The sequence below is a fragment of the Gopherus flavomarginatus genome, chromosome 1, assembly GCF_025201925.1.
Source record: "Gopherus flavomarginatus isolate rGopFla2 chromosome 1, rGopFla2.mat.asm, whole genome shotgun sequence".
Taxonomy (NCBI): domain Eukaryota; kingdom Metazoa; phylum Chordata; order Testudines; family Testudinidae; genus Gopherus; species Gopherus flavomarginatus.
In genome coordinates this window covers 125507531-126547207 of record NC_066617.1, presented here as the reverse complement: position 1 = coordinate 126547207, position 1039677 = coordinate 125507531, and the positions used below count along the sequence as shown (strand labels likewise).

General features: G+C 41.1%; 1 protein-coding gene across 11 annotated transcripts; it reads right to left on the bottom strand.

Moving 5' to 3' along the window:
- Positions 1-64936: 64936 nt before the first annotated feature.
- On the bottom strand, positions 64937-922321 carry SOX5 (SRY-box transcription factor 5). 11 transcript variants are annotated; one of them, XM_050968460.1, is made up of 18 exons: positions 921604-921863; positions 790705-790791; positions 683215-683301; positions 634348-634414; positions 394683-394914; positions 355412-355622; positions 279789-279875; positions 264616-264788; positions 261557-261625; positions 207680-207800; positions 189392-189477; positions 141516-141662; positions 107492-107669; positions 101507-101679; positions 84725-84833; positions 83485-83658; positions 72864-73080; positions 64937-68431 (listed from the first exon to the last, which is right to left on the bottom strand). In XM_050968460.1, the coding sequence occupies exons 5-18, from the start codon at positions 394911-394913 to the stop codon at positions 68128-68130; spliced, it is 2280 nt and encodes a 759-aa protein (XP_050824417.1). In that variant the 5' UTR covers position 394914; positions 634348-634414; positions 683215-683301; positions 790705-790791; positions 921604-921863; the 3' UTR covers positions 64937-68127. The 11 variants fall into 11 exon arrangements, with proteins under 11 accessions (XP_050824417.1, XP_050824433.1, XP_050824425.1 ...); XM_050968476.1 differs by lacking the exons at positions 790705-790791; positions 921604-921863 and adding an exon at positions 922251-922321; XM_050968468.1 differs by lacking the exon at positions 790705-790791.
- Between the last annotated feature and the right edge of the window lie 117356 nt (positions 922322-1039677).

The following is a 1039677-nucleotide window of genomic DNA, read 5'->3' as shown; positions in this document are numbered from 1 at the left end:
GTGACCAGAAGTTCCTGTGTAGGAGGTGTGCAGTGGTGATGATCCTCATCCCAGCCTAAAACAGGGCTGGATTCATGGTTGAACAGAGGTTATAGAGTGGATTTGGTCCTCCTAACCTTAGTATACTTTCCCCGAATAAGGCCTCCGTAATTAATTTGGGCACTGTGTCAGGGTTGACAACTTTCTAATCGCACGCCCCTGCCCTGCCCCGTACCGGAGGCCCCATCCCGGCCCTGCCCCTTCTCCGAGGCCCTGCCCCTGCTTACTCCATCCCCCCCCCCCCTCCGTCACTCGCTCTCCCCTACCCTCATTCACTTTCACCTGTTTGGGGCAGGGGGCTGGAGTGTGGGCAGAGGTGAGGGCTTCAGCTGGGGGTTCAGGCTCTGGGATGGGGCCAGGGATGAGGGGTTTGGGGTGCTGGAGGGGGCTCCAGGCTGGGGCCAAGGAGTTTGGAGTGTGGGAGATGGTGAAGGCTCTGGCTGGGGGTTCAGTCTCTGGGGTGAGGCTAGGGATGAGGAGTTTAGGGTGTAGGAGGAGGCTCAGGGTTGGGGCAGGGGGTGGGGGCTCCGGGGAAGAGTTTGGGTGAGGGAGAGGGCACAGGTCAGGGGGTTGGGGTCAGGAGAAGGTGTGGGGTATGGGCTCCGGGAGGGAGTTTGAGTGTAGGAGGGGGCTCAAGACTGGGGCAGGGGGTTGGGGTGCGGGAGGGAGTGAGGGTTGCTGGCTCTGCCTGTATGACGCTTACCTCAGGTGGCTCCCCAAAGCAGCCAGCATGTCTGGCTCCTAGACAGACGGGCCAGAGGGCTCTGCATGGTTCCCGGCCAGTGGGAGCTGCGGAGTTAGCGCTCGGGCCGGGGAGGCAGCGCATGGAGTTCCCATGGCTGACCCTGCGTGTAGGAGCTGGACATGCCAGCCGCTTCTGGGCGCCATGCAGAGCTGGCAGGGAGCCTCCCTTAGCCCCACTGTGCTGCGGACTGGACTTTTAGCGGCCCGGTCAGCACCTATCAAAAACCGAATGCCTGGCAACCCTACACTGTGGGGAAGGAATGGAGTGAACTTCATCCAATAAAAGGAGAAAGTGAAATTTTACACTGAAAATATTGATGGTGGAAACTTAACATTTGGACGTTAATTGTGGAACTTCTGAGTTCTGAATATTCAGATGTTTATTCCAGGAGTTTAGATGAAGTGCTTATCTCCCTAAATCTGCAAAAATTAGTCTGGGAAATTTTATGAGAACAGATTATCAACCATCCCTCTCCTAGTCACAGCCAACATCTGGAGGTGATAAATGCTTATCCAAATATTTAAGATTCTTCCAAAGGATTAGTTTGAGTTTGGTTACAGAAAGAGGTGAACTTTCAGCTGGAGAAGGGTTTATCTTTTATTAACTGATTCTCCTAATCCCCAGACCGGCATAACCTGTAACCTTCTCTGCTCTTTTCTCGGACAATGCCTAACTGAGAAGCAGAGGCTGAGACTCCCTCTCTGCTTTACCTGGCCTACTGCTTATCACACTCACTCCTCTCTGTCTTCCACTGGCTACTGCTCTGAAAAGCCAGTCTTGAGGGGAAGAGCCATGGAGAGTGGGCACCAAATGAAGAGTCAAAGTCAGCACTGAGCTCACCCCTCCCATGACAAAATCAAGTCTGTGAAGAGGAGAGATAAAAAAGAAGAGACAAAAGCTATAATGAAAGACAGAAACCTAAGTGGGCTCAGGAGAAGAAGGAGCAGACAACATGAGGGGGGAGAGAGAGACATACACACACACAGACACTTAGGAAGAACGCTCTGAATAGAGGGATGGGGAACCTCTGGGGAAGAGAGAGGTCTTTGACCCTCCTGGGTAAAGTCTGAAGATGCCCCTGTAGTCACCTCAGCAGGAAAGCAGGCTTTCCATCAACCTCCTGAAGTATGGAGATTTTAAATGAAAACAAAACTTAATTTCCTGTGAGTTTGCAACAATTGATGCTAATTTTATATAATTATATATAAACTTCATGCATATTTTCCCTCAGGCTTTTCCATGGCCCAATGCAGGCCAGTCTTTCTTCCCTTTTATTTAGCTAATTGGGGACTTTCATTTACTGAGCTATATAAATGGAGTTTCGGTTTATCCAAATTCATTAGGAATTGATTCCACTGTACAATTAATTTTCATTTTACCTATGAGTGAGGAGTGGACAGCGAAATTTTCACCTGAATTGGTCCTATGCCAGTCCAAAAGGCGTAACTACAATGCTTGCAGCAGAGAAACAGCCTGATTCTAGGCTCTCCTGACTTATTTCAATTATTTACCATAGTACAATCCCATCCGTGAACATTTCTGATCTTCAAGGTGTTGCATTTGCAAGAGAATGATAGAGTCAAAAGGAGGTATCTCTGCTTGCCAGATTAAAGAAATTAATTAGACTGCATAAATTTTTTAGTACTTAATAAAACAAGAAGTGGGTGTTAGTTCTGTGTCATGCTATGAAACGTCAACACTGTGACCCCTTTTAATTATTTTCTTGATTCACAGAACTCCCAGATCTACAAGAATTCCTGTGTTTCACACGGACAATGGAAAAGACAAAAGATGACACCACCACTTGCGATTTATAAAGAAAAAGAACTAATGAGATGTAGGCGTTCTTTGAAAAATATAACGTCAGAGGAAGAGTGGAATGAAATTCACTCAGATATAGGGATGAACATGAAGTTTATCCTATTACTTGATAATAGAGCATCAGTTGCAACTGAACCTGGACATGAGCTCTTTCTCTTTCCTTATTCAGAGCCAGTTTCTGAATTAAAATTGAGAGTGGTTGGTTGGCATTTTAGGAGAGAGTTGCCTAAGGCCTCTGTATAGGGTGTCAATAAAATGTAGTAATTCTACTACTACATTAGGGCTAATGTAGTACAAAGCAGAGCTGTTCTGAGGAGAGGTGGGAAGCTCACTGCAGAAGCACTAGTCTCAGGTGACATTAAACCTTTATATTGCCTGCAGGGGGAAGATGTTAAACACACTGGACAGCTGGGCTTGCTATGCTTACAGGTAGTCTCTAAGAAGTTGTAACCAACACTTGCATGGGGGCAGAAAATTGACCTTGGCCTTAAACATTTCTCATAGAGGGACCATGCATGCCTAAGCCAGCATTAACCAGTACCCTCCTATTGAACATCTCAAGGCCCCCCATATAGGACACCAGACAACCATCAGATATTCACCAGGGCTGCCTGGATGGTGGGGAGAGAAAGTGGGGCCCAGGCCCCAGGCCCTGCAGGGGCCCCCACGAGAGTATAGTATAGTATTGCAACTTTTTTTTAAGGAAGGGGCCTCTGAAATTGCTTTGCCCCAGGCCCCTGAATCCTCTGAGAAGCCCTGATATTCACTGTGACTACTAGAAGTAGGCATTAAGACTGCAAACATTTGGGGATATTGAATTTCACAGCTAAGAGCCAGCTGCAAATTTCAGCACCATATCTGGATCCATTTTTGAACTTTCCCAAACTTTGGTTCCCATCACCAATTCACTGAGCTCACCTGTTCCACCAATACATTTTATAAAGGTTGTTTAAAAATGAAGGAAAAAGATTCCTGCTACACTGTGGCCTCAATTTCCTGTTTACATACACTTTAACCAGACAAAATTCCCATTGACCTCAATGACACTTTTGTCTGAGAAAGGACTGCAGGATAGGGCCCTTACATGGGAAGTTCCAACTTACGGTAAAAATTCTAAAACCACTGAAGATTTAGCTTGAACTTAATATTGGAAATGCTGAGGAACCAAAGCTAGAATAAATATTCATTGGGAATGGCCTGAGGGCAAAATTATTCTATTAGTCTACTATTTATAGACCTATTCCTCCACTGGACCACCTATGTACAGTTAAATATAGATACTGAGCTTTAAGTCATATTTAGTGTAATTCAAGGCTCTTTATGTTTCTGCATGACAATCGTTTGATCTACTATACCATATTTCTGCCCAGTACCTTTTTTAAATTTCACTATACCTGAAACAATGGCAATTTGAACTTTCTGGTTTCTAGTTTATTTGTTAAAGTAAACTGACTGCCCCATAATCCAAAAGCTCATTAATTAAAATATTAGTTGGTGGAAAAATCAATGTTTAAAATACTATTTTCCCCTAATTTTTGTCTCCAGCAGGCAGGGAGATTTTCTACTGTAACATTAATTTGTATGGTTAAAAATAGCAAAATTATAGCCTATACTGACATTTACTTTACAATCCTTTCTACTCTCTTTCCTTCTTTTAACAGCTGGTGTTACAATTGTGGGGGAAGAGGGCAAGAGAGACACTTGGGAGTATGCAGTTGGGTATAATAACTACCCAGCTAGAATAAGTAAATGCATTGCACTTTGCTTCATGCATCCCAAGTGTAAATTATTATACAATAACACAGCATATTATGCCCTATTACTTCAGTATAATAAAGTGAATGGGGTGTGATGTGATCACAAAATAAGGCCCCTATCCTGCAAACATTTGTGACGTGAGTTTCTTTTCTTCCACATGGAATTCCATTAAATTCAATAGGAATACTTCCATGAATAAAATTATTCATCGCCCAAACCACAAGATACTTAGCACATGCCTAACTTGAAGTCAGTGGGACCTCTTACATGGCACATGGTTAAGTAACTTGCTGAATCAGAGTTCATGTGTATGGATGCCTGCAGGATCAGCAGAAAAGTCACCAATTGACCTGATACCACTCTGGTGTTGCTGCAGCTCAGCCTTTCTACAGCCAGATGAACAAAGCAACCAGTGCTGTAGATGTGTGTTTATGTATGGCTGCTCTGTAATCATGGTGTGCGATTGCATACATACCCAAGTTAGCTCTAATCTAGCAGTGGATACTGGAGCAGGGAAGCTGTGGCAGCATGGGCTTCAACAAGCATGCCTGGAACCCCCGGTAACTACTTCTGCAGTTAGCCCACGCTGAACCCCCTGCGTCTGTGTCTTCGCTGCTCTGGTACTTGAGCTAGCTCGATTAAAGCTTCGAGTTCATTAAAAGCCATACCAAATGTGCCTCAAGTCACCTGGTGGTACTATTAGTTTCCAGCAGCTGATGTAAAGTATAATATCAGATTCCAGGTAAAGCATCAGATTATAATTACTATACACACACACAAAAAATGATATGCAAATGCAATACATTATTTTTAAACACAGGTTTGCTTTGAACAAGTTGCCACTTAGGCTGTTGCTGGCTGAGGTCCGAGTGTTTCATGGGCCTGGTCCACACTACAGCGTTAAATCGATTTAACAGCATTAAATCGATTTAACGCTCTACCCGTCCACACTACAAGGCACTTTAAATCGATTTTAAGGGCTCTTAAAATCGATTTCTGCACTGCTCCCCAACGAGAGGAGTAACCCTAAAAATCGATATTACTATATCGATTTAGGGTTAGTGTGGACGGAAATCAAAGTTTGGTCTCATTGTTTTACTGAGCTACCCAGAGTGTACCGCTCCGGAAATCGATGGTAGCCTAGGACCATGGATGCACACCACCGAATTAATGTGCCCTAGTGTGGACGCGTAAAATCGATTTTATAAAACCAGTTTTATAGAACTGGTTTTAATAATTTCGATTTTATTCTGTAGTGTAGATGTGGCCAGAGAAAGATAAAGTCATAAAGAAATATGGAAAGGAAAGTTAAATTCTCTATTTATTTATTTTACTTTAGTTGTTGCAATTTTGTTTTTCTTGCTGAGTTTCCCCACGTCATGCTCCCTCCCCCCTGGATTGGGAAGAGGAATGTCGTCGAGTTAACACATCAACTTTGCACCATCTCAGGATTTCTTTTACACAATGTGAATAACAAGTGCAGCAGTTAAGAAGGCTTTCTGGCTGCTTTGTATTGCTATAGTGGCAAAAAGCAGCCAAAGCGTAAGCAAGGATTAAGGTAATAAACATAACAGAGACAGCATGGTCTAGTGAACAGGGCACCAGACTGTGACACAGGACAACTGAATTCTACTTCCAGCTCCTGCCACTGACACACTGTATGATCCTGGTCAAGTCATTTTGTGCCGCCTTTTGTCTGTCTTGTCTATTTATATTGTTAACTTGTCAGGACAGGACCTTTTCATACTTGGAGTGTACATTACCTAGCACAATGGGGCCCCTGTCGTGGCTGAGGAGTTCTTATAATATCAATAATTAATATGACAGATTTCAGATGTTTCAGCATCAGCTCTGCATTTCTCACTTTTCAGTGCTCAAATCTTCAACACTAATGTGGTATCAGTGTTAGTTTTTTGCACAGAATTATTGAATAAGGTTGACTGGCACAGTGAAAGGGATAGTAAAGACACATTTGACAGATGTAAGACTCTTAAAAAAAGTTTCAGTTCATTAAGAATCAAATCTTCTCCCCATTGCAGTGAGCTGCAAAACTTCTGTAGTGCCGGATGAAGCACTATGCTATTTTATGGAAATAATCACACACAAACAAAAACAGAATAAGACTGATGTGGGGGTTGCTGGAAGTACTGAAAGCATCAAGGAAAAACTAAGTGTGTGTATGTGATCCCTATAAAAACACAAATATAAGAGGATAAAAAAAGATGGAAGCAAAGCTTAAAGGATGCCAGGATTAGGCCTGTCAACACTGGTAATAGAAATTATGATAAATCATTCAGAGCAGGGAAGACAATAGGGCCAAAATGTTGAAACTTCAGTACATAAATTAAGACACCTAAATAAATGTTCTGATTTTTTTTCAAAGGGCCGGAGCACCTGACTTGCCCACTGAAGTCAAACAGTAGGCAACCAACTTTGTAAAGTTTGGCCATCAGGGGCCTGGTTTTCAGAAATGCTGAGGACCCACCATTCCAGTTGGAGTCAATGGTACCTGTAAGTTTTTATTACATCTAAAACCAAGCTTAATTCCTCTCAGGCATATTGAAAGGAACGTGGTGACTCAGACATAAGAGAGAGCCGGACAAAGTTCTCTTCGTAATTTCTTATGAGAAATAATATGCCACAATGGAAAGTCTATAGAGAAGACCAGCAGAAAGCTAAAGATTTTAATAATTACATCTGTATTGCACACACACAACTCTACATTAAAAGAACATCATTAATAGTGTAAAGTCAAGTGCTTAAAATTTAGGAAATACCAGAATTAAGGCTGCCTGTGCAACCTTATTGTGGCCCCTTTGTGCATATGCATTATGATATAGTATTTAATCACATACCTCTTTTTTTCACAGACCCCCTGCCTCATTCAGTGCACAGAATGGACTGAATGGGTGAGAAAAAAAAGGGAAAAGGGAGGGACGAGTTCCTGCCCAAACTGAAGTCACTGTCAAAGAGGACGGGTTCATTCTGCTTTTCAGGATTTTACCCTGCAATATTTTTAACTGCTTGTGTGTTGCAGCAGATTTCAGAAGTAGTATTATTTTAAGTGCCAGAGTTTCATTTCCAGGTTGGCTCTTCAGTAGTGACATATCAGGATAATGGGGTATGCCCCATCTGGTATGTTGGGCAGCACTGAAGCAGGTAATAGATAGAATCAGAAGGGAGAAGTTGTAAAAACAAATCCATCTTGTAAAGGGTGAATCTTGTCTGACAAAGCTGGTGGCATTTTTTTTGAAAAAGAGATAATGCAGTGAGCAGACAGGGTGAAATCATGGACATAATCTGTTTGGATTATGAAGATTAAAAGGCATTTGACAGAGTCCTGCATACTGCATAAGGTCAGAAGCACAGGACAGAAAGCACTGCCTTTGAGTGGATGGAAAACTGGGTTAGGTGACCGAAGGCTGACTTCACTGGTTGGAAGTTATGAGTTAATAAAACAAAGAAAGGCAAGGGCTAGAGTACTACATGAATTAGTACTGGGTTGACACTTTTCATTCTACACATAGTTTAAAGGAAGGTACCATGGACATAGCATGCAAATTTGTGAGTGAGCTCCCCAGCCGCTGCAACTAAAAAGAACAACAAATTATCCCGAAGCAAGGGATTAGAGGTAATGGAGTAAGTCAAATGTCTTATGAGTTTCATTCACTTTAGGCAAATAGGTCATATGATATGAAAAAGGAGTTTGAAATATAGAAACAATACATAGTATATAAATACAAATACATTTACAGTAAAGAGAGCAGGGAAAACATCTGGAAATGACAGAAGAAATAATGGGATAAAATTAAGAAAAAGAAAATGGAGTTTGAATATCAGGGAAAATACCCTGGTGATTAGTCTGTGGAACAGCTTTCCAACGGGAACGTTTGAAAGCCCTATTATTTGACTGGACCTTTTTTAAAAGACAGTACAGAAAATAATCCAGCACTGGGCCCCAGGAGATGGACAAGATGACCTTATAGCTCTTTCAGGAATGCACCATATGTTTGTTCCGGGTTTGTATTGTGTCTGACACAATGGGGTCAGGGTCCATGACTGGGGCTCCTAGGTGCTACCGCAATCCAAATAAATAATAATAGGATCCTCTCTATTTTTAATTTCTGTGGAGCACATCTTTAAGTCTTTGTCCAGTTCTTACTCAGCCAAAACTTTCATCACAGCCAATGAGCCTAAGGTATTTAGTCAGGCTTGACTCAGTTTGAGTGGGCAGAGACTGATTTAAAGGCCTAAGGATTTTGCCTCATTGGTGTTACAGATGCTCAACAGTTTCTCAAAAACTGGACCTATCAGAGTTTTGCCCTGTATAAGGGCTAATGTCTAGATCCCTGAAGGTACTTGAGCACCCAACTCCCTCTGAAATCAATGGGAATCAGGCATTAAATACCCTGAGGATCTGGGCCTATGTAAAACAGAATAAGAACTTTAGGACTTGATTCAAGAATTCCAAACAGTAGCATTAAGCCATCAGCACAAGGTATGGCTGCAGTCCAAAAGGCAAAAACATTGGGACAGTGAGGATACATACATAAACCAAGACAAAAAAGGAAATTCTAATAAACATTATTCAAGAACTCTTTAACGAACTTGCAATGAACTACATTTAGAATATGACTAATTTTTTGGTCACTGTGCACTAGAAATGGCAATTGGGTGATTGAAAGGGACCATGGAGTATAAAAAGAGCTAGTGGTGGGAGTGCTAAAATATATGTTAAAAGTAGAAAAACTAGGATTGTGTAGGTTGGGGAATAGAAGCTTATGAGAGGCTATGACAGACACAAGATGTAGAGATATAGTTATGAGAGACGAAATCCTTCTCTCTGTTACACTAGTGCAAGTCCATTGAAGTCAGTTAGTCTACGTGGGCTTGGTCTAAAGAGGTGCTGAGCACTCCCAAATACAACTGAAGTCAATGGAAGCTGCAGGTGCTCAGTCCTGCTGAGAATCAGACCCCAGGGATCTAAATAAGGTAAGAATAATAATTAAGAAAGATTCTTCTTAACTGTAGCTAACCTACATTAATATTTCCTTGCTTCTCTTAAGAGTCTGTACCTTCATGCTTCTCCTCTTTTAGGGAACACATATAAGGCTCAGATTGGGTCTAGAGAAGCTGCAGAACTAAGAGGCTGTAAGAAACACACTTCTCTTAAACTTTTACTCAGGGAGATTGGGTCACCGGAATCCATTCAGCTTTTCTCCTACTGTGTGGGACTCTACATTCTCTTATGGTGAGAAGAGCAGACAAAGTCAGAAGGTGCTCCACAGGGCTGCCCCGTGGATGGAGGGCTACTTGTCTTAGTGGATGGGGGTGACATTAAGGTGACTATTTTCAAAATCAAAATCCACTACAGTTTTCTGGCAACATTTTTTAGGGTTGTTAAATACTTGGGAGCTCTGCATTCTGATTGTTCTATGTCAGACAAGCTCCAAGTGGAGCAACAGAAAAGATGAAAGAAGGCTGACCTCTGCCTCTTTTCCTCACCTCATTCCTCCCTGTAGTTTTGGTGATCTTAGAAAGGAGGGAAGCAAGAGACAGCCACTTCTAGGCAAACACCCCCCTCCTTTCCCAAGCTCTACAAAGGACCAGAGGAGATGGTTGGTGCAAAATATATGCTCACTACACAGTGAGAGTGTACAAAATATTTCATATCGCTACAGCAGAGACGCAAACATTTACTAATTATGAAAAACCAAAATGTTTTGATTAAATGGAACATTTTGGGTGTCCTGAAAGAAGTTCTTTTATGAAAAATCAGGACATATTACTCTTTAGGTAACACACCTTTGATGGTCTAGGTTTATCATAGGGTAAGGTAGCCCAGAGAGGGCTTAGATGTCTCACAGCGAGACGAAGGGAGGGGAAGTGAAAGAGTGTTCCAGTTCAGGGAGTCCCCATCTGAATATTCCCTAGAGTAGAGAATCGTAGCACACCCCATTTTGTGTAGATTTGTTGAGTTAGATGTTCTGCTCCGTAAGCCTAAGGTTCAAAAATGAATGCCAGCTCCCGAGTTAGACAAAAGGGTCTTCAGGGATAGTTAACCAACTATCAGTTACTGACAGGGATCCAAAGGATATCCACTCAAGAAGAGCGCACTCATTTTCTTTGCAAAGTTGTATGACATTGTACATTTATTCAGTACAGGTACTTTATTGAGGGAGGAGGGGTGAGTTTCAAGCATCAGGTATAGGCCATTGCAGGAGGAAGAACAGCAGATTTGGTGGACCACTGGACACACAACAAAGCCTAGAGCCAAGATTTTCAAAAGTGGGTGCTTAAATTTAGGCTCCTAATTGGCCCCTATACCAATATTTTCAAAAACAGGAGGCTAAAGTAAGGCTCCAAAAATCAATATGTAGGCACCTATATAATTTTTCAAAGTACTGAGCACCCAACATCTCCCATTGAGTACAGCCATCTTGTAAATCAGACAAATTATGAGGGACTTAGCACTCTAAATTTAGGCAACCATGTTTTTAAAATCTAGGCCTAGATTTCTATGTTGGGGTGGGTGCATATTTTATCATTTTCCCTTATATCTTTAGCAACAAGAAAAAAAGATTGTTCCAAAATCATCTCAGTGATAACTATATATAGCTCTAAACATTACAAGGGCATGATTCAAAGATCCAACCAACCTTTTGGGTTGAGAATGAACGTTACAAATATATTTTTGCTCTTTTTACAAATAAAAAGAATCTGTGTATATTACACTCCACCTGAGACTTGGGCTGCTGCTGCTGCTGCTTTGCTTTTCATCATGTTCATGCTTATTCTCATTGTTATTGTATTGCTTTCATCTTCAATAAACAGAATATTTTTTTATAAAATAGCTTCTTGTATCTGCAATTCAAGATTCCCTGTGACTTGGCATAATTCAAAGAACTCTCGTCTAAGTTACTGACCTACCTCAGATGTCCTTGCTTTCTGGTTGCTGCTTGCATTTTTCAGTGGTAAGAAAGTGACAGTAATATATATAACCTGGGTTGGCATGTAGCTTTTTCATGCTGCTCTTATAGTTGGACTGCCAAACAGTGAGTGACAGGACGAAAACAAAGCTAAAGAAGACTAGAAGGAAAAATTGCATGACATGAAGAAATAAGAAATGAAAAATGATAAAATTCAGGCAAGAATTTAACCAAAAAAAATCCTAAAAAGAATGGCAGATTTGATTTTGCAGTGCTGGCTTAAAGCGAGGTAATTGTCTGGAGAGGAAACCAACTGAAACAGGCACACCTAAGAGAAGAGAGAGAGAGAAAGAGAGAGAGAGAGAGTGTGAAAAAGGAGGAACCTGAAGAAGATAAAAGGACCCCTCAAGGATGATAGAATTTTGTGCTTTTAACTCCTCAGTCAGACATGTATGTAAAAGAAATGTTTCCATTTCTCTCTTTTGCTTTTAAAAGAAGAGAGCGATGTGCAACAGTATGAGCAGACTAGTGGTTTCAGCACTGATCCATGAGCCAGGAAATTCTGATCCCAGCTCTGCTACAGACTCCTTCTATGGCCTTTTGCGAATCACACAGGGCCTGGCCTTGTAAATCTCTTTCAGGCAAAACTCTCATGGATCTTTTCAGCAGAATGGGCACTGAAATGATTTGGTTTGGTGAAACAGGTCAGGTAAGTGGAAAGGAGCTGTTACTATATTTCCATGATTGAACTTCTTCTTTAAAAATGTTTTTAAAGCACCAGGAGTTAAAAAACTGCCATGTTTTTTAACAGCAGCTAACATATGGTAGTCCTGTGATGAGACAAGAGACTCCTTCATTTTGTTCAATAGAATTCTTCTTCCATAATTCCAGAAGGCTGTATGTCGTAGGTAAAGGTAATCAAATCTGGTATTCCATAGTCAGGGACTCCATCCTCTTCCTGTACTTCAATGGGGATCATTCTTTGTGGATGCACCTAAGCTGCTGAGCAAGCAAGAACTTTCATAACTCACCATGCTTACAACAAATTTTAAGATCAATCCAGCTATTGTGGCTTGTGCCCAGCCCTATTGTAGGCGCACAGTGGGCACAAAAAATCCTCAATCCCTGCATTCACTTAGTGAAAAGAAGTCCACATATCTTTCTTTCAAAAATATATCAGAGCCAAAGAACTCCTACATCTCTGTTCAATTTATATTAAACAATTTTGCTGTCTCAGAAACCATTGCACGAGAATTATGGTTAAATGTTGGCTTTTTAAAGGCTACCACTATATGTATTTTCCCCCATTATTTCCTATAGATTCTATACCATTTATGCATATGGATATAAAAATAAAAGTAATCTTTCTGTTTCTCTTACAGATATCCAAGCAAAGTTGCAAGAAGCCAATTAGCTTTGTATCCTAACCTTTATTGGCAGCAGAAAGCCTGAATCACAAGAACATTTGGTTCTCTGGAATTTGGATCTCATAGGCAAGAACTAATGCCAGCACTAACCAGAGTGACTGCCAGTTGTTCTTCAAAGCTACAGCAGCAGCAATTACAAATTAAGGATCAATATATGATCAGATTCTTATTATGAGAGATACAGACTCAGAGGTGGGTAATGTATCTGATCCTAGGTCAGTAAGGTAGGTGGCTGAGACTAGTCAGCCAATCTCTAAAGACAGAAATAGGACACTTCAAGGAAAACTTGAGAACCTAAAGAGGAAGTGACAACTGAGGGAGCACTTGGGGATGGGGGAATGCCTTGGGAAAGACAGAGTTCCAAGACTTCACCTTAGCTGGAGACTCAAATTCTACAGAAATCATTTCTATGGATTCTGAACTTCCAAATGAATCAGCATGACTAATAAAGTGTCAGTCCCTACAAATCAACCCAGCCAAGTCTGGTTCATGTAATCCTTACTAATTGAACCCTGCAGGGTTTGATCCACTTTGGTGATGTCAAGTATTGCTGTAGAGTGAAGCTGATCCAAATGATCTGATACTTCTGTAACCCTTCTGCCAGGTGGAGCCAGCAGCAACAAGGGCTGGGTTCGGTATCTAGGGATTCCTTTTCAACAATACAACACAAAACCGGCTCAAGCCCCCAGCCAGTGCCTGGGACAATTACACACCTCCCCTGGGCACCTCTAAGAGGCAGTACTTCCCCTCTCACAAGCACAGAGTCTGAGTGTAGCAAAATCTTTTAATAAAAGGAGGGAATTAACTCAGCATTAATTTGGGTAAACACCACAACTAGGGTTCATAAACACAAACCATGAGCAAAAGACCCACCCCCAAATAAGTTGAGCAGCATCCTTTTCCCCTCAGGGCCTTAAGTCCAGCAACCCCAAAGTCCCTTTAACATGCCTGTCCCTTCTCTGTATCCCACTCACAGTTGCTGTCCTTGGCCAGTACAGCCCCAGAGTTCAAAGGTTCATCCACAGAGTTCATCTCCCACCCTGTGTGGAAGGCCGGGGCAGGGGGTAAGGAGGCACCTTACACGCTACACTGCTCGGGCACTTGCTCGTTGCCTCAACGGCCGATTGCCACACCTCTGCAGGGCCCTGCTCTGACCCTCTCTACCAGCTTCTCTGCTGGTCGCGCCTCTCCGCCAACCGCACTGCTAGCTGCTTGCTGCACCTCTCCCCAGCCTCCCTGGGAAAATTGCAGTTTGTATAATTGTTGTACACCTGTTAGAGGATTAGTGCAAGGGGATGAATATTGACCCTAAGAACTGTCTTCTGGTGACAGGGCTATCAGAGGCGGTCAATGAAGGCTCAGTAGAATCTATTTTAAAGGCAGCCACTGAGTGCCCTAGTAAGTACAAAATGTGTAGGCGCATGTTCATGATAGAGGAGGAGGCTTTCGCAGTACTGTGTGAGCTGCCAGTGGCTGTGGACCTTTTATACTTATTTTGAAACAAGAATTAGACCCACCTACAGAGGATGAAACTTCTGAGAATGTTGCAGTACCTGAAACACTGAATAGTTTTAATTGTCAGGACCCCCTCAGAATTACTGTCTGAGTAATACTGAGGTCTCCTAGGGTACAGAAAAGTACTGCATAAGGAAACTTCTTCATGTCCATAAACTTGAAAGGCTAGACTGTGACTAGTTCTCACATGGGTACAAGTGGAACCCAAGAAGCAAAGAGCTTCGTATTCCAACCAGTTCCCTATTCACAAGAGCCAGTCAGAATCACAGTGCCTGTCCTCTGTGCTAGCCACCACAAGGGGATGAATTCTTCCCTTCCTCTTCCCTGCTGCCCCCTGGCAACCTCAAGAGCTGGCCAGATGTGAAGAGGGGAGCACTCTACTGCATTCTAATAGTTGGAGCATCATGTGCACTGCTTGGAGCTCCAACAGGAAGTGTGCCTCACTGAGACACAATCCTTCCCAGAGTTGTCCCCAGAAGTGCCTTCAAGGAATACAAATGAGCAGGGTTCCGTGCAATTTTTGTGTCATCATTATATTCTAAGGACCTTTCATCCTTGGTCCACTGACTCCCTCCATGGCCTTAGGCAACTCATATAACCTCTGTGCCTCATCTATAAAAGGGGGATAATAGCACTGACCCACTCACAGAGATGCTGTGAGGATTCATTAATGAATGTATGTAATGTGCTTTGAAGATGAAAAGCTCCCTAAGTTCTAAGAGTTATTAATCATTTATTATTGTTGTTCCCTCAAATAGCATATATTTCAAAGACACAATGATTTTCTTTTGTCTAATTCCTTCTTCACTAGGCACCACTGAGACTGTCCCGGCAAACAAAAACTGTTTCAGTTTTGCAGATGAATACAGATTTGGGGAGGCTTTGCTTATCCATTCTTTCATGCTGGGTTATCTTGAAATGATTTCCAAGGAGCCCCGGTGCCTCCGCAGAGTGGCTCTCCAAATCTCCAGTCCAACAGAACAGCAAGCCAGGCCACCAGAATGGAACAGAGAGAGGAAGAAGCATTCCATTTCCCAAGTACAGTAATTGATTTAGCAGCAGTTTAAAACAATGTTGAGCATTGTCAAAGATGTTCCTTTGTGGCACTAAATCAAGTTCTGCAAGATGGATTACATGCTAACCACATACTATCTAAAAATCTCAAGGGCTGTTTATTGTTCGGCAATTTATGATAGCCTTGTTAGAGGACTGCATATGAGGCATCTCTGGAGTATGAGAAGAAACAGAGACAAATAGCATACAAACTATATTGAACAATTCATTACATTATATTGTGGAAACCTAAGCGCAGCATGCAGATAACCCTTTTATGTGTGCTGCCTTATTGAACAATAATCACTCTGTAATGTTTCAGATATTTAAATCATATTTATAATAACACATTTTAATGCAACATCCCTCATAAAGTTCTCAAGGTATTTTACAGGATGCATAAAGCATGGAAAAATACAAAATTTTAAAATGCAGATTCACCTACCGCAGGGCCCTTGAGCCAATCTAATGAGGTAGATATACAAAAGTCTAGGCTGACAGTTTAACTATTTAAGTAGTGTATATAATAATTCAAACACATTTTAAGATATCCTTAGTTATAAACCCATTCTTTAACTAAATATTTGGGCTAGGTTGCATAAGTGCTTATTTTCAGTTTACAGTTATGGCCAGAAACAGGGACACTTTTTGGTTCCTTATTTAGAATCTTTCCCTTAAAAGCTTTCAGGGTCCCCAGCTTAAAGATAAATTATTGCTTTTTTTAGCTCCTTTGCAGAATGTGTTCCATAACAATACTTTGGCAATGTGGACCAAGAAACATGGTCCAGTAGATGGGTTACAGGGCTTAGAGCCAGGAGACCTTAGTTCCAACCCTACTAGTGACTCAATATATTGGCCAGGGAGCTTCACTTCTCTATGCCTCAGTTTCACCATTTATAAAAATAGGGATAATTATATCTGTGTACCTTTATATGGTCTTTGATATCTATGGATGGAACATGCTACATTAGTTCCCATTAGTATTATTACTATTGTGAACGCTGGGGAAAACATGGAAGGCTATAGAGCAGAGGTGGGCAGGCCACATCTGGCCCACAGGACTATCCTGCCTGGCCCTTGAGCTCCCAGCCAGGGTGGCTAGCCCCTACCCTTCCCTTGCTGTCCCCCCTCACCTGCAGCCATGCTGGCAGTGCTCTGGGCGGTGGAGCGGCATGCTCCTGCCGAGCAGAGCGGCAGCATGTCTAACTCCTGTCGGGCAGTTCAGCTGCCAGACATGCTGCTCTGAGCAGCATGGTAAGGGGATTGGGGCTGAGGCGTTGGATAAGTGGCGGAGGGTCCCGGGGACAGGCAGGGGACAAGGATCAGGGAGGGTTGGATAAGGGGCAGGGAGCAGAAGACAGTTGGATGGGGTGGAGGTTCGGGGGGGCAGTCAGGGGATGGAGAATGGGAGGTTGGATAGGTGTGGGGTCCTTGGGGGCCTGTCAGGGGTCGGGGGTGTGGATAGGGGTCTGGGCAGTCAGGGGACAGGGAGCAGGAGGGGCTGGATAGGGGGTTAGGTCTCAGGGGGCGGTTGGGGCAGGGGGTCCTGAGAGGGGGCAGTTAGGGGACAAGGAGCAGGGGGGTTGGATGGGCTGGTGATTCTGAGGGGGGCAGTCAGGGCGTGGGAGGAGGTGGATAGGGGGTAGGGGCCAGCTTGTATGGGGAGGCACAGCCTTCCCTACCCGACCCTCCATACAGTTTTGCAACTCCAATGTGGCCCTCGGGCCAAAAAGTTTGCCCACCCTTACTATAAAGATTGGTAATGGGATACAGAACTTTCATTTCTATAAGTGACTGGCTTAACCCAGGGCCTCCATTCTTGAAAGCACTAGCCTAAATCCATCCCTATTCAAGACAGCACTTAAGGATGCCTATCTGAGTCAGGGACCAGATTGGCACCATCTGATCCATGACTCGTGTGAAATGAAATTGTGATCTCATCCCTCTTCACAATGTACTGGTGTCTATAGTTCACTTGGTAGGCTCCTGGTTATGGGCTCCAATCTTTTTTTCTATTTGTCATAGCAGGAAAGGAAAGTGACTGCCATAGGTAAGGTTGAAATGCTGCTGCTGTTACAATCCACCCTCCCTTTTTCATTTGCTAATAACTTTTTTCAAAGGAGCTGACATTTTCCATGCTGGCCTTTCTCTCATAGGTGACTTTTTTTTAATGTTTCAGCTGATTGTGTTCATTTTTTAGTCTTGCAGGTTTTTTATAAGATCATAATTAATACATGGGCCCATATGTTCCAGTCATAAATGGTTTGGGTGCATAAGGCAACAACAGCTGTATGGACTTTTTTCGAGCTTGGCTTGTTTTGTAGATCTGATTAAGTTCTAAGTAGCGATTCAAGCTTGTATTAATTTGGGACTGATTGTTTCTCTAGACAGCTGGCATTCTTTTGCCACCCAATCTTCAGAGATAGGATCCCACATTGAGGGTAGGCTCTTCTGCAGTGGTGCCATGATGAAACCATCATTATGTTGGGGTGAAGATTGAGGTCACATTTGGATTCACAAAACTATGTTGCTGTAACCAGAAAGTGAACCCAACCTTATTCAGGTTTTTTTATACCTGGAAAATTGTAGTTTGTCCCCATTTTCCTTGTTTATTAATAGATGTGATGCTGTAGATGACATTTCCATCGGGTAAAGTATTATACCGACTAGATTTATGTAATATTTAGGGTATATTTAACTTTTATGAAAAAGTATTTTTAGGTATAAAGGATAAAATGTTGACAACTTTACTCTCAGTTTTTACTCAGCTAAAATTCCCTTTAAAAGAATTCAGGATTTGGCTTATTATTTCCTTGAGAGTTTGGCTGAGTGAGAATTGCAGTGTTTGGTCCATGATTAGAATTTCTTGCAGTCATTCCTTACTAATGCAGCTTCAGCTGTTCAGGAATATGAAGCTTTCATTTTATTTCTATAAGGTCCAGAAATGTTTTTGAATATACAATCCTGTATAAAAAGTGTCTGTTTTGGGGTGTAGGACTGTACGAATGTGTGTATATGGGGGTTTTTTTGTGCGTGTGTGAGTACATGTTTTATTTTTATTTTTGATTTCTCCTGCCTCTTGCCCTCTCTCATTTGGTTAATACTTAGATTAAGAAAACAAGGATCATGTGGAAGGGAGTTGGAGGGCATATGTCTGTGCACACGTGTGCGTTTTGCTATTTGAGGATTACAAGAGGGATACCTCAATAATTGAATTCAAGGTAACTAAATGGAAAGAAAGACACATGGGAGCTACAGCCACTGTAGGAATTAGGAAGAAGGATAAAAATGACTATGGAAAAGAGGGGTTATTATCCAACCAATAAAGGTTTGGGGATCCAAGCAAACAAAAGGTTTAGGAATTGGAGAGTTTCAGCTAATTCTTTTTTTACACGGTTTTGTTCTCTTTTGCCAACCATTTTCCCCTTGAGAGGAGATGAAGGAAGCCAAGAAACTCTTGAGAGCTACAGTTTCTGGCTAATGCTTCTGCGGAAGAGCATCCTCTACTGGCTGTTTTCTCAACTGGAGAATCATGGTGAAAGCAGTAGCCAAGAGCTGTGGGTGAGGAGAGCTACTTGTTTTAAGCTTTCAGTATGGATGCACTGAGAAGAAGGTTTTCTTTAAAAAGATGTTTGTGAAGCCTCCATCAAATGCAGGCAACACAGAAAGAGCATAAGAGAGAACAGGCTTTTCTCATACCCATTTCTGGCATGAAGCAATGGATGCCTGTGTCCATGTTGGCTTCTAAGGGTAGCACGAATTTGCCCATGCTTAAGAAACTGGCTGTTTTCATTACACAGTGAATATGCGATGCTGTTTTATAGCCAGAGGTGAATAACAAGACTGCGTTTATGTGTGTGCATGCGTGTGTGTGTCAAATAGAAGGTACAGCTGGAAATAAAATAAAGGGCATCAGTCACGAAGGGAGACAGATTACAAAGACATTCTCAGATGACTTTCCACATCATTTCACTGACACTTCTCCATCTCCAACTGAGTCAAAAAAAATATTACTATTCTGGATACTAACCTATATTTGGCTTCCTCTTACACTTTTTTTTTTTTGCATGATGTTGTTGTCGCTCTTCCTGTCTAGTCATAATTTTCACCAAAAACAACATGTGAGGATGAGTTTTACTTAGTATATACCCTGTGGTTTAAGCACATGGTTCATTATATTGCTGCTAGCAGTCAGAGACTGCCAGCCTTGCCTAATGGAATAACAGATAGAAAGCAAGAATAACAGCTCCCTTGTCTTTTAGTCTATTAATAGTAGAACCATTAATATTGCAAGATGACTGGTAATAAGAATATTTTTAAGGGTGAGAGGGGATCTTAACAATAACTGAACTTTTATGGCTAAAAGGATTGTTACAGCATAAATGAAATGCTTTGGGAAATACTTTGTTTACTGGACAGACATATTGCTAGCCATTGTTGTTTTTATTATTATGCTATTCTTTTTTAATGTTTAGTCACTTTTTTTCCCCTTAGCATCTGTGTCCAAGAAATACATAGGAACTTCTGACCTCAGAATATATTTATATAACATCACAAAGCTTTTCCATGGCAACAGGCCTTGTCAAGCTGTCCCAATCACCGTAATGACAGATTTCCGAGCCGTTCCCAAACAAATATGATTCTAATAGGGAAATGAAATAAAAATAAATGCTTTTCAGAAGTGCCATGTAATTCTGAACACCTGTGCACTTTTCTTTCTACGCTGAGGTAGGGCAGGCATGGAAGAGTTCAGAACTGATCCTGCACAGAAGTCAGTAGTAGTGTCCATTGACTCCGATAGGATTAGGATCAGGGGCAGGGCCCTTATCGTCCCCAAACAATTAAAAACTGGGGCTTGATCTTGCATCCTTTACTCACATGACTAAACCTAGCTCCTCGAAATCAATGGCACCACTCATGTAAGGTTTGCAGGACTGGGCTCTTCTGAAGAGGGAATGGTGGCTGGCTTGCAAGTTTTCATTGGCCCTGGTTGCTGATAATTTGTGCACCCAAATTCCCAAGCAAAGTCAAGGAATGTAGGAACTGGGCACCTTGCTAGGGAATCAACTAACTTGTGGCTAGACCACCTTTGCTCACACAGATGTATACTACTCCCCAGAGTCCCACTGAAGCTGGTGGAACTATCTACGGGAGTAAGGACTATTCATTACTTCTACTGATGTCACCATGTGAAACTTTGGGAAAGATTTTATGTAGAAATCTATGTTTTTGAAGAGTGGAAGATTTCCTCTCTCCTTCCCTCCCTTGTTTTTCTCTTTCATTAAAAGAGGATCTCTCTTTCTTAGGGGTTCTCTAATATATCTGTCTGTCTAGGTTCTTATATGGTCCCCATCACCACAGCACCTGAGTGTCTCATCTACTGAATGCACAGCTGAAGTCAAATGATCTTCTATTTGTCATATCCTAACTGCCAAACACCTAACTGTCATACTCTTTTATCTTTACCTACTATACATCTTTGTTCTTATTTCTTCCTACCTTCCTCCCCACAATCCCTACCTCTTCTTTTTCCACTCTCATTTACATTCCTTTAGTCACGTGGCCCCCTGGTATATTAAACAGTGTCCAGGACTTTGGCATCATGTGTCCTTCTCACTATGGCCTCTCCAAAAACTCTTCTTAAAACACACCTCTTCCAGTAACCTTCTCTCCCTTCTTTTCATCGTTTATAATCCTGTCCCGCTGCTTCTCTTGAAGCATAGTCCAATAACTGGGGGGAGGGAGTGTTGGTTTATTATAAGCAAACCAAGCAGTGCCACCTGTAGTTAAAGTTGCCTAACATTTCCCTTCATGTAAGGGGACTGTTATCCCTTACTAACATTCAGTGGGGGTGTTTTGGTTGCCAGCTCCCAGCACTAAAAGGGGAGGGATCAATGGCAAATCAGGACCCTGAGACTGACAGTCCCTAGGAACAATGGTGAGAGGCCAATGCTCCAGGTCAGCCTGATTGACAGGGCAGGCAGGCTAATCAAAGAGCCAGAAGGCCAGGGTGAGTCCTGTCCTCCGTGTGAGCTGAAGTTGCCTGGGTCAGACAGAGTGGGGCCGAGCTAAGGAGAGAGCAGGGGCCCGAGCTAAGCTGCTAGGAGCAGAGCTGCAGCCCAAAAAGCCAGAGCACAGCCCAGAGAGAGCAGACCTGCCCTGGGAGGGGAGCTGCAACAACCAGAGCCAGAGGGGCCAGACAAGCAGCCCAGGAAGCAGGTGAGAGCTGAGAGAGTCACAGAAGCAGCCTGCAGAGCAGACCTGCCCTGGGAGCGGCGCTGTAGCAACTGGAGCCAGAGAGGCCAAAGAAGCAGCCCAGGGAGCTGAAGGCAGAGCAGCAGCAGGAGCCGTGCTGAGGCAGTGTGGAGCTGCGGCTGGAGCAGTCCGGAGCTGGGTGCGGTGAGCAGCTGGGGAGAGCGAGGGGGACCCTGGGCAGTGGGTCCAGCACAGGGAGACGCCTCAGCCAAGAGGCTCTGCAAGCCAGACTTGGAGGGGGATCATAACCCTGACAGAGCAGGGGTGACACTGGGGAGAAGGGTCCTGCCACCCAGAGCCTGAGAGAGTGTGGCCACCGCCAGAGCAGGTGTCCAACCCGCAGCGTCCCTGCAGCACAGCCAGGGCTTGAGAAGGAGGCCTGGGACTTACAAGAAACAGACTGTGAAATGCCCTGATGTCCAGAGACACTGTTTGTGATGGTCCCTGCCACAGAGCGGGGTGATGTGTTTTCCTTTAACCTTTCCCGTTTTTCCTTATTCTTTTTTAAAATTAATTGTTAATTAAATAACTTGTATTTGCTTTAAATTGTATGATGTGATCAGTGGGTCAGGGAGGTGCACAGTGCAAAGAGAGTACCCCCGAATGGGGACACCCTAGCCCCTGTCCTGGGTGACTACAGCAGGGTTGGGGGTTGAGCCCCTCAGGAATCCTGTGCCCAGCCTTGTTGGGGTTACGAGGACTCTGCCAGACAGGAGAGTGGAAGGGGAGTCCTCAAGGGCAGGGAGGCCTCTGGGTAAAGGAAGTGGAAGCGAAGATTCAGATCCTTTCGCTAACCCACTTCACCGGGGTAGTGCAGAAGCCAGGAAAGTTCCCCACAATAGTGGGACCATTCCCCCGCTTACTTTCATACGATTTTGTTTTCAGTTGCTTATAGCTTATAACTTTGCCAAACTTAAACCATTTGGGCTAAAATTTCCATGGCAGGTGTCTATGGCTGAATTTTTCTGGAAAGATTCTACTAGAATGGTTCAGACATTTTTGAGAATAAGATTACAGAAAAATACCTTGTTTTGCCCATATTAAAAAAATTCTTACAACCATTTTGTTGAAAAGCTCTACCATCTCCATGCTTGAAATCTGGTACTAAGTCCACTGGTGCCTGGGATGTGCCGTCTGCCACCTGTGGTGAAAATTTGCCCAATTCAGGCCAAGTTATAAGCCTCTGAAAAATCTCAGTTTTTAGACGCTCAATAGAGACTTGTTAGAATTTGGCTCTTACATTTTCTAAAGATTTCATCTATACTGAACATGCTTAAGACAAATTGCTCCTTTTAGCAGCTAGAGTCACTGTGGTGCAGGACACTGGAACGGAAAGCAAGTAGACAGTCTTTCCTGTTTTCTCAATATCCCCCTACCACTGCCCAGGCATCAAGGGAGGAGCAATAGTAAGTGACCTGACTGGAATGTGGAAGGGTGAGAAATGAGTTGTGGGAGATAAGGAGAGAGGAAGTTGCAGGTGCTAGAGGATAAAGGAGAGAAATTAAGGTTGCACAGGATGTGATAGAGTGACGGGTTTGTTGGGGTCAATTTGTAAACTTCATTTTGTTTTGTGAACACCATTTTAACTGTAACCTTCATGTAACCTTCACTGTTGTATGAGAGTTGCCCCAAAGATTTATAGGCAAAGACCCTAGTCCTGCAAACACTTACAGTTGTGGACAGTCCTAGTTAATGGAACAACTCACATGAGTTATGCATGTGCAAAACTGTCTGCAGGATTTGGGCCTAAGTTAAGACAAGTTGCAACAAGTGGGTGTAACAAACAAATGGAGGCAGGGATGGAGGGGCAAAGATAACAGCGAAGGGAACATATGGTTACGTGGGCTGCCTAAAATTAAAGATGTCACAGACAGGATTTGAGGATCAGGTGGGGGATCAGGATGCCACTGAGCCTTGAAAGGTGAGTAGCTGATTCCCCTTTATGCAAATGACCCTTTACATTGCTCTGACAGAGTAGAGCAGGGGTGATCAACCTGAACCTGAGAAGGAGCTAGAGTTTACCAATGTACATTGGCAAAGAGCCACGGTAATACATCAGCAGACCCCTATCAGCTCCACCCCCAGCCCCCAGCGCCTCCCTCTCCCCCCTCATGCCTCCTTTTGCATGCACAGGAAGCTCTAGGGGGGTAGGGGGGAGGGCACAGCATGTTCACAGGAAGAGGCAGGAGCGTTGGGGGAAGGAGTGAGGCCAGGGCCTGGAGCAGAGCAGGGGGTTGAGCAGTGAGTACTTCCCAGGACATTGGAAAGCTGGTGTCTGTAGCTCCAGCCCCGAAGTCAGCACCTATGCAAGGAGCCGCATATTAACCTCTGAAGAGCCACAGGTTGGCCACCCCTGGAGTAGAGGGACCTTAAGCAGGATATAACTGACACAGCCAGTGATGAAAGTAATGTGAGAATCAGTCCAACAGCACATTTGGGGGAAAAAAAGTCTTTTGTCAATTAAAAAACCCAGAGAGAAAGAAGATTTCTTTATTTGCACAGAGACAGAGTTTTCTCTAACTAGAAAATTTTTCAAAGTTTTCCATGGGGCACTGGATATGCTGTATGTAGAGTAAAAGAAAACAACAGCTAGTAATGTTTGGTCAGAGAAATAGCCATTTCTGAAGAGAGACAAATTGGTTGCCAAAAACTACTGTGTATACATGGCAGAGGTTAAAATAGCTTGGATGGCTTTTCTTCTGAGGCTGCTCCCTTTTATAACGTGATTTATTAGTCATGTCCTATCCATTTAGCATTTCCCTAAAAGTGAAACAGACATCACCACATTAGGATCTGAGACCAAAAAAGGATAATTAACTAAAACAACTAAAATGCTTCCACAATTATTTTTCAAAGGGCTTATTAAAGGATTTGTGTTTCTTAAAGCACAATCAAAGCCTTTTATTATGAAGTCATTTCTTTTCTTAAAAAACAACACAAAAAGCTTCAATGTGGGTCAGCTTCTCATTCCATTGAGGTCAGCTCTTCATTTTAGAGAGCTCTGTGGAGGGATATATTCTCTGTGCTTGCATCTCTGGACACAAGTGGGGCCAAACAGCTCATTTTGAATTAGGGATAAGTAAGCCTCATGGAGAAAGAGGTTTTGTGAACCTCTGGAACTATTTGCATTCCACAAACCTACTTCAAATTCATAAACCCTGTAACTTTTTTTCTTTTTAAGAGTGCGTCAATTACTAAACAACTACAAAAAAAAACACGTAAGAAATTATTGCAGCATTCTGCATAATTTGCCAATTGCTTGATCGGAATTTTTCTGTCTCCTCAGTTCTTTCCCCCCATCCAACCTATCCTAAACATTATTAGGTTCATATTCTATTTAAGTTTGATTCAGACCTTTGAATCCACAGTGTTCAGATGAATTCCAAATTAGGCAAAATAAGTTCTCCCACCCCTGTGTAAATGGTCGTATGCCTTCCCCTTATCTATCGCTAGGTTATTTTCAGAATAATTAATAATTTTGCACTTGTTTAAACACATTTGACCCAAGGATCTCAAAGTGCTTTCAAACGTATTGATTAACCTCTGAGATACTATAGTAAGCAAAAACATTAACCCCATTTTACAGATGGCAAGGGTTTATGTAACTTGCCCAAGGTCACACAGCAAGTCATAGTCAGCAGCTGTATTAGTTCCTGGGTTTCCTGACTTCTAGGGCTGTTATCCTACCATTACATTATTATTCTGCAGTCTATTCTTAGTTCAAGGTAACTTGCTACTACTGGCAAACACAGATTTTGTTCCTGTGGTCTCCCTCCCAATGAGAATACACAGAACAGCAATCTAATTCTAACTGGGACAATCATCTGTTTGTGCTAGAATACCAAAGTCAGAATAGTTAATCCAAAAGATTGTTTCACAGTGGAATGTTTCAAAAAAAATGTTCTATCTCACACATAAGTCAAAGTTTATGTAACTCCACTGAAGGACCCTTTAGCTGTCGAGTCATGTTTATTGTCACCAGTAGGTTGGCTTCCAAAAGGGACTGGAACACTTTGTGGCATGTTGCATGCATGTCAGTGAATAGAAAAGAATATGACACAACTGATGTCTCATCAACTGAGGTGGCTTGTGCACATCACATACTCCACCTAAGGGGTGGAATATCTTTTCTGCCTGACAGGGCCTTCATTTCAACAAATTTCAAGACAGTCGAAACCATGTTTGCGGTGCTGTGAGCTAAAAATTCTGGGTTTTCACCAGACCAAGCAGTCTTTCGGAGAGCTGTTCATGTAGGACATCATTTCTGTATCCTTATTTGGATCATGGAAGAATCTGGAGAAGCTACATTTCCATGTTTACCTCTGATTTTGCCTTTAGGGAAACAGGGCAGAGTATAGTAGTTCAGGTGCTAAGTCACAGGATGACCCACTCTCTATTATTTTTAATTTTTTTTGCATTGCAGTAGCACATAAGCATCCCAGTCATGGATAAAGGGGCTATGGATAGGCATTGTACAAACACATAACAAAAAGACAGTTCCTTCTACCCTAAAGAGATTACAGTCTAGCTGTACAGCTATCTAGATACCTATTTTGGCCCACCTCCACCATTTCAGAGGCAGAGAGGGATCAGTGACATAGAGAGTTTGTGACAGAGCCAGGCATTGAACCCAGGTTTCTCACCAGAGTCTTAAGAACAAGACTTGCCTTCTTCCCCATCTGTGAAGAGTCTCCCTGTAAGCAGAAAAGATCCTACAATCAAACAAGGTGAATGGGCTTGTAATCCTTGCAGATAAAATCCAAATGTTGCAGTATTTGCTCACAGTGATTTAATAGTGCAATTATTCCCTGTAGGTGTTCTGAACAAGTGTCACAAGATGGAGATAGAGGACACTCATAGATTGTCAGGAGGTCATCTAGTCCAACACCCTGCTCAATGCAGGATCAATCCCCAACTGGCCCCCTTAAGGGTTGCTGGGTTTAGCAGGCCAATGCTCAAACCACAGAGCTATCCTTCCCCCACTGTGCTGTTAGAAGTGACATCAATCAGCTGAGACAGAAAACCAAGGTCCTGACTATCTGGGGTCATTAAAGATCCTATGGCACTTTTTTAATTTTTTTTTTTTGGCAAAGGTAGAGGCAGAATCAGCCCCACTTTGGGTTATTGTGCTCTCCCTACCTAAATTCCCCCCGCAACTTGGTCATATCCCATACTCATTACTCCCTGCCCTAAATTATTGTGCACTACTAAAGTGTCTCCAATAAAAGTCATCCTTTGCCTACAATACAGTTGTGTGTTAGCCAATATACCACAATGATTCTGTTTTCTAAACAGATCGAATTTACACAGCATCCTAGCTACTAGCATAGAAAAACAGGGGATTAAAGTAACAGCACTCTGGTACCTCTCAGCAGGACTGGGAGAGTGCTGCTTCCCCTTCTACTTGGCTGGTGAGATGGCATCTGAAGCGGGAATGAACAGCAGGAGCCAGTGCCTGGCTGAGAAGTGGATTGAGCAGCACAGCACAGCGTCCCAGCGGCACAGGGCCAGTTCTAGAGCAGGACAGGAGGGAGAGGACAGTTCCCTCAATTTTTAGCTTGGGGGAGCCAACAATGTCCCCTTCCTGTATCCCCCAGGTTTGGCCTGGCTAGGATGGTGATTGGTGAGGAGCATTCAGCCAAACCTCCTCCCTCTGCAAGCCTCCCATGGCAGCCTCCTGCCAGCAGTGGCTGCTCTGTCTGGTTGCTGGGCAGGCAGCTGGCTGCAGCTGGGTCTCCCTTCTGCAGCCCCAGCCCCTAGCCTGCCCTGCTGGCCCAAAGGGTCTGAGTTTGAGGGAGGCAGGAACCTGGCAGGGCAAGCAGGTCCCTGAGCCTGTCATAGGCAGCCACTGATCTCTGACCAGCAGCAGCTGCTGCTGCTTCCTCCACCGCTTTGAGAGACAGGTACAGCAGGGGCAGACACTGGGTGACTGAGCAAGCCAGGGGGTGAGGTGGAGTTGGTGAGGTGGGAAGGGAAGGAGTCTTGGGAAGAACAGGGGGGAACTTTGGCCAGTGATTGATCCTATGTGGGGATGGGGTGAGAGGCAACTGCAGGGAGATTGCAGGGGTGGGTACAGTTACTGCTCAGCAAGGGGGGAGCAGGGGTACCGAGGAGCACTTTGGGGCCAGGGATGGAGTGATTGTTTTGGGGGTTCTTTACAAAGGAAGGTGGGACATTTGGGAGGGAGAGATCTGGGGTGCGGGGAAGCTGGGAGAAGACAAAAAGGACGTGGGGTGCATGTAGACGGGGGAGAGCTGCAAAGGGGCATTTCAGGGAGAAAGTGGGGCTCGGGGGAAATGAGGAATATTGCTGGTGGTGGCGAGGCGTTAGGCAGAAATGAGGGGTGTGGAATTTGGAGGATGGAACTTGTGTTGCTGGGAACCTCCTGGATGTTTCATGACACTAAGTGTGGGGGAGATGTTTGTCTCCTTCGCCCACCTTTGGAGATAAAATTGCTTCACTATGTCGCAGTGTGAGACTTTTTGCAGAGATAAGGGCTAAGTGCAAAGTTCCAATCTGGTTCAAAACTCCCAATGTTCAGGGAAGTTCAGACCTGAGCTTTTGTTTCAGCCCAAACTGAGCTTCTGGGCTTGGACAAGAAGAACAAGCTACCACCAGACTCAAAGGGCTTGAGGATCAGAGCTTTGGTCTTAGTACATTTCTACACAACCATGATATTACATACCGCTTCCTGCGCTGACCTTATTATAGAGAACAGTTTATCCCTGCCTTCTTAACGGACCATGTCCTAATCTCATTGAAGTCAATGTGGTTTTTTTGCTAGGGAGTTTGTAAGGAAAGACTATTTGTGTGGAGTGTCTGTCTGTTTTGATTGTGACCTTTCCTTGTGCCGCCCTCTGGCTCTGTGAGTACAGGGGATTCCTTCTGGAATGCTATAACCTGGCAGAGGGTCTCCACTGTTACTGTTATACTTGCATATGCCTGTTGTTGCCTAACCTGGGATGTGCTGTATGTCTGTTTCCCATCTGTCTTCAGTAGGAGCAGGAGCAGGTCCTATAATGTTTCCAAGCATTCACCAAGAGGAGATATACTGCACTGAGATTAAATATAAAATGTATGTCAGCATTGGCAGGAGGAATTACAAAGTAATTTAGTGTGTTGTATATCAAAGGGATATAGGCTGGATATATATTTATATATATGTTTTACTATAGAATTTCCACATATTAGTTCTCTGTATTGACATTTCCATTGCTCGTGCTTCATACAAATGGAAGTGTTCTGTTTTCTTGTTTTGTGTCAGTTTTCTATAAATACAGAAATTGGGTAGTTGTCACTAAAGCTATTTGATAAAATTCAAAAATAGGTAAACAATGAGTAGGAATGCAGTTGGGTTATTAAAATTCAACAAACAAACAAAAATATATCTGCCCATTTATCCTTTTAATGGATCTGGCCTCATGCCTCACAATCTCTACCAATGTCAGCTGGCAGAAGAGGAATGTTTTTGAATACTGCCCAATGTGCACAGCACTGAACTGGAAATGCTAGTCAGTAACAGCCCATCACCATTATCCAGATGAGAAGCAAATTAAGCATGGAAACGCTGTGCTAAAGTAATGTAAAGGTAGAAATGCAAAGCAGCAAAAGCAAGAGAAATTTAAGCTGCCACTCAAATTTTGTGCCTAGGTCTCAAAGCATATCCCTTTTTACTTTACAATCAGAGAACTCATGAAACCTGACAGAGAATGGCGATGCTACTGTGTCCAGGCACAATCAGGTTGAATTAAAAGGGCTAAGATAAGGAGTTCCGTGCTTGCCTTGGCTGATAATTTAAATGATTGTATCTTAAATCTTAGGAATCCATAAGAATCCAAACGTGCTTTACAAATTACGAGTTTAAGGGGAAATTTGCCTCTCTACAGAGGTAGTAAACTTATGTCTTATTTATATCCTAAAAATAGGGTTTAAGTAAGATTTAAATGTTGCATAGGCTTTGTGTGCACCCTCTGCATAAGGATTAATTTTATCCTTAATCATGACCAAGGAGGACCAAAAAGTACATGTAGCTTGAAGGTGAGGTGAATTTTGGCTGAGTATAGTCTTCCAACGGGGGACCAAAATATATGAAATACTTCATTTACCCTTAAAATGGAAGCACCTTAGGACTCTAACATGGCGGACAAGACGCAAACAAACTACCATACAGTTTGGGACAGAAAGTTAAGGAGAATACTTTATTCAACTGAACCGTCACAGGGAATTCAGACAGAATATAGATGTCTAATTTACAGTTAGTTAGGGCACGGGGTTTAATACTCCTACCCTTAAAAAATTGCAAGTGTCGTGAGATTTTTAAAGATGGCAGGGCTGCAAGATCTTGATTTTAATTTGCATCCAAAAGATGGCACCTGCAGACAAAGGAATGGTTTATATCTTAACTTGGATGCTATTTTAATATAATTTTGTAAATTTCATTTGCTTTGTTTTTTAACAGTAATAGTGAAAGATAATGCTGGATATAGAAAAACTGTACATAGAAAGTGAAATATTTCAGTTTATGTAATACATGAATGATATGAAAATAGCATGTTACACTGCAGTGTCAATTGTGAAGCAATTTTTACTTGCTTACTGATAGTATGTATTAGTGATGGATGTGACATAGGGCTTGTGTACATGTACAGCTCTGCATCAGATGTTACTACACCAATGGGAGAACTTCTCCTATCTGCACAGTTAGCTACTGCCTCATGCAGAGGTGGACTATGTCGATGGGAGAAGCCTTCCCAGCGACATAGTGCTGTCTACACCGGAGGTTGGGTCGGTATAAATACGTTGCTTAGGAGTGTGGATTTTCCACACCCTTGGGCTACGTAATTATACCAGTGTAAGTATGTAGTGTAGACCTGGCCTCAGAATGTTCAGCTAGGTGCTTGCTGAGCCTTATTGGAATCTTTTTGAGCATAGCTGGGGTCGGCTTTCTTCTGACAGTTCTGGTGTTTTCCACTTCCAGTGAGAATCAGGAAATGCAGAGGTTCACAAAAATAAAGATAATTGGACTGAGATCAGAATCAGGACCTACGTAAATCAGAATAACTCCAGTGAAATCAATGGTGTTACACAACTGTACTTGTCCCACATTGTTTCTTTCTGTCATTTTGCAATATGGGAAGGGCAGGGTGGTGCAACTTCCTGATACTTGCTTGTTCTCCTCTGTGGATTGCATTGCCCTGTTGAGAACCCTGGAGCTAGACTCTTCACGCTTGGTACATTAAGGGCCCCCAACAAGTAAGATTCCAAATTTCAGAAGTGAGCTTTCAATCATATGTCATTTTTATCTGATATTGGATGTTTCAAGTGCCCTTTTAGGCGCAGCAGGAGTAACAATAGTTATACAAAGAAAAATTGTATCTTCTAATGGCTGGTCAAGTAAGGCATGAGGCCTCCTGTTTAAAGAAATGAAAGTTATTTGAGGTCCTCAGTTCTGTTTGTTGGACTGTGGCCACAAATACTTCTGTAAGTATGTTTATCAGGTGGGTGATTTTAAAAAAATGTCATTGTTTAATGTTGACATCTGTAATAGGCAATAGACCAAATTCTCAGCTGATGTAAATTGGCATAGCCCAATTGAAGTCAATGAGTTCTATTTATACCAGCTGAGGATCTGACCCCATGGATCTTTTCATGAGCAGCTAAATTTTATTGGGCCTTGTTGGATCACAGGCTGACACTAGAATGTTAGCAACAAAATGTTATGAGAAAAGTAGCCACAGCACCTATGCTACCAGTCTAGCATTGCCACCATTTTTACAGAGGCACAGGAAATATATAGGTTCTTGTGACCTATTAATATGCTATGTCTATTATCTTTACAGTGTTTTTAACAGTAGTTAAAATTAGTACATTCCATTTTTTTACCACTTTGAAAAATAAGCGGTTTTACTAAGAGGTTGAATAGCTGAATAAGGAATCAATGATTCACGTAAAAGCATGAAAATCTGCACATCTATGAATAAGCAGTTTTATGCTCTTTAGGTTCTTACACTTTGCCCGTCACCCTGGTATATGAGTCCCTTGATAACTGATTATTCAGTTCAAGCATCATTCTATTGATTGATCACTGGCCAGTCTCTTCAGTTGAAAGAATTAAACTAAATAATATCATAGCCTTTAAAAGTTGATACCTGCCAAAGGCAAATGAGTGCATCACAGTCATTGTCATTGACACTTATGTCCATTCAAAGGGCAGACTATTGTCAGCTAGTCTGCATGCATGTGTGTGTGTGTGTGTGTGTGTGTGTGCGCGCGCGCGCGTGCACGTGTGCATAACTGTGCCTTACAGGCTTGCAAAATTGTCATGAAATAGTTACAAGTCTAAGCACAAAATCTAGTCATCCACCTCTACTGTGATGATTGACGATAATGAAAAAACTAATGATATTCTACTCGCCTATCTTGTCCAGAGATCAGGTGATTGGTATTTTGCAAGGCACATGTTTGTGTGTTAACTTATATTTTTGTTGTGAAAAATTGCAGTAAGAAAGAGGTCCAAATCTTGGTCCCATTAAAGGTAATAGGAGTTTTGCCATTGGCTTTTCAACAGGGTCAGGCTTGTTGAGAATTTTTTTTTTTAAACAACAAAAAACTTCCCAAAGTCAGTAAAAGTTGACTGCTTCAAAACCCAAGAAACTTCCACACAAGGTCAATGTTAGTGGGTTCACCTATGGCAATAAAGGAAGTGTTAATGTGAAGAAATATTAGAATATGCGATAAATCTAAACAAAAAAGACAGACAACATAACAAATGACAGCACATCACGTTGCAAGATGCGAATCAATGCAACTATTTTACATGACAGATTTTCTATTCAGACTAAATATATTCTGTCTAGAGCATATTGTGTATTGCATTGACATCATTTTGCCTTTATTCACATACCGTGGTAATGCCATCAACTGCATATAGACTTCCATTGACAGCATTTTGCCTTTCCTCAAATCATAACATTGTCTACACAGACATCCGTTGACATTGTTTTGCTTCTGTTTGCTCTATAGACTTGCAGTGACGTTGTCTGTCATTTTATGATGTTTTATCTCTGTAGAGTTCTATGGAATTTTAAATTATTTTTTAAAAGTTTTATTCAGTTTCCTAAGTGTATTATCTGCATACACTGATGTGTGTTCTGTACTGAAGAATTGTTTAACTTCAGCCTGTTGGGTTTCCTTAACACATACTTAAATTATAAGTAACCACATACACAGATTCCAATGAGTTTAGAGATCAGTACGAGAGTCCCAGGTCCAGACAATTGTGTCTAGTAGCTCACAGACTGCACTGCTACGTATCTCTGTCATCAGGTGAATTACCATACTTAAGCACAGGTGCATGCTAGGATAATTACTTAAGCACAGTTGCTTGCTTTGGTATTAGTTGCAACAGTGCTGTTAATGTGCCTGACTCCTTTAGCCAACAGGAAAATAGTTGCTCAGTGAGCCCCTGTCTTACAAAGGCATCTGCAATTGAAGAGTCCCTTTGGTTTCATTGTGATTCCATGTGAGAGTAAGAGTCCCTGCTTGTAGAGCCTTTTGTATGTTCAAGGTCCTGGACTCCAGCTTAACCCACATATGCTTGCATACTGAAAACTCCTTAGAAATTGCACTAAAATAATATGGTACAGCACTTATCTAACAATGCTTTTTCCCCATCAGCCAGATCAAACCCACTAAATATTTGTTTTAAATCCTTAGAAAACTAAAAGAATTAAAAATATAAGATTCTTAACGCTACCTGCTGCCTTGGACGAAAATTTTTGTGCAGATCTGCACTAGAGTGCTTTTTGCTGCTATAGCATGCCAGTAAAGTGCTTCTAGACTCATAGGCTTCAAGGTCAGAAGGGACCATTATGATCATCTAGTCTGACCTCCTGCATAATGCAGGCCGCAGAATCTACCCATCCACTTCAATTCAAACCCCTAACCTATGTCTGAGTTATTGAAGTCCTCAGATTGTGGTTTGAAGGCCTCAAGCTGCAGAGAATCCTCCAGCAACTGACCCATGCCCCATGCTGCAGAAGAAGGCGAAAAACCTCCAAGGCCTCTGCCAATCTGCCCTGGAGGAAAATTCCTTCCCGACCCCAAATATGGTGATCAGCTAAACCCTGAGCATGTGGGCAAGCCTCACCAGCTGGCACCCAGGAAAGAATTCTCTGTAGTAACTCAGATCCCATCCCATATAACATCCCATCACAGACCATTGGGCATACTTACCTGCTGATAATCAAAGATCAATTGGCATTCTAGTGGGGATGCAGTGTATACTGACAAAAGAGCAATTTTGCTAGTATAATTATCTATGCTAGGGGCTTTTGTTGGTGCAGCTGCATTGGTCAGGGATTATATCTTTCCCTGCCTGACCTAGCTATCCTGCAAAAATGTGTAGTGTAGATCTGGCCTCCATACATTACTACTACAAAATGCCTAGTCTAGGGAAGGGAATGGGATTGATACTGTTCTCACTTCATTTTCTATTAATATAATATGGTTGACTTCGGTTGTGTTACGTGATGTACAGTGGTGTTAGTGAAATTGGAATTTGTCACTCTGACCTTGAATTTTGAGTAGGATATTCAGCATCCAGGGCTCTGTTACTGTCTTTTACATCTGACTTATTGAATTAGCTTGGGCTGGTCACCTAATCTCACTGTCTTTCTCTCTTGCCATCTCTTAAATGGGCATAATAATACTTTACTGCCTATCTCAAGGAGTGCTGCAAGATATAATGAATGTTTAGCAAAAGCTTTCAGATCATTGGATGAAATTTGCTATTATACTGTAAATGTGAATTGTTATTACTGACCAGGAGATGTTTGTTCTTTGCGAGTCTTGTGTGTCCGTAGGCAAAAAAAGAACTCGAATGGTTTTGTTCTGATAAGTTTTCTAGAATTTTACAGTGCAGACCTGTTAGCCTGTTGAGAATCTGGCCCATTATTTCTGATGTGCAGGACACAAAGTTTGATGGAACACTGCACAGTAGCATACAGTTACAATTCTGTGTTTTTTTAAAAGTTAATCTGAATTCTTTTTTTTAATGTTAGCGAAAACATTTTAAAATGTAAACGTTTCTTAACAACATTGGAACCCCAAATACAAGAGCACTGTCCAGCCACTGCAGGAGTATATGAGAACCAGAAAATGACTACATGCAAAGTAAAATTCTCAGTTCAACCAAGTTTTAAATTCTTCATGCTATTTCTCTATCATCTCATTATCCATTATTTTATTTCATGCTCCTATGTTATGAGACCTTGTCAAAGGCTTTTGAAAATCCTAATAAAGTATGTGCACAGGGTCATCTTTAGCCAGTTTTATTAACCTTTTCAAAGAGGACAGAAAGAGGAAAGCCTTTAAAATAAGCTATTATGCAAGCAGCTAACTTTTTCAGTGTCAGAAAAGCATAGACTTTTGTACTTTGGGTTATTCTTTCTTATCTAAGCATATTTAAAATAAAACGGGAACAGCTTTGAATGCAATCTATGTTTACTAATGTGGGCTAATAAAATCACATAATATTACTTTGTATTGTACTAATGGATATTACATTATACTATATTAATGATACTATATATTATTACAGCATTTGTTGTGCTACACACAGAAAGCTCAGTACTAGACCTTGCGACTGTATTAGATTTAGAAAAGCCATAAAAGCAAAATGATGATAAAAAAGCAAAAGGAATATCTAATAAACTGGTTTGCTGTGTTTAATTTAATCCAGTTTTACATTCATTCAGGTTCAGAATGCAGCGTGAAAGAGGTGCTGTTTGGTGCACTCAGAAAATGAATGAATAAATGTTAATATGGCTTTTATGGGTTTGATCCTCTGGTCCAGCTAAATTGTGCTTCATGTGGGACTGGAAGTAGAGAATGAAGATGACGTTTATGTTTCTCTGATACTGGCCAAGAAGACTGGCCAAGAAATGGTCTTGTATTTTGCAAAAATCAGAGCAGCTTTGGGGCATTTTGACTTATACCCAATTGCTTAGGATCCCAAAAGGCCATTGTGCTAGCCAGGAACTGCTGGGGCATATGAACTAGCCACTGACCCTTTCGCTCGCACACATGTCATTGCACAGGAGGCTGGGAGAGCACAGAAGTCACTGTGGCACCCGGATGCCACCCAGAGATTCCTCAGTGCATGGCTCCTGATCTGTTAGCTTTCCATCACCAGAGAGAGATACATAGCTAGAGCAAGGGTCAGGGTCTGTCTGTCTGTCTGTCTCTCTCTCTATATATATATGGATAGTGACAGATGTAAGATATATTTTAAAATATCAGTATGTTGTTTATCATTTTTGTAGCACAGCAACAAACAGAGGGCCTTACCTTAGCTACGTGAAGTAAAGCCAGCAAGAGCAACTCTGCCTACCAGAGCTATGACACATTCTGAAGTTTGTGGGGTAGTTCCACTCTGAGGCAACTGTTCACAGCTAACATGGCCAAATTGTGTGTCTACCTAGGCTTGGAGTGTGTGACTCCATCCCACTTTACTGCCCCAATACTGCCAAGAGAGTTAATACTGCCAGGAGAGTTGCTGATGCATCACAAAGTTCCCCTAATGTCCCAGCAAGAAGATGTATTCTTTCCTTGAAGAAAGTGGGGAATGGGGAGATCAAGTGAAGTTCTCTGCCAGTAAAGTTCTCTGAAACTGGACTGCAGAGCAGTGACTGTTATTCTGCATTCAGAAAAAAACAAACTGAAAGATGAAAGAACTTGGCTTGGTAAGGAATTATTTCAAGCAGCCATCAGCGTAGACTTCCACCTATCAGAGAAAATTATAATAGTGCAACAGTGATGTCAGGGTTGAAACTCAGCCAGGACAGAATGTACCTGTAAACCTTGTGGCAGGTGTCGAATTTTGCAGAATTCAAGGAAGGAAAGAATAACATCACCATTAATGTACATTCAAGTGTTTCAGAACAGGAATGATCAAGTGGAGGCAAAAGTAGGGTGCAAATTCAGATTTATTTGCCTGACAAGAAAGGTGGAATGGGCCTGAGAGTTGACTCCAAAATGGCATTCACTATGAGGATACTAGTTTATTCTGAGGAAAAGCAGAAAGGATCAATTTTAAGATGTCAGTGGATCTTGCTGAAATAAAACGTCGGAATTTTAAAAAATATCTAGTTCCCAATATAAAATATATAAATATAATTATTGCCACCCCAGAATAGATTAACGATCCAATGTATATATGTGTTTGTGGGGTTTGGGCAGGAGGCAGTCTAGCACCTAGATAGCTCAAGCTCAGCGGAGAATGAGTGACTTAAACCTGCTTTTGAGCCCTCTCCTGAGTTGTGCTGTGTGCATCTTCCTGCAGAAAGGATCTGGGACACTTAGGTTGCAGTTCAGCAGAGCATTTAAGGGTGTACTTAAAGCCCTGTTAAGTGGATGCTTTTGCTGAATCAGGGCCTAAAACTTTCCAAAAAACCTATAATGACAGTGATGTAGATCAACCTATTATTTTAATAATTGTGTGTGTTCTATTATGGACTCAAATCTAGCACCACACACAGGAACAACATGAGTGTTGGTTCAGATGAATAACTTGTTTTTAAGATTAAAGTTTCTTTACAGTTAAAAACACTCACTCCAAAGTTTTCTATATAGAACAAGCCTGCCATCCACCATCCAGTTGTATCTGTGCTTTAGCCGGACAGTTTCCACGTTGCACATGCCTGTCAATTTATTTTAAACTGTATATGAATCACCCATCATATTTGGCACATCTGTATTTAACACTGGCATTTATTTTACCCTCTTGTTCTAATTGCAGTACTTTGGTGTAATGACACCATTCAATTCACAGATGGTACTGGTGGGTTTTAAAAAAACCCAACATAACACACGTAATTTTAATTTGGAACACGAGATTGCTAAATAAATAAAAAAATCCTTCATTGATTAACTTTTCAACTGCTTAGCATCCTAGATGATTCTACCTAAATAAATAAAAGGAACAGATACCCCTGGGGGTGTTCTTGTAGCAGATTATTTAAATCAGTATTTATATTTTGTTTTTTCAGTTCACAACCAAACTCCACTAGTCTTTTATTCTTTAGTTATACTGTACTGTAATAGCACCCGTGGGCTCCAGTCAGGGTCAGGACCTCCTAGTGCCAAACACGGAAAAAAACACAGATTTCTGCCCTAAAGAACTTACAGTGTGAGGCCCAGACCTGCAAACACTTGAGCATGTAGGTAACTTGATGAGACTAGCTGTGTGCTTAATGTTACAAATACGTGTATGAATTGATCAGGATGTGCAGGGAATGAATGATAGGCACAGGGCTGGATTTAAGCAGTAGGCTGCAACTTTATTAATTTAACCCTAGGGATGGGCAATATGTCTCCCCCTAAACCCCCTCTCACATATCAAGCATTTAACTGACTCCACTAGGGAATTACAGGCTTCCACCATATAACCAGTAACTCAGGGTCTAACTCAACAATGCTCCTTGGCTTACCCCTAGGACTCAGATCACTTCTGAATCCTCTCTCCCTCCCCCTGCATGGGAGGGCATAGGGCGCCAAGGGTGGACCTCTGCAAAGCTGTCTACAAAGACTTCAGGTCTCTCCTCCTCTAGGCACAATGTCCACCTGTAAAAAAAAATCCAGGTCTCATTTATTCTGGGAGTTGGCCTTCTTACTCTTTACCTGCACTGAACACCGGCTGCAAGCTGTGATGAGCTAAGCCGTCTTATCTTTCCTGATATTCAGTTTTCAAGTCCTGTTGCTTTTAACCCTACTGTGCCTCGATGCTGTGAGGAAGGTGGAAAAACCTATAGGACCTTGACCAATTTGGCCCAGTAGAAAATCAGTCAGATCTGCGGCATCCTGAAAAGCACACCTCCTGTGGTACACTTAAGGGGAGGGAAGGCAGGGCAGGTGATAGGGGCAAGAGGCTTTTGAAAAGTCCTGGAGAGTTTAAAGAGAGGGAGGGTAATGGGAGGTACATGAGAGCCAACTCGAACTAGTGGGAAGACCAAGTATCTCAGGTGAGGTTGTCCAGTCCCCATCTTTCCAAGCATGTGTTCCCTGCCCTCAGCACTGTACCACATCCCATGGCTTCCTTTTCATTCACTGCTGTCTGGTCAATATCCACTTCCATTGATGTGGGAGAGGGGGCATGTTCAGGGTTAAACTCTAACAAACATAGGCTATCAAGTACACAAGGCAAACATGCACACATCTGCACAAATCCCTACCCCAAAATATCCACTATACAAGTGTAAGTTTTCCTAAAATTCATTCTCTTTTGTTTCTTTTGGCAATAATTACTAAGTGCAGTGGTTCCAATTAATGATTTGGCATCTCCAATGACAAACTATAGCTCTTCTAGTGCAATTCATTTTACGTTGCATGATTTAGAGCAAATGAATTTTGCAGATCCAACGTGGTCTTTAGATGAGAAGCAATAAGGAATGACCGGAATGTTAGATGAAGGAAGTCTCTTCTTAAAACACATGTCCATGATGAAAATTTTTCAGTGATAATTCACCAGAGGGAGAGAGAAAAATATGCACTGTACCTTCAAACCAATGGCTCAGATTTGTCTGAACTACATTGTCAGAATTAAGGGTCTAATCCTCCAGACCCATGTAGGAGTAACTTGCTTGCCTGCATATATGTTTTGAGGATTGGGTCCTTTCATTATAAGTATGTTGGAACAGAGACTTTTGTCTTACTTTTCTGTTGCTACAGGACCAAGCACACTGACTGATAATCATTAAATCAATTGGGATGGCTCTGAACTAAAATCTGAGACCTAAATATGTGGAATCTTAGTAGGTTTGTGCTGTCTATACTGTACCTGTTCTGAATAAGCAGAGGACTTCTAAGGACAAATATGTCTTAGCTTTAACCCAGAGTGAGTCATCTCTAGGGTTGTGGTTGGGGAGATAGTCCAGTCTCCTGGACCAGCCAGTCCTGGGTCTCTGCTGACATTGCCAATGAGGTTGCCATAAAGTGCCAGTGTAGGTTGTGATGTGGATGTCAATCCTTTGGGAACTGATCTGAGATCACCAAACTCATGTCACGTAAATCCCTGATCATCAGATGGGAACAACTTTCCACTTTGGTTATTTTTAATACGCTGTTCGGATTTGGAAAACTTTGGCACATTAAATATTCTCAACATTAGAAAAGGCCCTATGGTTAAATAAGGTAGGAAACTAAATTGTCCTTCATTTTTAGAAATACGAGTGTTGAGGTCCTAGATCAGTTACTACACAGAAACATGGACTCAATTGACTGCAGACAATACATTAAAAAGTTATAATGAGGTCACATCAAGTAATATCTAGTTAGTAGACAGAGGGATTTATGCTGCAGCTGTTGTGCACGTGCAACTCCCATTAATATCAATGGAAGCCACACGTGTGACAACTGCAGGATTGGATCCAGAGACTTCAGGCTCCATTATTACTAGTCCTTTCCAGAGTGTGAACACAAGCATTCTTCCCTCCAAAAGACACATTTTCTGTAGCTGTTTCAATCCTTAGTTCAAGACACACTTTGTTCAGCCTCCTGTCCAGAAAATATTCATTCTAAAGTGTTTTAAAAAATGAAACAGGAGAAGATCTTTTTTTTTGGCTGTTGACCAATAAGAGAAAGTGAGCTAAATTAATTTGAGTAACAAATTGTGTTAAGAGGGGAGCTGATAGATAAGCAGTCATGAGAAATCTATCTAGAGGGAGGACAAACGAGCTCAACTTGACTTTCATGTAACCCTTAATCTATTTATAGGAGGAGGAATCGGGAAATGAAGTTCCTCTCAACAGCAGTTTAAGTCAACAACTAAAATTAATTGCCTTCACTTCCAAAATACAGTACTTGTGCAGACTGCACATGAACAGCCAATCACTCCTAGAAGCTGGCAAAAGGTTGACAAAGCAGCCTTCCCTTGGAAAAGTTATTTTCCTGTGCATTACATCCTTCTATAAGCCACCTATTTAACAGCAAGTAGAAAGGCCTCTTGAATTTTGGAAGACGCTTTCATATTATGAAGTAGTCTGTACAGTCTTGCCTTTGCAACTTGATCACATTAAAGGCACTTACATATCTAATGTTAATGCAATGATATAATTGCATGGCTGAGCACTGAAAAGTCAGGAAATGCCAAAGTAAAGAGCTCAGCCCCCAGTTGCTATGGTGAGGATGGTTACCAGCCGTTCTGTACCATCTGCCGGGAATGACCAGGAGTCATTCCTATTTTTACCCAGGCGCCCCTAGCCAACCTCACCTGAGGCCAGCCAGGAGCACTCACGGGATGATGACGAGGACGGCTACCAGTCCTTCTGCACTGTACTGTCTGCCACAGGGGAAGGGAGTGGAGAGGATGCTGCTGTTCAGTGCCGCAGCACCGCGTCTACCAGCAGCATGCAGTAGACATACGGTGACACGGGGGGAGAGTAGGGAATAAATTGACGAGATATACCCTGGACCACCCCGGACAATGTGTTTGATCCTACAGGCATTGGGAGCTCATCCAAGAATGCAAATGCTTTTTGGAGACTGCGGGGACTGTGGGATACCTGGAGTCCTCGGTACCCCCTCCCTCCCTCCATGAGCATCCATTTGATTCTTTGTCTTTCCGTTACGCTTGTCACACAGCACTGTGCTGTGAACTCTGTATCATAGCCTGGCGATTTTTTTTCAAATGGTTTGGCATTTCGTCTTCTGTAACGGAGCTCTGATAGAACAGATTTGTCTCCCCATACAGTGATCAGATCCAGTATCTCCCGTACGGTCCATGCTGGGGCTCTTTTTGGATTTGGGACTGCATTGCCACCTGTGCTGATCAGAGCTCCATGCTGGCCAAACAAGAAATGAAATTCAAAAGTTCGCGGGGGCTTTTCCTGTATACCTGGCCAGTGCATCTGAGTTCAAATTGCTTTCCAGAGCGGTCACAGTGGTGTACTCTGGGATACTGCCCGGAGGCCAATACCGTCGATTTGCGGCCACTCTAACCCTAATCCGACATGGCAATACCGATTTTAGCGCTACTCCTCTCATCGGGGAGGTGTACAGAAACCAGTTTAAAGAGCCCTTTATATCGATATAAAGGGCCTCATTGTGTGGACGGGTGCAGGGTTAAATCGGTTTAACGCTGTTAAATTCGGTTTAAATGCGTAGTGTAGATCAGACCTTTGACTTTCTGAGATGGCTTAATTGAATTAGAGCAGGGGTCGGCAACCTTTCAGAAGTGGTGTGCTGAATCTTTAGTCATTCACTCTGATTTAAGGTTTCGCGTGCCAGTAATACATTTTAATGTTCTTAGAAGGTCTCTTTCTACAAGTCTATAATATATAACTAAACTATTGTATGTAAAGTAAATTAGGTTTTAAAAATGTTTAAGAAGCTTCATTTAAAATTAAATAAAATGCAGAGCCCCCCCGGACCGGTGGCCAGGACCCAGGCACTGTTAGTGCCACTGAAAATCAGCTCGTGTGCCACCTTCAGCACCCATGCCATAGGTTGCCTACCCCTGAACTAGAGCTTAGTGAGCTATAGGGAAGAATGTAAGGTCTTGTGCTTGATCTTGTAAATTTTATTCATGCTTGTAGTCCCATTATCTTCAACAGACCTAATCTCTTAAATAGGGATTTGCCTCCTTGGGTCCCCATTTATTTGGGTGTCATTTTTGTATATATTGTCATATTTTGAACCGAGTTTGGGGGGAAATTTGATTTTTTTTATTTTTAACTCTTTGTGTGGTTTTATGGAATAACCTTTCTTTAATTCTGTAAATTAACACTTAGTTGCTATAGTAATAGGTATTTTTGTCAGTAAATAACTCCTTTTTAAAAAAAAAAATTCTGCGTGGTCTAGTGTCTTAGCCAAAAGTCTAACAAACAAAAGACCAGAATTCTAATCCTGGTGCTGATACGTAATTGCTGTGTAATCTTGGTTAAGTCGCTTAACTTCTTTGTGCTTCATTTTTTTCTGTCTCGAAAATGAGACTATGGTCCTACTGGTACTGTTCTGACCACTTTGAGCCTAATTCTTCACTGTCTTGTACAATGTGTAGTTATTTACATCTGGGTAAAGTGGGTGCAAAATGCTACCATTCTGACTGCTGTAGCAATTTAACCAAGGTGTAAGGCATTGAGAAAAAGTCTCTAAGTTAGCACTAGCATACCTTAGAACTACGAAGTAACTCTTAAATTCACACTAGATAGTGGGATGTATGTGAATATTTATGTGAAGCTTTGCATTCCATCCAATTGTTTGTAAATATTCTATACAACTCATCTGTTTTTATGTTTTAATTTGTATCTGTTCATTTATTTTTGGTAACAACCTGTTTTATGGAAATATTTTAATAAAAATCTGTGAATATGAGGAAAAGTAGGGCATAATACAGATGTACAAACAAACACTCAATGCGTGCCTCTGAGGAAAAAAGTGTACATAGAATTCACACATCATCTAAATAGAGAAACATATAAAATAGCAACTTTGAATGTATAAAGAATATAAATAAAGGGAAAAACAGAATCTTTAGTTATGGTCCTATTCTTTTTTTCCTTCCTGGCTTTTGGTGATGGTTCTGCCACTGAGGTAGCTGGAGCACTGCTTCATATCATAAAAAAGGAGAAAATAAAATCGAAGTGAAAAAATTGGAAGTTACTTGTATAGTTCTTTCTCTGTAAGGACATCTGCCTGCTCTTGTGCAACAGGCAGTATAGCAAACTTTCCAGCAGAGGGATCCAAATCAGCAAGATGGGTAGAGCCCTGCGCAGATACAAAATTTGTATCTGTTTCCGATCTGAAAACATGATCCATGGATATAAAGCAAATATCTGCAGATTTGCATGGCTTTGAAGATGGGCCTGTAGCCTGTCTGAACAGCCTGGCCACAACAGTACTGGAATGAGGAGCACTTCAAAAGTTCTGTTGGCAGTGTGTCATTTATCAGTCTGGCTATCTGTAAAATGGATGTGACAACACTTTCCAGCTTTGCTCTGATGCAATGGGGCTTCTTTAATCTTTGTAGAGCACTTTGAGATCCTTTATGAAATGTGCTCTGTTCGAGGTATTATTTTTACTTTTATCTAGTCATTTGAAATAGTTAATAATATCCTCTGCTGTTTCACTGATTGATACAGTTACTGAAAACTTAGAGATATTTCATAAGGAGGACATAGATCATCCCTTACCTAGGAAAAACACTTAGAGGACAGGAAAGGGCCAGAATTTCTTGTGGATTATCCTGGTATGTGTGCAGAGGGATTGGAGTAGCGGAGGGAGGAAGACGAGACTGGCTTGCCACAACTCTGGAAATAATTGGAGCTTTGGCCCACAAAATTTGCAGATCCTACGGAATCTACCTGAAGCCAAGGTTGTCCATATAGAAGAGTTTTGCTTCCAAATGGCTCCATTGCAGCATAGCTCCAATGGACTACTCTACTGGAACCTTCCCCGGTCCCTTAAACCTTCTGTTTCAGGCTGTCCCTCATCCTTATGCAGATCCCCAAAGGGGCTCTGGAGAGGTGCAAGACTAGAAGGAGAGATGCCACTGAGGTAACATTTCTCCTTCTTTCCACTGGGGGGGATGTAGGGGGGAAGTTTTGAAGTTCCAGGTTAAGGTTTTTTTAAAATGCAACAATGTTATCAAAGTACAAGTCAGGAATAGTTGCTGAAATGTTGGTTCCTATTATTTTAACATCTCAGATTATGAGCTTCGGTGTGACAGAATTCCACCTGGAATTTAAATAGTTACAGAAGGAAAACGACACACAACCTTGAAGATTAAGGGAAGGAGAGTTTTGGAACACAAGGGCAAACTTTGTGATGAAATGACAAAGCTGTTTACACTTCAGAAAGGATTTTTGACAAAGTTCCGCATTCAAGGTTGTAAATAATGTTTTGGGTGCAGGAGTCATGGAATAAGGAGAAAGTTGGCTCAGGAATTAAAGACAAAGAACAGGAAAACAAAGAAAAGAGTGATACCAGATGGATTATACTATAATAGGAAGAATTGTGAATATGACTAGAAACTAATGCAGCAAGTATCAAGACGGTATCAAGGCTAATAGGTGTCAAAGACAGTGCTGCACACAGCATGAGTCCTTCAGCACGTCTGTATTACACAAGTCAATGTGTGCCTTGAAATATGCAGCATGACAATAAAACAGGGAAGTCAAGAGTACAGGTGGATGAGTGTTGTGTGTAAAATCAATCTATTTGAACCCTAGCCCAGAACTTAGACTGACCACACATGCAACATTTATGAGCTTCAAAAAATTAGGTATACTTTTTATTTCTAGGGTCATCATAGTGATTGAAAAGCAAATAGACTATAGTCATCCATGGCGCAAGAGATGAATGTGGCCCATCATAGGAGAGAGATCCAAAAGAGAGGAAGAAAGTTCCATTGGTTAAGGCACTAGCCTAGGACTCAACCGTGCTCCACCATAGGTTTCTTGTGTGATCTCAGGCAGCTCACGTACTCTCTCTGCGCCTGCGCTTCCCATCTGTAAAATGGGAATAGTAGCATTTCCCTACTTAACAGGGATGTTGGGAAAATAAATACAGCAAAGATTGTGAAGCACTCTGATACTGCTGTGATGGGCTCCATCTAGACAGACAGAATCCTGTGCCAATTAATATATACACACAGAAATCCTCTGCCACATCAGGATGTAGTTCCCCATAAAGGTCAGATCAGATTATTAAATTGATAATACTGCTTAATCTTAGCCAAAAGATTGGGAAGTTTCATCTGCTTCTATACTTTCTGATTTTGGGGCTTTCTAATGACTGCAAATACCATCAGATAAAAAATTAGATGTAAACCTGAACAATATGCACTGAAACTGGCGTGGGATGGATCAGGGAGCAAGCTTGTGCTCTCTGTGTGGAGGGAGAGGGGAGTGAGGTTCATAGGAATGGGGTAGATTCTGAAGCGCATTTGCCCTGCATCTGCACAGATCCAGTGTCAGGATCTAGCCCTTAGGGGTTAATTTAGCAAACATAAAATCCTCAGGTTTGGAAAAGATAAACCTGGAAATAAGGAAAAATGTTAACAATAATAAAGAAGACAGAACTGGGCAGAGAGTTGAAAAAAAACACAGAAATGTGCAGTTTTAAAAAATACAGATCTATGAAGAGATTTTCTTAACAATAAGAAATTCAGATCAAAGTAACAGAAATGTGACACTAGCAACTTTAAAAAAATAACAAAGAGTCCTTGTGGCACCTTAAAGACTAACAAATTTATTTGGGCATAAGCTTTCGTGGGCTAGAACCCACTTCATCAGATGTATGAAGTAAAAGAAACAGGAGCCAGTATAAATACATGAAAGGATGTGGGTTGCTTTACCAAGTGTTAAGTCAGTCTAACGTGATAAATCAATTAACAGCAGGATACCAAGGGAGGAGAAATAACTTTTGAAGTGGTAAGAGAGTGGCCCATTACAGACAGTTGACAAGAAGATGTGAGTAACAGTAGGGAGAAATTAGTATTGGGGAAATTAAGTTTAAGTTTTGTAATGACCCAACCACTCCCAGTCTTTATTCAGGCCTAATCTGATGGTATCTAGTTTGCAAATTAATTTCAGTTCTGCAGCTTCACGTTGGAGTCTGTTTTTGAAGTTTTTTTTGTTGAAGAATTGCCACTTTGAGGTCTGTTATTGAGTGCCCAGAGAGACTGAAGTGGTCTCCTGCTGGTCCCTTTACGCCCCTACTTGACTTGTGCTACACTGTTGAGATCATCATCTGGACCCATGAAGGAGGCCCTTGAGAAATTCCACCAAAATTTCAATGATGTCCATCCTACCATTAACTTCAGCCTGGACCAGTCCACACAAGAGGTCCACTTCCTAGACATTATAGTGCTAATAAGCGATGGCCACATAAACACCACTCTATACCGGAAACCTTCTTACCGCTATACTTACCTACATGCCTCCAGCTTTCATCCAGACCACATTACACAATCCATTGTCTACAGCCAAGCTTTAAGATACAACCGCGTTTTCTCCGATCCCTCAGACAGAGACAAACACCTACAGAATCTCTATCAAGCGTTCTTAAAACTACAATACCCACCTGGTGAAGTGAAGACACAGATTGACAGAGCCAGAAGAGTACTGAGAAGTCACTTACTACAGGACAGGCCCAACAAAGAAAGTAACAGAATGCCACTAGCCGTCACCTACAGCCCCCAACTAAAACCACTCCAGTGCATCAGCAGAGAACTAAAACCTATCCCTCTCTTACCACTTCAGAAGTTATTTCTTCTCTCTTGGTATCCTGCTGTTAATTGATTTATCTCGTTAGACTGACTTAACACTTGGTAAAGCAACCCACATCCTTTCATGTATTTATATCTGCTCCTGCATCTTTTACTTCATGCATGTGATGAAGTGGGTTCTAGCCCACGAAAGCTTATGTCCAAATAAATTTGTTAGTCTCTAAGGTGCCACAAAGACTCCTCGTTTTTTTTGCTGATACAGACTAACATGGCTACCACTGAAACCTAGCAACTTTCAGTTAAGATATAAAGGAGGCCTCTACAGACTGGATTTTCAGGGGTCAGAGCCCAGGTTTGTTTGAGGCAGCACTGACTCCATTTATGCATAGGTTTAGCAGAATTTGCTTTTTAATTTTTTTGCAATTTTGACCATTTATATTGATGTTTATTTTTTTATTTTTGCAGTTACAAGAAATTAAGGGAAGGTTGGGTTGGGCTAGGGTTAGCGTGGTGCTGACATTGAGGCTCCAGGGGGGCTCCTTATGTGGTTGAGGGGCCCAGGACACCACGGTGCTAGGTGAGGAGGAGGAGGCTGCGGTCCTGCCCTGGTGGAGTAGAGACCCCTAGCCAGGCTGTAAGGAGGAGGATGAGCCCTCAGCCACAGGGGAGACCATTTAGCTGCTGAACAGTTCCTGCCCTCACAGTCTCAGCTGATGAGTGAGTGAGTAAGTGAATGGGGCTGTGATAGTGGAGCTGCTGAGGTGGGGCTGGTAACACCGATTCCTGCAGGCACCAGGTGCAGGGAAAGCTGCAGTCCCAGCGGGGCAGAGCAGAGACCCTTGGACAGGACTGCAAGGAATAGGAGGAGGTCGAGACCCCAACTGTGGGGGAGGTCACCCTGCTGCTGACTGGTTCCATCCCTGTGCAGGGGAAGCTTAGCAGCAGAGTTGCCTTTCCCTGTGACCAGGAGCTTATTGTCCTCACAGTCCTGCCTGGGGGGTCTCTGCTCTGCCTTACCAGGACCTCAGCCTTCTCGGCACCTTGGGCCTGCAGGGATCCTGTGTCACTGGCCCCATGGCCATGTGGGAAACCCTCTGCAGCTCTGCTGTCATGGCCCTGTTCACTCACTCATCAGCCCAGAATACAGGGGCCAGCCCCGAGGCAGGAACTGTTCCCTCACTCCTATGCCAGCAGGGCTGCAGAGGGCTCTGCATTGGCTGCAGGGCTAGTGACACCTGATCCCTGCAGGCATGAGGGATGTGGTGAGGCTCCACTCTCACCCATCGTTACCAATGGAGATTTTTTCATCAATTTCAGTATCAGGCAAAATTGACGGTTATTGACGTCTATCGATTTAAATCAAATCCTGCCAAGTATTTTTATTTAGTAGACTAAGACAGCCCTTCCAGTCTGTTTCACAGCATAATAGTGCAGCTACAGTATTACTATAAGGCCGTCTGGCTAGCTGTTTTAAATAATGCTTTACAGTAAGGTATCATTTATATATACGTCGTCATTAATAAAGCATGGCAATTTGTAGCATGCATAAAAATTATTTACGTTCATGTGCTAACCAAGCACATAGATTTAATAATATTGACGTCTTCTAACATGCGTTGTAACAGCTTGTCACAGCATCATCTGTTAAGCATTTCTTACTAATGCATTTCATACCATGCCTTATAATAATTTGTTAAAGGATGCAGCTGCATCTATTAAGCCTTTCATAAATATGAATAGCACATTTTCTAAAATGGCACCATATATTGAATTATTACGGGATATTTTAACTAGAAGCAGAATTTCTTTTTTTAACTTGGACAGAAACCCAGCCTTCACATGATGTACAGTAGGAAGCTGGCTCAGTGCACTACCGTTTACTGTGCTGTTGCACCATGTAATTTGGGCATCTCAAATTAACAGTAGCAGGGGGTGACTTCATTCAGCGGTCAGAGACGGAGGTACAGAAGTGCAGCAGGGCCCAGAACAGAGCTGGATATCTGTGTTAGTATAAGGACGGTTAACCCCATGGGCCTTGATCCTGCAGATTGTAAGGTTCTTGTGGGGATTTCATGAAGGGGAGTGAGCCTGGCTTACTCTTACATGCACATGGAACAGGCCATGGAGCCTGCCCCCCAAACCTTGTGGATCCTAGGCTCTATGTGTTGCAGACTGGGGTCCCATTCCCTTTAGACCACTTTGTGAAGATGCTTATGAAGTGTGAGGCAGCTCTAGCAACTTTCATAATTCACTGCCTCCTGAAAAGCCAGCCAACAGTCAGCCAGCGATGAGGTGTACTTTCCTAACAAGGTTTTCTCTTATGGCTCTCGGGTACCAGGACCTAGGCATTTTGCAATAGCTACTGAGGAGGCAGATGAAATTTTTCTTTACAGAGAAAAAATAATGCAATTAACTAATGAATATATAGTATTTACTTTGTACATAGCATTCTTCCTCTATGGCAGGCACCCTTCTGCTCCCTTTCAGATCATCAGCAAAAACTTCCATTGATTTCAGCAGGAACCAGGCCCTGAGTGCTACATTAGTGCAAGTTACGCTATTTTGCTGCTTCCACCCATGGCCAGATCTAAAAAGGTGTTTTGGTGCTTAAAGATGCAGATAGGCACCTGCTGGGCTTGAGAAAGTGCCTAACTCCCCTTGAATATCAGTGAGTGTTTGGGGCCTAAACTGCTTAGGAGCTGTTTGTAAATCCCACTAGGCATTTAAGTACCTTTGTAAATCTGACTCCCAGAGTATAACCTCCAACATGACATATGTCCCCACTGGGTTAGGGGTAGAGTGAGGTTCCCATGGAACTGACAGCTGCCTACACCAGCTCTGACTTAGGACCCTCTCCTTTAGCCATGATGCAATGGCATTGTGTACTGCACCTACTGTGCACAGACTTACAGCATGAGAGGTTGTGCTTCGTGCCAGTTTCTCTTTTGATTTGCCCCTTAGTTTTGTCAGAGTTCTACCTCTCTACATTTTCCCTTGTGTGAGTTAATCTAAGAAACGTGGCTCCCTACAATGTTGTTGGAGATTAAATTCTTAGTTTTGAATTTCCTTGCTATTGTGAGTTTGCCTCAGATCCTTAACATGTCATTTTATCCTTAACGTGTCATTTTATGTGCATTTCCATGCTATTTTTATTCATTAGTCATGGGCTATCATTTTTTGATATAATTACTGTAATTTCATCAAGTGACATAATTACAGTAAATACTTTGAGTAATTATCAGTCACACAGAAAAAGGTATCTGGAGGTATAATAATGTCATATGATAAAATATTTGTGATGTGAAAGACAAATGATGATGACATATTTAGGGCATGTAATTAATGACATAACAGCATTCCATATTTACAATGGATAAGAATAGTGACATAAAATAATTTGCAGTGACATCATCTGTTGGTAATGATTACAGGAGATTGTACAGTGTGTGTGTGCAGCACCCAGGTATGGCAGTTCAGTGGCTCTGGTCTTCTTTTAAAAATTCTATCTCAAAATTGTAGCAAGAAATATGGCCTGAGCTAATGGCCCATTGAGGTCAATGGAAAGATTCCCACTCACTTAAGTCAGGGGTGGATTGGGCCCATAATCCTTTTTTGTAGAATAAAATATCTGCCACTTATAGTTACAGTGGAGAGAATGTTGTAGACATTAAAAGTGAAAAATAAACATGAACTGAAATGTGCTTTAGAAGGCTGTTATGGAACAGGCCATTGTAGTAGTGGTTCGCAACCTATTTACCATTGTGGGCCACATATGTAGCTCTCCATGTATTATGTGGGCCACATCTACACAATATATATGTATGGCCCTGAGGCTGTCACATAGCTGCAGCTGTGTGCTGATTGGGCCGTGGGGTTGAGAACCACTACATTATAGTCATAATATAATACACATGTGCCTGAGAATGTGATCCACAAAAACTGGCATGCTAGGCAGGGAGTTCCTAAGCTAGCCAATTGGAAAGGCTGACAAGAGGTTCTGTGTCCTAAGCCCCTCCCCTCTGTCAGAGATAGGCATCTAAGGATGGCACCTATCTTTGCTAGCGATTTACCAATGGGAAACCATCTCCTGGATTCAGGCAGCCATTTCTTGTGAGTTAGATTTATAGTCTTTAGCCTTGTGGTTAAGATACTCACTGGGGTATGAGACACCCTGGTTCAGTCCTCCCCCTCGGCCTGATGAGAAGGGATTTTAACAGGGTTTCTCCAGCTTTCGGGCGAGTATCACTTTCTTTTGGCCCAATTAATATTTATTTAATACAAATTGGAACAACTTCAGTAGGCAAGATGGAGAGCCCCCACATCAGAGTATTCCAGTCTAGTCATTAAGGCACTCACCTAAGGGGTGGGAGACCCCTGTTCAAATCTTTTCTCCTTATCAGGCAGAGGGTTTCACACATCCTGGGTGCTTTTATCACCGGGCTAAAGGGATGTCTTCCTTCCTCCTCCTTACCCTCCACCCCTAGCCGTTGTGTGTGGAATCATAGAACTGTAGGCTTAGAAGGGACCAAGATTCAGGATTTGTTGTGTCTAAACCATCCAAGATGGATAGCTATCCAGTCTCTTTTTTGAAAACCTCCAGTGAAGGACAGTCCATGAGATAGGCATGTTCTGAGTCTGCTTACCAGATCAGTCTCCACTGGCAAGATAGGTGCCTATCTCCACCTGATTTGAGGATCACACTGGGGATTAGATGGCTGAGGCAGCAGTGCCCAGAGGAAGGAATTTAAGCACCTAGGGAACTTGTAGAGTAAAAAATTTAGATACTGAGTGTGTTTTTAGGTACCTATAGGGTTAGGTGGCAATCAAGGGAGGATTTTGTGGATCGCAGGTGTGGCTAGATCACCCAGATTTAGGTGCTTAAATACCGTTGTGCATCTGGGTCACAGTGTCTTTATAGGAAATCAATGTAAATCAATGTAATTTCCGTGCAGAAATGTAGAACCACTGTAGGATAGGCAGGACTGTATGCAACCAGGATCGTTACAAGATGACATAAATGTGACTCAGAACATAACCAAACCAATTAGTATTTCGAGAGGAAAGTAATTAATTCCTAGTGAGGCCTAGCACTTATATTTTTGCAGCTCTTGTTCTGCTAAAAACAAGATTAACTCGATGCCATGATATTTGAGATTGTCCAGTGCTAATGTGAAACTCAGAACCTAAACTTGGGTGTTATGAACCAAAAACACTTTTCAGATTGCCTTTAAATTGTAGAGATTTTATAGAAATGTCTGTGTATGTTGATTTTGTCAAGTCCCACATCACCATGGCACCTACCTATGATATTTCCCATAGTCTGTATGTGTGTGGATAAATGAAATCCAGGCCATTATAGTTTTTAGAGAAAGAATCACTGCTTGATTTTAAAAACCATGCAGCTTTGTAGAGGTATTACTAACTTTTAGTGTGAAGTAAACAATGCCAAAGTCCTCACCAGAGCCACTGGCTAAATCTGTTTTCAAAACCTTACACCAAACCATTGGATTTTGCCAGTAAATCCAAAGACGTACAAACCTGCAAATAAGATGCTTAAGGAAGAAGACTTGCCAGTAACATGACACACAGTCAAGCTAATTCAAAGTGATTCAAACGAGAGATGATTTTTTTAGGACATCGCTGACCAGTTCTATATCCTAAGCCTGATTGACATGTAATACTACTAGGCTAAATGAAGACATTTTGCACATATTTTTACTTTAAAGAGCAATTGCTACGGGTAACTCTAGTTCGTTACAATGTGGAGACATGCCAAACTGTTGAAAATTAGATTGGATAGCTCTCTTATGCTTCAAGGTCTGTGGACTTGGTGGGTAATTAAGCATTCCTGACACTTTCACATGGTGCCATAAACTCACGGGTTGGAAAAATTACAAATGTTCAGGTTCTGATCCTGTTTCTCACAAGGTTTTGATTAAACTGGAATTTGAAAAGCAAGGTGCCTCACAAATTCATTAATAGAACTGGTTAGAAAATCTCAAAATGTTTGAAATTTCAGTTGCATAGTTTTCCATAGAAAAGGGTTTTTTGTTTTTCAACCAGTTCTACTAATTGTTCAAAAAATCCTTAAAACCCAATCAGGTGCCATGCCAGCAAGATATACTGATATTTATCACTCTGGAGCTCCTAGAGCAATGGTTCTCCAAATTTGTTCTTTCTGCAAAAACTTCATAAGAGAAGGGTCTTCTCACTCAACAATTGTTATCGTATTGTGAAGACAACAGCAAAGAAATCAGTTTTGGCCAGTGGGAAACCTTCCTGAATCCTACTCATTGTCTAATCTCACTATTTATTTACTCAGCTCTCCAATAAAAGGGCACTCAGCCAAAGCTCTGGGCAGCCTAGATTTTCTTTACAATATTTGGCTAATCAGGCCAGTCAGTCGCCCCCAAATCAAGGACACCAGATACAACAAAGATGTAACCGTATTTAATTATATCCCATCCTCCCACATGCAAAAATCTCACCAGGATCCCTTACACGCTGCTACCCATCACCTGTCTCCTTGCATGCAAGGGAGAAAAAATGCATCAACAGAGCACTCACCTTCACCGGGATCACATGACAATTGAAAAAAAGGAGAGAGAGAGAGAGAAAGAAATAAAAATAACAGGCTTAATCCTATTTTACTTGGGCAAAACTTTCATTGACATCAGAGTATTTTACTTGAGTTAGGACTGCAAGTTCAGGCCTATTATTATAGACTATGTATAGGACTATATCATTTAACTCAAACAGTATTTATGGTATAATATGAAGCCATCTTTTCAACAATGGTTTTTCTGTTGTCATGCTACTGTATTTTAACTGCATGTGCAATTCAAATTTTAACTTTGCCTTTTAAAAATGTTTGTGTGGCTCATTTATATTTGGTCATTCTTTGCAAACCTAGTATCCCTTTCTCTGTTTTCAGTCATGCTAGTGTATATCAGGAGTACCTCTACATATAACTGAGAGCGGAATATGGCCCCTTGTCTCTCAGGAGTTATTTGCTCCAGTGTGCTATATGTCAGTGCATCACAGCTTAATGCAGCAAGTACACTGAATGGCTCGTGATGTGACAACACAAAACATTTGATAGTATAAGTATCTTACAGATACTGCGTATTGTCATAGGAAGTAATTATGGGGGGGTCACAGAATGGGTGACAGGCATGAAATCAGAAACACAGAAATACAATTCAGATGCCTTCTCCACATTATTGCTTACTTGTGCCCACAACATATATATATATTTATAAATGATTCTCCAGTAGGGGGTGGTATGCAGTACCCATTCATTCCCCTAAGACACTTACCAAACGTATAACTTCTTAAATTTATGCAGCCTCTGTTGAGCCAAACGAAAATGTTAGCATTTGTTTCTAGTACACGGTACTAAGCCCTCTAAACCCACAGTCCACAGAATAGCTACTACCATTTTTAAAAAAATAATAATACCATATTTTTGTAGGAATCCTACAGAAATGAAATAATAGATGAACGGCTAAGGAGGCGTACAAAAGAATAGCACAAGCACACCGGGACAAAATCGGAAAGACTAAGGCACCAAATGAGTTAGCAAGGGCCTTAAGAGGCTAAAAGAAGAGGTTATGTTACTATGTTACGAGCAAGAGAAAGACAAAGGACAGTGCAGGTCTTATACTTAAAAGGGAAGGAGAGTGATTAACTGAAGTAATCAAGAAGGCTGAGGTGTTTAATGCCTGTTTTGCTTCAGTCTTCAGTAAAAAGGTTAATAGTGACCAGATACTCAAAGCAATTAATATTAGCAACAAGGGGGAAGGAATGGAAGCCAAAACAGGGAAAGAAGAAGTTAAAGACTATTTAGATGAGTCTAGCAAGGGTCAGCCTGGCCTGATGAAATTCGTGCTAGGATGCTTAAGGCACTAGATGAAGCAATCTCAGAATCATTAGCAACTATCGTTGAGAACTCATGCGTGAGATCCCAAAATACTGGAGAAGGGCAAACATAGCACCTATCTTTAAAAAAGGGGAACAAAGAGAACCAGGGAATTATAGACCAGTCAGCCTAAGTAAGATACCTGGAAAGATGCTGGAACAAATTTATTTAGCAATCAATTTGCAAGTATCTAGCAGATACTAAGGTTATAAGGAATAGGCACCATGGATTGTCAAGAACAAATTGTGCCAAACCAACCGAATTTCCCTCTTTGATCGGGTCACTGGCAAATGGATAGAGGAAAGCAGTAGACGCAATATAGCTTGAGTTTAGTAGGGCTTTTGACACAGTCCCTCATGATATTCTTATAAGTAAACTAGGGAAATGTGGTCTAGATGAAATTACCATAACACGGATGCATAACTGGTCGAAAGACCTTACTCAAAGGGTAGTTTCAATGATTCACTGTCAAACTGGGCAATGATATAAGACAACAATGTGATGCAGTTGTGAAAAAGGCTAATATGATTCTGGGGTTTATTAAAAGTAGTATTGTCAGTAAGACATGGGAGGAAATTGTCCCTCTCTATTCACCACTGGTGAGGCATCAGCTGGAGTCCTGTGACCAGTTCTGGGCACCACACTTTAGGAAAGATGTAGATAAATTGGAGAGAATTCAGAGGAGAGCAACAAAAATGATAAAAGATTTAGAAAAACCTGACCTCTGAGGAAAGGTTAAAAAATGTTTAGTCTTGAGGAATGAAAACTGAGGAGGAGCACTGTTAACACTCTTCAAATATTGTTAAGGGCGGTTATAAAGAGGACTATGATCAATTGTTCTCCATGTCCACTGAAATTATGACAAGAAGCAATGGGCTTAATCTGTATCAAGGGAGATGTAGGCTAGATAGCAGGAAAAACTTGCTAAGTATAAGGGTAGTTAAACTCTGGAATAGGCTTCCAAGGGAGGTTGTGGGACCCCTCCCCCAGCATTGGGTGTTTTTAAGAACAGGTTGAACAAACACCTGTCAGGGATGGTCTAGGCTTAGTTGGTCCTGCCTCAGTATTGGGGGCTTGATCTGATGACCTTTGAGGTCCCTTCCAGCCCTACATTTCTATGATTCTGCGATTACTGAATGCCATCAAAGGCTGAGCTCTGTTTCAATAAGCTTAAAATGGTAATATATTTTTGTAATTTTTTTTCATGGAGCAGTTACTTCAAGACAACATTAACAAAATAAGCTGATTGAAAGAAATTGTATCTATAGACAGGTGGCCTAATCTGTTTTATTGACAAATTGACTTCTTATTTGATCAACTTGAATACAGTCTTCAAGATATATTTCTATTTAAAAAAAAGCAGCAGAAGGAACACAGAGAATAATGTATTTAGTCCATCATCCTACTTCAGCTGTCATTTAAACACTGATATGTCTGTCGGAAAATAAAAGAAAAGTTTTACAGCTGTTGTGATCCTGCTGTCAGAATTGTCTTTATTGTCTGCTGGAGAGTTGCCTGTGTAATTTCCTCCTCCCTGATATGATAATATATTGACCTTCTTTATTCAGTGAGAAGAAAGCAGGTTATGATGGCTCTACCCACCTCCTACATAGAGCTTCACATTCTGTTAGACGAGAAACAAAGCATCTTTGAGAACCCAAATCACTTATACTTCGTGTCCTCAGTGTTCCGTTTCAATGGGTCCTGGAAACGAGGAAAAGTTATAAGGTTTCAGCTCAAAAGTTGGAAACTTTACGAAAAGAAATTAAATTCCTATGTTTGGCTTTGAAATTTGTTTTTTTTTTGAAGGTTTTTTTGGAAGGAGGGAAAGTCCCTAAACTTGAGTTGGGAAGAATTAAGAAAACAGTTGGATAGCAAGGTAAATGTAACGACTTCTCTTTCATTTATGCTTTTAAAGGAGATCAATTTGTGCCCATTTTGGGCTTTTTATGCTGTATGCAGAAGACCTGAATTTTTATTGCTTGTTTTTCACTTTGAATATTCAGGTCTTCTCTTGTCTGGAATACACTTTAACTAGAGAATTCATGCAATGATGACATCACAAGACTGAAGTGAAATTTGAGCAACAGATATGAGAAGGGTTTTATAGTCAGTCTTTAAAAAAAATATTTAGTTGCTTGTTTTTGTTAATGCTTATTTAACTGCAACGGTTAATTAATATTTTGGATAAAGGAAGCCTTTGTTGAAGATTCAACACCTTTATCTCACTATTAACAGGCTCTGAGATCTTCCAGGTCCAAGGAAGACCAGACTTGTCAGGCCTAGTTTTTCATTGCAGATTTTACCCCAGTATAACTGTTTCAGTTAGGCTTATGACGTTAACAAAACATTTACACCACATTTGATGTACAACAGTTCTGCAACCCGTGGAAACATGCACTTCTACTGGTATAGCTTCTTCCCCTCCCCTTAGGGCAATAAGCTATACTGGCATGAGAGCCATTACACCAGTATAATTGTGGAGCACTTAAATACACTAGCAGTTTGTACCTCTTTGTGTGTTGATAAGCCCCAAGAGTTAAATAATAATAATAAAAAAAAACCTTAAAAACCAAACTGAAACCAATTCATACTTTATTCTTATATCACAAAAATACAAAAAAGGGCACAATATGATTTTTTAAAAAGTATTTTGAACTTTGGAACTGAAACTAAAATGAGACATTGAGCAAACCCACCCCTGGTTTTGATTTTTGAAGCCGGGACGTTTAATGCCATGCTTGTCTCAGAGCTTTTTCGTCTAGCTAATACTACTTTGTGCTGCTGTAGTCCCTTTAATCCAAGGATCTCAAAGTAGTTTGCAACCATTAATGAATTAAGTCTCATAACACCCCTTTGAAGTAGGTGGTATTATAGCAGTCTTAGAGAGGAGTTTGAGTACTTTTCATGAAGTCATACATCCTTATAAGTTTAGGCTTTGTCTACATGAGAAAATTTCAGTGCTATAATCTAAATTGTGACATTAAACTGGTGCAAACCTCTGTGTAGATCCTCTTATTTCAGTATGAGTGGCTTTTGGTGGTTTAGTTTAAGTCCTTGCCGCTACACAAAAGCTGTTTGCCCCGAATGTATATTGGTACGAAAGTGCTTTATACCAGTATAGCTAATTCTGTATGGGAAGGGGAAATAGCTATACTGCTATAAGATACCTTTATACTAATAGAACTGTGTGTACATTAGGGATTAAGCCAATAGGCCTTGTAGGCACAAAAACAGACATTATTTTAATTAAAACAAAAGTAGTTGAACTGGTGCAAATGCCTCTGTTTTGAAGCTCTTATTTTGGTTTAAAAGTGGCTTATTTTAGTAAATCTTAAACCTGTTCCCTAATTGGCTTAAGCAAAATAAGCATGAGTGAAATCAAAATAAATATCTACACAGTCTCTTTCACTAGTTTAATATCACACCTTAAAGTAAATTGGTACAGCTCTGCATGAAGACAAGTCCTTAATCAATACATTCTTAATCCCACCCCAAACTGTTTGCTTTGATTCAATTAATGGTTCAGAAACGAACAGCGTTGATGTCAGTTTTTGACTGCCCTAAGACCACACAGTGCTTGTGAGGGAGTAAAAACGGAGTTCACTATTACATTGAGTAGCCACAGGGCTGGTGCAAGGATGTTTTGCACCCTAGGTGAAACTTCCACCTTGCGCCTTCCCCCATCCCCGAGCCCTGCAGTGGCTCCCTGCCCCCCCCCCCCGCGGAAGCTCCCCCTCTCCGCCCAGAGGCGGCCCCCCCCGTGGCAGCTCCCCCCCCCGAGGCACTCCCCACTTGTGGCAGCTCCCCCCCTCCCCGCCCGGGGAGCCGTGTGGCAGCTGCCCACCCCAGCTGACCCCTGCTCCGTCTCCTCCCCGAGCACGCCGTGGCTGCTTCACTTCTCCCTAAGCTGATTGGCGCAGCAAGCCTGGCGGGCGGGAGAAGTGAAGCAGCGACAGTGTGCTCGGGGAGGAGGCGGAGCAGGGGTCAACTGCTTCACTTCTCCCGCCCCCCCAGGCTTGCAGCACCAGTCAGCTTAGGCACCGCAAGCCTGGGAGGCCGGAGAAGTGAAGCGGCCACGGTGTGCTTGGGGAGGAGGCGGGGCAGGGCTGAGCTGGGGCGGGGAGTTCCCCTGCCTGCCGCTCCCCACCTTACTTGCTGCAGGCGGCCCTCCCCACGCTACCCTGCCCCAGTTCCCTCCTCCTAAATGCCAGAGGCAACCAGGGCGGCTTACGATCCGGACGCTGCGGTCACCGCCGAAGAAAGTGCTGCCCTCCCCCTAAATCCTACTGCACTAGGTGACCGCCTAGGTTGCCTAATATGTTGTACCGGCCCTGATTAGCCACATGGTCAGAGATGGAAGCCCACGCTCTGGGTGTCCCTAAGCCTCTGACTGCCAGATGCTGGGAGTGGACGACGGGCTGGATCACTTGCCCCAGTCTGGTCATTCCCTTGGAAGCACCTGGCATTGGCCACTGTCGGAAGACAGGATACTGGGCTAGATGGCCCATTGGTCTGACCCAGTATGACCGTTCTTACTGCAATTATGAGCATTGCGGCAAGCACATAGATTAGGAAGAGAGCAGAGTACTGGGCTGTATCCATAGTCTGTCACCTGTATCCATAGCCTGATACCTGGGTTGAGTTGAACGGGAACATCTTGATGAATGTGAATAAGGTTCAGCTGATTTTCTGAGAAAAATATACAGCTCCACCAAGATGAAAAGTCAAAAAGGGATATTGCCTCACTATGAGGAACCTACAGAGACAAGCCTCAGCACTGTGGCGATTTTAAACACTCATACAAAGAGAGGACTAGAACCAATGAGAATGTGTGTATGTGTTGGTAGTGGGCAATAAACTACAACATAGGCACAGGGTAAGCTGCCTGGACTAATTTACCAGGAAAGAGCACAATCATGCCTGGAAAGTGACTGGAAAAAATGCAAGTGTTCCATGGTTTTTCTCTTGCAATGACTTCCAGCTCAAAGTTTTTAAGTTAATATTTGCACATACACATGTTTTTTGCTCGCTCGCTCTCTCGCTCATACTCACACGAGCATTTTCTAGCTGCCAGGCCTGAAAAGTCAGCATGGAACCTGAAAGTCAAGCTTTCTGCCCTATGAATCTTCAGCAGCCATATTCTGCAGTCAGAAATTAGCCAATGATTTCATTAATGAGACATGAACCAGACTAGAATCCAGGTCAGTAAATTGGGGCTATTAATACGTTCTCCTGTCCCTTTCCTGCCGGATCCCTTCAGATTGTAAGCTCCTTGGGACTGTCTCTGGTTATGCATTGTGTTTAGCACAATGGAGCCCTGGCAATGGTACTGTCATACAAATAGTAACAATAGAAAGTAATGCAACTCTTGAGATCAGCTATCTAAGCCTGTTCATGAACACGCTGGACATAAATCCCCTGAAGCTAGCCCAGGCAAAGGTGAGTGATTCCTACGTCTCTGATTCCTTTGCTTTAGCAAACACACTTCCTTTTCTTATGTTTCTGACATATGCATTCAGTGACTGAGCAGACATCAGTTGCCCTGTGGTTTTCCTGGCTACATTTCTGTAATTTTTCTGGAAGCCCCTTGTTTAAAATCCTAATTACTAGATGATCGCTCAAGTGTTGACACCAAAGTCACAATACTCTGCTTGTTCATCTAGGGTGCTTTCTAGTCGCCCACGTTTTCCGTGGCTCTTTGCACCTTTTGGTGAATGCATACATTGCTCTTAGGAATTATCTGTTCGTCACACTTGTTTTTAGCATAATGTCATAGTTATTCTTAGCTCCTTCCTAAGCAAAAAGGCTTTATAAATATTTTCAGCATCACTCCCCAGTGTGTAGATTAATGAGCTGACCTATATTCCCTGCTTGCTGGGTTAATGTTCATTGCCTTTTGGAAGTGTCCATTCCACTTAGGCTGTTCTATGGACTTATCAAATATCATGTTTGGAGAGGATTGAGCATTGTCATTTTCTTTTCCTCTTATTTATGCGCCACTGGTAAATCCTAAAAAAAGGCTGTTTTCATCTAACACTGAACAAGGGAATTTACTTAGAAAAAAAAATTATCCTTAACAGCTCCTTTTCTTGCTCTCTTAGTGCAGAGCGGCTCCCCAGAACCTTTCTCAGCCCCTCACCTGGGTTCCTGCAACAGATTTTACAAAACACTACACGTGGCCTCACACACACAAAACTCCACCAGCCACGTCTGTTCAATGTGAAAAGGAATGACTTTGCTAGAGACACAAGTCCCTCTACTGAAGTGTGGGCCTAGTCTGAAAAGTGGCACTTTGTGTATATGAAACCAGTCAAATCTGTTTACGTAAGTGACCTAAACAAGCTTTTACTTCTGTTTGCCTGACACAACACTGGACAGCTGAGCGAGATTCCATTCCAGCAACAGCACAATTTAACTAAATTCCATTGTGGGTTCAATTTAGTCCGAACTAAAATTAGGTTCTTAAATCCATATTGAGGCACCTGCTTGATTTTCAAAATTACTGAGCAGCCACCAGCTCCCCTGGCTGCCATTGGGAACTGGTGGATGCGCAGCAGTTTGAAAACATCAGGCAGCTGCATGGGGATGTCCCTTCCAAAAGTCACTTAGATGCTTTTTAAATGTTTATTCTGTGGATTTAGGGCCTTAACTCTAGGTTCCTTTTTTGAAAAGCTTAACCTTAGAGTTTGATTACAGATTGGATATTTCTCGTTCTCAGTTTGTCGTGCTCTCACACACTCCCCCTTTCCAGCCATTCTAGGGCAAAGCTTGGATTTTGCTATACGCCAGCCTATCCATAAACAAGTCATGCCTCTCTGCCCCCCGATAGTTGAGCTGTGAAGGTACAGATGACAAATGCCAGCCTTCTGCTCATTGAGGCGATGGTGTGTGGGGGTGGGATTAGCAGTTGTTGCGCTTGCCATGAGGTTAATAGAATCACCTATGTAACAAGCTAGTTGGGCCTGGAGGCTGGCCATGAAGTAACTTAGGGGCCATGGCACGGAAAAGACAGAGCACAACTAATCTGCAATATTAGCTGTCCATGGTGTCATGTGTTGTGTTAGAGGGGAGTCTTGGGGGACTGCTCTTGGTGTGACTTTTGTGTACTGTACACTTAAGGTGCACTTCTGTGATACAAACTGTGTGACTGATGAATGGGCTACTGTTTGTGTGTGTTGTGACCCTGTGAAGTCCAGTACTTTTCCTGGCAAATAGGCCTCCAACATGTCTTGGTGCACAGACACTGCCTCTTTCTTTGTTGTTTACTGTGTCATGTTGCAAGACGTGTGTTTCTGTTGTCTACTGCTCACAAGAGCTGGCATGGAGACTAGTGTCAGGCAGCCCGGCTTTGTTAAAGCTGTTTGCAGTCCCTCATTCTTACATGCTGTGGGCCCTCACGTCCTAATGAAATTAGTGAGAGTTGAGGGTGCTAAGTTACCCACAGGAAGAGCCTCCCAGCTTGCAAAAATCAGAGCTACATATTGTGGCTGGGATACTGATTCAGCAAGTTCAGGCTCAACCCTACAACTGCTTACTCACACAAGGAGGCCTTTGATGGAGCACCTCACAGGCGTAAGGATTCGCGGGATCACATCCTTGAATGGCTATATGCTACTCCCCATTTTCCCAAGCATCCTGTCTCCCTATTATGAGTGGTTTTTGAATCGTACAGGGGCACATACACACTGCAGCCACCTGAATTTGTACTTTGCCTTTGGCAGTTTTCTTTTGGGGGGAAAATGGAGGTGGTGGGAAGTTTGCACTGATTTTGCCTCACTTTCTGACACATGTTGCTGTGGAAACTGAATAAGTGGTTAGTCAATATGCCTCAAAATCCAGGTTAACTGTGAATAGGGTTATTGATCGAGTACTTATTTATCTTTGTGGATAAACTTCCCTGAATTTGTTTTGAATTCCTGAACCTAACAGCTATACTTATAAATTAGCTAAACTACATCAATGTATTGTTTAGAGCTGGGCTTGAACCAAAACTCTGATCCAAGCAGCCTCACATACACAGCAGCCAGTATCTGGATCCAGATCTGTACTTTGGAAATCGTTCCTGTCTGCATGTGGCCTGAATAAGATCTCTGGGTCCAACTTTTTCTCCTGACATTTCACCGGCATTACACCAGGAAAGATTTTGGCCCCTGGGATTTGTAAAGCTTGAATTTTTGAGTAATTGAAATCTGGATTTAAATTTTTTGTACCCTGTTTTATTTGTCTGATAACGAAACTAAACAGCACCCCTAGGCTGTAAGAAGTGGGAAACAGAAACACAGTATAAGTAAAGAACACATTTGCTGTTTTTATTGGTGCCTTGTAGGGCAATAATACTGAAAAAAGGGGAATGCAAAAAAACCCAGCATGGTGGCAACCCACATCTTATTTTTTTAAAGAGTACATCAACTCCTGGTTTTTTTATTTATTGTGGCATGAATGATAACATAAAACCAAAACATGAAAATATACAACTTATATTACACTATGTGTTATGAACAAAATATAAATCTATAACTCTATGTTATATTTACATAATTATTTATTTTATTAAATTTCAAGTGAGATGGTAGGTTGCACATACTTTGTTTTAAGCTCCAGGCATTTGATTGTCTCTATTTTCTTTTCTATTTTTCTTTTCACTTGTAAAATCCAAAATGTTAGAAGAAGTAAGAAGAGCTTTAGAGCCAATGGAGCTATATAAATACTGTTTCAGCAAACCAGTGACAAAAAACACTGGGGAGTAGAGAAATCAGTCAGTAGAAAAAACAAACTTGACATGTTCTTCAATCTGGGAAACTGACAAGTTAAGATAAACTTGAAGAAAATGTAAATATAAACCAAGCTAAACATCCATCCCATGCCCTGTGAGTTGAGGATACACTTGGATCCACATCTAATGAATTATGGTAAATACATTTCCTTGCAAAACTGAAGATTCTATCAAGAAGTGGGCAGACAAAATATTTCATATTTGATAAACCATGCCCTTAAACGTATGATATATTATGCAGTTGCGATTAATTTTAGCGGTTGAATTCTTGCTAAGTGAGGTCTAAGTTTCCACTGTGTGTAATTATTTTTGATGTTACAAACGTAATGTCAGAGTCTTCTTCAGCGACAATAACAGCTCATCTCTTTGGATTATTAAAGAAAAAGCTTTGAAAATGTGCTGTAAAAAGGTTAAAGACAATTTACTTTCTAAAAAAATGATTTAATTAAAGAGTCTACTGCAGAAACCAACTCTTTGAAATAATGTCTATGCAGAAAGAATTTCTTCCATATGCATTTGTAATAAGAGGATTTGGTTACAAAACTAATTAAATTCTATAATAGTAGCTAGTGTTCTTTTCTGGGGGCCTGATTAATATAGCAGAACGGTTAAATAAAGATGTTAAATGCACTTAAAAATCCTATTTTACTAATATAAGGCATGAATAAATTCAGAAAGAATTATGTGTTATTTCATTGAGCTTACCAGTCAGTCCCTCAGTTTTTTTTCTTTTGACCCTCTTTTCCCCACTGCTGGTATTACTCTCTGAAGTCTGAGTCACATTGGAGTAAGAAGCTGCCCTGATTCCAGAGGAAATGAAACATGCGACCAACACAAAAATTCTAACAAGCCCATCGTTATATAGATTCCCAGGAAAGAGGCGAGCTAGGCCCACATATATGCTAGGCTTTTTGTGCTCATTTAGGTTAATACTATCCTAATCTCTTCTAACCTGGTTTTTCTTGGTGTCATAAGGACACAAAACCCAGGAAAAGAAAGAAACAAGATACGAACTTCTTTTACAGATACCTGATTTTTTTTTGTTTTGTTTTTTTAAAGATCAGTAAAATAGGGTCTTATTTCAAACATGGGTGTTTTAATACTATAGGATATATGGTGCTCTGATCCAGCAAAGTACTTAAGTACATGCTTAAGTGCTGTGTTGGGCTGGATCGGTTTCAGCATCGAAATGCAGGGTCTTTAACAAGCTCCCCAGGTTTGACCCAAGCCCCAGGTCCTACCATAGTCTCTCAAGTACAGGTTGGTTTGCAATAAAGTCAGCATTTTTTTTTCTTTTTTAGCATTCGTTCTGAGTCTCAGGGAAAGACAACACAGAATGTAAAGCCTGGCCCCCTCTCCCACACCTCCCCCAAAAGGAATTCGGTCACATCACCCATTATGAAGACTAGGCCTTAGTCCTGCAGCCCTTACTCACCCACAAGTGCTCCTGGGCCCATTGGCTTAAACAGGGCCTTGAGTATCAAGCTCATAGTTTTTTGGGGTGAAATGCTAGTCCCACTGATGTCTAAGGCAAAACTCCCATTGACTTCAATGAGGCCAGAATTTTACCATGTATATTTAAGATTTGCTCCAACCATGCCTGCCTTGGTGGCACCTACCTGGAGCTAAAACAAAGTATTCTCGTAGCCCGAAGTCATATAATTAAACCAGAGCATCTCTATAACATGGTGGAAATCAAGCAACCAGCAAATGTGAGGTGAATCCACAAGAGTCAGAAATAATTTGTTCACAAAGACAGGGAACAAATTAAAAAAAAAAAGCAAATATCTGTTTTCACATTGTACATAATAATGATATAAAAACAATTGTCTATTTTTTTTTTGCTTCTTATCCAAACAGAGTGCTTAAAAAAATTGGCTCTAGATGACTGGTGTAATTAAATAACTAAAATGAGTGATGAGAGAGCAGAAGTTAATTAAGATTGAAAACAACACTTCCATTAATTCACTCCATCATAATAAACATCAGAAGTTGTCATGACGGGGGTCAAAATTAAAATGAAGAACTAAGAATGGGGTGAGCATGGGAAGAAGTGAGTTTTTTATATGTCTATATAAAAAAGCAGGGTTGGGCAGCAATTTTAAATATCTTAACAGCTTCATTTGCTGCACTGCCAAATCAGAACAGAATAAAATAAGGTAGAAAAAAGGGAAATAAATTATACATAATTTACTAATCTGGGAACAGCTGACCATTATTATTATTATTATAATTACCATTACAACACTAGCAAGAAGAGGCAGTTCAAATGAAAAAAAAATACAGTCATCAAATACAAACAAAACCAAAGAAACCCTCTGACATGGAGGATGTGATCAGCTACTCCAAGCGTAACCCAGAGCAAGTCTTCTGAAAGCGAGAAAAAACTGAAAAGAATTTTTGATGCAGAGGTGGAAATCAAAAAGGGAAACTAAAGAAAAGGGAGGGAGAAAAAAAGATGGCATAGGAGTGAAGCTATCACACATCCAAACCGCTCATTGGAGTATTGTCCTAACTCTTAAATGGCATTTGTTTGTTTGTCATTTGCTTTGCACAAGGTCTTCAGAAGGAGCTTTACACTTCAAGTGGTATGTCTTCAGGCAAAGTAAGGCCATGATCCTGCAATTGGATCTGTGAGGACTGACTGCTCCAGGTCTAAAATTTAACTGGCTTCGGGGTCAGGGCCCTGAATATACTGGTGAGAACTGTGGCCTGGATCCTGCAAATGCTAATGCGTGTAGTCCTTACTCACACAAGGAGTTCCAGTGATGCTGATGATGAGCATCTTCCTGTGAGTAAGGACTTGTGATGTGAGCAAGGATCTACAGGATGGCGCCCTACCTTCACAAACTGTGCCTCAATGGAAAGCTTTTCTCTGTAACATGAGACCGCACTTCCTAGGACAGAGCTGCTGTTGGAAATCAGAGGTATCCTTTTCATGTTAGGGTTAGGTAATGCTGCTGCCTACTGTCTTACCACATGAAACTGGGTGCACTCTTTTTAGAGAAGGATCAGAGTCAGGCACCAAAAATGCTTTGTGTCACTACGTTTTCTTCTTTCTTTGAAACAAAGCAGAATTGTCAGTTAGATCACTGAAAAAACAATGGGCTAAATTCTGCCCAGGGTTCTATGTGTGCAGCTCCACTATCTCAAACGTGCATGCCCATGTGTAAACAGGACACAATTTACAGGTGAGATGACTGAGGCACAGAACCACATTACCAATATCTGTTAGAGCTTGAAGGAATTTATTTATTTTCCTGGTCTCCAACCCTTTTGGAACCTCAAAGGCTCAGGATTTGTGGGCTATACGTCAAATTTTGCTGCCCACTGTGGATGGGGGAATTGCTTCATTGTTATTTTGTTCTTTCCGTGCACAAACATCCCTCTGATGCCTGTTGCTGTTCCAAGTAGGTAGAGAGGGCAGTGTCTCAGCCAAGATCTGCCTTATGGAACAGAGATCAGCACCAGATTCATCCATTTTGGCTCATTCTAGAGGTTAGTACTTCCATTTGCCTGTCCTGTTCTAAACAAGGGTCTGTTCTGGACATTTTTTATGTTGCCATTTGAAGTGTAAATTAAAAGCAAAGACTCCTTACAGACCAAGTTGTTCGGAGGATATGGGATTTCATGCTGAATATGGTTTTTGCTCACAATGGTCCAATATTATTCTTATTAGTACCATAAACACGCACACACAAAAATCCAAGATCATAAAATATTTTTCTCTAAATTTTTTTATGTCTCTCTCACTTTCACCTGAGAACGGCACCTACAGTTTCCTTTAAAAAAAAAAAAAACAAAAGAAAAGAAAAGAAAACAATCTCACCAGCTGCTGGTATATTAGGTTCTTCAAGGGATTGTCTAAGACATAACACTGTCCTAACTTAAGACAGAACAAGAAACAAAAGCAACCAACCGGAAAAATAAAATTGAACTAGTTCAGCGCTTTAGTACAAATTTGGCACTTGCTCAAAGACTCAGTGTGGTGTGCAACTGATGAAGAGAAGTCCTCTCTAGAAAGGAAATAATTGCTTGTTGGGGTTTACAGAAAGAGACTCCCAACTCCCTTCCCCACCATACACACACATGCGTGCCTCCAACCCTAAATATTCAAAGGAGAAGGGAAAAGGAGGAGGAGGAGGCGGCAGAGGGGTAAAAGGAATTGTCTTTTTTTTTTTTCTGTCAGGTGCATTACCAAAAAAAAAAAAAAAATTACTTCTCTTTAAACTGTAGCACAAAACAACAAAACACATTCACAAGCCACTTGTTGGCACTGTGTACCTGAGTGAGAATTTCTAAAACATTGTAGAACAAACAGCCATAAAGTTTATTTGAAAAAAAAATAATAAAAGGTCAACGGGTAAGACTTCAGTGCTTGGTTATAGCAGCTGAATTACTGGCATTATTTTACCCATAGCTTATTTCATTCTTTTGTTGGTGTTATCGACGTTGTTTTCTTTCTTCTGGGCCTTTTTTTTTTTTAAATGCAGGCTGATGTCTATTAGTCAGCTGATGTCCCAACTAGTTAAGACTAACAGTTAAAGTAACAGTCAGTGTATGAGAAAGTTAATGTGCTTGGCCACTGGTAAGGATAAACCAGGTGGGGCTTTTTTTTTTTTTCCTTGAAGTCCTGTAAGGTCACACAATATTTGGACCCTTATCAGTTGGCTTGTCCTGCAATGTGATTTTCACTGTCACTGCCGTAGTCCACATCAGGGTCGTCCTCTTCTTCGTCGTACTCGTCGTAGATTTCTCCATTGATGTCATTGGCCTGCATCTCCTCTTTGATGTGCGGCTCCTCGCCTTTGATGCCGTAAGTGCTCTGGATGACAGGCATCCCGGGCTCCGGGCTGCTGGACACACTCGAGTGCTCTGATGGCAGATGGGGGGAGGGCATTCCTGCCATCGCGATGGCTCCTGGGTAGACTACACCGGCGGTGGCGATAGGAATCTGTGCTTGTTGCCTGTTGTTGAAAAATAAAAGGGCATTTAAATATGAGCAGGAGCAAAGAGAGTTCCTATTCCTATAGCAGGACAGGCTATAAAGTCACAAGGAGTATTATTATTGGGCTTGGTGGAGTGGATTCCTAGATGGTCCACACCAGACACCTCCCACCCATAATCTTCCAAGCTTTGACACTTGATCCTATGACTAATGTTAGGCCTGAACCAAATCACTGATTCAAACACCACCAAACTTTGGAGATGTTTGATCTGTATCTGAACTTTGGGCCTTGCCTAAGGCGCAAGGTTCCTTACTGGGTGAATGGAATGTCTACGAGTACACAGCCAATGACAAACATCCCGCCACCCGTGGTCCAACGATTAAAAAAGACCACCCCCCCCACCAAAAAAAATAAAAATAAAAAGTTGCAGAGTGCAACTAGGGCCAGAAACAAACAGCAAGGTTTTGGTGTCAGGAGAGAGGTGGTGAGTGGAGGGAGTTCCTGAGAGAGTCTATTGGTGGAATAGGGAAAAGGACCAGGCTTCCATTTGAAAGCTTGACATAGGCTAGGAATGTGGAGTTTATTTGGAAACCTGATGGATTGTAGGGACGGGCACAAGCCTTTCTGGGACCCATGTGGGAGTGTGGGTGATCCCCAAGACCTCCATGTAACCCTGGAGGTGGCATAAGCAATGTCCACACAGAGGTGGGTGAGGAGAAGAGGGATCATTGATAGGTATGGACAACACCCTGGAACAGTGAGGGATATTGGTGAAAAGTAGATCCTCTCAGGGATGGCAGATAAAACTAGGAAAAGCCAGACTTAGACATGCATTGTTTTAAAATAAACAGAGCAACATCAGTGTTTGATACAAATCCTCTATAGGACATTTAAGCCTTGGAAACATGTACAAGGTAACGAAAGCAGAATTATGTCAGGCCATCAAAATTCCTTTTTCATGTGGAACACTAGCTGTGTTGTACCAGAGTTTATGTCCCTGAGAAGCTCCAGGGTCCTAACAAGCCTAGAGGTTTAAAATTCATGCTCCTTTTGTTTCCTTGCTGCATGAAGTAATTCCATTGCAGTAATACCCTTCAGTACATGCTGCATATTGTAATGTCATCAGTGGTGTGTCCATCTGTACTGAAAAGCCTTGCCACAGGAGACAGGGTGAAATCTCTTGAGATGAACATTTTAAATTAAGAATGAAACCATCCCCTGTTCCTGAGCCTGACTGTTCACTGACTTCCCAGTAAGCCTTGCACAGCACAGCGATCCCAACAGATTAAGCAGTCCCAAGCAACTGAACATTTATTTGGAATGATTTGCCACATTTTTAATGTACTTGCTTGTTGCTGTCCTAGGGAAGCCTGCTAACCTGCGAGCATCAATTCCTTATTTTCAAAACAATATAGTTGCCTCAACTAAGGGCTTAGCCTGTAAATAGGGAGAACATATTTTGCTTTTATTCTTAATTCAACAGAAACACCTAGCGATAGCATTTCTGCAACTAGCCTTATTCAGTGTTTTTAAATGGCTTTTAATATATAATAATCGGAACACTTTGCACTCAAATGGTGCCGCTCATAGGCCAAACGTTGGTTGAGTTTCACAGTTCTTCTGTAATGTCGCTTGCATTTCATAACTGAAGAATAATATCTGCCACTCCTGTAGTGCCTTCCATCAGAAGATCTCAAGCTCTTTTTAGCCGTTGATGTATTAAGGTTTGTGATGGCTCTGTAAGGTAAGCATTTTTAGCCCCCTTTTAGAGATGACGAGGCTGACAGAGATTAAGGGTCAGATTTTCAAAAGAGCCAAGTCTGGACTATTGTGATGCTTGCGGACAGACTTTCAAAACTCTTGAAAATCTGGCCATTGATTCTGGTGCCTAAATCGTTCAAAAATCTGGTCATAATGACTTGCACCGGGTCCTGCAGTGAATCAGGGGCAAAGCCAGGAACAGAACCTGACTTCCAGGATCAAATACTGATTGAAGTCAATGGGAGTTTTACCACTGACTTCAGTGGAACCTGGATTTCACCCCCACCCTCCCCCAGTCCCTGCTCTAAATTCTAGACAAACTATCTCCAACATGTCTTGTTTTCAGATAGGGTACTTGTCAGATTCATCTGGAAAGTTAAATAATAATATTAAAAATATTGCAAGATTAGTTTAAAAAAATTGTAAAGCCATGCATGTCAGCGAGATAAGTGGTATTTGGGGGGGCTCTGTTGCCACCTATCTTTCTCAGAAAGACCCTCCCTCCTCGTTTTTCTAATCTCTTGATGCCGAATGTTGGCTGACTTTCCTGTGTTTGTTTCAGTGCTTACTAGTGGGATCACCGAACCTGCCAGCACCACAGGGTTAAGCAGCTCAAATTTCTCTGTGGAGCTGCTTATAATAACAATGTACACTGTAGCTGTTCAAAACACTGTCTAAGGACACTTAACAGTAATGGGGCAGCTATTTTCCCCTGTACTGCTATTCATACCCATTAACTAGAGACAGGTGACCCGGTTCTGGTACAATAAACAAAAAGCATTCCTTTTTCACTCCAAAAGGGAAACCGAGCCCAGATTCCAATTTTTCTAAAGCTAGCTGACTATTTTTTTTTAAACAAAAACAATTTTTTTGTGTAGCTCTGTGTTTCCTGGACCAGCTGTGGAAATATCACAAGAACGTCTGTCCTTGCAATACTTCTCACCTATCTGTAGCCAAAACCAAACAGTAGTTGCAGAAAGAACCTTCCAGGCAGGTTTCTAAATTAAAAAGCAGAGAACTAGGTCTTGACTAACATACAAACCTTTGAATGTTTCTCTGAACCAGTCCTCTTGAGATCTGAACCCCTCACTAGCATTCAGCTTACCACAGAGCAAAAGACTCTCTGGCACCGCTAATGCCCTTGGACTGAAGTAATCTCATCACATGTGACTAGCGTGAGTTGGTTGAGGATATTTTACGCCTATATCCTCACTGACTTTACTAGCAAGGCTCAATCTGCCATGGGCATTCAGGTCTTCAATAGCATTGCTGAGCAGTCTTTTAGCCGACGGCTTGCCGAACCCCTTGAATGTGAGCAAGTGTTTCTGGCCTTGGGAGCTATAGACACTATCAATAGATTAATTCATATAGATTCTGTAAAACACCATAATGAGAAATACTTAGCACATATATGGTGCACTTCATCCGAAGATGTGGTCAAGATGAGCAAGTATTATCGCCATATTATAGATGTGGAAACTGAAGCCCAGTTGGCCAAAATTAAATAGCAGAGCATGAACAGATCTCTTGACTTCCAGGTCACAGCTATATGGACCACATAGCCTTTAAAGATGAGCTTCATATTATGTTAGTGTGACGGGTGTATCAGGCCCTTTGAGGCCCCCTGCTGGAGGTCCTGCGATCCTGCCACACCCCGCCCTAGGAAAAGGAGCAGTGAATGTGGGTCCTCCTGGCCTGCCTAGAAATGCTGCAGGGAAGCAGCCAATCAGAGCATAGCAGGCTCAGATAAAAGGAGCTGCAAAGGCTGAGCAGGTCGGGGCTGGCTGGGACCAGAAGGGGGAAGAAGGACTGGAAGGCTCCAAACCTCATTGGTAAAGAGGCCTGCGAGAGACTGTGCTCAAGCAGGGAAAAGACAGAGACCCCTGAGATAAAGGTGAAGAGGAAGGGGTTACATGGGAAGTGGCCCAGGGAATAGCAGCAGCACCAGAGTTAAAGGAAGCAGCACATGGCTGCTATTTGCAGGTCCCTGGGTTGGGACCCAGAGCAGTTGGCGGGTCTAGATTCCCTGGCCACTGGAGAAGTGGCCTAAGCCCCAAGGAGAGAATAAGACTCTGCATTAAAAGCTTAAGAAAGGGGCTGGGGATTTAAATAGGTCCAGCGATGGGCTGAAGACCCTGAAGCAGGCCAACCATATGTTGCACTTTATTTCCCCCAGAAGGGGACTGGAATTAAGGAGTAACCTGGCTGGACAGCTGGGATACCATAGAACCACCAAGAACAGAGTCTCCAAGGAGAAAGGGCTGGGGGCACTGCTCTGTATCAGGCTATGGACAGACTTAAAGCTAGCCCAGAAGGGCCAAGAACTGAGCCCCGAGGGCGGGCCTGCAGCTACCAACCAGAGCATAGTGAAAGACCCTGCTGGAGTTTTGTTACCCCAGAAGGGGTTTGCTTATTCCTTCACATATTGACTGTGTGTGACCTGGCTGCAGGGCTGGGCCACTGAAAACCCACTTGATGAGGTTAACAGCTGACAGGGGGCGCTGGGAGCTGAAATAGCGAGTGACGGTTCACACCCAGCCAACAGGAGGCACTCACAAGAGGTGAGAGTCCTCTGTCATAGTTAGCAACACGTTATTTACCTCATAATAAAATATGTTTACAGCTTTGAAACAAGGACAACCCCAGAAAAATAATTTCTACTGAAATAAAAAATATGACAGGCCCTTACCCAACATTAAAATACTGCCTCATCTCTTGTCGCCTGTTGCGCATGATTGCCTTGTACTCGCCGATCCGCAATTTTTTGCCATCCACAAGACAGGTGCGCTTCGGCCTGGGCTTGTATTTATAGTCTGGGTATTTCTCCAGATGTTGCTTGCTGAGTCGGGCCTGCTCCTCATAGTATGGCTGCTTCTCTAGGTTTGTCATAGCTTTCCAGCGAGATCCTGTCATAAGAAGAATGAGAAATGAGAACCTTGCCCCTTTCCCATTCAGAGAAAGGCAAATAAGCAGGTCATTAAGAACAAGATACCCCCGGTCCTGGGGCTTTGGGCTGTGAAACAGCACTTTTAGATAAGGAGGGTCACAACTAGTTTTTATTTGGCAGGTAAACCTCCAGGGTATGCCCATGTGATGCAGGTAGCTTTGTACGTGGCATTCTTTCTTTTTTGAGTCAATATTTCATGGACACTGCTGCTACACATAGATGAGACATAACCCCAAGGTCCAAACCACAGGAATTATTAAAGCTCTCTGACACTTTTTAAAAGTAGGTTGCGAATCTCAATGGCTTGGGCAAAGTCATATTTGGCTGTTTAGATTCTAGTCTGCCTGTGTTCTTCTGTAGTTTCATTTAAGCATGGTACTCATCTTCACTTCCTGTTCTAATGTTCCTGTGTGCTACGAACTAGCTACTGCATTCCACCCTGGGCTGGATTAAAATATAGGCACGCAGGGGCCTTGGTTCCTAAGATCAGGCTTACATCAAAGTCTAAGCTTTCATTTTTTTAAAACAAGTATCTTTCTAGCTCTCATGGTTATAACAAAATGCTTGAAAACATAAACTGAGCATAACCAATGTGCTGAATTCTGCCTGAGTCTTCAGAGAGCCTGAAACAATAGCTCTGAGAGATATGAATTGTCCAGTGCATCCCAGTGAGGTGTTAACTCCAAAACCCTCTACAGTGGGAAGGACTCTGTATATAGCAGGAGGTGAAGAATGCAGTGGGCCTGGCTCACCCATTACAGAAATAGCTGCGAGAGGGCTCCTCTGCTTTTACCTCTGCCTCTGGGGCCAGAACAAACACCTGCTGCTACTCCTGGGGTGAGGTGGGATGAGTGAGAAGAAAGGGCCATGTCTTTGCCTTTCTTTATCTGGGAAGGAAGTTCCCTGCCATCAACACACCATTTGGGGTCAGGGTTATGATGTGGGGCTGTGGCCTAGGGACCCTCATGTTGTAGTGTGACTAGGGCCCTAGATTGCTCCCATTCAAGCCTGGTGCAACTGCTTCTGAGGTAGAATTTCAGTGACGAGAGGACTAGTTCCCATATAGTCCCATAAAGTACCAAGCTAGAATCTGGTTCTTTGGGATGAAAAATCCTACTTAAGTATAAGGCAGTGGCTCTCAACCTTTCCAGACTACTGTTCCCCTTTCAGGAGTCTGATTTGTCTTCTGTACCCCCAAGTTACACCTCACTTAAAAACTACTTGCTTACACAGTCTGACACAAAAATACAAAAGTGTCACAGCACACATTAAAAAATTGCTTTCTCATTTTCACCATATAATTATAAAATAAATCGATTGGAATATAAATACTGTACTTACAGTTCAGTGTATAGTACACAGAGCAGTGTAAACAAGTCATTGTATGAAATTTTAGTTTGTACTGACTTTGCCAGTGCTTTTTACGTAGCCTGTTGTAAAACTAGGCAAATATCTAGATCAGTTGCTGTACCCCTGGAAGACCTCAGCGTACCCCCAGGGAGAGACATACACTGGGTTGAGAACCACTGGTATAAGGTACTATTAAAAAGAATCCAGAGGAGCAAAAGAGTTGTTCCCATGTGACAAATGAGCAGTTGGAGACAGAGCATTAATATACAATATTTTGATAACTACTGTATAAATTAAAATATTCTTGCTTCACTGGGATGATCATTAACTTTAGCTCTGTGCTGCTGTGTATACGCTGGGTGAATAATAGAAAAATGAGTATTTTATTTAAAAATGTCCCATGAAATTTATAAAGTGAAAAATTAAAAAAATAAAAAAAACCCTCAAATAGATAATGCCTGAAAAAAATGCAGCAAGATACCCTGAATAAAAAATTCTTTGGAAATTATTCAATGAACTGTAGGATTGCTTCAGGACAAGATCCATTCCAGGCAACACTGATGGACCAAACTGTGAAATATATGCCCCAGAAGGAAAAACTGGTTGGAAAATAGTCCATTTTCCTACTGGAAACAAGTCTGCATAATTTCTCAACATAATGGGTTCAGAATGTCATATTTGACTTACAGTACTTTCCTTCGTTGTTACTCATTCTGTACTTAGCTCATGCTATTACTCAGTGGTCTTAGCTCACTGTGCTCCCAAAACTGTCTTTTCAATATAAAAAAGCACAGTTCTCTCTTCCTTATGAAGAAAACAGTCTGATTCTTTCAGGAAAGTGCCCTTGGGAAGACAGAGCCCACTGGCTGATATCAGTTTTCTCGGTGCTCTGCTTTGTTGAAGCTTCATTCCAAATGCCAGTATGGGTTTCTGTAACGAAAGACTAAATGGCTGAGTACAGAATACTGATCCTACCTCACATCTAGTGGTAACTGACCTAAGGGAAAATGTCTAATCTGAATGGAGCAATGAAAAGTCATCTCTTAGTACAATTAGTGTGGAGTCAATCATGTATCCTTTTACTGCCAATACATAAAGGAGCATGGAAAGCAGGTTGGTGGTATCCTGAAGAGAAAAGTCATTTCCTAGTGGTTATAGCCAGGAAAGTGACTGTAAAAACTGACACTGACATTCAATAGCTACCTCTTTCCCACTGACTGCCAAATCCTGATCAGGTTAGCTGACAGTGATAAACAGCTGGGAACTGCCAGAACCTGGTCCACCCATGCAGCTGACCCAGGGGAAGCCTGTGTGGGACTGTAGATGGGGCCTAAAATTGTTGGTGTTACACATTTGAGAGTTAGGGCTAGATCCTGCAAATAGGGTTCTAGGGTGCCAAGATGTGGCTCCATTTTCAGGATTTATCCCTTCTTCAGTATATTGGCTTCTCTAAAGTCTGAGGAAGTCACTAAGTAAGTCACTAAGGCTAAGTGAATCTAGAACCCGCAGGCCATAAACACCATTTTAGCACCTACTGGTTTAAAAATAATAGTTTATGCTGACAAACAGTTTTCATTAATAAATAATAAAGCTGAAAACCTAAAAGACTTTTTTTTCTTAAAGTATGTTAAATATCAGAGAAGAGAAGGCACCACAGGCTATTTCAGACTCTCTGATGAGTGATGTGAAAGCATGTGCGTGTGAGTTTAGTGGTAAATGTGCATATGGAGAGAGAATTGAAGTGGTCAAAGATCAAAAACCATTTTTTAGAAAGGATATGTACAAATCTCACCTACAGCTTGGCATCTGTACATGTCAGATATAAGTGCAAATGATCACATGTAATTACTGGTGATCATTTGCACTTATATCTGATTCCTAATGCTCTACATATGAAATGATGAATGATTATATAGAAGTTCTCCCCCCTCCCATTAAGTATCTTGTATTTACAAAAACAATAAATATGTAAATATACAAGCAGGTATGTAATATATGCGGTATATATCACAAACTAAATTAAGATTCTGAATACTCCGTACTTATCACTGTTAGTTTTGGGAATAAATGGATCATAGAAAAACATAACAGAATAATGAACATAAGCCTTCATCCTGCAAAGACTTATGCATGTGGTTAGCTGTATACACTGAATTCTCCGACAATGCAGGATTGGAGCTATAGTGGTATGTATGTATTTAAACGAATATATCAAATAAAATCAGCCCTGTAAAATTCTGATGAAAATGTTCTGTCCACACACAAAATTTACTTAAACCATCTTTTACTGTGTTGACTGATGCCAGTAGCCCCAGCTCTCCAATCGGATCTGGGAGGGCAGACCTCCATGCATAAAGTTAAGCACATGCATAAATTTGTGTAGGCCCAGGGCCACAGGTACTGACATTTTCATATATATCTCAATTTGTAATATTTACACATAAATGTCATTCATTATTTCCCCCCTTGCAAGCTGCAATCTCAATAGTGCAAAAATCCTGGCAGCTTCACCTCTCTTCCTAGCAAATACTTAATAACTGCCTCCTGCAGTGATACCTCCTATTACTGTGACTTTATTGTTTTTACAAAAAATACTAAAGATCATTTACTAGTGTTTTGAAATATCATAAATAATTAAAACTAAACTATGCTTGTCAAAATAAATAAAAAGCAGATTTTGTGATGAAGTATCCTTGATTTTCTGTTTATCATTTTCATTTGCTTACTTACTAATATGCAAAATTTGGCACGCTGCTGTGGGTCTCAGTATGAACTGTTCATATTCTAGAGTGTATCTATCAAATATAATAGATAAAGAATGAGACCCAAATCTTTATGTAAGACCTCATGAAGTTAATGGGAGTATGTGCAGATTCAGGGGTCAACCATTACAGGTCACATAGCATGATCAAGGCTACTGTCATCAATCAACAAAATAAAGTTAGGTAAGTATATTTTTTCTTGGACAGAATATTTTCATGATAAGTTTTGCAAGGCTGATTTTATTTTATATGTGTATATAAATACCCACACACATTATTGTCAACCCCAAGCAAAAATTCAAAAATCATGAGATTTTTTAAAATCTCTTTATATTTTGGGTGTTTTTTATGTGACTTCTGGTGTTTGTGCCTTTAATGTGTGCTTGGGTCACATTGTCAAGTTTTTCTCTATAACCATGAAGAGCAGAAATTACTTTAAAAAAATGATAGCTAGGCTTCTCACAATCTCATGAATATGGTAGCTAGGGCTCTAAGAAAAAATACTAGCTATCATGAGACTCATTCATGATAAAACTGCAATTGTGAACACTGCATATGGCTCCAGTCCTGCTTTGGGATCTCTGCATGCACATTGCTGCACCCACATGGAACCCTGATGACATCAGTGGTCATCTGCAGAGATCTGCATGCACAGATCACAGTCATAGAATATCAGGGTTGGAAGGGACCTCAGAAGGTCATCTAGTCCAACCCCCTACTCAAAGAAGGACCAATCCCCAGACAGATTTTTTCCCCAGTTCCCTAGATGGCCCCCTCAGGATTGAATGCACAGTTTAGCAGGCTAATGCTCAAACCACTGAGCTATCCCTCCCCCGGCTCAGAGAGTACATCTACAAACACACATATATAGTACAAGTAGAGCTGGTAATACCACATAGAGTTAAGATGCTGTTTTCAGTTGCTTATAACTCTGCAAAACTTTAAACATCCAGGCTGAAATTTTAGATGCTGGGTGTCTGCCTCAGGCTGATTTTTTTTTTTTTTTGGATTAATATAGACCCGTGGTTTTCAACCTTTTTCATTTGCAGACCCCTAAAACATTTCAAATGAAGGTGCCGACCCCTTTGAAACCTTAGAAATAGTCTGCAGACACCAGGTTGAAGACCACTGATACAGACACCTCCATTAGTGGAGCAGAGATTTGGGAGGTAACTTCCTATTTTACCTTTTATAAATCTTCATATGTATATTGTAGATCTATTTCTAAAATTAATTTATATATATTTAAAAACATATCTAAGGAATACATTAACAACATTTAAGGGGGTCCAGCAGACCAGTTTTTTTAACAGATTTCTTAACAATTTAATAAAAAACCTAATCTCCACAACTTCAAGTTGCAATGAACAGATGGATGACAAACGTATGCACAGATGAATTTAGTGACAAATCTGTGTATCTAATTTTTATGCTTAAAACATAATACCATAGTGTCAAACATAATCCCTAGAGAATTCTAGTGCAGCGAAGGGCACTCCTCTCATTTCACTGTAAAAATGACCTCGTCTCAGTGGCAACCCCATCTCAGTGACAGTGCTGCTCTGTGACCCCAGTTTGTAGCCACTCTGCTTAAAACATATAATAATCATGGCTTTTCACAAAGAGACCCAAACACCTGGTTGATCTGTAGGTTTCTAGTTGCTCACCCTTCACCAGAGAGCTCCCTGCTGATTTCAAAAGACTGGCCTTTTGCAATTGAGGAAAGACCTTTGTAACATTTCTGTCAAGAAAAAGGATATCAGGGCATCCCTCTCTATTGCAGAGGAGGAAGGTTAAAAAAAAAATAAATGTGATGCTGGAAAGGAAAAGAAACTACATCTCTTACTGCCTTCAAACATAGTTTCTTCCTCTATCTGGCAGCAACACAATATAGAGTTTGGAGTCAGCTATGTTGTCTGTCACCTCTACAGGATCTGTAATGAATTTGCACATTTTACTCCAACTACTGTATATCTAATCAGAAAAAGATGTCCCCATATCCCCCTGATCTAGCGCCAAACAGTAAAAGGTGATTCCTTATGTTAACAATTTCAGCAGAATGGCTTATTAAAACCAGATTTTAGGGTATTATAAACTGCTTAGAAGCCCTTTAAAATGTCAACCAGAATCCCCAGAGACTGTATAAAATGTCAGCCTAGCTCAAGCGCCTGTTTTAAGCAGAATGAATTAGCAGCGTGCTGTCGGAAGTTGTTATCCAAAACAATCAGTTAAGAGGGGAAACATCAAGCTCACTTTGTACTTTCGATATGAAAAAGGCCATTCAGAATGATCTTTGTAGATTTTTGAAGCTGATTAAAAGGCAGGTTTAATCAGGCCTACTCTAAATTTATAGACAGACCAAAACTGTTACTGCCTCTGGACCCTAGTCTAATCACATCACACACCTGTAACCAGTCTAATCCCTTTTAACCAGTATACATTTATCTTACCACAAATTTAGCCTTCTTGTCCTGTTCCTCTAACTAATCTAATCAGCTCATGCCACCCTTTTAATCAAGGGATAATGTCGTATCAGAAACAATATCAATTTAATCTCATCTTTAATTTCACCCTGCTGCTATCTTATCATAATATCGCTCTAACCAATCTAATCTTATCTTCTAATACCTCTGACCAGTTTAACCTCAGCATAGTCACCACCTCTCTAACTAGTCAAGCCTTTTTAACATTGCCATTATATCCAATTAAATTTCTCATGCCATTCCCAAAACCAGTCAAGCCTTGCTCACGCAAATATTTTCATGCTCACACTTTTAGCCCTCCTCATATATAAAATGTATAACAGCACCACGCCATATCAGTAGAACAGTGTTACATCTTAGATTTACTCACCAATAATTTCTTTTAGAAACATATGAGGGTAATTCATTGGCCTCTGTGAGCTTGATCCACAACAGGACTTAGGCACCTAAATTCCAGAATCAGGCCCCACTTGAATTCACAAAATCCCTGCTCAGCTGTCACCAAAGCTGTAGGTGCCTAAAATCGCTCAGTGATTTTTCATGTATAAGTTGCCTAGGCACCTGTGTTTCTGCCTCTGAGCATGCGTACTGCAGCCCCATGACAGGCAACTGGATGCCTGTGCCCTTGAGTAATTCATGAACTGGGGGAAGATAGGCATTCCTCTGCCTAACTCAGCTGCAGGCCTGATTTGATAAGTGGCCTCAGACCTTGCTTACCAGATTGAGCACCTATAGGCAAGCTTACATAAAATGGCAAGACAGGGAGGACCTTACCTATAGCCTAGTTGTTAGGTACTCAACTGGGACATGGGAGACATGCAGTTCAAGTCTCCCCTCCACCTGAGAGGTAGAAGGGAATTGAGCTGGCAGTTACTACCTCTGAGGTGAATTCCCTAACCACTGGGCTGTGGGGTATTCTGATGTGAGGCTCCCTCAGGTTCAGCTGTTGCACTGTGGATTAGTAATTTTAAAGACTCACTGGAGCAGGGGAACTGGATCCTGAGTCTCCCACCTCCCCGGTAGTACTTTAAGCACAAGGTGACAGAGTTATTCTCCTGCATGCTCATGTTTGTTCTCTCTCTCTAGCACACGGGTAGGCAACCTATGGCATGTGTGCCAAAGGTGGTGCATGAACTGATTTTCAGTAGCACTCACACTGCCCGGGTCCTGGCCACTGGTCCGGGGGGCTCTGCATTTTAATTTAATTTTAAATGAAGCTTCTTAGACATTTTAAAAACCTTATTTACTTTACATACAACAATAGTTTAGTTATACATTATAGACTTATAGAAAGAGACCTTCTAAAAAAATTAAAATGTATGACCGACACGCAAAACATTACATTAGAGTGAATAAATGATGACTTGGCACAGCACTTCTGAAAGATTGCCAACCCCTGCCCTAGCACAATGATTTTTTTATTATGTAGTCACAATGGAACAGCTTCAAGAGGAGAGACTGAGGAAACCCAACCTCAGGCTATCCAGTGGTTACAACAGAGGTGGGCAAACTACGGCCCGCAGTACCCTTCAGCCCAGCTCCTGAGCTCGTGGCCGGGGAGGCTAGCCCCTGGCTCCTCCCCTGCTGTTCCCACTCCCCCGCGGTCTCAGCTCACCCTGCTGCCGGCACAATACTCTGCGTACCTGCAGAGCCGCGGCCTGACTCGGTGCTCTGTGCTGTGCAGTGGTGTGGCTGGCTCCAGCTGGGTGGTGCAGCTGCCTGTCCTGGTGCTCTGGGTGGCATGGCTGTAGTGCCGCCAGCAAATGGTGCTCCAGGCAGCACGGTAAAGGGGCAGGGAGTGGGTTGAATGGGGGCAAGGGTCTCGAAGGGGGCAGTCAGGAAGGAGAGGGAGGGTTGCATGGAGTGGTGGGGGGCAGTCAGGGGCAGAGGTTCTGGGGGTGGTCAGGAAGGGGTGGTTAGATGGGGCAAGGATCCTGGGGGGCAGTCAGGAAGGAGAGGAGGGGTTGGATGGGGTGGTGGGGGACAGTCAGGGGCGGGGCGTTCGGGGGCTGTCAGGGGACAGGGAACGGGGGAGTTGGATGGGGCAGGAGTCCCGGAGGGGCCATCAGGGGGCGAGAAGCAGGAGGGGGTGGACAGGGCCGGCTTTATGACCCGCGGGGACCGATTAGAATACTTGGTGGCGGGGTGTCTGCTCTGGGTTTTCCGCGGCACTGGGTTTTCTGCTGCTGAAATGCCACCGAAGACCCTCAGAGCGGGGCCCCCTTGGGTGCGGGGCCCTCTTCAGCGCGGGGCCCAATTCTGGGGAATTGGGTGAATCAGCTTAAAGCCGGCCCTGGGGAAGGATAGGTAGCAGGGCCGGGCCACACCTGGCTGTTCGGCCTCCTCTAACCGGCCCTCCATACAATTCTGGAAACTGGATGCGGCCCTCAGGCCAAAAAGTTTGCCCGCCCCTGGGTTACAACATGCACGTAAAAGGTGACAGATACTAGTTCTCCCACATTGCAGGTGAGTACCCTAGCTACTGGGCTAAAAATTATGTGGAAGCTCATCCACCTCTGCCACCACCACAGAGGCTAAGAGAGAAGCTGCAGCTAAGAATCTCAAGCAGAGAGGGAGGCAGCCTGGACTTAGACACCTCTCTGAAAAAGGAGCAGGTTTTAGCCTCAATCTCTCAGCTTCACATCTCCCATTGGCTAGTTTATGCAAGTAGCTGCCTAGCCTGCTGACTCTTGTGAATCTCATTCTACGGTGCCCATCTCTCTCCATTCACTGAATAGATAGCCTAGGTCCCTACTCAGGCTTTGAGGATTCCAGTGATTTTCTAGGCATCTAAAAGTTAGGCATGGCAATGCTCAGCCTCCCCATGCCTATGTTCCTTGGTGAATCTAGCCCTATGAGCCAAATTCAGTCCTCAATTATTCCCTTTCTACTCTTCAAAGTGTCCCAAGGGTCTAATGTAGGGCAGAATTTGGCCTAAGTGTTTAAGTAAGTATAGAAAGGTCTGAAGACTGGTGCATGGGATTTACTAGCAGATATCCGTGGCAAATATGTATTATGTGGGATATGGGGAGTGGATGGGGATATACACGTAAGTTCTGATGTTCCTTCTCTGAAGTGAATCTTCTCAGAATATCCTTGGTGTATGGATCATGCATTAGAGAGATGTAATATGACCGAAATATCATACTACCAGTTGCAAAGAATCCTGTGGCACCTTATAGACTAACAGATGTTTTGGAGCATGAGCTTTCATGGGTGAATACTCACTTCATATTTTTACAGATCCAGAGTAACACGGCTACCCCTCTGATACTATACTACCAGTTGTTTTTTTTTTAAAAAGACATATTTTAGAATACAGGACCTTTCATCTTTAGATCATTCATTTGAACACAGCACACTAGGTTATGAACCAGATACTGAGGTGGGCAGCCTTATAAAAAATTAGATAAGTAAGAGTCAGTAAACAAAAGCTATCACCAAAAAGTGTAACAAAAAGTCTTCTTATAATTATTCAGTGGCTTGTGGGAATGAGCTAGAGTTCTTTGTCCAGTTCCTGGTAGGCCAGTGTCTTCATGCCAAAAACACCACCACAACTGGCAAGCTGAATGAGGTCTCCAGATCATGGCTGATGCATACGGTTGGGCAGCATGGTGAACCTTGTATTGCTGTTGTCCTTGCCAAAACTATGATGTGGATAAGCAGAGGGTCTATGAACTATCAGTCAGGCCCTAAAATCTCTAAAATATTCAGTCAAAACCAAGGAGTTCTGCTACAGAAAATACAGTGCTTTGTTAATTTCCTTACCCAGTATCTTGCTAATGTTGGAGTTGTGCATGTCAGGGAAGGCTTGAAGGATCTTCCTTCGCTCATCTTTAGCCCACACCATGAAGGCATTCATTGGACGCTTGATATGGGGTTCATTACTTCCACGCCCTCTGGATTCCCGATAAATTCTAGATTCTGAGACACCTGCACTTCCTAAAAAGAGGAGAGAAAATCATACCTAATTTGTGCTTTCAATAACCTTCATCACATAGGGCACATTCAATAAACATATGTTCAAACTGCATTCACCATGCTTTCTCTTCTCCTTGAATCCTTCAAGTGTATCATATTCTTTTTTCTTGTGTCTAGTTTGTAACTATATTGGATATGGTATAAATCTGATCTGATGAAGAGCCACACTCATTTTTGCAGACGAAAAATGTAAAGCTCTTTTAATGTTCTTAACCTAAAAAAACAACTTTTACGAATGGAGGTTTGTTTGTTTGTTTTCTTATTTACAATATGTTGAATGTATTACATTACCTGTTTCCTGCCTCCTTTGTGATGAGAAGGGTGTTAATATATGGCAACATTAGGTGGTGCTTTTTTAAGCAAGTCTTTAGCAAATGAACGTTTGCACAGCTGCCTTTGCTTGTGCTTACACCTTCACAATACCAAAAGGAATAGCAGAGATAGAAAAAAGCATTAAGCTTGCGTCATCAAATCCAAACAAGCTCCCACAGACCTAGCATATGCATCATCTATAGATGATCAGCTCTATAGTCTGTGTGATCTCAGTTATCCAACATCTACTTATTTTCTTTTCTTAATTTTTACAGTCATAAATGTGTTCTTGGTCCAGCCTTGACAAATGGAGTGCATGACACAGAATGATAAAATTGCCCCTGGACCTAAAACACCACAATATGAATAATTTCTCCTGCCTTGGTTAGTGACCACTCCTCGCTTATCCCAGCCCTTCACTCCCATCCCCTAAAAAGCAGTTTGTGTTCTTCTGCACATACACAGAGCCGACTCCAGGATTTTTGCTGCCCCAAGCGGCGGGAAAAAAAAAAGCCACGATCGCGATTGGTGGCAGCTCCACCACACCGCTTTCTTCTTTGGCGGCAGGTCCTTCCTTCTGAGAGGGACCGAGGGACCCGCCGCCAAATTGCCGCTGAAGAGACATGCTGCCCCAAGCACCTGCTTGCTGAGCTGGTGCCTGGAACCCGCCCTGCACATACATAACTAGAAATAAGGATAAGTAATTCCTACTGACCGTCAGAATCCCCACTCATGTTGAAATCCATCATAGCATGGCTAAATTTCCCGTCTTCATTCTGTTTTACTGCCAGCTGTTGTGTCAGGCTCTCCAGTGTTGTTTTGTCCTGTATGGGGAAGATGACTGGACTTGGATCAGGAAATCCAACTGCAAAGTTCATAGGTAATTTAGAAGCATTGGGAGGGAAGGGGAATAACAAACCTGAAGAATTTATTGGGAAAAGGCTTTAAAAACACACACACCTTTTTTCAGGGATGTATATGATTTAAGAGTCTACTATTCCATTTTAAAATTTGGCTGATTAGGTAGTGATGACTAAACCTTGTAAGGCTGTAAAGTTTGGTTCAGTTAAGCACCCAAAACTTCGGATGCATGACGCATATTTGACCTCTCTACACCCTGCGTCATCAAAACTGGTTTGGAAATCGAGAAGGTGCAGGCTTTCTTGCAGTATATCTGCAGCTCCATTTCTCCTCCCAGACTGAACGAGGGTGACCAGATAGAAAGTGTGAAAAATCAGGACGGGGCTGGGGGGTAATAGGAGCCTATATAAGAAAAAGCCCCAAATATCAGGACTATCCCTATAAAATCAGGACATCTGGTCACCCTAGGCCCTAAACTCAAAATGCAGAGACATGCAACATTTCTCTTAATTGTTTTTATTAGTATTTTTGGAAGCAATCTATGGAAGCAAATACTAAGATTAAACTTTTTCATGTCCCAGGAAAGGTTCAGTGTCAACTCAATCTGAGTTTTGGGCAGTGGTTAGTGTTCTCATCTAGAATGTCTGCTCCATCCCTGTCACAACTATCTATGATATAGAAGAAACAGGGTCCCTGGATTGCAGCAAGACAGTATATTCTGCCAATTAAAGAAACTGGTCAGGCTACACTGCCAGCACTACATCCCAAAGCAAATAATTCCAACATCCTATTCAATACATCCCTTCCTCTTTTTGAATTGTTTAAATCTACCAATACAAAGGAGTTCCATTTTCCATCTATCTGCTGTTTGTACTGAGGTATATTCTGCATAAATATGCTATTTTCTTGGCAATAATCTGTGTAAGAATAAATCTTTCTGGAAAACAATCCCATATTTTCAAAATGTAGACAGTTTTCCTTTTGCGAAGCTAACAAAATGGTATGGTGTCAAATTATAAGTGACTCTGGTTGAAAAAATCCTTTTGAGCTTTCTCCTGAAGGAAAATTTACTGCTCTGTTGATATATGTTCCTTTCTTGATGACTGTCAGATTTCAACAAAACTAAAAAACAACATTAGATCACCTGGCAATCTGGGACCCTAGAATTATATGTAGTCTGATAATTCATCATATTGTAGAAGAAAGCAGGAAAGAAAAAATAAACAAATGGAGAGGTGATTCATAAATTTGATCCTGGGTTCAACCAAAGATTTAAAATCACGTATCTTTTATTTGACAAGGCTTTTCTTAAAATTTAGAAATGAACCTCAAACCACACTTCTGCTTTGAACACCCCAAAGCTTTATGTAATATTGTGTTAACTCCTGTCCCTCCCCAGTGTCTTCCATCTTGGCTCACCTCTGCACTTCTGGTTTCTGGCTGCAACTGGATGCATTACTGCCCAAACAATGCAAGGTAAACTGTTCTTGTGGTATTTCCAATCCAACTAGAAACAGCAGGGCCAGCCTAGCGCAAGCGAGAAAGTGTTTGTGACATTTCCAGCCACACCAGATTCAGTTAGTTTGGAGACACTTCAAATAATCACCCAAGCTTTTCAGGTGTATAACTGAACCAAACTACTTACCCTTCGTAAGTTAGCCCATCACTCCTTTCCAACACAACGTGAAAGTATTCAGAAAGAGTCAGTAATGAGTTTACTTTGTTCCCCCCTGCAATGGTTCTCATATCTATAATACAAATCAATGGTTTTCTCAAGAAACAATTTACCCTCAACTTCCGTAGACCATAATGGTATAGTCCAAACCTATTTAGGACAGAGGCCATTTTAAAATAAAATAATTGTCAACCTAAAGTATCAAAAACTTCCACTGTCTTCTGATATTTGGGTATATGATGGGATTTTTAAAATTCTTTTTTAGACTAAAACATGATTTTTCCTGAATCATGTATAAACCTCGTAGAGAAACAGAGCTGAGAGCGCAAAGGCCACTGGCTTAACAGCTCTTCTTTATGTAGTAAATGCAGCTCTTAAAGTTGGGGGCAGTTACATTCAGAATCACATTCTACCAACATGATTTGATTCAGTCTTAAAATCATGGAATATTGTGTAGTGCCATCTACAAAGCACACGCTGGGTATGCGCTGTTATCAGGGTTTGACTTAACAAATCTACAGGTACTCTGAAGCTGTCCATCTTGCAAAGAGTCTGGCATTTTGAGGTTCAGTCACATTAGATGAAGTGTGAGAGAGGAAAAATGGTCATCGGAGGGTAGAAAAGAACAACAGAAGCATGCGACTTCTTGAGCTGCACTGTTCAGCCACATGGCTTTGAGCTGACTCGCCAGACGGCTCAAATGATCAGAGGGAAGTCCAGACTGCATTTCAGCATCAAGGCAATCCCTAACCTGCTGCTACTAAAACATGCAGTATATAGTTACTAATTGAATTATTTTATTAAAGTGGAAGTTGAGCTAATTCTCACAGGATATCACTCCAAAACAGATGATGTCAAAACAGAACACTGCGCTTTTGTCATGCCCCTTTGTGCCATGACTTACGTTAACCATCAGTCAGTTCAAGAGCAGGGAAAGGGAGAGGATGGCATATGGGGGCTGAGGGGGAGAGAGGGAATGTGTTATTTATCTTTAATTACAATACATCAGAACAGCCTGTAAGTCAAAAAAGGTACAGCTGTTACACTTCAGTGACAACAAGCAGCTACCGAAGTAAGGAAATACGGTTATTTCAAACAAAAATCCAGAAGCACCTAGTATGGGAACAATGGTTATCCAAATAAAGAGGAAAATAATCAATATCTTGGAGACAGGGGCTAAATCCTGCAGTTCTTACACAGGCAAAACATCTACTGGGGCACGACAGAAGGTGGGGAATGAAAGTCACCATGTATGATTAATAATAAGATGTGGTACCTGAATAGCACATTTCACGTGGATGCTCTCAAAGTACATTTGAAATTCTCATTAAAACTCAGTGCTCTGTGTGAAGTGGGCACTATTTTACCCATGTAACAGATGTGTAAATTGGGCACAGAAACTCTCCCTCCCAAGATCATGCAGTAAAAGAGAAAAGTGGTAGATTTGAGGACAGAACACAGGTACTAAGATACTGTGGGGATAGGCACTTTTATAAAATCCTGGGCACAGGGGTCATGTTCTGACTCCCAGTCATGCAGTCTAACCACTACACAAGCTGCAGCAGTTTTCCTCCAAACCTGACATTAAAAAAAATGCGTAAAACAAACACATGTGCAATACAAAATGATGATCAGTAGAACAGAGTGCCAGACATGAAAAGCGCAGATAAGCACAATGATCTCTTATTGTTTTACCGAAGGGGGTTACACTAGGTGGGTAGCAGTATCTCATTAGCTGGAACCCTCTCTCTTACCTTTCTCAGATGATATTTCAATGCAAGTTGAAAATACTAATGGCCACATACGAACAACAATGGAACAAGGGCTCTCCTCCTCCCATAAATTAACTGCAACATGCTGATAATGCCAATCCACCCTCATCTCATAAAATCTATTTAGTGACTCCAAATAGGGATACACAGCGGTTTCAAGTTCACACATAAAAAGGATCCATTAATCATAGTTATCGTAATTTGGTAGCCAGTTACGAGTACTTAAAACTCTCCCGGCTCCCTGTCACCGCAGTAGTTGTGTAAGTACATAATAAACGATACAAAGGTGCTACAAACGATGGGCTCAGTGGCACACAGAGGAGCGCAGTTGTTACTTGCCACTGAAGGTCGGAAAGAAATGAAACTTCAGTGCACTTTGCATTGAGCTAGGCCCTGAACTCGTTTTAGCAATTACATCACAGCTTTTTGGGGGAAGGAGGAGAGTTTCATTCTCATGATGTCTTGAAAGATCCCTCCAGGGCCAAGATTTTTAAAGGAAATAGATTGATATTCCCTAAAATACTTCGAGTAGCAAATATCATCCACGAGACAAGCCAGTGGTTTTCAAACCACCCCTGGGGGTCCACAGCCTATGTCTAAGATTTCCAAAGGGATCGGCACCTCCATCTGAAATTTTTTTTAGGGGTCTGTAAATGAAAAAAAGGTTGAAAACCACTGATATAAGCAGTGAGTGAATGTCATCTGTTACAACCTGGATCAGGGAAAACCAGGTCTGTTGTTGGGAGTTGTAGAACTAGCCCAGACGCACAGACGTGATACAAGGGCTACTTGAAAAAGAATCAGATTTAAAATGAGCATCTAAGCCACATGAAAATATACAGTAGGGAAAAATCCTGCCCTGGCCCAGTGTTGGACTAAGGGCTTGAGCCAGCCCCCACTGAATCTTTCTTTTGACTTCAGTGGAATTTGGATCAGGCCCTAGAGGAGTTAACAGATATTTTTCCATTTGTAACATCTGTGATTCTATGACAAAATTAGGCAGAGATTGAGGGAAACTATCCTAATGGTCAGTTCAATTAGATCGTAGCATAGTCTCACTATGGGAGCAATAAAGCCTCATTGCTTAGGTCATTTAAAAGCATAATAGACAAAGCAGTAGAAAATATATTGTAAGGAGCAATCCTGCAAATGACCCCACTCAAGAGGAACAGAGAACTATAAAAGTGACAGACAAATTCAGAAAAATACACATGAGAGAGTACAGCCAATTAGGAACAGTTAATAGCCACAAACAGATGAGAAGGTTTTTAAGGCATAACCAAAGAAAGTAATCTGTTGGAGAGTTAGTGGCAGGGCTCCAAGCAATGTTCTAATTAGATTTTTAAAAAGAAAGAAAGAAAAGAACACACACACACAGTCCCAGACCAAATAAAATGACTAAGCATCACAAGTCAGACTCAGTTACGTGGTCAGCTGCAGAAGTTACTTGGCTCTCTGTCATGGATAGCTGTCATAACTTAACAAAACACTGATCTAAAAATGACAAGAACTTGATTGCCGTCTCTCTCTCTCATACAAGAAACAAAGCATGAGGAGTCAAAACATCTGTTGAACAGACTGATGACCTTTGCCAGAGCCCCTCCTACTGCTACCCAGATATGAATCAAAACCTTGGAAGGTTTGGAAAATGAAGACACTCTGATATATTCCCGAAGCACCCTTTGCCCTTCCCCCACCTCATTTTAGGCTCCGGTAAGAATGCTGAACATGCATCTGAGATTATGTGCATGCTTCCATTCTTGAGTGACAGCTCCCTCCATTGAGACATTCATTTGGCTGGGGTACTTGGCAAACACTTAAGAGTATGCTGAACTCTGTTAGGGTTGTGCTTTGCCAAAAACCTTTCTCAAATTGCGTAATTCAAGGTTAAACATTTTACTGAAGCTGTCCGCCCTTTTGTATTCAGTTCCCTCTCCACCCTATACCCATTCTCCTTGTCATGAATATTTTCATTCAGGTTTGATATGCATACATTTTCCTGAGCTCATAGGGATGCAGACACTCTAGAGTGTCAGACACAGCTATCAAGTTCTCCTTATTCCAAGTGAACTGACAGGACCAGACTAAGAAAAATCCTTTTGTCCAGCAGCCTGGATGAACCACACACCTGGTCTATATAAATGAAATTTTGATATCGTGCTTGTCAGGTCTTGCACTTAAAAATCCTGATTGCATTGACTGGGCAAGTGGCCCTTAGCCTTAATTTCCTTATATACAGCGTCAAGCAGAAGAAATGGATGGTTTGCATGCCCTGATACTTTGTTAGGTGCCCCTCTGATTCTGATCATCCAGTTGTGCCATGTACTGCACTAAGGGAAGTATGTGACTAATTCCTAAAGGGCAATATAGAGCAAATCTGCTGGACAGCAACATTTACCAGAAAAAAACTGAGGTGAGAGGCTAGTTTTCAAATCAGCCTTTGATTGTAAGACTCCAAGGTAGGGTTCCTGGCACCCTGCAACATTCTGTATAGTGGTGAGCACAGACATTCCACTCAGCAAACCACAGTTATTAATAACTATTCACATATACCACTTAATCAGCGCACACAGGAGTTTTTAAGTGCCGGTCAGATCCGATCAGCCACTAGTCCATGCAAGAGGGCCTTGCAATATAAGTTCCTTTCAGCTTGGCTACAGAAAAACATTCTCTGGCTGGATAACCACATTGGAGATCTTAGTGGTCCTCTGAGAAGCCACCTTAAGATATTTTTTTCTCGCCCATAAAAAGAATGAGAGTCCTATCCCATTATCAGACATAAGTGAGACCTTTTTAAACTAATCTTTTTTCAGTTACAAAATCCCAAGTGAAGATCCTGTGTCCACTGAAGTAATAAGCATCGTAATAATTTGCATTTATACATTGCCTTTCATCCAGAGTTCTTAATGGAATCTTAGCACTCCCCAGTGAGATAGGTGAGTACAAACAACATAAATGAGGGACAGAGAGGCTGAGTGAGTTGGGCCAGGTCTACACCACGACTTACTTCAGTATACCTTATGCTGCTCAGGGGTGTGAATAAGAGCTTCTCCCTCCTCTCGCGGAGGTGGATTTATTATGCTGACAGGAGAGCTCTCGCCCGTCAGAATAGAGTATCTTCACCAGACTTGCTACAGCGGCGCAGCTGCATCAGTGCAACTGTGCTGATGTAGTGCTTCTGGTGTAGACTAGCTCCTAGTTGCCTAAGAACTCACAGAATACAGAAGCAGAGATGGGAATTTGGGAGCTTGTATGCACTGAACTGAAGGATTGGGCCCTTAGTCCAGTATTTTACCTCCTAGATCATGCCAAATACAAATGGATGTTGTTTTTATTTACATCCAGATGAAAGCAGAAGATTTCCCATTTTAAACACTATGTGATAAGCCCACTGGTGACATAATGGAATGCACTTTCATTGACTTTTGCATTCTTACTCCAAGAGTGAATTTGATTCTGTATTTTTGGGAAGCGTTTTTTCTAAGTTGCTTATCATAATATCTCTCACAAATTAATGAGTTCATCCTCACAACACCCCTGTGGAGTAGGGAAGTATTTATATCCCTGTTTTACAGATAAGAGCCCAAGACAGAGAAGTTAAGTGACTTGCCCACGGTCACACAGGAAGTGTCTGGTGGTGCCAGGATTTGTACTGAGATCTCTTAAATCCCAATTCAGTGCCATGACCACAAGTCATACTTCCTCTGTGACTGTGGAACTGGGATTCGTGCTCGTGACATGTGTTATCAGGAAAAGTAAAATAAAATATAATAAGATCAGCTACAGATCAACTGTTACAATGGATCCTGCTTGTAGGGCTATAAAACTCATAAAAGGCACACGCATAAAATGATAAAATAGAGTGAGACTTTCAAATGTTGAGTTAGTAATTGTTAAACCCCTTCTGGCTGCACTATTTTATAGTCTTCTACTGTACTAATGAAAAGGAAAGAAACAACAAAGAAGGGTTTTAACCTTCCAATTATATAAACTCTATGGACCACCAAAGAAGATGAAAGATTATTTATAATGTAACAACAATTTATCAGTTGGGGATTTTGTTGTTGTTGTTGCTGCATCTAAGTTAAATATGAAGAAACAATGTATTCACCACCCCCTCAGCTCTTTCACTCTTATTTATCTGAGATCTCTTTCTTGTCTATGGAATAATAATCCACTCACCAAATCTAAAATCAGAATTAAAAGAAATAAAACAACATTCCTCATTTGAGGGGCCTTTCTGATTTTATGGTACTTGTTTTAAAAAAACTCTTCAATTCCAGTCTCAGTTGGGACTGGATGGCTTGTGAAGTGGGTACAAACCTTTTGACTGTTGGTTGTCTGTTCAAACCCAGTCGTTTGAACTCTTGGTTCAAAAGTGACTGATAGCTGTTTGGTGAGCTACCCTTGGTGGTCTCACTAAACAGGTGTCTTAGCAGCTGTTCTAGTAAAAAGTTGCCCGATTATAAAACAGAGAAGCTCTGAATTGACTGTGCAAAGTCTTAACTACTCTCTTATCCTCAGAGGTGGACTCCAGATTAAACTAATGGGCATTGGTGGAATGGAGTATGCATGTTTACTTCCTGTGCTGTACTTGTTTGTGGACACAGGCCTTCAATTTCCACAGCTGCCAATTCAGCACCTTCCACTAGCACTGAATTCATCCAGTGCCTGACTTAGAGACCCTTGAAGTGAATGGAAAGACTCCCATTGATTTCAATGGCCTCTGGATCAGGCGCCTAATGTATTTATTAGTGTTTCATTCAACAAACTGAAACTTCCTCAACAACTAAGGTGCTGTTTAGAAAACATTTTGCCTAAAACAAACTGTTTTAAAAAATGGTAGAAAGCAGCAAATCTAAAGGAACAGGGAATTATCTTTGCAAAGATGAAGAGGGCTTAGCAGTCCAGTATGTATTCTGGTGGTGAGCTCTGTAAGTTCACAGTCAAGACTTCCAAAAAATGTGGAAGCCCCTTTTCTCGGAGAAGGGGTGGAGGAGAGGTAGAAAAAGCGATGTAGGCAGCTGTTTCTCTCCTGCAAAAGGTTTTGCCATGTTGATTCCAGGACTGATTCTCAACCGAACACAGCAGTTTTCTGCTGAACTGAGAATAGGTTGGGAGTCAGGAACCTGGTTTCTATTCCTGACTTCACAGCTGACATGCTTGGATAAGTCACTCAACCTCTCTGTGCCTCAATTTCCCCATCTGTAAAATGGAGATAAAGATACCCACCTTTGAAAATGCTTTGAGATCTATGGGTGAAAAATGAAATATAAACACAAAGTATTAGTTTTCCTCCCAGCAGGAGAGAAAGTGCCATAACATTTGGTCTATGATGACAATGAAGGGTTAATCAGAGAAAAGGTGTGGGACACACAAAAATGAAGTGAAGTGGAAATCACAGCCCATACAGGATATCCAGGGAGGGCGGGCCTGCATCATTTAACAGAAAGTTAAGAAAGCGGACTCCACTTTGTTGGTAATTGTTTACTAAACAATGAGTGACTTGATTACTTAGAAGCATTACATATGTATAGATCAGTTTCTTTTAATTTTTTTCCTAGCTGTGAAAGCTGCTAAGCCACTGCCTAACATTTCAGCAATGCGCTCTGGCCTAATAAAGAGATTCACACATTTTCCATCTACACTATCTCCTGAGTAGAAAACTGCCAGATTTTCCAAACTGTACTAAAGCCTGATTTGTTTGCTCACCAGGATCAACATCATGCTCATTCCAACAAATAGCAGAGTTCTACACACACACCAGGATGCTAGAGGCTGTTTGTAATTCAAATAAATGAATACATGCATTTTAGCACTGGCAAAAGCCTGACAGTCCAGACTAAATGGACCTGGCCTTCTTCTCACTAACACTAGTTTAATTCCTTTGATTTTAGTGGGTTTATTCCCAATTTACACAATTGAGAGTTAGAGGAGAATGAGGCCCAGGTTCTGCTTACTCCCAGGCCAGATATAAGTGTTGATATTGGCCATGATCTTATTGTCACTCTTGACATACCTGATGTTTTACTTAAAGCTCCAGCTCCTGGTGCTATGATTTTGTGAGAATCTAAGATTTCATTTTAAAAAAACAAAACAAAAAAGGTTTCCAGCCTTCATGGTGGTAGAGCAAAGTTTAAAATTGTGACCCATAGAGGCTCAGAAACTGCAAGGCAAATTAAAAAACATTTAAAAAAAAAAGAAAAAAAACCCCTCATGCTTTCTTTAAGCCATGATTTTGAGACGGGGAAAGGGGATGACTCATGTGTTTTGAATGTTTGGGGTTAGTAATGCTGAGTTTGGTACAGGTAGCTTCAGGGGCAGCTTCCCCAAGCTACACTACAAATGTTGTCCTGAACTCGATTTGGAGGGTGATTACTGCAAGGAGTGAACAGAGAATCCAGGCTACATGCCCATTCAGTCTTTGGCATCACTATGGGACCCAGGGTTCTTCCCTCATATGTTTGTGTGCTATTCCTACTGATCTCAATGGGAGTTGCACACGCACGTCTGTGGGCACAATTCACCCCTCCCTGGTGCGTCGCTCATTTTATTAGCTAACCCTGCCCATGCCTCTCACCATAATGACGTATCCAAAAAAACACATGATTTTCCCGTTATATACATATATGAACTTTTAGCAGAGATGAAGGTCAATCAGAAAAAAGTTTGCTTTAAAATGAAAAAGAGGAATCCACATAAAGCTTGACAAAACCTCATCCCATAATCATTCCCTACCATGCGTGGGCACTCGCTAGCTGAAAGTGGTGGCACTGTGACAAATGTAGCAGAACCAAAAGCAGGCTCTATTAAAGAGAGAGAGAGAGAGAGAGAGAGAAGAAGAAGAAGGAAAAAAGTCTTCCACTGGCCATCTGTGAAAATAAGGCATGTGGCCATTAAATGCAGAGGCTGTAAATATACGCAAACCCCAAGAAGCAAATGGGAAAAAATGAACTAAACTTTAAGCTCAAACAAATCAAAATGTTTAATGCTTAGTTAGCAATGCTGGGCAAAAAAACCACTGATCTCTGCAGTGTGCAATGTATTTAAAATGTATTGTAATTCAATTAAAAAAATAATAAAGATGTTTCAGGGGAAAAGACACTAGATTCAGAAGCTCTCTGAATAAATTGCCCCTTTACTGTGAATGATCCTGTTGAGATTGTTGATTGGACTTATTGAAAGGCTGACGTACAGAGTGATGGATGGGCGATGACATAATACCTGCTTGCCTTGTTGTCATGCTCTTTGAAAACTGTCTGCTCTCTGCTGATAGCATTAACAAAGAGGATTGCAACCCCCTCCACCCTACCCTGCATTCAAGAAATTTCCACTAGCAAAGAATCTCAGTAAAACAGAATTAAGAAGGTTTTACTGGGTGTGCAGGATGGATAGGAAAAACCAGAGACCACATGTTAAGTTCTGTGTTGGAAGGTGATTTGGAGTCTCTAACAGTCAGTTGTCACAAAAAAGCCCTTCGTCCCCACATAGTATAAAAATTATAAACGGACATATCTCTCTGTGAGAACAGAACAAAAATATTATACTATTAATCTTTTCTAGTGTTTTCCAGGCCAATAAGAAATAGAGAGGTCTACAAATTACAGGACCCATATATTACATGTACACAGAGTTTGATGTATAAATGTATATAACGCGTCTGTGCCGTATAGCCTTTGCTAGCCAGCAGAAATGCTACAGTATTTTTCCAGTAAAAGGCAAAAGACTTATACGATCTGAAGACCATTAAAATGAGCAGGGTTTAACTTTTACAGAGCACTTTGGTACAGAATGTAAGCACTGTACCTCTGGATTACTTTCCAGTGGTTTCCTTCTACTTAGAAAACAAGACCAATTTAACTGCCCCCAATTCCTGCCTTCCCTTGCTTTACTATATCCACAGCCTGCTCACTATCGGCCCTATCCAAAGCCCTTTTAAGTCAATGGAAAAACTCTCACTGGCTTCTGTGTGCTTTGGATCTGGCCGCCTTTGGGAACTCCTGCTCCAATTTAGCCTTTAGGAAGAACAATATATTATTTAAGTCAAAAATTCAACTGAAAAAAATTAAAATCCCATTTTATAGCAGCTTTTCCCCATGCCTTCAGTGATGTGAGCTCCAGTTTTCTATTTCTCAAAGAGCAGCATCTGGTAGCTCAGGATTCATCATAATGCACTTCCTCACCTCCCCTTAGGGGAAAGCATAGACTGGATTCACTAGAGCTCAACAGACCACTGCAGTTCCTTAAGAGTTAACTCTGTTGGCTCCATCCATCAGGCAACTGGTGAGGCATCAGGAAAGAATGATGGATGTAAAATTATTACAGGGCTGCCACCCGATACACTTAGTGCCATTTGTAACTAACACTGGAACTGACACACTTTTTTCATTATTAAACATCCACATTAAGTCAACATTGGTCACTGTCATTTCATGTTTGGCACTCTGTTAAAGGGAAGAGAGGGAAGGGGAGGGTGGGAGTGAGGAAGATGATGGGAGATGGGGTGGGTGGAAATGAGAGGAAAGGCATCCTGGACCTAGTGTTCCAAAAGCATGAGTAATAAAACAGGCTTCTGCTTACAATGCTGGAATAAATATTGTTACAAATAGCTCTTTAGTTACAACCCAGCAGACAAGTACATGTCAGAGCCTTTTAGAAGAGGGATGTGCTCTCAGCAATAAGTGAGGGAACTGGTATCATAGGTTAAGAAACACTTACAGTTGGTTGGTGTGTGTGTGCTGCTTGTGTATTTATAGGTGTGCACAACACTCAGATGTTAGTATGTCTATTTGATGGAGCATACCTGAACACATATGCATGTTTATTTGTGGAGCTGTTTCCATGCATGCGTGTGTGTGTGTGTTTACAGATATGTGAGTATGTACATGTGTGTTTACTTGTTTATAGGTTCTGAGTGTATATACAAATTTCTGGCTAGCTTTTTTCTCGTGGAGCATACGCATCTGTTGTATGCACACGTGTTGTGTATTTGTATATGAGTGCATTGTGTGTTTGTATGCATGCACACACATGCCAGTACTTGTGGTTGTGTGCCTTCAATGTGTAGAAGAATGTGCAGTTTTTTGGCTGAATAAGTAGATCACAGTCCACTTTCTGATGCTGCCCACTGCAGCGTTTGCTCTAGATGAAAATCTGCACTCTTTGAGCTTCATGTATAAAAGGTAATATTGTTTATGTAGAGTAAGCATCAAGCTATAATTAACGGTAGATCACATTTATAAATAAAACTATGTTCCTGGGTTTCCAAGAAACCAGAAAAACACACACACACAGAGACACACACTTCTGATTTATCTTGAAGCATTTCCAAGAAAAGAATTTTAAAAATATATTTTATTTCATTCCCAATTAAAATACATTTCAGTAAAATCTACATTCATTATGTACTAAAAGTACTAAAACCCTCTGAAATTAAAGTACTCATAAAGTGTTGGGTGCCCACAAATCAAGGCATCTAAAAATCCTAGTCACTTTTGAATCTTTTTTCTTGCTTATGCCTCCTCTAGCACAATGCCTCTCCAATCCCACACAATTTCTATCTGTCTGACTTCTGCCTTACAGCTGAGAGCACTGCCCATCTACAGAGACCCATCCCAGCTAGGAACATGAAACTAGCCCCTGGGTCACGTGAATATATGGAAAACAGCCTCTGGGACGTTAGGATGCACATTCATAAAAAGGGATTTCCTGCTCCTGTGCCTTTCCAGCCACACCCAGCAGACAGATCCTTAACAGTACTCGTGACTTTGGGCAGTTCAGAAATGCAGACCCAAGCATTGGTGGGTGGGATTACTATTCATGCAATAAAAAGGCTCAACCTGCCCCGAAAATAGCTCCATAACTGTACCAAAAACACTGGGAAAGAAGGGACTCAAACTCTGGAACGCACTATGGCACAGTGTGCCTGGCCCATAAAGATTAGCAACATTCCAGCGAGAATGAAGTGATTCAGGATCGTCTTGCTGTCCAGCACATGGCATAAACAGCTATGTATCAGTACACATGTGTGCAAGCACCATAATCAATCATTAATGCGTTGATTGCAATGCCTTGGTAGCTAGTCTGTTCCCACCAGTTCTGCAGGGAGCGAGGGACAAAAGCAGGAAACCCAAAGACCTGGCAGTTTGGTGTGTTTGACTCTTAAATCACTGGGCTGGCCCTTAAGCTTGTTGATGTAAACCCTTAGAGACCAATCTATAATGTTCTCAGTTTCTCTCTCCCCACTACCTTTCTCTCTTTCTCTTCCATGAAAAAGGAAAGAAAAATTTTAGGAACGTAATTTAACTGACACTGGCAATACTTTCCTTTTTTTTCAAATGCCGGGGGAGGTCTCGATAAAAGCTTTAAGCAAAAACCTAGACCCAAACACCCTCAAACTTTGGAGAAGTTCTGATCCAGTTCAGGATCAGAACTTCCCATCTGGCTATAATTAGATGAGAAGAACCAGAATGTATGGAAAGTTCAGCTAGGTTTCCAAACGTCACAGCCACCTCTCTTTCTTTCTGCTGGATCAATCCAATCCAAACCCCGCCCCCACCACAAATAAATCCTGTCAACTCTGAGCTCCTGCACATCCAAATGAAATTTCACAACTAGCCCCTATCATTATAATGGGTCAAACCAGCAACCCAGATCCAAAACACCATTGCACTTTCGTAGAGTTCTGATTTGGATCTAACCTTTGTGTCTTCTTCAGAATGAAATCCTGAAAAAGTTTGGCAGCTATTGTATCAAAAAAGCTATTGCCACTTTAAAAAAGAAAAACTGAACCCCCCAACTCCACAAATGCTATATCTTCCCCTCATGCACAGCCAAGCCAAACAGGGAACATGAACTAGAGCATGCGGTGAGGGTGAGAAGTGAAAACAGAAGGGCAAGGAGGAGCCTAAGAATAGGAAAGTAACAGAATAAAGCGAATGCAGATGGTTCCACTCCTGTTACTTAATCAAAAGGCTGTGCAAAGTCACTAGAGCCGGCATAAAGTCATGTGTTAGAACAACAGCTGATCTGTGTATTAAAGAAGATTAACTCGCAGTGCCATGGTGGAGGGCCTGGGATTATTTTATGTACTTCCATTGCTGTACAAGCCGTCAGCACAATTACTGCCCTCCGATGTGAATGACTGATCTGTAACCACAGCTAAACAGCATGCTGCTTAGGGGCCTGGGTGCTTCATGAAGATGAATTTCCATACCATCAAAGTGCTTTTAATGGGCTCCCTGATCCAACCACAAGGCCTGCTTTGCAAGTATATAGGACTCAGGATGAAGGCTTCCTGTCCAAAAGGATTTGGTCGGTTGTCACTTGACAATTCCCAGCCAGCACAGGGGAGGAGAGGGGGGAGATAGGTAGAGTTGTCTCTGCTTTGGAGGATTAAAAAAAAAAAGGGTACAGATGCTTTCTGAATGCAACCAACTGCTGTATCCACAGCTGAATTCAATGCGCTTAACAAATAACGGCAATTTAGCTATGCTTGCGAGGAATAGCTTGAGTCACTTTGCATTAGCATCTGGCTGAGTGTTAAAGTCATTTCTACATGGGGAGCACAGAAAAGGAATTTCTGCTCCAAGCATCCTTTCAAGAATGCTTAAATATTTGAATATAAATTCCTTTGTGCTTGTGATCACTTCGCCTCATAGCTGATACTCCACTTTCCTCCCTTCCCTTCTGCTACTCTTCTATGTGAAATGCCATAAACATGCTCTGTCCCTCTCTGTCAATACCCAATACCCTTATTCTTCTAAAAGAGGTTTTATGTACTGCCAGACACCTATTACACTGACCTCTTTTTTCTCCCCCTTCTTCTCAGGAGAGTGCATGAAATTGGAGCCATTTCTACATCATTTACACCCATGCTAGGCTGGTGAAAAAGTACAGTAGTGACGGACTCACATGTACATTTAACATTCATTATCCGGTCTGCTGGCTTCTCACAGATATTGATCAAACTCCATCTAAAAACCAGGGAAACTGGAAAGCTATCCAAATTAGCAATCTGCTCATTCTGGACAATATTGTTTGACTCACAAGCTTCTCAGGATGACTGACTTTCAAGTTATTGCTAAGTAGCTGATCATTTTTATTCTATCTATCTGCCTATCTGAATGAGTCATATGCGGATCTTGGAATGAAAAAGCCAAGAGAACTGGGGGAATCTGATAAAATTTCATTTTCACCAAATGCAATAATATTTCATCTTGATTATTTCATAGCATTAAAGCAGTTTTGTCTGGAGAAATATTTGGGAAAAAAATCCTGGAAAATATATTGTAAAAACATGAATTTGTGGAGCACCCAACAACTTTTGCACATTTCTGTCTTAGGTAGCATAACTGTCTTCATCTCAGTGTAAACATGGCTAGGAAGGGACCAGTGGTCCTAAGCACCCCTTCAGCAAGGGGTAGGGCAGCAGAAAGTAGTCACACGCATTTCCTGAAAAAAGCAGAAAGTTGTGGAACCTGTGACTCTTGTAACCCCCATGACGAAACGACTGTGCTAGATACAATATATACAAGTGTTCCCTAAGAAGAAAATATTACCGATTTTGCTTATTACAGTTTAGCAGGCAAAATTAGAATAATTCAGGGCCCCTCAGTTCTAACGCTTCTAGGTTCTACTGAAAATATCTGGTGCAGTTCGTATTGTCAATTCTCTGTTTTTTCAGTTTTGCTAAGTCATCTAACATGACTTGACAGTGCTATGTTGCAATGGTCACGAAACATCATATATGACAACCTCATAAGGCTAAATACCCAGAAGCTGAGCCCGAGTATCAGCAAAGCTTATGTTCCTAAAGAAGCTTGCATATTTGCAAATCCAGTTCATCTCACAAAAACATGTAAGCATTTCCATAAAGCAAGATTTTCACTCAGACCCAGATATTTCAAAGATCACCTAGTCATAATACATACTGACAGCCTGGAACAGAGAATTAGTGGTCTCCAAAGTTTTCATAAGGACTTTAACTATGTTTTAGGCTCTACTGTCTCCATGTCTGTGTGGGGCTGTTTTTGTTTGTTTTTTGACAGAAGAAGATATTCTAAAAGGAAGGAGGGAGACAGAGCAGGGAAGAGAGGAAGAGATTGTGCGTGTATGTCTGTAATGCCTGAACACGAGGAGAATATGATCACGCAAGTGACTATCAGAAAAGGGAGTCTCAAGAACTGACCTTTTCTGTCCTGCAGTTATTGAGACCCAGACTATTCACAACAGCCACCTTCCCATCAAGCACCTGTTGTTCCCTCCGAAGTTGCTCCTTCATCTGTCGGGCCTCCTGGATTGCCTTGGTAACAGCATCATGGTCATTTAAATAACCTGACGACGTGATAGAAGAAAGAATATCTTAAAAAGAAAGGAAGAAAGAAAGGAAAGTTACGAGAAAACATTTTCGCTTTTGTCAGTGAAACTCATCAATGCTTTCCTTGGGCACTTAATTAAATGAGAAAGAGACAGAGACAATGAACAGACCCATAAACCTGTCTGTGCTTGGAAAATATGCTGCTCATATGATAGAGCCACCTGGGTATAAACCATGAGAAACATTAGTACCGATAGCATCACTCTGATACTTGATTCCATTAGTTTCAATGTTTACCCAACATTATAGAGATTGGCCTTGTGGTTTGTATACAGCAGGATGTAACTTGATAGGGGTCGTGGGAGGCCTTGATCATGCAAGCAATCCAAAACCATTAAAAATAGACCATTTTTTCCTTCTCTTTCTTAAAACTTATGAATACATTAAAATAAACCACAGGTGGCGGTGGTTTGCTATAGATACAAGGCACATAATGGCTGGGAAAAGAAACTTCCGCCATCGAATGCTCCCCACCACCTGTCATTCAGAAATGTATAAGAAACCGCAGCTCCATGGACCTATGTTCCCGCTCTATTCATGTTGCTGATAGCAGGTCGGATGTCTACTCTATTTGGCTGTGAATTCACTGCCTAGGGTTCAGCACTAGTAGTGGCTGAATTATTTCATTTTAAAATGTTACAATCATCACCAGTACAGCTAATGCTATTTAATTTTAAACATGATACTCTATCATTTTTTTCCCTTTAGCATACTGTAGATTATACTTATTATGATCTGCATGTGATTTGTAGGATGGAATACTGATGGAAGACTCCAAGCCCCTGTCTATTTTTCAAACTTTATAGGAGAAGCTAGTATCTCTCATTCCTCCCCACCCACCCCCCTCAACACACACACTTCTTTCTGTCTTTTAACTAGGGCATAAAAATGGCATAAAATGAATCTGTAATATGAAATTGCCCAGAAAAGGGACTTCTGTTTGTGACATGAGGCTAAATCTAACCAGATCCATTGGTGAATTGTGACAGATGGAGGGACTGTGAGACAGAAGGCAAGCACTAATCACACACAAAATGACCGGCTTGCCTCAACATGTTCCATGGATTCCAGCAAACTTTACACCCTAATCCATTTTTAGAACAAAAAACATCTGGGCCATAAATCCTCTAATCTGCCAAAACACGCTATTAAATCCCATGATTTGTTGAAAAACACTAAGATTAAAGAAAGGAAATATAAAATGGCTAACTGCCGTGTTAGGAAAGTGTTATTAATACTCTTTCTTTGTCTCAATTATGAATGTTCTGTTCCTAAAGAGCCTTGTCTAATCATGTCAGATTACACATCCTTGTTGTAGTGCTCGAGTCTTCTATCTGATCCACTGATTGCCAAAAAACGTAGAACATTGTCTTGCTGCTTAAAACATTTCAGTGGAAGAAGCTGATGTCAGATTAGTTCAGTGCTGCAGTGCTGTGCCCTCATTCCACACCCCCCCTCCCCAAATGAACCTGGCATTCTGGTCTCCTTTGGAGAATTGAAAGCAAAAGTTTCTGTACAGTCTGGGTGTAGGGGGACCAGATCAGCAAATACTTTTCAGTTAGGTATCTGAAAACACTGGCAGTTTTACATAAAATTAATTTGATCCACATAACTTATTTTTACCAAATGACTTGGGCTCAGTGATTTCGGGGCAATGACAATGCTAGGAAGGATGTAATCCACACCTCCTAAATGGTATCATAGGGTATTTTTGGGGGGGTGGGGGTGGGGGGGGTTGGTCCCCATCTTAGCAAGTCACTTGGTTCTTTCCCCACCTTGCATCTGTTATTGATCAAGTTTGCATTTGGTCAAAATATATTAAAAAGCAAACAAAGAACCAGTGACATTTAAAAACAGCAGTGCTCTTGATTAGGGTGGGTATAATAGTTACAATCTGTATTATAGCTGAATTTGCCTAAGAAATGGAATTCATGCCCTTCTCCAGACCATTTGTTTTTTTCCTGACTACCACTCTCTTTGAGAAGATTTGGCACATGTCAGTGAATAAAAGCAAGCACTCCTTATGTTTTTCAATAGCTGCCAATATGCCGGTATGCAGAGAAATGATTAATATAGATGCAAGTCGAAAGTAAATTATTTTTGTTTAGGGTACATGGTGAATTATTGACAGAGAGATATTAAATGCACTTAGTTACAGGGATTGCCAAACTAGTATCTAGATGTTGGAGACAACGGGGAGGGAGGAAGGGGGGACTTGTTTTTGTTTTTAATAGGTAGGCATATGCCTGCTTCTGAAAAGAAATGCCTGGATTTAAAGTTGTATGTGAAATCATGAGACATGTGACTCCTCAAGTTATAGATTGATTTACAGGCAGTGTGGATGTATCTAACCAAAGGACCACATACCATGTGTGCCACTAGCTACCTGCTCTACATTATTTCTGATATATAGGTGCATGCTCCCCTTGACCAGATACAATTGAACGATATTGTGAGCACAGTGAAAACAAACAGTCTGAAGGATGGATTTTAAAAGGTGGTTTTAAAGTGAATTTAGTGGTGGGAAAGGTGCCAGCCTATTTGAATTCCAGGGCAGTGGGCCTAAGCCCACCTAGGTCAGAAGGCCCACCGTCTCATGGACAGCCCTAGAGACCAAAGTCCTCTTTTTGTCCTGAGATCAGAGACAGCATGGTTAATGGACTTGCAAGGTTCCCACCAGTGTGCTTCAGCTCTGTGCAGGAGCGACCTACCTCTTAAACTAAGAAGATAGTTCAGTCTACCTAGTCCATTCAGTACTTGGGTCTTTTTGCTTAAAGGGACAACAAGGTTGTCAACTGTGGTGGTTTTAAGTCATGTGCAAACTTCTGCTGCGGGCTTGACTGAGCTCAACAACTCATTTTGTTAAGGTGAACAAAGAGTTTATACATGGTAACGGCTTTTGCTTACTACAACTGTGGCTGGCTGTGAACTAGTTACTTAGCAGTAAAAGGCTCCACATACCATTACCAAGCCTCTGAATCATCCAGTCCTCCATAAAGGACAGATTTTTGATAGGAGCAGACTGTGTCTGTCCAGTTCTTGTGCCACATTTAAAGACAGCTTATCTTGTACAGTACACAAAATGATACTGTTCAGCTAGCAACCTCAAAAAGTCACTTTCTGTATTTGTAGCTAGGAGATATAAAGCAATGAACTCTATGTCATTAACAATAACTTAAGTATGTTATCTTTTGCTCCACAGTTTTCCATGGTTTATTAATGGTATAACACATTAATTCTTCTTACAAGAGTGACCTTTAAAGCTCCACTCATCCTCGCAGCTTTTATCCAATTACATTATCACTCATTACAGGTACAGTGTTTCAAAATCTGCATTTTGTTAAAGGGAGAAAAGTAAATTATAGGGATCTCAAATCTATGGAAAATACCAAGGGTGGAGGAAGAGGAGAACAAGAAGACTGTCTGCCATTGGGAGGCAGGTCAGATTCTTAACTCTATGCTTAGAGCTGCTGTTCACTCTCCTCAGGACAAAGGTTTTAAACTGAAAAGAAAGAAAACTCAGCCCACTGTACACAGAGAGCAGCAGGGCCAAATAGATTAAAGATGCAAATACATTACTAACCCAGCAAGTTAAATAGTGTAGTTCTAATAAGAATAATACATAATAAGACATGAATTAACAATAGGATATTTATGAAACATTTATGGCGTTTTATAGAATGTCATGCTGGATTAAGTAATTTCCCTTTTCACCCTGGCCATAGAAGTATGTTCTCTATTTGGTGCATGTAATCATAACTCCCATCTGTCTGCACACTGGGACCCATCTATAGGGATTTTAAACTTGGGGCATAAGTGTGGGTCTTACTGGTGTATGTACAGCTGGACTATGCTGCACAGTGCCTCAAACAGTCTCACTGTGTTGCAATGGAAAAATCATAGCAACAGCCAAACTGGATCAGACCTGTGGTCTATTCAGTCCAGTATCCTGTCTCCAAAAGTGGCCAGTGCTAGCTGCTTCAGAGGAAGGTGCAAGAAACCCCACAATAAGCAACTGTAGTACACTCCCCCCGGCCCCCAACCAGGAAGGTCTCAACCTAATCCCAAATAGTTAGTGATTAATTTACACCCTGAAATCACAATTCAAGTTACAGTAGAACCTTAGAGTTACAAACACCTCGGGAATAGAGGTTGTTTGTAACTCTGACATGTTCATAGCTCTGCACAGAACGTTATGGTTGTTCTTTCAAAAGCTTACAACTGAACATTGATTTAATATTCTAGTCAACATTGGTGAAGCCTGATGTGGAGTACTGTGTCCAGTTTTGGGCCCCACACTACAGGAAGGATGTGGAGAGGTTGAAGAGAGTCCAGCACGGGGCAGTGAAAGTGATTGGGGGGCTGGAGTCCATGACATATGAAGGGAGGCTGAGGGAACTGGGATAGTTTAGTCTGCAGAAAAGAGGAATGAGGGGGGATTTGATAGCTGCTTTCAACTACCTGAAAGGGGGTTCCAAAGAGGATGGATCTAGACTGTTCTTAGTGGTACCAGATGACAGAACAAGGAGTAATGGTCTCAAGTTGCAGTGGGAAAGGTTTAGGTTGGATATTAGGAAAAACTTTTTCACTAGGAGGGTGGTAAAGCACTGGAATGGGTTACCTAGGGAGGTGGTGGAATCTCCTTCCTTAAAGGGTTTTAAGGTCAGGCTTGACAAAGCCCTGGCTGGGACGGTTTAGTTGGGGATTGGTCCCGTTTTGAGCATGGGGTTGGACTAGATGACCTCCAGAGGTCCCTTCCAACCCTGATATTCTATGATTCTATCATTCTATGAATACTGCTTTGAAATGTTACTATGCAGAAGAAAAATGCTGCTTTCCATTTATTTTTTAGTAGTTTACATTTAACACAGTACTGTACTGTATTTGCTTTTGGGGGGGGAAGTGTCTCTGGTGCTGCTTGATTGTGTACTTCTGGTTCCAAATGAGGCATGTAGTTGACTAGTCGGTTTGTAACTCTGGTGTTCATACTCTGAGGTTCTACTGTATATTCAATCACTTTGTACAGTAGATTGAAAAAGATTATCATTACAATGAGGGGTGTCTGCATGTTATTTATACATATACATTACACATAAGGAGCTGGCACACACGTGGGGGCACACATCCCACCCTCCCTTTTAATATAAAGCACTTGTGAAATACAAAGTGTCAATAACACCAGAACCATTTATTGTTTAAATGGTCGCAAGGGAGGTAGTTTTGGAGGGAGGGAGGAATAATAATATATTACAGAACAATACTAAAAGCAGCTAGCCTGACTGTTTTCAAGATACAATGTAAAGTATGTTTTGAAATGTACCTGGTGACTTTTTAGTTAGCCATTAATACTACTCCTGGTAGATTAAGCTAAAATAATGCCCCACAAAGCTTTTCAGTGGACTATGCATCAGACCTGATAATTTCTAAGGAACTTTATGCACATGTAGACATGCAACTCCTAGGGATTTTTTAAAAGCTTATTCATCAGTTGTTTATACTTTTAAATGGTGAATGTCTGAATCACTGTAATACAGTGGTAGCCACAGAACAATCATTTATTAATTGTTATCATACAGAATTATCTGAAATAACTCAAGTTTTTCCCATGCTGAATGTGAAGAGTTAAGATCCCAGTCATGCACTACTGAGATCATTGAGCGCTTTGCCACTGACTTCAATGAATGCAATATTAGGCCCCACCTTCGTGCCATTGTGTGGCATTGGTTGGCAAATGCTGATTTTTTTTAATGCTGACCTCTGTGCTACATCAACAAAACCAAAAGAAAACAAACATACCTATTGTGTTAACTCTGGCCGAGGGACTGGCTAATGTTGCTGGCACTGAGGATTTGAGTGAACTGGCCCCACTGTTTATTCTCAGAGCTGGCATATGAGGAGAAGTGGGCGATGTCGGAGATTTTCCCTCAGACGTCTTGGGTTTAGCTGAGAGGTTCAGCGGCTGAGCCACTTCATCCTACAACGAGCACAACATAAAGCATGTCATAAAGATGCTGCTGCCACTGCCATAGTTGTACCCAAACACAGATAGTCACGTTCCATTCATGTGAAGTTGCAAATGAGTGATCCTAAAAATGCATCGTGCAACATTTTCTGTGATGCTATCGTGTTATGACAGCAGAGAATCAAAATGTCCCATGAACTAGAGAATTAGAGAACATTCTTTATTTGCACAATGTATGTAAGAATTTCCCCCAAATTTGATACATAGTTATACAATCCAAACAGGAGTACATTGACAATAATATTTTGTGTAATTTTTTAAAACTTGAGATGGATGGAAAAAATAAAAATTAAACACAACTGTCAACTAAAATTCAATCCAAACCCAAACTTATTTGTAGTTCTAAAACTTGGGTAAACTTGTGAGTAAATGTGTTAGTTTTGTATTTCTATTTTTATTTTCCTCTGAACTCCCTGGTTTTCACAAGTATCGAAGTTCCACAAGCAATCTCTTTCATGGGTATTTTTATCCAGTCAGGACCAGAAAGTCTGTTTTTGTGCTAGTTCCAGCTTCCAAATCTCCATCAGAGATTTGCATAATTTAGAATAAGCATCTAAACTTTTGGATGTTTATAGGAAAGTTTAGAGGTTCACTAATAATTACCATGGTTGTATACATTGAAAACATGGGCTAAGTTCATAAAGAGAGTTCAACAAACAGTGAAATCAACAGGAGTTATATTGGCTTTGTTCAGGACTGAATCTGGCATACAGAGAGAGAGAGACAGACAGAGAGCAAGCATGAGCAATAAACAATGCTGAACAATACATTAAAAATCAAAAGTCACATGTTTTGGTTTGACTCTAACGAAAAGCAAAAGAAGGATCAGGGAAGCCCCTTTCTGTCCCTGTAGAGGAGATACAATAGCAAACCCTTTTTAAAAATTACTTTTTAATATCCAGAAATGGTATCTGTGTTTTCAGACCATTCTGCCACATACTTATTTGCAACTTGTGCGTCTTCTACTATCATATCATGCCAAAGCAGGATGTGTTAAAGATATCCTTGCAGAGCTAAACTTTCCTCTGCAACTTGTGAATTAAGAAGCCCATCCTTTAACTGATGGAAATAATATTTTTGCATGGGCTCTATTACAGATATAGTAGAGTTGATTCTGGTCTCCTTTCGTAAGTTTTACATTCAAGAAAGTCCATTTGCTCCTATGAAATTACTCCTGACTGACACCAGTGTGAGATCAGAATCAGGCCCATAATGTAGGATTGGTAAAGGTAGAGCAAACTCCACTGGAATTTTTCCCTGTTACTGTTGGAGTATCTGAAGCTACTGTAATTAGTACTGTAATACTAATTCGGGTCCAAAGAATGCAGTATTCTGCAGAAAGCAAGGAATTTTCCAGTGGTCTATACTGCATATGGAAACATGTTATATAAATATGAATGTCTTCATCATCAAACAACCTACTTGTAATTCTGCAAAGCACTGTTATGCCACCTTTCAATTATCTCAAACAGGCAAGCTTCTGAGTTAAGTGTCTTTATTACATTTGAATGTATTTGATTACTTTTATACTTTTGTAATCATCATAGTTAAAAATGAATTAAAGCAAAATAAACAAAATGATCAGGGAAATAAAGGACAAAAATGTCATTTTTAAAGTGATAGTTAAGTTCGCCTAGATACTTCCTGTGAAGACTTATAAAGCATAATAAAGAACAAAAATTAGTGGGCAAAATTTTCAAAAGTGCCAAAGTGATTTAAGAGCCTAAATCCCATTTTCAACAGTGACCTGGCTCACTTAGGAGCACTCATTGTCTTTCCATGACACTTAGCTCCTTAGAGGCTTCTGGAAATTTTACCCCGTTTAACTGAAATTTTTGGACATGTAAATTTACAGTGTTTAGAACCGATTCCACTTAAGACTAAGAACTATAAATCCAGTCCTGGTACTTGCTTGACTCTTAATGGACATTCAGATCTGAATAAAACACAGCCACTGCGTTGCTAACAGGGATGGGGTTTGTCCTGTTGTACTGTTGTTTTCTATTGAAAGTAGTGGAACAACTGTGGTAGATCAGCAGTGAAACAGTTAAAAAAGTGCAACTTAAGAAAACAAATAAAAAAACGAAAAAAAACCCCAACAAACCCAACCACCCCTGTTGATGAAATGTGCCAGACTAATATCCCTGGAGACCAAAGTCCTCTATTTAGCACAAATCACTAGAAGCAATGCAAACTTCCCCACCAACTTTTATCAGTTCCCTTCCAAAGAGGTCAGTTTCCATGTATATGCAATTCTTGACCTCTATTATAAGTGCCAAAAAAAGGAGTTGATTAGTTCCAGATATGGTGATGAGCTCTGTGAAGAAATGTCTGTCCCTGGAAACCTGACTGAGACCACCACCTCATTTCATATAGGCCACCAAACAGTCATCAGATGGGAATGGCTTTCACTGACCATAAAGATGTAGGCTAAATTCAAACCTACGTTTTAGAGGTGAGGGCTCCATACCCTCTCCCTTTTAATAAATCTTTGGGCTATCCAGTCCCACTGAGCTTCACTTCCTTTCCTTCTTTTCTTCTCTCTTTTGCCTGCCTCCCTCATTCCCATCCCCCCCCTTTTTTTTTCTGGTGTGAAGTGCAAGGCTTTCAGTTAGCTCACTAAGCAATTTTTTTTAAATGTCTCATTTAATGCAAGTTGGAAATGGAGGTGGCAGTCTTTCTGTCTGAGTTACCCCACCATGGAAATGTCTGTGCTGTAACTATTCGTGGTGCTAAGAATGCTCTTCTTCATTCACATCAGCACTGCTTTCTCTGGAGCCAAGAAGTGTAAGGCCTTGTGGAAATAATAGAAGTCGACAGTTCCAGAGCTGATAAATGTCATTCCAAATTGCCCCTTCATTCACTTTCACTGTGTGTTCTGGCTAATGGTAAATTAATTGGAGGTCACACAAGCTTGCTTCTTATACAGGAGAATGAGTGGACTATTTTGAGCTATTACATGTATTTACAACGTTACTTTACCATTCAGAGTTTATAATATTTTACCTCTCTCATTTCAAAAGGCCCTATCAAACCCACATTTGGACTGAAATGCCATTTAAAATCTGGTCTGAGAGTTTAAAAGTTCTGAGTCAGATCCTTAGGATCTGGTATAAAAAAATGTTTTGGGATTTGGTTATAATGTACAATTGTTTTGAACATGAAGATCAACAATAGAACCTTTGCTCAATATGTGATGGAACACTTTATCCTTTCCTTACTTGCAGATATACGTTTAAATTCTCTGGACCAGAGATTCTACTCGCAACTTTCCCAGTTTAAATGACTTCATTATTGATTTACACCTGTGTAACTGATAGGAGAATTTGGCATTTTGCCTTCTTACCATTATTTATAACCAATACAGTTGTAGCTAGTGTGTTGCCATCTTAAAGTCTAGCAGACCTGATTTTCATTTATATCAAGGGCCCTTTACACCACTCTAGCAGTGTACAAGGCCCTACTGTAAATAAAAATCAGATCCAACATGATCAGTCCAGGTAGCCAGTGCCTTTAAGGGAGGACAGAGATTTTTTTAGGTGGATCACAGAATCTAACATTACTTTCCACACTTACTTTTATTAGAGGAAATCCAACATTCATTGGTCCCTGCCTCCTCCCCCTCCCCCCCAACACACACATATGCGGAGTTATTCTAAGATACCAATGATAAGAACAGGCCAATTTTTTTTTCCTGAAGAGTTAACAAAGTCAAACATTTATTTATATAATCAGCCCAAACGATTAATTCTTAAAATAGAAGTCATTAAGACCTAAAAGTCTTGTAATAATATAAACACAGATGTGATGAAAGTGAAATATGATCTCGATTAAAGGTTAGGAAATGTTTCCTTTAAAAGTGGCATATTTGGCTAACAAAACAAAACAAAACATTAAGAAATAAATGTGAAGAGTAAAGCAGAAGCAAAAACATACCCCTAAGGCTGCTAAAAAGAAATATATGCAGCAGAACCAATGCATTGTAATGGAGATTTCAGTCCCTTATGCCATGATAATATCAGCACAGCATTCTTTCAAACAGCTTTAGTGGTTTGCTTTCCTTTGTTGAAAGATCATCATAAACTATACCAGAGATAGACCCAAAACCTCATTAACTTTGGGACTATGGGGAGGTCAGATCCTAGATCTGATCTAAGTTTTTACAGCTGGTTCCTAGTCCTATAATGGACAGAAACAAAATTCCAGATCTGAATCCCCCTGAACTCTTTTTTTTGGAGGGTGGGAGAGTATGGAATTGGGGGGTTAGAGAGAAGGAGGAGGAGGGGGTAGAGGAGATATGGAGAGATCAGAGAATTCAAGATCCAAGATCTGAATTTTATATCTTGGAATGACCTGGATTTGTAGAGCTTTAAGCTTTCTCACTGAAGTATCATGTAAAACAAAGCCTTCTATCTGAGGATTTCTAAGTGTCTTATAAACATAAATATAAACAAGCCAAAACACTCCTGATGGGTTAGGTATGTACTGCACCCATTTTATAGATGTTTGTATTGTTCTTTGTAAATGTAAAGTGCTAAATAAATTCTAAGTGTTAGTAATACAGATAGGGGAAATGAGGCAGACACAGGCTAAGTGATTTTCCCAAGGTCATTCTGTAAATCAGTGGCAGAGCCTGGAGTAAACCCTAGAAAAGACGGTTACTTACCTTTGTAACTGTTGTTCTTCGAGATGTGTTGCTCATATCCATTCCAGTTAGGTGTGCGCGCGCCGCGTGCACGTTCGTCGGAGAAACTTTTACCCTAGCAACCCAGTCGGGTCGGCTGGGCGCCCCCTGGAGTGGCGCCGCCATGGCGCCCAATATATATCCCAGCCGACCCGGCCACCCTTCAGTTCCTTCTTGCCGGCTACTCCGACAGTGGGGAAGGAGGGTGGGTTTGGAATGGATATGAGCAACACATCTCGAAGAACAACAGTTACAAAGGTAAGTAACCGTCTTTTCTTCTTCGAGTGATTGCTCATATGCATTCCAGTTAGGTGATTCCCAAGCCTTACCTAGGCGGTGGGGTCGGAGCGAGATGTGGCGGTATTTAAAACTGCTACGCCAAAGGCCGCATCATCTCTAGATTGTCTGACTAATGCATAGTGATCGGTGAAAGTGTGTACCGATGACCAGGTCGCCGCACGACATATCTCCTGTATAGGCACGTGCGCCAGGAAGGCCGCCGATGTCGCCTGGGCTCTTGTGGAGTGTGCTGTGAGGTGGCCAGAGGGGACACGAGCTAAGTCGTAGCATGCGCGGATGCAAGCAGTTACCCAGGAGGAGATCCTCTGAGAGGATATAGGTTGCCCTCTCATGCGTTCTGCGATCGCCACGAACAGCTGAGGGGACTTCCGAAACCCCTTGGTCCTCTCGATGTAGAAAGCAAGCGCTCTACGTACGTCCAAGGAGTGTAGCTGTTGCTCCCGCCTAGAAGAGTGTGGTTTCGGAAAGAAGACGGGGAGGAAGATGTCCTGGTTTGTATGGAAGGCGGACACCACCTTAGGGAGGAACGTCGGGTGGGGTCGTAGATGTACTTTGTCTTTATGGAAGACGGTGTAGGGTGGGTCCACTGTGAGAGCTTTCAGCTCTGAGACCCGTCTGGCCGATGTTATGGCTACCAGGAAAACCGTCTTCCATGATAGGTGTGTGAGCGAGCACGTCGCCAGTGGCTCGAATGGTGGGAGCATGAGCCTGTTCAGGACTACGTTGAGGTCCCAAGTAGGGGCAGGGCGGCGTACAGGGGGGTATAGTCGCTCCAGTCCTTTAAGAAATCAGGTGACTAAGGGATGAGAGAATATAGAGCGGCCATCTTCGCCTGGTCGGAAGGCTGAAATGGCCGCCAAGTGCACCTTTAAGGAGGAAGTTGCTAGGTCTTGCTGCTTAAGGTACCAGAGGTAGTCGAGGATTATGGAAACTGGGGATTGTGTAGGGTTCACCCCTTGAGAAGCGCACCAGCAAGAGAAACGCTTCCACTTGGCCCTGTACGTAGAGCGAGTGGAGGGCTTCCTGCTGTTAAGAAGTATATGTTGGACCGGTGCAGAGCAGCTGAGCTCCGCCGAGCTCAGCCATGCAGGAGCCACGCCGTGAGATGCAGGGCTCGCAGGTCCGGGTGGTGAAGCGTGCCATGATTCTGGGTAATCAGGTCTGGATGGAGAGGAAGGTGAATTGGGGGGGCCACAGATAGGTCCAGCAAGGCGGTGAACCAGTGCTGTCTGGGCCACGCAGGTGCGATCAGGATCAGGTGCGCCTTGTCTCTGCGCAGCTTCAACAGGACCTTGTGTACCAGGGGGAACGGAGGGAAGGCATACAGGAGATGGCGGGTCCACGGCAGGAGAAAAGCGTCCGTGATCGACCCCGGGGAGAGACCTTGAAAGGAGCAAAACTCCTGGCACTTCCTGTTGGACCTGGTTGCGAAGAGGTCTATGCGGGGAAATCCCCACCTCTGGAAGATGGAATGGATGACGTCCGGTCTGATCGACCATTCGTGGCAGAGGAAGGATCGGCTGAGGTTGTCCGCCAGCATGTTCTTGACCCCTGGGAGAAAGGATGCCACTAAGTCTATCGAGTGGGCTATACAGAAGTCCCAGAGTCGAATGGCCTCTTGGCAAAGGGGAGACGACCGGGTTCCCCCCTGTTTGTTGATATAATACATGGCCGTTGTGTTGTCCGTGAGTACGGAAACACAACGGCCTTGCAGGTGACTGAGAAATGCCCGGCAGGCAAGGCGGACTGCTCTTAGCTCCCGGACATTTATGTGGAGTGTTAGCTCGTGGGACGACCATAGGCCCTGGGTGCGAAGGTTTTCTAAGTGAGCTCCCCACCCCAGGGATGACGCACCGGTTGTTAGAGTTATCGATGGCTGTTGCGGATGGAATGGCATCCCCGCGCATACCAACGATGGGGTCAGCCACCAGTCGAGGGAGCGAAGAGGGTCGGGGGGCACCGTCACTAACACATCCGGGTGGTCTCTGCTCGGTCGGTATACTGAATGAAGCCACGTTTGGAGGGGCCTCATTCTGAGTCTGGCATGCTTTGTCACGTAAGTGCAAGCGGCCATATGACCGAGGAGTGTGAGGCATACTCGAGCAGAGGTGAGAGGGGATGCTTGCAAGCTCCGGATGATCGCACCGATCGCCTGGAAGCGGGGTTGAGGTAAGAAGGCCCTGGCCTGAATCGAGTCCAGGGTCGCACCTATGAAGTCCAACCTCTGTGTTGGAACCAGGCTGGACTTCTCGGTATTGACAAGCAGTCCCAGTCGGGAAAAGAGGTCCGTGGCGGCCTCTACATGTCGTCGTACCTGCGACTGGGAGGAACCTTTCAGGAGCCAGTCGTCTAGGTACGGAAAGACATGGATTTTCCGCCGACGGAGGTAGGCAGCTACGACGGCCATGCACTTGGTGAACACCCTCGGGGCCGTCGAGAGACCGAAGGGTAGAACTGTGAATTGAAAGTGCTGATGTGCGACCGTGAAGCGGAGGTACTTCCTGTGCGGTGGGAAGATGGCAATATGGAAGTACGCGTCTTTCATGTCGAGGGCGGCGTACCAGTCTCCAGGATCCAGGGATGGGATAATGGTTCCCAGGGAGATCATACGGAACTTCAACTTGAGCATCCACTTGTTGAGGCCCCGAAGGTCTAGGATGGGTCTGAGACCTCCCTTGGATTTGGGAATCAGGAAATATCGGGAGTAGAATCCCTTGCCTCTCTCGGCTAGAGGTACTTCCTCTATGGCCCCCGCCGCCAGGAGGGAACGAACCTCCTGTAGGAGGGTTTGCTCGTGAGAGGGGTCCCTGAAGAGGGACTGGGAAGGGGGGCGGGAAGGGGGTGAAGAAGCAAATTGTAGATGGTATCCATGCTTTACTGTGCGTAGTACCCAACGGTCTGACGTTAATTGAGACCACGCCGGGAGGAAGTGGGAGAGGCGGTTGTAGAAGGTAGGGAAAGGATCCTGAATTGAGACTGATAAGCCGTCCCCGGGCGCACCTTCAAAACCCGGACTTGGGGCCCGGTTGTGACTTGGAGGGCCCTTGGTTCTGGCCTCCCTGGGAGCTGGGTTGGCGTCTGCGTCCCCCGCGTCCACGCCGTCTATTGAGGTCTTGCCTCTGACGGGGTGGGAAGTATGGGCGCCGTGTTTGGGGCCTGAAGGGTCTACGCTGGGTGGACGGGGTATGCATCCCCAGAGAGCGAATAATGACCCGATTGTCTTTTAGATTTTGCAATTTTGAGTCCGTCTTCTCCGAGAACAACCCTTTCCCGTCAAAGGGTAGGTCTTGGATAGTGTATTGTAGTTCTGGAGGTAGTGTGGAGGCTTGCAGCCATGAGATGCGCCGCATGGTTATTCCTGACGCAATGGTTCTGGCTGCCGAATCAGCTGCATCGAGGGAGGCCTGGAGGGCAGTCCTGGCCACCTTCTTACCTTCCTCCAGGAATGCGTTGAATTCTGGGCGTGAGTCCTGGGGTAGCAGTTCTGCGAACTTACCCACCTCCACCCATATGTTGTGGTTATAACGTCCTAGAAGGGCCTGCTGGTTGGCCACACGGAGTTGCAAGGCCCCCGCTGAGTAGACCTTGCGACCCATGAGGTCCATGCGCTTAGCCTCCTTGGACTTGGGGGCCGGTGCCTGTTGTCCATGTCGTTCCCTGTCGTTGACCGACTGGGCCACGAGGGAGGAGGGGGGAGGGTGTACATACAGGTACTCGTACCCTCGAGAGGGTACCATGTACTTCCTCTCCACCCCTTTAGCTGTCGGCGGGATGGAGGCTGGTGACTGCCACAGGTTTTCGGTGGTAGACTGAATAGTCCGTATAAACGGTAGAGCTACTCGGGTAGGGGCATCTGCCGATAGGATGCTCACCACCGGGTCCTGAACCTCTCAGACTTCCTCCACGGGAAGGTTGATATTAAGGGCCACCCTACGGAGGAGGTCCTGGTGGGCCCTGAGATCTATTGGTGGAGGACCCGATGTTGAAGTCCCGGCCACTGCCTCGTCCGGCGAGGAGGAGGAGGAGACTCCGGGGATGAGGTCATCCTGTGCGGCGTCTCGTTGTTCCTCTGGTTCCTGCTCGTGACAGCCCGGTGAGTCTGGACGCGGCTGTTTGTCCGACTCAATCACGGGAGGTCGGGAAACAGTGGCCTCTGGCACCCGATGCTCTGCAGTAGTGGGACGTGGCTGAGGTAGGGGGGCACCCTGGGTCTGTTGGTAAGCCCATGGTGTCCAGAAACCCCACTGTTGGGCACTCGTGTCCTGTGTGTGTGGGTCTTGAAACTCTCCCAGCGGTACTTCGGGTTCGTAATAGCTACCAGCATGGGAGGATGCCGACGTGCCTCTTGATGGCCACGGTGGTGCTGCAAAGGTCGGTGCCGAGGTGCCGACCGACCTCACACCTCTGGATACTGGCGACCGGTGCTGGTATCGGTGGGGAGAGCGAGACCGGGACCTGCGACCGGCTCGGTGCCGGGAGGTCGACCGGGATCGCGAGTGCCGTTGTCTGGATCTGCTTCTATAGGCACGGTGCTCCCTGCGGTGCCGTGAGCTGGAGCGGTGCCGGGAGTACAAAGTTGACGCACGTGACGTCGACCGGTGCCGGGAGCCTGACCGGTGCCGGGAGCCTGACCGGTGCCGGGAGCCTGAGCGGTACCGGGGTGATCGGTGCCGAGAGCTCGACCGGTGCCTAGGCGATCGCCGTCGAGGTGATCGGTGCCGGGAGCCCGATCGGTACCGGGATCGGGATCGGGACCGACGCCATGAGCCTGAACGGCGTCTTGAAGCTGAGCGTCTGCCGGACCGCGACCTGGAGCGGTGCCGGTCTGTTACACTGACTGAAGTTGGTCTGGTCAGGGTCGGCTTGCCCATAGAACACAGGACCCGCACCGGCGGTGCCGGGGGTAAGGGCATGGGTGCCTCCGTAATGGCGATCAGCTCTCTCGCCGCGGCAAATGTCTCCGGGGTAGTAGGTGTGGAGAGCTCTACCACTGTGTGCACCGGGGAGCTACCAGGTGCCGGACTCGACGGACCTCGCGGGGCCGGAGTCGACGGTACCGGTTTGGGCGGTGCCGCGGTCGGTATCGGTGCCGGGCAATCCGCCTTCTGCGCAGGGTCTGGCTGCGGGGCGGCTGATGGTGAGACGATTTGTGCCTTCGCCGCCTTCGGTCTCGGGGAGGTGGAGCGGCTCTGGCCCGGTTTCGGTGCCGCCTTCTTGGAGGAGGTACTCGGTGCCGCGGTGCCCTTGCTCACCGGCTTGCTTGCGCTCTGAGCCGAGGGCGAAGGTGTCAAGGCCGCTTCCATTAGGAGCTGTCTTAATCTGATGTCCCGCTCCTTTTTGGTCCTTGGTTTAAAGGACTTGCAGATTGAGCACTTAGCAGTTAAGTGCGACTCCCCTAGGCATTTTAAGCAGGAGTCATGAGGGTCTCCCACAGGCATAGGTTTGTGACAAGCCGAACAGGGCTTGAAACCGGAGGAGCCGGGCATGGGCTCCGGCTCCCCGTGTGGGGGAGGGGGGGGTACCCCGATCCCCTCGCTACCACTAAAAACTAAACTAACAACACTAAATTACTGACTATTGATAACTATAAACTATCTATATACAATAATTAACTATGTACAACGAAAGCTAAATGAGCTGCTAGGGAGTGTGGAGATCAGCGAAGCCGCGCTCCACAGTTCCAACGACCGACACGGGCGGTAAGAAGGAACTGAAGGGTGGCCGGGTCGGCTGGGATATATATTGGGCGCCATGGCGGCGCCACTCCAGGGGGCGCCCAGCCGACCCGACTGGGTTGCTAGGGTAAAAGTTTCTCCGACGAACGTGCACGCGGCGCGCGCACACCTAACTGGAATGCATATGAGCAATCACTCGAAGAAGAATCCTGACTCCCAAGTCACTAATATTGTCCCACCAAATAACTGATTGAAATTATGTTTTCTTTAATGTCTCTATGGGCCAGATCCTGAGATCTCTATTTAGTCCTTACTCAGGCAAAACCCCCATGAAGCCAATGGGATTTTTGCCCGAGTAGGAATTTTAGTGGAGACTGGAATACCTTACCCAGAGTTCCTCTGTCTCAGTTAATAAAAAAATCAATGAAAGAGGGCTGACCCAGATGAGTGGACCAATCTCAGAGAGGGAGGAAAAAAAAAAAGATCAGGTATATCCATTTGGATTTTAATAATCTAGCTTCTTTTCACATATTTTATATATTAATTTACTATTAAAATACAGTTATTGAAACACTGTGTTGTAGTATAAGCCCAAGCACTTCATCCCTCAACAGTACAAACTGAAGATCCAGGTTGCACAGTTTATTACAAAATCATGAACTACACTGTGCATCATCTGACTGGCAATACAAATGTGCTCAAATGATCTGGCATAAGCACAGCCTAGTGTGTTCTACTAAAGAGGCTTTTCATGACCTCTGGGAACACATTCACCACATATTGCTGCCTATCTAAATGACCTTGACGGTACAAATTACAGCCAAATGAGTTAGAAACACGGAGCCAGAAAAGGGGTTTCTCAAAGAATGCATCCCCCATCTCTCCAGAAACAAAACCATGGCCCCACTTCCCCCACCCTCTTTCTCTTTCATGGAGATCTTCATTTCAACAAAAATGCAAAATATGGAGCATTTACTGGTGCGTCTGCAAAGACAATGTTGCTATTGTTGCACACTGAACAATACACCCAGTCACTGGCCTAGTCATCCAGTCATGAGCTTATCCAGAAATGTTTAACCGTAAATATATATCAGTAACAGGGGTGCAATTGCACACACACAAATAAAATCCTCCAATATCATTGTCCCCCGAAGAGTACAGCTGTCCCCACACAGAACGATACTGGCAGTTCTTTTTCTTATTCCATAGTCACTCATGAAATTATCAGTGGTGATAATATGACGATGAGAGCTAAAGGCAGTTGTGAAACGTTGTATAAATGAATCATACTGCTGATATTATCCTCACTGATTAAATAATTGTATTAAATTAAGTAAGGATGTTAAACGACAGGATGGTTGAATTAGATAATGTTCATCTGCAGCTGCACCTCCTCCTGCCACATTTCCAAGTTTTGATTAAGAATAATGCATCCCTTCCTCTAGAAGTGGAAATTTATGTATCTACACAGAGACGCAACAAGACAGGGAGGAAGACAGAGACCGACCTCTGGGTCATAATATGATAAAAACAGAGCAGATTTTTAAAATCTTAGATGTGGAGAATTATTCTTTGGATGCACTGAAATTACTAAATCTTATTGTACATCTGAGTTAACATTTGCAGTACAGAAATTCTGAAGACTGGGCATTGACCAGAGTTGATCAGGAAGCAGAGGGAAAGGCCCTGAGAAGCAGATCCAAGGGAAATATTGGAGTAAGGCTGTCCTCTACCTCTCTGGTGCAGCACAGCGCAGACTTTTGATAATTAAAGTATGGCAGCTACAGGTAAATCTCAGCCTGGATTCTCATTTTCACCTCAAACAGTTTCTGGTTTTGGCTTTAGCTGACCCTTAAATCTAGTGTAAAAACCTGTTTTATTTATTGTATTGCATTCTCAACTGCCTAGTGCATAGCTCCCAGGGCTACACACTGGTGGTTTCAGTCACTGCTGGTATTCCCCAAATGCTCTTCTTACTTTTGGGATTACAGGACACAATGCATTGTTATTCCCATGACTATTGCTTTTAGGACAGCAGTTCCATGATTAGCAGTCATCCAAGATGGTGATGTACACACAGGGGAGTATGTTCTTTTCTCGACATGCTCATGCACAGTTTCCATTTCTGTTGATGGGGGAGCTTCAGTAAGGAGGGCACAAGCTTAAGCAAGATTTTGTCCTAGCATCAGTAGCAGCATTGGTGGGAGCTCAGTCACAAAGCCTGTGGAGGTTCTATATACAGAACTACCTGAAATCACGTAACTAATCCTGAGTGAACAGGACACTGGAATTACACATTCTACAAAATTCTATGTTAACTGGCAAGTTTTGGCTCCTCTTTTCCAAGACTAGCTTTAGGATTTTGGGGGCTCCCAGGGAGGTCTATTCTTTGGGCACTCATCCCCTCACACAATGTTTTTCCTTTCAGCACTAATCCTCTTTCTGGGGTACAAAGGACTTTCACTTTGGCCCATGCGGTGTCTAGGAGAAAGAACTATTGGCTGCACCTTTTCCAGGCCAGGCCAGAACACACCAATCTCTGCTCTCTGCCTAAGATAAGGCAGAACAAGCACAGTGCGGATCAGTGCACTCAGACACCCCCTGAAGAATGCACTGTCTCGCATTAAGTGACAAATTGTGCTCTGTAGCTGTGTAGGGAGGAGGTGAAGGCACAAGAAGACTCACCCATCTTCCTGCATCGCCCAGGGAGCAGGACACTGCAAAGAGTGCAGGGAGGAGAGGGAGTCAAGACCATCTCCATGCATTGGGGAAAGCGCTGGCTGCATGGCAGGGTTAGCATGGGGGGCCCTTTGATGGGTGGAGCAATGAGCGTGACTCCCCTGTATGCCAGGGAGGCTCAGGTTGAATTCTACCAATTCAAGTCATACTCCTCCTGGAGCTTCCCTGGGGCAATGCTCCTCTCCACCATCCTCATCGTATGACTGTCTAAATGGCATAACCGAGGCCTAACTTTCTGACTGTTCCTACAGTTGGGGTTTGGTGGACTGCGGGTTTATTGGGTGTCCAAAAGCCAGCCCTGATCTTTATATGCAGACTTGTTCCTTCTTTGAACCAGATCTTGGTCCTTTTGAAGTCCATGAGCGTTTGGTCAGGGATTTCATTGGGAGCTAAATCAGGCCCTTTGTCCTCTCTTCCGCTTTGCGATAGGATGATGATTTTAAGCCTGCAGATTCTTGGCCAACTTATTAAGCAGCTCTAGGAATTCTTTGTTTGACTACCTGGAAACTGTCAGCTTTTCTCTTGTCTATTCCATATGCTATTTTGCTGTGACAAAGAGCAGCTTTGTTGTTTTCTCTTTGTATTTGATATCCTGATTTCCACATGTATTATATATAATTCCTAAACAGATGAGGAGAATGAATGGGGCTTGTCTAGCAGCTTGCAGGCCAACCCTGCTCTCTACCATCCACAAACATGGAGGGAACAGACTATGGTATCATCAGTGTGCTTGGGTGTCGAGGGGAGTGTAGGATGCCTCAGAACTTTGCTTCATGGAGGCCCTCTGAACAACAGCATACAGGTATAGGGAAGGGCAGGGTGGGGGAAAAGTGAGGGTGAGTCCACAGCTACTCAGGTCCACCAATCAGCCCCCTCAAGGAATAGGGGTTGGACCCATGAGCAATGAGGGTTATTCCAGGCCCAGCACAGCCTGAAGGTAGTGGCAGTGGAGGAAGTTAGATGAATTCTTCTTCTGTTCATGCCAAAGAAGATCCCCAGAGCACAATCTGGTTTTGACCCCATTAATTGCATTGTACGTTTCCCACACCAACATTGCTCCGACTTTGTGTAATGCTATTAATGAAGTTCCTCTCTAAACAGACTCAGGTTAGCAGCTAAACAAGAAAAGAGTGTCTTAGGCACAGATCAGGATCAACAGGCATCAACACAGATACTACAAATATTCAGGAGAAGCCAAGTACCAATTTTTCAGGCTTTTAACAATACAAAATATTTCATACAAAGTAAAAATCATGAAAGAGGATCACAAAATTAGAGGGGGAAATTCCCCTAAAAGGAATATTTCTTCCAAACAGCCCTGCTGAAATATGTGGCAGAGAGGACAAGAAAAATATTTTTCAACAAATCTCTTCACAAATTTGTGAATTTAAAGTTCACAACATCTCAACATCATTATCCTCATTTTATAACAGGAGTGGCCGAGGCACAGCATGGTTAAGTGACTTGCCTAATCTCATATAGCAAGTAAGTAGCAGAGTCAGGAATGAGACCAAAGGGACTGACAGACTGGATCAGACCAGTGCAGGGATCAGCAGCCTTTGGCACGAGGCTCGCCAGGGTAAGCACCCTGGTGGGCCGGGCCAGTTTGTTTACTTGCCACGTCTGCGGGTTTGGCCAATCGTGGCTCCCACTGGCTGCAGTTCGCCGCTCCAGGCTAATGGAGGTTGAGGGAAGTGGAGCAGGTCAAGGGATGTGCTGGCCGCTGCTTCCCGCTGCCCCCACTGGCCTGGAGCGTCGAACCGTGGCCAGTGGGAGCCGCGATCGGCCGAACCTCTGGACGCGACAGGTAAACAAACTGCCCCGGCGGGCCAGGGTCCTTACCTTGGCGAGCCGCATGCCAAAGGTTGCTGACCCCTGGACCAGTGGTTCATTTAGTTCAGTATCCTTTCCCCAAAAGTGGCCAGTACCAGCTTCTTCAGAGGAAGGTGCAAAAACCAGTAGGTAGCTATGGGAAAACCTGTCTCAAGGGAATATACCTCCCAACTCCCATTAATTAGAGATTGGTTTGTGCCCTGAAACATGATTGTTTATATCTCTTCCCAAACATTTAGGTTATTTTTTTTAATCCTTACTATAACAATTACAGATACAGAACCTGGGAGTCCTGACTTTCAGTGTCCTATTCTCTATCTGTATAAAGCATGTTTATAAAATGGAGATAGACTTAATACTGGATTTGGTTTACTGCCTAAATTGAACTCAGTGGCTACTACCTCTCTCTGGCTAATAATGTTCAGGAACTGCTAGGCAAAATCAATAGCGATGAACTAGAAAAGAAGAAACCTCAAAAGCAAGGGAAGGACCTGCGAAGAAATAAAACAAGAACCCACAAAGCCAGAATTACAAACAGGTACATTTTAAATGAACAACAAGACAACAGAAGCCACACTGATCAAAGTCTACCATCTCCTCTCCTTGCTGTAGATGACACGTACGCTGGGAGCACACCACCACCTCAACTCCACACCTACAAAAGGAAATAATTTAAAAAAGACGACAGACCAAAGCACACCATATCAAAACAAATTAGCAACAAACCCTTCATCCTGCCGTGGCCATACAAGAGAGGCAAAAGTGCTGCATAGAACCCAGAATTCAGAAAAACAGCTGTTGAAAACTTTGGAAGAAACAAGTCAAAAAGAGCTTTAAAGAAAAAAATTTCGAACAGCCTGTACAAACTCACAGTGGACTAAAAAATTCCTTCAAAAAAACCATTTGTGTTCCCTCTGACTTTGTATCTCTCTATATAGGCTACATAGATTTTACATCAACATACAGGCAGCTATGTATACAGTACACCTAGTGTGCTATGCATAGATACAGATGGGGTGTTTTTATTTATAGATATGTACAACTGTAGGAAAAGACTGTCTAAATACGTTTTTCTACTGTAGGAATGAACTGATTGACTATTTAATTGTCAAACTCTTAATTGTTTTTAAAATATAAACTGTGAACACAAAACACAGATATAAAAAATAAAATATGCTCACCTGTGTTACTATCACCTTCTATGATCACTAAAACAAAATTGATTTTATTTCTCTCCACTTATACTGCTTATTTAGTTTTTGCATTTCACTCCATTTGGATACTGAATCTAATCAGTTTCACGTCACTTTCTGTATCACATGCATTTCCACAATTTTTTGAGGCATAGAGGAGATCTGCAATACTTCAGGGGAATGTTTCAAACCAACTCAAATTCTATTTTCAATTACATTTAACAAAATGAAATCATGTTGATTTCTATTTTAATGCCCTCACCCCTTTTCCTACATTTTGGGCATAACTAATTTGCAATATCCCTATAACAGGGAGCAGGATTTACCTATCTTCCTACTCTGTTATCAGGTGTTGGAACCACACAGGAGACATTGCTTAATTTCTGGTGACTCACTGGGGCATAGGCTGCTTCTTAGGCCTGGTCTACACTAGGGGGGGTGTCAATGTAAGAAACGCAACTTCAGCTACGGGAATACCAGAGCTGAAGTTGACATATCTTATTCTGATTTACCTCCTGTCCTCACGGCGCAGGATCAACGGTTGCAGCTCCCCTGTTGACTTCGCTACTGCCGCTCGCTCTGGTGGAGTTCCAGAGTCGACAGGGAGCACATTCGGGGATCGATATGTCATGTCTAGACGAGAAGCGATATATCGATCCCCGATAAATCGATCGCTACCCGCCGATATGGCAGGTAGTCTGGATGTACCAGACCCTACTCTACTAAGGGAAACAGCCCTCTGGCAGAGGGACTTAGGGCTTCAGACAGACAAATTTGAGGGAAAAGAAAGAATGGTCTTGTGGTAAAGGCCTGGATGAGGACTCAGAAGACTGGTTTCATTTCTGGATTTATCCACAGACTTCTCGTGTGAGCCTGGATCAGTCATTTAGGGCCTTATTCTTCATTATCTTGCACATTGTAAAGTCACTTACATCAGTGCAAGGTGAGTATTAAATGTTACCAAATTCAAAAAGTAGGACTTTCTATTTCTGTAAATGACTAACAAAGTGTAGAACAATGGAAAAATCAGGTCTTTAATCACTCTGTGCCTTAGTTCTCAAGTTGTAAAATGGGGATAATACAACTTTCTTGCTTTTAACCTAAGGATCTGATTCTCACTTACACTGAAGTGACTCTACAACACTCTGCAAGGATACACCTATTTAGTTGGGTTGGGATTCCACTAGTTTACAGAGTTTTAAGTTTAAGGTATATGCCAATTAATAAACAAACACATTAATATCAAAAGATCCTAACAATACAGACCTTTTAAAAAACTGAAATAAATTGTAGTTCCATTTTTATTCAGAACTGCCAGTGACAGGATAGAAATAGAACAGACAATAGCGAAGAAGTGTTGTGCCAAATTTATCCCTCACACAGTGAGATACAACAGAATACACTCACATCTCACTCTTGATTCTCCACCGGTGAAAATGAAATCACCAACTGCTAGATTCTTTAACAAAACTTATGGTCTGACCCTTGAGACGCTAAGCACTTGCAGTTCCTATTTATGCTGATGCTCAGAACCTCTCAGCATCAGGCCCTTTGAAGCTAAAATGAGCAACTATGTATCAGCATATGTGTTACATTGTAGGAACGCACTATAATTCACTCCAGGAGTTGAGCGAATTATAGAGATGAATTTGAAATCAAATCATGAGAACTACAAGATCTTCCTAGGTCAAATTATGGAGATTTTTGTATTCCATCTCTCTATTAATTATATCAAATATGGGCGCATCCATACACAAATAATTCCATACTATTCCTTGAGCTGAAACCATCGGTTAAAAATGGGTTTTTGAAAGGCTGAAAGAAGGCAACTGCTTAAAAAAATATATATTTCAAATAGCCCCAACATCAACTGTTAAGCTGGCCTATTCTTTTCAGACATACAACAAATGTCTATTTAAGAACACATCCAAACACATTCCCATCTCTCATCCAGAACACATCCACCTCCCAGAAGCTAATAACGTAAGATATGGAAAGAAGGATAAGAGAGACCTTTAGTCCACCTACTGGCTTGACCAAAGGCAATGAATCCAGCCCTAGTTCATTTCAAGTAAGTTCAATTGTGTCAAAGGTTACCCACAAGCTATTTCTTGATGTTTTATAGCTGATGTCTACAGATGTCTAATGATTCTCTTTCTTCACAGCAGTATCCAGGAGGGAAAGGTGATGCCTTTAAAAAAATTCCAGGGGGTTGACTTACTATTTATGTACAGGGCCTTCTATGGGCTACTTTTATATAACATCCTGAAGAAAAAACATATTTTTCCCCACTCACTATATTTAAGATGCTATGTTTTGTGACTTACTCTGGGCACAAATTCTTGAGTGTTGACTCAAAAGATGTATGCTGCCAATTAATTATGATCAAAATAAGATACTTAGATATACTGTAAGCATCAGGTGATTTAATCATTTCAATTATAATGACTTATGTTTACACAGCAGCTTTGCTCCTGTATAAGCCCACAACAGTTTACAAACGGATTTCACAAACTACGTACTGTGACTACAATAGGAATCATTTGATCCAACACTGACATGCAGTCATCTGAGGATGAATCACAACATTGTTTAACAAGAGCACAGGATGAGGAAGTGATACATACTGCAGTGAATTGAAAGTAAAGGGCTAATTTTAATAAAACACCGGCTCTTCTAAACACAGTTTTGAAATCATCCATGTGTTTGAGATCCATTTATATTTTTAAAATTAACCCAAAAGTCTAAGCTTCTATTTGGCATTTTGCCTCTATTGTCCCCTATATGTTTGTGCTTATTTCTGACACAGGATTCATCTTGTAGAGAACATTTCATCCTCATGGCCTAGCTGGGGCCCCCTGCCTCCTCCCCATAAGTATCCCTTCGGATGAAGAACCACGGAGAGGAGACATCACACGCTCTACGGGCGCTAGCATCCAGATGGTGTCTCCCATTCCCTTCCCCATGTGGGCTTGGGAGAAAGCTGCAACAAGGAAGCCTGCCAGAGACTCAAGTCAGCAGGGGCAGAAGCCAACACAGAGACCTTCGGTCCTTTGGAGAGCTTGCTACAGTTTTGACCAGACTTTCTCTGCCCTGTGCTAAATTGGTTGTTTGCTCCAAGTATCCCCCTTCCCTGACAGTCTCTTCACCTCAGCATCACTCTTCTCACTCTCTTATCCACATCTCTGTCCCCCTCAATCCCTTCTTTTCAATGTCCCCTTCTCCCTTCCCTTTAGCTTATCCCCTCCTAACTAAACTCATCATAAATACATACATACATACAATATTCTGGAATGAACACAATGTTTACTATCATCACATCATTCACTCTGCTGTGTTTTTCCACTCTTCTGTCCACCCAGTCAGTCTTGTCTGTTTAGACTGCAAGCTCTTCAGGTAAGGGACTGTCTTTTTGTTCTGTGTTTGTACAGCATCTAGCACAAATGGGGTCCCGGTCTGTAACTGGGGCTTTGAGGGGCTATGGCCACCTGGGGGGGGGGGCAAGGGGGCCAATTTGCCCCAGGCCCCGGGCCCTGCAGGAGCCCCCATGAGAGTTTTTGGGGCCCCTGGAGGGGGTCCTTCACTTGCTCCGGGGGCCCCGGAAAACTCTCACAGGGCCTGGATCCCTGGAGCTTCTTCCGCTCCAGGTCTTCGGCGGCAATTCAGCGGCAGGTCCCAGAGCGGAAGGACCCCCCACCGCCGAATTACTGCCGAAGCAGGGGCCCACCTACCACCGAGGACTCCAGACACCCTGAATCTTCTGGGCGGCCCTGCTATGGTAATACAAATAAATAACACCACCACCACAACAATAATCATGTATGTGGGGCTGTTGAGTTTAAAAGTGCAAATCCAGGCTTTAGCACCATAGTAAGATTAGCAAAAGGTCATGTGACAACATTTTGACCTGGGTATCACAAATGTAATGGCACCTGACAAGATGAGGCAGAACCATCGTCCAGCCAAATGTGAATGTATGTCAAATTTCCCTGTACGAGTAGTACATTGCAAGCACAGTCCAACTGCACCTTGATGTTAAATAAGAAAATGAATATTAGTTAAATCACCACTTAGTTGAAGTTGCTGGCTTTTTATTTTAAACAGCCATCAATAGCCAAATCATGTAACCTTTATTCATGTGACTAATCCCATGAAATAAGACTACCCACATAAGGAAGAGTTTGCAAGAGCAGATCACTCAGGTAACAATGGCAGCTGGTCCTAATATAATATCATAAAACATAGCTTCATGGGCAGAATGATATAGCCAACATTAGACTCTTGGGAGGGATCTCTCCACACTTGGCCCTCCATTTTCTTGTGGGCAGGTGGATGGGTGTGTGTGTCATCAGTGGGTACAAGGATACAGAACTTTGGAGGAGTTGTGTTGGGGCAGGAGTTGTGAGGAGAGGACCAGAGGCAGGGCCAAAGGGATTACTTCCCACTCCCAGACTTGGCGAGTTAATGCAGCCTGTATTGAACCAGAAAGTTTTATGTTTTCACTAAGACAGCCCATGCCAAAGTTCAAAATGTATTAACATACAACCATAAACTACTGTTTATATAGCACTTAACCTGACTAAAGATGAGGTAAACCCTAACTTGGGATGACTGGAGCTCTGAGAACATTACTTGTACAAGGGGAGATATTTATTAGAACCTGAAATAACTAAAATATTCAGCAGTCTCATGATATAAACACATTTTCTCCTGCTTGTACACAATTAAAATTGCTCTAGAGGTAGTATCACCACACTATTTCCTTTTCTTTTACATTACTTCATATTTTTCTCTGAAGCATTCAGGGGAGGGGGGAAAAGCACTCTTTAAACACAACTTTAAGAAGCGTTTGGTGCCACTTTTCCTATGGATATGTCATGTTGGGTCTGTTCGTCACTATGTAATTCCTATCCTGTCATGTTAGCTTGAAATCATGTAACACGATGTGGCTGATTCATGTCGTGGCATGTCACTCTCTGGCATGTAAGGTGAAAGGCTATGCAAATCCATGACTTACATATCTATAAACACACAGCTCTTTAAAGGGTTTTGGGTTTTTTAGCTCTATTTGCTTAGCAGGTGCTGACACATCCATTCAAAAAGTTGAAAAATACTAAAAATTTACAAACCATTTAAGGTTTGTTATTCAAAGAGCTTTTCTGGATGATCCCAGTAAACTGAATATCCAATCCCCAGCATTCCTAAACACAGACAAGGTTTTCTCTCCACACACTCCCAGTGTTGTGAGATACCTGCCCATCTGTAATGGATGTGTTTTCTAAGATCATTAGTCACAATGCTAGTCTATTTTGTACTTAAAATGCAGTAGGAAATGAAAAGCCTAGAAACTAAAGCAGCCCATGAGAACCAAATGTATTAAACACTTGTGTATCGCACAACTAGCACATAAATACACATGACTGTGAACAAAAAATCTATAGCTGGTGTTATATGTGGAGGAGGATCCTCAGAGCCTCTTGCTAAAATCTTACTACATAACTAAATAGCAGGTTGTATCGCTCTCTAGGCCTCTGATTGGAGTTAGCCCTAATCTGGATACTGCTAAAATCTTGCCACGGGGTACTGAGGGTCAGAAATATACTTCTGGAGAGCAAAGTTTATGCATTTGCAGTATTGCCAGTACCAAATGTTCAAAAATCATGAGTCAGGCCCCCCAAAATTGTGAGATTGGCTTAAAAATCAAATCATGAGATTTTATTAAAATAATACATTTTGTGGAGTTTTATTTGTTTTCTGGTTTTTGAGCTTTGGTATACACTTGGGTCCCCTTTACAAGCTTTTCTCTGAAACCATGAGGGCTTGAAACTAACAACAACAAAAAAAGCTGAGATTCTCACATATTCACATGACTCTAGGAGCTGGGGCTTTAAATAAACTAAGAAGTTTCATAAGACTGATGATAAAATTGCAAGAGTTGGCAACACTGCAGCAATGCACCCAAGCTTCTGAGCAGGGTACTAATCTCCATTTTAACAAGATCTACACAGTCTCTTTTTAAGTCTCTCACACAAACATACCTCAATATTTCACATTACACAAACTGAATACTTTAAAAGCAAAGTACTTTGCAATTTTTCTTTATGAAACAAAATATAAATATTTGTAGGAAAATGCATATAATATAATTTGGTGTTGCCTCCATTCTGGGCTGTGGAAAAGTCTCTCTTTTTCAAAACAAAGTAGATTTTCCCCATCTCAGATGCCTTGTCTCTGCAGGGACCCCCAGTTACCTGAGATTCTTCACAGGTTAAGAGGGGAAATATCTGTGAAGCCCTCTGTTAAAATATTAGCAGTATAACAGTGGGATGATCTGAGAGCTATGCGCTGGAGAGGAATGCTTTACATTGTTAATAAAAAACAAAAATCCCCGATTGAAACATTGCAATATTTCCTTAAAAATAAGAGATGGGTACTGATAAATAGGCTTCTTTCAGACTTAATTTAAATTGTTCTGCCTGAACATGGGGTCAGAAAGCCAAATGCAAAGCTGGTACAGAGTGAGCGCATGCAAACTACTTCTCAGCAGACGGAGCAGGCAACTTCTGGAAGCGGGTTAAATGAACAATATTGGTGTCTAATATAATGCCTATTCTAGTTAATACAAAAGCTCTCATTGACTGGAATGGGCAATGGAGCTCTAAATCCCTTGGAAATTCTCTTTCTATGTTTAACAAAAGTTATATGTTTGGTTAAAGGAAAATCCACGTGAGTGCTTTGTGAGTTTTTTATATACAGTGCCCATCACTGGAGAGTCAGCCTAGGGATCTTATCTGCTGTTATAAGTGAACGAAGAAATGAAATAGATGGCCCAATAGAACCTGCCCTTGTGGAGTGGAAGGTTTATTGCCTGAAGCAGAGAGGCATCTAGTTTCTTTCCTGAAGAAACTCTCAGATTCAGCCTCCTATGCTCCATCTCAGCCTGTCTCCTGGATCGTGAGGGGTCAAATGGCTGGAGTACTATTGCTTTATGAGTGGGGCAGTGCATGCTGCTGAAATGAAACATATTCTTTGCTGTAGGACATCTATTAGCTCAGTGGCTACACAAAGTAAACCTCTGTAATAAAGGACCAATGACCTTTGCTTGATAGGAATTTAATACAAAGAAACAAGCCACATGTTAATGCAGGATATCCCAGCATTATACTGGTGCAGGGTATTTTTACTATCTACGTTTAAGCTCAGATTTACTGTGTGGCCCTTAGGATGTGTACAGCCACTCTCAACAATTTGCAGTGGAGACGAGAGAGATCATGCTCACCTGAGTACTTTTATGCTCTCCCTCCCCTCAACATGAACTTCATCCCTCTCTTCACTCCTGGTTCCTCCTCACCAACCAAAACAAGCCCTCCCACATCAGTAGCCTAGCTCTTCTTCCCAATCAAAGCAACCCACTACCTCGTTAGCTTTCCCCTAACACCTATATCACCAACCCCAAGAGCGGGCAACACTCTGATACTCTGCCCTATGAGCTCTGGAAAACACCACACTCCATTGCCAACCTCTCCCATGTTGCTAGCCTCTCCTCCCTGCATGGAGTCACTTTCTGCTCTATCATTGTATGCAGTGTCGTTGTAACCATGTTGGTCCCAGGATATTAGAGACAAGATGGGTGAGGTAATATCTTTTATTGGATTAACTCCTGTTGGTGAGAGAGAAAGAGAAGCTTTCAGGTCCTGAAGAAAGGCTCTGTGTAAGCTCAAAAGCTTGTCTCTCTCACCAATGGAAGTTGGTCCAATAAAAGATATTGCCTCTCCCACCTTGTTCTCTGTGTCAGTTGTTCTCCGCCCCTCGCCTGCCCTTCACTCCTCCTGTTAGTTTTTAGTTGGAAGGTTGGAGGGCCTGGAATTGGTAGCAAGGGAATGTAGTAAACCAAGAAGGCAGGGTGAGGGAGAGGAAAGGTGTTCCCAGGAGCGGACAGCAGGGTAAACCAAGGCTAAGACCAGCCAAGCTGCACACTCACTCCTCACCCAACCACACTTTCCGACACTCTTTCTCCTGCCCTCATGGCTCAGTCAACCTTGAAATTAGATGATCCCCAGGTGACTTCTTAGAGAGTTACCTAGGGGATAAAATACTGGCAAAGGATTGATGAAAACACCATCACAACCACAAAAAGCCAGTCCTTTCTCCATTTCATCATGTTGCCTCAGATTCCATGCTGTCCCCCGGTTATGCTTTAATGAAACTGGTAGGGGTGGATGGCAAGCTGGCCATGTCAGCTCAATTGCTATCCTAGCAGCTGTAAAAAATCATGAGGTTCCTTTTTCATTCCTTTTTTTTATTTCTGTAAAATGCTGCTCTTCCTCTATCAGTTTTATGCACCAAATGGTATTCAGGGGGGTCAGTAATCTGTTATATCACTTCTACGAAAAAAACAGAGAGATTGATCTGAAACAAAACACTGGATCCCAATGCCCCTGAACTCTGGGGAAGTCTGAATCCAGATCTGAACTTCATATTTCTAAAATAGGCCAAACAGAAACTTCAGATCCAAACATGCTCTTGAACTTTGGGCATATTTGGATCTGAATCTGTGGCTTAGGCCAATCGCTAGTAAAAACATAATGTGTCTGATTCATTTCTGTTGTACTCCAGTTTAATGCTAGTGTAACCTTACTCATCTTAGTGGAAATCAGCTTAAATGATGTAACACAATGGTGAGTCAAGCCTGGTATTTTTACAGCTCAGTGTCTCTTTGGTGCAGCAATGTGCTGTTACCTCATTTGAAGACTGGTTACATTCTTTAGCCTAATGCAAGTACAGCTGTTTGCAATAATTTTCTGACCTCTTCATGCTTTGCAGTAACGGAGAGTTTTGGGGAGCTGTTTGACCTCTTTATTAGCCCCTGAAGGCAGTAATACTAGGAATGATGTCATGGTCTCAAGCAATGCTGTCTGGTTAATGCTGTAGGGCCTTTTTCCACAAGGATGGAAACCCAGAAGAAACTCTTCCCTTGCAGGAAAAGAAGGCAAAATGTGGTGGGTCTTTCCTGGTTTGCACAAGCTAAGGAAGGCACTGATTGATATGGTAGGGACCTTAACAGAGTCGTGCACATGGAACTTCTCCCGTCATCCCCACTTTGCTTCACATCCGTGCAATCAGATGCCTAATTTTGAAGCCATATGTTTTAGAAAAGCAGGGCCTCACTTTAATTTTTGTCCCTTTTTTTTTTTTTTTGCAATAGCAGATTTCAAAGGGTTTCTCTCTGTGTGTGTATGTCTGCGTGTTTTGTTTTCTTCTGAGCTTGAATTAGTAAAAGAGCTGACTGCACCTGACAGAGCTGGCTCACTAGTGGCTGTGCTTGAGAGTCAGGCTTCTGCCAAAGAGACATCATGATATTGAGAAACAGAGCTGGGAAGAGTTAACCTGAAAGGGAATCCTATGAGTCCCTCCATCTATTTAATTTATTTTTAGGAGCGGGGGCAGGGAGGGAGAAGGCACTGTGTAACTGCATTTTTGTTGCTGTTCTATAAACTTTTTTTATTGTGCAATGAAGACGTTTTACTTTATAAGAGCATCACAAGTTCTATTCAGATATATAATTTCACTGTGCTTAAAAAATTGTGGTTTAAAATGTCAGTTTCTGTGCCTAGCTGTTTGCGTTTATTGTGTATATTGAGAAAAGGAATCAAGAGGAAAATACTATCAGTCATCCTCAGTTCTTTCCACATATTACATCTAAGCAACATGAGACAGTAAAGGAAAAGGTTTCCAGTTAAATGGACAGGTTGGCTACATTTTATCCATCAACGAATGGACATTGTAGCGAGGTGGTGGGATACCCCACTGCCCTGCTGAGGGACAAACCTCCCCTACCACCACCGTGGGCGGAGCTGCTGGGTCCTGCGCCTGCCCCTCAGAGGTCACGGCGCAGACCCGAAGTATAAAAGCTCGCCTACAGAGCTCAGTCGAGGCCCAGCCACTGCAGGGGCCAGACGTCTGCGGCTGCTGCCAGCTGGAGCTCATACTCAGCCAGCTGAGACTGCCCCGCGCTTGCTACCCCGAGGAGGACTGGCCAAGCCTGTCCCGCGCTCACTACCCCGAGGAGGACTGGCCAGGACCACCCCGCTCCAGCTACCCTGAGGATGGGCCGAGCTTTTCTCTTGCCAGCTACCCCGAGAAGGAGCTGAGCCTACCATCGGATACTTACCCAGAGGAACCGATGGTGTTTGAGACTGCTGGTGATGCTACGGGACTCAGATACCCTACGAGGGGGAGTGTGGAAGTAGCCCAGGGGCAGCCAACCCCAGTCTGGCTGCAACACTGCCAAAGCCAATGTCAGTGTGTTGCGGCCAGGATCCCCACTGACAGCAGCAAGTCTCTGCTGCTGCTAGGGCCCCGGGCTGGGAAGCAGTGGAGTGGGAGGGCCTGCGTCCCCTCCTGCCACCCCACTCTAGGGTGGCAGACTCCCCCTTCCCCTGGCCTGAGGAGGCCGAAGCCTATGAGTACTGCTCAGTCCGGGCTGAGGGCCTGAGCATTTTGACTCAGTGTTTGTTGCCCCGCCCTGACCTAGGGCCTGGGCCGGCTTCGGACTATTGACTCAGCCCCACCCCGGGGTCTAAACCCCTCTAACCGAGTGTGCGTTGTTCCCCACGACAGCAGAGCCACCGGCTGGCGAACTAGAGTGAGGCGGTGGGATACCCCACAGCCCCGCTGAGGGACAAACCGCGGCCGAGCCGCACTACAGACATAAACACCACCTAAGAAGTACAGTTCAGTGTCAAAGCTGGAAAGCAAGTGCCAGTCACTTGCTATGTATATATCACTTAATCTATAACATGAACTATTGTAGTGTATTAATGGTTTTACAGCTGTGTTCTAGCCCTGTTGGGTAGTTTGGGAAGGGCAGTAGGGAATGTGAGCCTTGAACAATTATCCTTTTGAACATGGCTTAAGTTCACTCTGGTTTAACTGTAGTGTGGATGAGGTAAATGCTGTTGCTCATTTTTGACCCAAATGTTTAGTCAAAGTTTGGGACCCTGGAGATGTTCCAGTTGGGGGATGGAAACTGATGATGGAATCTTGTATTTTCTTTAATGTAATCTTGTTTATTTATAAGGACTGTACAAGGTCCTGCTTCTCCAAATGCAGGAGGAACTACAAGCAAAGGAACAGTTTCCTAGCTTACAGTCACAAACTCTTTAACCAACACCAGACCCCAAAAATTCTCTCTCTAGCATTTTCCAGATTTATACACTACTCTCATAGGTCTGCTATTTGACCTGCTTCTTTTTGCCACTGTCTCTCTCACTTTCTATTCTCTATTCGCTCTCTCTCTCACACATGCACACGCACATGCACACAAACACAAACACCTGAGCCAAAATCATTCTCCCTATCCAGTCTAAAACTCCTAGGCAGGTTCATTTAACCCTTTTGTCTTAGGTGGGGGGAGGGGGTTGTGATTAATTTATCCTGACCATTATGTTAACTAAAGTGAGAGGTCACACCCAATCTCAAAGAGGTCTGTGACTCATGCAGTCACCAGTACCTCTCAGCATAACATTATTCTATTCCAGTGCCAAAAATTCCACTGGATTCATTTACAGGGATTTCCAAACTAGTGGAAAGGAAAAGGGTGTGTCCAGTCCAGAAATACATAACAATAAATAAATCCTGCAAACCTTCCAGATAACCATGCTGCAAACACAGATCCAAAATTCTAATAGTAATGGAGTACCTCACATTTATACAGAGCCTTTCATTCCAAAAGATCCCTAATACTGTACATATTCTAAATAGGAATAGTTTCATTCACTGATGAAATAGGCACCTCAGCTGCTGAACACTGACATCAATAAAGAGATGTATAGTTGCCCTTAGTATACTTGCACTAAGGTGTTTAACTCAGTTCTAGTCTCTCTCTTCTAGCACCATGCAGGAAAGGGTTGTTGTGAAGGACAGTTCGTTGTTGTTTCCAAAATGCTTTTAAATAAGGAGGTTAAAAGATGCGATAGACGGGAGAATGTTGATATTCTTCATTTGAATGAGCTGTGTATTCAGCATCTATAGAGTGAAATAAATTCCTTTCCTGTAGCATGTTCAATCATGAAAGCCAACACCATCACAAAACAGGAAAGTCCTATTTTAGGTGCAAAAAACCACTCTTGCCACTCAACAGCTAAACTACTGCAGTAGTTGGTGGTCTGATGGGAGAAGCAATCTAATGCCAAGGTATATGTCTGAGTTAAAACTCTCATGTACAGAACATTAGACATTAAGTTTCTGATTCTCTGCTATGTCTGAGCTGGGGTCAGATGTAGTGGGCAAGAGATGCTACAGCTAGCTGGTTGCGGCTTTCTGATTCAAGCCCATCCAGGCCTTGTGTAAAATGGAGTGGGAGTGGTCCTAATCTAATTTACACTTCTGGCACAAGGTCTCATCCCCTTCATCCCACTTCCTCCTTCCCATTAAGCAGGGCTGAGGATGTGGCTGTGCAGGTCACTGATACACCAGCTCAGTGTCAACAGATATTCTCCCTACATTGGAGAACTGCCCAAGAGGAATCTCCAGACAGTTTAAGGCCCTAAATCTTTTGAAGTTGATAAGAGAATCTGGCCCTAAATCTTTTGACGTTGATTTTGGTTACAGACACCAAGGCAGATTTTTAAGCCATTCTTTATTTTGGTGATCAGAGACCCAGACAATGAGAAAATAAAGTACCATCCTCACTTAAGGATTCACACTGACATTTGTGTGGATATTTGCAGTTGAAGAGAATCTGACTGTGTATATCTAACTGGTTGGCGCTGTTTCTGGATTATCTGAAGCACATTTCCTTTCCTTGTCACAACTCCCAGGTGCCACTGCTGAGCAAATAGTAACATCACTGCCAGAAGTATTTGAAAAGAACAAAAATCATGATTTGGACACTATTCTGTTGTCATTGATGGAGACACAACTCTGACTCGGGTTAGGGTTGGGGTCATAACAAGGTTAAAAGAAAAGCACCCAGGAATTCTCTCTTGTCACATTTCACACTGAATTGCTCTTGTTTTTTCAAGATGCTGCAGACAATGCACCATACTTTGTCGGGTATTAAGAGACATTTAGCTGCATTTACAAGCTACACTGAGCATAGGCACCGACTCCGTGGGTGTTCCGGGGCTGGATCACCTATGGGAAAAAAATAGTGGGTGCTCAGCACCCGCCAGTGGGCCCTGCTGATCAGCTCCTCCCTCTCCCCCATAAGCCACCCAGCACCAAACCTTACTTGTGCCTACCCTCACCCTCCCACTTATGCCATAACCATCTTGAATATCCGACTGAGCAGCATGAAAGTACTTGCAGAATCAGGGCCAAAACGTGCTTAAAACAGAGACTGGAAATCCAGCACAATTTGGCAGATTTAAGAGATAGTTGCCTTTCACAGGGGCTGTGGAGGAGGCCTTGGTAAATTTGAACAGTGTGATTAGCATGCCGGCTGTCACAAAAACTGCTAAAGGAGAAGCTGTGTTAAAATCCATTTCCGCAAGATACACACATTTTCTTTTGGATGTATTCCACCAGCTCTGTTTCTTAAATCAGTTTTTCTGGCAGACAGATTCCATTCTGGAAAAATGCATGACACCAGCTCAGTTTCCTGCTTGAAACTCAACAGAATGCACAGCAGGACATAATGGTGTACGTCCTCCATGGTTTCCTAAAAGTCACAGCACAAGAATCTGAAAAATGAATTTGAACATTTGGGGACACAACAGTCGAAAGGCAAGTGCAACACAGAAGAGGGCAGGTTAGTCTGAACAGTCCATGCTCAAACACTGGTGAGGGCCACTGATAAAAAGGCTTGCCAACATAGGGGTTGCCAAGGTCTTTGAGGGGTCTCAGTGATGTCTTCATGTCTTACTAGATTTAAAGGATGAACCTTGGCAAACTCCCCCTGATGTTTCTCAGCATATCTAGAGCCAGCAATTCCATCTGCTGCTGAGGCCGACTTTGAAGAATCCTTGCAAAGAGCAGTACAGTAACTGTAAATTTCTAGTCAAAGGAAAAACCCACGTCTTTTCAAAAGTGACCCACATGTTTGCCACCACCTTGAAACACTCTCATGTGATGGGGCTGCCTCCTTGTCTATGAATACTTGAGCATATTTCCAAAACTGTGGCAGTGTAAACTGTGGGCTGCAAATGGAGATTCAGCAAACAAAATCTCCTGAAAGCCTGTCCGAGACACTAACTATTCATGTATGGAGACTTTACGTACTGCATCTTCACGAGGCTTTTCCCCCAGAAAGACCACCATGATTCAATTTTATGAACCATGTTTCCTTTAGAAAAATTGGGCTGTGAAACTCAGATAGGTCTTCACTGGTAATAGCTGAAATAATGAGGTAACACAAAGTGAATAGTTTTGTAAATGTTGCTGCAAACAAGGTTTGTAAAACCAAAGGAAGACCCATGCAGATACAAACTAAGGTGTATCACCATGTATACTATACACAGTTTAAACATGTAGGATTCAGTTTCTGGTGCTATCACATATTCAGCACCGTCTTCCTAGCTAAGCCTTTACCCAGCTTTAAAAGGTTCATTCAAAGCTCAGTATAGCACTTGCACAACACCACAGGCAGGTCAGGTGACCTTTCTCCAATTCTCCTCTCCCTGGTGCTGAGGACAGACAAAGTGATATGTCTGTCATACGCCATTACCATTAGAACAGAATCTTGTTCTTTTATTACAACTGAACTCCACCGGATTTCTCAGCAGGAATGCTAAGTGAAATCAATGTCTTAGGTTTCCAGGCTGAGCTTGGAGGTCACAGCCACTCTATCATTTCTCAGCATTATCCTTTCTCTTTCTCTCTGAGCCTCCAACTGGCACACAGCAGATTGAAAACAGCATGCATCAGAAGGCTCATGCTGCACAATTTTACAGCCTTTTGGAGCCCCTCCCCCCTCCTTTTCTAGTGGCCCACTCTTTTTTTTTTTTTTTCCAATTTGCAAATAAGTTGTGTTTGTGTGCTTCCACTGAGTTGTGAGCCAAAGGCACTGGAACACCTATGAATAAGGAAAAGCAATAAAAGACAAAGAAGAACAGAGCTGATTTTGACAGCTGCCTGGAGGATGGTTTTGCCGACATTACCAGGCTGATAGGCCTTATAATTCCATGAGTGCCACAACATAAATACAGTCCCCCATCAGAGCTCATCAGACATTCTGTTTGTGCCGGGTAGATCCAAAAACAACATCGGGATCTTAAGTGCAGTGGAATCTCTTCAACAAGCTGTTGGAGGCATCATACAGAAAACCCTTGTAAAATGCACAAAAATCTCTTGTTAACCATACAAACAACTGTTTGAAAAAAAGCACATTGCTGGGGAGCCAAATGGCTTTAAGATTGACAACTTTCCACTACATAAGAGAGATGTCCTTACGAAAAGAAAAACTTTGAGAAGTCAAGAAGTCTGCATCGAGAAGAGGAGAAAGTAAATGTGTACTTCCAGGTTGATTCTCGGTCCTAAGCATTCCTTTCAATTTTTGACCATGTATCTCATTGAGCTGACAATGGTATTATTTATTTGGCAGGCTACTTTTAATCCGTATAGCTTTACTGTTAGGCTAAAAACTAAGATGCTACTGTCAATTCAAGGAATCTTTTCTGACATGATAAAGGAAGTGGACAGCATGCTAGAGGACACCGAAAGGAAGGAAGGACACATTTCATCAAGTTTTTCCTGTCACTTAAATGGGGATGCTTTTTACTCCTTTTCCTTGGCCAAATCCTTGCTACTTGTTTTACAATAACTAAGGTAGGCAGTGCCACTCCAATATGTGACCAGTTTCCTTAGGCCACCTGAGAAATAAATTGACCACATCTTATTCTGGGCAGTGGATTTAATGAGTTGATCCTTGGTGAGATATAGCATCTCAAAGATTAGATAATTTAGAGATACAAGTAATAATGAGTGGAATTTCCAAAAGCATTTAAGTGATTTAGGAGCATGAATCCCATTTAAAAGCAATGAGACTTGTGCTCTTAAGTCATCTAGGCCCTTTTGAAAATCCCAGCTACTATGTTTTATTATATATCTATTATTTATACCTATCTCTATCTATATGTAGATACAGACACAAATGGTGGCCCTTATTCTGCAACCTGTGGGCTGTACTTATGCAAGTAGTCTCACTCAACATCACTGGAGTAGTTCCATTGAACACAGAAGTTAATCTTGATTCATTAACATGATTGGTTCAGGTTTCCTACCATTCAGCTTAGGGTGGATAGGAGTTGCTGAAACAGGCTCTACAACACATTAAGGCTAACTCAAAGAGAAAAGTAATCAAAAGATAAGGAAGCCATTTTCTTCATGGTCTTATGGTCCACTGTATTGTATGCATATCTGATTTAAATTGATCAAAGTCACAGATGTTGATTTAGCAACAGAAAAAAGATTTCTCTAATTTATTTGGTATGTTCATTTAACCTAGCTAACCTTGTCCAGGCAAAGAATATGGAGGGACAGAGTGATATAGGAGCTTGATGGCAAGGACAAGTATACTCAATTTACTCTGAAAAAATCTCATTTGGACTCTCAGCAACCAAATCCCCCAAAACAACTGCTGAGAAATGACAGAATCTCAAATTAACATCACTTGGCCAATAGTCAAATGAAGTTTCAACGTGTTATGTGGATGTGATGCATTCTCTGCCTTTGTCTTACCTGTAGCCAACTTGCCAAACAAAGCTGATGTTTTGACGATTTGACTACACTTGCTAACCTGACCTTCGAAGAGAGCACAAATCTTCATTCTCCAGCCACCTCCAAATTACTCTGGGTAGACCCCTTCATTATATAAATTAGATTAAAATATGTTCTGTGACACAACGGCCACTAATTGAGCGTCGGCTCTGCCATTGGATATGTACATAGAGTCCCCACTGATTTCAGTGCCTGAGCCCCAAGGCAGAATTTGGCTCTGGATGAGATGCCATACTGCTATCATATTTTGTTGGCTATGGGTTATATGGGTTATATGGCTATGGGTTAAATGTTAGGGGGGAATAGCAGTTGTGTGCTAGAATGGGAGGCATGCAGCTTTAGTCTTTTGCACATTACCAAAGGATGGAAGAAATAATAATTTTGTGGCTCAGGCATTAGATGGGACTCAGGAGAGCTGCATTCACTTCCCAGCTCTGTTACTGGCTTCCTCTGTGATCTTGGGCAAGTCACTTACTGTCACCACGCCTGAATTCTCCATCAGGTAAATGAGGATAAGAGTACTTCTCCTATTTCTAAGGTGTATTGTGAAGATGAATCTGTAACCACCTGGGAGGTGCTCAGATATCATTTTGACAGGGACCATGTAAATACTGAGAAAGAAACAAAAACCTGCTCCTTTAAAATGGCACAGTACCTTGCTTTTGGGTGGAGGACTGTTTGTGCTCTTATCTGTGTGGATACTGGTAGGGGATACAGCCGCACCAAGGTTGCCTTGGGGTATGCCAGGTATCTTGCCTCCTGGAGACACTTGCATTGCAGCAAGCTGGGCAGCATACAACTGCTGTAAAGAAAAGACAGGAGAGAGAGAAAATTAAACACCACCAATAAACAAATTAAAACATTTTTCAAAAATTTCTCCTACTACTGATGCTGTAGTTTTTTCAGCCTTTTTATTTAAGCTAGCACACTGGCATATTTCAAGACAGGAGCTGTCACCTCAACTTTTGAGTCATTCCCCAGGGGAGGAATGACAGACGTCACATGTGAGGTGGCCTAGCTTCAGCGTGCATCCAGAGATTCAAAACAAATAGCAATAGCCCAGCTTCATGCCTTGCTTGAGCCATGTGATCAATTGTTTTGCTTCCTGAAAGGACCTGACCATAAGAGCATCCCATCCCATCAATATTGTGACATTTACCGTCATCATATTGTTCACTCTGCTAGTATGTTACATGCCTCTCCCTTACTGTGTGTGTGGCTTGCCAATTTTGACTGTAAGCTCTTTGGGGCAGGGACTCTTTGCTGCTTCGTGTTTTACAGCACCTAACACAATGAGGCCCTGTTCTCAGATGGTACTACTGTAATAAGCTTTAATAAGAATAAATTATTATTTTGCATTATATTACATTAGCAACTAGAAGCTCCAATCAAGCTTGAGACCTCTTTGTGTTAGGTGCAGCAGAAACATATGGTAGAATAAAAAACAAAATGTTCTAAATATCAGAGGCCCTGAGCCATCGAGGGACTTAATGACATTTTAACTTTAAGCACTGAATACTGACATCGAAATCATGTGTTTAAAGTTAAGCACAAGCTTAACTGCCTTGCTGTACTGGGGCCAAGAACTGAGAGGAAGTAGAGAATATGGCTGTGCATGCAAGCAACCTATACTCACAAAGAAGAGGAGAAAACAAACACCATCAGCAAGAAAAGCAGTGTGTGATACAACACCGACTGATTTATGTATAGAGGAGAACAAAAATGAAGCTGGATAAAAGTCTGGATGGCCCAGGGAATTGTTTACAAGGTACCAGAGTCAGTTTCAATATCAGGTCAGACCAAATCCATGGTGACCCGGCTTGGGGAGGATGTTCCAAGCAGGGCTTGGCAAAACAATGTTTAACAGCCCTCAGTGGTGCAAAGATACTGTCTCTGGGTATGTGCACAAATATCACACAGAGTATATATGTTCTGTAAAGAATATATGATGGTGAGGTCAAATGTGCAGGTTTCTTTGCTGTGAGTTTAGGATGACTTATATGGCTCATGCATAGTGAAGACATGCATAATGAAGACATGAGTGATCTATGCAAGTCATCCCAAACCTTGATATCTCACCACTAGCATGTTTTTTCTTTATAGCTTTTCTGCCTGTACTTCTGTCCAGGCTTGTTCCTTTTATTTTTTAAAAAATCTAAGCTGCTTCTGCTCCTTTAAATTTAACTAACTCTGCCCCAAGTCATTCCTTATTTCCTCTTCTCTCCATTTCTTCTTTGGGGGTATGTCTACATCTACAATTTTGCAGCGCTGGTTGTTACAGCTGTATTAGTACAGCTGTATAGGGCCAGCGCTGCAGAGTGGCCACACTTACAGCAACCAGCGCTGCAAGTGGTGTTAGATGTGGCCACACTGCAGCGCTGTTGGGCGGCTTCAAGGGGGGTTCGGGGAACGCGAGAGCAAACCGGGAAAGGAGACCAGCTTCGCCGCGGTTTGCTCTCGCGTTCCCCGAACCCCCTTGCAAACCGCAGGGAAGGAGACCGGCTTGCTCGGGGGTTCGGGGAACGAGAGAGCAAACCGGGAAAGGAGACCAGCTTCGCCGCGGTTTGCTCTCGCATTCCCCGAACCCCCTTGCAAACCGCAGGGAAGGAGACCTGCTTGCTCGGGGGTTCGGGGAACGAGAGAGCAAACCGGGAAAGGAGACCAGCTTCGCCGCGGTTTGCTCTCGCGTTCCCCGAACCACCCTGCAAACCGCAGGGAAGGAGACCTGCTTGTTCGGGGAACGCGAGAGCAAACCGCGGCGAAGCTGGTCTCCTTTCCCGGTTTGCTCTCGCGTTCCCCGAACCACCCAGCAAACCGCAGGGAAGGAGACCTGCTTGCTCGGGGGTTCGGGGAACGCGAGAGCAAACCGGGGAAGGAGACCAGCTTCGCCGCGGTTTGCTCTCGCGTTCCCTGAACCACCCTGCAAACCGTAGGGAAGGAGACCTGCTTGTTCAGGGAATGCGAGAGCAAACCGGGGAAGGAGACCAGCTTCGCCGCGGTTTGCTCTCGCGTTCCCGGAACCACCCAGCAAACCTCAGGGAAGGAGACCTGCTTGCTCGGGGTTCGGGGAACGCGAGAGCAAGCCGGGGAAGGAGACCTGCTTGATTACCAGAGGCTTCCTCAGGTATGCTGGGATACCTGCTTATTCCACGGAGGTCAAGAAAAGCGCTGGTAAGTGTCTATACTTGATTACCAGCACTGGATCACCAGCGCTGGATCCTCTACACCCGAGACAAAACGGGAGTACGGCCAGCGCTGCAAACAGGGAGTTGCAGCGCTGGTGGTGCCCTGCAGATGTGTACACCTCCTAAGTTGCAGCGCTGTAACTCCCTCACCAGCGCTGCAACTTTGTGATGTAGACAAGCCCTGGTTTAATATTCTTCTCACTTTTGTTTCTTTTAATTTTCTTTTTTTATTTCTTCATTTTTACCTCCGCTTATTCCTCAGCTCTTTCTTTCTTGACATTCATCCCTCTCCTTCTTCCTCCACACTCTCTCCTTCCCATTCATCCATTCTTTAATTCTCTCTCTCCTCTTCCTCACACGCCCATTTATTCATTCATTTGCCCTATCATCCTCACCCAATACCAGCCAACCTCCGACACAGCCACCCAGCCACAAACCACAGTGATAGATGCAAAATAAATGCCTAAACAGACAGATGGCCACGCTCACTCACCCTTTAATGGGTCCTCAAAAAAAGGAGCCACTCTTGCAGCCATGCAAGGAGAAAGGAATGGGGGCTTTGACGCAACAAACAGGAGCTGCTGTGGCTGTAGTGCAAAGAGAACCAGGCTTCTTTCCCCAAAGTAGAACTGGGTGGGGAGGGTGGTAGTTCTTCAGTAGACCAAAGAGGACACTGATGTGCAACAGTGCAATAGAGTCAGGGACAGCTCTAGGTTTTTTGCTGCCCAAGCAAAAAAAAATTTTGGCTGCCCCACCCCAGCCCTGGGCTTCCCTCCGCACTCCCCTGCTGCCCCAGCCCTATGTTCTCCCCCCACACCCCCTGCTGCCCCAGCGCTGGGGTTCCCCCTTTCCCCTCCAACCAATGCCCTCTCCCCATCCCCCTGCCACCCCAGCCCTGGGCTCTCCCCCAAACCTGCACCCTCCTGCTGTCCCAGCCCTGGGTCACTGGTAACTCGCTCCCAGGGCGGGTCATTCAGCAGGAATTTTGGATGTGAACAGAACATAGACAGCACTGGTTCCCATATGGTTACAGAACTGCAGTAAAGTGGAACAATTTTCAGCTTGGAGAATATCTCGATGCATATTATAAGACTGTTCTACATAAATGAGGAAAAGTTGAGGTGCCTTTATTATTCTTTTGTTCCACTCTTTCTATGGGGAATTTGCCAATGCAATATCCCTGTCTTCCTTTTAAACCAATAAAACTTGGGGAAAAAAAGGCAATGGTTGTTGAAAATAGCAATTCCAGTCCTAAAAACCATGGGAAGCATTTCTTGCTCAATTTTATCCTACTTTTTCTACAGCAGGTTTCAGTGGATCAGTATATTTGATTTGGGAGAAATGAAGTAACAGCTGCTCAAATTGAGCTTGAGCACTCCTGAATTTTGAGGTTGTTCAAATCTGGAAGGCAGGTGCTAGATTCCCTTCCAGAATATTAGCTAAATCTGGAAAGGAAAAGTCAATTTCTGCTTCCGTGGGTCAGAAGTGGAAATCCTCCTAAGTGCCTGGTACTGTATCTAAAGCTGCCCAGGTCCAGAGCCTCCCCTCCCTTACTTTTCATTTTAAATTCTAGTAGGATTCATTTACCTCCCTTGCTAGGCTTCAGATAGAGAGGGGAACTGTCCATTTAGTCCACCCAATTCCTTCTTTGGGGGCTGCAAGGTGAGGTTACATCAGTATCCCTAATCCAGTCTGGGGAAGCCTTCTGAAGGGGATATCTGGCCAAAGCCTTCTACTCCTTGGGCACATTTGTTACCTATTCACAGTGCCACCTTTTTCGACTCACAGCAAGCTGCAGCATGGCTCAGATATCTGATGCTCCACCCCTCCCTTTCCTGTTGATAGCTGCCAAGGGATTGCTGGAAAATGTAGCTCTTTCCCTGCTCCAGGGCTGGCTCTACAGGCAGGGAGCTAGGCAAGGAACTACAGCTCCCTTACTTACTCCCATGGGGTCTCAGCTCCCATGCTGGATCCCCAGCTGTTCCATAGCTCCGCTTCTGTAGGGTTGTGAGAGGGGAGGAAGTGAGTTTAAAAATAAATAAATAAATAAATAAATTAAAAAGGATGGCCCAAATGCCTCCCCCTGCAAATGTGCCGCCCCAAGCACCTGCTGATGTCTAGAGCCGGCCCTGAATAGAGTAGCACCCTGGATCAAAGGAGCTGTCCAGACATATACCTGGGTGGAAGCAGACCAATCCCAGTTGAGACAGGGCCAGACCACTAGGTAAATGCCAGTCTGAGTCAGGCAGTAAAAGTAGTTTGACAAAAAGGTATGGAGCTATTTGTGGGAGGAGAGAAGGCTGCAAAAAGGCCAGATGAACTGGAAGACAGTAGGCCTCACAAATGTTAGAGTGATGGGTAAGATATGAAAACACAGATTACACACCAGAGAGGTCAAGACAAGGGTTAACTATATAAGACCTTCAAGGTAATGATGAGATTAATTTGATCTAGATGGGGGCATTTAGTAGGCACTACTGATGCTCCATGACACGGGAAGATTATAAAGTTTTACTAATCAGCTGACAGAGTTGTGACAGAGAAACAATATTCTCCTTCAGAGGCCCCTGGAAATGCTCATGTTCTATTATTCTTTAAGAGTGAACAATCAAACAGGACATTCACCCTGAAAGGAAAGGGAAGCAGCTAACTCAAGTAGGTCTATGACATTAGGCAGAATTTCCAATTTCTCCACCTCCTATCCCTATTCCAAGTACCAGATCATGCTTGCCCGTCTGTATGGGGTGTGTGTATGTCAGAGTGACCGAGAGTTTGTATCACTTTAGAGCTGTGAGTGATCTATGCACAATGGCTTGGAAGCAGTTAATCCTAGGTGAGAGCTGCTTGCAGTATTAACATCCAACTTTCCCGACAGCCTAAAAAGAAAGGCCCAGGATTAAATGGGCATCAGAGGCTGAACTTCCCTAATCACCTCTATGCAGAGGGCAGCAGAAGGCCATATTTTGAGAGGGCAAGTGGAACTTAAGTGTTGCATAGGCCTTGTACTGGTCCTCTGTTCAGGGATAAATTTGGTCCTCAGAGAGATAGTATCTTGAAAAGTGTTGACACATACTGGTGGAGCTTGGAACAGTATGGAAGACAGGGTGGAGGGAAACTTGCAATGCCACTACCCATGCTGAATCTATTCTGTGGATAAATAGATACCTTCAGTCTCCTGGGCTGTCAAGCTGACATTTTTCACCTCTATTCAATCCTTTTCATAATGTAAGAATACAAATTAAAAAAAAGTAAATGAACATATATGAAAGGTTCCAACCTTATTCCAGCAGAAACCAGGTCTTCTCCCTCAAACTACCAATGTATGGGGTATTTTTAATGACAGATTGTCATTGCAGGGTTGCAAGGGCAGAATGTGGCCTCATGTGCATGGTCAGGCACCAAAACCAAAAGGCAGCTGGTTAAGAGCAGTCACTGCCAATAACTATACCAGCTCATGCTGCTATAGACTCTTGCTCCATTTAAAAAATGGTGGAACTGACTTTTTGAGTAAATAAAAAGTTAGTCAAGCTAAATTGTTCCAAACTGTGCAGTGACGATGGGTTGGATTCTTAATTAGCCAGTGAGATTGTTCCCATAGCCCTGCCCATATTGAAAAATGGAATGAAACATGCAATATGCAGGACACTTCTCAGCTTGTTAATATTGTTGCACAACTTTGAGCTCTGACATTATTGAATGTGTCTATTCAAATTTAATCATTTCAGGGGATGATAGCTTATGATAAACAAAAGGATATGATATGGACACATCCCGTGAATTGAGATGGCTAATGGAAAACAAGAAAGAAAGTTTATGGCTATGGTAAATAAAGCAATCAAACTCAAACAAAGGGACAGTTCTACCCTGAGGTCCACAACGGAAAACCTCAAAATCTGGAATAAAATGTATGCATTGGAAAGGCTGCCAGCAGTCTTTATGCTGAATTGTCGAGTCGACACAGTCTGTATCCTGCCGACACCAAAATGTGAGTATTCTATGCATCCTCAGATCTTTCACAGTGATGAAGGTAGCACCTCAAAAATGAAATGGGTGTAATTTACACTACATAATTGCTGGAATAAACCATTCTTGAGCATCCTTAAATGTATGCCCAATAGGGAACTTCCCTACGACTGGAGATTTGTATATGACTTCCAGCTAATTACAGACACAAATGCAATCTCTGGCACTCAGGGGATGTCATGAGCTGTATAAGAACGTCTGGAGAACTCTGAGTCCATAGGCGATTGAGTGGTTTACCTTCACCAACATATTTAGTTGGTGGAAACTGGCAAAGCTCCAATAATTACAATGGAGTTATGTCAATTTATGCAACAGTTTATTTTTGCTATTTATGACAAAAAAGCGATAATATTCCCTATGTAATAGAACAGACAATATTGTTATGAACTTTTTTCTTCTTCAAAAAGGGAAGAATTGGGTCATTCGAAAGCAATTAAATCTTAAATTCTATTATTTATTTATAACCAAATAATCCCCTTTCAGATGCCCTGCTCATATGCAGTATTGTGTACCTGTTTCCTGTCTTCTCATTAACCTATTATGAAAATCTGTGTACATGCAGATTCATCAGAACAAAGAACAATTGGTTACACTTGAAAATGAAAACCAGTTATTTTTATATTATTGAACCTGTCTCTATTCTTAAGTTATTAAGCAGCCCCCTGCCTTCTCTGCAGGTCATCACCTAAAACATTTATAATTCATCCTATACATTAACCAGGAATATTCTGCTGAACTCTCCACTGCTAACGGCACTTGGCTTGATGACTGTGTAGTCCATCAATAGCACAGCTTTAAGGTTAGACTGGCTCTGAAAACTTCCCCCTTGGGCACTGTTATTATATGTTAACAATGCTCATTACTGCTTTGAGGATAAACTAAAAATGAGATCTTGTTCTATTAAGAAGGAAAATAAGAATGGGATTTAACAGCAATTTTAAAAAGATTTGAAAAAATATATCCTAGAAATGATACGTGTTTTTATAACACCACGCTAGTATAAACATAATTTTTATGTGAGGTGTTGAGATTAATATCGTTTCTCAAAAAAAAAAGGGGAAAGAATAAAAGCAAGCAGCATTGGATACTGAATACTGGGCTAAATTTGTCCCTAGTGTAACCTGTGATTTCAATGGAGTTATCACAGGGATGAATTTGGCCCCTGTATATAAATGTTTGGAATTGTGAATTGATCCAACACTTCAAAATCTGTGTCATTCTGAGTCCCATTATTAAAAATATAAACATGAATAGGCCCTGTTCTGACTTCTGACTATGATTTTTTTGCATGATTTGAATGAAGTGGTATAAAATGAGATTCTCTTAATCAAAATACATGAATTCAATCTTCTTCAGTATGAATTTGATGCTTATCTCAGGAAACATATCAGGTGTACCAACGGAAGTGTGTGTGGAAAACTGAGTTGGCTGGGACAAATTCATTGCTCCTTTCCTAAAAGTGGGTGAAGAAATTAGAAAAAAAGGAAGAATTCACCCAAACCAAAAAGTTACATGCAGCCTCCTCTTGAATATTCTTTTTAAATTACTGGTGATATGTAGAAAGCTGCCTCTATCAGCAACATATGGTAAATTTGCTTAGATTTTACATGCACAGAGTTCTTCACCAAAGTCTAATCTATGGGCATGTCTACACTTACCAGGGATTGACACTGCAGTGATCAATGCACCAGAGGTCGATTTAGTGGGTCTAGTGAAGACCTGCTAAATCAACCGCAGATTGCTCTCTCATTGACTCCGGCACTCCACTGAAACAAGAAGCGTAAGGGAAGTCGACAAAAGAGTGTCTCCTGTTGACCCAGTACAGTGTACACACCGCAGTAAATTGACCTAAGCTACATCGACTCCAGCTGTGTTATTCAAGTAGCTAGAGTTATATAACGTAGGTCGACTTACCCCCATAGTGTAGACAAGGCCTATGAAAGGTAAAAATATTAGACGTTTCTTTTGTCACTTTCCATCTCTTTTTCATTCAAAGATTGCTAGATCAAATTTACAAAGGAGCATTTTAATTTGTATCTGCACAAAGTACATCTGCCTCGGAACAGACTTTAGCATTTGACTGCCCAGGTAGCTATTTGCCTGCATAAAAATGGGATTTTGAATACAAAAGGATGCATGCGCACAAATTTAAGAGTTTTTAAAAAAAAAACAACCCAGCCCCCAGAGTCCATTACAAAGCCAATTTTATTCAACTATGATGGCTGAGTTTGCCAGTTCTCAGTTTAATGACAGGATCTTGGTCGGCACTTATACCTTTTTATGTATTTTTTAAGGCTTCAGTGGCCCAAGGTATCAGCCAATAATCATTGTTTTATCTTCAGTGTGCCCTTATCCCAACCAGAGTGTGTTAGTACAATATTAGCAGCAGACAATGTATAAGAGATAGAAGTTTTTCAAGGCCCCAGAAGTGATATCGTTGACAGTATCTACTTGGATGAACCATGTTCAGACAGTTTAATGCTTATTTGCCATGATTCTCAGAAGCTGCTGTGGACATCCATATGCATGCAGACATTGCCTTTTGGTGACAAAAGAAAATTATGTAGACTATACAGACTACAGTGCACGTTAACAAGCCATATTGTTCCTTTTTATGGCCATAATGATCACCTAACTTCCATTTAAATTCCAACTACAGGTTTGTACTATACTTCTTTAGTCTAGAGGAGAAAGGCATAACAAGAATCAATAGCTGGAATTTAAAGCCAGACAAATTCAGATCAGATTACAATTAAGGCACTTTTTTTTTTTTTTTTTTTTTTTTTTAAACAGTGAGGGTGCTTAACCAATAGAACAAACTTCCAGGGGAAGTGATGGATTCTCTCTCTTTTGAAGTCTTCAGATCAAGACTAGGTGATTTAACAGTCTCTTGTGGCTTTAAAAATCTATTAAACTAACTAAGGAAGAGAGCTTAAAAGGAAAAAAAAGGCTTCACTAGTAAATATAATAAGTATTCACAAACAAAGCAAGATTTCACCTGTACATGGTTTGTGCATAAAGTTCCAAGTAGAGCAACCAACATGTATCTACTGTGTTAAAAAAAAATTTTTGAAACAGAAACCAGATTTTTCATTAGCACAACAAGGTCTGGTAATTATGGTAATGAAATCTCTATAGTCTCAGTCCTATAACCTTTAGTCATGAGAATAATTTTCATTTAAGTCTATGTGATTACTCACATGAGTAAGCTTTTTGGGATCAGGAGCTGGGCAAATCCAGTAACATGTTTGGCATCACAAAACCTATAGACCTTATTCTGGTTTTTTTTTTGTTTGGTTTTTTTTTTAGTTTGTGGTTTCATCAAACTTTTGAGCTTTTGATTTTAAACTATTGTTCTCTCATGGAAATTTAATTACTTGTACGTATAACTAAGTGGAAAACAGTGCGATACAGTTAATAAATAACTTTGTTTGAAAGCAACTCTTGCTTTGCTTCTCAGACAAGCCCCCAGTCTTACGTGGCTTCAGCAGCTCCAGTACTTCCAACCATTTCCTAAGGATGGGGGCCCTCCTTGGACCAGGAGTCCTGTCTGTTTGCTGGCTCACAAAGAGGGCCTGCGCCTGTCTAAAAAACAGCCCATTTATCTTAAAATCCTTTTTCTGTCTGTTGGGCTATGGAGACCAGTCTGAACTAGCATATGTACAATTTTCCAGAGGGTGGCTTCACAAGGCTTATAACTGGAAGAATTACACTGCATCCCCCCTGCTCCTAGAGGAGTTACATACAATTTCACAATAATACATACACAACTGCATTTTAATAAAATGGACTCAAAGTTATTAAACTTAATTCAATAAGGTTTAATTTAATTCAGTATAGTTTATCTTAAGTCCATAAGGTTTGTCCAAGTTACTGTCAGTCACACCAGTCACACCTTATTTGGTAAAATGAGGACACTAAATAGCAAAAAGGGAAACAACTCCTTTCTGCTCCATCTTCCCATTAAAATTAAGAATGTTTCTAAGGCTGGAGAGCCACGGAAGTACATCTATTGTCCTTGAAGATGTACATTAATATGTTTCTTGTTCAGCTGATGTGCACAGGTAGTCACTGGCATCTACTCTGCTGGGTCAAAAGTTTAATTCATCCTTTGAGCTAAGTTGTATTACTGGATCTGCATTACTGTTGGTCAAATGACCTGGGTAACAGCAGAGGAGACAGAGGAAGTGACAAAGTCAGAAGCTTACTCCATGGCAAGCATCACTGGACAGAGAATTGCACACTCAGATGCTGCTAACCTCTTCCATTTAGAACAGAGATGAGAGAATGTGACACTTGTGCCTTATAGGGAAGCCAGGAGTACATGAGCGTGCACACATACACAAACTGCACAAAGGAGGAAGCAAGGTTGGAGGAATGAATTACACGAAGGAGAGAGTGGGGTTGGAGGGAAAATATTTGGAGGGGGAGGGAGAAGAGAACGTCTGAGACATAGCAGAAAATTTAAATATTCCCTAAGAACTAGGCTGTAGGACATACTGATTTCTAGAGTGGTTCTAAGGAATTTCCCTCCCCCCTTGCCTTTTGTCTTCATGTGGAATGATAACAGGATGCGACAGCCAGATAATACGGCATCTTTATTCAGCTCAAGAATGTTATTTTCTTTTATTTTCTTTTTGGAGGTGGCTGGAGGAGAGTGAGAGTATTATTTTGGGGGAGGAAAGGAATGTCAGGTCTTTATAACTTAATTTCAGCCTTTTCCTTGAGTTAAATGTGAAACTTTTAGGGCTTTTGTACTGCCGAAAACTTTCACATCCTAGCAGACTTCAAAGGGGATCTGTTCACCTTTCGTGCAGGCTTTTGTTCATAATTATTCATCCTCTTGCATAGAATAACAGAATATCAGGGTTGGAAGGGACCTCAGGAGGTCATCTAGTCCAACCCCCTGCTCAAAGCAGGACCAATCCCCAACTAAATCATCCCAGTCAGAGCTTTGTCAAGCCAGGCCTTAACAACCTCTAAGGAAGGAGATTCCACCACCTCCATAGGTAACCCATTCCAGTGCTTCACCACCCTCCTACTGAAAAAGCTTTTCCTAATATCCAACCTAAACCTCTCCCATTGCCACTTGAGACCATTACTTGTTGCCCTCCACTGGACTCTTTCCAATGTTTCCACAACCTTCTTGCAGTGTGGGGCCCAAAACTGGACACAGTACTCCAGATGAGGCCTCACCAGTGTCGAATAGAGGGGAATGATCATGTCCCTCGATCTGCTGGCAATGCCCCTACTTATACAGCCCCAACTGCTGTAAGCCTTCTTGGCAACAAGGGCACACTGTTGACTCATATTCAGCTTCTGGTCGACTATAACCCTTAGATCCTTTTCTGCAGAACTGCTGCCTAGCCACTCGGTTCCTAGTCTGTAGCAGTGCATGGGATTCTTCTGTCCTAAGTGCAGGACTCTGCACTTCTCCTTGTTGAACCTCATCAGATTTCTTTTGGCCCTATCCTCTAATTTGTCTAGGTCTCTCCTTATTCTATCCCTATCCACTGCTGTATATACCTCTCCTCCCAGTTTAGTGTCATCTGCAAACTTGCTGAGGGTGCAATCCATGCCATCCTCCAGATCATTAATGAAGATACTGAACAAAACTGGCCCCAGGACCGACCCTTGGGGCACTCTGCTTGATACCGGCTGCCAACTAGACATGGAGCCATTGATCACTACCTGTTGAGCCCGATGATCTAGACAGCTTTCTATCCATCTTATAGTCCATATTAACAACCAAAGCCTTCTGGAAAACCCACACAGCCCTTCTTCTTCTCCTATCTGATCTTGTTGTATTGTCAAAATTGAGGCATCAATATCACCTTCTCAGGACCACATTATACCCCTATCCCCTTCCATGAGAAGAGAATGCATGACTAGAGCTGTGGAAAGCCACAGTTTGGGCACACATTTCCTGTGGTTTGAATCCACATGTGTTTTATTCACTTCCGTACCTAAGTTATTTTTTGAGTTTTGGGTATAGATAACTTGCAGCAAAACTCAATCTAATCCACCCCACTTATAGGAAAACTCTGAACCCAACACATTCCTCATGATTTCAGAAACTGGCCAAGGTTTGATCTAAAAGTTTATGAGTCTCAATGAATCTTTTGACACAGCTGGTTTGAGTTTTAAGTTAGTAACCAGTTTAATTTTCCATAGGATCAGTTTCTGTTGCAAATTGTTCACAGTTCTACGAGGCCCCGATTCAGCCAGGTACTTATGCAAATGCCTAACTTTAACCATGTGAGCAGTCCTGTTGACTTTAATGGGACTACTCAGATGCTTAAAATCAGGCACATACTTAAGTACCTTGCTGAACTGGGGCCCTAATAACGACAGGATCAAACAGGAGGAGATTCTGGATTATGAGGGAAAAGACCCTTATTTCAAATAAAAATTGTTGAGGCTAGGTAAAGAAACAGACAAATACTAAATGCATTTTTGTTTTGATGTTTGCCTTATTATCTGAAAGTCCACCTTTAATGAAACAAATAAGTGGAAACACAATTGGATAATTTGTAAAGCCCTTTTTTGTTCTTCAAAAAATGGGTGTGGTCTGTAAACTCTCTCTCTGAAATATAGCTTGCAAAACTCTAGAGAGGTTGAAACCTCTATAAGCTTTGGCAAACATCTCAGGAAATAGCAAAAGAGGCTGCTTTCTGGTTCATCTCATTACTTCCATATTTGCACTGATGTAATGGGAAGAGTAACACTTTTCATATCCCATTAGGACATGTGCAGAAGTTCACTGCTTAGGGACTTGGTTCCCTCAGAAACAATCTCTGCAAAACTTTGAAATCCCTTAGGCCTCAGTTTCTGACTCTCTGTATAATGAAACCACAAACACTATGATCAGAGGACACTACATGGTCTGACTTCAGCCCACACATATAAAATCTGCCTGAAACTCACTCCACCATGGATCTTTTGGCACATATTTTACCAATAGCTTATAAAGTTGTAGGCACAATAAGATGGGCTAAGAATGGATGGAATTAAATTCTTGACTCTTCACTTCCTCCATTTCTAGGGGAGGCTGTTGTTCTCCACCTTAGTGCAAGGAGAGCTTCCCACTCTGAAACCAGAAATAAAGGAACTTGTTGTTTTAATACTTTACAGTCACCTGACAGCAGCATACAAGCCAGAGTCTGCTCTTAGGTATAGTAGGCAGCATATTCATTCTGATCAGCAGCCCAAGTCCTACCTGTGAAGAGTGATCCTCTGAACTCTCCAGCTACACTCAGCACCCTCACAGAACAACAGGAGCTGCTCCACACTGGAGCTAGGTGGAAGACTGATTTATTTAATTTTTTTATTTATGGTTCACTAGTAGTTCCAAAAAAATTTTTTTTCTTTGAGGGGAAAAAAAACAGTTTGACCAAACTGAAACATTTCAGCATTTTTGGAGAATCAAAAATGGTTTTTTTTAATTGTTTAGGGTCAGACGAAAGATTTAGTTTAAAATAAAACATTTAGGTTCTCCCCAGCATTTTTAACCTTTGTATTTATCTATTTATTAAATAAAAGCAAAGGAAACAAAGGGCTAGATTCACATCACAGGTGATGGAGGGGCCATTGCCTTTATGCTCACATAGCCCAATGGTTAGAGCACTAAGCTGGGACACTGGAGCAGTGACTTGAACCAAGATCTCCTTGCTTGCAGGTGAATGGTCAAACTCCTAGACTATGAGGTATTCTGGGGTGGGTCTCTCTCAACATCTCCCGTTGAAGTTGTTTTGCTTTGTGGAAATAAATACAAAGCTCTTGAACCTGGGTCTCCCTCTTCCTAGGTGACCATCCTAACTACCAAGGCCATGGAGTCATTTTCTCTCTCTCTTCCCAGCCTAATAACTATGTGAGTATTTTATACAAAGGGGAATAGCTTCAACAGAACAGTCTGAGAGAGACTCATACCAGAATACCCAATAGCCTGTTTTGTGAATGGCGCCTAAGTCCCCTTGTGAATCTAGTGTCAACATTCTGAAACTATTTGACAAATTCATGTCAGCCTGAAATTGCATTTTTTGGCTAATAAACTTTTCCACTGAAAAATTTTACCTAGCTCTATTCTATACAGGAGATGAAGGAGGGTTAAAATTATATTTCAATGGAATATCTGTTACTGAGTTTGTTTGTTTAAATTAAATGGATATAGTTCTAGTGAGATAATCCAGCTAGCCAGCCTGGAGACTAAAGGCTCTCTAGTCATGTAGCCAAGTATTGAATGGAATGTGGGGTGCTACAAGCTTCTTCATATTTCTCAACACGTATGCTTCAGCCCTGACTACATTAAGAAATAAGAGAGGAATTTTTTCCCCATGATCATTCTCTCCCTTCCTTGATGTGACTGCCAACAAAGATGTCAAATCAGACAGTGGTCCAGATCAGTACAGTTCCATTCAAGTGATTGAGTTCTGTTTTCCACCAATTGAAGATTTGGCTCTTTGATTTTGTTTCTTAGTGATAAGGACACTCATTCAATAGAAACTTGACTGAGATCACCAACTCATTTCATATAGGCCACCAAACAGCCACAGATTCTGGAACCAATGATCTGGGCTATAGTCAAACTAGTGAGCTAGAGGCAATAAGATCTGTAATCCAGTACTATATCTGAGTCGTCTAGGCCTATTTATTTAAAGATTTTTGTAGCTGTTTCGAGACATTGAGCAAAATCTTCAAAAGTCCCTAAGAAACTCAGGAACCCTTAGGTGCTTACATGATTTAGGTGCTTTTGAAAATGTTACCACTTGTGTCTATCCTTAGTATGGTGCTATTACAGCATTAAGGTGGACGTGCTTATCCAGAATCATTGTAAACTGAAATTAATGTGCAAGCTCATGAGACAGTTTTCAACTGTTCATATTACAGGCAGTTATAAAAACAGCCTAATCCACATTTTAAATTAATCACTTGCAAATTTGGATTTAGAAGAAAGACAGCACAATTTCTAAGTTTATGATCCAGAAACTGTAAAAAAAGTATATTTTTCCCACTTCTTTAACTTAAAAGTAGCCAAAATTGATTTCAAAGCAAATTTAAAATTGCTCCTGGCCAAGTACTTGTTTGTAAAGAAGAACGGATGAGTGAACAGAAGGGTTTGCAATGGAAATACTGAGAAACTCTTAACTAGAGTCGCACTAACATGAGCAAATATCATGAGGTAATAATAATATCATGCAGAAACCTTTGCTCATTATGTTATTCCTAATGCAATCTCATTTCACTTTAGTACTTGGGTTTGATGAGGGTGTTAACAAGGGAGGTGGTGTTCGAGTGAGCGTGAATGAGGAACGCTGCTAAAATATAAGCTATTTTAACAGTTTTGTGTTTAATATTATCTAAGGCCATATAATTTTTTGCAGGTAAAATATGCACACATTTGGAGAATGACATTGGCTTTGATATAACACGGATAACATCTAGGCATATTGCTATTGTAGAGTGCATCCTCAAGGAACCAGTGATTCTACCCCCTCTCCCTCCCCAGTACTATATATTAGAGCCTAACACATCAGGAATACTAGTGCTTTGTCTTCCTCAAAAATTTGGATAAAACTCCACTGATAGTTTCTCACTCTCCCCCTTTCCTGAACTTCACAAGCCATCTTCATGTACTGCACAGCAATCCATTTCAATATGTTCCAGCATCTGCCTCCCCATATGATGTACAACATATTTGATTGACCCTTTTTATGCTGCTCCAAGACTGGCTATTCATTACAGTGAGATGAAGAACACTACTCACTGCTTCCTCAGGTCCACAACTAGTACCTACACCTCCATTTCATGAAAGATCAGGGATGCTAGGATTGTCCCCCTTTACATAGCTATGACTGACTCTGTACCTTTACCTCAAAATACATGTAGTATTTCAGTCCAGAGCATGGAAAGTCTCTTGTGGACCCTCACATCTACCAATTAGATATGTAAGTATTTCTGCCAATTAATATTTTCCATGACACAAGCAACAACATTACCCAATATTTGTGATTCCAATGTGGGGAGCATGAATAATGTGAGAAACACCACAGTTCTCTACTACACAGAAAGACACTGTTCTCTGCCAAAGTCAGCAACTGTGAAACTTCTCTTAACTTTTCCAGCTGATATCTTAGCATCACACAGAAGTTTTTGGCCAAAGTGACTGTGAAAGATATGGCAATTTCTTGTAATATCCTTGGGAGACCTTTCTGAGATAACTTTAAGTATTTTTGTAGTCCACTGCATTAATATGCAACCGTTATGTATTAGTATGGGCGTGGATGATCAACGGAATATACTGAACAATGCAGCAGACAAGAAAGCTCTTTTGGGACAAGATGAGTGGATAGGAATTCCTGGGAAATATCTAGGAGAAGATGAATGCAAATTTTTCATGTCTGGTTATGCAAAACCCCAGCCTTTTGAACCTATACCCTGAGGAGAGGGTGATTGTCTGCTGATTACTTGTTCCCAAAGGTTGGAGATCATATGCTCATATGTAAAGAAACAGGCTGATCTGCCCAGGGTTCTCAGATAAGGCAGTTATGAACTTGTAATCACAGAAAAACCTCTTTGTATGGTTTGACAGACTGTCTCCTAGCAGAGTCTTTGTTGGAGCTGGGGGTGATCTTTGATAAGCTTATTAACATGCACGTAGGTTCTTCTATTGTTTTAATATGTTCTTTCTGTAATGCTTTCACATTCAGAATAAATGTGCTTGTTTGGAAATGGCTATGTGGTAACTTATGACTGTGAGCAATTATACTGTTCATAGCCTCTGGAGGGAGGGAGAGAGAGCAAAGCGGAGTTGCTAGTTATTTAGGCAGTCTGGCTTGCTGGGGATATCACAGTGTAGGCAAGGAACTGTGCAGCCTGGAAAAATCCTGGTCAGGAGGGAGGTCTTGACTCTAGAGCGGTGATGGCTGAGGAGTCTGGGGCCTAGAGTGGGTGCCTTTGAGGGACCATGGAAGTATATATTATAATAAGAGGAACACCATAGTAGCCATAAAAGGGCTTCCTAACCATGTTGGCAACTTGGTATATTCCTCACTCTCATCACAAACTACCATTTTTTAACAATACTAAGATTCTTCAAGAATCGATGTTAGTTGTGCACTTGAAGCTACTTGGCAAGAAATGGCACTGTTGTTGGATGGAATATGTTTGAAAACATAGTGCATTAATTACTATCTCACCACTAGGGGTAAGTCCCAGTCCTGAGGCACACTGGTATAGGGAAACTTGCATTATACATGTTCTATGGTTAGAAGACTTCAGTCTCCAGTCATCTCAATCCAGCATCTTTCATAAATTGTAAATCACTATTAAAAAAACCTTTAGAAACTTCAAGCCAGTTAATCTTCAGGCTCATGTCCTACAATACATCAAGGAACTCTTTTCCACCTACCATTTACATCTTGCCCTCCATTACTATTTATATGTGACTAGTATCTAATTAGCTCGAATTATCTGGGCTATCCAGATGAAAAAGGAAATTAGATTACAGTAGAAATGAGACACTAATTTACAGAGTACACAGCAACTGAAAGGATTGTCTACTTTACATAGAACAAGTCTTTTCAATTTTCTACATTTTATGCTAACAACTGAATAATCTTTTCAGCTGAATGCACCCTTGTCCAAGTTTAAGAGAAAAATGTAACTTTTTTTTCAGGTTGCACAAATAACATGGAAGGCAACGTTTTCTTTTTCCAAACTCATTATGATGAATAATGATGCGTAACACTACATATTAAATGCAGTAAGCAAGGAAAAGTAGTACATAACTCCCAACAACAGGAATGTGGGTTGCATGCCATATCATGCACTTCTGGAAATAAAACAAATACATAAAAATTAAGTTTTGATTTAATAGACAGAGGGACTTTTTCCTCAGAGGGTAAATCTTAATTGGAATAATCTTCTTGGAATAATCTGCTTCACTAAAATTTGTGCCAGGATTTAGGAAAAGTAAACAGAACAATTATCTGGACACAGACACCTTGAGGTCAGATTTTCAGAGGAATTTGGACACCTAAAAATTCAGAAAGGTGCCTAGCGGGATTTTCAAAAGTATCTAAGTGAGTTAGGAAGTGAATGGGAGTTAGGCCCCTAACTGACTTAGGCACTTCTGAAAATCCCACTAGACACCTACCTGCATCTTTAGGCACTAAATACCTGGCCCTTGGAATATAAATGCAATTAGTTGATTAAGTATGGTCATTTTTGCTCAGAGGCCCATAGTGAGATTTTACTTTACTTTTTTTTTTTTCATTTTCAACGTAAGAGTTTTCATATTGGGTCACACCATTGGTTCATCATGCCTAGTATCCTGCCTCTGGCAGTGGACAGTTACTGATGCTTCAGAAGGAAGAACACCACTTACAGGACATCATGCCAATCAGGACATGTTGTACATGGAGAAATTCCTTATACCAGTGGTGAGCAGCACATATTTTGCTTTACACCTTTCTCCATTAGGATAAGGAAGGCATATCCCACAATTACCCGTTATTTTAGGGCTGATGGACTTCGGTCCTTAACATTGTCCTTAAACATTTCTTTTTTTAATGCATCCATTTTCCCATGCTACAACAGGCTCCACAAAATCAGACTCTTATTCTCACAAGGAGTTCCATTACACTTAGGATTAGAATAAGGGTCTGCGTGAATGCATCCCTTTGCAGAATCAGGGTCCATGATTGGAAGCCATTAGGCAGCCATCTTTAAAAGCCTGTTCCTGCAGTCCTTAATCAAGCAAAACCCATACAGAAACCAATGGGACTTTTTGCCTATATGACAGACTCTCATTGACTTCAGTGTTCTTGGTCTCTCTCATCATGTTTAAAATGTTTTAACTTTCTCTGTGGTTTATAATTACCCCACTATAATTTGAACTTGAAATCTGTTTCTTCCTGCTGTTCCATCAAACACACTGGTAAGTTATTATAGGGTTGCTTCTGGTTGGTGAGCTGTTGGCACTGATTTCTCTGTAAAACGTTTGACCGTCCCCAGATGAAAAGCATTACATAAACTGCAAAGTATTCTTATTAACAACACTGACAGAAAAAAAGAGTTTGAAGTGTTTAGATGTAGCAAAAGATGTATTTAAAGGACTACAGAGCCTTTGCAAAGAAATATGAGAGAAATAAAAATAGTCACGCTGCTAAGCCCACTAGACTTTAAATGTATTGCCCTACAGCAGAAGCAAGCAACCGCAAACACAGATTCTGACTGGCCTGCAGGAAATCTAAGAAGTTGCCAGTTGTATTATCCTTTGCACTTCCCCTGCCTGCTTCTCTTCCATATTCTGATGACTGTTTATGAGCTCAGCTGTCATTCTTTGCACCAGGAAAAGATAGATGGGACACACCAACCCCAACCTAAGTGACCTTTGGATGTGACAAGATTTTTAGGTCAGTCCTGCTAAATAGAAGCCTTGGTGTATCGAGGCTCGCCTCAGGGTGAAATTTCCAGTGAATTTATTATCTCCCAATGCCCTTTGGACTGCTTCCCACCATCAAACACCATGGCAGCACTCGGAACAGGAAGAAATACATTAACTGGAATCTGATCGTTTTAAAAGGTTACAGCTGCCCAAATATAATTTAATTTCATACTTGCCCTTTGAGGGTTTGGTGTATATTTTCATTTTATGACTGCAAATGATAAAGCTCTTAAGATTCCAGGCAATAAAAAGGGAATGGTGGGGACAGGGGGGAGTATTTTAAGGGTTAGAACTCTATTCAGTTCGTACTACATGAGTAAGGTGGCAAATTTGCTTTTTAAAAAAATCCGTTTCTTTTTCTTTTTTTTTGGTCTACATCCCTCCTTCTTTCACTTGATCAAGAACAATAGCATGTTCCACTGAAATCAGACCTGTAACACAAACCACCACATTGAGATGCCCTTCGGTTTGCAAGCAGACAGTGATGCAGTACCAAAACAGGCCCTGATTTAGGAATGTGTCCCTACTCAGGACAGCACTTAAGCACTAACTTGAAACCAATGGGACTTAGATAGTTGCGTAAAGTTATGCATCTGCCTAAATGTTTTCTGAAATCGAGGTCTCAATCTGCTTTTGTTTTGAAAAAAACTCTTTTCTAGCATTTTTATTTCCAATTTGACATCCTCTCTCACATGCAAGGCAAATTCACTTACCAATGCCCAGACAGGGTGTTAAAAACCTGAGCATCCAAAGCAGCTTATTTGGGGGAGCGGTCAACTCAGTACCCACAGAACCCAATGCCTGAGCAATAACAAATCATCGAATGCCACAACAGGCAGGGAATGCAGCATCCTAGAGAATGAATCTTTATTCTTTCCTTTGTCACTGGTGAGTCAAAGAAAACCACATACACTGAAACCATGAGCTACTGTTCAAATTCAAGTATGGCCAGCTTCTACCTTGATCCTGAGTGGTACTGATCACTCACAACTTCCAATGAAGTAAATAAGAGCTGAGTCATAGGATGCTCAACATCTTTGAATCAAGCTTTCTGATATTTGGAGTAATTGTTCCCTCTCCACAGGGCAAATGATCTTTTGGGTACTGAGAGAAAAGGAAAAGAACTGGGGAGGGGAGGCAGGATTAAAAAATACATAAATATATTCATTTTCAAAGATACCTTAAGGGATTTGGACACCATATTCCCATTAGAAATTAATGGGTGCTGGGCACCCAAACCTCTTCTGGCTGCTTTGAAAATTTCAGCCATACATAATAAATATGTGTATATATACACTTGGTTTGCTGGATGCTTTGCACATCTATCACAAGGATTCCAAGGAACTTTGCAAATATCGATCAATTAAACATTTCAACCCCCTGTGGGAAAGAAAGGGATGTATAGGGATCACTTAACCCATCACTGAAGAGCAACACCACAATATTTAAGTGCTTATCAGCATTTTAATTATGAACTCCCTGGTTTTCAGGGGTTCAGAGTTTAGACGTTAAATCACCATCAAAGATGAGCTATGACAGCAGCCATGCTCTTTTGCCAAATTTAGCTGATCACTTGGCCTCCTTTTACAAATAAATATAATCCTCTGTTCTATGGAAATGGTCCAAATTACTTTAATAACAACTCTATGACAAGCTGTAGTGTTTTGGTGCATTATTATAGAATACTATGTCATCATTTGTAGGGGGTGTTTTTAAGCAAAGCAAAGCAAGTTTCTATCAACTGCAGATAAAAGTAAAACTTGAAGAGTGCATGCTTTAAATTCATAGTGCCAGATGTTAGTCTGCCTGAGCAGATGTGCTAGGAGAAGAGATGGCCCTGTCTCCCCTACAGAGCACCTGTTGAGAGGCACAGAGAATCTCACTTTTTGAGCTCCTTGAGTGCAACATGAAGAGAAGATTTAGCACCACCAAATCCCAAAGGGGGCCGAGCCATGGCCTGATCCCTTGCACACCTAGTAGTGGTCCTAGGCCTGGTTGGGGGAAGCAGTTGCTGTACTTCCACAGCAGACTCTCTTGAGTCCCCAAAGACATTTTGACTATCTTAGGATTCCACAAACAGATTGCCTCTGTAAGCAGCTACTACTGCAGTATACTGTTGGACCCCCAAGTTGGGCCCTAGGGCCAGGCAGCTAGTGCCCCGGCCTCCACCCCCAACGGATTTTTCCCCCAGCCCCCATAGCTGCCACTGATCATGTAGCTGCTTGGAAAGCAGAACTTGTAACAGGAAAAGCAGCCTTGTGGTCGGCCGGTCTGAAGGGACGAAGTTCCCCTCACGACGGTTGCTACCTGGGTAAGGATGTAGGGGCCCGACTGCCTCCCTTGTATGGGCATAAGCCACTCGCGACCCCACAATTGGCTTATCACAAATTATGACGAAAAATTCGCTATATATTCCTGACCCCCTCCTGGGGACGGGGGGAGAGAGAACTCGAATTCCCGTCGAACCGTATCCAGGATTGATCAACCTGGCTCTCTGCTGGCTCACGCATTCCCCAGAGCCTGACTGCTTGCCGGCCGTAATGAAACTTTTGTGGTTTGTATGTGTAAGTATAATTAGTTGTTAAGGATATCTGTGTTGTTAGATAAGAGGCAGAGACTGGTTCCAGCCGCCCCAAGGCTCCTGCTAGGGGAAACCCGTTGACCAGGAAACCTTGAACGCAAGGGGGACCAGTTGAGCCTAGCAATTTGTGTCTACTAAGATTAGTTGCTGCATTTATGAGTACTAACAGCACCAATATCACTTTTATTAACCCCTGGGACGACCTGAATAATTACTGGGACTTAGAAAAATACCAGGGCCAACTTCTATTTGTAATTGTAGTGTTTGTGTTATTTGTTCTAGTATTATATTGTAAGCCCAAGCTGTAACTAATTGTGTTATCCCTTATCCTTATCTGTGACTCCTTTAATAAATCCTTAATTTTTAACACTACGCCTGATTGCTTGCGTTATCCCCGTCACTGCCCTTGGGCACTTGTCACCCCCCCCCGGGGCATCCAGTGATCGAACCTCCGCCCTATTCCAACGCTCATTACCCGGTAGATAACGGGCACCTGGTGGCCATATCGGTGGAGCAAGGGGCGAGAGCAATCTCTAATCAACATGGCGTCACGAACAGGATGCCTTCGGGAGGGTCAGTGCCCGTGGTGTAGTGGGGACCGTGAGCAATCTGAGCTCGAGCAATTTCAACACCTGCAATTTCACCAAGTGGCCAGCAGACAGTCTGCGAAGCCCACCCTAGACTGGGTTTGTATTATAGAGTCAGGGTCAGGGTCAAAAAGCTATACGACCTCATTAACCCTGCCCGCCGTAGGATGTCTCCTCCACTGCCATCCCACCTTTAAATGTCAGCCGGCCGATAGCTCCCTGCAGCCCCAGTGCACGGGGGTTGCGGAGACTAGTCGGACCGAGACACCGTTGGGCATTTGGAAGGAGTGTAGCCGTATCATAAAAAGATCCGGGGCCACCATTTCCAAACTCATACCCCCGCCCCGGGTACAGCCGGGTGATCCTGCCCATGGGTTGCTAGCCCAGTTAGTGCAGGAATTAGAACAGACCAGGCGAACAAAGAAACTTAGACCAGACGAGTATAAGTCAGAGGACGTGTCCACGGTCTTGTTCAGCGCACTGAATAAGGCGCTGGACCTCTGCGCGGTCCTTCATGGAAGCACTATGTTTGCTGCTAAACAAGCCGCTGCTAACAGCACTGACAGCGCAGAATGTGAGATAAGTGAAAAAGAGCAGGAGGACGGGAGTCAGACTAGTAAAAGCCCACCCCCCTATGAAGACCCCCCTTCCCCTTTAATTTACCCCGCACTCCCCTCAGCCCCACCTGCGCCTGAGAAGGAGGGGCAGATAGAGGCAATGCCCGTTGTTCTCACCAAAAGTAAGTTGGATTCTAATACAGGCCAGACGGTTACGACCACCGAGCTTCGAACTCGCACTAAGGCGGAGTTGAAGGAATTCTTAGCAGACACGAGGCGCAGGGAGGGCGAGGCACCCCTAATATGGCTGGGTCGTCTGGCTCTGGATTATGGGGCGGAGGTAGTGGATAAGGAGGAGGCCGCTGTTCTGGCCAAAACGTCTAATTGGTCGTCGGGGTTCCCGGGTCATCACCTCTTAGGAAATGGGGTCTGGCCGCTTACTATACCAGCCGCGGCCGCCCTAACAATGAAGGGAAGTTTTAAGGGCATGTATATTCCCCCTGGCAGCATAAACACCCCCCACGAAGTTATATGGGCCATTGCCGGAGCGTCCATCTTAACGTGGGACCCACAAGCGACGCCGTTAAATTTAAACCCGCAACAGCTCCAGTCGGGCTTCCCCTTTATTTTTGTCGCAGACCCCACTCAAATTCCGGTCAACCGGGACGCAGTGGACATGGCCGTAGAAGGCGCCCCACCGATTGACACAGGGGGGACCCTGCTGCTCCATGGTTGGGTTGGGCAACCCCTTATTACCTTATATGAAGTCATGTCCCGGCTTCGAATGCCACCAGCCTCGAAGGACCCCATTTCAGCCCTTCCAGCTGAGAGCCCTGTTAACAAGGGTCAGTCTAAACACCCTGAACGAACTAAGGCTGAAAGAGCACTTTTTGGGTTCCTGTTACATAAGGGGATCCCCAAGGAGGCACTGCGGAAAATGTCTGATACCCAGCAGCTAGATTTGGGGAGACAGTTAGGATGGAGGGACTGGGACGACTATTTGAGAACAAAAAACGAGTAGAGGCCGGGTGCGCCCCGGCCTCCACAGAGACTTGGGATGATCGACCATATCACACCCTATTGGTAGCCGGTCCCAAACCCCCTTATACCCCTGTATCTTTTTTGTTGGACACCGGAGCTCAAATCTCCGTTATAAAATCCGATGTACCCCATGTACCCACAAGTTCTACTATGTTTATTCAGGGTCTTAACAGTATTGAAGAAAAGCCTGTAGTCACCTTTACTCTGATTCATAAGGGGTATAAGCGAAAAGTTAAGGCTTTGTTGGGGGGAACAAATTTGCTGGGGGTTGGGGATATAAAACGACTGCGATTACAAAAACAAGTCTGTCAGGCTCTGCCTGTCACCCTGTCGCCCGAAGCCCCCCCCCCCCTTATTGCCCCGAGCTTGTTAATGACAGTTCATGGAAATTTTCCCCCATTCCCACGAAGCCTGAAGGCATCCCCCTCATTAAGCAACTGCTCGCCCAGTTATTAAAGGAGGGACGGATATCACAGGCGATCGCGTCAAACTATCTATCTCCCGGCTGGGGTATCCCCAAGCCTGGCAACCCCTCTGAATTTCGATTGGTAATTGATTATAGGCAGGCAAACAGCCGAGTCCGACACCTCCCATTCGCAGGCCCAGCCACCATTCCAGAAATACGGCAACAGCTAAGCGATGCCAGTGGAAGGTGGGCCTGCACCCTAGATTTAAAGGATATGTTCTATCAAATCCCATTGGAGGACAAACCCCAAATCCTAAATTTCACTTTTCAGGGCGCACAGTACCAGTGGAAGGTGTGCCCTCAAGGATTCTGTAATTCCCCCACCTTGGCCACGTCCGCTCTTGCAAAAACCTTAAAGGGGGTAGAAGCCACTGGGGGCACCACCATTTTGGCCTATGTGGACGACATAATTATAATTGGACCCAACGAACACATAGTCCAACACGTAACTAATACCGTGGTAGCCGAACTAAAGGCCAATGGGTGGCGAATTAATGAGGCAAAAAGCCACCTCGTGCCCTCTCAAAGCTTCTCCTTCTTAGGCCAACATTATGACCCTTATAACTGTGGCCAACCCACCTCGGGAATTTTAGACCCTTGGGTTAAAGACCCACCCGAGAATAAAAAGCAACTGCAGAGACTTTTAGGCCTGATTAATTATCACCGACACTTCATCCCAGATAAACACCTTGTAGACCTGGAAACGATCCAGGAACCCCTCTCGTCCAAACGGAAACGGGAAATATGGAGTCCTGAGGCCCAAAAAAGCTTGGAACACATAGCCACCTGGTTTGCCTCCAACCCACGGCTAGCGCGATATAAAAGGGATTCACCTTTTACCATTACCCTTTTCTTTACACAACATCACTATGGGTACTCGGTATCACAAGATGGGCAACCGGTTTATAACTGGGCCCGACGGCTCAAGGGTCCTCAGTATCGATATGGACCCATAGGACTTATGTTACTAGCCGCAGGCGAGGCACGCATTTGGGCCCCGCTATCTAGTAAAGGGACCCTGATAGGCCCCGAGGTACACCTTATTCCTTGGCTCACGCGCCTGCCCCCCCCCAGTTTTCACGGGACCAGCCTAACTTGGCAACAGCTGTGTTATTTGGGGGAAATCACGTGGCGGGAATGGACGCTTAAATCGCTGCCAAACGATGTCCGATTCCCAGCAGCCTCGGAGCCCTTGTGTATAGAAACAAAATATGACCCCTGGATTGTGTCCGACGGGGGCACTTCCCCGACCCCCCGGGCAGGAGTCCTCTGTGCTAAATGCGACCACTTTCAGGTTGATCTCCTTCCCCCGGGTTCATCGGCCCAGCAGAGCGAAGTTCATGGGGTCCTTCTCGCTGCCCAGCATGTTACCCAGGCCCATTCTGTTTCTGATCAGGTTGTATTGGGTATAGACTCACAATTTTGTCTCAGCATCCTCACGGGAGAGGCTAACCCCACAGCGTTTATGCCCCTGTGGGAGACTATTTTTGACCTCATACGTAAGTTCTCCCGGCCCTGGTTTATAACCCATTGCCCATCACATCGTCCTGACTCTAACCCCCTCCACTCTGAATTGGATCACAAAATGAGGGAAATTCAAGCACCCCAAGTGTGCCTGGGGCAGCAGCCCCAGCTTAACACCGACCCATTCCTCCAATGGCTTCATGAGGATTGGGGGCATTTGCCTAGCGGCCGCCTATATAATCAGTTAGCCCTAGGTGCTCAGGGAAAACCTGAGGTACGGCGGCAGGACTGTGAAAGAATCGTGCAGTCCTGCCTTAAGTGTGCACAAATCAAGTCCCAAAACCGCCCACGTTATGAGCGGTGGGCGTACGCTGCGGAGTATTTCCCTCCTGGCGCGGTGTGGCAAATAGATTTAATGGGACCCCTGCCTGGAGCCCGTCGCCACCCAAAGGCTCTGGTAGTGGTAGATTTGGGCTCCCGTCAAACTCACTGTATCCCTTTAAATACCACCACGGCTGCGGCTGTGGCTGGGGCACTGCAACAGGTAGCCGCAGCATGGGGTGTGCCCTCCGAAGTTCAAGCAGATGGAGGACCCCCGTTTACCAGCAAACGTTTTGAAGCATTAGTGCTGGGATGGGGGGCTTCCCTCCATATTCACTTAAAGTATCACCCCGAAAGTAATGGTGTTGTAGAGCGGAAAATCGGGGTTCTGAAAACCATGATTCGTTCAGTTAATCCCAACGCTGACTATAAGGGTTGGAGTGCACTATTACCACAGGTTCTAATTTCTCTCAATGCAAACTATTCTCGTTGGCCTGAAATCAGCCCCAGACCTAGAGGCCCCTGGACACCCGTATATCAGCCTGACCAACTAGTCTGGGTGGCTGAGCCACAGGCCTCAGGTCACCGAGAACCCTACGCTGCACAAATTGTAAGTATAGGTAAATATCCTAATACCTACACGATTGTGGATGCCCGGGGCACCCACACCTTGGTCCATCATAACTGGATAAGCAAGCGTTCCGAGTCAGGAACGAACTAACGGGGGCCAATAAGGCCGCCTTCTGTTTGTCTTGCAGCTCGCAATGGCAGCAGGAAAACGGGACGACAACCAGAAGGGCCCCGATCCGCGGAACCTAGGACAGCCGTATCCTGTAGATGAGAATGCCCATAAGCTTATGTTCGCGGCCTATTGGATCCAAGAAGTCCTGGGAGGAAACATCGACTTATCCTCACTGACACCTGACAACTGTCTTGCATGTTCCAATAGGCTGTCTGTAAATAGGCCTTTGTTTGATTTATTGCCATTAGTGTTTAACTTTAGTAGTATTAATAGTCCCCTTAATTGTTCTTTCTCCTTTGCTCAGTGGCTCCCTATCGTGCAGTGGACAGGTTGTATAAATGATTATTTTAACCCCATCTCCCCCCGTGTCTTTCCTATTTTTAATAAAACTTCGGCACGTTATCTAGGCCCACTCCCCTTGTCACCCGGACAGAGACCCATGGCGTCCCACTGTTGGGTGTTTTATGGTAATAAGGGACGACGAGGCCGGTCAAACTCACCCTACTGGGTAGGCACGTATCCAAACTGTTCCCAAACCCTTATCTATGACAACGTATCCCACGGCAACGCTGTTATGAATCGGGACACCCCCCTGCCGATAACCAATAAAACTGTCGTGGAAATAAATGTCATGGACCCACCCTTTAGTGACTTCTTTAACCCTCTTAGGCACACCTATTTTTATTTTAGTTGGGTTTTAAATAAGTTAAGACCCGGTCACTTTTGGCTATGTGGCGAGACGGCCTTTGCAGCACTCCCCCCCAATCCCAAAGGTATATGTACCATCGGGTCTATCCTAATAAAAGGGGGTGGTCTTTATGTCAAGACCCGGCAGCCCAGTTCGGCCGGGCGGGTTCGACGTTCTTGGGGATGGTGGGAGAGGGCAAAGGGTGCGTTATCCTCTGTAGTATCTTCAGCGGTTTCATTCAACCCCGTGGGATATATGTTATTGCGTGAGCAAGTATTATTCCAATCATTGGCTATTGAAACGCTAGCTAACACCACTGCACGGGGCTTCAGCTTAGTTAATCAGCGGTTAGATGAATTAGCAGAGTATTCTTTTCAAAATCGCTTAATGATACAATTTTTGTTACAATCACGAGATTTTTGTGAAACCCTCATATCTATGTATCCGCAGTTTAAAGATAAGTGCTGTATCTCTCTTTCTTCTATCTCTGGAAACTTAAGTGAAGTGATTGATGACCTTCAGGCCTTGGGAACTGCTGTGCGTGAGTCCAGAGAGACCTTCCGCTTCTGGTCATGGCTGGAGTGGCTGGGCCTTGGTGCCTATAAGGCTTATTTTCAGTCCCTTTTGGTGTCGCTCGTGGTGGGCCTCTGCCTCCTCTGCCTCGGGTGTGCTTTTGTTAAGGCCTGTGTTCGGCGGATGGTGGGAAGTGCCCTTATTGCCTCGGCCACTGAGACGCATCCGCTCGTAGGAGCGGACGCTGACTCGGACACTGAGGTTTAGGTACGTTGGGTGTTGTCGGCCGGAGCATGGGGGCATGTTGGACCCCCAAGTTGGGCCCTAGGGCCAGGCAGCTAGTGCCCCGGCCTCCACCCCCAACGGATTTTTCCCCCAGCCCCCATAGCTGCCACTGATCATGTAGCTGCTTGGAAAGCAGAACTTGTAACAGGAAAAGCAGCCTTGTGGTCGGCCGGTCTGAAGGGACGAAGTTCCCCTCACGACGGTTGCTACCTGGGTAAGGATGTAGGGGCCCGACTGCCTCCCTTGTATGGGCATAAGCCACTCGCGACCCCACAATTGGCTTATCACAAATTATGACGAAAAATTCGCTATATATTCCTGACCCCCTCCTGGGGACGGGGGGAGAGAGAACTCGAATTCCCGTCGAACCGTATCCAGGATTGATCAACCTGGCTCTCTCCTGGCTCACGCATTCCCCAGAGCCTGACTGCTTGCCGGCCGTAATGAAACTTTTGTGGTTTGTATGTGTAAGTATAATTAGTTGTTAAGGATATCTGTGTTGTTAGATAAGAGGCAGAGACTGGTTCCAGCCGCCCCAAGGCTCCTGCTAGGGGAAACCCGTTGACCAGGAAACCTTGAACGCAAGGGGGACCAGTTGAGCCTAGCAATTTGTGTCTACTAAGATTAGTTGCTGCATTTATGAGTACTAACAGCACCAATATCACTTTTATTAACCCCTGGGACGACCTGAATAATTACTGGGACTTAGAAAAATACCAGGGCCAACTTCTATTTGTAATTGTAGTGTTTGTGTTATTTGTTCTAGTATTATATTGTAAGCCCAAGCTGTAACTAATTGTGTTATCCCTTATCCTTATCTGTGACTCCTTTAATAAATCCTTAATTTTTAACACTACGCCTGATTGCTTGCGTTATCCCCGTCACTGCCCTTGGGCACTTGTCACCCCCCCCCCGGGGCATCCAGTGATCGAACCTCCGCCCTATTCCAACGCTCATTACCCGGTAGATAACGGGCACCTGGTGGCCATATCGGTGGAGCAAGGGGCGAGAGCAATCTCTAATCAACATATACTACCATTGCTGTGGCTACTAAACCCTAGTATAGCTCCTAGTGTCAACAGTGGCCTTCTGTAGCACACTTCTTAAATAAAGAGTATAATCATGTAAAACAGACAAGACACTAAAGATGAAGATACACACAGTTACTTCTTTTTATAATGCCCACTTCCATTCATATGAAAGAGTGTAACATTGCTTTCCTATTGCTTGAATAACCTGAAGATTATGAGCAGATGTAATAATTGGCATGATAGGCTAAAAGCTTTAAAGGTTTTCTGGGATTAACTTTGAAATATTCCAGAGACTTTTCAAGTGTTTTTAATTTTTTCTATTTTGAATCTTTTTTTATCTTAAATTTGTTGTAAAAAAAATCTTGTTCAAAAGTAAGGGACCACTTGAATGGCAACTTGCTGAAAGCCTCATTCTCTGCGACACAAGAGCTTGCATGACTCTGAGATGACCCTTCAAATTTTCTGGTGCATGTTGGGCCAAGCAAGTTCTATGCAATGTTTCTGGGATAATGTGGTTATTGTGTTGAGAAATTTTGATCACCTATATTCATTGTGGACTGTTTATAAAGGAAACGAACCAGAAGAGACAAAAAAAGTAATATCCCCCAAAGTGGAAGAGATGCTTAGGAATTCAACTGTAGGTTTCAGATGCAAGTTTGGAGCTCAAACATAGTAACTGGAAGCCCATATAAAAAGGTTACTGGTCTGGCTTAAAAGATAGTCAAAAGGCACCAAGAGCTAAAGGTTTGCTTCTCTCGATGAGATTGAGACCACAAAACATTGAGCACCATCAAATTCCAGTGACTTCAACAAGTGATGAGGACACGAAGCACTTTCTAAAAGGCACTAGCAACTTGCAAGACTGAGGCCACTGTGTCAAAGTATTGCAGCATAAGAAGTTAGTAGTACCACACGTTTTTCTCAGGTACTACTAGATAGCACAATTTGCTGAGTAAGTTTAACATACTGAAAGTTACTTCTCCAAGTATTTTTGTATCTTCCATTTGCATAAAACAGCTGAGTGCAGAATTTAAAAAGAAAACAAACTGAAGCTATCATGTTGGCTTCTGTGACTAAAACTGTGAAATACCCAATTTCTTTAAACTCTAGATTTGTGCATGGAACATATTCTACAAGCAAAATCAAACTGTGCTTAATGTCAGCCTCAGTTTGTAGCTGATGTTCAAATATTCTGACTGGAAATAGTTAGGCTGGAAGGAAACTGGATACAGTAAAGACTAATACGTGATGAGATTAGGAGTTGAAGAACTTCATTGGCCTTTGCTATTCTTATTGTTGGATGCACTCTATATCACTGGCTTATCTCCTCGATTATACATTTGTACCCATATTTCCTTATAGATTTAAAGTGATCTAAAACTTCAGAGACAAAAGAATTGCAGTGAGAGAGCAGTAAGAGGAAGCTACACAGCATCTTTCTAGATAGATGTCATTATAAATATTTATTGAATATATTATACAATACTGTAAATGATACTTATTATTATCTGGGCACCACAAGTATAGGAAGACTTCAGATGAGAAATTTTTTTCTATCGTAATCTTTGGGATGCATAAAATGTTCTGACTGAATTTGTGGACCTAAGGTGGGTCAGCTTTTCTTATTTTGCCAGACAAGTCTTTAACAGTGTACCTGTCAGTGACTTTCAGTTTTCCTGTTTATTTTCGCATGTGGTTTTGGGGATGCATTGTAAATATACACTATTAACAATGTTCAGTGTGAAGAAAATGAATCTGATGGATATCCCCAAAAATGCCCTAGTCTGACTCAAACTTTCATGTTTTGTGGGAAGCCTATACATCTTCAGTTTCTATCTTCACAACGAATCTCCCACTCCCAAGTACCCAAACTCCACTCTGTGGTTTCACATTTCTCCCTCATGCCTTCATCCTCACCAACAGTTTGCTCATGATTATATAATCTTCTTTGCATGATTATATAACCTTCTTTGCAGCAGCAGCATTTCTGTGAAGAACAAACAACATACTAGGAAAACCAATGGTGTAAGCTAGCTAACTCCGAAACCCATTGTCCAAAATATGTGAAGGGCAAATACTTTTTTGTCTGTGTTTCCAGATTCTTTTATGCAGATTTTTAAAGAAAGAATTAATTCAAAGGGAGTGCAAGAAAGCAGCTAAAGCAAATCCAAAGCAATTCAGAAGTTTGGCACTGTTGCCAATATGCAAATTGGTTGTTTCATTCACCTTCATCTGATGTCCTATTCTTAAGGACACCTATTTTCCCTTTACTCCATGAGAACTACTCTGTAGATCTGCAAGGCAATTTTCAGGCCATTTCTCTCTTCTTTGCGTCAAGGAATATACTACCATTAAGTTCTTCAAGCTCCACAAATGTGGTTTTCTGACCTCTTCTCCTATTAAGGTACAGATGGTGTTGGAGAGCTCCCAAAGGGATGCTACAACTGATGGCCAATTTAGATGTGTGAAAGGAAGTCTCTCTGTTTCTAGTAATGACAAAACTGCTGATGCAATGATGGAAAATGGCTGGAAGAAATTTACTGATGTAAGATTCTGTTGGACTGTTCTGAAAATCTGGAGCCTTTTGTGTTTGTGACATTAAAAACAGGATTCCACATTGGGCATAGTTGATCATATAACGTTATAATCATTCCTAATTATAGAAATTCCAGTGATGTGTCTTTATGTTATACCACACAAAACAACAACAAAAGTTTCATTCAATATAGAAGCCTTCTCCTCTCAGTTCAATTTGCTGCTGACACTCTCCTAGACAGGACATCACATAAGACTGTCACATTCCAATCTACAAACAGAGTCTTCTGCTGGCTGCTAGAACTACTTATGATGTCAGGCACTTGAGCAATATTCATCTAAAATTAAAGCCTTATAAATAATCAAGGAGTAATCTGCTTCAGTCTGACAGACTAACCCCAAAAAGAAAAAGTATAACATTTTTACAAGAGAAAAGAAGATAAGGATGGCCTGACCTCTCAAGTATGCTTCCCAGGCAGTTATGCACTCCTGCTTGCATGACCTATTTTCCCCTGCTCATTGCATAGAAAAGTTCCAAACAAATGGCAGGTGATATAAATTGGTTGGAAGATAGGAAGTGCCATCCAAACCATGCCAGTCATTTTGGTACCATCATAGGGTATCAGAACATTTTAACTGAAGTAGTATCTCTTTAAAGTTATAATACAACTCATTTCATGTCCACAAAGGACTATGTTAGATAGGGTCATGTTCTGTGATGTACCTTAAACATATGCACTGTGTATACAGACCTAGAATTTTAAAGTGTGTGTGTGTGTAGTGTGTGTATACATAAGCGTGTGTGTGTATATTAATTGAAACAAGCTGCTACTGAGTAATTACTAAAAGCCAGTGTTTTAAAAGTGTTCATAAATTTTGAGTTCCCATGTTGGGACACGTAGGGCCAGATTTTCAAAGATGCTGGACACTTACAGCTCCCAGTGACTTCCATTTGGCCTTAGGGAACATAATTCTCCTACTACTACAAACAGGTTTGTGTACTAGTTACACCAGATGGCAATCAAATTACCTATGGTCTGAACTATCCTATGACAGGATGTTTAAGGTCAGTAAGACGTAAAGTTGCAGAAATGTTTAAGTTCATCTTTTTTAGCTTGTTTGAGTGTCAAGGAGAAAAAAAAGAGACAGACCAAAGCAGAGGAGGAAAAGGGAAGAAAGGGGGAAAAAAGCAAAGGAAGATGTCAGACGAAACAGAGAGAGGGGAAGAAAAAGAAAATAAAGGATATGTGCATGTGCAAGATAAGAGACAGAATGGGCTCGTTTATACTGAGGCTTCTGCTAGTAGGTAATGAGACTACATGATGAAGCTGAAGGCTGGCAAATGTGAAAATAGCATGAAAATGACATGGGTTGTGCTATTTCCATTGTCCAAATGTCAAACACCTTCTGGGAACCCTAAGGGTGGTAATAGTCATGTAACCATCTCTTAACAAGTTCTTCCTAAAGGGGATTTCTTGAAAACTGCTGGGCTCTGACCCTAGCCCATATGGACTTGGAAAAGTCAGAAAAAATGCTGGCTGCACTTTTTCACGCCTATTTGCATATGTTCTTTAGTATGCAGAATGTCTCTGTACGTAATTGAATTGTTGTTTTTTCCTCTATTAATACATATGCAAATGAGTCACTACTGCAGCTGTGCTGTATTAATCAAATGTGTGCTTCTGTCTGTCTGCCCTGCAGGCTCAGGGTCGGAGGGAGGGGGAAGAGGGAATTCGGGCTCTTTAACCTACAAGAAAACTCACTCATGCAGACAGAGGTCTGCGAGCAAACAGCAGGCCCAGGTTACAACTGAAATGAAGATAGGTTGGTCGTTTTTCACTCTGTACAGATATGGAGGGAATCTGAAAGTTATGCAGAAAAGACTTTAATCTAGATAAAATGAATATGCTGTCACAGCTAATGTTTTCCCCTGGGAAAAAAAAAAAGGGAAAACCTGACATTCCACAAAATAGATCCTTACGCTGTGTATTTACTACCTGTGTATATATCTGTTCACCAGAGACATGTTCAGACACACATGGTGCTCTGGGAAATACAAAGCATTTAACGATCTACTGTCAAAATTATCAACCTCTTTCAAGAATGGCAGGATGCTGATAAAATAACATGGTGGAGTGGTTAATTCATGTCTGCTTTGAAAAAATATATTGGGTTTACCTGTAAAATTGTATAATGTGATATCAAAGGTAAGCATGGGCTACTACAAAGTACACCAACTACAAAGTACGTTTATCCACCATGAACACGATTTATTAGTATTAGATTTATTAATAAGATAATTTGGAGATTTGTTTTTTCAGAAACATATGCTTAATAAAAACTGCAGTTGGCAACTGATTACATGTCCCATAGGGACATAGGCCTCATGGGCACTAAGAACAGTCCCCTGTTATTGCAGGCAACCCTGTCAGATAATCCTATGCATAAATTTATTGAAACCTTATGTGTTTTAATGGATTATTTTTAAATTGCTACTAATAATTTGTTATTAAAAATAAATATCCACATGTAGCAAATTCTAGGGACATTTCTGCCACTCATGGGGCCAGATCCTCATTCGGTTTAAAAGGGTATAGCTCCAGTCACATCAATGGAGTTACATGCATGTATTCCAGCTGAAGGACTGGGCCTTGATCTCTACTAATCTCCTTTAAAATGGACATTTAATGTAGAAGAGGTGATGAGTATCTTGTGGCCAAAACACGCACTTATAAAATCAGAAATAAATGAAGGGCAAGATTGGGAAGTATAGAATCTACATGAATATATCTTTAAAACCTTTTTGATGGGACAGCCAACAAAAATGTATACATATTAATATGTATTATTACTCTTATTATCATCATTATTTGTGATAGCTGTCAAAAACATATATCTTAATATAAATGAATATAGTAAACTAATGGGTGGATGGATGGCTGCCATCTTTTGGTTATGCTAAGGAAAAATGCTACAGTAAATGTACTTAGTTTTTATTGTTTTTTTTTTCCAGCTGTATATGCTCGTGATGGAAACCTAATTTTGCTTTTTATGCTTAAATTGACTGCACCATTTTTATAATATTGTAATTAAACTGGGCATTAATGATTCACTCCCCCATAAATTAATTCTTAGTCCTATTAGTGAGGCCAGGTAAAGCAAAAGAGCAAATGCTGAAGAAACTGTTGGAACTAACCACTGAAAAGACAAAGTTTAAATGGTATTTGAAGCTAAACGCTGTCCACCGAATATAAAGAGTGACCCTGTAATGCTAAGAAATGGCTAATCTTCATGTAGGCAAAGTGTTGAGGACATTAATATCCCAAGGAGGTAATGGATATAGATTGAAGAGCAAATGAATAATGGATAAAGTCAGAGGCGAATTTACAATGAAACACACAGTGCACTGGCATGGGGTCCTCCCAACTACAGGGGGCCCAAGGGCCGGGCAGCCTAGCACCATCCAGCACCCCCTCCAGTGGGGACCACTGTGTGGGCAGAAGCTATGGAGGAGAGCAGGGAGAGAGCCGTTTAAGAGCCATGCTGGAAGCTCAGCGTGTGGTGTGTTTTCCCAGCTGCTGAGCCAGATTCCTGCTGCTAGTTGGTTCTGATAGGCAGGTGAGACAGGAGGTGAGGGGCCAGCTGGGGGCACGCTATAGGGGAGGCTGGCACACTCCCCCGGTGGGGCATCTGCCTGCACCTGTCCTGCTGCCCTGCTCCTCTGGATGCTGGGCAGCGCAGGTGCAGTCCCTGCCGTGCACTGCTGCTGGCGGCCTCTGGAAAAAGGCCAGGGGAAGGGAGCGGCAGGCCAGCGGGTCTCAGCTCTTATGCGCTGCTGCCACCACAGCTCCTTTTGGCAGTGAACAGGAGCAGCGGCAGGGCAGGGATGTGTCCAGCAGCCAGCCAGGTAAGGTAACCCAGAGGCGGCAACTGGGACTGCCCCAGCCTGCCCCCCCCACGGCGCACTGCCCCCTACACCACCCCTAATCCCTGCCCTCACTCCTGCACCCCCTCACAGCCCTATCCATACCTCCTGCCCTGAAACCTGCACCCTCCATTCCCACTCCCACCCTGAGCACAAAACAGGAGCCCCTGAACCCCCCATCCCCACCTGCACCCCTTGCACCAAACGGAAGCTGCCCCAGGTAAGCGCTTCACACCCCAACCCTCTGCCCCAGCCCTGAGCCCCCTTACGCACCCTAACTCCTGGTCAGACCCTGCACCCCAACACCCACCCGCTCCTGCACCTTAAGTCTCTCCCAGACCCCACACCCCAACCCTGAGCCCCCTCCCACATCCTAGCTCCTGGTCAGACCCTGCACCCCAATGGCTTTTTACATTTTTTTTATAAAGCGCTCTTATCCAAAGCACTTTACAATAGTTAGCTAATGGTACAAACAATATTTGGAAAGATCATTAAGTGGTCTGCTGAGTTCCTTAGCAATTTTCAAGTGATCTGTGGAAAAAAACGTTAAGACTACAAAAACAGTCAAGGTACCTCACTTTATTTTCATTTACTTCCTATTACTTATAATGTAGGAGGCGGATGAAGGAAAAAAATGAAAAACAGCAATGGGGGAGATAAGAATGTTCTTTTTCTTGGCTGGGTCCTGAGCGGGGGACCCAAAAATGAAGCTGTGCACAGGGCCCCACTAACTCTAAATCCGGCGCTGGATAAAGTAGTGCCACCTCTTGGCTATATTCTGCAGGAACAATAATAGGCCATATTGACTGATTAATTTCTGACGGGCAGGAATACAAAGGCATTTGTAACCCTGTTACATGTGCTCTTAACACTGAGAGTTTGACTCTATTTGTGTTCAGATGAGTCAATTACAATGGTTAGACAGTTTCTCATGGGCTTCTTGCTGGCTTGTGAGTGCTTGTTATCAAACAGGAAGGTAATTTTTAGGGTGATCAAAAACAGGGATGTAACTACAGGTAAAGGGAAGAAGCTAGGAAAAGAAAAAAACTTTGAAATCTTGAAAAATTCCTGACAGTGAGATATGTGAAACCACGGAACAGTCTCCCAAGGGGAATGGTGGAAGTCCCATCACCTGAGATATTTCGAACTAAACTCAACAAAAACTATATGTGAGAGATACATTCCATATTGGCAAGTGGAGAATGTGGGAGAGATGGAGTAAATAACCAATAATTATAGGTTTTTGCCATTTCTCTCATTTATGTGATGTTGTGAATGCTAAAATGAGGTGATTTAAGGACAGATGAAAAATGTGTTCTCCAACACGGATGGGCAGTCCTTGCCATTTATTTGGATTTCATGTGCATCACGTATTTATATAATAAATCATTGGCAGTTGGAACAGTCTATCTTTTGATTACCATCATTATGAAGACACACAGGGTAGATAGGTTTTTAATCCTTTGTCTGTTCCTGGAAGTACAACGAACATCCAGCTAAGCGGTACTTGTGTGAGATTTAGATACCTTGGCCCATATTTTCAAAAGGAAAACTCAAACAGATCTCAGTACCAATTTAGGCACTTAAATAAAAACCAGATTTTCAGAAGTGTTCAACACTCAATATGCTTAACTCTTCTAAAAATCTGGCCACTTATTTTGGTGCCTAAATGAAAACTGAGCTCTTCTGAAAATCTGGTCCAGACCGCAGATGCTGAGTTCTTTTGAAATTCAGGCCTCAGTATGCATCTTCCCATACCATTTGAAGAAGAGGGTGTGCTAAGAATGGAAACTGGACCTGATTACTAAAGGGGCAAAGTGGAAGAATAAAGACTTGGCAGAATAATATTTTCAAACACAGGTAGGGCCAAGCCCTGTTGATTGTACTCACATGAGTGGTCCAGTTGATTTCAGTGGGATTACTCAAGTAAGTAAAGTAAGCAGGTTTCTGCCTTTAGGGTTGAGAAAACCAGTCAAACTACTTTCATATCTGTGTGTTTTTTAACACAAGCTTTCTCTTATCTGTGTAATAACAGGTTTCGTCACACAGTTGCACACCACCACCAAGAAAGCGCAATGTCCTGTTCCATGCTAGGATGATGAGGAAATAACGTTTGAATGTTGGTGCATGAAGCTTTTGAGTATGTTTTTCTCAAGAGCAGATGTTTGTGGGGAGCGTATATTACATCATACTGTCAAGTTGTTTTGAACAGATGCAAAATGCTCAATACATGAGCAGCTTTCATTATGCATTCATCATCATCTTTCAGTACAGTTTTATGAATATATTGTGTTTGTATTACAGCCAATGAATCATTGTCATTATTAGGTTTAAAAACTAGGTCTGTTTAGTCTTCAGAAAAGAAGACTGAAGGGGGACCTGAAAAATGGTCTTCTAAGATGTTTAGGGCTGTTGCAAAGAGGACTGTGATCAACTGTTCTCCATGTCCACTGAAGGCAGCACAAGAACTAATGGGCTTAATCTGCAGCAAGGGAGATTTAGGTTAGATATTATGAAAAACTTTCTGACTATAAAGGTAGTTAAACTCTGGAATAAGCTGTCAAGTATAATTCCCAATTCTGGACCTGAGCGTCCAAAATATGGGTACTAGCATGAATTCCCCTAAGCTTAATTACCAGCTTAGATCTGATAGGCTGCCACCAATCAGGACTTAGAGTAGAGCGCCTGATAAACTCTGGTCTTCCCCAAAACCCTTCCTTGGGGGTCCCAAGACCCAAATTCCTTGAGTCTCACAACAAAGGGAAATAACCCATTCCCTTCCCCCTCCCTTTTTCCTCCCAGCTCCTTCCTGCCCTGGGAACACTAGGAGATCGCCTGATTCAACTTCTTGAATCACCACACCGAGAGGAGTGTTACCTTCCCCCTCACCCAGAGGCCGTACAGATTCAAGCTGCGTGAATCTAACACAAAGAGAAAATTTATCCTTCCCTTCTCCCCATCAATTCCCTTGAACCTTAACTAGGAGAAAAAAATTAACAGGTCTTACAAGCAAAACTTTTAATAAAAAAGAAAGAAAAAAGTAAAAGGTTTATCTCTGCAATTTAGATGGTAAACAGTTACAGGGTCTTTCAATTATAAACAATAGAAAGAAACTTTCTCCAGCAGAAACACAATTTAAGCTACTTCCAGCAAGTACACATATGCAAATGGAAAAAAAACAAATTAAAAGACTATGACCGCCTTTTCTTACTTACAATCCTGAATAGATAAGAGACTGTAGCAGGGAGATTGGCAGAACCCTGGTTGCACCTCTAGCCCCATCCAGGACCCAGAGAGAACAAAGCCAAACCCAAAACCCACAAAGGCTTCCCTCCACGAGATTTGAAAGTATTTTGTCTCCTGATTGGTCCTCTGGTCAGGTGTTTGCAGGTCGCTGTTTGTTAACCCTTTATAGGTGAAAGAGACATTAACCCTTAGCTATCTGTTTATGACATAAGCTTACAAGGGAGGTTGTGGAATCCCCATCACTGGAAGTTTAAGAATAGGTTAGACAAATACCTGTCAGGGATGGTCTAGTTCAGTGGTTCCCAAACTTCAACAACCCTCGAACCCCTTTCACTAAAATGTCAAATTTTGTGAACCCCATCCTAAAAATGAATATTTCCAGGGATTTTCTCCCTTACCTCAGCATAAATTATAAAAGCAGTGAACTTGGAAATATAAAACCTGTTTTTATGACATGCTTATTACACACTATCTATTAATTATTATTTATCATTGCAGTATTTTTATTACATTATGAAAACGGCAACACTCTTCCAAGATCTCACTTTTGTAGCTTGTATCACTTTTGATTAAGCCTGTTATAAGACAAAGCTCCTATCAGAGGCACCAGTAGAAAAAAAGGGGTGTGGGGGCAAAGCCCCTCATGCACCCCGGGGCACGTGACCCTCATCGCCCCCTGTCCCCTCATTCTGGAGCCTCCGGCTCCTATGGTTCATCAAGGACTATCAGATATGAAACAGCATGAAGATATTTAAGAAGCCAACTCAAAGAGTTCCTCCTCAGGTCTTGAGCAGTCCAGGCAAACAAGGCACATTACAACAAAGCTTAAACTTGTTCTTCATAATAATTTTAAAAACAACACTAGATGCCTATTTAATTTTAAAAACAGCAAAAAATATCCACCTCCCTTTCTATTTCATAAAAGGAGTCCTGAAGTTTAAATCTCCTCAGTGTGATAGATACGCTTGCTTTGATCTGCTTAACCTAGGAAGTCCCCAAGGCTCCGTGCTGCAGGCTCCATGCTGCCTGGAGTCCCTAGGAACAGCTCTGTCCATCTTTAGGGAATTTTCTCCTGAGAACCCTCTGCAACATTTCATGAACCCCAGTTTGGGAACCACTGGTCTAGTTTTACTTGGTCCTGCTTCAGCACAGGGGGCTGGACGTAAAGACCTCTTGAAGTCCCTTCCAGCCCTACATTTCCTTGGTTCTATGACCACTTGATTATCAGACAATCTAGCTGGAAAATCAGAACTATTCTAATTCCCAGTAATACAGAATCTCCTCACAGTCCTTAGACACCCTGACATTAAGACATGGGTTTTGTCATGAACTCAGAAGTCAGATTTGTCAGAAGAGAGAGTAAGAGAACTCATCTCAGACTCAAGTGGCTCAGGCTGTCTAGGAACATTTAGTTCATACTAGGCACACCCAGGTACTTAAAACTGGTATTAATCACTCACCAAGTATGTACCTAGCCTCTCAAGAAGGGTCGGACTTGATGTGGCTAAACCCTTCCACCACTCATGCCACCACAGCTACACTCTATTTTTAGCACACTAGCTTGATCAGAGCTAGTACGTGTATGTCTCCCAGAGCTGGAAACTACATCTCCAGCTCAACGTATAGGCATATCCATAGTCCCAAGACATGACTGATACATATGCTTACAGGTTTGAATGTCCATCTCCAAAGCAGGGGAACCTAAATCCTCAAATTACAGGTCCAGCTGTGAAAAGGCCATCTTCAAACGAGCTAACCACTGTAGAAGGTCTTTGAACTTACCAGCTTTATCAAATATTTTTGAAGGGAATAATCCAAAGTCCCAGACGTCCTGAAGTCTCATTCCTGCTCATTTGAAATAGAACCACCACTCACCATCATCTTCTAGGAATGCAAGCCCTCTTCTCCTCTATACTACTCTTTGGCAAAAGTACTTTGGGGACCATACGTTTTTAACCCAAGTTCTCAATAGGGGAAAACTCACCCACTGCCTTAGACATGCTTTAACAGAACCTATGCTTCCTGATGGAACATTTTACACAGTTTGGGGCTGAATCCCTTTGATGCATCATATCAGTAACAGTGTGAAGCTGACAACTACTTTTTATAAAGTGAAGTTAGTGGGACTGAAACATGCTAGGCTGACAATCCTGAAGACTGGAGTCTCTTTAGCCCAGATCATCTAAGTTAATTTGGCACCTAACTCCAATTAATTTCAAGGATTTGGGCCATACCTCCTAATGGGAGTAGGTACTTATATACTTCTGGGGATCTGGGCCAAAGAAACTGTCAACTCATCATCTTTCACTTCCCCTATGAAATGTCCACCAGAGAGTACATTTTCCTTTAAAGCATGTGTAGGGTAGTGGGTGCAATCATTGGGAGTTAAGTGCCTAAATACCTTTACCCTCAAATCCAGGTTCAGGCCCAGATAGGGTTAATTCCAGTTTTCCAACATGAGCCTATCAATCTAACCTGACCTGGAGGAACCACCTCTATGAATGTGAGGGTAGTCCAGTCTCCATGCTTATTCAGCACTAGCCTCTCTGCTGAAACTGCCACCAACGACAACCAATTAAATAATAATAATAATAATAATAAATAATCATAATTGGAGATATATCTATCTCCTAGAACTGGAAGGGACCTCAAAAGGTCATCGAGTCCAGCCCCCTGCCTTCACTAGCAGGACCAAGTACTGATTTTTGCCCCAGATGCCTAAGTGGCCCCTCAAGGACTGAACTCACAACCCTGGGTTTAGCAGGCCAATGCTCAAACCACTGAGCTATCCCTCAGTTACAGTATCTGGGTCTCACATTGGGGATTTGGAGAGAAGAGGGAAAGGTAGGGCTTCAAATTATTTACCCTCTCAGGCTGGAGTTAGCAGGGGGCTATGTCATCACTTGTCAAAAAAGTGTGTTTTGCCTGTGGGATAATTAATACGTTAGCTATCCCACTGTAAGAACACAGTGGAGACAAGACTCTTCAGTTTTGCTGTGAGATAAACAAGGCCAGGAGAATCAGGAGTGGGAGGTAGAGTGCTGAGCTCACCTAGCTACCTTGTGCTAAACACTACTAGTACTTTGTCTCCAATTAGGATTTTACAGTGAGAAAGCTATCATGTTTGTTATCCTGCTGTTCAAAAAACAAAACAAAACTCCTTGCATTGGAGAAGAAAAAGCCAGAGTGCACTTAAGAGGGACAAACTCTCTTCCTGTTCCTTGTCTTGAGATTGCATCTCTTTCTTTGATCTCCCTAGACCATCACTTGACTAGTCTTAGCACACAAAGCCTGGAAGAGCAGCATAAGAAGAAACACAGGGAAAATACAGAGAGGGGAGAAAGGGAGGTTATAATGTGCCATTCTGGCCCCTCGGGGTTGGCAGACAGGGGGTCAGTGAGACACCATGGGTACATATTATGCAAATGAATTTCTGAAGTGAGATGATCCCCTTCGCCCAATGGACCCACAGACTGTACCCACTGTACACTCTCGTATGACATTTGAAACTGATCTGAGACCAGTAGTTCATTTCACACAGGCCACTGAGGAGACAACCATTACTGACTTAAATGGGATTTGAACTGTTTCCTGGAGGACAAAATGCTTTTTAATTCCATTATCTACACTGTGCCACTGATTCCCACCAAATAAGGTCAAGATAACCTTTCAAATATTTCCCATTCTTGCTAATGCTGGCTCAGCTCCACTGGCATTAGCAAGTTTGGGAGTACATTCTAAACACTGTATTATAAAATACTTCTCAAAATAGGTCTAATTTACACAGTGCTTAAAATGGTGGCAGAAGTCAGTGGCCCATCTACACTATGGCTCCCTATATAGCTGACTTATGGAAATGAATCAGGTTTAGGAATACAGGGATATTTCTCAAAAATCGTTTCCTAGGGTATGTCTTCACTACCGGCTGGATAGGCGGGCATCGATTGATCCAGTAGGGATCTATTTATCGCATCTAATCTAGATGCGATAAATTGATCCCTGAGCACTCTCTCGTTGACTCCTGTACTCCTGCTCGGTGAGCAGCGCAGGCAGAGTCGACGGGGGAGCGTCAGCAATCAACTCACCATAGTGAAGACACCACGGTAAGTAGATCTAAGTACATCGACTTCAGCTACGTTATTCATGTAACTGAAGTTGCGTAACTTAGATCATTTCCTCTCCCACACAATGTAGACCAGGGCCTAGTGTATCCATAGGCTTCTCTGAAAAGCCCAATCTTGATCCAGCTTCTTCCCAATGATGGATTCCCAAACTCTGCTCCACTCCCAGCCCAAATCACAGGTGATCAAGCCAACCAGCAGGGGAGCCTGCTCAGTGCTTTCTCTTTCTTTCATGCTCGCTGGCATAGGGACAAGAGGCCTTTGGTGCTTTACAATCCTTCATCCCCTAAAATCATCAGAAAATTTTAATTAAACCAATAGTATCCAAACAAAATAATATTTTCTATGATGGAACAGCCATCATTATTCTAATCAGAACACTTCAACTTAGTGCTTACTGAGTTACTGTCCAGTCTTGGTCCTGAAATGAAATAGTCAGACTCTTCCAACCCCCTTTATCACTGATTTATTATTTCAGAGCAATTCTAAATCACTGCTAACTAAAGATCTGTAGATATACAGATTTCTGCTTCCTCACACACAAAGTAATGCTGTCATAACATTTCTTCCTAGATCTGGACCTTAGCGTCCAAAATATGGGTGTTAGCATGAAAACCTCCAAGCTTAGTTACCAACTTGGACCTGGTAATTGCTGCCACCAGACAGGAATTATACAGTGCCTAGCTCAATGTGGTCTCCCCAAAACCTTCCCAGGGAACCCCAAGACCCAGATTCCTTGAGTCTCACCAGAAAGGGAAATAACCCACTTCCCTTCTCCCCCTTCCCCTCCAGGTGTTCCCTCCCTGGGTTCCTGGAGAGATATACAGATTCAAGCTCTGTGAATCTAAACAAAGGGATTCCAGCCTCCCTGCTTCAAGTCCTTGAAACACAAGTACCAAGAGATCTAACCTCTCTCCCCCCTCACCCAGAGAGAATGCAAAGTCAGGCTTAGTAAATCTAACACAAAGAGATTTTCCCCCCTCCCTTTGTTTCTTAGCCTTAACCAGTGAAAAACACTCAAACACTCAAAGGTCTTAAAAAGAAAGCTTTATATAAAAAGAATGAAAAAAAGGACATAAAAGGATCTCTGTATCAAGGTGACAATATACAGGGTCAATTGCTTAAAAGAAAAATGAATAAACAGCCTTATCCAAAAAGAATACACTCCAGCAACTACACACATGTAAATACAAAAAAAAACAAAAACAATATAAACCTATTGTCTTACTATCCTTGTACTTACAACTTGGAAACAGAAGATTAGAAAGCCTGGAGATAGAAAAATCACTCTCAGAGCCAAGAGGGCACAGACCCAAAACAAAGAACAACGAACTCATACCCAAAACTTCCCTCCACCCAGATTTGAAAAAGTCTTGTTTCCTGATTGGTCCTCTGGTCAGGTGTTTCAGGGTACTGTTTGTTAACCCTTTTGTAGGTGAAAGAAACATTAACCCTTAGCTATCTGTTTATGACAAATGCACATTGGAAAACTCAATCCCTACTACACATATAACATGAAGGGATATGAATTAGCTGTTACCATTCAAGAAAGAGCTCTTGGGGTCATCACGGATAGTTCTCTGAAAGCATCTGCTCAATGAGCAGTGTCAATCAAAAAAGCTAACACAATGTTACGAACCAAAAGGTAAGGAACTGATAAAACAGAAAATATCATAATGCCACTATATAAATCTATGGTACACCCACATCTTCAATACTGCGCATCGTTCTTGTCACCCATCTCTGAAAAGGTATATTTGAATAGTAAAAAGTACAGAGAAGGGCAACATAACTGATTAAAGGTATAGAACAGCTTCTATATTAGGAGAGATTAAAAAGACTGGGATTTCGCAGCTTGGAAACGAGACAACTAAGAGGGGATATGAGAGATGTCTATAAAATCATGACTGGTGTGGAGAAATTGAATAAGGAAGTGTTATTTATCCCTGCACATAACACAAGACCCAAGGGTCACCCAATGAAATCAATAGGCAGCAGGTTTAAAACAAACATAAGAAAGTACTTCGTCACACATTCCACTGTCAACCCATGGAACTTATTGCCAGAGGATGCTTTTGAACTGGGTTAAAAAAGAATTAGATTAGTACATGGAGGACAGGTCCATCAATGGCAAGGGACACAACCCCTTGTTCTGGGTATCCCTAAATCTCTGACTTCTAGAAGCTGAAACTGAAAGATAGGGGAATGGATCACTCAATAAAGTGCCCTGTTCTGTCCAATCCCTTTAAAGCATCTGGCACTAGTCATTATTGGAAGAGAGAACACTGGGCTAGATGGACTGTCGATCTGACCCAGTATGGTCATTCTTCCATTCATGTATATTCTCATTCCTTACCTAGCTCAATTTTTTCTTTCCTTTCATCTCTCCCTCCTATCTCTCTGTATGTGTGTTTGTGCATGTGTGAGAGAGATGTGAGTATTACAATCATTATCAGAGCTAAAGTTATTTCTCAGAAGATATTCCCAGAGGATGAGATATTTTGTATTACTTTTATGGTCCCCATGACTCCTAAACAGCCCTTGGCATTCGTAGCTCACAGAATCAGAAATTAGCTCACAGAATCAGAAATTAACATACTGTGTATCTTTTCATACAAAGGCTCATGGTAGTGCATGGAATGTATCAGCTTAGACATGGGCAGCCATTTCTGTGAAACTCGGCTGACTAACTTTGTAGGAAAGCCTATCAAATTGTCCCTCATCCTCTCTCCTGCTGTCCAAACTAATTATATGAAGTCCAGTTTGCCCTAGTTCTAATCTAATTTAGTTCTAGACTGTGGTTTCACACCTGTAGTTTATAATGGTTGAGCATCTCCAAGCAGATATAAATGCTGTGCATCCCAAAGTTGCCCAAAGTAAATGGAGAGACAAAGCCTCAGTGGTGATTTTTTCCAAAAAAATTTCAGTCAAGTTTTTGCAAAACTAAAGTTAGTTTGGATTTGGATCCCATTTATGTGAAACAACCACATATGTCTGAACATAAAGTTCAAATTGTGGATCTGGATATCAAACTTCCAAATATACAGTGGGGTTAGATCTGGTGGGTTTGATTTGAAACAGACAGGAAAATATGGAAAATTCTGATTCTGATCCATGATCAGATTTCAAACACCCTCAAATTTAGGATTCTTTGAATCAGACACATCTCTAAACAAATCTGGGGTCCAGACTAACTCTTTAGCATGGCTCAAACAAGATTCTGTAGTGTTTGTAATATAATTTTATAATTGTACAGAGTGTCTAATTAGCATAATTATTAATTACCTGTGTTCTGGCAGCACCTAAAATATGTGGGGTACCTTAACAGAGTCAACGCCCTGAAGAGCTTACAGTCTAAAAAGACATAATCACAGTAAGTGACTTTTAAGCAGTTTAAAGTGCTTGTCAGGACAGGGCTCTTCTGTCTAACCATATGTTTCTTTTTGCTGGTTTACATGTAACCAAACTTTATGACTTGTGTGAGAATGTTGTAACAAAAAAGGAAAACAAATGGTTTTGCCAGTTAAGAGTGAACGTTCAAATCTAAAAATCAAAAAGAATATTGATGTCAAATAAATCTTCCCCACAAGTTTAAAAAAAAACAAACACCCCACCCTCCAAGATGGTTTACATTCATTTTAAGCTTCAATGCACATTTTAAATGAAAAGGATGTGCCAAAAACATTGTTAGTTTTGTTGTTTTCTAAGGGAAAAGAAAACTGTTTTCCATAATTACTTAACCTTTTCCTCTTCTGCATTGTTTCCAGACTTACCTGCAGTTGGAGTGGGCCTAAGCCTGGTGTTGCTGCGGCAGCAGCTGCCATGGTAGTTGGGATCAGCTGAACAGGGTAAGGGTCACCTAAGTAAGAGAATAATAGAGGCGTCAGCACCTTTTATCTACTCTCCACCTGCAAATTAAACTCCTGCATTCACTCTTTCCAAAAGCCTTCTTTTGTGTGCCTTGCTGAGGCCTAATGAAAAGCTCTATTGTGAAGCCTTTTACTAACACTCTTTTCACAATTCTGGCTGAGAGAGGAATGTGAATAAAAGGCACAAGCAATTAAGGCGGAAACCTCATCCTTTTTCATGATGTATTTAAGGAAATGGAAAAAAAAGTACGCACTGATCAGAGGGCTGCACTTCAAAAAATAATAAAAAAAAAAGTAAAAAAAAAAACAACAGAGAAAGAAAAGAAAAGGAGAACAGTATAATCTTGATACGATCACAGCATTAGAAGGGGTCAAATTTATAAACTGGTCCAGAATATGAAATTAACCAAACTGAGATCATTGTTTGTAAGCTGAATAGCACACAGATCAAACTTTAGTATCTATGTGAACAAAAATGGCGCACACTTGAATTCTATATTTTCTTTTTTGGTGGAAGCAATCTTGCTTTACAGATTGAGACCCCAATTCTGCAAAAGGTAAAAGAGTGTGAAGTCAAAGAGACACCGCACAAGTTTCAGGAGCCCCCTCCCAGATCCCTTTGCAGGATTGGTACCTTAATTTAGCTTCTTAGAAAAAATGAAAATAGCTTAGACTCAGCATCCTATTGTGCTAGACATAGTGTAGGAGTAAAATAAAAGATTTTTAAAAAGTGGCAAACACTTTTAATGAAAAATGTTCGTTATCTGAAGGAAAAAAAGGTAGCCCTCTCACCCCAAAACAAACAAAACCAAAGAGGGACATGTTTCACTATAAAAAATAGTCACTTTTGGTTTCCCTTTAAATCTTTTACTTTTAAATGAATTCTATTCTTTTCCATCTACTAATGAAACCAATGGGAAAGCTGGAGCTGCAGGCTTAATAGAAATGTTACATGCATTACACTCCTTGCTCAAATGACAAAATGTTTAAAAGCTTTCCACTCAATTAATAAGGATCATCAGACCATTTGTGCATGGCCCAATGATCTAATAGATATGATCAGCCATCAGAATGAGCCATTTTAAATAAGACCATGACAGACACAGAACATTTTATTAGGTAGGCACTCTACAAGGTTGTAGTACATTTGATTAAGCGGACACAATAAAAGTTTCCCTCCAGGATTATACTTTTCGGGGCAAATTGATAAAAGAACAATTTAAAAGGTCATGCAGAATGCAACATTCCATGATTATCAATTTATTATTATTATTAAATGATATATTTGTGATGACATCAGGTGTAAGTCCCAGGAAACATAAAACGTGGAAAAAGCACTCATATTTTTAAAATACTTTAAATAGGCTGTGTTGTAAAATTTGGTGTATGTGCTTTCAGGAAAGCCACTAATGTTTATGTTGCCCTTTTTCAATGCACTCTACCCATATACAACTTTTCACTGAAAGATCTCAGTAGTTCATAAACACTTAAACACCACAACACCCCTGTGACTTGCATTACTATTAATAAACTAATTTATAGTTGGGTAAACTGTGAGACAGAAAAAATTAAGTCCTGATTCAGCAACTCACTTACGGTATGTCTACGCTACGGGATTATTCCAATTTTACATAAATCGGTTATGTAAAACAGATTGTATAAAGTTGAGTGCACGCGGCCACACTAAGCACATTAATTCGGCGGCGTGCGTCCATGTACCGACGCTAACGTCGATTCCTGGAGCATTGCACTGTGGGTAGCTATCCCGTAGCTATCCCATAGTTCCTGCAGTCTCCCCCGCCCATTGGAATTCTGGGTTGAGATCCCAATGCAAAAACAGTGTCGCAGGTGATTCTGGGTAAATGTCATCACTCAACCCTACCTCCGTGAAAGCAATGGCAGACAATCATTTCCCACTCTTTTTCCCTGGATTGCCCTGGCAGACGCCATAGCATGGCAACCATGGAGCCTGTTTTGCCTTTTGTCATGGTCACCGTATGTGTACTGGATGCTGCTGACAGATGCGGTACTGTAGTGCTACACAGCAGCATTCATTTGCCTTTGCGAGGTAGCAGAGACGGTCACCATCCCTATTGCACCGTTTGCCATTGTAAATTGGCGACGAGATGATGGTTATCAGTCGTTTTGTACCGTCTGCTGCTGTCATGGGTGCTCTTGGCTGGCCTCGCTGAGGTCGACCGGGGGTGCATGGACAAAAATGGGAATGACTCCTCGGGTCATTCCCTTCTGTATGTTTTGTCTAAAAATAGAGTCAGTCCTACCTAGAATATGGGGCAAGTGTACTAGAGAACCAGAGAGCACAGCTGCTCCGTGTCAAAGCCCCAGAGATCCCGCAGAAATGATGAGCTGCATGCTATTCTAGGGGGTGCCCCTGCAACAACCCCACTCGTTGTTTCCCTCATCCCCCAACCCTCCTAGGCTACCATGGCAGTGTCCCCCCATTTGTGTGATGAAGTAATAAAGAATGCAGGAATAAGAAACACTGACTTTTTAGTGAGATAAAATGAGGGGGAGGAAGTCTCCAGCTGCTATGATAGTCCAGGCAGGACATTAAAAGGCGGGGGAGAGGAGCCCAGCCTCCCGCTGCTATGATAGTCCAGGCAGTACAGAATCTTTTCTTTAGACATGAAAGGTGGGGGGCTGATGGAGCTCAGCCTCCAGTTGCAATGATGAAGACCGTTACCGGCCGTTCTGTACCATCTACCAGGAATGACCGGGAGTCATTCCCATTTTTATCCAGGCGCCCCCGGCCGACCTCACCGAGGCCACCCAGGAGAACTTACGGGCTGCTGATGATGATGGATAGCAGTCATATTGTACCCTCTGCCACTGGGAAGGGGATGCTGGTGTTCAGCGCTGCAGCACCCCGTCTACCAGCAGCATGCTGTAGACATAGGGTGACATTGAAAAAAGGCGAGAAACGTTTTTTTTTCCCTTTTCTTTTGGGGGAGAGAAGGGTGTAAATTGACAACATATACCCTGAAACACCCGGGAAAATGTTTTTGACCCTTCAGGCATTGGGTGCTCAGCCAAGAATGCAAATGCTTTTCGGAGACTGCGGGGACTGTGGGATAGCTGGAATCCTCAGTACCCCCTCCCTCCCTCCATAAGCATCCATTTGATTCTTTGGCTTTCCGTTACGCTTGTCACACAGCACTGTGCTGTGGACTCTGTCTATCATAGCCTGGAGATTTTTTCAAATGCTTTGTCATTTCGTCTTCTTCAATGGAGCTCTGATAGAACAGATTTGTCTCCCCATACAGCGATCAGATCCAGTATCTCCTGTATGGTCCATGCTGGAGCTCTTTTTGGATTTGGGACTGCATTGCCACCCATGCTGATCAGAGTTCCACGCTGGGCAAACAGGAAATGAAAATCAAAAGTTTGTGGGGTTTTTCCTGTCTACCTGGCCACTGCATCCGAGTTCAGATTGCTGTCCAGAGCGGTCACAATGGTGCACTGTGGGATACCGCCCGGAGGCCAATACCGTCGATTTGCAGCCACACTAACCCTAATCTGACATGGCAATACCGATTTCAGCGCTACTGCTCTCATCGGGGAGGAGTACAGAAACTGGTTTAAAGAGCCCTTGATATCGACATAAAGGGCCTCGTTGTGTGGACGGGTGCAGGGTTAAATCGGTTTAACGCTGCTAAATTCAGTTTAAACGAGTAGTGTAGACCAGGCCTTAAGCACATACTGATCTTCAATGGGACTTATATGTATGCTTAAAGTTAAGACTGTACTTAAGTGCTTTCCTGAACTGGGGCTGAAGTTATTTTTTCTGGGACACGCAGTCAAGCAGTGTAAAAACCAACATAACCCAGAAATCCTGACTCCTAGATTTCTGCACCAGCCACCAGTCCACACTTCCTTTTCTAACTTGGTTTTGATTTTTAATCAAACGATATTACTGTTCCACATTTTCCAATATCCCCTTGATTTAATTTAGGATTCCATTTCCTGTATAATATCATTGATTGAATGAAGTGATTCTTTGACTTTAAAATTTTCTAATCTAGAACATCACCCAGTGACAGAAGCAGCTAGTCTTAAAGACAGCTAAGAAAAATATCCCAAAAAAGTAACAGACTCAACATTCATAGCTTTATGCTACTCCCAGTGCCACAAGAACCTCAAAGGAAAATCCCAGTTTCATTTTGAATGACTTCTTTCTAGAAATGAGCAGAATGTGCAAGTGCCAGCCACACAAGAAACCAAAATTATTTTTTTCCTCAATTCCAAAGAAAAGAGCAATGAATGCTGATATGCACGGAAGTGTAGTTTTTAAAACACTAAGTTGTGTGGAGCCAGGATCTTGTGTGTTCCACGTTTTCCATGGTCACTATTATTACTGTTGTCATTAATAATTAAAGTATTATTATTATAATTTTGGTTGTTGACACATTTCCAGTGCTCCAAAAATATGTTTAGGAACTATATATATATATATATATATATATATATATATATAAAACAAAAGCTTAAAAGCTTTTGTGACCCTACCATGAAGCTTTTGGAATCCATAATATTTCTGTTACTTCAATATTACTATGTCTTCCTACCATTATGTGCTAGGATTTTAAAATTCCTTTTATTAAGTGAAGTAACCCTTGTCTGCTATAGGCTTTTGTTTCTTCAAACATTTCCCACCATCACAACTCCTGCGGCTAATCTATACTAATACTCCCATGGTTGCAACTGACCCAATGTAAGAATACTGGGAAAGTTTAGGCCAGGTACAGTAATGAGTAGAGGCAGTCTCAGACTTCATTGTTCTAAGCACTGTATACACACATAGCAAGAGATTGTCTCTGTCTCTTAAAAAGACAAAACAAACAAAGAGTGGGAGGGGAAAATAAGAGAGGGGAACTGACTTGCCCAGTGAATGTCACACAGCAGGCCAGAGAAGAGACTAAAACCCAGATCTCCTGACTCCTAACCCAATACCTGCTCCACTGGAGAGCACTGCCTCTCTGAGCTGTCCTTAATATTTCTCCTGAATTGGCATTTACATTGGTCTGAGCAGTTGTATTTAATGCTTAACACATTTTAGGGAAATGCATTTCTTAAGCATTTTATTAATGCTTCTGTAAATGTCTCATTTTTAGATCTAAATGGTCCTTTTCCCAAGTGCTGGGAACTTTTCAGGAATGTAAAACAAGATAGTCAGCTATGAGAAACAGCTATTTCCAAACCAGGCATATGCTTATACTACTCAAACAATCCACTTTCAAACAGTAATATTATACTGAAGCCAATCTACAAAACGCAATCACGACATACTTTTGTATTACAATCAGGAAGGAATTAGTGGCTACCAGTCTCCCTTTATCTTTTAGACAACAGCCAAAACCACAGATTTTGGGAGGCTCCTTTAAGTTCCAAACTATCAGCTACAATTCCTGGACTTTTGCTACAAAAGAAATGTTAAAGTCAGGTATTTGCTGTATTTTTGTTTTTTTTTACAAACCAGAGGGAAGGGTCTGGAATGGAGCAAGGGGCGGAATTCGCATCTTAAGAGAAAAGGTAGAAATGATTTGATTACCTGCTAAATTCCTCTTAATTACAAATATACTTATTTCCCACCTGCACCACTTAGACAGATAATATAACTCAAACATGATAGCGGTGGCAACTCAGAGCAAGAGAGCCAGGCATGAGAGAGAGGGGTATTACATGGGGAGCTCTAGGTGGGATTAAGGTGTGTTTTGGAGATTGTGGAGGGCACAGGATGGAACAGAGATTTGGGAGTCTGGGAGTGGAGATTGTAGGACCATCCCTCACAGGGTGATTTCAGGGTTTGTGGAAAAGAGGGTGAAGAGGGAGGAGAAATTCGGGGGGGGGGGGGGGAATACAAGACCGCAGAGTGACCTGGAAGAAGAAGCAATGCATTTGCAGGGGAGCATGCAGGCGAGGATGGACCTGGTTTGTGGGAGAATGAGGGTGAGGGGGACTTGGGTGGTTAGTGTGGAGCAGAAGGGAGTGTAGGGGGAAGTTGTCTCTGGCTGATGCACAGACACTGTAACAGATCGTCTGATTTGCAAACCGCTGCAGAAGCTGCCTTGGGAGACTACTCAGTGGCCAAAGTGCTGAGATTGGTTCCAGTGTTGTAGAGTATAATTATTTTTCAAAATATGAAGATGGCAGAGGTGAGACCTACGAGAGCATGGAGCCTCTTGGAGGCCTATGGGGAAAAAGGCAACTGAAGAAACTGCAATCTCCTGATGTGAATCCAATGCTTTCTATAAAAACATGTAGGGTAAAATGTTCAAAAGCATCTAAGTGACATAGGAGCCTAAGTCCCCATTCACTTTCAATGGGACAAAAGCCCCTGCACGCCTAAGTCACTTTTGAAAATAAGACAAACACCGAAGTCACATAGGCACTTCTGAAAATTTTACCTGCATAGACCAGGCCTTTTCATCCTTTGTTTCAAGGATGAGCCACTCCTCTCCTTTCCTGCCTATCTATACATTATCACTGGTCTCCTTCTCTGCTGTGTGGACCTGATCTTTGATATTCCCTTCACTCCCGCTTTGTTCTAATGTCCCACAAGCAGCTCGCTCTCTTTGCCTCTTCTCCTGGAATCTTTTCCCTGGTCCTATATGCCCTACAACAGCGATAATCCAACTGAGACTTGCAAGCTGCAAGTGGCTCTTTAATATGTCTCATGCACCTCTTGGCAGCACATAATATTAAAACACTGTGTGATTTAATTATTAACCAATCTAAGTTATTAAGTGAGCAGGATGATTTTACTATGCTATTAACCAATTGTAATTGATAAAATAATAATACTTGGTCAGTCATTTTGTGTAAAATACACACACGCGCACATACATATATACTAAATATTCCCCATCATACTGTTTAAATATTAGTATATAGTACTATAGTACAGGGGTCGGCAACCTTTCAGAAATGGTGTGCCGAGTCTTCATTTATTCACTCTAATTTAAGGTTCACGTGCCAGTAATACATTTTAACGTTTTTAGGTCTCTTTCTATAAGTCTATACATATACAACTAAGCTATTGATGTATGTAAAGTAAATAAGGTTTTTAAAATGCTTAATAAGCTTCATTAAAAATGAAATTAAAATGCAGAGGCCCCAGACTGGTGGCCAGGACCCGCGCAGTGTGAATGCCACTGAAAATCAGCTCGCTTGCCGCCTTCGGCACGTGTGCCATAGGTTGCCTACTCCTGCTATTGTACATGAAACAATGAATTCACACTACTCTTTTGGGTAACGCTGATCAGTAAATTGGCTCCTGAACCACTGAGGTCTGAATGTCACTGCCCTACAACCTTCCCATTCTTAAAACCCACCTTCAGTCACATTCCCTCAAACAACAATCTTCTAAGGCCTTGTCTACATGAGAGAGTTGCACTGGTTTAACTTGTCAGCTTTTAAATAGATTTCAGTTAAACCAGTACAAACCCTTGCATTATACATTCTATTTTCAGTTTAAGAGTGGTTTGTTTTAGTTTAGCTTTAATTGATTCATAAGCAATTTAAGCAAAACTGACTTAAGCCCAGTTAAAACTGAAATATCCTTTTGTACCACAGCCTTTTGCACTGGCTTAACGAAATCAGTTTAAAATCATACCTTAAATAAGCACCAAAGAAACTTATGAACTTAAGTTCCATTTTCAAAAGTAATTTAGGCACTTAGGAATCTAAGGGTATGTCTACACTATGAAATTAGGTCGAATTTATAGAATTGTTTTTATAGAAATCGTCTTTATACAGTTGACTGTGTGTGTCCCCACACAAAATGGTCCAAGTGCATTAAGTTGGCAGACTGCGTCCATAGTACTGAGGCTAGTGTCGACTTCTTGAGCGTTGCACTGTGAGTAGCTATCCCACAGTTCCTGCAGTCTCCGCTGCCCATTGGGATTCTGGGTTGAGATCCCAATGTCTGATGGGGCAAAAACAGTGTCGCGGGTGGTTCTGGGTACATGTCATCAGGCCCCCCCTCTCCCTCCCTCCCTCCATGAAAGCAACGGCAGGCAATGGTTTCGCGCCTTCTTTCCTGGATTACCTGAGCAGATGCCATACCATGGCAAGCATGGAGCCCACTCAGCTCACCGTCGCTGTATGTCTCCTGGGGGCTGGCAGACGTGGGACTGCATTGTTACACAGCAGCAGCTCATTGCCTTTTGGCATCAGACTGTGCACTACGATTGGTAGCCATTGTCGTCATATTCCTGGGTGCTCTTTTAACCGACCTCGGTGAGGTCGGTCACGGGCGCCTGGGCAGACATGGGACTGACTCAGCCAGGTCATTCCCATGTTCTGCTGAGCACCCAGAAGCTGATGATGGCTTGCAGTCGTACTGCACTGTATGCTGCCAGCCTAAGATGTAAAAGATAGATGGATCAAAACAAGAAAATTGACCCGATTTGTTTTGTGAAATCAACGGCCTGTTAAACCCAGGGTTTTGAATTCAATCCTTGAGGGGGCCATTCTGTGTGACAGTTGTTTGTGTTTCTCCTTGATGCAAAGCCACCCCTTTTGTTGATTTTAATTCCCTGTAAGCCATGTCGTCAGTCGCCCCTCCCTCCATCAGAGCAACAGTAGATAACTGTTATGCACAAAACCAGGCGAGGAGGCAATGGCAGCGCGGTGACGAGTGGAACATGATCATAGACTTCTCACAAAGTACGGGCCAGGCAATGTGCCCCGGCAATGTGCACATCATGCTGATGAGCTCTGCATGAGCTCTGCAAACACACTGGCCAAACAGGAAATGAAATTCAAAAGTTTGCAGGCCTTTTCCTGTCTATTTGGCCAGTGCATCTGAGTTGAAAGCGCTCTCCAGAGCAGTCACAATGGAGGACTCTGCAATAGCTCCCGGAGACTAATACCGTCGAATTGCATCCACACTATCCCAAATTCGACCCGGCAAGACCGATTTCAGTGCTAATCCCCTTGTCGGCGGTGGAGTAAAGAAATCGATTTAAAGAGCCCTTTAAGTCGAAAAAAAGGGCTTTGTCATGTGGACGGGTCCAGGATTAAATTGAGGTAACGCTGCTAAATTCAACCTAAAGTTGTAGTGTAGACCAGGCCTGAGTCCTGTTGATTTTCAAAAGAGACTTAGGTCCCTAATTGCATAAGTCACTTTTGAAAATGAGATTTAGGGCCCTAAATTACTTTAAATGCTTTTGAATATTTTATCCAAGATCTAATATTTTGTAAAGAATATATAAAAAAATTCATAATTTAAAAGAAAATCCCTTAGGAATTAACATAGTGTTAAAATCATAACCTGTTTCATTTAATTTCTTCTTCTCTCATGCTGTAATCTCTTCCAGTATCCTGTCTTCTTATAAGCTACAAGCTCTTCAGAGCTACCAGCTCTTTTGTGTTATTCATAAGGCTACGATTTAGCAATTTTTAGTAAAAGTCACAGACAGATCATGGGCAATAAATAAAAATTCACAGCCCATGACCTTTACTATAAATACCTGACTAAATCTTAGCTGGCGGGCCTGGGGTGCCACTGCTCTGGGAGGTCCCCGAGGGGCCTCTGCTCTGGGGGGCCCCCAAGCCCAGCCCCAGCAGCCACTACTCAGGCTGTCTGCAGGGCCAGTGGCTGCTTCCAGGGCCATGGTTCTGGCTACCCCTGGACTGCTGCTCAAGTAGTCCCTGGGGCCAGCCACATTGGGACACTCCAGCAGCGGCCAGTGTGGCTGGCTGTAGGGCTGCTCCACCAGCCACTGCAGAAGTCAAAGAGGTTGTGACTTCCACGACCTCTGTGACAGACACACAGTCTTACTTATTTGCTACATAAATCCAGCTACACCCTAATGTTAAATAATAATGTTTTGACACAGAATATCAGGGTTGGAAGGGACCTCAGGAGGTGATCTAGTCTAACCCCCTGCTCAAAGCACAGTTCCCCAATTTTATTTTATTATTATTATTTTGTCCCAGATCCCTAAATGGCTCCCTCAAGGATTGAGCTCACAACCCTGGGTTTAGCAGATCAATGCTCAAACCACTAAGCTATCCCTCCCCTGTGAGTCTTAGGTTGCACTTCCTTATAGAAACAACCAGAACAGGTTGAAAATTTTTGATGAAATATGTTTTCATTAAATTTGGCCTTTTATCAATTTCATGATTCTTTTCCTACAATTTTTTCCCCAGTTAAATTAGAAAATGGAACATTTAACCTTTTTGGTTGTTAAGTTTATTGTTTTTCCACCCCCTCCCCCTTTTCACTGGCAAAAATGGAAATATGAGAAAGATTGGAGGAAGGAATGAAAACAGAAAAAAATGAAAAAAATCACAAATAAAAAATTTACAAAAACATTGATTAACTGAAGTGTTGCTTCTTTTTAAACCTGTACATTTTCCCCATTTTCGATCAGCTTTAGAAATAGCTCAGTTTAAAAAAATGTTTTTATTACTTAAATATCTTTCTGATGAGTACTCAAAGGAGGTGGGTACAGGCAGCTATGCCACAGCAACACTTCTCACCACTCATTCATACTTGTCCATTTCCACACTTTGGTTCTGATGTGGAAGTAGGGATATTCAAAATACCATGGGAGGACTGGAAATAGATGGGCACTTGGGCACTATTCATAGCTTCTGTCCAGGAGACCGTGGAGGGCTCAGGCCCGACCAGGGAAGAGTGAGGGGTGGGGGGAGAGAAAGAGTGAGCAGGTGCCACTGAGGGACCACATGACAGCACGCATCCTGGTATCCTGACTTCCTTTCAGCATACCTATGCACAGTGCCAGTTGCACAGTTTTTTTTTTTTTAACTGCGGCCACTGGGAGCTGCGGGCACCTGTGCAAATGTAAACAAACTGTCTGGTGGCCCGCCAGTGGATTACCCTGACGGGCCACGTGCAGCCTGCGAACTGGAGGTTGCCCACCAGTGGTGTAGATGTTCCTGCTCAGGTTGGAACCTGGGCTCTGAGACCCTTCCTCCCTTCCCCAGGTTCTAGAGCCTGAGTTCCAGCCTGAGAGGGAATGCCTCCACTGCTATTTTTTGTGCCATAACACGAGCCTGAATTTGTAGACCTGGGCTTCGAGATTTGCTGTCACAGGGATTTTTGCTGTTATTGTTTGTTTGTTTGTTTTTGCAGTGTAGATGTACTTTATTTAGGTGCTCAAATATAGATGTAGGGTATGTCCACACAGTTCGTGGCAGCAAAATCTCTCAGCTCAGGTCAACAGACTCAGGTAAGCAGGGCTCACGCTAGTGCTCTAAAAACAGCCGTGTAGACAGCACTTTGAAGTTGTGGCTCAGGCTGAGGCTCTGGTTCTGGCTCTGAAGCTTGGGGGGTGGGGTAGGGTTCAAAGCTCAAACTCCAATATGAGCCACAACTTCAAAGTACTGTCTAGACAGCTATTGTCAGAGTGCTAGCGCAGCCCCACTAGCCCGCGTCTGTCAAATCAGGCTGGGATGCTCGCTGCTGGGGGCTCGTCCACATTCTCCCAGGGACTCAATTTTAGGCACCAGTTTTGACCCAGCAATTGAATTGAAACCACCAACTTCTTATTACAGAAGTCACTATTTTCTCTGTCTATTTCAGATTTATTAAAGGTACCGTGAGAGCCTCCCCCCTGCACTTCTGATTTGGCAATTTTACTTGTAACTGAAAAACAAATCTCTGGCGGTTGTTCTTCATCAAGATACTTTTAGTTCAGTTTCCAACACTATAGCAGTGACACATTCCTACAGAGCATACTAGGCACATTCTTTACCACAAAGCATCTAAATCTTGCTGTGCCAATCCACAGTTTTAAATTTTTTTTTCTTATTTTGGGGGAGGGGAAGATGAGAGTTTAGTCATATGATCATTCTTTTCCAAGGCGCAAACAGTAGCTCTAAAAGATGATTAACATCCTTACAAAGAAACTACAGTATGTGGTCCTGATAACACAGGATTCCTATTTTTGTCATTCTGATAAAAGCATACCATGTGAATTTTCTTTTCTTGTGATTTGGTGGTTGTCATTGACCTGTATGTCAGCTGATACAGCTGACACAGTTAAATCAGAAATTAGCATGCAGTCTCTTTAGAAGCCAGACACATGGACCCTGCGTACAAGAGAAATTATAAATACAGCCCACATGATAACCCATTAAACAATGAAACATGTGACTAACTAAAAAATAGAGATACATCAGCAAATATGCCCAAGGAAGTTTATGGTATTTAACTCCGAAACATTAATTGTACTGTACTGTACGAGGAACCAATTACCGGAGAGTTTCATTTTTATTAGATGTAGAGAATACTGTTCAGAAAATGGAGGAACAGTAAATTCTGCACATTTTATTAGGCTTGGCTTGTCCACTTTCTCACACATTTATGCCTATTTTAAGGGGCAATTAGATATTTCATCAATAATTTTGTGTGCTTATTTTATTTAGGAAATTTCCAGCCTCAATGAGCTGAAATACAACAAACATACAATATACCTATTGTATATTCACATTTTTTCCCCAACTGGATATGGCTGAAGCCGTGATTAAAGTGCTTTCCAAAAAACCCAAGTGGATGACATCTGACTGGGAACACAATATGATTTGTTACAACAAATTTTCCATAGGGGGGAGGGAGGAAAGGGCAAAGAAAAAGAAAAACAGGTTTTGTTTCCTAAATTTGATATGTTGCCATAAAAATAACATAGGTACCAGCAAGTAAAACACCACCTAGGAGCTGTTCTGAGAACTAGTAAATGATCTAGAAAACATATTTGGTAGCAAATCCCCCTTCAAAACTTTTTGAAGTGTAGTACCAGTAACTACCATTTCTAGAAACAAAACAAAACTGAAAAAAACATGTCACTCAAATGGTCACAGGAATTTCAGCTTAGAACGCTAAATGTGTGTTGACCCACTAAGCAAGCAGCATTTCTCGCACTGGATTGCTTCAATCACAAGGGGGAGCGGGGAGTCCAATGTAAAATGCAACAGTGTCATAGGTTTGTCAACATTTTTATTTTCTTTTGTAAAAGTGTCACCAAACATTTAAAGAAAAAAAAAGACAAAGACGCAATGGGGGAAAACTCTCCTAAATAACGATTTGTATTTATTCAATGCCTGTTATTCTGAAGGATCTCAACATTTTTATCAAAGTATGGGTTATATATTATGCCTGTCAGATCAGCCTACACTAAGAGGTGGTGCAGAACTGCACTACCTAAAAGGGGGCACTAAGAGGCAATCTATCTAAGAACATTCTGCTCCTCAGGTTTGCTGGGGGATTGTACTTTGTTGCTTACTCTTTGCTGCCTCTTTGGCAAGTGGTTCCTCTAGCAACAGCCCCTCTGCTCTCACAAGCACAAGGGTTGGGTTTCTGTGTGGACCTTACCTGTGCCATACAAAAGGGGATGGGGAGGGAATTCCTTACTCCCTTCCCCTCATTATCAGTTACTTACGGTATAGTAACAAGTTAGCTCTCTCTCTCTACAGATCTATGCATGTGCACACACAAGGAAGAGACATTTTGTTCACCATGGAAAAGAAGCCACCTCTGAAGTATAATACAGCAGCTTTTAAATAGCACACTGCAACATTTCACATCCTAACACTTTGCATTTACATAATGTTTTATATTTTCAAAGCACTTTACAAACACTAATTAAATGATCCTCTAAATAAATATCCCATGGCTGCCAGTGTTTTAACTACCATGACATCAAACTTTGCCCAGGTCTACACAATAGGGGGCAAATCCTGGGCCTAATGAAGTCAACAGTAAAAGTCCCTTGACTTCAGTAGGGTCAGGATTTCCCCCGCAGTGGCCGAAATGCTGGAACCATGAGTGCTTCACCCACACAGGAGATCTCACTCTTGCTATCACCAGTGAAACTGAAAGCAACAGTGGATAATTTAGGGTTAAAGAGTACAGTGTAGGGAAAGTCAGAGCATTTAAATTACTTGCTTAAAATCACACAGCACATCAGTGTCAGAGATCAGGAGTTCTGCCGCTATTCTGGAGAAGCAGTAGTCTGGCTCTTATCCCTGTGCCTGGTACACTAGGGCAACATACCTGATTGAAACTATAGGGAGGATGTATTAGAGAAATTTGGTGAAGATGTTGGGATTATCACATCCCAATTTTAGAGGACCAGAACTAGTCACAATCTTCGTTTTATTTCTCATCCTAAATGTACATGGCATTTCATTATTCATCAAAAGCAGGTGTCATGAACAAAACATTTTAGGATTTCAATTTTTTCATAATAAACTCTGAATGTTTAGCAAAGAGATGACCAATAAATAGCCATTATTTTCCCTGCTATTCATGGAGAAATTCATGAACAGTGTATTTCCATCATGGCACACTGGCACTTCTTTTTCTACTAAGAAACAACTGCTTTGGTTATAAATGATTAATATTAAACATTTTAAGCAATTACACTACATTTAGGAAGCAACTAGAACCAGGGATCAAGAACTCTGCTTCGTTTTCCTAATAGAAATCCAATATTAATAGAAGCTTCTAATCCAAGCCCAAGAGCTTTATGCTTCTTTCTGCCAACTTTAACACTACATAATATGCTGCAGAGAAAGGAGAGGAAGTGTCAACTTGTTTAAATGGTCCATTATGAAATATAAACCATCTGTTTAAAAAAATATAACAAAACGAGCCATTCCCAACTAGAATTTGTTAGGAGGAAAAAGCTCCAGGTAGTGCATTGAACTAGAAGTCAGGAAACATGGATTCTATAATCTGCTCTGCCATCTCACCTTGGGCAAATCACTTAATCTTGCTGCCTCAGTTTACCCATCTGTAAAACAGGAATGATCATACTTACATACCTTTGCAAAGCACTGTGAGAGCCGTGGATAAAAACAATCCATTTAAATACGAGTTATTAATTAATTATCATCATATTGTTATTAATATCTCAGCACACCAGAACATAGTACTAATCAGACAGTGAATCTATAGTGGACAAGCTCCTCTTACAACAGCACGTCAGAGCAGCTCTTTAGTGAATTTTAAGAAGTAAATGAAAATTAGAAAATAGCATTTTTCTCACCAAAATAAACCCCAACCCCCCCAAGTGTCCTTTTGGTCCTCTGGGGTATACAATTTGAAGGGTTGGCTGAGGAATTTGACCACATAATTCTCACTGAAGCTAATGGGAGACATATAGATAAAACTCCAGGAAACCAGGCATTAATATTGGCCAGGAGAACCATAAAGGGAAACCAACTACAGAGTGTTTAACTAGATTAGTCTCGCCGTCCAAGTTGAATGAAACAAAGAGTAGTATTGAATAAGATATTCATACGTCTTCCTGTTTCAGTAATCTAAGGTGTTACTTGTAGCACAAAGGATCTTCTTTGCAAGATGTGGGTTTTAACTTTCAAGAAGTGAGTGGTGATTTGAGGTACTTGAGAGTCTTTATGGAGGCCTGACTTTCAGAGAGCAGGGTACAGCACCTTCTGAAAACTGGGCACTTTTCCGGTGTCTCAAATTTGGCAACCAATAATCAAGGCACCCAAAATCACTAATTCCTTTTTGAAAATGTAGGCCATGGTTTTTATCTAGACAAAACTCCTCCCCGCCCAAAGCTATAAATTCTCCATTTGTGGGTAAATGCTAAATACAAAACTTGCTAAAGTGGTTCTTACCTGTTTGTCAGTAAAACGAAGGGTCTCGTGCAGTTTTTCATTTCTAAATGCAAGTTACGAAAGCTAGCAAACAACAGAATTGTCACTTGGGAAGTCTATAAATCAGTCTTGTAAAATTTTCATGAAAATTGTTCAGCCTAGGCTTAAAGAATAAAATTTTCAAAAGTACCTGAATGACTTGGAAACTTAAATCCCTTTTTCTAAAGTATTTAGGCAAAGGCCTTTTAGGTGCCTAAAAATGCAGATAGGAACATAGTGGGATTTTCAAAAGTGCCTAACCAGGTTAGATGCCTAACATGGAAATCAGTGGAAGTTAAGATAACCTGCTTAGGCCCTTTTGAAAATCCCATTTGGCACCTGTCTGCATCTTTATGTGCCCCAAAACAACTTTGAAAATCTGATCAATGAGATCCTAAGTCTATGTGAAAGTCAATAGGACTTAGGCTCCTAAGTGCCTATGTCACTTTTGAAAATAGAATGTAGGTTCCTAAGTCACTTTAAGCTCTTTTGAAAATTTTACCCAAATCTTGTCTGCCGTCTACCACGCCTTCAGCATGACAAATGACAGAAATGGGGGAGAGAAGGGTAGAAGGGGAGAGTTGTTTTAATTGCCTGTCAAAAACCATTACTTGATGGGACCATATTACAGTTTTTTAGGCTGTTATACTTTTCACTGCTACAAGCTTTCTAGTATAACTAAGCCAATCTATGTTATTGTTTACATTAAATTGTGAGCTAAAAGAAAAAAATCCTTTGGACTATTGATCACTTCCCCTCAGCTTCTCTTTCAAACTCAGTCAAACATGCCAGGGAATCAGCAAACAGAAAGCTGTCTTTTTCCACTGGCTTCTGCTCAATCTTAGACCTTGGCATGCTGTTAATTTTAAGCCTTATTGCCAGGAAGAGCAGCAGCATTTTTCAGTTTTTTTCATTTCCAAGTTTACAAAAATGTGTGATGTCATATGAAGTTCATGGATGTGAGGTACTATGTGACCATCCTACTGTTAATTTACTAATAGTTAAAAAAAATCAACCCTCTCTCCAAGTCAGACTGCATTAACACAGAACTAATTTAATCTGCCAGATACGTCTAATGGGGTGTTTTCTTGACCTTTTCCAGGCCTACAGTTATGGTAGCATTCATATTCAATGTGGCTTTCGGTTACACATTCTGCAATGTGAATCACTACTTCTCCCATTTGAGAACAAATGGGTGTGAAATCACTGGAAGAAGTGAATGAGCCCATGCTTTAGCACTGCAGCTGCTGAGTTAGGTGAAGTGTTTTGAATAGTGATTTCTCTGTAGTGGTAATAACCTATAGTACACCAAGATGGGTGATGGCCAAAGCGAAAGGGAACTTTGCTCAAAGAAACCCAATATTGGATCTATAAAGTTAGAAAATAAAAGAATCTAAAACTGCAGGACAAAAAGTATCACCAGATAGTCCCTTTGCATTCAAAATTTAATAAACTGCTCTACTGGTGAGCACTGCGTAATGAGAAACAATTGACAAATTCACGAGTTAGTCAATGATACAGACGGATACACTGATGCGGACATAATAAAGCTAAACAGATGCACTAAAGAGAGAGAACGGTAAAACAAGCAAGTCTTAGATAGCAAGATAGGAAACTGATGTCAGTAGAGTTAGATAAGCACAAATGCATAAAACCAGGTTTATAGAATTTATGCTGTAACTAAATCTATTTGATGAAAGAAAGACATTTGATTTATTTTGAACCTATATTTATTTTTATCTTGTTGACAGGAACAAGAGATCCTATGGGAGGCTTAAATAAAACTGCCAAAAAAAAAAATCAGGATCCTGTAGTGACAATAAAACTTTCAAAGATTAAAAAAAATAGATGTTACACAGTTTTTAGTCTTAGGCTCTTGTAAAACATACTTATGCTTTGTGTTAGTCTATCAAATTGAGAGGCATATGCTATCCTTGATCTTTGTACAGAACTCCCATTGAGATGAATGTGAGTTCTATGTGTAGAAAGAGGGTAGAATAGGCCCTTAGTTAATAAAAAGCAAGCAGGCTGCTAGAGGGAAAAACATATTTCCTTAAAATAGTGTTGAAATTTATTGGGCCATTTCAAACAACTTCCCTTTTAGATTAAGAGAGGAGGATCTGTGCATGACGATGAGCATGTTCCCTTGCTTGTGTTTTGTTTTGTTGCACAGCATAGCCAAAAATTTCAGAAGTAAATAGTGATTGTCAGTGCCCAACCTGACACACTGTAAAGAGATTTTCAGAAAGGGTGGAGCACATGCTATCTGAAAATTAGGCCCTTCAAGTTGGGCACTCACATTCACTAGCCAGTTCTGAAATACTTGGCCATTATATCAATGAACATATTAGTGACCTCTTGGCAAATCTGTCCTCACACTATTCTGTAAATCCTAAATTCAGCATAGTGGGTCTGTCACCTCAAGGCAGTAGACGTGATATTTCTGAAGGTGACTTAGTTCAGCATAACTATTGGACAACCTATTTAAAACTGTGCCCCCTGATCACTTCCAGATGGAAAATCTACAGGACTTACTGCATCCTGCCTTGTAGCTGAAACCAGGAGGAAGGAGGAATCCTTGCTGAGCAGCTGCTGCTAGGGTTCGTTGATCTGGAGGGAACACTGGAATCATCAATGGAGGCAGCTGACCTTGAACCTGCTGAACAGAAGGAGGAAAATCAAACCTGGAAAATCTTCTGGAGAACATGCCTGTGTAGTTGCTTATTTATTTTTTTTAGCCAGGTCAGAGTAGAATATACTCCTGTGTTGTGAGGGGTTCCAACAGCATCAGCAGTTCAGACGTGTGTTAATTACCATATACCCCAGCACTTAATATTAATTACATAAATCAAGGAATACTTATATTTCATTTCACCTTAACAACCACGTCTGCACTTTTATCTGTCTTCTCCATGTGACAGTAAGATATTCCACATCACAATGCTGCCAAATCACAATCATATACATAGAACATTTCCTCTCTAATGATTAATAATAAGAGATATACCTATCTCCTAGAACTGGAAGGAACCTTGAAAGGTCATCAAATCCAGCCCCCTATGTTCACTAGCAGGACTAAGTACTGATTTTTGCCCCAAATCCCTAAGTGGCCCCCTCGAGGATTGAACTCACAAGCCTGGGTTTGGCAGGCCAATGCTCAAACCACTGAGCTATCCCTCCCGCCTCAACACTAAACACTTAGCAAATATTAGACACGTATGTATGTGTTGGGATATATGTGTGTACGTACACACACACACACATGCATGCACAGACACAGACACGTTCTCGGAGATGGCCACAAAACACAGTTGAAACACTTTGCTCACAAGTGAAATACAGCCACATCTGGAGTGTCAGCTGTTTCATGTTGCACAGCAACACTACACAAAAGTGTAGGGCAGGAAATGAAGACTATTACGTTGCAAGTGAAACTGAAGGGGACTTTAGGAAGGGAGAAAGTTGTCATCCAAATTGGAAACTGGCCATAACACAACAGCTAACACTACTACTTTTGCAAAGTTTTATGCATGTTTTTGAATACTACAAATGATCAGGACATTGTTTTTCCATCTCACATAGAAGAAGAGAAAATTGTTTGGTAACTGAAGTCATCAGCAGAATAACTGGTTTTAACAAAAAAAACTACACCAATAAATGAAACTTTGCGTTTCAGGAGATCAATTAGTAAAGGGAAGGAAACACTTACAAGAGAGATCATCAAGATTGACCACAGGATTGTGGAGCAGAGGCATAAGAGATGTAGATAGGCTGTTATAGATAAACATTTGGTTCATGGTGTGATGTATGGAGCCAGAGGCAACACCTGGGGAGGGACACACAGGGTCATGTGCTCCCCCCCAGATTTCCTGCTTGGCTTGTACTGAGCATGCTCAGTAATATCTGCTGAAGCCGCTGTCCCTCCTCCCCCACTGTCGGCAGGTACGGGTCCTCTCTGTATGCAGCATTAAGAATGGCAGTAACTCTGTGTGTGGTTATTGCACCTTTACAGCCTGGGACATCCTGTAAGATGAAGCTCACAAGACGTATTGGTTAGAAATTGCTGCAGTTGGAGATTGAACTCAAGACTGAAGCTATGCTAGATGTAGTGCCAATTACTGTGTTAGCCTGATTGACTTTGGCTGTTACTTTATTCTTCTTGTTGCTATTCTGATCTAGTTAGTTAACAAGGCATATTTGGATTTTGGGAGACATAAAATATAAAATGCTATTTCTTCCTCCTCACATTCAGCCAGTCTGGAAGTGTCCCATTTCTGCCTCGATATATATATATATATATATATTTTTTAAGACAAAGTAACTGTATTCTTTTAGAACAAAAATGAACAGCCGTGTGGAATTTTTGCATAGTACTCTTCTTCGGCAAGAAGCCATGGAACTTTTTTTTAAATGGTTTCCAGGGATGAAAGTGACTTTGCCAAGCAAAGAAGCTTCAAAACAGGACTCAAAAACACTAATAGAAAGACAGATGGTTCTACTAAAAGCTTTGCTGCCAAAAAAAAAAAAAATTTAAAAAAAAAGGCGAAAAAATGGAGTGATGTTATTGAAGCTGACTGCAAAGTTCTCTGATGACTGCAAATACTCTTGTCCCATTGCAAGTGTTAACTCTGCCTCCAGGGCTAACATAACCAAAGCACCACACACACACACACACACACACACACACACACACACACACACACACACACACACACACACACACACACACACACACACACACACACAATTGTCATTGCCAAGCCCACAATGTAGCACAAGTCTGCACTTGATTCCAAGTGACTGCCTGATACGCTAGCAAAACATTGCAGTAAAAAATCCTCCCATTTAGGAAAACGTCTACCAGGAAAATGTCCTTTTTTCTAAAAACTGGCTGTCACATTTTCTTTTTCAAATTCTCCCTCCAAATTACACCCTGTAAGGGGGCCTAAGGATCCTTTGACTTTAATGACACAAACACAGTTGTATAAAGGAGGTAAGAACTGCGGAGAGGTGAGGACGGTTTGCATGGATACAGAAATAACCCAGTCAAAACAATGTAATTTCCATTCCAACCTGGAATATATGTAGCACCACTCTAATACTTGCACTTATTTCCTCCTCAAAATAAGGGCCAACGTTATTTCATTTTAGTCAGATTACTTGATACAATATAAAATGCATATATTATGACTGACCCTTCCTATGTCTCATTCAACTATTGCATTTTAACTTTTATACAACGTATGTTTACTGTTACCTACTGTTGCTAGGACACAACTTTTTGAAGTAGTAGATAATTCAGACCCTCTTTTTTCAGTTTTTCTCTTGAAGGTTTTCTTTATTTTTTTTAAGCTAATGCCTTGTTATTCACATTTGTCTAATAACAACTTGTCAGATAGTTACTGTTCTTTCAAAAAAAACCCTTCTTGATACTAGATTTACAGTTTGAATGCAACTGACCCCAAATCAGGGCTAGTTTCAGACCTTGCCTTTTGCTCTACTAATGTATAAAGATAATGAAAGTAAATACACATATTTATATGTACATAATTTTATACAAGTCTATATACTTGATAGTATCCCTCTCTCTCCCCCATTCACAGGGGACTTCTTAGGTGTAAATTCCTCAGAGAAGGGATTACAGGTTAAATCCTGACCCACTGAAGTCAATGGCAGTGATTTCAATGAGCCAGAATTTCATCCTGATTCTTCATATGCATTTTCTACAGTGCCTAACACAGTTCCAATCCTGAGTGAGACCTCTGGATGTTGTTGCAATATAAATATCGTCACCACATGACTTCTAAATTTATCAAATGGCTCTGCAATCTACCTTATAACAGTACACCACTTTTCAGGTATCCAGAACTACTATTCTATTATATGATAGATTGTACAGGCATGTGATAAATTGAAAAGCCATGTGATAAACTGCAGTTATGCATCTTTTACTGACTCATCTTCACTCTGCCCACTTATTTGTCTGCCCCAAGACTCATTCTAACATTCCAAACCACTAAGTAACTGTAACTAAATACCTAAAAAAAAACCAATAAAACAACCTCAGCAATAAAACTTATTAATTTATTTTCAAAGCTCTTGAATTCCATTAAGAGGCCCCCTACATCCCAAAATAAAATAAAGTAAAATAAAATAAATAATTATTTTTCTTTGTCCCAATACCCTTCTCCCCTCAATGGAACTTAATATGATTATCAAAGGATATGAAATACTTGGAATCTTATTGATGACAGAATGAGAAAATATGGGAATACTGAACTATAACATAAGCAAGTCACTATACAAAAGCATAGATATTTTCATTCATGCACCCCAGCCCGGTAATTTTGGAAGGAAGTTCCATGTTTATGATGAAAGGAGAACACATGCTGCTCAAAAGTTTGGATTATCAAAAGTAGCCCCTGAGAAATGGGCTGTAGACAGAATGTAGGAGAGGCAGGAAGGGTTATCACACGGTTGTGCAACTGAGGACACAGACACTACACCACCATCTATATATTATTATTAGTTCTATTAAAATTGTTCCTAGTGCCCAAACCAAGACCAGGACCCAATTGTATTAGGAACTGTAAATACACAAGGTAAGAGAGAGAGTTCTTGCCCTGAAGAGTTTATAATTTAAATACACAAGATACAATAAGACTAGATGAAAGAAAATATTATTATTCCTACTTTACAGATGGGGAATTGAGGCACAAAGAAACATAGGGCCAGATTTTTAAAGGTATTTACATGAGAAATGTAATTTTCAAAATCCTACTAGGTTTCTATCTGCACCTTTAAGCACCTAAATACCTTTAAATATCTGGCCCTTAGTGATTTGCCCAAGTTTGCACCAGAAGTTTGTTGCAGAGCTGGGAACTGAACTCAGATCTCAAGATTTAGTCCAGTATCTTAATTACAAAATCATATACTTCCTGTCTCTCACATATATAGGAATAAATTCTTCTATAGATGTGTATATGACCACATTGGGCACAATTAAAAACTCAGCATTTAGTCTTTCCTATAGTAATTGTGATACTTTGGTCTCTCCTATCTTAGTTGAGGAAAATACCTTGATTATTGCAGTTACCTGGAGCAATAAATAGTTACTAGGTACTGTTGTGCCTTATATACATTTAGATTGCAAGCTCTTCAAGGCAGGGATTGTGTCTTTTTTTTATGTACCATGAAATGCCGTGCACGCTTTGGGTCACTATATAAATAATTACACACAAAAGCTACATTAAAAGCTACTTTAAGACAGAAAATTTAAGCACTCAGAAGTTAGGAAATACCAGAATTAAGGTTGCTTGTGCAACCTTAATTTGGCCACTTGTGGATATGCGTTATGACACAGTTTTTAATTACATGACCACATACTATTTTTTCCCACAAGACACTTGCCTCATTTAGCCAGCTCATAATATTTCTCAAGTAATATATGACCATACTTCTTTTCTACAAATCTAGATATACATATGTAGCATCTGGTATTATTATTTATTTATTTATTCATTCTTATATACTTACACTAATTTCACAATTGTCCATTAAATTTTTACAGACATAGACTTTTCTTATTTCCAGGGTTTATATTGTATTACATTTCTGGCACTTATATACTTTACATTTTGGGTTTGATTGCTAGTCCAACTCTCATTAAGTAGTATCTCACTTGACAAATAGTCCCAATGATTTCATTAGTATTACCTGTGGAGAAAGTATTACTCAATATGAGTAAGGATGGCAGATTTGGGTCTTAAAGCAGGACTTCACCCTTTACAGATAGATAAAACTCTGAACAGTAGTTCACTACTTTAGTCTCTCACAAGCTGATACTCAGAAAAATACTATTCTGGAAGCCTACAAACATCTTTCTTTAAATTATTTCTTATTTTATTATGTCTTTTTTTATACAGAAGTGTGGCTAACTTGCTTTTTCATGTGACGTAGACATCAAACTGTCTCAAGGAAATCCAAATATTACTTTCCAGAGTACTGGATACACTTAAATTGCCCCTTTAACTTCAGATTGTGTACAGAACCATTTCAAGAGTTAAATGTATTTCTAACTTAATATGAAAACTGAACATTATCATAAAGATGACATAAATATGTAGGTTTGTTTTCAGGAGCTAAGTATTTAATTGTATTAGTACACAATGCTCTAAAACCACTTATGGCAGGTGAACTATTTACTACTGTGAATAGTCCTATTGGCCTATGGGAGCATTCATAGTGGAAAGCACTCCACCTGGTATTTGAATGATTGGTCCTTTAAACAGGAAATATATTGGCCATTCCCCCCTCCCCGTATCTATTTTAAGGAGAAATAAAAATGCATTTCTTCTTCCAACTACAATTGGTAGTCTTTCCTTACAGTTTGGCAATACCTCTAAAATAAGAGAGTGAAATGTTGTTCTCTTGACCTGACCCTATATCATTGCCCACCATCCTCAAATCCACACATGGAAAGGAATCCCCGTATGTGAAAAGCGGACTCTGCTACCTCTGCAGCATCACCCTCACCCTCTTATGGATCCTGAGGAGGTCTCTCCATGGGGTCTGGGTTCCATGCAGGTGTGGAGAATATAAACTATAGAGAAGAGACAAAGGGCTGTGGGGACATGTATGTTGCTGGGATGGGCAACACATGGATTTCATCCTCACCCCCCCGGTATAGATCTCTGGAATTCTGCAAACTCTGTGAATGAGCACCCCTATCTTTTCCACATAGAGGCAAATTCTCCAGTCCCTAGGCAGGATGATGTGGTAGAGCTCTGTAAGAGGATTTTGTGGAGAGACATCTTCTTCCAGATCTAACGAGAGTTCTTCTGCAGGGAATGATGTATGCCCTAAGTAATATTCTTTCCCTTGTGGCATTAGAGACTTATTTAAATACATGCCAGCACTTATTAAAATTCACCCTCCTAATATATCACTAGAGTCATTCAATGCTAAAACCTCACTGTTCACAACTGCTTCCTAGTAATGCTACCGTTCATAGGAAAATATGTTCTTATGTTGCCAGCCTATAAAGACAAATAAATAAGGCCATTTAGGGAGAAAAAATAAACACACCTCTGTAACTCCTCCAGAATACGAGAGCTTTTTGGAGCGATAATGTGGAAAAAATTATTAGCTTGCTGAAAAATAGGAACTATCCCCAACAAGCAATAGCTTGAATGTATGTGCCCTGGCACATAGAAAACATTGCAAACAAACCATCAGAAAGGCAGTGTAAAATGGGTAATGTCGCAAAGATTTACATAAACGCTGACCAGTTAAAAAAAGTGAACTGCATCAACTCTAGAACCCTAGAGCTCTGCACAGTCCTGTGGGAGATCCCTGTTTCGTTCCTCATGTCCATTTCAGCAAGCATTTTGGGGGCTATAAAAGTGAGCACATACTAAGCCCCTTAACTCGGAGGTGGGGTGGGGGATATACCTTGCATTGCTTAATGGCAGCTCCTCTAGCCAGCTACGCAGCAGTGGCATGCTCCAAAATGAGGTGCTGACCCATTACTCACTTTGAAGGATAAGTTGGAGTGGTATGAACAGATGGAGTGAGTCTGGGAAGAATGGAATATGACAGGGACACACAGGACCACCACGAATGGCTCATTGTTTCCTTGAAGGATTCAAGATGAAAGGAAATTTAACATACAAGGAACATTTCTTTGCTGTTCCAAAGGAACAACTGAGGAAGGAGTGAATTTATTTATGTTGGTTTATATCAATGATTCTCAACTAGGGGTCTGGGGCCCCCTGCAGGGCCGGAAGCAGATTTCACGGGGTCTGTCAAGCAGGGCCAGCATCAGACTCACTGGAACCCAGGACAGAAAGCCGAAGCCCCACTGCATGGGGCTGAAGCTCGAGGCCCTGAGCCCTGCTACCTGGGGCTGAAGTTGAAACCTGAGCAGCTTAGCTTCATGGGGCTCCCTGTGGCATGGGACCCCAAGCAATTGCCCTGTTTGCTACCCCCTAATGCCAACCCTAGCTTTTATATGCAGAAAATCAGCTGTTGTGACACAGGTGGGCCGCGGAGTTCTTATAGCATGCTGGGGAAGTGGGGGCAGGGGCTCAGAAAGAAAAAGTTGAGAACCCCTGGTTTATAGAACATTAAAAAAAAAGTGCGGAGCCTCTTCTCCCACTTTTGATGTGGTAAATGGAAAATATGCAGAAGCAGGGAAAACAGTAACACAACTTTATCTCATTTGGGATGATCTATGGCAAGCCATTCACATAATATGACAGTTATCTACACAGACAATTCTTCCACAGGAGCATCTTAGCACTTCCCCACCCAGAAAAAATATGTCCAAAAGCAAAGAAAAACAAATTGGCCTATATTCCAATATGCAGCTGTTTTGAATCAATGGTTCAGATCTTTCACATGAGGCATTCATGCAGGATTAGTTGTTGCAGATTGTCTGGACCTCATTCCAGTGGGTGAGATTCCCAAGGAGGAATACAACTTTCAGGAAGGGCTTCTATAGTCAGATGATAGTCTGGTAGCTATGGCAGAGGACTAAAGTGCACATTCAAAAGAGCCCTTGCTAGTTAAAGGAGATACAGCTCAGGCGTAAGGCTCTTTCTTTCATGTAGGGGAAAGGGATCCATCATCTGGTTGACCGAACCGTTTGGTGAATGGGGGATTGGGCGGGGACAAGATAGGCTCTTTGCAACACCATGTCCAGCGTTTGGTCCAAAATGATTCATTTCATTGAGCTTAAAATTCAAATGAATACTGCTTTTCCAAAGCTATATTCCATTGTTTCCAAGTGGTAGCATGCTCCAGAGCCCCCTAGAGCTGTGCTTATGTTACAATACAGTAACTCCTCACTTAAAGTTGTCCCGGTTAACATTGTTTCGTTGTTACGTTGCTGATCAATTAGGGAACATGCTTGTTTAAAGTTGTGCAATGCTCCCTTATAACATAATTTGGCAGCTGCCTACTTTGTCCACTGCTAGCAGAAAGAGCAGCCTATTGCAGCTAGCTGGTGGGGGCTTGGAACCAGGGTGGACCGGCAGCCCCCCATCAGCTCCCCACTCCTCTAAATTCCCTGTGCTGCAGCTGCCCAACAGGCTAGCAATTGCCGGCATTGAGCTGTCCCTCCCCGCACTGCTGTGTGCTGCTCCTGCCCTCTGCCTTGGAGCTTCTCCCGGGAGCCTCCTGCTTGCTGTGTGGAGGGGAAAGAGAGAGGCTAATGTCTGGGTGTCCCCCTCCCACCTGCTCCTGCCACCCATTTACCCTATTTCCATAGAGCAGGGCAGAGACACGACAGGGTTCAGGACAGAGGGAGCTTGTAGGCAGCAGCTGCTGTCTCAACTTGCTGATCTAAAAAGGCAATGTTCTTAGAGTGGGGTCAGTGTACTTGAAGGGGCAATGAGCATTTCTATCTCTCTCACACACTGGGTGCGTGTCTCTGTCTCTGTCTGTCATGCTGTCTTCCCTCCCTCCATTCGTGCTGCCTTGTAGAGTGTAAGGGTACATTAACAACGTGTTAACCCTTGAGGGTTCAACTGACTGCTAGATCATCATTTAGCAGTAAGGCATTCCCTGGGAAATATCCCACCCTCTTCCACCCTCTGACTCCACCACCTCAACCAAGCTCCACAATCATCATTGCTGTGTACATTATTAAATTGTTTGTTTAAAACTTATACTGTGTATACATACATATAATATAGTCTTTTGTCTGGTGAAAAAATTTTCCATGGAACTTAACCTCCCCATTTACATTAATTCTTATGAGGAAACTGGATTCGCTTAACATCATTTCACTTAAAGTCGCATTTTTCAGGAACATAACTACAATGTTAAGGGAGGACTTACTGTATCTGTCTCAGAAGTACAACTGAGAGTCATCACTTGTTATAGGGTTGCCACAGACTTGTGAATGTCAAAGCTATTATTCCATTATTTAACACTGTGTATCCCTCTCTTTGTGTATACAGTGATAACAGCAACTTGCTCCCAAATGTAGTCATAATATAACAAGAGTTAATGTGTAAAGTCACTCCCTCAGAATTGGAAAATATATGGTCTTTCATTAATAACTGATGATGTCTCACTGCATAGGATGGCACTTTACACAGTTTCCAGATGCTTGTTTAATGTTCTTCCTGATAAACTCTGGACCTATGTTGAGTGCTCTAGCAGTAAGCCACTCAATGAACCATTTGTCAGCGAAAAGAAAACAGGTGTGAGATTTCCTGACGTGTTAGAAAGGACATCATGTAGGATAATTTCTTAAGCTGCAAATGTGGACTATTTTCTATGATTGGCTGATCTATTAAATACTGTTTCAATTATTACAATGATAAAGAAGTTGGTGGAGGGGTTGTAAATGCCTTACAGAATCATTGGAAACATAAAGTAAATTTTCCTCTCTCTTGTTCATACTAGTCTCTTAGAAGTTTGATATGTATTCTTTTTTCCCCTGTTGTTTTTGTCACTTTGTATCTACAAACACTGAAAGCCCTGTGTTTTAAATAAAGCTGAAACTGACATAGCCTCTTTTATTTTAAAATAAATTTTTCAGCCTATATAACGCGTACATATTACCAGATCATAGAAACCATAGAATATCAGGGTTGGAAAGGACCTCAGGAGGTCATCTAGTCCAACCCCCTGCTCAAAGCAGGACTAATCCCCAAACAGATTTTTGCACAATATCTATTTGCATAAAAATATTATGGCTTGATGTCAGTGCAGCTCTGGGAACAGGGTTTATCAAGGTAACTGCTGCCGCATAAGCAGCAGGAGGAGCACATATGATTGCTTTTGTGGGATCTCTGATAAACAGTAAATAGTTTTTTTTTTTCAGTGATAGAGCAATAGATATAAAAACAGAGCTATTTAGACTTTCTGGGATTTTTCTTATCACAATATAACCACTTTAATATGTTCAGAGTTAAGACTCTGACATCCTTCACATTAGTGATTTATGGGTACAGGTAAATCAAGTATGGGATCAGTCATGGCTGGCCCAGAAGTGCAGGGGCTAACAGGAGCTCCTGAAGGTATTGTGCAGTGTGTTATTGGCATGTGGCGGACAAGCTTTGCTAGATACTCCTGGGGGAATTCTGTGCCAAAAAATTAAAAATTCTGCGCACATTTCAGAATTCTGCATATTTTATTTGTCAAAATAACGCAATATAATCACACCAGTTTCAACTATTTTGGTAATTTATTTCAAAATACCTGTCAGCAAGTATGTCTGTAACAATACAGTCAACAAAAACATTTCTCTGAGGAGCAGAGAGTTAAAGAAACCCCTATAACAACCCAGTCCCTATTTCTGTTATGCCCCCACACCCTCTACACCCCCAGAGCCCAGCTGTGGGGCACCCCCCCCAGCCCAGACACCCACACCCCCTACCTCAGAGCCCAGCGGTGGACTGCCACCTGCCCAGACACTTGCACTCCCTACCCCCAGAACTCAATCATGGGGTGCTCCCCAGCCCAGAAACCTGCAACCCCTACCCCCAGAGCCCAGCTGTGGGGCACTCTTCAGCCCTGACACCCCCTCACCCCCCAGAGCCCAGCCATGGGGCGACCCCCAGCCCAGACACCTGTACCCCTTACTCCCCAGAGCACAGATGCAGGATGCCCCCCAGCCCAGACACATGCACCCCCTACTGTCCAGAGCCCAGGCATCCAGAGAGAGAAAAGCCTGATGCTGGATCCTGGGCTTATATGGAGTTTCCCGTATGATGCCTCCTTCCTTCAGGACGTGCTGGGAACCATAGCTGCCTGGAACCCTCCAGCTCCCCTTCCTTCCCTCCCCTCCACCCCCCACCCTACTCCACCCATCAGTGTCTTGTATTTGCCAGCTGGAAAGCTGGGCTCTGCTGGGTCCAGTGGCCCCTAGTGGCAGCCAGCAGCTCTGCAGCACCAATTCTGCAGGGAGGAATGAAATTCTGCACAGAACATTAATTCTGCACAAATTCTGCATTGTGCAGAGGAGCAGAATTCTACCAGGAGTAGCTAGCCAAGAGAGGTAACTCAGCCCTGCTTTCTCTTCAGCCCTTTTGAAGTGGCTTTGGATTCAGGTTAGCACAAGGACTGCAGCTATGACTGGTGCTAATGAAAAGGATGCAAAAAAGGGACAGCTCCTTCCTTGTGGATGTATACAAGGGCTGGCTATAAACATGACTTGGATGACATTTTTACTTTGTCAGTGTATGCTCAGTAATACATTGTGTCTGTATTAATTAAGGGCTCGGTCCCATAAAGATTTATGCATATACAATTTTAAGCACATAAAATAGATCTATTAACTTCAACGAGTCTACTCATGGACTTAAACCTAGGCATGGGTTTAGCTATTTGCAGGATTGCGGAATAAAACTGTATTTAGTGTCACAGAATTCTACTGCTTTCCTTAACAGATTTACAGTGATCAACTAAGCAAAAATCATAGCATTTTACATGAGAGAGAAAGCTGTAGAAAGAGTCACTATCATTAACCAGGACAAAGAAGAGTGGAAGAAAAACACAAAATATATATTTTGGTTATTTCTGTGAAGTCAGACAGAGACTTCTATATTAAAAGTAAAGATTATGGGTTTTTTCCCCTGATGCTATTTTTTCCATATTTACATATTAGCTGAATTTATTAAACCACTCAGTAAATAATAATGTTGATGTAGTTATTGCATAAAATGTACCTGGTCAGCTATTACAAATATGTCTGTCTTCTCTCTGCTCCCTCCCCCACAAACAGGAGGGGATGTGCCAATAGGGAAGACATTGGATTTTAGAATTTCTATAGAAGAAGAGTGCCAGGGTCTTAGGGATTGATGCAGTGGTAAAATCCAGAGTTGAATCCAAAATTCACGAACATACCAATGTTTATGGATAGATCATGAGACAATGATCTGCCTTGAGTACTCAGCTGTTCATGAGGCAGCTCAGGAGGAAGACTGTGGCTCAGACAGTTATAGTCTCCCTCCTCCTGGTTCACCCACTGCTCTGAGAAAGGAGAAAATTGGAATGTAAATGGGAGTAAAATGCGAAGTAGTGCAATGCAAAGTAGTGCATGGGAGCTGAGGGGGAGGAAACAAGGTTCTGTTCATTCCCCTATATAATTCTGCCACCTCCTGCTCACCTGGTGGCAGCAGCAGAGGTTTTTTCCACTTCGGTCCTGCTACCTAACTTACACCCTTATGCCTCTTTCTCCCTTTTATGCCCTCATCTCGCAGTTCTATTCAGACCACAGTTTTGCCTTGTAGTTGAAATCCCAGCCCTTCTTAACACGTAACACAGCTGGCATGCTGATCATCATTTTAGAGTGAAAAGATTCTATAAGTAATTTTGATAGATATACATTTTAATTTAATCAAATAATTTGAAATATTTCTTCTCCCATACATTCTCCCATAGCACCTGATATTAAAAAACGTGTCTACAAAGCCTGGTTCACAGAAGCAGACCATTAAAACTTTGTCTTACAAACTATCATTTCTTTTTTGTATGCCAATACCTTTAATATAATTTCAAATATTGTTATTTTAGTGGAGGACTTATTCTTTCTGCATTTTTGAACACTAATATTGCAATTTGATCTTTCAAATAAAATTCTAAGATTTCAGAATGTGTTTCTCTTTCAGCATCTCTTGACAAGTGGGGTATCATTAAGATAGGCATGTTTGTTTTAATTAAGGGTAGGCGGTGGGCAAGAATTAGAGGTTATTTAATATCATGTAGTGGGCAGCAATTCAAAACCTGTATAGTATCTGAATGCTGTAATGGCATAAACAAACATAAATGTCTAATCAAAGTCAATCACTTGAAATTAAATCTATCTATCTATCTATCTATCGACAATATTTTGGTTTAAGGACACAGAATAAAAGTTAATCTTACACTAAAAGTCTGCATTGTCTCTCGATGTCTTTAAATGGAAAATTCATGGGGAATAGTTGATAAAATGGTGTACAGCCTATCTAACATAGCTGTAAATAAACATTCTTTATGAGCTAATGAGAACTGGGTCTGCTCAGAAAATCTTAAATCCACTGATTATACCCTGCTCTGAATGCTCCCGCCTCCTTTATTTTTAAATCACATACATGTTCCAGTGTATGGTTAGTTTGCAATGAAATCAGTTTCAGAGCTTTAGTTGTTACAGTTGCTTAATGTACTTCTTTCTGAAGATGACTTTATTTTTATTCTTATTTTACACTGAGTTTTAGTGCTTCTGCATGATCTTAAAAACTTTGCTCTTATATATGATGGACAAATGGCTAGGAAACTTAAGACCAAATGTTAGTGGAAATCTCTGTGGAAAACACATTTCTAGTGCAGGATAGCCTCTAATTATCGCCCGGGAAATGCACAATAAAACCTCTTTTCAATCTTTCAGCTGTTGAGGCTTGAGTCTGACTGTCCCCTCCGCCAGTGGGCCTGTTCCTTAATAGAGTTCAGTTTCACCATTGACAACTCAATTTTAAAAGTAAAATAGAATCAAGTTGCAGAAGAAAGACTGAAAATATGTGTCAATTCTACTCATGCCCTTATACTGTTGTTTTCTCTGATATCATAAATCCTTTCATATGATGGTGCTTGTGAGAAGTTATATTTGGTGCCATATTTTTAAATGGCCTCTCTCTACCCAGCTGCTAATTTTGTGCCTACAATTTCTGATAGCAAATAAACTGGAGGCACGATTAATAGCAGATGCAAGTAATAGGGTGTAGATATCCAACTACCTAACTTCTGAGCTCAGTTAGATAGTAAGCCACCCAAATCCTATAATCTGTAGCTGCATTTAATTTCAGGCACAAAATTAGCAACTGTCCTTAAACGTTTTGCCCGTTATTTTTGACTGCCTCCTTCTCTTTTAATATTGGCAGCATGAGGACAAAACGACAGTAGAACAAAAGCACAAAGCAAAAGATTAAAAGTGTTTGTTTCCTTGGCACTTCTAAGTCTGGCCAGCACACTGGAAAAGGAAATTATCTACCTAACAAGAGGGCCTATAATCATAAATCAATTTTTAATTTTACTGGTGGATTACGGCAATCAAATAAACATTTGCTGCTGCCTGCCTCCCTCACATACTTCTCTTTGAATTGGCTCAGTCCAGGATCTAGTTAAGTGTGGGAGTATATCCCACCTTACTTCCAGACAATATCAGATTGGTATGTAGAGGGGGAAAAACACAAGTGCATACACAAAATAAAATAAAATATGCTTATAATATATATGATACAGGATCACACAAGAGGGAAAAGACATAATGAAAACGAATAATTGGGTATTTTCTTCCTGAACTGAAGTAGTTCTTGAATGTACAATCATTTTCCAGTTTGCCTGCCTTTAAATACACACATACTCTACTTTTAGTTCAATTTCTAAACCACTATACGTATTAGAGAACAATTTACATGTGATTTGCATTTTTTTTTTTTGTGCCTGTGGTTTTGGTAAGTCTTCCAAACCTAATGACTGTTCCTTTGGCCAGCAACATAAATGCTGTAATCACACAATTATTGTGCAGGGAACAGTTTAATTCAGCATTTTGTTCTCAACCACAGAACAATTACTCAACAATTTTGGTTAACCATACTACCTCGCTGCCTGGAGAGGAAGCAGAATATTCACAAGATCTAATGTCTTACATAAAGTCAGCCACTAGATTCTTATCTGTTATAACTTTCCAGCATCACTGAGCTGTTTGGTGTACTTACACATACTCCCAGATAATGAAAATGTATTATCAGCAGCTTACTTTATTGGTTTATTCATTTGTGTCTGTTGAATGCTTTTAATTATGTATTTGCATACTAAGGAGAAAGGTGGTTGTGTGTGTGTCTGGAAGAAGTGGGTATTTGAGCACTGTAAAAACTCTCCTGAAAATATTAAATAATGTTATACATCTATTCTAAGCATAAACCAAGGACATTCAGAATTTATACTTAAGCATGAGCTCTGTTTCTCTTAGGTAACAAAAAGGGCTCTCTAAACAGCTGACTTTATCCATAATACTGAATGTACTGAAACATCTTTGGACATAAGGAACATCTTTGGACTTAAGACAAACCTTTAGCCTAAAATCAGAAGTTTCTCAGGGACAGGTGTCTGGTGTAACGGACACTGTTCGGCTCCGGTGTTTATGGTCATTTATGCAAATGAGTGATTTCACTCATGTAAGGAACCCCAATGATGTCTGTAGGACTTCTGATGTGTGGGAGTGTTTACAAGATTGGGCTTAATTTTCTGGGTAATGTAAGCAATAATATTTTTTGGTTTTCATCTTCATCCCATTGACATTAACAGCAGTACTATAATTTCACTTCAATTGCAACAGGACTAGGCCCATTATTTGTTAGTTTTTACTACATTTTAGGCCCCTTAGGGATCTTCTGCTCCAAATTTAAGTTTTAAAAGTATTTTACATGAATGAAATTGCATTTTTTTCCAGTGAAAACAATGTATTTATACTGAAATATTCCTGTGCAGAACTGTGAATCCAGACACCACAACTTTTTGGCAATATTGGTGAACTAGAAAGTGAAACTGATTATAAACAGTAAGTGAAGCTAACTCAGTTTAGTTTCATCATCCAAGGAAACACAAGAAGAAAACAAACAGTAAAAATGGTAAAAAAATAAATCATTAAAAATAATAATTCAATTTGCAAACCTGTGTCAGTTTTTAAGTAATGTTCAACTTAGAAGAGCGACTTCTAAATAACGGCTCTCTATTACTTCACAGATCTGCTCCCTGTATTGAGAGTGAGATCGACTGATTTAGAGACAAAGGTTTACTGTTTTCACTTCTATTTGCTCTGCAGAGCCAACACAGCTAAGAGTGTACTAGGCAGATTCTACGACTTCCTGCGTAGAAGAAGAATTGGTCAGCTGGAATGAAGTTCCATTTAGTTTCATCTGCATGACCCCATAACACTGCACAGCCATCACTAACAATAATGAGATTGCACAGGTGTCACTGAGGACAGAATTTTGCCTTTACAACCTTTGTGTAAAAACCTGGCTCCGCTGAAGTCAATAGGAATTGATACCAGTGGCACTGGGATTTCACACTTCATTTTTATTTCTATTTACTAGTACAGCGGCTCTCAAATATTTTTACTGCTAATCCCTTTCACACAGCAAGCCTCTGAGTGCAACCCTCCTTATAAATTTAAAACATTTTTTTATATATTTAACACCATTATAAATGCTGGAGGCAAAGCAGGATTTGGGTTGGAGGTTGACAGCTCATGACACCCCATGTAATAACCTTGCAACCCCCCCGAGGGGTCCTGACCCCCAATTTGAGAACCCCTGTACTAGTGCATGACAGAAGCAATCCACTTTAATTCTAAGATCTCAAGCTGAGTTTGCAAGACTGGCAGTTTAAAGAAAACATCTTATTTGTAAATTGTGCCACTTAAGAAACAATAACATAGAGCTCCATCATGCCATATTCACTGTGTCAGTTTTCAGAGAAGACCCACACATTAATAAATTTAAGGCATAAAGAGCAACATGGATCATTTAAAAATATAGCTGCATATTTAATACCAACAGTGCCACTTTGGGGGGGGGGGGGGGGAGAAAAGGAAAGGAAAGAAAAAAGGAAAAATGAATGAAAATACATGGGACCTGAAATGGCCTCATCAACCCAATGTTAACATTGTAATATGGGAGGGCAGGGAGGTTACAAAAGTAAAATGTAAGTAACTTTTTGATGCTACTACTGCAAAAGAACTCAGTGATGAAACTGCCTTATCACATACTCATAATAGCTTCCATTTAGACCACTTAATGAATCTATAATCATTTTCATGATGCATGTGTATATTTAGTGTCACCATTCAAATTGAAGATAAACCCCCAAAATGGAATTTTCACTGGGAAAAAAAAGATAATATAGGTTTGCCAAATTTACACTATGCACAAAAGGACTGTTTTACATTTTCTAAGGTGCTTGATTTCAATGGTGTACAGCAATTCTTCTCTCATTATTTATTTGTATTATTTATTTATTTATCCAGTGCTTATCTTTTAAAAATCAGCTAACCATCCATGCATGCTGTGAAGTGGGTGGCAAGATCAAGCCTTGAGAGTACACTGGTTTGTACGTGGACTAAGATCATAACTTAGCCTTTAATTAGCAGCATATCTCAGTATATCAAAGTCTGGGTTATCCAGAAAGTAACATTTCTGAATGCGAATTACAATACCTTAGGAAGGATCTGGTTACGGAATTCTAGTTCTTTTTTTGTCCCAAACTGTTGTTTAGTGGTGGTGTGCCCTGTTAAAAACTGTTGCTCTGCCACAATCCAAACCCAAAGATGGGCTGAACTTCAGTGGTTGGAGAAGCAATTCCTGTATTTGTAAAAATCTGCAATGCACTTTGAAGTCCTCCTCCATAAATAATGATGAGATGCAAATTCAAGAAATTTACTATTAGTTAGCATCAAAGGATTCTGTAGATGAATCCTGTATTGAAACATCTCTTTAGCAGAGAAGAAGGCATGTGTCATAGTGACTGTGCTACTAGCCGGCTCCAGAAAGATATTCATCCCTAGGCTGAGCAATAACTTGCAACCTGAGTTATGGGAGTTGTTGCTGTTGTTTGTCCTTTGGGGTTAGTTTGGGTTTTTTGGTTTACTTTTGTAGAGGAGCTTTTTCTTGATTTATAGAAGGTTGTCTTTACCTTTTACAAACTGACTTAAATTAAAAAAAAAACAAAACCCCACCAGTTCAGAACTGCATCTGCAACCAGAAGTATTTGTACTTATAGCAAATGCTATATTTAATTAAGACTAATGTGCAGTTTACACTTACATACACCCAATCTATAGGAAGCATATGACATAACTGGTTGATATAAAGATTTTATCAGCATGAGCTTGGGATGGTCACAATATTCATGAGTGGCAAAATTACAAGTGAGTTATTCAAGTCACTCCAAACTAATGCCAATAAAACCTTTATACATATTACAATATCATGTATTTTATGTGCCATAAACGTAACACTACTTTAGGAATCTTTTCAAGACTTTTAAAACATGTTTTGGAACTATTTTTTCGGGTCTCCCTACCTGTAAAGCTAGGGGTTGTACTTACCAAAGGCCCAATTCTCATTTGTGTAAAGCGTGTCTTAAACGGTGTCTAAATTACATGATTTTCTATAACAAATCAATGGTTTTTAAATAGGCCCAGTTCTCATATACATTTAGGATCCCTTTACACCACTGACTTGCTATAGAACTTTACACAGTTTCCACCAATTTAAAGGTACCTTTACATTCTGGGTGTGGCTGTCTGAAGCTGATGCGGGATTTAGGATGTTAGAATAAGTCCTAAGGTGATGACTTAATAGGCAAAGGGCAGGTGATGAGCTCAAAGATGAGTGATAAAATATATTTACAATCTTCTAAATAATCACATCATATATTATATTATATACTTAAATATGTATGATATGACCTTGACAGGTGCTGAGCACCCACACCTTCCATTAACGTCAGGGTTCATGATCTCTAGCTGTACGTAATCACTAGACAAATCATAACATTCCACTAAAAGCCAGTAAGTTTTCTCATCTATTCAACTGCCTTATTTTATTTTTTCAACACAGTAAAAACCTCAAAAAGGAAAAAAAACCCTGCCTATTTAAAACAGAAAAAAAGGGAGTAGAAAGTAGACAAATAGAGCCAGATCCTCAGCTGGCATAAATTGAACATAGCTTCACTGATTTCAGTGGAGCTATGCCAGTTTACACCAGCTGAGGATCTGGCCCAAAGTCTTTATCTCCAGATGCTTTTATATTAGAAATGAGTGTTTGGGATCTAGGTAAATGTGGTCCCTGTGGTCAGGTTGTCTTCATAAAATCAGAAGACTATGTTACATCTGAAGTGTTGTGCTACACAAGTCCACAGCACACACAATTTGGCTTCAGGAGCTAAGTGCACCAGCTAGGTGTTCTGAAAAGGATGACTGCATTAAACAATCTTGCAGTTACATTACAGACTCCTAATAATGTTTTTATATTCTTGGCATTCTTGGAAATGAAATAATAGTAATATTACATAACCACAAGTTTTGTGTGTGTGTTTATGGCTATTATTAATGACAAACAACCATTACTTCAGCCAAATAATTTTTAATAAAACAATCAAGGGGCTCTTTGACACCTGAAATGGTATGATTTGTGACATAAATTGCTGACTTACTGAGTGACCTGGAAACCTGTAATGCATACGTGAGCAAATTAGTAATCACAAGTATGTTTAATATGGGGAAGGTAAATGAAAGGCCATCTAAAACCTTTATGTATGACAGCTTTCCCTCAGATAAAAAAGGATTTATTAGCTACTGAAAATCAAAATATTTTTTCAAGAAGTTTATTCATTAGAGTGGGATCCATTTTAAACACATCAGGTCCCTTTAAGACTAAAAGTCAGTGCTGCATGCCCTGAGCCTGTTTATCAAGATAACTCATTCATTCATGGGAAGCATGGGTTGTATGGCTGGCTTATGGTAGCACTCCAAATTAGTACTTACACAATGGAGAGCTTATACAATTGCAGTAGTCCATATCCAGTAAAACTGCCTTAGTGTCTAGAATAATGGGCCTTGCTAAGTCTCTAACTGTTCAGTAAGAACCTCTAAACAGCTGCACACCACACATGACCTGTGCCATCGCTACAATGCCTATTAACCATGAAAGGAAGCTTTGGGAACTATTTCCTCTGCACCGTCATCATTGGACAGCATCAATCCCCTTGCTTTTTACAGAACAAGGGGATTGCCCCCCCCTTTCTTCTTCTTCTCCCCTCCCTCCCTAAATCAGCCCTCCACTGATCATCCTTCACATTTTAGCCTCTGCCCTACAATACTCTGGACAATAGTATTGGTTCCATCTGTGCTCTCCATTAAATCCTGGTAATCCTTCTAAGAACAGCTGGACATTCAAATTCCACACACAGAAACTCTTTCTGTGGATCCATTGAGCTACAATTACGCTGAGGCTGCGCTTATTTCCAGTTCTTGCCTGCAAATGTCTTTTGTAGGGTCCTCTAGGGCTGCAAAGTAGAATGCCCTGACATAACAAATTTAACAATACATTGAGACAGATCCAGTCTCAGATTATAATGCAACAGTTAGTCACCTCCAATGCCAAGCAGCACTTAGTGTTGTTTTTTAGACAAATGACAACTTTAATGACAAGTTTCAAACTACCGCGTCATTAAATAATCATGAAGTAGCATCTACAGTTAATCAAATAGTTTCAATATACTTTGCTACACTGGAAACACTGCAACCTTTACACTTTGCTTATAAGCTTTTTAAAAAGAGCTGTGCACTAGGAGTTTGTCACTCTCATGGCCCAGAATAAATTCAAGGGAAAGCTCTGACAACGTGTATCGACGTAGGAAGTGGCAAAGTGTGAGAGAAGGATCATTAATTCAAATGGACAGATTGGCCTGGCTGCATACCTGGCTGTTCCCCTGGGAATAGCCCATTTCCTTCTTTGCTCAACCTCTGGGGTGGTCCCCCAGAACATTTCCCCTGCTCCCCAGACAAATATTCAGCAAAAATAATACACCCAATTTAAACTATTTGTGTTAGGAATCCAAGATGACAGCTTAAAAAGAAGAACTAATGACCACTAACGGCATCTAATGTTTTAGCCTGTGTATATATACACCTCTTCCTCGATATAACGCTGTCCTTGGGAACCAAAAAATCTTACCGTGTTATAGGTGAAATCATGTTATATTGAACTTGCTTTGATCCACCAGAGTGCACAGCCCCCCAACACCGGAGCACTGTTTACTGCATTATATCCAAATTCGTGGTATATCAAGTGGCGTGATATTGAGGTAGCAGTTTACACATAAAAACACAGAGTACAGACAAACAGAGTACCAAAACAGATACATATATGTGTCTGCATACTTACAAACATGTAACAAACCCCATATCTGATATGATTTCAATGTGAAAATTTAAAACAGCAAACTGCACTTAACATACACTGTTGGCAACTTCACTTGCACATTAATCCATCTCTACTATTCCAAATCTCTGAGCTGCTTCAAACAGTCAATATTTCTTTAAAACAGAATTTGATAAGCCATTTTCTTCCGATCTTTTGCCCCCAAACTACAGTGATTCGAGCTGCAGGGCAGGCACTATTCAGTCTTGAACCAGTGACCGTTATAAGGTTTGCTATTTTGAGACCCATGAGCACTAGAAATAAGAGGTTTTTTAATCAATAGAAATGGAACATTCATAACGTCCAATGTGACACATACACCTGCTTATAGCCCTGAACCATCCCAAGACACTGAACTTCAGTCATAACCGTTATGGAAAAGCTATTCTAGGTAGTTTTCACAAGTTTACTGGACTCGTGTTATTAAGGCAGCATGGCTTTACAAGCAGAGGGACACAAAAAATACACAATTAAAAAAAAAAACACCTCTCCAAACCCTTTCTAAAGCAGATTTTCTGTAAAATATATGGCTTAAACCCAATACATCACAATATAAAGATTTTATTGGAATTAGTTTATGATGCCTTGATTAACACAAGTGACAAATAACGGGGCTGTCCCAAACACGTCAATAAAGCCTTTATATAGCCACACACCTAGGGTTGCCAGGTGTCCAGTTTTTGACCAGAACGCCCAGTCAAAAAGGGACCCTGGCAGCTCTGGTCATCACCACTGACTAGGCTGCTAAAAGTCTGGTCAGCGATGCAGCAAGGCTAAGACAGGCTCCCTGCTTGCCCTGGCTCTGCCCAGCTCCTGGAAGTGGCCAGTATGTCTCACTCCTAGGAGCAGAGGTGGCCACGGGGGTCTGCATACTGCTCCCACCCCAAGCGCTGGCTCCACAGCTCCCATTGGCCAGAAGCTGCAGTCAATGGAGCTGTGGGAGTGGCGGCTACAGGAGCAGGCAGTGCACAGAGTCCTCTAGTCACGCCTCCACGTAGGAGCCAGACATGCCGGCCGCTTCTGGGAGCCACCTGAGGTAAACGTCGCATGGCCAGAGCCTGCTCCCCTTCCTGTACCCTAACTTTCTCCCAGAACCTGCACCCCACGCCCTCTGCCCTGGCCCTGAGCCCCCTCCCACACCCAAACCCCCTCCCAGAGCCCACACCCCCTTCCCCAGTCCTGTGCCCCCTCCTGTACCCAAACTCCCTCCCAGAATCCACACCCTCTCCCACACGCCAACCCCTTTTCCCAACCTTGAGCCCCCTTCTGCACCTCAAAGCCCTCCTCCCCGGCCCCACCTGACAGCCCACATCGCCAGCAGGAGCCCACACCCCCTCCCACAACCCAACCACGTGCCCCAGCCCTGAGCCCCCTCCTGCACTCTGAACCCCTTGGCCCACCTCAGAGCCTCCTTGCCCCATCCCAGAGCCCCCTCCTGTACCCCAAACCCTTCATCCCCGGCCCCACCCCAAAGCCTACACCCCCAGCCAGAGCCCTCACCCCCTCCCACACCCCAACTCCCTGCCACAGCCTGGAGCCACCTCCCACACCCTGAACCTCTCATTTCTGGCCCAACTCCAGAGCTCACACCCCAAGCCAGAGCCCCATTCCCTCCTGCACCCAACCCCTTGACTCAGCCTGGTGAAAGTGAGTGAAGGTGGGGAAAAGTAAGTGACCAAAGAAGGGAGGATGGAGTGAGCAGGGGCAGAGACTTGTTGCAGGGGCGTGGCAGGGGGCAGGGCAAGTGTGTTTGGTTTTGTGCAATTAGAAAGTTCACACCAGTTGAAATTTACTTTCCCTTACAATCCAAAGCATTCAAATATCATGGTGGTGAGGCCAAGAAGGGGATCACTCAAATACTTCATGTGTAGTCTGTTGCCAGAGGACAAATTTTTGTCTGCACTGGAGGGGATTTGGCCAAGTTGTTTTTGCAATATGGGACTTAGAAATAAATAGATGTAATCATAATTTACAAATTCTTCTAATGCTCTTTTTTGCCACATCTTATCTCAAAAGTGGCTTGTCCTAGAAACTTCAAATGAGATTTATTTGAAAGATCTTGGCAAGCTCTAAGGCAAGGTAAGGCATATTTGGAAATTTATTCACAGGTGTACTGAGAATGTCAGAATGGCCCACTGGGTTCCAGTGGACGACAGAGTGCCAAATGACTGATGAAAAACTAAGTTTACATTTTTTTAAAAAATCAGTCTCTAGAGCATTTCACTGTAGAGATTATAAACTGATTGCAAGAGATTTTTGCTGCTGTAACTTTTGGGAAAAATATGAAAATAAAAAAAAAGCAACCAGTCTCTCATCCATCCTCATCAGCTTCACTGCAAGCTGAGACCCTCCAAGCCACCTCCAGACACAACATCTAACTCAATTACCTGCTCCTCAGATATTTCTCTTCTCCCCATACTTCATTTACCAGAGACATCAATGGAATCTTTATTCCCAATGACTGCCCTCAGATATCTGGTCTTGGCTTTGGTGGCTGTGACAGCAATGCTTCCAAGACAATCTTCAATACTCCTTCCACAGTATGACAGCTACTAGGGCTCCCCTAACTACCCACCTCTCCATGAATCCAGCTTAGAGAAATGAAGTCCCACTATGGGCAGAATGACATTTTCAGGTGCTGAAAAGACTCCAGGAAATGTACTCTTCTTGTGCCACACCCAGGGAGGGGTGGGGAAGAGGAAGATGATTGGAGGATGAAGAACAGAGATTGGAGGTAGCTTTCCCCCACTTCCATTCCCCAGGATCTGATGTACCAGGCCTAGTCTGGGAAGATTAATACAAAGATTAATCCAGCAGCAGCCTTGTCTCAAGCAGGTCCCCTCAGAGGCAGCAGTGAATGAATACGGTTATGCTTCTCCAGGGGCAGAATTTTCAATGGTCTTTCCTTGATCCCAGTGGGGATGAGTGCTGAAAGAGAAATCACAAGGCTCAAGAAATAAACTGAAGACTCACAGGATTAATTGCTTTTGAGATCACCTTTCCAAATGTATTTTCTTCTTAGTGTCCATGCAAGCCTAGAGAGCTTTAGAATTTATTATGTACTTCCGTATGTAAGTGAACAGTGGGAAGGTGGCAGCCTCTGGCAGCAATGCAGCAACTGAACGCAACACAAGTAGCTAGACTCCAACTTCCCCTTGTTTTGGGGACTACTGCAGCCTTACAATGCTCTCTTCTGCCTGTATCAATTTCTTTCTCCCCCTTGTGCCTACTCTCTATAATTGTTCTCTCCCTCCCCTGACTTCTGGCTCATCCCTCTATTTCCATAATTTTCCCCTTTCCTCCTCATTTCTCTCTTTTTCTTCCACCTCTTCACTCTCCTGCACTTTCACTTTCACAGTTGCCCACGTAACAAGGTAGGCCTATAAGTAACACAAAGACTGTTCAGGTACCAGTGTCTTGAGGCTGGCTTTGTCTCCCAATGTTGCCCCTGTTAGCATAGGTTCCCAGACACCATGGGTTCAGCTAACGTCAGATAGATTTCTCAGTGCAACTTCCACAGACAGCAACCAGTCAGGCTGTCTCCAGCTGCCTATACAAAGGATGAACATGTGATCATTCACTTTCTTTTGACAGGGCTCCTCGAGCCTCTCTCTGAGTAGATGCACCTCTGTTTAGTCTCTGGCTGAAATCTAGAAGGAAAGCACGGTAGATATAGAATGCTCCTTAGACTTGGTATATAGCTGGTTTGCTATTCTAGCAAGAAATGCCATGATAACACCCAAGAGGGGCCTAAGATGCAAAGTTCAGCAGATTCTTTTCCAACTCCTCACAAAGAATTTAAGTCTAGTGGTTTGGATCAGCCCATTTCCATTTTTTTTTAAAGGGGGTGAGGCGAACATACAGTTTGGCTCAGGATCCAGATTTCACCAGAGTTTAGAGGGGTTCAGATCCAACAATTTGGTTCAGGCCCCTCTCTCTAAAATTAACTGCTTAATTCAATTTGAGTCCTGAAATGGACCGAATATTCTGACCTTTCTTTGTTTGAAATGAGAAGTTGTCTCATGAGACGGAACATCCAATAGTCACTAATCCATGGTCAGTGCTGAGAACAAACTTTTTGAACTTATTTCTAATCAATTAATATTTTTCAATAAAACAACTCACTGGTATTTTATTATGTATCATTATCATATTTCCTCTGTATGCATTACTCTCCTATTATAAAGTACATAGTGCAGAACTCCCAAACAGCTCATGAGAGGATTTTCTGATAACAGAAAGAGACAGGACATATCTCATAAATACAGTCTACATACTCACACACAGAGTATAATCCAACTCTTTGCATATCACTTGTCTCCTTAGACTGTAGCCTCTTCAGAGCAGGGATTGTGTCTTTTATATATACACACACACACACAATTTGCACAACACCTAGCACAAACGAGACCTGTTCTTGTCTGGGACCTCTGGATGCTACTATAATATTTATATTTAATACTCTTTGGTACTCTGAGAAACACGGGAGTCAATTGTTAAAGATTTGTTCACTTATTTGCAGCCTGATTCACCACTGGTTTACTCCGGTTTAATGCTGGTTTAAGTTATTTCTGATCAGTGGAGTTACACTGAAGTAAGACTGGAGTAACGGAGTACTGAATCAAGCCCATAATGCACAATTTATGTGATTCAATACACAGGAGTACATACATCACAGAAAACTCATATTTTTATTTTCAATAAATCTTCCTTTCATAGCTCAGTTTCAGATAGCCGGTTTTCACTCTTCTGTTTTATAGCCAAATTCTGCCCTCAGTATATGCATGGAACTCATCTTGACTTTTATGGGGAATGCATGTATGTATCTAAGGGCAGAATCTAGCTTTTAGTGGTTATGTGCGGAAATTATCTTCTTAGTTCATCTCTGTGCTAAAACTGTAACTCGCAAGGAGAGAAATCCTACTGTATGCACCGGGTACACCAATACAAAGTAAGGCTACCACATGATAAGTTTCTGTTTAGATGTCTTGCATAACTTCACTAGACCACATCTCACATACAACCTTTTATTTGTAATGACAAGTGTGGTATGGAACTCAAAAGCTTTTGGCCTACGGAGCGTTTTATAGGTGAAAAAAAAAATCCTTTTCTAACTATATGCTAAATTGGTATATAAAATCATGTAATATGTTTTTCATGACATATGGAAGATTAGCACGTCTCTCTCTGGAACTAAAAATTCAGGATGGGATTTAACATGGCTTCACGGCTCATGGCTCATCCAAGGTACAAATTACTGACTTTAATATGAGGCCAGATCCACAGGGCGGTGTAAATGCAAATACACTGATTTGCTTTTACTGAGGATCTGACCCATATGCTCTTCCTATTTGTATCTAAAACAGACCCTGATATAACACAATACTGCATGTACTACGGTAGCCACAGATTATGTGAAACTGTTCAAATTCAGCAAGGACCTGCCTCAACTATTCACATAAAATTCACCCACACCAAACATTTTCAATAACAGCCACTGATTTTAGGTGTCCAACTTGAGGCACCTTGTGCTTGACATCCAGAAGTACTGAGCACCCACAATTCCAATGAAACTCAATGGGAGCTGCAGGTGTTCACTACCTCTGGAGATCAGGTCTAATGTGTCTTGAGTTACACACCTAAAATACTGGGCACCACAAATTAGTGGCTGATTTTGAAAAATGGGGCTAGGTTTTAGAATGAAAATATTCAGTTAACTTAAAAATCACCCCACTACAATAAAAATAATTACTTTTCATTCTGGGGCACATCTCCTACCCTGTTTCTGACTCAGCTACTGTTCTCCTGAGTTTTCCAGACCAATTTTATAAACCCAGGAGGTTTTGTTAAATTCCTGAACTTTTGGGTAACTATTGAACTGATCCAAAACTTCAAATCTTTTGAGGTTTGACCATCACAAGCAATAGTCTATTTATTTGAATTGATTTTTTTGTTTCTACAAATCAATCCAAATCAATTGTGGCTATATCTCCACTGGAACAAGATAAACAAGATGTTGAATTGATTCAAAACTACAGCTGCATATGAAAGGCCTCAATTGCCCTCAATTCATGGGTAAATCTCCCAGTGGAATCAAAAGAAATCTCATGGGTAGCTCAAGGGTAGTATTTTGTCCCAAGGATAAGCCATACTTTTCTGGGATTGATGAGGAATACAAATGCAATATTTTGGGGGCGTGAGAGAGAGATTACTGAGGATCTGCTTTTTGCAATACTTCTGCAAAGTTCTTGCAGGTTGAATTCTATGAAGTTATCTGTTTTAGGCACCACTCCTGAATGATTTGATTCCCTGAACCCATGCAGAGTCTGAAGTAAGTCATGTAAAGCTCACTGAAAGTCAGGGCCTTGGACACAAAAAGGAAAGAGAAACAAAAGCAGGACAGCAAATTCCCATCAAGCATTAGAGAATGAATTTGGAATCACAAGAATGCGTATGTATGTGTGTGTGCGAGAGAATATATATTCAACTGGATGAAATGATTTTGTACTTCAAATCACGAAGAATACATTTACACTGTGCAAGCATTGTGAAATTTCTTACGAAAACTGGGACCTTCTTATTATAAACTTGCAATTGTCCGTAAGTAACCAAACATTCATTTGAATTCCTGAAAGACTGAGTCTTTTAAAGAGAACAAGATGGGCCCATATTAAAACTTTTAATGACTTTAGTTTAGAGAGAAAAAAAAAAGGTGGAACTTTACAGCCAGCTGGCTCCATACCGAAAGCCAGGCTGCACAGCTTGAACTTAAAGCTATCTTAACATAATGAATAAGTGCCAATAATTAGCATATGTAGTGTGAACAGGTTTGCTGGCACAAGCAAGTGAAAAACTCCAAGGTAAAGTTATTATTAGGGAGTAATTAGCTCTGTGAAGTAAATGAGTGAAACAATAGCTGCCAGCACTGACAATATGGCTAACATCTGACTATGTGGAAGATAACATTGTAAAGTATTGCTCCCTGAGCTAGAATCTGTTAATAACCATATGTTAGTGTAATTAATGCAGAGTCTTTCTGACCTGTTGTCACATAAGAACAATACTTTCTTGGAAACATTCAAACAGGCAGCCCTACACTCATGGATGGCAAAAAAAAATATTCAGAAAGTTGTTAAAAACACTCTTTCTTCAGCATTTTTTTTAAAAGTAGCAAAATCAGTAACTGGGAAAAAATTAGGACATTCATAAGGTTTGAGCAAACTGCTTTTATGGTTGATGACAAGGATGCTATATCCCAGGTCAGGTGCAAGTGAACTGACAAAAACCAGAGCCCTAATCTGAATTCCTCTAAATTTAGGGGTGTTTGAAAGCCATACCCAGATCCAATTTTTGTAATTTGACCATGTCTGTATAATGGCTTAAACCTGGATCCAAACACCCTTGAATCTTAGAGTGTTCCACATTGAGATCAGGTTCTGAATTTTTTGGCTCGATTTCATCTCTAAATTGAATAAATCCCTCCAGGTGTCTGACATTCATCAGACATTCTGCCAATGTCTTAATATGTTATTAGATAGAGAGGGTCTCTGTTTGTGCCTACACATAAGTCATTTTCAGCTCTAGCTGATACAATCTGATGATTCTGAAGTGGAAAGCTAGGGATAGTTTCTCAAGGAGAAGGCACTGAAATTGTGCTCAGAAGTTTTACATTTTCATAATAAATGGCAATATTCCGCGCCCCCCCCCCCCCTTCATTTTAACAGCTGAACAAAAGTTTCAAAGAGGTTTGGTAAACGTAGTTTTCTCAACAAACCTAGACATAGATGATTACAATGTTTTAACATTGTTATGCATAGAATAACCCTAAAGAATATGCTGTAATACAAAGCACCCTCTTCCTGAAGCTCTTTGTTATGAAGTCCTCTCTAATTTAATTTGACTGAATCCCCAGTCCAACTGAATGTCTCACATGCACCTCATTAGACCATGCATGCTCATTAGCTCATGACAATAGTTTTATAGAGAGGGTAAATTGTGGTCACACATTTCAAAAGAATATCCTTTTTTTTTAAAGAAAAAATCTGACAACTCTAAGATCCCAGCTATATTTAATCTTGATCAAAAAAATTCCCAATTTAATGGAAGCTTGTTAGTACTATCCTTTTTTTCTTTTTAGTGGGGCAGTTAAAAAAAAAAAAGGAAGGTTTTTAATGCTTCACAGGCTACAATGGCCAAGCAAAGGAATGCTGTATGTTTGAGATTTCACACATTCATCTTCTTACTAAACATCTGTTTAAGGCTTGTATGATCTACCTGTCAGCACTAGTGAGCCACAAAGCATTTGAACCTCCTGTCACAAACTTCAGTGCTGGTTTGATCAGAGGCTTTGTGCACACTAATCACCCCCTTTATCTTTTCTAATGTTGGGAGAAAAAAAAAAACTCAGCAAGGCTGTCTTCCGAACCTGACTGTAATTAATCTTTACATGGGGGGAACCTGCCTGGTTTGAAAAAGCAAGATCTGATGGGCTGCTGCTCTATTTTTGTAAGGGCCTCATTTCCCCTACCAGGCATCTTTACACTTAAGTGGTGCCCTTTACAAAACACCTTACCTATATCCCAGTGACAGTGAAACAACCTTCAAGATCATCTTCTGAATGAAACCACTGGTAACAACTCTGCTTAAGAAAAGAGATCAATGAAAAGGATTCCTTAGAAACTCGTTGAAATGATTCTGTCTAACTGCCTGGGGGGAAGGTACCAGAATGAGAACCAGACCACTTTTCATGTCCCTTATAAGGATCTTTCTTCACTAACAATTCCACTGCTACATTTCTTTTGCACAGTTGCACACAACCGTACTGAAAACTACAGGGGCTCCCTAGAGGGAATAGATAACATCAAGTGGGTTTTTTTTGGTTTTTAATATTTGAAGTAACATTTTATTGCAACCACTGTTTGCTTTGCTTTCTATGGCTTAAGAGAAATTAATGCCTGCAATGATATAGGGCCTGATCCAAAGCCCACTAGAGTCAATAGGAATCTTTCCATCAACTTCAGTGGGCCTTGGATCAAGCCCTCAGTGCAGAATGGGACCAATATTTTAAATTTAATAGCCCTTCCCAGAATACAATCCCTCTTGCTCCCTAGCTACTGACTCCATGCACTGGTAACAATTCAAAGACAACTGGGGGACAGTAAATAAAGAGCAAACAGAAGAGTATATAGCACTGTGAACATGGTTCAGACTCATCATCTTACACTGATATAGTAACTCTCATTGTAAAGAGTGTTAAAAAGTTTTTTAAATGACACACGTACAGGAATCTTCAGTCACCTCTCTAAGACAGAGAGCTCCTTGGTGAGGGTATGAACCATACTGCTTAACAGAAGAGAGGAAAAGGCAACACATTTTTTTTTAAGACAGTAGGGAGCTTTTTAAAAAAGGTTCAATAGGATCTTTAATATCTACACAGAGGACAGAAGACTTAGTTTTTCACGCAAAAGACTCTCACCTGGTAAATAGCATGGTTCTCACTTTACCTGCACTGGAAGGGTACAAGGTTGGATTTCATAGCTGCTCTAAGGAATTAGGGAAGCCCATTTAAATCCAAACCTGGTGTTCAGACTGCTAAATCACTCTTTCCATTACTATTATCATTTCTTGTTTGTGTATTGTGGTAAAGCCGATAGTCCCCAATCAGGATAAAAGGCAGCTGCAGCCCACAAGAACTTACAAAACAATTTGAGGCAACATGACCCAGGTGACTGTGACAAACAGTAGGATCATAAAATATCAGGGTTAAAAGGGACCTCAGGAGGCCATCTAGTCCAACCCCCTGCTCAAAGCAGGACCAATCCCTATACAGATTTTTGCCGCAAATCCCTAAATGGCTTCCTCAAGGATTGAACTCATAACTCTAGGTCTAGTAGGCCAATGCTCAAACCACTGAGCTATCTCTCCAGAGAGGGTAAAAGTAATAAATTCATGACTCCAACTAGACTTCACTGGTTTGCTGATTCCTTGCTGGTGTCACACCAGAGGTGGGTCTAAAGGGAAGATTTGAAGATGACGACAACTCAGACTAGCTCTAGCATGGCACTTTTTGCATGGATGGATAGCACAGAAAAACGCACATAAATGGTTATGGGAGAAGTGGACAAACAAAGGGTCTAGGCTTGTAGAACAGAGAGATAGGAAATGATGTGCTGAGAATTGAGGGACAGCTCTGGGAAGGCCCAGGAAGGAAAGGACAAAAATTCTATGTAGTAGAAAACAGGAGGCCAATACATGGAATGAATGAGGGGGATGTATAAGGATTTGGACACAGCCTGGATGTGGCAGGGTGAGAGCAAGGGAGGAGCCAATGATGATTCTGCAGGATACGAGCCTGAATAACAGGGAAGAAGATGGTGTTGTCAACAGTGATAAAGATTGGAGGGAGTGGAGAGGCTTTTGGAAGAATGATAAGAAGTTCAGCTCAGGTTGGTGTCTCTGGCTAAGATCAAGGCTGCTTCAATCTTAGACAAAGATTAAGGCAGACAAATCACAGCTAATTGTTCATCTTTCTTATTTGATGATCACAGAGCAAGACATTGTTGACAAGTCTCATTGTAGGGTGCCAAAGTGTCTTACTGTGCATCTAAATTTCACAAGGAAGACGTTATGTCAATAGCCAGATAAACTTTATAAGGTCAAATATTGCTTTGATCACACAGCGAGGACAGGATTAAACTGGTATTTTATCCAGTACACAATCCCATTTGGTTTAAACCTAAATCTCATTGAGTAATTAAGGATCCAAGGGTCTGAGACTCTGCACAGGATGTAATATTCTGTAAACAATATCTTGGGATACAGATAGGATTAAACATTAATTTAATTACATTAAAAAAATCTTAATCTTCCTATATGTCTCAAGAAAGAAAGGGAAGTAATGTAAAATAGTTCAAATCTGGATTACAATGAAATGGAACAAGAGCAACATTCATTCATTTAAATTTGGCCACCAGCACCCCTTCGCAAGGGGGATTTTGGTTGCAGAGGTATGGAATAGAAGGCCAGCTGGATTCTACAGGAACAGTGCTGCCAAGGTAGGGATCAATACTCCACAGGATTCACTGGATTATGAAGTTATAGCCCCTTGCCCCTTCTGCAGCCCCCATATTCTCCATTGTGAATGGAAGTAAACTGTACAAGGTGACAGGTTGGTATCATGTTTAAGAAAGATGTGAACTAATAAAATGGTTGGTTCTACCATTATAAAAATAGTATCAGAAGAGACAGTGAAATGGATGAGGCTTGAAAATTCTGCCCTAGCCATGAGATCTATGCAAGCAAAATAGATAGAGAAAATACCTGAATATTCTAGGGGGTAAGCTGCATCACAAATGATTCACTGGAACAAATATTTATTACCTAGACTCTAGCCCAGTACAAACATATTATATTATGCTGATGGCACACTATCTTGGCAGCAGTGGTGATCGCAATAGTGTGGACACATCTCCAAAGTAGTGTGAAAGGTTAGGTTAGCTTACTTAAATCTAACTGGGCTGAGAGCTTTGTTGGGATCAGGGTTTCCTGGGCCCAGTTAGAAAAGAAACAGACTCTCACTCAGTATTTCTACTGAACCCCAGAAGTCCTATTCTCCTGCAACAGAATATGAGGAATGCCCACTAAAGTCAACTCATCTACTGAGATGGCATAACTGGACTCCAGAAATGCAGAAGTGCGTGATGAAAAAAACTCAACAAACTTTAAACAACCCTACAAAAAAATTGGGGTAAAAGTCTAGATCACTCACTTTATTTGAATTCATTATCCCATCCCTAAGGCCCAAGTTGACACCTACTGAAGTCAATGAATTTTTTTTCTTTATGTTTTCTTCAGCGGTTACTGCCTCAGGAGCCCGGTATCTAGGATTCCACAATTGTGATGCTCCAAGGGGTTGGTGTCTCAATCACTGTTCCCTTTCTGAACCATGTAGTTTTCATGTAATGTATTTTAAATGGTACTATTTTGATGTTTTATCATGTTCATTCTGTCATCAAGTAAGGAACACATGCAGCATAAACTTTGTGCCATGTACTTTGCCTGAGATACTCCTGGAAGTATTTTAGCTAGACTTGCAAAGCTAGAGCATGGAGATAGATTTGCCCTACCTCGATGGGCACACTTATTCACATTTTCATAGGAGATTGGGATAACTGTAGCAAACCCTGAGTGGGGGGAAAAAAGATGGAGCCCTCTACACACTACCCCATAAATCAAACACCATGACAGGATTAAGAGTGTGATAATTTTATGACCAATAACATTTGTTCTTAGGTAAAATAAGAATAAAATCTCATAATTCATGGGGAATGGGATCCTTGCAGAAGTCGGGGAGAATCCCCCCTTTCACCAGCAAAGTACATAACTGAATAAATGCCCATCTACATTATTTTTCCCACACACAGACCTTCTACAGCATCAGGTACTGGCCATCATTGAAGGCAGAATATCGGCCTTGCTGAAGCAATCATCTGATCCCATATGGCAAATATTGTGTTCTACCTGGACAAGAAACACATGAAACAGATATAGAGACTGAAGAGTAAAAAGTATGGCACCACCGTCAAATACTGTGTCAGTCTCAATAACCATTCCACACAGCTGGAATAGGATTATTTGTTTTTTTAATTTTATTATTTTATTTATTTATTGCCTTTCAACAGCTTAACTTCAAATAGGTGCTTAATTAACTCAGAGTGGCAGTCTCAATGTTTAGCCTGAAGCAGACTGACAAAAAAATCTACATATTGCATTTGCAGATTTAGAGCATCAGGCATGAGAAGGAGCTGTTAATTGCACAATGGAGAGAATTCTTATCTCTTTCTCTCTCTCTCACGCACACACACACACACACACAAAGATAGAACTCAACACAGTGAAGTTTCTCTTTCACGGAAAACTTCGTGCATGTGTAAACAGCTCAAGGGACAGAAAATGAGGGTGGGGAAGGTGAATCCCAGTTTACTGTTTCCACTAAATAGAATTCTAGCTGATATGGACGAACTTCCAGTGAAACACAGGGCTTTTTCTTAATGATTTTCTTAGAGAACAGTATTTAAAAAAAAAAAAAAAAAAAAAAGAAGAGGGGCAGAAAGGGAAATAAGGAAGCCAAAGCTAGAAAACTCTCTTTTTTGAAAAACCAGACACCTTTTTGTTTAATTTAGGATGAGTAGGATTATCAAATTTTAAACAGCAAACCAAGACATCTTAATATTGTCATTAGAGGGAAGAAGGGTTTGACAGCTGGTGAAGGGAAGCTTGGGAACTAATCACAAGGGAGAGGGCAACAACATGTGAAAATCTAGAACATCCAAACTCTAGTACCTGCCACCATAACTGGGCCTCCAGCAGTTCACTTTGGTTCTTGGGAGTCTATGATGGGGTTGCGGACTACAAGGAGAGCAAGTGGTTTGCTATCTAGTCAACTGTATTGAATCTAGGAGACAATCAGCCTGTGTATCTCCTCAAAACAGGGACATTCATGGAAAACAGGAATACACAGTCATCCTTAACACTGGATGGTGCTTTTTGGTAAGTGCAAAAATCATTTTTGTAAGCTTTACTCAAAGCCCTGGTAACAACCCACCTCCCTTTTCATTTTATTACATAAAAAGATATCACACTGTGAGTATTTTAATCAGCAAATAAACAAAGTGCCCAGCACCTATCCTGGCTTTTATTATCACACAATAACCATGCTTTATTTTCTATCCTAAAACATCAGCAGCTATCCCGTAGGTGACCATGTGTTTGTGTCACCCCTACTGTTGCCTGTGCGGTTTCATTATTAACAAACTATTAAATGAAAAATAGAAGAAGAAAGGGGGCAGGGGGAAAGGCAGGCCTGAGGCACAGCCACTTGTATTTTTAAGAAGAACAAGCACCAAGCTTACATAACCAGAGCATTAAGTTTTTCATGAAAGCAGGTAAGTATCCAGAACTGAACAGAAACAGCCTCAATGAATGAGCCCCTCTGAGTTGGAGCAGATCAATCTAGATGAACAACATGGGCAGGCTTCCCACTGACATTCAGTACAGCTTAACACAGCCAGAACTGAATAAAAGCTTAACAGTGGTCAAGGTGAGGAGAGGGTAGTGGGATAATGAATTAAATGTGGCTTGCCATGAGATTATTTCAGACTTTTTTTTTTCATGGAGTCAAAAGGACACTTAAGATGAAACAAGTGCATACGTTAAAAAGTCCCTAACCTGTTTTACAATAATAATAAAACACAGATTACTATTAGACCAAGAATATGTAACTATAGGGCTAATTCCTACTTTCACTTAAACTGCTGTGAATCAAGAACAGAATTTGGCCACTTATTTATTTTTCATCATTTAAGGTGGTTGTTTACTTTTTACTCAGCTTGGACAGATAGGGTCAAATTTTCTGCAGATGGAACTCTAGTTACTTCAACGGAGTTACGGCAGTGGAGATTTTGATCCTTGAACTAGATGGGGTCAGATTCATCATCAATTTATTGTTTGCTTCTTTTCTTAGTTTTCCTACCCTAGCACAATTATTTTGTGGTTTGGTTTCTAACATGGTGAAGAGGGCCATTTAAGTTAATGTGCAATAATCAAAATATATAAAATCACAGAAGGCCTGATTTTCCACCTCTTTGCATCTTGTATCATCATTTATACCTGTGAAAGCATATTCAAAGTGCTACTAAATCAGAGGAGTAGAATTTCACACTCATTTTGCATAGGCATAAACAATCACACCAGATGTAAGGCAGCTGAGAATCAGATCCAGTAATTTTGGGTTGGGGAATGGTGAAAAGCAAAGTTTGTGTGTGCATATGGGATGACATTTAAATTGTAAGATTCACTATAGGGTTTTGGCATCTCTTTCCCACTGCTTAATGGAAAGAAAGGAAATTCATGTAGTGCCTCTGAGATATGTAAAACACAAAGAACTGAGCATTGTGGGAAATCTGTATTGCTGAAGGTTTCTGAAATAATCTGAATGAAGACAAATCAAGAGTTCAAGAAAGTGTCCTTCACATAGACATTTCAGTTTCCTTCTGAAGGAATAAGAACCTTAGAGATAAGGACCAAACTTCCTACTCTAATCTTTATTTCTAGAAAAAGGGATTGCGCAAATAGGCTCAACATCTTAAGGCCCACTTTTCCCAGGGACAGGATAGAATTAGATCTGAGTAGGTTTATCTCAATCAAACTAGGATAGTTGTTAAAAAAAAATCCATATTTTAACCAGCAAAGTTTAATCCCTTCTTTTCCTGCGAAAACTCAGATAAATTTGATTTTGCGCCTCTCACTGTCTCCGTTTTCCAGGTATTATGTCACTGCACATTAGATTGTGTCAACACATCGTGACTTTGCCATTCCAGTGTAAAACCTCGCAAAACATGGAGGCTGCAGATAATTTCAGAGGGTTGTTTTTTTTTTTTTAATATAACTAGGTATTTATCCTTCCATGTTTTTGACATTTCCCTTGAGTGATAGTCCCAAAATAAAGAAAATCAGTCTTTCAAATGCAAAGCCTTCTTAAAGCGCACAGTTGAGACGCTCATTTCTGGGCAGGTGGGTTTCATGTGTCTCATGAAGCATCCCTAGCTTGCCATATCCAAGAGTAGTGATGACAGACTTCCAACAGAGCTTCCCTCACCTCCCTCGACTTTGGTGGAAAGAAGGCTCATTGCAAGGTGATATGGGGCATTCCTGAGGAAACAGGGACATGATGTAAGGAAGAAAAATGGGTGAAAAGCATCTCAGAGAATTCTCCTAATCTTCTCTTTAAAAATCTGCTCGCGAACTGAGTTTGCATGATGTTACAATATGGCTGCATTTAAAACAACTTTTTCTTTCTTTAAGTTTTTTTTTTTTTTTTGCATTTCTTTGTGCTTCGATTAGGTTCCTTAAAAAATACATGGATTTCACGAGGAAGGAGTTGTGGGGAGCATATTAAATTGCTGAATTCTTCTGGCCTGATTATTCCTTGTCCTGCTCCTTGTTTAATCATTAAACCTAGTGCAAAGTAGATGTAAAATGATACCATTGTGATCTGGTAACAGTGCATACTAGTTTGAGGAAATGGAGAATTGGGCCCTAAGCATCCTAAAAACACATGTATTTGGCACAGAAAATCCAGCAAAAACTCATTATTTGTATCATATAGTGTCTGTCTATGGCTGTGCCCACACTATACTTTTTTTTTCCCTTAAAATTTCCCACAAATGCTGTCACTGTTGCAAGGCTAGATGATATTGTGGTTAAAATGTCAGTGACCTGTCTCCCATCGCTGCTATTACCACTCAACTTGAACCAGGGGGTTGTTTAGAAGGAAAAAATGCATAGCGCAGGCACAGCCTTAAGACACTGACATTGCAGCTGGCATTAGGAAAATCTGGCAGGTGACCAAATCAATTGGAGAGCTGTAAGCAGAAATGGAGTGGCCATCGCTGAAAAGACACAACTTTCAGACTGAAAACTCTTCCCTACATTAGTTCACTGGGTACCTACTTGCCCTGGTTGTGACATAACTGGTGCAAGCTGCACCAGTGCAATGTGTTCACAGTGCAGCATGTCCACATGCAGCACCTCTGCAAGTGTTGCAGAGTCTGTGGATTGTTGCACCTCTATCCCACTGCATCTGGCAGAGTTCCCTGGATATGCATCACATCTATGGTGTCTATTGTACATTTGCACCTGGTCATATTTTGAGGATTTTCCAATGGATGCTTTGCATGAGGAGTAGCGCATGAGATGTATAGACCATTCCACAAGTCACCAACTTTACCACAAGATGCTGCTAGATCAGCTCTGGGCCCGGCTACCCACGCTCTACTAAAATGCTGCCACCTTTCTGCCTTTCTCCTCCAGCTTTCTTAAAATCAAAAGGGACAATCAGATGACACTGATGACTAGGAAGACCTCATTTTAAACAAAAACTAAACCAAGAAGATTAAAAGCTATGTAATTTAGTGACAAGATGTGCAGATTCTAACCTACTCATGTCCACTGTCTAGAGAGTCCAAAGATGCCTGCCAGCTGAATCACAATCCCCTAAAGAACACCTGTTCTTCCAAAGGTGACATTTCAGTACCAGAAAATTTAGTTTGCTGGCACTGAGCCACTCCCAGCAACAGTAAGTCAGTGGTGGGTATTATCAACAGCACTATCTGGAATACATGATGAAGTGGATAGCAAAATACTTGCCTTGCTTATTAAGTAGTGGACTGTCCCCTGCTTTCTGGACTGTTTTCCTAATTTGTAGAGAGGTTTCTGCTTCATTTCCCTCTCTAGTAAGTACACAATTGCCACAAAGATTGGCCAGATCCCCCTGAGATAGTTCTCTCAGTAACCTGACAATGGTATTTGTGGAGAAAGCAACCAACAATATTGATAAAGTGAATGATTTCTGTAGGAGCACTTTGCCCTTTTTCAATCTGCTCTCAGGGCTTTACCTGGGTCTGAAGGAGTGCAGTACCAGAAAGCTTAGAGGGAATCAAGTATACAGGGAAAGGGAGAGAAAGAAACAAAACACACAGAGAAAAAGAGAGACAGAGACTACAGCAGTGAAGGCAAAGAGATTGCAGGTAGTTGGGCACATACAGATTATGGAATTCATATAAAAGCATGGCATTTTTATTACAAAGAAGAGTTTGATTAAAGTCTCAAGAGATCAACCACAGAGGAAGCCCTTGCCTTGCTGCCTTAGCTGTGTGAAAGAAACACCTGTTATGCACAACAACAACAAAAGAAAAACAAACAATAGGTATAGAAAAGAGGCCATGGTTCAAACAATTGGAACTGGAGAGGCAAAGCTCTCTCTAAATGAGGGGCTAGAATCATATCAAATCAACAGCTGAGGAAAACCACAATTCGTTATACTTGAGGGGAAACATCAGAGATTATATGATGGCAATAAATACAATATAAATATCTGTGCTTGTTAAAAGTATGAATTTCCTAGGCATCAGAAAGGACAGGAACCTCCTAAGATATCCCTAAGTGGCAGAACAAAATTGCTGGGGTCTAGCTTCTGGGAAAAAGATCATTTGTTTTACAAAGAATACAATGGAAAATTTTTCCTCCCATGGCAACCTTTGCAAGAGTTTGTGCTGAAAGCATACTGAGTCCAAATGACCATCACAAAAGACATGCAGAAGGAAAGCTTCTGATTCCAACAAATCATGACATCTACACGTGTGGCTCATGCATTATATATATGTAGTGTGATGGCTTTCCTCATTCTTCTCTTTGAATATAGGTTTCAATATTATTACTGTAGGATACAGCATTTTATTTTATGTCAGTAGACTAGCTATAGCATGAATCTCTCTGATGTTCTGATTCTACTGAACAGACATAAATCAAAGCTACCTTAACAAAAAAGATAAAGGTAAACAAGTTTAAGTAAGGTTGTGCACCTTGACGGGAGGTCTCATCTAAAAAGAAAACTTATGACTCATGAAACTGGACTCTTGAAAAATGCCCCAAGAAATACGTCTTCAATGCCAATTCATTGAAGACCTTTGATCAGAGGAGAATGAAATAAATAGGGTGCACTTCTCAACTGTACACACGAGGGACTATTTGGCATCCATACCTTTGCATTCTGCTCTGAAGTCAAAGAACACAAGGACTGATCAGTTAATCAATAAGTTAACCCAGAGAGCAAAAGACCCTTCCTGTTAGTAACATTAAGTTCTGTTGCAAAATAGGCATGTTATTGAAGTGTAGAACCATCAAAAATTAGAGAAACGAGAGGAAGAGAGAATCAGAAATTTTCCCCATCAAAATTTGAAATTGTAATAAAAAAATCAAATTTGACAAAAATTGAATCTATACTATTTGACCATCTCTTTCTTTCAGTCCATGAACAAAGAAACCTGCTTCCATCACTAGTAAACACAATGGCTGGCACATCTTGAAGTGAACTAAGGAGTCTATCTGTTTGCCAATATTTCAACTGAACAAGAATGCTCAGATTAGCTGGAGAACTCATAAAGCTGAAGAATTCACAGTTGACATCAGCTGTAACTTGGTATCAATGACTTTTAGGCCCTAATTTAGGAAGCAGCCATATTCCAAGCATATCCTTAAGTCCCACTGAAGCACGTACCTAAAATTAAGCATGTCATTTTTACATGCTTTTTCAAATCAGAGTCTTATAAAAATATATGTACTATTATCCAGATAATGACTTGATTATTTTAAGGTAAACCAAAAATGTATACTCAGATACATAAGGTATATGTGTGTTTAATTACTGCAGCCACTTAACTGTATGTTTATTTGTGCCCAAAAGACAAGTTTCACTTAAGGCAACTAGAAAAAATCCTTAGTACATAAGTGTTAAGTGCACCTAGATCCTAAAACTCAGCACATGCAATGTGGAGGGGGATTGAGTACAACTCACTACTGCATAAAAAGGAAATTGGAGTCTATATGCAGAGTAAAAGATAAAGTAGTATGCCAGGCAACACATAGTTTAAAGAGTTAAATAGTCTGATGCTATCTGCAGCTGTCAACAGTGTAGAGAAAGTTACTACTTGAATTAACCATTTGTGGATTAGAATCCTAGAGAGTCTACCTTTATTTCTAATATTGGTTAAAATACAGAGGTATCATAAACTAGAAGGAAAGGGTTAATCAATAAATTAGCTGTGGTTATACCGAATAGGTGAATTTCAGAAGAAATTGGAAAAGGAGCAGTAAACCCATTCAGAGTGAATATTATCCTAAGGGGAGTTGGTACAGACCCTTAAATTTAGGTTATCTAACACTCTCCATTATAAAGATTCTTGAGTTCATTTTTTGAGGAACCGTAATACCTCCACTGTTTGCAGCAGCTCATGAAATTCAGCAGAGAGAAAATCCCGGGACTAGAGAAATGCCTTTTCTTTATCCTTTTCAGGTTCAGCTGAATTATAAACTGTTAAAAGTTATCATTTCCCTTTTCTTGCTTGTTCTCCAAAGGAAAATGCTGTTCTGGGAATCGCTGGGAGCTGCCAGAACAGCTGTAGCAGGGTGGGGAAGGGAATCTAGTCTCCCCCTCCGCACACATACATAACCCTACCTCAGCGTCCTCTCCTTCCAAACGGCTCCACATGGGCCAAGTGGGAACAAAGAGAGGGGAGAAGGGGGCAGGACTAGGTTCTCTCTAACCACTTCCTGGACCTACCACACAGTGCCAGCATCCCATTTTCTGCTCTGAGATAAAAGTCTTCTCCTTCTAGCAGTTAACATAGTTAGTCCGGCAGCTCAAGTGACAGTACTATCCTGAAAGTTCAGGTTTGTTACAGTTGTACATAACAATTTGATTTTAGCTTTGTTCCCCACCCCCAAATAATTACAGTATAAACAAGATATTAAAATAACATTATTTAGGTTGCAAAATCAAGCACTTTTAAATTAGGAAATGTCACACTGAGAGTTGCCTGTGCAATCTTAATTTGGCCCCATTGCATATATGCGTTATGATTCAGTTTTTAATTACATGACTATATACTGTTCTTTTTGGAGGACTCCGGCCTCATTAGCACACAGGATGGACATAAAGGGGGCGAAGTTAAGCTTGCCCAGGCAAGCTAAATTTTAGCATTTCCTAACTTTCAAGTGCTTGATATGCAACTTAAAATTATTTTAATGTCATTTATATATCATAGCTTGATTAAAAATTGAATTGTTGTTCACGTTGACTTTGAATTGACATTTTATAAGAAACTAATTTTTAAATGATTGAATTTCCATCTTCAGAGATAATTCTGATAGCTGTTATTGAAAGTTATTACTACTATTGATATAAGCTTTATTGACCTACAAAGCATCCAGACAAAAGCTGTCTTGCCAGAATAGAGTTAAGTACACTTCGTAACAATACTTTGATTACTATGTATTATATATATTGAATTCGATTTTTTTGATAACTTTGAACATTGCAAGTTAAATTTACCCCAATCAAATCTTGTTATTACATATTATAACAGTCTTTATTTTATTTTCTGTTACTTTATTATGCTTATTGTTGAATTTTATTTTAATTAAATTAAACTTGTAAGCACAGGAATATCAATCCACTTATTCAGTACACACAACACAGATTTCTAACTAATCTGAGGTTATGTCTACACTACACACCTTTTAGTGACTCAGCTGTGCCACTAAAAAGTGCGCAGTGTAGCCACGATTTGTCAGCAGGAAAGAGCTCTTCCGCCGACAAAATAATTCCACCCCCAACAAGCGGCAATAGCTTTGTCGGCAGGAGAGCTCTCCCACTGACAAAGAGCTGTTCACACTTTTCATTGGTAAAACGTTTGTCATTCATGGGGGGAGGTGTTTTTTCACACTCCTGAGTGACAAAAGTTTTACCTAGCAAAGTCCAGTGTAGACAAAGCCTTAGAAAAACATCGAGAATGGTAAATTACAATTATTTATCCATTAAGGTGTGCATGCACATGTGTATCTCACACTGAAGTTGAATTCTCCCTTTGTGGCATGAATCTGCACTAAACATTGTAAAAATAAAATAAACTAGAAGCAGACTAGCAAGATATTTCATTCCATAATTTGTTCTCTGGCTCATTCCTTGATTTCTGGACAGAGATCACAGCTTTCATCCATCTCTTCAATTTCAAAGTCAGAACTAACATAAACTGTCCTGTCTGGTCACTATCATCCAAGCCATTAAACCACTGTATTTGTTGTTGTTATAAATAAAATGTTGAAGGAATTCCTCTATTGCTTTAAGTTAGCTCAGTGGTTTGAGCATTGGCCTGTTAAACCCAGGGTTGTGAGCTCAACTCTTGAGGGGGCCATTTAGGGATCTGGGGCAAAAATCTGTTTGGGGATTGGTCCTGCTTTGAGCAGGGGGTTGGACTAGATGACCCCCTGAGGTCCCTTCTTACCCTGATATTCTATGATTCTAAGTTACGCTGGGCAATCCACCAACAATATGCTGATGCACCACTAGCAAGAGAACACCAGAGATAAAGCAGTGTCCATCAGACTCCCTGTCATATTATTACACTCCCTGCAGCCTATATCCCTACCACCTTAGTAATGATCACATCATGTCACAAATTACAAAGGATTGGGCACAGTCAATCTTTGAATGAGAGATGTCTAAGCAGACTTTAGGGTGACATAGACAGTGATACTGATGATTCAGTAGGTGTTACCATACCCTTCCCTATGAGTCATTACTGATCCACAGCACCAGTGTGTTTAGGGTAAAGTGCTGTGAGCTGTCAAAATGAAGTCATGACCATTTAACATTGTTGAAAAGCCCATGAGTCACCAGCTGAGGGTTAGATGACACAGAGTTTACAATGGTGGTGACTGTCTACCAGTGTTCCCAATTTTTCCCCTCAAGCTCTTAACATGGTATGAATGTGTGTAATTTTGTTGGCAGGGAAGGGGAGAATGGGTTTTTAACCACTTTTATGTGTTGGATGATGAAACATTTGTTAAACAGCTCCATTTTAAAAATGGAATAAATATTTAAAATTAGATACCTGGTGGAGTTTGCGAAAAAAAGCTCAGCTCTGGTGGCTTGTTCCCACTGAAGTCAAGCAGGACTCCCGTTGCCTTCAGTGGGAAGTCAGGCCAAAGCAGAGGGATTTTGAAACTCCCATCCACAATATTTGTCACCATTCTCCCTTGTAAATCATTGTTGTCATGTGGCAATCAATAGCTGCCATGCTGTATCCCAGAAATGGCTTCAATTCATTGACTGACATAGTGGTTCTTAAGTGAGCATAATGGACCAAATTATATTCTAAATTAATGCAATATCTTCCTTCAAAACCCTCCATAAAACTCTCCTCTTTTACTGTGAGGCCTACGAAAATCTTGACAACAGGTAAGTTGTTGGTTTGCTGAGATCACTGCCTATTAGGCTGACAGTATTGTCTCATTGTTCTCCCTTTCTCTGGCTGTATCTATTGTCTCTTGTCTTATAGTCTGTACATTCTCTAGGGCAGGGACGGTCTTTTTGTTCTGTATTTGTACAATGTCTAGCACAGTGGGATTCCGGTCCCCAATGGGGACTCCTAGGTGCTACAAGAAATACAAATTGATAAATAACAGCATTAATAATAATAATGCCATGCTGTCCCAGCACATCACATTTAGTCACTCAGTACTATTGCATGTGGTGTAAATCACGCCAGGATTTGGCTCATAGTTTTGTGGGATTATTTGGGATGGAAGGTGCTATATAAACTGTAAATATCATCAAGCATCGCTTGGCCTACAAGGGTGAAATTCCACAATTTGAAGAAATCACTGTAGAGATCTGTCGTTATGAATTTTCAAATTTAGTCTGCTTAGAGAGGTAAGACCCAACAACAAATGCTCTCAAATTATGTAGCTAGCTGAGTCATCTTACAACTTGTGACCCTTATAATGATGTTCTCTTTTTCAGAATCTATGCAATGCCACACACTGATTTGTCTGTTAAATTGAATCTTTGCCTCTAGATAGAAAGATGGATAGATATAAAGTTTATTTTGAAATGTCTTCTAGTGCCTCTGAGTCTGACTGATGTGAGATGTTATTTTGAACATGCCAAAGCATCTGAACGGCTCCAGTCTTTTCTTTTCAGTGTGCATTCCTTGATAAGTGGCAAAGCTTCCCACTTATCAGTCACTCAAAGTGACTGTGGCTGTCAGTTGTGTACAAAGCGCAATCAGTTTGGAAGCAGAGACACCAGCATTTTTCTTCTCAGCTTGAAGCAAACACATTTTGACTGCTAGTCATTCAATTTTAAAGCATCTTCAATTAGGGGCGGAAGAAGATATAAAGAAAACACATCTGAAACACCTCCACCAGCCAGCAGTAAAAATTTTATTATCTCCCGACTTACCTTACTGTAGCCGCCGCCGCCGCCTTTTTTGGCTACACAACAAAACTGCTCATGACTACGCATTCACCATATGGGTGAGATTGGGATCCTGCAGTGTACTAAAGTCCTTGTTCCTATGAGAGTTCAATGGGCAACACCACTTTCTTTCTCCCTCTTGTACCTTTGCTCCTTGCAGTGCATTCACATACACAGACACACACTGATTGTAACCAAAAACATTAGAAATTTGTCACACTCTCTGTAGCCAATGATGAAACCAGTTACAAAAGCCAATGGAATACTGAGTAGAAATGGGAGAAGGAAAGGGAGGCTAGGCAGACAATAGCAGCTGGTGAAAGACACCTGGCAGGGAGACAGCTTAGTAATGTGGAAGGCAGGGATGCTGGAAGCAGGGGTACTGGGGATGGCAGCCAAAGAGGATGTGGCACGATCGAGACAAATTACGAAATTGGAGACAGAATCTGGAAGAGAAGCTAGAAAGACGGGGCGCTGAAAATAGAAGACCTGGTTGGCAACCTCAGTTGAAAGATCCAGGACTGAGGCCTTTTTTCATAGTTTTGGCAGCTCTGGTGATTGTACTGTGATTCTTATGGTATTCAGTGTTTTTCTCATAACTATAGGTCCTGGAACCATGATTTTTTTTTTGTTTTGTTTTGTTTTAAGTAAGCTTCTAACCCTCATGGTTGTGGGGAAAAGCTGGAAACTGTGATACTTAAAGCCTCCAACATCAGAAGGCAAATAAAAGGAAGTTAATTCTCTAAAATGCCATGATTTTAAAGCCAATCCCATGATTTTTGGGACCTACTTCTTGATTCTTGAATGCTCAGGTTGAGAATATTGGAAAAAGCACCAAATCAGCAATTAGGGTCAGCAGTGGGGCAGCTACATGAAGTGCAGACAAAGACAAGCCGGGGTTTGTAGTGACTGACCTAATCATGATTTAACCCTAAAACCTCAACTAGTTCAACTGAACCCCAGCTTTCCTTTGAATATGCGTAGAGTCAGAACCAGTACAGCTGCACTGATTGCTGAAGTTTGTCTATACCCTGAGTGTAGACAAGCCTGACAGTGAACTACTCTCTCACTTCTAGAAGTGATCTCTGTGGCTTTGACTGATGGAAGGTTGCTCTGCGAATAACAGAGGATTGCCCATTTGGCATCTTTCACTAGCACTGAATTAACTTTTACAATAATGGAGGAGCTGCAGACCCAGAGATTGTCTATGGTAAATGCATCACTCTCTTCAGCAACGCACACGTTACTTGCTGTACATGTGATGACATAAGGGAAAGATTAATTCACTCAGAGCGTAGACTCTGACTTCTAGCTTAGATTTTTTTCACTCCTCCCTTTCCACATCTTGACCCTTTCCTCTTCTCTCTCTTTCTCTTTTTAAATAATTGAGGTTCCCAAGGGTTTTTCTGCAAGTCCTATTATGATAACTAAGAGGATATCAGCTGCAGAGCCTCTGTGAGAAACAATTGAATAGCTGCTTTGCCAGTAACCTCAGTTGTTTGGGAAAAGGTTGCAAAGTCATGGGAAAGGCTGCAATGCGACTTCTTCATGGGCCTGTCTCAGTGAATCCAGTAGGCCCATGTTTACAAGATGCAGGAAAACAGCTGCTCGTGACACATGATGAAACTGGACACAAGATCCCCAGTCTATAAGCCCATTGGGTTTGACTGCAATTTCAGCTAGCAAAGAGACCTGGACTCTTGAAAGCATATTCGCAATGGAGAAAAACAAAACAAAAACAAATTGGCTCAATGGACTGAACCAGCTCTGAAAGCAGTTTTGCAGAATAGGGAGGAAGAAGGATGGGAACAAACCTCCCACTTACATCAATGACAACCTTTCCATTGTCTTCAATGGGAGCTGAATCAGGCCCTTAGTTTGATGTCTTGGTTGACGTAGGCAACATTCTGTCCCTACTTCTCCCTAATATGTGTTGAGGTCCCCTAAATACAGAGGAATTAGCATCATTCCAGTTTACAGGGGGTGGCAAGCTGCAAAGAGGTCATGTGACTGTGAAGCACTGCTCTGAGGTCACTCTTTCCTCAGGAATTCAGAAATGGGGTCCTGGGGCAGAGACAGCATATGACCAGATTGAAACACTTTTACTCCTTAAAAATTCTCTGTGCAAAGCAGAGTTGCAACCAGGTTAAAAAAATAAGTTAGAGTGAAACTTCACCAGTCCTGAGGCTGCCCCGAAGCAGGTATCAACAGGATAATAAGGAGCTGAGAGGAGAAATCACCATCATTCCCAGCAGTGGCTGCACCTATGGCACAAAGCCTCTTTGCTCATAGGATTTATCCCTTGTGGTACACTGCTGATGTTTGCCTTCCAACTGAGCATCGAATCTGAAGAAGGCTGAACTGTGCCAGCAGTAAAATTTAAAGTGCAAGTTTGTTGGGACATTTCCTTACGTTGCCATGTAAATTTACAGTGCTATATATAGTTTGTGTTCCATAACAAGCAACAACTGCCTCCAAACTGCCTATATTTTCTTTGAAACATTATAGCAAACTAATCAAAATCTCATTGTTTTACTTAAAAGAAATACAAAGAGAGAATTGTTACATACAAACAGTATGAAATATTAGGGCTAAAGATCATTCCGTAAACTCTGGATAACAGATGCTTGCTCACCTGAGCAGTTAAACAAACAAAATACCCAAATGCCAACAAACAAAAATTACTCACCCAAATTAACATCTGTGTGGCAAATCATGATACATAAAGCATTCTGAAATCAGTTTGCTTTTATATACTTATGTAAAGCTAGAATCAGTCCATTGTCTTTTCTTGTTTGGACTGTTTTAATGACAACTCTGTGACATTTCTAACCTATGTCTTTTCAAAATTCTGTGTGGCAGAGAAAGCTAAAACAACCCTAAACTCCCTCCACTCTCCCTGCAAAAAAATTATAGCTAGATTTTTTAATAGGGCTGGTCAGAAATCAGATATCCATCCTGCCGGAAATTCCAAGTGCTCAAGATTTTGAAACCTCAAACCTCAGAATTTCCCCATGAATGGGAATATTTTGATTCGGGTTCATACCAGTATTGCTGCCGCCTGTCCCAGATCTCCCTGTCTGCCAGTGCTGCTCCTGGGAAGCGGGGGGGGGGGGAGTTAAATCCCTTGACTAATGACAGGAGGGGAGGAACCCCTGGACTGATAATGGGAGGGCAGCCAGGAAGTTGGGTGTGCGTGGATCCTCAGGAATCCTGGATAGCCCCTCAGGCTGTCTTCTGGGGAAACGTGGGGAGAGTATGGGAAACTTCAGCTCCCAAGCTCACTGCCAGGCAAGCTGCCAATGACCAGGATTCCCAGAAGCCTTGAGAGCCCTGGCTCCATGACAGCCCACCAGCTGGTGCCAGTAGGTGTTCTGTGGCTGCATGGAGGAGCTGGTGGAGGTGAGGATGAGTTTCTCCCTAGCATGGCTGTGAAGGACAAGGGCAGAATCTAGCCCAACATTTGAAGGTCCAACAGTGCAGTACTCCTCTGCTTGCTCTTGCAGCTACAGTCAGCTAAGGATCTGTTCTGAAAAACAAGTTGGCATTATCGGGGCTGCTCATGCAAAATGAAAGAGTTACAAAAAAATAGTAGCAGACCCACTGGAACAGCAGATCCAGAGAGAGCAGGTCAAGATAAACTGAATACTTGGGCAAATGGAAATCAGTAAGAAAAACACCTTTTCATTTTCATGTCTCTAAAACGGCATTAAAAACACATGGAGAATATATATAAAGCCCCTTACAAATTAGTTCCAGTGCACCCTGCAAAGCAGATAAAAATGATTATATCCATTTCTCCAAAGCATAAATTGCAGTACAAGTGGCCTTCAACTGTGGTCAGATACAGAGTCCTGGCCTTAGTCTACACACAAAGTTGCACTAGTTTAACATTAAACTTTTATTTAAACCCTGCCAACTCATATATGCAGACAAACCCACAGCCCTGCTCTAATGAACATTGCCTCTCTGTGTAACCAGAGGGGATGTGTATTTTCAGTTGGATACCCATGCAACTGGTACATTCTTCTGTGCGCAAGTGGTTATCACGTCTTTCTTCTGCACCACAGAAGTGGATACTTTAACTGAACTGTAGTTACATTCAGCATTTCCCATCCTCCAAAGAGGCAATATACCTTGTAATCTATCCCTGCTTGTCTGCAACTTTTGGTGTTTGTTTCGTAAGTGTAATGGGAGAGGGAAATGTTTCCAACTTAGCGCACTCAGAGAAAGGAGTCATAAATCAGCAGGTCAGTCGGGTTTTTTTTTTTTTTTAACATTAAGGTATTATGTTTTCAATACAATATTTCACTAGATTTTTTTTTGTGTGTAATAATTTATCTGGAATTACTACAACGCTAATAAGTTTAGAGAAATTTGGCTCAAGTAAAATGAATCCTTTGTCATATATAGTTTGGGTTCATTGCTGCAGCCTAATCATTCAATTGTACGTAAGTCAAATAGCAATCCCAACTTCGTAGGAACATTTCCATGTCAATAAATCTAAGGCAGTTTGTTTAAAAACTCTGGCCCTGTGAGACAGAAGCATGATAGACTAGTTAGGGCAGGGTCAAAAAGTCGGAACCCATAGCCTCTGTGCACATTTGACTTTCATGTCACAATTTTATTTCACCAGCCTTAACCTGTCGTGAAACTCACTAACCATTTTGTGTAATCCATACAGTAGAGTGACCAGGCCACTGTCTCCATTTCCTTATAATGAATAGGCTACTTTTTCCCTCTGGAATTGTTATTTCTCTATGCCACCAACTGTTCGTTTATTCCATGGAAAGAAAATATTTATTTTTATTAGTAGTAGAATTTATATTTTTTTAAAACTTTATACCTGACCTGGCTGTTTCCTGGCTGTTTCACTGAGAGTTGGATGGGGATGTGTTACTAGGGGTTAGAGTGACAGTTATTTAGATGGGCAGAAGCCAAGGAACCATCTCTAGAGGAATGAGATGTCTCCAAATCTCTTCAAACCTTGATCTCTGTGATGTAGCTGCCTAAAGAAGGGTACCAGCTCCAGATAGTGTTTTGTGTGAAGTAGGCACCCAGGGTAAATTCGTGCTTTCATTGACTTCAATAGGATCACAATTTCATCCATATCCCTAGACAATGGGTTGAGACAGGCCATCAACTCATTTCCTAAGCCAGCAACAAGTATCAGAGAAGTAGTGAGTTGACTTTCATTTAGTACTGACTTAGGTCAGGGTTCCAGAGATGAAAGGCTCTATATCTCATTATCAGTCTGTATTTTTCAGTACCCCAGAGAAGACCTATTTCATTTTTACACTCTACACTTAAAAGAAACAGGGTCAGATTATTATTATTATTTGCAATTTACTCACTGTTTATCAAAACAACTTCCCCTCTTACTCTGGGCTCATAAGTAGAAACTTAAAACTAAAATTTGGTTCCTCTCTCTCTCTCATCACTTGTCATGGTAGGGTTTCTTGTATTGTTTTTCAGACTTTTGTTAAAGATGCAGCAATAAAGATTTTTTTTTAAATCTCCCAACCAACACAAAGAATTGCATGCATTTTACAAAGAGATGGCATAAAGAAAAAAACTATATAAGTCCAAGTTGGGCCTACCAATCTCAAGACTCTAACAAAGATTAGTGCCATTATAAATTGTCTTATATGAGAAGTCTAGTACTTTGCCTGCCACAGTTTATGAAAGGACTAAAGTGATAGGGCCAGTTATTCAGCTAATGTAAATCAGTGTAGCTCCACTGACTGTAGTGGAGTTATGCTGTTGTAAACCAGCTGAGGATCTGGCCCATCATTTTCTGCAACTGAGACTGAGGGATTACAGAAAGGTCTGGGCAGAGAAATCCTGATGCTGTTGAACGAACGGAACACTATAGCATCTACTTACCAGAGTGATTTGAGATGCTTTATAAATTATTACATATCTAGCTACTTAGAGATTGTGCCATGATTATAAACTCATGTAAACTTCAGATATTTCTTTATAAACAAGAGACTAAAACCTCAATTTATTATTCAAGCAAAAGTATGGGCTCAAGCTGATTTGTATTATTAAAAAACAGGAGTATGCGCAAGCTCAACACACAAGAAAAAAAATACAATAAGTAGTGCAAAGAGATATGTTTTTAATACTACAACAAAAAGGAAGCTGAGCTGGGTCCTGATCTAAACCCTATTGAGGGAACTGTTCCCACTGAGGGAACTAAGCATAGTGTCAGGATGCAATGGTATCACCCCTGTGAGTACTGCCTTTGCTCCTCAATTCAAATAGCCTGAGAGTTTGAATGGTTTATGTTTATAAGACTCCAGGCCCGCTCCTCTCCCTCGTGCAAACCCTTATTTAAAACTCCTTTTCACTGCCAAGTGGAGATGTCATTCTTCTGATAGGAAGATTTACAAATATATATTCCATTCCCACTTTAAATTTGAAACCAATTCAGGTTAAAAGCAGTCCAAGGGTTTGTCATGGTACAGGAGAGATGATGTCTTGTTAGAATGCGTTAGCTACCACATTCTAACTAACATGTTCTAAGATTCTAGAATAGACAAGGCAATATAGACTTTAACACATGCCAATGGATTGAGTTGAAGCGTAAAGTGGTAGAGTCTAGCAAACACAATCTAACAACACACCTTTAGTCCAAGTCCAGAAACCCTTCTGATACCCACAGCCACAACAGCATGCCGTAAGAGAAGGAATTACAAATTCAACCTCTCCCTTTTATTACCATATCCAATCACAGCTTTTCCCAGCTGTCCACTTTTCTCAACTGACATACTCAAAAAGGAAAGACACCCTCCAATACCAGCAAAAACGCCATCCTACCTACCTCATAAAATTTATAATACAAAAACAGTCCAAAACATTTTGGCTTCATGTAAATACAGAACTTAGAGTCATGGGATATTGTACTGTATTTTATATGGTCAACAACAGCATTCAGAAATAAGAAAGCAACTGGCCTCCACAGAATGCCTCCTCAAAGAAGGCAGTCAGGCACCCACTTCTCTTTGTCCATACGTCCCCAAAAATAAAGATGAGAAGGAGAAACAAAGAACTGTGGAACTAAAGAAACAAACTTGACCAAAATGTTCAATCTTCCAAAAGAGTGTAGGATTGATTTCAGTTTTAGATCAATGCCCATGGTAGAGTTTGCTTTATATAAAGCAGTCTGCCCTTCCCTATTTGCCTCACAACTTTTCAAAAGGAAGGTAAACTCAGTTTCCTTCTATTGTACTTCACGACTAGATTGTAATACCTAACTATCCCAGTCTAAATTTTCTTCTCCGTTCAACTCCACTATAGTCAACAGATTTACACTAGTTTTACTAAGAGCATGATTTAAACTTTAATTCACAAGAAAACCCACCATAATGTTAAATGATTTTTTTCTGGGTTCAGGTTGATATGTGACATCTTGAAATGATCATGTGATGGAGCATAGCAACGCATTCATTAGGGGCCAAGGTATCCTCTGACTTACACAACATGCTACCTTATTGATTTTAGTGTGGCTGCCAATGGCTCATCTAAGAACTGCACACAGCCCTGTATCTTACACACATTTTTAATCAGTGCAAATCAGCTCATGCCACACAAAACCAGTTGCTATGCAATGCTGAATATTAAAGATGGACCCGAGGCATGAAGATTGGATCTGGATCTAAACTTTCCTCAAAGTTCAAGGCTTTTTGGATCTAGGAGATCCAGCCACAAATGTCCAGTCCCAAAGTTTCTTAACATGTTGAGGTTTTTGGATCCATCTCTAGTAGCAAGTACAATCAATGATTTTAGGAATTAGGTGATGTGCACTGGAACATCAGAGAGCAGGAACAAACTTTTTGCTTTTTAAATATAACATGCTATTGACTCTCAGAGCATAAAACGTATACTACCATAGGAAGGAAGATGAAGAAACAAATAAGAAGCAATATCAGGTGAAAATGAAATATAATTATATCCATAACATTCTGGTACAAGAGTTAGCAATCTTCTTCGCTGACAGAGCACGCACACAGCCACTTGTGACCTCACCTCCTCAGCTGCTCTCCAGAATCCTTTCGCTGGCTCTTGCTTCAAATGAGTCCCTTCTAGAATTATTAAATGCTTTAGACTGTTCTCCTGATTCCTAAGGGGAAGTTGGGTGCAAAAGACTGGGCAAAACTGTTTCAACAGAAGACTCAAGATAGAATTGGAGGAGATCTGTAACTCCCCACCCAACAATTGCAAGAGACGCTACAGACACTTCTGTGGGGTATGCGCTGCAGGTTGAGAGCCACTGTTCCAAAGTCTGATCCTGCAAACTCTTACTCATGTGAATGGCACTCTGAAATCAATAGTGCTTCCAATATGCATCAAGTTAATCATAAGTGTAAAGGTTTGCAGAATCCCACCCTTAGTGCTTAATGGCAAGTAACGTCCTTATCCATTTTCTTAAAATACAATACCAGCATCTTTCTGTACAGATTCTTACAAAGACTCTGGCTGTACTGAAGGGGGTTGGAAGAAGGAAGGGAAAAGTGAAAATTAAGAATTATAGGTAGGGTGACAATCTCTGACCTGGATCTGCTGCTGAAGAAGGTTAATTTTGTGTTGCTGCTGCAGAAGCTGCTGCTGTTGTCTTGCAATCTGCGGAGAAATTGCAAATGTAAAATTTGTACCAATACTCCTAGAATTGTTACATAGGAATTTCCCACCTTTCTTAGTTCTTGACACCACTCTGTTAAGCTAGTGACATTGTGGTATGTGGGTGGCAGCAGCTGGATGTGCCACAGAGGCAGGAGGCTCACATTTGCGCATCATGGTAGTGGCAGTTCATGAAAAAGTGAACCTCGGGGACAACACTGTCAGAACTGATGGGGAGGGATAGACTGATACATGAGTCCCTTCTCATCAGCCAATTCATAGACTCGTATTGCCACTGGTCTTAAAGAATACTGCTTGTCTGCCCCTTTCTGTTGGTGGAAGAGCACTTGGGAGAAGACATCAAATAGGAGGAAGAGGAAAAAGGAGCAAAGAAGAGAATACACAGTACTTCTATAGCATCTACTATTCAAGGATTTCCAAGAACTTTACAAATATGAAATGCAGGAGGAAGGCATTATCTACATTTTATTGATAGGGAAATAGAGGCAAAAAGATTGGTACTTGATTTTGGGCAATTCACTTAACCACTAAGTGCTTCAATGTCCAGAAAAGCCACGGACAGAAACCAGAGGCCAGATCCTCAGCTGGTGTAAGTCAGCATAGCTCCACTGTGTCTTCAGTGTACATGTGCCAATTTATACCTGTTGAAGATCTGACCCCAAGTCTCCTGATTTGAAGTCTTGTGTATTTATCACAAGACCATCCTTCCCCCTCAACTGAGCAAGGTGATTGTGGGACAGATCCCATTTACAATTGATGAGAAGGTACAAAAAGAGTTCTGACTCAAAGATTACGTCTACACTGCAGCCACAGGTGTGATTCGCAGCATATGCAGGTGTTACCCATGCTAGCTCTATTCTACCTAGCTTGCTGAAATTAGAAATGAGAATACTGCAGTGCAAGCTTCAGCGCCAGCTGCACAAGCAAGCACGTACCAAAGGAGGTCAGATGGCCTTGTACAGATGGGCTGAACTTGCGCTGCCACATCTTCACTTCTATATTTATCAGGCTAGCTAGATAACAGCTAATGGAGCTATACAAGCTGCAAATCACACCCTTGGCTGCAGTGTAGACAGATCTATAGAGCTGAGGAGGAATATGCCGCTAAATTTAAAAAGCATCTTTTTGTTTAAATTCTACAAAAGTTTTGTTTCAGTCACCAGAACATCTCCATTCTTGTGAATTGCTAACAGAGCATTGCAAGCATTGTTGGGGGAGTATTCTTCCCCTGATGTAAGTCTCAACATTTATGGGAATAAAATCTACTTATTGAGGGGAGAACTGATGAGCTTCTCCCCCCAGATAAAGTTTTAATTTCCTTTATTAAACTAGTAGCATATGAAACTCCTATCTGTAGCTGATTTGATAGCCTGGGAAAGAAAAAAGTTTTCCGTGTTTAGAGAGGCTCACTGTTAATGATTAAATAATAACTTTAGTTCATACTTTTTACAAAAATCAGTTTGTATGTAATGCATGACTACAAGGATTTCTAACCTGTGGGGTTGTTTTATTTCTTTTTTTTTTTTGGATTTTCGCTCTATTCTCCTTTTCTCTTTTGGACTATTTGGTGGTATTAAAACAATAGCGACCTCTACAGGTAAGGGTACAGGTCCTGATGGATGTCTCGCCAAAAAGATCTTGCCAGTGATGCCTCTCCATCTATGTCTATATACTAGCAACAATGTGAACGGGCTACTCTAATTTAATGGATGATTCATTTCTCCTACTGTCCCTTAGAGAATTTCTTCTTCTGTGGGGGTTTTATGTTCAAGAGACGGAAATTCCACAGAACAGCTCAGTCACAATATTCAGCATTAAGGATGAGATTTTAACTATCCAAGCACCAGTAAAAACAAAGACATAGCTCCCACAGCAACCACAATTCCTCTTGTGCATAATGCAGTGTTTTCTATTGTATGTTGTCAACTGGTATGCTTTATTATATACATACAATGTGGTGGAGTTACCGTAGTGGTGGCAATAATGAATGGATTTCCATACTTTTGTGAGTTTCAGATAAGTCATACAGGTATTTTCGTTAATTTACTCTTATTTTTTTAAAAAAAGAAAGAACTGTAATTGATCAGACATTCAAATAAATGCACTGTTTTCCCATGTTTACATGAAATACATTCAAGAAATAACATATGGAATGTCTAACCCATCAAATAAATTCAAATCTGTTTATTTCAAAATGCAGAATTCTAGAGCTAGACACACACTCAAGATAGTGTATCTGGATAACAGCACTCAGCACACACTTAGGGCACAATTTAAGCCAGGTTTCTGTTTGTCCTCAATTTCTGTCTACACAAAGCTGGGCAGACACATATCTGTGCTTTCACTTTTCTGAAAATTTGTACTTAGACAAAGTATTGGGAAAAGAGATGGGTTTGCATGCAAATTCTAATATATGCATATATGGATAAGTGTGAACACATATTTGTGCCTGCAAAGGGTAAATGCGTTTATTTGTGAGGGCTGAAAATCAGTCTCTTAAATGGGAACGAAAAGTATCACACTGGTTCACTGGTTTATATTTTATGTATTTCTCATTCAGTTTTTTTCAAACTTCACAAACTGCACTTTTAGGTGGCACTGCACTATCTAAAGGCCCATTTTGCTCTGTTATGCACAACCAACCTCATTGACTTCAAGTGACCATTGGCACAGGCATATTCTGCAGGGCTGAATTTGTGTTTTTATTTGCACTCCTAAAACAAAACAATATTTTGAGTTTTTGTCTCTCAAAATAGTGGGATAAGCATTTGAAAAGTAGAAAAAACACCATTTTTTAACACTACGAAAAATAAAAAAATGCTTTGATATATTTTTGCCCAAAACAAAAAGAAAAAATTAATTCTGGGCTAAGAACAATCTTGAGAAATTTCAGCCCTCAAAGATAAGCTACTGGAAAGTTAAACATCAATGAATAGGAGTTTAGAATGAGATTCGCTATAATAATCACTCACCTGTTCCTGTTGCTGCTTAGCCAGCTCCATTTGCTGGCGTTGTTTCTCGATTTGTGATGCAGCCAGTTTCTTCTGTTCATCATGAGCTGCCAGCAGCTGCTCACGCAAACTGGTCAGTTGATTGATCATACCCATAAGCTGCCTTTCTTTCTCAGCTAGGCTTTCTGGAGTCCCTGGGCATCACAGAGTGACAAAAGGTAAAGGAAAGAGAGAGAAATGAGAGACGGGTAATTTTTAAATGGCAGTTTCAGTATAAACAGAATTTCAGTACAGTATATGCAAAATCACAACGCATATTGCAATGCATTCCTCTGGAACAACTAGGGACATACTCTTCACAGAAAAAATGAGACAGGGAAGATGATTAAGGCACCATTCAATTCCCTGCTCTACCACTATTTTCATGTGTAACTGAGGAATTCACTTATTTATTCTCTCTGTGCCTCAGTTACCCATCTATAAAACTGGGGTTAATAATACTTCCTTTCCCTGCTCGCCCCGCTTTTCTTTCAGTAGCCTGTTTAGTAGAGTGGATGGAAACATGGAGAAACAGTTTTGTGAAAACTTTCGAAGTTGCTTACATTTCACATGGTTCACAACCAACTGCTTTGAAAACGTTTCTGTCAAAACTAGATATCCACATTTTCTGTTTCCAGAAAACCCACTCCCCAGTGAGGTAGGTATTATCATCCCCGTTGTACAAATAGGCATGCTGAAGAACAGAAATCTTATGCACATAAGATTTTTTTCCTTTTTCTCTTTAGTATCCCAGGGCAGGCCAGCTGCCAGCATTCTAGCTGCCATGTTGCCCAGCTCTGCTCTGATCAGGGTTAGATAATACAGTGGTTAAATGCCAATAGCTGATACCAGGGTTGCTACCACTGATGAGAATTTTTTAAAATCTAGTGCAGAGTAGAAATAGCTAAGAGGTTGTGCCACTTGCCATCACTAACCCAACTTGCTCATTATGTTATTTTACAAACACCAGATTTCTATTATCTACAAGCGCACTAGAAATATGTTCTGCTCATGTTTCCCCAGAAATATGCACCAATTACCACCATCCCATTTTTTTTTTTCTCCACAGTAGGTTTCCTTTCACCCAGAAAGGAATGAGAGGGGATCTGGGGACAGTGTAGTAAGAGCCTCACAAATCAGAGAGAAATCAAAATGTATTAATCAAAAACTATGTATAACAATGGCACCTTTGCCATGAATTGAAAAGATGATCAATTAAATAATAAAATATACTCGCAGGTAATCTACCAGCACCCACCAACACAACATAACCGTCGCAAAGGTCTCCTCCCTTACAGAAATCAGAGCCCATGAAGTTCTTCCCCAAAAAGCTTGAGGAAATGGATAAGCCTTCTGTCTAGATATCTCCTCTTAAAACAGTCTGCTTTTGGGACAGCCCTGCCACACAAACCCCTCTCAAATATGAGAAGTGTTCTGCTGCCAATGTCACCAACGCTCTCCAATTCAACAAAAGAAAAACTGGCGACTACACTAACCATGCTCATAGCCGACTATCAGTCAGACATGAAAAGAGCTATGGGTAATAGCTCATTTAGTCCACTCCCCTGCCAGTGTAGGAATCTTCCTTACAATATATTTACCAGCACTTTCTGGATTGAATTTCAGATTCATAGATTGTTAAGGTCAGAAGGGACCTTGTGATCCTCTAGCCTGACCTCTTGTATAGCACAGGCCAAAGAATTTCCCCAAAATAAGGCACAGAGGAAAAACATCCAATCTTGATTTAAAAAATATTTCAGTGATGGAGAATCTACCATGACTCCCTTGGTAAACTGTTCCAATGGTTAATTACTCTCACTGTTAAAAATGTACATATTACTTCCAGTCTGGATTTGTCTAGCTTCAACTTCCAGCCATTAGATCGTGTTATACCTGTCTTTGCTGGATTGAAGAGCCTGTTATTAAACACTTGTTCACCATGTAGGTACTAACAGACTGTAATCAAGTCACCCCTTAACTTTCTCTTTATTAAACTAAATAGATTGAGCTCCTTGAATCTGTCACAACAAGGCACATTTTCTAATCCTTTAATCATTCTTGTGGCTCTTCTCTGAACTCTCTCAAGTTTATCAACATCCTTTTTCCATTGTGGTCACCAGAACTGGACACAGTATTCCTCTCTGAAATGGTGAGTCATCTACTGCTTCCTTTGAAAGATGATTCCACAGTCTAATACGTGTCACCATTAGAGATATTTTTGTGATATTTAGCTTAATTTAAATTCACTTATTTTCTTCCAGTGCTCCCAGCAACACTCCCTTCATTCCACTTTAACCAATTCCAAATCTTTTAAGTACTTGTAGACAGTTCCATGTATCTGGGAAAATACATAGGGTCAAACTTTTGGTACAAAAGTAATATCACTTGATTGAACTTACTATTAAAACCCCATAATAAAAGAAAGATCTATGGGAAAATATTCTCACTATCAATCGGAGAATATTTGCTAACGCTATCAAAAGTTCCATGTGGGTATGCTGCAAACTTGAGAGATGCAATGAAACAGAAGCTATAGAACTTTTTTAAAGTTCTGATTAAACTTGAGAGAAAGAATGGGAGCTTATGGTAATATACTAAGAGTGGAGGAGTAAACACTTTTAAGTTACAATTTTCACTTCAAGCATCAGGGACAAAGAGCACTAGTCATGGATTTGCCACTGGACATGCAATTAGTTAGAAGTGTCTATTACAACTCCCCCCATTCCCTAGCTGTTTTTTGAGGTGTGGGGGGGAGGGAGAATGTGAAGGTTTTCTAAGTGATACAAATTAAATTATCCTAAAGGACTATTCTTGCCCAGTGATCTTAGCTGGAAAGAAACATTTAATATTTTGTATCACTGAAAAGATTAATCTAATAATTATTATTTGATTTACATGGAGCTGGTTGAACACTGAAAAAAGTATTTGCATATATTTTATTCTAAATATTTACTGACAGGGTGGCTGGGTGGGTGTATGTGTGGATTTGTCTAGTTCTAAGCTAGGAACGGGCAAGAACAAATATTTGTCAAATAACGTATTTTAAAAATATAGTGATATTTGTCAAAGACAGCCAACTAATATGATTTGATCAAGTAATATGAATTTATACTGAGCCTTTCATTTGAGGATCTCAAAGAACTCAGAAAACATTAATAAATCCCACAACAACTCTTAGAAGTAGAGAAGTATTTCAGGTGTGTAAATTGATAGAAGTCATATGGTTAGATAACGGCAGAACTAGGAAGAGAACTCAGGAGTTCTGACACCTGGTTCTGTATTCTAAGCCCAGACCATGTTGCCTAAGAGAGACAAAACACTCACCACACTGGCACTAATAAGAGACAGTTGCCTAATTTCAGACACCTCTAAACTTTCCTAAACTGTCTCTTAATCTTATTAATCCATTCTATGAGCAATAAATCTCTCCCAAAGAGAAATCGACAGCTTTATTCAAGTTGCAGAAGCACAGTTAAATTAGATATGGGTTCAGAGCTTGGTTTAGGCATATTTCACACTGATCATCTAACCATTGTCAAAGACATGTTTTGGTCACTATCAATATGTATTCAACAAAATCAACTCTTTCTGTGCACTATGTATTCATCTTTGGGTACTGCACAGAGTTATAACAACTGTTCATCTACTTTTAACAAATAAGTGCTGAATATAATGCTGCCTTTGAAAACTGATCCTCATGCTCATCATAATTATTGCTCAGAATTAAAGAACAAGTAGAAATGCTATCTGGTCAAGAATAAGGCCTGATTTACATTGGGAAAATAGCCCTTAAAATTCTAACTGGTTTTAAATTTGATTCTACTACCTCATTTTAAAATTAGCTGGAGTTGTAGTATAAACCAGGCTCCAGATGGCCTGAACTGCTGCTGTTAAACCAATATCAAGACCAACTGAAAGTGGTTATGTAAGTGGATGTTAGAACTCAAAAACATATTCCCTTCATGTACATGCCTGTTCTGCTGATCATGCAAAAAGCATGTAAGCAGAAAAGGTGACACTTTGTCCTATTTGCTACTATCTACTCCTTAAAATGCAACATGAGGAGGTTCAGATATTAACCACCATGCACATGACTGCTGACTTGTCACTTGTCACTAAATATGATTTCAGTTTTTAGAGATTTTTTAAAATTTACCTCAATATTATATCTTACTATGTTACTAACTATGCAATGAAAGACACCGTAATGGCAACTGCAAAGTCATGCAACTCTTCAGAATGTTTACAAAAAGCTCTCACTATAGCTAACATCAGTGAAGCTGGTAGCAATGTTGGGAACCCTACTGTGGACAGGTTGTTGGCCCCAGCAGCCACTTCCAGCAGCTTGCCTATTAAACTTGCTCAGAGCTAGTCCTGTTGATAATTGACTTTAAAATGGCTCTGGCTGTTGGAGACAAGTCTATACTATTCATATCCTCTTCACATGATTTCAGTGCTTTAAGTCTACACCATGGTGTAGTGATTAAAAAATGGAACAGCCCATTGTGGCAATGTACAAATTGATAATGAGTTAGACTATTTCATACAAGTATTGAAAAGGAAAAGGAAGGTGGGCTAATGATGACTGCCCTTAAAATTACACTGAATTACCATCAAATCCGCAACAAATGCACTTTTCATGTTTAACACAGCTTTTTAACCACCAGGCCACCTGCTGTTCAGGATACATTGCTCCAGGTGGACACACTGTTCTAATTGTTCCCTAGCACTGCAGTGGCACAACGTGGATTTTCCACCAGGAACTTTATCAAACAAGCCCACACACATATAGGCATCAAAGCAAACCCCAAGACTAGTTGCATTTATGAGTGAAGACGCTTTCCAGACCCCTCTGTTTATTCTCTACCGGCATAAAGGAAGGGACTGGGAACAAAACATATTTGTGGACACAGTCACAATGAGCACTCGTCCCCCACAGCAGGTAGCACTAATGGAGGAGTAAGTTAATGCTATTCTCTAAGGCTAAATCTGTATTTCATCCCAAACTGACACTGTCCACAATATTGTTTAGTACTAAAATTATTACACATTCTCAGCTCTGACTCACAGTCTGAGACTGGTGGTGGCAGTGACATTTTAATGTACATTAAAGCGAAGACACATATAAGCTCAAGTAAGAGGATAACCTCATCATATTTGTGCAAAACCTAACAAGCAGAAAGTTGACAAATGGTTTTAGACACTCATAGCAGCAAAAAATATTTCATTTTAATTTCCTAGAAAGCACAACTCAGAAACTGGGATAGCCATGACACTTATCTTTTGTCAAATAAATCTTAGATGCTGATGGACAAGTGATCAGATTCCCTCCACCCCACCCCCACCAGACACCCTCTAAGATAAAAGAGATAGTGGCAAAACATTGCAGTATGGTTTTGTATAATCTCTGTGACACTGTCACATAACTAGGAACATTATCAACCAGAGGTACAGGGGAAAAAATAGTACAGATAGTTAAACTTATTCCCCGAGCCAGTTTACTATCAAAGTAACTACCTAAATAGTTTTTGAATTGTGAGTGTCTGTTTTTCAAAGAAAATCAAAGAAAACAATGTGCTAGTATAAAACCCGGCAAACATAATTACATTGTATTATGTTCATATCATAAAACATAGTTATTGTTTAAAAAATTAAAATCCTGTGTACACAGGGGAACAAATGGAAAAAAAATCCATTAAATGAGAATAGCTATTTTTTCAAGATGTTCTACATATCTCAAATAGTACATGTTTGGTTTGCTGTGATACAATGTAATAATACTTAGCTCATATAGCACAGAGCTCATGTTATCTTCAAAGCACTTTAAAACAATAACTAATTAATCCTCTCAAAGCCCGAGGCAGGCAGGTGAGCATTATTATCCCTTTTTAATACTTTTTTAAACATGGGGAAACTGAGGCACAACGATTAAGTGACTTGTGTACGGTCACAATCAACTTTATGCACTGCAAGTAGTCTCGTTCGTCAAAACCAGGCTCCACTGAAGTCAATGGCAAAACTCTCATTTAATTCAAGATTTCTAAGATTTCACCCATTGAATTAAATGGGAGTACTCACAGTTTGTCATGTTATGCACTTATGTAAACCTTTGGTAGGTCAGGGCCTAATAATTTGGACACTATCTAAATGGAACTTTGAGCACAGACCATACCTATACTATAAAACCAATCAAGTCAGGGAACCATGTTACAAAAGGGTTGTCCCTTACCCTTAACCTGGGCACAACGGCGGTAAAATAGTGTGAATGAGAACATACTTATACAGAAACTAGTTAAAACCTTGGTGATGTCCAAGGATTTTTTCGCTTAGTTTTGTGATGTTTTTTAAAGTGGAGATGGGCCTTTAATATAGGTACAATGTTTTACAAACTTTAAAATAAAAAAAATGAGGGGGAAATTTATCAAATCTCACAGTCCTTGCACGGCCCCAGCCCCAACTAGCATCAACAGGAGCTATGTCTAGGTCTAGATATAACTTCAGGATTGGACTTCATTTGAACCCACTGTGGGGTTGTTGTTTTTTTTTCAATTTAAACTTCCCCTTGCAGTGTTCAAAACCCAAACACAATGTTACTGTGCTAAGCAACGGGAACTGGAAAGTGAAATGGATCAGCTGCCTAGTTTCATTCTCCAAACTGAGGGAAATGCAAAACAAACTAACAGCATAAATTGTGAAGTGTATATTTGATTTTTTGTTGTTTCCATTTCAGTAATCTTAGGTGTAGCTAGAAACACACAGGGATTTATTTTAAATATATGGGTCCAGTTCTGTACTAATTTACACCCTATGCAAATCCATTGGAGCCAATGGGATTGCACTTGATATAAGTCATCTTCAGATTTGGTGCATTAATTTTATCTTGGTTATGTTCCCTTTAAAATCACAGTGTTAAAGCCTGGTAGTATTCATTTTAAATGGGAATTTTCTCCCCTTGATCCACGCATGGAACTGCCATTGACGTCAACAGCAGTTCTGTATGTGGGGCAATGGGGAGTTTATGTTATGCTCTTTCGGGAAATGTACCCTGATAAACAGACATAGCTGGCTGGGGTAAGTATGGAATTTAAACACCTTTTTTCTGTCTTTGACCAGAAATTTTTAACATTTATTACCAGTCATTGATTAACCAAATTATTAATGCTGTATCACTGTTGTGTGTTTGTGAGTGTGTGTTTGTACATGCATACAAACCTCAGTATGCTTCCAACTCAGTGCTATGGAAATAGCTACAATGAGTATTTATTTTGAGCTGGGATGATGATTTTCAAGCCAGTAACTCTTTGGGATTGCCAGAACATAAAAATCTGAAAATTGGCATTTTCAACTAAGAATTTAAGCCAACTTCAGTACACAGTGGCCACCATTACTCTACAATGCATGTCTGAAATATACAGCTACCTAGCTTGTTAAATTAATTGACTCCATACTGATATGTGAAATCAGCTTAATAGAAGGAAACTTTCTGATTGATTTGTACTAGCTGAAACATAGCTTACAATAAGAAAAAAAAACAACAACAGTTGTCTATCTACAGTTTTCTGTAATATATGTTCTTCTGTATTTTAACAAATAAAGTATGTTCTTTTTGGAATAACAGCCTGGAAGGTGAATATTCATCTTGATTTGAGCATGTGTACTGTCTGAAACTTTTAGCCTTCAAGGAAGATGGCTTGGAATGAACTAAAACACTTGATGAACAATAAGCTTTATCTGTTACCCTCAAAAATGAATATTCTGTAGGGACAAAGACATAGCCTTCTGCTCAGTAGTACATTCTGAAACAGACCAGTACATTACCTATTCTGCAATGCTAGAAATAAGTCCTCAATGAATATTCAACATTGATTGTCATAAAAGTTTTGGTACGGTAGGCTGCAAACAAAGCTTGATATTTAACCAGGTTTGTTATTTACTGTCAAGGTTACAAAAAGAATAGACAACATTATATTAGGATTACTTCTCAGCAGCTATTCATTGTTCCCCCATCCAGGCAACAAGCTGTAACTATGCTAGCTGGTTCATGTTCTGAATTTTATACAGCAGCAAAAGACAAACCCAGCATAAAATATATGTGTTTGTGTGTGTGTGTATACAGTGTGTGTGTACGGGTTTGTGTGTGTGCATATATATATGTCAAAAGGAAGTGTGTTTGTGTATATGTATATATACACACACACACACACACACACATATATATATATGCTTCCTTTTGACTGGTAAATGTAGCTCAGAACATTAATCTCTATCAACGCATCCATGAGGTACTTTTAACTCAAAGAGGACACTGGTTTTAGCATTTTTTTTTTAAGCCAATGCTCTGGATGACGTTTAAATGGAGAGGTTTGGCCTCCACATGGTCAAACAAAATAAAGCGATTGCCATTTGCTATTTAAATTAGTTCAATTTTAGACTATTTCCCCCTCTATTGATAACCCCACTTTTTAAAAAAAATAGAAGAGGAATTTGGTTAAGTAGGATTTGATTTTTTTAATGCTATTCATAGAAAAAGCTGAAATACTCCAGTCCAGCTTGAAAGCAGCATTTTAACTACTTTGTCACAAAGGTCTCGATTTTAATATTTTTAGATATTTTAACAGTATCTCATCCAATCCTATTTGGTTGCCTCCTCCCAAGACATTGTTGCCATTTCCATTTCTTGGACTAACCTCCACCTGCAGGGACAAATGAGAATAGCTCCCTCCAGCCACAGTGTCCATTTCAGTCTTTCAAATTTGCCTGAAAGCGAAACTGCGTTGGTGTGGCTCGATTGGCACTCTCTGTTTTTTGGCTGGCTGAGAGTATCACATGGTATTCTGATCAACCTACAGTATTTCAGCAGCTGCCAAGTTTGTCCTTAAAATTTAGCAAAGAATCCTGCGGCACCTTATAGACTAACAGTCTGTTAAGTCTGTAAGGTGCCACAGGATTCTTTGCTGCTTTTACAGATCCAGACTAACACGGCTACCCCTCTGATACTTAAAATTTAGGTTCCCCAGTGTCCCACTGGGCAGGTTCCCCACTCCAGTACTTCTGGAATATCAGCAAAGGACCAAAGCTCATTGTCAGCAAATTGCTACTATTAAAAAAAAAACAAAGTAAATAAACAGAGAGAAGATGATACCAAGTAGGTTGCAATAAATGTTGAATTTATCATATTTAAGAAGCCAACCACCCCATGTATCTTATCTCCTCTACTTATGGCTCTCTCTCATTCTCCTTCTCTCTCCTATTTCAAATACAACACTTTCCATAAAAAAGAATACCACAGTTCCACATCTGACAGAACCATGCAAACATTTTTCAAACGATAATTTGCAAATGCAGACTCACACAGCTATGAAGGGAATGCTCAGCTTTCACACATCTCCTGGGGATCTGTGCTTTATTAGTTAAAGGTTTAAACCCAATTTTTGCCCAATGAATAATCCCCCCCTCCTTCTCCTTTCCCACATCTAAATGTGGAATACTTTTTTCTCTTTTCTTCAGTTTACAGATTATGAGATCCAACATGTCACTCACTGGATTACTGCTCATAACCTGAGCACTACCCCAAGCTTACTTGTCTTCAACTTGTCCAGTGTTACTTAAATGGAATTATCTGTCACAATCCATATACTGAATCTGCATAGCCCACTTATCTCAAGATTCTGTGTGTCACCTCACAGATTATCCGTTTTAATCCATACATTGAATCTACATAACATATGTCTTTAATTCACGGCTCTGATGAGCTATAGTATCACTGAATGGATTATTTCTCTTAATTCATTATTGGCAGTCATAAGACTGTTCACTGCATATACCCCCCATGCCCCGACTTCACTACACACAAGCAAGATTAAAGTCTTCATCAAACACACTTTTGTCATACATCAAACATAGTTTAATATAAATACCTATACTGATATTTCATACAACATGGAACAGAGCTCTCTGCTTAAAAATAAATGTCTATGTCACATATATATGGGTTAGTGCATTAAGATTAGGCATGGTGGGTTAATCCTGCTCTCAACTACACTCATTCAAACCTAGAGTTACTTCACTGGAGTTGACTTGCTTTCAAATGGGTGCAGTTGAGAGCCAAATTTGCCCCAATGACTCCTCATTTTTACACGAGGTGAAAAGAAGAGTTCACCAGAGTTGTTTGAGAACTATCCCATGCAATAGAGAGGGCTTTAAAAAAAATGCAGATTCCGACTTGCCCAGACTTTCAGAGATTCAGGCACGACAGTTCTTAAACAATGTCTTTAATTCTGCAAGTAAGCAAAATCGGGAAGATTGTAAACAGAAGTCAGCTCAAACTTTTGTCTTGTAATTCCCTATACGGATTCAAAATTAGTTAAGTAGGGGATATATCAAAATATATTAACTTCTGGCAAATGGGAAATAAATTAGATTAACACAAAAGCCCTATGCATGCTAGGAAAGTTTTTCAAAGTTTTCGCACCATTGCTAATGCCAGTTCAACCCAACTAGTGTTAGCAACACTGGAAAACCTAGTGTGGAAGGGCCACTGAATGCTACCACTGTATCTGCTGAGAGCTGGCCGATTCAGGTGCTTGAAGGGGTCGCACCAGCTGACACCTCCCATCTACAATAGGACTTCTAACAATGCTAACACTGGTGGAAATGAAATACCATTAACAATAGCGGTGCATTTTCCGGGTGTGGAGACAGTGGAACACAGCAATTTAGGATTTGCCATATTGCACCAGGCCATTGGTCCATTCTATATGGGGCCTCTGCTGTAGCAGATATTAATGCTATGGAGGAAGACAACCACTCTCACCTTATACTACATGGAAGCTAATGTGCTGTGCTGAACTGGGAGGAAATCGAACTCCTGTAGGTGATCAGTTTCAGCTCTGAAACTCATCCTGCTTCACTGTGCGTTATCCATGACTAATCCAATGGGCTTTTCTGAACCCATTTGCAAAATCAGTGGATGTAGAAAGAATTTCTATTTAAACATATCTAACTAATTCAATACATATTTTAAAAGTTTTTAACAACTTAATTACTTGGTGCTTTGAAAGAATTAAAGGGCATCTTATATTGGAATTTTATTTAGTGTATTAAGGATTGACTTGCTTTGAGCAGATTCAAAATTGTGTGACTTTCAAAATAAGCTCTCCTTGGAAGCTTCCATCCTCAGGCTTTTACTTTTCTTCCATCCACTATTACTATATATCAGGGTGGGCAAACTTATTGGCCTGAGGGCCACATCAGGTTTCAGAAATTGTATGGTCTGCCCCCCCTACCCCGACAGCCCCCTCGGACATCTGCCTCAGCCAATTCCTCCTCTCATTCCTGACTGCCCCCCTGGGGCCCCTCCCCCATCCAACCACCCCTTCTCCAGCCATGCCATCGCCACTGCACAGCACATAGCACCGGGGTCAGGCCAGGCTCTGCAGTTGCGTTGCCCCAGGAGCTCGCAGCCCTGCTACCCAAAGAAGGGGGAACAGCCAGGGAGGGGCCAGGGCAAGCCTCCCGGGCCAGGAGCTCAGGGGCCAGGCAGGAGCGGCGTGCAGGCCGTAGTTTGCCCACCTCTGCTATATAACTATACAAACACACACAATATACAATGGATACACTTGTTTAATTCATTTTTTTATAGATATTACTGATTCTGGAAGTTTCCCCCAATTTTAAATGTAGATGATATCCCTGAAATGTTTATGAAACTGGATGAACTTTTCCAGAATACACACATACATTCACACCACAAGAATAAAACACTAATTTTCCCTTTTCTTTTATAATTGGACATATATGGATCCTTCCAGCTGATGATCTCAAAGTGTAACACAACTAATAATTAGGTCTCTGAGCACCCCTGGAAGATGACTAAGTATTGCTTCTCCCATTGTAAAGATAGGTAAATTGAGAAAGAGATATTAAAAGACTTGCTGAAAATTACAGAACAAGTAAGCAGTAGAGTTGGGATTAGAACTGGGGAATCCTGATGTCGCTGGTGCTTGCTCTAGCTAATGCACATACTTTCCCACCTTCGGTAAAATATTACCATTTGTTTATTTAACAGAAATAACAGGAACAGAAAATAAAGACTCTTGCTACAGTCTAATCTTCTTCTGATTTTTGCCTCTACCAGACACTATAATTCAATGTTAATGACATAAACCCAGGCAATAACAATAAGCAACCTAGTGCTGCATCTGCAGCACACAACCCTGTAAAACTCCCCTGGATCTAATGAAAAACACAATGAAATTTTGAACATTTAAATGGAAAAAACTATTTACTATACAAAATAGTTGGGCAAAACATCTTCAGTCCTGTACACTTTCCAGAATGTCCTAATAAAAAAGACACTATTTGAGAACGTGTTTCCAAATATCACTAATAGAGAATTTTTTTAAATGCAGTTGCCAAGCCAAATATATATCTACAGAATTTAAAAATTACAGTAGAAAAACTGTTGTTAACCTCATGTTCACATAGCAGGGAAAAAACATTACTTCTTTCCAGTACAATGCCTGTGTGTGTGTGTATGTATAAAACAGTTCAACTTGCACACCTTTCATGTTGTCTCACTAAATACAGCTGCAATACCACTGACCTATTGTTTGCTAGTCGCTCATGGCTGGCGGTGGCATGAAAACCACATTCCTGGGCACTAAATAATCAGCCTGCATGACCCCCCACAAGAACCTGTAAGTCAAATTCATTTACCCCCAGAGAGCAACACGCTATTGTATCCTCCCTTCTTTCTAGCCACCTACAAACAATGCACAATAATTGCAACTGTCACGGCAGTCAGTAGGAAAAATAAACCAGCGCCAGTTTTCGCAGCTTACTGCCAAACCTGATCCAAACACCTAACAACCATGCCCCCAGCCATAGAACCACAGTTCCAGTAAAATGCACTGGCTGTGAGGCTTTGAACAAAGCTATGAAACAATAACTCAACTTGTGTTCAAAATATGAAATTTAAAAACAAAAGTTAAAGCAAATAAAACTCTTCTTTGAGGCTGCACGCTTGCTCCCCATCCTCCTCCTGCCCCCTAGGCAAGACTGAAAGAGCTGTTGAATTTCTTTCGTGTTATCTTATAGTTGCTGCTGCTTTCAAGTTTAACTTGTGAAGGGGAAAGAGAGGAAAGGAGAAAAACGACTGCCCTCCAACAGAACAAGATCATAGGGATTTGGAAGAGACTGCCTTCTTAGTACAGAGCATGCTTCAGAGTCTTTACTCAGTCCGAAGAGAGTGGAGGATCATAGGGAGTAATTTTTTTAAAACTCCAGCATCTCAAGGGTTAAAGAAGTTCCAGAGAGCTTGTGGTTGCTGCTGCAGCAACACAACATCGAAAGCTGAAATGAAAGCCATCTATGGACCCTCAGCCTGAAACGCCTTAAAGATTAATGAATCAGTTTACACCACATCGTGGGGTTACTTAAATAATATACTTTTTTAATATGTACTAATCACACATAAGCCGAGATATTAGCAATAGCCCTCTCTGGCCAATTGACTCACACATGTGAGAAAAGTGTGCTCAAGTGTGTTTGCATGTGCAAAGACTGAGTAAGGAATTCAGAATTTGGCCCACTTATAATAAGAGTAATATCTCAGGCTTCTTAGTGCTGAAGCGCTGTGTTTGGTCATCAAGTTATCAAATAAGTGTACCAGATGCGTATATTTATTCTGGACTCATACGAGTTACAATCCCTAGCTAGGGAAGTTGGGGGGAGCAAATAGCATACTTTCCCTCTTGTGTAAGTCGGTGGACTGGAGCAAGCTAATGCCGGTAGCTTATTTGTGACAAGCTGAAAGGAACATATGAATAAAATACTATGTTTTAATATAAACCTATGAATTATTCTCTGACTGCCTTTTAGGATTAGAGTAAATTGACAGCTTTTGTTTCAACATTTTACTGAGTGTTACAGTGCACTGTGCAACAGGTCTTTAAAACTGTCTGGAGTAAGTTTTTGGGAATGTGTCTGAATAAGGACTTCAGGGTTTGCCCCAATATGAGTAAAACAATGGCAGAAAACTAGGTCTATTAAAAATAAGTAGGGCTTAATTCTGATGTCACACCACTTTTACACTGGTGTATTTCATTGACTTTAATGGAGCTGCTCTGGCTTTGCATTGATGTAAGTGGTGCAAGATATGTTCTAGTTCAAACAGGATTCAGAACATAAGAACGGCCATATTGGGTCCATTTCGCCCAGTATCCTGTCTTCTGACAGTGGCCAATGCCAGGTGCTCCAGAGGGAAGGGAATGAACAGAACAGGTAATCACCAAGTGACCCATCCCCTGTCACCCATTCTCAGCTTCTGGCAAACAGAGGCTAGGAATGCTATCCCTGTCCATCCTGGCTAATAGCCATTGATGGCTCTATCCTTCATGAACTTATCTAAATCAATGTGGGGCAGTTTTCTGTTATACAGAAGGTCAGATTAGAAGATCACAGTAGCCCCCTCTGACTATCATGTACAAAGTGGGAGTCTCACACTGTTTTCTTTTAGGGGAACATAGGCTTCTTTTGAATTTACATCAAGTTTGACACACTTATTTTGAACAGAAATACTGCATATAAATAAACAACTACCAGTTTCCTAAAGTGACCTCACATATATAAAACGGGCAAATATCTTGGCAAAACAGAAGGTACTACTGCTGAATAATGGTCACATTTTGCATTTTCCTTCTACAGCAGGACTTTAAAGGAACATGCTTTACTACAAAAACTTTGCCCTTTCATCTATTGCACAATATTATCACCATCTGCACCAATAGCAAACATTTCAGATCTTCCGATTTCAGATGTATAGTTCCTGCTGTAGATGGATGCTAAACACTATGGTAATATGTGAACTGTGAAAATGTCTGCTGGGTTTTATATGAATCCTATAATAGACTCCCCTTATATTGACAAAAATAGAATTAAAGATGGAACAAAAGCCTTACATAAATGAAAGTGGCTTGTTCATTTAGGACATACCATGGTTTATTAAAAAACACACAAGGAGATTGTACACTACCAACAAACAAAGAAATGAGAAACAAAACAAAAAACATGAAGAAATTCCATAATGCTAATTATATATACACATTTTATTTTTGTTTCATTTTAACTCTGTAGGATCACAGTGACAATGTTACCTTTTATTTCTCCAAAGTTCCCTGATCCCATGGCAAGAAGCTTGTCTTTCCAGTCCTTTGATAGTAGCTTTTCAATACTAGGAGTTTCTGAGTGAAGAGAGAAAAAAATGTAAGAAAATCAACATGACTGCCTCCACAATAGAACTCATTAAAAGTCTATCTGCTAAAAATAAGGCCAACCCTATTCTGGGCCCCAATTCGTAATGACTTCATCAACAAAGTGATAAGAAGAAGGGTGGGGGGGAGAATGTGTTTTGTCACCTGCTGTTTCAAAATCATTAGCTTTTTCCTCTTGTGGAACAAAGCCATAGTAATTCTGTATGACAATGGGCACATATAAACCTGCAATTCATTGTTTTTCAATTTAGTGAACAAGTTCCTGCTTATAATGGATGCTTGTCAATTTCAGGATGTTAGTCTGAAGTCAAAAAATAATTATGTTGAGAAAATGCAGAGTAAAAAAAGGCAAAGAATAAGCTCCTAAATCTGCTACATGTAATTATGTCCCTCTGTGTGTTTACAATTACATCCACTTTATAATGTGTGTTTAAACATCGTGTGGTGGTAAGTACACCGTGGAAAGATTTTCCAGTAACACACATATTCAGACATTGTAAATAATAATAATAAAAAGTTTGGTGTGATAAAAAGCTTTACAAAAAGTGTAAAATCCAGAAAAGGGGAGGCAGGGGGAAGCATTGCCTAGAATGGAAACCCATTATTTTCTTATTTCAGATTTCTATCAGTTCCTTTTTATAATAAAATATATTTGTTCAATATTTTCGGGGGAAAATACACTGAGGGTGTGGATGCAGCCAACATTTATGTCTCTAACTCTTGCATTTTGACCTCTTTTTTGTGTGGAATTTTAATGCATAAGTAAATATAAATGCTAATAAAATTCAGAGAACATTAAACTCAGTTCCAAACAATGTAATTGTATATTCTTGTCAGCATTTAGATGGGTACACAATTACAATGGCTTTCAATCCCACGATTAGTACTGCATTCAGTTAGAAAATGGAGTGTACTAAAAGATAAGTGTCCCAGTATGTGCCATCTAAATAACAATACCCACACTTATTATCTGGATCTCAGACATATACTGCTATTCTCCACATTTGTGTTTATGTGTATTTGTATTTGTTCAGGCATTTGTTTACCCCCTACCAGGAGCATAAAAGGAGTACATGTTAACTTATCAAAGGGACCGTCTGGCCTAGGGACCATACAATTATTAGCAACTGGTTAATTTTCCCCACAGTAAAAAGCTTTATGAGGAGCCTTCATTATCTTGTTTGGCTAATTTTGCCAACCTTCTTGAGCCCCTATCTTAAAGCTCTCAGGAATCAGTGTCACAAAATCTGTGTGCAGTTTTCAATAAAACCATATTAAACGTTTCTTTCTCTCTCAAAATGCCAATAATATAATATTTTATTCTCTCCTGATAAAGGATTTATGGACAATGAAAGTGAATCCAAAATCTTTATTTCATAAACTAACAATATAATATAATATAATCTCTCTCACATACACCATCCCTAAATGTTCAGTCTCCAGTTTAATATTCAAAAAACATACAATTACAGGAATTCTGCTCTTTAAATGGTAGGGTGAATGAAGTTTTAGTCTAACTTTTTTGTAATAACAAGAACTACATTAATAAAAGATTTAATTACAAGTTCAAAAATTACAATTAGATCACGATGAAATAGCTATGAGAAGCTGCATGTTAACGTTATAACATTAATATTTCCATTCTTGAGTTCATGATAAGAAGATTCCACTGTGCTTTAAACACTTTTACAAATATTTCCAAAGTTTGTACTTTCCCAGTAAACACTTCATGAAGGAAACCATTTTTTAAAACATATCTTGAATAGGTCAAATAAACATTGCTGTTTTCTTTTTTCCTGTGTTTTTCAAAAATTCTTGAGTAGCATGTAAACAGGCCAGTGCCAATGCGGTATTTGCAATAGAGGACTGTCAGTCATTAAAAGCTAACAAACCTTTGCAAAGCAGGAATGCAGCAATAGAAATCCATTGTGAACTAACAATAGGCTACAGAACCTCCAGGCACCAAAAGTAGACCGTTTTACTTTTAAGTCTATTGTCAGCAAAGTCCATGACAAAGCTTTTCCCCTGCAGCTAGACAAAATATGCGCTGTAGTGTGCTAGCAAAGAAACAGAAGTCTTCTGTCTAACTTGGAGAGTTAAAGCAACAGTAGCCTGGTTTCTGAAGCCTACAGAACACTCCAGGTTCACTACAGGCCCCTGTATTAACTACCAAGCAGAGACACAGCTCAGCTACACAGCAACATAGTACAATTACCCTCCTTGTAACAAATAGTCCCTCCAAATGAATGGCTCCTTCATGACCGTGTTATTGGAAGGTGCTTGATCAGAAATCATAGTTAACTTTCTATGCATAAACCAGGATAGGAGTGGCTGTGATTTACACCAATGCTATTCTTTTAGGGATTTTTTTTTGTTTTATTTTGTCAATAAAATTCTATTGACTGTAATGAAACAACTCATGTTACAAATTACTGTTCTTGCAACCTGACTCTACTGGAAATTCGCGAAGAGCTGCAACAAACAAGCTAAGACTAATGAATTCAATGGACAGCCATGTATCAATGACTGAATTTCTGCTAGAACGGTAAAGATCTCAGTAGGAAATTCATGATTAGGGATGGGAAAGGCCAAATGGCAAAATCCCAATAGTAACAATGCATCTGTTCATTAATGTGTAAATATGAGTAATATGAAAATTTAACACAATTATAATCCCCTCTGCAATGCTGAGGGGGTAAAATAGATTGTTGTGATCTAATAAGTGTTTTCCCCGTTGAAATACTGAAAGTTAACTATTTAAAATAATACTATATGGATTTTTTTGTTTAAGATACATGTAATCATGCTTAATTGATGTACTAAAGTAGTTTGAAACCTCTTTTGACTTGAACTGCAATTGTCACATGAGGCACTTTGACAGAATTTTGCTATTTTTACAGCCTGCAAATATTTTTATTTTAAAAAAAAAGAATACTATGATTTTAGAGACAATAGATGGCCATCCCCCATTCAAAAGGAAGAACTGAAAGTCTATATCAAATTATAGTTTGATTATATTGTGTTACACAATAATGTAATATGGCCTGTTCATATATTCTGAGTATTGTTTGTGAAAGGTTTACATATTGTATCTTAAACCGATTAGAATTTATGTATTATATCCACTCTATAAAAACAGATTTGAAACAGATAAATATTAAAAAACATAATTGTCCTAAAAGCAACAACCATAGAAACTTTCACAAACTAAATAAAAGTCTAACACATTTTGTCAGGAGGAGCAAATATACTGGGAAAAGAAATTACAATAAATTGTTTGCAAAACAGACATACGTTGTGCAATTTAGAAAGTTTACATATTTACATATGGGTACTCATGCAATGTGTACTAACCATAAAGCTAGACTCAGTCTAGTGATCTGAGCACACGACTGAGAACTGGCAACTGCTACTTCTAATCACTATTCTGACATGGATTCTCTTCATGGATTTGGGAAATCACTGAACAGCTTTACCTCATTTTCACCATCTGTAAAATGGGGATAATACTGTAACAATTTCTAGCCACCTAGTACAACTGCCAGTCATGGACCCAGGACCTCATTATGCTAAGTGCTGTACAAACACAGATGCTGGATATGCTACGCTGTATGCCATACTCATTCACATCTTCTCAGTAACAGAGGCGATAGTGCTTAACTCTTCCTTCTTCAGGAACACAGGACTCATCTACTTGAGTTAAAAGAAAATCTCTGTTAACTATTAGCAACATAGACCCTATGACACACAGAGCTAGCAGGGGTTCTCTCACTGGGGGTTGGAAGCCCTCAAAGGGTTGTGAGCTTATTACATGTGGGTTCACGAGCTGCCACCCCAAATCCCGCTTTGTCTCCAGCATTTATAATGGTGTTATATACAGAAAAAAGTGTTTTTAATTTATACAGGGGGATGGGGGGGTCGCACTCAGAGGTTTGCTGTGTGATAGGGATCACCAATACAAAAAAGTTTGACAACCACTGAGCTAGAGCTGTAGCCCACGAAAGCTCATGCTGAAATAAATGTGTTAGTCTCTAAGGTGCCACAAGTACTCCTGTTCTTTTTGCGGATACAGACTAACACGGCTGCTACTCTGAAACCTGACAAAAGACTTAGGCACCAAACTGCTTCTTTAGCTGCCTAAACCCCAGAATCAGGCCCCACTGGGATTAATAAAAATCGTATTCAGCTGCCATCAAACCCCACAGGTGCCTAAATTAACTTGGCACCAAAAGCTACCGAGGCACAACAGGTATAGTTTGGGGTGCAGGAGACACTGCCCCCCCCAAACTGCAAACCTCGGGTAGGCGCAGAATTTGCCTCACCACATGTAGCCACATTGCCTGACTGGAGTTGCCTCTGCAAATATGTCAAACTACATCTATGCTACGCACCTATATTTTTGTACCTCTCACATGCACACAGCAGTCCGATGCCAGGTGTCCAGACCCCTGAGCCCCAGAGTAATTCACAAAGACAGGCATTCCTCCACCTGACTTGTCTGTAGGCCCACATCCAGTAAACATGTTCAGAGCTTAGCTATTGGATCAGGCCCCTGTAGGTGAACTTACACAAAATGGATGGAAGGAGGACCACCACCCTCCCTTTTAGCCCAGTGATTAAGATACTTACCTGGTTCAAATCTCTCCTCCACCTGAGGGGGAGAAGGGATTTGAACAGGGACCTCTTATGAGCATGCCCTAATCACATGGCTAAGGGACAGTGTGATGTGGGACTTCCTCAGTCTCTCTTGTTGAAGCTGTTTCACTGTGAATAAATAATTTAAGATGAGTCATTGGAGCAGAGGGACTGGAGGCAGGAGGATTCTTCCTAAAGGGGGGGGGCACAAGGCCCCGCCCCTTCCTTGGCCCCACCCCCACCCTTCCTCTTCCTCCTATCCCCCCGCGCCAAGCCGGAGCCAGGTTGGGGAGCCTGGGGCAGGTGGAGGATGTGTGGCTCTTACCTTGATCCGGCTCCAGCGTCTAGCCTGGTGGTGGGGCCTCAGGGGCCGAAAAGCCGCAGCCGGGCCATGGTAAGAGCCGCCCAAGAAGCTGTGGGGAGCTGAGGACCCTCCTTCTGCCCCAGGCCAGGGGCTGGGGGTTGGTGGGGGACACACAGGCTGGGGACTTCTCTCAGGCCCTCCCATCCCAGGCAGATGGAAGGTCTGTGCCTGAGCACCCTGGGCCGTTCTTACCCAGGTTGGGCTCCAGCTTCCACGAGGAAGAGGAGGAGCAGGGGGCTGGCCTGTGGCAAAAAATGGGAAGTCCATGGCCCTTTCCCCCCCCTTTTTCTGGTACCCCTGCTGGAAATGTCTCCCACTTTACAGGTGAGTACTCAACCTATCAGGCTACAGACTCATTGCACACTCTCTCTTTGTCCTACTGATTCTTTCGTTATTTATGTTATTTAAGTTATGAGGGAGCACCCTCTCCATCTGGCTTCTAGGAAAAACAGCATAGGCACCTAACACCGAGAGAGGGGTTGCAGCAGAGAATCTCAGAGCAAAGGGACATGCCTCCCTGCAGCCCACACTTAAGTACCTATCTCTGTGAGAGGGATGAGGCTTAGTATCTCCCACTGGCTAGCTTAGGTGAAGAGCCACCTGGCATCCTGGCTTTTGTGAACTTTGTTCTGAAGTGCCTATCTCTCCTCATTCATTGTATAGGGAGCCTAACTCAGGCTTTGTGAATCCCAATGATGTTCTAGACATCTAAGTTCCATTGTGAATCTAGCCTTTAGCACACTAGTTCTGGTTCTATAGATAGCAGTGATACACCTACAGAATAGTCAGGATATTATAGTATTTACTCATAGGGGTGTTGTGAAGTTAATACTTGCAAAGGTTCTCAATGATTAAAAGCACTCCATTAATGCTAAGTGTTATGGAGGATTATGGCTAGGGCAGGGGAAGAGAAAGAGAACAAAATATGGGAAGAAGAACAGAAATTGTAAAATAAATAGTGGCAAAAGAGAAGAATGTGGATGAACAGGGTCCTTTGACCTGAAATTCAGATTAATTCACAGCAATTTTTTTTTCTTGGTTGTATGTTTATCAGTCATTATGTCCTTGGTAATATATTTACACAGCATTTTGTTTTCCCTTTTTTGACCCTTGCCTCTTTTGCTTGCATATGCTGCTTCGCATCAATGCCTATGGCAATACTCAACAGAGAATGGCCCTCCAACTGTGCCAGCCATTGTTACAGCAGCATACTGGCTTTTCAGTTCATGTTCATTCCCAAGAACTCTCCCTCCTTTCCCTCCTTGGTGCCAAACACTCTCAAGACAGACTCCCTCAGATGGAACAATGAGACCTGGAGACTCATGCCAGCATCCAGTAATTCTCAATTGGAGCTGCAGTGCCAGGAATAAAACCACATTCTCTCCAGTGCAGTAGGGTCTATAAACCAGTTCAATTTGAGTATGTATCTACACACACACACACGTTTGTGTAGGTGAGCATGTGTATATGTTAAGCTTCTCTGAAAGTATTAAAAAAATAAAGGACCTAAGGAAATGAACAGAAAACGACCTTTGTAAACCAATTTCTTGTGGGCTAACTATGCATACCATAATACCTTGTCCTTGGTTTACTTGAGCTTTAACTGTGCTTCATTGACATATTTGTTCCAAATCCTTCTTTTACGGCAATGGTTTCATTGTGAGAAAGGAATTGAATTCTAAGGCCTAGTTTGCACTAAAAAGTTGTACTAACACTCATTATTTTCAGCACAGCCTGGAATGCAGCATCCACGTCTAATTTTGTCTCTTACTGAAAAAACTCTCCACATTTTCCAACTTACTTATTCCTCTTTTTGGAGTGACCTAAACCTCCAGCTATTATAGTTTTATCAGCATAGTGACAATGTGAATGCACGGGTACCATAAGCAGTCCTCCAGCTGCAATCCCACAATGCAACATTCCCTTCAGGAGTGACCTGTCTAGAAGCACTTTTGAACTCCACTGTCCAGGGGTCACAATGACTAGAAGCCCACCAGCAACGTCTACACAGCCATATATGTTGCTGTTACCTGCTGATTATTTGCTGACAGCATGGCTCCTTGTTCTCAGTCCTATGCTGCTGCTTAGTTCAAGAAGGAGATGCTCGATTTCCTTGCATTGTAGAGAGAGGAGTGTGTGCAGGCTCAGCTGCAGCACTCCCATAGGAACAAGACTATTTACAGTGACAAGGCAAAGGAAACAGCAAAACTCAAAACTTGCAAAGAGAAGTCCCAGGGCTGTGCAAAGGGAAAGGAGCTGAGGCAGGACCACCAGAAGGTGAAGGAGAACAATGAGTTCCAGAGCTCCCTACATGACCTGTGTCTTTTATAACCAGCTGGCTGCTATATCCACCAGGGACACTATCATTTCCCCTGTAACCACTGTGAACAATTCATGTCCAGGACAGGAGGAGGAAGCCCTTGTGGAGCAGTGGATGAGGGGAGCATGTCTGCCACTGGCCAGCAAGTGGACAACAAGGTGGAGTAAAGAATGGTGTCCAAAATCCAGCTGGACCTCCAGATAGTCTGAATGTCACATGCCGATAAAGGTCATCCCTGAAAGAGGGGGAATCTGGGAAGGCATTAAAGAAACTACAGTGTATGCTGATATACCGTAACTCTTGGCAATGTGTGCCTCTGTGTTTGCATTGCCTGGAAAGAGCTAATGGAGAACATGGTGTGAACCCATTTATCCTTTCCTTCTAATCTAGCTGTAAACACACTCTGCCATCTATCCACCATTTCTTCACCCCATGTCCATCTGCACACCATCATACCAACGCCCTCCAGCAAGTATTCTTGCACAAGCATTCTCAATGCACCAGTGAACAAGGCAGTATTAACTATAAATAGTTTGTATGATTTTTTTTTGTTTGATATGGAGATATACCTATCTCGTAGAACTGGAAGGGACCCTGAACAGTCATCGAGTCCAGCCCCCTGCCTTCACTAGCAGGACCAACTACTGATTTTTTGGCCTCAAATCCCTAAGTGGACCCCTCAAGGACTGAACTCACAACCCTGGGTTTAGCAGGCTAATGCTCAAACCACTGAGCTATCCCTCCCCACAAAAATGTATACATGGAGATATACATATCTGATAGAACTGGAAGGGACTTTGAAAGGTCATTGTGTCCAGTCCCCTGCCTTCACTAGTAGGAACAAGTACAGTCCCTGACAGATTTTTTTTGCCCCAGAAATGGCCCTCTCAAGGATTGAATTCACAACCCTGGGTTTAGCAGGGCAATGCTCAAACTACTGAGTTATCCCTCCCCTGTAAATTGTTATCATGGGGTTACAAGAACATACAGCATTTGCACACTCACATATATGATCCTCTAACAACCAAGCAGTGCTTTTAAGGCATTACATGAAGCTTTGCAAGACACCATAGTTCACAAACAGACACATATCCAGTGCACTGAGGTTTGGAAATTCAAGACTACACATTTCCTCTTGCAGTCAAGGTAGCACTGCCCCCTGAGATGTAGGCATCATGAAATGTATCCACAAAGATATACATAGCACATGCATGGGGCACAACTGGCACAGGGGGAGAGATACTGAATATAAAAAAAAAAATCCAGGATGTCGCGCACACACACACACACACACACGACTGGGCCAGCAGCCATGCAATTGCACACTGTAGCATGTACAGTACTATGGATGAAACAGTCTGTTAATTTTTACACACAGCTTTTGGTCTGTGGACACAATTCCACAAAAGATTGTTAACACAGAGCATTTAAGATTTTCCCAAAAACTACAAGGCAGAGACACTTTGATCAGCCCACCATAGTACGCATGACCCTACTCCACACCAGGTCCACTGGGAGGATCATCACAGAAAACTGTTCAGCTACATCTGTCCCCAGGTGGCTTTCAGACTTCATAAACAGCTCCCTTCTCTGGCAGGATCATACCTCTCCACCTCTGCTCCTTGAGACACCAACCTCCCCACAGTCCTTTTGAGTCAGTTCCCACTGTGCTCGACTCCAGTAGACAAAAGCTCAGGGAACAAAGAGAACTGTTTTGATTGTAAGTCTTGTCATCTGTGATGCACTGACATCCAGCTTCTTCTTGCATTTTTTCCATACATAGTTATGGGTTGTAGTTAGTAAAGGCAAAATCATCTGTAAGTTGCTAGCTCTTTTAATTTTTTTTTTTTTTTGATGGCTGGCATGTTGATAAAATACATGTCTAAACGTTGAGGTATCTTTATTGTGATTTCTGGCATTGTAGTGCTGCCCATAGTGCTAAAAAGTAATTCACATAGCCAAAAATGGTCCCATAGATCAATAAAAACATTCAACGAGTATTTAAAAGTCAGCTATCCAGCATAGTACAGAAGCAATTGCTTCTGTTCAAACTAGAAATACTCCAGCAGTGCTTTTATTATTATTCACATATATGCATATGCAAGTCTCCCACAATTTAATTAAATATTCCTTAAAATTATCTTAATTCATTCCAAAAAATGGTGAAAGCAGTGTACAAATACAATATACCACCAGTTACTATACAAATGATCACATTTTCAGGCTATCGCCTCTGTCAAAGTACCTCCCCTGAAGTGCTCTGGTAGTGGTACTGTTAACTGACTTACTTTCAGGTTGTTTTAGTTCAGCAGACAGCCTGACCACTCACTCATCCTCACTGGCAATAGGGGTCTCACCCTATGCAATGTTAAGTGCGCAGCAATAAATGTTGGGCTATTCTTCTTGCTGAGATTGAGCCTTGTCAGGAGACATCTCCACTCGCCCTTCAGTTTTCCACAGGCACACTTCACATTCATTCTGCAGCTACTCAGGCAACAATTAAACCTTTGCTTGCATCTGTGCAGTTTCCTAGTATCTGGCTTCACAAAAGGCCCTGCTTTCCAACTGTCAATAAGTTGAGTGTTTCTAGAAATCTGGATGTCATGGACTTTTCTGGACCAGACAATATATTTGTTAGTAAAACACCTACAATGATCTACCAAGCCCTGCCTAGCCACCAAGACCATCTCTCCCTTTTGGTTTATATAATCACAGGCTAGGGGACAAGGGTCTTAATTATTACTCCAACAGAGTTAGGGAAGCCCTGCTCCTTGAATCCATCTATTATTTCCTGCACTTGACCTTATCCTGACAGAACTCATTTTATCTCCTTGCAGACCACCACCAAGTTTTCCAACACCAAATTGACTATTCCCCGACAGCACTCCGTGTTTCAAACTTCCACATGATCACTGCCACTCCTTTCACCACTTCAAGGGCAGGTTCCATCTTGACGTTCCTGTGCTGCAGGACAGCAGTGCATTCAATACACAGCTCCTAGGAGTGCAGCCTTCTGCAAGTGAAAATTCTGGAGTCACTATTGGCTATTCGATGTTTGCAGAACGATCAGGTCCCGTTGCTCAGTCCCAAGCCACCACTCTTACTGAGTGCAGTTATTCTGTGTAGCACAGCTGTAACAGTGTAGCCTCTGCCTTCACTGTTCAGTCATCCTCAGTTGAATCTCTTTGAGTGCCGTGTCCTAGCACACACAGCAAGATGTCCCTACAATGTAGGAAGGAGCTGTGTTTCTCTCTGCCACATCCTTGTTAGTAGCAGCAAGTTCTCAAATGGAACAATTTTCCACAAGACAGCATGCCTGAAGACAGCATGAAAGACACTAGGATGCCTACCTACAGTGCAACACAATTTTTGCCAATACAGCTTCATGCCGTGTGGGCAGAATGTACCAACATAAGCATCTGAGTATGAACGTACTCCACTGATATCATTTTGTGGTTGGCTCTATGTCAACAGAACTTCTACTGGTACACCTCTCTACTGTAGACAAAGACTAAAGTGCCCCCCAAAATATATAAATGGCATTAAAAGATAAAGAGGAAGCATGCTACCTGCCTATTAACCCAACAAGGTGTCTAATTCTTCAGAGATATATATTTAAAAAAAACAAATAAAGTGAATCTCCATTTCAGTCTACAAAACGATATAAATAAACAACACAAAACAACAAATTTTCAGTATTATACATCTATATAAAGTTTAAGACCAGTATTTTCCTTTCTGATCAATACTACAATTATACAAATGGGAGCATGTGTGAGAAAAAGAGTGGAATATGGGGAAAATGTCTTCCCTATGGACTGAAGAAGAAAAATTCTGCGCCATGCAACATTCTAATACCTTTCTAATTCCAATCAGCTGTAAGTGAAAGTGTGATCTACTCAAAACACAGCTGATAGAATAAGCCTGTATACCAAAGTCAGCAGCAGCCACTGAGCAGCATCATAACTCAGCAGCCACTGAGATATTTTTAATATTTCTAGAAACTATTTCAAGAGTAACATAAAAAACAGAAACATCTGGAATTTAAACCATTAAATCTCACATCAGCTTTATCTTTCTATCTCAGTTAGATCAAAGCAAATAAATTCCCTTGAAATGTTTTCATATTAGTACCACCAATAAACTAATTTTCTAATTAAGGGCTCATAATAGCTAGTTAATACTAACAGAGAGCTATGCTTTTGCTCTGCTAATTTTTGACACCTTTACAAACTGATTGGTACGGAACAGAAAATATACATCAGGACATATGTGTGCATATTAACATTGAATATTAAAACAAAATTATTGAGGGTTCTATTGCTGCTGTTTATTCTCTTGCTGGGTACCAGTAAGTTAAAATCTCAACAATCTTTTAAAAAATGAGAACATATTGTAAATAACAACAAAGCATGTATCTAGCACTATTGCTAGAATTTTAAAAAAAGTCCACATTCAACACTTATTTCCACTATGTTTGCAAATAGAAGCCATTTCACTAAAATAATAATCAATGACATCATAACACTTTGCACATAGGCACTACAGTACCATTCTCCTGAAGATCTCAAAGCACTTAAAAAGATATGCATTGTAATTTCCTTTTTTAAATATAGGAAAAAATGAGGCACAGAGGCAGACTTGCCCGGAGGTACGTAGAAGCATCCATGTAGATTACAGACAAGAATCTAGATATCCTTCCAGTCCCTGCTCTAGCCATTAAACCACATTTCCCAAAAGACAGTTACAATATTAGCACACAAATTTCAGGGCTAGAAAAGAGACAATTTATTATTAGTGTCCAGAATTCCTACATCTTTCTAACGTGAATGCTAAACCATGGAACAAGAGAAGAGAAAAGTCTTAGCTGTCAAAGAAAGAGCACAATTAAAAAAAGAGTAAAACAATAAATCTCTACTCTTCTCAAAAAGGCACAACTTCCGCTTGTTGAGGGTTGTTTTGTTTTGTTTTAACTAGCTCTGTTCTCAGAGAACACCACACAAAGATCAGTTCCTCATCTGACATTCCTGTAGGTTTTTGGCTCTGGTTCACAATGCACCCTTGTCAGCAAGCTCAGGGAAGAGGAGTCTATTGCACAGGGAAAAAGCAGGTGGGGGACAAGGAGGCTTCACCTACTTTAAGACACGAAATGTCCCACTGCAGCTGCACGAAAGTACATGTTACTTGACTAATCACTGGTTCCTTCCCCCTCCACCCCCGCCCCACACTTTTTTTTTTTTTTTTTGGACAGCTGTCTTCCTATCATCCCAACAGGTGCTATTAGGCCCTGAACAATGGCTAAGGCTTTTAAGCCAGTGCTGTTGACAAGTGAAAGGGAACAACAAATGGCTCGGCAGTGCTCTTCTCCCTGGGTCACTCAGCCAAAGGTAATAGTTATTATTTTTATTTATTAGCTCTGCGGCACTGTCTTCCATTGTGCCTCCCCCATCCTCCCCTTTCCATGGCAGCCAGGAGCATTTTAACTTTTAATAAAAGTGGGAGAGCGCATAGCTCCTGAGCTAGCGCTTTCTGTAAAGTGCACAGTTAATGAAGGTTGTCCATTTAGAGCTGGATAATTTATTATGTCAGCAAGTGTGGGTGGGGAGGGCTGAATCAAGATCTAGCCATTAGTTGCATTGTGAGGAGTGAAAGAGAAAGTATGTGGAAGTGAGGGAGAAAGAAAGAGATTTTTAAGAGTATTTGTTTTTGAAAGATATTTGCAATGTTAGACAATAAATAAGACAGACTCTCTGTTAAGGTTAACACTATTTTTCTTTACTAATCTTAACATTTCATCCATGTGTGCCTCTTCAGAGAACAATGGCAGATATAAAACCGGAAGTACAAACTATAGTTCCCTACAGTGAACATGAAATGAACACATTTAAAAACTGTATTGTTTGTGGCAAACAAGATCTTTAAATAATGAATCAAAACATGTTATCCGCCAGGGGACAAATGCTTTGGGATTCTCTTATGCCAAACATATATATTTGCTAATTAAGGGGCCTAAATGTCAAAACTCTGCACAGACAGTAAGCTCCATCAAATGAAAACTCATTCATTGTGGGGGCAAAACCATATATTTGCATGAGCAAAACAGGTAATTGAACGTGCAAATCATGTAATTCCATGTACAAATAGAGCAAGTCACCTGCACATGCAAATATGGTCTTTGTAGAGCTCCCTCAAAACACATGGTATCAAAAATTTAACTTAATATTCTAGAAATGACTGATACAGAATATTATGGCCAAACTGAGCTATGCCAATTTATACCAGCTGAGGATATGGCCCTATACATTTATATTTTTAATTGTCATAATAATGTTGTGAAAGGGGCTATATGGTGGGATTATATACCCACTGTACCGGAAGCAGAGCCTACTGATATTACTGAAATACTCAAAAAATATACTTTTGGAGATGTTAACAAAATAATACAAACAATAAGAAGGATGAAAAACATAAAGAACAGAAAACAAAAAAAATCAAGAAAATACACACTAGACTCAGATTTCTAGTCTCTTTAAAAATATGACAGACTGTTTTACCACTGGAAGTGAGAATTAAAGCACATATGCCTGATGCTAAACAACTACACATCCTGAACTCCTCTTGTGCAACATATGTGAAAAGAAAATCTCAATATCTGTTTGCCAGATGCCAGAAAAGATATGAACAATAAAAAAAGAGGCAACATTTATACTATAAATCAGAGCTTCTCAAGTGCAGGTAGTTTCACAATAAATCAGGATGGTAGTTGTAATGTAAATGATATTTGCATGAAATCATTATGTCAAATTAAATAGAAAATTATTAAAGCAAATGTCATCTTTGGATTTGCTTGGAATAATCTTCCAAGATTTTCACACAGGCTTCTCCACCAAAGTACAGCATTCCATCTGCCTTGTTCTGTTTGTTCTCACTTGTCACCATTCATAGATTTTTTTGGACTGTGTTATTTTCGGTTTAAACAGGGAGAGGAAATACACTGGGTTTCCTTTTGATATAACATTTATCTTCGTGAGTTTGGAAATGACATCAGGATGCACGAGTGGTGCAGCCACATAGCAGTTATGACAAGTCATCCCCAAACAAGTGAAGAGAAACCAACAGAAGTCTATTATCTGTGGTTCTTTAATGTAACAGGTCTGCACAAGGAAAAAAGGAGAGATCAAGAGAGAGAGAGAGAGGGAAGAGGAAAGACAGAGCTAAAGAAAAGGGAGATCAAGAGAAAGAGGGAAGATGGAAAAAACAGAAAAAGAGGGATGCAAACACTACCCAATAAAGAGGCCAAGGAGTAGAAGGCTGCAGCGCACTACAGCTACTCCCTGACTACTATTATAGACACTACCACTGAATTACCTCTCTCACATCACTGCACATACAGATCACCCAACCAGTCTAGGTAAACATGCAAGAGAAAAAGCAAGGAGTAACACTCAAGTTGTACTGGTGGAAAATACAAAATGATACAAACACAGGCACTAGAGATTTCTACAAAGCAGTGTCACTGCTATGAAGGAGGCAGAAGTCTTATTTCTCCTCTGCCAAAGAGGCAGCATAATCATGCCCTTAATTTTTTTTCTTGAGCATTAATGGTTTTGTGAACTCAGACTACCTCCATTCAACCCCAGAACATGACACCTTCCACTGCAAGGAATTACCTAATTCTACAGAGAATTAATTTACCTGCATCTGAGATGGCCTTGTAGGCTACCAAAAAGAATAAACCAAGCACAGGACAGGAACAGAACACCATTCTTCCAAAAATAAGGGCCATTCACTTAAAAAGCAGGTATGGGAGCACTGATGGCAATGACGTGTTACGCCCTGTGGCTCTCTCCCAGCCCTGCCCAGATGGTAAAAGAGAACAGAGAATACCTGGGACACAGAGACTGTCAACACCTCCTTTGATGAAGTGAAGCTACCACCCACTTTAAAAGAAGAAACCACCACCATTCAATATTACCGATTTTGTAAATAGCACCCAGTATTTAGGTAAACTAATTAAGAAACTAGCACCAAAAAAAAGCCAACAACCCTCAAATGACAACTCTGTCAGCTGCCAGTATCTTGGACACTGCTCCCTTCCTTGAAGCCACAGGCTAGAGCATGGTACAGAGAAAGTACAAGCTGCTCTGGTGGCCAGAGGTGCTAGAACAATTTGCATAGTGGGGGATGCTGAAAGCCATTGAACCAAACTGTAAACCCTCTATATGACGGAAACCACTTCAAGCCGGAGGATGCAGCAGCACCCCTATTTCCAGCACCTATGCTGATGGCTTATCAGCTCCTGTCCATAGGCAAGGACGGTGCAGTATACTCATCCTGAGGGATCTCACTGGGGCATTTGACGTCATTTATCATTAAATACCCCTGACCTGACTACAAGAAGTTCCCGGCTAAATGGAAACACCCTGAAATGGCTCAGGTCCTTCCTCAAAGATGAAACCAACTGATCCTCCACGTCCATAGCCTTCCCCTGCAGAGTCCCACAGGATTTATCACCTCTCCCCTTCATCCCGTGTTGCTGAACATCTCTGTGAAGTGGTTGGGAGGGCAGGTGAGAGAACAAGGTTGCCTGCACTGGTCTCCGGTCTCTGCACTATCTCCCCACTGAGCACAGTATCCACTCCAAGGTCTCTGCCCTCATATGCAAAGCCTTTGATAGGATTGGATCTATCTGCCTAAAAGAGCACCCTTCCCTCTCTGGCTATAACCTCTCACATCAGCTAGATTCCACTGGAAAACAAAGTTAGTGGCCAATAGTGGGAGGCCTGTGAATGCAGGAAACAGAACCTTCAGAGGAACTGGATCTAGACTGAGGAAACTGATCCTGTAAGATATAAGTCAATAATGAGAAATCTGTTTCAGCAGCAGTTCTTGTTCAGTGGGGCAACTACTTCCAGTAATGGCCAACTATGCTGATGAAGAAAATGTTGAACCAAACAGTAGGTGAGTGCAAAACTCTGCAATTTTATTATCCTGTGAACATTTTCTTCAGTCTCTATCTAGGTGGGATTTGCTTCCTGACTTTTCGGTTCAAATATAACTCCAAATTTCTAAGTGAAACTTGACCAATGCCAGCATATTTCATCTGTTTTAACACTGAAACCTCCCGGAACAGGGAATCTCTCAGCCAATGGATGCTCTAATGTTGAAATCACACCTCATAACTTTTTGTTACTTTCTCCCCTTCATATACAGTACATCTCTTTCACACGGGTACTGTGAAGACAATTTGGATGTTTATACACAGATTTCTGTCTATACATATCTACTTCTGAAAGAAGATCAGCCAAAGATTCCCATGTGTTTGTGAATTTTATGAGGAAACTGGTGTTCAAGTTCTATAGGCAGAATTTTTTAACCAGTCTGTCTATATAAAGAGAAAATAGATGGAGAGCTGTGTATACATACACATATTAAATGTTTGTACAGTATGCATGTGTGAAAGAGAGAGATGTACTATATATACAAACACTATGCACAGAAAGGGGAAGAGTCAGTATTAAATGGGGGCAGGGGGAAAGGATTCAAGAAGCCTGAGATGTTTGGCAAATGACAAGGACAAATTCCCAGATTGCCTGAGAACAGGAGGTCCGGGGGAGGTGGCAGCGGTATGGAGTAATTGTGGAATGGTTTTACAAGGAATTTAATAGATCAGAAAGGCTGAATGGGATAACAGGCCCATTATTCAGAAAGTCTCCTTTGTGAACAAGCGTTAAGGGAATGCCAAGACAACAAATGACTTAATCCTGGGAGAGATGCTATGGCATAAATGAAAACAATATATACCTTGAAAGCCAATGGTGTAAATTTGTATATCATATAACCACTTTGATTACCACAGCTCTCAGCAAAGTCTTAAGGGTTGCAACTGGAAAACCAAACAAGCATGCCCTGCCTGATCTGTTTCCCCTGTCTCTCCCCATTTTCCAATGTACTCAGGAGGAAAACAAGCCACATAAATGAGAAAAAGAGATGGTTAAATACCATGTGAAATGTAATGATTACAGAGATGAAGAGAAGAGAAAGAAAGAATTATTGTATGTTGGTTTCTGTTTTCTCCTATGTTCTAACCACTGGACTAAACCTAGAGCCTCTTGGTTGTATGCACAGAGGCATCAAATAATACAATACCAAAAGATACTCCCTCCTTCTCCCCTGCTAGACACATGAGTGCTTTAAAATAAGCCTGGTGTAAAGAGCAGGATTTCCTTCCCAGCTTTCACCGAGCACTGCATGTCTTTGGGAAACTTTCATCCAGCTTACCTTTCTTATTGTTTCTTGAGTCCAAAATGTTTACAGAGTAGGATCTTGGACTCAGATGGTCTCATCTAATTCCCATTAAAATCAAGTGGAACATTTCCATGTGACTTGGATCAGACTAAGGTCCAGATCATTGAAAAAAGTAAAAGTCAGGGAATGGGTAATTAGGATAGAATAAGACCTAGTCAACACTGGAAGCTGAACCCTGCTAACAAAAACCATGTCTTTCCATTGCTTACGGTTTTCTGGGATCCCTGGCAGGTTCCAGTTTATACCCCACAACCAACAGTCTAAAATACAACAGTGGTGTCACTGACTGTATTCCCTGCTTCAGCTTCAGGGGAATGGCAGGACATTAGCAATATCTTTGTAAACTTCAAACTTAATCTATTCTTCCCTCATAGGCACAGGGAGAATAACAAGGTATCCTCCTTTCTGCCACAAACACATGGGCTCCCCAGTGTTCACCCTTTACTCCCCGTCCCAGTGAAGCATCTTTCATTTATTATTTATTGCATTGACTTTTCTATGGCACTCATCACTGCACGTGGGTGCCTCACAAACATGAATGTATTTGTCCTCACAATACCCCTGTGAAGTGGGGAAGTATTAGTTTTCCCTCTTTATACATGGGGAAACTGAGGCACAGAGGGACTGCATGACCTCAGGTCAGACAAGAAGGCTGTGGTAGAGCTGCAAACTGAACCTGGATCTGCTAAGTCCCAGTGGAATTAAGCATTTGTGAGATACTAAAAGTCTGTACACTTTTCAAAAGCCAATTCAAAAGCCAATTCAAAAAGATAAGTAAAAATCAGACCAAAAATCAGGAGATGAGGTAGGGGGAAAAACATTTCCCCAAGATGACTACCCCTACTATGATCAGAGGGTGGCTAGAGAGCAAATGGAAAATGGAAGAACCACCTTGTGTTTCACCAAACTGCTAGAATTTTATTTTTTTCATTGGGGAATCTCTTTCACTTTAACTATTGTTTCTCAGAGAAAAAGTAACAAATGTGAGTTTTCATCACCTGGAAACTTGTACTGTGCAAATAATAAAGTTTCTTATCTGAAGTAAATTCTTGGCATGCTTCTAGGTCAGCCAAGGAAATGAAATAAAGAAACATGATGCAGCAGTCCAGAATTCAAGTTTTACCAGATCTTAACTGAAACTAAGCCCCAACAGTTTCAAGTTCTGTACTAAATCTAGAACACATTATCTTAGAGTGTGTTCTAAATTTGGCAATATGCGTTCTCCTACCACTAAAATCACATGGGTCAGTATTGGAAGCAACATCTTCCAAAAGGTTTGGTGTTAAAGCATCAGCTAGAAGTAGAGCACTTGGTTTACCAAGACTTTGGGGATTGGAGAGACTGTAGATCATGTGTCATTTGTGGTTTATGCTCAGATATAAAGTGTGTTACCGTTTCCCCCCCTTATTCTCCTCTCCCATCCATCTTTCTCTTAGAGGAAGGGAGAGAAGCCACAAGAGTGCCAGTTATATGCAGTGCCAAAGTGCCAAATATTTCAGATTTTTTGTTTGTTGTGACACAGAAAAGCGCCTACAACCAATGACCTGGGAACTCAGTAAGCTTTCATAGCTTGGAGAAAGGGAAAAAAAGAGGAATAAAAAACGCCCTGTATCTTATATGAATTACGTTTGGATAGTTCACGACGAGGCTACTACAAAATCCTTTAAAACCACTAGCCTCTTAGCTACATTACATTAATGAGGCATCTGAAGCATTCATTCTTCCACACCTGCTGTAGGCTCTCCAGGTGGATTCCAAAAATTCACTAAACTGGAAACACTAACCGAAGGGAGTCATCAGTGCATTATCCTGCATACAATATTGTATTCTAATCCGAACCAGAATATTTGGGGGATTAAAATTATGAGACATATGTTGAGTGGTACTTTCTAAAATTAAGGAGAGCAGGCTTCCCTGGACTCCAAGCAGTTCTGACCACTAAGCATTTCTAGTTTCACCAAGAGGAAGTTATGTCATGCCCTGCTCTGATAAACATTCAAACTGTTTATAATCCACACCCAAATTTTAAGAGTCTCTATGATAACATGATAGTTACTTGTAATATAAATCAGTACTCTGACTAAGGCTCAGCTACATTAACACTGATTATTATAATTTTTTCCCCTCATAATGCTACCTTCTCTCTGCTGCTTGGAATACTTGGCTCCCTGTGTTCTACTTATAATGAGATGGCAGGGTGGATTTTCCATTAAAGGCCTCTGCTGGAGTTTCTGTAGATCTTCTCATGTATCACAAGCACAATACTCTGCATTTGCTTCACAATAAGCAATCCATTTCCAAGTGATTAATTTTCTATTCTAAAACAATGCATTCCTTCCCCCCCACACCCTGCATTTAGCTGTTTGCCCCCGCCCCCTCCAACCAAAGGGGGGAAAATCCTTTTCAATGACATCATAGAATAACATTTTCAAAGTAGGTTTTAGTGGGAGATATGCAGATTGCTTTGAAAAGTTACCCTCATAAATAACAACAAAGTACTGCGTTATCAAGGCTGTAACTCAGTCAAGAGGTGCTGTAACCGTTTATATTATATGACCTCAGCAGAACCTCTTGATTGAATTGCAGCCTTTCATTAAATCAAGCCACTCTGTATTATTTTTTGTGCACCAGGGTAAATCAGGATGGCAAATAGATTACCCCCCTCCCCAAAGCTCCTGCCTTTGTGATTTTCAACTGTTGCCTTTATCTTATTTGATAATTTACAAAGATTGTTCATAATCTGTGACAATAACTGCTTTTTTCTCTGAAGTGATGTTCTCTAGGTATGATGAAATGGCAAAAATAATGGAAGTGTACTAAATTAAAGTTGGAAACCATCATCCTATGACAGAGCAAGATCTAACTGTTGAATACTAGAAACATGCTAAGAGCTATTTTTAAAAGAAAAGAATAGCACATTGTAGATTCATTGATGCAGCTTAAAGTCAGAAGGGACCATTAGATCATCAAGTCTGATCTTTTGTATATCACTGAACAGTCATTATATTATCAACCAGAATTAAAAACTCTTTCTCATTTAGTTCTATCAACCATTTTACTAGAAGAAAAACAGCTGGTCTCTGAGTTAGGACACTCAGTAAATATCGCCCTGTGTCTATTGGGAAGCTATGTCCATAATGGGGGGAGGGGAGGGGAGAAGAACTGAGGTACCTGTTACATGAAATGTGTCCACAGTTTGCTTATAAAATGCCATCTCCTCAGGCTGAGAGACAACTTCTAGAGCGCTCATTAAAGCTCTTTAAACATTTATTTAGATTCCTTTTCACACAGTGTTATGAGAATTTTCAAAATGGGAAGGAGGACATACTAAAACAATGTCTTGTCCTGAAAATACAATTTGTGTTTCATATCTCCAAGACAGTCTAGATCTCACCATGCAGCTTGTGTCATTCACTGGGACAGCATGGCGCTTTCCTTATCTAGCCATAACTTTTCATAACATGCTCTAGCTTCCCTTATTAGCGGGACCTCACCTCCCTTTCAAAACCTCCACATTTTAACTCAGTAAGAGAAAAGCTACAGTAAGTCCCTTTTCCTATTTTCTTATATTTGTGTAGCTGTTAGACATTTTGCAAAGGAGGGGAGTACCAGCCAGCCTTTCACAACAAAAGGGCTACTGTCACTGCGCCAGTCCCAGACATGGTGGAAACCAGCCCACAGGAAAAGGCCTGGCTCCAGTGTTAGGCCCCGGCCGAGTACAGTCACTGCATTCACTCAAATTGGCAACAGGTCTCAGTGTTCCTGGCTTTGAGCTGTGAACAAGGGTCGGGATTGAATAACCAATTATACAACCGCTGACTGAGTTTATCCAAGGTTTGCAAACTGCTATAATAGCTCAGTATTCAACTGACTGTTTTATCCTTTTCCAGATATAGTGTCATATCTCCCCTTGCGCTCCATTTACATGTCACTTTATTACATACATCCATTAAAAAGGTAAATACAATGTCACAGTCAATGCCTAAATGTTGCCATTCAGTATTCTTGCCTCTCTCTCTCTCTCTGGGACATTTCATGTAGGCACCTCTCTTTCGCACACACAGTCTCTCTCTCTTTCTCTTTTTTTCCCATTGCTAGCTAAACCAAGTTTCTGTCAAAAATACACAACAGTGTATGAAAAAAGGTAGCCAAGAGTCAACAGTGTCAAAACTGTGTGCTCCCTAAAGCTAACGGCCATGGTGAACACATTATATTGTTAGAAAAGAAAAATCTTTAAAACTTCGAAGGTTCAGATTATTAACTAGAATTATGGATCCTTATTCCAAATCACTGAGTCACTTGGGTCTCAAACTGTTCATGAAAGCGCATTAGAAGAAACATTCAAAGGATCCTTCTTGCTTCTGGATAAGCTTTTAACACAAGGAGAACTATCCTTGTGCTATTTTAGCACTTTTACTTCTGATCCTGGTTGTAACCCATAGATAAATAAGCATGACAAATATTGAAAAAAAAGTACACCCATCCCTTTTAAAACTAAGGCTTTTTGCAGGGGATTATTTTCTTCTGTGCATCCCTATCTGTTATTTTTTAGAAATATGTACAATTATAAGATAAGAAACGGACTTGATAGCCATCCTCCGGTACTCAGCTGTTCCCCTTAATTTTTATCTCTTGTAATGCTCTTTTTCAAATCATTAATGCAAAATTGCTTCCAGAAACCTAGTCAACGTTTTCTCTTTTATTTCAATGCTATGCAGCCTGAAAAAGCTACGTAGCTTCAATGTGAGAAGCACTGATGACTGTGTCTCAAAACGCATGGTGCTGTGAAGGGCATTGTTGATTCAAAATGAAGTCACCGCTGGCTACCTATACAACATTGACATCAGAAGGATGGTCTGACTCTTACAGATGTACAATATGGAAATGTTCTCTGTAACACTGACATGAGGAAGCTACCACTGGTTCATGAAGCATACAGGTTACAGATTTGCTCCCTGCCAGACCCTGTGCAAGGAAGTTTTGCACCCAAGGTGAAACTTCCACCTTGAGCCACCCTCCCCCCAGCTAACCCCGCCCACTGCCCCCCCGTGGCAGCTAACCATGCCCCCCGCCCCTCCCACCAGACAAGCCCCCACCGCAGCAGCTAACCCCGCCCGCCGTGGCAGCTAACCCAGCCCGCCACCTCCCACTGCAGCTAACCCCGGCCAGATAACCCCTCCTTCACGGCAGCTAACCCCGCCTGGGGAGCCCCCCCCACACACTCTGCAGCAGCTAACCCCGGCCAGGGAGTCCCCCTCCCCCTGCAGAAGCTGACCCCGCCCCCTCCACAGCAGCTAACATGGCCCAGGGAGCCCTCCCCAGCTCTCCTCCGCTGAGCACACCGGCACTGCTCTAATTCTCCTCCCCTTCCAGGCTTGTGGCACCAGTTGGAGGAGACTTAGAGTGGGGGCTGTATGCTCAGCAGAGGAGGCAGAGTGGAGGTGATCTGGGGCGGGGAGCGGTTCCCCTGTGCACCCCCCCATTACTGCGGGTGGCCCTCCCCACGCCCTCCCGCCCCAGCTCAACCTCCACTCCACCTCCTCCCCATAGGGGACTTTTAGGTGCCCTCAACCACTAGGCACCCTAGGCGACACCAAGTTTGCCTAGTGGTTGCACTGGCCCTGCTCCCTGCTCACAAACACTGCTTTAATTTTATTTAATGCAGGATATTTTGTATTTAAGTGATAGAAAAAGGAGTTCAAGTAAAATAAGAAAGAAACCCTTTTTTTGAAATACAAAAGCACTCAGTTAACTTTTTATTGTCACTGATTTTCCAGTGGCTTGGAACTTCATCCTTTTGGACAGGACTGGAAAATATTAAAAAAGGGCAATTCCTGTGGCACTTCTGATCATGCCAGACACAGGATATAGAGGATATCTACATAGAGGAAAGCCTGTTCTTGTGGCATTTCTAACCTCATTTCTAGACCAACATGATTAGGATAAAGCATCCAAATGTTTGATGCTTATCCAACCTCTGAGGGTTTTTTTGAGTTTGGTCGATTGTTATGTGAAATCTGATGGGTGGCATTTGTGAAGGCTGGTAACATATTTTTCCTAGTTGGATCCCAGCTTGTAGATCCTTCTTCACATGTAGAGCGGGTTCCAAATTTTTTCTTTGAAAAAGGATGGTTGGGGGAAAAATATGTCAAAATTTCAAACATTCATAAAATTTCACCCAGCTCTACTCACACGAGTAGTACATTCCATATTAACAGGAACAGGGCCGGTTAAATCAGTAGGATGCCTCCTATGAGAATAGGCCATTTAAGCAAGAAAGGAATTGCCCAATTGTGTTTCATTTGCTTAAAAAAAAAATACTCACGTTTTGAGTGGTCTACATTTCTTCTTTAACAGTGGCAATACAACTCAATCAGTCAGTTTCAACTGGCAGACTCATGGCACCAGACTGTGCTGCAGCGTAGACATCTAAATTGACTTTCTGGTCTTGGTTCTTATTACCCACACTGGTAGGTGCTAGTAGTATTCACAGCCCAAGTATGTATATGCATGCCTTCCCTGCTAGCACTTGGAACAACATTATCATGATCTAAATCTCTAGTTCAGGAGAAAGGAGAGACGCTTTCACCACAGAATCTGAAGGTGAGCATGATTGGTGGCAGATGAGTTTAAGTAAATGGTACAAAAGTGAAGGAGAAATCATGGGAGCATCCAGACATGCACCCAGACAAAGGCACATTAAAATAGCAACAACACATCATCCTTCAACAACTGGTGTAGGAATTTAACTGAAATGTTGGCCTAAAGCAGGGGTCGGCAACCTTTCAGATGTGGTGTGCCAAGTCTTCATTTATTCACTCTAGTTTAAGGTTTCGCGTATCAGTAATACATTTTAATGTTTTTGGAAGGTCTCTTTCTATAAGTCTATAATATATAACTAAACTATTGTTGTATGTAAAGTAAATAAGGTTTTAAAAATGTTTAAGAAACTTCATTTAAAATTAAATTTAAAATAAATTTAAAATGCAGATCCCCCCAGACTGGTGACCGGGACCTGGGCAGTGTGAGTGCCACTGAAAATCAGCTCGCGTGCCGCCTTTGGCACACGTGCCATAGGTTGCCTACCTCTGATCTAAAGCGTTCAATATTTTGATTTTTTCCAGACGAACAATGGAGTGTTTCAGTGACAGACACATAAAACCCCACATTCCAGTATTATTTCTGATCCTTAGATATTTTAGTTCCCCTCTTCTTTTCCATACAAACAAACCCCATATGCATAAATCACACAGCTATTTCTTGTAATACAGGTGGTGATTAAAGAAGTATATTGAAAATGTGGAAAAGTCAAAATTTCAACCACAATTTAGGCATCAGGGTAATAACATTTACCTTCTGTCATGCCTTAAAAAGACTAAATGAGAAGGGCAGATGAAGAATGAGAGGAGAAGGTGTAGAGAACATGAGAAATATCTGGGATTCTAACTCCAAGATGCCAAAAGAACCCCTACCATACTAACTGGAAAGACAGTCCCACTCAGCCTTTTCTTTGAATATGTTTTCCTAGGAAAAAATAAAAATGTACAAGACACTCCACCATTTCAATTTAAGATTCTAAAGAAGAAAGTTATTGCAGCAAGAGTCTTTCCAGGAATTTTCTGCACTTTCCCATCCAAAAGCTCATATTTAGAGAAAGCTCTTTCTTTCTTTTGTTCTTTTTTATGTCATTCCCTTTTGAATGTGCACAATTCAACTGCCCACTTTTGCATCATAAAAGATCTTTACAGCAGCCACATTATTCTGCTATCAGTAATAGACTCTTGATTGAGTTGGACTCTGAATGACATACAGCAGCAGCGAATGATAAAGAGAGACCAGAGAGAAACCCTCCCATCAATTTACTTCTAAGCCAATTATCTGCCTGCTATGTATACCATGAAATTCCATTAGAAACAAATTATATGGTGAGTTGTTACCCAAAATGTGAATTACCTCTGGACAGGAGAATGACATTTCCATTGGCATGTGGAGGGGCTGGAATTTTTCCTTCAGTTTCTTTCTCTTTTCTAAATGTTCTAATGACAAAAAAAAAAATCTCCAAAAAACTTTGGGCCAAATTTTTTAGCATGGTCCTATAGTACAAAGCTGTAAGTGTATCAGCTGCCCTTCCTGTTGTATAACCTGGCTTTACACTGGGCTGACTGAATCTGAAGATGACTGGGTCCTGCTCCATAGTCAGGAGCTGCATAGTTATTCAAGACAAGAGATTTGAGGAGCTCATGCAAATGACCTCCTTGGCAGAGCACCCTTCCGTGGACCTTGCCTTTCACATTTCACTCATTCAGAGAACTCCAAGAGTAACTCCCTGGAATATCCAGCCCCAGATCCACTGGATGCTCACAGATTCACTGCTTTCAAAGACACAGTGTACCCCAGCTCACCAGCTCTAGTCATCAGCCTTCCAGACTAGAAATGATCTCAGAAATGCCTGAAGCTGAATCCATCTTACAATACGGCACTCTCTAATGCCCCTTAAAGTGACACTTCCATGAATAAAATCCTCGCACCATTAAGTCGATGGGAAACTTCCCGTTGACTTCAACAGGGTCAGGATTTCACCTCATATTTCTCAGTCAGCATTGCTTGACATGACAATATCAGAAGACCATAGCATGTTGCTATCTAGTACATAAAACACATCTATACTTCTACATTTGGAGGTAAATGATGTTTCCTGAAAACATAAGTGCATCTCTACCAGAGCAGTCATGATACCAATTTGTAGAGCAACACTGGCACTGAACTGAAAGGTAGTCTAAGTTTAGGGTGAAATTTTGGGTTGGTTCATATTCTTAACCAGTTAATCTTCTTCCTGTGTTATACCCAGAATCTATTTGACATAAGCAAACAAATTAATTTCAGGAATGTTCCAAGTGAATGTGTGTACTTGTTAGATATTCAGTCCCAGACAGACAAAAACAGGGTTGGATTTTTGTGACTACCTGAAATGGATTCTTGCCATATCTCTGGAACTAAAGGGATTGTGAGATTAAAGAAAGACGTGCCTGAATGGAACAAATCTTTCTGGCCATTCTGGAGATGTACAATTTATATCTGTAAATTTTGGCTTTCAAACTATTCCTGCAGTTTTCAAAAGTTTTCCAAAAAAGGGTAAGAGCTTAAAAACAAAGTCTGAGAGTAAAAACTGTTTTCTTCCCATTTATGATGGACATGCGCTTTAATATACCAAGTCTACATTCCTATTACAGTTCTGTTTTATTCTGACCTTACAGGCAGCCAACTCTAAGGCAGGTGCAACAATGTTAGTCTTTTAATCAGTCATTCCAACACTATATCCTTATTATACAGGGGCCGTGTTGAACAGGTTTCATTAGTCATTGCTTAAAAGCCAGACTGAAAGATGTGAGTTTCCACCTCTTTGCAATTCTGACTCTGCAGAGAAGTGCTGAATCGTCAATGGTCAGTTAGACAACGTCTGTTTCAAACACAAACTTATCTGTGTTAGTTGTAAAATGAGAGGGCTGTATTGAAGTAATCATGCTCCTAACCTTATGTTGAATATTCTCCAATAACTTGATTGTAAAAAGATGGTTTATCTGAATTTTATTTGTCACATTTTGCTGATTGAAGAGCATTCCTAAATATGGGAATTTCAAGGAAGGTTTTGCAACCACTCTTCCTTTCAATGCAAATCAATTCAGACTCAAAAAACCATGATGGAACAAACATGCATACACTCATACAGATATAACTTCACCCTTTAGATTATCTTGCCTTTAATTTTTCTTCAGTGTTGCATATTTAACCAGACAGCTCTGTCACATTAATCTTACATTCTAGATTCACTTTTTAAGATATTGTTCTTTTACAAGAAATGTGTATACACACACACACACACACACAGATATTATCAGCCTTCACTGGGAATTATTTTAATCTCCCTCAATTCAAATGCTAACTGACTAGCAGCCCTGCAGTTATGGAAGAAAACATCCCTCATCTCCCCCATGGTCCAGCAACTTCCATTTATGGTTATAAAGATTTTATTATTTTTACCACTGCTGGTTGCCATTTTTTCCCCCTAGTCCTCTCTCCAGACCACTGCTAAACATTAGAAACCTCAGAAAGGATTTGGGAAACTATCATTCAGTGCACTACAGAGAGAGAGCCAATCACCATGCCAAACGAAGCCTTCTTACCTAAACAAACCATTATCGGCTCATCTCATGTCTTTGTACTCTTTTTTTGCTATTACCTCACGGGATTAAGTTTTATCTCTAATCTCTGCTCTGGCCAACTGTCAGGGAGCCTAAAAGCCGCCTGTCTTCTAATCTGTGTGTAATAATACTGCTGTTACTAACAGATAACTATGAAACAACATGGAAGAAAGGAAAACACACATATACAGAAGGGCTGATTGTTAAAAACTACAGCACCAACTTCTACCTGGAAGAAAGGAGAAAAAAAAGAACATGCAGGACTTCCATAGTATGTTTTCCATTTCCCTACATGGTCTACTTTTCCTTTGGTTCCAATTCCACTCAAAGTCCTTCTGAATTTTGGGGACCCATTCTTATTAATCAGTGTATCTGCTGTACTTCTGTGACTTGTTTCTCCTAGTTTCTAGGCCTCTGAGCCATTCCTCTCTACCCACCATTTAAAAAAAAAAAGTACTTCAGATGATAAAAACAAGGGAAAAAATAGCAATTCCACTGCAAAGAGACAGTTTTGAGGCTCTACGGTCACATATTTTTATTTTTAACACATTTTAAAAATCTAACCCATTAAGTGTAGTATATTTAGCTTTGCTTTATTGAACTGTGTGTTCTAATATTGACAACTAAAAAAACAACACTGCACCATAGAGTGTTTTGTAAAGCAAGGCTATGCTACAAGCTGAACCAACCAAACAAAAAAAGAACACTTAATTAGGGCCAGCTAAAGTACATAGGGAAATACTGTTTATACAAAGTGGGTTTTGTAGGGATGAGAGTGATATGACAGCCCCAAGTGACGTCCTTGCAGGGTTTTGGGGGCATTCCTCTAAGACCTTATTCAAAGCTCATTAAAGCCAGTGGCAGGTCTTTTGCTTTCAATATTATCTGTCCTTGATGGGGAGAGGGAGAAAGCTGAAATACCAAGAAATCTTAAGCAGATGACCATGGATAGAGTATATTAAGCAAGTGTTTGTATAAACAGAAAGGATACCAACACCTAGAGTGGGATTGATTTGTGACTTTTCAATTAACATAATTAGTGACACATAATTTTCTACTACACTATGTAACAAGAGTTTATTTTGTATTTGATATTTACAATGTTCCCAATTATACTTCTAAAAATGCTTGTATATAATTAAAAAGTAAGAAGGGCCACACCCTCAGCCGGTGTAAATCAGTGCCATTCCACTAATATCAATAGAGCTATGATGCTTTACACCAACTAAGAGTCCTGCTCAGTATTTAAACACACCCCTAAAAAGCCCCAAACCAGCTAACATCAACCCTCCCATCACCAGTCTCACATAAATGCTCATGAGAAAAACCTTGTATTCTACCTTAAATATCAACAAACTCAGACTCAAGTCGGAGCAGTTTGGGGAAGTGAAATCCACACGAGAATGCCCGGTTAGCCGCTCCTAGACAATTAAATCTAGAGCTGTTACTGTGAGAGCCTCATTTGCTTAGAACTGATGAGGCAGTTTATGGAGGAGAAATAATAATCCCTAGATCTTATATGGTGTTTTACATCAGTACAACTCAAAGCATTTTACAAGGGAGGTCAGCATTATTACCCCATCTTACAAATGGGGAACTTGTGGCATAGAGAGAAGAAGTGATTTGCCCAAGATCACCCAGAAGGCCATGACAAAACTGGAAATAGAATCCGGGTCTCCTGAGTCCTGGTCCAGGGGCTAAAACATTCAGTACTTTATGGGTCAAAGTCAATATCTTGAATTGCACCTGGAGGTAAATAAGAAATCAAGGCAGGTGTCAAAGAATAAGTCCGGTATGTTCCCTGTGGCTAATTCTATCAATCAGGAAAGCAGATGCATTCTGCAACAGTGATTATCTTCTTAGTGGTTTCCAAGTGTAGCCCCATGTAGAATTTATAGTAGTAATCTCATCTACAGATCACTGTGACAAGGATTACTGGTGGGGTCCAGATTTGAGAGGAAATGCTTCAGTCATCCAACCAGACGCAGAGGGAAAAATGCAATTTTGCCCACTGATGCCTTCTGAAACTCCTGGAGCAGGTAATGAATCAGAAGCACTCCCCAAATTATGAACTTCTTGGAGAAAGAATAGAAAAACCCCTCACAATAAGGGTTCTGAAATCACTCTTCTCATTCCCTAAGATCCTTTCCAAATCCACTGGTATCACCTCTGTCTCACCTGAATTAAGTTTCAGATGTTTTTTTCTCTCAACGACATCTCACACTTGGCTACAGACAAGAAAGCAAAGAGAAGACATCTTCAGAACTAACGAAAATAAGACCTAGAGATACATCTAGTCACAGGTGTTGGGTTCTTTGTTTTGTTTTTTGATGACCCACACCACAGCTGGAATTGTCCATCTCCTAAGTGACTTCTTATGCACTTTGAACAAGAAGGACAACAAAGCAGAACTTTCTGCAGCATTCCTCATGGCGAGTGAACAAGTGCTAAAATTGTTTGGGGACCCCCCCAGGGAGGAAAGAGTGGAAGTACTCAGGACCTCAAAAAGACTCCACTGGCAATCGAGCAAAGCCTCCTGGAAACAGGTTCAAAGGCTGCTGTCATATCTGGATACTGTCCACACTAGAAAAGAGATCACCAACCAACAAGACCAGTGCAATTTCCGTGCCATATCCAGGCCTGAAGCCTGACAGAAAGCGATAAAGAAATCTGAGGATTCCAGACAGTTCAAAAATGTGTCTTGCCACTAGCTTCAGTATATACCAAGGTGAACGGAGAGGGTAATGAATACGTGAATTCCATAAGACTAGCCAACATCATCCTACTAGTGTGTGGATTCAGCCTCAAAATAAAACAGATTTCTAAATAATTCTGGTATTCCTCCCCCCATCCGTATTTTAAAACAAATTCCTCCTCCCACCAACATTCTTCTATAGCAAAGGCTGTAGCAATGCTGTTTTTAGATGTTTTAGATCATTATTGCAGAATACTGAAAGGCAGCATGGATACTATTCTTCTAAAGAACACATAGGTGTGCATACTAGCAATGCTACACAGTAGGAGCATCAGGCTAAAAAGAGGAGATAAATCGGTGGCTATGACTCTGGCAAACTGATATAGCAAACTGTTGGCGTTAGACTCTTCCCCCCGCATCCTCCTTTTAGGATATGTCTACACTTCAGTCAGAGGTGTGGTTGATGCTTGTGTAGACATACCTGTGCCAGTTTTACACTAGATAGTGCAGCTAAAAATTGCAGTGAAGATGTGGCAGCACAGATCCCGGGATGGGCTAGGAATATGAGTCCATACCCAGGATTCTGGGTGGGCCTGTATAGCTCAGGCTGAAGCCCAAACTGATGGATCTTCATTGATATTTTTAGCGGCATTAGCTAGATTAAAGCTAGTACAGGTAGACCTACAGAGACAGTAATCACCTCCAGATTGCAGTGTAGACAGTCCTTTAGTATCATACTTTCATATCTACACATAGGCATATACACGGGGTGTGCTGGGTGTGACCAGGCACACCCTAATGCCCGCAGACCGGATCCAGCCCCTCAGGCTCTGGATCTGGCCCACGGGATTTGCCCCCCGTGGTGCTGCAGGCCCCGTGACGCTCTCAGAAGTGGCCGGCAGAGCACCACATCCCTGAGATCCGGGAGGTGGGAGATCAGAGGGCTCCGTGTGTTGCTCCAGGCACTTCCCCCTGCAGCTCCCATTATCCAGGAATAGGGAACCATGGCCAATGGGAGCTGTGTGGGAGGTACCTGGAGGTATGGCAAGTGCAACGCGTGGAGCCCTGTGGGCCCCCCTGGGGCCACGCAGGGACGTGGTGAGTGGTGTGGCCTGGGGCCAGGGCAGGCAGGCAGGGAGCATGCCACTGCAGATAAGCGGCACCGGGCCACAGCCCGTACCCCTCCTGCACCCCGCCCCCCAACTCCCTGCCCTGAGCCCTCTGCCTGCACCTGGCACCCCTCCTGCACCCCAACTCCCTGTCCTGCGCCCCCTGCTGCACCTCTCCTGCACCCCAACTCCCTGTCCTGCACCCCCTGCTGCACCTCTCCTGCACCCCAACTCCCCTGCCCTGAGCCCACTGCTGCACCCCTCTTGTACCCCCTGCCCTGAGCCCCCTCCTGCATTCCACATCCCTTCCGTACCCCAACGTCCTTGCCTGAGCCCCCCATACACCTCACACCTCTCCTCTGCCCCAATCCCTTGCCCTGAGCCCCTTCCTTCACACTGCATCCCCTCCCACATCCTGCACTCCCTCCCACACCCCAACCTTTATGATGTTCGCCTTAAAAAAAAAATACATAAAATTCCCTAGGTGCACACCCTAATGAAATGTGCTGCACACGCCTACGCATCTACACTCAATTTCACCTTCCTCTGCAGCATGGGGCATGGGTCACTTGCTGGTGGATTCTCTGCAGCCTGAGGTCTTCAAACCACAATTTGAAGACTTCAATAACTCGGACATAGGTTAGGGGTTTGTTATAGAAGTGGATGGGTAGGGTTCTGTGGCCTGCTTTGTGCAGGAGGTCAGACTAGATGATCACATTGGTCCCTTCTGACCCTAAAGTCTATGAGTCTATAATTATGGCTCATGCATCCCCAATCCTTCCACCATGCATATAAACGTACATGTCTTCCATACTTAAATTTCATGCTTCAACATCTCAAGAAACTAATGCTGGTGTTTTAGTCAAACAAATCAGGAACACACAACCACTTGGTGCCCACTCCCACCAAATTAAGGAATCAGGGGTATTAATCAACATTGTAATACTAGTTTCCACAAGCTGCCCCCACACTGAAACCAATACATCGCTCTATTCAAAAATGGTTTGCTGACTTCTCAGAAGAAGCCCAGCGAGGATGAGTATCTGGTGGGTGGGGGAAATGGGGTTCCACTGTATACAGGACACCTTCAACCAACCAACCAAGAATAATAAATGACATGAGATCAGTGTAGAGCAGTAGTTCTTAATCTGGGGTGCAAGATACCCTTTCTGGAGTGTGAGATATGCCAGATTTTTTTAGAAGGTAAATCATCAAAAACACAAATTAAGCACAGGCATGTAAGTACAACTACTTTGTTTCATCAAACCTATGTATTTATTAACAGTATACAATTTTTAACAATTACTGTAATATACAAACAAAAATATATCTAGGTTTAAAGAACTGACCTATCGATACTTTAACGATTTTTGATAAGGGGTGCGAGAACATATTTTGATTTTTGATAAGGGTTGTGAGAACATATTTTGAGAACCAAAGGGGTGCAGGCTGCAGTAAAGGTTAAGAACCACTGGTGTAGAAGATTTTGCTCTTTAAGCATAGCTTCTAATTTTTCCCCACATTACACCAGTGAGGAAACCTTGTCAGACAACTGAGGCTTGACAAACCTGACCAGTAACTGTTACTTTATTATTACAAGCACTAAACAATCAAAAATATTGTGTATTATACAGGGTGCTGGTATGATCCACGTTATTGAAGTTGCCTAATCCGTCCCATCACACCTCCCTGTTTTCCATTGCTTTTAATTTTGCCAACCTTTAACAGCCCCGATCAAAATGCTTATTCTCCCAGGCAGGGCAAGTAATGAAAACACAGGAACAAGAAGGAAAACACTGGTCTTAGTAAAACAGCATGGTTACTTGGTAGTTTAAACTTCCATTTTCACAGGAATTTTCACTGGACTTAGATGTCCAACTCTTGATGGACCCTATGAAAAAAATCACAGCTTTGCTGTATGACAATAAAAAGTTTTGTCAGGGGCGGAGCAGATGAGTGCAGGATTCTTAGACTATAATTTACAAGTTATGAGAACATACACAGTGGTGAGATATTTTTAAAATACATATTTTAATCAATGCTGTTTATAATAACCCTCTGGAATCTCAAAACTATATCTGATGCCTTGATGATTTTTTTTCTCTTCCATGTTGTGTACAAATACTAGTTGGTTCACTAAAATTGCTAGGATTACCATTGTTGAGAACAGTTCCTAAACCACCACTGCTTAAACAACAATCCCAAACATTACTGGATTTATTTATTTAATAAAGAGCCTTTGGCTTCACCACCACCACCTCAGATTTGTTGTTGCACATCTTGCCCTTATCTAAACACAAGTTCAAATGGACTTCTGAGGCCATGCATTAAAAACTGACATCCATGGACAAAATTTCTCTCAGATGTATGCACTGATGTTTAAGGCCAAATTCATCCCCGGTGTAATTGCATTCAATTTACACCAGGATGAATTTGGTTCAGTGGGAGCTATATGTGTGAATGCAAGGGCAGAATGTGCCCTATATTTGCTTCAACGCACATTTTCTGCAGCTGATAAACATCAGTACCTGAAAGTAAGATCATCACACTCATCATTATCCCTCTCACTGGGAACACCTAAAGCTAACATAGCAATTTAAAGCAATTAACAGAGGGAACACATTACTGTGTGATAAAATGCAATATTTATTTATTTAAGAAATAAGCCACTGCCTTCTATCTACTGATCAATCACAGACCCTTCCGTAAATTAGCACTTTTGTATGCTAATAAAAATAGAAAAATGATACAAATATTACACTCAGATTTTAAATTATAGCAAGATATTTATGAGATTGTAGTGAAAGAATTAGTTGCCATTTGCAAAAGAAATCCTTATTCAAAGTGGCATAACCTGGAGAACACTGGTTCTGAGTTGTACTGTACTTGGGACCAGGGTGGAATGGCTGTTATCATCATCTTCTATGATGTTTATTGTGGTAGCACCAACCAAGACCTAGCTAGGTGCTTTTCCAAGCAAAGATGAAGACACTTTCCTTGCCTCTCAAAGAATATGCAAGCTACCCGAGAAGTCTGGAGTGTTTAGGATGCTTGTTTGGTAGAGGTGGTGATACAGAGAGGATTAATGGTAGAGAAGGTTAGCAGGAGGGAGGGAGAGAGGCTGGGACCAGACACTTGTATTGGGGAATAGATAGGAACAGGGAATTTGTCAGGGAGAGGAATAGTGATAAGATTCGATAGATGTGAAGGAAAGTCAGAACCAGGCTGTTCGGGATGAGGGGGTAGCAGCTGGGAAGGATGCTTACAAGGTGGACTAAGAGAGGGCTTCCCAACTAGTAGGAATCAGCAGCTGGAAGGACTTTCCAGAGGAGAGGTGAACTGAGGGAGGGTATAGCATCTTGTTTGTGTGGGGTGGGTGGTTAGATTGTCAATGTATTTGGAAAGTGAAAGGGGATTAGGGAATATTTGAGGCTTCAGGAGGGTTAATTATTTGCTGGTGTGCATGTAGGGAGCATGGGATTACATAGAGCACTTTTTGAAGGGGAGACCTCATTGGCGGGGAGACTGCATAGCACAATCTCTCTGTAGTCAGTATATTTACCATTACATATTTATGTTCTAAGACTTAAATGGTGGCTATTGTGCATGGATAGTGAGTACAGCTGGTCAAAAATTTCAGTAGTTTTAAATTTTTTTGTTGAAGATAAGTGAAAATTTTCCATTTTGCAATAATTTTCATGAAAACATTTCCAGATTTGTGAGTATCACAGTATTCATAGTCTGAAACTGAAACAGCAGCTCTCCTAAATGGATTTGACTGGAACAGCCCTATTTCAGCATTCTCTATAGAATCTGACTGTAAATTACCGGTACAGTATCTAAGTGTCTAATGTAATGAGACTGCCTTCCAAAGACTAGCCCCCAATGACTCAAGATTCTGTAACATAACTCACTAGTACCAGCGTACTTGTAAAAATGTGGCCTGGGTGGAGTTAAAGTTTTCAAATATATATTGCCCTACCCTACAATTAAAACAGCCATTAACCTACTGCCTGTCTGCTCCATTATGACGGAAGTAGCAACTAGTCATGTATGGCCTAATCTACGGCAGTGTGGAGGCACACCATTGGGTATTATTAAATCTCTTGAAAATAAATGGAATGTATAGTCTTAAGCATGTACTATTCCATTTTCAGAAGAAATTCACACTGCTCATCCGGCCAGTATCTGCATACACCCATATAATAATGTAATATATGTATCATTAATAAGAATACCTTTCTCTTTTATGCCAACTCAGAGTGTGTAATGAATATGAACAAATTAATCTCAATAGCATCCCTGGAAGGTAGGTATTGTTATCCCATTTTACAGAGAGGGAAAGTAAAGCACATTTACAAGTATATACTGCTTTTCATACTGCTTCACAAACTTTCTCTCTCTATGTGTATATACACACCCCCCCTCTGGGGAAGAAAGCTGAAGTTGACATGCAGCATGCTGAACAGCAATAGGTAAGGGGAAATTCTGCCCAAGGAGGACACTGTGTCAAATTTTCATTATTAAAACAACTACAATTGGGTTTTTAATATCCACACAGAGCAAACAAAGTTTCAGCTTTCAGTAAGAAAAAGTTATTCTGAAAGAGTCATTATTACTCAAAATTCATCTGTGGCTCTGCAAACTGGAATTATTCTGCCCAGTTTTACAACTGACTCAACACTGCTACAGAAAAGCAAACAGCTGACCATTTTAACTCACATATCAGGAATAGGATGAGTATCTCTTCACTCACCTCACTCCACCAAAATACTTAGCCCTCTATGAGGGTTGCTCCATATTCCTATGCAAAGCTCATTCTTGGCTAATTACATTAAATACAATTAGCCGCTTGATAGTTTCACACAAAAGACTACACTGGAATTATTATTAACTCAGGACTCTGAAGGATTCTTGTATCGATATCCTACTGTGTTGATTTTGCCAAAGTCATTGTTAGAATCGCAGGTTAATTTACCTACAGAGAAAATCAACTTTCAAAAGATCTAAGGAGGAAAATCATATTTACAAATATGTCAGCTTCAATTTCAAGGTCTACAAGAAGATTGCAGAAAAATATAATACAACACAAAATCAGTTTTTCTATTTTTTCAGCGCATCCAACAAATCAAATCTTCCAGATCTAGACAGCACTATAGATATGTATGAGGATGAAAATAAAAAAAGATAACCACATACATAGAAGTACAGATAAGAATAATCAAATACATTACCATAGTTTTCAATGATAACAAAAAATACACTTGAATGAGATATTACCCTCTAGTCTCATCACACTCAACCTCACATTTGATTGTCAGAGCAAAATTTATACGATATTAAAGCATACAACAACATGTTTAAGCAATGTTAATGTTATGTTGGTGATTACACATAAACCACCAAAAGTGAGCAAATTCAAAGTCAAATTTGACATGCAGATATTAAGCTGTCTTATAAATACAAACAGCAAAATCACTCAAATGCAGTATATGAGCATTTATAGGTACAATTCCTAAATTTAAATACGAATTTTGTCTTTAGATTTTCATTGGGTTGTTTTGCACAACCACCTTATATTTATTTTTTTTTTTAAGTTACAGAATCAAATATTATGGCTGGTCGGATTTCCACAGAGGTTGGGTAATTTTATGACCAATAATAATGTCTGAAGTTATGGGTGCTAGCATAAAAGTGATCAAGACTTATGCTTCAGGCATAAGCTGATTGCCTGCAATGATGGGTAGGAATTCTTCCCATTGATGTGATATATGGTATACATTTAACTAGGTACACTGGTTTGTTTTCTTTTTTGACATTCTTTGATGCAAGGTCTTCCACCTCCTCATCAGGTATTAGCCACTGCCAGAGGTTTAAAAGGCCACTGATCTGAACTAATATGGCAAATCCATGGTTCCAAATATTATATATATATAGATATATATAAAAATAAACCTTTTCCCTGCAGCGTTCTTTGGTTGAGAATGAGCTACCCAAATACCCCCCCAAAAAAAACTTCAATACAGAAATAAAACCCCTTCTGACTGTACACCCCTAGTTGTCACCTAACATCCTATATGGAGCCCATATGGACTATCATCAAACAATGACAACCCATACTCAGTGGGGACCCTTGTCTTGAAATAAATCTTTCTGGAGCCCCCACTTCTGCCTTTAAGCAACCCTCCAACCTCATCATCAGAGACAAGTTCCTCACAGACCACGACATACCTACTCAAAATAGCACCAGATCGTACCAGAACAACAGATGCAAAACCTGTAGGCATATCTCCACTGCTACAATGATCAACACCTCTCACAATGCACCTTTCAAGATCCATGGATCCTACATGTGCCTACAGGTGGAATACCTCATCCAGTGCACTAATGTTCCAACAACAACTATGCGGATGAAACTATGCTCTCAAATGAACTCACAGAGGAAATTGATAAAAGACAAAAAACATGCTATCACAAAGCGACTTCTCTACATCTGACATATGAGTCCTCATCCTCAAAGGAAACCTGGCACAACACTTTCAAAAGGCGAGCCTACGAGCTCAAATTCATAACTCTGCTAGACTCTAAAAATTATGGACTGAACAGAAACACTAGACTTATGGCTTATTACAACAATCTGTAACCAACTAACCCCCCATTTTTTGTCCTATGATTGCCGAGATGTTAATGGGCCACTCCACCTTGAATGGTCCACAGAACATATAATAACTACCCATGATAAACAATCTTTTCCACCTTGTATTTAGCTATGATGCTCAGAATACCTTTCCCAGACCTGAAGAAGAACTCTGAAGCTCAAAAGCTTGTCTTTCTCACAAATGTGTCCATCAAAAGATATTACCTTACCCACCTTGTCTCTCTAGTATCCTGGGATCAACACAGCTACAACAACATTGCATGTATCCCACCAGGGAAATACAACTGCCAGTGGGGAAACAGAGAAAACTTCTTTGTGGCATTAACATCTACCTTCACATACTCAGTCATTCTGGTTGGAGATTGTTGATACTTTGGGAAAGTCAAAAGAGGGGGGCAATCACCCAGCCGAGGAGACAACCCTGACTTCAGAGGCCCAAGAATCCTTGGGAACAAAAAACTGGTGGGGTTAGAGAAGACTGGCAGAGACCCTGAGGTTTTTTCACCTTCCTCTGCAGCATCGGGCATGAATCACTTGCAGGTTTAAACTAGTAGAAATGGTGGATTCTCCGTAACTTGATGTTCTTAAACCATGATTTGAACACTTCAGTAACTCAGCCAGAGGTTAGAGGTCTATTGCAGGAGTGGGTGGGAGAGGTTCTGTGGCCTGTAATGTGCAAGAGGTCAGACTAGAAGATCATGATGGTCCTTTCTGACCTTAAAGTCTGTGAGTCTATGAGTGAGTTCAGAGACTCTCTCCTTTCCCTGAAGGGCAATGAGATCACACATCTTCTAGACATAGAGCTCCTAGCAAGAGATGTAGATTTTGTAAGAGAAGAAAGAAATGACCTGATGCTAAGCTGGGCCTATAACCAGTAGGCAATGGCCAATGGTGAAGTGATTGACCCTCAGCTGCTAAAACAATGGCCCCACTTTGAACTTAAGATAGAACAGGTATATCACCTGTAATGTGACCTCCAAACCAAAGAGGTAAGGTACAGAGATTCATGCAAAAAAGATACTGAAGGGAAGCCGTAAGACTTGCTTGTTTGATAGAGTGCACAGGACATTTGGGGCAGGAGACGATCCCTGACGAGGTTGTGACCAGATTCTTCTGGTCAGGCACGTACCAGGAAATCAAAAACTACATGCGTCATGCCCAGTGCTGTCCTGCATTGTTATGCTTTCCAAAACTGGGGTCTGAGCATTTGCAGGGCCAGGACTTATATTTGCAAACCAGCTAACCTATATTATAAAATAATAATAGTAAAAATTAAAACAAACCAACCAAAAATAACCATTAAATCATTATTTATGGATGAAAACCAAAGAAAAGAATTAACAAACTACTTTAAGGGATAAAAGCTCATATTCCAACTTCCAGCTCAACATGAATTTTTATGGCCAAGTTAACATTAAACCACGAGAACAGGATTTATAATGGAAACTACTGAATCAGCTTGAATTACTCTGGGTGGTGTGAAACGCCACACTATGATATTTTAAGAAGCCACCCTTGTAAAAATGTTGAATATTTATAAAGTATGAGTTTTTAGAATTTAAAGCAAACCATGGTTTTCACAGAGGTTTTCACCATCATTTATTGAAGTAAAAGAAACAAACCAAAAAAAAAAAAAGTGTGAGAGAGAAATCACAAACAAAGGGTTACCAGACTGTCATTAAATATTAGTAACTGGGGCAAATTCTGGCCTCAGGTACACCTACTCAATCCTACTGACTCAAATGGGGTTGCACTAGTATACATAAGGACAGAATTGGGCACAAGCTATTTTAACCTATGAGATCACTATTCATTTTCTGTTCCATGAGTTGACTCCCATGGACATTAATTGGAGTTTATGGGGTACAATGTGCCCCACCGTTAGAAGAGTTTCCTTTTTAAATAATTAATATGTCAAGATTTCTCACACTTCTCATTTATCATAGAACTTGAGTATAGATAAAAATACCAGAGCTTTGTTTTGTCACCTCTCAGGAAAAGTTGATTAATTAGTACAGCATTGAATTATGCCCCTAGTATACATGTGACAATATACACTCACACAATTACACACTCTGCCACATTAGGCCTTAATTAGAAATGGGCTTGACCTGCCAAGTTCAAATCCAGATCCAAAAATCCAGTGTGTTCCACTGGGCAGGGCCCTGGAGTGAATTGGGTTTAGCTCCTTATTCTGCTGTGTGACTTTAGACAAGTCTCTTCAGTGCTGTTTCTCTTCCCACCCCTTGTCTATTTAAACCGTAAGCTCTTTGGGGGCAGAGACTGCTCTTACTATGCGTTCATACCTACCACAGAAGGACCCTCATCTCAGCTGGGGCCTCTTGGCACTTCTGTAAGACATGTAAAAAACAGTACTAATATAGAGGCCAGGTGAGAGACCTGTGTCTCAATACAAATTTTGCAATAGCTTGGAGGGTTGTGAATCCATTGCAAAATACTGCATTATGCCAGAATAGTCAAAAATATTACAACTGGCTTATTATAGTGTTTTGAATCGTTGCTCTAGAATACTGCCAATTTTTTTTTAAATAAAGATTATTCTTATGTTACTTTCCCCCATACTTCTCTCACCTTGGCACAATGGAAATGAAATAGGGTCATGCAGTATAAAGATTTTCTTAAAATAAGAAAAATTTCACAAATACCTAAGTGATATAGGGATTCAATCTATTTTCAAAAGTGACTTAAGCACTTTGTCACCTAAGTCTCAATGAATGTCAATGGGACATAGGCTCCTATGTACCTACACCACTTTTTAAAATAAGTCATCAACTTCTAGGTGTTTTTGAAAATTTTACCCATCAGGTTATCTGAAAAACATTATTTGAAATTGGACAGTTTCCCACCGTGGGGAAGGGAAGAGGAGAAACACTTCATTGTGGTGTTTGTACCTTCATGTGGAAATGCTATGGGTATACAAAATGACATTGTGTCTGCCTTGCGTTAGAATGCAATGTCATCATATATTGACATAACATCACAATCTGGAGATATAACAGCACCAGAAGAATGCAGTGCTCTTTAATTGTCCTGCAGTTTAGGCTTTCAAGTCATGGAGCAGACCTGTGGCAAATCAGGTCTCTCCAGAGAATTTCTGGGTGAGTGACAATGCTCATCAGAGTGCATTAAATCTATGTGGCAGGGAAAGCAGCTTCATACACATTTTTGTTGCTGCTGTTGGTGGTGGTCTATAACTGTTTATAGTTAGGCAAATTTAGTGTCGGTAAAAAGTGACACTTCTGGAACTGAGGTTCTCTACCCACACAGCAGGTACAGCAAAGGCAGTATGGCTTCCTCACTTCGCCTAACTAGTATGCTTGTATTTTAACTTGAATGAAGGGATTGCCTCCAAAGACAAGAAGTTGCCCATTTAATCCTTGGACTCACTGGTGCGACTGCCAATAAGGATGCCAATCAGCACCATTTATTATTGTGTTTTTTTGTGATGTGAGCAGTAATGTGAGTTATTTAAACTGTCCAGACAAGTAGGATAAAGCTAATTAGTTCAAGGAAATTTCCTACAGCCAGGCATCAAACAGATGAGACTATGACCCTCTGTGTACACACAGTTGTGACTTTCCAGTGCTGCACAATGGATCTACAGTGGCCACACTTGAGTAAAACAGCTTGGGGGGAGAAGGGAATCTAACTATTTGTGACATGTCACTGGACTGAAGTTTTCCCCGCCTGAAAGCATTTTTGGAGAAAGGATTTCTTCAGCATTTAAATTGCAGAGATGGTGTTTAACTAATAAACAAACAAACAAAAAATGCCTGGAGTCTGAGACAAGAGCACTAGGAAGGAGGGTATAATTAAATAGTCTGTAGCTGTCTGGTACACAGCCTGTGCATAGCCACATTAAAGGAAACCTTGCAACCTCCAAACTGTTACCTATCTGTACCCAATGGTCCACCAAATCCTTTTAACTACAACTCACTTTGGCTGAAACCTTTTAAGTCACCATTAATCTATGTTGTTTACAACTCAAACTACACACTGCCATTCCATTCAAAGCTTTCTTGCTCACAGTCTTGCCTGGCAAATTATTTGTATGTATGTATTTTTCTAATCAAACCAGAAATTGCCTCAAAACTAAAACTGGTCAAACTACAGAAAACTATGAGCAATATTATAATTATTACTTCTTATCATCATCAAGAAGTCTTCCAAGCTCAGCAACAGGGCAAATACAAGAGTTTGCCTATAATGGCTTTTTAACCACAGTTTATGTTAGTGTGGCTCTTCTACACTAGGGGTTTGCACTGGTGCAGCTACATGAGCAGCAACTAAAACTCTAATATAGACAAAGCTCAAGTCAAAGGAAAGAAGGAATATAAAAGGCTCTAGTGCTAATGGGGCAGCTCAGAAAACATAAGCAAGTTACAACAGGAAAGATTCAGAGGTTCTGATACAAAGCTCACTGAGGTCAATGGGAGTCTACCCAATGTTTTAACAAGCTTTGGATCAGTCCTACAGAAAGGTGTATTTACTTAATTAATTATGTTTATTAAAATTGAAAGCACCAATGACTGAAGTCCTCTATTGATCAACAAAATGGGTACAATCCAGGAAACAACAATGCAGCCACAAGCATCAACCCTGACCTGAAGAGAGCACTTCAAGGTGAGGAAGAGTAGCATAGCTTTCCTGACTCATTTAATCCTTGGCTTCTGTGCTGAGTTTGCCAACAAGGCTTCCATTTAGTGCCAAGTACATGGAATTGTTTTGTTTTTAATTAAGGAGGATACCACTGCACCATGAACTAGAATGAAGCCACCAACTCAGTGAGATTTTATCATCTGTCAACATTCATGTTCACTTGCTTTTTGGGTCACTATATGTCTCAGGAAAAAAAAAAGAAAAAAGAAGCGGTCCCCCTTAGACAAGGGCAACCAAAGCTTAACCCATAGTGCTTGTCTACACATGTAGGGTATGTCTACACTACCCGCTGGATCGGTGGGTAGTGATGGATCTATCGGGGATCGATTTATCGCATTTAGTGTAGATGCAATAAATTGATCCCCAGTTGCTCTGCCATCGACTCCTGTACTCCACCACAGCAAGAGGCAGAAGCAGAGTCGAGGGGGAAGGCCGGCAGTCAACCACGTGCTGTGAGGACGCGAGGTAAGTCGACCTAAGATACATCGACTTCAGCTACGCTATTCTCGTAGCTGAAGTTGCATATCTTAGGTTGATTCCCCCTCACCTCCAATGCAGACCAGGCCGTAGTTATTTTGGAGTAACTATTCCAGAATAAGTATTCCCGAATAACTCCATGTGTGGACACTTATTCAGCTTTTGCGCTCTTTAAATTCACACGCTACCTTAATCCAAATAAATGTTTAAGTGTAGACAAGCACTATATTGACTATACAATGCAACCTACATCCCACATTATCTTCCTGTATCTCCCAGAATGAGAACAAAGCTGATCTACTTGTTTTCTTTATTGCTGGTGAGCAGTACCCTGGTTCCCAGCCAGTTACCTTGGCTTTGAGAAGTGTGGTTTCGCCTTTCATGAAAGTACCATTTTAGAGGTAGGGAGGTCTGGTGCACTTGTTCAGCGTTTTCCCTGCAGGCTAAACTCATAAGTCAAGATGTTTGCATCACATCATAATGAAGTGTCATGGCACAGCACAGTACACAAATTTTTAAACAGTTTCAGGATCTTTCTTTCTCTGATGGCTGATACTGTCTAGTCTGCCTGATACAATTTGTCCCAGCCATGTAAATCTAGGATGAGGCCACGTCCAGACTAGAAATTAAAATCGATTTTAGATACGCAACTTCAGCTACGTGAATAACGTAGCTGAAGTCGAATTTCTAAAATCGAGGTACTCACCAGTCTGGACGGCGCTGCATCGATGTCCGCGGCTCTCCGTGTCGATTCCGGAACTCCGTTCGGATTGATGGAGTTCCGGAATCGATGTAAGCGCGCTTGGGGATCGATACACCGCGTCCAGACTAGACGCGATATATCGATCCCCGAGCAATCGATTTTAACCCGCCGATGCCGCGGGTTAGTCTGGACGAGGGCTGAGTTAACTGTTTAGAGTTCTAGTGATGATACATGTAGTGTTGTTGCAACGATGTTGGTTCCAGGATATTAGAGATACAAGGTGGGTGAGGTAATATCTTTTATCAGACCAGCTTCTGTTGGTAAGACAGTCATGCTTTTGAGCTTACACAGAGCTCTTCAGAAGAGCTGTGTGTAAACTAGAAAGCTTGTCTCTCTCACCAACAGAAGGTTGTCCAATAAAAGATATTACCTCGCCCACCCTGTCTCTCTAGTTACCATATACAACAGTTAAGCTATCAGCTATAAGAGAGAGGCATAAGGCTGGCAGTTTTTGCCTGAGACAATGCAGTCTGTTAAACAGATATTGATCATGCTGAGAAAGGGTTATGTGAGTTATGTTGAATCACTGAAGCAGGTGATTCATTATTTTACTTCACTGCAGTATAATGGAGGTGGGGAGGAGAGAGAGAATCTAGAGTGAAGGCACAGAAGTTCTGAAGTAAAGAACCAACTAAGTTTGAAAAGAGGGCTTCTGGTGAAAATTGTTATGCTATTGTTAATCTCTGTCACTAGTCAAACCCAAACAAAGTGGTGAGTTTCTGAGTACAGTCTGTGGACATTTTTTTAAGCATTTGGGGAACAACCTTAGCTGAGTTCCTATATTTCATCCACATATCCACAATGTGCTTTACAAGTGAAGCCTCCTGTTCACAAGAGGCTTCCCTCTATTTGCATTCCTGAAAAGCTCTGAAGGGAATCAACAGGCTAGAGAGTTTATGGAAACATACTGGTCACACCCCCCACAGCTAGAACTTTCGGTAGAGCTGAGGGAAAACTCTCTCAAAAGGCACACCCATGTCCACATAAACATTTAAATGGGAAGAGATGAGAAGTTAACAAAAGCCAACATAGGGAAAGGAAATCAGTTTCACATGAGAGAGCTAACCTAATCACATTGGTTCTGTAAAAGCAAGAAACAAATTGAATTATTGTGTATAAAGAACAATGTCATCACTCCAAAATGGTTTAAGAAGTTGGGTAAAGTCTTGCATCAAAGGAAAGGGGACTCTTTCTATAGGGTTTCCTCTGATACATGGCCACACTGTGGCCTTGTCTAAACAAAAAAGTTCCATCAGTTTAACTTAAATCACCTTTAAAAACAATTTCATTAAACCAGTGCAAAAGGCTGTGTAGAAGCTCTTATTACAATTTAAACCTGATTCTAATTGATTTAACCTAAACTGAAATATAGATATTTCTTATGTAGATAGATATATCTTCTATAAATAAGCTCAGATTTTTAAATTCTGAGCTGACAGACTGAAAAAACAAACAAACAGCTTTTAGGATCTGAGAATTTGTTTACCAAGAAGTAGGTAATATTTCCATACTTAGTAATATAAGCTTTGTACCCACCTAGTCACACTTTTTATAGTAATTAACTATATGTGTTTATTTCTAATGATCTTTTTTATTTTAATTGTTTGCCAATAAAATGTGATTTAATAGACAACTAGCATTGAATGCGAAACCTTCTTTCTCTAGTCAACTGCACAGGAATTCAAGTTCCAAACAGAACTGAAAAAGCTGGAATTTTGAAGGGACTCAAGAGGGGAGTAAAATCTACATTACCTAAGCTGAATTCATTTTATAATTATAATTATTGCTTGTCAAATGTCAATGTTTTGTACGATGGTGTAGGAAACACAAAGTAAACATGGACCCTGCCTCAATGAATTTACAATTTAATATGCCACGTTAAAGAAACCTCTCTAATGTAGCACTTCTTCATCTTAGTTTTCATGCATACACATGGAAAAATAGAAATAGAGTTCAATTTATTTTAGCTCCATCACACACACACACACAAAATATTTATCATTGGCCATTTTGTTTGAAACACACTCCATCCATCCTGCGCAACCCTCAAATCTCTTATTTAAGGTCCTTTCTTAAAAGCAGTGAAAAATGACATTATTTTCCATTCACAAAGGAGCACTCCTCTGAAAGGGTCTCAGAAAATATATATGCTGCCCCTCTAGGGAGGAGGAAAACATCCAACTGGCATGAATCATATTGCACAACAGTGAAAAGCAGGGAATTTTTAGCCAAGGATACCAAGGCAAACACTCGTTTTTATGAAAAGTACAATAGCACCTATTTTCCCCTCTCTTCTTGGAAATAAACCAGTGGTACCATTCAACAACCATTACAACTAGTAAAATAAGCTTTGGAACACCTGGGTCAAAAGATAGTACTGTAGACATTAGTTAGTAGGAGACAAAGTTTTAGGGGGCTTGTCTAACAGGAAAATTTCACCAGTTATAATGGGATAATCATACCAGTATAGTTAAATCAAAATAGTTATACCAGTATCATGTGGATGCTGTTATTTTGGCAGAAGAGTGGCTTTTTTCAGTTGAGGTTAAACCTCTTCCCAAGCAACAAATTACTTTAAAAAAGGCACTCTAACACCAGAATATGAGTTTCCACATAGGGATTATACCAATATAACTATTAATTTAAATCCACACCTCGGTTTATACCAGTATAGCTTTCCTGTGTAGATAAAATACAACAGTGAGATGAGATTTAGAAATGCAAATAGATTAGATTAGAGTTAGATTAGGAAACCCAAACGGAGCAGACAGGAAACTGGATTTAACATCTCATCCGACTGAAACCTTTAATTAAGAGCCTAGCACTATTCTAAACTCTATCCACACTATCGTTCCTTTACTGTAATCCTGTCCTGTTGATAGCAAATTTCGATTTTTACTATTATTGGGCTCTTTATCATTTCTGTTGTTCACTTTGGAGAGGCTTAGTCATACTGGTCAACATTAGTTAACAGATGCTAATGAGTGCCTTCAACAGAACAAATGGAAGAAGGGAAAAACGAAGGTGGAGGAGGGGAAAGACAAGCTATAGAACTGTAAGATGAAGAGAATTGATCGAGGAAAAGAAAAAGCAAGGCAGGTACAAGCCCAGAAAAGGAGTATTCCTTCCTCCTCAGTACCAGTTGAGGAACATCTCCACATCAAAACAGAATATGAAATTTCCTTGCTCCCAACGAATAGAAAACATTACAAAAAACCTCTCTTCCCTCAACACCAAGAAATACACCCAAGAAAAATCATGGCAGACAGGCACTTTCATTGTTTATTTTAAATATTTAATTGGGAGTTGATAAAATCACAAGGAAGCAATTTAGATTAAAGTATAGTTAGAAGCAGTTAATACTTAGCTATACTATAGCTCACAGCCAGGAATAATGAGGAAGCCTGCCCCCCAAAAACAACTCCCCCCCACAACTTTCTGCCATCCATCTACTGGTTGCCATCCATCTACTGAGAAGAGTCTGTTTTGCATTATCAACAATTTATCCCTTTCTGAATACTGTGGAGAAGTGGTAGAGTGATCTTTCTTCTCAAAACAAGCATTCAGATGAACCTCATTCTACAGGTTGTAGTAAAGTAACAACCAATAAATGGATGAAACAACATTCTGAGCAGTGCAGCCCTGTTACAGGGTGGCCTGCCCCTTAAGGGCTGGAGCACAGAGACTAGCCAACCCTGATTATAAAGTAGGCACACCTGGGTAAGTCAGGGGCTTCCTTACAAAGAGCAGCAGGAAGCTGCAGCATACAGCCTGAGAGGGAAAGGAAGCTAGTGCTTCAGCTCTAGCTGGAAAGGGCTGGGACCGCTAGCTTCAGGTTAAGCAGATTCTGACAGAGAAGGAGCTCCATGTGTGGCAGAAGAACCAGGGATGAGTATCAACTTCTGTGTTTTGGTTATGGACTTTATTTTGGGAGCTCTCTGAGGATTGTTTGAACCATTTTTGTCATTAAACCAGCCCTGGGGTGGGGGCACTGTTACCCACAAGAGAGACTGTGAAGAGTTCTTAAAAGGCCTGCTGGAGGGGACTAACAGGGGCTGGGTGCCTGCAAAGTGACCCCTGGCCATGAGGGGATACTCAATAAGTGGATCCCCACCCCACCCCAAGATCCCTAGAATTCTAGGGCACTCTTGTGCCATGTTCTGCAGCAGGGTAGTAGTAAGTCCTGTGGTGGATTTCAAAAATTCAGCATCCTGGATGTGTGTGTGCTCACAGATTCTGCTGGTAAGGCTGTAGCATTCCAGAGCCCCTAAATATACCTGACCCTTTGTGTGTGTGTTCTGTCTATCTACTGAGAGATAATAGAATACATAGATAGATATCTCTTACACCTTTGGATTGTCAAACATAATTCAGCTGGCTGAAACTACTGTCCTTCTAAAATGCAAAGTCAATGAAATTTAAAGATTGACCTGAGTTGCAAAATTCAGATCTAGATTTTGAATACCCCCAAATTTGGGTGTGTTTGGGTCAAAGGTTTTATTTCAGCCCATGAACTGCATAGGGGGCAGCTGAAAAAAATTGGATTTATTTGCTTACCTATAAATTCTAATAATCTAGCAATTTATAATGGATCCTTAATGTGAATTAACAGAGTTTTACTGCACATAGGTAAAGAAGATTAATGGGAGCTTTTTTAAGTCATACAAAAACTTCAAGAGATTTGGAGTTCCATTTGGATTTGTACAAATTGTGGGGACACACATCTATGTATTGAAGACAATAGTCCTGATTCAGTTGCACTTACTTCAATTTTACACCAGTGTAAATCCACTAGGTGCACTGAAGTTACTTCTGATTAAAGTGAGAGGAGAATCAAATCCGATATTTGCAAGGAAAGGGGACTTGCAGAACAGAAATGACACAGAAAAATATAAATCAGTGGTAAGCAGACTACCATCTAAATTTGATTTAAGAAATGCTGTGCCTCTAACAGTATTCTAGAGTAAAGAGATTGTGACAGTTTGTTGTAGGAACCAAGAGTCAAAGGGCAATTCTGGTGTGGATGGTGGTGGGAGTGAAGAAGCAGCATTCCACTTCAGGGACTGTAATCAAGGCTGGCTTCAAAGTTTAGCTGCTTTACAAGCAATTAAGTGGGGGATCCCATGCACTAGAACTACAGAACATAAACCCTTACTGATAAATCTTTAAGCTGCAAACAGTAGGATCTGACAACAAGACACCTTCACCCCAGGGTCCAGTGAAGATTTGAGCAATTTAACCATAAAATGTGTACCATAAATGACCAAATGAAACTGGATCAGAAACAATTTTATTTTTAATCCTCTTAAAGCCGAATGTTTGCATATGGGTAGAAACTAAGTTCATATAATGTCTTTCCTTTTCTTTTCTTCCTTTGAAGTTCTGATCACTTGAGTTTATTCTTTAAAAAGCAATATTTTTACCAGATGGACTTGCTTTGATCTGATGACATTTTTGTTTGATAGAAACTCCTACTGAATCAGAATTTTAAATTAATATTTTATTGATTAAATTCTGATTCTAATTTCCTTTTAATATAACTTATGTTAGGCTATCTACTAATATATGTCTGGCATGCTTCTGTAACTCCCAGACCATGCATGCAGTACAAGTATGCGTCCCTGGATCATGTATAAGATGGCACATGCGATGGCCTAAGATATGCAAGCACAGCTCCCACTAATACCAGTAGGAGTTATGTATCTTATCTAAGGGAAGAATTTAGTCCTAAATATTCAGAAAGAATCCAAATTCCCAGGATAAACATACACATACTTTGTGAAGAACATTTCTAGGTTTGTGTGTGTGTCCTCACTGATACTAAACGTGTCCTTTCCTCAGACATTTGTATCACGCCCATATTTGTTTAGGAAGGATCAGGAACCTGCTTCATGCATTCATTCAAATCATAGCTAAACTAAAGATGTAGAAAGAAAAGTATTATCAGTGGCTCATTGAAAGATTCAAGTAAGTGAACATATAGGAATTTAATGAAGAGTACAAATCTTCACTAATTGTGACATTACCGTATAGCCATACTATCTACCTATGTAGGTGCCTATGAATTAAACTACTGCTAGTATAGCTACAATGTTGTAAAGGTATTTGCCAAAAAAAAAAGAGCTGTATGTACTCAGAATTTTGATCCACCGTGCTTGTCGGTGGCATAACTATGCTGGTGTGTCATGGAGAGTACACTATATTAGGTATAAACCTGGAACAACTTATTTGCTACCTAGGGCAATGGGGAGACCAGGAGAGTCCTTGAGTCACAATCTCTCTCCTAGAGTGCTCCAGTGGCAGCACCACATCATCTTGCCCCTTACTCTGGGCAGATCAGAAACCCTCAATCTAACTCTAAAAGAGGAATGTCTGAATGTGCTCTATACCAATGCATAGGACAGGGGAGAGGGAGAGACCACATTTTGCTTAGATGGGTGTTTTCTTTGAGTGGCAGGGGAGAATCACTGGCACCTAACTTGACTGAAATGTAAACCTTTGACCTATCGAAGCAGTAGGCTAAACTGATGTTAGTTACACTGATGGTTTCATTCAGCAGAAATATTAAAGATGTATGTGGGTGGAAATGAGATCACAATCTGGCCTGCTGTGTTTGATGATGGTATTGCACTGTCAGATATTTATTACTCTGATTTTTATCTTCAATGAAGTTACTATAGATTTAAAAACAAAAGACCAATCTTCATCTAAGATTGAGTGCATCTATGTGTGTGAGAGATCTTTCTAGAGGAAGAAAGAGAAAAACATTAGAATTCCTTTGAGGGATTTTCTACCTTAGTTGCAGCTTCCTTTACAAATACAAAACTAAAGGATAACAGAAACCTAAAGAAACAAAGCATCCACCTTGAAGTCTCTACTTTGTTGCAAAATAATACAGAAGCAGTGATTGTGTTTGTCTACTAGGCAGACAGTATAAAACAAGAATCCCTTTTATTGAGAATTGGAAACACAAAGTAATTTCCAGTTTTGCCACAAAAGAGATTACCTAATGTTACTTGATGTTTTTTATTTAAAATATACCCATTTACAATAACCCAAAAGAATGATCTCAAATTGCTTGGGTAGGACCTGTAAATTTCCAAGTTAATGGAGCTATGTCAATTTACACCAGCTGAAAATCTGTAGGCTTCAAGTCACATAAGCTCTACACTGTTAGAATTTGGATCTCTGCAAACCAATAGTGATGTCTGATGTACGTTAGCAGTAGTTGCAGTAGGAAATGTCATATCAGGTGATACCTATTGAAATCAATAGCACATATCCAATTTATGTATTTATTTTCATACAGTTCCTAATACCGCAATACATGTCGTCAATCTAACATTTTAAAGGCACATCTTATTTTTACTGCTGGATTCCTCCTGCTAACATATCAAAATACCTTGCATATTTAGCTGCAACAGAAAGAAACAAGTGCCTCCAAGAAGCAAGTATTATTTTTGGCAATAAAAATTTGAGCCCCCTTTCACTGCTCCCTAACCCTTCAGGTTGACTCATCTCTCATTCAAATTTAAAATGCATAGAGAGGCTGCAACAAACCCACAGAAGATTGATATGCATTGCACTTCACACATGGTTTAGTCCTTTATGCCAAAGCCTGGCATCATGATACTGGGTTTTGAGATATTATTATTTCAAATATATAATAAACAGAAATTGATATAAAAACACTGCAGTGCAAGTCCCCCTTAAAAAAAATTGTTACTATAGCGCTTTGAGAGAGAGATTCACAATGCAGGCTCAGAACTTGGCAACCTGTAAAAGTGCCCAGTCGAAAATTACTAACAGCTGGAGATGACAGTTGTTTTAACAGCTGAGCTGACAGGATTAATTTAAATGCACTGAAATCAAAAGTAGATAACACCTGTTTAGTCTTCCAGGGCCATTCGACAAGGTAGGCCAAAGGAAAAAAGCAGAGCCAGAATTGTGCGTGCGTCTCTCTCTCTTTTTCTCTGTGTGAAGGACAGAAGGACTTCAGAAAAAAATGTCACTTTTGGGGGAGCAGAGGGGAAGCAAAGGCTTGTTATACAATAACAGAGTAGACAACCCCCATCAGCTTTTAACATCTGGTTCCCATTGCACCCACCTTCCCACCCCTTTTTTCCTCCCTTCTCTTGTCCAAGGTCTTTGACCCAAACCCAACAATGGATAAAGATCACTGGATTTCAAAGCTACAGTTTCTCACTCTAGCATCCCAGCAATCCTCCTGGGTTAATTAATATATTCTCTTTGAGCTTCTAATCACTAAAACTCCCCCACATTTCTCCTCCCACACCCTCCCTTTCCCCTGAACTAAAACAAAACAAAACCTCTCTTGTCATTACACAGCTTGTAACTGAGGCTCACAAAACAAATAAATAAATTCTAGAATTGAGAGTGAGGGTAGCTGTCAGGTCAGTTTTTTGGGTTGTTTATTGTTATATACTGATCCTACAAACCTATGTAAATGCAAAATATCAAAATTTTTCTGCTGGGGGAAGAGAGTTTTCATTTTAGCATCTGAGTTATACTCTTCTAACCCACAGTGTGTGTGTGTGGTTTGCAGTGGCACACATCCTGAAAATGCAGATGAACACATGATGTATATGCAGCATCCCTGGTCCTGGATCTGGCCAAACACACAAACATATCTTGCAGCACTGGAAAGAGATGGAACCTGAAAGGAGTTGTCCAGTCTAGGAATGAGGGAATCTGGATAGGATTAAGGTGTTAACCACAAAGAGATGGAAGAACTGAAACCACCTCTGTTCTAATGGTATTTGTGTCACCATATAAAGCCATAATGCCAACCTTACACGACCTAGCATTCCTATGGCCCCAAATCTGCAGCTGTTCCACTTGCAGAAATCTCACCAAAGCCAATGAGAGTTCTGCCCCTCAAAAGTCCAGACCAGGGCTACCAAACTGAACTTGCAAGCTTCACATCTGGTTGGGCTGAGTCAAAACAGGCTCCAATTTCCAGCTAAATGGTTTCTCCAGCTCTATGTCTAGCTCTCTTTTGTTAAAAGGACAGTAGCTGCACTGTGCATTCCAAACATTAATTAACTGAAGTCTCAATACACTCTTGCAAAGTACCTAATTATTATCACCCCTATTTTATAAATGGCAAACTAAGGGATAGAGAGAATAAGTGACCTGCCTAAGTTCACACAGGAAGTCTGGCAGAACCAAGAATAGAACTTATCTCCCAACTCATGGCCCTGTGCTTTTAACTACAAGACCATCCTTTCCTCCCTTCCTAAGATACCTTTAGGGATTTCTAAAACTCTGCCTAAAATGAAAATCCAGCCAGATGGTTTCTGTTAAGATGAACCAGAAGCATTAATGACACTTAAGAAAACAATAGATTTCATTCAACTCTTCCTGCCCCTTCCACATCTCTTCAGATGGAAAGAGATGAACTAAAAAGACTCACATAGTTATTCTGAGTTTAATTTCTCCTTAGTTCGGCAAATTGTAAGGTTATCTTTGTTGCTGTGTATTTCTGTCGTATCATCCTTGAGGCACAGTTGGCATCTTCAGTTTTCTTGGTTGATTAAAATCTGTTCTTCACTGAAAAATGATTCAGTTGAAATCTCTGATCCACTGATATCAATACCAGGGAGGACTCACTGTACAGTATTCTCAGTTATATTATTTATGTATGCCAAAGAATGAAAACCATCTATCCAAGACAAAGATTGTAAATTCCTTATAAAAGAAATGCACAAAAACTCCTGCTGCCACTGATTAAACATAATAGGTCAAATTCTAACAGTAACCTGAGTTCAATTCCATTCACATAGCAAGACTCACTTACGATCTTAACATCAGGCACAAACAGAAGAATACAGGTAGTTGCATCTGTAGTCAGATTACTTTCTGGCTTCAAAATGTGAAATCTCTCTTTTGGCATTTATTGTCCATTTAAACGGTCTATGAGGCAGAAGGAAATGGCAATTTGTGATGCTATATGAAAGTACACTGGCTCAGCTTTGAGGCCTAGGCTCAGACTTTGACAGAACAGGTAACTCGACGGCAGTGATAGATCTAGAAATGTTTGGGCCCAAAGACCCAAACTCTCTGTTTGTTTCCTGAGCAAATGACAACATGAAGTCTGCATCTGAAGTTATTTGGTGATTTCTCTAAATACCTGCTTTAGATATCGAATGAATTGATGGGGCTGAGAGATGGCGTGTGTGTGTGTGTGTGTGTGTGTGTGTGTGTGTGTGTGTGTGTGAGAGAGAGAGAGAGAGAGAGAGTGTTACATTGATTTGTCTACTGTGGGGATGATGATGATGATATTTACAGAATTTTTATGCCACTGTCAATAGCTGGCTGCGATAAACAAACCCTTAGTGCCATCACGGCTACTGCTGAATATCTAAGTTTTACCTATCTTGTGTACATTAAAGATCGTATGGCACTTCTTAAAGATTTTAGGTCAAACTGTTGCCTGCAAGAACTGCTCTCCCTTCCACTTTTGAATCTCCTCAGTGTAAGTTCCAATGGAGAAATGTCCATAGGATGGATTTAGAAAAGAAGAAACCAGGGCCTGACTTTGATCTCACTTACATATGTGCAAATCAGGGGTAATTCTAAGGAAGTAAATGAAGATTAAAATCAGGCCTGTTCTTTAACAGTCATTCTGCTACTCAGATCTGCCTGCTTGGGAAGGGTCAGTTACTTTGGGGGAAAAAATAAGTATACCACTTCCCAGCCTCTACTAAGTTGCATGTGAAGACAGAGCAGTAACTAGGTATTTTTGCACCCGAGGCAAGAACATAAAATTGCGCCCTCCCCCAGGGCCGGCTCTTCAGCGGCAATTCGGTGGCCGGTCCCTCAGAGGGAAGGGCCAGCCACTGAATTGCTGCCGAAGAATGAAGCAGCGGCGGCAGAGCCTGTGATTCTGGAGGGTCTAACTCATGATTTTTGACTGCTTGGGCTGGTAATGTTGCTTCCAAGATGGTCTTTCGTTCCAGTCCAGTTCCAATCCAGAGAGGGACTCACAGGTTAAGAGAGGAGGGAGGTGCTGGATATCAGCAGTGGCCACTAGGGATCAGTACGTGTCCTGAGAGTGCTGGGAGTTCAGGTTTACAGGGCAGGATCAGGGGTGGCAGGTTTGTAGAAATTTTGGTGGTGCCTAGAACCTGCCCCCGCCCAAATTCCCTCCCCACCCACCCAAGGCTCTGGGAAGGAGTTTGGATAAGGGAGGAGGTCTAGGGTGCAGGCCCTAGACAGGGGCAAGGGATTGGGGTGCGGGGTCTGGGAGGGACTTTGGTGATGGGAAGGGGTGCAGAGGGATGGGGTGAGGGCTGTAGGTTGCAGCTGCAGATGAAGAGTTTGGAGTCAGGGCAAGAGTAGGGGTGAAGGCTCTGTCTGGGGCTGGGAATGGAAGGTTTGAGTGTGGGAGGGGCTCAGGGCAAGAGTAGGAGTGTGGGGGTGAGGGCTCTGGCTGGGACTGGGGATGTGGTGTTTGGGGTGCTGGAGGGGGTCATGCTTGGGCAGAGGATTGAGGGTGCGGTGGGGGGGTGAAATCTCTGACTGGGGTTGTGGGCACTGGCGTGGGGCAGGGCTGGGGATGAGTTTGGGGTGCAGGCAGGCTGCTCTGGGACAGAGGCCAGAGAGGAGGACTCCCTCCAGCCCTTCCCTGCCGGCAGCAGAGAGCTCTGGGGGAGGAGCCCCCCTTTCCTGCCCCCCCCCCGCCCCCAGCAGCACACTCACCCCCACCACTGTCACTGCATGTGCTCCTAGGTCCCCTCTCAGGTCCAGGAATCTCCCTCACCTCCCCCGTGGTGGGTGCCGGGGGGTGCTGCGTGTGGCTCCTCCCCTGCTGTTGCCCCTGACTGTAGCCTCACTGGGGGTGAGGGATGGGGCTGCCTCCTTGCCCAGCATGGGGCAGCAGTGGTGACTGCGGGCTGAGGGCCCCCCTGTGCTGCTGGAGGGTCCTATTAGAAAATGAAAGGATCTGAGGGGGAAGGGCAGGCTCAGAGTCAGTGTGCCCTGGCAGTGGAGATGGGGGGCACTAGGACCCTGCGGCAGCAGTTGCTGCAGGGGAAAGACAAGGACTCTGTTCTAGAGCCGGGGAAGGTGGGGGGGAGCAAGTCGGATTAGGGAGACACTGACTTGGGGGAGGCACGGGGGGTGAGGGGGCAGATCACCTCGGTTATAAATATCTCCGTGCCAGCAGCTTTTTTTTTTTTTTTTTTTTTTTTTTTTTTCTCCACCGCTTTCTGCGCTCCCTGCCTGTGTGTGCCTGAGGCAAGTGCCTCACTTGCCTTGTGCCTCACTTGCCTCACCCTTGTTAGGGCACTGCATGAAGAACTATTAGCACCTAATTTTAACAAAACAGAAAACTTATTTATTCAGACAGGGGAGAATCACTGGCAGCTAATTTCAACAAATGAACATGAAGGGATCCTCTATGGTTCTGAAATGTTTGGTTAACAGCAAAGGGCATTTCCCCCATTATTTTTCATTTCCATGCACCTCTGCATTTCCAGGTTCTAGTCCAGACTGGAATCAGAAATGCCAAGCCAGGCTGCTCACCTGACACTTCCGAACTGGTTGGAAGAAAAGTGCTGGAAATCTCCTAAGAAAATCTGGACCAAGGATAGTTCAATGCTGATTTTGCAGGCCCAAGACGTGGCAGTTTGTTTGGATAAACCCATCTCAAACCTCTACTACAAACAATGAAGAACTATCTCCCAGACAAAATGGAAATATTGAAACACGGCTGGCAAAAATCTGTATTTAAAGAAATAAACCCCTAGTTGCTATCAACTGAAACAAAAAATAAAAAACTCAGGATGGCATTCTCTCCGTTTCCCCAAAATCAAATTTTGCTTTTACAAGCCTCATAAAATCTAATTGCATTCCTAACAATTCATTTCCATGAACATCTCTTTTAAATTTTTTGTTTTGGTTGTTTTTAACTGTTGTTTCAAAGTTTTCAGTCTACCAAGCATACAGCAATAATTGTTGTTCTGTTCTGCTAATGATAGTTTCCTCTCCTTGTATAAAATAAGGAGCAGTTTCTTCCCTGCTTTTTATTTCTTTACACAACTCAGAGGCTCAAAGAAGATAATTACAAACAATGCCTGAAGAATGGTTCAGTTAATGTTAATTTATACAACAAACTAATTACTACCAAATGGTAAAAAATCACATGTGGAAGTTCCTCTCTCCCACGCACACAACTAAACCAGCAGCCATCTGTCTCCGCTTGGGAGCTCTCTGTGACAACTGAGGAAGACAAGGGAAAGGATAGATCCGGATGCAGTAGCCCTTTCTTCTGACATAAAATCATGTTATTCAAACACCAGGCTCTGTACAGCTGATCTGAGCACTAGGGTTTTTTTTATTTATTAATAATTACAAAACCTACTGATACCGACACATCTAAATCTATTTCTATCTCAAGATCTTAAGCCAGATATACCATTATCAGTTTTAATTCTTCCCTCTGGCAATGTCTAGACCATACCTGTTTGGTACGCTGTGCAACATCCTTAAAGTACTGTCTCTCAAAAAGCTTGCAGTCAGATGTTCTTTGCATTTGCTAGTAGTAATTTAGACACCTCTGTTGGCAATCTGTGGGTTTGCCATGCTTCCCCACCCCCACGCCTCACCTTCCCACCTACCTGTAAAAGCATTTTTTCCCTACACTAAAGAAAGCCAAAGACAGTACAATTGTTAAGCACTTTAATGGGATCCTCATTAAAAATTAATGAGGAAAAAATAGCTGGGTTCCAATCCTGAAGTCCTTATTCACACTAAAGTCCCACTGACTTCAGTGGGAGTTTTGCCCAAGTAAGGACGTCAGTTCTGGATCCTACATGAATCAGAACCCAGGCGTTTTGACTGTTAATTACTCTCTGATTAGCTTGCATCTAGTGAAACAAACTAAAGGGAAAATTCTCCCCTAAGCACCATACAGAAAATCTAAACTCCAATATTCTTCTCTCTCTATGAGCCTAGAACTCCCACTGTCATCAAAGAGAGTGCTGCACATGTAGAGAAGCAGAATATCAGAGTTTAGATCCATTGTATACATTTCAGAGAATAATTTAGCCTTAATATCAAAAATTTAAAAACCCTTTCATGTTCAAATGCAAGGCAAAATTCCCCTCTTGGATCCATGTGACATATTCAGACCAATACTCTGCTATGTGCATGTGAATATCTCATTGATGTTAAAGGAAAGCCCTGTATTGACTTTATTAGATAGAGACAAGAAAGATGAGGGTGAGTTTAGTAACAACAGCATGTCTGCATGTGCATATTATATATCTATAATACATATAGATATATATGTATTTCAGTTTGGTCTGAAGTTTGGTCTGAAGTAATTACCAAGAAGCGGGGAGGGATAGCTCAGTGGTTTGCATATTGGCCTGCTAAATCCAGGGTTGTAAACTCAATCCTTGAGGGGGCCAGTTAGGAATCTGGGGCAAAAAATCTGTCAGACCAATTGTTAGGATGGCATAAGACTCTAAATGTTGCTGTAATCCAATATTCATTCAATAACAGGGACATTGTATTTTGTATGGCTCTAGATGTCATACAGGAAACAAGCAAAGAGAGGTCACAAGATAGTCTACGTAATCCAAACAATAATGTCTAGCTATTATACATTCATCGTCTTTAAAATATAAATGACATTTTAAAATCAAATAGGAATGATTCTTACAAATAAACAAGCAAAACATATTCACTACTGTGAAGGAGAAAAAGCAATTTGCCCTGAATTGATATCTCCTGCGTCTCCTCATCTTTCCTCTTTCATAAGACTCACCAAGAACTGGCATGTATGTAAAGTCAGGCGTTGAGATGAAATGTCAGTGTCTTTTTAAGGCCTACGCTATCAAAGAATAGCTGGACACTTCATTTTAAGCTCCCTCTCCCCTTTTGGGGGACTCACCCACCCAACCACACAAAGAACTGGACTTTGTTTAACAAATGAACAATGATTACAACTGCTTTTAACAAGGAGTTGGTATCTGAAATGAATCAACCAGTGCTGTATCAGCAAGTGAGATGCAACAAAAAAAAAAAGGAAGGGTCATGGAATATTTTTGATTTGTAATGTGTATTTTAGTCAATGAGAGGGGGTGCTCTGGCCATCTTTGGGCTGTGACTGACATCTGTCCTCCCTCCTCCTTTGTTTCCCTGCATAGCGTCAGGCAGCATTTACAGCCAAAAGACTGCCTCTCATTTTAGTTCCTACTCCTGGCACATGTTGTGTCCCAGATCACGGGGAGCCTTGAATTAATACACTAAGACTCAGTATTAAGCTAAATATCTGGCAGCTTTACTGAATGCATTCAACCTGGCAGGAGAGCTACTTGGAATTGTCTAAACACTCCCAGGATCCTGTCCCGGCACCCACCAGGTTTGTGGAAAAACCTGGGGGTTCCTCTATTTCGACCCTTCCAAGACTCAATCAGGATCACAAGTCCCAAGATTGTCAGAAGCGGAAATTTCAAGAATATTATAGCATATATTTTATTAAAGTCCTTTTAAAAAAAATTGTACTGGAAGGGTCACTAAAATGTTTCTCCCTTCTGCTTTTTCCAGGATGGGGGTCTGCCTCTTCAAGATCAGAGGATCTTTGTTTTTCTTCCCACACTCTTCTTTGTGGAAGAAAAAGGGTGAATAGGAAGATTAAAAAAAAAAAAAAGTAAGCCTTGCACTACATTTTATTTGTTGTCCTTAAAAAAACAAAACGAAACAAAAAACATAGGGAAGTGTGGTTGGTGGACTCAGTTTAGTTCCAAGTGGAGAAATGTCCGCATCACAAAAGCCACCATTAGAACTCATCTGAGAAGGAAAGGATGAAATAGGTCTGCCGTCTCACTGCCTGGCACGCTATTTCATGCGCTGCTTGAGGGGCATGGCTAGGACAGCACGGTGGCAGCTTGCAGGGCCACAGTCCATACCACCTTTCCAGCTGATAAAACTTCACCAGCCAAGGCCATCATTTCCAGAACAAAATTACCTTAACAATAAACAGGGAGTTGTCCTGTGGACTAACTGGCTAATTTGCCGTGCAGAGTTCAGTAACATGAGACAACATCTGCAATTTTGCTATCTTTTTGCAATGGTCTTACGTGTGCCACCATATTTCAATAGAGTAGAATTAAGGAAAGTCATGGAAAAGTGGGGAGAAAATAAATGGCGTAGCTGGTCGACAAGCAGAATAAGATCCTACTATTGTTACCAGCTAATAGAATTAGGCTAGGTTGATATAACAAACCTATATGCATATAATGACGTAGCCCTGGGGTTTGAGAAATCCACATCCCAGAGGATGCAGTAATTCTGACCTAACCCCTTGTGTAGACAGTGCTATGTTGACGAGATAGTTTCTCCCATTGACATAGCTCCTGTCTCTCTGGGAGATGGATTAACTACACTGATGAGAGAAGCTCTCCTGTCAGCATAGAAGCATCTTCCCTAAAGTGCTACAGCAATGCAGCTGCACCACTGTAGCACTGTATGTGAAGACAAGCCCTTAGTCTCTCAAGAGACTATTTTTTTGGAGCAGAAATAAGAGGTTCTAGTCCTACCTCCCTGTGTATGATTTTATATAATAATACTTCAGTTTGTTACCAAATGGGACCCAACAATAGGATTTTAACTCCTGTGAACCTTAGACAGGGTTGGCTTGGTTCAACTTGTAAGAAGAGTATGCAGTGTTCCTGGATGCCCATCTTATATCCCAAAAGCTTCACAGAAGCTGTGAATCAAGATGACATAGCAAGGAGAGATGCATAAAAAAAGACAACTAAAATCAACTAAACAGGAGTGAAATGTCTCCATATTTAGTTAAATTGCTTTGCTGAGTAAAGCTGAATATGAGGCCAATGTGAAATCCAGAACTGTAGCAGCTGAAAATTATTAGCCAGAACCTGATGCCCTCTACTTTCTAGATAGATAGATAAGATAGAAAACATAGCTTTATTCAGGCTTAGAGCACAGACATATTAGCAAAAGCATGTGGCCCCTCTTTATACTTGGGGGAGTGTTAAATGAGGAAGAGAGGGAGAAAAGAGCAAGAGTGACATCACATAAGAGTTGGGTGAATGCACTGTTATTACTATAGCAGAAACATACTTTAAAAATATTTTTACTTTTTTATTTTTGGGGTTCCTGACTCTGTACTGTGATAGACGCAATTATTAGTTATTGGGGTGGAAGGTATGTTATGTGCAGGCGCGGGGGAGCTTTAGAGAAAAAGATCAAAGAGAGATATACAATTTATATACAAAGAATTTTCGCCCCAAGGAATCTTTCATTCATCCGTCCTCAAAATATTCTCCTTGAAAACTGATCATCACTCTAAAATACATGATTACTCTAGAATTCAAAACAGACTAGAAAAACAGGTCAGTCTTTGGTAGCCTCTTCCAAGTTGTGATAAGTGCTTGGGCACCAGTAGTAACTTGGGAATTACACAATGTGTTTAGATGCTTAAGCTATGATGATTCTTTTTCATGTGCAGAGGGATATACTGATTTCCTCTTTGAGGAACGGGAAAGAAATATCACCAGAGTCAAATAGAACGGGCCTCAGGAACTGCATCTTCTTCTGAATATTTAAGAAAGATTTATGGTCAAGTGATATGTCTCACACGCAACCAACTGCCTGTGACAGCAAGCACAGAGAAAGCATTCTCAGACTTTGGCACTTTTTATTATTTAGCAGGAGGAGGAGGAGTCACACTACTACTATTTGTATTATTTTAGCACCTCACAGTCCTAGTCCAGGACCCCAATTTGCTAGCTGTGGTACAAACCCAGAAAAAGTTCAGTTGTCATCTAGTGTGCTTCAAATTATTCAGAACTTTAGCAATTCAATTAGTTCCGGCTAAAAAGAATGAGGTGGTTAGTAAATTTCACATCCTGCTCTGAGTTTTACAATAGTCATACATTAAATTGCTGGTTCTGCATGAGGACTGTCTCTGTCGCAGATCTTTAGTTCTCTCTCTTAATGCTAACAGCTGGTAGAAGAGGAAACTTCCAAGGGTCAATCTATGAGGTCTCAGGTCTTACCCAAATGTCCTGCATTACAACAGTTGTACAGGAGATGTCACACCATCCAGAAAATGTCCTACTTCCTAGCGACTAACTACACATACAGGGGTGCTGGAACCATTTGTTTAGCAGTGGTGCTGAGAGACATTGAACCAAACTGTAAACTCTGTATATAATGGAAACCACTTCAAGCCAGGGCATGCTGCAGCATCCCCACACTCCTAGTTCCAGCATCTATGGAAAAATACTACCTTGTAATTCTATTAATAGTGATAACTTTAGGAACAAATATACTCGGTCATAGAGGCATAAAAAAACCTCTCACAACACCACACATCTTCCCCAGATCCTGCACTGGGTCAAATGCTGTCTGCACACAAGGCTTTCACTGAAGTCAATGGGAGCTGTGATCATGCATCCAAGCGCAGAATTTAGTCCATGATGTTGTTTTTAACTGTGTATTTACCTCTCCCCTGCTTAGAAATAAATCAAGATGCGATTTCTCTCAAACAAAATGAACCTAAATGTAAGCCATACTGTTCACAACAGGGAGGCTAGGAATTTAACTTCAGTCATATGGTCCTCTCTCTCTCTCTCAAACTCACAACAGTAACAGAGAGAAAAGGGAAGGAGGCTAATTAATGCACAGGATTTGGCCTACGACAGGCCTAACTATAGTGGAATCCAGTAAGAATGACAAAAGGTGTGGGTTCCCCCTTTAAAAAACATCACTGTTGAGACATGCATTGGCACATCTAATACCAGCTCTGTTTGCTTTGAAATTAATCATTTTCCCCAAAGTTGAACGGTTCTTTTCCCCCCTCCCTTCTTTCTTGTACAGACTTAGGAGCAGCCACTCCTATTTACATTGTGCTGCTCCCAACATTTCCACCTGTCAGTCAAAGTTCCATTCCTCCATTAGAAAAGAAAAGAGAGCTTTGCACTGATCAGAAATGCTAGGGAAGGAAAGGGGGGTGGAGAGGGCAAGAGAGAGAGGCATGAGATTAGAGGGTAACAAAACTAGAAAGGAAGATAAACAGAACCAAAAAGAAAAATGTCCTTTGTTCATTTAAATGGCTTTCTGCTCCCAACCCTCTGCATGACTAATGCTAGGCTGTGGTGTGTAAACCTCTTGGGCACATTATACAAACAGAGCATAACTCGGCCTGAACAAACAAAGGCCTAAGCAACAGTGATTGAATTCATCTTAAAACAACAAATCAATTCTTCCCTATTAATGCCCTAAATACCAGCGTAGGAGCACTGTCCTGTTGTAATAAACAGCCATGTGTTCAATTACCGTCTGTTTTCCCAACTACTGCTCTCTTCAGTAATTACACCACGCAATGCATTCTACATTGACATTATATTAATGTGCTAGGAAGAGAGATCTTAAATACGAATTAAATCAAGGCTAAACATTTCAGAAAGCCTTGCAGAGTTGCACAAGCGCTAACAGCACATTATTTAGCAGGAAGCAAAGAGTGATTTTCTGTTCTGTCATTCTCCACTTTCCTTCCTTGATTAAATAAACAAACTAAAAAAATAAATAAATCAAGTATCAAAGAACTGTGCTGCCTCAGACGCATGTCACAGTTAACCTTACATATTAGATCTCTAGATGCCCATTTTATCTGAATGAGTTATGTGCTTATAAGTTGTGTTTCATAAATATGTGCATCTGTCACATCAGCAACAACAACAAAAACCCTCAACAACAGCCAGGTGACAACAAAAGAAAAACAGCGAACAGAAAACTTTTTGTACCAAGACAAAGGCAGAAGGATAAAGGTTCAAGAAAAGGTTCCTCACCCTTTTGCAGAACTGTCAAACAACTTCAACTGAATATTGAATAGCACACGTAAACAGGCCAAACAAAAGGTATGATGAAAGATGTATTTACTTGTGCAAGGCTCCTTCCCCAACCTTTCTTTCCATTTCATATACACCCACACTGCACAGTTTGCATTGTGTTGTTAAATATCCAATAGCAACCTAGATGAAACAGTGGAAGGGTTTCTATGATGCTGTCAAGCACCAGACAGATGCTTGGCAGTGTCAATATGGTTCTTTACATTTGGGTTGTGCCAAAGTTCTCAATAAAAAGAAAATAGTAATAACAATAATAATATATTTGTTAAAAAAGATGGCAATATGAGTTAGTGCACAGATGTCCGGTACCTTCTGAAATCAATGGTGTATTTTGTTACCTGCTGGGTTTTATTTCAACAGGCCTACTATCAGGGAAACATAGATAAGAAAAGAGTTGCTTTCTGCCTGTGTAGTGGATTGCAACAATTTGCATAAGGAAGCAAAAACAAATTCTGGTGGTATAATGACTGTCAATTCCAGTTCTGTCAGAGCATTAGCTCATTGGCCACTGCTGTAAAGAGATTGCAGGCCTGTCTGACACACAAACAATGATAAACTTTGCAGGAGTCCATTTTAAAATAAAAATGGTCAGTGGCTCTAAATTTTTGTGTTGGAGATTTGAAATGTAGAAATTCCCACCTTTAGGTGAAAATGAAGTTTGAAAGGTTTTCAGTCTGGCTAAAATACTGTGGAACAAATCCTGCCTTCAGAACCATGTGTCTGAATCCCACAGATTTTAGAAGAGCTCCCAGGTGCCTGTAAGCCTTCTTTAGGACAAATGGTGACTTGTGCTTCTCTTCACATCAGGTCATCAAGTGCAGAAACAAATTTTAAAAAAAAAACTTTTACCGGTACTTTTTTGAGATTTACTTTACTTTGATTCTCATTTGAGCTCCTCAGTTTGCCTTTATGCACATTATATAACACACAAACACACGCATATCGCAGGTTTCAGAGTAGCAGCCGTGTTAGTCCGTATCCGCAAAAAGAACAGGAGTACTTGTGGCACCTTAGAGACTAACAACAGAACACCACTAGCTGTCACCTTCAGCCCCCAACTAAGACCTCCCCAGCGCATCATTAAAGATCTACAACCTATCCTGAAAGATGATCCCTCACTCTCACAGATCTTGGGAGACAGACCAGTCCACACTTACAGACAGCCCCCCAACCTGAAGCAAATACTCACCAGCAACCACACACCACAGAACAAAAACACTAACCCAGGAACCTATCCTTGCAACAAAGCCCAATGCTAACTCTGTCCACATATCTATTCAAGTGACATCATCATAGGACCTAATCACATCAGCCATGCCATGAGGGGCTCATTCATCTGCACATGTACCTATGTGATATATGCCATTGTGTGCCAGCAATGCCCCTCTGCCACATACATTGGCCAAACAGGACAGTCTCTATGCAAAAGAATAAGTGGACACAAATCTGACATCAGGAATCATAACATTCAAAAACCAGTAGAACACTTCAACCTCTCTGGTCACTCAGCAACAGACTTAAAGGTGGCAATCTTGCAACAGAAAAGCTTCAAAAACAGACTCCAACGAGAAACTGCTGAACTTGAATTAATATGCAAACTAGATACCATCAATTTAGGCTTGAATGGAGACTGGGAATGGCTGAGCCATTACACACATTGAATCTATTTCCCCATGTTAAGTATCCTCACACCTTCTTGCCAAACTGTCTGAAATGGGCCATCTTCATTATCACTACAAAAGTTTTTTTTCTCCTGCTGCTAACTGCTCATCTTAATTAATTAGCCTCTTAGAGTTGGTAGGGCAACTCCAACCTTTTCATGTTCTTTGTATGTGTATATATATCTCCTTACTATATGTTCCATTCTATGCATCCAATGAAGTGGGCTGTAGTCCATGAAAGTTTATGCTCAAATAAATTTGTTAGTCTCTACGGTGCCCCAAGTACTCCTGTTCTCTTTACATGCATATGGCTTGATCTTCCCGGCAGTGACACAAATAAGTTAAAACAATTAGAAGACATCATAGAAAAGTGAAAACATTCCAATCATAGCTTGTTTATAATACAGGAGATAGATATATCATGTAAAACACCCTGTCCAAAATGACAACATGCAAACAACACTGAAGTGAGATCAAAGTTAAAAACTAACAAATAATAAATATAACCAACAGCTTCAAATTTAGAGTGTTTTTACCAGGCCACTTCATTAACAAAGAAAGCAAGTGGGAGTTGCCATACTAGAGGCCTTCACATGCTTCTAGAAGATAGCCTTGTGACTAGCTCATAGCACAGACTGCTATCTAAAGCTAATCAAACAGTATGATAGGCCATCTTAATCAACTTCAAAAAGCCAATCCACATGCTCAACCCGCTTCGAGTCTCTCCTTCCCTGATCGCTCTCTCACTCATTTGGCCATATTTCCCCTCACTTATTTTCTACAAATAGTGCAGTTAAGAAAGAACGCTGGGAACTCTTCAGGTCTTGGTATTCTGGGCGCAGGTGGTAAAGAAAACTTTGAAGTGAGCTCTCCACTAACTCCAGTACTGGCCGTGCCTCCTCTGTAACCAGCTCTTATTAAAAAAAAGACCAAGCAACCACTAGAACAAAACCAAGCAGGCCTATTTAATTAGGGCAAATGCTTGATATCCACTTCTTCGCATTAAACCACACAGGCCTGGGAGGTCTGATTAATTTTAATATGCACGGTCATGACAAGCGCCTCCGGGGTAAGGAAGAAGGGAGAAAAAAAAACACAAACCCTGCTAGCTTGACAAATAGATTTCAGATACATGTTGTGTATGTTGCCCAGATTAGAATGTTACTATTCAGCAAGGGCTTGAACCTTTAAAATGAGGGACAAGAGGCCTGAGAAACAGGTGGCTAGCTCTCCACTCTTGAATAAATGACATCCCCCAAAAGCTGTGGCACATAAACACATAAAAAGAGCTGGCATACTCCCTTGTGTATTTTTGTATATTAACAGGCTGGGTTAGAGGCTTTTCCGACAGTGATCCATGTATTGAAATTGAAGCTCAGGAAGCTGATGGCTTTGCCAAAAATATACAAGGAAAACAGACTGCAACCCATTTAGCTGAAACATTTTGGGGCATCGGAGGCATTCAAATAAATATTTAATAGTGGGCTCTTCAATTTAGCAGAGAAAGGTATAATACAATCCAACGGCTGGAAGTTGACGCTAGACAAATTCAGATTGGAAATAGGGTGTAAATTTTTAATGGTGAGAGTAATTAACCATTGGAACTATTTACCAAGGGTCACGATGGAATCTTCATCACTGACAATTTTTAAATTGAGACTTGATGTTTTTCTAAAAGATGTGCTCTGAGAATTATTTGGGGGAAGTTCTATGGCCTGTGTTATACAGGAAGTCAGATCAGATGATCACAATGGTCCCTTCTGGCCTTGGAATCTATGAAAAAAATGGAGAGGGGGTGGATAATCCAGTGAGCTGCTGGAACTAGGAGACAGAACCATTAACTTTGTTTTGGTTAAACTTGGTTATGCTACATTGTTCAAGATGGGAACAGATAAACGAAGGGCTCTGTTGCTGCTGCTTGTTCCGTTTTGCGGGATGAGTATGTTCTGGAAAGAAATCTTAATTATGTGACCAATAAGAGTAGACTTTCATCCTAAAATAGTCCCTCTCCCCCTCCCCTTTCCTATCTCCTCCCTACAAAAGCACAAGTTTCAAGACAAACTAGAATCTTACTCAACCATAGTGGTTTCTTGTACATTTAAGATGCTACATCAGCATCTCAGATGCCTTTATCAAGTCAGAAAAAAGAGATCCAAAAGCTATGAACCTTTGAGGATCTAAGCAAGAAAGACTTGGAAGAGAAACTATGCAAATTCTGAAAACACCCATTGAAACCAACCATAACTATTGAGCTACACTATTAGGAAGGAATACACTTAAAAACCTAAAAGATGTCAAATGAACAAACTTCACTTTGAGTGAAGGGAGTTGGCAGGGCTTCAAACTAGGCTACCTGTGTTCTAAAGTTAAAGCACTTTTTAATGAAGATTTCAGACACCATAGCATTTAAGGGCTTCTTTTCACACAGGCTTGTTTCACAAACTTTTTCCCCCTCATCAGTTATGTGAGTGCACATTTCCATATGGTGGTGTCTTTGAAAGAGGTAAATGGAGGTTAGATTCTGGCTTGCTCTACAAGAAGAGACCCTTTTTCTGGTGACAGACTGCATAGATGAACATGTAAACCACAGTGCACTTGGAGCATCCTTCTACAGCAGCAGGAGTGTGAGGAACAAAACTTAAAAGTGCTGAGTTGAAAGGCATCCTTGTTTGTCCTTCAGTAGAACAGTATTACAAAGCCTCTTCAACATGTACTTTGTCAGAAGGACAGTGAGGAACCAAACAAAAGAGACTCAAACCTCAGCCAATTAGAGTATCCTTAGGCTCTTCCCCAGGATCTGTTCACTTTATTTTTTTCCCACTTCATCAGATGTGATTTAAAAACAGGAATCTGCATTTCAAAGGCCTCCCTTCTTGTGCCCATTACTGTCCTGCTTTGGAATTTATGGCTTAAGAAGAGGGAGACCTCTTGATTTCTTTACAAGAGATGGTGATTAAAAGTTTGATAATATTAGGGGATATTCCGAGCTCATATTTCAGCTAGAGGGCCTGAATCCAATATGGTTCACTTTTACACACGAGAGAGCTCCTTAAACAACAGTCATTTCAATTATGACAAGAACAGGTGTTGTGATTTATAATGTAAACAAATATCAAACACAAATAGCCTTTAGGGGATGTTCAGAAGACAAAAATTATGCCCAAGGGGCCTTTTTCGTCCCTTTCTTTCCCACAAAAAAAAAATTACATATAGCATTGTAACACACACATTAATAGATGAGACTGTTATGTTCACAATGCCTATTAATGCACTACAAAAACACGTGTCCTAGTAACCCTTTAATCATATACAGACTATATATTTATTTCTATATATTATTTATTTACAATAGCATCCACAGCATGCTACATATTTTCTAAACACTCCAAAGAATGATCTCTTCTCTGAGGAGCTATGGATCAACAGACAGGTAGACGGACATAAGGAGCTAAGGAGAACAACAACAGGCAATCAACCCAATTCACAGTAAGCAGCACAGCAGAATAAGAGGGACCTCAGTGTGGACAGAGCAGGGATCATGCAGATGAGTGAGTGTGCATGCACACACACTATCTGATCGCTTAGATGGCCCCGTGGTGCTTTATTGGAACACTACAGTAATGGATATACCTTTTTACACGGAGCTCAGGGGCAGTCCTCAGAGAGGTAAATGCAGAAACTGCCACAAACCAAAACTGATTAACTCAAAGAGAAGAAGAATTCTTAACAAGTTTCTGAGCTGTAAACATCAAGAAAGAGTTTTAGCCTATTGCTAAAAATGTCTTTGGTGCTGTGTTTTTTTGTTTTGTTTTTTTGCAAAAGCCCAACCATGAATTTAGAGAAAACGCTACTACAGATTTAAAGCATTTAATTTTCCACAAATGCAGGGCCATAAATTAAAATACTGCAATCCAATCCCATTAATAGTGCAAGAAAAACCTAAGTGGCTGCTTTGGTCTTTGCTCTTCATGAACTTGTGTCAACCTCAGTGACTTCAAAGAGATTTCTATTTCATTTCTACGACTGAAGAGAACAGACAGACAGAGAGTCTCTGCCATCCTCTGATGCCTTAAGAAAATAGAAAAAAAACCCATGCCTATATCTCATTCCCCTAATGATTTTAGCTGCAAAAGGAATCCCATGGTTGATAGATGACCCTCAGGGCGAGGGCTTGAGGTCTGTCACAGTATATAAGGCTTCTCCAAACCCACACCATTATTTTCCTTATTGTACACCAGAAATAAAAAGGGATTGACTCCTTGTCTGAAGTCTAAGTTAGAAAAGGATGGAATGGTTCATGTAAAATAACATTGTGTGACTTTGGTAATAGATTTATGCCTTTGGGGACCTGAATGCTAAAGCAGTATATGAGGCTCTTCAACAGAATTTGAGAAGGGAAAAAGTGCACAATGCATCAATGATGAGTAAAGTTCCACTGATTTTATATTTGCTAAAACATTCCATGCCTACATGCCAAAATGCCTCATTCTCCATTGGATACTTGCGAAAGTCAAGAGCAAAATGGCAGGTTCAGAAGATTAGAAATAAGGGGTGTGAGGTTTAGGACTAAGGAGAAATCACAAAAAAGCAATCCCTATACCTGTGGAAGAAAGAAAAAGCAAGCCAAGCATCCAAGGAAACCGTAGATAGACTGGCTTCCCTCAGTGGGGCTTTTACAGGTGCAAATATACAACAAAGCAATACTGTACCCTAAAATATACACATTGATCTGTAGCCACAAAACACTTTCTTAAAAGGAATGATGCTACCTGCTCCTAACCACAACACACACACTGTAATATTTTTGGTAAAATCATTAAAATCCATATAATTTTGAGGGTGATCAGCACTTGTACCAGCAAATACTTTTCTTTTCCACGTCTTAAATGGGTTTTGGATCAGGCCCTAAAGTTCCCACCCATCCAATATTTGTATATTGTCCCAATTTAGAAGGAGCAATCCACATCCTGTAACCCTAACATGCTAGATCTTCCAGGAACTCAACAGACATTTTGGGGCTTGCACAATGCAATGATGTTGCATCACATCATATCATACTGTCACAATGAATACAGTATCACTAGGGCCCTACCAAAGCCCTGAAAAATGTGTCACGGACCATGAAATCTGGTCTTTTGTGTGCTTTTACCCTATACTATACCAATTTCATGGTGGAGACCAGCATTTCTCAAATGGGGGGGGTGTCACAAAGTTATTTTAGGGGGGTTGTGGTATTGCCACCCTTACATCTGCGCTGCCTTCAGAGCTGAGTGGCTGGAGAATGGCAGCTGTTGGCCAGGTGCCCAGCTCAGAAGACAGAGCCCCGCCAGGAGCAGCACAGAATTTAGGGTGGCAATACCATACCGCGCCACCCTTACTTCTGTGCTGCTGCCTTCAGAGCTGGGTAGCTGGAGAGTGGCGGCTGCTAAGGGCACAGCTCTGCAGGCAGAAGTGCAGAAGTAAGGGTGGCAATACCATACCATGCCATCCTTACTGCTGCTGGCGGCATCTCTGCCTTCAGAGGTGGGCTCCCGGCCAGCAGCCACTGCTCTCCAGATGCCCAGCTCTGAAGGCCCCCAGCAGCAGTGAAAAAGTAAGGGTAGCAGTGCTGCAATCCCATCCCCCTACAATAACCTTGCAACCCCCTCTCCCAAAAACTCCTTTTTGGGTCAGGACCCCTATAATTACAACATTGTGAAATTTCAGATTTAAATATCTGTAATCATGAAATTTATGATTTTTAAAATCCTATGACCGTGAAATTGACCAAAATGGACTGTGAATTTGGTAGGGCCTTAAGTATCATATACCTTTATGTTCCAACATTGCAATGTTAATTTCAGGACATCATGACATGGCTTTGTGATGTGCCATTGTAAATGTTACAAAGACGTGACCTGCAGATTTGCGGGAAACAATTTAAGGTGGAAACCCTATCTCAAACTCCAGTGTTATGCACCATTAAGTGTCATTTTTATGCTAATCACCAGATACACAACACATGGCCAAAAGTCTTCATCAGAATTCTTCTGGAGATTTCAGTTACCCTGGTGTAAGTGAGCTAAGCTGAGACATTGTGCTTTAAATGTTTCAAGCGTACTTTTTCTTTAGTTTCAAAATACATTTTCAAATGATAGAATGGATATATAAAGAAATAGAAATTCAGCTCATGTCTGAACTCAAGAAGATTAAAGGAAACTCTTTGATTAAACTATCACTAGTACAATTGTTTCTCTTCCCAGAGAAAGAAACTAGGTATTATTATTATTTATATTACAACTGTCCCTAGCTAAAATTGCAGCATCACTGTGCAAGGTCCTGTAGTTTCAAGACTAAAATTTTGTACTGAGACATAAAGCATCACCTGTTATTGAGTTATTACCTGCGTGTATTATTAGAGATTGCCAATTGCAGCACATCTTATCCAGAGAGAAAACATGAATTTTTAATTACTTGACTAGCAACAAGCAGTAGCTGAGATTGCCATACTTGGACTGAGTCAATCAGGGCCGGCTCCAGGCACCAGCTGAGTAAGCAGGTGCCTGGGGCAGCCAAGGAGAAGGGGCGGCATGTCGGGCTCTTCAGCAGCAATTTGGTGGTGGGTCCCTCGTTCCCTCTCTGAGGGAAGGACCTGCCGCCAAATTGCCGCCGAAGAAGAAAGTGGCATGGTGGAGCAGGCACCAATCATGGCTTCCCCCCCCCCGCCCCCGCCGCTTGGGGCGGCAAAAACCCTGGAGCTGGCCCTGGTGTCAGTAAAACATTAGGGACACAGGATAACTGAGGTAATATATTTTATTGAACCAACTTCTGGTGGCGAGAGAGAGAAACTTTTGAGCTACATGGAGCTCTTCTTCAGTCAAGGGCTCATCTCTATCATCAACAGAAGTTGGTCCAATGAAAGATATTATCTCATCATCTTGTGTCTCTAATATCCTGGGACCAACACAGCTACAACAACACTGCATATATCAATAAAACATAACAGTAACAAAAAGATTTTCTGAAAGGGTTAACACACAAAGAGGCAGTGGTTGCAGTGGGAAGCTAATTTTTAAGAAAGACAACATTGTTTTGTGGAGAGTTTTTTTTTAAAACAACTGAGAGTGGTTTTGCCTTCCACACCCCACAAAGATAAAAATTTAATTAGCCACTTAAAAAAATTCATGCTGACTAGAGCAAAGGGGGTCGGGGGAGGGCTTGCTGAGATGACATATTCCCTCCTCACCACCTTTTAATGCTCTTATGCAAGTCTAATTTTTTTTTCCTAGCCAGTTCACGTCAGTGGCCTCCTTTTGTTTGATGCCGCATTTCCCATTCTCTTCTAACTTCTCAACTTTTGTTATTTTGCTTTTAGGGAAAAGAGGAGTGGAACAAAACAAAACAACAACCTTCTTTTCCTTTTTTATTTCTGGATGGGGAGGAAACAGAGACATGAATATGGCACCCTCATAATGATTTAACTAGGGCTTAATGAAATTTTCATCACAACCTGCTGTTCATTTTAATGGCCTTTGAAAGACAATAGAACAATGGCTAGAGGGAAGAAAAGATTTTCTGTTGCATACATTTGTAAAGCCCAACATTCAGTTGCTCCCCCCTCCCTCCACTCTCCCAATCTTTTTACAAAGCTGTAGACCTTTTGTTTGTACTGTATATTTTCATTTTAGTGGACATGAGGAAATGCATAGGCGCTGTAACCATTCTCATCTCTAACTGTGGCCTTTCCTTAGTGGAGTCTCTGGAGCATGCACAACTTTCTACTCAACACTTTATTTACATGTTGCCCAGAAGTCCCTCCTCTTCCCCATCCCCTAAATAATCTGCCTCTTCTTTTCCTCACTGCCTCACACATAGCCATGATGTAGAATTCTTGCCCACTCCAAGGCACAAGGAAAATCATGACATTGGCCATAATGTCAGCGGTAAAACAAACCAGAATGGTTCAATATGTTTAATACCTTTTTTATAAAATGGTTACGAAACAAAGCATTTGTTTCCCAGCAGACTCTTACTGGGGGCCCCTCTAAAGAGAAGACTAATTTACAGTCATGTCATGTGTACACGTGTGCGAGAGTGACTATACTTCTCTTTGCTTTTTTGTCAGTCAGTTTTCTTCAAATGTAGAAGTAGTCCTAAAAATTTCCCACAGGCACCATCAATGCACACCCAAGAACAGGATAGCTTTTGGGGAGCTCTGAGGTTGGTTTTTTTCCACTTTTAAAAACAATTGAAAAGGGATAGGCAGACACAAAGTCAGATGGTGAGTAATACTGCAAGGGAACTAGGGAATCAGTAGCAGTGGGTTCATATAAGAGCACCAAACCCCTGGAGCCATGGAATCCACAAGGTCTACCAAAACAGTTACAATAATATTTTCTGGATGGCTCAGGGGAATATAATGGAACATGGAGACTTTCATCTTTAGATCACTGGTTTAAATCCAGCCCAGATTGATAGTGATTGAAAATATTTCCCATATAACGGCTGTTCAGTGGCCTCTATGAAATGAGTTGGTGTGCTAGGGTCAGTTACTAGAAGACAGGTGCATGGGCAGAGGGTGAACTGTGGGAGGCTACTCCCCACCCAGCCCACCCCTTCTGCCTGAGACCCCACTGCCTTCCCCTGCCAGAGACCCCACTGCCTTCCCCTGCCAGAGCCCAGAGGGCCACCCCCCTGACTGTGGCCACCAGTTTCCCCTGCCTCCCAGGCTGCCTTAGCATTCCTGTCCTGGAGCACCGGGTGGGCAGTGCGGCTCCCCCACTAAAGCCCTGGAGTGCCGGGCAGATGGGCAGCACGGCCCCCACCCCAGAGTGCCAGGCGGGCAGCACAGCCCCACCCCCCAAACTCGGGACTGCAGTGAGGGTGGGTGCCCTCCCCTGCCCCGGCCCTGAACACCAGGCAGTGCAAACACAACTCCAGCCACCCAGAGTCCAGCCTGGGGCCATGTGGGAAAGAGCCAGCGGGAGGTGGAGGTGGAGGTGGAGTAGGGGTGGAGCATGGGTAGGGGTGGAGCATGGGCGGGACCACACGGCTGTTTGGGGAGGCACAGCCTCCCCCGGCCTTTGATAGCCACTGCCCATGGACAGATAGCTCATATCTCTGGCAGTGAAGCCAAGGGCAGAAAGGGCACAGAGACCCTACTGCCACCTCCTAGAGGTGGTCCCTGAATGTTAAGGGTGAGAAATTTCCAGAGCAGCACAGGAGAAACTTATATTACATCTGTTTGCACAGTATCCATTCCATAGATAAATAAAAGGATTATATTTTAGGGCACACTTAATCCAGGACCTTTCATGATTACCAAATTCCACCTTCTGCCCTTCAAATATTGGCCCTGTCTATACAAGTTGACTTTTTTTCAAAAGTTTGCCATCGTTGATAACACTGTTTTCAGCTCACTGGTATTAGCAATGTCAGTAGCTTTTCACCACAGTAGCAACCAGCATGTCAGTTAGACCTGATTCTGAGCCAAGTTAGAAGACATTGTGCTTACAGTGCTGGCAGCAGCTAGCCCATATAAAGCAGAGTAGGGCAAAGCTGGGGAAAAAGTTTAAAGAGTGCTGGTGAAATGGTGGAACACTTGTGAAAATTATCCCTAGTGTAGACAGAGCACACATTTCCATTTTGCCAGCAACAAGAGCAGGAGATGGATGGATGGATGGATATCCAAAGTTGACAGAACCTGGAGAAAAGAAAACAAAATTTTGGCCCATTTCCCAGGCCTTACCTTCTGGCTCATTTTTGATGAGCTCTTCCATTTTTCTCTGCTTTAAGGTATCTACAACATCTGCTAAGCTGCCTTTACGCCTTTCAGGAGTTCCTAGGGCTGTACTGGACAATGACTCTCCACTCTGACGCCCACCTTCTTCTGCCTTCAATGGTGAGGTAGATGAGTTGTGCGGGGCAAATGAAGACATCACTTTATTGCCATCAACTTCCTGAAAGAGGAGAGACATGAGATGAAATTTGAAAAAGAACAAAAGAGCAAAAGAAATAACAACCCTTTGTTCTTTGAGTTCATTGCTGTTCGTTTTTCTGGTGAAACCTTTAAAAAGAAATGCAATGCTTCAAAAACATCCAGAACAAAGCTTCTCGATAAAGGATAAACTAAGATTACAGGATGAAGTGAACACAGTTCAGCTTGCAGGAGAGAAACATAAAATACAGTTTTTCTCTAACTGAGGAGAAGTGTTGCACTCATAGGTTTTCTAATAACAATGGTATTGATTACCTTTAATTGTTTGCTCTTTTACAGCTTTCTATGTGCAATCTTCAGATTTTTTCCCTAAGATAATTAATTTCCTGCCTTTTTAAAGCACTTAATGCCATGATGGCTAGTTGCTGTTGGAAATGAAATAACAATCAGCTATTAAATCCCTGCACTATATGATTTTTTTTTCAACTCACAGTTCAAGTAGCTCTCCCATCTCTAAGGAAAGAAGCAATCATTTTACTGCTTCTAATTCATTTTCTTTTCTCCTCCTCCATCTCATACCCTCTTTTCTTTTAAAGACAATATTTTTCACAAGGGTGGTCCTCATGACACTCACAGGTGGCACAGTGATACAACTGCACAATTTCCTAAAATACAGGCATAATCTCCCTTGCATTAAAGTCAACAGAAGCAATCTCATTGACTTTAACAGATGACAGATCTAGGTCCTATATGTACAAACTTGCCTCCATTAATGTGAGAGCCTTCTTCTCTGCAGCTTCTGGCATATGAAGTATCATTTTCTGACTCAGTGACTCCTATCTCTTTTTAAATCTTTTTTGTCACTCTTGCATATGCCTCTTAAATCCTTTCTTCCTCTGCTATTACTTTAGAAACCAATCCTGCAAACACTGTGTGCTTAAAATTAACTATGTACCTGATTAGTTCCTTTGATTTTAATGTCTTCATTCAGGTCCTTAATTTGTTACATATCCTATCTATATTATATAATATTGCAAAATTATATATTTCTATTATCTGTTTTAAACATTTCCTTCTGTTCAGATTCTTCTCTTATTCTTTAGCTCATAATAACGCTACAGAGTATTTCCTTATGTATTTGTATAAAATGTTGGATAATTATTTCCATTACTAATAAGTCAGTGAACCAGATTCTCATCTCAGTTATAAAGCTGGTTGAAAAAAATCATTACACTTTTAAAAACTGTTTTCATTTTGCAGGGTTTGAAAACGGATCCATTTTCCATTTTTTGTTAAACTGGTTTTCACAAAAAAAAAAAATTCCAAATAATTTTTGGTAGTCTTAATTTATTGACAACAAGGTTTAAGCAAGAAAATGTGGTTTTATGTCACCAAAAAATTTCCATAACCCTTTTGGTAAACAATTTTATTAACATATATAGTGGAATATTTCATGAAGTTTCAATAACGTTGATAATTTTTCACAGATGACCAACTGAAAACAAAAATTATCCTGTTTCTGTTTTCACGTGGGTGTGGGTGTGTGGGGGGTTAATGATAGCTTTAGTTTGTATATTCAGGACAACAGCAACTGAAGGAAGATACAATGAAATGCAAGGCAACTTTCAAAAAATGTATTTTGCAAACTACTGGCATGCAAACTGTATGCCAGAATACTTTCCATTACTAAAAGTTATATGGGCTATTTGTTCTGAAGGGGGAAATTGCATCAAGATAGAAGAGTGGTGTTGTGATTAATGCACTGGACTAAGGCTCAGGTGATCTGCGTTCAATTCCTGGTTCTTCCATACTTCCTGTGTGACCTTGGGCAAGTTTCTCTGGGTCTCAGTTTCCCATTGCTAAAACAGAGCTGACAGTAATACTTCCTTACTTTGCTAGGGTATTATAAGGATATATCGATTAATGATTGTGAAGTGCTCTAGTGTGGGAGGGCCACATAAATACCAATACAGTAAGACTACAGAGCTGGAAAAAAAATTAAGTCAGACCTAAGCCCTGTACAGACGTCAAAAGAACATATCTGTGCATTGAATTATATTTTAAAATTCCTGCTCCAAGAGTAAATTGTTTTCACTCTTTGTTGAAACCACCTCATCTATGTGTGTGCATACATAGTGTCTGAATATCACATATATGGGTTATTCATGCCCAGGTGATTCTTAATGTACACTACACTTAATTAAAACACACATACAGTAGCACCACAGCTGCATTCAAATTTTTGTGAGCTAAGTTAAGGTACAATGAACTATTTTTCCAAAAAGATCTGCAGCAATCATACATTCATTGTGTGATTTACAATCTAAAAAGAATATTCTCCTCTCAGTGCACAGGAATGGGTGCACACTGCATCCATTAGTGTTAATGACAGTTTCACATGTAAACCTCAGCATATCGAGGTGAGCCTATACCCTCCACCAGACTAGCCATGATTGTATCCTATGATCATTCTGCACAACAGCCTGAAATGCTTAACTGTTGTCTTTGGTTTACCTTACTCACTTCTATTTAATTTCACATCTTTATTAGGAGAAAAAAAACAAAACGAAAGAAAAAGCCTTTCAGACCTATTAAGCCTTTCATTGTCTGGAAGAAAAAAAAAAAAAAGGAAAGAAAAACTTCCATAAACAACTTACTCATGTTTATGAACATACGTTAAGAGCTATATAAAGCTAAGGAACTTTCAGAGACAGAATTCTTGAGAAATTATGCATGAGACTTTAAACATCCCACTACCAACACCTTGAAGAATCCTTAATGGCAAGAGGACAACACTTCAGAAACTGCCTAAAATTAATTCCAATGTAGGAAAGTCTCCCTTCAACCAAGTGAGACTTAGCAGGTCAATCTTTTGAAAAGACAAAAAACACACAATTTTACTCAGTTTACTGAAAGAAAAGCACATTACAGTTTTTTAGCAAGTGTCATTTAAAAAAAAAAAAAAGCAGCAGCAGCAGCATGCACCAGCTTCTCTAAATACTTGTTAAGGTAGGGAAGTTCATGGAAATTCAGCAGACCTCACAAGTGTTACAAACCCTTGTCACCACAACAGTGGAAAACTAGATGCTGTTGCTAATTCACCCAGGAATATTCTCTGTCTGCTATGTAACCATTTCACCTGTTCAAATTTGATTACATTTCAGCCTCTGGCTCTGCTAATCCCTGTAACAGTTTTATGCAGTTAGCAGCTGTTTTGTGTATGGGGGTCCATTGTTCATTTACATTGTGAATTGCTTGTTAATGTGTGCTGACACAACACTCAATCAAACATCGAACTGGGACTGTACTCACCAACACCTGATGCAGTCGTTTCTTGTTTTCTCCACTTTAGGATGGCAGTCAGGAACCTACAAAGATCCTGCTGACAAGGTCATTAGGGCTGGCCACTTTTCTCCCCTCACCCTCACCAACAATGAAAAATAGATTGACCCAAAAGTCAAGCCTTCTGGTTCTATTCAGAACTAGAGTCCCTCAGAAACACTTGTTCATTTATATGAAACTTGCCACCTATGGACGAATCTCTCTTCCAAGGTTTAATGATAAAACAGGCTTCTGCCCTTTCAGGATGAGGTCAATAATCTTCCTTTGTTAATCTTGGGCAAGCTTTACTTAATCTAGCCCCCTTGTCACCTCTGTGATTGACAAGAAAAGTCATGTCACTGGACAATGGATTTATCCTCACTCAGCGATAGATTTTTAAAGATTACTCAATGTTACCTTTGCTCTCATAAAAAGTACAAATATTTTGCTGTTAAAATAACTTTATTTTTATCTTTAAAATGGCCTGTTTCCATTTCCATAGTCTGAGTAAAACTCTCTTCCAATTTTAAAGTGACGTAAAATATTTATTCAAAAGGAACAAGTTGTATATTACGCTGATTTCTGTAGTATCTTTTAGCATTTTAAGTACATTTCAGCCTCTGCTTCTTAGTCTTTGGATGCACATTATCAGATATGATTTCTCAGCTCCTAATCCAAAATTAAACTCAGATAGAAAACTGTGCTTCTGTAACATTAAAGTTAAATTTGTTACCTAAGCTGACCAGTAACCAAATGGAAATTCACAGCTAAGCTGAAACTGTTAATTACCACTACCTCTTGTTCTGGGATGCTCTATATGAAGTATTAAAATGACAAAGAAAGCTGACTTTTGGGGCTTCTGCCAAAAATACCTGGAATAAGATTCCTGTCTTTAAAACAAGCACTAATATTGTCTGATTTAAAAAAAAAAAATCCCTTATGTTAAGAATAACCTAACAGGGTTTCTTAAAGCTGGACTTCTGCCCATTTTTTGCTCTTTATAATGTGTGAAGAATATAAGAAAAAAAAGGTTTTTTCCCCTGTCTTTTAAATTAAATATTTAGACCCTGTCTACTCTGGAATACCTTACAGCAACTGAAAAACTAGTAAAGTTTCAACAAGGGAAAGAGACTGAAAACAGAGCAATTGTGAAGGCAAGGGATTTTTAGTCAGACTGCTTAGAAGTGTTTGCATTTTGTTAACAGCTATTTAATTTCAATGCCTAATATATATTTTGGAGAAAGGATATCTTTGGTAAATCTCTTTGTTACCTTCCTACTTCTTCAACTAAAGCATGAGAACTCACAGTACCAAGAAATACCAAACTTGACATTTGTGATATTTCTTATATTGAAAACCAACCAACCCACAAAAAACACAAAGCCAGAAATTCTTTTCCCCGGATAAAAACCTTTCTGGCCTATTTTGTGCATTATAAAGTAGTAAAAAAAAAATAAAAAATGAAACTTTATTTTTTAAAAATGCAGAATACCTTTCAGCTTTGTTACTGTAGAAAAACTTAAAATTCAGACAGTTCAGTACTGCCTGTTATTTCACAGGATTATGAGTGGGATATTCAAAGGATCCTAACTGACCCAAGCAGAAGTCCCATTGATTTTCAGTAAGAAATGTGCCACTTAATCAGTAAGGAATTTTTGACAGGGCCCCCCCCCCACCCGTAGAATCCTGTGTTATGTTATTTGTGTTGCACTGAGGATGTTGTTTGAAAACTGCATGGTGGTGGCTGTACTCATGGCACCTTCAAGAAGATGAACCTACTAGCCTAGTGAACAACTTAAAAAACGTAGAATTAACTAGCTTCTATCTTATATTTAAATAGGTCTTCTGTCTATGAATTCTCTCGCAGCAGAATTGTCAGTCAATGATTGGGGAGAAGTGGTCTCTAAAGAGATCTGAAAAAGGCGATGGAGGATACTTGGAACACAAGAGAGTATTGGAAAAAAGGGGAGGGGTGAAATGGGAAATACCATTATGAAGTAAGGATTGGGCAGAACATAGGGTCCAGGTAGGGGTGTAGGAGGAAATAAGAGCTAAGATATTGAAAGGGGTAGCACTAAGTCGAGCCTCAGATTCTGGTCCTGTAACCACATGAAAGCAGATCTGTCCACTCTAGGGTGACCAGATGTTAAGGGGAAAATATCGGGACCGACACAAGTTTTTGTGGTTTTTTTTGTTTGTTTGTTTAACACATTCACCCATCCGGGAGTTCAGCGGAGAGCCCTTCAGTCGTGGACGGTCTTCGGTGGTATTTCAGTGGCAGGTAATAAACCTTGCCACCAAAGACAGAAGCACCCGTTGCCGAAATACCGCTGAACACAGTCCACAACTGAAGGACTCCGCCGAATTGCTGCCAAAGACCAGGAAAAAAAATATTGGGACAAATGGCGTCCCGACCGTACTCTGGTCGGGATGCGGGACAAACTCCTCAAAATCGGGACAGTCCCGATTTTATCAGGAAGTCTGGTCACCCTACTTCACCCACACAGAGCTTCACCGCAGCATCAGGGGGCCTAAAGCTGAAGGGGAGGAGCTGAAATGCAATATAAAAATGGAGAAGAAGTCAGTGAATGGATCTGTGGAGTTGAGTGATGAGGTCGTGGTAGAAGAAAACGACTTTTAACTGCATTATTTTGGAGAGACACTCTCTTTAGTTAGAGATGTTTCTAAATGCAGAGTTTCACATTTTCACTGATTATATAAACCATACCACATTCAACTGAAATTAAATTGATTTAAGAAAAAAAAAATCTTTTGACTGTGAAATGGATAATACATTTAGGATTGTACGAAGGCATCTTTTGGAACTGTCAGTTCCTTATCTAAACCATTGATATATTACTTGGTATTGGATTCCTTTTTCGGCAATCATTGCTGCTTCTTGTCCTTTGGGCTGAAATCCAGCATTGTAGTATCTATCTAATGACTTCTACCACAAGACTGGAAACTACATTGGCAGGAGTTAGGTGTGATGATCTAACCGGTCTTTTCCATCTGTAACTTCTATGATTCTCAAGGAACATGGTCTAATAATTAAAGCACAGGATTGGGAAGCAAGGAATCTGGTCAATGATATCCAGCATACCAGTTATCTTCCCTGTGCTTTAGTTTTCCCATATTAAAAGTGGTGATAAGAATAAATACTAATTAATAAATACTCAAGGTTTTTTGGAAGATGTTACATTATTGTTCCTAAAGAGCTTGAAGACTGTTGCGTGAAAGGCTCTAGAAAAGTGTTATTTATATTAATAAAAGGGAGTTCGGTGCCTAAAATACTTGGGCACTTTGGAAAATCCCACTTGGCACCTATATGAATCTTTAGGCACCTAAGTACCTTTCAAAATCTGGCCCATAGTCCTTGCCCATAAACCTTAATATCTACATAGGCCAAAACTAAGTACAAAAGCAAGCTGCCAACCACATGACAGAGAGAGACACAGTGACAAAGCAGTGGGAGGAGAGCATGTTGTGAGATTAGTATTCAAATCACAGCACCTTGAGATAGGCTTTAGCACTAATGAGTCTAGCTGAAGAAGTGCAGTTTGATGAAGGATGTGAATTAGGAGAAGTTAGGAGCCTAATAACCTGTGCTAGGAAGATTGTTCTAGTTGAAAAGGACCATGAAAGACTTAAACTCTGACAATTTTCAGCACAATTAATATGGCTCCTGTAAGGCACTGGGGATAGGATTTTAACAAGTGCTCAGTCAGAGGTGGCCCAACTGGGCTTCCCTTGAACTCTGATTTCAAGGAGAGCAGAGTTAGGCCAATATTCAGGGCCGGCTCCAGCTTTTTAGCCGCCTCAAGTGGTGAAAGAAAAAAAAAAAGACGAACCTGATTGAGCTGCCGCTGAAGTGCCGCTGAAGAGGAAGAGAGGAGGTGAAAGACCTGCTGCCGAAGACTGAAGCAGAGCGATTGAGTTTCCACCGAAGTGCCACCAAAGAGGAAGCAAAGGACTGAGGGACCCGCTGCTGAATTGCCACCACAGATCCGGATGTACCACTCCAATAATGGACGGAGTGCCACCCCTTTCTATTGGCTGCCCCAGACACCTGCTTCCTTCGCTGGTGCCTGCAGCCAGCCCTGCCTATATTGAGCACTCCTGAAAATCCCACACTGAAAGTTCGGGTATGCCGTTGAAACTGTCCAGAGCCATATCCACTGTTGTGTTCAGATGTGCAAATCAGCATTTTCACATTTGGCTTCCTTAGTGCTGCACAACTAGAAGAATCCATGCTCAGAAGCACCCTAGGACTGCATTGCAAATGAAGATTGAGATGTATCAGCACAGCCTGAGCTGTGTGTATGTAACCTGCACGGCAACAACTCCTTGTATTACGCTCAGCTCTAACCAATGTCACACAATCATTAGTCAATCACTGCACATGCTGACCAGGTGTTTGAGTCCGTTCTTTCATGGAATGCTGCCAAGCTGCCTAATTCTCCTCTCTCTCAAGTCCCCTGGATATGCTGCCAGTTCTCTTCTCTACTCCTTTTCCATCAGTAGCTCTTCAGTCCTCTCTGGTTGGCAGTTTCCATACATTCGGGGATGTCTCCTCCAGTCCTGTCCATGGCAGCAGTCTGTGAGGATAACTTTCTTTTCTGATCTTCCCTCCATTCCCCATAGCAATAGCCCATATAGGAGTCTGCATCCCCCTTATTTCCAGCTACATTTACAATAATGCAAGCTCTTCTCTCTATTGATGAGCTCAGCTGAGGCAGCTGAAAGTAAGTAGGAGAAGCCAGCTCTCCATAGACCATCAGTGATCTCCAGATTATAGTTTGATAACCACTGCCTTAATACAAACCTTTCTTGTCCTCTCACTGATCTTCCCACTATCCACACAAACAGCTTACATTCAGTATTTCTTATTGGCCTGGGCTTATCCAGCTTTCTGTATTTGGGTGCACTGCAGATCAAAGAATTATGAGTATGACTATGTATCTGCAGTGGTGAAGGGTGCATAAACCAAACGTTGATAAACTTTGGAGCCACTTTTGAAAATTTGGCAGATTTTTTTCCCCAGTTTTTTGGGTCATTTAAATTTTATCTTGTTTTCAGCAAAACTGTTTACATAGTTTTTCATATTGGCTACCATAAAATGTTTCCTGTATAAAGAAACTGCAAATCCTTCTTTTGCATGAGAGATAATAAAAATAATCATGCAGATAGTACTGTATTGCGTAAATTTGGCGAGGGACTTGCAGTGACACAGATCCTGTTTAGGTAGCGATGCCACACATAGTTAGACATATATCTCCATTTTCCTAAAATGCTCCCCTTTTCTTCAAAAGCACTGATCTCAAGAATGAAATGTAGGTTTTCATTTGCTCTCAAAAACACTTATTAAGCAAGAGTGGCATTTTGAGAATTGCTAATATATTAACCACAACCTGTAAAAACAAAGAACATTTTGTATTATGACAGCCTCGTTATCTTCTTACTAGTGATCTGTATGGCTAAAAACAATAAATAAAACCCTGCAAAAGCACTTTAAGACATTTATGATCTCTTCCCTGAGGGATTAAAGATCACCCTTAAGACCTTGCTAAACAAAAACAAGACTACTTATCAAAACTGCTTCGTTTAGTCTTTTATTTGTATTAAACCCTTCTGCTAGTTTGGAAATAACATGGTATAAAATGACCACAGTTTTAAAATATGAAATTACTTACTGATCATGTACTACAATACATTACCACAACCTCATTATGGGATGCCATAGGCTTCCAATGACTGGCAGGCTGTTCTCCGGTTTTCTACTTTTGATATTTTCAACATAGTATAAATTTATAACACTCACAGATGGGAAGGTGCTATGAGATCACCTAGTCCATTGTTTAGTGATCAATGGAAGATTGTTCCCTAAGGGTAAGATTCCAGCTAATCCTTTATGTGAGTGTATGGTGCGGGGAATGGAATAAAGAACTCTGCTCCTTTGCCCATATCACGCACAGGCTGGCCAGAATGACAGCCTCCATTTTCGGAGCTGCTACCGGGATACTCCTTAAGGGGAGGATCACAGTGTTTGAAAGGGGGAATGAAGGGGCAGGGAGAATGCTGCACCCTAAAAGGGCTGTAGTACTTTGTGCTACCCTACAGGGGCTCTGCCCCTCTACGTTTACTCTACAAGATAGGGGTATTATTCCACAGCTCGTGTACACATACTTGTGCTAGCTCTGATCGAGCTAGCATGACTACAAATAGCAGTGTAGCCATGGCAGCAGCAACAGAGGTATGGCTGAGCTGTGCTGAGTACAGACTCACCCGGAATCAGTGGGTATATACTCCGTACAGCTCAGCCATGCCTCCACTGCCATTACCCATGCTACAGTGGCTACTGCTACTCACAATAGCTTGCTGAGAGCTAGCCTGAGTACGTATGCATGAGCAGGGGAATCACACCCCTAGCTCATCGTGTAAGACATGGCCGCAGACATAAAATGCCTCCAATGCTCCTCCTTGAGGTAGTGTGGTTCAGCCCCTCCCGGAATGCAGGGATGTGCCTCAATGGCAAATCGTAGTTCATCTGTATGTTCCCAATTGTTTTGGTCAGGCTAGTTAAAATGTCTCAAACAATGGATCCCCTGTGAATATTCCACAGATCAAACAACCTCACTGCTAGGAAATGTTTCCTAATATTTAGCCTAAACTTTTCTTTGCTTCATTTCAATTTATTACTCCACTTAGATCCCCTTTCACCACACTTGGACAATCCCTCTTCCTTCGTGGCATTTGTACCCATCTCATCCTTTTAGACAGCACAGCCTCCCTTAGTTACTGCTGGGCCATAGTTAGCTCTTCTGTACATATTTAGCTCATTCAATCTTTCCTCACAAATCAGCTCTTACAGCCCTTTAATCATTTCTGTTGCTTGTATCTGAAATCCTTCCAATTTGTTGACATCTTTGAATTGCCCAGAACTGAACACAATATTTTAGATGTAATCTTACCAGAGCTATGAAGAAAAGGACAATTACCTTCTTGTTACCTCCTTTTTTGCTGCCATGCCACATTGCAAGCTTGTATCTAATTTGCTCTATCACACCTAAATCTCTTTCAGCGTTTCCAAGTGCCTTCCTCCCATTGATTATCTGTGTTACAGATTATTTTTCTCCCGCTGTATTAGCTTGTAATTTTATAGGATGAAACACATTTTATTATTTCCTACATACACAGTGTTTTAACCTCCCTTTATGTTATTTGTCTCTCCTCACTGGTGTTCAGTTGAAATTTTTAATTAATGTATTTAATTAATTTCCTTCTTAAAACTTCTAGAATAATCTGTTTCTTCAAATTTCTACAGTGCAACTATAGGCACCCATCCAGTGTACTGGGTGCCTATCCCATAAATTAAAAATGAAAAAGTAAAGAAGGAGTGCCCATAAATATATTCACCTCAGCCCAATCTTTCCCCAACTGCCTTGGGGTAAAGAAAAATGATGGGCTTTTACTGCATGCCTGAAAGATGAACAAGTCTGGCCCCAGGCAGACCAAGAGGAGGAGGAAAAGGGTTCCAAAATAGGGGACCCCTCACAGGGAACACCTTGCCAGCAGCTCCCACTCATTTACACTGAGGGAGCTCCTGCATGAACCCCTCTGCTGATCTCAACTGTGGCAGTATATCAAAGGGAAAGGTCCCTTTTTCTAATGAATATGCTGTTAGCACCACCTCTTTAAGATGTTAAATAAAACCTGGTCATACATCACCACAATACACATCTCCCAAAAACTCAAGAAGTGCATTAGCACTACCCTTCCTTCAGTTCTTCCACCTGTTCTCAACCAGTGTGACAGTGCTCATATCCAAGACAATAAGAATGTTCAAGTGAAAGTTTGTGAAACAGTCTATTAAATGCTTCATTTACATGGAGATGTATTTATTTACTGCATATCCTTCACCTACTTAATTAAAAAAACAAGTTGTTCTCATATGACTTGCTCTTTATAAACTCATGGGTTGGAATTTTCAAAGTAATATCAAGGATTTAGCCACACATCTTCTATTAAGCTAAACATTATGCTTGTAAAATTAATGGAAGACATGTAGCTAAATCCCCTGCAGTGGTTTGAAAATTTCAGCCATGTTGGATATTGTTCATGGTTCCATTATCCTCTAGGTGTTTGCTTACATATTTGTGCCACCGTTTTATTAAAGATTACAGGTAGATTTATGTGATGACAATTGCCAGAATCACTCCCCCACTCTTCATTCCCGACCCCCTGTTTAGAATATTAGAACCCCTTTTTTTGGAAACAGTCTTCTGGAAGCTCCCAAGTTCTATATGGATCAGAATCTGATTACCTTATTCACACCTTACTTCACGAGACACCCCTCTGACTCCAGTGTGAATAAGGAGATCAGAATCCATGACTTTTCAAAAGTAAATTTCCAGTGGTTCAGAAATTTGTTACCTCATTCACTTAACCCTTGAGATGACCTCATACAGGCCTCTGGACTCACGGATTTTAATGTATCTAAGTTTTCCAAGTGTTTTCTTACCTGCTTCTTTTTATCAAGGTCTCCAATACTCTCTAATTGCCTATTACTTATTTATCATATATTTCTGGTAAAAGAATGATCATAAGGACAATTCAGAAATTTAGCCTTTTTCAGTGAATCCGTTTTCATCTTTTCCCACATTTATTAACAGACCTGTTTTCTCTCCGGGATTTCTTCTCCTTCCCTCTCCTGCCTAACTCCCAATATATTTTTTCTACTAACCGGACCCTCATTTTATCAAATACTGTTCCTCAGTCCTAGAGAAACTGAATTTGGAAGAAGAATTTAAGGTGTATGTGAAAGCTTCAGTGATGGCAATTCAGGAGCAATAAAACCACATGAGAAATGTTATAAGATGTTCAGAGATGATAGTAATGCACATGGGATAAATGTATACATTCATAGACAGATAGTAAGGTAGAATAAATATATATGATAGGATTTAATGGTATTTGGTGTTATGCTCTTATCAGAATGCTTAACAAAAAATAAAATGTTAAAAAACACAAAAAGAAATTAAATGAAAACATTTAGCACTTGCGTGGCATGTACTATCAAAGTGCTGCACCACCAATCACTAATTAATCCTCACAAATTAATCCTATGACATTTTATAGATGCAACAAACAAGGAAAGGAAAGGAAAGGAAATGACTTGCTCAAGCCACTCAATAAGTCAATTGCAGAGTAGATTTAACATTAGAGTTCCTGAATACTTACCCCATGTTCATTCCTCTAGCTGTATAAGAACTTAAAAGTACAAAGGTCTTGCACACAGGAGTTAGTTTAACCCTACATGCACAAACTTGTATTATACAAAGCCATAAAAGCTAATCAATTCTGATTTAAAATTGACTCAGCCCACCTCACCAGGTTTCATTCACAGTTGATCCTTCCTCCTTTAAGCCACATACTATAGCATATGTGGTCTTCTACCAAGGGACCTCTGAGCAGTGAGATAGGATTATACAGAGTCATACTTTGGCATCCTTAATTAAGAATTTCATTGTTCCAAAATTGTATGGGGATGATCATTCTACACCCCTTCCTCCAATCATCTTACAAAAAAATCACACTGAGTACCGCAAATGCTTTCTTATTCTTGCTAGTTTTGAGGCAGACAAATCTAATTCACTTTTGCAGATAAAAAGCCTTTTCAGGTCATTGCAACGGATTATGTCATGAAACATGTTGCTTACAAATTACTCGCTGCCAATTAGTATTTCATGCAAGTAACAAAAGCTATAGCAAACAGTTATTTTACTGAAGTCATACCAAGCTATCTAGCATAGGAAGGGGACGAATAACTTTTGCTGGAATTAGCCTCTCCTTCCCCAAGCTTCTCCTTGAATCATTGGTTTCTGAGTATTCCCTGTAGTTCTCAGTCATCACAGAGTGATGCTGCCTTGATATTGAAAAAAACTCACAAAATTGCCCAACCCCAAAGGCAGACATTTTCTCCACTTTGGCTGGAAAGAATGCTAGCCTAAGTTGTGACAAGGAAGCATCACTTGACTAATAGAGCTTGGTTTTAAACAATGTCTTTTTTTTATTTTAAATTTCTCAGACGCTCAGGACATGATCCAGCCAGGTATCACAGTGCCTACCAGCAATGAGCTGACGCACATACAGGGTTTCTACAAAAAAGTCCACTGCAATCCATTCATTATACGTAGCAACATCAAACAGGGAAAAATAATTAAAAAGCTCCTATTGGGCACTTAGAGACCTTGAACACAGGTAGGGGGTGAACACAAAGACAGAGTATTTGGTTACAAGAGTCATGCTTCATCTTTTTAATTATTTTTTTACTGTAGTTTTTTGGTTCGTCAGTTGTTCACCTTCTATCCTTCTAACACGTGTGCATACATTTATGGTAAATGTATGCATGCATGCATGGAACAGAAGTGGATAAAGTTTGGTTATTTTTTAAAATCTAAGATGGGTCCATGCACAGAGACTACACATTTTAAAAATAAACTGCCTGAATAAATTCAATTATCTGAAGGAGTGGTGAAAATCACATGCAAATAGCATTATAAGCAGGAACTATGCCAACAGCTTTGTGTTTATTTTTATTGTCCAAGATACAAGCAGGCATTGTCAGAAACATAAGATCAGTCCATTTGAAAGGAGTTCACTCTTCTCTACAATGTGTATGTATAACATTAATAGGAGTCACACATGTCAGTTAGAGAAGAATATCATACATACACATTAAGTTATTGTACTTTGGGTATTAGTTTGTATTTACATGATTTAAATACTGAATTCTTTAGCATTTCTTAACTTGAAGCTCATAAAAAGCTTGTAGAATACAACGTAGGAAAACTTTGTTCCAACACTACCTCATTCTCAGCATTAGACACAACTGAGTCCCGACTGCGTTTCCATTCAGTTAATGATGTTAATTGTGCTTATAATGTTTGGGTCTATTAACATTTCTCATGGCTATTACAGGATTTTTCTCTCTCATCTAATGTTCTCTAACGTCACTTTAGCATCACGTACTATGCGGCATATATGTTTATAACACAATTCATGGATGTGTAATGTTGCTTTATTCCTTCCCTCTGAGCACACCATGTTATTTTACATGAAGGAGCCCACAGGAAACCTTTACCAGCAATAATCATGTGAGTACACTAAAGTGTAGGTCTATACAGAAGTTGGAAGGTGTAATTCCCAGCTTGGATAAACATACATGCACTCATGCCTAAAAAAAAGCAGTATGGCAGCATGTGCAGTGACTCGTGCTAGCTCCTGAGTGCAATCCCACCCAACTCCTGGGCATGTACTCAGAACAGCTAGCCTGAGTTGCCACCCATCTCTGCAACTACACAACTATTTTTAGGTACTAGCTCAAGCAGAGCTAGCGTGTGTACATCTACCCGAATTGGGATTCTGGGAATCACACCTGCTGTATAGATGTATATAGAGCAACACAGGTACATTTGTTTCTTTTTTTTTCCCCATCCAAATTTTAGATGAGGTTTTAGGCCTTGATTCTTCACTGAGTTCTGCACTGGTGTATTCCTGTGCCTGAACAGAGCACTCTGCAGAATCAGGGCCTTTGTGTGATTAATTACATACAGACGCCCCCCAGGTTACACAAACCCAACTTGCGCAAATCCGCACTTATGGAAAAAGTTCCATAAGGTAGAAATAGGAGAGTTTTTGTTTGTTTGTTTGTTTTGTTTTTGCGTAATGGTTGGATATATGTTTCCGAATAACACAAAATTCGAGTTACATAAGGTGTTCCTGAGTGTCTGTATTCTCAAAGTAAGATCCTGGAGGGTGAGGGGCTTGATCCTACATTACAACACTGAATTCTGGAGAAGAGGTTTGATATTAGACTAAGTTCTCTGGGGCAGGAACTGTCTCTTTGTTCTGTATTTGTACCATGCCTAGCACAATGGGAGTTTGGTCCATGACCGAGGCTCCTAAGCACTATCACAACACAAATAATAAACAACAACTTTGTTCTGCAACATCCAGTCGACACCACTGTATCAACTTCACATCTCATAAACAACATAGATCTAGACAGACAATAGATTAATGAAATAATAATGTCTGTAAGCTGCAAGTTTCAATTAAGCCTACATTCACAGAGACCAAAAAGTTGCTATCACGTGACTGGTGGTGGTTCACATTTGGCCACTGGTGGTCTTAGTCCAGTTCCGAGTGCCCAAATCCCCAAACACCCACTACTACTACAGAAGAGAAACTGTGGACTAACTAGTCTTGGAAAATAAGCAATGCTCTCACATCTTCCATCACACATCCTCTGAGATAAGTAGTACCACTAGGTTAACATGGGACAAATGTGGGACAGAGAGGGAGAACTTTGGTGATGTTGCTGTATCAGGTCTGTAACTAAATACAGAACATCAGCCTTGAGAGCTGTCACAAGCATGTTTGTTTAAATCAACTAAAATATTAATGCACTATTGGAGAGATTTCCAAGAGCTCAGCTCCCAGTTAGGCCCTTAAATGAAGCATCTTAGACTTTCAAATGAAGTAGCTAGAGTTTCAAAAGATCTCAGCACCCAGGAACTCCCCCATTTAACTCTAATGGGAGAGGTTGGGAATTGAGAACTTTTGAAAATCAGGTCACCTGTTTGGTGCCGAAGTAAAGGTCTTAGGAGTCTGACTTTAGGCACCTATTTATTTATTTATTTTTTAATCTTGGTCTGAGAGTCTATATCATGGAATCTATTCACCTTTTATCATATATATTATTCATTTGGATGATAAGTAAGAACTTTCTCCCTGCAGAACTATACAACATATCACTAGTATCAGCCATGTCAGCACTTGCACTATGTGAACTCAGTGACATACCACCACAATTTGCAGTGAAAACAAGCAACAACACAACTTGCTCTTTATATGAAACACTGACAGAATGTTAATAGTCATGAAGAAAATACCCACTGTATTTCCATAATCCAGCAATACTACTTGGGAAATATTGAGGAGAAAAAAGTGGAAAATACATAGGACCTAGGGTCTTTGGAAATTGCTAACCATGTCTGTGATCACTAGTTACAATAATTTTAGAGCCCAATTGGCACATACCTGGATGTGTTTAGCATGGAAACATTTACACAGCCCTCCAAGATGGGTATACCTCTCTTAAAGGGAAATTATAGGCAGAAAAGGGACTATTTAAAATGGCATCATCTCATTCAACATATTTGGTCCCCATGTGTCTTCTGAATCATGTCTATCTGCTAGCTTTATTGGCAAAAACTTTTTTTTTTTTACTATCATTACCATTGCAAAGTCAGTACAGATATAAAAGAGGGAGCTGCACTCTACTTTGCCACACATCACTAACAGAACAATCAGTTAAGTACCATTTTCAAAATCTATTACTTATGATATAAGAGAAAAAAGAGAGTTTGATTTTCAAATCCCAGGTTAAGTTTGCCATATGGGCAATTGTAAATTGTGGAGCTACACGTGTGTGTATATACATAATTCTGATGTGAACAAATTTGATCTGGAAAGCCATTGCAAGAGAGAAAATATAGGACCTTATAATGTGATGTTTACAGTCATTTATCTGACTATAGCCACACTGTAAGTGTTGAGGTCAACTGGTCATGAAGCATAAGCTACACAGTTCTGACTAGCATGTACCACATTTGACTTGAGAGTAAATGAGGGACTGACACTCAATCAACCTTCGCAAATACAATTATTTATCAAAACAGATACAAAGAAATCCCAACAGAAAATGGATAAAATCTGGAAACAAGCAACAAAATTGTTACAAAACAAACCGATACTCTGCCAGTTGGTAGCTGTTCTTACTTTCCTAAAGTCTTCAACTGCAATTATCTTATTAAAAAACTCTTTATCTAGTGACGAAGAGCTATCCGTCTTCACACACACTGCTCCCTGGGGCAAGTTCTCCAGCCAGTTTTATAGTCCAGCAATTCCACAAAGCTCATTTAAAAAGAACTCTCCTTTACATCTACCTATTTTTATTAAAATATCATATTTCCTTTGTATTGTTTCTTTTCCTCCTCCACCATTCTGCCAGTTAATGCTAACAGGTAATTTTTTTCCTGAAACTCAATGTACTTTTTGTAATAAATTATATCCTATATTTATAAGGTCTTTCATCTTTCATCACTTCATTAAGAGTCATAAACAGAAAATTCCTAGCATCTTAAGACTGGAAGGAACCTCCTGGGTTATAGAGTCCTGAAATCGAAGGCAACCCCATCATTTAATCCCTTTAACAAATTTATCAAGCTCCATTTTAAAACTAGCTGTCTGCTCTTCTACTGTTATTGCAAGGCTATTCCAGAACCTTTGAAGGTTAGAGACCTTCTATTCAGGAGCGCTCTAACAGGGCCAGCCTCATGTTCTACTTGGTCTTTGGTTCTGATGCGAATCCCTCGCCTGCTCAGCACATTATTGTGGCATGGCCTGACTTTGACCATCATTTCAGCATAGAGACTGCTCTTGCTCCATATCAGCATCCGCATTGGTCTATATCTACCTGTTCTATGAATCCAGCAGATTTCAGTATTCTCCTCATGGCCCTGAGTTGTATCTGACTTCTCCTTTGAGACAGGATGTTGATCTGCTCATCCACATCTGTCATCAGCTTTTAACAATCTTGATTCTCATTGTGGTAGTTTCCTGTGCCGAGACTCCTTTGTGGCTTAGTGATGATCCCCAGGAATTGGAATGAAGAATGGAAGGGAGGTGGCCGATGAGACACCTGGAGTTAGATTATTTTCTGTGCAAGGATTTTAAGTTTCAACCATCCAAGGGCTGTTTCTCTAAAGGAATGTCTACACTGCAATAAAACACCTGTGGCTGGCCTGTGTCAGCTGACTCAGGCCTGGGGGTAGGCCTCCAGAGCTATGACATTGCACCGGAGATGTTCGGGCTCAGGCTGGAGTCCAAGCTCTGGGACCTAACCTGAACAGCTACACTGCAATTTTATAATCCTTCAGCCCAAGCCCCTTGAGCCTGTATCAGCTGACATGGACCAGCTATGGGAGTTTTACTCTAGTGTAGACATACTTTACCAATAACATATTAGATCAGATCATCATTTGGCTGAGGACTTGATCCATATCAACTTAATTCTTGCCTCTTGTATTCTAGTTCTCATCCTTATCTCCCTTTTGGCTTAAATAACACACCTTTATTTCCGTTGTGGGCTGAATCCATCTCCAGCCCATCTCGGATGAATACATGAGAATGGGGAGGACCTGAGAATTCTGAAAGGGACCATAGTCCAAGTGAGGGTCTTCTCTTAAGTGGCCCAAAGCATGACAAAAGTGTGAAACCCACCATTCAATATAACAATCAAATTCTGTGACTGCCAAATTCAGTGGCTACCAATAAAGAAGCAGGTTGATTTGATAATTCCTTGATATATATCTACTTGGAGGTTTTTTTTAAATCCTTAAGATGTAGGAAACCACTATTCTAACTATAATAAATACCTTCTCATTTAGTTTACTTGAGACTACAGTCTCTATGGGTAGGAGAATCTGGTGTTTGGGTTTTAGATCTTGTGTTCACTTTGTTTCTCACATATAAAAATGATTCTGTTTAGAAGTTTGAATAAGTTCTAAAGGGTGATGATCACCAGAAAAGCGACTGTGAAAATGATATCATGTGGTCAATTATTTATTCCCTCTTAATGACTTCCAGATCAAATTTCTTCAGTGTAAAGGTAAAAGACATTCCCACCCCAAAATACTAGCTCTGGCATCTGACTCAATCTGTGTTCCTCTCTCTTTTATATCATTGTCATTAAGAGAGATCCTCTTGACTTGACTGACAATTCTTTAAATGTGCAAGGCAGAACAGAATCTAGCTTATTGCTCCACAGATACGCAGTCAGAGCTCTGTAATGCTAACAGAAGTAAAAACTCGCTTTTGCCAATGAAGTAAGCAAAAGTCAATATACAAGCCTCTCTTCCTCTGAGAAATTTACCACTGCTGAAAATGGTTGCGCTGAAACCAGTCCCTAAAAAGGTTTGACCACACATGCAGAAAGGACCAAATTGTGTTCAGCACCATTTCAGAAACCATGGCTGAGCCTTCTTGAAGCTGTAGAGAGGGGCAATTAAGCCCTTTTCAGCACCATTTCAGCTGTACCTACTGCAGACACCCACTGTCAGCAATGGGTAAAGTTCCTAGTGAAGACAAGGGTATATTATCATTGTATTACAGTAGCAGCAGAGGCTCCAAACAGGATTGGGACCCCGTTGTGCTAGGCACTGTACAGATTTCTAATAGGTCCCTGCCCTGAAAAGCTAGAGGGAGTAAATCTGTGGAGTAAAAGAGTGCCACTTTACAATTTTTTTTCTTTGACCCTTTAAGGCCCACTGTCATTGCATACCCATATTCTTACTTACAAATTTACTAAGGCCAGGCTATGCTACAAATTTTTTTCATCATAGATGTTAGTCGGGGGGTTGAAGAAGTGTGACCCCTGACTGACAGAGCTGTGCTGGCAAAAGCCCCTAGTGTAGATGCAATGATATTGGCACAACTGAGCTTGTACTGTTATAAGCTTATTTTGCTCGGACGGGTTGGAATAAGCTATACCAGCAAAATCACAATTTTGCCAGTATAAGCTGCATCCACACTAGGAGCGTGTTGCTCGTTTAGTACACTGGTATATCTAGATCTGCAGTGTTCCTAGTGTAGACACATGCTGCCATACACTACTCCCCTTTCACCCAACTATAAAGATGTCTCTCCTCTAGCAGTTTTTCTTAAAATTTCCCACTATTGCACTACCATTAGTGGCATCCACATTGGCAGTTCTAGTATATGTAGGTGACGGGCACTGTAGCCCCTGTGCTGTTTAGCTCTGGTCAGAGCAGATCTAGATGATGAAGCAATCACAATATGGGTGGCTGTCAGCACTCTAATGCACCCACCATTCAGCTGCACAATAGTCAGAAACTAAGAAAAATGTGGTGGACATATGACCCATTCATACATATATATATAAAGGGCTGGACTCATTAAGTAAGGGCTGTGTAGATTTGTAAGGGACTCATTCACTAAACTTCCTCAGGATTTCTTGATTATATTTTGCTTTGTTTTGTTTTGTTTTTTAAAAATCAGTAGACTTGGGCCATCTTCCAAACATGTGATTAGGTAAGTTTCAAGCCAAAACCTCTCAAGGTTTACTCATGAGATAAATGCTAAACAATGGGCCAGATTCAAAAAATCTGATTCAGCCAACTCATTAAAAATTAAATCAGGCAGTTGGGAATCTATTTCTGAGATTTGGGAAATCTGAATTTTTTTATTTTCTGAAATGTTTCAAAAGTCCCTTCTTTCATACAGTGCTTTGTGGAACTCAAACAGCTCTTTCAAAAAATCTTTTTTTTTTTCCTGCTTGATTTCAAGCAGTATATTTCTCATCACTGTAGGAGGTGTTTAAAAAAAATGTATTTCTTCTCTCCCTCTCAACCCCTTTTTTATTTTAAAAGAGCGACTTTGGTTAGGTTTCAAAAACTCAAAAGCCATCTGGAATTTTTTGCCAAAGATTTGGCAATTAAAATGATGTTTTTCTATTTTTTTAATTCTTTTTTTCTCTCGAAAAAGCAATAAAGAATATAGTACTTGAAAGCACTGGAAACTGAAGTCCTCTATTTATCCATAGAAGGACAGCTGAAGGGTAACTTTTCCCACAATACCTCACACTCAACCCTGTGTCTCAGTCCTGACACGTAGGTACTACAGCACTTCCAGGGATAAGAGGGGATTTCATACTTACCAGTCCTTGGCCACTCTTAGAACAAAGGTACCAATTAGTGGCAACTGAGCCAGTTCTTGGGTACATGGATGCATTTTCCTACCTGAATTAAATTGAAATAACCAAATTTTTTCACAAGGGCCATCAAACAACTATTATATGGCAATACTTTTTGGCCAGCACAAATCACTCAGATACTATGGAAATGAAGACCATATAAGTACCTAAGACAGACAGATTTAAAACTTGTGACCATGAGGTGACAGCCTCGACAGCCCATTATCAAACATATATTGTAAATATATACGTAGAAGCAGTGATGAAGCTTTCAAAACTTGGCCAACTTTTCATTTTCTAATGTTTAGTTATTTATGTGTGTGTATTTATTTCTTTACAAAAGAGGGAAACTATTCCTTGCAAGTGTGCAGAAAGACCACGTGACTTAGAACTGGAAAGATCAGTAGCCTACCTGCTAATGAGAAACTTGCTACTAAAATGAGTTAATTAGCTTTCATTTTTGCTTGCTGCTGATCGATTCATGAGTCACTTGTGTAGGCTCTGTAAGCAGAACATAAATTATCAAATATATTGATTTCTAAAAGGAATAAATTAGGAAGTCAGTTTTTACCATCTCCCCAGCATATGAGTCTAGTCAAATGCCCTTCAGAATTCCTCCAAACAAAACAGTGCTATGTTTGCAGATATGCCATTTCTCAAAAGGCAAATACTCTGCCTGCAATCTAGCTTTACTGGTATCTCATGGAAGCAAGGAAAAACCTGCTTCAAAAAGTGTTATGAAGAAAACATACAGTACAGTATGCACAGTTTTGCATGAATCTGCATAGGTGGCAGCTCAAATAAATAAATCAATCAACAGTAAGGAACAACTGTGCATGACCAGAAGTGAACTAGACTAGAGGACCAAAGAGTTCTTTTTCCATCTCAGATTTCTACAATTCCATGGCCTTGTTCATATTATCTATGGAGTGAAAGCTCTGGCATCTCACAATCAGTACGAATTTTAAAAATAAAGGGATTTTTTCTTTCCAAGTGAACTTGGCAATGGATGCAGAAAACCCGTTGAACACTAATTAGCAGATGTCTCATCCAATAGGAAATACAGCCATAAAGTCATGATTTTCAGCATGACCGTCCCTAACGTAACCCAAGCCACCCTGACCAAAGCGTCCTCTCTCGCTCACAATAAAGTATGATAAAAATTAATACTTTGCACTTGTAAGGCACTTACAATCTGAGAATCATAAGCACTTTAAACACTGTATCTCAATAATGTGCCCAAGGCCAGAGAGACTCTGATACAAAGTACACCTCTACCTCAATATACTTGTCTGTGGGAGCCAAAAAATCTTACCACGTTATAGGTGAAACCACGTTATACTGAACTTGCTTTAATCCACTGGAGCGCGCATCTCTGCCCCGGAGCACTGCTTTACTGCATGATATCCAAATTTGTGTTACATTGTGTCATATTATATCAAGGTAGAGGTGTATATTAAAGACAAAAGCAGTCTTCAGTGGGCTTTGCATCAATTGCATAAAGAAGTCAATGAGAAACAGAACCAGAAAACCTGGTCTAAACTCTAGCTGACATTCCCTCCCTCATCATGAAAGTCCACTGAAGAGGACGGGAAGATGGGAGATCGTTCCACCTCGCCCCATCCCATTTTCCTCTAGAACAATGGCAGACCAATGGAATGGTCATTCCCCATCTCTCCACACCCTTTCTCAGAGAGATGTTTTGTTCTGAATCCCCTCATATACAACAGTCTAACACAGTAGTCCAAATAAGCTTCAAAATAATCCTCACCCCCTCATCCTTCAATAAAAACAATGGGTCAGACCTTCATCCTCTGTAAATCATCGTAGCTCTGCCAGAGAGAGCTGTGCCAATTTATCAGTGCAGGTGGTGATGGAAAAGTAAGACATTCTCACTCCTAAATAAATGCAAGTTTAGGAAAAAAAGACAAGAACAATAAGGGGTTAAAATGAACAGACCAGAGAATGTTGCCTAATCTCAGTTTACTGAGAGGACCTGTGGTTTTTTTAGAAAGTTGTCCAAACAGTTTAATATTCTACACCAAAGTGGCTATTAATCAAACAACAAAGGCTCAATTAACACATAGCTGTTGTCACCTGGATGTTAAAAGCCTTTTTATTTTTTTTTTACCCCTTCTTTCTCTTTCTCTCTTTTCTTTTATGCTACATCCTAACCCAAATGTGCCTCAGGGCCCTACGGGGAGGGGGGCGGACGGGACTGGGGAGATTGAGAGAGAGAGAGAGTGTCTTAAATACCATCTCTCCTCTAGGCAGCAATTTCCACAGATGAAGAGGTCACCACTGTTTAACAGTGTGCTGCCACGTTAATTTAGTATGACAAGATAAAGCAGTAATCTCTGCTCGAAGAGGCTGTAAACCGCCTGCTATCCAGGGACATGCTCGAGTCGATTTGCACTGTATATCACTTTATACAATTGCCATGACAAAGCCCCCTGAGTTCTCTCATGTAAATCTCTCCTCTCCCTCTCTCAACTTCGCTGGCAGTCAGACAGCATCGGATCTGCGGTAAGCCATGCAAACTTAATGTCTTACGCATGCCAATGGACCCAAAAGCCCCCTCCCCTCTCAAGAGAAGATGTTTAGGACTTTGATAATCCATTGATCCCACTTCCATATCGGCTTGTATTTTTCAATCTGTCGTGTTAAGTTGTCAGAGGGGGCGATTAAACCGATGTTTCATGTTCCGAGATTTGCGTTCCTGGGAATGATCGTTTTCAAAGCCTTTCTTGCTAGGTTCTGTTTAAAGATTATCCCTAAGAAAGCTGATGTGAATATTATTACTGGCATAAACCTGGCAATAAAACCATAAAGTGTTTTAGGTAAAGACATTTTAGAGATATTCAGGGTTATAAACATAAGAGTTTAAAGCTGGATAGAATTTGGAGGCTTTTTTTTTTAAAAACCCTGTCAGCTGTGTAGTTTTCTCTGCATGAAGCAAAAACACCATATGTAAAAAGGGGGAAAATCCCTAATGTTTCTATCTATGTAAAATAAATATAATTATAGAATCACTGAGAAGGGCATAACAGAACATTGAACAGTGTAGTTAGAATGAAATCAAAAGAATAGAGAGCATGTGGTGGTCATCAGGAAGAAATAAACTCAAACATAATATAGTAATAGATATTTAAAGTAAAAATAAATAAGAAAATGACCCACTTCTCCAGCAGTGTGAATAGCTAAGAATTGAAAATAGGTATTTTGGTCAGGTGAGTTGGCTTACATTGCAATAGGTTGCAACTCTCATGTGCCATTTTGCATTTCTAGATTATGTATCTTCTCTCCTTCACATCTTACTTGTGTTGCCTTCCTGCAGCCTGTGGGCATGATGCAATTTACAACAAAATGTGCTAAAAAGTTGAGCTATTGTAAAACTGTATAGAGCCAAAAGGTAAAGCTGTGTACACACATGTGCACACACAGAGCACTCTGGATTAAAACACAGATCAGGAAGTAAACTAGATTTAAGACTGCAGCACAGCTGACAAGTTGTTGTGGATAAGGCTGACAGTTATCATACTTTCAGGACTCGTACATTATTCAATATATTTAGCTACCTATGGCATTAGATTTTCACAGTTACACACTACAAAGATAACTGGTAAAATGAGATCAATTTCTGAAGTCAGCATGATGTACATATAGTGTGTTGTCAATTTTAAAAGAAAGCCTGACATTCACTAAGGCCTCTGTTTAAGTAAGTCACATGTCTAACTAAGCACATGAACAGCTTCAGATTCTACTGGTTTGAAAGACTTTCCCTACATTTAAAATGTGGAAGACCTCTGGAACCAGTCTAATCTCTCAAAATGGGAAAAGAAAAACTTTTCAAGGTGTGATCTCTATAAGCCAGGAGGCATTATTACTGATCTCTGATTTATGCTAGTAACCAATAACAATATGAACTCCAAATTGCATATTTGAGGGTAAAATCTGTAATATGAACTTTATATCGTTGTTAGCTAGGTTAAAAATTTAAAATTTACTTTACATGTATATCCAATGTTAAATTTCTCTTTCCATGGGCATCACTAGACCTAGCTTGTCTAGTTTGCTAGAATATTCATGGAAAGCAAATACAAGATGAGCCCTGACCCAGTTAAGTGAATCCATCTACAAAATTTGAAGGAATATTTGCATAAAAACATACTAGTTTTTGCAGTACTAGTCCAGCTCTACTTTGCCTTTACTATATAACACCTGTTACTCAAGAATCTCCACAAGTCTCTTGTTGCTTTGGAAACATTACTTAAAGCTCACAACTCTGTGCACAATTGCCATTTTACAGATGGGTAAACTGAGTGAAGTACTTGCCAATGGTAAATCAATAACTGAGCCAGAAACAAAGTCCTAAATCCCAGCTCCCGGCTTTAGGTATTAGATTACAATTGACTCCTAGAAAAACTGCCATTTTTTGTTATTATAATAAAATAGCATTTGTATGCAGCACAATAGCTGCTCATGGTGCTTCATATAGGTCCTGAACCCACCATAGAGAGTGTAAAGTCAGAAAGCTACACCCATATGATGCCCCAGTGAATTCACCACAAGCTATCAGCTGCAGGATTGGAGCTATAGTTTCTTCCCCAAAAAACTTATGTCAACTGACCACAGTGAGGTATATTGCACATCATTCACAAACAGGGCCAGTTCTAGATTTTTTACTGCCCCAAGCAACAACAACAAACAACCTCTCAGACAGCGCAACTGCTGAAGCAAAAAAACAAACAAACAAACAAAAAAACCCCAACAACCTGGAATGCCGCCTCTGGAATTCTGTCACCCCAACCAGGTGCAGTATTTACTAGGTTCCATTTTTAATTATATGTGCTGACATATACAACAATCCTGAAAAATCTTTAAATCAACAATTTAAAAATTCATACACTTAAAATTTCATTCCTTTACAGACAGACAATGAAGTGTGACCAAAAAACAGCCTTCTACTTGGAAAACTGGCAAAGGCAGAATGAACTGAGTATAAATTCAGTTTATGAATGATGCGGGAAAGAGGGAAATCACAGACACTGTATCTAAAAAGGCAAAGTATGCACCACTAACTCTGTATATATGAAACTTTACCTAATAGGTAACAAGTCCAACCCTAACATTTAGGAACTCAGGCAAGTTGAGGATTTTTCACTCTGAAGTACAGAACGCTTGATACTTCCAGTAAAATGGAGATAATTTTTCAAAAAATATCATATTTATTTACAGTAGAACCCACTATGTGCTAAGTAACTTCCAAACGCTCAAGGGTTTGCCTTAACTAGGAAGAAAGGTCATGGTTGACTTCATGTTGGTTAATGTTAGCTACCACGATGTTAGCCACAATCTCTTTCCTAGTCAAGACAAGGCCAAGGAGGTCATTCCTTGTTCCAAATTATATACCATACATAGCCTTAGATTGTGAGTATGTATTCTTGGCACCCCTCAAACATTACAAAAAACAAATTAAACATCAGTTTATACCTCCAAAGCTACCAGAATTGAATGCCACACCAAACACAAAACTCGCCTCCTCCACGCCTATATAACATTCACCAAGCCTTACTCTCTACTGCAGCCCACACAAATGGATGTGCCTTACAGCATGGAATGATGGTCAGCAGAGCAGGAGTGCTTGTTTCTGACTGAAAGCTCACTGTAAAGAATGTTTTACCTTCTAAATAGAAACGAACATCTCTGCTTATTGCAATTGTGGAAGTTAGGAATGCAGAGAGTGGTGGTCTCTCAGATAGGAAGGTCCCAAGTCTTAAATCAGGCCTGCACAACTGGTAAAGTGGCGAAGGCCACATTACTCCAAAGAAAACAGCAGAGGGCCGAAACCCCCAGCCCCGCAGAACCACCCCCCCAGGACCTCCCAGCCCACGGAAACACCCCGCTTCAGCACCGCCCAGCCCTGCAGAAACAAACCCTCCTTCCCCAGCGCCGCCCCACCAAAACAGCTGTGGAACAAAAAGGAAGGTTGGGGGTGGGGAGGTGATACTTGATTTTAAATCAATCAGAGGCTCCCAGCTGAAGAGGTGGCTGCGAATTGTCAGGGGCAAATTAAAGGGCCCGGGGCTTCGGCGACTGGGGGAAACCGGAGCTTTGCGGGGCTGGGGCAGGGATTTAAAGGGCCCAGAGCTCCTGCCGCTGAGGGGAGCCCAAGCCCTTTAAATCCCAGCCCCAGCCCACCGCTGGAGCTGCAGCCAGGATTCAAAGGGCTCTGGGCTGCCTGCAGCCGCTGGGGAGCCCTGAGCCCTTTACATCTCAGCCGCAGCCGGGAATCTCTGCGGGCAGCCCAGAGCCCTTTGATTCCCGGCCGCGGCTGGGATTTAAAGGGCTCTGGGCTCGCCGCTGTGAGCATCTCAGAGCCCTTTGATTCCCGGCCGCGGCTGGGATTTAAAGGGCTCTGGTCTCCCCGCCGCTGCGGGCAGCTCAGAGCCTTTTGAATCCCGGCTGCGGCTGGGATTTAAAGGGCTCTGGGCTCCCCGCCACTGCGGGCAGCTCAAAGCCTTTTGAATCCTTGTCACAGCTGGGATTTAAAGGGCTCTGGGCTCCCCGCCGCAGCCGGCAGCCCAGGGCCATTTGAATCCCAGCCGCAGCTGAGATTTAAAGAGCTCTGGGCTCCCCGCCGCTGCGAGCAGCTCAGAGCCTTTTGAATCCCGGCCGCGGCTGAGATTTAAAGAGCTCTGGGCTCCCCGCCGCTGCGGGCAGCTCAGAGCCTTTTGAATCCCGGCCACGGCTGGGATTTAAAGGGCTCTGGGCTCCCCGTCACAGCCGGCAGCCCAGAGCCCTTTGATTCCCCGTCGCGGGCTGCACAGTGAGCCTCTGTGGCCGCATGTTGTGCAGGCCTGTCTTAAATAATGACAGGCAGCTAGGGCAGGTCATGGAGCACAAGTTTTGTGTGTTGCCACTGTAAACCAATGTTTAATAGGCCACTATGTTGTAGAACAGCTTAAATTTCTTTTTTGAGTTGGTGTGCAGAGTGAATTGCAGTAATCCACTCCTGAAGTGTCGGAAGATTCTGTCCTCTCTGTAATATCCCTTATTATTTCACGTCATCAAAGCCCCAATTCTACAAAGGGCTCTAGAAGAGTCACTCCATGAGAGGTCACATTAAATAAGTCCCCATACCAGCATAAGGGCCCATGCCGGCAGATCTTTTTGCAACAGCCGGACCTTAACATTTCAGTAGAAGGAGGGCTTCTATCTGTGCAGCACCTTAACACACTTTGGGCATGATATAAATAATGGTAATGGTGTTATGTGAAGCTTTTATTGACACTTGTTTAGAATAATCTGCATACATTTTTTGTTGCTTCTCGTATTCACTCTTTGGTTTACAAACAGTTAATTTTCTTTTAGAGCCATCTTTCCCTGAGGCTGGCTTGAGTTCTAAAAGCATAAAGAATGGATGTTGAGGTAAACACTACTTTCATAGCATTGTTTATGGTACTATGGCAAAGTCATCCTTGGTTAAATTAGGCACAAACTCTAGTCAGTTATGTCCAATTGCTTTATTTTGTGATGTTAACTTCACAACATTCATCGAGGTTGCTGTGCTTACATAACAGAGTAGATGCCTCGTCTGCTCACATGTACTCTATTTAAACAGTCATTAGGAACAACACACTTAACCTCTTTATAATAAAGCTGGACCACAAATACAGGCCAAACAGTTTAGGTAAGGGCTGAGCTTCCCACCAATTCAAAATTTTGCAGGATCCTTCTTACTTGACGGAGGAAGTTTGGTGTCCTTCACTTTTAACTAAAAATACTTTTTAGTGCTAGTCCAATGGCACTGCAGCATGGCAATCTTTTTTGCATTGGGAGATTGTGCATGTGCTTTTGGAATTAACCTGCCTAGTGTCGGGCATGCACGCTTAGGCATGCACATGTTGAAATTTTGAGTCTGCGTTTTGCCAGAGGCCCTTCTTCTGCCATGAAACTCCTATAAAATTGAATAAACCATTTAATCTAAGAAAATGATGGAGAGGAAGTTGACATTTCACTGATACACTTGAGACAAAAGGCAGTAGTTAGTTCAAAGGGGGGAAAAAGCATGGTTGGATGACATGATGGTTAAAGTGCCAGCAGCTGCCTGGAGCCATATCTGTATCAGTACTCTTGCCGTTATTACCACTGCTGGAGCTGCAAGTGGGAGGAAAATCTAGGGTAGACAGAGCCTTAGGAAGGTTAATTTGTAGGACCTGGGAAAGGGTGCTTAAATTAAAGGGAACTGGATAAGAAAATCAAGATATAGCAATTGAGGGAGTGGTTGGCAAAGACAGGGTTGAAGAGAAAGGAGTACTCACAATAGATATAAATATTAAGATGAAAAATAACATCTTAATAATAAAGAGTCACACATTTGGATTAGATCGCATGGAAATTCCTAAAAGGAAGGTGCTTCAGAACAATCACTGTTAGATAATGGTCTTTACTGAGACATTCTATCAAGTAAGGTCTTCAAAGGAGGGGTTGAGCAGAAATGGGCCTACTACAGAGAAAAGTTTTGTGTAATGTTAGCAGTAAATGCATCGGAGGTGATGAATGCATGGATTTCTACGGCCAGTTCATCATCTGGGAAAATGGGAAGAAATTTTGTTCATGTTAAAGGTGGATTTTCACATTTTGTACAATGGGAACTGTCTGGTCTCTAGCTGTAATGATGAATGAAACAGGACCCCAAAGTTTAGATGACCTGGGACAGAGAACTTCAGTGTTCCTAGCTAGTTCTTAGAAGCATTACCCCTTTTTCATCAGCATCTCCTCAGACTTCTCCTCAATTTTAGTCTGAGGCACCTAATCCTCACTCAGATGATAATCTCCTCTAAACATGGTGAAATGGCATTGGCTGTGTGTGGAAAATAAGATATACAGCCCAGTGCCAGGAGTGGTGTTGGCACTGAAGGCTCTGTCTCACTGTCTTTCTAAGTAAACTCAGCTAGTTGTTGAAGAGAAGGAAGGAGAGAATAGATCCTTGCAGGACTGCACAGGTGTTGGGTTTGGATAAAAAGAGCTGTAGTTCATAACCACTCTCTGGGCTTTGGTGGAACGGAATGATTGGAGGCATTATAGTGCTGTACCATCTACCTCAGCTGTATCGTGCATGTAGGTCGCAACACTTTATCCATTGCCATTAAAAGATTATCTTTCAATGCCACAAGAGCTTTCTCCATGCCCTGGTATGAAGCAATAGATGTCATGTGTTGCTGGAGTTTGGCTGCCACGCCCACTACAGTCTCAATGAGTTTACCAAGGGATGGGAAGTTAGACATAGGACATTAATTTGAGATGTTGTCCACTTCCAGGGTTGGGTTTTTGACAACTGGAAGGGCTGCTGCTTCTTTTTCCAGGAAGGTTGGAAGGTTCATTTCTTAGAAGCTGTTGATAATTGCTGTTAGTAGTGTGCCTAATTATTCTTCATTGGCTGTCACCATTCAGGAAAGGGACAGATCTGTTTCACAGGTGGTGGCTCAACTATTCCTAAGGACTTCAAGTTGCATGTTTGTACCTAGTTCGTTTCTATATAATTTTTCAGCTATCTAAATGAATCAGGTGTCTGCCACTTATTTATGTGAGAAGTTTCAATGACAGATTTTCTAATATTAAGTCATTGAATTGAAGGTCAGGTGTGCCTACAATTGCAAACAATGGATACATATGGGTTCCCACTGCTTCTATAAAACAAAGTTGTTTACTTTTCAGGTGATTATTTTCTGCTTAACTGATTTCAAATGGATCTATTCAAAATGAGTGCTTTACACTAAGGTTATGTCTACACTATGGACTTTACAGCAACACAGCTGTACCACTGCAGATACAGGTCTCCTGTGCAGACACTCTATGCCAGCAGGAGAGAGCTCTCCCACCACCATAATTAAACCACCCCCAACAAGCAGTAGTAGCTGGGTCAGTGGGAGAGCATCTCCCGCCGACTTAGCACTGTTCACACCGGCACGTCTGTCAGTGAAACTTTTGTCAAGCGGGGTATGTGTGTGTTTTTTTCACACACAACCAACAGAAGTTTTGCCAACGAGAAAGTGCGAGCGTAGACAGCCTCAGATGTTCCTCAGCACCAACCTGCCATCCCTCCACATCCACACCCCTACCTACAACACACAGGCTCCTCTGATTTTGTGTCCATGAAAACTGAAGTCACCCCTCCAGAAAAATTTAAAAGAACCTATAAATATCAAGTTGGCTTCAGCTACTTATGATTACCATTTTGAGTACATTTCTAGCCCTTTTGTTCGAAAGTTATCATTGAAATTTTTAGTGATTTCCCTCTCTAACCAGGAGTCCTTTATTGTTCCCTAGAGATGCAGACAGGCCTTTTGGTGCCTAATCAAACCATAGCCATAGGTCCCTTGCTTTGGAGATGGGATCCCAGGCTAATTCACAGCTGTTGGGGAGAGTTGCTTCCTTCACAGACTGCTGCCAATGGGCCACCTCAGATTTCAACCTGACTGCCTCTCAGCCAATTATTTTTGCTAGGATAGTACATCTGCTGTGAAGTTTAGGTGACCATTATACACAGAGAGAGGCAACTCAATAAAGAAAGAGGCAATATGACCTGGTGGACAAAGCACAACAGACTCCTGTGTGACAACCCTGTGCCTCAATTTCTTCATGGCCTTAATTTCTGCCTTAGTTTCCTCATCTGAAAAACTGAGATATTGTATCTGGTTTACTTTCCTCCTCATGAAGGTGTTGTGATAATTAATTCAGTGCCATTTATAAAGCACTATATAACAGTGAATAGACAATTGTCATAAACAGATAAGTAAGAGTTAATAGAACAGAAGTACTTCATATTTCTTTTGCCTGTAAAGGGTTAACAAGATCAGCGAGCCTGGCTGTCACCTGACCAGAGGACCAATCAGAGGACAGGATACTTTCAAATCTTGAGGGAGGGAAGTCTTTGTGTGTGCTTTTAGAATTTGGTTATTGTTCTCTCTGGGTTCTGAGAGTGACCAGACATGCAACCAGGTTTCTCTCCAATCTCCCTGATACAGGTTCTTATAGATTCAAAAGAGTAAGTACTAGGTGATAAGGCGAGTTAGGCTTATGTTTGTTTTCTTTATTTGCAAATGTGTATTTGGCTGGAAGGAGTTCAAATTTGTATTTTGCTGAAAGGATTTTAATTTGTACTTGTATACTTAGGCTGGGAGGGTATTCCCAGTGTCTATAGCTGAAAGACCCTGTAACATATTCCATCTTAAATTTACAAAGATAATTTTTACTGTTTTTTCTTTCTTTAATTAAAAGCTTTTCTTGTTTAAGAACCTGATTGTTCTTTTAAATTCTGGTGAGACCCCAAGGGACTGGGTCTGGATCCACCAGGGAATTGGTGGGGAGAACGGAGGGAACAGGGAGAGAAAGGTTAATTTCTCTCTCTGTTAGGATTACTTTCTCTCTCAGGGAGAGTCTGGGAGGGGGAGAGAGAAGGAGGGGGGAAGGTGGATTTTCCTCTCTGTTTTAAGATTCAAGGAGTTTGAATCACAGTGATCTTCCAGGGTAACCCGGGGAGGGGAAGCCTGGGAGAGGCAACGGTGAGGGAAAGGGTTTACTTTCCTTGTGTTAAGATCCAGAGGGACTGGGTCTTGAGAGTCCCCGGGCAAGGTTTTAGGGGGGACCAGAGTGTACCAGGCACTGGAATTCCTGGTTGGTGGCAGCGCTACAAGTACTAAGCTGGTAATTGAGCTTAGAGGAATTCATGCTGGTATCCCATCTTTTGGACGCTAAGGTTCAGAGTGGGGAATTATACCATGACAACAATATGCACAGAAATAAATGGGAGCAGGAATGAAGAGAAACAGAGGAATACAGCTTATAACAGAGGACAGAGGCTAGTAACTTAAATACAATGGTAATACTTTGTGTGCTGTACATGTGAAGTGCCCCGAAGCTTTCCCTAACTCCCTCACTACTGGACCCCATGGATTAAATGGAATTGTCTAGAACAAGGACCGTACTGTGTAACTTCACAAGCTACTTGATCAGTCCTAGCTGATTCTTCTTCACATGTCCCCATTCCTGAAAGCCTAGGGGTAGTTTTCTGAAACAATGCACGTGTAAAGATTGAAAACTTCAAACTAAGATACAAACCTAGAATTATATCTATGGAAACAACTTTCATGTGCTACTTTGTGATGACATTTATAACGCAATGTTTGTAACAATGCATTTTCATCCTATGATAGCTATCAATTTCTCATAAAAAAGGAGAAAAGGAAAAGGAAAAGGAAAAAGAAAAGAAAAAAAAACAAATCCCCAGAAAGATGCAAATTTATCACCATTTTTGCTTTTTTTAATTGAACTGGACTTGTTCACATAAACTTGTCCAGTTCTTACAGAAACAACAGTTTATATCTTAAATTGTAGAAGTAAGAGTGTGTGTGTGCGTAATTATGCTACCTACTAACAATTTCATACTGCCACATTGCACATATGGCTTTTAAGCTAGCTTTATCTGAATCTTGTGAATATATTCTCCATGCTATTAAACTGATCACATTCCTCGTTGTTCAAAAGTAATTACACTTTTGTCTAGAGTGCAGAAGACTGCTCTCCCCAACAATGAAATTCTCATTATTAGAGCAGGCACAATAACTGCACTGGTGTTCACAACACTGTGCATTGTACCATCACAATAATTTATCCTAAGCTTGGAAAGGTACACTGGAAATTTAAATGTCTCTAAAAGTACTTAAAAAAATTATTTTCCACAGTATAATTAGGATCCTATTTTGACATTTTAAAAAGCTATACACATGTCCTCCCACAACTTCTGAGTAGCAGCCCAAGTGCTCTGGTTGCACATTATTTTGGCCCAAGAACATTAAAAAAAAAGTGTGTATAACCACTGATCTATTGGCAAAGTGTAGGTCAAGATGTATGCATAAAGGCAAAACTCAGTGTACTGGTGAGTCTCTCATTTTTGAGCAAATGGAGGAATAGCACAAAATCTGCAGGCTAAGCTTTTTTATTATTCTGATTCTTAATATCATCCAAGCTTCTCAAAATACTTTCCACTTATGTAGGAATCACTTAATTCACTGAACGCAGTCACTTCTAGGGTCAAACACTGAAAGTATTTAACAATGTACAGCAACATTTCAAGCCAATTTAAATAAAAAACTTAAGGTGAGTACTGGATCCAATTGATACTGCAGAGGCAACGTAGATTGGCAAACATAGTTACCCAGAGTGGAATACGACAAGGACAATGGCACAAACACCCCTGCTCTTGCCAAAGGATCTTTCAACAACAGGTCAGAACGCTGATTTTACATTTCATCTAATCTTTGAACAATATTCAACAAGAAATAGCCTCTCCCCTTCTAGAGAATGAGCATCAAAATGTCCACAGTATAGTTTATCAATTACTATACTCTGAATTCTGCCGCTGGTTCCCATTACTACACTTTGAAGATGACACAAGGGCACTTGGTATGTATGCATATGCCAACATGAGGCAGATCAATCGTAATTAAATCTCAGAACGTTTGTCAGAGAAGGGCCAAATGCTATCAGTTATATTAGGGTACTGCATCTTTGAATGGGGGGAGTCTTCGAAAGAGATAGAAATGCATAGTTTAATCCTGCAGTGCATTTCAACTAGGGCTAGTTCTGGGCCTGCTATTAACTTTCTAAGGAGATCCTCTATATATTTTAAGGCAAAGAGTTGGTCTTGTACTTACTTTTCTTGAGCCTTTGGCTCAGATTTTGACAGTTTATCCTTTTTCAAGAGCATGGACCAGACTTTTCATATTTAGAATTATTTCTTTCTTGCTTTTTCCCCGGAGCATCCACCCCTCACAGTTCTTGGCTACAGTTACTTTAATTGGGAAAAAACATGTTTGGATTTTCTTTTTCAAGTCACCAGGATTTTTGTCATTTTCTCTGGGATCATCCTAATCTGGACAAAAATGTCTGGCAAATGGAGACATATATGGCTAGTTCCTTCCTCAACCAGGAGTAAATTTGAAATAGGCTTTTTCTGAGAAGAAGGCAATGTTTTCTTTGATTTATGTCCCTGCCTCTCAGATGTATTGTTCAATTCCAAAGAGGATATGGAGATGAAGCGCTCCAACTCCTCTGATGATTTGGCTGAATCTAGAAAATTCCCTCCTTCTCTGGGGTTCTGCCTTCCTGTCCTTTGGACCTATGTCTCTGCACTGAAGTTCAGAGACAAGACTTTCCAGGACATGGGCTAGAATAACAGGGTTTGCTCTTACTCAGAAGGGCAAATCCAAGGAAAGTATGAGGTCAGGTAGATTCTCCAATGGCCTTTCTGCTGGAATGAATCGCCATCTCACAGGTCTTAGGATAGCCCAGCTCAGGGGCAGTGGAATCAGCGGAGCCTAGCACCCTTACATTAGAAATATTCTGCAGGTTCTGCCTGCACATAAACTTTCACATGCTGGGGGTTGCAGACAGAGGCAAAAGTGGGACCCAAAGGAGCTGGAATGGGCCTGGAAGAAGATAGGTCCTTCCTTCCCAGCCTGGAAGTGGGTGCCTGCCCTTCCTCTCTTCCCACCAAGTCTCTGTACCTCCCCTCATCCCTCCTATCCTAGCTGGTGGGAATTATTAAGGGAAGCCCAGGTAAGAGCGACCTATCAAACAAAAGGAAAAATTCAACCCCTACTGAAGCTGCAACAGTGAGTGATAAGTAGAAGAATGAGGCACGCCAAGAGGCTCCTCACTCCGTAGGTGGTTCTCTGACTCTGAGTTTCTTTGCTATTCTTCTTCCATAACCAGGTGTTGGGCAATGGAGCATAAGGAGAGGAGCAGTGCAGTGAACAGCAATAGCTGATGATGCAATCCTGGACAATTTCCTGCCTGCTCTGGCTGGCTTAGTTCTGGGTTTACTTCTGCTGGTTTTGTCCCCAAAGTTGCAAACAGGTTGTCCACCAAGTATAAAAAGACCTAGGGAACTTTTGATACTGAAATACTTATTTTCTCCGGAGCCAATCCATGAATGTCCCTCATGAGGCACCCATTGAGAGACTAAGCAGACAGCATACAATTTGTTCATGAGGGATGCAATGAGGTGAGAGTGCCTTATGACATGGGCTTAAGACTGGCTAGATGCCTGCCCAGTGTTGGTCTGGTTGTGCCTTCTTATTAGGCTTGGCAGAATTTGATTTTTATTTAATTTTCACAGATAACAATGCTTTAAAATAAACAGATATTATTTTTATTGATTTACATTTCCCACAGTTGCACAAAATTATGGAGGAGTGGTTCAGACAATTATTTAGTGACAGTAGACATTGAGAATCAAAATGTTAAAGCTTTAAAAACTGTTAGAATAGAAACTGTCAACATCACATGTCAAAATATATCAAGCAAACATCCTCAAATCAAACTCCAATAAATTCCCAAGCAGCACTTTTCTTACCCTGCCTTGCTGTAAATTTTGATAATCGCTGATGGAAATATTTTCGTGTGTGTATGGGTATGTGTTGAAAGCGACATTTACTGATAAAAAATGAATCCTTCCAAGTCTACCTATAACATACTGGCGAGATCTGTAAAAGGTATATCCTGTGAAGGCCATCATACAGCTGTAAAATGAGAATGCCAGGATTAGTAGTGGAATCAGTCCGTGTTAAGGCGCATGAGGCTGCTAGTGCTCTCCTGATAAAACCATGTTGGACTGCACTGCATGTGTGTGTGCACCTGGATTTACCGTACCAAATCAGATAGGAACAGTTCAAGCAGTGGAAAAATGACCCTTGTAATGCTGTCAAGGTGAATAGGCTCTATGGGAATGGATCCAGTAAGTGCTGATCACACAAGTTAAAGTCACTTACAAGTTGTCAGAGCTCTATGTTCATGCTCTTTCTCTGCGGGATATTAAAGATGGGGGGAGAGGGGGACAGAGGGAGAGAAAAGGGATCATATTACATGTATATTGCTTATTTTACACTGATCTAGTTCATGCACAGTGACTTAAGTGCACTTCTTTCACATATGTCAGGGCAAAACAACAACCCTTCACCCCTGTGCGCACACAAGAAGAAATGCTTCAAATGCACATGCTATCAATACATTCCATACAACAAAACTGTCTGAAATGTGCAATATACAAGTATTATTAGATGATACAGTAGGTTGTTTTGGTGTTCAACTAAGGCCAATGTCATGCAGGAAGTCAAAACAGATGACCATTCTGGACCATTTTAGCCTTAAAAAATAATAAAAATCCTATGAATGAATAAGAATACAAGTCGGTCAATTAAACTACGGTTGAATGTTTCAGCAATGTCCAGGCAGAATACACTTGCAGGGCTCCTTAGAGGACAAGTTATATTTACTCATTTAGGACTTGGTCCTCTACTATTGAAGTCAGTGGAAGGTGTACCTCTTAATTCAGTGGCAGCAGGAAAAGGACTTTATAGTTGAGAAAGCATCTATCCTGGGTTTAGGTGCTGTACAAGATTGAAAATCCAAACTATAATGTCAAAGAAAATTTTCAAGACAAGGGATCTCACACCAGGCCAAAATACAGCATAGCCCATATGACAGTACAGCTCTGTGTTCCTTTGACTTTAATGGCACATTAATGAATAACATCTGCACAGCACGTGTGGTGGAGGATCAGACGCAAACAAGCATAATAGCACCCCTGAGCAATCTCCCCCACAAAGTTGTTCTTCAATTTTAAGTTATGAGAGCGCAATATAAAATTGAATGGAAGAAAAAAAGGGAAAGAGATAAGCAAGTTTTTCATCTAGGAAAGCAGCTTCAGTGAAAACACACTCACTTTTTCAAAAAGGGGGGTATCTAAGGCTTTTTAATGTAGAGGTTGTTGCACAGCTGTAATAGCACCATGGAGCTGTTGCAGGCTTTTGTGATAATAAACTGACACTTACTGTATCATTCATTTTAAAAAAAAAAAAGTCTTCAGATATACTGGACCAAAGGTTATCTTTATTTTAAGTAAAATTGAGAGTGAATTTAGCCCTCCAGAAAGCTGGAGACTAAAGCAAAGTTAGTCACATTCTCACAGGCAAGTGCTGTGCAAACATCTTCCCAGCATAGATCTCTGCCAATATACCTCAGCCCTGGATTTAAATACCTCCCTGATTTTCTACCTCTACAAAAAAAATTATAATATTCTAAACTAATGGTCCAAACATGTCAATTTACAATTAATGAAACTGCAATATCAGAGTGGAACATGGGAACGGGCTTTTTGGTTTGTTTTTAAATAAGGACAGTCCTGGGCCTCCAATGGACTGCTAATTTTGGTCAATTGGATCAAAGTCCATGATTTGGTTTGGCAAAGTGTAAACACCCATATGTACAAATGTGTTTGCTTCTTTCTAAATGAGGATTTGAACCAAGGTCTCCCGATGTTAAAGGCTGACAATAAGAAAATTAGCAAATTCACATAATTAACCACCATGTGCAAGACAGACATCAGCAGATCGAACTTCAACTTTTAAAAAGAACAAAATCCAAAGTCAAGTCTCTGTTGCTCTATTTTATCCTTCATTCACCCTCGTGCCTAGATGTTGCACAGACCTCAAAGTATGCATTATATTCCACATGCTAGGCAAAATATTGCCATCACTTATGGTGCTCTAAATCCAGACTATCTACTAGTAAATGAACAGACACACTCTGGATTTTTGTAATTAAGAGCAAAATTTAGTGCCTTCTGCACTAAAATAAATGGACAAACTCAGGTGAGCGAAAGTAGAGTCTGATCCTTAACAGAATGATTTAGCATTGGCAGTGGGGGTGGAAGGCAGTCCAGCTAGGTCAAAGCTGTCACATTATTGTAGTATGTGCTGTACGTGTGACTCTAAAGTGCATATCTGGATGCCAAGCTATTGTAAACGTATAAATCAAAGAATGAATGTAAGCACAATAGACCATGAGCCAACCTACCATTGTATTGTGCTGAGAAGTGGGAGTCCTATGGCCACAACTCTCTTGCGTCAGCAGAGAAACTGGCTGAAATTCCTCAGAGTGAGGCTTGTTGGGAAAACTCACATGTAAGGGAAGGTGAAAGGCTGGGAGCCCGTCACTCTCCTCTTCTTCCACTTTCTGTCTGCTTGTCACCATGGCTACCTCTCCATCTGCTTCCCCATACGGAGAGGCTGGTCGCTTGGAAGACATCCTGGAAGGAACAAAAGAGGAGAAAATAATGAAACCTCCAAATAAATCCTTAATGCCGTCATTGTGTGGTTAGGGACCATTGTAACAGAAATGCCTTTTTTGTGCTGGCAGAGAGCAGGAAACCATCCAAATACCACTGCAAAGCATACACAATCAGGAACAATGGCCAAGCAGGTAGCAACAGAACAGCGCTTGTTTATTGTGAGAATAATACACTAATACAGCACTCTCTTGTACTCTGGCTTCTTAAACATGAAAATTCACCTAAGAACACTGTATAATGAAATGCAATTCCTTTTTAAAAATACCCATCTAGTTTTACATTTTGCAAGAGCCTACAGAAAATGGATCATCTCCCAATGCAAACTAGCATCAACTTAGCTTTTAAGGAACAATAATCTGTTTTGTTCTAATGATATACAAGAAAGTAAAGTAAAATTAAAAAAAAAATCTTGCTTTCAAGCTAAAATTTGTGTGTTTCTAAAACCATCTAACAAAGTGAAGGGTAAAATATAGTATTGTTGGAAGAAACTTATAAGGTTCACAAGTCTGGTATTTATAAGCCTCTAAACAGTTGGATGCTTAAACTATCTAAACTGCTTGACACTACAAAAATTGGGTTCTAAAGATTGAATGAAGATTATCTGTCAAGACATCCTATACTTCCAATTTAAAGTTGCATCAGAAATATCATAAAGCAAAACACAGAGAACAAACATAAAACATACATAGAAAACCACACCCAAACTTTCACTCAAAACTTGGACCCCCTAAAAAAAAATTTCACAAAATAGTTCTGTTAACTTTCACACCCTTCTGCATCTCCTGTTTTCAGAAGAGACCAGAAAAATCAAAATGCCATGAGAAAAAGCTATATTCATCATGGTATTTCCATCCAAACCAAGCAGTAATAAAAAGCTCACAAGATAGCCCAATCCCATGAAATTTCTAACCTGGTTTTCAGAACAGAGAGTTCCAGATAAGTTTCCAAACATTGGGGACTTACCCAAACCTTCTGAGGTTTGCCATCACTAATTAATTTACCACTGTTCTTGAAAACCAAGGCTTGTGTGTGGCATAACGGACCTGTGTTCTAACAAGAGGCATCTGTTGTAAGGAATGGAATCAAAAGCAAGAAAATACTGATTTTAGAGGCAGGAACCCATTCAGCCAGGATATAATCATGGGGCGGTGGGGTGGACAAATAAACCAGCTATATTACTGAAAACAATACTACTACTTAATGAAAAATGGATACTCATGAGATAGAAAAGTGAAAATTGCAAATAAAAGTTATATGGAGGAGCTGAATAGTAGACGACTGCTGCTTCTCCAAAGTGTAGCAATTAGAATTCTAATTACACCTATTTTTACACTTCTCAGTTAAAACCTGTGTTTCAAAAGTCCAGCAGCCTCTTGCACCACATGTGGGGCTGCTGTGATATGAAGCATGTCCATATGATTTGGCATATTGAACACGAAATGGTTCTTAGCGGCAGTCAACTGGGTCTGAAAACAAACTGCGACTTTAAACAGTCCTTTGTTGTGACTTATTTTGCTTTTAATGATCTCATTTTGAGTTCTGGCCCCTAAACCACGTTAGATTAAATTAAGAACTCAGAACCCCGCAAAAAACCCACAGAACCTCCACTTAGTTGCATATCTCCAGTCCAGCTGAACACTCTCTATTATCTATATGTAGAGAATAGCCTGTATTTTGTCTTATTCCATTTGTCTTGTTATATAAACATCACCTGAATTCTGTTTTCTAAACTCAGACAATCTGCATGCCTGCTCAGAAACATATGCATATGGACAGAGTTCATCAGATAGACTCTTGCTAAAAGTACTGTATGCTTAGCTGAGATGGCTGTCTTACAGCCATGTCTGAAGTCCCAGGACCCTAATTCCCTGCTGCAGAATCCATATGAGTTATTCATATTCTGCAGTAGAGGAGACAGTAACCTATGTTTAAATGTTCAAAAGTGATTCTGAGTGCCTGTTTTTGGTTACTCAGTTTTAGATGCCTTAAAAAAAACTTGTTTTCAAGGAAGTCTTACTGTCTGAATACCAGGGCCCTTTATGGTGTCTCAAGTTGGGCATCTGAAAATTGAGGCACTCAGAAACATTAGTCACTTTTGAAAGTGTAGGCCCTAGATTTTAATGTAGCTAATGCCATGGAAAAGTACTGTAACCTACTGTCAAAATTCTCCACAGCAATATACATTGTGACCCTTTTAGCCACAGTTTGGATCCCTGATCTGAAATGAGGGTCTCTTCCATATACTCTGTACACAACTTGTGTGAAGAACTTTCATGGGCGTTAACATAGAATAAGTGCAAACGATGTCACACAGTTCCACTGTGTAGTAGGGAGAGGGGAATCTGACAGCATTTAAAAGTTCTTCTACTAGCTCCACTCCTGAATATATGGTTCCCACTACAGTGCTCAATTAGCTTGCCAGGATTCATCACCACCTCCTGCTGGCCATTGCTTCCAAAGGGAACAATTTAAGTTCTTACAGGAAAATATAAAGAAGGGGAGGGAGTGTAGAAGAGATAGGTGACACAAGCTTATTTATTTTTAATATATTTTTGGTCCATAACACCATGGGCCAGACTCTGAACCACACAGCAAAAGGGAGAGGAAAGGGAGAGGGCACAAGAAACTTTCTCCTACTTTGCCTAGCCCCCATAAGGTCCAGTCACAGTTGCTAGAGTTTGACAGAGAGCAAGGACTGCTCCCTTCATGCTCTACCCATCCTAATGCAAGAGCGACAGGTAAGCAGGTGGGTCCACAGTCCTGCTTCCAGTCTTCACTGGCTTGGAGACTGAGTAGGACACACATAGGAAACTATCTGCACCATTCTGAGGTGCACTCTCTCCACATCTATCATGTGCAACAGGGAGTTCAGGGTTGGATTGTGTCTTACTGGCTGCAGGGCTCTGTCCTGCCCTCTACTTGAGCCAATGTAAATCTGATACCATTTGGCCCTGTAATAACATTATCACAATTTGGCCCTGTAATAATATTATCACCATCTTTAGTATTTAACACCAATCCTGTACAATAGTATTTACTTTTTCACTACATACAGCTAGGAAACTCACACAAGTAAAGGCAAAACATTAAAGCTATTCCAACCTGAAACCCCATCCTAAAGGGCAGAAAACGTTAGAGGCTGTAGCAGCAGAAAGCATCACATTGTTCCGATAGGTTCATGAGCAGAAAACAACATGACAAGGTGAGTTCATTCACTGCTAGTCTTTTCATTATTTCCTCAGCTTTACTGGTCCCTATTATGAATCTTGAAGACTCCACACTTTATATCTTTGAATTCTCTCTCTCTTTCTCCCCTCCCTGCCCCACCTCACATTTTGAACATCTTCATTTTCCTACTGGGCTAATTGTAGGTATTAAGTGAGATTCCCATATCCTTTATACAAGTAAACCTGAGCTCCAGTTATAAATAATATACAAAGAAAAATGGTTAAATAGATAACCTTTGTTGCACAAAAACTTAGCTCTTTTACCAGGTCTATTCTTTTCCTTACCTTTTTTTTTTTTTTTAAAATTCAGTGTGGCAAAGAATATACTGATATAACACAAAAATGCAACCATCTTGGGCCAAACCCTCAGCCAATGGAGAGTTACTTACATCAACTTACACCAGCTGTTACTTCCCTGAGCTTTAGTTCTCAGTTACACCAGTGTAAATTGTGTTTTCATACGGAGAGCAAGAAATAAGCATAGCTGGTAAAGACAGCTAAACAATGGACCAAATTCTGAGCTTTCATGCACACCTCTCTTTGAAATCAATACATTCCTGTGCATTGTATCAAAGACAAAATTTGGTCAAAATAATAGTATAACCACCGGTAGTTAAGAGTTGAATCAGAACTGAATTTTTACCTATCACCAATTCATTTCACCCAATATAAGCACAAAACAAAGCAATATGGTAATAATTTTCTGACGCAGACCTGAGTCCACAAAGTTCAGAATTGCACTCATACCCCAATGCTCATGTGCATTTGGATTCAGTTTTCAGCTAGTTGTAGAGATAGGCTTGAGTTGGATCTATGTTTGATCTGAATTCGTCCAAAAACTGAAGTGCAACTGAGGATTTAGATCTGATGTTCCAGTCCAGACCCATTACTAATTCACTTAAGAGGACCCTGTTCTTTTAGGAAACGTATCTTGGTTTGGAATGCAGAAAACACAATTAGCAGTTTGCTGTCAATAGTTACATTTTTAGTTCAGCAAAATTTTATTCTTCTAACTCAAGGTAGGCCAAAATATGATCTATACCATACTATGCATGTGAGCTATCTGACAGCAGTAGGTTCTTCTTCCCTTCAGCTCCACCTGTCCATTCACTCTCCCTCAATTTATCACTTATTCTTTGTAGATGAATAGCATCAGGATTTCAGTCTTAAAGTCAAAGGGAGTTTTGCCATTGACCTCAATAGGGCCAGGATTTTCCTCTAAGAGAATAAATGCTATGTTGCCTCCAAATGCAACACTTTCTCCTCCACTTCAGGGAGTGCTAGTTCAGTCAAACCACTTCAGTGCACCAAAAAGTACAAGTTAATTTCTTCTAGATACATTTGAGTTTAGTTCATGGAAAATACAGTCTTTCAACAGGCTACACCTTTAAACAGAGGCCCATTTAAAAGTCCCTCACTATATTTCAATTTCTTCATTTGGTTTTGGATCGTTTGATAAGTAATTGCATACCCTAAACAAATCCACAGAGGCAGCCAGTATTCAAGGAGATGGTGCCCTCTGGTATATAACCAACATCAATCCCAATTCAATTGCTTATGCCATAAAATTATGAAACTCTAATCTTGTTACATTCAGCAAAATACCTCAGAAATGTTTCAGATATCTACAAAGGCTTTTGAAGAAATGGCTTATCCATGTTTTTAAAAGTGACAAACACAGATGTGTCAGGAGAAAAAGATATGAGACTGTAAATCTTAACTTGCTGGGGAAATAATTAAGGGATTCATCAATCATTACACAGCTAACACCATATATATACAGCCAAAATCCCATCAGCTGCCACAACTTACAGCAATCTACAGGTTAAAAACTCCCAAAGTCCTTCTGTTCTGACTATTTATAAATGACTTTGTATAATCTAGCATTAAGACCTGTAATTATAAAACAGCATTAAAACAGGCCTGCATAGTTATGGATAATTATAGCTGGTACACTTTTTAAAGAAATAAAAAGCTTTTCCATTCAAATACAGGCTTTGCCTTTTTGACAGCTCCAAGTCCACAGGATGTAGAGATGATTTAAATTGTACGTCAAAATTTTGACTGTGCAAGACTTTTTCTTTTTCCCTTATCAAGAAAGGCATTGTTGTTTTCTCACCATAACCAGGCATGACGGCGCCTGACTGTAGTCTTATAACTAGTTTCCAAATCAGCATGAAAATGCTCACCTCCTGAGTTTCTTCGCTTGCTAAAAGCTAAGTCCTTCTCATGAGCAGAGTTAAAACATCCAAACCCCTTCCGTGGATACTAGACAAAAAGCTGCATTTTGGGGCAAGAATGGATACACAGAAAAGGCTATCAAAGTTCTCACCTTCTGCAAGAATTTAGAGGTAACAAACTAATAAGGAGATGGTGGCATGAATTTACTCTCTAAGGGCCTGATCCCTAGCTAATTGAGATCAGTGAAAAGACTTCTACGGACTTCTGGGGGCTTTGGATCAGACTGTGTTCAATCTTCTAATGACAGCATGAGACCAGAGGAGAAGAGCAGAGACTGCAGTGGAATCTACAGTGGCATCTTCTTTTAGCCCTCGTCCAGACTACCTGCCGTATCGGCGGGTTAAAATCGATTGCTCGGGGATCGATATATCGCGTCTAATCTAGACGCGATATATCAATCCCCGAGCGCGCTTATATCGATTCCGGAACTCCATCAACCCGAACGGAGTTCCGGAATCGACACGGAGAGCCGCGGACATCGGTCCCGCACCGTCTGGACGGGTGAGTACTCCGATCTTAGATATTCGACTTCAGCTACGTTATTCACGTAGCTGAAGTTGCGTATATAAGATCGATTTCCCCCCCCTAGTCTGGACGAGCCCTTAGTAAATGTAGTACTTATAGAAGGTGTTCAGCTGGGAGCCCTGGAGACTGCTTTTCCACAAAACAAGTACAGATTTGGCTTAGAGTTGGGCACCAATATAACGTTATATATCTATATCTATAGATATAAAAATATATATGTACACACACAGGTCAGTGATAGTGCAAAATTCCCCAAATACTCACCAACATATCTCACCTCTGACCATACTTAGATATGAGAAAACAGTTCTGTTCCCAGGTTCATTCAAGCTGTCACCTCTGTAGAAACTCCCAACAAGGGCTCCAAACTCATGTTAATTACGGTGGTCATTTTGGCACCATATTCCTTCCTGTTTACTTCCACTAAGTAAGTAGTACTTTCCTAACCAAACAGCCCTATTCATGTCATCAAGATGACCTGGGTAATAAAGCTATTACTCAACACAAGTAAAGTTGGCAGAATCCAGCATTTTGTCCCACCAGGAACGGTGCTGTTACCCTATCTCCTTCTACACAAGTCAGTGTAGTCTGCTGGATCTGTCCACCAGCTTGGATACAAAACAGTTGCTGTGCCCAGCTCTTCAAGGTAGGCTCTCTTACACAGATGCAAAAAATGTCAAAAGGTAACAAAAGTGACAGTCCAGACCTGGCCTGATACTGCAAGGTCCTCTGCCCCATACCAGTAGCTCAAGGTTCACAGCCCTCTCTTAGTCTCAGGGGGACCATAGGACTTAACTGCCTTTTGCAGCTATCCAGGACTGTTGAGGGAAGTGTTTGTCTTTCTCTGTCTCTCTTACAGAGCTGTGTCCTCCATTTATATCTTCCAGCTGGGAATCAGAGCCACTCATTAGCTGCATCTGCTGATTCCCAAACCTGCTGGGCTTCTCCTTAGGCCAGGGCTTGCTGCTCCCTGACTCTGCAAGCCCCTCAAGGAGCAAAGTGCCCTGCTACAACTTCTGACAGACTTCAAATAGTAACTATTTTGAATCACTTGCAGTCTGGCTTGCAATTTTTCACTGAAAACAGTTCTGCAGTTAAAAAAAAATTAATCAACTAAACTGTGTGCACAAGAGTTAAGAGGAAAAATATGTCTCAGCTGTCACTCATACTGGGACATAATAATCTATTAATTATTACTTTTAAAGAACATATCAATCAGCCACCTTCTTCAAATGCATGTATGTTACAAAATTTTATTAAAAAAAAGTTTTGAAAGGTTTTGCCTTTGCAGTGAATAAGATGACTCTTAGTTAATAAAAACTAAACTCACTAAGGTGGAGACTGTATAACAGTCTTGCATAAAAATTATTACAGCAGGTACAGTAGAAACCACTACTATAGTTAATTTTGCCTAATGATTTCCAAATTTAATTCTAGTATGTTCACTCGTTCTTCTCTTTTCAAAAACTTTCACTTTTCTGGATTGATCTCTGACTGACAGTGCTTTTTTTTTTTAAATAGTTCAGTTGTTTCTGCGTCAGAGCAAGGTGGGAGTGGTGGGGGAAGACCCTTTCTCCATTTTTTAAAAAAAGGGCACAATTTTAATGTACAACAGCCCTACTGCCAAAATAGCTGGAAAGACAGCTGATATTTATCATATTTATTCTTTTTGAGACTTGTCTCTGAGAATCCCAAGGGAACATGGTTTCAATTTGACTGCAGGTATAACTAGAAATAGTCAAAAACTTTCCCTCAAAACTTTTTTGTAAGTGCAAAACTTTTCACATGAATGTCTGCTTTATTTGAAATTTTCTATTTTTAATTGGAAAAGTGAAAAACTGATAAAAGGGAGGGATCAATGAAGAATTGAAATTTTCCATTGAAAATGCTGACAATATTTTATACACCTCTATCCCGGTATAACGCGACCTGATAGAACACAAATTTGGATATAATGCAGTAAAGAAGTGCTGCGGGTGGCGGGGAGCTGTGCGCTCCGGTGGATCAAAGCAAGTTCGATAGAACGCAGTTTCACCTATAACGCGGTAAGATTTTTTGGCTCCCGAGGACAGTGTTATATCGAGGTAGAAGTGTATTTTGTTGTTGTTGACATTTTCCATGGGGGTTGGGAAACAAAATATTGTCTGACTAGCTCTGCATACTGCACATCCACAGTGTATTCTGCTGACCTTGTGAAGCACACAGCTAATAAAAGGCTGGCTAACCTAGTTAAGAAATAAAATGGTTCCTGCAGTTTTGCTGAGGCTAAGAGCCCTTGCCTCAACCACTGCATCCTTTATAAGTGATGAAGGAGCTCTTAACAAGAGGACAAGCTCCACTCACCTAGTGTAGACCTTATGTAGTTCTTATTCATCTGTAGACCTCAAAGAAAGGTATATATTATTTTACACTTTGCCTAGCTGCGGCACAGCAATGCTAAGTGACTTGTGCAACATCACACAGCAAACAAACATCAGCTTGAGTTCTGGCAAATTTACTATACTGCAATGTCTTTTACTGTATGTTAGTTAAAAGAACTAAAAATCTAATACGATACCCAGAGTACAGAAACAGTATAGGTTCTGTAGGATTGGACCTTGCCTCTGCAGATGGGTACACTTTAAAAGATCAAGCTTCAGAACTTGGACTTTTGCAGTGCTCTCCGCAAGAGAAGAGCCCAGTATTCAAAAGGCATCTACAATCACAGTAAACACACTAATGTAATGCTGCCGTGTCAAACACGATGAGCATCTATCAGCACAAACTCTGAAACAGCAGGATGCAGTCATTGTTGATGTTTCAAGTAAACTGAGCCTGATCACTGGCTTCTTTCATGCAAAGAGTCTCTGCTTGGATGATTTTGAATTAAATCCACAAGCTCACTTATTTTCTAGTATGTCCGCTAAATTAGCCCTTGCCTCATTTTATTTCTTTACTGTTTATACCTCTACAGCCCTTTTCCTATTAATCTTTCCACTTATTAAGCATATCTTATTTTCTTCTCTTTCCTTTTCCTTTTCAATATTCATCCTTCTACCACAGTGGAAACTGCAGGTTTTGGTGTTTGTATTTGTTTTTCCTGTAAAGGTTTATGAACTAGTCAGCATTGGACTATTGAATGTCACAATCCCTACAACATTAGGTAAGCATCACTCCTTTGCCAGCTGAACTACAAATTGGGATCAGATCAAGTAATTAGACAATCAAAACACTGAAACCTTTGGAGCTTTATTGTAGAAACTGCTTTTTGAAAACAATGAAAAACAATATTTCTCAGTCAACCTCCAGTTTCAGAGTGGGAAAATTGTGCTGCATTCTGGAAGGAGTCTATTCATCTTTCCCCACACACATGGACATATAAATAATTTCCATTGACATTAGTGTCAAATGCAGCAAAAAGTGAGTCCTCTAAAAGTTTGACAATTATGAATGGCTTACGTATTACAGAGACTTGTGAACCCGCACAGGTTCACTTTGAAAGACTAGTTGTTATTAAAACTTTTGACTCTGCACAATTTTGGGGGCTTACCCTTGCCCCTCCATAGTAATTGCTTAATCAAACTCAAACCAAATTCTTTACCAGCATAATATTAAACAATGAATAATGTTAGTTAGAATCAATATTAACAGCAACAATTCCCTACTATCAGAAGCCCTGATTTCAGTATGATGAGACTTTTTTTTTGACTCAGAAATCTAGCAAGAGACTGCCAGCTTTCCCCACTATTCCATGTTCTCAGACCCATGAAGCCATTGCTTAATATTGTGATTTCCAAACAAACAGCTGCCAGGTTCATGCATTAAATATTTGATCACCAAGCAACAGACACACCCCACCATCTAAATACACACTGAAACTCTCTGATTTTGAAGATATTCTTATTTATTTTTAAAATAATAACCTTCCCTAATCAGAAGTCCTCTATAAATGGAAATGAATTTGGAACATCAAAAAACACAGAAAAAATTCTGGAGTTTTATTCTTCTTTGCTCTAATGTAGTTCCACATCCGAGTCCAGTATGAATAGTTTCTGCTGTATTTATGTGTAATTCTAATAAACATATAGATATAAACTACATATACAACTCTTCCCTGAATGCATATTATACACACACTTTAACACTTTTGCACCTTAACTATAGGTTTTGCTCCAACTGTAATTATATACATCCCACCTGTAAGTGCAACTCATATCTATGACATTTACAGAAGAAACATATATAATTACAGAGCGACACCTACATATGTAAGTGAAACATATATTTCAGCAACGGTTAATAGTATGTGTGTGTGTGTGTGTGTGTGTGGGTGTGCGCCTGTGCATGTGTGTATGTGACATTCATGGCCTGATCCTGCACCATTAAAATTAATGAGAAGTTTACTATTGACTTAAATGGGAACAGGATTGGGGGCTCAGTGAAATCTTGTGTATGTATTTATTAGAATTATATATTATAGGCAGAACAACACTTCAGTTAAAGTGCCTAGAGTGTTTTCATTCTAAGATGTTATTTTCAGCTCTTTAACATTTACAATTTTGTTAAACTCCTTGGACTGATATTTGGCAAATACTTCCTTAGCTGAGGAGCAAATATTTTTGGAAAGACTGAGGGGAAAAATCAATCAAGCCAATTTTGAAAATAAAATAAGCAGGGAAAATGTCATTCCCTCCCATTATGTTAAAAATACAATTGTTTTGTTTTGTTTTTTTGAATATAGCATCTCAGCATTTTGAAGTAAAATCTTGAAATCCGGCAAGGAGATGGTCTTAAGCCCTAGATGTGCCTTTCAGAAGTTGGTAAAATTATTGCAATTTGTGAAAGTCATGTTTAAATAAAATGATTTTGCTCAGACACACTGAATTTTGTAAAGCAAAAGTTTAGCGTTCTCCATACATTCCACTGGTTCTGTGCACACGTGTTTCTTAAGATTATTCACAGAGAGTCATGCCTCCTTTCCTTCAATAGGGGGACTGCACATGGAATAAAATAGCAAAGTACACAAAATAAGATAAGGCTTCTGTTTCGTTGACTGCACATATTGTCAAGTGCAGAATGTTCTATTGCTGCCTTGCTAAGAGTTGAACATACTTTTATTAGATTCTCCATTTTTCTTTTAAAAAGACTTAGGCAATAACAAAAACCACAATGTCATCATCCAGTGAAAGACTGCATTGCCATGCATATGACCCTTTGGGTCATGGATTTACTTGCACAAGAACTTAATTTTGTTATCTTCTGACTTCTGAGTCTCTGACATTGCAACCTTACTGTTTTCATGAATATACATACTCCCACAGACATATGTAAATGCACTCCAAATATGTGCATGGGCTCCCATTGACTTCAGTGGAAACCCTACATGCATCTGTGGATAGTTTTTTTGGGGTGTTTTTCCCCCTCTCTTTCTTGCTCTCTCTATAAATAAATAAAAGTTATGTATGTATATAAACATGTGAATGTATGTGTATGTATCTGTGTATATAATATATATATATACACACACACACAAACATGCACACACAACTGTAAAAGTACCTGCCAAGCCAAGTTTCAGCCACAAAGACAAACATTTGTAAAAGTTATAAACAGCTGAAAATGGCCTCCTACAATGTACCTGAACTATAGGTGTTGTAGTGCTTATAATACATATATATATATATACACACACACACACACACACACACTTAAGAATACATAAAACACACACACAAGTATCAAATGTGAATCATATGTCTAGAGACAGTGTAACAATCCACTTGAGCACTGTGAGAAGCTTACCTTGAGCACCGTAAGGAGTCTCTACTTCTATTTCTTTATACAACGTGTGGTACAAAGAACTAAAACACAGTTGTAAAAAGGTGTTCACTTTAAAATCTTTGGCAGTAAAAGAAAAAAAATTCTCAAGGTCAGTATCCCTCACTCCAGGAAAACTCAAAGGAAGTCTGCCATTCACCCTTCCATAGGTACTTTGTCTACCTTCATGTCTGTTGTTCAATAGCAATTCCCATAAAGCTCCACAAAGACCCAGCTGTATAAACCAATGCTGTCAAAGAACACAGTTAAGGGATGGATAAAACAGGGAGGGGTGTCTAACATGTTGACCACTGGCTGAGCTTAGGAGGATAAAGGAGCCTTGATGGAGAGAAGTAATCATCCATTGCTGTTTGTTTATTTTACCTCCTCCACCACATACTGGAAGCTTTTTTGTTTTTTCCTATTACCAAAACCATCCCCCCACTGAACGGTCTTTGTGATCTAAAAGGGGCAGAGCCCCTCTTTTTTAACACTGGCAAGTTTATGTAGGCAGATTTGTTCAAACACATCTTAAAATAAACACTTGGCTCCTTCCACTGTATCGTACTGTCCACACACTGCCTTTCAAAACACTTTTTAAAATCAGTGTAAGAAATACACTTCGACTAGATTATTTTTACCAAGACTTATTAAAACAGTTTTGCATTTCAAGATACACACTGCTGTGGGAGTCCAACTTAGAAGCAAGAGCTACAGTTTTCTGAAAACATAAACACGCAGAACACAGTATGGTAAAGAAAACCTAGCCGGTATGGCCATATCAAGTGGCATGCCAGTTTTCTTACATAGTCATTTTCATAAATAACATTTCAGTGTCTCCATTGGGGCGGTGCACCAATTATAATATAGGTGAATTTGAACCAGGATGTTGAGGTGTAAAATGGGCATCAGAGCTATTAAGAGAAAGTGACCGCTCCCCTAGGAAGACGACTTTAAAGTGTACTTTATGCCACGGACCTGCAGGTTCCATTGATGTAGAGCTGTAGGTGCTAAGCACCTCTGAAAACCTGCACATCTACTTAAAAAAGGAGTGTGCAGATTTGGTGTTGGTGTAGAGACTGAAGTCCTTTACTTATCCATAGAAAAGGTACAACATGGGCAGCAAATAAGGAAAGCTCTTCCACAAAGCTCACCAATGTGCCTGAGCCACGCCCTGAAAAGGCCACTTCTAGGGGCAGGGAGAGGGAGGATAGTCAACTCTCCATACCCAGTCAATCCCTGGCCTCTCTACTGCACTATTAGCTGCCTGCTTTGCAATCACAGTCATTTCTGTGATGTGAATAAGTTTAAATTAGGTACTTGAGAAAGACCATGCAGTCATTTCACACAAGTTACTGAACAGGCACTAAATATCACTAGTTCACTGATCAGTAACACTTCTCACCATTTCTGACCCAAGCTGGATTCAAACAAACAATGTAAAAGCTGCATTTTTCTGAGAGAAAACTTTTAATTAGAGTACCACTTTCATAATACCCTCTAGTAGAACTATCCCTTATAGTAGACTAAACTTCAACCCAGATCAATAACAATAACTTTCAATCACCGAGTTCCTTTTACTTAAGGTGCTCATTCTATCAATTAAATAAGTCTTGCCATGAAATATACATTATAATATCCATTTTGCAGGTGGATAAAAAGAAGCATAGAGGGCCAATTCTGCTCTTCTACAGAAGTAACTCCCCATGGGTTTAAATAAGTGTAAATGATATCCAAAAAACACAGAGCAAATCAGGGACTTGAACCCAGAAGTCCTGGTTCCCAGTTGCCCCTTTTAACCACTAACCATGCTGCTTCACTACCAGCACAAGACATGCAGAAGTCAATGAAATAAAATATTGCTGAGATGATGTAAAGTTGGAAAGGAAAACAGCCTCCCTCCAAACCCTTCTCTGGGAAATTAATATGAAGGGTGTAATGAAAGGCTATTACAGCCAGATCTCAAGTCCATTCCAGTTCTCAATTATTTTGGTAAATTTTTAAAACATTGACTTCCACGGAAAGGGTAGTTTGTCATTATGTTGCCTCCTGTAGCTAGCAATCACTCTTTCACAAGCTGGAGGTAGCCAATGAGCATAACCTTGAGCTTGTTCAGCTTTTATCTTTCATTTAAATGTATCAGCACAACTATACTGGATTTTAACCTTTAAAAAAAATGTAAACCATATTCTGAAGTCTCCAAGATTTAGGAGCATTCCTTTGGGGACATTTTCATCTGTGCACACTTCTAGTTCTGCAAATCTGTTTGCAAGGTGGATGAAATACAGATATCTACAGCTGGGTTTCCCCACAGAGAATTTTAGGAAGGCAGCCTCAAGATTATAAAATTCTACCAATTAAAGAACTCATCAAATCTAAGGGTTTTTGATGTTGCTGTTCCTTCCCCACCTCCTCCCAGAAGGATAGAGATTAAAAAAAAAATGCAGACTGTGTGCAGACCTCCTATTACCCATCCTCCCACTCTGGTTTCGTGAGGATGTAGAATAAGGGCCACATTTTTAAAGGTATTTAGGTGTTTAAAGATGCAGATAGGAGCCTACTGGGTTTTTCAAAAGTGCCCATGCAGTTAACTCCTATTGATTTCAATGCGAGTTAGGCACCTACACATCTCCGAAAAACCCACTAGGACCTGATATGCATCTTTAGGCAAAGGCACCTAAATACCTTTGCAAAACTAGACCTACTTCTCTTCTTCCTTTACACTATGTATTACAGAGCTTTTACACCTGCATAGTTATTTTCATCTTCAAAACAGTTTAGCAATATTAATGAATTATCACACAATCCCATTTTACACATGGAGAAACTAAGCAAGGTATGTGGTGGCTTGTCCAGCTTCAATGAGTCAAAGCAGGGATTAAGATATAGGACATCCCCTCCTGTGCTCAGACATGACATTCTCTAAATCTTATCCTTGCAAACTATATTCTTTAGCCCAATTGCCTCTGTCTGCTGCTTGGTGATCAAATATTTAATGCATGCCATAAAATGAAAATATGAACTCTGCAGCAGTGCCTCTTATTGGTCATGCCCCATTAGTTAAACCTGGTGGTAACGTGTGCCTATATGATGGTTTTCAATTTTATTATAGTCTCTATTTGCTCACTCACTTAAGATGTTTAAAGAAGAGTTGTATGGATTATCAGACAGTCTGAAAAGTTGAGTCCAGAGTTCTTCAAACACAGTCATTTTTGTCTTGTTAGCACAAGTAAAGTAAAAGTCTTGGGCAGGTGATTTAACATCCAGTTTATCCAAAGGGACTTCTAAAGGAAAAGGCAACCTTTGTAAATGGTTTGTGACAATCTCCAAACTGATCATTAATTATCAGCTGTTAGTGAGCGTTTCTTCCATCAATAGCACTATGAGATTTATTTCACATGAAATACACAATTGTTGATGTTGCAAGCTGTATAATCAACCATTTTTCAAAACAACAAATTTACTAAAGTGGGCAGCAGCACAACTAAGTGTTTTGTGTTCCACTATTTTGTTTTCCCAACTAGTTAGAAACAATTTACCCACCAACATGAAAGAAGAATACAAGCCTCTATTATTAATGTTACATTTTACATTCTGCAATATCTTCCACTTGAGGTAGTAGTTACAATTGATTTAGACCAATTCAACTCTGCCTTAATTAAATATACAGCGATTTGCAAAGACAAGTAACTTTGAACTGATTTAGAGAAACCTCATTTTTCTTTTTTGGTTTGTTTGGGAGTTTTGTTCATCCCTCCAGAACTAAATGCTTAAAATTTTAAAGTAATACAGAATTGTTAAATCAGAATATTACAGATTTGGAAGGGGATATGAGGGGAACAGAGATTCAGGAAGAGGTCACTGGAAGTAGAATTGATTAGTGTCCCCTCCTCAAATTTATGTGGCTCAACTAGCCTGTCAAGTTCCACACAAGATATTGTTTTAACAAAAAATATAGTTAAGGACAGAAATATTATATAGTTCCCTGACCAACTTTACTCAGACACAGTCCACAGTGTGTAACTGTAAGCAGCTCTCTGTACTATCCAGTGATAAAAGGGATACCTGACATTCTTATAGAGCTTGATTCAGTTCCATTAGAGTTAATGGAGATTGCCCCATTTGCTTTAATGGAGTAGGACTGGGTCCACAGTGGTTTGTATCTCAAGGAACCATTTCACCTATCATGAAATGCAGCCACAGGTATTCATGAAACACAAACATAGCAGCTGTTTACCTGTTCATAGCAACACTACACAACAATTTAGTGTGGAAATGAAGAATACTGTATCCAATTGAAATTGATGAGAGAATTCACACCGGCAACATGGAATCACCCTAAATGGGTTTTAGCCCAGACAAAGAGAACAAAGAAATTTGAGACCCTCAAATGGAAGATGCTATAAAAAGTACAAAAAGCTTGCAAAAAGCTCCATAATGAATAGAATCTATATATCTAATGGACCCAGCATCACAGTATGTAGGTGTGACACCACAAGCAGTCAGAGTCTGAGTTTTACATCTATAAGATAGCACAACTAGTAGCCCTCTAATACTGTGGCAGGCCACTGCTTCAGCTCTGGCTCAAAGGGAAGAGTAATACTGAATCAGCAGCACCAAGATCTCACTTCCAAAGAGTGACCAGGTTTGACCCTGCTTCTTACCGGCTTGTAAAGTAAGATGACAGATTATAGACAGTTAAGGAAAGCTGGCAGTTATGAGAGTCCTCACTGTAGGTATATGAAACCTTTACGATCTGTGGGTGAAGTTCATGTCCAACATAGTCTTAAAGGACATAGTCATAATACAGCATATACACTAGTGGTGGTACACCACAATGATCCTCATTATCTCCATTACAAACCCAGATTTCTAAAGGCTTAGTACATGGCTGGAAAAAATATTTGGACAGATTTTCATCTCCCCACCCATTTGTAATAAGCCCTTCTTACTCCCCATATTAAAGGTAGATGCCTCAGTATGCTGGAGAGGTTGCACGTGCCATTTCCTGATTCAATCATTCATTTGGCCTTAGTTTCTCACTATTGAAAAAACTTTTATCACAGTGCCTGTAGGACGTAAGATCTCCAAGGATACAAATATAACATTTAAGGAAGGAAGGAAGGAAAGAAATAATTCAGTGCATGAGTCTCCCTTCTGTTACATCAGTTTTACAACAGTGTAACTCCACCGAAGCCAGTTATGTAATGGAGTGGGAAATCAGACCCACATAGGAGTAGTGGCCTTTGGCATTTGCAAATAAATTCATATATTGGATGGGCCACAGTTAGATTAATCGCCCACATACTGAAGACTACCCCAGTGTCCCATGGCTGAACCCACCACTGGCAGTTTCACTGGCAGAAAAATCAAGCTGCATCAGCAATGATACAATCAATAAAAATTATTGAAAAAGTACACTTTCATAGTCAAAGTTTCATTGGCATCTGAAATAAATGCTTAGATGGAAGGGCAGGTGATTTCTCATCAAAACTGAATCTTTTGTGGAATCCTTTTTTTTTTTTTTTTTAAACAGATGAAAAAGCACAGTATGTTGACATATGAACAGAAAAAAAATCACAAAACTCCAAAACCAAAACCAAAAGGCTCCCAAGGTAACAGACTTGTCAATACAAAAATAGACTCTCTCGTCATAGTGACGACTATAAGAGAGTCCCATTTTTGCTCTCTGATAGATCTTTCATCTAATAAGACTATAATCGGGGGAGCAGAGGGAGAGAGAAAAACTAGGATAGCTGCATTCTTTCAAATTCAAATACTTTAGGCCTAAAGTAGTAGTTCAGCAAAATTTAAAAGAATGTTCACACAAATGCTGATTCAAAGGGCAGAAAATCCTGAGATGCAATGACCTGTTAAACAACTCTGATGGAAAATACCTGGATTGGACTAATATCTTCCTCTGTGAGAGAGAGAGAGAGAGAGAGAGAGAGAGAGAGAGTGTAATTGGCCTGTTAATCTAGAGAGGCAAAAATAAACACTGCCATCTTGTGCAGAAAAACCAAGGGAAGCTACGCTATTTTGCTTTAAGATGCAATTATGCTCTGTAACTCTGTAAAGTGACACCATCTTACTCAACAGAATTGCACCCTGTGTACATTGAGAGGACTATATGCTTCTTTTAAAGTTGGGAGGAGGGTCACAGGTTATTACTATTTTTACTTTTGTAAGTCTTGCAGAACCAATGACTCTCTAGGTAACAACACTGTATTTTATTACATATCACACAACACAAAATTATTAACTAAGTTCTAATTGCAGGGTCAAATTCTATCCACATTTGAGCTTGTGGAACCCCCATTGTGTCCAGCATCTGCAAAGGCATCTGAGGCACAAACTGAAGGCAACGGAGTTACAGGTTGTCACTGAAGACAGAATTTAACCTGCAGAATCTTTATTATTGGCCATGAACCAGGAAGAGGAAAGAACTCAGCTTGATTGTTAGATCCCAAGTTAAGTTTGCCAAGCTAGCACTTAAATAAGGCAAATTTTTAAAAAGTAAAGCATATTTTATCTGTAAATATTAAGCACATTTAATTTTTAAATTAGAGACAATAAACCTTGAATCCCATTGTGCCATTTTAATAGTCACTTTTCAGAGTAGAACTATACTAATTTCTCCAATGCACACTTAGCATCCAAAGTCAGATTTATAATAAGCAAACAATTCAGCAATATATCATACATGATAACAACTCCCTGATCTGTAATGCACAGTATGATATTAAGGCTGTGATGCCTTAGGGGCTTATACACTTGCTTGATTTTAGGTACATGAGTAATCCTGATTAATTCAATTTGTGCCCTCAGCACCATCTGTGCAGATATTTGAGAAAAGGGGCTTGCACAGGTCTCTCTGAGTTCAGAATTTGGTCCTGCAGTTCTAACTAAGTTAACATTTTTATTGATGTTTGGTGTGGAAGAGAACCCTACTCACTTGCCAGAAAGAAATAAAATGAACTCAGTGTGATTGCTCACATGCATCAAGTCTTTGTAGAATCAGGTCCTACATAAGGGGAGGAGAGAAACTTACATAAAACATTTTAGCATGTCCAGTCTTTCATCAATAGTCTCTAGTAATATCTAACATCTAAGGAAAGGAAAAGTTTGCTGTGTGGAATGGGGTGGGGTTAATGTAATGCAAACTGTTAAATGAAAAAGCAAAAGTAATTCCAATTTGGCGCCTTCACATTTCACAGTCCAGAGACTTTTATGGGTTAAATGAAAGAAAGACAGGGGGAAGGGAGAGAGGAAAGAAAAAGATTTTTTTTTATGAAATGCTCCAAAGTAGATTGTTTATTTAATTGTATTCCACTTAATTAAGTGAAGAGACAGTTTGAGGGGGAACCAACAAAAGGTATTTTATTTAAACACAGATATTTTTTGACATGGACCTACAACACCACCAGACAGTGCAAAAGTACCCCCCTCTGTTTTTCTCTCCCCGCCCCCCCAGTCCAGAATCCAAATGTTTAGCCTTACTTCACCCTCACAGTAAGGAGTGGATTAAGCAGAACATTACTTACAGCCACACCAATTAAGGAGGGATTAATTGCAATTTTGCCTCTTGTCCCTCTAAAGATATAAATTTGTCCACCAAAATAAAACTGAATTTAGTCAATGGACAGCTGCAAATGTAAAGGCAGATTCATGATGTTCTTTATCAACTGAGTAGCACTTTCTTCTACATTTGAACCTTGGACTTCAATGGGACTACTCATGTGAGTAAATGCTCAACCCTGGAAGTAAAGGTTGCACAATCAAGCCTTTACCCTCTCTGTACTTCAATTTCCTCATATGTACAATAACAATATCTATTTATCAGGGGTATTGTGCAAGTTAATTCCTTAATGTTTGCAAAGCACCCTGAAATGCATAGAAGGCACTACACAAGTAGAGAGTATTATCATCATTACAATAAACTGAGGTATATTCCAATTACAGTTTCTGGTGAATTCTCTCTAGATTTCCACTGACGGCATCTTTCACTTCTTGAACTACAGTTCCCTAAATAGGAGACTGAGCTATAACACAATAATGCCCTCTCTATGTGACTTGGATTTCATGCAAATTTGGAGCTAGAAATCTGACTTGTGGGAACAATCCAAAAACCTGCAAAGGATCAGTGTATTACAGTAATATGAAGTGAATTTCAGAAAAATTGCAGAACCAAAGTCAATATGTCTTGAGTTCCTGCTCACCTGTTACAAGGCTGCATAAGGAAGCCAAGTTGATAGGAGAGAAAGCATGTTCAGGATCTAGAAAGAACTTGTTATCCAGGGGTGGGACTCGGAACCCAGGCTTGTGGGTTTAGTATTTCCAAGCCTGTGCTGGACCAACCACACAACATTGTAAATGTGGGTTTACAAATTATTGGACCTGGATCTGACAGCTGTGCTAATGCATCCATACTGCACTACACAGACCTTCCTGACACAGGTCTGCAGCTTGACCTGTGTCCACATTGCAAAATGATAGGGTTTGAACCTGAGTCACAGCAGGACTTGGGCTTTGATCCTCCCCACCCCAGCTGGGTTCTAGGATCTTGGTCCTAGCACTTGCTGATTCAAGTCAGACAGATTTGTGTCTGGACAGAAACAGGGCTTAGACTCAAATCTGAGTCAGATCCTGGGCTTAGTGTGCAGTATAGATATACCCTAAGAGGTCTAATTATTTTATGTCATTCTTGGTTTGATAAAATGGAAATATAGATGAAAGAGAGAGACAGAGAACAAAGAAATGAAGAGAGGTGAAGCAAAAGAAGGAAGAAGAAATAGAGAAAATGCTTCATTGCGTCTACCCAACCAGTTTCCTTAGTACCCAGTGCACTCAGCAGGCCATGCCCAAAAGTCCTTATATAACTCAAGTCAATGGGTGTTTTGCTTGTGTAAGTAGTGCTGGATTTAGTTCACTAGGGTTGGGGCCAGTGTAGCAATATGCAAAGTGGAGGCATTTTCCTTGGAACAGAAGACACTAGGTATCTGTTTCGGGGAAAATAACTTTAGAATTCAACATAACAGTGAAGATATTGGGTTTCAAAAGCCAAAAAGAAAATAAATTAACACAGTGACTCTCAGCAAAATAATCAAGAAAGAATGAAAAATACTTTAAAGAGCTAGAGAAAACCAATGTATGAGGAACAGAGCACAGATTAAAGACTCCCGTTCTCAAGTTTGTTTTCCACAGCAATCACATGGATTATTCTATCATTGTGTTTTCCCCTCATAAATGATGGCAGTGACCATCTCTGCAGGTGAGTCCACAAAGCCACACGCAGCATCCAAACCGGAAAGCTTTTTCTTTCCTGCCAGCCCATTACTTATTTTTTTTCTGAAAAAAAACTCCTCTGTACTACACACCACCACCCCCATTCACTTCCAGAGAAGGCTAATTATGCTATGAAAGGCGAGCAGCATAAAGACGATTATAGTACACTGAGTTAAGGCAGGGCCTAGTCAAATAAACAGGACAACTTCCCCTGGGATGCCTCTCTCCTTTTTCCAATGGATGATGAATCCCACAACCCATCTAGCCCTGATCCTCCTTAAAAAAATCCAAAGCAATCTTTGTATTTCCCTCCTCCCTTTTTTTCCACTCCCCCCCTCCAATCTAAAGGTTGCCAGCAGAACTTCCTGTTCAGCTTGGCTGGGGGAAAAAAGAAAGCAAGCAAGAACAAAGTGTCTAATGTCATGCTGCCATCAATTATCAATTCAACATTCAGGAGAAGAGAGCATCACCAGTGCCTGTCCTCTAGGGGCAGTTTCTTTTTCCCAACACTCATCCCCCACACTATAGATTCCTTGCAGATACTCCTTAGGTTGTGAAATTCCTAAGAACATGTCACTTCTAAAAATGAAAAGTCCCTGCATGTGTTAGTACCTCTCGAAGAGTGTGAGAAGAGTGCACATCATCAGAGTATCCATAGAACTTGAACCTGTGAGGTCCCAAACATCTTTAACTTCCACCAATTTCAACAGGAACTGAATCCAGCAGATCAGGCCTAAATAGTGTGTGCGTGTGTCCACTTAGAGTTTGGCTTTGTTAGTCTGGTACCACCTATCACTACACAAGATGATACACATGTATAAATAAAATCTGACACATTCCTCTTAGTCTTAGGGATGGTGCTGTGCGTTTGAACATAACAGTACTTAATGTGGCATGGTCTGTGTGATTTATCATTTAAAGGGAAAAAGAGATACCTGGGGAAATGGTTCTTGCTCATTTGATCAGATCTACATTTAGTTCTAATTATCCATAGACAGTATTTACTAATACCATACTTCTGATATCGTTTGGGATGGTGTTCCCCCCACCCACTCTTATCGTGTATAGAAACATATGTCCATTTTTACAACTATTTCTTTCCAACAGTTTGCCATATCTGCATGTGTATATTGTACTGAATTAACATATACCATGCCTTTCTTTTGGCACAAGACAAGAGAGATAAACTAGGTCTGTTAAATGAATAACTGTTAAGGGTATACTTTTTAAACACAGATATCAATCACCCCTCATAGAAACTGACTGAGGTCATTTGCAACATCTATGCTACAGATCCTTTTAAATTTTATATGAACCATGATATAAGAATAGGCACTGCAAAGACCATGCGTGGTTTTCAACTCCGTAAGATCTATATTTGTGACACTGTCCTATTTTTTAATGTGTACTAAAGATCAAAAGTAAAATACTCTACAACAAGAGCAAAACAGAGGAGGAAGCATGGAATAGTGTTGGTTCATAAACTTAGTAATATATTGGTTAAATACATCTGTATTTGAGTCTCTCTCTCATACAGTCTGATAACACATATTGCTGGTGCACTCTTGAAAATAACTCCTACTAAATAGTACATGCTTGATTATCTGAATGTGATAAAAGACACTAAGTAAATGTGGATAAGCAGAGGGTTTTATATTTGAGGGACCTTTCAATATAATTAATAGAGACTAATTTACATGAAATGATATATGATTTCATTTTGGATAACAGGGACTTTCAGATAGCTAAGATTTGGGAAAATTAAGGTCATGCTGTATTGCTTTAACCCAATTGCCTTAATCAACATATCACATTAAAAAAAAAAGTCTCAAGATTTCAAAATTTCTGATGCTCAAAACAAAAAAGGAATTCAAAACTAAACAAAAGGTTTCTGTGAAACTTGGGTAAACTTTGGGTCCAAAATTAGTATCATTTATCACAACGAGTATACTGGGAAATTATAGTGGGAACACAGACTGGTCAGATACATGACTGGGCATGCACCTTCCTATCCATTATGCTACTTTGTTAACTGTCATACCTCATAATTATTTAACATAGAGAGAAAAGAGATTATGATCTTCCTATCTATTTAGATACTTGCAATGTCTCAGTCACTGTATTTGTCTTAGGGCTTGCATATGGCATAACACCCTCTCCTCATCCTAGGTTAGCATTCTGCAGTAGTGTTATCTTCTGGTTCATGCAATCTCCACTTCAGAGAACATAGAGAAAACATGCATTCACGTTCCCAAAATTAACATGGTAAAATGTATCCTGTTACCAACAAAACTCACCATAGAGCAATGTGATCATTTTAAAAAACATTCATACTAAGTCATTTATGCTGTGATGAGCCAAAATTTAACTCATGCTGCACATTTGGATTTTGCAAATGCTTTGTTTCATTCATACACACAATCATACAAAGTTATACTGACTTTTCCATGTTTCACTCCAATAAAATGTTACAAATACATTATCATGTATCTTCATCATCATCTTCCCCCCCGTCAACCATCCTAACAAACCAACACCACAAACCACAGCTATTACCTCATACAAAAGTACAATATTTTGGCAATGCAGTATGAATTCCAGAAACATCATGTTTTAAAATGTGTGGCACCTGCAATCTTCCCCCACCCTCCATAAAATTTGCTTTGTAGATGAATATTGAGCAGACTGCTGAATTTTTAATATTTTTTGCCCTCTTCTACCTTGTAACAGGGGTGCTGGAACAACTTTTATAATGGGGGTGCTGATGATGGAAACCATGTATTTGGTGTTTGTTGCTATTGCTTCAAGCCAGGAGGTGTGGCAACTCCCCAGCACCCCTAGTTCCACTGCCTCATAATAATTCTGGCCCCCAAAGCCCTACCAGGATCTAGAACAGGATCATGCATCTAATTCATACTGAGGCCACTGGGGGATATTCCAAAAAATGGAGAGGGAAGTAGTATACAATTTCACTTGAAAACATCAGCTGATAAAATTTCAGGTTGAATGTTTAATATCTGCTTCCACACAGCTTGTGCTGCATGTTCTGACTTGGTCACAGAAGCCTGAGCTCATCATGCCAAAAATATGCATTGTGGCCCACTTTAATACACAAATTAAAAATGATATTTACAGGAGAGGGTTCATATAGAAAATGACAGCCCTAAAGCCCCCATTTTAGGGGCCTGCTCCTGCAACAAGCTGAATTCTCCCAATTCCTACAGAAGCCAATAGGAGTTGAAGCCATTCAACATCTCTCAGGATTGGTCCCTATTTCTACATGCATCCCGCAAACGTTGATTTTCAGATTTTAGTCTAAATGGTCTCAAGAAATTCATTCTTATTAACCTAGTTGTCTAAGATATTTCAAGAGAATCCAACACCATAGGATCAGATCAAGGGGGTTAACTCTATATATGAGAGCAATTACCGTATTTCTGTTCAGTTACTTATGACTACAGAACTGCTTCCCAGTGAGATCCAGTATACGCAAATAGCTTTTTTTAGTCCCACATTGCGTATGTCTCATCAGAACAGAGTGAAACTGAATGCAGGGTTGTCAAGGTTTTTTCCCCACTTTGAATTTTAGAGTACAAGAAGTGGGGACCTGCATGAACACTTCTAAGCTTAATTACTAGCTTAGGTCTGGTACGCTGCCACCAGCCAGAATTTAGTGTCTGGCACACTTTCTGTTCTCCCAAAACCTTCCCTGGGGAACCCAGACCCAAACCCCTTGGGTCTTAAAACAAGGAGAAATTAACCATCCCCCTTCTTTTCCCCCCAGACTTTCCCCTCCCTGGGTTGCCTTGAGAGGCTTCACACAGATCCAAACTCCTTGGATCTTAAAAGAAGGAGGAATTAACCATCCCCCTCCTTTTCCCCCCAACAATCCCTGGTGAGTTCAGACCCAATCCCTTGGATCTTAAAACAAGGAAAAATCAATCAGGTTCTTAAAAAGAAAGCTTTTAATTAAAGAAAGAAAGGTAAAAATTATCTCGGTAAAATCAGGATGGAAAATGCTTTGCAGGGTACTCAGATTCATATAGACTAGAGGGACCCCACCCCCCTAGCCTTAGATTCAAAGTTACAGCAAACAGAGGTAAAAATCCTTCCAGCAAAAAGAAACCTTTACAAGTTGAGAAAACAAACATAAGACTAATCCGCCTTGCCTAACTATTACTTACAATTTTGAAACATGAAAGACTGATTCAGAAAGATTGGGAAAGCCTGGAATGATGTCCCGTCCCTCTCAGTCTCGAGAGCGAACAACGAACCAAACAAAAAGCACAAAAAAAAACTTCCCTCCACCAAGATTTGAAAGTATCTTGTCCCCCTATTGGTCCTCTGGTCAAGTGTCAGCCAGGTTTACTGAGCTTCTTAACCCTTTACAGGTAAAAGAGACATTAACCCGTAACCATCTGTTTATGACAAGGGTAAGCTAAACAAACAGAACTTTACTAAACCCTGTGGACTGCTCCATCCATGTGTCTAAGTTACTTCCAGACTCACTCCACATGTTCCCCTGGTGTCCCATCCCTACAGGGAACATGGACCCTCTGACTCCAGTTCCACTGATCATGATGCATGTTTCCTATTTTTAAAACATTTTAATATAAACATTAAAACAAATAATTCAAGCCCAGATCCCCAGCCCATGTCCCTCTGTCCAGTGGTTGGTTCACAACCAAGTTAAAGTCTTGTTTTTACCCCGACTCAGCTGGTTACATAGTGTTTCATGATACAGTGTACACAAAAGGTATCACACACTTACTGTGACTAAAGCTACTCTCCTGGAATAATGTTAGTCTCACAAGATCACACTTCAAAATGCTCCATATGTCCAGTTTGGTTATTTCTCCTTTTAAAAAGCTTACAAATGCAGTATTTTAATGTAATCATATTTTATCTAAAAACAACTATCTGAAGTTCTTGGTGCCAGTAAAAGCATCAGGAAGAGCCAGTTACGACAACATTTCCATTTTATTTTCTCCCTTTTTCATGGGCCCACTCCAATTCCCATCCTGAAGTCAACGGGAATCTTTCTACTGGCATCAGTCGGCGTTGGATAGGGCCTTGTGACTGTAAATTAAAATTAGTGCTCATGAAAGTATATCCTTTATTTATACATAGGGTGACCGGATGAGAGATGTGAAATATCGGGATGCGGGGTGTGGGGGGGCAAGAGGGCTGCCAGCGGAGCAAAAACAAACAACCAAACAAACCAAGAGCCAGCGGTGGAGGAGAAAAGAAAAGAAAAGAAAAGAAAAAAGCCGCCACAGCATAGGAAAAATTAATGGGGGCTGAGCTCCCACTGGCAGATCCACGCCCACTTGCACCAGTTCGCCTTCGCTCTGCCTCCACCTCCCCTGAGCTGTCTGCCGTGTCCTGCTTCTCCCCCCTCCCTCCAGCGCTTGCGCAGCCATACAGCTGATTAGCGCAAGCCTGGGAGGGAGTGGGGAAGAGGAGGAGGAGGAATGTGGTGTGCTTGGGGAAGAGGCGGGGCCAAGGCAAGGATTTGGGGAGGGATCCAATAGGGCAGTGAGAGGGTGGGACTGGGGGGCAGGGCCAGGGTGGGATTTGGGGAGGGATCCAATGGGGAGGGAGGGCCGGAGTCAGGGCGGGGCCAGGGTTGAGTTGGGGCGGGGGGCGCAAGCCCCCTCCACCTGTGCACTGGAGGGCAAAATATTGGTACAATTCACGTCCCAAAAGAAATATCGAGACAGTCCTGATAAAATCGGGACGTCTGGTCACCCTATTTATACACAACATAGCTACTGCAAGGACAGAATAGATACTGCAAGGCAACATGCTTCCCCAGGCAGCCCTATCCCTTAATTAAAGGGACCAATTCTAGAAATAAGAGGAAAATCCATTCTCCAGATCTCTTTAGTTCTTGGCCTCTGTGTTATGATTACCCACCAAGGTACCATATACTGCCGGATGTGATCATACAAACACTTGTTCACTGGGAACCAGATCAATACAGCCTCTCATTGCAAATAAGCTGTTGGACAACCATCGAGTAGTAACAATTTTTGGATTCAACTGTTCTGGGGGGTGCTTAAACCAGTCAAATCAGAAAGGCCCAGTTCACCTGCTATCATCCAGTCCCACACCTACCACAACCTCCCATCAGAGTCATTTCCATCTTAAAACAAAAGCAGCTATGGTCACCTGCCCATGTCCCAAGTAGAAATTGCAATGTATCAGCATGTCTTCCTTCAACTTAACCTGATAAATGGGCCTATAACTGCAAATTAAGGCTATTTCAGGCATCCACTTCAGTGTTTCATACTACTATGGCAGATCAAAGAATTGGAGGTGGGGATAGGTTCTCAGATACCTGTCTGTAGGGACAGATAAACCATTAACAACATTTTATAGTTCCAAATTCCTATGAACACTGAACTTTTGCAATAACTGATCATTGGAAGGTGTGCATCAAATAGCTTTTGACTGAGAACTTTTTTTTCCTCATAGGCTTGTGTGGCCCACATACACAGCCATCCTTTCTTCCTCTTTACAATGTTTAATATTAGGTCAAACTATTTGAAAATACAGATGCTACATGTACTTTGGTATGCAGCAGTCAACTGAATTCTGGAGGCTTTCAAAACTGAAGCCAGGGAGGGCTTCCTTTAGGCACAAGCAAACACAAGTGACTGCTTTGGGCCCTGTGCTTCCAAGGGTTCCCAAAGTCCTATACTAACTTGGTGACTGACTTGATTCCCCCCTCAGGTAATGTGACCAGAGGCTTGAGAAACTGACAGATGAATCTCCTCCTCTGGAAGCCTGGGGGCCTGCAATTCATAGGGCTAGTGCTTATCTAAGAATTTGATAATATGCATGCAGCAGAGAGACTGTGAAAATTAGCTTCTCAAGCCTTAGTTTAGAGTCATCTGTTCCTGTCTTTACCACAAATAAAAACCCAGCTTGCTAATAGCTAAACTGGTCAAAACAGGGGACTAGGGGCTGGGGAGGGGGGCAGGAGTGCAACACTGGATAGGCAAGTGAATCCTACTTTGCCAATCCTCGCCTCTCCATCTAACGCTCCTCTTAAGCTAGCCCTTTAGAGTGAATGGTATGGGTGACACAATGTGGCAGTTTGTTTCAACCAAACATAGCAAGTAATGCATTTAGAAATTTAGTGGTGGAAAGGAAAACAAACAAATAAAAACAAAACAAAACAAAAAAAGAGAGAGAGAGAACTGGGTATTCATTCCTCCTTCATTAATGGCATAAGGCAACAAAGGTTTAACAGCATAAATCAAATTAAATAGCCTAGGGATCTGGTTTGAAAGTTGCCATTTTAATAAAAGGGAGACAACTGGCAGGTTGTTCAGACAACAGACATTCTCTCTCCCTCTCGTTCTCTTCCTCCTCCCCTGCCCCCCCTCACCACCACCACTACCAACTGGCTTCTCAAATGTAACTTGTCCTGCGCTCACTTTGGAACTCCATTCAAGCCACAGTGGACTTGAGGACTTTACTGAAAGCAAATGGACAATAAATGTAACTATATTACCAAAGGGCAATGGGGTGAGGGGGAAGCAAATAAAAATGACTACATTGTTGTTATGGGTCAAGTAGACTTTCCCCTGTAAAATTTCCAAGAACACTGGGGTTGAATTGGAAGATTCATTCATTCACAGTAGTTTTTTTTTAAAATAGGCTTTCTACCCTATCCCCCATTCCTGAATATAGCATAGCATCTCATTCTTTTCTTAGTCACTTTACTGGAAAGCAGATAAACTGTTATTTCCTGCTCCTGAACAAACACATTTTATTGAAGAATTGTTCTGCCAATAAGAGGGTTAAATAATTTCAGCACAGTTGTTGTGGGAAGATATGGTGGCCGAAGAACTAGCTTTTTTCTCTCCAACAGAATGATAATGTAACTGGCATTAGAATTTCCTTAAGCTCCATAGGTGTGATGTTCTGAGCTCTACCTGGAGAGGACAACAGTAATTCCCACAAAGACATAGAAATGTGCTTTTTCATCCAATAGTGTGTGTTGGGAGTGGAGAGAGAGAGACAGAGACAGAGACAGAAAACTCTGCAAGCACAGGGTTAGGACTCTATTATTTTAGAATCACTATAATTTTACTACTGTTGGGGCTTATTTCTCACCAACACTAATAGAAAATTATTTAGACATCTGCTGTCTGTGCATTATGCTTGGCCTAAGAATATAAGATGACTTCAGGTTTCCAGTATCACCTGCCTTTTATCCTTACAAATCCAATGTTATCTTTCTTGCATCATCCCAAAAGGTCTGCACAAAATAAAGGCACAGGCAAATAAAATGTAACGGTTAATAGCATCACTCTCTCAAAACTGCTTATAGTACCACAGAGGAAATCTTTATAAAGTCACAGCAAAGTAAACAACAATTAGTCATTTTGCTCATTCTTCTGAAAGCTTTGGAGCAAACAATCCTGCCCTGCTTGTTATGGAAAGGTACATTTATTGAGAAGAGCATTTTGCAACATTATAATTTGACACAACCTCAAAACTATGGTAATCAGCAACTCTCTAGATAAAGCAGCAAGAACCTTTAGCCTTGTCCAAAGGTGCTAACAATGCAGTACTAATGTGACAATACTAAATGGATGGCCGAATACAGAGACCACTCCATGTATAGGAACCTGCTTTCTTCCTCTTCTGCTTAAGCCCCCTCCCCCTCCCTTTAAATTATACTCCTAAGGAAAACATTATCTAACCTTTATATTAAAAGTATTAGAAGCAGAAAAGAAATACACTTTGTAAAACGTTTTGGAACAAAACCAGTAAAGCCAAGGCAGATAATAGATAAACTGCTAGCAAAAGATTGAAAACTTTAAATGTTTTCACTGTGTTTATAGCATGTCCTTTTCCTCTAGATTATCTGGTAAGAGTTAAACACCTTTGCCTGAGGATCAAATTGACACGTCTGGAGTACATTGTAAGCTGCAAGTTTTCTGTATGTTTCAATAACAGCTTGCTACTGAACATTTTAGACTCTCTCTCCTTCTGAACCTTTAGACAGATGAACTGGGTCAAAACGATTGTACTACATGTCTATAATTTATTCCGGAAGAAGAGCTCTGTGTAAATTTGAAAGCTTGTCTCTCTCACCAACAGAATTTGGTCCAATAAAAGATGTTACCTCCCCCATCTTGTCTCTATAATTTATGCCATTAGTTTTGTTTTCTCTCATTGCACCAGTAAAGAAAAAGGTCCTGATTTAAAGCTGTAAATTCAATTCAAATGGGAAAGTGTTAAATCCAGAAGTGCCTTTGGTTCATTAACTTCCATGTTGATTTGACACGCTCTGTAGTGCTTGGGCAACACACTCTGCTAGACAACCTATTCCTAAGCAAACAGTGTTTTGTGTCATAAACCATCTGGGGTGCCAGTTATAAGGGCTATTCGTCTAAAGTCACCTGATATACTTGGAAATTTTGAGGTGCAGAACTAAGAAACTTTTCTTCATTACAAAACCCCTTTTGCTAGGCTAAGGAGATTGCCACCAAAGGAATGATGGAAGGAACAAAATTTTGGCTGAGGTAGTTGTTTTCATTATTCAGCTGAAGAAAACCATTGGATATACAAGCTTTCAAAAAATCTATGGTTTTTCTAAGGTACCAATAAAAGTGATACCATTCATAACCTGGACAGTGCTCCCTTTCAGATAGACTCTATAGTTGCAAAGCTAAGTGCCAAGCAGATGGCTGAAATCTGTTTTGTATAAAAAGAGTGTGTGTGTGTGTGTGCGCGCGCGTGTGTGTGTGTTAAACTGCACTCTTTGTATTCATATTATTCATATTCACACTGAGGCCTAGGTTTTAGCCATCAAAATACTGGCACTGAGGCAATCATTAGCAGCATTTAGGCAACTGGCAACTAAGGTATTCACTGTTTTCCACAAGATGTTCAGCTAATATCTCCCAGATGTATAATTAAGACAAAAGATCATCGTCTTAAATTGGTATCAGTGCTTTAGATGGCCTTTCAATAGACATTGTATGAGAAAAGCCATTTTATTTATTTTTTTTAAAATAATGCTCTTACTTTTATTCTAATCTATTTTTCTTTTTTTCTTAAAAAAACAAACAAACAAACAAACAAACAAACAAACAAACAAACAACAGCTGCCCTTATATCGGTTTCCATATCAGCCTCCATCACAACATATTGATAGCAACATAATTTATCTCCACAATCAATCATTGCAGTAACAGTATCAATCGGGAGTTCGGGTAACCTACACTGATAAAACTTTGCCTTTCTTTTTTTATAAACTCATTACAAAATAACATTTTATTTAACCTACCCAGCTATATATATATGTTTAGATCAATTCTGTGGGTCTGCAGAAGTTTGGTTTCGTTATAGAGCAGCGGACCACTTCAAGAATTGATTCCTAAGTCTGCCATATATTGTGTAACTTTGGGCAAGTCATTTATCCTACAGGTGTCTCAGTTAACTCATTAATAAAATGGCTTGTTTATTATTATGTATCACAACAATATAGTGAAAGGAACAGTGGGGTTCTGGCCTGAGATGGAGGCTCCTAGGCTCCATCACAACACAAATAAATAATAATCCTTATACAGTGCCTAGCACAATGGGGCATTTAGGCACTACTGGAATACAAATATAACATTATTATTAACGCTCTTGTTATCACTACTATCATCATCACCTTCTATCTGACGAACACAGCTGTTTGTGAAGCTTAAAAAGCTAATATTTCTAAAGCACTTTGAGATTAGCAGATGATAGTTCCTATAGAAATGTCTCACAATGTTGATGGGATCCTGACTTCATTGAAGTCAATGGGAGTTTTGCCACTGACTTCAGCAGGAGCCAGGATTTCACCCTGTGAGCTTTGATAAGTCACTTTATCATTCCACCTTGTTTTACCCATCTCTAAAATGGGTACAGTAATGCAGGCCTGGCTTGGAGGGGTGATAAGAGGCTTAGTTAACTAAGGCCTATATTTTCAGAAGTGACCAGTGATTATGGATGCCCAAGGGGCCAAAACACTTAAAATTAATGACTACTTTGGAAAATGTTGGCTTTACTGGCCCTATCCTACAATGAGCTTTGCATGGGTGGACCCTTGGAACATCACAGAAACTGTTATTTTTAGGGTTATCTTGCAAGGAGACCCTTTTATAGAGCTCCTTAAACAAGACAGCTCACTTATCCAGGAATAACATTTAGAAGCTAAACAGCTCGAATCCAAAGATTCTGGAGTTTGTATCCACTGTTTTCAACTGTATTTTGTGAGAGAATGATACAGCACAGATTAAAGCCAAATCTACCACCATTGTTCATTGATCCAGTCCTATACTGCAGTGTATTTCTGAAAATTATTGCCACCGGAAATACAAAATATTGAAAGAGAGGTTATGGAAAATTTCTTACATGGTAAGAAAACAACTCCTACCTTTTAATAAGCTTCTGTCACATCCTTCACTTTGGGTCTTTGTCACACATTTGAAAAAGCAGATATCAAATATCTGGATGGGTGAGAACCACAATATATTTTGTACCCTGTAACTTGGTTTCTGCTTTTACGTTACTTAGTTTGCTCACAGTGGCTGCTTATATTGCTGCCTTTGGAAAGTTATTCCTCACATTAATTACTATCTGTGTAAAGAATATTTTTCCTGTAGTCCCCCAGTATCTGGTCCTAAGGTTGTAAAACGTATGACAGCTTCTGTACCTATGGCTGGAGAGCGTAATTGTTCTTCAAGATGAGTCCTTTACTTGACTGTAAGTTATATATACACTCTTAATTTACTGCTTAAACACTGCATATTCTGCTACCTATATTCAGTTCTCAAAATTTGCCTGCAGATAGGGAATTATTTTTGACACGTGCTCAGAAAATTGGAGATGTTAGAGATGGTATTTTTCCCCTCTATCAAAGCATATCTAAAGCTGTAAATATTCTTGGAAACTTAATGCTATTAATTATATTCCAGAGCCCCTGTTTTACATATTTAAGTAATTTAAATATTATATTTCATCTTGCTAGAATGAGACCTTTAGAAACAGTAATTGGACTGCTAGAAATCTATAATTTGCAGTTCTCAGGATCTTAAGAAGGGGAAGAATGATTTTGAGGTTAAAGCAGAGGACTAGCAGGCAGTATCGCTGGCCTCTTTTCCCAGATATGCCAATAACTTTGCAACTTCGTTCCTCAGTTTCCCCATGTGTAGGTTGGGGATAACAGTGATATTTTATTGCTAGACATCATGGAAGTATTGAAAATTAATTCATTAATGTTTCAAGTTCCTAAAATGAAAGGCACTAAACAAGATCTATTATCCACAATAAATCAGTGTCTATAGCTATACTTTATTTTTTTAAAGGCTGGGAAGACACAGTTTAATCAACCCTGCTGTGTTACTGTGTGTTGAGGAAATAGACCTACAAATGTATATGCATGTCCTACTGTACCAGCACAAACATACATTTGTGCCTGCCAGTCATTCACAGACATAAATCTGCATTTTTGCAAGTACACAGGTGAACATATAATCAGTGTGTAGATTCTCTATGTGAATTCCACAATATGACTTTAAGGCTGAATTCTCATTCATGATCCATATCATGGATCCCTTATCTACACTATGATTCTGTCTCATGCAAAAGACATTGATATTAGTAAAAGTTCTGAGCACTCAGTACGTTCTTCAGGGTACAGTCCCTAGTGGGGCTCTGATCCATGAGTGCTATTGCAATACAAATAATAAACAACAATAATACAAGCGCAGAGTGTGCATGAGAGATTTATAGGGCATACCTAAGAGCAGTGTTTTGCCCTTTAGTTTGTATGGCATCTTATGCAAAACACTTTATTCCATGTTTTATTTAGTTTATCGTGTTTGGGTTTTAATGTTTCACACCAGTAGAGGAATGAGCATGTAGCATGTAAAGACAATCCAGCAAAATTACACCAGTTTGTAACAGAAGTGCCAAAGCTGGAAGGCCCCTCAGCTCTATTAAACACACTAAGAGTAACTTGTGCCCCACAGAGCCCCTGAGTGTGTAATTAAAATTTAGGGGAGAAAATACCACAAGTACAAACTTTACAAAAGTTTTTAGAAAAAAATATTTCCAGGGTTTTTTTTTAAAAAGTGAATTTAAGAAACTGCCAGGCTGATAGCTCTGAAAAACAGAAGTCTTCTCTGTAGCTGCAGGACAAATAAAGTGCTAATGCAAGCCAAGCTTCCCCGACACAACTCCGCCAAAGTGCCTCAAGCCTGACATAGTCAGACCACCTCTAAGGGTGAGAGGGCACTTTAAGTTCCGTGCCCATTCTTTACATGGCCCCTCTGTTGAGACAGTGAATACCCTAAAATTGTCATTAATCTAACACACTATGGATTTTATTTATTTATTTAAAATTCCAGCCTTTCACACTGTGATGCATTTTGCCACATCACATCCAGCCACAGCCGTGTCTTTTTAGGTTACTCTAGGGTAAATAGAACATAAACCTAATGCAACCAAGTAACATGACCTATTGAAGTAATATATAATACAAACACAAACCGTTTTTAATCTTGCCTTCATATTTTCACCATAGTTACTTTTAAAAACATAGTTATCTCCCAAAGACCTTCAAACAATGAAATAGGAGAGCTTGTAGAAAAGTGTCATTGGTTTACAGCCAGCAACTTCTCCTTATGCTGTTGCTCTTACTCTATCTATTGTGTGGGCACTGGCAAGTAGCCCTAGTTGCTATTAGCCAGATTATTTTTATCCATGCAGTATGAAAAATCCTGTGCAGTTAATGAATAAACTATGGTACAGTAGTTTACTCTCATCTTCTTAACTCCAAAAAACTAATGCATGTATGCACTCAGCACCAAAGAGACAATGAGGATGAAAAATCCTAGAGGTTCTCCTTTACATTTCCTAGTTAGAAATAATACTAGATATAGACAACAATGCAAATACATACATACATACATACATACATGCACATGCAAACTTTATCACCACTAATAAGGAACTCTGATTCTTCTGACAAGGAAACCAAAAATATCTATTTACTATGCTTATTTTTTGCTCAAAAGCATTTCAGTTCAAGGCATGAAGAATGGGAAAAGATATTTAGTAAAAAGTCTTAAATTTAAACACACAAAATAATTAGCACACGTAGCATTTTATGATATCTTTAGAATAAATAGCATCACTTAAATCACACAGATACCCACTTGCTAGAAAACCAAGCAATAAATAAAATCAATATGAACTTTCAGGAAACGCAAAAGCAGATGTACATTACAAACTAAGAGTGTAATTATTATACATATCAATGAACATTTGTTCCTTTTAAAAAAATTAACAAAGAGAATCTGGAATCCTGTAGGTCAATTTTTTAAAATGTTTTTATTTAAATTTAGCATATCAAGCTTTTTATGTACAAATTGATTTATAAATATTACCTAATTAATCCTCACAATATACTTTTCAGGGAGGCAAGTCCAATGCCGATTTCAAACTTCTAAAATGAGTCATGAAACTCTCTATATTAATTGTAATTCTGCCATGTTTTACAAATATAAAATGATTACATCGCCTTGCAGAAAATTAATTGCTCTCAAGCAAAGTGACAAAAGGTCATGATGTCCAAAAATGTCACATATGCCAAAAACTAAAGCAAAGAGGAAAATGTTGACAAGTTTCTCAAAAAATAAAACAAACAAACAAACAAAAGCCCATCACAAAAAAACAAACTAAACCAAAAAAACACAACACACCTGGGCAACTCCACCGAAGTACAGATTAAGATGATTCTAACAGTCAGAACTCAATTCAGGTCCTTTTTTTTAACCCACCAACCTTCAGAAATATATACTTTTTATATTAATTACCACTTTCTATATCACAATTCCATTCAGACCTTACATTATTTTAATATACAAAGGTCCCTGCAAGCAGCTCTCACCAAAATTCTTCAAAATCTTGTCTAAATTTGGTGTCTCTCTCAACAACTAGTATGTGTAGAACTTCACACTGTCAAGAGGACATATGGGCTCAGGAGCAACTTTTAGTGACTCTTGCTTCTCGGGCTGACAGAGGCTGTGATCATTATAGAGGTGACAAACTCAGTCTCTTCAATGGAGGGTGCAGTGCACACTGTTCTCAGGTACCCCCCTAGTGGCTGGTTGAAAGTAGGTATTGCATGATCTCCAAAGGAAATGTGAGATGTATTAAACTTATACTATGACAGCCTACTCCGTAGAGTACAAGGGGAGAGATAAAACATGTAGGATGATAAATATTAAAAAATGGTAGCCCTGAATGAAAGGGTGGGTGAGAAATCCATAATCTCCCACTTCAACCAGTAATTTTGTCAGGTATATCTATGAAATGGTGACAAAGACTCACTGATATAAGCTCATGTCAGGTATGGTGCTCAAGATACCTAGCAACGGTTCATCACCCAAACCAGAAAGTTAAAGTAACAAACATTTTTTTTTTTAATATTGTAGAGGGGAAAAGATTTTCATATTACTTAATCTAATGATCCTATCTAATGATCCTAATCTAATGATCCTTAATCTAATGACTGGAGTTTGTTTTCTTTCTTAATTCAATTTTAACTTTTCTATATTTAAGAAATGAACAGGAGTTTATACGGTGTTTCAGTGATACACCAGATAAAACTAGATCTAAAAACATTTTTTTTAAATCCCTGCTTCTAGATATGCTGCTTGTTAAACAAAATCCTTATAATCATCAGAGAAGTACTACTGTTATTGACCAATTGCTGTGAACTCTTCTTTTCACTTGAATACGGTGTCAGGTATTCACAGGCACTGCATAGTTGTATTGTGTACAGGTAAAACATGGCAACATAGTTTCTTTCTTCTTCCACTTATTGATTAATTATGTTTAAATCATAACTGAACAACAAACAATTAAAAAAAATAGCCAAGAGAATGTCAGTCTCATTTTTGTAACTTCGTTCTGAAAGCGGAGACATTTGACATGCATATAGGTAAGTGCCCTACACAACACTGTAAATAGATGCCTTAAAAATATATATAGCAAGAAGAGCATGCAAAGAAATTGAGGTTTTACCTGTGGATGACATTATTTTTCTTAAATATATATTTGTATATGTATCATTATATCTAACAGAAATTTATGTCTATCCTACCAAACAGCATTGTGGCTAAGTAATACAACACGTTATCATTATGTCTTTTAATATGCCTCTCATGCGATATAGCTATGGATGCTAGTTAAAGGCTCCCTAAGAAATAGTAAATACTTCATATGCTTATTGTGTTTAAGGTCTCTGGATAACAAGAGGAAGAAAAACAGTTCTTATCACATATAAAGGTACCAATAAAACACACTATGCACATAAGCATCGCAACATGCTTGGTGGCGGTGGAGTGAGTGTGTGTGTGTGCGCGCGCATTAAGTAACTCTTTGAATACAGATGAGGAGACAGCCACCCAGAATCCGGTAATGCCAAAGTCTTGAACCAAAAAACACAACAGTATGAACTATTCAATTTGATGTGTCGCTTGTCAGACCCCTCACATGTAAATCTGCATTCTAAGCATAGTTGGTTATTCAAACAACTTGTAAATTATTGAGAGGTTAATTAAAGTCTATAATCAGTTACAGTCAACTTCTTCCCCATAAAGCATAAGCACAACAAATGAAATCAGTAAAGAACTTTAATGAACATTCTGGAAATGTATTATTCCTTTAGTCCTATCACAGAAATATAAAAACAACCTTATTTTATTTGGACAAAAATTGTTATCTGAAACTTTCCACTTGAGTTTAATTATTCCTCTACTCCCAGACCCTTACACCTAAATAAACAAACAGGAAAATCATTTTTTGAAAATAAATCAGGGGAACATAAGTGACATCCAGTTCAATATTGGTAAAATCTCAAACTTTTTTTTTAAATTAAAGCATAACATTCTTCTTATTTCTACAGGTAGATTTTACGAGAATGAGACATTCTCGGTTTGTTTGTTTTTTTACAAAAACTCTCAGCACAAATAGTTTAAGGTGAAGACTTTCAGCGTAAGGTTGGTTCATAAAAGCACTTATGAAATATACAAAGTTTCCATTTAGGAAAATGATTTCTCCATTTAACAGTGTTGGTATGACACCAAAATAAATTCAGTGGGAGTCTGAAATGTCTCTTGCAGCATAGCAACTAAGTGTTTTCTCCCCTCAGCAGAGACTTACATTTACACCCTTGAGCCCTTCCCTTTCTACAAACTGTCTATCTACTCATGTAATTTCTAGAGCAAGCACCCTTTTTCTCTCTCTACCTTTTGTCTTCCTTTCTTCCTGAGGAAATATTAACTTACCCTTCCGTCTTCAACAAACACCACACACTTCTTTACCTTGAATCTACAAAAAGACGTCACTCTGTCCTGATGCCTAGTTTAGCCACTCTCAAGACTACAGAAAAATGGAAATATGCAGTATTTAACATTGATTTAAGAATATCATACACAAGGGACATTGTTAAGAGGTTACTTTATTTTTCATTTACTAGATTTTATTAGGACATTAAAACTTTATGCTGGGCATTTTTGAGCTCTTAATCATTCTGCAAATTTCAGTACTGTTTGTGATGGTTCTAGCTACACTTGCTTTATTTCTCAGGGATCTCAAACCTTCTATTGTGGGTTTACTTTCTGTTTTCAACAATTCTTCTGAATAATTTGATGTGGATTCTAAGTGCCACAGGTGCACCAAAAAGTACATCCCAGCAGTCATTTACTCCCTAATAAGTACACAGATTCCAGTTATAAATTTCTCCATACATTTTTTTCTGCAAGCATTCTCCTCCTCAGTTTGTGCTTTCTGATGATCCTTTCGATTATACAATGGAACCTCCATAAATAAAAATAAAGAGGTGCAAGGAACTTCTCAGTAGAAACCAAAAACCCTAACACTTAAGGAACGATTTATAAATTGTACGTGTTAATTTACAAAACCTAGTGCATGTTACTACTGCTGCTGAATTAATTAATGCTTGTTTATTCGCCTGACACTGTGGACCATTTTCATTCCTAGTGTGTATCAGAAATGTCCATGATAAACAAGAGAAGTCTCCTTTGTTCTAACCCCTCAATTCATTAGAAACTTGGGGTGACACTTTAAAGTTTCTAAACTGCTTATAGTTACTAGGGTACAATGAACAATTCTCCTTAGGGCAATGGTGACAGCGAAAGAAGAATAACTCTTCTGCAGAACATACACACTCTGAGAACTAAACAGCAAACAGCTCTACATGCTGAATCTTTACCTTCTTGTAATCTATTACACAATCAGTTTTATAGGGGCGTGTGCATGTTAGTAACAAAACAGAAGCTGACCATGTGGATGTGACAGGTGGGACCCCAGATTGTGGAGAAAACACACTCAAAGTATTGTACTTGTTGAGAATATAACTGCTCAAGAAGCAGCCTCCTATATGGTACATGGATATGCATGTGAACTCTGTGTGTGTGTGTGTGTGTGTGTGCGCGCGTGTGTGTGTATGTATGTTCTTATGCCTGCCTTTTGGTAAATATAAATACACTACATGGACAGTATCTGTTGTGTGCGTGTGCGTGTGTGTGTGTGTGTGTGTAACTATAGCCAAATACACATATACAATGTAAACAAATGGTAATGATTAACAGAGATATTTGTTTGTATTACTAATTCCAACTGCAGAGGAAAAATGGTAAAAAAAATCATATGTTGCGAGGTTTCTTTTATATTGCTTATCTTTATTCCTTGAAATTTGCATAGCCAAAAGAATAACAGTTTATTGATTATTTAAATAGAATTTCTAAAAAAGCAAATCTCTGAGCTCTAAAAAATGAAATGTATGCCTTGAGAAAGATTAGGGAGAAATTAGTTTTACTACTATGGAAAAAATTAGGTTCAAAATGAAGAAGAAAAAGTCATGTAATGGGAGGTAAAAGGGAAGAAAAAGTCCATCAATAAAAAAATGAAAAGACTATATCTGTTTAATAGACTTACACGTATTCTATTCATCACAAAGTTCAAAGAACAATCTATTAGCTTCCTTACAAATTTCTGCCTTGGTGAAGTATATGGAATACTTTTAACAACTCACTGCGTGTGCAACAGAAATCTATTTATTATTATATTAGCTCAGGGTTCATCACTACAAACAGTGATAGTTTCCCAGGTACTCTAGCTAACTTAATATAGTACATATGAGCAAAAGCAATCTTTACTCTTCTATCACAAGAAGAAAAATTTCAGGTATTTTAAATAGAGCTGACAAATGAATTGTATTAAATAAAATCTTTTAAGTAGGTCAACAATTCTAGTGCCGTTTTCTGGTAAGGAAGTGTTTTAGTTACAAAAAGAGACAGAAAGTGTTAAAATAGTTCTTGCTTTTTTGAATTTCCTACTTAATTCATATTCTTCTATTTTTATTTTTCTTCATTTTAATCCCAGCATTCTTTCCTGTCCTTTCACTGCATGTATGTTCTTCTGCCTACTTAAAATGTTTTCATTTTCCTTTCTTTCTGTGCCTTTTACTATCATATTCACTAGTTTGAGTGATGAACATCTTGACTTAGCATATTTTTAACCAGCTGGTCTAGCACCTAGCCTGCACTGCATAGTCAGATACAACCAAATGTTTATACAGAAGGTAGCTTTCATGAAAAAAAGAAAAAAAAAAGCCTAAGTAACATGCATCCTGGTATTCTTTTGTTTACTAAATGAAAAGTTTGAATTCTTTGTTAAAGGAAAACAACGGCCTATTTATAATATTTAAAAATTAAGCTGGAGAGGAAGGATATTGGATCTTCAATGGAAGTGTGTACAATGTATGAGAGGAGGCTTCAAAACACAGTTTAGAAGAGGCAGATTTAAGGGAAATAAGTATTAAGTTCTAGAGGTTACAAGCCACTGCCAGGGATAGAAAAAACTTAATTCCAAATGTACAAGGCTCCTACTTTAACAAGAGGGGGGAGGGAAATAAATAGGTCACAAATCAAAAGTCTGCTTTGACACTCAGTGAGAGAGATGCTGGCTAAAACTTAGATTCAAGTTTCCTTTTTTTTTTTTTAAAGATACTTAAAAGCTGATCAATTGACAGAATGTTGTGATGTTAACTTGACTAAAAATAACAACTTCTGTTAGATCAACAAAAGGTCATGTGCTTTACAGAGCGCCTTCCAAAGTTTTAGTGAAGAATTAGATTGGAAGTTAAATCCATGGTTTCACCCATAACCAGACACCTTCTCTATCACCCCAGAAATCACTTCTTGAAGAGAGAGAGAGATGATAAAAATTAGGGCATTTTGCATCAAATATTGCCTCTCATATTTTAGTACAGTGGCTCAGAGAAGGAGTGTGGGAGAGAGCAAGAGAGAGAGAGAGAGAGAGAGAGAGATCATGATAACGTTCATTAAGATCCCCATTAGGGATCTAAACACCACCAGAAAAGCATCACTGGTGAAGCAGTTTTAAAGGACTTTGCACATCCCTTCAATCTGGTTCAGGCAACAACCACCACCACCACCACCAAATGATCAGCAAACTGATATGTAACCTGAATTGCAAAGGTAAAGCTTCTCCACCGAGCATTCTTTTGGGAAGCATCTCACCACTGACACAGAGACTGCTGCAAAAAGGGAGTTATACTTTCTCTCTCTCTCTCTCTCTCTCTCTCTCTCACACACACACACACACACACACACACACCACTCACCTTTCAAACTCCTGAGGTAAATCAGGGTCAGTTAGCATGCTGGAAAAGCACAATTTCCCTTTGTCACAGCAGCCACCTATGATCGCCTCCAACTGAACCTGTCAAGTGAGTCCAAACCTTCTAAACCAATTGATTTTCTCTCTCTCTCTCTCTCGTTCTCTCTCTCTCTCCCACCCCCCTCTCTGAGCTAGGACTCCTTGACCAGTCTCTTAAAGGGGTAGCACGCTTAGCAGTAGACACGGTTTATAAAAACTCCCCTCACAGCGGAGCAGCATGCTGAGGCTGCAAAGCACTAGACAACCTTAGGGTGCCTGTCCTTTCCTTTTAATTCTGTCCTCCAGTCACCACAAAATGGGAGACGTCAACTCATTTAATGTCCATAAAAAGAAAAGAAGAAAACCCAAAACCTGTAAACCAGGAGTGAACCCCTGTGCTGAGGCAGATCAGTGAAGAAAGAAGATAAAACAAGAGCAGCCTGATTAAACTGAAGCTGTTTTCAACTCCCTCGGAGTCGAAATAGAGAAGAAAAGATTAGGCACATAAAAATGTAACCAAAGGCATTTGTACTCAAAGAATTTCCATTCCTCTCCCGTCCCCTCCCCTCCCCCCCCCTTTTTAAGTCTCTCTCTCCCTCTCCCTCTTTGGGGGGAAAAAAAACAACAAAAAACAATCAGGCATTGTTCTGAGGGAAGAAAAGCAACTTTGACAGATTGAAATATAGCAGAGGCCCCTTCAAGGAAACCTGTAAACAACTTGTCACTCACTCTGTCGGTCTCACTGTTAGTTCTTGCTTGCCACAAAGTGCTGCGAACCGTCCTGGCAACAAAACCAAAGTTTCCTCAGCTCCAAACTCCATCAAATAGCCCTGGTGTGTGAAGGGGGAAAGGTATCCACATGCCAAAACAACACACACACACACAGAGCACAAAAACAACAATAAACTTTCAGTCTGTCCTCTGGGTTTTTTGTTTTTTTTAAACCCTTCTCTCTGAGCAAGTCAAAGGAATCCCTTAGCTGTGGATCTCTTTAATTTCCTCTGCCCAGACAGCCACAGATAACAAGGTGGACAAACTATGGTTTTAGAGAATCTAAGCTGGCTGGCAGAGCGCAGCCTTCATAGCAGTTCCAATTATCTAGATAAAAATCTGGCAGACGAGGAAGGTAATCAGGTAATGGACCTTTGACATGAAATGAGAGAGGCGCGCGCGCACACACACTTACACATACACACATGCAGAGACAGTGACTGGCCAGTGCACTGCAGCATCTGGTCAAATAGTAACGCACACGCACACATTCACACACATCGAAGACAGTGTGAATGCTCCACATCATACACACACGGAGACAGAGAGAGAGAGAGAAAGAGAGACCAGCTATCCACTCCTACTGGGAGGGTTCATTCTGCACAAAAGGCTACATTACAGAGCCCGCCCCAATAAGGAAGGGGGGGGGGGAATGGGGGAAGCCTTCTATTGTCGAAAGGGCAGGTCAGTTGATTAGATTTTCTGTGGAGAATTCCACGAGGAAATTCCCTTCAAAGCCGAAGTGATTAACTGGGGGCTATTCTGGAAATGGAGCAGACAATGGCTCAATAGTCTGCACGGCCAATGTCCAGGCTGGAACTGAACTCACTTTAAAAAATAAATAAATAAAAAAGCCAGAGTCTCTGATCTTTTACACACACAGCATGGTCGCACTCAAACCTCTATTCCTTTCCTTCCAGCTTCCCCTCCCAGTTAGGATTGGCTGGGGTTTTGTTGTTGTTGTTGTTTGTTTTTTTAATTTTGCAGCTGGACAACTTTAAGGGCCTTTAAAAGCCACAAGGTTTTAACCCCTCAGCAGTTTGATTAGGTCCATTCCCTTCCTCACTTCCCCCTACTCCCCCCCCAACAGGCAGACAGACAATAAGTTTACTTCTTTATGTCCTTTTAAAATAATGTGGTCTTTTAAACTTTCTGTGTATATTGTAAAACTGTACACACACACACACACACACACAGAGGGTATACACTATGGTGTAGTATCAAGGGTTTATCAGCATGAGTCTGGGATGCGGCTTTAGTCAAGAGAAGTAACAAACCCTTGTGAGTTACACCTATCTTCCCAAATGAGCATTATGTCACTTGTGGGAGCAAAACACTGCTGCTAAATTTGCAAAGGTACCTTCAGTATAGTACTTTCAACCAAGACCGTCTCAAATCTGCATCATACACACTGCAGCATTCAGAGCAGTCACATAGAATTTGTCAACTTCTGGCATGAGGTAGATCTAATGGCTCCTCACTATGGGGCAGGGTAAACTGGTTTCCTTGAGTAGCCCCTGGCAGATAATATTTTCCACACAGGTTCATTCACAATAAACTGACAAATCTAGTTAATATGTACAAGATTTTTTGTTTGTTTTTTAGTAGCTAACCCTTCTAGGATAACTATGAAACAGACTTTAATAGAGGGGCAGCAGCAGATGGGGAAAAATAACCCCACACACTTTGCATTTCATCTGAGGATCTCAAGCCATTTTAATTAAGTCTCACATTGCTCCATTGTAATAAATAAATATAATTATGCCTCCTTCTGATACCCTTAGTTGTGTTGAACAGTAACATACTTCACAGGGAGACCCACCAAAATCAGCAGGACTCTGCGTAGAGTAAGGTGCTACTCAGTATGAATATAGGGATGAGAATTTGGCTTTAAATGAGGAAGCAGAAGTACAGAGAGGTTAAGTAACTAGGCCAAGCTCACACAACCCCTAGTCACTGCTGCATTAGGATGAGAACTGAGGATCCTGACTCCCAGTCCCCTGCTTTAATCAAGCAATAATAGTGCCACAGCTGATGGGGAAACAGCTTCATACCAACTGTTTTGTATTAGAAATTCATGTTTTCCATCTTGCACATCTGCAAATTTCAATAGTGTTTCACCTACAATAGCACTAGAGTCAACTGCTTTGTTAAAATGGTTAAAAGATAGTTCACCCCCTGTGATGCTGGCAGAGCAGGTGCCAGCTCATGGCAAGGCCCCTAGACCTCACTGAACACTGACAAATGCACAGCTGGAAACCAGTCCGACTCACCTGTGTGTTAGCATTGTTTAAATAGATGTTAAATTGATAAGAACGTGTTTAGACTTGATGAAATACTCCTAGGAAGCTGCATGTATTGATCTCACATATAACATTTGTTCTCCAAGGTATGAAGTCATACTGAGTGTTTGCACTGTAAACTTCTGTAATTGTATAACTCACCAAAAAACAGGAAAGAAGCATTAATTAGCATAAAGTGCTGGTCCTGCACACAAGAAAGCACACTGAAACCAAATGAACCATCAAAGGATAAAGACGTTGTTGATTGCCCCCTGCCACATACACATGAAGAGAAGACAGGCGCCAACACTTGTTCCATCAATTTGAACTCTAGCAGAAGGGAATAAAAATGGCTGACCAGAAGGAACTGTATCACCGTGCTGCTTGGAATTTGGAGAGGGCAATAATTCTAAGTGTAAGCAAGGGATCGCCAAGCTGCTTAGCTTAGGTTAGCCTTAAAGGACACAGAAAGCTTGCATATTGCAGTAGCTTTTATTGCCTTTTGAAACCTAAGACTGACTCATTGGTGTCTGTATGTTTACCTGCTTTAATTTTGTAAATAACTCTCATTTCTTTTTCTTAGTTAGTAAATCTTTAGTTAATTATAGGTTCAGCTACAAGTGTTGTCTTTGGTGAGAGATGTGTGGTAAAATTGACCTGGGTAAGTGACTGGCCTTTTGGGACTGGGAATAACCTGAATAATGTTGTGATTTTTTATATAAGGGACAAACTTGTCTAGGTGGCAAGATAGACCAGAATACCCCAGGGGACTGTCTGTGACTCCATGTTAAGGCTGTTGTAGTGCCTGAGAAGTTCACACTTGATACTGGGTTAGTGAAATCTAGGTACAGTATAGAACACACAACCAGTTTGGAGTTTGTGCCACGCTTCTTAACAGTCTGTCCTGAGGATGACATTCACGGTCATGAACCACTCTAGACTGCTTGACAGCCCCTACAAGTACTTGTCAAATGTGAGTGGCTTCTTTTTAATTGGTCCTTTTCGTGCTCCTTGGCCACACTTTGCTGCTTCCTGAGCTCTGCTCTCCCATTTCTCAATGCTGCTCTGCTCCTTCCTTCTCACTGAGCATGGAGCAGGACCTTGGATGGACCAGGAAAAGCGAAAGAGCCAGAAGAGGAGGTAGGCAGCAAGAAGCTGCTCCGTGGGAAAGCCTGAGAGACAACTGACCAGGGCAGAGACTGGGGGGAAGTAGGGAGAAAAAAGAGCTGGAGACCATTTACTTGAATGCCTCTGCCTTACCTGGTCCTCACTCCCTAGCTCCCTTTTATTCCCAGTTACGATAAGTTTCCCTGATAAGTGCAATCTCTTTTCCTAGCCTCAATGAGATCTTGATTCCTGCCTCTTCAGTTTCTCCAGATCCACTGAGAAACCTCTCCTGGTTCACCGAGAGGAAGAGAAGCATGGTCTAGAAAGAAGCAGAAATGTTACCATTGCTATCTTTATGTCCCTCCACCTGTCAAGCCAGATTTGTCTTAATAATGTGCCCAACTGCAATCAAAAGGGGGAAAGAAAAAATTCTGAATAATTAATTTAAGAAATCTCTGAAAAATTAACTGAATACTCTTTTCCACAAATCATACTGTCACAGTTTTAAGCCCTCATATCTCAATAGCTGCCACACCACATAACAAGTGTTGTATATCCCATCAGAAACCAGAGGAGCTGGGGAATTCCCTGCTCTTCTCCAACAATAGAACATTCTCATTCCTAGCTATGCTGTTTCACATTATATTGTACCTTACATCTGTCAACTGGTACAGACCTGAACATTGCCCATCTAATATCTCAAACCAGCATATTTACGGAGGAAAGAAACAAACATTTGTAGGCCAACTGCTTTGTTTGTTTCTTCATTTTGTTTTGTTTTTAAACTGGGTGGCCATTGAAAGGTACCCAGAGGTTTGAAATGTAACAAGTAGTCTCGCCAAAAATGGATCTATAGACAGAGTGTAATAGAGGCAGTCAAAGGTGAATGATAAATTTAAATTTGTATGGTTCTGAAATTTATCACTAGGATATCACCAGACATAGTGGAAGGATAGATGGACAACACAGATTTAGACGGACAGACTAAAATATGGATAATTCTGGAAGATTTCAAGGACAAAATATATAAAACAATGACACAGAACTGAAAAATAATAGTGTTCATTAGGAAGTAATTCACAAGTAGAACTGCAACAAGAGCAGGATTTTCAAAAACAGGCAACAGTGGTCTAACTCTGCTTTCACTGAAGTCAATTGCAATGTTCCTATTGATATCAATGGGAGCAAAGTTAAGCCAACCACATTTGAAACCCTTAGGTACTTACATGGCCCACATCAAGACAGGACATGGTCACCTTATAAACTAATGAAATTATCCTCAACACATCCCTGAGAGGCAGAAAAATGTAATTTATAACCATCTTATAGATGGGGAACTATAGCACAAAGTGATTAAGGGTCAGATCCTCAGCTGCTGTAAACTGGCATAGCTATTGTCAAGAGAGCTTCACCAGTTTACACAAACTGAGAATCTGACCTAAGTGACTTTCCAAAAAAAATCACACAGGCGATCACCCAAGACCCAAACCAGTGCCTTAACCACAAAATTATCCTTCCTCTTCCAGGGGCTGTTGCCTCATTCAATATCCCACACACACAAACACATAAGGGTAATAGGAGATAATATGGATAAATGACTGAGTAAAAAAGGAAGATACATAAAGTATAAACATTCATATAAGAAAATCATATATTATACAGGTTATAAATACCACAACACTTGTAAACTGGGGGAATGTGAGCTACGTGTGTTCCATATATTTGTACACAAGTGTATTGAAGAAAAGAAAATCCTTGACTTGAACAAAAATGTTCCTAAAATTGTCAAATGATAACACTTCAGATTTGTGTCTTTGGCAGATACTACCATGCAGTAAGAGAAGCAAAGTGCTGGAAAAAAGTGAGCTTTTCAGTTTTTGTTTTTTTCCACTGAAAGTTGTAACAGAAATTTACAAAGTCCAAGGAAATGTAAGATGTTCCATAGAATGATCTACTGGAAAATTCTCAAAGCAAATATAAGAAACTCTACAGATTATAAACAGGTTTTCTTTGCTAGGATTAAACCCTACGGATCTACAGTTTTAAATCTGGACCTTTCACATTTCTATCCAGATATTTTTTTTTTCCGGGGGGAGCAGGGGATGAGAATGGGGTGAGGTTGACACAATTTTCTACTTGGAATATTTTGCAACCAGTGAATGCTTAATTTGTAAGATGGGAATATTAAGCTACAATATAGATGGGATCATATATTTAGGAATAGATTTTTCCCTCCGAAGTGCATGCCTGCCATTTCCATAAATGGGAATTAAGTACCTATGTAAAGGTAGAAGTTAACTCTTAGTAATATAATGGATTTATTCTGTTTGAAAATACATAAATGCTGAATCAGGCTTGTGTAGTGTTGGAGAAACCAAGTGCTGAATGGAATACAGCAAAACGTGTGAATGGGTGGGAGGAGTATTGAAATTATTTTCATGTTTACAATTTTTCAAATTTAATGCAATTTCTTTAAGAAAAAGAAAACCATCTCAGTTGCATTGGTAACAAATGAAGCCATCATTTGTGAGCCATTTACCCAACATTTCAGCAGGGTCGTCTATCACCCATGAAAAACTGTAGAAGAAAGAAAGGGTACTACACTTATGGAGAAAGAACAAACCCAGTGAGTTTTCACTAAATCTGAATCTTCATCCAAAACTGAAATGTAAACTTTATTGAGGGTCTCAAAACATTTTGTTGAACTTTCTAGTAATTATTTTTCATTTAGCCCAGCTCTGCACACTCAGTTTCTGTCCAGGCTCAGAGGGAAAACATCAATTAGAAAGTGTCTAGCTCAACTGGAACCAAGAAATAATGGAAATTGCATAGAATCATAGGACTGGAAGGGACCTTGAGAGGTCATCTAGTCCAGTCCCCTGCACTCAAAGCAGGACTAAGTATTATCTATACCATCTCTGACAGGTGCTTGTCTAACCTGTTCTTAAAAACTTCCCATAATGGAGATTCCACAACCTCCCTAGGCAATTTATTCCAATGCTTAACTACCCTGACAGTTAGGAAGTTTTTCCTAATGTCCAACCTAAACCGACCATGCTGCAATTGAAGCCCATTGCTTCTTGTCCTATCCTCAGAGGTTAATGAGAACAATTTTTCTCCCTCCTCCCTGTAACAACAACAGTTTATGTACTTGTAAACTATTATCATGTCCCCCTCTCTGTCTTTTCTTCGCCAGACTAAACAAACCCAATTTTTTTAATCTTCCCTCATAGGTCATGTTTTCTAGACCTTTAATTATTTTTGTTGCTCTTCTTTGGACTTTCTTCAATTTGTTCACATTTTTTCCTGAAGTGTAGTGCCCAGAACTGAACACAATACTCCAGTTGAGGTCTAATCAGCATGGAGTACAGCGGAAGAATTACTTCTCGTGTCTTGCTTACAACACTCCCGCTAATACATTCCAGAATTGTTTGCTTTTTTTGTAATAGCATTACACTGTTGACTCATATTTATCTTGTGATCCACTATGACTCCCAGATCCCATTTTGCCGTATTCTCTCCTAGGCAGTCATTTCCCATTTTGTGTGTGTGCAGTTGATTGTTCCTTTCTAAGTGGAGTACTTTACGTTTGTTCTTATTGAATTTCATCTTATTTACTTCAGACCATATCTCCAGTTTGTGTAGATAATTTTGAATTTTAATCCTATCCTTCAAAGCACTTGCAATCCCTCCTAGCTTGGTATCATCCACAAACTGTATAAGTGTACTCTCAATACCATTATTTAAATAGGACCCCACTTGGTATGTCCTTCCAGCTTGACTGAGAACTCCAGAGAGACATTAGCAGTCAATGGTTTTCCAGCCAGTTATGTGCCCACCTTACAGTAGCTCCACGTAGGTTGTATTTCCCTAGTTTGTTTATGAGAAGGTCATGCAAGATATTATCAAAAGCCTTATCAAAATCAAGATATACCACATTTACCATTTCCCCACATCCACAAGGCTTTTTACACTGTCAAAGACAGCTATTAGGTTGGTTTGATATGATTTGTTCTGAACAAATCCATGCTGTTATTTATCATCTTATCATTTTCTATGTTTGCAAACTGATTGCTTAATTATCTGCTCTGTTATTTTACCAGGTACTGAAATTTAGCTGACCGGTCTATAATTCCCCAGGTTGTCCTTATTCCTGAGCACTATATTTTTATAGATGGGCACTATATTTGCTCCTTTTCCAGTCCTTTGGAAACTCTTCTGTCTTCCATGACTTTTCAAAGATAATTGCTAATGGCTCAGATATTTCTTGAGTCAACTTCTTGAGTATTCTATGATGTATTTCATCAGGCACTGGCAACTTGAAGACATCTAACTTTTCTAAATAATTTTTAACTTGTTCTTTCCCTGTTTTGGCTCCAAATTGTCTCCAATACATTCCAAGAACTTGTTGGATAATCTGCACCCTGCTGTATTATTTTCCCAACATATGTCTGGTTACTTGAAGTCCCACATCGCCACCAAGTCCTGTGCTTTGCATGATTTTGTTAGTTGTTTAAAAAAAGCCTCATCTACCTCTTCTTCCTGGTTAGGTGGTCTGTAGTAGACCCCTATCATGACATGACCCTTGTTTTTTACCTGGTTTTTCATGATGGAACCTGCTCTCAAGAAACCTCCAGCCCAATCTAAACTTTTCAATACTTATCCAAACCAAACCTCAGATCCTTTTGCAGTTCGTCCATCACTAGTCCATTCTGTCCTCATTGTAAAAGCAAGCAAGGGAGCTTAGCTGTGAATGAGCCAGGTATTATCCTCTAGAGGACATACAGACATGGGAATAAATGTTCCCAGAGGTGCCTCAGAAAAAGAGGGTAAAAGCAAATAAAACAGAAAAAGAGGGTAGAGAGAGTGGAGAAAAATACAAGGACCTTGTCCAAACAAGTGAGTTTCTCTAGCAATTCCATCTGCCTGAGTAATTTGCCCCTTAAAAGTAGCTAGCATAAATTAAACTTGCCAAAGCCATTTGAAAATATACAACATACCTCAGCCATCAGCTCCTTACAGGGATCTAATCACCTTGAAATTACACTTCTCCCTGCATTTGTTTTTCTAAATTAACTACTGTTAAAAGTAACCCCATATATTATAAGTGCTGGAAATGTGGGGAGGTGATATTTTAGTTTCTTTACCTTGTATAATGAGATCACTGTGTACAATCTGTTTCCGTGCTTCATCTACATAGTCAGTTAGCGGGCTTGTCTGTGTTATTTTTTCAGACAGAAAAAGTTTGAGAGAAAAACATTTAAAAAATAAGGAAGTTATTCTAAAACCAACAGGTGAACTCCTGGATATGTGTAGTATCTGAAACTATTTAAAAACTGACTAAATTGCAAGCTGAAGTGAAAACCAGTTGGATTTCAACATTTTGTGTTTGTTTGTTTTCTTCTTTTCTGAGTGAAGTTTGTTCTTGTGAGAGGTACCATATTGGCAGAAGACTAAAAGAGTTGTTATACATTTATCCAGAAGGTTACACTTATCCACAGATTTAAGGGTTAAACTTATCTTTATCTAAAGGTTAAACTTATCCAAGCTTCCCTAAACTATTCCAAAGAGCCTCAATCTTGATGTGAAACGATTGCTTCTTGAGGGACAAAGCTGTTTAGCCACCATCCTCATTCAATACTTGGCCTCTCAGATGAGAATGCCAACAGGGGTGCTACTTAGTGCCAATTCCTATCACTGTTCTACGATATAAGCACCTATCCTTAATGTACTCAACACTGACCATTAACTCATTTCATATAGGCAACCGAACTCCCATCTGAAGAAAATGACTTTTGATTCATCTTGGGTCTGGGCTGTATTTCGATTGGTGACTGGAGAGAGAAGGCTTTGTATCCAGTCACCAAACCCATGCAGTCTCCAACAATGTAAGTTTTACGTATCTATAAAAGTAAAAAAATACTTTTAGGGCCTGATCCAAAGCCCCTCCAGATTAACAGGAGTCTTTCCACTGCCATTAACAGGCTTTGCATCAGGCCTTTTATGAACATTTCTCATTAGAATCCTTCTAGGCTTCATCACCACATTCATGTCACTTCTCTGTTAAACTTCACCATGTCCTACTGCAGCTATTAGCTAAATAGGGGGCTTGGCAGTGCTAAGTGGTAAATCCCACCATGTTCTGATATTTACATTTCCAATCTGATTGTCTTTTCCACTATATTTTCCTATTTCTAACACCTGCAACAAGCCCCCAAGGATCACAAGCTAAGAAGCCATAAGGGTTAACTCAATCTGTTGACCCTCTGAGGTAGATTGAGGTCCATATTATTTACAGTGCAGGTGTGTTTTGGACAAGACCATAAAACCTAAATTCTGTCTGCTTTGTGCAGCTATTGAAGATTCATAATGGCAAAGTTCATTCTTGCGTCTTTGATCAAAATTCCCAATCCCCAAGACGGGCAATTGGCAGCTGCACAATTTCCACCCAAGTAATGATTGCATTTAAGTGCTGATATGACTGTTTATTATTGTAGTACAGTAGCGCCAGAGACCTCTGCAACTAATCACAACTGGAGCCCTATTGTGTCAGGCACCATACCAACCTTATTGCCCTGCACCTTGTATAGTCATTTACATTACTGAAAAGTCAGTAAAAAGAGGATGCAAAACACATCCAAATTAGAATAGTAGCATTTACTCTCATTTTGCACTGGTGTAAATAACTACAAAAGGTTCAAGGCAATGGAGAATTGCACCTAGAGTAGTAAAAGATTGCTTAGGCCCAAAGAGTGTATAATCTAGATGGACAAGACTGACAAAGAAGAAAGTAAGCATTGCTATCCCTATTTTACACTTGGAAACTAAGACACAGAACAATCAAGTGACTTGCCCAAGGTCATACAGAAACTCTGTGGCACAGGTGGGAATTGAAAGCAGAACTCCCAAGTGCAGTGCCTTCACTGCAAGACCATCTTTCCTATGTGTTATATTTTGTAAAAATGATCCACTGGTTTTCATCGTATCGACTGTGTGTAAATATAAGAACTTACCAACTTGCCAGTCACTGAATAAATTATTGTTTCAACAAAATAAAGATTTTGAAGATTATGCTTCTGTAATTTGTCTAGATTAGCATCCTAGTTCATCTATTGGTACCCTTAGTAATATAGACGTGTGTAAAGGAACAAACTGTTTAGTGAATGTATTTCCCCCTGCCCCCTCCCCACACACACCACAAACAATTAAATGTCCACTAAACTACATCCACTGCTTTGTGTTCTTCATAAAAGCATTGTGTAGACAATTTTTTATATAGTTCACTGGGAAGAACAAAATGTCAATTAAGCAATAATTCTAAAGTAAATTAAGGACATATTAAATGGGGTCACTAAACAGTTTGCTATTTTATACCTTGCTGCAGTAAAAACAGCAATCAGTGGGTAGGTAAAATAACGTTTCAGTTACAAAAGCATGGTCCTATGGGTAACGAAATAATTTTTGAATGGTGCTCTGGTGAAGTCCTGTAGATAATTTTACTGGATTGTGTAAAGTGATTAGGGGCCAGATCCTGATTCTGTTGAAGTGAACAGCAACAATACTTCCATTGGTAATGATGGGATTGAGATTTGGTACTGTGTGGTCTCAGCCATGGCCAAATAGGGGAGGGAAGAAGGGATATATTTGTTGGAAATCTAAGGCTTGTTTTGAGGACCTTTAGCAATTCTTTTTACAGACCCAAACCAGAAAATTTAGCATCTAAAATAAATGCAGGACTGGTCACTTGTGTTTATTGCTTGTTCCATGCAAGTTCATCGCTTGATCGTAGCCTCTCATTTCAGGAGACAGCTAGAGGTTGGGAACATTGCTGAGGTAGTGTGCTGAGGGTCCTTGAGGGAGTAGCACTATACCTTGTGTAAAGTGGATGTAAAATGCTACCATTTTATGTAAGGTGCAGAGAAATGGAGACTTAGCATACCTGAGGCTACTCTGCAGCATCCCCTCTGGCCAATACAGAAGCAGGGCTAACTACCTCCAGTGACAGTTTAATCCTGTTACCTATTATTTTAGAAGGATCATGGTCCCACTGTAAAGCTTTAAGGGTGGGCTTCAAACAAGTAAAAATATAGGTGAATCAAAAAGGATGTATCAAAGCCTGGCTGACAAAAATCATTGCCCGGATTGAGAAGTACACTCACAGCCCATTGAGATTAAAGCACACCCTAATTTCTAAAGAATGCCTGTCAAAGAGAATTACCGCCTCCATTTGCTTACCTCTAACTGGACCCCAGCCAAAGCTATAGGACTATTCTCTTGTATATTCTCACATAGGTCTGTACTTCATGCAAACTTTGTCACTCACTTCTCTTAAGAAACAGCACTTTCTATTTCTGATGTTTAAAACAATAGTTTGAGTTGTCTCTCTTTGTTGATGTGTTTTCCTTGTGTTGTTATTTCAGGGTTATGTAAAAGTAATTAGTGACATGGTGCCAAGGGCTGAATCCTCATGAGCAACCTGAGAATTTTGATTTGCTGAAAATACAGTCCATAATTTATTAAGAGCATTTTAATGACTCTAATAAATAAGAACAAAAGACGTTATACATCCTATGCAGGTTAACAATGCAAACACAACCGAGGCTGACCATGGACTAGGGACATGCAGGGACCTGACCAGACTGGGCTAAATGGAGGAACAAGCCATGGGCAGGCAATGAATGAATGACAATGCTGCACTGCTCCCAGTGTCTGTAAAGATGCTCTGAGATGATAAAAAAGAAGAGCATGTTAACTGTTACAGGCAGTATACAGGACCATGTACGAGCCAAGGGAGAGGGGGAAGCACATATCAAAGCTCTGTCTTTCATATCTGTTCAAGGAACACAAGCAAAGTCTTAAGTGCATTTGAGCATCTGGTCCTGTTTGGCCAGTCCATCTCCCATGTGTTTGAACATAGCTACTGCCCTTTCCTGAGAATAATGTGGCTCAAAGTCCAGGAAGGGATTTCATATGTGAGAATATCACAGAGGAAACTTATCCAATGAATTCTGAGGTAGTCAGTAATTCATTAAAAGGGGGCAAAGTTGAGCTGGTCCTTAGTATCACAGCATCTACAAGGAAGAGCATTGCGGCTTCAAAACTGTTAAACAGGTGTCACCTCAACAGTGGGGCGTCTCTTGGGGTCTGTTATATTAGGCAAGGCAAAAAAAAATGACCATAGCATTTCTATGGGTTTGGGTTTGCCATACAAAAAAGACTTATAATGAAAAAATATATATATTGGATTGTCCAAAAACCCATACAATTTAATAGAGACTTATACCCCAGCTATAGAAATTACAGCACACTTCAAAATACCTTTACATGGTAGGTCATTCATTATTACATTCTATAGGATTTTAGAGTAATTTCTATAGGTTTAATCCCTTCTAAAATCCACAGTTTTCCATAAGAGTGGCATAATCTTCTGGGGTTATTTGGGGCTAATGATTGATGGTGCATCTTGAATCAATGTACTTTGATCTAGGAACATAGGAATTGGCAGGCCAGTGATTCACCTAATCCAGTACCCTGTCTCTGACACTATCAGTAGTGGATGATAAAGAAGGTGCAAAACCCCATAATGCAAAATTTTTCAGTGAACAGTCCATGGTCTTCCTAGCTCTTGTCAGTTAAGTAGTTGGCTTATGTTCTGAAGCAAAATGGCTTATATTCCTTATTAATATAAATATCTCTTTTAATGTAACTATGGTTTGTTCTCATCTGTATAAATGTGTAGTCCCTTTTTGAATCCTAAGATCTGAGCTTCAGTGGCATCTTGTGACAATCAGCTCTACAAGTTATTTATGCAACTCATAATTGAGTATTTACTTTTTTCTGTTTAAAGTTTGTTGCCTTTCAATTTCATTGAATGATCTTTTGATCTTGTACTATGGGAAAAAGTAAACCAGGGATTCCTTTTTACCATTTCTATACTACTCATTATTTTGTATACCTCTATTGTCTATTATTCTTCATCTCTTTAAACAAAACAGTCTCAGTCAGTTTGCTCTCTGCTCATATGGAAGTCTCTCTATGCCTCTGATCATTTTCACTGCTTGTCTTTAAGCTCCTTCTATTTCTGCTATATATTCTGAGATAGGATGACCAGCACAGACAGGAGCGCCACCAGCTTTTTTGCCGCCCTAGGTGGCGGAAGGTCCCACCCCTGAAATGCTGCCCCCGACAGAGGCAGCGGAAGATCCGGCCACCTCAATCACCGCTCCCCAAATGTTAGTGCCCTAGGCGACCACCTAGGTCACCTAATGGGTTGTGCCAATTCAAATCAGAACCAGAAAGTGCTGTAGTACCCAAAAAATGAAAGGATTTTTTTCTTTTTAAAAAGTTAGCCAAACTTTTTTAAGCCTTAAAAAAATATCTGGTTCAGTTAGAATTTTAGGTGAAAAACTGGACTGGTTATCAATCCAAACTAGCTCACCTATACACAGGACATCTATCACAAAACTTAGAGTACTGTATTTTTAATGGCTATAGTATAGTAACGCACCAAACATGTGCACAATAATAGGGATTCAGATTTGAACATTTTAATTACGAATTCAAAAAAGTTCAGGCAGATAAGCTAAGGGTAGAGTGACCAGATAGCAAGTGTGAAAATAGGGACGGGAGTGGGGGATAATAGGTGCCTGTATAAGAGAAAGGCCCAAATATTGGGACTGTCTCTATAAAATCGGGACATCTGGTCACCCTAGCTAAGTGTTACAATGAGCATACGTAATTCTAAACCATTAGACTTCAGAATTCAGGTATAATCCAAAAATATGAAATTTAATAGACAGGAAAAGTTTTCAAGTGTATTTACCATGTAAATCCTGATATAGAAGAAGATCCATAAATAGTAAAAAGATCTTGATTACCACAGACTGAATGTGAAGCAAATTCTGCTCTAATACACTGAACATATCAGCTAATCATAACTTGTTTGTATTTAACATGCAGCCAATCATTTTCAAGTGGTTTACAACGAGTATACTGTAAAACACACGATATAGGTAAAAAATAGAACATTTCCAAAGAGAATTACATTCTATTTTCTTTTTTGTTACTTTTTCCTCATTACTTTATAAGTTATATACAGAGAAATCTAAAGGGATTCATCTTCCTGCAATGTGGCTGTACTCTACATACTTACCCTTTTGCTCATGTGTAATGGTTTAAGATTCATTTTCTTCTCTGGGTTACATACATTTTAAAAACCATATTATTCATAAGAGGAATTCAGATTTGACTACTGTGATCCATTTCAAATACCAAAAAAAAAAAAAAGAAAAAAAAATCAGAAATCATGAGGAGATAAGCGTGAAGTATAAAGAAAAGGATCTATAAAGCCATCACTAGGTGGGTTCATAACAATGAATTAGGCATAGAGAGATGTTACATGCAAAATACTGGTGATTAAACAGATGCAATGCAAGCGAAATCACACAAGTTGGAACCAGGTTACTGGAAAAATATCAGTATAGAGAACAGAAGCAATATGCAAAGTGGGAGAGATCCACATGGCTCATGATGCTGCAGAACTAAACTCTGCACTGGCTAATCAATCTGATCAGACCAGGGAGCCTGAAACGGAAATCAGGGGGAGTTACTTGCATCCTGTGGCAGGAAAATCAGGACCTTGGTGTGCAAGTGGGAGAAGCTGGGAGCAGAATAAAAGAGCTATTGTTCCTGTTCCAGAAACTAGCCTTGAGGATGGGAGAAGGGACCTCTACAGACCCCAGTTCCCTCTCCCTCCATACATTTCATCTGCACGAGGAAAGGAGGTATGTAGTGTAGTTGTAGCAATGTCAGTCCCAGGATACTGGAGAGCAAGGTGGGTGATGCAATATATTTTATTGGACCAACTTCTGTTTGTGAGAGAGAGAAACTTTTGAGCCACACAGAGCTGAAGAAGAGCTCTCTGTGGCTCGAAAATTTGCCTCTCTCACCAACAGAAGTTGGTCCAAAAAAAGATATTTCTTTACCCACCTTGTCTGTCTGAGGCAAGGAGGGTCATTCCAAGATCCCTAGCATGTTTTTTTAAAAATATCTGGTTATTTTTAAAGGGATATAACCAGAGGTGAGCTGGAGCCGGTTCCCACAGGTTCTCAAGAACCGGTTGCTAAAATTAGACCTCTGTGGAGAACCGGTTGTTAAAGGGCCAGGAGGTGGGCAAAGAACTCCAGTCCGCAGGCCGGATCATCCTGTTGCTCCCAGAATTCCCAGCTGGGGAGGCTGAGGCTCCCCAGGACCCTCCCCTGCTTCCCCCCAGCTGCAGCGTGGCCAGCCGCCCGCACCAGCTGGGCAGCTCAGCTGAGCTCGGGAGTTGTCCTGCTGCTGCTTTTTGAATGGCCTGGCAAGGTGGTGGTGGTGGTGGGGCTGCTGCAAGCTCCAGGGCTGGCCAGAGGGGAAGGGAGGGGGCAAGTAGGGCAATTGGACCAGGCCCTGCAGGGGCCCCCGGCCCCACGAGTATGTCTCCCCCTGCCCTGGCCCCTCCCCCACTCCTCCCCCCCTTAAATCAGAACTTTTTATAGGTAACCAGTTGTTAAGATTTTGGCAGCTCATCACTGGATATAACTTGTTTGGCTGCCCCTCTCCCTAACTGCTATGAAGGCAGGGCTGGGTAACATCTTTGCCCTAATGAACTTAACTTGGCTTCCTGGTTTTGGGCAGCACATTCATTTCTCTGTGGCTGTCACTTAGCTGAAAAGGAATTTGCCCCAGTCTTCCAACTACACTGCCACGTGAGGAACAACAAAAGGAGCTACCACTCCCAAGCAAGAGTTCCCATTCAGAATACAAAACTGACTGGGGAGCACGGCTGGACTGTGAAGCTCCAGTTGGCTTTACACCACAGAGCAAAAGCAGTGCCAGGATCTCACCCATTTTTATACTAGCAAAAATCAACTGAAAGGCTAGAGCAAAACTTCCACTTTGCACCAACAGTATGTATTTGGGTGCAACATTTCACTTCAGGATGAAATGCAGAGATAAAATTTCTCAATACTTTAAATGACTGCTTCATGGAGCAGCTGGTACGGGAACCCACAAGGGGAGAGGCAACTCTAGATTTAATCCTGAGTGGAGCGCAGGAGCTGGTCCAAGAGGTAACTATAGCAGGGCCACTTGGAAATAGTGACCATAATATAATAACATTTAACATCCCTGTGGTGGGAAGAACATCTCAACAGCCCAACACTGTGGCATTTAATTTTAAAAGAGGGAACTATACAAAAATGAAGGAGTTAGTTAAACAAAAGTTAAAAGGTACAGTGACTAAAGTGAAATCCCTGCAAACTGCATGGGCACTTTTTAAAGACACCATAATAGAGACCCAACTTCAATGTATACCCCAAATTAAGAAACACAGTAAAAGAACTAAAAAAGAGCCACCGTGGCTTAACAACCATGTAAAAGAAGCAGTGAGAGATAAAAAAGACTTCCTTTAAAAAGTGGAAGTCAGATCCTAGTGAGGCAAATAGAAAAGAGCATAAACTCTGCCAAATTAAGTGCAAGAGTGTAATAAGAAAAGCCAAAGAGGGGTTTGAAGAACCGCTAGCCAAAAACTCCAAAGGTAATAACAAAATGTTTTTTAAGAACATCAGAAGCAGGAAGTCTGCTAAACAACCAGTGGGGCCCCTTGACGATCAAAATACAAAAGGAGCGCTTAAAGACGATAAAATCATTGCGGAGAAACTAAATGGATTCTTTGCTTCAGTCTTCACGGCTGAGGATGTTAGGAGATTCCCAAACCTGAGCTGGCTTTTGTAGGTGACAAATCTGAGGAACTGTCACAGATTGAAGTGTCACTAGAGGAGGTTTTGGAATTAATTGATAAACTCAACATTAATACGTCACCAGGACCCAATGGCATTCACTCAAGAGTTCTGAAAGAACTCAAATGTGAAGTTGTGGAACTATTAACTAAGGTTTGTAACCTGTCCTTTAAATCGGCTATGGTACCCAATGACTGGAAGTTAGCTAATGTAATGCCAATATTTTAAAAGGGCTCTAGAGGTGATCCCAGCAATTACAGACCGGTAAGTCTAACGTCGGTACCGGGCAAATTAGTCAAAACAATAGTTAAGAATAAAATTGTCAGACACACAGAAAAACAAACTGTTGAGCAATAGTCAACATGGTTTCTGTAAAGGGAAATCATGTCTTACTTATCTATTAGAGTTCTTTGAAGGGGTCAACAAACATGTGGACAAGGGGGATCCAGTGGACATAGTGTACTTAGATTTCCAGAAAGCCTTTGAAAAGGTCCCTCACCAAAGGCTCTTATGTAAATTAAGCTGTCATGAGATAAAAGGGAAGGACCTTTCATGGACTGAGAAATGGTTAAAAGACAGGGAACAAAGGGTAGGAATTAATGGTAAATTCTCAGAATGGAGAGGGGTACTTAGTGGTGTTCCTCAAGGGTCAGTTCTAGGACCAATCCTATTCAATTTATTCATAAATGATCTGGAGAAAGGGGTAAACAGTGAGGTGGCAAAGTCTGTAGATGATACTAAACTACTCAAGATAGTTAAGACCAAAGCAGATTGTGAAGAACTTCAAAAAGATCTTACAAAACTAAATGATTGGGCAACAAAATGGCAAATGAAATTTAATGTGGATAAATGTAAAGTAATGCACATTGGAAAAAATAACCCCAATTATACATACAATATGATGGGGGCTAATTTAGCTACAACGAGTCAGGAAAAAGATCTTGGAGTCATCGTGGATAGTTCTCTGAAGATGTCCACACAGTGTGCAGAAGTGGTCAAAAAAGCAAACAAGATGTTAGGAATCATTGAAAAGGGGATAGAGAATAAGACTGAGAATGTATTATTGCCCTTATATAAATCCACGGTACGCCCACATCTTGAATACGGTGTACAGATGTGGTCTCCTCACCTCAAAAAAGATATTCTGGCACTAGAAAAGGTTCAGAAAAGGGAAACTAAAATGATTAGGAGTTTGGAGAGGGAAAGATTAAAGAGGCTACGTCTCTTCAGCTTGGAAAAGAGGAGACTGGGGGGGATATTATAGAGGTATATAAAATCATGAGTGATGTTGAGAAAGATGATAAGGAAAAGTTATTTACTTATTCCCATAATACAAGAACTAGGGGTCACCAAATGAAGTTAATAGGCAGCAGGTTTAAAACAAATAAAAGGAAATTCTTCTTCATGCAGCGCACAGTCAACTTGTGGAACTCCTTACCTGAGGAGGTTGTGAAGGCTGGGACTATAACATTGTTTAAAACATAACTGGATAAATTCATGGTGGTTAAGTCCATAAATGACTATTAGCCAGGGTGGGTAAAGAATGGTGTCCCTACCCTCTGTTCATCAGAGGACGGCAATGGATGGCAGGAGAGAGATCACTTGATCATTGCCTGTTAGGTTCACTCCCTCTGGGGCACTTGGCACTGGCCACTGTTGGTAGACAGATACTGGGCTAGATGGACCTTTGGTCTAACCCGATACAGCCGTTCTTATGTTCTTATACTAATTGTTTTAATTATTATGCTCTTCAGGGCGAGGATTATCTACGTTTGTGGATCCTACAGTGCTGATCCCATTGATTGCAATAACCAAGGTAAACAAAGATAATTAATCATAATAATGGTGCAAAAACTATTTTTTTTGACCATTCAGAAAATGTAATGCAGGAAGATATTCACTGTTTTTGTATGGCTGGAGCACTTCTAAATTACATCACTGGCATGAGGAACCTCAGTGACCTTACACCACTGGAGGATTGGGCACAGTGGAACTCAGCTCTGACATGTCCCTCCTTGCCCCATCCTACTTCCCAAACATGCTACTTTATGCTGGTGGTGGGGGAGGGTGGCTAATGCAGGAACCACCTCCGCCAGCTATCTGCATAAGCTTCCCTACAGGCAGGGAATTTTACATTGGCCATTTCTGGGTAGTTTTAGTCCACCTTGTGCCACTCAAGAGAACCCAATGCTAGTAAACTAGGAGCCTATTGATTAGCTTTACAGAAATAAGAGCAGATTGATAACAGAAAACACGACTGCAATATTACTACCGCAAAATCTAATTGTGGGTCTGATCCTGCTATAACTTAATACCAGATGTAGTGCTTATAACCAGGCATATGCAACTGTTTTCAGTGGGACAATGGTAGATTACCATTTGCATGGGTTACACTGTCCTCAGTAAGAGAATGCATGTCAAGCATGACACCCAGCAGTAAGAATCTGTTGGAGTGGACCCTGCTTGAGGTAGTCTCTTTTTTAAAACCGTATGTCTTAAGTATTAAAAATTATATGTAATTTTCATACACTACTCTGTCTTCCAACACTGAAGGATAAGAATATAGTTTATAGAACTTGAGTGAATACGTCTCATGTATAAATAGCCGAATTTTATCACAGTCTTACAAAATTAAATAAATAAATTAGAGCTACATTAAATAATGCCCAGCATATGGAATTTAGTGCTGTGTGTTTTGAAAATTCTTCAGATGGCAATAATAACCCAATTACTGTTCTGATTAAAGAAAATGAGATACTCCTACTAAATCAAAAATTTTGCAGTTGGGAGTAAAAATATTCACAAGGCTGAAGATGAATTAGAAATACAGGTAAACTCAATTATCTAAACTCTGATTATCTGACATCCAGGCTACCTGATATTTAGAAACGTTCCTTGAAATATGACTTTTGCTTTTTTTAAAATTCCAGTTTTCAAAAATGTGGATATCTCCTCTAAGCCAGTCAGACGGTGCTTAACAAAATTAACCATTAAATCAGGACTAAGTCAAGCAATATGAGATAGATGGATAAGAATATCCCTGGGTTATTCAAAGCTCTCCTCACAGCTCTCTCTGTAGAATAAAACAGCACATCCAACCGGTGAAACACAAGACAGAAGCACTGAATAAGAGCTAAATGTTATTATATCATAACACGCTCATTGGCTGAACATACTCTTAAAGAACAACATTTACCTAACAATTTCTGAGAGAGGTTGGCTATAACTTTAACGCTTCCGTGGTTTCACACCCATCATGGAAAAACCATTAAGACTGGAATTAGAGATTGTCATTTAGGAAAGGAAGTATGGTCCAGTGGTTTGGGCTTTGAACCCCTGACTTCTAATTCCAGCTCTGGTCTACCTGCCATAAGGCCTGTAGGCAAGGTATTTAACATTCCTGTGCCTCAGTTTCCACAATTACTAAACAAGGATACCACCTACCTTGTAGGATAGTTGAGAGAATTAGTTGGTTAGAATTACTGAGAAAGGCGACTAAAAGGCTGTGGAATCTTCCTTGATGAAATGGTGGTCTGGACTTCCAAGCTTTTTCTAATGTAAAGGCATTATTTTCTCTAAAATCACTGCTAATACATTATTAACATCATCAAAAAGATGGCAAAGATTTGTGGAAACCGAGTGACATCTTCAGGAGATGGGGTGGATCTCACTGGAGCTATATTCTGTGACTTTCCCTGGAGTCCTCTCATAAATCTGTTGCTACTAGGAAGGTTGAGATGGTGGAAGGGATGGAATAGTACTTACTGGATGACCTGAAATTGCAGTGAACTTTCACTTGAGGAAAATTCAGTGTTTTCTCAAACTTTCTTTCTGTTCTTTTGGATTTATGACTGACCTAGAGAGAGCAGGCTAACACTATGGCTCATTGTATCTGATATACTGGTTGGTGTGGTATTTGGATTTAGGTCAATTAGAGATTATATTTTATGTGAATGTTAAATATCCAATATTGTGACTTATATGAACAAACTAGAAAAGGTTCATGTTGGATGCACATCCTGACATTTGAGTGTTTATCTGAACCTTTTCTGAAAGGATCTACAAAGTAGGCTGAAAATATTAAAAAATCTGGCTTTTACAAACTAGAGCAGAAATACCACAAGAGAGGCTGTTTTTAAAGTATCTTGTGTCTTCTATTTTCAGTTGTAACTGGAATCAGAAAAAGCAGAGGCACAATGAAAAAGCCAAACAAAAACCAACAGATGGAACATTTTTTCAATTCTAAGAAAAATTTCTGTTCAAAGCGTGGTTATTATTATTAATAATTTATTATTTGTATTACCAGAGTGACCAGTCAGGGACCATGACCACATTGTGCTAGGTGCTGCACAAATGCAAAACAAAAATGGCAGTCCTGCCCAGTGGTGCTGGAACAACTTTTATAGTGGGAATGCTAAAGGTGGAAACTATGTATTTGGGTTGTTATTACTACTTCAAGCCAGGGGGTGCAGCAGCATCCCCAGCACACTTAGTTGCAGCACCTATGGTCTTGCCCCAAACAGCTTACAAATTAAGTATAAAACAAGAAACAAGAGATGGATTCAGAAAGGCCTGTGAAGGAGTACAAGGAAACAATGAGGCAATAGTGGTCAGCACAATAGGCTGTGGTCTCAGTACACCAGCAGCCTCAGTGTTGTCTGCAAAACACTTGACATCGTGGCAAAACAGAATTTTAAGGAAGGATTTGAAGGCGCATAATGAGGTAGCTTTGTAGATATTTATGGGAGCTCCTCCCACGCGTGAGGGAAAGCACAAAGTTGCTTAGCTGAAAATCTAATAAGTGGGCAATGGATGCTGACATCATGGTCTGACTGGAGACATAAACTCATATTTTGATAGTGAATAGATGATAGATAGGGTAGGGATAAGGGCCTTGAGAATGACGATAAGAGCTTTATGTTTGATGGGATAGAGAAGAGGGAGCCAATGGAGGGATTCAAAGAGAGGGGTGACATGGTCAAAGTGATTAGTTATGAATATGATCTTGCAGCACCATTCTGAATGGGTATGAGTGGGGCACGATTGCAGACATCAAAACCCAAGAGAAGAACGTTGCAGTAATCGAGATGTGATACGCTGAGAGTCTGGACAAGTCTTAGCTGTGTGGTTTGGAAAAAGAAAGGCCCTATAGAAAGAATATAGAAAGAATCGGGAGGATTTAGACTTAGCCTGGATGTGAGGACCTAGAGAGGAATCCAATTCAAACACCAGGTTATAGGTTGGGGTGACAGGCAGGATGGTGGTGCTGACTACAGTGATCAAGAAAGAAGGTGTGGGAAAGGTGAAGGGCTCTGTTTTAGGCTGAAAGTTTGGACTGACTCTTATTTAATCGGAATTGATTACTCGACCCTGATAAAGGCTGGAATTCATGACATGAAACAATTCTATGTTAAAGGTAGTTTCAATTCTAAAAAGTGGCTCCATAAAAATGGCATTGAGAGATTTCAGGTACATTGAGTTTCAGTGACTTAGTTGACAGACAAAAGATATCTTTTCAAATGACCAGTCCTGCATGGGTACTTTGGGGCTCATGCACTAACGCTAGGAATAAACATTTTTCCATTACATCTGTGTAACTCCTTTGTCTTCAGTGGGATTGGATAGGTAAAGGGCAGAATATGGGGCTGGAGGGCAGAATATGGTCCTGCGAATGGAACTACATTAACAAGTCTGTTCATGATGCAGAAAGCAAAAATGTCCTCATACTGTGCCTTGAAGTTGGTGATCTCTGTCCCATTTATCATCAATGCAAATCCATGTTATAAAACTACACCACCAAAAAGGCACCAATTCTAGCAGTCTCAACAAGGCCAAGAGACAAATGTGAATGGAAAATGAGCTATCCTCTCCCCCCTAGAAGTGAAGCCTAGAAGTGTATCTCCCCAAGGTAATGGGGAGGTACATTTGCAGAGAGATGTGGAAAAGCATGCACTACTAACAACCGTTCAAGTATCTATTCTATGGGCAAATAGGAAGGTTACAAACTCCAATCTAGCACCTTTGACTAATTTAACTAAATTAAAATACTAAAATCATCTGTCACATTTCATGATCAAGAACCCCCAAACACTTTACAACACACACACAAATGAAGTTACCTCTGGTGTGGAATGGAATAGACATCACCTGCTACAGGTTGAAACTCTCTAGTCCAGCACTCTTGGGACCTGCCTGGTGCCAAATCAGAGAATTTGCCTAACCATGGGAGGTCAATATTCTAGAGAGCAGGTCTCTTTTTTATTTTTATCTTGCCGAGGCGAATAAATGGAACAATGCTTGCAGCGCCACCTAGCCAAGGCTTAAAGGCTCTCTTCATAACGAAGTGTTAGTGTTGTTATACAATTGTACTGTATTGGCACAAGGAAATAAGTACACCTCTACCCCGATATAATGTTGTCCTCGGGAGCCAAAAAATCTTACTGAGTTATAGGTGAAACCGTGTTATATCGAACTTGCTTTGATCCGCCGGAGCGCGCAGCCTCACCCCCCCAGAGCGCTGCTTTACCGCGTTATATCCAAATTCAAGTTATATCGGGCTGCGCTATATCAGGGTAGAGGTGTATAAAAAAACATAAAATAAAATCATGCTGGACCACAGATGTTGCCAGGCCAGAGAGTGCTGGACTTGAGAGGTTCAACATGCAGTGGCGCTACATAATTTTTAGGAGAATAAGTGAGAAAAATAAATTGCAGAGATGTTTTTGTAAGGCAGAAGGAATTACTTGAGTTGGAATTTAACTAAGACATCAGGGGTAACATCTCTATTTTTGCAAAAAGTGCCTTAGGATCTTTAATTCCTGTGGGTCTGACTGCTCCACAAAGGGAAGGAGAGGGGACAACGAGCCTACCCTCCCATGTGAAAGGTAGCCATCATGTGGCTAAGGAACACAGTGTTTGTGCATGGCAAGTGGCACTGCCACTAGCCACCACAAAAGGCGCAGAAAGCAGTGGGGCCGTCCACCCCCAGCTTCTGCACTTACCAACCAAGTTGGATGGGGGCAGCATGAAGGATATTGAAGCTGGTTGGGTACAGCTCCTACGATGTTGGAGCTGCTACTGCAGCATGTTCATTTGGGGAGTCCTCGCTAGCTCAGACAGAATCCCTTATGGAAGCTCTGGCTGTAATGCAGCTTCTCAGTGCCCCCTATTCTTGCCTGGGGTGCAGTGTAAGCCACAGACTTGCTCTAAGAACAGTAGTGGTCTAGTTACTGTGCCATTGGCAGTACCTCACTGGGTTTTGTTCAATAAACAGTCTAATTTTGTTGAGCTGGTAGCAGCTGAGGTTGTTGGTGATATATTGTCTCAGTATTAACCATACTGTAGCCTGGCAGTGTGATTGACTATGATTTGAATCTTGATAGAATACTGTTTGCAGTTAGTTTAGGCTTTCTTCATTAAGTTCAGGTGAGGTTCACTTAAGGAATGTGCTTGCCAAGCATGCCGTGCGTTAACCTTTATATCCTTCATGTTGATTAATAACCTATTTACAAAGATATTCATAATGAATTTTTTACTTTCCCTTCCTACCCCACCACAACACACACCTATCGTTGCATTCTCTTGAAATCACGTTCCATTAAAAACAGTTGCAGAGGTCAACATAAAGTATTTTCATGCTTTATACAAGCCCACACACCTTGTAAAAGGGGTATATGACTCTATGAGATATCTGTTGTTGAAAAACAAGGCACACTGCATAAGAACACCAGCTTTTTCCTTCCCAGTTTGCCTATTTCGCTCTAATTCAGCAAAGCATTTACGCATGTGCTTACCTTTAAGGATGGACTGAAGTCCCACTGTGCTGTATCACTGCCTATACGTTTTTACTCTGACATTGCCGACTACTTGTCATAACTATTTTTCATTTGGTTTATTTTTGGAAATTAGAGATGGAGGAGAGGATTAGGTAATTCAGTCTACCATGCTGTCAGTGAAGGACTGTTGCTTAGAATGATCTCCTAGTGCTTTATCCACTTTTCAATTACTCATATGAGAGGGTCTCTACCATTTTCTCTGGGAACCTATTCTATAAATATGTGCTTCTGGATAGTTTACTCATAAACTAAGTGATTTAGGAGCCTAAGTCTCATTTTCAAAAGCAGCTTGCGGGGGCCCCTAAGTGTGTAAACCCTTTTGAAAATGAGACAGACTCACAAGATACTCAGGTGCTTTTGAAATTTGTATCCCTTATCTTTAGAAACTTTTCCTGATAATCAACCTACATTTCTCCTACACTTAACACCATCCCCTTATTCTCAGGTATAACCATTCGTGCCACCTTATATATAGTACTTTGTCAGAAGATTGTTTATATTCCAGCAGCCTGGTAAATGTGATTTCTGAGTGCTAAATTACATGTTAAAAGGACTTTCCCTCTCACAATTAAAAACAAATAAATAAAAAATACTAGGACTGGGACAAAACTTGTCCTAATAAAGCCAAGAAATCACAAATATAATCCTAAGAGGAAGCTATCTGAAGGCACTATACCATATTGCTTTCTATAACATAGACTACATTAATGTATTTTTATCCATAGTGGCTATACTCCTTTACGAGTTCAAATTATATAATGAAAGATGCTGATCTCCTATCTGAAGCAATTATGAGGTAAAGAAGTTTTAATTCCCTGAAAGCAGACAAACCATATTTGGCCACTCCACCACTGCAGTTCAATTTCTTTACTATATTTCACTTCCACTCTGCAATGCAGATTTGACTATTCCACCTCTCACATGAGGTCATTAGTCATTTTTAAAAGCATATTGGATCAGATTTTTTTTAAATTTATTTAGGCACCTAAAGATGCACATATGCACCTAGTGAAAGTTTCAAAATTGCCTAAACAGGGTAGGTACCTAAATCTAACCAAAAGCACCTAAGCTGCTTAGGCCTTTTTGGAAATCCCACTGGGCTCCTAGCTGCATCTTTAGGCACCTAAAAACCTTTGAAAATCTGGTGCATTATTCTAAGGAGGCGATACTCATATAAAAATTCTCCCTCATCCTTTAGAAAGTACAGCACATTCCTACAAAATAGTCTCATTTTTCACTCCTTGGCTTGCCAAGTTAAATCAGGCAGCAGCAAACTTCTTCAGTTAAGTATTTAATTAACCTCAGTGTCAAATTACACTTTTTGAAACCTTGATAGACAGCCCCTCAGTATTAAAAATAAAAACTTGTGGAAAGGAGACAGAACATCTAGAGGTTAGAGCAGGGGGCTAATAGTTCAGATTCATGAATTCTTTTCCTGTTCTGTATTATTGATTCTACATGTAACCACCAGCAAGTCACTTAACTTCTCCATACCTCAGTTCACTCATCTCAAAAATGAGTATGAAAGTATGTAATATCACTAAATACAAGATACATTGCAGGGCTGTAGGAAGGCTAAAATAATGCTTGAAAGTGCTTTGAGATCCTCAGCTGGAAGGAGCTATATATGTGCAAAGCATTTTAAAGAGACTACAGAAGAATGGGGATAGAAACTGACAAGACTCAGAGTGGGGAATAAAAGGGATTAAATTCCACTCACTGCACATAAACATTGTGAACAGTCTACCCCACAAACGTTTAGCGTGTTGCACATACTCAAGAGATCTAATATTTCAAGGTGGATTTTCTCCACACCACTAAGAGTAGCAAGGAACTTAGTTAAATTGTCGTCTAGAGTTACGGAGCATATGCAGGCTAGGAGAGTTTATTGTGAGGCTAAGCCTTGCAACAGTGTAAATGAAGCTCTTGTTGCAGGGTGCTAATCTTCTTAGAATTCTTATTAAAAATGGATGATTACATGCGCTTGCAAACAGCCAAGGCATCACTTATTTACTCAGCATACAAGTGTGGCTCCCAATGCATTTTTGCAAGCTTTTTATAAAAACGAAAGGAAAAAAATGAGGATAAAGATGTCAATTGAATGGCTTTTCCCCCCTTCTCTCTATCCTACAAAAAAACTCAAGCAAACACACATTGAACTTTCCAGCCAGAGAGATACAGGAAATTATATTTCTTGACTTTCTGCTTTCCCTTTCTAACAGCAAATGGTTAAGGCTCTGCATATTGCCAGAAGTGCAGTAAAGGAGGGATGAATACAACACCCTAGGTGATTATAGCTGAAAACATGACTCTAATGTAGGGAAATAATTCATATTTAAATAATTGATTATTATCTACAAAGTTATCATTATTATCATGTTTATAATGAATGCATGTTTTACCAATTTGCAGTAACTAAATTTTCTAATCTTAGCAAGCTTGAAGAAAGTCTGTTAATTAGATAAGAATATTTTCCTTTCTGCATCTATATTAACTTCTCATTCTTTCACAGTTCAAGAAAGATGCTTGCTGCTGTATTCTTTTGGGATGGGTTCTTGCCAAATCTCAAGAGCAAAACAAAGGTGGGCATAGATGGTACAGGATAGGAGACCGCTAAAGAAAAGCCAGGTTCGGTGAAGTTTTTTAATTGCCCCTGCACCTTGATATAGTATTTCCCTTCAGTTCCCTAGGTTTTGCAGTGATATCTTCACTGCTGTATTTCATTAGTGGGTAAATGAATTCCTGTTTCTGGAATATTTGTAAAGTACTTTAGGCCTGATCATGTGAGATGCTCAGTACCTGACGGATTCAAGACCTCTGGGATCTCCCAGGATGAACAGAGATATCTTATTTTCCATTTTTTCCTGGTGAAAGAGAGCCCTTTTCTTTCATATGAGGGCTATGCTACAGTCATCCAGGCCTTTGTCACCTTGAGACTTAGTCTGATATAATGAACTCTAAATGGGGTTACATCTTAGAACCATTGGGCAGCTAAAGTTACCACAAAATATGACTGCCCATTATACAAACAGTGTTTCGTGCAAAGAACACATTATGTTAGTGACCCATTGTCTGGATGGTGACTATTAATTTCCAGGGGGAGTGTAAGGCTTCAGTTTATGATCCAGAGAGTCTACACTAGAAAGTTTATGTTGGCATAACTTATGTCGCTCAGGGGCATGAATAAACTACTCCCCTGAGCGACACAAACTACACCGATGTAACTGCTTGGGTGCACAGCGCTATGTCGGCAGAAGAGCTTCTCCCATCGACATAGTTTCTGCCATTCACAGAGGTGTTTTTATTGTGCTGATGGGAGAGCTCTCTCCTGTCTGCACAGAGTGCCTTCACCAGACACACTGCAGCGCTGTATGTGTAGACATACCCTGAGATGACTGAATTTCAGAGTGTCTTGGTTTAAAGAGAGTGTGAGGAGCCAGTGGCAGTGCATTTTCCATGAGGGGTCTTCAGTTCTGGAACACTTCATCTGATTCCTTGATTGGTCTGCTGAGAGTCCAGATGTTACCCTTAATGCAAAGCTCACCTCTTCTTCCTCAGGCTCTTTTGGATAAGGGGTTGCTTAAGGGCCAGTGGTGCTGGAACAATTTGTACAATGGGTATGCTGAGAGCCATTGAACCAAAAACTGTAAACCTTGCATATGATGGACACCACTTCAGCACCCCCACCACCCGTAGTTCCAACACCTATATTAAGGGCATTATTATTTTGGGTGACTATTAATCCAGCTAAATTGCTTTTGAGGACCTGTTGTGTAATTTGATGGAGTTTTTTAAATTATATTGTATGTGTAGCAAAACTTGCTTTCAAGAAATCTAAACAACAGAATAAAAACAGAATTTTGGAGAACTTCTTCTGATGTCCTTTCCCCGCATCATCTCTAAGATATGCATAAGTTAAAATAATGCAAGCTTTAGAAACAGAGCAAGACATTGATCATCAAAAATAAATTGGTCCTTCAGGAAAAAAAAGAAAGCCTTTTTCTCACAAAACTGCCATTGTTGACAGACAAGGGCCCTTGATAATTGTAATCAGCACTTGATGTTGCAATTATCATTGCTGATCATCTCTTCTTCATGAGTATGTAAACTGAGACAAAGTACTTACGTTTTGTACACTATGTTTTTACTCATTTTGTGTGTTTTAACACACAGATCGGGGCCTGAGCAATCCTTCCTTTCCAGAAGTAGCAGGAACTCAGGTCTGGTTGAGGATCACAGAAGACATGTATGTATATATATATACACGTTTAGAGCTTGAGGAAGAAGGAAGCAGCAGGGTCAGATCTGGAATCATCATGGCCCTGTTCTGCCAGCCTCAAAGAAACCCCTGAGGGGAGTGTACGGCAGTAATCATGCTGTACAAGTCAGGGGTGGAAGGATTATGAATACCTTCTCAGCAGTTTCTTGGGGCTCCCTCAGCTGAATGAAAACTTTCTGTATAGCAGAGGAGCTTTGAGGATACTGACAGGCCAGGTAAGTAGAGGAGCAGGCTCTTGAAGAAACTGGTACTATGGGACCTAAGAGTTCCAGGAAACAAAGTCAAAGTACTAGGATCCATACAGACAACTCTCAACCGCGCATTTTTCGTTTTTGGAATTATTCTTTCAACAGTATTCAAAAGACTAGGGTATATATTGATATGGGTCATGTGAGCAGAGATTATGCCAGAGACTCCTCAGTGAGGGGTAAGGAGCAGTAGTGGCCATCAGTAAGGCCTATGAAAATGAAGAAGAGACACAAGTGGACCACGTTTCAGGCCCACAGCCAAATCCTAGGTTGGACGGTTCCATACCCTCTCCCAACCCAACAGACATCCCAGCTAACTCAAACTTTCTGTGTGGATGGGGTAGTGAAGTTCACCTCCTCTGTCAGATAAAAGTTAAAATAGTAGAGTGCAAATAGCCACTTGAGTGAAAAGCGTTGTTATATCAGTGCCCTTGTACTCACAATCCAAAAACTATTTCTCAGCTGCTGTTAATAGGTAGCTTGTCCCACTAGCCTTTTCCCTACACTATGAATGCCCACAGTCAAATAGCCTTAAAATCATCTTTGAAAAACAGTTCACATTGCTGCTATTGTTAGTTCAGAAGATCGAATGCCCAAATTCAGACTTTCCATGTTTATTAATAAGAAGGTGACTAAAAATGACATTATCAAAGGCAGCATTAAATTGCTCTCTTTGTTTTATGATGGTTACAAGTCCCAAAATGGAAGCAAAAAGGCCAAACTTATTACAATCTTTTTTAAAGCAGATACCACTTTTGTCATCATACACTAGATGCAAAACTAGAGGTCACAGATGAACATACACAAAAAAGAATAGCTGGCTTTTTCCTCTTTCAAATTATTGGTATGTAAGAGAAGGGACAGACTACTTGTTTAACCACTGGCACATTGCTTTAAATCCAATTCTCAGCACACACAGAGAAAACACAAATGGATGGAAAGGGCACTAAGGCATTTGAGTTGATTGATGGTGGGTCAGCGGCTGATGCACGATAGTTTAGATATCAAACTCAATAAATTAAAAGCATTAAATTCTGAAGACATTATGTGACGCAGACCCTAACCAGAGAGACTAGAACTGCTCAGAAGTGGGAATACCTTCTTAGCCTGGCAGGAGTGCTTTGCCAGGTCAAAGCTTAGCACACATTTATTTAGTAGATTGGCATGGGGAGAGAAGGAATGGGAAAGCAGGAATGATATGCTGTACTACACTGTAGGAAATGCATATTGAGATGATTCTAGTATCAGGGTAGAACTGTCATGGCACAAAAGGTGAATTACTCACTGCCAGATTCATACCCTTTCTAATCCTGAATAGTACCTTACACCACAAGTGATCCCATTGACTTCTCTCCCCATGCTGATCTACTAACTAATATTGTGTGCTAAGCTTTGACCTGGCAGCAAAAGGGTATTAAATCTGGCCTTTGATTTCCAAACAAAGGAGTTGTCAGATCACTCTAATCTATGATTTGCCAATGAGAAATTTACAGCAATAGCACAAGAGAAACAACATAATATCTATCGTTAATGACCTAACTCCATCCTTAGATGTATATGCATAACTCAATAGTCTTCAGTGGAAATTGCATGCGTGTATCTGAGGGCAGAATTTGGCCCTTATTTTCCCCCCACTTAGATTAATGCATTAAAATACGTTATTTGCAGCTCACATCTTTTAAGGCCTCAAGCAAGTGGCTTCACAGACTATACCATACATTAAAATTTTAAACCCATATTGGCATTGTCAGTTGACAGATGCTCTTGAAAAGGAATTGCTCCAATCAAATTATTCTAATTACTTTTATTTGGTTTGTTTTTAAAAAAGAGAGGAAAACCATTGGATTTTCAGTACAAAATCAAAAACGAATACACCTTCAGTTGCATGTAATTTGCTCTACTTATGTCACCAATTCTACAGATGGGGAGTCAAAATCAGCCAGCAACATTCACAGACCAGAGAACTGTGTAGCTCAAGGGATAAGATCTCTTTCAGGTTGATAAGAGTTGATTATTGTTTCGTAGACAGATATCCACAAGGCAAAACTACAGTCAGAACTGGGACTGACTGGGACCTTTGCTTCAGGTCAAGGCTTGAATGGACTTAAAGACTACCCACTTGCTGCTAGAGCTAGCACCTCCCTCATACACTTGGGGCTCATTGGTGTGACAATGTGGCAAAGCATGGTGCAGCAGTTCTGTGAATAAACAGAGAATTTCAGTCCCTGGGGCTATCCATTCATCACCTTGCACAACCACTAAAATAAATTTATTTTAAACAAAACAAAAAACAACTAGTAGATTTCACAAGTATTACTAACTTTAGATAGAATAGACTATATAGACATAGATATTTCAACTGTAGAATCAGTCTATCAACAAAGAAAAACCTAGGATTAAAAATTACACTTCTTCCAACAGTTTTCAGGCTTAGCAAGTGCACATTATTTACACACTGTCCAGAGATGCAAAACCCCAGGGAAATGAGCTCAGCTCAATTACATGATTTCTTTTATGATCGGCAGTAACCATTTCAATATTCATTTTTAAAATAATGCATTTGTTTAAGTGCACCACGTCCAAGCTACAAGCAGTGGATTTACTCCCTAGATGCAGTGTTTTTCTTTTCAACCGAAACTGCAAGGAAAGTAAATACTGTCAAATCAGACAGGGCTCCAAATTGCCATCATGACAACTTCATCTTCGTATGTCAACATACCAAGTGTTTCTCCTAAATACCTCTAAGGGCCAGATTCAGTGACCCTCAGAGCCAGGGTTGGTTTCATCACAAGAAGCAGCTCTTTCTGCTAGCTAGATAACAAAAAGTTGTTCCTCTGAGAAAAGAAGGAGGATGAAAAGATATGAGGAAAGAGAAAGACAGTAAGAAGAAGGGATGGCCAGAGAAGGATGCTGGAAGAAGGAGATTAAAAAGAAAGGTAGACAGAAAGAAACAGAAAAGGGAAAGACAGAGTGTGATCGTAGGGTAGAAGTGGAAGAGAAGTTTAGGTTTGATCGATTGTATTTATATACTGAGCCCCAAAATTTTAGGAGATTTCATGGATCATATTCTGCAAATTCTTTATTGTAGGTTATATTTATTGATATATACATACAAACATATATGCACACATACTGTCACTCAATTGTCTGATATGATTGAGACTCCCCTTGTAGATCCTCTGCAAAAAGTCTAGAAAGTCTGAGGCCACACATGATCGTAATTTGCTACAGGGCCTCCTCCTTCCAAGCAGCTCTGTTTTAAACCGTGCCTCTCAGGGTTTGTCCTTTTGTCAAATCTTTAGGTTCCCGCAGCAATTTGTTATTAACTCACCAACCACTGCAGGCCTGTGCACACGGGAGGGAGGGGCGCACCTTTAAAAAGGCTCTTATCCTCATTTCCAGCCAAGAACACCCAATAAAAGCTAAAGCACAAATTTTCAGAAGTATTATGGATATGGAAAAGACTGAATGATCAGAAAGCATTTTGGTCTGTTTGTTTGACCCAAGGAGACAAGCTGTTATTTTATTGCTCTGTACAGATGCTCCTAGTTTGATCGACAAAATGTCTAGAACAACTGGACCACAAAGTGACATAAATCCCAACAGAACAAAAATATATCTATGACCTACGGTATGTCCAGAATCAATCTTTGTGAGGGATGATTATGGCAGTGACCTGAGATCTGTCAGTACATTTTCCACTCTGAGAAGTCAGTAGTGCTTGTAGACACAGCTCCTCGGGGGTGCAGTGGGTGGGGGTTCATGTGCACCAATGTGAACTGAATAGTAAAATCTAGCTTTATGTGTGTACTTTCTCTTGTCTATGTTATAACAATTAATGTCTATTAAGTTATTAGTTGGATACAGCCAATGGTGGGGAGGGGCATGAGGAAAATGGATATATACAGTGCAGAACATCTATAAAGCCCAGTACTTTGCAAAGATACAAACTTTTCAGTCAGTGCTCAGGCAACCACGGACAAACTCATAGAGTCAAGCTGATATCTGAATAAGTACACTACACTGGATAGTAATTGGTAAGGAAACCAAAAGCTGAAGTGGAAAAAACACTTTTTGCTTAGTATAACTTACAGCTACCAGAAAAAGCCCCTTTCCATAGATCCTAATGGTCAGTTGCAAGTAATATAGGCAGTCATCTGGTTTTAAGAAGAGAAATGGATCAGTACATCTCATCTCATCGAGTCTGTAGTCCAGCTGAAATTATTGCATATGTTGTGACCACACAGAATACCCTTTGAATAGCATCACACCAAGCCCCAAATAACCCGCCCAAACACAAAGAATTAATTTATTTACAAAAGCAAGATTCTGACGGAAGGGAAACCTGCAGAAAATTATCCTTGTACTGACAACGTGACATGATGTAGACAGGAGATCGGCCCTCCTCCCCCCGCTCCACTCAATGAAAGTAAAACCAGGATTTAGCACACCAATGACTAACAGGATCATAAGTCAGATACACAAAAATTTGGAGTGCCTTGTGAAAAATCAAGATGTGTTTGCAGCTCTGTTCATCGTGGGCATTTAGTCCCCCTTTATTACATGCAGTGTATGAAATTAAATACCATGCCACAAGGCCCCCGTAAGATGTATCATAGGGTATGAAATGTCTCTGTTGATACATTGCTTTTTAAGATGCATGGAACAGGATGAGCTAATGCTACCCAAACATTACACAACAAAATGTCCACAAGTAGGCATGCTGCCCAATGCTTTACAGAATTAAAAGTGCAACTCTAATTGAAAAAGATAGTTCAAAGTGAACTACTCTGTTATTAACGTGCACTATTAAAACAAGTGGTATAGCATTTACACTACAGGACAGAGTTTCCTTCCCTTTTTTAACTGGTATTAGCTGAGTTCTTATATAGCTGGTGTGGGTGGCCTCTGGTGAGCAACAGCCAATAGGGGATAAGTGATACTAATTCGATTACAAATCCTGAACAGTCTGCATGAGTTCCTTACATTTACCCTTCCCTTAAGGAAGCTTCCAGGTGTCTGGGAGTGCAGGCTTTGCATGGTAGGCATGGTGAAATTCTCTAATATTATCAGGTGCGTGGATGAGACTGACAGATTCCCATAACCAATCGGCTGGTCTATAATCCTCCCAATCCACAATGTACTTCAGTTCAGTGTGAACTGGTTTAGAGGCAAGGATCCATTGGGCAAGAAATTTTATTTGTCCCTGGATAATAACTGTCAAAGACAGATATTTGACTCCTCTAGGAAATGGATTGTCAGTATATAGCTTTAACAATTAAGTGTGGAAGACCAGGTACCCTCTAATGGAGCTGGGCAGGAGCGGTTTCACTGGATAATTTTAAATGGACCCAGGTACTGATTAGCTAGTTTAAGTGACGGTTGAGTGGACACAAGGTTCCGTGATGATAACCACACCTAGTTGACGATAACAAAATGAGAGATTACCTGATGGTGTCAGTTAGTATAATATATGTGGGCAGTTTTGGCTGAGTAGAGACATTTTCTCAGTGCTGCTTGGACATAGTACAAATGCTGGACTAGATTGTGGCTGCAGAACATTAGACACATTCAGTAAGGATGGATGGAATTGCAGATAGAATCCATAGCTGTCATAGAAGGGGCTTCAGTGAGTTAAGACATAGAGGAGTTGTAGGCAAATTTGGTGAAAGGAAGAAGTGAGACCCAGTTGTCCTGGTGATAACTGATGAAACAATGAAGGTATTGTTAAAAGATCTGGTTAACCCATTTGGTCTGCCCGTTGGCCTGAGGATGATAGGCAGAAGAAATATGTAGATTACCGGACAGCAACTTTAAAAGCTCTTGCCACAAATGGGAAATGAATGGTGGACCTTGGTTGGTGATGATCCTAGACAGCAGCCTGTGGAGTTTGAAGACATTAGTACAAAAGAGCTAGGCTGTCTCCTCAGCAGGGAGGACTATGGGACATGGGAGAAAACAGGACATTTTAGTAAGGTAACTAAGATTTTGACAAAGATGATTCTATTGCCCTCCAAACTGGGTAGGACAATGCTGAAGTCCACAGAGATGGATGACCACAGAAATGGGGTTGGTAGAGGCAAGGAGGGCACTGAGAGCTTTTGTACAGGAGAAACTTTCTTCCAGAGCAAATATAACAGGGGTTAATATATGCATCGATGAAGATCTGCATCTTCGGCCACCAAAAATTTCGAGAAACTAGCTTATATGTTTTTTAAAATGGCCAAAGTGGCCTGCCAGAGGAGAATCATGACAAAGCTTAGCTACTTTAAGCCAAACATGGTGCTGTGGGACATAGATACAGCCCTAAAAATAAAGGATACCATCTTTGATCAGGAAGCCAGGTGAGGAGCTTGGTCATCGGTGGCATTCTGAATCAACACGGCTTCTGCTGTCAGATAACGAGGACTGCATGAGAGGCAGAAAATCCCTGTGTACTAGAGCACTGGAGAAATTATAAGGTTTGAGGATTATGTAAAACATTCTTGATCTCTAGCTCCTTCACCTAGATATTCCCCCTTAGGGGGTTTCTGGCTGCTCAGAAGGTATATCAAAACAAAATTTAATCTGGAGAAGAATAAAGACCACTGGATTTGACATTAGTTCAGGGTTTTTGCAGCACATAGATATTCCAAGCTTTTGTGAGCTGTTAATATCTGGACCAGAAATCAGGCACCCATGAGGTGGTGGCACCATTCTTCGAAGGCAGCTTTATTGGTGAGTAGTACTTTATTGCAGATCTCATAAATCTGCTCCACATGAGTTTTTGGGAGTAGACTGCATGTGGATGAAGTAGATTTCAGGGCCCACATTGATGTGATGGTACTGCTCCGATTGCCACATTGGACTCATTTGCCTCAACTATAAAAAGAGTTTTGCCGGATCTGAGTGCACCAGAAAGGTGCTAACATAAATTCCTCCTTTATGTGGCTGAAGACAGAATGAGTTTCCCAAATCCAGGCAAACTGAGCATTCTCCCAGTGCAGTGCAGTCAGAGGGAACACCACTCCTGCAAAATCCTTAAAGAAACATCAGAAAATATTTGCAAATCCAAGGAAATGTTGAACTTCATGTACATTTCTCGCAGTTGCCCATTTAATGACTGCAAATATTTTTCTAGGTTCCATACTAATCCCAATGGGGAAGACTACAAAACCTAGAAATTCCATGGTGGACTGGACAAATTTGCATTTTTCTAGTTTTGTGTATAACCTATGTTCCCTGAGATATTCCAGCACTAGGCAAATGTGTTGGTCATAGAGGAACTGGTTTTCCAATTAGATAAGAATAACACATAGGCATAATTTGACTTCTATATTTGGTGGGGGCAGCTCCAGTCAGGCCAGTGGGGCCACACGTGGGGGAGGGAGAATTCAGCGCCTACCCAAGGATTGCAGTTTTTTTTTTGGGGGGGGGGAACACCACAATCCACCCTTTGCCCCCAAACTACTTCCATGGAATAACGTCCAGGCAGATCACCACAAATTGATCTAAAATGCCCCTAAAAATGTCATTAATAAAATGCTAAAAAGTGGCTGGGTCACCTGAAAGACCAAAAGGCATGACCAGTATTCAAAATGGCCATAGTAAGTGCAGGACATCATCCTTTATCCATCACCCTCATGAATTATAAGACCTGTGAAGGTCAGGCTTGGTGAACAACTTCATGGAGCACAGTCTGTCAACCTGCTGATCAAGGGTTATCTGTACTTAATGGGGATTCTATTCAAAGCATGATAATTGATGCATAAACCTAGTGAGCCATCTTTCTTCCTGACAAATAGGATCGGGGCATCGTCTGGATTAATTTTTCTCTGTGATTTTCTTGGAGGTATTCCCAAAGAGGCTTGAGCTCTGGTTACAAGAGGGCACAGATTTGTCCAACAGGATCTTGATTTCTGGTTGTCGATCGATGGGACAATCCTCAAACTGATGAGGGGGTAGTGTCCCCATGTCATGGTATAATTCCCCACTCTGAACCTTAGCGTCCAAAAGATGGGGTACCAGCATGAATTCCTCTAAGCTCAATTACCAGCTTAGTACTTGTAGCGCTGCCACCAACCAGAAATTCCAGTGCCTGGTACACTCTGGTCCCCCCAAAGCCTTGCCCGGGGACCCTCAAGACCCAGTACCTCTGGATCTTAACACAAGGAAAGTCAACCCTTTCCCCCACTGTTGCCTCTCCCAGGCTTCCCCTCCCTAGGTTACCCTGGAAGATCACTGTGATTCAAACTCCTTGAATCTTTAAATAGAGAGGAAAATTCACCTTCCCCCCTCCTTCTCTCTCCCCCTCCCAGACTCTCCCTGAGAGAGAAAGTAATCCTAACACAGAGAGAAATTAACCTCTCTCTCCCCCGTCCCTCCTTTCTCCCCACCAATTCCCTGGTGAATCCAGACCCCGTCCCCTGGGGTCTCACACCAGAACAAAAAAACAATCAGGTTCTTAAACAAGAAAAGCTTTTAATTAAAAAAAAAACAGTAAAAATTATCTTTGTAAATTTAAGATGGAATAGGTACAGGGTCTTCCAGCTATAGACACTGGGAATACCCTCCCAGCCTAAGTATACAAATACAAATTAAAATCCTTTCAGCAAAATACCAATTTGAACTCCTCCCAGCCAAATACACATTTGCAAATAAAGAAAACAAAGATAAGCCTAATTCGCTTTATCTACCTAGTACTTACTATTCTGAACTTATAAGAGCCTGTATCAGAGAGATTTGAGAGAAACCTGGTTGCACGTCTGGTCCCTCTGAACCCCCAGAGTGAACAACAACCAAAAACTAACAGCACACACACAAACTTCCCTCCCTCAAGATCTGAAAGTATCCTGTCCCCTGACTGGTCCTCTGGTCAGGTGACAGCCTGGCTCACTGATCTTGTTAACCCTTTACAGGCAAAAGAGAGATGAAGTATTTCTGTTCTATTAACTCTTAACTATCCGTTTATGACACCCCATGTTCCTTTTATTAAGTACATTGGCTAGATCTCAGTATTTTGCTGGGAGTACTGGGACTTGGTTGGGATCTTGGCTTAACTATTCCAGAGACATGATCCAGATAAGTGTTGCCTGGAAGTATCTTAGTAGTTACTGCAATGATGGACGCTGGAGGTGTACGAAGCACCAGATTCAGTGTTATCTAACAAATGCTGGGAACTATGCACAATAAACCTATCTGCATTGCCTTCCAGGATTTTGGTACTCAGTCCCATGAGGCATGACTGTCGACAGTAACTTGAACTGAAATGCATCACTTACACCCCCCTCCCCACAAAATGTGTGCTTATGCAACGTAAGCCAAATAATACCAATGACAATTGGAAATGAGCTGAATTGGAGGATGTCATAGGGATCCGAAAGTGATCCTGACTTCAAGAGGGGCACTAACAGGCACTCACTGAGTTCTTATATAGCCAGCATGGTTGATGCCCACCAGAGACTGCCCAATAGGAGATAAGCTATATTCAATTACAAGCCCTGCACAGGCTGCAGGAGTTCCTAAAATATTTGCCCTTAGAGACCAGAACTGCTCCAAGTTAGTGAATGTATAATTGTTAAAACCCGTATTGTTACTTGGAAAGTTTTTGTTAGGTATTTTGTAGCCACTGCTGGCTTTAGAATCATAGCAGGTATACGGAGCATAGCTCTGTCACATTAAAATTTTTGATACATTTTAAAAGTTTTTGATAAACTCTCCTGTCTTTCTGTAGTAAACAGTTATCAAATATAGCTTTTTACAGGTGGATCAAATTAGAGATATACATTTTGTGCATGCATGCGCACACACAGTGATGTTTTACATTGAAATGGTTGCTGTCATTTGAAGATCTCAAAGAGCTTTGGAAACATTAATTAATTAGCAAAAGGAAATCCCTGTCAGGTACAGAGGTATTCGCATAACTATTTTACTATTGAGTAAAATGAGGTACACCAACAGAATGAGTGACTTGTCCTAGTCACTCAGCGTACTGGTGCTATTACTAGGAATAGTGACGGCAACCCCCTTGCTCTAACCACAAGACCACATACCATCTTTGCATCTTTTTGTTTCTGCAAAGTGCTGAGCACTTTGACCCCTGATCTAACAAAGCACTTAAGCATATGCTTAGCTTTAAGCATGTGAGTGCTCAGCACTTTGTAAGATAGACCCTCTATTGCATATATCTATTGGGCACACATGCATAAACAAAAGGTGACTGACATGTAGAATGGCCAAATAGCCTAAGGAATTTCTCTAAAAGCAAAACATTTTTAAATGATAAAAAAGAGAAGAGAACCTTCCGAGTATGAAGGAAAAAAAAACAGCAAAATTGATTTTTTCTTTTTTAAATCTGTGAAAGAAAATGCATGCTCACAGGCTGGAAGTTTGTATGGTAAGTGTCATCTCAGAGGAAGTGTTTACAGTCAAGACAACCCCGTGAAAATAGGGTTTATAATGGGAAGCGTTAACACAGCCTCAGCCATGGTGGTGTTGCCATTATTTCCAGAGTCCCATGTGACTCTCATCAAGCCACTGTTAGCATCAAGGGTATTCTGTCATAGCTGGGAAGAATTCTTACCCTAGAAACCTTGGCTTTACAAAAACAATGTATTTCAAAGTATGATAATTCTTTTGTAGCTGTACAATGGCTGACAATACTTCAAAGATAAACAGAGACAAGAGTGGATTGAGGCTATAGCTTAGAAGAGAGGTGGGAGACATTTCTGTGGAAGCACACAAACCTTTCTGACATTGCTTTTTATGCACAGTACATTATGTTTTCTTTTCTTTTCTCCTATAGAGTTACAACAAAAATTAATGAGCAAGAAAACTTAAAGGAAAAGCCGTAAAACTATTTGGATAATAGCGATCAACTTTTCTGAATTCAGTTTATCATGATTACATTATTATTATTTGTGTTATGGCAGTGCTCAATATATGCTGCAGTTTCCAAAAACAGAGGAAGATACAGGACCCTGTCCTAAAAAATATGCATTCAAAACCACAACAGGAGCTGAGGGCATTAGCACCTTACAGGAAGCACTCAATGCCTTTGTCAGACTTGGTACTTAGACAGCATCTATGGCTCTGTTCACCACTGAGCTGCACAACTGAACAAATTAGTTTAATAACTGAACCTAGCCGTCGTCTTGTCCATCATGGAAAAAATCACATATTCCAACTCAGATATTAAATTCCAGTTCCCAAATATTTTTGTGCTGTATGTTTGGTTTCCTTGTTTGTTCCATGCCACTGTGAGATGGAATGGGCTCCCATTGGAAGAACTCTCAAGGTCCATATATGTTTGAGGGGTATGTGTGGACATAATTAAAGTAGCTTACAAACATCTTCAGGCATTTTAGACTAAGGATTCCCTCACCACCTTCTTCCCTCTGTATCAGTGGACTGAGGCTCTTCAGTTGCTGCCATTCCCTTACTGCTTGCTGTTTGCTTACCACATGCCTCACTCTGAAGAGTGGAGGGGAGACAGTGTTCACGCAACAGGACAAGTCAATTAAGGCTTCAGAGTCTCCATCATGCAGACTGGCATCAGGAAGGTAGACAGGAAACAAGTTCCCTGTGCAAGGTGCTCTTTACATTTCTTTAAGCTTTGTTTGAGAAAGAGAGGGACAGACAGAAAGGAGTGATCATAGAGGGGTAGATTCTCATCCTCTACTCATGTTGAGTAGTTCATTTCTCAGCAAGTATTAACTCCACTGGTGTCACTCAGAGGAAGGTACCATTCAACATAGGTCAGGGGATCAGAATTGGAATCAGAGAAAGGAAAGGACAGTAACTGGATGGAGTAGCAGGAGCAGGTATTTTCAAATATCCTATTAATCCTAACATTCTGATTAATGTGACTGTGTGAGTGTAATGCACAAGACCAAATCCAGACGGATGATTCTTATTGTACATAGAGACCTTTGATAGCTCTGCGCAGATATGGAGTTTTGGTTTGAAGAGAGATATGTTTGCTGCTTCTTAAATGAGGAAAGAGAAAAAACACACTGGTAACATAATTTGGCTCCATCTGTCACATGCTCTCCAACTCTGTAGCAGCACCTGAAGGATACTGGTACCAGGGCTGCTGCTCAGAATTGATGATCTTCAATGTCCAAACAACAGCTAATATAGGTGCAATTCAAGACACACTCCGGGGCATGTTTTCAGCAATTTTTCAATATGGTACCCAAGAATTTAACTGCAAAATTCCCATTATTAATAGAAGTCATGCGGCTAAATCCTCAAATCCCATGCTGAAAACATAGCCTTATGGTTCTCTCTGGTACCATTCTTGATCTATAGTGACAGCTCTTTCATCATGAACAACATTATGTCAGGCTGCCCAAAGATTCCTGAAACTGTCAACAATGCTTAGAGTCAAGTCCTCCAAACTTTTAAAAACTTAATCATCCTCAGTCTGGATGCATAAAAGTTGAATGCAACAGAAGATGTGAAGATTCACAGTAAGTTTTATTGACTTGCTGGCCACATCTAGCTGCTGAAACAGTTACCTAGTGCAAAGAACTCTCTATAACAAGAGTCTCTTTAAAAACTGAAATGCACCTGAGGTGGCAGAAAGAGTTGTTCAGAAAAAATGTAAGATGGTGTGTATTGTATAAAACTAATATAGCAAAGGTTTAGAGCACATGGTGTGTAAGATCACCACAGTTTAGGGAACTCTTGTTATATTACATGTAGACACTCTTGATTAAAGTAAAGATAAAACAATCTTGTTAACTCTTGGTGTCCATGTCTTCTTCTGTTTAAATCCGACTGGTAACGTTACTCATTAAGGCTTTGAAGATCTTTAGTACCTCCATTTCCTTTTTATTTATTTGTTCCCAATTTTTAGTGACTTCAGTGCAATGAAAAGTTCCACACTGACAGCTTGAAGAATGGAAAGCTCAGTCTAGCCCAGAACAGGTCCAGCAGAGGCACTGGTAGAGAATACTTCAAATTACCTAAGTAAAAGGATACTGTCAGTATGACATCATTGAAAGAGCCTTATTTAAAAGAAAAATCCTCTTTGAGATGGAGTTTCTTTTCAATATTATCCATGTCTTGAATGTATTTACTTTAAATTCCTTTAAAATACTTCATGAGGATTTTTCTGCTCCTCCGTTGTTGCTTACAAGTTAAATAGGTGCCTAAGTGTTTGCAGGAACAAGGCTTAAAGGGGAAGGCTGACATGACACTCCTTCTACAGAAAGAGCTGACATATGCGCCAAGTAAACAACTTGAACAAAAAAATTCTGCTAAGGCCTATCAGTTATATTCAGCCTATGTGACCTATAGTGGATGCAGTAATTTGAGACAGAAAAATCATGTTCAACTGGCCCTTTACACCTGCTTTGTAGGAATCACTTTAGGAAGCGATAGAAATAGAGCACTGTGAAATATTCATTGGGAAACAATCCATTTACTACTACTGTAAAATATAATTTGTTGTGCTTCCTTGCAAATGAAGCCTCCCCACCTCCTCTACCTGAAAAAGCGTGTGTGTGTTTGTAAACAGCAGGCTATTTCTGCCCAAGCAGGAGGTACAATACTGGCTAGCTCATGGGAAAACCTGCAATGTTTCCAGACCAATTTTACAAACTCAACCTGACTGACTGGTGCTGGCAAGAATCCAAACTTTAAGGGTGTTTATCCAAACCAAATTGAATTTTTAAGTCTTTTGAGGTTCACCTATCATTTTGCCACAAGTATTGCACTATTTGGAGTTTTTCTCAAAGCTGCAGCTTGTGGAATCAAGGGACCTTGGCTTTCATTAACAACAACACAACTGAGTTTGTAGCACTTGTGGTCACAGAAAAAACTGGAAAAATGTAGGGACTTGAGTGACCCCTCCGCCCCTCCCAGACTCAGAAACCAGAAGACAATGAGAAAAAGAATGAAAAATGTATTCTTTTTTAAAAATCCCACGATTTTTAAGCCAAGCTCATGATTTTTTGGAGCCCACTCTAAGATTTTTGAAAGTTTGGGGCTGCAATACTGTGATTTAATTCCACAGATAAATTAAATGAACCATATCAACTAAGTAGCCAGTACAGTCATTGTCTATTGTACTGATGTCCCTATAAAGGATCTTTAAATGCATGTATGGTGGGATGGCTGTCCCACAGAGGCAGAAGAAGGGTTAAAGCAGGCTTGGGGAGTCTGTGCAGAACCCAATCAATCAGAAGAAGATTTATTGAGCCAGCCAATAGAGAGAAGGCTTAGCTAATCAGGGCCAGGCTGGCTCATATAAGAAAGGCTGCTGAGCAGAACAGGGGTAGTCTCGCCCTGAAGGCTAAGGGAGGAGGACTGGTTGCCCTGTAGGAGGGTTGAGAGAGACACCATGGACAGAGCAGTGCTGGGCAAGGTCAGGGGAGCAAGAGGTAGCTCTGACCTAATGGATGCCAGACTGAGGCCCTGATACAGGGGCAGAGAAGGTGCTAAGGCTGCAGAGCTGTGGCCCAGAGAAACAGACAGCAGAGTAGGAGGAGGGGCAATATGTGGCTGCTGGCTATAGGGTCCTTGGGCTGGGACCCAGAGTACTGGGTGGGACTGGAGTAGCAGGCAGGACTGGGTCCCACCCTTCCCTCCCCCTGCCCTTGCCACCGAGGGGAGTGATGATGGGCAAGACACCACTAGATGAGGGCGCTCTGGTGAAATGAGACCTAATTCCTAGGATGGCCAGCAGGAGGCGCTGCGGTGGTGAGTCCAGCCCCTTTACAGTGTGTTTCATGAATGCAATAGGAGAGCTCTTCTGTCAACTGTCTCAAGATCTAACAGAGAAGGATTTCATTTGCATAGGCAGCATACAGTTGGTTCCACAAGCTCATCAACATCCAGGTATGCCCCCTTATACCATGGATTTTCCCCTTACAGCTGTTTCTACACCCCTTTTACACCTCTGGAGCATCATAAAGAGGTTGAGGCAGAATGAAAAATCAACCCCAGAGACTGAACTACTCTCTAGGACCAGTCCTGAGAAAACTCAGCTGACAAGCACGCTCTCTGATCTTCAAGAAACCCATTAAACCTTGAGAAATGAAGAACAGTTTTATGATCTGGGTTACCTACGGAGGTGGTGGAATCTCCTTCCTTCCTTAGAGGTTTTTAAGGTCAGGCTTGACAAAGCCCTGGCTGGGATGATTTTGTTGGGGATTGGTCCTGCTTTGAGCAGGGGGTTGGACTAGATGACCTCCTGAGGTCCCTTCCAACCCCGATATTCTATGATTCTATGATCACAGAGAAAAAGGTGAAAGAGAACAGGAAGACTCTTCTCATTCTGATACCAGAACACCGTTGACAGAAATACAGGAAGGAAGAAGTAAAAGCACTTTGTTTGCCAATTACTCTGTGAATGATTTTCCTGATGCTCTTTCATCAGCCCACCCTCAGTTGAGCCACTGACACGTGTTCTAGAAAGCCATCAGCTAAAGGCATACACACTGGTTGTGCATATTTGGTACACAGGTGTTTTATGCTGTCTTTTCTGGCTAGCTAATAGCAGATGGATTTTGCGTGTGAGAGTGTAAGGGGGGAAATCATTTAGAAGGATGTTAAAGAGAGAGTGTGAAAGAGAGATAGGAAGTGGTCCATTAGCACTACATTTACCTTGAAGGGCCCATCTGCGCTAAAATATCATATCCAAGACTCTGTTATAACATTATTCCTCTCCCACCACCAAAATGGTTACAAAATGATTCCATTTTGTAGTAGAAATAGATAAGATATTAGCCATGTCCCTAAACAGGGACCAGTGTTTTAGCATGATTCCCAAACATGGCTAAAACATCATTAGGTCTAGTCAATAATAATAAGTAGAACCATATTTTAAACGGGTCAATAGAGAACCATTACTGTAACCAACAGCATTGTAGTTTTAGTGTAGGTGAGGTCTAACTCAGACCAGTCTGCAGTTCTCCCTTCATACTTGCTCAGGCAAAATTCACACTGACTTCAAAGGGAATGTAAGAGTAGTCCCAGCAAATGCTGGAACCAGGATCACAAACTCTCCTGCCCTCCCACCTGCTCAGTACCTCTCTGAGAAAGACATACTGCAAGTTCCTTAGTTTGTAATATATCTAACACAGACCTTAGTCCTTTCAATATTTATTTAGAACAGGATTTGGTGAGGAAAAGCCATCTTGGCATTATGGAACAGCATCACTGTTTTCCTCTCACGGTGATATGCAGTAGTACTTCACACCAGGCTAATCTCTTGGGTATGTCCCTATGATGGACAGTTTCCTAAAGATATTGCACAGAACAGCACGACTTCTCTGACTGACCTTATTCTGATGTTCCGGAACATCCAGAGCCTATGAATGTAGCTATTATAATAGTGTCAGGGCCCATTATCTCTCTCCCTTTTGTCAGTTATCATTTTACCTGCCATTTGGGGTTAAGACCAAGCTTTATTCTTGATGAATAATAACTAGTGATGAGATCACCTCTACAGTAGAGTTGGGCCCAAAACTGTAGATTTCAGACCTCGATACCAAGTTTAAGAGTCTTGAGCTAGGATTCTGGCTTGGCTCTTCATAGAAAGTTAGAGGCCACATGAAAAGATTGGATCTGAATTCAAACTTCCCCAAATTTGATGATGTTCAGCCTCAGGGTTTTGGTCAAAACTCATTGCTAATCAAAAAGCTTGGCAGTGTTCTTTGGAAGAGCATCAAAAAGTTCACTGAGTGCACATATTGTATAATGGGAGTGGCCATATAATAACCAAAACAGATAGATTAAAGGCCAGACACTCAAATGGTGTAAATCAGCATAGCACCATTGACTTCAATGGACCTATGCCAATTTACATCAGCTGACGTTCTGTCCCAGAGGATGAAGGGTTACTTGAATTTTGTGGCTGGAAATCAGGTTTGAAAACTCATGAGATTGGACTCACAAAATGTATGGTACTTACTGGTTTCAGACAAGCTGGAAATACCTGAGTTTCTCTCACAGTGGTAATAAATAAATAATAATGATAATATCTAACTCTTGTATAACACTTTACATCTGTAGATCTCAAAGCACTTTAAAAAGAGGCCACTATCATTATTACAGGACTAACATGATGGCAAGAAGTCCCAAGGTACATGAACAATGACGTTAACAAAACCTTTTCAAACCTCAGAAAAGGTCAGGTTTTGGTTCAGGCTTTGACTGAACGTCTGCCTCAGTTCTTATGTTACCTGACCCAGTTCACACATTCTCATACAGAACTTATGGTAATGGGGTGGAAGTGAGGGGAAACTGCACTATAGAACAACAACAAAAAAAAAATCTGAGAATAAATGGTAGTAAACCAGTTTGAGCTGAAGTGCTATGACTGGATGTGCTAAAATGGTGTGCTGGCTGGGAACCTTTTGTGGAGCCTACCAAGTGATTCATGTCAATATAAACTCATTAGGACTGAGACAGCTCTCTCTTACTGCATCCAACTTCCTGTACAGCTGTCAAAATACAACATAAAATTACAGCAGCATGAGTTATTTATGCTAACATATAGCATAGGATGAGAATGATGCAATAAGTCTGCCCCTCAGTGTGGTCTTGTCAATTTCACAAGTTAAGCTGGGTTGGTCCTGATTAGTACTGAGATGAGAGACCTCCCAGAGAAACACCATGCACTGCAAAAAGTAGCATTTGTGGCACTATTCTCTGAGACACTCCTGAACCAAAGCCTTAATGTTATTTTGGGTGGTGCTGTTCTGTTGGCACTGCTGCGTGATTGCAGACAGGCTGCAGTGCAGTTTTTTGCACTGCTCAAAACACCTGCTGGGACACTAAGTAGTCTCAAACATCAGCTGGATCTATATACATATATAATAAAAAGGCCTTCCAGGCAGGGCTACAGCAACTGTGCATTCAGGTGTCAGGGCATAAGACAGTCAAGGGACTTTTCCAGTCTCCAGCCTAGGAATATCCTATATAGTCCTTCATTTCAGGGAAATTAAATAGAGCTAGGCCTGTACTTTAGGCAGAATTAGAATTCCTAGTTACTAGAACAAAATTCCCACTAAACATTTTAGTCCTACCATTTTAGCAGGATTGAGGTAGATACTGGCCTTTTCTTACTGGTACTTCCAAGATCTCTCTAAACTGTTTCTCCCGCTCAGCCGCTTCTGAACCTAGCCATAGCCTCATTCTCTAGGTTACTTTGGGCCCTGGCTCTGAATCTCTTCCTCAAAGTCTTCTGTTTGTTTTTTTGATTCCAGGGCTTCTTACACCATTCCTAAACCCTTAAACCAAGAACTACCTGGTCAGGCTAGAAAGTCCTCCTCCTCCTCCTACCATAAATCTAACTTTGCCTCCTCTTTATTTCCTACTCCTTGTCAATTTTTGCTATAGAGTCCTCCCTCCTTCCATGATTGGTAGCCTAGACAGTGTCTCCCAGTGGCAGTGAATTTGCTTCCTTTTCTCACTACAGGGGCTCTGCTTATCTGGTTGTGGGTTCTGTACATACCCTGTCACCTGTCATATTTTGAATAAAATGTAAAACTGTAGCCTTGACCACTCATGGCTATTAAAACTCCCAAGGACCTTCCATAGAAGCAGGGATGTTAAAGTCCTGCCAAATTGCAACTTAGTTCAAAGTGGATATGGAATTCTTCGCTTCTTGCTCTAATTTAGTACACAGTATTATCATGGATTTTAAACAATTTTTGGGTCCTCTCCAGTAGTGGGGGAAACAGAGTCCCATCCCAATGCCCAAGGTGGAGAGGTGAGGAATGTCTTGGTTACCCCTTCCTGATGCACCCCACCCAGCCTCCCCGGGGCTGTTTTCTACCTCCATTGCTCGCTCTTCAATTTGAGGTATGGGCACAGACCACTCTCGCCCAGCGGAAGTTCCCAATCAGTCCCAGCAGCTCAGTCAGTCAACTAGGCATTTCTCAGCTGACACTCTCTACTGTCCAGTTATTCTCCTTCAGCAGGGAGTTGGGGACGGAAAAGGGACAGGCCCCTATCATTCTGTTTGGGTCTTACCCAAGGTCCAGACACTCTCCTGTGAATTGCTTTGTCCCCAGAAGCTGCAAAGTGTCTTCCTCCGTTCAGACAGCCAATTCTTCACTCTCCTTCACTGCCTGACTATCAGAGACCCCTTTTGAGCAGATCTTCCATGCGGATCATGCTCTACAGTTCATAGAATATAGAATCATAGAATATCAGGGTTGGAAGGGACCTCAGGAGGTCATCTAGTCCACCCCCCTGCTCAAAGCAGGACCAATTCCCAACTAAATCATCCCAGCCAGGGCTTTGTCAAGCCGGGCCTTAAAAACCTCTAAGGACGGAGATTCCATCACCTCCCTAGGTAACCCATTCCAGTGCTTCACCACCCTCCTACTGAAAAAGTTTTTCCTAATATTCAACCTAAACCTCCCCCACTGCAACTTGAGACTATTACTCCTTGTTCTGTCATCTGGTACCATTGAGAACAGTCTAGATCCATCCTCTTTTGAACCCCCTTTCAGGTAGATGAAAGCAGCTATCAAATCCCCCCTCACTCTTCTCTTCTGCAGACTAAACAATCCCAGTTCCCTCAGCCTCTCCTCATAAGTAATGTGCTCCAGCCCCCTAATCATTTTTGTTGCCCTCCACTTGACTCTTTCCAATTTTTCCACATCTTTCTTGTAGTATAGGGTCCAAAACTGGACACAGTACTCCAGATGAGGCCTTATCAATGTCGAATAGAGGGGAATGATCATGTCCCTCAATCTGCTGGCAATGCGCCTACTTATACATCCTAAAATGCCATTAGCCTTGGCAACAAGGGCACACTGTTGACTCATAACCAGCTTCTCATCCACTGTAACCCTTAGGTCATTTTCTGCAGAACTGCTGCCTAGCCACTCAGTCCCTAGTCTGTAACAGTGCATCGGATTCTTCCATCCTAAGTGCAGGACTCTGCACTTGTCCTTGTTGAACCTCATCAGGCATCTTTTGGCCCAATCCTCTGTTTTGTCTCGGTCCCTCTGTATCCTATCCCTACCCTCCAGCGTATCTACCACTCCTCCAAGTTTAGTGTTAATTGGGTTGATTCTGCTTACCTTGAAGTTCATGGCAATGCTCCCATGAACTTCAGCTGGGGCCCTGTTTAGTTGCTAAGGGGTGGGACCCTCTTGGCCCAGTACTGTTCCTTCACTCCCCTCATCTCCATGCAGGGTCCAAACCCCATCGCATATCCTCATTTCAGAAAAAGAAAAACCGAGCCATCAATAGGTTGAATGAATATCCCAAGGTTTGACAGAAAGCCTGTGACAGACCAGAAATAGAACTCTGATCTCCTGACTCCTAGTCCCATGCTTTAACTCCAAGATCATTATTGCTTCTCTGCATATACACTAAATAAGTCCAGTACCTTCCTTCATCCCAACTGCACATTTGTATTTTCAAGTTTGATGACTGTCATTCCCAGTCAAAGAGAGACAAGCATCATCACTGAGACAGCCTTTAAGAGCTTGTTCCAGAGAAGGAAATACAGAACAGTACTTTAGTACAACACAAAGTGGGGATTGTAGGGTTGTTAGCCTGATACTTGTTCTGATTTGATCAGTCGTCCAGGTTTGAAAGCTCAGATAAGGTAAAACCAGTAACTTCAATATTTTTGTGACTTTATGTCATAATCCATAACACCACCAGATAGCAAAACATTATACATGATGGCATAACACCTGGAGACAGCATTTTGCTTATCAAAAGACTGTGGATTTAGCCAATTCAGTTCAAGGGCTTCTGAGCCTTTCTGAGCATTTTAGCCAGGCTCTATCAGCTCTGGTTATTACCTCAGCTCTTTCTATGGCAAGCTACATAAAAAGAAGCCAATAACATGACTGCATTTTCTATTGTGCGCAACAGTCATGGAAAGGCTTAATAATTTGAAGCACGACAGAAGACACAGGTTAGTTTCTTCTTTTAAACTACGACCCTGTGAAGGTAACTGAAGGAGAATTTTTTTTTTTAAATAAAGCAGACTGTCCTGCATTCACAGACCTCCACCTTTTGTGCAAATGCAGTCATAAAACGTGTGTCAGGGAAACTACGTTGCCACTTACGGGAGACACTGAAAAAAAAGTTGTCTCGCGCACACAGAAAAATAGCTCATCTACCGTAGCTGTCACTGACAGTTTAGTCAGAAGTTTTAAATGACTCCTTAAATTCACAATCTCGGGGGCCTTGCTGCTTAATAAAGGCTACGGGGTGTTGAGAAGCACAGTATATTATTTCATTAAGTGCTTTTTGGGAGAAGGGGATTTAGAAGTAAAACTGCTGGCTTTGTGTGGCAAGGTCATGACCTTTGACAACTTTGGAGCTTATCTCTTTCATCTTCCCACTCCCCTGGGACCCCTAACTTGCAGAGGAATCGAAGCCGGTAAGCTGGGGCTAGACAGAATTCAGCATTGTTGTGGGGCTACGTTCTCTCTCTCTCTCTCTCTCTCTTTTTTTCCCCCTAAACAAAACAGATCTGAACTGAGCCAAGGAAACAAAAATGTATTGTTCCTCGCAGATGGAAGCGAGTGTCGCCTAGGTAACCAGATTAATCTCCTTTTTCTCTCCCTTCCTCTCTTGTAGTGCAGTAATCGGTGGGCTCTTTTCACAAAAAAGCCAGCCTCAAAGCTGGGGCTCTAACTAGGTTCCTAATTAGCTGCAATTTACAATGAAGACAACATGATGAGATAATAGAAATTTGCAAAATAATGACATACCTCAGCAAAATATTCCTCCTCCTAAGAACCATTTTTATACAAAAACAATAAAGAGGACCCTTCTAAAGCAAAGCTGGAAAATGGTGGTATATTATGTGACACAGAACATTATTGTTCGCCTCTTGTTCCCCCAATCAACAGCTTATTGTTTGGCATCTTAAATAAAAATGACTCAAATACAGGCCACATAATGATCTCCATTGCGCTAATACACTGTATATACAGAGTAGTCAAAAATGTACTCGAGCCAAAGCCAGTGGGGCTGATAAAGTAGCGGGGCCCCGAAAGGTAATTTACAATACAATGCAATAAGTATTATTACTGGTCTTAATCACACATATTTTTTTATTTCTGTCAGGATGCGCTCTGACATCAAAAAAGGGCATCCGAACAGGGGGCAACTAGTTAATGAAATATGATGGATCACATTTGTTTTCATGTGGTGGTTAGCTCAAATGAAGCAGCCTCTAGACTGTTAGCCAACAGTATTCTCTTGTGTGACATCAAAGACAACCATTCAACCAGGAAAGGGGAGGGGGGTGGAATCACAGTGAGACAGCACAGTGGGAGGAGCTCCTAGAAACTAAAAGAACCATTAATAGTAATCTCTACCTTATGTCCAAAAGAAGAGAGAACACAAGAAATAATAGGCCAGGGCCAACTTGTCACCAATTTCATGATAAGTAACAACAGCACCTACCCCACATTTTGGACCAATGGTTGACATTCTCTGGCTGATATCTGACATGCCGCACAGGGGCATATTTGTCACCAGAGACACGAGGAGCACATCCCCATGCTTTGTATGAATTTGGATTATAGCAAAGTGTAAATTTAAAAAAAAAAAAAAGCCCAAATGAACAAAAGTCTAGTGACATGTTGCCTTAAATGGCAACACATTGTCTAAAGCTGCCAAGAATGACAGAGGCAGCAATAACAAAAGTAGCCCCTTGTTTATTTGTGGGCTAATAACTGTGTAGATTACAGCTGTGTGTACTCAAGAACTATTGACCAATGGACTGCCCATAAATAACTGCAGACTAAAAACACATTGGGCACAGATAGAAAAAACATTAGCCCCTCAGCCCTTTGGCTCCTGAGTATGGAAAGATGCCTAACACCCTTGATAGAGTAATTAAAAGGAATCTGCAATGACGTGTTACAGACAGAGCAAACCAGCCACTGACAACTGTAGAAAGGATATCCAGTAATCTTTGTTTAACAAAATGCTTCAAAAATACCAAACTCTATTATGGGGTATAACCATCCAACAAATTATTATAACAATGTCATACATTTATTAGCACCTTTCGTTCTGAAGGCTCTCAAAGCGCTGAAAATATATGCACAGCACACATAAAAAAATTCTGAGGTAAAGGACAGCAGCTGAAAATACAAATGATGAAGAGTTTGCTCCACAAGAATCAGGATAGGGAATTTTGGACAAGAACACCCAGACTCTATTGTTATGAGATAGGATCTTAAAAACAACACACAACACACTGAACATAGATTTTTAAGATCTTATCCCAAACAGCCCACACAACAAACAAAATGGGGCTACTGTTATTCATTCAACCTACTGCCTATTCGCCACGTAATATGGCTCCTTAAATAAGAATGTCCATCAACAAAATAGCCTTGAAAGCATAATTAAAAAGAAACACACAGATTTAAAAGGTAAAGAGATGAGCTCAATGTAGATTTCAATCCTGAAACTGAATATGCTGAACAAACATTCCTTATTTTGCAAACTTCCAGAAAAAAAGAGACCAAGATGGACATATGCGAAATATTTAGAGCACACAAATGGCAGAGGAAATTCAAAATAAATAATTGAGGGCCAGATTCTGACATAGTTACACATAGTGAGTAGTACTTAGTGCACCCACAGTATGATTCAGTGGAACTACTTGTGAAGTCAGGTACTGCTCAACACCAGGGCATCAGACTCTGACCCCTAGAGACTGACTGAGGTGTATGAATTGGAATTACAAGTAAGAACGCCCTCATTACAAGAGTTCTGACTACCCTTAAATTGCATTGATTTCAGTGACAATACCATCAACTCCTATTCTCCTGAATGGGAGTTGTAGTTGGCATTCAGCACCTCACAGGATTAGAGCATACATAACCCGAGAAGACAATATAGACCATGCTCAGGCTTTGGATATATGAGCGCAAAGGCTATCGGAGCCCTCTGCTCACATATTTATATACAGAACATGCCACTGTATATATTATATATACACTGTATAGAATGAACAGTGAAGTGCCAGACCCTGAGTTGGTGTAAATCAGCATAATCCCACTGAGTGAAATAGAGCTATGCTGATTTACACAAAGATCTGATCCAAAGTCTTTGAGGGGAGAAGAACAGTGGTTCGTTTACTTGTTGCTTTCAAACAAGTGCACGAATTGCTATGCAAGCCTGGACATAGCCTGTCCTTTTCATGCTCGTTTAACAAAGCCAAATCCGTGTACAATATAGACTTCTAAAGACAGAAATAAGCTTTTACCTAGAGCACTTTCTCCTTTGGAGTTTGTACACTTCTTTCACTGAACCCATCTAGAGGTTTTACCATCGCGTTCTTAGCTAATCCAGCATGAAACAGCCACGGCATATGCAGAATTTAGAAAGGCAATACTATAGTCACGTAACAGGGCTAGAATGCTAGTGCTGCATCTGTATGAGCTTGTATGATCAACAGTGACACAAATCATAACTATTTCATACAACTACTTTCCCCCTCCATCCCACCTCTTTGCAGAAATTAAATAACTCTGGAACAGTTAGTTCCTGGCAACTACAGGGCTAGATATCTTAGTGTTTACAAGCAGACAACACATGCTGAAAAGAATGGGAATTCTGCACATGCAACAACTGCGGAATTGGGACTGTATGGGTGCTGGAACAATTTGTAGAATGAGGGTGCTGAGAGCCATTGAACCAAACCATAAACCCTGTATACAATGGAAACCACTTCAAACCAAGGGGTGCAGCAACACCCCCAGCACCCCTATTTCCAGGACCTATGGACTGTAAGCATTAACCCTTCCCCATAAATTTATATCCATTCCAAAATCCACTCATCCACTCTGCGGACAAGGCACCAATGTTGGGTCTGATCCTGCAACCTTTATTCATATGGAATAATCCTTATTTAACCACTCATGCAAGTAAAGATGGCAGGATCAGGCTCCTAGTGCCTGTATTATCTAGTGCAGTGAGTGCCTGCACAGATTCATTTCCACAGAAGAAATCTAACTGAGATCATCTACACCTGGGTCTTTGTGGCCCTGAGCGGTTCCAACAATAAAAATTTACAAACAGCTTTTGAAATATTATTCACACATTCTTCAGCATGAACAAAACCTGCTGTGTGATACTACTGGCTTGCCCTGATTTTATTAATTACCATTATTACTATTGTGAAGCTTTGAGGAGATTAGTATCTCTCAGTACATTGCCTTACTAGTCAGTCTTCTTGTATTTCCCACCTTTAAACCTTCAGCAAACATACAACAACAAAAATCTACATAAACCAAAGGGGTCAAACCTGATAAAAGCAAATCCACATCACTAACTGAAGTTTAATGTTCTTCAACTCTTTTCCTTCTCCCTCCACCTTTAGCTCCCAGGGGACATAGGAGGAATGGTTTAAATCAATAACCAAGAGCTTCAATTTTACAAACCCTTAAGCCATTAGAGCTCAGAGTCCTCATTGCAACCGTTCTAACCTCCCCCACCCTAACACACACACACACACACAAAAGAAATACTCCCAGCCTGGAATTAACAATGTTCGTTCAATGCTCTTTACTTAAAGGAAGAAAACAATTAAGTGAAACCTTGAAGTAATCTCATTCTGCCTATTTAGCCTCTTCATCCCTCAATGTGTGGTTAGTAAGTGTTGCAATCAGGGGCTAGGGCCTGCTATCATTCGGCCTTAATTAAAAAAGACACAAGCAGCAGAGCTGTGAATTAGAAATGTAACAACGCACTACCCCTGATTAATTCGAGGCTCATGTTGGATTAATAACTCCAAACAAAGAACAAAAGGAAATTGTTATGCGAATTGCAGCCCTCCCAGGCCAGACAAAGGTCAAATCACAGGATTTCAATTTCATCCGGAGTCGCTTAATCAACTCCCTCGGAAGGAAGACCATATGCAGTTCTGAAAGCTGCCCATTGTAGTCATGTTGTCACTGGACCTGAGAGACGGCACAGAGATAATCCCAACTATTCCCAATCTTTTCTTTTTCTTTCTTTTCTGTCTCTCTTTTTTCTTTTTTTTTCCAGATGACAAAAACCTCATTATTGCTAATGATTAAAGAATAAGGACCCTATCCAGCAGAAAGCAGCCTTTGTGGCTGCTGCCCCAAGGAAGCACCTTAGGTCTCCCTACATATGCAGCTGCAGAGGCTGCTCCTCATTTTGAGGGGGGACTTCTCCCTCAGCTGAGGCTATGTATTGCTAGGCCTAGGTATTATGCAGCTGCCTATGACCGCCCCAGGGGAATAACACTGGGACGAGGGATGGGAACAGATTGAGCACACTCATTGCATCGCCTGCATCCTAATACAGAGTCCTTGATGTTCAGTCAGCTAGGGAAGAATTTTAAAAGGTCATTCTGCCCTGAAGATGTATCCTTGGCTGAAGCTGAGCCACAGGGAAGAGTAGAGGTCCATCGAGTCAAAGATTGTCTTGCTGTTAACCCTAGACAAAGAAACGATGGAGCAAAGGAGCCCTCAACTTTCATAATGAAGAAAGTGGATGTCCCTGTTGTCGCTCTAGTGAACAGTGGTAGAGGCCCCCACAAACGCTCTCTTTAAAGCTGTTTGGGAGGGATTGCCCTGCTCATGCCAGCAACAAAAGGTTTTCCTTATTTAGAGAACAGAGAAAGAAAGCTAGGCCTGGAATCCAGCCACCTCCAGTCCTGCACCCATGTAGAAGGGAGAAGGAATTGCTCCCAGAGTGACTTCAGTAGGTTATACAGACTCAAAAGTGGCTACAGCTTAAGGAGTAGAGGCAGTGGGAGGCACTGAGCTCATTTACAGCTTTCACTGGCCTCCTGAAGGTCTCTGCTACTTCCTGTTGTGGACCTCATCCCTGGAAGGTCAGTTTGCCATGCAGCCGGCAACCACAGCCTTTGGAATCATGAGCAGCCTGGAAGGTATGGATATTGTCCCCTGGACCAGACCCCCAACAGGTGGTGTTATTACCTAGTAGCAGCGGATCAGAAGCACTAAAATTTTTTGCAATAAACTGACTTTTTTTTTAATTAATGGAGACATTTTCTAAAGTGAGTCATCAACATTTGGATTGGGCTGTAATTTCCTGATTTCCTCTTCTATGGAAAATATCTAAAAACATCACCAAAAAGTTCGGTCTTAAAAAATCTTCTGTTTTGAACACTTTTTATCAAAATATTTTAATTCTTATGTGATAGGGATATGGTTTTAGGGCCAAATTTGGCTCTCAGTTTAACCTTGTATTCCTCCTTGAAATGGTTATGAGTAAGGGCCTGGAGCCAAATTCCGCAGTCACATTAGTGGTATGTTAGTTCCTCCACTGACTGTGGTGGAGTTACTCCTGATCTGGTGTGAGATGAGAATCGGTCCCTAAATTAGGATTTTTAACAGGTTAGTAATTTAGGAATTGGTTCTGGTTCTTCCTTTGGACATCCTTAAGAATTTCTGGCTGAAGAGAAGACAAGCCAGAAGACCTCAGGTTCTGACCCCAAATAAAATTTCACTGCACATGTGTTTGTTATTGTGGGGATGCTGATGAATGCCATAACACTTCTCCATGGTGAATAACTGCATAGCATTCAATTTAAACAGCAGAGATTGGTATGAACAAAAGACAAGCTTCAAACACACAGATACACTGAGAAATTCAGATCCAGACTTTGTAGCTGCTCCTGTCTGTATAATGGACCCAACCAAATCCCCAGATCCAAATACTCATGAAATTAAAGGAAGTTCAGAGCGAAGTTTGACTTTGCAGCTTGCTCAATACTAGCACTAAGGTACCTTGCACTCTTCCCAAGCTGCTTCTCATCCAGTTGCTGTCATTAAATTGGCTACTTTGGGGTAGAGGTGTGGTTAGAGAATTGTCCTAGTCTCTCTTGCTCCGTGTCAGTTTAAAATTATATATCCATAAATTATTAATATGATTCTCAGCACTGTTCCTTTTTCCGTCATTCTCTGCTCATATAATGCGTAACAAAAATCAGGGAGCAAAACCTGCCTATGCCAATGAAATGGAGAGTCACACGCTCAGAAACATTTCTGTGTATTTTACATTGACACATTAAATCAAAATTACATGGGATGTAAATTCCATTAGACTTAAGCCTTTTAAACATAGCACCAGAAAACCAAAATGTGAGCACAATGCTTGAAAGTTGTTGATGTCAGATGCTCAGGAAGCAAGTGATTTAATGCACATACCAGTTACTGTAGATGCTTTCTTACCTCCATGCTACAACAAGATCTGAGCTTTTAAATGCAGAGCCCCAGGTTTTTGCCTACTTATTTGTGCAGTAGAGGGGAACCTAGGTATATTCCCAATAAGAACAAAATGAGAGCTAGGGCAGCACCGTACTTTTGTACCATTGTTCTACAACAAGATCATGAGGTAATACTGAACAATCATCTTATCTCCTTGTCATTGCAGAAAGATAAGAAATTGTTGAGGACTGTCCCTGCCAGAAAACCCTTATATCTTTTGGAATCTCCAAACTTCTTGAAATCATTGGCACAAAACAATTGCATTTTGTTGCCTTTTTTGTTGTTCTTTTTTTAAATCAATGACAGTAGCCTCAGAATGCCTTAAAAGACTTCATAATTCTTAGTCAGCTGACTGGTAAAGACTTATTTTTTGGAAATACATTGCAGCAGCTTTTCTGCCCCAGCACAGGTAAGATTAGTCTGGGGGCTGCTCTAATTTTTATCAGCCACCTCAGACATACCCCTACACTGGAAGTTGCAGGGACTAAAGCATAGGTGCCACCTATGCCAGCTTTATACCCATAGGGGATTCCCTCATATTGTGGAGTACCCCCAAGCAGGGGAGATATAGTCAGTCCCCACACTCTTTGCACCATTCAAGTGGTTCAAATGGAGTAGAACAGGCCAGAGAATCTGGTGTATAGTACATATCGATAACCTTTCAGAAGTGGTATGCCGAGTCTTCATTTATTCACTCTGATTTAAGGTTTTGCATGCCAGTAATACATTTTAATGTTTTTAGAGGTCTCTTTCTATAAGTCTATAATATATAACTAAACTATTGTTGTATGTAAAGTAAATAAGGTTTTTAACATGTTTAAGAAGCTTCATTTAAAATTAAATTAAAATGCAGAGCTCCCAGGACTGGTGGCCAGGACCGGGCAGTGTGAGTGCCACTGAAAATCAGCTCGAGTGCCGCCTTTGGCACGTGTGCCATAGGTTGCCTACCCCAATATATATTCAGAAGCAAAGGTGGCATGCAACCACTCAGACAAATCCATCGACTCCTCAGTTTTTCAGTATCCATTCGAAATGTCATTCCTCTCCAAAAAAAAAAAAAAAAAAAAAAAAAAAAAAAAATACAACCCACTGACCCTTCCTGGATTTATGCCGTCTCACCTCAAAGATCTCCCCACTCCTCTCTCCTCATTTAGCTCTTGCCTCTTTCTAGGTCTCTTCACGCAATCTTATCTAGCCAACAGAGAAGGAACCTCCTTCTTGTAGCTTCTGCCTTATGTGTGATCACCTTCCTGAATCTCTCTACCTCACCAATTCGTCTCTTTCCAAATCTCAGCTGAAAACTGCCTTTTCTTCTCTTGCCTTGAACTTTCAATTCCTCCCTCTACTATTACAATATTATTTAACTCTGCAAAGAGTTTTAAAATAGCCTGTATAAAAAATCCTTTACAAAACACAGTAGTATGGTGCAGTGTGCCAGAGAGCTGGTGTGCCAAATCTGATATATGTCTTTTTAACAAAGACAATCAGCAATTGACTTTTTCAGTGGTTAGCTAACCCACTCCAACCCATGGCCAATACTGAAAACGAGCAGCTGTGTGGAGGCAGTAAGTTGGATGGGACACCCAGAGTAGAATGTTTGCTATAAGCTCACTTGTATCCTACAAACAGAAATGTCACTCACTTGGGTTCTTTTACATCCTCCTGCCAACTGGCCTTATCAAAATGTCACCAACTTTTGCCAGACACAATCAGATTTCTGAGCTTCTACCTTCCACAGTGCAGCAAATGAAAGTTAGCTTTTGCTTTATAACTAGGTTTTACCCACTGTCCTTGTTTACTGTTCTGGCATTAAACTCTTGCAAAGCATTGCAGCGAGCTGCTAAGCAGCTGCTGCATTCTACCTCAGAGGAGACTGCCTTTCAGTAGTGGGTGGTTTATGTAGGGCCAGATCCTGCAACCTTTACTCTGGTAAGTAATCTTTCTTCAGCCAATTAATCCCATTGACTTCAGTAGGCAAGAATTTAAGGTAAGAAAGAGTAGGAGACCATTTATCTTGCTGCAATAAAAACACATCACCAGGATATTATATTCTAAGTATAGCAGAAATCATTAAAAAAGAAAATGAACAATTGCCAATGATTATCAGAGATAGCTCCTATGCCAACTATATGGTAAAACTGGTATAATCTCAGTTACCACTGTCAAACTAATATGGATAAATACTGGTTTTTAATGGTAATTACTGTATAGGAAGGTTCACCAATTTACAGTTATAAGTTCGATACTGCAAAAAATATTCCTTTTAAGGTCACCCACTGTAATTTCCCTATAAAAAAGATATGATGCTACTTATTTCTTTCACTGGGCTTTTGGGAGACTTAATTAATTTTAATTTCTGTAAGGTAAGTGTCTATCTGGGGGCCAGAGATAGGGTCTCCCAACGTTAATCTGGAAGAAACAGTCTGTCCAAAAGTCCCAAAAGCTTACTGCATATGGGTCCAGTTTAGCCTTAATTCATCATTGCACCCTTTTCTTTTTTAGATCTGTGTTCTATGCTTTCATAGGTTTGATTGAAAGGTGTTATACAAGTTCCACATGCTTTTACTTGGGCAGCCAAGAAACTTTATCTAGTGGTGACAACAAGTAGCCTCAAAATCAAATTTGGTGTATTTGCTTGTTGGCTAGACACTTCATCAATCTATCTTTCTCTGTCAGTAGGGTAAATTGTCAGTTTAAGACCTGAACTGCTTTGTCGGTAAATTGGTAGCAGACTATTGGTACAGTGTGATAATTAAAGGATCTCAGTTCTTAAATAAAGCTGATAAAACAAAAATCCCTCTCTTTTTTCTGGATTACCTTTAGAACTGAAATCAGAGAGCACTAAATGAATAATAATTTGCGCCTTCTGTGAGTGATAGAAGATTGAATCAAATTTTAACTAGACTCTATATGAAAATCCCTCAGGATGACATAATTACAATTCAACACGTACCTTAATTAGCAGTACGCATCTATTGCATAGTATTTAGCAGGTTTAAAACAGCTTTATTTTCTGTCGAACGGATGTTCCTTCCTTATTAAAAAGGAAATAATCCTGATTTTCTGAAACCACAAGAAATTTTCTTAACTAAGTCAACAAATGACCTGTAAATTAGTGCCCCTTTAGTCAAAAGTGTCTTTTTTGTGCCTACTTTATTTCACATCAGGTTACTGAGTGGTACATAGAGTTGTCAACATACATAATTTTTTTTCTGTCTCAAAATTATTTCAGTTGTACAGAGGTTGAATTGCTCGGGATAAAGTAAGGCCCTGCCCAACACCCCATGCACAAAACAAGGTTTGTGCCAAAGTTGAACTGCATACAAATCACGATGGGATATTTTATTAATTATAATAAAATCAATAATAATTATTAATTATATTATATTATATATTGTTTGTTATTTCAAGGTATACCTGAATTACTGGTTTAAACTATGCAGCATGGTTTTAGCTATGTTGGTCCCAGGATATTAGCGAAACAAGGCGAGTGAGGTAATATCTTTTACTGAAGTTTGTCTAATAAAAGATATTACCCTCACCCACCTTGTCTCTCTGGTTTAGATTATGACAGGAAACTCCCATGAGAAAGTCTATACTAGTGACCTTGCAGTATTTCTGGCCCACCCGAAAGCTGTAATAACCAGAAAGGTAGTGAGAAAGCCCATTCACGTGAATTTCAGTTCTAAAATTTAAGACCCTGTACCTGTAACTTGTTGCATGCAGATTGCTACACCCATGCAGAAATTAGCTACTGAGGCTAACAGGGCTCTGTGGGAGCACAGCATTGCAGGATCAAGGACTAAGGGTAGATCTAACACTTCAAGATAGAGGTTTAATTTCCAGCTCAAGTAGACATACACTGTGTAGTGCGGCTGCAGTTGTGTGGCAGCAGGTCAGGCTGCCCCAAGTACCATTCTGCCCCACAGTCTAGATACTTCTCTGACTGAGTCAGAGCACTGTGAACAGAAGACTGACCTCTTCAACCACAGAGTGGTGAAACTAAAAGAGGAGGAAACACTGGGTGATCCTTAGAAATCTGGGAAAGAGGGAGAAAGAATGTGAACTGAAAAAAAATCCTAAAATCAGGACCAAGAGCCTGCATAAACAAATAAATGTTGTGTTGAGTATTGTCAACTGAAAAAGTGTTAAAAAATCAGGAGTCATCCCACCCCAAACTATAAGATTGGCTTAACAATCATGATATTTAAAGACACACAAACTTTGGATCCTTTTTCATTAACTTTGATATTTAAACCTTTAGTGTGCAGTCAGGTCACATTTTCAAGCTTTTCTCTGTGCCCATAAGGGCTAGACACCTTTTTTTTATAATGAAAGTTGAGATTTTCATGAATTCACATGAGCTAGGGCTTTACAAGAAACACCAAATACAGCAAGACTTGGGATAAAATGGGTTGGCACCACTGTTTTAGAAATCCTGTGTTCTTGCTATTGAAACAGAATCAAACTATAAAATATGAGTTGCCATAAATTAGTGCATGTTGTCAGGGATGCTTCTTGAGACTGACTTATGTCTTCAGATTTCTATGATGCAACTACAGGCACAAGTGCTGTGCTCTGGGTGCCTATCCTATTAATCAAAACCACAAAAATAAACAAGGTACTGCCCATGAATATATCCATTTGAGTACACCCCTTCTTCAATGGCCTTAGAGTAAGAAGAACAAAGTTGGGTTTTTGTTGCAAACTCTTCCAGTCTAATGTTCCAGTCACATTGGTTTCTACAGCAACAAAGGACTGGAAAAATCTGGCTAGAAATCTGGCATGCCATGAGAAGGCAACAAATCACCAGAGAGCATTCCATAGGTGGAAAGAGCTTGAGATGAGACTAAGGTTAAAGGCCACCATAGATGATCAGCATCAAGAGAAGATTGCATCAGAGTCTCTTGACTGGCAAAATGTTCTGAAGAGGCTCATTGCCATTGTGAGAATGCTTGCAACCCAAAACCTAGCACTGTGTGGCACTTCAGATCAGCTGTATGTGCCAGACAGTGGAAATGTCCTTAAAATTGTGGAGCTGATGGCTGAGTTTGATGCTATACTCCAGGAGCATCTAACAAGAGTCACCACACAAGAAATGTACACACACCATTACCTTGGAAAAACACTTCAAAATGGGATCATACAGTCAAACAGAAGATTGTGGCAGATCTGAAGTCAGCAAGATATTACTCTGTTATTCTGGACTGACATCAGCCATACGGAACAGAGACTTTAATGGTGCATTTTGTAACAACCACAGAACCTAATGAAAATGTCCCTGCAATGGTGACTGTTGGAGAGCATTTTCTAGAATTTATTGACATAGATGATACTACAGGAGCTGCTATGACAAATGTGCTTCTTAAAAAGCTCAACAATACAGGAATTGCGGTAGCTGACATGAGAGGTCAGGGCTAAGATAATCAGGGCTGGCTCTAGCCATTTGGGTGCCCTATGCAGTCCCAGGCTTCCCCTCCCCCCCAGGGTCTGGGAGGCAGGAGCTGTGGGGGCCATTTTTGGGGGGCCCACAGGGGCCCAGAGGATTGGCAGGGGGCCAGGAGCAGCCTGCTTCACTTCCCTTGCCTTGGCCCCAGCCGTGTCACTCGGGGGAGAGGGTTTGGGGGAAGGAATGTGATGGGAAGTGGAGCAGCCTGGCCACAGCCTACTCTACTCCGCCAGCTCCCAGCCACAGCACTCTGCTTCCCGCCACCAGTGAGAGCCTGGGGTGGTCCATTCACCAACCTGAGCGACATGGCTGGGGCCACGGCAAGGGAAGTGGAGTGCCAGTGAGTGCGGGGTCACTGGAGGAAGAGGGGGAATCAGAGGCGGCTCTAGGGATTTTGCTGCCCTAAGCACAGCAGGCAGGCTGCCTCCGGCGGTTTGTCTGCGGAGGGTCCGGTGGTCCCACGGCTTCGGTGGACCTCCCGCAGGCGTGCTGGACCTCCCGAGGTCCACCGAAGCCATGGGACCACCGGACCCTCCGCAGGCAAGCCGCTGAAGGCAGCCTGCCTGCTGCCCTTGCGGCGCCAGCAGAGCGCCCCCAAGGCTTGCCACCCCAAGCACGCGCTTGGCGTGCTGGGACCTGGAGCCGACCCTGTGGGGAATAGCGAGACAGGGCAGAGCAGGGGGAAGGGTTAGACGCAGGGCAGAGGGATTTGTCCAGGGCCCCACACCCGCCTAAGGACGGCCCTGCCCCTTGCAAGGGGGGCTGGCCGAGGGATAGGGCTGGTCACCGGGGCTGGTGCTGCCACGTTTGCAGCAAATTTAATGATGCCCTATGCAGCTGTGTAGGCCTAAGGACAGCCCTGATGATAAATGGTGCCAACATGAGAGGAAAAAACAGAGGAGTGCAGACATGGATCTGAGAGTTAAACTCTTGAGCTTTCTTTGTCCCATGCAGTTCTCATTCATTGAACTTGGTGGTCAGTGATGCAGCGTCAGCGTCTAGTGAGGCTGCAGAATTTTTTAATGTAATTCAAAGCATCTATGTATTTTCCTCTGTATCAACTAATCGATGGCAAATTTTGAAGCCACATCTGGGAACATCATCCCTGACACTGAAACCACTGAGTGCCACACCATGGGAAAGTTGAAGTGGAGGCGATAAAGCCTATCAAATACCAAATTGGGAAGAAACATGATGCCAAAGTTGCCAGGTGCTAGATTGTGCAATACAGTCAGTTGAAGAACATTTCATGCAGCTCAAGGAACACAGCATATTATATATGTATATTTGGGATATTGTATGATATGCCAAAACTCCTCACTATACCTGAAGAAGACCTATACCAGCAATGCAGGGCACTAGAGACCGTGTTGACATGCGCAATATTGATGCGAGTGATTTAGGTGATGAACTGAAAGCCCTTTCAAGATACATTTCAGCAGGATCAACTCCAAAGGCTGTTCTGAAATATATGTGCACAAATAAGATGACCACCCTCTTTCCAAATGCTTTTGTGGCTCTGCACATACTTCTAACACTTCCTGTAACAGTTGCCAGTGGAGAACGCAGCTTCTCCAACCTGAAGTTAATAAAAACACATCTACGCTCCACAATGACACAGGAGATGCTGATCGGCCTTGCAACCATCTAGATAGAGCCTGAGCTGGCCCAGACTGTGGACCTTCAGGAAGCAGTTCAAATCATTGCAACCAAGAAGGTAGGGAAAGCACCACTTTGATTATTCAAACAGATAAAAATGCCAGTGTTTACTATGCAGACAAGAAAAGTTACATTTGCTGTTGAGGAGTTTGAAAGTTAAGTGTTACTTAAATTTTTTGAACAAGGTATTTTAAGTTGTTAGTTCTCCTTTATTGGGGTAGGTAGCAGAGCAGTACCATGAGAGGAGTAGAACAGGAAGAAGGCAGAATTGAGACCTTTCAAAGTTTTAACCCAAGCGAGGGAGCATGGGGGCATCATTTGAGCTCCCCGCCTCAGGTGCCAAAATGTTGTGGGCCGGCCTGCTCCCAATCCCTCACAAGGACTCCCCAGGGAAGGGTGAGTGACATTGTGTTTAGGATGTTTTATTGTTTAGTGTGGTCTGTACTTTCCTGTGCTTTACAGGGTTAACTATAAAAGAGCATGAGGTTAACAGACTGAACAACATGTGTGTGCGTTAATTGCTTCAAAATTAGAGTGTGCCTTTTAGGGAGTTAAATTGTCAACCGGAAGCTTCATTCCTGTTGTATAGGGTTTGGGGAGGACTTCTTTCTGTAGTCCCTGACTGCCTGTGAAAATGTAAAGGACAGCAGAAGCTTTCCCGGCAACGTAGGTACTCCACCTCCCCGAGTCAGTAGCTATGTCCACAGGAAAAGCCCTCCCGTTGACACAGCACCATTTACACCAGGGATTAGGTTGTACAACTACGTCGCTCAGGGGTGTGGATTTTCCACACACCTGAGTGACATCGTTATACCGACATAAGTTTGTAGTGTAAACCACGGCTCAGTGTGTAGGGAGTAAAAGGCCATCCCAGTGTCGTTGGGAGATCAATAGTCCATCATCTTAGAGAAGCTGAGGTTAGGCCATCAGAATCTCTGGGCCCCAATCTCTGAGGAGGTGGGGCAAAGAAAGGAATTTAGCTTTTGGAGAGGGTTGAATAATCTCCCTTGCCTGCCCCCTTTGCTATTAAAAAGAGTGCCTGGTTGACAGCCTCTTCATAGAGAGGCAGACCTGCCTTATTTCTTTCTTTTATCCAAAGAATTGCTGCCTGTAAAACTTGTGTGTGGGGGGGTGGTGGGGGGGGAAAGAGTGTGGAAGAGCGCTCAATACATCCATGGGGCAGTTAGGGTTACCAGATAGCAAGGGTGGAAAATCGGGACAGGGAGTGGGGGTTAATAGGCACCTATATGAGAAAAAGCCCCAAATATCGGGACTGTCTCTATAATATCAGGACATTTGGTCACCTAGGGGCAGCCACCCTCTTGAGGGATAAAGGGACAAAACCCACACTCCCTAGAAACCAGATGGGAAGTGGGAGTGAGCAGACCATGTCTCAAGCTTACATCCAAAGGTGCGGGGGTAACAAGGGTAAGAAGAGGCACGTGAGAGCTCATCCTCACAGATTCTGAAGACAAACTAAACAGAATGATTGTCGAATGACTATGGATTTTTGAAGGCTATACACTGGCTTGATGGGCAATTGTTTATTATACGTATAGTTGAAATGTGAAATTATGAAAAGTAATGGCAACAATGCCAGTCAGGGAATAAACCTGTCCTGGCAATAAGTCAACAGGTTCCCTCGTGGTCTGGTCAAGCACTCTCATTACAGCCACTTCTTTAGTGGGGTGACAATAACCAACATCTTGAATTCTACCCAAGGGCTTATTGGAAGCCTGTGCAGATTGTGGAACTCTAGGCTAATGTGCTCCCAATGTACAACTCCAGTTAATAAGTAGGTTGCACTATACAGCACTAATGTCAGTCTCTGAATGGTTCCAAGGTGTAGGCCAACATACAACACAGTACAGCAATCTGATCTCAAGATGAAAAAGGCAGGGGCTACCCCGTGTTTCTGCATTTAGTCAAGTAATCCTCAAATTATCAATTTAGAAAACTGAAAATGTTTGTGACCTCTTCAGTAAACTTCATATTTTGGATCTTTGCGCGATTACAGTGAAAATCCAAATACAACCAAGTCTTTTAAATATATCCCAGTGACTATTTCAGTGTTATAATGTATTGTACTTATGAGCAGCAGAAATACTGTATTATGTAATGTTTATATATCTGGCCATTCGTGTACTTATCTGAGAGAATTCAGATTATTCACTTACACAGAAAAATTATACTGGAAAGAGCTATGTTTGGAACTCACTTCAGTATGAAGTTAGCTGAGTCAGTTAACCAGAGAAGCAATGTATGCAGCCAAAGCAGGACTACATAATTTTTCTAAGCATAAATGGCTTAGCTGTTAGGAAATAAAGACTTAGGTGAAGTAGACTTAGGTTGTATAAGAACACTGCCTCGGGAATCAGAGGACCAGGACGCAAAACTGTGCAGTTCTGACACCCATGTTAATAAGAAGATGTAACACTAGGTACTATCTACTGCTCTGAGTCCCCACCTCACATTCCTCCAGAGTTCGTGTTATTAATTATTTCTATTGCAGTAAAGCTGAATGCTCAAAATGAGTTAGATTCCAAACTTCAGCTTAGGTGCCTAACTTCCATACATTTCACTGGAAGTTAGGAGCCTAATTCCATTTGAGCATTCAACCCAAAATGCCCAGAAGCCCTAATCATGGACCAGGATACCACTGTGTTAGGCGCTGTAAAACACAGAACAAAAAAAGAGAGTCCCCTGTCCCAAAGAACCTACAATCTCTTATGAGTTTTATGCAGGGACTTATGTTCATTTTTATTTGAGAGAAAACTTCACTGTTATAATGGAATTCCTCCTTCCCCGCATTTCCCTCCCCCTCTCAAAAAAACAAAAAAACTAATAACCTCTGGTTTAATCAGAACTCCCTCAAATTAACCCCAGGTTGTGAACAGGCCTGACTCCTTTTCAATCCACCTAGCATAGAACCTCTTCTTCTTTATTAAAAAACAAAAACAAAAACACAACCATATACCTTCATTCAAAGAGAAACTGATGCTAGCTTGGGCTCAAAGTTAAGATTATAGAAAACCCAGTACAGACATAAACATTTTCATGTTTGAAAATGGTTAGTTTTTCATTTGGATGACATTATTTCCCATACCGCTGATAACCCAGTGTTTTGGTAGAACATGAAAACACAGAAGTGAAACTGACAATAAACAGCAAGTGAAGCTGACCAGTCTAGTTTCACTTGCCAAGCTGACTGAAGGGCAAAAAAGAAATCAAAACCATATAAAATTGCAATAAATAAGATTCTTAAATAATTCACTGCCAGTAATCAAAATTATTATTAGTAACATGAACAAAGTCTCTTTAAAAAACCACACAGCAAATTTATCTTGACAATGGGTCAAATTTTCTCAAGGGTCTGTGTGATTTATGAGCCTAAGCCCCATTAAGTTTCAATGAAACTCAGCGTCTAAGCACTTAAGTCACTTTTGAAAATGGGACTTAGGTGTGTTTGAAAATTGTACCCAATATCTCTATTTTTATATCAAAATAAAAAATAATTGGAGACTGCATATGTTGCATGTTTGTGTATGTCATGTCCCATTGCCTTCATGGTAAAATATGTATGAAGTGAGTTCTGTGGATAGCAACAGGGAATATACACGTACATCTCCAGAAGGAAATCAATTTGACAAAAATGTCAAACAAAGTGTTGGTTTTCTAATAATGAATTATTATAAGTTAAATGCTGTCTATATATTGTGTGCTGGCATAGCCACAATTCAGAGTGTGTAAATAATGTTTGATAGCATTATACAAATTGCAAATGTGCTACTTAATATTATTTAAAAGCACAACTAATGAAACAGTAGCTACAGCAAAATTAGGATGGTAAATAATTAATTTACTTTTATTATATTTGCTTTTTCATGGGCCCATACAGCAGGACATAAATATGTTTTAAGAAAACTATATCCTCAGAGAATCTGTATACAAATTAATAAAGTTTGCTGGTCCAATCAACTTCATAGGATAGAAGGAGACACTGCTGTCCTACAAAAAGTAAGGCCGAAGTGACTTAATCAGTATTCTGCACGTTAGCTCTTTCTGAGGGGCCTATAACTGAGAAATCTTGGCTCTAGATTTTCCAGGGACTTGCAGTTAAAAGAAACCCATGTGCAGCAGTGACTAAGAGGCAGCTCAATAGGTGGTGGTGAAGCACACAGCTGATTGCTTCCAGGCAGTCACCTGCTTGGGTGGGCGTGGGCTGGTTGGGATTGCCTTCTTCCCAAGAAATGAGATCAAGGATGCAGAGGGAAAGAAAGTCAATGTCCCATCTGGGGACTGGAGGAAGAGTTTGTTCTCAAGTGAATTTGGAGAAAGCATCTGTCTGCAGCCTCCCGAAGTTTGGCAGACCTATGCCCTGTGCTCAGCCTCAATCTACTTTCCATGCATGCAACATTTGCTCTGCTTTGAGGTGGGGAGCAAGACTACTTCCATTCCAGGCAGGGTGGGATTATGGATGGGCAACAGTCATATAAAACAAGAATCAATCCAAAACCACAAAGTTCAAGGAAGATTTTTGTTTAGGTTCAAGAAAGCTTGATCATCTTTTAATTTTTTTTTAAATAAATCATGTCATGTTTCTGTTCCCCTGTAATTTATATGAAGGGAAATGGGGTGTTGAAATGCTGGGAGAAAAGATTATCTTATTTCTGGCATGACCTGAAGCTAGCAGTAAATCTTGTGGAAATCACGTGTGTGTGTATACATGCCCTTGTATTTTTAGTCCAGAGTCAATAGGTTCCGGTTATTTAGACAGGATTTGGAGAATTATCTAAATCATTAAGTTTTGAACGGGCTGAGGTTCCCCCATCATTAGATGGCCAGCATACTCCATCAGAACGAAGCAGGCAGGGTGTCCATTTACAGACTAACTTAGCAAGAGAAGCCCACACTTCATGATTTTACTCCTTCAGGGGGCTGGAGGGAGAAGTTTTGATGTGAGTGCTGAGTGTTCCTTGGAGATTAGTACTGAATTTGATTCTTGCTAACCCTCCAGTACGAAATAATATTACAAGTTCCGGAGGAGGAAGGTTGTCTGATTCTAAGAGCAGCAGCTGGTAATACCTGTCTGCATGAAAAATCAATTCTGGTTTCCATGAAAGTCTCCTGCGTGAGCAGCAAGCCCAGAATGTAGAAACGTGGCGCAAGAGCAAAGCGCTGGAGCTGCAAAGCCCGCCGAGAGGCAGAGTTGGACATAAACTACACTCCAAAGTTCTTCTCGTCCTCCTGGCAAACCCAGCTTGTCTCTTCACGGCCACGTGTCACTGGCAAAGTGAATGTGAAACAAGGAGACAGTTTTTCTGCTTGATCTGCCCAGCTGATACGTAGCGAGCCCACAAGCTCACAGAACTTCAATTTAAAGTCACGAGAAAGGTAGAGTTTTACTAGTTCGATAAGGCAGATACTTTCAGATGTATTCAATGGGATAGTAGGTCACGGACATAGCGCTTAAAATAATAATCTCTTGCTAGTTGACTATGCTCCCCTCTCTCCCCCCTCCCTTGGTGCGGGTTGGAAGACAAGGAAATCCATTCACGCAATAGGAACTGACTGCATCAAAGAGGAGCCAGGATTTCCCCTCCCTCCCCCAACACAATAGCCCCGAAAACAAAAGACAGATTATTAGGTTTAAGTATGTATGTAGCCCATTCTCCACAATACCCTCTTCTCCCCCTCCTCTTCGGCACATCTGGCAACCAGATGAGTGGCAAGTGCTAATGAAGACTTTCCTGAGCGAGCTACAATTAGTTCCGACTGCTATTCAGCTCTCCCGGGCAGTCCCAAGGAAGAAAAAAAAAAAGAAAAAGAAAAACAACCCCCCAAATTTTCCCTTCACTGTTACCGAAACCTCCTCCTGCCCCTGGGATTCTCCCCCATCATCACGCTGCCGAAATTAAAACCCAAAGTGTAAGCAAATACTTTCAGGCTCTCTTCCGCCCGATTTTTTTTTTTAAATCAGCAGTTTATTCATTTTGATTGAACACGACAGGCAGGCAACAGTGTTTCTACGCGCCTTACTACAATAGAGAATTGTTAAACAGATGTCCATTTCTCCCCCCTTGCCAGGCAATATTATACACATAACAGTTTTATCTGCTTGAGCAGATCTAATTGTGTGTGTGTGTGGGTTGCCATTTGGGGAGATTAGAATAAGCTGCACAGAAGCAAGATGTATTGTGTGCAATTAAACCCATCCCTAGACGGCACATTTTTGTTTACTCTTGGTCTCTTCTCCCCTCCTCAATCAAACTACTAATGGAGCTGTTTTAAGTTTCAACAAGGACCATATTAAGGGTTGGTCTCCGCATGAAACAGAAGGAGAAACCCCGGCGCCCGCTGAAGATCTAAGCACGATCCTGTTTTACATGTCTCACAAATCGCCGCGGCCCTCACCTTCACAATTCCCACTCGGAGACAGTCTCAGCCTAACACAACATTTCCCCGTGTGAGACTTCACATATTCTTTGTCATTTCTCTCAGCTGTGTCACAACATGATTGCCACCGGCCCAGCCCCCCACTGGAAAGTATGTTCCCACTAAACAAATACTCTCGATAATTACTACGGCAGTGATATCTGCATACATCATATTTCACACAATTATACCTTATTCTCACACACGCACACAAAAGGCGTGACCCTCCTACCACTTTTGAACAGTACCCTACATTTTGAAGTGCATAAATGGAAAATCTTTACATTCCAAAAACAGAACAATGATTTTAAAGGGTTTGTTATTTTAAAATATATACGCAGCTACTTGCCAAAAGATTTATCTGAGCAGATGATAGGCTGGCGTAATGCAGGGAGGGAGGAACAAAAGGGGTTTTAATCACGGCTCGGATTAAGGAGTTGTATAACAATTGCTCTCCCTCCAGGCACATATACTGTACACGCTCCCTGTAAGTGATCGGCGGTTAAAGAAACAAAGTGCACGATGAGGCATTTAAGATAGGGACGGCGGCATATAGGCTAATGCTTTATTAACGAAAGTACAACAAGCGTCTTTCTTGCTTGGGATACAGAAAGGGATGAGGCATACATACATACATACATACACGCGCATAAAGACAACCAGCTATTTAACCCCCCCCCCTCCATAAAAATACATAAACGGTTTTTTAAAAAAATTGTCTCGTGCCCTTGCACATTTGCTGGCCTCCTACTTAACTGCCTATATTATGAACAAATCTATCGCCACACACAAACATGTTAGCTACAAAAATAGTAAGTATGCCGAAAATATTGCAAAACCGATGACGTTTTTTCTGTGCGTATATATATATATATATATATAAATATATATAATTAGCTTTGTGCAAAATTTATATATCTGTGTATATATATAAACTTTGCACAAAGCGAATTTTTTATTAGTAATGAGTGCTGGTAATAACTTAACGAGTCACCGTTGTACGCACTTTAAGGAGGAGCTGGTGCTAATGCGTGAATAATTATTGATGCAATTAAGCGCCCAACGCGGCGCCTGTTAAACTGTTTTTGGCACGTGAGGGCTACTTAATGGTTCTACGGTATTGTATGATGACCCTAAAAGGTTTTAAAGTGCAGAGAGCTTCTCCGTACGTTATTGCATAGGGCAGATGTGTTACTTGGGTCTAGAATTGGTACAATATTAGATAGCATTGAATTGCTGGGGATTTACATCCTGTACAATGTTTTACTCCTTTGGGGAGCTGAATAATTAGCTATTTACAGATTCAGTAAACAGTAAGATCACCCATTGACCTTCCTTCATATAGACTGTCTGGTTCGTAACCCCGCCAGGGACTTCCGGCTGCCTAATGGTCCCTTTATGAGCGGGTAGTACAGCTGTAAATCAGGCTGATCCTTTCTGGTTGCATTGGCATTTCTAAAATGCAGAAATAAGTAATCTAACGTTACACTCAGAATCTAATCCTTAATGTTACACTTCCAGAGGGGGAAATTCATTCTCTAACCAGTGTATGAAAATATATTTGAAATAAACAGTACAAATTAGTCAAACTATTTTGTTGCATTATGTTGTATACATAAAAGACACACACACACAAAACCCAGCCCTCCCTGGGAAAAGAAAGTTTTTTTTTTTAAACAATACATACAGATGTTCCAGTTAAACACACAGCCTCCAACCTCCTCCACACATTCCATACTTATCTCTGATAAGTTCAGCAGAACCGCTTTAGATATTTGCAATGCACATTACCATTGGAAATGCCATAAAAAGTCACCTCTTTTAAACAACTCTTCACTGTTTCACAAGAATGGCATTCACATCCTCCAAACAGAGGAGGTTGTCTCTTTAAATCGAAGGGCTGTGCCAGGAAGCCTCATCAGTTAGCTCGAGAAAAACACACACACACACACCCCTCTAGACCGTTTTTCTATCATTTTGAACTCCCATTGACCTTCCTCCTCAAACTATTTCAGCATCTGCTTAAGACAATTAAAATAAATGATAGGTAGATGCTAATATTTTATTTAGTACTGTTAAAACTTATACATTGTACTTTCGATTTTAACCTAAAAGGAATCCCCCACTTGTGGGTAATAATCACACTAGGATTTTAACCAACGAGCTCACACTGATTATCAATTGTATGCTAATTATCAATTAGCCATCATGAGTAAATGGTGCTGTCTATGATGGAAATAAAGAACCAACTCCTTCTGTTGGTGTAGGTCTTTGGATTCTTCAAATATAGGAGCAGCATTAAAGTGAGAGCAAGCAAAATTACAACAAGCAAAATTACAATTAAGTAAAATACAACTAAATCCAATATGCAGATTTCAAGTGAAACACACTGTTTGACTAAAACTGGCTAATACCTAAACCTGCAAAGCTCAAGTGGTTTATAGCCACTCTAGAAGATGCAGAAGCACATGATGTAAAGAGCCTTTTTTGTTAGAAGGCAGGGAGAAGCCACATAAGAAGAAAGAAACATGGTCAACAGCTAAGGCACTACAACGGTAGTTCGGAGCCTGGGATCCGTTCCCAGCTCGGCCACAGACTTCCTGAATAAGCCATTTAACTCCCTAGCTGCAAAAGTGGGATAATGAGGCTTCCTTCTTAATATAGTTTCTTTGAGGATACATTCACTAATATTGGAGAGGTGTTCAGAGGCTATCGTGACTTCTTCCATACAAAAGCCTATAAATGGATATATAAATGTTTGAAATGTACTGAATCAGTGAACTCAGATAAACAAAGTGCTGTACTAGAGTTAACAAATGCTGATGGGAAAATACGGAAGAGCTGAAAAATATACTCCCAGCCTGAGAAGCTATTGATCATTTAGAACCAAGGATCAGAGCATTTAAAAAGGGGCAATTTCTATCAAACTGTTTGTTTTCATTCATTAAGGATGTAGAGACAGAGGCTCCAATCCTGCAATAAACTGCACCGACAGGCCTCCTGTGCCAACATGCAGCTCAGTTGACTTCAATGGAGTTCCAAATGGACCAGGGTGAAATCCTGATCCCACTATAAGCAGTAGTGATATTTCCATTGACTTCAATGGGGCCAGGATTCTACCCCAGGGGTTCTGGCAATGTGAAGCTTCTTCCAAGACCAGGCTAGACATATATTATAATGTATGGGTGTGCATACAATACACACAAACATAGATCATTTTGTTTTAAAGAAATAAGGCTGAAAAATCCCTTTAAAAATCTAAATTCATTAGAGATTTTTTTTTTAAAGTTTCCAGCTTCTCCCCTCCTCCTTTTAAAATTAACAGCCGGCTACCATTATGCCTGTTCCAGCAATCTGAGTTCCCCTGCAGTGACAATGGAGACTTGGGGAGATCTTTGTAACACTGAGCCACAGAATTATTATTAAACCCCTAGAGGCCTCAACCAAAATCTGGGTCCTGTTGAGTGAGGCATTGCACATCAGTTTTGCAAACTCTCACGGTTTTATCACAAGTCTCATGATATTTAGTCTTTTTCTGAACCCCCTCAGGCTCCTGGTGTTATGTGGTTACATGAGAATTCCAGCTTTCAGTTAAAAAAAAAAAAAGTAAGTTTCTAACCATCATGGCTGCAGAGATAAAATTGAAATGGCAAATCCCAAAGCCTCAAAAATTCAAGTGCAAATTAAAACCCAAACCAAAAATGAAAATAACCCAGACCCCAAAATATATTTCTTTTAATAAAAATCTCATGATCTAAGCAAAACTCATTATTTTGGGCAGGGCCAGAATCATGATTTTTAAAAGCTTGGGGCTGGCAACAATGGTACATACACACAATAAAACACTGTCCCAAAGAGCTTACACTTGAAATAGACAAAGGATCTGAGAGGAAATGAGGCAGAGAGAGATCAAACGACTTGTCCAAGGTCACATAGGAAGTCTGTGGCAGAGCCAGGAACGGACCCAGATCTCCTGAGTCCCAAGGCAGTGACTTAATCACAAAATCCTGCCGCCTCCTCCTGAATGTGCTCAAGTGTACAAAACAGCACCTGTTTAGCTTTAAATGTACTTGTTTCATTATATATTTTTTAAAAGGTCCTAAAGAAAAAAGTTGCACGAACTATAACACCAAATAAACCTCCCTTTCAGTCCAGTTCCATGCAAATATTGAATAGCAATGGCCCCATAGGTTTCATCATCACTTTAATAGCCAGTGGGATTTCCCAGTGGCTATGGCATGCAAGCTTAATAGTTCTAGGCTCTTCATAAGTCCTCCTTGTGGTCTTGCCACAGCTCTTTGCAAGAGACAATTGCTGTAACAAACAAGCCTGCAAACTAATTTGACAAGTGGCGCATCGTAGCAATTTACGGTCACCAAATAGCAAGTGTGTAAAATCAGGACACTTTTTTGGGGGAGGAGGTGTATAATTGCATGTATCAGACAAAACCTCTAATATTGGGCTGGTCCCGGTATTATCAGGATGTCTGGTACCCTACAGCAATTCCTGGTGACACACACCAGAGGATTTCACCACAGACCTACAATATGTGACTGGTCTTGCTGAGCTCATGCCTCGGTAACCCCAGGTTGCCCTTTTATTTTCTGTAACAAATCAAATTATGCAACTAAATATTGCCACATTGCTTGAGTGTATTGACACAACTGGGACTTCAACCCCAATTTTGCTTTGCGTTTTTCAAATGGCTTTATGTAACTAAAGGACAAGATAAAGCACATGTATGCACAATGCATTTGAGCCTGATCCAATGTCCACTGATGTCATGGAAGCCCTTTTGTTTAGAGTAATGGGCACTGGATCAGCTCCTTTGGTCCTAATTCTGCAAAGTCCAAGTCCCTTGTGTGAGATACTGTACTGAGCAGCTTCAGTGGTCTTTAGAATCTTGCAGGATCAGTCTCTTATAAATTCCAGAAACTGTGATTTTCTTCATTAAAACATAATTTGCTGCAGTGGGTAAAGTCAGACCATGTAAAAATAGCAGGGAAAGTGAACCAAATGCATGCTGTTGGTCATAGGTTTTTATAAGATGAAAGAGGGAAAAAGAGGCATTATGTTTGTATGCTATTTCTGGGCCTTTTAGCTGTAACAGCCTGAGTGGTATTTGCATCAGGAGTTACCATATATCATTGCAAGCAACATATGCACAGTTGAAAAAAAAAATGATGAAAGCAGCAGATTCAGTGAAGTCTCAGAATCTCTGTGTGATAGGGACCTGCTAAAGGTTTGGTTTTATTTAGCATAGCTTAAAATGTCATTGGCATATGTGTTTCTCAATTAACACCGATTTAATGCACTCCAGAAGTGTTCTATTCTGAGTAGTCTTCATAGTCTACAAAGGATCTAACCTGATATTTCAGTACAGGATATCCAACCCCATTTATGATCAGGAAAGTACATTAGGAAGGTTATATATTTTCTTTGGCATTGTGTCATGTTGCCTTTAATGATAAATACAAAAGTCAGAAAATCCTACCAAACAGCACTGCTGCATGGAAATTCTGAGTTTTCGCAACCTTCATGAGTCACTCATCTATCCAGATGAAGTGGTGCCTCCCAGCAAATGCAGAGAGTCAGCAAGTGGAATCTTTGCCTACGTCTTGTACCTTTTTGTGTTTTGCTAAAGAATTTCACAACTGATAAATTAAAGCTCACCAATACAAAAGGTAATTTAAAAAGAACTAATTGAACAGTAGTCATTTATTCAAAAACCCTGTACTTTTTGGCAAATATGTAAAGAGAAAAAGATTTACTGGTGATAGCCTCCTAAATCATTAATACAGATATCCACCAGGATCCCAGGAACCAACTATGGGGAAGCTAGAGGTTTATTTATTAACCACAATGAATAATAAAGAATAGGACACTGTTATTTAGTACGAGCTTTACACATTTTTAATGCCTACAATCTATTTCAAAGAGCATCCAGGATGCTTAATATTGATTTTGTAATATATATTTCACTAGATCAAATGGGATAAATTCACTTCCGGTAAAACACCATTGACTTCATAGAATTTGCACAAGAGATCAATTTGGCTCAGTAGGTCCACTCTGAAATCAGTATGATTACAATATATATACAAAATATGTTAAAAGAAAGTTATTTAGGTGGCAAGCATTTGAAAATTTGGAAATGCTAGAATTAAGGTTGCCCATAATTCTGCCACCTTGTGTGGCCATCCTGCGCACTGAAGGAGGCAGAAGTCCTGTGGAAAAAATAGTATGTGATCATGTAATTAAAAACTGCATCATAATACATATGTGCCACAGGACCAAATTAAGGTTGGACCTTAAATCTGGAATTTCTTAACTTTTTTGTGAGTGCTTGACTTTGCATCTTTCTTTAAAGTAGATTTTTGAATGTAATTTCCTAGAGTTTATGTAAGTGGTGTGTGTTTTTTCTTTTTTTTGAAAAAGGCAAAAACAAATTCTATAATGTACAACTAAGTGCCCTCCACATCATGCATCACCCACAGGGTTTGACTCCTGAAACTTTAGTATGGATTTCTATCACTGGAGTTATAGGACTAACTGCATTAGCAGGTAGCAGAAGAAGACTGTTTTCACTGGGGTAGGGGATAGGAGCTGGGGACTCGTGCTGGGTGTGGTTGGTGGCCAAGGGAGCCCAGTTCTCTCTCTCCTCTCCTTCCCATCCCATGAGTTGGGGGAGCTGGGGGTGGGAGGGGTGAGAAACTGGGGCTATGTGCTGGGTCCAGAGAGGTGGTTGGGAGGAGCCTGGCCAGCTCTCCCCTCTGTCTGAGGTATTTCCCCTCTGCCACCATTGCTCTGGCAGACCCCAGATGTTCCTCGTGCAGTGTTTACTGCTGCTGGCTGTATGGTCCCAGCTTTTTAGGATGTTCTTGTTCAATTTTTTTCTGGCACACTGCCAAAACTTTCCAGAGCAACACAAATGGCAAAAGGGAAATGGTGACTATAACTAGTATCCATTTCAACCAAACGTTTATGGAATATCATGGGACAAAGCACAGGCATTTCCCTAGCATTATTCCTGCTGAATTTTAAAAATTTGCTGCAGACATTGGAGGTATTAGTGCTTCTCAAAAAAGGTCACAACAATCTTTATTGTTGTTAGGCAACCTACATATATTGGATGCTACAGGCGCCTCCTGAAATGAATATTTCTGAATGCTTTTTCTTTATAAATATATTCTCTCACACACAAAGGCACACTACAGAAAAATGTATATTTGTTTATTTATACATACACACTCATGCATGTATACATACACTAACAGATGCTACTACTTAAGCATTTCTTTGGGCAGCAATCTGGAAAATACCTGTATTCTAGGGGTTAAACATTTTAACAGGAGTTGCATGTGCAATCTAAGACCAGAATTTTGTCCTTTATTTGATCGTAAATGAATGCAAAGGCTTTGCTATGGGGAACTTCTATGCATGTGGCAAGAAGAGCTCAACCTGAAGATGAACTAATCTACAAAAGGTGTGGAGGTTCGGTTAGGCATCCCAGTTTAGGAAGCTTATCCATAGTCTTTCCAGTCTTCCCTAATCTCTAAATTGGATAGAAAAACTTGTTTTGAGTTGTGAGATCTCCAGCATCCTTCCTGGTTCATGCAGGTTGGACATAGCACAAAACTAGTTTTTCTCACATTTTTCTAGTACTTTGAAATTTTAAAGTTCAGAAAACATAATCCATTCATCAGATATGCCTATGTACAAGCGCACACATTCACGCACACCAAGTTAGCGTAATATTTTCTGCTTCAAAAGAGTTATAGTTTGGGTTCAGTTCAAGTTTTGGCTAGAATGGGCCCAAATAAAAATAAAGGATCCAAGCGCTTGGGAAACAAACTTTGGGAAACAGACCTCAGCCTGGATGCAAACATCTCTGCTTAGGCCTCACTCTAGCTATGGCTAATTCTCATTTTTTTCTAAGCTTAGTTTTTTAAGCCCTTATCTAAAGGATCCTCAAGCATGATGTTCAAAAATCCTATTACAGTATTCACAGTGCAGAGTACCAATACTGTTATTTATATAATCACATTTTACAAAGACCTTTACAGAATTACAAAATCCATACATACTGTACAAGATGCATTTCACCCATGATGAAATACAGTGCCTATGGAGTGAAAAAGGAAGCCACTGTAGTGCCAGCAGTCCCACACCCCCAGTTTGAGATGGGAGGTGACATGTTATATTATATATAAGTAAAGCCACCCAGAAAATTAGGCAGATGTAATGTAATAATTATCCTGAATTTGACCAGTGCATAAAGACAATCCTAGATTAAGTCATTCTACCTGTGGTGTACATAAGATCCGTGAAAGGGTTCATATGGCAAAGACAGCTTTCAGAGGAAGCAAGAAATGGGTATGCCTGGAAGCTGTGATCAGAGTTTGTTCTGGAATTGTGATTCTTCCAACTCAATGGTTAATTGGTTGAGTACTTTGTGACTTGAGATACCCTGCTGGAAAATTCTAGGGCTGGAGTATTGGGTAAACTTAGGGAAGCTTCTCTTCAGAATATTCAGTTCAGTGATTATCAAACTCAGGTGCTATTGATCCAACCTCATTTCTGGATGAAATTACTCTTTCTCCAAACACATCACTTTCTTTAGATGACCTCACATAATCTTTGTAGGGTTTTCATTGTCCTTAAACCTGCCTCCCACACATACACAGAGCTGTACCCCAAACAGATGTCTTCCCTTAATTCAGTGGTTTCAAACTTTTTGTATTGGTGACCTCTTTCACACCACAAGCCTCTGACTGTGACCCACTCTTATACATTAAAAATGGGGGGGCAATTTAATTTAATGGTGGCTCAGGAATGTCAGCCCCACAAAGCAGACAGTTTGTGACCCCCTTGTAACCCTCTGAGGGGTCATGACCCCCAGTTTCAGAACTCTTGCCCTAGTTGATGCCTAGCACTATCTCCTGGGAGGGGAGAACTAAGGCCAAATCCTGCCCTCTCCCTCTGGGACACTCCCTAAGGGTACTCAGAGATGTCAGATATCTCACCACTACCTGCTCTTAGCATGAAGCAGTGTTGTTGGTGCCTGCTGTAGCTCAGCTCCCTGAAACCAACCACCTATGGGCCACACAAACACTACCTGCTAGGCCACCACAGACCTCTGAATGACAGGCACACCTCAACCCCTGAATCTCAGCATGCTCCCTGCAGCGTCCAGCCTTTCACCACTGGACAATCAGAGAAAAAATAGGTTTGCTATTCCCATGGGGACCGCGTATACGCTAACTTGTTTGAGTCAACCGAGGATCAACACTTATGTAATATCGCAGCCTGAGATATATTTATAGTGAAAATAATCATAAGTTTATTATCAAAGATTAAGATTTAAGAGATACCAAGTAAGGATAATAATGGAAACAGAAATGGTTACATATAAAACAACAAGTACAACACGCTTCCTAGAGTCCAAACTTAACTTTAACAGGCTAAAGTCTTGTCTAAAGTAGTTAATCTCACCTAAAGCAATTTCCCAGTGTTTCCAATCAACATGGCTGGGATCCCTATGTAAACCCACTAGCTGAGACGGATGCTTCATGAACATGGTTTGTCTGAAACCAGCTAGCTTGCAAAAGACTGAACCATTGGGGGCATATCTACTTTATTGTATAGGAAAGGTAACAATTGATACGTGTGATTTGCATTTTATGATTTTGTTTTATATGTAACCATTTCTGTTTTCATTATACTTACTCACTATCTCTTGAATCTTAGCTTTTGATAATAAACTTATGATTGTACTCAGTATAATTATATCAGAGTGCTGTGATATGATATAGGAGCTGACACTCAGGTGAATCAAGCAAACGTACATGTATGCTGTCCCCTTGGGGATAGCGAACCTGGTAATTTTGTCAGTGTCCAGTGTCAGAGGCTAGCTGCTACAAGGAAATGCTTCAAGGGGGTTCAGGGATTGGGGTGCACTTCTTTCTAACCTGACAGGCAAAATAATGAGGAGATTGTTTTATGTTGTCAAGGAGCCTACACCCAGTTAAGCACATGCAAGTCTTCCTCTCACTGGAGGCAGGGGATAACAAAGTGACTCTCAGTCTTGGGCACTCTGAGAAAATGTCACACCCTTCATAGCCACAAAGGACCCTGACTCAGAGGAAACATTGCACTTCCACTCCTGAAAATGGGGGTGAGGAGCAAATTTTTCAGGAGCTCCTCACAAATCTCACTTTTCTTCACTAAACTAACACAATATATGTTTGATGTTAGAAAATGTTGCCTCTCTAACATGTTGTCCAGCACTAATTTGAACTATACCATTCCTGGTACTGAATCCATGAGGTACCCAGTTATGAAAATTGGCCATTTAGTTCTATTTTTGTTTCTTTGTTTCTTGTCTCTTAACCAGTTTTCAATCCACAGCAGGACTTTACCTTGTACCCAGGGGAACTCAGTTTTGTTAAGAGCCTAATGTGAAGGACTTTATACAAAGTGTTATGAATGTCTAAATAAATCATATCCACAGTTGTTCTTTAAACACTATTTTCCTAACTCTTCTAAGAAGAAGGAAAAACAACCTAATTAATTAATATTTGTAGAGTGCTTTGAAGATGAAAACCTCTGTGTGTGTGTAAGTATTATTATTATTATACCTGATGCTTCACCTCCGATTCACTCTCCAAAGTTGAATACAATCCAATACCAACCCACATGGGAGCATCACAGGGAATCCCCCCTCACCCTCCTGCAATCTCCAGTTTTTCAGGAGATTTTCAATCATGCTATACACCAGATACTCCAATATCTCTTCCCACAAACAACTTGTCATTTAGACTGCTAAGGATTACTGATCTTGTTATATGTTCTTTGCCTTTTAGGGCCACATTGTGAATACATTAGTCGCATTGGTTAGCACCTACTCCCACATGTAGCCCTGTGAGAGTTATTGTTCACTGTGGTAAGTAGTGGATTCACAGACCCTCTATACTGCACGTTATGGTTTTGGAGGCTGGCTTTCCACCCACCTCCCACATGTTGTGCATACTTTCTGTTTGTGTTGTAGCATGTGTGTATTCCCTGTCACTCCAGTGGCTTTGTTTTTGTTTTCTGTTTTCAGGAGAGGGTTGTGGTTGTGTCTATCCTATGTGTCTCTGGTTTTGAGCTACGCGGTTTCCCCCTCTGTCTCTCATCATTGCTTTTGGCCCAGTTTCTTGACAGGAAATGCGAGATTTATTTTATCTGGCCTGAACTACATTGTTCCTTCCTGACTACTGGTGTTACTTCACTCTAAATAACATGACTTTGTGCTCACTGCCTGCCCAAGGTCAAAGCCTAAGGGTAATAGACACATTTAAGAGCAATGGGGGGTGAAAGAGAAATGGGGGTGGAGATGGAGGGAAATGGCAAGAAATTAAGTTGTGATATAAAAAATTTGGTTTGGAGATGATTCAGTTTTCTTTTGGCCAGGAATGAAACTGAGCTGGGTACAGAACTCTTCTGGATCCTGAGCTAATGAAGAGTTAGTATTCCAGATGTTGTAACTTTAAACAAGATGCTAGCAAGTAAATTAGATTTCAGGTGGGGGAGGGAAGTGGCTTTTACAAAACCTGATATAAACTTGATATATAAACCTGATACAATGTTTTCAGTGATTTTCTGAAATTTATGTGAAAATATTTTTAGTCTTTGAAACAGTGTTGGAGACCCAAATACAACAGCACTGAGCTTGTGTATGACAACTAGCAATTCACTACACAAAAGAATTAAACTGACCTCTCTGTAAGATAAAAGGAAACAAATAAACTTCAAAGGTAAAAACTAAATTTCAGTTTTTAAATGCTTTATATTTTAATTAATTTAAAGTTTGCAAAAGACTGAAAACGTATATATGGTTGTGACATACTATAGCTTGGGGGAGAATCTTGTAACCCCCATATTCCTCATCTGCATATAATTGTGATACTGTGTATAAAGCATGCCATGTGAGATATCAGAGGAAAGGTTATGATCCGCTGAAAGTCACTGTTCTATCTAAATATGTATATCACTAATGCAGATGAAGTTATGAGAATTCTGTTGTATAGTTGTCACTAAAACATGCTGTACATTGGGGAATCAGCCAGATATTAGCTCCCCAGAGACAACAGCAAGGAAAGTAACCAACGCCCAGGTGGGGTGTCAAACAACCCATCAACAGCCATTGTTCAGCAAGGGAGCTACAATTCAATGACTCACCTGCGTAAGGCCACAGCAGGGGAATTGCTCAACCTTGCCTGGTGACTCAGCAATGCCCTCAGACATGCCTGGACTTGTGTTCTCCAGGAGGATGGGACTGAGGGTATAACGCAGAACACAGAGGGCCCATGCTTCACCTTTCTCCCTTACCTATGCTGCAAGCAACAAGGACATTGAGAAGACTTAAGACTCCAACAGAGGAGACTGGTCCAGGTTTCAAGGGTGAAACCTGTGTACTATGAACTGCAATATCCACAATGGTGAGGGTGAGAAAAACTGCTTAATCTAAATGTTACCTAGTCTAAAAGGGTTGAGAGTTTAGACTGCGTACTTATATTTTCTTTTCTTTTGGTAACTAACTCTGACTTTTTGCCTATCACTTATAATCACTTAAAGTCTATCTTTATATTCAATAAATTTGTATGAATGTTTATCTTTACCAGTGAGTTTGCCTGAAGTGTTTGGTAAATCTGCTCAGGTTTGCAAAGGCTGGTGTATATCCACTTTCCATTCATGAAGTGGTGAACCAATTAATAAATCTGTCCCGCTCGTCTTGTGCAGTTCAAAATGGTATGTTCTGAGGTACAGTGCTGGGAGCAGGGGGGATTTTGCTGGTGCCCTTTTCTGTGTGATTCATGAGTGGCTCTGGGAGCATTCATGCAATCTAGCTGGGTGTGGGGCTCCACATGCATTTGTGCTGAGTGATAACAGCACCTGGAGGGGTTTGCTGCTTGTCACTAGCAAAGCAATGTGAGATACAGCCAAGGCTGGAGAGAATTAAGGGGGGCACAGCAGTCCCACATTCCCAAGCTGCACCCTGGGGTTCCTGTCACAGCGGTGTCATTAATAATGTGGGAAACTAACTTTTAAAAACATGGGGCTAGATTCTCAACTGATGTAAAATGCATAGCTCCACTGAGGTTACTGAAGCTTTGATAATTTACACCATCTGAGAATCTGGCCCTTCACTGGAATCTTGAATTATTTATTAAGATGGAGCTTGATAAACTTACGAATAAGGCTGCGAGTCTTTCACAGAGGTCATGGAAATCACGGATTCTGTGACATTCTGGGATCTCCATGACTTCCGCAGTGGCTGGTGTGGCTGACGCCAGGGCCACCCGAGCAGCTGGGCACCGACCACTGCTTGGGTAGCCCTAGGCAGCTGGTCCAGGTTGTCCTGGAGCAGCAGCGGGACGGCCGCAGGGTGCTGCCCACCCCCACCTGGAGCAGCGGGGCCTCAGGGCTACCTCCGGGCCAGAGCAGTGGTGGGGCTCCGGAATGCCCCCCAGCAGTGGCAGGTACCTGTAGCGCCCCCCCCCCCCACCCCAGTACCTAAGATTTAAATCACTGGTATTTTTAGTAAAAGTCATGGACAGGTCCCAGGCTGTGACTTTTTGTTTATTGCCTGTGACCTATCCATGACTTTTAGTAAAAATACCCATGACTAAATCGTAGCCTTACTTATGAACAAGATTACTTGACTAAGTTACTTGCAATAGCAAGGGATTGGACTCAGTGACCCAATGGATTCCTTCCAGTTCTATGAATTATGTCCCTTTAAAAGCTTACAGTAAAACATTACAACATAATTGGCAAGCTATTTTTTTTAGAGTCGCCAATGAGCTGAAGAAAAGTCTCCCCATGTACATGACCTAGAACAAATTTAGAATGCCAATCCATAATGCTGTCCACAATCCAGCACAGGGACATGTCTTGCCAGCTTCCCAGCCTGTAATGCGTTCACGCTGAAAGTGGAACACAACTTTAGGTCCATTCATTTCCTGCTTTTATCTTAAACATAGGATTAAAACAGGAAGGAGATCAGATTAATATTTTCCCCTTAAACATATGCAGACCCCAAATACTGTGTGAGGTACCATGATCTGGTTAACTATTTTTGTACTCTTCAGTCTAGACTGATTCAGACTCAGGAGCAGTAAAACAGCTGTGAGAAAGCCAGTTGCCATAGTATTTTTGAGAAGGATGGGTCCAGAAAGAATTCAAAATCTCATAAGAAAGCCTGTTGTCACTGGATATTCTATAAAATTATGAGCCTAAAGAGGATCAGAAATCTTTGGCTATAATAATTACTTATTTCTATTATTAAAATGTCTAGGACCCTAGGCATGGACTAGAACTGTATTGTGTTAGGCACTGTACAAACACAGAACAAAAACATGGTATCTGTCCCAAGGATTTCTTGCAAGCCAAATCTGTCAGCCTTTTGGGATTTGCAATTCACACATTTGCCTCTGTCCTAATTTCCTTCCTTCTACTGCAGAAAGTGCCATGGAGAATACAATTAATGTGGACCTAGTGTGAACATAGAGGAGAATGGGAACTTGGGGTAGGGAACACATAACAGGGGCTGGGTTTCTCATTTACCTGAGGTCCTCTCTTTAGTGACAACCTCCTATCTTTCCCCAGGAGGTTAGTCTGTAAATGGCAGTGTGTGTGTGTGGGGGGGAAGGAGGGGTTGAGGGATACTAGTATGACTCACAACTGCTTCCCTGTTACCTTATGTTTCCCACCCTCCTCCCAGTCACTTGTAAGAAGAGAGACGGCAGGCAGATACAACAACATGTAGATTGTATACGCTTTGGGATACAGTCTGTCTTTCACTGTATGTGCGTGTGCACACAGTGCTTACCACAATGAGCAGAGACCCTTGATTAGGTTGTACCTAGAAATAATAGAGCAGTAATAGTGGCTCCACTCGTGACCATGAGGAGATGCAGTGTCTGTCCTTTTCTATACTATCCTTCCTCCAAATTGCTCAGCTTACTGCAGAGTTGACTCACATGGCCCCTTGGAGTTTAATACACATCCATTTACGAATGCAGAAGCAAGCCTCACAGTCTAGCTCCAAGTACTTAGGGCCAGATTTTTAAAGATATTTAGCTGCCTAGTGGGATTTTCAGAAGCATCCATTGATTTCAGTAGGTTTCAGGCACCTAGAGGCTTTTGAAAATCCCAAATACTTTTAAAATCTTAGCCTTAATGCCCAGGGCTGGGAGTTGAAAGAGGGCATCAAATGAAGAATAAAGAATAGTCAATAAAAAGGACCTTAAGTTGGCAAGAATCTTACAAAAGTTCAGCAAGGCATGCTTGTGCAGTGAAATGTTTATGAATTCTGAAAAATTCTTGAAGTGCCAGAGGGGCTGCCTACCACCAGTGGGGCATTCTCTGCTATGTTCAGTACCCTCTTGGATTTCTTTTTTTTTTTTTTGCATTGCAATTAAATTTTGTCCTCGTTAATCATTCCACAATTACAGTGCTTTACTGTCCCTTCCTATTCTTGGGTTTAAAAAACAACAACAAAAAACTACACTTCAATATTCCAGTGTTTCTGTTGTGATTGTCATGATGGAAGCAGAGCCAGTGCAATTTGCCCATGTTTTACTAACCACCATCTGGCAGGGATATGGTGACATGTGAATCTTCACAGGACTCATGTTTTTCTACTATCTGCTGGACAACTAAGGAGATCATCAGGCTGCTGGGATGAGTGGTATGTTTATGAGTTTAAGATTCTTATTTTCTTTCAGTGCTTGCACATGCTGTTCATGTAGAGGCAGGAAAAGTGAAAAGGGGGGAAGTAAATGAATCAGTGACTAGACTACAACTGCTCAAAACCACTTTCAAGTTTCTCAAAATGTGGCTGTTTCACAGGTCACCCCTCATTTGTTGTTCTTGTTCCACCAAGGCTTAAAGGTTTTAACTGAATTATTCTTTTCCATATTCTTACTAAATGGCACACTCTCAGAAAGCTTGACTTTGGTTTGGAACATGTCTCCCCTCCTTGGAGATTCTACTTTCTTCTAGAAGGATACGACTCGGGACCATCCTCTACTTTGCAAGTGTGTGCACAGTGTGGTGTCCTGGGAATAGGTTTATGAACAGGGAGCCTGGCAGTAGAATAATCAAGTTCCAGAAGCTTATTGTAGGAGGCCGCTTAGACTCTGGGAGCCGATTCTCCATTCTGCTTCACAGGGTTACGGCAGTGTAACTCTTCTGTTGCCTTCAGTGAAGTTACACTAGTGTAACGCTGTTGTGACGGAATGGAGAATCATTCCTTTGGATTATAAATACTTACAAAACCCATAAGATAACTAGATAACATACGTATTCAAGATCAGTTATGATGGAGCAAGTCTGGAAGAAACGTGTGTTGCTGCTGTTAATTATGCAAAATAACCCCTAAAAAATCACATTCACCTTGTGCCCAGCTTACTAATGCAGGTTGCAAATCAGTATGCGGTTGTTATTGAGGGAATCGTTCTGTGATTTATGTAATCTAAAAACATGCACAGGGATTCCCCCTTTTTTTCCCCACCACCTTAGGTAAGGTAATTACTGTGGAAATTATCTGCTAGTTTATTAATTAAACATCTATAGAGAGGACACGCACGGTCTCGCTCTCTCAGTAAGTCTTGGCATAAGGCAGCACACAGAATTTTGGCAATCAGCTAACAGTAGAATAGGCTGGAGGACCTAGACGTACCCAAGCCTTCTTGACACAAGAATGGCTTCTCTTCCCTATGCCAGAGGTTCACTCAGTGCCAGCTCCTATGCACACCCCCTTCCAGAGATGGCTCTTGTCCATATTGGCAAACAAAATAATAGAGAAGAAAATATGAAATTACTCTTCAAAATACAAGTGGAGGGATGAGCACAGAGCCAAGCTAGAAGTATCCAAATGTGAGATCCCACGCTGCTAAATGTCACTCTAAAATATGTCACACGTACAACAAGTCAAACAAACAGGTTCATCCACAAAAGGATGAGAGCATGGCGGGAAGATAAGGTAGACCATTTGCACTCCAGATAATAAATATGTAAAGCAGCATTACATAAATTACAAATAAAAACAGCAGCAGGGCCACCAAGATCATTAGCACCCTAAACGGAAGCTGGCTGTCAAAATCCTTCACCAAATATATGTGAATGCAAAGAGGAGGAGGAAAAGTGAATACAGACCCCAACAGGCTAGCAGTTAATGCATGCCAATCTGTTTATTCTATTTCTAAATAAGGGATCCAGGAATTGCTTTGGAACAGCTACAGTGCAATAAACCAGGAGTTCAGGATGACAATAAGTCTATTTTATTTAACAACCTGTGGTGATCACAAGGGGGCAGCAAGTTCTAGATGGCTGAGAATGGTAGCAGAAAAGAGTTTTCTGGTACAACATACAATCAACATTTTTAGGTCTGCCTACGTTTCTTGTGACACTGCCACTTGTCATCACAGCCATAGCAGAGATAAAAGTGTGAGCTGACTTTGCTACAAAACTTGGGGGCTAGACAGAACATAAACTTGAATTCAACACAGAGTACAGATGTCTGTGTTAGATCATTTCTAAGAGTCTAGGTGTTTTACGGATTTCCTGGCTCCAAGCCTGAGTTCTGACCAAGGTCTGCTCAGCATGCAATGCAAGGGGAAGCGGCAAAGGTTCCACCATTGTGCTTCACAGGTCTGTGTGGGCATAAGTCAGAGACCTGTAGGCCTTTGGGATGCTCTTCTGGCTTGGTACAGCCCACAAATGTCTGTCATGCTGTCCATATATCACCAGAATGATTTGTTAAGCCCCTTCCTACCTCAGCACACATGCCATGTCAGGTAATGTAGAGTTGGCTACTCTAGCTATGTCAGCCAAAATTTCCCCAATGCTACTTTCACCCAATACCCTTTGCCAAGAGCCAACCAACCTGTGAATGAAAACAGTTATTTCATATTCATCTGTGTTATTGGGAAAGCATTATCAGGATAGGCAAATTTGTTCTTATCCTCTTTGAACTAACCCAACTTAGAAGTTAGATGAAGTTTGGTCAATTTTTTATTCTTGTTTGTTTAAATTTTTTTGTATGTCTGTAATTCTGCATTTCAGCCAGGCCTGGGAACAGCAAAAAACTAATGGCAAAGCTTTTGTTGCAGTAATTCCCAGTCCAGCCAAAACAAGATTCCTATTTTGATCCTCAGACCTTAGAGGCATGAATGAGGATGGAGAGCCAGGTTCTCAGCTGGTACAAAATGTAATAGCTCCAGTGAAGTTGATGGAGCCATGTAAATTTTTATCAGCTGATTATCTGTCCTGGAGTGTTGGATGGTTACCCAAACTGAACCTTTTCATAGATTATAAGGCCAGAAGGAGACATTATAATCATCTAGTCAGAGCTCCTGTATAACACAGGCCATAGGATTTCCCTGAATTAATTTCTGTTTGAACTTGAGCATGTCTTTAAAATAAAAAAAAATCCAATCTTGATTTAAAAGTTGCCAGTGATGGAGAATCCACCACAACCCTTAGTAAATTGTTTCAATGGTTAATTACATTCACTGTTAAAAATTTCCACCTTATTTCCAATTTGAATTTCTCTAGTTTCAACTTCCAGCCACTAGATTTTGTTATAACTTGGCCTGCTAGACTGAATTTTTGTTCCCCAGGTAGGTATTAATAGTTTGTGATCAAGTCACCCCTTAACTTTCTCTTTGTTAAGCTAAAGAGATTGAGCTCCTGGAGTCTATCACTACAAGACATGTTTTCCAGTCTTTTAATGTAGCCTACGGGCAGGGTCGGCTCCAGGCACCAGCCCAGCAAGCAGGTGCTTGGGGCGGACAACAGAGAGGAGCGGCACATCTGGCTCTTCGGCAGCAATTCGACGGCGGGTCCCTCACTCCCTCTCGGAGCGAAGGACCAGCCACTGAATTGCCGCCGAAGACTGAAGCGGCGGCGGTAGAGCTGCAGATCATGGCCTTTTTTTTTTTTTTTTTTTTTGTGCTGTTTGAGGCGGCAAAAACCCTGGACCCGGCCCTGCCTACAGGTATAGGTATTTGTTAGGCCAGGCATAGGCATAAGTAGCAAAGCAATGAGCTTACAGGCTTCAGGCCTCTAAAACAATAGTTTAGCTAAACTAGGCATAAGGCCCAAAAAGCCTTAACATAAGCAGTTAACCAGGAATAACCATAGAACATAAAATATCTCAAGACAGAATGCTGTAGTGATTAAACTGTTGATGGGTAACCACAAGGTGTTAGTCTATACCAGCTTTAGATATTTTTAGGGCCCTTCATTTAAAATTTTTATTTTATTTAATTTTTCCCAGGACTTTATCAGTGTTTATTACTACAACAGAAACAGGTGAAAATTAGTGGAAAAACTATTGATTTTTCTGGGTAAATATTGGAGTTTATTCTGGTGGACAGAAGGACGGGGGAAAAGTAGTCAGTAGATTAATGCTTTGATGAATGGAATTCAATGTGGTTTGCTGCAGAACTAAAACAGAACTCAAAACACAATGCCACCTCTGAGTTTAAGAAAACAATATATCTCTAATCCCTAAATAAAACTTTTTCATTTGAATAAACAGTTTACTGTTGTAAACTTAGAACTATTGGCTTATAAATATTTACATTTCATAATTGGGCCACACCATTTGCAGCGTATACACTCAACTTCATCCTTTTCTCCTGTTTTTTAACTTTTGAATACTTCCTTGTGTTCTGAAATGTATTCGGTTACTAATTTTTGGTTTTTTCCCATTTTAGTGTGTTGGATGTTTAAACCATTATCTGCTAACAGCTTGGCATAAACAGATAGCTAAAGGTTAATGTTCTTTTACCTGTAAAGGGTTAACACAGGGAACCTGAAACACCTGACCAGAGGACCAATCAGGAAACAAGACTTTTTCAAATCTGGGTGGAGGGAAGTTTTGAGTGTGAGTTCTTTATTCTTTGTCTTGGATCTGACCCTCTCGGCTCTGAGAGTGATTTTTCTATCTCCTGGCTTTCTAATCTTCTGTTTCCAAGTTGTAAGTACAAGGATAGTAAGACAATAGGTTTATATTGTTTTCTTTTGTATTTACATGTGTGTAGTTGCTGGAGTGTTTTGAATTGTATTCTTTTTGGATAAGGCTGTTTATTCATTTTTTCCCTTTAAGCAATTGACCCTGTATATTGTCACCTTGATACAGAGACTATATACTATGTCCTTTTTCACTCTTTTTATATAAAGCTTTCTTTTTAAGACCTGTTGGAGTTTTTCTTTAGTGGGGACTCCAGGGAATTGAGTCTGCAGCTCACCAGGGAATTGGTGGGAGGAAGAAGTCAGGGGGAAAATCTCTTTGTGTTAGATTTACTAAGCCTGACTTTGCATACCCTCTGGGTGAGGGGGGAGAGAGGTTAGCTCTCTCGGTGCTTGTGTTTCAAGGACTTGAAACAGGGAGGGTGGAATCCCTCTGGTTAGATTCACGGAGCTTGCTTCTGTATATCTCTCCAGGAACCCAGGGAGGGAACACCTGGAGGGGAGGAGGGGGAAGGGAAATGGTTTATTCCCCTTTGTTGTGAGACTCAAGGAATCTGAGTCTTGGGGTCCCCCAGGGAAGGTTTTGGGGAGACCACAGTGAGCTAGGCACTGTATAATTCTTAGCTGGTAGCAGCGATACCAGGTCCAAGCTGGTACCTAAGCTTGGAGGTTTTCATGCTAACACCCAGATTTTGGATGCTAAGGTCCAGATCTGGGAAGAAATGTTATGACACAGCTTGACGTGTACATGGTGGGTGTGAGATTCATCAGTATGTTCAGATGCACCCCACTTCATAGCTTCTCTGAGTGCCTGTTTCTTTATTGTGTGCACCTTCTAGACTAAGAGCCTTATTTCAACAGGCAGCTTTGCATATATATATATATATGCAGACTAATGTGTTATCGTAATATATTGTATTGTCCTAATAAAACAAGTTATTTTTTATATATTTGAATGATATAAAAGTAGAGTGAAAATAGGAAAAAACAAACAAAAATAAAAATAATACTTTTTGTAAAACCCAGGATTTTTTTCTGTAAAAATCAGTTTAAACTGAAAACGAAAGGGGCTTAGATATTTTTAAGTCAGGAACATCAGCAGGTGTCTGACCACGAGAATGCCATGGTAATTAATGGACTTATATGCTAACAACCTTGAGGTAAACAAACTAGTAATCTACACGAGACGGACATCCCAACATTAGTAAGGTGAGGAAATACAAATAAGGAAAAGGGAATGAACCCCCTACTGAATATGCATTAGGCATAGCGGTGTCATTATAACATTTTATAAAAGTTGTATCCCAGCCTGCATGCCTTGGGTGATGTAACCCTTGGGAGATGCCAGAATGACGACCACTGGTGATAGTAACAAGGAAGATAATGACCACACTTCAAGTTGTTCTGTAAGGGATGGTGTGAGTATATGGATGATCAGATGCTCACTTTGTTCTCTCTCTACTTCTCTGCGTTGTAGTGTTTGTAACTTTGCTAACTGTGTGAATAAAACGATTGCAAATACAGAAGGTTTGTCCTAAGTATGTATTGCAACCATGCAACCGTGGGTGTTCCCAAGTGAACAATAATTTTAATAATACTGGGCCTGATCTTGGGATAAGAATGTACCAAACTTCGAGCGTTAATTCGGAATTCTTAAGTAATCAGCATAATTAATATACAATCACTATATCTTGGCCTATTACTAGTGTCACTGTTACTGAACTGCCTAGAAGCCCCAAGAAGGCTGGGTTCCCATTGAACTAGGACTTGTACAGATATGTAGAAGATGACTGTCCCTGCCTTGAAGAGCTTAACATCTTAGTTTAAAGTAAAATACCTTCCAAACAGACTCCATTTTTGACTATTGTGTTTAACCAAGTGAAATCACTGAAATCATTATTCACTTTAGCAGGTTGGTTTGAGGCACTTTTAAAGCACACAAGTCACTTTGTGACTTCCCTTCCTCTTACCTGAACAAGCACCTCCCCACAGCTCTCACTCTTCACTCATGAGAATCCTATCAACACTGGAAACAGAACCATGCCAGCTAGTTAAAAAAAATCCTCACGCTATTTAAACAAGTCTGGTGTCAGCAAGGTGATAAGTGTAGACAGGGCTTTCTCTCTGTGAACCACATGGCAAAGCTGTTGTATAGATTTACAAGAATAATTTAATCTACAGTACAGTTTTGCTGGCAAGATTGTTCTCGCCCTTCACATTGGTCTGGAAAATGATGCAAGAAAGGTGTTAGGAACAGCAAAGTTTAAACATGATTATAGCTAACATGATGCTAATCCCGTGACGGCAATTAGGTCCTAGTAAGATGCATCAGAAATGTCTACCTATTAATCCTATTTAAAGCCTTTGAGCAATATTTGTTTAAGTGTAAAGCAACAAATAATTTTTAGTAGGTAGTTATTACATAAAATATATGTAGGCTGTAAGCCCCTTGGGGCAGGGATCACATCTTCTGCTGTGTTATGAACATGCTGTCAACACATAACAAATAACAATTATTATTGTTATTACTGCGAGTTGGAGCTAACAGTTTGTCTGTGTTTAAAAGTTAAAAACTGATTTTTTTTTGTTTTTAACTCTACTTATGTGTGTTCTTTTGACTACGAGAATGCATTATTGCTATTGCACAAATACACAATCATTCCCACAATGAGTGAAAATGTAGACCTCCTATGAAAATGTAAACCTCTTTCTGTTAGATTTGGAAGTTCAAAATAATCTTCCTTTTTACATTCAGAAAGGGCTATATGCCATAACTTCAGGATTTCCACCAGTTATACCTCTCTCTTGCTCTCCTGCGCCTCCCTCCCCAATGTCATGGTACAATACCACTAAACAGCTGGGCTGTGGTTGAGTGTAAAACCTGGAAGTTAGCAGCCTTAATTGGTCCACATTCTCTGCATTTTTTTTAACCAAGAAAAACACATTTAAAAAAAGTCATGTGTCTATCTCCTTGTTCAAGGCCTGCAGAACTCTAGAGTAAACCCTGTTCAGCAGAGTATGTGCATCATGCTTGCCATCCCTTTGCAACTGAGCACAGCTAGGTGCGATAACACAATGCAGCTTTTACCCACAAGGGTTCCTCCAGGCAACCTCTGTAAAAGGGTTAATGACAGATGTTTCCATTAAAACTGGCCTACCTCTTAATTTTGCTGCAGCCTGATAATATCCCTGCTTTGTTCTTATTTGCATGGGCAAAAGGAGGCACTCCATAACAAGTAACACACAACCCCCACTCAAAAAAAAAAAGGTAAATTCATTTTAAACTGATGCGCACAATACTGTTTCTAGTTACATTTGAAAAAAAAGGCTTCTAGCACAATGCTACTATTTACAGAGAATTAAAAGCTGTGTTCTGGTGTTCTGAACCCCTGAACATGGTGTACATCTTTAGGCTGCATGGAATACTACTAATAGAAATCAGTAATGTTTCCTTGCAGACAGCCAACTAGATTGACATCAGTTTATTTGAACTCCCCTGATCCAAAATGATAAATACTAAACTCTCTAGGACAAGTGCAATGTTCTTTACTGGGAATTCACTAGCTGGAGAAAACAAACAACAAAACCATAAAAGTTATACAGGAAGATATTCTTTTATTTACTTATATTTAAACATTTACCTAGAATTTGTTTCCATCACTCTGAGATTGGGGGGCTGGATGTCTCCAAGGATTGATAATAGGATGTGAAGGACTTGATTTCACCAGCATTTGAATGCTTTGGGAGTCCATGCTAATTTTAGAGTAGCAGCCGTGTTAGTCTGTATCCGCAAAAAGAACAGGAGTACTTGTGGCATCTTTGAGAATAACAAATCCGAAGAAGTGGGCTGTAGCCCACGAAAGCTTATGCTCAAATAAATTTGTTAGTCTCTAAGGTACCACAAGGACTCCTGTTCTTCACACTGACTAAAACCTCTTTCTCATGCCCTTTCCCGCCAACAGCTCTTTGATGGGCTATGTGACATGGACTGAGGGTTTCTAGTGGTATTGTGTTAACACCACAAAAATCATCACCACAATCAATATTAATTGGCCCTAACTTTGTCTCAGCACAGAGACAATGGATAACCAAGTCAGGGTTGTGACCCTGCTACTGAGATGGTACCTTAGAGAGAGCATAATTTGGATAAAGGTAATAAAGACAATTAAGCTGACACTGAGCAATGATTAGTTTGATCAGTCCATCATTTATTTTAGAAAATACATTTCACCAGGAGATTTTACCATACATATTAACATCAATAGAAACTCTTGTAAATCTAAAGGATGACTTCTCCAGAGACAGGACTCATCAGGGGCTGAATAGTAGTTGGGAATTTTCCACTGGTTTTTTTTATAAATGGAAAATCAGTTTCCACAAAATTAAAATGTTCCACAGGAAAATTTTGATTTTGCCAAAAATTTTCTATTTGCCATTGGGAAAATAAAATAATAATAATAATTAATAATAAAGGGTCAACCTAAATGGAAACATTTTAGTTTGTGAAGCCAAATCAAAATGTTTTGTGAAGCACTGTGGTACATCATGGGAATTCTATGACTGTAGTGCATCATGGGAGATATAGCCTAGCCAGGGAATTAAGCCTGTTGAGGAGGATTTGGTCACAAGACATCTGATCTACAATTCCCATGCAGCTCCAAGTCAGTCTTATCAGTGTAAGGGATTGACAATTAGGCCCATGCATTTTTTGGGAAAGCCTCTGAAACAGTGTTCTGTCACCCTCCTCCACCGCAAACCATACATGATCATTGTTCAAGTTGTTGAAAGTGTTCAGATTCCGTTTTTTTCTAATCACCATCAACCACAATCACACAACTATGCACAAGGCCAACCCAAGGACTATGGAGAGAGACAGAAATAAGTCTTTGTTACGTACCCCAAACTTCACTGACTTACATGTATGTCCTGTTCCTGTTAAAATTTTGTTAAAGGTGCTTTCCTCCCTTTTATTATACACGCAAATAAAATAAAATAAAATAAAATAAAATGGAAAAAGAGAATGGTGGTGGTGGGTAATCTTTAGACTCACGTCCATTACCCCATCCAATCCTCTAGCTGCTGACGTGTTGCAACAGTGTTTAGTCTTTCTTTCAACCTTAGCGATGGGTTCACATTAATTTAAAATTTTCAGAGCTGACATTAGAAGGAAAAGGCTGAAAACTGCAGTTCCCAAATTGGACCGTGGGCTTTGTTGGGTCTAAAGGTCAGTTCACAAACTTTTAAGTGTTTCCTTCCGGCAGAATAATATGCAATATCTGATTCCTGAACTACAAAGTGGTGACATTTAGAACTCTATGATTAGCACATATGTTCTTTTCCAAAAAGTATCTTTCTTAAAAGTATACTATAGCTCAACGAAAAGTTATGGGCTTGATGAATAAATTACAGCATGAAGTTTTATAGCCTGTATAGCAGGATCATCATGCTCCTTAAAAATCTATGAATCTATGATTACACTGATCTCTAGAATTTCAATATTACTTGACTCAAAATGCAAAATATGTTCAATAACTAAATTTTTTTAAAATGTATCACCATTTAAAATATTTAGAATATTGATCTATAACAATCTCAATTTTTCATGTTATGTTATGGAAGAAGGCCATGTTAGGCCTGGATTTAGAAGACCACTTAGGCATGTACCTAAGGTGATCTTTATTCAGGAAAGTTCTTGAGCACATGCATAAGATTTAGCATGCACTTAAGTCCCATTAATGAGACATAAACACATACGTAAGTGCTGTCCTGGAAAGGGATGTTTCTCTACATTGGTACCTTAACTCATAAGATCTAATGCCAGCATAGCCTGAAGCTCCAAACTGCATTGTTTCAATTAGAAATGACATCTAGCTTATATGAAAGTTATTTCACTAATGCTAAAATGTACAGAACTGTCACCTTGCCAGTTTTAGACATCATATATTTACATACATATACATAGAGAAATATGTTGATGGGTGCACTGAAATTATAAATAATGAAAAAAGTAATAGGTAATATCTGTTAAAGCTACAGAGCCAGAATATTTTGTATCCTTATATGAAAAAAGAATTTTATACAAAGAACAACAGAATTCCTGGATGCATTTATATTGTCCACAAATCTGCACAGGCTTAGCTAAATTAGTCTAGCTACCATTTTCTTGGATAGTATTAGTGCCAACAATTTGTTCCACTTAATACATCAAATAATTATTCTTCTACTGTAAAACTCCACCACCATTGTAAGAAAGGCTCACTTTAAGAAAAAAAAAAGTGGTATGGCAAGAAAAAGACTTTCTGGAAGTTACAGCACTTTGGCCCACTACCCGGCAGTAGATGTGTAGCAATGTTATGTGCGTACACTTCTCTGTAACCGAGAGAATGCTCCTACAGGACCCCCTGCTGGCTAGGAATGGATTTGTATAAATATCTTGAGAAGAAGTTGCACATATGCTCTCTTAGCCATAACTAGAGCACAGTTTAAAAGAAGATAACATGTAATCCAGAATAAAAGGATTAAGAAAACTCTTATCGTACAGGGGTACGAGAGGAAACTTTGGTCAATATCATGAACTACTTTTTGGAGTGGAAGCCGCAAATCACAATACCCTTGTCATGAAGCACATGAAACAGACTAAAGAGGAGATGCAGAGGGATTGTAGCAGGACAGTGATTAAAGTCCTCTTTTTCAGATAGTTCAAATACACATACACAAATTATTGTTTACAGCTCTGTCAAAATACCTGAGGCTTAGGATCCTTCAAAATAAGGAGAAAGAATGGGTTACTGCCTGAAAAGTGGGGACATATTGGTGAATGTATTTGTTAGCACTTCCAATGAGCCGGTGTGCCATGGAATGAAATGAAGAGCCCTTTTTGGCAAAGAAAACTGCTTTCTGTCCTGGAATTTTGTGATAACTCTTTTGTTCTAGAGTTAAGATTCATTACATCTGGCAGGCTTCTTCTAACCTGAACTCCTTCACTCAGTTATAAACTGTATTCAGAGCATCACTAATAGCTACAGGGAATCGAGTTACTCATTTTTTGCATATTTTGGGTTAAAATCCAATGGCTTTTGACTATTTTTGGTGCTCTCCCTTTTTGGTACCTGGTCACTTGTTCTGGTTTACTGACCTTTTTATTTTTAAGTGGTGCTTTTTATCAAAGTGCAAATTATTGTACAAGCTATTTGTTAACATTACAAGCTGTGACTTGGCATTGAAAGGAATGTCACCAAGCTGAGACAGCAGTAAGTATTCTGCGGCAGAGTAGTGCTTCTGCAAAAGAAAAAGCCCCTATTTAAATGGCCCAGGGTCATGTCCATCATATTATATGTTAATGCAGTGAATTGACACTCTTGATGATTCCTTGGCAGTTAAGGAGACCTGCAATCATCCTAACAGGGCTAACTCTTTCTTTTTTCCCCCTCTCCCCAACAAGCCTTTAGACTTCATAACATGTAAAACACAGGAGCAAAAGTTGAAATGCTTTAATGGTCCCCAGAGGCTGCTTAAATAAACATTGTCATTACAATTTAGACAATCTGGAGTCCATTCAGTATCAAATCCCCATCCCAGGCAACAACCACCAAATAAATAAGGGATTCATGATGCACTCCACACAGCCATTTACTACCACAACCATTGTCACTTGACAACCAGGAGGAGGAGTCAGCAATGCCTAATACTGCACCAGCCACATCTGTCAACAACTAGATAGAGAGCTCCACTGAGCAAACAGACTTGATCCCGGCTTCTTACAGAGTCTCTCTTTGTCCTGCTTCAACTGAATCTCTTCTAATCTTCCCAGACTATCTTCAGCAGCAGCAAGAGGAACTTCTACTGGAACCAGACATAACAAAAGGTGCCTTTCTCTATTTCAACATACTGTAAATATGTTTATGCTACTCCACTTCTGTCCCCTACCTCCACCTAGGGTGACCAGATGTCCTGATTTTATAGGGACAGTCCCCATTTTTTGGGTCTCTCTCTTATATAGGCTCCTATTACCCCCCACCCCTGTCATGATTTTTCACACTTGCTGTCTGGTCACCCTACCTCCACCTCATGTCTCCACCCATAGCACAGCATGTCTGGTAAGAATCATAGCACAGTCACATTATATTCTTCATGCAAGCAAGCATAATGAAAGCTTTAATGGTGTCTAAGTCATTTCAGCATGCATAAGTGCAAACACTGGTGCCTGTTATTACAGAAGAAACATCCAGATTGCCTTGAATGATCAAAAATATTCCCAAAACAAGACTAGGAATCCCAAAGGTCCAGCTCTGAAATGCACAGCCCCCTTTGGCTACTCTCAGCTATATTATTAATTATAATGATATTGTGTTTATTTGTACTGCAGTATTGCCTAGAGGCCTCAACGAGGGAGCAAGGGCTTATTGTATTAGTACAATAGATACCAATGGCATAGAGAACTAGTTTGATAGTAAAGCCATTCTATGACTCCCAGATAAGTCAGTTGGATTTACAGGTGTTCAGCACCTCCAAAAACCAAACTCGCAATAGACAGGTAAATAAAAGTGGCCTAGGAGCCTATAGGCATCCAGGTTTGAAAACACTGGCCTTAGACAACTTGTATACAACATCTTTTTCATAACTAGATAATACTTAATCCTGCCATGAGTGCAGGGGAGTGGACTAGATGACCTCTCGCGGTCCCTTCCAGTCCTATGATTCTATGAACTAGCCATCTTAAATAAACAGTACATAAGCAGTATCATCAGGTAAGCCCACAGGACACCCTTCTTCTCAGGGAAAAACAAACAAATGCAAGATTTCCAGCTGTTTCAGCATCAGGAAGAACTGCAATATTTATTCTGGAAGGAGCAAACAACAGATGCAGTTGGATGGCAAGAGTTCATCTGATTCTCTTCAGCACTCAAAATAAAATTAAATTTGCATTATTATGTAAAAACAAAAAACATCGTACACATTTGAGGCATTCTGGATAATCCTAATATATAAATCTCAGTTTCTCATGGACACTCCTTCCCCACCCATATTTAGAAAGTGCCTCAATAGGAGATTTTCCCTTTTTATCGTCTGTGAAAGCAACTATTTTAAAAAAACATGAGATGAGGTAGGTTCTTTAGCATCTTGATATCAACTGTATTTGTGGCTTTTCCCTTTGATTTGTAGTCATGTGGCATATTACGTTGCCTACTCCTGTCATGTGATTCTACCAAGGGCACAGCCACGGGTGGGCCAAATCTGAGCCTGTGTGAATGCAAAAGCCATGCCCGGGTGGTTGTGGCTGAAGAGCAGGTGGCTCTTTGCCCATCTGCAGAATGCCACAGCTGCTAGGGAGCAGAATGGAGCAGCCTGGCCACAGCACCTCAAACTTCTCCTGGACCGGGACAACTCAGTTAAGAGCCAGGACCCACACAAACACTGACCCTTCCCTCCCAACCCCATCTTAACCTCTGACTGTCCCTGGGACTGCAGGGATCTCCCCTCTCCACTGGCCTTGGGCTCTCTGCATGCAAATCCCTTCTCTTCACCCTGCTGCCCTTATACTACAATCCTGCTCCCTGGCATTCAAATATAATATGCAATGATATAATGTAATAATATGCAACATAAATGATTTGCAATGATATCAAATCTTAGGTCATTGCCCATCCACCATAAGCTGAAGCCCACACAAATTGCCACTCTTAGCTATGTCACTGGATTCCACAAAAACAACCTCTGCCCCCTGCAGCTGAAACACAACTCCACAAAGGTCTGTTAAAAAAGCACTCTAGACCTCTTAATCGTGTTGAGCAGGCCCTTACTCCCTGAGGAGTGCCCTTGAATTCAATGGCCTCATTGAAAATAATGGTAAAACTCACATTGACTTCATTTGGAGTAAAGTTCTGTTCAGTGTCAGATGGATAGCAGAATCCAGCCTCGTGTTGGCATTGCTATGATGGGAATCACTTTACAGAAACAGGACAATTATGTTTCTGTAGCTAGAATATTTATATTAAAAAAATGCCTGTAGCTATGCCACTTCCTGCTGCCAGTCTCTTCTATCCTATATGTCAAGCAGTGTCAGCCACAATGAATACTTGGACAAGACACATCCAGGACACATCCAATATGCTACCGGAAGTGATGGCCATGATTCAACGGGCAGCACTCTTCCTTCTTAGCCAGCACTGAGCCAAGGTTCTGGCAAAAGGAAACTGTCACTCAAGGTGCTATTTTTCAGATGAGAGGTAAAAGGAGATTTATTAATTTTTTTTGTCTACTTTTTGCAAGAGAAGAGTGTTAGTCCTGGTGTCGAGGCCAAATTCCAACCTGGGTAATTCCATTCCGCCTCTCTAATGATCTCCCCTTATTTCAGCTGTTCAGTACTTAGCCACACACACGGCTGAATTTCATTGGCAGACAAAGTGGTACAACACATTGGACCTGGCTGACAGACAGAGTAGTAGGGATGCATAAGTAAAGATATAGAATCCGTTGGTAAAATCTGAGGTAAATGGGCTCACACCAGGAATGAACTCAACTGGCTAAGAATATGTTGAAACTTGAACACTCAGTCTCTCATTCACCCCTTTACAAAAGGGAAGCAAATAATCCCACTGCCTCAATTGTATTTGCTGTCAGCAACTTCCTTCTCTATTGGCACTATCTTTGGGCACTACACCCATCCCCCTTACCTGTTCCTCATTAGAAAGTATGCCAGTAATTTTAGATCCAATTAACTTTAGTTGCATTTTGGAGCAGGGACTGTTTATGTGTTTTCTTTTCTAACTATGGGCCAGTCCGGGGCATAGCACAATGGGGCCCTGAGCCTTGGTTAATGCCTCCAGGTGCTACTGCTATACAAAAAAGCCACAACACTAGTAATATCAATTATTTATCTCCATTTGTATAAACCCGATGTTCTGCCTTTTTATTCCTGTAAATTAATTACACCAGAAATAATTTCTCTTTAAATCCAAGTTGACAGATTATACATATTAGGGAACAAATCCAACATTAATTCCAAGTTCCTTCCCTCTCTGGCTTCCTTTGGGGTCCTGTCCCTCATTTGTGGCATTTGTCCCACATTTTTCAAGGCCCATGTCATATATTTGGGTCTTGACAAATTATGAATTATAACCACCAGACTGCATGACCTGGGCAACCAACTTCTACACCTATCTGACTTCTTTTCTTGTTACTCTCCGACTACCTTCTTGTCTGCCCCACTGAGATATCAAGAAATGTTCTTCATCAACATAGTGTCATCTAACACATGAATCCTGCCAAGTTTTCATGTTGTTATATCAAGAAAATCTTCCTCTGGGGCAAGGGGAGAAGAGGAGGTCATTTTTCATCTACAGAAGAGTGAGCAACCTTTTTCCTTTGGGACCAAGATGATCTTAATTTAACAAATCTTCTTGTTTCCTGTTACAGTGCTGCTGCTTACTTGCAGATCACAATAGGCCAGACAGCATAACAGACTGTTAGAAGAGCAAAATGATGAGAAATATTTGCAGGTAAGCAAGTTAAACTCTAAACACTGAAAAGCAGAGAAGCTAAAAATATAGCCATTTTCCCTCTTACAGTGGGAAAACTTGTCTGGTTTCCTTGAGTGATGAGCAAACATCAAAAGGATTTGATCAATTCAGACAAGCAAGCCCCAAATGTGGATTTTTATGTGATCTTTATCCAAACCATTTAAACCTTTTGAATCTTCATGAAGGTCCTGGTAATCTCCCAGGAAGAGGTGTATTGTGAAATGTTTTCTGTTTCTGGACAAGTTGGCAGTACTACGGAAAAAGGCTTTTTCTATAATACTTTGCCCTTTATTCTTCTTGTATTAGCCAGAAGTAGGTATTTCGGATAAATGAATGATAAGGTTCAGTTTGAGTTTGGGTTGCCAGATTGGGGCTGATACTTATTCTAACCTAATGCCTAATTTTGTCCATTCTTAGTTGGAAAACAAGGTAACCAAAATGGCTATCACAATGCAATTGAACTGTTGATCTTGAAAAATTTCTGCCATTTTGGGTTAAAAATTTTTTATCAGCTTGTGAAATTTCTGTTCTGTCCAATTCAAACCCAAACTGTAGACTTGATTAGGCCTTGAAACCTTGTCAAAACCTAACCTGGATCCAGATTAAGACTAACATTGCCTCTTTGGATCTTCTCTACTTTTGTTTGATTACTCACTTGCCATTTGGAAGCATTCTACACTAATGCTCTCCTATACTTACCTTTCACTGGAAACATGTCTGTATAAATAATAGAAAATATGTGGAACTATCTCCTATGCTTCCTTCCCTTCTTTCATCATGAGTAGGATAATAATTACTTGAGCAGGTTCAAAATTTAATTTTTTTAAAAAATTGTGATAATTATTAATTTTTTAAAAACGTTTTCACCAGCTTGTAGAGTGGTTAAAATGTTTCAAAAATTCTAAATTTGAACAAATATTTTCCACAAAACATTTTAAGTTTTTCATGAAAATTTTTTCAACTAGCTCTATACAAAAGATCTTTCAGATAAAAACCTTAACACTAGAATGCTGTTAAATATTAAAATGTTTTATAATATATTGTGTTTGTATGTAATTAATATTATATACCTTTATATATACATATAAATATTTTACTTACACACACACACACACACACACACACACACACACACACACACACACACAGGTCCAAACCACTATAGCTTATGATAATGGTACAATAGTGTTTTGGGGCTGTTAGTGGAGTATTTTATAAAGATAAACTTTGATCAGTGTAGTTAAATCAAAAATTAGGAAAAAGTCTAGGATCCTTATTCCCTCATTCCCATAAAATGACTTCTGCACAACTCCATTGAAATGAATAGGGCTGAACTTGGCCAAGTGAGTTCAATAACTGAAGTATATCTCCCTCCTCACTCCCAAACTTTTCTTGCTGTGGTTCCTATTTATCCACAATTGAAGACAAATTAAAAGACAAAACAAAACAAATCCCTCTTTGCAAATCACGATAGGCAATCTGAGGAATTCACAGCTATGGGAGGGTATCAAGTCAAATAGTGTGTCTGGATTTATAAAGGGAATGATAATTTTGTAAGAAATGCTACACATCTGTAGTTGTGAAAATTAAGATATCCAATGACATACTTCAAGGCATTAGATTATGGTTTACAGGGATTAAGAAGGAATTGCTTCTTGCCTCTTCTGCATGACCAGTGCTACACAACTGGCCGGTAAAGAACAGATTAGTTTTCACTTTTCTATGGATTTGGATAGGAAGAGTGAATTGAGTTCATTTTCTTCTGCCTCAGGATTTGATAGACCAGTGGTCTGATCCAGTATGATAAACCAGTGTTCAGAGATACAGTTGTTGGCACAGTGGGTATAACTGTTTGAAAACAGATTTTTCCCTCCATTTTTCTAAGACTTTGCTCTTATCCTGGTGACTTTTACAGATTAGGTCATTCAAGAGGGGAAAAAAATAAAATGGCAAACTCCACCCACAATCATGTTTTCTGGAGAGTATAACTAAACCACAGCAAGCAGGCTTGAGCTTTGTAATACCTGCAGGAGGTTTTTGTGTAAGAGCAGGTTATTAAAAATGTTGGCATATCCCAAGTGCTCTCATTTTCACTTTTAGCATTATGTTCCCTTAACAATTTCAGAAACTTCAATCAGATTATTGCCACAAAATCCAAACAGCTCAGGAATGGATAGAGTGATAATACCAGCTGCTTTCATTCACACTGTTTGCTTGTTGCAGTACAAACCAACATCCTGTTTTGCCTTCGTCACAATAATTGCTGCATAGGGAATGATTTAAGGGGTAGTCTTTTGTATCTTCCATTCAGTTTCATTTCCCAACTCGTGTAAAAGCTTCAAAAGGGCTTTCTCTATTTCCATTCTCATCCCCACCCATCACAAACTTCATTTTGAAGAGCATTTGTGTTTTTGGTTTTCTGACCATGACGATAATAATAGGTAACACCATAGTGTTTTATAAACATTAAAAAATAACCCTCACAACTCCCGCTGTGACATGGGTAAGGATTATCCCTATTTTACAGATGAGAAAAATGAAGCAGAGATATTAAGTAATTTGGCATAGCCTAGAGGAGCACAGAAGGAGTCACTAAATCTGCACTAGAATTACAACTTAGTTGTTCCTGGCTCTCTGTCCTGTGCTCACATCTTACCTTTCTTTGCTGGAAATAGAAGTACCAAAAATAAAATAAAGGGTTTTTTGGTGGTATTTCCAGCCTAGGTATAATCAGCAAATTACAGACATCTTGGGAAAATTCCTATTCTGTGAGATTTCCAGCCACACTCCTAGACAAGAAGTTCAGTTACATCTAGATGTGATTTGATAATCATCCAAACTTTTGGATATTCATCTGAAATGAGCCTTCAAACCTTTGAAGGCTCATTCATTCTCATTGTAAATTCATATTTTCCTGCAGAAATCCACATAATCTACATATTCCCCACTTTACGATGGAGTTTTTCCATTCTGAGTTTTTCACACAAGGATTTCCTGATCCTTCATTTGTCTGAAATTAGCCCTTAAAAAAACCAAACCAAACCAAAAAACAAAAACAAAAACAAAAAAAAAAAAACACAACAGTTACTGTAAGTGAGATTTTAAAAAGAAAATCAAATAATTCCCAAATTGGATTGTATAGACTTTGGTGACAAGAAAAAAAAAATCCATGTGGTAAATAAAATCAATATGTATGCTTAGTTCTCAAGTCCCACCTTTTAAAAAATATTTAATAAAACATCAAAGCCTCCCATTTCTTCAAAATTCCACATCAGATCCAAGCATCTGATGCAATTAAAACCAATAACTAATTTCTGCATGGAAGTGATATACTTTTAAAGACATTTTCAAGTAAATGATATTACACTCCCTTCTCCCCCTATCCCTCATCCAATCAAACCTTAACTCTGTGTTAAGTGAAGAATGAAATCTCTAGCTTGGCTTCAAAATGGCAATTTTAAGTCTTAATGACCTTCACATAGGACTTTTGAACATTACATTAAAAAGATAAGCCTTTGAAAACTTTAAAATGTGGGTAAGTAGGAAATATTTGAATAAGTAATTATGAAAGCTAAAGAGAACAGTGATATGTATTAGCGTCAGACCACATTCATAGAAATATATTAGAACATGAAGATTCAGTCTAGCTTTTAAAAAGATCTGCATTTGTTACCAAACATTTTCTGTCTCCCAACATCCTCCACAAAAAACCTTAGGATCTTTAATTGAAAAATATGAAATCTTTTTCATGTGTATTTTTTGTCAAGAACCTTAGCAGGGTTAATCCTGACCTCCAGCAACGTCTGACCCATGTAACTTATTATAGTTTCCTCTAAAAACTTAATTATTCAGAAAATACTGAACAGATGAAAAGGAAGAAATAAACTGCAGTTAAGTTTAGTAAACTAATCATTTCTATGGAGGAGAGGAAAGGAGTTCTGCACTCTTCATGTTTAGACACTGGATATGCAAATAAAAACCTAAAACACTAGAAGGAGCACTGTGTATTGTCAGATAGCACACCTATATATCATGTCTCAAAACCCATCCAGATCTCAGCTTGAGGAATTTTAAAAAAGCACAGCAACAACAAACAGGATTTCTTCAGTAAGTTGAACTGTCTTGAACTATTTGAATCTAGGCCTCATAGATATATGCCCCCATAGATGAGGCCTGAGCTGCATTTAGGTTTGTGTTTGTTTTTAAAAAGCACTTTTTATTTTTAAAACAAAATAGACCAAATTCTTCAATGATAAATCACCATTGACTTCCCTGGAGTTACAACAGGGATGAATTTGGGCCATTGTCTTATTTTACTGTATTATTTTAAGAAGTTTATTACTATGGATGTAGTTCTATTTGAGTCAATTGAGCTGCACCCATTTATGCCAGCTGAAGATCTTTTCAAATAATATTTTTTGAGACAAGTCTGAGTTGCACATGAAAAACTTGGATTAGTGGATGTAAATTTTGCATGTATGGTTCTGGTTCCATGATTTGAAAGTGTAACCCTGAAACGTTACTCACAATGCTCATAATTAATCGTGACAATGGAGTCTAACTTTAAAACTATCAATCCAAACACCACTGAATTTTGGGGGCTATTGAGAATCCAGGTCTGGATCTGAATTTTGCAACTCTGGTAATAATTAGTATATTAATTCATTTTAATGTTTGCAGCAAATACACTGGCACTGCTGAAAATCCTAATTATAGAATCAACAAAAATTACAGCATAATAGTTGTCTCCTTGTGGTCTCAGCCAAGTAATTAAGGGCTTCTTCCAAGTAATTTCATTGGCTTGCCCAGGCCTCTTTTAGCCTTCTCCACTATATATCTGGGGATCGTAGAGGTGAGGTCATATCATCACTCTTTGGAAGAAAAAAAATGCAAAGCTAAAATCTGACTTCATTTGATTTACTCTCCAAAGCTGTTTTTTATTAAATGTGTTTGACTGCTATCTCTAATTAAATGTAGAATTAATTTTGGCAAACTAACCACAGATGCAGTTTATGTTCAATTTTATCAGACAGATTTATTTATAAGCTGTCAACTTCTTGAAAGACTTCATTTTGGAGCAGTTTTAAATTGCTAACAGTAGCTGTAAATGGGGTTACTGTTCTCCTGAAGACTAAAGAAGAAGTGTGCTATAAATGTCCATTCCATCTGTGAGGAATCATAAAACAATCACATTCCTTTATTTTTTTTTCCTCCTTAAGACTTTTATTAAATTAGTTCAACTCAATTAAAAATAACTTCAAAAACATTTCAGGGCCTTTTGTTTCATGGAATACTTGGAACTCTCTGCACGGAACGTCACCCTTTTAACTAATCCCTTTTGCTAAATAGAGGAGAATAGTGGTATTGTGACTTCAGACAGTGCTTTCAAGGGTCTCTACTGTACCGAATTGAGGTCACTGCAAGACAATGCCCAACACCCAATAGCCATTCAAACATTCTTCACAACTCTATCAAACGTGTCTTTCTTTCTCTCTCTCGCTTTCTCTCGTGGCAAAGTCAGAGGACAATGGAAAAAGCCTCCAGGACCATTTATGGTCACCATATTTGCACATGACAAAGTCTATTCTTTCTGGTTTGCCAATTCCCTGTTAAAAAAAGAATGAACTCTGGATAGATTTTCCCACCATTACAGTTGTTCAAACTTAGTTCAGATTTTAAAAAGAAGAAAAAGCCCTATGAACGGTAAGTGCTGTTTGAGAGGGCAGCTCCTTGTGTCCTTGTAAGTTTGGTATTAAATAAAAGTAGAGGTTAAATTGCAGGATTAAATATGCACAACTGAGTATACAATTTAGTGCAAAGTAGAAACAAATGGTAAAACAGGAGCTATTATTCCTCACCTTATTGTCTGGCATTAACAATGTTACAAAATTTACCATTTGTCTGAACAACAATGCATGAACTTCACATGCACAATTTAGTTTTGGCTGGAAGGGCTTAACATCTTCAACCACGAACAAAATAAAACAAAAATCAAATACTGCATCTTTGTGTTAGTTAATGTTGCTCTTTCAGAAAAGACATACTCTGAAGTTTTTCGCTCTCAAACAAATGAGAGCAAGAGAGAGAGCGCATTTTGCAAACTATGGTGAGGCTGGTGCCAGCACGATTTTCATTTTAATTAAGATTGGGATTTTCAGGTCAATTACAGAGATGTAATATTCTTCACAATGAAAAGTGTTCTGAATGGAGATATGCTGCTGTCTGAAATGGTTTGTATATAACCAGCAAATGCACTGATATTTTCCCCCAACACACACATGCACATATTTTTTTTTCAGTTAATCAGAATTAGTGTACCCCAGGCTTAGTAAGGGGAGCAGGGAAACTTGACCTGCAGATAGTTAAAGTACCTTTTTTTTTTTTTTTTTTACTCTTTATTCGCAAAATATTTCTGCTGTGAGTGGGATATCAGGTGTGAGACTCTAAGTTCCTTTCCCCTCTCCCTTTCTGAGTTTTGGGCCTTGGTGTTTTCATGGCATTAAATTCCTGCAGACTTCCTACCTCCTCTCCCCATACATTAATGAAACTCAACCTCATGGCACAGATTTGGCAGTTGGTAGGAGGTGGTCTTACATAGGAACACACTTCACTTCCTCCTCTCTGCTACTCAAAGAACAAAGAAATGCTGATTGGCGTTCACAGACCTAAGCAGTATGGAAAATAGATAACCTGTCACTTCCAGCCATGTCCAAAAGATACTACACAGTAGGCCACCACCCAAACCATAATACATGGGTATTCCAGGCCAGCAGAGAATTAAAGAGCAACGCCTTGGATTAGAAGCCAGTTTTGTCCAGGTACCTGTATAGTTGGACTACACTAGAATTTAGTATTGCAATAGGCCTCTTGAGATAACTTTACAAAGAACCATCTGACTCTTGGGACTAAATTGTGCCTTCAGACATAGGCCCTGATTCAGGAAAACACTTAATCATGTACTTAAGTCCATTCTATTAAGGAAAGCACTTAAGCATGTGTTTAACATTAAGTGCTGTCCTCAGTATGGATGTTCTTTTGAATCAGAGCCAAAGCTGAAATCAACAAGTTACTATTGTTTGCAGGACTCTCAAGATCTGTTTGGTGTGGAGCTGCTCACCCAATTGGTAAACCACTTTGAGATCTATGGATGAAAAGTTCTATAGAAAGTGAAGTAGTATAATCATCACTACTTTATAGTAGTACATTATATGAAAACAGTCGAGTCTTAGTTATATCAGACTTCACTACAGAACTGTGCTGGTTTAGACAAGTGCGGTGAGGGGAGGGGGAGAGAGCTAATTTTAACTTGTGTTATAAATTGCGAGAATTAGCTAAATTCTACCAAATTTGAAGCCAGTAAACTATGTCTAAAGCTTCCTACAGTTCCCATGTACAAAAACAAGGAAATGAATGAGCAAATGAGTGCATTCCACTTGGGTAGCGGGACATTCAACTACCTGACTTGTATATGCAAATATCATTTGGGACTTTCTGTATACAACTGATAGCCCACCCCGAACTACAGATACAAATTCAACGCAGGACTGCGAATCCCTTGAAACCATGTCTCTGTATGTTACTTTCGACTTTATTTCCTTTAAAAAAAACATAAAGAAATCATTAAAGAAAATCAAGTAAGTGATGAATGAAAGAACATGACATAAAAGAGACTTATTGTGCAAATACATGTTTACGCAATATTTAAAATGCACATTTACTTCACTGACCACAATGGCTCTTTTGGAACTGCTGCACTCTGCTGGGTAAATACATACTTAGACAATTTTAAAAACGTGTTTTACTTCAGAGACGTCACTGTTTATTCATAATTAACAGTGAGTCAATGTTTTCAAAGAGACGGACCTTACACCTCTACCCCGATATAACATGGTCCTCAGGAGCCAAAAAATCTTACCGCGTTATAGGTGAAACCGTGTTATATCGGGGTAGCGGTGGCAGGGCTCTGACGGTGATTTAAAGGGCCTAGGGCGCCCCACAGCGGCCAGACCTCTGAGCCCTTTAAAGCGCCGCCTGAGCCCCACTGCCGGATATAATGTGGTAAAGCAGCCCTGCCCCCCCAGAGTGCTGCTTTACTGCATTATGTCCAAATTCGTGTTATATCGGGGTAGAGGTGTATTTGTTATGCTGTTCTGAGGATCTACGTAGGGGACTCACAAACTGTGTTTAATCTTAAACCACATTGGAAGCCTTTTGCCACACCTACTGGTCAGGCCACGTAAATATATTTTTACATCTCCCAGGACTCCCAAAAAAAGCTCATTCACAAAAACACAACTGCTTGCACTAGCAGACTTGCTTGCCACATTTTTCATGATCTAGATCAAGGATTCTCAAACTGGGGGTCGGGACCCCTCAGGGGGTCACAAGGTTATTCCAGGGGGGGTTGCGAGCTGTCAGCCTCCACCTGAAACTCCACTTTGCCTCCAGCATTTATAATGGTGTTAAATATATAAAAAGTGTTTTTAATTTATAAGGGGGGGGTCACACTCAGAGGCTTGCTGTGTGAAAGGGGTCACTAGGACAAAAGTTTGAGAACCACTGACTAGCTTGTTGTAATGAGGCAGTACATGAATGGAAGACTCATTCACCTCACACTGACCCATGCAATGGTGTCAGAGTTACTGCATTTTGGATCTGAAACTTGGGAGCAGCTCAGATGCTTTGCAGACTTGCCTCCACCCCCAAACCCCAATGCAAACAATGATAAGGGAAATGCAGGAATGGGTAAAGTGCTGGTTGGGCACATGGGAGAAGTTCCTTTCAAAGGCTGAAGTAAATTATTCTTTCTGCTCCCAGAGAACAAAAAGGAAGTGCAAGAAGAATCTGAAAAAAAAGTCTACCAGGGATGCACAGCCTACGTCAACCCCTTACATAGGGTTAAGCCAGATGGCTCAATCTAGCACTCTGTGTTAATGGGAATGGTCAGAGCCAGACAATCTGAGCATCACAAACAAGAGCTGCTTTTTACTATCTGTATTTACTGTAATACATAATCTCAACCTTATATATTATTGACATCTGCCAAGCCCTGGTCTCCCAATTGTGTTTGACAGGCTGAAAGGCATTCTATCCTAGCATAACTCAGTGCTGGACTGAGAGAACAGCATTCTCAATGTATTCCTGCTGAATCTGATAATATTCAGATTACATTTGCAGTCAAGAGTTAATGTGAACCAGATTTGTATTCAATTTCATACATATTCACAAAAAATGCCAAAAGTCAAAGCCAGTTACATGAGGCCCAAACTAAGTCAAAATGTGCAGCCCTAGCCAAGACTACTGTTTTTACATACCCAAACTTTAATTTGGTTGAAACTGATATTAACTCCTGTTACAGAAGGAAAGGTGATTTTCATTTTAATACGGTGTTAGGGAGTAGGAGGAAGCAGGTGAGAGAGGTTAAATATGGACTTCCCTTAAAGAATCTCTCCTCTGTCCTCAAATTCTTTGCCATCTATTGTACACATCATTAATGTAGCAACAAAAGCAGCTGCTTGAACTTATGATGCAAATGTACAGTCAGTGATGATCTCTGGGCCAAAATTTTAGATGGCCTTCTGTAGCTGCACATATGTTGGTTAATTACGCTATTTCTGGACATGCCTCTCAGTCCTTTGCTAGGACTGCTATGCCTTTGAATCAAGAACAGATACTAGGCACCCTCTCAGATTCTGCTACTTTGGGAATGTGCACTATATACTTGAGCTAGCACCTGCTGGAGTGCAAAAGAGTCTTTTCGATTGACTTCAATGGACTTTCAGTCAGGCCCTATGTAAAGCACTCTGGTACACAGCAGCAAATGCACCACTTAAGGATTATTCCTGTGAATGCCAAAAGTTGCAAATGTAGGTGATGCATGGAACTAACATGAAGGCAAATTTTATTTTTGTTTTATTTTTTCTCTTCTTTTTTCATGGGGCAAGGTTCCAGAAGCCCCAGTGGGAGAAGAATTGGTAAATAAAGAATGTGGCAAGAGATGTGGGATTTTAACAGACAAGTGCTGCCTATTGCAGAGCAAGGAGAAGATATTGGAAGATGACATTGACTGAACTGCATCTCTTTTCATTTGTTCCTAAGAACAGTCACCAGAGAAGCCACTGAAATTTAGTCTAGAAGTTCATCACCCTTTCAAAGTTGGTCTGAATTCAACATGGAGAATAGGGTGACCAGATGTCCTGATTTTATAGGGACAGTCCCGATTTTTGGGTCTTTTTCTTATATAGGCTCCCATTACCCCCCACCCCGTCCCTATTTTTCACATTTGCTATCTGGTCACCCTAATGGAGAATCTCTACTTGTCCATTGTTTTGGGACTCAGCTACCTGGCTCCTTGGCTATGAAAAATATAAAAATAAAATCTCAACACACTATTTTGCTTAAAAAGCTGCTTCAGTGACTTCCCACATGACTAACTAGAGTCAGAGAGGGACTAAGATGCCAAGCTCAAACAAGGGAGGAAAAAAATAACAGTTTGCATCCATGACAGTGTTACAGTTTCACTACAGTCACTGAGGTGCCTGCAAGTTACACAAACACAAAGCAGAGTGAAAGAGAAAAGGAGGCCTTCCTAAATTATTGAGTCTCAAAAATATCATTCTGAAATGAAAACATTATTTAGTTTAAAACAACCCTGAAGCACTACCCCACCCATCAGACCAAAGGACATGCAAACATTCTCCGACCTTTGTCTACGCAGCTAAGTAGCCCATAGCAAAGTGGACTCATACAAGTTTAAAACGGATTACCTCTATTTAGCTAGTAGAGGCAAAAGCTAAACCAATATAAGCCAAGCCTAAATCAACACAAGAATGTCCACACACAAAAGTTGCTCCAGTTTAACTAAATGAGTATAAAACCACAGTTTTCATTATATTGGTACAACTATGTATGCAAACCAGGCCTTAGAACCTTTCCTTCTTTGTACCTCAGGTTATGGCATCTTCACATGCAAATTAGCAGCAAAAAATGGCACTGATAAGAGGTGCATGAGAGAGAGAACTTGACATCATTGTAATGCTGCCTATTGGAAATGAAAGACACCTTGAGAGAATATTTCTTGTTTTCTTACCAATTTGTAAAAACCCTTTGACTTTCAAAAGACCTGTACATTTGTCTGTGTTTCAGTACTGAAGCCTGCTCCCAGAGGCTCATTGACGTGGGGGACCACTGCACTCACATGAAGCGCGGCTGAAGTCAGTTGGGCTCCATGCAGGTGCAGGGGTCCTCTGACATGGATGCTTTTGCCTTAGTAAGATATTGCTTACAAGGACATGTTTGTCAGTCTCTTGGAATCATGAAGGACTTTTATTTCCTGCCTGCTTGTGTAATACAGAATAGTGTTGCTATATAGTTTGCAAAAATCCAAATAACTTTTGGAATCACATCCATTCATGGGAGTCCTTATAAATATAAATTAATGTGATTCCCTGCAGAGAAAAGACGAGACCATGAGTCCACTTAATACCACAAAGAGGATACCTGAACATAAATATAAAGATACTATATTAATTCAATGCTTTATTTTTTATGAGAACAGTTTAGTTTTTCACTGTCCTTCCAGCCACAAATGGCCATGTGCTATTGCGAGAAAAGTGTCATATGCTTTCAGAAGGGCTGAGTGTGTGCTTTAGGCATCATATTTGAAAGGAAATCATCAGAAGCAAGGAAATTGACATTTAGAGAGAGAAAAAATTACATGACATTGAAATATCTGAACTAGAGTTGTAAGAGCTGGCAAAAAAATAAAATCACTTGACAAATAAGATTGCTGAAGATTTGTTTTGTTTTATAAACTGTTAGCAAGTCTAAAAAGAGCTATTGGCATTTCATGAAAGAGCAAATATTACACTCACAAAAATATACTAAATGAACATTATTAAGGTTGCAAAGTCTAACACTCAAAAGTTAGGAAATGCCAAAATTAAGTTTCCCTTTGCAACCTTAATTCAGCCACCTTTTTGTCCCTGATGCCTTCAGCTCAGATGGTTTCCTCCTCCGTGCTTCCAGGGCAGCAGCAGAGAGGTGATTAAGAGCATAAGGAAAGAGAGGCCAGGCTCCCTGCAATTAGTTCTGATGCTCTGCTCCACCCTGGCCCATAACAGCTGGAGAAGTGGTTACAGGGATAGTCTACTTCATCCCTGTAACCCTAGACTGGACCATGCTCAATTGCTTTGTGGGAATGGCACATGTGCAATCTGGTCAGATGTAAGAGCTGTGAAACGATGAAGCATTAGACCCGGTAAGGAACTTTCTGTCTGAAAATGCCAATTTGTTGAAATTGAAACTTTTCAAAGAAATGCATGGGTTCCCAACAAAAGTCTTGTTGGGAAAGTTTCTTAAGTGTAGGATGGAATGTTTGGTCAAAATGAGATACACTGCCACCCCATGGTTAAGTAACTCTGCTGGAATATGGGAGACCCAAGTTCAAGTCTCTGATTCACCTGGTTTAGAGCAGGAACTTGAATTCAGGCCTTCCACATTCCATGTGAGTGGCTGAACCACCAGGCTAAAGAGTCAGTCTTTCCGGCCCAAGAGACATTTAATTACTTATGCAAAGTAGAACAGCTCCAACAGGAGAGATCTATAGCTCAGCTTCATGCCTCTGTTTCTAACCAGGCAGAATAGGGAACTGAGCCTAAATCTACCACAACCCAACTGACTACCCTAACCACTGGGCTACTGACTATTCTGGTACAAATCTCTCTCTTTCCCCCACATAATTCTGAAAGGTCTGAAATTTTGCCCTTATGACGAAAAAAATGCATATTCTGAATCCTCAACTGCTTTTGCAGAACAGAGTTCATCTTTCCCCATCAGGCCTATGAAGCAGAATAAGTTACTCTGAGGGGATGGTCCAAGCATGGCCTGGTCAGCACCAGGAGCGATAAGAAGCTCGAGCATGCTCAATCTTTAGAGATTTTAGCTGTTCGAAATCAAAGTCTCTACTGAGCATGTGAAAATTGAGATTTCTTTGAAGAATTACAACTTGGAAAAATTTGGGTGGATTTTCAGGGGGAAATGGTTCAGGTTTCAGCCTGAACGGTTACAATTTTGGAAAGTTATAAACAACTGAGAACAGGTCTTAAAATGAGAAGTGTCCGGCAACCTTCCTAACAGATGGCACCACCAACCCCACCTATAAGTTTTAGTTACATCTATGGCACTCCACTGAAGTTCCTATAGTTATATAGCCCTAGATAGAATAGGGGTTCATGGTTATAATTTAAGAAAAGCATTTGACTTATTCTATTTAACAACAATTCTACTGAAATATATCTTTGCAAATTGTCTTTCTATCCTTATACTTTGTACATATATTTGCATAAAAACATCATTATCAGCGGCTGTAATGGTTTGTTACTATCCTAGTTTATATTTCCCATATCCCATACACACACAACAGAAGTCATACAGAGTTATGTAAAAAAACTTGCGTAACAAAAGTTAAGAACAGGCAAACTTGCTGTGGTGGGGTGACTCCCACACACAGGCAGAGAAGAGTTAAGGCAGTCTTCAAGAGGCTGCACAGAACCCAGCCAATCAGGAAAGGGATCCTTGGGAAAGCCAATCAAGAGGAGGCTTGCTGGAGCAGCCCATATATTAAGGTCTGCTCAGCAGAGCAAAGGTAGCCTCTCCCTGGAGGGGAATGGGGAAGGACTGTCTGCTGAGGAGCACTGGAGATACTGCAGTGCTGGGCAGGGTAGCGGAGCAATAAGGGAGCTCTTGGCTGACCATGGCCAGACTGAGGCCCTGAAGCAAGAGCAGGGAAGGTTCTAGGGCTATGGGGGAAATGGCCCAGGGAAAGTTGGCAGTGGGAATAGGAGGAGGGGCAGTAAATGGTTGCTAGCTCTAGGTCCCTGGGCTGGGACCCAGAGTAGTGGGTGGGCCTGGGTCCTCCCCCCTTTTCTCCTACTTGCCAATGAGGAGAGTGGCCTAAATCCAGATTGCAATTTGCCCCTGAAGCCAGGGGCTAGACTAGAGACTGCAGTTGGCTGCTGAGGCAAGTGAAAGGACTGAGGACTGCCTGCCCCCTGAAAAAGGGGAGACAGCAGGCTAAGGCACAGCTGGAGGGGTGTGTCCAAAAGAGGATGCTGTGGTCTGGGAGCAACGTGGGTCCAGATGGTGGAGGAAGTGGAAATAATGGTGAATGAGACACTGCTAGTAAAAGGTGCCCTGGTGGTTCAAGAGAGCTAATTGCCAATGTGACCAGCAGGAGGTGCTGCAGTGGTGAGTTGGCACCATTACATTTGCCTATACTGGAAATTATTACAATGTAAGACTTGAACTAAGTTTACCAAAAGGTTCACCAAGGCATATGACTTCTTAGTGAGCCAACGCTGAGTTCTGATTAACCCCTAAGTAGGCAAAACTTGGCAACTTAGAGATTCAGGTATGTTCAAATAGTTTTTTTCACACTTTCAAAATGGAAGAAAATGTGAAAAATAAACAAAATCATAAAAGGCAAAAACAAAAATAGATTAAAAAAATTCTTAAAGTGTTATAGTAACAGATTTTTTTAAATAAGATTTTTAAAATACAGTTTGTCTTTAAGTAGCAAGTATTTTAATTCAAATATTGCTAGAAAAAATGCAGGAAAGTAGAAAAGAAGATAAATGATCGAGAAGAGAAAAACTGTTTCTCTACATAGAATGTTTTCCAACATTTACAACAAGCTTGGAAAACTCTTTAATGTCAATAGAGAAATAAGAAGTAGAAAAAACAGGCCAATAGAGGAAAAACAGAGAGGAACAGTAAAGGAAATAAAAGATGACCAGTCGGAAGTAAAATATCAGTACTGAGGATTGTTTCCCCAATGCATTTTCCCCTATAGCCATATTCAGTTAAACACCTGTCTTATGTGACATGTTTTGCAAATACAGCAGCAGCAGCACACAAGAGTTTGCTTCGGTCATGGCCATCAGCAGCCACACTGTTTTGTATATTGAAAGGAAAAACGGATTAGGAATATTTAGAGAGGGAGAGGCTTGGGGTAGAAGGGAGGGAGTGCACAGATAAAAGACAAGGGCGTTCCTCTGCAGCAGTTCCGCTGTAAGATCAATCTGAGTGAGGTCAGAGTCCTCCATTTGTGATACCAGTTTGCTACAATGAAATTGAATGTAGTGTCCAAATAAAATGACTATAGGCAGTGGCAAGTTAAAATCAGAAAATTGAGGCTACACTTCTACAAGAAGTTTCTGAATTACTGTTCTTTATACATTACACAATGCTGGCCCATAGCTCAGAAAACCACTACTGTCACCTGCAGAACACTACCCACTTCCTTGTAAAAATGTGGACCTAAAAACATACATCTTATCTGGTCTTCAAAGGGAAGGTTGGATTTAAGGTTTAATCCAGGAGACGACCAAATAATAAACTGTATTAAACTCTATTTGCCTTAGAAAATGAAGGAGTGAGGGCATCTTACAATGATCTGAACTATGGTTCTGTGGACTATAAGTGTGTCAAAACTGATGCTTAGTAATATGGGACATTTTGTGCAAAATGAGGGCAATATCTATAGTATTTTTATTAATATCATATGCACTGCAGTTCACCTGTTTGATATTATCCTGCCTGACTGCAAGGAATTAAATCAAAGGAGGCTGTTTGGGAGAAGCAAAGGCAGACACAGGGTACTCTCATAGAAAATACCAAGGATCCTTGAAGAAACAACAGGAACACTATTAATTAAGGAATGCCCACTTGGCTGGAAACAGCTAGGCTAGCAAGATTTATTCTTCCAAGGCCCAAACCTAGAATCAAAGGGAACTAAAACCTCAGAGTCCTTGGCCTACGCAGGAAGTGGGGTTGAGCAGGAGCAGGTGGAAATGAATATCTGACAGACAGATAGATAGCTCCTGCAACAGTCTCTGTATCTGTCACTCCCAGTCCAGGAGTTTGTCTCCCCTGTGCCAGGAGCAAGGGTTCTGGGCTGAGTAGACTTTAAGCAAAACTTGCAAGGGAAAAAAAGTTAGGTAAGAATCAGGTTGATAGGCCTATTGTTATTTTATCCCTTTAGTCTGCTTGCTGTGTATCTCTGAGTGAATAACTAATGTGTTGTTTTGAAGAAGCTGCTTTTAAGTCACGTTAAATAGCTGCTGGTCACAACCCCTTCAGGAAGAGTTTACAAGTGCTAAACACCTGTTGTGCTGAACTTGTTGTGTTAACCTGGCTGAGAAACAAGGGGCTGCCACCCAGAGATCCAGCTCAGAGTAGTTGGACCAAAAGGTTGCACTTGAGAGAGGTGAAACAAGAAAAGCTTTTCACTTGAAGGGTGCACTGGAGTGGGACTAACTGCATTGTATCTCATCCTGTAAATTGTGACTAAACTAAAGTAAAGGATCAGTGAACTAGTCTAGATAAAATAGGAATGAAACTCTTAAAGTCCAAAAATATGAGTTAGCTTTTTGTTTATATGTTTATGCACCTCAGCACTTCCAAGTTTCAATGCAAGCAGAAAATATTTTGATTATGATGAAACAGACATTTCCTGTATTTCAACCTCTCAGAAACCAGATAGCAATGGAAATTTTGTCAGACAACCTGCCTATGTAAGATTTCCAAACCAAAAGCTTCGAAATACAAAATTTGGAGGAGTTTCAATCCAATATCTGACATTTACAGTAAACTACAAAACAGGAAAAACCAAACCTCAGATCCAAACACTCCCAAATGCTGAACAAGCTCAAATCCAGGCCTGCATTTTGTAGGTTTGGCCCATCTTTAAAATAACCCAAACCAATACAGCAGATCTGGAAGGCTTCATACTCTGGTGGTGTTACAAATCAAACTTGAACTTTGTGGCTTGGGCCCATTGCTTATAAGTTTGGCTAGGCATTTGAACTGACTAAATGATTGTTTTGAGGTCAGTTCTCCTCTCCCTTTCACACGCCTTTCGTTGATGTTTCTGAACTAGCAGAGCCTGTGAGATATGATCCACATAACAGTGCTCGTAACCACCACTTTTTCTGTAATCTCCCCTGCTTTTATTATGTACGTGTCTTAAATTAGGTTTGTTCCAGATTATTAACCTATGACAAAAGACTGCAGAGTTAAGATATCACTGATACAGAGAACAAAGGAAAAGAAAGGGTATGAAAATTGCAATGACAAGGTTGCCTTGGTAGTTTGCGATGTACAAAATCAAATAGAATATCTGAAAAATATGTCTGGATAACACAAGTAGGGTGCTATGAGCAAGCCACTTTGATGGAGCCCATCAAAACAGGATTTAAGAGATGCTCAAGAGGCCTTATTTAGCGCCCAACTGTCCAACAGTACTATCTACTATTTATACAGTAACGCAGGTGTGCATGGTGCTCTGCAGACAAACTATATCAACTCTGCTACAAAGAGCTATATTCCTAGACTACTACAATTCTAAAACAGACAAAATAAATATTAAGCCACACTGGCATTTGCTCAGATTTTATCTACAGTACAAATAACCAGAAGTAGTTATGTGACATTTAAATCACAACCTGATCTTGTATGTTGGACAGGATCAAACCATGTTTTAATGGTGTTCCACAATCATCCCACGGCTCAGGTAAAGTACTAAAAGCATTTTACAGTCCATAGTGAAAGCAGTTCAAATCTCATCATTCTACAACTTTAGCAAAATGAAGAGGATTGAAATTAGATTTTGCGGATGGTTTTTGTACCTACTGTTGGTAGGGTTGGGACCACCTCAAAAGCAAAAATTCAGTGGAAGCTCAGGTTTGAACAGAAACATCGCCTTCTGTGGGTAGAGTTTTATTTCAGGGTCTGTGGTTTACTCAAAGTTGACACTAACTTGGCAAAAGCGTCTAGCTGCATTTCCTTCTATGTAGTTTAACTTTAAAACCCTCACACAAAACCATACAGGGCAGTGCCCAGGTTCTCCTAAAAGCTCCCTGCCCAAGCTTCTGGTCAGCACAGCTCCATCTATCCATCCATCCATTTAGCCTTCCTTCCTTATGCTGAGCCTACATAGGCTCAGATGTTTCTAATTACCACCCAGCTGGTAGTGCCTCTGAACCCTGGCTGGGAATTAACCCCAAGCCTTTGTCTACCTCAGTGGGACCTCCTGCTAGGGATGCCATGGGTGGTGGGATGCATCACAACTTTGAGATTCCCTCTAGGGGGGTACTAAAACACCAGTACACCCTGTCCCAGCTACTGAGTTCCAATATATCAAAGTTCACACAGTATATCATTGCATGTTACTATAGGATACATTTATGTAATGTTGCGGAATTACTGCACCATAGTGGGAACATGGTAGGAAGTGGAAAGACAAAACAAAACAAAAAAACAAAAAATCAACCAGCTGTCGTGCAAACAGAATATAATACTACAATGTTTGCTTTTGCAAGAGTCTGGAACAGAATCTTTTGTGTGGGTCAATCCAAATTAAAAAAAAATCTTAAAGAAGAAAAATGTAAATGTGAGAGTCTGGGTTGTTTATTTTAAAGTTTTTGTTTGGAAACATAATATTGCAATGCACTTACTAGCTGCTGTGATTATCAAACAGACCCTGACAATTAACAGAGAGACTGTGAAAATGAAAGATGATAGAAAAATGGAAGTGAATCACAGCTCTGCCATAGGAGAAGACAGATTTTTTTCTGAAGAAAGATGGACTAGAATGGATAGTATTCCAATACAGTACATATTAATGAAATGTATTAGCAATGTTACTACTATCCCACATGGCTAATCAGTAATCACATTTGACAAAACACACCCCCAAACCACCCCCCTTACAGCTTTATGAGACACTGTCTTGACATCACGCTTTTGTGCAGTGCCCAGTACAATGAGATTCTGGTTCCTGATTGGGGTACCTAGGCAGTACTGCAATACAAATGATGATAAAGCCAAAGCAAACAGGCCTTTTGCAGGAGATCTGCCCATAGTCACTCTTACGTTGCTGTGTCCTTCCCCTAGGCCACCCCTATATTTTAGCCAGTGGATCTAAGTAGTACTTGCATCCACACAGTGCTGGAAAAGAATTACCACTCTGTAGTGCTTCATGATACACAAGATTTGCAGACTCTGCTATACCTCTCTGGGGGTCTCCTCTTTGGGGCAGCAGAACTGCCCTGATTCCACACATATGGACCTTGTGGCCAAGACTTTCAGAAATGGATGCCTAAAGTAGGTTCCTTACTCCATATATAAGCACAATTTTCAAAAGTGCTGAGCACTCAGCAACTTCCACTGAACTGAGGTTGCTTATTTAAACAGTTACGTATGAACTTAGGAGATTGACTTTAGGCACCTGTTTTTAAAGCCTTGGCCTGCAGGCTCAGGGTTGTACATTGTTTTGGACCTATGTGTATTTTATTCTGTTGTCAAAAATTGTATTATATGTCCCATTAACAGACATTTCTCTGTAAAACCTAGCTTCAATTTTTCAGGTGTTTTAAACTCTGTAGACTGGTCACAAGATCTCTTTCCTCTTCTTGATCAGATAAATATACAGCAAAATTTTCAGTGAATGATAAGCTGAAAATGATTTCTGAGGTTAACCAACACTCCCCCTTGTTTCACTCTTTCCAGAGATTAAGAGAAAGGAAAGTACTGCATTTCAGTACTAGGGAACGTGATTAGCCAATGGTGCTAAACAGACATTCTGTGATCTTGGAATGTCATGATACAGCTATGATTTTACACTAGAGATACTGTCTTAAGGGACGTTTGCCTTTCAAGGTACTGACAAAAACTGAGTGCTTATGCAGGAGACCTCCACCAGCACAGTCACTCTGATTCGTCACCATGTCCTTCCCCCAGACCCATCCCCACACATTACCCTGTGGATCTATGTAGTATCTGCATCCACACAGTGGTGGAAAAGAACAACCACTCTGTAATGCTTCATGATACACAAGACCTGCAGACTCCATCTACTATACCTCTTTGAGATGATCTTATAATAAAGGAAACGAAAGAGAGAAACTGGAACTCCAATAAACAAGTGTGCCACCATCTCCTATGTACTTATATTTTCAAACCTAGAGGAAATATCAGTATAGGGTTAGGTAGGGCCAAATACTGCAGTTGCAACTCAAGTCACAAAGTTAGGAAGTTTGACACTGATGGTTAACGTGTTTCTTACAAGTGGACATGACCATCCAACACAGAGGCAATAAATGGACGGTTTACTGATTTACTAGAATTACCCTCAACGTATAGCCTCCCCGAAAGATCATTAAACCACAGTGCATAATGATGTAAACAACCAGCATCAAGTACCTTGCCAGCCAAAACCCATGAACAGCTGGGGGAGCCATTTCTGGCAGTGGTGCAAAGAGCCATGCCCTTGTAAATATGCACTCTCCAAAGAGGCTTAATGTGGATGAGCTCAGATTAAGACAGAGTATACTGGCCTATCTTGAGTATTTCATCCCCACACAACAGTTGATTTTATGTTCTTCACTTCATTACAACACATAGCAGTTTTCGCTGTGGTCTTGTTCATGCAATAGATGAAGTCAGAGACTGCTATTGTTTGATACATTTAATCCTATTAAATTTGACGACATCCTACTTGTGTTGTTTTTTTAAAAAAAATAACCCACAATCATCTGCAATTCTCTAGTTAGTGTCAGATAAATTGGGAGTCCATATGATGGAGGAAAGCCCACACTGTTTGCATATGAGCTGAAGGCCAACAATTTTTTTCCAGTTGTGCTAATCATTGCACTTCTCCTCTCCCCCTTGAGGTTGAAAATTTCAAAACCCCAATGATTAATTACAATTAGAGAATCCAAACACCCTTTGGTGGATTGCTGAACATTGCAGTTTGCCCTTATTCTATAATACAGCAAACTATCACCATGGTTTCTAAGCACCCCAAACTTTGGAAAAGTTCACCAGGACTTATACTTTATACCTCAGGTCCACTGCTAGTATAAAAGAACACAGAGAAACCATGCATATCTTTCTCTCCCTCTGAAACACCTCTTGCTTGAACTGATAAAGGAATTAATATAATGATAAAGCTGATAATTAAGTACCTCTTTACATAATATTATTCAGGATCCGGTTATGCTTAGGTGTGAAATATATATGCCTTGCCTTAATTTTTTCTTAATAGTATCTAATTTTTGCATATTTCATACTGTAGGAAAACAAAGAATGGAACTGAATCATTTAAATGTGTGTGTGCATTCATTTTTTTTAAACACTCACCAAGTCCATATTGTAACTGTATTTTATAAAGTGATGCATCCGTTTATAAACAATAGCACTTGTAGATATGTGATTAGGTTTATGAAATCTCGTACATTTCAGTATAAACTGATCACTGCAGTGGTAAAGATTTTCTCCTCCCCCTCCATGTACAGCACTGCAAAATTATCCAGTGGCTTTTTGAGGAATTTTTGGCTTCCTCTTAAGTATCAGGAATTGATCTCTCCCACAGACAGGATACTTACTTTAGGGGGTCAAATGATCCAGACTTGATGGACCAAATGATCTGATCTGGAATGGCAAATCTTATGAGTCTATATTTTATATTAAGGTAGAAAAATGCCAGAGAAATAAACAATGTGCAATCTATACAAAACAGCTCAATGGCCTCAATTGCTAGTATCAGTTCATCAGATAGTTTGGCACCTAGAGTCAAATAATGATTTTTTGAGTATTGTGAATGTTAGCATGATGTATTTCATAGATATAAATTACTTCTTACCCCCCTTAAGCCTGCATAAAACAGCTCTTGTACCACCTCAAGCAAGCCTAGAGATAAAGGAGAAAAGAAGAATAAAACAAGAAAAGCAACTTCTTCCATCTCTTTGTACAAACAGCTCAGATAACTTACTGCATTACAAAGGGTTTGGTCATTGATCATCTTTAGGATTTTGTAGCTGAATAATTGCTCTATGTTTCAGAAATGAGGCACTTCCAATGGCAAACACTAGTTCACTGATGTTGTGAAAGTGTCTACATCAGCTACATATATACTGTAATATCTGAAGCTATTTTTTTTATTTGCACCTGCATTGGATGAATAATCTCTGGTTTCTTGTTGATGAGTATTTTTCCTGACTAAATTGTACTGCTGACTATTCATTCTCCCCTGAAATTGGACTAAAAAGGGTCTGTAAATGGCAGATAGTACAGGAGAAGCTATTAAAAAATCTGGCATTTGCCAGCCATTAACATGGTTACCATAGATATTTTCTACTTTAAGTGTAAAGGAAAACCATGGCAGTCTCAGAATACCAACACGTGGTAGTGCTGACAAATGTTGATCACTGTCATAATAGCTATTATTCACAGAATGTTTTACAGATTCAGAGACCAGTATAAACAGTAATAATTTCTCTGCGCCTTGGTAGGGTAGGCAAGTATTTTAGAGATGGGGAAACTGAGGCTGAAAGTTAAAGTGACTTGCCCAAAGACAGTTTGCAAATCAGTGGCTGATCCAGGATTAGAACTCAGGAGGTGCTTTCCTGCCAAACTCGTGTTCTGTCATCCACAGCTGCCTCTTTTGGTAAGCAGTTATTAAGTTTCTTAAACGTGAAGGGTCTGACGACATGCCACAAACAGGAGGACAGAACGATGTTGATGGTTTTAAAGGCATACTTCTTTTGAATATTGTTTGAACAAATCCACTCAACATTCACACTAAGGTACTTTTTAACATAAGCAAAACAGGAGATTCTTATTACAGGCAGGAGCATTCATTGCTTTGTACAAGCAGGAGACAGAGCTCAGTCACTTCTCTGAAATAGCATCAGCCTGGAAGGAAGGAAGGCAGGCTCTGAAAGGAGTTGCTGCTTCTTTAACTTCAGAGGAGCCAAGACCTTGATAGGAAGGAAGGACAAAGCTAAGACTGCTGAGGAAAGAAAAGAATTGAAAACAATTAGTGTGTTGATGTCAGCTTAAAGAGGGTCACTGCAAGATCAGCCTTCCCTGCATCTGTTCTTTAATTAAAAAGAGAAAGATGGCAGTGTCCACTACTCATCACTATGGTAACATTTAAATATACAACTTGGTCTGGCTATCCACTCACTATGGAGTGAGATTAGCTGAGCTGCAGAACAGGTAAAAGTTCAAGAGAAGGTTGATGAAACTTGTCAAGAGTACAGTAATGTGTGACAAACATAGTCTCTATTGAATAAGTCACAAAGGGAGTTTTAAACCAAATCAAATTCGACAGTATGTGTGCGTTGTGTACTGTGTACAAAGTAAACCAGAAATAATGACAGGAACATGCCAAGGATGAAAACAACAAACGCCATGTCAGGAGAAGGGTGAATCAAGAGGAGAAGAAGAGATTAAAAATGTTGTCAACAGATTTCCATTGTGCTCATATACCAGTTGTACTCAGCTGTCTCTTGCCTTTGTCCATTAGTACTCTCGGAGCTGCACCTGCACTGATTGCTTATAATCTTTATCGCTGACTTAAATGGCTATGAAAAATATTTTTCAAAATCATTTTCCACTTGTTCTAATAATAGTTATTATATTATCCCCCTAGTTAATGGTAGTTTTTCCCTCCCCTATCCTCCATGAGTTTTCTGTTTCCTCTCGAAATACTTTTTTGCATTGTCAACACCGCCAAGAGAATGGAACGCAAAGAGCGATGTAGGTATTTTTTTCTTTTGCTTTAAGTAAGTATCTGTTAGATTGTACTTTTTTTCCCAATTACAGCAATAAAACTTTATACTATGCACATGATAGCAGACCCAAATAATACAGGAACAGAGCAGTTAGAGATGGAAAAGGTCTATTTTTAAGCCCTCTCACATCATGCAAGGACAGGATGATGTCGTCCTACAAATGAGCCCATGTCAGATATTATGCAATACTATTAAAAAGTTGTGGACATGTTATTCCCTGAAAACAACTTCTGAATGGTACAAGCTTCCCCCCTGCCCTCAATCTCAGAGTTGTAGGTATTCAATCCAATCATGCAGTCTTTATGCCCCCAAAACTCCCACTGTCTTCAATAACAGGAGTTTTGATAAACAAGGAATACAGAATCAAGCCCATTATATGAAAACCTAATACGGACCCTCATTTGTGCTCTAGGAATTGTTTTGGGGGAAGTCCCATGTCCTGTGTTATACAGGAGGTCAGACTAGATCAGTGGTTCTCAACCAGGGGCACATATACCTTGAGGTTATGCTGAGGTCTTCCAGGGGGTATCAACTCATCTAGATATTTGCCTAGTCTTACAACAGGCTACATAGAAAGCACTAGCGAAGTCAGTACAAACTAAAATTTCATACAACTTGTTTATACTGTTTTATACGCCATACACTGAAATGTAAGAACAATATTTATATTCCAATTGATTTATTTTATAATTATATGGTAAAAATGAGAAAGTCAGCAATTTTTTAGTAAGAGTGCACTGTGACACTTTTGTATTTTTATGTGTGATTTTTCTAAGCAAAAAAATTGTGGGTACACAAGACAAATCAGACTCCTGAAAGGGGTACAGTAGTCTGAAAAGGTTCAGAGCTGCTGGACTAGATGTTCACAATGGTCTTTTCTGGTCTTAGAATCTATGAACTTGTACCCGGCCTCTCTCATCTTAGATCTTTCTTAGCTCTCCTAGCCATTTCTCTCTGCTCCTCTAGTGACCTCTCAGATCGAATCCCTGACTAATTCACCTTTCTTAGCTGTGGCTATTGTAACACATGCAATCATCAGAATAAATCTTTTATCTTTAAGGCTGCATGTGTCATATGGTGTGTCTGAGCCACCTGATCTTCAAAATAAAAGTCTGATACATCAGAACTGGAAACAACATCATTTAGTCTAACATACTCATTTTGCACAAAAGGCTGCACTAACCATAAACCATTGCTTTCTGCTTTCACATTCAGAAACATCACCCAATATTATTAATGCAATAACAATTGCGCCACATTGGCAGAGATTTGCCAAAAGAGCCTACTGGAGTTAGGTACCCAGTTCCCATTGAAATAGTTGGATCCCTTATTCCCCTAGGCTCCTTTGAAAATGCCAGCCATTGTGTATAGAGATACCCAGTAGAAAAAAGTTTCTTTAAGTAAAAGTCAAGTTGTGTATTAAGAGACATTTGGGCTACAAAACCAAGAGAGAAATTCTAGCCACACTGAAGTAAAAATGGCAAAACATACACTGATTTCAGTAGGGCCAGAATTTCACCTTAAGGGTCAGATCATCCCCTCTGTTTCTACAAGTGCAGCAGAAGGAAATCCAGTGATTTAAGAGTTTTGTGGTGTGTGATGAAGAAGAGAAGCCTCCTCTCTGTGGCATAGACCCTGCTCCCTGGCATTGTATTGGAATCCCTCCATTGAAGTTTCACGGGGAGCTGACTCTTGTGTAGTTTAGGGGAGAGGAAAGAGCAAAAGGAAACCAGCTGCTCTGGCAGCTTTGTCCCCAACATCACCTCAAGCACGTCCATCCCTGTAAACATGGCTTGAAGCTAACTGTGCAGTCAATTACAGCACAACCTCTGGAAGAGTTCCACTGTCAGGAGGGAGCAGGTATAGAAAAGCAGCAAAAAAGAGTCTTCCCCTGCAGACTGCTCTGCCTTTGCTGTTCTTGGACTTCCCTTCTTGTAGAGACCAGGAATCTGCATGGTTCAGAATACTTTGCTTCTTGTAATCCATGAGACTAAAAGACTTTGACCATTCAGGACTTCTAAAAACATATGAATGCACAGAATATATTTTTCTTTTTTAAGCAGCAGGAGGTTTATGTTTATATAGTTATCCTGTACAGCCTCATCTGGTACGTTCTACATTTGAGCAAGAGTTTGTGGTAGAGATGCACCTCAACCCTTTGCCCCTCACCTCCCAGATATAGGGTATTCAAAATCCAAACCTGGAGCTGAATCCAACTTTTGAAAATGGCTCATGTCTTTAAAATGGGACCAGCTGGAGATTTTGTAACTCACATCTCAATTCTTCAGTTTGGACTGCCTCCAGTTCATGATGTTCCTCCATTAACTAGTGGGACATAATATTGAGCAGATGACATATCACAAAGCCATCTCATGTATATTTTTAACTAATTTATTCTTCATTTCTCCTGTGTTGAATGACTACATTACGCAGAGGCTCAGTAACCCCTTTTAGTTTAGCAGAGGGCAGCAGCTACATTTGAACAGTATTTTAGCCCAATTAGTCCATTAGTCTCCAACGGAGACCAGTGGAGAATGGAGACCAATGGAACAACAGTTCCCCAGCATCCCTTTTAACTATCAGACTTCTGATTCAGCTGATATCATTTGGCAGCTTTTGTGATTGAATCCCTCACGGCCAGTTTGTACTTTCCAGGAGTTCCACTAAGTAGACATTTGCAAGGGAAAAGTTGGTACTAAATTGCACTGCTTCATACTGTTATTTTGCTGTAGGAGCTTGAGAAGTGTCCAAGGAGTTTGACCTCCACTCTTTTCCAGCCTCTACTAAATGGCTTAGTCTCTGAAAGTTAGTTGCTATCTCATAGGGACTTTTTCTTTTTTAAACTTTAAAATAGGTTTTCTCTAAGATAGCCTGCAGTAGAACAGAGACCAGGCGGTTATGCGAGAGTAAGAGCATTAGTATAATTATAATTCTTAGCTCTTTATTTAATCACTTTTCATCAGTACATCTCAAAAAGCTTGTCAAAGGAAGTAAGTTTCATTATCCTCACTTTACAGGAGGAAACAGAGAAGTGAAGTGACTTGCTCATGACCAGCCAGCAGCTGAGCAGCAGACCTGAGAAGAGAAACCAGGCCTCTTGCATCCCAGTCCCATGCGCTATTCACTATGTTGCAGTAGTGCTGATGATGCAAGAAGTATTTTAAGAGGATGTAGGATACTCGCAGAGACTAGGAAGAGGGAAAAACTGTAAATAAAGGAATAATATTATAATTATTTTGAGGATGAAGATGAAGAAAGTGAGGGAGCTATGCTTAGTAAATATGAGTGCCCAATCCAAATGAACACAACACTATTTAGTATTTTGGTAGTCCCTAACACCCAAGACTCTCAAAAATACAGTAATAATAGTATTGTCTGTTTATGTAGAGCACTATCCAAAGCCCACTGAAGTCAGTGGAAAGACTACCATCGACTTCAGTGGGCTTTCAGGTCTGTAATGTCCTTCATTCAAATGGATACCAAAGCACTTTACAGACGATGAACCCTGTCCCAGTATAGGGCAACTGCACCTGTATTTCTCCTCTGTAGTCTATCAAACACACCTACTCTAGGTTCCCAGCTCTCCGCTATCACCTTTCTTGTCCAGATACCTGCCTCTCTCCCCTCCTGACTGGGGTTTTTCCCAGCTGCACAGTTCCCTGCATACACTGTGACATTCCCAGCACTCCAGACTACCTAAAGAGGCCAACATCTGCACTTTGCTTCCTCTCCAAAGGCTTATGAATAGCATAACTGCCGGCAGTTATAAGTTACCACGCAGCTCTTTCTAAGCACATTCTCTCTCAAGGTGAAAGCATATTAAAAATAAAAGAACTCCTCACAAACATGCTAATAAGGTTTACTAGAGATCACCCTCCCACCTCCAATTCCAACAATGGCTGTGGTAGGAGTCCTTCAGATCCCACAAAGGGGTTTTCCCTATGGTAAGAGAGTTATGAACTTGTCAGCTCAGAACAAGCATAACCATGAATAGTTCAATCTTTCCTTTATACAGCTGGGGCCTTTGATCTTCAGATGCTGGGAACAGGTAATCAACAGACTATGGTCACCTCCTCAGAGACTAGCTTCTATGGGCTGGGTTTCTCCTTAACCGGGGGTGGAAATTTGCATTCACCTCCCCTTAAGAGGTTACATACAATCCTGGCCCACAATAATACAAAAACATTCTTTCAATACAATGGACCCCAAAGCTACTTAAACTTAATTCAATAAGGTCACCCAAGGCCATAGCAGGAAATTGCTCTCTGTCTGTCACAGACCCAATCCTGCAAACCAGTGCGCACCATTCATTCCTATTTAACAAGATCCAGCCTTCTACGTATATAGGAATCTCTCTCCAATCACTGAAATGCAGCTGCAAGTTTGTTTAATACTCTGAAATTGCCCTAAATTCTACCACTACTTCTTAGAGGGCTGTTATTGCTTTTTGTGTTCTTCTATGGGAAGTTAGATGAACAGATTTTTAATGAGTGGTCATATATGAAAGAATAATTTTTTACAAGAAGAATGAATTTGAAATTGATGATCATGCTTTATATATAAATACAGAACCTTCTCCATTTGAAATATTCCACTTTGCAAATATATAGAATAAATTTAGCACCAGTGAAATACAGAAACCAATCCTCATAAGGGAGAGGAAATTTTAGTCCAAAAAACCCTAAGGAAAATAACTTCTTTTAAGAAAAGTGTCATGCCACCTAATAGCCATGCAGAAAAGGCAGGACCTTGGTTTATAAATCTGATCCAAAAGAGAGAGAACACAGTAAACTGCATGGTATTCAATTCATCGGCTTCCAAAGGGAAAAAAGTTGAATCAATACTGCCAGGGTTTGAACATGTGATTTCAGGAAGTGTGTGGCTTCATAATTATGATTTTATTAAGTTTTTATTGTACTGTTGTTCGGCACCCCAAACACTTACATAAAGGGGCAGTTTATAAATAAAATTGTTATTAATTATTTGGTATTCCCAAGTTGGATACACAAGACCTCCAAGGCCCTATTCAACATATGAAATTCTTTCCACAACTTCCTGACATTGTCTAACAGCACAAGAGGAGGAGGAAAGTATTCAGCCCTTGTCTTGCATTGGAATGAAAATGGTAGGCGATTTCTGAATGTCTGATTTTAAAAAAAACAATAACATTTAAACAGCTTCTGATTATCAGCCATAAAATGCAAGTGCATAGGATTTAAGTCTGAAGTTCTGCAACATCGAGTTTCCTTTGATTTCAGTGACAGTTACATGCATTGAAAAGACTACTTGAGAAGGAAATTTTTTAAAGACCTGACCCAAAAACTCTAAGTCAATGAAAAAACCCAGTAAGCATGATGGGCATTAAATTAGAGCCTATATTATACATGATATTTCTGTCTTAAAAGTAGCAATATTTTATACTTCTATATCATTAAACCCAAAGAATCCCAAAGCATTTTGTAGATTTTATATAATGGTGTACAAGGGTCATTTCAAATACACACTGAAATGAGATAGCTTTTTACCAGTGTGCCACTCCATGATGACAGGAAGAGAAGAACACTATCTCTTTGCAGGGAGCAGAATGAAGGCATACAGAATATAAACTTAAAAATAATATAGAATATAAATTTTAAAAAGAACCATCAAAACTAGTGACCTGCCTCTTGCTAAAAGTGCCACAAGATCTTTAATGACTATAAGTAGACAGGGACATCTCATCTGCATATAGTTTAAACTATACCATATTTCTGTTGTTTAATCCTAAAATTTTCATTTGCTCTATTGGTAGCATCTGCCAGAAATATGAGTTATACAAGAGCTATTCTCGGTGTCCTCTGTGATCATGTGGAAAGTAATAGTTTTTTTTAAGTGCGAGTTATTTAATACATTAAGCATATTTTAGATATTTAATACCACAAAGGGTCCTTATCTTACACTCTTTGCACCACTCCAATGTCTCCCACATATCAGGCACACCTTTCCTGCTTATCCAAAGTGAAAGCTCATGTCAATTTTGCTGAAGTCATTTGAACATTAGCTGGAGACGAAACAATCCAATCTAAATGCTTCAATAGGCATGGGCAAGTAAGCCACAAAGTTCTACCAGCTCCTTCTGAGCACTTTGCCGGCCATGGCAGCACAGTAACATGTACGAACTTTACATTCTTCAGTGTTTAAAAATTAAAGTACGTAAAGAGAAACACTGGTTGAAGACCACTAGTTCTTATGGCCATCCTGCCAGTCAGTAGCAGCCAGTGAATTTGATTGAAGTCTGTACACGCAGTGTAATATTTAAAATACATTTTTATATCTCCATCTAGATCTCAAATGCATTTAACATGAATGCTGAAATGAGATTTGACCCTGTAGAGACTACATAGGTACTCATGATAAGCAGAGAGACAGTAACCATATCCAAACAATAGATTGAATGAGGTGCAGACAAGTGCATTGGGTGTAGGCAGTGAACAAGCATATGCCTGTACACATGAAGGCACACGAACCACTATATCAATAAGGTTTTTAAAATCAGATTAATTTCCACACAATTAACAAGGCTGTTGAAAGATCTGTTTTACAGCTGCTGCTGCTGCTGCCGGGAGATGATGACAACTAAGGAAATGAAAATCAAAGGAGGAAACAATTACAACCATGCTCACTGAAACTATTTACTTCTTTTAATAAGAATCAGCAACAAGTAATTGAAAGAATATATTTTATCGTTGATTAAGATAATATTTAATTTATGTCTTGGTTTTAAAAAGACTTCAAATGATCAGTTAAATGCTTTCATGCCAAAGCAAGCTGAGAGCTCCATGTGCTCCACTCGTGATGTCACAGCACTGGGATTCTAAAGGAGAAGCTTTATTGGAGGCGGGTATGGGGAGAGCGTGATGTAGCATAGGAGGCAGGCAGGGTAAATTTAAAGAACAGCTTGGTAGGGGAGCAGATGGAAGAATACATTCAAATGATTTATCTTTATACAATTAAAATGTCTAGAATATTAGCATCAGCAGGTTTGAGTTTTCTATAATGATGGTCCCGGAAATTCTCTTTAACGAGCCAATGCCAACTAGCGTTGCCAACCAAAATGTAAATTTGTGGGAGCCAGGAAGGGCTTGATTTGTGTCCTTGAGTAGAAACATTTCCATTGGTTTTTTTTTAGGTCAATATAAATGTTGTAACCCCAGGCCAGTGGTTCTATCACTGGGGGTTGGGACCCCTCATGGAGTCACGAGGTTATTACATGGGGGGTTGCAAGCTGTCAACCTTCACCTCAACCCCACTTTGCCTCCAGCATTTACAATGGTGTTAAATATATTTAAAAGTGTTTTTAATTTATAAGGGGGGGTCACACTCAGAGGCTTGCTATGTGAAAGGGGTCACCAGTACAAAAGTTTGAGAACCACTGCCCTACTAGGCAGCTCTAAACCCTATCATTGTAACAGCTGGAAACTGAAAATGAATAGAAATGAAGTAACTTATCAGTCTAATTTCATGGCCCAAGATGAGTGAAATGAAACGGATAACCAAATAAGCTCATTGCCTTGTATGTACTATATGTGCCTTTGCATATCTTCAAAAATGTTCTTTGAAAGATCTCAGGAGAATTTTGTGACTAGAATCTGGCCTCAATATTTTTCATCCTTCTTCTGAAGAATGAAACAAAAGTAGCAGTAGTCAAATGTAAATAAGGTATTACAAATCTTTCAGTTTTGATAACCCGAAAGTAATGTTTGTAACCATGTTTAAATTATGTATTTCAACATGACTTAGTATTTCTAAAAGACAAAAACAAAGTTTCATCACAAAACCAGTGAGAAAGCTGAGCTTTGAAGAGGGGCAGGGGAATCTAGAGAACACCAGAGGGAAGGGTAGAAAGCATTATTAAAGGGTTAACATAGCTAGGATTAAGGAAGTTTATGACAACTGGTTTCAAAAGAACTGATCTGTAGTAACACAATCATATTCTATACTTTTGATGAGACACTCACAAATGATTTGCAAGAGGTGCTTTTGAATTATACCAGTGCTTTTTGGCAATAAAATGTCTTTTTAGGGCTTTCATTTATATGTGCCCTGAGCTGAAAACATCTTTTCTAGGAAATAAGCAAAACCAGGTGAAGGTATTTTAAAGGGAATTAAGCAAAGATTGTTTTTAAAAAATTAAAAGTTCAGGAAATTTTAAAAAATCAAATGTTATATATGTTGTAACACAAAATGTGGGCCGGATCCTGAGCTTTTATAAATCAGCATAGCTACTCAGCGACTTCAGTGGAGCTATGCAACTTATACCAGCTCAGGATCTGGCCTCTATTTTCCACACACCCCACCCCAAACAAACAAACAAAACCACAACAATCGCAATAAGTCATCAATATTTTGAACTGCAGTTTTATTTTATTTTTTTAAATCGGCTACTCTGAAAGTGTAAAGTTGCCTGATTTAAATTACAGATAAAAATCCACTCATTCTTCTAACCTTTTGACAAACAAATATTGTTTGATTGATAGCTGATGAAATGTACAGAGATTTCTTCTCGATTAACTTATTCACTGGGTAATTATAAAATCATTAGATCCCACCACTCACCTTAAGGTAATAGGCCAGATTCTCTGATCTGTGAAGGTTTCTTTCACCACATAAATAAGGTAAAACTGGTCCTAAGCTAGCTGCAGATACCCCAAGAAGAATCCCCCTTGCACACAGAACTGCCAGCAAAAGGACATCCTGCACCAACTTCCCCACCGATGCCAGAGTAAAGAGAAGGAAGTGGGGTGTCAGGGAAGAGGGCATGAGTAAGATGGGGAAGGGGCCTGGTGGAGTGGAGTTGTGTTGCACCTGATCCCCAACTTTCGTAAGTTAGGGCAACTGCAACTTGTTCCAGTGTTGTATGCAGTGTTGTGGCAGCTGTGTCGGTCCTGGGATATCAGAGAGACAAGATGGGTCAGGTAATATCTTCTATTGGTCAGAGAGAGAAGCTTTTGAGCTTACACAGAGCTCTTCTCCTACCAGTGTTGAGCAGCTATGAATCAGGCAGCCACAACCTGTGACTGCCTCTCTTTCATTGCAGCTGAATGGAGCTTGGAGAGAATGTTGAATCAAGGCCAATATTGGATCCTTACAGGGTCCAATCCTACTCCCACTGAAATAATTTAGCACCTCTCCTCACCGCTGCCATATCTGTGGAAAATGGTGCATTTTCAGGGGCTTTCCCCCCCTCTATTTGTCTGGCAAACACAGAGCACCTTACCCAAAGCCCATTGAAGTTAACAGAAAAACTCCAATTGATTTCAGTGTATTTGGATCAGGCCTGAAGTTGTCATCCTGATAGCAGTCTTCTTCTTTGGACAACTGATCCCTTCTGAACATCTTCTCCAGCTGATTAACATTCAGCTCATCTCTCTGAATCCAAATGGACAGTAACGCAGAGGGTAGGCCTCCATGTCTGTCACGGAGGTTGCGGATACCAAGACTTCCTGTGACCTGGGTGACTTCTGCAGCGGCCAGTGTGGCTGACTCCCAGGCTGCCCAAGTAACTGACCCCAGGGCCAGCTACTCAGGCAGCCCAGGGGCAGCCACACCAGCTGCTGCTGGATCAGCTCTGCAGCCAGCTGCATTGGTTGCTGCTCTGGCGGCTCCTAGCAGCTGGCTCCAGCCACTGCCTGATCAGCGGTCATAGGGAGGCCGGAGCAGTGGCTGGCCCCTCAAGATTCCCTGGACAGCAGGCCCCAGGGCTCCCCCACTGAGCAGCCCCCCTGTCCCCCTCCCCAGATTCAATCAGGGGTATTTATGGTATAAGTCATGGACAGATCACGGGCCCATGATTTTTTGTTTCCTGCCTGTGACCTGTCCATGACTTTTAGTAAAAATACCTGATTAACTGGTAGCCTTACTCATAAGCACCACCGTGGATGGAGAAATCATCCCTACAAGAAGTATGTATACATGATTGCCTAATATTTAAACTGGAAGTACTGTCCATGCCTTCAAACCCTATGAAGGATATTTTCTGCTGAAGAAAGAACTCATACTGGTAACTCCCAACATCTTTCCTATCTACTTGATGACTAGGAAAACCATCAGGCTCAATGCAGTAAACTAATATGCTCAAGTACATGAGGTTAATCCAACTTCAAAGTAAAGATTCAAGTGGGAATTGTATAAGGGCAATAATAATCCATTAACAATAAGGATTTAAGAATTCAAGTTAGCAAATGGCAGATCTATACCTAAAATGCTGTATTGGCACGGCTGCACCAATGCAACTGCATCACTGTAGTGCTTCAGTGAAGATACCTTCACGAGAGGCGGTAGCTATGTGGATGGGAGACGCTCTCCTGTCGACATAGTGCTAATCTATACTAGGTTTCGGTCAGTATTACGTCGCTCCAGGATGTGGATTCTTCACACCCTGGAGCAACATAGTTATACCCAGGGCCGGCTCTAGGCACCAGCAAACCAAGCACATGCTTGAGGCAGCACATTTTCAGGGTGCCATTCTGGCCATCTTTTTTTTTTTGGGTGGCAAAAGCCTAGAGCCAGCCCTGGCAGCAGCAGCGCATCGTGCACGGGGGGCACGCTGGGGCCACTGTGGTTGGTGCCATGGGGGAACAGCGCCCGCTCCTTGTGGCTGGACCAGGCAGGCTCCGAACGAGGGACACTCGGGCTGGGGGCCAGCTCCTCAGCCCCCTGCCAGGGCGGTCCCCCGGCTCTGCCCTCCCGGGTCCCAGCCAGTCCTGGAGGCAGGAGTCCTGGCTGGAGGGACCCTGGGCTGAGACGTGGCCCGGGAGCCCCACTGCTTATCCCAACCTTGCCAGTGCCGGACCGGCTGGAGGCAAGAGGGGAGCAGACAGAGTCAGCACTGGTGTGGGAGAGCCCAGCGCCGGAGCAGCAGAGGGTGCGGGTGGGAGGAGAGAGAGCCCAGGGCTGGGGCGGTAGGGGATGTGGGTGTGGGAGGGCAGTGGTGGGGGGGGGTGAGATCCCAGGCTGGGGTGCAGGGCAGCCAAAATTTTTTTGCTTGGGGCGGCAAAAAACCTAGAGCTGGCCCTGGTTATACCGATGTAAATCTTTAGCGTAGACCTGGCCAAAGACAAGTACCTTTAGATATCTATTCAATGACTGAGAAACGAGCAATTGGGTGATAAATACCAGAAAATATTTTGAATAAATGACTTATTTGGGGATAAACAAGGAAAGAGATGGGGTCAAAACAAGCCCCCAGACCCAAACATCTCCTAACTCTGGGAAACCCCAAGAATTCAATTTTGCAGTTGAAGTCAATCTGTATATAAATGTAGAATATTATATAGCCACAGTGTAGTCAATGTGGACACAACCGAATATCAGAGTTTAACTGAACCTACTGTTGCTCCTCTCTGTTTGTGACTGCTCTGCTTTCTGGCATCATCCGGATGTATAAACCCAGTCAAGAATGTTTAATGTGTGAGCAAGAATATAGTGTGAACAGAGTATACAAAGACTAGAAGTCCCATTTCCAATGTGGCCCAGTGGATAGAACTCAGGAGAACTGGGTTCTATTTTTTGGCTGTCACTGGCCTGCTGGGTGACCACTGGGCAAGTCATTTCCTCTCTCTGTGCCACCATCTTCCTATATATAAAATGGGGCTAATGATGTAAATCACTTGGAGATCTACTGATTAAAAGTGCTAGAGAAGAGCTAAGTATTAATTATTATTTTCATTCCAAAGTGCAAGTTTATCTTGTAATTTTCAGTGTACACACACTGGTCAACCAATTGTCTTCCTGCCCGCTTTGTATAGTCTCTCAGCCTAATGAGCCATCTTACACAAGTGGCTTGATCCAGCACTCCTTATGCTCCTGAACTCCCACTGATGTTCTGTTTGATGATTAAGTCAATGGGAGTTCTGGGTATACCCAGCGGAGCACTTGCTGAGTCAGAGGCCAAGACACCATTCTAAAAGCACAGACCTCAGCAGGAATGCTCACGTTTAAACTCAGTAATGTGATTTTAAAGTCTGATATCTCATGAACAAACAAGCTAAAAGAAAACGGCTATGCACCACTGAATAACTGGGATTTCCAGCTTTTTAGTGGTAAATCATGAAAGCTTTTAGTTCTAAATTTCAAAAGCTATCACCCGGTCACTGATCACTCAAAAAGGGCAAGGAACAGGACAGCACGAGTCACTTATCCAACAGGCCAAGATCCCAAATATACTTGGCTGGTCGACCCATGAGTACACACAGAATAAAGTTCCTATATGATCACTAAGGCCTTGTCTCCCTGAGAAACTTGCACTAAATTGTTTTATAAACTGATTTAGCTAAATCAGTACACCCCTCCTGTGAAAATGCTCTTTTTTTATATGAGTTCCCTCTTTCAATTTAGCTTACGTCTATTATCAACTTCAGATAAATCAATAGTGGGCACCTTTAAGTCAATTAAAAAGGTCTGCAAAAGGAAATTGCATCAATTTTATTAAATCAACTTCTAAGCCAATTTAGCTCAGTCAGTACAATTTTTTCACGCAGACATAGTGAGTGCATTAGATTTCTACCAGCCTGTTAGCATAAGACATAAATGAAGAAAAACGAAGCTTCCACTCATTGCACCATAAGAAACGTTGCCCCAGGAAAGAAACTGTGCCCCATGGAACATGTCGGTATACACCAGTGCTTTTGTTGGGTCAAGACAATCAAGTGAGGTAATTAGTAGTTAGATACTGGGTGTTCTTCCTTTAAGAAAGTGGTTCATTCTGTACGTTTCATTCCTGAGAGAGAATTTGTAACTATCAGAAACAAACAAGGAAGAGTGAAGAAATGAATGTGAAAGATTTTTAACAATTTTGTTTGAATCCAGGATAATTGTTTTATAAATTGTGGAATGAGAGGATATATTAAGTGGTGTGTGGCCCAGAAGTGAGAAATTCAAGACTATCTCCCACATTTAGGACGATAAAGAGGAGATGACTATGGTGTGAAATCAGGGGGAATGAGGAACTGGCTTCCCCTTTTAATAGCAGCATCAATTAAACCCAGGGGAGGCGGGTGCAGTTTACTAGTTAATTAGTCCAGGGATGTGGTCCTTTCATGTGTAATTCAGAACAGGAACACCTGGTGTGCGGCACTTCAAAGCACGGGAGAGGAAAAAAGCCAAACAATGCAGGATAAGTCACAAAAGAAAGCAACAGCACAAGAACAAAAACTGTTTATATCTGACCTTCACCCTGCTGTAAATAAAGGGAGAAGATAGGGCCCCCTCCTCCCAATCCCGGAGAACAAACAGCTCAGGGCTCGCTGGGGGAGTTCGGAAAAAAAAGGCATGGTGGTAACTAATTGTTTTACAACCTAATTAAAAGGAAAAGAGAGAGCAAGATACAGATAGGGGTATAATGATTATAATCACGTTCTGATATGTAGCACCAAAAGACAGAAGGAGGAAATGCTATCTGAGCAATGCTTCAGGGCTCTCAAAAATGCTGCCCTTTGCTTAGGGATGGGTGGAATAGGTTTGGATATAATCAAATTATAGATGGGACATTCCTTAAGGTTTTTGATCAGGATCAAGATCCAGTTTGAGCTAGAAAAGATCCAGGATTTTGGTTTGGTCCCACCTTTAAATAAGTACACACCAAACCTGGACTGAATATTAATGGCTGATCCATTAAATTCTTGATAGCCTTTAACTGTTTTCTTACAATATTATGTCTCACTGCACTTCCTGACTCCCATTGGAACTGGAAGCAACAGCACTGTAATAATTAACTAATTAAGACTCACTTACTGGTGTGCGAGGCAGGTATTGTCACCTATTTTACAGAGAAGGGGAAACTGATATGGAGATAAAGTGATTTTCAAAAGTCACAACATGAAGCAGTGGTAGAAGCAGGTTTAGAAACCAGGGGTTCCTAGTTCCCAGTCCTGTGGCCAACTCTTTAAACCATACTGCCTCTCAAGTGGCAAAATAGCACAAAGGAGTGCTTTGAAGTACAGAGAATATCTGAATGGCAGCCAGTAGTACTGCAAATCTCACATAAAGGAGATTGGCCTGAAATGTTGTGAGAACAATTTTGCTAACTCAAGAAGTTGGATAATTCAGATAACTTTCAAATAAAAATCCAATTTTTTGAGTGCTTACTTGAACCAAACCACTGAATATTTTATTCACCAATTACTAATTATGAGGGTCATCTACCACAGAGATGGAGGATACTCTTGTTGTTAAACCTGGGATTGAAGTTAAGAGATCAAACCTCTATTTCTAGCTCTGCTACTAGCTTTCTGTGTTCCCTAGAGTAAATCACTTAACCTCTAAGCGCTTCCATTTGCCATCTGTAAAATAGGACATGAATGTTGGGAGGCTTACTTCATTAATGTTTGGTGGATGCTTCGCTATCATCAGATGGAAGATGCTACTGAAGAAACATTGTGAAATTTAAGTAGCAACCTCAAATGGAGCTGTTATGAGACCTCCATATTTAATTCAACACTGATTTGTTTCTGTTCCCCAAATAATGTAAATAAAAACAAAAATTCCCACCACTAGGATCCATCTGGCCAACTTGTATTTGTGAGTTAAGATTCTGAGCAAGAAAGTGATTAACATCTGAAAACATTCTTGACAAATTTGCTATATAGCATCATGTCTACATAGGAATGGCTCAAGAACTGTGGGATCGATGGATTAGCATTTGGGCTGGGAGGACATGGGAGAAGGAGGAAGGCACATATAGGAATCCAATGGAGAAGTCCACCCACACGCCCAAAAAGTTAATGGCTGTAAGGAAAGTTTATCATCAAAATGAATATGTTGGCTGAAAGGTGTGTCAAAATACCTTCCAAAATGGTTTAGGTGCTTGAGGAGAATTAAAAGTAAGACAACAGCTATGGATTAGTTGATGTGTTCAGCAACTCAGCCTTTGTCTATTTCTTGCTCACACATATCCATGGCAGAAATGAACTCCTCTTAACTATGCTTGCTGTTAGGGATATGGTGGGATTATCTAGTATTTACTTTGCAGAACGCTTGGAAACTTCTAGATTTCCCTCCTCCCTTCCCTAGCAGGAAAGGAAGATATGACATACCATGGTACAATCTAGGCTAATGAGCAGATGTATCGCTCTTGCCCTGTAACCTTGGGTGCCTTATGATGCCTTACTGAAGGACCCTGGGCCCTAGCTGGGCCACTTCCATCATGCAAGCATGTGAAACTTGGGTTACACTCTGGTTCTCACAAGCCTGGGTTATTCTGAAGGGTGATGCCACCACACTCCCAGCCTTAGATGTCCACCCCAGAAATGAGTGTCTTGTAGTGCCTAGCCCTCTCCTGAACAATAAAAGTTTATTATATAAAGTCCATTATTTCTTTAATAGAAAAAATATGCACACAACTTACCGTCCCAAATGGAGTTTTCCAAACACTTCCATTTAAATATACTGGATTACATAAAACAATAAAAAGTTTATTAATTACAAAGAGAGAGATTTTAAGTGAGTACAAACAATGAGGCATACAATTCAGAAATGGTTACAAAAAAATTAAGATAAAATGCAATTGTCTAATTTAATGAACTATGTTAAATTCAAAGCAAAGTATTCTCACCACGTTTTCAGCAGTCTTACTGATCAAGCTTTTAGGTCAGGATCCTTTCTCCAGTCTAATGTCTGCTTACTTTGTTGCTTCATGTGCAGTGAATTTATGGGCAGACTCTGTGTGTGTGTGTGTGTGTGTGTGTCTGTGTGTCTGTCTGTCTGTCTGGGGGTGCCATGGCCTTCATTTTTATAGTTTCAGTCCCTCTCTTGAAAAAAACATTCCAGTGGGGTACCAGGAAACAAAAAGTTTACAGGGAAGGATGTTCCCTGCTGCTTTTTTCCCCACCTGTTTTTTACTTTTACTGAAAGCTTTCAGCACACTGGGGGATAAGTTGTCCTGAAAACCTGTGTTTTAGAGGCAATGAGATGCAATCTGAGCTGATGGCGATTTTAATTGAGACAGCTCTTTTACAAAATTTCTGAAGACCCTGTGATGAGGTACATTTCCCACCTTTGCTTCAAAGCACATTCTACATTTGCTGCATAGGGCCAAAATTGGCACAGGGTTTATCCCCCATCCTTGAAAGGGGTCTATTCTTGAGGTATGTTCAGCCCATATAATTTCTTCCTTGAGAATCACTCTCACTTTCATTATATCTAGGGTGCAGTTAATAGGTCTCACCTGCCACAGTGAGACAGTGGGAATCGATGAGCAATACACTACTGGGTTCCAGCACTTGCAGAAAGGATGAGTCACAGCAGAAGGAGCCAACCTCCCTATTATATCTCCTTATAAAACACGCATCACAGAAATAGAGTAGACCAGATTCTATAACACTGCTCTACAGCCAAAATGCTTCTGAAATAAATGTAGTCCAACTTTACTAATTCTGGGTCACTGAGAACGAAAATGATGCTTAAAATTGTTGATTGGCTCTAGTTTTCAAGATATGCTATTGGGTCAGTATATACGACCCATGACTTGGGAATGGCGGAGGATAAGTGAGTTATAAAGGGAAGGGATCTCAATTTAAACCAGAAATGACTAAAATACATCTTTGACTGGATCTATGAATAAATCTATGACTGGGTTTGGACAGTACTTGCTTTTTAGGCAAAACAATGAATGATGCAATCTGAAGCTGGTATTGCATCATACATGATATGACTTGCATCACGTTATTCCTAGATGTCATGGATGATGCAATCACAATGAAGCTTACATCACTCTGCTGAACAAATTGCCCTATATCAGCTCTAGAAATCATACAGTGTCGTGCCCTCTTATTTGTCAGTGTTTGATTTTGCAAAGGGACACATTTCTGTTTAGCCAAAGTGAGCAGAGATGCCTCGTACTTGTGTGAACAGTGCAGATAACTTCTGCTATGTTTGTGGTGAAGTGACTTTTGCATCACAAAAGCGCAGTATAACCACTATGGTTAAGAAAGCCTATCACCTTTATTTTGGCTGCAAAATTGGAGATCAGGACAAGAGGTGGGCCTCACACATATGCTGCAACACTTGTGCAACAAATCTTCGCCAGTGGTTGAACAGGAAAAGGAAATCTATGCCTTTTGGAGTGCCAATGATTTGGAGAGAGCCAACAGATCATACCAGCAATTGCTACTTCTGCATGGTGCCTCCAGTTGGGAAAGGTGTGTCAAAGAAGAAAAAGTGGACTGTGCATTATCCAAACATTCCATCAGCTATACGCCTAGTACCCCACAGAGAAGGACTGCCGGTTCCTGATGCACCAGAATCACTCTCACTTGAGTCTGACGAGGAAGAGGAAGAGGATGAAACTTCTGGTCCTGAATCATCAATGTCACAGGACCCACATTTTCTCCCATCCTCCTCCTCTGAACCACACCTCATAACACAAGGTGAACTGAATGACCTTGTCAGGGATTTGGAACTACCCAAGAATAAGGCAGAGCTGTTGGGCTCCAGACTACAGAAGTGGAATCTCCTGGCAGGCTATCAGGGCAAATGGAGCCCATCAATGCTTGCAGACTATTGCTGGACAGTGACAGGAGATGCTCCATTTAATGAATACAAGAGACAAGCCAAGAAGCGCCGAGTAGACACTGAATAGGACTAAACTATGTACATAATAGTTTTTTGCCTTTTGTTTCACAATAAATTTTATTTATATAACCCTTTTGCTGATTTTTAAACTGTTACATAAACGGGACAGGTGAAAAATTATCATGTAAAGCAACCATAAACACATGAAAAGACCTAGGTTTACAATTTATGATTAAAACTCTACTATCTACACAATATACATAGACCTAAAATGTAAAAACTTAAATATCTTAGAAACAGTAGCCAATCAGTTGTTTTAATTGTCATATTTGAATTCAGCACATCAAAATACATAATAAATATCACATTTTATCTCTGAAGCAGAAGACTTCTCAAAAATTGTAGACCAGTGTAATTGGAGCAAAGTGCATTCACAAAGTACGAGTAGTGCATACAGCCAGATTCTGGCTGGTTTTCTGTATGTGATATGAGCCATACAAGTGCAGAGCAAGAATGCACAACAGCTGGGTCTCCCATGTGAAGAACCATTCCCTCACACAGGTGAAACATCAGAGGAAATTTACTTAGGCAGGATGAAAGAGATGGTTTCTCTCCTCATGCGATACCTCAGCAATTGCAATCATCCAAGGCCCCAGAGCCAAGCGCTTAATTGGTTTAAATAAGAGGGAACATCTTCAGTGAGGAATCTTGGATTCAACCTCACTTCCCTTCTTTGGTCTCCCAGAGCTTGTCCTACACAGATACTGTGTTGACCTAATTACATCGACTGTGACTTTACACTGCTTAGGGAGGTGGTGTTACTAAATCAGCCTAGAGAGGCACTTACATTGATGGGAGCCAAATTTAAATGAAGACACTTCCACAAAGTAGGTTGAGACAAGGCAGTTTAATTGACCTAACCCTGTAGTGTAGACCAGGCCAAAGTTTTACATCATTTCTATAGCTTTAGAAACAACCCAAACTATAACAGGAAACAGTGCACATTTAGTGTTTTTTTGGGGGTGGGAGAAGGGGAGTGAACCCTATGACTTTAAAATATCAAAAGCTGGCATTAGGAGAATGTCCTCTAATATCTAACACATTACTGTCTTATAGAAGAGAGTGCCACCTTCTGAACCATCAACACCACTTCCAGCAGCATCGCTACTATAAGTCACAGAAATATAAAAACGAGCACAAAATTGTCTTAATTGCAGAGCTTTCATTTCCTATAATGCGTGTCTGCTATTGCATTCTGTATCTGTTTATCCCAAAGGTAACAAACATAGCAGGAGGACAGAAAATGCAGCACCATCACCAGGTTTGCCTTCAGATCCATTAACACACACTTCACTCACTTGACTAAATTTCTTTTTTATCTAATATATTCAGTGATGCTTGAGGCTTGTTCTTGATGAACATTGTGATGTTGCACCCCATAAGGCTTTATGGAAATATGCTTATGAATGTATATTGACATAACTGGAATATGTTTTATGATACGTATGCCATGTAACATATCTCTGTAAAGGTTATGATCTACTGAATCTATTCCTCCTATTTGTAGGCATGTATTTTTTTTTATTCAAAGTTCTGAATATTGGCTGTGTACTTGCTTGATTTTAAGTAGCCTTAGTAAAGCATTTGGGCAGCTTCTTGAGAAAGGAATGTGCAAGTTAAGTGCCCAATCAAAAACACTTAATGAACAATGGATCTTGGAAGGCTCCAATCCACATAAGAAGTCTACTTGAGGACGTTCAAGGTAGCATGTGAACCCTGGCTGCTACCTGCGAGTTCTGAGTCATGCATGGACTTGTGACTCCAAAACTCCATCTTATAGCTGGGATTCTATAGAGGGGGAGGGAGGGGTGTCCACCCACAAGAAAAAGTCTATTTAAACCCTTGGGAAAGCCCTCCATTTTGTCTTCAGTTGGCTCAAGAGATAGCCTCTCCACCCTAAAAGGACACCTGAAAGAAACTGGAACAAAGGACAGTAGCCACAGGAGGCGTGAGTGATTGCTGGACCCAGACTAGAAGGAGACTAGTCTGTAAAAGGAAGCTTACTGGAACACCTCTGAGGGTGAGGTTTTATCTGTATTCAGTTCTCTTACTGTATTAAGCATAGACTTGAGTGTATTTTATTTTATTTTGCTTGGTAATTCACTTTGTTCTTTCTGTTACTACCTAAAACCACTTAAATACTACTTTCTGTATTTAATAAAATGACTTTTTACTAATTAATTAACCCAGAGTATGTATTAATACCTGGGAGAGCAAACAACTGTGCATCTCTCTCTATCAGTGTTCTAGAGGGCGAACAATTTATGAGTTTACCCTGTATAAGCTTTATACAGGGTAAAACAGATTTATTTGGGGTTTGGGCCCCAATGGGAGTTGGGCATCTGAGCGTTAAAGGCAGGAACACTTCTTAAACTGCTTCAGTTAAGCCTGCAGTGTGTGGGACGTGATTCAGACCTGGGTCTGTGTTTGTTGCTGGCAAGCGTGTCTGGCACATCCAGGCAGGGTTCTGGAGTCCCAAGCTGGCAGGGAAAGCAGGGGCAGAAGTAGTCTTGGCACATCAGTTGGCAGCCCCAAGGGGGTTTCTGTGATCCAACCCATCATAGACATGTCCTACCTTTTGGAAGAAACTCTGAAACAGCACTTGAGTTCTATACAAAGTCATCCTCATGAAACAATTTGTTATCATGGCTCATGTTGAATAATGTGTATTTTATTTTTTTAAGTCTCATTTTAAAAGACTAACAACATTTAGAGAGTCCAATTCTGCGAGAGGTGCTGAGCACCCTCAAATCTTGACTTTGATGGAAGTGAGAGCAATAAAACATATTACAGGATCAGTCCCAGCATGGAATTTAAAATACAAGATTTGCCTAAGTCTCTATGTGCAATTTAAGGTGGTACTAATAGGTTAAGGCCAAAGCCCATGAAAAGGTATCATGTTACTTTCAATTTATTAATTGCAAAGAGATCCACAGAATTCCTTCCCCAGCCTCAGATAGATGGAAATAATCCTCCTACCTTCTAATGCTCTGTCTATTGTAACAATGTGTGTGTTCCAGGCAGTGTAACAGATTATACCCCCACTCCTTTAAATGGCACCCTGATAATATACAGGGCTAATGTCAGAAGCTATTAGAAACTCTCAGACACACAATATATCTACATCTCCACGTTTTCCCCTTACGCTGCGCAACAACAGACAACAGGCATGCGAACTGCTCAGCTGCAACTGTTCCAAGTCGAATAATTACAACTTGTCAGAAAGAATTAATTTTCCCATTTCTCATAAAGATGTGTAAAAATTACCATGTTATTATACACTGACACTCTCTGGAGGCAGACACAAAATTTAATTTTGAATTCTTTCCGCATATTAAATTAAATCCATAAATAAGAGTTTAGGCATTCACTCGGAAGCATATGTTCATTGGGAGCGAAAGCCAACACGAGCCTGGCTGTAATGGCTGTTGTAATGTTTTAATAGCTCGCTTCTTCTAAGCATCAATAAATTTACATGATCATAACAGTCGTGGGCATACAAGAAGCCCATTACTGTCTGGGCACAGGCAGCAGCGTTAACAGGATGGAAAAATGGAAAAAGGAAAAAAAAACCTCTTAAATAAAATTAGGCAACTGCACTTGTCAGCTGCTCCATGATTGAATTTTTAATATTGTGGTCAATTGGTCAAAACAAATAGTGGGATAAAATATTTTAATGTATTTAAAACCTGCTTCTATAGTTAAGAGAGTTTCTCTCTCTCTCTCTCTGTCTTATCTTCAGATTAATTACTCTGGATTTTTGTTTTGTAAACACAGAAAGAAGAGTAAAGCTTACTCTAGCACCTCCTCACCCCACATTTGCTGGCCCTCGTCACAATACCGTCACAGGCCACTCTGTAACTCAGCCCAATTGGCAATCTCTCTGCTTAAGGTTGGAGACTCAAGATTGCTATAGCTGTGGGGAAGTTGCAAGTCAGAGTGAAGTGCACTGGCACAGCTGTGCGCTGGCCCCAGGGCTTGGAGATCTGGGTGTGTGGCTGGTCAGCAAGGAGGTAAATTATTGGCATAGCTGTGTTGATGGCAAGCCTACACACTGACTGCTTTCACTAGGCTTGGCTGAAGTCAGCAATATGACTGCATTACAGACAAATGGCCTAAGACATTGTCAGCTGTAGTCCTTTGGACCATTGTTAAAGAATAGTGTAGCATTTTGTGGAGGTTGAAAAGAGACTAAAGAATTACTCCCTCATTTACTGACTTGCACATCATGGTCCAGCTTCTCCTCTCACCTATACCAGGTAATCTAGTGTAACTCCAGTGTAACTTTACTCTCAATCCATGCCAGGGTGGTTATGATCAGAATTTGGTGCAATACATATTATATGCATGCATGCTTTCTTCTTGTTATTTTTGTATTACATATGTTATTGCCTCTCCTTGATATACCATCTTATTTGTATTTCTAATGATTTATCATTTAGATAAGACCACAAATTAAGTTGTTCAGTATATGAAAGTATTATGTAAACTGTGCCCATCTAAGGGCTTGGCTACACTGCAGAGTTGCAGCGCTCGTGTTGGCTTTACAGCATTGCAACTCACTCACTGTCCACACTTGCAAGGCACATACAGTGCTGTATCTCCCTGGCTACAGCGCTGGCTGTACTCCACCTCGGCCTGGGGAATAACGACTGCAGTGCTGGTGATGCAGTGCTGCTCCGCCAGTGTGGCCACCAAAAGCGCTGTTATTGGCCTCCAGAGGTATTCGGAGGTATCCCAGAATGCATGTTCAGCCACTCTGCTCATCAGTTCGAACTCTACTGCTCTGGCCTCAGGTGACCCGCCCTTTAAATGCCCTGGGAATTTTAAAAATCCCCTTCCTGTTTGCTCAGCCAGGTGTGGAGTGCAATCAGTGAATCTTTCCAGGTGACCATGCCTCCACACGCCAAACAAGCCACAGCATGGAGCAATGGCGAGTTGCTGGACCTCATCAGTGTTTGGGAGGAGGAAGCCATGCAGTCCCAGCTGCGCTCCAGCCATAGGAATTACAATACCTTTGGGCAGGTATCAAGGGCCTTGCTGGAAAGGGGGCCATGACCGGGACGCGCTGCAGTGCAGGGTTAAAGTGAAGAAGCTGCAGAGTGCCTATTGCAAAGCCCGCGAGGGAAACCGCTGCTCCCATGACCTGCTGTTTTTACAAAGAGCTGGACGCGATACTTGGGGGGTGACCCCACCGCCAATCCGAAGACCACGATGGACACTTAAGAGCGGGGGGAGGGAAGGGAGGAGGAGGAAACTGAGAGTGAGGGTACTGGGGTGGGGGGAGACAACCCGGAGTCCCTGGAGGAATGCAGCCAGGAGCTCTTCTCAAGCCAGGAGGAAGGTAGCCAGTCGCAGCAGCCGGTACTTGGTGGAGGACAAATAGAGGAGCGGGTTCCCAGTAAGCGGCTTTTATTTTCAGGATGGAAATTTTTCGGGAGAGGAGGGAGAGTTCTGCATGCATGCATGCCTAGATGTGGAATAATGAGGGGTGGGGGGACCATTGCTGCACACAGGCAACCTGCATAGGGGCCAAGGTGGAATCTGCATTGCTGTAGAAGACCCTCCCGCTCTTTCCAGGTGACCCGCAGCAGCGAGATATCTTCCAGGATCAACTCCTGTGGAAAATGTTGTGAGAGTGTTCAGTGTAGGTGCCCCCTGCAGCTGTTTGCTTTCCCCAATGCACAGAAACCCCGAGGACAGTACAGCCCTGAAGCAATCAGTCCCCCTTACTCACCATTTCGGGGCTCCTGTGGGTTATGTGTGCTCTCTTTGGGATGGGAAAATTATGCTATTGTGAAGAATGTTACTTCTTCACTGTGTGGGAATAACTGTCTGAGATATAAACAATGCTGCCTCTGTTAAGTGTTGCCTTTTTTGCCTTTCCACAAGCAACCTTGAGTTCTCGGCTGCCCGTGTTATCAACAGCTCAAAGACTCCAAAACCTCCGGAAGAAGCCGCAAAAAAGCAAAGAAGACCTGCTGCAAGCAGTTATGGATCACTCTGCCACAGAGAATCAAAAAGTGCAGGATTGAAGGGAAAGGGAAAGCAGGATCCGCCAGAAAAACACAGCGGCCAGGAAGAAAAGCACAAAGCAGCTGATAAGCATCCTGGCGCGCCAAGCGGACTCTATCCAGGGGCTCATAGCCATGCAGGCAGAGCACTACCGCACAGGCCCCCGCCCCGCCCCAAAGCTCTTTCCCTTGTGCCCCAATGTCAGCTCAAAATCCCCTTCCCCAGCATCCAGGTTCTTACCACCACCAGCTGCCTCCAACAACTGTACATTCACCAACCAGCCCTGAGAACTATGACCCTTACCCTCTGCACTCAACCCCCATCACCATGCAGTATAGGCATCCTGAAGTGCAGCAGTCATTGCACAGCACTCCAGACAGGACATATTCAAACCTGTGACTGTACAGTTCCCCACCCCACCCCACCTCACCCCCCTGCCCTTTTAAGTTCCCATAATGTTGTGTGTCTGTCAAGAAAGTTCTTTTCTTTTCAATAAATGAATTCTTGGCTTTGAAAACAGTGTTTATTATTGCAGAAAGTCAAAGATACCTTAGCCCAGGAAAGAAACAGGCACTACAAATCAGCTTAGGAAAAACAGATTCCTACTAACATTGTAACCACTGCACTTCCCCCCCACCCCGCAAGGCACCAAACATTACTGTTGGTTTTCAGCCTCAAATTCCTCCCTCAAGGTATCCCTAATCCTTGAAGTCCTGTGCTGGGCCTCTCTAGTTGCCCTGCTCTCTGGCTGTGCAAATTCAGCCTCCAGGCGTTGAACCTTGGAGGTCCATGCCTGATTGAATCTTTCACCCTTCCCTTCACAAATATTATGGAAGGTAGAACATACGGATATAACCGCAGGGATGCTGCTTTCCACCAAGTCTAGCTTCCCATACAGAAATCGCCAGCGCCCCTTTAAACGGCCAAAAACACACTCCACAGTCATTCGGCACCGGCTCAGCATGTAGTTGAACCAGTCCTTGCTCCTGTCAAGCTTCCTGTATACGGTTTCATGAGCCAAGGCATTAACAGGTAAGTGGGGTCTCCAAGGATCACAATGGGCATTTCAACATCCCCTACTGTGATCTGCCGGTCTGGGGAAAAAAAGTCCCTGCCTGCAGCTTCCTGAACAGGCCAGTGTTCCGAAAGATGCGTGCATCATGCACCCTTCCAGGCCAGCCTGTGTTAATGTCAATGAAATGCCCACGGTGATCCACAAGCGCCTGGAGAAATACCCCTTCTGATTAACGTACTCGGATGCTAGGTGGGGTGGTGCCAGAATAGGAATATGTGTCCCATCTATCGCCCCTCCACAGTTAAGGAAACCCATTTGTGCAAAGCCCTCCACAATGTCCTGCACATTCCCCAGAGTCACGGTTCTTCTTAGCAGGATGCTATTAATGGCCCTGCACGCTTGCATCAACACGATTCCAACGGTCAACCTTCCCACTCCAAACTGGTTCCCGACCGATTGGTAGCCGTCTGGAGTTGCCAGCTTCCAGATTGCAATAGCCACCCGCTTCTCCACCGTCAGGGCAGCTCTCAATCTCGTGTCCTTGTGCCGCAGAGTGGGGGCGAGCTCAGCACAGAGTCCCATGAAAGTGGCTTTTCTCATCCGAAAGTTCTGCAGCCACTGCTCGTCATTCCAGATTTCCATGATGATGTGATCCCACCACTCAGTGCTTGTTTCCCAAGCCCAAAAGCGGTGTTCCATGGTGCTGAGCATTTCTGTGAATGCCAGAAGCAATTTAGTGTCATACGTGTCAGGCAACTCGCTATCATCATCAGACTCCTCATCACTTTGTATCTTGAGGAATAGCTCAACTGCCAAATGTGATGTGCTGGCGAGACTCGTCAGCATACTCCTCAGCAGTTCAGGCTCCATTTCTCACAGAAATCGCGCTGCACAGAAACCGTTTAGAGAGTCAAGATGGCGCCAAACGTGGACAGAAAAATAGGGATTGTTGGGATGTGAAGCAATGCATCACAGGGCGCTGGGACCAGGGCCGTCCTTAGGCATAGGCAGAATAGGCAGCCGCGTAGGGCCTCACTCTGCCTGGGGGCACCACTCTGCAGGCAGCCCAGACAGTGTAGAAGCAGGGCTGCTGGGTCCTAGAGAGCCGAATGCAGCACAGTCTGAGGAATGGGATTGGCTGCTGGGGTCTCTGGGAAGGGGAGGAGGTAGGGGTTGGGAAAGGAGCTCACCTGTGAGTGTGACTCTTTTCCCCCGGCTGAGGTGAGGTGAGGCAGGCTCTGTGGCTCTGGAACCAGTATCCTTTGTTGTCTCCCATAACATCCATTCTTCTCCCCCCTGCCCCATGGAGCACCCCCTCCTTTCTCCCTCCTCCCCAGGAGCACCCCTCTCTCTCTCCTCCCTCCCCTCCATCAGGGCTGGATTGGGTGAGGTGCTGGTGGGGAGGGGAGGCTGGCTGCCTGCCTGCTGAGGAATGAAAGTGAAAGTAACTCACTTCCTCGGCAGGCAGCCAGAATTGGAATGTCACACAGGGCCTGGCTGGGGTTAGCCAGATGTGTGAAAAATCAGGATAGGGGATTGGGGTACAGTGATCAGATATCCCTATTTTATAGGGACAGTCCCAATTTTGGGGTCTTTTTCTTATATAGGCTCCTTTTACCCCACCCCCCCACCCCCACCCATCCCTGTCCTGATTTTACACACTTTCTGTCTGGTCACTCTAGGTGGGGGTAATTGGTGCCTATATAAGACAAAGCCCCAAATATCGGGACTGGCCCTATAAAATCAGGACATCTGGATCTGGCCACCCTAGCTGGGGAGCGCCTCTCCCCCGGGCTGGCAGCTGCCAGCGATCCATCTCATCCGGGGGGAGCTGCACAGGGCAGGATGAGCTGCTGTGGCTCCATGGGTGCCCCGTCCCTGAGATCAGATGCTGTGCTAACTTCACCATGGTCTGTTGGGCTGGCGGCGGTGCCCATTGGCGTGTGATTGGACCTGAGGGTTTGCTGCTGCTGTTGCCACTCTGCACCCCAAGAGGTGGATTTTGGGGTCCTGCAGTTTTCCACCTATCTCCTCCTCTACTGCAGCTGTTGGACCAGCAGGCTGGGGGGTGAACCATGCATGAAAGCAGTACTGTGTTGCCATTTAGTTTGTCATTTAAAACTTTGTTTGCCAAAAATTCTTGCTAACAATCCTGAATTCAATTTCAATATATTTTTTTTTTTAAATCAGTATCTTAGCCAAAAACAGAAAATTAGGTTGTTGACAATTATTAGTGACAGGTTTGGTTTGAGGCAGGGAGTGGGTCAGTTTTCATCAGAGAAACACAAAATCTTGACTGACTTTCCTATAGCCTGTTACTCCTGATAAGAGCCCTCCAACAACTGTAATATGCTCATCTCCTTACTAGTGTATAAAGCAGGGTTCGGCAACCTACGGCACACGTGTCAAAGGTGGCAGGTGAGCTGATTTTTGATGGTATGCAGCAGCAGGCTGAGCAGCTCAGCCCATCACTGCTCTGGGGTTCCGGCTGCTGCCCTATTGCCAGCTGGAATACCAGCCATCGGCCCCACTCAGCACCTGCTGCTGGCCTGGGGACCCCCAAGGAACCCCAGGCTGGCAGTGGGCTGAGCAGGCCAGCTGAACCACTCAACCTGCTGTCAGCCTGGGGTTCCATTCACTCAGCTGGCAGCGGGCTGAGTGGGCTGGTGGTGGGCTGAGCAGGGCCGATGGGGGGTTGAGTGGCTCAGTCTGCTGCCAGTCTGGGGTGCCAGCAGCACTCAGCCTACTGCTACTCTGGGGTTCCGGCTGCCGGCCCCTTGCCAGTCAGGAGCTCAGCTGCCAGACCCACTCTGCCTCCTGCCAGCCTGGGTGAGCAGAATCCCAGGCTGGTAGCAGGCTTGGGGGGGGGGGTTGGAGGCCAGGATCCTGGCTGGCAGGAGTTGGTGGTCAGAACCCCAGACCAGCAGCGGGCTGAGCAGGGCCTGGGATCCTTGTCTAGGGTTCCAGCCACCAGCCCGCTGCCGGTTTGGGGTTTCATTTACTCAGCTGGCAGTGGCCTGAGCAGGACCAGTGGCCAAGACCTCAGATAATAACAATAGTTTATTTATATAATATAGACATACAGAGAAACCTTCTACAAACATTAAAACGTATTACTGCCACGAGAAACCTTACATTACAGTGAACTTGGCACACCACTTCTGAAAGGTTGCCGACTCCTGGTATAGAGTGATCATATGTTGTACTAAGATTCATCTGCTTTTTTTTTTCCCTGTGAGTCAGTATAACTTTTGCCAGCCCAGAAGTTGGGCAGCCAATGTTTTACGTTTTCACAATGTTTTCTCCAACTTTCATAAAGTAAATACATAGTTAATATGAGTTAAAAAGGCCAGGGACACTTCTTTGTGTAGAATCTGTACAGCAGATCATGCCCATAGACTATCCAGAAAAGAAATTTGAGGTTGAATTTTTTAATGTTGTGATGGATAAAGCAGTATCTGCTGTTGATGAAAGGTTTAATACCTTGCAAGTACACCATGAACAGTTTGGATTTTTGTATGACATAACTAAATTCAACGAAATAGGAAAACAAGAGCAACTAATGACAAAGTGCAAGAATCTAGAGAGCCTCCTGAAGCACGGTGACAGTTTTGATTTAAATGGACTTGAACTGTACAAAGAATTGAGTACACTGTCATCAATGTTGCCACATGCAAAATCAGTGATGGACATTGTACAGTTTATTCATACCCACAAACTTGTTGACATATATCCTAATGTGTACATTGCCACTCGTATTCTACTGACAATTCCTGTAACAGTAGCATCAGGAGAACAGAGTTTCTCAAAACTAAAGCTCATTAAAAACTATCTCCACTCTACAATGAGTCAGGAACGCTTGACTGGTCTTGCTATTCTTGCGATCGAACAAGACACGACTTTGTCTTTGTCATACGATGACATTATTACTGATTTTGCAGCCAAAAAAGCCAGAAAGATTGCTTTTAATTAAAAACAAATCTTTGTTTCAATACCTCTTCATATAAATTTCCAATAAAATTTTGATAAATTAAAAAAAATATATTATTTGCATCATTCTGTCATATCAGAATTTTTTCTATAGTGCTGCTTCTTTAGTGCTAGTCCATCAGCATTACAGTGTGCTTAATTAAGTTAAACTGGTTTTAATAATGTGAATGTGGCAAGTTTTCCAATACTATAAGCTTATGTTTGTGTTGCTAAGAGCAGATCAGGCACAGGGGCAGCAGTTTAATAATCTCGCCTAGGGCACCATAAATCCTAAGGCCGGCCCTGGTTGGGACAGGAAGCAGAATGACTTGCACCCTCCGCCCCCTTCCCACAACCCACAGCACCAAAATGGCGCCAAAATGGGACGAGGTGCTCTGTGGGATAGCTGCCCATAATGCACCACTCCCAACACCGCTGCAAATGTGGCCATTCTGCAGCACTGGTAGCTGTCAGTGTGGCCACACTCCAGCCCTTTCCCTACACAGCTGTACGAAGACAGCTTTAACTCCCAGTGCTGCACACCTGCAAGTGTAGCCAAACCCTAACAGGATATATCTTTACTTATTCTGATCACTTCATCCAACAGCTGCCTGGACCTCACGCTCTGCTCGAATTAAACTACTACACACAGTCTCTCTCTCTCTCTCATATGCTCACACACGCGCACACACACAAAGTAACCACACATCTAAAACTTCAGTTACTAAAAAATAAAGCTAGTTATCGACAAACATTCAATTCACAACCAACAAACCTGAAGTGTACATATAATATATACACTCAGACACACCAAAGCACACCAAGAGATAGAAGGCAATCCAGACCCTGAAAAACTAAAATCCCTACACCTTGCAAATGCTAAAATTGAATTGGGATAGATAATATACATAAAGAGTCATTACTATAATTGAAACAATAATTTTGTATCAAACAGAACAGGTAAACACTGTACAAGTTCTATGCCAAAGTTAAAGAGATTTACCCAGGGATAATATACAATGACAAACCTAAAACCATATAATATCTTACAAAAACTCATTAAAACCCAGATCCAGCTCCCACTGACATCAATGGAAAGATTCTCAAAGACTTCAGTGGGAGTTGGATTGGGTTCTTGTGACCAAATGCACTCCTGTATTCACACCCTACATACCACTGTAATAATCTTTGTACAACATATACCCTATGAGGTGTTATTTGAAAACTAATAACTTGCTGGCCAATCATATAGTGGTGAAATGTACATAGCAACATTACATGTAAAGTTATAAACAGAAGCTGAAATCATGACTGAAGTGTGTTTACCTGACAAGTCTCGGAACTGGGTAAACTGGTTTCTCAAAGACAAAGGACTAGCAAGGTGTCGGTCAAAGTTGATGGGCAATTACCTATCAAGTGGTCATTGTTTTGGCAAGGAAGTGGGCAGGAACAAACAGAGCTGCATCTTAGCAAACAAGAGCATGGACCTTCTTTCACTACCAGACTCTCTCTCTTTGTCCTCACAGCCAGAATGAACTTTATGTAGGGGTAACTCTCAGGAAAATGCATTTCAACAGGTGACTGAACTATAAAACTGAGGAATAAAAACACCCCATGTTATCTCTCCCTACTCATCTCTCGCTCTTTTACCTAAGGAGACAAAAGAAACAGCCTATGTACTTTGGGAGCAGATCATTACCTTGAAAGTTTGTCAGCAATGATACTAAGAACCTGTGGTAAGTTTTTCACCTTGAACCAAGTCTAGTTTAAGTTTACAAAGCATTTTCATCTTTGTTTCTCTTGTAACCATTCCTAACCTTAATGCCTTACATTTGGACTCACTTAAAACCTCTGCCCTTGTAGTTAAAAAAACACAAACTTATTTTATTATTTAATTAAAACTAATCCAGTACTGTGAATTGTTTGGGTAACTCCATTTAGGGTAGCAGACTGTTTTGATCCCCTTAAAGGGGCAATGGACCTAATATGGCTGGACAGTGCAGAACACACATTCTGGGGGAAAATTTGGGACAGTGTGTGTGTTGGTCACTTTGCAAATAGTACCCTAAGCTGCTGGAAGCCAGAGTGTGTGGCAGGTGTGTTGCTGACTACTATGGTCAGAGTTGCTGGACCAGCACTGTGGCTATACACAGACACTCAGGATGTGACCTGCATGCTGGCAAGCTGTTTGTGAATGACCCAGGTTGCAGCTACAGCAACAAAGCACTGTGAGGCATCCAAAGTTACAGGTCAGGGTTGACACTGCCCCTCATTGGTTTGGACTGCATCCTGGCTTGTCATATCCTAAATTTTCATTTATCAGTCCCATTGCTGTTGATTTCCAGGACATCAGTTCATAATTAGTAATTGTCCCTTAATGGCTCTTGTAATGAGCCAATCCAGAGTTCATGAAATGAAATTTCATCACCATTGCAACAACTGTGATGCCACTAACTATGGACGGTGTGACACAAATGACTGAGTCAGGCACGAGAAGGCTGACACCAAAGGAGATTATGGTGTTGGCCGCTGACAGTATCGATACAGGGATACTAATCCTTTCACTTCTCAGTTTAGAGTTTGAATTCAGCTTAGACTGACAGTAGGCAAAACTGCTACCTCCTGAAATTGGCTGAGGGACCTACAATATATGAAATAAATTGGTGTTCTCAATGTAGTTCCAAGTAGACATCACAGTAAGTAGCACCTGGGGGTGGAAATCTCAGTCATGGGATGAAGAATTGTGGAAACTGAAATACTATCTCATCCTCCAAGTCAAGATTGGTGTGTGGTGAGCTATAGTGGAGAAGCTTACACTGCTACTGCTCATGCTGTGCCTGTTCCGTGAGGAGAACTTTAGTCCCCAGGTTTGTCTAATCAGTATCTGTCACTAGCACTTAAATCAGTTTACAAAAGTAGGATATTGAGGGGAGAGAGTGCTGATTGTTCATATGCAACCGCAGCATCTCAATATTCAGCAATGATGGGAAAGGAAATACAATGGAAAGAACAGGACAGTTAAATAGAGTTTTGCTGAAGTTCGTAAAGTTTGACAGAGCATGGCAGTAGCTCTTTAAGCACTCATCATTTTCAGTCAGACAATTCACAGACAGAATGAGAAGGAAAAAAAACAGTGCTTTGAAGTGTATTGACCTTTTCATGTTTGTTTTAGTGAGTTTTACAACAGACTCAAGTCTGAAATGAAAAGAAACAGTTACTGTAACTGTCATTCTTCAAGATGTGATGCAGATGTGTATTCCAGGTAGGTGTGTGCATGCCCTGCACACAAGAGCCTCGCAGTAGCAATAGAAGGGTGGTGCTTGTGCCTTGTGTCTCTAGCCCTGGCTATATGAGGTGGCACCCCTCTCAGTTCCTTCACGCTGAATGTCCAGGGGAAGACTCCGTTGCAGAGGGGACGGAGTATGGGTTGTGGAATACATGCCTTCATCACATATTGAAGAACCACAGTTAGAGTAAGTAACCACTTCTTCTTCTTCAAGTAGATGCAGACGTGTATTCCAAGTAGGTGACTCACAAGAAGTGCCCCCTGTAGGAGGTGGGGTTCGGAGTCTATCAGAGCAGGGATCGTAGGACCACTCTTCCGACATTAGCGTCCACTCTAGAAGATGCAGTGGTAGCGTAATGGTCCATAAATGTATGTATGGAGAACCATGTGGCTGCCTTGCAAAAGTTCAATATGGAAATGCCAATGAGGAATATTACTGATGTTGCCTGTGCTCTCATCGAATGAACCCATAGGTGCTGAGGAGGCATAGCAGACATTATCTCATATGCAGTCTTGATATAAGATATTATCCATCTATAGATGGTCTGCACAGAGACTGCTTGTCCCTTCACGCAGTCTGCATATGATTCAAACAGGCGAGGCAAAGCACAAAACTATTCAGTCCTGCTCAGATAAAAGGCTAGACTGTGTCTAACGTATGGAGGCATTGCTCCTTCAGGGAGGAATGCATCTTAGGAAAAAATACAGGAAAATACACGGCCTGGTTCAAATGAAACTGAGACACCACTTTGGATAAGAACTTTGGGTGTGGCCACAGCACTGCACTGTCCTTGGATAACTGCTTCTAAGGAGGCCCTGCAACTCACCCACCTTCCTGGCTATCAAGAACACAGTTTTCTGAAACAGGAGGAGCCATGGACAGGATGCAAGAGGCTCAAATGAAAGGCTCATTATAGCTGCTAATACTGTGTTCAGGGATCGGTTCTCAGACACAGGATGCAGGCAGAGAAGTCCTCAGAAATCTCATCACCATGGCATTAGAGAAAACAGATTTCCTTGGATAAGGGATTTCATTGGATATTTCTGCCAAGTGCACTCTCAGAGAACTGAGAGCCACGCCTGATTTCTGGAGGTGTAGCAGGTACTCCAAGATGTCCTGGACGGAAGTCCCTGCCGGGCGGGCAAAAAACTTTGACAAGCATTAAAGTTGACTAAAACATTTTAAAAAATAATTCCCCTTCCTTTCTCCCAATTTTCCTACAATAAGGAATTCTGCAGTTCAAATTTATATCTATCAAGATGTATTTATGCCTTCTAATCTGTGTGGTTCTTGGGGGAAAAAAACATCCACGTTATCTCATCTTGTTATTTTTTAAAAAAAAATTTTCTTCAAAACAAAAGATATATTGGACTCATTTACATCTGTGGCTCTATCCTACTTTAGAGGAACCTTCTTAGGGTGAGTAAAAAGTTGTCTCCATGTAAGATGTAGAAACTTCAGCTACCTGATGATGATGATATATAGATAGAGATATAGATAGATATACAGGGATGGGAAAAAACAGCCTTGATGTGACAGCAAAGTCCTGAGGCATCATAGTAGTCGCTCTGTGTTTGAAAGACAGCTTCTTCTACCAAACCACTCATACAGGAAAATGAACACAATATACTCTCCATCTAGAAGTATGCCCTTAAGCTTGGGTTGGAAGAGAAAAAGAAAACTTTGCATTGAAGTCTATTTTAATTAGGGCTGCAGAGAATCAGTCTGAATGAGAACTAGTCTTTTTTTCCTTTTTGCTTTAAGCCCAAACTAGAGTTTAGAGAATTCTGGGGTGAGGGTTGAAACCAAGTGAAAAGCTGAAATAAACTTGCATTTTAAGGCATTTTAGCTGAAGAAACATTAAAATTCCATCCAAAAATGTGTACTAACGGGTGACACAAAATAGATGGTTTTCTTACATCACATCAGTCTGTTTCACCCATATGATCTGCAGACTGGCTCGGTCATAAAAGCCAGACAACACTTAAGTTATACAGCATTTGTTTAGCTGACAAAATAAATATTCACCGATTATTGCTGCCTTTAGCCTGTTCTCTCTGATCTTCCCATTTATTTGTTTCTCTCCATTTGGGTGTTTGCTGTCCTGGCAAGATGAGGCTCCAAATCTTTGTCAGATGCTGTTGTTCTACACTAAATACATACATAAGGATTATATATTTGAGGAAGGGGAAAAAGGCCTTACTTAATAATAGACTTCCTGGAAGCTCATAGAATTTCTATCTGTCTAGGCATTTATATCCCAGTCATCGCTGAGATGCCAGAGTGCCTGAACTTGTTCCAGGTCCAATAATCTTACAAATTGATTTGCAGAAGGTAGAGCTAGAAAGGAGTCTCATACCTCAGTCCTACTCCACTTATCAAGTGCAGGAGTGCTCTGCCCTAGTAGCATTTTTTCTTGTGTGTAACCCACAATATTTGTTAATGTTTCAAGTGACAGGGCTTCTGCTACTTCCCCTGAAAAGATTACTGTATATCGGAGTAGTCAAGGGTTGGGGTTTTTTTGCTTGTTTGTTTTTAATATATAGATATTTGACTGAGAATTTTTAGTTTGTTTCCAGACTGAGGTTGTAGGGTAAAAACTGTTCAAACAAAGGAAAACTCTTTGAAACAATTTTGCTACAGAATTCTGTAAGGAAATCAAAGCAGAGAACTCCTGTGCAAATTCGGCATAGGGTAAAAAAAGGGAAGCCGTAATCGTATCTAATTAGAGTTAAAATAATGTTTCCCTTTGAAATGTTTAATTAGGTCTGTTTTATTACATAAACATTCTTGATGCAGAGCACACTGAGCAAGAAGACTCTGATGAGTTAAACAGTGCAAAGTGCTCAGGCGCCCAGTGTGGGGCAAAACCTGACAAGGAGTGGCTGTTGTTACCAGATGTCTGGACCATCAGTGGAACTACGATGCTTGCTGCAAACAGCAGGCTATCATTTCAACCTTTGTTGCTTCTACTGAAGCCTCCCATCGTGCTTTCAATTTAACAGCATCACAAGGAGACAAAGAAATTTCTTACAATGTGCTTTCTGTTCAGAGACAAATCCCATTTAAACTTGATCAACCTCTCATACCCTATTAGTTATTGTTGCCAGTTTGCATGTCCTCTGGCAGCACACACTACTTGTTCTGGAGGAGGGAAGCTTCTCTCCTCCTCCTCCCCCAGTGCGCCCTTCAGTTTTATAAAGCAAGACTAGATTTACTGGCAAACTTACAGCCTGCTTGTCAAAAGCTTGTAGCAAATTTAATTAACCTTATTACAAATATGGTTTTCTTGAAGATTACATCACAATCTGGTCACGTCGCCTGCTGCTGATTCAACATATTCTGCGCTTTGGAGACTATGTTCATTTTCTGAAAAAGGTCAGAGTGTCAGAATATCTAAAACTTCACTGAATTTTTCCAAGTTCCTCTTCAATCACTCTGATATGCCAATATTTTGTCTCATGCAGTATTGTTCTCTTACTTCATGCCAGTTGTGGATCCCTTAACAACATAATTTACAGCCCTGCAAGAGCTAGAATGGCTGGACTATGGACAAAGCTGATGCTTGTTTAACCCCTGAAAACACAGTGGATCAAAATCACTGCTGATGTAAATGAGAGCAGCTCCAGTGACTAAAGTGGATTTTTGCCCAAGAAGTATCAATGAGTGTGATCCATTGACATCCATGGGATTTTTGCCTGTGGAAGGACTACAAGATTGAGCTCTGAGTAAATTAAAGTGCAATATATTGGTCAAGGTCATCAGTAGTGAGGATGGGTAAACTAATTCAGATTACAATAAAATAAAACAAATTAAGAAACTCTAAGTCATTACCATTTCAGAACCTTGCCGTGGTTCTGAAACATTTGCAGAGGGATATTTTTCACTTACAGTTTTCAGTTGGAATAAAAAATTTCCTAAGAACACCTTCTTTTGGTGCAATTTCCACCACCACACTGCCAAGATCTGGATTAATCTGATCTCTTGGATACTTACTTGAACTGTACCAGAATTCTGAATTGTCAGATGCTCACTCAGCTCTGTTCAGTTCCTTTTACATGCGTCCACTTTTAGTTACAACTTCTGGGGGTGGGGGAATGACAGGAATGCTTGCGTACTCTATTTTAAGTCTAGAAGAGTAGTTCCATCTTGAAGATGATCCTTGTCCTTATCCACAGAATAACAATGCCAAAATTTATATACTGAAATTTCACATCATTCCATACTCAGTTATTGGGGTGGGGAAGACATTAACATAACAATATTAATATCTCATTGACTATATTAGAAATTCCTCTCACAATTCACAATAAAAGAGAAAATGCAACAAATAAATCCTTCTGACTGATTTTTGCCTATGTAACTCTGTCAGCACACAAATATCATGTGGATGGGTGATGGAGGCAAGACAGATGGACAAAACAGACAGTGGTACAATATCCTGTGATCTAAAACCTCACCACTTTCAACATATACCGTATAAAGACAAGGTGGCTGACCAACACAACATCTCCTATTAAACACATTCAAGAGATTGAACAGCTTTTTGTTGCAAATCAAAATGATAAAGAGTCCTATGAGAATGGATGCATTTTCCACCTGCACCTACATGTGTATACATAACAAGCATAAATGTTTGACCTCCAAAATACATCTTGCACTTTTTTTTTCTAATAGCAGTTGTTTGCTGCTATTAAACTCTTATTTTACCTTTACGCATAGTAATCTGGAGGTCTGAAACCTCATTTCAGAGGGACAATCAAGGGAAGATGTGAAAGCTGTTTCCACCAAGGTCAGTTTCCCCCCATAAAAAAGCTTCACACACAACAAAAAGCGCCCAGAACATTTAGATAACTAAACCTTTCAAATGGTTTTGTTAAATTTAATTAACGTGTAGGTCATTCTAACATTGTCATGCGTGCAGGTTGTGCATCATTTTAGTGCTTCACTCTAAAACAACTAATACAATCAATCAAAATATTAAATTATTTAAACAGAACAAAAGTCCTTGATCCTTTGGGAATCTGCACACCATTAGTGATGTGGGTTTTTTTTTTTTAAAACTTTCTGCATATAATCCCAGGAGCTCGTTCAGGGGTATGAATCAGGTTGGCCACTTATTGTTTGAGAGGCCGTAAGAGATACTTGCTTAATTCGTGGATTGTTTTTTGCCGCTGCTAACAGTTCTGACTTTGAAATGATTCACTTAGCATGTATTTCTAGTTCTATTAAAGGCAAAATAATAATCTTCTCTGTTTATTTTTAAATGCAGCCTATTTTTCATATGTTGTGGGTATTAAATATGTTGTGGGTTTTCTTTATATACAACATTGTTGTGCTTGTAATTTACTTTTTAAAATGATCATTTTAGAGTCTATTCCTAAACGGTGGCAGCTCCACAATGCTTTTTGAAAATCTCACATTCCCTTTCCTGACAGCACTTTGGCACCAGGGGAGAGAATGGTGCTTTTAGAAGCATTAACTCCTATTTGTAAATCTATGGGGTTTGAAAAGAGCACTTGGCAGAGTGGCTGTTTCCTGGCTCTTTCCCTGATGCCCCCCAAAACCCACAAAGCCTTAAATGAATGGCGTGGGCACAGGAGGGTGTCTAGAAGCTTGAGGGGATGGGGAGCATGCTGCATTAGCTCGGCTTCTTCCATGACACTTTGTGCCCTATTTCTCTCCCCTTTATTCCCTTCCAGGCAGCGTAGGGCCGACAGTCCATACTGAATTAATTCCTTAGCATGGTGTTCATGGGCAATGGATTGCTAAAGGTTATGGGGCAATGGATTGCTAAGGTCTTTTCAAGAGGAGACTGAAAACTGAGGTCCCGCCTACCTGTATCAGTTACATTCTCCTGGCATTTTTCACAAAGGGGAGGTAATCCTGGTATTCTGACCAAATGTTGGCTCCAGAAATGACATTCTATCAGTGTAAATTGTTGTCCTGAACTGCAGTGTTGCTATATGCTATTGAAGAGTTTTCATGTTTCACCCTAGAGGCTGCTGCTTTTTTTCTAGAGGGCGAAACAAGCCCTATGTGTAGTTTGTGTGCCTCTGTGCTTTTGGATTCAGTACCATGAGTCAAGAATAAAGTCAAGACAGTGTTATAAACAGGCTAAGATCAGATCAAAAAGCAATTATTTAAAGATGGATTTATAAAATTTCTGAACTTGTCTCACTTTGGTGGACAAGTGAAAATATGTTGATGACTCATCCATTACCACCTTTCTCTAAAATCATTGGGGAAAGGAAATTCCTGTTACAGACTGCATATAAAATAGGAAAAATGGAAGACTTTGCAGCAGCCAGTTCTCTTCTCAGAGTCCTCCATGGACAGAATACCTGTTTATGCTGGCAAGGAACAAAGAATGCACTGGCCAACACCTCAGTGTCTTATGTGATAGCTCTGCACAGTATTAAAGTACAACAAGAGAGAGGGATACAGATTTTCTTAAAAAACTCTCAAACCCTGGGCTGAGAACACTATCAGGGCTGGTCGCCTACTGAGACAGAAGATAGAGAGGAAGTGAAATGTGCTGTATTCTATGCTCACGCACAGCCCACTGGCGACTGGCTGAAGCAGTGGTGGGGTGTCAGACTCCCCAGAGTACAGTACATGGTAGCTTCCAGCAGCCTCATTCAAATACCTGTTCATGCTGTCATGGGATGGCAGCAGGAGACCCAAGATGAAATGCCCTGGTCAGCTCATTTGGTGGGTAACATAACCACATAGGAGACTGGAGTTCAGAAGCATTGTAAGACATCACATGCCACAGGTCAGCTGGAGAATCCTCTGCCCCAAGCCTAGCCCTCTAGTGGAAATAGTGGAAAGTGTTGGTTGATTTTTATTTAATTTAGAGCTGATGTGCCTCATGCCAGCTCTTCCTAATACTTAGGAAACACCAGAAGACTCAGTCTAGAAGCCAGTTTGAATATATAAGAGCCAGGGTAATTAATCATTACATTGCTAAAGCAAAATAGCTTCTGAGACCTTTTGTCTTATTCATGCCCACTGTAAACACGACATTCTCATTCTCTCTGAACAGAATCAGTACAGTGGGGGGTTGGCTTTATTACTAACCCCAACAACAACAAAAACATAAACCTCAGCCGATGCAACAATCTGGTTGTTCCTTGATTTCCCTGCAGTGGCCTCTCTGTGTAAGACCGCTGTTTCCTTCCAAGAGCCAATCCAATCTTCCTTATTACAGGGTGTAGTTAACAACTCCCCATTGTCACAATGCATCTGCAGCAAAGTGGTCAGCATCTTTCTGTAGGGACCCAAATACTTGCTAACAATCTGAATCTACAGAAGAATGCCACCACCCAAAGTACACCCTCCCAACACCTTTAATAACTACTTCCAGCTAATGAAAATGCCACATCAAAGATGGCTGAGTAACTTTTTAAAGAAGCCATTAAATCTATTAACAAAAACCTATTTAAAAGAACATTCATTTCAGATGGCAAAATCAAACACTCAAAAGTGAGGAAATGCCAGAACTAAGGTTGTCTGTGCAATGTTAATTCAGCGTGGTGAAAGAGGCAGGGAACTGTGAGAAAAATCCACCTCTCTCTTTCTCTCTCTCTCACACACATACACCCCACATTCCCCTTAAACACACACTGGTTCCTAGTCCCAGTCTCCTTGTCCAGCCAGTCCTAGTCTCCTGCTCTTCCCTCAGCTCTCTGATCTCAGTGTTCCCCCATCCCATTCAAATGGCTCCCAGTCCCCTCTCCCCCACTTCCCTCACTGGCTCCCAGACCCAGTCTCACCAGACTCCTTGTTCCAATCTACTCCTTTCCCTCCCCACTGTTCGTCTGTTGTCCCTCTGCATTTGCATCACACAATGCCTGGGTGCTAGCAGAGGTTCACTGAAAGCCAAGAAAGACAGACTCCCTGCTCATAGTTCTGGTGCATGGAGTAGCCATTACAGAGAAAAACCTAGTGAGCCCCAGTAGTCCTAGGCTGTAGAGAGCATGCTCAGTTGCTCTGTAGGGATGGCACATCTACCAGAGGTCAGCACTAAGAAGTGTGAGAAGCTTGAGCATGCTCACTGAGGCCAGAATCCTCAGAGATTTTAGCTGCTAATATCAATGAAGTCTGTTGAGCATGTATGAGCTGTGATTTTTCAAAGGGAACAAACCACAGGAACTGGAATTGTTCACTGATGAGTATTAATTCCATCTGGCTGGTACTGCTGAAACCTGATGGGATGATTCCCATGATTGGAATGTTAAAATCAATGACTATAAATTATTTAGGATGGTTGGAGTGGGCAAGGGAAGTAGCCCTTTACAGCAAAAATGGCATTACCTCTTTCCAAATCACTGATAACTCAAAATAAAATGATCTTGAATACTTATATTTAATGTCCTAACATATAAAGCACAAGAGGGGGTATTAGCTGATGTCTGGTATAGTCCACCAAATCACACTAGGGAACAGGAAGACTAGATCCTTATGCACCTATCTATAATATGTAGGAGGAAAAGCTGTGTGATCATGGAGAACTTCAATTTGAGTAACATATGCTGGGGATTTCATGCTGCCAGTACTAAAATGTCCTTGGAATTTCTAAACACTATGGATGAAAATTTTCTAACACAAAAAGTGTTGCATCCAACATGGGGAAAAATCTACATTACACCGTGTCTTGACAGCTAAAGAGGAACTGATCACAGAACTAAAAGTTAATGGTAGCTTAGCTACAAGTGATTATGTCTTGATTACATTTACAATGTGGAAGCAGAAAAGTCCAGACCAGTAATATAAATACTGGGTACTTTAAAAGTGCCAGTTTCACAAAGATGAAAAAAAATATATATGAGCCAAATCAGCTGGGAGGAGAATTTAATCAAAAACATGTGATAAGGAGGGTGCATAACTGTTCCCAGAGAGTTATCAGTGGTTCACATTCAAGCTAGAGTGGCATATGGAGTGGGGTCCTGCAGGGATCAGTTCTGGGTCCAGTTCTGTTCAACATCTTCATCAATTATTCAGATAATGGTATTGAGAGTACACTTATAAAATACCAAAATGAGAGGAGTTATAAATGCTTTGGAGGACAGGATTAAAATTCACAATGATCTGGACAAACTGGAGAAATGGTCTGAAGTAAACAGGATGAACTTCAATAAGGACAAATGTGAAGTACTCTACTTAGGAAGGAAGAATCTGTTGCAAACATACAAAATGGGAAATAATTGCCTAGAAAGGAGTACTGCAGAACGGGATCTAGGGGTCATAGTAGATCACAAGCTAAATATGAGTCAACAGTTTAACACTGTTGCCAATAAAAAAGGAATTATCATTCTGGGATGTATTAGCGGAAGTGTTGTAAGTAAGATGCAAGAAGTAATTCTTCTGCTCTATTCCCCTCTGATTAGGCCTCAACTGGAGTATTGTATCCAGTTCTGGGTGCCACATTTCAGGAAAGATGTGGACAAATTGGAGAGTGTCCAGAGAAGAGTGACAAAAATGATTAAAGGTCCAGAAAACATGACGTATGAGGGAAGATTGAAAAAATTGGGTTTGTTTAGTCTGGAGAAGAGAAGACTGAGAGGGAATATGATAATAGTTTTCAAGTACATAAAAGTTTTACAAACAGGAAGTAGAAAAAATGTTCTTGTTAATCTCTGCAGCTAGAATAAAAAACAATGGGCTTAAATTGCACCAAGGGTGGTTTAGGTTGGACATTAGGAAAAACTTCCTAACTGTCAGGGTGGTTAAGCACTGGAATAAATTGCCTAAAGTTTGTGGAATCTGCATCATTGGATGTTTTTAAGAGTAGGTTAGACAAACACCTGTCAGAGATGGTCTAGATAATACTTAGTCCTGCCATAAGTGCAGGGGACTGGACTAGAAGACCTCACAAGGTCCCTTTCAGTGCTACGAGTCTATGATTCTATCTTTGGATACAGCAGCTAGTAAAGTAAAGTAACATTTTAAATCAGCAGGTCCAAATAACTTGCATCTACGAGTTTTAGAAGAGCTAGATGAGGACCTTACTGGACTGTTAATGTTGATTTTCAATAAGTCTTGGAACACTGGGGAAGTTCCAGAAGACTGGAAAAAAGCTAATGTTTTTGACAGTTTTAAAAAAGGGTAAATGGGAGACCCAGGTAATTACAGGCCTGTCAGTCTGACATTGATCCCAGGCAAAGTAATGGAGCAGCTCTTATAGGGCTTAATTGATAAAGAATTAAAGGAGGGTTATATAATTAATGCCAATCAACACAGGTTTATGGGAAATAGATCCTTGTCTAACTAACTTTTTTTTTTTATTAAGAGTACAAGTTTGATAAAGGTAATAGCGTTGACATAATATACTTAGACTTCTGTAAGGCGTTGATTTGGTACTGCATGACATTTTGATTAAAAACTAAAATAATATAAAATTAACATGGCACACATTAAATGGATTAAAAGCAGGCTCAAAACGTAATCATAAACAGGGAATCATCATTGGATGACTGTTTCTAGCAGGGTTCCACATATTGCTGGCCCTACACTATTTAACAAAATCATGATGGTGATAACGTTTGCAGAGAACACAAAAACTGGAGGAAGTGATAAATAATCAAGAGGACAGGTCACCGATACAAACTGATCGGGATCCCGCTGTAAACTGAATGCAAGCAAACAATATGCTTTTCAATATGGCTAAATGTAAACGTTTCCTTTTAGGAACAAAGAATGCAGGATGGGGGACTCTAACCTGAGAAGCAATGACTCTGAAAAAGATTTGAGGGTCACAGTGGATAATTAGTTTAATATGAGCTCCCATTGCAACATTGTGGCCAGAAGGGATAAAGTAATACTTGGATGCATAAATAGGGGAATTTTGAGTAGAAGTAGAGTGGCTACTTTACCTCTGTATTTGGCATTGATGCAACTGGTATTGGAATACTGTGTCCAATTCTGGAATCCACAATTCAAGAAGGATGTTGATAAATTGGAGAGAGTTCAGAGAAGAGCCAAGAGAATGATTAAAGGATTAGAAAATATGCCTTATAGTGGCACACTCAAGGAGCTCAATCTATTTAGTTTAACAAAAATAAAGTTAAGGAGTGATTTTATTACATGGGGATCAAATATTTGATAATGGACTCTTCAGTCTAGCAGAGAAAGGTATAATATGATCCAATGGCTGGCAGTTGAAGCTGGAAACAAGGAATACATTTTAAATAGAGTAATAAATTATTGGATCAAATTACCAAAGGTGGTGGTAGAGTCTCAATTACTGACAAATGTTTAAATCAAGATTGGATATTTTTTTCTACAAGATGTGCTCTGGGATTTATTCTGGGGAAGTTCTCTGACCTGTGTTATACAGGAGGTCAGACTAGATGATCACAATGGCCCCTTTTGGCCTTGGAATCTATGAATCTTGGCCAAATTTGGAAAGATTTTCACAGGGATGGCAAAAAGTACAGAAAGCCACTGTCCTGCCAAATGTCAAGTCTCTGCTCCAAAACACTGGGGAGCTAGAGATCTTCAAAGAGAAGTTCACCAGAATTTTCTAATGTTCAAAACAAAATATTTTTCTCTAGCCTCATTCTTGGAAACAGCTGAACTGCTTTGGCTGAAATTTTCCAGGCACTCAGCACATAATATTTCAATCCAAAGAGTTAAAGTTTGTTAAAGGTATAAGTAACTAAAAACAAGGGAAGTTATGCAAATAATGGGATGTATAAGGCAGGCTTAATAATTGGCAGTGCTAGTATGGTGGTATAGTGCGATTAGGATAGGTGAGCTGAGTTAGAAAAATAAATACTGTTTCAAACTTTCTCTCAAGACTTGAAATGATTCTGTTTGGAGGGTTGGTTTGTTTATTCGTTTGTTTTTTCAAAAAAAACATTTTTAATGCTTGTGCACTTCTGCCTTCCTTGACTGAACCAAAAGCAGCAGTACTTAAATGTACTGAGAAAGGCTGTTTTCATGGTATATCTAGTCAGACAAGAAGGAATAGGTGAATACTGGATCTCCGCACAAGTCTCATAGGAAATACTTTTCTTTCAAGATTTCCAGCCCAATTTTTCAGAATTATATGGTAGAGAGTTAGATGGGTTTGCCTGATCATCCAGATATTTGTGTTTTTATTTAAAGTTATCTGAACATAACATAGACATCTCCTTTGACAACATTATACAACTAATTACAATTGTTCTATTTCTCTCAATAAAACTCTGGAATATCAGTATCAGCTTGGTTTTATACAGCACATTTAACCTCAAAGAATTCTAATGTAGCTTTACAAATTATATCCATTATACAAAGCAATCAATTCAACACTGACCTGTAGCTACCTCTTTGGTACAGGATGGCAGCCAAGTGAACAACTAGTATACAACACAATCACAAAGTGGGCAGGCATGGGATAGCGGAAATTTTGGACATCATCAGGGCACAATCATGTTTTTACAGAAAGAGTCATGGACTAATGTCTACATGAAGCAGAAGGGCTCTCATCAATTTAGACAATCTCATCCTAGACTCCCACACAGTAAAACACTTAGAACTCAAAGTATCTATGTCAGAGATGAATGGTTGATTCATCCCTGCTGGGATTTGTGCTTTGGTCCAGGGATTCTAGATATTTCAACAGAACCTGACAAGAGAATTTGATTCAAATAAGAGAATATGTTATACTAAGCCACACCAGTAACCCTAGAAAAGGTTGGAATGAGCATTACATTATCATTTTACACATCTTTGAACCGTAGGGTATTCAGTAGCATCACTGTGCACTCTTACTCCTTAATGGTTTCACTAGCCCCTAGCTTTAAAGCCACTCACTCAAAGTCATGGGATAGGCATACTCTCATGAAAACTGCAATATTTAAGAGACTTTTCAACAGAATGTGCTGAATTGCAAGTAAAAAACACTGGGCCTTGCCTTGTGGGTCACTAACTTCTGTGAGGACCACATGACCCAGATAACGGGCACTAATACCTTCAACCTTCTATCACTCAAGAAGGATTTTTAAGCTTTTTGTTTCTAATGTAGGCAAATGAGCTCTGCAAATATTCACTGGTGTCAGGCATGCTGTGAGCATCCTCTTAATGAGACCATAAGGATGCAAGTGGGAAGAGCTATTTCAGCAGGTCTAAAAGGTAATACCCAACAGTCAGACTTTTTAATTTCACCTAAGTGTGAGATAGAGAAAGAACAGCGGAAAGCATTTAAAATAAGGCAAGGAGCAAAACCTCACCTGCCATTATCCATTTAAGAGAACAGTGCAGCTTTCAAAAATGGCCTAAATCAAATGAAAACATTTTCCCCAAAATAATCACATGGTGTTAAGGGGCTGTGTCATTTCTGAGCACTTTGTCCTTAAAATATTTATCATTGTTTAAGAAACATAATGATCTTTCCCATCCCATCTGCCAGCCTCTACGTTTTATGCTTCTTGACAACAGATACATAAGTGTTGCCAGAGTCACAGAATCATATTTATTTAGTTATGGCTCCATATTTACAGCCAAGCACAACTGTCTTGATAAGTTTATTTAAAAAGTTCCCCAGAAATAGTACAGTTGCAAGACAGAAACTAGAGCAAGGATCTCTTCTTTCTCTCTCTCCCCCTCATCCACATATAGCTCCATTAGTTATTATTAAGTAGAATTTACCAGCTTTTTCTCCCCATTTTAAAAAAATTACTTAACCTCCATGTGGTCTTTTGGTAAAATTGAAATGTTCATGCAGTTAATTCTGTTTTAATCAAAAAAATTCAGCTTTTTGTCCAAAAAAACCCAAGACACTCTAAACAAAAAAAAGTTCTTTTTTGACAAAAAGCTGAACATTTTTGATGAAAACAAAAAATATTTATGTTGTCAAAAGTTTTGAGGCCACTGCACAAGTTTCTCCACCTGGGGAGATGGCGAGAGAACAAACACCATATGACAGATGTTAAATGCACAACTGGAAAGTGCTGAGATACTGCAGCGATAAGTGCTGTATAATAACGTATATAGAATAGAATTTGCCTCAGATTTTGCAGCTGGGAAAATTGAAGTGAAATAAGATTAAGTGACTTGGAAAAGATCACATAGAACAGAGATCTCAAAGACGTGGCCCGCAGGCGACCTGTGGCCTGAGAACCTCCCAACTGCGGCCTGAGGAAACTTTTAAAAAAGTTCTTTCATTTGGCCCTCAAGGCTGCCGGCTGAGCGGGGGGGTTGGCAGGAGGGGAGAGGGTAGGAGAGATTCACATGCTCCTCTCCCCAATGTTGCTCCATCCTGCTGCTCCTGGGACCCTCCCAGGGGTTACAGTCGGCAACATGTCATTCACCTCAGGCAGCTCAGCTCCCTGCAAGTGGTTCCCTATACCTGCTGTTGCTGGTGGAGCCGCAGAGGAGAGACCCATGCTGCAGGATGGGTCTCTCCTCTGCCCCCCGCAGCTCCCATTGGCTAGGGGAGAGGGACAGAGGTACCCTCAGTAATTGCTGGGCAGAGTCAGCCAGGGAGGCAGCATCGTTAGTGGCCAGGCAGAGTCAGCCATGGAGGTAGCGTCACTAGTCGATGGGCAGAGTCGCTCAAGAGAGTGAGGGGAAAGGGTGGGAAATGGGCTGGGAGGTCATCTTCAGTGACATTATTGGCCCCCTGGGAGGATTTGAGGACTGGCACTGGCCCTAAGGTAATTGAGTTTGAGACCCCTGACATAGCATGTCTGTGGCAGAAATAGAAGACAGTTCCCCTTACTCTCTATCCTGTGCCTTGATCACAAGTTTATCCTTTTTCCTGAGATTGCAGCAGAATATTAGGAAATACAATGTGCAAATCTCTAATATACCCCAAATACATATTTCATCTAATCTGACATCAGATTCTCATGGATATCTGCCTACAAACAGAAAAGAAGTCCCTTCTACGTCTGTGTGAAATGATCCATTGCATTTGTATTGCTATGTGTCAGATTGTGCTAGGACTAATAATGATTCATCAGCGGGTACATCCAGTTGCGTCACAGATATAAAGAACAGGTGTTTTCTTGATGGTTGCCCAAAAGAATGGTAGATTAGTTTCCTTATCTTTTTTACAACCACGTAGGCTGAATTTCTGGGTTTGGAGGGAATGTTTCATAGATTAGACTTCCTTTTACACAGCCCTAGATGTAGCATAGATGAATTCTTGAGAGGCCACTTGATTTCTATGCAGTGGCTAATATAGTAAGCTATTCCTGCTGCCACGTTCAAAGCTAAGTAGAGTTAGTTTTCTTTCCCCTAAGTCTGACCTTTTAACCACTTCACTGGACGTATGTTGCTTCTTTTGAGTGTGGAAATGGCAACTGCTTTTGAAGTCAGCAACTGTACGGCACTAAACCACTTTTCAGGAGAGGGAACAATCTGATGGACAAATATTAACTTTCATTTTAATTTTGTGGAACTACTGAAAAATTTGACATAAGTAACATTCAGCAACAATTAAAATATGGGGAAAAATAATAAACAAACTGCTACTCATGTTTTAAGGTCCAGTACCTGAAATTGGACAGATAGACAGACTTAGGCAGACCATTACTGGACCAGTAAATGTCTCTAAGCACTGCTCCTAGCCCACTGACCAGAAAGTGCATGTTTTTAACCCTGTCCTATTTTCCAGATCTTAATTAATTGGATTAGATTGCACATAGGCTGCCTGCTGAAGGGGCCCATGGCCAAAATCCAGACCTGAAGAGCTACCAGAAAGCAGACATCTCCAGGCTGCCACCCCAACAGCAGCTGCAACCAGCTTGTGCTCCATATCCTAAGATGCGCAGTGAACACAGACTCGGGAAGTTCTGCCTCAAGGGTTTAACATAAAATCCAAGCGGCATTCCAGGAAGCATCCAGTCAACAATGTCCATCTCCTGTAGCTGCCATGACCATTCCCGCTCCTGAATTCCTAGCTTTGACCTTGGCTTGATCTGGACTTCACCATCTGACTTGGACACTGACCATTGGTATTGACCCTGGCCTGGAACCTGACTACGAATTCCTCTGCTACTCCCAGCTTCAGCTTTGCCCTTGCTCTGACCCTTGGCCCTGACTGCCCTTGTTGTGATCCTGATACCTGCCCATGCACATGCAGTAATTTCAAACTGATAGCTATGATAGTGAAGTCTATTTATATTTCTAGTGTGTAGCTAACTCATTAAAAATCAATCTTCTGTTTTTAACATTCAATTGGCAGAAGCCAGTGTTGTTTCATTTTGTTTTAAATATTTCATAAAAGCTATCCTATTTTTACTCCCATATTTTGGAGTTTGTTTTTTAATGTAAGCCATTGGTTTTCAAGGGAAATTTAGTATTTTTAAATCCATGTATTTGTAATTATATGGAAGCTGCAAGATCCTTGTTTGAAAATAAATCTTGCCCTGTTTCTAAAATAGCCAGGAAATTAATTATATAAAGAAAACAGCAGCCAGAAATCATGGTTTGCCAGGTTAACAGAACTCAAACTTAATTTTAATTTCAGTACAAAAATCTATAATTTGTTTAAAAAAATCTTTCTAAATTAAGCAAAATAAAATCTCCTGTCCCTAATTAAAAGGAACTCAAAATCAGGCAAAATGCTCTTTTAGTCAACTATTTTTTGTTAGCTTTTCACCATAAAGTTTAAGTAAAGCATAAGCTATGTCCTATGACATATGAGTCCTTAAGCTATTTGTTAATGATATAATATTTCCATACTGAGTCCTAAGCTTTAAGAAACTGTTAGTCACAACAAATACCCAGTTAATGGCTTCAACAGTATCATAGTAAATAAAATAATTTGAAAGAATCTATGAAACCCAGGACCTTACAAGTAACCAAAGAAAAGGTCTTCCCCACCATCATTAGGTGTTCAATCAGACTTCAAGGATTCTGTTGCTGAGCTATTTCCATAAGAGCAACCTTTTACCACTTGTTGATTCCCCTTCTGCTTGAGTTAGTGTGGAAAAAAAAATTAAAAAGAGGTTAACTAGGACTAGACAAAAGGTGGCAAAAGTTCAATTTTAATAGGCTTAGATCACTGTCTGCTCATTAACATCTCTACCCAACCCCTCCCCCGCTGCCCATCACCACCACCACCACACACACACACACACACACACACACACACACACACACACTTGAGCTTCAAGCCATAAATCTTACAAAGTCAGAACTGACAGCCTCATAACATGAAAAAGGTATCTGCAAACAAGATGGTTTCAAACCACTACTGGTGACCCTGAACAAATCAGGGCCCAGTTTCTTTTGCAGCCTGCAATTCTCCCCTTCAATCACTTAACTGGGCAGATTGATGCGACACCGGAGAAATACGTTATGTGCGTGTACACTCTCTCTTTCTAGCCTTCTCTGATAATTATATTGGTCTGCCCATATATGGAGAAAAGTCCACTGTTTAGATTCACTTGGGGATGTCAAAACTGCAACTTCCTAACAAAGAAAACTTCTAGCTGTCTCTAGTGTTTTCAGTTTGTCGTTTAGGAATTCTTTTCTTATTAAACAAAAACCAGCACCACCAAAAAGTTGATACATTCTCCTTTGATAGTTCTACATTACGTTCTACGTAAACAGTCCAAAACTTTGTGACAACACTACTGTAAATTACAGAGTTTGAGAACTTTACTATAGAATACTGTAGTATTTTGCATAAGAGCTGGTGAGGGGGAAGGTGTGTTTTATTTCTTTGAAGCGCATTAGCTACATCCCCCTGCAGTGCTTTTGCTCAGTCTAGCTTTTTAGGTTTCTTATATGGCCTCCATTACAACAGTGTGTGCCTCATAATCTTCAGCCTGCGAAGTAGGGAAGTATTACATGATTTTTCAGATGGAAACTGAGGCACAGAGAGGCTAAATTACTTGCCCTAGGTCACACAGGAAGTCTTTGGCAGAGCAGGGATTGGAAGCCTGATCTCTCAAATCCTAGGCTAGTATCCTGCCACCAGACCACACTTCGTCTGACCAGGTAGCAAAAATTCACTGAGTAGAAAACAATGAAGAATATAAGGCCACCAAAACAACTAATTGGAGATTCCCTGCTTGTTATCCATAAAACAAGTGAAAATACATCTTAATCCAAATTTCTTCAGGGATCCATCTGCAGATACGGGAAGAATTGTTGAGAATGGAGATACTTTTAATTGATTTCCTCTACTACTTTTAGAATAATTTAGTAATATTATTATTACCCTTTATAGCTACCATCCAATCTTTTCCCTTAAAATGCTTTCAAGGGTAATACCAGCGGATATACCTCCCTCAAGCAAGACAAAACACCTAAGCGAAGCAAGGCCAGGGTGGGATCAGTGTTCGGATGGGATGTGGTTTATAATTTGTAATTAATTTCACTTTGGTTCTCATTCACTAGTACAATGTTATTCCTTTGGGTAGCAGAGTAGCCTTATTTTAGAAACAATGGCCTCAGGATCAGCAGCAGCAGCATGGGTGAGAGGCTCACACACACCTGAAAACTATCTGGGGTCCTCCCCAAAACAGAGAAATCTATATAGGCCAGCCCATTAATAAAACGTGCTCTTTAGGAAAACTCTTTCCTAGTGATCACTTTACTTTTGTTACATTTTTTGTTACATGGATAAGGACTATCACCATTTTCAAAGAACAGATCTCTGGCTTCAAGTCCCCAAAATCCTGTGGGTAGGGAGAAGGCCTCACTGATGATTTCACAGCTCACAAAGATGGCTAATGAGGTAACTAGCATTGGAATGTGTTGATTACAAATTTCTCCACTGAAACTTGACAAAAATATCAGACTTAACAGTTCATACGAGGTTTGGTAAATCCTGAATCTGGGGTCTAAACTGTTTCCTCAATTCGCCCCTGTTTATGGACCTGATCCTGAAACCCTTATTCATGCAAGGAGTCCCACTTGGGAGTGCAAATGAAGACTACTTACATGAACAAGTTGTTGTGTCCTGCTGAGAACGCCCAGAACTGCGAGCCACTGTGTTACCCCTCTGCTTTTGAAAGTGTGAGAGCTTTGCTCCTCCTAAGCTGCATCATCTCCTTGGCACATCAGCTTGTCTGCCTTCCCAGCAAGCTTTTCAGGATTCTGCTACTCTAAACCTTGCCTTGCAGGTAACAATCAGTGAACCCCAGCTCCTTAGTTCCCCAGAGACGGCTCCTTGCAGTGTCCAGTCCCTCTCATCAGACACTCACAGAAATTATTAGGTTTGCTGCTTCCAAAGAGACAGAGCACACAACTGCCTGAAAAGTTAGCTGAAGACTCTCATTTCACTTTAATACACAGCACTGAGATGGTTATTTAATAAAATAAGAATGTTTGTTAACAAAAGAACACAGAAGTAAGTGAGACTAAACAAGAGAAAAAGAGAGAGGTATGGTTACAGACAAAACAGAAACAATACACACTTTCTAGTGACAAACAATTTTTGTAGGTTACAATCTTTGCCTAAGCAGCATTCTTACTGACATCAAGTTACTAACATCTCCAGTACTCCAGGCCAGGGGACCCAACATTCACAGAATCAAAAGGAGCTGATTCCTTTGTTCTCTAAAGCTACGTCTTCACTACCCACCGTATCGGCGGGTAGCAATCGATTTCTCAGGGATTAATATATCGCGTCTCATCTAGACGCGATATATCGATCCCTGAATGAGCTCCTGTTGACTCCGGAACTCCACCAATGCAAACAGCGGTAGCGGAGTCGACAGAGGGAGCCACGGATGTCGATCCCACGCTGTGAGGATGGTAGGTAACTCGATCTAAGATACTTCAACTTCAGCTACACTATTCACGTAGCTGAAGTTGCGTATCTTAGATCGATTTCCCCCCCTAGTGTAGACCAGCCCTAAGTGATGGATAATTAGAATGTCTGTCTGCTCCCCTTACCTTACCCTGTCCATCGTCTCTGCCCCTCAAGAGGCAGGATGGATTCCTGAAGTGCAGACTCTGTTCTCTGGTGTGCTCTCTAAGCTGCTAATTGTTTAGCTTGATGGTTTTGTTTACTGTATATGTAAAATGTTTTTTCATTGTCTTTTGCCAGTAATCAGGCCAGTCAGACAGATAAATACACATTCCTTTGTCTTGGGCCAGCTGGGTGTAGGCTTTGCCTCCCAAACACATTTTAAGAACATATTTCCAACACACACCTAAAACTCTTTGTACACCACCCATACATACATCACAAGAGGATTCTAGGGACCAACATGTCACCAGTTTACATATGATACCTTACATGACACCTTTAAGATATATATTATGACAACTGTGATTAGGGTAATGAATGTGTCAGGCCTGATAGGAGTTAGTCTGGTGGCCCCCCCCGCCAGTTGGCATTGAGGGGCTCCCAGGGTCACACAAGTATTGTAGGACCAGAACCAGATTCCACCATCTCTCTCCTCTCCTATAACAGAAATAAAAGTCAGAATATATTGATAGGTTTTCCTTAGGAAGCTGGCAGCCTCATCATGCTTTTAGGTTGCTTTTTATTTCTTTATTTAGCCACCCACTTGCTTCCTTTCCTGGAAATCCTTCTCCTACCGCTAACTTGAGCTAAGACATAGCCATGCCACACAATTTATGCTCCACCTTTTTCCCTTTCACATTTTCAACTTTCTCCCATTTTGTCAGGCCACTTGATCTCTTTCCCATTTCCCCACTGAGCTCCAAAATCTTGGGGACTAAATAGGATTTTATACCAAAAAGAATAATGCCCAGGAGAAGGCACATCAAGATGATGAGAAAGGCATCGTAAGAAAGGCAATGCATGGAAGAAGGAAGTCTCAGAACCTGATTGTACAAGGCAAAGCAGCAAGAATGACTAAAGTATAGAGACTGTAAAAATTGCTTACTGAGAAGACCATTTTTCAAATGTCCTCAGCCCAGGATGGCCATTTGCTGCTTTGAACTTATTTAATAACATTAAGCAAGAACACTTAACTATCTAAAAGAAGGATCAGTGGCATAAATCAGACATCATTTCACATATTTCAGGATCAAAGCTGTAAAACAAAATGATTTGTGAAGATGTCTGAACAGCTTTAATATATCATAGTCCCTTTTGAAGGATACTTAGGCATATTAGTTGACCAAATGATGATTTCTTTGAGTAGTTGCAGCCAAAAAAGAAAAGAAAATTGAAACTTTTCATTCATGAACTGCCTTTGCCTATAACCTTGATTTATGTATAACACCAAACCAAATAGATATACAGCACTGTGAGATCGAATTATGAAAATTAAAACCAGGAGAGTGAATGGATTTCTTTCAAATGACCATGGCTAGCTGAGTGGGTCAGCACAGCAATAGTATGGTCAGTGGTTGATGCAGGGTAATATTAAACATGGGCTCAGCGTGCAAAGTTTGTGATGGGGAATGATCTGTAGTTTTGTTTGGCTCATTAAAAAGATAAGGGCCAGTGGTAATGCTTGGCTACGGATTTGAATTCTTCCCAAAGCTCATTATGGTTTGGATCTGGGATTTTGGTTCAGCCTCATCTGTAGCTGCAAATAAGGCTGCAGTCATATCATACCCTGATTCCAGCTATGATCTGAGACTTTACATTTCTAGGGCAGGAGCGGGAAAATGGCTTGGATTTTACAGACTGGTAAAGTAGAATCGCAAATTACTTTAAAAAAATCCATTCCTTTTTATTAGCTTTGAAAATGTAAACTAAATAAGACTCTGGGACTGAAAGTTTGTTTGTAATTCTTCCCAGATATCAACGATTATCTAGACATTCAGAGAGGTCTAGGAAAAAAAAACAACCACCCATAGCCATAGGTTCTTTGATTTCTGGGGAGAACCCAGTTCACAACATTGCCCTCATGGTGATCACTGAGGACACTAGGACTGCTACAAACCCCTTACTAGCTGCTGGCTGTGTTACTCTGAGCTAGTGCCTCTGGTGGGCAGTTAGTATTACCTATGGTCACACTGAGGGGCAACTCAATACTGTGGAAGGTGACATCGGTGTAGTTTCGGAACTTTCCAAACTATGGTCTGTGGGGAGATGGCTGATCACATGATGCAGTAAAAAAGAATGGGAAGGAGACAAGATCATTCAGTTTCTGTAAATTATGGGAACCATTATCCTCAAGGCTTAGTAGGAAGACTGGGCATTTAGCAATAGACGTGGTCAGACTTACTGTGCCCAAGAGATGATTAACACACAAAACACAATCTTCTGATTTTAAATGTCAGATCCCAATTCCATGCCCCCTGCCTATTCACACCCACTACCCTACAAACATGAATGTTTAATGTTTTATAAAAAGCCTTTTTCTCTGACAGAGTGATTTAAATGAACTGGTTTAGAGTTGCTGCTCTAATTCCTAATGTAAAATTGTCCACATCCTACAGAAAATCATCACCACAATTAGCATTAGGTGGTCTCAGCAAAGAGGCTAAAGACTGAGTGGTCCCCAAAGAGGTCAGTAGACTAGCATACACTAACATTAACTTAAACAACCAACCATGCCTGCAAAAAAAATCAATACCCTCGAGAAGAACATCATTAATTCTAAACTACAGCAAACTAAAAGTTTGTTTTAAATTTTAATTACTGATATTAAACTTATCATTTTATCATTTAGATTAAGTGTTGTTTTCCCAGGTTCTTATAACAGCAACTATGACTATCATATCTGAGATTTTTTAACATATCTGGTTCAGTTAGGTGGATTTCACAAATTCCCAGGCTTCTGGGAAAGGTGAGGGCATACAAATTCTGAGCAGAGATTCCATGAAGTTAAAGACGTATAGACTTTCACTGAATCTGGTTTATTATCTTCTGTAATATTTAGCAGCTAGTATTAATGTAAAATCTTTTAGAAAAATCTTTACCAGCAAAAAAGGAATATGTAACATTGGTTGTTTCTATGGATTTTAATTGATTTTTAATCTGCGGATTGTAGACTATAAATATATGCTCAAATCACACACAAATGCAAGTCAATAAGAAGTTTTATTACCATGCTTTCAGAGAATTATAGCAATGATTGAAGGACTCTGAAGCACACACAGGCCCACAGTCTGAATGGTTTCTCTTCTCTCCACAGGTTGTTTGAACACTGTTTCTATAAGGGCCCAATTCAGACAGAATTTACATTTGACTTCCGCACCACGGAAGACTGGCATGGCTGCAAAAACAGTGTTAACATAATTTTTTGTCAAATAGGGCCCTAATTCACCGCAAAGGCGGCCAATAAAAGTTCTTGTGAACAGCACACTCATTCTATAAATCATTTCACAGAGTAACAGAAATGTTTTTGAAACAGATTATCCTTCTCCCCCCGGAAGCAAGAGGGAAGGAAGGGGTTGTGTGAATAAAGTCTATGACGGCCCACTTCTTTTCATTTCTTTAAATGAAGTAGTGTTTATAGTTTTACACACAAACACTTCCCAAAATCCACATGCACGCATGTTTTTCTTTATATCCATTGTCTTTCTAGCCAACTGATCACACTATGTGTGCAATGGAAAATTGAAACATCTGAGTTTCTCTTTGCAGCTGCTCCCTCATTTCTTTCACCTTTCTGTACACCCCCGGTTTCTGTCTGTCATTTGAAGAGAAATTGACAAATAAATTGACAAATAAATCAATTACGAGAGAGCGAGAGAGAGAGAGAGACTAGGAACATAATAAATACCCTGCTTTAATGTGAATCCAGGAAGCAAAATGCAGAGTGTCAGGAGGGGAAGTAGCAGGAGGACTTCTTTGCAGTCCCCATCTCTTTATCTTCTCTATTCATGATGTGGTAATTGATGAAGGGCTTGCAGCACCCAGGATCATTGCACCATCAAAAGCCTAGAGATTTTGGACAAATACTTGAAGTCCTCAGAACAATCCTCTCAAGCCTCATTCTCAGGCCAAACCCTTGGGATTAGATATTTATGCTGCTCACCCTGAAGAAGATAATTAATAAAAACTATGGGGCTGATCCTCTGCTGGTGTAGACTGCCATAGCTCCAATGACTGGAAGAAAATTGACATTCTTTGGGCTGTCATCATCAAAATACTGCCCATTTTCTGCCATTTGATCACCTAGTTATAAACTGATTATCAGAAAAGGGTATGCATATGTTCAAAAATAAAAATGAGCCTCATCTACAGTTTTCTTAGTGAAACTGCAAATAACCATACTTTATTTCCAGGGGTTTGGGATAATCTTTTTCTGCTCATTTGTTTGCATAAAAAATGGGAACCCACGCACTGCAGTTCAAAACTAATACCAGCTCAACACAAGAGAAAGAGGAAATGGCAAAAAATGGTAATGAGATCTTACATTTATACCCGATATAGGACCTGTCATTTTGAAGGACCGTTGACAGTTTTACAATATACTATATACACCCCCGCCACACACCTCCAAATCACTTCACTTTCCCTTGCTGAAATACAGCCCCTTCTGAGGTGCAATACAGCATATAGTTAACAGAATACTGCACCAGTATGATTTTTATTTTTTAGGGCAATAAGTAAATAATACCTTATCCAACTGAAACTGCAGAAGAAACTTAGGTAAGCAGAATAAGAACTACTCAGGTTGGAATTTTACCAGGATACCTTTTCTGTCAAAAATGTTGAGGGTTATTTAGTGAAAGAAGCGCATTTTTATATATCATACAAAAGACCTTCACCATTAGAGTGCATCTTAGCACCATGTTAGGACATGTTAGAATTCAGTGAAGCACTTAAGTGCATTTCTAATGGTAAGTACAAGAGTAATCCACTGAAGTCAATGGGATTCTTCCTTATATGCTTAAAGTTATGTGCCGAAGTATCTTGCTGAGTCAGGGCCAAAGGCCATGTATGATTCAATGTTCTTGAAGCTAATGAACTTCAACAATCATTGGTAAAAACCTTTAGTCAGTACTTTATGGAATCGTCAACAACCATTCCTACAGCAACATCACTTGCAGTGCTCTCAAGCAAAAAAAGAAAACAAAGAATAAAAGAAATCTACAGAACTCCTGGAATGAACCACGAAAGACACCTAATATTGGAGCTGACTGAAAAATGAATAATAATAATAATAATAATAAAATAATAATAATAATAATCAATTTGCACTATAGTAACATCTAAAGGCCCCAGCTGAGTTCAGGGCCTCATCACACTGTGCTCAGTCTGTACATAAAGTAAGAGACAGTCTCCATCCTGTCCTAATTGCAAATAATATATGTTCAGAATTTAGCCTTTTCTGGAATAAAAATTTATTCTGATTTCTCTGAGTATTTTGTTATTGATGCCTATCTGATGAATAGTTCCACCAAACAAATTTCAGAATGTGTGCTCTTGGAAAACTGTTCACTCTGGCTTACTATGTGTGTGGTATGATTGGTCACCAAAGTCACATGATATTGTTTCTGATCCATGATTTTATACAACGCACATTCAAAAGGAAAATAGTAATGGCAGTTGTGACAGATTTTTCAGGTAAATGAGAGAGTGCTAGAAGTCATTAAACTTTTAAGGTTCATGGTCTTTTTTATGAATACCTGGAAGCTCCCCAAATCCTCATAAATGATTAACTTGATGTCATAAATAACAGCAAATTAAACTCATGAACTTTAATTACAAAAATACTTGCTGATTACTTTCTGTGTTATTTGATCATCTCAAGTTGACATCCTGAGAGACCCAGGCTTTTATTACAATATAAAACGAGTGTGGCAAGGTCATCAATCTTTTTTTCTGTTCTGACTACAAAATAAATGCTTAAAATCACTAGTCACTGGCTCATAAACCAAACAATTGAAATAATGAATTCAAATATGCTAATAGGATACACTGGCCCACTGTTAATTATTTAATCCATAGCTACATAATATTGTACTGAATTATTTTTTCCCCTTTTTACCTCTGCTAGGAACTGACAAGTATAAATTTCAACACAGTCATTTGGAAAATTGCCAATATTTTAAAGAACTTTTCTTTTCTTTCTCCCAAGACACTATTTAAGAGAAATCACTATTTTAATTATGGCGGTTCATCTGTCCTTGATGGGAAGGATGAGGGAGGCAGAAATTGGCCACTTATAGAAATAAATTCTACTGGGCCTTAGGTCTTACTGACCGATGGCCTCATGCACTGAAACACATACACAATTATAAATAAAAAACTATAACACCTTCCCAAAAAGACAGAGCTTATTCTCCATCAAACAAGATGTGCTTGAAGCAAGTGTGACTTGTAGTGGAGATGGAAAAAAATGACTTTTGAAATGTATGATGAGCACCTGCTCTTCCATATTGTCTGTTCCAAGCAAGACTTCTTTTCTCTGATTATGCCAAAGGCATTTGACAGAAAGATATTCCTGATTGCTCTTTATGTAATACCCACAACTGACTTGCATTAAGCTTACCGTTTGTATTTCTATATTGTGTTGTTATGATGATGAAGCACTGTAATAAGAATTAAATTTAAATAGTAATAATGTATGTTATAGGATTTGTTAAATCATATATGTTGTGACAAAGTTCCTCCTCTACCTTGGTGGATCCTGCACTTATTGGCAGATTTGCTCACCTCAGTGATCTTCCCCTCTGGTGGAACCCACAGTCTGGGTCAACTCCTCCTGTGTCTGATCAGGAGTTGCAAGGTTTGGGGGGAACCCGGGCCCACCCTCTACTCCAGGTTCCAGCCCAGGGCCCTGTGGATTGCAGCTGTCTACAGTGCCTCCTGTAATAGCTGCGCAACAGCTACAACTCCCTGGGCTACTTCCCCATGGCCTCCTCCAAACACCTTCTTTATCCTCACCACAGGACCTTCCTCCTGGTGTCTGATAATGCTTGTACTCCTTAGTCCTCCAGCAGCACACCCTCTCACTCTCAGCACCTTGCGCCTCTTGCTCCCAGCTCCTCACAGGCCCACCACAAACTGGAGTGAGCTCCTTTTTAAACCCAGGTGCCCTGATTAGCCTGCCTTGATTGACTGCAGGTGTTCTAATCAGCCTGTCTGGTTGGTTCTAGCAGGTTCCTGATTACTCTAGTGCAGCCCCTGCTCTGGTCACTCAGGGAACAGAAAACTATTTATCCAGTGACCAGTATATTTGCCCTCTACCAGACTCCTGTACTCCACTAGTCTGGGTCTGTCACAATATATACACACATACACACTTTACTATATATATAGATATAGATATAGGCAAAATTATCACAACAAAGTTACATTATTAGTTGCAAAGAGACTACTTACACATGTATAGGATATATATTTCAGATTATTCTACGCTATATGTGAAGTTATAGAAAGGATGTTCCAAACTTTATTAGGTGTAAAAATGTCTTCTTATAAAACAAGGAAAAATTGTTTAGATTAATACAAATATATTGTTTGTTGACTGTTTTGGACAAGCAAGACCCAAGCATGTGAAAAATAGCAATTTGGGTAGGGTATAATTTTAAACTTGCTATAGTGCTCTTGGTGGCTGTGAAATCTCAGGGATGTCATTCAAAGTACTTGAAAGCTCCACCCAAGCGCACACACATACAAACAGAACAAGGAGCCCTGGCATGGTTCTCGTTGATGATGTGCAGGACTGAGAATCAGAAGTTCTGTTACTGGCTCTGTCAGTGATAACCTGTGAAGCCTTCAACAAGTGACTAACTCTCCTCCGTATCCCAGTTTCCCTATCTGTAAAAGGAATATTCTAGCAATTACTCACCTTTGAGATCTATGGATGAAAGTCCTATATAAAGTACTAAGTAACCCCTACATAATTTTAGCCTTTATCCTTCAGTGAGTGCCACATGGATGGATCTTTCCAACCATGAGTTCAAAGGGCTCTACATAGACACAAGAATGCCCAGATGGAACAGCAGAATCCAGGCTTGTAAACCAGCATGCAGGTTCACCAGATGAGGAAGGAAAAAAAAATATCACAATTACAGGTCTCTTTACATCCCTTTCCTCAGTGCTTGCTTTATTTCCAGAAACAACATTCAAACCAGAAAAATTTGACTCAAACTGCTGGGTAATAATCATTTAAGGGCTTTCCAGTTTCAGACAGTTGGGAGGAGAGAAAACACATCCTTTCCATATGGAGGCCTCCTCTGTACCAGCCTTCCTCCCCCCCGCCCCGCCTTTTAGAAACCCACCCAGATCAGGCATGTTATAGGGAGGACCCCTTTTATGTGCTAGAGCACATTTACCCCTTGTCACAGAGTCTTTGTTACAATCTACACCACATAGACTTTCTAAATCAATCACTGTGTTCACCAGTAAAGTCCCTACCAAACAAGTCTTTACGTTGAGATGGTTACTGCAGCATTGTTTTACCAATTAAAATATGCTTTAAAGTTTTACAACTTATCTTCTGAAATACATTAGGGGTCCACCCCTTCTGCCCTCACTCCCTCCAGACACACAATTTCCTGAAAACAGGAGAGAAAGTGAGTTGAGTAACTTGGAACAGAAACTGTTGCAGCAGATTGTGCTGGGCAGAAACAACAATAGTCTGTCTAGGGAAGATTGGTGCCAAGGGTTCTACTAAAATTAGAAAATGGGAGACAGTATCTTGGCTCCTGTCTCTTGTTGGAGACAAAACTTCAGCTCTCCCTGCAGTTAAGTGATAGCAGTTTGATTTCTGCCTGCCCGTTCCACTATGCTACTCTAGTTTCAACAAAGTACTTTGGCTCATCAGGCAGTAAGGGTGACACCTTTTAGTAGTAACCTGATACAATAGCTTAAGTCAATGGTTCTCAAACTTCTTTTGCTGGGTCCCCCTTTGAAAATACTTCAGGTTGTAATGACTTCCCTTCCGAACTGTGACAACCAGCCCCCTATATCCTGCCACCCTTACTTCTGTGCTGCTGCTGGTGGTGGCGCTGCCTTCAGAGCTGGATGCCCAGCCAGCAGCCACCGCTCTCCGGCCACCCAGCTCTAAAGGCAGCACAGAAGTAAGAGTGGCAATACTACAACCTCCCTACAAAAGGCTTGCAACCACCTGGGATCCCCAGTTTGAGAAACGCTGGCTTAAATGACCGCAGCTGAAATTCTTAGGGTATGGCTTTAGGGCAAAAGGATGACCTACTTGAAAAATAGAGAAAAACAAAAATAAATCTAGGAACAATACTTCTTGAAAATGGGTCAAAACTTCACAAGACTCAACAAAATTGAACCTTTCACAGTAAAATTCAGTGTGAAAGAAGACACATTAATAATGCACAAAGATACACTTATATCTACTCCTGGGGGAAATCTGCACCAAAAAAAAAATCTGCAAATATCTGCATATTTTATTTGTCAAATTAACATGATAGAATCATGTCAGTTTCAATTATTTTGGTAATTTATTTCAAAATATCTGTCAGCAAGTTTGTCTGTAACAATACAGACCAAAAAACCCCAAAACACATTCTGATAATTTTTGTTGACAAATAGATTCCTTACTAGGCATATTAATACAGAAGTTTTAGTAATCCATTTAAATTACAATATAGAAGTTTATTTCCTGCACCTGTCAAAAGCAGTGCAAAGGCTTCGGAGTGTCACAGGTAATGGAGGAGGTGAGGGAGAGGGAAGGACCCTGAAATGACCCTGGAGGGTTGTTGGGGAGAGAAGTATGGAACAGTTTTTTTGTAGGGGGAGAGTCAGGATTGTTAGGGAGTTGGGGAGCTTCCCCCATGCAGACCCTGGCTGATCCCAAGCCTCTTCCATTCAGTCAGGCACATCTGCCCCTGTCCCTGCACCCCTTATCCTGATGGGTCCCTGCAGCCTCCTTCCCCATCCCCATGTGTCCTTGTAGCCCCCTACCCCCGTCCCCAGATGGCCATGCACCCCCACTTCCATTCGGTCTCTGGCTCAGTGCTGTCACCCCAGTAGCTCCTGAGCCCAAGCCCCTGTCTGTCCTCCCCTACTAGCCATTCTGAACCCCATTCTGTGACCCCCCTCAATAGCCCCGCATGCCCCACTCTGTCCTCAGCTGGCTCCACAGGCCAGGTGTTATGATGAACAACTTCTTCTGGGGAAATTTTGTGCTACTGCGCGCACACAGAATTTTTTCCTCCACAGAAAATACACAATGCCCCAGAAGCACTGCAGTTCCAGCTTTTGCCCACCAGAGGCTGCTGTGGCACAAGAACAGCCTGCTTCATTCATGCTGTTGCCTGTTCTGGCAGCACAGTGGTCACTGGTGGGAGAAGGGTAGAACTGCAGCACGTGTGGGGCAGAATGTATTTTCTGTGGAACAAAATAAAATTCTGCAGGACATATGAATTCTGTGCATGTGCAGTGGTGCAGGATTCGCCCAGGTGTATATATCACTCCTTCAAACAGAGAATCTCAAAGTAGTCTTATACATCTTATTTAAACCTCACAATACTCCTCAGACATACATATGAGTTATTATGCTCTTTTTTTGTAGAACCTATTTATTCTCATCTCGTATCTATCTAAGGTACCTATATGCCCCCCATTTCCATACTTAGTGCCTCATAATCTTTAATGTAGTTATCCTCACAACATGCCTGTGAAGCAAGTAAGTGCTATTATCCCTATTTTACAAATGGGGAACTGAGCCACAGAGAGACTAAGTGACTTGCCCAAGGTTACAAAGGAAGTTTGTGGTAGAGCAGGGAATTGCATTTGGGTCTTCCAAATCCCAGGCTAGCACCGTAACCATTCAATCACTTTTCCTTTTGATGCTTTCTTGCATTCCAGATATTATGCAGTGTCCTGTAGTTATCTGAAACAAATGCGGACCCTGCAACTGAATACGTACAGGTGAATCCCTGAGCTTGTTCTATGATCAGTGTAAGTGCTCAATGCAGGGACCTTGGTTTATATGTATTTTGTAAATCTCCATGTCCACTACTCACACCTCACTGCTATCACTAGTATAATGTTATTAATAATTGTTATTAATACATATATTTTATAACAAATGAATGAAGGTGAGGATTTTCAAAGATGTGTAAGAAAATGAGGCATCCAACCCAGTGAAATTAAATGGCAGTTACTCCTCTTAGGGTCCTTCGAAATTCCCAGTTGAAGTGATTGTTGAAGTGATTTTACCATTGTCAGACAGTGAGAGTCTGTGGAAGAGGCAGTGACAGAACACAGGGACCACAGCTCTCAGTCCCCTGTTGTAACTGCTAGGCTTTACTTCCACTCCTATTAAAGTTTCATAATAGATAATTATGCTCTTTGATACAACAGAGAAATCCAGAACTAAACGTCTGGAACGTTGTGATCTTTCTTTGCTCAGGGCATGAATACATGTAACAAAATGTCCAAGTTCAAGGTCGGAGAATTTACTTTAGTTCAAGGTCGAAGAACTTACTTTCTGAAGAAAATCAAGCTTAGCATTTGCTTTCCTTTTCCTCTCTGGCATTGTTTAAATTCCTTAAAATAAACAATTATGTGGTAATTTGGAAGTTTTGCACAGTATGAGCAGCGCTGAAACCACAAACGGGAAATAAAAGCTAACTTTTTATTTAGGTTTTTTTTTTTAAATAAAAGCTTTTGATAAAATAAGACACCTCAGCTTTTTCTCAGTTACATCTTGGTGAAGACACGGACTATTTGGCTCTATTTACCCTTTCTCTTTAAAGTTCCCACATTGTTGTGGTTTACTACCAACAAACATTTTTAAAGAATGGCTTTTTTATTAAAGCTGAAATGTGGCGTGTTTACACAAAACGAAAAATAAAAAGATGCTCTTTACCCCACTGTTTTAAGCTAGGCTCATAAATCAAGCCTGCAGTTTATGAAACTATCTATTAGATTGTTTTATTACCATAAAAATACTGGGAAATAAAACACTTGTTCACAAAAATATGTAGCATACAAACCATGTTTAAATGTTTATTTGGGTCCAATTTACCCTTATTTTTGACAGAAATGAAAATAAAACAGCATTTTAGGCTCCTGAAAATGACAATATCATGTTATCTAGGTAAGTAATCAAACTCATTATTGAAATTCTGATAGCATTTCCGTTACTGGTAAAGGAAAATTACCTGTAATGCATAGTTTAAATAATTACTTTTAAACAAAAGCTTCTTTTCCACATTGCTTATTTATCTTTCGAGACCAACTCAGCAGGGCTATGTATTTTATTAAAATTGCCTTCAGACTGCTAATGGTGGGGTGTCTGTTAGCACAGGAGAAGTGATGGCAGTTTGACTCCTATTCCTAATATTGGGAGTCAGTCCAGACACTTAAGAGCCAGAACTCTGCTGTGCATTTGACTATGTTATCAACACTTTACTTGCTAATGATACTGGTGACAGCATTTCAGTATGATGGGTCAGATTTAAACTGGAAAGCTTATAATTGTGCTTACAATAAAAAAATACTTGAAATCCCTTTTATTGGAGCTTGAGTGTGTACTGAGCCTTATGACTAGGAATTATTTTGCAAGCCCTTGCACAATATTCTCCTTTTTCTCTCTCTCTCAACCCTGAATAAATGGGCCTATGGGAGCAGCTGATATTCCATATACCATATGAGGAAATGGTGTTAGCTACTCTATGGTGAGTTTGTGTGGCAGATAACCAGCAGATAGCGGTCTTCAAATACTTGAAAGGTTGCCACAAAAAAGATGGAGAAAAGTTGTTCTCTCTTGCCACAGAGAACAGTACAAGAGGCAATGGGTTTAAACTACAGCATGGCAGATTTAGATTAAATCTCGGGGAAAACTTCCTAACTGTAAGAACAGTAGGACAATGGAACAGACTGCCCAGGGAGGTTGTGGAAGCTCATTCACTGGAGGTTTTCAAAAAGAGGCTGGACAGCCATTTGTCTTGGCTAGTTTAGATACAATATATTGGCAGGGGGTTAGAATAGAGGACATCGGCCTTCGCTCCAACCCTATGAATCATCCAGATAACTTTCTGGTGGATCTTGTTTCCCTCAGGGGAAGCCACACTAAAAATGCACTGTGAGCTAACAGTGCTAAGCAGTAAAAGTCCTTCTTCAGGGGAAGTTGTACAACAACTGTGCCACACACCTGGATCCAAAAAGTCCTCAGCGTAATCCCATATTCAGTATGCAGGAATAAGAGCATCAAATTATTTTTGGCCACTAATGTGTATAACCATCCCATCATGAATGTCAAATATGTGTTCTCTCTTTCTCAAATATATGTTTAACATCTCATAAAAAAGCATTTAGAATATTCAAGAATAAAAAAAGATTTTTCACGAGTACCAATATGAGGCAAGCGCTATGAATGCTTTCTATGTTTTAGAACTGAAGAGAAGCTGTTTGATTTGGTCCATAAGGTGGTCCCTTCCCCACATTAAATAGCCAGCTTATGCCCTTCAGAGAGAGAGATGCAATGATGAAGATGCCAGAGTAGTGTCACAGGTCTTTGCGTGAGGCCCCGGAGATGAAGAAAGAATGCTCGGTTCATCACATATACCCAATACCTTAGTGAAAATTTGCAGTTTCAGAGAGATCACTGGCGATTTTTTAAAATTTGATTTATCTTTTTTTCATGAAAAAAGTTAAAATAAATATGAATTTTTTTACACCATTTGTGACCCACCTGATTTTCATAGGTACTATGGCGCCCAAAACACCCCCTCAGCCTTCGTGGGAGTTTTGTGTGTTCACTACCTCTGAAAATCAGCTCAAAGGTGCATTGCTTAAAGGTGTGCATTTGCTCCTCGAACCTTCTGTTGACTATAAAGTGTAGAAATGGAACATTTGCAGATTTGGTATATAACCAGCTTTTTAAAATGTGGGTGGTATTAGGAAGATGACAAAATGTAGCTCTTGACTCGTCTTTTTCTAAACATCAGGTTTTCCCCTTCCAGGAGAAGAATTCCTTTATTCTTTGACCAAAATAATGGGAAAAGACATACAAGAAGTCAACAGACATATTTAAGCTGGAAAGCCAAAAAAAGGGCAAACTTTTTCAGAAATTCAGGTAAATTCTGCTCTGTTTTCCCAAAGGGCAAGACTACACAGAGTTCAGTTTGACCAGCTCTACAAAAGTTGGTTAGAATTCTTGATCCAACAGACAAGGACTGGAAGAAGAGACTAGAATTCCCACAGGGAGGTATGAATGAAATGCTTGAGCTACTGACAGCTGAATCAATTACCTCCATTAGCTGATTTTCAGACAGAAAATCATGCTCCTACCAAGGAGGATAGCTGTGTGCAAGAAGTAGATTAAGAAATACAAGAAGGTTTTTAGACATCACTTGTCTGTGGTGGGGGCAGCACAGGAATAGACTGATCTTCAGCATGGATTTGTCAGATGCTTTAAAAAAAAATCGGAAGGACTATTAACAAGCGTGAAGGATCATCCGGAAAGCAAGCTAAGATTTGCTAGTGGGGAAATGGTCAGGAACAGTCTGATCTTAACTTCAAAAGGAAAAAACAAGCTATGCTTGTATACAATTAGCTCACTGACAATCCTGATGGGGAATGAGCTTGTCAGCAATTGAAATACAATTTCAAAAGATAAGGAATAGTTGTTCTGCATCACTTTTAATGTTATGCCATTTCTCTCCTATCATACAATACTCTCCCTGCCACCTTTATACCTCTGTCATCTCTCACCCTTCCCTAAGATTTTTTTTTCCCCAGAAATATTTAACATTTGAATGGTTGTCTATTCTGCTCTTATATTTCATACAGCTGAATGACCATCACAAACTTTACACTGATTGACAGTTTTTAGACAATAGGATGCCTAACAAGCAGGGGCATTCCCAAAAGCTAAGGCTTGTCTACACAGAAAGTTACTGGGCAGCAAACCTAAATGTGAGTCTCACACCAGCTTGTCAAGCAGTAACACCCTGTGTGAACCCTGCTACAGCACAGTGAAAGTCCCAGAGTGTCGCTTTCCTGCCTAGCAAGCTGGTATGCTATAGATTCACACCTAGCTTGCCATGCAATAGCTTGCCTTGTAGACAAGCCTTATGTCTTCCAACATGGTAGTGGACTGCATTCTTTTTATTGTACTGAAATTTTTACAGAGACTAAACACAAGAGAAATTAAAGCCCTGTATGCAAATTAAAAGACACAACTCTAAATATTCAGGATGCTATAGGATGCTCACACCTGCACACCAAAACACATGAAAATGTTGTGAGCTTGCAGATTACCAGTCTAGAAGTTGTTTTCACATTGAGAACTTGATGGAAGGGAAGTAATATTCCTCCTAATCCTTCTCCCACTACCATCACACACAATATAGACCCACATTTTCAGGATCACAGAAAATACATCTGTAATGCACAATGGGATCACACTGGCCTGAGAGAAGAATTTGTCTGAGTACATTAGTATTTACCAAACTAGAAGTCAAACCTCACCCAACACGCACTCTCGTTCTATTTATCTTACATTCACATCACAAAACTAATGCATGTGGTTCATCAGTCATGCAGCTCAAAAGAGAGCTGAGGCTGGAATAGCAATGTATTCTGCAGGCCAGGACAGAGGTGCCTCAACGCAGCTACACGAGGAAAGCTTGTGCAACCATACCCAGCTAATGCTGATGCTATTCGTCCCTTGTTTTCATCAGTTCAATAACAAAATTATAAGGGAGAAAAAGCCATAAAAATGCATGTCTTATTTGGGAAAGGTTAGAAAACATGTTTGTTTAATGACTTTAAGAGGAACCTCCCGACCTACGCAGAAAAAACAAAAAATCTTTCAGTCTTTGTCTGGCTGATGAAAAAGAAATACAGCCAATTTCAGCCACAGGGTTCAAATTCCCTGTGGTGTCATCTCCTTTCTTCTGTCATTAAAAATAAAACCGCCATCTCTTCTTAACGCCACAAAGAAAAGAATGTGAAATTGAACTACAGGTGTATAAATATAAATGGTATATATTTGACTGTAGCTCTTCTCCGCTCTTCAAACATCACCTGTCTTGGCTTAGGCTGTAAGCACTTTGGAGCGGGGATTGTCTCTTCATATGTTTGTAAAGTGTACATGAGGCCCAATTCTGACTATGGCCCTTGAGCACTATGGTAATATAAATATTCAATGATAATTAAAATTCAAGATTGAAAAAAAGAAATTCCCCATTGTAAAAACAATTGTGTGGAGGGGCAAGTTTATGGTCACAAAGGAAAATCCGAAAAGCTATTTTATAAGTATTTTTGAGTGTGGAAGGTAGTCTGATCAAAGGCTGTAGAAACAGGCAGCTCAAGATTTTTCTACAGCTTGACAGTTCTTAGCAGACATCTAAACTGAAATTACACAGAAATTATGAACCAATACCAAATGTATGACCCAACACACATTGACAGATAACGTTGACCTGGTATGAAATGATGCCTGATGACAGTAGGTGATTTTGAAATTTCAAGCTTCCTAGGAATCATTTCCAAATTTAAATGAGTAAATACAAATGCATCACCTACATATAACTTGTATAAGGGTATTCTTAAAGACAAACAAACAATCTTTAAACACTGAAATACAAAAGTTCCAGCACTGAACATTTTGCAGTTGGAAAACTATTTCTACAGTTCTGTAGCTACTTGACTTCAGACAGCTTAGTATTTTATTTTGTTTGTATTGTTGGGTTTTATTGTTACAGTTGATGACCAAAACTATTTCTGATTAGGAAATTATTTATTTCTCTATCAACAAAGAACTTTCCTTGAACTTTGGGATAGAACCAAGTTGGCTTTATGTGCCTTTGAAATCTCAGTCATGGAAGTTGTTTATTATTTCTATAATGGTCGTGCCTATGAACCCCAAAGAAAGATCAGAGCACCATTGCGCTAGGCCCAGCATGGACAAGAAACAAAAATTCAGCCCCTGCACCAAACAGCTTACAATCTATATTTCTGACAGGACACAACAGGTGGACACTAATGGATCTCCAAATGTGATAACATTAAATTTTAGTGCTAGCCTGCATCTCATGGATGTCTGCACATAAAACATGTTTTTACAAGTTTGTTGGGTGGGAAAGCAATCAGGAATTCCTGTTGTCACAATATGCTATGAAGAAGACATTTCAGCATCTTATTCCATATCCTATGATAGCCCATATCAGGTATTCCTAGATCAGAAACTTTGCACCCTGTTTATATATAAAGTACTGTCTTTTAAATCAGGGCCAAATCCTGCAGACCTTACACAGACAAAACTTAAGCCTGCTTTGTCTGAGTAAGGACTAAGAAAAAAAAGCACAGGACATGTATAATAGGCAGGAGTGTTAACACTACCTATTTATTAAGATTGCCCAGCACAACCATTTATAAGACCCTACTTCAGTTGCTTATAATTTTGTCAAACTTTAAGCATGGGAGGAGAGAGGGATTTTCCATGGTGAGTGTCTGCTTCTTCTTGAAATTATTTTGCAAAATTTCAGCCAAAAGTTCAGTCGTTTTTGAGAGCTAGACTAGTAGGAAACATTGTTCTGTCTCGGTTAAAAAATTCTTGAGATCTTTTCTTTGAGAAGCTCTATAGCTCCCATTCTTTGGAGCATAAACTCAAAATTTGGCAAAGGGAGATAGGAGTGGGCTTCTTTTGAAAATCAGGGTTGTGTCTTTTGTAATCTATGAAAATCCACCCAAATCTGAGGAAGTTATAAGCCTCTGGAAAAAAAATTATAGTTCGCACTTGCACAGGCAACCCTAATTCTGGTATTTCCTAACTTCTGAGAGCTTGCCTTCACAACCTTATGAATGTTTTTTTTTTAACATAGTTTTTTGTGTGCAATATAAAGATAAGTGCTGTATCATGAGTATATGGTTTGTCTCCTCCACATTAGTTAAAAAACATGTAGAACAGGACAAGAGACTATTGCAGTGAACTATAGAAATCATACAAGGAACTTGTTAAAACAAAATGTAAACAGCAAGCCAATTACCCACACAACATAGATAAGATATTTGAACTATGCCTCAGTCTGGGAATCGCCATTCTATCAACCTGAGTTAACTTAAATGTCCCTTATTACCACAGTACTTGAGCACCTCACAATCTTTAACGTGTAATACAAACACACATACCCCTTGAGGTAAGGAAATACTACTACATCTCCCCCTTTTTTTTTAAACAGATGAGAAACTGAGCCACAGAGTAAGAGTATGTCTACAGTACAAGGACTGCAGCTACACTGTTGCAGTGTAGACACTTGCTATAGTAACTGAAAAGATTTTTCCGACACTGCAGTAAATCCACCGCTTGAAGATTGTTAGCTAGGTTGATTGAATTCTTCCCTCAGCCTAGCAGTTGCTACACCTGGGTGTAGGTTGGCTTAACCGTGTGTCTCGGGGGGTTAATTTTTCAAACCAGTGAGAGACATAGCTAGGTCAATCTAAGTTTTAGGTTAAGATCAGGCCTAAGTAACTTGCCTAAGATCAAACAGAATTCTGGAACAGGGAATTAAATAAACTTCAATCTCAGGCCTTCCAGGCTAGTGCCCTAACCATTGGTACATCCTTCCTCTCGTTCAAGAGTCAGCACTCCAAAAACAGGTACTCAGAAAGCAGGAAAAGCTTTGTTGTTATACAAGTCTTACCTGCTGGGTCTCCCACGTTAAACGCCACCACTCCTTCTGTTCTTTATATTTTTGTCTGTTTGCAAAACTGGAAGGGAAAAAAAGAAGAAAATGTGTCAAATTACAATTGCACCATGAAAACAAGACAAAATTCCCTGCATGCTCCTAGTGCCCCATGTTTTAAAGAAACTACCTAAGGAGAGCAGGCCTATACAAAATAGTATGAAAAAGCTCCTTGCCTACACAAGCGCACCCATCATTACTACCAAAGAGGAACTGTACTAGCAGTAACACCACAGAGAATTTATTTTTGCAAAAGCCACATGTACACAAGACGTCAGAGCAGGGGGGTTCTGGAAGATGGGGAGAGAACGTCATGATCCTAAGAGACAGACAGAAACAGAGAAAAACACACGGTTAGCCTGGGTAACATCACACTTTTCATACTGCAAATCACCCATCAATTGTGAGGATCTATATGTATCTGGAGCCTGATCCAAATCCCAAGGAAATGAATGGGGCTCTTTCCACTCACTTCAAAAGAAATTGGATCAGGCCATTAACTAAGTTATATCTAAGGATGAAGCACACAATGTGCAAGAGATCTTCAGTGCAAATGGGAGGGGAAACTGAAAAGAACTAGTTCTGAGTAGAATGTACAAAGAAAATATAGCAAGTAGGACCTCAATTCATCAAGGTGCTTCAGCATGTGTGGAACTTAAAGCACATAGATAGTCCCCACTGGGGCATAGTTACAGATGTACATGTGAACCTTGCTGAATCAGGGTCTAAATGGAAAAAAATTGACCTGATACAAAATCAACTGAAGTCAATGTAAAGACTCAGTGATTTTAATGGAGTTTGGATTATACCCAAAGAGGTAGGGGAGAGAGGTAAAGTAGGACAGAGAAAGAGGAAGAAAGAGCAAAAAAAAAAAAAAAAAAAAAAAAAAAAAATCCAAGTAGTACAAAAAGAGATGGGAAAACTAGAAGCAAAGGGCCATTCTACTCTTAGACTGATGTAAATCCAGAATGACTCTATTGAAGTCAATGCAGTAACTCTGGATCTACATCAGTGCAACTCAGAATAGAATCAAAGAGCACAAACTAATTCCAGAGAGAAACCAAGCAGTATTGAGTATTTCAGCACTGGGAGGCAGTCGGATACTACAATGCTGGGGGCTGTGTAAGTGAACTGATTAAATGATTGGTCAATTAGTAGAAGGTATATCCACTAGTTGGAGATAGCAGGGAGCTTTAAATCAAGACTATCAATTTACTGTTTGTATTTGCTGAACACAATTATTTATAAAATATATGTTTTACTGAATTATCAGTAATAAAAATTCCCTCCTAAGTATGCTCAAATTAATTCTAATAATATTTCTTGAAAGATCTAGAAACACCACAGACTTCATGACTTTCATATTCTTTCACAGTCTTTTTTTTTTCTCTGTTCCTGTTTGAGATTTACAGATGATATGAAACCATGAAAGGGTTAAACCCAGAGACACATGTACCAAAATCCATGTGCTGTTTTTCTTGGATGAACAATTGAGGCTTTCTTTACAACTTCACTGGTAGGCACATCATGAGTTTTGTATATGACAGTGTGAAAGTACTAGTTTCTTTTCAACACAGTTTCACGCTTTCATAAACAGAGACTAAAGTTTTGTAGAAGTACTTTCACTAAGGCACAGTCACTGTTAACATCACATTGCCCAAGTTTTAAATAAAAAAATGGAGTAAAAATTAAAGATCTGTATCTGGCTAATCTGTTACTTTTTTTTCCTGCAGCTTTCACACTTCACTAAAGTCCTAAACTCTAGAATTTTGGATTATTCATAAAGTATTTGTTTTTATTAAAGAATGGCTCCATCCTGTCTCCCTCTTCACTGTATTTCCACTACAGAATTCCATCATTTCCAATCCTGCCCTCATCAGTGCCAATTATCTGACCCTCTAAAACATACTGGCCACATACGTATGTGTATGCTGCGTCCCCCTATTGTAGCTAGCCAATAGAGAGATAGTATAAGGCAATTACTACTACCCACCTCAACGGTGATCTACTTTAGCTTACATAATAGTGATCTGTGTTTATTTAAATGAAAGACTAGGGTTCTAGGCCCAGTTCCCAAGGGATGTCTGTGATTGATCTAATAATGGTGTTCTGAGGACAGCTCAAAGGTTCCTTATCTCTCCTACTAAACTCATTAAAAGCACTAAATAAAAAAAAGAGTGTTAAAAAAACCAAGAGGAGCATTATAAAAATGGAATCCTTTTAACAAAGTCCCTTTAAAAGAAGATACTGGTTTTCTTCTAGAGAAGAAACAGGGCTTATTTAGATGTTTTGAAAGGCAAAAGGTTCCACCCAACCCCTTTCAAATGTAAGCAGAATTTAATGTGAATATCAGGGAACATTTCCCAACACTATTAGCCTCTGGAAGTCTGCAACGGGAAGTGGCACAGTCCCACGTGGAAGGTACATGCATGTTTCATATTTCTATTTGATAGTTATAGAACTGTGTCAAATAGTATAAAACGTTAAATACTATATTATAAATGTCTGTAATGTAAAATTCATCTATACCTCACGTCACTGAAATGTTACCATATCATTTTTAAAGTATATGAAAAAAATGCCACTTACATAGCATTAGCATGTAAATTATGCACATTTTCATTGCAAGAGGGGTGGATTCCAAAACAGGGACAATGGGCTGAGTTTTATGATCCTGAGAATAGTAGAAAGTTCCAGTAGGATGTTTATCAACATGTACCTGTACAATACTTGTTTGAGATATCAGGCTGGAAAATCCTATGAGAACAAGTGTATATCACCTGTCTCTACTGAAGGTTACAGATTCTGTATGTAGGATGTGCCATCCCTGGATCTCAAAGTGCCTTACATACAGTAATGAATTAAGCCTCACTATGCCCTTGTAGAAGAGGTGATCCCAAGGATCTTTTCTGAAGTTTTTTGTAAAGCAATAAGTCAGAAACTTTGATGAAGGAGCTACATTAAAGCGCTGTTTCTCTTTTCTTTACTCAAAAATCTGTGACTAGCTGATTTTAAATCACAATGCAAGATGACAAATGTCATGCAAACACTCAAAGAGACTAAAGCATTTAGGACCAAATTTCTCTAATACAACATCTGTCATGCCAAGTGACGCATCTCTCTCTCTCTCTCTCTCTCTCTCTCTCTCTCACACACACACACACACACACACACACACACACAGCCCTCCCAGCACTCTTGATGGTGGTCCAACTAACACACTTCCAAGTGCCCTACAACTCCATGCAGCATGGTCAGAATCTTAGTTTCCTTGTGCATATACTGTTACATGCTAGATTCTGTGCTAGATACTCAAAAACACTCCAGCCTGCTATTTACAAAGGATAATAAGGTGTACCCTACATAAGATCACTACTCCTCAACGCCCCAAGACACCTTGCCCCAGGCCAGAAGTGCCTGTGAACAGAAAGTGCAGAATTTTACCCCTATGTTGTAGTACACTTACTCTGATGCCTATCATTTTTTGCACATGAAAATGCTTAGATATTACTTCTGGGGACATTCTGCACCAAAAAATTAAAAATTATGCATGAAAAAATTCAAAATTCTGTGCCAAAAAATTCAAAATTCTGTGCATATTTTAAAATTCTGCAAAATTCTGCAAATTTTATTTGTCAAAATAACACTATATAATAATGTTAGTTTCAATTATTTTAGTATTTTATTTCAAAATACCTGTCAGCAAGTATGTCTGTAACAATACAGACATGCACAAATTTCCCCAGGAGTAGAGAGTTAAAGAAACCACTATGACAACCCAGGTACTGTTTCTCTACCCCCTTCGCCCTCCCAGAGCCCAGCCGGTGGAGGGGGCGGAAAGACTGTCACAACCCCTCCCCAACAAGCCCAGCCAATAAATCTGAAACTCCTCCCCTCAGAGCCCAGGGATCCAGAGGGAGAAACAGCCTGATTCTTGGTCCCAGGCTTGCATGGAGTTTCCTGCATGCTGGGAACTGCAGCTGCCAGGAATCCTCTAGCTCCCTCTCCCTCCCCTCAGCAGGGTCTTCTGTGCCCGAACAGGGCTTTGCTAGCTCCAGTGACCCCCTAGTGGCAGCTAGCAGCACTGCAGCCCGTATCTGTGGGGGAAAGGAAATTCTGCATGTACAATGTTAATTTCTGCAAAATTCTGCATTGTGCAGTGGTGCAGAATTCCCCTAGGAGTAAGATATGGATGCACAAACTGTACTTACATGAGCAAGCCGCAGTACTTACAAATACAGTTGTTCAGAAACCATGCCTCAAGCCCCTACAATTCATGAGATTGGCTTAAAAATCATGAGATTATATATATAAAAGTTGGAGGCTCTTTTTATTGACCTTCTGGTCTCTTTAGGGTTCATGTTTTCAAGATTTTCTCTACAACCACGAGAGCTAGACTTACTTTTTAATGTAAGTTGAGCTTGTCATATCAAATGATTCCAGTAGTCTGGGCCTTTAGGAAAAACACCAGATATTCCAAGACTCATGATAAAAGAGAGAGCTGTCAACACTAGCACATTTTCCCCAATCCCAGTTAACCATTTCCATTGCTCATTACAATGAGAGGATTTGTAATGTGCAATGGAAGCATTCATTTAAGTGCCAATGTTCTGTTGGTAAGACAGTACTTTAGTAACAGTTAGAGAGCCTTTCTTAAACTGAACGCTGAGATTCTCACATACTCACACCACTCAAGGAGCTGGGGCTTTAAGCGGAACACTAACAATCATTAGTCTCAACATAAAATCATGAGAGTTGACAACACTGAAAATGGGAAGTTAAGGGGCTGATTTCCTTGGTAAATCTAGCTTGCATCTCCACAACCAAATTTTCCCATGTGCAAAGCCAGACATCCAATAGTAAGTTCAGTAAAACTTAGAAGCACAATATTAGACACTCATATTAGAAGCCATGTGCAGTCACTTCTAAAAATCTGGCCTTTTCTTTCCTTACCTAACAACCACTTCACATTTGAGGAAGATTTTGTTTATGCAGAAATATTTTTTTTCCATCTGAGCCAATCTTATATCAGTAATTACATCAAATACTGAAATACCAGGGGATAAACATGACTTTTGGGTGTGGCTTACATTATCTTCGTAATAAGTCTTTTTTTTAATTTGAACCCTGTCTCACTCGTGCTGGAACTGAGGTGGCCCACTTTTTAACAAAAGAAACATAAGCGCATAATTCATGTCCCCTGCAGATTTTTGTCCCCTACACAGTAATAGATTCTGCCAGGGAGGCACTGCAGTTACACCTTTTGCTCACCAGGGGCTGCTGTGATGCAAGAAGAGAGGGCTGCTGGTTCACTGCAGGAGCAGCCAGCTATGGAGAGGGAGGGGGCACTTTGGCCTTGCCCACCCTTCTACAAAGATTCTGCACTCTTCCTCTGTCTTGAAATAGGAGTGACACACACTCTCTCTCTGTCTCTTTCTGTGGATCGAAGACAGAGAAAATGTGTGAGAGCAGTAATAGTCTTTTAGGTCACCCTAACAAGTTTAGGAGCATAAACTCAGTTAAAAAAATCCCTCCCCCATAAAAAAAAATTATCCTAGTTATGTGAACCAATGTCTGCCAAATTAAAGTAATGTCATAAGGATGGGCTCTTTTGTGGTATTTTGATACTTCTGCTTCTGATCCAGCTTGGAACCAAGAAGAGGAAAAATGAGAGAAGATGAAACAAATAGTTGAAAATGAAAATGATTTATATTTTAAACACTGAAAAAGATTCAGCTTAAATTTTGGATGGAGATTCAAAGAAGATGGAAGAGTGTTTAGTTTTTATTTTATCAGGACCAAATTGCCCATCCCTTGTTCTTCTGACTTTCTGTCCAAGTCTTTCAAATATCTAATTGTTTCCAGACCAAGTCACCCATTGGATGATGACACATATGCTTGCAACTTATCAGCTGTTTCATGGAGGAAATGAAAAAGAAAACATGACATAAATATAATGCAACTAAGTCTTCTTTGAAAGCAAAAAGTTTCTCTTGTGTGCATACCTCTGAACTGCCTGTCCTCGAGAGGCCTGAATCAAAACCCCAGATATGAATAGCCCCAAATTTGGAGGAAGTTCAGCTCCCCATAATGGAACAAGTCAAAATATAAACCCACCTCAAACAATGCTGGAAATACAACACAATTCTTGATCTGAAATGCTCTGCTGGGTCTTAGCTCTGCAGTACACTGATACAAAACTCCAAAGCTGAACGTGCCTGAAATCCAGATTCAAATTTGGGGACTTAGATCTAACTTTGATGTTTAGTCAGCTCAGCTTTTACTCTCTCATATTTTAGTTATCTTATTGTACGATTCAAAGAATAGGCATTTTTTAAAAAACTGAGCCACTGATTACAGAGTTTAATCAACAACAAGAAAAAAAAACTGCTGTCAGCTTTTAGAAGTGGCTACGGAGGAGTTGTATACATTTTGGGGGTTGGTGAGAGCACAAAATATTATTATAAAAGTAGGACCTTGTCTATATGGGCAAGTTATACTGGTTTAAATAGGTTTAAAACCCAACTTCAGTTAACACCAGTGCAAACACTCTTATTTCAGTTTAGCTTAAACCTGTTCACAACCAACTTAAGCTAACCTGGAAAAAAAACAACCACGCAAACCAAAACATGACAGTGTCCACACAGGAGTTTGCAGCTGTTTAACTAAATCAGTTCAAATTTACCCCTTAGGTTAATCCAGGCAACTTTCTCGTATAAACCAGAAATAGAAAACAGATAATGCTAAACTATGCAGGGTGAAAGATTCTTCACTCAGCTTTGACTGAGAATATGAACATTCATACGTAGTAACATTAGTTAGAAATTGGATCCAAACACTGTGGATCAGACGTAAATCCCACAATGCTGAAGGGAATTATAGTATTGGCTTCTGGTTCACCACATTACAGAAGCAAGCAGCAACTATAACGTTCAGATTGTGAACAAGAGTTTCACCCAATGAGCTACAGCAGTGGGAAGATTAAGAGGGGATACAAAGCAAGCTTTGGAGGTCTGGGAGGAATTATGGTTTCAGTAAGAAATCATTTGAAATGGGGTGTTTTTACATGGTTTTGGTTCAAAGCCAGGGAAAACTGAGTGGTTTCCGAGACTTAAAACAATCTCAGTAGGAAAGACCCTTTGCAAACCAGTTTAAAAAGTACAGTTTACTTACTTACTTACACACACACACACACAGAATTGAAACTTGCGTTTTACTGTGCTCTGTTTACATCTTTGAATACAAAGGGCCTGATCTGGAGAATTGCAGAGAACACACAACTCCTGTTGACCTTACTGAGTGCTCAGAATTTTTCAGGATTACACTAGAATTTATTACACAATAGTTACGTTAATTATTTTTAAAGGAAAAAAATTGCATGCGACAGGCTTTTACTCATATAGGGCCAGATTTTTCTCCTCCTATTCATGCTCAATAATATTTTACTCTGTAATATGTGATGCTCCCCAGAGTACCCAGGATTGGGAGGCACCTCACCACCACCTACCCTGAGCATGAGAAAGTCTTGTCAGGGGTCAGCTCCCAACTCCACTGGCCAAGGACAACACACACACTCCTCTCTAGGCCTTGCAAGCCCCACTGTCACTGTATAGGTTAGCAATTGGCACATCCCAATCCTCGAGCCCCCAAGCATCTCCCTGGAGTGTCCAGTCCCACTAGATGCTCACAGTATTCACAGATTCGCTGCTTCCAAAGAAGCAGTCCACCCTAACTTACCAGTTCCACCTCAGATCACTGCTCTGCTTAACACAGAGATATGTTCATAGTAGGGCTGTCAATTAATCACAGTTAACTCATCTGATTAACTCAAAGAAATTAATCATGATTAAAACAATTAATCACAATTAATTGCTTTTATAACAATAGAACACCAATTGAAATTTATTAAATATTTTTGTATGTTTTTCTACATTTTCAATATTGATTTAAATTACAACACAGAATACAAAGTACATAGTGCTCACTTTATATTATTTTTATTACAAATATTTACACTGTAAAATTATAAACAAAAGAAATAGTATTTTTCAATTTGTCTCATGCAAGTACTGTAGTGCAATCTCTTTATCATGAAAGTGTAACTTACAAATGCAGACTTTTTTTGGTTACATAACTGCACTCAAAAACAAAACAGTGTAAAAACTACAAGTCCACTCAGTCCTACTTCTTATTCTGCCAATCACTAAGACAAACAACTTTGTTTACATTTGCAGGAGATACTGCTGCCTACTTCTTATTTACAGTGTCACCTGAAAGTGATTACAGGCGTTCACATGGCACTTTTGTAACCAGCATTGCCAGATATGCTAAACATTTGTATGCCCCTTCATGCTTCAGCCACCACTCCAGAGGACATGCTTCCATGCTGATGATGCTTGTTAAAAAAAAAGAATGCATCAATTAAATTTGTGACTGTACTCCTTGGGGGAAGAATTGTATGTCTTCTGCTTTGTTTTACCCACATTTTGCCATATATTTCATGTTAGAGCAGTCTCGGATGGTGATCTAGCACATGTTCGTTTTAAGAACACTTTCACAGCAGACTTGACAAAACGCAAAAAAGGTACCAATGTGAGATATCTAAAAATAGCTACAACATTTGACCAAAGGTTTAAGAATCTGAAGTGCCATCCAAAATCTGAGAGGGATGAGGTGTGGAGCTTGCTTTTAGAAATATTCGAAGAGCAACACTATGATGCGGAAACTATAGAACCCAAACCACCAAAACAGAAAATCAACCTTCTGTTGGTGGCATCTGACTCAGATGATGAAAATGAACATGCATCAGTACGCACTGCTTTGGATCATTATCAAGCAGAAACTGTCATCAGCATGGACGCGTGTCCTCTGGAATGCTGGTTGAAGCATGAAGGGACATATGAATCTTTAGTGCATCTGGCACGTAAATATCTTGCAAAGCCAGCTACAACAGTGCCATAAGAACGCCCATTCTCACTTTCAGGTGACATTGTAAACAAGACGTGGGCAGCATTATCTCCTGCAAATTGTAACCAAACTTGTTTGTCTGAGTGATTGGCTGAAGTAGGACTAAGTGGATTTGTAGGCTCTAAAGTTTTACATTGTTTTATTTTTTAATGCAGTTTTTTTTACATGATTCTACATTCAACTTTCATGATAGCGATTGCATTACAGTACCTGTAAGAGGTGAACTGAAAAATATAATTTTTTTGTTTTTTACAGTGCAAATATTTGTATTCAAAAATAAATATAAAGCACTGTACACTTTGTAGTCTGTGCTGTAACTGAAATTAATATATTTGAAAATGTAGTAAACATCCAAAAATATTTAAAATAAATGGTATTCTACTGTTGTTTAACAGTGTAATTAATCACAATTTTTTTAATCGCATGATTAATCGCAATTAATTTTTTTAATCACTTGACAGCCCCAGTTTATAGTAAAACCAAGCATTATGTTTATTTATCAAAGCACAGAGTTTCAAGCAATAGCAAGTAGAAGTACTGGCAACAAATGGCTACATGTAAAATTAAATCACAACACACACTCTAGAGCCTAGACTTAATTGTCCAGACACTTTCATGTCTTGCAGGGTATTGTTATCCCCAAATCCTTGCAGCTCTTCACAGCCAGGTTGGCTATGACCCTCCTTCCATGAGATAAGCAGGCTATCAAGTTGCCTCCTAGGTGAAGGATTTAGTGCCTAGCTTCGCACTTCAAGCTATATCAAAACAATCCTTCGTCTATATTCATGAACAGGAAACTTCCTGCTGTTTGATTTTTCCTGTCGATTTCCTTTCTTGTAGATTTCACCATCTCTTAATTTTGCACCTGGCAAACTATGGAAATTGGCATTCAGCGCAAGGAATACAATACACAATAGACCAGACCTCCTGCCTGAAAGGAATATTTCTAAGGTATGTGACCTGCCAAGACTGTAAGAACAATGTTCCATGTAGATACATAACTTTTTAAATATGAGCTGTTCATACATACATACATAACCAGTGGGCTACTAGCCCTCAGTAGAGGCATCACATGCCACCCTTTGATCAACTAGTTTGCAGATATCTGACCCAGGGGATCCCTGTACAACCTTATGCACTCCTGTGCCCACTGCCAGTTGGCAGCAAGGAGTCCCTGGGTCACACAATCCCATTACTCACAGGCTTTCCCTTCGATGCCTTTCACATATTGCCTACATCTTACATTGAGCGGTCTCTGGGGTATGGACTGTCTTCATGTTGTTTGTGCAGAGATGTTAATGCCTGTTTGGAGTCTTTAGACATTACAGTAGAAAAAGGACTTGGATTCAGTTGGTATGCAGCAGTAAAACATGCCAGCACCTCTTGTTCTCCAGAATTTCAGCTTTCATATTAGTGATGGAATCTCCGGGGTATAACATAGAACTGTGGGACCAATGTGTCCCCTTAACTCTCCAGCCTGGGCTGTCTCAGAATGCTTTGATAATGACAAACAGTAAATCCCTCCAGGTGCTGTTATCACTCAGCCACCACCATAAAGTGACACACCCAGCTGAGTGGAATGAATGCTCTGCAAGCCACATGGAAACATCAGCAAATCCCCCCAGCCCTGCACCCCAGAAATATACCATCTTACATTGTGCAAGACCTCCTCTTGAACAATGCAAGCTCATTAACTAAGTTCACCACTTTGTCAAAGGAGAGTGGACATGTACCAGCCTTTGTAATCTGAGCAGATTCTCCAAGCACTTTAGATAAACTCACTGGTAAGGATAAAACATTATAAGAAGTTCATTAACTACAGAAAAATACAGTGATTATAAGTGGTAGACATAAAGGTAAGAGAGAGTTACCTATGAAAATAAAAAATAAATGCGCATTCTAATCCTCAACTTTCAGAGTAAGCAAGAGTTGAATCAAACAACTTTTCTCACACCCACTAGTGAGAAACCAGGTTATGGTTCTTAATACACAGGATGAATTTCCTTCTCAGCCTGGAACCAGTCTCCTCAGTTCAAAGTCTTTGCCTTCCCAGTGTTCTTGTTGCCTTCAGCATAGGTGGGGGAGGACAGAGATGATCTCCTGGTGCCACTGCCTCTTATTTTATACTCTCAATTGATGTCCCAGGGAAAATACTGGCCCAAGCATGTCCTGGTGGGGCTTGCAGAGTCACAGTGTTGAGCAATCCTCATCGTTGGTGCTTGCGCAACTGTCTCTTACACGAGTCTAAATCTCTTGTTTATAATTCCTCTGTTGGTCAATAGCTCATGATGGTCACTTAATGACTATTTGGGTGTGGGTCACCACTTTGTTGTCACTGGAGAGCTAGCAGCGGACAGCTCCCAAACTCATGTGTTTCAATAAATTATCCTACAGCAAAATCTCCTAACTTCATAGACACTATATCTATCTATCTATCTATTGAGAGAACAATGAGTTTCAGCAGATCATGAACTTTCATGTGGCATCTTACATGGCAAGCTTTGTATGAAATATCACAACTATACACAAATGATGAATATGGGGGTTACAGGGTGCTATTTCGAGGTCCAGTGCATCACAATATTATTATTACAAAGAAAACCAAATGCAGAGATGTTCACTTGAGTTTGCAGAGAGCCTCAAACAATATCTGTAAGAGGTCTGTGAATTGCCTTATTCATCTCAGCATTAACTCAGATGCCCAATGCTGACAGTGAATGTTGACATATAAATTATTCCACTCATCATGTACGAAAAGAGAGGTAGGATCACAGCTCTGTACAATGTAGCAAAATGAGGTTCATATAGTAAGACAGGCAGTTGACATTTGGAAGATATCACAATTTATTTTCCTCCTCAATCAAGAAGGAACCAATCCCAAAGAGACTAGCAGAGCCCAAAGAGCCCCACTGAGAAGCAGCCAAGCTCAGGAAGCCCAGTGAAACTCAGAGAACACACGTGATTGCACTCGGACATCTGCACAATCTGTGCAGCAGCATCTCAGTCTGGCAACTCATATGAGCGAAGCTGATTTTGTGGAAGGAGCTTAAACAGCAAAAGCAACCATTTCTCTCCCTTCCCCAATTGTGCCCCCATAATTCAAACCCTGCATAGAGATAATAAATAAATCAAGAGTGACAGAATTTGGGATGGGCTCACAATAAGTAAAGGTTCAATTGTGCTCCAACCAGAGCTTTGGTATTGAATTCAATTGAGAGCAGAAGAAAACCCTAGATTAAAAGAATCTTAATAGTGCCATATTTTATAATGTAGTATAACTGTAATTAATGTTTTACTTTCTATGTATTTTATTTTTGAGTCAGTCAAGTGCTTTGGGATCCCTTTGGGATGTAAGGCACTACACAAATGTAAGTTGTTATTATTAAATAACAATCACCCAGTGTTTAAATTATACAATAGCTACCTGATTATACTTAACCACTTAAGCTGTAATAAAAAAATGATTATATGTAATATAAATTAAAGATATGTTTATCCCAGTTCATGAAATTTCAGGTACATTGGAGTGAATAGGGAGGTGCCCTAAAACAGCTGGGGCATTGAAGCCAATCGGAGATTGCCATTTTCTCCCGTCAGTGCAGGATCAGACCCGTGGTGAAGAATGAGGTATCCTGACAATTCACCCTATCCACAAACGGCAGCACCAAGATGTTTTTTGCAGCTTCACTGAACAAACCATTGCACCTCCCCCACTATGGTTATGAAGCAACCTCAGCATCAGCACTAAAGTGTCACTGGTCAAATTCTCCCTGCTAGACACTCAACAGGCTGCTGTGTTTGGAACCACACACTGGGCCCATGTGCTTTTAAGCTTCTGTTCATTGCTGGATAGGCTCCACCATGATCCCTGGCTAAGGTCTCTCTGGAACACTTTCAGGGCACGGATTCTATTTGATTCCTCTCCTGGAAGTGAGACCACAAAGCCCAGCTGCCACAGGATCTCAGGACCAGTGCTGACTGTCCCCTCCCCATCCCACCCCGACACCACAGTAGCCAGAGCTCCTTTCTTGTAAGCACTCTGGATTATAGTTTTCCCTCCAGGGACACACGATAGTTGAGGCAAATAGACACAGACTTTGCAAAATGATCTTTCCAACAATCATTCTTTATTTTAGACAATACAAGAGATCTACAGATCTGGGTAAAAAATTGCATGCTATTCCCTGCCTCACTTTCCTCACTACTCAAGTATTCTTTGGGATTTGGGTCAGCATCCTTTCAAAGTTCCTGGCACCCAGCACCTTTCAGGACTGAGCCTTAAGGGGGCTGTTCCTCCCCCCACTCATATTTCTTAGGAAATGGTAGATTCTGGTACAGTCCTATCAACCTCCTGCATTCAAAAATCATGAGTCAATCCCTCAAAATCATGAGATTGGCTTAAAAAAGCACAAGATTTTGAAAAATAATAAATGCTGGTTTTTATTTTTTTTTTAATTTATTTACTGGTTTCTGAGTCTTTAGGATTCACATCTTCATGTTTTTCTCTTCAACCAGGAGGGCTAGAAAAGTATTTGTTTTAATGAAAGCTTGTCATGTAATAACATGACTCCAGGAGCTGGAACCTTTAGGAAAATCCACCAAATATCATAAGATTTATGATAAAATTGTGACAGTTGCCAGATTGTGAAAGTTGCCCATTATATGCCCAGCTAATTCATTTATTATCACCTCTCATTGAAATGAGCAATAGAAGCCTCCTTTTTAGTGCCAATGTTCTAATATTAGTCAGTGCTTCAGGAACAATTAGAGCTGGTCAAAATGTTTGCACTGAAAATTGGAATTTCTACACAAAAAAATTGAAGAAAATTCTCACTGAAGTTTTTCAGTTAATTGACCCACAATACACTAGTTGAAATTTTTCAGTTTTCAAAAATATTTTAAAAAACCAGTAACAATTCTTTTAAAATAGTGTATGAAATTTTTAAACTAATTGTTTTCTTTACCAGCTATCATAATGATACAACTGGCACTAGAGTTAGCTGAAATGTTTTGTGCAGAAAGTTTTTCCATTAAAAAAACCATTTAATCAAAACTAAAGATTTTCATGTCAAAATCTCAATTTAAAGAAAAAAACTCACTCATTTTTCCCTTCACAGGCTACATCAACATTAAAACTTCTGTTTCAAGTTGACATTTCAGAAAAAAAGCTTCTACACTGCGGTCGCATGCAAGGCAAATTCACAACCCTACTCTGACTCAGGCAAAGGAAGGACTTGAACTGGGGACTCCCAAACCCTAGGTGAGCACCATAGGACTATCCAGTATAAAGAGGGCTCCACCACCAACCACATCCTTCTTTTCCTCCTGCTTTGTGAATCACACCTAAGTGCCCTTGCTAATCTAGCCACATTTTTGATTTGGTGAATTCACAAATCATTTCAGTAGACCCCAAACTGCATTTCTTTTCAGCAAATAAACTATTCATCTGAAACTTTTCACCCAGTCCAATTAATGACTCAGATGGAGCTCTGTCAACTCACACTAGCTGAAGATCCCAGAAACCAAACATGAGATTGAGACTTCATTGTACTAGCTACTATACATACTCATAGTAAGGAAGTCTCTGCACTAAACAGCTTAAAATGCAAAAAGACAGCAGACACAAAAGAGGGGAGGTAGAGATTATTATTACTGTTGTTATTAATTAATTAATTATAAAGAGATTAAATGATTTTCTCATGGTCACTAACGAAGCCTGTGGCATAGCAGGAGACTGAACTCAGACACCTGGAGCTCCTTTCCATTGTTTTCACCACCAGATCATTTTTTCCTCTGGATAGAAGTACAAAATATTTATTAATAAATTGTGTTTATTTGCAATATCTGCCCTGTTATATTTGAATTCAAAACATATTTGTTCATCTCCATTTAAAATATTACCTACTGAACTTCTGCAAACATACTGTAGCTGAGGTGCTTGGATTGTCAAAGATGGGAGCTGAGTGTACACATGGGACACATATATAAAAACACATGCGACCCGTGTATATATATACACATGCATAGCTGCCCTCTGAAAACAGCATGCTCCATCAGGACTGAACCTGCATGAGCCATTAGAAAGCAATGGCCTATTGTCTGATACATCTGTTTATAATGTGTCAGTGCGAGGGCACTGGGTTCTATCCATCAGTCAAGCCACAATACACCTGACACACCAGTTAGTAGTGAGCAGTTAGAAGACTAAGTCTAAGTATCTTGAATGGGGAATGAGATCCAGGAGTGAAGGGGGGAGGAGGAGGAGGAAAGGGTAGGAGTGGGGAGTGGTACTAGCTCCATATTGTTGTTTCACTGGAAGGACACAGCGTGTCATAACGAATTACTGTTAATTTGCACCAGCAGTACAGTTAGATTGAGACTGGCAAGCGACGATGACAAACAGCACTTGCAAGATCGCATAATGAGGGGGCAAGGCTGCTTCACTGGAGCCGCTTCACTCAATTAGTGGACAAGGCTTTTAATGCTGCTATGCACAACCAAAGCAATTTTGATTACTTAGAGCTAAGTCTCCATTTAGAATGATTCGGAAGCTGAGACAGCCCCCCCACCCCTTAATATAATTTATCTGCAGAGTATTTGAATGGTAATAAGCTATTTGAAAGCCAGTCACATTAGCCTCTATTTCTGTCTAAGCCATGTTGAAATATTTTTTTTAAAATAAGTTCAAATGATAGTATTTATTCTACCAAATAAAATATAAATTAGACAGCAAGTAATCAAAAATATGCAGAATGTGGGGCCAAATTTTGATTCCCTTTACAGTGGTGTAAATCCAGAGCAATCCAGTTGATTTTGGGGAAATCACTATAGGTTTCAAGTATCAGAGGGGTAGCCGTGTTAGACTGGATCTGTAAAAGCAGCAAAGAATCCTGTGACACCTTATAGACTAACAGATGTTTTGGAGCATGAGCTTTCGTGGGTGAATACCCACTTCTTCAAATGCATGTCACTATAGATGCACTATAGGTTTGTAGTAGTGTAAATGAGATTAGAGTTTGGCCCAGTGTGTTTTGCGTGAGGGATTTACAATTAGTGAGTAATTTTACTGGCTGACAATGACCAGGGTTGAATTATCTACTGTCCAATATTTATACTTTCAACACTTTTCTTTCTCAATTTCTCTTTATCATGCATAGAATAGAAATATCTCTTTATCATGTTTTGAATAGAAACATACAGAGCCTGATCTGGTTTTGATGGACCGGGCCCTAAGGATCTGATCCAAAGCCCATTGGTGTAAATTGACTGGACTATTGGAGTTAATGCAGGCTTTCAGTTTGCATGCTTGCAACAGATTCACTTTTTTGTGGGGAGGGAGAGGGCAAAGGCAGGAGACAATTTTGATCATTTTGCTAGTTCAGAAACATATTGTTTCCCACATAAACATGACTGCATAACCAGTCTGACGCAAGATGGGGTTTTTCTACCATCCTTTGAAGCATCAGGTACTAGCCATTACAGGGGCAGAGTACCAGATTCAACAAACCAACTGTCTGATCTGCTTTGGCAAAGACAGTATTTCTACTGGATGTCCATAAACACACAACAGGGAAACTTTAAACAGCTTCATCTCTCAGCTCCAATACAGCTCTGTATGTATAATTTGTTTAAAATTTGGCTCAGAAGGGTAGCCGAATAAAATACACATCTTATTCTTGTGAAGGTCCACACTACTGCCCCCATAGCCTGTTTAACTGTCAGTATATTGGCCTTTTGAATTTTTGTTTTCATAATACCAAAAGCTATTTGAACAAACAGAATTATAGACTAATCATCCCTTGCCCAATTGTGCTGAGTTTTACAGGCAACAGCAGAGAACAAGAAATGCAATTTAGTTAGAACTTCAAAGCAAGAGTTCGTTATTACCCAAGCAGGGATTCTCTTTTTGCCTCCCTCACTATTTGATTTTAAAAGTGAATGGAAACAAATTGTTTAAATTTCTTCTCCTGGTTTTTTCTCCATTCCCAGGGGGTCGCTTTCACATCAGAGATTACCAAGTGACCTCAAGATTGACTAACATATCCTTTTTAGTCTCTAGACAGACACAGTTTAAAAATGGGCCCAATCCAAAACCAGACATTTGTACACTTCCAAACTTTGGAAACATACACATTTCATAACCGGTTCCCATCTCTGCAACAGAATTAACAAAAGTACTGATCCAGCCACACTTTAACTTTGGATCTTTCACGATAGGATGTCTTTCTAAAAGATAAGTGATGGGCTTGATGTAGGAATTATTGGGTGGAATTCTATGGACTGTGTTATGCAGGAGGTTAAGAACATAAGAACCGCCACACTGGGTCAGACCAATTGTCCATCTAGCCTGGTATCCTCTCTTCTGACAGAGGTTGGTGCCAGATGCTTGAGAGAGAGAGAACGGAAAGCGGCAATTTATCGAGTGATCTACCCTGTCATCCAGTCTCAGCGTCTAGCAGTCAGAGGTTTAGGGACACCCAGAGCATGGGGTTGCCTCTACGTTAAACCTAGATGGTAACGGTCCCTTTAAGACTTAAAATTCTATGTATTTATAGCTGTCCCATATCCCTATAATGGGACAAGACAAAACCCCATATTTAAAAATCCTCGGACTTTCGGAAAAGCTGGATCTGTTTCTAAAATATGAGGCTGAAATCCATGTCTAACCAGGGCTGGCTGGAAAATAAGAAATGAATTCTGTGAAAAGTTGGAGGTTTTGAGATTGTTTTTGTTCTGCAGTGGAAGAAAATCGAGACCTATCAATTTTTTTTGCAAAAAAATGTGAGAGCGCACGCACCTGACCCAACTCAGAATAGCCAACAATTTCTTGGTGAGGGCACTCTTCTGGGACCTGGGAAATTGACTAGGGCAGAGCAGGAATCGGACTTCCACATCCCTGGTGAGTGCCCTAACCACTGGGGTATTGACTATTCTGGGATGAGGATGGTTGTTTCTGCTTCTTTTTCAGCAGAAATTCCATCCTGGATCTGAAAGACTGTTCACTGAAACCCATATGTTTCCATGAAGAGTTTCAGTTTTGGCAAAAAAATATTTAGGCCAAAAATTGTCAAGCAGCTCATTCTGTAACATCAACACAAGGAACACGGTATTTTCCACATACAATGGAAAAGATCAATGGGAACTCAGCTGACTAAAGAACCAGAGTCTGAACAGGTTAAAAAACATACCTTGTTTCTCTCTATGAAAATAGTAAGTGAAATTTATGCTCCTGGGAATGATTATACATATGTTTTTAAACTAAAACTCTAACCGGGCATGATTAGTTTTGGCCTTATTTTTGTCACAACATCGTAGTCCATATGGCCTGAAGCAAATAGTTCCATATTTTCATTTCAAATTCTGTTTTTCTTGTCTATTTCCTCCTCTCCCACCACACACACTGGCAGCCTCTACCAATGCACCAAATGCCAAATATATTCTGCAAGCTGGTTAGCACAAGAACCATACAATACTGGCATGCTCTTCTTGTAGGGGGATTCTCTCTAAAACCAGTGGCCCATCCAAGCAGCATCACTGTCTGGCATCATAGCACTTCCATACACTGTCAGTCTGTTCCCAGCAATGGGCTGTCTCAAATGTGGCTGCTCTGCCCATTTCAAGGGAATTAAAGAAGATAAACAATAAAACAACAGTACCTTGCATTTATACATCGCTTTTTTCTCCCCTAGAGGCTTTACAAACTATTAATATTCAGCACCACTGAAATGTTGCCATTGCTGGGGTAGAAGGTGGAAATCACCTCAAAACAAGTGACAGATAAGAGAAACGTTGACCACGGACACCAGGGCGATCCTACATGTTTCCAAAAGGAGCTGTGGGAGCTTTAGTGTCTGTGCAGAGTAGATGGCAGCTCATCTCCTAAGATCTTGTCTGGAAGACCCACTTGCAATGAACTAAATGGAATTCGGAAAGGTGAAAGGCTCTCCTGACCTAGCCAGAATTCAAACCACTAAACCATTCCTTCCATTACCCAGATTGGAGGTTTTCTCTCCTTTCCCTCTCCCATACACCCATCTCCCTATGGCACAATGACAATTAATGATTCAATTAAAGCCTGTTACAAAGTAATGGTCAATTGACCCCACTTCATTCAGTTACTGAAAACAAAGCTAAAAGTTTGCCACTGTACTAGCGACATGCATGCCTGCTCAGAAAGGCAACCTCTATGTGGCCTGCATCTACACATCCTGCACTCTGTGTTCACAATACACAGGCTGTTTGCTGCTCTCCCACATTACCAAGTTTCTGTAAAGGCAGCAACTCCACCTAACAAATGTAACTTTAACAACAGTAAAACAACCTAATAGCTTAGCATGCCAGGGGGCTAATGTGGTGGGCCATTTAACGCTGCACTAAATAGCCCCAGTTTGATTCTCATTGCCAAGTGCCGAACTGAGAATTGCAACTGCAGGAGCAGTTCCTAATTCATTAGTTAAAGGGGGTCATTGCTCATAGGGTGGGGAAGAGCAAAGAAAAATCAGACAACTCCAAACATTCAAAGTCAACAGAAGGTTGCACTCCTGCGAGATAGTGTATTTAGCCAAAAGCTTGACAAAGCTCCGCAGCTGGGAGGCCCGTGGTGGTTTTACTCAGCATTAAAAGTTGCCTTAAGACACTTGTAACCTGTATAATAGGCTGGGTGGGAATGGGAAAGGCAGGAATGAAAGGAAGGTGAAAACATCTTGTTAACAGACTGCAGTTCCGTCTTAAGAAACCCCCAAACTGCACTCCATGCAGGCTGCTGGCTTGGCAAAAAGGCAGCTCAATAAAGAAATAAATAAAATACACCCCAAAAAGCAAAATTTAAAAAGGGACTGGACTGAAAATACAATAAAATAAAAATAAAATAATACAATGAAATCAAAAATTGAAATGAGACCACTGCAAAAGAACAGCTTTATTCCTGAACATTAGCCCCCTAAAACAACTGATTTCTCTAATTCCTGCCATCACTCAGATTGGCCTTGAATTACCTCCTGATAGGCTTCCCATGCGCTTGCAGATGAGAGAGTGTAATGGGGATCTGTTAATTAACTAGAAGCAAAGTTGCACGGTGGGGATCAAACACTGGATGCGTCCTAAAACTCCCACAGAGAAGATGAAATGCAGCGCAAACTTTAAAGACTTCCCGTCATTAGCCAAGACCTTGGCTGTTCCTGGCCCAGACCCCTCCTGTTTCAGAGAACAATGAGGACAATGATGGCAGAAATGAAACAGTGCAGTGAGGAACAAAGGAATTAGCTATTTACCCACAGAGAAAGAAAGGAAGAGAGGGGTGAGGGAAGGGCGGAGGGAAGAGAACTTGCTTTTTCTATGGTTCCTGTCTACTTTTAATTAATTTATGGCTGCCAGGGACTTGCACACAGAGCACGCCCAAAAGCATTGTGTTGGAGTGGAGTGTTAATACATGTAACTTTTACTGTTTACTCCCAGGCAGAATGTAAAAGTAGCTGGGGCAAGGAGGGCAGTAGGGAAGGAGGAGAAGAGAGGTTTCCTCTTTAAAGTGATTTGAAAGAAATGGACGGAGTAGGACAAAAGGTTAGACTGATCTTTAACTTCGAAAAATCCAGCTCCATGCAGTTGATTATTTTTTAAGACTCCCAGGTGTAACAAATCATCACAGATAAGGCTCCAGTCACCACAACTGCATTTTAAAACACAAAAGAATTGTGGGGTAGCACAGAACAGGGATATCCAAATTAGGTGGCTGCAGCGACTACCACTAGCAACTTATCAGAAGCCACTTTTAATTGGCCTGATGCAAAGCTCAAAGAAGTTACTGACTTCAACAGGCTCTGGTGTGAGCGATCATAGACGTTGACCCCAAGGTGCCCAGGCAGTGCTTGGTCAGCAGTAGCTCACTAGAACCAGTGGAGAAGGGGACCAGCAGAGCTCAAGCTCATCAAGGGCTCCCCCCACAAAGCTCCTGATTGAGGGAGACATCCAGCCCCACCAATTGGCTTAGACACACTACACTTAAGTCAGAAAGAGCCATAGGAGGCTGTCTGAGCTATTCTGTGGATTCCTGGCTGGCTGTCATTTTGGACCCTGATTGACTCCTGAAACCTGTCTTCCAACCTGTCCCTGAATCATAGAATATCAAGGTGGGAAGGGACCACAGGAGGTCATCTAGTCCAACCTCCTGCTTGGAGCAAGAGCAAGACCAATCCCCAACTAAATCCCCAAATGGCCCCCTCAAGGATTGAACTTACAACCCTGGGTTTAGCAGGCCAATGCTCATACCACTGAGCTATGCCCCCCCAGTTCCTGCTCTCCTTATCCCAGATCTTTCTCCACTCTCAGTTCCTGCTTTCCCGCCTCACCTCAGGTCCTTGCTACTTTGCCCCACCCTGACTCTGACTTCGACCCTTGGCTTGACTTTGTCTCTGTCTCCGACCCCAGTTCCTAACTCTGGCCAGAAGGTGGGACTTCCCATGAACCAGTCCTCACATCTAGATCAAGGCCCATGTGCACATCACAGCAGTTTTCTCTTCTATTGCACCTTTCATCCAAGAATCTCAAATCACTGTACAGAAATACTGTTATCCCCATTTTATATCTGGAGGAGAACGAGGCACAGAAAGTTTAAGTGACTTGACTAAGCTCACACAACAAGTCAGCAACACTAGTGCTAGCACTAGACTACCATTCCCTGGCTCTACCCACCAGATTACAGATACACAAACATGATGGCGACGGGACAAAGTATAAGAACTTGATGTGAACAGAATATTCCCTCTGGTAGGAACATTTGTTACATCTTTCAACAAAAAGGGACACACACAGTCAACTTTAGCCTGTATTTTGTCTCCTTTGAAAGATTAATAGAAATGGCTCCTTGTCTGTGTTTACCAGAAATGGACACCTGTAGTTGGATCAGTTATATCCCCATTCCACAGGCTGCATTTAGTCCTCTGCCCATATTCTGGATACCCCTCTTTAGAGGGAAGTGAGGCCAGACAGCAACCCTTGGGCTGGACACAGCCCCTTGGATTAGCATGATTTATTTACATATAACCCAGGAGAACTGATGCCTGTTTTTTCTTTTAAAATGTAAGGTAAAAAATGCTTATTTGTTTTAAAACTAAGAGACAAAGAATTCTTTTTCTGGGCCACCTGTTCAGAAGAATCAGCATGTGTTTCACAGTTCAGTGAAACAGACAAATCCTTCTAGGCTTATAGTTAACAAGATCAAGTGGTGTCATCCCTTTCCCCCTCCCCCCTCAAAAAATGCAACACTGAACTCAAATGTTTTAAAATCCATTCCAAATTAGGAACATTTCCATTTTTGGGAGTGTGACATCTCAGGGTACAATTCAGCAGTGGGGGGCTGTAAACCCTGCCCTATAACCTCAGGTATCTTACAAAGCCCTACTGAAGTAGCTCCCACCTGGGCTGCTCACAAACAGCCTTTCAGCATGCAAGCCACACCTTGAGCATGTGTAGCTGCACCCTGCCAGTTGCACCCTGGTTCTCATCAGCCTTGGTTATACTGCAAGGTGAGCCCAATACAGCCCCAATCCTGGATTTCCACCAGAAATATATGCCATGTACTGCCCAGTCCTTGCCTGGACAGTACAAATATTTTAAGTCTGTTATTTCTTTAGGGGAATAATATACCATGTTATTTTAAATACAGTTACCCTTCAATTTAACACTTTAATTTAAACATGCGGGATTAGATAAAATAGTAAAACAAATGTATTAACTACAAAGAAATAGATTTTAAGTGAGTACAAGTAATGAGGCATAAAAGTCAGAAATAGTTACAAGAAAAATAAAGACAAAATGCTTTTTAAAACTATAGTAAAGTCAAGCAAAATTTCTTACCACATGCTTCCAGCAAACTTTTCAGGTCAGGACCCCTCTCCCAAAGTCCAATTGCTATTTTCCTTTTGTCTTCTTGGGGGCAGAGAATGTGATGGGCAGAGAGAGAGGGGTGTTTGCCCTTGATTTTTATAGTTTCAGTCCCCCTTTTGAAAAACATTTTTCAGCTGGGAAGTAGGAGACAAAGAGTCTGTGTGGAAGGACATTTCCTGCTGGATTTCTTCACCTGTTTGAGGTTTCTTTGTTTTTCCCTTCCTGGTTGCTTACTCTGTTTATTGCTTAAATGCAAATTAAGGCAAGCACACATTCCATCCTTTGTTTAGGACAGACGTGACTTCTGCTTGGGCAGGGCTGTGGTGTTTGGCATGAGTTAATAACATCATACAGGAGAATCTTATAATTTTATATACAATTTTGCCACACTTATTTTATCAGGACAATACTAATGAGAAAATTATGAGTTTTAAAATGATACAAGACATACCTTGTCCTAAGATTATTACAATAGTGTGTACGGCGTGAATACTGAGGTGTATTCTGTCACAGGGAAGCAGGCAAAAAAAGCATTATTATCACCATACACTAAGCAGCCCTCAGTCACGGTGAAAGGGATGGCTTTTGATCACATCACAGAAGTCCTGATTTAACAGCGGATTTGCCAGTTTTAGAGAAAAGCAATATAATTTTGAGAAGAATTTTTACCTGATGTTTACTTTAGATCAAGCTCTGAATAATTATGAAGTTGGATGTATTTTCAGAGGCCAATGTGGTGTCTAAAATTCCAGTAGTCTCTCATTTCAGTGCCTTGTACTATGTTGGTTAAATGTGTGTCTATGTCTTTCTTTATTGGCTGATCCCAAATATTTATCTATCACCCTAGTGACTACAACATGTATCTAAGTTAATCATATGGCCACAGCACCTCAGACCCTTTTAATTTATGAATCCTTGCAACACTCCTATGAGGGTATTATCCCTGTTTTACAGATGGGGAATAGCGACTGAGGGGCTAAGTGACTTGCCTAAGGTCACTGAGAAAGCGTGTGGCAGAATAGGGAACTGACTCCAGATTAGCATTCTAACCACTGGACCATCCTTCCTCTTATGTACAAGGGTAATCCTGTATCTTAAGTTTTAGGAACTTGTATTTTTGCTGCTAAAGGGCATGGGAACAGTCCCTGAAGATGACTATGGGGTTTTTTATGTACGTGGCCAGTTTTCTAGATTCACATAATAAAAACAGCCAAACAAGAGTGGCACTCTTGTGGGTATGTCAGCAAAGATGACAAGGGCTAAGTAAATCTAGAGATGGAACTACTCTCTGAAGTAGAAAGGTGGTCACTTCAGGGCAGAGTTGAGGCAGGCGTATTAGCAGAGTGGTGGACGTAGCTACTCTGTCCTGTGGTAAAACTGACAACATCATTTCAAGATCTGGCCCCTCAGGAGTGCATTTGGACCACCTTACTCACCCACGCAGTCCTATTTGGACCTTCATTTTTAACAAGGGGGGGAAATCATTTGGAATTTTTTTAAAGGTAGTAAAGTAAGGAACTTAGCCCTTGAGATTCATTCTGGGCTAAAACAGACCATACAAGATCTCATCCTGGGAGAACATTGTTTTGTTAACATTGGGAGATACATTAGCCTGACCTTTGTAGAAAAGGAGAGGGAGAGGAAGATATTAAGGGTGCAAAACAGTAACTTCCAGCTTTTAAATTATTTTGTGCCCCTCTGACTATACAATGGCTACATTAAGAAAATCTGGGGGAGGGGATTAAAATTAATTCATTTTATTAATTTAGCTGATGTCACAAACAGGAAATCATCCCATCAAAATCTGGCTAAAGGTTCAGTAATTATTAGTCTCCAAGATGTAGGCTAATTGCTTTCTGTATTTTCCACCAAAAGCAGCTGAGATCCTGAGATGCACAAGAAGGATCTGGCGTATGTTTAGAAATGTGCCTTTCCTGAAGGTTTTTAACCTCACATTTGACATTGACCCACAACATAAAATTGGTGTTATTTGTCAAGCCCCGATCTAGCAAAGGCTTAAGCAACGTAAGTATCACTTTATGCACATCAGTAATTCCACTGAAGTCAATGAGATTACTCACACGCATAAAGTTACACATGTGCTTAAGTCTTGGCAGGATCAGAGTCTTAGGTTGCACTCACAAGATACACAATAAAGTAGAGCTGGTTAAAAATACTGAATTTATTTTTTTCCATTCAAATGTGACATTTTTTCTAAAACAAACTTCACAAAAAACCCGAATGTGCCACTTTCTCAGGGCATCCAAACCTGTGGGTCACAATGCAACCCCCCCTACCTCAGCAGGAGAGATTTGCTAGTGCTAAGATGGGTGATAGCTCCGTCGCCCCACTCTGTTAGTAACCCAGACAAACTTCTCAGGACTCTGCCAGTCATTACTTTACTCTGCAGGTTTACAGTTAGGCCTGGACTACCCTAGAAAATTAAGTCAGCTTAATTATGTCACTCAGGGGTGTGAAAATCCTCACCCCTGAGTGGTGTAGTTAAGCCGACCTAACCCCCAGTGTAGACAGCACTAGGTCGACAGAAGCATTCTTCTTCCAACCTAGCTACCACTTCTTGGGTGGTAGATTACCTACATGGGTGAGAGAAATCCTCTTATTATCGTAGGCAGTGTCTACACTGAAGCACTATAGAAGCACTGCAACTACTGTTTAAGTGTAGACATACCCTCACAGTACTCCAGTTCCTGAACTTCCCAGCAGCATTGCCCTGTAAGTTCCAGCCCCTGTCACTGGATACTCACAGTAATTATCAAGTCTGCTGCCTACAAAGAGACAGCTTACACCCCAGCTTACCTGATTCCACTGAGAAGGGCACACTTATTATTGCAGCATGGAGATGACTTTATAGTAAAAAGAAAATAAGTCTTAACAAAGAGCAGAAAGTCAGATTCAAGTGAGTATTGAGCAGAATTATGGAAACAGCGATGGGTACAAATAAAACAAAAAGCCTAAGATCCCTCCAAGAAACTAATCACAACTTTTAACAGGCTAAAATCTTTGTCTAAAATACATTTCTCACCTAAAGCAATGTTTCAGCGGCAGTAGCCCCGAAGGCCAGGAACTAGCTTTCATGGATGCAAAAAGTGCTGTCCATTTTTCTCCTTCAGTGATGGACAACAAAGGGGCTCTTTACCCTCTCTCTCTTCTAGCCCAGAAAACCTTTGAAATATACCCCCAGATAAGATCTTTCTTCTGCACTGCTTGTGCCCCAGAGTGCTGACGCCATGCGGCTTTCTCATCCTCCTGTTAACTTGTTCTCCCTGTTCACCTCAGATGCAAACAACTTCCCATCATATTTGGTTTATCCTGCTTAATTTACATCTGAGATAAATCAACATTCCTTTGTCTGGGAGATATTTGTTTAGCAACCCTCCTCGTTTCATAGTTTACATTTTTTTTGTACATTTATACCATTTCTTGAATAATGTGTACACGCCTCTTGCAGTACTTCTGACGACCAGTATCATGTAAGCTTCTGTTCGATACCCCACATGACATGCTGCATAGATAAATACCATAACTGCAATATTTTAGCAACAGTGAATTGGTGAAGCCTGACAAGAGTTGCTGACACACGGTAGTGAACTACTCACGAGCCTCTGTCTCACACAGAACCTTCTACATTTTCATTTTTTTTGCACTTTTTGTCAAAAATATTATCTAAACTGTTACCAAAACGTAGGGGGATCCTTCAGTGATGTAATGACTCCTTCCTTGCAGCTAGCACATGGGCTGGGAAAATGGGGAGTGGCCAGGGCTTCACTACACCTCAGAAATGCAAGCAGTCATAACAGTCTATTGGAACCAATGGCAGGTGGTGTAAATTAGAGTGGCCTTCAATCTACTCTATTCATACTGGGGGATGACGGTCCGGTGCACAGACAGCCTAGGATTGAGGAAGTGCAAAACTGGCTTAAAGCCACTTTTGCACTCTACTCCTGAGTTGCCCTGTCCACTGCTCAACCACCTCTGAAGACTGGCACCTCAGTTTCTACTTCCTCCCTGTGATTTGTAGCAAGAAAGGAGAATGACACAGAAGCAGGCTACTGCTTTTTCTACCCATTTATTAGCTCCAGTGTAGCTATTTTCTCCAGCAGCTTAAGTGTTCAGTGACTTTTTTTAATTTGAGCATTTATTGATGAAGCGCTCATTGATTTAAAATGTATTAATAAAATAATAGGATAAATAATGTTGACAAATAAAGCTCTTGTTGAGACATACCCAGCAACCCTCTCTCTTCAGGGTAAGTCAGCCAATCCACACACTTCAGGTGTGTTGAGACAGTGAGGTGCTTCTGATGCCTCAGAACACAGCTGTGCATACCTCTCTGTGCGTTACTGATTACCTTACACAGAGAACACATGATAGCATGGTTAGTTGGCATGAGCTTAGGGTAGTGACAAAGCCATGAGTCGCATGAGCAACTTATGATACATGGATGCCACTGAAACATCCACCCTTTCATAGCATCTCTTCTCTTTGCATTCCCCAGTCATATGATACCTCACCCCCAAACCGTCTCCCCCTGGGAACCGAAGACTGTAAGTATCCTCATAAACAGGCTCCAAGCCCTTCTTCAATGACCATCTCATTTATCAGCTAGTGTTGAAGGAGACAACAAATCTTGCTTGGCTCCAACACCGCTGAACTCTTAATAGCATGTGTTCTAGTGCAGATCACACTCTGTTGCTTCCCTGTCATAGCACATTTTGAATTCATAAATTCTTCTGCCCAGATGATAGGCTATATGATCATACATATAAACAAGTAATGTTCAACTTTTGTACAAAGATGAGGGTCAGTTCTTTTTAGATGCCTGGCCAGACTAGAAGCAGGTCCAAACACCTCCAAACTTTGGAGCCATATCCAAATTCTGCAGGTTCTAGTTCTCATTTTATATTAAGCAGTTCACCAGTCCCTACTGTTGTGTGTTAGTGTAAAAGAAGAATAGTAATGTCAAAAGTTTTTTGAATTTATGTAACACTTATTTCTTCAAAGCACTATGTAAAGATTAGCTAGTGAAGCTTCACAATGCAATATGATTGTAGGTAAGCATTATTATTTCCTTATCTGGAAAACGGAGTTAAGAGCACATGTGACTTACCAAAGACCACCCAACTAGAACATGTTTCAGAGTAGCAGCCGTGTTAGTCTGTATCTGTTAGTCTCTAAGGTGCCGCAAGTACTCCTGTTCTTTTTGCCAACTAGAACAGGTTTCAGAATGGTAGCCGTGTTAGTCTATCAGCAAAAAGAACAATAACTACAACTCAGATGTTCCTGCATTCCAATCTCATGATCATTTCACCAGATTGATGCTTTAAACAGATTTCCTAATTTTCTCAAATAAGGGAAATACACACACACACACTCACTCTTTAAGTTAGAAAAATGCAGGGCTGCTCAGGGGCGGGGGGGCAACTGGGGCAATTTTCCTCAGGGGCCCCATGAGCCCTCATCTGGCGGCGGTCTGACTGCGGAAATGCTGCCGAAGACTCAGACTGCCACTGGGTGAGTACAAGCGCTGCAGCTCCCCCACTTTGCCCCAGGCTCTTTGCTGAATTCTCTGGGTGGCCCTGGAAAAATGTATGAGCTCACATTGGAGTCTATTTTGCTAGTACCTGGGAGAGCCACAATGGCAAAAAACAGATTTAAAAATAAAGTATCTTCTTTTCTTCTGTCATTGCATCATATGACAAAGTCCAGAGGGATTGAGAGTCATATCAAAGCTAGTGTTCTGGCCTTTCATCTCTGGGATTCTGGTCAGAGTCAGATGCCACTAAGTAAAAGGAACAGTATACCACAAAATCACCAACACATTATTCAATACCTACGTCAATCGTTGCTCAAAGAGGCCCAGAATCGAGTCAGCATAGAGTGAATTACCACTCTCTACAATAATGGGTTGTTCTACCAAATAATGGTTATGGTAATTGACAAGTCTGTTTATAAAAGCTAGCAGCATGGCTGCTTTCACTACATCTGGCCTATAGCTAAATAAAGACTTCACTTTTCAGGCCTGTCAGTGCCTAGTACAAAGATTTTGCCTAGTGTTAAGAACGAGGGAAAAGTACTTATTCATGGCATCATGGTGAGCCCATATATAATATGTGCCACATATTAGGGTCCCAATATTGCACAACTCTAGTGACTTGTTCCAGAGCTTAATCTTAGCCTGCGTTTCATTTTTATAGGGTTGCTGAAACTAGAAAACACTTACCAGCATGGGGAGAGCTATTAAAGGCAGAGGTCTCTCATATAAGCACAACATGTGATCGGATAATATTGTCTGGATTAGCAGCTTTACAACCTAGCCAAGCCCCAGGGCTACAATTATCTGGTTGCATTAAACTGAAATCACCTGCAAAACCTCACAGTGAATGAGCCCTTGGAAGTCTCTAATCTGCCAGTTCACACTTGTAAATGAAAGCAAAATTCAGTGATGAACAAACATTGTAGTGCAAGATTTCCCAACGAATAGGTTTAATTTTACTTCAGAAAGTGTCTCCGTTGTATCTGGCTCTCACTCCCATATCTTCCCAATATATTACAATTAAAATTAACAATTATTTGTGTAACTATTATTATTTCTAATTAACAATTTGTACCTGTATAGTACTTTCCATCTCATTGGGTTTGGTGCAGGAATTTAGTAGGTGCAATACTAAGGCCTCCTTTTATGGAAAGAGGCAACCTACATGACTGCAGTGATCTCTTCTGGCCTTAAAGTCTCTGAATGAATCTTGATTCTGAGGTTCTCAAAACATTACAAGTATTAAAGAGTTACCACTTGCACCTGCATACTTTCCATCTTTTTCTCCCAATCCTTCACTGTGGTGGAGGGATGTTATAAACAGTTCTATCTAGAGAGGATGGCTATTATACTCAGTTATGTTAATATTCAGCTAGTCTATAAGTATTTAGATCTTCAAATCACATTAGCTTTCATAGCCTTGTTTGATGGGTTAAACATAAAACCAAGGTACTGCACGATCATTTAAGATTTCTCTGACCAAATTCCAGTTTGTAAAATTATATCCTGTGTTTCCACAACTCTTCTTGAAGCTTCAGTTAGGTACGGTGGGCCAAGTCCTCAGCTGGTAAAAATCACAGTGCTCCATTGAAGTTTTGCTACAGAAAACTCCAAGTCTATGGAGTTATGCCAGTTTATACCAGCCCTATATTCTCACTAACATCCAGTCTTAACTTGTGCAGTGGTTACTGCGCACTATTAAGCTTCTGCCAAGTTCCACCCCAGAACTGGCTGTCCTTCCAGGATGGGCAAAGAGTTTATATGCGAAAGAGAGAGCGAGCGCGCGCTGGTTGGGAATTTTTCAAAATGGTTTTTCATTAGAAAATGCTGATATGTTGAAATCAACATTTTTCACAAAAACTCTCTCTAAATTTTTGAAAGGTCTCCATTTTGTTCTGAAGCACAATGGGAAAAATGTTGGAACTTTTGAAAATTTTTGCAGAACAGGAAAGCCATTTCCAGTCTATAGCTAGTTATATAGTAAATAGTTTGTAAATCTTTTCCAAACAGCCTTCCTTGGAAAAGAGTATTATATAAATGTAAGGTCAAGCACTATAAGGTTCCATATAAAGTTCTTGTTCCCTGTACCAAAATACACAATTATAATGTCAATATTTACTAATAGTTACAGTGGCATGCCATGACATTTTTAATCAGGCATGCAATTGTACACTTGCATACAAAATGGCATCCTCTATGTGGCATGACCTTATCATACATAGGGTGCGTGCAAGGTCATGCTGTGTGGAGGATACCATTTTGTCCTAAGGTTGCCAAGCCTCCAGGATTGGCCTGGAGTCTCCAGGAATCAAAGATTCATCTTTAATTAATGATTATGTGATGTGATGAAATCTCCAGGAATATATCTTACCAAAATTGGCAACCCTATTTTGTCCCCATGTTCTCGCCGAATTGTCCTGTGGCCACAGCTGATCCTGAGGCATGCAATGCATACCTTGTATACTTTGAGTGCATGCCACTGTTTACAAACCCAGTGATATCTGGGAAATTGCAGTATTTCCTATTCAAAATTTAGGTAGAAAACTGCATCACCTCAGATACTACTGTGTGGAGATCACGGGTACCATTTTTAATAGTGAGGACTATTGCTCTTCAGCTCCTTTGTCATTCTGCTCTGGGCTAGAAAACATGAGTGGGAAAACTCTAATGCAAGTTCTAACTAGACCAATTTTCATACAATTTTTTCAGACAGATAACCTGAAAGATTTATTTAAAAAAAACCCTACAATAATGACATTTGAAAATCTTAAACTGAACTAATTGATTCTGGATATTAGCCATTTTGGAAGCTGTTTTCTGATACATCAGTGAGGAGAAATGATTACTTGGATACAGCTGTAAATGCTACTACACTTTTAAATTAAAATCAATTTTCTTGATTAAAGTAATTTCTTGCCTAAGCGGGATTATTTCATTTTAAATAAGGTTTTGCTAGAGTGTTGCTCTATTGACATTATATCATCCACTTGTGTGTTTGTCATGAGACTTGCAAAAGTTTTTCATGACACTACCAAATGTGTGTAGTACGCTGGTTTTACATACATTTCTCTATACCTAACTAGTTTTAGAACGTACGGTACTGCAGCATTTTTTCTGCATGACTACACCTTTTAAACAACATAGTTTTTCTTACATGTGGGTGGAGTCTACACACTCCACTCCAAGTAGAACTGCCCATACCTACAGTCTAAAAAGCATCACCCTACAGCATACTTTATTGACAAAAAATGGTAATTTCCAAACATTATCACAGAAAAACCCAGCATAAGCCTTCTCTTCATGCCTGGCTGCCCATAACGCTACTTTAGCCCAACCTAAGCCTCTCCATAGACCTAGTTGCTCCAGAAGCTCCTTCCCTCAGGCCCTGTCATTTCAAAAAAATTCTATTCCCCTCACCCTGAGACCTATTCCTGCTCCTCCTATCTCCAACATTCATCTACACCAGTGGTCCCCAACTTTTTCGTCTGGTGGGCGCCAGATGAAGGACCACTGCAGCGGTGGAGCACCCGCCGAAATGCCGCCGAATTTCAGCGGCATTTCAGCGGCGACGCCTCTTGATGACGTCACTTGTCGGCGACAAGCGTCGTCATTGAGAGGTGTCCCAGCCAAAATGCTGCTGAAATTCGGTGGCATTTCGGCAGGTGCTCTCCTAGAGTCCAGGACGCGGGCACATTAAGATGCCTCCTCAGGCGCCATGGCATTTCCTATGTTCCTCAGCACCAGGCATTTATGAACAGCAGCCTATCGGGGTCTTCAGGCCTGATATTCAGTCTGCAGAGTCACATTTTTATTTGCAACATGTATAAAACTATTACAGTTTTTGGGTAAAGCATACGTTTCATTTTACAGGTAATTGTTAGCCTTGAGCAAATGTAAGGCATAATCACTAGCAGAGAAGATTTGCTTTGGTGAATTAAAATCAAGGGGTTATTTCACTAGAAATGCAAGATAGCACAAAGAAGCTAAAAAGATTAATAAGTGAGTATTTTATCTTAAAAAAAAAGTTGATGACATGAAAACTCAAGCCCTCTTATAAAAGACGAATGGGATTTCATAGGCTTATTGGGTTTTGCTTTTGATTCAGAAATATTTTGGGGGTGGTGAGCTGAATATTATGTCTATGCAAAAAAAGGAATAGTAAAAAAAAAAAAAAAAAAAAAAAAAAAGGTTGACCATAACCAAAGGCCTGGCTCCAGCCAAGTGCCTGTTGTTATGAAAGCAAGGTGCTCCACACGATCTAATCATAGCACTAAACCTTGTTACAAGCCCTTTTACAGCTCCAATATCTGGGTTACATGGAAACACGCTGGAGAGCCTCCTTGTACTATGAAATAAATGTCATTCTGACTGGCATCCTCTCTTCCAGCGAGTAATTTCCCTCCGCTGATAAATCGATACAGCAAAAACAAATGAAAGTGCACAATGGGCGCACTGAGGATTACATTTTTATTCATTTCAGAGCCCCTGCAGCAGAGTTTTTTTTTAAACACAATAGCAGAAAATGATGCACTTGAGCTGGGGGGGGGGGTAGAAAGGGAAGAGATTTTGAGAGAGAGAAAAAGAGAGAGAGAGGAAAGGAAAGCACGAAGAAGAAAGAAAAGGGAAGGAGAAGGCAATTTCAGAATTTAGATCTGAATCCAGATTTGAAATCCCTTGAATTTCAGAGTGTTTTGGGGTTCAGTGTTTTAGTTCAGGCTCATCTCTCATTAAGTTCTTGAAATATGTTCTAGCAGAAACAAAATACACCCCAGAAAAAATAATTTCATTCTCCCCCCCCACCCCACACACTTCTTAAAATTTTTTGATCCTGCTGTGGTTATTTCTCATTTCATTTGAAGGGACAGGACTATTACAGTAGTGTTGTATCCTCCCCTCATGAAAGTGGTGCCAATACAAACAGGAATGTAACCAGCAACTCAGGCCCACATCAATAATGTGGACTCTCAAAGCAGCCTGAATGGTTATGTCAGGGGGCATGTTTGCTAGATTAAAGAAACTGCTCAACGCTCATTACTGAACCAGCAGGAAAATGTGTTAGAACTTCTGATCTGCAAAGTTAGAGCCCAGGGGCTTGATCCAATACCCACTGAAGTCAATGGAAACCTTCCTATTGGTTTTTAATGGGCTGTGAAGCAACCCCAAGACCTGAGGTAGCTGAGAAAGGCACATCCTGGTGGTCTTTAACTAGAAATGTGCATTTGTGGAAAGTTGTGGTTTAAAATGACCTCAGCCCCTGGAAAACAAGGGCCTTTCCCCTCTCCCTTGCATACCTACATGGGCCTGATCCCTGAATGTAAGAAATTCAGCGGGCTCATCCCACTCCCATGGCTAGCCTCTCCCAGCGTAGACAGGAAGTGCTGGATCCTGTTTTGGACGGGTGGGAATTCATAGTAGAGGTTCTAACACCTCAGGAAAGTGTTGGGCAGCTATAGACAAAAGGAGAAATCAAAGTGTAAATGAGGACACTAATAACAGAAGTGAAACTATTTGGCTTTGTGTGCGATTTTATTGCCAGACTGTGGCTCTGGCAACCGAAGCCCTTTATTTAGCCATAGTCAGCCACAGAAGCCTCTACTTACCCAGAGTGTGGAGCTGCACAAGCATGGATAAGAGCAGCACAGGCTTCCCCACACTTCACTGTACCTCAGCTGTCACTTGGATGTGACCAGCTCTAGAGATGGGTGGGTAGTTCAGAATCCACAACCATTCAATCCCCCTTCTCTGTACTGAGATGGCCAACAAGTGTCATTTGTGCTTTATGGGGTGTGGATACATGTCCACTGGGAACTAGACTGAAATGACAAAACATTTCGCATAGGCCACCAAGTACCTATCACATGGCAACAACTTTCAGTCACCACCTGGGCTAGGTCTGAGCCAGTGAACTAGCTGTGAAAGCCTGTTGAATTTCATTACCTAAGTTCCCTAAGACTATTAAAATTGCACTTCTTTGGTTCTTAGAGTTTGTAGTTCCTGTGCTGGTCAGCCAGAAATGACAGGGACTTTTTTATTAATTATTATTATTAATCTAAAGGCCATAACACAACAGCAAGGTAATGTCAAGTGAAGTCTTTCTACAATGCCGAGAAGGCCAAGCTGTGTGCCCAGTAAGTATAAGCAGACATGATATCCTTTGTAATCACAGTGAGATGAAGATGTGAACTGAATAAATGCTTTAAAAACATCATAGATTCTATTAGATGCAAAAGATTGAAGCGTTAGGCACCTTTTAGCTCAACTTTCATTTAATTTACTGCTTGCAGTACTGTAGTCTAAAGGGAGTGAAAAAAATCTTCTAATTTTTTTTTTTTCCCTTTTCATGAGCTGACCAAGGAGATGAAATCTGGGTACTTTAATTACCATTCGGAGCCAAAGGCCTGGCCTTTGATATGGAAATCCCACTTCAACTCCAGCTTGCTGCTGCCTTTCCCTGTCCCCCTTGCCTTCCAATCCACCAACATGAATTTTAAGTAGCCTTGTCAACACCTGATAGTGAAAGCCAACAGAAGCTTGTGTGATTAAGTTTGTGCTGTTGTGATGTTTTTCCTTGGGAGGGAAGTGGGGGTAGGGAGAGGATGGGAAGGTTAGAAATAGCCTAAACGTAGTGACCAGATTGCAGTTTCTTCTCTTTGCTTGTCAATGTGTCGTGCAAGCCCCGCTGCATACAGCAGCTCACATTTGGGGAGGGGAGGGGGGAACGGAACGGATGAAAGCTGTCATGTACAGTTACCCTGTTATTGTCATCTGCCTGCTGCATGACTCCCGGCTTTGCTATAATTATTAATTGCACTTGTCAACTGTCATTAATTCCTCTTTAGCTTCCCTGTCTTGGAGTAATTAGACAGAACAGCCTCACTGCACTCATTGTTTTGAGAGGCTCCTGAAAGAGCCCAATGGGCTTTGAGAAGAGACAACCATCATTAATACAATAGAGTACCTCAGAATTAACCCCTTCCACGGTGTGAAAAGAAGCAGAAATCCGGATACAGAAGTTTGGGTTGGCAGACTTCGGTTTTCAGTTGATTTTTCAGATTTATGCCCCAATATTTTTCAAAGTGGCTAGTGAAGTTGGGTGCCTCAGCTTTGGGGGTGGGCATCAGTAACTGGGACGTGGGCAGTGATGCTTAGTGGCTGGAGCAGGCATCAGGCCTAGTGGTGGGAGCAGATGTCAGAAAGCCAGGATTTGGAGCCCAGGGTCACAACTAGGTTACCTGGAGTGAGGCAAAGCAGGAGCAAGGCTGGGGACAAGCGAGAGCAGGAGCTATTACAGCCACGGGCAAATGCTTTGAACAGCCACTGAACTTCTGCTGTTGCTTGGCTTAAGAGCCAGTCTGCTGATGCTCCTAACCAATCAGGCAGCATAGCCAACCAGGCAACCTACTATAGGCCAGCTGCGCTCGCTAGGCCGCCCAGACTGGTACTGCTGCAGGCCTGTTTCCTGACAATGGCTGCTCAGCTCTTTCTGAAAATCAGGATCATTTAAGGTGTCTCAGGTTGGGTCCCAAAAATTAAGACATTAAAAAAAAAAGTCACCTAGATACTTCTTAAAATATTGGCTTAAACATTCTCTTTTCTACTTGAGCAAAAGGACCTTACAGAGTGCTCTTGTGGGAAAGCTACTGTATAAACAGCATCGCAGGCTAGAAACCTTCATTGTTTCTCTCTGACTTCCAGATCAAATGTGCTCAGTTTGCAGATTTGGCAGGGGTGGGGAGAGAAGAGCCTTTTCTAACTACCAGCATTAAAGATTCAACCTGGGATCTGAAAGCAAAACTTCATTTTCACTGGTTCCCGCACAATCACCAATCATGAAGATTCTGACGGCCATATGCTTTCCTCACTTACACTCATTCCCCATTGTCTTCAATTTCTTCCCTGTCTAGAGCCAGTTGTTTTCAGTGGGATTACACACATATAACAGAGGACAAACTTTGGCTTGCAGCTGGCATTTAGTTAAAAATTTTGTTGATAGTGCATGAGTGAGAACAGAATCCAGTTTACTCTTCTAGAGTTGTACTGGCTTCGTAGGGCTAAAAGGAGCAAAACCTTATATATGAGCATAAGGTACAGTGAAAAACTTAAGTCTGAATATATACACAGGAAGCATATTTCTTGAGTGATATTTGTTAAGTAAGCATATTGTCATTGTTTAGAGCAGAACTGCCCTTTAAGTTGGAAATATCCAGTTGCTGCTGGAAAGAAGGAGCATTCCCTTTTTGTGTCTCTTCTCTTCCAGTCTAGAGCCTCCTGGCTACTATGAAGGTGGCTGGGGGATGTAGAAGGGGTTGGAAATAGAAAATACCCTTCCCTTTGCATCCTAGTTGCTGCAACAAGGTATGTCTCTATGATTCTATTCGGTTTCTTCCTTAGTTTTCTGGCTTCCATTTCTTCTCAGTGAAGAGCTCCAGTGTCTGTTCTAGTATTTTGTTTCTTCTGCTGATAATGAATTATTTGTATTCCAGTAGCACCTAGGAACTCTAGTCGTTGACTAGGACCCACTATGCTAGGCACTGTATAAACAGAAAACAAAAACAATACCCTCGCCTCAAAAAGCTTACAGTCTAAGGATGTAACAAGAGACAACAGATGGAGGTGTACAAGGAAACAGTGAGATAATACCGGTCAGTATGATAGGCAGTGGCCTCTGCACACCAACAGCCTAACTGTTGTCACATTTTCTGTAGGTGCCATGGCAAAGGAGAGTTTTGGGGAGGATTCTGAAGGAGAATAATAAGGTAGCTTTGCAGATGTATATGGGGAACATTTCCCAAGCACAAGGTGCAGCGTGGGAGAAAGCATAAAAGTGCTTGTTAGAAAATGTAGTAAGTTGGCAATGGAAGCTGACATCATGGGCCAAACAGAAGCAACCATCAAGAGCTCAATAGCGAAAAAGCGATGAAAAGTAGGGTGGGGATTGATTGTGAAGCACTTTAAAAGTGAATACAAGCAGCTTATGTTTAATGCATCAGAGAAGGGGGAGCCATACAGGGTTCTGAAAAGCAGGAAGGAAAATGTACTAGACTCTTATCAGTTTTCACTCTACTGCAGCATGGCAAAGCCCTGAGCAACAGGAGAATCATAAAATCATAGAATATCAGGGCTGGAAGGGACCTCAGGAGGTCATCTAGTACTGCCCCCTGCTCAAAGCAGGACCAATCCCCAACTAAATCATCCCAGTCAGGGCTTTGTCAAGCCTGACCTTAAAAACCTCTAAGGAAGGAGATTCCACCACCTCCCTAGGTAACCCATTCCAGTGCTTCACCACCCTCCTAGTGAAAAACTTTTTCCTAATATCAAACCTAAATCTCCCCCACTGCAACTTGAGACCATTACTCCTTGTTCTGTCATCTGGTACCATTGAGAACAGTCTAGATCGATCCTCTTTGGAACCTCCTTTTCAGGTAGTTGAAAGCAGCTATCAAATCCCCCCTAATTCTTCTCTTCTGCACACTAAATAATCTCAGTTCCCTCAGCCTCACCTCACAAGTCATGTGCTACAGTCCCCAATCATTTTTGTTTCCCTCCGCAGGACTCTTTCCAATTTTTCCACATCCTTCTTGTAGTGTGGGGCCCAAAACTGGACACAGTACTCCAGATGAGGGCCCGCCAATCCCACATAGAGGGGAATGATCACGTCCCTCGATCTGCTGGCAATGCCCTTACTTATGCAGCCCAAAATGCCGTTAGCCTTCCTGGCAACAAGGGCACACTGTTGACTCATATCCAGCTTCTCATCAACTGTTATCCCTAGGTCCTTTTCTGCAGAACTGCTGCCTAGCTACTCAGTCCCTAGTCTGTAGCAGTGAATGGGATTCTTCCATCCTAAGTGCAGAATTCTGCACTTATCCTTGTTGAACCTCATCACATTTCTTTTGGCCCTATCTTCTAGTTTGTCTAGGTCCCTCTGTATCCTATTCCTACTCTCCAGTGTATCTACCACTCCTTCCAGTTTAGTGTCATCTGCAAACTTGCTGAGGGTGCAATCCACGCCATCCTCCAGATCATTAAAGAAGATATTGAACAAAACTGGCCCCAGGACCGACCCTTGGGGCACTCCGCTTGATACCGGCTGCCAACTAGACACGGAGCCATTGATCACTACCCATAGAGCCCATCTAGCCAGCTTTCTATCCACCTTAAAGTCCTTTCATCCAGCCCATACTTTTTAACTTGCCGGCAAGAATACTGTGGGAGAGTGTATCAAAAGCTTTGCTAAAGTCAAGGAATAAAACGTCCACTGCTTTCCCCTTATCCACAGAGCCAGTTATCTCATCATAGAAGGCAATTAGGCTAGTCAGGCATGACTTGCCCTTGGTGAATCCATGCTGACTGTTCCTGATCACTTTCCTCTCCTTGAAGTATTTCAAAATTGACTCCTTGAGGACCTGCTTCATTATTTTTCCAGGGACTGAGGTGAGGCTGACTGGCCTGTAGTTCCCCGGATCCTCCTCCTTCCCTTTTTTAGAGATGGGCACTACATTAGCCTTCTTCCAGTCATCTGGGACCAACCCTGATCGCCATGAGTTTTCAAAGATAATGGCCAATGGCTCTGCAATTCCACCCACTAACTCCTTTAGTATCTTCAGATGCAGCACATCCGGCCCCACGGACTTGTGCTTGTCTAGCTTTTCTAAATAGTCCTGAACCACTTCTTTCTCCACAGAGGGCTGGTCACCACCTCCCCATGCTGTGCTGCCCAGTGCAGCAGTCTGGGAGCTGACCTTGTTCGTGAAGACAGAAGCAAAAAAAGCATTGAGTACATTAGCTTTTTCCACATCCTCTGTCACTAGGTTGCCTCCCTCTTTCAGTAAGGGGTCCACACTTTCCTTGACTTTCTTCTTTTTGCTAACATACCTGAAGAAACCCTTCTTGTTACTCTTAACATCCCTTGCTAGCTGCAACTCCAAGTGTGATTTGGCCTTCCTGATTTCACTCCTGCATGCCTGAGCAATATTTTTATAATCCTCCCTGGTCATTTGTCCAAACTTCCACTTCTTGTAAGCTTCTTTTTTGTGTTTAAGGTCAGCAAGGATTTCACTGTTAAGCCAAGCTGGTCACCTGCCACATTTACTATTCTTTCTACACATCAGATATGCATCAATCACACTCAGTTTGCATTTGAAAGGTTACATTTGGAACCAAAAGAACTAGAAACCTTTTATTTTTTAAATTTTTAAAAAAACAAAAAAAACCCCTCAGGTTCTGTAGAAATTGATAGCATGTCCCCAAGCAAGATTTGTATTCACCCTGGGTGAATGATTTTTTCAAGTATAGAAACGGATCAGATAAAATTCACATTTAAAATTTACATTAAAAAGATCCTCAAACCACTTTAGAATCCAGCTGAAACCAGGAAAATTTGTTTTTTTTAAAGTACTGAAATATCAAAATAAAACCAGTTCTCCCATTATGACCACCCTGCCTGGAACAAAGAGTGAAGGGAATGTTGTGAAGAAGCTTTTTTCCATGAAAAATGTTCCATTTCTTTTTGGGTGCTTATCCAAATCAAACTACCAAAGCTACTAACTGGTGAAGAAGATAAACTCTGAAAAATTCCTTCAGAGTCAGGAAATTTAAGAGTTTAATTCATAGCTTTACCTTCTTTGGATATGGCTTAGTAGCTTGTGATTCAGTAAAGTAACAGGGAGCTTTTCAGGGAGCCGTGTGAAATATATGTAAAGTAGACAGAGCAGCAGCAAACCTCACATGTGGATCTGCATCAGATTTTGGGTTCTGCACACCATGCGTCAGAAAAAAGAATTTGGCCCTAAATCTGATCATTGAACACCACTTGACTTTCAACTATTGTTGATATAGTCAATTGATGCATCAACACAAGTGATTTTCCCATGACTGGACCTAGGTCTGCCTTTCACTCATTAATTCCCATTAGCATCTTTCAGGATAGATCTTGCACTATACACAATTGGAGCTATACTTAACAATTAATAGTTTGCAGCCAATTACTTCAGCAGTCAGAAAGCATTGGCGAGCTACCTAAAAATTGCACAAGATGCCAGACTAACTTAAAAGACAGGAAAATTATTACAACCCCCAGGGTTTTCCTGATGTTCATTCCTCAGGTATATTATTTTTATTAACAATATATTGCTTTTTCTGGAGGTAGGTCCTGAACTGCACCTCCTAGAATGAATACGATCTTAAGACAAACTTGGAACATTCTAATGCACGTTAGACGCCCAGTTCACCAGTGGAGCAGAAAACTGATGTACCTCCCCGATCAATCAGGCCTTTCATGAGATCTCCTGGGACACTCTTGGAACATCCGGCAGCAGCCAATGAGTTAAATGCGTTCGCCACATCTAGATCAAAAACAATTGGTGTTTGATAGAGATTTCAACATGCATACACATGATTTTCCAATGAGCTTTCAGAATTAATATTTCGATGCACAGATTGATAGGTTTTGCCAATTTAACAGTAATTCGCTGAACAGGTTGTTATCAAATAGCTTCAGTGATATACCTGTGTATTCTCCTTCTAACTATTGATGCTTAACCCCTTTATATCAGGCATTCCTCAGTCACTTTGAACCTGCATCTTTCATTCCCTTCCATTTAAAACAACTCATGCCAACTAAAGGAGGAAATTAACAAGCAGAAAAACACATAAAACCTATGCACACTTTAGAAACACATCAATATCATCATTAAAGATAATAAATTCTCTATTCCATTGCCTCTCCAGTGAAGGCTGTTCAAGTGATGGTTAACCAACAAGCTAAGTATTCAGCTGTGATTTAGCCCATTTTGAATGGTTTTTGCCCAAGGCAAGTTGAAGCAGAAGATTAAGAAAAACAACAAACAGAAAACCACTCCCAAATGGATTAAAAATCTAGTTAATGACCATCTTGGAGATCATTATAACAATAAGCAATATATATATTTAACTCTCTCCCTTTCTCTCATATAACTCAGACAGTCCTTCTCTAGAGGATTATTCCAATACTTTCTGACTTCAGAGAGATTTAAAATTATTCCACTAAATAAGAACCTATAACCTAAATTAAAACTCACCTCTCAGCCAATCAGAAATTAACTTTTTTTTTAAAAGTTGTAGTATCTAATAGTTATTTGGGCCCTAATCCTCTTGGAAACAGTTTTAAGTCATTATTCTGGGAGTTATTAGGTTGGAAAAGAGCTTCTAGGCAAATCATGCTATTCACAAACCTTTTACACCAGAAATAATGGCTGGATTATTTCTGCCTCACAAGTAGTCTTGAGGTCTGATTTCTGATTTCTTTTATTTCTGGAGTTCCTACACAAAGGCAATGTTTCTTGCTGTTAAATAATAATACTGAACAGTTTAAAAACATAAAAATGGAATTGTTATAAGGATTATGATGGCAGTAATGAGAGCAGGCTGTTTGAACTATTTTTCGACCTCCACTTATCTTCTGACTTGCACTGCTCTTGTGTGTTTCCAAGAGCACCTGAATACTTTGGTGTCTCCCCAAACTATCAGTTTCAAAGGGCTTTCAAACATCTTGAATTTTTCACATGCCTTCTAGAGCGTTATCCTTTTTTAAAATTGACTAGCATTTCAGAGTAAAATAATAAAGAATACATTTGCTCCTGTTGTAGATGATAAAAGGATGACCAGATGGAAGTGAAAATTGAGAATATTCCTATTTTCAGGGCCTGTTCTAATGCTCCCTGTTGTTTTTCCAAACAAGTACTTTTCCCTGGCATTTTGTAATGCCTCTGTAGACTGCCTCTGTAGACTGTAGTCCTCTGTAGACTGTCCAGCTGAAGGAACTATTGGGCACTTGAACATGTGAAATTGGCAGTAGGCTAGCGAAAGTCCTCCTGCATCTCAAGATCCATGGTTGCTTGTTTAGAATGCACATTTTTCTCATCTGGAGCACATATATATTAGATCTGACGTGAGACAGTTCAACTTTTGTTCCTAGTCAGTTTCTTTATTTTTATTCTAGATTCATTAACAAAATGTTGTTGAAGTTGAATTTCAAATATTGGAAGAGAAAGTTTAAATAAAAAAGTAATAAAAAAATCATGATAAGCACAATTTCATTCACAATGAAAAAATAATTTACATTTTTCTTCATACTAAGGTTTACTTGGCCCTTCCTATCCTCCTCTCTATCTTACACATACGTTAAAAATTCGTTATGGATGTTGCAATAACGCTACTACTCAACATACCTGTTTATTTCTAGATCATTGAAGATATATGACTAGAAGTGACCTTTGACTTTGCACTTGAAAACAGCCTGATGCTGCAAGGTGCTATGGGCTACCACAAGGCACTAGACACCATTCACTCGTTCTCAGCACCTCTTGGGTATGCACAGCATCTTCAGGATCTATCGCAAGATGTGTAATACGCACAAGTCAGGTTAATACATGTATAAGAACTATAAAATGTGCCCACAAGTATCTATTCCAATAAAAACTGAAGAATGAGTTGAGAGACCCTTCTGAAAATCAGGACCGCATATCATTTTATAAAACTAGGCTTATAGGTAGGAATAGATAAAGATCTGCCACTCAGAATCAGCTCTTACCTTAACAGATCCTAATCAAGGAAGCAATCCTAACCCTATTTGCTCACATAAGGCCAAATCCTGAAGTCCCAATGGGAATTTTGCCAGAGTATTGGCTTAAGAATTTAGCCCACAATCATTTTTATATAACCAATAAACATATCCACTTTCTAATCTTTTCCTTTTTCAAATAAAATAATTAAATTTTAATCACAGAAGCCTTCATGTTGTATAACTAGTTATTAGCAAAACTGTGCTCATTAATTCTTACCCTGAAGGTGGCAATTCTAATCTTTGCAGAACAAGAGAGTCATAGCTTGAAGTAAAACTTCAGCATCACAAAACTGCAGCAGAATTAAAGAGCAGCAGAATCTCCAAACATATGCTTTGTAGAGGAAGTGATATCATAGAATGCAGTGGCCAGAGGATTTCGTGGTATCACTTCCTAAAGTATATTAAGAACTATGTTAATTTGCCCAGAAAGGAACTCCGCCATCATTACCCAGGAAAATGGCAATAAACATACACAAAAAGGCCTTCCTAGATAATTAAAAGTTCAGAGATGTAAACATAATTAAAAAAAGAAAAGAAGAAATGTTGCACTTAGTTCCCTGAGTTATATTAGGAATTAAAAACCAAAACAAATGCAATAACTTATCCCAGCAGTTCAAATTTTCTAATTTATGTAGAATGGATTATTACTTAGACAATCTGACCCTGGGCAAAACTTCCTCAGCTGAGAAGATTTACAATCTAATTATACAGGAAGTTCTGCTGAGACAGTTTGGGTGCAATGGTCTTCTATTACATTAGCTTAGCTAAAATAGCTGCTTCTTTGCTTGCTTGGTGTTCCAAACACTCGTATGAAAACAAAAAGCCTTTCGTTCACATTCTTTATTTCCCTTTAGTCTTTCTCCCCAATACTGTAAGCAAAAGCTATAAACAGCAACCTTGGGTTTAGATTGTTCATGGGGGGAATTGTGAGCTGCCTTTCAGGCTTTTGCTGTGACCAATGTTTGGTGAACTGACTTTAAAAGGACCATCAAAGTACTTTTCATAATTTTTACAATGATAGGTTTGTTTGTTTTTCTCCCTGCTTGTAAATAACCTTGTGGAAAGCCTGAAGCTGAAATGTGTGTGCATACACATTATTCCATCCTCTTCATTACACACACACTAGTTTATTATTGTAGGGTGTCTCATAAGAGTTGTGCTACTGAATATTTTTAATAACGCACTTGTTTAGTTTAAAAAAATAAATCCCTACACATTAACAAATGTGAACTTTCCAAGCAGGGAAAAATGGAGGCCAAACTTAGGCCTACAAAGCATTCTGAACTGTCTCTTTAACTAGATATAGACTGGAGTGTTGGTACAGTTGAGTAGATAAGAGAGTCCTATATTTGCATAGCTGGAGAAATCAGTGCCTCCTTTCTTTATAGTGAGTGTTTTGATTTCAAAAGGTCGGGGGTTCGTGCCATGGCCTTTTAGTCCTGATAATTATGTCTGTGTAGTAATGCACATTTTTATCTACAGGTGGCAGGCCTTTTAAAATCATCTTCAATGAAATTCATTATACATTTTTGTTGATACCACCACCGACATTAAAAAATAAAAATCTGCAGCACAAAGTTCTAATTAATGTTGTTCAATTTAGATGACAGATTTGTCAACAAAGTGGCTCATTCTCAAAGGCTGGTGACCTCTGTTTAAATGAAGATTTAAAAAAAAAACTGTCACCCATTACATGGTGACCTTTTCTTATTCAGAAATTATTCAACAACGTATAGAAGAATTTATTTTTTTCTATAAAGAACAAGTTTTGCTGCCTAGATTAATGGTCACTAGTTGGTAAAACAGTGATTTCTTGTTTGATAAGATCATTAAGAAGAGGAAGCAGTACAAAAAAGGTCACAACTCACTATCTGCAGTTAAAAGACAAAAGTGAGTCACAAAGCTTTTGTAAATAAAATCAACCATTTAAGACACCATTGGCCAGATCGTCATCTGGTATCAAATGGCAAAGCTCCATTGACTTCAATGGAATAATGCTGATTTACACCACATGAAGAGCTGTCCAGAATGTGAGCTCAATCCCATGCCATGGCTACACTTGCAGATGTAGAGCGCTTTGAGTTAAACCAGTCTTCGGCGAGTGCACTACGGAAAGCGCTCCAGTCTGTCCACACTGACAGCTGCAAGTGCACTGGCATGGCCACACTTGCAGCAGCATTGGGAGCGGTGTATTATGGGCAGCTATCCCAGCATTTAAGTGGCTGCAACATGCTTTTCAAATGGTGGGGGGGGGGGGTGGAGTGTGTTGTTTGTATGTGGACAGAGAGAGTGGGTGGGTTTTTGGAGTGCTGAGAGTGTGTTAGCACACTATCTTGTAAGTTCAGATCCTCTTAGCCCCCCTGCCTTTCACTCACTCACTCAGTAAATGTTTGCTTTGCCCCGCTGCAGATAAGCAGCCACTGTCTGAAAGGGAGCTCTGAAAAACACTTTCATATTCCTCAGCTGATTTCACAACAAAGAGAAGAGAGGCCACTTGACTTAAGGGGATTACGGGACATTTCTGGAGGTCATTCAGAGTGCTGTAATGTAACTCCTCATTCACACTGACCCTGGGGTGTCTCAGCCAATACACAATAGCTGTTATCCCTCTCGTGGAGGTGCAGTACCAGAAGTGCTCTAGCCAGGAAGTCAGACCGCTCTATGTGCATTGCCAGTGTGGACGGGGAGTACGGTAGAGCGCTCTGGGAGGCTTTATTGAGGTATAAAGTGCCAGTGTAGCCAAGGCCCTAGAGTCTTCCATTCACTGATTTCTATAGAATTTGTCCAAGACAATGATTGAAAACTAGGCCCCACTTCCCCCATGTGGACTAAAAGCACAAACACACACATCCACATTCTAAAGGTGTGTGTGTCAACATCAAAGCCATACATTAAAAAAATTCTTTATCTGCGTTCCCAGTAACACCTTCAGTCACGGACATGGAGAGATATTTCATCAGCTAATTTACTTTTCACCATTTATGTTATTTGTTTATGTATTCCCTCAATTCACTCAACTAGTCTGTTCAGCCAGTTCCTCTCTCTCTTTTTCATATACCAACCAAATGCTGCTGTTTGAGTTACAAACGCTGCAGGGGAACGTTCTAAACATGCCCCCAGATCTGCGTGTCAGACCCTCAACTCATTTCACTCAATGGAGCTATGCCGATTTCACCAGCTGAGTATCTAGCTCAAAATCATCAGTTACAGTGGTCCTGATTCTTCACTGCCTTGCATCTTGTGTGCTCATTTATACCTGACAGGGCTGGGGCTTCCATTAGGCGACCCAAAGCAGTCGCATAGGGCGCCAGGATTCGGGGATGGTGGCATTTTGTGTGCTCCCCATGGCTCACACGGGAGCTTCCAGTTCCGCTCCAGTCGCTTCGCCGAAGAAGGACCTTCTGCCGATGTGCCGCGGAAAACAGTGGTAGGCAATTGAGCAGCTCAATGACTGCCGCTGTCGCCTGCGGCATTTCGACGGAGGGTCCTTCTTCGGCGGCACAATGGGAGTGGAACCGGAAGCTCCCGTGTGCTCCGTGGGGAGCACACAAAATGCCGCCACCTGAATTCTGCCTAGGGCGCCAGAAACTTTGGTGCCGCTCCTGATACCTGAGGAAAAAATTTTGCCTCCCATTGTGGGTCAGTAAAGAAATCTGATTTGGTAGCATTTCACACTTACCTTGCAAAGGCATAAATGATATTACAAGGTGCAAAGCAGAAGGGAAACAGGTCAAGTTACTTGGAGCCCAGTCCTTAGAGGAATTCAGTACTCTATGAGATATACAGAATTTTCAACTCCTCCTGAAGTCAAAGGGAGATGAAGATACTCATCCATCTCTAAAAGGTGCTCAGTACATCTTAGGATCAGACTTCAAGGCCCCAATCCTGCAAACGTTTTCCATTCAAGGTAGTAAAGTTAACAATATACTTAAGTTCTTAACACGTTAATTTTCGTAACACCTGTACCAGTGTAACCTGCCAGGCTTACACCACAGAAACTGAATTGCACTGACCAAAAATAAAAAGTTTTTCTCAATTTCTATTTATTTGTAAATATTGAGGCTTTAATAAAACTCTCATGACCTTTTAAACTAAAACATACATTTACAAATCAATTCTTGCAAAAATTACCAGACATGCCCAGAATTTCCTAGCAGTACTAGGAAAAACCTATGTTAATGAAAACTTTACGAAGTTTAACACAAAATCTTTTAAAATGATCTTTATATTTTATTTTATAAATTGAAACAAAATAAGGGAAATGACAAAGCTGTTCAACTTGCCAAATTAATAACAGAGCAGGTGGATAGAATTAAAATAATTGTATTTTAGAAATGTTTCCCAATATATTGCTCTATCTACTTGCTGAGACCTGAGATTTTAAATATTCTCTTTTCCCCCCACCCCACCTCGCTATAAAAGCAATGACAACTGGCTCATGGGATTCTAAAGCAGTGCAGGGAGTTCTGGAAAATGCTCTGCATTGAAGCTCCAATTCAGCAAAATACATCAGCACATGCTTAACTTTAAGGATGTGAGCAAACCCATTGACTGAAGTGACATCTGGGCTGGGGTAGGGGATTGGGATGCAGCAGGGGGTGCAGCTCTAGCTTGGGGGGGCGAGCTGTGGGATGAGGCCAGGGATGTGACGGTGGGTTGGGGTGCTGCAGGAGGTTCAGGGTGCGGGCTCTGGGTGGGAGTTTGGGTGCAGGAGGGGGATCAGGGCTGGGACAGGGAGTTGGGGTGCAGGTGAGGGTGCGGGGAGACTTGCCATAGATCAGATTAAAAGTTGCAGTGGGTTGCATCCAGCCCGGGGGTCTGCAAGGCCCACCTTAGCCCAAGGTCCTGGGTTGCAGCCCCTAAAGCTGCTACATTAATCTGGCCCTGCCTTTCCCATACTATAAATGCTTTGCTGAATCAGGATCATATATGAGTAAAACAGATTCTTGAAAATCAGTTTTCACCTGTCTTAGCACATCTGATCCTGCAGAATTCATAACAACTCTTGCAAATTCAACAAATGCAATGGTAGTCCTCTACCCGTGCTAGTAAGTGTTGATAGGAGAGGCCATAAATTTAATGGAAAGGAAAAGCATGCAACCCACTCACGCTGAAATGTGGTCAGTTCAAGGGAAAGTTGAGGCACATTGCTCAGGCAAAAAAGCCTGGACTACAGCTGCCCTGTTTTATAGTTAGGATAAATAATGAAGACTGTAGCCTCTAGGCAGGGCCACCCAGAGAGTGGGGCAAGTGGGGCAATTTGCCCCAGGCCCCGGGCCCCGCAGAGGCCACGCAAGCCCTGGCTGAGAATCCCTTTCCTCACCCAGCGGCGCTCCGAAGCTGTGGTGGTGGCATTTTGGCGGCAGGGGGCCCTTCAGTTGTTCCGGGTCTTTGGCGGCGGGGGGCCCTTCAGTGCTGCCGAAGATGTGAAGCAACTGAAGGGCCCCCCTGCTGCCAAAATGCCGCCGCCACCTCAGAGCGCCGCTCGGTGAGTACAAGCTTCCCCGCTTTGTCCAAGGCCCCCTGAATCCTCTGGGCGGCCCTGCCTCTAGGACTACCAGTTGAACACTCTTCACCAGCACTTTTAAGTTATTTTGAAAAGTTTGTCCCAAGAGAGAATTCTAGAGTGAATATCAAAACTAATTAATAGATTTATGTACAGTACATATTTCAAGTGAGAAAAAAATCTTGGTACTGATGTGTACTGTGGCAACCTTATTACTGACTATTTCCTCCATGTTTTCCCTTGCATCACACACTTCCATATTGTTAACTCTCCCAAGTAATTGCATGGTGTCTTTACATGGTTTTGTTTTCCTACCCAGTGCTGAGGAGCTGGGGTTATTTTCAGCCTTTGGAATCTTGTAAACAGGATCAAGCAGGAACCCGGTCATCAGCAAGAGGAAGGCTAGAAAATAAAACCAAATGCATATCAACAGTAAGATTTAAAAAGGAAAATTTATTCAAAACATAAAATAAAAGCTTGGGTTCCTCTAACACCACACTCTTCCTTGCTATTTGGCTCAAGATCTCTTTCTTGCAAAACAGACGCTGGTGTAAATTGATGTGTGACCCAAAATATTTCACACGTAAAAGCTGACAGAGAGAGAGAGAGAGCGCGAGCAAGTGAGCTAGACACTATTAGAACCAAAGAGACTCCCTCTTATCATCATAACCAATACAGCTCTAATTTTGTCCTGTTTCTCTTGACCCTTTGAACAGCTAACCCAAACTCAGTGGTTCCATTTTTACGCCTGTAACATATGTACATGAGTAGACTGTTCAGGATGGTTCAGGGGTGAGAGTAAAAGACTGACGGTCAACAAGTCTTCTGTTCTGTTTCAAGCTCCACCACTCACTGATGTCCTGCGTCTGTGTATCCATAAGCAATTCAATTAAATTCTCTGTGCCTCAGTCTGTCTGTAAAATGGGGACACTAAATTTCCACCTCACTAGTTTATAGTGGAAAAGAGATTGAATAATATAAAGAGTTCGATATTATTTTCTAACCTGTCTTCATGTTTTGCATCAGGTTTTTGTGGTTTAGAAAAGTGCCAGGAGAGATTAACAATCATACTGATGGAGAAAAATCAATGGGGATATTAAATTGAAAAAATAAATCCTGATAGGATCTGAAAAACCTTTAAAATATAAGGCAGACACTTTCTCCACTAAATTAACTTTGTGGGATTATTTTGGCAACTGTATGGTTCCCATAATACTCCATGAATATAGCAGACACATAGTAAAGTTGGAACATAAATATAAAGCATATAAAGTTCAAAAAATGGGAGATTACATAATAATGTAAGCAAAACAGGAATAAACTTCCTATATTTTGTTCGTAAATTTCACCACAAAAAGGGACTCCTATTAAGATGATTATCTGTGTGGATTTTCCAAATGAAAATCTGATCCATACTGAAAGAGGAAATAAACAGACAAACAAATAAATGGCTATATCATCAGGAGATGGTAAGCAGTATAGGTTCATTGAAATCAAGCTCTGCTTCCTAAGGTGAAGACAATCTCTCATCAAGTTCAGGGTTGTATACTAATTAATTGTAATATATCTTAAAGAATTTAGAAAGCATAAATTGCTTAGCTCACATAGTGGACTGGTCGTCACATTCAGTAACACTAGCCAAGCTGCAGATTTTTTTTCCGATTATAACCCACATGAAACATCCACCAGCTAACCAGTACAGCACAGAATTTGTCACATTATTTTCCTTTATCCTCAATGGACGTTAACTTCTCCGAGCCGAACTCCCAATGTTTTCCTGCTACAACAGGAATGCAACAAGAGCTGAGAATGGATTGCAGACAGGATCAGACCCTTCCATTCATTCTAACAGAGTCATACGCTCCAGGTGGTGGAAACTGAAGTCAACAGACCTATGCCACTATATACCAGCTGAGGATGTGGCCTGTTATACCATTGCATGTTAATCAAATACACCAACAGATTTACCTAATGTTTCCTAAAACCCAAAGCAAAGGTACACTACTATCTCCTGCCCATTCCTTAAAAACAGAATGAAAAGGAATAAGATATTCATCTAATTCATCAATTAATTTCTATCATGAACTGCCAAACATCATAATAGCAAGGTTAATCAGGACTTTTCTTCATAAGAAAGTTGCAACAGTTTAATCTTTGGTGTAATTTTAAACAACTCAGTTAATTCAAAAGGCAATGAGTATGCTCTTATTTCATTTAAAAGCAGGATTATTTCATAAGTCAGCTGGGAACCAGTTTAACTAAATCAAAAATCCCACTTTTAAACCAAATTAAGGGGGTCCACAAAAGGGTCTGAACCGTTGTAGCTATATCAGTTTAAAAACTAATTAAGTTAAACCAGTGCAACTTGTGTGTAGTCAAGGGCCCAGTCACTCTGCTGACACACTGCATAATGCACTCTAACCCTGAAGGTCTGAGGCAAGACTGTGATAGCTCTGCTCAACATGAAGGCCTGTTGAAGTCAGTGGGACTATTTGAAGGGCAAGGTTTTACCAAAGCTAAGGAAGGGCATTACAGTTTGACCATCAGAAGAGCATTGGAAGAGCATTCCAGAAGGATTCGCTGTAACAATAATAGTTTCTATTCATTTTTATCTAAATAAATCTTACTAGTAGGTCACCTCCCAGTCTCGGCTGCCTGGACTTACTCAGCATATCTCAAAAGAGTTGTTTTATAATTGTGGGGACGGGGTAAAAGAATGAGTGAATGTGAGCCTTCAGTTATAGAGTGGGAACCCTTCTGGGATCAACATTTGCATTGGAAAGAAGCTTTTGGAAAAAGCAGATCTGTTTGGACCAGGCAAAAACATAACTAAGTTTGTTTCAAGCAGAAAGGAAAATCTGTAAAAGGAAAACCTGATAGCATCTGTTTATTAACCAGAAGATAAGGCAATCCCCAGATGCTAATGGAGACTTCAGATATTTCGACTTCTGGTTACAGTTATGAGACAGACGTGTGACCAACATACACACAGAACCGTGAGACAAACAGAGCTTTAAGCTGGGTGAGGGAAAAAAAGGATGTTTCTGCCATGTGAGGTAACTCAGGCAACACTTTGTAATTATGTTTAGTTCCACTCTACTATGGTTTCTGTAGCATTTGTCTAAGCAAGCTTATGTTTGTTGCTCTTTATTTTATTATTTGTTCCTCTATTTCTATAATGTTGCCTGCAAATATTTTTGCATTTGAGACAAAATGAACTCGGTTTGGGGTAACTGCTGGGGCAGGTGCAAGATAGCATACGAAGAGAGGGCAACAGCTCAGTGAAAACAGTAGTTAACTTCCTACAAACAAAGTTAAGGGCAGGTGTGCCGGAGGCTCCCTATAAGTGTGTGTGTGTGTGTGTGTGTGTGGGGCATATGTGTCGAACCATGGCTCTGCCTCTTCCCCCGAGGCCCCACCCTCGTTCCACCTCTTCCCCCGAGGCTCCACCCTCGTTCACTCCTCTCTGCCCCCCTTCCCACCACTTGCCCTTAAGGCAGGTAAGAAATTGGAGGGCATAGCCCTCCACCTCTAAAAGTGATGGGGTCATGGCCCCTTGTCCCCTCTGTTCCAGAGTCCCTGGTCATGGGTACAGACAAGACTGGAGGCTTCCTTCCCAAACAGTGCCATAATAAGCTGAGGGCCGTTGTGGGCATGAAGAAAGCTAATGACCTTAAACAGTACCAGGCATTTCTCCAAAGACTTCTTCTGTGGCTTAAAAACCACTTTAAATAAATGAGATTTTACATGAATGTAGAACTGTTGGTGAAAAGGCCAAGCTGACAGCCCTAGTCTCTCCACTGAATAGGCACAGGCAATGAAAGGATAAGCTTCCCCACACTGCCCTGCCCTGAAGGGACCCCGCTACAGGTGTGAAATGCTGATTGAGGCTATCCTTTGGTTCACTCTTTTGCCCCTCTATTGAGACCACTAACAAGGTGTCAGTACAGAATGTGATGGTGGCTGTTTTGTGATGTTCTGATTGATGTTTAGAAAGCAAACAGATCATGGTTCCCAAGTGACTCAGCTCTTCCCCACCACGAAACAGGACAACCCTTCGCAAGTATGGAAGAGGAAAAATCCATACCCCTGAGCAGGTAGACTGCATTAGGTAGATGGAAGAATTCTTCCGTGGACCTAGCTACCACCTCTTGGGGAGGTGGATTACCTACACTAATAGGAGAAACCCCTCTCATCGTCATAGGTGGGGTCTACACTGAAGCACTACAGCTGTGCTGCTGTAGCACCTCAAGTATAAACAAGTCTGCAATATACTACATGGAGCAAAACAAGAGAGATGTAGAAAACTCTGGTATTCTTCCACTTGCACATTTTTACAGGTACTTGAGGAACTCGTGGTTGTTCACTATTGCCTCCTTGGGTTTTAAGGTTGCCTATTAGGATTGAGGCACATTAGTGGGGCTGCATGAAGAAGCATTCATTGCCACTTCCCATGTGTACCTGTTTTGCAGATAAAGGATTTCACTCACTAGATCTGTAATCTGGCAAACCTTTACCAGCACTACGTTCACATGAAAAATTGAAGGTTGGTGGGGTGGGGGGGGGGGGGGGGGGAGGAAGTAGAGAAATTTGTCATACCTACTTCCTAAAACTCACTGTTGTCTTCAGAAGGGACCTCATTCCCTTCCCCCTTGAAACTGACTGTCCCAGTTTCATTACCACAAAATATGATTGCAATGGAACCTTATAGAATGCTGCTTTCTGGACAGATGAACTGTTAGTTACTGCAGCAGATGCACTCTCCAACCCAACACAAAGCCCTACAAAATACAGCAGATTCAGGTCTGTCACTGTGAAAAGAATAATCACAGTTGGTGTTCTTTTTTTTAATCCAAATCCATTTTATCAAAATGGTCAAGGACTAGCATAGAGATACTGCTTTAAAACTGAGTCATTCTAGAATGATAGTAACAGGTTTGTCTAAGACTACCTCCTCAGTGGCTACTTGCTCATAATCTATGTGGCTGAGGTATAAGAGAGGGGTCTGGAGGGTTTTTTTAATCTATTTGCCAACCAGAGTCATTTATCCCCTATTAGATAAAGTATAATAGACTATACCGAAAGGGTCATTGGCCTTCCATTTAATGATATTGCCAGCACCAATCTATGTTTTCCCGGCAGTGTCCCTCAACACAGAATAAATGGTTGATCTCTTCACAACAACAGCTGATTTCTATTTATTAAGCTAAAAAGGTCACCATTTTCTACGGCTGGGCCGCCCTGCACTATTGATAATTTTATGCATAAACAAATGGCAAATTTGTGCCACATAAATATGCATTAGCAATTACTTTTTCCTCGGGCAACGCTCGCCGCATGCAAATGGGTCCCTCACAGGGCCTGGTGGCTTTTGTTTTAGCTCTTGAACAGCTAAACAAAAGAGCACAATAAACAGTTTAAAAATTGCCAATCAACAGGAAATGCAAATGCAAAGGTACATGGCAAGAAACTTGCCCAAACAAAATAACAATAAAAAATCAACACAAAAAAATCACATTAGAAAAAATCTATGGAAGTGTTCACCCTCCCCCCCTTTTCACGTTTTTAATCTATAGTTTATTTTCTCTTCCTTTTGACAGTGAAAAGGCTAAAGTACTCTTGACTCTGGAACAGCCAGGCAGGTGCTGGAGCAGACACCAGATGGGGGACAAATAGGGTAGGTAAACACTGAGCAGGACACATACATATACACACAAAAGAAAAGTGGGAAGAGGGGAATTCTCAGTCTTTGAGGTTATTCATAGTGAATTTCATAATCGATCACCTGCTCTTGGCTTTCTGTAATTTCACGTCTCCACTGAAGGTTCTCTTTTAATTTTTAGTTTGAAGAGAAGCTAAACATGTCAAAACAAGGCAAGGACAAAATACGTTCAAATAAACATTAGGTTAGGAAGTTTTTTAAATGAAAATGTAAAGAAATTATTAACTGATTTTTGTCCATGTGAAATTATCTCTATTCACAGCCTATTAATTGTGGAAATGTTAGTGAAATAGACCCTACATATGATTTTAGTTAGTCGAAGGACACAGGACCCAACTCCCTGTTACCTTGCTCCTTGTGTAGTCATTCAAACCAGTGCAACATTGGTGTATAATGCTCTTGTGTTTGAATAGTAGCATTTGCAGCTGTATAAAGGATTATACAGGGCAATGGTAAAGCAGGCCTAGAGTCTTCTGGTGGTCTTCAGTCCGGGAATATGATGTTACAGGATAAAAGTACACCAAAAGACTTTGGAAAACTGTTCGTAGCCTAGAATGTTCTCCACCAGTACAGAAAGTCTGGATGGAAAGCTTAAGTCCCTATGAAAGATGAGTATAGTACTCACAGTAAGCATATACATGTTGTGCATGGACAATGAATGAAGAAACTGCTCAGTTCTAATGAGCAGTGTGGACAAACATGCACGGAAGGCCAGTTTTGTCTTGTTGTTTTAATCCATCAGGACTCCCTGCTTTCCAGTATAAAGCCTTTAAGTCAGTACCTCTGGTTTTTATTGAACAGTGCGGGGAAGGGAAAAGAGGCCTGAAAGGTTTCCAGTGCAAACATTTGGGTCTCAATCTTCAAGTATTTGTGAACATGTGAAACAAACAAATACATAAATAATTCAAGTGAAGTCAATGGGACCAACCCCATGCTTCAAGTGTATGCAGGATAGGAGCCTTAGTGAACCAAGTAAGTTATGTAGGCAAATAAGAGTAAATTTTGTTTCTGTGCCATCAATGGCCCAATGTTTTCTCTTTTCACTGGATGGGGATATTGTAATGTCATTGTAGAAATTCAACAGTCACACAAAGACTTTCCCCAGTCAAGTCACTATCATCATCATCATCATCCTGGGAAATTCCAAACTTCTTGCAGATCAAGCACTACCCGGATCAATCTCTGGCTAGTTACAGAAGATGATCTAGCTACATATTCAGTTTAGGTCCCTCGCTGGCAATTTTGTCATGCCACCAAAGCTTTTGGATCACCAGTGGCATTCCTTGTGGGGGGACACGTCAGAATTCATTGGTCTTCCCTTCTAGTAATATGTGCATGCCAAGAAATTCATCAACATCAAACCAGTGCTGATGGAGTCAGTGGCTCAGCTTGGCTTAGAATATCCTCATTTCTGATCTTCTCCTTCCTCTTAATATGGCTCAACTGCGGAACACAATGAGAATCGAAAACATCAATCTGGTATTCTTCAGTCTTCCTGAGCACCCATGTTTCACTTCCATACAAAAGTGTTTGTATAACTGTGGTCCTATAGCTCTGCACTTTTGTGGTAAGTTTGCTGTCATCGCATCCCCACAGAGGCCATTGAAGGGCCCAAAACATGCAGTAGCTGCTAAACGAGAGTCCACATCTATCAAGCCTCCTCCAGCACTATCTATGATGCTACCCTAGTATTTACCAGTTGCTATCTGCTCAGTGTCCCATCCGAACAGGTTAATACTGAGTTGGCTGTAATCTGTAGCTGTAGACATTTTGGAGGTAATGGCCAGGGCTTAGGTCTTGTCTACGGAGTGCAGACTATGGGAGTGTGAATTGCAGAGTGCACCAAAATGCTGCACTCTAACTGCCCCATGTGGACACTGCCACTGAAAACTAAAAGGTACCTAGTTTGCATCAATATAGTCCTCTTCAAACAGGACCACATAGTGGATGCAAATATTTCTCAGCCAACTCAATTTATTTCTTGCTCTTTCCTTATCTATTTTTATTTTAACCTTTCTGCAGCTCAGACGGTTTTACAGCAACACCATTAAAGGTATGACTGTTCTGTGCAAAAGGGCCCTGATTTCCCCAATTGGTCATTATTTGTGCCCTTCCAAAAATATTGGTAGAGTTTATTCCCAACCTTCTCCATCACTCCCATGCAAATGAAAAAATGTTTTGAAAACCAATAGCCCTGTTGGTCTATCTCAAGTTTTCACATATTTAGACAATTGGAACAGGATATAAATAGATGTATTTTAGCTCAGACACATGATTACCATGGTTTCATTTCATGCCTAACCAGGGCCCAATGACTGATACATATGAGCTGGGAAGGAATGCTGAAAGATTATGAATAAAATCCAACATTCAGGCTAGTCATTCTCTTTCATTCTCTAAAAACATGCCAAGGACAGATTAAGCTTTCTCCCCAGTTTTCAGTTAATAAAAACAGGAAAGACCTCATCACCAGGCATTTCTCATGAATTAATGGCCAGCTGATGTTAAGGGCTGCACCTGAAGTCAATGCCCTTTCCCAACACTGATCCCCAGTAACTACCTTGAACCTTAACTCTTAGAACGCATTGTCCAAGGAAGTAAATCAGAGTAAATACAGACAGAGTAAATAGCCATTCGTGGCCATTAAAATCATTAGTAACTGGTGTACATATGAAATATGTGAAATTTAGGGCTGCAATTAAATGATATATATGTGTGTGTATACACACACAGAGAGGAATTACACTTTTGTATGAGTATCAGAGGGGTAGCCGTGTTAGTCTGGATCTGTAAAAGCAGCAAAGAGTCCTGTGGCATCTTATAGACTAACAGACGTATTGGAGCATGAGCTTTCCTGGGTGAAGTGGGTATTCACCCACGAAAGCTCATGCTCCAATACATCTGTTAGTCTATAAGGTGCCACAGTACTTTTGTATGAGAAATCCAAAAGCCTAAGGTTCTCTTTAGGTAAGTGAGAAAGAGTTGGCAATAATTCTGGTCATGCTATAACAAACCAGGTATATAACAAAGTTTACCTCACTCACAGTACCACTTGAGACTTTGATTTGTAATGCTGACTTTGCTGTCTATTTGATTAAATTGAGTAGAAGGGTCACTGTTGCAAAGAGTCAGCTGTGATCAGCCTATTATTAGCCCAGCATGCTCCTTCCTGCTGGCCAATCTTGATTATTGACAAATGGCTTGGTATGGAGATTAGTGACCATGGCTACCAGTGGTAAATTTTTAAAAAATCATTCTTAGCCATACAACTCTGCAAATGGGTAACAGTACTCCTAACCATGGTCAACAATGGAAGAAGCTTTGTCAACCATAGTAAAAATATTCTATTTTCACCCAAAAGGCCATAATTCTAGCTTTTTAGACAAGGGTACTCCCTCTCCAACACAAACTATTTCATCACATTTTGACTGTAATACAGTAGCCACAAATGTCATGTCTTCAAAGTGTCCAAAAAAATCTCCTTGGATGATTGCTAGAGTGCACTGGAACACAACCCACACTGCTGTCCCATCATCCCCTTCCATTTCTTCCTTCTTCACTGCACCTATAGACCAACACTGAACGTTGAGAGCATCCGCTGTGTAATACTCTCTATTTCACTCTACTCAAGAGAGTGAGTGATCAGAGTTTATCTCCAATAGTGATGTCCTTTAGGGACACTACTCTGAGTTAATCACAAAGCCAACATTTTGTCCTCCCTAACATTCCACACACACACACACACACACACCCTTGCACAAACCTTTTTAAGACTGAGCCATTAGCTGCTGAACAGCAGTACCCAAGCATACACATAGAAACATCTGTTTGTTAGCATATGCTTGGCAAAAGTGTTGAAAAGGGTTAATACATCACTCAGATATTAATAGTATTTTGTTAAGTTGCATTGACTGAAAGACTTGTGATTATATATCAAGTTCTCCTAAGGTTAACACCAGAGCAAAAAAGGCATGAGCAGGTAAGCTAAAGTGAGATCAAATAAATTGTTTAAATGTCACTGCATAGGTAGTTCTCACGAATGTCTCAGTGGCCAGTCTAACTTCCATTAACATAGTTAGAAAGTCTGTAATAACAGGAAAATTATTACATCAAATATTATTGCAATGAGACATTGCTACAGAATTGAAATGAAGACATGTAGACCATTCGGCTAATGTTCATCTTAGAGAGACAAGGTGGGTGAGATAATATCTTTTATTGGACCAACTTCTGTTGGTCAGAGACAGATGCTTTTGAGCTTCTCTGTGTAAGCTTGTCTCTCAACCACCTGGTCTCTCTGATATCATGGGACCAATATGGCTACAACAACACTGTCTGGAATGTTCATCTTACAAATACAACATGGATGGTGGAAGAAGAAAGGAGTTTAAAAATACATTAGCAAGTAGATTCTAACCAGCACACAGCAAGATATTCACTATTTGACTTCCATAATTTGACTGACTGATGATGTGTCACTGGTGTGTTAGCATTCAAGACTGCCCCATCCATACTAACAAATCAAAATCTCAAGAAAAAATGAAAAATGGAATTAATTTTTGTATATCTACATGAAAGCCTTTTGGGGAGGGGGGCAAGGGAGTAAAGGGTAAATGTAAACCAAGAGGATGTGATGGGAACACAAAAGTTAACATTGTCACAGTTAGGTCTTCCTTCTGTCCCCCACCCATCTGAACTTCAGTCCTGCTCTTCTAACATCCAACCTCAATGCAGTAACATTTCTGGAGTTAATGGTTCAAAGAAACATATTTTTAGAAAGTATCATTCACACAACTGCAAACTTCACAGCCGCATGCATTTAATATCAGGTTTTTTGTTTTGTTTTGTTGTTTTTACAACTCCCCTGAAATGCATAAAAGCTAAAAATTTCTGATAAAAGTATCCTTTTTCCTGCATGGTTCCAACCTCTGGAGGTATTATCTTTATAATAGTAATATTATCCAACAATGACAAGGCTGTCGTTGATACATTATTATGTATTGTATATAAAAATATCTAATGACAACTGGTTTATAATGCAGATGCTGGCACATCTGCACAATGGACGCTAGGATGATTTAGTCTCACCCAGATTTTTTCCATGACATGACAGATAAGCTATATTATTAGAGCTATGTTACACACAATACTCTGTGAGTATTCCCAAAACACACAAACTTTTCTAACACTACTGATGGAAACAGCACAACATTTTCTCAAAGTTGTTAGTATGCCAGAAAATGGCTTTAGCTGTGTCCTTCTGATCCAACTGCATCCTCACTTTTTCAATCTCTATTGTTTCCCTTTCATCTCTGATATGATTCATGTGAACTTAATGTTAGAAATATGACTAAAAATGACATCATGGGGGTTCCAAATTAACTCCTCCTCAATTTCTTCTATGTAAATGTATTCACTTTTACAATGAAATAACTGGACTTTCCCCCTCTTCTAACCAGCCAACTCTGTGATCAGTCTAGGAAAGTCTAGCTGGGTTCTTTCTGCCTCCTACAATTCTGCTATCAGAATTTAGCTGACAATTCTGTTGATGTCATGAAAGGCAGAATAAATTCCAGCTCACTCAACAGTAGCTGTATTGCTCTGTGGTACTGTTTTCATGAGTAAAGAAAGCAGGTATGATTTGAAGACACTCAGGGTAATGTTCCCTTTGCAAAGGTGCAAAAGTACCTATCATGTGCAACTATATGCAGATTTAAGCATTCCACTCAAAATAGTAAGGAAAACTCTGAGCGTCACATATGAACCCGACAGAATTTGACCAAATATATCCATCTGTTTGCTTTCATATAAACAATATGCATGCTGCCAGTACTGAACCTTTTCTAGGGCAGGGCCCAGGGACTTCAATTACATCTGCCACTTCCCCGGTTTACAGCACGCTCATCAGCAAAGCATGAGTTTTTTAAAGACTCAAAATAGCATCCTGAGGAAACAGCACAAGAAAATGACTGTTTCTACATTTCCTCCCTTCTCTACCTGATGACTTTTGCCTCAGTACCTAATATTAATATCAAATGTGATGTTCTGAGTTGGGAAACATGGAAGCACTTCAAGAAAGCCTTTCAGTGTTTCATTTCCATCTCCTTAGTTCAAGAGGGGCTATTTCATAAGCAAATGTGAACACCTCCAAGCAACTTGTGATGAAAGTGCCTGGCATCAAATTTAGCTACCCCACCTCTATTAAAACTGGCAAAGAAGCAAATCCCCTTCCCATATTCAATATATAATCACCAATACAACAGGCTTATCAGAACCTCTAAATATGGCTGTATCTTACATATCCTTTTGAACAACAATGGCATGAACATTATTGCCATAGTTTAGCCTCTACTGCTTGTTCAGTTGTGACTATTGTATCATATGCAACTAAAAAATCTGCTTCCTTTGAATGTAAAGTAGCATTTCTTTCTCTAGCAAACTGTGGATGACCATTTGGCACACTAGTTAGCTCCATGGCAAAAGGCAGAGTTAAATTCAGGGAAATTCACTAAATCCCTACACCAGCCCTCTAATAAGGGCAGAATTTTCTCCAATAAATAGCCTGCATTCTTTCCCCACATAGCTCCCTTCTAGGACAATAGGAGTTTCACAATATGGATCAACACTATTGGCTAAACTGTAGAAATACCTGTCATAAACAGATAGTTAAGGGTTAATGTCTCTTTTACCTGTAAAGGGTTAACGAACAGGGAACCAAAAACACCTGACCAGAGGACCAATCAGGAAACAAGATACTTTCAAATCATTTGTTTGTGTATTTTGGGTTTTGCTTTGTTCTCTCTGGGTCCTGAAAGGGACTAGACGTGCAACCAGGTTTCTTGCCAATCTCCCTGCTACAGTCTCTTATATATTCAGAATAGTGAGTATTAAATAGGAAAGGCGGTTATAGTCTTTTGATTGTTTTCTGTATTTGCAAATGTGTATTTTGCTGGAAGTATTTTAAATTGTATTTTTGCTGGGGGGAGGCTTCTCTCTAGTGTCTATAAGCTGAAAGACCCTGTAACTTTTACCATCTAAATTACAGAGACAACTTTTACTTTTTTTCTTTCTTTTTATTAAAAGTTTTGCTTTTTATGACCTACTTGATTTTTTCCCCTTGTTGAGGCTCAAGGGAATTGAGTCTGTACTTACCAGGGAATTGGTGAGGGAAGGGAAAGAGAAGGGAGGGGGGAAGAGTGGAATCCCTTTGTTTTAGATTCACGGAGCTTGACTCTGTCTGTCTCTCCAGGATAGCCCAGGGAGGGAATGCCTGGGAGGGGGAGAGAAGCGAGGGGAAACAAACCTGATTTCTCTGTATTGTGATTCAAGGAGTTTGAATCACGGTGATCTCCTAGTGTACCCAAGGTGGGAAAGATCTGGGAGGAAGAAAGGAGAAGAGGGGGAAATGGTTTATTCCCCTTTGTTGTAAGACTCAAGGAATTTGGGTCTTGGGGTCCCCAGGGAAGGTTTTTGGGGGGACCAGAGTGCCCCAAAACACTATAATTTTGTGGGTGGTGGCAGCTTATCAGATCTAAGATGGTAATTAAGCTTAGAGGAATTCATGCTGGTACCCCATTTTTTGGACTCTAAGGTTCAGACTGGGGAAGTATACCATGACAATACCCCTCCCTGATATGGACATATTCATATTCTCTCAAGTCAAGGGGAAGCACAGCCAGTAGCAATTCCTACAGTTAAGGTACCCTGTGGGATTGTTTACATACAGCAGTAACACACATTAGAGGAATGTAATATCTAAAGCACACCAACATACTGCACATTAACTGGCTTGTGTAAACACTGCTGGCATTAACCAAAAGTTCCCTCCTGCGCATTAACATAGTTCATGCCAGCAGGATCTACAAAGGCAAATTCACACCAATGTGTGGCACACTTTAGAAATCACACCCCTTTAGTGCACCCTGCTGATCCATGTGGACAAGCCCTGACACTTTCTATTATAAGACTTCATTTACAGTAGCTTATAACTTTGCCAAACTTTAACCATTCAGGCTGAAATTGTTCAGAGGGGTGTCTGCCTCAGGCTGAATTAAATTGAAATATTTAAGTTAAAATAGTGAGGCCATTTCTTGCAACAAATTTAGAGGAAAACGTATTTTGCCTATGTTCAAAAATTCTTGCAACTGTTTCATTGAGGAGCACTAGTGCCGCCATACTTTGGAAAAGGGGACACCCTTGTGTCAGGGACATGCCTTTGCCACCCCATTGAAAATCAGTCCCAATCTGGCCAAGTTATAAGTCTCTGGAAAATCTCTGCTCAAACATACTCAGTAGAGGTTTGTGGCAGATAAATTCCATCCGCACTGACCAAGCTCCATCTCCATATGCCTCCTACATGCCAACCGTACAGCTCATGTGCATCCGCACAAGGTGACTGGGATTTCTCCATCCCAGGAATGCAGGGGATGAGCAGGACTTCCCTTGTAATTGCTTTTCTCGGCTACCAATGGCCACTGTGGCACTAGATACTAGAACTGAGACATAGGAGACTTTTTCTTCTGTACTCTCAATGCCCCTCATACTCTCAGAAGCACAGAGCAGGAGGAGGCATATGACTGGAATGCACCAAGATAACGGAGCAAATAATTAAGCAATCAATTTGCAAACATCTAGAAGATAATAAGGAGATAGGTAACAGTCAGCATGGATTTGTCAGAAACAAATCATGTCAAACCAATCTGATAGCTTTCTTTGACAGGGTAACCAGCCTTGTGGATGGGGGAAAGTGGTAGACATGGTATATCTTGATTGTAATAAAGCTTTTGATGCTGTCCCACATGCCCTTCTCATAAATAACTAGGGAAATGCAACTTAGATGGAGCTACTATAAGGTGGAAGGCAAACTGGTTGGAAAACCATTCCCAGAGAGTAGTTATCAGAGGTTCACAATCATCGAGTGGGGTCCCGCAGGGATCAGTTCTGGGTCCAGTTCTGTTCAATACCTTCATCAATGATTTAGCTAATGGCATACAGAGTACACTTACAAAGTTTGCGGATGATACCAAGCTGGGAGGGGTTGCAAGTGCTTTGGAGGATAGGATTAAAATTCAAAACGATATGGACAAACTGGAGAAATTGTCTAAAATAAATAGGACGAAATTCAATAACGACAAATGCAAAGTACTCCATTTAGGAAGGAACAATCAGTTGCACACATACAAAATGGGAAATGACTGCCTACAATTAGCAGGAGTGTTGTAAGCAAGACATAAGAGGTAATTCTTCTGCTCTGTTCCTCTCTGATTAGGCCTCAACTGGAGTATTGTATCCAGTTCTGGGTGCCACATTTCAGGAAGGATGTGGACAAACTGGAGACAGTCCAGCGAAGAACAACAAAAATGATTCAAGGTCTAGAAAACATGACCTATGAGGGAAGATTGAAAAAACTGGGTTTGTTTAATCTGGAAAAGAGAAGACTGAGAGGGACATAACAGTTTTCAAGTATGTAAAAGATAAAAGGTTGTTACAAGGAGGAGGAAGAAAAATGTTTTTTTTTTAACCTCTGAGGTTAGGACAAGATGCAATGGGTTTAAATTGCAGGAAGAGAGGTTTAGCCTAGACAGTAGGAAAAACTTCTTAACTGTCAGGGTGGTTAAGCACTGGAATAAATTGCCTCAGGAGACTGTGGAATCTCCATCATTGGAGATTTTTAAAAGCAGGTTAGACAAACACCTGTCAGGGATGGTCTAGATAATTAGTCCTGCCTTGAGTGCAGGGGACTGGACTAGATGACCTCTCAAGGTCCCTTCCAGTTCTATGATTAGTACTGTACATGACAACCATAACACAGGGGGCAAGGTGGGGTGGGAGGGGAGAGGAGCACAGCAGTGGATAGGAGCCAGGGTGATGACTGGAACAAAGGGAGACAGGGTCAGGATGGGGGGTACAAAGATTTATAACAGCTAGAGCACACTACCCCCCCAGATTCTGGAATTGAATCCAAATTCCCACGCCACATTCGTCTACTGTCAGGAAATAGCTGTGAAACCCACCAGCAAAATGTGTGTGTGTGTGTCACCCCTCTAGTGGCTTGTTGATCAGGGGATAACAGCCTATTACTACCAGTTTGTCTATTAGCTCAAGTAGCAGGAGCGTGTGCTGTGAATTTACCGGCCCCAACCCAATGGATGACCCAAGTTGGATGTCAATATAGTTCCACATGACAATTTCTGTTTCTGAGTTTGCTTTCATGAAAAAATTAGGAAGTTACATCAAAAAGCTATGTTTAAAAAAATGTTACAGTAGAAGTGCTGTGGAGCTACTAGGCAATGGAGCAGCTCTGTAATCACTGAAGAGTACGGATATGTAATAATTTTATGAATACTGCGGGAGAGGCTGTGTAACAATCTAAGAATACTATGAACATTGTGACCTGGTCAGTGGGGGGAAGTTAATGTATATTAGGATATAAGATTTTCCTATATGAATGCATTGATCTAGCTTACTAGGGGGAAGAACAAACAGGAAAAATACCTGGTCACTGGGCACCACTGTCATTGGTCTTGGAGGGTAAAGAATTGCCAGGTCTGGACACGAGTCAGACCTGCTGAGGTAAATTATGGTTGATTACAAGGGACTGCTGCCAGTTCCCAGTCTGAGCGTGGGAGAATCCTGTGACCCTACCTCAAGAAGTGACAGCTCAAGGCCTGAGACCTTAAAGGGTCAAGTTAGCCTGGTAACTGTGATACACTGCACTGCCATTCTTGCACCTATGGGCCACAAAGTACTCTATAGAGATGTGTAAATATTATTGTGCTTGTTATATAGATGAGGGAAACTGAGGCTGAGAGCTGTTAAATTGGCCAAAGTCACACAGTGAGTCAGTGGTCAGCTCTCCTGACTGCCAGTCCCACACTTTAACCACTATGCATGCTGCCTCCCAGCACTGAGAGTTCAACTCAGTCTGCAAGAGATGAACTGGCCCTTTTGAGACAGAGAACGTTGTCTCCTGCTCTTTCTGAAAAGTGCAATCAACTTTCATCTGAAAAACAGTCTCTAATGAGGTGCACTCACCTCCTGTCAGCGCCCCCTGGCCGAGTGCATGTGCCTGTGCGCTCCCTCAGTTTGTTGTGGGCCTTCGGTGACTCAGCCCTCTAGCCAAGTCTCACAGTCTGTATGTGATATATTCCAAAAGGGGGTTGTTTTAGAAATCCAACAGCAGGTCTACAGCAGCACCCTCTGTAAAGTTTCCTTTATCTCTTATCTCTGGGCTTGCTCGCCAATCAGTCCAGCACAGCATATCACAGTACCCCGGTTTGAACGGTCTCTCAGCCCCTTCTGGGCTCTGTCAAAAACTGTCCCTGCTCTACAAGTAGCCCTGGCTGGGGGGCGGGCGGGGGGCCACATCCCGCAGGGCTACCTCCCTGGAGACTCTTCACCTCTCTCGGCCTTTCTGGTCCCAGCTCTTCAGCTGCGCCACCAAAAGAGTTAAGTTCCTTTTCTGAGGTGTATCAAAGTCCAGGCCACTTTCCCATAGGGTCCACCCTCTACTCCAGGTCCTAGCCCAGGGACCCTGTAGATAGCAGCCATCTGCCATGTCCCTTTAAATAAATGGTGTTTGCTGCTACAGTTCCCTGGGCCACTTCCCCATGGCTCCAGCACATTCTTCACCTTTATTTCAGGGCCTTGTCCTGGTTGAGTCCCAGCAGCCAGCCTGGAACTCCTTCACGTCCCCACCAGCACTGCTCTGTCGGGGGTCCTGTAGCACCCTCAGCCAGCCAGGTACACTATCTACACTCCTGCAGCTCCAGCAAGGAATTGATCTCACTCCGGTCCTGCAGCTCTTCTTATACTAGCCTGCTGGCCCTCGATTGGTTGCTTCCCACTCAGCCACTCAAAGCAGCTTTGAGGACTTCTTTGCTGTCCTTTGCTGGGGTGGGGTGTGGTAAGGCCGCAAGGCCTCCACTTGGGGGCATCCGGACCTAGTCCACCCCAACACACCGTCCAAGGCTGATGGAAGAGAACACGTTTGCTTCTCTCTAAGAATGTCCAAGTCCCTCTTTCAGTCCAGTCTCCCTCCTTGCTACGACGTAGCTCAGCAGTAGGTTCAAGCTTTAGTTTTTGGGTTTGTTTTCACAAGTGCTGCATACTCACATCTCCATCTAAAGGAAACAGCAGCTGTGGGTGCCTCTGAACATCAGGGGACTTATATTTGAGAACTGAATCCACAATTCAGTTCTAGAGCTCAGAGTGCTGCCAACTGAACCATACCGGGACTGGTAAAATAGACATTTGTTTAGCAACATAAAACCTTGATATTGATTTAATGCCTTCAGAATGGCTTTGTACATTTAATGGAGTGGGGATTTAGCCTTTGTTCACATAAATAAAGAAAACGAACATAACACAGACATACGAGGCAAAAATATTTGCTACCTGAGTTTACAATTCTCATTTACAATCCAGGATGTTCACCAACATGAGCTGTAATCCAAGAGGCATATTAGCCAGCTAAACTGATACATAAGAGCAATAACAACACAAGCAAATAAGCAAACATATTGAAACGAGAATATCAAATTCTTATGCCATCCAAAATTTTTCAAGTAACAGGCTTCAAACACTATAACTATAGCATACTTTACAGCTTGGTACAACGTTGTCCCCTCTCCTTGCCCAGTGTTAGGGCTGGTCTACACTACCATGGTAAATCGATCTAATTTACGCAACATCAGTAACATGAATAAGATAACTGAAGTTGATGTAGTTAGACCCACTTACCATGGTGGCTACACTGTGCTGTGTCGATGGGACAGCGTCTCCCGTCGACTTCCCTTATGCTTCTCGGGGAGGTGGAATACACAAAATGATGGGAGAGTGCTCTCCCATTGATTTAGCGTGTCTTCGCCAGACCTGCTACATTGACACTCGCTGCATCAACTGCAGCAGTGTTGATCTACCATCGATTTGTGTACTTAACCCCCCAGAGAAACATAAGGGAACTCAATGGGAGACACTCTCACGTCGATACAGCACAGTGTAGCCACCGCAGTAAGTCTGTCTAACTATACCAACTTCAGTGACTTTATTTACGTAATGGAAGTTGCGTAAGTAAGATCGCTTTACCATGGTAATGTAGACCAGCCCTACGTAAGTCGAAGGTACATCTCGGTGGCTTTGGTTCTTGCAGTGATTCATGTATGGAGTTCTTATGATGGGGTGGGAAAAGCCACATACAGATCTCACAGCTGCAATCCAGTACTGTGTTTACTGAATGATAATGCAAACCAAAGAAAAAACATACAGCTAAGGTTGTAAGTCTACATGTCTGCTCCTGGATGTACATGGGAGTAAGACACACACACATGCAACCTTGCACCCCTACATGGACTCCCCAGGCCTGCATGCCCACTACCCCCAATCAGGTGGGAAGGGACTATGCAGAGACTTCCAGTATTGCCAACTCTAGCATTTAAAAAAAATCATGAATCAGACCCCAATCATGAGAGCTAAAAAAAATGGATTCTCATTATTCTTCTTCAGATTTTTCAGCCTTTAGGGTTCAGTGTTTCAAGCTTTTCTTCACAACCGTGAGTGCTAGACAATTTTTTAAAATGAAAGCTGAGATTCACATGTATTCACAGGACTCCAGGAGAAGAGGCTTTAAGAAAAGCACAAAATATCCAGAGACTCTTCAGTTGGCAAAACTGGCTTTGGCTTCACTGCCCTCCTCCTCTACCTCATCGTACTGGTCATCTGAGTGGTGCTTGCATGCATGCAAGCTGGAGGAGGGGCAGAACAGCAATTGTCTGAGGGTATGGAGCAGTCATAGCTTAGTCCCCTTTTGGAGTAAGGGAGCAGCAGATGAGTCATTCCTCACTGTGGCACAATTCTTTCACACAGAGGCAATGCATGGGGGGCCCCACCAGGGCCGGTGCAACCATTTAGGTGAACTAGGCAGTTGCCTAGGGTGCCGAGATTTGGGGGCACCAAAAAGCGCCCCCAAATTTTTTTTTAAATGGTTGACTGGCCGCTGCTGCCGGCGGCAGCCGGCAGCCCAGGGGGTCCCCTGGGTCAGAGCGCCGCTGCGGCAGCTGGCAGCCCAGGGGGTCCCCTGGCCCTGGGAAACCCCGGGCTGCCGGCTGCCGCGGAGGCGCACTGACCCTGGGTCAGTGCGCACCGCCGCGGCAGCCGGCATCCCAGGAGCCCCGCGGGGCAGGGTGCCGCCGTGGCAGCCGGCATCCCAGGGGGCCCCCCGGGTCAGGGCGCCGCCGCGGCAGCCGGCAGCCCAGGGGATCCCCCCGGGTCACGGCGCCGTCGTGGCAGCCGGCATCCCAGGGGGCCCCCCGGCTCAGGACGCCACCACGGCAGCCCGGGGCCCCCCGGATCAGAGCGCTGCCGCGGCAGCCGACAGCCCAGGGGATCCCCTGGCCCAGGGAAACCCCGGGCTGCCGGCTGCCGCGGAGGCACACTGACCCTGGGTCAGCGCACACTGCCACGGCAGCCGGCATCCCAGGAGCCCCCCGGGGCAGGGCGCCGCCGCTGCAGCCGGCATCCCAGGGGGCCCCCCGGGTCAGGGCGCCGCTTCGACTGCCCAGAGGTTCAGGCTGCTGGCGGCGTGCTGACCAAGGGGAATCCCTGGGCTGCTAGCAGAGGCTCAGAAATCAGAATCCCTCTCCCTCCCAGAGCAGGGGCTCCAGCCAATGCAATTTTTCTCATGGGGGGGGCCTGGGCAGAGCTGCGCAGCTCTGCTTAGCGCATGTGGTAGGAACCCTGCGATGGCGCGACACAAGGGCTTCTGGAGGAAAGCGGGGGCTGCCCCCTGGCTCAGCCTCCACATCAGCCCCAGCGAGGGGCAGGAGAAGAAAAGAGCCTCAGCGGTGGTCTGGTGGAGTGGAGGAAGAAAGAAGACCCTGACGCTCATGTGCTGGGCAAGGTAAGCAAGTGCTTCCCCAAGGCTCGGCCTCAGGCGCCTGTGCTCCTGCCCCCTTGGTCCTTGGCTGGTCCCTGCTCCTGCTCCCCTTGTATGTGGGCTGCTCCAGAGAACAGCAGCCTGCAGAGCTGAGCTGCCCCAGTGCCCCCAGGCACCCCCCTTGACCCCATCCTCACCACAGCCCTGACCCCCAGCTCCGAATCCAGCCCCTCTGAGCTGGACACCACCCTGACCCCATCTCCCCACATCCCTGAGCCCAGCCCCTGTGAACTGGGCACCCCTGACCCCAGAGCCCAGCTCCCCACCCAGCCCTGGGCAACAGCAGCACCACCCCCAGGCAGCGACAGCCCATTGGTACCAACCATCACAATCATCCATCATCTGCCCATTATATAATTGCAAATGTATACAGACCATTACAGCTTTTAATGTTTTTAAATAATGTATTTAGTGTATTTTCAAATTATTACAAGTTAATTTTTGAATGTATTTCACTAGTTATTTTTTACATTTCCTAATACGTTACTATAGCATTGCAAATGTTTTATGGAAGGGACCCCCAATTTTGCTTTGCCCAAGGCCCCCTGAATCCTCTGGGCAGCCCTGTCTGAGTTTTAAGCCCTGCTGCTGTGTTTTGCCTGCAACAGGCAGGCCTAAGCCTGTGAGTGACCCCCATAGCAGCTGCCTGAAGAAGTGCTTGGGGGAATCATGCAGAATGAACGTGATATTTATTTGAGTTCTCTCCTCATGGAGGCTGTGCTCCACTTGGTGCAGGACAGCAGTCTCAGCAGGACTCTAGGTCCAGCACCTTGCCTCAGTTTGTGGACTTGTACTGCACCCATCACCAGGCTCAGTCTGGCACCGTTACCCCTCCCCAGTGCCCAAGAAGCACTCAAAAAAGTTGGATGGACTGGTTAGGTTAGTTGTCGTGCTGTTGCTTGGCCAGTGTAGAGACCACTGAATGCATAATATTCCTCTGTGATGTTCTGTCCTGAGCACAACTGGCATGTTATGAGGTAGTGCCTGTGAGGGACAGGTGTTTGTTTATGTCATCCAGCCATCATGTCTTAGGTCTTCTGGTGGGGGGGGAGCTTTTCCATCCTGCTTTCATTGGATCAAAGTCAAAGATTATTTTCACAGGGAAGTTAGCAGGCATTTAGAGCAGATGAACATACCACCACAGAGAGCACTTGGCAACCATTTGAGTGTGTGTGACCTATTTAGTTAGAAAATGGAATTTTTCATTCAAATTGAGTTTGTACCATTTGATGTTTTTAATCATTTGGAGGTGCATGGCGAGTTAGGCAGAATGGGTTCCTGTCATAAACAGATAGCTAAGGGTTCATGTCTCTTTCACCTGGAAAGGAGTAACCTGAAACATCTGACCAGAGGACCAATCAGGAAACAAGACTTTTTCAAATCTGGGTGGAGGGAAGTTTGTGTGTGAGTCCTTTGTCTTTGTCTTCTGCCTGTACTCTCTCGGCTGTGAGAGGATTTTTCTGCCTCCTGCTTTTCTAATCTTCTGTTTCCCAGTTGTAAGTACAAAAGATAAGATAGTGATTTATATGGTTTTTTTTATTTTGTATTTACATGTGTGTAGTTGCTGGAGTGTTTTGAATTGTGTTCTTTTGAATAAGGCTGTTTATTCATATTTCTTTTAAGCAATTGACCCTGTATTTGTCACCTTAATACAGAGAGACCATTTTTATGTAATTTTCTTTCTTTTTACCTAAAGCTTTCTTTTTAAGACCTGTTGGAGTTTTTCTTTAGTGGGGAACTCCAGGGAATTGAGTCTGTAGCTCACCAGGGAATCGGTGGGAGGAAGAAGTCAGGGGGAAATCTGTGTGTGTTAGATTTACTAGCCTGACTTTGCATTCCCTCTGGGTGAGGGGGGAAGAGAGATTAGCTCTCGGTACTTCTGTTTTCCAGGACTGGAAACGGGGAGGGTGGAGTCCCTCTGTTTAGTTTCACGGAGCTTGCTTCTGTGTATTTCTCCAGGAACCCAGGGAGGGAACACCTGGAAGGGAGAAGGGGGGGGGGAAATGCTTTATTCCCCTTTGTTATAAGACTCAAGGAATTTGGGTCTTGGGATCCCCAGGGAAGGTTTTTGGGGGGATCAGAGTGCCCCAAAACACTCTAATTTTTTGGGTGGTGGCAGCTTTACCAGGTCCAAGCTGGTAACTAAGCTTGGAGGTTTTCATGCTAACACCCGTATTTTGGACGCTAAGGTCCAAATCTGGGAATATGTTATGACAGTTCCGCAGCACTCCCAGTCAGATTTTGATATGAAGGAAGGACATATATGTGACTAAAAAAGATGTATTTCTGATTACAATCAACATTGCTTAATTTTAAGGGAAAGTCATCTTGATCTCCTAATCAATATTTAAGTCAAACAGTTGATGAAATTCAAATAGTTAATTATAGTAAGTGACATGCATTCTCTATCCTTTAATAGTGAACAAGAAAAAGGACTGATAGGAATAAAATTTCATTTTTTTTCGTTTACAGTTGATGCAGCCTCATGGCAGATAAAAAAAAAAAGGTCTGGGGCACAATTTCGTGACCGTGTATTGTGTATAATGTATGATTTTTTGGTGGGGGGGGGCGCAAGATGGAAGTTTCACCTAGGGTGCAAAATATCCTTGCACCGGCCCTGGGCCCCACACAGAGTCATATGCCCCCCGCCTCTCGAGTTGCTGCTTGGCTTGTACTGAGAACTCTCTCATGGACTGAGCATGCTCAGTAACTTTTGCTGAATCCACTGCTCCAATCAACAGGTACAGGCCATCTCTGTGGTGCTCCAACATGCTGCACGTGCACAAGGCTTGAGATAAAGCCATATACGGTAGTCCACAAAAAAGAAAGGAATTTGTGTTTGCTGGCTAGGAAGCTACTATGGAACAGATAATAAGAAGAGCTAAGAGGTGGAAATTTTCTTTGACAACCTTCCCCACCACCTCATACAAATAAATCACTGTACTTTTGCTGTTAAGGTTGGAGCTTAAGGTACAAGAGAAGCAGTGAAAATTAGTGTTTTTGCAACCCTAAGGATGCATGGGGCAATGTTCTGGAATGTGGACCATGGGGATCAGAAAACACATGGCTGGGCTGCACCTGTTGGGAAACCATAAAAGCCAAGTCTCCTTGCTGGGAGGCAAGCAAAGGAAATAAGCAGAAGCCTTTTCTAGAAGTAAGCTGTCTATCATCTTAGGTACAAATTTTCTCTACCCTTCTCCCAACGATGGTGGTCTTCCTAAGTTAACTCTGTATGCTTGAGCTTGTGGGTCTATTGTAATATTATTTTCATCAAGACAGCTGTGATGAGCATAGAGCAGGGGTAGGCAAACTATGGCCCGTGGGCCACATCCGGTCAACCAGCCAATTTAATGCAGCCCTCGAGCTCCCGCTGGGGAGTGGGGTCTGGGGCTAGCCCGGTTCCCAAGCTGCAGCCAGGGAGTGGGGTCAGGGACCACTCCATGCAGCTCCCGGAAGCAGCAGCATGTCTCCCCTCCAGCTCCTACACTTAGGGGCATCCAGGGGCCTCTGTGCATACCCCGCTCCAAGTGCCACTTCTGCCATTCCCATTGGCCAGAACTGAGGCCAATGAGAACTGCAGGTGCAGTGCCTGCAGACAGGGCAGTGCGCAGAGCCTCCTGGCTGCGCCTTTGCATAGGAGCTGCAGAAGGGACATGCTGCTGCTTCCAGGAGCTGCTTGAGGTAAGTGTTGCCTGGAGCCTACACCCCAAAGCCCCTTCCGCACCTCAACCCCCTGCTTCAGCCCTGATTCCTCCCTCCGAACCCCTTGATCCTTACACGGAGCACTCTCCTGCACCCCAAACCCCTCATCCCCAGCCCCCCCCCCAGAGCCTACACCTGCAGCCGTAGACCTCACCCCTCCTCCACATGCCAACCCCCTGCCCCAGCTTGCATGTGCATGTCAACAAAATCGGAGATTGTTTTAGACCAGAATATAGGGCTTATCATACAGACACATTGTCCATCTAGTGCAGCAGCCTGTCTCCAACAGTGAAAAGCACTAGCTACTTCAGAAGAAGGCTCAAAATAAACCCTCTTGCCTCATGAAACCTATGCTCAGAATCAGTTCCACCCTTATAATTTTTTGCCAAGCCTGAAAATCTGGACAGGGATGCAATTGTGAGATGCTAGGAAGCTGTGGGGAGAAGAGACTCATTCAGTCATTAAAAATATCGATAGCCAAGTATGCAGTGACTCTGAGAACTATTCACAGTAATGTATGTTGGAAGGAATTATTTGAACTACATCTTCCCTGTTGCTAGGTTCCAAATTCACCCACTTGGAATGCGATGTGCAGTATTGGTCACCCTGTCTCAAAAAAGATACTGGTGAAATAGACATGATTCAGAGACAGAAAACAAAAGTGATTGGTGGCATGGAGAGACTTCCCTATGACGAAAGATCAAAAAGACTGGGGCTTTGTCTACACTGCAGACTTATGTTGGTATAACTACATCGCTCAGCGACAGTGAGTGACACAGTTATATTGACTGAATCCCCAGTGTAGACAGTGCTATGTTGAAGGGAAGGCTTCTTCTATTAACAGAACTACCACCTCTTGGGATGATGGAGTACCTATGCCAATGGGAGAAGCTCTCCTGTCAGCTTAAGTAGCGTCTTCACTAAGCGCTACAGTGTCGCAGTTGCCTCAGTGCAGTTGTGCTGCTACAGCACTTTACATGTAGATAAGCCCTGGGACTGTTTAATTCAGAGAGGAAGTCGGAAAAACAGAGGACATAAAAGAGTAGAGAGACTCTGAAGATAGCTGCCTGGCATAACAGACCACCGCTAATAATGGGGCTTCTTTATTTATTATATTATATTATTATTATTTCAGAGGCCCCATCTAAAAATCAGGTGCCCTTAGTGCTAGCAGGGCACAAACACATGGTAAGAGGCACAGAGAAATGAAGTGACTTGCCCAAGGACCCAGTAGGACAGTGATAGCGCCATAAGTAGAACACAGGTTTCCTCTCTCCTAGTCCAGTGCCTTTTTGCTAGATCAAACTGTCTCCTAATCAAAATCTTCCACCACAACTGAAAAGACTCCCAGAGGGATAAGCGCCCACTAAGAATGTCTAGACCTGGTGTGTGCATCACACCTGAATGTAGAGCCTTTAAGTGAACTGCATTTAAGGAACCCAGTAAATGGTTATTTTGCAAACCAACTGTTCGTGTTTGTTTTGGGGAGCACGTGCAATGTGTGCACATAGTTGTCACAGATTCATTCCCAGCTGAGAGTGAAGGGCTTTTCCGTTTGGCTTACCTGGAAGAGCAACTGCCTACAGACCAACAGGATCCTGATTAGAATCAATACTGTGATAACGTGCAGAAAGCACACACAGCAAAGGTCAACTGAAGGATGGGGAAATCCCACAATTGGTTAAGTACGCTTCAGTGTCTGACCATCAGCCGGCAGACAAAACAGCTGGTGCAGAAGCAAGAAAGTACACTGAAGAGTCTTATTAAATTTAGCTCTACTAGAAACTGGGATGAAAACTCTGTTAAGCAAACAGATAACAGTAAAGAGAGAGAGATTTCTATTTTCATGTTGCAAAGATAACATAAATGGTAGTGAGTTAAATACAACTTAAGTTATGTATGAAAAAAGAAGAATCTGGTTCTACTGCTAATGAAATCAATGGGTGTTTGGCTATTGACTTTAATGGAAGCAAGATCAGGCCTTCCATATATCTCTAAAAATAAAACACTTTTTTGGGGAAAAATAGTTGGTGCCAGTGGAAAGTCTTATACAGTATATGGGCAATATTTTTCTCTCTAGTCCGTAGGGCCAAACACTTGTCATGCATAAACACCTAGGAGAAAACCCTACATGACTAATGGTGACAACCCTAACTTCCACTCCAACGGTAGCTTTGTGAAAACCTGCAGAGAGGCCACCTCAGTAGTGTGTCTTTGACAGGAGTCCTGGAAAGGTAATGCAAGTCAGGCCTTAAGGGGAGTGGTCCATATATTTCTGCACATAAGCTTCTTGATCCAGCAATGGCTCGTCTATAAAAAGGATGCAGCTTAAAATACATTTAGCAGTAGGTAAGAAATTACAGGTATCAACAGATGTTTCCTGTATTTAGAGGTAAAAGGTAGAAGAACCTTTAAATTGCTGATTCTCCTTCCCATCTGGAGATTATTTTTGTGCTGGGAAATGTGCTATAATGTGGGAGAAGGGTTGGTGGTATCCAGAATACGTAGACATATTAATTTTGCTTTTGCGACACTCTCTCTCTCTCTCTCTCTCTAATGAACATAATTGCAAAGTTAAGCACTCAGTAGAGGTGGGAAATGCTTATTTAAGGTCATCTAGACAACCTTAACAGCCCTACTGCATGATGACACATGCTTCAGTTGCATGTTCGCACAGAATTTTTTTCCCACTGCCATATTAGCATCTACTTGTTACTTTGTAAGGCACTGTGCAAAGAGGGATTTGGAAGAGGAGTTAAGCATGCAGAAAAGTGAAGGAAGGCAAAACACTATTCTGTTACTGAAAGAGAAGGGGAGAAGAATCAAAGATTTAGTTGGGAGCAAGATTACATAGGGCTTTGGAGTTCATGAAGCATGAATCTGAAGTTGTAACAGGCAGAAAGCCAATGAAGGACAATTAGAACATTTCTAACCATGCCAGGATGCCTCGGTGTCCCTGTGATGCTGGAGATATGATTAATATCTGATGTACAAAAGAATAAGGAGGTGGATTCCAAGGGATACTTAACTCAGGTCCCTGGGGGAAGGAATTAGTTCAAGCCTGGAACCAATCTCCGGAAATTAATGACAAACCAGATACAGGGGTCAGTGTGCTATGATGGAACATATCTAAAGCCACTATATAAATGACAGTTGATAGCAATAGTTGCTCGAGGGGGCGGGGAATAAAAATGCTGATTTTACAGGTATTCAGATGGGGGAGAGGAGAGGAATTAACACCCCAGGGAGAAAGAGCAGAAAAGAAGCCTGAATATGAAGGTGCTCTGAGATTTATTGAAAACCAGAGGGAAAACGTGAGCTACGGGAACGAACATTCACAGCACACAAGATAGGTTTTGCAAAGCAATGTAATTAGACAGAGAAAATGCCAAAGTAGTCTCTTAAAATAAAAGTCACCAAGAAAATCAAAAAACATTACTAAGTTAAAGGTGCAGAGAGCAAAAAGCTTTCTGGTCCCAATCGCATTTCAGACATATTGACTTTTTTTGCCCTCTTTTTCTTTTTTTAACCACCAGAGGCTATGTAAAAGCAAGCTTAACACATCCAGATCTATGATTGAAGAGTACTTAAGAAAGATTGATTTGCCCTGCCCGACGGCAAATATGAACAGACTGGAAAAAGAAATAAATTATTAGAAATTATACAGGCTACATATCTGAAAATGAACAAAGCTGTTGGCCCTGGTGAGTTAACAGTAGGACACTATCAAATGAAAAACAAACTGCCTCCCTCTTCCTCAAAAATGTACATCTCCCTCTGAAATGGAGGCAGGAGAATAAGATGCATATGGTCACATCAACATAAATCTTTCCATAAGATACACTTATAAACTATGATTCCATATATGTTTTAAATACATGTCAAACTTCTTGAGAAGGTTTTCATGAAGGTTAAAACATATTCTTCACATAGAACCAGATGCCAATACTTACTCTCAGTTTTACCCTACTTCTCATATGGTCTCATTGACTTCTAGCAGACAGCTCATGGGATAGGGTACAATTGAATGTAAGTGTATCAGGATCTGGCCCATAATAAATGGGGCCCAAACAGGTTTTGAAAAAAGGCTACCACTCCACCAAGAACAGTGCTGTCCATGCAACCCTGTTATTTCAAATACATAAGAGGAGTTACAACTTGACATCCAGAAGAGGTGCTAGTGTATCACGGAGTAAAGGCTCAAGACACAAGCTGTTCTTTCACTGATAGTCACAGAATCCTAGCTCCACACCTCTCTTCTGCCAAAGAATCACACTCAGTCTAGCAGATTTCTCAGGGCTAAAGACCATACATCAGTTACTCTTGCCACTGCCATCTTCTCCTCACCTAAGCTATTTTTATGATCATTATTTTATACCTGCATTTCACTGCAATGAAAAACTTAAATATGGGGCTTTTTTTCCCAAATGACCACATGAAGACATTAGATGGCTTGTGTTATTGTGATGGCATACAAAGCCTTTCATCTCTAAATCTTCACCTCAATTCCCACAGGCACTTATGCACTACTTAGCTTTGTTCATGTGAATAGTTACATTGGGTACGTCTACACTGCAATTAGACACCCGCGACTGGCCTGTGCCAGCTGACTCAAGCTAAGGGGATGTTTAACTGCAGTGTAGATGTCTGGGCTCAGGCTGCAGCCCAAGGTCTGGGACCCGTTCACCGCGCAGGGTCCTAAAGCTCAGGCAGCAACCCGAGCCTGAACGTCTACACCACAGTTAAACAGCCCCTTAGCCTGAGCCGATTAGCTAGAGTCAGCTGGCATGGTGTCTAACTGCAGCATAGACATACACACTGAAGTCAATGAGACTACTTATGTAGGTAACGTTAAGCAGGGACATAACAGCATAAGTGTCTGAGGACTGGAGCCAAGGTGATTACAGGCAGTCTTTGACTATACAATGTTTGAGTTACAATGAACGGCACTTATGATGCTTCTCCATTGACACCCTGATTTGACTTACAACTATAGGTTTCAAGTTTATGACGCTTCGTCTCGCAACGGAGTAGATTACTGTTCCAAGTTCCGATGTTTCAACTTACGATGCAATTGTAAGGAACCATTGTGTCGTAAGTCCACAGACCGCCTGTATTCTAAATACAATACAGACAGAAAGTCATTACCATGGAAGATTGCACAGTTAAACGTGTTGGTGAAATGAATGGTGGCATCAGGACAATTTTAAGTGACAATCACCGAGATCACAAAAATCAACACATCCATTCTCAACCTCATCAGAGAAGGCAAGGACTGAATGGACTATAGAGAGTAAACCAGCTTCATGCTCACAGAGAGATCTCCAGTTCGGTGCCACAGCAGAGTCGTAGGAAACAAACTTAAACTGCTGCTCCTGCCTCTATATTGTACCCACTCTCACAGTATGACTATACAGGATTTCATTTTCAATAGCTGTCAATTAAATGCTTTTCAAGAGATAAATTCATTAAAATCAGGCAACTATGGTTGAGATTTTCAAAGCTGACTAGGACATTTAGTTACACAACACCCATTCAAATTAATGAAGTCATGTGACTAAGTCCTCTAATTGGCCTTGAAAATCTCAGCCTACATATTTTTATATATATATTCTTCATATGCTACATATTATACAGAATAACTATTGATTTACATTTATAATTTTAAACATTTTTGTTTCTCTCTTCACCTTTAAAATTCATCTCCCATAGTAACAAGAGTCCAATTTTACAAACGTCAGAAAAAGAGGAAAAATTAAGACAAATACATTTTAGAAAACATTCAAAAGCCCTAAAAGAGCTTTCATATGCATAATGATGTAAGCGCCGAAACAGGAAAGCATTCCTGTTCAGGAAGCATGTGCTTAGGACCCTTGGAAATCAATGCAGCTTACGCACATGCTTTACTGAATCAGAACTGTAGTAATTTTAAATTCTGCCTCTCTCAATGCTGGAAGTAAGTGCTAGGAAAGTCCCTTTTCTGGAGGCAGAGACTGCTCAAGATAATCTTCTATCCTAGGCAGAACTTCAGTGCAACTCCTCCATGGATGAAACCATATACAGTGGGTGGGGCTCTATGGTCTAGTGTGTGTGGCTGCACGGTCCAATGGGTGCACAGTGCACAGGGACTGTATGGTAAAGTGGGAATGTTTTGTGCAAGGGGCAGGGCTACATGGTATAGTGGTGGGTGGAGCTCTGCTAGAGGGATTGGGTGCTGGCTATGCAGCGGTGGAAGGAAGTCTGTGACAGGGATTGCTCCTGGAGGGCAGCACTAGGGGCAGCAGGAGAAGGAAGAGCATTCCAACAACAAAAAATCTGCCAGCCTAGGCAGCTGCCTAGTTTACCTACAGCAAGAGTGGTGCAGAAGTATAATGTTCCAGTTTGTAACCTTGATGTGTCAAGAAACACTGGACCTTAAAAATATAAGTGGCCCGCTGTAGTTTTGTAGGAAACGTTTATCTGTCAGTTTGGGATTTTAGAAGAACCAACCATGGCAACTGCTTAAAGCTACTCAGAGATAAAAGTAGTAGCAGTCCAAGAGCAACATAGGCTGTAGAGTGGAGTTCATCAGACATGGTCACAGGTGCAATATAAATATAATTTATTAAGTCTGGTGGGACAACAGAACAGCATTTTTAGGAACTTTTCTTCTGATTTTTCATTGAAGTATTATTTGAATGAAAGCTTTCCAGGCAGCTCTCCATTTCATCACATGGCTCTATAACTTATCACCAGGCCCTCCAATGGTATAAGACTTCCATTTGTAGCCTTAGAGAGCCGCAAGATAGGGAGCTGATACCAAAATCCCAACAATTTTATGCCTAGAAAACCTGTTAGCGTCCCTCAAACTTGTTCGATCGAAGGCCTTAGGCAGGAATAGTTTGAAGGGAAATTCCACATTTGGAAAGAAGGCTAAATGTTTAAAATAAAATGGTGGCTGTCTGAAGCTACTCAGGAGGTTGTGGAATGTTAGAATAAGTATCACAGATGTGGATTAGTGGGCAGAGTACAGGAGCAATAGTCAAAGACGCATGAAAAATTATCATGCAGCTTTGCAATTTATCACATCAGCATCACCTCAATGCATATTGGGTGTACGAAAAAAAGCTGGTACCATTAAATTTTGCTCTCCACAAATCAGTGCAGTTATTTTACCCCACTTTTGTTGTGTTTAATCCCACACAAATGATACAGAATGCTAAACTGGTTTCCATTGTATAGTAGGGATGGTTTCCTCCCCCTCTCCGCTTTTTTGCAGTGCAAAACTGGTCACATTAACCCCCCGCCCCCGCCCCCTTCTTCCTTTGGGAGCCTTCATCTGAAACTAAATTTTAAATAGAAGCTTTTCATTGCACTCTGATTATCAATTTGCACCTCAGCAAAGAAAGGCATAGAACTCTATTGTTTTGTTAATTGTCAATTTGCATCTTTGAAAGGTGTTATATTTTTAATCCTCCTTGGCAGGTTAGGACTAATTCTGCACATTAACATATATAAAAAACACTTTCCTCTGAAATGCATTTTGTTAAAAGTGTGTTATTGTAGCTCTTTGAAAAATCTAATATACTTTGTCAAAACTAGTAGGAATTGCTCTCATTAAGGAGCGGTTTTCCAGACAAAATAAATATTTATTGGAAAAGTAGCTAAACAAACTGCTGAAATTACCTGCAATCTGTAATAACAAAAAGGAGAAATTGTACAAACTCAGTTTTAGTTTCTAATTCCAGATTGTCTAATTGGGCAAAAAATCTTTCTTTCCAGGATGAGCGGATAACTGTAGTGAATACCTTTCCATTTTCACTTGAATAAAATGTGGTCCTGTTTTGAAAAGTGAGGGTGTAAACGTGGTATCCCCTTATGAAATAAACCCGTGTAACCTGAGATTATTTAGAATTGTAGTTGCTGAAGGCCATGGTCTTGCCTTTTAATCCACCCAGATGGACCTTTGAGCCCATGCAGCCCATTGACTTTAGTGATATTACACACAAATGTAAGGATCCACCCACCCCAATCAGATTGTAGGATTGGGGCATAAGACATCACTTCTGCAAACAGTGCACTGGTGCAGAACCTTATGTAGAGCTGACTTCAGTGGGTTGACTGTGGGTGCAATGTTTCATGTCTGTCCATCTGTTTACAGAATCAGCACCTACATAAGATGTTCTGCTTTTTATTCCTGTTACCACTGAAAAGTCAATTCATCCATGGAAGTGTTTGGGGTTTATGTATCAAGACTGCTTTTAATTAATTTCTGAGAGCAGTATGGTTGGTGATGTGAGAGGCTTTTAGATTGCATGTTGTGTTTGAAAAGCTGACAGAAAACATATCTTCTAGCCAATACTGAGTCAACTGATCCGGTAGTCAGTGAGAACCAATAAATATGGAACCACAAGATGACATTGTAATAAGTCATCATTCAAGGAAGAACTTCACTTTAAGAATTTTTTGTTTTAAATGGAACAGCCATTAATCAAAAATACAGAACCACAAAAGTAAATCTGGAATAACATTTGTTAAAAAAAAACAAAGAATATTTATGGAAGAATGGCCCCTAATAGTGTCATATGATCATTATCATATCAGATTTCCTCTATACTTCAAGAATATGCACTAAATTCTGAGGTAATGAAATCAAGCAAAAATTCTCACTAACTTCAATAGGGGCTTGGTTTGATTACGGACTGCGGAATTTAGCCCTCTGTATATTCGCTTTGGCTCTCACAATTTAATGTTTGAATTTCAGAGAGCTCTGGAAAGCAACAACTGGAATACTGAATGGTTATTAAAAGTATATAAAGGAGCAGGAAAGCATTTTATTTTCACACGGGAGAGTAGTTTTAGTTTTACAGACTTCTTTCAGCAGGCTAGCAGTTGTTATAAAACCTACCCATTAGATGTCTCAAAAGAACCAGATCATACTAAAATGATAAAGTTCCTGTTTTGGGGCAGGCTATGTAATTGCTTCTGGCTTTGTGGAAAACTCTCTAAGCAGGCCACCCTAATTTACATATGAATGAATGTCAAAAGTTTTAAAACTGTAGTCTGAAAGTAGGAGAGTTGGTTATATTAAAGATGTGTGAACCTCAAAATTTGGTTTGGTTAAGCACCTAAAAAGGTTCAGATTCTTATCTTAACCTTGCAAATTATCCAAAACTCAGTTTGCAAAAGTAGGCTCAATATCTCACAAAAACTGGTTCTTTCATGAGATTCCCAGAACTTCCTGTTTTCATTTGGGCATGAAATGGCCATATTCTGTAATACTTTAGCCAGAAATGGGCTGAAGCCACAAAGTTTGGATTTGGATCCAGACTTCACTGAAACCAGGAGTTTGGCTCTGGGCCCATCTTACCACTTCTGCTTCAGGTCTCAGATAGAGCCCAAAATTGTAGCAACAGAAAAATGAAAAACACTGAAAAAAATTGAGTACTTTTCTGAACCTCAAAACAAAACAAAGTAGACCCTGATCCTATCATCAGATCCACACAGGCAGACCCACGGAGTCCATATAGGCACAATGGCCCATCACAGAATCAGGGTCTTGGTTTGGTACAGACTAGGGGCAAAGAGTATTATTTTATTCAAACTGACTCAGCCATCCCACATATTGTGTGCAGATCAATATTAATAGGTAGGGCCCTACCAAATTCAGAGTCCATTTTGGTCAATTTCACGGTCATAGGATTTTAAAAATCATAAATTTCATTATTTCAGCTATTTAAATCTGAAATTTCAGGGTGTCCTGACCCAAAAAGGAGTTGTGGGGAGGTCACAAGGTTATTATAGGGGGAGTTGTGGTACTGCTACCCTTACTTTTGTGTTGCAGCTGGTGGCGGTGTTGCCTTCAGAGCTGAGCAGCTGGAGAGTGGCAGCTGCTGGCCGGGAGTCAAGCTCTGAAGGCAGAGCCACTGTCAGCAGCAGCGCAGAAGTAAGGATGGCACAGTACGGTATTGCCACCCATACATCTGTGCTGCTGCTAATAGGGCGCTGCCTTCAGAGCTGGGAGCCCAGCTAACGGCCTCCACTTTCCGGTCACACAGCTCTGAAGGTAGCGCAGAAGTAAAGGTGGCAATCTGTGACCCCCTTAAAATAATCTTGTGATTCCCTCTGCACGTCCATTTTGGGTCAGGACCCCCAATTTGAGAAACGCTGGTCTCACTCATGAAAAGACAGATTTCACGGTCCATGATGTGTTTTTCATGGCCGTGAATTTGGTAGGGCTCTATTAACAGGATAACACACCAAGTGCAAATTCAAATTTATGGGTGAGTTTGCTTTTATCAAATAAGGTAGAATTGGGATTTGTTCAGTTTCAAGACAATGGACATGAGTTAGGAGGCCCAAGGGCTATTTCATCAAATGTCCCTCTTGGGAAAAAAATAAATCTTTTTCTGTAACTCATTGAGCACGGATGATCGGGAACAGGTTTTTGTGTGTGTCTGACCTAAATTTCTTGTACTCTTAGTAAAGTCTCAAACTGTTAAGTTGGTGTTTCAGTGAGGTGACATTTCTCACAGTGTGCATACCAAATTGTCTCACATACTCTTTCTGCGTTATACCTTGGTAACAAGAGAAATAAAAGGGGAAACCTTGACTGCAAGCACAAAAGCTCAGCTAGTGTCATTCTGTACCTCATGCTTGATCTTAAGTGTATCAAGAGAATCATGCCTGCTATTAGTACTGTAGATGTAAGAACACTGCCATCAACTTTTTATATCCAATATACTTCCCAAAGAATTTCTTAAGAAGAGTAACCTATGCTGTCAGGACAAAAAATGAAATAGCTCTGAGAAAACCCGATGTGTCATTATTAAAATCTTCCTTTGCCTAGTTTACTTAACTACAATAATTGTATTATTCTGAAAGGACTCTACAGACTCTGGGTCAAATTTACCACTGGTGTAAATAGACACACACTATCAAATTTCTGAGTGGTGCATGCTCACAGCAACAGGGAGTATAGACAAACACATAGATTAGATAAATGTATATCAGTACAGTATGTGTGTGTTAGCCACACAGTCTTGGTTACCAAACTTTGTAAAAATTCTACTATGAAATATTCCAAATAATCCACGGGTCTGACGATCGCTGGGCCCACCACTATTGAAAGGCCGTACGCACATCCTGTTGAATTTTAGGCTATTTTCTTCTTAGAAAAGTGAAGGAAAAAGGCACAGAAAAATAGTCTAAAATTAATCCTTTCAGGAGCTCCTCTTCCCCCCTCCAAACTTATTTGAAAAATTGCCCCTTCATCAATTGTTGCTTCTTATGAGGACTCCAGTATTGAGCCCAGGTGCTCAGATCCCTAAACAGCATCTCTAGATTCCACATCATGCTGGTAACACTCAACTACTGCCCCTGACCATGAGTCTTAATGCTAAATATCTACAGCTCCACAGCTCTCCTAACTTCTGATAGCTGAATAGACAGCATTCCCATTGGACACCTGGACTACATAAAGATCCCAACAGGAAGAGGAAGCTGTCTGAGTAACAGGACATTGCCTGCTGCTTAGACTGGCTTGCCTTGCTATCCGGTTTAGTCTACACTAGCCTTGTTGCCCTGATGGCTTGCCTGATCCTGCCTTGCCACCTTGCCCAACCTCACCTTCCTAGATTCCCAGACACGAAGGGGGAAGATGTGGTACCTCATTGATTGGGCAGGGTACAGGATGGAGGAGCAGTTCTGGGAACCAGCCTATTGTGCGCACGCTCCTGAAAAGGTCAGAGACTTCCACAGAACCCACCCAGATAAACCCTGTCACGTGGTGTGGTGAGGTTGTCCCAAGGGAATGGAGTGGTGTTGTCAGGAAACCACTGTTGAACCCAGGCCTGCTGGATCCCTAGATGACATCTCTAGCCTCTGACCCATGGTGGTAACACTGGACCACCACTTCTGCCCAGCAAGCTTAATACTAAACATCTACAGCTCCACACCAGGCACACCAAAAGTCCCTGATTGACAGAACAGGCAGCATTCCCACTGGATACCTATATGAAGTTCCCCAACGGGGAGAGGAAGCTGCCTAAATAACAGGCCATTGCCAGCTGGTTCCTACCTAGACTGCTTGCCTTGCTGCCTCATCTCCCTATATCCCCAACTCACCCCCCTTGGACTGGATCTCCCAGCTACCAACCCCTGCAAGAGCTCTAACCTTTGCCTCAGACTACCTCTAATACTGACTGACCTCCTGGCCATCAGACCACACATGCACCACTTTACCATGGCTCTGAACTGCCCATAGCCCACTTCGTCCACTGGGCATTACACTTTTCCCCACTTATGTCTCCTCATCTACTCTTTGCCTCTAAGCTTTCTTTCACATAACTTCCTGCCATTCTGGCCCCAGTCCCCATAGCCACTTTACCGTTTCTGGCCAACATGACATCTCCCTTTGACATCAATGTCCAATCAGCAATTTCCCCTTTCTGCTCCTTACCAAATGCCATCCCTTTCTGGAGTCTTCAGGGAAGGACAACAGGCCTGTTTCAACCTCCAGCATCTTTAGGGGTCATCGTCCACATTTTCTCTTCATTATGGGATGGAGCATCTACGTCCCTGCCTCTCCATTGAGAGAGAAGGGGAGGTTTCTCCCTAGTTGGAGCTGGAGTGGTATGAGGTTTTCTCCTACCCCTTCAAGCTCCTTGCCCATGAGAATTCCTGTGCTCACCAAGCCCCTACTGCATCACTCCTCTGCTGTGTATTCCAGTGTATGCCTCATCTGTGCGTTTCCCAACTCCTGCAATGTATTCTCTAACCCCCAGTGAGTCTATTGCCCCACAATGCATCACTTCTTGTCCTCTTCTCTGTCTCCCAGTTAATTCTGTGCCAAACCATGCATTTCCTATCCCCCCGCCCTCCCCTAGTGTTCTCATTTCTTCCATCCTCAGTCCTGAAGTAGCAGAGAATTGGGCTTCTGGCTCTTCACTCACAATCACTGATTGCATGGACTTGGCAAGTGGCTTTTGCTTCTATGGGTACAGGAATAAAAGACCCATGGCATGGAGGTACAATGCCTAGTACAGAGTTCTGATCTCTCATGGGGCTCCACTGTGATACAATTAATAAATAATAATAATAGTTTCGAAGTAAGAGCTACAGGTTGGTTAGGGGGAAATACGTCTTAAATGCCAAGTCCTACCATCTATGGGAGGGCATTATTGCCATTGGTCACACGAAGTTCAAGTACACATATATGAAAGTTACATGGTGTTTCGTGACAATGTCTTTCTAAGACTGGACTGAGCTTTGCAGTTGAATGTTTGTGAATCTAGTGAGAGGGACAGATAGATAAAGGAGAGAGAAAAATCAGAGATTCAAAGGAGTTACAAATAGAAATTACCTATTAGTATATCTAGGCCCTGGTTTTAGACAATGTAACTCCATTCATATCAATGAAAGCATGCCAATTTAAAAATGGTGTAGTAGAGAATCAGGCCCTTATTCTAATGGTTCCTGATACATGGAACAACTAAGGCCCAAGAATTCTTCATAGTGGTCTCACAGCTTGAAACATTTTGAAAACTAAGCAATGTGGTTTCACTACTTTGATAGACCACATTGGTCCATGGGATGATCTCTCTGTTTTATTGAGTTCACAGAATTTAAAAATTAAATCTGGTACTTTCCTAGCACTTTGTCCAGACTAGTTTTAAATGTTTCAAGCAACTGAGCTTCCACAGTTCCTTTGGAGACAATTTCACAGTTCTTTTCTTTTCTATTCAGTTCTTACACAACACTTATCACTGTGGTATCAGGCAGTCTCAAACAGATCTTGCCATTAAGAAGTTTTCCCTGATATTCTGCCTATATTATCCTTTCCCTAACTTCATCCTATTGCTCCTAAATTATACCAAAGGAACACAGGAATTGCCAGACTGGAACAGATCTATGGCTGATCTACTCTCCAGTTTCTGACAGTCCAGATGCTTCAGAGGAAGATACAAGAAGCCGCACAGTAAGTACATGTGGGATAGTCTGTCTCCCCAGGAAGGCCCCATCCTACTCCTTAACAGATAGGTTTAAGCTCTGAGGAATGAGGTTTGATATACCTTCTAGAATTTGTTGGTATTAACTATTATAACTCTAGATAATCTTTCATTTTCTTTGTGGACCTAATAGCTTGTTTACATCTTTGACCACACCAGCACATTAAGCAATGATCTTCATTGACCTGTCCACAGTGCCACCCAGGAATGATACAGTTTGCAACTATGCCCTTTCCTCACTTGACACTGTTAACATAGAAACCTATAAGATGTACCAGTAGTTCAGATTTTTTCTCTCCAATGAGCATGTGTCTTTCCTTGGTGCTGACTCCCTTCAAATACTTGACAGACTATCACATCCCTTTTGTCATTTAGCTACATGGCTCATAACTTAGAAAGAGGGAAAGGTGAGATAAGGAAATAGGTAAAAAGGAAAAGACCATTCCTTAGATAAATCTCTCTCTCTGTTCTGAGCATTTCTTTTTACAACAGCAGCTCCATTTTCTCCACCTGGAGTTCTCCTAAGGACTTGATGGTGTATGTCTATTGCAGTTCAACTAAGGAACAATCAGCTTAAGAGTTTTATTCAAATAGTATTAATGTTTTCAAATTGACTTCCTATTTTCCTCCTAGAAATTCTGCCAACACACTCTTCAAGAGACACTAAAATAATTTGGATAGTTGATATGCAATCCAAATTTTCTGTGGAAAACTGCCAGATTCAACATCTGTGAGAAAGTGGGTAATTTTTATTATCCACAGAGAGCGTGCACTCGGTCTGATATTTTCTACCTCCACAAGTCTCCTTCTACTGGAACTGCTTTATGGGTTTACATGACTAACGGGCTGCCAAAAATTGCTTAACCCTTTTATCACTGCCAAAATCTACTGAGTCTCTGCAGCTGTTTTAAAAGAACATCTAGCTAGTGGGACATTGTCAAGATAAATATTTAACAAGATGAACTTACCTCTCTTATGGCTAGCACCTCAGATTATTGCAAAGAATTTTTAATGATTTACTTTTGACCATTTATGCTGCTAACAGGGAACAGGACAATATCAGGCCCCCTGTAAGCAAAGGATTAACTCTGTTTTCTCTTGCCCCTCTCCTTGCTCAGGAGATGGCCTGTAACAACAGCTGCTGGGGAGGCAGGGATGGGAAAATACCTTTGAGAAAGCAGGTCTCTCTACTGAGAACCGAGCTGACCCTGAGGCTGGTGAAGTATTTTTTGTGAGTTAGTTTTTCCTTATGATAATGTGGGAGTTTTAAATTTATGGTTATTAATATTTACACCTGGTGAAAAGACCTTGTTGGTCTTACTGCTGTTTCTTATTTCTGCTGATTTACCATCTCTCTTTACAGGCCAGATCCTCAGCTCATTGATATCTATGGAGCTATGCTGATCAGGTCCAGCTGAGTACCTGGCCCTATGTTGGCTTTTTGTTTTTTCACTCAACTTGCACCATGAAACCTGACTAGTCATTTTCACTTCTGGCTTATATTTAACTCTCTCTCTTTCAAGCAGTAGGGTTTCCATTATAGGAAGATTAAACAAACCAGCAAAAAACACAAAAACAAAACCCTCACCATGACAAAGCAAAAACACATTACAGAAACACTTCTATTCATATTTTGTTTTTTAAAAAACAAAATACACATTTTCAGGCCTGAACTATTTGTTTTGGCCCCTTTAAATGAATCAAATCAAATATCCAACTGGTTGTCTTGGCTGTACTCAAGAAGCTCATTTCCTGGATGACCTGAAGCACTAAAAAGTTTCATCTCATTTGCTGAAAAAGCTATCAAAGTCTATTTGACAAGTGTGCAAATATATTTCATTACCAAAAAACCCCCCCAAAACAGACCAGGTCTCTCCCCCCACCCCAACATACACAATGATATTTTAGGAATGGGTGGTTGGGATTATGGCATCAGAATGGTCTCAGTGCATCTATCAAATGAGGCGATAAGTTTGGGCATTTTTAAAAAAATTCCAGCAGCTTGAATTATATTTTTTTTATTCTCTAATTTACAACAAATCCTTCAATCAAATTCACATGCTGGACCTTGGTGCCAACGGAGTAATCTCGTTATCTTATCTTTGCTATGGAATTCTTTCAAACACTGCTTGTCTGCTAAACAAACGAGCAGCACAGATTTGATCCACTGCAGGATTGGTAGCACTAGGTCTAACACTTAAGTTTCAGATATTTTGTCTCCCAATTTTAAAACATTGCAAAGGATAGGTGAGGATAGGACTTTGGGCCTGAGAAGAGATCCCTAATGTTTTAATTACAGTAGGCATATAAAATATTATGTCTATTTCATGGCTCTTGTAACCTTTGTCCTCCTGTATTCCTTCTTATCTTTTTGTTGAGTTGTTGTTACTTTTTTTTCCTTGCTGTTTTATGTTTACCTTAAGGGCATGTCTACACTTACCTCCGGAGCGATCAATCCAGTGGGGGTCGATTTATCGTGTCTAGTGAAGACACGAGAAATCGACCACCAAGCTCTCTCCCGTTGACTCCAGTACTCCACTGGAGCAAGAAGCGTAGGCAGAGATGACAGGGGAGTGTCAGCAGTTGCCTTACCACAGTGAAGACACCACAGAAAATAGATCTAAGTACATCAACTTCAGCTATGTGAACACGTAGCTGACGTTGCGTAACTTAGATAGAAACCCCCCGCGCCCCTCCCCCATTAGTATAGACCAGGCCTTAGACTGCTAACTCTTCAAATCAGGGACCTGTCATTTGGACTTATCTATTAAATACCATGCACACCTATAGCTCTGTTTAAGTAATAATATTTTGTAGTATATAGTACCTTTCATCTAGGGATCTCAAAAGTGCTCCACAAATATTATGAATTATGGGACTAACCCAAAGCCTATAGAAATCAATGAAAAGACTCCCACTGACTTAAAGGGTCTTACATCAGTCCTGTCCTGCGTGTCCAGCTACCTTGTTAGGTAATTGTTAACATCACCATTTTAGATGGGTAAACTTATGCCTGGTCTACACTAGGGGGAGGGGGAAGGGATCAATCTAAGATACGCAACTTCAGCTACGTGAAGTTGACATACTTAGATCTACTCACTGCGGTGTCTTCACTGCGGTGAGCCGACTGCTGATGCTCCCCCTTCGACTCCACCTGCGCCTCTCACCGAGGTGGAGTACTGGAGTTGACGGGAGAGCGCTCGGGGGTCGATTTATTGTGTCTAGACTAGATGTGATAAATTGACCCCCACTGGACTGATCGCTGCCTGCCAATTGGCGGGTAGTATAGACATAACCTGAGAAATAAAGACATTAAGTAACACAATGATGCAGCAGCAAAGCTGAAAATAGAACTCAGGAGTCCTGATTGCCTCTCTTCTGATGTACTTTACCAATAGTTGCTGGCCAGTCAAAAAAACGAGAAGTCCCAATATGCCCTGAAGAAACTAAATTTGTTTGAGGTTACACTGGAGAGAAAAGGGAGAGTTTGAAATAGGTAAAAAATGGTGGGCATTACTGACATCTGGGATCTGAAGCTAATACTTGCACCAGAATTACAAGCACAAATTGTTCCCTAAGAGAGAGCTTTAAACATCATATCAAAAAGTCTGACCAGTAAATAAAATGATCAGGTGAATCTCAAAACTGTGAGCGGATTAAGAAGTACAAAGATGTTATAATGGCATCTTAGGCAGTGTCATGTGTCCAATCTGAAAGAAAAAAAACAACCATCCCAAACCTAAAGAGCATATGGAACACAAAAAACTCCAAGAACAAGATATGTTTTAGTGAGTATAAAAATAAAAGAGGGTGTTAATCTTCCTATACAGTGACACACACTTTCTTTTTGGGTGTGAAATGCTATGGCTGAAGTACAACTGCCAAAATTAGCTGCTAAGAAAAGAAAAAGAAAAGAAAAAAGAAAAGAAACAAGTTAAAACTTATTTGAAAATGTTTAAACCTTCATGTTGACAGCATTCTGCATCTTTAGCATATTTTACAGATGACCACTTCCCACCCTAAGGCATGATAACGTCCCCACCCAGCAGCCTGATTCTTGGCTAATTTCAGTTGTGTAGTAGCAATACAACATTAGGGCCATATCTCTTTCATCCACTAAGTCCATGATAAAACTCCCACTGACCTTGAAAGGGAAAAGAATCAGGCTTTCATTTTGTATAATGTATGGCATCTTTCACACAAGAGTTCCCACAGAATAGTTAGTTCATACCTACTTCATCATATGGTGAGACCCCTTACTCCCTTCCATTCAGTTAAAAGTATATTTGGAAAAGTTGGACAGGGCACTTCCAAATTACTATGAAATAGTCCTGGTGTTTTAGCATTATCCTGCAGTACGTTTATTGCTCTAATACCAGATTCTTCCTCCTCCGATATACTACTGTTACCATTAAAGAATAGGAATGGTCAAACCGATGCACTTGGAAGTACTAACTTGACCCAAATCTTTCAGCAAAACTCAGACCAACCCTTTTTGGGGACTAACAACATAAGGAGGACCTATTATCATTTTTTAAATTATGCTTGTCTCTGTTCTGGGTTCCTGTTGGGACCAGTTCCAGGAGTTCTGAAATGCTGCAAGAAAGCCTGTTTTATTTGTAGCCTGATCAGAAGCTTTCCAGAATCCAGTGCTTCTCAGAGTGCCATGCTTATTTTGGAGCTGCAAGAAGTTCAGGGAACTTTGGTAAAGCTTAGGATTCAATTTTGGGGGCATTGGAGAACATGGGGTATGTGGGACAGTCATTCTGGCACCATTGTGGACAGCAGCAATGTGAAGATGACAATCAGGCCCTAGTGCTGGCAACAGTGAGAGTTCATACCAGCCTTCCAGGTGGAACATGGGACCATACAAATCAGGACTGAAGTACATTGGCAAAGCTGCCCTAGCCTAATCATCGGTATTTCTGCTTGGAATCCCAGTAGTACCGTCAAAGGTACTTCTAAGTTATCATCAGGCAAACATATCAAGTCTTCAAGACCAAAATTAAATCACAGAGTATACAGCATAGGGAATTTGCATCCTAACTTAGATATATGGTTTTTTCCAAAGAGATGGATACTTTAATAATACTTTCCTGTTGCAAAAGATTAATCTTGGGTTCAACCAGTTCAGCAATCAAAATATATTCTGCTTCAATGTCAACTTTTTTCTTATAATCCTTAAGAGAATATATCCTTATGATAAGAGTTGCCTCTTTGAGAAACCTGTAAATCCTACATGTAAACAACTTTGAGATGTGGGCATAGTATTAAAGTATTTGTCACAAATTGACATTAAGTGCCGTATTAGACAGCTGTCAAAGTTATAGCCAGGGCCTCGAGTCTCTGAATTCAGAAAGAAGGATTGATGAACTGTCTTGGATTCAAAAAACTTACAAAGAGGCTTTGAAGCCCTTTCTAGGTGTAGAATTATTACAGCTTAATTGCTTCAGTTTTCAGGTCATTAAGAGAAGAATGTGAGCAGTTCAGATGCCTCAGTAATGGACACACTATAAAAACCTAGATAAAGTGGTGCTTTTATGTTTCTACTGTTTTGAGATCCTACCATTTAATATTGCTGGATAGGGACCATCTATTGAATTCTGTAGAAATTGTAAAGTCTTTCAAAATGGCAGAAATTTTTATGGGTGCTCACAGTAGTTAGATTTGATGGCGATTCATACACGTCTTATGTTTACATCCTTCTAGGGAAGGAAAGGCCAGTCTTTCATGGAAGGTTTCATTACTTCTTGCCTACTCAGATGTGTTTCTATCTGTATAAGCAGTGCATAGGTTAATTCTGTTTAATACAAAGCAAAAGTTCATCCTGCTTTTCCATACTGGGTCAGACCAAAGGTCAATCTAGCCCAGTGTCCTGTCTTCCAACAGCGGCCATTGCCAAGTGCCCCAGAGGGAATGAATAGAACAGGTAATCATCAAGTAATCCATCCACTGTCGCCCATTCCCAGCTTCTGGCAAACAGAGGCTAGGGACACCATCCCTGTCCATCCTGGCTAATAGCCATTGATGGACCTATCCTCCATGAATTTATCTAGTTCTTTTTGAACCCTGTTATAGTCTTGGCCTTCACAACATGGAGAGATGTGGTCACAGTTCTTATCAGTAAAATAAAAGATGTTAATTTCATTGCCTCATAAAGATGTTGTGAGGCTATATTCACCAATGTTAGTAAATCCATTTAAAAAGCAGTGTTGGAAACACTTCCTATTTTATCACCAGCCTTGCAATATTTGGTGTTTTTTGGAGTCAGATAATTACTTAATAATCTCATCTTTTGTTTTTAAAAAGTAAGATTCCAGCCTTCATGGTTGTGCATAAAAGCTTAAGCGTGACTAGAAAGACTCAAGACCCAGAAGGCAAATAAAAATAACCCCATATTTATTAATTTTAAAATCTGATGATTTTAAACCAACATCATGACGTTATGGGGCTGACTTGGTTTTATAATCCTTGGGATTGGGAACACAGTACTGCCATGAGGAATGCCATAAGAAATCCTTTTAAAAAAATCAATTAAAATAAGTGCTGAGATGGCTGTATCTGAGTCTTACATTGACAGAAAACATTTGCTTTTAATGAGGACAACTAGATTATTGGGTACAAAATATGAAAGTGCCAAATATATAAAGAAATTGAAATTTATTAAAATATCATTAAAATTGCCTTTTACTAAAAGTTTGTTCTGTAATCCATATAAGAATAAGGTAATGGAACATTAGCATTGCATGATTAGGCACTTGAAAATCAAGAATTGCCAACATCAAGTATTTATATACACCCTTAACTCTGCCTAATTCTGAAGAAGTATTACAACTTAGTCTTTAAATATAGGATGACACTCCATTTCTAAAATAATATAATATCATCCATTTCCTCCCATTAACTTCAATATGTGTAGCATCTTGTAATGTTTTTATACTTACATTAATTTCATTGTCATTATAATCAGCCATGTACACACAGTTTTAGTGACACAGGCCCGAATTTCATAAGCTGACCTGCAAGAATGGACCCCTATGTCCACACCATTGTCTTCAGTGGTGCTTTCCATGAACTACATTTTTATTTATATATTTATATTTAGCTATAGATACAGATATACAGGCACATGCATTATACACATATCATTGTGTCATATATATAAAATTATTACCCCAAACAGAATGATATATAGAATACATGAAGTATGGAAAATAATAGCAACCGTTCTATTCTTCAGATAGGGTGTAGCAGACTATACAGATTCATAGAAGTGTCATTATATGCACAAAAACCATCACTTTCACTTCTGAATAATATGAAAAACGTAAACGATTGTGAGTCAAATATAAAAAGTTTTGCATGTGGAGTCACTGAGTTCAGCTGGCAGAGCTTTCACATGAGAATGTTGGGGACCATTTATTCTCTACCAGTTAGTGTTTTTATTGGCAAGTCTGTCTTCTGAGAACTGTGGAGTAGCCTCCATTAATGCACATAAACTATTGTATTTTCCCTCTAAAAACACTAAACAAAACAACATATAACCTTAATGTCACTTCCATTTTCTAATTCTAGGTCACCTCTGTATTCCTTCTCACAACATAAATCCTATATCACAGATATTTTATAGTTATACAGCAACTTTCATCCCAAACAGTTGGAGGCACCACTTACACACTTTGGTCATTTAGTCCATTCCAGAAAGGGATTTCATCTGTGGAGTGAAACACTATCTATTTAACATTGCACAGCACAGCTATGACAGTTCAACACACAGAGAATCCAAATCCTTACTAAAACTGCAAATAATGTTTTTGGTATTCAGAATATAATTAAGCCAACCTGGACCTTAGTTGGCAGCAGGGGTAATGCACCTACTTTTTTGAAAGGTAGCATGAGCTCTTTAAATGACCAGTTTTTGAGACCTTGATTTTAGAGACCCTAGCAGCTCTGGTCAGCACTGCTGACTGGGCTGTTCAAAGTCCAGTTGGCAGCACAGTGGGGCTAATGCAGGCTCTCTGCCTACCCTGGCCCCACGCGGGTCCCGGAAGTGGCTGGCATCTCCCTGCGGCCCCTAGGCGCAGGGCGATCAGGGAAGCTCCATGCGCTGCACCCGCTTCAAGTGCCAGCTCTGCAGCTCCCATTGGCCAATGGGAGCTGTGGGGGTGGAGCCTGTGGGAACGGACAGCATGCACCGAGCAGAGCTGCCTGGTCATGCCTCCGCCTAGGAGCCAGTCATGCCAGCTGCTTCTGGGAGCTGTGTGGAACCAGGGCAGGCAGGGCGCCTGTGTTAGCCCCACTGCACTATGGACTGGGAGCCACCTGAGGTAAGCACCACCTGGCTGAAGCCTGCACCCCAAAACCCCTCCTGCACCCCACCCCTTACCCCAGGTTGGAACCCACTCCTGAAGCCTGCACACCACATCCCCTCCCGCACCCCAACCACCTGCCCAAGCCCAGAGCCTCCTCCAACACCCAAACTTCCTCCCAGAGCCTGCACCCCATCCCACACCCCAACCCCAGAGCTCAACACCCTCAGGTCTGCACCCAAACTGTCTCCTGGAGCACACACCCAACCCCTGCCCCAGCCCTCAGCCTTCTCCCAAAGCTCACACCTCACACCCTCTCCCGCACCCCAACCCCAGCCTCAAGCCCCCTTTTGCATCCAAACTCCCTCCCAGAGCTTGCACCCCAACCCCCTGTCCCAGCCCTGAGCACACTCCTGAGCCAGCTCCTGCACTCTGAACCCCTCAGCTCAATCCTGGACCCCCTCCTGCACCCCAACCCTGGCCCCGCACCAGAGCCCACACCCCAAGCCGGAGCCCTCACCCCCTCCCATACTCCAACCCCCTGCCCCAGCCCAGAGTCCCCTCCCACACCCATAACCCCTCATTTCTGGCCACTCTGGAGCCTGAACAGTGGAAACCTCTTTACCAAGCTGCTGCACTCTCTAACTCTCACTCAGCCTCCTCAACTCCTACCCCTTCCTTCCTGTTTCCTGTCCTTTCAGACTCCTAACAGCCAGTGGCCCCAGTTCTAATAATTAGAGCAGCATCTAAACACCACATTCTCTCCTCTCTTAAGAAACTTTCCCAATTGAAATAAACACTGTTGTTCTAACCACAGGAACAAATATGAAACAAGACACTATACTGTTGGCAGAAATATTACACTGAAAACACTGTAGATAATACATAACGGTCTTCAGTACAGACAGCTGGTCATCTGGGTCTGAGAGGCCATCTCTCAAGCCCCGGTTCCAGTGCAGTGTCTTGTTGTGTTGGTTCTTTGGTGAAGTCATCCAATGCAGACTGGGTGTTGGCATAATCTCCTTTTGATGCGTAGGCAGGTGCAAGATAAGAAGCATTCCATACCCGCTCATCAGAAAGTCGATAGGTGTAAGGTCCCTTCTTCTCTATGATTTTAAGAGGAGCTGTGAATTTATGGTCCCCTTTGCTTAAAATTCCAGGTTTTCGTATTCTAACGAAGGAACCACACTCAAACTTCGGTTCCTTAGCACCCTGCTGCTTGTCTGTGAAAGTCTTAGACTTTGCTTGGTTCTGTTCAACTGTTTTTCTCACATCATCCTTGTTTGGGGCCTCAGGTCGTGCCTTTAACAATCCAGCAATGTTCAGTTTAGTATTCATCTGTTTCCCATGCAGTAACTCTGTGGGTGATCTTTGCATTGTGACATGTCGTGTAGCCCGGTATGATTGCATGAAATCAGCAGTGAAGGGTATCTACAATCGCCCTTCCAGTTTAGCTGTTTGCAAACTCTCTTTCAAACTTCTGTTAAACCATTTGATTTCTCCATTGGCTTGAGGGTAATATAGGGATGACCTTCTGTGTCAAATGTTCCTCTCTGCTAGAAAAGTTTCATACTCCAGGGAAGTAAATTGACTACCATTATCTGAAACTAGTTCTTTGGGGTTACCTTCCCTGCTAAAAACTGAAGAGAGGAAGTTAATTACTGTAGCAGAAGAGATTTGCGATGTAAATGCTACCTTAGGCCATTTACTGAAATAGTCTATTAAAGTGATGGCATAATGACAGTCAATTGGAGCAGGATCAAAGGGTCCTACAATGTCAATCGCCACTTTTTCCCATGCAGATTCAGGAAGAGGAACAGGCTGTAATGGAGGGATACATGTCATTGCTGTCTTATCATGCATTTGGGAAGTGGCACAGGATTTTATGAGTGCTTCAGTTTGAGAGTCCATCCCTGGCCCCCAATACAGATCCCATAGTCGTCGTTTGGTTCTGACAATTCCTTGATGAGTATCGTGTGCCAGGTGTATGAGTTTTGACTGTAATTCTTCTGGTACAAGTAGCTGGTGTGTACCTCATAGCACACAGCCATCGAACAAAGAAAGTTCATCCCGAACTCTAAAATAAGGCAGCAAAACTGTTACTGGCCCTTCTCTTTCTCAGAAATTCCTGTAGTTTTTGTTGAACTGGACACACTGAACAAGCAGCTTGAAATTGTTCTCTTGTAACCGCAGTAAAAGTGCTTGTAATAAGCGCAACTACTACATCCTCATCCTCCAGTGGACCATCTGGTGAAGGCAAAGGCAGGCAAGAAAGGTAATCAGCTACCACATTTTTGTTTCCAGGCTTATATTCCAGGTCATAATTAAAAGAGAGTAGTCTTGCAGACCATCTAGCAATACGATATCCTGCTCTTCCCAGTCCTTTTGTGGTGAGCAACATCATCAAAGGGCTGTGGTCTGTGCGCAACTTGAATGTGCGTCCCTACAGGTAAATTCTCCATTTTTCAGTAGCCCAGACACAAGCAAGTGCTTCTTTTTTGACTGTAGAATATTTTCTCTCAGCATTACTTAGAGTCCTTGAAGCAAATGCAACAGTCCTCTCTGTGTTGTCCTCATGAAGTTGTGTGAGGACAGCCCCAAGTCTATAATCAGAAGCATCAGTAGTTATTGTGGGCAATGTAGGACTGAATATTGCAAGTACTGGACTATGTACAATCAAGTCTTTCACCGTTTCGAAACTAGCTTGTGCATCAGTTGGCCACACTAAGGTTGAACTTCTCCATAGTAATTCTCGTAACGGTTGAATGACAGAACCATAGTTGGGAATGAATTTTGCATACCAGGAGGTAAGACCCAAGAAAGAACATAAGGTTTGCAAATCTTTTGAAGGAGGAGTATTTGAAATTGCCAGGATATGATCTGGATCAGGTTTTAGTCCAGCCTGTGAAATTGTATGGCCCAGAAAGGAGAATTCAGTTTGTCTACATTTGCATTTGGACCTACTGAGCTTGAGGACTGCTTTGCTGATGCAGTTTAGTACAGACTGCAGGTTATTGTCATGCTCCTCAGTAGTATTTCCTCTTGCAATTGTTTGTCTGCAGCGATAGTGAACTTTTCTGCAAAGGAGTCACAGCCTGGACTGTGCCTTCTGTATCTCTGCTCATTATTTTGGCTTCAGCTGTAGCTGACTCAATCTGAGTAGCAATGATTATTGCTTTTTCTAGTGTAAGTTGTGGTTCTAGAAGTAAGCGTTCTCTTACACGAACCATGGTGGTCTCTAATCATCTCATCTGCCATATTCCCAAGGTCACAAGTTACAATCAGACACCTCAGGGAAGCAATATACTGCATTATAGTCTCCCCCGGTCTCTGCTCACGCTGGCAAAATCCGTAGCGATTAGCTACTACATTCACTTTTGGCACAAAAAAGTCCTTTAATGCAGTGAATGCAGTCTCATAGTTATCATCTGAAAGGGGAAAAGTGTGAAACACACACTGCCCTTCTGCTCCACGGCAGTGGATTAGCAGAGCATGCTTTCTTACTTCAGAAATCTCTGTAGTACTGATTGCAAACAGGTAAGTTTCAAACATCTGGAACCAGACAGTAAAAGCAATTGGAGGCTCACCTGGGCTTTGCCTCTGAACCCACCTGCACCCTTTCTGCAGAAGATCCATCCTCATCGCCAAAATGTGGTATCAACAAGGCAAGGTACTAATAAACTTCAACAGGACTTTATTTTTACAGTGGACACCTCTTTACCAAGCTGCTGCTACACCCTCTGTAACTCTCACTCAGCCTCCTCAACTCCTCCTCCATCCTTCCTGTTTCCTGTCCTTTCAGACTCCCAACAGCCAGTGGTCTCAGTTCTAATAATTACAGCAGCATCTAAACACCACAGCACCCCACTCCCCTACCCCAGCCCAGAGTCCCCTCCTGTACCCTGAACCACTCATTTCTGGCCCCACCCCAGAGCCCGCACCCCCAGCTGGAGCCCTCACCCCTCCTGCACCCCAGCCCCTTGCCCCAGTCCAGTGAAAATGAGTGAGGGTGGGGGAGAGTGAGCAAATGAGGGGGGGCAATGGAATGAGTTGGAGGTGGAATCTTGGGGAAGGGGAGGCCAAGAGACAGGGCAAGAGTGTTAGTTTTGTGTGATTAGAAAGTTCTTAAGTAGAATCTATGTGCCTGATTCTGATCTCTTACTACTTTTACATTAGTGTATTCCACTGACTTGAGTGGATTTACTTCTGATTTACAGAAAGCAGAATCGTGCCTTATGTCTGATATTTAGCTGTACAGTAACATGCATCCCTATAAATAAATAATACCCTATTCTAATAGTATTAAACCAGAGTTTCTCAAAGGCCAGACAGTCCTGTTATGTAACCAGTGAAAATTTGTACCAGAAACACACAGGGAAAGATATACAACTACTCTGGCTTTGACAAATGCAATCTTGTCCCACTCCTATCCATTCAAAATGCCACTGCAAAGATTATTCTCCTCGGTTGTCACTTTGACCAAGTCACTCCTCTCTTTGCATTCCTCCACTGGCTCTCCCTTCTCTGTTGCTTCAAACATAAGCTGCTTATCTTCACTCTCAAGGCCCTCACAGCCTATCCCCAATACTGTACATATGTCTCATTCACAATCAAGATGTTGACTCTTGATGCCAATTGTCCATCGATGCCAGCCTCCATTACCCTCGTTACACTGCCAAATAAATATTTTTGTGCTTTCTCCCACACTGCCCTTCTCACTGAAGAGGTGTACATTATAAACAATCGCAAAGCTACCTGATTATCCCCCTTCAAAACCCTCCTTAATGCTACATCCACACCAGTGGCTCTCAACTTTTCCAGACCACCGTACCCCTTTCAGGAGTCTGATTTGTCTTGCATACCCCCCAAGTTACCTCACTTAAAAACTACTTGCTTACAAAATCAGACATAAACACACAGAAGTGTCACAGCACACCATTACTGAAACATTGCTGACTTTCTCATTTTTACCATACAATTATAAATCAATTGGAATATAAATATTGTACTTACATTTCAGTGTGTAGTATATAGAGCAGTATAAACAAGTCATTGTCTGTATGAAATTGTAATTTATACTGACTTGGTTAGTGCTTTCTATGTAGCCTATTGTAAAACTTGGCAAATATCTAAGGGAGTTGATGTACCCTCAGAAGACCTCTGCATACCCCCAGAGGTACACATACACTGGTCTACACTATGAACTAGAGGGTGATATTCCCCATTCATGTACAACGAGAACTAGTGTGAGTATAAATAGCAGTGTAGCCACAGTAGTGGTAGCAGAGGCATGGCTTAGCTATGCCAAGTACTTACATGCATGAAACCAGTGAGTACATACTTGGCACTGAAGCTCATCTCTTACAAAACTGGGCAATATTACAATAGCTTCAGTTGAAAAGCGTGGTGGACACACAGCCCAATCTGTGGAATCAGGAAGTGCCTAACACTTTGCCTTTAAACAGATACTATGCAATCTAATATTTAGTACAAACAGCCCCTCCCCCTCGCAATAAGAGTTCTGTCCTCTGTCTTGGCATGTCAGCTTTTAAACAAAAGTGGGGTTTTTTCTTCACCCAAGATAAGGATAGAATAATTGACTCTCACGTTTCCCTACTGAGTTTGGAATGCTTTAGCTCAGTCAGGTGTGTCTCCTGGATAAATGCTATCTGCCCTTCAGATCTTTGAAGCATTGTTTGAAAAGTATTTCATATGAGTGTGTGCAAGTAAATTTCACATTCCATGACAGAATCTTAAGTCTATTTACGACCAATCTGGATGATTAATAAGGTAGTGAAAACAAAATGTCATCTCTCAGCCAAGTACAAGAATAGTACATATTATCCCCTCTCTGTGGTTATTGAGCCATACGTCCTTTGATGTGTTGGGAAAAAAATTACTTTTGTTTTAAGCTGGGACAATGAAAATAAAACTGACTACAAATTAATAATATTTCCCTCACAGATGTGTGTGCAACTCTTACTAACTTTAATGGAAGTTGCATGGATGTGTCAAAGAAGAATTCTGCCCTGAGACTTTTATCCCGCTGTATATTTAAAGGAGGACTTGTTTAAATCATTCGTTTATTTAAAAAACAAAACAAAAAGGAAGCCCATGAGCAGGTAGTTTGTCAATCAAATTTTAGGCCACTGGCAAAAAGCCAAGAGTTTAAACCTTTGTAAAGTGCTTTAAGATCTCTGGATGAAAAAACACTGTATAAGAACCAGGTATTAAAACCCTAGAAAAGTCAACTCGACCTTAGTCTGCTTAAAGCCCAATTTAGCAAAGTACTTGACTTCAGTGGAATATGCTTCAATGCTTTGTTGAATCGGGGCCTTATTACTGCCATAATAAAATAAAATAAGATAAAGTTAGTATTTTTCATGCACTAGGATATTCATTATCTGTGAATTTTACTGGAGACTGGAAGGAAGGAAGGAAGTCACAATAGATGGGTGAATTTGGACATTTGTGTACAGTGACCATTATGTCTCAGCATCATGCAAATGCTTTCCCAGTTTTTCTTTCTTTCAGACTCCACAGCACCTTTGTTTCTCTCCATTTCTCCTCCTCCCTCCCCCTTCTTCTTTTCCCTCACTCTCTCTTGGTGGCCATTAACTACGCTGACAGTTTGACAGGCTGAAATAAGGAAATAAAACACTTAAACATTGTTTCCTGATGTATGCATTCATCTCTTCTGCCAAACACAGATATTGAGGAGATACTTCACTCCTCCTGTCAGCTCACTAAATTATACCCCAGCTCACATAGCAACAACTCTCAGGTCTTTCACATTCTCTTGATCTGTCTTCCTATTAGAAGACCATACAACTGCCATTTCCTTGTCTTCACTGGAAGCCTCCTATATTTATACTTTTAATACCACATTTTCATATGCCTAGGAATGGGCTTTTGTTAAAAACAGGAGCTCACACTTCTATTTAATACAGTCAGAAGTCTCATCAACATGACAACTCTATTTCTTGCTTGAATTTAAAAAAAACAAAAAACACTTCAGAACTAACATAATGAAACTGATTGAATTAAACTTTGTGTGGTTCTGATAACCAACTGCATTATCTGGCTAAACTAGAGAACAACTAGCTTTGACCAGGTTTATTTAAATTTAACATTTGAAATCATCAGTTTTTATTAAAAACTGCTGGTTGTTAGAAAACGTGCTGTTGAAGGCTAGAGGCATCCTGTGTGCTTGCGCTCTCTCTCTCTCTCTAAATAACAGTGCTTACATCATTAGCTGATAGGAGTCAATGTTTTTGGGCTCTCTTACGAGGAAATCTGAAATGCTGCTGCCACTGCTCATTACCTCCAGTGGGTGTTGCTGTGAACAAACCTATGGGAGCCAGGGTGAGGAAAGATGCTGGAGAACTTGTAATAAGTTTCATGTCCTGAAAGTTTGCTTTGTAGATATAATTAGGACAAAACCATAGTCTGGTTGGAAAACAAACCATTCTATTTTATCATGTCACTCTGTTTCCCCATTTATCTGGTTCTAAATAAATATGACAAATGTGTTTTGTTCTCTCTCCATTGTCCCACAATAAGACTGGATGCAGAACAAAACTGATCACTAATTAACTTTGACGGATCCCACTGAGTAATACTGATGCAGAAGTGGCACCAAGTTGGAAATCTCAAGAAAATGCCCACACACACTCCCATAAACCAATTACCATCACATGGCAGCAACATACCACACAGAGATTTATTTTCTGTCCCCATTTTCTTATTTCCAAAAGGACTGATTTGTAGAAAGCAGGCCACACAATCTTCAAGCCGGTGACACCCTCACTCTATTGACAAGTGACATCTGACTCAAACACTCATGTTTCCATGAGCTGGAACTGCCAAAGCCCTTTTTTGCCACTCATTTGTTTGCCCAATTCAGAAGGTTGGATCAGGTTCCTACCTACCACCTTGAGACACTACAGTAGTGGATGGTAACTTTAGAACTTTGACTCTTGAAATGTACCAATAATTCACCCATTCCAACACCTGATATTTTCATTCCAAGATTACTTTGATTTCTTTCCATTTTTTCTTTATTTCAGAAATCTCTAATCATGACCCAAAGAAACTTTCCTGGACATATCTTGATAGTTCCACTGATCTGTAGATCTAATTGGAGGTATCATGGAAAAAAACCAACTCTGGATACCAGGAAAAGGCTGCATTTGTGATGATGTTGAGATTTTGTTCTTACTAACAGAAACCAATGTTTGAGAGAGAGAGAGAGAGAGAGAGAGAGGGTTTGCACTAAGGAACACAGAGAATTCAGATTCAATCATTCTGAAGAGCCAGTAGAGACTGAATGAGTGGAAAAGTAATCCACTGAATCATCCAGGGATGGTAAGAGCTCTGCTAACCTCTCCACCACCTAATATTGATTGTCTATGGAGTAGCATTGCTATTGGTTGCACATACTACTTTAGCCATTCCAAGAAAGGTATTCATAACAGTTGCAGTGTAATATATGCCAGTGCCACTATCTAACTAGAAGGGTTTGAATTCATGAATGAAAGTGAAAGAAAACATCAATAAAGAAAGAAGAAACATAAGTTCCTTACTACTTCCTCCATAGAAATATATCATGGGCTAGTCAAACAGAGATAGTTAATTCTAAGGTATGTGTACCACTTCCTAAAAATACTGAATTTTAACTTTATTTCTTTTGCTGTGGAAAAATATAAAAGGCTCCTGGTATGCTGCTATCAGGGGACTACATGCTATTGAAGTTGACATTTTTCAGATGAGATGTGCAAACAATCTTCTGCCCATTTGTGATAATAATTCCATACTTTTCACAAGTGTCAGGATCTTGGTTCTGGTGCACGGGCCAAATTTTAATTCAGGTACCTGTATTCTGCCTACCTAAAATTTTCCCTGCAGTTCCAGTTGGATTTGTTATCCTTCCTCACTTCTTGTCCTATGCCACTGACCAGAGATCATGCTGCTGCATTTCACCCAAGAGGTGACTGCATTTTTGTAGTGTGTCAAGCAATTTATGTAGTGTATGCACAAAATTTGTAGAGTACTCTGGGATCTGTGAGGATGAGAGGAGTTTTATAAATTAAGGTTTAGTACTTCTCACATAACTCACCAGAGGTGGAAGTGAGTAATGTGTGGTGTCAGTTATGACATAACTGTTCATGATAAAAAAAGTTTCTCATTTTCTTTCAAAGTAAACTGAATGAAAACAAAAACAACCCTCCCTCAAAAATCAATCCATGAAAAAAAGAAAAATTCCATGACAAAATTTAAACTGAAAAAAATAAATGGTTATGTTTCAACTCACTCAGTCCTATTTCTTTCTTACCTTTTTGGTGGACTTTTCTCTTCTTATTTTACTATATCATCCTCTCTTTATTTGCTCCCTGCTCTATACTCATCAAAAGGCTACGTTCTGCTGTGGGTGGGAATCCACTGGTGACTCAGCCACAAGTACTCCTACTTCTAAGTTGTGTACTGTGGGATAAGATAAGTTTGGAATGGTGGACTGTTGCCAGCACCTGAAGGACTGTACATGTGAGCAGCTATACAGTCAGCTGCATTAATGCCTCCCACAGAAGCAGAAAAGGAAGAAAGGTGATTTTTAAGGAGCTACTCTCTGCTTTATCCACAACTTCAGGAACATTTTTATTGTGGACAGGTGTGGGTCTAGAGCCATGCAGCTTTCTTCACCCAGACCACCGCTCCTCTGCTCTTCCCCAGGGCCCTCTCCACCTGGACTAGTCTGATGTCATCTCCTCCTTCCAAGGTGGGCTTCTCAAGCAAGCAAGGAAACACTGGACTAAAGCTTAACATCCACCAACAACAAGTAGTGACCATTACTTACTTTCATGGTACAGGAAAGCAAATGGACTCTTTCTGGCTGTGACAAATATCTGATGGTGACTGCTGGGCATCAAGTTACAAATACCATTCCATGAAAGGACATTTATACTCCTGGGAACACCAACCAACCACTCAGACTCCCTGGAACCACAGCATAGCATCCTGTCAACACAGATCAACTGAGTTCCATGAAGCTTACTGCATGAGAAGGGAAAAGGTGGGGTGGGGATCTTTCCCAAGACACAAAACTTGACTGCTTTCTATGGACATTAAACCTCTCACTGCACTTGACAGAACAGTAGGGAATTTCCCCCCAGCCTTATGTTTTTGAACAAAATCTTCCCCTCTCTTTACTGTTGTGCTGTATTCAGAGTCTCCACTTGATTGCTACTCCATCTCCATCCATTCACCTGTGCTTGGAGATTGAATTGATTGGTAAAGTGCTACGGAACTGCAAATTATTATTATTGTTATATACATTGTGTTCCAGTTAATGTTACAAAGATTCCTTCCCTCCTAATGTTGGAAGAAACATCCAGAGTCATTAAAAGTTCCTATGCCTCCTACCTGCCAAGTTCACGACCATTCCTGCCTAACCTCAGGATTTCAGCTTGTGGGTATATGTCTATATTGCACAGAAAATCCTGCTGTGCTGAGTCTCAGAGCCTCATTTGATTGAGGCTTGGTCTACACTACGCGTTTAAACTGATTTTAGCAGCGTTAAACCGATTTAATGCTGTACCTGTCCACACTACGAGGCCCTTTATATCGATATAAAGGGCTCTTTAAATTGGTTTCTGTACTCCTCCCCGATGAGGGGAGTAGCGCTAAAATCGGTATTACCATATCGGATTAGAGTTAGTGTGGCCGCAAATCGACAGTATTGGCCTCCGGGCGGTATCCCACAGTGCACCACTGTGACCGCTCCGGACAGCAATCTGAACTCGGATGTAGTGGCCAGGTAAACAGGAAAAGCCCAGCGAAATTTTGATTTTCATTTCCTGTTTGCCCAGCATGGAGCTCTGATCAGCACGGGTGGCAATGCAGTCCCAAATCCAAAAAGAGCTCCAGCATGGACCGTACGGGAGATACTGGATCTGATCGCTGTATGGGGAAACAAATCTGTTGTATCAAAGCTCCGTTACAGAAGACGAAATGCCAAAGCGTTTGAAAAAAAAAATCTACAGGCTACACAGTGCTGCGTGACAAGCGTAACGGGAAGCCAGAGACTCAAATGGACGCTCATGGAGGGAGGGACGGGGGACTGAGGACTCTAGCTATCCCAGACTCCCCAGCAGTCTCCGAAAAGTATTTGCCTTCTTGGTTGAGCTCCCAATGCCTGTAGGTTCAAACACATTGTCCGGCGTAGTTCAGAGTATAGCTCGACAATTTACTCCCTCCCCCCCAACGTGAAAGAAAAGGGAAAGAAATCATTTCTTGACTTCTTTCAATGTCACCCTATTTCTACTTAATGCTGCTGGTAGACGCGATGCTGCAGCAGTGAAGAGCAGTATCCACTCCTCTCCCCTGCCCAGTGGCAGACAGTGCAGTAGGAATGGTAGCCGTCCTTGTTATCAACCAGGTGAGGCTGGCCGGGGGCGCCTGGGTGAAAATAGGAATGATTCTCGGTCATTCCCAGTAGATGGTACAGAACGGCTGGTAACCGTCCTCATCATAGCAACTGGGGGCTGAGCTCCATCAGCCCCCTCCCTTTCCTGTGTAAAGAAAAGATTCTGTCCTGCCTGGACTATCATAGCAGCGGCATGCTGGGCTCCTCTCCCTCGCACTGCTTAATGTCCTGCCTGGACTGTCATAGCACCGGGAAGCTGCCTCCCCCTCATTTTATCTCATTAACAAGTCACTGTTTCTTATTCCTGCATTCTTTATAACTTCATGACACAAATGGGGGAGACACTGCCACGGTAGCCCAGGAAGGTTGGGGGAGGAGGGAAGCAATGGGTGAGGTTGTTGCAGGGGCACCCCCCATGAACGGCATGCAGCTCATCCTTTCTGCGGGATCTGGCACGGAGCAGCTGTGCTCTCTGATGTACTACTGAACGAGTGTACTTGCCCCATATTCTAAGCAGGACTGACTATTTTTAGAAACCATAAAGGGGGGAGTCATTCCCAGTTTTGCCTTTGCGCTCCCGGCCGACCTCAGCCAGGGGCACCCATGATAACAGCAGACAGTACAGAAGGACAGATTACCGTCATCGCATTGCCAATTTACACCGGCAGCAGACGGTACAGAACGACTGGTAACTGTCTCTGCTATCATGCAAAAGCAAATGAATGCTGCTGTGTAGCGCTGGAGTATCGCCTCTGTCCGCGGCATCCAGTATACATACGGTGACTGTAAAAAAAAAAAGCTGAACGGGCTCCATGGTTGCCGTGCTATGGCGTCTGCCAGGGCAATCCAGGGGAAAAGGGCGCGAAATAATTGTCTGCTGTTGCTTTCCCGGAGGAAGGAATGAGTGACAACATTTACCCAGAACCACCCGCGACAATGATTTTTGCCCCATCAGGCACTGGGCTCTCAACCCAGAATTCCAAGGGGTGGGGGAGACTGCAGGAACTATGGGATAGCTACTGAATAGCTACCCACAGTGCAACGCTCCGGAAATTGACGCTAGCCTCGGACCATGGATGGACACCGCCGAATTAATGTGCTAAGTGTGGCCGCGTGCACTCAACTTTATACAATCTGTTTTATAAAACCGGTTTATGTAAAATTGGAATAATCCCGTAGTGTAGATGTACCCTCAGACTGCAGGGCTAAAAATAGCAACGTAGTCAGATATTCAGGCTCTGGCTGCAGCCTGAATCAATTGACCTGGGCTCTGAGACTTGGCTTGGCAAGTTTTTCTTTGCAGTGTAGACATAACATGATATTCAGCTTTGCAATGATTTCTAGGTACCATGTTGAGAGGTGTCAAAACTGAAAGTGACTTTGAATAAGGTGTCCAGTCACCAATAGTTTATCTGTAGTGACTTAGCCTCCGGCCAACACTCAGAAAATAAAAAGTATTACAAAACAACTTCAAAACTAAATCCAAAATTATAAAATATTAAAATACTTCTAAATACACATGAAAAGACATGTACCATTAATACGTATATGATCACTGTACCACTCATTTTTTTCCTTATTTTAGCATCTGACTGTGCAAATAGAGCAATCGCTTGGATCACAGATACTCTGAAATAAGGTGTCTCTGCAGGTTGCAAAGATGACATTTCTTGAGTGCATCAGGGTCTGGATTCACTTTACATACTAGATATATTATTTCCTATGATTTTTATATTCAAATTTATTTAAAGTAAATTTTGATTTCCAAATGATAAAAAGAAATTGGAGGTTGGGGAAAACAATCAGTCACTAGCAAATCACAAAGGAAAAACAGTTTTCAAATTCCCATTTTATGCAGGTGCATTCAGAGGCAAAAAAATCAGAGCAAATCTTCAACCATCAGTAAGTTAATTAACCTGACCTCAATAATGAACAATTGCTATTATGATGTTCCAAAGGCAATGGAAGAGCATAAAGCATGGGTGACAGTTTGCAGGTAGAGAGCCTCAAAGAACTATTTGCCATCTATATAATATGCTCTGCCACTCAGTGCAGAGCATGATTTGTGAGAAGGTTACAGTTGACCATAATAGGTGACCTTTCACAAAGTCACGTATTGCCATGATTCAAGCTCAACTAGGAGGGTGAATAAAGCCTTGCACCTAGAAAGCTATGGGGCACTTGTTTCCCTGAGCACAATGCATTGCAACTCATACACGCAAAGAGCCAAAAAAACCTTCAGAACCCTTTGACTATCCAAGATAAAAAAATATTTCCACATTACATTAGAATTAGTAAACAAAAAATCAAATAAGGAAATTTAGAATAATTAGGACATATCTACACTTTTTTAGCTTGATCACTGATTGTTTCAATCTGATCATCCTCACTGGAAAATGACTTCAATATCCATTTAAAAGATAACCACAGTCTGTAAAAATGATATATTATCCAATGGGGCATGGCGTTTTCTTTTATTTTTTTCCCCTAAAAACAGGATCAAAAAGTCAGCCTGATATTAGGCCCCCAGTTTTAACCTTAATGACAAAGAGGTTACCACCTTTCACAGATCATAGCCCATTCAGGTAGCTATAGAAAATTGGTTCTTTAAGCTCCAAACACATAAGCCCCTAGCACTTGAGCTGAAGGAAGTTTACTCAGACTCATAGACTTTAAGGTCAGAAGGGACCATTATGATCATCTAGTCTGACCTCCTGCACAATGCAGGCCACACAATCTCATCCATCCACTTCTATAACAAACTCCTAACCTATGTCTGAGTTATTGAAGTCCTCAGATTGTGGTTTGAAGACCTCAAGCTGCAGAGAATCCTCCAGCAAGTGACCCATGCTGCAGAGGAAGGCGAAAAATCTCCAGGTCCTCTGCCAATCTGCCCTGAAGGAAAATTCCTTCCTGACCCCAAATATGGCTATCAGTTAAACCCTGAGCATGTAGGCAAGAGTCATCAGCCAGCACCCAGGAAAGAATTCTCTGTAGTAACTCAGATCCCATCCCATCTAACATCCCATCACAGACCACTGGGCATACCTACCTGCTGATAATCAAAGATCAATTGCCAAGATAATTGCCAAAGTTAGGCTATCCCATCATACCATCCCCTCCATAAACTTATCAAGCTTAGTCTTAAAGCCAGATATGTCTTTTGCCCCGACTACTCCCCTTGGAAGGCTGTTCCAGAACTTCACTCCTCTAATGGTTAGAAACCTTCATCTAATTTCAAGCCTAAACTTCCTAGTAAAAAAAAAAAACTTCCTAGTTTCCAGTTTATATCCATTTGTTCTTGTGTCCACATTGGTACTAAACTTAAATAATTCCTCTCTCTCCCTAATATTAATCCCTCTGATATATTTATAAAGAGCAATCATATCCCCCCCTCAACCTTCTTTTGGTTAGGCTAAACAAGCCAAGCTCTTTCAGTCTCCTTTCATAAGACAGGTTTTCCATTCCTCAGATCATCCTAGTAGCCCTTCTCTGTACCTGTTCCAGTTTGTATTCATCCTTCTTAAGCATGGGAGACCAGAACTGCACACAGTATTCCAGATGAGGTCTCACCAGTGCCTTGTATAACGGTACTAACATCTCCTTTCTTTGCTGGAAATACCTCGCCTGAAGCATCCTAAAACTGCATTAGCTTTTTTAATGGCCATATTACATTGGCAGCTCATAGTCATCCTGTGATCAACCAATACTCCGAGGTCCTTCTCCTCCTCTGTTACTTCCAACTGATGTGTCCCCAATTCATAATTAAAATTCTTGTTATTAATCCCTAAATGCATGACCTTGGACTTTTCACTATTAAATTTCATCCTATTACTATTACACCAGTTCACAAGGTCATCCAGATCTTCCTGTCTGATATCCTGGTCCTTCTCTGTGTTAGCAATACCTCCTAGCTTTGTGTCATCTGCAAACTTTATTAGCACATTCCTGCTTTTTGTGCCAAGGTCAGTAATAAAAAGGTTAAATAAAATTGGCCCCAAAACTGATCCCTGAGGAACTCCACTAGTAACCTCCTTCCAGCCTGACAGTTCACCGTTCAGTATGACCCGTTGTAGTCTCCCCTTTAACTAGTTACTTATCCACCTTTCAATTTTCATATTGATCCCCATCTTTTCCAATTTAACTAATAATTCCCCATATGGAACCGTGTCAACTGCCTTACTGAAATCAAGGTAAAGTAGATCCACTGTGTTTCCTTTGTCTAAAAAATCTGTTACCTTCTCAAAGAAGGAGATCAGGTTGGTTTGGCAGGATCTACCTTTTGTAAAACCATGTTGTTTTACCAAGTTTCTGATTATAGCAAGGATCCTTATGTCTAGAACTGGTCAGAAATGGTTTCTCCTCTGCACTCCATCTCATAGAAAATGTTGACAAATCAAATCAAATCAATTTGGCAAAAAAACTGAAAAACCAAAAATTGTTGGTCAAAAACCAAATAACTTAAGCAGCAAGCTGAAAATTTCAATTAGTAAAAGCTGCTGCAGCACCTCAGTAAATTGTTGTTTGGTTTCCTTACGTCCCAATTCTTCTCTATGGGCTGAGCTCCCAGACTGGCACTAGTCTCCCAAGATGCATCATGGTCTGCCCTCTTTCTTAGTCATGGTGCATTATGAGAGTCCCTTGCCCTAATACATCCTGGGAGTTGTAGTCTAGCTGGGTAACACCACCCGTAAAGGGGCATACAACTACAGCATCTCTAATTCTAAACTTTTCTATTTTCAGATAAAAAATGAAAACTTTGTTTTGCTTTTGAGTGTTCAGTTTTTCATAAGTCAACGTTTTCCATGAAATTTTTTCCATAGTTGAAAACTCAATTTTTCATCACAAACAGTTTTGATGGAATTTTTTTGACTCACCACCCTACTTATATCGTTTCTCAGCTGCAATAGCCAACAGAGGGCAACATGATGTTGCCAGCTCATGATATTACTACAAGTTTTGTGATGTGTATTGTTTTTCTTAAAGCTCTAGCTGGATTTCTGTGACTGGTTGAGAAATGCAGCTTTCATTTTTTTAATAAAGTAAATGTCTAGCCCTCACACTCTAAGAGAAAAGTTTATAAACTTGAAAGAAGTGCTCCCTAAAGACTCAAATGCCAGAAGGCAAATAGAACACACACACACTCAAAAAATATTCTCATTTTAAAAACTCAAGATTTTTAAGCCAATCTCAGAGGTCTTTGAGGCCTGACTCCTGAATGCTTGAGCCTGGCAATATTGCATAGAATGCCTGATTTCACTCCCACTGAAGTCATCTTCAAAACTCTACTGATATCTGATACTGACTCAAGCTGAACCAGAACACCGCTGTATGGCATACTGGCTTCTTTCCAAGCTATTCTTCTGTGCTCCAAAGCCTCAGCTTTCATACAAAAATAAGTCTATAGGCTTGTAATGTTGCAAAGATAACTTTCAGAATGTGAACCAAGTGTAATTGATGGAGATATGTCTACCTGAGTTTACAGGAAATTGAAACAATAGCTCTGAGAGATGCGAATCTCCACATTCATCACAATGAGAATTGACTCGTATATCAATGACAACGGTTAACAGTGCTGAAATGTAAAGTATTTTATTGCTCATCAAAGCATGTAAGACCTTGTCCATATGAGAAAACTGTACTGATTTAACTGAATCACTTTTTAGAAAAAGATTTACTTAAATCAGTATAAGTCACTGAGTTGGACTCTTCTATTTCATTCTAAATTGACATAAAGCCTTTATAAACCAAAATAAGAATGTCCACACATGGGGATTGCATCAATTTAAATAAATTAGATTCTAAATACATTTAGAGCTTGACTACCTACAGTTTTGAACCAATTAGATCAGGGTAACCCTCTAGTATGGATGAAGTTATATCACTATAAAGTGTTTATATCAGTAGAGTTTGTTCCTGTAAACCTATAGATGCTCGCTAAACTGATATACGCCAGGTTTAAACTGACACAAAAGCGTCCGCACATGAAGTTGCACTGGTTTAACTAGATTAGTATAAATATCACACTTTGGCTGTGGTTCCCATCAGGCACTGCGTACTGATGTACGCTTACCAACACAACTGCTGTATGCACAACTCATCAAAGAAGAAAGGAAAGGGGAGGCCGAAAGAAATGCTTTAAAAAGACACCTTAAGATAAACATCAGGTGATGTGGCATCAACACCACACACTGGGATACAGCAGCCCAGGACAAGGATAAATGGCAAAAACTTGTCAGAGAGGGAACGTCCACTTTTGAGGAAAATCACCTCTCCCTGTTCGCAGAAAAATGCCAGAAAAGAAAAGACAACTCTCACACAGGAATTGCAGCCCAACCCTGTCATCCAGCACCACCTGCAATGTCTGCCAATGAGCCTGTGGCTCCAGGATCAGACTCCTCAGTCACCAAAGGACCCATGAAAAATAAAACCTGTGAAAGAGATCATCCTTGACCTTGAGGGATCGCCGCCGCCTGAGGTCAATGCAGCCCAAGTGTAGATGCTGCATTACTGATGTCAGATAGCAGCAGCTACCCCACAATGTTTGAGACACTGACTTCTCTGGTCACAGTTGTGAACTCCACTGCTTAGGGATCATGGAAACCAGAAGCCCCTACTCTCAAAACCCCCCATGAATTTTTGAAATGCCTTTCCCTGATTGTCCAGCTTGAGGAGCAGCTCCCCAATCTCCAAATGCACTTTGGCCTGGAGTAAACAGGAGGTATTGGATCTCCTGTACTTGTGGAGAAGAGGCCATCCAGGCATATCTATGGACCAGCTGTAGACATGCAGACATCTACGAGCAGATTGCATGGAGGATGCAGGAGACACGATATAACGCGGATCAGCAGCAGTGCTGCGTGAAAGCAAAGGAATTGTGACAAGCATATCAGAAGGCCAGAGAGGCCAATAGTCTGGTGCCAAGTCACAGACCTGCCACTTTTCCAAAGAGCTGCATGCTATACTTGGTGGAGACCCCAGCACTACCTGCACACCACCATGGATGCCTCTGATGAGCCCAATCACAGGCCCCAGCCAAGAACAGTAAGTACAAGGAGGAAAAGGAAGAGGAGGATGGGGGTCATATGACCAGGGGGGAGGGGACATTGAGCTATGCCATGAGTCAGGAATTAAGACTCTACCACAGTCCAGTCAGTCCCAGAGGTCAAGCATGGGTGAGCACAATGCAGGGGAAGGAACCAGAGGTAAGTGTGTAAATGTATTTCCCATTACAGTGATGGCAATCCCAACTTAGCAGGACAGAGCTATTGACTTTTTATTAATTTACTCACACAAGAAGGGGTAGCGGTGCAACAACGAGACGTCGAGTTAGTATCTGCTTTTCATTCCCCCTGTAAAGTTAGGCAGAGGGGCATGCAAGCTGTTCATTTATGTACAAAGGAATGTCCCTTGAATTCTCCTGAGAGATGCTGATGAATTTTTCATGGAGGTATCTGCAATCCACACAAAAGTTTCTAGGGAGGGCAGCCATACTTCTTCCTCTGTGGTAGGACACTTTCCCATGCCAGTTGGCACATATTTGGCAGGCAGCATTGCGGTAAACTGGCTAGCAGTATATGGACATAGGTGGCTTTGGGACACCAGCAGCAGATGTGCTCTCTGTGTTCCAAGTCTTAACTATTGCTTTCCATTGTGACTGTATTGACATGCATCCGACGAAGTGGGTATTCACCCACGAAAGCTCATGCTCCAAAATGTCTGTTAGTCTCTAAGGTGCCACAGGACTCTTTGCTGCTTTTACAGATCCAGACTAACACGGCTACCCCTCTGATACGTGTATTGACAATGGTACCTATAGGTATTCTATCTATAGCTGCTGCCACTGCAGCCTTCAGGGGTTCTCCCTCCACTCCCGCAGAACGCCAGAGCTAGATACAGAGGAGAAAGAAGAGGACTCAAGGTGACACATATAGTAAGATCCTGCAAGTCAGTGCTGCATCAGGCCATGAGTAGAGGGAGGGTCTGAAGGTGAATAATGCAGTCTGTATGTAGAAGGAAGGAACAGACAGGCGAAAGGCCCAGGAGTTCCAGCAGGAAAAGGAGAGGGAGATGCAGTTTTTAGTGCATTTGCTTTTAACTTGCACAGAATTTTTAAGTGTTTTCGTTACTCAATAAAATTCTATTGTCTGGAAAATAATTCATCTTCATTAGTTCCCAATATATGCTGCAGTGTCTAGCAGTAGTGAAAATACTCACTTACTTGTTATTGTACAGTGTGATGACTCACAGGATCAGTGAAACAGTGTAATAATCATAATTATATGGCAAGCACCACAAAATTAAAGAGGTGTATTGAAAGTGTTATTGTCATAAATGTACACCGAGCACCACACAATTCCTAACATGCCACCAAACTGCAGGGCCAGGTAGAGCACAGTACACCACAATGCAGTACTGTGGTTCACTTTAAAAGTGCTCTTTCAAAGCCACCCTGAGCTTTGTAGTTCTGCACTGAGCTATTCTAATATCCCTTGAGTCTGGGTGTTCAAATTCAGTAGACAGCCAGCTTTTTTTCCCCGTTTGCTTCATAGGTTTTACACAAGACACAGCATGCAGCTCTAACCAGTGGAATATTTTGTTCACTGAGATCCAGTCTTATGAGTAAACAATGCCAGCATCCCTTCAATCTACCAAAGGAACAATCCTTTGTACCCGCTGAGCTGGTAGTTGAATCTTTCCTTGGTGCTATCGAGATGGCCGGTGTGCAACTTTATGAGCTGAGGAAGCAAGGGGTAGGCTGGATCCCCCGGGATCATTATTGGCATTTCAATATAGCCAGTGGTATCCTGTTGGTTGGGAAAGAAAGTCCCTGCTTGTAGCTTCCTGACCAGTCCTTTTTTCTTGAAGATGTGCACATCATGCACCTTCCCTGACCAGCCAATTCCGATGTTAGTGAAGTATCCCCAGTAGCCCTTTCTGTTGACATACTCAAGGCAGTCTGATACCAAAATAGGGATATGCATGATGTCTGTCACTTCACTGCAGTTTGGGAACCCCATTGCTGCAAATCTATCTACTGGTGTCCTGCACATTGTCCAAAGTCACAGTCCTAAAGAGCAGGAGATGATTAATTGCCCTCCTCACCTACAGCCCCCACTGTGGATTTTCCAATTCCAAAATGGTTTGCCACTTACCGGTAGCAATCTGGGGTTGCAAGTTTCCACACTGAGATCATCACTCATTTCTCCACTGTCAGTGCAGCTCTCGTTTTGGAGTCCCTGTAGTGGAGGGCCAGGGGTAAGCTTGGCACACAGATCGAGGACTGTGCCTTGTGCATCTGAAATTTCTGCAGCCACTGCTCATCATCTTAAACACACATTATGATGCAATCTCCTGGTCAGTGCCTGTTTCTTGGGTCCAGAAGTGACGCTCTACCACCTGCAGCTGCCCTATGAATGCCACCAACAACCTAGACTTTGTTCGCACTGTGTCCCACAGCAATAAGACCACCACAAAATTGTCATATTCCTTGCAACTCTTCTTGTGGCTCTGCAAATACCAGTGAATCATGCATCCTTTGCATGTAACACTCATGACAATAGCACAGAAATATGCAAGCTCCATGCTTCTGTCTGAGATGGCAGACAGTGACAAATCCCATGGAAGTTTGAGGGATTTTAAAAGTAGGTACAAAAATTATGGGATAGGGATGGTATTATGAGATGGAGAAAGATGAATGATGGGAACTTAACTCCACAGTCCCAGTCACCCCTCCAGGATCCATTTCTGCGCCACCTGGTATTGCCAATACTCCCCCAAAGACAATGTGATGGATGATGGCAAGTTGCATACTGGGATACCTACTCACAGTGCACTGCACTGTGCAGTGACATAAGCACTTCTGTGGAGTATATGCAGCACTGATGCAAGAAGCCAAGAACGCACACGCACAAGAGATATACTAACTCCAGTGGCTTTATGCTGATGAAACTTGTGTCAGCAAAAGTTTCTAGTGTTGACATGGCTTGAATTGTATCAATACAACTTTGTGTGTAGACCAGGCCTTAGTTAAATCAGTATAATTTTCTCCCATAGATAAGGCCTAAGGAAAAGACAGGAAGTATCACATTTATGAAGCTCTGTGCAATCTACTCTGAGTGGCAGCTTACTTTGGTGCAATAACTGGGCAGTTTGGGGAAAGTAACACCACTTATTTCTTCCCCCAGTCAAAGCAGCAACACCAGGAGCATAGCAAAGCTTCTGAGCAACCACTTAGGAGAAGCCAAGCCAATGGAGTCCAGTCAATGAGCAGGATTATATTTTTAACTTCTGCACAGTCTATTAGAGTAACTTATTATTTTAGTGTTTGAATCAGTACAGCTTATTTTGTGGCTGGACCATGGAAGAGTACCCCTACCTTTGTCCCTGCCGCTGCTGCCACCACCATCTCCAGTTTGAACTCTGGACATCAGCAGGAGCAAAATCAATAACGTTGCTTTCGTTTACAAAGCATTTTCTTTATGATTTCAAGTAGATTTAACTATAATGGATAGTTGGAAGGATGACAGGTCATTTCAGTGGAAAGAAAAATGTAAAAATTTGGGACAGGATCATTTTTATTGACCTATAACTTAAAAAAGGACTTGACGAATTTTTTCAGCCTCTACAAAGATACTCTCCTCTGTTTTCTGAGGAGATGTGGTAATTTGGCCAAATGAATTTTCCAAATCAGAATGGTAAGGATACTAAAATAGGGATTTATAATAGAAACTGATTGAAACATTAATTAGGGAGACACTACCAATTCATAGTACAAATACTAAAAAGGTTTTGGAGGGCAGAAGCAACACAGTTTGGGACATCATTGCCTAAGGATAAAATGATCCTCAGATTGTGAAATCTTCAAATTTGTGTAACTTCAGGAATTTTATTTTCCTCAAAGGCATATTTTCTACTACTCCTCCCACAGCCTGCCTATATTTGTTTTATTACCTCCTGTAATTTCTTTCAACAGCTCTATCACCCAGTCCTGCCACCTCAATACCCACTTTTCCTCCACCTGATTTCTTTATATCCCAAGATCCCCCAGATTGCTCACTTCTCCAATCCTGATCAGCAGGGACCAGTCCCTTGGGCCCCATTCCCTTGGTGAGATGAACCTTGTGGAAGTGAGAGGTGAAACAAGCAGCTGCTGCCTTCTCTCTGCTGGTGCCACCTCTCTCCCCCTGCCAGAACTTTGGGGTTAGAGCATAAGCAGGCTGGAGTTTATATGCAAGTTGGTTGTCTCTTGATGTTGGTGACCTGGAGTTAGGTCCCACAAGCCTAGAGGCATTAAAAGCAGCCTTATCCATGCACTAGACCTCTTGTACAGACTATCATCCTATATGCTATGCTGCTGAAGGCACCAGCACAAAATCAGTCTGTCACATGATTTTTTTGTTTAGCCAAACAGGAAGCCGACAAAAATCCAGGCAGTTAATAAAAGCATCTAGCTTTTCACCCAGTAGTAGCCTATTTTATATAGTCATAAAGTCTTTAAATAAAGGCGTCTGCTGAAATAATCAGAACAGGGCACTTTCCTCTGATGCTACAATAATTAAAACGGCAAAGTATTAAATAGCTTTGAAAAAATTAAACTGGTCATTCTGGGAATTATGCTCCTGTCTTGATCTCCACCTTCACTAAGCTTTACGTTTGGTTATTTCATGCTATTGCCCATTTCCTTAAATCTGTGTCCGCTGACTACAGTTTACTGACTTGTTCTTTAGTCAGGGTTCGAAACACACATGTAGTGTTAAAACCACCTTTGGAAAGAGCAGGTTTGTACTATAGGAAAGAGATACATACATACATACATACTGGTATCAGCTGTGTCTTCATCTTCTTTTTAGTAAAGTGAGCCTCATGGACAACAGAATGCTGCAGATCAGCTTCTCCTTCTTCAGACAAATATGCGTTTGCTCTCTTATTTCCTAAAATGCCTGAAAAAAATATCACAACTACAAAGAGAATCCTGACGCACTCACCATTAAATATTGACCACAAACATGGGTACATTAAAAACAACCCCACAAGTCACATAATGAGTATAGATAGAGAATGAGTTATATACTAGCATCTATTTCTCTAGTTCACATATATAACCCTACTTACTATTAGCATACATTTAGCTGTGATAAAAAAAAATTGCATTTTATGCAAATCAAGTGCAAACCTCAGGCTCCCAGCAAGCTACCATTACAGCATTTGGTGTTGCAAAGTTTAGGTGCTCCAGTACATGGCCACCATTTATTGGTACATTTCCAAATTTAATCCATTGAAATAAATGGAATTACACTAAATGTAGCCTACTGTATACAACAAAGCAGGATAGTTTGAGAAGCCTTATGTTCCTACTGGCTATGGGGTATAAAATATATGCCCAAGAGCAGAATTTATAGCAATAACATTTACGTATCACGTTACTTCATGAACAATCTAATTTATAAAATGCCTATTGTGTATACACAAGGAACGACCATAAATCTTTAACATTAAACAGTGTCAACAGGCGAAACAACTTTCCCACTGGACTTGGCATACTGAGATTAATGAGCTTTTAAAGGGATGGCAGGCGCAGAAGAATAGGCTCCTCTAAATTCAGCTATTTGCCTAGGTAAAAAGCATACCCTTAAATGGATACAGGTGTCTGTAGCAAGATTCTGGAAAATATAACCTTTTCTCAAAGTTAAAGGGTGGCCTTGAAATGACCTGCAAGTATGGCAACAACCCCAAAACGTCACCATTTTTGATGTTACATTTATTTACTCTTTACTGAAGATCTGATGTAGGAAAAAAATATGACAGAATCTTACTGTATATAATTTCTTGCCATTGCTATGTTTTCTCTATTGACAGTAAAGGCCTGTCAGTAGAAAAGAATACACACCATTCCATCCTATCTGTCACCTTGGATTAACAGTTAAGTATAAAATTCCAAGCAATGAAAACGGCCAGTCAAAGCACATCTGGCTGCACCCAAACATGCAGGTTCTTTCTTGGCCTCATGTACAGTAACTGGAAGCTGTCAACAGAACTGACTCCTGCTGTCATGGTAGTTCCACAAATTAGGTGGCTCATATACCACAATTACTGTTACTGTTATCATGACCAGCCAGCACAACCCTGACACCCACCCAGGCACACACAAGCTTACCCCCTGGTTCCAATCTGATGTCCACTCCCCCTCAATTATCCCAGCCACTGGCCAAGACAATGTCTCCACCTGTCTCTAGCCATAGCATTGGGATGGAGCACACCTACCAACATATTCTAACATTAACAAATGTATTCAAAATAAAATAACTTCAAAACATGAAATTTGGCACAAACACTAATTCTTGGAATTTAACCCATAATAGCAGAGACTAGCAGGAACCTAACCCCCAGCATCGTAACACTGTTTGGAAAACCTGGCCCTTCCACAGGATCATGCATGAAGGCACAGGAATTTATATAAGTCCTGGTCTTTGCCCTAAGTTGTTTGGCCTATTGATACCAACATAGTGCTCATGTCATGGTTGCCTGTGACAACACACTCAGAAGAACCATGGTAACAGCAGGCAGAGCTTCTTTAGGGTTACTTGCTCAGTTTCAGTCATCAAATACCCCTTATATAACTTTTTATTTTTAAAGGTCTGGTTCTGTTCTTCAGAGCTACTCAAGCTGTGTGTGAGCATCATCTCGCTTCAACGTGTTTTAAAGTAATAACTGAGGAAGATCACAAAGCTTCTGAGGCATTGCTCAGGACATCATCCAGATGCTTTGATGCACACCCAGATGATCAGCTCCTCCTCTTAACAGGGGTGGAAAGCTTGTGAGAAGAGGCTCTCTCATGAGACTTTCATCACTTTCTGCTTTTGGTCACACAGAAACACTGCAAGATAGGCTGTTCTTGCCCTGTGTTGGCACTCTTCCTTCTGCTCCTGCAGGGCCGCCCAGAGGATTCAGGGAGCCTGGGGCAAAGTGGGGGAGCTGCAGCGCTTGTACTCACCTGGCAGCAGTCCGGGTCTTCGGCGGCATTTCGGCAGTGGGGGGCCCTTCAGTTGCTCCACGTCTTTGGCAGCACTGAAGGGCCCCCCGCCGCCGAAATGCTGCCAAAGACCTGGAGCGACTAAGGGGCCCCCCGCCACCGAAATGCCGCCGAAGACCCGAACCGCCACCATGCCAGGGCCCGGGGCAAATTGCCCCACTTGTCCCCCCGCCAGGCGGCCCTGTGCTCCTGGACAGAACAAGAAAGTGCAGAGTGTACTTAAACGAAAAGAAAGGAGGACTTTTTGTTTTAAACATGCTTCTTCGATCCTCAGACAAAGGTTTTAGCACGGGATAAAGGTTTCAGTTGTTTTATCCAATTGTTATCCAAGTTCACCCATTGTTAGATATATGCTTTACACAGTATTATAATGCAACAAGTTAAAGCTTTAAAGAGAGTTCTGAATTGTGTGCATACCATCTATTAAGATGAACCCTATGTGAGCTGCTATGTTGCTGTTTGTAATGTGAAGTGGGGAACTGGAGAAAGAGGGTCAAGTAGGACCTAGGCTGGTGTGGCACTAGGGGCTCAGGAAACGAATACAGGCTGAGGTCAAGCTGCTACCACTCCAGTTGGAAAGCTTTGGTACAGAACATTGGCCTCTCAGCATGTTTATTAAAGATCGCTTTCCTACAACTCTGCCTGCCGACCACATCATTATTGTTAATGAAATGCTATTGTCTGGAAGTGTCCAGGGGACAGCTAAACTAGTACCTAGCTTGTACCTGTGTACAGCTAACATTTTACTTAATCTAGAGATGATATTTTCAAAGGAGCCTAAGGAAGTTAGGTGCCCAGCTCCCATTTGCTTTCAATAACATTTGGGTACCTAAATCCCTTTGGCTCATTTGAAAAATCACTGCACTTATTTGTTCAGGAAAAATAGGAATTTATTCAGGGATTCTTTAATACACAATACTTATCCCTCCTTAAAAGACAAATAATTATAAATAGAACACAAACAATATTTCATGCCATCCCAGGATTAGTGTCCTCAGATGCCACCTGCTAATACAAGCAAAGGTAACACACACTATTGCTTGTGACATATTATTGTATATATTTTAACATGAGAGTGATGACAAGTGGGAGCAGAGCAACACCCCCCACTCCCAAACAAGCCATAAAAGAGAGGCACTGAGATGGTAACACTGCCTGGAACCTCATATTTGCAATGTGATCTCCTGAAACAGTATTATGAATAAGTTTACACTAAATAAAAAAAAAAAGAGAAAGAGAGAGAAAAGAAAATGGTAAACAATTGCCATGTTGGATCAAACCAGTTGGTTGTCTAATCCAGTATCCTGATGGTAGCCAGAACCAGATGCTTCAGAAAAAAGTATAAAACATCTGGGAATCAACACTTATGGAATAACTTGACATATGGGAAATTTCTTCCGGACCCCAGGCAGTTAGCCATTAGCGTGCTTTGAAACATAAGGATTTGTACCCCTTATACATTCGTATCCTGTCTTAAGTAATGGTGAATATTCTCATGATATACGTGTGTGTTTAATTTTTTTTTCTCCTACCGCTGCTAACACAGTATTCGGCTGAATGAAACTTGTTTTATTAAAATGTGTTATATCCACACGTCAAAAAGCAGCAGGGGAAGGAGGTTTTTTTATTTATGATTATAAAATAAGAAACGTGCCAAATGCTCAAATATAGTTTAGATAATGTAGTAACATCTTAAATTTGGTACAGCCTTGGGGCATATAGTATAACAGTGATATAAAACTGGTGCCAGGCACACTGATTTCTTCATTTATAATGAATACACGTATTTATCTTTGACAGGCAAAGTGACAGCTGTATTTTACCCTCCAGTGATGGAGCCTTCATTTGTAGTTAAAAATGTATTCATTTAGGAGACACAGCATTATTTTCAGCATGTTTTTTTTCCTTTAAGTATATTCATGCAAAGCACATTAATTCATTCAGTGGCTTTATTCTCTCAGTCCGTCTGATAAATAGAGAGAGTGCCTTTCCACTTAGTAACATCTTTAGATGGAGCCTTTAGGATCATCCTTGAGTCTGGGGTGGCACACACTATCCCATCCCAGGAAAAAAACCAGAAGGAACAATGACTCAGATATTTTCAATTCTTCCCCTGCTCCCCACTCATTCGGGATGAAGTAAGGTACTGCAGCCCTGAAAGGAGTGAAATTTACTTTCCTTTTCATGACCAACTAGCTCAGCTGGTCAGTACGCTGGGAAAACGGAGCAGTGGCTCCACCCACTCCCTCATGGAGTGAGCAGGGGCTGCATTTTGGAGACCTAGAACCATGATACTGGTACCTCTAACACAGCTGTGTAGCGAGGATGCACAGCCAAGCCAGCAGTAGTGACAATCTAGCCTTCAGGATTTTTAAAATTATTTTTAAAGTAACAAGTAAAGTAACATGAGCAACTTGAGCATTTGTAGAAAAAGCAGCACTACTGAGTTTAAATAGACTGAAAAACATAGGCCAAATCCAGAAGTTCTTTCTCAGCTGGTTGAAAAAAATGAGAACGCACATTTGCAAAACATTCATCGTTTTCCCCACCGCTTTTTGAATTTTTAATAATTCCCCAGCTCCACTTAACCCTTATTCTGGAAAGACCTGAACCAGGAGTTGACACATTTACTACTAAATACAGTCCTAATGAAGTAATAAATGGTTAATGTTTGCAGGATCACACATGTTTAAACTTGCTCGTGCAGCCTGTGCTTATACTTGTACTGAAATCAGTAGCAGTCTTGACTAGTGAGGACTTCAGAACATGATCCCACATTTGAAAACGAAGTTTCATTACAGGTGACAATGATTAGCACATACTTGTGATGGCTACTTGGGTGAGGAGTGGTATCATTGACAGCATGCTAGCTCCGTGCTCTGATAGGGCCTAATCCAAACCCCACTGAAGTTAGTGGAAAGACTCCTGCTGACTTCAGTGGTTCTCGGATCAGGACCATAGTGTTTACTTAACATTAAATGACTGGGGTTTCTAAGCATTACTGCAATACAAATAATAAATAAGAGTAATTAAATGACTTTAGTCATTACGCTTTAAAGAAAACAATTTAAAATAACGTAACACTGAATAATCTCCCTCCCAAAATATATTAAACCAACATATTAACCTCCTAACTTGAAATCAAGTCAAGGCACTTTTATCAAAGGAAAGCTGTTCCTACTATTTACATATATTCTCTTATTCATCTTTATAAAGCAGAAGAATTGTAGTCAAGACTAAGTCAGGAAAATACTTTATGTTTAAACACCGACTTCCTTTTTTTTTTTTTTTTGATGACTGCTGAACTAGAACAGAGGCTGTATTTTTATTTATTTGTTTATTTTTACAATGTGACATTAGGCTCCCATGCTGCTAGTGAAAACTTCTCCAGCTATATCAGTCCAGTTGAGATTTACTCTCACTCCCTTAATTCCCCCTCCCATAGCTATGGTGCTCGCTGGCCAAAGTTAATGAGAATGTGTAACTGTGACTCTCTGCCTCTCTTTCTGTCTCAATAAACTGTTGCACATGGTAGGACTAATAATGCACTCTCACAGTCCTCATTTGGCTAGCTAGTAAGTAGTACATTATCCTTCATTTTCTTTCTTTCTCTAAGGCACAGCCATGTAGCTACTGCTTCTCATTATCCTTAGAAGCTGTAAATTTAAGTGTAAACTCATTGTCTCTGCAGGGGTTGCAGGTGAGTAGTGGGTAACCTCATTTACTCCATTTTCTCCACTGAATTCTTGTAGGACTGTGTATGAAAAAAATTTGACTTACTCTAATATATTTAGCTTTATAAATCATTAACACTAAATGCAGGTTGGGTGCAAGGATGTTTCGTGCCCTAGGCGAAACTTCCACCTTGCGCCCCTCGAGCCCTGTGGCAGCTCTCTGCCCCCCCCCCGCCACCCTGAGGCACTCTCCCCCCCTGCGGCAGCTCCCCCTGGCCCCGGGAGCCATGCGGCAGCTCCTCATCCCAGCTCACCTCTGCTCTGCCTCCTCCCTGAGCACGATGTCTCCATTCCACTTCTCCCACCTCCCAGGCTTGCGGTGCCAATAGCTGTTTGGCACCGCAAGCTTGGGAGGGAGAGAAGCAGAGTAGGGCGGCGTGCTCCAGGGAGGAGGCAGAGCACAGGTGAGCTGGGGTGGTGAGCAGTTCCCCTGCTGCGGCTCCTCCTTACTTGTTGCAGGCGGCCCTCCCCACGCCCCCCACCCCAGGTCCCTCTGCCTAAATGCCAATGATGCCAGTGCGGCCAAAGATCCAGCCGCCGTGGTCATGGCTGAAGGACCCGAAATGCTGCACCCCAAATGCTAGTGTCCTAGGTGACACCTAGGTCATCTAATGGGTTGCACCGGCCCTGACTAAATGCTATGTTCTTGAACCTAGTTTGTAACTCCTCTGGCTTGGTTGGAGAGATCACACCAGCACGTTCAATGGAACCACGTCTGTATGGTCCAAAAAAAAAATTACAAAAAATGGCGTGTGGTCACACTACAGACTCTCCTAATTTAAAAACTTAGGTGCTCCTAGGCAATAGCGGAGCAGCAGTCGATAAGCTTCAGGCAGCAGTGGAATCTATTGCATCTGGTTTATAGCTGGCTGCTCCACCACTGCCTGCAGTAGCTTAATCATGGCAAGCAAGCCTCCCCCAAAAACTTAAGAGGGGTGTTCTCTTGATCATGGGAGTTGCAAACATATCAAAATGGAAAATTGACCCTCTTATGAACTCAGATGCTAAACTCCACCTTGAGATCATAGTTTCCAGTCCAGCTTCTAGCTCTGCTCTTATTCTTCTTTCAACTACTTTTGTGGGGGTAGCAGAGACAAAATACATACAAATATGAAAGTAATTAGGGAGTTAAAATACAAGACACAAAGGGCTACACTGTGTCTAGCTCTTACATGGTAATGTAAGGGACCAAGCAGGAAATAAGACCCCCAGACTCACACCCCTGGCTTGGCCTCCCCACATCTCAGCTGCAGGCACAGGAGTTTGGAGGAGTGTACTTGGTACCTCCCTGCTCCTATGCAAGTGAGTAGAGTGAGGCGGGCAATGGACAGGCCTTTGGCTCCACCTCCAACATGCTGCCTAGTACAGCCGAGTTGATGGAGGAGGGAAGTAATCTAATTGGCATGGGGCAGTAGCAGATTATTTACCACCAGAATCAAAGATGGAGCTGTGAAGAAATTGTGACACTCTCAGGATTAATTTCTTGCCTAGCCCCCTTCTGAAGTGGTACAGCTACATGGAGCACTCTGTACAGAGCTGTGCCTTAAAGGCACAATCTAGCCCAAAGGAAACAGTGTACGTTAGCTATCCACATAGAGGCAAAAACAGAAGTGGTAACAAAATGCCACTAGTTCTTAGGGTTACAAGGACAACACACTTTTTGGCTTTGTGGCATATACACTAGACTCAGTTCCGATAATAAAACACTGTCCAGATAGCAAGTTAATATGAGTATTTTAATTCTTTAGGGCAATGAGTTTCTCCATTGTAAGAACAGCCCTTACTTTATGCAACTGGATTCATAAAAGGAACCATGGGCCACAACAGAAAGTCATGCCACTTTCAAAAAAAAAAATGGAGGGAATCAATTTTTCTAGTCAGAAATTTGCTATCAACTCCCAGCAGACCTATGGGTACAGTGGGTGGAGTTTGCACTTTGAATCCCAAATACAAGATTTGACCTGTTTGAGTCACAGTGGAGCTGTCAACCTAAAACAATCTAGATCATCACTTGGTTTGCAGCCATATCACATTAATAGTAGTTGATGTTGGTGAATGTGAAGGGGAAAAAAAAACAGTTATCTTTCAGAAACCTATCTAAAGTATTGGAATACCACTTCAGATCAGAGAAATTCATTACATCCATAAGAAACCAACACAAGGCAACATTTCATCCATTTCTCAGTGGAAGTAACAAAACATAATGGGGGAAAAACACCTAGAAAACAAAACTCTCATTGACTTAAATGAAGCCAGGATTTCTCCTAATAGTCATGGGGGGAGGGGAAGGTAATTTGTCTCAAGCAAATATAGAAATCATAATTGGAAACATCCATATCACTTGGCTTTATTTCCACAACAGAAAGGAAAATATTTTAACATATATATATATACATATATATATATATACACATATATATAAATTTAAAAAAAACCCACATTTGCTCAATTTTAAAGTTAAAAGGTACTTACATATCAGATAATGTGAAAGTTCAGGTTAAACACACGGTGACAGATGTGGCAGTTTCCTGCAGTATCCTTGGAAAAACTTATTGCAGTACCTTTGGAGTCTATTGTATTAAATGCAAAGGTTATGTATGATTATGGGCCTGGAAGATCAAAGGACTATTTTGAACCATGTGGCAGACCAGAATGGTCTTTTGGGACAATATGTCTGAAGTGGACTTCCTGGGAAATATGTAGGAGGTGAATTCCTTCACCTAGTTATTCAAAAACCCAGGCTTTTGAAGTTATGCCTTGAGGAGAAAACCACTGTCTGCTGATTATATGTTCATGAAAGTTAGAGATTGAAGGCCCAACCTGTATAAAGAAACAGGCTGATCTGTGCAGTCAGCATGCTTGTTCTGAGATAAGCCTGTTACAAATTTGTAACCACAGAAAAATCCCATGAAGGATGGACTCCCACTGCTGGCAGTTTGGCTTGCTGGGAATAACACAGTATAGGCAGGAAACTATGCATTCTGGAAAAAACCCTGTTCGGGAGGGAAAGAGATTCAGGTCTCCTCCCAAGAGAGGTGATAGTTGAGGAGCTGGAATCTTAAGAATGGGTGTCCTTGCTTGACCATGAGGGGGAAATACAGGTGCATTTGCCCTGAACTGGGACACACACAACCTTAACTTTGCCCCCTGAAGGCATGCATTACAGTAGCATTATATTAAAGTAACACCTAGAGGTCCAAGTCAAGGTTCAGGGCGCCATGATATTAGACACTGTAAAAAAAAAAATGTAGTCAAGAAACCATCCCTGCCTACAGTCGTTACTAAAATGGTAACATACTATTTCGCAAATAAGGTTTTTCTTCAATGTCATATTCAGTTGTGTTTGTAAGAAAACCCACAATCACACAATCTCTGCAATGAAAAGACTGTTCTACGAAAATTAGTTCCGTATTTTTCAACTTATGATCCTTTTATATCAGCGGACCCATTTTGAAAATCGTCCATTTACAGTAGTATCTCAGAGTTACAAACACCCTGGAAATGGAGGTTCTTCGTAACTCTGAACAAAGCATGATGGTGGTTATTTCAAAAGTTTACAATTGAACATTGAAACTTTACAACTGAAAGCTTCGAAACTTTTCTATGCAGAAGAAAAATGCTGCTCTCTCTCTTTTTTTTTAGCAGTTTACATTTAACACAATTTTGCACTGTATTTGCTCTATTATTTTTTCCTCTCCGCTGCTGCCTCATTGAGTACTTCCAGCTCCAAACGAGGTGTGTGGTTGACTTGCCAATTTGTAATGCTGGTGTTCGTAACTCTGACGCTCTACTGTAATTAGTGCTTAACTAGTTAATTCTTTTAAGAAAATAAATGGGTAAAGTGATTAAAAAAAACCAAAAAATATCTGTTTTTTGTCTGTGGACTTCCACATGATTGACATGGTTATATGAAAATAATGCGTTCTTTAAAAAATGAAAAATTTATTGCAAATATAAACAAAAAAGGATATTTTTCTCTTGTTTGCCCTTTTAAAAAATTGATCAGGGAAGCATTAGTAGCAGTTTTGATGTTCAGTCTAGACAGCATTAAGGCTGTTACTAAATATATCTGAATAAACGCTATTAGGGCTGTGAAGCAGCAATGTCAACCAATTGGCATTAGGAAACCCTCCCATTAAAATGTAACTGATAGCAAACGACTGGCTCTGTTCTATTGTCTAGTCTTAATAATCCTCCATATTTAGCCAAATAGATACACTGAGCCTGGGAGAGCCTTATTTTTGTAAATATTAATCCTCTAGTGGATTTATTGGATTACCTGTATTTTATTATTCAGTGTAGCCCATCCATACAATATTTGGCTTAAAATTATGATGTGTAGAAAAAAGGACAGGTAGCAATACTGCCTTCTTACCCAACACTTTCCTGTCCAGGTTCAAACAAATAAAACTACAGAACCTATTGTGTGTCATATTGACTGAGATGATCAATACTGGCAGTAAGGAACTGAATTAAGATGATAAACACAGTCAATATAAATTTGTTCTGAAATTAGCTTCTCATAATCAACTAGGCTTATAATGTTAAAGTGTTTGTTAGAAATCTTTGATTATTAGATTAACTTTTTGCCAGGGCTAAGATTTTCAAATTTAGCAGCTAATTTCAAATTACAATTCCACTATCTCTTATAGAAGTTATCACAGTTGTACTGCTAACGCCTGCATAATACTTTGGAGATTTACCTCTTAACATCAAAACAATGAGAAAAGGGCCAGTATATAAAATTAGATCTAAAAGAATCAGAGAAGCAGCTGCAGGTAATATCTAAAATGTGCCAATGACAACCGAAATCTGTTAAGATTAAGAGACTCAGAGTTTTGTAATAAAATGTTATCTATATTAATGTAAAACAGCATCTTCTGCCTACATTTTTTGTCAAACACGTTAAAACATTCAGTGTATTCATCAAGAAAAAAACACATATAGGTTTCTTCTACAGCAACATTAAATTTGGTTTCCTGCATATAGAATATACGCAGACAGACATTTAGCTTTATAAACACAAAACCAAGATTTTTAAAAGGGACTAGTGATTTTGGATGCTCAACTCAAGAAAATGTAAAGGATCCTGATTTTCAGAAACTGCTAAGCATCCACCCTCTGAAAACCAGGCCAGTGTCCCAAGTTGGACACTAAAAAAGTTAAGGCGTTCAGAATCACTGGTCATTTTAAAAAGGTATTAGCCAATATATGCAATATACGCAGTCAGACCATTAATTTTTTGGATTTCCTGATATTTGTGCTTTTAAATTCTAAACCTTAAGAGATGTTTGTAAATTCATTTACTGGGGTTTTCTTTTTTCCCCCCTAAGTACAAGGAAAGAAGTTTGGATGTTTTTCTCAATCTGTTTGAATCTTGAAATTTAAAATGACCTTGCAGGTTTCAGCCAGGCTGGAAACAAACAAATATTCTTCCTGAAAAGACACTATTATTATTACTTGTGTGATAAGGAGAGTACCATAGCTGCACATGGTACTTTACAGAAATAAAGACAGCAGTAAACTTTTCAAAATACTTAAGTGTCTTAGGAGTCTAGGGCTTGTCTACACTGCCTAACTCCCATTTTCAAAAGTGATGTAGGCAGTTAAGTCTCAGTGGAAGACTCACTTTGGACTCCTAAATCACTTTTGAAAATGGGACTTAAGCTACACTGCCCTACAGTTTGTACTATGGCATCTGAATAGCAGAGCACCCCAACGTACTGCACTGTAATTCCCCCATGTGGACTCTGTGGGCACAAATTAAAACGTTCTTAGTCTGCGTTAATGTTGTCCTCTTCAAATAGGACTAGATTAATGCAAACTAGAAATCTTTTCATTTGTACCCAGAATCCCCCAACAAGCCCCTGCGCATCCAGATCCCTCCCTCCCCCATACACGGATTCCCCACTGAGCTGCCCGAACCCAGATTGCCCCACACAGAACCCTCTCAACCCACACCTGGATTCTGCCACATAAAGACCTGCCACACTTAGATCTTCCTTTGCTGAGCCTGCCTGCTCACACCTGGTGCACCTGCAACAGAGGGACAGGCCCGGTCCTTGCTCTATGTCAGGGTTAGGTGCAGGCTCACCACTGAGTCCATGTCCCAGGTGGGAGATGCAGAATGATCTCCACCCTCTTTGTAGCCAGTGGCCTGCGCTTACCTATGCCAGGGGTGGGCAAAATTTTTGGGCCGAGGGCCACATCTGGGGAAATTGTATGCAGGGCCGGGGCAAGGGGTTGGGGTGCGGAAGGGAGTGTAAGGTGTGGGAGGGGGTGTGGTGTGCAGGAAGGGGCTCAGGGTAAGGGATTGGAGCAGAAGAGGGGTGCAGACTGCAGGAGGGGGGGTCAGGGAAGGGGGTTGGGGTGCAGGAGGGGTGAAGGATGCAGCAGGGGGCTCAGAGCAGGGAGTTGGGGTGCAGAGGGCTGAGGGGTGTACGAGGGGGCTCAGGGAAGAGAGTTAGGGTGCAGGAGGGGTGTGCAGTGCAGGCAGTGGGCTGAGGGCAGGGAGTTGAGGAGCAGGATGCAGGAGGGGTTTGGGCTCCAGGGTGGCAGGCTCATGCAGCTCCAGGAAGGGTGGGGAGAAGGCAGAGGGCTCTGTGTGCGCTGCCTTTGCTGCGCCACCTGGTACCTCCCCCGAAGCTCCCATTGGCAGCAGTTCCCTGCTCCCGGCCAATGAGAGCTGAGGGGGGCAGTGCCTGGAGGCAAGAGCAACACACAAAGCCCTCTGTCCCCCTGCCCAGAGACTGCAGAGACATTGTGCCGGTCACTTCTGGACAGCAGCACGGGGCCCACAGCACCACAGGGGGCAGTCCCGTGGGCCAGATCCAAAGCCCTGAGGGGCCAGATCTGGTCCACAGGCTGTAGTTTGCCCACCCCTGCCCTATACCATGCTGAAGCCTTCACATTTATTTGACAAATAAAATTTGCAGAATTTTGAAATATTGTGCGCACAATTGTTATTTTTTTGGTGCAGAGTACCCTCAGGAATAATAGGGTGGCCCCTCTGAGCCAAGAATGAGGCATTTTGACTACTTCTGTGGAAAGCTCTCTCTATTCCTGCTCATGCTGTATTGGTCTTCTGTTTACCCACAGAGAATCAGCCTCCAAGGTTATAAATCTTTTACCTTGACCATAACTAAGCTAACTAAAACAATTTTATTTAAAAAAAAAAGAGAGAGAGAGAGAAAAAAAATCAGTAACAAAAAGGTGGAGATGGGAGTGGAAGAAAAGGAATTGAACATTTCACCATCACTTTTGGTAATAAAAGTATAAAAGAATATCCATCCCGTACTCTGGGTGAAATTCACACTGGTGCAAAGCTCTCCACACTACTTAATCCCTGAATAGAGACTGAAAGAATATCTGGCTAGTTGAATGGCCATAGAAAAGGTCTCTTTAGGATGAGCTATAGCTGGGAGGCAGACCAGGCGAGGAGCCACAATGTTTACGCAGACCTGTGACAGACTACTCCGTGTCCATATCCTACACACTATTGTAATGATCTTTATACAAAGTATGCCTTGTGAGGTATCATTTGAAAACTCAAAATGTGTTAGTCATCATTGTCCTGGTAAAATATGTGCAGCAATATTGTATGTGAAGTTACTAGAGTCCACTGTATGGTTTTATTACCACATGTTCCAAACTGAGGTTGGCAAACAAGTCTATTTTAAACAGAAGAATCTGTGCTCTGATTAATTTGCATGTAAGCAGATAATAGAATCATCAAGCAAGAAGGGAAATAAAGGAAGCTCAAACAGGTGAGAAAAAAGCAGCAGGGAACATCCTTCTGCATAGACTTTTGGCTCCTGGTACCCAGCTGGAAATGTTTTTCAAAAGGGGGACTGAAACTATGAAAAGGAGGGACAAACACCCCATTGCACCTCCCCCCCTCTGCCCACCACATTGACAGTACCTGAAGCGACAAAGGAAGCATTCCTTGGGCTCTGGGAGAAGGGGTCCTGACCTAAGTTTAGTCAGTAAGACTACTGAAAGCATGTGGTGAGAAAACTCTGCTTTGAATTTAGCATAGTTTATTAAATTAGGCACCAGTAATGTTTTATCTACTTTTCTTGTAACCATTTTGACTTTTATGGCTCATTACTTGTACTCATATAAAAATCTCTCTCTTTGTAGTTAATAAACTTGCATTATTGTTTTAGCTAATCCAGTGTGTTTAAACAGAAGTGTCTAGGAAACTCCATTTGGGGTGGCAAGTTGTGTGCATATTATTTCTATTAAAGAAATAATGGACTTTCTATAAAGTTGTATTGTCCAGGAGAGGGCTGGGCAGTACAGAACATACCTTTCTTGGGGAAAATCCAAGACTAGAGGTGTGTTGGGGTCACCCTGCAGTATAACCAAGGCTGCTGATAGCCAGAGTGTAACCAGAGTGTGGCTGGAAGGCTGTTCATGAGCTGCCCAGGTGGCAGCTGCTTCAACCAAAGCATTGTAAGGCACTCAAAGTTGCTGGGCAGGGAGTGACACAGCTACTCATTAGTCTGGATTGTACCCTTGTATGTCACAAGACCAGTGGCTCTCATGTTTTGTACAATCACAGGAGGTGAACTTGGTACAGCAGCCCCACACCCTGGCTCGGACTTGATCTCCCTACACTCCACCTACATGAAGCTCAAATATAGCTTTATGGAACTGGGATATACTTCACCCTCTGCTTTTGTCCCAAACTGGGTTCAGTAAATAAACAGTTCCAGGGTTTAACACTAGGCTAAAGATACACAAATCCGTGAGTTTCAAGTACCTGCCACCACCTGCCAGTGAACTAAAACAGAGGAGAGGAAGCAACTAAAGCAACTGATGTAACCACTCTGGCTGGGATTTTCAAAGTAGCCCAAAGAATTAGGCAACCAAAACACAATGGATTAAACAGGAGATAGGTGCCTGACTTTCTTAGGTTGCATGCAGCATAACTGTAGCTGTGTCAGTGCCAGGGTATTAGAGAAAAAGATTGGTCAGGTAATATCTATTATCGGACTTGGTGAAAGAGACAAGCCCCTGAGCTACACAGAGCTTCCCCCTCAGGTCCGGGAAAGGTACTTCCAGCGCCACAGCAAAATTCAGAGAGTAACAGGCTGCTCAGCACAAGTAGTTAGCACATACCATGAGGAGACAGGGGAGGCCGGCAACACTTCTGGGAGATGAGCCTGGGAGCTTGGGCTCAATGCTCTGCTAAATATTGGGAATCGTACACTGAACAGAGACACTGGATTTATGGCTTATTGCAGAGTCTATATTCCACTAACCCCCTCTCTTTGTTCTGCGACTGCAGAGGCGTTAATGGGCCACTCTAAGTTGAGTGGGCCCTTACAACACAACACTTGCTACCAACTTGTGCTGAACAATCTGTTCCACCTGGCATTTCCCAGTGGCACTGGAAATGCCTTTCCTGGCACTGAGGGGCAGCTCTGTGTTGCTCAGGCGTTTGTCTCCCTCACCAACAGAAGCTGGTCCAATAAAAGCTGTTACCTCACCCCTTTTGCCTCTCCAAGTTCCTTAAGCTATTTTTGAAAATCCCAGCCTTGGTGACTCAGTAAAATAGGCAGGAGGATATCCAAGCCTCTGAGGGCATTGGGAAGTCTGAAGTGATGCTTTCAAAGTGCCTCAAGATCCTCAGATAAAAAGTGCCACACAAGGGTAAAACTTAGTTACTGTAACAAGTTTATCAGCACACCGCTCACCCAGCCTCCTTTAATAGAGAATCATATTTCTTTCCATTATTAGTTTAGGCAATGGTGAGAAAGAAATTCCCCCCCACATCTTTTAATACATAGAGCAAAGGTATAATTTGCAATTCAAATTGATATTTTTAATCTTAGAAGTATTTTGGTGGGATGGGGGAAAAAGTAGAACGAGTCCCATAAATCTGTTATTTGCATAGAGCATCACTCACTCCAGAGCGCTCTCGCCACTCTCCCCAGCCCACCGAGGAGGAGAGCCATACAGCTTTAAAATGACTTCATTCCCGTATTTACATATTTTTTAATAGGGCTATGATGAATCTCCTTCCGCTTGACTCCTATTTTGAGCTGTGATATTTTAATCTCCAGTCTTGCTGCAACTTAGCAGATGAATGTGCAGTGTGACAAAGCTCAGAGGAAATAGTATAAATAAAGCAAAGTGGAGCTATGACATCTCACATTTTATAGCTTTTTTATTGTAGCCCAAGCATAAACAGAGCACAGCTGTGTTATACTTACTGCTGTGAGCATTCCCTCAACTCCAACCCCCTACTGCTTTTAAAGAGACACTGCTCTCATTTAGGGTACATTGCTGCCAACTGCATAGCTAATAGAAGCAGCTTTCTTCCACTCATATTGTGTCTGTGTGTATTTACTTACGCTCCTTTCACTGATTTATCTGTTTGCCTCCCTTTCCACTCTTACCCCCAAATCCAACAGGATTTGACCCTGCAGCCTTCAACGTATATCTACATAAAAGGACTGCGCTTTTACCTACTGAAAGATGCCTCTCTGGCTCTGGTACTATAGTTTGCTCTCCGTTAAATGGAAACACACATAGAGCACAGGAATAATTTACAAACACTATTTGCTAAGAGATGTAACTAGTGGGAAGTACTCAAAATATTGCCATATCTTAATTATGGCATTTATGGACAAAACTCTGGCATCTCTCTCCAGTTTTTGATACTTCTGCACAGAACTCAGTTGAAAAGGAGGAAAAAATATTCTTGCTTATTTAAAATCAATCAATCAGAGCCATGATCAGGTTCTAGAACATTACCTCTTCCTACTTTAGGAACACACGAGGCATGACACAGGATAAGATCAATGATTTGAAAAGGCTAGTAATATACCTCCAGGAATGGCTAGTAGTTAAGACTTTAGGCAAGAAAACGGACAATTGATTGATGTACACAGGGGGCAGGAGCACCATTTCCATTTATGCTCTGGAATATGAGAATTTTGTTTACCTTTATGGTATGTTCAGAGATGCATTCTGTGATGACCAGCAGTCCACATAGGTAACTGGGATTGACAAGATGGCCTAATATCAGAGTGGCCAAACTGCAGGTCATGAGCCACATTTGGCTCTTTTAAAGTGCAGCTCATGGAGTCCCCTACAATCCCCCATTCTCCACCTAACAGACTGGGAGGGGGAAGCTCAGGGCTTCTGCCCTGCAGCAGGGTGGTGGGGTTACGGACTTTTGTCCAGCAGAGAGCGAGCCTAGAGGCTTCAGCCCTGCTCTTGTTGAAGCCCCAAGCACCAACAGGTGCCTCCCAGAGGGCTGAAGCTCCTAGCCTCACCACTGTGCCAAAGGGCAGAAGCCCCAAGCCCTGGCAGGTGCACCAAGCTCTCCAACTTCTGAAGATTATCATATGCCACTTGGAAAATCAGTAAATTTGGCCACCCCGGGCCTAACAGAATTTTCCCTATCTCTAATCTCAGTACTGTAAGCATTAGCATGAGTAACTATAAATGTCATAAAATAATCCTATCATCCCATTTTAAAAACAGACAGTATTTGAGTCCAGTTACACTCAGCCTGTAAATTTCATCTCTCTCTGAGAACTACAGAGCCTGGATACTAGGGGAGGGCTTAACCTTAAAGGAAGCCAGGTGGCATTTCTATCCCTTCTTTAACCTCATACTGGTGTTTCCCGGGGAGGGGCGTTTTAGTTGCCACTGGAGGCTATCTAGGAGCCCCATCAACAGCAGTAGTTTGAGGGGATGTGTTTGAATGGCATTCCCCAGCTGCCCTCAGCACTCACCCTCCATTGCCAATGCTGCCCACTATTAGGGCTGTGCCGGCCTCTCTGGCTCCAAGATTGGGTGTAGCTGCTTTGTGCCACCACACCCTTCTTCTTTGGCAGATTCTTTGGCAGATTCTTTGCCTGAGGCCCATCCAATGGTATATACTCTGCCTTCCACTAGCATAACCTGAGGTAAATCTACCCCAATCTCTTTAGTAGACAGATAGCATCAAGCATTTCTTAAGCAAGCAAGGTGAATGGTTAAAAAACAACGTTCTATATGCATCAGCAATTGTATTTAAAAAACAAAGTCACCCAGATTGCGAGTTAAACAGAGCGCTGGTTGAGCTACCAGAGTTTCAAAGTTGGTATCTCAGGATTTCCAGCTCTCTCCGACTGGTCCCCTTTGCCAAACTCACTATTTACCAAGACACCAACCTAACACCAGGGTCTGATTAGCAAATTGCACTTTTGTGCGAGGATTAGCAGATTTCCTTTGTTTTGATGTCAGTTTATCAAACTGCATCTTTAAAGAGGTGTGACCTCATCCAGATTCATAAGCCTGCTCCCTAGTGACTGACTTGAATTTTACTCCACTTGCACAACCTATAATTTCATAAAGGAGCTGCAGTCACAACATAATAATCAGTCCTTGATGGATGTGAAGGATCACATTTGTAATGTAAATAACCTCTGAAGTTGCAGTTGTTGGGGTATTTTAACCAACCCATTCAGAGGGAGAAGAATTTTTTCACTCAGTTCAGTGGCTCTGTTTGGTACTTTAATGCTTTGCATTGAAGTCTAAGGAACCCAAAGTTCTGCACAACAGCTACATGCCATTCAGAGAGACCCAAAATGAGGCCCACACCTCTTCCCTTCCTTTCAAGTGCATGATAAGGACAAAGCAGAACACCTGCAGTTTTCACTGCTAGTGAAGTTAAGCAATTGTGTTAGGACAGTACAAATACACTCAAATAGCATTTGATTTATAATTTTTAAATTATGCTCATTTATAAGCACATCTCTTGGCAATTTTCATTGTAGTCCTCAGTGTCACAAAATCTGGGCTAGCCCAAACCTATAGGCAAGATGCGTTAGTTCATCCTGAAGTTTATGGGAACTTTGAAAGAGCAAAGACATAGTAAAAGTGGAGTAAGGACTGCAGAATTCAGGATATAAGTTATAGTTACCTGGAAAAAAAAAATCAGTGTAGCAGCAGAACATTTGGTCTTCCCACATCCACACTCCCCGCTAGTAAATTCTGCTGAACCAGTTCCTTACACATTCACATTTTCCAAAGTGTCTCAGAGATCTGGTTGCTCAACTTAATGGATACCTTGGACCCAATTTACAGAGGTGCTGAGCATCCGCAGCTCCCACTGCCTTTAACTGGGGCTGTGGTAAATGCCTCTAAAACTCAGGTGGCCTCCAGCTGAGCACCCAAAACTTGAGGTGCTCCAAATGAGTAGAAACTTTTGAAAATACAGGCCTGCCTTACTGCCATTGGCACATCAGGCCTCCTCCTTAAAAAGCCTGAATGAGTCCATAAAACTCCACACCAAAGGGCATGCCAGGGAGAGGGAACCAGGAAAATATCATGTCACAGAGTTCGTGAGAATCCTGGGAACTGACACAACTGCTACAATGTAAAACGCCATTTATGACAGGGTTGCCATGATTTCGAAATTTTAATACAAGGTCAATAACCCACAGATATGAACATATATGGCTCCTCAGGTTTGGGCTACTGGGAATTTAGAACTCAAGTTTGAATCTTTAATCCATGAAATACCTGCTGACGGGCTTCAAATAAGCTCCCAGCTCCTCCATCCCTCCCTATAACTCTGCTTTCTCCCCAAACCTCCATGCAAATTCCTTCCCATTTTTCCAAGACTGGAAGATGCAGAAGTGCAGTTTAGGATGCCTAACAAATTCAAATGCAACAGTAGTGGCAAAAACAACAATGATATTTGCAGTGACATGATGTCTCAATACAAACATCACAACTATGTCAAGGCATCACTGATTTTTGGGTGGGTCTGTGTAATGCTATTCAATGACACAGTGGCTCTCACATTCTTACCTCAAGGAATGAATATCATGGGAGCAAAGATTTCTAGAGATCTCCTTGCCCTAAGAGGTCTTCCCACCTCACCTCTTCCCACACCCCAACCTTTAAGTCCTCTTATAAATCAAACAATACAGCAGGCTATTGGTGGAGCTGTGAAGTATCTGCTCCCAAAATCAAAAAGGATTTTATTTGATAGGGAGGGTACTTTTTTAAATTTCTTGTTTAGTTCACATTAACAACAAATGAAGTGAATCAAAGAAAAAAACCAAAGTAAAATTAGTAACAAGCATATACCCACTGCCTTGGGCAACATACGGGTTGATGCATGACAGCCAACAGACGAATCCTCATTCTCCATTCTTAATTGTGTCTACTAAAATTAACAATCTCATCAATATCATCACTACATACACCTTCTACAGTGGCAGCAGCTGCTGTGGCAACATGACTGCTGCTAAGCTTTAGGGGCAGGCTGTTCTGCCCTGAGGCTTCCCAACTCCTGTGAGCAGTCAGCTTTTGGAAATGAGCAATACAGGACGTTAATCCACTATCAATCAAGTTTTTAAAAAGGCTGCAAGGATGTCTGTAGAGGTGATGGTCACCCACGTGCCACCACAAGATACCACAGACTTAGCACTTTTGGGGACACCCCAGCTGTCAGGGTCTCTTTGCTTAGAAGTATGGGTTTAGTGTTCATGAACTTGTGAGCCTCTGCAAGGGCCTCTGCCTGCTCACAGGGAGCACTATATAACTTTCGGCTGGCTTTGCTCTTTTCCCCCATATAATCTCCAGCCAGATCTGCCCCTGCCACCCAAGTTCCCACATACTTTTTTATATATTTTGAGAAACAATCACAGACCAAGATTTTCAAAAGTGATGAGTGATTTTGTGTGCCTCCATTTTTTGGGTATTCAACTTGATACATCTTAAAGGGGGCTGGTTTTCATTGCTTTAGTTGCTCAGCATGAATGGCGTTAGCACTGACAGCACTGGCACGGGGGCTAGCACCAAGAAGAGGAAAAAGTTCCTGCTTTCCCACCTCCAAAACCACCAGAAGGGGAAACATATCCAAAATCCGGAAGATCAAATCTTACTCATACTTAAATAAAAGTCCTGGCAAATTATCTGCAATAACCAGTCTGTGTTTCAAAGCACTTCAGCAACTAACCAGAAAGATTTTTCGATCACCTTTCTAACTGGTAGGTATAACAAGAAGCAACCTTTCCAGGAACTAAATATGAGCTGCTCTTGAACTAGAAAGATGCAATATTCCACTCACAGAGTTCTTATACAGAGATCACATTAAAAAATTATACTTCATATTTTTAATACTTATGCAGGGGAATAAAAATTTTCCTCAAATTCAGAGGATAAAACTTAAAAGACCTTAAACAATATACAATGGTATAAAGGTTGACAAAAACCAAAATATTTGTGCTTTTTCAGCAACTTTCATTGTTAGCAAAAAAAAAAATAAAAATCTTTATTCTAACTACTTAAAAATTTTAAATTTAAAAATATATATTGCATAATGGATACCTTTCGTTTTAAAGGGACCAAGTGCTTTAATGTCATGCACACACACATACAGAGAGAGAGTATTCTTGTATAAAGGCTTTGGTGTTAAATTACATCAGAATTTGCTCATCCATGTAATATTTCAAGGAGAACAGCAGAGTAACAGACTACAGGTTAATCCCACTCTGACTCAGTCTTTCCAGTTGTTTAAAGTTGGAATCGAGACTGAAATGTTGGGACTGCTGTCTTCTATAGGGACCAACACAGCTAATACAATATTTGTCTCTTCTTGTTTTTCTCCATATTTGTCGTTATGAAAAATTCACAGCAATTCCTTGAGCTAAATTAAAACTCGTAACTCCCGGGTACTGCAATACCTGATGCACAGATATGTTCCTGAAATTCATATACTATAGTTATTATTTTACATTAAAATTTCCCAAATACTTATTTCATTTACATTTCTTAGGTTACTTTTTATGCCACATGTCATAAACAGATAAGTAAGAGTTAATAGAACAAAAGTATTTCATATCTCTTTTGCCTGTAAAGAGTTAACAAGATCAGTGAGCCTGGCTGTCACCTGACCAGAGGACCAATCAGGGGATAGGATACTTTCAAATCTTGAGGAAGGGAAGTTTTTGTGTGTGCTGTTAGTTTTTGGTTGTTGTTCACTCTGGGGGCTCAGAGGGACCAGACGTACAACCAGGTTTCTCTCCAATCTCTCCGATACAGGCTCTTATAAGTTCAGAATAGTAAGTATTAGGTAGATAAGGTGAGCTAGGCTTATGTTTGTTTTCTTTATTTGCAAATGTGTATTTGGCTGGGAGGAGTTCAAATGTGTATTTGGCTGGAAGGAGTTCAAATGTGTATTTGGCTGGAAGGATTTTAATTTGTACTTGTATACTTAGGCTGGGAGAGTATTCCCAGTGTCTATAGCTGGAAGACCCTGTAACATATTCCATCTTAAATTTACAAAGATAATTTTAACTGTTTTTCCCTCTTTAATTAAAAGCTTTTCTTGTTTAAGAACCTGATTGTTTTTTATTCTGGTGAGATCCCAGGGGACTGGGTCTGGATCCACCAGGGAATTGGTGGGGAGAAAGGAGGGAAGGGGGAGAGAGAGGTTATTTTCTCTCTGTGTTAGGATTACTTTCTCTCTCAGGGAAGAGTCTGGGAGGGGGAGAGAGAAGGAGGGGGGAAGGTGGATTTTTCCTCTCTGTTTCAAGATTCAAGGAGTTTGAATCACAGTGATCTTCCAGGGTAACCCAGGGAGGGGAAGCCTGGGAGAGGCAACGGTGAGGGACAGGGTTTACTTTCCTTGTGTTATGATCCAGAGTGTCTGGAACTTGGGGGTCCTGGGGGCAAGGTTTTGGGGGGACCAGAGTGTACCAGGCACTGGAATTCCTGGTTGGTGGCAGCTCTACAAGTACTAAGCTGGTAATTGAGCTTAGAGGAATTCATGCTGGTACCCCATCTTTTGGACGCTAAGGTTCAGAGTGGGGAATTATACCATGACACCACAGGATACGGATTTCAGTCAACTGCAGCCCAGAAAATTCAGACAGATTGGCTTTTTAGGCTACATTGAAATATTTGTTGACACTGTGTCCTATCATGTCACTTTCCCCACATGGGCCACACCCCTTTAACTATTATTCATTATTTAAACTCCCTGAAACTATTCACTTAATCCCCACTCTGAAAATCACACCAAAGCAACATAACCGAATTTGCAAACTCTCACCAGGTAAAGATTAGAGACTGAATTCCACTTCTCCTAAAGTTAATGGGAATTTTGCTACTGACTTCAGTAGCAGCTACATCCCAATTTATATTTGTTCTTTTTCCCCCTGCATCATCTTTTATTTCATTATATCCTAGGAATATTCCCTTTGGCATTTAATCATCCACCAAAACCCTTTATTGCTTCATATACTCCACCACAATGAACATAATCCCTTAGTTAAGTGCCAATTAATTATTAAAAACATTCATTGAGGATTAACAATCATGAAATAGATACGGTTCTATTATGCAGTTGTTAATCCTCAATAAATCTACTTGTAATAGACAGTATTTAAGTATGAGCACTAGCCTACTTAATCTAATTCTTTATATTTAATACAATTATTGCATGTTAAATAAATATATTCATCAAAGTTTAATAAGTACGTAATCAATGCACATCTAATGGTAATCCTTGGGAAAGGAGCTTTTTAAACAGTTACTTATTTTATTAACATAAAAAGAGCTACTCCCTTACAAACAGATCTATGCTCCACCCTGCTTTTGCAAATGAAGGACATCAAACCCTATGATCTGGGCTAGGGAAGCATAGTAAACCCAGCTCCACAGTATGTTTTCCTCCTTCAATCCTATAGTAACCCCCGCTATGAAGCCTCTGCCGGAATCCAGATCTGAGGGTGGAGAGAGTGTGGGGCAGGTTTTGCTCAATGGACTCTCTTTTCCTTCAAGCCCACAGGACACAACCGGCTCAGTTATTGCAGTCAATTACATAAACTCCTCCTCCCTCAGTGTACTTGTCCCTGAAAGTTCTGGACAAGTGACAGCTGAGGAAGTTCCTGGAAGTATGATCATGGTTATCAAGGCGCCACTGGGAGAAGTGGAGCAGGCAAGACATATGGAGGACAAGAGGCCTCTAAACAGATGACCCATGCTGCCTGTAGATCCCCTAATATCTATGCAGATCATGGGGAAGATTTAGGAGGAGGAATCTCTGTAAGAATGAGGAACTATGCTTATCGAAACTCCCAGTTTCTATGCAAATTATGCTAAACGTGTAACCAACTTTATACATACATGGTTCATGTTGCTACCAGTGTATTACTCAAGTGTTCCAAAGTATTCCAAAGAAAATCTGAGCTATGGGAGGTATTCCATATCCTACTGCTAAGCTAGCATACTTCCCACCACCCAGCCGTAAGAGACACTTGGGGTCCATAGGCACCAGCAAGGTGAAGTTTGCTCCTAGCCAGATCAGTAGAGCAGGAGCTACGTTAAGCTTTCCTTTATATATAACATCAGATCAGGCGTGGACTAGCCTGTCTAGTAAATGGGCTATGTTAGTGCCTTGTCTGAGGGACAAGTGATCATTTTAAAGACTACAACATGAAACAGTAGGGAAAGAAACTTATGCTCTGCACCACTGGAAATTTGTTGATTCCTTCTGATGGACAGCATTGTTTGCTAGCTGTGGTGATGCGAGGGATATGGTTTTTAAAATCAAAGTATCTTAATTACTCTCTTGCCTTTTCTCCTTGCACTTGAGTTGTGACCCGATTTTAGTGATGGCTCTCTGAAGAGCTGTTGCTGCTTGAACCAAAGTTACACAGTATCTGACTGATGATTTCAAACGGTATAAAAGAATACACCTCTAACTGTAGGAGTTCAGGAGAATATCGGCTGCTAAAACTCATGCTGGAACTGAAGTTGAAAGGAAAAGCGAGACAGTAATCAGAATAGCCTATATTTTCATATTAGGTCATCTTATTAGGTTTAAGTCTCATGCTGACATCAGAAAAGATTCCCATTTGCTCATTACAGTCGAGCTACAACAACCCAATGACATTAATAGGAGAAAATATTTGACTTAATCAAGCCATTGTAGCTCCTCTTTACTTCTGTCTTCAGCAAGAGTAGTATTGAACTCAAAAGATCTGTGAAAAATATAAATTTTCCTACAAGTTTACCAAAATTACTGAAGTATTAATAATTCCAGAATTACTGGAGCCTTAAAAATTATCATTCAATAACAAAAAAAGCCAGAAATACATGCTTTAATAAATAAAATGATGCTTCATGTTCTTACATATCACAATTTGTCAGAACAGAAAAACACTCTGGCAAGATAACAACAAGTATTTTCAGGACCAGTACATTTAACTAGGCTCTGCTCCTAGACTAATGATTAGCAAGAAGATATTTTTTATTTAAGTCCTCGTGGCACCACCTAGCAGAACTACTTGATTGCACTCACCACCCACAACCCTCCCATGCACTCATACCTAGCATAGCATCCTGGCCCGTTATCCAGCCAGTTTAGCTCAGGACCAGACTAAGGCATAGGTACGCTAGCCTTTTTTGCCGCACCAAGCAGCGAGGGGATGGGGGGGGAAAGCAGCAGCCGTGATTGGTGGCACTTAAGTGGCAGCTCAACCACACAGTTTCATTCCTCAGTGGCAATTCACTGGTGGGTCCCTTTGCTCTGAGAGGGACTGAGGGACCACCGCCAAAGATCCAAACATGCCGCCCTTTCCCAATGGCTGCCCCAAGTACCTGCTTTGTTCGCTGGTGCCTGGAGCTGGCCCTGCTAGGGCCCCAGTTTATTGAGTCACGTAATTACATCAGAATTGCAGCCTTTTTTTTTATTATTATTAAAGTTACATTTCTATCTCTCACGGTTGCAAAAAAAACCTTGAAAACATGAAGTGAGTGCATCCAGTGCAGCGATGTCTGCCTGAGTATGCAGATAACGTGAAATAATAGCTCTGAGAGGCATGAACTGCCCATGCAGCTAAATGGAGTGCTACCACCTCATCCCACTGCTCCAAGGGACCCTGCCAACACAATCCCAAACAGAGAATTGTGTGTGTTGTCGAAAAGGAGTGCAGCAGACCCGCCCCACCTATCCATGCAGATACACTCTACTGGAGTAAGCACCGGGGGACTGCCTACTGCTCTCCGTGCTGCTCCCAAGGACAAGCAAGTCTCATGATGCTACCTCAGCATCCATGGTAATGGAAAGGGGCTGCCTGCCATCACCCTCCCATGTGGGGGAGGGTCCCCACAGCATGTCATACTCTGATTGCCTTAATCTATCCCTGGATTTCCCTGCCAGGATCATAGGACATCCAGCTCCCTACTCTTTTGCTTTCCCCTCCTGTAGATTAGCTACAGCCTGTTTAGTAAAGCAGAACCTCTCTCTTTCAATGCTTGACTTTCTATCGCTCAGCACACAAAGGACTATATATGTACAAGTCCTCCAGTGGATAGCACAGCAAACCTGGCGAAGTCTGGCCTACGAAAGAGATCCTAGTTCTGGGATATTACTGGCCAAACAACACAGCCTAAAAGTTGCAGGAGGAAGAGAGGAGAATCAGGCAGAGATTTGTTCTTTGCATGCTTTTTCCTGAGAATAGCCAATGAAAAGAGAGAGAGCGTGAGAATGTGCATTTACACCTGTGTAGCTTTAGTTCCACTGGCACCTATATTAGGGAGCCAGATTATATCTGCCATGACATAACTTCTGAACCAAAGATAAACACTTGCTCTTATCTTGGAAATAGTCTTACTGAAGCACTCTCTCTTGCTCTCTCCACATGGAACACACCAACTAAAAGGGATTCAATAAATCTGCTTCTTCAGGCACTTGTACAGAGGCTCATAGTGCAAAAGGGAAGGGGAAATCCCCCATCTAGAGCCTCATCTTGGAGGCCACCTCTGTCTTTTCTATAGGTCCTCATCTGGGCTAAACATCTAGTATCTGAATCTGGTACTGGTGAATCTAGCTGTATGCCTTTAGCCAGCAGCAGGGTGAATGGTTAGGGCTCAAATGTGCAGAAGATTCCTAATATGGACCGATGGACATCAAGCCCCAGGCACCTGGCAGAAGATTCTCCTTGGACAATGGCAGGAGCCACATAGCCAAGTTACCAGGCACTGTGGGGCAGATGCCCCACCTCTAGCTGTCGAGCCTTGGCTCTCTTTTGTGTAAAGGTTGCAGCATCCCAGAGCATGCATCCTATGACTATGTACCACAGGTTGCATATTAAACTATTCTGCATGGACAAGCTACTGGTACTAATAGTTTCCACCCTCCCAGTACCTCACCATCATCATCATCCACCAACCCTTTGGGACAGTGCAAAAGCCAGACTCCACTGGGATCACTCCCTCCTCTGAATGGAATCTCCTCCATAATGCCAAAAAGTGGCATTGCTCTGAGAAGGGAGTGAGGAGGAGGGGGGAGGGGGTTATCGGTTACAGTTGCTTAAAAGACTCTGGTCAATTGCAGCTGGGGGTCCTTCCTATTATGTCATATAGAGTAAGAAAATAGATCAGATGTAATACTTTTAGTTAAGTATCTAAACTGAAAAGGTACTATTTTCTTTTAAATTACATAGTCTTTACTGGAAGAGAGGTGACCAGTGCAAGGCTTTCCAGCTTTAAATGTATCAGGGACATGCCCTCTGAGGGTCAGGCTTTCATTTTCTGATGTTAATTCTCAGATGCCTATTACTCGTCCTTCATTGTAGTCTCTGTCTTAGCTGGGCACGCTCCTGATTCCCTGCTATATCCAGACTGTCCAAGTAAATACTGTTTATGTTAAGGAAATCATGTTCTGTGTGACTGGAGCACACAGAAACTGATGTTGTTGTCATTTTAGATTAAGCTCTCGTTTTAGCAAAGATGGCAATTGGAGCAGGCAGCTGAATGGCCGAATGAAATATTCAGCTCATTTCATTTAAAGCTGCCCCATCTCCATTGTTCATGCTGGGATAGCTGCTTAACCCTTGCTGGTGCCTGCACAGTAATTGCTCTCTCTCCCCCCCCACACCCTGCATTTTCAGACAAAACCTAGTCATCAAGTGGTCACCAAACAGCCAGATATTTTTCACGGAGGAGCAAGATCTAGCAACCCCAGGTAAGAAGTCCAAGAAAAATGACTATATAGAAAGCTGAGGCTTAACCTTTTGGACTCCTATCACTCTCCCAATGTAAAGAAGAGTGGAAAACACCCCTACCCCCACCTCTTAGCAGTCATTAAGTTGAGATTTTGAAAGGCACCTAAACAAATTAGGAACACAACTCCCATTGACACTGGGGTCTAATTTCCTTAGGCTCTTTTGAAAACCCCACTGTCAACTCTTTACATCTTCAAGGCTATATACAAATATGAACCAGTTAATTTTGAGCATCACAGTAACTTATACTAGTGAAAGATTATGTACGTTTTCCTTTTGTAAATTGCTAATACCACTACATGAAAACGAATGTAAAATGTATGGAAGATAAAACGACTAACATTGTTTCAAGCTTTGAGCTGTTATTGATGCACACAGGCAGTGTGTAACCATCTTACAGAACAGTAGCCCAAGGCTTTACACATTTTGCTGCAGTGGGGCAGCATAGATACTGCTCTTTAGGGCTCTCTATTTTGCTAATGTTTTGGCTGCAGCATTATAAGTGTGCTTGGCCAAGCAGCACCGGTTTTCCTCCCAGGGAACAATCTTAAATAGTTTTCTTAGGAAAACACTTGTTTCTGGAGACATGGCGAATACTTGAGCTTGTAACACATGATGTCACAGAGCTGAAGGAGGATAGCAATTAACAGGTTTTCCCTCTGTAGTTGACTTATTGCAAAAGGTCTTATTTATAGAAAGACATGACACAGTTCCATGGCATGCACTTTCAAATGCAACTCCACTTTCGCCATCACCGAGCGCTGCGGCATCCACTAATTGTTTCCCAGACACTTCAAGGCTCAATTGATAATACTTAGCATCTTGCACAACTTCCAATGGGAACTCAGGGTGTTCAGCATGTTGCAGGATTGGCCCCTTTTATGCATAAAGGACAACACTTCTGTTAAAAGTATTAGTATCAGCTTAAAATGCTACACTAAAGTAACGCTATTATAAAAGTGCAGCATTTGCACTCATAAGATTAGTAGTATTTTATTTTTACTAAGGTCAGACCCTGTGTTACTCTGAAATGGATGATCAAATACAGCTGACCACTTTTCATAGTCTAATAAATTGTTCACCATAATAACAAGTATTTCACAAGTTTATTCCTTGGGACTGCATTTAGAACTAAACTGCTTAAAGGAAAACTACATCCATTCCAAATAACCATAATTATACTACAAGTGATATACTAATATTGACTGAAGATGACAAACCAAAGAATCTCACTCCGGATGGCAGTTAAAAGGATTCTGAAGTGGTGACTCTAGGTTCTATTTCCCGAATGACTTCATTGTAACAGATTCATTTATCTCTGTATTCATAGCTGTATGCAAGCCCTTACTACAGTATTTAAAGTTCTCTTCTAAAGTACCCCAATATGTACTACAGAAAAGGGTGCTTTCAAAGTGAAAGTACAGATACTACAATAATGGCCTAACCCCTATGCAATAGTACAGCAGCCAATAATTTAAATCACTGGTTTCCAATAGCCTTACTGCAATATTTTGTATCACTATGGTAGAATTTTGTGTATACTTTGTATGCGAAGATTCTTTTATAATATTTATACTAACTTTCACTCACTCACATTGCCTCTGTGAAATCCCCCCCCCCCGCGTGACGTCAAATTCCCATTGATTCCGGGGTGGGGGAAGGATTTCACCCATAATGTACTGTATATGGGTTTACAAGTAATCCAGCTAAATACATAACTTCCCAGAACTGGGTGTTTTCATGAATGCAGGTAATAATCAAGCTAATATTACAATGAAAACTTTTTGCATTGTAACTTTAATTTCATTATTTTTGCACTTAGTACATTAAGTTATCACATATTCATTTAAGCTCTGGCTTGGTAAACTATGAATCAATCTGTAACTTTAAGCATGTGAATAATTCCACTGAAATCAAATGAGTTTATTCACGTGCTTAAAGTTAAGCATTGATTAAGAACCTTACTGAATTGGGTTTCAGCCATCAAAGAGCTCAGTTTTGCCCTCATTTATTACCCATTCATCATACTGAAACAAATGGGACTAATCATCATAGTAAGAACTACACTCAATTTCTGCAAGACTGCACTCCAAAATATTAGAAGCAATCTCTGCACTATTCCCTTAAATGGCATCTTCTTGAATACATCCCACCACAGGTAGTGGTGTCAGAGATACCCATACAGGTGCAGCTCGGCTCCTGTAATCAGTCTAATTGTGAGTGGTTGTAAAACCAGATTAATGTTATGCACTGACATATTTCAGACTCTTGCAATGAGAACAATGCAGTGCTTGGCATCTGGAGTCAGGCAGCGGTAAATTGTGGAATACACATATTGTGCTCAGCTGTATAAGTATCTGCTTCAGAATCACCATGACTCATGAATGGTTCCAGTTTTATTCTTAATTTAAATCACCCCTCTTATGTGCTATTACTATAAAGAAACTATTGGGCACCTCAGTCCAAAATGGTGAGATTCAATTTACTCCACCCTATACCTTTAAAAAAGACCATCTATGAATATTCCTGTAGTTGTACCACCTTGGATTATGATCCTATAAGATCTCACATGCAAAATAGTGTCAGGATGGGATACTACTTGGATGGATTATCTTTAAGGAAGGAGTGTGGCTGGCAACTCAGTAAAGTGGCACTCTTCCCACTGACTTCAGTGGAACTACTCAGGTGCTAATGTGAAAGCACATGCATAAAGTTTTTGCAGTATCACGGTTTAAAACATGGTGGTGATGGAGGTACTATGTTTAGGACAAGATCCCAAAGAGAAGTCCTGAGCTAAATTCAAATTTGACTAATTGCAGAGTTGGGCACATGTTTGCAAAGCAGCTGGGTATTTTCTCTGAGGAAAGATGCCATATAAACATGAGTTATTATTAATAAAATAATAATGATAGATGGGTTCAAGAGGCATTGTTCAGAAGCAGTCTATGGCCAACTCTTGCTTAGGATTGGGATGTAGAAATTTTGTGAGCTGTTTATATTGGATTTGTACCATTTTAGGCCACAAGCCCAATTTGAACCAGAAATTAGGCTTCTCTGGTTCTGCATCAAACCCTGAAAAAACCCCTTCAGATTCAGATCAGAAAACTAATCTCAAATCCTCTGAATTTGGACTCTAATATTATTATCTGCTGAGTTACTGCCAAAGAAAACTTCAGTATGCTCCTAACATACATTGCAGTCCTGGAGGAGACTGACCCAGACTGCTTAAACAAAGAGAAAGCACACCTGGGAATGCATGGAGCACAGGTACTCCCACTGCTTAGAGAGATTTATATGTAGGAAACAAATTATACTAACATTTTCAAACAGAAAAATTGAGTAGAGACAGGTATAATGAAAGACTTGAAATATGCTTTAGGTCTTGTTATAAACTCTTTAAAAATTGTTTGCTTAGCAGCTTCCAAGTTTTCCTGCAGGTGTGCATACAGGGAGACCTTGCACACAGGAAATGCAAAAGCAGAAAGACCTCATCTCCCAAATCCACTGATCCTTAACCAAGATCATATCTGTTCCAGTATAGCAATTCCTAGGAGCAAAGGCTTCTCTCCAAATTTTGCTTGATTAGATCCAATAAGTATATTACACACACACGGCTATATACTTAATTTCATTCTGCAGAATCCACCAACAGGTTACATCTGTGCACAGACAGCACATCCCCTATTCCTCAAATGCAACCATATCTAAGGTGAACCACATCATCTAATAAAAAGCATTAGAGTTTAGAACAAGAAATGGAAGTGGAATAACTTCCTCATTCTCAACTAAAGGAGAAATTAATGTAATGTGACAAAGTTCCTCCTCTACCTTGGTGGGTCCTGCGCTTATTGGCAGATTTGCTCACCTCAGTGATCTTCCCCACAGTCTGGATCAACTCCTCCTGTGTCTGATCAGGAGTTGGGAGGTTTGGGGGGAACCCGGGCCCATCCTCTACTCCGGGTTCCAGCCCAGGGCCCTGTGGATTGCAGCTGTCTATTGTGCCTGTGAAGGTTCCTCCCCCACTCTGAACTTTAGGGTACAGATGTGGGGATCTGCATAACACTTCTAAGCTTAACTACCAGCTTAGATCTGGGTTCGTTGCCACCATCCAGATTCCTCAGTGTCTGGAACACCTCTTTTCCCCCCAAAACCTTCCCCTCCCTGGGTAGCCTTGAAAGGCTTTTTTCACCAAGTTCCTGGTGAACACCGATCCAACCCCTTGGATCTTAACACAAGGAGAATTTAACCATCCCCCCTTCTTTCCCCCACCAATTCCTAGTGAGTCCAGATCCAATCCCCTTGGATCTTAAAACAAGGAAAAATCAATTAGGGTCTTAAAAAGAAAGCTTTTAATTAAAGAAAGAAAGGTAAAAATCATCTCTGTAAAATCAGGATGGAAAATACTTTACAGGGTAATCAGATTCGTATAGCCCAGAGGAACCCCCTCTAACCTTAGGTTCAAAGTTACAGCAAACAGAGGTAAAATCCTCTCAGCAAAAAGGAACATTTACAAGTTGAGAAAACAAAAATAAGACTAACACACCTTGCCTGGCTGTTACTTACAAGTTTGAAATATGAGAGACTGGTTCAGAAAGATTTGGAGAGCCTGGAATGATGTCTGGTCCCTCTTAGTCCCAAAAGCGAACAACCCCCAAAACAAAGAGCACAAACAAAAGACTTCCCCCCGACCACGATTTGAAAGTATCTTGTCTCCTTATTGGTCCTTTGGGTCAGGTGTCAGCCAGGTTTCCTGAGCTTCTTAACCCTTTACAGGTAAAAGGATTTTGGTGTCTCTGGCCATGAGGGATTTTATAGTACTGTACACAGGACTGCTGTTCCCTTCCCTTTATAGTTATGACAGTGACTCTTGTAACAGATGGATGCAGCTACAACTCCCTGGGCTACTTCCCCATGGCCTCCTCCAAACACCTTCTTTATCCTCACCACAGGACCTTCCTCCTGGTGTCTGATAATGCTTGTACTCCATAGTCCTCCAGCAGCACACCCTCTCACTCTCAGCTCCTTGTGCCTCTTGCTCCCAGCTCCTCACACGCACTTCCTCTCCTCTGGCTCCTCCCCTCCTGACTGGAGTGAGCTCCTTTTTAAACTCAGGTGCCTGATTAGCCTGCCCCGATTGGCTACAGGTGTTCTAATCAGCCTGTCTGCCTTAATTGGTTCTAGCAGGTTCCTGATTACTCTAGTGCAGCCCCTGCTCTGGTCACTCAGGGAACAGAAAACTACTTATCCAATGACCAGTATATTTGCCCTCTACCAGAGTCCTGTAGCCCACTGGTCTGGGTCTGTCACAGTAAGCAGTACGTAAATATCAAAATTGGAATTTACCAACACATCATGGCTAATATCATCATCAACCTGAAAATGTTGCCGCAAGATCTTTAATGGCTACAAATGTTTAGGGAATGAGTTTTACATCACTTCTGAAAGACAGCCTTTCTATCAGCACCACTGCTGATACATGCGCGTGTGCACAAACACATACACACACACACACAATCAATGTTTATTTCAAGTTCTTTTAGGGAATGGCTACACTTTGAACTAGAAATGTAATTTCCAGCTTGAAAACTGATCAAGCTAGTGCATTAGAAATAGAGCATAGCCACAGCAGCACAAGTGGCAGGAGGGGCTAGCCATCCTGAGTAAGTACCTGGCCAAGGTGGTAGACATGTATGTGGGGCAGCTAGCTCCTCAAACTTCTCACACTGCTGCAGCTAAGTTCTATTAGCTGCAGCACTAGCTCGATGACAACTACAGCAGATATGTTTCCTTGAGCTGGGAATCGCCCCCACCTCCGAACATAGACAGACCCTTGGAGTGGCTATCCCAAACATTCAGCGTTCTTACAATGATTAAAAAGGAGAATGCTAACATCAAATGCATATAATACACCAATGGTCTTCCCATATCAAACTGCAATAACTGATGCCCAAGAGGATTATGGCAACATTAAGGAGTAACTCCATTGGTAATCACCTTCTCCCAAAAATCCAAGTGAAGAGACAACCTTTGCAACCTGTTCTAATGGGTAACAAGTCTACACTCCATCAGACAAAGGAGGGAGGTTCCAGAGTCAACCCCTTCACTAGAAACAGCCTGAACCCAGTCTCATCCATCTTGTACTCTATGTGTTTATATGTGTGTTTTAGTTCAAGCTCCACTACTTATCCCAATGATGGCAGTATCACACAGAGATAGAAAAGGTCTCTCAGATAAACGTTTTGAAAGCAAGCTAGCATTTTGTAGGTCAAAACCAACACCTTAAACTCCATGCAGAAGACACTGAAGGCTTTGGTGAACACTACCAGCAGTTACTGTACCATGCTCAGGCCTGAAATCAGAATGCCCAGGAATAAGGAAATCTGAGGAATCCACAGCCAGGTTTACAGAAAATTTCACTAAGGCTTTGCTGACATTTTGGTGTATTTAGGCCAAATTTAGAGCAAACCCTGTGCCGAGATATGGTTTTTGGTGGAAACTATGCAAAATGTGGTTGTTTCAGCAGAGTTTCGCTTTGTGTTTTGAGGCCTGTTCAGACCCTGAACTCAAAAGGAAACTCAAGGGATTTGAATCCACACAACATGAAACTGAAGTAAAGATCTGCATGACCCCTGTAAGTGAAATGCCAAATTTTGTGAAGTGGAGGAACTGAGGGCCCTCGGAAGCTTGTTGAAGGCCCCCATCAACGTGAAGCATTTCCCCAAAACTACAATGTCACACAGCTCTAACTCCAACTTCTTCTCTCTATGTCCTTGGAGACAAAGTCCTGACCAGGTCATTTCCCAGAATGTAACGAGGTGAAACAGAGAGGTGCACTTTCACTTTTATGGAATCTCCCACATCTGAAGCTGGAAGGACATTGTTCCATGCTACCAATTTATATTCAGACACTATAATTAAATAACAGAGTGTCATTTATTCAGGCTTAAAGCCACCAATATTTGTTCCTTTACACATCTCTTTTATTTGAAATATATCCCTTTATTATTATCCTTGAACAGACACAAAATCACAGCACCACGAATCTATAATAAGACCTTCATTTGTTTTTGTAGCATGGATTTTTGTCTGATTAAATGTCTAAATTACTTCCACTTAAATGTTATCTGCATATGGACAGAGATCTGAATCCACTTAAAAATTAGCTTTTAACAGCTGACCTGGTAGCTCAGCAAGTCTGTTGCACTATCCCCTGCGAAAACCAGGTTCATAAGCCAACTCAGATTCCTGAGCCCCATGCCAGTAGAGGCCAAATACGTTAATGTTTTGCACACAGTGTGTTCAACTGCCCTTCTGTTACAACACTGCTTAGTGGTCAACTGACAGAACAGCACTGAACATTATTTGTAGAGAGAGCCATCTGCCTGCCACCAGCCTGAAGGGCACAAACAGCCACCAGTGAGAGAGAGAGAGAGAGAGGGACAAAGATGGCAAAGTTTGAAAAGGAATTCAAACAAAATTAACTAAGATAAAAATCAGCTATTCTTTAGCACTGCATCTCATCTTGGTATTGAGTCAATTTTAAATGTATCCCAATAATTACAGGGTCCCCCAACACCACCACCACAGATGTTACTGTGCTCTTACTGCTTGCTGGGTTCTTTAAAAACACGATATATTTAATGTCCCCATCCCCATGGTATCTGAGCAATTATACCCACCGTAAACTTTCTGTATTTTCACATCATTGTGGAATGATGGCTTCAATTTGCCACCTCTGTGCTGATGACTCCTGAGTCTCACTCCCAATCCATTTCTAAGCCAAAAATCACATCTCAGACTGTCTCGCATAATCTAAAATTGTTTAAATCTTTTCTTTTCTGACTTTGGACATGGTGCCCTACAAAAGTTCTAGCTGGTGGGGCAGTGTCCTTTCTTTTTGTTTTTCCCTTTTTTAAAACCATAATATAGTTTTGTTTTTCAAAAAAGAGCTTCAGCTAAACCCAAAGGCATTAGAAAAGATCACAAAGTGCTTTTGTGGGCTCAGTATGTAAACTCTTCTACAGCTGTTTTAGAAAAGCTTTCACGGCTTTTAACATTAAAAATAAAATGTGTTCCCTCCCATCCAGATGTTAAGATTTCTGACAAAGTTCATTTGTTACAGTAATGGATCAAAACCAAAAGTTAAAACTCGTAGCCAACAGTGGTTAGCACGTGGTAACTAATAAGTCTAAGAGGCCAACAGTAAATTCTATTTTCAGTAAGCAGAAGCAGTGAAGCATACTCCTATGCAACCTAGATGGCCATGTAGGGCCCCTCACCTCTCTTTTTCTCACTCTCACATCCCACCCTGTTAGCCAGATTACTGATTCCCCTTCTCTGGACTCATCACTCTGGTGCCAGCAGTCAGTAGCAGCAACAATTACATTCCCTAACTGCTCCTGCTTTCCTCTCTGCCTTGAAAAAATTCACTTTGATGATTTCCTGATGTATGTAGATCAGTTCACCAAGGCCCACGGAGAGGAGAGAGGAATATTTGGGGAGCTGGGCAGCTTTGGAGTCACAGGTAAAGAGGATACCGCAGGAGCTGATACAGGAAATTGACAGTAACTCAGTAGGACAGGAGTTGAATGATGTCCCTCTACCTCCACATTTCTTATTTTGTAGCGGGCTCTAAGAAACTTAGGCCCAGGTCAGAGTAATGATGGCCCTTTGATAATGAAGGGAAATTATCTTTGTTTTATATTTTGTAAACCCATCAATCAATGCTGCAGTGGGATGCCTTGGAGTTTCTTTTGAAGTGCCAGCACTCCAAAGATGTGACAACATGATGTAGCTGCTTTTGGTACATGCTGTGGCACATGCACACATTTTATGTCTGAGCTGTTTCTGTCTAACTTAAACTGTAACCATGGCTTCCCCTATGTTTAGCACAGCATCGAGTGTACTGGTAGTACTTATAAAAATGCAGTAGGCAGTTGCTGAAATTTCAGGTTAAAATAATTCCTTTTTAAAGGAAATTTTGCTCAAGGATCAAAGATATTATATTTCATAGTTTTCTTAAGAGCCTATTCTCCTCTCAGCCTGCACTCATTACTAGGGAAGGACAAACTCAAAAAGGCTCAGAGGATTTGTTCAGATGGGCACACAAAAAAATTAAGATGCTTATGTGAAGCTTATCTAATTGGTCTAAAACTTTTCATTCTGGAAAAAGTGGGCTAGAATCTCAAAAGAACAGACATTCTCGTGAGATTTCCAGTCCTCCTTACTTCCAGTCAGGTTAGAAATCTTGCAAATTTCTTGCAAAAGTTCCTGGCACTATCACTTGAGTTTTGTCCCATCAACATACACATGAACAAAACTGAAACAGTGAAAAAATAAAATAATTTAACTTGTTTGAGCTTCAGACATTTTCAGTGTGAATTCTGGGAAAAGGTGTAACTTAGATTTTATTTTACTGGAACCAGTTCACCCATCCCTACTCATGCCCCTCATTAAGGGAAACAAGACAGTTCAGGCTTCTGTACCCATTTTATATTACTCCTGCTAGAAAGAGATCAGGCACATCTTCCCTCAGGACATCCTGTTGATCTCCATTGTGGTGAATATGTTACACAGGTTGCTTTCGTGGTTTGGAAATAAGCCAAGACCGCAACTATTTAGTTCAGGTGCACCCAGCTATATAGATAGATTTTTCTTGATTGCTATAATCAGGATTGAATATGAACTGTGAGGTCAGAGGCTCAGTTAGTTACAGAGTACTTAAGGAAAAATCAGTACACCAAGAACAATAGAAACTGTTAATAAGAGCCAATGGCTTTTGTAACAAGTGGGAGTATCCTGGCACAATTAATATGGAAGATTGACATTTTAGCAGCTAACTGTTAGCACAGATTTCACTCTCACGCACCTTCAGAAGTGCACAGCTTTCATTTTTGAGAGGAAGGATGGCGCAGTGGTTAGGGGACTAACCTGAGACTCCGGAGACCCAAGATTCAATTCTCTGTTCCACCACAGACTTCCTGTCTGGGCAAGTCACTTAGTCTCTCAGTTCCCCATCTGTAAAATGAGGATAACAGTAATTTCCTATCTCACAGGGGTGTTCTGAGAATGAATACAATAAGCACAAAATCACATTTCTAGTACTATAAGATATGAATATTTTAATACATTAATCTTAACATCTACAGTTTGTACTTAAAAGCTGGTGATATTTGTGGTTAATTGTTTTTATGTTCAGAGACACCATGGCAGTTCAAAGCCTTCACCTGGCTTTCCTTTCTGAGAGCACTTTTGAAAGCTCCGTGTCCCAGGGAGCTCCAGTGACACAGAGAAATGGGTTGGCAGTACCTTACTTCACACAAATAAAGGGGCTTCTTTCCCTCTCCTCTCAGAATATTCACAACTGCTGTTTTTATTTCTGCATAGCAGCTTTCATAGGACAAGTGTTGCACAAAAGGCTTCACAGTCTATTGAAAAATACAGAGGGTTACAAAAGTACCTTAACAAGGTAACAACTTAGCATTATTAATAAAGATAGTGTTTTAATTAATAAAAACAAAGCACTTTAAAAACTTTTATGTACTTTATCTGACTAGTTAATTCAACTTTATTACACCCCGTAAGGTAGCTATGTAAATATCACCTCTGAGATAGGGGCAGTGAGAGATCTGAGGGCTGAGGTAGGTACGTACTATACATATTAATATTACAGTTGTATTCAAGGAGGGAAATGAGAAGGAGAGATTAAGTCACTTGCCCAAAGCCAGAGGAAGTCAGTGTCAGGAATGGGATGGGAACTCCTGTGCTCATTCCCAAAACCCACCTCTCTCTGTAGGCACTTACATGGTGCATTTTTAGAAAGGATTTGAAAAGGTTACAACCAACAGCAAAATGAGGTTCCAGGAGCAGGGATAAGAGTTAGACTGGAGACAGCGGTGGAGAGGTGAACCAAGGATTAAGGAACCAAGATTCAGAGCCAGCTGATGAGAGGACTTTCAAATGGCACATCTGCCCTGTAGACCTCCACACCCTGCTGACCAGAGTGGCTGTGCTGAGGCCTGCCTCTGTTTCTCTTTGACTCAGGGCCCCTTAAAAACTCTACACAGGCCAGATATTCAAAACATTCCCCTTCTGCAGTCCAAGTTATTAAGTCCTGCACAAAACCTTGTAAAGCAGAACTCAAACCTACGAAGTCTTCATCCCAGTTTGAGCTGGGCCCCAGCCCCTACTCCCTTTGGGTCTGTCTTCCTGTCTCCTAGCACCTTTTGGCTGGAGTTTGGCCTTCTCCAGAGGGGGAAACCTGTGGAGTCTTCCCCCTGCTGACTCAGGGCCCTGTAGGAGCTTTCTTACTCCCTGCAATGTTTGCAGGCCTCTGTCAACAACTCCCTTTATAAGGCCAAGGTGCCCTCTCTAAAGCCCCATTGGGCATCAAGGAATAAGTCCAGGTGCACTGGACTCTGCCAGTGGGCCAGTTACCCGTGACAAGGGATTATGTGGTGATAAGAGAGGCATGGGATGGAATAAGGTTGTATAATTACATCAAAGTCCAGAAGGCAGATCTTGTCCTATGTTCCAAAGGGAATGGCATGACAGTGGCGGTCAGTTAACTCTATGTTCTATAGGAGTTGTAAGCACTCAGCACCTCTCAGACTTTAGTTTTACAAGGTCTAGAGCTTGGATAAGGGAACATTTGGGAAATCAGCACATGGGGTAGATTGAAGTAATGGAGACAGTAAGTAAGGAGGGTCTAGGCACATATGGAAAAGACCTCTCTGTGAATATTCATGCAAACTGAGTTCACTTATGGCTGTGTTTGTGCCCTTCTTTTTGCTTTCCATACATATTTTAACATGATAGTACTAAGGAATATTCACATCAAGTTTTAAGCAAATATTAGACCTTATAGAGAAAGCACATTTTAAACTCAAACATGAGTATTTACACTGGAAATCTGATCCTAAGTATTATCCTTACCAGGGACACAAAAACAATGGTATGTAACTTGTGTGTCCAATCAAAGCTGACCAAACAGAACTCAAACTTCAAATTTTGCAACGGACTCCTCACAAATGATCAACAGGCCAATAATTAATCAGCAAATACTTTCTAATAACTAATAAAAATCAAGAAATCTATAAGCAGCTGTTGGACAATGCAATAACAAAAAACAAGGTTAAATTCACTGATTTATCTAACTCTCCCCTCCCTCCCTAGTCCTTCAATACAAATCTCTAGCAGGGTACACAAACCATTATTTTATTTAAAGGAACGAGGAAAAAAGATAATAACCATAGCTATTTGGTCTAATTATTCCTACAGGATTCCACAAGAGACTACAAATGTACAAACTCAGCCACTACTGATTTGCAACCTGGGAAAACTAAAATATATTCTAATGGAAAAGTGGGTGAAAAAATAATGAAATTAGCATCTCCAAATTGTTTAAAAAAGATCTTCAGCCTAAAGAGAATTGACAGTGTAGCTTTAAGGATAGATAAATGACTGCCTCAAGGATCTGTCTTACCTCATTTTTTTTAAAGTAATACCTTAATTTGCATAGTAATAACCCAATTATTGTAAGATTAGGTGACAGGAATCTCATTATTACTATTCCTCCAAAACAGCGAATATTCCATTCAGTACCTTTTAATGTTACATACCTTAAAACAACATTATTCCAATATACACTCATTCATCTTTAATGCAATTTCCCTATTATTATTATGAATGACACTAAAACCCCTTTTCCTGTAATTGTTAGGTTTTTGTTTTGTTTTACTATATTAGTGTTTAAACATGATTTTTCTCCTTCAGGCTGCTATAGAAACAAGCAAAGCCAGCCAACTGCTTGGGGGCATGCTCCCTCCCCTCTTCCCAAGAGGGAGTGTGCCAAGAGGCCTAAAGCACATATGTTAAAATCTGTTGCAACGACCCCCATGCTGAGTGTTGGTCATAAGCAATGTTTTCGAGCACCAGGATTTTGATGTTAGTTTTTGTTTGGGGTTGTTGTTGTTCCTGGGGTTGGGGGAGGGTTGTGCTTTATGGGTTGAGGCATAGAGCATCAGAGACAGCACTACAGAGACCATCTGCCTGCTACCTGCCACAGGCTTTCACAGTTTCAATTACAAAGATAATAAGTACGATAAGTGGTCAGTTACCAGATTAACAGTAGAAAGGAAATAGAAGAGGCAGGACTGGCTCCACAGGGCTGCACGGGTTACGCTTCAAAAGGATATCATAAATAGTTGAGAGAGAGAGGGAAAAGCAGCTGTTTTTTGCAATGATTTTCAGTCTCGCTCAGTGTATGCATGGTGAAGACAGTGCTTTTCACCTGTATCTTCTATGCTTTGCTGTTTCAAATCCAAGCCAGGCTGAAAACGACTGAAAGATGTTACCATCTGAGAGCTGTTTGGCAACCAATGCGACACAAGTGGATGGTCTAAACCCACTTCGGAATGTCCAGATCACAAATTCCATTAGTCTGTTTCACAGTCTCAGTAGAGGGGCTAAGGACTAAGGTGGAGGGCAGAGGGAACTCACTTCTTGAAGTGGTGTCATACAGTCTGGGTTGAGGTACTTTGGTTGGACACGGTAGGGGAAGCGTCTATCACCTCTGATGATGCTCTAGCTACTCTGCGTATCAAGCTAGGAATTCAGTCTGCTGGCTGTCATTTTAGCACCTACCTCACTAAATGAAGAAATGGTTTTGACAAGATGGAAATTCACATCAGTTGCTATTGTTTAAATTTTTGTGAAAGCCTCCTGTTTATTTATATCAATGTACTTAAATGTTAGAAATGAAGCTGATAAGCTGCCACCAGCCAGACCAAATGTCACACCAGTAATACTCAAATGTCAATTAATCACTACTGTGCTCTGCCCAGAAATGCTGTCATCACAGTGCCAGCCAATCAGGTTTTCTTGTGCTGCAATATCACTGCAGGAAGAATAACCTTGGGGTACTATACTTCCCTGCGAAACAGAGAAATCATAGTTAGCAAGTAGGAGGAGATATGGGGTAGCCAAACATCCATCTCGATTGGGAACCTCCAAATTCTACATCCAATCTCAGATAAAGACTACACCTCGGCCCTTCATTTGGGTGACACTGTCCTTTCTTTGCACGTATGTTGCTTATCTCACCTTCACTATTACCCAAACTTGTTCCCTTTTTAACCCTGCAGCAATGCACTGCCAAGAAAATTTCTCTTTCATCTGGCCACGTTCACCTCCAAATCACTGTGGGTATGGCTACACTTGCACTTCAAAGCGCTGCCGCGGCAGCACTTTGAAGTTTCGTGTGTGGTCACAGCGCCAGCGCTGGGAGAGAGCTCTCCCAGTGCTGCACGTACTCCACATCCTCTACGGGTGTAGCTTGCAGTGCTGGGAGCCGCGCTCCCAGCGCTGCGGCACTGTTTACACTGAGACTTTACAGTGCTGTATCTTGCAGTGCTCAGGGGGGTGTTTTTTTCACACCCGAGCACGAAAGTTGCAGCGCTGTAAAGCGCCAGTGTAGCCATGGCCTCAGTAGCAGAGACATTAATTACTGCATGACAAGATGCAGTGGAACACCCAGTTCACAATGAAGTAGCGAACCTTCCCCCCTTCTCCTCAGGGCAGCATATCCCAAAGCATGCTGTATGTCCTGAAGATACCAGCTACAGGTGTAGAAGATACATAAAAATTAGGTGTGTAGCCCTTTGAACAATACATGGTAGGTGTGTCAGGCGTTCATATTCTTGAAGGGGGTACTTAGCTTTCAAGCCTGGGAAGTGCTGTGTTCAGGTTTTAACCTCAGAGTTGTATAACAGTAATTGAGGTTTTCATGATGAGTAGGGGATGACTAAGACCTAATAGGGCATGAATCTCTCTCTCTCTCACTTACACACACACCCTCCTAGGGATGAACAAGAATTCTCACCAGAGGGCTGCTTTGGAGTACAGGTGGTGATGGTCTGATCCTGCAGAGTATGAACATTAGTATGGCTAGGCTGATCAATTGCACTTAATCACCCACAGATGGTGAAAAAAAGTTTCAGTGGATCTGGTGCTACTCTGAATACATAGCTACACCAAGCATTTGTGATTAGCTGCCATTCTACTTAAGCATCTACTAAAAAAATATAATCACAATACTAATGCCGTCCTCAAGCCTCAATTGTGGATTGCTTCAGAGCTGTATTTTATACAGTTTAGCAGGGTGGCTTTACATCATATTGTTAATGCTCCCCCAATCTCAAGCCCATCCCAGTCCCAGGTACAAACTACCTTGGCTGCTGTACGTATGGCTCCCAAGAGGCTGTTTCAGCAGCCAGAGACCATGGGTGCACAGGAACATCTTGGCCTTGCTCCCTTTCCCCCTCATCACACTCCTAGGTAGGACGTTTAAAAAGGGATACCTGTTTGGCTAAATATTCTGACAACAGTGTGTTGGGTGTGGCCTTTGCCAGCTGGCATAAAGGGGCTCTTAGGATCACACTGTAGCAGGAGCTACAGTATCTCTATATCACCAAGAATTCCTCCATGATGGGGACATTCTCCACCATATGGTTGACACAGCATTACAGCTCCTTTGTGTCACTAGAGTGGTACAAAGGACTTGTAGCAGGGCCCAGTCTCTGGCCCTTAGTCTCTTTGGGTATATCTACACTGCAGCGTAAGCCCACTGTTAGTAGAACTCATCTTAGCAGACCTTAGGTTTGCTAACTTAGGGCTTGACCATCTACACTCATTTGTAACCCCAGGTTAGGAATTGTTGAATCCTGGATCCCAACTGAGCACTCTCCCAAAACGTGGCTGCTCTACCCTTTCATCATGGTGCAGTGTGGGAAATTTCACTGTCCACCAAACTTGACTGTCCAGAGGACAAAGAAAGTCAGACTATGGGATTGTGGAATACTTTTGGCAGAATCCCAGAACATGAGTCTAGTGGGGCTGTGTCTATGCTGGAAAGCAATAGGGCTTGGATCCTGTCTCCCAGCTTGACTCAGGTTCAGACCCTCCACTTCCTGTGGGATCCTCGAACTCTGGGTCTGAGCCCTGATTTAATGCAATATGTGTACAGATGGAAGATAGGTTAGGCTTGAGTTTGAACCTTGGGCTTACATTGCAGTGTAGACATAGCATTTGTCTCTCTAATACCCTTTTACAGTCCCTTCTAGCCATTGGGTCATATCGGATTCCAGTAACAAAACACAGGGTAGAGTATGGTAAATGGGAAAGAAACAATATGCAGAAATCATCTAGAACTACTGCTGGGCATAGAAACGCAAGTTGCTGTTCTTTGGGGCTAGACACTGCAGCTTTTGATTTCAGTGAGACTAAACACAAATGAAGGTTGCAGGATTGCCTTTAGATTACCCGAGAAATCATGGGACAGCAAAATATCACATGCCAACAGGGAAGAACTGTCTTCTGGCCATGCATACATGCCTGCAGGGAGTACAAGCTCCACTGTGGATTGTGCAGACCGTATTCTGAAGATCACAATGCTTTGAATTATTTGCCTAATAGTTGTGTGCTTGAAAAAATTCAAATTATACCACATTCCACAGAAAGCAGATTATCTACTTAAAAAAACCATAAAGCAGCGAATATGCTAATAATTTTTTCGTATATTTTTATCATTTCTTTTTATGCTTTAAAAAAGAAAACCTTGTGGCTTTCACTATGAAAATTATCAACAGAAAAGAAAGAAAGTCTTCCTTCTTACACCAGAACTTGGTGGGTCAAGTTTATACCACCCTGACCCAATCTGACAGAACATGAAAAGTTCACTCTTCCATTAATAGCTTTTCCAATTCAGCAGTTGAAAGATGCAATCCCTCAGTCTATACAAGGATTTGGGATCATTTTATAAATCTAGGTGGCAAATGAACATGAAAGAGAAACTCTCCTTATGGTAGGAGACTGTCCTTTGGGGTGGTGGGGGAAATGTTATTAGCTTTTTAGAAAGCATTTGCAAGTGTAATTTGCACTACAGCCTCCTCTTTTTATTAGCCTTGCAAGCAAGTGTTGAAACAATTTGTCCAATCATACATCTCCATTTAGAAGAGGAACTTCATGTGAACTGCTCCCCCTAGAATAGAGAACAATGGATTAGCAAAAACCAAAAAAAAAAGTTGGTAAGATGTTGAAACATCTTATTTCAAGTGGTTCAAAAATAAAATAAAATACAAATGTGAAAGGCGACGGATTCCTTGCAAAAGTTGAGACTGGGCAGAATTGCTCTCATGAAGTCAGTGGAGTTTTGCTGATTTACACCAGCTAAAGATCTGGCCCAAAGAAAGAGAAATAATATACCTTTTATTTTAATTTCCTTTCATGCATGAGAAACTGACTAGAAAAAGAGTGTAATTCCTTCTCCAAGCTGAGGAAAGTGCAAAGAGTAAGAAAACAGCAAAATTTATAAACAGATTTTTTTTAATTTTGTCTTTGCAGAGCCACTGACACTTTTTTTTTTAATAAGAAAAGAGGTTTATCCCCAAATTCCTTGGGCAAAAGATCGTGTTCCCTAATTTGCAAATGGTTTCCCAAATCCTGGAGAAGTACCATCAACTTCAGTGGTCTACTCATTTGAATAAAGTAAGCCTGTTTGGCCAATAGCCTGAAACATAGTTTGTGAAGAAATGCATTGTATAATAAAAAGATATTCTTGCCAACATTATCTTCATAGGTTACACTTGTATTTTAGACTGACGTGTGTAGAATAAACCTTACAATTAATGCTAGAACTTGCACAGATAACAGTACAAGTAAAAAGAGTAAAATTAGTCAGTGTAAAAAAAAAAAAAAAAAAAGCCCCAAAACCCCCTATATTATACAAAATTCTCATTGATGCTTTGGTCAGCACTTTGTACCATCATGAAATGGACAAATCAGTTTCTGGCAGCTTTGAACAGCAATTTAAGTCCACAGCTTAAAAGCTTACTTATAACTTGTATTAAAAGTTAAAGGTCAGAGTCAAATTATATGACTTTTTTTTTTTAAACCAAATCTGAGATGCTCTGTTCTGAGACTATGAACGTATTTCCTCCTGCTAATCATGGGCATACCCAAGCTTTTCTGCTTTGCACTGTTTCCTTGTACCATTTCCAAATGAAGATTCAAAATTACAGTGTACAAATGGGTACATCCATAAATTCATCTGTTTGTTGCAATACAATGCAATACTGTAACTGTTGCACTAGAAGTTTAACTGGGTATATAAGTCCCGAGTTCAGCAAGATTCTTAAGAATGTGCCTAACTTACAGCATGTGACTACTGACATGGACTTCTATTACTCATGCGCTTAAAGTCAGGCATGCACTGAAGTACTTTGAATCGGAGTCAAAGAGAGAATACATGATGATGTGGGATAATACAGAGCATTAATCGCACACATTTGGGACAGCCATATCACTCATGAGTGATGAAGCCAAAACCAAAGTCCTATCTCGTGAATTTTACTGTCACTATTTTGAAAACACTCAAAGCTTATGAAGAACTCAGGTATAATGAAACTATATTTAAAGAGAAGTAAAATGAAAATTCCCAGTTCATTAAATGTGAAAATAGCATTACTAGTCACTGAATAGTCAGCTTCCACCAAGCATGAAGCTGATTTGGTTATGATCAACATTTGTCTGCATGCATAACAAAGGGATTTGAAACTGAAAAACTGAAAGCAAGGTTTAAAATATGGAGGAGCTATTTTGAGCTCCATAACAAGGGTAGAAAATTTCATAAACACCCGTTTAATGTTTTTTTAATTGCAAAAGGCTTGATAATTTTCTTGATTATCTTCCACTACATCCTCTTGCTAATGACATGATTTTTAAAAATAGAAGAGAATAAAAAAATCCTGTGCATTAAAGGTTTCAGGAAAACTAAATAGTTAATAGAGGGACATTAGCACTAACTATACTGAATGTCCAGGGTATTTCTAAGATGTGTTTTAATATTTAACACTCTTTAGTTTTAACTGAGTTGCACATGGCTGAAACATTAAAAGCATATGCCTGAACCACACAAAGACAAGAGTTGAGGCAATATATATTTTTACCAGTGTGTGGCTTCCAGTAAAATCTGGGGAGTTCACCATCATGTAACATGTCGCTTTATGTAAAGCAAAATCTAGGGATTACTGAAGTCACTGTTATTTCAGATGACAAAAATATCAACATTAAATGTGCCTTTAAAACATTTATCAGTCACGTGTGTCAAGAAACAAGAGATAAGAAATATTTCATGTGAGTAAAATGTGGGTAAATTAACTTGACAAGAACATGCATCCACTTAAGGACGGGGATGTGTCCCTCTTGGCTTAGGCATCATATTTTGCACTTCAAGCATTTAATTAGAGCTTGTAATATAGTAATTAACTAAAGTATATTGAAATCATTTGTGATTTTTTTGTGTGGTGGGTGGGAAGAGGGAAATGATCATGCTGGAAAAATTTATAGCACCAGAAATCAAAATCCAGGCAGGAGAAACGTGAATGCCAGTTTTTGTTCAACCAACAACCTCATCTCAGCCCTGATCACCAAGACACCTTCTCTCTGAATTGCATGAACGATGCATTAAACCTCTATTTTTTGCCGCTAATTTTCTGAAAGTTACTCTCCTGCATTCAGAGAAAGCCTTGCTCCCACTGACCTTGATGGTGCAGAATGGGGCTTGATATCACAAGTGTTACAACTGAGGAGGCATGAACCAGTTCTGATAAAGGAAGAACCATCCCAAACCTTTGACCAAAACTCAGACATTTTGGAATATTGTAAATGGTTTCATTTTCATCATTTGCATGCCCCTCAGAGCGTTTTGCCTTTCACAAACACTGATGGGAGGAAAGGAAACCAGATCTTGTTTCATTTTTTATAAACCAGACCAAACCAGGAATTATAAATGGGCCCAAACTGGAGTCCTTCCACCCATCATCCCTCCACAAGCAAACACGGAATCTTGGGAACATTCAGGTTCAAACTTGAACCCAGTTCCAAGCTTCACAGCCTGAACTCAATCTCTGTTAAGAGCGCTCAGAAATTTCACATGAAAAGACACCGTCTCACAGAGGTAGCATGATCCAGCGAACAGGGCACTATACTGGGACTTGAGAGAAATGGGTTCATTTCCCACATCTGCCACTGTCCTGCAGTATGACCTTGTATGAATCACATAGATTCCAAGGCCAGGAAGGACCAATGTGATCATCTAGTCTGATCTCCTGTACAGCACAAACCATACAACTTTCCCAAAATTCTTAGAGCAGATCTTTTAGACATACATCCAGTCTTGATTCAAAAAAAAAAAGGGTCAGTGATGGAGAATCCACTGCTGCCTTTATTAAGTTGTTCCAATGGTTAATTGCTCTCATTGCCAAAAATGTCCTCCTTATTTCCAGTCTGCATTGTGTTATATTTTCTCTGTTGGACTGACGAGCCCATTATTAAATATTTGTTCCCCATGTAGGTAATTATAGACTTTAATCAAGCCATCCCTTAACCTTGTCTTTGTTAAGTTAAATAGATTGAGTTCCTTGAATCTATCATTATAAGGCATATTTTCTAAATCTCTCACATTAGGGCTCTTCTCTGAACCTTGTCCAATTTATCAACATCCTTATTGAACTGTGGGCAGTAGAACCAGACACGGGATTCCAGCTGTGGTCACACCTGTGCCAAATACAGAGGTAAAATAACCTCTCTACTCCTAGTTGAGATTCCCCTGTTTCAGCATCCAAGGATTGAATTAGCCCTTTTGACCACAGCATTGCATTGGGAGCTCATGTTCAGCTGATTATTCACCAGGACCCCCAAATATTTTTTCAGAGTTGTTACTTCCCAGGATAGAATTCCCCAACCCGTAAGTATCGCCTACATTCTTTGTCCCTAAATGTATATATTTACATTTATTAAAATGCATATTGTTTGCTTACACCCAGCTAACAAAGTGATCCAGATCAGTCTGTATCAGTGACTTGTCCTCTGGATTATTTACCACTCCCCCAATTTGTGTGTCATCTGCAAACTTTATCAGTGATGATTTTATGTTTTCTTCCACGTCATTAAAAAATGATTACGTACCGTTTTGTAACTTGATCTTCAAGATGTGTTGCTCATGTCCATTCCATTCTAGATGTATGCACACCCATGTGCACAGTCGTTGGAGATTTTTGCCTTAGCAGTATCCATATAGGGTCAGTTGTAGCACCCTCGAGTGTCGCATTCATGCGTTGGTACATTAGGCACTGCTCACTCTACGCCCTCTCAGTTCCTTCTTGCTGGCTACTCTGAGAGAGGGGTAGGAGGGCAGGTAATGGAATGGACATGAGCAACGCATCTCAAAGAACAGTAGTTATGAAAAGGTAGGTAACTTTTTTCTTCTTCGAGTGCTTGCTCATATCAATTCCATTTTAGGTGACTCACAAGCAGTATCCTCGGAGGTGAGCTCAGAGTTCACACACTAGCAGCTTGCAGTACTGCTCTACCGAAGCCAGCATCATCCCGGGCCTGCTGGGAAAGTGTGTAATAGCCCATGTTTGACTCAGATAAGGATGTGTATAAGCAATTGGCTGCTGGTGTGGCCAAGCTGGAGCTATGAGGATTGCCTTCACCCCATCCTGCTCGATTTTCATGAGGACTCTGAAGTAGTGGCACTGGATTAAAGGCATACAACAGAATCCCTGACCAAGGGAGCAGAAAAGCATCTGACAGGGAGCCTCTGTTGATCTCCTGAATCGAACAGAAAACTGGCAGTTAAGAAAAGAGCATGAGGCATGGATCCTGGGAAGTGACTGGGGTGCCGTACTCAGACACATCCTCAAAATGCCTGCTCCTGTTTTCCTCAGCCTCTGGAAGAACTAGGCTGGGCGGAGGAATGGGAAGATGAAGGGTGACACCATTTAAATCCTTTGTCTCTGTCCTTCTTTCTGTAGGAGCTGGACTGGGGGACACTCAGGACCTCAACGGAGGCCGAGGCAGCAGGGGACAGAAAGGCTTTCTAGCCTGCTGAGGGGTGTGAAGGCCCAAAAAACAGAGGGTGGCATGGGAGTCTTTAAGGCCGTTGACCCGTGCATCAGTCAGCTACGAAAAAAGCCCTGTTCCCTCAAAAGAAAGGTCCTGCAGGGTAGTCTGCAGGATAGCTGTTGAATAAAATTTCCTGCTGTCATAAACAGATAAGTAAGAGTTAATAGAACAGAAGTACTTCATATCTCTTTTGCCTGTAAAGGGTTAACAAGTTCAGTGAGCCTGGCTGTCACCTGACAAGAGGACCAATCAGGGGACAGGATACTTTCAAATCTTAAGGGAGGGAAGTTTTTGTGTGTGCTGTTAGTGTTTGGTTGTTGTTCTCTCTGGGTTCTGAGAGTGACCAGATGTGCAACCAGGTTTCTCTCCAGTCTCCCTGATACAGGCTCTTGTATGTCCAGAATAGTAGGTACTAGGTAGATAAGGCAAGTTAGGCTTATGTTTGTTTTCTTTATTTGCAAATGTGTATTTGGCTGGAAGGAGTTCAAATTTGTATTTTGCTGAAAGGATTTTAATTTGTACTTGTATACTTAGGCTGGGAGGGTATTCCCACTGTCTATAGCTGAAAGACCCTGTAACATATTCCATCTTAAATTTACAAAGATAATAAAAGAAAGAAAAAACAGTAAAAATTAAAAGCTTTTCTTGTTTAAGAACCTGATTGTTTTTTTATTCTGGTGAGACCCCAGGGGACTGGGTCTGGATCCACCAGGGAATTGGTGGGGAAAAAGGAGAGAAGGGGGAGAGAAAGGTTAATTTTCTCTCTGTGTTAGGATTACTTTCTCTCTCACGGAGAGTCTGGGAAGGGGAGAGAGAAGGAGGGGGGAAGGTGGATTTTCCTCTCTGTTTTAAGATTCAAGGAGTTTGAATCACAGTGATCTTCCAGGGTAACCCAGCGAGGGGAAGTCTGGGAGAGGCAATGGTGAGGGAAAGGGTTTACTTTCCTTGTGTTAAGATCCAGAGGGACTGGGTCTTGGGGGTCCCCGGGCAAGGTTTTGGGGGGGACCAGAGTGTACCAGGCACTGGAATTCCTGGTTGGTGGCAGCGCTACAAGTACTAAACTGGTAATTGAACTTAGAGGAATTCATGCTGGTACCCCATCTTTTGGATGCTAAGGTTCAGAGTGGGGAATTATGCCATGACATGGTGTGCAGCGTCTGGGATAGATAGATAAGATAGAATCCAAAAGCCAGTGAGGCTTTTATATCTCTCCCTTCTAGCTATCTGCAGGCAGACTGAGGTCTGGGTTTAGAAGCAAAAGCCAGTAGGGTTTTTTCTCTCTCTTTTCTCTCTGCTAGCTGTTTGTAAGCAGGAGAGAGGGTTTTTAAAACTACAGCCAGAAAATATTTTCCTTCTCTCCTTTCTGGTTGTGCAGAGAGACTGCCTGAAGGCAGAGACATTAAGTTTAACAAGGATCTTTGTTAAACAAAGGGACTCCAGTTGTGAGTCATCATACACCAGCAAAACACATTTGCAAATGAATGGGTTTTTTTCTTTCTTTCTAACTCTGTCGGGAATAGCTAGGTAGAAGGAGCTTTAAAAAAAAGACTCTGTTGCTAAGCAACCCGAAGAAGGCAACAGAAAAGCAGCATTTCAAGCAGTAAACAGCAGAGTGCGCCCCAGCACAAGGAAGATGGAAGTATGAGTTCCAAGGAATGGGCAAAACTGGATGAAGAGGACCAAATCAAAGACACAGACCATAAGCGAGACATGGAAAAGAAACAAAAAGAACTAGAAATAAAACAAAAAGAGATAGAACTGGGAGAAAAAGAGATGGAGCTGAGAGAAAGAGAAAAAGAGGCTGCCCACAGGAGAGAGCTGGAGATAAGGGAAAAAGAGAGGGAAGAGAGGGAAAGCATGAACTGGAATTAGAGCAGGCTAAGCAGAATTCCACAGCCAACCCTAACAACCCTTCGCCAGTTGTTGTTCCACATCCCAGGAAATTTCCCACCTACAAGGCAGGTGATGACACTGAGGCCTTGCTAGAAAATTTTGAAAGGACCTGCCATGGGTACAGCATCTCTGAAGACCAGTACATGATAGAGCTGAGGGCACTGCTCAGTGGACCCCTAGCAGAGGTGGCAGCTGAAATGCCTAAGGAACACATGAACGATTATGAACTTTTTCAAACCAAGGCCAGAATCAGAATGGGGCTAACACCTGGGCATGCTCGTCGGAAGTTCAGAGCCCTAAGGTGGAAACCAGATGTGTCATTCACCTGACACGCCTACCACACTGCAAAGAATTGGAATGCCTGGGTATCAGGAGCAAATGTTAAATCTCTGGACGACATGCACCTCCTAATACAATTGGAGCAGTTCTTAGAGGGTGTTCCTGAAGAAATAGAAAGGTACATCCTAGATGGGAAGCCCAAAACGGTAACTGAGGCGGGGGAGATTGGAGCCAGATGGGTAGGAGTGGCAGAAAAGAAAAAAGCTACTATCAAGGGGAGCGAATATTACAGGGGGCACACCGACAATAAACCCTATACCCGAGGACAACCCAAGACCCCACCTACAACCCAAGGAAAGCCGCCGACGCCCTATTCTCTCACCTCACCAATCTCCAGTAACCCATCTCGGCCCAGTGACCAGTCATCTGGGCGATGCTCCAAGTGTAATGAACTGGGACATATAAAGGCTAACTGCCCCAAGAACTCCAACCGAGTGTAGTTCATTATATCTCCATCACTCCAAAGATCCCCAGGCCCAGATGCCTCTCAAATACCCTCGGAGTGAAGGGAAATTTTGAGAGTGGGCAGAAAGAAGGTTGTCGCGCGGAGAGACACGGGGGCACAAGTGTCAGCTATCCACCAATCCTTAGTGGACCCCAAATTTATCAACCCAAAGGCCCAAGTGACAATTTACCCCTTCATGTCACAAGCTGTAGACTTACCTACAGCTGAACTGCCTCTCCAGTACAAAGGCTGGTCAAGAATGTGGACTTTTGCAGTCTATGACAATTATCCCATCCCCATGCTACTGGAGGAAGACTTGGCCAACCAGGTAAAGCGGGCCAAGAGGGTGGGAATGGTTACACGCAGCCAAGCCAGGCAAGCCTCCAGACCCATCCCTGTTCCTGAACCGTCCACAGAGGTCCCATCTGTGTTAGCAGAGACCCACACAGAGGTAGTGGACCCGGATCCCCTGCCTACGACTGCAACAGCCACAGTACCTCCAGTCCCAGACCCGAACCTGGAAACGCAACCAACACCAGAACCATTGCAGCACTGACGCCAGCACTTGCAAACGCATCTTCAACCCCAACGCCAGAGGGCACAAGCGAGCCTGAACTGGCAGAAGCAGCAGACAATCATACCCAAGAGGCTCAGGCAGAGCCTGAAATACCACCTGGTGCACCAGTGGAGAGTGGTTCACCAGCCATGAAAACAACCCCATCACCTACATCGCTTCCCGAAGGACCAGCCCAAGTCCACAGTCTAAGGAAGAACTGGTGTCTACAGCCTCCAGGAAACAGTTCCAGACTGAGCAGGAAGAAGATGACAGCCTTCAGAAAGCTTGGGCGGTGGCAAAGAGCACCCCACCACCTCTCAACTCTTCTAACTAACCTCGGTTTGTTATAGAACAAGGGCATTTATATAAGGAGACTCTTTCTGGTGGACACCAGGAAGACTGGCATCCACAAAAACAGTTGGTGGTTCCAACTAAGTACTGGGGGAAGCTCTTAAGCTTGGCCCATGATCATCCCAGTGGCCATGCTGGGGTGAACAGAACCAAAGACAGGTTGGGGAAGTCCTTCCACTGGGAGGGGATGGGCAAGGATGTTGCCAAGTATGTCCAGTCTAGTGAGGTGTGCCAAACAGTGGGAAAGCCCCAAGACCAGGTCAAGACCCCTCTCCAGCCACTCCCCATAATAGAGGTCCCATTTCAGCGAGTAGCTGTGGATATTCTGGGTCCTTTCCCAAATAAGACCCCCAGAGGAAAGCAGTACATACTGACTTTTGTGGACTTTGCTACTCGATGGCCAAAAGCAGTAGCTCTATGCAACACTAGGGTTAAAACTGTGTGCCAGGTCCTAATAGACATTTTTGCCAGGGTAGGTTGGCCCTCCGACATCCTTACGGATTCAGGGACAAATTTCCTGGCCGGGACCATGAAAGAACTGTGGGAGACTCATGGGGTGAATCACTTAGTTGCCACCCCGTACCACCATCAAACCAATGGCCTGGTGGAAAGATTTAATGGAACTTTGGGGGCCATGATACGTAAATTCGTGAATGAACACTCCAATGACTGGGACCTAGTGTTGCAGCAATTGCTCTTTGCCTGCAAGGCTGTACCACATCCCAGTTTAGGATTTTCACCGTTTGAGCTTGTGTATGGCCACGAGGTTAAAGGGCCATTACAGTTGATGAAGCAGCAATGGGAGGGGTTTACACCCTCTCCAGGAACTAACATTCTGGACTTTGTAAGCAACCTACAAAACACCCTCCGACACTCTTTAGCCCTTGCTAAAGAAAACCTAAAGGATGCTCAAAAAGAGCAAAAGGTCTGGTATGATAGACATACCAGGGAGTGTTCCTTCAAGGTAGGAGACCAGGTTATGGTCTTAAAGGCGCAACAGGCCCATAAAATGGAAGCATCATGGGAAGGGCCGTTTACGGTCCAAGAGTGCCTGGGAGCTGTTAACTACCTCGTAGCATTTCCCAGTTCCCCCCTAAAGCCCAGAGTGTACTATGTTAATTCTCTCAAGCCCTTTTATTCCAGAGACTTACAGGTTTGTCAGTTTACAGCCCAGGGAGGAGATGACGCTGAGTGGCCTGATTGTGTCTACTACAAAGGGAAAAGTAATGGTGGCGTGAAAAAGGTGAACCTCTCCACAACCCGGGAACGTCTGCAGCGGCAACAAATCAAGGAGTTGATGCACTCTCCCGTGAAAGTTTCCCAAAATCAACTAGTTAAAAATTGTCCTTACAATGTGAAGAATCTTGTAGTTGTACATAATTAGTAGCATATGTAAGGGTGCATGTGTTTATTGATCTGTTTATTCTAGAGTTCTAAGGAGAAATCACTGCCAGTGTGGTTCCACACTGTCAGCGATTTGGGGGGCGCGTCATAAACAGATAAGTAAGAGTTAATAAAACAGAAGTACTTCATATCTCTTTTGCCTGTAAAGGGTTAACAAGTTCAGTGAGCCTGGCTGTCACCTGACCAGAGGACCAATCAGGGGACAGGATACTTTCAAATCTTGAGGGAGGGAAGTTTTTGTGTGTGCTGTTAGTTTTTGGTGGTTGTTCTCTCTGGGTTCTGAGTGACCAGACATGTAACCAGGTTTCTCTCCAATCTCCCTGATACAGGTTCTTATAGATTCAAAATAGTAAGTACTAGGTGATAAGGCGAGTTAGGCTTATGTTTGTTTTCTTTATTTGCAAATGTATATTTGGCTTGAAGGAGATCAAATTTGTATTTTGCTGAAAGGATTTTATTTTGTACTTGGATACTTAGGCTGGGAGGGTATTCCCAGTGTCTATAGCTGAAAGACCCTGTAACATATTCCATCTTAAATTTACAAAGATAGAAAAAAACAGTAAAAATTTTCTTTAATTAAATGCTTTTCTTGTTTAAGAACGTGATTGGTTTTTTTATTCTGGTGAGACCCCAGGGGACTGGGTCTGGATCCACCAGGGAATTGGTGGGGAAAAAGGAGAAGAGGAGAGAAAGGTTAATTTTCTCTCTGTGTTAGGATTACTTTCCCTCTCACGGAGAGTCTGGGAAGGGGAGAGAGAAGGAGGGGGGAAGGTGAATTTTCCTCTCTGTTTTAAGATTCAAGGAGTTTGAATCCAGTAATCTTCCAGGGTAACCCAGGGAGGGGAAGCCTGGGAGAGGCAATGGTGAGGGAAAGGGTTTACTTTCCTTGTGTTAAGATCCAGAGGGACTGGGTCTTGGGGGTCCCTGGGCGAGGTTTTGAGGGGACCAGAGTGTACCAGGCACTGGAATTCCTGGTTGGTGGCAGCGCTACAAGTGCTAAGCTGGTAATTGAGCTTAGAGGAATTCATGCTGGTACCCCATCTTTTGGACGCTAAGGTTCAGAGTGGGGAATTATGCCATGACACCTGCCAAACAAGTCCAGCCTCTTGGCATCTTTATTTTTGGGTGTGCCGCTTGCCTGTCCCTGCCTGTCCCTTTCGTTGAAGGTGGACATGACCACGGATCCTGCTGGAGGGTGGGTGACAAGTACTTAAACCCCTTTGCGTGGACATAGTACATCTTTTCTGCCTTCTTGGAGGTAGGCAGAATGGGAGAGGGGTTCTGCCACACAGACTTGGCAATTTTAAGGACCCCTAGGTGGACAGGCAATGTGACCCAAGCCAAGGTGGAGGAGAGTATAACATTAAAGAGGTCGCCTGACTCCTCCATTAGCTCCTCGACCTCCAAGTTCAGGTGAGCTGCTCTTTTGCGAGTGGCCTGTGCCACTGTTTCTTCTGGAGATAAAGATGACTGTGTAAGGGGACTGTTGCCTCCTTACTAACATTCGGTGGGGGGCGGTTGGTTGCTAGCTCCCAGCACTAAAAAGGGAGGGGTCGATGGGAAATCAGGAGCCTGAGACTGACAGTCTCCAGGAACAATGGGGAGAGGCCAATGCTCCAGGTCAGCCTGATTGACAGGGCAGGCAGGCTAATCAAGGAGTCAGGAGGCCAGGAGGGTCCCGTCCTCCTTGTGTGAGCTGGAATTGTCTGAGTCAGATGGAGTGGAGCCGAGCTAAGGAGAGAACAGGGGCCCGAGCTAAGCTGATGGGAGTAGAGCTGTAGTCCAAAAAGCCAGAGCACAACCCAGAGAGAGCAGACCTGGCCTGGGAGGAGAGCTGCAGCAACCAGAGCCAGAGGGGCCAGACAAGCAGCCCAGGAAGCAAGTGAGAGCTGAGAGCAGAGTCACAGAAGCAGCCTGCAGAGCAGACCTGCCCTGGAGCCAGAGAGGCCAGAGAAGCATCCCAGGGAGCTGAACGCAGAGCAGCAGCATGAGCCGTGCTGAGGCAGTGTGGAGCTGGGGCTGGAGCAGTCCAGAGCTGGATGCGGGGGAGAGTGAGGGGGACCCTGGGCAGTGGGCCCAGCACAGGGAGTCACCTCAGCCAAGAGGCTCTGCAAGCCAGACTTGGAGGGGGATCATAACCCTGACAGAGCAGGGGTGACACTGGGGAGAAGAGTCCTGCCACCCAGAGCCTGAGAGTGTGTGGCCACTGCCAGAGCAAGTATCCAACCCGCAGCGTCCCTGCAGCACAGCCAGGGCCTGAGAAGGAGGCCTGGAACCTACAAGGAACAGACGGTGAACTGCCCTGACATCCCAGAGACACTGTTTGTGATGTTCCCTGCCACAGAGCAGGGTGATGTTTTTTCCTTTAACCTTTTCCATTTTTCCTTATTCTTTTTTTTAAAATTAATTGTTAATTAAATAACTTGTATTTGCTTTAAATTGTATGATGTGATCAGTGGGTCAGGGAGGTGTGCAGTGCAAAGAGAGTACCCCCGAATGGGGACACCCTAGCCCCTATCCTAGGTGACCACAGCAGGGTTGGGCGTTGAGCCCTCCAGGAATCCTGGGCCCAGCCTTGTTGGGGTTACGAGGACTCTGCCAGACAGGAGAGTGGAAGGGGAGTCCTCAAGGGCAGGGAGGCCTCTGGGTAAAGCAAGTGAGAGCGAGGACTCAGATCCTTTCGCTAGCCCACTTCACTGGGGTAGTGCAGAAGCCAGGAAAGTTCCCCACAATAGCGGGACCATTCTCCCGCTTACAACTGCATAGCAGGGGGAAGAGGCGACTTCCCTTTGCTCATCCGGGGATGGCTCCTTGGGCATCAGAGCCCGCAGTGTCACCTCCACTTCAGATTCGGCACCGTTCTCCGACTCGGGTGCCAGCTGTGCCGGGGAAGTTTTTCCAATGAAACCTGGAAGGAAGGGTGAGAGTACGGGACTGGCAAACAGGTACACTCCATGGGTTCCTGTATTACCACTGAGTGGGCCACTGTCCCTGCCTCCACGCTGCTGCTGCAGGAGCCGGGCCAGTGTCGCGGGCTGGTGGCAATTCGCCTTTTATAGGCGAGGGGCTAAACTCCCCTTCAGGCTTGGACCATTGCCCTTCTGGTGACCATGGCGGAGCCATAGATGCCTGAGTCTGCCGACTGACCCTTGTCAGCGACCGGTAAGGAGAGGTCGAGGACCAGTGCCTGCCCATAGAGTGGTACCAGGGAGCCGGAGACCAGTGCTGCAACCAGGAATGATCCTGCACCCGGGGGAAATAGACACGTGGGAGACCGCCGAGGCAATGATGATCTGCACTGTGGCAAACTCTGGTGGGAAGTCAAACAGTACCATAGGTACAGGGATCGGCGTCGTGACTCAGGTGTTCCAGGCCCTGCAGGCAGAGACTTTGGCATCAGGGACCTGTGTCTTCTAACCGAGGCCCTGGTGATGAGGACCGAGACCTGTGGTCAGGGGATGCTCCGTTGCTTTAGGGGGCAGTCCCATAACCGGCTTGCCCATAGATGCCGGGGCCTTGGCTGGATCTGTCACCTGGCTTGGCATCTGTGATGCTGGTCAGCCTGCCTGCTCTTTGGCCATCAGGCCTACTTTGGGCACATACTTACTAGGGGCAGGGACCCCCTGCCACTCCCAGGAGTCAGAGGCGAGTCCCTGGCTGGACTAGGGGGTCCGACCGCAGTGGTACCCCCGAGCAGCTCCAAGGCGGACATGTGGCCTGACACAGGGCCTTTGCCCGAAGCCCCTAGCTTCTTAGGTACCAGGGAGGAGAACCGGTGCCGGGAGGCTTCCAGTACCGGTGGTGCACTGTGTGCCGACACCAAGGTGCTGGGTGTGGAGTCCCATCAAGAGGAGTCCAAAGTAGGATGAAGTGCAGCCTCCATGAGGTGGGCCCTCAAGAGGATATCCCGCTCCTTCTGAGTTCGAGGGTAAAAGTTTTTGCAGATCACGCAGTTATTCTTTCTGTGGGACTCCCACAAACACTTCAAACAGCTATCGTGGGGGGTCACTAATAGGCATCAGCCGGCTGCACAATGAACATGGATTAAAACCTGGGGAACGAGGCATGCCCCACTCCAAGGCGGAGTCCCAGCTGGGACTCTAACACTTAGTTGTTAGGTTCTTAGTTAGACATTTCAGTTAACAACAAAGGAGACAGAACAATGAACTGTAAAAACCGTGAATGCTCTTGCGATGCAAGACAAGGAGCTCTGACCAACCGTCATGGGCAGTAAGAAGGAACTGAGAGGATGTAGGGTCAGAAGTGCCTACTATATCAAAACATGAATGTGGCACTCAAGAGGGTGATACAGTCGACCCTACAGATACCACTAAGGCAAAACTCTCTGACAACTGTGCATGTGGGTGCGCACACAGCAAGAATAGAATTGACATGAGTAAGCACTTGAAGAATGAAAAAAAAATGTTAAACAACATAGGCCCAAGAACAGATCCCTGCAGGACCCCACTGGAAACACACCCACTCACTGATGATTCCCTGTTTATTACATTTTGAGTAATATCGGTTAGCCAACTTTTAATCTACCTTGTGTCTATTTCCCCCTCGAACACTGACTGACTTGTCTGTTCAGACTGCAAATTCTTTGGGGACAGGAACAATTTTGTATTATGCCTCTTGTATGGAACCTTACATGCAGATGCCTCGCTCTGAGCTTGGACCTCTTTGCTGCAAAATGGATAGAGCACTGGACTAGGACTCAGGAGACCTAGGTTCAATTCCCAGTTCTATCACCGGCCTACTCGGTAATCGTAGGCATATCACTTCCCTTCCTGTGTTTCAATTTCCCCACCTATAAAATACAGAGAATGAGCTCCTTCATAAGGCACTTTGAGATCTATGCATGAAAAGTGCTATCTGAGGTGGGTATTATCATCATCATGAGTTACTATAAATATAAACACTATATTGCAAGATTTCCATATTAAAGAGGATCTAAGCATCTGAGGTCCAATTCATTACTGACTTCACGTGGCTGTATCTCCATTGCAGGAGACCTAAAGAAGACTTGGAGCCACCTTGGCTTTCCCTACTCAGCGGCATCAAGTGGAAGCTCGGTGCAGCGGAGTTTGAGCCTGTTGCATTCATGGAAACCTCAGAGCTGTAATTTTAATTTATTTTAGAGTCATACCATGTCTATTAGGGGCAGATGGACTTAAACTTTTACCTACTCCTCCAAGTGAACTTTTTTTTTGTGGGGGGGTGGGGGAAGAGAACAGGTATCAACACAGCTGAGGTTCCAAAAAGTTTAGTTATTTCCACATGCTTTCTTCTCCCCATTTTTGATTTTCACATTAACTCTGTGCTGTCATAAGCCATCCAGAACCAGACATAACCATTACCAAAAGGAGGGCCTATGGTGCAGTGGATTATGGGCCAGTTCAAGCACTATTGGAGACCACTAGGAATCTATTTAATACTACCCCCATTTCCCAAATAAATCTTTTAGTTAAATTTGTTGGTGAACATAAAGGTGAGGACAAGACCGAAAAAGCAAAGGCCAGATGCCGAGGCAGGCTCTCTGGGGATGGTGGGAGAAGAGGCTCAGAGACATGACAGGCTGACTAGCAGAGCTATTTTAAAACTAAAGCAGGCTGCTGCAGCAGTCAGCATGACCTGGAAAGGCTCCAGCCAGAGACAGTGGTACCAGGTAATATGGAATGGGTGCAGAGACTGAAAAAGCCCTGTTTGAGTCTGTAATTTCTTTTCTGTGAGGGCCCTCCTCAAGCCACGGCTCTGCCACCACCTACAAGATGTGGCCTTGAGTGCATTAGGCACAGGCCTACTAGACAGACTTGGGTTCCAAACCCGATTCAGATAATGTCTTTTTTGACTTTGGCCAAAAACACATCCCCTCTCCATGCTCAGCTTCCCCCATCTGTAATATAGGGGTAATAATAATCACTCAACTATGTAAAGTATCTGTGGTCTACACATAAAAAAAATGCTAAGTGCCATGTCCAATCTGACAGAGGGCAGGAAGTACCCAAAGTCTTAAGAAAGCCTGTTCTTATGAGGTTTCCAGCTGAGCCTTCTTGATCAAGAAGCCCCAGATAAAGAATCTAGACTTGGGGGTGCTTTTCCAAACTCAGCCTTTGATCTTCACGCATCTCATTTCCATTACAGGGACGCTGCAAGGACACCTTCTTCTTCTTACAGACTATCTGCACATAAACATTAGTTAGCGTGACAAAGTTCCTCCTCTATCTTGGTGGGTCCTGCGCTTATTGGCAGATTTTCTCGCCTTACAGATTCACCATAAGGGTCGGAAAACAGACCAGAGACTTTCCCCTCTGGTAGAAGGCCACAGTCCAGGTCAATTCCTCCTGTGTCTGATCAGGAGTTGGGAGGTTTGGGGGAACCAGGCCCGCCCTCTACTCTGGGTCCCAGCCCAGGGTGCCCTGTGGATTGCAGTTGTCTATAGTGCCGCCCGGAACAGCTACGCGACAGCTACAACTCCCTGGGCTATTTCCCCATGGCCTCCTCCAAATACCTTCTTTATCCTCACCACAGGACCTTCCTCCTGGTGTCTGATAACGCTTGTATTGCTTAGTCCTCCAGCAATATGTCCTCTCACTCTCAGCCCCTCGTGCCTTTTGCTCCCAGCTCCTTGCATGCACGCCACAAACTGAAGTGAGATCCTTTTTAAATTCATGTGCCCTGATTAGCTAGCCTGTCCTAATTGATTCTAGCAGTTTCTTTATTGGCTCCAGGTGTCTTAATTATCCTGGCTGTCTTAACTGGTCCTAGCAGGTTCGTGATTACTCTAGTGCAGCCCCTGCTCTGGTCACTCAGGGAAGACAAAACTATTCATCCAGTGACCAGTATATTTGCCCTCGACCAGACTCCTGTACCCCACTGGTCTGGGTCTGTCACATTAGCCACACCTTCGTTCTGATCTTCTTCCACTTCTCTTGTTAGAATCCTTCTGCTAATATAAATGCAGACTGCAATCAATCAAACGCACCCCCAACTACTTCCTTTCTTCTTCACCTGCTCAATAATCCATATCCTCCTTCCATCCAGAGCAAAATCCTCCTGTAGCACATAAAATGTGACAAATATTGGGGCAATATATGTCTAACTATCAAAATCATTGTAATTCTTCCTCTTCTACATTAAAAAAAGTAATCCTCCCACCTCCTTCTTGTTTGCATGCATCTAATTCTTCATCCTCTCACTCATTACATTAGATACATGCATAATCCTTCTCCTACAGAACATCTCAAGAAATACAATCCCTCTCTTCCTCCTCCTCCCCCTGTCACACAAAGTTTAATCCCAATACTTGATATTACCAGCAAAATAGCCATTAGTAAAACATGAACACAGAACAAAGTATGCTATCCATGCATTATTTAAACTATGGCATTGTGGTTTATGACACTAGCTCTCTACTTACTCGGGCCTTATTTTCCAATCTATACCTGCAACTAGAAGTTATTTCTCTATATGATATCACCATTTTTATTTTTAGTGGGAGAGAAGTGGAGGAGTGAGTGTTGCATAATTTCACAACATTTAATATTTTGTTCCTTTAAAAGTACATAGCTGTTTGTAGGGCGTGTGTGTTTTGTCCCTCGTTTTGGTTTTTTGCTGTTTTTGTTTTGGGGGTGGGGGGGCGCATTTTATGGCTCTGTGTTACAGACAAGTTCATAGTAAGTTCAGAGGAAAGGAATTTTCAAAGAAAGTCCAGCACAAAGCATTGTGGGGAATGATATGGAAGGTTGACAAAATGATGATAAACAATGAAAAAAGAAATAATTAAGTGTGTTGGAACACTGCATCAGCATTTAGCACATTAAAACATTTTCCCTAAGAAAAGTTAACATTGTATGCAGTTTCACAGAGAGATCCTAAACCCAGGCTATGGAAGCAGAATGCTGCATGTATAATGGTTCTGAAACAATTTTTTATAGAGAGAGAAAAAAAGAAAATGAGCAAATATGTCTGTATTAGATAAGGCTTTTAGAACAAAATATAATACATGGAAATCCTTTCTTGAAGTGCTTTGTGTCTTAAGGAGGTAGGAAACTTAAAACAGTGGAGTTCCAGTAAACACACACGTCCAAACAAGGTGTGAAAAATTGGGGTATAGGGAGAAACAGGCTAGACAAAACAGTCAATACAAAGCAGCCAAAAGAAGAGGGTGAAGTGACGTCTTACAGGGATGTGGCTAATCTTTGTACAGCTATTTCAAAAACCATTTGAGTACTAAATCACAAATAAAAACAGAAAGGCGGTGCCCAGCAGTTTGGAAGAGTCAATGACAGAAAGAAATGACCACAGACTTGGACACCCAGTTTGCTATGATGCCTTAGTCAAGTTGTGTCTTAGTCTCAGATTCACCTTCCAGTAAAACGAGGGAGATAACACTAAACTCACAAGGGAGCTGTCAGGATTAATTAGCTACATTAAATTATTTTTAAAAAGTCACCAGTATGGCCATTCTTATGTTCTTATTGTCCTCCTTCAAATCTTCTCTCAAAACTCTCCTTTGCCATGATGCCTACCAGAAACCTGACAACTGTTAGGCAGCTGGGGCGCTATGACCACTGCCTACATGCTGACCAATATTATCTCACTGTTTCCTTGTACTCCCTTGTCAATCTGACCGTACCAATCTGTTGTCCCTTGACTTGGGGCAGGTACCATTTGTTTGTTCTGTGTTTATACAGCACCTAGCCCAACAGGGTCCTGGTCCATGCTTAGGGCCCTGTAAGTGTGTGGACTCACCTCACCTGCGGTGCCTCCTGCTGGTTATCTGTGGGAATTCGCTCATCCCAACTCCGGAGTGCCCTCTGCAGGCCCGTGATCTACCTTACCTCACTCTGACCCCCGTGTCCCCACCAGGACCTGGTGCCCCTTCACTGGGTTTCTGCCCTCCTTGCATAACCCCTCAGTCTCAGGGTCTCCCCCTCCCAAGGGAACCCTCACCCACTATTGCCATTTCGCCTCAGTCATGACTTAGCCCCCATTCACTGGGGCAGACTGCAGTGTGTCAGCCACTCATCACAGGCAAAGGAGTTTGGACCTGCTGCCTCTGCCTACCCGTGGGCTGCCCCTTTGCAACCCCAGTACCCAGTTGGCCTTACCCTAGGTCTGCAGCCTGGGGGCTTTCCAGGCTGGAGTTCCCCAGCCCCTCTTGCCTTCCCCCAGCCCTGCTCCACCTTAGGTACCCAGGTATGCTCCCTAGCAGCCAGGGCCTTCTCCCTCTAAAGGCAGAGAAAGAGTGTTTGCTTGAGCACCTGGCTCACGCCTTTATAGGGCCAGCTGGGCCCTAACTGGGGCATGGCCCCAGCTGAACCTGCTTCCCACTCAGCCTGGGCTGTTCTCCTCACCCTCCAGCCCTCTCCCAGGACTGGATTTAACCCTGCCAGGGCTGGAGCAGGGAACCACCCCGCTACAGGCCCCAAGATGCTAACAAAATGCAAACAAGTAAATAAATGCTAATTAAGTTACACCAGGCATTGATTTGGCCAAATGTCCATACAGCACTTTTTAACAGGTAAAAGCACTGTTAACAATTATTTATATAAACATGAATGTTAATAATGTCACTTTTTTGCTGCACATTTCCCCTATCAATTTATTATCCTCCTGAAAGCAACTTTTACTTATTGACATAAACCATGTTAATGCAAAAGAATAAATGATACATGTTTACTAATTGTCTAGAGTTAGTTTAGTTATGTTCAGTGTTGTATCTGAAACCGTTACCCAAAACGGTCACTTTATCACAGACATTTGATATGGCAGCGCTGAGAGTGGTTGGTAGATGCAGGAAAAGAATGATATCTTGTAACAGTCCAGATAATATTATAGTTAAAATGAATTCATATTAGCTCTTACTGTGTATTTGAAATATAACAGGTGAAGGCTTGTATTGTTCTTGGTGGAAAATCAGGTTTGGACCGGCAAAGAGAAGAAGTGCCTGCAAATTTCAGCTCCATACATACTGTGCGCATGACTACAGAATCAAAACAGCATTGTTTTACAACTATGACTGAACCAGCTTGTGTTAACTTATTTCCAGTGGACTCTTACAAAATTCTAACATTTCATTTGGGCAACTGAATGCTCTTAAAAAATGCTTTAACAACCACTGAAAATGGCAATTTTTCTACTTTAGGATGCCATAGTCTGGATTCTTGATTATTGTTGTAGAGGGCTTTGTTTTATATGGACTCTTGGTGCACTGATGTTCAATAAAGAGCCACTTTGTGCCCATTCAAATTTGGGTATAACTAGAAATAACTAAATCCTGTTTTCAGTGCCACTTATGTAGAATTATTGGATAGTCTGTCCTATCCACATGCACATAACTAAAATCACTGGGTGAAAGACAGGGCCGGCTCTAGCAATTTCGCCACCCCAAGCACGGCAGCATGCCACAGGGGGCGCTCTGCCGCTCGCCGGTCCCGCGACTCCAGTGGACCTCCCGCCAGTATGCCTGCGGATGCTCCACCGGAGCCGCCTGCCGCCCTCCCAGCAAACGGCAGAGCGCCCCCCGCGGCATGCTGCCCCAAGCACGCGCTTGGCGCGCTGTGGCCTGCCTGGAGCCGGCCCTGGTGAAAGAAGCCAAGGATTCAACAAGCAAGAAGAGTGAGCGCTCTCTTCAGCTCTGATCAGGGCTGATCCTCCAGGTCAAGGATGAAGCTCATTCTTCCATGGATAAACAGAGGAAAGTGGTCTCTAGAGACATCCATCAATCATATTTAAAGACAAGTAAATGACAGACACATGGCTTTGGCAAAGGTAAGAATTTCTTCACTGAACAATCCAAACCATGGTGATATCTTAACAACAATACCACAGCTTTAACTCTTGGAAATACTTAGTTTTTTGTTGTTTTGCTCATTTTTAATGTGCTCTTTTATAAAGAGCAACAAGGCACAGAAGAGTAGAATGATACTAGTCTATCAAACACTGCCCACGGTGCAACAAGAGTCATAGGCCTTTAGATTCAGACTCCGATCTCAAGGTTATCACCTGTCCTGATGTTTCTGTGATCATTCCAGTTTCACTCACTTCACAGGCACCTGATTACAGGTTATTCCCAGATCCCAAAATCTATGATGTGGCCCAGGAACGTCACTGCCTCGGCACATTATCGTGACACACAAACCTTTTGGTGAAACCTGGTGATGATGTTTTGAAGTATTTTTTTATTAAATTGCACCAAAATATCCTATTACATTATGACAGCATCACTGGATCATGATTGCCAGAAGAGACACTGTAATGGCAATCTCAGGTGGTGAAAATGTACATAGCTTCCTCCCATCATGTTTTTTTATTTATCCTCATGTAAATCATGGTAAACTTGTTCAATTGCTATTGCTACTTAAGGGCCAAATTCTGCAAGTTTTACCACACGGAGCAATACTTAGTTACATGGGCAGTCCTGTTGACTTCAATGGTACACTGGATTCCATGTCCTCCCGGGGCCTACTTGCATGAGTAAGTCGTATTCAGTGTGAGTAAGGGCTGGCGAATCTGGGCTACGTGTTTAGCTATGTACTTCCCTCACAATGTACAAAACTTTCCCTCCTTTGAACTAGTGTCAGAGCTGAGCTTTTAATACATGGCCTTGGTTTGATTTATGAGTACACTTGTGGAATGTGAGGTCACTCAAGTTAGAAAACCAGCTGGCTTCTGTGCATCCTAACAAAACAGAGAAGGCTTAAAACTTAAAATCTAATTGTAGTTGTTTCAAATAATGTATAAAAATTCTGTTTTTTATTTTATTTTAAATAAATAAATCCATATTTTTGCTTCTAAAACATTTAACCCTTTGTACACAAGAGTCCTTTTGAGCTCAGTGTGGACCTCAACTCCATGGTGGCAGGCATAGATGTGCTGGAGTCGAAGCATCCTTTGAAATCCCTATCTATGTTAGCAGAACAGCATCTGTACATGGGTGGCTAGCTCATTCTCCTGGTTAGCAGTTAAGCTTCAAGAAGGAAACATCTATTCCAACCCTAATGTTCAATGATTCTAAGATTCTCATGCCACATATTCAAGGGGAAGCAATTCCCTCAAAATAAAAATGAATGAATAAAATCACAACTGTGATGAGATGTCATATGCAATTTGCAAAAAAAGCTTTTTGCACAATTTATGCAATTTCTATTTGGCTGGCAGCTTGGAAATGCAGGTGCTGTAACGGTTAGTACTATATACATTAAATTAATGTTAGAGTCAGAGTTAGCCAGCTTCTGATAAATCAGACATTCAATCCTCCACTCTTGAGGTGCATTCTCACAGCCCCACACTCAGTTACCTTGTAAGTCAATGAGGCAGTGTGTGGAACCTAGACAAGAACAGGGTGCTTGCCTCATAAGAAAAGCAGATGGCACTTTAAAACAAAGACAGAAACAAACACTTATGCAGATGGATGCATACTTGCACAGGCTTAGTATTGCCAACTCTCATGATTTTAACATGAGTATCATGATATTTGGTGTACCACTTAAAGCCTCAGCTCCTGGAATTATGCTAGTATTTGAGAATCTCAACTTTATTTAAAAAAATAATAATAATAAAAAAGTAAGTTTCTAGCCCTCATGATTACAGAGAAAAGCCTGAAAACATGAAGCCTAAGGGCTCAAAAACCAGAAGACAAATAAAACTTTTTAAATTTTTTTTATTTTTTTATTTTTTTTTTTAAAAAGATCATGATTTTCAAGTCAATCTCATGTTCTTTTGTGGTGTGATTCCTGATCTCTGAATGACTGCAGATGGCACTACTGCCGTCTCAACCAGACACAACTGGTAACACATAACAGATGGTTAAAATCTGGATTGGTTCTGCTAGTCAAAGTCCTGCTCCTAAAGCCTTTTTACTCATCTGAGTAGTCCCAGTGTTTTACAGGGGCCTATACAAATGACTAAAGAGACCCATTCATGCATAGAACTGAGAACTCCCATTTCCTGCTGAAAAGAAGACTGGGCACCAAAGTAAGGGAAAACTTCTGCTCACATTGGCTCTGATCCTGCTTCCATTTAATTTAGTATCAAAACTTCCACTCACTTCAATAGTCAGCATCAGGCCCACTACATTAACTAGGGGAGTTAAAAACTTTCATTAGAAAACCTAAACCGTGTAACACTCACCTGGCTTCAGAACTTGGAATGAATTCAAAAGACTTGACCTAGCCTTGCCTATCTGTGAACATGGGTCACTCTGGGTATGTCTACACTGTGCTTTAAAACCGGCGGCAGCAAGTCTGAAGCCTAGGACTCATGCTATAGCATTAAAAATAGTTATGTAGATGTTCAGAGCCCAGGTTGGGCTCTGAAGCCCAGGAAGAGGGGTAGGTTTCAGAGGCTGAGCTCCAGCCTGAACTGCAGTGTCTACACTGCTGTTTTTAGTGCCATAGCATGAGCCCACAAGCTCAAGTCTGTAGACCTAGGCTCTGAGACTAGCTGCCGCATGTGTCAAAATACAGTGTAGACATACCTGATATGGTTGAAGTGGAAACGATGGGGAACCTGTGTTTTTTTGGCAAAATCAGGTAAAACTTGAAGCTTTCATTCAAAGCTCAACCTTCATTGAATCCAACAGATATACACCCATTTACACAAGGTCTGAATTTGGGCCAAGTGTGCAAACCCAAGTGAATCACAACCATAGGAAAGGTTTGTCTGAACCCTGGTAAACTGAAACTACTATGCTTGGCACAGCTCTGGCTGGTGCTTTGCAGCCAACCTGCTCAGTGAAGTTTTTAAATTCTAAATAAATTTTACTCCTTTTGCTTCTCTCTGTAACTGTTTGAAGCAAGACGACATTAATGTGCATTAGGAAACTTTTTGCTCATGACAGCAGGTCCACACAGGCTGGTTTTTGTGCCACATGTGAGTGTGGGCTAAAATTTACATCCCTCTGGTGTGGACTAAAGCACCATATAGACAAGCCCTTAGTTTCCTCACAGAGCAGCTCTTTGGTAGCAAAAAGAGCTAGTGCCAATGTGGGCTCCATTATTCTACAGCAGTGTTTCCCAAAATTGGGACGCCGCTTGTTTAGGGAAAGCCCCTGGTAGGCTGGGCTGGTTTGTTTACCTGCCACATCCACAGGTCCAGCCGATCGTGGCTCCCACTGGCCACGGTTCACTGCTCCAGGCCAATGGGAGCTGCTGGAAGCCACGGCCAGCACATCCCTTGGGCCACATCATGCTTTTCCTAGTAAAGCTTCAAAGGGGAGCAGATATATTTCTCTTAATTTACCCTTTTAGTCAATCCCCTTTCCCCTTTGGAAGGTGGTTAGACCAGGATAACTAAAATCTGAAAATAACCTCCTTACCAGATCAATTAAACCAGAAAAATCCACTTATCAGCCCAGTAGTAATTCTCACTCTGCTCTGACAGTACAGGGGCTGAATCTGAATGCCTGTTACCAGAGCTATAGGCTGTATATGTGTTCCAAAGAAAATTGAGCCTTTTTACTGTCGCCTTTTTTTTTTTTTTTGGCAGACTAACATCAGACAAGGTTTCTTTAGTATGTATAATGAATAAAATTATATGCTTGGAATGCAACCCTCAGCATAACAGTATTTAAAACTAAATTTTTATTTGGATTATATTTATAGTAATAACAACTAAGGTTTTTTCCATGACATAGGTTAAAAAGTCTGTAACCTCTAATTTGACAGGAACTCTATTATCACTCTCTGGAAAATTAGACAAGATGGAATATTAAGACTTCCAAAAACTGACACAAATAGAAAACTAGGTCTCTCACTTGCTCTTTTTCCTCTAAACAAGGAAGATGATTATATGCTGTTTGACATTCCATTTTCAGGGCAACTAAAGAGATGCCGAGAGTCACACTTCATTTATTCTTCCAAATGCCACCAAAGAAAAAAAACCTCATTGGTATTTGATAGCACCATAGCCAGAATTAACCTTGTCTTCCCAATGGTCTCATTTGTGAAGTTGCTTACTTGAGTTTCTCAAGACAAAAATAAAAACAGCCTTTCTTTTAAGTGTGACCCTATGATGCATATATACTACTCACTGGGCCAAAATCACCTCTGATGCACTTCCATTGAAGTCAATGTATTAGATAAGTTATGGGGAAGTCTGTTCCTTGGGAGATTTCCAGCCTAAAGATGTTTGGATTAGTTTACAATTAGCATCTGAAGTTTTAGAAAATTAGAAATTTAGAAAATTCTGCAGGCTGAATCTCTAACATTTTCAAGGTATCACAGTATCTGCAAGATACTTCACAGCAGGACTTCTCATGGAGTACAAACAAAAATTAATGCTATTTCACTTTCCATCTTAATGGATAGGAGAAGACATTTCAAACCATTTTGTCGATATTTATCTCCTTATATTTATGTCAAAATGTTGACAGCAAAAATCATCAACATTTTGAAATACAAAAAATTTCAAGCAACTCTGGATTAAATACTGAAGTCCTTAATCAGTTTTACTCTGCCTTTAGTAACATGAAATTTCCATTACATGAAGTCAACGCTCAGTAAAGGATGTCAGGATTTGAACACAGCTTTTTCATTCAACTTCCAGGTGGTTTACATTAACACACAGCTGAAACTTTGAGTCACATATTCTCCCTTTAGTGTTTGTCATGGATATGATCTTGTTAACACTGATGTACCTAGGCATTTCACTGAAGTATAATCTCTTTACTCCTTACCTATCTTTGAGGTATAGCCAATGAAATACACCTCTACCCCGATACAATACGACCCGACAAAACGTGGGTTCACATACAACATGGTAAAGCTCTGACACGCTGCTCTCAGCAGTGTGTTAAGGGTGTTGGGCCAGGCCGGGGCTGAGAGGTTTGATAAGGGGCAGAGGGACTCGGGGGCGGTCAGGGGCTCCCCCCGAGGGTCTGGGGGGCAGGAGCTGTGGGAGGGCACTTTTGGGGACCCAGCAGTCCCAGAGTGGCTCGGGGGATTAGTGGGGGGCTGGGAGCAGCCCGCTCTGCTTTTCTCAACCTGGTCCCAGCCGAGTTGCTAAGGGGAGGGGGCTTGGATGGGATCCCCCCTGCACTCAGCAGCAGCAGAAGTGGAGCAGCCTGGCCCCACCCCACTCCGCTTTGCCATCTCCCAGCCACAGCGCTCCGTTTCCTGCCACAGGTGAGTACGGAGGGGGGCGGCCTTTCCCCAACCTCCCTGCACTCACCTGCGGCGGGAAGTGGAGTGCCGCGGCTGGGAGGCGGCAGAGTGGAGCAGGATGGGGCCGCATCACTCCACTTCCAACCGCCGGTGAGTGCGGAGGAAGTCCTTTCCCCAACCTCCAGCCCCAACCAGCAGCCCAGCCCCAGACAGCTCCACTCCGCCAGCTCCAGCTGTGGCACTCCGCTTCCCACCACAGGTGAGTGCAGGACCTTTCCCCAGCCACCCCCCAGCGACATGGCTGGGGCCGGGGCGAGGCAAGTGGAGCAGGCTGGGGCCACGTTGCTCCGCTTCCCGCCGCAGGTGAGTGCAGGGAGGTTGGGGAAAGGACGCCTCCGTACTCACCTGTGGTGGGAAGCAGAGCACTGCCGCTGGGAGGTGGCAGAGTGGAGAAGACTGGGGCCAGGCTGCTCTGCTTCCCGCTGCTGCCAGTGAGTGCCTGTCGGGGGGGGGGGTGGATAGGGGTCGGAGCAGTCAAGGGACATGGGGGTTGGATAGGTGGTGATTAGAGATGGGGGAATCTCTGGAGGGGGCAGTCAGGGAACAAGGAAGGGGGGGGCAAAGCAAGTTTGATATAACGTGATCTCACCTATACTATGGTGAGACTTTTTGTCTCCCGAGGACCGCGTTATATCAGGGTAGAGGTGTACAAAAAAGAATCAATAACAATATTATTGTATGTGAATAAAATCTGATGTTTATTATACTGAAAAACATCTTTGACAACCTAGAAAATCTCAAATATACAATGACTGCAAGTTCAAATCCTAAGGTATTTTAAAGACAGCAATTAACATTTATGTTGACATGTCCTAAAAGGAACATCAGAAATCAGATGAAGGCGGAGAAAGGGAAAATATAAAGCTTTAAGTATCTCACCCTAACATGAGGCTTCTCAACATTCTTTACTACACTATGATTAAAAATCCACTAAAGATATAATATTTAGCTTTTAATAAGAATGTTTGCAAAGTGCTTTCCATATGAAAAGCATTATGGTCACGCAAAATATTATTATAACCACATTCAATAATAAAACATAAATTGTCTCTGAGACCTCTCAACTCTCCAATACCCAAATGTTTGTCCTTGGTCTTGTTAATGTGTGACAAAAAAAAAAACACCTCAAAAATGAAGGACAATGAAAAAATAATAGAAAAAAATGAAATAAAGGAATTCTAGTGGTTAAGGGACAGTACTGAGTAGCAGAATATCCGGGTTATATTCCTAGCTCTGCCACAGACTTGTTTGTTTTTGTCATCAACCAAGCCAAGTTTGAAATCAATCAAGCCAAGGATGTATGTACTGTACCGCAACTGTTAAAGGTTGTGTAAGAAATTCCATCTTGCATTATATCAGGGATTGGCAATCTTTGGCACGCGGCCCGCCAGGGTAAGGCCCCTGGTGGGCCAGGCCAGTTTGTTTACCTGCCGCGTCTGCAGGTTCAGCTGATTGCGGCTCCCACTGGCCGTGGTTCGCACTCCAGGCCAGTGGAGGCTGTGGGAAGTGGTGTGGGCCGAGGGACATGCTGACCACAGCTTCTCCGAGCCCCAATTGGCCTGGAGCAACAAACTGCGGCCGAACCTGTGGACACGGCAGGTAAACCAGCCGTCTGCATGCCAAAGATTGCCGATCCCTGTATTATATTATATACTATATTAACTAACAAATAATTTAAATGATATATGGAGAATATTTGAAGTGTTCCGACTCTTATGATATTATCACAAGTCTTGGACTATTTGGCATTTTTCCTAAATCCCCAATCCTAGTGTCATGTGATGACAAGTATCTCTGCAGCCAAATTTTTTTAAAATAAGATTTTTTTAGTCCTCACGTTTGGAAGAAAACGCTTAAAAAGAAGAACCTTACCAGCTCAAAACCCAAAAACAAATAAAAAGAATCCCAAATGTATTTGGCTTAAAAACAATAAATATTCAATGTCATGATACTTTGGGGGCCTGACACTCAATTTTTGATTGTTTGGGGTTCACAGTACTGTTAACTGTGCATTTCCTCAATTCTGAAGGCTTAATTTTACAACTTTAATGTTGACTTAGCACTAAATGAGAGTTTTTTAGTTTGTTTTTGTTGCACAAAAATACAGTTTAAAACAGTTCAATGTTTCAAACATTGGCTTACAGGCAAAGTGAACAATTAGTCACATACGGTGTTTTAGTTTCAGGATGATGTGAACACACAGTACTCAATGACATTTCTTGGGATTCTGGGAATTGTAGTTTGTCGGTTTAATCTGCTCTTGAACTGTAATAATTTAACAGAATCCATCCAGAGATTTCTACAGGTAAGAATGATTCAAGATACTGCAACACGCGAATATCTCCACAACCGAAGGGGAGAAAAACAAGTGAGCCTATTCCTCTAGTGTAAACAGATAATCCCTCTGCTTTAAGTGATGAAGCTGTCTCTCCCTGTTGCACAAATATATAAAACAATATATCTTATCTATTTACCATGGTACTGGGTAATGTCTCCAGGGCTGACTATCAGCTGCTTTAATTGTAAGACAGTTTTATATTACGCATAGATGATGGGAATTTGGTATGCACTGTGGAGGAGGCAGGAAAAGAAATAGGTCAGATAGCATGCCAGAAACACAGACTAATAGTTCTAGTTTTTATTCTATAATAAAATTAATGTTGCCCCAACAGCATGCTATCTGGTACATCCATCTAATTTATTAAACAAACCAGCCAAAAGACAAAACATTTGCTGAGGATTGTACTGCTATTGTGTATTTGTGAACTAGTTTCTTGCAGTTCATGAAATGATTGTTAAATTTAATTTTGTTTACATTTTCTGTGTTTTCTTATATAGACCAGCAAGAATAAAGCTTCATGCACTAATTACAAAGCTACTACTCCACTATTCATCTTTACAGTTATTAACAGTGTTTCCCCTTCCTTGGTTCATTCACTTGTTGAAAAAGAAAAAAAGACCAAAATAGGACATGCGGAATGTCAGACTCAGACTATAAGGCCAGAAGGGACCATCAAGATCTAGTTTGATTTCCTGCACATTGCAGGCCACAGAACCTCACTCATCCACTCCTGTAACCCATCTCTGGCGGAGTTAACGAAGTCCTCAAATCATTATTTAAAGTCTTCAAGTTACAGAGAATCAACTATTTGCTCTAGTTTAAACCAATAAGTAACCTGTCCCATGCTGTAGATGAATGCAAAAAACCCCAAACAAACAGGATCTCTGGTAATCTGACCCTGGGGGGAAATTCCTTTCCCATCTAAAATATGGTGACCAGTTAGATCCTAAGTATGTCAATGAGACCCACCAGCCAGATGCCTGGGAAAGAATCAGCTGCAGTAGTAACTCAGAGCTCTCCCCATCTAGTGTCCCATCTCCGGTCATTGTGGATATTTGCTACTAGCAATCACTGATGGGTCACACGCCATTACAGGCAGTCTCATCATACCATCCCCTCCATAAATTTATCAAGTTCAGTCTTTAAAGCAATTAGGTTTTTTGCCCCCTACCTCCCGCTCCTCCTGGGAGGCTGTTCCAGAACTGCATTTCTCTGATGGTTAGAAACCTTCATCTAATTTCAAGCCTAAACTTGTTGATGGGCAGGTTTATATCCATTTGTTCTTGTGTTCACATTGGCACTTAACTTAAATAACTCTTCTCCCTCCCTGGTGTTTATCCCTCTGATGTATTTATGGACAGCAATCATATCTCCCCTCAGCCTTTGTTCAGTTAGGCTAAACAAGCCAAGCTCCTTAAGCCTCCTCTCATAGGCTAGGTTCTCTATTCTTCAGATCATCCTACTAGCCCTTCTCTGCACCTATTCCAGTTTGAATTAATCTTTCTTAAACATAGGAGACCAGACTTGCACATAATATTCCAGATGATTTCATGCAAATAGATTTTATGTATCAGATTTGTATATTAAAATCCTACTATGCACGTAACACATGTAGTATATGTTCATGAACAGCTAAGCAAATGTAGTATAGAAAAAGGAAGCACTGGATAACAGTGGACAAAAATTATCATGAGTACTGTAAATTACAAAGGTGGGAGAGAAGCGCTATAAACTGGAGGGTAGGGATTATTTATAAACATATAAATATAAATACAAAAGAAAATACCAAAGAAGCCCATCATAGTAGCATTTAACTACAAGAAGGGAAACTACACAAAAATGAGAAAGCTAGTTAAATGAAATTAAGAAGAGCAGTCACTAAAGTGAAATGCCTGCAAGCTGCATAGACATTTAAACACCATAATAGAGGCTCAGATTAAATGTATATCCCAAATTAAAAAGAAAATTGTAAAAGGAACAAAAAAATGTCACCGTGGCTAAACAGAATAAAAGAGGCAGTTAGACGCAAAAAGCTTTCTTCAAAAATTGGAAGTCAGATCCAACCAAGGAATATAGAAAGTAGCATAACTCTGGCAAGTCAAGTGTAAAGGTATAATTAGGCAGGCCAAAAAAGAATTTGAAGAACAACTAGAAAAAGACGCAAAAATGAACAGTAAAAAACTTCAATACATCAGAAGCAGGAAGCCTGCCAAACATGTCCCGGGGGGGCCACTGGACAACCAAGGTGCTAATGGAGCACTCAAGTAAGATAAAGCCATTGCAGAGAAGCTAGATGAAATCTTTACATCAGTCTTCACTACAGAGGATGTGACAGAGTCCCACACCTGAGCCATCCTTTTTAGATGACAAACATGAGAAACTGTCCCAGATTGAGGTGTCAATAAATTGGACTGATTTGTGAGTGACTGATAACATAAGAATGGCCATATTGGGTCAGACCAATGGTCCATCTAGCCCAGTATCCCATCTTCTGACGGTGGCCAGTGCCAGATGCTTCGGCACAAATTGATAAACAGCAATAAGTAACCATGACTAGATGCTATTCACTGAAGAGTTCCAAAAGAATTCTAATATGAAATTCCAGAACTACTAAATGGGGTATGTAACCTATTGCTTAAATCAGCTTCTGTACCAGATGACTGGAGGATAGCTAATGTGATGCCAATTTTTTAAAAAGGCTCCAGAGGCAATCCTCGCAATTACAGGCTCGCCAGCCTAACTTCAGTACCAGGCAAATTGTTTGAAACTGTAGTGAAGAACAGAAATATCAGACACATAGACGAACACGACTTGTTGGGGAAAGAGTCAACATCGCTTCTGTAAAGGGAAATTATGACTCACCAATCTATTTTAATTTTTTGAGGGGGTCAGGAAGCATGTGCACAAAGGTGATCCAGTGAATATAGTGTACTTGAACTTTCAGAAATCCTATGATAGATTCCTCACCAAAGGCTCTTAAGTGAAGTAAGCAGTCATGGGATAAGAGGGAAGGTCTTTTCATGGATCAGTATCTGATTAAAAGACAGGAAACAAAGGGTAGTTTTCAGAATATAGAGAGGTAAATGGTGGGGTCCTCAAGGGATCTATACTGGGACCAGTGCTGTTCAATATATTCATAAATGATCTGGAAGAAGAGGTAAACAGTGGGGTGGCAAAGTTTGCAGACAGTAAAAAATTACTCAAGATAGTTAAGTCCAAAGCAGACTGCAAAGAGCTAAAAATGGACCTCACAAAACTGGTGACTCAGCAACAAAATGACAAATGAAATTTAGTGTTGATATATGCAAAGTAATGCACACTGGAAAACAAAAACCCATTTATAAAAGGGATAGATAAGCTGCAAATATCGTAATGCCACTATGTAAATCCATGGTACCACCACATCTTGAATACTGCATGCAGTCCTGGTGGCCTCATCTCATAAAAGATATATCAGAATTAAAAAAAGTATAAGGAAAGGCAATAAAAATGATTGGGGTATGTACAGCTTCCATACGAGGAGAGATTTAAGAGACTGGGACTGTTCAGCTTGGAAAAGAGACAACTAAGGAGGTATGATAGAGATCTATAAAATCATGAATGGTGCAGAGAAAATGAATAGGGAAGTGTTTTTACCCCTTCACATAACACAAGAATCAGGAGGTAACCCAATAAAATTAATAGGTAGCAGGTTTAAAAAACAAACAAACTACAGTACTTTTTCACACAACACACAGTCAACGTGTGGAACTCATTGTCAAAGGATGTTGTGAAGGCCAAAAGTATAACTGGGTTCAAAAAAGAATTAGGTAAGTTCATGAAGGATAGGTCCATCAGTGGCTGTTAGGCAAGATGGTCAAGGATGCGATCCCATGCTCTTGGTATGCTTCAGCTTCTGACTGCCAGATGCTGTGACTGGAGGATGGGGCATGGATGAATCATGCAATAGTTGTCCTGTTCTGTTTACTTCCTCCGAAGCATCTGGCACTGGCCACCGTCAGAAGATGGGATACTGGGCTAGATGGACCATTGGTCTGACCCAATATGGCCATTCTTATGTTATCAGTCACTCACAAATCAGTCCTATTACTGTGCATGATTTTACAGTCTTTACTGCCACTAAGATAGTACTACAGGATGGCATTGTTCACGTTGCATTTACTATAAAAGATAGAGGTTTAGACCTGCTGTAGCAGTAAAGTTTTACCATGATGAAACCTAATGGAAAACCCATCATGAATTTTAAAAATATGAAAACAGTTGTATGATTTCATCTTATTGTTACTATATACACACACACACTAAGGTATTGCCCAAAGGCCTCATTTGTGTTTGAAAGAGCTCACAATCTGAATTAAAGTTTGCATTCTAACTTAAGAGTTTACAGTCCAAATTTCCTTCTCTAGAAGTAGGGTCACCACTCATACCTACATTCAGAGAAAACGTGATTTTTACTGCTCTGTTCTACAGGTCGTGGTGAGGCCAATTCAGTTAAAGACTCCCAGATCCATGGTATGTGTCGCAATGGCAATACACTGATATGACGACTATAGCCATGACATAAACCCATGATAAATGTCTGTGAAGCTGTTTCAGTTCATAAAGGTTCATTGGAACCTCATCACTTTGGGTTACAACTCCCTATAGTTCAATACATACCCCAAAAGTCCAAAACAAAGTCCCAACCAAGCTTTGTCTGTTTTTGGACTGAATTGGTTCAAAAGATTCTGATTGGCTTTACTCAAAATTCAGCCCTAGTTCAGTGCTGTCAGTGAACCTGGCCAAGTTTTAGGTTTGTAATAAAATCTAAAAATGGGTGACAAATTCATCTAAGGGGTTTTTGTTTGTGGGGTTTTTTGGGGGGGAGGGTCCCTACAAAAGTGTTTTGCCGCTCTAATCACCAAACAGAACAGCAGATATGAATGCAATATCACAATATGAATACATGGATGTCATGATTATTCAGGTCTCACAAGGAAAGAGAAAGAGGTGGAATCCCACTATAAATGGTTTTCTTTTAAAAGCAAACAGCACTTAGATTTGTATGCATGAGGGGGGCAGCATATAAAGGGTTCTGAAGAATGCGGCATGGTCTGAGGGTGTGCATGACAGAGAGGGTGGGAGTAGTTTCAAACAGGTCCTGTCAGACCCCAGAATTATCCATCCTCCTTCAAATCTCCCTACTTCTTCCTTTTATTCTTTGCCTCGTTTTTTTTTGTTCTTGTTTGAAAGAAAACAGCAAGAAATGATTCTGGGGGAGAAGTGCCAGGACTCATCTCCTGCTGGGAAGAGAAAAAAAAATTCTGGAGCTGCCTCCAAGTCCTGTTCACTTTGTGTAATGGAATCACGCTGCATCTCTTTCAGAGATTGAAATAGAGCAAATAATATTTACCCGGGTAAGTTCACATCTTTTGTTAATGAAGTAAAACTAAAGCCTCAAAATACAATGATGCACTTCAGAGGTATAAAATATCTGCTGATTTGACTCCAGGGCCACTGTGTGCACTGAGGGCCCAAACACTCTGAAGTACTGAGAGCCCCAAGCAAGTTGCCTCATGGCTTACTGAAGTCCACAGGAACTGAAGCTCAGCATCTCCTGGGAGGAACTCAGCACCTTGCAGGATCAGGCAGAGTGACAATACAGGGAGTCCTTGACTTCACAATGTTCGATTTACGACGAACGGCACTTATGATGCTTCTGAATCGACACCCTGATTTGACTTATGACAACTGGTTTCAACTATATGATGCTCAGCCCCACAATGGAGTGGATTGCAGTTCCGAGTTACAATGTTTCGATTTTCGACAATTTTCAGGAACCACTTGTGTCATAAATCCGAGGACTGCCTGTAGTACCTTTTGGTAACAGGGTGGACACAGTGGAGTGGGAATGGTTGGAAGGAATGTCAGGGAGTTGAGAATCATGGCTTTATAACAACAAATTCCCCTGTTGTTCAAGAGAAAATGCACTGAAAATGTCTGTCCTTTGTCAGCAATGATTCAAGCTAGAGTGCAGTGGGAGATTCTAGGAATTCTGTCATCCTATTCACTTTTTCACCCTGTTTCACCCTGTTTTTACACACAAGGATTATAATAAAAAATGTGACATACAGGAAGGCTAGCAAGATACTGCACTTCATATCCTGCTTTTGTCCTATGACATGGCTTGGTGTTCCAAAACTTTATACCCCTGCCATGTGGCATCATGTCTGGGATCAGCACCCATTGATTCTAATGGTTACTTTTATGCCCTTAATTTTTTTTCAAAAACAGCCCATAAGAATGAAAATTAACAATGCTTAGCACTTAAATCTGAGAATCGAAAGTGCTTTTATGAAGGGGACCAAATACTGTTATCCCTATTTTACAGAATGGAAAACTGAAGCACAAAGAGCAGGAAGAACTCAGCACATATTAACAACTCAGTAGGAAAACGGAACAGTTTTCTCCAAACTTTCCTAACAATGAATCACACAGGAGGTGGCAAGGGGTTGCTACAGGAGCCTTGACATACAGACACTTACTAGAGTGAGCCAGTCACCACTAGGTGGGTATGCTATTTTCCATCAGTCTTTGGACAAGTCTCTTTCCACTCATAAATCCAGGCCCTAGGCTATGGCAATGTACCACTCGTTTCTTCATGCTCATTTTTTGACAAATTAGGTGGCTTCCTCTTCCCTCTCCTTGTCCCGCTCCATTTTTCATTGGTTTATTTTTCTTCCGTTTTTGGAGGGACTGTGGGGAAGTAATGGCAGTAACTCATGCTAGGATACAGCATGCAATGTAACACACTGAGTGGATTGTCCCCCCCCCTGGTGGCCAGTCTATATACAAAATAAAATAGCTAACAGTCACTACCACTACCAACTCAGTAAGCTACCCATTCAGCTCTACTGGTAGAGGCCTGTGGGATGAAAGTCCCAAGTTCAATCCTCACCAACAACTCATGATGGGAGTTGATACAAGGTTATTTAAATAGTAATGTTATTTCCTCCTCAAACCCCCCACTCATTGGCCACTTCCACATTTTCTCCTATGATCCCTGCCTAGGAGTCACTAACAAGTCAACTTTTATAAGCATTTACAAATTATTTTAAACTTTGTTCTCTATTCCAGACAGGCAAAAATACCCCAGAGAGTTTGGCTCAGGCTATTGCCACAAGTCACCAAAAAAGGGAAGAGAAAAAATGAAAAAACCCAAAACCACTGCATCCTGCCCCTCAGAGGTGCACACCTTCAGTGTTATATACAAAGCATTTCTTCACTCCAGTCAACAGTACAGCAAGAAAGAGGTGGGGAGTCCCTTCAAGTTGGTCCAAACCTCCTACCAGAAAGCAACAGGATTTCATGTTTAGCTTAGTTCAGCCAGCAGAAGAAAAATAATCCTAAAATTACAAAATCCTTTAAGCTGTACTCAGTTCTTCCATTTCCCAGTTTTTTCTAGTGTCCTTACCCAGTGGCTGGGTGAATATTTCCTCTCCCTTGAACCCTTCAGGACTTCTCTCTCAGCATCCTATTTAGATCTCTGATTTAAGGAGTTTTAGTTAAACCTTCTCTGCCTGCTAAGCTGTTTTAATATTTTGAATTTATTTATTTTTCATTTCCACATGAGGCTCGTCTACACATTGCTTTAGTCCACACCAGAGAGGTGTCAATTTTTAGTTCACACTAGAATAGCCTGCACTAACTGACCCACACGTGGACTCTGCCGGTGTGCACTACAAGTTCCCTAATGTGCAGTAACATAGTCCCATTTCAAACACTACAACATTACTGCATAAGGAACTTTTAGCATGTGCCTACAGGGTACACTCAGGCCAATTAGTGTGCAACAAGCAAGTGCACCCTAGAATTTATACACCCCTAATGTACACTAACACACCATGTAGACAAGCTCACAAATTGGAAAAATTAAGAATTTCTTGGTGAAGCCATATTAGAGAGCTTCTGAGTCCATAAAAAAAGGTTCAAAAAGTTTCTAAATAATGTTTTAAATATTTCTGTAATGAACACTTGGTAAATCTGAAAAACAACATAACATTAAAACGTCTTTCCCTCAGTTTTTACCAAACTACTCTAGAAAAATTTCACCTTGGCATGAGATGCAACATGCAAAATTTCAAGAAGTTTCTTTTAGTTCAAGTGGAGCTAGAGAATTGAAAACCTGGCTTGTAACAGGAAGCTAGATACGATCTTATCTAGCTTCCAGTAATTTATGTTTCTGATTATATGAGTTTTCATTTCTAGAGATGAGCACAGATGGAGGTTATTTGGATTTTGTAAAACCACACTGCTCAAATTCTATTTTATCCAATCTCTCTCTCTCTCACACACACACACACACACACACACACACACACACACACACACACACACACACACACACACACACAACACTTTGGAGTGAAGATCTGGGTGGAGATGAGAAACCATTACTAGTTACAGTACAAATATTGTATCTTTATGGTCCAAAGCAGAGCAGTGTGTGTAACCATTGTAAGTTATAGTGTTTTGACCATTATGGTAGAATAAGGAAGTATTGGAAAGGTTGGTTGGTTGGTTTGTTGTTTTGTTTGTTTTTAATAAGGGATGGCTTGTTTATATAGTCCCTGTTTTGGCCACTCTCTAATTTTGATCCTCTTCTACCAATGTTCTAAAATATCTGTTTGATGCCTATTACATAATCAGCAAATGCCAAAACAACTAGAAACAGTCTGTCCAAAGGAGAGTTCTTTGCATTGAGCTTCCACTAATTACTAGTGTTAACAAAGCCAGCAGGCAGTCACACCCTATGGATAAAGCAGACTTTGATAAAGAGATGACGTCCTCTTTCAAATATCATTTCCGGGTATAAAAAGTGTTGCAGCATAAATTCATTTTTATTTTACTTTTCAGGGTGATATAGTGGAAAGACAGAAATCAAGCCTCCATTAATGCAACAAATCCCTATTTTTTTAAAAAATACCACAGTCATCTATGGAAATGCTGCACAAATCTGCATCTTGCCATAGCGCTGCTGCATTGTTTTTTGCTATTACTCAAGAACATTGAATGAATTGAGAGAGAGATAAAGAAAGGAGTTTTCATTTTTCATCTGAAAAGCCCATCTGTACTGATATCAGAAAAGGGTGGGGGGGCGCAAAATGACAGCCACTGGCCTGTCCTTTAACCTTTATAACAGGGCTAGTGGCAGCAATGAAGCTCAATCAATGCAATGGAAGTGACATTTTGCAGTCAAATCAAATTAAATGGAAATGAAAGGAAAATCTGAGGTCCAACCTAAAGGCTGTTCCCTCTTGCCACTGAGGTCATTGCCATGGCAACTAAACACTACAAATGTGTAGAGTAAATCCTTAACAAATCTGTAGAAAGCATGTCCAATTCAATATGATGGTTTCTGTCACTGTACTTTATAGCTTTCAAAAGAAAAGAAAAGCCCCACACACATCTTACACTGAAAATAACAAAAAAGTAGTTCAGTCAGAAACTAAGCAGTACAACAACACGGTTAATCTATCCCCTACTCCAGGGGATAGAAATATTTGCACTGATGGGGCCAGCTATATAAGAATGAGTGGATAGTTAAAGATGGAGACCATGTTAAGTGGATTAGAGCATGGAAAGTTGTGTTTACCTGTCTTGTTTCAACTTGAGAACTGATCACTTCTGAAGCTTCTTTGGATCACTGTAAAAGCATTTAATACAGAGCAGATTGCTCATGGCTGTCATTCCTCTCAGCTTCAAAGTTATTTCCCCTCATCTCTCTGCCTTGGTGTGTTGTATTTTTTGTTTGATTTTTTTGGATGGTGGAAAGAAGAATGTATTTTAGGGCTCATGACAACTCCGGACTGATAGCCCTGGCTAAAATTCAGCAATGGTGCAGACAGAGACTAAGCAAGCTTCCTACCTACCTGCACACAGCTTCACCAATGCAACCTCAGGCTTTGCCTGGAATGCTCTTCCTGCACCACCCTGCTATGTTGGCACTGAGCAGTCTCTTCTGCACAGACTGTCAATCAAGTTGAAATGTGTAGCTCACAGAATGGAGGTGAAATAGTTATAGGAGAGAGGAAAAAAATACCCACAGAGAACTAGACTGAGATTGCTAAATTCATTTCACACCAAAGGGCTATTGGAAAGCAGGTCTCTGAAGGGGTAAGAAAAGTACATTTTAACCCATTTTTCCATCTCTCCAAATCATGTGCACCTCTCTCCCTTTTACAAACCACTACTCACACTTTGAGCTCTTTCCGACACCCATGCAAATGCCCTTACTTCCCCCACCCCATCACCTGTGCACACACCTGCACAGAATTAAAGATCGTTACGAATTCCTGCCAACACTCAGAGCATATTTCACCCTCCAACTTAAGAACATTTAACAATGAAAGACCATTTAAGAACCACATCAAAAGATAACACCCCTATGCTCACTCTCATTCCTCTGGGTACCTGTTTAGTCCTAAATTCCTATCTGCACATCCAATGGCAAAGAAGAGAGTCCAACCAAAGTGTCAGGAAAATATTTTTCGGTACAATGAGGTAGTATTAACATAGTGAGCTTTGACCTTTCTCAAACTTGTCATTTATCTAAGGTGGCAACCATTATCCTCTCCTTGGACACATTGGAATTTTGAGTCTGCTGCAGTGATGCAGTCACTGTGCATTATGGAAGAATTCAAGAGATTATATGCCCTGGGCCAGTAGAGGTTGGGAGTATTACAAATCTGATGTGAGGTGACATTTTCTACTCAAACACATACAGCCATGGGTCGTCACACACCTTCCTGCATAAACAGCAATACACACTAATGAACTAATTTCTTGGGGGAAATTGTTACTTCCCAAGTGTGGGAACAAAAGATCGCTCTGCTACCTCAAACCACAATAGATTCTGTTTTTCCTACAACCTTTTGCTGCAGTTTCATCTTTTCCAGACAGTGCTTGTACACAGCCTTAAACAGAGCATCTTCAGACAAGGCCATTTAGTTGGGAGCTATGTGCGACATTTTCTACACTCATGAGGACATTAATACACAGAGAAGCACACAGTATTGTAAGCTGATCTGCAAACCAACACTTCTAATTATGCATATGCAAAGATGAGTATACAGCAGAACCCCAATTATCTGAAAGTAATGCATTTACATGGAATTTATTTGGCTAAGCAAGCAGCTCTCAGATAAAAGAGAAGTCTTCATTGTAACAAATTAATACTGGTAGACATAACCTAACTTTCGATCATAGCTAGGGTGCAAGGTGTTGGCTTGTCCCCAACCCATAAAGGGCCAACAGCCATACAGTACTCTGGGTCTCTTAGGCATAGTTTTATTTCCCAAACATAGACAAACACAAAACAGTTCTTTAGCCCATCCTGGGATTCTCTCGGTCCCTTCTGCCTGGTGCAGGACTCTTCTGTGCTCTTAATTGAGCATCACCTTTCAGGGCTTTCTCCTTGGAGGGCCTCTGCCCCACCCTTACCAGCCAGCCAGCCAGCCAACCCACCCGCCCCTGGGCAGATTCCCACCTCCTCCCCTCCCAGGAACAGGAACCTGAATCTTCTTTACAGACAGCCTCTTTATAATCCCAGAGGTTGCTCTGCCCTCATAATTGGCCAAACTAGCAGCACCTGTTCCAGCACAAGGGAGCTGGACTTACTTCCTTTAAAGGGGTCACTCTGTGACTGAGGGTATTCGTATTAGGGACTTTTATTGCAAAAAAAACCTTGTATAGTAATATTTACACCCTGTGGGCTGTTTCACATGTCCTTTCTTTAACCCTCTAAATGCTGCAATATGCTATATCTATTTCCCACTAAACATTAATTTGGCTGACAGTCTGGAAAAGATGTCAGTGCTGCAAGAGTTAAGGGGCCAATTTATTATAAAATATGCCTGAGCTTTGACTCAAGGCCACAGAAGACCATGGAAAATTGATTTTCCATGACTTCTGTCATGGCCTCTTACAAGCTTCCACGGTGCTAAAGCCAAACATATATTTTATTGAATCAGGTCCTACTTGAGCAGCCATCAGTAAATTAATTTATGGAGAATGGAGCTGCATAGATCCTGGGATGAGGCCCCAGAGCTACTGCTGCATTTTAGGAGATGGAGATGTTACTCTTCTACCCACGCAAGTTGTCTCCTGATCTTTTCGATGGCAACCTCATGTGTTAATTCCTAAGTGAACACTTCATTTTGGACCATCATAAACTAAAATTCTGAGCAGTCAAATAGGAAGTGTCAGTGAAATGCAACTGGGATGAGAATAAGTGAGTCTAGGCACCTGTATCCCAAGCACAGACTATCAGAAGATAATCCAATATTTAACCTATAGGTCTTTTATGTTTGTTTTGGGTTAAAGGAGATAAGCCATGGTTTTATCTAGTAGGATCTGCTATACAATGGATCCATGAGTAGCTAAGATGAGGAAATACAAAATACACTAACTAAACACAGAAATCAAACACTGGAAAAATAAAGATTAACTCTAGCAACTTTAACATATGATAGTCACAATTCCCAATAAATTAAGAATCTACTCTTATTTTATTTTTTATTGGTAGTTGCTTATTCAAAACCCTATAGAATGCAGCAGACAATGACAGCCCTTCTATAGCTCTTTTTATTATTATTACAAACCATCCTACAGATCTTTATTTTATATTCCTTGATCATGTCTCCTCTTATTCACCTCTTCTCTCAACTCAACAACAGAGATGGTCAAAAAATGTTGGATAGAATATTTTTCCATCAGAAATTTCCTTTTCATCAGAACCAGAACTTCCCATGGAAACACGTAAATTCTGATGACATTTTGTTTTAAAAATTTGAGAGTGGAGGGGAAGTGTTTTAATAAGGTCAAAACATTTAATTTCTACATTTTTGGAACACATGAATGGTTTGATTGATTGTTTTGAAACAACTTTTTATTTTGAAATTTCTTTTATTTTATTTTTAAAAGGTCAAAATCAAAATGTTTTGTTTTAATTTAATTTTATCTAACTGAAATGTTTTGACCTATTCAATGGAAATTTTGAAATTCTTTGTTTTCATTCAAATTTGGAAATTCCAGTTCATATACAGCTCTACTAAACAAAGTTAACATTTTCAATCTCTCTTCATATTGAAGTCTTTCTAAAACTCATTTTTGTCACCCGTCTCGGTCCCCTCTATTCCACATAGAATAATAATAATAAATCTAAGTGAGAGCAAAGCTTTAATTTGTGTAATGGTATCAGAATATTTTCAATATTCTTTTACATTCATGAAGACATGTTTTAATATTTAAGTACTGTACGATCATGTTATCAGGCAATAATTTTCTTATTTCATCAAAATCAAATGTGTACTTGGGGAATCATTACCAAAGAATATAAAAATGTGAAATGAAAACAAAACCAGCAAATGGTCTGAGTAAGTAATCCTACTGCCTTTGCTACTCATGTTAGTTCTGCATTTATCATTTGATTTTCTCCAAGCAACATAACCATTTCATCCTGCATCCTTGAATGAAGGCCAGTTAACAAAAAAAGGTAGATCGTTAATGACACACCAGTATAATAAATGATCATTAGAAGTAACAGGTTAAAAGGTCAATTTAGGCTAATCAACAGAAAACCGTGAAAGTTAACAATGAAATCTATTAGATTCTGGAATAGTCTCTCTAGGGAAGTGGTGAAAACTTAATTGGCAGGGATATTTAAGTTTAGATTGAACACAACGATAGATAGATAGATACTGCAGTTCATAATTCTGCATTGAGAAGAGAATGAAGCAGATGACCTACTAAGTCATTTTCATCTCTAATTTCTATTGTCCAGAGTCACAATTTTTCCAAAAGCGATTAGAAATTTCTTTTTTGTGCCCTACTTGAGACACCTTAAAGAGGCTAGATTTTCAGAAGGTGCTAAGCACCAGCCCTCTGAAAATTAGGCTCCTGTAAGGTGTCTCAAGTTGGGCACCCAGAATTAAAGGCACTCGAAGTTACCACTGACTTTTGAAAATCATGATCCCTTGCCTCACACAAGTAAACAGTCATGTGCATGAAGTCAGGGGGTTTTGCACAAGAGTAATGGCTAGGCTAGCTAGCGTGAGTAAGGAAATCACAATCTGCACCCATTATTCTATGCCTTTCCTATCCTAAAACACAGCTACACTGCACTGAAGCATTTCTATGGGAACCTCTCCCCTGCTACTGTAATTGAATACCAAGAGGTAGTTGAAATTTTAAAATAAAAAGCTCGGAAGACACCACTCTCACAAAGTCAGTGATGTGGCATCTAAATGAGACTACCTAGAACTGTATCTTAGCTGTTTTGTGTACACTACACATACGGGTTTAATTAAGCCATCAAAAAAAATGAAGGAAAAAGAAAAAATAGGATACAAAAGGCAAGGGAAACTTCTTCAGTAAGTTAAAACACTGTTAATAAGTAACAACATGACATTAGTTATTAAGAAACAAGAACTCTAAATAATGCATTCAGAACCTATAGATCTAAACCAGAAGATAACAAAGCCTCATAAATCTGTTTGTTCATTAAGTTAAAAAAAAAAACCCTAGACTTTGTGTTGCTATCATGTCAGCTGGCACCAAACTGCACGCAATTTAGTGCGACTACAAAGTGAAACCCATAGTCTACAATGGCAGGGTTTTTGATCACGCTAATTAACAGCCATTTTGTTTAAAATAAACAGATACGACTCTAATTGCCTTTTTTACATAAGAAAGGGAAGATCTTAAAAGTGAAAGCATGTAAAAGGAAAGATCAGACAGACGCCTTTCAGACTGATAAGCAAACTCTGTGTGAAATGCGCACAAATGAAGTTGGAGACACTCTCTGGATTGACAGCAGGGAGAGTGCAAAGCAAGGGAATGAATGGCTTCTAGAGGTGAATAGGCATGGCCACATTTTTCTTCCAGTGGGACAATTAGACACGGTTGAACATTGTATCCTCTTTATTTTCTTCTATCTGTTTTATGAGGATCCATTCCTAAGTAGTTAAACCTTTTCTAGGACCTAACTTGCAACAATGCCACCTAATTCTGTGAACTCAACAGATCTCATAAGGGGTCTGGTTTGTATTTGGGTGGGAGACCTCCAAAGAAAATCCAGATTTTGCAAGAAGAGAAGTGATTTAGGAGAAGGCATTCTAACCTCTGTGTTTACTTAACCAATGTTCATGCCAACTTCAACATGGCCAACTTTAAAATGGGAAATTATAAAATGAAACCTGGAGTTGCTGTTGAAGAAAGTGCTCTTTCTTCTCTGCAGCCAACGCAGATTGTGCAATGTTACCACCAGTCCCTTTCCCCACAGGTAAAGCTGCATTTCAGTAATGGGCAATGCAATCCCTATAGACACCTTGATCCTTCAATGAGCTCCACATAGACAGAATCCTGCCCCCCTACAAAGCGCATTGCAGAATGGGAACTACAGTCTGGAGCTTACTCTTCTGTGACAGTGTCCAAACAAAAGATCCCAGGGTGCTTCATAGGAGCATTCTGAGACTTAATTAACATCTCAGAGGAGCTCTCTCTCTCTCTTTTTTTTTTTTAAATAAAGAGAGAGAATGATTACAGCTGGTTGGAAAATGGTTGCTTATTTTCCCCACTGAAAATTTTGCCTTTTCCATGAAAAATTGGAAACAAAGTTTTTAGCTGGAAATCAATTTTTTTTTTTTTGAAATGTCACTGTGGTGTCACACAGGAACTGTAGTTCAGATACCTCACACCCCCTACGCTCCTCTGAAGACTGGGCTCCCTGCAGAAAATACTGCAACACAGGCTATGGAGAGCACATCAAGACTGCCCTTCCCTAGCTACACTGTCTCTCATAGAACACTGAGTGACAGTTCAAGGTCTCAGTCTTAATCTTCAAGACACTCAATGGCCTGGACCTAGGGTATCCGAAAGATCCCTTGAAGTTCTGAGATGAAGACCAGGGTCAGCAGCTCCATTCCTCAGACAGAATGGTACTGTCTACCATAAAGATAAAACTTATTTGTACAGAAGACAGAACTTTCTTGATGGTTGGTTTGAGGTGGTGGAACAAACTCCTCCGGGAACTAAGGACCATTACAAACCACACCACCTTCCACACAAACTCTACCCCCCCAAAAAACCCCAAAAAACAGACACACAAAATCCTTCTCCTAATGTCAGGGTGAGAAAAAGAATGTATTGCATGTGAAAGATGTGTAGCTACATTGGTTAATGTGCTACTGGAAGGCACTGAGATATTACTGTGATGAGTTTAGTATGAGAATCTACATAGAACAGAACAAACTACATCTCCATTGGTGTAGGATGGTCTCCAGTTGACCATGGGAATGTCTAGACGTGGTGCATGCTGGGAGATGTCCTTACTGGGAACCCTGCTCTTAGAGGAAAAGGGGCTCATGAAACACCTGAACCAGAACTTGCAGGAGGCATGATGGTAGCATTTCTGAATTTATTTTTTTTTTTATTTTCAGCAGAAAAGTTTCAGTTCTGGGGGTGTTCTGTTTCTGGATGAAAAGTTGAAGTTTTCCAAAGAAAGCAAAAAATCCATTCCTCCAAAACCCAATTTTCTGTCAAAAAGAAGGTTCAACAGAAAAGTTTCCACAAATTCTAATGAAGATTAAGTTAGAGAATAAACTTCATCACAAGAGCAGTTTTCATGGCCTTTAAATATTTTGTTAATATAACTATGAACATCAAGCTCATTTCCCTTTTGACAATGAGCAACAATATATATTTTAGGGCAATTTTATTACTTGTCAAACAGTACAAGGTATTGTGCTATTGGTTGGGGCTCCCAGACTGAATGACTTGAGTTTTCAGTTCACCAGCCCTTATTGACTAACGCTTGGCTAATTTCATTTAGAAAAAGCCATGTTATTTTTCCAATGCTAAAAACCTGCAGAATCATAAAACAGCAATAGTGTCATTGCCTGAATGCGAGAGACAAAGATTCAGTAGTTTTCCAAGAAGCACAAGCCAAGTTGCCAGAAATGTCCCTGAAAGAATTACACTGTAAAATTAAAGTCATAAAAAGGAAAACAGGATAGATAACAAATTACATATCAGCATTACCTTAATACCAGCATAACATCAACAGCAATACAACAGAGGACAATGAATGTTATGCATTCAGGTGGTAAATCCTCACACTATGACCACAACTACGCCTTTAAACACAGACTCTTATTAATATATTATATTCATTTTTTGCTGAAGCTTAATGGTAGTGAATGCTTTTAGTAATCCTGGTGGCAAAATCTGCCCTTGAATTCCGGACCAAAAAAAGTGCCAACAGAAATCATTGGCAATTTAGGGTTTGGTTCTCTTTTACATGAAAATAGTTTCTCGCAGAGCAGCAGAGCTAAAATTACAACCATGTCACTAGGTTTTCCCTGGATCTCACACACACAAATCAACCTCTTTCTATCCACCAGATGAGAATTCATTTTTTGTGGAAAAAAGTCAAAGAGAGTTTGGCCTCTGCACTTGACAGTCATCCTTGATTTAGATTCCAAGTAAAATCTTCAAAAGCACCAAATAATTTCAGAGCCTATATTCTAGAGACTTTTCAATTAGACTTCAGCTTCTAGTGACTAAGTCATTTTTGAAAATAGGACTTAAGAGCCTTTGAAAATTTTATCCACGGTTTTGTCTTAACTGGGCACAAAAGGACATGGTTTTGATAATCATAACCAGATTCCACAAAAGAAGTGTAAAATGAACATTCAAGTCTCACATGTCCACTTCTCCACCCCTCCATCCCCCATTACCCCATAATATATTATAAAAGGGCAAGTCCACATTACACTAATAGCTGGGATATATGAATCTAGATTTTACCATCAGATTTTACTGTGGCTTCAAGCAACATTTTTTGCATGGCACAATGGTGAAATGACACATTTGCCTCCGAAGACTCAACTACTTATATTAATTGTCATCAAGCTTCTAAAGGAGACAATTTAAAAGAAAAAACAACTTAAGTTGATTCCTGAAGACTACGTTGAAAAAAATCAATTGCAAACGGGAATTAAATCCAATTGCAAAATATGTGTGGTTTTTAGGACATTTATAAAAGATAGCTAGAAGGTAAGTCCTAGAAAGTACTTTTAAATGTAATTCAGTGTTAACTGTACATAGTGCACATGCTGATTTCAATGGGACAATCTCCCTTACTACAAAGTGTGGAGACAATTAGGCGCTTAAGCAGAACTGGGACAAGAATGAGAAAACTGAAGGTGATTAGCGATAACAAACATGATAATATCTTGCATTTACGCAGATACTCTCATCCCAAAAGGATTTCCAAATGTTACAACAGACACCTCTGCAGCAGAACAGAGCAGCTGTTGAATAGCACAGTAGAAAGATTACATGGCAGTTTATGGCTAGAAGTGGAGTATAACTTAACCAACATGCAAGGGGACTTTTAGGTGGGCAAAACATGAGCTGGAATTTAGCCAGGATACAGAGGATAACATCCCAGTCTACAAAATATGCTATGGGCTCTTTAACGATAACTGGAACATGTCTTGGTTTTATTTCTCTCCCTAAAGATAGATCGAAACCCAAGAAGTAGTTTAAATTTGTTTTCATTCCAGTACTGTAAATATGCTCTTCTGAAGTTGTATTGCACCATAGTGATCTTTGTCAAGTTTAACATGGTGACTTTTACTGTAAAAAAAACTATGTCTATTTTTGTACTGACCACTTTCATATTGTGCTTGAATAAATCCAACTAGATGACACACCCATCATAGTGTATTTTCAAATACTGGAATAAAACTAAATTAGCATGTTGCCTTGCGCCATGAAAAAACCCTATTTTCATATCAAAAGTATAGATGAATATTTATTCAGTCATGATGACTGACAATATGTAAATTATTAGTATAGAGAAGAGGCACATGTAGGGAGAAATTAACCCATCTATTATATATTCATTATAAGAAATACCCAAGTGAGAATATCGCACAAAGCCAAGAGAAGCAGAGTTAACAGTGATATCTGTTACCAAGATATAAAAGTAACAGATAAAATCCTCAATATCAGATTGAGAGAGTTCCTACACCACGATACTAGACACTGTACTAAGAGGGAGCCTTCTAGTCTCTCCTTACTTCTAACAGCACCCTCTACAGGAATTACATTCCAGACTCACAACTATATTGTAGCCAACTTGACCTTATAGGAATGAATCACACAGACGATTCACAGCAGAAGACAGACTCCAATCACTCTACTCAGACGTTTTGGGGGTGCAGATATACTACTAGATGGGGTACTTTCCCATCAGAATTGTATTGACAGCTGTATGCAGAGGGAAAAATATATATATTCAGCTTCTATTTGGATTCACAAAATGTTGAATCAGACTCAAGTTGTCCCTTGAACTCTATACCTCACTACTACCTTAACCAAAGCTGATTCTTCTTCTCTTCCTGTACTGGTTAGAGAACCATGAATAAGTGTGAACACATCATTCTGCACTTAGCTACTGAGCATTATTACCAACAAGGCCTTAGCAAAATGCATCATCCTGGCCAATTCTGCTCGTAAGTCTGCTCACCTCAGGGTTCCATTCAGGAGTCTGAGCTACTCCCACTCACACATACAAAGTGACCAGTCATGTGATCCTAGTTTTGGTTTTGTTTTAGAGTCAAGGATTCCATTTAGTTACATCAAGTCAAAATCTTCCTCAGATCTATAAAGCCAGCATTCAATCAAGTCAAGAGAGATCTGAGAACAGAATTTGGCCATTTGAGTCAAGGGCTATTGTACCCTCTCTGAAACTGGACACCGGATACAAAAATAAATTTAAGGGCACAAGTCAGACAAATTTTGTGAGTTTTAGATGCAGCATTTAGGGCTTGCATTAGCTGGTTGGGTTAGTCTGACACAAGACTTTAAAAGATCAGTTTTTCTTAAACTAAAAATAATGTATGTACCGTTGCTTTTAAGTCATTACAATTGTGTAGTCTTTTCCTCTAATCTAGAACATTACTTACCCCGCTTAACACTGTGTCATTTAAATTAGAATTACTCTAAATATTTTGGCTTTTCAAATGTTTTTCATTTAGAATAAAAAAAAGCAGGAATATGTACTGTTTGAAACCATCTGTGTCATTAGACCGCATCATCACATCATGATGAAATGTGATGAGGTTTCGCAGGCGCCAAGTGAGCTGCAAGCAAGTGTATTACACAAAATAACCAGGGTAAAAATCACAAGTACCAAGTTCAGCAGCAAATGTCACAAGCCTTCATATTCATTACTTACATGTTCCAGTATAGAAAAATGAAATCGACATGACAGGTTTCAGAAGCGGATTTGCACCTTTATGTTTACGATTTATAAAAATAGGTTTAATCACACTGTTCTAAAGCACATCTGTACAACACATAAATTAACAGATCAACCCAATAGCTGTTAAAGGACTCCAACACAATCTCAAAGGACTCAGAAAAGCTCTTTCCAGAAAAGGCCACAGTCAAAAATCACCCACTTCAAGGAACAACCTGATCAGAAACCACAGAAGGACCTTGTAGCATGCTCTTGCGTAACTCAACAGTTTGTGCCTTTAAATTTAATTTCAGTTTTTCCACTGTTTATCAAAATTAAAAGGAAGGAGATATTCTGGCATAAAGCTACTAAGTGTAAGCACAATTTCCAGTTTAGTAAACGTGGCAAAATCCCTAAACACAAAATAGTTCACACCTGCTTTCATTACCTTTTCTTCTCTTGCATTCCACTTGCTGAATGACATGCACTCTGAAAGGTGACTAAATATGTTTAAACTCAATAAAATTATTATTAGTTATATTTACATAGGACTTTTCATACTAAAAGGATCCCATCAGACAGGCATGACTTCTTAACTACTGAAATTCAACCACCTCTGGAGTAGAATCCAGCAGCTGATTAACAGTGCACAGCAATCCTACAGAACACTATAGTTTAGGGCGGGAAATAAAGTAAAATACTGACCCAACTGCAACTGAATTAACCAATTGACTAAAATGACTCCAAAATAGACATTCTAGTCTCTCAGGTACACAATATGTTTTAAAAGTAAGCATCCTGAAGGAGATGACTATACAGTCTGCCCTATCCCATATGGTCTGATGCCAGGAGTTCTGCACGACCTCTGATGGGCTTCCAACAACATTTACATGCACCTAAAAATGATGGTTCTGCTCTTCGACACGCACATGCAGCTCTCACGGAAGTCATTGACAGCTGTGCCTGTGAAGCTGAGGGCAGAATTTGGCCTCATGGACTTTGTTATCAAGGAGACCAAGTGAGCTCTTTCAAGAGCTCAGTAAGTTTAAAAACCATCTAAGAAAATGTGCCACTGCTACAAAAGGAATTAGAATGCTTCAACAAAAACAAGTGCACAAAAGTCAGGTTTTAGTAGCTGTAGTGAAGTGACTTAAAACAAATATATAGCAGAGAAATCAAAAGGAAGGTTTTTTCCTAATAAAAATAATCTTTAATTCATACTATGTCAACATTTATTATTATTTTTAGGGAAGATGGGTTGTGCTAGATATGGTGTGTAAATCTAAACTTTGATATTCCTGACACTCATCAGTTTATTTTGGATCTTTAACACTATTTAAACACAGTTTATTGTATAGGATATTAAAATCCCTGCTTTACAAAAAGAACAGCTTTTCCTCTTTACATTAAAAAAAAATGAATGAAGAGCTAGCGATCTTCCTGGTATCTTCACTTCCTCACTGTATTTAAATTTTATTTATTTTTTTGGCAAAGTGAAAAGGGAAAACAACTACCCAAGATCAAACAAGAAGTCTGTGGCAGAATCAGGTATAGAACCCAGATGTGCTGCTTCCCTGCCTTAAGTTTTAGCTCACAAGAACATCCTTACCCTGTAAATAGTAGTGATGCTGCAGTGTGGGATATTTTGCAATTCCATACTAATACTGGTAAATTGATACATTTGAAGAGTGCAACACTAGAAAATTAAAAGCATAGCTGATTATTCATGTGGCTTATGGAAATGTAGCACAAGAGTACTTTATTTCATTTGACACTGCTTAGTTTCCCAAGGTGCTTGTGATGTGACTTCATAAGGTACTTAAATTATTTTGGGGGAAGTAAATATTGATCAGTTCTAGTCAGAAAATACCTTCAAAACCCTTGTCATACGTACCACTGTGTAATTTGGGATTTTCTCTGCCAGATCCTGAAGGGGAAAAGTGTGGGATGCCATATCCCTGGTATTTTTTGAACACTAATCACTGAACACTGTAGGCCAAATCCCCAGCTATTATAAATCAGTGTGGCTTCAGTGATGTCACACAGATTTACATCAGCAGAGGGTCTGGTCTTGTTTCTTTAAACAACTGGAAAATGACGTTTCAGTCCTCACTCTGATGATGAGAACAAATTTTACATCTAAGCATTGACTACAATTTGGCCTGTAAATTCACATCAGGAAATAGAAATAACATTCTAAGTTATCTTGCAATTTTTGAAAGTTTTTAACATTTACTGACTGTTCTTATTTCATTTCTTTTACTGTCAATGAATTTGCTAACATGCAAACTACATTTTAGCTTCTGTATTAACCTCTCTAGAAGAGCTGTGTACTCTGAAAGAAAGTTAATATTACATACAAGGGAAAGCCTGCGTGCAGGGCCAGATTTTCAAGAGCTCAGCAGGCATAAGGGAAGGGGAATAAGCTATACAGGTATAAGGCACATTTATACTGGTAAAATTACATTCACTCTAGAGGTGGTACAGATACAACTATAGCAGTAAGAAATCACACCTCTAACCAAAATTATTATTATAATAGTACAAAAAAACTGTACATAGACCAGACGTTAATATTTTTTACATTCCATGGTGCCAGGTTCCCAGCTAAAGTGACACATACTCCAGTAGACCCCGTGCTGACTCATGCTAGAGCCATTCCAGTGCCTTTCCTCCCTTCTCCTTTGAAAAGAAACAGCTTTCATGTCTGTTCTTTAAACACCACCTTGTTTGGATTTAAGCCCCCAGCTCTCCTCCTCCCTTGCCCCTCCAAGCTATTTCTTGTACTAAAAGGCACAAGCTTCCAGTAAAACCAAAGCAGCAAAGAGGCATCTGTGAGCATAGCTAGTTCTCTTTAAACTTCCTGTTTCAGTGCAAATTCTATATGGCTATTCTCGGACTGCCATTGCAGCACAAAAGAAAAAAATCACCAAACATTCTGGGTAATCCCCTTCTGTCACTTTTATTCTTCTGACAAATAAATTAGTGATGACGTGTCTACTTAGGCATGGGATTGGGCAGCAGGGTGTTCTTTATTTGCAGCTAAGTCAGGAAATGAGTAAAGATTTCCTCTGCAGTCACACGGGTGTTTTAGACTGATTGAAAAGAGCCTTGCCCTGTCAATGCTTCAGCCTTGTTCCGAAAGGGACTATGAAAGTGTGATGTGTTAGTCTTCACATGCTTAAAGCATTGAATACTTATTAACTAACTAAACCTCATAACAGCTCTGGAAGATAAGTAATTATCCCCATTTTATAGATTCGGAAACTTAAGGCAGGACAGATGAAGCGACTTGCCCAAAGCCACACAGGCAAGTCAGTGGTGGAGCCAAAAGGAGAAGTCAGAACTTCCTGATTGTCTATCTTAGCTTATTTTCCCTCAAAATTTCCAACCATTAACAACAGAAGTTCACTTCCTCTGCTGGTAGCAGTGGTGGATTGTTAGTGTAGACATTCAGCCTGCAGGTGGCTTAATTATTCTCTCATCTAATCTTGCTTAGAGCAGGTCCAGATGATATGGTGAGAAAAAACACATAGCAGTCACCTATGCTCTTTCTCAAGGGCAGCTCTAGACATTTCGCCGCCCCAAGCATGGCGGTATGCCATGGGGGGCACTCTGCCAGTTGCCGGTCCCGCGGCTCCAGTGGACCTCCCGCAGGCATGCCTGCGGAGGGTCCGCTGGTCCTGTGGCTTCAGTGGACCTCCCACAGGCGTGCCTGCGGAGGGTCTGCTGGTCCCACGGCTCCACCAAAGTCGCGGGACCAGCGGACCCTCCGCAGGCACGCCTGCGGCAGGTCCACAGGACCCGCGGGACCAGCAGACCGCCCCCCGCGGCATGCCATCCCAAGCATGTGCTTGGCGTGTTGGGGTCTGGAGCCGCCCCTGCTCCTTCTACGCTAGGTTTCCTACCATTAGTCTCACTGATGAAGATGCAATAGTGGGAAATTTTAGGAGGGAAAATGTTAGTGTGGACCAGAGATTCTCAAACTGTGGTCTGTGGACATTTGGAAAGATTATTAAGTAGTCCGCCGAGAGCCTCAACAATTTTCAAGTGGTCCACAAAAATAAAAGTTTGAGCACGCTGGTGTAAACAAAGCCCCTAATTGCAAATCTTGTGCTCATGTCTCTAGCCCATGCTGTCTTTCTGGGACTAATCTTACATTTGAGAGAACAGCTCAGTCCCTGTATCTCTTCTTCAACAAAGCTGAGATTGCCAGCCTATCTGACAATTAGGGCCAAAGGTTTACGCCAGTAAATTTCCCTCTGTAGAAAAACTAATGCATGGAAAGGGCTAAGGCCCAATGAAGTCTGGGACAAAAATGAGTTATATAAGTTAATACACAGTGGGAAGAGTGGAAAAGGGAAAAACAATTTTTAAAAAAAAAATCAATATTTAAGTTATTTTGGTTTTGTTGGGTTTAAAATGGATCGCTTTTTTCAAAGATTTTGATGAAAGTTTTAATCAAAAATCATTGGAAAGGCAAAAATGTCAATAACCATTTCTATTCCCATTTTGATAATATCTCTGATTTTAAAAAAAACCCAATGCTACTGGTCAAATTTTTCACAAACTTTTTTTTAAAATACAATTTTCTGACAAAAACAAAGTTAGCATTAAAATTTTTGAGTTGCTTTTAATAGAGAGCTATCCTCTTCTGGGGAAAAAATATTTGTAGTAACTGACAATGGGTGTGTATACAGAGAACTGCACTACTACACATATAACAGCATCTGTAGCAGTGGATCTGGGAACTCATAATTATGGAGCAGCCTTAAATTAAGCCCTTGCAGTCTGAGACGAAGCCCATTCACCACCCTCATGGGCAGATGGCCCTGTAAATGCCTCAAAACCCAATGAAACATTTACATCATTCCACACCCAACTGCAGATGTTTTCTGATAATAAATTAGTGCTGCCTAGAAAAATACTAAATCATCCTAGGCCAGATCTGCAATGGCAGAAATTGGCACAGCCCCATTTAAGTCAATAGATCTATGTTGATTTACACCAGCTGAGGATCTGGCCCTACGTCTTAAGCGGATTCCCCCCCCAGCCTGATATTGTATGTAGCAATTTGGCTACTCATTTACTACCTCTACATGTAAAACCCCCATCTGTACTTTATGAACATCTTTTGAGGCTTTTTTGTACAGGGTCTTTTTTTTTTTGGTCCTCATCATGTCATCTAGATGGTCTTTGTGTTTAAGATTTATGTTTGTGTTTAGGATTTCAATGCAGCTTTTGAAATGAGGCACTATGTTTTTTCAGTGTCCACGCAAGCAGACCAAGTATCTATGACTGCAATGCTGCTTCTGCTTCAGTTTCCATTTAAGAACATCTTTTGCAATTTCACTTTTTTTAAAGTTATGTCAAACGTAGGACTCATGACATGTGTCAGATTGATAAACTTTGTGATTAATTGTTTCTCAAAAGAACAGGTACAGCTTCCCAATGCTGCTCTGCAAATGTGCCTCATGCAATCCTAGAGAATCTCTACAGATGAGAAGATCGTTCCGTTTTCCACACTCACTCTGTCCTAGTAGCCTTCACGGCTGACACAGCCAACTTGGCCCCTGCTGAGTCTGAATTACTACTTGTTTTCCTGGCAGAGGAACAGCTGTCCCCACAGCAGTCCTCAAAGTCCTGGCCAAATACTAACATGTTAATTGGAGTTGGGGGGCGGGGGAAGACAGCCTGTTCTGAACCCAAGGCCCTCATGGGTCTAACTAGCCTCACTAATGTCCTTGAAGTCATTTCAGTCCCTCCCCTTGTCCATGGACCTGAGAAGATTGTGTCCCTCTTTAATTAATCAATCAATCAAAAGAAAAATCACATGTTAAGGTATGCATTTTTAAAAGTACTTTTTCCTGTCTTAACAACTCAGCTTCTGGAATATGAAATCATTTTCACAACTGGTGAACTTGCTTTTCATCAAGTGGCTTCCTCTCCCCTATCATCTTTCTGGATTTCACTCAAATTGAAGGCCTGATTCTCCACTACTCTGCACCTTGTGCAGTCATTCACATCAGTGCAAAGTGGGAGTAAAAAAGCTACCAAATATAACGATAGCATTTTAAGCCCATTTTACACAGTTTGTAAATGACTACAAAAGGTGCAAGGACTATGAAGAATCAGGCCTTGATCTAGACTAGTCTACTATAGTGAGTTTCACACTGATTCTCATTCACTACCACAATAGGACCAAGTGTTTCCAATAGCACATAGGAATCTTCACTCAACCCTCACTTCTCCCTCTATCACTAATCTCCCTTCTTCCTTTTATTTCACAGCTCCTCACATGCTCTGTTTATTCCCAGTGCCTAGACTGCCTCTCTCCCTACTCCACCTTGGATTAACAGTGCACAGCAACCCTACAGAACACTATAGTTTAGGGCGGGAAATAAAGTAAAATACTGACCCAGTCAGGTTTCTGTCCAGTCTACTAAAGCTGCATTCATTCTCATCCTTTTCCTTGCCAACTCATTCTCCTTGATCTCCCTGCCCCTTGTTACACTGTCAGCCACTCACTTATCTTCGAGAACCCCTCCCCCCAACTTTCTCTGACACTGCTCATGCCTACTTCTCCTTCAGCCATGCCAACTGCTACATCAGCTTCAACTTCAGTGAGTTTTGTCTCCCTTGATGCTCCCTATGGATCTCTCTGTGGACTTTCTTCATGCTGACCACTCTCAACTCGAGCTCTTTGGGGGAAGGGATATTTTCTTTTAATACCTTTTAAACTGCCATAAAAAACGAGGCAGAAAAAATAGTATTTTTTATACTTTTAAACCAAGAACAAATATTTCCATTACTCCCAAGTCAAATCCAACATTTCATAATTCCATGCCTGAGCAAAAGTCTCATCAATTTAGAAGTTAGCACTGTTTAAAACGTTTCAAACTTTTTCTTTGAAAACAAAGAAGCCCTAAATTTTGGGGCTAAAACTACCTGTAGACAAGCTAATGAAAAGGTAGAAGATTAACAAGATGATTAAGCAAAATGATTGAGAAGGATAATAGTATTAAGGTGTTCAGGTACCAAGGTGATAGGCACAGTATAAAAATTAGAAGAATAGAAAACAATATAAAATACCTCATGTACCTCTTGATTCCATTGAAGTCAATGGCAAAATTCCTCGTGAGTAACACAAGATCAAGAGCACACACCCAAACTCTGTGCATGAGGGGGTGGGGGCAAAGGGGTAGAGAACTGGATCTAGGACTCCATTTGTCTGCCTGTCTTGTGTGTGTGTTGGAGTGGGGGAGGGTTCTGGTTACTATTTCCCTAGATTTTTTTCTTGTAAAAAATTTGCATACCCTTGTTTCCACTTCAAACTGCTATTCTGAAAATCCACATAGAAAACCTATTTAAAAAGAAACTCTCCAAATTACTAGCGAGGCAGAAATTCTCATTCTCGATGACTCGCTCGTGTTATTTCCCTGTACATACTGCTGACCTGTGTTTCTTTTTTTCTCCCTTCCCCCTAGAATGAAGGCTTGACTCTGGACTCTAGTCAAAGGTATCCTCAAGGTTTCCTATGCTGTTCTACAAAGGGATGAGCAATCAAGAGAATGATGACTAGCAGTCTTAGGAGTTTTGGGAGAACCAGAAAGATGAGAGATATTTAGGGATTCTCAAACTTAATTAAGTAAATTAAAAAAAAATAGAGGTTGGGGTCTCCAGAGGGAATTTTCAGATTTCTATCTTTTCTGCTGGAGCAGTGGAATCTAGGCTGCCTGATGTGAGGACAGGGCGTGCATAGCTGTGATATATGTATATAGCTTTACTGGAAAATTATGGAAGGGTTAAATTCACCCCTGAACTAAGGGGCCTGACTCTTGTGATATTACCATAAGTCTTGCAATATTTAGTGTCTTTGTTAAAGCCTCAGCTCCTGGAGTCATGCAATTTCATAAGAATCTCCACTTTCATTTTTAATAAAGGCAGTACACATCTAGGCATCAAAGTTATGGATAAAAGCTTGAAAAACTACCAAATATAAACATGACTTTAATATGACTTAAAACCCAGTAGGTTTGTATAAAGGACCCCAAATGTATTATTTTTAAAAAAATATTGATTTTTTGGCCAATCCCATAATTCTGACCTGGCATTTGGACCTATATGCCACTTAAGTCCCACATAAATTCATGCCCCTCTATAGTCCCCACTGAGCTCAATGGGACACTTCTGATAGGTGTAAAGTTGCTCACATGTTTAAGTGTTTGCAAGTTTGGGCCCATAGGACTTAAATGAGATGTAAGTGATATAGGCCTTGCGGTGCCCTCTGCACCCAAAATAAACTGAGAGTTTAAGGACTGCTAGGTTCCACATTTTGCTGCAGCATTTTCTGCACATTCTGATAACTTCAAGGTTGGTTTTGCTGTCTTTTTCTCCATTTAATTACAGAATCTAAAGTAGCCAGCAGTATCAGTGAGTGCTACAAAAATAGCCATCCCATCCCCCTTTCTAAAGTTAGAGGCAGAAGACAGACATCTGTCAGAGAAGTGCAGGAAAATGGAGAATTCAATGACTTACTAACCTAACAGTGGGATGTCTTGCTTTTTCACCTCTCCTTTCATCAGATTTGTTCACTCCATCTCCATACTATTCTCACTCACTCTCTCCAGTTCTTACTGTGAAAAATACCATCACATTTTAGGGTCTCAGTCCCCACCTCTGTTCTCTCTCAATGAAATTACCTCCTGCACATACGGTGAGCATATACTCTGTGCTCCAGTTACGCCCTCAAACTAGGGCTTGCATGGGACTATAGTAATAACTACGTCTGTGCTGGCTCGCTGCACAGGGCAGAATTACACTCTAAGCCTAAATATGCTCCTATTAATGGCAAGGGAATTTTATCACTGACTTCAATGGAGGCAGGATCAAGCCCTCTCCTGCTTTTTCTCTACCCTACTAATAGCCTTCCCCATGCTCTACCCCTACCCTTGTCTCCCCCTAATGACAACCTCTCTGAGTATCCCCTTCTCACATGGTACCTTCTTTCCCCCACACTTCTTCACTGGAGCTCACTCTACTCTCCATGATTATAGCATAGGAACATAAGAATGGCCACACTGGGTCAGACCAATGGAAGACAAGATACTGAGCTAGATGGACCAACAGTGGCTGGTGCCAGATGCTTCAGAGGGAATGAACAGAACAGGGCAATTATTGAATGACCCATCACTCTGCCATCCAGCCCCAGCTTCTGACAGTCTGAGGCTGAAGGACACGCAAAGCATGGAGTTACATCCCTAACCATCTGACTAACAGCCATTGATGGACCTATTCTCCATTGTCTCATCTAATTCTTTTGCTTTTACAACCCACCCCAGAAATGAGTTCCATGGGCTGATGGTGTGTTATGTGAAGTACTTCCTTATGTTTGTTTTAAATGTCCTGCTAATGAATTTAATTGGGTGACCTCTGGTTCTTGTGTTATGTGAAGGTAGATAACACTTCCTTTTTCAGTTTCTCCACGCTACTCATGATTTTATAGACCTCTACGCATCCCTCCCCCTCTTTCTTTTCTGAGCTGAACAAACCCAGCCTTTTAAATATCTCCTTATATGGAAGCTGTTTCATATCTCTAAGAATTTTTGTTGCCCTTCTCTGTACCTTTTCTAAATCTAATATACCTTTTTTGAGATAGGGTGACCAGAACTGTATGCAGAATTCAGGGTGAGGGCATACCACAGATTTATACAGTAGCATTATATTTTCTGATTTGTCATCTATCCTTTTCCTAATTGTTCCTAACATTGCTAGCTTTTTGACCACTGCACAGTCCCTCCTTTCACAGACTCTACTACCATTAGCTGCTAAGGAGAGAGAGAATAAAGGGTTCTTATCTTCTCCCCTCATATGCTAGCTGCCTGGAAGCTTAGCCTCTTCCTCCAGTGAACTGCCCAATCCTTGCCCAGGCAGCCCAGAGGGAGAGCTGCCTCATCAGCAAGTAGCCAGCTAGCCTGTGACTGACAGGAAGCTCACAACTGCCTCAACAGCAGCGGAAACTCAGGTGCTGCCACACTGACAACTCATGATACATTTTCAGGCCTAATGATTAGTTTGCATTTTGGTGGCTAGCTTCACAATAACACGGTCTGGACGTCTAACTTTAAAAATAAATGAAAGCAGAGATTAACAGCGGCACTTCATAGTCCCATAAACCAAAGTTTGAGTCCCAAAACCTGTATCTCATCCCTCTCTGATGTAAATGGAGAGAATTTCACCTTTGATATCCAATCTCATTTCTGTTTAATCCTTTTCTCTCACACTATCAACGTTCAGTTAAACAGAAGCTATGCGAACCAGCACCAATGCTTTAATAGCTCCATCCCTTAACTCTCTGTATTCTGCTCTCAGAGGAGATATGTACTGTGGTGTCTGACAGCCACTCACCCACAGACGCATTATATCCAGCCCACTTTGAGAAGAATACAAGACACACTGTCCCTTAACACAAGGAAATGTACTTTACAGTCAGTAATTGTCAGTGAATATTACCCATCCAAGAGAGAGCAAGGAAATCTGTCACAGAGTCAAAAGCATGAAAATGCACTTTTTTAGTCCTTTGCAAGAAAGAAAGAAAGATAGATAGATAATTCTAATTGAAAATTAAACCAAGAGGCATGATACTAGAGAAGTATATTTATTGTGTTAACATACCATTTGTCTTCTGGGCAAGTTACTAAAAGGTCATTTGTTCTTCATGGCAAGTGTTGAAAATAGTTTATGTTGAGGGTCTAGCTTAAAAGGAACAATGTCAAAACCCTCAGGCCCAAAATGACCTTTTTACATCAACATAGAGATCTAAATCTTGTACTGAGGATAGTGGTGATGTTTACATTTAGCTTCTCCCCCCTCATTTCAATTCCCCCTTTCAACATAAAATACCTCACAAGGGAGAAAATGGACTGCAAAGTTAATGCACTTACTGTATGCCTCTAAATCCTCATGCCCAGCTCCACCATTGCTGCCCGGTATCAAAGACAAGAGACTCACTGATGTGGCCAGTTCCCAAATCTCTCTCTTGCCAAGTAAAAGGGTGGAGGAAGGAGAAGGGAAGAATAGAAAATGCTAGTATAGCCTCTTGGAGGAGCAGGAACATATGATACCATTTGTTTTGGGAGGTAGAAGGGGACAGGGCTTGACTGGTACTTGCTTTGAAAAGTTAAGGATACTTCATTCTGCTAACTGAGTAGAACAGTGGTTCTCAAACTTTTGTCGTGGTGACCCCTTTCACATAACAAGCCTCTGAGTGTGACCTCACCCCCGCTTATAAATTAAAAACACTTTTTATATATTTAACACCATTATAAATGCTGGAGGCAAAGTGGGGTTTCGGGTGGAGGATGATAGCTCGCATCCCCCCTGGAATAACTTAGTGACCTCCTGAGGGGTCCTGACCCCCAGTTTGAGAACCCTTGGAGTAGAGCAATTTTTGGAGGCAAGAGGCCAAGCTGTCTCTCAGAGGGGCCTGGCTGTTCATAAGGGGAAAGACCACAAAGTTGGGAAGGTGATACTAATGAAATAAAAGAGGCTGATACACATGAAAGAGTAAGTTCAAGGAAACGCAATAGCTCAAAGGAGTGGCAATGCATTTGGAGTCTAAAATCCAGCCCACCCGCGACGGATTATCACTATCCCATGGACATTCATGCAAAATCAGCCCCATGCTCAAATCCTGATCCTGACAAGATGCTGAGTAACCTCAACTCCCATTAGACCAAGAGCCTTGTGTGATCAAGCCCCAGGACAGAAGAAATACCACACAAATGGCACTAAGTGGCACCTCAGGAAAAAAAGCCAAGGTCTGCAAAAGGTGGGTGAGGCAGTATCTTTTACTGGACCAACTTCTGTTGTGAGAGAGACACGCTTTTGAGCTTACATAGAGCTCTTCCTCAGGTCACCTGTAGCTCAAAAGTTTGTCTCTCTCACCACCAGAAGTTGGTCCAATAAAAGATATTACCCCACCCACCATGTCTCTCTAATAATCTGGGACCGACACTGCTACAATAACACTGCGTACACCAATGGAATTCTGTTTGCAGTGTTTTTGTAGACATGTAGGTCCCAGGATAAGAGAGAGAGACAAGGTGAGCGAGGTACTATCTTGTGGAGTGAAAGTTTGGTCTCTTTCACAGAAGCTGGCCCAATACAAGCTATTATATGACAGAAGGTCTGTATACACATGGAGCCTTAATTACCCATTCACTCACAGAGATGGTCCCTCTAGGTCAGGCCTAAGTGGCATGGCAGAGTAGGGGAGGTTGTACCACTGCTGTCTATACTATACCTGCTTCACTCTATGGGTAAAGAGAGGCCTTCTGCATCCAGGGATGTCAATCCAATACTTTTCATAAACACTAAATTCACTTAACAGCATGTGTTAAAATTTGAGATTCCGGGGAGCATGCTGAGTCCTCCTGTCACAGACTTCACAAAGAGGGAGTTCTAGGAAGAAGGCACACATTACAGGTGGAATCCTGCAAGGCAAAAGTCTCTTGTAAAGTAATATTGGGGGAGGGAGGAAGCATCCCTTTCAGGAGGCAGTCGGTAATTTGCAAAATTTAAGTGCAAAAGAAGTCTCAAAAGACAAATTTCATTTTCCTGAATACCCAGCTCTGGCTGCCATTTGTTACAAAGTTCACACATTTTACATGCTACCCGGTCATATCTGGGTAGCAAAAAAAAAAATGGCAAAGTATAGATGCCATGACAAATAGATGAGATGTTTTTTCTCTTTAATATTCTTAGGTTCAGATTGCCCTTCAACATGTAGAGGGGAAAAGAAACCCTTGGGCCAAACAAAGTAGCTTTAGTTTAGTTAGTTTAGTTACTTGGTAATTTTTTTAAAAATTTTAAATAATTAAAATTAAAACCATGAAAAATAAGCTGTGCCTTATGCTTCTTGAAATTCTGGGAATTACAGTAAACGGTTGTTATAATAAACATGCACACTATATTAATATTACACACACACACACACACACACAGCATGAGCTCCCCTGCAGATCTCTGGATTACAACATTAAGCAATTTCCTAGGTGTTTTAAAGAAAAATATATGAACAAGACAGGTAAGGCAGATACATTTTAAAATATGGGACAGAGGTGGTGCCCCCAATTATAGTTCAAATCAGTCCAGCTATTTCTTTTCCATTTATGTAAGGAAATACAACAACAAACAGGTTACAAGGGCATCTAACAGTTTCTCTTGGAAAGCATTTGTGGAAATCTGGCTGTATTTAATACTAGTTATACACATTTTAAAAAAATAGTATTGTGTAGGTGGGGGTCTGGAGAAGTAAGGACAGCAAGTTCATACTATGTCTGGATGTGAATTCCATTTGGATTTCACATTTGGTGGTGGCTCTGAGAGGCCAGAGGATGTTACCCAGCCCACAGATGGAAACTCTCCTAACAGAAGTCTACAAAAGCACAGTCAGTCATCAAGGGTTTTTGGTTCTCTCACAACTGCATGAAATGGTGTCACTGAAACAAAACAAAAAAAATTAAAATTAAAAATAAGGTTAGACTGTAAGCCTTATTTCCCCCTTCCTTTTCCCCAGTGAAACCTGTACTGTGTGTGTGTGTGTGTGTGTGTGCGCGTGTGCGCGCGCGCACCAGTTTTCATCAAAACCAAAATCCTACGTGGTAAGAATTAAAAAGTCAGAGCATGCTGCATGGTGGTATCCCCTCCCTTGAGCTTATACATGCCTTCTGAGTCAGGGGTGTTTATGAAATGGACAAATTAACACTTCCTTTTTGGTAGATTCTATCCTTTTACATCTGTGGAAAACCCCATCCAACTGATGGGTAATTGTGAATTGAATTAGGACCCAACATGGAAAATTTTCCCACCCCCTTGTCACCTGTGCCTCCATCCAAAATCCAGCAGCCACAGCCAGATTATTTTAAATTGCAAATAATATACTCCCATTACTTCAGTGGGGCCAGGATTTCCACCCATTGAGAACAACAAGGGATTCATTTTGCAAAGTTGACGCTAAAAGGGCCTGATTCAATTCCTACTGAAGTCAACGGAAAGACTCCCATTCACATCAATGGAGTGAATCAGACCCTAAGATACTCTTGGCAGAGCTAGGAGCCATATCCTTCACAGATAGTGAAAGAATGGTTGTAAATGCCAGTCAGAATTATGCAGTATGAGAATCATCGGTACTTACAGTGTTTTACAAGTTCAAAGCAGTTGGCAGGCAATAAAGTAAAAGAAATTACAATTATCTCAGATTTTTCAATATATAAAAAACTTGCGACTTTTTTATTTTAATGGTTTAACTAAGGAAAGAAGGCATAGATGCATAACAAACTATGTCAATATAGAAGTTACCTGCTTGAGGAAGGAGGGGGATGGGAAGAGGAGAAGCGAAAGAAAAACAATTGTCCCAGCAACATTTCTCATGGTTAAAACAAACAGTAAACTTTAGAAGTAATAGTGACCCCTTAACCAGGAGTGATGCTCCCTAGATACCTTTTTTTATCTTCTATATGATGGCCATTCATACAGACATATAAAAAATGGTCAGATTAGAAACTGTGATAGGTAGTTGATGTTGCCATGAAAAGTGTTACTAGGATGGAATAAGGTTTCTAGCTCAGGCTTATTAGTATCAGATAACACATAGAAAATGACAGAAATCAAGAACATTCCCTGAGCTCAGTTTTCATTGCAAGGGTTTCCCTGTGGCAGGAGAAGATGTTATGATTGTGTTTGTGTTAATAGTTGTGAGGACTTGCTGTTTCATGATACTGGCATGACTCTGTTCAAAAGAAAACTATGATACAGCAAGTGGCCATATACTTGCAATTTGTTTACTGCTTTTTGTATTCTTCAGTCCTCACTAAGTTTAATTGCTTTGAGGCAATGATCTATAAACAGCAATGGTTACAGTATGCAGTTGACACACAATTCCTTCCTCCTGGCTTACTGAAGTATTTGAATTCGGAGAGCTCATCCAATAAACCACATGACAATTGTAATGGAGGGAAAGGCACCTTTGTTCATACAATTAACTTTCTAGCTTTCAAACATGGAATAAAGTAAGTCTGCCAAAGTGGAAAGTACCACTGAAGTGCAATAAACAACAAAATGTCAGTTGCTGTATCAGTAGCATTTCATATCTGAAGGCAATGGGTTTATTAACTTCCATGAACTTACAATAAAATATGCACGATGTGTTATTTGTCTCACCTGTTTGAATTCCAGTAGAACAACATGGACTCTCGCCTTTTTCAGCATGGAACAAAGGAAGCCAGTTCTTCCAAAAAGAAATGTTTCATTTTATGCAAAGAGTACTTATTCTCATAGGTATTTCTGCTTTCAACAGTTTTGGGTATTTAGGTGCCTTTTGTCCAGTCCAGAGAGATTTTTTTTTCTGTTAATAAGCAATAGAACCTAACAGCACATCAGAATTGTTCAAGATCTTAGAAAATATCCTTTAAAGCTTCTAAGACACCAAAACACACAAGAAGGTAAACATTCAAGAAACCCTCCTTACATCAAAGATAAAGGTTCTCTGCTTTTTCTTTCAGTTGGTCCCACTCCATCTCACTGTGATGTGACAGAGCTAGTGATGAGCAAACCTCCAAGGATTCAGATATAGTTAGGTATAGACAAAGCAAAGAAAATATGAACGCTTATAAATGAATCATGCGAACTTTCTTTGATCTTATCTTTCCCCTTTCCTGTTCTTTGCATTTCATCTGTCTCTCTGCATATCTCATACTACTCAGATCATTTTCTGTGCCCCTTTCTCACTTCTCCACCAAAATCTGCTCCTTGATATCACTCCCTGCAAATCACATTAAATCTTGGAGATTGCCTCACATGAACTCTGGGATTTTTACCTCCCCCCAAATCTTTTTCCTCTTAAGAACATAAGAATGGCCAAACTGCCCAGTAACCTGTCTTCTAACAGTGGCCAATGTCAGGTGCTTTAGAGGGAATGAACAGAACAGGTAATCATCAAGTGATCCATCCCCTGTCACCCATTCCCAGCTTCTGGCAAACAGAGGCTAGGGATACCATCCCTGCCCATCCTGGCTAAGAGTCATTGATGGACCTATCCTCCATGAATTTATCTACTTCATTTTTTAACCCTGTTATTGTCTTGACCTTTACAACATCTTCTGGCAAGGAGTTCCACAGGTTGACTGTGCATTGTCTTAAAACATACTTCTTTTAGTTTGTTTTAAACCTGCTCCCTATTAATTTCATTTGGTGGCCCCATGTTCTTGTGTTATGAGACAGCGTAAATAACACTTCCTTATTTACTTTCTCCAAACCAGTCATGATTTTATAGACCTCTATCATATCCTCCTCTTAGCCATCTCTTTCCATGTTGAAAAGTCTTATTAATCTCTCCTCATACCCTAATCATTTTTGTTGCCCTTTTCTGAACGTTTTCCAAGTCCAATACATCTTTTTGAGATGGGGCAACCACATCTGCATGCAGCATTCAAGATGTGGGCATACCAAAGATTTATACAGAGGCAACATGCTATTTTCTGTCTTCTTATCTATCCCTTTCTTAACGATTCCCAACATTCTGTTCGCTTTTTTGACTGTCGCTGCACATTGAGCGGATGTTTTCAGAGAACTATCCACAATGACACCAAGATCTCTTTCTTGAGTGGTAACAGCTAATCCCCATCATTTTATATGTATAGTTGGGATTACGTTTTCCAATGTGCATTACTCTTCCCCTCCATTGCACCAAGCCTACTCTTTATAACAGTCTGTCCATCAGTTCTCAGAATCAATGAGGAAGCAGGAAGACAAGACAAACACCAGTATGACTAAACAGCAAGGTTCTAAACTAGCCAACCCAGTATCCTCCATAAAATGGAGATCCAACACTAGTATAAATAGTAGCAAGTAAAATATATGATGGTATCATAACCTTAGTCCCAGATTTGGACCTTAGCGTCCAAAATATGGGGGTTAGCATGAAAACCTCCAAGCTTAGCTACCAGCTTGGACCTGGTACTTGCTGCCACCACCCAAAAAATTAGAGTGTTTTGGGGCACTCTGGTCCCCCTGAAAAGCCTTCCCTGGGGACCCCAAGACCCAAATCCCTTGAGTCTCACAACAAAGGGAAATAATCCTTTTTCCCTTCCCCCCTCCAGGTGCTCCTGGAGAGATACACAGACCCAAGCTCTGTGAATCCAAACAGAGTGACTCCCCTTCTCCGTTCCCAGTCCTGGAAACAAAAAGCACTTTCCTCTTCACCCAGAGGAAATGCAAAATCAGGCTAGCAAATTCAACACACACAGATCTCCCCCTGATTTCTTCCTCCCACCAATTCCCTGGTGAGTATAGACTCAATTTCCCTGAAGTAAGGAAAAACTCCAACAGGTCTTAAAAGAAAGCTTTATATAAAAAAAGAAAGAAAAATACATACAAATGGTCTCTCTGTATTAAGGTGACGAAATACAGGGTCGATTGCTTAAAAGAATATTGAATAAACAGCCTTATTCAAAAAGAATACAAATCAAAGCACTCCAGCACTTATATTCATGCAAATACCAAAGAAAAGAAACCATATAACTTACTATCTGATCTCTTTGTCCTTACACTTAGAAACAGAAGACTAGAAAGTAAAACTACTTCTCCAAAGCTCAGAGAAAGCAGGCAGACAGAAAAAGACTCAGACACAAACTTCCCTCCACCCATAGTTGAAAAAATCCGGTTTCCTGATTGGTCCTCTGGTCAGGTGCTTCAGGTGAAAGAGACATTAACCCTTAGCTATCTGTTTATGACAGATGGACATTAGGAATGCTGAGAGGGAAAAGAAGATTATATGGAGAGAATGCTGGTGAAAGAATGGATCAATTTGAGCAAAACACAAAAATCAAAATTTTAAAATAATTTTCTTTTCAAATGGAACGAAGTGTTGAGATGTTAACATTTTCCATGAAACAAAACTGATCATTTTGAATCAAAAATTGTCATAAGGAAAAATGTGAACATATTTGTATTAAAAAGAAATGAAATTTCCATTGGAATCCATCAGAAATTTCAATTTGAAGAGGAAATCCAAGAGAGGCCATTCTGAATTTATTTCTCAGTGTGCCAGGCAAGGGAAAGTGTACTGTCCTCTGGCAGGCTCACTTAAAGCAGCAGATACCAAAGCAAACCAATCCAAAGCAAACATATTGTGCCAGTGCATTGTTGAGGGAGGAGGTGATGAGATGGGATAAGGATGAGATGGAGGAAGTGGTGATAGGTGAGAAAGTAGCTGCACAAGGGCAGAAGTGGGAGACGGCTTCCATATACCATCTGGGAGCATATGTCACTGGTTGAAGGGAAGCCAGATTTTGCTTCCTGCAATCTCTGCAAGTGGGCTGACGTGTTAGCAGGAGTCAGGAGTCAAGGTCCAGTACCTAGTGGAGCCATCTCTAGAGGAAGCACACAGTTGTTGCCGGGTACTGCAAGGATCTCAAGGAACTGTTGGCCCCATTTCCCTCCCTCCCCACACATGTATCAAAAATCCCAGCCAAGAAACTGCAGTCTTCAGTGACAGAAACTTCAGACCCGCATCCCTGTTGCCTACTCCAAAGAGTCAGAGGAGAGACAGGCAGCCCTACAGGGAACCGCACTAGTGGATGATCGAACTCACTACATACAAGGCCTGTCCAGAATCCCCATGTTATAAAAATCCTAGTTAAGGAGCTACAGATTATAATGGTTAGTGAGATAAACACCAGCCCCAAATCCATTTCCTCTCACTAATGATTGAGGTGGAGGGGGATATAGCTCAGCAGCCCTCTAGGGAACCTCACAAGTACATGGTCAGTCCTGCAATATATCCTGTGATTAGGCTCATCCCATATAATGAAGATGTTCACCATGTGTAACGTGCAGATCATCTGAACCAATTGCATGCTGTCCCAGTATATATGAAAACACCATATTAGTCCTAGAAGGCCACATAACATATGCCAAAACTCAGCCACCACTCACAAGTTACAGTTGCTATTTCGCAAAAAAAGCAAATATTAATTTAAAAGTTAATTTCCTTTTCACTGTTTATGCTGTTTGTTCACTTTTTGCATTGCTTTCTGCTTTGATGACTAACGCAGATGACATTTTCACTTTTGTTTCTAGCAAGTTTCACTTTCAAACTCTGATACACAAGTGCAATGCTGTGAAATTTAGGTTACAAAATTGCTGAGGAAAGTTTGTTTAAAAACAAAGTGTCCATAAAAAGAATTAAACCATGGAAACATTGGAAAATGTTTAGATCCTATAAAAATGGTAAGAAGGGGGGGGGCATTTTGTTAACTTTAAACAGAATCTAAATTTTGGGTCAAATTTCACCTGACAGTGTCCTTTTAACTGGAAAGGAGAAAGAAAAAACCCAAATGGAAAAATATCAACCTGACTGCTTCGGGTTACTATCAGAGGGGTAGCTGTGTTAGCCTGTATCCACAAAAACGAGGAGTCCAGTGGCATATGTGAAGAAGTGGGTTTTTAACCCACAAAAGCTTATGCCCAATTAAATCTATTAGTCTTTAAGGTGCCACCGGACTCCTCGTTGTTTTGGGGCTACTATATATACACAGTGTAGACAAGACCCTGAGTATACTAACCAGGATGAAGAAGAGAGGTCCCTATGATCCAAAACCTCCTCCTGATTTGCTCCCTCCATTTCCTTGCATGATCTTAGCAGAGTTACCCTTCTCCTCCTGCATACTACGCTCACTCATTGCTCCTTGTTTCAAATCAAGTCGTCAGCTCATCTACAGATGCATACAGAGCCTAGAATGAGGAGGTCCTGAACCACATTAGGGCCGCTGATCACTCTTACAATACAAATAATGGTAATTTCTCTAAGGCTAACTTCTCTAAGTGGCTAAATTTGACCAAAATAGAGCAAACCTTCAAATAAGACTTCAGCATGGAATAGTTTGAATTTATCTCCCTGATGATGGATACCACTGCTTTCTTGGAGACCAAGCTCCACTGAAGTTTCCCATAAGAATCATAGCTCTTCAATGACAATGTGTTATGCGAAAAAAAGAGTCTTGAAAATTACATAGGCAATGTCATACTTATAATTCTGAAAGGCCTTAAAGTAGTGTGTGGCGGTGTGGAGGAGTGGGAGCAGGTGATAGGGGTTTTGAGTGAACTCCCCTCCCAACTGTAGTACTGAATGATAAGATTGGACCAACCCATGTGCTACAAGTCCAGTGCAAGCCTCCCAAAAGATGCATAATCTCAAGCAATAGTTTGCATTATTATACCTAAGACTGATCTCAAATGTGGCAATGACAGAACACACAGAGTTCACCAGCAAAACTCCAGGGTGGAATTTTCAGAAGTATTCAATACAATGGTATAAAGTCTGCTTTCACTGTAGGCAGTAGAAGTGTCACCATTTAATTCCATTGCAGTAGAGTTAGACTAGTGATTAACACATCTGAAAATACCATCCTCTACAACAAAAGCAGAAAACCAGCATCAAGGTCTCACAAATCTGCCTAAAAACAAACATTCACAGAATAAAGCCAGACTGAACCATACAAAATCAGCCATCAGGACTAGTCTCAACTCTAGAATATTTCTTTGTCATGATGGCTGGCTTCAATTAGCAACAACATTTCTGGTACTTCAGGCCCCAGCTTTCCTTCCAAAAACCCCACCCTTTAAAAAATAAGTTAATAGAGTAGTATTGTATTATTATACATCATTGGGAGAAAAACAGGGGTGGGAAAAATGTGATAAAGAAACCCAAACACTATTATTACCCTGGTCTGAAATAGGTTAATTCTCTTTGACTCTTGGATATATTGGCTGAATGGCCTTTGGATAAGACCTGAGGCAGTTGAGGGAGGGATTTCAGTCTGGAGGGAATGTGGGTTTGAAATTGTACTGCCCTGCTGAATAGCAATCAGTTGATATGTGGTAGGGAGGAGAAAGGGGAAGTGCTGCTGCTGCTGTGTACAGTTTTTGCAATAACTCACCTAGCACTGTGTTTTTAAATATATACTGAGCGTGCCCAGAACTTTACATAAGCACCCTTTGGTGCAGAGTTGTTTTTTAGAACAAAATAAAAGTAAATACAGACAAGTTACTGTCATCAGTACGCGTGTTGAGCATCTCCTTACTTGGCAAATGGTACCATTGTTTTCATTGGTACTACTCTCAGAGCAAGGTATTTTCAACATGTGTAATGTGGGCAGAATCTGACCCTAACTGACTATGGACAACAGCTATGGAAGAAAGTGTGAATCTCTGCTGACACTGAAATCAGTAGGAGTTTTATCATTGACTTCTGTGTCAACAGACCATTAATTGTGACTCCTTTTAAATAGTGCACGAATTACAGCGAATAGCATCTTACACCACAACAGTCCTATTGAAGGCGGTGGGGCTATGTATGGAATATGGTGCTACTCAATATGAGAAAGAGTTCTCTCAGTCTGGCTTTGAGTAAATAATACAAGACTAATTCTTTGTAAGAATTCACCAGAGAAAAGGGTCTAAAAAACACAAAATATTCCCCAAACATGGACACGTTAAAGGGTACAAGTATAAAATTACATTTAGTACAAGCTGCATGGGTTAAAGCAAATAATAATTAGAATTAAACCAAATAAAATGTTTGTCAGAATGGAAAGAAAACAAATCCCGAATCTTGACAGCAACATAAAAGCACAATACTGCCTGTTCCTTTCATAATGGCTTTTCTATTGAGTTTCATTCTGACCTTTCATTACTTTCCCAACATTGAAGAATATTGCCTTTCAAAATTCTTCATGTCTCTGCTCCCTGGGCCATTATTCCTGTTCCCATTGTTAAGAGTTGTTAGCTACCATTATTCCAACATGCACTGCAGTCTTCCATCTCCAAAAGAGAGGCTGGAACTTAAATACTTTGAGAAATATTGAATGTTTCTCTCTTCTTTCTAGATCCTACATCCAACTTTAGAAATAAAATGAAATAGTAAGTTATATAACTAACTAACTAACTAGCTTATTAAATACACCAAGAGATTGAACAGCATGAAATTAATTTCTTGTTGGGGGGGAGAGGAAGACACTTTTATGCAATTTGACTGAACTTGAATAGACATTGTCCTGATGCTGTAATTGTTTCATGCTCAGAACATCTATTGAGTTAAATGGGAATCCAGATCAACTATAGAATCAGATTTGTTTGGGAAAAAGCCTGCCCATCATTTTGCAAACACGAAACAGACGGACTTTGAAAACAAATTTAACTTCATAACTAGCCTATAAGAGTAAACAAACAAGGCTATGCAAATCCTTCTGCATACAAGGAAACACACAGGCACACAATCGCACCACATAAGAACCAACTCCTGCTCCCACTGAAATCAATAGGAGCCAACACAATCAGGCCCTGGGAGCAACAATCACAGCATTAGCAACAGTTAGGGATCTTAAAGAATCTGCATCACATGTCTAATGCAGGCTGGATCGGTAGTCAGCCATAGCCAGGCTTTGCACAAGGGGGAGGCCTATTGCACCAGTGCAATCCTGCCACTGCCACTAAGAAGAGGTGAAATTTTGGGTCCAGTCCATAGCATCTAAGACCCACACATCCAAAACCAAACTCCGGTTCCAATCCTACAACTAGACCCAAGTGGGCAGACATTTGGGGGGCCCTACTGATTTCAGTGGGGCTCCATGCAGGCACACAGATCCCATTACAGGATCAGGGCCTTAATTCCTAAAAATACTGAAAGATGGAGCTGCCATTTTAAAATGAGGGTAATAGATAAAAGGAAGCATTAAAAAAATCTCAGAATAATAATTTTCTCTCTCATTGGTTTCCTTATCAATACTATTTTTCCCTTGCACTGCAGTCACTATTTTTATGTACACATTTTGTGCTCCCGGACAGCGTGTGTCATGAAATCACATCTCATTTTTGTTCGGCTCCCAGGCAGATAGTCACATACAGTATTACGTGAGTACTCCTCAATACAAAGTCAAACAATCTATCACAAGACAGAGTCTAAAAGACAACTAAACTAACCAGTACAAACATTCAGTTTACTTTATGCTAAAAATGTTTTTCTGCAAACAAGAGATGAATAATCACAATACCTAGCACATGTGTGGCTTTACACTTCCTAAATGCTGTACAGTCATTAAATTAAATCAAAGTTAGATTCAAAGAGACTAAATTCCACCACTGGCTTTATGTGTCTGTCCACCAGGGACATGTCCCTTCTGCCTTCATCCCCCCTCAGCTAAGTGGTGGGGAGAGGGAGAGGGATAGACATAAAGCCTCAAGTCTGCACACTTATTCCAGCAGGGAGTTCTCTGATAAGCAAATTCTCTGCTGACCATTTGTGGTTAAAATCAGATCCCTTTCAGCCACCTGAATGGTACAAAGGGACCAGATCGCACCAGAACAGTGTTTACCAAACTTCTTACTAAGGTGATGCACTGTGTCTTTTTTTGTGCACACTCAAGATTCAAATTCATTGGGGGTGAGGGGAGGATCTTTTCCTTTGCCACCGACTCCTCCTCATCTCACCAAAAGGGCACCAACCACCGACAGCAGAACCCTCTGCCCAGGCACTGCAACCTTAATCTAGCCCAAGTGAGGCGGGGAGGCCTCAGGGAGATCCATCATTTGGGAAATACTGCAATAGAGCAGTAGTTTCAACCAGGGGTACATGTACCCCTGGCAGTACGCAGAGGTCTTCCAGGGGATACGTCAACTCACCTAGGTATTTGTTTAATTTTACAACAGGCTACATAAAAAGCACTAGTGAAGTCAGTACAAACTAAAATTTCATACAATGACTTGTTAATACTGGTCTATATACTACACACTGAAATGTAAGAACAATATTTATATTCCAATTGATTTATTTTATAATGATATGGTAAAAATGAGAAAGTCAGCAATTTTTCAGTAATAGTGTGCTGTGACACTTTTGTATTTTTACGTCTGATTTTGTAAGCAAGTAGTTTTTAAGTGATGTGAAACTTGGTGGTACACCAGACAAATCAGACTCCTAAAAGGGGTATAGTAGTCTGCAAAGGCCGAGAGCCACTGCAGTAGAGAATCCCTGTGCCAGCATCTTAAAGCCAAACACGGTGGAAGAAATGTATGACTTGGGATGTAAGGATGAAATTTAGACTCTCAATTCAAAGACTGCACAGGAGTGATCATAAGATGGTAGGATGATGGATTGGTGAAGTAAGTGAAATTAATTGGTAATTTCCCCATTAGTCCCAAATCACAAAAGACAACCAACACCTCGCACCATTTTCCTGTCTCAAAAAAAAGATAGAGCAGAAACAGAAAGGGTCATAAAAATGCCTAGAGGCATGGAAACACTTTCACATGAGGAGATAAATAGGACTTTTTTGTTAAGAGAGGAGGTTGACCAAGTGGGGACCTGACAGAGGTGTGTAAAATAATGAATGGTACAGAAAAGGTTACTTGCTCCTATTTACACTTTCTCATAATACAAGAACAAGGAGGCAGCCAAAGACATTCAAAGGCAACACATTTAAAATTAAACACCCTTTAAAGAAAGATAAAAAAAAACATTCTTTGTAACACACAATTAACCTGGAGAACTTATTGCCACAAGATACTGGGACCAAGGTTTTAGAAGGATTCAAAAGCAGAATTAGAGATTTATATGGACGAGAACATCTACATTTGCATTAAATCTGATGGAAAATGAATAAAGGGATATAAACCTTCATGCTTGAGGGCACGAGCCACAACATAGGGTTAACAGGAAACCTCCCTTGTGGTCAGGTTATTCCACAATTATCAGTTGGGTGGTTTCTTATACCTCATTGAAAAATCTGGTACTGATCGCTGTCAGAGACAGGATACCAGAGAAAACACTACAGCAATTCTTATGTTCCTATGTATGACACTGAACCTTTGTTGGCAGTCTCAGCAGAGAGGGTAAGCACTGAGCAGATCTGGAGACTGAACTAGCCCCTCATTCGTAGCGAGGGTCGTACATTTCAGTGAAGCACACTGGTAGGGTGGTGAGGGGTAAAGCTTGCATTGCCACTTTTAATCTGTTCTGAGGCTAGCCAGAGGACCATCCATCTGGCATGTTTCACAAGTCCTATGAAAAGTTCTTAAAGAAAATTATTATTAAAACACCCCAAATAATGGGAGTGCCAGTTTTACCATCCACTAGAGGAGGAGCAATTGTTGAGGTGTTGTGTGTTCTGGTACTTAAAAAACAACAACACTGAATTATTCATTTCAAAAAGAGTAAAACACAAGGTAAAGAATCACATATGCTTTACATTCAGATAGGAGAGGTGAGAAAAGGTAGATCTCATTTTAAGTAAGACAGTTTTGTACCTCTTCAAGACAGAACGATATGCACTGAAAGCAATTAAGAGAAAAGCCCTCAATAAATAACCCCACTATGTAGCCATTCTTATTAATACTGTTCAACACCAAGCACTGGAAAAATAAAAATTAATAGAGAAATATGGAAACAGATTCAAACAAGACTTGTTTCTCTTTCCAGTCATCACAGTTCAATTTCCAGTCATCACAGTTCAAAGGTGTGAACTTGATCTCTAGTTAAAAAAAACAAAAACACAAAACAGAAAACAAACACACAACGACAACTGGATTTCATTTCTCTGATTCATACCCACCTTGATGAGCCGATTAAAAAACCAAGCAAACTGAGCCTAAGGCTAATCAAATCACAGTGCAATTACTATATTTCCAGCTATCACTGCTGCTTCTCTCACCTTTTTTTTTCCCCCATGCTGAACAGAAGATGGTTTGAGGTACAGGTGAGAAACAAAAAAACCCTCATAACTATTTTAAGGATTAACTTCCAGTGCTGGGGTTTGCAGAGAAGATGTGCTCTTGAGAATGATTTATGTAACCAACAGTCGTGGCAGTGGAATCTCTGGAGTTTAAATTTGCACATTAATTTGAGTCATCTGAAGATGGGTTATTAAATATTTTATCATGCATATTGCTGAAAAAACTGAAAATCCATTTATAAACAAACAGAAAAATATTTTTTCAGAGCAATAGGTCAAGTCAATAGTGGTATAATATCTGTATTAGGCTACACTGAACCTGAACTTAAAGATCAGAAAGGGAAAAGCCTTGAGTTCTTTGTAGCACAAAGCACGGAAGTCATAGAAACAGAAGAGACAGTGAAGTGGAAGCTGGTTAGATGAAAGAGATCAATACATAAGAACTGATGTGATGGAAACTCAACAAGATGCAAGTGGAAGTTTGTTTTATAAGGAGCAATGGCTCACATAGACAGGGGTTGTGCATTCAGGTTCACAGGAACATAGAGAGCTTGCTATTTGTGTTTGCTTTTTTCCCATGGGATGCTTCTGATCCCATTTATGGGGACAAAAACAACAGTATCTGGTCTACTTGTGGCATTTCCACTATCCAGGAACTGAAATACCATGAGACGACCAGACATCACATCATTTTAATCCCATAAATGCCCACCTGTGGTATTAAAAAAAGCCAGCCTAAACCACAAAGATATATTTAAACACAAATATTAGTTCGAACATGTCCGCTACAGTCCTGATACAAAATAAATTCTGAGTGCTCTTTTTCACTATGTGTGGGTTGGTATGTGCTTTTGCATTTAGACAATCAGTTAACAGCACATTGCTGTTCATGGATATATTCCAAGACTTAGACTTATGTAAGAATATAATGGAATAGTTCTCTCTCCCTCTCTCTCTTTCACACACACACACACGCACCCCTACTAGCAGAGTACCCAAAAGCTTCATTTCTCTTATGAGTAGCAGCCAAATATCTGCACAAATCAAAAAGGGATGGAAGGAGTCGGAAGTTAAAAAAGATTGGATTCACTATTCATTAGCCCAGTTCTACACTGATGTAACATTACTGAAAATGCATTGAGTTACACCCATGTCAAACTGGACTAACACAGTGGTGAATTGGGTCCAGTTACAACACAATGTGCCAGATTCTCCTCCCACTTATCCTGGTGTATATAAGGAGTAACACCATTGGTTTTACTGGCATTATAGTAGGGTAAAACCACTGTAAGGGAAAGGGAATGGAAAACGAGGCAGAATGTCTTTAGACTGACATACTTATCACGTGACATTGACCCAGGTTGCACATCTGTCATTTTACATGAGGCAACAGACTATGACAGGACAGGCACCACCTGAAATAATCTGCGTAATAATTTGCCAGATATATCTACGTAAGCATTCATAAAGTGCCTAATCACTGTAGTATCTTTTGATGGCATTCCCCACTCCTCCAATGACACAGAGCACCAGAACCCAACATTTTCACAACAGAAAAGTGGACCTGTCATCAACAATTTTTTCCCCTCATAGAAAGACAATACTGTTAAAAATAAGAGCGAGCATAGGTGACTGGTCAAAGGAAGATGTGGAAAAGCTGTACTACTAATCTCTAAATTCTAATTTAGAGATTGTTAACCACTGTAAACATCTCTAATGTTTTTATTGAATTTTATTATCAGAAGTTTTTAGAGGCTTAATTTTAATCTGGCTTTTGCCCTAACATAAACTGATACAAAATCTCAATGCATCACAAGAGGTGAATAACAAAAGCAAAAGTAGTAAACAACAAAGTAAAAGAAGTAGTGAGAGGCAAAAAGGCATCCTTAAAAAGTGGACGATAAATCCTAATAAGGAAAGTAGAAAAGAACATAAACTCTGGCAAATGAAGGGTAAAAATATAATTAGAAAGACCAAAAAAGAATTTGAAGAACAGCTAGCCAAAGACTCCAAAAGTAATAGCAAAAAATGTTTTTAAATACATCAGAAGCAGGAAGCCTGCTAAACAACCAGTGGGGCCACAGGACGATCGAGATGCTAAAGGAGCACTCAAAGATGATAAGGGCATTGCAGAGAAACTAAATGAATTCTTTGCATTGGTCTTCACTGTTGAAGATGTAAGAGAGAGACCCAAAAAGAATGGCTAAGGTTTGGGAGACAGATCTGAGGAACTGTCCCAAATTGAGGTGTCATTAGAGGAGGTTTTGGAACAATTTGATAAACTAAAAACAGTAACAAGTCTCCAGGACCTGATGGTATTCACCCAAGAGTTCCGAAACAACTCAAATGTGAAATTACAGGACTGTCATCTGTAAATCAGCTTCTGTACCAAATGACTGGAGGATAGCAATGTGATACCAATTTTTAAAAAGGGCTCCAGAGGTGACCCTGGCAACTACAGGCCAAGAAGCCTCACTTCAGTACCGGGCAAACTGGTTGAAAGTATCATAAAGAACAAAATTGTCAGACACATAGATGAACATAATTTGTTGGGAAAAAGTCAACATGGTTTTTGTAAAGGGAAATAATGCCTCACCAATCTACTAGAATTCTTTGAGGAGGTCAACAAGCATGGGACAAAGGAGATCCAGTGGCTATAGTGTATTTCGATTTTCAGAAAGCCTTTGACAAGGTCTCTCACCAAAAGCTCTTAAGCAAAATAAGCAGTCATGGGTAAGAGGAAAGGTTCCCTCATGGATTGGTAACTGGTTAAAAGATAGGAAACAAAGGGGAGGAATAAATGGTCAGTTTTCAGAATGGAGAGAGGTAAATAGCAGTGTCCCCCAAGGGGCTGTACTGGGCCCAGTCCTATTTAACATATTCATAAATGATCTGGAAAAAGGGGTAAACAGTGAGGTGGCAAAATTTGCAGATGATACAAAACTACTCAAGATGGTTACGTCCCAGGAAGACTGTGAAGAGCTACAAAAGGATCTCACAAAACTGGGTAACTGGGGAACATAATGGCAGGTTAAATTTAATGTTGATAAATGCAAATGATGGGGTCTAAATTAGTTGTTATCATTCAAGAAAGAGATCTTGGAGCCATTGTGGAGAGTTCTCTGAAATCATCCACTCAACATGCAGCGGCAGTCAAAAAAGCGAACAGAATGTTGAGAATCATCAAGAAAAGGATAGATAAGAAAATATCATATTGCCTCAACATAAATCCATGGTACGCTCTCATCTTGAATACTGCATGCAGATGTGGTCAGCCCATCTCAAAAAAGAGATATTGGAATTGGAAAAGGTTCGGAAAAGGGCAACAAAAATTATTAGGGGTATAGAACGGCTTCCGTATGAGGAGAGATTAATAAGACTGGGACTTCTCAGCTTGGAAAAAAGGCGACTAAGGGAGGGATATGATAGAGGTCTATAAAATCATGAGTGGTATAGAGAAACTAAATAAGGAAGTGTTATTTACTCCTTCTCATAATACAAGAACAAGGGGCCAACAAATGAAATTAATAGGTAGCATTTTAAAAACAAATACAAAGTATTTTTTCACACAACTCACCGTCAACCTCTGGAACTCCTTGCCAGAGGGTGTTGTGAAGGCCAATACTATAACGGGGCTCAAAAGGGAGCTAGAGAGATACATGGAAGATAGATCCATCAATAGCTATTAACCAGGATGGGCAGGAATGGCATCCCTAGCCTCTGTTTGCCAGAAGCTGGGATTGGGTGACAGGGCATGGATCACTTGATGATAACCTCTCTGTTTATTCTCTTTGGGGCACCTGCCATTGGCCACTGTCAGAGGACAGGATACTGGGCTTGATGGACCTTTGGTCTGACCCAGTATGTCCGTTCTTATGTTATGTTCTTATGTTAATACATCAGAATCTTGTTAATTCACAGCCATGAGTGAGAGACCCCATGTGAACTACTGAACGTGGCAAGTTAGCAAGTGAATAAATAACAAAACATAAAAGAATAATAGCTCACCAAATGCACTGTGTGCTTTTATTTGGGGAACTGTAGTTGAGTTTGTGATAGCAAATAAACTGCATGATATTTTTTAAAATTAATGCAGTTTTAGACCTGATTCTGATCACTCGTAACACTACTTTTACACGATACTTACACCAGTAAAGCTGACATTAGAATTAGGCCCTTAGTCAGAGATATCCTTAAAGCACATGCTACAGACCAAACTACTTTCCCCAACAGAGCTACACAGGGGCAGGACCCATGGAACATTTTCTTCTAAACTTGTTTTTATTATGGGACAGATGCTGATACCATTATTTATGTTGAATAGGACCTTACTGCCTGTGTGGTTCCAATTATGTTAAGGGGACCACTCACAAAGTAAAGTATTATCCAGCATGAGTAAGGGTATCAGAATCTGACCTTATTTGCTGAGGTCCAGAAATGTCTGACTTCTTTCACTCATGCTTTACAAAAATGTAATTTAGCAATCAGTTACTGCATCATTGAAATAAGTCAGATTTATTTATTTGATGAGGGACGATAAAAGCAGAGATCAACAATGATACTGTTTGTCCTTCTCCTTTCTTGATACTTTGAAACCACTAGCGAATGGTTTTGAAGCTACCATGTTGGCAACCTGAGAGTGGAACTTACTGAGGAATACCTGGTCCCTACACAACCGAAGCTTTGTTGCATCACAGAATCGGGTAACGTAGTGGAGTTCTAAGGGAAGAGCATGAGTGCTCCTACTTTAGTGCTCCACCACTGGCCAAGGCACAGAACACTATTAGCAGTCATCCAAAAGAGAGTTGGGATTCCAGCGCCTTCCTTGGTATGGTACAGATCTGATCCATGTGCCTGATTTGCAATTACTTTGCACCTTATGTAGTCATGCACATCAGCGCAAAGTGAGTATCAAAAGTGTCTATTTACAGATGCAGAGAGTTTAAGGTCAGAAGGGACCATCATGACAATCTGCAGCCCTAAGCAACACTTCAGTGTGTCCCCCATCTCCCTCATAAGCCTAGCTAAGCAGCAGATTTAGCCGAACTGTCCCTCCATCAAATATGAGTGGCATTACCACTTTGCACAGGGACTTGCAGTGCCACTCAAATTTGGCTTGGCTGCCCCTCCATCATGATGAAGTGGCAGCCGGGCCAAATCTTCCACCCTAAGCAGCTGCCCAGAAATCTGCCACCCTAAGTAGCTGCACAATTTGCTTGTGGCTAGAGCAGTCACTGGTGCTACCAATTCAGAATAGTAGTATTTTACACCCAGTTTACACTAATATAAATTGCACAGTCAGTGTGAATCAGGCCCCATGATAGCAAGATGGCCCTGACTCAGAAAGGTGCTTAGGCACATGTCTAACTTGAAGCATGAGTTGTTCCATTGACTTCAGTGTGACCATTTACATGGTTTAAAGTTGGACATGTAGTTCTGTTTTTACTAAATCAGGACCTATAAAAGGGGGAAATGGTGATACACAGCATAGGGGAAAATCCATTATTTGATATGTTTGAGGCATGTGTGGCCAGGAGAACCAATGAGTCCTCACCATGGAACACACATACGTGAATGAAATACACATGTGCACATTTTCCCTCTTTAAAATAAACCAGTTCTTATTAGTCAACTCTACATCATTTTGTAATAGGATATTTATGTCAAGTATAAAAGAGACTAGAGATGAGACTTGTCTTAGTCAATTTTGACTTGCCACAGTGAGTTTACCAATTTGAACAATGAAGAAAAATCCTTGAATTGGGGTGATTTGTGTGTTTTTTTAAACAGAAGTGATACAACTTCTTTTTAAATTTGAACTGAAAGCTCAAAAAGTCATTAGGAAACACAATTACATGGTACTGAAAAGCTCCTAACCCAACCTAAGATATCCACAGTGGTGCTAAATATTTTAGCCTATTGTCAACGTTCTATAAAAAGGGTTTGACCTTTAGCTATCCAGCCTTAGGTATGATTGTTATCCACTATGGTGCAATATGCAACTGAAAAAGAAAGCATGTTTCCTCTTGCGTATTGCTTATCTTTGATTTTCAACTAAAGCACCCGAGACTCTCTCTTGACTCCTTTTGCAGTTTTAAGTGCAATGAATGTGAGGAGCTATTCTACTGTCCCCAGAAGCCGGCAGTCAACAAGGACAAATACAAGCCTCAGCACTTTAGGGTTACTGCTCTAGATTTTTCAGTGTGATTTTTGTTCTTAATTGTGTATTTTGATTTTAAACCCTAATTTCTGACTGGTGAATTTTTCTGTTAATGAGGTTCTCTCTCAGTTTGGTATTTTGCTTAGTTCTCTTCAAATTAAAGTAATTATGGAAAAAAATTAACTGCTCTGATAATGTTAAACCTCTCTGAACTCTGCAAGTTGATGCGATACCATTGGTGTACTTCATTTTATTTGTTCCGTAAAAAAGGTGCAGCTCTTCAGAAGTACGTGCAGTGTGTTGACTAAATATTATTGGATTATTTCAAAATCTTCATAAGAGCTTCGGCTTTCCAAAACCCTAAAAGCTGGAAGAGTTGTGGTAAATGTAAGTGACCTGGAACTGATCATGCTCCATACAAAAGAAAAAGCTCAGATATTTTTAAATCAAAAAGCAGAAAAAACCTTGTCTCCTCTGATTGTAGGGACAAACTCTTTGTTCTCAAACTACAAATCGGAACATTTAAGCCCAATCCTGCAAGCTATATGCACAGACGCTTGTGGAAAGCCCTACAGACAAACACAGCTATGAACAGATTTAAGGGCCTATCTCTTGCAAATCAACTTGTAAGTGGGACCTTACTAAACAGTTTTTTTCATTTTGAAAAACCACAGACAGGTAAAAAACTCTCATTTGAGGGAGTACAAAGGTCCAAAATATCTATTTGCTTCACAATGCAGTGGCCAGACTTTTGCAGCCCTCTGTCATACCAGGAGTTCACAGAATTAAATGAGCTCTGGGGTAGGAAGTTGTCCCATTCCACAGACTTAAATTGAGTTCGAAGTAGCCCACTTTTACAGACCTTGCTGCACTTAAACATAATTTATAGCGCTCTTTCCATTTAAGGATTTCAAAGTAAATAATGTATTAAGACTCAGCACCCCTTTGTAGTAAACTTTATTACCCCCATATTAGAAAAGAGGAAATGGAGGCATATGGAGGTTTTTTGCCTTAGACAAGTCACACAGGAAATCAACATCAAAGGAGGGTATAGAATCTGTATCAACTGGCTCCTAGTTCTGAGCTTTAACCATGAAGCTGAGCTTCCCCATATACGTAACACTACATATATAACTGCATGTAATAAATGCAGGTTTACAAATACTGGTACACTATGGAACAAAAATTCTTAACCTTTTATCAGAAAATAGATTCACTACATATTCTAAATTATTCTGCACCAAGCATATGCCTGGCATTTTCTCAGCAAGTATTTTTAAACCAGACAAAAAAAATCTTCAACATAAACAACGTTCATCACAGGGTTTTAAATTACCGTTATTTTGGGGAATTTATTATCCTCTACCTTAAAAAAAGGCTGCACCATTTCTTTTTTTGCCATTCAACAACACAAGAACCACCTGTAAGCTCAAGAGTGGGGTTTTGATTGCTCAACAAATGCATACATTGTGCACAGATTTTTCTTGATTGACCTGAAAAGAAGCTCTTGGAGATTGTGCAGAAGCCAATGGGCCTAATCAGTTTTTGTCTCACATACTTTTAGGAAAATTGTTCTATTTCACCATGTCAGGAGACAAGCAAGCCAGCTTCAGTCATCTGGTTGCACACAAGATCTTCAGATTTAAATCTATTAGAAGTCTATTCCTATCTCCAAAACACAATTTCTGCCAGCATATCTATATCTATCTACGATAATTACACACAGCCCTACCTTTCTATGGTACATACAATGAATGGACAGCAGGAAGAGATTTCAAATCAGCATTTACAGGGATATATTTTGCGTGTCCTCTATGTCCGTTTTCAACTCTATTTCCTCTTTCTTCGCTCTTCAGTGTCATCTTTCAGCCTCTTCACTCTTAGCAGAGTGAAGGAGATCAGCTTCAGTACATTAAGCCCTAGGTTTAAATAACTCTTCTACGCATGCATGTGATTCCCATTCATTCAATGAAGGTTAGACACATGGATCAATGGAGAATAGACATCGCAGTATAAGGCTTCACTATGGATCAGTCTGTCAAAATGTTGTAAGGGATAGTGGCTTCCACCTGCATCCCCACCCTACTGAGATTTAGGGCTGGTTTCAGCTCCCCTCCCTGACAAAATTTACAGCATGGATTGCAACACGTCATCAATGTCATCAACATGGATTGCAACACATGTCATCAATTTACACAGTGTAAACTGAGAGTAACTTCACTGACTCCAGTGGAGTTAGTCCAGATTTGTTCAGATGTCAGTGAGCAGAATTTTTTCCATGGTGTCTGGGAATTTCTTGAGAATTCATTCAAGAGATACACTTAAAGGCACAGTGTTTGACACCTGTAACATTTTTAAATTAGTTAAAAGTAGCCCCAAATTCTACAGCTGCCTCCAAGCCCATCTGCCATTTTTGTGGTTTTATAGTCATCACACACACACACCTATTTTTTTAATGTTATTGTCTCCCCTGTTGCTGTGTGAAAAAACCCACCCAAACATCAAGGGAAAGGGACTGGCTACCCAAAGGAACCAGTGAAACTGACTATACATGTGGGCTAGGATTTTTTAAAAAGCACTCAAGCAATTGCTCTAATTGTGCTCCCATTTGAGGCATTTATAAAACTTCCACTGATTTCACTGGAAGCAGAGCTAGGCCGTTGCTGAGCACTTGTGAAAGAAAAAAAAAAAAATCACCACCCCCCCCCCCCCCAAAGTGCTGTCAAAGGGACAAAGATAGCAAACTGGGGAAGAAAAAAAGAGAGATGAACATTCTTCCCCTCTTACCACTTTCAATTATAGTAATCCTGGGTGTTATTTGTAATAGTAGGTCCCAATCCTGCCTGAGTGGAGCAATTTCCAGGATTGAGGCCACAGCTAAAAGATATTTCAGACAAAAGTGTGATGTTGAAATTGGCTATGCCCCTTTAAACCATCTCTCTCACTTGAAATCCAGTCTGGCCAAATTCTGCCGGTGGGTGTGGAAGGGATGGCAGGATGTGGTGGATGGGGTCCATGCAGTGAGCACAGACGAGGGTACACGGGGGCAGCTAGGTGAAAACAGAAAAAACAAACTCTCATTTAGCTGTACAAAATAAGAGATTGAAATGGCTAATGTCCGCATTTAATTTACATTTTAGCTCTAATCCTGAAACTTGCCATGAATTCCTTTCCCCCCCCCCACACTTCCCTCCTCTGACCTTAAATTCAGACAGCTTTAAAAGTTAATCCATCTTCCAGTATTTTTTGTCAATCCCACATGACCTGCCTGAGTCCCTAGACTATCTTAATCAAATCTCATTGGGGCGGGAGAGGCTTGCCCAGTTAACACGATGAATACATGATGAGACGAGTACATTCATTTTAAAATCAGAATAATTTAAAAAAAAAAAAGATTAACAGTTTAAACTACCTTGCTTAGGACTTGACTGATGGGGATTAATAACAAGATTTAAAGGTAACTAAGGAACATATTCAGACTTCAAACAGGATAGATTAAGCTAAGTGTAGTCTGTATCCACCAGAACCACTGAGCTCCATGCTCAAGACCAGCCAGGGCTAAAGGAGAGTGTTTATGCTTTATCATGTTTGTGCTCCACAACATACTCTACACTAATCTACAAAACCCAGACAGGTGCCTGTAGACTGTTGTTGCAATAAAGAACCCAGATCCAAAGCCTCAAGGAATCCATTGATAACATTCCCACGAAATCATGTACCCTCTTCATTACACACAAACATTTTAAATCTCATTTTACAAGAATGAGACCCTTCCCCCTCCATAGAAATCAGTTTATTTGGGACAAAGAGGCTGGGTGCATTCATGATTTTGGAAGCTCTTTTCAGTGTAATTAACACTGAATATATAAAAATCTTTTACTGTAGCAAAGATTTCTTAGATGAGATAGACCCATGTTCCTCATCTCATATAAATGTACTAGTGGAAAATATAAAACCCAGGGACCAATCTGAAAAAAATCTCACTCATGAGCATATTTACAGATGTAAATAGTTCCACTGAAGTCAACAGTATTATTCACCTGAATAAGGTTTTGTGGAGTTGTACTTACTGTGGTTTTTTTCTGTAATTAGTACATGATTAGAATATCTTTTACTTTGCCCTGCAGTTTTCCTTTAAACTCCAGTGTTCTGGGCTCTGGTTTCTTAAATCCGTTCCCTCACAATGGAGAGAGATGCTTGAAATAAAAGTGGAGGAATAGAACTCAAAAGAAAACAATTGTTTTTTAAATCCTTGGAGAACACAGAGGATTACCTTTTATCTTAGCTAAAAATGTTTTGCTATATTGGCAGTTGATGCAAACTTGATTGACACAACACTGATGACACCCCACACAAACCCAGGGCTAAGAAAATCACTATAAGTAGTTTTGCTAACTAATTTTTCCCCCGCTTCTTTAAAATGGGTAAAAGAATGCTCTAAGACATCACACATAATTTACATGCAGAATCATTTTATGGAATTTTGTAGAGTGTTAATGAAAAGTTTTAGTGAACGCTAATCATCTGTCATTTTCACTGGTAATCTCTGCTCTGCCATATGCTTCCTTTTTACACCTGTACAGTATTTCTAGCCAGTTCCTTTAAATTGTTTTACTTTCTAGTGTAGTATTAGTATTAATATTTAGGAAACAAGGCTGCTGCAACCTAGACTGTAATTGCCTGAAGTTTATTTACTATATGTATTCTTCAGCCTCTGTGAACCTAGTATGCATGAAATAGAGTGATACACCAATGCTGTACTTAATAGCCACCTGTGATGCTTTTAAAATGTTTGCATTAATTCAGTGTATATGAGAGGTGCTGGACTGACAACCCCAGAGAGACAGGGCAGGTACAGCACTAACAGCTTCAGTATAAGATTCCCAAAACACTGTACAAAGTGTCTTATGCTTTCAGCCCTGGGCCTCCTTCTTGACACTCAATCAGCGTCAACTGACAATCAGTGTCAACTGCAATGGTGGTGTTGTAATAATGTGTACACTTGTCTATGAAGGAACTGTTCTCAGGAAGCACAAGAGCATGAGTTCAGAGTTCTATTTTTGACCACTTTATGTATGAATTTGACCAAGTCATTCCCAGTAAATACAGTGGATGTTCAAAATGGGTACACTGCTAGGTTCCTCAGCCTGGGCTCCCCCTCACTGGAGCACAGATACCCTACTGAGGTCCATCAGGATGCCACTCACAGTAGACTGTTCTGATCTTCATAACAGAATTGTCCCTCTCCTTTCTCACATGCTTTCACCAGCTATAAAACAATGCTGACAATTAAATGATCATCATTAGGATTTAGTGTTAAGCCCCATTGAGATGAAAGGCAGCAGCACTAACCTCCAGAGAAGTAACATATGGCCCAATTCAGTTCCTGTCTTTGGTCTTTTCTCCACCATTGTCAAGTATAAATAGCCTGAACGTGGAAACAAATCAATTGGCTGAATGCAGTAAGACAGGCATAAAAAAAGGAGGATCAAGACTCCAGCCCAATGCTTTTTAACTCAGTAACTAATACAAAGGCTGGCTACTGTACATCTTGTTAATTAAGCTCAGGGTCACAAGTATTAGAGGTAAAGGAATATCCTGGTGATTGCAACAAGTTTCAACATGACTCCAAGCTTTGCTAATAATCACCTGAGCAAGAGAGAGAAATAACTTGGGAGGACCCAGAGCAGGGGAGGAGGGATCAGTGATGTTGATATAGTTCCTGAAACACTGTAATTCTAAGCCCTAGAGAAATGCCAGAGAAGGCTGGTACTGAGGCTTGAAGGAGCAAGTTCCCTGGAATTCTTGGCTCTGCCACTATTAACTGTGTGACACTGGGCAAGTCACTTAGGCCAAATTTTTTCAAGTGCAGACGCTAATTTTGAAGGCCTAACTTGAGACACCTTAATGTCCCTAATTTTAAGGGGTTTCAAGTTGGGCAGACAAAAACAGAGCCATCCAGGAATCAATGGCTGCTTTTGAAGACATGGGACTTAATGCTCTAACATGCCTGATAAACACTCATGTACATGAGGAGTGATGAAAGCTGCTTCATCCCATTGGGAATTCTGGGAAGAATTCTGCTGCTGAAGAGTCCACCCAGAGCTCATTAATACAGATTTAACAACCCTTTTGCTACACCTCTTCAATGAGAGCAGTGTACTGCCTCCATATTCCCAACTCTACTGCAGGGGGGATGGGGATGTTTGAGGCACAGCCCTGCTTTCTCCAAAGGAGTAACTTGGGCACAATGAGAGGCAAATTCTTACACTTGAGGGAACCCAAGGTCTGAGATTTCACTTGGGCATTTGCTGCTGCAGGTGTCCACAAGGCAAAATCTGGACTTTAATCTTTGTGTCCCACTTTCATCATGCATAAAATAAATAATGCACAGCTGCCAGCTTCTGTGAGTTTACAGTATTTAGGTGTTTATCTTAAAGCCCAAGCTCCTGAAGCCATGTGATTATGTGAGAATCTCAGCTTAAAAAAAGAAACAAAACAAAAAAAACCACCCAGCATCTAGTCCTCATGGTTGTGGAGAAAAGGTTGACGACATGAAGCCACGAAAACCACATGGCAGGCAAAGAGAAACACCTCCCCCACCACTTTTTTTCCTTCATGATTTTAAAGCTAATCTCATGATTTGTAAGGGCCTGACTCAAGATTTCTGAATAGTCAAGGTTGGCAATAGAAGCTATAACACTGACCTACGGGACAGAAATGTGGCATTAACATATACAAAGGGGCTGACAGCACGTCCAGTGGATAGATCACACGACTGGAAATCAGAGAACAGGGAATGTTGGGCTCTGCCATTGGGTGATAAAGACAAATCATAACTTCTAAAAGCCACAGTTTTGCCATCTGTGACACGAGGCTAATAATATGGTACTCATCCCAGCAAAAGCACTTTAAGATCTACCAGGGCATTGTGTTGCATATGTTGTTATTATTAATAATATAACCATAAAGTGCTTGAAGATCTGAAAGTTACTGTGTAACTGTAAAGTATCAGTAGGGGAGAAATGGTGTGAAGATTAGTACAAGGGGGAAAAAAAACTATTTCTTTTGCTATCCCTTGTGCATCCAACTAATGTAGAGTCCTCATTTTCCAAGTACCCTCGTTCCTATCTAAACAGCTGTTCTTTGGAGAAAATCTGTTTAAAATCATTTAGAAAACTAGAGCTACCTATTGCAAATATTAAATAAAACTGCTGGGAGTTTCCTAGAAATTTCACAAAACAGTAGGAAGCAAGTTCTTTGTTTTCCACATCATAGGCCTAATAACACTAACAAAACATACTCATTGCACTGTTGCACATTTTACCATTTGAATTCAGATTCCTCAAGAGAAAAATACAAGGAGCAGAATCACAGGCTGCTCTGGAGGTGGTACTGTAGCACACTGGACTGTAGGCTGAATTAAAACGTGCTAAAGGAAAAGCTGTACCCAAATTATGGAAACAGCTCCCAGAGTTCTGGGAGCTTTTCAGAGAGAAATTATTAAGGGCACGAGCAAACTAGCCTACTATGTAGGAAAGATAAGAAGTGTGGCAAGAGATCACCTTGGCTTAACCAGAAGATCTTCAATGATCTAAAAATCAAAAAAAAAAAAGAGTCCTACAAAAAGTAGAAACCAGGTCAAAATACAAAGGATTAATATAAACAAACAACACAAGTATGTAGGGACAAAATTAGAAAGGCCAAGGCACAAAACGAGATCAGACTGTCTAGGACATAATGGGTAACAAAAAAACAGTCTACAAATACGTTAGAAGCAAGAGGAAGACCATAGACAGGGTAGGACCATTACTTAATGGGGCGGGGGGGGGGGAACAACAACAGATAATGTAGAAATGGCAGAGGTGCTTATTGACTTCTGTTTCAGTTCTCATCAAGAAGGTTGGTGGTGATTGGACATCTAACATAGTGAATGCCAGTGAAAATGAGATAGGATCAGAAGAGGCTAAAATAGGGAAAGAACAAGTTAAAAAATATTTGGACAAATTAGATGACTTCAAGTCACCAGGGCCTGAGGAAATGCATCCTAGAGTGCTAAAGGAGCTGACTGAGGAGATATTTGAGCCATTAGCGATTATCTTTGAAAAGGCATCGAAGACAGGAGAGATTCTAGAAGACTGGAAAAGGGAAAATACAGTGCCAATGTATAAAAAGAGAAATAAGGACAACCCAGGGAATTACAAACCAATCAGCTTAACTTCTGTACCTGGAAAGATAATAAAGCAAATAATTAATCAATCAATTTGCCAACATCTAGAAGATAATAAAGTGATAAGAAATAGTCAGCGTGAATTTGTTAAAAACAAATTTGTCAAACCAGCCTGATAGCTTTCTTTGACAGGGTAACAAGCCTTGTGGAGAGGGGGAAAAGTGGTAGACGTGGTATATCTTGACTTTTGATACTGTCTCACATGACCTTCTCATAAACAAACTAGGGAAATGCAACCTAAATGGAGCTACTATAAGGTGGTTGCAAAACTGATCTCAGTGGTTCACGGTCATGCTGGAAGGGCATAACAAGTGGGGTCTCACAGGGATCAGTTCCGGATCCGGTTCTGTTCAGTATCTTCATCAGTTATTTAGATAATGGCATACAGAGTACACTTACAAAGTTTTGCAAGCTGGGAGGGGTTGTAAGTGCTTTGGAGGATAGAACTAAAATTCAAAATGATCTGGACAAACTGGAAAAATGGTCTGAAGTAAATAGGATGGAATTCAGTAAGGACAAATACAAAGTACTCCATTTAGGATGGAACAATCAGTTGCAAACATACAAAATGGGAAATGACTGCCTAGGAAGGAGTACTGTGGAAAGGGATCTGGGGGTCATAGTGGATCATAAGCTAAACAAAGTGAACATCATTCCGGTATGTATTAGCAGGACACAGAAAGTAGTTCTGCTCTACTCCACGCTGATTAGGCCTCAACTGGAGTATTGTGTCCAGTTCTGGGTGCCACATTTCAGGAAGGATGTGGAGAAATTGAAGAGAGTCCAGAGAAGAGTGACAAAAATGATTAAAGGTCTAGAAAACATGACCTATGAGGGAAGATTGAAAAAATTGGGTTTGTTTAATCTGGAAAAGAGAAGAAAGAGGGGACATAAGAATTTTCAAGTATGTAAAAGGTTTAATGACATAATTTATGTTGTTTTAGGGTAAATTTGCCTACAGTTTGGGGTATTTTTAAAATAGGTTTTTCCACGGTGCTCATCATAAATCTCCTGATACTGTGCCTGTGAAGCATTTTACAGATGGGGAACTGAGGCACAAAGAGACCTTCTTGTGCCTTTCCTGAGGCAATCCAAGGAAATCCCTTGCTAAGCCAAGTCCAAAACCCAAAGCTCCTAAATTTCAATCTAGTGCCTTGACCACAAAACTATTCTCTCTCTCTCTCTCGTTGACCAGCATCTTCTATATGAAAATAAAATACATAAGAAGTGACTTGTGATGGCTTTGCCTGTATGTGCTTAAGCTCATGCTGCACAAGAATACAGTTAACTACATCATCATCATGGCCAACATTGACAACAAACTGATACTATTTATTTTTATGTGTATAACCACCATAGCGCTGAAGAGCCCTCATAATGGACTGGGACCCCATTGTGCTAGGATTGTACAAACACAAAACAGAAATACACCTTCACCCCACTATCTGGAACTGAAGCTTTCCCAACACTCAGTTGCTAAGTGAGCAAGAGAGCCAAATGAAAAATAGTGAAGACAATTAAAAAAAAAATTATGAAAAAAATTTCCATCAAAATTTTGAAAATTCTAAAAATGTCAGCCAGCCCTGTTGAGCAGAAGAACACAACAAAGTGTGTCTTATGAGGCATTGTCCGTCCAAAGAAAGATTGCAGCTAATTCTGGGCTACGAGCACCAAATGTTGCCATCTTTCAGAGGACACAGCGAGATCCTTACAGAGTCTGATCCAGGTTGCATCTCTTCAAGGCAAGGACCACGTATGTGTGGACACTGCCTAATGCACTGTAGGATCGTCTGGAAATAAATAAATACATTCAACACAGGACCCCTCCTAAGGATTTTTATTCCCATGTTATAATAATTATGAACTTTCTGAATCACTTTTTTTTAATAACACTGAAGCCTGGCCCCTTAGGTGACATAATGATTGATTAGAGAAACTCATAGGAAGTGGTTGGGAGAAGTTGGGTGTACAGTTTCTCTGAAGTTAACCTATAAAAAGTCAGGGTTTATACCTACCACAGCCTGTTAAAGCAGCCTGGAGGCTGCTCCTTAAAATGGATTTCAGGGGTCTGCTAGAAGCACAAGGCCAGGCACATAGAGCCCCTGTGATTCTGCACTGTCCCCAGGCCCCCCTGCAGCTTTCCTCCACTATCTGGCAGCACGGTTTCAATGAAACTTTGCTCCCAGGTATTTTCTCTGCTTTTGACAGTTTCTAGAAACTCCCCTTTAAGGTCCTGTCATAAACATATAGCTAAGGGTTAATGTTCTTTTACCTGTAAAGGGTTAACACAGGGAACCTGAAACACCTGACCAGAGGACCAATCAGGAAACAAGACTTTTTCAAATCTGGGTGGAGGGAAGTTTTGGGTGTGAGTTCTTTGTCTTGTGTCTGGCCCTCTCGGCTCTGAGAGTGATCTTTCTGTCTCCTGGTTTTCTAATCTTCTGTTTCCAAGTTGTAAGTACAAGGATAGTAAGACAATAGGTTTATATTGTTTTTTTTTGTATTTACATGTGTGTAGTTGCTGGAATGTGTTAAATTGTATTCTTTTGGAATAAGGCTGTTTATTCACTTTTTTTTCTTAAGCAATTGACCCTGTAGATTGTCACCTTATACAAGACTATTTTTAATGTATTTTTCTTTCTTTTTAAGACCTGTTGGAGTTTTTCTTTAGTGGGGACTCCAGGGAATTGAGTCTGCAGCTCACCAGGGAATTGGTGGGAGGAAGAAGTCAGGGGGAAAATCTCTGTGTGTTAGATTTACTAAGCCTGACTTTGCAGACCCTCTGGGTGAGGGGGGGGAGAGAGATTAGCTCTCTCGGTACTTGTGTTTCCAGGACTGGAAGCAGGGAATCTCCTAGGGTCGTCCAGGGAGGGGAGCCTGGGAGGAAGTAACAAGGAAACAAGGGGAGGGGGTTATTTCCCTTTGTTGTAGGACTCGAGGCATCTGAGTCTGGGAGTCCCCCAGGGAAGGTTTTGGGGAGACCACAGTGAGCTAGGCACTGTATAATTCCTGGCTGGTGGCAGCTTTACCAGGTCCAAGCTGGTAACTAAGCTTGGAGGTTTTCATGCTAACACCCATATTTTGGACGCTAAGGTCCAGATCTGGGAAAAAATGTTATGACAGGTCCCAAAAGCAGAAGGGGCTCTGTAAGCAAGTAACTTTCCCACAGACTCTGTGCAAAGGAGATAATTCCCATCCATCGCTACCTCCATCCCACACCCACCCACTGTGTCTCCTCCCACTCCAGTTAGCAGGGGCAGGGCTGGCTTTAGGCCGATTACCCCGAAACGGGCCCCATGGCTAAGAGGGCCCTGTGGCTAAGGCGCCTTTAAAAAAATTTTTTTAAACTCACCCGGTGGTGGTCCGCTCTGGGGGTCTTTGGCGGCATTTCGGCTGTGGTGGTTCCTTCAGTGCTGTGGAAGACCTGGAGTGGACCCCCCCCCCCGCTGAAGTGCCGCCAAAGCCCCAGACCGCTGCAGGGTATTCGAATCGGGCCCCGCAGTTCATAAAGCCGGCACTGCCACTTAGGATCCACAGGGAGTCCTGCGTGGGTGAAGGGATAGTCCTGCAGAGGCAGCTGACCCTGTCTGGCCAAACATCTACAGAAAAGCACTAGCAAGGACACATCAGGTTTAAATGTCCATATAGGAACATTAGCCAGTTTCTCCTCACAAATCCACTCTGGTGCTATCTCCATTTTACAGGGAGGGAAACCAATGCAGAGTTATGTTAAGTAGCTTGCCCTAGGCCACTCAGTGGTTTAGTGCCAGTCCAAACATCATTTCTGACATCAATGGAGGCTCAGAAAAGAGCAGTGAAGAGCTTCCACACCTCAGATGACAAGAGCAGCATTAATTTTTTGATGAGGTGTTTTGCTGACTCTTTTGTCTTGTCATGTACAGCAGGAATAATGTTCATGGGATTAGAGCAAACTTGCAGCAAACGGCTCTTGTGATTATCAGACATCTCAGCTTCACTTTGGTGTTTCATCACCTGCCAACCTTCTGCTTCAAAAGTGAAATATTTTTACATTTGAAACAAAAGTTTGTAAACTAGGAGCCCATAATTAAAAATCCACTAAAATCTGTGGGAAAAGTAAAAGTAAAATTATATCAAAGCTTAAAAAAACAAACTCTGTCTATTGCACATATGCAATAATTAATTTTCATAAAGAGTTTTATTATGCATTTGTTTTATGGAATCATAATACACAAGTGCATGCTATTGCTTAAACACATTTGTCACATAACCCAGAACAGTATATGCTGGAAATATGTAGCAAGGATACTACACATAAAGGTAGCTAAATATACTCCATATTATGGATCCATATACAGAATGCAAATGATTCTGACTAAGCATTCACAGGAGACAGTCGTTAGAGTGCATGCTGTGAATGTACATTATGAATAATGCATAAAAACTTGGCTAAATCTTAATGAGTCCATTGACATCCTATGGGGTCCAGAGGAGTCTCAGCTCCCAAAGCATGTCAATGGCATATTATTATTCTTCCCTCCACCCCCTTTTAAAGAGACCTACCTTAAAAACAAAGGAAATTAAACCACCAAAAAAACCTCTTTTCTGACTTAATTCCAAAATTGAAAGCAAATTCAGGGTTAAGACTGGAGCTCGCTGACTTTCCTTACTCTCTTTTGCCTGGATATTTCACATTAAACCAACATGCTTCCTGTGACTGCTCTGCTGTGATGAATTGTGGATGGGTCATTATACCTCTACTCAGAATCTGAAGACTACGAACAGAGGGTTTCCTCTGCATGTTGAAGGAAAGAGGGCAAGCAACTATTCTGCACTGTCCCCTCAAGCCCTGGACACTGTGAGTGTATAGGGAAACTGAGGCACTCTGGAACACAACAGCTTGTTAACCTTAAATATTCCCATATCAGTACATATTCCAGCTGAGAATGTCAGCGATGCACAAAGAAATTGATCAAACTGAGCTACCTGATCAATACAGCTTGCCACATAAAAACAGATAAAACTAGTAAGGAAAGATATGTCAGGATTTTGAGTGAAACGAAAAGGATGGACCATTCTATTTGAGCACACAAATATACTATATTCACTCAAAAAATACAGAGTTGGCATTAGGCGCCTGTTCTACTTAGAAGTGAGAAGATAACAAAAACTGTCTTACGTTAGGGAATGAATCAGTTCATATCTTTCCCCAGAGTACATTATAAATATAAAGAAAAAATTAAGTTGTCACTTACTTAGGACTGTGCATCTTCAGAACTGTACAAACAGTAATTAATTAGACCTCACAACATCTATGTGAGGTGGTAAATCTGTATTACCATCTTTAACACATGGGAAGCTGAGAAACAGAAAGGTTAAATGACTTCTCCAAGATCTCAGAGCACATCAGGGTGACCAGATAGCAAGTGTAAAAAATTTGGGGGAGGGAGGGTGTAAATAAGTGCCTATATAAGAAAAAGCCCTCAAAATCAGGACTGTCCCTACAAAATCAGGACATCTGGTCACCTTAGTGGTAGATCAGGACTAGAACTCATAAGGTACTTGCTCACAGCAGACACAGTCACTCTGCTAGATCATGTTACCATATAGAAACAGATTTACACAGCCCAAATACACCAGATTATATTATGTAAGCTAGGTAACGGGTTTTGACTCAAGTCTGGATGAACCACATCTTTTTACACTTAAGCCTGTCAAACAAAAACAACCATAAGATCCTATCCATGATCCCTTTTTCCAGAGCATAGATGAGGAAAGAAAAGAATAAGTTTCCTGGAGACAGTCTGAATCAGCCTTGCACTTCTGCCCGGAGCACGAGGGCACAGAGAAAGGAGGGAGGAAGGAACCGCATGAGTAATAAGCTGCCAAATAAGAACTCCAAGTTCCAAGGAGTCCTCCCCTGGAACCTGGGCAGAAGCAGCAGGCCATGTTTGAGATGGGATTCTGCAGTTTACTCTAACATGTTGGCTAACTGCAGAATAGAGCAGAAAAAGAAATGAAATTTTTCGATCACAGGAAATTTTTAACCTTTCTTTTTCCAAACTTTTTCACAAGAAAATTTTATTTTCATTGAAAAATAAAAACTGAAAAGCAAATTTGTTTTTTTTAAAGTATTTTGGCTAGAACATTTCCATACCACTAAACATGGTGGTTTCCAAAACCCCCTCATTTTCAGTAAAAGATTTTGGTTTTTGGATTCCAAGTTTTGAAAAAAAAAAAAAGTAATCAAAAGTTAAAGACCTTTCTGTGAAAATTTTCATTTTCAACAAAAAGCCATTTCTTGATGAAAAAAATTCACCAGTTCTACAGCAGAACCTGACTTTGAACTTCTTTGCATTTGTGCCCCTCCAGCATAAACATGGCAATGTACTTGGTCGTGTTTGTTTATGCATAAACACATGTAATCTCTTTGTACTATCTCACAGCGTTCACTATTTTCATATGGCAAGTGAAATTTCTGGGTGGTTAAAAATGAATTCACTGTAACCAATTCATTTTTTTTCTTTGCTTGATGTCTATAAAGATTATCACAAATACAGTATATAAAAGAACAAAGGTCAAGCCTCAATGTAACACTCCCGTCAACCTATTTCACCTTTGTAGCCCACTCTGCACCACTATTTGTACTTACTACTAGTGATATCGGCAATTGCTTCCTTATTTCCTCACTCTTCCCAGATACCACCATCAGAATAACAGAGAGTGAAGTCTCTTGGTAGCACTTTCCTTCTCAGTGGGAAGCCAAGTATTTGATACAAAACCTAAATTAGGCCTCTGGAAATAGGTAATGCATAAAAAGAAGCATTTCTGTGTCACAAAATTATTATTATAGGTTACTGTTAACCCTTGGAAGATGGAGGTGAGTTCTGCAGCTCCCCACTGGGTTATACATTTGCTCACAAATCATAGACGCTGCTACCTTTAGCAGATATTTCAGGTGTGCATATGATAAAGAGAATGATCCCGTTGACCTATCATGTTCCGATAACTAGTTTAGATGTAAAAGCTAGTAGCACTTCTAGTTAAATAAAAAGGATCAGCAGAGCATGCACATGCTGAAACTTTGCTGCATCAGTACAACATTAGACAGGGTCTAGATGCAAGAGGAACAGTGGAATAAAGAGGGGTGGGGCAGAAGAGACAAAAATTGGGCCTTATTGCAGAGCATTTTTTTTTGTTCTTTGTCTGTATAGCACCTAGCACAATAGGATTCTGGCTCCTGACCGGGGTTCCTAGGTACAACAATAATACAAATATTGAATAATAACAGTATGTTACTTGAGTCACTTTCTTGCAAAACATACCTGGAGCTGATTTTTAGCAGTGTTGAAGTCAGAGTTGTGGGTGTTCAGTAATTTTATTTAAAAAACCAAATATTTCTCAGAAGATAAATGAATACAGTATACCTTGTGCTTGAAACCCGAAGATCGTAGTGTGTTTTACAAACACTAGGGCCCCATCCTGCTGTCCTTACTGATGTGAGTAGTCCCAGAACTAATCAGGTGAATAAGGATAATTAATTCTCACATCACCTGGTCGAGGGGAGGTATTTTTGTACCCACTATACCCATGGGCAAACTGAGGAACAGAGGAGTTAACTGATTTGTCCAGCATCACAAAGAAAATGGGTACTACAGCTGGGAATAAAGCCATGACATTCTGACTCTCAGTCCCCTGGAATCCCACACTATGCAACACTAACTCCATTGAGTCTCACATTAGTAAAAGTAGAATTAATTTTTTCAAAAAGAAGTAAAACTGCAAAAATCTATAAATAAACAGCAATTTGCAAGTTATGAATCAGCACCACTGAAAATACCAGTGCGAGCACCCGCTTTATCACAACTTCACCACTGGGAATTACAAAGTTATCCACATTGCCAATGAACTTTGTTGTCAGAACCCTGATCCCTGAAGTTGAAAGAACTGGTCCCTAGTTAAGATGCAAAGAGACTGAAGCCACACCACCTCCTGGGGCATGATGTGAGTTGCCCCAGTGTGACTCACTCATCACTAAACTTGGTTCCCAAAGAAGAACACACAATACTGGAAATTCATATCTGTTATCTGCCTACATGGTTTCATTCAAGTTCTGCTTATCCTAAGCTCTTCTTTTTCCTTCATACATGAAGACTTCAAAGGGCTGTAAACTGCTCTCTGAAATGCAAAGGCAGCTGCATGTGAGTAATTTCCCCTAAATTTAAATTAAAATACATTATTAAAAAGATTAAGTAATGACAGCTACTTGGAAAGCTCAAGAAGAACAGAGCCACAATAAATTGATGGATGGAGTCAATTTCTAAGTATACCTACCTCATATAAGGTACTGGGAAGTAAGTAAGGATAGGTGTATCTCATGCCTTCATGAACAATCCAGGGTAGAGAGCTGCCTGCTAATAATCTGCACTTCCATAGCACCTTTCATCCAAAGACTTGAGTGTTTTGCAAACATTAAATCTCACTACAGCAGGGCTGTTAGGTAGGTATTATTTAACAGACTAGAAAACTAAGGCACAGAGGGTCAGATCATGAACCCCTTCCATCTGCATGAGCTATTACTCACACAGATAACCTCGTTCACTTCAATGGTATTATTTACACAAGCAACTACTCACCATGAAGAACAAGGGGCTCCCAATCTGGCACACACAGATTAAGCAATTTGTAGAAGATAATACAGTGCCAGAGAGAGAACTTCTGGGGTTTCCCCTTAACTCTGCTCTAACCATTAAGCACAAAACGGCCTCTGCTGGTGTAACCTTCCATGGTTTTGGCTGTTTCAACATTATTTGTTTGTCACAGTGGCTGTGAGGAGATAGCTCACTGCCTCCTAAGAAATGAACAGAGTTCACAAACCTCACCACACTTGCGACACAAATGGAGTGCAGATTCAAACTTCTTGAGGTGAGTTAGCCCCTGCTCTTTCCATTTGTAAATGTAAAGAGTCCAGTCTGTAACATGGGGAAAAGAATTAATCAAATCCCATAACACCGTGGTCCCCAACCTTTTTGTGGCCACTAGCACATTCATGTTTTCAGAAGAGTGTGGCGGGCGCCAACAATTACTCACATACAGGGCTGGCTCCAGGCACCAGTGGAGTAAGCACATGCCTGGGGCAGCACATGCTACAGGGCGGCATTCCATCCATTCTGCTGAGTAGGAGCGTTTTTTGTTTTGTTTTTGGCACCAGTTCTGGGCAGTGCAGAGAGAAGCTGGGAGGACAGAGAACACTGGTGTCCGCAGTCTGCAGCCCCACAGAAGCCAGAGAGAAGCCGCAGCCCCGCACCTGCCAGCGACTGAGAAAAACGGCGCCCGCAGCCCCAGAGTTCTCTGTCCCCAGCAGGAGTGGGGCTGCAGCTTCTCTCCCCTTCTGGGCACTAGGCAGGCACACATAAATGCCCCGGTGGGCGCCATGGCACCCGCAGGCACCATGTTGGGGACCACTGCCATAACAGGATGGAAGAAAACAATGTTCATCCTTCCTCCCTTCCCCCCAGCCCCCCATAGTTGTTTTCGTTTGTTTGTTTGTTTGTTTTTTAAATAGTAACTTCAGTAATTCACATTTATAAACAGCACTTGTGTTTCAGCAACAGAAAATTAAGACCGTCTTTTCTCAAATGCACAAAAATTATTTGCATACAGTGTTGTTGTGGCTGTGTTGGTCTCAGGATATTAGCGAGACAAGGTCAGCAAGGTAATGTCTTTTATTGGACCAACTTCTGTTGGCAAGAGAAAGATGCTTTCGAGCTTATGTAGAGCTCATCTTCAGGTCTTGGAAAGGTACTCTGAGGCCATGTCTACATTACAAAACGATGTCCACCTAAGGCTTGGTCTACACTACGCGTTTAGGTCAAATTTAGCAGTGCTAAATTGAATTAAGCCTGCACCCATCCACACAACAAAGCCATTTACTTTGATATAAAGGGCTCTTAAAATCTATTTTTGTACTCCTCCCCGACGAGCGGAGTAGCACTGAAATCGACATTGCCGGTTCGATTTAGGGTTAGTGTGGATGCAATTTGATGGTATTGGCCTCCGGGAGCTATTCCACAGTGCACCATTGTGACCACTCTGGACAGCAATCTGAACTTGGATGCACTGGCCAGGTAGACAGGAAAAGCCCCGTTAACTTTTGAATTTCATTTCCTGTTTGCCCAGCGTGGAGAGCTGATCAGCACAGGTGACCATACAGAGCTCATCAGCACAGATAACCATGCAGTCCAAGAATCGAAAAAGAGCTCCAGCATGGACTGTATGGGAGACACTTGATCTGATCGCTGTATAGGGAGACAATTCTGTGCTGGCAGAACTACATTCCAAAAAACGGAATGCCAAAATATTTGAAAGAGTCTCCAATGGCAAGATGGAAAGAGGACACAATAAGGACTCACTACAGTGCCATGTAAAAGTTAAGGAGCTCAGGCAAGTGTACCAGAAAACCAAAGAAGCAAACGTACTGTCCAGTGCAGAGTCGCAGACATGCCGCTTCTACGCTGAGCCGAATGCAATTCTAGGACGGGCCTCCACCACTACCTCACCCCTGACCTTGGATTCCAAGGAGAGGGTACTCTCAGCCATGCCTGAGGATTTTGCAGATCGGGAAGATGATAATGAGGAGGAGAATGAGCTTACGGAGAGCACAGCACACCGTTCTCCCCAACAGCCAAAAGCTTTTTCTCAGCCTGACTGAAGTAGCCTCCCAACCCTCCCAAGGTGGTATCCCAGACCATGAAGCCATGGAAGGGACCTCTGGTGAGTGTATCTTTGTAAATATTACACATGGTTTAAAAGCAAGCATTTTTTAATGATTAATTTGCCTTGAGGACTTGGGATGCATTCGCTGCCGGTACAGCAACTGGAAAAGTATGTTAATGTGTCTGGGGATGGAGCGGAAATCCTCCAGGGACATCTCCATGAAGCTCTCCTGGAGGTACTCCAAAAGTCTTTGCAGAAGGTTTCTGGACAGGGCAGCCTTATTCTGTCCTCCAGTAGGACACTTTACCACAGCATGCTAGTAGCAAGTAATCTGGTATCATTGCATGACAAAGCCTAGCTGCATATGGTCCCAGTGTTTGCTGACATTCAAGCAACATCCGTTCTTTATCTCGCTGTGTTATCCTCAGGAGAGTGATACCGTTCATGGATTGAAATATGGGAATTTTAATTAAGGGGACAGAGGTGGCCGTTCCTACAGGGCTGTTTGCCTGTGGCAGAAAAGAAATCCTTCCCTGCAGTTAGCCAAGCGAGGGGAGGAAGGGGGGTGGCATTGGAGCTTAGCTGTTTGCATTTGGCTTGCAGGGATCTTCCCTGATACCAGCCTCGTGTTGGGGGGAGGGGTAAAGTGATCATCCAAGATAATTGGATGCGGGGAGGTAGCTTGGTTTCTGCTGCTGCACATTAACACGAAAACCGCAGCACTCAACTGCCTTTGCTTGGTATAGGAAAGGAGGGCGATGCTTTTATGAAGGTTGCAGAAGCCAAAAGACAATGGCTTACCATGGCCGCATGCAAGCTGAATTCTGTTGCCTGGCCCTGTGTCATGATCTCTAACACCAAAACCACAGGCACTCAATATTAAGATGCAAAATGCGAGCTTGCACCGAAAATCACATGTGCTGTATAATGTGAATAATGTTGTTCACTGTGAAAGAGTACACACACTGTTCTGTGAAATATATCTTTCTAAATACTTCTCTCCCTTTTTTCCCCTCCCGCAGCTGCAATTTTTTCAAGCCTCCCTCTCCGTCCCGAAGGCTATCTCAGATAAGGTGGCAAAAAAAAAAAAACACGCAAGCGAGATGAAATGTTTTCTGAAATCGTGTAATCAACCTGCAGTGAAAGAGCTCATTTGAATGAGTGGAAGGACACAGTATCACCGTACAGGAAAGCGGCCAGTGAACATGAGGACAGAAGGGACGAACGCAAGGACAAGAGGGACACTCGAGATGAGAGGTGGCGGCAGGCAGATCAGAGGACGCAGGATGCAACACTGCAGCTACTGCGGGATCAAACTAACATGCTCTGGAATCTGGTGGAGCTTCAGGAACGGCAGCAGGATCATAGAGTGCCGCTGCAGCCCCTGTATAACCGCCCTCCCCCCGGGTTCCACAACCTCCTCACCCAGATGCCCAAGAACGTGGGGGGGAGGCTCCATGCACTCTGCCACTGCACCACAGTGGACAGCCCAAGCAAAAAGCTGTCATTCAACAAGTTCTGAAGTGGCCTTTTCCTTCCTTCCCTCCTCCCACACCCCACCCAGGCTACCTTATCAGTTCTCTCCCTATTTTTATAATCAACTAATAAAGAATACATGGTTTTTAATTGATAGTGACTTTATTTCCTTTGAAAGCAAGCAGTGATCGAAGGGGGAGGGTGGGTTGCTGGCTTACAGGGAATGAATCAATCAAGGGGGCAGCTTTTCATCAAGGGGAAACAAACAGAACTGCCACAATGTAGCCTGGCCAGTCATGAAACTGGCAGCGCTTCCTGGTGTGCTCTTCTAAATGCCCTGGTGTCTGGTTGCACGTAATCAGTGGCCAGGCAATTTGCCTCAACCTCCCACCCCACCATAAATGTCTCCCCCTTACTCTCACAGAGATTGTGGAGCACATAGCAAGCAGCAATAACAACAGGAATATTCGTTTGGCTGAGGTCTGAGCGAGTCAGTAAAGTGCGCCAGCGACCCTTTAATGTCCAAATGCACATTCTACCAACATTCTGCACTTGTTCAACTATAGGCTGAGCAACCCCTGACTACTGTCCAGGCTGCCTATGTATGGCTTCATGAGCCATGGCATTAAGGGGTAGGCTGGGTCCCCAAGGATAACTATAGGCATTTCAACATCCCCAACGGTTATTTTCTGGTCTTGGAAGTAAATCCCTTCCAGCAGCCATTTAAACAGATTAGTGTTCCTGAAGACGCGAGTGTCATGAACTCTTCCCGGCCATCCCACGTTGATGTTGGTGAAATGTCCCTTGTGATCCACCAGTGCTTGCAGCACCATTGAAAAGTACCCCTTGTGGTTTATGTACTGGCTGCCTTGGTGCTCCGGTGCCAAGATAGGGATATGAGTTCCATCTATTGCCCCACCACAGTTAGGGAATCCCATTGCAGCAAAGCCATCCACTATGACCTGCACATGTCCCAGAGTCACTACCTTTGGTAGCTGCAGCTCAGTGATTGCTTTGGCTACTTGCATCACAGCAGCCCTCACAATAGATTTGCCCACTCCAAATTGATTCCCAACTGACTGGTAGCTGTCTGGCATTGCAAGCTTCCACAGGGCTATCGCCACTCGCTTCTCAACTGTGAGGGCTGCTCTCATTTTGGTGTCTTTGCGGTTCGGGGCAGGGGAAAGTAAGTCACAAAGTTCCATGAAAGTGGCCCTACACATACGAAAGTTTCGCAGCCATGGGGAATCATCCCACACCTGCAGCACTATGCAGTCTCGCCTGTGTCTTGTTTCCTGGGCCCAGAATTGTCATTCCACAGCATGAACCTGCCCCATTAACACCATGATCTCCAAAGTGCCAGGGCCTGCAATTTGAGAGAATTGTGTCCATGTCCTCTTCACCGCGCTGCTGTCTCCTCCTCGCCTGGTTTTGAGGTTCTGGTTCAGCATAAAACTGCACGATCATGCACAAGGTGTTTACAATGTTCATGGCTGCTGCGTTGAGCTGAGGGGCTCCATGCTTGCCATGGTATGGCATCTGCACAGGTAACCCAGGAAAAGAGGCACAAAACAGTTGTCTGCCGTTGCTTTCACAGAGGGAGGGAGGGAGAGAGGTCCTGACGACATGCACCCAGAACCACCCGCAACAATGTTTTTTGCTGCATCAGGCATTGGGATCTCAACCCAGAATTCCAATGGGCAGGGGAGACTGTAGGAACTATAGGATAGCTACCCACAGTGCAACGCTCTGGAAGTCGAAGCTAGGCTCGGTACTATGGACACACACCGTCTAATTAATGTGCTTAATGTGGCCGCATGCACTCGACTTTATACAATGTTTCCAAAAATCGATTTCTGTAAAATTGGAGTAATCCCATAGTGCAGACATACCCTAAGTTATGTCAACATACAGCTGCCACAGCTATTCCATCACTTGTGCATGTCCACACTACGCTCTGTGTGTCAGTGCTGTGCATCCTCATAGGAGCAATTGTATCGATTCAGAGTGTATCCCACTGTGCAACTCACCACCATCCAGCACAGGGTATTTTGGGAAGTTTTTACAATGCCTCATGAGGCCAAAAATGAGTCACGCACGGATAACTGTGAGCATGGGCTCAACTTCCCATTATACAGTCTTCTCCATCCCATAATTTCATCTTCATCCCATAATATTTCACGCCTCTTTTCAAAATCCCTGCAAACCTACTTGTCCCTCTTTGCTGTACGTCATCTGTGACAGAAGCGTGGATCCTTCACAGCTCTGCACTATTACGATGAGCTTTGCGAGCACAAGACGCCTGATCCTGATTCAGCAGGACACAGGAAAAGAACAATTCAAGGTTGTTGACGGAATTCGCAGAGCAGCTGAGGGAGCACCAGTTCTGAGGGTGCTGTTGTGGTGCAAGTGAGCAGGGCCAATAATTGTCTCCTGCTATGCAGGATGACAACTTTGGTAAGTGTGCAGGACATAGTGGATTGTTTTGCAACAATAGACTTCCCAAACTGTTGTGAGGCGATAGCTAGCATGCATCTCTCTATTTTAGCATCAGACCACCTTGCCACAGAGTACATCAACAGAAAGGGCTACTTTTCTATGGCAACACAAGAGCTGGTGGATTACCTGAGATGCTTCACTGACAACAGTGTGGTCTGGTCAGGGAAGACACATGATGCAGGCATCTTTAGGAACAGAGGACTGTTCAGAAAGCTGCAAGCAGGGACTATCTTTCCTGACCAGTGGATTACCATTGAGGATGCTGAAATGCCAATAGTGATCCTGGGAGACCCAGCCTCCTCCTTACTCCCACAGTTCATGAACCTGTACAGCAGCCACCTCGGCAGCACCAAGGAGCACTTCAACTACAGGCTCAGCAGGTGTAGGATGACAACTGAACGTGCCCTTGGTCGTTTGAATGGTCACTGGCATTTGTCTACTCATGAGATTGAACCTCAGTAAAAAAAGTTATCTCAAATGGTTATAACTGCCTGCTGTATCCTGCACAATATCTGTGAAGCAAAGAGAGATGTTCCCGTCGGGATGGAGGTAAGGCTATTAGAAGAGATCAACATGGAGCTATACGACTCCAGGAGGCTTTGAAAGACCATTTTAATAGCAAGCCAAAGTAATGTGCTCTAACTGGCCCTGGTCTTTTGCAAGGCAGTATGAATCTTGTACTGAGTGACCTGTGTGTAGGAATAGAACATTGACAATGAACCTATTAATATTGTCTGTAGATGACATTAGGGGCTCTGCGACACAGTAAAATAACAGAAAATTGGTGGGTGTAAGAATGCTCAGTCCCGGCCAGCATATGTTGTAAAGAAAGATAAAATATGTTCTCAAAACAGAATTTTATTCTGTAACCAGGCAAATAAAAAAAATAGAATTTAATAAAACTTAATAAATTAAGAGGAACAAAAGTATGAAGCGGAGAGAATAGTCATTTCCATTTCACGTTCACCTACACCAAACCATGTCTTTTACAGCTCAGTGGATGTGAAGCTGTTTTAATGTCCCTCCAGACAGAGTGGTAAGGGTAGAGCACCGACCTCTAATGCCACGTGGAATGTTGAGGTGGGGGTATAGGGAGGTCCCCACAGAGAGTTCTCCATGGGCTGAAGAGGGAGGTGAGCAGGGGCTTGTTAAACCTGCAGGTTTCACCAGAGTCTGCAGCATCTCTGTTTGACATCTGAAAGGCACGAGCATCTCCTGTTGCACATCTCCCTCCTTTTTTTACGCCCTTCTCCTCTCTCCACTCTATCCTTGTCCATGCTGTCTGCAAGGGTGATCCTCCAAGCCCTGTGCTCATTCTCTGATGCAGCACTGGCTTGCAGGATCTCCTGGAACAGGTCATCCTGAGTCCCATGGGTGATGCGTGAACTGCCAGATGGGGGAGGCTAGCCCCCCGTCCCACCACTTCCGCCCAAGCTCCCACCCCTTCCACACAGTGTGGCCACCACCCCCTGCTCCAAGCTAGCCCCCTCCCAGCTCCCCCCCCCACCAGCACTGGGAGGGTGGTCTGCATAGACCCAGCCAGGTCCCCCACATGGGGAGCCACAGAGGGAGGTCTGGGGGTGGAGCATGGGTGGGGCCACACCTGGCTGTTTGGGGAGGCACAGCCTCCCCCAACCTATGACACCCACCACACATGCCAAGTCCTCTCCTTTTTCCTTCTTATCTGGCTCAGGCAGATTCAGGTGCAGAGCAGGGAGGCCCTCAAGGCCAAAATACCAGCAGCTGAAGATACAACACACAGAGGTACCATTGTCAGTGTGTCCACGACAGAAATCAAAACTTAAGATACTGAACTCACTCTCCTTGATCTCTACAAGTTGTAAGCACTACATTTTCACTTTTCCTTGGGACTGATACAGCACGGTGAGAGTCACAGCACCAGCCATGGTGTGTATGGCCTGGGGCTGAGGGTGGGGTTGGGGAAATGAGGAATATTTGGGGATAGCTCACAGGCGTGAATGTATGTTTGCAGAGCAATGGAAGTGAATACTGGCACTATTTTCCACAGGCCACGGTGATTTTAGCTGATCTCTCACTCCTGAGGGTAATAGAGGCAGAGAGAGCACACCCGATGCCACCGCAGTCCATATGCTGCTAACCTGTGTACAGCAATGGTGCCTGCCGCAGTAATCACTGAGTGGCATGGAAAAAAAGGCAGCTGTCCCCAAAAACCTTTGGCAGAGGATTGCAGAATACCTCCAGGAAAGTTTCATGAAGTTCTCTACGGAGGATTCATAGGACATCCCAGTGCACATAAACAAACTGTTCTGAATAGCCCCCTCTGCCTAACTCAAGAGGGGAATTAAAAGCTGATAACAACTCTACCTCTCATTTGTTTCACTACCTCTTCCGGCACGAGTAAATCAACATTTGTCCTGCTGCTTTAGGGGTTCCGTCCCTGTAATTTCAAAGCCAAGTGCCTATTTATCAGAGGTTCTTTCTCCTACACCAGGCTCGCCCGTGCTCACTGCACTGCAGTGGAGTGAAAAAGATGTACTGGTTTACTGGATCCCCCAGTTATCTGTCTCCCATCCTCCTCCTTGTGGTTCATGGTGACAGCCTGTGACTTGGACTCCTCTGAAGGATCCAGGGGGCTCTTGGGGATGGAGGTGAGGTCTCCGCTGAGAACTGCATCCAGCTCTGTGGCTCCACATCAGATCTATTGTTCACCTCCCTTGCCTTCTGGTACACCTGACGCAGCTCCTTGACTTTCACATGGCACTGGTCCTGCTCCTAGCCTCTCCTCTCCACCTCCCAAGCAATCTGCTCATAGATGTCAACTTTTCCACAGCTGGATTGGAGCTGTCCATGCACAGCATTTTCTCCAAGTAGGCCCCGGAGCTTCAACACCTCCTGTGTACTGCAGACAGGAGCACGTCCGCAGCACGAAGCTGGCATGGTCAGCTGGGCAGCTGCACACAATAATGGAGAGTTGCTACTGGTGTGCTCTCCAAGCTGAGTAGTCAGGAAAAGGAATTTCAAAAATTTGCAGGGCTTTAAGGTGGAGGGGTGGCTTCCTGTCCACTGGCTCCTGGGCAGCAGAATTCACAATGACCAGAATGGTCAGGATGGTGGCGTTGTGGGTCAGCTCCTGGAGGCCAGCAACAGTCAAGGTAAGTAACGCAACCTACTTCATGGACCTTGACTCCACGCTGCTTGGGGAGGTGGTGTTATTAAGTTGGGGTTGTGGGGGAGGAAAAGTGTGTGTGTGTGTGTGTGTGTGTGTGTGTGTGAAGGGGGGGAATTAGTGGGTTTGTTGTAATAAACCATAAATCCAGTGTCTCTATTCAGTTCATGATTTTTAGTGTCTAGCAGAGTTATGAATTTAAGCTTCAGCAATCACTTCAACTCCTGAATGAACTCTCGCAGAAAAATTATAAAAGACAAAAATACTGCATCACCTGCAGGTGACTACTTATCACAAAGCGATGGCTCTCTGTATTTGACCCCTCAGTCCACATCCTCAAAGGAAGCCTGCACAACACCTCCAAAAGACAAGCCTGGGAACTTAAATTCATAACTTTGCTAGACAGTAAAAATCATGAACTGAATAGAGACACTGGATTTATGCCTTATTACAACAACCTGTAACTCACTAACCCCTGCCCCCCTCCGACGCGTGCACACACCTTTCCTCCCCCTCCCCTGCCCATGACTGGAGAGGTATTAACAGGCTACTTCATCTTGAATGACCCCTTGAAATGTGTGTTAACTACTTATGCTAAACACTATGTTCTACTTTGTATATAGCTGTGACACTCTGAATACACTTACACAGAGCTCTTCTTCAGGTCTGGGAAGCCTGAAAGCTTCTCTCTTTCACCAACAGAAATCAGTCCAATAAAAGATGTTATCTCACCCACACTGTCTCAAAAATTATTTTGCAGTTTAATGCTGAGCGGGATTCCATCTGATTGCAGATGGCATCTAACTCCTGAATGGGCACTTAGATGAAAGCTTGCCTACTTGACTTGTCAGTACATAACTGATTTCTCCTGTCTCTCCTAAATTTCTTTTGCAATTGCTTCCCCACAAAAATGTTCCTGTACACATATCGTATCTACAGGTTGTTCCGAACTGGATTCATTGGTAGTTTTCTGCAGTTACATTTCTTTTTCAACTGATGTTTATTTTTATTTCTTCTGAAGTTTTCAGTGTAAAACAAAACAGGAATAACACCTTTCTAAAATTACTACTATCCCACCATCTTCCAATGTGACATTAACAGGAGACAATATTCTCCAGAGCTATGGAACATACACTGCACTAAATTACATTGCAGTTGCTGCCTGAGCTTTGAATGGGAAGGCTCTCAGGGATCTCACTCTTTTGGTATTGACTGCATTTACTATTTTAAAATATTTTTAACCCAGACATTGAAGTTCCAGCCTAGCAGTCCTTCATGCTAATCCTAGCCTGAGTAACTGTTCTTAAGGGAAAGCATTCAAAATATTGTAACAGTGCATCAACTTTGACCTTTTTCACTTCAAACATAAGACTTCACTTAAAGGAGAAAAAAAATAGATTCCGGAGGGAATCACTGAACTACGACCTGCTTAAAATTAGTTTTGTTTTAGTGCCTGCGTGGTAACTCAACAGGCCAATTTTCCAAACACAAGACATTTCTGCTCCTGAAGATTCCAGTTCAAGTCCTGGTCTCTACTTACTGGGGTCAGACCAGAACACTTTGTTCCATGGCTTCACGCAATGAATTCCCAGATATGCATAGCCTTGCCAGATGTTGGCGTATATGGTCATAAGTAGAGCTGTCACCAGGCTAATTTAAAAAAAAAAAAACCAAAAAAAAAACACAGGGGCCAGTCAAATTCATAAAGAGTTTTGCTTTGCAATATGTATGTTAAACTGCAAGCATTTCCCATCAAAATTCAGCAGTTTAGAAATATTTATATGGTTTTGATAAACATTTCATTATAAGCTGGATTCTTTTTGGGGGGGGTGAGGGGAGGAGGGAAATATACACTGTTAGCAGTGCAGCAAATCATTCTCAAATAGGGTCTGCCAGAATGTACCCATCTCCCTGGGAGTAGATTTGATTTTTTTTTTTTAATCTGCCACAGGCTAAATGAGTCACCATTAACTTCACTGCTGCAAAAAGTTTCATCAAAACACTTCATTTGCTCTTCAACAGGACTTCAAGAGTGGCACCTGATATCAAAAAATCCTGTCAGTTAAGAAATAAAAAAAAATAAATCAACCCTAGGAAATCAAAAGTCCAGCATAGTTTCAGGTCAATTTATTTCCTGTGGAAAAATATCATTCCCCAGCAAAACTCAACCAAGAAAAATAAAATATCATAATTCTGAACACAATTATTATTACTAGAACCATTACTAATTATGTTACATTTACACAGCACCTTTCATTAGAGCATCTCTAAGCACTTGGCAAACAAATTTCACAACACCCCTCTAGAGTAGCAAATCTCACAACAGCCCTACTATTATCCCCATTTTACCCATAGTGGAACTGAGGCAGAGAAAGATTAAGGAACTTTTTCAAGATAAAGAGAGCAAGAGGTGAGACCCAGGAATTCTGACTCCTACTCTCAAGCTCTAACTGCTAGACAAACTCCTTCCTTTCAAATGCTTCCACAAAAACTGGAAACACAGAGAAAATTTTTCCTGAATTAGAGACTTTTTTTTGTTTCTATTTAAAAAGGGAGAGTATAGGGGAAGAGAAACCAGAAAAGATTCAGCCCTTAGCGAGAACTAAGTTCCTTTAAGAGCTGATCCATTTGAAGTGGCATCTATGACATTTCCATTCTTGTTTCATGGTCATGATGATAAAAAGAAAGTCATTTGCTAGTCTCCATCACCACCTACTTGAAAGTCACTAACCGGTGAACACAAAAGCATTTCTGCACAATGCTCTAACTTCTCTGAATTTGATCATCTGAGAACTAAACAGTCAACACTAAAGTGTGTTCCATGTGTTTGGGGTTTGTGTGTTTGTTTTTTTAAATGAACACAAGGGTGTTTGAATCAGGCCACTAGAACATAGATATTGAGACCTTTAGCATATTGAGACCTTTAGCATATTCAATCAATATTCTCTTAATTGTTTTACATTTTGTACCTGTGCAAACCACCACATACTGGTTCTGTGACAACAAATGACTGATTCTCTCTGCCTTTTACTCTCCCTCCCCCACTACTAATTCTACTTCAATGTGGGCTGTACCAGCTCACCAGAATCCTGGGCACATACTGACATTCTTTATTCCTAGCCCGCCCCCCTGGGCCGGTGCCATCGCATCTCCACTGCTATTTTTTGACCATATTAGCTAAATTAAAGCTAGCATAGGATGCTTACCTAAGCTGCAAATCATACAGTACCTCCAACTGTAACGCAGACATACCCTAAAGCCCCATGCAACAAACCCCTCCCCCACAAAAAAAACACAAAACCTGGCAATACAGATAGGCCTTGCATCACACCTTGAACATCATCAGTCTGACAGACCAAAGGGGAAGTAAATTCCCAAAGGAAATAGCAATATCCAGTCAGTAATCCCCTCTTGTTTAAGACAGAGTCCTGTTACCTTGAGTACTCCAGCTGATCATAACTGCCACACAATCACGCAAGGACAGAACTGGTAGGTTGGACCCCAGTCACTTAGGACTTTCTTTGCTAGAACTAGAGTTGGAAAAGCAGCAAGCAATTTTATTTGTCACCTCCAGATTAAAAACCCTATTTAGAAATAGCCAAAATGTTGCCCCCCAAAGGGCTCAACCTTGCCTTCATTAGTATAGACACATAGCAACAGGTGTATTTATTAAAAAAAAAAAAAAAGACACCCTCTACTAAAACAAGCCAATCCATTGTACATTTTTCTCCCTCCAAGGAGAGGATAAGAGAACCCACAACCTGTGGCAGATGTGTAGTCACGTTGCTTAATGCACTGCTGGAAAGCATTCAGATACTATGCTGGTGAGCCTAGAATAAATCCTATACAGAATAGAACAGGATCTTCTAGCCAAGTGCGTGGGTTTGAAAGCACATTTGGAAGCTGCTGATTCCTGAACATCCACCAAAAGCTGGGGTACAACAAGAAGCCCCCTCCCAAAGGTCATGAGCCTGCTTCACCAACAGCAGACCACCCACTCAGTCAGAGAAACTGATAGAACATCTTCCTTAATTCCCCATTTTCCTTTCCCCCCACCCATAGAGATCAGTTCTGCCTTTTTTGGTCTCAGCCACAATTAAATAGCCCTCATCTGATCCCCAAACTCTGTTGAATCCTATAAAATCTCTCCAGAAACAAGAGCTAGATTCATTAACCTGGGTGTCACTGGCACACTGGAGACACTGCAGCCCATATTGCAAGTGGCATGGGGCCACTGTGGACAGAAAAAACATCTGTAATTCTGGCCAACTGGCCACAACTTTGTTAACAATACACTTAGAGCAGAGGTGGGCAAACTACAGGCCATGGGCCACGTCCGGCCCAGCCCTTGAGCTCCCAGCCAAGGAGACTAGCCACCGTCCCCTCTCCCACTGTCCCCTCTCCCCCGCAGCCACGCTGCTGTGCGGTCAGCGCAGCTTGCACCCGCCCGCCCACCTTCCAGGCTTTCCAATAAGCCTGTCGTGCCACTCTGAGTGGCATGGTAAGGGGGCAGGGAACAGGGGTTGGGTAAGGGGCAGGAGGTCCCAGAAGCAGTCAGGGAACAGGGAGCGGTTGGATGGGGCAGAGGTTTAGGGTGGGGGGCAGTGGTCAGGAGACAGTGAGCGAGGCGGTTGAATAGGGAGTGAGATCCTGGGGGAGTCCCAAGAGGGGGCAGTCAGGGGACAAGGAGCTGGGGGGCTTGGATAGGGGGTGGGATCCCAGAGGAGAGGTTGGGGTGAGGGGTTCCAGGAGGGAGCCATCAGGGGACAAGGAGCAGGTGGGGTAGTCAGGGGGTGGAAAGTGGATGGGGGCAGGGGCTAGGCTGCTTGGGGGGTAGGGGGACACAGCCTTCCCTACCCAGCCCTCCATACAGTTTCACAACCCCAATGTGGCCCTCGGGCCAGAAAGTCTCCCCACCCCTGACTTAGAGTAACCCCCCGACAGAATAATTCCTGTGATGCAATCACTCCTGGCAACAGCAAAAAATAGGGGAGTTCCTCAGTCTTCCATCATTCTCCCTGATGGTGACTCTGGTTCAGAGCCTCTTAAATACTCTGGGGCATGGCCAATCCACTGGGCCCATTTGAGTGCTTTCATTACAAGACCTGTCGGAGCAGAGATGCAGAGAATAGTATTATGAATTACCAGCAAGCTTCATAAAACCTGAGCTGTCACTGGATTTAAACAACCTGAACTAACCAGGTTAATCGTCCCCTGGAACAATTCTGCTGCTCAGGCCTTTCAGATGTGATGGTGCAGGTGAAAAAGCCTTTCTTCACATCCTACACACCCAGGCATAAATCTGCAAACATTATTTATGCTGCAGTCAGACTCAGTTTGAGCCTTTTGCTGATTTCCTTCTTGTTTCCTCAATCTCAGGTCACCTGAATACCGTGACAACCTGTAAGGATGAATCGAGCACAAAAAATTGTTTAGGAACAAGTGAATCAATGACCAGGCTGGTCTGATGTTTGTATGAAAACAAAGGAAAGTTAATCAAATGTATTTCAGTGTCCCAAAACGTATGCCAACATGCACTAAATTGGCTTGGAAAAGGGGGTCAATGATTCAAAATCTGGCCAAAAAGGGACTTGCTGCTCTCCCCCTTTAAAAAAACAAAACCAAAAAACAAACCACAGTAAATGGAACACAGGGACTCTTTTCATGGGGCATCCTCTAAAATGTGGATCAGTTACCTGAAACTTCTACTGATCCAGGTTTAGCTGTATGCTTGCCCAATCCTTTAGCTGCCTCAGTTTTAAAACATTGTAACACAACATATTTGGAGACCACCAATACTTAAGACCAATAGATTTTACAGCCAGAAAAGACCATTCTGATCCTTCAGTCAGATCTCCTCCACAAAACAGGCCACAGAAGCTTGCTCAGTAATTTCTGTATCAAGTCCATAACTTTTGTTTGACTTAGGGTGACCAGATATCCTGATATTATTGGGACCATCCTGATATTAGGGGTTTTGCCTTAGATACACAATTATACTCTGCCATTCCCTTCTCCCCCACTCCCCAAAAAAGTGTCCCGATTTTTCACACTTGCTATCTGGTCACCCTAGTTTGACCTATAGCGTAAATCAATACATACTTAGGGATCTCTATATGCTTAATTGCATGCTTGAATAAGCACTGAGAGAGCTGCACTTTTGAATAATGACCTTTTTTTTTTTTTTTTTTTTAGTCCAATCCTCCAGCCCTCTCTCAGACAAACTGAGCGCTGGAGCAGGCGATGTGGTATTAAATGTGAAGTGTTGTTATGCATTGCATTTTGGTTTTTTACTGTTATTTTTGCAATTTTATCAATTGTTTATTTACGTTATTATTTTACAAAATTATGCATTTTGATTATATAATTTAAAAAAATTAAATTAATGCTTAAATTCCATAACATAAGATTTTAAAAAGGCTCCACTTCAGCAAAGTACTTCACCAACTTTAAACACTGGCTTTATCTGGACTGAAGTGCTTAAAGTTAGGCATATTCACAAGTACATTGGGGCTAAAATCCCTGAACAGACAAAAATACATCCAAACCCTGTGCTCTGCTTCTGGAAACTTTATTCCCTCTTTACACAAGTCAAAACTTGACAAGAGCTCACTGTCAGATTATGCAGGAAATCTGCAAGTTTCACCAAGGTGTGATCTTCTACTTTTTCACACATTATTGTATCATGCCGTGCCAGAACACTAATGTATGCACAGTTCTAAAATAACTCATTTTATTACAGCACAACACTGAAAACCATACTAAAAACCCAATCAGCAGAGCTCTAGAGATTTGTTCCCCCGTCACCTGAAAATAGATAAAGAGTCACAATTGCCTTTCTTACCAAGAAGTGGGATGGGGAGGGAAACCAGATGCCACAGACTCATCATTCCAAATCTTTTTAATGGAACTCTGTTGGTGTCAAATTGGTCTTTGGTCACAGTGTGATGGGACAACGGGATTTAGTAAAATGTAATCAATTTGTAAACTAGAAATATATTTGTTCTTCTCTCAAATTTGAAACCAACACTTTTTTTTTTTTTTTTTTGCTGGCCTACTTTCTTTTAAGTTGCTTTTTAATTATTTATTAAAATGCAATAATGCATTACTTTGCTGTGCAAATGTTGAGAAGGAGATATGTTATCTTCGCTTGAAAGAGATACTATGTGGTTATACAGGGGTTTATTTAAAGATATTTTGCAGGTAATACTTGTGTGTGTGTGTGTGTGTGTGTGTGTGTGTGTGTGTGTGTGTGTGTGTGTGTGTGTGTGTGTGTGTGTGTGTGTGTGTGTGTGTGAGAGAGAGAGAGAGAGAGACCACTTGATTGAATGAAAGAAAACAAACACATGTATAGCTCTATAGAAGAGCAACACATAGTCAGCTGGACCAAAATAATAGCTCTCTCGGTCTCTCACTCTCTCGATACATATAAAGTATAACAATAAAACGCATCAGAAAACAGTTTAAGGGGATGAACTAAAGCCCACTGAACTCAATAAAAAGGATACCCTGGGTCTTGAACTGTAACCAGAGGGTGGAATCCTGGTTCCACGGTAATCAAAGAAGCCAATAGCAAAACTACCATTGATTTCACCCAGAGGCTGGGATTTTCAAAGCAGCTATGAGAGTTACTCTCTCAAATCCCACTGAATTCCAACAGTCATTGGGTGTCTAAATCCCTCAGGTGCCTTTGAAAATCTCAGGCAGAGTTGAGCTGTGATCCATATCATAGACAAATTGAGTGTTCAACTTTTACAGGCTCTGATCATGCACTCGCTGAAATTAAAAGCAAAGCACTTGTTGACTTTAATGGGTTCAAAACTAGGCCCCTAATGCCAGTCTTGCAGCCAATGGACATTTTGGGTGTTTCATGACTGTGTGCTCATAATATAGACAGAGTATTGGCCTAAGGAAAAAATGACCAGCAAGTACTACTAAATGAACACTGACATTTAAACATTATATAAAGCAAATTGGTTTCCCTAAAAGTTTTTATTTTTTTTAATTTGTGTGTAGTGGGGGAGGGGGCATTTCACTCTGTTTTCTTGGTTATATTGCAATCTCTTCTAACGCCAACTATGTAATACTGCCTCAATGTTATTCCTCTGAGCCCAATTCAACACAAATTCCACATGGCTTCTGCAACCACTGCAGCCTCCCACTCACGCCATCTTTCAGAGCTCATGCATCACAGATTATCACATCAGAAAGTTTCACTGAATCTACCGTTCCTATTATTTCACCACAGCTTTAAAAACTTGGAAGTCAAATGTTCAAAAATGCAGAAGTGACTTAGGAGCCTGAGTCTCCTTTTCCAAAAGTGTGTCAGCACGAAGCACTTGGGGCCCTGAAAGTCAACATGATGAAGTGCTTATGTCTCTTTTGAAAATTTTACCTCTAGGCCGTAATTCAGCAAAGTGCTTAAGCAAATAGCTTAACTTTTGGCATGTGCTTACATGTTTTGCTGAACTGAGAGGCTTAAGCACATGCTTAAAGTTAAGCACACATTAAATGCTTCACCTAATTAGGGCCTTAGACCAGTTTTTGCACAACTCATGCTATATTCTGGATCAATTTATGGTGGGAGCAAAAATTCAGAAGTGTTTCATATCACCTTTGTTCGGAATGAGCAAAAGGTATAAAATATTCTTATCTAAATAAGTTTATTAGGGTCCATGATTTTAAGAGTAAATATTTTTCCTCCTATGACTGGTAATAGAATAGGATTTTGAAATTAAACACAGCCAGAAGAAAAATACTACAAGGACTTTAAGACATTTCAGCCCCCTATGCAAAGGAAACTTTAAAATAAAGCCTTATTGCTAATTTTATATATATCATATGCAGAATATTCTGCATATAAGTCCTGTTGATATTAATGGCATTTTATCCAAATCTGAGCCATTTTCCTGAATACAACTTTTTTTAAGTTTAGAATTTCTCTCAATTTTCCCTTTATTTTATTTTTTTAAAAACACGTTTCCCACTTTGATACTTCCAGCTAGGAGTTGCTTTGAAAAGCTGAATTTTTGTGCTGATAGAGGGTGATCAATAGGGAGTGGTTTTGCATCAGAAGGAGCAAGATTTTTTTCCTCTGCCTCATTTAAAGCATATCATCCATCTCTACCATCTGAGGGCTTCTCTGTGACCTATGTGAAGTGAGGTGATGGCCTCATTACAGTTCCTGGTGGAAAAATAGTTCAGACCACAAAAACTACCAAACTGGTTGCCTTTTTAGCAATCTCATCAGATAATTCAAGGAAGACATTTCCGACCCAGCAAATCACTTTAGCATATGCTTAATTTTAAGCATGTAAGCAATCGTACAACCATGTGCTTAACCAGAAGCACATACTCAAGTGTTTTGCTAGATCAGGGCCCACCTGGTTAGGGAGGGCTGAACTCCTCTCTTATCCCTTGAGTTGCTCCCTGCAGATCAAATTTGAGATGAAGCAGTGCACATCACACACTGTTGCTGCATGTTTCAGGCTGATTGAGGCCTTCAGTTTCCAGAATTGTTTATCCATTGCTTTTCACAAGCACTAAATTCACATGTGTATATATATGTCCAACAAAATTTCCTCGTTTGTCATCTGACTTATGCAAGACTGAAGATGGTAGATTAATCCCTACAACTGCAGAATTTCCATCATATTATCCAAAATGTTACTCACCTAAGGCATCTCTGTTTATAGGAATGTCACAACTACCTCCACTCCAGCTCTGTCTTTGTCAGATGTCAGCAGTGAGTATGAAACTAACGTCATCAACCCAAAACTGTCAAGTTTGCACAGAGAACAAAAAAGCTCATCCTAAATTTGTAGCTATCTAATGCATAATCCATGTTTGACACCTGGAAACTTCAACTTGCTCATCTTAACAACAACAACAACAACAAATAAACTTTCTGCAGGATAGTTCACTTATACAGACCTTCCCTCCCTCGAAGGCTAGACTCTATCAATGTTCATTCCACAGAATCAGGACTATCCTGCCTCTAACTACAGTTTATAAATGGGTGACAAATATAAAACCAGCCCCAAGCTCAAACAAGCACCAGTAGCTGCCATAAAACTAGATAATGTTTTCACCTTTCTTAGCCAAAAGGCCGAGAAGCGATCTTCTCCCAGTTGTGTTTGAGTAACATATTGTATTAATGTGTTAGCTATTTCAGGGCCATTAACCATCCTTTTCTGATTCTTAAATAGTCTGCATACCAGGTTACAATTAAGCTGTAGTAGCATATATAGGTGACTTGAATTCAGGTATTTTATTAGCCTGAATTTCCCTCTATTTATTATTTGATTGGTAGGACCTGATCCTGCACTCCTTACCCAGGCAAAACTATGACTGACTTCCATATACAGAAAGTGGAGGCAAGATTTTCAAAATAACTAGCGAATGTAGGTGTCCCTCCTGAGACACTTTAAACAAGCCCGATTTTCAGGAACTGTCAAGCATCTGCCCTCTGAAAATTAGGCCTCTCAGGTGTCTCCCACTGGGCACCAAAATCACTAGTCCCTTTTGCAAATCTTGGCCGTTATATTTAGGGCTGTATGGATACATGAAGATATTGGCCTCAGCATCAGGATTTTAGACTGAAGTTAGCGAGAATTTTGCCTGAACAAAACACTCAGAATCAAACAAACTATCATCCTTCAAGTCTTAAAGAACAGATTACACCTGAAGAAATTTAGATCCCAGTAGTAACCTGGTACTTTTGAAATTGTTTAAGGAAAAGTCTTGTTTGGGGGGAATGGGGAAGAGGAGAAAGAAATGGGATAAACAGTTGGTTTAGACACATTACATACAAGATATCTTCCCCCCAAATAAACAGAAATCAGAATATGTCTTAAAATCACCTTGAAACTGCCTGATTTACAATGGTTTTTAATGATCCCTGAGTTTTTCTGTATAAATCTGCTTCAAGAAGCTTGGCTTCCTGCTAAGAAGCAAGTTGCTGTTTCATTAAAAATTGTATCCCCCACTAAGAGAAACAATATCTCCATTCACTGATAGGGGATACTAAAACAGCGACAGGTATTGCTTTAAAAAAAAAAACTAGTTAACTTTTTAACCCATACATTCTTACTGAGTAAACATTTATTTAACTAGCTAACATATTATAACTATTTCCTGCAGGTTTTGTTTATATCAAAACTAAAGCATAACACAGGACTACCATAAACTGAAAACATTCAGATATTTGCATCAATTAGCCGCTTGTCCGAAAATGGGTGAGATCTTACATCAGTTTAAAAGGCTGCCTCCATAAACCCTATTCAAAGTTGCACTAGTTTAATTTAAAGATGTGATTTTAATCCAATTTAAATGAACAGTTGCTAAACATAGTGTGGATACTCAATCAATTTAAACCTGCCATATCTATTTATCTTTGTGCAGTGAGGAATCACTTTAAGCTACATAGATATACCAGATGCAGATCAGATTAAGAGTGCCCAAACTGTGTATTACCAGTGGTTTAACTACATCTGTTTTTAAACACATTTAAAATTAAACTGGTGCAACTTCGAATATAGTCAAGGCCCCAGTTACTTCTGCTCATGACCCAATAATGTAAGTATCTCCCTAATGAAATGACTAGCTGCACATTCTTTGTTTTAAAAGTTACCCCTTAACCTAGGCCTGATCCTGCAAAATGCTGAGTGGCTCTTGGGAGGTACTGAACACTCTCAAATTCCCAAAGGGGCACTCAGTCACCAACAGGTTTGGGAACTATGGCGCCGAACTTCCTGCATCTTAGAACAAACCAATATAGGACATAATTTCCTCAGGATTTTGGCAACAATCATGCCAAGGATAAAAAGACCCTAATAGCAATGTATGATTTTGCACTATATATGATTCTGTAGTTCTGTGAGGTTTTGTATCAGTGGTAGGTGCTGCTTTAAAAATAAGTGTTGACCTATATTTTTCAGACAGTTTATTTCCTTGAAATATACATGGTTACCCTGGTCCTTAAAGTCGCTGCCACCAGCTTCTCAAGGATTTCATTTAATTTAAAAGTACAACAGAGGGGTGAGGGAGGGAAGACTTTCTATTAAAGGACAATTCACTGAAGGGTCTTTTAGCTGAAAAATTGTCAGCTCTGCTGAGGGCCAGTGGATCAAATTTAATGCTAACAAAGTGCTGCTCGTTGTATGACTCATCACAGTAAGAGGTGGTGCTCAGGGCCACTCAAGTTCGATTTCTGGTGTTGTTACTGGGTTTAGGAACTGTAACCTAGGTGAGCAAAGATTTGCTAGGTATTTGATGCACCAGGCAAAATGGCATTCTTACAATCACTTGCCTCCCAAGTGGATGGAAAGCCAGCAGGAGATTAGTAATTGTCCTTCTGCCTCTGAAAATGGCCACTATTAATAGAGCCCAGTGTGGGTTACCTATGGGCCTCAGTCCATGCTTGAGATCCAAAGAAAAAATAGACAGAAAGACTGAAACAGACTGAAGATAAAGCTCTCAGAAATATTAAAGAACACCCTCCTCAGACTGTCAGGAAGCATATGTTTTCCGCAGACTGAAAAATAAAAGCATGTGTGCATTGGTAAGCAATAAGGAGAACTTGTGCAGACTTTGCATTTTACATATTGAGAAAACACCATATACACCTCTACCCCAATATAACACTGTCCTCGGGAGCCAAAAAAAAAAATCTTACTGCGTTATAGGTGAAACCGCATTATATCGAACTTGCTTTGATCCGCCGGAGTGCGCAGCCCCGCCCCCTAGAGCACTGCTTTAGCGTGTTACATCCGAATTCGTGTTATATCGGGTCGCGTTATATCAGGGTGGAGGTGTGCATACACACAAAGAGGGTAAAGGAACCAGGATACATAAAGGGCAAAGTGCTACAAGGATGACAATGACTCTTAAGTACTTCTAAGGTGTCCATCACTGAAGTAAGAAATTTAAAGGATCCAAGCTCCCTTAACAACCTGTATGTCCTCTTCCCTGGGCAGGCTCCACCATATAACTCTATACACAATGTCAATGAATGTAGATGAATAATATCCTAATTAGAGATAGTCAGACCTAATGTTTTGGTCTGGTCCTCCTCCTGAGCGCTCTCATTTCTCCCAAAATTTCCAGAGAAGTAGAGAGGGGAGGCTTGGATTCAAATCTCCCAATCCTACAATTTTAGTCCCTGAATGGATCTCAATCAGAAAGAGAGTCTTTTCTGGACAGAAATCTCTAACAGCAAGTTTTCAGCACCATTCAACCTGAAATCATCTCTGGTTCAACCTCAAAAATCAATCCCTCACCTAAACTTAATCTGGATCTGAACATTACCACACAGGACTAACTCTCAGATGAAAAGATTAAACTGAGGTATAAAAGGAGAACCTGCAGTATGTTAAACAAAACCTGCATTCTGTAAAAGGACACTTCAATAGTATAGGGCCCATCTTTTTTCAGGCAAAGCTTTCAATGCCTTCAATGGATGTATCACCTTGCCTGTTCAAAGAACACAGGATTATTTATATGCAAAATTAGGGAAAAGATACTTCACTACTAACTGGAAAAATACTATTATAATAGCAATCTACTGAGAATGGTCAAAAACATTACAGCTTACAACAGCGCCACTGCAGTGTTTTGGCAAGGTTTTATTTTTCCTAAACTTTAGAAAACTTGTTCCACTGAATGCTCTGTTTTTTGGTTCACTCTCAAAATCCAGATCACAGCAGTTTATATCATTGTAGGTAGGAGTAACAAGGCAGAAACAAAGTTCCTATATACCTACAGCATTATAATACCGTCACTAGCATCAAATCAAACTTATTGCTACTCTTTTCCTTGTTATGCAGTACACACTGGTATTTAGCTAAGCTACTTATAAACTTACTTGAAATATAATATTATTTTAGGCAGGGCCGGCTTTAGGAAGTGCGGGGCCCAATTTGAACATTTTTGGCGGGGCCCTGGCAGGGATGACTTAAAAAAAAAAAAGTGTAAAAAAAAAAAAAGCCTTTTATTTCTTTCATGTATTATTTACTTTCCATAACTATATAAATAATACAATTATATATTATGTACATTGCATCATATATGCTGTTGATTGCTTATTAATGACCGCCATTTCACATGTGTGGGTCCCTGCCACTCCCTGCGGGTGTGCACATGTGTGGGTCCCAGCTACTCCCTGCCCCCCTCATTGAAGCAGGTGTGCAGGGTTACTGCCCTGGGAACTGCAGGGCAGCAGTGGACATGAGGCTGGTTGGAGGCAGGGCAGGGGCTGACTGGAGGTAGGGTCTATCTGCAGGCAGGGCAAGGGGTGCAGGGCTGGCTGGAGACGGGGGTGTGTGGGGTGGGCTGGCTTCAGGCAGGGCCGCAGGGGGATGCAGCAGGGGTTGGCAGGGCTGGAGACAGAGGAGTGCGGAACTGGCTGGCTTCAGGCAGCGGGGTGCAGCAGGGATTGGCTGGAGACAGGGCAGGGGGTGCGGGGCTGGGTAGGATGTGTAATTGAAGAATTACTTTTTCCACAGTCCTGAATGTCAAGAAACTATCCAATGTGAACAACACATCCAACATCTTAACTATATTGCTACTAACCAGTCCAAATGAGTCTGGCAAGTAAAATAAAATAAAAAAATGCAGTAACACACATATATGTATGTATGTATATTGAACACTAGCATAGTTTCTCAATGTACAGATCTCAGAAATATCCCTTCCCATTTCAGCATTTATTAGTAAACTGTCCGAAGAATTAATTTGACTGAAAAAATGTTAAGCTACCTAAAACTCTTACCCCACCACTATAAGATCATGACACTATAAGATTTATGTTTCCCTAACAGGAACTCAAATTTATATAGGGGACATTTATATGGTTACAGTTTCCTTTCCAAAAGCATATACTCAGTTCCATCATTTACAAAACTTCATATTAGACTAAACCAACTATACGCACATGCACACACAATTGAACTGAGTTAACCTGAAATAGTGAATACATCTCTCAAATGCTAATTTGCTTACAAAAGATGATTGTGGCTTTAAAGTCTTATATTCCATATAGTAACACTCTGCCAAAACAGTTCAAGTTCAATAAAAAGCTCTGATGCAAGGCTTCCATGCATAATGGCCATGTGTTTATCAGGTTTTCATGTTCAAAAATATGAAGACATGACATATACATACTATGCATTCACAAAATGCAACAAATTCATGTCAGTCTCTCTTTAAGAGCAGAAGAGTTCTATAAGACAAACATTTGGATATTACTATATCTAAACAACACACTCACCTCTCCCCTATAGTCCCAGTTAAGTATTTGTAAACTACGTATTTTACACAATGGATCCACCTTTTAGACAAAGATTAATTTTCTACCACGGGAAAGGACTAGGGGCTATTTAAAAAAAACCAGATATTGTATTCTGATTTTTATGAGGTAGGTTTCTGGAGAGAAAATACCAACAATTTACAGAGGAACTCTGAACAAAAGACTAAGAAACATCCCTCATTTACAAGAATTTGATTTAAATCTTAGCAGTTTTTCTTCCAAATGTCTACAACTGGCATGCAATGCCATTAATTTATCTGAAGTCAAGCTTAAAGCTGAATTCTTTGAAAGACAGCAAAATACATCTTTATGAAAAACTTTTTCCTAATTTTAGGACAATTCTAACTTCAATTTCTCAAGAGTTAATAAACAAAACACACACACTTGGTATCAGACTCTCTTTAAAAACACTAGTTCACAGACGTCCTTCCTATAATCCTGCTGAATTCTATTTTTTTTTTTTTTTTTTTACTGAAATGTTGAACGCCTACAAATCTTCCGCGTGTCTATTTCACTGGCCTGCTGGTTAAAAAAAAAAAAAATGCCTGAGGTCATTCTTTGTGAGCAGAAGGGAAACAAATCACTCAGACCCAGTCTGTTTGGAGATTCCCACACTTATTACCCAAAATCCCACTGATTTCTATTGGTTCTGCCCTTGATCACACTACAGTGCTGAGACTGAATGCAGTCCCTAGGGAACAATGATCATGTTCTTCCTGATAAACAGCTCTAGTTATTCTAGGATCACAGTTGGGTTAAAATAAAGTCCCTTACATTTCTGTAAAAAGTTGGCTGAGTTCACTCCCACCTCCAGTTTTGGAGAAGGGGGAACATTAGAACAATATGCGTGCATTGACTGACAGACTATATTTTTCTTTGATGTTTTCTTTTTGGTAGGAAAGCAGCTGAAATGACTGACCAAGAGCATTTAATCCATTTTCCAGAGTCAGTCCATTTCTTAAGGAGCAATGAGGTTTGCAAACTATAAGGAACATGCTTACTGAAATATGTAACCAGTCTCTTTAGGCTGCTCTCCCACGCGAATGTGCCTTGCTCCCAGCGGATCGATACTCTGCAAACTGCAGCTAGCATAGGCAAACATTTCCAGACCCAATACGAGTTTAACTCTCCCGACCTCCTGTTGTTTGAGCCCAGTGCAAGGGGGAGTTCTCAGGGCACAAGCCCTTAAAAGCGGGGAAGCAGTTTTCACTTTACACTCACACACACAAAAAAGAAGGAGGCAATTAAAATAATGTAAAGCTTCCTGTCTGCGAAATCCTCCAGAATCCTGAGGGATGAGCAATGTTCTTGCCACTCCAGGAGAGTTCCCTTCCTTACAACCCCGCCCGGCCCCCCACCCGCATGCAATCAATGAAGGGGGATGGAAGGCGCGACAAGTTGCACTGAACTTTAGGAGGTGCGCAAGACCCTGGAAACATCCCACCAGTGTTGACGGATCGTCCTCAACACCCCACCACTTACCCCCTTCCACTGTGAGGGGGACTTCGCCCGTTTAGTTTCACACCCTCCCCAAAGGCAGTTGCCCTCTTTCTAAAGCCAAACTCGCCCGTTTCTCCTAAGCCCCAGCACCTTCGCCCCCTCCCCATTCAGCATTGAATCACATCCCTCCTCCTCGCCCCTCCAGCTGAAGCTGGGAACCAAGTGCTGAGTGGAGAGCAAGCCCCTGAGGCAAATCTCTGTTGCTCTGGACATCTGCCCCCTTCTCACTATCCGCAACAAGCCAAGTTAAAACGGCTCTGTGAGAGCACCTACCCGGTCTCTTTAATGTCTCCTCTTGGCGTGGGATGCTAAGTGATACAGGGCTGGGGGGGGGGGGAGAAGGGAGGACACCGGAGGTGGGTATAGAGTTGATCTCTTCCCTTCTCTCTCTCTCAAGGACGAGGTGAAATCCCTTTGCTGGTCATGAGGCGGCTTCAGAGACAAACAACACAATGCGAGTGCAAATAACAAAAGGAAAAGAGAGCGAGAGAGAAAGACTGGCAACAGTGGGGGAGGAGAAGCTTTCTGTGCAATCTCCAGCCACCTCAGACACCCTGGAAAACGGGAGGGGGGCGAGAAAGGGAGAGGGGAATAAGTGGCGAGTCCCTCTCTCACTTCAGCTGTCTTCTGATCTTTCCTAAACAAACCCTGACCTCTTTCCTGAAGAGTGCCCCCCTCCCCACACTCCCAGTCCAGCCAAATACAGAGAGTGGAATTCGCTTTCGTCTCTGCTGCTGCAGCTGAGTGTCTAGATTTTAAATAACACGCCGATTACTGACACCGGACAAGGATTAAAACAAATCTGCCCCCCACTTAAAGGAGCATTATAAACATGCAAACGGGGAGGGTGATTATCCCCCCCCCCCTTTTTAACTTCTTCCCAATGCAGAAATGATTGCCGATGCCTGGGAAATGATTACCTGGTCCCCTTCCAGGAGGAGAGTCCGCTCCACTCTATTTGCTAAGAATAAACATCCGAGAGTTATCGTGTGGGTGCCTGTGTGTGTGTGTCCAAAGGAACCTCTTGTAATGCATGCAACTGACAGACCGGTGCAAACGCACAACACACACACAGTCTGAAGAGACCACTGCAGCCAGCCTCTCGAGTCTCTTCTTTTAGCTTCCTCTCTTAATCCTCAAGCGCCTTGGCTGGACGGATCCCCTATTTTTAGAAGCTACTAATTTTACAAAAAGGGAAAGGAAAGTAGTTTGGGGCGTTTTTATTGTTCCCTTCCCTTCCCCACTCTCCAAAGCAGAGGAGCAATCAGTGAGTGCAAGAGGCACAGGAGACGGGGGATCGGAGCTGAAACACAGTCACACACTCTATAAAATGTGGCGGGTTTGAAACAAAACAGTCCTCATCCGAGTCATCCTCACCCACCGTCCGTGCTAATCGCTTAGTTCCTGCTTTCCCGCACGGCGGGGGGAAAGACGCCCCTCTGCTTTCCACCGGCACTCCGAGAAGTCCTACCCAAAGTTACATCATCACCCGACAGCCCTTAGGTAAAGCACCGAGCCTACACAGGCTGAGACTCCAGCACAGGCTTGCCCACTAGCTGGGTCCAGCGCTCTCTGCCGATCTTACTTTCATTTACTTAAAACAGCTGCGGGGGTGGTTTTGTTTTGGTTTTTTTTGGCCACACAGCAATCTCAATCAATCACACACAATAAGGAAGAACAGGGGAGATCCACTCACTATTACCTCTCCCTAAAACTATACAGAACGAGATATGGGTCATTCGTCGGGGGAGGAATAAAAGCTTTGATCCACAATCTCTCACTCTCTCTCCTGGATCTGAATGCTCTCTCTTTCTTATTTCTGTCATTTTTCTTCAAAAGCTCATCAGTTGACTGCAGCCATGTCTCCAGGCATTCCCAGCATTTCCCAGAGTGCACCACCACCAACAGGAGATCAATGACCACATACTGTTTACTCTTAATACCAGCAGGACTACAGCTGAAGTTGGATGGTGGTGTGTGGGTTTGTTGGTTTTGGTTTTGTTTTTTTTTTAACTTGAGAGTGGGGGAGGGGAGGGGAGAGGAGGCAATGGGGGGGTAGAGTGTGCATGTTTGCATGATTTTGTTTCTTAACAGTCATTTTCTGACTGCATATAAAACAGTAGTTTGTAGGCAAATCGATTTCCTGGTCACATGCAGTATACACACACACCGCTCACAATGCATTCAGGTGGAAAATAGTCATCTTTATTTCTATACCCTGGAACTGCAGGGGTGAAGGAGAGTCACTCTGATTTCTTCATTAATAAAGTAGAATTTGCACTTTTTAGATAGGGGAATGTTATGGAATCTCTTGCAAGAGTCTTATTTTTAATTGACTATTTTGTCCACAGGCTTTTGTAAACTGGATAAACAGGTTCAGCATGATTTTAGATTGATTTGTAAGCAAAGAGTGGAAAACGAAGAATGTTTTGTGTGCCAAATTGTTAAAGGAAAATAAGTCTGGTTATTATTCATCTCCACAGAGAGAAGTCTTATCTTCTACAAATATTTGATACTGGGCCCAGTCCAATAATTAACAGACCAATCAAACAATTTCACTACTTCTTCCAGGGACTTTAAAAGTCATCATATAGAGTTCATAAGCATTACAATCATTTTTGTCTTCTTCGATGCATTATTGTGTGTGATCTTTCCAATCCGTACCCCCCCAAAAAATGATTTTACTCTGATGCAAAAGGACACTAACCATTAACTGCATGGATAATATCCACAACTGTGGATTCACTGATGCCTCCAACTCTCTGTGGAAGAGGGAGGAAAAAAAATAAAATAAAGGATGATACTTTCTATATCTGAGATTCGAGAGAGAGATTCCTCTTTTTTCACATCCTTAGTACCTGTAAGACAACAATTCCCAATAAGATCTTGCATGGGGAAGAAAGAAATATGGGCAAAAGACTACTGCCCTGCACCTTGTGTCATCATTTATACCATTGCAAAATGGGTGTGAAATGCTTCTTTCCATAACAGGATCGCAGCATTTTACACCCACTTTGCAATGTTATTAACCACACATGGTGCCCAGGCAGTGGTGAATTGGACCTACCCACAGAAGCCTGCACATTAGTTGTAATCAAAGTTGTGAGCAAGGTTTTTCTGCCAAACCTCCCCCCACCCCTTATGTGGCCAAAAAATGCAAATTCAGCAACACAGAAATGCTTTGTGACTTTGAGACAGTTTCTCCAAAACAATTAGGTAGTCTTGGGGGGTTTTCTCAGACAAAGTCAAAACTTTCGTTTACAGCATTTTAAAAACCAGTTTAGTTTTTTAGTTTGAAATTACTTGTTTCAAAGTTTACTTCAATTTTATTTAATATTTTTTGCTAAATATAAAATGCTCAAAATGGAAACAAAGCATTTCATATCAGGTTAAATAAAACATTTAATTCAACCCAAAATAAACTGTTTCAACTTTTTGATTTGCCAAAAATTAAAAAAAAAATTTCAGGTCATCCTGAAACAATCCCCCCTGATACTTCTGTAATTGCCAGTGAGCCAAAAAAATCAGTTATTTGCACAGCTCAAGGCACGAGTAATGAGCTCTTGGTCAGGCTTCTTCCCGTTAGGCTGCATGAAATGTGTCTAGAATGAATGCCCAGACCTTTCAGAGCTCCTTGTAAGCCCCTCCCACATTTCCCACAAACATCACCTCTGCCTATCTGGTAATGACAGACTGGGCAGACCCCTTAAGCCTCCAAACAGTTCAAGGCAAGAAAGCAAGTAGGGTGGTGGAGACCAAGATTATGGGGGAGGAGGAGAAAAAGTCAAATGGAGCATCCTGATGCATTTTATTTAAAATCAAAAGCACAATGGGTGTGAAGATTGTATTATATTCTCCAGGATCTGTATTTTTCTACTTGTATAATAGTCTGAAGATGTTCAATGGGAAACAAAATTGTAAAAAGCCTCATTGGCCTGATGCCAGGTACATTTGATCCTTTGTTAAATAATGAGGTCATTTTGTCTTGCAAGCCTCTGTACCCCTATTTCCCAGCAGTTTTGAAAACTGGTAAGGTCCTTATAAGTGCCAACTATCTGCCTTTGGAGGTAGGGGGAAAGAGAATAGTCCCTGTTTTATTTTACATTTTAACAAAATTTTACCATTTCTCCACTGGGTCCTATCAAAATGTTCCACCAGGAAAATGCTTCTCATTAGAACATAAAGCTGTGCCCTCATTTCTCTCCCCTCCCAAACGTTTATAGCTATCTGATGTTAAGAGTAGTAATGTTTGCTAGCTAGTATAGCTGAGAGAGGGTTTTCAGTAACTTTCTTCACTGGATCACCCCCAAAAAGTGTCAAAGATCATTTTCATTTTGCCATTACTGAGCATTAGAAAAACAGTAGAGAGAGGCCAAGGGTACCAGGTTTTGTTCTTAATATTGCATTTGCAAAACTTGGATTTCAATTTTCCAAACCCAAAGGAGGGGTGCTTTGGATATGGGTTCTGTTTTATTCAAATCACTTACATTTAGAGTCTTTGGATAAAAGATTTCAACCTATCTCTAACCATTTTTTTCCCGGCAGAGCCATTTTAAACAGAAGCCCTATTTCATTCAAATACCCAAAGCCTAGAAATAGGAGGGTTAAATATGAGATCCACCTTTTAGCCCTGTTTCTGCAAGGAGAACTATGTGGGCACACCTCTTTGCCTTCATAGAGCCCCATTGACTTCACCAGCCTGTGTGCTTCTCTTTGCAGAATTGGGGCCATGGAGACAAAACATGCACTTTACCAAAGAGTGGCCATGTATGCGAATTAGCTACCAATATGCTTTCCCTTAACAATAAGCGATTTGTATTCTCTAATACTTCATACCACTATTTCTACCTAAACCAAAGAGGGTGAGACATGCTCTCAGTCTGATAATGGTAGTGTTTTATACTTACTTTGGTTGCAATGGAGAATCAGGCCCAGGTACCCTAAAATGGCATCTTCTACATGTCTGTGAAGCTTACACCATTGTTATAACCTTAAAGTCTTATCAAATGCAAGACACTGACTGAAAGTTTACAGGCCTCCTTATTGGTATCAGAGTCCACCAGTGCTCAGACTACTGTGTGAGAGTTACCTAGTTAAAAGAACAGCCCTACCTGTTCTCAGACTGTCGTGTTGTCATCCTTGCCTTTATGTACTGAGCCTTTACCCTCTTCTCCACCTTAAAATTATCCCATTATTTGAAGAGATTCCTGTGAAAAGAAAAAACCTTAACTTCCAATAGAACAATCTGCCTCTGTGTAGACCCTACCCTATCCTATTCCCCTCCACAAAAACCAGTACAGACTCCTAGCTACAATATGTCTAGCAGACTTCTGAGTAGTTCTCGAAATAAAGCCATATCGAAGATCCTGGTTCATTAAATGATGCTATTGTTTGTCCCTTGTATAGGAGCTCCGTTTTTCCATGCAGTTTCTCTTCTGATGTTTGCCCTCGGACTAAATAACCATGAGATAAAATGAATTGCAGTAAAATACCTAAAAAGAAGACTTAGTTTAGTTACCAATTTAAGTTTTGTTAAATACAGAAAAAAGTATGTGTGTGTTTGGGGTGGGGAGATGGAAACAAAACCCAAGGAGGAGAAACAAACATTAATTTAAAAAATAATCAGTGCAAAGTTTCTTTTTTTCTTCACGATTTGGGTAGAGAAGAGATCATAGTTTCAACATTCCTCCATAGGTGCAAGAATTTTCTTTTTTAAATTAGCTAACTAAAACCAAAAAGCAAAGCTGTCTACTCTGATTTGTTCACGCACAGTGAAAAGGAAAGTAAATATTCTAACTGGTGATAAGTTCAATTTAAAAAACCTTCAGTTTAATAATTTAGTGAGGCCCAACATCCTGCAAGCAGCGGAGGCCCCAATCCATTCACACACCCTGCTTAACTTTACTACCAGGAGTAACCACATTGATTTCAATAAGATTACTGATATGCATAAAGTTAAGCAAGTGCATCAGTGATCAGGATACATGGATGAATGAAGAAAGACATGTGGATGGATTTCAGTAGTTAACAACTTAATATATCCCCCCCATCTTTCACATATCAGGCATTTCATTCATGGAAGTGAGTGGTTACAGAGCTTATACCATATAACTCATAACTTGGGATCAACCCTCCTCATCCTACCCCTAGGGCTCAATTCGTCATGCGCTCTCACTTCCGAGGGGTTAGATTGTAGTAGGGGTTAAAAGCCTGTTAAGCCTTTTCCTAAACTGGATACTGGCTGCAAGTTGCAATGAACTAAAATTCCCAAATGTTACATTTTCAATGACTACTTTTAACCCAACTGTGCCTCTAGGACACTGAGGAGGGCACACACACAACAATCACCAACCTCTGCCAATTTTGACCAAGTAGGAAAAATTCCTTCCTGATCCTCAAATAAGCAAGCAGTCAGACCTGCAGCATCCTAAACACAGTTCCTATCATGATTTATAGGGAGGGAGGGTAGGGCAGCGAAAGGGATCCAATACCCCAAAAGCCGGGAAAAGAGATGTAAAATACTGAGGGGAGAGCACAGGATGAATCAGTACCTAGCTTCTGCTGTCTGTCCAATGACAGGTGAAGAGTCTGTGCAGGATGAAGGGCTCAGACCTTAATTTTCAGGCATGTACTCTCCCTCCCTTCTCTCTTGGCTGCCTATCCCACTAGCAGTCTGATCAATATCCGCACCTGGTGTTGTGGTGCAGTCGAGGCATTTGCAGCATCAGGTTCTAGTGAGTTGGTGTTTAGTTAAGTAGATCTCTTGACTTCAAATGAGGACAACAGCCTAAAGCAGGAGTAGGCAACCTATGGCACGTGTGCCGAAGGCAGCACCCGAGCTGATTTTTCAGTGGCACTCACACTGCCCAGATCCTGGCCACCGGTCCAGGGGGCTCTGCATTTTAAATTAATTTTAAATGAATCTTCTTAAACATTTTAAAAACTTTATTTACTTTACATACAACAATAGTTCAGTTATATATTATAGACTTATAGAAAGAGACCTTCTAAAAATGTTAAAATGTATTACTGGCACGTGAAACCTTAAATTAAAGTGAATAAATGAAGACACAACACACCACTTCTGAAAGATTGCTGACCCCTGGCCTAAAGTTTCAAAAGTGACTAGTGATTTTGGCTCTCCAATACAGGTGCCCAGTTTGAGGGGAGTTGGTTTTCACAGAGAAAAGGCTCATCATTTTTGAAAATCAGGCCCCTTTAAATCGACTTAGATTGGGCATTGAAAAAAATGGAGACACCCAAAATCATTAGCGACTTCTGAAAATGTAAACCTTCTCATGTAAGCACTGGTAGGATTGAGTGCTCAATGTGTTATCAGTAGGGCCTACCAACTTCATGGTAATGAACACCACATCACAGGCTGTGAAATCTGGCTTCCGTGTGCTTTTACCCTATACTGTATAGATTTCACAGGGATGACCAGTGTTTCTCAAATTGGGGGTCCTGACCCAAAAAAGAGTTGCGGGGGGGGGATAGGGTTATTTTGGGGGGTCACAGGATTGCCACCCTTCCTTCTGCACTGCCTTCAGAGCTGGGCAGCTGGAGAGTGACGGCTGTTGGCCAGGTGCCCAGCTCTGAAGGCAGCGCCCCGCCAGCAGCAGCACAAAAGTAAGGTTGGCAATACCATACCATGCCAGGCCACCCTTACTTCTGTGCTGCTGCCTTCAGAGCTAAGTGGCCAGTAAGTGGCGGCTGCTGACTGAGGGCCCAGCTCTGCAGGCAGCAGCGCAGAAGTAAGGTGGCAATACCACACCAGACCATCCTTACTTCTACGCTGCTGCTGGTGGCAGCTCCCACTTCAGTGCTGGGCTCCTGGCCAGCAGCCACCACTCTCCAGCTTTGAAGGCAGCACCACCACTAGCAGCAGCACAGAAGTAAGGGTAGCAGTACAGCACACACCCCTACAATAACCTTGCGACCCCCACCCCCACCCCATAACTCCTTTTTGGCTCAGGATCTCTACAATTACAACACTGTGACATTTTAAATAGCTGAAATCATGAAATTTACTATTTTTTAAATCCTATGACCATGACATTGACCGAAATGGACAGTAAATTTGGTAAGGCCCTAGTTATCAGTAACAGAAGTGAAGGAATTGTATATGCTTTTTTTTTTTTAAATGGATTAATCATCTCCGCAGTGTCCCTTTAAAACAAAATGGAGGGAGATCTTGTAAATGACTGAAAATATGACTCCATTGCCCTTCATTACTGGAACAGTTTCTCATTCTGGATATAAATCCACCTTTGTATCAAGGGACCAAAGTTTCAATATGAACGTGCAGTAATGTGAAAGCAGAACTGCAGAAAGATAAAGAATTTACATGGCTGATTTTTTTTAAAGAGTATATAACATATTTGTAGGATGCCTAACATACCAGCATCCAAGCATTGTGCAATATACTGAACAAAACAAAACAAAAAAAAAACAAAAAAAAAAGAGAGAACCAAACAAATCAAATGCAAAGCAAAATATATTCTGAATTTTAGCTAACTTTGCTGTTAACCTGTGATCTCAGTTTGAAAATGATATGAAGGCATACAATTTGGATTAAAGCATTTCTTTTCATGAAAAGCCGTTTTCTTTCAGTCTTATCTTTCATAAAGCCACACAAGTTCTAATGTCAGTTCTAAATTGCTATCATAAACACAAAGAGGAGAGTAAGTTTACATACAAATAAAAACATCTCATTGCAACAGAGCAATCACTGATAAAGGTCACTGATTTAAAATTGGTTGTGGATTTCCTTTTCCAAAATAATTGCTGGGTTTGAGAAAAACTACTACTTTAAACTGAGCCTGCCAGTGGTATCTAGATTTCTAGGGAAAGGGCTGGATCGCTTCTTTGTATATTAGATTTTGGTTTGGACTTTTCTCAGTACTTGCATATTGTTATTTGTAGGGTGCCCTACAGCAATTTAAATTATAAAAATATTTATCAGTATAATCAGGCCCACACACATATTTTTTAAATTTTTCATTACAACAACAGAAAATGTTCCAAACAAATAAACTTGTTAGACACTGAAACACTGATTCTCCACTTCCGAACCCTTTGTTCAGTCATTTACAATTGCTCAAAGTGGGGACGAAATGGGTGCAAATTGCTAGAATTTTGCACTATGGTTGTGCAATATGAACAACTGCACAAGGGGTGAGAAAGTGGAGAATCAGGCTCCAAGGATTTACCATACTGGATCTGCCCATTAGTGCTTCAGGTACTTCAGCTCACAGTTGGATGCACCAAAATTAACCTAGCTACATGTGCAATACTGTGGGGATTCCTTTCCAAGTCATGTGGGAATCAGGCTGCATCTTGAAGATGAGCTTTGATTCCTTTTATTTTAGCTTACCTAGTCAAAAATGTATCATTGGTTATACAAATTATCCAGGCCTCCTTAAAATTTCAGTAACACTATTTGACTGGTTGTGAAACAGGAAGTAACACATGGTATAAAAAATAATTATAACAATTGTGTAAGAAAAATACTTTCTTAAAGTTGCATCATATCACAAAACCATATTCAAATAGTAATATTTCATAAGGACTTAAGATAGCAGGTAATCGGTGCCACAAGTTAGTTGACACTTAAATGCTATTGCACACTAGAAAATCCCGATCACCTATATGATTATTTTACAGCATTATATCACGATACATGCACCCTTAAGAATAGATGGTGCTATCAGCCTCATCTATAAGACACATGCACACACCACTTCTAATTCTGTCTTCTATCTAGTTATATGATGCATTATGTGAAAATAAGTTTTCCAGTTTTACATATTGAAAAGTTATGGCCAATGCAGAAAACCAAATAGTAACCATTTAAGTCAATGAATCCAAATCTTTGCATAAAATGCATAAGCACTCCTTCACAGACAACTTTAGTATTTTTAGTGCACATTTGTGAAAAATATATGTCAAGATTGTCAAATAAGTGACCTGATTTTTCCAAAGTGTTGAGGACCCAGCAGCTGTCCCTTGAACTCAGTAACACTTATTTGAGCACGTGAATATGATCTTAGGAGCCCGACTTCAGCTACCCAAGTTAAAAAAAAAAAAAAAAGCATATTACCTGTGACTGATCTTGCTACCTGCTATGTATAATCTCAGAAACTGATGCTACCATATTTACACTTTTAAAAAAAAGTTTGCTGTGTTATCTGTGGACTCTCCTCCCCAGTTTTCATAATAAATTGCAAATGTTTTCAGAGAGAGCAACCACTCCACCACCAGTATCCTCTCATAAATTCTAAACTTTAGGCTTCACTGTAAATTTAGCCCACATATGTCTGCAAGATATAGTTGAGCTGGGAAAATCTCTTGAACAGAGACTATTATTCCTTTGCTTTAATGGCCTGTTTTCTTTTTCCTGGGTCTGAAGCAATTGTCTGTGTTGTAATATTATGCTTCAGGAAGGGGGTGGAGAAGGTCCAGCATGACTAAATACCAGGGGCTGGCACAGCAGTTGTTGGAATAATGGTCCAGTCCCTTGGCAGTTTTCCAATGCAGAGAAGTCTGAGGTTTACACATCCTCTATCACCAGTTAGGTCATAGTGCAGAACTGCCTAAGAAAAAAAGGATGGGCCATAGGGAAGAAACCAGGACAGGAATTAGAGAAGATGTGTTAAAAATTATTATTAATGAGGAAGATTTGAATGACAAAGGGATTCTAATACAATTGGCTTAGACTAAGAGGACATACAGAGGCTGTGGGGATACTGCAGTGATTAGACTAACTGAAAGGTTAGAAAATTCTGGAAAAAACCAGAGGCCTACAAAATACATTTTTTTACATAGTACAAATTCTGCAGTGGCTAGGTGAGCAAACAAACCAAACTCCATTCCACTCATCCCTTGAGTAGGAAGCATAGCTGGTGTCTATAAACTCTGAGCTAGTATTAACAGACTGGCTCTCTAGCCACAGAAAAAAAATCTAGTAGGTCAAAAGTTAGAGACAAGTTTCAGATTTACATAGGAAAGGAGGTAAATACACACACTGTGATTTGTGCTAAACTACAAATATATTTGACAAAGCCAAGTGAAATACCTCTTATAGAAACAAATATAAGAACCATCTTAAAAGTACATGTATTCAGTAGAATTATTTTGAGAGTCTGATCATTATGTACAACGTACACCTGTTAATATATGCATGAAGTTTATATGTATGCAGAGTGCATACTTGGTAGAGATGACTATAGCAAGAGTCCATTTACTGTAAATAACGTTCAAATCACAGATTCTGTCAATACTTTGCTATTGTAATCCCAGTTACAGTGCTAACAAAAATAAAATAGACGCTACTACTACAAAAGGGTTCTTCTGTTTATAACACAATACTGTTAATGGGCTGTTATAGCAGAAATAAGGGAGACACGACAAAACTAGAGGGGAAATCAAATCACTATCTTAGATGTCGGTATACTAATGTGAGAAGTATGGGGAATAGGCAGGAAGAACTCAAAATGCTAATAAATAAACACAACTATGACAAAGTTGGCATCATGGAGACTTGGTGGGATAATACGCATGACTTGAATATTGGTATAAAAGGGTACAGCTTGCTCAGGAAGGACAGACACGCAAAAAAGGGAGGAGGTGTTGCCTTATATATTAAAAATGTATACACTTGGATTGACGTTGAGATAGAAATAAGAGACAGACTTGTTGAAAGTCTCTGGGTAAGGATAAAAGGGGTAAAAAACAATGGTGATGTCATGGTAGGGGTCTACTACAGATCACCAAACCAGGAGGTGGATGAGGGTTTTTTTAAACAACTAACAAAATCATCCGAAGCACAGGACTTGGTGGTGATGGGGGACTTCAGCTACTCAGACATCTGTTGGGGAAATAACACAGCAGGGCACAGATTATCCAACAAGTTCTTGGAATGTTTTGGAGACAATTTTTTATTTCAGAAGGTGGAGAAAGCGACTGGGGGGAGGCTATTCTAGATTTTATTTTGACAAATAGGGAGGCACTGGTTGAGAATTTGAAAGTGGAAGGCAACTTGGGTGAAAGTGATCATGAAATGATAGAGTTCATGATTCTAAGGAATGATAGGAGAGAGAACAGCACAATAAAGACAATGGATTTCAAGAAGGCAGACTTTAGCAAACTCTGGAAGTTGGTAGGTAAAATCCCATGGAAAACAAGTCTAAGGGGAGAAACAACTGAAGACCTTTGGCAGTTTTTCAAAAAGACATTATTAAGGGCCAAGAGCAAACTATCCTACTGCATAAGGAAGATAGGAAGTATGGCAAGAGACCACTCTGTCTTACCCAGGAGAGCTTCAATAATCTAAAACTCAAAAAAAGAGTCCTACAAAAAGTGAAAATTAGGTCAAATTTCAAAGGATGAATAATAAACACCACAAGTGTGTAGGGACAAAATTAGAAAGGCGAAAACGAGATCAAACTAGCTAGGGACATAAAGAGTAACAAGAAAACATTCTACAAATACATTAGAAGCAGGAGGAAGACCTGGGTAGGCCCATTACTCAATGAGGGGGGAAAATAACAACAGAAAATGTGGAAATGGCAGAGGTGCTTAATGAAGTCTTTGTTTCGGTTTTCACCAAGAAGGTTGGTGGCAATTGGATGTCTAACATAGTGAATGCCAGTGAAAATGAGATAGAATCACAATCTAAAATAGAGAAAGAACAAGTCAAAAATTACTTAGACAAGTTAGATGTCTTCAAATCACCAGGGCCAGATGAAATGCATCCTAGAATACTCAAGGAGCTGACTTAGGAGCATTAGCCATTAGCAGTTATCTTTGAAAAGTCATGGAAGACAGGAGATATTCCAGGAAGACTGGAAAAGGACAAATATAGTGCCTATCTATAAAAAGGGAAACAAGGACAATCTGGGGAATTACAAACCAGTCAGCTTAATTTCTGTACCCAGAAAGATAATGGAGCAAATAATTAAGAAATCAAGTTGCAAACACTTAGAAGATAATGAGATGATAAGTAATAGTCAGCATGGATTTGTCAAGAACAAATCGTGTCAAACCAACCTGATATCTTTCTTTGACAGGGTAACAAGCCTTGTGGATAAGGGGGGGAGGGGAGTGGTAGATGTGATATATCTTGACTTTATTAAAGCTTTTGATACCATCTCGAATGACCTTCTCATAAATAAACTAGGGAAATACAACCTAGATGGAGCTACTATAAGGTGGGTGCATAACTGGTTTGAAAATCATTCCCAGAGAGTAGTTATCAGTGGTTCACAGTCATACTGGAAGGGCATAATGAGTGGCGTCCCGCAGGAATGGGTTCTGGTTCTGGTTCTGTTCAATATCTTCATCAATGATTTAGAGTACTGTTATAAAGTTTGCAGCCGATATCAAGCTGCAAGGGGTTGCAAGTGCATTGGAGGATAGGATTAAAATTCAAAATGATCTGAACAAACTGGAGAAATGGTCTGAAGTAAATAGGATGAAATTCAAACAGTGTAACACTGTTACAAAAAAAGCAAAAATCATTCTGGGATGTATTAGCCGGAGTATTGTAAGTAAGATATGAGAAGTAATTCTTCCACTTTACTCCATGCTGATTAGACCTCAACTGGAGTACGGTGTCCAGTTCTGGGTGCCAAATTTCAGGAAGGATGTGGAGAAATTGAAGAGAGTCCAGAGAAGAGTGACAAAAATGATTAAAGGTCTAGAAAACATGACCTATGAGGGAAGATTGAAAAAATTGGGTTTGTTTAATCTGGAAAAGAGAAGACAGAGGGGACATAAGAGTTTTCAAGTATGTAAAAGGTTGTTACAAGGAAGAGGGAGAAAAATTGTTTTTCTTAACCTCCGAGCATAGGACAAGAAGCAATGGGCTTAAATTTTAACAAGGGCAATTTAGGACATTAGGAAAAACTTCTTAACTGTCAAGAGTGGTTAAGCACTGGAATAAATTGCCTAGGAAGGTTGTAGAATCTCCATCATTGGGGATTTTTAAGAGCAGGTTGGACAAACACCTGTCAGGGATGGTCTAGATAATACTTAGTCCTGCCTTCAGTGCAGGCGACTGGACTAGATGACCTCTCAAGGTCTCTTCCAGTTCTACAATTCTACTCAGCATATGTATAAATATATGGGCCCAGTTCTCCAAACTTTAATCAGGCAAAATTCCCTTTGGTCCAGATAATCTTCTTCCCTGGGGAGAGAAGTGGGGAGGCGAAACACAAGAGGGAGTCTAGACCTTGCAGAAATCTACTTTCTCATTGTCCTTCCCAGATTAGAGAGGCTTGGTTTACCCACACTGTGAAAAAGGACATGGTGATCACTCTGAAATATGGCAGATCCCTGAGGATTTTCAGGAAGGCAGAATTGTGTGCATGAAGAGGTTAGCTTCACACCAGCTCTGTCTCCCATTGCAGCCGCACTACCAGGGATCTTTCCTGACTCCTCAGAGGTGAGGGATGGGGTTTACATGGCCTGGGCCTGTTTTATCATTGCTAAATTTCCACCGGCTGAGATGGTGAATGTTGCGTATCCCCCAGTCTGAACTCTTTCCACTAGCACTGGAACCCTTTCCACTCAGATCTAAGGAGAACAATCTGTCCTGTGAACTTCTGTAGGCATTTTGCCTGGGTAAAGGCTGAGGCCCCCAAAGAGATAGATACACACACACTGGTATGTTAATACCTTTGCAAGAACACATTAGTTATTTATATGGTTTCTTGGTCTGCTGGGAAAGCTTGTTTGTAAATTTTATTCTTGTCTTTAGTGAAGATTTTCCCCCCCATGATGTATTGAATCCTTTCTTCAAGCCTTTGTTAGCTGTGTTTTGAAGAATTCCAGACAGCACAGAAGACAAACTAACAGTACAGTACTTCAAACACAAACACTTTTTAAAAAAAGAAATGGGAGTCTCATACACTAAGCTAGAACAATGAAGCCATTTCATTGTTCCAAAGGCAACAATGCTTTCTCCCCTTCAACCTCTCACCCACCCCGACTACTTCTCTGCCACAAGATGTAATTGAGAATCATCCACTATATAACATGGTGTATAACAAGGTGTCCCTAAATTCATGATTAGCTTTAGTTATGTAAGGAACAGAGTCAAACACTCAAGAAAGGACTCTGTATATGTACATACTGCAATCTCCAGTATCTAGACAGAAAGCACTTTATGATTACAGATAAACAACAAAACATTGTTACAAATTGTTTTTGTAACGAGTTTATTGCAGGTTTCTTTTCACTCTGCAATGTTAATGGCTTGTAGAGCTATGATATCATAACCTGAAACTGGACCATAGTGCTGCTCTTCTTGCATCAGCTTGTTGCAGAGGTAAGTCACTCCATAAATGTCCTTAAAAATACTAGAAATGCCTTGCAACCAAACATATCCTTTAAAATAACATTAATGGGGAAATAAGTTCATGTGGAACAATGGATAAAAGAACCTATCCACCACCACTACAAAACTAGATTAGGAATGAGGGAACCTTTTGGTCTAATTTCAAACCCATTCAAACATGGTCTGAAAATTTGACTCTTTGAAAGTTGGTGGATTTGTGTTCTGCTTAGGAGAAATTGCAGGAATGTTAGGGGAGAGATAACAGAGAGAGAATAAAACTTCATGGACTAAATAAGATGAAAAATAGAAGATATCAGAGGAGTGAAAATCTAATGCAGAAAGACAATCTAAGAAGGCGCAAAGAGGGAAAGATTTTAAAAGGAAACTAAAGAGAGAATAGGTACCATGAATAGGGGGCATCCTAAGTCCAGCCCAGCTTGTGGGAGGTTCTGTTCCTAATGTATAGCACAGGCTTCATTTTAGCTAGAAAAAACTATTTTACATTTAAGCTCCCTTGCAGGGAGATGGGAGGAGATTTTACATGAAGAAAAATAAGCTAATTTTATGACCTCAAGAAGTAATTCACAAGGGACATGACTATGCTCATAATTTTGCTGTTGTGAAGTAATGGGAGTCTACATGTATATAGTCTTCCTTCTTTCTTCAGATTTTGCTGACACCAAGGATATCGCACTTATCCTTTTCTTCTCCTTCATCAGATGGTTTAACGTTTCCTCCCTCACCAGCGACCTACAATTGTAAGTATACACAGCGAGGGTTATCCTTTTCCATATTGGCCTAGCACCTGACATTTTTAGCAGCCCCTTGTCACTCATTTTCTGCTCCACCACCGTAGAATGGTTCAATGACGCACAGAGAACTAAGACCAATTTATGCATGTTGTTTTAGCCATTAACTTCAAGCCATCCCACTGTCTAGGCGGGCAGGCATGCATACCTCCTCAAGCTTAGCTAGACTTCAACCTCTAAGGAGCATAAGATAAGCTCTTTCCTCCCTGGATTCAAAAGTCTGACACCCTTGTGGCATGGTTAGATCTACCAAGGTGTACGCCACCACTGCACCATGATGAGGTGCTGAGGTAGGATTTTGAAGCGGCATTAAGGTCGGGGGAGGGAAAGCCGGTGAAAAGTTCGTAGGGAGATACGGCAGTGACGAAAGGAATGAAAGAGGAGAAAGGCTGGTAGCGATGGCAGAAATGAAATAACTGTATGTGGCAAACACCTGGTACAAAAAGAAGACCACAAGAAGGTGGACGTGGATCGTGCTAAATGCGAAGAACAAGAATGAAACTGACATATTTTAGTCAATAAAAGGTGCATCGTTCAAAACGAGAACTCTCGCGAAGGATCTGGGCAGGATGGTGTGCATTTAATTCTATCAAGGACATCTTCAAAGGAAAAATCGATAAGACCAAATGTACAAATATCTTCAATTCAACAGTGCTGCCAGTCATGCTGTATGGCAGTGAAACATGGGCACTGATGAAGAGAGAAGAGCAGCAGCTGTTGGTAGCTGAAAGGGCAATGGAACAAGCTATGTTGGGAATTTCCCTTCTGGATTGCATCCCAAATGAAATGATCAGAGAATGCAGCGGTGTGAAAGATATTGTTGTGGAAAGCAGATATAACAAGATGCAATGTGCGAGCTGCACAGCACGGCTCACAGACAATAGATGGACCACAATCATTGCGGAGTGGTACCCATGAGAACAGAAAAGACCACGCAGTCAGCATTGAAGAAGATGGGAAGAGGACATTGTTAAACATTTCAGATGAACGTGGAGACGAAAGGCAAGAGTGCAAGAAGAATGTCAGACGTGTTGTGATCGGCGCAGTCTTAATGTCAGCTGAAGACGATCGATCCAGGTGAAGTAGGCATTAAAAACCCAATATTATAATAAAATGTGGAAATATTTTAAATATGAAATAAACAAAAACAATTTATATAAGAGTTCGTTTCTTCTCTCACATGAGTTTTACACCAACAGCTTCATTGACTTCAGTGCAGTTACTCTTGATTTACACCAGTGGGAGCACAGAATCAGGCAGGATTGTGTGCACATACACCCACATTCCCACCCACACAGGTGGATATTTTTACTGTGCTTATGGTAAATAAAACAAATAATCAAAACATTGCAAGTTAGTATTGAAATATTAATAAAAACAATGCATGGTGGGACATGTATGACAAATCTAACTATCTATCAAGCATAATAGATAGCTCCATTGTTGAAGGTTTTTAAGAGCAGGTTAGGCAAACACCTGTCAGGAATGATCTAGATAATACTTAGTCCTGCCTCAGTGCAGGGCACTGGACTAGATGACCTATCGAGGTCTCTTCCTGCCTTACAGGGCCGGCTCTAGCCATTTCGCTGCCCCAAGCATGGCGGCATGCCGCGGGGGGTGCTCTGCTGCTCCCGCGGCTCCGGTGGATCTCCCACAGGCGTGCCTGTGGATGCTCCGCCGGAGCTGCGGGACCAGAAGACCCTCTGCAGGGATGCCTGCGGATGCTCCACTGGAGCCGCGGGACCAGTGGACCCTCCACAGGCACGCCTGCGAGAGGTCCACCGAAGCCGCCTGCCGCCCTCCTGGCAACCAGCAGAACGCTCCCCGCGGCATGCCGGCCCAAGCATGCGCTTGGCGCGCTGGGGCCTGGAGCCGGCCCTGCTGCCTTACATTTCTATGGATTCTGTACAGACATAAAAAGACAGTAAGAGAGACAGTTTATAGCTAATCTGCAGAAATGTTAACCATTATTTGAGGCTACTTCTTTTTCCTGAGAAATGGTTAGAGGACTGCAAAGTAGTTAACTAGTCAACCAACACATTTCTTCTAATTTCTCTGTAATTAATTGGTTTTGTAGCGGATATTAAGTCCTGCAGTACTGCTTGTTTTGTTGTTGTCTCACTGTTACACTTTAGAGTTAACCTATAATTTAAAAATATAGTTAACATGCATCTCCCCATCTTATCTTGGTCTTTTACTTTTGCCTGCTTTGAATAAAGAACATGTAACCCCCTCTAGTGGAAGAAGTCTAAAACTGTGACCTATAATGGCTGAAGTGATAAGAGATGATGGAGTCACTGGAGTCTAAGTGGTCAATGAATTAAATTCCCTCCATCATGCATCATTTCTAACACATTGTGTCAGTAAAGGTGCTATGCTACTCAGATTTCTTATTTCAGCACTCAGGAAAGCACTTGTAATTTAACAGTGAAATGAAGGAAACAAGCTCCAGGCCAAGCATCCTGTTTCACTTTAAACAAGAACACAATTAGGCTGAGCCACCCTACAATGTTTCCTTTTAACAAACACCCACTTTTAAATAGAAAGTTCTTTCAGAAAGTGGTTTCTAACACAATGTAAAAAGTTTTATGTAAAAAAAATAAAGTCAATAGGTACAAAAATATCCTAACTGTAATTTTTAAGTCACAAAAAATATTTGATATGATGTGCTTGTTCCTCCAGGTATACACGTTTTTCATTAATTTAAATGGATGGACTTGTTTCCATATTTCTCTCCTCCATAAATGGAAATGAAGTCCAGCATGCTAGAGTTGTGTTCTCATAGGCCTGGTCTACACTACGCGTTTAAACCGATTTTAGCAGTGTTAAACTGATTTAACACTGTACCCGTCCACACAACGAGGCTCTTTATATCGATATAAAGGGCTCTTTAAATCGGTTTCTGTACTCCTCCCCGATGAGAGGAGTAGCGCTAAAATCGGTATTACCATATCGGATTAGGGTTAGTGTGGCGGCAAATCGACAGTATTGGCCTCCGGGTGGTATCCCACAGTGCACCATTGTGACCACTCCAGACAGCAATCCGAACTCGGATGCACTGGCCAGGTAAACAGGAAAAGCCCCACGAACTTTTAAATTGCATTTCCTGTTTGCCCAGCGTGGAGCTGTGATCAGCACGGGTGGCCATGCAGTTCCAAATCCAAAAAGAGCTCCAGCGTGGACTGTACGTGAGATACTAGATCTGATCACTGTATGGGGAGACAAATCTGTTCTACCACAGCTCTGTTACAAAAGACGAAATGCCAAAGCATTTGAAAAAAAGCTCCAGGGCATGATACAGAGTCCACAGCACACTGCTGCGTGACAAGGGTAACGGAAAGCCAAAGAATCAAATGGATGCTCATGGAGGGAGGGAGGGGGGGACTGAGGACTCCAGCTATCCCACAGTCCCCAGCAGTCTCCGAAAAGTATTTGCATTCTTGGCTGAGCTCCCAATGCCTGTACGGTAAAACACATTGTCCGGGGTGGTTCAGAGTATTGCTCGTCAATGTACCCCCTCCCCACCCATGAAAGAAAAGGGAAAAAAATCGTTTCTTGACTTTTTTCAATGTCACCCTATGTCTACTGAATGCTGCTGGTAGATGCAATGCTGCGGCAGTGAAGAGCAGTATCCGTTCCCCTTCCCTCCCCAGTGGTAGACTGTACAATATAACTGCTATCCGTCGTCATAATCAGCCTGTGAGTGCTCCTGGCTGGCCTCAGGTGAGGCTGGCTGGGGGTGCCTGGGTAAAAATAGGAATGATTCCCGGTCATTCCCAGTAGATGGTACAGAATGGCTGGTAATCATCCTCATCATAGCAACTGGGGGCTGAGCTTCAATCAGCCCCCTCCCTTTCATGTGTAAAGAAAAGATTCTGTACTGCCTGGACTATCATAGCAGCGGGATGCTGGACTCCTCTCCCCTGCACTGCTTAATGTCCTGCCTGGACTATCATAGCAGCTAGAGGCTGCCTCCCCCTCATTTTATCTCACTAACAAGTCAGTGTTTCTTATTCCTGCATTCTTTATTACTTCATCACACAAATGGGGGGACACTGCCACGGTAGCCCAGGAAGGTTTGGGGAGGAGGGTGAGATTGCTGCAGGGACACCCCCTAGAATGCCATGCAGCTCATCATTTCTGCGGGATCTGACACGGAGTGGCTGTGCTCTCTGGTTCTCTGATACACTGGTTCTCTAGTACACTTGCCTCATATTCTAGGCAGCACTGACTATTTTTAGATACCATAAAGGAGGGAATGACCCAGGGGTCATTCCCATTTTTGTCTTTGCGCCCCCGGCCAACCTCAGCCAGGGGCACCCATGACAGCAGCAGACGGTACAGAATGACAGATAACTGTCATCTCATTGCCAATTTACAATGGCACAGCAGACGGTACAGAACGACTGATAACCATCTCTGCTGTCATGCAAAGGCAAATGAATGCTGCTGTGTAGCGCTGCAATATTGTCTCTGTCAGCGGCATCAAGTACACATACGGTGACAGTAAAAAAAGGCTGAACGGGCTCCATGGTTGCCGTGCTATAGCGTCTGCCAGGGCAATCCAGGGGAAAAGGGCGTGAAGTGATTGTCTGCCGTTGCTTTCCCAGAGGAAAGAATGACTGATGACATTTACCCAGAACCACTCGCAACAATGATTTTTGGCCCATCAGGCACTGGGATCTCAACCCAGAATTCCAAGGGGTGGGGGAGACTGCGGGAACTATGGGATAGCTACGGAATAGCTACCCACAGTGCAACGCTCCAGAAATTGACGCTAGCCTCGGACCATGGACGCACATCACCGAATTAATGTGCTTAGTGTGGACTTTATACAATCTGTTTTACAAAACCGGTTTATGTAAAATCGGAATAATCCCATAGTGTAGACGTACCCATAGTGTGAGCATAGGTCTGTAAGCTGTTCTCCCGAGCTGTATATCAGACTGATTCTGTCCAAGTCCTTTTACAAGCCATTTAGTCTCTCCACCTCAGTTTCCACTTCTGCACAATAAGATAAAACAATCTTGGTTACTGGAAACTCCTTAAAAACTGAGGTACAGACTGGGTAGTGAGTACCTAAGCTAGGAGGTATATTACACATACATTCTCATACAGTGTATGTATCCACACAGCATGGACTAAAATCCCAGAATCATTGTCTCATCATGAAGTAGAAACCTGGGATGATTCTTTACGGGACAGTATCTTTGGCTGTTCAGAAGTCACGGTCAGAAAATGATATACCACAAAGATAGCAACTCTCACAGTAATTTGACACTTCCATGTCCAGATGAATGCAGGAAGCGACATTTTATAGGCACTACCAAAGCTCTCTAAACCGCCAAAAGGCTACATTTTGAGTGAAGGTACAAACTAGTTCTTCATTTATCCAGACTAGTATTCATCCATCAAAGGCTTGAATAACATCCCTACAGGGGCTAGGCCCTCACAGGGGATGGGAATTCCACAAGTTTGTACTCAGGGAATAGATAAACCATGGCAGAAGGAAAAGGGGTTTCCAGCTCCTTAGATCTAAGAATCTGCAGCATGGCTCCTAGAGAACTGGGGAAAAGGAGAGGAAGATGCAAAGTTAACACCAGTGGTTTGGATGAGGCTGGGCCATTAGTTTGGTGGGAGGATGATGCCAGAGCGCAGCCATTTCCTTGTCCTTGCCCCTGCTGAGCTACAAAGCTAGAATCTCATTGATAACCCATGAAAAGGCTTCTGCAGGACTGAGGGGGAAGTGGAATGAATTCTGTCAAGCCCGTGCATCCCCAGTTATGTTTTATAGCATGCAAACAGAGAAGTTAGATAAAAGCATAAAATACTCTTCTAGATGGTTGCAACACAACAGTACTTTATTTCTTAGAATTTAGAACACCAAAACACAGAAACAGAGATACACAAAGCAGGCTGCTCCCTAAGAGAGAGAGATTCACAACTCACCCTCTTTCTCTAGGTTGTCTGTCTGCTGACTGACTGCTACTCAATAATTGCATGCTTGTATCCCTACAGAGCCCCCTTGCCTGCAAGCTGGACCAGGCAACCTCTGAGCATTTAAAGCAATTTAAATACAATTTTTCCATACACCACATTCTCTTTTGTGTCTTTATTCTGCACATTTTGTTCCTCTGAAGGCAAATGCTGGGAGTATTTGGGATTCCACTTTTCTTTAAAAACAAAAGCTATTCTCCCCTCCCATCTTGGAAGATGACAATTACCAGTTAATACAGTATTTACATATATCTGCAATGCTATAATCTGCACTCAATGCATAACCCTCAAAACCTTTCACAGCTTAGTAGAGTTTTCAAAGGCTATTTGCACTGACTTACAGGGCATAGTTATCTCAGAGAACGATATCCTTATTAGAGTCTCTCTCTCTCTCAACACACACAGTCTTTTCATTAAATGTTCATATTTGCAGTTAATTTTCTAGCATTTGGAAAAATGCTATAAATTAGGTACAAGTGTTAAAAATTGAAGATGTTAGAAAGCGTCAGATGAACATGAAAAGCCTCTTGTAATCAACACATTTGGCTAGGAAATACCCATGATTGTTATGAATATAAATTAACTTCTTAAAAGCCTTCTTTCAAAAAGAAATGTGTCATTTTAATGTTTAAATATGTTGCTATATGTTATCTGCACTACAGTAATAAGTCATAAACCACTGATATTTAACAGTATCTATTTATTTCAGGGACTTCACCTGCTCAGATATTTGCATGGGCTCCCCTCAGTTGAGTGTTCACTAATTTGCATGTCAAAGTGTGCACTCACTTTCAACACACAGCTAGTTAAGTGCTCATGGAAAGCCATGGTTGAGAGCGCTCTTTATGTTTTCATATATCTATGCCAGTATTCACTATATCATTATGTGCGCTAAAGATGGGATTTTCTAGGAATCCTGTGAAATTCAATGGGATTTGGACACCTAAGTCCCTTTGAAAAGTCAAAACATAAATATCCAAAGACATTCAAAGTCTGCATAGAAGTTAAATAAGAACTAAACATATAGCTAAGACTCAGTAAAAAAAACAAAAAAAAACCACTTATTTTCTGGCATTAGAAATCCCTCAAACAAGAGTATCTCATGATTCCTCCAAAAGAAACATTGAAACAGGAAATGGGAAGGGCCAAACTACATCAGTGTCCCTGGCCCCCTGCAGGGAAAAGACTGATCATGTAGAATATGCCCACTTGATACTATCGGAGGATCCCTGCTCAGTATTCCAGGGAAGATTAAATCAGCCTTGACATGGTCGTAGAAGTGGGATTCGAACCCACGCCATCACAATGACTGCTGATTCCCCACTCTAGCACTTCAAGGTGGCCTGTAAGGAGTGCAAAAATTAATACTGGCCACTCCAGGCTTGTATTATACTCCCATAGTCACAGTTTCTCTCTGACCTTGGATGGGTAGATACTGCCACCACCCAAGTGCAAAAAAAACCACCACCCCCTTTTGAGAATCAAGGAAGGAACACCTGGGAATTCCTTCCTGTAAGGTACCCTCAAGTCCTTTCACTCCCCTTCCTGGGAAGAGCTGAGCAGGGGTGGCTCCAGGCCCCAGCATGGCAAGCGTGTCCTTGGTGCGGCAAGCCGCGGGGGGCACTCTGCCGGCGCCGCGAGGGCGGAAGGCAGGCTGCCTTCGGCAGCTTGCCAGCGGAGGGTCCACTGATCCTGCGGCTTCAGCGGACCTCCCGCAGACAAACTGCCAGAGGCAGCCTGCCTGCTGTGCTTAGGGTGGCAAAATCCCTAGAGCCATCCCTGGAGCTGAGAAAAAAAAAGAAAAAAGAAATCAGCTGTTGCCACCAGCTAATTAAACAACATATGCACAAACCTCTTAGGGACACAAAAATCCAATCCTGTTCTTAAAAAAGGTAAATTTTATTAAACCCCAAAAGAAATACATTTGGAATTTAGGCTTTTTGCTAGATCTTAAAAGAAACAATTACAAAAATTAAGCATCAAGATAGCTCTCTTGAGGTTCTCCTTAAAGGTTACAAGCAAAACAAAAACATCTGGGGTTAGCACAGAGGAGTTCACAAGCCTTACAAAATAAAAGAAATAAACCTAACCACATCTTTCTAGACATTTCTGATCTACTTACATATCTGGGTTCAGATAAATAGATTTGAGATATGAACTGATGCTTTTTTATACCTGGTTTTAAAGCTATTTACAGCATTGCTGCTCTATGTCTTCGCTGTCCGGAGAACAACAACAACAACGACAGACAAAGGGAAGTTTTTTTTCCCAATTTTAAAAAATTCTAGCCCACCCACTGGCTCTTTTGGTCAGGTGTCCACTCCCTTTCTTTACCTAGCCAGCGAGACTTTTTAACTTTTTACAGGTAAAGCAAGCAGAGAACAGCCACCAAGAGGAACTTTATAGCTAACTGGCTGGCTGGCTGTCCATAAAAGGGAACTTACCCCGCCCCCCCTTCATTTATCACAATGCACATGTATTAGTCTGCTTGTTCATAGGAGTAACCACTTTTGTACCCAGAAGTTTCTTCAACGTTGTAAGAGTCCCTACATTCGCCACCATCAACCATCCCACCGTTCATTTTAACTAGATTTCCCTGTGCGTGGGAAGCTTGAAAGTTTTGGCAGGCTTTACAAACAAGTGTGCTGCTTTTCACCTCGAGGCTTTATCTGAGTTCTTACCGGACAAATAGGTCAGCCTGAGTGTAATGTTGGTTTATGGCCAATATGTCTTTTTGAGCAGATACAGTGATCAAAAGAGCACTATCATGGGGCATCTGCCCCGCACTGGCCCTGAAAGTGTTAAAACCCAGCCTGGAGGGCTGCAAGGAAACAGCCAGTTAGGGCAGTGGCTACAGCCAATTAGGGCGGAGGCTGGACCAGCCAATCAGGGCCCAGCCAGTCCATATTAAAGGAAGCTGCAGGCCAGAGCAAAGGAGTCTGTTGCAGGAAGCCCAAGGGAGGGGACTGGGTTCCTAGAGCAGTGTTTCTCAAACTTAGGACGCTGCTTGTTTAGGGAAAGCCCCTGGCAGGCCAGGCTGGTTTGTTTACTTGCCGCGTCCGCAGGTCCAGCCAATCGCGGCTCCCAGTGGCCGCGGTTCACTGCACCAGGCCAATGGGAGCTGCTGGAAGTGGCACGAGCTGAGGGACATGCTGGCGCTGGGGCTGTAGGGAAGTGGCCAAGGGAATTGAGACAGACTGATGGAGAAAGAAAGGAGGGGAAGCTGGTGTTTACAGGGTCCCTGGCCTGGAACCCAGACTAGTGGGCAGGCCCAGGTTCTACACACACACACTCGCCGCTGAAGAAGCAGCCAATCTGTGGACTGCCAAGCTGTTGTGAGGAGTGGCTAACTGTTGTGCAAGGAGTGCCCCGGAATGGGGGAACCTGGATTGTGACATGGCTGGAGGGCTGTGCCATGAAGCAGAGGCAGTGAGACTAGAACTGCAGTGGGTCTGCAGGCAGATATGAGGATGGGAGAGCCACCAGCACTGGAGGGCACACCTGCTGATCACAGCTAATTCCTAAAACAGCCAGCAGGAGGCGCCAATATAATGAGTGACCCCGTGACATGCACCTGTTGGCTCCCTAGTTCTGGAACTACAATTAACCATTCATATTCCAATTGCTAGCTGTGACAAAGGATAATATGCCCTTAGTATTTTGATGCACTACCTATATTTAGAATTACTTATGGGCTAGCCTACACAGTTTGTACCAGAAAAAATGGAAATATGGAAATGCTATCAGTGAAGGCCAGTAATATCTGAAAGTAGGGCAGTGAAAGATATACTTAGTAGAGTTATCAGAGAGAATTTGCAACAGTTGGTAAAAATTATAACATCTGACCAAACCAAGGTAGGTATTAACTACCCATGGTGGCTTCTCCAAATAGGCATCTGTAGTTATTAGGTCATTGGTATTTCTGGTAATGAAGAGAAATGTGTACAAAAGTTACTGGTTTGTGCATGTCCATTCACTAAAACACATTTTTATAACCTCTGGTCATTGGACTATTCAATAAAACTGAGATTACATGTTTGTGTCTTACATAAAAAGGATCTAGCCCTCCTCATTTGGTTAGTTTCTGTTTGGTTCTTTGCACTGTTCATTTTTTAAGCACAAACACAAAAATCTAGCAAAGGTAGTAAAAGTATTAATGAGAGGTTTTACTCCCAGAAGTACAAATTCCATTAGTTAAACTACTGTTAAAATATTTATTCCAATTAAATGCGTCATCCATTTTGACCCTTCAGAGTGCCTTAGAATGCTAACTAGCCTTTTCCATACTTCCAGTCCTATGAATGTTTAGGACAATGTCTCCTAGCTCTAAGTCCATAGTCTTCCAAAGTTAATTAAAATCAGTGGAATGTATTGTCCATTTACTTGCAGTTAAAAGACATCGATAGCTAAACTGGCAAGTTATAGCTCTAGTTGAACCAGGTGCTAAAGACCCCAGGGTCTCTCTTTGTTAGTGATCAGAAGGTCACTGATTTATTGTTAGCCATGATTCATTACATATGTAATATATAAAAGCCACATACTATGTATTTTTACGTGAGTAATCACATATTTAAGTAACGGCTAAGAAAAGAAAATAGGGACAAAATTGTGGTCTCAGAGGAAATAAATTGTGGTGGGTGAAACTCAAGACATATGGAAGTTTGGTTTTGGTTATGTATATCTAATCCATCCAAACCTTTGGGCTTAGAAATATTAGCAGACTATCACAACCTCCAAACATTTCTGATGCTCTGAAACACTGAGTAACCTTCTCCCTCAGCTTCTGAGATATTTCAGCTTCCCAGTTCGGTTAAAGCCAAGAGATATCAAAGAGTGCAACATTTAAATTAAAGATGTTGTATTTGAGTGTTATGGGATTGCTAATGAGATAACGATTCTCTCTCTCTTCTTGGCCACAGACAAAATTCAACTCAGATTACTAGTGATTTAGTGTTGGAGTTTTAAAGGTAATTAGGTAGCTAAAGAAGCAGACAGACACTTTTGAAAATTCAACTAGATGACTCGGCACTTAGAGTGAATTAGGAGTTTTTGAAAATCTTACTATGCACCTATTGTTTTTAGGTACCTAATTATCTTTAAACATCTGGGCCTTAGTCATTACTACAGTATGCTGGTTTGGTAACACTCAAACTGAAAGAAATTGGGGATTTCAGTCCAACTCCTGGGCAACAAAGGTCTACATCACAAAACCACCCTCACCACCACACTTGGCACTAGGTCAGACTGAAGTCTCATTAATACAGCACTGTGGGGAAACTTGTACTGCTGCTGTGGGCATAGAGGATTGGAGACATCAAGGCTGCCAGTCCTATTTTTAACTGGCATTAGACTTCAGTAAAGTCTCAAACTGATATATATCTTCTAAATAGTGCAATTGCACATACCTACACCTTTATATCAGCACTGAATAAATTAAAAATATAGCAGGTGTTATGCCTAACATGCTGGGGGTAAATGCCAGAGTAGCCAGGAGCAGTACTCAAGCATTGTGCTTTGAGACCAGATGGTTTCTAATGTACAATCTGCTGCCTCTCCCTCAGTACAAGGGTCGGACTAGACAGGAGGGACTCACAGCCACAGAAGAAAGGGAGAGGAAGCTCAGGGACACGTGCCCAGCTGACTGAGTCACTGCCCTACCAAAGGCTTTGTGTCCTGTACTCTCTGACTAGATCCTCCCCTCCCCCCCCCCTTCATCCTGTTGCAATTTATGGAAGAGCCAGGGACTGCAAAGTAGACAGACTTCAAGTGCTTCTGGCTGTGCAGAGGAGGAATTAAGCCCCAATAGCAGCAAAAGTAATTGCTCCCTTGGGTAGTTGAGATGGTGAGCAAAGACTTTAGAGAAGACAGGACCTTGGAAGCAGGAAACAGAAATTATCTTCCCCAAAATTAATGGGGAGTAACTGAAGGGGAATGGAGGATGTTCCAAGATTTCAGAGCAAGTCTGTGGCAGAAATGGAAACAGATCCTGTGCTGTATTCCCTCATACTCTCACTAAAAAAAAGTTATTGTAGTCCAATTTGAACCAAGGTCTTCATAGCTGAATGTAGGACATTACTTGCTGTGCCACCTAGGCCATGACGCTATTCCCATATCTTGTGCCTAGCTTTAAACTTGATGGGTTTGAAGTAAGGCAGGAAGCAAGTTTTCAGCTCGAGTTTGGGTCCCTTCTGCTGGTAGTTGCTAGAGCACTACTCTACCCTTTATGATTGTGCAAGGTTCCCTATACCCTTCCTGATCCTAGCAAGGAGGGAAAGCTCTTGGGGAGCTCAACCTTCAAATAGCAAGAAAGAAATATGATCACCCCCCCACGGGAACCTAACACTAGACAGGGCTGGGAGCGCTCCTAACTAATAAAATATTCACTGGAAATGGGTAAGCTTGCTGGATTTATTTAAAAGATGGTCTTTAGAAAACTGCTATTTTGGTACTTAAGTGTTCACCAACCTCCATTTCAATTACATAGCAAATTTATTAGGTGACATTCTCTCAGTGTGTGCCCAGCCATTTGATAGCATCATCATCAGCCAGGTGAAGAGCTGGCAGCCTGTTGTCAAAGTAAATCAGTAGACATTTGTCAAGGATACGTGATAGTCCAAAGTTGACTGCATCTACATCATGGGCATCTACATTAGGGAAACCCCATTTAAAGAGATTGGCTGCACAATTCCTTGTCCTATTTGAAACCAGTTCAGGGATGACCACAGGTGCCTTGGCAGGTCAAAATCCGGTGGGCAGATGGTTGGGTCGGTGACAAGAGAGTGATTAACTACTGTTGTTGCTGACCACTCGTTACGCCAAGCAGATTCCACCGTCATATCCTGTGGTGGCATAAGAAACCATAAAGAGTGTCAAAGACAGGTGAATTGGCGGGTGGTTGAAGAGATCAGAGTACAGAGACAAGTAGCTGTTCTCACAGATCTTGGCCAGGAGCATGATGGAGGCCCCATCATGGCAAATATGGGATAGTGCTAGGTTACTAAGTATTAGCAGATATGGCAACAGAGTTTCAGGTAGAGTCCTAGTAACAGTGCGCATAGCTTTGTTAAGCTGTACATCAACCAGCCTTGTGTGAGATGAGTGACACCAGACAGAAGCGCAGTACTCAGTTCTAAGCATTCAAGTGTGTCACACTCCCTATTAGTACCTGTCCCAGGCCGGGGAAGCTAATGATCCAACCAGTGAACCAAATTCAGCAACAAATCTTGCTCATGTGATGTGCCATCTGATTGTGACCCCAGTGTATTGGGGGACATTAACAAGTGCCAATAAATAAGTCAAAAGTTAAATGGTAAAAGTCAGTATGAAAGCTGTGTACAATATTTTGGACCAGATACTACCCAACATGAGTAAGGGAGATGAAATGGTATTCTGCTAGCAGGCCCATCAGAAACAATAGAAGCAGTTGAAAGCAGGGTAGATATATTTTTTTAATTAGATATTTTCAACTGGAATTTTTAAATTTAAAATCACTTTTTTCCTTTTAAAAATGAACATTTAAAATAAAATTTGCAATTATGACAATGTATGCTGAGTCCTAAACATATTAAAAAAATAATTGAAATCAAATTAAAAAAAAATTAAGCAGTATGCATTTGCTGCCAAAGTTTTAAAGAAAAATTAAACCACTGAAAGTCATTGGCTATGAACCTGGAACCAGAGTTTATTGAAGTGTTAAACCAGCTTTTGACAGCAACAGTCTCTTCTGCAATTGCAGAGAGAATATTTTCTTAATTTCAGTTTGTTCGGTTCAATGACTGGCAGATTCCAAGTTAAGAAACAAATTGGGAGCTGAAAAAGGAAAAAAGCTTGTTTTCCCTCTTCCACTTGGTGTGAGAGAGTAGAGATTTATTATTTCTAAAATCCTGAAGGACATAGTGATCAGAAATAATCAGTTTAATTCACAAAAATAATTTTAAAATGCTGCTTCTCCATTTTTAATTTAAATTCTAGATTCCATCCAAATAGAATTTGACAAAAACACAAGTTAAAAATTCCTTTCACCATTTCTAATATATTTAAAAAAAGAATCTGAATAAATGTAAGTTAAACTATATAATTGCTTAAATAAGTGTGTCTAGATCCTCCTGGTTTGCAAAAAGACATACCAAATTTAGTGCAAAGACTATATTTAGTTGCAAATCAACATGGATTTAATGATCACCAATCAATGAGGATAAACTTTTATTTAGGGAGATAACTAAGAAGTACAAATGCAAAAGAAGATTTAAAAAAATATGTTGTTTGAGTCATGGTTTCTTGGTTGATGATTTAATCAATTCATGCCAGTTGAAAGTCCCTATTATCTGACAATAGATGAAATAAGCTGGTGGTCAAGAATCTAAAAGTTCTGGTAATCATGTCTAGTACACCCACTGCATAAAATGTTTATGTAGTGAAACAATGGGGGGAGGGATAGCTCAGTGGTTTGAGCATTGGCCTACTAAACCCAGGCTTGTGAGTTCAATCCTTGAGAGGGCCACTTAGGGATCTGGGGCAAAATCATTACTTGGTTCTACTAGTGAAGGCAGGGGTCTGGACTCACTTACCTTTCAAGGTCCCTTCCAGTTCTAGGAGATATGTATATCTCCATTTATTAAAAATCATCACAGTAGGCAATAGCATAGCAATCTCAGCTGAAAGGAAAAACATTGAGTAGACATGGAAAATTAATTACTTTCCCCACCTCTAGAGGTAGTCCCTCCAGATCAAACTGAGACACAATAGAAGTTAGCTAGAGGAAATTTACATTCCCACTGATTATTCCTTATGACTGCATTTGACATCTGTAGGGATGTTAGAGCTGGGCTGCTGGCAGCCCATTCTCCATGTGGGTTCTCTCTTTTTAAAATGTGCTCCCCCAGGTGATCTGGAGTAGCCTAGATATGGTCATATGCTTCAAGAAGCATCTTTGAAAAGGCAATGCTGTCAGATATGAGGGTTAAGGTAGATAAAATAAATTATCTGCATTGAATTATGCATTTAGCCTTTTGCTACAGTTAGGGAGGAAGAATGGTCTTGTGGTCCAGGCACCAGGCAGGTTCCGTTCCCAGCTCTATCACAAACTTCCAGTATGACCTTGGACAAGTCACTTAGTGTCTCTGTGAATAAAATCCACATAGGTGACTCTCTTTCACCCCTCGTTTTATTTAGATTGTAATCTCATCAGGACAAAGACTGTCCCTCAGAGTGTGTGTATGTACATACACAATGCCCACTTCTTGGCTGGGACCTCTTTACAACTGTAATACAAATTAAAATTGTGGGGTAATTGCAGTCTCTCTTGTGTACATAATTGTGCTTTTAACTGTCAGAGGCACCAAGCATGCGAGAGGCTCCTCTTTGCAATTTACAGGTCTAAATATATCCCAAACTTAGAGCAGGTCCAACATTTTTCCAGTGAACTAGGGTGACCCGTCCCAATATTTAGGTGTTTGTCCCATGTCCTGACCGATCTTTGGTCGGGATGCAATTTGTCCCAATATTTCGCTTCACTGGCAGCACTCAGCTTTTTTTTTTTTGCTCCGCCAGCGGAACCCCGCCTTTCCCGCCCCCCCGGATGTGTCCCAATATTTTCTTCCTCTCATCTGGTCAGCCTACAGTGAATAAACATTTTGAGAAAACCTTTGGAAAAAATGTGTCCCAATTTTTAGTCATCTCTAGTCAAATCTACTGGCAGTCCTGCTAGTAATCTCGAAAAGACCAGATTGTGAATGGAGGAGACCAAACTACCATCACATTTTTAGTTCTGGTCTCTCTACTTCAGGGATCATGCACATTGGTGTTAGTCTGGAGATACTGGTGCTATTGCTCTCAGATAGTATCACCCTGTGACTAATCAAAGGGATGTGATATCTACTGCTCTTAAACTGGAACTTTTTACAAGCACTTAACCCACTTGAGTATATTTTAAATGCCAATAAACAAAACACTAAGGCTGTGTGAGCCTCTCACATCAAAATCCAAGACTTGTTGCAACTCATTTTCCAGACTGCACATTAAACACTAATAGATAATGTACTGTAGATGCTCAAAGCTATCAACTGTTTCTAAAGCAATTCAAGTTATAGAGAGAGTGTATAGAACATAGAAGAAGGTCTGAAAACAGTTTAAACATTTTAAAGATGAAATTATAACTGTACTTCCAGTAATATTAACAGGATTGAGGAATTTTGGTGTGGTTTATAGATACAGTGACCTTACATGAGCAAGGCTGTCAGATACACACTGTAAAATAAACCCCCAAAAATGGTGGGGGTGGGAAAGTTGGTGGACTCAGAATCTGAGCAAGTTCCATAGTAGACAGAGACACACAAACCCCAATATAATTGGAAGACAGTAAAGGTAAAAACCCTTTATGCTTCTAAGAGAACAGCAAATAATGGAGAATAAAACACCCCGTTAGATACCTAACAAAGTCCCCTTTATAGTCTCTTTGGAAAGCGAGACCGAGGCTGTTCAGAATCAGAAGGAGTTAGAATCAGTTTTTGAACAAGTTTTCTGAATCCTGATCAACAGAATTACTAGGTTATACCTCAGCATGTTGTTGTTCATTATCAGTATGCAGCAGTTTTTTCCCTAGGATAGTGGTGGGCAACTTTTTGGTAATGGTAATAATAATAACTGGAGATATATCAATCTCCTAGAACGGGAAGGGACCTTGAAAGGTCATTGAGTCCAGCCCCCTGCCTTCACTAGCAGGACCAATTTTTGCCTCAGATCCCTAATTGGCCCCCTCAAGGATTGAACTCACAAGCCTGGGTTTAGCAGGCCAATGCTCAAACCACTGAGCTATCCCTCCCCCCCTACATACCAAAATAGGTGAATGACAACAAATATTTTTTGTGGGGGGTACTGTATAAATCTAATGGATTGTTAGCGGAACAGGAAGCTTTTCACCTCTTGGTTAGCAAGGGCTTGTCTATACAAGAGTTAGTGTGCAGCAAGCTGGGATATAAATCTACAGCACTTTAGCTGGCCATGCACTGTCATCGTGTGGACACTGCTATGTCACAGTAAAAGTTCTATATTTCTCTTTGAATGTGTAGTGCACAGTAGCAGCATTCATGTGATGCCTTTGTGTGCAACAGGCTAGAGCACTGTAGATTTACACCCCACAGTGACTAAAACTGGCCATCAGATAGCTCTTTAGTGGGCCCTGTGCAATGAGTTTGGAGATTTCATTCCAGGTCTCAGTACATTTCATAAAACCTATCGCCACAGTTAACAGCCACAGCAGCAATATTACTAAATGGGCATAGAGAATTTCATCTGTAGGGACAGTCTCTCTAGATCAGGGTGGAGTCATGGATGGCACAGCACAGACTTTGTCTTCACTGCTTAAAAAGTGTGTGTGTGTGTGTGTGTGTTTGTTTAGTAGGTGAGTTTTGTTTTTTAAACAGTGAGATAACAATCCCACTATAATTATCTTACCGTAAAACCTTGAGTGGTGATACGTCTCTTTCAGTGTTTTCTGCAAGGTAGCTTCGGGAGATCAGCATTCAACCAAGCCCTTCTCCCCACTGGTGATTGACCTTTCCTAGTTAACCTTGTGGTAAAACTACAGTGCCTTGTCTATGGAGTTACAATGGGATAGCTAATGCACTTTTGGTATCCTATGGTAAAAATCATTTGCGTTGGTGAAGAAAAGTCCCTTGGGACACTTGCATTGTCACTGCCCCTGTTGTACCAATTTGGTCACAAAAAGGATAGCTATTATGAGGATTATTAATCTAGCACTTTGTGTGCACACACAAAAATTGGTTTGTTTGAAGAAAACAAAATACCTTCAGCACACACACTTCTCCTTTAAAAGGAGAAAAAACCCTACAGTATTTAACCATTAAGTTCACAGCTATTTTATGTGACATGGGATGTCTCTTTAAGAGTCAGATGTGTTCACCAGAGGTGAGCATGCACCTATCAGAGGGCCTCCTCAAAGCTCAGTGTCCTCACAAATTCTTCTCTGATCACAGACAGCTGGATTAACTAACATATGTTTAAAGACAGGCTTCATTTGAGGTAAGTGTAGAACTAAACATCTTAAAAGCTCATTAGGCCAAGTTGTATAAATATTTCCCACCTAATGTCCTTTTCCACCTAGCAGGCAGCCTTTTTAAAAGCACTCCTAGGTTTCAGAGAGTACAAATAATTTGAAAATGAAAGTGTTTTAATGAAATTCTAGGATATTAGGTACATTATGTTCCCTGAAATATGTGGACACTTATTCAGCAACATTTATGCCACATATACTTGAAGTTTCCCAGAACATCTCTATTTCTGACTATGTAATACTTTTCATCTGAGTACTTTCAGGACATGTGTACATCCTGCGTGCCCCTGTGAGATAGGCAAATATATCCTCCTCATTTTAAGGGGTTAGGAACTGAGGCACTGATCCTTATACACGCTCAACATTATGCATGAGTATAGTTCCACAGAAGTCAACGCGGCAACCCACATTTGTAAAGTTAAGCATGTGCATAAGTGTTTGCAGGATTAGGATCTAAAATGACTTGCCTGTGGTCACACAGCAAGACAGTGGCAGAATGGGAATAGAATCCAAGAGTCCAACTCTCCTGTTTTAATCACCCTCTATACTACAGTTTCAGTTACTTTCAAAAACTCTTGACTACTACGTAAGATAAACACATTGATTAAAAAATAGCCTACCAGTGTCAAGAGCCCAGTCCTGCAAGCATTTAACTCATGTATAACTTTACTCATCTTCATAGTCCCACTAAAGACAATGGAACTACTGACACAAGTTAAAGTTAGACATGCCTAAATCTTTACATGATAGAGTCTAAAGTTGGTGGGTCTGAATGTGAACATACCATTTTTCCTGATGCTTGCATGTAATTGTTTGTATGGCTTATCCCCATAAAGGAAAATACTTCATTGCTATTCTAGTTTTAAAAAAACCTAACACTCCAAGCAGTCACACCAAACCATAAAGTATAAAGAAAATTAGAAAAAAAGACAGCATGTATGTACAATGTGAGGAGGTAACTTATTTCTGCAGGGAAGCAGATTTCTGACACAGCTTTCAGGAGGCTACAGATAGGGCATATAAATATGTTTGCTGAAGATGAAAAAAAACAATTTGACAGTATTTCTTTGCATTAGAACTACCATTCTCCTCTTAGCTGCAAAGCTATAGTGATATCATATTTTTTATATATACATATAATGACAAAGTTCCTCCTCTGCCTTGGTGGGTCCCCCCAGCTCCCAATCAGACACAGGAGGAGCTGACCTGGTCTGTGAGACACACCAGAGGGGAAGGTCTAATTTGGAAAGGGATCTGGCCTGTCCCTAACCCACTTTTGCTAGTGGCTCAAACCTGCTATCCACTCAGCTAACCTCATCACTGGCCAGCATGGGGGAAATGGAGAACAATCCCCACAGTCTCTGTGTCCCACCTAGTGGGTCAGGGACAGGCCAGATCCCTTTCCAAATTAGACCTTCCCCTCTGGTGTGTCTCACAGACCAGGTCAACTCCTCCTGTGTCCGATCAGGAGTTAGAGGTATGAGGGGGGATCCTAGGCCCACCCTCTACACCGGGTTTCAGCCCAGGGCCCTGTGGATAGCAGCTGTCTACGATGTCCCCTGTATCAGATGCATGACAGCTACAACTCCCTGGGCTATTTCCCCATGGCCTTCCCCAGCACCTTCTTTATCCTTACTGTAGGATCTTCCCCCTGAAGCCTGATCACACTTGTACTAATCAGTCCTCCAGCAGCACCCCCTTCTCACTCCCTGCTCCTTGCATGCACACTCTACTAACTGATGGGAGGTCCTTTTTAAACCAGATGTCCTGATTAGCCTGCCTGCCATAATTGATTCTAGAAAGTTCTTAATTGGCTCCAGGTGTCTTGATTAGCTTGCCTGTCTTAACTGGTTCTAGCAAGTTCCTGATTGCTCTAGGGCAGCCCTTCTCTGGTCACTCAGGGAACAGAAAATTGTTCATCCAGTGGTCAGTATATTTGCCTTCTACCAGACTCCTGTACCCCATTGGTCTGGGTCTGTCACAATATGTAAAGAGACCGAGAGATTAATTAATTAATTAATTTCTGGAGAAAATAAGAATTAATTCTGTCTTTTTAATTCCACTGAATGTGGTAATTGTTCAGGCTCAGTATAATTGTTAGCCTTCAAAAGGTTCTCATCACTGCTACTGAGTGAATCACTTAGAAAAAATGTGAACTGATTCACTGGTTCAGGCTGAAGCAGAATTCAATGCATACTCTGCAGATTCTCTTGGCTTTCTCTCATACGGAGTTGTTCGTGACAAACAATTTGAACAATGTTCTATCCAACAGCCATACCCTAACCACTTATCCTACTGAACCATCTGAGGCTTTAAACAAAGTTACATACCAGAAGACAGAATCAAGTTTCTAACATGTAACGCTGATCTACATGTTATGTAGTTTTTGTTCTACCATGCATATGCACTTTTTTTTTACATGTGGACGTGAATTGCTGCAGCTAGTGTATTTCATGTTATCATCCCACTCAGTTTGGTAGAAACTGAATATCATGCTAAACTTCTTTCAAAGTTGTGGTGATGTCTCCCAATGAGTTCAATGGATAAGCTACAGTCAGTCACTTATCGCAGGTCCTGAGATGAGACTAAAGATCAGTTTTGGACCTGCATCCCCACCCACAAGTGTCACATGTGAAGACAATTGTGAAAACTAGTTTCAGTTTGCAATTTTCCATAAAAGATGACTTTCAGTATTCTACTGTCAAACATACAGACCGTGGAACCCCACCATTTCAGCTCCACTCTCCCTAGAAAATCATCTATGACTGTGATGTTGCTAAACTCAAAGACCTAGGTGTTTGGAACCAAATCTTCCCATTATCCACCGTAGATATCATAGGTGGAGTTTGTCCAAGAGTTTTATGTGGTGTCAATACATACTCTACATATTGCAACCACAGAAGAGTGTGGTGATGATGACTGCACTGTAAACATAAATTTTTGTTTGCAATCTGACACAGTGTTCATTCCAGAGATGACGCCGAAGTTTTCCCAAAGGCATCGCTGTCTGCACCAATGCACTTCGTAATGTTATCATCAATCGTATCTCATGAAAAAACACTGCTTGGATAGCAAAATTTGTCAACAACCTTGAGTAGCTGGACTAGTTGCAGTACTTCCTGGCTGAGGCTAAACCATGGACTTCTGTCTTCTTTATGCAGATTGTTACATCAAAAAAATTTGCTGCCCATGCAAGAGCAGTCAGTGAGTAACTATATGTCCCTTAGGTTATGGGCCAATAAAGCACAATCATAAGACAATTATTCACAAATTGATGTTCACTTCACTTTTGTCTTCACACACAGGCGATGCAGATTCAAGACACTTCCATCCATACGGTACTGTATATAAATGGCACAGTCAATGTCTCTGAATGCATCTATTACAACAGCTGCAAACAAGATGCTAAATAATGTCAGAGCAAGAACACAGCCTTGGTAACAACAAATTTAGCTAAGTAGCAGCCTTGGTCAAGGACACCAACCTGCACGAAAAGATTTAACACTGACGAACTTACCAGGGTAACCAAAACTTGTGGAGGGCTGTCCGCAGGCCGTCACAATTTACAGAGTCAAAAACTTTAGTAAGAGCAACAAAAGCTACATATACACATCTTGAATCTGCACATGACATTTCTCCTGAATTTGCCGGAGTGCAGAGATCATGCCTGAAGTACCTCACCCAGGACTGAAGCCACACTGGCTTTCAGATGGTATCTTCTCTGCAAATTGATCTATTAACCAGTTTAGCATGACTTAGGCAAGTATCTCTCCTGCAGTGGCAAGGAACAAGATGCCACAATGATTGTCACAAAATGTGTGATTGACTTTCTTTTTGTAAGGATGAATAACAACATCTTTAAAACTTCCTGATACAGCCTCCTGGTCCCAAAACCTCAAGTAGAGACCAGTGAGCTTCCTGATTAGCTCATGGCCCCCACATTTGATGATTTTCACAGGAATACCATCTGGACCTACTGCTTTCCATTTGACATTTGCTTGACAGCTCTCTATACTTCCATGATAGGTGGAATTGAGAATTGGTCTTGAATTGCAAGTTGTTCAGGTTCAACAATTGTTGATGCTGACCTAGTCGACTGGCAGTTCAGAACCTTAAAGTGTTCAGCCCATCAGAATTTTGTCCACAATCAGTCAGCAGCAGTGACTTACCTGCATTCCAGATTGCGGGCCATACACAGTCTTCAATCATCAAAAAACATTTGGAGTCTTCTTGGTGTGCTGCTGATTAATTTTTTCATTTTCCACCAGCTATCCTTCATGTGGTGAAGCTTAGCTTGCACATTACAATTTGTATATGCATAAGTCATTTTTCTAATAGATCAGGTTTTTTTTTCATTTTTATCAATATGTGAAGGCTATACATGGATGTCAGCAGTTGCTTTATCTCAGTCATTTTTGTCAAACAGCCCTGATGCATCCTCTTTACAAAGCCAAGGACTTCCTTAAAAGATGACCGGGCACAGTCCGTATTTGTTCTGTCTAATTGAAAAAGCGTGTTCTGAATTTTATTAAGGTTTTTTTTTTTTTAAACAAGCCTTGCATACATGAGCTCAGATTTCAATGCTGTCATAATGTGGTTGGCTACTGGAGATTGACTAAGCCGTTTTAGAGGATGGGTGTCATTTTACATCTCATGAGCTGATCATCATACCACATACATGCTCCCCACATTGCATAGGTGACTTTTGGGGTCCAGTTTTGTTGGCACACAATGACATAGCCAATTAAATGCCAGTGACCAGAGCAGGGATGAATCCATCTTGTTTTGTGCTTTGTTGCTTGCTGAAATATCACTTTTGTGATGACTAGCTTGTTTTCCAGCACTCCAAAGCATAGTGTGCCATCTAAGTTCTTTTTCCCCACACCTTGTACACCAGTTACTGTAGGCCAAGCTTTATGACTAATACCAGAGTTGGTTGAAAAGCCACCTAGGATGAGTAATTTCTTGCACTGATGAGCTGACTTTATGGTCTTGACAAAGTTTTTGTAGAATTTTTCTTTCATCTCATCAGAACATGTCTGTGGGTACACATGTACTAATGATTGTTAAAACATGTGTACACATTAAGTTGAGGTGAAGGACCACCAGGAAATCATTTATTCCTTTTGGTACACAATCAAGTGTGCTTGCAATAGATGTCCAAGTAGCAACCTCACCCGCATCCCATATCACCTCTCTAAGGATTTGCCCATCCAGTAGAATATGAATCCAGCACTGACCTCTTCAAGATGGGACTTGCTTGGAAGATATGTTTCCCTCAGTGCAGCTATATCAATGTTGTATTTGGCAACTCTTCTGATATGTACAGTTAACCTTTTGAGCCACCAGCATCAGAGTGCAGTCATTCCAGGATGCAAAGTTCAATGTTCTTTGTGGGTGATGTTGCTTTTTACCTCACAGTTGGATGACCAGCTAGTTGCAGCATACTAACAAGTTAACAATGAAGTGAGCAATGATTAGAGATCCTTTTCTCTCCCTTTTCTGGATTGGGGAGAGCATGCTATCCCTAAAGAGAAGGATACAGACACCAGTGTCACTCCAATTCAATTATGAACCATTACTCTTGCACCATCTGTATGCATGTTTGTGACAAGGGACTTGCAGCAGCATCCTCTACCTGACCTTGTTGTCACTTGCCTATCGCCATAGGACTTTCAAAGAACAGAACGAGTGAAGAGTTGCAAGAAATTGTTGTTTGAAGTGCACAAATAGTTGTCTGAAGTAGTATTAAGTTGTGTATAACTAGTAACGCTCTCTTGTCCTAGCTGGCCATTTTGTCCATTGGTACAGGAGGTTGCAACAAGTGGGCTGACTTACAAATATGCAGCACTTTGTGAGGAGCAGGAGACAATCACATGCAGAATGCACTGAAAGCCAAAGGGAAGTGGTATGGTGCCTGGATTGGGCAACAGTGTCAAAGCTTGCCTGCTAACACCACTGCAGACTGAAGCAGAAAGTGGCTGCTCCACTGAAGTCCATGGCCCTTGACAGCCCTGGTTGGAATACAGAGTATGCTGTCTTGACTAGCTGTTTATCATGGCTAAGGAGTCTGGTTTACCTCAACATGGACTGCCTTTTCCCTGGTTCCTAACCTTTGACCTGTCTGGCAGGGAGGGCCTTACCAGGAGTTAAACTCCTCACAGGGTCATTGGAACTCATGAGCCTTCTCACCATGTCAAGGTGCAGCCCTCAAGAAAAGTCACACACATGCTTAAAACTAAGTATGTGAGTAGTCCTATCAAATTAAATGGACCACTCATGCTTTAAGCTGAACACATGTATAGGTCTCTGCAGAATCAGCACCACAGGTGAAATTCACCCAGGTCCCAAAGGCGGGTGACAAGGCCCTACATAACCCTTAAACTTTCACCACTGAGGCTAACAAGCCCCTCCCAAGCACATGGAAGATAAGTCTTCAATACCATGCTGTGCTGCATACCCTCTCTTTATACATGCTCCCTGGTATGGATCTATTTCTATCACTATCTATATACACTTTTAAAAGTATGCATCATAAAATTAGCTAATGGAAGGCTATATTATATAATTTAGTCCATCTCTCTGATGATTCAGGATTTTCCTTACAGTATATTCACAAGCGTGAATTCAAATACTGTTATAAATGTATCATTTCCCTTGAGAGACTGCTCCAACTTATTCCCTCTCACCATTAGAAAAATTGTCCAACTTACAATTTTCCCTTTCTTAATGAAGAATAATGGAATTAAATTATGTTTCTGCATGTTAAACTAAAATGATTCCTCTCCACCATTGGTATTTATGGCCTTCAAGAATTTATAGACTTTGTTCCCTTCCCAGCTTTTGGTTGAGTCATAGCCAAGTTATACACACCTGTAACCTTCCTCCAGCAACCTGATCATTTTATGTAATTAACCTTATTTAAACTGCCTGTTTTGTCAGTGTCTTTCCAATGAGATGCCCAGAATTGAAAGCAATATCCCATGACACAACATCTGCATGTACATGTGCTGCTTTGGCCTTTTTGCTGATCTATTATATTAGAGATTCAGGTCTAATTTTCTACCTGCTAATCACTCCAAAGACTCTTCGAGATTTTGTCCCTCATTTGGCTGTGTCCGATCATCTAGCTTGCATTTGTGTATTAACTTACAGTTTTCTAAGGTCTCACCTACATGCAAAAGTACTATTTTAGCTATGCTGGAATGGGGTGGTGAATAAGCTATCCCAGTGTAACTGCATCCATACTAAACATTGTACCAGTATTATTATAACCATTAAAAAAAAAAGTCACATCGCTAGTGACCATTATATGGCTACAAAAATTGTGTTTAGACCAAGCCTCACATAAGTCTCCTGTTTTCTGCCCCATGTCTCTAATCTCTGTAGGGCCTTTTGTGCTCTCAGTTCTGACTAGCATTTACAGTATAAATTAAATATATTGTCAGAAGTTGTAACAGATTACTCCTCCCCCAGTAACTGAGGTTACAGGAAGATGGAGTTTGAGGGGGGAAAAAAAACTGGTGACATGGGAATGGAAACATGTTATTTTTGGTGGAGGAAGCTGCTTGTCATGAACTCTAAGGGAGGCAGATGCTGCTATATCAGGGTTGTGGCTGCATGAAGGTTTGTGGATTTTTAAGCAATGTGCTCTCACCATGCTCCTTAAGATATCCCTTTGCCAGAGGAGGTGCCTGTCCTGTCGTACCTCTGCTAGCTGAGTGTGGTGCTACTGGTGCTCTGCCTCAATTTCCCCTCACCAGGATTTGTCTATTGCTCACATGACTCAAACCTCTGGCTGGGTCACTCTCAGCAATTCCTCCTTTGGGGTAACAAAAGACCAAGCAAAAGGCCACACAAACAAGAATTCTACACTGCTTGGGCTCCTCTTCAGCCCACCTTCCAGACGCAGTTCCTAGTCCCTTCTGGGTTACCTTTAAATCATTCTGACTCTGAGATAGAGCCCTGCCTCTCAGACGCCTTCCCTGGACTTCCCTTCTGAGTCTCAGCTACCTTTCAATCTTCCTTGCTCTGGGATTGAGGCAGACTTCCAGGCTGTTTCCCTGGAGTTCTTCCAGACCCTGCTTCAGTGCTCTCCACAGGAGTCCAAAGTGAATTTCTCCGGTCTTCTAGGAAGCCCAGGTGTTTCATGATGTCATTTGACCCCAATTCGTCCAGCCCCCTTAGGCTGAGACACAGCTAATTATGTCATAGGTGGGACTGAACAGTGCTGCCTAGCTCAGGCCTCCCAGCCCTTAAAAGGGTAGGCCACCCTATCACACCTTGATATGATAATATACACATTTCTAATGTACTATTATGAGTTGGATTAAACCACTACACTGGTGGGTGTAACAACTGCCTTTCTTTCAGGGTAAGGATAAAAAGCAACTGAGCTCCTTCAGGGAGCCAGACATTTGAAACAATAGGAGACACCGTCCTAAACACAGGCATCAAGGTTTGAATGGAAACTGAATCATGTGGTCCAAAAGGGTTTCCCTGGGAACTAACAAAGCAAATGCAGGGGCTGGGACATTGCTTGATAGAACTGTGTGCATGTGCAAGAGAGAGAGAGACAGACAGACACACACACACACAAAACAGAAACCGAGAAGGCAGAAGAAAGCCAAGGAGACAGTCAGAACAAGCACTGAGTGTGGGCCTGAGAAAAAGCCTTGAGAGATTTTTGGGTACAGTACTAGCTGAAAAGAGGCTTGGAACTGTGAACAAAGAAACTCTTCTGTTTGATTCCTACTGTGTTCAGGGAAACAGGATTTTGATATAATCCTGTTTATTTACAGAGAAGTACTTGACTCCATAATCATGCTCTCCTCCTAAAGGAAAGCATCTGCAGGACACAATTTTTGGCCAACCGCTCCAGTCCAAAAGGGGTAAACAATACTAGTAATTGGAGAATGAAGAAGTATCCCAAACTTCAAAATGCCAGACTCTAGCTTTATCAAGAGATGATGGTAAGAAAGACACTTGCATGTTGCTAGTCACAATATGAAATAAATGCATCCTGTCTGGGTCTGCTTCTTTTAATTAAACTTAAGTATTTAAAATAAAAAGCAAAATATAAACCTCTAACTGAAACTTTACAGATGCATATCCTAAAAATTAACATCACTTACTGCTGCCTCTGAGCATCTAGATTTGTTTGATCTACAAATCTCACACATATCACTGGACTAATAAATCTGTACATTTGAAGAGATGTTTCTGCAGTACTGAAAGAAAAAATCATTTAAGATATTTAGGGTCTACTCTGGTGGTCGTTAAATGGGCAAAACTCACATAGAAGTCAACAGGGATACACTAGTAGTTCAGAGTGTGCTTAAGTGCTTTCCTAGATCTAGGGCTCAGCATTTTGAAGCAAACCAAGCTACATCCAAGACCATGGAGCAACCCATCCTCACTATAGAACAGCTGCCTATAAATGCATGTTCTAAACCATTGGTTCTCAAAGCTGGTCTGCCGCTTGTTCAGGGAAAGCCCCTGGTGAGCCAGGCCAGTTTGTTTACCTGTTGCATCCACAGGTTTGGCTGATTGTGGCTCCCACTGGCCGCGGTTCGCCACTCCAGGCCAATGGGGGCTGTGAGAAGGGTGGCCAGCATGTCCCTCGGACTGCGCTGCTTCCCACAGCCCTCATTGGCCTGGAGCTGCAAACCACAGCCAGTGGGAGCCGTGATCAGCCAAACCTGCAGATGTGGCAGGTAAACAAACCGGCCCAGCCCGCCAGGGGCTTTCCCTGAACAAGCGGCAGCTTTGAGAACCACTGTCTTAAACCACCTTCCCATAGGAAAAAATATGCATATAAATACAGTTAGTTAAGCTGCAAGACGACTGCACAAAGCTGTTTCAAAGGAACTATGAATGCTGCACTTGCCCAGGTGGAAGAAGAAATCAATTGCCTTATCTCCTCCCTGCCTCCTGCTGGCTGGGCATAGTCATTGTTTTATTAGCAAAGAGTGAAGCTGAATGCAGGTTAATCTGAAAAAAGTGGAACTTTATTAAACCTCATGCACTGCTCTGTCCATGTGGCTACATGTAGTTTCCAGCATAGTAAATCCCTATGTTCCCTGTTTTCCTTGTCTCCCATCAATAACAGTCCATCCAGGGAACATAGGCCCTCTGCCTCCAGTTCCACTGATTATGACACAGTTATGACTTTTCAAAACAGTCATGGGGAGTTAGACACATCTCCCATTAGCTTCAGTGAATAATGCATCTAAATCTCTTAGACTGCTTCAAAAGGGTCAACCAGTTTCACTGTGAGTATCCTTTTCTATAAGTGAGCATGGGGGTAGGACGCACAGTAGGGAGAAGCACTCTTATGCTTTCTCTTCCTTTGTTCGCTCACCCACAGAGCTGGCCCTAAGTCAGAATCAAATAATAATACATATTATATATACATACACACAAGTGTAGCAGTATTTTGTAACTAAATAAATTAAATAGCCATAGAAACAAGCACCATTGTTTGAGACACATTGTTACACTATATCAGAGAGATCCAGTTACAATAATGACTACAAACACTATAAACATTTTACTTGAGAAGCACTTTTCATTTGTTACATTAGTTGTAATGGCGGGATTTATAATCCCTTAACAGCCAAATAACGTTTTTTTCTATTGTCAGAAAGCCAACAAACGTACCTGTGCATCTTTGCCAATAATTTCCACTGTAAACTCTTTGGGGAAAGGATCATCTTTTTGGTCTGTGTTTGTTCTGCACCTAGCACAATGGGGTTCTGGTCCATGACTGGAGATCCTGACACTAACACAATATGAATAATAAACAAATAACTACTCAAGGAAGAGAACACGGTGGAGACTAAAACCTTTTCTTTTCTTTTTTCAATTGTAACAAATAATCACAAAAGTTCCCATTCTTCATTACACGGACAAGGCCCCAAATTTAACTGAATGCTGCTATACAGTTCCAATGTGTTTACAATCTGTGCCAGTGCTTTTTCTCACAAGGAGTACAGCTCTAGAAAACGAATGTTTTCCTAACAAGCCCCATTTTTTTTAAATACTCCTAAATTTGAGCAGGAAGAACATCTGCTAATGTCTTACCTAATCATTTATGTACACCATTAATTCCTTGATCTAAATTCTGCAAAATAATGTCATACATTTCTTGGGAAAACAACAAAATAATCCCAAGAATAATACTGATATATTTGAGTTTTGTTATGATGATGTAATTGAATAGGTATACATTATCTATCCAGTTTTTACCATAAAGTGACACTTTCCATGAAAATGCAAAAGGCCATTAAAAAAAAAAGACAGGATTTGAAGGCACACAAAGAGCTGAAAGGCTGTTGAAGTCAGCCTGTTTTTAAGTCACTACTGCATCAGTGAAAGGGCACATGTGTCAATTCACAAATGCAAAAAAAAAATAAAATAAAATAAAAAAAATTCCCCAGGCAGTACATACATTGTTGTACTATCTGAAGATCCATGAAAAACTGGTGGATGCTTTTCATAATGTATTTCAAGATGGGTTGGCCACCTAGAAGGTGTTGTATGATTTAAGTTACATGGTGTTTCTTTTGTCATCTCTGAATGGATGAACCTACATGTGCTCTGGAAGATCTGAACAATTATCCCTTTATTGTTCATTGGGAGAAACTGCATTTAATTTTTTCTCTGTGAGAGCTGCTAATCAAAAGTCAGAAAAACCTTCCATCCCTCTACATGAACAGTGCTCAGTTTTTCCTGGGTCTGTCAATTTCCAGGAAAGAGTGGCTTACTATCTTTCATATGTTTTGTTTCCCCCAATAAGGGTGCACTGTTGTACTTATTTCTCCCGATATTCTTTTTTTAATATGTGTTTTTATACTGGCCTCCACAGTAGTTGAGGCCTGGTCTTCAATAAAAAGTTAGGATGTTGTAAGTTGCCTTCCTTCAATCAAGTTGTGCATGGACTCTCATACTGGATATGAGTCATACTGGATATGAGTCAGTGTGCCCTTGTTGCCAAGAAGGCTAATGGCATTTTGGGCTGTATAAGTAGGGGCATTGCCAGCAGATCGAGGGACGTGATCATCCCCCTCTATTCAACATTGGTGAGGCCTCATCTGGAGTACTGTGTCCAGTTTTGGACTCCATACTACAAGAAGGATATGGAAAAATTGGAAAGAGTCCAGCGAAGGGCAACAAAAATGATTAGGGGGCTGGAGCACATGACTTATGAGGAGAGGCTGAGGGAACTGGGATTGTTTAGTGTGCAGAAGAGAAGAATGAGGGGGGATTTGATAGCTGCTTGCAACTACCTGAAAGGGTTCCAAAGAGGACTGTTCTTAGTAGTAGCAGATGACAGAACAAGGAGTAATGGTCTCAAGTTGCAGTGGGGGATGTTTAGGTTGGATATTAGGAAAAACTTTTTCACTAGGAGGTGGTGAAGCTCTGGAATGGGTTACCTAGGAAGATGGTGGAATCTCCTTCCATAGAGGTTTAAGGTCAGGCTTGACAAAGCCCTGGCTGGAGTGATTTAGTTGGGAATTGGTCCTGCTTTGAGCAGGGGGTTGGACTAAATGACCTCCTGAGGTCCCTTCCAACCCTGATATTCTATTATTATATGATTCTATGTATCTACACACAAATTTGTCTCCAGCCAACATAAGTGCCCTGTTATTGCAATGCAGTAACACCACCTTCCTGAATGGCAGAGTTGCAGTGGACCTACTGAGGTTGATGCACTGCACGCATGATCTATGTGGGCCTAGCAGTCCTCCGGCAGTTGTCCCAAAGAGCCCAAACACAAATTGTGACCGCTCTGCTCACAATTGCCCATGGAGAACAGAAGATCCCCTTCCCCACTTTAAAAGTCACACATTTTTTAAATGTATTTTCCTGATTGCCCAGCTTGGTGAACACATGTAGCAGCTCTCCCTTGATGTGTGCAACTGGCCATGCCAGCTATGTGCTCTGGACACCCTCTGCCTGGAATAGGAGGAAAAGGAAGAAGAGGACTTGGGAGGACATGTTCAGTGAGTTCCTGCCAGCCAGTGCTGCATCAGACCACAAACAGAGAGCTGACACCATGGAGAAAGAAAGAGCAGGCTTTGGAGTCCCAGTAGGAAAAGGAGAGGGTGATGCATCAGGACATAATGGGACTTCTCAGGCAGCAACCACAACAGGTTCAGCAATCATGGGCTCACCTCCCTTTGAAGTCAACAGAGAACTCCATTTTAGCACCTCCTTACACCAGCCCACCATTCCACATGGTAGCAGGGGCCATATCCCTACTCCTACCACTCAATGTGAGTAGATAACCTCAGCTTTGCTTAAACTGATTGTTGAGAGCCAGTTAGCTGTATATGCAGCCAAAATGCACTGAAGTAGACATGGACATTATGTCCCCTGGTAACTTTGTCCTGTTAATTTATTTATTTTCCAAGTTATTGTATTTGCTTTTTAATTGCATATACTTTGCACTGGTCTTGGTATGCAGTAAATTTCTACTTTTTGGAAGTTAAACTCATCTTTATTGAGCATTCTGGGTAGCACTAGGGATTCTGCAGCCTATTACTTGTTATTGGCCACAGAAATCATAGGATTAGTCAAAAACATGGTGTAATTATTATAAATGTATAACAAGCACGATATGATTCATAGGTGTATTAACACAGTGTCATTCATAAATGCACACCAAGCGTTACACAATTCATCAGGGCCAGGTAAAACACAGTTCACTACACAGCATTACTCTGGCTGACTGCTAAAGTGCTCTTTCCAGGCCTCCCTTACAGAGCTCTTCTAATGGCCTCTGTGTCTGGCTGTTGAAACACACCAGACAGCTGTTCCACCTTCTCTCTCCACCTCAGCACCAACTTTCCCTCCTTTGCCACATACATATGGAGGATGCAGCAGGCAGCTATAACCAATGGGATATTTTTCTCACTAAGACTCAATCTACTGAAAACACCACCAGCATCCCATCACCAAAAGCACATTCAACTGTCATTCTGCTGTGCATCTGCTGAGTCAGTAGATGAATCTTTCCCTGGAGCCATCAAAGTGGCCAGCATACAGCTTCATAAGCCAGGGGAGCCCGGGGAAAGCTCAGTCTCCCAGGATCACCACTTGCATTTCACTATCACCAATGGTAATCCACCAGTCAGGAAAGGTGATCTCTGCTTGCAGCATTTTGAACAGTTCTGTGTTCTTAAAGATGGGAGCATCCTGCACTTTCCCTGACCAACCCACAGTGATTTCAGTGAAGCATCCCCAGTGCTCAACAACATTTGCATAATCATAGAAAAAGTAGCCCTTTCTGCTCATGTACTCTGTAACCAGATAAACTTGAGCCGAAATAGGGATACACATGCAGTCTATGGTCCCACCACACTTTGGGAATCCCACTGCTACAAATCCGTCCAGTATGTCCTGCACATTGCCAAGAATCACAGTTCTACATAGCAGGAGACGATTAATGGCCCTTTACATTTGCATGACAACAGCCCCCAGTGTGGATTTTCCAACTTCAAAATGATTCGCCACCGACCAGTAGCAATTGGGCATTGCAAGCTTCCAGAATGTGATCGCCACTTGCTTCTCAACTGTCAGTGCAGTTCTCATTCTGGTGCCCATGCACTGGAGGACTGGGGAGAGTTCAGCACATAGATCCAGGAATGTGATTTTGCTCATCTGAAAGCTCTGCAACCATTGCTTGTCATCCTATGACCACATAGGTTGTGATCCCATCAGTCTGTGCTTGTTCTCTCAGACCCCAAAGAGACACACCCCTAGAGCCCCTCTAGCTGCTTCAAGAATGTCACCAACAACCTTGAATTGGTTTTCCACTAGGTTCCCCAGCAAACTGTCCTCCAAGAAATCTTCATGCCCTCTGTTGCTGTGGATTTTCCTGCAGCTCAGCAGATACTGGAGGATCATGTGCCCTGTGTTTAAAACATTCATAACAATAATGTAGAGCTGTGCAGGCTCTATACTTCTGTCAGAGATGGCAGATAGCAAGAAGTGACATGCAGAATTTAAAATAAAAAGGCATGAAAAATGAGGGGATACGGATGGCATTAAGGGATGAAGAAAGTTACATGATGGGAACTTGACCTCTTGCTCCCAGTGACTTGTTTCTACCCCACCATGCATTGCCAAAATTTCCCAAAATACAGTGCACTGAAGGATGGTGAGTAGCACAATAGGATCCCTACAAATGCTGCATCCTGCTATGCAAGGACTCCTGGTGAATATGCACGCAATGCTGACACAAAAGGTCAAGTATGTACGCGCAAAAGCAATATACTAACTGAGGCAGGTTTATGCCTACATAACTTGGGTTGACCAAACTTTGTAGTGTAGACATGGTCTGAGTAGCTTCCATTAATACGTTAAGTAACATAACAAGCATTTACCGTGGATGGTTCGTTCTCTCTCTGACCTTGCCTCAGAGGAAGAATTGTGTGTTCAGCAGAGTGTTTTGCTTGGATAGGTATACAAGTGTACATGCTACTGCATGTTTATATTAGAGAAGGCAAGTTGAAGATCTGCACCTTACCCCTGAAGTAGACAGCGATGAGGTTTGTGATGGCTCCAAGGTCCCGTGGGAGTTCATTCCAGTGTCGTGGACCAGTGCCTGAGAAAGCTCTCTGTCCTTTGCTGAATAGCTTCACCCTTATAGTAGAAAGTTCCACTCTGCCTGATGAGCAAAAATGACAACCTCCATCTTCATCATGAAGCTTTAGGTAATCTTTTAGATATGCTGGGCACAGAGTATTGAGTGCCATGAACCAGTGTGGACAACAGAGGAGAGGTAAAACATACTGGCAGTAGCCTCTGTTTCTGAAGAGATGTGCTGTAGTATTTTGTATTGATATATCCCAGACAGAGATCTAATGTTTGTATGTGTGTAAGGAGCAAGGGCGGCTCCAGGCACCAGCATGCCAAGAGCATGCCTCGGGCGGCAAGCCATGGGGGGCGCTCTGCCAGTCGCCATGAGGGCAGCAGGCAGGTTGCCTTCAGCAGCATGCCTGCGGAGGGTCCTCTGGTCCCACGGCTTTGGCGGACCTCCCGAAGGCGTGCCGCCGAATCCGCGGGACCGGGGACCTCCAGCAGGCAAGCCACCGAAGGCAGCCTGCCTGCTATGCTTGGGGCACCAAAATACCTAGAGCCGACCCTGGTAAGCACAGGTCTGTATTCAGGCAATTAATACCTGGGAATTTATACATTCCAGAGTACTTGAGATTTTTTACAACTCAATTTTTAATTTTGTAAGAGATTCCCTTGCAAAAGATCAGAGTTCTGTTGTAGCATTACATACAAGCTAAATATCTATTCTTCATGGGTGAACTTACTCACACTCAAATGTTTGGCCTAAATTTCTGTTAGCAGAATTTTATATCACTTTTCCTAGGTATAATTTGTGGAGCATCCTCTTAATTTGAGACTCAAGTTTATCCTACCCTTCAATTCACAGGGATTCTATGCAGTATCAATTGAGTTTTAGGTGCAGAGAGACTCCCCCATACCCCTCAGATGATTATTACTAAAGATAGGTCCACCAGATAGAATTGTAGGATAGATAAGCTCGGTGGGAGAGGTAGTCAAGGTAGCAGATAAAAAAAAACTATCTGGGTATATGAATCTTATCTGAGTCAAACTGAGTAAACAAATCACAAATAGCCATTTGGGTTTCTGGACCAGGAGAGGTCCAACTATATAGCATGTGTGTTAAATTCCTCTATGCAAGAGGAGAATAAAAGTCATTCTTCTCTGAGTCAGGTCGATTTTAGTTTTACAAATACAAAGAGGTAGTTCAATACAGAGGGTGACCTTTTTTAAAAGGAAAAAATCTTCAATACCTGGTATTCACTAACCAGCAGGTATCTTGATGCTGGCTCTTAAATGAAGCAAGAATCCTATTGTTATTTCCTCTTGCTTTAATGATGAAGTTTTACTTTCAAGTTTATGTTTAGTCTCAGGCAATGAATGTTCAGTCCCTCCCGGTACTTGATTCTAAATCACTTCTTTTAGGTCCCTTGTCCTACCATGAGGCAGCGTTTACTGCTGACAGATGGAGAGCCTGAAAGTTTAGACTTCTAAGTGCAGAAACCTGGAATGAATGAATGACATGGCCTTAAGAGCAACAAGATTGATTTAGAATTTACAGGCATCTGGCTCCTCCTGACTCTGAAGGCCTTGTTGTCTAACTGTGAATTGTATCCATCCTTATTTAATTTGATATGATATTCTAAGAGGAAGAGAGCCAGACATTGCCACTCTTGGAATTGTTTAGTCTATACCAACTTTTATTTTTCTGGCATGGGACTACAGCAAATCAACCTGACAGGAAATGTATAGACTACATCATTCTACCCAGGCACTGATAACAATGATTAGTTTATTGTTGGCCAACAGTATTCTCTATCTATGGTAAGCCCACTGTCTAAGTATCTTAACACCCCAACTAGCATAAGGAATTATCATCATCCTCATTTTACAGGTGGGGAACTGAAGCACAGAGAGAGAAAAAGGTTTGTCCAAGGTCACACCGAAAGCCCATGGTAGTTCAGAGAACTGACCCCAAGACATCAGAGCCCCTGGCGATCCCCCTTGCCCCTGGGAAATTTCTCTTTTCACTAATGATAAATCATTAAAATCCATTTATTCATGTTTGAATATTGTTGATATCATAGCAGGATTTTTGGAAGCCTTCCTAATCCATCGCTAGCTTCAAGCACTCAGCAGCTGACCTCCCAGAGATCTGCCACATACCATCTTTCTGTCTCCTCATTGGTTGGGAGATGGATAGATGGTCCTGTTATCGCCTCCCACCATTCCTTCCTTGGGGTTATTTCCATGTCTATATCTGATGTGTCTAAAGTACACGCATTTGCACCTGTTTCCACTGGTGATGGGCAAGCCTACAGAATGTTGGAGGCCCAGTTTTGATAAACACCCAGAAGTTTGGATGTTTATCTGAAGTACATCCAAACTGTTAGAACCATTTGAGTCAGCAATATTGGGTAGGGAACTTCACTAGAACTTTCTCTGCATGATAAATACGAAAATATTTTTAAGAAGTAAAGTTATGCTTTAGTAAAGTAAAGTTTCTAGCACCAGAAAGTACGTTGTGGCACAAATATAAAAATATTTTAAAGACGTAGCTTTCTGAATTTTTCCAGAGTTTCATTAAAGGTTCAGTTTAAGCTAGGGGCAAAGATTCCAGCTGGTTCCTATTTTATCTAGACTGATGTCTGTCCTGACGGAGTTGCACATATATCCTTTTTTCTTAACATATCATGTTAACTGGTATCTTAATCTAAGATGTTAGCTCAAATCTCTTAGCCACCGAATGGCTCTCACATTTCTTCTGTAACATTAGCCCTACAGGACCAGCATTAAACAGCCTCAGGAACAGACATTTTTCAATTCTCTTGCAGACATTCAGCCTGTATCCTCTTCATGGCTCACTTAGTTCTTCCTCCTTTTTGCTTTGATAACTACTACTCTTAAGAAAACTTAACTGGTGCATGGCTGTATATTGGCTTGTCCTCTCTGAGGTTAGTTGCTATATTCAGCTCAAACCTTAGACAACTGGTTTCTTTCCCTGTAGGTTTCCCATAGAGGTACAAGCCAGTGAGCAATTGTCATGGAGTGCTGCTCTCCCATACACCCCCTTGTGGCTCTGCAGATGCATTGCACTCAGCACCCCCTCACGTTCTTTCAAATTATCCAGACTCAGGTTGGTTCAAAATATGTACTGCCTTCATGGAGTCTGATTGATTAAGGTTTTCCACAAAGTGTAACTTACTTCATTAGTTGCCCCAGGCCACCTCACTCTGTGTTCCTTGAGAGTCCTCATCAGCACCTGCCCTTATTAACGAGACCCCCTAGCCCGATTCCTGGAGCCAGAGTTCTAATTCACATGGTCACTTTTGTCATAACAGAAGTCCCCAGATCTCCTCCTTGAAGCTGGATTGTAGTTTAGCCAGCTTAGGGCCTTAGCCAGCTTCTTCCTCAGCTGGCCTCTTCTCCCTCCTGCCAATTGATCTGCAGGCAACTTTAACCTGCTTGTATCTGGCCTACTTTGAGGAAGAAGGCAGTGTCATAACTTTCCTACTCAGATCTGAACCTTAGAGTTCAGAACATGAGAAGCTAGCATGAAACCTCCAAACTTAATTACCAGCTTGGATCTGATATCGCTGCCACCAGCCAGAAAATTCCAATGTCTGGCTCACTCTGGTCTCCCCAAAACCTTCCCTGGGGGACCCCAAGAGTCAGATTCCTTGAGTCTCACAACAAAGGGAAATAAACCATTTCCCTTCCCCCTCCTCCCCTCCAGGTGTTCCCTCCCTGGGTTCCTGGAGAGATATACAGATTCAAGCTCTGTGAATCTAAACAAAGGGATTCCACCCTTCCCCCCCTTCTGTATTCCTGTTAAGTACAGACTCAATTCCCTCGAGCCTCAACAAGGGGGAAAAAAAAAACCAAACAGGTCTTCAAAAGCAAAACTTTATATAAAAAGAAAAATACATAAAAATGGTCTCTGTATCAAGGTGACAATATACAGGGTCAATTGCTTAAAAGAAATAATGAATACACAGCCTTATCTAAAAAGAATACAATTTAAAACATTCCAGCAACTACACACATGTAAATACAAAAAAACAATATAAACCTATTGTCTTACTATCCTTGTACTTACAACTTGGAAACAGAAGATTAGAAAGCCTGGAGATAGAGAGGTCACTCTCAGAGCCGAGAGGGCTACTGAACCAAGACAAAGAACTTACACCCAAACTTCCCTCCACCCAGTTTTGGAAGTATTTTGTCTCCTGATTGGTCCTCTGGTCAAGTGTTTCAGGTCACTGTTTGTTAACTCTTTTATAGGTGAAAGAGTCATTAACCCTTAGCTATCTGTTTATGACAGGCAGTATGAAGGCTGGTCCCTTTCTCCCAGCTCATCCCCAATTGGCTGGGTTAGTGGGGAGCCTTACTGCATTCATTCTGCAAGGTTCCTGGCCCCAGGCCATTAAAGACACAGAGATGGAATTTCCTCCAAGCATCATTCATTCCCCAGACCATTAAAAAAAAATCAGTATCTCCTAAGCGTGTGTGTGTGTGTGTATACACACACACACACACACACGTATATATCAGGCCTTTCAAAATCTTGAAGGCCGCACTACATGGTGGGAGTAGCTGACCACTAGGCACTACTACCCTTAAGTGGGAAGACTACCTCATCACAGCTCCATTCTGCAGTGTCAGGGATGCAGGTGTATGCAAATTAAACTTTGTGATGTCTGACTGGAGACACAGGGGAATACAATTCTATTTCATAAGGTGTAGCTTAAATACATTCCTGAGATGGAGATGCATAACCTTGTATTACCTTCCCCCCCTCACTTTTACAAGGCATTTCTAGAATTGGAGCAAGACTTTACAGTGCAGAACTCTAAGGATGCCCTGAACATTTCAGTGTTGCTGTATCAGTTAAGGCTGCTTCACTATGAGGCTGTGCAGTGACAGTGATTCAACTGTACTGCAGCAGCTCTAAAGTGCTTTAGCAGAGTCTTTCCTCCTGTTTCTTTAGGGCAAAAGGATAAATAAATGCAAATACTAACATTAACATGACATCAAGGTTGAAAAAAAAAATCAGCACACACATTCAGGAAATTTAAAAGATAACATTTCTACAACCTTGTTGCACATGTATTCTCTACTTCTTTTTCCCCTGTTAAAAATGTATGCGCTAGCATATTACTCTATGCTGTTAAATATATATTATTAAATATATACGCTGTGTAGGTTAACCATGTCGGTCCAAGGATTTTAAATAGAGAAAAGGTGGGTGAGGTAATATCTTTTACAAGGACCAACTTCTGGTGATGCAAGAGACCAGCTTAAATTGATAGTGTTTTGTTAGAATTTTTCCAATCAGCTCTACCTACTAGTCTCCCTTACCATATGTGCTCTGTAAAAATAATAATGTGGAATCTTTCACTTCAGGATCTTAAAGTGCTTTATACAGAGTATTAACTCCATTTTACAGATGGGAAAGAGGGGCTTAAGCAGCTAAAAGTGGTTTGCTCAAGGTTTCATGGCCAGTCAGTGAGATAAGGAACAGAACCCATTATATTATTACATCACCTTTTCCACTGCTACTGAATTCCAAAGTGTGCTTGCCACATGCAGAGGCATCTACATGCAGAATGGTATGAGATGCTGTGCACGTTTGCTGATCATACCACCAGCTGATTTATTTCTCTAATCCAGTAATACTTCCCATGGTCTGTAGTATGTCTTTTGTTTTTCTTTTTTTTTAAAGTAATTTCTTGGCAATCTTGACAGCTGCTTCTGCTTTGGCTGTAGCATGGCAGGGATGTGACATGTTCATGTTCTGCTGATATTACAAACTGCAAATTCCTGACAGACAAATTGAGTTACATTATCCATAATTACAGTCTCTGGAATTCCACGCCAGGCAAAGCATTCAGTGAGAGAGAGGCAGCTGTTGTGTGTAAGGGATCTGCTTCCCAGTAACCCAAATAGTAATCAACCATCTCAAGGTTTCTTGACGGCCAATGTAAACAAATAAATGCCTAATTTGCTCAAAGGTTTGTAGTCAGATATTCCATGCATCATGATCTCCTTTGTTGGCTAACAAGGAATTCATTGCAGACACTACATTGGCATGCAATTGTAAAGCCCCCTACTTCATTGCTTGTGTACGCTCTACACAGCAATCCTTGTACAAACACACACCATCATCACCAACATAGTCAGCATGTATGCTCTTAAACATACCAGGATTCATGTCTTCAAGTAGTAGGATGCTTCTAGCTTAATTGAGAATAGCCTTTGGGGATATTATTGCTTCACAAACATTAGCTCTTCTTTCTTGGTTGGTCACCTGTTTTGAGGGTTTTTCATTGGCAGAAACTGCTTATCTGTGACATAAAGGACACCTCTTTGGTTGATGTACTCAAGATTCTGACATAATTTCTTGGTATATACACTGAAGATGTCTTCTGAGTATCTCCAAAGTCATATTGAAAGCAATTTAAGATACAAATTTCTGTGGCCTAAGCTTGTCTGCATGTTTGTGATACCATCTCAGAAGTTCAAAGTGGTACATGGAGAACAATGATTATGCTGCATCACTGTTGCAGCAGAGTTTTGTTCTCTTGTAGTAAATACCATGAAGCCAAGTATTATACACTGGTAGTCTAATAGCGTTATTCCCAATATGCATTCATTAGCATCATACTGAATGGTCACAGGCTCCCTTACTTGATGTTATTTTATCACCTTGCAGTTTGGATTCCAACTATCATCTAGAAGTTTTGTCAGTCTGTGAAAGGGATTGGTGACTTTGAAAAGATAGGCCCTAACTGAGCAAATCCTTAAAGCCAGTACTTAAGCATTTGTTTAAGTGCTTTGTTTTGCTGAACAAGGATGGACTTAAGCATGTTTAAATAATTTGTTGAACCAGGGCCACGGCAAGGATCTTGGACAGAGATGTTCTTATTATGCTTAACTATATCTTAAACACAGTTTTGAACTTGGGATGTCCAACTCTATTTAAACCTTCCCAAAATCTGGTTAAGACTCCTATATTTGCAACTGCTGACCAATACCGGGTGAGATTTTCAAAAGCATGTAGGTGATTCAAAAGCATCATTCCCATTGACTTTCAATGGGACATGTATTCCTAAATCACATAGATGCTGTTGCAAATCTCACATGCAGTGTATTATTTTACTCAGTTTGCTGTGTGTGTTTGTGTCCGTGTATCTATTGAGTATTTATATCCACAGATATACACATCTATTGAGCAATGCTGCCACTGTCTTGGCTGAGGATTGAAACATAGATCAACAGCAATAAAAGCATGAGCTGCTACAGATTGAACTAAAAAGACAAGACTTTGTAAGCTGAGGGCTGCAGCAACTTGCATCCAATGCAGATTGGCAGAGAGAGAGAGAGACCTGGAACACATGCTCACCAGTGCGTTACACTACAAGATCATCATGAACGACACTGACATTTTCAATGAATTGCCTGCATTCAGCTACTAAGATATTGTCAGCAATACCTTTAATTAGAGTCCTTTGAGCACATCTCTTGCTCCAGAAAAGTCCCAACTGTAAGTACAGCCATCTAGATGTAAAAAGGAGTTCAGAAGATAGCCATATAACTGTTTTCCTTAATCAAGTTTAACTCGCCAAAAATCTTTGGCATCTAAATCTAAAAAGAGGCTTTGGCTTTGTGATTCTTGCTAAAAATCTCTTCCTGATATAGGAACAATTGAAACTTTGAGTTATGAAGGATCAAAATGTATGGGTTGTTTGCCTGGTTTCTTAAAATTAATTTAGTCTTTTGAGAGAAACTCTTTAAAAAGAATCCCATTCTGCAAGATTGTAAATCCGTATTTCCAGGTCCTTCTTTAAAATGAACCTTTACTTTATTTGATTGTTGTACTAACTTCACCTCAGAGTTGATTTCCAATTTATATTCTCTAGGCAGACTTCTGAAGCTTTTAAAAACAACTCCCGTATTGATCCAATTATTTGTTCCTTTGTTAGAGGCATTTGGCTGGAACTGTCAATGGCATTGTACATTATATTGTTCACCATTTGCAAAAGTCTCAGCTTTTCTTTTGATTGGGCTAATAGCCAAGGTACCTGTGCAGAGCCAATTATGTTAAAATCAAATTTGTGAAGACTGCCCTCATAGGAGCATGCCCATGTGCATCTTCCCCTGAGAGTACACAGATGTGACTTTGTAGAATTTTAGCCTGGGGTTACCCTACAGCAGTGTTGTTTGATTTATCGCGTACAACATTGTAGTAATCCTTAGAGTCTGACAGACAGTAATTCTACCTGCGGTGTAGCTACTGGAGGTATAAACCAGTTCATAAAAATCTATTAATCTAAGCCCAGAAGGAAGCATTATGATTATCTAGTCAACCTCCTGCATAACACAGTCCAAAGAACCCCATCCAGTGATTTCTACATCAAACCCAGAAAAGTTCTGCATATCTTTTAGAAGATAGTGAGACCTAGACTGCAAGATGAGCGTCACGCTGTCTGGAGTGGCTCATGACCGTAACTGCCTACCTCAGGGCAGACTGTCAAAAATCTGTATCCGATGCAGATTTTGAAGTGCATCCGATGAAGTGGGTATTCACCCAGGAAAGCTCATGCTCCAATACGTCTGTTAGTCTATACAGTGCCACAGGACTCTTTTAAAAACAGGGCAGACACCCCAAAGTGGTAGTGGGTTCTATAATTAGATTTAATCAAACCAGTAACAAATGTGAACTCCTGGATTACTATACCAGTCTTACCATGGTGTCACAGACAGTCCCCTTAGACTCTCCAGTCTATCTTGCCACCCAGACAAATCAAACTTAATGATAAATGTCACTTACACACACAAATATCACACCACAGTAGGTTGCTTCCAGTCCCAAGAGACCAGTCACTTAACCCTGTTCAATTGGTACACTAGATCCATCTACACTAAAGACAATTCCTATAGCCAATCCTGTAATAAACTATGTAAAAGGTTATTAACTAGGAAAAAGGAACAAGAAGAGAGTTATTTATAGGCTAAAAGCAGGCAAATGTATACACACCAATGAGTTACCATCTACATCCTAAGAGTGACTGTTGTAGTGATCTATCTGTTCAAAGTGTCTTTCTGGATAGACCCAGGAGGCAACACCTGGGGATCTCTAGCTTCAGTTTAGAGTTTCTGGTCCTTCAGAGTTCAAACTGCCAAAAAAAAAATGCAGTTTCTTGTCAGGGATTTTTTAATCCCTGGCCCTCAGTGTTCAAGATGATGGAATGAGTTCATATGCGCATCTCTTCTTTGTGTGTGTGTGTGCACGTGAGAAAATAAACAAAACCTTTTGTTCCACAATGGTTTTTTGGGTGTTGATGGGCCTTCTTTTGTTGGGCAGGAGGAGATAGCTCCTGTGGCAAATTAGTATTTCACACTTGGCAATGATTCTCTCCTAACTGTGGGGGTTCACAGTTTCAGAGCAAACATTTAATATTACTTTACAATATAGGATGCAGATATTATAAGTGAGATTAATACATGCAGCAACATAAGCATTTCAGAGAGTCTAACCACATTCTTGTAAGACTAAAACCTATTTTGAGCAAAAATAGCATATAGGCGACCTGGTCTGGTCTCCAGCTACAGGGTTGTCAGTGTTTAGCTAATGCCTGCAGCCTGGGCAAGAGCTGGCATCAGGCCTGCCAGCATCACATTGAGAATCCACGACATCGCTAGCTCAAGTTGTTCCTATGGTTAATTACCCTCAAGGGTAAAAATTTGAGCCTTATTTCTAATCAGAATTTTTCTATCTTCAGCTTCCAACCCTTGGATCTCATTTTGCCTTTTACTGCTAGCTTGAAAAGCTGTCTAGTGTCATAAATCTCTTCCCCATCTATGTACTTCTAAACCGTGATCACCACCTTTTAACCCTCTCGTCAAAAAATCCAAGTTACGTTAGCTCCCTACCCCCTTAACTCCCACAGCAGCTGGGCGTTCATGTTCAGTTGTTACCTAGCATTACCCCAAGTCCTCTTCAGAGTCATTACTTTACCAGACACAGTCCCTATGTCATAATGTGACCTACCTCTTTGTTACTAGATATGACATTGAATTTGGCTGTGTTAAAACACATGTTCAAATGAGCCCAGCGATCCAGGTCTGTCTGTATGAATGACTTGTCCCCAACATTATTATCACTCCACCAAATTCTTTGTTATCTGCAAACTTTACCAGATCATTGACAAAGATATTGAATAACACCAAGCTGAGAACAGATTCCAGTTAGGACCCCACTAAAAACAAGCCTACTGGATGGAGATGCCTCATTGACAATTAATGTTTAGGATCAGTTAAGCAGTTTCTAATCTACTTAATATGGTCTATATTGAATTTGACTAGAGCTTTTTTAAAAAAAAGTCAGAATGTCATGTGGGACTACATCTAATGCCTTACAGAAGTCTATTATGTCAACACAGATACTGTTATCAAACTTGTGATTTCATGTATTGCTGTAATACCTAGGATAATGCAATAATGCCCCAGTCATAGACCTGCTCGACGCTGTACAAACAGAACAAAGAGATGATACCTACCCCAAAATTATGTTACCATCTTTTAATTCTTTACTGACTGTTTCCTATATCAGTCTTTCCAAGATTTTGCTTGGAATAAATATCAGGCTAACCACCCTATAGTTACCCAGGGCATCCCATTTACCCAGTTTGAAATATTGGTACAATATTTATTTTCCAGTATGCTAGAATTTTCATATTGTTTCAAAATGTGTTAGAAGTCAGCATGAATGGTTCGAAGAGCTCCCTGCCAATTTTTTTCATGCTTTTGGATACAAGTTATCCAGTTCAGAAAACTGTGAAATGTTCAACTTTAATAGTTGCTCTTCAACATCTTCCCTAGTTACTAACTGAATAGGAAGTATTTCCTTATCAATGTAAGAAGAATATATCTGCTTTTTTCTAAACATAGAACAAACATTTACTGAACACTTCTGCTTTTCTGCATTATGATTGGTGATTTTACCCTCCTTTCTAGTATTGCACCTGTACAATTGCTAGAATTTCATTTGTTTGATATATTTAAATAATTCCTTCTTAACACCTCCTCTACTTGAATTGGTGATGTCATATATGCACAGCTAAAATGTCACAACCAATGTCTGCTGGTCCAAAAGCTACCATAAGTTTGTAAATTTGGTGATTATTAGAGACTAAAACATGATTCGACAGGTCCTCTCATTTACAATGGACAACTTCACTGCAGTCAAACGGACTGCACCAGAATAACAAATGAGAATTTGAACCTAAATATATTGCTATCAATTGATTTATGTAGGATATCAGGTTTCAGTCATCTCTCTGAACATAAGGTGTCACCACTGCATGTTTCACATCACACTGTTTGTCCCCCTTCTTAATGACTGCCTTAGGCCTCAATCTTGCAAAGACATGCGTACATGCTTAACTTTACATGCTTTGAGTAGTCCCATTGACTTCTGTGGAATTTTTTACAGTGACTAGAGTTACTCATGTACTCAAGTCTTGGTGGGATTGCGGTCTTAAATTATTAAACAGCCAACCCACAGTGAGGGGGAAAGCTAGGGCCAGATTCACAAGTATTCAGGCACTTAGATGTCTCTTCAGGCACCAGAATCCACCAGTTAGGCGTCTTTGACATTCTCAAAACCACCACTCATCTGCTTCCTAAACCTGCTTGCACCTAAGCTTTTGCCAGTGGGCATGCACAAAGCTGCCTAAGTGCTGACACTGCCCCCACAGCTAATGAGCAGCTCAGAGCCTTTGGCTAAGACCTGATGGCTGTCCAAAGGACATCCAGGGGTGAGTAAAGTCAAGAGTGAGTGACTGTCCCCCATCCTTGTGGTCAGAGCACTTGGGTTTATTGAGAGCCTGGTCTGCCCGATTTGGAGCAGGGACTTGAACCGAGGTCTCCCACATCCCAGCTGAGTGCCCTAACCAACAGAGGATTGGTTGTAATAGAGTATGGTACTCTTGCTTAGTTTTCCACAAGAAAGGCCTGGGAATTTGGCTGCTAGGGCATGGGCAACCTAAGCCAGGTCAGTGGTTTAGATGCCTGCCTCAGAAGAGAGTTCATAGTTGAGAATCCCAACCAAAGGGAAGTGCTTATCTCTGGCCCATCAGTCAGGCACCTAGAGACTCAGATCAATGGGAGTTAAGTTCCTAAATTCCTTTAAGGGTGGGGGCTCAGGCTCAAAACTCTGCTCTGTATTTCACTCCTGGCTAGCTTAGCCCAACCTGCTGACTTCTTTAGGCACCTAATTCTCCCCATGCATTGCACAGGGAGCCTGCACACCTAACTTAGGACTGAGGATTCCACTGGGTGACAGGGTACCGAGGGGCTAGGTTTGTACCCAAAGTGCATTGTCAAGTCCAACAAACACTATCAGTTACAGCCAAGATTTTCAAAAATAGATGCCTACTGTTAAGCTCCTAAATCTATATTTAGTCACCTATATAAATTGCTTAATTTTCAAAAGCAGAGAGCCCACAAATGCCCACTGATTTCAGGGACACCTTAAACAAAAGTCTTGGCTCAAATATTTACAGGTAACAGAGGATCATCAGTCATGGATTTAAATTAGATACACAAGAAAACATAAGCAAGACCACTGAATAGACACAGGAAAATATAAAGATAATACACTGAATTCAAACAATGATCAATACAACATATATGCACCTGCTACATCATCTTCAGTGGCAAAGACTATAAATGTATATGCTTTATAATAAGTTCATATAGGATGTTCTAAGTTTACATGATTTGAACTGGGGGTCAGGGCACTCACTATCATTGGACTGGGCTCTAAATCTTTAAAAGTGCTTGAAACAGTTAGTTTCCATCCTCATTTGAGGCGTCTTCTAAGAATCTTTGGAAATATTTTTAAATGCTTTATATATATTTCTATGGACAAATCACAAATGAATAATTTTCTGTATGCAGGAAAATGTTCTTGTAGTCCATTTCCCCTCATCCCCAATATCTAAGATTACTTGATTTAAAAAATAATGAAAGGGTTTTTGACTAATTTAAGGGAAGCACTGATCTCTAGACATTTACATTTCATATTGTGCATGCATAATTTGAAAAGGACTTCTTAAGTGTGTGATTGGTTTTTTTGGGCTTGGTCCAAATTCAGCAGGAGTTTTGCCATTGGGAACTAATTAATGAGTGTTCCTGAGCACCCACAACTCCCACTGATGTCAGTGGGAATTACAGGTGCTCAACATATCTCAGGATTGGGCCTTAAATGCATATTGACATCAAGATTATATAACAATTTATATTATGTGTATGTTTACATTTTAGGCCAGTACTTATGCATGTGCATAAAGGTATACCCATGCATAGTTCCATGGAAGTCATGAGACTACTTATGTATTTAAAATTAAAACACCTGCATAAGAGTTTGTAGGTTCAAAACCCTTAGAGTCTTCAGGACAAGGGGGATGATATCCCCTTGTGTATATGTACAACTTACTTCAGCGTGGGAGCTACCACAAAGAAATATTTATGAAGACCATTGATCTGGGTTCAAATGATTTGAAGTCCATTTCCACACTAGATTCATATAATAAGTTTATAATTCTGCTTTTTATACCTACATTATTTTTTAAATGGGCTTACAACGAACGACAGAATCCATTTTTATTGGCTTAAGTGAGTAAGTTTTCAGCTGAGAGTTAAAATTGAAGGGGGAAAGTCAATATGAGCATCTCTGTAATTGAAAACCGGTGGGTGATAATTCTGCACTAAAAATACGATTATAAGAACAGAGACAAAACATTAGTGGGGGAGAAAGAAGAGATTTAAGATATGATCCCAATTAAATATCAACTATTATTTCCATATTGAAAATTCTGATTTCTTTTTCATATATTGAGTATTCTCCCCCCCATACACACACACACACTTTTCCTCTAACAAATGTTAAAGGAGAGAATAAATGGAATTGTGCAAGAATAGAGTAAAACAGATTCAGGTAAAATCAATCAAGCGTATCTGTAGCTGGTAATTTATTCCTAACATCACTGAAGATCTCCAAATATGTGCATATTCAGACTTAGCTCGACTTTCTTTGCATCTTTCTTCATTTTTTCCCTTTTTAAAATTCTGGGAGCAAAAGGTTGTTTCTCAAGAGGTCACAAACATGAAAAACCAAGAGGACTGGTTTAAAACCAAGCTCCTCCAAATAGCTTAGCACATGTACATGTATCCCAAGCCTTTCACAGCTCTGCTAGACCCAATCTTGGATTTCTCTGGAGTTGAGTCATGGGGGAGGAGGGCTTCATCCTCCAAAGAAATTGCCAAGACACAAACAAAACGCATTTCAGCTATGACCCGAGTCATATTTCAGGCCCACTCCTTAGAGGTAATAGGCTAATGACTAACTCATTTTACTCTCAAACCTTCACATTTAAAAATGTACAGAAGAGGAGAACTATTTTAGAAAGAGACACTCCCATTGACAGTGGTTTAGGCCTAATATTTAACTTTTAAAAAAGCAAACTAACACACACTGGTTTCATTAAAGCCAACAGTAAATAGACCCCCAAGTTCTCCCTCTTAAGAGGAAAATTACGTAACCAAGATAGTAGCCATCACATAGGCAGAAGGTGACCTCATGCATAAATGTAAACTGGGAGCCACGATCAGCTGAACCTCCGGACGTGGCAGGTAAACAAACCGGCCTGGCCCGCCAGGGGCTTTCCCTGCACAAGCGGCAGAACAACTTTGGGAACCACTGCTCTAGAGATATGCATTGCACTCAGTTCCATACAACCCTTGCTCTCTAACGTATTGGTTTACCTTTAGTAGCCATGAAGAAAAAGCACACACTGATTCTCCCAGAAACAATGATGTGGGTCTGTGATAGAGCAGCTGCCTATAAGCAAAAGGAAATGAGAAGCTAGCTGGGTGGACTAATTGGAAGGTTTATTTCACTTGCTGCCTGTCTGAGCTCTGCATGTAATCATAAAAGCTTCTCTTTAAGAACTCAGGGTGAGATTAGAACTAGCAAGGTTTTGACTTGAAAGGTGTTCTTCAGAGGCTTTTTCTTAAGTAGTTGAGGGACTTATCTATGGGATAGTATTTTTATCTTATGTGACTTGTGATACTTTTGTTGCATGGAAAAAATTTCAGCATAGAATGGTCATAGCTTTGGATCTGCCTAGCTTGCCTATGTTCAAGAGCCAGGGGTATTCAATCTTCCCCTGCAGCATTTTCCCCTACATGTGTTCTGGCTTGGGCATTTGCTACTAACAAGCCAGCATTTGGCCCATAAAAGTGTTGCTTGGAAATTTCAAAACGTGTTAGGGAAAGTCTCTTGAACACATGTAAAACTGGACTGTGAAACTGGATTGGTCAATTGGTATGAAATGCAACAAGGAAACAAACCATATCAAATGTGAGGAGGCCCATATCCTGCTATACGAACAAGCAGGTCCTTGTGACTTCAGTGGGACTAGTTGTGTAAGGAGTGAAGAATATTTTGCACTCAGAGAGCTTGATAATAATACCTAGCTGTTAAAGAGCACTTCTCATTTGTAGGTGTCAAGGTGCTTTACAGAAGAAGTCAGTTTCATCATACCTATTTTACAGATAGGGAAACTGAGGCATAGAGAGGCGAAGTAGCATGCAGTGCATAATCCAGCAGACCAGGAATAGAACCCAGATCATCCAACTCCCAGTACTCACCATGGTAGTGTATTTCCTTCTTTTAGCACCTCATTGCATGAAGACTAGATTGTAGAACACTTTCTCAAGTGAGTCCCATTAACAGCAGCAGGACTGCTTGAATGAGTAAGTGCTACCTATGTGTGAAATGGTTCCACTGGGACTACTTAACAGGACTAAGGATGACAGAATCTGGCCCATTTAGCACTTTTGTCCATAGAAGCATTGTACAGAAGTGAGTATGCATTATTCTTACCGTTTTACACATTCCCAGACCCGTGCCCTGTCCACTGAACCATAATTTAGTCCATGTTTGGATTTTTAAAATGTCTTTCAGTTTCATTAATTTAAGTGGTTAGTAGTCAAGCAAGTAAACAAACAAGCAAAACCTAACTATGCAGCTTGTAACTGGACAGTGTTCTTTTTAAAACAATGTGACTATACCTGAAATACTTAAGGGCTAGATTATGCTCGTGTCTCATTCACCTACAAAGGGAAGTAAAGCATACCTGATTCTTGTGCCTGTGTGGAGCACAGTCACTCCCCTCTGGCTAGGCCCCTTTCTAATAAGTAGGCAGAGGTATGTAGGGAATGAGCAGATCCTTGGCTTTAAACACACTTCTCATCATCTACTGGAAACACAGTGGGGGACTCTTCACCAATATGAAGGCAATTTCTATTTTAAAATGCAAAACAATTAAATCTAGTAACTAACAAGTTCACTACTGGAACAATTTACCAAGAGTAACGGTGGATTTTGCCTTCCCTGATAATTTTTATATCAAGATTGGATGTCTGTATAAAATATATGTTCCAGTTCAAGGAGGAATTAATTCGGGGAAATCCTGTGGAGGTCAGACTAGATGATCAGAGTGGTACTTTCTGGCTTTATAATCTATGAATCACTTCACTGTCCATCTGATTAACCTGGACTGCCAAAGTAATAAGCACTCAAAAGTCAGCTTGTCTGGAGAGATGTTACAGCATTTTAACACACTTGGCGTAGGCACAAGGCACAGCATGGCTCTGCTCAGGCTTCCACAGACATTCCCTTCACCCTGGGCATGCTCAGAGGCTTAACAAGTGTTTGCATAGTAACTCCCATCCTCCTGTTAGATTGGCTCAGTCACCTAGTCACCCCTATGCTGGTAACATGATACCTCTCCTTATGTGGACCTATGCCCTTATAGAAAAGGCAGGAAAGTTAAGTCTCAGAAACTAAAATACTCTGAAGCCATTGTGTTTCAACTAATACAAATTAAAAAGCTAATTTCACTTTTAATAGTGATCTTTTCAGTAATATTCTATCTGACAATAGTCTCCAGTAATAGAAAGACACTGATTTCCCCAAATGACTGAAAAAGACTTCAAAGAATCTATAATTAAAATCATATTTTAAAATACTGAACTCCATTAGAGAGACTATTTTCTTCATATAGTACCTAGGAACATATTCAGCTATGTTGATATTGCCGTTGTCTTATTTAATGACCCTCATCGCTATGGGCTGGATTGTGTCTTTAGGCTCAGCCCTGGAAGTTGTACTATCCCAGTAGAAGCCACAGCAAAGAAATGTCTGACGCAGAGTCACAACATGTCTCATGCTCCAAAAGGCACATGAAAATGGTGCAGCTTATCCCCCCACTCCTGACCAGCTGGCTCCAGTTGTCAATACGCTGTCATGGCAGACCCCTTTCATGTGGGAAGGAAGTATCAAGACTATAGTATTAGCTTTCACTACTGCACCCAGACCCTGGATCTTGGAAGGTCCCATGCAGCAGGTCAGGGTCTGGGGAATTATTTCTTCTTATCCCCATTAGTAGGACTAGATCACAATCTCTCCCTTCATGAAAACATTCTCCTGATGTCATTACATTAAATTCCCTATTGATGCACCTGACAAAGTCACATATGGATGAAGGGCAGGGTATAGCCAGTGTTTGTTTGTACCTTTCATATCTGTTATCTGATCTTCTAAACTCTTCAGACCAGAGAATCTATGTCTCAGCCTGAGATTGTGAAGTAGTGTAAATTCAACAATGCTGTATAGTTTACCATTAATAAACTTCCATTGATTTCACTGGGAGTTATGTGTGGGTCAGAGCCTCAGGACTGGGCCCTTATTAAAGATCTAAAGGCTAAAAATTGAGGCTGTAGACAGGAAAAAACTGAATATTTGAGGGTGCTTGTGGACACATTGGAACTACTTACATGACCTAAATTCCACATGTGCTAAAGCCTTTGCAGAACTGGGGCTTGTATTTGGGTACAAATCACAGAAATGTAGGGCTGTAAAGGACCTGGTGAAGTCATCATGTCTATCCCCCTGCACTGAGGCAGGACCAAGTAAACCTAGACCAGGGGTAGGCAAGCTGATTTCCAGTAGCACTCACACTGCCCAGGTCTTGGCCACCGGTCTGGGGGGGGGGCTCTGCATTTTAATTTAATTTTAAATGAAGCTTCTTAAACATTTTAAAAACTTTATTTAATTTACATACAACAATATTTTAGTTATATATTATAGACTTATAGAAAGAGACCTTCTAAAAATGCTAAAATGTATGACTGGCATATTAAACCTTAAATTAGAGAGAATAAATGAAGACCTGGGGTACCACTTCTGAAAGGTTGCCGACCCCTGACCCAGACCATCCCTGACAGGTATTTTCCAACTTGTTTTAAAAAGCTTACAGAGATGGGGACTCCACGACCTCCTGGGAAGCTTATTCCAGAGTGTAATTACCCTCATAGTGTTCCCTAATATCTAACCTAAATCTCCCTTGCTGCAGATTAAGCCCATTACTTCTTGTCCTACCCTCAGTGGACATGGAGAACAATTAATCACCATTCTCTTTATAACAGCCTGTAACATATTGGAAGACTGGTACCAGGTCACCCCTCAGTCTTCTTTTCTCAAGACTAAACATGCCCAGTTTTCTCAACCTTTCCTCATAGGTCAGGTTGTACAAACCTTTTATCATTTTTGTTGTTCTCCTCTGGATTTTTCTAATTTGTTCACAACTTCCTAATTGTGGTGCCCAGAACTGGACACAGGACTCCAGCTGGGGCCTCACCAGTGTTGAGGAGAACAGGACAACTACCTTTGGTGTCTTACAAACAAATTTCCTGTTAATACACCCCAGAATCAAATTTGATTTTTTGCACATTTTGCCTCACAATGATGACTCATTTTCAGTTTGTGGTCCACTGTAACCCCTAGATCCTTTTCAGCAGTACTACCACCCAGACAATTATTCCTCATTTTGTACTTGTGCATTTGATATTTTCTTCGTAAGTGAAGTACTTTGCACTTGTCTTTATTGAAGTTTATCTTGTTGAATGCAGACCAATTCTCCGATTTGTCAAGGTCATTTTGAATTTTAAACCTGTTGTGGCAAATTGCTGGCACTATTATGATGGGTCTCACACTTTCTGTTCTTTGGCGGGGGTCAGGGCACCATTTCTTGACCCTGGATTGGAATATTAACTGCCCCACTAGTGTCCTTGTCATAAACAGATAGCTAAGGGTTAATGTTCTTTTACCTGTAAAGGGGTAACACCAGTAACCTGAAACACCTGACCAGAGGACCAATCAGGAAACAAGACTTTTTCAAATCTGGGTGGAGGGAAGTTTGTGTGTGAGTTCTTTGTCTTGGGTCTGACCCTTTCGGCTATGATAGTGATTTTTTTATCTCCAGCTTTCTAATTTTTTGTTTTCAAGTTGTAAGTACAAAAATAGTAAGGCAATAAGGTTTATATTGTTTTTTTTTATTTACATGTATGTAGTTGCTGGAATGTGTTAAATTGTATTCTTTGTGGATAAGACTGTTTATTCATATTTCTTTTAAGCAATTGACCCTGTATTTGTCACCTTAATACAGAGAGACCATTTTTATGTATTTTTCTTTCTTCTTTAGACCTGTTGGAGTTTTTCTTTAATGGGAATTCCAGGGAATTAAGTCTGCAACTCACCAGGGAAATGGTGGGAGGAAGAAGTCAGGGGGAAAATCTCTTTGTGTTAGATTTACTAAGCCTGACTTTGCATACCCTCTGGGTGAAGAGGGAAGTACTTGTGTTTCCAGGACTGGAAACGGGGAGGGTGGAGTCCCTCTGTTTATATTCACGGAGCTTGCTTCTGTGTATCTCTCCAGGAACCCAGGGAGGGAACACCTGGAAGGGAGAAGGGGGGTGGGGGAAATGGTTTATTCCCCTTTGTTGTGAGACTCAAGGAATTTGGGTCTTGGGGTCCACAGGGAAGGTTGTTGGGGGGACCAGAGTGCCCCAAAACACTCTAATTTTTTGGGTGGTGGCAGCTTTACCAGGTCCAAGCCGGTAACTAAGCTTGGAGGTTTTCATGCTAACACCCATATTTTGGACGCTAAGGTCCAAATCTGGGAAAAATGTTATAACAGTCCTAGAGGAGGGGAGTGGAGAGGGAGGGACCTGGGCCCACCCTCTACTCCAGGTCCCAGCCCAGGGGCCATGAGGATAGTGGTGAACCACTTGAACTGATGGTTCCTTCCCCTGGGCTACTTCCCTCTCCTGCCCTTCAGCTTGTGGGGGCTTCCTGCCCTCCCTCTGTACAATCCAGGTGCCCCTTACGTAGGGTCTTGGACTTCTTAGCCCACCACAGCACTTCTCCAAACTGTTCTCTGCTCCAACTCCCACACTGTCTGATTGAAGCAGGGGGGTTTTATCAGGTGACTGACTGCAGGTGCTCTAGTTGGCTTCAGGTGCTCTAGTTAATCTATAGCAAACTTTCTTCCACTTACAGGGAATATGGCTCCCTTCTAACCCTCTCCTGCTGCCCTCTGCCTATACTGTATCACATTGTCCTACAAAGTTCTTGCAACCCCTCCAGTTTGGTGTCATCTGCAAATTTTACAAGTATATTCTTTATTCCATTATCCAAGTTATTAATGAAAATATTTAATAGTACCAGACCCAGGACTGACCTCTGTGGGACCAAATTAGATATGCCCTCCCAATTTGAGAGCAAATCACTGAATATAGTCTTTCAACTGGTTGTGCACCCACTTTATGGTAATTTAATCTGGACCACATTTCACTAGTTTCCTTATGAAAATATCATATGGAACTGTGTCAATGTTTCTGAGCAAAAGCCACTTGGAAGAATCTAAAGCACTACAGGTCTGGCAGATGCGTTCCCTTTAGCTAAGAGGTCTAAGCAGATCCTTGCCTAAAAACCATCTTTTCTCCCCATCTAATTTTCTCTCATTTTCCTACTTATTCCATTCTTTTAGGCTTATTTTGTTAATGTTTTATTTCCAGAGGAATCAATTCTGGCCCCTGTACATAGTTCTAGCATACAGGAGTCAAAGATGCTGAAAGAAGTTTCCTTGGGGTGACAGCAAAGTGGGTCCTCATAGCTTCTGGTGTAGGGGACACGCCGGGGGACAGGAGTCAGAGTGGGAGTGTCAAAGACAGGAATGGGAATCTCAATAGTTTGATCAGTACAGAGATTTTGGCAATGTAAATAAGGCTGCCGTTAATCAAAGTAGCCTCTGGCAAGGCATGTAAATTGATCCTGTCTGGCCCAGAATCTGGATGGTGCAAAGATGGGCTTAAAGATATCTTTGTCCTGCCTTTCCCCTGGGATGCATCTGTCCCTGTATTTTTCTCCTTCTCCTTATTTTCTTCCTAGGGAAAGTCTGCTCTTCATGTCTGAAGACCTGTGGGTGCTTAGTAAAAATATAATTCAGAACAAATCTTTAAAAGCAAAACCAATGCAATGTCATAATTCCAAAGCTGTCACTGACAAGAACCGCTTCCACTGTGCAAAAGATCATACTAGAGTCTTCATCATGCCACCACCCTGCACAATCCAGTTTCATACCATGAAACAACAAAACACCATTAAGAAGAAACAAAAATATCTTGGGTTTTGCCTGGTACGACGCCCTCTGCACACACCAGACTCTATGTTGGAAGGCTTGAGCATTCAAGAAATGTTGGCCCTCCCTACATCAAAGTAGTCAGTATTTTTAGCCTCACTGATTCTATATTATTCATCTTATTACATACTAATAAGTTGAGCTGTTCAAATATTTTCAATTTGCTGGCCACATAAAAATAATTGTTTTGTTTTGTAACAAAAAAAAGATTTTGTTACACCCAAAACGAAATGTTTTGTATCAATTTCAGGCTTTTAAAAATTATTTAATAAAATTGGAAAGTTATGTTTTGAAAACATTGAAAGAAAAATGTTTAGACTTTCTGAATCTGTTTTTTTAACCAAAACAATTTGGTGAATTCTATATTAATTTCCTAAATGTTTCAGTTGACTTGAATCTTCACTTTTCAGCAACAAACTTTTCTGATGAAAAATATCACCCAGGTCTACTAATAAGACCTTGACTATTAAGTATACTTTTACTGTTAATTAAAACACCCTCAGATTTGATTGAAGTTATCTTCAAAAAAATTAGCATATCCTCATTTTAAAGCACTCTCTTAAACAGTTTTTGATGACAATTTGCATTAAAGCAAGATGTTGAAATAATCAATTGTTAGATAGTTATGGAATCCAACAGGACACCTGGCTGCTTATAAGCACAACCTACTGATGTGCTTGTGACCATCTATAATGATACACAGTTCACATGCTAATTACATAGATTATTAATTGATTAACCTTTTAGCCATTTGCAAATGGAATCTCAATATAAACCGCGAACCAGTTTCTTTTTGATACAATGGGGTTGTGAGCAGCTGTATAAACTCTGTCCACATTTCACTATGGTCAGGTCTATACTATAAATGTTTGTGGATATAGTAATGTCGGTTAGGGGTGTGATTTTTGGTGACATTTCTATATAAGCAAAAGCCCAAGTGTAGACATAGTTATGCTGGCATAAAAGTGCTTTTGCTAGTATAGCTTATTTTTCATTCTGGAATCCAGTATAAGCTGTACTAGAAAAAAAGCACTTTTTGCTGGCTTAAGCAGTGTCTACATTGATAGGGTTTGCCATTATAGCTTGGCCAGTGTAGCTATGCCGACATATACACACATAAATGCATGTGAACAGGTAAAATTCATCCCTGTGTGAAATATCAGCACCATTGGTTGCATAGAACTTGGGCTGGCCCTTTGCACAGAGATGAATTTCACCAGATTAACACTACAATTGAATAGCTGTGGACAACTATCCCATGAAGATCTAGCAACGGTAAATGGAAACTTATTTCAACAAGCTTACTTTAAGCACTCTTTTCTAACTGGTAGGTTTTTAAATTGGTATTGGTTGATTTTAAATGCCTAATTATCTTTATAAAAATGTCACCCTATCATCCTGGAAGTGTTGTAGTAGATGCCCTATGCTGTTTATTATTTTGCATTACAATGATCATGCAAAGCCTAGAAGGTGATTTTAAGCAGCTCATTTGAAGCACTGCTTTCTTAAATGTGAAATCTTTGTGAGGCTATTTAAATAGATGACTATCGTTAGGTTGTAAGAAAAATCAGCCCAATTATAACAAACAAAAGTTTTTATTATGGATTTAATTTAGAAATGTAAATAGGCCATTGTAAAATGTGTGTTGAAATTTTAATTTGCACTTTTGTTTGTGTCTGTGGATTAACAAACCATCTTGCGTTGAAATTAATTATAGAGATACAAAAAATGTTAAGAGATAACAGTGTGTGGGGCAAAATTGCACAGAGGTATGCACAGAAAGTTCTCTTTCAATCTGTGTATTGAAGATGCTGTAAATAAATGCTTGTCTACCGTCCAAACAACTAAAAAAATCTTGTGTGGGTGATATATATTCCATTTAATGTTTCATTCAGTTGCCATGGCTATGGTAGCCTTAATATTGTAGGCTCTCTGAAAGGTTGCAATTAGTATTTGGATTTAGAAGAGGGAAGATAATGATTTCATATTTAAGCATTGCTTGCTTAATACTCTTATGGACATAACGCTTCTTGCAGGTTTCTAACCAGGTATTCTTATACATCCTCCACCCCCAAAGAAGTATGTATTATTTGGATTTGAACCTTGTATTTTAGGAGTTGGTAGGGTTTGGTGTCTGCAGAATCTAACTGTATTTCTGTTCAAGTCTTTATAAATATTTCCCATTGGGTATGAAGTTGTAGCTTTACTCCATCCCTTGCCATAGCTCTGCTGAGAGGCAGCACTGCAGACCCTCCGTGAGAGACTTAGGTGCCCACTAATCCAGCGTCTTTCAAAGGACATTAGTCTTCAATACTTTGAGCCACATTGGGCCAAGATGCCAGAGTTTAAAAGTCACTCCTCCAAAAAGTAAACCCAGACTGTCCACACCAAAATGGACTTGTATGTCGCCCACACTGAAGGTACTGTCATTCTTTTGATAATATTGACACTAAATTAGCATGAGAGTAGTTGAGAGAGGAAAGAGACTTATCAGATCATTCAGACCATCCCTTTGCAAGGACAAAATATAAGCCTTGAATAGATCATCTGAATAAAGCCATTTTATTTTATTCTTTTAATCTCAATTATAACTAATAATGATTATTAACTGCTGAGATCTTCCATTTACTGCTGAGCCTGATAGATGCTCATATTTTCAAGATTCCACAGAGTTTAGCTTTGGAATTGCCATATCTACTGTCTCTGACAGTGGCCAATACCAGATGTTTCTGGCGAAGAGGCAAGAAATTCCATATTGGACAGTTATGGCATACCCGGCCCAGCAGGTTTTTCTTCCTAACCCCATCGATTTGTAGCTAGATTGTGTCCTAAACATAATGATTTATATCCCAATATTTATTTTGGCTGAATCCTATCTAATATAAATGTTTATGTTCTTATCTATGCAAAAATCTCCCCCCTTTTTTTAATCCTTCTAAATGTTTGGCCTCAGTGGTATCTTGTGGCTATCAGTTCCAGAGGTTAATTATGCACTATATAAAAAAGTAATTCCACTCCTCATTTTTAAAGATACTGCCTTTTAACATAATATACTATTTCCCTTATATTATGAGCAAGAGCAAGTAAAAGCATGTTTTACTTTCTTTATATTTTGCATACCTTTGTCATATCCTCACTTCATCTCCTTTCCAAATTGAACAGTCTAAATCTTTCCAATCTCTTTTCATGAAGTAATCGATCCCTGCCTTTAAATATTTTCATTATTCATCTCTGGATCTCTTTTTAATGTGTCCTGATGCTGTGCAATCAAACCTAAAATCATTTTTTTCATTGGTTGCTAAGATTAGCCATTATGAAATGTTGATTCCTCAATAGGCTCAGGCATTTAGTAGATAAGTGACTTCCATCAATTCTTATTAAATTAGGGTCAAAACTCAGAGGGTCCTGGTCACATTCTGGCCCCACTGAAGTTAATGAGAGTTTTTCCTAAGACTGAGCCCCAAATATCTGCTTATGTCTATGGTGTTTTAGTGAATGCATTGACAATGTGAAGGCTAATTAGCACAGCACAGAGGGCACCTGAAGAAGCTTTGTGTGATTAATCTGTGCACAAAAGTATTGCCAAGCTTAAAATGAACAAAGGTATTGCCAATATTAGGCCTCAAACTTCCGCTTTGCAAAGGTAGAAAGGGCAAGCTTTGCAGAAGTAAGCTAAGACTTGTGGTCAAAACGCACTGCAACCAGATAACACAGTATGCTGACTCCTATAAAGCGAGATAAGTTGTGCCCCCAGGCACAGCTTGTCTAACCCACATTTAAAACAATTGGCTACAAGGAAATAAATAAGCATAAATTATACGGTCAAAAAAGATTTGGCTGACCCTAACTGGTTGGTCTGTTTTAAGACACGGCCAATAGATCAGATAAAAAGTACGAAGGCATGGGACTGTACACTGTGTGTGTTTCAGTCATAAGGGAAACCCGACCCACAGCCCCTGAACCGAGGGGATGTGCACTTGTCGACTATCTGTACCTGGCCAGTGCGGAAAACAGCCGACTGAAGGGTAACGTATTTTTGGATGAATGCAGGGTAAGTTTATGGAGTAAAGAAGCCTAGTTGCTTGAGCTAAATTGATCTCCAGTTGTATCGATACTATAGTGTTAAGAATAATAGTAAGTAGTTGATGAATAATAACTTTACATGTACTTGTGCTTGTCTTCAGTATAACTTGCCATTTATATTAATCCTTGTTCAGTATTGGTCTTTATTCTTGCTTTTCTTATTTTGTCTGTGTTGCCTTTATAGTCGAAAGTCATTAAGAATCTTTTTTGAGGAATAATCAATAGTTTTAATTTTTCTTATATGGGCACTATTCAACTCATTACATCTGTGCTGGGATCACCCAGGGCCCAATTAGGGTTCTGTTATGTTCCGCCTTCTTCCTTTATCTCCGCACTTTGTAACTGGCAGTGCTACAACATTACCACTCTCCTTGATTTCCTTTTCCTACAGAAATCCTGTGCCCTCTCTCTCTCTCACACACACACACACCTTTCACCTATTCATGTGCCTATGATTAGGGCTCAGATTGGGATATGGGGCGAAGTGATGGTATCATAACAGTTACTCTGATGGCTGGGTGAGTGTATGTTTCTTGCTCCTCCTACAGACAAGTGGCTCCTCCCAGGGGCTGGGAAGGGCCCCTGTCTCAGGCAGTGATGATGTGAGGATGTTTTGGTGTGGGTATAACATCAGGAGAGAAGTGACCTCTGGGCCATGCTATAGTAATAAATAGATTTGGTGCTGTTTACTGAGCAAGCAGCATCCTACCTCTTGCTGTTTTATTGCAAGTCTCAGGATATCTGGTATTTATTTCAACCCCTAGTTCCAAGAATCCTGTGATTAGGTGAGAATCTCAGCTTTCATTTAAAAGAGAATATGCTCATAGCCTTCTATGGTTGCAGAAAATAGCTTGGAAAATGTGACCCAACTGTACTCTAACAGTTTAGAAACAAACAGGCAAATAAGAACCAAATGTTGTTTTTTAATTTCATCAGTGTTGAGGAGCCTGATTATTGTTGCCAGTTTTGGTTGGATGCATTCCTGGAGGTTTCATCATATGACAATCTTTCATTCCTGGAGACTCCAGGGAAATCCTGGAGGGTTGGCAACCCTAAGCCTTATTCATGATTTTTTTTTTTTTTTTTGGAACATTTAGCATTGGCAAAACTGATTGGGCCTATATTTTTATTCTGGGGACTTGACTTGGCTGCCCTAACCCAACAATAAACACACCTGAGATGCCAGAATGAGATACCATTCTCAGTAGATTATGCAGATATTCAGAATATAATCAAATAGGTTCAAATGGGTTCCTCAGGTTTGGTTCCCCTCAGCAAGATTCAAGCAGACCCTGGACAGGCCATATTAAGGCATCAGTAAACACAGGCCTAGTTTCCTGACTCCCAGAGTGACATCAAAAGCTTTTTTAAAATAAACCTGTTTCTAGCCTTTACAGCTCCCCAGAAGAGTCTGAAAATAAGACCTGGATGTAAATGACAACATGACATCTGCCTGAGTCTGCAGACAGTCTCTAATATAGCCATAACAAAGCAGCCAATAAAACCAAGGAGAAGGATGCTTGGCTCCATACCCACCTCCATAGCAGACCTGGCCTCCTGCTGTTCTAGGCAGGGGATGCTGGCTGATTGGTGATCTTAGATGCCTCAGTGGGATTGGTTTCCCCTTGGTGAGGCTCCAATGCACTGCAGGATTCTGTTCCTTCCCTCAGGCCTGTTAGCTCCATGGGAGGAAAAGTGGTGTAATTCCTAAACACCATCCTCTTGCAGTACCAAAATGACTAGCCACTTCCCACAGATTGTGCATGTCTATGATATCCTTTCTTACATGCACTGACAGCATACTGACATTTAAATTAACATAAGTGAGCATTAGAACTAGCACCCCATCAGAGCTGCTGTTCCCAGATCTTTGCAGATGCAAGCAGATGTGTTTACATCTGTTTGTGCTGGTTCCATATTTTCAAGTTTTTCTCTAGAACCAGAAGGGCTAGTGACTCACTTTTAAAAAGAAATTAAAGTGGATATTCTGGAGACCAAAATAGCAGCTTCAAAAAATAATTTTTTTCTTTTAAAAGCCAGGTCACTGACCCAGTGTGGTCTAGTTCAATTTGAGCCTTGCCTATATCTTATTATCTAGGCCAAGCCCATCTCAGGAAATCACTGATGGGGAGAAATCAAGTATGGCTGAACCATTATCTATTGCTCTGACTCTGGTGTATTCCCTTTAGACTCAACATCTGGATTCCAAGCATCCAAGAGTTGTCTTTAAATTCATCCTGAGTAGATTTAGGTTCAGATATCCCTTTGAAGTCTAAGGTAGTAATTAGGACTCTACCAAATTCATAGCCATGAAAAACACATCATGGACTGTGAAATCAGGTCTTTTGTGTGCTTTTACTCTATACTATACAGATTTCATGGGGGAGACCAGCATTTCTCAAATTGAGACTCTTAACCCAAAAGAGAGTTGCAGGGGGTCACAAGGTTATTTTAGGGGGTTGCGGAATTGCCACCCTTATTTCTGCGCTGCCTTCAGAGCTGGGCAGCTAGAGAGCAGCAGCTGTTGGCCAGATGCCCAGCTCTGAAAGCAGCACCCTGCCAGCAGCAGTGCAGAAGTAAGGTTGGCAATACCATACCATACTACCCTTACTTCTGTGCTGTTCCCTTCAGAGCTGGGTGACCAGTGAGTGGCAGCTGCTGACTCAGGGCCCAGCTCTTCTGGCTGCAGCGCAGAAGTAAGGGTGGCAATAGCAAACCATGCCATGCATACTTCTGTGTTGCTGCTGGCGGCAACGCTGCCTTCAGAGCTGGGCTCCTGGCCAGCAGCTGCCGCTCTCCAGCTGCCCAGCTCTGAAGGCAGCACCACCACCAGCAGCAGCACAGAAGTAAAGATAGGAGTACCACATCCCCCTCTACAATAACCCTGCGACACTCCCACAACTCCTTTTTGGGTCAGGATCCCTACAATTACAATACTGTGAAATTTCAGATTTAAATAGCTGAAATCATGAAATTTACAATTTTTAAAACCCTATGACTGAAATTGACCAAAATGGACTGTGAATTTGGTAGGACCCTAGCAACAATATACACATACAAGAACAGATTTTGGCCCTTTAGTGCTGAAACTAACAATCCACATATCTGAGTTTTCTCCCGTTTCTTTTATTCATGTCTGTAATTTTTGAAGCATTACAGAGATAAGAGCAGTCACATTGAGCTGTTATGTGTAGTAACATCTTGTAACCAGAAATGCATCTTTCCCAACTAATTTTGCTACTCAAACTTTTCTATAGTTGAAGAAGTTTTGAAACTGTACAGAGTTCCACAGATTTATTCTTCCCTTTTGCCACTATAAGTTTTCCAAAGTTGAGAAAGTTGTAAAATTACAAGGTGGAAAAAAGGAAAAGGAAAAAGCCCTAGCCATTCATTCTACTGCATTTAGTGGCAAAAGCCAGTGGGAGAGAAGGAAAATACAAAAATCTAAATTTTGGAATTTCAGAACTGTGGGGTTTTTTTTTTTGAAAGCTAAACTGAAACCAAAGTTTCACTCTGAAACTATGAAAAGTTTCATTTAATATTTTGCCACTAAAAAACCATTTTTGACTTACCCCTATTTTTCAGCAAGAAATTTTTGATGAATAAATGTCAGCCAACTCAAGTAATAACAAAGACAGTGCCTGCCCAAAGAGCTTACAATGTCAGCATAAGGCCACTGGTGGGGATGTTGATGGGAATAACACATTTTAAGAGATATTCACTATAAGCAAACTTTTGAACTCACAAAAGCAAGTTTTTACACCAGATATCTAATTTTAAGAGTTATGCTCAGCAGCTCAGGAGATTCCATTAAAAATTAGCTAACATCCAGGGTTCAAAAACAGCTGGTATGTGCCCATATCCTTCTCTGAAACGACTCTCTTGTTCTCCAAACTCTGAGCTTTCATTTAACAAAAAAGGCTTTAGCTGTCATGGTTGCAAAGAAAGCCTCAAAAATGTGAATCTAGTGTAACTGATACAGAGATGAGTCTACAGAGAGTTTGAAAAAGTACCTCTGACATGCTGAACTGCACCATTTGTCGTAGTGAGGTTTTAACTTAAATGCCCAGCAATAACAATTGAAAATATCAACAATGTTTATTATATCATTCTTCATTTAAGGGCTTGTCTATACAAGGAAATTTACCAACATAGCTATGCCAGTAAAAGGCCTCTGATGAATACTCTTATTCCAAAATAATATTCTTATTCCAAAAGAAGAGTATTTACAAAAGGAGTTATATCAGCACAGCTATGCTGACAAATTACCCCATGTATATGAGCCCTAAAAAAGGAGAGAGAGGATCACATTACTTGAGTGTGAGGTCTTATTTTGGTGCCATTGTGGCATTTTTTTGGTTGTTGTTCCCAATCAAGAAAGAGCCAAACCCAAATATCCCAGCTGAGCCCAGGGGAATGTTCAAGCCCCAACAAGGGGGAAACAAGCCAAAGGAGCCTCAGGGAGCTCAGAGAACCACACAACCTCCTGTTAGCAATATCTCATTTTGGTAACTCATGTGGAAAGTATCATCAATCTTTCCTCTCTATAATATCAAACACTTGTGTCAAACTGGTTTCAAATGATCTACAGCCAAAAGTCTTTGCTGCAAGTATCTGGCAAATACATTTGCACAACAAACAAATCACAACTTTCTATAATTTATGAACCAAAAAAGAAAGTTACATTAATTGATAAACTCATTCATGATTAATTATTTTCCCAGCTCTGTTCAGCCATAATCAGTGGAAACAAACTGACAATGTGGGTTAAAAAAGAAAAAAACCTGGGACAGTGAAAGGAAGAAGCAGGAACTAATCTGAAATGGTGAACCAGAGCAGAACACTCAGAATAGAATAACACTGATTTCTTTTAAAAAGAACTAGAGAGTGAGACAGGTCAGGTAGGACATTCTGGACAAAGAATAACAAAGTCAGCTTTAGTGGTCTTAGCTGTCCAAATCAGTAAATGCCTTCTCAAGGTGTATATAGAACCTAAAATGTCCGAAGCCATTCTGAGAGCCATCTTATCAGCACTACTCTCTCACAATTACTTTGAAGGGAAAATCTGATTAGAATCTGCTGAATCCAAAAGGAATCTTTTGATCTTACTCCTAGGGGAAAGGATGCCATTGATTTCTTTGAGGAGCTAGCTTTGGAGCTAAAAACGGGAATGAAAGATACAGTTAGTTTCATGGTCTAGCTAATGGGTTTAAGTGTTCCATTTGCCTTAGAGGAAGATGGATTTGGATTGAAGAAGTAAGATACAAGCTTTGGTCAAAGCATGTTCTTATAGGGCTGGAAACCAACAATATTAAAATCTTGCCTCATGACATGGGTGTGACAAATGAACTGGAAACAGAACAGAGCTTCTGAATGCAGCAATGTTAGCAAGTGCCATTAATCAGGGTGAAACCGGACTAACCACCAGACATGCCAAACCCATGGAAAAAAACCACAGAAATTGGGCTTGTTTTTGGCTTAATTGGCTTATGAGTTGCTTGTTGGCTAGTTTTTGGTTTGTAGTTTGTTGCTTCCTTTTTTTGATCGGCTCCCGGCAAGCAGGGTCAATTGGAGGGCAAGCAGGGGCAAGGTGAGGAGAGAGTCAGGGGTGCACAGCTGGCCCACCACAGTCCCAGACTACATGCCAGGGGGATCTAACCACATAGAATATTGAGGTTCTTAGGGATTGGCTTGTTTTGAAAGAGGATGTTATAAACAGATAGTTAAGGGTTAACAAGCTCAGTGAACCTGGCTGACACCTGACCAAAGGAACAATCAGGAGATAAGATACTTTCAAATCTTGGTGGAGGGAAGTCTTTGTTTTGTGCTGTTTGTTCTGTTCGTTGTTCTCTCTTGGGATTAAGAGAAGCCACACATGCAACCAGATTTCTCCAATCTTACTGAAACAGTCTCTCAGGTTCAAGATAGTAAGTAATAGATAGAAAGCAGATTGGTTTTATGTTTGTTTTCTTTATTTGCAAATGTGTATTTTGCTGGAAGGATTTTACCTCTGTTTGCTGTAACTTGTATCTTATGCTAGGGGGGAGGGAGTCCCTCTGGTTAATGTAAGCTGAGACCCTGTAAACATTTTCCATCTTGATTTTACAGAGATAATTTTTACTTTTTTCTTTCTTTTAATTAAAAGTTTTTCTTTTTAAGTACCTGATTGATTTTGTCCTTGTGTAAAACCCAAGGGAACTGGGTCTGAACTCACCAGGGATTGGTGGGGGGAAAGGAGAAGGTGGGGAAAGGTGAATTTCTCTCTGTTTTAAGATTCAAGGAGTTTGAATCACAGTATCTCTCAGGGTAACCCTGGGAGGGGAAAGGTAGGGGAATGATTTATTTCCCCTTGTTTTAAGACCCAAGGGGTTTGGGCCTTGGTCTCCCCAGGGAAGGTTTTGAGGGGACAAGGAGTGCACCAGACACTGAAATCTCTGGTTGGTGGCAGCATTATCAGATCTAGGTTAGGAACTAAGTTTAGAGGAGTACATGCAGGTCCCCAATTTCTGGATGCTAAAGTTCAAAGTGGGAAAGAGACCCTGACAGAGGATTAGCTTGATTTTTGGCTTATTGTGAAAGTTGGGGTGCTTATTTACCATGGGAAAGTTGGCAACTGTGCTAACCACCAATAATTAGGACTACAGGAGGGGCACAAGCTTACCTGCATTATTAGCCAAGAGGAAAATGGGAGAAGAATTTCCACTGGTACAAGTGTAAGAGATCCAGACTTTCAAGTTAACTGTTGAATATGGACTTCATCATGCAAGGTGCCCTGCTGAACACTCTGGCACCAATGTAGCAAAGCACTTAAGCACATGTTTAATATTAAGCATACAAGTTAGCCCATTGACTTCATGGGGCTACTCAGATGCTTATAGTTAACACATGCCTAAATACTTTGCTGGGTCAGAACCAGAAGGCACAGCTCTTTGCAGGATCCAGCCCTAAAAGACCCATCACCCAATTGTTGCTGTTGTCCTCTAGCCTCTCTCCAGCAGAGGAATGCTGATCAGCAGGCATTCCCTTCATGCCCCACTAGCTCAAAAGTCCTGCTTTAGACCATCCACCACACTTTTTCACAGACTTATATTAGCAAGCCAATTTGCCCATCCTTAACTCTGTTGCAAATGAAACAGTATATTAGTATGTCAAGATGGCATCCTGCAATGCCAACATTAAAAATGCCAAAATTCAACATTTGACTATATAAAATAGCAATGAATCTGTTTAATTAAAACTGCTCTTGACTAATGGGCGACCAACAAAATCTCAAAGTAAATGTAAATATCCAAGATTTTATCATCACACATAAAGCTTTAAAATGACTTAGCATTGCTATTTTTTAAAAAAAGAAGCAAAAAACAAAGGAACTTTGTTATGGAATTTACCAGAACGGTGAATATTTATCAAGAATGTTCTGTGATTTTCCAGACTCCCTTTCCCTTGACCTCTAAATATCTCAGCTTGAACTTGCATGAAATACATACATAGAAAATATAGAAAGGCTCCAAAGCCAGAGATAGAAGTGGCATTTGGAATTCCAGCCTGCTGAGAAATATTTACTCTTACTTCCCTTGATTCAAAAGTAGCTGAGGGGAACTTATCTGAACAGTAATTTTATGCCTTGTAAAAAGCTATCAAAAGTTGCACACAGTTGTATTTAACAGAGACCTGAAGGAATGCTCACACTGTCTGGCAGGTAAGTAAGCCTGTGGCACTGTCTGGAGACAAGGTTGCTAAGGCAGATCAAGAGGTACTGAACATCTGAATTAGAACATGAATTTAAACATTTTCTCTACAATTATATGCAACACAAAAGGTGTTTCTGCCAGTTATAGCTTTCAAATACTAATACTTTCTGGGTGACCTCAAAAGGGTGCCCTCATGGACCAGGGCAGGTCTTAGGGAAAATGGCGCTCTCGGCAAACTTGTATTTTGGTGCCCCTGGATCCCGTGAGCAACCCTTGCCCCCATTGCCCCTTGCCTCCATGTCTTCCCACACCCCCCATCACCTCCGGGCCCCACCGTCTCCCCCCACTGCTTAATTTGTAATGAAAGAGATGCCGAGGTTCACCCCCAGCATAAATTAAGCACTGGCTGGGCGGCTGGAGAGCAGTGCTGCTGGGAGGGTGCCCAGCTCTGAAGGCAACACCACTGTCAGTAGCAGCGCAGAAGTAAAGGTGGCAAGGTAAACAGTGTATTGACACCCCTACTTCTGAGCTGCTGCTATGGCTTGTGGTGCCTGGTGCTTGGCCTGCAGCTCAAGGCAGACTTTGCAATGTCACATGGGCTGGGGGCGCATTTTGCCAGAGCCCACGGCCCTCCCACAACCTTCTGGCCGCTCCTGGCATATTAGGGGTGCCATTTCAATTTTTTTGGGGAGGGGGCAGGGGGGAACTTTACCTGTGACTCCAGGGGCTCCTTAGGTACCTGAAAACTAGTTCTTTTGCAGATAATAACTTAGAAATTCACTGACAGAAGCACTGTATCTAATTTCTATAGAGTGAAAGGGAAAAAATATATACAAACTAGGGCTATCAGAGATTTTAAAAATTTATTGTGATTAATCACACTGTTAAAGAATAAAATATCATTTATTTAAATATTTTTGGATATTTTCTACATTTTCAAATATTGATTTCAATTACAACACAGAATACAAAGTGTACAGTGCTCAGTTTATATTTATTTTATTACAAATATTTGCACTGTAAAAAATAAAAGAAATCCTGTAGTATTTTTCAATTCACCTAATACAAGTACTGTAGTGCAATCTCTTTATAATGAAAGTTGAACTTACAAATGTAGAATTATGTACAAAAAATAACTGCGTTCAGAAATAAAACAATGAAAGCTTTAAACCTACAAGTCCACTCAGTCCTACTTCAGCCAATCGCACAGACGAACAAGTTTGGTTACAATTTGCAGAAGATAATGCTGCCAATGTCTAGTTTACAAATCATCCTGAAAGTGAGAACAGGCATTCTCATGGCACTGTTGTAGCCTGCATCGCAAGATATTTATATGCCAGATGTGCTAAAGATTCATATGTCCCTTCGTGCTTCAACCACCATTCCAGAAGACGTGCATCTATGCTGATGACAGGTTCTGCTCGATAACTATCCAAAGCAGAGCAGATTGATGCATGTTCATTTTCATCATCTGAGTCAGATGTCACCAGCAGAAGATTGATTTTCTTTTTTGGTGGTTTGGGTTCTGTAGTTTCCACATTGGAATGTTGCCCTTTTAAGACATCTGAAAGCATTCTCCACACCTTGTCCCTCTCAGATTTTGGAAGGCACTTCAGATTCTTAAACCTTGGGTCAAGTGCTGTAGCTATCCTTAGAAATCTCACATTGGTACCTTCTTTGGGTTTTGTCAAATCTGCTGTGAAAGTATTCTTAAATGAACATGTGCTGGGTCATCATCCAAGACTACTATAACATAAAATATATGGTCGAATTCAGGTAAAACAGAACAGGAGTTCTTCCACAAAGAGTTCAGTCACAAATTTTAATTAATGCATTAATTTTTAAATGAGCATCATCAGCATGGATGCATTTCCTCTGGAATGGTGCTTGAAGCATGAAGGGGCATATGAATGTTTACTATATCAGGCACATAAATACCTTGCAACACCAGCTACAAAAGTGCCATGCAAATGCCTGTTCTCACTTTCAGGCAAAATTGTAAATAAAAAGCAGTCAGCAGTATCTCCTGTAAATGGAAACAAACTTGTTTGTCTTAGCAATTGGCTGTACACAAAGTAGGACTGAGTGGACTTGTGGGCTCTAAAGCTTTACATTGTTTTGTTTTTGAGTGCAGTTATATAACAAAAAATCTACATTTGTAAACTATACTTTCACATTAAAAAGATTGCACTACAATAATGAGGTGAACTGAAAAATACTATTCCTTTTGTTTATCATTTTTATAGTGCAAATATTTTATAAAAATAATATAAAGTGAGCACTGTACACTTTGTATTCTGTGTTGTAATAGAAATCAATATATTTGAAAATGTAGAAAAACATCCAAAATATTTAATACAATTTAATTGGGATTCTATTGTTTAACAGTGTGATTAATCACAATTAATTTCTTTAATCACAGTTAAATTTTTTGAGTTAATCGTGTGAGTTAACTGCAATCAATCGACAGCCCTAATACAAACACCAATTAAAGCCATATTTAAATTTTATATGTAAATTTAGAACAATCAGGAGTTAATAGAGCAAGATATTCCCAAGTCCAAACCTTGAAGTATCAATTTTGGACCTTTAACGTATATATCAGAAACACAAGTTTGATATTTTGTATACTATCTTTTTAGTAGAGATAAAAAAAAATCTGCTTAGTTTCTCTGACACATTCTGTGTTACTATCTTATCCATTTTAGTCAATTTTTTTTGCTCCACTAAAAATCTATTTATTTAATTTTAACATATGTGATTAAGGATTTTTTACTCTTTTATTAAGAAGGAGGAATTTATTTCTCTAATTATTTTGGCATTTATGTTTACCAATCACAATCATGTACGTGATTCACTAACATTTGACTCCATCATTACTATCAGTATCAGACTTGGTAACACATATATTTTTGTAAGGATTTTAAGTTATTTTACAGATAGAACCAAAAATACAATTTGAAAATAAGAAACCTTTATCTGCCTAGTGTCTAAAGTTATGTGTTTAGCTAATTCTTTTTTAAACTGGCAGTGCTAAGATTTGTACAATCTAAATTTACATTATCGAAGGATACTATTAGTTGATTGTACCATTTTCAGTAATGAATGACAAAGCACAATATAGTAATAAAATTAATAATGATAACTACTCCAGCCAGGACAAGTTAAGCATTTTAGAACTCACTACTCAAATAATTAAATTTTAAGCATAAGAGAGAAATAGAAGTATGAAATCACAGACCAAAAAACTAAAACAGCACTGTAATCCTTAAACTCTGAAAGAATAAAATTACAAAGAATATATGTGAATTGTGCATTTTGAAAGGAAGTACCAAGAAGTAACAACAATAATACAAGTGTGTGTGAGAGAGAGAGATTGTGTGTTGGGGGCACTATGTGAGGAGACTGTGTGTGTGTGAGAGAGTGTGTGCGTTGGGGGAGTGTGTGAGAAAGCATGTGTAACAGAGTATGTGCGGATGTGTGACTGTGGGTGTGAGTGGTTGGGGAGTGTGTGAGAGTGTGTGTTGGGGGAGTGTGTGTGTGTTGAAAGGAGTGTGAGAGACTGCATGTGCATGTGTGTGTTGGGCAAGTGTGTGAGTATGCATGTGTGAGAGAGTGTGTGTGTTGGGGAGTGTGTGTGCCTGAGTAAGTGTGTCAGTACACTATCTTTTTAAGAAAGCACTGGGGATCAGGAGGCTTGTTCAGACACCAGCAGAGTGGCAGCTCCCACTCCAGACCCTGAGAGGTAGCAGCACAGACAGGTCCCCCCATCACACCACCCCAGTTCAGCAGAGACTGGTTACATGGGTGGAGTGAGGCGCCCACTCCGACATCAGCCCCCTGCCTCCCCGCTCTGCACAGCAGCCAGGACACTCCCAGTCCTGAGCAGCTTGGCTGGGGTGGCTCGGGGTGTGGGGGAAGGAGAACAGGAGCAGTGGCAGCCGCCGAGGGCAGTGGAGTGGGGGGAAGGCGGGGCACTCCTGCTCCGGAGGAGTCACCTGGCTGGTTGTCCAACAGCTCCCCTTCAGCTCGGATCCCCCTGCCCTCTCCAGACGCTGCTGCTCACCTGTCTGGCTGCTCCGTAAGCCCAGCTGGCTCTCAGCGGTCAGGTGAGACTCAGGTACCAAACTCTGTGCACGGCCCTGGTCATGGTCATGGTATTCTCACATCTCAGCTTCTCTAATGAAGACAGGTGACATCTGCCTATAAGGTGTGAAGATAGAACCTTTAAAACAAGTCTCCAGTGGAGCTCAAGGGGAGGAGGTTAGAGAGCCTCACCCAATTTTCAAAAAATACATATAGAAAAGGCAGTCCCCTAGTAAGCCTGCTGCTAGGATGTACCTACTCCCCAGGGGGTACTGAAAACTGTTAAAATTATGAGCTATCACTTAAATTTGTAATGGGTTTCCTGGTTCTGCTTGCAGGCTAGGGGGCTCTGTAGGGAAGCAGGCACAATGGGTCTTGTCTCTTGTGCGGTCAGTCTGCAGAGCCAACCTAGAGCAAGGTGCGGTGAGTTGAGCTTTTCTGATTTAGGGAGCAGCCTGCTTTTTCATTCTTGCACATTAGGGACCTGGACTGTGTTGTAACTTTCTCAAAAAGAGTATTTTATGTTTTTTATCTAATTTTTCTGTGTTTATGCTATGAACACAACACTCAGCTCCTTGAGAGATAGCTCTAAATGCATGTACTTTCGTTTTTCTTATTTGCAATGTGACCCATGTTTGAAAAGCAATCTGGAAGTTCCTTTATAAAAGGACTTTATCTTATTTTATCTTGTCTTTTCTAAATTAAATTTTATTTTCATCTGTACCATAAAGTGTCTTTTGTTGTTTTGTGAAAAGGATTTTAGAACTGTGCTCAAACCCACTTCCTGTGAGACATAATGGATACCATTCATATATTACCGGGGCTGCAATCCAGCCAATAACTGTGCTCTTCAAATCTGGCCTTCTACCTGTGTGGCAATATTTTCCTTTCATTGATGTTGTATTACAAGTTTTGCTCTTAATTTTGACCTGGATGAGATTCAATAGAAAATGAAACATGTAACCCAAAAAAAAAAAAAAATTAAAAAAACCTCTATTCATCTGGGCACTACGAAGAGCTTCATAATAAGCATTATTTGATGGCCAACAGCTTTCGAAAGCAGAAGAGAATGAAATTTTAATGGGGACACTAGTTACTGCAGGAAAGCATCACTTCAGACTCTGCAGCCATGTATTATAACCTTGAGTTTATTCTAGAAACAAATCTATAGCAGCAAGCCAAACAATGGTATCTACATTAATTCTATGACTTTTGTTCCTTTCCAAGAGCTTGATGGACATTCCAACATTTCCAGTGTTGGAGAATGAAAAGCTGACTCTCTAGGTACTTACATAATACTTATCTTCATAGTAGTTGAATGTCCAATTATTAAAATTAATAGGAATTGTTTGTCCAAATCCCCTTTTTCATCTTTGAAAGTTTCAGCTAGGCACAGTAAAATTCTGCTCCATGGCCAATTGTATCATTTGCATGTTCTTTTGTAGTCATTGCTATGTCTGAATTAGAAAAATCCTTCATAGCCTTTTAAGTTATTATTTACATAATGCCAGTGTAGGCAGGGATCAGATGGTGGAGGGTTGGAGGGAAAGGCAGTGGTACTGTTCCAGATTTCATCCACAAAATAGGCTCTGCCCACAAGACTCACCAAAATGAGATCTCACTCACAGTGAATTGTGCAGGTGTTCAGAATATGATAATATGTGCCACTTGGCCCTGAGAATGTGGATCCCCTGTGGTGCTTCAGTACGCACGTGGATTCTGCTAGGTTCCTTGGACTTGGCTCCTCTTGATTGGGTTGGTGAAGTGAGGGGGGGAAGCAGTGATATCTCCCAAATGCCACCTGCTTACAAATGCAAAAGGAATCCATCGTGCTCACAGTAAATGTACACACCTCCACCCTCTCCCCTTTCTTACATGAGGAAAAAAAGAATGAAAAAATGTGACATTTAAAACTCCAGCACTGGACATCTAAGATGAATGGGGCAGGTCACACCTCTCAGGGCTATTGTTTCAGGCTCTCTGCAGACTCAGCTCTGTATAAATTATGTTTGGGGCTTGTCTACATAGTTAGATAGTCCCCTAAAGGAATTATCAAACTGCAACTGTGGCATGAATGCAAACTGTCAGACACATCATGGATGATTGCCCAATTTACGCTCATCCTGGAGGTGTCACAGACACTTACATGGCTACCCCTCCTGCTCTGGACTGGTTAAGAGATCTTAAGATCCAACTGTAGTCACGCTGTTGCTTTCACTGTTCCACTATCACCATACAAAAGAAGAAGAGGGGTGTAAATTCTAGTGCACACTAGTGTGTCCTGCACAAACTGGCCTGTGTAGATCCTACTGGTGTGCACTAAAAGTTCCCTCATGTATGTTGATGCAGTCCTGTTTCAGACAGGACTACATTAACATACACCAGAAACTTGCAGCCCAGTTAGTGAAGGACACATTAGAATTTACACCCCAACTGGTACACACTGAGGCGCAAACCCTTGTTTGCATTTCTGATGTTTGCATCACTATGAGAACAGCCAGATTTTTAGGAGCGTGGGCTTGTTTGTTTGTTTGTTTGTTTGTTTTCCAGATGAAAGCTGAGATTCTGGAGAAGCAAGATTGTAGCTTAACAGAAGTGCTGGCATGGCATATGGTCATGCACCAACTGTTTCTGAGCCCTGATTATGTGCATAAGAGAACTATGTCCCTGCCCCAAGGAACTTTAAACCTAAAAGCACAATAATATATATTAACCGAGATGCAAACAGACATTCTGGATTTTAACACATTTAGCAATGAGGGAAAACAGGTCCTGGGAAGCAACTGGTGTTTTAAAATCCTACCCATGCTACCAAAAGTGTAAAATTCACAGTGATCAATATTTAAGGCTTGCAACAAGAAAAATGGAAATGATCGTGCATCGTTGGTATTTTTACACAGTCCATACATGATCCTTACTCTTTTACAGTATCACACCGTACACTCATAGTCATTTGTCAAGGGACAAGACAGATTATTACCTCTGCTGGCTACATGATTAATTGTATTAGAATGCTGACTGGACTGCAGTTCATGCACTTGGCATTATAGGCTATTATCTTTCAATGGAGCCTAAGGGAGGCAGAGAACTTAATCCCAGTGAGCCCCAAAAGTATTTGAGCATCTAACTCCCTTAGGCATCTTTGAAAAACGCAGCTATAATTTATACTTAGAATTCATAGATTCCAGGGCCACAAGGGACCACTGTGATCACCTAGTCCTACCCCTTACATAACACAGGCCACAGTACTTCCCCAAAATGATTTCTAGCGCAGATCTTTTAGGAAAAAAAATCCAATTTAGATTTTAAAAGGGCAAGTGATGGAGAATCCACCATGACCCTTGGTAAATTGTTCCAATAGTTAGTTCCTCTTACAATTAAAAATCTAACACCATAATTCCAGTCTGAAATTGTCTCGCTTGACTTGATGATTGATCCTGGACCAGGATCTAGGGAGAGAGGCAGTCTCTCAGGGAACCAAGACCCAATCCATTAAAAGCTTTAGAGGTTAACATCAACACTTCGGATGCCACTCAGAGATGTACTGGTTCCCAGTGGAGACCCCAAAGTACTGCTCCAATGTGCTCCTAGTGTGAACTCTGTGTAATAAGTGGACCACAGCATTTTGTACTAGCTCCATGGTTCTGAGTGTAGCCCCATATACAGCATGTTACAGCAAGCTAATCTTGAGGTGACAAAGGCTGAACATTTGTGGAAATTCCACATGAGAAAGGAAAGACCACATTCTTCTTGACAGGCACAGATGGAAAAGAGTGATCTCGGCAACAGTCACGAACAAAGCACAGGGGAACAGCTCAGGATCTAGCACTACACCAAAGCTGTAAATCTAAGTTACGCTCCCTCAGTCAGAGTCTCTGATATAAATTCCACCAACTTTCTGGCTGCTTTTCTCAACCCACAAACCTGTCCTTACCTACATTAAATCACAGAGAGGCAACCTCAAAGTTCCCATGTTCATAGTGACAAAGATTAAATCATTCCTCTGCTTCAACCAGGTCCAAGGTGATAGAGGTGTAGAGCTGGAGGTTACCAGCTTACTGAATACATTGTAGTTCATGTCTCCACATGGTGGCCTCACACACAAGTTGATCAGATGTGGTATCAACATAGACTCCTGTGGTACTCTGCAGGGAGGCGTTCTTGGGGCAGAAGAAAATTGGCCCAGACCTCCTGACGGTGTTCCCTCAGAAAGACAAAAAAATATGCTCTTAGGAGTGGATGGAGACAGAAAAACAGCACTACCAATTACACCAAGGCCAGAAGAACTGAAGAACTATCAATGGAAACAGAAAAAGAGGGGAAGTAGGAGGAAAGATGAGGAGTTCCATTTTGGAGACATTAAATTTGAGATGACAGATGGATATTCAGATACTGACTGGCAGCTAGACATACGTGACTGGACAGAGCTAGAGTGAAGGGAGGTGTCATAAACAGATAGTTAAGGGTTAATGTCTCTTTTACCTGTAAAGGGTTACAAGCAGTGAACCTGGACCACCTGACCAGAGGACCAATCAAAAGACAAGATACTTTCAAATCTCAGTGGAGGGAAGTCTTTGTTTTGTGTTTGTTTGTCTTTTGTTCTCTCTGGGTTCTGAGAGTGACCAGACATACCTACAGGCTCTCTAATTTTCTGTTCACATAGTAAGTACAAGTAGAAGGGCTGTTTAGTCTTTTTGATTGGTTTCTTTATTTGCAAATGTGTATTTTGCTGAGGGGATTTTAATTTGTATTTGTGCTGGGGAGGAGGCTTCTCTCTAGTGTCTATAAGCTGAAAGATCCTGTAACATTTACCATCTAAATTACAGAGACAACTTTTACTTTTTTTCTTTCTTTTATTAAAAGTTTTTTTTAAGACCTGATTGTTTTTTCCCCTTGTTGAAGCTCAAGGGAATTGAGTCTGTGCTCACCAAGGAATTGGTGGGAGACAGGGAGAGAAAAGAGGAGGGGGAAAGGTGCATTTCCCTTTGTTTTAAGATTCAAGGAGTTTGAATCACAGTGATCTTCCAGGGTAACCCAGGGAGAGAAAGCCTGGAAGGGGGAAAGGGTTTACTTTCCTTGTGTTAAGATCCACGGGGTCTGGGTCTTAGGGTCCTCAGGGAAGGTTTTGGGGGGACCAGAGTGTACCAGGCACTGCAAGTCCTGGTTGGTGGCAGCACTACAGGATCTAAGCTGGTAATTAAGCTTAGAGGAATTCATGCTGGTACCCCATCTTTTGGACTCTAAGGTTCAGAGTGGGGATTTATACCATGACAGGAGGTAGTCACTTCCAGGCACTTTCAGTAAAAGTTCCACAGGTAATCAAATAAGGGCAGATGACTAGCAAGCAGCAAGGATTTCTGATCCACATGCAGGTAGAGCATATACCAGCACATCATTAGCAAAGCCTCCATTTTAAAGTTAAGTTGGGCAAACAGAACACTTAAAGGAATTATTCTCACACAGCAGAGACCCTTTAGCAGAGTCAAGGGGCTTTGAGGTAGAAATTACATTTAACCTGCTTTACAGGCCCCTTTATTCTGCAGTGTAAAGGTTGTACACCTAGGTTCACAGTCTTACATGATGGGAAATTTAGGTCTTCACTTCAGAGGCAGAAGTGACAGCTTGGAGTGGTGAAGTGCATTGACTGAGATAATGTATTGCCTTTAAAAATAAATAAAGCACCAGTTGGGATAGAAATACAAGACCTCTTCTCAACAGGCCTGCAATGTTCACACTGCCTCCACCAATAATGCTAAAGTCTTACTGGAAGGGCCAGCCCATTTCTAAGGTCTGGTTTCCCATATAGACCTATATAGGTGTAAGTATGTTGCTCAGGAGTGAGAAAAATCAACACCCCTGAATGACATAGTTAAACCTTCCTAATCCCCCATGTAGACAGTGCTATGTTGTCGGGAGTCCGAGGATATAGCTACCACCTCTCAGAAAGATGGATTAACGATGCCGATAGGAGAGCTCTCTCCTGTCGGTGTAGAGGGTTTTCATTAAAGCACTAGAGCAGTGCAGTTATCCCGATGCAGCATTTTAAGCATAGACTTGCCCTAAGCAAAAGGGAATTGCATTAGAGAATTCGAAAAAAGCCAAGTCTTCCTTGTACATAGAGGGCACATTCTCAGCTGGTGTAAATCGATGTAACTTCATTGACTTCAATAGAAGTGTGCAGACTTACACCAGTTGGGGATATTGTCTATTCTGCCATTTTTTTTTACTGAAGGAACTTAGTAATTGGGGGATTGGAGGCTTTTCTGGGGAGACAGGTAGCCAAATTCCCTTCAGTTACAATTTAGAACTTCAGATATCAAAGGCAGATGTGATAAGCTTGGTACAGAAACTAGATAGATAGATAATATAGGAAGTCCATTCGGAAGAGTTTCTAATTACCTTCCTTACACTAACTTTGATAAAGGAGGGCTTTATACACTATATACTCATTATCTACTATCCAAGTGGCTTTCCACAGAGCATCCCAACTGCACACTGACGATCTGCTTGTAAATCATACAAAACTGAGATGTGTCATATGGATGCTCATCCTGTTCATACATATTTCCAGTTCTTACATGGGCTCTGGCCATTAAACATGACAACCTGAAGTATTTCAAATCAAGTTGCTAGGAGTAATTCAAGGTGAGTAAGGTTAACCATTATTTTTTAAAAAAGGCAAAGTAAATTAAAAATACACTAGGGCCAATAATGAAATCATGGCTAAAAATGTGCAACAGCACAATGAGAAGGTGAATTTGGGTTTCTTCATGAACATTTGCTCACCAAAAAATTCAGATTGGAAACCTAAGGATCATTATTTGAATAAACAACAGTCATACAAAAATGTAACAGATGATGTAAAGGGAAAGCAAAACTAAATAGGGCAGTATTGAAAAAGAAGGGCAAGGTCTGCCATCTTGTGGGTACAGTCACGATTTTACTATCCAGGATGCTTAATATGCCTTTAAAAATTACCTGTAAAAAATAAATGCATTTCTGTAACACACACTTTGGTTTGTGCTAGAAATAACTTACTTTAAAGATATAGGAGGTGATTCTGCCCCCACTCCAGCTCCTACTGCGGTGTATAGGGGTTAAACAGGAGGCACCGGTGACAGGAGCAGCAAAGGACTGATACACATGGCTCTATGCTGCTCTTACTTTGTAAGTCTCAATGCAGGAGATATGCTGGGAGCAAGTGTGTCCATAGTGCTGAATGCTATAGTGATTCTGTGGCCACGTCCAGACTAGGAATTAAAATCGATTTTAGATACGCAACTTCAGCTACGAGAATAACGTAGCTGAAGTCGAATTTCTAAAATCGAGGTACTCACCAGTCTGGACGGCGCGGCATCGATGTCCGCGGCTCTCCGCGTCGATTCCGGAACTCCGTTCGGATTGATGGAGTTCCGGAATCGATGTAAGCGCGCTCGGGGATCGATACACCGCGTCCAGACTAGACGCGATATATCGATCCCCGAGCAATCGATTTTAACCCGCCGATGCCGCGGGTTAGTCTGGACGAGGGCTAAGCTGCTGTGCAATCCATCAGCACCAGGCAGCTCTGACTTGGTGGGTAGGGCTGTTTCAGCCCAGAATCTGGAGGGCACAAGGATGGCCTATAGCCCCTGGATACGCCTACCATGTTGTTTCAGATTTCTAGTGTGAGATGAAGCCTGATTCTACCATCTGATGTGCAATATTTTTTGACTCCTGGCTTATTTGTTTATTTTTATTAGTTCAAATTTAATAAAACTGGTCCTCAGTTTTAAGGTAGGCCTTTTGGCAGGAGGCAGTGGGTGGGAGAAATGTTGCTATCCCTAAAGAGCAGTGGTAAGGATACATTTTTCTTCTAGGTCTTTATTCGTTGAAAAGAGGGTGGTATTTATCATAAGACCTGTAAAACTAGAATAGGTAAATGATTCACCTAGTTTGCTGTCCCATCTCTGATAGCAGCCAATAGCTGGTGTATCAGAGGAAGACTGATTGTAATTATACATTATTTGTGTAACCCTAGCGTCCAGGAGACCTAATCATGGACTAGAACCCCATTGTAATAGGTGCTGTACAATGAACAACAAACAGTCCCATCCTCTGGACTTACTATCCGACTTCTCATAATGCATCTAATTGCTCCATCTTACTAAAATTGGAGACATTTCTTCCTGGCCCCAGCTGTTAAGCAGCCTCTGCCTTGAACCATAGTGATATGGACTCAAACGATAAGGATCTCAGTTACTGTAGCTGAAGGTGCTATTCTTATTCATAGAAGTGTGTAATCCTTTTATTATAAAAATAAATTAAAAAAACTTACTGAGCTATTTGCCTCAATAATATCCTACAGCAGCTTGTTTTCCAGTACTTGAACTATTTCAGTCCCTGCAATTCTTTAATAAGGATCTAAACAAGAAAAATAAAGGAAAGTAGTTTGAAGGGGAACAGAATGAGAATGTCTCGAAACATATTGGTATGAAACTGGCAGCAAGATCAACAGGAATAAATGGGCAAGGGAAGACTGTAAAATAAACAACAACAAAAACTGAAATCACTGTACCAAAGCATAGAAAATAATTAGAGGAGATGCAGACACATCAGAAAGTAGAAGAGCAAGGTTTATCCCATTAGGAAGGAATATTTTTTTTATATTAATTTGGCAAGGTTGCTCCTGAAGGTATTAAAAACAGCTTTTCTTGTAGATGAATTAGACTCTGAACAGCATGGAGTGCGTAACCTCCCAGTCAAAGCTGCAACCTGCAAAACGAACATCCCTGTAGTTTTCTGAGGTAACAAGAATAGTCATACAAATTAGTTATAAGACTACTCCAGTCCTCGTTCAGATATGTTCTAGATGAGCAGTCAAATCAACTGGCTTGAAAATGAACATTTGGAAAAAGTGATCTTGAATATAAATAAAATTATTAAAATATGTAGATTATTTCATTCTACCTCTATGAAGTGAAAAAACATGTTTTTTTTTAACTAGATATCTTTCTTTCTTGTCAGCCTACAGCAGTTCCTCATGCCATAGTCATAGCAATGATACCTAGTGCTGAAGAATATTGTAATATCTGACACCAAGTTGATATGATTTTTTATTTAGGTATTAACAAGAGAGATATTTTAACACAGTGAAGCAAACCGATCATTATTTTTCAGAAGAAAACACAGTCATATTTTGTGTAAACCAACTAATAAATTTCCTCTGAGTCTGCTAGAAGTCAACTATTTCTTATCTCTTTCAGATACAGTAGCATTCACTTTAAATCCCAGACAAACTAAAAAAAGCCGATCTTTCAGATATACTAAAATGGGCACTCAAAGTATTTTTAATACTTTATATTTTTGGCTTGCCACTTAGAACACTCCCTTGGAAGTTTGGAAATGGACATCTTTTTCTTTACAGAAATGCTTTTCCCGTAGGGCATCACACTAATTTGTTGTTGATTAAGGGCTGGATCATGATAACACTGCGAGATTTAAAAAAAAATTGAAGCATTTGGGAAGAACAAAATTAAATGTAGCTTACAGATTTGGACCTTCACCTTGCTACTGATAGCACAGGACCGGACTGCTCTGTCTGGGCAGAGCTCCACTGAAGAAGCAGAGCTTTGCATGGGCTCACAGCATTTCCACACCTATAATTTGCAGGATCAGGCCCTTGTGCCTAACAACCACATAACAGTCCCCGTTAACTCAGGCCCACAGGAGAGTTAGGGTTGCTTTTTTTTAACCTACTGTATATACTCAATCATAAGCCAAATTTGTTTTGGTAAAAAAGTGAAGCATTGAAGAGCAGGGGTTGGCTTATCATCAGGTCTACACCAAAATTTGATGATTTTAAGCTCTATTGAATTATTGAATTGAATAGCTAATACATTGTCATTTTGTTTACCTGGATCGTTTGCAGGCACGGAGCCCCTCACCTCCTACTGGCAGCGGTTCATCGTTCCCAGCCAATGGGAGCTGCGAGAAGTGGCAGCCAGCATGTCCCTTGGCCCACATTGCTTCCCGCAGCTCCCATTGGCTGAGAATGGCAAATCATGGCCACTGGGAGCTCAGGGGCTCTGTGCCTATGAACACTCCAGGTAAACAAAATGTCCTGGCCCACTAGCGGCTTACCCTGATGTGCTGGGAGCCAAAGTTTGCCAACCCCTGAAATATAGGGTCAGCTTATGAAGAATCATACAGTTTTTGCCATTTTTACCTATCCATCTTAGGGGGTTGGCTTATAAACGAATGGGCTAATGAATGAGTATATACGGTGTTTTCATGTATATTTGTATGGAATAAATCCATAAACACAAAGCAAGCCTTGGCCAAAACTTTTAAGTTTTGCCTGATTAATCCATTTATTATCTAGCTCATAGATTAGGTCCATGTTTGCTGGAAAAGCAGTAAACCGAGGAGGATTTGGGCTAGAGTTGAGCAAATAGAGGACATTTTGAAGGGGATTACTGATCAGGGTTTGAAAATAAGTTTGGATTAGACTATGTTCCTGGCCTCTTTGTGGTCACTTTCCATGAACATTCAAGGTCTTGAGGCTTACAATAATGAACATGCCCAGATCACAAGTTTTAAGCAATTTTAATGTAAGCAAATTAAAAAAAAAACAAATTTCATATTACATATTTGACTGTAACATCTGCCATTTTGCATGAGGTTTATTAGTTAAGCCATTGAATCCTGAAACAAACAATACTGTGTGATTTATGTAACAAACCCACAAAGTGCACATATTCACAATGATCTGATGAAGAACTATTTGCTGAAGAAATTTACAAATAACTTTGAATCACACGATAACAGAATGGCATGATCATCTACCAGACTACTTGATAATAGAAAGACAAGAAAAAAAATGTTGATTGACAACTGGATTTTTCCACTCAACCCTTCTTTGGGGTTTATAATCCTGGTTTTGGATTTTGTGACAAAAATTTCTAGCATTGCAGCCATTAGTACAGAAGTTTACAGCAAACTAGTGCCTAAAACTGTATATATCAGAGAAGGAGATGTGCTAGGCATTAGGCACTGGAAATTAGTGGGGTTAATGTTAATTGAGCATATTCTTAAAAATGTAGCATTCGATTTGAGCCTTGCAGTGACATTTTTCAATTTTCAAACATGGCTACCTTCAGAGAATATCCATATAGGCACTTATGCATACAAAATAACTGTCACTGCAATTTGAGTATTCAGATATGAAGTTTGGATGTCACTATTAATTGTTAAAAATCATACTACTTTTGCACATCTTTAGGTCCATAGATGGAAGGCATTAAAAAGGACTTAAAATAATTAATAAATTAAACCATGCGAAACTCCTAAGAAGTAGGTAAGCATTCTCTCCATTGTACAGATGAGGAAATTGAGGCACAGAGCAGTTAAGTGCCATATGCAGTGTAGCTGTAGCTTTGTCGATCCCAGGATATTAGAGAGACAAGTTGCCCTTTCTGGCTTGAGAACTTGTCTCTCTCACCAGCAGAAGTTGGTCCAATTAACCATATTACCACACCCACCTTGTCTCTCAATCAATGTAACACAGTCAGGAATAGAATCCAGAAATCCCTGACTCCCACTTCTGTGGTTTAACCAGCCCACTAATATTTGAAAATTAGACTCCCATTGGACTTTTGTTTAGGCTCTGTAAGTATAAAGGTTAGTAGAAACTGTATCCACTAAACACCATTTAAGCGGCACTGCAAATCTCATTTTCAAAAACTGAATGCTGGGAAGCTCTTAGAGAACCAAGGTGCTGTAGCGTTAAAGAAGCTCTTCGAATCAAGTTAAACAAAGGCAAAGAAGAATTCCCAGTTCCAGTATAACTTAGTCCCAGAGCTTTAACTATGCTATGCATTGCCTCCCCATCCCCATCTCTGAGCTAAGCAAGACTGCAAGACAAAAATATAGCTCCAGAGAGCAGGTTTATAGACCTGCCACACTAATCTTATCATTTTGCCATAATACAGTCACATTCAAAATATATTTCAACACAGCCAGCCAAGAACTTGACTATAAAACATTAAAAATAATTAATTAAGGCATTCTTTGTGGAAAAGAAAAGAAAAATACCAGAGTCTTTGCTTCTCTGCACAAAGACCCCTCCTTTTAAAGAGATATTTCCCCATATCTCTACAAAAACAATACATACATTCTTTCACACCAGGAGTTAAGAGGTATATTATTTATTGCAGTCATGAGTTCCTTTTTCAGTATCCTGGATATGAGCTCATGCCATATCAGCAACCAACAATAGCTATTGTTCTTGGAGCTCGACGGAAGTTTCTGTACCCTGTTTCCTGAACACAATATGTACACTAAGAAGAGGTGTTTCATATTATTTCAGGTATGCTGGGTCCCTTCACGTTACCTTGTTAGCAGTTATTTTCTCAGAGTCAGGAGGGTAAAAAATATATTTATCAAGAGCTACTGCACTTCTCATGAATGAAACAAGACATTCACATCTACACAAGCTATATATAGTGCACTCAAAAAGAAAAGCCAAAATGAAGCCCAAAGAAATTAGAACAATGTGTTTGATTTGGAAAGCACACTTTCCAGCCATTTGTCAAAGCTCTATTATTATTATTAATTTGGCTGCCCTGATAATTTATACAAAGGGCTAAGCAATTATTTATATGGTCCACTTAGTTAAAAAAGGCTGAGAATCAGCACTCTGAACAGACCACCAAAGGCTACGCTCAATCCTAGTTAGGGCTTGTTTACATGGTGGGGTAATATGCACTACAGGGGTGTGATTTCTAAAGCATACTAACATGTTGCACATTAATTGGTCCATGTAGACCCTGCTGGTGCAAGCTCATTGTTCCCTAGTGCGCTGTAACGTAGTGCTGTTTGAAACACAGACCAATTAATGAGCAGCATGTTAGTCCTCTTTAGAAATCACACCCCTGTAGTGTGCATTTTGCCACCATGTAGACAAGCCCAACACAGTGATGTACTCTACGCTGATGAGCAGTAGGTTCTAACTAGCTGAAAGGTATTTCTGGAGCAGCCATCCCTACGAGCCCTAAGCTTTCAAATTTGGGTACCCTATTCTGCATTTAAACATTCAATGTATACCATTCTGGAGCGTAATGTGTGAACTTCTAAAGGTTCACAGATAAACATCCAAACTTTTGGATGCACATAAAATGCATGAGCCCCCCACATCCTTACCATGAGGCTCTGCAATATACCTTCCCATCAATAGGATTCATCTACCTATTACTGCTACATTATTGTCTTCCTGGCAAGAAAGGCAAGATTTAGTGGTCTGCTACCTGCCCTCATGTATGCCTCCTTCCTCTTTGGGGGAAGTTGCCAGGTGATTCCATCTCCCTCTTCTGTAATCAGATTGTCCTCTTTCAGCTGACTCCAAGGAGTTTCCTGAAATGGGAGTTATCGTCTACCAGTTCTAGATGCTCTGCAGGCCATAAACCAGACCACAAGAGAATGAAGGAAATGCCCTCATACCTTTGCAACACGTGACTTAATTGTGGAGTTGCGTAAACTCAGTAAAGCTCATTTTACTGCTTCATGTGCATTTGCTGTTAAAATGACAGTTTTTGGCTCATTTAAAATGAAACAAATGGCGTTTCAAAAAGAGGAGAGCCTGAACAAAACATCTAGACTCAAATCCTCTATAATAGACCTTATCAAAACCCTGGCTCCAAACACTCCTAAATGGACAAGCTGGGCATGAGTATTTAAAAACTGGACCTAAAACTCAAAATTTCACAAGTTTCAGCATGTTCTGATCCAACCTGTTCTAGAAATAGGTTTGAGCAGAGAATTCTTAGCCACAATCAGACACACTGCCCGTGTAAGGATCAGAGATTACTTCAAGCCTTTTTGTGCCCACTCTGAAGCCTACCAGTTTGTTTTTTTGTCAGTCTCACTGCGATTGCAATTTCCCTACCACCACCTGTCTCTTGACCCAGTTAAATCTGCAATCATATGGCTCACCTGCATCTGACCTCAGTTTATGAGTTACAAGAGACAAGGGGACACTTCTGTACATGTATACAGGCAGACGGAAGCCCTATAAGCACCAGCTTGATTTGACCAAACTTGTTTGTTGCTTAGCCTGAAGAGATAAGACTTCTATGCAACTCTGAACTCCTAATATGGTTCCACTCAAATTAAGGTCCAGACAAATACACAACTTCATTTCCTCCCCTGAAATGCCTTGTCCATTGCAGCACAGTCACCCCTAATTCTTTTGTTCAAAAATAGGAGTGCAACATGTGCAGCTCTCATACAGCCAGCTATGTTCTTGTATTAATAATATGTTATCAGCCATACCCTTTGCTCAGCCAGCAATGCCAGCCTCAATCTTCCCACAAGCACCATTTCTGCTTTCTTTCATATGGCTCTCTGTGGCTCAGACACCCTCCCTGACAATATCCACTTCACTGTCCTCCTCAAGCCTCCTTTCTTTCCTGATGCCTATGGAAGAGAGTTGGGCAGGAAACTGTTTTCCTGTCCTGTGAAAATTTTTGAGATTTTGAAAAATTTCCCACCCTGCATGAGAATGAAACTCAGATCTTTCAAAGTCTCATGATAAACCAGAAAGATTCCTCACCCAATTGAAGCCTAGTGGTTAGGGCATTCAGCTGGGATGTGGGAAACCCAGATTCAAGTTCCTACTTTGCTTGATTCAAATTTAAACTTTGGTTTCCCACAACCCAGATGAGGGCCCACTGGGCTATTCTGAGGGGGATGGGGAGTCTCCTTCTTTCCTTCCCTCCTCCCCCAAAGAAATGACATACTGCCCTTGAGGCACCTTCTTGAAAGTTTGGTCAAACCCAACCCTTTCCCATAGAAAGTTTCAGATTTGAGAAACCCACCTTTTCTGACAAAAAGACATTTTGTCAAGAAGTTCTCTGATCAGCTCTGCTATAGAACAAACACTGCCAGCCAGTAATCACTAGTTAACCAGTGAGCTGAGACCACTAATGTCAATCTTCTTATGTTTCCCAATTTGAATAATACATTAAACCTACAAATTGTTCACACAGCTAGTCTATGAAATGAAAACACAGGCTCATATTACTGTTACACCCTTCTGTACCTGCCCACTCCTTGGCTTCACCAATCAGTTACATACTGTCTTAAACCACAGGTATGTCTACACTCAATTGAAGGTATGATTGCAGCTCAGGTAGGCATAACCATGCTAGTTTTAGTCTAGCTGGCATAGATCCCAGTGCAAGCTAGTCAAGCAAGTACATTCCCAGGATCCTGGGCAGGCTGATAGAACCTTGCTGAAACCCATGCCATGGGGTATTCATTGCTATTTTGTCTACCCAAGCCACAATCAAATCTTTGGAGCCAGGACTGTCTTATTAGTTGTCTGTACAGTGTCCAGCAAAATAGGACCCCAACTCCTCATTGGTGGCAGGGCAGGGGCCTGGTTTACCTTACAAAGTTGTTCCAGAATAACTATGTCAGCTAGGAGTGTGGAGAAAAAATATGTCCCTAGAGGACATGGCTATGCCAATAAAACCCTCAGTGTAGAAGTAAGAGTTCTTCTGTTGGCATAACTAATGCCATTTGGGGAGGTGGTATTTCTATTCCAGCAGAACTCCACCTTCTGTTGGCATATACTGTGTCCACATCAGGGGGCCATGCTGACATAGGCTCTGTATGGTAGGCATTGCCTAAGTAATACTGTAGTGCAAACACCAACAACATATGAACAAAGTAAAATAGAAAGTAAGAGAATGTACAAGGGTGCTAAGTGAAGCAGAGAACCACTGATGAATGTACCCCTAACTGACACTTCGGTCACCATTCAGATAAAACTTTCACCAGACTCCTCCTTTTAGTTGTCAGGACAGCCCATAGTTTCTCATCCACAACAATCCCAGTTTAACTACTGCTCCATTTACATGTGATGCACTTGGAATGTGGCCTGTCTGCAGATAAAGACTGATGATGATTATGATCTGAACTTTGAAATGGGACATAAAATAAAGATGTGCCATGATTTATTATGGGCACGTCTTCACTGGTAACCTGAATGTGTCTTGTGTAGTTGTGGCACAGCCTCAGCGCTCTAAAAAAAGCACCTCCGCTACGGGCATGGCTCTCAGCACTGGTGCACTGTCTAGACTGGCACATTACAGCGCTGAAACTTGCTGCACTCAGAGGTGTGTTTTTTCACACCCCTGAGTGAGAAAGTTGCAGCACAGTAAAGTGCCAGTGTAGACAAGCCCTATATTAACGACAGGAAAACAAGTTGAGAGAGAATAAAATCTGAGCTGATGAACCTCTTCTCTTTCCCAGCTAACCCTTCCTGGATGTTTGAGTAAAAAGAAAAGTGGTGGCGTTTCAAGTTAGCCTCATGCTCATTTTTATTCTCAGTCTCATGTTCCTGCTGGGACCACAATCAAAAGTGGTAAAATACCACAATACCTCTCTTGTGAGATTTACAGATATATTTTACAGAACCAGGAGGTTTGGATATTGGGATAAGGTTCAAATAAGCATCTAGATTTGGGAGCGTCTATGTGATTTCAATATGAAATCTAAACTATTTGTAGTTTGCTCATCCCTAAGATAAACCATGGCATCACTGGCACATTTTAGTGTATGTCCGATTTCAAGGGTTAAATCTGGCTCTTAATCATTATGGGAATTTGTGTCTTCAAGCAGTTAGAAAGGGTGTCCAATTGAGTCCCTTACTACTGCTATCTCCAGGTTGTAAAACCCAGGATGCCCTTGAGAGAAGAGAGAGAGTAGACAGACAGTTATAGGACAGATGACTATATGGCCTACCCAAATGGAGGTGACTTGGATGATTATGGATCAACCTCCAAAACATGTACATTCATTTCAGAACAGAGTAAGAACATTTTGTACTTAAATTGCACTTCAAAACACTATAACATTCATTTTGACTACTGAGGAATTACCCACATTTTACTGAGGAGAAAAGCGAGACAAGACAGGTTAAATGTCTTGCCAAAAGTCACATAGCAAAATCTGGAGCTGAGGTTTCCTGACAACCAGAGCTGTGCTTTAACCCCAAGACTATCTCTTCTATCCAAAGCACTGGTCTTGAGAGATTCCCAGTATTTCCACAATTGCCATCAGTGTGGAAGTAGCGTGAAAAAAACCTCAGCCATGCATGAAGATGAAAAAGAGTGGATACAAAGTTAAACAATTTTGATCCTTAAAAGAAAGTTTTATTTTGAGTTTTGAACATTTTAGGATGGAATGATATTCTTAATTTATTTTTCTTAATTTACCAAGAGTAAAATCCTCACCCACACTCAAGCTCTGGAATAAAGGTGCCAGACTGGTGTAAAGGCATCTGAAAAGCCCCATCTCTAGGTGGAGAAGATTGCCCTGACACAGGTGCTGCAGATGACATCCTTTAAGCTGCCTCCTGAGCATCCCCATGCAAGAAGATGAGGCTGGAGATGGAAGCGGCATGTCAGGGCGGGGCCAGAGCACACAGTGCTATGGAGATTCCAGACAGTACTGCAGCCCACAGGCAGCCTAGGGAGGCTGCCGTAACTTAAGATGGACTCCCAAGGCTGTCTAATGTACACCAGAGGCCTCTTCTGCCTCCCAAATCATTCAGGATTGGGAGGACAATGGAGGCCTAAATCCACTGAAGTCCCCCAGCTTCCCTGAGCTGTGAGTTCTGTGTCTCAGAGATACAGCACAAAATCTCACCGCTGGAGTTGTTCCACAGCTCACTATAGTAGCATTAGATTTTAAATGAAATCAGTAATTGTCCATTTCTCCTCCCACCTGAAACTAGTAAAAAAAGATTCCTCAGGGTTAGCAATCAAAATTTAATGAGAGAGAAAGTTTAATACACATGATTTACTGCTCTCGAAGATAGGGCTCTTGCTATCAATTTTATGTGACAATGAATAAGGAATTAGTGTTATCATCATCAGCAAACATAATTTCATCTGTATCCATTATAAAATTTGGCTTCCAGAGTTATTCAGGCCCAGATCCTGCAAATGCATGTGCTTAACTTTATCTATGTGGGTAGTCTCATTGACCCCACATGCATAAATGTTTTTGTCTCATGTGGTATAACTCTACTGGGAACACTCGGAGTAAAAATAGGCAGATGTATAAGTGTTTGCATAATCAAGACATTTGAAACAATCAGTATCTTAAAAATAAAATGAGTGCAAGTATTTAAATCAAAGAAATTTTTTTAAATTGCTTCAAAATAAACCAATATTATCCATCCAAATTTAGGAAAATATCAATCTAATCTCCCCACCCGACAAGCTAGCTGGTTATTGTATCCTTTTCCTGGATAGATCTGCCAGCTATAAACTTCAAATGATGTAACTTTTTAATCAAAAGAAAAAGGAAAAAAAAGAAGGAAAAATCTTTTTGGGGTCCCTCAATCTTAGAAACCACTTTTCTGTATGGATTTTGAAAAACAACATCTAAAAACTTTCCATAGGAAAGAGGTTAATTAATACATGATTCTCCATTTTTGCCAGGCTTTCACGAGTCTCATCAGAACAGATGTAATGCTGTAAAAATCCACAGAAGAGAGTATTGTAACTGAGCTGGAGCTTTGGGCTTAGGAAGCTGTTTTAAAATATTTTCCATTCAATTATTAATCATATTATATTATATTTTAAAAAATAATAGTTTTACCACAAATTCCCATATTTCAAAGCTCACACAGCTCTAACACTGGGGTTATCTTGTTTGGCATGAGAACAACTCATGTCTACATTAAAGCTGGAAGCTTAAAAGTGACATAAACAGGCCTTTTTCTATAAAGATAAAAGGCTAGGCTTTAAAGAATTTTATATTTATAGATAAACGTTTCCATAGTAATCATTACAGTGAAACTTGCTTGTGTCAGCAGTCCTTTGCATACAAAAATGGCTTATATTCAAATTAGCTGGAACCACAGAATCAAATTCCAGCTTCTACCTGAAAGGAGAACTTATATGGAAAGTAAGAACAGAAATCTGTGTGTGTGATTGCCCTTATTTTGGTTATCCCTTTGCCCTCTGCCTCCATACCCACACACAGCAGCACGCAGCAAGAGGTATAATGTAAGGAACAGCCTCTTAGTGACAGGGAAATGAATTAGATGATCTAGCATGCTTCTCCATCTCTGATTTGCATGATTGTATGATATATGAATAAACTCACCAAAGAATAAACTACAGGGAAAAGACAGAGGGATGGCCTAGATAACCATAGTACAAATAGTCTTCTATCTCTAACTTCTATTGGTTTAGAATATAGCTACAAATCCAGGCCACAATTCATCAAGGTACCTAATTTTAGATATGTAGGGTGAAATCCTGGCCCCATTGGAGTCAATGGCAAAACTCTCATTGACTTCAATGGGGCCAGGATTTCATCCTTAAAATTCAGCAGGTACTTAACTTTAAGCATATGAATCGTCCCATTGACTTGAGTCAGCCACTTGTTTAAAAACCTTGTAGAATCAGGGCTCCTTCTGTGTGATTCCATGCAATGTGATCAAGTGGCCCGTAAAATGAAGGAACAGTTGTTTAAAACAATACAGTCATTATAGTACTCCTGTAAGGTGAGCTTCAGACTGCAAATTCCTGGAGTTTTCTACAATGCTCAGCATGGTTTGACTAATAAAATACAAAAATCCTAACACAACACTTTCATCTGTAGATCTTAAAGCACTGGCAAGCAGTTAAGCTAACGGGAGAAAAGCATCATGATTCTCCGTTTTACAGATGGGGAGATGAAGACTGGGAGAGGTGAAGTGACTTCCTCAGGGACACTAACTCACTGGCAGACGGGAATGGAATCCAGGTCTCCCCACTTCTAGGCTTGCGTCTGACCCACTGTAAAAGGCTGCTTTTACACGCCTCTAAGTCCTGAAGAAAAACGCTGAGCAATAGTGTTCAAGCTGTGTGAATATCAGAACGGCCATACTGGGTCAGACCAAAGGTCCATCTAGCCCAGTATCCTGTCTTCCAACAGTGGCCAATGCCAGGTGCTTCAGAGGGAATGAACAGAACAGGTGATCATTAAGTGAACCATCCCCTGTTGGACAACCCCAGCTTCTGTTAAACAGAGCCTAGGGACACCATCCCTGTCCATCCTGGCTAATAGCCATTGATGAACTGATCCTCCAGGAACTTATCTAGTTCTTTTTTGAATGCTGTTATAGTCTTGGCCTTCGCAACATCCTCTGACAAGGAGTTCCACAGGTTGACTGTTTTGTTGTGTGAAGAAACACTTGCCTTTAGACCTGCTGCCTAATAAGTTCATTTCCTGACCCTTAATTCTTATGTTATGAAAAGGAGTAAATAACACGTCCTTATTTACTTTCTCCACACCAGTTATGATTTTATAGACCTCTATCATCTCCCCCCTTAGTTGTCTCTTTTCCAAGCTGAAAAGTCCCAGTCTTGTTAATTTCTCCTCATACAGAAGCAGTTCCATAACCCTAATCATTTTTGCTGCCCTTTTCCGAACCTTTTCCAATTGTGGAATGAGAACAATGCGGGTGTGTGCATGTATATGTGTGCATGTATGCAAGGGAGAGAGTCCTTAACACTCCTTGCTCAGTGGTAATCAAACCCCTTCCTCACATTTTTTTAAAGGAGTAAGTCTGAGCAGCTTTCAGTTAATATACAAATGTTTCCATTGTAATCCGCTCACTAATACCTGTCACTGTCAGCACCTCTCTCCAAAGAGGAGTCTCCTATTCTGTTGCTCTTGGCGCATGACTGTGATGCTCACAAGAGATTACTTTCATAAGGTGCTCTGTGTGCACATTCAATAGCCATTTACCCAGGTTTTTATAATATCTTTGGAGACACATATCCAGTTGTTTGACTGCTGAAAAGCTACCGAAGTCTGGCACTTCCCCTGGCAGAAAAGTAACCTCCAATAAATAATGAAACTATTTTGGATGGGGAGATGTTTGTGTTAACACCTAACAGAAGGGAGGGAACTGGGCAAGTAAGGGTGGCTGTGCTTCAAAGAGGTTGCCCCTGGCAGGCCTGCATGCTCTAAAGTGACTAAGCGCTGTGTGTTGTTGGCAGGCACTTTTGGAACATTGGCTGTATTGGCTGCATTCAGCCCCATGGAACTCTGCAAAAGTGTTTCTAGCTGGCTATTGTTCTCAGGTGTTGCCATGGAGCATTAAAGTCCATGCTAAACAGAGGGCAAGATAGGAAAATTAGAAGAAATCCTAGGGCCTGCATCCATTCACAGTATGGGACTTTTTAATAGAAAGCTATTTGATGTAACAGGGGTCCCTGTCTCCTCACTCCAGTGAACTCATTTTAATTGTATTATCCCTTTTAGAAACACACAAGACACTATATTAGACCGATTCCCTCACTCACAAGAATGCCTCATTCAAAAGAGATTACATTGTAATCATTTTCAGTACACAGACCCTGGGAGATAGAAGTCTAGATTTTCCCCCTACTCTGAGGCGTCTTAAGGAGAATTATGGAGCATAGCGAGCTGCCCAAAAAACTCTCCACCTCCAAATACAGTTTTCAATGAGAGATGCTTAGCAGTGAGTTTTTTCCAGTCACTGAAGGTCAAAACACGGGGGTGGCATGAGAACACTGCGCTAGCACTAAAGCATGAAGTCAAATTCTCAACGCCTGTAAATTATGAGTCTGAGCCAAAGCAGGAAGCCAGTGGGCTTCGGATCAGATTGGACAGGTAAATGAATAATCCTTTTTGAGTTTCAAAGATGGCATGTTTTAGAGACACCAACTAATTGAGGGTCACAAGACCACGGTGAGGGAGGTAAATATCACTATATTATAATGGGGAAACTGAGTCAGAAGGTTTAAATGTTTTGCCTAAAGTCACTCAGGTAGGCTGTGGCAGAGCAAGGAAAAGAATTCCCAGATTTTCCTTACTTCCACTTCTAATTGTTTAACTATAAGGCCATCTATTTTCATGCAACTCCATAGCAACTATGAAAGCAATTCGGTTTGAACCCAGTGTTTCAACAGTTTATACTTCCTGGGGGCTACCTACATTTCTGGGTACAATCCTGGGTGTAGTGTCAGTGTGGACCCAAACAGCTGCCACATTTCCCCCCTTGAGGTGAATACCAGCAGTCTGTACACACACACCCATTGGGGGAAAAAACTCTATTTCTTAACAGTTACCACATAGTGCTATCTGACATACAATCATTTCCTTCCCCATTATGAATAGGAAATATCTATGGTTTCTGTTAGTACATGGTGATTTTTGACAACGACTATGTGTGCTTGTGTGTATAACATTTCTAGGTAACAGGCATTATAGTGAGTTACCTTGTAGCTCACATTCTAATCCCCCCTTCTTCCTATTGCTCGGCTTTCTGAAATAGATTTTGGGCTGAAATTTTCCATGTTTGATCTCAACCCAAAGTGACTTTTTTAACACAGAACGTTTGAGCAAAATCTGTTCAGCCATTTCTGTGTTTTGAGAGCAGGATTCAAAAATACGGTATGTTTTCAGTGTAACTTTTTCAAAAATGTCTGAAACTTCAAACTTGATTTTCTCATGATTTTATAACACTCGCTGAAGAAACAAAGTTTGAAGAAAATTGGTTGAGCAATATTAAAGTATGAATATTTAAAAGGACCATGATTGTGGATTTTTTTTTTTTTACAATATTTTTAAATCTTAAAAATTTAAAATTTTTAAATGTTTTATGCCACCCTTATCATATAGTAATTTAGAACTTTGGGTACTGTGTTGTTATGGCATAAGTTAATTACGCTTGTCTTCAGAGTATTTTACAAAGAAGCAATGATGAGTAGGCACAAAATAGAGAAGTAACTGCTTTATTGCTCTGAAAAACCATTTTCAATGGTGTGAACAAGGCCAAAGATGCAGCTAATTTACAGCTTCTTGCAGCACCACATAGTGGCAAAAATACAGCAAGTCTCCCATTGAAATCAAGGGGGAAATGCATTGTCCATTATATTTGTTTTGTTTTCTTAATTTTCTGACTCTTCTTTTCTCTCCAAAGATGATCTTTTTCTCCCCTTTTAATTTATTTTTTAACCTTTCACTTTTCTTATTTGTACTTAGGCATGGACCTTTTCACTTTAGATCCTAAGTTAATACAATGTTAAGATAGAGAATCAGGAATTTGAAAATGGTAAAGGGCCAAATTTCAGTGGAGATATGCTGATTTTTAACACCTGCAGACCTGGCCCAAGGTTCTAATGCACAATTGGCTCGGCAACATTTCACAGATCTAGTATTTTGCACTAACTCTTTCTTTAAAAATTAAACTTTAGTACATTACTATTGATAACATTAGGGTTGAAATCTTGGCCCATTAAAGTCAATGACAAAATCCCATTGACTATAACAGAGCCAGGATTTTACCTTAGTTCATGGGGCAAATGAGGCGGGAAACAGGAAAAAAAAATCTGTCTTTATCTATCTCAAAAGGACAAAGTGGAATGAGAGAGAAATATTTGTGACACTAATTAGGTCTGGTCTACCCATGGCTTTTTGACCATATAAACTAGGTCTGTTAGGGATGTGTTTTATTAAACACATATAGTTATATCAGTACAGCCCTTAGTGTCGACAGTGTTACACCAGTATAAATATTCCTTGTAGTGGTATAGCTTATTCTCCTTCCATACAGGAATAAGCTATACCAGTTCTAGGTGCCTGTATACCAGTGTAACTGTGTTCATCATACTAAGGGGGATTGTACCAGTTTCACTATACTGTCATAATTAAAGTGATACAACTTGTGTGTGCAGACAAGGTCTAAAAGGTTTCCACACTCCATCTGTTTCTCAAGAAGTATTCTGGGAAACTCCTGGACATTCCCACTCCCCAAAATTCATCTACATGTCAAATAAACCAGATACAGCAAATTTCTCCCTGTCCTTTGGCATCTCTTCTTTCTCATTTTAATCTGAATCAGGTGCAGTGGCAACTGCAACTCCCTGGCAGGGCTGTTCCACTGGACCTATTGAAAGACTAAGCAGACTCCAAGCCTACGAATAAAGCCTGTTGTTTATGTGCCATTCATTGCAGAACAGTCTGCCACAGGCCTATGGCTGACCATTCTAGCAGCAGGAGCTCTGTAGTTATGCGGGTGCCAAGTGTTGATTTACTCAGGATGCATCTGGCAAAAGGACGGTCCTGAACAATTAGTGTGTGATTGTTTTGATTTTTCAGCACTTATAATGCTTTAACAGCTTCACAGTTATTTATTTGAAATAATATTTCACACAATTTAAAATCTACAATATAACTAAATTGCCCACAGAATATTCATGTAACTGGCCACCATGATTCACAATGATCCTGCTACCTCCTTAAATTCCTGAGGAAAAAAAGATGAGTTTTTTTAGCATCCCCAAAATTAAGCAATCTGAGCTGTGGCAAACTAAGCTGGAAAGTGAGATCTAAAGCTGCACACCCCTCACAGAAAATGCCCAGGGACAATTTTTTTCCTCTAAGCAGTACCCACTCTTCTAAACTAAGGGGACTTCCAGTTCATGTCTTTTCTGATGTCATTTATGGCAATATTCATATAATCAGAGTTTGAGGCCAGCAGGGACGACCAGAGCATCTAGTCCAGGGTTTCTCAAACAGAGGTCACTGCTTGTGTAAGGAAAGCCCCTGGCAGGCTGGGCCGATTCATTTACTTGCTCCATCTGCAGGTCCAGCCAATTGTGGCTCTCCGTGGCCGCAGTTCACTGCTCCAGGCCAATGGGAGCTGCTGGAAGCGGCGGCCAGTTGGAGCCGCGATCGGCTAGATCTGCGGACAGTGCAGGTAAATGAACCGGCCCGGCCTGCCATGGGCTTTCCCTACACAAGCAGTGACCCCTGTTTGAGAAACACTGATCTAGTCTGACCTCCTGTATATCACAGGCCACCAACACCACCCAGCACCCACACACTAACCTCAACTGATATTAGACCAAAGTATTACAGCCCACAGAAGACTAGACTATTACATGCCACAAGCAAAGAATAGGAGGGATCAAGGTGCACCAGTGCCCATGGCCCCTGCAATGGCAGGGAAATGATTCAGTGAGACATACCCAGATAATCCTGTCAGGCCCACCAACAGCAATTCCAGGCCCCAAGGCAGAACAGTCGATGGGCCCCCACGCACACACAAGCCGCGGACATGGTCTGCCTGACATTTGAACGATGCTGCGCCTGCACGGGCTGGTGCCCAGCGAGCTGCTGGGTACACTCTTCTGGCACAGCCAGGGCTTCCACATGCCTGCCTGGTAGGGCTGGCAACTGTCTAATTGCGCAAACCCAAAGACTCTTGTCCCACACCCTGCCCCCATCCTTTCCTGAGGCCATGCCCCTGTCCCACCCTTTCCTCGAGGCTCCACCACCTGCTCACTCCATCCCCCCTTCCTCTGTCGCTCGCTCTCCCCCCCCCCACTCACTTTCACCAGGCTGGGGCAGGGGGTTGAGGTGTGGGAGGGGGTGCATGGTGCAGGCTCTGGGAGGGAGTTTGGGTGCAGGAGGGGGTACAGGGTCAGGATCTGGGAGGGAGTTTGGGTTGGGAGGGGGTGTGGTGTGGGCTCTAGGCTGGGGCAGGGGGTTGGGATGGAGGAGAGGAATCAGGGGGTTGAAGCTTATCTTGGGCGGCTCCTGAAAGTGCCTGGCACACCTCTCTGGTAATGTCTCCTAGGCGGGGGCAGGAGCAGGGGGTCTCCATACGCCACTGCCTGCAGGTCCTGCCCCCACAGCTCCCACTGGCCACAATTCCTGGCCAATGGGAGCTGTGGAGTTGGCGCTGGGGCAGGGACAGAGCATGGAGACTCCCCTGCCCCTCCCCCAGGGACTGTAGGGCCGTTCTGGCTGCTTCTGGGAGCAGCGCGAAGTAAGAGCGGGCAGGAAACCTGCCTCTGCTCCACAGTGCTGTCCCTGGCCAATTGTCCCCTTCTCCCTCCCTTCCCCCCCTCGCCCCTCCATCGGAGGGCCTGACTCCTGGCAAGTGACCTGCATCCACATGCTGCAGAGGAAGGCAAAAAAACAAAAAAACAAACAAAAAAAAAAGGTCACTGCCAATCTGACCTGGTGGAAAATTTCTTCCTGACCCCACATGTATCAGTTAGAGCCTGAGCATGTGAGCAAGAACCAGCCAGCCAAGCACATGAGAGAGAGAGAATGTTTGGTCCCACCTCATAGTCCTGACCCAATCCACCCAATGTCCCATCTGCAGCCATGCCTGTGCCTGAGGCTTCGGAGGAAGGAGATTAAAAAGCAAAACAGAACACCTTTGGAGGGGAGGGAGGAAATATTACATGAAAAGAGAAGTGGTGCCTCATGTAAACCTACTTATTGTATCATTTTATTAGCACTAGATGTTAAATACTTTACGGCCTTCTATTATTAATTAATTATAACACAGAATAGTAGTACACAGATACCTCAGTGAAGATCAGGGCCCACTGTGCTAGATACTGAATAAACACATAGAGGAATGCAGCCCCTGCCTCAAAGTGTTTACAGCCAAGAGCCCTGGACTCTGCAACTGATAGCTTGCAAGTGGCCTGCTGCATGGAACCCCAATGAACTCACTGGGGCTCCCCACAGGTACAGCAAGCTGTTAGCACACCATCAATTGTATGATCAGGACCTAAACTTCTGTCAACCCAGGGCAAGAGTTAAGGTTCTTTTTAGGATCTGCTTTACATCAGGCACTGCCTCTCTTCCCATGTAATATTCTCCCCTCACCCCAGTATATCCTGTTTTGGGTACTTTTGTGTTGTTTGTTTGTTTTATAAATTTCCCTCCTTAAAGCATCAACTATGGGCATGGATGTAGATGGGACATTGGGTGCGTTCGGTTAGAGCTCTGAGGTGGCACTGAGTGTTCTCTCTCTCAAGTGCTTGGTTGGCTGGTTCTTGCCAGGGCTGCCCAGAGGATTCAGGGGGCCTGGGGCAAAGCAATTTTGGGGGTCCCTTCCATAAAAAAAAGTTGCAATATTATAGAATACTATATTCTTGTGGGGGCCCCTGTGAGGCCCAGGGCAAATTTCCCCACTTGCCTCCCTCTCTGGGCAGCCCTGGTTCTTGCTCACATGCTTATGGTCTAATTGATCGCTGTATGTATTTCAAGTTCTGTTCAAAATAGGTTAGCAAAGTTTTCAATTATAGCTTGCAAAATTAAAAAATGGTTTGAATTTCAACCTCAAATTGTTTACCTTCCTGTATTAATCCTTCTACAAATCCAAAGGGAAGCTCCATGCTCACCTGGCTTTGCGTAGCTTCTCATCAATTTGCTGGTTCACTGGAATCAGACATTCGCTTTGAATCCACTATGAAAAATATCCTGGTGGGTTTAGTCAGGAGCAAATTCAAAAGGAAAATGTTCATGAACATGCTTTTCAAAAAATGTGAGGAGAAGGATGAATGAGGATGTTAGAAGTGAGAGAGAGAGAGAGTGTAGTATGGGTACTGTAGTAGTAGAAGTGGGAGCTACAGTGATACCTAGAAATGCTAGTCCTGTTGCTGCTGGTTGTCAGTATGTAGCTATAGTCTGGCGTCTGGGATGATTCTGCTGTAGAATGTACCACCACCTACAATCAATGACATGAGTAAGGGTCCAAAGAAGTGTGTAGGGCCCATGATTATGTGGAAATGTAAAGCAGTTCATATTCAGCAGACACCAGCAAGCAACATCCAAACATGTGCAGAAAAGGAAAACCTTGAATGAAAAATGAGTGGGTATAAATAATATTCTAGTGAATACCTGTCAGTTTTCTTTTCTCCCTTTTACAAATGCAAGTCAAACTTAAAACCAAGACTGATCACAAGTGTGTTCAGAGTCATGGGCCACAACCTGAGCAAAAGTAAATTGATGTAAGTCTGCTGACATCAAAAAAGATACACTGATTACCAGCAGGTGAAGGTCTAAACCATAAACTGTTACACATCCAATGCCCTATACTCCCTTAATCCTTCTATAGAAAGTTTACAGAAATACACAAATTAACACTTTTAAGCATTATTCACTTTAGTTTTATCAGTTTTCCTGCAATAAACACTCTTGACTACTTGCTGTTTTCAGGTTGGGATTATTTGTGTTTAATATGTGCTACATGATTATACCTGCAAGAACGTATTAAAGATTTCTTGAGTGATTTTGAGTCACAGCAGCAAGCCAAGGCCTTTGTTGCAACAATCTTTGATGTCAACAGAAGATTGCATTTACTAAAGTCAACCAAAAGAGTTCAATTTGCTCTGATTCAGCAATCCAGATTAGGCTTTTAATGAAGTCCTGCCAATGCAAGTAACTTTAAAAGCAAGTATTTGAAACATACTGAAATCTTATCGGTGTCACTCCTAAAAAATTTCACCTGTCTCTCTCACACTTGGCAACCTTACTCTCTTGAGAGGCTGCCGTCTTGTATACTGTAACCAATTGAACAACCCAGAAATAGAGCATGAACTCTGTGCTCCAAGCACCAGAAGCAAATGCAAGTCACTTCCATCTCCCTATGGCTTATCTGTTAGGCAGATCCAATGCAAACATTAATTCCTAGGGATATATTGTAATATACGATGTGTGGTTAAATGCAGCCAGCTCATCAGCTGTGAATTTGTGATTCCTTTCAGAGTTCTTTTATTTATACTTAAATAGCAAACTTTCCAAAGGGAAGTTCTGTATGTTAGGCTCCAAAAAAAGTGTGCAAATCTCTGTCACAGTAAAATATGATGAGGTAATCGCACACAAAAAAAATCACAACAGGACAAAAATTACAATGCATTACAAATTCCCATAAAGCTTGTATGTGGAACTAGAGTTCCAATATATTTTTGAAGTTTATGATTCTATGATCCTTTTTCAAGATGACATTGAATTAAAAAGCAAAGCAGTTTTTCTAACTGGGCAGGAAGTGTTCACTACAGATAATTCCACTGATTTTCTTCTCTTACCTTTCTAAGGGACATAAATTGAGTGAGCCTTTCTTATAAAAACAGTAATGTTTTAAAACACTTACAATAATGTCATTTTAGTAATACATTAAGGATCAACTGTGAACTGACTTCCACTCTATGCAACCCCATTGACTTGCACAGGCTATTAAATCAACATACCATTTAGTCCATATAGACAAGACAGGATCTTGTGGTTAAGGCACTGAACTGGGTCTTAGAAGTATTCCTAAATTAAATTTCTAGCTTTGCCATAGATTTCCTGTGTGATCTTAGTCAAACTACTTAATTTCTCTGTGTCTTAATTCTCGAATACTTTGTTCCTCTGTCTCTTATGGCTTTACTTTAAAGCTTTTGAGGGCAAAGACTGTCTCTAACTTAGTGTTTATACAGTGCCTAAAAGTGGGGACCGGATCTCAGCTGAAGTCTCTACCATACTACAAATAAATAATTTATAACTCTTATTTTCAATGCCCTTTACAAACATTAGCCAGTTAACCCTCACAATGAGGACAGTATTTGGAGCAAATACTGTAATTTAAGGAACTGTACGTTTGTAGTTTTAGTTACCCATATAATAATAAATACTAGCCTTCTACATTGCTTCTAAATGTTCCAATTTACAGTGTGTTATTTCTTTGGTTTTGGGACACCACTATAGTTCACATTAGCATTTTATAAGGGCTTTCTTCAGTTGTGCAGAGACTTCATACAGAATCCATCAACACCTTTCCCCGACTGGCCAATGCCCAGTTGCAGCAGAGAGATGCAATGTGTTCCTGGCTCATAGTGACTATGGAGCAAGATAGGCAACCAGGGAACACAATCAAAACAATATTTCCTGCACAATAATGACCTGATGTAAGCCCATGGCCAAATCCAAAGGGCCGAGGTTAATTTACTATGTTTTAGTTAAGTTACATTACTATTATTTTAATATTTCTTCTGAAAGCAGCAACACTATTAAATGTGATACTGCACATTATCCACCATCACTGCTGTCACCCCCGTTCGGATACACCCTCCCACAGACTCTGAAAGCTATGGAGCCAAAGACCTTTGTTGCCTGTTAACTACTGAGAAGAGATTACAGTCCAAACATTACTTTCCAAGCTCTGTGTCACAATTATTTACCGCACAGAGCTATGCTTTTAAATATGTGTTTTAATTTCCTATAATCTCAGCTCCTAGCATGATTATGTGGAATTTCATTTACTCTACTTGTTCTATTTTAAAAGGGGTGAAGTCATCTGTGCTGGAAACTATGACCTGATTGAAAGCACTGAAATGCTGCAATGTCTCAGACACAGCTCTGGCACATGAACATGAAGAACTATAAATTAAACTCTTCTGCAGACATTTGATCTCTTGCTATGAAAAGGGATATTATGCTTCCTCTGTTTAACAGTATTTTTTGTCCACTGTGAAAAGAAGCCTGTTTTGCACTCCCTCACCCCAGTCTAAATAGCACTGCAAATGAAACCTGAGCATGTAGCCATACAGTCTATATTATAGATGGTGAAACAAGGGATGCTAATGCTGAATATAACAAATTCATTAACTGTATGATACAATCTGAACATTACCAGTGAAACTAAGGTTCCTCAGTGCCAAGTCTGCTGATGCGGCAGGGATTCTGGTATCACAACCCATCTTTTGGTCATGAGTGACACGCAGATCAGTGGAAAGTAGGACAGCATGTTTATTCAGATAACAAGTTATAGTTCGAGATAATCCATAGAAATTTTGGGGTCCCATCTGGGATTAGGGAATCAATTATAGACATCCTTTCCTTATTCAAGGGGATCTCATATTTCTCTCAACCTCTAATATACTTCTAGCAAGTGCTGCCTTTATTATTCCTCAATTTTTAACTACAAGTATATCAAAAGTGGAACGCTAATTCAACATTAATGTGAACTTCTGCATCAAAAAGTGTCTTAGATTAAGTCTTCATTGCAGCGTTAACTGGCGTGATCTGCACTTGAATTAACTCCACAAAAGTAAGTCTAGCTCCACTGCATAGTCTAAGTAAGGCTTTGTAGGTGAGCTGCTGTGGTGACAAGCCTGGATGCAAAACTTCAGTAATAGTTCATGAGTTCCCAGAATGACTGGATTTGCTTTTTTTGTGGTAGGGATAGACATATCCATTAAGGGTT

Bases quoted from the DNA above. Each gene is read 5' to 3' on its own strand.
- SOX5 (XM_050968426.1), bottom strand. From the start codon at position 437,629: ATGGAGTTTGGAGCTGAGGAAACTTTGGTTTTGTTGCCAGGACGGTTC. The intron at 355,623-394,682 runs GTAGGTTGGCTC...CTCCTCTTTCAG, and splicing joins CTTCTCAGCACAATACAATG to GAAGTTGATGGCAATAAAGT. The intron at 261,626-264,615 runs GTGAGTGATTAT...ATTTCTCCGCAG, and splicing joins CTAAGCAGCAACAGGAACAG to ATTGCAAGACAACAGCAGCA.